Genomic DNA, 1,153,433 nt, shown 5'->3' on the forward strand with positions numbered 1-1,153,433 from the left:
TTCCAGAATTGTGATCATAAATTTCTATTATTTCATCCACTTGGTTGTGGTACCTTGTTACAGCAGCCCTAGCAAACTAATACAGACCGGAATGGACAAGAGGTGGGTAGTTGTGGAAACTCAGAGAAGTAGTTATAGGGGTCGGAGAGGGCTGCCTAAAAGGCAGAGTGGCCTTCAATAAAGGGCCACAGCCAATCTGCTAGGACACTGTGGGAAGGGAGCTGAGGGAATAAGACTTTGACCTCAAACTCTCCCCATCTCTGGCCAGTGGCTCCCACCGGCTAAACAGAACTAGGAGCCAGAGGGCAAGGAGCATATTGAAGAAATCAATCAGTCAGCCTCTTGCCACACAAATGGGAGAGAAGAGTGGAGGCTGCACATCTGAGGTAGAAATGGAAAATATTCAGCACTGGGTATTAGGTAATATTGTGGAACTCTGGCTAAATTTTTTGGAGGGAAAAATGGTACTCTAGTAATGTAAAAAAAATATTTTAATGCACATTAAAATATTTACCAGCAAACTATGATCTGTAAGTATCCTTTAAATTATTTCAGCTGAGGGGGCACCTGGGTGGCTCCGTCAATTAAGTGTCTGCCTTTGGCTCGGGTCACGTGATCTCAGAGTCCTGGGACTGAGCCCTGCTTTCAGCAGGGAGTCTGCTGCTTCTTCTCCCTCTTCCCCTCTCCTCGCTCATGCTCTCTCTCAAATAAATAAATAAAATCTAAAAAAAAAAAATTTCAGCTTATTAAAAAAGGGGGAGAGGCTGACAAAACAAGGCTGGCAAAAATGGCACTGATTGCTAAAGCGGGCCGTCCATTAATATTCACTACTATTCTCTCCAACTGCAAAATTTTCCATGATAAATATTACATTGAAAAATTTAAATTAAGGCTTCCCAAGCAGTGTAGGAAAAATATTGCTTCAGTGGAAAACTATACACTGTGTGGACTCCAGATGACACCCTCTGGATTATCAGATTCTGATTTTATCTAAGCTATGTTGCAACTTTATAAATTGTACATAACTGATAGCAATGGCAAGTAACTCTTGTCTAAAAACATGCAAATTCTGTCCTACCTAGTAGAGTTTCAGTTGGCCTCCTTCCCTCCCTGTGGAAGAAATCACTCTAGTCCCTGTTTGCACATCCATTTCAACACCTTTCATTCCCTACACATGTATGCTGTGTTGATGTCTCCTTCGAACTTGTTCTTACATCAGGTTCTCTGCTTATAAGTTACATAAAAGCTTTAACACGTGTTCACTTTTATGTTTGCTGGAGTCCTAATTTTACCCCTTTTTGAAAGTTACCTCTTATCAGTGACAAATAGTATTTATGTCCTTCTCGTGAAGCTGAAAGTAAAATAAACGATTTGGTATACTCATGAACGATTGTGTGTGAATGAGTAATTAATTGTAAAATGCTTTTAGAGTAAATTGTAAGCTAGTTGTCCAAATATTTGCTAACTTTCCTCCAGTTTTGTTTCTCATACCACTGGTTCCAAAAACCCCGTTGGAATCTTTGTGCCGGAGGCCTAGATGGATTTTCAGTAAACACGAGAGCTCACGGAAGTGAAATATGAGCATGGCAAGTTTGAAGACACTTCAAAACAAAAAGCGAGTATCATCTCCTGAAAATCTGTGTTAAGAAAGTCAAGCAAATGACCCCACTCTAGCGTTCCCAGCTCTCCCATCGGAGACCAGTAGCCTTCCTCTGTGTGCTCACAGCACAGTCCCAGTACCTCTTTCATATCAGTTTTCACATTGGATCCTAAACCCTTATGCCAATAGCTTTCCATCTCACTCCAAGTAAAAATCAAGACTTGGGGTCTCTGTCTCTCATTTATAGTGTTTTCCGTTGGATTCTGATTATTTGCTGTAATGGCTTCCCAGCTCCCCCAGCCTGGAAGTCACAGCCCGCAGCCCTGCAAACCCAGGTCTCCCTGGGCCAGCTCCCTCACCTCTTCCTCACTTCTGGGTGTTCATTCAAACATCCCTGTAGGTGCTGACCCTCTTCATTGCTTTGTTTCCCCACAGCACTTATCCCTCTCTCATGCCATATTTTGTCACTTATTTATCTTGTCTATTGCTTGTCTCCCTCCACGAGAATGAAAAGTCCCCAAAGACAGGGGTTTCTCTGTTTTGTTCACAGGTGTAGCCTCTGCACCTTGAACAAAGTCTGGAAACAGTAGCAACTCAGTAATTATTCTTTTGATAAATGAAATGCTTGTCTCATTGCTCTCACCTAAGGGCAAAGATTGGGCTTTATTTTTTTTTATTTTTTAAAAGATTTTATTTATTCATCACACACACACACACAGACACACACACACACACACACACACAGAGGCAGAGACACAGGCAGAGGGAGAAGCAGGCTCCATGCAGGGACCCCCAACGTGGGACTTTATCCCAGGTCTCCAGGATCACATCCTGGGCCACAGGCGGCCCTAAACCACTGAGCCACTCAGGGATCCCCAAGATTGGGCTTTATTTGTGCAATTCTAGCATTTATGTGGCACGTGGTATATATTCAGTAAGAGTCTCATGGATTCCCCTGGGAGGCCCAGGTCAATTCTAGGGTGGCTGCAGTGGTAGATATCAGGGAAAGCCAATTTAACAACCTTTCTGGTTTCCACGTTATTTCCCTGATTCGCCATCACCTGGGATGGCATAGATGAGGTCAGACATTTCTGGACTGTCCACTGAAAGACTAGACATGGTGGTGCAGGGTAATGGGAGAAGTATATGGTGTTTACAACTTTTTTCTTTTTTTTTTTTTGGCACTTGCTAGACATTCATTTATATGTCACTAATAGGATAAAGTTTGAAGAACAGAGAAGACTGCCTGGATTTGGTGGAAGGGGCAGAGAGTGGTGATTTTTTTTTAAAAGATTTTACTTATTTATTCATGAGAGACACAGAGAGGGGCAGAGTCCTAGGAGCCCGATGTGGGTGGGACTCCCTCCTGGAACCCAGGCTCACACCCTGAGCTGAGCGGCAGGTGCCCCCCTCCCCACTGAGACATGGGGGGGCCCCCCCCGGGGTGGTGAATTCTTAGGGCGGCCTTACGGAACGTGTGTGGGAACAGTGTGAGCTGGCAAGTCAGCTGGGGGCACGGGTGAGGGTAAGGAAGAGGGCTCAGTGCCGAGCCTGCCACAGCACAGCGCCCTGAAGTGGGTAAGGCTCCTTCCAGGTCTAAGATAAGGAACAGGAGGAGGGAAGGGAAGAGGAAGGAAGGAGGAGGGAGGGAGGAAGGAAGGAGGAGGGAGGGAGGGAGGAAAAGAAGAGAAAGGGGAGAAGGGGGGAGGGAGGAAGGACAAGAAGAAAAGGAGAGGAACGAGGAAAGAAAGAAAAAGGGAGGCTTGGGAAGGAAGGAGCAGCAAGGAGAGGAGGAGGGGCGGGGAGGAGAAAGAGGAGCGGTGGAAGGGAAGGGGGAAAGGATGGGAAACAGCCTTCCCCATCAGAGTGAGTGAGTGTGTGCGTGTGCGTGTGCGTGAGGGGCGGCCCAGCTAACCGCCCGGCAGCCTCGGTCACCACCACCTCCACGTCTCCGGGGTGGGGCCTAGGGGGGCGGGGGCCGAGGGGACCGAGGGGGGCGGGGGGCGGGGCGGGGGCCTAGGGGACCGAGGGGGGCGGGGGCCGAGGGGGGCGGGGGGCGGGGCGGGGGCCGAGGGGGGCGGGGTGCGGGGTGCGGGGGCGGGGCAGGGGCCGAGGGGGGCGGGGTGCGGGGGGCGGCGCCCGGGGCTTCCCGGCGGCGGGGCCGAGCGCGGCGCACAGCGCGGGGCGGGCATGGCCGAGACGCGGCCGGGGCCGGCGGCGGGGCTGGCGCTGAGCGCGCTGCCGGACCAGTCCCCGCTGCTGCAGCCCAGCCTGGCGGAGCTGCGGCGCCGGGCCCGGGCGGCGGGCGCCCCGCGGTCGCCGCTGCCGCTCAGCGACGCCTTCCTGCTGCGGTTCCTGCGCGCCCGGGACTTCGACCTGGAGCTGGCCTGGCGGGTAAGCGCTCCCGCGGCGGGCAGGGCGGCGGGGCGCGACCCCGGGACCCCGGGACCCCCGGGACCCCCGGGACCTCCGCTGCCGCGCCCCGGGGGGATGCCCGTGCGGCCCCAGACACCGCGACCGCAGAGAACCCGCAGCAGCCGCGGCGCGGGGCGAACCGGATGGTCCCGTCCCAGCGGGTCTCTCCGCGCGCGGCGGGGAGGGTGAAGCTGCGGGAAGACTCAAGGTCCAGACCCAAATGCCAGCGAAATAGCGCCGTTAGGAACGATCTTAGTTCCCAAGTGCCGGGACGGCAGAGCAGCAAACAGGTGCGATGAGGTGGTTCTTTTGTGTTTCCAGGCACGTCACCGGTGGTTGAGAGAAGGGATGATAGGAAGACAGGAATCACAAAGAGGGATGCAGCCTCGAGCTCCTGGGCATCCTGGGCATCCTCTTCCGTAGGGGTTAGTGACAAGCCTACGCACTGATTGATTGATCCCCAGGGTTGCGCATTAACCAGCCCCACGGAACAGCACGTCCCGGCGGAGCCTGACACGCACTAATGCAATCAGGCCCCGAACCTCAGGGGGCCCTTCCCCGAGCCGCGTACTCGGTGGAAGGACGGAGATGGGGGGCAGGCAGGGTACAATAGTGCAGAACAGTGGCATGACCCAGTAGGAGTGTTGTTGTAGTCGATAACTGATTTTTTTTTTAAGACTCTATTTATTTAATCTTGAGAGCCACACAGAGAGAGGCAGAGACGTAGGCAGAGGGAGAAGCAGGCTCCCTGCGGGGAACCCCGTGAGGGACTCGATCTCAGGACCCGGGATCAGGACCTGAGCCAAACGCAGACACTCAACCACTGAGCCAACCAGGTGTCCCCCTGATAACTGGTTTTTGATGGAAAAAACTAAAGAGCATGGGTGATTTAAAAAAAAAATCAACAGTAAAGAGTGCAAAGTATGTTTCTAAGAGTAACTTTACAAAGGAAAAAGGTTCCCCGTCCCAAACCTTCATTTTGCTACTCATCTACCCAGAAGCAGTTTCACCGTTGTCACCTGTTTATCTTTCTAGACATTGTCTGTGCTCGTACAAACACGTGTATGTGTTTTACAGTTGGCCTTGGTTATTTTTGTTTGCTTTTACCTCATTTATCATAGAGATCAGCCTATTCCCCTCTGTGTGCTACATCTTACTCTTTTGGGGGGCTGTATACTATTCCATTGTATGGATTTATTATATCAAAATTTATTAACCAGCCTCCTGTTATTGGATATAGGAGTTGTCCTCAGCCAATGGCAATGCCCACGCATGCTGTTCTTTCCTTCATTCCAATGATTATTTTTTGAACTCTTCCAATTTGCCGGGCAGTGCACAAAATGCAATAAACAATATCTGTCACCAACTGGATATTGTAGTTAGTATCTCCTTATACATTTGTCTTTGTGCAAAAATGGGAATATATCTTTGTAAGTTCAACCTATATAGTTGCTGGATGAAGTGAGGTTTGCATTTCAGTGTTGACAAATATAACTGTATTTCAAAGGGTTTGCACTAATTTTATGACTTTTGTTACAAAATGGTGCCTCTTTCTCCATATTATCACCTATATTGTAGGATAAAACATTATGATCTGTGTCAACCTGCTTGATGAGAAATTGGTTCTTGTTATAATATGCATTTATTTAATTTTAAATTAGATTAAACATCTTTCATATATTTAAATTTATAAAATTATTTTCCAGTTAACTGTTCTTACCATTTGTTAATTTTCTTCCATTTTGTTCACATAAAATATACATTTTTTAAATTCATAAAATGTCTTTATGTATAAAGAAAATAACCCTTTGCCCTAGTTTGTTGTCTTACCCCCGAAAATAACCCCGTTGCCCTAGCCCCATTGCTTGGGCTATTTTTTTCTATGCCTAATTTAACCATTTTTATGTAATCACATATATCAGTTCTTTGATAAGCTCTTCTCTCCAAAATTTTTTTCTAGTAACTTATGACTTTTTATTTTTTTATTTTTATTATTTTATTATTTTATTTATTTATTTTTATTTTAAAAAATATTTTGTTTATTTATTCATGAGAGAGAGAGAGAGAGAGAGGCAGAGACACAGGCAGAGGGAGAAGCAGGCTCCATGCAGGGAGCCTGACATGGGACTCCATCCCGGATCTCCATGTCACACCCTGGGCTGAAGGTGGCGCTAAACTGCTGGGCTACCAGGACTGCCCTATTATTTATTTTTTAAAAAAGATTTTATTCATTTATTCATGAGAGACAGAGGCAGAGGGAGAAGTAGTCTCCATGCTGGGAGCCCGACGTGGCACTCGATCCCGGGACTCCAGGATCATGCCCTGAGCCAAACCAGGGATCCCAATGACTTCTCTTTTTAATGTTGGAGTTGCTAACCTATTGGGATTCATTTTGATGCTAAGAATGAAATAGGAATCTGATTTTATTTTTGTCAGATGGCTACTCAGTTATCCTGACCCACTGGGATTTATTTTGATGTTAGGAATGAAATAGGAATCTGATTTTATTTTTGTTTCGTCAGATGGCTACTCAAGTATCCTCATACCCAAGTATGAGTAACAAACTAATATTTACTCAGTAATTACTAAATATAAAACACACTCTTAGGTCCTATGAGAAGTGCAGTTTAAATGAGGCATTAAACATATAAATGCATAGAGGTAACTAATAATAAAAGAAGTGTACAATTCACTGATTTCATTTTAGCTGCTTTTCAAAAGTAATGTCTAAATACAAGAAGAAATAAAATTTACCTCCAGCATCTGTTATATGTATTATTGTCTGTATTCTTTATTTTCCTGAATTGTTTTCATCATGTCCTTGAGGAACTGGTTAGCAAAGCTGTCTAAATCCCCTGGATAGGGATCAAGTTTCTGTCTGTGAACTCTTTGCCTTACTTTTCTGCCAACTGGAAAGGAAAAGGAAAGGTTGAGTGTGAAACTATTTTTTTTTGTCAATTTCCTCCATAAAAGAAGCTAATTCAATTCAAACTCCCTTATTTATAATGTAAAAGCCCTATAATTTTAGTATATGAAGAAGGCCTTGATAAGCTCGTCAATTACAATGAAATTTCTCATTCTAGTTTTTGTATTTGAAGTTATAATGAATTATTTTTTTTTTAATTTTTATTTATTTATTTATGATAGTCATACAGAGAGAGAGAGAGAGAGAGGCAGAGACACAGGCAGAGGGAGAAGCAGGCTCCATGCACTGGGAGCCTGATGTGGGATTCGATCCCGGGTCTCCAGGATCGCGCCCTGGGCCAAAGGCGGGCGCCAAACCGCTGCGCCACCCAGGGATCCCGTTATAATGAATTATTGAGGTTTTTATGATTCTAATAGCTTATAGCATACCAGGTATCTTGGTAAATAGTGTTTGTGCAGATTATCTCATTATTTTCTCATTTTAGAAGACATTGTGACGGAGACAGTAATTAGTCCAAAAATCAGTTATTAAGCGGTGGAGTTAGGGATTTGAACTTGGGCTGAACTCTGCAGAGCCTGTGCTCGCAAGTATAGTGCACTTGCCCCTTCTGTTTAAAACAGTCTGTTCCACATATTCTAGTGAATTCCTGTGTTTTATAAGTGACTAGTTCAGTTTCTTCTGTTTTTGCTCCGTGTGGCAAGTTTTTTATCCTTTAAATATTTTTATGGTTTCCCCAAAGTCTTCTTTGAGGCTTTCAAAAATCCATTGACTCTTCCTATAGGTTCTTTTGTAAAATTTATCTTATCACATGTCAGTTTCAGTGACTCTGCTCCTGATAGTTACTGTGTAACTTCTCTGAGCTTTAGTATTCTTATCTGTAAACTGGAGTAACAATATTTACCTCTCAGGATGGTTGTGCGAAGGAATTGAAATAATGCCATCAAACCCTGTAGAAGCAGCACAACTATAGTTGTACTTCATTTGAAAGTGCATGAAAAATGTCAGAGGCAAAGCATAGTTAAAATAAACCATAACTTTTTACTTTTATTTTTTCCTAATTGTAGCAAAACAGGTGCCTTCCAGTAATGAAAGTTCACTTGCCAATTTTTTTTGTTGTTGTTGTGGACTTTTGATGATTTGTTTGAGAATTGCTCAGTAGCAGTTTACATCATTTATGTAACTTATTTATGTCAGCCAAGTTTATGTCAGTGGAAAAGTAATGATCAAAGATCCAGGTTTAGATATTTCAATTTGCAAAAGTTAAATGTCAAAGGCATGAGAGTGATTTGTGCAACTTTATGACAGTTTTTCAAGTATGTGAATTCAGCTGGGTTATTCATGCATTAATTTAATCTTTCATTTACCATTTGTACCTAACTCCTGGGTGCCCAGCACTCTGTAGAGATAAATAAGTTGAGGCCCCTGCCCGTTACCTAAAAGATCCCTTTTGATGAAGCTACAACTTCTGTGATTCCATGGGAGACTAAAATTGTTATTTTTATAAGGGAGCTAATATGCCGCTTCTAGCATTTTGCTTGAATCAGAATTAAAAGGACTATTTTATATCTGAGGAACTATCAAACACTCATTCTGATGTCCTCTAAGACAGGAGGAGGAAGAGAAACTCATAGAGTAGAATGCGTATATCAGAATCTACAATGTACCTTTTGTTCTTTCTGCTTTTGGAAATTGCTATTTAGGTCACCAACTATTTTGTTGTTGGCTAATTTATGGACGCTTTTCTTTCTTACCTCTCAGTTTTCTTTAACTCATGTCATTCTCTTTTTAAAAAGAGTTCAGAAAAGGTTATTAAATGAAGAACCGAGAGGGAGAAAGAGAAAGTTAGAAAGACACCATCACTGGAGAGACAGAGGAGAGGGGGCCAGTGGCACACAGAACTTTTTCCTCCCTTCTGTGCACCATGGTGTCGCTTCTACAGTCCAGCCAGCTTTTCTCTTTCGTCAGTCATTGCCAGCCATTAACATTGCCCAAGGTTGGGATTTTCACCCTCTACTTGGCTTTTAAATTTGTATTTGAGGTTTCTCCTCCAGATCATTAGGATTTTGTGATCAGACCTGTCATGTTTATTCCAATGACTCTCCCTTCCTTTCATCGAAACTCCATTCCCCACTGCTAATAGACCTCTTTAAACTCAAAACAAGCATATTGTTGGGGTGCCTGGGTGGTGCAGTCACTTAAACATCTGATTCTTGGTTTTGGCTCAGATACTGATCTCGGGTTTCTGAGATCCAGCCTTGCACCAGGCTCCATGCTCAACATGGAGTTTGCTTGAGATTCCCTTTCCTTCTCCCTCTGCCCCTCCCGCTTGTACTCTCTTTCTTTCTTTACAACAAAGCAAAACAAAAACCCCAAACATATTGCCACTTTACAAAAATTGAGAATGCTGAAAATTGTGAAGAGGAAAATGAAACCATAATAAACTTTAAATGCATAATTTGATTTTAGTATTCTCCACAATATACAGGCAATATCTGTATTACTTGTAAATGCAGAGTAACCATTACTGGTGGTTCTCTTAAAATAAAAAGAAAACAGGATTCCTTCAGGCCATACTTTGCCAAGACCTACTATCCAGACATACTGTTTCACTTGGAAGCATACCACTATTAACAAAGTTGATTTTTGTTGTTTATCTATTAGTAGACAGTATAGCAGTGGTCTAGAGATGTTCCTTTGTACCTTTGGCTTAGCTCTTTTTTGTGAGAAAGAAAATAAAACAAAATAATTTTAGTTATTTGTAACAAAAACCTGCACTAATATACTCAAATGAGCAATAAATACAAATTATCTTTCCCTATTACAACAATAGCAGTGGTCACTGCCACTCATTATGCCCATATATGCTTTATGGTTAACCCATATATGCTTTATGGTTAACCCTACAAGGCAGATATGGAGGAAACAAGACACAAAGGAGTTAAATATTTATCCAAGATCACACAGGTAATAAATGGTAGGGTCAAGGTTTCTCCGATGAAGCAACCTGGGAATTTAACTTTTCACTACATAGCATGGCACGTATGATCCAGTTGTCACCAGCAGGTCAGTCCCAAGGAGCACAGGCATTTTACTCTGTTCATGGCTGTAACTCAAGTGCCTACCTGGTGTGTAGAACATTGTAGATCCTCTAAAAATATTTGTAGAGCTAATTCATTTAATTGATTTCTAGTATTCCTGTATCTTCCTTATTTCAGAAAGGAGTTATCTATTGTTGAGTAACAAGTCACTCCCAAGCTTAGTGGCTTAAACCACAACTATTTATTGGTCTGTGATTCTCTAATTTGGGCAAGGCTGAGCAGGGATGGCTCATCTCTGCTCCACACTGCATCAGATGGGAAGTTGGCTGAGACCAGACCAAGATGGACTCTGCTGGTCCAGTGCCTCTTTCCACATAGACTTACTACTACTAGTATTCCTATTCTTATGTGGTTTCTGGATCCCCAAAAGCAGACTCAGAAAGTCCCAGCCTTCCTAAACTGGCACAGTGTCACTTCTGCCGAAGCAAAATATAAGGCCAGCCCACATTCTGGGGGGGCAGGAGTCAACTGGGACAAATGGCATGTGTTTAGCAGGAGGGGAGGTATTACTGGTAGCTATCTTTGGAGACTATCAACCATAGGAGATGAATGAAAATTATTCAACTTTAAGTTTGTGATGAAGTCCTATCACCTGAGATCCTTGAAGAAGGGAACTTTAATTTTTAAAACTGAAAAGAAAACCTAAAAAACAAAAAAACCCAACCCAGATTAAAAGCCTGACATAATGGATGGTAAGGGCCATACATAATGCCAAGGCTTTGCTACCATTTTTACAAAGTGCTTTACCATGTATGCTCTCTGTAGACAATTTTTATTTTGTTTTTCAGTTACTGAAAAACTATTATAAGTGGAGAGCAGAATGTCCAGAAATAAGCGCAGATCTATGTCCCAGAAGTATTCTTGGTCTTCTGAAGGCTGGTTACCTTGGAGTCCTGAGAGCCAGAGATCCCACTGGCAGCAAAGTTCTTATTTACAGAATTGGTAAGCCATATACAGCACTATTTTCCTCTTTCTTTCTTTTTTCTTGACCGCCATGTTGAAAAGCTTCCACGAGTCCATATTTAAGAATTTTGCTTTTTAGGTTTTAATTAAGGCTTAATTTAGACTGCAATGTCCCTCAACTATAACAAAACTGGCAATCATGAGAAAATTAGAAACCAAAAAAATCTTACTTCCATTCTTCCACACAGTCAACTGTATAAACTAAGAGAGAAAGAAAACAGATAAATATGAGGAAAAGGTGAAAAAGATCAAGGTAGAGTGTTTAGAAAATGCTTAGTTGGAAATCCACATAAGTACTCTGAACTGTAAGAACACAAGCTCTGCAAGAGCATGGATTTTGTGTGCTGTTATTCATTGTAGCTAACACTGAAACCAGGACCTAGTACATGGTAGGTATTTATTAAATATTTTTGGAGTGAATGGCTAGTTGGATACCACTCAGGGCTGAGGAGCCTGGGGCTCGTTCCCTGGGAAAGGGGGAGGTCCAGGAGGAAAGCAGCATCCCTGGGGTGTTGAAGACACTATATTCCACATACCCCTCTTGTCACAGCGTCCCCTTTGCACTGTGAGATCTTCCTAGTCTTTCCTGTAGACTGGCGACTGGCCCTTCCTTAGACCTGTGTATGATTAAAAATGGGGTGTAACAAAGGACTCACACTGCTGCCAGCATCCTCTCGTGGCCCAGGTGAAAGGACAAAGATAACCAACGTTTTACGAGGAGAATCTTATGAATTATAATCTTACATAAACTTTTATACCCATAAATATTCAAGGGAACTTTAGAATAGTTATAGATTTGCTTTTCCTACTTGATTATAGATAAGATACCTGCCTGATTATAGATAAGATACCTGCCTGTAAACTCAGCTGTTTATGATCTTGCAAGAAGGCACTGCATTTAATTCTTTAGGGTATCAGAAGTAGACCGATTCCGTTTTTTTTTGCTTCAGCTTATGTGTCAAATACAATTGGGCCAGTCATGAAGTCACCGTCCATAAACAGACATCCCAATGTCTGCCTTGTCCTTTTAGGAAGATGAATGAAGGTCCCTGAGTTCTTTAGGGATAGAGGTGCCACAGTGAAGATAGTATCTATGTTTTATGTAGCAAGTAAACATATATTGTATGAAAATATGGTATGTCCAGTTTGAATTTGAATTTCAGATAAACAGGATATAATAAGTGTGCCCCATGCATACTAAAAAGTTATTTGTGGTTTACCTGGAATTCACCTTTAACAGGGTGTCTTATATTTTATCTAGCAATGCTACTCAAAGGCTTGGGGACATAATACTAAAAACCTGTATTAATGGGGGCGGGGGGGGGGGGGACTCTTTCCTGCACGTGTCCTGGCTCTGTACTGCCTGGTGGGAGTTTTTTCAAGTTTGCTCATAAATTACCTGGGGCGAGTTACGAATTAAAAATGACACCTTCCGGGGATCCCTAGGTGGCTCAGTGGTTTGGCGCCTGCTGTTGGCCCAGGGCGTGATCCTGGAGTCCCGGGATCAAGTCCCGCGTCAGGCTCCCAGCATGGAGCCTGCTTCTCCCTCTGCCTGTATCTCTGCCTCTCTCTCTCTGTCTATCATGAATAAATAAATAAAATCTTAAAAAAAAAATAAAAATGACACCTTCCTAGTGAAAAAGCAAATATGTTACTTTGATCATAAATACCTTAAAACTGGGGACACCTGGCTGGCTCATTGGAGGAGTGTGCGACTCTTGATCTCGGGGTTGTGAGTTTGAGCCCCACGTTGGGTATAGAGATAGTTTAAAAATAAAAGCTTTATAAATACATACATGCATACCATAACACTGAGGTCATACTGTTCTATTGCTTAGAGAGAGGGTTTCTTGTAGTACATTAACATTTAAGTACACTGTTTAGCTAAAAGAGGTTTTTTATTAAGTATTTTATTTATTTATCCATGAGAGACAAAAAGAGGCAGAGACATAGGAAGAGGGAGAAGCAGGCTCTGCCTGGGGAGCCCGACGTGGGACTCGATCCCAGGACCCCGGGATCATGACATGAACCAAAGGCAGACGCTTAACCACTGAGCCACCCAGGTACCCCTAAAAGAGATTTTAAAATCAGGAAAACATGAAGATTTAGTGATGGTCAGAATAGAAGAGCATGCAGCAAATTTCCTGTGTGTTATGTAGAATAAGATGTTTTATTCTGGGGTGAAAAGGAAAAACTGAGAAGCAGTTTAGGAATAAAATGAAAGAAGAGGATAAAGATTTATAAATTACCTAATATAATTGAATTAATGGGAGAAACTAAAAAAGGAGATCTGTGGTAGAGGTTTTCAGTAGAACATTAGCATAATCACTTTTCCCTAGTTACCATCTCTGCAGTGAAAGCAGTGAGAAAATGCAGTCCATCAGGGCAATACAAGGTGAAACTCAGTTTTTGCCATTATTAGCCTACAAACCAGAGGATAAAATTGTGTGCCTCTTGGGACTACTATCCTGCAGTAGCAAAAATAAAATGTAACAGCAAGTATTAAGCTTTGACCTACAGGACATCACCCAGTCTGGAACTGCAGCTCTGCTACGTTCTAGCTACAAGGGAAGCTACGTACCTGTAACCCCACCTTCTCATCTGTCAGAAGCACAGTAAAAAAAGTATCTCACGGGGTTGCTGTGAGCATTAAATCTTGTAATATACGGATGCCTGGGTGGGTCAGTGGTTGAGCATCTGCCTTCAGCTCAGGGCGTGATCCCAGGGTCCTAGGATCGAGTCCCACATCCACGCAGGGAGCCTGATTCTCTCTCTGCCTGTGTCTCTGCCTCTCTCCCTGTCTCTCATGAATAAATAAATAAATAGAATCTTAAAAAAAAAAACTCGCAATATATATGAAATATAATTAGGACATTACCTGACATATAAAAACACTCAATAAATGTTAAATAGATGCTGGAAAGGGAATTAAGACATATTTTTTTTTTGCCTTAAAGGAGCTTAGTTAGAGTCCAGAGCAGCGCTATCCAGTAGAATTTTCTGTGATGATGAAATTGTTCTACAATAGTCACTAGTCACATGTGGCTATTGAGCACTTGAAATGTGGCTTTGGCAACTAAGAAATTGAATTTTTAATTTTACTTAATGTGAATTAGTTTACATTTAAGTAGCCATTTGTGGCTAATGGCTACCCTACTGGATGGCACAGGTTTAGACAACTCTGTTGGTGAGCTCAGAAATTTATGCCAGTAACTATTTTCTTAACTGCAGGCTTTTAATCATTCAGCTCACATTTTTCACCATTGTGGCTTTCTGCCAGTGTCTAAAGTAGTATAGTATATTTGAGCTGGGTTATCCATGAAATGATTACTCGAATTCTTAACAGGCAACTGAAACTCTTAAAAGCAAAGCGCGATCCCATTGTGCCTTTTTGGGAATACTTCTGATTGTCTCTTCTTTATTTTAAAAAATTTCCTTGCTAGTAGACACTCCCCATCAACATTTAAATATATTACGTGTCAGCCATCCAAAACAAAGCAAAAAAAAAAAAAAAACTCCTCCTCAATCCCACAAGATCCTCCAGCCTCCAGCCTAGCCATCTCTCTACTCATTCTCAGCCAAACATCTCTAATTATTGATGTTCACCATCCATATTTTCACAGTTTTTCACAGTTCCTCTTAATCCACCTTGGCCTATTTTCACTCCCTCTTCTGTGCTGAAATCATCAGTGACCTTCTTTTCACCAAATCTAATGGACATAGTTAGTTCTGTTTTACTTGATCTCTCAACACAGCAAACCACTTCCCGTTTCTTGAGATATCCTCTTCCCTTGGCTTTTCTGATGTCACATTCTCCTGATGTTTTCCTGACTTTAACTGGCTACTCTTTCTGAGTCTCCTCTGCTGGCACCAGTTGTTTTACTACCTTTTAAATTCTGAATTTCTTTAGAAAATTGGCCTCAGCTTCCTCTTCTTATGCAGCTTTCTCCATAGACCTAGGATGATCCCCGTCACAGGCTGTCATAAAAGTACAAACTCTCAGATTTCTGTCTTCACTCCACTATCTCCTCCTGTCCCCAGGGGTCCAAACAAGCATCTCCATATTCCAACTGTGTCCAATTGGATGGCTCTCACTCACCATTTTTACATGTCCAAAACTACTTATGATCTTTTCCTCCCAAAACATTTCTCTTCCACTGTTTCCAATCTCAGTAAATGGTACCACCATTCTACCCAGTTGTCCAAGCCAGACACTTTGGTATTTTGAAACTTTACCATTAATCATGAATCTTCCCCCCCACCCCTTTTCATTTGTCTCCTTAGGCACTCCACGGAACCTTCAGTATGAAGACTTGGATTTTTTTTCAGCCTTGGAACATTTTTCTCTACTGTTACTCCTCTTTTCCCTCTTCCCTATTCTCTGCATTATTATCTTCCAGAACTCTAATTAGTTGGATGTTGAAACTTCTGGAGCCAGCTGCATGTCTCTAGCTGCATGAGTCTTTTGATGCATACATTTCAACATGTGGGTCTTTTCAGAACTCCTCAGCTTGGTATTCCAAACCATTATCCACCCACTGATTGTCTTTTCTGCCATTTGTCCCATTAACGGAGATTTGCTTTGAATTATCTTTTTGTTGTTTCCAAGGTCTCAACTAATTCTTTCAAATAATAAATAACCTGTTCTTATAATAATAACCTTCATTATCCTTTTGTTCCCTTACTGAAACTGTTTTGCTTCTTTTTAACGTTTCTTGCTCTATTAACCGTTGGTTTTAGTGCTTTTGTCTATTGAGTGTGGGTCCCCTCTTCTTTTTATTTTTAGAAATGTAATACTTAGTCGATGTGTATCTTTCAAGATCACCTGTTTGCCTATCCATTACTGTCATTCTGCTTGCCCTGGCCTGCCCAGGGATGGTGGGGGAGGGGGAGGACAAGAATGTTGGTAATTCTTCATTGTTTCCCCTGGGTGTGGGCAGCTACTGGAGTGCTTCCCTGGCTCTTTTCCAAAGCCCACACTTACTCTTCTGGTCTGTACAGACCTGACAGCTATGTGCTGTTGCCACTGAGGCGTGTTTGACACATCAGCCTGTCAGTCTGCTCTTCATCCATTTCCCTTTAGCAACCTCCGGTTAGTGTAAGGCCCTCTTTATAATGCTTTATCATGCAAAAGCCATTGCTTTTCCCATTTCCAAAACCTCGGAGGTGGGAGCATAGCTAGGGGTATTTTCATCTTCAGCCACAACCCCTCTCCTGCTTATTTTGGGCTATAGTTTCATCTGGCACTCAAATCCAGCCTGCATTCATTCTCTTCTCCCCCATGCTCTTAAAAATCTGTTCTTTGCTAGGGATCTAGCAGGATGGGGGGAAAAACAGGAACATGTTTTTGGACCACCAATTTGATCCTTTATTCATTCCATGATCTTGACATGTTTTTATTTCTACTGATCTTTTAAGTCTCAAAAGAATTAGTTTCCTTTTGTAAATCTTCCTGAGTCTTTACATTATGCTGAGATGTGCTATTTTTAAATTTTTTTTAGCACAATGGGACCCAAAAGTTTTCACAGCTTATGATGTTTTTCGTGTAAGTCTAATCACATCCGAGCTTATTGTACAGGAGGTAGAAACGCAACGGAATGGTATCAAGGCTATCTTTGATCTAGAAGGCTGGCAGTTTTCTCATGCTTTTCAAATTACCCCATCTGTAGCCAAGAAGATTGCTGCTGTTCTTACAGTAAGTGTATATTTTAAATCCTTGGGATACTAACTCCAAATAATAGATTTGAATTTAGTTATATGTTCAACAAAGCAACAGGATAGAACATTTATTAGAAAATTAAATAACTTTTAAATGATACATAGAATTCAATAATGCTAAGAGGAAATAAAGTGTTATTAATTCACAAAAGAATGTTGCAAGAAACTGTAAATATGTTCAAAATTAGTAACCATTTGAACAATAATATGATAGCTTTCTCTTTCTGATGTTAAAATTTTCTTCCTAAATCAAAAGATTGTCTCAAAACAATATTTATAGCAATGGTATAACAAAATGTTACATTCTTGGTAGGTATAAGTTGATACAGTTCTTTCAGAAATTAAAAGGTTTTTAAGATGGCCATCATCTTTGATATAGTAATTATACTTTTGGGGACCTAGCCAAGGAATTTTCTGAAATACGGTAAAGACTTCATATATGATAATAATAGTAGTTTACCCTGTATCAGGTACTTAGCCAAGTATCTCAAGTGCATTACCATTTAATGGCCAAACAAGCCTATGGCTATTATTTTTTCCATTTTACAGGTTAATTAACTATGTCAGAGGGGTGACATAGGAATGCTCAGGCATACACATTTTGTCAGCAGTGAAGCAAGAAGTCCAGTTCAGGTCATCTGAATATGAGTTGTGTTTATAACCACCACTGCCTTCTATAAATATAGTTACTATAGCATCAATTTTCATAAGTGAAAATTAGGAATAGCTTATTTGTCTAGAAACAGGGAAATGGTTAAATTATGGCAAATCCATTTGATAGATTATTGCAACAATATGATATGTACAAAAACTGTATTATGTCAGTGAAGCAAATGGTGCAAATTATTTAGGGAGCATATTGGCAATTATGTTTAAAATAAAATTATTCATAGAAAGAACCTGGAAGGAAAAGCTCCAAATTGATAACACATCTGTAAAAGCCATGCATGGGGAAAAAAAAAGAATTTTGCATGTGAGGATCTTGGCGGGAGAAATCTCTATGTTAACACATTTTGGGTAGGAAAACTATTGAAGTGTTTTTTTTTTAATTCTTAACTTTTTAAATTTTCTAAATAAACCTATCTTACTTTGATATGAAAGATTTACACCTGTGTCAAAAGTTAAAAGTGTGTTTACTATTCCTTCAACTTCACTGAAATTTTGTTTCTCAAAATAAAAATGAGTGTAAAATGGTTAAGTATAAAATATCCAAATGAGTCATTGGTTCCTTGAAAGAACATTTATACATAATTGGGGAAAATACTTTCCATGTCTTACTTACAAAAGATGCAGGTCTTTTTTATAATACTTTGCCTAAGCTATAAGGTGAAACCTTTTTTAGAGATCTTTACTTAATCTAGTGACTATGAACTGTAAAGCAGGCTATTTTGTTCTTGGAGTAAATAATTCTGAAAATAAAATCCCACTTTAGGTACTGCACTAAGTATAGCAGGTGTTCAGAAAAGGAACTGGTCAATAGGAATATATATTGATTTATGCTTTGTTATTAATACTGTCTTTCTTTATTTTCAAAAGGATTCCTTCCCATTAAAAGTTCGTGGTATCCATTTGATAAATGAGCCGATAATTTTCCATGCTGTCTTTTCCATGATTAAACCATTCCTGACTGAAAAAATTAAGGAACGGGTGAGTAAAACCTATTCAAGTCACTATTCTTCTGTACCAAATGTCCCAATACTTTTTTACTTACGGATTGCATTATTACCTCCTCTCCCCACAATTAACCCAATGTTTTGAGTACCTAACAAACCATTTTTATAAATTAAAATTTCTTTTTAATTTTGAAAAATCAAGGTAGGCTGTGGGGAAATAGCCTCTCATTCACTGAAGTGGGAGTGAAAACCGGCTATTCCCTATAGAGGGCAGTGTGGTAATAGTTATCAAAATCGCAGCCTTTGCACATCTGGGATTTTATCCCACCAATGTACCAGCACATAAACAAAATTACATATACAAGAGGATTCATTGCAGCAAAAGATTGGAAACCACCAAGTGTTCATCATTAGGGAACTGATTAAATAAACAGATACATCAACACAATGGAATACAATAAGATTTTCATGATGTAAAGTGAAATTTAAAAATGAAGAGTAGTTTTTTTTGTCTGACATCTTTTGGGAAAAAAAAGGAAAGAAATCAGAATCTCTAGTTATATTTGCATTAAAAGGGTATATAAGAAAGTGACCTAACTATATGTAATAGAGTAGAGGTATGGATGGGGTGAATGAGGTTTGAATAGGGACCAAGGCATCTCATTGTGTATCTTTTATCTTGTTTTTATATCTAGTCATATGAATGTATTCTCTGTGCAAATAAAAATAAATGTATTTAAATTAGACATGCATAAATGAAAACCATAGTCCCAAGGTATGTGACTAATATCATGTTAGTTAAAGCAAAGAAATTTGATGTTTTTTTTTTTTTAAGATTTTATTTATTCATGAGAGACATAGAGGGAGAGAGAGAAAGGCAGAGACACAGGCAGAGGGAGAAGCAGGCCCCACGCAGGGAGCTGGATGTGGGACTCGATCCCAGGTCTCCAGGATCAGGCCCCGGACTGAAGGTGGTGCCAAACTGCTGAGCCACCTGGGCTGCCCCTGATGTTTTTTTTTTTTTTTGGTTTTTGTTTTTACATATCCTGTGGAGCCTTATCTCCGGTGTATATCTGATATCTCTTAGGATTTTTCGAGTAAAATCTGAATTCCCAAGAATGGCAACCCCTCTTCTACATTAATCTGTAAAGGATAATTGGAAGAGGTTATCCAGTAGGAATTTCTATCTGTTTTTAAGAAGAACCACACCTATGAAAATGGCCACTCTTCATTCTAGTGTTTTTGGAAAAATCAGTTTTTTGGAGGCTTTAGTTTTGTCTCTCTCTGCAGTGTAGCTTGATAATAGCTGAACACATTTTATTTAACTCTGAAAGATCTAAAAATAAGTTATTTATATTTTGGGTTATATTCTGGACAAATAAAAACAAAAACAATAAATGGAATCTAAATTAATAGAATATAAGCAGAAAAGAAGGAAAAATAAAAAAATTGAGAAGGCAGGTGAAGCATTTCAGCAAAAGGTAATTGACATGAAAGAGATTTGTCAAAATAAGGGAGCAGGAGAACCAGTCCATTCTCTTCCCTTTCAGCATTTTGGCACTATCCTGTGAATGTTCTTTCTGAGGAGATAGTGGAATTTTTTTTCAATTAGTTGATGATCTTTTAAACATTTCAGAAGAAATCAAGAATTGGGACTGTGAGGTTCTCGAGTACAGGAACCTTGTTTCATTTCATCTTTCAATTGTCATATTCTAGCATATAGTAACTGCTTTTAAATAATCATTGAATATATAGATGAACATTTTGCCCTAGCCGTTGGAAGGAGGGCACTTATTTATTTTTAGCAAGATGTACTTTTAGCTGAAAGTTCTAGGTCTTTATTTTAACCTCTTGGCATTATATGATCAATTTTTAGTTTACAGTATTTGAAAATTTAAGGTTCTCAACCATCATAATTGTCTCTTAATTCTGTACTAGCCAAGAGTATCCATCAACTGTACTACATAAATTACTCACCATATACATAGCTATGTGTGCAGATATATGCTTTTAATTCATACAAATGAATACCAGGTAGTATATTTTTATCATCTGTAGAACAGTCTCAGGATGTTAGATATTTTGCTAAGAATCACCTGTACATTAGGGAATAGAATGTATAAAATAATTTTAGAGTTTTAAAATCTATTTTTGAAAGAGTATAGAATATCTTTGTATTAAAAAATATCTTTTTATAAACCCTGTATAGTTACGCAAATACAAATACAAATAAAAATATGGTGATTACATTCATAAGCAGCAGAATAGAAATATACATATAATTCTGACATAAGCAGAGAAATAAAAGGCATACTATCTATACATGCTCTGCTATCTTGAAAGTCATTAGAATGCTTTATTTTATGGTACTGATTTTACATTAGAAATGTATCTAATACACTGAACATCTGAGGGAGTATCTTCTAAAACATTTTGGCTATTTCAGATTCACATGCATGGGAACAATTACAAACAAAGCTTACTTCAGCATTTCCCAGACATTCTTCCTCTGGAATATGGTGGAGCAGAATTCTCCATGGAGGACATTTGTCAGGAGTGGACAAATTTTATAATGAAGTCTGAAAATTATCTCAGCAGCATTTCACAGATCAGCGAATGAGAAAAAGTTATTTAATGTGAATGACTTCCTAATTATAAATATATGAGTGAGATCCTACCTGGTTATATAAATGAAAGAAAAACAATTGTTTGAACCAATTAATGTTAATGGGTCTGACTGATCTTTTAAAATGTAAAACTCTTCTGATATGAGCAACATGGGTATTTAGGAAACTTCCTGACTTTTTAAACCCATTTTCTTTATCTTTCAAGTAGTTAAATGTAGTACACCTTAAAAGCATAGAAAGGATTCACGATTTTTGTACTTGAAAGTATATCTTTAAGTAGCTGTTTCTGAAGTTTCATTTTCAGCAAGTTATTAGACTACATTGGTTTAGTAATGTATAAGTAATCCAAGAAAATAAGTATTAGTACCAATCAACTGATGATAAAAATCTATTAATGCCCATTTGTTTGGGTGTCTGATTAGATTGTAATTCAGATTAAAATCTGAATACAGTTTTACAGAGTTATTTCTGTGGACCAGCAAGATAGTTCATCTCAGGGAAGTTCTGTTTCAGCATATTTGCACAATAGAAACTTTTGATTGAAGAGTCTGTACACCACAAACTATCATAGATAGCCTCTAGAGGTCTCTATATAATTACTCATGTTGATACAACTGACAATCAAAAATAATTTAAGAAATATTCCAGGCATAGCTGATGGCTTCTTAATACTATTTCTGCATTTTCAAATATATCAAGAATGTAATTTTGACTTCAGTTTTTGGTTATTATCATGACATAGAGAATTAGAAATGGAATAATATTTGGAATAATTAGAAATGGAATAATAGTCCTACAGGGACTCTATTTTTAATTGAACAATAACACAACTACACAAAGGAAAGGGTATGTTTACATTTTAAAAATCACTGTCAGTTACACCTGGAACTTTTCAGATTATGTATGAAATAATTCTACTTTTACTATATATCAGAATATTCTAGTCAAATTGTCTAATTCATATTTACTTTAAAAAAACAGTAGTTAAAATGTGCTGTTTGTATGATAGCTTATGTCAAGAATATATCATTTATTAAGAAAGATACAATGTTAACATAGCTTTCAATTTATGACCATTTTTATAGTGTTTCATAATTTTTTAAATTTTATTTTAAGCTTGAAAATAAAAAAACACAGGGTAAAATTTTGTTAAACATTTGTTCAGCTTAGTTGAGTTTCAACATTAATCACATAATAGTATCTTTGTGATAAGATGTGTGGAAGGTTTTTTTCTTTATAAGAAAATTATTTTAATCAGATGAGCTGATACTTGTGATTCTCTGTACATATGTCTATGAAAAATTGAGAGCAATTGTGAATGTTCTTTAAAGTACATATTTAATTTTGATTCAGCATTGGGAAGCTAACTTTACATTATAGTTTTTATTAAGAAATCAGATCATGCCTGCTTTCTAAAAAATTATAAAATCTTCCTTACAAAATCATATAATTCACAAGATTATATAATTAAAAATAACAGCAGAATAAAATCACTGAAAAAGAATAAACAATAACAACAACAGAAAGCTCTGATTTACTCAGCTTTATTCCTCTGAAGGAGATTTATATCAGAGTTCCATTTCATTTATGTTTGGATAATTAAAACACTTTCTTCTAACTCTGTGAAGCACATGGATCAAGGGTAATATTTAAAAATGTTTTTTAAATGTCATTCACTGGCGAGGACATTAAAAGTAAATAGAATTAAAATATGTCAGTCAACGGAAGTACATTTCAAAAAAAAATGAGACTTTGACTTTTTTTTAATGCAACAATTCACTCTTGAAGAACATTAAAAGAACAATGTGAAATGAGCAGGCAGCTTTATAAGATGGTAAGATTGTCTCTGTTACCTTACTGTGATTGCACCAGAAGGGCCTTTTAGAAGGTTCACTCTAACGTGTTCATTGTGTTACTGAACTGCACAATAACTTTAATACTGTTTAAAAGAAAATAAAGATCTTTCACATAATAGCTGTTTCTTTTTCATTTTTAAATACAAATGTTAGGCATTTGTTTTCAAAAATTGCCTTTCTTTATAGATAAGTTTAAGAAAAACTTACCACATCTGGTTGTACATTACACAAATGCTAATTTTTCCTCTGTAAGTTTTCGTTGCAGGCTGGTCTTGCAGGGCTGCTTAGTTCCACACCATTTTCCTCTAGTGTCTCTCACTGTGCTTAAAGGGACCACAAAACTAATTTCATGAAACAAAGCCATGTAGATTTAATAAGTTAAAACTTCTAAGTGGAAAAAAATGTACTACTTACTCAGATAATCAAATTTTGAAACAATCTGCTGTTAACCTAGATCATGATTTTATTCGTCAAACTATATATTTTTCTTACAGAAATAACACTGAAGAGCTAAAGCATATATTGTGCCTTTGCCGCTCATCCAAATTAAGTCTGTGGCTCATAAAACAGGTCAAACATACAAACCTACCAAAAACTCAACAAACTAGTAGGATGGTATTGTCTGAAACTCCTTACTGTTAAATTTTGCCACACTTACTGCCATGGAGGAACTGTGAACTCCACACAGGCAGAACCAGTAATGAGGGTAATAAAATTAGGATTGGCAGCAATACATCTCCAGTAATTTTCTTGCTGGCAAGGACGCGTACCATCCTCCTCCTTCCCCCATAGCTAGTACTTGCTTAACTGCTTTCTTCTCTACCCAGGTCAATCATGTTAATCTATTAAATGTCTACTTTTGATAATTCTGGACACTGAATCAAATACTACAGTGAATAGAGAAATTAACTAGATGTAACCTAGAAAAGAGAAAATATATATACAATATAGCCAGGTAAAGTGCAGGATAGTGTAAGGGTCATTAGAATGGTTCCAATAAAATGCCTTGGAAGGGAAAAAAAAATTCCTGGGAAGGAAAGATAATTTCCACGTTGGGTAACTGAAGATGTGTTTTTAGACAAGGTACAACTTGAAGCAGAACATTTAAGGTGAATTGACTGCCCTAGCAAACCATGAGAACTGAGGAGAGGAAGGATATTCCAAGAAAAGAAACAGCATGAGCAGAGACAGAGATGAGAAAGAATAGGCCATGTCTAAGAAATAGTAAATAGCCCTATATTTTTGGAGGGAGGGAATGGGGACAGAAGAGTAGGACTTCCCCTAGAAAGATGCACATGAAACAAAACATGTGAGGCTTTACACACCTGCTGAAGGGCACTCAAACGTATGGATTACTTATTTTGTGCCAGACAAAACTTTAGATTCACACAAATTGTGCCTTGTGATCTTTGCCGGAAAAACAGGTAAGTGGCATTTTGTCCATTTTTTTACAGACGAGAACTGAACTTTGAAAGTGTCTGCTCCTGGCTCAGCTTCACAGAGCTAGCGAACGCCAGCATCACTGAACTCAGCCGGCTGGCGCTGAAGTCCACACCCTCCACACCACCACCGTGCTCCTCATAGACCCAGTTCCATAGGCCACCAGACTCTACCAATCCTACTTGGGAATGTCAGGCCCCAACCCATTTCCAAGATTAGTCATCTCTCATCAGACCTGCTATAACAGCCTCCACAATAGAGGAGTATTACCAGTATCTCCTTATTCTTGCCCTTACATACCCCTTCCACTGCTGCCAGAGTTCTCTTCCTACAAGATTTTATTCCCTGAACTTTGAGAGAAGCAGCACTGCTTGTGCGGTAAACTAATTGGCATCCGGAGCCCTTAACAACCAGGCCCAACCTGTTCTTCCAACCTCACATTGCAAGACTCCAAACCCCACCTATACTCTAGCACTCAGCCTTCTCACCAGTTGGAAAACTATCGCCCCCTCCATGCAAAACATCTCAGAAGGTGGCGGGGAGGGAGGTAAAATATGTGTACCGTGTGTAGCGTGTACTTTGAACCTTTGCTCTTATTGTTTTCTCGGCTCCATTTTCTTTCCTGCTTTCTCTGCAAAGTCCTGCTCACTTGTCACATCTGTGAAAAACTTAACCCTCCAGAGAATTCTTTGCTCCCACTTGTGGATCCTCTGTGTGGATGTCTAAAACAATCTTTATGACAATGAATTTATAGCTGTTTACCTGTCAACCTGCTGGAAAGTGCTCTTAAAGGCAGACAGTCTTTTTCACTTTAGTATAATCAGTATCTAACTAGCATCTAGCACAGGATCAATACTCATAGGATGCAGACCTTACCGAGGGATAGTTATCATTGCAAGGCTGGGGATAGCTACCAGGGGAAGAGTCACAAGTGGGATGAAGGTCTGCCTTGTGCTAAGTGGAATATTTACTAGGAAGTTGGGCTATCCTCAGCAGCCTCCTTACAAACCCTCAGACATAACCTCCTCTCCCTACTTTTTTTCTCTCTCTCATCCTAAATGTTAGCAGTATTACAATGATAAGGTCCTACCCTGTTGGGCTTTATTTATCTCAGACCTCAATCCATTTCTCTGTTTTAAGTATTTTAAGTAATTGGCTTTAATTTTTCATTGATTTTTAAACTTCACTTCTTTTAATTTTACTCCCACACACATACGAATTACAGGCTGGCCCCCAAGATGTTGTTCCAGAGACTGGTTAACCATAGTTGAGTAAATAAACTCCTCCTCAGGAGTTCTCATCAGGAGCTCCCTCTCCAGTCCATAAGAGCTCTTTTTGCACGTTACCCAGAGCAGTTTTACCACACACCATGCCCCTCTTTCTCAAAGCACTGTGCACATGGGATGATGTAAAGGTCTGGGATGGGGAATGGTCAGGCACAGCCACACACTGTACTCCATCTTCCTGCCCCACTGCTCAGTCTTATCCACTCATTAATCAGGAGAACCTCTTTTGAAGAACTTCAGTCCATCCTCTGAGGGTATCTGAGTCTCATTACCGGAATTCAGTATGTAGATGACCTTCTCTGATTAATGATGGTTGTCAATACCCAAAATTCACTCCAAGCTCTTGTCCAAAAGGGACATAACATCTCTAAACATAAAACAGCCTTTAAGTTTTAGCACATGATATTCTCCTTGAAGTAAAGGCTTTATTTCAAAAAAAGAAAAATATTAACACCATTATCAATTTCCCTTTCTGTTAACACCAAAAGACAACTCCAAGGACTTACACGAATAGTTGGCTATTGCCAGAACTGACTTCCTAACTTTTCTGCTATTGTCTCTCCCTTATACATCGTGACTAAAGAGATGGCCCTAATCTCCTTAATTGGGTTCCATGCCTGCAAGTCAAAATTTCAAATCCTCTCTGTCCTCTTCTCCACTGTTCATGTCTCTAATTACTCATACCCTTTCCCTTTTTTATATACGAAAGGGGTAGATCCAATTTAGGGGTCCTTCTTACCACCCAAACTGCTCCAAAACAAAGTTTACAAACCTGGGTTCACAATTCACAACTAAAAAGAAATAAAAACCTTACTTCAAATAGAAATCCACTTCAACAGGAAACCTTAAATTGAAGGTTTTTGGAGAGGCCCACAGAAGCAGATGATGACATAGGTGACAGACTGTGCTACCCCCAAAATATGCCACTTTGACATAAGGATTATTTTGAGCTGCAGGGAACTGAGAAGAAGCAGATACAAGAAAAGCTCTCCACCTTCCCCCTATTTACCTAAAAGCAGGACATAAATATCCCCTTTCTTTTCTCTACCAGGAAGGACAAAAGTTAATCACTGATGACAACTATAGACCCTTATCAGTCCCAAGAAATCTATATAATAAACAATAATTTATTAGCCCTTATCTTCCACTAATTCTCCTTATATTTTATTTGCCTTCCCACAATTTATCACCCGTAGAAACTCAAAGTCGTCTTCCTTTGCTAAGATGTTCTATAAGCCCAAGTTCTAACCAACCCTTTAAGTTACCCTTCATTGAAGTTTCTCTGACACAATGTACACTGCATGAATAGTTTTTCTCTTGTTAATCTTTATCTTTTGTCAGAGATCCTAGCAGAGTAGAAGGGGAAAAAAAGGTTTTCCTCCCCTATTATGACATGAAGTAGGCTTTCTCAAGAATAATTGTATGATACCATAAAGTGGTCAGCTTGCAACTAACATACTGGGACAAGATCATCCACAGGTGTTTCTTTCTTTCTTTCTTTCTTTCTTTCTTTTTTTTTTTTAAGATTTTATTTATTCATGAGAAACACACACAGAGAGAGAGAATGGCAGAGACACAGGCAGAGAGAGAGGCAGGCTCCATGCAGGGAGCCGGACGTGGGACTCAATCCCGGGACTCCAGGATCACGTCCTGGGCTGAAGGCAGGCGCTTAACCCCTGAGCCACCCAGGGATCCCCATCCACAGGTGTTATATTCAATTCCCTCCATATTTTCCTTTTGTATCCTTCGTGTTATCTGCCTTCTATTTTTCTATTACTGATTAGTATCAAAACTTCCTTGAAACATGTCTTTTTTGCCCTTCTTACTATTCCTTCTTCCCTATTCCTTATTTTACCTATATTCAGGATCCCCAAAACCTCTGGATAGCTTTTGCTAAACTGAAACTACTCAAACTTTTTTTTAAAATATTTTATTTATTTATTCATGAGAGACACAGAGAGAGAGAGAGGCACAGACACAGGCACAGGCAGAGGGAGAAGCAGACTCCACTCAGGGAAGCCCAACTTGGGAATCGATCCCGGGTCTCCAGGATCACACCCTGGGCTGAAGGCAGTGCCAAACCACTGAGCCACTCGGGCTGCCCGAGGCTACTCAAACTTAACATCTTTATTAAAATTGTTGCCTTTGTTCACCCTTTCCTTCATTTTCCTCAAAATCTTCCCATCCTTAAAACCACCACAGCTTAGCTGTTTTCCCCACACAATGCTAGGGAATTCTTCCTATATTTTATATCCGTTAAATAAATAATCAAATCCAATCTGGACCACTTTTTAGAAAAGTTATATTTATTTCTCTGGCAATTTCACAGACAAGAATTTTCTAGGTTCCAGTTTTTATCTATATAGTTGACCCTTGAATAACATGGGCTTGAACTGAATGTGTCCACTTGTATGCAGATATTTTACAGTATAATACTGAAAATATATTTTCTCTACCATATGATTTTTGTAATAACATTTCCTTTCCTCTAGCTTACTTTGTTATAAATACACAGTCCATAATACATCTAACACACAAAATATGCATCAATCAACTGTTTATGTTATTGTCTAAGCTCCTGGTCAACAGTAGACTATTAGTAACTAAGTTTTGGGGGAGTCTAAATTACATGAGGATTTTCAACTAGGCAGGGCGAGGGTGTTAATGCCTCACAACCCTGTGTTGTTCAAGGGTCAACTATACATCTTTTACTCTGCCAACTCTAAAGACAGTACTCGTAACTATTCATCATTTACCCAAAGAAAAATGCAACCTTACATCTAACAACTCCAGCATGGATGCTGCCACCTGGGGGCACTACAGTCTCACATACGGAAAATTCCCAATCAGGATAGTCTCCTTATAACCATACCCTTTTCTCAGCTTCTATATGTTAGAAAGGATGACATTATGGCAAAAAATTGCCCCATTTTCTTTGGTTATTCCAAAAGACACCTATTTCATTTAAGGAAGCAGACCTATTGCTATCTCCTAGCACTGGAGAGGCTCATATTACCTGGCCAGTCTTGTGAGTCCTTACCAGATATGCAGCCCAACCACTTTCTTAAAGTATTTAAATTCCTCTTTGTCTTCTTTAATGACTATCATTGATCTGGACCATAACTGTGTTTCCTGAAAATGAAGACTGATGCCAAAATGTTAGTATATTCTTCCTTTCTCTCCTAAGCCTGATAACACCCTTGAAAGGGAAGCTTAGAGCTTGGCAGGAGATCTTGAGGACTTGGATGCTGTATCTCACCACATTTGAGCCATAGCTCTCACATCTTCCATGAACTACTACAGGAAATAACCATCACTGCAAATGATGCAATAAAGAATACTGAACTTCTTGATAAACAATTTCAAAACTTAGCACACAGAGCTCCACAACTGACTGGCACTTGATCTAATCTTGTGCCATTTGGAAGTGACTGCCACATATGTATTCCTCCAAATTTCTCTGACCTCTACATCTAAATAAGAACACTCAAGTTGCTAATGAAGAAATGTATTCCATTGCTACCACAGACCTAACCCCACTGTCAAAGGACTTCACCACACTAATTTTCTGGAATTCACTAGCCTGGTCTCAAGTCTTTTTTTTATTCCCTAATACAATCCCTAATACAATCTCTAATAATCTTTTTCTGCTTATTCTTGGATGTATCCTAACTAAATGCTTGTCTCCAGAAACCTTCTCAGTTCCAGACCACTGTCAGACCATAACAGGTGGCTTGGCTGTCTTTCCAAGAATAGTGCCAACAAGCTGACTTTGTGGACTATTTCTCTGAACTTTGATCAAAATTCCACACAAATCACTCTAATTTCTAAGACTGTTTTGGGACAACTACGTTTGAACAGACCTTTCTCTTTTGCCAAAACCTGCTGACAAAGCCAGACACAGACCCTCTGGTTTCTCACTCTTTGTCTCATTATTGATTAGCTAAGATTAGAACTATCTGTCATGTTGATTTGCTAAGATTAGAACTTTTGGTCCTCCTGAAACTTTTTAACAACAGAGAAAAACATTTCCTGTTCAGGTATCTGTGACTTCTGCTTGCAAAATAACCCCTACCATAAACCTCCAAAATGCCACATGTTCACTCCTTTCCACAAAAATCTAAGGCAAAGCCACTACTGAGACACTCTGATATTCAGATCTGGGGTACTCTCCAAATTGCAATAGTCAGAATAAAATAAACCTCTTTTCTTGTCCAGTTTTTGTCTTTGATGGAAGCCACCCATATATTCTCTGATAATTAGATGGTCTGTTTGGAATCAATGGAGAATTTCTGGGGACAGTTGTGAACTACCATTTTACCTCAGCTTTTATTACATGAATGCTTTACCTAGATACAGAGATGTAACCGGGCCTCCTTTAGCTGACTCAGCCTGCATTCAGTTGCTATGTTGAGACAAATTTCACATATGGCACAGTAACACAATATAGACAATAAAACATGAATAAAGTATGCAGACTTCTAGAAAAGCTTCCACATAGAAATGGTAAAAAGGACAAAATTGCGGATCATGCAGCAAAACCACAATGACTTGAATAGTCTCTTTTGTTTGTTGTCCTCTGTCTTCTCTCTCTTGCCCTCTCCTCTACTCCCTCCTCTTTACTTCCCTTCCTTTCCTCTCCTCCCTCATCCCTCATTATGCCCCATTCCTCTGGACTCCTTTGTGATTTCTCTAAATCCATAACCACCCCTCTTCCCTTAGCAAAACAAAATATCTCATCCAGAATCCATCTTCCTTAGAAAGTATGAAAATAGTGTGGGATGGATTAGTGACAACTTTTTACCTTTTTTTTTTTAAGTTTTAATTCTAGCTTATGTATTTTTTTGTTTTTGTTTAAAAAAAAAAAAAAGATTTTTAGGTAAGCTCTACATCCAGTATGGGGCTTGAACTCACAACCCAAAATCAAGAATTGCATGCTCCACCAACTAAGCCAGCCATGCACCCCTAGTCCCATGCTTGTTTTTTTTTTTTTAAATTGCGAGGGTGAGGGGTTAGTTCATTTTAAATCTTTTTAAAAATGTATTAATTATATATTTTCAAATTAAAATTAATTCAGTTTTTCCTTTTTCGGTCACTTTTTTTTAAGATTTATTTATTTATGACAGAGGGAGAGGCAGAGACACAGGCAGAGGGAGAAGCAGGCTCCATGCCAGGAGCCCAACGCGGGACTTGATCCCAGGACTCCAGGATCACACCCTGGGCCAAAGGTAGGTGTCAAACTGCTGAGCCACCCAGGGATCCCCCCTTTTTTTTTAAAAAAAAAGATTTATTTATTTATTTATTTATTTATTTATTTATTTATTTATGATAGAGAGACCTTTTTCAGTCACTTTTATTTATTTTTTCAGTCACTTGTAAACCTTTTATTCCCACACATGTGTTTCCACTGGATTCTGGGCAAGCTATGTTAATTTCCTGTCAAGCAGATGTCATGAGTGGAAGGAATTGCAAAAAAAAAAAAAAAAAAAAAAAAAAAAAAAAAAAAAAAAAAGCCTCTTCCCTACCTTAGTAAACAAACACTTGGTTTCAAACATTGCAGTACACATTCATAGGAGAGGTAGACACTCTGTAGCCAGATTCGGGCTACTCTGATGTTCTCATCTTATTAAGGTCTCAGATAGTTATTTCTCCTTCCCAATAGGGTCATAAGAGAAAACTCTTGAGGTTTGCTCCTATCAGTTTCCTTCTACCCTCCTGTAAACCAAGAACTATCTAGAACAGGGTGTAGCCAAAGAAGGCTATAGTTGTTCTTCTGGTTGGTGGTTCTAAGTCTTTGGGTCCTGTTTTCAGTAAGTAGAGCCCTACCTGGGAAGATACTAGAGAAGTGTCCTTTCTTTTGTGATTAATAAGCCATTGCCTGCCCCCAGAGACGCTTATCCTGTTCAACTGAACTTACTGGTTTCACTAAAAGTAAAAAGTAAACTCACTTGATTCAACTTTGGGATGTATGTCACATTGATAATACTCCTAAATTTATCCAGTTATCCCTTCGTCTTTCTTCTCCTCCGCTTTTTCTAGTGGCCTGTTGAGTTCTTAATGGGGCCTCACTAAATGGATTGCTCTCCTTCTTGAAGAGATAAGTCATCTGAGATCTCCTCACTCTTTGAACTAAAGAATGAGACTAGTGCAACTGTAATGAGACTGCCTTTTGCCACTTCCCAGTCCTACCCAAGGACTAACACTGGAATATTCCTTTCTATACCATCACTACCATTCTGGATGTCAAGGTGTATAAAGAACGGAGCAGAAGAGAGGAAGTGTTAAAGACAGGGTAGTTCAGAAGAGGCTAGGCAAATTCTAGGGTGCAGCCAGACACCCTTCTGTTGATAGATAAGTCATGAGTGATTGCAGGCAGTTGATGACTGGAGAACTATACACATTACAGCATTTAGATGAGCAGCATCCAGGACTCTGCTTTGGTGACAGTCAGTGGTACTTCTAACAACAAGAAGTGGCCCACAAGCATCTGTAGTAAAACACTGGTGATAATTTTCTCTAGAGGCAATTAAGAGTGTAAAAGTGGCCAGTGGCAAGGACCTACCCTGACTCAAGTAAAAACTGGTTTGAGAAACTCAGACAGACATGAATGTTTTTTTGTAAATAATTGATGTAAACTTAGGGTGGAATATCCAGTTACTTAATACATCTATACGTAGAAGTAAACAAAGGGTTGTTCCTTTTGAAAGTGGAAAAAAATACTAGGCCCAGTTACATGGGATAATGCTATTATAAATATTTAAGAAAAACACATTACTAATAATAAACTTTATCAATTCAAATGGTCCTTAAGGAATATAAATAATAGTGCAAGGGAATATAAGGGAAGGGAGAAGAAATGTGTGGGAAATATCAGAAAGGGAGACAGAACATAAAGACTCCTAACTCTGGGAAACGAACTAGGGGTGATGGAAGGGGAGGAGGGCGGGGGGTGGGGGTGTGAATGGGTGACAGGCACTGAGGGGGGCCTGACGGGATGAGCACTGGGTGTTACTCTGTATGTTGGTAAATTGAACACCAATAAAAAATAAATTTATTATTAAAAAAAACAAACAAAAACAAATGGTCCTTAAACAGATCTGAGGGTAAAAGGTCATTTTTGAGATTTTATTTTTCACAGCTAAATACAAATACAGTGTGTTGGGGGGAATAAATACATATAAGTACAGTGGGAAAAACAAGATATCGGTTTTGCTTATGTTTTGTTTATTTTTGTGTTAGCTCTAGTGGTCTGTTTTATTCTTTGACATTCCAATGGTGACTTTTGTTTTGCTGTTTTCCCGATTTTGAAGAAAAATTCAATGTGTTTTACTCTAGGTGCCCACTTTTAATTTTTGCTTTGCATTATACTTGTATTAAACTTACTAAGTCTTTTGTTTTGCTGTTTTTGTTAGGTAACTTACAACTGTTTACAGTGTTAGGAACATACCTACTAATAAAACAGGATCCTCTGATGATATTATGTCTTGCAGTTAAAATTACTACACAAAACAGGAGACATTATTCTTTAGCAAGATAAAGACAATTTAAAATTCTTTCTTATAGATTCCAATTCTTTGTTGAAGACTTCTCATTGGGATCCCTGGGTGGCGCAGTGGTTTGGCACCTGCCTTTGGCCCAGGGCGCGATCCTGGAGACCCAGGATCGAATCCCACATCGGGCTCCCGGTGCATGGAGCCTGCTTCTCCCTCTGCCTGTGTCTCTGCCTCTCTCTCTCTCTCTCTGTGACTATCATAAATAAATAAAAATTTTAAAAAATTTTTAAAAAAAGAAAACTTCTCATTGATTTTGCCCATATTTTTCTCCATTTAACTTAGAATTGTAACTTAAAATTTTATTTAAAATAAAAACCTTGTTTTCTAATTGCAGTATCAGGATCATCTACCCATCTATGACCCTCAGGTCATGGGTCTTCAGTTTTACTTTTCTTTTTATATTACTATCACTTACTTCTGCTTCTTCATATTTTCAGAAATACTTTATAGTACATTGGACATTGCATTTAACTGTAGAGGCTCCAGATAATATCTTCCATTAGCAATGATTCTTCCTTTCTTTTGTCAGATAGAGTGAAAGGCTAGTCAATCCAATCAGGTCTTATACTGGATTGCTAATTTAGTTAAGATTTAGTCCATCTCTGGTTCATCCCTATTCTTCATGATTGTTCCTCCTGGGCTTTTTAATTAAATTTTTTTTTTTTTTTTTGAAAGAGACCATAAGAACAAGGAGAGGAGTAAAGGAAGAAGAGGGAGAGAATCCCAACCAAGCAAGCTCCATGCTTAGCATGAAGCCTGATGTGGGGCTTCATATCAGGACCCTGAGATCAGGACCCAAGCTGAAATCAAGAGTTGATCCTCCACCGATTGAGGCACCCAGGTGCCCTGGTCCTCTTGGGCTTTCGATTGATATTCTGCATATTCTTTTTTTTTTTTTTTCCTGCCTTGAAAGTTCTACCTTTGGCAGATTTTAAACTTATTACCCATCTTTTACAGGTTAAAAAGTCTTGTAAATGCCTTGAAGTATCTATTGTGGGTTTGCTGAAAGCTCTTTCTCTCTAATGGAACTTTGTTTCCAAAACTCTGCAAGACAAGTGAATGTTTCACTCTGCCTTTCCTACTCAGTCTTCCTCAGTTTCTGGTAACATCCCAGAATTTGGCACATATTCCATGGTAAAATTTAACCATGTACTTTATTTATTTATTTATTTATTTATTTTTTGCCAGTCCTACATAACTACAGAAAACTCCAGATTTCTCTTTTCCAGCTAGATCTATTTGTCTTTGTCTATGTGAAAGCTACAGTTTTTATATACTTTACTGAACTTTGTTTTTTCTAACTTTTTCTATGGTCAGTGTATGTTTCACTTCCTTTCTATTTTTTTGTTTTCTTAACATCGTTTCTTTCTTTTTTTTTTATTTTTATTTATTTATATTTTACTAGACAGTCCACAGCAATAAGAAAACTCCAGATCCTTCCGAGGACTACTTGTCTTAGTCATGTTCATAGACGCGTCTGTCAAATTTCATGCCCTTGCTGCTTTACCAATCCTATTTGGTCAGTTTTAAATGGCACTTTTTGACTCTCACCTATTACCTATACACAACAATTTTATTTTAGTTTTCCCTTCCTCTCTCTCTCCTTTCCTCTTACTTTTTTAACTTGCATTCTTTCTATTGGGCAGAATATGTATTTATATTCTACTCTTTGATCCATATCCCTACTCTTATTTTAGTATTAGTACTACAATTCTATTAAATGCTCACCATCAATTATTTTGATGTATTTTCCAAGACACCTTTTGTTTACATGAAATTCATCTTCTAGATGGATTTCCAGGAAGGGTGTGAGAACATTTATGTTTATATAGCTTGCATACAGAAATCTAAAAATTTGTTTGAATTTTTCTTAAAATGATGCTCCATTATTGCCTTGATTTTTATGTTCCTCTTGAAAAGTGTGAGATCATACTAAAATTCTTACCCACATAAGTAAACTGATTATTTTGCCTCATGGCCTTCATAATTTCTTATTTTTCCTTAATGTCCAAGAGTTTTGCTAGGGTAAGTCTCAGAATCGTTCATTCCAGGTCAATTTTACCATTCTTCTCTTCCTTACATAAAGTCTCCTGGATTATGGTAAAAACTTTTGTTCCATTGCTTTATTTTCTTCTTCATGCAGGACTTCAATAATACAGATGTTGAATCTTCTTTGCCTTTCATTTTAAGCATTTTTCTAAGATCTGTTTTACTTTTTCAATCACCATTCCTTTGGTTATTTCTTCTCTTTCTTCACTGATGGTTATTAAAATTCTGTTTGAGTCTTCTCTGCTTTAGACAGATGAAGTTAATTTATTCTTCACTTGTGTTTTTTTTTTTTTTTTTTTTTATTCTTCACTTGTGAGATAGTTTTGTCTTTTCCTTCAAATTTTTCCAGATTAGGTCAACTTTTGAGGCATTCCTTTCTGATTTTGTCCATTTGTGTTCTTAGGTGGTGAACTAGATTTGATGTGTACACATATATACACACATCTAATGCTTGTTTGAGAATATTTTAGTTTGGTCTTACAGTTTTGTTTTGAGGAATAATTTTCATTAGGTGAAATGTTACAATTTACCTTTTTTGTTTCATCTCAGAGTAGTTTTGCATTGTGTTGGTCTGATTTTTTTAAACAAGCATTTTGTAGACAATTTCCTACTTGAAAAGTATCTTATTGTGTCAATATAGTGAAGTATAATTCCTTTAAAAGATAATGTTTTTGTGGTGGCAGTTTTATGTATGTAGCAGTGAGGTAGGGTGGCTGGCACGACTTATTTCTTCTGTTTCTGTAGAATCCTTAATTTTTCCCCTTCTTTTGTTCTCTTCACTGCCATGTCTTTAAGGGACATTACCCTCTCATAAACGTAGCTGATTCTTCCTCAAAAGTAACGCTCTCTGTATCTGACACTTCTGGTCTCTTATTTTCAAGCTCCTTCTTGACATCCATTGTTATAACTTACTAAGACCCAGGCTGTATTCAGTATGTTAGCACTTAATGTTTGACATTTTCTTTCAAGGTTTGATTTTGCCTATGCTTAGTTTAATCATCCACTCCCTTTTTTCTTTTTCAAAGATTCTTTGAAGTCCTGCCTCTCCCACTTTTACATTTAGATGTCTTGTAGCAGTGGAGGAAACTTTTTAAAATTTGGAACTAACCCATTTTCTGATAATTGGACATTTGTGGTATTCTCTGTCTTCTAATATTGCTAAAGGCATGCATCACATGTGATTATACTTGTACTACTTGTACATAATGATTTTTTTTTTTGAAAATGTGTGGAGAGATTCTGGTTCAGGTGGTTGACTTATCCTCTAGACCCAAGCATAATTTATCTCTGTTATCTCTTATTAATGTGGATGTATCTTTGTTTAAAAGCAGCTCCAATTTATTTTCGGGCTTTCTAAAAGTCTATTAATTTTTCAATTTGGGGCACCTGGATGACTCAGTCAGTTGGGTGTCTGACCTTGGCTCAGGTCATGATCTCGGAGTCCTGGGATCGAGCCCCATGTCGGGCTCCATGCTCAGCAGGGAGTCTGTTCCTCCCTCTCCCTCTGCCCCTCTCCCTGTTCATGTGTACTAATAAATAAATAAAATCTCAAAAAAAATTCTTCAATTTATTATCCATTCGCTTATAGGTCATTTTCATTGTGTTTAATATTTCACTGTTATCCCCCCCCCCAAATAAAGCTACAAAGAACACACTTGTATCTATTTCCTTGTTCACACATCCAAGCATTACTCTAGGGTATATACATATGTCTGAAAAATATTCATTTACAGAATATGTGCAGTTTTTAAAAAAATATTTTATTTATTTATTTGAGAAAGAGAGAGAGAGAGAGCATGCATGAGGGTCACGGAGGGTACCAGCAGAGGAAGAGGGAGAAGCAGACTCCCCAGTGAGCAGGGAGCCCACTGCAGGGCTGGATCCCAGGACCCTGAGATCATGAATTGAGCAGAAGGCACATGCTTAATCGACTGAGCCCCCCAGGAGCCCCCAGAATATGTGCATCTTCACCTTTACCAGATATTCTCTAATGTTTTCAACAATGGTTGTAATAATTTATGATTCTACTAGTAGCATTAAAGAATTTTCATTTTCTACACACTTTGTTATTTTCAAGGCTTACATTTATGCCAATCTGATGGATGTAATGTATTATCTTAATTTACGTTTTCCTGATGACTATTTAAGGTTTAATTTGTCTTTTCATATTCTTTCCCTAGTTTTCTTTTGAGATGTTCTTATTAAGTCCTTTGTATACTCTAGAAATAAACTATTAAAATTCTATATTTTGTAAATATATTCCCCTAGTTTGTGCCTTATCTTTAACTTTCTTAAAGTTATACAGAAGTTTCAAAATTATAACATTGTCAAATTTATTACTTTTTTCCATTAACATTTGCATCTTTCTTTTTTTAATTATTTTTTTAAAAGAGATTTTATCTATTTATTTTTATTTCTTAAAAGATTTTATTTATTTATTCACGAGAGACACAGAGAGAGAGGCAGAGACACAGGCAGAGGGAGAAGCAGGCTCCATGCAGGGAGCCCCACGTGGGACTTGATTCCGGGTCTCCAGGATCACGCCCCGGGCTGCAGGCGGCGCTAAACCGCTGCGCCACCGGGGCTGCCCCACTTGCATCTTTCTATACAATGTTTTATAAAATCCTCCTGACCACCAATGTCATGAACACTTACTCCTACTATGTTTTCTTATTGGAGTATATTTTGTTTTACACATTTACATCTTTATTTAAATTGAGTTTAGGGACGACTGGGTAGCTCAGTGGCTGAGCATCTGCCTTCAGCTCAGGGTATGATCTCAGGGTCCTGGGATTGAGTCCTGCATCGCGGTTCCCCATGGGGAACCTGCTTCTCCCTCTGCCTGTGTCTCTGCCTCTCTCTCCGTGTCTCTCATGAATAAATAAAATCTTTTAAGAAATAAAAATAAATAAATAAATAGGTTACTTTTGTGTAAAAGGCCAGATAATTATTTGTCCTCCGAGGATAGACACCTGTTCCAACACCACGAATTCATATTTGCCAAGGCTCTTCCTCTGTTCAATTATACTCAAAACCAGCTGAGTCCTAAAGACCTTTCATAATATCTTTAACCACATCCCGTGGGCTTATCTTTCACCACGCCCTTGTACAGTAGCATTATTGTCTTATCAAACCAGGCTACTTACTGCATTCACTCTTGAAATATACCAAAGCCAGGGATCCCTGGGTGGCGCAGCGGTTTGGCGCCTGCCTTTGGCCCAGGGCGCGATCCTGGAGACCCGGGATTGAATCCCACGTCGGGCTCTTGGTGCATGGAGCCTGCTTCTCCCTCCGCCTGTGTCTCTGCCTCTCTCTCTCTCTCTCTCTCTCTCTCTGTGACTATCATAAATAAATAAAAATTAAAAAAAAAAGAAATATACCAAAGCTAATTCTTACTCTCTCTGTAAGTCATGTTCCCTTCCCGTCTTTTCTCCTTACTGAAAATTGCATACTTCTTCTTATATTTTTTTAAATCTTTTTTTTTTTAAGATTTTATTTATTTATTCATGATAGACCCAGAGAGAGAGAAGCAGAGACACAGGCAGAGGGAGAAGCAGGCTCCATGCACCGGGAGCCTGATGTGGGATTCGATCCCGGGTCTCCAGGATCGCGCCCTGGGCCAAAGGCAGGCGCCAAACCTCTGCGCCACCCAGGGATCCCTCATCAAAGAATTTTATTCTGGATTCACTTTGGCCCTTGCGAGTGGCCACTTCCACCTAGAAAGAAAATGCTTTTTTTTGCCTTTTTACCTACCTTCCCACCAAAATATGCCTAGTGATTCTGAAGCATTTTTTTTTAATTCTATTTTTTTAAAATTACTTTTTTTTTTTTAAATTCCACACTTGTATTTTTAAAAATCTTAAACGAACCCTGAAAATACTTGTATCGCCCAGGAACTAGAGTCATCGTTTCTGCGCCTGCGTAGAAGGCAGACAAGTGTGCGGCCCAAGGGCCCAAGGTAACAGGAAAGGGCACGTGCTCCGGGTGGGCGATGCCAGCAAGGGGCCCCTCCGAGAGCCGCTAGGCAGGTGAGGCCGCAGGTGAGGCCGCAGGTGAGGCCGCAGGTGAGGCCACAGGCGAGGCCGCGCGCCCGCGCCGGGGAGGTGTCCACATCCCCGTCCTCCCCCTTCCCCTCGCTTCCTCCAGCTGCCTGGACCCTGAGGACGAAGAGCGGGGGGTGGAAATTACCTCTGAGGCCACAGTCTCTCCTTCCAGGGAACGCTGGCGCGCCCGACCGGGCTGTCACCATTGCTAAGGACACGCAAGGTCTCCCCTTCGGGAGGGAGCTACGTTGGCGCAAAGTCCCCGGGCGCCTCCTCGAACCTCTCGCCGACCCCGCTGGCGGCCTGGTTGCAAGATTCGCTCAGACCCAGGCCCGGGGCCTTCCCCTTCGAGAGCCCGGGCTCGGTCACGGGTGACGGGAGGTCACGGCCATGGACGAGCTGAACCGGACGAGCCCGTCCACCTCGAGGAAACGCCCGCCCGGGCCCCGCGGCCGCCGCGCGCGCCGGAACTACATTTCCCACAAGGCCCCGCGGCGGAGCGACGCCCCCGCCCGGAGCCCGCCCCCGCGCGGCCCGGAGCCCGCCCCCTGGCCGCCGCCGCCGCCGCCGCCGCAGCCGCCGCCGAGGCCAGCCAGCCGCGCCTTTGAAAGGCGGCGGGAGGCGGCGAGCGCGATGGCGAGCTCGGGGCGCCTGCTCTGTGCGCTGGGCCTGCTCCTGTGGGCGGCGGCCAGCCCCGGCTCGTGCTCTCCTCGCGCCTCCACGGCCAGCAAGCCCATCATCGGTAAGAAGGCCGGGCGGGAGCCGCGGGCCTGCGGGCGGGGGTCGGTGCCCGGCGCGTCCCGCCCTGGACACACCGAGTCGGGGGCTCGGGCCGTGCCCTCGTTCGTAGACGGGTCGGAGCCGCGCCGCGCCGAGCCGAGCCGAGCCGAGCCGAGCCGCGCCGAGCCGCCCTTCCCACCGAGCCAGCACCGCGAGCGCCGGGCGGTTTCCTCGAATCCGTTTGGCTCTTAGGGCTGGGGGAGGAGGGTGCGCTGGGACGAGCCCTGCGGATGGTTTTCTCTGCACCAGGCTGGGGGTTGCTACGGGCTCACCCGGCTCTGGACGTTTGTGGGTCACGATCGCAAGGAGCGAGGGCCTGCGTTAACGTGCGGGGGATGGCCGGAGCCAGCTGCTGCCGTGTACGTCGGATTCTTGTCGTCTTCAGCACGGGAGGGCAGCAGGGGCTGCTATGATCCCAATGTCAGCTCTCCCTGGTGGGGAAGTGAAGCACGCATTTCTTTCATTTCCAACGCATTCGTGTTTTATTTTATATTTTATTTTATTTTATTTATTATTTTATTTTTTATTTTATTTATTTATTTTATTTTATTTTTTATTTTATTTTATTATATTATTTTATTTTATTTTATTTATTTTATTTTTTATTTTTTATTTTATATTTTATTTTATATTTTATTTTGTATTTTATTATTTTATTTTATTTATTTTATTATTTTTATTTTATTTATTTATTTTATTTATTTATTTTATTTTATATTTTATATTTTATTTTATTATTTTATTTATTTTATTTTATTTATTTTATTTTATTTTATTTATTTATTTTATTTTATTTTTTATCTATTTTATTTTATTTACTTTATTTTATTTTTTTATTTTATTTTGTATTTTATTTTATTTTATTTTATTTTTTAGCGCATTCATGTTTTAAAGAGTAAAATCAGTTTGCATCGCCAGAACAGACATTCGATGCGGGGAAGGGGAAGGCTACCCAGCCTAGAATTAAAATTTGCCAAAAGCAGTTTATGTCAGACAGTTAAGATTGGCCATACTTTAGAGGTAGTATGATGCTATTGAAAGTCTTTAACCTTCCTAGAAGAGGAACATCATATTCTGTAACTAAATAGAAAGTAAACGAATATATATATTTTTTCATATATATTGGTAGTGCCCAATTTTCAAGTGCGTTCTGTATCAACATTTGGAACGGAATGCCTTATTTTCACAGCTATTTAAAATGGTGGCTAGATTCCCCAAAGAGAATTAACTCAAAATAAAATTCTGTATAGTGCTTTGAGAATTGTGAGTACCGAGAGGAGGGAAAGAGAGGGGAGAAAAAAAAAAAAAAAAAAAAGGAGGGATTCTTTCCCTTTCCTAGAAGCAGTGGTAGTCCAGGGTCAAATACAGAAAAGGGGAATGTTTTTTCAGTCCCATCAGTTAAGACAAAATAGTTAACTAAGCACCTACTATGTGCAAGGTATTAAATTAAGAAGTGCAGAGGAGTCAAAGACAAGGAAACCATAAAAGTTGTGAGGTGGCCTTAAAGTATGGGTAGAATTTGGGTCACATTTTGAGGGACTTACAGCCTGAGTTTTTGCCTTCTGGATGGGAAAAGTGAGTATGTGGGTGTAGGGGCAGGGAGGGGGAGAAGTTGGTGTAATTTACATTCTAATATACTTTTCTCCTTCCTGGTACTTATGTTCAGAGGTCCCAAACCTTTTTTGTAGCGCCTCACCTTGCCTGCCTTGTACCACTCCATTCTCCATTTCCTGTGGCTCTCCCTAATTCTTTCCTTACCACATTTCATTTTCCTCCGCAAAGACAGTCTTATTCATAGCAAGAAAAAACAGTCGTAACAAATTGTGGCATCTGGCAAGTGTTAACCGATGCTTCACAAATGCCAACTTTTGTGACAAGCTGGAAATAGAGAAGTGATTGATTTAGACAGCTCTTCCTATTAGGTGGCCTATAGAGGCATTGAAGGTGTTCCAAATGCTGAAGCAGTAAATGATAAGGGCACAGGTGTATTCTCCAGATAGACTTTTTTTTTTAAAGATTTTATTTATTTATTCATTCAGATGAGAGAGAGAGAGAGAGAAAGAGATAGAGGCAGAGACACAGAGACACAGGCAGAGAGAGGGAGAAGCAGGCTGCATGCAGGGAGCCCGATGTGGGACTTGCTCCTGGGTCTCCAGGATCACGCCCTGGGCCTAAGGCAGACACTAAACTGCTGAGCCACCCAGGGATTCCCAGATAGACATGTTTTGATGTGTATTAGATGAAGTACTGTGCTGGGGCTGAGATTTCAGTGATAAGAGGTAGGTGGGGCCGAGCGCATAGGGTCTTGTAGGGTTTATAAAAGTTTAGGAACCCATTGAAGTACTTACTTAGAGAGCTACCTCCTGTTGATTTGTTGTCTCTGATCTCATTTCCAATTGTTTTCTCCCCTTGCTCACACAGAGCTCTAGTCATATGGACTCCTTGAGATGTGAAAGGCACATGCCTGACTCAGGGCTTTGCACTTGCTGTTCCCACACCCTGAAACCCTCTTCTTCCAGATGCTTGCACATAGTTTACTCCCTCATCCCTCTGAAGTCCTGGCTCAAATGTCATGTTCTACTTTCTCAGAGAGGACTTGCCTGCCTGTTGTATTTAAGGAGACTTTCTTCCCCCGGATAGATGGGACCAACTCCTCCCCTTCTCCAACACACACCTTCTTACTCTACTTACTTTTTACTTTTTTCCCTTAGCATTTGCCACCGGCCATCAGACTTTCTGTTTTAACTTCTTATCTTGTTAATTATTTGTCCTCTCTTCTCTTCCTCCCACACACTGGGATTAAAGCCCACAAGGGAGGGATTTTTCTTTTGTTCACTCATGTGTCTCCAGCGCCTAGTTCAGTGCCTGGCATATATTATGAGTCAGTAAAATACTGAATGAAGAAATGAGTGAATGAATGAATGGCGATATATTCAGATTTCTTTCCATGTGGAGAACTGGAATTGTGGAGGATTGTTTAAGAAAGGATGCAGAGAGACCTTTTAAGAAGCTATTGTAATAGTCTGCAGAGGAGGCAAGATGTTGATTGCTTAGATTAATGTAGTATTGCTGATGTTGGAGGGATGTGGACAGAAGATATTTCCACTCTTTTGCTTTATTATCAATGAAGCAGTGTGTCTTTGAGTGCGGGACAGGAGAGGCCTCCTTCTAGACTTAAAGATGTGACTGATCCAGCTTGTGTGAAGGAGGCTGGTGCTATTGTAAAACCTGCACTGGGGCTTATTTGGTCTCCTTCGTGAGGTGAGAGAGAGGAGGCTACTTAAAACTCTGATCAGGGATCCCTGGGTGGCGCAGCGGTTTGGCGCCTGCCTTTGGTCCAGGGCGCGATCCTGGAGACCCGGGATCGAATCCCACATCGGGCTCCCGGTGCATGGAGCCTGCTTCTCCCTCTGCCTATGTCTCTGCCTCTCTCTCTCTCTCTCTCTCACTGTGTGCCTATCATAAATAATTAAAAATAATAAAAAAAAAACTCTGATCAGTCTCTGCTGCTCTTTTACCAAAGTCTATGGATGTATTTACAGAAGAAGCTTTGTATTTAATTCTGTGAATTAAACAAGCAAAGTACTGATATTTTTACTGTGATGTGTCTCAGTTTCTAAGTAAGAAAAAAGGGAAATTGTTTGGAACTAAATTTCTTTCTTTCTTTGTAATTTAGGAGTATTAATGCAAAAATGCCGTAATAAGGAACTGAGAAGCCTGGGAAAATACTATATTGCAGCATCCTATGTAAAATATCTGGAGTCTGCAGGTGCAAGAGTTGTACCAATAAGGTATGAGCTGATATTTTTTACACTGTATAAATAAAAACTCCTGTTTTATCTTAAGTTATTTTTTTATCTCAAAAATTAATGTTTTCTTTGCTATGATTGTATCATTTAAATGTGGTAACATTGCTCCTAATTTTTGTCATGCACCTAATGCTTAGAGTCATTAAATTGTTTCAAGTAAGAGGCTGTCTATATTTACAATGCTATTAGAGGTCTGTCAAGCGTGTTAGGTAAAGAATGAAATGATAGTTTCCAATACCCCAGAAAAGGTGGTATTCATCAGACATTTGGAAAATAATGGAGTAAAAGAATTGACAACTTAACCAGCTTTATTCCATAATATTAGGAAACACTATGGAATTAGGGAACACTTATAGAATAAAACACAGTTTTAGAAAATAACTTTTAAAAAACCTTCACACTCTTCTTTAAAAGTTTATAAATAACTAGCACAGTGGTGTTGCTTCAATATAAATAACAAGAATTGCAATCTTAAAGGAGCTACATTACTTTTTGTGATATAATGGCATAGTAAGATTAAACGATTTATGTCATATTTTAGAATCTTCCAGCTCTCCTTGTCTAATCCACTGTAAGTGATTTCACACACAAAACAAACTGCTTGCTTTGGGCAACCTGTTTATGTGATTAATTCCACATTAAAAAGCTATAACAAAGAAAGGTACTGTTGAAATAAAACACTAATAATCAAAATGCAAACATCACAACTGAGAGAATTGTACCACAAAATGGTTTTATGTTTAGCCTCATACGGATCGTCCTCTTGTTTGATCTTTTATGTTTAATTATCTCTACCCCATTTGCTTTTGACATTCGTCTTTCATTTTTTTTCATAGCAAATCTAATTTTTCAAATGAAACCTTATTTGGAACCCAGATAACACCAGAGTTCTAGAACTGAGGAGGTTTCAAGGCTTCAGAACAGTGTTTCAAAGTTTTGATCATGGGAGCTTTTTTCTGCAAGTGTTCTTTTAGGACATTAGTGCCGATAATCTGGATTCAAGGTAGGAGAGACACAAGCAGGTAGACCAGTTCAGAAACTGTCGAGGGAGGCTAAGTGTGAAGTGATGAGGCTTGACCTACTTGTAGGATCGATGGGTAAATATTCTCTAAAAATATCAGCAAGATTGAATGACTAATAGAATGAAAGGACATAGGGAGGAATAGTTGAGAATGAGGAGTTTTGAAACTGGGCAAGTTTTGAAACTCGGAAGTTTTGAAACTGGGGAAGTTTTGAAACTGAGCAAGTTTTGAAACCTGATGACTTAGCAGCAGAATGCTGGAATTTATGACAGTCACTGAAAACATGACTGTCAGGATGGAGGTTAATTTCCAGCTTGGGTTCCCAAAGTTCATCTTAAGGTATATTGCTCAGAATTAGAATCATATTATCCTACAAAAACTATGTAGTGCATGGCAGCTAAATTCCCAGAGTAACCTATAAAGGATGACCTAATATAGAAAGAGAATGAAGTGGCCATACAATAATGTTGAATTTATTTCTGAGTTTTGGATGCTGGGAGCCAACTTCTGTGATTTAGAAGGGAAAAGGAGGAGGATGGGAGACCTAGGCAAAATTCTGGAATAGTTAAAGAAATTTGTCTTTGGTTTCCTGTCTTCTTGGGTGCCTGTTGCCCTGAGGTTATCATAAATCCTCACTGAGGGGCTTGTGGAACCCACGAAGCATCCTCCTGAGAGGTAACCTGTGACAGCCCATGGGTTGCTTTTGGTTTAAAAATGTAAAACAGAAAAAAAAAAAAGAGTAAAACAGTTTTAAACATTTATGAATCAGAAGACTTAAGAAAAGTCTGACTTTCTAGCCTTCTTCTTTTTTTTTTTTTTTTTTTAAGACAGTCGGCAGGGCTGACTTTAAAATGAAGTAAGTGCCCACCATTGGCAACAATGCCTGTTACTCCTTTTCTTGCTGCTGAAACTGTCATCTGCCATCTTTAACAGACTCAAGCTGTTTTCTTTTAGATAAAGAGAGAATAAACTTTTTCATGCCCTATTAAGAAGGTCTTTGGTTTCTAGAAAGTCTGACTGCAAATAACATCTGTATTCAAAGAATGTGACCTGGCCTGTCTTTCCTGTCCAGACTCTGAGACACTGGAGTTCGGGACACTTCTTCCCCACCTCCCCTCAACAATTAAGCCCCTTAAGGGTGATTAGCAGGGTCCAAAGGTTCTGTCATGGACAATAGGGGAGGCATTTATTTAGAATTAATGAAATGATTGAAACCAGGCCACCCGGCTAGCTGGTAGAAGTCCCTGGAATGTAGCTGAGTGATCTAAATCCATTCTGGTGGTGATTGTATGTCCTGGTTTAAATATTCATGGGGAAGATTCTGGGTCCTGACGGTTTGGTTCCCTTTTTATTGACACAGTGTGGGGAGGTTGGGTTGGCCAAATACTGGGAATGTGGACTCAGATTTGAATCTCCGTGTCACGTCCCAAGTCAGGGCTATTTGTCCATTAATCCTCTGTCTAAAATATTGCTAAGCACCACTGCAATATCACCCACTGCCTTATAGCTCTCTCTTGGGAGGAGGATTATTATGAACTTTTTTTTTAAAGAGCATTTGAGAGAGTGAGATAGTGAGCACAGGGAGAGGGAGAATTTCCAGTAGACTCCCTTGCTGAGCATGAAGCTTGACACACGGGCTCAATCTCACAACCCTGAGATCATGACCTGAGCTGAAATAACAGTCAGATGCTTAACCAACCGAGCCTCCCAGGCACTAAGTAGCTTGGACTTGCAAAGCTCATTTGTACTTACAGGAAAACCCAGCACAACGAAGCACAGCCCAAGTTCTGGGCATCATAAGTGTATTTAAAAATGGAAGAGGTGTTGTAATGCCCACCCCCCCCCACCCCCGCCCCTCCAAAACGGTCCCTGGAGTAGGAATGGACTTTGGTTGACGTTGATCATAAGCCTACTTCTTTTATGGCTGATTGAGAGGGTATCATACCTTGTTATTTTCTTAGAGAACCAGAAGACTGCTTAATGTAGGAAAGTTCTCACAGGAATTTCATAACCAGGATACTCTCTTCTCTCGTTCTTGCATTTTCTTGAACTGTTGGAAGAGCAAACCCATTTTACTGTGACTTAACTAAATTTTCACGTATCCCATCACTTTTTTCTGGAGAAGGGTCTAAAATCATCAATAACATAGTGATGTTAGGAGCCCTTAAGTGGTGTTTCATGAAAGGAGCTTCAGCATAATTACCTGGGCAACTTAGCTTCAGAATAATTATCTGGTGTACAGTGATGTGCATGCAGCCTGTCCCTAGATCTGAACTCATGACTTCTGAATACACAGTTGTGTATTCAAAATCTTTGCAGTTGGTGGTGGGGATGGAATATAGCAGAGACTTGACATTTATATGTATTGTTTTTATCTGCCCAAACTGCTTATAGTTAAGGTAGGCAGATTAATAAATCTGTTTACTTAGTCTTTATATAAAACTACTGAACATCCTTACATGTTTTTGATGGTTTTCATCTAGCAGAGAAATTACTGGTGCCCAAATCTCATGGTCTTTAATGTTTTACATATTAACACGAACTTCACAATATTAAATTATATGAGACCACATAAAAACATGTTTACTTGTCTGATTAGCAAAACAAGGATATAATTACAGTATGTGATTTTCATGTAGTTTGAAAAAATTCCTCTAGGAAGGGAGAGAAAAATTATCCGGTATTTAACAATTGTTTTCTATTTGTCTTTTTAAAATTAATGTGGGGACTTCACTTACAGCCTTACATTTTTCCTTTGGTTTTGGAAATGGATCTTTTGTAACTGTTTTTATTGTTTTCAGGCCTGATCTTACAAATGAAGAGTATAAAAAGCTTTTCCAATCTATTAATGGGTAAGTTGGCAATTGGTTTGTTACAGGGTATGAGGTAGATGTAATCTGCTTTTGCAAAAAGGTACTTACAAATATACATGTTACTGTGTAACTATCATATAGTAGTGTAATGTTAGTTTTCCAAGTTCTTTTATAGGAATTGCTTTGTTGAGAAATTGGAAAAGTCCTGCAGAGAGAAGGCAGCTTAAGAAATAAATGTTGCATAGTGGATCCATTAAACATATGACATAATCTTTGGTTTTTTTAATGCTTAAATGCTTACTCTCTTAAATATTTTGAAGCCACTTTGAATGCCATGGCATACTGCTAATTTAGGAGATTTAGAAGTCCTAGTCTGAGGATAATAATCGATTATCTTTCAGAGGATAATTTGAATAGAATTTGGAAAAAAGCTTTCTGTTCTCTGGCTTCACCACAAAAGATATGATTGGTTAGCTTAACAATAAAACTTTTAATCACATGAAAAATGTTCAACATTACTCATAATTAAAGGTTAGATAATTATAGCAATTAAAAACTATTTTTAACTATCAAGTTGGCAAAGAAGACAATTTGTTAATACTCTATGGTGAGGCTGTGAGGTAACAAGTATTCTCATACTCTATGAGTCTGTAAGTTATATAGTTTTTTGTAGGATAGGTTTGCAATATCTACTGAAATTGAAATGAAATAAAAAATGCACATACCTTTTGACCCAGGAAATCTGTCAGAAGGAATTTTATTTTATAAATATATTCTTCTTGTTACGTGAAAACTTAGACCCAACACTCATAGTAGAATTGTCTGAAATATCTCCAGTTTGGAAGCCACCCAGTAGTCAGTCAGTTGGGAATTGGGTAAAAAGAGTTTGACTACATGCATATAAAAGAGTATTATGGACAGATTAAAAAAAATGAGGGTATTAGTAGATTCTGGTTTGGATCACTTGTTATGTGGACAGTGTGATACTGTTATGTAAAAAAAGCAAGGCACATAATGGTTTGTATAGGATACTCTCATTTGCTTTTTTTTTTTTTTTAAGGTAGGGGTGAGGAGATTAAGCATAGCATAATCTATCAGGTGAACACACAGATTTTAAAGCTGGTAGTTTTTAAAGATATTCATTCATTCATTCATTCATTTATTTATGAGAGAGAGAGAGAGAACACACACCAGTCTGGGAAGGAGAGGGGGAGCAAGAGGGAGAAACAGACTCTTCCTCACCAAGCAAGGAGCCCAAATGGGACTAGATCCTACAACCTTGAGCCACAATCAAAGAGTCCAGTGCTCAACCGACTGAGCCACACAGGCGCCCCTAAAGGTGGTTGTTTTTTATTGGGAGTTGAGTAGAAGAAGTCTATTTTATGATAAAGCTTTTATAAAAAGAGCTTCTTTCCCTGCCACCCTGACTTTTAAAAGCTATGTTTATTACTATTTTTTTTTTGAAGCTATGAGTAAAACATTTACAGTACCCATTATGTGCGGTGTACTTTGGCATAGAAGAGATAAGTAAGTCCAGGTCAGAATATATTATAGAACTTCAAAAATATACAAGAAATATATACCAGAAAATGAGCTGTACTCTCCTGCAACTTCAGAATCACCTTTATTGAGCCCGTGTTACACAGTGAACCCCATACTGCTATGTGAAGGAACATAGATGCAAAGGCAGAGACTTGCTTTTAAAGGGGTTTCCCAATCTGAAAGAGACAGACCTAAAATTTTACTTTATGAAAGGACTTTGGCATTAAACACACCAGGTTTGAGCAGAGGCAGCTTTTTAGTAATGGAGTAAATGAAAAGGGACACCTGCTAATGAGCCTTCTTTAAGCCGCTTTTAATTGTAGGGTTTTCTGCATAGTTTCATGGTAGATGTTATACCTTATAGTAAGTTTTCTACTAGACTATGAAAAATTCCTCATCCTTTTCTCTCCAAGCTAATACCAAGAGGTAGAATGTATATGTTGAATGAACAGTAGTCTCAAAGTGAACCTTTGGGGTGCCTGGGTGGCTTAGTAGGTTAAGCATCGGTGGCTTAGTAGGTTAAGCATCTAACTCGGGTTTAGCTCTGGTCGTGATCTCAGGGTCATGAGATCGAGCCGTATGTCAGGCTCTGCACCAAGCGTGGAGCCTGCTTGGGATTCTCTTTCTCTCTCTCCCTCTGCCCTCTCCTCACCCCCTGTCACATGTGTTCTCTCTCTCTTTCTTAAAAAATGTGAACTGTCATATATCTCAAATTCATATTTAAGTATTTTTAGAATTTTAACACATTTAATCCAGTTTTGTAATCTTTTTTTGAATAACTAATTATTTGAAGACTTTTATATATTTTAAATTTTATTTTTAAAAAAATTTTTTTAAAGATTTTATTTATTTATTCATGATAGACACAGAGATTGAGAGAGAGAGAGAGAGAGAGAGAAGCAGAGACACAGACAGAGAGAGAAGCAGGCTCCATGCTTTGAGCCCGACGCGGGACTCAATCCCGGGACTCCAGGATCACGCCCTGGGCAAAAGGCAGGCGCTCAACCGCTGAGCCACCCAGGGATCTCCTATATTTTAAAATTTAATATAAAAAGTTGATACAGGGATGCCTAGGTGGCTCAGCAGTTGAGCGCCTGCCTTTGGTTCAGGGTGTGATCCCAGAGTCCCAGGATCGAATCCCACATGGGGCTTCCTGCATGGAGCTTGCATCTCCTCTGCTTATGTCTCTGCCCCTCTCTCTCTCTCTGTGTCTCTCGTGAATAAATAAATAAAATCTTAAAAAAAGATATAAAAAATAGTAAATATTTTTCTGTATCTCTCCTTTATGGGTAGAATAAAATAAAATCAAACATGACTTCCCCTCTTTTTTCCCAGAATTTTTCTGGATTTTTAATTTTGTTGTTTCAAAAATTTTTAATAGTGTGCGTATTTTAGAAGAAATTTCAGGGTGATAACAAAAATTAAATTCTCATGAATATTTAATTTTAGCCTACATATATTCTTATGACCATTTTGTTCTTCATGATTAAAAATAATTCTCTACGAGCCAAGACTGACTCATGATTGTGGGCCTGTAATTGATTTTGGCATCATTGATTCCATAATTTAAACCTAGCTGTACCTAGAATTTTATCTCGACTTTATTTCTAGCTTTGTACACTCTCCTCCTCTTCCCCACTTACTTATTCTTAATTTATCCACCCTCCATCTCAAAAATAAACTTGTTTATTGAAGAAGTTTTGGAAGAATGTGCACAAAAGTATTGTTAACTGTGGTATTTTACAAATGTGTAGGAATGTAAATACTTTATATATTTTTGTCATAATTTTCTTTCTTTAGTGATATTGCTGCTGATGTGATAAGGAAAACGTTTTATTTTTATTTATTTTATTTATTTATTTATTTATTTTTTTTTTTAGGAAAACGTTTTAAAATAAAATAGAGTGTTTATTTTCTGTGGGACATAGGTTTGAAATGCACCCTATTTGATGTTGTTTCAGGATCCTTTTCCCTGGAGGAAGTGTTGACCTCAAGAAGTCAGGTTATGCTCTCGCTGCCAAAGCATTTTACAACTTTGCCAAACAGGTAAATATCAGTTGCATCTTATTCCAGGTGGGTTTTGTTAATTTTGCATGAGGACAGTTCTTTCTTTCTTTCTTTCTTTCTTTCTTTCTTTCTTTCTTTCTTTCTTTTTAAAAAAAATTTTTTTTTTATTGGAGTTCAATTTGCCAACATTTAGCATTACACCCAGTGTTCATCCCGCCAAGTGCCCCACTTAGTGCCCATCACCCAGTCACCCCAATCCCTCGCTTACTTCCCTTTCCACTACCACTTGTTCATTTCCCAGAGTTAGGTGTCTCTCATGTTTAGGACAGTTCTTTCTTAAGCAATGTGGTAATACTTCCCTCACAATGACCGCAGCTTCATCCCCCTTTAACTTTTGAACTTCCCGCTGTTTAGCAGCCCTTGGTGGCACTCACCTGTTTCCTGTGTTTTCCATTTAATTCTGGGCTTCCGAGGGAACCAGGGCCTGGCAGACTGGCCGTCTGCACTAGTGCTCATTGGTATGAAACAGGTCCTCATGCTAAGTAAGCTGTTTTTTTTGTGCATGTACCAAGCATTGTTCATATGTTACTAGTTCTCATCTCCTCTTGAAACCGCTCTTCGTCCTGACTTCTTCTATCCTATTTGACTTGTCCTCACAGTTACTCTGGACTCCACATTCAGATAGCCGGCAGAGCCTCTTGAATCCTTTTGCAGTGTCTCACATTGAGCCTGCCTCTGCACTTTACCTCAGATCCTTACTGTTTCTCTCCTGAACTATAATCTTGATTGCCCTCGTATCTGCCCCTGCCCTTAAATATTTCCCTGAAGAACTGCTTTTAGCCTATGAGATACTTGTTTAGAAACTTTTAATTCTAGGCTAAATAATCTGTAGCCTTTCATAGTCTTGGGATCAAGACGTAGAGTGTGTGTCCCCGGCCCACTTTCCTAGCTTTTCCTTATGCACATAATTGAAGCTGGTTTGGTATTTCTAGCATGTATTCTCTGTCCTCCTACTTTTAAACTGGTTTAGTCTGTTTCTTTCCATTCCATCCCTAATTCACAACTTGTCCATCTTTCCAGGAAAAGGTCCTCCTTCCCTTCTGCCCAGATTTATTTCCCAACTCCAACAGGAATGGCATCCTGCTTCCCTCTTAACAGAGTATTTTGTTGTAGAATAATTCAAACATTTATTTAGCTCCTGCTCAGTTATATGACAGGGTTCATGATCTTCAGGAGCCTCTATTTCAGAAGACAGAATATCTTGACGCTGGTTATTCATGTCTCAGCAGATTTCATGGTCCTAACACCCTTTGAGGTGTTCCTCATTTCATATTATACAGTACCATGTACTTAGTACATGCTCAGTGGATATTATTTTTTGAAAAAGTGAGCAAAGTGGAAATTTTATAATGTGAATGATTTAAAATGCATTGGAAATATATATTTGAATATTATAAAATAGTCATTTTGCCTTTTGCATAGAAGAATTCGTGTAACTAGCTTGCTCAATTAAAAAAAGACAAAAAGGAGCCACCGAACCCCTAAGACCCAAAAGTCTACTTTTTGAAATGTAATTACCTACTTGAAGATACAAAAAAAAACAAAAAACAAAAAAAGCTCAGCAACCTCAAACTTATTTAGCCACAGCTGTTTCTTTCCTGACTGTTCCTTTCTTTCCAGATCATGGATTCCCTCTGATTTAAATTTGATTAGCTGAAGGTGGTATGATCCAGCTATTACTAGAAATCCAGCGAATAATCCAGCTTTCCTATAAATCCTGAGATAATGAAGGAAGAACTTCAGAGTGTGTTCAAACCGGGCCATCATTCAGAGCAACAAGATTTGTAGAAGATGTATAAATAGACATCTGTCTAGCATTATCTTTAATATTTGCAGTTCCTAATTGTCACTTGTATTGCTTGGTAGTTGCCTGGCAGTTTCTTTCCCAGCACAGCTGAGATTTGGAGAATTTGATTGACTAAAACTGAATTATTATACAGGAGCTTGATCTGAGGAAAGGTTAAGTGCTAGCCTACTTAGTGGATCCTGGAAAATTCTTTAGAAACCCATGCATGATTCAGGTGCCTGCCTTAAAATGACAAATCAATTGTATAATTTTTGTTTTAAAAAGTTTGAATAACCTTTTCTCTTTTACTCTGCAAAGAGTTTTGATGATGGAGACTATTTTCCTGTGTGGGGCACTTGCCTTGGATTCGAAGAGCTTTCATACCTGATTAGTGGACAGTGCTTATTAACTCTTACACATACTGATGGAATTACAATGCCACTGAACTTCACTAAAGGTGAGAATTCTCTTTTCAAACATTTTTTTAAAAAAAGATTTTATTTATTTATGAGAGACACAGAGAAACAGGCAGAGACATAGGCAGAGGGAGAAGCAGGCTCCTTTTCGGGAGCCTGATGCTGACTCAATCCCAGGATCCCGGGATCACAACCTGAGCCAAAGACAGCCACTCAACCACTGAGCCACCCAGGTACCCCTCTTTTCGACCATTTTAAAAATATTACTTGGGCTGGATTAGTGAGGAGCAAATATTCAAGTCAGAAATACTCCTAATGTTTACTAATTTTTAAATTATTTGCACAAGCTGCCGATATGAATGATCACTTTTCTTCTGAGCTGTGATGACAGCTTAGGAGTTTTGAGTTTTGACAGTTCATTGCCTATAGGGATATCAGGACCATGCATGATTAAGACCTCTAATATTGGACCAGAGCTTTAGTCCTAGCTTTGTCCCTTTTGCGTTGGAGAAAAATTTAACCTCTCTTGACTTTAATTTCCTGGTTTTAAAGGCTTTTCCTTTTAGAATTGTTTGTGAAGATTAAATAAGATACTCCTTTTTAGCTAATGTGCTAAGTGCTTTAAATACAATTCATAAATGTTAGCCATGGTTACAGTACAGCATTTTTCTCTTGACTGTGCACTCTGTTCTAACCCTAGCTATGGTGTGCTGCAATTCGATTCTGGTGTAATCACCTCAAGTTAGCACAGGCTCCATAGTTATAGATTATCTCACCAATTAGACTGCCCTTAATTCAGATACCATCCACAGGTCATATCCCCAGGCCACCCACACTTCTGACCAAGTGGCCACAATTTTAAGGATTCCCATGACCCTTCCTGAGATTTTATAATTCACCAGAATGACTCACAGAACTCAGAAAAGTGCTGTGTTTGCACTAACAATTTTATTGTGAAGGATACACATAGGATGAGGTCCCGCAGGGAATGCAGAGCTTCCATGTCCTCTCCCTGTTGAGTCAGAGCACACCATTCTGCTGGCACGTCAATATGTTCACCAACTGGAAAACTCCCATGAGCTTTATTGTCTAGAATTTGTTACTGGGGTTTCATTGCAAAGGCAAGCTAGATTTAATCATCGGCTGGGTGACTCAACTCAATCTTTATTCCCCTTTCCATCCCTGGAAATCAGGCTGGCTCAAAGTCCTAACCTATTCTAATCCTGTGGTTGATTTCTCTGAGGATCAGTGATCTAGGGGCCCACCAGAAGTCACCTCATTAGCATGATGAAAACACTCCTGTTGCTTAGGAAATTCTGAGAGTTTTAGAAGCTCCCTATCAGGAACTCAGGGCAAAGACCAGGAAAATTCTTTGTTATATCCCTCTGTGTAACTAGGTAATGATTCTTGTAGGTTACCTATCTCTGAATCCTCAGAGTTGAGTGCTGTCAGCTCTTTCTGTTCTCATAAGGATTTTGGATGGAAAGCAATAGTTGTTATACATAGAACCTACAGAATGCTTTATATACTTTCCAAAGTTCTTTCTCACATTATCTTTCTTAATTATTGCAAGACCTCTGTGCGAAGTACATGTATTAGGTCAGACTATTTTGGATATATGTGGTGAAACACCAGTGTGTATAAAAAAAGAAATAAAATTCACCCAAGTACCTTACGTCAGGATTTTTATCTGAGGTGTAGGATTCTCATGGAAGCCATCAGCATGCTGAATGAGAGACTTCTTTTAGGGAAAGCTGGTGTTGAGGTAAATTGCTCTTTTTGATCTATTTACTGAGTAGGGATCTCTTGGCCTGTTTAATGTTCTTTCCTACATTGTTGGTATTTTAAAACTTTTTAAATTCCAGATACTTTCGAAAATGTGTTGCATGTTCTGGATCATTTCCTGAGAAAACAAAAGTACATAGTATATTCATGCGGTAAATTGTACCTGTTTTCAAGAAAACACAAGTTAAAATTTTCTGTTTCTTCTATGGCTAGGCTGATAATTATCTGCCAGAAGGATTTTAGTTATTCATGTTAAAATTCTAGAAGTACTTAATATGGAACTTATTTGAATTTATATGTTAGACTCATGAATACATGAATACATGTGTGGAAATGATATGTTTTGCTTATCATTTGGTTATCTTATGTCTTAATTATGGCCCTTTTTGGCCATACATCAGTGAGTTCAGTGGATTTTATTTTTTCTGTGTTTAAATTATTTCTCTTGTGCTTAAATTATTTCAGATGCATCGCAGAGCAGAATGTTCCAGAATTTTCCTCCTGACTTGTTGAAGTCATTATCAGTGGAACCTCTGACTGCAAACTTCCACAAGTGGAGCCTCTCTGTGACGGTATTACATTAATTAACAATGAAATTAATGCAGGTAGATTAACTACAGAAGTAATTATTTTGTTTTATTTTTATACTCTAGAATTTTACAAAGAATGAAAACTTAAAGGAGTTTTTCAATGTATTAACTACAAATACAGATGGCAAGACTGAGTTTATTTCAACAATGGAAGGTATCTATCATGGCACATGGACACTTTATTTCACTTATATTAATTTTGATTTGATGCTTACGAATAAAATCATGTTACTCTGGGGTGTGGGGATAGAAGCTAAGGCATTTTGGGGGATAGGAGGTGTGTTTTTGTCTATGTTCCAAATCAGTTGTGATTTACCTGGGTCATCTGATAGATGGAGTGATGGAGAAGGAAAGTAAAGAATAAGGGGGGATTAGATAAAGAAATACATGGAGAAAATGACTTCTGTTTCTAGCAGTGTTGTAGAATGAGTACTGTGATGGATTCTCCTCCCAACAACAACAAAAAATATGACTCATGTTCAGACAAACGTCTTCCTAAACACAAATTTACCCCACTATCCAAAAGTAGAGCCTTTCTATGAAACTCCTAAGCCACAGTGGCACAAAACAGAGTATCTCTCCACTTTCCAAGAGTTCAAGTTAAGCCACTTTGGTTTTATGAAAGACCTGCACGAGGACCTGTTTCCTCTAACAGAGAAATCTGAAGAGGATTTTCACTTTTGTGAAATAAAGCTGTGACTATACTAGGGTAAGTCTTTCATAACAGGGAAGTGGCATAATGTGGAGTTTTGGAAAGCAGAGGGATACCTGTACATTGATGAAGTGACAGAATACTCAGACCAAAACCTCTGGTAGTTAAGTGGAGTAGTTTTTTTTTTAATAAAGTATAGTTGACAAACCATGTTATAGTAGTTTTTGGTGTACAACATAGTGATTCAACAATTCCATTATTATGCAGTGCTCACCACAATAAGTGTACTCTTCTATCACCGTAGAGTTATTACAGTATTATTGACGTATTCCCTGTGCTGTACTTTTTACCCCTGTAACTTATTTATTTTATAGCTGGGAGTTGTAGCTTTTAATACCCTTCCCTTATTTTGCCCATCTCCTCATGCCCTTTCCCTCTGGCAACCACCAGTTTGTTTTCTGTATTTGTGAGTCTGTTTCTATTTTTTGTTTGTCTTGCTTTTTAGATTCTACATATAAGCAAGATCGTATAGTATTTGTCTTTCTGTCACTTGTTATACTTAGTGTAATACCCTGTTGCTCCACCCTTGTTGTCCCAAATGGCAGGATTTCATTCTTTTTTTATGACAGAGTAATATTCCATTTTATGTATATGCCACATCTTTATATACATTCATCTATTGCTGGACACTTAGGTTGCTTCCATATCTTGGCTCTTGCAAATGATGCAGTAAGCATAGGGGTGCATACATCTTTTTAAATTAGTGTTTCCGTTTTCTTCGTGTAAATACCCAGCAGTGGAATTACTAGATTATATGGTATTATATTACTAAGTGGAGTATTTAAACCAGCATTATTATTACTGAATCAGGAGGATGAAAGATGAACCCCCACAGTCAAAGTACCCCATGCAGCAGGACCCCCAACAAATCCTACCTACATAACTGTGAGAATTGCCATCTTGTACTTTGACCCTTAAGGGAGAGGGGGTGGTGGTAAATAAGCCTTGAGCATTCATAATGACAGGCTGGTCACATGTGGCCTGCATTAAACTGGGAAGTTCAATAAATCTCAAGTCGAAATTTTTGTTTAGAGTTGTCTCAGTCTGGTAGTGTCCCAACATGCATGGAAAAAGTGAATATTAATAATTCTCTCTCTGGAGAAAACTTCATTTTTCCCAGACTTTAAGGGAGTTCCACATTATGAGGCTTTAAGGAAAAATGAGCACTTCCTAGCCAAAAAATCAAGTACCATGAATGAGAGCTTACAGAAACAATAGACATCTTTGAGTCAGGGAGGCCGGTCAGTGCTACCTGAGAGGCCAGGGTGCTGGAGGGGAGTAAACTGGAAGAAGGTGGGTGTAGTTCATGTTACCTGAAGATTGGCCTTATTACTGGCTTGCTCTTGGGGGAGGCCAAAGGTCGGAGGGTTTACAAACAATATCTGGGGAATTCTGGGGAAGGTTGGTCAGCCCAGCCGGAAGTGAGCTGATCATCTTCTCTTTAAGTCTGTTTCCTGCCTCTGTGTTTTGGTCCAGCAGTAGCACTGCCATTTGCCACATCAGCCTAAGTGAGAAACGTAGATGTTGTCCTTGACTTACTGCCCTCCTTCTCTGCATCTAAAAAATTTGTGCCACTTTTCTGCTCCCCAGATGCATGAAAATGTTACCTCCCATCCATCCAGTTTAGCCTTGTTCTATAGTAACTACTTTCCTATCCTGCCAATTCCTCAGTAGCCTCCTAACTGTCCACAGAGCCACTTCCCAGGCAGCCTCTGAAACACCAGTCATGACTTTAGGAACCATCCCACAAAGGGACATAGTTTAGGCTGAGACAAGTTGGCTGGCATAAAAGGACCCCAAAAATGCATGGCATAGTTTGTTCTCCTATGAATACATCATTATAGGAGGGAAACAGACCCTTGGTGGAGGAAACGTGGGTCACTAATCACATGGGACAAATTTTGTCTCTGGGAGAATAAGCACAATTTTACTTTGACATTGTGAGTTATAAAATAATGTTTTACATAGGCTATAAAACATAATTTTATTGTAAATTACATTTTAGATCATTCTTTTTTTTTTTTTTTCATTTATTTTATTTGAGAGAGGGAGAGAGCACATGCAATGTGCTGAAGGAGCTGAAGCAGAAGGACAAGCAGACTCTGCACTGAGCAGGGAACCCGGTGATATGGGGCTTGATCTCACAACCCTGAGATCATGACCAGAGCCTCAATCAAGAGTCAGACGCTTAACCAGCTGAGCCAACCAGGTTCCCCTTAGACCATTCTTAATACTTACTCATTTGTGTTCTTCATGCAGGGTACAAGTATCCAGTATATGGTGTCCAGTGGCATCCAGAGAAAGCACCTTATGAGTGGGGGCAATTAAAAGGCATTTCCCATGCACCTAATGCTGTGAAGGCTGCATTCTACTTAGCTGAGTTCTTTGTTGCTGAAGGTAATATGTGGGTATATAATTTTATTAGTCTAGTATATGTAGTTTTGGAGGAAATTGTCCTGATCTGAACTTTGTATACTCTTTTGCTCTATAGATGTTCTGTAGGTTTAACTTTAACAAAAAATTAAATTATGTGAAAGCCCTGAAATTCAGATATTAGGCATTCAAATAAAACCAGGATAGTTATTTCAGTTAACAGTATTGTATGCTCTGAAGTACGCTAAATTCTCAAACAATAGCATAGATTGCTGAGTTCTTTTCTTTCTTTTGTTCTTTCGTTCTCTCTTTCTCTCTCTCTCTTTCTTTCTTTCTCTTTCTTCTCTTTGTTTCATTCTTTCTTCCTAGATTTCATTTATTTATTAGAGAGAGAGAGAGAGAGAGAAAGCACGAGTGGGGTGGGGAAGGGAGAAGCAGGTTCCCCGCTAAGCAGGGAGCTCAGTGTGGGCTCAATCCCAGGACCTTGAGATCATGACCTGAGACAAAGACGCTCAACTGACTGAACCACCCAGGTACCCCTTTTGTTTTTTTTTGTTTTTTGTTTTTTGTTTTTTTTTTTTAACTTATTTATTCGTGAGTGAGTGCATGCAGGTGAGGGGAGAAGCCAAGAGAGAGAGAGTCCTCGGGCAAGCTCTCCACTGAACATGGAACTCAATGTGGGGCTCTATTCCAGGACCCCAAGACCATGATATGAGCTGATCAAGAGTTGGCCACTCAACTGACTGAGCCACCTAGGTGTCCCTAGATGCTTAAGTTTTAGTTGAGTGATACAAGTATGAGACAGAGCTACAAACACAATTGCAAGGGACAGGGCATCATCAGTCTGGTGAGGCATGAACTTTGGCTGGCTGGGTTTGCCCCCTTTCCCTAAGCTTGCCTTAAGCTTTTGTCAACCCTCCTGCTCATACATTATTAGTAAAGCGCTTCCTCGTGAATTTACTCTGGTTAAGAATTACATTCAGTTGAATGGGTAGTTTCATGACCAAAACCCCAAATTGAAAACAAAATCTTCCCAGGTGCAGTATTAATCCCAAGTAACATTTTTGTGTCATGTGTACGGGGATAAATGAGAACAGCAAATAGGTGGAGTTGGTTGCAGTACTATCACATGGCAGGGCTATTCTCTTTATCTCTATTTCCCAACATTCTTCTTCCTAAAACTGCCACAAAGCCTGTATTTATTTCCACTTGAGGATAAAGTCTGAGCCCTCACTGCTTTACACTCTGACGTCAGCCGACTTGTGCCTCCTCGTCTGTTACATTTCTGTCTTATCTCCCACTTCTCTGCCTCAGCTTTGCCAGTTTCTCCATTTCCTTGACTCTGGGAGCATCTCCATGAACACAGACGATGAGAACAACACAGTGTATGATTCTGTGTGGCTACTAGGCAAGGTTCTTTTTTTTTTTTTTTTTTTTTTTTTTAATTCAAGAGAGAGACACAGAGAGGCAGAGACAGACAGAGGGAGGAGCAGGCTCCATGCAGAAAGCCTGATGTGGGACTTGATCCCAGGACTCCAGGATCACACCTTGGGCCAAAGGCAACTGCTCAGCCACCCAAGCATCCCTAGGCTAGGGTTCTTGAGTGCTAGATCCTTGCCCCTTTCTATTTCCATCCCTGGGTCCTGCATCAAATCTTGCAAATAGTAGGCCCTTTGCGAGTGTTTAGATCAGCGGGAGAGTGAGCCCCACACTGGATCTGGTGCAGGGCTGATGCAGATGCTCTTTCAGCAGAGGCAATAAATAAGTTAGGTGCTGCTTTATCTGGGAGAAATCTTAGAAGACATTTCTCTTTTTTTGATGGTATTTTTTTTGGTGATATTTTCCTGCTTGATACTGCTGATTATAGGAAGAAATGTTAGAGGGTAGCCTTTTGAAAATTTTATCCAATCTTTTTAAAATTTAACTGTCTTTTTCTTGCAGCTCGGAAAAACAGTCATCATTTCGAATCTGTCGTTGAAGAGAATGAAGCACTGATTTATCAGTTCCGTCCAGTTTATACAGGAAATATTTCTTCATTTCAGCAAAGTTATATATTTGATTGACAGAGATGTGTTAACAGAGAATTTTTGAATCATTCCATGATTAAACTGTTGCAATAACTTGCTACTCATGGCAATAATGGAAAGCCACACAGAAAAGATCCCTTTTCTATGATATTACTAGCTCTGATTCTTCATTCAGTGTATTTGACAATTTATATCGCCTTTGATAATCAGTGAGATAAATAATCCCAGTGTATTTCATGGAAAAGCTTTTATCTGAAGATTAGAACAAAACAAAAGGATTGAAAATAAATATTTTTTTTCTTATTGATTGTGGAAATAAACACCTCCCCCTACCCATCAACCCCATCCTTACCAAAGACCCTTTTTATATCCTACCTCTAGTTCACTGTGAGTCTTTCTTTGAGTCTTAGGAGTATTGGGGTTATGTGTGTGTGTGAGAGAAAGTATGTGAGTATGTGTATGTGAGAGAGTGTGTAAGAGTGTGTGTGAGAAAATTTGTATATGTGAAGGTGCATATATGTACATGAGTGTGAGGGTGTGTATGTATATGAGTACGTGTACATGAGGGTGTAAGTGTGTGTGAGAATTTGAATATGTGTGAGGTGTATATGAGAGCATGTAAGTGTGTGAGGATGTGTACATGAGAGAAGGTGTGTATGTGTGAGAGCGTACAAGTGAGAATGTCTACATGAGTGCGTAAAGGTGTGTATGTGAGTGTAAGTGTGAGAATGAGGGTGTTTGAGTATGTGTATATGAGAGTATGAGGGTGTGTGAATGTGTACAGAAGAGTGTGTAAGAGTGTGTGCATACACCTACATATCCTTTTCTGCCTTTTCAGCTTCATAGTTAAACTGCATACCTGAAAGCAAAGCATATCTTGAACTTTTTTTTTAAAACAACAGTTTTTTTTTTAATTTATATTTATTTATGATAGTTACACAGAGAGAGAGAGAGGCAGAGACACAGGCAGAGGGAGAAGCAGGCTCCATGCACCAGGAGCCTGACATGGGATTCGATCCCGGGTCTCCAGGATCGCGCCCTGGGCCAAAGGCAGGCACCAAACCGCTGCACCACCCAGGGATCCCGGTCTTGAACTTTTTATCCTTCACGGTGTCTAACACAGTAAGCCCTCCATAAATTCTTTTGACCATTGGGGAGTAAACTTCTTTCCGTGGAAAATCATTTGAAAGCTGCCGTACATTTATTTGCATACATTTTAATACATTTCTCAATCTGTCTTCCCACTCCCATCCCTCATCATCCCACGCGCCCTCACCAACTCTGACATTTAGGAATTCCTCGAGGACAACAAAGCAGAAGAGCAGATAGTTTGAGCTGTTCTTGACAGACAAATGTTTGTGCATCCGTTCTGCGTCCTTCAGAGCTCCTGCTAGAGAAGCAGAAACCCAGGAAACTGACTGGGCAAAGTGTGTAGGAGATGAGCAATGATTTTATGTACAGAAAGATAACAATAGGGGCACCTGGGGGGCTCAGTGGTTGAGCATCTGCCTTTGGCTCAGGTTGGGATCCTGGGATCCTGGGATCGAGTCCTGCATCAGGCTCCCCCTGCAGGGAGCCTGCTTCTCCCTCTGCCTGTGTCTCTACCTCTCTCTGGGTCTCTTATGAATAAGATCTTTTAGAGGATAATCTGAAGATAATAAAGCCATGAGCTTGGCAAGAAGTCCAAAGAGAACATAGAAATTGTAACACGTCTAGTCAGTTAATCACGGGCCTTTAACAAGAGTGGCAGACTTAGTTTCTATCTACGACCAAAAAGTTCTGCTAAGTCTTGTCCGGTGTGTCATTGCTAACTAACTTCACCACCTTCTTACCGCTAGAAAAAGGTTAGCAATGCTGTTAGACTGCCAGGGCTCTTCCTAACCCATTTGCGTTAAAATCTGAATTTCACCTCTGAAGTTCCCTAATAACCCTCCATCCTGACTTTATCCTTGCTCATGATGCCATAGCATCCATCCTTCTGCCATGAATACCAACTTCTAATTGCTCCCAAAGATTCTCACTGTGCTTCATTGATAATGACCACAAACACAAGAAAATGGAAGTCATCATTTCCTTTTTACTCTAAGTTTTCCATTTTTCCAGCCATGTATTTTTTTGAAGTCTTCTATGCTAGACTCACATTATTCCAAGAATGGAATCATTTTCAAAGCTGACAACAGCCTTACTTTTCATATGGCACCGCCTGCCAGAAGGCTTGGCAAGAGCCCCAAGGGCAAGTGAGAAGAGCAGTCCCATCCAGACAACAAATGTCCCTTTCTTGTCTAGCTTAAGACTGACCGGGGCAGCTTGATGTTGCTACAGGACATCAATGGAGGGAAGAGAAGATGGAGTAGAGGTGCCTGTTGAGGTTACTGAGCCAACATTCAGGAAAACCACAGGAGGAGATAGCTGCCCGGAAGGAGTAGAGTGACTGCCCAACTATCATGTGCAGCCCCTGGAAAGACTAGAGTGACCACCTTGGGTGCCAGTGACTGGAGACATGAAGGCTAAAAGATGGGGGTTGCCACCCCACTACCTTTGCATTCTATAAACCGGAGACGACACTGTAGTTGGAAGTTGGATGTGTAAAGGTCAATACACACAGGCCCACACTTGCAGCTCAAGCCCAGGCATCAGCAGGTAGACCCCAATAGCCCACATCCTTGAACTTGCCCTGTGCCCCTCATGAAAGTCACTTAAAAGCAGTGTGTCAGCACCATCCTGGCCAACCAATCTCATGCAATCCTGTGAAAGAAATCCTGTGCCTTCTGGGTGGCCCTCCTGGACCTGGAGTCTGACCACAGGACCCAGGACAATTCCAAAAGCTGCTTGGGCATCTTGGTAAGGCACAAATGGAGTAGTGTTGGATAGTACGTTGAAGGGCAGAAGCGGGCCCAAGGGCCCATGCAAGTCTGCCTAGGCTCAGAGTGCCCTACCCACATGGCTCTGCCAAGGCTGGCTCCCCACCACTGTGGAGGCACATAGGAAATGTTGGGGGGATGTGCTTTCTGTGACCAGGACCCACACAAAACCAGGTCCAGGTGCAGGGTACCCAACCCAGACAGCACTTTGCCCTGACCAGTCCCAGGCACTAGAAAGGGGCTTGGATGGCTTTGAGGAAGGTACTCCAGAGAGGCAGCCTGGCTGGGCAAGGCCTGGAGCAGGACCTCTGCTTGCCTGTGTCTAGGGGTGATGCTTCCTGACTCACAAGGGGCCCAGTGACAGCTTCTGATAAAGAGAGAAACTGAGGAAGCATTAGAATCTGAAGTATAGATGCCACACTCCACACCATGCTCATGGAAGACACCCCTCACGGTCCCAGGACCCTCATCAAGCCAGTTCATGACTCCAATCATCTATCTCTAGTGTGAGAGCTGATGTGTCAGCTGAAATTTATTTGCTACTGCTTCCGGTTGAAAGCAGTGCTTTTCGAGCTTACGTGCATGGGAATCACCTGGGCACCTTACTAAAATGCAGATTCTGATTCGGCAGGTCTGGGGTTAGGCCTGAGTATCTTCTGACCAGCTCCCAGGTGATGCTGATGCTATCCGTCAGCGGGCCACACTGAGGCTCGAGACTTCTCTGTTGGCAGGACAGGAGCAGAGTCCAAAAGACAAAGTGTGAGCAAGTCGATGTGTGGGTGGGGAGAAGAAAAAGGAAGAAAGGACAAAAGGAGGAAGGATTGAGTAAATGGGGCTTTCTTTCTGTGCGTAAGAGACAGCTAATGAGGATCCTTCCCCAGCCTACAGCTGATGCAGCGTATAAGGGTTTTTGGGGAACTACCAAAGTCATTACCCCCCCCCCCCCATATTTCTCATCCTTTTACCCCCATGAAACATTTTAAATGGAGTGGGAATGTTGGACTCCAAAGCACAGGCTGTCACTCATTTCTACAGCCAGATGTTTTTGAGTGCCCACAGATTTATGTAACTCGTGGCCTGACACAAGATGTTCCACGAATGGATGTTAGTGGTCTCATTTCCACACTGCGGAGTGTGCAAATCCTTGTACCTCGTCAGGCTGAGTTTCTGGAGTTAGGATGGTCCTGTGGTTTCTCAAAGTACAGTGATAACTCCCGCCAAAGTGTTCAAGCCCAGTCAGCACATGGCACCCGGTGCCCCTCCTCTCAGGTCCCCTGCCTTCTCTGCAGTAATGAACAGCCCTCATACATGCTGTGTCTTTCTGCCCTATCAGACTAGCAAGAAAATACAGCACTTTTTTCATATGGGAAGAATTAAGAGAAAACAGTCTTTTGCTCCTTAGACACAGAAGCTTTGTTATTATTTATCTTGTAATTTTACCCCACTTAACAAATTTCTTTCTAAAATGAAATCAGTTTTTATTCCATATAGCATCTTCATTCTCACAGTAGTTTAAAATTAACTGAGGCATTTTGCAGTAATGAATCACAAACACTAGATGTCAGACAAGAACCACCTAGCCTAAGGTTTAACCTCGTGTTTACATTCGACCACTTAGTAGATTTTAGGTTTCCAGAAATCTTAAGAATGTTTCATAGCACACTTATCATATTGATTGAAATACCAATAGTTTCTTGAATCGTTATGTTGTATATGTCAGGAATATCTCAGAAAAACTAACGGTTGTGTCAACATAGATTTATGCCTAATAATAGATATTTTATATTCTGATCTATGAGAAGGCCCCGAAAGACATGATAAGAAGAAAAGGAACAATTTTTATCTTTTAATGGCTAGGTAGTTTCATGTACATAAATTTGTGGTTTACATACAAAATTTCCAAGCCCTATTCCCCTTCGATCTTAACCTAGGAACTTTTAGGCTAGAGGAGCTTTTGTTTTGTCTTGTCTTCCTGATGGCTAAACTACCAGAGCTTCATATAATAGAGATGCTTCTGGGGAGACCTACCCTGAAGGCACCAAATCAATCAAGAAGTGTTCCTTGAACGTCAACCATAAGCAAGATCCATGTAGGAGAAGCATTTTAAACAAACATTGATGTTGGATTTTTTCCCTATAGAGGAAAGTTTCTTAATATAATGTACTCTAAATCTTGTCTTAATTTCCCTTTCAGATTTAAGGAAAAGTCTTGATCATTAATTTTTCTACTGGACTTGTTCCTTTTTGGATAAATTTAGCATATTTTTAGGCTTCCAATTCTCCGACATTTATTATAATTTCTCATAAACCTAATTTAGAGGCAGTCTGTTTCATCATATAGATTGTCTTTAGAAACTTATAATACCACTTTAATAACTTTTGTGCAGTTCCGCATTCAAGTTAATTCATCCTGGAAAATTTTCAGGGAGAAGCTCAAAAGTTTGAGAGAAGTAGAGACTCTCAGAATGGGAGAGTACTTTGATTGTCATGATGGGCAATGGGTAGATTCCATATTTCCATTAATGAGACTTAAACAATATTTTTCAGTCAGTGACACTATCCCTGGACTACATTGATCTGAAGACAAATTAAAAATCACAATTTCTGGGGCACCCAGTTTTTGGGTGGCTCAGATGGTTAAGTGTCCACCTTCAGCTCAGGGTCATGATCCTGGGGTCCTGGGATCAAGCCCTGAGTCAGGCTCCCTGCTCAACGGTGAGTCTGCTTCTTCCTCTGCCCCTCCCCCTCCTTGTGCTCTGTCTCTCCCTCTCAAATAAATAAAATCTTAAAAACACACACACACACACACACAATTTCTTCTTCTCTGGGTCATCTGTTGTATCTTCCAACCAGTTTCCCAGCTGGATGAGAATGGAAAGAGTACTGGTGTCAGAGGCCAAGGGTCCAGTTCCATTTTGGTCACTCTTATAATCTTGGGCAAATCATATACCCCCTTAGTCATGAAAATTTCTGCTCATACTCTAAAGACTTCATATCCTGTAAAAGTGTTCTTCCCGTTTTTAACCCAGAATGATGCTTTCTTTTCTTTTATATTCTTTGATAATCTAAAACAAATCAAATTCATCCATTTTTTATAAAGTTAAATAAGATAATAAAAGTTTTCAACTTGTGAAGTTAGAATGCCAATTTTACTTTGCCAAAAGTTAACAATTTTTTTCTGTTTCTCTTTCAATTTTATAAAATAAATTGAAATAAAGATGAACATTTGTATTTTTTTCTTCTCTAGTTGGAAGGATCTAAATGGCATGGTTCCTCTTCCCTACTCTTCATCTAGAGACAAGGGACCTAATAGATAATATATACAAATCTTTTGGTATAATTAACAATAATGATTGGCCTTGATGTTGAGAGTGAAAGCCACATAAAACAAAGTCTGAACTAAGAATAGAGTTTATTTTATTTTTTTAAGAATAGAATTTAGAACAATAATAATGCAACAATGATAATAGAAAAACATTGAATTAAAAATTCTGTCATTTCCCCTTAGTGTATTATTGTCATGTATTTGCAAATGTAATTTGTGTTCTGCTTATAGTTAACTGGGTCAAAAACATGTTTCTGTGTTGCTGTGTGTGGCCATCCTAGTTGTCTGGGTCCTTGCCCTTTGGGAGGGCAGGATGACCTGACTAGGACCTGGCCTTGGCGGCCAGGATTGGCCAATGTGGGAGGTGTGTCAAGGCTCCAGACAGGACAGGAATCCTGTTTAATGTGGTCCAAAGTGGGGACAGTGAGGTAGAGACAAGCCAATGTACACAGGCAGAATCAAAGAGTGCAAGAGTAACAAGGGTAAGAGTAGTATAGTAGCTCAGAAATGGAGTCGGGGACTGTAGGGAAGACAGCCTGCAGTGTGAGCCAGCGACTACAGCCAAGGAGTCCTGGATAAGTGTCCCAGCTCCGGGGGGGGGATTGTTCTTCACTGGATGGTGTTCTGATTGGGGCATGCCTCATCTGCAAGACAGGGTGCCAAGACTGATTTTCCTGACTGTGAGCTATTCCATATGTAAAAGCTGGCAGTATTTGCCTAAGTTGGGCATGGAGGCCAGTATAAACTACTACTGTTATCACTTTTTTCCCCAATGCCCAGGTTGCAGACTGTGCTAGAGGCCTCCTGTGTAAGAATTACTCTAGGCCACCAGCCACTCTACATCTCATACTCCATGTTTTCTGCCTTCACTCCAGTCTCTCCCCCAAGAGAGGGTTAGATATTTGGGATGTCTTTATTCACTTGCCCATTCCCCTTATGTTTGTGGGTTGTTAGGGTGGTTCACAGAGGGATGTATAACCCCAGGCTCCAGCCCAAGCCTTGGCCTCAGCTGTGTGTATGTCATCTCCCTGTGATCAGTGAACCTGAGCAGAGCATCCCCCTGTGCAGTGAAGACTGCCCTGCCCAGCATCTACTGGGTAAGTTAAATTCAGGGGGAAGTGGTAAGAAGCCTCATTTTGGTCCCGTGTATAGGTTGTGATCTCCAATGAAGCTTTATTTATTTTTTCTTTTTAGATTTTATTTTTTTATTCAGTAGAGAGAGCACACATGCAAGCTGGGGAAGGGGCAGAGGGAGAGAGAGGATCTCAAGCAGGTCCACGCTGAGCTGAGCACGAAGCCTGAAAGGGCTCGATCTCACGATCCTAAGATCACAACCTGAGCAGAAATCAGGTCAGAAACCTAACCAACTGAGCCACCCTGGCACCCCCAATGAAGCTTTTTTTTTTTTAAGGCTTTATTTATTCATTTGACTAAGAAAGAGAGAGAATGCACACAAGCAGGGGGAGAAGCAAGCTCCCCACTGAGCAGGGAGCCTGATGTGGAGCTCAATTACAGGACCCTGGGATCATGACCTGAGTCAAAGGCAGACGCTTAACCAAGTGAGCCACTCAAGCATCCCAGCCCAATGAAGCTCTAAATAGTAATGCAGTGATGACTGCATTTCCTACGTGCCTCGAGAAGGAAAGTTGAAGGATTAGGCTTCTTCCAAACCCTTAGTACCTGCCAGAGTGAATCAGTCAACTATCCCTGCTCCCCTTTTCAATGGGCCAGCACTCATAACCATCCTCAGGCCAAGGTGCACCATGGTGGCCTGATGATGTAGCAGCTGCCTAGGGCTGGACACTACTCTTCCCTGAGGCCACCCAAGCATACCCTTAAATGCACCACCAGCTGCCAGAGGTCCCATCTGCACTCATCCGTGGTCTCCAGGATGCTCACCCAGGTCTCTAGTGCAGGAAAGGGGCACAGGTCTGGGTGGGACTCATCACCTCCAGATTGAGGAACAGCTAACCTCAGGGATGCCAGGGAGTGTTTCAGTTAGCTTTTATTGTATAATGACTCCCCTTCCCCCATTTAGTGACAGAAAATAACCACTTTATTTAACTTATGATTCCACGTGTGGCTGGCAATCATTTGGTCTGGCCAGGTAATAATGGGTTACTACCCAGGTGTCCTGTCCAAGACACAAATTCTTCCAGAGCAAGCCCACGAAGTTCTGGATGCATTTGGAGGAGATTAATTCAATTCTGCATTTGTGACTTTGTCTTTGTCAAGTGCTGGGCCGTGTAGACACTATGGCCTTTTTGAAACATTGAACTATAACTCTTAAAATTTGTTAGCCTCAAGGCTGACAATCCACCTATCAGCTGCTGTTTTTTTTTTTTTTCAGCTGCTGTTTTAAACATAGATTTTATTTTTTATTCAGGTATAGTGAGGCCAACAGATCAGAAGACAATTGACATTGAAAAGATAGTGGTTTCTAAGAGGTAAGAGGTAGGCGGATATCACACCATGCAGGGTCACACAGGGAAGCACTCACGTTGGTCATGGGCAGAGAAAGCAAGGGAACTGTGGGCAAGAGCCTTTATTGCAGCTCTTGTGAGAAGGAACAAAGTGCAAGTTTGGGTAAGAAGGCTAAGCAGGTTTAGCCCTGGCTAGTTTGCATAATTTCATCAGACTCCAGGTGTAGCGGCTACCCCTACTTATGTAATGGGGTGATTAGGATGGAGCGCAGTGTCCTGAAGTGTAACAGACTGATAAAGCAGGTGACTCACCATGGTGAGTAGGGGCTGTTACCTCTAGGAGTGAGCTAGCCCTGATGGGGGCAGGCCTCCCCTGGTCAGGAAAGCCCCAATGCCAAAGCATCAATACAGAAGCTACTAGAAAATGTGGTTACTATACCACCTGTGCCTTCTATGCCTAGGCCAGGTGACCATGTGCCTCATTCAATCTCCAAATGCCCCTAGGAAGTTCTTTCTTGGATTTCTTTTCCTATTTCTCTTCCCTTACAGTTGTGAGGCTCGCATGGCATCTTCACAGAAACAGCAGATGTTATCCTCTGGGGTGCACAGTCCCTAGTCCTTGCCCCTTGGATTCACAGCGAAAGGTGAAGCATCCCTGGGCCACCGAGTCACCCAGCATCTGAGTTCAGCCCTGTTTGCGCTTGGATTTTGGAGCCATTGGAAGTCAGATTTGTCTGTTTACACTCCTCTGGCATAGACCCGAGGCCTAGCAGAGTTTATCAGATTAGGAGACAACAATCTGCATGTGATCAACTATATGACTCGCTTGCCTGCCTTCATTCTACAGGGTAGAAATGGAAGGGCAAGCCCCTTCCACAAGGACTATTGTCTTTAGGCTGACAACTTCCTCATTTCCTCTGATGAAACAGAAACTCTCGCTGCTGGTCAGTGCCTGGTACAGCCAAGGGTCACACACAGGGACCTCCTGGATTCCTCCGACACATCAGGGAATGGATATTGGCCCTACTTTTTAAATCTACGTCTTCCCAAGGTACCATGGCATCTGATGCACAATGTTACCAGTGTTAAGGATGCCCCTCACTGGCTACCGAGATGGCTTCGGGAAGTCATTCAGCCTGGTCTGAGCTCCGGGTCTACTCTCCAGCCTTTGAGATCATGCAAGCCTCTGTCTTTTTCCCTTAGTGGCTCCCAAAAGTTGAGGGTGTGCCAAGACTGTCAATGTATCTACAGGGAGGATGGTGGTTATCAACTAGATGCAGGTTGATTAGCAACTGGCCCCTCAGACAGCAGCTGGGAACATATATAATGTAGTTAAGTCCTTTCCAGGGAGAAACTGGGAAGTGGGTATTTTCCCTTGCTCCCTCTCAGCTGAGCCCAAGGGTAGAGCCATGGGACATCCTCCTGCACCTGTTTAAAAACCTCTTCTCTGGGGACGCCTGGGTGGCTCAGTGGTTGAGGCTTAGCTCAAGTCATGATCCCGGAATCCTGGGTTCGAGTCCTGCATCAGGTTCCCTGCAAGGAGCCTGCTTCTCCCTCTGCCTATGTCTCTGCCTCTTGCTCTGTGTCTCTCATGAATAAATAAAATCTTAAAAGAAATTAAAACCACTTCTCTGTTTCATATAGCCCTTTGGGACTGGTGAACGCAAGCAAGCCTTGTTGGCTATGAGAGGTAGATGACTTAGGGCCCATCCCTCCATTAGTGGCTGTAAATGTTGGAGCACTAGATGTGTGGGCAAACTCCTCCTAGAGAGATACTGTCAACCTGGTTTGAGGGTTGATGTGAGACAAGAGGGAGGTGGGGGACATGCCTACTGGCTCTTTTGGATCTGGGACAAACAGTATTCGGCACCTAGATGGCTGTTAATTAGAAGCAGGACGCTGAGGCAGCAGCTCATATACAGTGTGCAGTTAAATTCCTTCCAGGGAAAGACTGGACAATTTGCATTTTTGCCTGCTTCCTCTACACTGAGCCCTGTGGATGAGCTGAGGCGAGTGAGCGCACATCTGCCGGGTAACAACTGCTTCTTTGTTTGCTGTAGCCCTGAAGGACTCCCAGTGTAGGCCCCACAGGTTTTCAGAGCTTGTGATTTGGGGGCAGATCCTTGGGAGCCCGCCTTAGGAGTTGGGGTCTAGATGTGTTCTCTAAGCCTCTGGATCCTCAGGGAGAAGCTGGGGGAGAGGTTATTCTCTCACAACCCCCCAGCGCTGTGCCCGGGGTAGGGTCTGTGGCAAGAGTGTGTCTAGGCCTTTCCTACTCACTTTGATGCGGAGATTTTCTTAGTTTCCTGATATATAGGAAACTGATGAAACTCAGTTTCCGCTAGTCTCTAGCTCTTGAGAGAACTGCTCTGTGTAGAGTTGTAATATTCAATGTGTCCATGGGAGGAGGGAAATTCAGGAGACTCTTACATTGCCATCTTGTTCCAGACCTAGATTTTTTTTTTTTTAATGTTCCTTCACCTTTTTTCTCTAAGCCTCAGAAGTTCTTCCATATTTTTATTTCTATTTTCTTTTCTTTTTTTTTTTTTTTTTCTGATTTTCTGTGATACGGGTTTTTGAGTCTGTAACACAACTGAAGTTCATTTTGGAGTGTGGTGTGAATTTACCAGCTAATTTTTTGTGCTATATACACAATGCTTTTTCTATAAGTTATCAAATAAGCATCTCTTTCCCATTGTTTACAATGTTGTCTATAAAATGTACCACATCTTTGTAAACACTGTTATCCATTTCATATTATTTTCTTTCCTCAACTTCTACTTATGCCAGTCATATTAATTTAATTATAAGGTCTTTGTAATATATTTTAATGTAAGGCTAATTTTCTTTTATTGGCTTTCTTTTATTTATTTTTATTTTTTATTTTTTTTTTATTGGCTTTCTTTTAAAGAACTTATTTAGATTTATTTATTTTTAAAGATTTTATTTATTTATTTATTTATTTATTTATTTATTTATTTATTCATGAGAGACACAGAGAGGCAGAGACATAGGCAGAGGGAGAAGCAGGCTCCCTGTGGGGAGCCCGACATGGGACTCCACCCCAGAACCCTGGGATCACAACCTGAGCCAAAGGTAGACACTCAACCCAGGTGATGCTCAACTCAGCCACCCAGGTGCCCCTTGATATCTTTTTTTAAAGTTTTAATTTAAATTCCAGTTAGTTAACATACAGCATAATATTAGTTTCAGGTGTGCATGATAACTTTTCCTATTTATATGTTAATATTAAATAGAGGATTATTTTGTTGGGTCCTCAAAACCCTCCCACACCCAACATGAATTTTACTTAATAAACATATAAATTAATTTAAGAAAACTGGCATCTTTATGCTTATCTTTTTCCATATAGCAATTCACAATGTATATTTTATATCCCTTATTTCCATTAAGTAGTTTCATATACATTTTATACATTTCTCCTTAGGATTTTTCTTAGTTATTTTGTTGTCTAAGATTATTTCTCAATGGGATTTATTAATTTACTATCTTAATGAAAAGTTTTAAACACATATCCTTTGAACTCATTAGAATAGAATGTCTTTTACATTTTTTAAGTTTTTTTTTTTTTTGGTGGTGATGTGGGAGCCTGGAGTACAAGCATTCCACTGGTTTTCATGTGCGAATTTTTCACTTATTCTTATCAATTCTGAATCCCGGGTCTCCAGGATCGCGCCCTGGGCCAAAGGCAGGCGCCAAACCGCTGCGCCACCCAGGGATCCCAATTCTGAAAACTTTTTAACTGATTCCCAAGGGCTTTTATATTTCATTCATTTATATAATGTATTTATACATAAATATGCATAATTATATTTTATACATAATATAGTATATTAGGATTACTAATTCCCCTTTTTCTTTTCGTGCCTATATACATTTTCCATATTCTATGTGATGATTCTTTCTCAGCAATAAAGACTTGAATGCACATGTTAAATTAAGGAGGGCTGAATCATTTAGATTTTGAAACGTTGCAATTAAAATAGCATGGGTAAGGTTTAGAGACTTCTACTTTATGTGAATAAAAGCATTCTAAGAAGTGGCATTGTAATCATGGAATATAATTTTCTGGAAGGCATTATACCAAACCAGCCATTTATAGGTAGAGTCAGATGTGTGTGGATTGTTGCTGCTCTGGTACTACAATTAAGCTTTTACCTTTTCTTTGCTTTCAAACAGAAACTACTGACAAAGGATGTGGTGCCTTCAGGGCCTCTTGGAAACCATACAACGGCGCCCTTGTGTTGAACTGTGTGCTAAAGAAAGGAGCGTAGCCGCACTAATGAACCTGTGTCAAGATACTACCAGTTCAGTTCCCATCACTTCTAATTAGGGCTTCCAGAATTCTCTGAACCTTGCCAGGTCTCTGGCAGGGGTCATTTTAATGTTTCCACTCCAAAGTCTGGCTGCTGATTTTATTTTATTTTTTTTCCCTCTGTAGGATTTCCAGAGTCGTTATGACATAAAAGTCATTTACTTTGCCTTTCATAATAGAAGCTTTCTATTTAAAACCCTTTTTATTTTGAAATGATTTCAGTCTTACAGAAAAGTCTCAATTATTATACAAAGAATTCCCATCTGTCCTTCATCGAGATTACCCAATTGCTAACATTTTACACGTTTGCATTAACATTCTCTTTCTCTGCATTTGGGTACATGCAGGTATGTAAAAGTGCACGCACACACACGCACACATTCTTTCTTTGAACCGCGTGGAATTAAATTGCAGGTGTGCTGTCTTTTACCGCTAAATTCTTCAACGTGTATTTCCTAATAACAAGGATGTTCTCTTACATAATACTGTATAATTATCAACATCAACAGAACTGATTAAAATGTTTCCATTTGCCTTGCTATTATTCTCTATAGCAAAAAGGAAATTTGGGAGTGGGGATCCAGAATCCAACCCAGAATCACACAGGGTATTTAGTTGTTATATCTTAGTGTCCTTTAACCTACTCCTTAGTCTTTGTCTTTCGTGACCTTGAATTTGTGAAGCTATAGGTGAGTTATTTTGTGGAAGCTTTTTCCTAATCCTAAATCTTCAACTAATTCCAGAGGTATGACCTTTAACTCGCAATTGAGTCTCTGTTATCTTAATTTGCCTATCTAACCCGGAGACATTTACCTCCTATTTGTGATTAAAGAGCTCAAACGTACAAGGGCAAAAACATCAGGAGGAAATTGGCATTTGCTGAGCACCTGCAAAGTCCCTGTACTGGGCAGTTGATAAACATTTCATTAGCACATCAGTCCTGTAGCATGAATTATTATTATTGCTATTATGCACATTTTGCAAATGAAGTAGCAGATGCTCAGAGATTGTAACCTGCCCAAAGCCACACAGTTGGAGCTGGGACATTCTGCAGCCCAAATCCTCAATTTCATCACACTCCTTCTGAGAGGGCACTGAATCTACCTTGACCTTCATCCACATTTGGCTCTATATAGACCTTGACTTCTACAGGGTCGTCTAGCCTTCCATGGAGGATATTAATGTATTACCTTGTTCCTCCACTGGACTATGAACCAACGAGCTCCTGAGGAGGAGAGACCACAGCTATTTACTTTGTAGTCCTATGTCTAACTCAAAGTCTAGAATGTCAACAGTTCTTGAATAAAGACATCTGAGCATATACATAAAGTCTAAGAGAAATAAGAAATGCATCCTGGGGACTCCATTTAAGTGTCCCATATTCAGGACTCTGACCACTGCCTGAGCCCTGGAGCTGGATTATTCTTCTCTCCTCAGCGAAACACTGGCTTTGCTCAGCACCAGGAAGACGTGCTCTTTTGATTCCCTCCTGATCTCACCAGCTGTGAGATTGGCTGTGAGATTGGCTCCTTAGTCTTAGCTGACTTATCCTCACCTCTCTGACTGTTAAGCATGGGATTGGCCAGTGTCTGATCCTTGGACATCCCTCCTCTTTCTGGATTAACCTACTTGGTATTCTCTAGTCTCATGGTTCTAAACACAGCATGGCTACTTTAAAATTTGTATCCTGGCCTGGATCTTTCTGGAACTTCAGACTCATTGTCTCCCTGCTTATTCTTCATCTGTACTTGGATGCCTAATAAGCATCTCAAACCTAACACATAAAATTGAAGTCCTAGTTTTCCTTCCACCTCAGTAAATGGAAACTCCATCTTTCTTGTTGCTCAGACTGAACACGGTAGATTTATCCTTGATCTTCTTTTTCTCTTATATCCACACACAACTCAGCAGAAAATTCTATCAGATTTCAGGGGCTGGGATCATGATTCAGTGATAATTTCTTAAGTATCTTTTGAATTTTTACTGAAAATCAAATAGATGGCCAGTCCTGTACTGTGTCCACTCAAAATTCATTTGTTGAAATCCTAGCCCCCAAAGTAGTGGCATTTGGAGATGGAGCTTTGGGAGGCAATTAGGGTTAGATGAGGTCATGAGGGTAGGGCCTTCATAATGGAACTGATGCCTTTATAGAAGAAATATCAGAGAGCTTGCTCTTTTTCTTTCTGCCCTGTGAGCATACAGCGAGAAGCAGTGTCTAAAAGCCAGGAAGAGAGCTCTTGCCAGAATCAGACCATGCTGACACTCTGATCTCAGACTTCCGGCTTCCAGAACTGTGAGAAAATAGATTTCTGTTCTGCTGTTTAAAGAGAGTTTTGTTACAGCAGATCAAGCCAGCTAATCACAGACCAATCTGCATAGTGAATGGAAAAAATACCCATGGAAACCACCTTTGAGAAAACTAGATGACAGAAAGCCCCTACAAATCCTCCTCAGAGGATGGACACATTCAAATAGAATTTAAACGTCTTCAGACATAGTCAGAATTCAGAATTCAGACCTATTGTCTCAAACCCTACCAGCAATAGACAGTTGTGTAGCGGGAGTAGTGGAAAATGGAAACTGAGATTCTTAGAAATGCCTAGTGAGTAATCTCATCTCTAAATTCACAGCATGACATGAAGAAAAATAACTAAAAATAGGGGCACCTGGGTAGCTCAGTGGTTCAGCATCTTCCTTTGAGTCAGGTCGTGATCCTAGGTGGGTTGGAGTCCTGTTCTCTCTCGGCCTATGTTTTTGCCTCTCTGTGTCTCTCGTGAATAAATAAATAAAATCTTAAAAAGAAATAACTAAAACTATAAAATGCGTTGAACAGAATAGGAACCTTGGGGCAGGTAGGGGGAAGGGAGGGCAATTCAGAGGAAGTGGATTTCAGAAGGTGCTGAGTACAACCAGGGCTGGAGGCAGAAAATCTTCCTGAACCAGTTCCCCACCCTTTGATTTTTAATTAAAAAAAAAATTCCACCACCTTGTTGGAGAAGTTGGGTCGGTTGTCCCATAGACTGTCCTCCTTTCTGATTTTGTCTTTTTACCACCTCCATTTCCTATAAACCAGATGTTGGCTGTACACGTTCAATCGGAAGCAAGATCAATTTTTTTGGCAGAAATACTGCGTATTCCAGTGATGAGTACTGTGTCCTGCATCACTCCAGGAAGGACATAATATCCCATAATGGTTTTCTCACTTTGCATGGCAGCAGATTAATCAGAAGGTCCGTGGGCAGCCTGGGTGGCTCAGCGGTTTAGCGCCGCTTTCAGCCCAGGGCCGGATCCTGGAGACCCAGGATCGAGTCCCGCGTCAGGCTCCCTGCATGGAGCCTGCTTCTCCCTCTGCCTGTGTCTCTGCCTCTCTCTCTCTCTCTCTCTCTCTGTCTCTCATGAATAAATAAATAAAATCTTTAAAAAATAATAATAATCAGAAGGTCCGTTGGTAACAACTAGTGAAGACGTCTATCAACTAACTCATCTGACTGGTGACCATGGAGTCCAGCCACTTGTAACCAGCGTGGCCCACACTGCTGTGATCCAGTCCACCCCCATGTCACCTGGAGCACTGCAGCACTTTCCTCACCTGTCCCTGCTTCTTGCTCCCCAGTAGCCTCTTCTCCATGAAGGAGCCAAGGAGCCCGAGTGATTCTTTAGAACCCTGGGTCCCCTCACGTTACTTTTCTGTTCAGAACTCTCCAGCTGCTTCCTAACTCACTCAGAGCTAGAGCCAGTCTTTTGCACTGGCCACCTGGGTCTCAGGGATCTGGGCTCCACCTCCTATCCACCTGTCTCGCCCTTCCTGGCTCCCTGCCAGCCACCAGCCCCACTGGCCTCCACCCTGTGTCTCAAACCTGCTTTGCAGCTTCCCCACCTGCCCTTTGCACCTGCAGCTCCTTTGTCTAAAATACCCTTCCCCAGAGGGCTGCCTTACTCCCACCTTTCCTTGTACCTGGTCTTTCCTTATATGACCTTCTCAGTGAGGCCTTCCCTGATGGTGCTACATAAAATTATAACTCTTGTCTTGGTGCTCCCTCTACCTTTCCCTGATTTGTCTCCACAGCATATAAAACTATCTGATGTAATTTTATTTGCTCGCTCATATAAGTATTTTCTGCCTCAGCAGCTAGAACATCATATACCCGAAGGCGGGCCTGTATTTTGTCCTACACCACCGCCGGCGTGTGGCTGGCACCACTTACATGACTGATGAGGAGTTGTGTGCTCAGGACTGCAAAATCCCTAACTGAGCCCAACCTGAGTGGGCAGCCGAGGGGTGGATCCCAGCATTTTTTTTTTTTTTAACAGTGTTTTAAAGGAAATTTCGACTATACTTACCTTTTGCTTTCTGCTCTCACTTTACAACGTAATCCCCTGAGTCGGATTTGACTCCACTGTAGAAGGCGGTGTCCATGTGGCCTCCTTCATAAAGTAAATAACAAAACCTCAGCGACCTTAAGGCCTTTAAAGCCTCTGACCACAATTAGTAAGCAAGTGCTGGTGTCACTGGCCTCAAGCAGCAACTATACGGAGTGTTAATATGTTGTATGTTATACGTCTGTATGTTATATGTTATATGTCTATATGTTAACAATCCAGCCCCCCAAACAGGAAACTTTCTGGCTTCCAACTCAAACTGTAAATCTGACTCTGAAGCACTGCAGAGGAATGAGGGCCTTCAGTTGAAGTTTTCAATTTTATTTTTTTTATGAGGCAGCAGAGGAAGGGGCGAGTGCCTTGCCACAAATTCACTACGATCTCCTGCTGCCTGCTGTCGATGGGGGCACCCCGGTCTCCTTGTCTTTCTGCCTCACCAGGCTCTCCCCAACTTGTCTTCTCCCTCCTTCTCTCAGCCTTGGCCCCAGACTCCAGTCTTCCACGCCTCTCATGACATTTCTCATGTAGATCAGGGATGGCCTTTGTTTTTGTTTTTCCCTGCAACCAGCCTACTTCCACACCCAGCACAATGCATGGCATGGCCGGAAGGGTGAACAAGGGTCTTCCCTGCCCTCTCAGGCCTAGGCCGGGCAGCCGGGGGGGCGCTAGCATGTCCTACCGTGTGGGATCCCACTCCTGTGCTTTCTGGCTTCTTCGATGTCTCACCGCCCTGGCTCCCACCCTGCAGCCCGCCCCACGTGAATGAGCTCCTAAGGAGTGCAGAGGACGAGCATCTGAAAGGTCGGTCCACTTCCCACGATTAAGCGTGCAACAGGATATGCCTTTGCCATGCCTACCTAATTGCGGTTTATTTGTTTAATATTAAAATGCTCTCAGATCTACGTAGGCCATCTGCTTTTCCTCCAGATTCACTGAGCCCTGATGCATTAAGCATCTGTAATGTTATTTCTCTTTATGTCATTAGGATGGGAATGTGTTAATGTAAATACCAATTGGAAAGCTTGAGTCATTTTTCAAACTTTTCAATCATGCTGTTTGCTGCATTATTATTCTGGATTAGTCTACTTTAGGTACAATTTTACAGTATCATCAAAGTCCAACTCTAATATTTAGATCCCAAATGACAGATTTAATGGCCTTCGTTAACACCCCAATGATGTAGGCTTAATTTTATGGTTCACCTGTTTTTGCTGTTTACTTTCTTGAGCTTCAGCCAAGCTGAAGAAAGGGTATGAAAACAGAATCTCATTGTCCATGAAAGAAAATGCCGCTTTCCTTAGTAGAAAGAAAACCTGGATTCTCCTACGTTGGTACCTGAAGGGGAGTCTGCACGTGGGGGTGGAGGCAATGTGAACCCCACAGCTCCCATTTTTCCCCAGGCGATGCCTTAGTCACACTGGCTCCAAGGACATGCTCCTGCCTTTGAATGTTCAAGCTCAAATGAGGAGCTGTGGCTCTTTCCTCAGGATTCTGTGGCACTTTTGGTTTAAGATCAAGACATTTTGTGTATTTACTTTCAACTTGAATTTTACTGAACAGATTATAAAAGGAAAGTCTAAAAAGTCTTCTTCCTTGGTCTATGTCCCCAGGGACATACCAGCCCTCTTTCCTGGAGACGACCAGGGTAACTGATTTCTTTATAACTTCTCAGACATGTTCTATATTTAGACAAATACTGATATAATTCACCCTTTTCCCTTTCCAGACAAGGTAGCACACTGCAGCACTTCTACAAGTGGCCCTTTCCCTTGCTGTTTTGGAAATTCTCCAGCACAGAATTCCCCATTCTTTTCTGATAGAGGCTCCATAATGACCCATTATATGGTTGTACCATAATCTATTTAGCCACTTTGCTACTGATAGGCATTCAGGTTGCTTCTTATCTTTGTTTACTCCCAAAGTGCTTCAATAAAAAACAATGAATAATTTTTTTTTTGTATATATGTGAGATCTGTAGGACAACTTTTTAGAAACCGTTGGGTCAAAGAGCAGGTGCACCTTTACTGTTAGTCCCTAATGTCAAATTTACGCTAATAATATTCCAATTTACACCCTCCCCCACCCCTACATACACACAAGGAATGTATGCACTTAACAAGAGTTTGCAAAAGTCTGGGGAATAGCGTAGGAAATAAATGTAGTGGCCTGAAGTTAGGTAGTGTGGTTTAGGAGGTATGGCTTATTCATCTTTCGCTTGTGATCCATTAGAGGAATGCTTTGATTCCTAGCTCCCAACCTGCTGTACAGAGCAGAAGCTCTCAGTGAGGTGGGAACTGTCTCTTCCTGTCTCACATCCTCCCACCTCACTGAGCCAGAAGGGCACACAGATGCTTTAGGTATTGCAATTCAGGCAATAGAAAACATAGTATTTTCCTCATGTCTCTCGAGCAAGGTCATCAAGAAGACACAACCACCAATTGACTCATAAGCTGGACCCAGGCACTCAGAGACTCCCTCACCCCCTTCCCTGTCCTTGGAATGTGGGTTCCACTTGCATTTCCTGTCCTCAGAGGCTGCTCCAAGGACATGGCCCTGAGATGGTGATGTGGTGTTGAAAACACCTTCATGGTATACACGACTGAGCCCATTTAGGGTCTCTTTATAAACTTAAGATTTGGCAGGCAGGTGCAGGGATCCATTTGTCTTGCTGGCACCTCGATCAAGCCTTGCATGTAAGTTCCCTCACTACTGAAACTGAAAACTGCCACCCACCAACCAGGAGTGGCCTGTGTCCTTCTTCAGTCTCTCCCAGCCCTCTGGTATGGGTGCCGACTTCAGATTTCACCGGAGAAACTCCTGAGAGGTTGCAAACTGGCATCCTCCATCTCCCCAGTACCGACATCTGACTCAACTAGAACTCAACTAGGATGAGCCAAAGACTGAGCCCAAGGAGTTGGCTGGTAGCAGGAAGATTGAGGAGACCAAGGAGTCAAGGATGGTATAAATGGGAGAAGAGAGAGAGATTTCTCTACTGGCAGGAGAGATGGGCCATATGGTGCCCCTTGAGAATGTTATGGGTGGCAGCATTTGCTTTTCTTGACTTTAGGGTTTTTGTAGGATGTGTGGAAAGATTCAGATTAGGACAGGCAATATTCTATGGGAGCTTAAAGTTCAAGGACAATTTGTTTTGCTTCAATCTTCTAATTTCCTCAAATATTGCTAAAATTCTAACACAAATTCTCACTACAGTGAAAAAATATACTAAACAAAACTATTTGTAATAAAAGATTGTTGTGGCCTAGTTCGCTATATGCTCGCCATATTCTATTCCCTTTTCTTTCTGGCCAGAGCTAGATTCTATTTTTCTGCTTTCCTTACTACTTAGTGGGGTCCTGTGACTATGTCCTGGCCCAAGGAACATGGGCAGAAGTGATATGCACTGTTTCTAAGCATGGCCCTTCACACCCTTCCCCTCCAACCCATGAAATTATTTCTACACTCTTTTTTTCTCTCTCTCTTTTTTAAATTTATTTTAGAGACAAAGAGAAAGAGAAAGGGAGTGCAGGGGGGAGGTGCAGAGAGACTCTCAAGTAGAGTCCTCACTGAGCACAGAGCCAAATATGAGACTCAATCTCACAACCGTGAAAATCACTACTTGAGCCAAAACCAAGAGTTGGACATTTAACCAATTTTGCCACTAAGGAGCCTCTTTTTCTCTCCTTTTTTTTTTTTGTGCAGCTGGAAACAAAAGACTCCAAGGCCTTAGGCCATTTCTGGCTTATGTAAAGCCAGACCACAGGATGACCTCAGGGCACTTAATTTTGCTTGATGAGAGCAAGTCAGAAGAGCCTACATTTTGTGCTCACATTAACTAGATATTAGTTCTCTCCTTGGGTTGGTTTCTGCTTGGCAGATTGTTGTCCCATCTAGTTACTATCAGGTCCTCATAAGCTTCTGAGTAAGAAAGCATGAAAGTAGGTGTAGGATTCGACTTCATTACATAGACTTCCCCAATTTTAAATAAAAATGTTGCCCTTAATCAGCAGAAGAGGTCAGATAATTCTTTGTGAAACCTTTTGAAATTAAAAAAAAAAAAAAAAAGGGATCCCTGGATGGCGCAGCGGTTTGGCGCCTGCCTTTGGCCCAGGGCGCCATCCTGGAGACCCGGGATCGAATCCCACGTCGGGCTCCCAGTGCATGGAGCCTGCTTCTCCCTTTGCCTATGTCTCTGCCTCTCTCTCTCTCTCTCTGTGACTATCATAAATAATAATAATAATAAAAAATAGAACTTTACTTTGCGTGCTAGAATGTGCTTCTGAGTGTGTTAAAATCTAGGCCTGTTGGCCTTCAGCCAGTTGAAGCGAGTCCTGGCTGTAGAGCAACTTGTTGGACTTTGACATGGATGATGGGAAGAGGAGGCAGAGGATTGAGAGGGCCAGAATGGGTGAGGGAAGACTAGCATTTGTAGGGCACTTACTAATATGTCAGGACCTGTGTTACCTGCATTAAATGTATTTTCTCACTTAACAACCGATGGGGTAGATATCAGCCTCCTTTTATAGACAAGGAAGCTCAGACTCTGGAGAAACTTCACTGACTCAGTGACATGGAATTAATGCATGGTGGAAGTGGAGATTAAAGAACGTGTGTGTGTGTGTGTGTGTGTGTGTGTGTGTGTGTGTGTAGGGGGGGTCCTAGGCATCAGAAATGCAGAAAGATTGGAGGTGAGAGGAAGGAGAGTCAGAAAAGAAAAGAGGAAAGAGGAGGGGAAGAAGTACCTTCCCACCAGCGACCCACCCTGTTTCCCATCGACAGTATTTGCTCTGTAACAATGCCTGCAGCTGAAGGAAATTGCTTTAGCTGTTTTTATTCTCTAGGACACTTTGTCCCTTAAGGAATTTGCTCAAGCAAAGAGCTTTGAAAAGCCTGCATTCAGTGAAGACGTCCAGTCTCTTTTATTTCTTATCACCGAAATGGCAAAGACAGAATCAGGCACCATTAGTTCTGATGTCTCAGTCTACACAAGTCTTCATTAGAGCCCTTAAACATTACCATTTAAGAAGACATCAGCTTTTGGGGAAAATACTTTTTGAAAGCAAACTTAATGAAGTCATTTCTACATAATCTGGAAGCAGAAATGTCTTTTATGATTGAATTTTTATTTCCAACATATTGACTAATGTCAGGATCATTATGTCACAGTGAACTGAATGGGCACATACTTTGCTCTGAGTTGGCACAGGTGTATTCTCAAAGGATTAAAATGGCAAAGATGGGGAGGAATGGAATTAAATTAAGTTTCTGCTTAAGTAAGAGGAATAGAGCAATATCCATTCTCTTTGCCAACAATTTTAGTTTCCAAAGATACACGCTGTTCCTAGTCTTTGCTGGTATTTATTATCCAAAGAGGTACCTTTGGAAGTAATTTGACTTGTCCCTGGTCAATCAGGGTCTAAGGCCCTCTAGTGGTTTTTTGTTGAATAAAATGTTGACTTTCATTGATTTGCAAGGCTCTTCATCTGGTTACTACTTACCTTCCATTTCCCAACCGTTTCTCACACCTTCCACACTCACTATATTTCAACCATGGGAGTTCCTTAATTGTGTCCACCTCTTTCCCAACTCGTGAACTTGCATTGAAATCAGAAGTGTTACTCTACTGAAGGTAGGATCTCATTTCACATTCATTTACTTTCCATCACATTTTGTTTGCTTTCATGGCCCTTAAGCACAATCTGAATTTATTTTTTTTTAATTTTAATTTTTAACTTATTATTTTTTTTTGAGAGAGAGAGAGAAAGAGAGAGAGAGAGAGAGAGAGAGAGAGAGAGAGAATGAGCAGGGAGGAAGGGAGAAGCAGATTCCCTGCTGAGCATGGAACCAGCCCCCCCACCCCCCACTCCCCATTTGCAGGGTTAAATCCCAGGACCCTGGGATCATGACCTGAGCTGAAGGCATTAGCTGACTGAAGTACCCAGGTACCCCAGTCTGAATTTATTTTTAATTTGTTTATTGGTTTGCTCAGAATTTACCTATCATGTGATTATTGTATTTGTCTTTGCTCACCAAGATGAGATAAGTTCCATGACAGCTGCTAGAGGCCATGTTCCTGGGAATTTTCTTTAGTCTTCAGATTTTATAATTGCAAGTGACTAATGGTTAGTATTTCTTACCTTCTCTGGTAAGAAATATAACTCACCAGGCAAAATATTGGTAATTATTAATTAGCACCATATAATTGAAGAAAATATATGTTTCTCCAAACTGCAACTCTTTTCAAAACACAGAGAATAAAACTGTGAAATCTTTGAATGGAGGAGTTGCATCTTTTTAGCTCAAGATGAACCCTAATGTCCAGCACAGTATCAGGCGCATTATCGACATTTAATAATAACTTGCTGAAATATTGAATAAATAGAACTGCAGGTAAGACCATTCTTTCTGGTGAACTTGGAGGATCTTAGAGGATGAGAGAATGGCGAGAACACTGAAAATGGGTAATCAATGTGAGAATTATCAAAAAGTGGAAGAACATAAATAAATAAAAAAAAATAAAAAAAATGTTTAAAAAAAATTGGGATCCCTGGGTGGCGCAGCGGTTTGGCGCCTGCCTTTGGCCCAGGGCACGATCCTGGAGACCCGGGATCGAATCCCACATCGGGCTCCCGGTGCATGGAGCCTGCTTCTCCCTCTGACTGTGTCTCTGCCTCTCTCTCTCTCTGTGTGTGACTATCATAAATAAATAAAAAAAAAATAAAAAAAAATGTTCAAAAAGTGGAAGAAGGTAAATTTTAAATGTCATGAAGTGATGAATTTAGTGGAAATGCCAAGCCATGACTTATGATATCTCACAAAAACTGACTTGGTCTTTAAGAACTAATTCTCAAAGAACACATCAGGTCAGACATACTATTTGTTTTTCATAAAATTAATATATTAGACTACACTAGAGAGATTCGGGAAATGATGACTGGATTTCAGAGTGGTACTCTACCGACCATAGTGCATCATCCCAGATTCTTTTTTTTCTTTTTTTAATATATTTTTTAAAATTTTTATTTATTTATGATAGTCACACACACACACACACACACACACAGAGAGAGAGAGAGAGAGAGAGAGGCAGAGACACAGGCAGAGGGAGAAGCAGGCTCCATGCAGGGAGCCCAACGTGGGACTCAATCCCGGGTCTCCAGGATTGCGCCCTGGGCCAAAGGCAGGCACCAAACCGCTGCGCCACCCAGGGATCCCTCATCCCAGATTCTAAGGAGGCACCTGAGGCCTGCCCCATGAGAATAATGTGATAATTTGATTATCATCCCTAACTTGTCTTATTCAACAATTTGTAGTCTCTGAAAAAAAAAAAAAAAGAGTTTTGAAAATATGTAGGCCACAGGAATCTGAGAAGAGTTACAAATGTGGTTTAAAAAAATCAGAATTCAAAATGATATTACTAGATTTTAATGATTGACTGAATCTAACAAAATTAAGCTTAAAAAATTCACAGTTAGGAAACTAAAATTGAATCTAATAAACCCATTGCACAGATTCTGGGTGGGGAGTTTTCACTTAATAGTAGTAACTTAAGTGGGGAAACCCTAACCTTATGGCTCTAGGTGATGGAAAATGAAAAGGGCAATATGACTGGGTAAAAAAAAAAAAGCTAACGTGATTCATATTTATAAAGCACTTAGAAAACTCACAATGTAGTAGGTGTAGCTAGGGTTCAACATGTAATTATGGAAACAGGACCAAAGTTCTTAGAGTATTGAGAGACCAGTGCTGCTTGATAGATTCAGAACCTTCTACCTAGCAAGGACTCCATAATTATATGTTGATTGGAACAACATTTAACTTAGGTCTTGAAGACTGAGTAAAATATATCCTGCATTCAAGACAATATGAGCATATATAGAAAACTTCTCCCAAATAATAGCACATGAAAAAGCAGGAGGATGTTTGGAAAAAGCATGAAAGAGACAAAGGTATGGGGTGTGAAAAAGAGAGTAGCAGTAAAGAGGCCAGGCTGACAACATAGGTTGGTCAGATAATGGAAGATCTTAAATAACAAGCTAAGGATTTTGGATCTGATTCTTTATCCTATTTCAAGATTTTAAGCAGGGTGATAAAACAAAGCTCAGAGTTGTCATTCTAGAAATCTCTTGAAAACAGAGATTTTAGGGAAAGGTGGAGGGTCTAAACCCCAGTATAGGAGCCGATTTAAATAAGAAATGATGAAAGGGGGATCCCTGGGTGGCGCAGCGGTTTGGCGCCTGTCTTTGGCCCAGGGCGCGATCCTGGAGACCCGGGATCGAATCCCACATGGGGGTCCCGGTGCATGGAGCCTGCTTCTCCCTCTGCCTGTGTCTCTGCCTCTCTCTCTCTCTCTCTGTGACTATCATAAATTAAAAAAAAAAAAAAAAAGAAAAGATGAAAGGCAGGATTAAGGCAGAAGCAGTGGGAGAGGTTGAGATGACATTTAGGTTATTCTGACACAGATGAGAAATGGAAGAAAAAGAAAATTTGAAACATGCTTGAGTGAGAGAATATATATGCTAGTCTGTTCTTTAAATTCATAGCCATGATTAGATGATGAAATCTATTAGGAATATCTAATATAATTTCTATTTGCCCAACTAGGCATAGAAAATTCAAATGCCCATTTGAAAGAAAAGGCAATAAGTTTCTCAATTTCCATTTTTCTTTAATGTTGCTTTTAAGTACATGAGTGCTCTGAGACTGTATTTCAATCTTATTGATACATTTGTAAGTTTTTATGTTGTTGGGCTTGTATCACTAAGGGTAGAATCTGGACTATACCACTGGAAGCAGCATCCACTCCAGTTGACTTTTTTTTTTTTTAAAGATTTTATTTATTTATTCATGAAAGAGAGAGAGAGAGAGAGAGAGAGAGGCAGAGACACAGGCAGAGGGAGAAGCTGGTTCCATGCAGGGAGCCCGATGCGGGACTAGATTCCAGGTCTCCAGGATCAGGCCCTGAGCGGAAGGCGGCACTAATCCTCTGAGCCACCCAGGCTGCCCTCCAGTTGCCTTTTTAATATACTCTGTTTTAGAATTACAAAAAAAAAAAGGAAAAATTAGAGTTTTCACATACCCAACCATCCCTCTCTCTCTTTCTTCGGGGATGAACCCACTGTGAGGTGCTAGTCAGTTGGTTCAAGACAACTTCTTTCACTGTTCTTGGAGAAGCCTGACTTGGGGACAGGATTCCAATGTACACGTGTCAGGCCAGATGTTAAGTATTCTGTTAACTAATAGAAATAACTGTATTCACTGGTGGTAGATTCTCCAGTGGAGATTACTCTGATGTTAAGGAGATTTTGCTCCCTGGTTGGGGTGTGGTGGAGGGAAGGTATTTCTGGTAACCTATGAGGATGCACACAGAAATCAAGAGTGTGCAGGTTCTGTGGGAGCAAGGAGGTAGGAGGCAGGTGTTTAAGAAGGGAGGTGCATTCAGAGGCTGCCCTGTGAAGATGGATTCAGAATAACTCAAGGCCCACTGGTATCTGAGATACACTTTTAAGCTTTTCTCTTCTGGGATATAGTCCCTTTATTGATCATCAAACCTTAATAAAATGTATTAGGTTTAATAAAATGTAAAGGTTTGTTTCAGCTTGCCTTGGGAAATAAAAAGAGAACTCAAGTTCCTGTATGGGAAGAAGTTGCCAGGAGTAAGCTGCAGGAACAGGAGGCAGTTGTGAGCCTAGAGCAGTTTTTTTTTTTTTTAAAGGGAAGTACATTTTATTTTATTTTTTAAATTTTATTTATTTATGATAGGCACACAGTGAGAGAGAAAGAGAGGCAGAGACACAGGCAGAGGGAGAAGCAGGCTCCATGCACTGGGAGCCCGACGTGGGACTCGATCCCGGGTCTCCAGGATCACGCCCTGGGCCAAAGGCAGGCGCCAAACCGCTGTGCCACCCAGGGATCCCTAGAGCAGTTGTTTGAAGTGAGCCTACACTAGCAACACGTTGATGGATTTGTAGAGCATCTGAACTCTCACGGGGATGCTCAGAAATTCCTGGAGAAAAGACTGGGTTTTGGGGCACCTGAGTGGCTCAGTCAGTTCAGCATCTGCTTTTGATTCAGGTCGTGACCTTGGGCCTGGGATTGAGCCTCTGTGTCTGGCTCCCTGCTCAGCAGGACCCTTCTTCTGCCTGTCTCGCCTCTCACTCTCTCCCTGTCTCTCAAATAAATTAATTAAATCTTAAAAAAAAAAAAAAAGGAAAGATTGAGTTTCCTATGGTCACATGGCCTGTGACTTAATTTCACCTTGATATTAGAATGAAGGGACATTCAAGATGCATCCCTTTCCAATTTTACCAGAATAAATACATAACATAATGGGGAAAATGTTATTAAAAACAGTAGTCAGGGATCCCTGGGTGGCACAGCGGTTTAACACCTGCCTTTGGCCCAGGGCATGATCCTGGAGGCCCGGGATCGAATCCCACGTCGGGCTCCCGGTGCATGGAGCCTGCTTCTCCCTCTGCCTGTGTCTCTGCCTCTCTCTCTCTGTGACTATCATAAATAAATAAAAATTAAAAAAAATTAAAATAATAAAAATAAAAACAGTAGTCATAAAAAAAACAGTAGTCATCTTTTACTTCAATGTACATTTTTATTCATACTTGAAAAGAATAGTCTATTTTACTGCTAACTTATTGTAAATGTACCCAGAATCAAAGGGTCTATAGAGACATAAAAAATGTATGTAGTTTCTATTAAATAACACTTTCTGGTCACTTTAGAATATGAGTATAATATACAGGTATTATATGCACAAAAATGTAAAAAGGAATTGTGAAAACAAGTCTTGTTACCAGTTTATATAAGAAAAAAGACATTCATTTTTCACAGGCTACCAATGTCATCTAGGATTGGTTCCTAACAGGATTCAACTTTTTCAGTTAATTCACCTGGTAGCTCAAAAAGCTGTAGAAAAGAAGTTAATTTACAGTGAAATCACCACACAGTGTTGGGGGCAGTAGAAATTCATATTGGTACAAAATATCATTCAAGATTTTTACATTAAGTTGCAGTGTCAAGATTGAGACACATCTAGGTTGGCAAGCCATCTAAGAATTGTTCAAGACAGAAACTTCTTTTTTTTTTAATGACTTCTGCTGGTAAAAATGTTAAAGGTTAAAAATATGTAGAAATAGGAGGTGCAATGTCCTGTCTTCCTGTTTTCTTAACCAGCAGGTCCTGGCCTTTGAAATAGAAGGAAAAGCTTTAGGTACTTCCAATTTTTTTCCACAAGATGGCAGAGTTGGAATTTCAAATTTGAGAGCAAACTTTCTACCATTGGTCACAGCAACAAAGAGACATTCTTATCAATTAAATACTGCTATCGTGCTTTCAATGGTAGTAGTGTAGTAGTAGTAGTAGTAGTAGTAGTAGTAGTAGTCGTAGTAGTAGTAGCAGCAGCAGCAGTAGTTGTAGTAAAATAATAATAACATCTAGTTAGAAACAATAGTAAAGAAACAGCCATGTGTTGCATAATCTAATTATGCCATAGTTGCATGGGGACAGCATTTAGCATTGCTTTTGCTCTTTTAGTGACTTCCCTTACCTGTCTGGCCTGGTTTTTATTTAAACACTGACCCATCGAATAAGCCCCTAGGGCACCACTCTCAGATCACCCCAGATGTAACAAGAAAATGTCTGTGGATCTCACTCAAGCAAATAGTGACCACAATTGCTGTTGATTGCTAGGAGCTGTAGACTTGCTACCTTTCATAGAAATCCAGAGGTCCTTCAACTTCGCTTCGGTTTGTCTGACATGAGTGCCTGCAGTTCTGGCATTTGTTATTCAGGTCCTGAGCCATAGGAAGCTCATTTTGTCAATGTGTTCTTTCATAAAGTCACAACAAAAAATATGGCACATGCTTGCCTAAACGAACGAGGGCCATCTACGGCCTAATGAGATCTCAAGATCATAGAGTGAATAGATGTCCCTTCCAGAACCTGGACCCAAGGAAAGCAATTTACTGACCACCTGTAAGCTATCTGGATTTCTTCTGTAAACTTCTCAAGGCAAAGATGTGTATTTGATTTATTTTGGTAATTCCCAGCTTCCTACACAAAGTAGGTGCTCACTAAGTATTTTTTTGAAACATAGGGAGAGAGAGAGGAAGGTTGTGAATGGGTTCTCCTTCCTCTTGCAATTGCTGGGACTTTCAATTCAGAAGAAGGAAAGCCCCAGCATCTCCCATGAGGGCCTTTCTGTGCCGAGCCCTAGCGGGCATTGATTCAGGACGGTGAGGTTAATACACCTCTTGACAACTGGATTGTAAGCCACAAGCTGGAAAACTCTCCGTTATGATTTTATGTGCCTAGTGGCTAGTGCCTGCACACCTCACACATAGAAAGTGATCAGCTGGGGTGATGTGAAAGAAAGAAGCAGCAGCCATAGGTTGCCATCAGTGGGTACTGGCACGTGGGGCAGAGTGAAGGAGGTCATCTCATCCTGTCTTACCCACGTAGCTGGTGTACCCGATGCTATTATGGCAACAACCTGCAGAGAAACTTCAAGACCAGTGGTATCTTTTGAGTCCTGTCAGTTCTACACACCAAAGAGCAGATCAGAATTATCCAAGAAAGAAGAAGAAACTACACACCCCAGTTTGATACATGCTGCCACTATCAAAGAGAGATTTCCTATTTTGGAATGCTGATAGGCCAAGGACGCCCCAGGAAGCAAGTTTGTTTTGATGAATGTGGGCAGGAGAACTACTTCCCATGGAAAAAAGGGGTGCCACATTCACGCTTTCTTCAAAGACTTCCTTTTTCTCTGAAATATCCCAGGACGTTGAGATCTTTGCAACTGAAAAAGAAATCAAGGCCTTCTACCAGAAGAAATAATTCGGCAACTGTAAGGTGGAGGAAAATTTATCAAAGGGGAACATTCCAGAAAGTTAATACCAAGGCCCACAATCTATTCTTTTTTTTCCCACCAGAGATGTCTTCTCACTAGCACGTGGCTCCTCCATAGGACATTCAGGGAATGTCTTTGGTATGACAGATATTTGAACCGTTTTAATACCCAAGCATCTTAATTTTAAGCATTTGAATCATGAGTTTTCTAAAGTGAAATTTACATACCTAATTATTAGAAAAGACTGTATTGACCACCAAGGCCAGCATGTAATGTGCAGGTCAGGCAGGGCACAGCAGTGCCAGGTGTCAAGGGCTCCCACTCAAACTGTAGACACTGGAGATTCATATGATTATCTGAAAACTTTTGCAGGAGATGACAGTAAATCGTCATACTTAAATAAAAGTGAATAATATAATTTTAGGACAGATGAAAGGAAAGTATCTTGAGTAAGGCATTCCTGTTCCTAATTCCCAATAAATATTTTTATTGATAAGATAAAATATCATATGGATCATCGTATGAATACAAAGCTGCTCCCTGAAGCAATGCAATGTCAACAGTCCACAGACTCTAAGTGTATTCATTCTCACCTTCAATATCCCCAGACAACTGTGCTATAGATTTTTATATTAGTGTTCTGTGTCTGTTCTTTGAGACACAGTATATTATATGACTTTCAGTACTTCTGCTTATTTTATACATAGCTCCCTTTTTAATTTTCGGCTTACAATTCAGTTATGTGGTCGAAAACTAGGACTTTAAGGTAATTAGACTTGTGTATAAATTAGGAGTAACTAGGATTTAAATAAATGCTTCAAGAACTTTTCTACAGAAAAAAAAAACGCAGGAGTTGTAGAATGTGGATTTTACAATATTTACGGGGATAGAAAGCTTTTTCATTTGTTTTCGGTTCTCTGTTCTGTTGTGGATAGATGAGGTTGCCTGTTGGCAGAGTTCTCGTCACATAAAGGGAGTCTTAGAAAAATTTGAAAGGTAAGCACAACTGAGAAGCCAGTTTTTTTTTTTTTTCTATCTCTTTACCTACAATGGCAGAAATTCCTTAGTGTGTTCAGATGGGAGGTCTCAGTGGGAGTTCTCACCTATACGTCTCTGCCACAGGATAAGAAATAACTTTGTTATTCTGAGGCAGGCATTTTGCTTTAGGAACTGAATTGGAAATTAATACTTTTCACTTTGGATTTTCTCCCTAAGGACTTAAAAAGTATTTTGAAGTGTTAACACCCAAATTCCCTTTGAGTCAGGCAGGACAAAATTGAAATATCTATGTCTTTAAATGAGAACACGACCTAGTCTTGCTACAGTTACCATGAGGGCTAATAGTACTCTGTGCTGCTAGCATTTATCACATGGCATCTTAGATTTGCAGGGAAACTTTAATGAAAACTCTCCATTTTTTTTAAGGGGTAGTAATTATCATGCAGCCCCATATTTATACTTATGAAAATGTGAAACTCAGGCAGAATAAAATCAAGGAGGGCTGATGGCCATGGGCCCTGAAACAAATGAAGAAAGAATAAAACAGGATCTGGGGTTGGCCTTTTCAACCCTCCCTCCAAACTTCCTTCTTGACAAAGATTAATGGGACCAATGTGACCCAAGCTCAGAGACTTTAGAGCAAAGCCTGGGAGCATAAAAAAAAAAAATTTACAAAGGGCCAGGAGATTTCGATTTTTGGATGAACTTTAGATATTTGTGTTCTGTAACTGATAGTCTTCCCCTGTGATATTTTAAAAATCCAAAGATCAATCAATTGATTTAAAAAAAAAAAATCACTACACTAAACAAATGGTTTAAAAATAATGAATAAAATGGAATTAATGAGCTTTGCCTGGCCTATAAAAACAACGTAAGTATGCCACACGAATTGTCCTACATTTCATTCTCTAAAGTTATTGAACTTGGTGCTCCATACATTATATTTTGCCTAAAAATGTCTTGGGCAGGAAACTCTCTTCTTACTTAGAGTGATGGCAAAAGTGAAGAGCCACAGAAGAACCTAAATAAATATTTAGGGTTAAATATTTAACTAACTAATGTAAATTATCTGGCTAATTGTGACAGTTAATAATGGGTTAATAAATGGGTTAAATGTGACAGTTTATAATTATAAAAACACTTGTCTAGTTAGTATAACCAGTGTCTAGTTATACTGTCTGTATAAAGAGAAGGCTCACAGCACAAGGCAAGTTCTGCTGAAGGAATGGGAAAGCTGATTAACAGTCACACTTATAATACTCTATTTGTATCATTATTATCTGAATGCAATAGGAATAATCACCATGACTAGGCTCTCGGTTTCATATTACATAGGGGACCCAAGTAAATTATTTTGTAAAACTGCATTCAATGTCTGCTATTTGAGGTTTGAAATAGATTTAAGAAGCCAGCAGAGGAAGAGAGCAATTCTCTTGTAAGAAAGAGGCTTAAAAGAAATGAAACTATGTGAGGCAGTTAAGAAGCAACTTCAAGCAATTATTTGCAAAATCACTTCCTCATGAACAAAAGTCTTTAGAAGACACTGACACCAGTGGTTTTGCTGGTTGACCAAAAATCATGAGAAGACTTGATAAGGTCAGATGGAATTATGTTTAAACCATAAGTAAAGAAAGGAGAAGGCCGGAAATACTGCGCTGTTCTGTTTTTTTTGGGAAGCAATCAGCAGTGATCTGAGATCTGGGATTTTTTGTTTGTCCTGAGAAGACAAAATGGCAAGATGAAAGCCAATCAGTGGGGGACTTTCTGATGCTCAGATCCAAGCAGAGGGAAGGTGGTGGGGGAGGAGCCAACAGCAGGTGTCTTCCTCAGCTGTCCTGAGCCCTGAAGACAAGGTGAAAAAAATCATCAGACTGCAATCAACAGCCCATGCCTAGTTAGTCAGGACCTGTGACAGCTGGAGTCCACCAACGAGAGTGTAAAGAAGGCTGGACTGAGAGCTTGCATAGCAGACCCAAAGGGACATGGGACAAGCCACTGCAGCTATCAGCCTGTCTCCTCATCTGTAAACTGAGCAAAGGAGTCACTGGGGTCCTTTCTAGTCTACAGCTGGATCCTGCACCAGGCATCTTGTTTCTTGCTCTAGGCATCTTATTTCTTTTAACGTTCAATCCTTAAAATGACCTTATGTTATTTGTTGTTAAGGGATTTGGGTCACATGGCACATTTTAGCAAGTGATTGTTTAGAAAAGGATACACTCGGGTGTTCAAGTTTGCGGGTGGATGCGTGTGTACAATGTGCCTAACTCAACTAATCCCTCAATCATTAGTGATGGCTGCCAATTTGCAGTCACTGGATATTAGGAGAATATAACACTTTTCAGTGAGTGAAGTCACCTCGTAGTATTAATAAATAGTATGAAGGTTTCTCTGTCTCTGTTTTTCTGTCTCTTTCTGCCCCCACCCCCACCCAGCCTAGGAGAGATGTTTGATAAAATGTAATTACAAAATTTTTATGATTTGCCTCAATTGTAGTTTCTCTTAGAGTAAAAGACTATCAAGTAGTTTAAATTACTCATTCCACGGTAGCCAATATGTTCTTGAAAAACAGATGAAGGGAAAACACAGGCCCAACTTTTACTGAGAGAAAATAACAAGAAAAGGATTATATACTTTCCATCTATATATCCTGCCCCACCTTCCTAAGCATCAATGTCCACACAAATTTGTTGAATTGAATAAAAAGAAAATAATGACACTGCTAACCAATTAGAAGAAAAGATGCTGCTAAAATAAAGTAGTTGAAGAGTTATAACCATAGGAGGAAAAATTTTATTTTTGTAGCACAATAGTGAGGACCAAGCAAAACATTAGATTGGCTCTTGAATTTTAAATTTAATTTCCAGGAAAGGAAAGCTAAAATACTCTGAAGAATTGTGGAAAACATAGAAGGATCTTGGGTCATAGATTTATTTATTTTTTCTTTCTAGGAAGAAAGGTAGAAAGATGAGGTAGAAATTCTCATTTCAAGAGTCAATGATTATTTTCTCACAAAATTGATTAAAGACCACAATTCCCAGCTTTCATTGCAGTTAAATTTTAGGGTGGACCAAGTTTTAGCTAATGGGATGTAAGCAGAAGTAGTATGTATAGCTTCTGAGACATGTCCTTAAATGAAAGAAGCACCTTTCTCTGTCCCTTTTTTCTTTTTGGCTGGAATACAAAAGCAATGGCTGGCACTTTGGCAGCCATCGTGAATTGTGTTAGAGCTTGAGAATGGCAGGACACGTAATGAACAAGAAGAAAGAACCTGGGTCCTCATCTCTAGGGAATCCAAGTCCAGCTCTTTGCTGACTATTTCTAGAATTTTGAAATATGGAGAGGTCTAGACCTCCATCTTGTTTAAGCCACTGTTCTTTCTTTCTTTCTTTCTTTCTTTCTTTCTTTCTTTCTTTCTTTCTTCCTTCCTTCCTTTCTTTTTTCTGTTCTTTCTTTCTCTCTCCTGTAGGTAAATCTAATCCTAACTATTACAGACTGACAAGTTTACCTGCCAAAGCAAGTTCTATGAGAATAACTAGAAAGATCATTGGTTTCTTCCAACTGTTTAAAACAAAGCAAAACAAAACAAAAGCCTAACTCTGGAGAGGAAAGAAAAAGCATGCCCTTGACAGAAAATGTTTCCATGTTTTTAGTCAAAGAAAGGAGCACAAGAACTCTAAGTGAAGGACTGACATCTCCACATCCAAATTAGGTAGACTTTCAATTTTGGATTCTTCCTTCTTTCCTTTCCCCCTCCCTTTCTTTTCTCCTTTCCTACCTCTCTTTTCTCTCTCCTACCTCATTTCTTTTTCTTCTTTTTACTTAATTTAACTCTCAAGTTCAAACCAAAGCATATTTTAGATTCTTTGAATATTTCATAGTTTTAAAATGTTTTGCATTTAACATGATGCTTGCCCTTTATATGCTTGCAGGCCCAAGGAAAATGATTAGTTTTTCATTTGACACCAAATTTTTCTAGAAATATTGATATTTAAGAAAGCTTATCCACTTTCTAGAAATGGCTCCCTGCCTCTCCCCTCTGCCCCCCCCCAACTTAGTCCTCAATAAAGAAATTAAGCTTCTTTAGGATGAAAAGAGAGAAGCTGCCTACAAATTTTAAAATTTTTGAGAATTTTGTTTTTTGGAGAATTCTTTATTAATAAATACTTTCCTCTAACAATTAAAATATACCTGCCCCAATTCTGCATTGCACATTATGCAGTCATACGAGCAGTGGTTTCTTTTTTCAGTTCTACTTTTGGACATAACATTCTTAGGTTGTGGGCCTGTTTATCATGAATATTTCAGCAGGTTTAACAGACACTTTCACAAACTTATCCAGCAAAGGTTACAGATGACTCCTAAATGGGAAGGAAACAAGAGAAACAGACAGTCAAGGTTTCTAAGTTTAAAAAGATCAATTATTTGTATTTTTTCCTGCTTAATTCGGTTATCCCCTGAAAGCAGCTCCTACCTTGAGCTAAAATGTCAAGTTAGAACATTTGAATTCTAATCAACTGTAAAAGTTCTCCTAGTTACATACTAAGGTGACTCAGAAAGGAGAAGCCAAAATATTCACTCCCTACTGAGTCCACATTTTGGGATAGTATAAATTTTTAAATTAGGTCTAAAATGAAGATGTTTATTTTTGGCAAGCTTCCTTTCTAATTTACAAAGATTGAAAAGTGCAATTTTGGTTTTTATTTGCTTCTCAATTTAGCAGAGTCACGATGGTTTTCCTCAGCTTTGCAACGCACATTTTAGCTGGTGTTCTAAGGAACACAAATTCTTCTCAATCATGAGTGTCCCATTCATTAAGTGAGACAAATGACAGCCTTGCTCTATTTTGTTAGATCCAGCCTCTTGAAGCTGGCTACCTTCTTTAGTGAGGTCTATAGGAAATAGCAGCACTTATGTTGCTGAAGGAAAGAGAGAAAGAAGTCAATATTTTGCTAGGGCAAGGTGTCAAGTTATCTTCAAGAAAAGTAAGTCAAAAGCCTCCGAGTTTTCAAGTGATAGGAACTTAAGTTTTTGTTTTAGGGACACATACCCTCATGTTATAGGGCAGGTTAAAGGTTTAAGATACTTGAGGATATATTAGCTTAGAGCTTTTCCTAAGAGATGTTTGAGATTTGTCTGATGTAGATGGTTCTATGCCTCAAGATGTATTCTGTCTCCTGGGAATTCTCTAACAGGCCACATGCTCTTTAACTCCTCTTTTGCAGTCATGAAATATAGCTGGAAGCTGAAACGAATAGAAGGTAGGCTGGAAAGCATCCCAGGTGCCTGTGGACACACAATGCCAGCAAAAGGATAAGTCATGGACACGATAGAAGATACAGCCTGGGGTAGGGTTCACCAAGGTTTTATATGACACAATACCAAGATTGCTCAAAGAAGAAGAAGAAGAAAAAAAACATTGGTTTTAACTCTCCCCTTCTGCATTCCAGTCAGCACTAGGGGCTAGTGGGCAGTGGACATCCTGTCTTTAGCTTTGCCAGGTCCACTCTTGAACCTAGAGCTGTACCATCTCTCAGGCTGCTGACTCTGGCAAATGAGTGCATGCTCAGGGACACATTCATGTTCCCTTACTCTGGACACATGTTGCATATGGAGATGCCAAGATTTGGCACGAATGGAGAACATACTGAACAGGTCTGTTGAAAGCCCCACTGCATAATGCACAGTGCTGGATGGATCTCCTACAACAGGAGGCAAAACCTGCAAGAACTGGAGGCACTCCCTCCTAAGGAGCAGTGACCATGACAGCAGTGTGTGCAAAGACCCAGATCAAGGATGACTGCTGAGTATTACTGTAAAGCTCAGCACTTCTTTTCATCCCTTTGTCATAGGGGAGCAGGACCTCTAAGGGGCAGCCAGGAGAGGAGAGGTGAGGTAGGGAGAAGAAAAGTGGGAAGGAGAGGAGATCGATCTAAGCTGTCTCTGATGAAAGGTAAATTCTCTGGAACTCTAGAATGATCATTATGGATTGCTGGGATCCCATATTAAGCAGTTACCTATATTGAAAATCTATAGAAAAATCACTAGTGTAACGATCTCCTCCTCAAATCTGTCACTGGCAGTTACACAAGGTCTAGGACTCTCCAGTGCATCTTAGCAGTATGTACACTTTTACACCAAGATAATACAGCAAGAAAAGTTAGTATGGTGCTACTTTGTGAAATGTTTAACTGCGTTTTGTTTGTGCGCATGTGTGTATGTGGGGGGGTAGCAATGAAATGACAAATTAAAATACTCATGTATTAGTTTTATTCTAGTCTTACTGGCTTTCTGTTTTTGATATTCTATTAGCTTCATCCATAATAATAATATGTATTAACCTTGAAATATAAATGTTATTTTTAAATTAGGAAATGAAATTTTTTAGTATTCATTATTTCTAATTATTTGAACATGGCAATTTTTTTTCAAGCTACTTTTTAGAAAACTTAGAAGAGTTTGGTGTTTTCATAACACTTGGCTGTACAGCAAGAGCTCCAGACAGGGTCCAACTTGTTCTGATATTACGATAATAACTGCCTCTTTCAATTGGTGGAATGCTTCACAGTCGACTGGATACATTTTACATTTTATCTGATTCTCACCTTTCACTTGGGAGGGATTATAGTTCTGCCTTACAGATGAGTAAAATTCCAAGGCCAAGATGTCCAGTACTGTCAAAAGCCACAGTGGTGGGCCTGGGACACAAACCCTACCATTTGCCCTTTAATTCTCTTTCCTTTGGCCATAGCTCTTGCCACTCTGTATACACACAGGACTCTGGACAAGTCCACCAAACCCCCTAGGTTTCAGATCCCTCAACTGCGCAATGGTGGCTTGGATTTGACCATCTCTGAGCTTCCCTATGAACTCCTCTTCTTTTGAATTTGGGTTTTTTCAGTAGAATGAAAAATGATGGGTTTCAGTGTGCATCACCTGACTGAGGGGGCACAATCGAAAGGCTAGGGACTAAAATGAGCCACTAGAATGTCCACGGTGGTTGTCATGAACTGGGAGGAACCAGGGCAGACTTTGTGGTATTAGTTCTGATTCTTCAGAGTCTCATAAAATATATGGACTCCAAAAAAAAATCTCTATACACATAAAAATTTTGCATATGATTTTTGATAATTTACAGATTGACTTCTTAGAGATGCATGGGCCAAGCTAACAACTTTTGGATTATATAGGCACATGTACACAATATTGTGGCCAATGGGTGGCCTCATGTTGGTTGCTGTACAAAGTGAGCAAGACTTATTTTGATATAGGAAATAGTAATGGAAATATATGAAAGGAAAAACTATAATGTTTTTCCCATGGAAAATTATGTTTCCGATATTACTTTCTTGGTTATTGGGATGGGGCAGGAGAAAGAAAAATTGATGTAAAGCAAATATAAATATCTTTTTAAGAAGAATTTATAGAAAATTCCATGCCATTTTAAAGCTCCTTTTGGATATCTTTTTTTTTTTTTTTCAAATTTTTATTTAAATTCTAGTTAGTACTCCTTTTGGATATCTAAGAGCAATATCCCTGACTGCAGAATTGCAGTTGTGATTTCCGTCTCCCCATCCCATATCTGTATGTTTTGATCAGATGCCAATGTCAGAATTGGGATAAAGAATTGAAAATATGAACATCAGAGATACCTATGTACCCTCCAAAAGAGGAAAGGTGTCCTACTAATCATGTTACTTTGCCATGCCCCCTTGATATATACTTTTCGGAATACAGGAAGAACAAGATAATGTGCATGAGTGTGAAAATTTAGACTGACATAATGTTATTCTGCATTTTGGAAAGTTGAAAACAAAAGACTCCGTGTTTTGTCCTGTGGTGTTGAAACAATGACCCATGGTCAGTCTGAAAGTCAGATCTGTGGTCCATTTGTCAGCTGTCACAGCATCTACCTCACTTTGAGTAGTCCCCTGTAACGTCTGTGAATGCAAACTCCATCAGGCATAGGATAACCGCAGTGGTCAGCAACATTGACTGAACACTTTAATACAAAACCCAGTATTTCTCTTAGAATTGACTGTAGAAGGTTTTCATGAAATTTTTTCATTTTGCATGCCTCACATTAAATTTGTTAAAAAATGAAAAATCGATTTTTAAAAATAATTTACAAGTATTCATATAAGAAGAAAATGACTTAAAAAATACCCACCCAATCACCTACAACTCATCTAGCGCACAATGCTAATAATACATAGGCTGTGACCAAAGAACTCCATGATTTGTGGGGAAGTAGGGAGGCGCAGGCCGTCCTCTGGGAGGAAGTGAAACGTGTCAATGTGGAGACATGCTCTCAGTGGTGCTTTGCTTCCTAAGTCAAGTTCAGCAGCCAAGTTTCAGAGTCAGCGCCGTTACTTATTTCGACCTAAAACAGAAAACATGAATTGCTTTAAAAAACTTCAAAATTGAAAACTGAATTTCCTTTCTATTCATCCAGGCTTTTCAAAATGCAAAATAGTTTCTGGGTGCTCCTCATGCAGTCCGTGCCTATGACTGTATCAATAAGAAGGCCGGAAAAAAAAAGCCCCCACTCTTCAGATAGGGCGTGCAATCAGGTAAAAAAATCGTAATATAGGATTGCTTTCCTGGGAGAGAAGTGTCAACCCTATAGCAATTGAGGAATGATGTAAAGCTATGGCTCTGATTGTCTTGAGATAAAGATGATAGGGTAGTATTATGTCTCCAAATTACTAGATACATCCCTAGCCTGGTCTTCCTACAGCATGCTGTTGGCTGATGGCTCAAGAATCATCCTCATCTGGCTTTCATACCACTGATCTATGTTCCTACATACATCCCACCCTGTGATGATCAATTTTATGTGTCAACTTGAGTAGGTAAGGGTACCCAGATATTTGGTCACACAACAACCTAAATATGACTGTGAAGGTGTTTTTTTTAGATGAGATTTACATTTAAATCAATAGACTTTAAGTAAAGCAGATTATCCTCCATCCTGTGGGTGGGTCTTACTCAGTCCCTTAAAGGCCTTAAGAACAAAGACTAGAAGGAATTCTGCATCGGACTGCCTTTGGACTCCAGACTGCAACATCAGCTCTTCTGTAGGTTCTCCAGTCTGCAAACTTCCCCTGTACTTGTTGGACTTACTTGGTCTAGTAATCATATGAGTCAATTTCTTAAAATCTCTCTCTGTCTCGCTCTCTCTCTCCACGCACACACATACACATACACACCCTATTCGTTCTGTTTTTCTGGAATACACACTCCTATCTCTAGTTACTCTTGTCTACTGGTTCTGAGTCTATACCAGGTAGTAAGTCTTTGGGAGGTGGTTGTTCTAGCTTATGTATCTTCCTACACTATCAACTTCAATACACTGCCTGCCACACTTGGCACTTAAAGTATTTGTGAATACTTTTGCTCTCACTGTTTCTCTCATGAAAAAAGTCTTAGCTGATTCAAATCCTATTCATCCTGAGGGTTCAGCTGACCTTTCTTCTCCTCTTCGAAGACTTGTACTTCCACCTCAGTCATCCTGCTTTCTCACCCCGCTGATAGCGGGTCTTACGATGTCTGTTGTAGCCCCTGTGGAGTTAATGTTACTCAACTTCACAATTTAATTTGGTTTTGTTTCACTCAGGTATGTAAGTTTCCTCCCTCCAACTAAATTGTAAGCATCCTGCCAGTAGAGGCTGTGTTTTGCATTTATTTTATAGCCCATCTAGCAATTCTCTTTCATTAACACAGTTCAATGACTTGCTCTATGGCACAGAATAGACTTTTTGGGTCATAATTTGAAAAAGCTGAAAAAACCCTCCAACCTCCCAATTTTACTTTTGGGTAACCACTCTTCTCTGTATAAGTGCTGTTCCCTCCTGCACACTTCAAGAGTTGGAGTCCCTTGGCTCTTTCCCCATCTTCTTATCACATTTTCTCTGCCCCTCTATTTCTCTACATTCTGGAAGATATAGCCCACATGTCTACCTCTTTTGCCCCACTGTAATTTAACAGGGATTGAGGCTGAAAGATAAACAGATGAGATTATAATGGGGGAATTTTTATAGTTTTGTATGGAGTCTTAGTAGGAGGGAGACTCAAGGTCCTAAAATTTATTCATCCATCCAACAGGTGAATCTCTTCTAGAATGAGGATAAGGCAGTAGGGGAAGGTGCTTTTGTTTGTTAGTGGTAGTACTGATGGGAGTTTGGGGGGAACTTCTGGATATACCCACCACATTTAACTTTAGTGGTCAGATTGAACTAATTCTGTTATCTTGTATTTTCTACACTTTCAGTCTAAGTGACTTGACCTTGTGGCAAGATACTTCATATGTGGTCCTGTGTCGGCTTCTTGTATCACATCTGGAGACACATCATGTCTAGTTGTCACTCTTTTAATGGTGTGATAATTGACCAATGAGTCTGTGTAGAACAGTTTGAGTTTTGGAGACCTTAAGATCATATCTTTTTTTCTTCAGATGTTCATAGGTATGTTAGTAGTTACCCGAGGGTACCTACCCTCAAGGCAGAATAAAATCAAGGAATAATATAGTGATGTTATTTCAAAGTGTGTCTTCTGAGAGACCTGTCATTGTATCTTTTTCTATTGCTTTTCTAAGTCTCTCTGTTATCACTTCTGGTGTGTGTGTGTGTGTGTTTGTGATTGTGTGTTCACAGACACACGTGCTCTCATCTCTGTATTCTATTTTCTTTCCAATGTCTTGTTTCTTCCTAGAACCTGTCATAACATGGGATTATAAATATTTCTTGATGTGAATATAAAAAGATATGTTTTCAGTATAAAATTTGATTTATGTTCATTGCATTTAAATTTAAAGTCAGAAGTTATTTTCTTTTGGAAACAGGCAAAATGAAGTTAGTTTACATATGTTGATTAATTTGGGGGAGGAGGGTGCTCCATGTTTCCACATCACCGAGTAAATCTATTTTCATCCTGTTAATATCTATGACAAGGGCTGAGAAGACTGCTAAGAGTTCTGGGAAAAACAGCAATTGACCATTTCCCTGGAGGTTACCATTCAGATGCTAGTTTTCTCATTTTGGAAAAAGCATCCCATGCTTCACAAGGCTGTGTGAGAACCAGGTTCCACAAGGTTCAGGGGGCAGTGAATGAGGTCACATGTCAAATTAGAAGGTCTTAGAGATCCCGATGAGGTACAGGGCAGATCATCGGTCATGGTCACGATGGACCCTCTTTGTGTGTTGCTGGCTGCACTGTTGGTGGCATCATTCCTTCCCAGCAAGAATAGTGGTGCATGAACTGACTGGCCTAGTGACCACTCTGAACCATATAAATACAGCCGTTTCACTGCTATGTGGTCAAATGGCTACATATTAGGTTGTGCTCTTACATAGTTCCTAAAATTAATTAGTCATTCCGTATGATGGATCAAAAAGTTATTTATATCAGTGACAAAAGTGCTCTGAAGAGAGGAAGAGCAACAAGCCCAAAGCATTGCCCCTTTGTGCTAAGTAAAAGTGGGCATGTGAAGGAGCCCAGCTGTTCTCTGGGACAACTAAGAAGGGGCTGAGTGCCTTACAGTTGTTGAGCTGCATTCTCGAGATCCCTGGGGAAAGTTAAAGCCTGGGCAAGTGCCCACCATTTCCAAGGACTGACGGAAGCCCTCAGGCAGAGGGGTTCAGAACAGAGCTCCACACTCAGTAATGGGAAGGGTAAGCAGCCCTCCATTTGAGCAGATTATAGACACCTTGCTCTGTGTACCACAGGGGACAGACAGCTAGAATGAGAAATATGAAAGTGTGAAAGACAATTGAGGACAAATAAAAAACATGATAAAGACAGAGTTATTATTTTATTAGCCTTAAGGTGCTTGGTTGAGAAAGATAGGAGTGATCGAATAAATGCAGCTTGCAGCTTACAGACTCCAGATTCTTCCAGCTTTAGTTTACTAATACATTGCTGGTGGTTACTGGTTTGTTTGTTTGTTTGGGTTTTTAGAGAGAGAGAGACAGAGAGAGAGAGAGAGAGAGACAGAAAGAGCTAGCTCACTAGCAGGGGAAAGGAGCAAAGGGAGTGAAAATATCTTAAGAGGCTCCACACTCAGTGCAGAGCCTCACATGGGGCTCCATGGGGCTCCATTTGGGGTTCAGTCTCAGGGCCCTGAAATCATGACTTGAGCCAAAACCAAGAGTGGGAAGCTTAACCCCAGCTGAGCCACCCAGGTTTCCTTGGTATTGGTTTTTAAAGCAAGGTTTGAAAGCGCATCTTTCTGACCTCCGTACCTCCTACAGGTGTGCACATGTGCTCGTGCGCGCGCGCAGACACACACATCTGTTTGTCCTCCTAGCTGGTTCTTAATCTAGGTGCTGTAAATGCAAAATGGTCTGGCACCAACTTGCAGGGATACTTATACAAAGCGACTTTTCTCAGGGAAGAGCAGATGGGCGGGACCACCTCTGGCTCTATCCAGTAGCCCGTCATCAGAGACCAATTTCCTCTGGGCTTGGACCTTTAGAGGCTGAGACTAGGTGGTGCAGGTACAGGTGGGTGCTGACTGTGGAGCCCCCCTGAAATGGGAATTAGCCTTGTCTGTCTTCTCATCCTGAGTTGCAATAGCTGACAATCAGTAGTTAGCCACATAGCAGGGGACAATTTTTGTGAAGAAAAATTAGTCTCCAGCTAAGGCAATCAGACAAGTCAAGGTGCCAGAGAAAAGTCAAGTTCTCATTTGGAAACCTTAGAAAAAGACTGGCTGAATGTGGGGGAAGAAGCTTTTTCACCGAATGTTTCTTAATGGCAGTCATGAGGCATCTTACTCATGGGAATTTCTAACGTCATCAGATCTCTCTGCTGTAGAATACAGTTCTGAAACTCCACTACTGTCTTTTTTTGACAAAGTACTTTGGTCTAATTATTTCTACCTGAAGAATTACTGCCACATAGACCTTAATTTCCCCACTACTCAGTTGCTAGCCATTTTGATTTTGACAAACTTTAATTTAGTTGTTCACTAGGATGTTCCCTGAAATTCCGTAGCTCTTTCATAGCTGCATGGGTTTTTTTTTTTTTGCCAAGTGATTTTTCTTCCTGACAGATAAATCTGCTTTTATTAGCGCTTTCCCCTGGTGTGACTGCAGCCTCCGCCATAAGCTGCATGGTAAGCGTCCTCTTCAAAGCCACCACTGCCCACATGGCTCACTGCTCCTATAATGAGAGCGACCCTTGCTTTTTTCCCTCACAAAAGGTGATATCAGTGTGGGGGCAGTGATGGAGGAGGCCTTGGCAGAGACCCAGGCTCTACGTCGAGAGTTATAGCTCCCTCAGTGATGGCGGTACCAAGATGCTGGACCCCCAACACAGGCTATCCCTGACCTGTGTGCCACATGGCCCAAAGCCAGACCCAGGCAACAACCACTGAGTGCATCTCTGTAGCATTTTTTAATTCTTTTTTTTTTTTTAGTGGTATTTCACCAGTGCAAGGCTGATGGACCCAGCCCCGCCCCCCTCACAGTGTGTGTGTGTGTGTGTGTGTGTGTGTGTGTGTGTGTGATGTGGGGGACACCGAGGGCCTCCCACTTATTCTACACCTCTCTTTGCCATGCCAGACTAGAGTCAAGCTCAAGAGGGTCTTCTTTCCCCACTGACTCTGCCAAGCCTGGTCCTTTGGCTGGGGTTTCACTGGATAGTAGGAATCTTGGTCACCTACATAGCTTTCTTTCTTTTTTCTTTTTATTCAAGTATAATTAACATCCAGTGGTATATTAGTTTCAAGTGTTTAATATAGTGATTTAACAAATGTATACATTTTTCAGTGCTCATCATAAGTGTACTCCCTTCACCTATTTCATCCATCCCTCCCTCCATCTCCCTGCTGGTAACCATCAGTTTGTTTCTGCATTTGGATCTTTTTTTGGGGGGGGGGGCTCCTTTTTTCTTTGTTCATTTGTTTTGTTCCTTAAATTCCACATATGAATGAGATCATATGGCATTTGTCTTTCTCTGACTTACTTCACTTTATATAATACAGCGTTATACCCTCGAGGCCCATCCATGTTGTTGCAAATAACAGGATCTCATTCTTTTTTATGGCTGGAATCTCCATAGCCTTGGGTATGAAGAGTGATGCTGTTGAGATGGCAAAGCCAAGGCTGCTGAGGATCTGGGGGCATCCCCACCAGGAGCTTTCAAGATTCCTGCTTTACTTAAATATCTACTTCCTCATAGGCTTGCTCAGTTTGTGTGACAATTACGGCAAATGCTAGATTGGATAGTCATGAATTTCAACTTCACCCTCTGTAGAATGGCCAAGCAAATTAGCCTCCATGCAGGGGACACTTATTCTCTTCTTTCCATTAACTCTTTATTATCTTTCCTAAGTCAGCTCAGGCATCATCCCTTCACTGAACTCCCACCCCTGCAAGTGAGAAGTAACCATTCTCCCTTCTGCAAAAAATGGCCTTGGGAACATTGTTTTTTGCATCTCCTTATTTCTGTGTAGGTCTTCTCTCCTAGATCATTGGCTGCTGGAGGTCAAAGCTCAGGTATTTTTCATTTTTCTGTCTCTGGCACCTAACCTGGGATCTAGGACCCACATTATAAGTAATAGAGAAAGGCTTGTAAATAAAGCTAACCTAATTTACTTAATCAGGCCTTCTTGATAGCTTGGTATCATTTTGAAAAGAGACAAAACATGGAGGACTAACTCCATATGTAAAATGCCTTCTCCTATCACATCACCCCCAACACACACATTTCACACACAGTTTGACTGTGGGCACAGCAAAGGTACATTTTATGATTATGAGTAATGACACAATCAAACATGAGAATGGAGGCTTCCTGTGCAAATCGACAGTGTTACCTGTCAATGGAATGTCTGCTTGTAACTACCCCTCTGGAGTCGAAAGCCACCCATCTACATACAAGTACTTGAGAGTATGTTCAGGATTCTCCTGATTCACTTTTTAAAAATTTTTTGATTCCCTTAATACAGTGGCTTCCTCATAAAATCTGGCTTTGTACTCCATGGAGATTAAAGAGACTTACTGAAAGTTAAAAACCAGCATTCCCTCCCTGTCTGACAATTATACAGATGACTGGCTTTTTCTCCAACTTGTTGCTGACTGGTGATATGGCATCACTGAGCTGGGCGCAACAGAATCCAATAAAATGGCCTTATTAAAAGAAATCAAGCAGGATGACTGATGCCAACTGGATAAACTGCAATATTTGCATACCAGTGGGGAGCACACACGCTGACCTCTTAAATTGTTTCATGCACAATGATTTTAATTCAGGTTTGGTTTGATCTTTCAGATTCCTGCTCCCTTCATGGTTGAAAGGCTTTCCATATTCATCTGACAGTAATATGCATAATTTGTCAAAGCAGGAACTTGTCCTATTGCCTTCCACGGCCTGTAGTTTATGCTACATTCAGCTAAAAAAGTGTGAAAGTTCATCAGTGAACAGGTAGTTGAGAAAATCCTTCGAGGAGGCAGTAGAGTTGATCAAAGCCTTTCGGGTAATCTCACGGGTTTGCTTCATGTATTCTTGATTCACAGAGATGGGAGAGACATTAGGAAACATAGATGGCAGTCACTCGCCTCTGGGCCATGCCAGAGAACACTGTGAGGTACACAGATACACATGCCACTCAAGAAAGGAGATCCCATCAACATTAATCAACTGCAATTTTAATAACCTTCCTTAATAGAAAGATCTTTCTTACATCTGACCAGCATTTTTCATATTGCAATTTCCTCTGCTGAGTTATTTTTTCACAGTGGAGATGAAAGAAATCATTCATCACCTTCTTTATTACATAACGAATGCATATTAGACTCTTCTAGCCACAACTAGGCATTGTTTTCCATTCTTTTCTCACTTCCAATGCACTGATCATCTTTATTATTGTCACAATCTCTGCCAAGTTCCACAGATCCACAAATATCAACTTTTGGAGCACATCATTTATGAGCACTCAGTAGCATGAGTAATGAGGTGGTGACTACTTAGTCCCAGAGTGTTATATAAGGTGAATGATTTTCCAAATTGGATTTGCTTTAAGAAGCCGACATTTATTTAAACATCTATCATGTGACAGGTACAGTGCTGATTTGTGTAGCTTGTGAGCTATGTTTCCTTTCGATCATTCTGCCAGAATAAAATTAATTCAACCTGGAGAGGTTGGAGGAGTCCGTGCAGGCTTCTCAGGGCTGGGGGTGAGGGGCTGTGGCAAAAAGGCAGCAGATGAAGCCTTTCATGTATGTTTCCTACACAAGAAATTTACATAATTTCTTTTATAAACAATGGAATTGCAGAACATTGGGCTGAAAGAATAGGAAGGTCATCTGGACAAGTCTACAATATCAGGCATGGTGATAGCTTATCTTTCAGAAAAGATCCCAGCTCTACCCCTTACTCCTAGTGGGACTTTGGGAAATTTGTCTAACCTCTATGTACATCTATTTCCTTTTTTATGAAGTGGGACTGTTAACTAGTACATTGCATTATTTCCATGAGGATTAAGTGAAATAATCCATGCCAAGTGCTTAGCACATGATAGCTATTATTTTGTACTAAACATGGATAGATGTTTGTTTCTTAGAGTTTTCAAGGAATGGAGTCACTGTATCTATTTTCTTGCTTTCTAGTATTTTATCAATCAGGTGACCACGATTCCTTCCTTATGCTCAATTACAATCTGTCCGGGTTAAGATGTTTTTTGTTGTAGTTGTTGACTTGCTTCCATGTTCTCTAGGAACAGTTAGTCAAATATTGGAGTACTAGACACAATCACAGGTAGTTTTACATATACTGTACATACCTTATCCCATTTAATCCACTTCCCTTCTCTGCCTGTGAAACCATAATACAGGTGGGAGAACTAAGTCTCAGAGGCATCAAGGAAGGGCCCTGAGATCACACACAAAGATTCTGAATTCTAACCTAATCCTTCCCCACTTTTCTCTCTGTTATGTGGCCTCCAAGTTACATATCTAGTTTCTCTTCTATAGATTACATTATCCTTTTTTTTTTTCCAATTTGGCAATCAACCTTTGATAAGAAAAATAAAAAAAAAAGTTTTAGAAACATAAACCATGTTATCTATTTCAAATTATTTTTGGAATGAGTAATAATAATGATGATGTTGGGTTACATGTAAAAGGTGTGTTTTAAATATGAGTGGAAAATTAAACCAATGATTAGTAGTAGCAGGTCCAAATTATCTCAGGTTTGGTTAGTCTTGACCAAGTTAGAAGGATTAATATTTTCCATCTCATCACACCTTTACTTACAGGTTAACAGGCTTTAACTCAACATGATCCTGGTAGTAGGATTGTGCATCAAGTCCACCTATGAAGTCAACTGAAAATATAACATAGCCTGATGTGAATAAATGTGTAAATAAAAACACACATAGTACTCGGTGTTTGAAATAGAACACATAAAAATAATATTAACAAAAAAAAGCTGTCTACCACAAATGGAAAAAATGTATACTTAATATAAAAGACTGCTAAAAGTATTATCAATGGTCAAAAAACAGGGAAATTTTAAGAAACACATAAAGAACTTGGGATCCTAAAGACTGAAAAATCAAAGTTGTTATTGACTTTAGTGAAAAATGAAGTAACATCAAATAATGTTAGATTTTAAATAATATGTTTGTCCTTAGGCATACGGATATGCTCTTTCCCCCTATATATCAGAAGATATACCTTTTCATCTTGTTGCTAGAATCCAATTTTTTTCTTAAGAATATTTATGGCATCATTAGAAAGACCTTTAAGAAGTCATATAATCTATGCCCATGCTTTTTGTCCTCAAGCCATCCTTGACAAATAGGCATTTGCTTTTTGCAAAGAAGGTTTCATCTCTTCTCTGGTAGCATGGTACTGGTTTCACAGTCCGTATAGAATCACTATGCTTGGTGACATTCATTCTAATTTCTTTCTGTTTTCATCATAGCTTCTGTCTTTCCTTTATCATAATGCCCATGGCTAATCTTAGTTCATGTCTCTTTTTTTTGGTAGTCTATTAAAACTATTAATTATTTTATGACAAAGTTTGGTTATATTACAGCACTATAACATTAACAGGTACATAGGCATGTAGGGATACTGAACTTTCAGTGAGTCTGTGTTTGTGTACACAAGATGCCAATATTGTATCACATCCTCAGCTCAAGGCAGGAATGTCAGTGACTTGTGATTTAGTGAGGGATGACTTAGCCTAGAAATTCTATTAAAGCCTAGACCTACTCTAGGTCTAGCCACTCTGACCTGCTGTATCCTTTTACCTCGATCGAAGAAGCTAAGGTAAGGCCGGATAAATCAAAGCTTCACCAGATCACTGTGTAGACACAACAAGCAGGTGTCAGGGATCATTTCCAGGCCATCCCCTTGGAGACTCGATGAACCTGAAGCCTATCGTTTTCTTGCCAGGTCACATAAGTTACCTGGACACTATATTAAGGAGAGAAACAGTGAAAGAGGAGCCAATCTGAGCCACTGAAAAGACTCCCAGAAAGAATAAGCAGTGCATAGGGACCATTTAAATGGTTGGATAGGACAAAAATTTTATCAGATTAGATATATTTTTTAAAGATTTTATTCATTTATTCATGAGAGACTCAGAGAGAAAGAGAGGCCGAGACACAGGCAGAGGGAGAAGCAGGCTCCATGCAGGGAGCTCGACGTGGGACTCGATCCCGGGTCTCCAGGATCACACCTCAGGCTGCAGGCGGCGCTAAGCCACTGCGCCACCGGGGCTGCCCTCAGATTAGATATTTAATCAAATGTCCACTCCATCTTGCTGACCAATGGGTGGGAAATTAGAAAAATCAAACTGATTAAAAGTTGAATGGGCAGGGGATCTCTGTGGCTCAGTGGTTTAGCGCCTGCCTTCGGCAGGGCGTGATCCTGGAGTCTCAGGATTGAGTCCCAAATTAGGCTGCCTGCATGGTGCCTGCTTCTCCCTCTGCCTGTGTCTCTGCCTCTCTCTCTCTCTGTGTGTGACTATCATAAAAATAAATAAATAAATAAATAAATAAATAAATAAATAAGTAAATGCATTTGTGAATAAAATGATTCCACTGAAATTATATTCAAAGTAAAATTTTTTTATAAAAATAAAGATGGCATATATTTGTGTGCTTTATTTTTTTCCCCAAAGATTTATTTACTTATTTTTAAAAGAGAGAGAGAGAGAGAGAGAGAGAGAAACTAGGGGAGGTGCAGAGGGAGAGGAAGAGAATCTCAAGTACTCCCTGCTGAGCATAGAGCTGGAGGCAGGACTTGATCCCAGGACCCTGAGATCATGACCTGAGCCAAAACCAAGAGTTGGACGCTTAATCAACTGAGCCACCTGGGTGTCCCTTATATCTGTATGCTTTAAAGCAAAACAAGAAGACAACTTTTTATGTTGATCATTTGAACATTAAAATGTAACATTAATACAGTCATTATTTTTGGGATAAATTCATATACTAGAGTGAATCTGCTCCTTAGCTATCGCTGTCTGTAATACATCAGATCATCAGAATATACATATAACATATATTTTTTCTATATGGTTTTATTATTTTCATGAATTTATTTATAATCTTATTCAAATTTTTTGTGGTTAGTAAAGTTGAAATTGTTGATACCTTAATTGACTCTGTAAATGATAGTATTTTTAACTATGGAAATATTCTCCATATAAGGCATGAGTGATCTCCATGTGAGTTTGCTAAAGAGTGGATATGGGTAGAGTTATTCAGCCCAAATACTTTCCCAGGTAATGTTATTTTACTTCTATGTAGTGCATCTTTGCCCAAAATTTTATAATACAAGAAATTATAAATTGTATCTATTTATGACTTTTAAAAATATGGGTGTTGCAAAATTCTTAGGCCTTCTCACACTTCAGCTTCTTTTCATTCTGGTGCAGAATATAAATTCGTCCAATTAAAAATAGGAGGTCTGTCAAAAGAATCTTTTCTCAAGTTGAGATATTTCAAGAGGAAATTATAAAATTGAAAAATTAAATCTTATATAACATTTGAGCTTTCATGATTTAATTTGCCCGGTTCTCTTCCTTTGGTGAGCATAAATTTCAATGTTCTCCTTTTTATAACCTCTCAATTACTGCCATTTACTAAAAGCTTCAGAGGATGATTTTTGGGGTGCTTCATTTGTTGAATGATTCAATTTAAATCTTTCAACTGACCTTGAATGCAATGCCACTGAAATGTAGAAGATTCATTTATAAAAATGCTTGCAACTATTGTAGGGAAATTAGATTGATCTATAAAGTACTTCTTTAAAGGCTGAAATGTTCTTAATTCTGATGGATGAAGAGAAGCAAAGATAGAAAATGTATTCCGCCTTCCTGAAGTTCTTTTAGTTTGTTTTCAACATCAAACTCATTACCAAAATGTTTTCAGGTAAATGCAAACCAAAATCACAATGGCATACTACGTTATACCCACTAAGAGAGCTAGAACAAAAATGTCAGATAATAGCAAATGTTGGTGAGGATGTAGACAGATTAGAACCTCCCTACAACAGCTGGTCAGAATGTAAAATGGTGCAGCCACTTTGGAAAACAGTTCCTAAAATGGCTAAACAGAGTTACCATATAACCCAGAAATTCCACTCCTAAGTACATACCCAAGATAAATGAAAACATATGTCCTCACAAAAATTTGTACATAGAAATTTATAACAGCATTCATAATATCCAAATAGTGAAAAAATTCTCATTTACTTACCCTACTGTGTGTACATGGAAACATATCTAATATATATATAGTTATATACATATATATGTTACGTTATTATATATGTTTATATATACATATATGTCTGAAAACCAGAGTTCCTATTTTCATTGCTGCATTCACTGCAGCTTCATTGGGAGGCAACTATACCTCTGGGTGCCCTCTACTGACCATGCCTGGCAGCTGTGGGCTGGTGCCCTGTGTCCAGCATCCAGCACTTGCCCACCTCCATCTGGCATTGAGAGGAGGTGGCTATCTCTGCTACTCCTGTCCAAGCACCTACTTTTTAAATCACTGACTGATCTACATGCAGTCCTTAAAGATTTGGGGAGAAGATGGAGGTGGTGTTGGTTTTCTTATACATGCAAGCATGTGTCATAAGGAGAATTCTATTCATTGCGCTTGTTCCCCACACATCTTGAGGAGACTATGGCAGAAGCTTGATCTACTATCAGTTTACCCATCCTAGATTCTCCTAATACAATTATTAATGGTAATATTGCATTCAATTCCAATATTGCATATTTGAAAACCAAAAAAATGTAGGACAGAGCTTAAGTGGGACAGGATGCCAAAAGAACACGTGTAAACAAAGACTGTTTCAACCAAACTAAGACACACGGTCATCCCAGTGGATGGCATGACAAATGAGCTACATTTTTTTCTGTGTATCAGAATTCTAGTGCAAGGTAAATGTTTCATATTTTTAAAATCAAAAATTACATATTGGTAAAACTTAAATTATCAAGCATCCAGAACTCAACAAGTCTCCAAAAAAAGTAACTATTAAGGAAGAATCACTGAAAACTAAGTAATTAAAAAAAAAGGTACGTTCAGAAACTAAAAACATCAAGAATCCTTTATGGTTGGAATGCAATGGGGCTTTTTGGCAACAGAAGCCTATAAGTCTACGAGATGATGATGTTCCTATATAAAAATGAGTTTTTTATCTATATACCAACACTTGCCATTTAACAGAATGGAACAAGAGTTCAAGTAAAGGAGTAAAGTTGGAGCATAAATGGAGGGTAAGTGTACAGATCCTGAAAGCTTTTTTTTTCTTTTTTAATGATGTTAAATGCTTTTAAAAAAGGAAGAGGGCAGCCCGGGTGGCTCAGCGGTTTAGTGCTGCCTTCAGCCCAGGGCCTGATCCTGGAGACCTGGGATCGAGTTCCACATCAGGCTCCCTGCATGGAGCCTGCTTCTCCCTCTGCCTGTGTCTCTGCCTCTCTCTATCTCTCTGCCTCTCATGAATAAATAAATAAAATCTTTAAAAAATAATAATAATCAGAAGGTCCATTGGTAACAACTAGTGAAGGAAGAAAAAAATTTTTTAAAGATTATTTTATTGGAGAGAGCAGAGAGACAGAGAGAACGAGAGACAGCAAGAGCAGGGAGGAGAAGGAGAAGTAGGCTCCATCCCAGGACCCTGGGATCATACCCTGAGCTGAAGGCAGACACTCAACCCAACCGCTGAGCCACCCAGGTGTCCCCAGTACAGTAAAATGTTGCTTTAAACCTAGAGTAGCTTTGTGATTCCTTCATGTCAGGGGGAATCCTCCTCAGGGCTATGGAATGGCTAAAGTAACAGCAAAGATATTTGGTTACAAGTAGCAATTTCTTCTAAGAAGTTGCTTGGTTGTGCTTTGGAAGTTGGCACAGAAATACATTTGAAAGGACTGCAAACAATGGGGTTTCCTGGCTGCAGGTTCTCCCTTGCGATCTTTTAGAGTAACACCTCGGTTTCCGACGAGAACGAGAATGGGGAAGAGAGCAGGGCTCTGCATAACAGGTTCTTCTGGACAGTTGCTGCCAACTCTTAATCGCACTGCTTTTTGTTCTCCATTTTAGGACTTGTCTACAGAGTACACAGAATTCAACATAACTGTTCTTCAGGTCACCCAGCAAGCTGTTCCCCCAACACCCACCCCTTTGCCTCCCCGTGCTTCCTTCTTTCCCACCTCTTCCATCCACTCTGCTGTCAAAGATCCCCATATGGAGTTCTCACTGTAATAACTACAGATTTCGTGGAGGTTTCCTTTCCAATCCTCTTGTTCTAATACCTCTGAAAACTTGTCTGTGACTTTTTTGATTCTTTCTCATGTTTTGTTGAAATTCATCATCTCATTTCCACTGGAAAAATTCCTTAATTCAACATCTTCTTAATCTGTCTCATGAAAATGAATTTTAGAATGCGCAGTTGCCTTACTTTCTTAATCATATAATATGTCTCCTTTATGGAAAACTTAAAAGCTGAAGGTCCTCCTTCCTGTGGATTTGTTTTCAATTCTTTTGTTAAGTCATCATTAAAATTGTTTTTTCTTTTTTTGGGGCACCCGGGTGGCTCAGTCAGTTAGGCATCTGCCTTTAGCCCGGGTCCTCATCTCAGGGTCCTGGGATACAGCCCCACATCCAGCTCCTTGCTCAGCTGGGAGTCTGCTTCTCCCTCTCTGGCTACTCCTCCCCCTGCTCATACTCTCTCTCTAAAATAAAATAAAATAAAATAAAATAAAATAAAATAAAATAAAATAAAATAAAATAAAATAAAATAAAATAAAAATAAAAATAAAATAAAATAAAATAAATAAAAAAAATAAAATAAAATAAATAAATAAAATAAAATAAAATAAAATAAAGTAAAATAAAGTAAAATAAAATAAAATAAAATTAAATTAAATTAAATTAAATAAAAATCTTTTCTAAAAAAAATTCTTCCTTGGGCACCTGAGTGGCTCAGCTGGATAAAACATCTGCCTTTGGCTCAGGTCATGATCCCGAGGTCCTGGGATCGAGCCCATGTAAGGCTCCCTGCTGAGTGGGAAGCCTGCTTCTCCTACTCCTCCCTGCTGACACAGGGAGCCTGTTTGACTCTCTGCCTATGTCTCTGCCTCTCTCTGTGTCTCTCATGAATAAATAAATAAAATCTTTTAAAAAAGCAACATCTTACTGTACAAATCTGCAGTTGTTTTCCACTTATAAAAGATACACAACCAACTGCAACTTTTCTGTTTGGCTACAGGCAACTTTTTGTCATAAACTATAAACTAAGTTTCCAAAAGATAAGTCAGTGCTACTGATTCAGTTCCTTACTCACACATTGCAAACCTGATTGACTTAATACACCTAAAGCGGCAATGACATTTGTATAAATATAAACCCGAGGCAATGCCATTCCCAGTGAGAGCTCAAGCTGTCATCTCTGCCCCAGGCTTAGCTATATTCACCAAATAATTACCAGAATATAGGTGTTTTGTTTCTCATCCAGCTACACTGCACGCCACCTTGTCACTGAATTAAGAAACTCCCATGCCCTGGAACATTGCCTTTAGCTTAGAGCAATGAAAAGACCCAGGAAGATGAGGACCAATTAATATATTTATTCAGAACTTACTTCCTGGTCTATCATTGTTTCTGCTATTCAGGTATGAGATCGTTTTAATAAACATTGATGGTACAAGTTGCCGGGAATAATGTCTTAAGAAAGCATTGCTCACACCCTAAAGAACTCAAATATTGTTGCAACATTTGAGTGTGCTTTACTTGTTCTGTGATACGAATTCATAAGAGAAAAGCCAGGGTAGAGGCTTGCCACCAACTGAGTTCATGTAGATAGGATTTTGCAGCACCCCGCGGATAATGAGGGCTTTTAGGAAAGACCAGTTATTTCAGAGGTAGCTGACAACTAAACTCCGCCTGTGCATAAGGGAAAGAGCTATTTTGCAGCATCCCTGATCTGCTGTCATCTCCCGCATGAAGAACCTGAGTTTTCCGAGCACATGCTGTGCTGTGCCAAATTGTAGGCCATGGTCTGGCTGGGCAAAGTGCCACGATGGGTGTGTGCTGGGCATGCTAAGGATGGACAGTGCCCTCAAACACTTGCTGATGCCCAGAGGGGGTGGCTGTGCTGTGCTGCTGCCTGCCCCAAATAGGTTTATGAACCTGAAGAGCCCTTCAGGCAGACCCATGACATCCAAATGCAAGCTTGATGGCCATTCCTCATTTTCTTCATGGGGCAAGAAGTTTAACATTTCTTCCACCTTTCAGAAAGCCCATGTAACTCAAAAAGGGAAGCACTTGGGATCACTAGATGCTCAAAGATAAGTCAGCTCCAGGCCGGGAGAGCAGAGTCCTCAGTCCTGCAGGTTGGACTGTCTGGGATCAGAATTCTTCAACATTTTTAACTCTTCCTGCTTGGCAATAACCATGCGACCTGAGCTCTTATTTCTCTCTGGTCCCCTCTCAGTCTCAGGTACTGACATGGGGAACTGATATCACTGTCATTGTTACTGTCGGCAGTTTGGTCTGGAAAACATGGGAAGCTGTCACTGGGAGATCCTGGAGAGTTTGGAAGCAACCCCAGATCTGTCCAGGCCAGGACTTCCAGGCCCTGCTTGTCCTAGGGAGGGGGAGGGGAAGCAATAAGAGACCAGTAGTCTGCGGCTGGAGAATGTGTGCCCAGATGTATAGACTTTGCAAATGGTGTGCAGTTTCAAGTGGTCATTCCAAGAGCCTTAATTCCAAAATTTATGTGTCCTGAGAAACTACCTGAGGCTGTTCGGATTCTTGGTTTCCTCATCCTCCTTCACAATTGTCTTCATTCCACTTTACAATGGAAGGTATTTATCTCAGCCATCTGGACTCTTGGCACATTACCCTGGAGGGTATGTATCATCCTCCCACTAAACAAAATGGCTGTTATAATTTCACATGATGATAAAATAATAGCTTCTAATGACAAGGTAGGTGGCTCTAGTTTTTTGTTTTCAAAATAAATTTTGTGATAAATTTTAGTACATTAAGAACATTTTTTGATACTAGGCCACTGTGTTTTCCCATATACCTTAGGCCACTTTGCCTATAACTTCACTCCTCCCTACTTGTCCTTCCTTTTTTCCTGCCTTATTTTCTCTTTTGTGCTTATCACTATTTGCCATGTTATAGTGTATATTTTACTTAAAAAGACCTTACTTGTTGTCTGACTCCCTTACTACAGTTTAAGTTTTATGATGCAAGAATTTTTGTCTGATCTTGTGTGATTTTGTTCACCACTATATCCTTAGAACCTAAAACAGTGCTGGGTACAAGGAAGGCCCTCAAAACTACCTGGGGAAATAAGGAATTAAAATAATTGAATGACTTTGCTGTAACTAAATTCCTTCCATTCTCATATTTTTTCTGTATACAAGGTTTCTATAAATGTAACACTATGACCAAATATTATAAGTATGTGAGGTAGCCTATCTTATCCTAGAAATAACTAATATTCATCCATGAGTACATGGACTAATTGAAAGAAAACATTCCATTTCATTAAGAGGTACTTTTCCACTAAATGTTTCATTTTATGTGTTAGTTTTTCTTTGGATAGGGTTATAAGTGAAATTATTGGCTATCAACATGACTGAGCAAATGTAAACATTTTACACATATTGATGAATACTTTTATGTTTGCTCAATCACATTGGTAGCCAATAACTGTAAGTATAACACCACCCCAAAACAAACTTTAACACTTAAAATCTGAGTCATGGGAAAAAATTACATTTTTATTTTATTTTTATTTTTTATAAAGATTACATTTTTATTTATAGAAATAAATCTAAAAAATCTGCAAGTCCTTTACACTGAATGCAACAAAACACATTGAAAGAAATTAAAGGTGTCTTAAACAAATGGAAGAATAGAAAACACTCATAGATTGTGAAACTCAATGCAATAAAGATATAATTTGATCTGTGGCTTAATATATGGATTCAAAGCAATCCCAATAAGCCTTTCAGCAGTTTGATCAAAATAGTCATCCTATAAAGAAGATGTAATATATATACAATGGAATATTACTCAGCCATCAGAAAAGATGAATACCTACCATTTCCATTGACATGGATGGAATTGGAGGGTATTATGCTGCCTGAATCGGAGAAAGACAATTATACGGTTTCACTCATATGTGGAATCTAAGAAATAGTGGAAGGGAAACTGAGTGGGGAAAAATTAGTGAGGAAGACAAACCATGAGAGACTCTTGACTCTGGGAGACAAAGGGTTGCAGAAGAGGAGGTGGGTAGAGGGATGGGGTTACTGGGTAACAGGCATTAAGGAGGGCATGTGGTGTGATGAGCACTGGGTGTTATACTCTATATTGGCAAATTGAATTTAAATAAAAAAATAATAAAGTCAGAGAAGGATTCTAAAATAAAATATGAATCCTAAAATGTATATGAAAAGGCAAGGACTTAAGATTAGTTGAGACAATCTGAAAGAACAAACCATGAAATTTCCTAATTTAGGACTTAGACTGGTAATGGGACTATATGAACTAAAAACTTATATTCATCAAAAAATAATATTTATTGAAAATAACATTTCAATCTAAAACAATTCTGCATTTCAGAAGTATATGATAGAATAAGAAAATATTTTAAGGATAAACATATGATATTAGGACTATTCTATGAGTCAAATGGAATGGAAATACATGTTCCAAGAGGAACTGGAGCAATTTAAAGTTTCAACTCAATTAAAGCTTATTTAGGTACTTTTTATTTTAGTTTTTTTAATTAATTTTTTTTCTTTTTCTTTTTCTTTTTTTCTTTTAGCAAGAGAGAGAAAGAGAGAGAGAGAGAGAGAGAGAGAGAGAGAGAGGAGCAGAGGGAGGGGCAGAGGGAGAGAGAGAGAGAGAGAGAGAGACTCTCTAGTGTGGAGCCAGATACGGGGCTAGATCTTACCCTCTTGATATCATGACCTGAGCTAATTAAGAGTCAGATGTTTAAAGGACTGACCCCACCCAGGCAGCCCAGGTACTTTTTAAATGGATGATTGTGATATTAAATTGCTACGGTGGGAAGCCTGGGTGCCTCAGCAGTTGAGCGTCTGCCTTTCGCTCAGGGCATGATCTGGAGTCTGGAGACTGAGTCCTGCATTGTGCTCCCTGAGAGGAGCCTGCTTCTCCTTCTGCCTGTGTTTCTGCCTCTCTCTGTGTGTCTCTTGTGAATAAAGAAATACAATCTTAAAAAAAGATTGCTATGCCATTTAGATTCCATAGGATACATTCAAAAGAGTAATGCCTCAGTTTTACTATTAAATATTGTGATTTGTAACATGTCAATCTACCTAAGATGGAATTTCTCAAATTCCTCTCTCTCTATGGTTCCGAGTTAGGGTTGGCTACAAGAGACTTTTGTGTGAGATATGGAGACATAAGAGAAGCAGAAGTTATTGTGCTCAGGAAGTTGATGTGGGGTCCCAGGCCCCATTATGGCTTATACACGGAGTACTGACAGCCAACAGTGAGATCCTGTTGACAACCGAGCCCACAGTGGGATCACTGCACAGTTCAGTGGATGCTCAGCCCTACCCCTCACAGATGGCACCACCACATCAACCTTCACGTCAGAATCAGTGCTGGGAGGACAGCCCGCCCTGAGCTCATATCTGATGCGGCTGAGAAATTACTGAAATGGCTGAGTTTTCTTGGATGTGCCTATCATGAGGAAGAAATGCTAAGTCTGGTTTTGTGAAAATAAGGAAAGTCACATTTTTGTCATATAGTTTGGGGGGGATAGGGTAGAAATATGATTTCAGAATTTTGTAATATTTGAATTGGATCTTGAGATTCTTTTATTCTAATGATAAGTTTTGCATATTTACTGTTCTGTACTAAATAAAATAAGACAATTGATTTGGAGCAAGATCATTGGCTGTATTACATTATATATGACTCTCTGTATTCACTTAAATTTTAATAGGGTAGCCCATTATTTTTCTCCACAGTGTGCAAGTAATTTATATTCTCACTCAATATTTAAATATGAATGTTCTGGTTTTAATCTAGTGAATGACCAATGTCTCTTTCTTTACCTATTTATGAAGAATTTACTTGTTATCCCTGTTGGAAAGAAAAGCACAATTGCGTGTTGGAAAGCATATGGACTTTGGTACTTGAAATATCTAGGTCAGATATTAGTTCCACTCCTTAGAGGTTATGTGAGTTGGGGAAAATCTCAGTGTAATGGAGTAAGAAGAATGACTGCCTCACAATGTGGTTGCCCTAGATGAGACAGTGGCTATGGAGCGCTGGCACTCAGCAAGCATATGGCAAATGGCAGGCTGTTACTGATATTATTTGCACAATTTATCTTATTCTGACGACATGTTCCCATCAACTACTGATTTCTGAAATTCTACAAGCTTTGTGTGTAGCTTAGGATAACAATGATCCATGAGAATTCCAACATTCTTTTGCCCCTATTGTCCAGAACACTCTCTGTCCTTGAGGAGCTTGCACTGGATTTGTGTCGAGTTTGATTTTCTCATATTTGGAAAGAAGAGCTAGTTTGGAGGAGGGCAAACTGGTTAGTCTGCCACACATTAAAGTCTGAGGTTTCATCTTCTTTGAACACTTTTTTTTTTTTATTCTGGGAAAAGTAGGCTCCCCTGCATAAAGACACAGTGCAAGAGAGGAAATAACGCTCAGTGGAGGTAGAATTTGTGGAGTTAAGTGTGGGTGCAGGATGCAGGACTCGCCCAGGACACACGTGACCATCTCCATCACCACTCATTTAGCTTTTGACTGGCATTGCTTTTATTCCCTACTCCTTTCTTCCCCCACAGTAGCACAAACCCTGAGGGGCGATCTCTCTTTTTTCTCTCCGTATTTCAAGTCACTCTGTGGGATTCTTTGTATATAATATATATCCCCTTGGTGCAAAGTGCACAAAGCGACTTTTTCATAATGTGTTCAGCGTTCCTCGTTTAGATGCAGTGATATGCTTATTCTAGGCATTCTGTAAGGATCCTGTGGACCGTCCTTAGTATTTTTTTTTTTTCCGTCTTTAGTATTTTGTCTTTGATTCTTCTGCAGGGGAACTTGGTTGCAGTGTCCCTACAGGGTGCTTTGATAATAATCATCTATTACTGCGGCTTCTCTCCTTGCTCCTCATTGCAAGAGTTGTACCATCTTTGTAGAGGTGCCTGTAACATATCTCCCTCCACCATCCTACCCCCTCAGCACATGCGTGTGCTTTTTAGCTTTGTTTTTCTCATATTTTGAAAGATGGTAGATACTTTTTTTTTCCCTTTTTTACATTGGGCTTCATCTTTCATAACACATTTTCTATTCTCTTTAAAGTGACTCTGCTCTTTCAAAGCCACAAAAACTGCGCTCCATGTTGCTATAGTATATACACTCTTAACCCTTTAGCTAACCTTAGTTGGGTGGAATGGCTGCTCACTGTTCTCAACTAGGGTTTGGCTTTACCAAAGGCCTTTGCAAAGTTTTCTAATTTTCCAATTATTATCATTCAGAATCACTGGTGGCTGAAGGCCTACATGTCAACTGCTGGGCTCATCTGGAGGTACATTTTACTTTAGAGAAAACAAGATAAAAAAGAAAATCTTGGAAGCACCTCCCTTTTCATTTTTATTTGGCTGCCTTTCTAGTATTTCTCGCTTTCCTGGGTTTAGAGCTCTGGAATCAGATGTTCCCATAATCTTGCTGACAGTTGCTTCCCACTTTATGATAATTTTTAAATAATGGAATAATGAATTTGTAAAATCTCTTTGGGGTCAATAAAGCAGCACGGAATGGCTGAGAGGAAAACTGATGCTCAAAAAAGTAAAGGCTAAATACAGTTCTAAGAAAAAAAAAAAAAAACAGTTCTAAGAACTTGTCTAAACAGTTAGAACTTCTTCCCTATATAATTAATTTTTTCTTAGTTATCCAGTTTTCCCAATAAGTTTTTTAAAAATAATTTTCATTTAAATCAAGTCACAAATATCTGTTGATTTTAAAGGCTCTCTATAATTCCTTTTTATTGTCTGCTTCTACAGTTCTGGACATTTTCCCTTGAATATCATTATTTTTTTTGAATGGCCTCTATTATTACTTTTGGTTCTCCTTGTCCTAGAACAATCTTTATCCAAAAAAAAAAAAAAGTTTCTTCTGAGATCTTTTTTTTTTTTTTTTTTAAAGATCTTATTTATTTATTCAGGAGAGACACACACAAAGAGAGAGGCAGAGACATTGGCAGAGGGAGAAGCAGGCTCCATGCAGGGAGCCTGATGTGGGACTCGATCTCAGGATTCTGGGATCACACCCTGAGCCTAAGGCAGAGGCTCAGCTACTGAGTGACCCAGGCATCTCTTCTGAGATCTTTTTCTTGTTTTTTAAAAAAAAAATTCTTTTATTTATTCATGAGACACACACACACACAAACACATACAGAGAGACAGAGAGACAGAGAGAGAGGCAGAGACCCAGGCAGAGGAAGAAGCAGGCTCCGTGCAGGGAGCACGACGTGGGACTCGATCCCGGGTCTCTAGGGTCATGCCCTGGGTCGAAGGCAGTGATAAACCGCTGAGCCACCCAGCCTGCCCCTGAGATTTTTTTTTTTAAATAAATCCTTTTCTCTTTCTTTGAATTACTGTTCAAAGAAAATTGATTATATTCTTCCCAAGATTAAACCCATTTATTGACTCCATATCATCTAGCAGAGCACCACAACTGGTGTGATCTGAACTGGTACAGATGTGACAAGATATCAATTCCCTTATTCCCTGATGTGTGTGTGTGTGTGTGTGTGTGTGTGTGTAGCTTGGAGTAGCTAGCTCTCTGGGCCAGTCATTTTTTTGTTGGGAGAAAAGTGATTTATTTACCACAGGGTGCCCTGTAAATGTAGCTTAATCTGGGGGTGCTGAAATATGAACTAGGTTGGGAATCACTGATGTAAGACAGAATTCACGATCCCTCAAAGCTTACCCCACCATTCACTTGGTGAACTGAACATACCCAATTACTCATCACTTCTTGTGTACTTCATGTTTTCCCTAGGCCTTCTCGAATATTCTATGGTTTTCCCAAGCTTTTTTTTTTTTTTTTTTTTTGACATATTTTCCCTAGTATTTAGAATTTATTTTCTTTCTTTCTTTCCTGGTGATGTAATATTCTCCATTTAAGACCATGTTCACATGCTCTGAGTAGCCATGTTTGGTGCTCTGAGACACAATTAGCCTCTGCTTAATTTTTCTGTGCATGTGATTTACTTTAAGGAGATCATTATCTGCACTTGACTGTTCTGTAATTATTTACATGTTTGGCTCACTTATTAGAACATAAAATCTCTTAGGAAGAGGACCAAGTCTTATTCACCTATGTATCCTTGTGGCCTAACACACAGAAGTCTTTCAAAAACTGTTCCTGAAATGAATGAATCAGTGAAGAATTAGCTATTTAACCTTGATTAAGCTTTAAAATTAAACAATAATGTGCTGAATCTGGACTATAAATACTCTTAGATGTTGATAGGTCAGTGACCTTGGAACAAGAGGAGATATGAGAGAATTGTAGAATCCAATTAAAGATATTTACATGTCTACAGGAATTGGGAACCTACCTAGAATATAGAATGAACACAGAAGGGGCACAGGAGTGGCTTAGTGGTTGAGCATCTGCCTTTGGCTCAGGTCGTGATTCCAGGTCCTGAGATTGAGTTCTGCACTGGGCTCCCCACAGGGAGCCAGCTTCTTCCTCTGCCTGTCTCTGCCTCTTTCTCTGTGTCTCTCATGAATAGATAAATAAAATCTTAACAAACAAACAACAACAACAACAAAAAACAAAAAGAAACTCTTCATAGGAGCAAAGTCCTTTGTATGCTGAAATCTAATGCCATCTGAGTCCTGGTGTTGTAGGCTGCTAAGCTAATCACATTTGAAGGGTATAGAATGAAATCTCCTCTTGTTCTACCAACTATTAAAAAAAGTCCCATAAATCCATTAATGGATTAATGCTTGCCTGCTGAAAATCCCTCAGCAGTGAGCCAACTCAAATTGTTTGAAATGCTTATTTATTGGAGAAGTGCATTTCCAAAACTAGGAATTGACTACATAATTCCATAGCTCTAAAACTTTTTATGAAGTACAGATTAGGATTTTGTAATCATTGGGATAATCTGTATTTACTTGGTATGTATAATCTTTGTGATTCTTACCATAATCAGACAGATTATGTGAGGTCTGGCAGATTCACCCTGTAAAACCAATTCACACTTTGAATTGGGTAATGAAGTTTACACTTTTTTTTTTAAGATTTTATTTATTCATGACAGACACACACACACACACACACACACACACACACACACAGAGGCAGAGACACAGGCAGAGGGAGAAGCAGGCTCCACACAGGGAGCCCTACGCGGGACTCGCGGGACTCGATCCCAGGTCTCCAGCATCACTCCCTGGGCCAAAGGCGGTGCTAAACTGCTGAGCCACCCAGGGATCCCCTGAAGTCTATACTTGTGATTTCAGGTTGAAGGACGTGGGAAAACTTTATTAAATTTGTGTAATAATTAAGAAAATTTGAGAATCAATATATGTATAGGTTTACTTTATCAAATTTATTAGATTTGCTGAAATGGTTTAGAAACTAGTGCTTCCTTTACTTATCAGGGTGAATTATTTGAAGGACTTCAAAAGAATGATAATTACAATGAATTCATGAATGTACCTTACATGCTTAAAGGGCTTTAGTTTCAATTGTAAATGGAACAGATTATTTAAAGGAATTTAGGCTACTGAATTTAAGGAGATCAAATAGTAATTGAAAGTCCAAGAGAATAGTATTTAACCTTACACAAGAATGAAATTCTGATACAGGCTACAATACGGAAAAATCTTGAAAACATGGTAAATGAAATAACTCAGACACAAAGAGACAAATACTATAAGATCCCATTTATATGAAGCAACTAGAACAGGTAAGTATATAGAGACAGAAAGTGAATAGGTAAACACATAGAGACAGAATGAAGGTTACCAGAGGGAGATGAGGAGTTTTATGGGCACAGAGCTCCTCTTGATATGATGAAAAAGTTCTGGGAATGGATATTGGGGATGACTGCACAATACTGTGAATATATTTAACGCCACTTAATTGTACTCTTAAATATGTCCAAGTGGTTAATTTGTATTATGCATATTCTACTAAAGAGAAATAAAAATAATTCCCCAAAAAAGTCGTTATTAAAATTGACCAGATTTATAAATGGAAAAGTGAAAGTTCTATGTAGCATTTAGAGCTTAGGAAAAACCATGGTTTAAAAATGTCACTTTAATAAATTGCACAGTGATTTTAAACCTTGAATCGACAGAGATAGAACTTCTTGTCCAGAAAAATCTTCCCTCGTGGACATCAGAAGGCGCACAGTGACAAAGTCCTAAAGAAACTTTGGCCTTCACCTGTTTTCTTGCACCTTTATTGTCTCAGAAGAAAAAATACAGTCAGTATGACACCTTGGCTTTAACTTTAGGACTAGTAACTAAGAGTCTGTGTTTTCTTTAAATAAGAAAAAAAAAACGGATTGCATTTAGTTTTTCAAATAAACATAGGTGAATAAATAGAAAATGAGGCAAATATAGAACAAAGAAAAGAAAACAAAATTTAAGTCCAAGCCGTGTGTGTTTTTTTCACCCAACATGTAAAAAAAGGCACCCTTTTCATCATTTTCAACACAGCCTTCTTGCTCAACACAGGGTTTTAAACAGAGTCTCTGATACAATTTGTCTTTCAATTCACTAGTCTTTTCAGGCTCAGCAAGCCAGGGAAGTCCAGATTGTCTTTCGACCTTTGAGAGCATCCAATATGAAGCTGGTTCTGAAGTCAAGGCCTTTGTGTTGGTTGGGAGCCTCTTCCAGGAAGTGACTCCCTATGCACTTGCTACTCCTCCTGCCAGGAATGCTCTCCTCCTGGCCATTCAGCTCTCAACTTCCTATTTATCCTTTGGGTCTCAGCTTTGGTGCCGTCTCCTCCATGAGACCTTTCCAGGCACACAGGAAGCACTGGCATTTTGCAGGATACCTGAAATGTTCTACTCTCCCTTTGGTAGTACAACTCCTGCCTGTTTCTCCATCAGGGTCTCCACCTCTCGGAACCCTTCCCTGACCATATGCTCTTGGCTGCTTTTCAGTGCCTCATGCCTCAAAGGCACTTATCACCCTTTTCTCAATTTGTGTGGTCACATTTCCAAACAATGACTCAGGGACCCAGGTTCCTTCAACACTGTAGCTGCACCAATTTAAAGATGTGGCTTCCAAAGCTTCTATGCTTGTCTGCATCTAATAGGTAGAAAGGGGAAAAGCATGTAAACCACATGCAGTCATTTAGAGGCCAGGCCCAGAAGTGGATATATCCCTTCTGTTCACTTTCCATGAGCTAGAATTCAATTTCATGGGACATCTGACTGCAGGAATGCTGGAAAATGCAGTCCAGCTATGTGCCGAGAGAAGAACAAACAAATGGGGCTAGTGAGTAGCTGGTCAGTCTCTGGCACAAGCTTGTACGTAGCTATAACAAAATCTGTGACAGTGACATTCAATGAGTAAGGGTTGGGAAATGCTACAGGCTTTGCAGTTGATTGAACTATATGTGGCAAACAAAGGAGTTCTCTGGATATACTATTAACTCTACTCTAGAGATTTTGTTCTTACAATCAGAGAGGGAGAGAGAGAGAGATCCTGCTTCCTTCTATGAGAAAAAAATGTGGACAAAACTAAAAGGCTGGTTAGGTATAAATTAGAATTAATTTACTTTTCACCTCATCCAACTCAGAAGGAGAAACAAATTCTTTTACTGCTCTCCTACCTTGTTTTCATGCTGGCATCCAAGTTATGGGAATACTCCTAAATACCTCACTTAGTTTCCAGTTCCAAATATTGCTCCCAGAAGGAACGCTAAATTACTTTTTTCTTAGTCAACAAAGTACTTAGTAAAAGCACATAAAGATGAGTGTTCCTTATATACCTTTTATTGTTGGTTACTTGTATGACATTTCTTTAAAGGAATTATAAAATCAGATTTCCATTTAATATTTGGTCCAAGAATGTAGCTCCAGAGAATATTATGTCCCATTTTGTTACTTAAAAGGGATAAACATCTGTTTTATTGTTTGGTCTTACTTTAAAATGCTTCTGTTTTATTGTCTGATCTTACTTAAAATGCAGTGTAACAGTGGGAGTATAAGCCATTTACTAGAGATGGCAAGTTAACATTTTAAGGACTTAGTGATAAGTCATCCCTCCAAAACTAGCCAAGGTAAATACTAACTCGAAATTTGTTACCTGTGTCTGCATTGGAGATCCGCTTAATTTGCATAAGGATATTAGAAATAATTTTTAATTGGTAAAATAAGTGCTGTTCAAGAGGCGGAATTACCTGGCAAAACTCAAGAGATGGGAGAGCCAGAAGAGAAAATTTTCAAGGAGGGAGCAGTCAACAGTGACCAAAGCCATCAATTATAATGATGCTTGATGAGATCTAAGTGAATTTGACAATTAAGAGGTCATTGCTGGCCTCTGAGTGAGCGTTTTCAGTAATAATGTAGGACAGAAGGCCTGACAGCAGCAGCCTGGCAGTGAATAGGAGATGAGAAAGTGAACACTGTGAGTCTGGACTACTTTGTAAGAAAGTCTGAAGGAGGGAAGAAGGACGAGAGATGGGCAAGCTCTCTGTCCAGGCGTATGGTGGGGAGGTCAGAGTAGTGTCTCTGCATTTTTAAAAAATTCTGTGACTTTATTCATAAGCTGAGGAAAAAACTTCAGTGGGAGGGAGAAACTGGGCAAGGAGAGAGGAGAAAAAGAGAGTTACAGATGGGGTGGGGTGGGGGAGAATGAGAGGGTGAAAGAGTAAGAGAGAAAGAAGAAATAATTAATGGAATGAGGTGCTTAAATATGTGGAGGGAATGATGCCCTCTTTATCTGTCAAGAAGAAAATAATCATGGGTAAATACAGACAGTCCTGATGGGAGAGAGACTCCAGGCACTTCTAGGGACCCTAGAAGTCCCTACTTGGCTTTCAATTTCTTTGTGACAAAGTCTTAGCGGTAGAGTTTTCTTGTCGAGTGTGTTGGGCAGTGGCAGACAAGGGTGCTGAGAATCACATCACCTCTCTGGGTTTCACTTCCTCATCCCTGAAGTGAGGGCAGGGAGCTCGAAGATTGCAGTTTTAAGGGAACCCGAGAAGGTACTGACTCAGAATGAGAGGCATGCTCACAGGTGACATCGTGAAGATGCACCTGGGCCAGTGGATGTGGCCATGTTCTTCTCTGCAGCATCAGGACAGCTTGGGAACAGATGTGCAATGTACTCACTGTGGAGCACTGGGGTAAGGACACTGAACTTAGAATTAAAATGCAGACACAGGAAGCCCTGTCAGAATGCTGTCAGTTGCTCTTTCCCCCGGGCTCCTAAATTATCCTACGAATAATCTAGAACAAAAGCATTGCACAGGATCCACATAAAATTCTTACAGCCCATTTTCCTTCTCACTGTGCTCTGAGGGTGCCATGAGGGTGTGGATTTTTTTTTTTTAATTTCTTACTCTGCTCTTTCTTTCTTTTTTCTTTCTTTTTTTTTTTTTTTTTACTCTGCTCTTTCATAATCGCATCTGGCTTTCAAATCCCTCATCTTCCATTCTGTACCATCTGGATGGCAGATCCTGCATTCTTCCCTCTTAAGGGCATGCCACACACAGTAGGCTGCTGGGTAACAGTGAGAATGAAGCTCCAACCTATTTGAAACAGGCATGTAGGGAAATGTGATTATGTCCTTCTGAGTGCGACAGGCATTTGTGTGGAGAGCTTGCTTTAAGGAGTGAGGCCGATGCTTCACACTCTATCGACTGTTAATCTGATGCAGAGAGATTGGGATGTTTTCAACAGCTGCTGATATCTACCATTTGTAAATAAATGTTAAAAAAAAAAAGTGTGATGCATTTGATTGCACCTTGAGATAATCACTTAGCTCGGACATCTTCCATAGAGTTGCAGTGTTAGAGCTCAGAGTGCCTTTGGGATCCCCTAAGAGGTGATTCGAGTTGTTGATATGAACAGAGCTAGATATTGGCAGAGTTAGGACTGCCTTCGTTTAATCTCTAACATCCAGTTTCAATTGGAAACGTGGCGCATTAAAACCTGACCTGGGGTAGTAGGTGTTCTTTATTTGCTGGTATCAACTTTCTGACAAGTAGCTGATGAAAATTTCCAGGCATATAAGTGCACAAACCATATATACCTTATTGTGAATTAATCAGATTTTTTTCCTATTGTGTGGGGAATGGGTAATTTAAATTCTTGTAAGGTGTGAGGAAAGAGATATGAAAGACAACATAAAGACAAAGGGGTGTGTACACACTGGTTTCCTATGATGTTCCAGATACTGCACCAGGTCCTGGGATCCTAGGGTAAGTAAGCTATGATCCCCAGCTACACGTGAGGAATGCAGGTAAATAAAACGTAGCTTGAGCACAGATTCAGAGATGTGCTTAGGGTCCACTGAGGCATGGGGAAGGTGTCCTTGGGAAGAATGATAAAAATATTTGGTTGGGGGTGTCCTGGTGGCACAGTCGATTGAGCATCTGACTCTTGGTTTCTGCTCAGGTAGTGATCTCAGGGTTGTGAGACTGAGCCCTGTGTCAGGCTCCAAGCTGAATGTGGAGTGTGCTTGAGTTTCTTTCTCCCTCTCCCTCTGCTTCTCCTTCCTCTGCACGTGCATGTGCGTGTGTGCACATGTGCTCTCTCTCTCTCTGTGTAGTAGATTAGTGGGTCAATAGAGGGAGGAGGCCTCTCCAAAAGAGTTTGGCGGATTTAGGAAAACAGATGTGGCTGGAGATGAGATCAGAAAAGACAGCTATGAACAGTCCCCAGTTAGACTCAATTATAAGTCTTGGTTTAGTGAAATAGGCAATGTCATGGTGAGTTTAGTGCTGGCTTTGGGGCTGGTTCTAGTAAAAGGGCTTCACTATCTTGCCCCTGTGGAGAGTTCCTACTTGATTTACTGGTTTGGGTATTTGGGTGTTTATGATATTCTTCTTGAGAGGATACTGTCTTTCTTTTTTCAGCTTTACTGAGGGATAATTGACTAATAAAATGGTGATATATTTAAAATTTAATTCATAGTGATTTTATATACATATACATTGGGAAAGGATTCTCACCATTGGGTTAATTTACACATCCATTATGGACAGACATTGTCTTGATAAGCTACCCAAGGACTGGAATTCTGTCTCTGAACCACAGCCTTATAGCTAGGATCCTATTCTATGCCGCCTGACCTTTCTAGGTGTGGTGCTGGCTGGGGTCAGCCAGCTTTTTGGTAGGAGTCAGTTCCCTTGGCCAGATTCTGTGGTTGAATTCATTCTGCGAGTACATCTATCTTCCAAGTCCCCATTCCCTCTGGGATATCTTGTCCAGGAATTGACAAACTCAAGCTCTTGCTCTGATGTGATATAGTAGAGGTTTAATCCATCTCCCTGTATCTTGACCTTCAAAATTACTAAAAATCATCCAATTTTGTTAAAGAGATGCAGGACGACTGCCATTTGCCAAACATAGATATTTATAAATGCATCAGGCATCTCAATTCCAAACATAAGACAGTATCATTTCATCAAATTTGAGAATCTTGGGGTTTTGAAATCCATTTTTAAAAATGAGTTGCTAGGTAAAGAGAATTTAACAATTGAAGGGAGACAGAACATAAAGACTCCTAACTCTGGGAAACGAACTAGGGGTGGTGGAAGGGGAGGAGGGCGGGTGTTGGAGGGGAATGGGTGACGGGCACTGAGGTGGACACTTGACGGGATGAGCACTGGGTGTTTTTCTGTATGTTGGTAAACACCAATAAAAAAAAAAATAAAAAAAAAATAAAAAAATAAAAAATAAAAAAATAAAATAAATTCAGCAATCATTTCTATGGGATGTTATGTGCAAGGCATTTTCTAGGCTCTAGGATTAAATCAGGGAGCAAAATAAAGATCCTGAACTCACAGATCATCTATTCTAGTAGGAAGATTAGCTAGTAATTCTGTGACTATTTGACAAAGTCTTCTCATCAGATTAGGGAAGATGCTTCAGGCTCTAAATCTAAACTGTAGTGAGGTTAGTTAGATGTGGACTCACCGTGAAGTTACCAAAAGAAATTTATTCTCTCTGAGAACCAGTAGATTTTTTTTTTAAGATTTTATTTATTTATTCATGAGACAGAGGCAAAGATAGAGGGAGAAGCATGCTCCGCAGGGACTCGATCTTGGTCCCGGGATCACGACCTGAGCCAGAGGCAGACGCTCAAACTGCTGAGCCACCCAGGCATCCCGAGAACCAGTTGATTCTTGATGGCTTATTGGTCAGATGCTCTGACTACTCTGAGATTTTGGCTATGATTAAATGATCATACTCGAATCTCTGTCTTTGACTCACTAAATTCTCCTGCCCCTCTACTTCAAATATCTATGTATTGCAAGGCTCACAAGACAATGGATAGTTTTCTATTCTGAGGATCATCCATCCATCCTCTGCTGCTTTCTCTCTTTCCCCTGTTGCCCAACCTTTGGGTCACTCTCCTTCTCTAAGCCTTCTGCAAACATTACAGAGCCAAGAAGGGATACTGGGAAGTTAACATTCCAAACTAACCAACTGTCCTCCCATTAGCTTCTTCAGTAAATTCTTAGGAGAAAATAGGGGTTGTGAAAATAAATAAAGGAAACCTTAGTTAAAGTGGCACTGGGCCCTGTGCTCAGCAGGGAGTCTGCTTGAGACTGTCTATCCCTCTCTCTCTGCCCCTCCCTCTCTCCCTTTCTAAAACAAACAAATAAATAAATCTTTTTTTTTTTTTTTAAAGAGGGGTGCCTGGGTGGTACATTTGGTTAAATCTCTGACTCTTGGTTTTGGCTCAGGTCCTCTTCTCAGGGGCATGAGATTGAGGCCTGTGTCGGGCTCCGCACTCAGCCAGGGCGTCTGCTTGAGACTCTCTCTCCTTCTGACATGCCCCCCAACCCCAAAATAAATAAATCAATAAATCTTTAAAATAGAACAGGGAAGCCCTGAAGGAGGAGCTCTCACATATGTACCAGGCTGCATAATCAGCAGAAGAAGGAAGATAAGAATTATCTTGACAGCAGAAGGCATTTTTCACATAGGAAATTTCATGTTCCACTTATAAGAAAAAAAAGATCCCTTCCTGCCCCAGCACTAACCACTGCCTACAGCTAATGAGAAAGCCTGCAACTTTGTACTCTTTCTTGTTCTTCTCCAATGAATTTTTGTTTAAAATAACCCTCCCTAGTTTCTTCCTACAACCTAATAATAGCTGACTTTCCCTTTGTCTCTTTGGACTTACCTGTGGTTCCCCATAGTCTGCTTGTCCCAAATTGCAATTCCTCTGCTATTCCCGAAGAAACTAATTTTGCTGATAACTCTTTTATTTTTAAGATTGGAAGGGTTATTTATTTCCGATTCACATCATTGGTATGGTAATATCACCTCCTACTCTTGAAAGGCCATTTATGGGCAGAGAGGCAAATACACGAACACTAGCCTGCAGGAAGCCTCAAGGACAGTAGAGTATGGAATGCTTTCCCAAGAGTTACACTTCCTTCCAATGAAAAGTTCCCCCAAAGTATACTAACAAGGGTCAAACAGTTGCACCAAGAGTTATTTTGAGCTTTTCAATCTAAATTATTGAACTCACACCTGGGGGAATTCATTTCCTTTTCAAAACCTAACTCTTAGTTTTCAATATACTGTTCTCCAACTATTCAACATATGCAACCCAGACTGGCCTTTGTGAGACCAAACAGATGTCCCAGTTGCAATTTGCAAATTAATATCAGAAGCAGTCATGCTAGCAACAGATCCTCTCAAGAAGCCTGGTAATATTTATATAAGTTAATACTATTTTTTCAGCATCTTTTGCCTTGCCTACACACTTCTCTGAATTAAAAACATTCTTTTTCATGTGACAAGATAGTAACAAGCCTACAAGTTCATTTTCAGCAGTAGATGATTCACAAACAAGATGTCAACAGGTTTTTACGATTACGGATTCCAAATATCCTGGTCTCACAGAAGTGTTCACAGAGATTGATAGATATTAAAAAAAAAAACGAAATAAAAGTGAAACAAGACATATAAATAGGCTTCTTCATTCGAATGAATGATGGCAAGTTCTGATCCCATCAAACAGCATTCTTCCCTTTTTGAGCTTTTTATTTCATTGTCTTTGACCTGCCATCAGAGTCTTTATAAGAGATACAGTCAGCAGAAGAGGCCGAGAGGTAACTAAGGAGATGGGTGGCTGGAAATAAATGTTTCCTCAAGCATTTATTACCCTTCAGAAATGTCCATCAGCTGAAATGTTAGTCCCACAGAACCACTTAGGCAGTGCAGAGGAGAGAGCGGGTAGCTGTTATTAATTTTTAAGGCTGGCAGATAGCTTTCAGTCCAAGAACAAGGCTTAACTTTGCATTCTGAATAATGCAGAGATTTTCATTAGTTAGAATAGGAATTGAAATGATAAATGATACATTGTCTGCCAAAATACTGTGACATTACATTATATATTTGCAGTTACCTTTCAGAATAAGCTTTCTAGAAGTATACTTAGACAAATTGGAAAGCTACCAGTGTTGGCTTTCTTACTGTATGTTTAAATTTTGGAAAAACAAATCAAAAGACACATCTTTTTGACTGCGGGTTGGTAATGTCATATCCAAAGGGCAGTTCATTATTGCACCTAAAAGCTAAGTGTTGGCACAAATTGTACTAGTCTATGAGATCATTGCAATTGGTTTCCAGACATTTCTTTTTGCTCACATTTGCCTTCTGAAGACTCTGGGACAATTTAATTACAATTGCACTTTTGATTTCTACTTCTTTCAATAAAAAATGTAAAATTACACTCGCTTGAGAACTATCAAACTAAAAGGTTTGTGATTGCTTTTCCCTGTCGTCTTTCTTCCAGTAGATCATCATGTCAAGTCCGCCTAGAGCACATTTATTTTGTTTTGAGCACGTAAGATTTTTTTCTGGCTCTAAGTTTTGTTTGAATTGATGGTAACACAACTACTATATCCAGATGCCTCTCGATAACTTAATATATGGCCCCAATAACAAACCCTCGAATTAAACCATTAATAGAATAGGCTTCTAGCAGCTGCTTGAATGCCAGTTTGATGGGTGTGAAAATAGCTGATTCGGAGATTTCTATAGAGAAACTTAAGCTAATTAAAGACGCCAAAGTCAATGGAACTACAATATCTCCCAGTAGCAATACAATCCATATCCACTGACATTATTATTTAAAAGAAGGCTGAAAGAAGGTCAAAATCACTTACCCAATTTAGAAGAGCTGTTTCTTTTGCATGTCATCTTGTATTTTCAAGTTTTGCTTAAAATCACAAGCCTCAAGGGAAAGTCCTTTATATATTTATTCTAATAGATACAACACTATTGATTAATTTGCCTTTTCTCACACAATAAGGTAGGATGGAGCAGGAGCATCATTTGAGAGCCTCCAACCAGTTCAGGGAGGAAGACAAGAAACAGGTGCTTTTGGTACCTACTCAAATGTACATTATAAGGGATTCAGCTGGTATTTATCAGGCTTTGTATCATTTTTGGGGGAAGTATTTATTCTAATAATTTCCTTTAGGTCTCAATTCCAGTTAAAATTGTTCCTGCTCAGCCGATTGTTTTTGAAGGTGCAGCCTGTCTCAGCTGTGAGTTGGAAGCACACTGCTGATTTTCTGTGCATTAACTTTGTCAGATTGGGGAACTACTAATGGAGCTCCCAAAAACATATTTTCTGAAGTTAACTTCACACTGGGAAGTGTTGTCATTACAAGAGCACTTTCGAAATGTCAGAAACTTTCTGGTTCATCTAGTGTTTTAAAAAATACCCCCAAGCCAGTTTAAAAGATGGGATGCAGTATGTTCACACATTTTCACTACCTGAGAGTTTAATCTCGGGGTCTAATATTTCTTCCAGTTGGTTAAATAAATCCTCCTTGTCAACTGGATTCCAGTTCATATACCGTGACTGCATCTATTTGGTGGGAAGCATTCATCAGATCTCTTTGGAGTTGTGTTACAGAAAAAAGTTATCATGGTTAGCTGAGACTCATCTTCGTTTTTTTAAAGGATCAACTTTATAACCCAGACAGTAACTGCAATGATATAACTGAACCTTTGAGATAGGCGGGTGTAATTTTATCTAATAATGATTTATTTTTTAAAAATAAATTAAAAATTTCTTTGGTATCACATGAGCTTATGACAGTTGTGCCAAGAAATGCCTTATTCATTAGCAGGCACTCAATAAATGCCAGCTTTTAGCATATGTTGCTAAATCTCTGCCCACAGAACTTCAGGTCATATATGTCTTTCATTTCTTTGGTGGTATTCTGCTGAAACAAGACTACTTAGCTTTTTAGCATCCCATTCGTTATTTTACAGCATTTCTTTAAAAAAATTTTTTTAATCTCACCTTAAAGGTTATCTTTTTTAGTTTTTGTGGAGCATTTTATGTAATATATATTCATATAATTTTTGCTGTAATGGGTTGTGTGGATATTATTGCTACTAATCAGACTTCAAAATTCTGCAGTAGCATACTTACAATGAAACAATCCCCAATTTTCTATTCAGTATTATGTTTAGATCTCTGAAAAAAAGTTACTAAGACATGGTATGATACCAATCTACAGACTTCCACATCTCTGGGCATTCTCACACACAGCTTAGATTAAGAATTTCAATACTTAGTGCTGCCTTACTTGTGTGCAGTTCAGTTTGCAAATGTTTGATTGTAACTTTGCCATGCTTCATTTAGTCATTTTAAGTTCCAAATATGAAAGCTTTCATAGCCCTGTAATGATTAGCTTTGGAAGCTATATTTCATCTAAAATAAACTAATAGGTAGCTATAATGGTACTTACAGGTGTCCTCTTCTTCCATGAAAATACTGATCACATAACAGGCATACACAAAACCGACCAACTGCAAAGGAGAAAAAAAATACTTTAAGAATCTATGCCAAATGTCCAGAATTGAAGAGCCTATACAATCCAATAAATAAAGATAAAGAATACATAGTAATAATGACTATGAATCTTAATAGGAAAAAAATTCTATTTTTAAATAATGGCTGTGATTTTAAAGAGCTTTTCAATTTCTACTTAGCTGCAATAGCTTTCTAAAACAGTACACAGGAATGGGAAACTTTTTTTAGATATATGACTTAGATTTTGATTTGGGATTTACAGTTTTTACACTTTAAAATCATCACAGATTATTCAGAACACATATTTTTAAGTTCAGACTATTTAGAGAGCAAATTGTAGCAGCACTCATTATTACTATAACTATTTTAATATTTAATAGCCATAAAAGGAATCAAAATATGCTAATTGTAAATTAAATACCAATCATCAACTTAATTATTTGAAATGCTCGGAGAACATAAATTCTACTTAAATACTTAATTGTTTTGTTAAGTATATCATAAGAAAACACATTAATTTTGAGGTCATTAATCATATAATGACACTGAAGAGATACTTTATACTTTGGATACTAGTGATTAAATAAATGCAGGTGCCAGAGTGTAGGCTTTCTACCTTTTCATATGATTTTCTGTGCTTATTACACTCAGAAGGCAATTTTTATTTTATGGAGCTGGAGACACCACAATTCCTGGAGGACAAAATGGTCAATGCATCTAGTCTAGTCTAAAATTACTCAGAGTACTTTGATGAAAAGTAGATACCTAAATAAAAAGTAGATACAGTCTGTCTTCTTATTTTTCTCTCTGTTGTTATCATATATCCTGTCCTACCCCTTATAGAATAACATTTGGCAAGGAAACTTTTCTAATAGTCCCAGTGTCTAAGAATGAAGTTCCCAATGCAGAGAATAATCTATCTGGTGTTTATGACTACCCTGAAGATTAAGAACCTGATCTTGGAGTTCACCTCCAGACTGTTTTGTTAAACTGGGTATGTTCAGGTGCTAGCTCTTCTTCACTTGCTGAGATGGATTTCTTCTCACTCTTTCAGGAAAATGCAGAAGGACTATGAGCTGAGAGGGCTAGAACCACAGATATTTGAACCAAGATAACTGAAGAGCATCTGTTGCTGCTTGACGGTCCCTTCACGTACAAGACTGTTGGAATGTTGCTTCTCTAGTTTGCTCAGCACCTCATAGGAACTGTGATTGAGTTTGCTCACGTCCCTGTAGATGTCCTCAACTTGGAAATGTTTTAGAAGATGGTCACATAACAGCCAGTAAGACTATTATAAAGAATAGGCAGCTCTTTTAGTGGTTCCTGGTTCAGACCTTTAAACACAGTCTGGTGTTGCTGAACTCTTCCTCAGCCTCAGCTGTACTGGCCTCATCTTTCTTCTGAGCCTTCTGCATCACCCACAGGTAGTTCTGGGCACTGTCACGGTTCATGAGTTTCCAACCCACTTGGTGATTTCTTGCCTTCATCTCACTGAATGGGCTTATATAGTTTTCCATGGTCCTCAAAGCCTGATAAGTTCATTTCTCTTCATAGTCTTCCCAAAGGACATCATTATTCCCTACAATGGTCATCGGTTTCTTATGAAGGTCTCACTCACTGCTGTGGATAACCTATAGGATTTCCACCATTCCCTTTGAGCTTTCAGGCATCACTTTGCACTAAGGCTATTCTTCATGTCCTTATATAACTTTTGGCCTTGCACTACATTCCTGGTTTATTACAAAAGGATATAACTCGGGAAGAACCAGATGGAAGAGATCCATAGGGCAAGATGTGGGTGAAAAGTGCAGAGCTTCCATGCCCTCTTGAGTGCACCACTCTCCCCAAATCCCCAAGTGTTCACCAACCTGGAAGGTCTCACAGATATTTTTTTATAAAGATAAGAGAGAGCAAGTTCATCTGAATACTTTTTTCAGATTTTTTTTTTTTTTTTACTTAAGTCCTATTATCTTATATTTCTTTCCTGTAGTTTCAGGGCTTTGGTTTATGCTAAAAAATATTGTGTTAACTGTGTTTTCTGGAAAGATTTATTGTCTATGTACTGAAGAGAACTGGCCAATATATTTCCTTCTTTTCCAAATGAGTCTTTTGACTGATGGAAAATAAGATCAGGGTTTTAATTATAGTTACAGCCCACTATCTTTCCTCTGTCAGTGAAATTTTTGTTACTGATGAAATGGGAGACACCCAGTGTTAAAAGAACAGATAAATGTATAGCAACAGGAAATCTGTCAAATTCAATTATTCACTAATGGGGCTTAATAATATCTTGATAGATGACAAGAAAGGAATTTTGGCTAGGTAATTGAAATATACAGTACCATTAGCTAGAAACAGTAAGATAAAGTCATGCCATACTAGAAATATTAGCTCATTCTCTAGGCCCTCAAATAGAAATTGCCGGCCTTAATCTCAATATTATAACAAATGAATTAATTAACATATATTCTTTTACTTTTGCTTTATTGAAGGGCACACTAATAAAATATTTATTCCAAAAATTTCCTTTGCTATCGTGATTAACGAAACTGCTGCTTAATTAATAATGTTATTCTCATGAGAACCTGTCTAGACATCATGTTAATCACCAATTTGTTGATGGCTGAATGTTTTGTCGTTCTTGGATTCCCAGAATATGAGTTGAAATAGTCCCTGTGGCTTTCTGCTTATCTCCAAGAAATGGAATAATGTGCATTCTTGCCAACAGCAAAGACACACAAAGTAAATAATACCAGGATAGTCCTGATTATGTCTGCTTTTAATAAAGTTTTGAAGGAGTCAGTAAATTTATTTATTTATTTATTTTTTGGAGTCAGTAAATTTAAACACACTGCTAATCCATTAAAGCCATCCATCTCTATAGTTACAACTTTTAAATGATTTTCTCATATGTACTGTAAATTCTGACTGCATAAATCCCATTCCATCTTTTTTGGTATAGTAAATTAATGCAAATGACATAAGACTAGATTCTAACACCACTTCTTGTGTAAGAGGTTGATTAATTTTTGCAAGCAGGATTTGTATATGCGATTGATTTGTTTTGGCCTGCAGGCCTTGTATAAGGATTGGCAGGATTTGGTTTCACCCATGTAGAAATTAGGACAACAGCCACAGGCTGTGTGTCCTGCTAGTTGTGGATCTTGGTAAGAATGATTCAGAGAAATGAGTCACCTCTAAAAGCATGAGCATCTTAAGGGATCACTTTCAGGTGCAACAGATAGGTGAGAAAAGCTCATCTAAGGAGTTCAGAAAAGCTTGTACAGGTCCTGCCTTACAGAGAAAGAGTCAGTGGATTTGAGGGAAGCTAAAAGGATCCTTGATCAAAAATAACTCCCCAACTACTTTCCTAAATTTTCCAGCATTCACACCAACATTTAAACACTAAAGTTTAAGAGATTCCTTAACGAATGACAGAAGTTTCTCTATATAGAACCAGGCTCTAAAATGTTTTTTGTTAGTCGATTTTTCCTCAGATCCAAAATGATTCTATAAAGGTCTTGGCCAAAGCCATCTATGGGAGGCAGGCAGAAGGTGACACAATTTTTTCTGTGTAGAGAGCTTTACCCTTATGAAAAAAGTCATTAAGTTAAACGTTTGCAAGCAGAATGCTTCTCTATATGTAATTTATTTATGTTAAGGTGTTAAGTTGCTTATAAAAGAAAGCATAGCTACCTAATATCAAGAACTGTGCAGGGTTTGGGATTTCACTGTATAAGCTAACAAGTTAGCCTCTCTCTGTTTCATGGATTCTGGGTCAGAGGCAAAGGGCTTTATTACTCATAGCTCAGCAGTCAGCATGAGCTTCATATCTCTGCTGCATTCCTCTTGGGTCACGATGGACCCCTGCAGACATAATGGGTTCTGTTACAGGAGAGGAACATTGAGCTACTTTTACAGCAAGGGAAGCAACCTATTCTGCTGGGGTGGGATGGAGGAGTGGTTACCTCCTTCCTAAAGGTTGTTTGCTGAACAATCCTGAGAAATTGCCCAGGTAAAAGTGATTATAAATTTGGAGGTTATCAGCTTATAGGTGGTATTTAAAGCTATTATGACTGGGTTAGGACACTAAGGAAATGAGTAGAGTTAGAGAGGGGGGGTTAAAGAATGAAGTTCTGGGACATTATGACGTTTAGGGTTTGGAGAGAAGTCAAGAAACCAGAAAGAGACTGAAAAGGCCCGACCAGAAAGGTACAGTGACATAAGAAAGCAAGGGTGTGGTGTCTGAGTGGCTCAGTCAGTTAAGCATCAAACTCTTGATTTCAGCTCAGGTCACTATCTCAGGGTCATGAGATTCAGCCCTGTATCCTGTGTCACACCCAGTGTGGAACCTGCTTAAGAATCCCTCTCCCTTGGCCTCTGCCCATCACCCTCAAAAGAAACCAAGGGCAATCAGCTGTGCCAAAGGTCTCTGGTAGGTCAAGGACAATGAGCACTGAGACTTGACCATTGGATTGGATAGTTTGGAACAGATGGGTGACCTCGATGGGAGTTGTTTTGATGGAGGATGGGGTAAAAATGTGACCAGAGTGGATTCAAGAGAAAACAGCATGTCAACAATTCTTTCAAGGAGTTTTGGAAAAGGAGAATAGAGAAAGGAACAGTAGCTGGAAAAAGATGTGAGGTCAATGAGGTGGTTATTTTTTTTTTTTTTAGTTTTAGGTTTTTTAAAAAAAAATATATATATATACTTAAGGATTTTATTTATTTATTCATGAGAGACACACAGAGAGAGAGGCAGAGACATAGGCAGAGGGAGAAGCAGGCTCCCTATGGGGGAGCCCGATGTGGGACTTGATCCTGGACCCTGGGATCATGCCCTGAGCCAAAGGCAGACGCTCAACCGCTGAACCTCCCAGGCGTCCCTAGTTTTTCGTTTTGTTTTTTAAAGGTGGACAGTAATACAGCATGTTTGTATTTCAAGGGAATTAAGGTTTCCCTTAAATCATGATTCACAAATTGGGGTAATGCAGAACAAAGATTATTTGCCTGTCCAAGCACACATCACTTTTATCTGCTTCTATGCCCTCTATAATCCTGCCTCAACTTGGCTTTCAAGGCTCGTCTCCCACTATTCTTGGCCAGGAGCTGTGCTCCAACTCCCTGAGCACACCCCATTCTTTGCTTGCCCATGACCCCCTAACCTGTTCTCACATCTCTGCTAGCACAGACCCTCTCATCCTTTGAGCTCTGCTGTAAATGTCACTTTCTTTGATCTCTCCAGTGGATACACCTCTAGTCTGAACCTTCTCACTACTTTGTTCTTATATCTCTAATGGCAGTTCTCAGTATTGCTTTGTGCCAGAGCTATGTATTCATTTGTTATCTTCCCAGTAGGTCCTTGAAGGCAGGACCCCTCTGAGAGAGCTGATGCAAAGTCCATATCCTCAGAGTCCTGTCCTGGTTCCTTCCGGAAGGAAGAGCTACACCTTCCACTACTTTGGCACAGTCCCATGTTCTTTTATGAAGGCCCATTTGATCTCTCTATTTGCATGACTAACTCTACTGCCAGGCTCTTTCAAGGTGAGAACTTTTTCTCAATTTAACTTCACATTTCTGAAATTTAGTATTTTGCCTCATACAAAGAAGGTACTTATTAAATGTGTTTGAACAAGTAAATGATGAGATGCACGTATATCGAAGCAAAGTGTGGGAAGAAGCCAAGGTGGCTGGAATGAAGCAGATGAATTTCAGAATTCCAGCACATTAGCAAAGCTGAAATTCCCACATGGGTCACCCTGTCACTTAGCCAAAGTAAAAACAGTGTGCATCAGCACCTGTTACCTTGATTTGGTAAGTTCCATAGATTTTTCTGCTTTGCTGTGATAATGTCTGGGTCATGCAAACAACACGAGAACAAGCCAATGATTGTACCATCTTAGACAAATGGATGGAACATGAACATGTAGAAAGAAAAGGTATATTAAGCTCTTTTCACTTATGAGTTAACTATTGGTTGGGTTTACATGAAACCAAACACTTAAAGTATATTGAAAGTAGCTAATGTGTACCTGAATACATACTGCTGCCTTCACTGGGGAAAGGAGAAATCATATGATGGAACAGGAATTTTTTAGCCACTTGACTGAAGTGATACAGTGGTTTGCATGAAGGATGGTAATGCTTCAACTCTCACAGGAAGCCTGAATGCGGCATGTCCTGGTTTCACGTTAGAGTGATAGACAACAGAATGTCCGGCTACATAACACATGGTTGGTTACTAATCTGAGAATCTTCTGACTTTGTCTTCTGGCGGGGGTGGAGGTTCAACTCTGTGCTATGGGTCACCCTCAATTTTGGACTGGAGAGCAGGTGTTTCCTTCCTTCCTAGGGAGTGATCAAAAAACCTCAAGACTGAAGACCAGGCAGCTGGTGGACAGTCTCATCTCACAGTGCTGTGTGGACACATTTCTTTTTCTATGACTCCCGGGAGTGCTTTTTCGTGGAATTGTCACCCACGCCCATCTGTTTTCTCTTGCGTGCCCAGCAGAACAGAAGTGTAGGATCTTGGGATCCTCAGGGGGAAGAAATCATAGGAGGGACTGGTTTTTTATTTATATGGATCACTCTGGGAAGAGTGTGAATCCTAGTGAGTCCTAACCTATTTGTTCTCAGTCAAGCTGCTCATACTTTTCCTTCAGGAGTCCAGAATTAGAGTTATGTCTGTTTATGGAAGTGTCCTATGCCAGTTGAAGCCTGAAATTATTTGAAGACATTTGGTTCAATCTCCTAAGAGTCCCACTGGTACGCTGGGCTCTAAATGAATCAATGAATATGGAAATAAGTTGTTTTCTCCACGATGACCATAAAAATGCACAACAGCAACAGCATCGCATTTATTCGGGCTTTGGGGATTTATTGCCCTTACGTGTATGGGAAGCACTTGTGTAGACAGTCAAAATGGAAAACAAATGGGTTGCTGGCTTCCACCAAGGAAGATAAGCCTTTTAATGACATGCTTTTGTGAGGCAGACGCTTTGCACAAGCCAGCTCAGCAATATCATAGAGGACACGAATGTTAGTCTGATTTGCAAAGAGCGTTGTTGTCAGATAGTACATTTCTGGTGGCAAGTTGTTGAGGAATAAGAGCATTGTAAAACAAACAAACAAACAAATGTACCTATTCAAGTAGATCTATTTTATCTAGGACTTTTCCAAGTGTCCACTGCCAACTTCAGTAATTCTTCAGTGGTATCACGTGAATAGCTGGGTACGGATATAGTACCCGAGGATTACGAGGTACTTTGCAGAAAAATTTTTCTACTAAGGAAAATTTCATCTGGCTTTTAGCTGATTTACAACTCTAAATGTAAACTCAATCAGAATCTTTAAATATGTAAAAATTATCATAAATGTAGTTTGGTGACAGAGATGTTTTTGCAATAGTATCATAATGTGATGGGTAAGGTCTTGGGGAGCATACATGTCTGTGGCTACATGGACTTGTAAATAAGCCAGGGCACATAGAGCTCTGCCTCTTTCACACCTGACCATGGAGTCTGGTGCAGGAGATGAGTAAAAGCTAGGTGTGGGCAAGAGCCCTCCCTTCCGCCTATGTCCACCCAGAATGGTCTCAGACTTGCTTGTTTGACCTTCTATCCCTTTTCTCATCTTGAGATACTGACTTCACCCTCTGACAACTCAAACCTCTTATTCTTAGGACTCATTTTGAATCTTCTTTCTGGCTTACTAAAGCACAGAGAGTCTTTCTGTAGCTAGATGCATAGCCTCAGACCTGCCCATACTTCATCACTGCTGCAGCAGCTCACTAACCCTCCACTTGGGGTCAAGGGTGGGGGAGTATCCCATATCATGGACCACCTGACCTCCAGTGATTGTCCCTGTGAAATGAATGCTAAGGACGGCCACTTTGCCATGGTGTTCCTGCATACTCCTTGGTTCTGAGCCTTTGCATCTTTTCTCTCCTGACTGCTGGAATGTCACCTTGGTCCTGGGACTAGTGACGCTCTTAGCAGGGATTCAAAGAGTTCCATCTAATACTTGGCGAATCAATGAGGCCACTCTTGCTGGTAGCGGTGCTCTCATGCATCCAGGTCTTAGTATGGGTTTCAGCCTTGCTCCTGGGAGCCAATGCTTACCTTACAGCTGATGGTTATGGTGTCAAGAGTACATCTTCTGGTTGGAGAGATCTCAGTTCAAATTTTGGCTTTGGCATTACTACCTGAGTGACCCTGGGCAAAGTATTTAACCTCTCTGAGCTTCAGTTTCCTCATGTGTAAAATGAGACTAGTGATCAGATTACTTTGTTATCACATGTGAAGATTACTAAGATAATTAATAGCCATTGCTTAGTACAGGGATTAGCTGGACACTCTTTTGGGCTCTATGTGTTCATTAATTCATTAAGTCTTTACATCTTTAGGAGCTAAGTTCTTTATTAACTCCATCCTATAGATGAGAAAATTGAGGCATAGAGATAAATTAACTTGTCCCTAACTCACCTAGGTAGGAATTGACACTCTGGCTCTTTAGCCCATGATATTAACCCCTCTCCTTCCTGCGGTTCTGTATGTAGTTCTTCTATGGCTCAAAAATGCATTTATTTAGCAAAACAGTTACAAACTCTTATATAAGCATAATTCCCAAGAAGAAAGTATTATTTGTCATAGTAATCCTTACATAGACTAAAGCGCTACCCACCTATCTACTTAACACATTACTCATCACACACTGTGTACTTTTTAAATGATGGTTTCAACTTTTAAAAGCATATATCAAAAATAAATAGAAAGAGGAGTTTTTCACTAATGACACTCATTTTCCTATTGCTCAAACTGAGAGTTCCTTCTGTAATATAGTTTTGGAATGCTCTCAGAACTATAGAGCAGTGATATTTTCTTTCAAACACTAGTGCATGTATGGGTCCAGGCAAATTCATTGTTATTTTATTTTTTAAAGGTTTTATTTATTTATTCATGAGAGACAGAGAGAGGCAGAGACAGAAGCAGGCTCCATGCAGGGAGCCTGACGTGGGACTCGATCCAGGGTCTCCAGGATCAGGCCCTGGGTTGAAGACGGCGCTAAACTGCTGAGCCACCCGGGCTGCCCTGTTATGTTATTTTAGTTGATTACTAAATGCTTTGTTGAAATTCAGGTGCATTATATACTTGAATCTAAACACAGCCTATAAATCATGACCAATAAAGGAAGCAAGGTTAATTCGCTCTTACGTATCCTTAGTCTATGTTGACTTCCAAAGGTTCTATCATTTTTATTATTTCTAGTCATTAAATAATGTTTTTAATAATTGACTCCATTTTGAGATGGTGGAGTAATGGTATTCAATTTTCTGCATAATTTGTGGCATTAATATTTTGGAAAAGTGGGACAGTTGCCTGAGTCAAAGAAGAAAAACAAAAAGAAACACCTGGGAACAATCTTGGTTCTCTATCATTGATGAAAACCAGTTGTGTGATTTCTGGAAGATGGGGAGAGCTCTGGGTTACATAAACCACCACCAAGATGTTATAATCTAAATATCACAGAAAGAGCCATAAACTACCAGTGCAGGGCAGTGCAAACTGGTTGTGGGTTCCGTTAGGAGCAGCTGCACTTCCCTAGTGCCAGAGCCTGCTCTCAGCAACCTTCATTGTTCCAAGTTGGCCTTTCAGGGTAGACATCTCAGGTATAATTACCAACCTCCACTAAATTGAAGAATATTCTCACCTAAACAAATTCCAGAAAGCGACTCCAGAAGGAATTTGGGAGTTGGAATGAGGGCCAGATTGAAAGAAAGTAGTTTAAAAACTATTTTTTCAATTTTTTTTTTTTGGTTTAAAATATTTTACTTCAGGAGCCAGTGAAGTTTCTAGATGCTTTAAAGATCTAATTTATACTTTAATTAAACAATCTCTGAGTACCTATTGTACTCACAAAAATCCTTAAAAAATAGATTATACTATTTATGTAGTTGTGAGTGAAGTGAAATGGCACTTCTGCTTCTATCTCAGGTGTTTAAGGATCAGAATAGTTGACATTATGTCTATTGATTTTCTGTTTTAGTTCTGCTTCATCAGTTATCCGGCTGAAACCATCCTGCTGTATGGACAACACAGAAGGAAGGCATTAGGTTTGGTTCAGCGGTAATTAGAGCTGGGTCTCCCTACTCTGCCCTGAAAGGTAGCAACTGTGTGAGAAGAATCTCTGGTGCCATGTAAACTCAGTGGGAAAGAATGGTGTTCAATGAGTTTTAAAAATATGGCATTCAAGGTCCCCCAAGCCTATCTCCTTCAGAGTCAGTACAAAAAGCATATGTTCCCTACCAAGTTTGACAGCTTTCTACTTTTCTACATGGTAGGAGGTGAGCTGAGAGAATGATCTCATTCATTTTAGAGAATTCTAGGGAATATCTGGATGGGTATATATTATACCTCTCTTTTTACAGTAATAATCAGATACTTCAAGACAGATTATATCCCATTACATATCACGATGTATGTTTACATCTCATTAGAACAAGAGACCTATGGGACAATTTGTAGCCACATTTTGAGTATTTACTGGGGTCTAGTTACTTAGTGCTAAGTTCTTGGTAACTAATTTTTTACAATGTATTTGTGAGGTAAATGAGGAACTCAAGGATCTGAATAACTTGTCTCTGGTTACATAGCTAGTTAGTTAGTAAGTAGAATCAGGAATCAAACACAAATCTTTTAGTCTACAAAGGCCTATGCCTTTGACACAGTTCAAACTGAGCCAGATCAACACTCACCAGGAAAGATCTGAGATGATGAAGACACTGGTTATCTTGGAGGTTCCCCACTGACAGAGGCAAGTCACTTCATACTGCAATCCCTACAGCCATAGGCCCCCCTTTGTTCTTTTCAATGACAGACCCTACTAAGCCCCAGCTCAGTAACACTATCGTCTCTCTCTCTCTCTCTCTCTCTCTCTTTTTTGACACCTGCTCTTGGGTCACAAAGCAAAGAAGAACTATAACGCTCAGGCCCTACAAACACATTACATTTAACTTCTTCAGCTTCAACTCCGGCTTTCATCTCCATTCTCAAGTTTACTCTTGGCAACAGCCTTAGCTTTGGCTTCATTTACTTGGCAAATTCTGTCTTCATCTGTAGCTCACAATCTTTAGGGATTCTTCTAGATGGCATCAAACCCCAACAGCCACTAGCCTCCTTTAAACTCATTTTGACAAATAGGTTTATCTGATTCATTCATGGTTCCCATCTCTTCAGATGAAGAGAGCACTTTAACACATTGTTCCATAAGCTTTTCCTACAACGAAAATTTTCGATTCTATGAAAGTCCCACATTTAACTCAGCGCACTCTTAATCCTGCCTATTACTTTGTTGAGCGTGAGACTATTGAAGCAAACCAATTAATCTATCCACAGACACAACTTACTGTATTTTCTTTCTACATTTTTCCATCATACCTTCTTGATGTGTCTGAGGATAAAGGAATATTTCCTCTTTATGATAACCCCCTTCACTAACGTTGTTTTCTTATCTTGATTTTCAAAGATCTTTCTTTTGCTCTTTTGAGTTTGTCTGCAATATCTTCTTTTCACAGACTCTCCCTTGTGCCTTCAAAAATATTTAGTTCTCCCTTATCTTACAAAAATGTCACTTGATTCTGTTATGTCTTACAGTTCCTTCCTTCCACCCACAAAGTTCTGAAATGAATGTTTTTATCAGCTGCCTTCTTTCCTTTGCTTTGCTTTCCTTCCTTAATTCACTGTGATTTGGCTTCTGGCCCTACTTTTCTGCTGAGATTGCTCTTTTAAAGGTTAACAGCCTACATTTTGTCAAATCTAATGGCCTTTTTATCCATCCACATTCACATAGTATTGGCACTATGCTCCAACTTGACTGTGAGTGTTAGGTTCTGCCAGGCTCCCACATCTCCATCCCTGCTGGGGCCACTTAATCCACCACTGTTTTTCAGCCTGGCCACAGCATCAACAAGCAATTCTTGCTGTAGCAATAGAGGACCAAAAGATTTTAGGTCAATGGTGGAACTTAGCGACAAGTCACTCTCTGAGATTAGCAGCATGGCCCTGGTTGATTTTATGTTGATATAACCTTGAGTAAAAAAGAACAAGCAGGGACAGTCTAGGTTTGGCACAAATTTAGGACTAAGAAAAATCTGCTTGGGATCTGAGGAGAAAGGACTAAAACAAACTTTAGGAGAGTATCAAAGTCATCTCTGATCTTCACTGTTGTCTTCAGCCAAGGGTATCCTTTCTCAAGAAAGCGAAGAAGGCCAGGATCCAGGCTTTGGGATGGTGATATCATCTCAGAGCTCTTGGTTTAAGGGATTAAAAACCAGTAAAACCCATTTAGGAAGAGTTATGGAAACTGGAGGCAAGAACAGCTTCCTGAGAAAAGGGGATCTAGAAACTAGGGAGAGAGGCAACTAGAGTTGAAAGACACCTTTTCTCTAGTGTAGGAGAAAAGGGGTAGGGATTGAAGGAATGAACCAGAACTGATGATGGATGGCACAATTAGGAACAGATGAGTAAGTACGCAGTTGACACTCACATTGGCCATCATTTCAACAAGATTCTTACAGGTATCCATCTTAGGACATGGAATTGCTTCCAGACCCTAATAGCTAGCTGCGAAAAGGCTCCTAACATACTACCAAGCTTGGCTGCCACTCAGCTGGGACTTTAGAAGGGTGGAAGGTATGCACTGCTTCTCAAACTCAAATGCACATACATATTTTCTGGGATCTTGTTAAGCTGCAAATTCTGAATCTAGTAGTTTTAAGGTGGAACCTCAGATTCTGCATTTCTGGCAAGCTCCAGTGATACCGGTAGTTCGCAGACTGCTCTTTGAGGAGCAAGGAGTGAAAGAAGCAACTGTTACCATGCATAGCTGGGGTTAGGCTGAACCCGTCTTTCAGAAGAATCAGGTCCAGGTTTGGTCCTTTGGCTTTGGTCCTACTACAATCTAATAAGTACAGTGGATAGAATCAAAAGCAATGTGGATATTTATAATATGCCAACATTTGTTTAAAAAAATGTGGGGAAAGAGAATACATATGCCTATCAGCTTGTATGTTATAATAGATTGCTGGTTGCTTATTCTGTGTTTATTCTTTATTCTTTACCAACAGAACCCCAGTGTTTGTGAGTGGCAAAGTGCCCAGCTTAAAATCTATCCCTTCAGAGGGCTAGTCAATTAGTTGTGGTATGGGACTTTTAAATCTCTTTAAAAGGAGCTGGCTGCTGGGAGGCATGCCCTTTTGTTCTTCCTTCTTTTTGGCTGGAATGTTGATGTGATTGATTTCACTCTAGCCACCATATTGTGATCGTGAACTGCCTTTCAGGATGAAAATTGTGTCCCAAGAATAATGAGGAAGAAAGATAAAAAAGCCTGAGTCTCTGATGACCATGGAGGCACCATTATAGGCCCATTGTGCCTGTCTCCAGATTCCTCTTGGATGAGAGAAAAATAAAACTCTACTTTCTAAATAGCCGTTACTTGGGCTTTCCTTTATATGTAGCTAAATTCAATTGCTATCTGCTACTGTATGCACATAGTATTTCTCAGAAGGTTATCTGAGGACTGATATCAGCTGTTGCCTCCTGGGAGGGAAACTGATAATACCCTGGGTTAGGGGCTGCGAGGGAAATTTAAATTTTATAGTATCCCCTTCTGTCCTTTTTGGAGTTTTCATTCCAAGAACACAGCCACAACAAACATTCACAAATAATAAACCAACAATAAATAACAACAAAACACAAACAAAAAAGCAAACCAGTTAAACATGAGTAATATGAGAACCTTGCATACTTGCGAGTGTTCAAGAAAAACATACTTTGAATTTTCAACGCCTGTTTTCATATCCTTTGAGTGCAATTTTCTTTTCATTAAAGATGAAAGTGGACCCAGCTGTATTATATGAACTTAGTCAGATATTTGTACATGAATGAAAATTAGCATGCAGAGTTGACATTCAACTCAACTTGGATTTTCTTTTTCGTTTTTTGCAGAATTTTACATCAGGATCGCTATGCAAATCATTAAAGCTCCAGCATTTTTTTTTTTTTACCACTGAAATGAGATCTCCAAGATTCTGAATTCATATTTATGATCAATAGCTAGGGAATCAACAGCTGAGGAAGAAATGTATTTTGGAAGTTTGTGTCTCTGTTGGGTCTTCATATAATTGAGTTAATCTATTTAATGAAGTGTTAGATTTTCATTGGTAGTATTTATGGCAAATATCACAGGAGACACAAATCTATGTGTGATCAGAATCCATTTAATCAAGATCATTCAAGAATCTTCTGCTTACACAAACATCTCCATTTGCTTTCTAAGACTTTCAAAAGAAGATTTATTTACTTATTTGAGATAGTGTGTGAGCAAGGGGAGGAGCAGAGTGAGAGGGAGAGAATCTCAAGCAGACTCCCGTTGAGCCCAGAGCCTGACACACAGCTCAGTCCCAGGACGCTGAGATCATGACTGAGCCAAAATCAAGAGTCAGATGCTTAACCAACTGAGCCACCCAGGTGCCCCACTAATGTACATTCTTTTTTTTTTTTCTTTCTAATGTACATTCTTAATATGGAATGGAACCTACTGAGTATTAGGGTTCCTCTCAACTTTATTTTGTAGGTCAGGAAACTGACCCAAAGAGCTGGTTATCCCCACCTGACACATCTCATTACCATTTCTTCAGTATTTTCTGCCTATGTGTCTGACCTATATAAATTAATGACAGGCTCCTGGAGGACAGAGTATCATCTTATTTATTTCTGGAAGTAAACAGAAGATTATGTAAATATATATATGAATGGATATGTGCCCAAATAACATTTTACCAAATCACACCATAGCAGTCTTGACACAAGTTTTAAGTTTTCTTCTTAATCTTTATATTTGAGATTTTCTTTATGTTTTATTTCATTTGAAATGGAGTGACAAACCTGGCTTTATTTCTTTTCTTTGGTAGTATATTTGTATCTATATTTTCAAGTATATGATTTGAGCATTTCACTAGGGGGCTAATCACTATAGCCTAGAAAATGTAAAGATAAATCTTATTCACACTTCATTAGATTAAGAAACATTTTCTCACTTCAGTTAACATGACGATTCTTAAAATCGTCTGCCTTCTTACCCCCATGGTGCTAATGTGAAGTTAATCTAAGACTAGTATGAAAACAGATTTAGAAAGAGATTTTGCAGATGTCATATGAAATGGTAACCTTTCTACATTAGGCTCTGACTAGGAGATAGTGTTATTTTGAGTACCATGCTGCATCTTTTCCTTTGTTTTTGTTTTGTTTTGCCTTTAAATTCTGAAAGATTTTGCTTTTTATGATACCTCGAGATGTCTGCTCAGAAGAGTAATTCAACAATTGTGCAACAAAGATGTATTAAAATATATTTAATCCTTGCTAAAAAGGACAAAAGTAACCCACAGCATCTATTGTAACCTCAACCTCACACATATTCATCAGTCCCACTTCTGTTATTTTTGCTTTTACTAGCAGTTTTAATCCTGTGAATAGAAGGAATTTAAGCCTTATGCCACTTAACTGACAGATTCTCAATTTTCAGCAAGGGTTTCTCTGACGTCCTTTCTTTGCTCATTTCATCCAACTAATAATATTTATTGTGTAAAGATGGAAGGGGGAATGGAGAAAGAAGAGGTAGAAGAGGAGAGGAGGAGAAGAGGAGGAAACACCAGAGTGAAATGCAGAGAAAGAGAAAGGAAAGGAGAGAGGGAGGAATTCACAGTCTTCATTCCTACAAAGGATTTATTAACATTTTAGAAACAGTGAAGTCTCCACGTAGATCACTAAATTAAGGAAAGAATTTTGCCTCTGCTCAAAAAGCTAAATAAGAATCGTATTTCCATAGTTAATAGTGAAATCAAACTAGCTCTATTTGCCTCCCACTTCCCTCCTCATTCCGGCCTCCAGGGGAGTCCTCTTCTTCCACATTGCTCCCTTTGGGATGTCATTCAGATGCCTCATTGACATGAAAGCATAAAATCACAGCCATCTTGTAGTTTTCAAAGGATAAAATATTAAAGGGATAAATCCATCTAACAACTTTAAAGGGATTGTTGTGAAAAGTTGAGAAATAGCACATTAGCCAGTGGGTGGAGAAGGGCTTCTCAGGGATGAGAGGGGTGGCGTGAGTGACAGACATCACACCCAAAGAGGGTGGCACCCATTTCCCTCCTGGGTAAGCAGGCCAGCCCTGCTGGGAGAGGCCCTGAAATCCCATCTCACTTGTTGCCCAGGGGCTGCGGGTGAGTGTGCAAGCTTGCACATGCAGAGAACACAGACATCCAGAGCGTGTTCCAGATACAGTAGAAGAACACTCAGCTAACAAGTTTAAGTGATAATTTTTATGTTTGAATACATGTCATACTGGCTGGCTTCTTCAACACTAGTGCCTGAAGGACACGGGGGAAATTAAACACTTTAATTGTAGGCAGACCAATTACCTTCTGATAAATTAGAAAACAGCTCATGGAACATAAATCAGTTAAAAGGAAAAACTGCCCTGAATAGTAAGTTTTTACCAGTATCCTGCATACAGGAGGTGGGCTTGAATGAGGAAATTACCTACGTGATATATCCTTTCATCATTGTTCAAATGATCTAACAAAAGGAAAATCCGAAACAAAGAACTATTCAGTGCTCATTTGCCAAAGATTGCTTTGGTGGTCAGTATACTCATTTGCTGTCACAGCATACAAATGTTTCAGTAATCCCCCCAGAAGGACAGTGTTTTTAAAAGTTTAGTAAATGTTGGCCTGTTATCTTTTCAAGGGGCCTGTTAAAACATTTTAATACTGCTTCAGATCAACTGATGTAAGAAGTGTGCTGTGGATTCCAACAGCTAGAACTGTCAGCTAAGCTGAAGACCTATTTAACTGAAGAGCATGTTCAAGATAAATTGTGCTTATAGCCATTGCAATACACCACACTTTAATTGAAAGGGTTTGATTAATTTGCTAGAGTAGTGCTCAGAACTCAGAGAAACATTTTACTAACTAGATTATTGATGTATTATAAAAGGTATAACTCAGGAATGGCCAGATGGAAGAGATCCATAGGGCAAGGTGTGTGGAGAGGGGCTGTAGAACTTTCATGCCCTTTCAGAGTGAGCCACTCTCTTCACTTCTCCATCTGGCTTCTGCTCAGGTCATGAACCGGGGTCCTGGGATCAAGTCCCACATCAGACTCCCTGTAGGCAGCCTGTTTCTCTGTCTTGCTTATGTCTCTGCCTCTCTCTGTGTGTCTCATGAATAAACCAAATCTTAAAAAAAGCCATTTATATGGAGAACAGATTGGTAGTTGACAGAAGGGAGGTGGATGAGAAGATGGGAAAAATGGGATTAAGAGGTACCCACTTCCAGTTTTAAAATAAACAAGTCCCAGAGATGAAAAGTAAAGCATAGGGAAGACAGTCAATACTATCATAACAATGTTGTATGGTGACATGGTGACTATACTTATTGTGGTGAACACTGAGTAATGTATAGAATATTGAACCAATATGGGGTACATGTGGAACTAATACAACATTATATATCAATTATAGTTTAATAAAAAAGATATTTATACAAAAGTACATATGAGAACTCCATAATGGTTAGACTTTATTTTTTTTTTAATTTTTATTTATTTATGATAGTCACACAGAGAGAGAGAGAGAGGCAGAGACACAAGCAGAGGGAGAAGCAGGCTCCATGCACCGGGAGCCTGACGTGGGATTCGATCCCGGGTCTCCAGGATCGCGCCCTGGGCCAAAGGCAGGCGCCAAACCGCTGCACCACCCAGGGATCCCTGGTTAGACTTTATTAGTAAGAAATGCTGTCTCTCTCCTAGATAGAACTACAGGATTTATTTACTATTTGCATCTTTAGTTGTCACTACAATATCATGCAGTATTGGTGGTATTTTGAAGGACCTCTTCTGGTATTCAACAGAATTTAAAATTTTTATCATGCAGTCACTTTATCTTATTTTTCTTTGGGCCTAGTCCATTGCTGGCACACAGCATTTGTCTAATAAACTTATGCTAAAACATTAAATGTAGTTTTTGGAATCTCTCAAGTAAGAGCAACAAAGATTAAAAGGGCTCATTCAAACCTTGCTCATTGGGGGAAAAAACAGACAAACATCAGTGGAGCAGAATAGACAGCCCAGATATAGACACACATAAATATGGTTAACTGATGTAAGACAACACAATGGGATAAAGATAGTGTTTTTAACAAATGGTGCTGGAACAACTGGACATCCACATGCAAAAACACTTAAAAACCATTCAAAAAATTAACTCAAAATAGATCATAGACCTAAGTGTAACACATAAAGCTATAAAACTCCCAGAAGAAAAAAAAAACAAACCCAAAACCAAAACAAACAAACAAAAAAACCCCAAAACTCCCAGAAGATAACAGGAAAAAATCTAGGTGACCTTGGATATGGTGATGTCTTTTTAGATACAACACCAAAGGCCCAGTCCATTAGAGAAATAATTGATAAGATGGACTTCATTAAAATTAAAGATTTCTGCTCTGCAAAAGACACTGTAAAGAGAATGAGTAAACAAGCCACTGACTTGTAAAGAAAATATTTCTTCAGATTTCCTCAGATGAGTGGAGAAAATATTTGCAAAAGACATGTCTGATAAAGGATTGTTATCCAAAGCATACAAAAAATAAAAAATAAAAAAACCCAACAACCTCTTAAAACTTAGCAGTAAGAAAATGAATAACTGGGTTGAAAATAGGCCAAAGACCTGAAGAGAAATCTCACAAGAGAAGATATTCAGATGGCAAATAAGCATATGCAAAGATAGTCAACAGCCTACATCATTAGAGAATTTCAAGTTAAAGTAAGAATGAGATACCACTACATACCTACTAGAATGGCAGAAGTCCAGAACTCTGACAACACCCAATACTGGCAAGGATATGGAGCAACAGAAATTCTCAGTCGTTGACAGGGAGAATGCAAAACGATTCACTCTGGAAACAGTTTGGCAATTTTTTTAAAAACCTAAAGGTACTCTATTTGGTTCAGCAGTCATATTCATTGGTATTTACTCAAAGGAGCTGATAACCTATGTCCACATAAGAATCTGTACTTGGAGCAGCCCGCGTGGCTCAGCTGTTTAGCGCCGCCTTCAGCCCAGGGCTTGATCCTGGAGACCCGGGCTCGAGTCCCACGTCAGGCTCCCTGCATGGAGCCTGCGTCTCTGTCTCTGTCTCTCTCTCTCTCTCTCTCTAATAAATAAATTAAAAATCTTAAAAAAAAAAAAGAACCTGTACACAGACGTTTATAGCAGCTTTATCAATAATTGTCAAAAGCTGGAAGCAACCAAGATGTCCTTCCATAGGTGAAAGGATAAATAAACTGTGGTACATCCAGATGATGGAATATTATTCAGTGCTAAAAAATAAAACATTTTGAAATATAAAAGGATCAGTTAGTAGTTGCTAGGGATTAGTGGGGGAAAGAAGGATGAATAGATGGAACGCAGAGGGATTTTAGGATAGTGAAACTTCTGCATGGTACTGTAATGATGGATACATGTCATTAAACGTTTGTTAAAATTCACAGAATGTACGGCACCAACAGTGAACTTTAATGTACACTATGAACTTTGTATGACCATGACACGTCAATGTAGGCTTATTGATACAAATGTACCACTTTGGTGTGAGTTTTTTTAATTAATAAATTATTTTTTACAGCATTTTTAGGTTCACAGCAAACCGAGAAGATAGGATAGAGAGTTCTCATATACTGCCAGTGGGGCCTTTTGATAGGGAGGATCTGCATATGATTGGCAGGGAATGTATGGGAAATATCTGTACCTTCCATTCAATTTTGCTGTGAACCTGAAAAAGCTTTAAAAAGATAAGATCTATTTAAAAAAAAAAGCCTCATAGAAAAAGAGATCAGATTTGTGGTTACCAAGGCAACAGGGGTTGGGCAGGGGAATATTGGAGGAAGGTGGTCAAAAGGTACAAACTTTCATTTATAAGATAAGTACGTCCTGGGATGTAATGGGCAGGATGGTGCTGAGAGTTAATGCTGCTGTATGGTATATTTAAAAGTTGCTAAGAGTGTAGATCCTAAAAATTCTCATCATAAGGAAATAAATAATTTTTTTTTGGATTTATATGAGATGATGGATGTTAATTTTTATTTATTGTGGCAATCATTTCATAATATATATCAATCAAGTGATTATGTCATACACAAAACTATACAGTGCTGTATGTCAATTATACCTCAGTAAAACTGAAAGAAAAAAATAAAAAATCTATTTTTAAAAAGGTCAATATGTGACATAAATTAAAGATACAGATTAAACCAAATACAGCAATGATTTTCAGTGTGAAGCTTCTATTGACCTTGCAATTAACAGTCTAGCTGTAACACCTCTACCCTTAGCCATGGCCCCTTCCTTCTAGTATTCAGTAGATTTGGGGCTCTGTCAGGTGACAAGTAGGACAAGGCAGCTAGAACAGGGGTCTCCCATCAGAAGGCCCTGTGGGGAGGATCTCTGCACCAGCTACATCAGGCTTTGTCTTCATTATAAAATGGAGGAATCTGGGAAATGGGGCGTGTGTGCAAAAAACCATAAGTAAATTTTTAAAATTCCTGATTTGAAGGAAAATAGGTCAGTGTATTTAAATCGAATGTGGTTACTGAAGGACTCTCTTCATCTTTAACTGTGTTCCTTTACCTTCTTTTACCCCAAAACTCTGTTATAAAATAACCAGTCCCTTCGCTCCACGCTAAATTCTGGGCTCAGGTCCTGCAGGAGGATGGGATGATGGATTTTAAATGGATACTCTTTTTGTTGTAGAGCTGACTGTGGGGTTTTTGAGGAAGGATCTCCATCTACTGATGTCTTAGACAATCTGGTTGCAGGAATTGGAAGATCTCAAGGAACCATGTGAATTCAGTTCCTTTGTTTCAATTAGAAAGGTGATAAAAATGTCCAGACTACTTGGAGTCCTATCCCAACTTGGCACTTATTAGATGTGTGATGTTTGGCAAGTGTCTCCTCTCTGCATCTGGATCCTCCCCTACAGATTGAGAGTAATAATATCTAGCCCCTGAATGGAATTTCTGTGTGGATTAAATGGATTTTCACCAGTGAAGTGATTAGGTCGTGTTGGGCATGTGGAAAACATTACATATGTGCACGGTAAGGTAGGGACTGGGTAAGGTGGGGACACGGTAAGGTGGGTTCAGGGCTATGACAAGGCTCCAGAATTGAAGGAACCTCTGGGCATCTATTTGTAGATAAGATTCCTTGTGGGATGGATTTGACCTGAAACCAAAGTGCACTCCTACCAAAGGCCACTGACTCTCCCGAAAACAGTTCTCTCTCTTATGTGAGTGGGACCACTGTCCAGGTTGGGGTGGGGGGAAGGGGCTGTTCACAGGGGCATGCCAAGCACTCAACTCTCTTATCTGGGTCCTCTGTAGATGGTTCCTTTCCTTGATGCCTCCTGTTCAAGGACAACCGCAACAGCAGAGATAAAGTTCTTTTACAGAGAAGTTATTAACTCAGGATCTGGTAACTTGAGGTGCTTCTGTGGTTAATGTATCTGCCAGCAGCCACCAGCAAGACTCTCATGTCAGAGTGGCAAAATTACACGTTGAGGTTTTGCTTTCTCTGGGAGGATATATTAACTGATAAGAAAAGGATTATTTGATTAATCAAGGAGTTATTTCTGTTGGAGTTTTGTAGGGATGAATTCTCTCACAGAAGGAAATGTAAAACTAACAAAGCAACGTATTCTTCTCTTCAAATGCCTAATCTGTGTATTGCCTTACTAAAAAATCCTCCCAACATCCTAAAACATGGGACAAATCAGAAAAAAAATCGGAAGCTTGATATAAAGCCAATTGTTGCACATATCTGATCCTCGGCTGAAATGCAAAGTGTTCTGTTAGACTTCTTTGTATCTCTCTACATGTTGATACTGTCATTTAACAGAAAAAAAGAAGCCTTCAAATTATTCACTGAGAAAATGAAGGATGCCGTGTTGTGAATATAAAAGTATCAGATTTTGGTGGGACTAAATAACTTATTATTATTTTAGTATTAGAAATTTTAACTGGAGAGTGAAGATTCTGGCTCTAGGTCCAAATTCTGTGCGCAACTTCAGGCCTGACCACAGCCAATTGCTGAGTCCTTGTTTGGCAGGTCTCATGGGAAAGCTGCCCTCTCAAGCTAGACTCTGTGCACACTAAGGCATCCTGTCTCTGAAAGGTGTTGAAGTCAAAGACTCAGACTTGAGATCACATGCACATGCACAACACGGGCCATATTCTCTTGTGTGTCTGTATTCCTACCTTAGGTGCCCTCCCCTCTGGAGGCCTTACTAGGCAGGTCCCAGCAAGAGGCTTTTCTAGGCTGCTTCTGTTGAGACAACATTATGGGGGAGAAGGGGTTTGAAGATGTTTTTCTCTCCTCTGATTCAATATTCAGTACCTTTCACTCTTATTCCCTACCACTTCCTTCCCCCTGGCCTCCAGATCTATAAAATGGCAGGAGTCTAATTTGGGGTTCCTTTGGCAGTGAGACGATTCTTCCCATCCCATCTACACCAAATACAACTGACCTTGACGCTGGTCCCATTCTGTGGGGAAAAATGGAACCCTGGGTGGTGCTAGCACCTTCTTTCTGGCTTCTGGCTTAGGCTAATCACAGTAAGTGCAATTGACCATTTAACTGGGTCTCAATCAGTTCAGCTCTCTTAACTGGGAGGACATGTGGCTTCATGGTTTTCACTCCTCCCCTCTCCCCCCCACCCCTCTCTGCTGAGAAATATTTCTTCTGTCCACCAAGCCATTTGACAGCGATATCCCTTTCTTACTCATTTAAAAACCCAATCTTAATGGTGCCACAATGTCCAAACATAGTGGTCAGTTCTGCTCCCTCATGCGTGGGCAGGAAGGGGACCTGTACATGAGTCAACGTGGACATTCTTGTGTTTGCATTTGCAGGTGTGTTGCCAGGAGGAGACCGATGTGTTGTGCATGAAACTTCTATACCATATATGCCACCAGGGTCTCCTTGCCTCTCAGAAGTGGAGGATGCCTGGCTCCAAACTGATGTGAACCCTAAGTCCTCCCGGGACCTCAGCAAATGCCGTTCCCTCCATCTCAGTGCCAGAGTTTTCTGTTGCGTGTTTGCAGACACCAATTTTGCTCTATGTCAAGCTCCTAAGTAGATACATTTCTATTTTTCTAAAGTTGGATATTATTAATTTCCCTTCTAAATTAATTTACCTCCTGGATAAAGCACAGCTGAGGTACCGTAGATGGGGTATAGATCCTGATTCCTCATGATTGTCCACCAGAAAACTAGTGAAAATGGTAATTTTATTAAGGACATGAAGGATTATGGGAGGGATCCCATCCTTCACCCTCCACAATCTCCAGCTGCTCCCCTGCCCTACCCTCCCAAAGCCCCACTCTTGTCCTCCCTGGGACTTTCCCCTGAGAAGGACAGCCCAAGGCCCTGCCTCCAACTGCTGATGCAGAGCAGCAGCCAACCCAGAGCCAGGCTTTCCTTCCATGGAAATTTGGGGAATAACATTTTCTTCATCTCATTATACTTATTTGCTGAGCTATATCTGGCCACTGCTTGAATGAAAGAAAAAAAGTAAATATTAAGCCATTAGGATAAAACAAGTCCTCTGTTGCCTTTAATATTTAGAATCATTCCATAGCAGAGCTATACCAGAAAAATGCTCTCTGAAGAAATGTGCTAAAAAACAAAAGCCAGTCTTTAATTCCAGTTTTCTCAGTATGAATTTTGTTGGGTTAAAGAAGACCAATCAAAAAAGAAACCTCTCGCCTCAACCACTTTTCCAAAGCTAAACGGTTAAGAGTAGATGGCTTCATTTAGTGATCTCCATTCTTTCTAATCTCAAATGAATTCCTTTTAAAAATCCTATTTAAATTCTGATCATTTTTTACCTTGTTATCTTAAAATAAGTCTCTATTCCTCCTTTTATCCCTTTTAAATTTGACGAATTCTGCTTGATTTCAGTTTCCTAGATGTATTCTACTTAATTTATTCCTCGGGTTAAGTATCATTCATTGTTCTCCTAAATTAATCTGCCTATTGGAAAAACACCACCAACACACAGTAATTTTCATTTTCTTTCTTAAAAATATTTTTAAGAAATGTTAAAAAATATCTTCTCTTCAGAGCAGGCATCTCTTTTCCAAATGTTCTTGGCCAAAGCCATTTCAGAGGACATGTAGACTATTTTCCCAGCCTATCATTTCCACAGTTGGGCTTATATTTCCCTTGTTCTCCATCCCCATCAACAGAGCCTGTGGTCAGAAAGTTGCAGAGTCAAGGAGAAAAGATCTAACCTTTTAGATCTTCTTACTTTTTACTTCTTGCTTCAATCTTTTTATTTTTTCATCCACTGTGAGCAGTGGTGGGAACAGTCTGAATATTGATTCAGGAGATGTCTTCATCCCATGGTAGCTCCATCCTTTGACATCTATTGGCAGGTTCTAGATATGCTATCAGCTATAGGATACCTGATAATAGCCCTCTTGTTCAATACTCAAGTATTTAGAAGCTGAACCTTTTGGGCTTTATACAAAGTGTTGGATGCATGCATTTTCCCCTTACTATGTTTTTCAGAATATGAGAGTTGAGTAGTGGTGTTCACAAGTAAATATCCACATATGTGGTAACAGTGCCATTATCACAAAATGATCCCAAAGCTCGGGTAGGATGCAGCACGCTGGAATGATCAAAGTCACAGCACTGTGGTATCATCAATACATTATTTTATGTCTGAAACCAAACCAGGTCTGGGGTTAATTCGAGCAAAAATTCCCTTTTGTCTAAAACATCTTGCTGCTTCAGGTATAAATTATTTCTGCCTGAATTATTGAGATAAATGTCTCTTTGGTCCATTTCCCTTTGCTAGTAGAGTCCTAGCTTCTAATGGAAGCAAGTGCCAGGTCATGAGGAAAAAAAATGAAATGAACCAAGAATGAATGAAAAGGAAACATGAAAAGAAAAAAATACTCTAACACTGGTATGATAAAATGACTTTTGTGCTCATTAAAGCTTAAAGTTCTTATGTTGCACCATACAGGGTTATTTAAAACTGTTATAAAGCTCAAGTATTTGTAATTTGGCTTTTTATTCTATCGAGAGCATCTGTTTCCTTTTCTACCAGCTACACTTCCCTACTTTTTCCTTTAAAGATGTTTTTCAAACTCCAGACACCCTGGTCTCTTAATGCATTCTAGTCAGATCCAGTATATTCTTTTCAGAATGATAGGAGAATAGCGTACAAGGTTTCCTGTCAGTTTAATGATTCAGTTGCTGATTTGCTGATATGTCTTAAAGCCATCTCCTACTTACACAGCTGGATGTACTACATTTCTCTGTGCATGTGTTTGTGAATGTATGTACATACTTTCAGTGTAAATATACTTATACATATACAACCAGGTGATCTATTTCATTCTGGGAAATGGCTCACAGAAAAGCTTTTTATTCTATGTTCTTAGACTGCTAGTGAAGGATAGTTATTAAACATAGGAAATATGTTACTTTAAATGCCCAAATTAAACACCAGGCTATTGGATTTGTCATCATTAACTAATATTTCTTACTACGAGGCAGAGGGCTTTAGTATGAAATTTATTGCGGCAACTCACTATTCCTGGTCTGTAAGGGTTTCCTTCTTAAGGAAGGAAAGGTCACAGGCTACCCGGAGGACAGCTGTCAGGATGTAGGTTTTGTATTAGCTACAGGTTCCCATTTGAGCAAGGCTTTGAGCTAGGACAGGCTCCAATGAGCCTGTTCTCACTTCTCTCCTATCTCCTGCTTTCTTGCTGGACTTTCTGGTATGTGTGTCTTATTTTGGTTAAAGACTTGGTGTGTTTATCAGTAAATAATGATTACAATGACTATCATGTATTGATCATACACTTTGTGCCAGGCACTTATATTGAGGTCTTCATGCATGATCTCACTCAGTTCTTAAAATCATCTTATAAGGAAACTACTGCCATACTCATTTTGTAAATAAGAAACTGAACCATGGGGTTGATGTGACATGATGTAGAAGTGGTGTATAAGAATTTGAACTCAGGGATCCCTGGGTGGCGCAGCGGTTTGGTGCCTGCCTTTGGCCCGGGGCGCGATCCTGGAGACCCAGGATCGAATCCCACGTCGGGCTCCTGGTGCATGGAGCCTGCTTCTCCCTCTGCCTCTCTCTCTCTCTGTGTGTGACTATCATAAATAAATAAAAATTAAAAATAAAAAGAATTTAAACTCAGATATGTTGGCAAATTGAAGACCAATAAAAAATAAATTTATAAAAAAAAGAATTTGAAATCAGATATGTATGACTAAAAACCATGGTTTTAACCATTTAGACTACTCTGCCTCCTTCTCCAAGGGGGGAAGGAGGAGGAGGAGGAGGAAGAGGAGGAGGAGACAGAGGAGGAAGAGGAGGAGGAGAAGCCCTGCAATTACTCTTTCTTTGCTTTACACCTTCTTTCATTTCACATTGAGATGAATCTACCTTCTTAATTCTTCCATTTACTTTTAGAATATGGAGATAAGGCTGCTGATTCAAACCTGTCCATGGATCAATCCTAAAATTATTCACAATATCAAACATTGATTAAATGCCAAACTATGGGGCTCCTGGATGACTCAGTAGTTGTGCATCTGCCTTTGGTTCAGGTTGTGATCCCGGGGTCCTGGGATCAAGTTCTACATCGGGCTTCCTGCAGGGAGCCTGTTTCTCCCTCTACCTATGTCTCTGACTCTCTCTCTGTGTCTCTCATGAATAAATAAATAAATTCTAATTTTTTTTAAATTTAAAAAATCCCAAACTACTACTCAAAATAGCAATATAGGGATCCCTGGGTGGCGCAGCGGTTTGGCGCCTGCCTTTGGCCCAGGGCGCGATCCTGGAGATCCGGGATCGAATCCCACGTCGGGCTCCCGGTGCATGGAGCCTGCTTCTCCCTCTGCCTGTGTCTCTGCCTCTCTCTCTCACTGTGTTCCTATCATAAATAAATAAAAATTAAAAAAAAATAGCAATATAGTTTATTAGGGATGTGTGAGTGAAGGAATGAAGTGTCCAGATTCTCCAGTGCATTCACACACATACACATATACATATTGCATGCACACATGTGGTTACACATACAAGCATGCACATACACAAAACACATGCACACACAGATACACAAGCACAGACACTTAAATTTCGGACTTATCACTCCTGCATTGTGGGATGAAAAAGCAAACCACTTTTAACCACTTTTTAGTTTATGAAAACAGTAAGTCCTATTGCTGTTTTTCCTGATCCCCAAAGCTTCGCTTGTATTATCTACCTTCTCTGTGAAAATTTCTTATTCTTTTATGTTATTTCTTGTATCTTCATGCTTTTCATTTCTTTAAGTCATTGATTTGTATCCTCTCTCTCCTAAAAGCTATATATCACTCAATATTATATTTTCCAATTTCAAAATGATTTTCAGTGACCTTTAAAAGCTCTCAAGTGCATTTTATTTACAATTAAGCATTTTTCATGGTTTTTGGCACTCTTTGGCATAAAGGAAGGGAAATTCAGATATTATAATAAATGCTAAATATTTCCTTTTTTTCCCTCTGAAAATGTCTTAAATTATTTTTCAATTGCACCATGTATGTCAGGTTTTAAATATTTGATCATCTCTTCAATAAGTCGGCTTTCTTTAATGTCTTTAATTTTCAATTTTAAAATATTTTAATTTTTATTTTGTTTTAACTACAAAGAATCGTTATTTCCTATGTGACTTTGTTATGATCTCATTCATTGGTTTCAGTGTGTGTTTGTGTGTGTGTATAAATTATTTATCATCTTCTTTTTATTTTTTATTTTATTTTTTCAAGATTTTATTTATTTATTCATGACAGACACAGAGAGAGTGGTAGGGATATAGGCAGAGGGAGAAGCAGGCTCTCTGCAGGGAGCACAATGTGGGACTTGATCCCAGGACCTCGGGATCATGCCCTGAGTCAAAAGTAGATCCTCAATGGCTGAGCTACCCAGGCGTCCCTAACCCTCTTCTTTTAAAACTGAACTGCTTTACACTGTTACTTTCTCTCTCTCTCTCTTATTTTTAAGATTTATTTATTTATTTATTCATGATAGAAAGAGAGAGAGGCAGAGACACAGGCAGAGGGAGAAGCAGGCTCCATGCCAGGAGCCCGCAGTGGGACTCAATCCCGGGACTCCAGGACCGCCCCTGGGCCAAAGGCAGGTGCTAAACCGCTGAGCCACCCAGGGATCCCCACTTTCTCTCTCTCTCTTTTTTTTAAGACTTTATTTATTTAGAGAGCATGCATGTGTACATGAGAGTGGGGGAGGGGCAGGCGGGGTGGGGGAGGGGAAGAGAGAGAGACTGAATCTCAAGCAGACTCCTCACTGAGTACAGAGCCCGACGCGGGGCCTGATCCCAGAACCCTGAGATCATGACCTGAGCCAAAATCAAAAGCTGGACACTCAGCTGATGGAGCCATATAGGGGCCTCTATACTTTTACTTTAATGAAAAGTTTTTCTTCCCTTTGACTATGTTTTACATGATGCATTGGATTTGTCATATAAATGGGAAGCCAAATCATTTTTTTAATTACCTTAAAATACAGAGGGGCAGCTGTCTGGTTTTATTAATATTGTTTTTATAATTGGATTCCTGCTAGTAAATCCACTTTTTTGGCTATCAGTGTCAATAACCAAATTGAACTGCAGATCAAACAGATTGTAGTGAATATAATATGTAGAAATTTAAATTTTTTTTTTAATTTTTTATTTATTTATGATAGTCACAGAGAGAGAGAGAGAGAGAGGCAGAGACACAGGCGGAGGGAGAAGCAGGCTCCATGCACCGGGAGCCCGATGTGGGATTCGATCCCGGGTCTCCAGGATCGCGCCCCGGGCCAAAGGCAGGCGCCAAACCGCCGCGCCACCCAGGGATCCCAATATGTAGAAATTTAGTTAAGACAAGCACAACTTTACAATGCAAGAAACAATGGGAGCCCAAAATGCATCACGTGAGCATCAAGAGTTCATTTGCTTCACATGTGACACCAGAGAACAAATCTCCATGTTACTCCCTTGTTTCACATGGAGATGAATTGATCTTCTTAAATCTTTCATTTATTTAAAGGTATTTTAGGTTATGAAGACAAGGCTGCTGATTCAAACCTATCCATGGATTAATCCCAAAATTATTCACAATATCAAATATTGATTAAATGCCAAACTACTAATCAAAATAACAGCATAGTTTATTAGTAGCAAACATGCTAATATCCTAGTATAATCACAAATTACAAAATAGCATGAAATTCTACTATTTGGAAAGAATGAACATGGCATTTCTTTTGCAAGGCAGCCACTAAATTGACCCCCTTAAATAATACAATAAGTTCTCACAATATTTTGAAAATGTTGCAAACTGAAAACATGTATGAGTCTGTTCTCATACTGGTCTAATAGACACCCACGAACTCCTTGTGGGGTCATAACTCAGGGAAATGTCCCTTTCTGTCCCTTACTGTTGGTTCATTTAGGCAGATGCAGTTTGAGACAGAGTTTGAAGGGCAAGGAATTTTGTGGCACCTGGGTGGCTCAGGTGGTTAAGTGGCCAACTCTTGATTTTGGTTGAGTCATGATCTCAGGGTTCTGGGATTGAACCCCACGTAGGGCTCTGCATTCAATGAGGAGTCTGCATGAGGACTTTCTCTTTCCCTCTCCCTCTCCTTCTCCCTCTGCCCCTCTCCCTGCTTGTACTCTCTCTCTAAAATAAATAAATCTTAAAAAAAAAAAAAAAAAGGCAAGGGATTTGAGTTACATAGGGAGGCGAGGGGAACTGCAGTCCTAGCAGATTAATCATGAAAATGAAGCTCTGACAGTCAACAAAAAATAGTGAGGAGTGGGGAATGCTTATCATGGTTACTGGCGAGGCAAGGGGGAAAGGAACCGTCTACACTGTCAGGGGTCATGGCAGAGTATAGAGGTCTAGCAAAGAAGCAGCTGAGACATTTGCTTTAGTCCAAGGAAGGAGGAGGAGGTAGGAATCAAGTTGCAAGAAGGCTGAAGCTCAAGGTAAGCAAGCATCCCAGAGAGCTTTCAGGGAGAGAGGAGCTCAGAACATGATCTGAAGCAAGTTTCTTCTCTTTTAAGGCAGCCCAAAGATTGACCCAACCAAACCTACCCTGGCATCCATCAAAGTTGCTCTAGTTCCCCAATATCAGGGATATGCTATTATATGCTCAGGAGACCTCTGTGTGTGGCCAGGTTGTGTCTGACCAAATTTGGGCCTCCCACAAGTGGGGGTGGGGTGTCACAGTGGATAGCATAACAATCTCTGCTATTCCTCAGGGACCTCGAATAACCTGCTTTCTCTGGGCTGTTTGTGTGGATTAAAATATTGAGTGGGAAGTTCTATATGCAATTCAGTGCCATACAAGAAGAAATGGGAATCCTGAGATGAATCACAGTGTTACCTGGAGCTGAATTTTGTATTCTTGGGACAATTTTTGGAAGCCCCCTTCCCCACCCACAAAAAAAATGTTTGGTGAAGTTGGCTTCCTACCAGTCTTGTAGCCAGGTAGTCCAATGTAGGCATGCAATGGACAGCTGGATCTGGTTTTCTATCTCAAGGACTTCCCTGGTAGTCAGATTGCATCATCTAGACATGTTTGCTCCCTCGCCTTAGAATGGCCTACGGGCAGAGGGCAATTGTTGCTGACAATGAAGATAAAATCGGTGATTAATATGTTAAGAGATATTCTGGGGCAGAAGATAGGTGTATTTGAAGAAGCTGGCCTGATTTTCTCTGATGGATGGTAAAAATTGAAGGTGTGGCCCTAAGCATAGTGCATTCTGCAATCTATAACGCTTGTTTGAAAATGTGAATTTGTCCCAATGTGATTGATGTACTAGGGGAAAATGTGAACATAATGAAGATTTTGCTTTTGTCTGTACATGACTTTGTCCATGAGAAATAACAAGTGGATGCAGAAAACTGTACCCGGTGGAACTGAGTTGTGCAGGAATACGCAAAATGCACACATGAATACACCTCAAAATCTACCAGCTACCTTGGTTTCCTACGTGTCTTATAAGCCAAGCTCATCCTCTTGTAGAGTTATAATTTTTCATCAAATTTCAGACAAGTTTTCTTCTACCTCTTCACAGTAATTCGGAAGCTGCAGCCTTTCTGTCATCCACTTCAGCAAATAAACCGCACATCCTTTACAAGGTAAAAAAGCATATGCATTTCTTAATCATTTAATATGTACAAAACTGCTATCATTTTTAATAGCTTCCCATTTTTCATGATGCTAATAAAGATTTTGAGTAGTTCCCTGGCCCCATTTTCTCTGTAAGCCCTTGTGGTTTTTGTTGTGCAACTTTTAAGGGACACATACGTCCGTTGAGAGCAGAACTGATGGGACATTTGGTTTATCCACTAATATGATTGAGATGGATTACGAGGTTTGGAAAAGATATTTGTGATTGCATCCTGGGATTCTGGTAGAAGATTCCTTCTGGGCCATCATTCTTCTTGATGGCATAAATATAGATTTCTCATTGGCCATGGAATAAGGATATTTTCTAGCACTCTTGCAAGGAACTTGATAGAAACCAATGTGCCCGAAGAGCAATGTAGACACAAGATGGAGGTGATGGAGGGTGTTGATTTGAGATGTGGGGCCCTCATTGATAATGAATGCTTTTCTGGGGCTGGGGTACTCCTACCCACTTTGTGCTGCTACAAGGTGAACAATAGGCAGTCTGGCCAGGGCTGCAAGATGGGGATATCCTGCACAGATAGCAGGCAATTGGATAGCTGGGAGCCTTCAGAAATTAAAATGCAGAGGGTTTAGAATTGGCTTTCTGGCTCTGTGATTTGGGAAGGACCTGGATCTGGCAGTGAGAGGAAAGAAGAGGGCCAGTAGATAAATCTGTTCTTGGCTGACTTGTGGAATGTCATGGAGGTTCTGCTGGTTCATGCTAATAGCTAATGGGAGGTTTGGCTCCCATAAGAAAGTGCCATGAGCATTTTGTGAATTGTTAGTGAGGATTTGATGGAAAATACCTCGTTCTCCAAAGTGAGGCAATGAGACTCCACATAAATGATATTCAGACAGAGACAGTTCCATTACAATCTTCCCTGTGGGCTTCATGGCCTTCCCATGCTCCCTCCCAGGAGTTATTGTCTGTAGCAAAAATGAGCCACAGGTCTGGGTACAGACTGACTTAATGTGAAATTGGTATATGCAAACCTTAACTATTTTAACTTTTATTTTTTTCTAGCTTTGTTGAGATATAATCAACACACAATATTGTATAAGTTTAAGGTGTACAATGTGATGATTGCAAAGCTTAACTCTTGCTAGACCTCTGACAGCTACTGAAATGTCTGATTGTTGTATATCCGTTGTGTTGGAACAGTGATTTTCAAACTGTGTTTTATGCAGCTCAGGGCGTTTTGGAGAAAAGAGGGAGGAATGGAAGGGAGAGGAGGGTGTCAGGCATTAAGACCTCCTCCCCCCCATTCAAGGTAAGCAGATTTGTCCTTTATGTTGTGTAATTGAGATTTCTTATTAGTTGAATTGTGTTCCCCCAAAAGATGTGAAAGTCCTAACCCTTAGTGCCTGTAAGTGTGATCTTACTTGGAAATAGGGTCTTTGCAGTTGATTAAAATGAATCCTTAATATAATCCCTAATCAATATGACTGGTGCTTTTATAAAACAAAGAAATGTGGATACAAGACAGATGCACACAGGGAGGTTCCCACCTGAAGATAAAGGTAGAGATGGGTACCTCTATAAGCCAAGGTATGCCAAAGACAGCTAATACCAGAAGCCAGGAGAGAGGCATATAATAATAGATTCTCTCTCACAGCCCTCATCAGTAAACAATCCTGCTAATATCTCAATTTTGAACTTTTAGCCTCTAGAAGTGTGAGATAATAAATTTCGGTTTTGTAAGCTACCCATTTTATGGTATTTTGTTACAGCAGTCCTAGAAAACTAGTACAGGATTCTTGGTGAAATTTCATTTGTAAACAAAAACAAAAAACAAAACAAAAACACAAAGACTTCTTAGGTTAAATTTATTTGAAAATGATTGAGTTAGATGGGCCAGGTGGAGAACTGTGGCCACTTCCAATATGGAGTTGCACCATTCAAAGGACGGGAGAACTCTGAGTGCCAAGACTCTACCAAAGCAAAGTCAAAAGCATACTTCCTGCCATGGGCATCTAGTTGGTGTTTTCATAGTGGGGCTTGTATTATACAGTGTGGAAAAGTCATGAGAAGAAAAATAAAAAGGTACCTAAACAATCAGGTTATGCAACAGCCTAATGTAATCATGATAAGAAGAGGCTGAATGGCTTGAATGTATATTCACAATGGTCATGATAAGTTCAAAATAGGACCTTTTGTCTTTTTTCACGACTATGCCTAGTTACATGCCCTTCAGAATTCCTATTTGGTATAAACTGTGATTCACCTGTGCTAATACAGCCAGCCAGGAGTCAGTGGGAAGGTATTGATTTTGGATAATGATTTTATTTAACACCTGGTACTTATTGCACAGATGTGCATCCTTGCTTCTCTCCTTGACAAGGAGGAGAGACACTTGATGGGCAGATGGGGCCCTACTGTAGATTTCTTTCATTAAATTCTCCATGGGATGCCATCTTTGACTGATCATGAATGCATGTTCCTGGCAGAAGATCAATAGCTCAGGCAGAGAGGTGGAAAGAAGGCCGGGTTTGGTTTAAAAAGTCTAAGTATATTTTAGAGTTCTAGGATTTCTGTGTTTATGGAGTGGTGCGTCTTGTGTTATTTGTACTCTAGTATGTATGCTTGCTGCTGGAAGGGATAATGAAAGCAGTAGAAGCTAGCCATGGCTTTCAATGATGTCAAGTGATTCTGGATAAGCTCTTGCATCCCTGGAATTATGAGGTCATGAGAAACCAGGTAGTATCCAGAAATGGATATCTTTGATGACATTTAAAATTATTAGTGGGCCCAGAACCTCTTGCAGCACTGACCAGAGATTGTCTTTGGATGTTGGGTTTGTGGTGTTGTCACCCAGCCAAAAGGATTACTCAGTTACACACAGTGCTCTGTGTGTGTGAATCTGTTCATTTGTTGAATAATGGTCTATGTCCATATTGAAGTAAAGCACCACTTTGAGGATATCCAGGGGATGAGGTTTCCAGCTCTGTCGTGTATGTCCCAGTTACCCTCTCCAGTAACAAAAATCACTGGCAAGGGCACACATTTATGTTGAGCCCAGACGAGGTCTTGGAATTCTTCTACACATAGCTATCTAGGCATTTGCTACCAACGGATGAGTTGCCATGCAAGATGAAACCTATTTGCTTTGTCTATATTAGGTCTTGAGTAGGCATTTGGCATAATGCTTACTGCCTGTTCTAAAATGAGGCCATACTGGTGGTTCAGGTGTAGAAAAGCTCCAATGTCCCCACAGAGAAAAAAATCATCTGGGTGGAAGTATCTAGGTTCATGTCTTACACGTATGGATTGAGCGCTGTCTACCTGTTGGCTGTGAGCCATATGCAAGAACACAAGTCATCTTAGATAGCCAACCACTCCAAGTCACCTCCTGCAGTCCAAAGATAAGCATTTGGCTTCAGACCACTCTGCATCAGACAGAGAAATCCACTCAAAGTACTACTGAGTTGTAGACTAGTAGACTCTTGACCTTGGATTCACAGATAAGTAAATGTGGGCAAGATCCACTGACTGTCCCCAGTGCTTGCTCAAACATCCCGAGGGCCTGACCAGGAACTTGGTTGGTAGGAAGAAGCAAGAACAAACCCACCACAGCTAATTAGAGATTCCCTCTGCTAGATCTCTTAGCCCTGTGGGGCTGGGCCAGGCTCTCAGAAAGGATATCAGCCAAATTCTTGATTCCCCTCTGAGTATAAATTATCTGCAACAATAAAGTAGAAACAAGGGAGGAAAGGCAAATTGGCACTTATGGAGTCTGGCACTTTGCAGACACTATCTTATTAATCTTCTCAGCAGCCCCATTTAGTTTAATTTCATTGTATGGATAAGGGAAGTAAAGCTCAGAGGGGCTGTGTACCTTTCTGAGGTCACAGGTAGGAAGCAGCACAAGTGAGAGCACCTTCAGGTCGGCCCAGAAGTCTTCTTCCCTCCTTGTGGCACCTGCTCCACCACACACCTCTGGCCAATGCCAGGAAAGAAGCCACATCTCTCATATCACATTATTTTGCTTCTTACAAACTTTAAAAAGCTCATTATTATTGTTTCAGGTGCCTACTCCACAGCCAGCATTTAAACAGATTGATGAAACACTATCGTCCACCTAGCCAAACTTACGGTCGGCTGTTTGTAATACTTCTGACATTTCTGAGGTCATCTCTCTTTCTCCCCTCAACACACAGATGGGTCTGGCTCCGCAATTCAAAATGACAAAGCAAAATGGCAACAAATGTCAAGTGTAACAGTGATTCTTTCAGACAGATCACCAAGAGAGCAAAGCTATTAAAAATTTCATTCTCTTTGCCCTTCCATTTGCCGGGCTGCATCCTCTATGTTACTAAAATCAGCACAATTGGAAGTAATAACTAGCACCACTGCCTGGGAAATAGCGCTGTTTCTGCAAATGTGAATCTAAGTGGAGTAAGATCCAAGATAGCTTGTTTAGGATTGGTAATTGGTAAGAAAGATCTAGTAAATACTGTATTATTACTTATAAAGAAAGAGGGCAGGAATAGGAAAAAAAGGAGATCCTTGTCTTTAAAGGAATTCACATTTTTATGTAAATTTATTTGATTTCCATTACATATAAAGAGTCCTCCCATTAAGTATTATTTTACTGAAAGGACATGGAAAAAGTTAACTGGAGTAGGAAAATCTTGCTATTTAAAAGGAACTAAACTTCCTTTTAACTTGGAAAAAAGAAAAATGATACTTTCTTATACAAATCTGACATGTCATCATTGGCATCATCATTTCACAAATGATGCATACTAAAACATAATTAAATCATGCCAATGATTAATGATTTAATTTATCTCAAAACATAGCATAAGACTGATACTGCTTTTTAAATTTGAATTTAAATATTTGACCCAAATCAACCCTTCATCTTTAAAAATGGAAGAGCTGAACCACTTGTCATATTTCTTATGCTCTGGATAAATCTTACCCTGGTTGTCTAGTCATTGATTTCTAAGAAAATTCATTTGTCAAAACTCTTTTAGTTCATGCTTCCCTGTTCCACAGTATCATTTCCTGGACTGAAATCACACAGGCTTTCTCTCCTTGCCCTTTACATACATCATTTTAGTGTTTTTGATCTTTCTTCTTCTTTGATAGCTTGTGTGATCATGTATGGATTTTTAAAAACTCACGTACTGAGATTTTTCTGTCTTCTGGGTTATGGTCAAGTCTTGGAAATCTGACATCCTGAATCTATGTCTGCTAAAAGGATTGAGACTCTGGTGAGTTGTGTGTTGATAAGAATCAGGAAGCAGATGTATTTTAATTAAATAAAATAACAGAGTACAGAAAACAAGGTGAATGTTATAGTTAGAAAATTAAATCAAATTCGGTAGTCTATTGGGGTGTGTATCAACGAAACCTGTCTTCTTCCTGGGTGACTCATTTTTGTCTTCTTTAAAAAAAAAATACTGTTCAATCCTTGTTTAAATAATGCCCCTTTCCTCTCACTCCCAGGCTGGCCTGCGGGCATACTAAGCCTGATTAGCACACATGTCTGTGTAGCTTACCACATGAATGTCTGCTTAAAACTTTCTTTTCCCTGATTTTATTCTGCATCTTCTGGGGTAACTGTGATAAGCAAAGGTAATAAATACAAATACCACATCATTTACTTAGGAAGTGTTCAATCCTGACCCGATGCTCTTTCATCATTCACTCTGTTTCTGTCCAAGACTCTTCCTATGTAAGACTCAGACTCAGGCCCCAGGAAATGTTTCATGCCAGTGCCCTGCATCTCTTTTGTGGAAATGTCTTGTTTGGGGAAGGTGTGCTGAGGGCCAGGGCAGGGGGTAAAGATACAGGGTAAGAAGTCAGCTCTGTTTGGTACAGGATTGTTTTCATCACTTGAGCATTAGGTCTGTAACAAATGTATATTATGAAGGAGATTTATAGAACACGTAACCAGTGGGGGACAGAGAAAATTGAAAATCTGTAAGCACTGAAGGCAACCCTAACATTGGGCATCTGCCTTTATACTATCAAAAACAAAACAAAAACAAAAACTAAGCACATGACAATATATCCCCTTTTTTATTCCAAATCATATCCAAATATGTTCTAGGTCTGGGCAGCTATTCCTCAATGATATATGATTATGTACAATGTACTTGGTGGGCAAAACAGGCATTATTTCATCTAAATATCCTTTCAGATGTGGGACATGAAGGTTAAGTGGCACTAGAAGGCATAGAGTATCAGAAGAGTGGCGCAGATAGTGTTTTCTTGCTGGGTGATGACAGTGTAATCCATGGACATTCAGGGCCACCATGATTCCTCAATTGCCCAGGCCCAATACTTCTGTCCCCTGACATACAGGCAGTGGCCAATATTTACAGGCAAGCAGAATGGGGACAGTCTTCAACAAGGGACATGCTCCTTTCACTAGTAATTCCTTGTCAGTTTTGTCTTTTGCCTCAACCTTCCGTTTCCCAGACTTCAAGAAGATCCCATTCAATTCCAAGGCATCAGCATTTAGTACTGATACAACTAATACAGAACAAGAAGATGACATGTTCCCATTCAGGCCTAGCTATGAACACCTGATAATATTTAAGTTGGAGGGAGTTAAAATAGGATCTAGCAAGGGCAATGAATTGAGGATCTTCTCAGGAAACAAAAATATCCTCCACTCCACTCTTGGATTAAAGATAAACATTTTCTTTTAGCCTGTTGTCGAATTTTCTTGCAAGTGCTGACCTACAGAGTAAGTCAGTCTCCCAAATGTGCATGGCCGATCTGAAGTTTGCTGAAAGGAATCTGGAATCCCTACTATCCCCAGAAATAAATCATCCTTGGGCATGAGACCAGTTTCTACGGAGTTATTTTATTCTGTGGATGCATTCCCTTTCTACCCCGGTTTCCGTTCAATAACCCTGGAGAGCTCCCCCATTATGCCTTCTATAAATAATGGAATCCTTTCTTTCAAAAGCTCAAGGCAGAGATGCAAATAAGTTGAGCTGAAAAAAAAAATCTTTCAGGCCCCAAATGCCCTGTCATATCAGCCAGGCCAATGATCTGCGTGTTTGGGGCACTTACGATCATATTTCAGCTCCTGTCCTGGCAGTTACTGTTACTACACTATGACTTTGGCATACAAATAGCTTTTTATTGTGAAGTTGCAAAGTGCCTCGAATCACTTCTTAGTTATAGCTTTCAGGACTTTTCCCATAAAGCTTTGGACCCCTGATGACAAGTGAGATCATCCTGGAGCTTTCTCACTTCTTGAATGGCATGGAGAGGAGAGGTCAGGACTTAGTGTCAACAGCTGCGGAAGAGAAGGGGTGGCCTCGTGCAGAGTGCACCCTCTTACAGGGAAGCTCCCTACAGGTGACACAGGTTAGAAAAAAATCCTGAAAAAACACTCTTACTCATTTCTTATTGCTGCCGTAGAAAATTATCAGAAATGTAGGCACTTAAAGCAACACAATTTGTTATCTTATAGTTCTTGAAGCCCCAAATCCCCGCATTCCTTTCTGGGGACACTACAGAAGAATCCCGTTCCTTGCTTTTTCCGGCTTCTGGATGCAGCTTGTGTTCCTTGCCTCAGGCCCTCTTCCAGCTTCAAGGCTTGCAAGGGCAGGCTGAAATCTCATGTCTCCGATCTCTGACTCACTTTGCTGCTCCCCTTTTCCACTTTTAAACAGCCCCGTGATGATATTGGGCTCATTTGCAGAATCAAGGACAATATCCTCATCTCAAGGTCCTTCATCTTATTCCCTTCTGCGGAGTCCCTTGTGGCACGTAAGGTAACATTTTAACAGATTCTGGGAATTAGGATATGCACATCTTTGGGGAGCCATGAAGGCACCTACCAAGAATGCCTGGCTGCAAAAGACACGTGAACTCTTTAGTTGCCTCTTTGGGTTTGAAAGTCACTGGGGGAAATGGGAGAGAGTGACATAAGGAAGAATATGCACAGCAGTCCCAGAGGTGCTACAACGATAAGATGCTGCTCACACCTGTTCAGGTGATTGCTTTCACTAAGTCATATATTCAATACAGGCTTCCCTTTTTTTGTCATTATGTATTTTTTTTTAAATTATTTTATTTTATTTTATTTATGGTAGTCACAGAGAGAGAGAGAGAGAGGGAGAGAGAGAGGCAGAGACACAGGCAGAGAGAGAAGCAGGTTCCATGCACCGGGAGCCGGATGTGGGACTCGTTCCCGGTTCTCCAGGATCGTGCCCTGGGCCAAAGGCAGGTGCCAAACCGCTGCGCCACCCAGGGATCCCTATCATGTATTTTTTACATGGGTTGAGTTGGCAACTTTCTGGGGATTGAAAAGGTGTGTACTACTATTAAAGTGGTTGGAGAAGTCATGCCAGTAGTATTTGCCTTGCTTGGAATTATAAAATTTATTTGTGGAACTTCTTTCATCCTGGAAGGTCAATCAGCTTTGGGACAGCAGAGCTACCATCAATCTGACTCTCTTAGGCAATCTGGCCCTCTGGAGGTCTCCTCATAGGAACATTTTTTTAATACTAAAAAATGGAGAAAACACAGTAAAAAGGACAAGAGCCAGAAGAAAGAGTCTTAACTTTCCCTCTCACTGTGTTTTCTGACCGTCCAGATTTAAATAAAGCACACCCTAGAGAAAAAGTAAAAACTGCGCTTTATGAAGAAGAGTTAATTTGTTAGAAAGCCTGGTGGATCTGTCTATGATGGAACTGAGCAAATTATATTTAACAATCGTATATGCATTATAGATTCTAAGTATGTAACCAGGTCACGAAATAAGTCAACATCCTTTTGAGATTTTTCTTTTTCATTTGAAATTAGCAATTGAAGGATTATGTGGGTTGGGGAAGATATATGCCAGAGACATTTTTCCCCCTAGCAATTACCAGTAAGACTTGGCTTATATTTACAAAAGCCGTTCATTCATTCATTCATTCATTCATTCATGCATTCATAAATACTTATTGAATGCCTACTAAGAGCAATGCTATGGAGGAAAGGATGTATGGGGAAGTGTATATATAAGAATGAAAATAAAATCCAGCCCTATTCTCTGTATATAATCTTAAGAGAAAACACTGTAATTTGTATGTGATTCCTGGGTACAGTGAAGAGATTTTATAAATGTTTTTGATTTTCTACAATTTGAAACTCACTTGTGATTTCATTTATATGATCCTTACAAAGTCCTCCAAAGGAGGTCTCTAAAAAAGATCTATTTCCTTTTATTTATAATTTCAAAAGCCTAAAACGTCACCACTTCAGATATCAATGTCTTTTGTTTTTTCAACAAATTTGCAAGAGACTTTTTAAGAAACTCAAATCCTTATGATACAGTTGTAAGATCATATATATCACTCTGTGTTGGTGTTAAAGCCTATTTTGTTAATATAGGCACAGAACCCTAAAATCTTTAAATATGGTAGTCTGTCAGGCTTAGCATACTTTAGGTTGGTTTAAAAAAAAGGGAAATTGAGAAATAGAGAGTATGCATAAATAAAGGCGCTAAATGTAATGAAAGATAAATAATTCTTCTTACTAAGCCTTTGGAAGAAAGAAAGAAGTAGAGGCAAAAAAGGGATGACATATAGACTGCTTCTCTATTGTATTTCTGCCTGTTAGGGAAATGGGAGAAGATATGTTTTAGGAGGAGGATGAGATTATGTCAGAAACATCTGCACTCTGTGGTGCACTCAGGAGCAAGGAGAAGCCCCCGGTTCACACTGAAATGTCTCCCTTAGTTATCCAGAGCTAAGAATGTTAATGAAAAGTCACTCATTTCTTTCCATTAAAAAGGCCTACGTTATCCTGGTGACCTCAGGAATGCCAGTAGCATTGTCTGGTTCCAGCTGAAGGACTTCAACACATGCTTATATTTTACTGGAATGACCAGAAATTAGTGTCTCAAATGTTGAGGAGTTTATTTCCTTGGATATAATTACTGATTATTTGTGTAATTTGAAATATTTATTCCAATTTAAAGGGATGGTTTTTCCAGCTCTTACACCTAAGAACTATATCTTATAGATGCAAAATCTTCCATATGTTTAGTCTATAGCTCCCACAACAATCAATATTCCCTTCTGCTAGTCCTAAAGAAGAAATCGTCTCTGTTTAAAACTCATGGAGACCGTACTTGAGAACAGAACAACATTTACACATCTAAGACGATGACAATGATGCAATAATTTGAATTCTCCTAGCTATATGATTTAACTTGTTTGCAGCTTCCATTTCTTATTAAGTTTCCTCCAAATCCATAAATCTCTTTCTGAATGTCCCAGCTATCTTTGCTGGTGTTCAAAGAAGCACTCTGAACAGTGCCTTCCCTGCACATTTTGATACCATCACAGACTTCTAAATCCTAGGATTTAACTGCTTCCTCCATCTACATTTTATTTTCCTAACAAGTTTTCAAGAGTCAAGGGGACTTATCCTTACTTTTATTACTCTCATTAGCTCTTAGGATGTACTCTGCACAAAGCAGACATTTAATAAACATGCATTACACAGCCAAAGAAACTTAAATATTAAGTTCAAGGATTCCCTTTGGTGGGGGACATATTGGGTCATGTTCAAGGTAAATTGCTGTTGTAATTCAAATTGTTTTTGGCACGAGAGTCAAACTAAATTAGCTCAATGTCTTTTGTTTCTCATTAACTCCAAAGCACATTGAATTCAGAAAAACAATGTGAATATTGTTTGATAGAACCTCATATTTTGTCATATCTAGCTACTTGGAAAGTTATTCTAAAGCAGTAGACAGATGGAAAAGATATAAATCCTGAGGTACAGAGTTCAAACAGAAATGCTCTTCTCTGGTCACCAAAAATACCACTATGTTCGAGTACTATAATGCAATGCCATACACATTGTCTTCATATTCAGAATAAAAAAATTTCCAATGAATAATTAAAAATCACTTCAAGATAACTCTAAAATCTTACTATGCTTTTCAGACATGGGGAGGGAATTCTTTCAATTGCCTGATATCGACTGTGGGAGTTTTTCCTATGTACCTCTATTACCAAATGCACATGGCTCAGTTCATCAGTTGTGATCATTATTAAGTCATTAATCACTGACTTTAAAATATCATGAAGAAACATTTTAACCTGAAATGGAGATGGCATCACCCTCCCTACTTCATGAAGATGCACAGAATCAGTCAACTTCACACGTCTTAAAAAAATTGTAAGTTTGTGAAGACAAAAAGAAGATCACATTCATTAAAAATAAATGCCAGTTCATTATACACAATGTCATTTACAAGGTCCTAACATTGAAGAGGCTGGCTACTCCTTGCTAATATTTTCTGAGAAAACAAATAATGGAACCTCACAGGAATGTCAAATGGAGGCAGGACTCTGAGTCTAGTCTTTTCTGTGAGTGAATTTAACAGAGATTGCATTTACTTCCGTTAGTGATAAATGTACCTATCACACTTCAACTTTCCAGGCAAACTTGTTTTTGTTTATTAAAAGGTTTAGGTTTCGCTTTCTGATTGATTCTTCAGACAGATTTTTGTGTCTTTAGCTCCCTGAATTGAGTAAATGCTGTTTAAGTTCCCACACTGGCTTCTGAGTCTTATTTTTTATCTCTGGACCCGGCCTCATGCTAGAGTCCTCTTTTCACCAGGGACCTTATAACATAGATGTGGAAGCCACTGGAGCCAAAACATATGAGGTAGACCCAGAGAGAGACCTCTGCCCAAGCTCCATTGGTGAGCTAGATCTGCCCATTTCCCAGCCCCTGTTCCATGCCAGTGACTTTGTTTCTTTTCTGATCTCATTGCTGTCTGAAAATTCCTTATAATTTTAGATGGGGTAGCTGCTGCTTTGTCTTGTGGTTTTACCAAAAAGGAATCTTTTTTATTTTACTTTTTTAATCTTCAAATTATTTTTAAAGATTTATTTATCTATTAAAGAGAGACAGGGAGAGAGTGAGTGGGAGGGAGAGAGAATCTGAAGCAGACTTCTCACTGAGTGCAGAGCCTGATGTGGGGGTCCATTCCATGACTGTGAGGTCATGACCTAAGCTGAAACCAAGAGTTGGAGGCTTAACCTACTGAGCCACCCAGGTGCCCTGAATCTTGTTTATTTTCTAAGAAATTCCTTTTCTAGCTTTATTAAGAAATAATTGACATGTATCATCATATGAGTTTAAGGTGGACAGCATGATGGTGTAATTTTCACATATTGTGTAATGATTACAATACATTTACTTGACATCCATCATCTTACACAGATAAAATAAAGAACAGAAAAATAATTTTTTCCTTGTAATAACTCTTAGGTTTTACTCTCTTAACTTTCATATATCACAGCAGTGTTAGCTATAGTCCTCATATTGTACATTACATCCCTACTACTTACTTCTCACTGGAAGTTGACACCTTTTGACCACCTTCCTCCAATTCCTCCTCCTTCCATCTAAAAAGGAATCTTGAAGATGGTCAGAGGAGGCCAGACTGACTTATGCAATTAAAACTTGTGGATGAAAGGTAAGATTATATATATATATATATATATATATATTAAATTTTATTTTTTTAATTGGAGTTCAATTTGCCAACATATGGTAAGATTATATTTAATAAATTTGCTGAATTTTCTTATAATTTACTGTTATAGGGCATTATGTATTATATTAGAAATCTAAAATGAAAAAGTATTTTATATTAAAAAATTTATTCCAGACATGGGGATTGAGTGGGGATTTTATACCTTATTTCCTAGCACAATGTTTTTAAATACAATTATTTTATACTTGTATGTACAGCTAATTTTATGGTTGAATCAAGCTATGAAAGTGAGCATACATTCAAAAAAATCAGAAAAAAAGGTGGTAACAGAGACCTTAAGAGGCAAAGGAATTAGGTTAACTTTAGAAAGATTTAAGGTAAATTACATTAATTAAGTCCTTGTTATGTGCTGTGATCTGTATGTAGTGTGTTCACATTTATTATTTGATTATTAATCCCTTAGTTAATGTTACTTATATTTATATCAACCCTAGAGTTTTAATATTAAAACTCAGATTTAATTCTGGTACATTTCCTTTACTTTCTTGAATAACAGAGGGAATATTTCTTGAATACAGAGGGAAAATTCAATTATTTTTAGTGGGAGAAATCAGTAATAATTAAGTATAAATCTTACACTACTTGATAAGTAATCTGATAAGTAATCACCAAAAGGTCTTTCAAAGAACATTTGACTATGTTGTACTAGATAACTTACAGCCATGGCAAAAGAAAAACTAAAACAAAATACAAGAAAAATATTGATTTGTGAAGGTATATCTAGAAATCTTTTATGTTCTGTTGTGAATCTTAGATCTTTTCCATGTCTGTATTTTGGAGCCTACTTTGAACACGCTGAAGTTCAAATATATATCCTGGCTCCTCTTTTGATAGCCTTTGTTTTTAGTGATTGTAACACAATGATGATTTCATCAATTTACTCATTTTTTATTTCATTTCAAAGTCAACTGGAAGCAGATGTGGCAATTAAAAAATTTCTCTCATTTTGTGATGGAAGGTGGAAAGCATATCTTTCAGGAGTCTACTTCAGGCACAAATAGCTTTAATGAGCAAAAAGCTAGTAGCTAAAAAAATAGGTAATTATAGTTTTTAAAGTGGTTTTTCATATATATTTATTTATAAAGCACCAAATTAAGCTATAGAAGAAGATTTAAAAAATTAGTCATGTTACCTTGCCTCCATATTGTCATTCTTATTTAATTTGATAAAAATCACAAGACTTACACATTCTATGAATATAATGTGGCTACTTAATAAATGTCAGTGTTCCTATCCATTCTGTGCAATACAACTGGTCTTACTATTTTTTATTTTCATATCCATGTAGAATCTATGCTCTGCTGAGCTCCATTTTGTCTGGCAGAATGACTTCTTTTACTTGGTTTGCTTTTAGTAATTTTTCTTTCTTTATTGAATTTCTTTATCTTTTCTAATAGTGACATGTGTCATTACCTCCCTGGTTCAGCTATTTCCAATTAAACTTTTCAGGGTGTCTTAAATGCTGGGGGTCAAACATTAGAATGCACACAAATCATATGGGCAGCTTGTGGAAAAGGTGAGTTTCTGAATCCCAACTTCAAGAAATTTTTTCAATAAGCTTGGTGAGAAATGGGGGGGTGGGCTTTTTTCATAAAACTTCTGACACTTTTGATGCAGGTTGTTGAGGCTGACACACTAATCCTCTGCAATAAGGCAAGGACTCATGATCCTGAGGACTAATTTTTCTGAGGAAATCTTTCAATTATCTATTGTTATATAACAGACCACCCAACACTTAGTAGCCTGAAACAACCATAGTAATTAATTTTGCTCATGAATCTGCAAACTGGGCAGGATTGGTGGTAATGCCTTAAACTGTCCACATGATGTCAGCAGAGGTGGTTTGGTTGCAGCTGGATATCCACTTCCAACATGGCTCACTCATATGGTTGGCAAGTTGTGGCTGGCTGTTGCCTGGGAGGTCAACCAGAAGGGTGTTAGTTAAGAGCATTGGTTTCTTTCTACATGGATTGTCCGTGATTCTCGTTGGGCTTCCTCACATCATGGTGACTAGGTTCTAAGATGGAGCATTCTATGAGGAAGTAAGCAGAAGCTTTCAGTCTCGTCAGACTTGGCTCCAGAAATGGACACTGAATAATTTCCTCTATTCCATTGGTCAAAGCAATGAAAGAGTGCTCTCAGATTTGAAGAGAGGGTTAAGTGTCAAAGAATTTTTCACTGTTTTAAATCTTTTATAGTAACTTCATAATTTCAGAGTGTGATCCTAAAAGGGAATTTAGAAGCAATTTAGTCTACTGGCTTCCAAGTGAAACATGGACAACTAGGCATTGGAGTACGAAGAGAAAATATTAGAACTTCATTGTATTTTTCATTACTTATTTTGGTATTTATCATATAATAAAATGGACTTTTTTTGCTTTGGGGGTATAGTTCTATGAATTTTAATACCGGTATATATTTGGATAGCTACCACCATAACCAAGATATAGAACAGTTTTAGCACCTCAAAAAACTCTCTTACGCTATTCTTTATAATCACAAACTTACCCTGCCTGTAACTGCTGGTAAACACTGATTAATTTTCCACGATAACAGTTTTGTCCTTTCTATATGTCAAATAAATGAAATAACAGAGTACTCTACCTTTTGAGATGGGCTTCTCACAATGCTTTTGAGATTCATTTATATTGTTGCATTTACCAATACTTTGTTCTTTTTTTATTACTGAGTAGCAATGCATTGTATGAATATACAGGTTGGCTTACCTATTCACCCGTTGGAGGACATTTGGATTGGTTCTAGCTTTCAGCTCTCATAAGTAAAGCTGCTATGAACATTCATGTATAGAACTTTGTTATGTTCTAACTCATACTTTAAAAATATATATTTGTGAAGTGTGTTTTAAAATGTGAATAATGATACAGTAATACATGTTTATAATTTACACATAAGTTGTGTATGAGTTCATATTAACTCAATTATAAGAGTATGTGGTCAAAGAGCTGGGAAAATTTTGCTGATGATCAAAGCTATGTGATGAGTACATGGGCTTTATTATGCTGTGCCTTCTACTTTTATTTGTTTCAAAATTTGCATAATATAAATTTTTAAAAGGTTCATAGATCTTTATCTGATGCACCCCACTAATGTAACAGATGTAGAAGTGAATATTGAGGGTATTACTGGACATAGGAGCAAATTGCAAAGACACACCCAGCTCTTCTGCCTCTTTCCAATGTGTCATGAAGCTGATTTAGGTGAAATGACAAATTACATAAAGATTTTAAGTTAACTATGCATAGTCTCATATTCTAGCATTTGCCAACCACATTTGGAAGTATTGATGAACACTTTTTTTTTTTTTTAAGATTTTATTTATTTACTCATGATAGACCTAAAGAGAGAGAGAGGCAAAGATACAGGCAGGGGGAGAAGCAGGCTCCATGCTGGAAGCCCCATGCGGGGCTCGATCCCAGGACTCCAGATCAGGCCCTGGGCCAAAGGCGGGCGCTAAACCGCTGAGCCATCCAGGGATCCCCTGATGAATACTTTTTTAAAAAATCACATTATAAGAACAAATCAAGGTCAGCAGCGCTATTCTTGTTCGATCTTTGTTCTTTTATTTTCTCCTGGCGCACTAAACAGGTGTATTGCAGAGAAAGCAAATCACTAGGCTTGTGAGAACTGAGTCCTTACTCTCTCTGCCTGGTGTGTAAACGTATCCTATTACTGTAGCCACTTGTGACTAATGTCAGCACACAGTAGAAAAACAAGGTATAAAAACTTTAGTATGGTTACAATTCTGCAACACCAATTCAAAGACATTTAATTTGTCAGAAACCAGCAATGAACCATCCTGCGCTCTCTTAACTGTCATTGGCCCCTTGGCTTGGGTTGGAAAATTTTTTATTTACTATTATTGTTATGCCTTTATCATTATTTCCCTTGTAAAAAGAGAATTAAATTACCCAGACTGCCTTAACTTGGCTAAAACCTGCCAGACATTAAGAGTTCTTTCCATCCCACACTCCTAGACCTTGATGGCCTATGAAAGAAAAATGGGAAAGACTGACACTAGGAATATAAAGTTGTCTTCAAACCAACCTAGAAACCCAGATTTGAAATAAATGACTACAGTTTGTTACAATTTGGCATGTCTCACCTATTTAAGTCCCTCACATCCTCTCTTTTCCTAGCTACAATATAAGGAGAGCATTGCATTTCCAATAAATAATGTATAATTAATTAGCATTTCCAAAAGCATATTACCCTTTGCATATAACTGTCTTCCCTCTACCAAAACAGCAGGTACTAATGAGATCAGGTTTTTGTCTGGGAGCAATCAGTTCCTGTTATTTGGCAATTATGGAGTGCTTAGGGGATGGAACTTAATTTCTCTGGGTTCATCCATTTACAATCAACCTTGTTACAATGGAAAGGATAGAATTCTTCTAGATGGGAAATCTTATTTAACAAAGTCAGAGAAAAAGGATACTTGCCCTAAAGGAATCTTAATATGTACTACCTCAGAGAACTGAATAATTCTGAATTTGAGTGTGTCTGTTCAACATGATGGTGTGGGAAGATCTTGAACTCACTTCCTCCCACAACACAAAAATCCAGAGCTACACATGAAATAATTCCCTCTGAAAAAGGCCTGAAAAACTCCTCCCCAATAAAGAAGAAAAGAATCACATCAAGGGTATAAGAGGTGGAGACATAGTCTTGCCACCTCCTCCCAGTGCTGTGACCTACAATTGGGAAGAATCTCACATCCAGAGATTCTCCCTGAGAAGTGAGGGGTTTGTGCCCCACATCAGGCACCTCAATTCTTGGGAACTGAACCATAGTGATTTGAGCCCCCAAAATGTCTGGCTTTGAAAATCAATGGGTCTTAGGCCTAAGAAAAATGCCACTCTTAAGGTGCTCCCATACAGACTCACTTGCCTGGGACTCTGCACAAAAGCAACAATCTGAAAAGTGCCTAGACCATAGGTGAAGATTCATTTGCTAATCTTAAAGCATCTACAAGAGAGCAGGTGCCTATTAGGACTCTCTTCAGGGACAAGGGTGCTAGTGGGTGCCATTTTTGCATTCTTCCTCTAACCTGCTGGATGGTGTGTGCACCTCTCACCTCCAGTGCAGACCCCACAGCTCCACCAGAGCCAGGCAGCTGAGCATCCCAGCTCTGCAGCCCTGTCACCCACGCCATGCACTTCACATAGAGGATGCTGCTTGACTGTCTTATTCTGGTAGTCAGGAAGAATTGGATTTTTGGGTCCCACAGGTCTAAGATAATTGGAGAGACAGTTCTTGGTATGCTTCAAGACTACCACACATCTAGAAGCTATGGAAGTGCTCTCAGGGAATGTAGGCTAGAGGATGCCATCTTTGTACTCCTCCTTGGCTTTACTAAAGCTCCCCAATATCTCACAGAAAGGAGCTTATACACTCATTTCGTGCCTTGATTTTTGCAATGATTGCCCAGTAGAACAACATCAGATTGTCTTGTCTGGAGGCAAGCAGGGTTTATAATCTCCCAGGACTATATATTTGCACACATTAAAAGCTGCTGCCTGAGAGGCTAGCTTCCAATTAGCCTAAAACTAGGGGCTAGTCCCTTCCTCTGGATCACTCATGGGACTTCGACTCCCTCAACAACTGGGGAGCATCAAGAACAATTAAAAAAAAAGAATTAATCAGACTGCTTAGACAATCACAGAGATTTGAGAAACAGCCAAGAGGGCAGATTAAAGGATAAAGTTTATCTCCTACAAGAAGTCACCCTTTCAAGACTGAAAGAGGTAGCTCTGGGGATCCCTGGGTGGCGCAGCGGTTTGGCGCCTGCCTTTGGCCCAGGGCGTGATCCTGGAGACCCAGGATCGAATCCCACGTCGGGTTCCCCGTGCATGGAGCCTGCTTCTCCCTCTGCCTGTGTCTCTGCCTCTCTCCCTCTCTCTCTCTGTGTGACTATCATAAATAAAGAAAAATTTAAAAAAAAAAAAAAAGAAAAAAAAGAAAGAGGTAGCTCTTTTGCCCAATACATAGAAGCAAACACAGAAAGTCAAGCAACATCACACTCAACAAGGAGAAGCTCGAAGTTTTTCCTTTATGATCAGGAACAAGACAAAGGTGCCTACTCTCACCATTGTTTTTCAACACCGTATTGAAAATCCTAGCTAGAGCAATCAGGCAGGAATAAAAGAAAGAAAAGCCATCTAAATTTAAAAGGAAAATGTAAAACCACCAGTATTTGAGGATGATATGATTTTATATATAAAAAGCCCCAAAGACTTCATCAAAAAAACTGTTAGAATTAATAAACAAATTCATTAAAGTCACAGTGTGCAAAATCAATATATAAAAATCTGTCACATCTTATAAACTAACAATGAACTATCAGAAAGAGAGATTAAAAGGGGCACCTGGGGAGCTCAGTCAGCTGAGTGTCTGACTCTTGATTTCGGCTCAGGTCAGGATCTTAGAGTCATGAGATCGAGCCCTGCATTGGGCTTCACACTGGGTGTGGAGCCTGCTTTGGATGCTCTCCATCCCTCCCCCTCTGCCTGTTCCCCTGCTCGTGCATGCTCTGTTTTTTCTCTCTCTCTCTCTCAAAAACAAAAAGAGAAATTAAGAAAATAATCCCATTTACAACTGCATCAAAAAGAATAAAATCCTTATGCACTTTAACCCAGGAGGTGAAACTACATTGAAAACTATAACACAATGATGAAAGAAATTAAAGAAGACACAAATAAATGGAAGAAATTCCATGCTCATGGATTGGAAGAATTAACATTATTAAAATGTCTACACTTTCTGGGATGTCTGGGTGGCTCAGTGATTGAGTATCTGCCTTCAGCTAAGGGCGTGATCCTGGTCCGGGGTTCAAGTGCTGCATTGGGATCCTTGAGAGGAGCCTGCTTCTCTGTCTGCCTGTGTCTCTGCCTGTCTCTGTGTGTCTCTCATGAATAAATAAATAAAATCTTTTTTTTAAGATTTTTTATTTTATTTATTCATAGAGACACACATAGAGAGAGAGGCAGAGACACAGGCAGAGGAAGAAGCAGGCTCCATGCAGGGAGCCCGACGCGGGACTCGATCCCGCGTCTCCAGGATCACGCCCTGGGCTGCAGGTTGGCGCCAAACCTCTGCGCCACCAGGACTGCCCTAAATAAATAAAATCTTTAAAAAAATAAAATGTCTACACTTTCTAAAGCAATCTACAAATTGAATGCGATGTCTATCAAAATTATAATGACATTTTTCACAGAAATAGAACAAACAATCCTAAAATTTGTGTGCAGCCACAAAAGATTCCAGATAGCTAGAGCAATCTTGAGAAAGAAGAACAAAGCTGACGGCATCATGCTCCCTGACTTTGAATTAGGTTAAAAAGCTATAATAATCAAAACAGTATGGTATTGGCATAAAAGCATATACATAAAGCAATGAACAGAATACGGAGGACATAAATGAAGCCATACATATATGGTCAATTAATTTATGAAGAAGGATCCAATAATATACAAAGGGCAAAAGGATGGTCTCTTCAATAAATGGTGTTGGAAAAACTGGACAACCACATACAAAAGAATAAAAATGGATCACTATCTTACACCACACACAAAAATTAACTCAAAATAGATTAAAGACTTGAAAGTAAGATCAGGAACTATAAAACTGCTAGGAGAAAACACAGGTAGTAGGCTTTTTGACACTGGTCTTGGCAGCATCTTTGGGATCTGACTCCAAAGGTAGTACCAATAAAAGCAAAAATAAATGGGTGGGACTAAGTCAAACTAGAAAGCTTTTGCATAGTGAAGGGAACCATCATAAGATAAAAAGACAACCTAAGAAATGGGAGAATATATATGCAAATCACACATCTACTAAGGGATTAATATCCAAAATATATAAAGAACTCATTCAACCCAATAGCAACAACAAACTCCAGAACAATCAGATTTTAAAAATTGGCAAGGGATCTGAATAGACATTTTTCCAAAGAAGACATACAGATGGCCAATAGGCACAGGACAAGATGCTCAATCACTAATTATCAGGGAAATGCAAATCAAAACGATAATGTGGCATCGCCTCACAGCTGTTAGAATGGCTATTATCAAAAGGACAAGAAATAACAAATGTTGGTGGGAATGTGGAGAAAAGGAAATTCTTGTACACTGTTAGTGGAAATGTAAATTGGTATAGCCACTATGGAAAACAGTATGAAGAGTCTTCAAAGATTAAAAATAGAAGTGCCATATGATTTAGCAATTCCAATGTCTAGCAGGGATTTATCTGAAGAAAATGAAAATGCTAATTCAAATAGGTATATGAATCCTTATGTTTATTGTAGTATTACTTACAATTGCCAAGATACGGAAACAACCATTGATAGATGAATGGATAAAGAAGTTTTGTTATATAAACTATGGAATATTGCTCAGCCATAAAAAAGAACAAAATCTTGCCATTTGTGACAACATGGATGGACGTTGAGGGCAAGTGAAATAAATCAGACAGAGAAAGACAATTACTGTATGATTTCACTTGTATGTGAAATCCCAAAACAAAGCAAATAAAACAAAATGAAACTCATAAATACAGAGAATAGATTGGTGGTTGCTAGAAGGGAGGGGGGTTGGAAGGTAGGCAAAATGTGTGAAGGGGGGTCAAGAGATACAATCTTTGAGTTATAACTCATATGGATGTAATGTATGGCATGGTGACTACAGTCAATAATATTTTATTACAAATTTGAAAGGTGCTAAGAAAGCATATCTTAAAAGTTCCCATCACAAGATAGTTATTTTTTGTAACTCTGTATGGTAACAGATTTTATCTAGACTTATGGTGGTGATCACTTCTGCAGTGTATACAAATGTTGAATCATGTTATACATCTGAGACTATTATAATGTGTATCAGTCATACTTTAACAAAAAATATTTTTAAAAATAATTCAAAGGAGTGAACTATTGGCCTACAGAACTTAAAAATAATGCTTCTGAGTTAAAATGAACAGAGAGGTCAGTAAAGCATGCTGATCATATTTTTGAGTACGGTTTTGTCCGCTATTGTAATAAATACTTAGTGTTATTAAGTAAGTTTAAATGAATAAAAGTTTCTTCACTTTATTTTTTTGGACTACATTTTTAAGTTCACACATATACCCACTTGTTAGAGATAAATAAACTCTTATTGCAAATATCTATTTTATTTATGCCCTTTAGGCTGCAAATAGCTCTAAAGTTCTTTTCAATGATCTATTGTTCTCTTAAGTTAGGAAATGAAACTAAAGTAATACAGATCTTTGAAGTGCAGTATCTATTTAGGCAATTCCTGCATGATGATTGGAGATGAACCACAGGGGGTTAGAATTGGTGGCACAGCAATGAGTGGGGAGGGAGAGACCTGAACTAGGAGCATGCATTTTGATATTGAGTGTAGCATTTATTATAAATCATCCTCAAGGATGTTATTGATATGGTATGTAAGGAATATATTTTTCATTGTTTTCTGAGGCATGGCTGCAGCTGTGTCCTTCATCTCCTATTCCAGACCTTTCTGTGACTGATGGCTCTGCTCGAAATGGACTGGCAGGCAGGGGCCATAAACTGGCGGTATGGCTACTTCACCCTCTGGGGTAGTACCAAGAAGTGACCAAGCTCACACTTTACAGCAATATGATTTCCAAACCTGTCTACATGTGAGGATTAGCTGGCCAGCTCTTCATAAGTAGCTCTCTGGATCTCATTTCACACCCATTTAAAGAAGATCTCCAGAGAGCGGGACTCAGGAATTTTTTAAAACATCTCTGGGTAAACCTGATGGTCAGCCTGTGGAGGGACCATCGTTTCACTCTGTTTAAGTGGTTCAAACAGAGGTATGTATCAAGAGAACATACATGTGTGTGCTTGCACAGACACACACAAGTCATTATGACTAATTAAACCACTGGTTCATTTAATCTTGTGGATTTTATCATGATAGTATCTGGGCACTTTTGGAGGCTGACTGGAGAGATTACAGAGATCATAAAAATATTCCCAGTTTCTCCATAATAGCTCAATTGGATATAAACATTGTATTATGGATTTTCCCCACCCTCTGTTGAATCTATAACAAGAGACACTTATGGTCTTTACCTGAACATATATCTAGTAACACAGAACCATATATGGTAGTTATAAGTAAAGTGACTTGAAGAGTTGATAAAGTTTGTCTATTATTGTTGGGAAAACTCTAATTCCTAATGTATTCTTCAATGTTTCCTTAAATTTGCTAACACTGAGGCCCATGAACTGTTTCATTCATTGGAGGACAGAGTGTAAGGCAGGGGATGGTATCTACCAACTTGGTTCTATGCTTAAATCTTTGTTTTGCCAGCTGGAGACCTTAGAAAGTCATAATCTCCTTTCTTGATCCCCTCCCCACATTTGGGTTCATCTCTACGTTCTCTGTGGGCTCTATATTCTATGATGATAACCATTCTTTCAGCCATTTCTGGTGTTGTTTTAGCCACTATCTTCCTGGTGTTTACCATTTAGGCAGGGTGACATGACTCCTCACGAAATGATAAGTGACATGCAGCATAGGAAGTAAGTGGGATTGTGTAGAGCAGCATTCTTCAAGGTCATAGGGTGGGTTGATGAGGGAAGGCTTGTGGTAGGTAGTTAGAACTGAGGGCTAGCAAGAAGAGGATTTAAATAGGCTAAAAAGAGTGGAGAGAGTATTCCAGGTCAAATGGGAAGCATGAAAGTTGGAATATATATGCACTGAACTCAAGCTTTCCATCCCCCAGAACAGACTGAATCTCCCATGAAGTAAAACCCCTTCTTCATTTCCAAAGGTCATTGCAGTGACCATTATGATAGTCTATTTATAGTTATTTGTAAGTAGTTTTTCCTGTGTTTTTCCCCCTTAGACCACAAGATCATTTTCCATTCACCTTTGTATTGCCTGGATCCAGCAGACATCTTATAGCCAATAGACTGAGTATCTAATATATATCTGTTACATTAAGGAATAGGGGAAACAATAAGAATTTGGAGGTAAGGCTGGTGTAGTGAATGTCATGGCACATCACTCAGGTCTCCCATTAGGACCCATCCCCCAACTGTTGGGAGTATTGATGGTTGTCTATTCAATCAGTTTCTGGAAATTGCTCTTAGCTGAAGTCAGGTCCTAAGTCTGTCTCACTATAGGTCAAGTTCCCTCCCCACAAAGGGTCCATATCCAATGACTGGTCAATGCAGGACAATAAAACCTAAGTCTCTCTCCCTCAAAGTGAACAATTTTGAAAGGCTGTCACGGTGCAGGGGCTCCCTGTGTGATTGGTTGATGTCTTTGTTGAGTCTGCATTGCAGTTCAATTCTCCCATCTGTTCAGCCCTGCTTCCTGCACTTCCTCCTGGTGTTCATCCTACGGGCACACTCCATTAAATTTCTGGTATGCAAATTTCCACCTCAGAGTCTGTCTCTCACAGAATTCAATCTAAGACAGCTGGTGTGGGAGTTTAATTTTGGATACTATATAGGATAAGGTTGGAACAACCCTGTTTTAAGCCCAAATGACACCATTATGAGAATTAGGAGTCACCCTTACTCATCTGTCAGAAAATTGTCCTAAATATACAAACCTACAGTGATTGTAAAGGTGGAAGGCTCTCAAATAATTGAGCGACACAATGAAAGATAGGTTTGTGCCAGATTATGAAAGGCTTTACTAATCAGTCTGTGGATTTTATCTTCTCAATACTACACTCCCATTTTGCTTGCATTCCAGGGCGTTACTAGCTTTTAATCCAAATTTAAGTAATGATTCTCTTCATAGTTGCTATATGTGAATTTACTATCAGCCTCCAATTCTGTAACATCCTTGAAATAAATCCTTGTTTCTCTGTTCAGTATTATATGCAGTTTACCTGTATTTAGCATTACAGTGTCAAGGGTGATATAATCTATGGTTTCTCATGTATTCATATATTTGTTCACTGGGAAACATCTTCAGCAGAAGGGGAAGTCTCCTAAATATGTCCCTGAGATTTCTCAGGTTAAACATTCATTACACAGTTAAGTTGAATACTTGGCAAGTATAATTTAACACCAGCACAGCAACCCCCTCCCAGCCATATCTGTGCAGAAAATGAGAGCTGAGAACCATTTCCCAAATTTTGTTCCAACGTAAGTCTTCCTAAATTCACCTAGATTAGTTAATTTAGGCATATGGGTATTCTACAATGTTTTGCTTATAGTGCTAAACCACAATCAGCTAGCAGGTATGTTACGGACAAGTCAGATTGTTAAAGTCAAATGCTTTAAAGATTCATTAGCATAGAACTTACCTCATATTCATGCTTTCATTGAAAGCATTTCATTGAAACACTCTTGTCATACTAAACAATCTTTCAACTGCTTTCTTTTTCTGTATTTTTATCGACGGAATTTTCCTTTCATGGCCATTTACTCAGAATCCTTCAAATATTTCGTCCCATTCCAGTGATAGGAAATAAATTATGCCCTACCATCAAGAGATAAAATCAGTAATAGAACAACCACTATAGATCAGCTGGTACCTTTTTCTTTTGACAATATGCTTCATTTTGATAACAGAAGGATTTGGCCACCTTGCTCAACCCAATTTAAACTTCACACAGGGTCATCAACTAGTAATGAGAAACTGGATTTTCACAGTTGCATCCTAGAGAGAATTTTTTTTCCAGCCCTAATCTGTAGCTTTGGTCATCAGCCTCTGTATATTGGCTTTTTGATAGCCAGGCTATAGATGCATTGCATCATAAAGTACAGTCCTGGTGGGTTTCCTTTTCTAATGTGCAGTAAATAAGAAGTTCATCATTATCTTAACTTTCCCTTTTGAACAACATGAATGCAAAAACTTGGCATAGTGGATTAGTTATGAATCTCCCACCGACTGTGTTCTCCAAATGAGATGAATATAGAATCTCAAAGAAGGATATTTTTGGTAAGCGCATGCATTATTTATAATCTCAGCTAATATTTAAATTTATGTGCTGAAGATGTGGGTTAGAACATATAGGTGTGTGTCCTTCACTTTAAAATATAATTTAGAAATTCAAGACTGCTTCAGAAATAATGACATGTTTCAAAATGTGATAGGAAGCAATATTATCTCCCCCAATTCTATTTCTTGCTCAAAAAGTCCTCTTTATTCTTACAATGATGGATAACAGCAGCCAGTAATCAAGGGCTCTTTCTCCTTCTGAGATTGCAATCTTTCTGGACAGAAACTTTTTCTAGTGATGAGAAAGACGTTTAAGTGTTTGAGTAGCAAAGCTGAACTTGGGTAGAAGAACAAGACTTCAATCTAGTGAAAGTAAAAGAAAAATAAACAAAAGAGAAAATGAAATCCACCATTGTCCTGTCTCTCTCATGTGAAGCATGAAATTTGCGACAAGATTATCACCTGTTTGGCAGTTAGATATTTGAGAGTTGACTCTGCCGGTAAAAAAATAAAGGAAACATTTACTATCAATAAAGAGGGGAAAGATTCTACTGGGCAATAACTGGTATAATTCTTAGCTCAACTATCATTTTATAGAAGCCAAAAAAGCTCAAACTCTGTAGCTCGTTATTACAAAAGATAATTTGGGCTTTGATTTTGCAGGTGTCTCGGGGTAAAATGCAATCAGCATTAATTAAAGTACTCCTGCTTATAATTATGCCTCTGATAGGTTCAGGAGAACAAAAACTACCATAAAACGAATGTGGCAAAAAATAACTAAAAATAAGGGCTCTGTAGACTCAGATCCCTTCAAATCATTTAGCTAAATAAGCACATTCATGTTTATGTTTGTTTTCAGCATTTCTTCTTCATGGATTGTTACAGCTCCCTAATAGAGGATTCTTCCGTAATCAAGCCTTTCCTCATCTCACCGATCCCATGAAGCTTTTTGGAAATTGGCAACCTTTTCCTACTGCTCTCCTCTTCACCTCTGCCTGTTGCTTTTTAACCTGCAGCCCCTTCATTCCCACATTTTTCATGTGGGTTCATCAGGGTTCTGCCTTTGATCTTGTCTTGTTCTGTGTGTTTCCCTGGGCATACTTTCTACTTCAACAAAGGAGAACTAACATCTAGTCCTAAGCTGTCATCCTCAGCTTTGCTTGGATGTCCCATAGACCTTCAACGTGAACATGTCTAATACCATATTCACATCCTCCCTCCCCAGACCTGCTCTAAGTTCCGTATTCCAACCTCGGCTGGTGTCATTACTGAACCATTCTTCCTCCTCTCTCTTCTTCCACTGAGTTTCCGAATCTTAATTAAATCTCCTCTAAAATAAAATAAAATAAAATAAAATAAAATAAAATAAAATAAAATAAAATAAAATCTGTCTCCAACAAAGCATTTGCTTCCATTCCTAATGCCCTGGCGTAGTTCTGGCTCTCATCATCTCTTGTCTGGACCATTTCAGAAGTTTCCTCTTTTTGATGTTTCTGTTGCCTGATCATTTTCCCCTATTGCACACTCCACATTACTGTCTGAGGTACTTACAAAACCAATGCAACTCTGTTATTCCCCTATTTCAAACCCACATTCATCCTCTTTTGCTTATATGATTAAATACAAATTTATCAGTTAGGAAAAATTTGTTAGTTAGCAAATGCCCAATACTATTTTCCTTGCCTGGAATGACTTTACCTTTTTTCCTTCATCTAGCAGGGCTTTTTTGTTTGTTTTTATTTGTTTGTTTTTTAAGAGGGGGCCAGGGAGCAGCAGAGGTGAGAGAGAATTCTACCTAGAGAGAATTTTAAGCAGGCTCCATACCAAGTGTGCAGCCTGACGTGAGGCTTGATTCCACGACCTTGAGATCACAACCTGAGCTGAAATCAAGAGTCAGACATTTAACCAAGCCACCCAGGGGCCTCATCATCTAGCAGCTTTTAAAAATAAAATTTGTGGGGACGCCTGGGTGGCTCAGTGGTTGAGCATCTGCCTTTGGCTCAGGGAATGATTGTGGGATCGAGTCCTGCATCGGACTTCTTGCATGGAGCCTGCTTTTCCCTCTGCCTATGTCTCTGCTCTCTCTATCTGTGTCTCTCATGAATAAATAAAACTTAAAAAAGAATAAAAATAAAACTTGTTTAATGAGACTATTTGAGGTTTATTTTTAAAATTATTTTTCTTTTTGCAAACCTTTGGGTACAAAGTTTTAAAATCCTATCAGCTTATTCTTAGAGTCAAAAGTATGGGCTTACAATTTCAGAGCTGATAAAAAAATCATTTATAAGTCCAATAGCAATGAAGACAAAGAGATCTTTCCCCTAGTATTTTTCTCTGAAAAAAAAAAAAAAGTCATCTTCATCCAATCCACAGAGGAAATACAAATAGCTCCAATAAATCCTTCTTCTCCCTGATGCCATGGTTGATATGTATTTGGAACACAAGAGACCGTGACCCAGAAAAAAATATTACTACTGTGACTGAAAAATTAATCAATGCTATGATTCAGGATAAATTAAAATGAAGATGAGGTGTTAAATGTTCTGAAGCTGTTATGTAAAATGTTGATGATTAAGGTACATATTTTACTTTTTATTATGGAAATTTCCCAAACACAGCAGTAGCATAAGGAGAATAGTATAAATGAATTTCCATTCACAGATCAACTAACGTCAACAGTTGGTAACTTTGTCAGTCTTGTGTCATCTATCATTCACAATTTTATTTTGTGGAATATTTTAAGGTAAATTGCCATCATTATTACCTTTTATTTGTGAACGCTTCAGTTTGTAACTCTGACATAAAGTGTTATTATAAACAATAACAAATTATTATATTACCTAAAAAATTAGTAATAATTCCTTAAGTACCATTATTATTAATATATTTTTATTTATATCAATTTATTATTAAACATTATTAACAATTCCTTGCTGTCTCATCTAATCTATTTTCATATTTCATATTATACTTGGCTGGTATGTTTTTTTAAGATTTATTTATTTATTCATGAGAGACAGAGGCAGAAGGAGAAGCAGGCTCTTTGCAGGAGCCCAATGTGGGACTTGATCCCAGGTCCTGGGATAACTACCTGACCCAAAGGCAGCCGCCCAACCACTGAGCCACACAGGCATCCCTCTTCTTCTTCTTTTTTTTTTTTAAGTAGGCTCCACACCCAGTGTGGAGTTTCATGTGGAGCTTGAACTCACAACCTGAGATCAGGCCCTGGGCTGACATCAAAAGTCAGCTGCTTAACTGACTGAGATGCCCCCCACATTAGTATGTTTCTTCAGCATTTTAACCTATAACAATTCATCCAATTCCCTTTTTGTTTATATCACTTATTTGTTGAAGTGTTAGGCCATTTATCCCATAGAATTTGTCATGTTCTGAAAAATCTCTACTTATTCTTTAAGAGTGAACTCATATGTTTGCTCTGGGGTGCTGTCACTGACTCCCAAAGACAAATTTTCCAACCCCTGAGTTCCTGTAGCACTAAGTGCATGGAGTTGCCAGGTTGTTGTACATTTGTTTACGTCTTTCTTTCCCAATAGATTAGAAAGCCCTTGAACACAGGAACATTATTTTATTCATCTTTGCATTTCCAGGGCTTAAAGTCAAACATGACACACAAATGGTGCTTCATAACTTTTTGCTATGTGAATGAGGAAATGAATAAAGATAAAAGACAGGTCATACTTGAAGAAAAAACTTGGCATAGGAATACCATCATTAGTAAAGGAAATAAGGTAAAATTTAGTTCATACTATCCATTCTTTGTAGAGTGTATCATTTGTTTCTTCCCCAAACTGCCTTATTCTTACATGAAAATGATAAAAACCAATCTACCATTTGTATGACTATATTATAATCTTAGGAGGGTTTTTTGTTTTGTTTTGTTTTTACTTCTTATTTTGAAATAATTATAGTCCTATTCTTATTTTGAAATAATTATAGTCCTATAGGAAAATGCAAAAATAGTATATTGAGTCCAAGGAACTCTACATCCAGTTCCCTTTACCCCCACTGTGACATCATCTATAACTACTGTAAATATCAACGTAAGAAACATTGTTAATTATTACAGACCATATTCAGTTTTCCCCAGTTTTCTCATGAACTTATCATGTTGGTTGTGTGTGTGTGTGTGTGTGTGTGTGTGTGTGTGTGTGTGTGTAACTATGTAATTTTATAGAATTCTAGTTTTGATGAAAAATTTACTTCCAAGCTGATAATGGTCTAAATCATAAAGTCACACAGAAAAAACAGTATTAGTTCTAGTAATGATTTTGGTGCAATCGGTGCAGTTCAAATTCTGGTATACCTCTTCTGTTTTAAGTATTTAACAATAAAATATAAAAAGAGAGAATAAAAAAGAGATAGTTATGGGTTCCAAAGATGAGTTAAGTACATGCAAAATCAGTAATTGGAAAGAAACAACAAAGATGAATGAAGATGAAACCTTAGGCCTCCTAGTCTCTGGTGTGGGAGCAAGCACTAGTTGTAAATAAGGACTTTTCGCAAACTACCAAGGGCAGGCTCAGTAAGATTTCCCCCTTTTACATGTGAAACTAGGGTATGACTGAGGACTTGCTGCCTGAAAATGTGGCTTACCAGGAAGCTCCCAGATGCTCTGGGAGGTGAGAAAACAAACACTCATCTTCATAATAAAAACTAACTAAGCTGCTTGTTGCTCAGTGTCTTGATCTGTAATATCCTCAGCATCAGAGAGGAAGAGTGCTGAAATTCACTCTAAGATCTGATCTTCAACTGAATGCCTAGGGTCAGGGATGGAGGTAGGGACAAGGAGTTGCTGACTGAAGACCAGACCTGGGGCAATCTAAGAGAAGAAAGAGACAAAAATAAAAACTTCCCACTCAAAATGAATTTACCAATGAAAATTCTAGAATATACGGATATATTCATATGAGAAAGATGGACAACAAAACAATTGGAACATGATTTTATTTCAGATTCATAAAAAACTATGAGCCTAACAAACGCTTTAAACCATGTACATTTAAGAGACTCAAAAGGTAATTAAAAAAACATCCACTGAGGGGCGCCTGAGTGGCTCAGTTAAGCATCTGCCTTCAGCTCAGGTACTGATCCTGGGGCCCTGGGATCCAGCCCCATTCCGGAAGTCCCTGCTCAGCTCCCTCTACCCCTGCCCCTCACTCCACTAGTGCTCTCTTTCTCTAATTCTCTCTCTTTCTAAATAAATAAATAAATAAATAAATAAATCCTTAAAAAATTCCATTGAAAAAGAAGAAAAATTTATAAAAAATAATCATGCAGAGATAAAGGAAGAATAGTTAGATTAGGGGAAAAAACCCAAAGATTAAAAATTGTTTTTAAGGGGCAGCCCGGGTGGTTCAGAGGTTTAGCGCCGCCTTCAGCTCAGGCTGTGGTCCTGGAGACCGGGGATCGAGTCCCACATCCGGCTGCCTGCATGGAGCCTGCTTCTCCCTCTGCCTGTGAATCTACCTCTCTCTCTCTCCCTCTATGTCTCTAATGAATAAATAAATAAAATCTTAAAGAAATTCTTTTTAAAACCCAGCCATTGAAATAATTTTTAATAAATGAGATCGTTTCTACATTGGAAGAAGGGAAAAGAAAAGGAAATAAGGAGAAAGGAAGAGAAAGAGAGACATAAGACACTTATAGGATAGAACAAAGGCTCCAAAAAACATCTGGTTCCGGTTCTAGAAAAGGAGATTATAGAGTGAATAAGAATAAGTCATATTTGAAGAGATAATGGGAATATTTATAGAACTGAAGAAAAATGAGTTGTCATATCAAAATTCTACTCTAAGTATTGATCAAAGTAAATAAAAATAAATCCAGACCTAGAGAAGCTGTAGATAAAGTATCTTAACAGCTATCAGAGGGAAAATGAAAAATTACCTATAAAGTAATTAGACTTATAACAGATCTCTTATTGCCAAATATTGATACCAGAGCCAGTGAAAAATAGCTGAAAACTATTAGGAAAAAACTTTAAGACCAGAATCTTTAAAACTTTATATTTAAATATTTCAAACATATCCAAAATTAGTCGATCTAAAATTGTGTATTCAGGTAAACAAACATATGAGTGAGTACAAAGAAAAATGTTTTTGAACATAGAAGGACTAAGGAAATTCACCATCCAAGACCCTCACCTCATAAACAAAACAACTCCTAAAGGCAGTGCTTCAGCAAAAAGAAAAATGAACTCCGAGAGAAGATGTAAGTTTTAAGGAAAGGTGATAAACACAGAGATTAATAATTTTAATCAACTATTAATATTGTAGAATAAGACGAACCAAGAGGTGCCTGGGACGCCAGGGTGGCTCAGTCGGTTAAGTATCAGATGGACTCTTGTCACCAGCTCAGGATTGTGAGATGGAGCTCCACATCTTGCTCCTATTGGGCATAGCGACTGCTTAAGATTCTTTCCCTCTCCCCTGCACCACAATCGTGCATACACAAGGCTTGCTTGTTCGCTCACTCTCAAAATACAAAAACAAAAACAAAAAACCAAAACTTGTGAGTATACTTGGAACAGGTAAAACAAAAACTCTAGGAATAATAACAAGATGGAGGATACTCATTGTGTGGTTAAAGTTGTGGCATGGTCTTGTCATAAAGGAGGGGAATGCATATAATGGATAAATTCAGACCATATATCCCATACTGGTTAAAAATACATATTTGACATATATGTTAAAATTTGAGGGTAATAAAAGGCGATGTAGACTGGAAAGGAAAAAAAACCTGTTCCTTTTTGTATGTTACATAATTGTACATACTAAAAATGAACATGTGGAAATCAAAATTTGAAAACATAATACATTTATTCCAAAGAAAATTAAATACTTAGGTATAAACCTAATAAGACGTGCACAGGGATCTGTATGCTGCAAATTACAAAATGTTGAGGAAAGAAATCAATGCAGCTCTAAATAAGTGACAAGAAAAATTATATTCAATCAGACATGCCATTGGAGGACTCAACAAAGAAAGATATTTCTCCCCAAACTGATCTATAGATTTCATGTTATTCCTACCAGGATCCTACCAATGATTCTGCAAACATAGACAAACCTATTCTAGAAATTATATAGAAATGTGCAGGCCCCCAAATAGGTAAAATAATCTTGAAAAAGAATAAGGTGGGAGGAATCACTCTACTGTATAGCAAGTTCTTCTATGTAGCTATAATAATCAAGATAGTGTGGTACTGATGAAGAGATTGATATATAGATTAGTGGAACAGGATAGAAAATCCAGAAAAAGAGTCACACAAATATGCCAAACTGATATTTCACAAAGATGCTGAAGCAGTTCAATAGAGGGAGATAGCTTTGGATAAGAGGTGCTGAGGCTACGGGACATGGGCAAAATGGGCTACCTTATACAAAAATTAACTCAACATGGATTATGGACTCTAATGTAAAATACAAAACTATGAAACTTTTTGAAAAAATGTACAGGAAAAAGTCTTTGGAGCCTATGGCTAGGCAAAAACTTAGACTTGACACCAACTATATGATCCATAAAAAGAAAGATTGATAAATTGGACTTCGTGAACATTAAAAGGCTCTGCTCCATGAAAGACCCTGTTAAGAGGACAAAACTATAATGTTCCAGACTGGGAGAAAATATTTGTAAACCATATAGTCAACAAAGAAGCAGCAACCAGAATATATGAAGAATTGTCAAAATCCAACCATAAAAAAGGCAAAAAATCCAATTAAAAATGGGCAAAAGACATGAACACTTTACTGAAGAAGATATATGGAAAGCAAATATGCACCTGCAAAATTATTCAACATCATTAGTTATTATAAAAGGCATGCAAAATAAAAATCACAATGACATCCCATCACGTAAGAATGGCTAAAATAAAAATGATGACAAAAAAATGATGACAACTCTAAATGTTGGTAAGGATATAGAGAAACTAGATCACATATGCATTGTTGGTGGGAGTGTACAATGACACAGCCACTCTGTAGGGTAGTTCCATTTAAAACTATGTATGAAACTACTCTACCACCTCACAATTATACCCTTGAGTATTTATCTCAGAGAAATGAAAACTTACGTTTATACAAAAACCTGTACATAAATGTTTATAACAGCATTATTTGTAATAGTCCCAAACTGCAAACAATTCAGATGTCTTTCATAGGCAAGTGGTTAAAAAAACAGTGGTATGCCCTTATCAAGAATGCCAGTAAAAAAGAATAATTGTTATATGCAAGCACTTGGGTGATGAATCTACAGAGAATTATATACTGTGAAAAAGAGCCGATCCCAAACCTTTACATACTGGATGAGTCCATTTACATAACATTTTCGGAATGACAATATAGAAATGGAGAAAGATTAGTGATTGCTAGAGATCAGGGATGAAGTGGAAGAGAGAGGTAGGAGAAGGGGAAAAGGGTGTGGGTTATAATAGAGTCCTTGTGATGGAATTGTTCTGTATCTTGACTCTAACAAGTTCAATACCCTGGTTAATACCCTGGTTGTGATATATTGTATTATAGTTTTGCAGGATATAGCTACGACTAGGGAAACCAGGTAAAGATACACAGGCTCTCTCTTCATAATTTCTTAAAATTGCATATAAGTCTATTCTTTTTTTTAAAGTTTTCCAAAGTACAGTAAATATTCATTTTTCTTTTTTTAAATTTTTATTTATGTATGATAGTCACACACACACACACACAGAGAGAGAGAGAGAGGCAGAGACATAGGCAGAGGGAGAAGCAGGCTCCATGCCCCGGGAGCCCTACGTGGGATTCAATCCCAGGTCTCCAGGATCGCAACCTGGGCCAAAGGCAGGGGCCAAACCGCTGCGCCACCCAGGGATCCCCTATAAGTCTATTCTTAAATCAAAAGTTTAGTTAAAAAAAGTAAAAACAAAAAAACAAAAAAACAAAAAAACAAAAAAAACACCTAAGGGTAATCTTTAATGGAAGAAAATATTTGTGCAGTTTCCAAGGGAGCAGCAAATACATACCTGCATACATATATTCATATGTGCACACATATGTAAGACCAAAAATATTTGAAACTATCAATTTTACTGAAGTCAGGAGAGGAGAAAAAAGAAAGCAAAAATGAGTATCTACCTACCTACTTACATACATATATATCTATATGCATACACATGTCCTATGGTGAATAAAATCATAAAATAGAAAGATCAAAGTTTGTCCAATAAATAAGAATGTATTGAGCTCACATATTAAAAGACAGATATCTCCATCAGGTTTTACATTTTATAAATGAGAAAACTGAAGCCCACAGAGCCTAAATGACTTGTGGATATTCTCAAAGCAAATTGGATACAGGGACCAGAGTGAAACCCAGGCCCCCTAATTCCATGCTCACATACTATAAATAATAAAAAAAATTTACCCCAGAAATGACCAACTCCACCAAATATATCCCATTAGACTTGCTGGCGTGCCTTGTGATATCCTCAAATCATAAAAGAAGCAGAATGTGCCTGAAAACTGAATTACATTTTTCTCCAGAGTGAAGACTCTTCTGTATTTCAAAGGTCATTTATTTTTCAATTTTGCCATTTTTCAATTTCTCAACATGTGGCTCAGGGAACCTACACTGAATCTAAAACTTGTGAGCATGATTACTCAAGCAAGCAGCTGAGTTCCTGCCTTTTAGCTCTCAAAAACAGATTTGCTTCCCCAGCCCTAAGGGCCAGGTCGGGTGTTTTTGATCCTTGAGCTTAGGGGGGTGACTTCCACCTTGGACCCCGTGAGGAAGACAAAATCATAAATTGTGGGATCTTTAAATGAGAGCGACCAAGGCCTCTGTATCTTAATTCATATTATTCTATTTCCTTTCATTGTCATAAAAATAAATACGGGGAAAAAAGTAATATTATCAATTCTAGAGGCAACTAGACTGGTTTTGAATTAGAAGAACTATGTTTGCATTCATCATTTCTTAGCTGTGTGATCAAGAGTAAATTATTTGCCCACGCAGACTTTGGTTTCTTCATCTATAAAACGTATAGCTATTAAAATGTCCTGATTGTGAGCCACAGTGAGATGAGAAAGCCTCTGGTTTTCAACAGGCATTTAAATTTGAACTAAAAAGAATTTGATTTATTTTGAAAAGACTTAAATGTAGGCGTGGTGGAACTATTTAATTAGTCTAAAATTCTTTTCCTGTGAAAATCTCAAGTCAAGTATTTTCTTCACATACATGTGTTTCTGGGAATGCTTACCCAATAAGTGTGATTAATAACTTCAGACAGTTACAGTAGAGGCCAGAAGACAAAGTGCTGAGGGTAACAGTTGTCGACCTGAACTAAGTATCCAGCCAAACCACTGAATAGAATAAAGCCGAGATAAAGACACTCAGATCAACAAAGCCAGAGTTGACTACTAATGATACTTCCAGAAGGGGGTGATTGAAGCCAGCATAGGGAGTGGTATGTGAGAGGCCACACTGACCAAAGAAATGGGTAAGCATGTGGAAACACCAAAATGAACAGTTGTTATAAAAATATAAGATACTAAGTTGTGGTCATTATAAGTAAGGCGAACCTAAAATACTAGACCAAATGAGAGGAGGATGATAGGAATCAAACTGTAAAGGACTTTATGTCCTTTGTGTGTTCAAAAGGAAGACAAAATTATAAGTTGCTTAGATTTTTACATATCAAGTAGGCAGGTAATACTTTAAGGGTAAACATGGAAAGATCTGGAAATAGATATACTACAGTTATAACTAGCAGAAGAGAAATGAAGAGGATAAAGGATATTGATGAATCTCATGGAAAGCAGGAGAGAAGATAAGAAGCAAGGAAAAAGCATGGTAAGCAGGACACAAAACAAGCAATTAAAAAAATATAATCTACATGTAAGTAATTTCATATCCATTAGTTAGATAAGAACATGAGGGGTAGGATACTTATCAACTTTAGGGTAATGGCTATTTCTGAGGAAGCTGATGCAAAGGTGCTTAAGTGATGATATCAGTAAAGTATTATCTGGACTTCCTGTGGTGACGACTTTGTAATGTATAAATTATTGAATCACTATGTTGTGTACCCGAAACTAATGCAATATTGTTTGTATGTCCATTATTCTCCAATAAAAAACATGTGGAACAAAAATGGCAAAATGTTAATATTTGTTCAATTTGGATACAAGAATATGTTATATTTTTTTATTAATTTGAAATATAGGGTAATAAAAAAATCTATAAATTATATCTGTTCACAAGGGCATGTGTGTTCAAGTTAACCAAAAAAAAATCTACCCTTTGTTATAAAAAAGTTTAATAAACAAAATACTAGTTTATATAGAATAGTGAAAGCACAATATGTGATTTGGGGAAAGTTCCAGTGATGATTTTGGTTAGGGTAATCAGTATACCATTCACTTGTCAACTATCCTCCATTCTGCACCATTCCTTCCATCCTTCAGAGGCCGGGCATTAGCTCCTCAGTGCAACTTCTGCTTGGTCTGATGTAGACAACTGGAAATAAGCAAGATATTGGTCTGGTGATCTCTGAAAGATAGGACAGCTTTCCTGAAATCCTCCATAGTGAATTGACGGTGGGGAAAATCCCTGGAAGGCCTAGCGATGCATGTCTTTTGATCTATGTCATGATTTTCAGGTCAGAATACTGGGAATCCTTTTAGGAACAGACCTGAGATTTTATAGTCAAATTTGATACTAAAATAAAATTCCATCACAGGAGGGAAGTGGTGGAGCTTAGTCTTTGCTCAGCGAAGTTTGGTCTTACTCCATAGTCCTAGAGATTTCAAGCACAAACATGGCCTCGCAGAGGACATCACAAAAACTCCATCACACATGTAGATGCATAATTGTCAAAATTAGTTACTGGTATATACCAAATAATAATAATCTAGTTATGTGTACGATAGGAGCCAATTTCACGTTAAGCAGGAAGTATGCCCCAAGTAGATTTATATTCTTCTGGGTCCACCAGTTTCCAATTTTTACAGTCTTCCTTTTTACCACATCCACTCCCCTAAATCCCCACATGCAGTTCTGTTCCATTCCTGGTCCCCAAATCAATTTAACTTGAGGAGAGGAACCTTTAAGCAGCCCTAATTCCAACCTTGAAGCAATTCTGCTAACCAAGCACTTGTGTATGACTGGATGTCCAGCCTCTTTTGGCAGCTACCTTGGTCTTCTTCCTGAGTCCTCATCTGGTCACCTGCCTCGAACCCTAGGCCAGGGTCCTGTCATCTCTTCCAATGCATTAAAGCTCAGTTCTTGCATTGCAATTAGTGGTTGGGCCACTCCATCTGGTAGATACTTCTTAATGTCTCCTTTCAACGATTTTGAGACTCTTCCTACTTCTGCATTCTCAATTGTTAAGTGTATCAGCTGTCTAGGGATGCTAAAATAGAGGACCACATGGAACAACTTAAACAACAGAAAATTCATTGTCTCATAGCTCTGGAGGCTATGAGTCTGAGATCAAGGATGACCATTTTTTTCCCAAGGCTGATTTTATTTTTTAATAATTGATCACGATTCCCAGATTTTGAAAGAATAACTGGTCTAATTAACGTCTCCAAATTTCTTAAAAGTACTTGTTACTAAATTAACCTAGGACCAATGTCTATTCCATTGACTGTCACCATTTGTTATTTGTAAACTGTCATGTTCCTGAACTTCGGGTGGACGAGAGGACTCATGTATTTAAGTTTCAGAGCCTGGGAAATCCCGTTGCTGTGCTATTACTTAGCTATGAGAGTGATTTCTGATAAAGAAAAATAAAAACCTATGGGAAAAAGAGCACTAAACTTCTCGAAGAGGGATCCTTCTCTGAAGCAAAATGTTCTGCCTTTTCCAGAGAATAAATTAAAGAGCGAGTCCAGTGAAAATATGGAACAGAAGGCAGTAGATATTTTCATCCAAGTCCTGCTACATCACAACGGCACTTTCAGTCTCTAAACAAACGGCACTGGAGAGCACTCCATGCTCTCCTTAAACAACCCCAGGTGACCTTATAAACGCTTCCTTACCTGGAGGACCAGTGCATCAGGGCAAAGTCACACTGAAGTGCTAATGGCCTGCTTTCAGAATGACAGCCTCTCCAGCCCAATGGCTTTAAATTCTCATTGGGTTCAGTGTGTGTGTGTGTGTGTGTGTGTGTGTGTGTACAAGTGTGAAATAAAAAATGGTTTTCTCTCATCATAAAAATGATGCTTCCTTTTTATTAAATTCAATGACACAGTGCTCAGTAACTTGAATATACTTGTCACTCTGCCTAGTACAAGATAGGCTGGGACAGGGGTCCCCTAGCTTGGCTGCTCCCTTGAGATTTAAGTAGTAAGAGAAAATATTCTGCAAGTCCAGATCTCTGGATGCATTTAGACATCATTGGCTTACTTGTGTGGAATTTACGTTGGCTGTCGGCACTCAGGTAAGTGCTGAGCATCATATGCATATTTGCACATATTTGCACAGCATAATCATCTAGTCAGCTGGGCAGCCTTGTTCATTTTGCAGAGCCTAAGGGCAGTATGCGTCATCCACGGTGAACTTTAAAATCACCCATCACATCTAACTTGCTGAGCCTCAAACTGAAGGTGGAGAATTAAAGACATGCTGTTATCCAAGCCAATACACTTTTGAAAGGGTCTTTGATCTGAGTATTTGATGGATTTATAAGGGATCATAAGTGTTGTCAAGGTTAGGTCATTTTGTAAACACACACATGCACACACACACAGGTGTATATTATATATGTCTACATAATTATATATGCATGTAAATTTATACATAAATTTAAGAATGCAATTAATAAAAGATAATTCAACCAGAAGCAGCATTTGCTTGTGCACTTAAGTGCATTCATACAATATTGATTTTCTGTGCCTAAGGATATTTTAGGTGACATATTAACATGGGGTGGAGTGACAAATATACACTGAACATTCTTTTGGAACACTTACAATGTTCCAAGCTACTATCTACATTATCTAATTAAATTTGTGAACATGAAGCATTAGTAAGTTATTAATTTCCTTTTAACTGCATTTTAGAGTTAAAAAAAAAAACCCTAAAACTTGGAGAAGCTAAGGACTTTTAGCTGAAGGTTCAATAGCTAGTAAATTCTGGCACAGAAATCCAAACTTAAGATCATCTAATTCTAAAATGGATAGGTGCCTTTTCCACTACATAACACTGCTTTAGAATCTCGGTTTATAAGACTTTTCCACATAAGGTCCACAAATACCCAAGAGGTGTGTGGTTGGAGCTCAGGGGCCCATGAGCTAGGAGGGAAAACATTACTTCTTCCTTTTCACCAAACTCGAATGGAATTTTAGCATTTATTTCAATTATAAATGTCAGCAACAAACCTTAGAAGTATTGTTGTGTTTGCTTGTACTCTTTTTTTAAAAGATTTTATTTATTTATTCATGAGAGACACAGAGAGGCAGAGACACAGGCAGAGGGAGCCTGATGCAGGACTCTGGGGTCATGACCTGAGCTGGGGGCAGATGCTCAACCACTGAGCCACCCAGGTGCCCCATGTTTGGCTGTACTCTTATGAGGTGGGGAAAGAATGGGAATGTGATTTGAATATCTGACAAGGAAGAGCAAGACCTTCTTGGTGATAGGAACCCAGGTTACACATATGTGTAGCCCCTACATAAGTGGGGCTCACCCAGTTCTGAGAATCAGAGTCAACTTTAGAGTTTGTTAAATATACAAACTCCTGGGGTGCCTAGGTGGCTCAGATGGTTAAGCCTCTGACTCTTGATTCCAACTCATGTCAGGATCTCAGGGTTGTGGAATCCAGCCCTGCCTTGGGCTCCCCATTGGGCAGGGAGCCTGCTTAAGATTCTCTCTCTCCTTTGGCCCCTCCACAACCCCCCCAACTTGTGAGCATGCTCGCTCTCTAAAAAAAAGTTTAAAAAAATGAAATAAATAACATTTCTAAATATGCAAATTCCTGGACCTTGCTCTCCAGGAATTTTGATATAACTGGTCTTGAGGTCAGTTCTGGTCATCTGCACCATGATATACACATAGAAAGTACAAATTCAGTGCCCTGAAGGGGGTGGCTGGGTGCATAATTAAATAATTCGCAAGAAGGAAAAATAGTGAAAGAAGCAGCAGGACCAACAGACAGTGAGACTATAGGTTCCTGCTGAGTGTTCGGGCGGTCACACTGGTTTTCTTCATCTCTCCCCCTGCTCTTCCTGTCTTGGGAAACTGCCCTGTGTTTCCCCCCAGTTGGATTCCTCTTTAATGCTGGGAGACAAATTATATACAGTACCTTAGAGATGCAGGCAACTTATCAGGAAGTCTCCCAGCACTGGCAACCCTCCTCCAAATAAATAAAAATGTAGGGCATGAAAAGGAAAGAAACAAAGGTGAATATTAAAAACCTTCAGTTTCCCTGCTTGCCACCTTTCAATTTCCCTTCCCAACTCCTCACCTCAACAAACACCTTAACAGATTTAAGAACAGTATCGTAGATAGGTTTTGTGGGGGAGGAGGGCTACAGATTTTCTCAAGAGTAGCTTCGGAATTGAGGACTATTTTCTAAGTATCTTTACTGAGCTCTGTTTTTGCATGATGGCATTTTATTTATTAAAGCATTTATTAGTGACAGTTGAATGGATTTTTCTTGTACTTATATACCACATAGGAAGTGAAAAAGGAATTTTCTATGATATTTGTCTCATGCTCTATTTGATATTTATTGGAGCCAGACTTGAATCTACACATGTTAAAAATAATCACCTCATTAGGAGGCCATTTATTGCTAGTCAAGCCACCTTACTTCCTGTGGAGAAATAACATGCTACGTGTGTGAAGGCTACTAATGGTGGCAAAAAAAGACATAAAGGATGATGAGAAGGGAGCAAAGTGGTTGCCAGCACTGCAGCCCACTTGTTTTCTTAGTAGCTACTGGCATTGTTGGAAAGGCTTTTTAACCTAAAAACTAGAAAGCCAGAGATTCAAGTATGTCTAATCTGGGTAGGTGTAAAAGCTGATGACTGTCAATGATTGCTTACACACTCAAAAGGATTTAGTTAATAAGGCATCATGCTATTGCTTCTTAATTAGTGATTTTCCCCCCTCCCTTGGGCTCAAATTCTAGCAATGCCAGGAATAATTTAACCTTGAAATCTCAAGAATGAAATGGATATTCTGGGTAATCATATTGAGGGTGCATTCTTAGATATTCAGCAAAATGTTAAGAGAGTAGGTCCTCCTGGACCTCAGGAACTGAGTCCGGGGTTCTCACCCCAACCTCGCTGGGGGACGTGAGCAGTACTGCTGGGCTGGCTAGGCCTGCCTGCCACATCGTCCTCTAGGGTAAGTATCCCTACCCACACTTCCTTCTGCTGAGCAGCATGTACTTCCTTTGGTCACAGATAATTGACCTGGAGAGGGCAGTGGACTTAAAAAGAGACAGCTGGTTGATAACTGGCCTGTGACCTACAGCCCAGCACCAGAAGATGAGCTAGGCCAATGATATTCATCCTCTCAGAATTTTAAAACACATGCACATTATCAGTTGAAGGAGGAAGCTGAGGCCAAACAGTTATGATTTGAAGGAAGGCCGGGGTGCCCTCTCTGTCACAAGCTGAAGGCATGAAGATGCTGAAACTACAAGTACACCAAGGAAATCAATCCAGAGAGAAGGAGAAGGGGAAGGAATCAACATAAAGAGCAGCCATGCGATGGTGAGGGCAGAGGGGGGTTTATTTCTGTTCAGTTTCCATGATGCTCAGTTGAGTCTAGTTCTTGTTCTTGGACTCCTGGGAGAGCTGTTCTTGCTTCCCCCAGTAAATCATCCTTTACCTGAAAAACACTAAGTGGGCCTCCTTTACTCATGAGAAAACATGTCGGTTAGACAAACTCACTTCAAAATGCCAAGCTCAAAGCTCCACAGAGGAGTGTTAGAAGTTTGAATCTCTGAAATTCTAATATTTGACTCTTGATCTGTAAAATGTCAATTTCATGTGGTTCAACTCAACATTGTGTTTTATGCAGACCATCCTGGGCCTGTGTGGAGAAGGGGGCTGGGCACTTTTACTCTTTCACTGTCCACATATTTTCCTATTGAATCTTAGGTTTTACCAAGACATTTTGCTTCTCTGAACCATGCTTTTCATGTCTCCATAAAATTGTTTATGGTATTCCCTCTGACTGGAATGCTATTTCCTAGCCTTTTTTTTTTTTTTTACCTATAGAACACTTTTCATCTTTTTTTTTTTAAATTCAAGTATAATTACAAGTCAGTGTTATACTAGTTTCAGGCATACAATGTAGTGATACAACAATTCTACACATTACTCAGAGCCCATCAAGATTAGTGTACTCTTTATCCCCTTCACTTCTTTCATCCACTCCTCTCCCACCTTCCCTCTGTGGCAAGTATCAGTTTTTTCTTTTTATTTAAGAGTCTGTTTTTATGTTTGTCTCTTTTTTGTTTGTTTTGTTCCTTAAATTCCACATATGAATGAAATCATATGGTATTTGTTATTCTCTTATTTCACTTAGCTTTATACCCTCTAGCTCTACCCGTGTTGTTACAAATGGCAAGATTTTATTCTTTTTTAGGGCTCAGAAATATTCCAGTGTGTGTGTGTGTGTGTGTGTGTGTGTGTGTGTGTGTGTATTTTATGGAAGTTCGATTTGCCATCATTTAGTATAACACCCAGTGCTCATCCCGTCAAGTGCCCCCCTCAGTGCCTGCCACTCAGTCACCCCATCCCCCCACTCTCCTCCCCTTCCACTACCCCTTGATCGTTTCCCAGAGTTAGGAGTCTCATGTTTTGTCACCCTCTCTAATTTTTCTCACTCATTTTCCCTCCTTTCCCCTACAATACACATTTTAAATGCTAACTCACTTGTGAAAGTTTCCTTGATTTGACTAGATTCAATAGATATCTTTTCATTCTACTCTTCCTTCACACCTGGTACTTTAAATTTGTTAGCAAGTACTATACTACACTACTCGTACCTGTTAAAAGTCTGTCTTAAAGGCCATGTCAAGGGCCATGAGGTCCTTTGGAGCAAGGACTACCTTTTTTTCTTTCTGTCTCTAACACAATCCAATACTTGGTAAATGTGTGATTTTAAATAATCTAAGATGTGGAATTTTGGAATATGATTCCAAACAATTCAAAAATTCAAAAATCAGAAGGCACTCATCATGTGGTAATATCACATGTATTATCCTCCACCATTTACATGTAGAATGAAATAATCTTGGAAAAAGAACGAAATGCCAATATTTTAGGTATTAGATATACTTAGATCTAATATTTCCACTAAAATAATTATTAAACATGCTACTTCAATTATAAGCAAGAAAATTTATAGTCTGACTTTTGGAATAACAACTCAATTTCCTTGTAAGTGTATCCTTCTTCCATTGGGAGTTTGAAAATAATTTAAATTAACCTGTTAATTTATTCTGAAATCTACTGAAAATACTGGTTTGGAATGAACTCTCTGGTTTAAAGTAGAGACATGAAATTTTTTTAAGGAGAGAAGTTAATAGACTTGCATTTTAGAAACATGTGGAGAATAGCCCAAAGGTCGAAACTATATGCAGGAAGACCAGTTAAGGAATCATTCAGGCAGTGGCTATAGAGACAGAGAAGGAAAAAGAATGAGAGATAAATACAAATATTTACAGTAAAGCCACCAAATTTTTACATACCTAGGCCGATAAACTGAATGATATTTGTTTTCAAAGCCTTTTGGTAAGATAATGCTGTTAATTTTTCTGCAATTTGTGTTCTGAATAGAGACAGTGGTTTTCTCATGACTATCATTGTATGAGTGAAAAATAGAACACTGACTTAGAGTGAGCTAATTCACACACATGAAGAATGGCCGTTTATACTCTTGGGAATACTCCATTAAAGGAAGAAGTCACAATTTCCACTGCAATTGCTAGGGAACTGGGGATATATGGAGAATACCAAGAATTATTCCTTTGGATATAGCTTCGTTTATCTATTGATAAGTTAGACATTCATGTTTTGCTCAGAAACAACAACAACAAAATAATTGGAATAAACCAGGGTATCTGTAGAGCTCATTCTAAGGGACTGAGTACACATAATATGCCAGTGTTCACACCAAATAATTTTTTTTCTAGCCCTTGAGGTATAGAGTCAAAGCAAATTCAACAATATTTAAGTAACATGGAGGATTAAGATTCTCAAAACAACCTAAGTTGTTGGTTAGTATGTTTGAAAAACCCTACATAATAACACAATTTAAAATTTTGGTTTAAATTGTGGATTGATTCTCAATTCAGTACCAAGTGATTTGCAAAATTATCCACCTAGTTGCTTAGGACAGAAAATTTGCTGTCTGATTGATTCCTTTCTTCTTTCTTCCCTACATCCAAACAAACATTAAGATCTATTCATCTTATACTCTAAGTGGTCTTTTCATACCCACCCTGCCATGTGGAAGACTGCAAAAATAGTAACCATATTTTGCAGTTCCTCTCATTAAGAAGTGGAATCAATTTCCCTATCCCTTGGATCTAGATGGGTTTCGTGACTCACTTTGACCAACAGAATGCTGCAGAAGTGAGGTTTGAGGAACTCCAAGGTTGGGCCTCAAGAGACCTTTCAGCTTTTGCTATCATGGTCTTGGAACTATGTGACTCCAGGAAAAGATGCCCCATTTAATCTTCTCAATAGCATAATTATGTAATTGCATAATAGTAGGCACTACTATTATCTCCACTATAAAGATGAGGAACCAAGAGCATACGGAGGCTAAGTAATTTGGCTGAGATTGTAGACCTAATTATTGGTAATGTAAGCTAATAATTGTGTAGGATTCAAACCTAGGCACTCTGACCACCACACACTCAGGCAGAGATAATGGCTCTGGTTAACCAGGGACAGTAAAATCTCCTTGCTATAAGTGACAAGAGAAGTAGATACTCATAATTTTGGGTAACATTATCAGACTTGCAATTACTTGTTCAAAAGCATTTCTTTCTTAATAGCTTGTAAGCATAATAAGAGCAGGACCATGTCTGTCTTGTTCTCTTTGTATGGTCAGACAGGTGTCAGACACATGGCAGATGTTTAAGAGGGAATAATATTATTTTCATTTTAGAATACCTGCATTAAAAACGTGAATCTTTAAATTCATAAGTAGCCCTTGAGCTTCCCCTTCAACTGTCAATAGAAATGTCCATGTACTAGACACACACACACACACACACACACACACACACCCTGGAGACAATGAACCCATTGCTCACTGCCTACTTGTACTCATTATTTTTAAAGATTTTATTTATTTATTTATTTATTTATTTATTTATTTATGTATTTATTTATTTGAGAGAGAGAGAGAGAGAGAGAGAGAGAGAGAGAGAGGATATGAACAAGGGGAGGAGTAGAAGGAGAAGTGAACTCCCTGATAACTCAAGGTGGGACTCAATCCAAGGACCCTGAGATCATGACCTGGACCAAAGTCAGACACTTAAGCTACTGGGCCACCCAAGTGACTCTAATGTAATAATGTAATAATGTAAAAATGTAATAATGGTGTTCATTATTACACCAAAGCAGCAAGAGAAACAAGTGGTGTCTTGATGTGCAGTTTTGAGAAGGTATCATAACTTTTTCAAAAAAAGAAGATGACAGTATTTATTCATTGTTTTCCTCTTTGTTCTGGCTGCAAAGTTCATAATTAAGTATCAGCTTTGTCATTATAGATTTGTGACTTTTTAAAATAAGAAGATGGTATTTTTATTTATTTATTTATTGAGGTTTCCCTTTTGTTCTAGTTACAAAGAAAGTTTACAATTAAGCATCCCACTTATTGACTGTAGATTTTCTCAGCCAGTAGATTTTGATCTCTTTCTCTACTTTCCTCTCTTATTTTTGATTCTTTTCTTTGTTATAGCAATAGCTGTTTTGGTCTTTTTATTTTGGGGCTTTTATTATTTGCTGCCTAAATCTTTTAGGGAGTAGACAGGATATGAAAAGATCTGCAAAACGATAAGTGATATATTTTTATTTTCCGTTATTTGACACATACAGCATACAGAACTGGAAATGGGATAGATTTATTACTTAAGTGATACCATACCTTTTGAAGAAAGGATCAGTTTATTTTTTCCAAGCCACAGTAGAAGAATAACGTTATGTAACACACAGATACAGAATCAACTCAAGGAAAGCGTGTTTCCCCCTACCCCCACCCGCGTTCTTTCTTCTTTTATTCTTGTATTTAGTCTATTCAGAAAGAATTGATCCTTATTCCCAACCATTCAAGGTTAAATCTGTTAATCCATAAATTCCGTATTGTTCTGTTTCAGATCAGAGTAGAGAGCAGCTGCGGGTTTGACAGCTCACCCACTGAAGCATATGCTCACAATTGCCCCCCCAGGAGCCGGCCTCCAACAACTGCATCCACTGTGTTCACATGTGCCAAGCTCAGTCTAGCCTCGGACATATTAAGAAGTAACCAAATCATCAGGGTTTCATACTTCACTGGCACTGTGCAGGTTACAGACCTTTTTCAAAGGGTAAAAGCTTATGCTGCTTTCTTTAGTTCAGCAATAAATATTTATAGGATTACCAGCCCATTGTAAGTGGGATAACCAAATGCATTCTAATGCAAAACTGCTGGCTGCTTATCTAGCTGTTTGACAGAATGCAATTACACAACCAATTCTCTTTTTTGGTGCCCTTCTGTTACTGTTCCCTGGATCACCGATGATAGACCCTCGGTAGATGTTTTTGTAATTTTTCCAAGCATTCTCTGTTAACAAGGTTAAATATGTCAGCTATCCCCATAAGTCCTGGGATAAACATTACTCTGCTAATATCCAGATATAAAAATGATTTCTTTACTAACAGAAAAATCTTGCTTAAAATCATTATGGCTACTTATGTCTTTGTTTTCAGTATGAGACAGTGCCTTTGATGATCTATGTACAATAATATTACATGTAATGCCTGCTATTTATATGACACTTTTCTCATACGAGTTCTATATATCTTTTGACACTTGAGCTAATTTATTTTTATGAGCATGCTGGTGTTTGTGGCATCATTACCAGCTAAAATTTATTGAATGCATAATATGTGCCAAACACTGTGCATATTAGCTCCTCACATGTATAATCTCCAAGCCTTGCAATAATTCAATAAAAAAGACACCATTACTATCTTTACTTTATAGACGGAGGAGTAGAAGAACTTCAATGTTTACCCAGAATATCGTAGTACTAGAATTTCAGTCCAAGTAGGTGTCTCTCCACCACAGATGAAAAGCTGATGTGATGAGGATTGAATTGATTCTCATAGGATCCAGAAGCCAAGACTATGTATCTGTAAATGAGTAATTCAATGTGCATTCTTCTATATGAGTATGTGCCTAGTAAAGCAGCACTTGGCCTCTCTGATTTTATTTGATACCACTTGTCCTGGGAAGCAGGTGGCAATCTCCTGGGAGTATCAGGACAGGCCAGGGTCTTACTGCAAAATTCTAATTACATCCTAGCTGACGATCTCCCAAAAACAAAAATGGAGGGTACTTAAAAGTGGGATAAAAAACAATTTCAGTACTATACTGTTAAATGTGATTGTTCTTCATTTATTCATTCAAAAAACATTTATTTATAATAATGAAGTTTTACTTATGATTTTCATGTCTAATGTAAGCAGTTCTGCAAAAGTACTTGACTCCATAGCATCTATCTCTATTCCCTGTGTATACATTTGAAGAGACTAAAGTTTCTCTAGTGATTTTGGGAGCATCTCAATTCAGCTGTTTTGTCTCTGGCAGGGGTGAGGGGGTGGGGCGGCTTGGAGTTGGGGTTGAGAGAGACAGCCTGCCTGCAAGAAGAATACATTGTCTCCTCTCTACACTTATTTAAGGACTGGCTCCTAGTTATCCACCCGTGAGGCTGCCTAACTTGGGAGGTAGAGATTAGAAAGCTCATTTGGTTGCCTAGCAAAAAAAAGCCATGCTTTGCAATTGGATTTATAAGGAATAAAGCTCGTACCCTGATTTTCATTTGTCTCCTAAACCTTTTTCCTGCTTAATTTAATTTTAATGTTGGTTTTTGTATTTTCCTGCTTGATTTTAAATTCAAAAATAGATGTATTGTCTCTTAAAAGTGCTCTAAAAAGATGGTAATATCTCTATTCACTGCACTATTAATTATAGCAGAAAAAAACAAGAAAAGACTAGAATTTTAGATGTTAACTAACCTTGCATTTCTGGGATAACCCACCCTTCTTGGTTATAGTGTATGATACTTTTGTAAAATAAATGCCTTTAGTGAGATAGAATTCACATAGCATACAATTCACCCATTTAAAGTGTACAATTCAGTGAATTTTATTATATTCACATAGCTGTGCAACTGTGAGTATAATCTAATTTCAGGACATTCACATGATTCCTAAAAGAAACTCATACCCATTAATAGTCACCTCACATTCTTCCCCTTCTTCCTCCTCCACCAGCCTCAGGTGACCACTAATCTACTTTATGTCTCTATAGATTTGCCTATTACGGATATTTCTTGTAAATGGAATCATATAATAATGTGGTCTTTTGTGACTGGCTTCTATAACTTAGCATAATATTTTTTAGTTTAATCCATATTGTAGCATCTACCAGTACTTCATATTCTGGATAGATATTATGGTTGCTTCTATTTTTTTGGTTATTATAAATAAGACTGCTATGAACATTTGTGTGGATGAATGTTTTCATTTTTCTTGTGTATATACCTAGGAGGGAAATTGTTGGTTAATATGGAAACTCTATATTTAATCTTATGAGGAACTATTAGACTATTTTCCAAAGCAGCTATACATTTTGCATCCCTAGAGCAGTGTATGAGGGTTCCAATTTTTCTACATCTTCACTAATGTTTGTTATTGCCTATCTTTTTTATTATAACCATATTAGTAGGTGCAAAGTGATTATCTCATTGTGGTTTTCATTTAAAAATAATATTTTTTATATTCGCTAGATTAGTATGCCAGTCTCTGATGAAAGGTTTATGTGTCTACATAAGATCTTAGTTTGTAATTTTCTTGTGATGCTTCTGTGTGGTTTTGGTCTCTTAAGAGTAGACTAATATAAGGAGTTGAGAGGTGTTCCTCCCTGTTCTATTTTCTGAAAAAGTTTGTGAAAGATTGCTATTATATATTTTTGAAATATTTGACAGAATTCACCAATGAAGCTATCTGGGTTTCAAACCTCCTTTTTTGGGAAATATGTTCTTTTTCTCATTTTTTTTTAGAGGGATGAAGGGACAGAGGAGGTGGAGGGGCAGAGAGAGAGGAAGAGAGAGAATCTTAAGCAGGCTCCATGCCCCACAATGGAGGGGAGCGGCTCCATTTTATAACCCTGAGATCATGACCTGAGCTGAAATCAAGAGTTGGATGCTTAATCAAATGAGCCACCCAGACGCCTTTGGGCAATTTTTATTACTAATTCATCTTCTTTATTTCCTTGTGGTTGGCCTATTCAGGTTTTATAAACTCTCCTTGAGTCAGTTTTGGTAATTGTCCATTTTATGTAAGTTATCTAAGTTGTTTCCATGAAGTTGTTCATGGTATTCTCTTACAATCCTTTTACTTTCTATTAGGTCAATAAGGATGTCCCTTTTTTCATCTCTTATTTTGGTCATTGATGCCTTCTTTTATTTTTTTCCTGGTCAATCTGGCTTAAAGTTCATCAGTTTTATAGATCTATGAAAGTGCCAACCTCTGGTTATTTTGATTTGCTTTATTATTTTTCTATTTTTACTTTATTATTTACACTTTGATCTTTGTCATTGCCTTGTTTTTGTTTGTTTGGGCTAGTTTGCTCTTCCTTTTCTATCCTAAGTTGATCATTAAGATTATTTGAAAATATTAATCATTTCTGATGTGCTCAGTTATAGATATAAATTTCTCTCTACTGTTGGCTGTGTTCCATAAATTTTATTGTGTTGTTTTTGTTTCCATTCAGTTCAATTTTCTTATGGTCAGAGAACATACTCTGAATACCTTCAATTCTTTTAAATTTATTGAGACTTGTTTTATGGCCTAGCATATGGTCTACCTTGAAGAATGTTCCATGTGCTGTTAAAAAGAATGTGTATTCTGTTGTTAAGTAAAGTGTTCTATAAATGTCGGTTAGGTCAAGTTGGTTGTTAGTGCTGTGCAGGTGTCCAGATCTTTGCTGATTTTCCATTTACTTAATGATTATTTCTGAGTAGGATATTGAAATATACAATTTGTAAATTTTCTATGTATCCTTTCAATTCTTTGGTTTTTGCATATGTCTTTGGGTTCTGTAGTTAGGTGTGTATATATTTTCTTGATGTATGATTCTTTTATCATTATAAATCCTCTCATCTATAATTATATCTCTTTTCTTAAAGTCTGTTTTTTCTGATATTAGTTATAGTTCTATTACTATTTCCATCTGGATGGACTATCTTTTTCTATTTTATTACTTTCAACTAAGTCTTTTAATCTGAAATGTGTCCTTTGTACACAGCATACAGTTGAATGTTCCTTTTTTTTTTTATTAAGATTTTATTTATTTATTCATGACAGACACAGAGAAAGAGAGGCAGAGACACAAGCAGAGGGAGAAGCAGGCTCCATGCAGGGAACCTGATGTGGGACTCGATCCCGGGTCTCCAGGATCATGTCCTGGGCTGAAGGCGGTGCTAAACTGCTGAGCCACTGGGCTACCGCTGAATGTTACTCTTTTAATAAAAAATCTATCCTGACAATCTGTGCCTTTTCTCTGACACTCACATTTATTAAAATTATCCTCATGCTTGGATTTACATCTGTAATTTTTCCATTTCTTTTCTGTATGTTTCATGTATTTTTGTTTATTTCTTTCCTCCTTAGGACTTTCTTTTGTATTAAACAAATATTTTGTTTATTCTTATTGTATCATCTAAATTTCTCTATTGACTTTTTACTGTATTTTAAAAGTAATTTTGTTTTTATTTATTTATTTTTAGATTTTATCTATTTATTCATGAGAGACATAGAGAGAAAGAGAGAGGCAGAGACACAGGCAGAGGGAGACGCAGGCTCCATGCAGGGAGCCCGATGTGGGACTCGATCCCGGGTCTCCAGGACCACACCCTGGGCCGAAGGCGGTGCTAAACCGCTGTATCTCCGGGATGCCCTGTAATTTTGTTTTTAAAAAAGCATTACAGGGATGCCTGGGTGGCTCTGTGGTTGAGTGTCTGCCTTTGGCTCAGGGTGTGATCTCGGGGTCCGGGATGGAGTCCTGCATCGGGCTCGCTGCATGGAGCCTGCTTCTCCCTCTGCCTGTCTCCGCCTCTCTCTCTCTCTCTCTCTGTCTCTCATGAATAAATAAATAAAATCTAAAAAAAAAAAAAAAACAATACAATGTGCAATCAGTATTTACCATAGTCTAATTAATCTTCAGGATAATATTGGCTTAATTCTGGTAAACTATAGAAACTTTGCTCCAATATAGTCTTCCTTTTCCTATTTTCTGCTATTGTTATGTATTACATGTATATATATTAGAAACCTAACAGTACAGTGCTATTATTGTTTTATAGACTTTTTCATTTTTTAAACATATTGTGAGAAGAAGAGAGGAAATACACTCTGGCCATTTTTTATACTTACCCAATTATATATCATTTCTGGTGCTCTTCATTTCTTCCTTTTAATTCGATTTACATTCTGGTGTCTTCTCTCAGCCTGAAAGTTTTTCTTTAGTATTTCTTTTAAAACAAGTCTATTACCAACAAATTTTGTCAGTCTTTGTTTATCTGGGAATATATTTTCACTTTTATTTTGTTGAAAATAGAATTTTTGGTTGACCATTTTTTATTTTTGGCACTTTAAATTCATCATTTCATTGTCTTCTGGTCTTCACCGCTTCTAATGAGAAGTCAGCTGTTAATTTTTATCATTATTTCTTTGTATGTGATGCGTTGTTTTTCTTTTACTACTTTCCAGACTTTGTCTTTGATTATTAACAGTTTGGCTATGATGCATGTAGGTGTCGATCTCCGTATGTTTAGTTTATCCTACTTCAGGATTCATTCAACTTCTTGGATCTGTATTTATTTTTTCATCAAATTTGAAAAGCTATGTATTATTATTTCTTCAGAAAAAATTTTTCTTGTCACTCTTTCTCTCATCTATCTTTCTAGGATCCCAATTATGTTTATATTATGTTGTCTCCAGATCTCAGAGGTTAATTCTCCTCATCAACTTTTCCCCCTCTGTTCATTAGATCGGATGATTTCTATTTCTCTTTCTTCAAGTTTAATGATTCTTTCTTCTACTGTTGGAATTGAACCTATTTAGTGAATTTTTAATTTCAGCTACTGTAACTTTTGATTATTAATATCCATTTGTTTCTTTTCATAATTTCTATTTCTTTGTTGAGACTTCCTATTGTTGATTTATTGCCATAATATTTTCATTCTATAATTTCAACAGGATTTCCTTTAATTTTGAACATTTTTATAATTAGCGCTTTGAAATATTTGTCTGCTAATGTAATATATGAGCCCACTTACAGACATTCCTATTGACTCTTCTCCCCATGAGGCTTGGGACACACTTTCCTGTTTCTTTGCATGTCTCATTCTTGTTATTGTTGAAAATCGGACATTTTAGATAATACATTATAGCAAATCTAGATTCTACATTTTATCCCCTGTCGGTTGTTAGTTTATTTTGTTTTATTTTAAACTAACTTGTCTGGGTCTAATCTTGTTGGTATGTAACTTGGTATGTGATTGCTAAAGTCTTCTCTGCTTAGTTAAAAAAAAAAAAGCCTATTATATATTTTTTATCCAGGGATCCTAGAGCTCATTACTATGTTTGCAAAGCCTAGTAGTTGATCAATGATTGATAAGAGGTTTGCTTCAACATCTAATACTAGCAAATCTTCTACCCTCTACTGATGCATCTATGTGTGGGTTACAGAGTACACTAAACATTTAGGCAATTTTCAGATCTGCCCTGGATTTTATCTACTTCCATGCCCTTTAGGTCTTTCTTTGATATGTGTGCAATCACTCAGTCAGCCAGTGATGTTTGGAGACCTTTGTGCCTGCTTGACTCTATCCTGCACACATGCAGCCTCCCACTTTTATATAACATAAAACAATCAAGGGGGTGACATCTCATTACTTTGCCATATAATGTAAGGTATCATGAGATGTACATATCATCTAGCCATATTCTGTTGGTTAGAAACAAGTCCCAGGCACTGCCCACACTCGAGGAAAGGCAATCATTTAAGGGCATAAATACTAAAAGGAGAAAGTAATTGAGGGTCACCTTAGGATCCATCGCATAAAGTCATTGGGGACCTCAGAGATTATTCTGTGGTGGGAGGCTGGAAAGGTACAAATTTAGGAAGATTTTCAGAGGATGACTGAATCTCTAAACTGCTTAGAAGAATCATCTTAACTCTTTCAACATATTAGGCTATGGACAATGAGATTTTAGAAATTTTGGATTTGATGGCATAGAGAAGGCTCACTGCACTGGGAGAAAAGAGAAACTACATAATATTAAAGAAGACTATCTTTTAAGTGAGAAGAAGCAGTACAATGACTTATTGAAGGAAAAATGAGATAAGATCAAAGCTCTGGCTTTTTAAGATTATCTTTCTAAAATCTTAGGCTGAGACTGTTTGGATCAACTCTTTTAGAAAAATTAACTTGTCAATTTGTTGGTGAATTTTTTTTTCATATTGAATTAACTGAATTGAATGAATTGAATCAACTGAATGCTTTGGACATTATGTAGACAGGATGGATGTTGATATGAACTGAAACAGGACAAATATGGATGTTGAAAGGGCACTGAAATGCGTTAGCACCAATTGATATATTGAATTAGATTCATTGCCCCTCAATTTATTACTTCCTAAGTTACTTGTCTGGATAATCAGGGTATATTATTGTGTCTACAAAACCTGGATGCTTTAATTAGTGCCTGGCATGAACTTGTCTTGCTTAACTTCTCCTTTAGGAAATTTATTTGCAATAAAAAGCTTTCCCTAGACAAGAAAAAAATTCCATCTGATCACTAGGTTAAAATGTGGATTTAGAGGATAGTGATGAAATCTACATTGAAATTATATGAAATGAAAAGTTTTGGGCAGATAAGTTTTTGTTTTCAAGAATGTCAGTATTCTGAAATGTAAGGAATACTAATTAAAAAGACTTATCATGGATGCCCACAACTTTGCAATGACTATGTTAGAACCACAGATGATAAGTATTTTAAACTATGACCCTAACTTGAAAGATGTGAATTTTTTTTAAGATTATTTATTTATTTATTCATGAGAGACACACAGAGAGAGGCAGAGATATAAGCAGAGGGAAAAGCAGGCTCCCTGCAAGGGGCCCAATGCAGACTCGATCCCGGATCCCAGGATCACGCCCAGAGCTGAAGGCAGATGCTCAACCACTGAGCCACCAAGTGTCCCGAAAGATGTGAATTCTATTTGATCATAAAAGCAAGCATCAAGAACCTGAAACTTGACATCTTCATTACATACTTAAGTAGCATTTTGCAGCGTTCTACTTATTTTATTTTTGAATTTAAAAAGGACATTGCATTTCTGTGTACTTCTTTAAGGATACTAATGACAAAGAAGCTATTTCATCCAGAGTTACAACCAGTCTGCCTTCATAAAGCCTGGGTTGGAGCAGGTTATACAGGAAGAGACTCTTGTTTGCCAAAAATGGACTCAGAACTGCCATTTCTTTTTGACAACTGTCCTCTTCTCAGCTTGAAGTCCATGTCCATTTCTCAAGAATAAACTACAGGCATGAGAAAACATCCCTGCTGGATGACCTTAACTTCTCTCCAGGTCACACCTTATGGGGGTAGAGAGAGCTTTCTAGGTTCCAAACAGAAATCTATACCTTGCCTATAGCTTTACAAGAAGGGCATGGAGCCAGGTTTTGCATTCAACATAAAAAGATTATAGCTAATAAATCTGCAACAGTTGCTAATGCAAATAAGGGATCCTGTCAGCAAAGCACCAGTCAAAATGTCTGTGATGTCCTATGAGATAAGATAGTGAAAGATATGCTGTATGGTCATCTTCCAGTAACAAACCAGAAAAGCTGGATATGAATGAGGAGGAAATACTCTGTCCTACTCAGGAGGCAAAACTAGTGCCAATAGTTGGAAGTTTCAGGGTGATGGATCTTGGATCTACAGACAATAATTTTTAACACTTAGAACAGCCTAATAATGGATGGGGCAGCCTAGAGGGGTAATGAGCTGCATGTTCAAGGAAAGTCTGCATTTCAATTTGTTAGGGAAGCCACAGATCAGCATTGTCCAATAGGAATATAGTGTGAGCTGCATATATGATGTTAAATTGTCTAGTGACCACTTCAAAAAAAAAGGAGTAAGATAAATTAATTTTAATTATATATTCTGTTTAACCTAATATATCCCAAATACTTTTTATTTCGACATATAATCAATATAGAAAAATGATCAATGGGATATCTTTACATTTATTACGTACTAGGTGTTCAAAATTCAGTGTGTGTATTACATTTACAGCACATCTCAGTTTGGACATACCACATTTCATCTGCCTCATGACATTTGCCTGCCACATTGCATAGCACAACTGTAGACCATGAGGAAGACTGGCTTATATGGCTTCAAAGATCCCTTTCAATAAAAAATTCTGAACTTTTAAGTAACTAGGCAGTAAACAGAAGTTAAGACACTGTTCAGGCATTCAAAAATATTATGGAAAAGTGGTATAGGCAGGAGAAATTATTCTGAAATTAAGCAGAAAAGAGAATTTATTGTAATTGAAAAGTCCATGCGTAAGACTTGTGTTGACTTGTAATTGAAAAGTCCATGCGTAAGACTAGTTTGGGTAGGACTCAATTCAGAACTACTATGCCTGTATTCCTCTGTGTCTGTGTTCTTTCTTTTTTTACAGATCTGTTTTTCTCTCGGATAGGCCCTGTCTACACAATGGCTGTTTCCATCTACAAATCCAAGCCCTCCCAATTCAGCAACCTTGGAAGGAAAAATTTATATTTCCTAAAAGGTGAGAATTGTACAGCTGAGGGATGCCTGGGTGGCTCAGGAGTTGAGCATCTGCCTTTGGCTCAGGGCGTGATCCTGGAGTCCTGGGATTGAGTCCCATATCAGGCTTCCTGCATGGAGCCTACTTCTTCCTCTCTCTATGTCTCTGCCTCTCAATCTCTCTCATAAATAAATAAAATGGTTTTTTTTTTAAAGAGCTAAATTTAAAAAATCGAAAGGCATTATTAAAAAAAAAAGAATAGTACAGATGAATCTCAGAAATAAGCTTATAGGACTATTTATGAACCAGTCACTGGGTCCAGGGGAAGGAATATGCTGACTGAAAAATCTTAGGATTCATGTTTTACCCTGGAGCTAGAGGGTAGTGGAGTCTTGCCCTAACCAGAGCCCACCTTTAACATGCAGAGGGAGAATGGATGTGTGTCTAACTACAAGGCAATTGAAGTCCTGTCATCAAAAGTTAGGGATATTGAAGATGACAGGCAATAGATGTCTGCTCTTCCTTACTGTAGTGTGTACTATTATCCTCTTCTCCCTACTCTGTTAACCCACCTGTGAGTTACCCTGAAACGTCAGTGGACAGTTCTCCTGCACACTGACTTCCATGATTCTTGGCTTGAGAGATTTCTCTGGCCCCAAAACATCCTGCTCACATCTTGGGCAGGGCATCCCGGAATGCCAGGGATTTAATATTCTTAAGGAAGCACTCAAGTTGAGAGGATGGGGACATACACACGGAACTAAGGGATGATCCCCAGGATCTTGAACTCTGAGCTCACAGTAATAACTTGTTCAACAACCCACTCTTCACTAGCTTTTCTCATTCCTTTTTTCCTGTGTTTCCTTCGGATCACCTCCTAAGGCAACTATCTGCACTGAGGGCCTTGTTTCACCATCTGGTTCAGGGTAACCAGAACATCTCCCATCTCTGAATTTCAAAGAGGATTTGAAATGTCTGTTTTATCTAATTGGAAGCCAATTCTGAAGGCAATCTCTGTTGGAAGATTAAAAACCAGAGGCTTTAAACAATGTGTGTTTTTGAGCCAGACTACCTGGTTTCAATCTCAGTTCTACTATGTGTTATCTGGGTGACCTTGGGCAAGGTGTATAGCATTTTCTTCCTTACTTTCTTTATTTGAAAAATGGGGATAATAGAATTGCTAAGAAGATTAAATGACTTAATATTTATACAGTGTGTAGAACAAAGCCTATACCTAATAATTATTACATATTTATTCCTTCACTCTTTTCCTCTATACTATTCTTTCTAATCACCAACAATTATGAGTGTTAGGCTGTGTCAACATGTCTTATACCTGTAGTACTGAGATAGAGAATCTACCTACTTTAGTGCTAGGCCAAAAGTAAATTGTCAATTAATATCTGTTGCTGATAATTACAAATGAAACAAACAATGAAGATTCAAGTCACTTGCAAAGTAGTGCTGAAGAGTTTAGAAATAAATATTTTGGTCTGACTCAGTTGTCTTAGTCATTCAAGCTGCTATAATAAAATACCACAGATGGAGTAACTAATAAACAACAAAAATTTGATTTCTTACAATTTTAGAGACTGGAAAGTCCCCAGATCAAGGTACCAGTGTGGTTGGGTGAGGGTCCTCTTCCTGGTTCATTGACAACACCTTCTCACTATGTCCTCACATGTTGGAAGGGGCTAAGGGTCTTTCTGGAGCCCCTTTCATACCACACTAATCCCATTTATGAGGGCTCCACTTATACTGCTTAACCACCTCCCATAAGGCCCCACCTCCTGATACAATTATCTTAGCAGGTTAGGATTTCAGCATAAAAATTTGGGGCGGGGGGCACATATATTCAGACCATAGCATTAGTAAAATTCTAACTGCTTTTCCAAGTATATTCTAAAAATAAGATCTGGGACGCCTGGGTAGCTAAGCAGTTGGGTGCCTGCCTTCGTCTCAGGTCGTGATCCTGGGATCTGGGATGCAGTCCCACATGGGGCTTGCGAGGAGCCTGCTTCTCCCTCTGCCTATGTCTCTGCTTCTCTCTCTCAGTCTGTGTGTCTCATGAATAAATAAATAAATCTTTTAAAAAATAAATAAAAATAAAATCTATTATAATTTGAACATAAACACTAATTTCATAGAAACAAATCCCATGCTGAAATAAAATATAAAATATTGGCTTAATATAAGAGATGAAAAAGTTTCACTTAATGGAAATTATATACATACAGTTATATATTGACAATTAACTTCTTGTCATATAAAAGTCGTTGAATTTTATTAAGTCCTTTTTACAGTGTAGCTCCTATACAAATATAAATCGACTCAATGGCCAGGAAAGAAAATTCAGATTGAATATATCATGTCTCCTCCAGGAAAGAAAGAGTCAAATGAGAACACATGTCTGGATTAGAAGCAGGTGAATTGTGCTTAAGCACGGTCTTTCCATCAGTCTGAAAGTTACAGAGGCTGAAGAAGTATTGACAGGTTGAGAAGGTGTTCTAGGTTAAGAAACTGAAAACTCTTTACAAATTGAATCTTCACTGATTTTCCTCTTTGTTTCTCATGCAGACCCAGAACCCAGCATGATTTAATATTCATAAAGGTCTTCCAAAGCCCCACCTGAAAGCATTACTTGGTAGTTTTGGTTTTGTTCTGATGATTTACTCCACTAACAAGAATAATTGGATATTAATAATAACTGGAATAGAATTTGTTTCCTCTGTCCAGTACATGTAGGACACAAAAATCTCACAATTTAAAGATTTGGACTTACACAAAATTGTGAAATAAATGACAAGATTTGCAAATTGATATTTTAGAACTTTAATATCATTCGAAAGCATACATGAAAAGATGTATTTAGATCTATATTACCTTTTGTTTTATGTATTAATGAAATATCCTCAATAAGCATAATAGTTTTGGGATACATAAGAACAAAGTTTGATGTCTCCTCCCCAATCACTGACCACAGGATCTTGGACAAGATATTTATTTCATGTCACAGTTTCTTCATATATAACTAGAGATAATACAGCCTACCTTTCATTATTCCTGAGAGATTATGCAAGATTATGCAAGGTAACACTTCGAAAGGAGATGCCAGGGCACATTACCCAGTAATGATACCTGTGATTCTTTTTATTATTAACATTGTCTTTAGAATCCTTTTACAGGTGATTCCTGGGTGGCTCAGGGGTTTAGGGCCTGCCTTTGGCCCAGGGTGTGATCCTGGAGACCCGAGATCGAGTCCCACATCAGGCTCCCTGCATGGAGCCTGCTTCTCCCTCTGCCTGTGTCTCTGCCTCTCTCTCTCTCTCTCTCTGTCTCTCATGAATAAATAAAGAAAAAATCTTAAAAAAATCCTTTTATAGCTAAACATTATAACACAGTTTTCTATTTATTTGGATTAGTTTTGCTTATTATTAAAAACTTTGTGTATCTTAAAGATTTTAATTGTTCATGTTTCATTGTCCACAGGACTTCCTGATTATCTTTGCTACTAAGTAGTAATTATGCACTGCAAATATTTGCTCAAATTTTATATAAATCAATTTTAAATGAAAGAGCTATTTACATTGATTAATTTAAATAAAGAGTATCACCTTCTTCATAGCTTTTTTGCTATCAGCTTAGTCAAACGTGAATGGCCAATATCGTGCTAGTTACTTTAAGCCATTATAAAGTGATAATTCTGAACCATTAGAATGGCAAGATTTTTCAGTCTGAGGAGGCATATCTTCTACTTTTAGATGGCTGACTGTGTTTTAAGTTTCATGATAAATCTGTAAATATTCTTTTAATTATTAAACTTAAAAAAATAATCTGTGTTTGATTGCGTTTGTTTTACATGTCAAGCAGAGATAAAAGCTACCAGTAAAACAAGATTCCCAGACTCGTCTCAGTAACCAGCAGCATTATCTAGTGCTCAAATCCAAACCCGAAGCTCCATCCTTATTTCTTCCTTTTCCTCACATGCCATTTGCTCTCATCCTGCAAGGACTCCTGTCTAGGCGTATCTACTTCCATGGCCACAACTCAAGTCCAAGTCACCATCCTTTCTCAGGTGGTCTATTGGAATAGCCATCAAATTGGCTTATTTTCTTTCATCTTGTTCTCCAATCCATTCTTCAAACAGCTCCAGAGTTGCTTTCCTAAACATAGATCATATCACTCTCTTGGTTGAAACATAATAGTATCTTGCCAGCGTCTTATAATCCAACTCAAATTCTGTACCATGGCTTCTCTAACTCTTACCTACTTCTCTCATTTCATCTTCCACTACTACTCACTTGTTCTCTAGGCTCTGGCTGTGCAGATCTTTCTGTTTCCTCTGGAATATTCCTAGCTCTACTCTAATTGACTTCATTTGTATGTCAGCTCAATGCTTCTTCCTAAGAGACATCTTCTCCGGCTACTCTGCTAAGTATTGACTAAACCGATTTGATCATTTATAATCATTAAGTCTTTTTTGGGTAGGTATTTAGAGGAAGTCAAGGAACACGGTTGTTTTTTTTTTCTCCCACAATCTTGCTACCAGAAAGCAAGCAAGTCTGGTATAAACTTTGCCACACACGAGACAGTATTTATTAGCAAATAACACAAAACCAGTCATAAAACCTGTCCTGCAAGTTCAGTGAAGTCCCAGCACTCTATCCCTTTGGGCATTCTGAAAGCTGATATTTTGCTTGCCTGCCAATCTTCCCTAATAGACTGAATGATACCTTGGGAAGGACTGTGTCAAGTTCTACTTTGGTTTATCCCCATCCTTTCCTCCCCAAAGCTCCTAGCATGGTGCTTCGTATAGAAGAGGGGGCTTACTGAATATATTTTTCTGAATGAATGATGTACAGATTGTTTTCATTTAGAAAGAACAAAAAAATGACAAAAGATGTTCTTTAGGGAATTTGTACAAAATTTGGTCTTCTAAAAGGAGAGTGTAAATGTTTTTGAATTAATTCTTATCATTATGAAAGCTACTTTTTCTTTTTACCTAATATTAATTCTACCTAAGGCTAAAGATGAAATGTCTGCCAACAGCTGAATGACATTAAATTACCCTAAGTAAAGCATCAATAAAATTAGCTTTCTTGCTTCTAACATCTCCATAAGCCCAAGTCACAATGTTTACTTTGATTAATTATTAAATATATCTCAGATTTCCTATATAATGATTTTTGTGCTAGATATGATTTCTAATTAAGCTTTACATTTCTCTGATGAAATTGTATTTAAGTCTACCAAATGTTATAACTCACTTTTGCATTTAATAATCAATGTCTAGCAGATTATTTGAAACCAGTGGGGCAGTAATAATTTATGAAAACTGCAAACATGCCTGGGATAATCATGAATGCTCGGGCCTTATGAGACTTAGTTCTGTTGTTTGGAAATGGTATGGAATTTGTGGTTTGAGACATAAAGGTCTGTGATAACTGGTTAACATACAGAATAAAATCCAATCATACACATACTATTAGGGAGAATGCTATGGTATAAGAAAAATATGAACTTTAAATGTGTACATGCTTTAGGTTGTTAAAACCCCAGATGCTGAGTACAAGTGACAGATATTAATACTAGATTTATGTAAGACGAAGCATCTATGAGCTGAAAATTGCGATCTGTAATCTAAAGGTTTCCAAAACATGGATATATACGTAGACAAAATATATGGTAGATTGTGCCAAATTTCACTTAAGTTTTTATCAGTGAACAGGAATTGCATTTCCTTTTTTTTAATTTAGGATTTGCATTTCTGAAAATTCTGTTAAATACTGTACAAGTGTTAGACAAAAATATTAAAAGTGAATATAGGAAAGAGTATTATTCAGCCATAAAAAGGAATACAGTTCTTCTACAAGATGCATGAGGAAACCTTGCAAACATTCAGAGTGAAAGAAGCCAGACACAAAACAGCCACATATTACATGATTTCATTTATATGGAATGACCGGAATAGCCAAGTCCATAAAAATAGAAAGTAGTGTAGTTGATGCTTAGGTTTGGGGGAGAAAGAAAGGATAGATGGTAATAGCTAAAGGGTCAAGGTGTCTTTTCAAGGTGAGGAATACATTCTGAAATTGACTATGCTGATGGCTGCCCTATCTGTGAACTGAAAACTACTAAACTGTATGATTGAAATGGATGTATTGTAGGCATGTGAATTATATTCCAGTAAAGGCTTTAAAACATGTATGCACATTTCAGAGTCAGAGAACATACACTGCAAAGACATGAATAACAAGAAAAACATTACTTACGATTATAGTTCATAAGACAATCACTTTCAAACCCAAGCGACTTTACTGACCAGACATATTCCTGGTTCCTGAACACAAATGTCTCTGCCAAAACATTTTTAGTGTTGTCAACATGGCAATGGCAATTCTTCCCCCCCGACCAGGAACACTGCCCAGTATTCTGATGGTCCGATAAATGGTTCCCTTATGGGCCTCTGAATGAACTGTTGACTCAGTTTTCTGAGGATGGAACTGAATACAGAGATCAAAGATGGTGTATAGGGAGTAACTAAAGTAACTACTAATACTTCTAGGTAACACTTAAAAATGGCTCACATTTTGGCACAGACAGAAACCATCTATTTCATGTAAAAATGGATTTAATGGGAAAGAGTGATTCTATAAAGGGTTTAGGTGGTAGGTTGATTATGATTTATTTCCTCTTAGTAGTGCCTAGAAAGGCCCAGCAAGCAAAGCAATGAGAAAAGGAATGTGATATACTTAGCATTTTGCGTTGAAATTTTACATTTTTTAAAAATTTTTATTTATTTATGATAGTCACACACACACACACACACAGAGAGAGAGAGAGAGAGAGAGAGAGGCAGAGACACAGGCAGAGGGAGAAGCAGGCTCCATGCACCGGGAGCCCGACGTGGGATTCAGTCCCGGGTCTCCAGGATCACGCCCTGGGCCAAAGGCAGGCGCTAAACCGCTAGGCCACCCAGGGATCCCACCCCACCCCCCTTTTTTAAACAACAAGAAGGTAGTTAGACAGTTTCAGGGCACCTAGGTGGCTCAGTCAGTTAATTATCTGACTCTTGGTTTTGGCTCAGGTCATGATCTCAGGGTCCTGGGATTGAGCCCTGTGTCAGCCTTTGGACTCAGTGGGGAGTCTGCTTGAGATTCTCTCCTTCTCCCTCCTCATCTGCACCTCCCCTCATGCTTCCTCTGTCTCAAGTAAACAAATAAATAAATAAAATCTTAAATACAGATATTTTCAAGGGTGAAGGGAACATTTTGAACTATTCACTTCATAAATTTTTTAGCTATTGGATAATTATTAATTGCTCTCTTTTATTTTAAAATACTGGAGTTGTCAGTAAACCCATCAACACAAGAGGAGATTCACAGCCCCACAACTCCGAGGGAATTTACCACTGACCTCGGCAAAGGGCTGTCAGGAAATTAGAGGCTCTCTTTCCAATGTCATAAGGAAGCACAACAAAGTAGTTAAGACCATGGACTCTGGATTCCATCTGCCTGGGTTTGAGGTCGGCTTCGCTCATTACAAGCCGTGTGACCTTGGGAAAATTGCTGAATTTCTCCATACATCTCAGTTTCCACACTGGAGAAATGAATAAAATAATACTTTCTTCTTGGGCCATTTTAAAGATTAAATGAGTTCATATTTGCAAAGCACTCGGAGAAGCTTCAAAAATATTGGGAGCAGGTTAAATAAATGTAAAAGCTAATATACAAAAACAAAACAACAACAACAACAAAAAACCCTTCTTTTTGCTGTATTCACATTTTTGGAGGAATATAATTCATAGTAAGTGGAACTTATTTCAAATCTTATCTTTTGACTTTCATTCTTACACTGTGTGAGCATATGTTAGTGAATTAGCAATAGTATTATCTGCTCCTGTCACGGGGCCGTTTACTCTAAGCAGATGGAACAGATACCCATGCAGCCTTCTGAGGATACAGATTCTGCAGGATACCTTGTGGTCTAATATTACTTTTCGCTCTATAGAGTTTTAATTTATCTTTAAGCTGAATGTGTCTGATATAAAGGGCAGAGAACAGTGATGAACGCTGACGTGTAAACAGAATGGGGATGTTAGAAAAGCCATTCTCAGAGTGCTCTGGGCCCCAGATCTGACCATGGGACAGCCTCCAAAGACGTTAAAGAATGAAACACTGTCACCTATCAGATATGAAGGAGAATATGTTGACAGCAAGGATTCAAGACAATATGTGTGTAAAACTATCTCCGGGGAGATAGGTGAGTTTTCAATATCTCTTCCAGGTCTACAGATTAGAATTCGTCTAGTAGTTTTAAAAAATAAGGTCCTTAAAATATCTATCTAATTGTCTATCTAGATGTTGTTTAATGGTTAACATGAGTATATGGATCTGTTTGCCAGCAAATAACTAATGCCAAAAATTGAAAAAGAGCCTTAAGTTACATATTTATTATTACTGACCTCAGAACAGAGCAGTCCACTAAAATGGAATAACTTGTAATAACATAGATTTAAAAGTGCCTCGTAAAGTGATCACGTAAATATTATGAGATTTAGGAATGTTTAATGATCTAAGAAAAACAAACATAATATCTCTTCCACTCTCCTATACAAATTATGTGACAATTAAACAGTATGTTAAAAATGTGATACAATATTTAAAAACATTTTGGGAGAAAACACATAATTCCACATCTGTCTGCTGCATCTTACTTCTTTTTCTTGACTGCTTATTTAAATCAGAAATCCTTTCCATGTTTTAGTATAAAATTTTGTATTAAATTATCATAGTTATTGCTATCTATCCAGTGATCATATTGATGTACGGTAAATTGTTATACTGTCTTGAACAGGATATGTTTAGACATACCTAGGTTCACTATTATAAATAACAGTGAAAAGAACATCATGCCGGTAGCTCTTTGTTTCCAGTGAATTCTTTTCTTGGGAGAAATTCCACTGAGTGAGCTTACAGGGACAAAAGGTACAGACATTTTAATGGGCCTCACAATAAAGACTGCCTTTACCAATAAGTTAATAAAAATTTACCTCAATACTATGTATTATTGTTTTTAAAGTTGTTAAATTAGTGTAAATTTAATTTGTACATATCAAGCTACTATTGAAAATAATCATATTTTACACCTTTGTTTACAATTTGAATCTTCTCTTATGTAATTACATTTGTTCATATCCTTCATTGCCTGAATGATTAAATTTCGTTGTTTTTATTATTCATTTAAATATCATGTGTTATTTTTTTTAAAAAAGATTTTATTTATTTACTCATGAGAGACACAGAGAGAGGGGCAGAGACACAGGCAGAGGGAGAAGCAAGCTCTATGCAGGAAGCCCGATGTGGGACTCGATCCCAAAGTCTGCGATCACGCCCTGAGCCGAAAGCAGACGCTCAACCGCTGAGGCACCCAGGCGTTCCTAAATATATGTTATTGATAATGATCCTTTGTTCATTATATGTGATACAAATATGACTTTTCATTATTTGTTTCATTTTAGTTTTTAAGATTTCATGTTCAAATGTTTGGTAATTAGGTGAGTAAAACATAACATTGTAGAATGAGATTAATTGGTTATAGAGATTCTTTCAATCAGAAATATTTTATCTATATTCTTTAGTGGAAAAAGGAAACACTGCATTCTGGGTTGTAGTATTTAATTTCATATATATGTTTCTTGTTTAAATCTGTGGTGTTAAATTTCCAGAATGGAAATCTGATTTTGAAAATATGTACAGTATAGTGCTTGGAATTTAACTGGACATAACTTTACATTTTCACCAGAAACTGTTTTGATGTTCTCCTTAATGGAGCAAAGTAACTAGACTAGTGGAGGCCTGCTCAAATACAAAACACACAGATTTGGAAGAACAAATTCACAGGGAGAGTTATGGTCTTGGAGCAGACTGACTTTCCTTTTCTGTGCACCTGGGTATTCTCTCACCAATCCAAACAAATAGCATCTGAATCAGAAATAATTTGGAAGCATGTTGTTTGGATAGGTTTTCTTTACCAAATGGTATGAAACAAAATTAAGACGTAGCCTCAGTAAATTATATTCAATGTTTATACATTATGCACTCTGTGTTTTATAAAACTAAAAATCTAGAAAATTTATATAATTTACTCAACAACTCTGAGTGAGTGGCCACTCTGAGTTAGGTATAGCCGTAGGCATTAGGGATACAGGGTAAATAAGGAGTCAAAGCCACAGCATTTGGGAGCTTGCTACTGGCCTTTAACTTACTACCTCAATCATGGTTTCACTATGATAAATAATTCTGAAATTTTTCATGAAAATAGGAGTTTATTCGGTCAGCCAAGTGCTCTCAAGCAGCATGGATAGGGAAGGGCTTTAGGAAACCAGAATGAGGAAAATAAATACATGTTAAATAAATTTTCACTCCTCAGAATAAAAATTTATGATTGAGTGTCCTATGAAGATCATAGAAATGACATTTTTTCATGCAGGAAATGGGTGTCAGGTGTGGGATTAAAGACCTAGGAGTTCAGTAGATACAGTCTATCAGGATGGCTTTTGAACAAGGACCAGCTTGCATAGGAAAGGGAAGGGTATGGAGCAATTGTAGTAGGAACTCAGTAATAGCAATACAAAGCTAATATTTACTGAGAGCCTCTGTGTTATGCACTGTGCTGAACATTTTGCATACATGCCCTTCGTTCCCCAGATGAAGTTCAAGTTCATCCTGCCTCTTGCATTTTGTCAGTGCACATTCCTGCCATTTTGGGTCAAGTGGATTCTTCCTTTTGTGTTTACCATGTCAGACTTTGAATCTCTTGTTTCTTGGCCATTTGTTCATTCACCAAGTATTCACGTGTCATCACTCAGCTACTCCCTGGTACTACAGAAATGAACAAGTGGAAAAGGGCACAACTCTAGTCTTCAAGGGGCTTTCATTCTGGTAGACAGACCAGAGACTCAGTGATTATAAAACTTCTCTCATGATAGGCCATCTACTACACTTGAAGTGAGTGAGCAGGGCAGGTTTGGGAAATGTTCTTACTGGTGCATGCACACAATTATTTAGTTTAACGCTATGCATAATAGTTAATAACATATAACTATGATAATTGGTATTATATTATATCATTTATTATATATTATGTTAGCTATGTGATATTTATGTTCTATACATCCAACATCATTATATTCAGATGAGGTTAACAATTTAAATTTTCATCAATGGGGGGGGGCATTAAATAAACAATGAACCACTGATGTTCTGATACAGAAATAGCTCCAAAATATATGATAAGTAGAAAAAAGGAAGACATCAGAAGAGTACATGTCATATGCTGTCTTTTGTGGGGGGCAAGGAAGATAATCACATTTTCTTGAATTTCACATAGACACTTTGGAATCACGTGCATAGCATTAAAAAACAAACAAAACAAAAGTGGTTGCCCATTGGGGAGCAGAGATGAGGAAACCAGGCAAAGGGGTGCACAAAGGTAAGAGGGAGTACTTTCACTATATACCTTTTTATGTTTTTGGACTGAGTGAATGTATTATCTATTTAAAAAATTAACATATCCTGAAACTTTGGGGGAAAGGGTATCTACTAGTGGACTGTGGCCAGGTGGCTGGAGACCTGAGAGGGAGGAAGGTGGGTGGAGAGGCATTCCAAGCACAGTGTTGCATGCTGGGACACCTGCCATGCTTGCAAACCTATCATGTTCTGTGAAGATGGCAGGTGGGCTACTTTAGGGGAGTGTTGGGAGATGAGTATGGGAATCCTACAGGGGGCAGGTCCTGAAGTCCTCATGTAACAAGATATTAATTCAGATTTCATCTTGAAGGTAATGGGAATCTTTGGCTGGTGATCAGAAGAAAAGTGAGTGATCAGATTGGCACTTTGTAATCATTCCTGCCCCCAAGGGAAGCAAGTATCCATGTGATGGGTGAGGCAGAACTGGGGCCAGGAAGACTATTTAGGAAGTTACTGGCCATCCTTCCGGTAGAAATGATGAGCATATGAACCAAAGTCTATGCTCACAGAGAGGAGGGACTAACAGCTTGAACCATAGCTAGCACACTTGACTTGTCATCTCCTCCATGGATTTGATTTTGTTTCTTTCCTAATACTGTCCAGTTTTTCTTTGGATTCTACATTAAAGTTTAACTTGGTGGGGTTAAAAATTTGCAGGAGCCCCAAAGCTACAGGCTTTGGTGAGATCTGGGTGATAGGAACCTCTTCTCTGCCTTCCACTTTCTCTCTTCTGCTCATCCTGGGTGCCTGGGAGGGAAGCCCAAGGCAGGCTGCTGCTCTGCAGAGACAGTGGCATTGGCCCAGGGTGGAGGCCAGAGCTCCTGTGCTGGGGCCAGTTGAGCTGGGCACGTGGTCCCACAGGGGATACCAGGCCATTGCCCTCTTTCCGAATTCTGCTATTTTTTGTTGGTTTTTTTTTTGTAGGTTCAAGGGTGCTTTAATGGGGGAGCACCCTGGGAGAGGTCCCGGTCGGAGGGAGGCCCGAGTCAGGGACGGCGCACCCAGGCCCACCGCAGGGGGTAGAAAGAGGTGTTGGTTTGTTTTTGTCAAGCTTGTACATAGTCCCTATAGATAGTTATGACTGGGATTTCATTTTTTTCAGTTCCAAGCTCTACTCTCAGGTGGAACAATTGTACAGGCAAGATTCATCAGCAGAGCAGAGCTGTATCATGGGCATATCATTTAAATACTTCCCTCTCACTTGCCAGAGAGCTGCTGCCTTTGAACCCTGAGACAGCTCTCCATAATCCTGCCCACCTCCATTGGCCTCTCCCTGCATCTTTCTAGATCTCTCTGTGCCCCTAATGCCATCTCAAAGCCCTTTATCTGTTTGCAAAGTTGGTGCCCATGCAGCATAGGCTGCAACCATCACCCCGCTTTTCAGGAATAAGACAGACATTTCAGCACATGTTAGGCAACTGCTACCGCAAGTATTCCCATGTCATCACATTAAAAATTGCAATTCTAATAATTATAAACATATTTTTAAGAAATAAGTGGAAAATACAAAAAGCCCATGTAACCATGCAATAATAAATAATTTGACAATTGTGAAACAATTTCAGAGTATATTCTATTTTAATATAAAAAGATAAAATATTGGAAATCTTGTCTCACAGGTGTATTACCCAAGAAAAGTCAGAGACAAGCAACTAATTCTTTTATTGTTGGAAGGCTGACTAGTACAGTCAGGTCTATATATGCAGGTGGACAGTTTTGAATGTTCCCTAAACAAATATGTCAAGGAATTAATGTATAACTGAGGAGTACTTTGAGGTGGCAACATATATTTTATTTTATTTAGTATTTCTCCTTAGTGTGTGTTTTTATGTGCCAGTTCAGTCTCTTATCAAATAAATACTGTAACCTTGCCATTCATTTGATATGGCAAAATGACTTTCTGATTCCACACTATTCTGCTGCATTCTAAAAAATTTAAACATTATGCTATCATTCCACAAAGTGGTTAGCAATTTACTATGAATAATTTTTTAAAAGGAGGGAGATCTGTCCAGATATGAAAGATTCTAGAAAAATGCTTCGGAATCAAAAAATAATAAAAACCTTTAGAATCTAATATATAATTAAAGAGTACTCATTTACCTTAAAATAGTGTGAAAATTTTTAAGAAAAAAATTGTCTCCATATTTTTTTAAAACAATGACTTAAACATATATATTTACCACAGTTTCATATGCAACCACTGGGAAATTAAAGAATTACCAGGAAATAGGAAAAGATGATAAGCATCTATTGACAATTGGCAATATATGAAAACCATGAATAATCAGATTTCCTGTTACATCTCAGAAAATTCCTAAGTCTCATGGCCCAACTTCTTTCTTTTTTATTTAGTGCAGAATTTGTCTTTCATTGAACTAGAATCCTAAACAATCCTCTCTTTGATTTTTTATTCTAATCTTTATTCCTTCCAGAGAATTATATTTCAAATGCTCTAAAACACTTTTTAAAAACTTGAATACGCAGGTTAAAGAACAATAATTCATACATTATGCAAGTGAGGTAAGACTGCTACATGGGCAGCCCCAACTGAGCCATGGCTCCTTTTCCATAACAACCCCCCTACATTCAACTTGGGCTTGGTCATATGGCTTGCTATAGTCCATGGAACAATAATAAGCATTACTCAAGTAGAAGCTGCATAAACACTTACATGTTGGTCTTCTCTTGGAACCTAGCTGCCTTGCTATAAGAAAGCCTGTCAAGTTTCTGCAAAAAGACAAGCCATATGGAGGAGAATGGTCCAATAGCTAGCACCAGACATATAAGTGAGGTCTTCTTAGAGATTCTAGCACCAGCAGAGCTCCTGGTTAAAAGGTACATATGAGTGACCTTGGACCATATCATGTGTAGCAGAAGGATACTCAGCTGAACCCTGCTCAAATTCCTGATCCACAGAACTCTAAGCAATACATTTATATTGCTCAAAGTAATTCCATTTTGGAGTGGTGTGTTATGCAGCAGTAGATAATCGATATAGTAAGTGCTAGCAAGGGTTTTTCAACCTTCTTTCTAGAAATAATTCCAAGGTACATTCTTAACTGACACACACCTCCTTTTTTTTAAATATTTTATTTATTTATTCATGAGAGACAGAGAGAGAGAGAGACAGACAGACAGAGAGAGAGAGAGAGAGAGGCAGAGACAGAGGCAGAGGGGGAAGCAGGCTGCATGCAGGTAGTCCGACGTGGAACTTGATCCCGGGTCTCCAGGATCATTCCCTGGGCTAAACCACCGAGCCACCCGGGCTGCCCCTGACACACACCTCTTAAATTTCTGTTGTCTATTTATTTACTATTGAGCCTGTATCTTTTTTTTTCTGACTCGACCTCTAACCATTTGGACAGAGGACTGAGAGAGATGGTTGGTTTATATGAAAAGTGTGATTAAAAATGGCTTTATTACATATTGATTCAAATAACATTCCAAGTCCTTGTTGGATCTTAAAGGAACATCATTCTTGATAATGGTATATATCCTAAGTTAATTCCACTTTACGCTCTAATCAAATTGTGGGTGGGACAATCTGGTAGAAAAAAAAATGAACAGATTCCTAGCACATGAACCTTATGTGGTCCATTCAAGCCATTTCTTCTCTATGCTCCTTTATATGGAAGTGTGTCTTGACACCAGATTTTAGGCAACATAATGTGGAAAACTCTTTGGTGGGATTTGTTTTTTAAGGATTTATTATTTGAAATATGAGGCTTAGTAAATTGAACAGGCCATTGGGTGTGTTTGCATCCTTCTATCTCTGGAATTAATGCGCATTAGTAAGAATGCTTTGGAAGTAGAAGTAGTAGCAGAAGTGTAAGTAGAAGAGCCCAAAGTAGAGAATGTACAAGGCTATTTCTGGGGGACAGCGATGCTATTTCATTGAATGGTGTGTATTCTGTATTAAGTTAGAAACTATAATCACTAACTAGTTCTAAAACAAAGTACCTGGATACCAAGAGTAAAAGATGTAGCCTCATTGAGTATAGCTGATATTAGCATACCTGCTACTATTTCCATTATTTAAAGGATGTTCCCCATGTGCTTATTTAAGGCATAATCTACCAGATGGATGTGGACAAAAGGTTTACTTACAAAATGCCCATAAAGGAGAGTCTTGATTAGGCAACAATACAAATATGCTACTTACAGAGAGTAGTATCTGGACAGCACTGTGGATGACCTCTAGGTACTGGAAGTCAACAAAGCAGCCTGTGACGGAGACATATGTGTAGTCATCCATCATGCCGTGGGCTGACGGAGGCAGCACTCTTCGGACACAACCAGGCCCATGCTCCCGCCACCATGACCGGTGTACAGAAATGTTGAATGTCATCAGATCTGTATCCTAGGTGGGCAGAAGACAAGAGAACACAAGAAGACAAGCCTATCATAGCACATCTTTGATTTTCAACCTTAGGAAGAATTTAGGATGAACAAAATTATTGAAATGATTTAAATTTCAAGTGAAAAATAACAAAAGGCAGAACCACAAATGGCTCTTTATACCTTATATCTAAACTATTGGATTATAATAGTTTAATATAGAGATAAAGTCCTTTGAAGAGTAACAATTTAAGATTAGTGCACATCAAAAATCCAGAGACAAGACCATTTATGTATGTTCATTTAAAAAATTACTTTGTTCATTTTGAAACTTGTTGTCTGCATTTTCCTATTCATCATCCTTGGGATCACCATCACGGTCTAACATATAATGAGTGCTTTTTTGCATGTTAGACATAGTTCTAAGTGCTTTTTCATATATTATATCCTTTAATGTTCATGCAAGTACTATTACTAACCCAATTTATAATAGGCTGAATAATAGTCCTCCCAAAAGACATTCAGGTCCTACTTCCTGGAACCTGTAAATCTGACCTTCTTTGGATTCTCTGAGTGGGCCCTAAATGCAATCACATGTATCCATATGAAAAGGAGTCATAGGGAGATGAGACACAAAGAAAAAGAGGAGAAGGCAATGAGACCATGGAGGCCGAGAGTGGAGTGATGTGGCCAAAAGCCCGGGAAAGTTGGCAGCCATTAGAAGGTGGAAGAGACAAGGAAGGATTCTGTTCTAGAGCTCCAGAGGGAGCATGGCCCTGTCAACACCTTGATTTCAGAGCAGTGAAACAGATCTCAGACTCCTGGCCTCCAGATCTGTGAGAATAAGTTTCTATTAAGACCTCAGGTTTGTAGTATCTTGTTATACAGCAGCCATAAGAAACTAACACAGGTAAGGAAATAAAGTCACAGAAAGGTAAAATAAATTGTCCAATTTAATGAATAAATTTTAAAAATTGCTTATTTGGTCCGCCTGGGTGCCTGGGTCCTTTCTCCTCAATTGTTTCCAGAAAATACCACTGACAGCTCCAGCAAAAGAACAAAGAAGGCAATCCTTGATATTTACATATCAAAATAGCTTTCAGGAGTTCTTAGCAGAAACAACAGCCCAGGTGTTTAATCCTCAAAAGATGCGTTTTAGTAATTTGGGGGGAATGTCAGCCTTGTACAACTAAGATCATACTGTTTTTCCCTTAACAATAGATTGAAAAGCATAGATGAAGAGCCAGGCTCACAAATAGCCTCACAAAAAAACTAAAAATTGCAGCTGCAGGGTGGAGCCAGAAGGAGGAAGTGTGATGATGGAGAGAGGGCAAGAGGGCCCAAGGACTAGGACACTGCACCTGCAGGGAAGCCACAGGAGCAGGGTCAGCCTTTCTGGATTTCCCAGTGAGCAAGCTCTGGTGTCACTACTGCCAAGGGGTGGTGGTCTTGGCTCAGAAGCCCAGGGGCTGCCTAATACAACACAAATGATGCTCATCGCTACCTCAGTGAGATGAGGACAGTCCCTATCTCAATGGCACAGGGAAATTCTAAGGACCAGAAATTGATTTTTGGAACTGTGAAAACACAGAGGCACCTGGTATGAAATGGAAAGCCCTTCACTTGATGGGATGAGCACTGGGTGTTATACTATGTATTGGCAAATTGCTTTTAAATAAAATATTAAAGGAAAAAGAGACAGAAAGCCCTTCCATATATATGATGGGGGCTGAAAACAACCAGTGTGAGACCTCTTTGAGTAAGGACAATGGGCAAACTCTCCCCTGTTATTCTCTGCTGTATATGAACACGAACCATGAGGTAAGAAGTGCATCCAGTTCATCTGAGTAGGCAAAGCTACTCTGCAGTTTTAGGTTCTCCTCGACTCAAGGAATTAAAATTGAGACAGGGCAACCCTGCCCATGAAATCCAGCATTTCTCAATAGTGGAAACTATACCTCTTGAGTAGCTTATCTGGTAAGAATGAGGAAGCAGGATGTTCACCAAAGGAGAGACTCCACTGGGAGATTGGTGAAGACCAAACCAGTCTGTGGCAAGGTGGGCCCCAGCACTGAACTTTCCCCTTCCCCTTGTAAGATGCTAAAAATCATGTGTGTGTGGGGGGGTTAACATGCTTATTAGACATATGATGAGTGAAGAAGCATGAGATCATGGCACGTGCAAGTGTGCAGGCGCCAAGAAATTCCCATCTCTACATGCTTGAATGTCAGTCTTTTCCTGTCTCAGCTCCTTAAAAAAATTTTCCTGGCCTTTGTTCTGAAACCCAGTCTGAAGGACACTTTTTCTGCTGTCTCCCTTGGGCTGGGGTATAAGCCCCAATATAAAGCCTTGCCCGGAACTTCCTGCTTGGCCTCTGGTCAATTTCTATTACTTGGAGAGCCCAAGGATCCTGGTTGGTAACAAAACTACTATTGTAAATATACCTCAGATTATCTCACTATTAAAACATTTTACAACTTTTTTTTCCCCTTTTTTGGGTTGTTGGTTTGTTACACGTATCATTCAGTTACCTTCACAGTTACATCACTTTATTGATACTAAAGTATTTTACATCTTTTTTTTGTTTGTTCTTGGTTTGCCACCTGTATCATTTGCAGTGCCCTCTGAAGGGAGAATATTATAGAAAAATAATTGCTTTAGCTAGTGAGTTCCGTTTAACACAAGGCAATTTACCTGCAGGCAAACTGCACACTGACTGCTCCCTTTCCTGACCATCAGATTTAATCTCTTACAGTTAGTCCTGATCACAACCGAAAAACTATTATTTCCTGTTTTAATAGAATTCATTAGGTTCAGGATGAACTGGCACGATCTCAAAAGTCATAGCGATTTCTACTCTTTAAGCCTTCTTACCCAGTGGCCTTTTCTGTTGCTGGACTCTAAATTCCTTCCAATATGACTTGGACTAAAATTTATATTACACAAATAAAACAAAAGTAAATTTATGAACTCATGATATTTATTTGTTACACTAATAAAATCCCTCTGCGTAGTTCTCACTTAATTTGTTGGCACTATAAATATTTATAAACTGTACTGTTTTTTGCAATGACTGTATTAAAATTTGAATGAGAACATCGGTAATATCAAATTATACTTAAAGTTTAAACTTCCAACTTATATTTGGTATAAAATTGTATTGCAATTTTGTGTCTGATTTCCATTCCTTTCAATAGCTAGATTTCAAACATTAAAAACAAACAAAAAAAACACAAAAAAAACAAATAAACCTTAGCACTCGATAATTCAGTTTCCTGTAGGAGGCACATCAGAGGAAATGCAGCACAGAAAACTGTAACAATGTTTTTTTATAAAGAAAAATAAATACAGATCACTTACTTTGTTGCAGCTTTTTGTTACCACATCAAAGCCTGTAGTTTTGAAATATATGGGTTAATGCTAAACCATAGATCAACAGCGTGATCTTCAAAATAATTTCAAGTACCTCCAATGTCACTTCCCTTTCACCTCTTGGAGTTAGAATATTACGTGATGATTTAAGCACATCATGGTTAAGAAAATTGGCAACGGGGATTTTTGTCATTTTCTTTAGAATTTAAAAGATAAAAAGACTGATATTTGTATTTATGCAAGTGTCAGTGATTACCAAGGGACAGTTTGGAGAACAAAGAAGAAGAAAGCAAGGAGGGAGAGGAAAACATGAAACCAAAGCAGAAGGGTTTGGGAGGCATGAGGACAGCCTGAAAGAGCACGTCAAAGCCAACAGAAGAGAGAATCAGGTAAGGTGGGAATGCCATAGACTCAAAGCCTGGTAATAAAAAAGGATCACTGAATTTGATGACTGGTTGGGCAGGGAGAGTTTATAAAATGCAATACCAGGATGGAGCACTCGCGTGGCTTAGTCAATTAAGCATCTGCCTTTGGCTCAGGCCATCATCTCAGGGTCCAGTGGGCTCCTTACTCTGCAGGGAGCCTGCTTCTCCCTCTCCCTCTGCCACTCCCCCTGCTTGTGTTCTCTCTCTCTCTCTCTCTGTCAAATAAATAAATAAATAAATAAATAAATAAATAAATAAATAAAATCTTTTTAAAAATGCAATACCAGCAGAGTATTGTGAGTGAAAAACTGGATTACAAGGAATGGACGAGACTGAAAAGAGAGACTTTGGTGTCCTTCTTCATGAACTTTGAAAGTCAAGGTAGTGAGAACACAGGGTGGTAGCTTCAAGGATGAGCAAGGAGAACATCAGTCAGTGCATGGAGAGCCACACGTTAGCTCTATCTGCTCACACTCACATTATGACTTAAAAGAAAATTATTCCAGAATACCTGCTTTCCCCAGGTATCTATTTAAGCAAGTATTAAATGTTTAAAAGTTCTTTGATCTCTCTACTGTAAATCCAAACTTGTTCCTGTTTTCTTCAAACACTTGAATTAAACAAAAAAGGAATTTCCAGAATTCTTTGAAATATTCTTTTTTTTAAAAAATTTTATTTATTTATTCATGAGCAAGAGAGAGGGAGAGACACAGGCAGAGGGAGAAGCAGGCTCCATGCAAGGAGCCTGATGCGGGACTCGATCCCGGGTCTCCAGGATCACACCCCGGGCTGAAGGCGATGCTACACTGCTGAGCCACCAGGGCTGCCCTCTTTGAAATATTCTTAACTGAGTAGGTGGAGATGCCTGCCTACATCCCATTCACAGTAAGTATACCCACAGTACTCGAGTCAACTCAATATTCACTTCTTTTATAGTATACCACAATATAATTTCTGATTAATCAAGGAGTTAGTGTCTGTCTTATTCTTATTTTTTTTTTTAATTTTTATTTATTTATGATAGTCACAGAGAGAGAGAGAGAGAGGCAGAGACACAGGCAGAGGGAGAAGCAGGCTCCATGCACCGGGAGCCCGACGTGGGACTCGATCCCGGGTCTCCAGGATCGCGCCCTGGGCCAAAGGCAAGCGCCAAACCACTGCGCCACCCAGGGATCCCCCTTTTTTTTTTTTTAAATTTTTATTTATTTATGATAGTCACAGAGAGAGAGAGAGAGTGTCTTATTCTTATATGTACTTTCACTCATCCGCTTTTCTTGGTATGTCTGATTAAACTGTAGCTAATCCTCTCTACTTCTAGAAATGGATTCTCAACTGCTAATAATATTCTTTTTTTTCCCCCTGTTTCCTTAGTTGTGACTCAAAGTCATTGAATCTACTTTTATATGGTTATCCACTTTCTTTGTCTTTTTACTATGTCTTATCATAAGCCAGCCCATCTGGAAGTGGACATTTATTTAACAAAATAGATTTTGCGCAATTTTAAAGAGTTAGCATTGGGCTTATATTTATATGATACAATTCATGTCAGTTGAAACTTCTTTTGAAATATTTGTTCATCTCAGAATATGAATTAGACAAGTTAAAACAACTTTCTCACATTTCTAGTTATTATTTTTTCCATCAAAGCACTAAACATTTCAGAGGGTACTGTAGGTCCATAGAATAAAGGGTAAACACAGTGCTTGGCAGTGAGATATAAGTGTTTGGAGCACATAATACGAAGATTTGGAACCAGTTCAAATATATCAACAATTATATATTGTTTTCCTTAAAGATAGGTTTAAGAGATATTCATTCAAACTTCCATCAAGAAGCATCTGCCATTTGTTGGTGCTTTCTTAAAGAATCCTTAGTACAAGCCATGGATGAGTCATAATCACTTAGGTTTGTGCCACTGGTTCTGAATGTAAAGAGCAGTCTGCACCTATAAATACAGAGAACAAAGTGATGGTTGGCAGAGAGTGGTGATGGGGGGAGGGCAAAATGGATAAAAGAGAGTGGGAGGTACAGGTTTCCAGTTATGAAATGAGTAAGTCACAAGAATAAAAGGCACTGCATAAGGAATATAATCAATGATATTGTAGTAGTGTTGTATGATGACCACTGCTAGTTACACTTGGGAGCACAACATAATGCATAAATTTGTTCAATCACCATGTTGTACACCTGAAACTAATGTAATATTGTGTATCAACTACACTCAAATTAAAAAACTAAAAGAAAAGAGGAGTCTGTAGAATAAGTGGCCACTGATCATTCTGACTTCCTGTTTCCCATCTCTACATCTAGGTATTCCTGGGATTTTTCAATTCTGTACCATTGGTCATAGGCCAAAGGCAGAACTAAAAGTAATCAAGCCTCTTGTTTTCATTCTGGGGCTTCATTCTCTGGATTGAACAGCTACAGGAAGCAAGGAAGTCTCATCTGTCCATTCAACAGGTATTTACAGAGTTTCTAATATGAGCTATGCATAAGGATGTAATATTGAATATAAGGGATCTTATCCCTGCCCTCATGGAACATATATTCTGGTGGATAGGATAAGGTAATTAAGTAAACAAAGAAGTAGGCAAAAATGAGTATACATTGTAAAAACTAATATAAAGGAGATTATGTGCTGGAGAGGCTTGGATGTGGAAAGAAGTTACTGTATGCAAGGTGGCCAGAGAAAGCTTCTCCCACAGTGGATATTTGGGCTAAGATCTGTTAGATGAGAAAGAAGTAGACATGTGAAGATCTGGAGAAAGTGTTGCAGGCTGATAGAACTGCAAGTGCAAAGATCGCATGATGGCAAAATGATTTCAAACTCCAGGTGCTGACTGAAGGATCTGACAGCTAGAGGGAAGCTGACGTGAGGGTAAAAGTGGTATGTAGAATGTATGCGTGTGTGAGTGTGATCTCTGTCCACTGAAATGGCCTAGAAGCAATGTCACTCCAGTAGCAACAAACACTGCTGGTTCACACTCAGTAATAAGAACAGAGGTTATCCCGTGGAGAAATGCTAAATCCAGTGTTGGCACAAGGAGGGAACAAGGAGACTGTGAAATGTATTTTGTGCTAGAAAGTAAGACAATTTTAAAAAATCAGTAAGTCATGTCAAAAGGATGTAGGAACCAATATGAAGGGTCTGTCTGGCTGAAGTTGTAATAATTTGAGCACTAGAAAGAATCATAATTGAGGCCGACCAAACACACTGAATCACTGAAAATCTGTGACTCCACAATGATCAATAAGGAAAGGCAGAAAAACTCATTGTTAGTATTTAAAGCACCTACTAAACAAGACATATGTGCTTTCTGCTCAATTTTGCTGTTAACTGCTCTGAAGAAAGTTTGTTAATTAAAAAAGATAACCACACTTGAAAAATGAGTAATTAAAGAGAAAGAATTAAGCATTTATTTTGCTTTTTTCCAGTAGGAATTCTATACCAAGTTAACCAAGTTTGTAAACTAAAGCTCTATATTACTGAAGAGTGTCAGGCAATAAAGATAGAAGAAACAAAACAATTTTAAATTTTTTTCCCCTAATTTTAACAGAATTGTTTGATGCTTATAAGGATTAGCAATTGGTTATTAAAAAATTAGGTAAACAACAACAACAAAATTAGGTAAACAGTTAATCCATGTAGTGCCAAAGAACATCATATATAAATTTCCTTTGAGTGTCAAAAATACTTAGAGAATAATAATAACAATAAATATATCACATTTTGGAACTTATGAAATGTACATAAAATGATATTCAGGGAAAAATTTATAGCATTAAATATTTATAGTAGAAAAAGAAGAAAGGCTGAAAATAAATGACCTAAGTGTCCAGTTTAAAAGTTTGAAAAGAATAACAAGTTAAAGCTAAAAATGTTGGAAGAAAAGATGAATAGATATATATTTAATTAACAAACATTTGTTATGTGCCTAAGCTATTCTGGGTTCTGGATTAATCCATGAACAAAACAGACAAAAATTCCTGCTCCATTGGAGCTAACATTCTTGTATGGAAGATAGAGGTAAATATAACAAAAAATATAGTACATTTCGTGTTTCAAGATGAGTGGTATTTAAAAAGAATAAAATACGGATACAGAAATATTTAACAGCAGAAATCAATTAAAAAGAAATCAAAGATCCAACAGAGAGGAATAACAAAGCACAAATTATATTCTTTAAAAATCTCTAACAAAATTAACAGTATCCTGGTGAAAATGACCAAGCTTAATATGACTTGTCATTGTCCAGGTGTGGCTTGGTGGCCACTCATATGCAGGATAAGCTCCAGTCTTTTACAGAATAGTGTGGAAACATCAAGAAGTTTAAAATGGGAATGCCTCTCGATTCTGTGATTTTACCCCTCTGCCTTTATCTTAGCTCACATATCTACCTGTACATATGAGTGTTCTTAGCAGCATTGGTTGCAACAGTAAAAAGTTGAGAACAACCTAAATGTCTATCAGAAATTAATAAAGTAGTATTCATGCAATCACATGCTTTGTGAAGTAGAAATAAATTAAGTAAGCTTATGTATATTAAAAATGATGGATCTCCTGAACATAATGTTCACAAAAAGAATCAAGTTGTGGACAAAGTAGTGTATGACCTCAGTTATATACAGTTTAAAAAGTCACACAATAACACTATGTATTTTTTTAGGAATGTATATATACATGTATAGTAATACTTTAAATAAATATATAAATATAACAAATGCAGAATATAGAGTGAAAAAGGGATCAGGGAACAGTAAACGAAGGGTTTAACTGTGTTGAAAAAGTTTTGTCTTTATTTCATTGGTGATAACATGAGTATTTGGTCATTTTGATTATGTCATTACGCTTTATTAAGTATTACATACTGCTTGAATATACAAATTTTAACAATATTCTATTTCTCTCCATTCCAGTTGCCGCTATCCTAGACTGTCCAACCACTGTTTTTTTTGGGACAACTGCAATGACCTCTAAATACACCTCCTGGCATCTCTTGTTCTCCTCAAATTTATTTTTATTTTCTTTATTATAGCCAGAACAGTATTTTTTAGACCCAAATGTGTCACTAGTTGCTTAAAACACCTCAAGGATTTCCCACTGCCCAAAGATAAAAGGTTAACTTCTTGGGACAACTTGAGAGGTCATTTTTTTTTTAATTCCATTTACTTATCCGTAAGAGATACTGCAAGAGAGGCAGAGATATAGGCAGAGGGAGAAGCAGGTTCCCTGTGGGGACCCTAATGCAGGACTCAATCCCAGGACTCCTGGATCATGACCTGAACTGAAGACAGACGCTCAACCACTGAACCACCCAGGTGCCCCATTTGACAAGTCTTTATCTCCCCTGCCTCTAATCATTTCTGCAGATTCCTTGTCCTTCCCTTCACAATCGTGCTCTAGCCTTACTGACCTGCTTCCTATTCCCCTTGAACTGTTCTGTCTAACGTGGTCTCCACACACCCTAATCCCCTTTCATAGAATATCATCTTTCACTCTCCCCCTCCATCTGCTTTCCTGTCCCTGAAATCTGCCCTTCCCCAACCTGGGTACCTGGCCAAGTCCCATTTATTTTTAGGTTTCAGCAGAGAAAAATCATCCCTGGCCCCTGGAAAGTCTGGGCCAATATAACTCTTCTATGTGTTCCCAAGTGCCTAGTTCTTCCACCTAATTTTATATCTTTATTTGGGTAATGAAGACTCATTCTTTTGTTATAGTCAATTTTCTGACTCACCTACAAGATGATAAACCCAATATAATCAACACTGTTTTCCCATGCCAACAGCTCAATATATATATTTTTAATCAAAAGACTGAACAAATCTAATTGCTAGGTGTTTGTGTCACAATTTCAGCTGAGAATTGAGAAAACTTTAAAAAAAACAGAAAGCAACCACATATCCATCAAAGTGCCTCTTACGTTGCTTAGTGGGAGTGTGTATTTGTGCAGCTACTTTGGATAGAGTCTTGTATCCCCAGTGAGCTAGAAAAGTGTATGCCTTATGATCTACTGTTTCCACTCCTGAATATGTAGCCAGGAGAGATGAATGCATATACCTACCAACAACCCATATGAAAATCTAGGCATCTCTTTGTAGCCAAAGTCTGAAAGCGCCCCAAATATCCATCAGCAATAGAATAGATAAAGAAACGTGGTATGTTCATACAATGGAAGCCACACAACAACAAAAACAAATGAACTGCTGATACTCACAAGGACATAATTCAATCTCACCGACATGATGTCAACTGAAGGAGATCAGGCTCTCAATAGAGCATATACTTCATGATTCCATTTCTATGGAGTCCTAAGAACGGCAGGACTCAGCTATGTGATGGAGGTTGGGATGGTGAGCATGCGTAGAATGGCAGGGGAGAGGGATTGTCTCTATAGTCAGCAATTACAAAGTGCTGGAAAACCACAGAGTTTCTTCTAAAGCTTCATAACCTTTTTTTTTTTTCTATACAAGAAAGTTGGAGTTGCAGGATTTTTCAAATTCATACTTCCCTGTTTCATTCATTTTGGAATTGACATAAGTTCTAGAAATGCATTTTTTTAAAAAGATTTATTTATTTATTTGAGAGAGAGAGGGAGAGTGTGAGATTGTGTGTGTGCAAGCAGAGGAAGGGGCAGAGGGATAGAATCACAAGCAGACAATGCAGGGTTTGATCTCACGACCCCGTGATCAAGACCTGGGCTGAAATCAAGAATCCGATGCCCAGCCAAGTGAGCTACCCAGGTGCCCCTCAAATGCATTTCTTAAGAAAGGTAGTGTACAGATGATCAATAATCTTTCTCATGTGTAATTAAAATAATTGAGACACTGTGCAAAAGTAGGAGGAAAAGAACCATGGCTGCTGGGGCACCTGGGTGGCTCAGTCAGTTAAGCATCTGCCTTCAGCTCAGATCATGATCTCAGGGTTCTGGGATCAAGCCCCACATCTGGCTACTTGCTCTCCCTCTCTCTCTACACCCCCCTCCACTTGTGTTCTCTGCAGTCTCTTCCTCAAATAAATAAGTAAAATCTTTTTTTTAAAAAAAGAACCATGGCCAAAGACCTAATTTCCTTCCTTAAATTCGTTTGTGTGTGCTTTTGATGCTATTAGAAGGAATCAAACAAAAACTTGCAGCTTACAAATAATGACTGAAGAAATCATTAATTCCTTTAAAAAAGATGATGTAAATGATGCCACTTTTACTGTAGGGCCACTGTGAATGGGAGAGGGAGAAGTTAACAAAAACCTACAATTTGCAAAAGAACTTTCATTTTTCTTTTACATGTTAAGTTTCCAGGGTACCTAGGTGGCTCAGTGATTGAGCATCTGCATTTGGCTCAGGTCATGATCCCGGAGTCATGGGATTGAGTTCTGCATCAGGCTCCCCAGAGGGAGCCTTCCTCTCCATCTGTCTATGTCTCTGCCTCTCTCTGTGTCTCTCATGAATAAAAAAAAAAGGCAAGTTCCCCTAATCCTATTTGTATTTAATTTTTAGTTATCAATTTATTAGTCACATATTCCTATATATTAGTTTGTCTACTTTCGATGTGGATCAGGCCAATTGGGCAGAACCAGGGATGCCTCTGTAAAAACAGCCCTCCAAAAGCATCAGAAGACTTAAGCACTGAAAACAATTCAAATATTAATTATTTGTGAAGGTATAATGTACATTCACAGATATTGACATTTGTGGTATGTAATTGCTGCACCTGACTACACTAAAATTTGCTAACAGATGATTTTTTTAAAAACAAGTATACCTTGCATTTGTAATCTATGAATTTTAAACACCTGTAGTTTACTTAGTTAATTACCAAGCTCATTCAACACATCTGGCTTCTCTGTCTTTGTGTTAATCAATAATTATTTGATCACAATGTTATGCCTTTTATGCTAATCAGGATTTTGAGACCATAAAATTGTGCTACCTTTGTGCTTCATGCTGGCACTAATGTGTTATATTTATAGTGTAGTGTATTCATAATTCATGCATACATATGCATGTATGCACACATTTTACTTCATTGGTGCAACAGAAAATTTTCTTTTCAATCTGTTTTTTCTTTCTTTCTTTTTTTTTTTGCAAAGTTCACTACATGAAAAGAATAACTACTTGTTTTTAATTGTGGTAGGAAAAATTCCTCATTTAAGAAAAAAATAGATATTTGTTTTAATGTGATAGAATTATTTTTGAAAAATAGAAGGAAAAGTCATGCGGCCCTTGTAGTTGTTCCTTTTTTGAAAGGTATTTGGATAAATAGAACAATATTGGTCTCGCTGACCTATGAATGTGGCTGCTGGTGTGGTTTAAAACCCTCTACAAAAGAAGACTATTTTTCTTAATTGCTTCCTTTGCTGAAATAATTGTGAAGGCTGGAAAGAGGTCTGATTAATTGCAAACTTGGATGTGGTAAAAACCTCTCTGGCAGGTTCTTATCTATCACCATCAATCTCAGATTGCACAGTAACCATCTTGGAAGCCTTGCAAGAGGCAGCCTCTTGGGATGTGGAAGTTTCAGAGACAGTGACTTAAATACAACCCTGGTTGGATATTCACTGTAGCAGGGGGATGTTTATTAACCCATTCTTATTGCTTGGCTCCTCATTAGGAACTTTAAAGTTCCACACAAATCTTTGTGTGTTTATGTGTTTGGCAGCGTTATGCACTGTACCGTGGAGGAGAGCTGAACTGAGAATAAAAGCCCACCTCTGCCCTTTTGTAGCTATTTTCATTTTGAAATATTGTTCCCCTTTATATCTCCCCAGATCCTTTGATATGACCACATGTCATCATACCAAGTTTGGACATGCCTCATGCCAACAACAGTTCTATCTATGCCCTTCGTCTAAACAGGATTAAGTTAGCACCAGCCAGATATTCCCCAAGTTGTATAAAGTCCAGTGGCCACAAAGGAGTTACCTAAATAATGGATATATTGTTTCATTTTCTTACTGTTTAATTCTTTTAGGAATAATGCTATTTAAGATCATTTCCTTTTTTTTTTTTTTCTTAACCCCACAGCTATCATGGAAGTATCTGTTCTGGGGTTTTAAGGAGCTCAGGGTGCTTCTAAAACATTAATTAATTCATATTAGAAAGTGAATTCTTACTAGCAGTGAATAATCCCAATAATTTTAATGACCCTAAATGAAGTAGAGATTATTTTCAGCTCTCCTTAGGTAAAGTTGCAGTTGTAATTTTCCAAAGAATATTTAAGTCCCTTACAATTTGCTCATCATGGGGAGAAATAAATTTTTTTTCTTTATAGATAACTACTTTTTTATTTTGAAGATTTTATTTATTTATTCATGAGAGATAGAGAGAGAGGCAGAGGGAGAAGCAGGCTCCATGCAGGGAGCCCGATGTGGGACTCGATCCCGGGTCTCCAGGATCACGCCCTGGGCTGAAGGTGGTGCTAAACCACTGAGCTACCCGGGCTGCCCAGATAGTTACCTTTGAATCAAACTATCTAACTTGTCCAAAACATACTTAGCCTCTTTTTCTCTAAGCACCTAGATGAAGAGACATACTATTACACAAAGTAGAAAACCTCCTCTCCTTCACAACTCTGCCTACATCCACTAAACAGTTCTCCTACCAGGAGCTGGGATTATTTCCATGGGGGGGAACTTCAGGTAGATCTTCAGGGATGCTGGTAATTGCAGTGACTCCACCTTTTGCAATGACTGAAGGAGTAACTAACAGTATGAGGCCACAAGTGTGTGTCTATGCTTGCTTTATTTCTCTTCTGTCTAAACACAAAAGTCCAACAGTGTAGGTTTTCTCCTGTGAACACAATAATTTCACTATACTTATGGAACATTATAAATTTAAACCTCTTATTAGGTCACAAGATTTTTCTCTGAGAATCATTGCATAAATTTTTCCTTGCTCGGCCCTTTAACAGAAAGACTGTTTACAAGCACTGTTCTCTACCCATCATATGGCAAAAAAAGTTCATACTTTCTTAATTATCACTTCATAATCCCAAATACCTAGTCTATATTAATTATATTGCACAACAAAGCTCTTTAGAACTATTTTAATTCAGAGCCAGTTATGCAGCCCTTATGTGACTCACACAGACTGCTATATTTTTCCTGTAAGAACGGTGTCTTGAATATCTCGTCAACCAGTGCTAAGGCCTGATGGCATCTTCTATGTTATTTGAGGATAAGAATTGTGCATCAGGAGCTCTGTGCACACTGAAAGGCCAAGGTTTGGAGAAGTGAAGGCTGGTTCAATCAGTAATCAGAATATGCCCGCACCATCCCTGAGGCTGGAAAAAAAAAATCATCCACCAAGGGTCCAGTTCTTTTTCTCAGAGTCTGGGAATTAGAGATATGGTTTTTGAGGAAGTCTAGCACTTTTTAAAAGTTAGTTTGGAGACTTTCTAGAAACAGATCAAACAGAAGAAGATTCTTTCCTTTTACTGTCACATCTGTCATTCCTTTAAAAGTCTGTTTCCTCAGTGAAGGGCACTCTTTCCAAGGGCCGTGTTTGGTGGAGGCAGAAGAACCTGGAGCACTGAAAGCAGCAGTTGCACCACCAAGGGCCGTGTTTGGTGGAGGCAGAAGAACCTGGAGCATTGAAAGCAGCAGTTGCACCACCAACCTACTAAGTGAGGCTAGAAAGGCACAGTTGGCCCGGCATTCTCATCATAGTCTCACCAGTAAGAAGAAGAAAGCAAAATCTCAATTTCCAGAGCAGACTATTGGCTGACTACTTTTTTTTTTGTTTTGCTTTAAACCTTTAATCAGAGGAGAATTGAAATAGAAAAGTCACTTGCATTATCTCTCCATCCTTCAGGAGTTTAATTTTCATTTATGTGCTTAACATTCTCTAATTTCAGGTCATGTGCTGGGTCACCTGTAATACTTTAAGCAAGTTAACATAAAATTTCTATTTCAACTTAAAAGTCCAGGTAGTTCCCTTATGTTTTACAATTGAGGCAATCCTCAGGGAAGAATTAGGCTGTCTGGTACATCTGCCTCTGTTGGGGAACATTATACATTTACATTTCCAGCTTCTAGATGTGACTCTGATAAGGGGTCTGTGACCCCATGTGTCCATGTCCATACAGACCTCCCCATGAAAAAAGGCACCAGAATTGATGAACACGTGTGACACAAATGCTGAAAGGACAGAAATCTTCCCAACAATCCTCTTTCCATGATGTCATGTTCTATCAGAGACCAGCACGTGCTATTACGTGGCCCTTGGTAAGGTTCCAAGAAGAAGGGGAAGAGCAGATGCATAACACATACCAGAGGCGTTTTAGGTAAGGATGGACCGACATCACATAACTTAGAGGAAGTACAGTGAAATAAAAGGTTGCTGAAAAGATAACAGCCACCTTTTCTTTTCTTTTTAAAGATTTATTTATTTGTCTGACAGAGAGGAGCAGGGGGGGCAGAGTGAGAGAGAGAATCCTGAAGCAGCTCTCTACTGAGCTTGGAGTCCAATCTGGGGCTCAATCTCATGAACCTGAGGTCACGACCTGAGCCAAAATCAAGAGCCAGATGCTTAACTGACTGAGCCCCCTAGGCATTCCAGCAGCCACCTTTTCTGGTGGGCATCATAATACGGGGAACTTCCTTCCTCTTCTCCACTTTGTCCAGAATCTAAACTGTAGCTTCTCTTTCAGCCATTCGCCAGATGGGACTGCTTTGCAGTGGGAACTCAGGTAACTTGATGGCATGGATCATCTTGGCTTTGGGGAGTAGTGTGTGAAAAAGGACTAGAATAAAAAAGGGAGAAGAAGGATATGCTGCCATTGTCAGAGAAAGATCACCTGGGTGGATGCAGGAGAAACGAGAATTTTATGGGGACCTTCAGTAAACCTGGAATCAACAGGTCAGAGCCATGCATTAGATAAAATTAACGAATGATGGAATTTAAATTGCAAGATAATAAATAATTCCATTGAGAATTTGTGTAGCTATTTAATAATTCATAGTATTCTCTGGTTATTTATTTTACTCATGCCCATGAATACTACTCTCAAATTCAGATAGCTTATAATAGAATACACTACACAATGCATATTTATTTATTAACATTTAGAAATAAAGACATTCCTATCATTCAATATGAATGTATAAATGTGTTAGGGCCCTCAGCTCATCATAAAACACCAGGAATTGTTACTGAAAACATTCTGGGCATTTATGCAATGATTCTCAGTATTGAATAAAGAAAGTTCTATATTGGGGATATGTAAATTACAGCTTCTTAGTTTAATAAATACTTAATTTGGTCATAACTATACAGAACATGAAGGCTTTGGTTTAGTGTTTGTGTTTGAATTGTAATAATTTTTTGCTGGGTCAATTCTTGTGTTTAATAGAAATGTGTGCAGAGGATTAAAGAGAGTATCAACAACCCACAGCATTAGCGCTGGTGATGGTCAAAACTTACCCGCGAGGCAAAACATAAGGTAAATGGATTATTTGTGAACACTTTGCTAAGATTGAGAACAAAGATGCTCAGAGTAAAAAACAAACACAAACAAGACATCAGCTGACTATAGGACAATGATTCATAAGACTAGCTCATCCCAGAACTCTTTAAGTCTTCTCATTGTGGACTAGAGTCTCAAAGGCTCATTCCCAAGAAAATCTAATCAAGCCCCTAATCAACACAGAATTGCTGGGGAACAGAATTGGAGAATATTTTCTTTCTTTTTTTTAGGCTAGTTGCTTCTGATAGTTCCTAGATTTTTAATGAAGTGATGGCAGATGCTCCCTGCCTTTCTTCCTTACCTGTGCTCCAGGCTCCACACCTTTCCGCACACACCTCTTATCTCACAAGTAGGAAAAGCAGAAAGACATGGAGAAGACTGTAGGGAGCTCAAGTTGGGAGAGAGGAAGGAAAGGGAGATTCCATATTACACACAGGTTAGATATAACATTGCAGAAATTCTGGGGACCATCCTATGCCTAACATTTACCTGAAAAGCAATCATAATGCTTGGTCTTTCTGATCTTCATTTGTTTTTCTTTCTGATCTTCTGAGGTGGGACTGGCAGTAGGCATGCCGACTCAGTGACATTTGTCTATTGTTTTTGTCCAGCCTTGGACACAGCCAGTCCACAGCCAGGAGTACACATACTCTTTTCTACTAAAGTGAGTCTGGCTTTGTAATTAGAGTACCCCATGAACTCAGATCCTAGCTGCATCAAAAACAGAAAAACTGCCACTATTGGCATAGCTATGTGTCCCCATCTTGCTCTTTGGCCCTTTCCACACTGTAGTATATTTGGCTTTTTATGGTGGTCTTGCCCACTGATTTTATGTTTCTCAAGAGCTGGCATGGATTCATTTTTACATACATAGTACCTGACACAGGGCTAAACATACAGAGGGTAAGTAATAAATGTTCATTGATGAATTATTGGTTCTTAAATAAAATGAATAAGACGCACACTTTAAAATCAAATGGTCAATTTTTTAATCTACTAAAGAGTTAAACATAAAATATAAACCATAAAATCCTTACAGAAAACAAACACAAATATATATCTTAGGATAAGGAAAGACTATACAAACAAAAATAGCAAAGAAAAGGAATGATGAGGAATAGGTATAAAAAATTTGCCTTTGATGACAGCTAATGAGAAAAATTGGCACTGGATTTGAGAGTTGACTATTTCCACCTGTGTTATGCTAAGCTTTGGAAAATGGTTTTGCCACAATTGAGTCTTTTCAACCACACTATTAAAAGGAAAAATATTCCTGTAAACAACACTATGTTTACACAGATGAATTAGTTTAATGCATTAAGGAAAAAAGGCTACATGAATTTAACGAGATGCATTAAGATGTCTTTTTAAAACTTACCAATAAATAATTGGTTTGACTGTATTTTTCAGAGTTTAGTCAGGTGTGGTCCTAGGATTAAAGTACTAGGGAATTACACTGCTGTAAAATATATACAGTTTTACAGCTCTATAAGGATATAACAAGAAATGATCTCTCTATTAACCACAGCCCTTTTCACTCAGATTGTTTTACAAGTAGTATGTCATACTAACCAAGAAAATGCACAATTATATGTCAAGGATCCTAAGCAATAATTGAGAAGAAGTCATACTCTGAAAAAGTTACAAAATTTATTGTTTTACCTTTAATTTTTGCCACCTGATTGATTCACCATCACAAAGATTTAGAGGAGTAAATTATTGTTTGTCTAGTAAAATTAAAAGGTCTTAAATTCTGTTTACAAAGCCTATTTTCCGTGTCCATACAGAAACACATATTTTTTTAAAAGATTTTATTTTATTCATTTGAGAGAGAATGAGAGAGCACAAAAGGAGAAGAAGAAGCAGACACCCCATTGAGCAGGGAGCCCCATGCAGGGCTGGCTCCCAGGACCCTGAAATCAGGACCTGAACTGAAGGCAGATGCTTAACCAACTAAACCATCCGGGTGCTCCTAGAAACACATGTTTATAAGAAAGTAACAAAACTAAATACTTAATAAGAACTTTAATCTGTGTATAAATATTGAATACCTTAAAAATTAACTTGACTAATTTAGTATTCAAAATTAGCCCTTGATCAAATTAGCTAGATAATGATTATCATTATTTGGTATAAAAAAAGATACAACTTTAATTATAATAAAGCATATAACATACAATAAGACACACAACTTTTTTTAAAGACTTATATTATGATGTCAATTATATTAGGCAGAAAACACTAATTGATGAAGCAAAGAGTAAAGTGTAGGCATGCCAAAAAATCACTTTTCAAATCTGAGAAGTTAATGGGTTACAGGGAATATTCTAAAGCTTAAGAAAATTACTCAGTGAAGTATATTGAAAATATAATAAAAGACTTTGGCTAGAAAATAAATATCCTCTCTATAGATAAATATGGTTATTTAGTAAAGGTCATAGGATTACTGACTTATGGTCTCTTCACATTTCATATTCTGGGTGTGGAACTACTTTTAGCTGAAGTCAAACTTCCATTTGCAGTAAAATTCAGTGCTACCTTGTGATTAAATGTTCCTTTGCTACGGCAATTTTTTTTTTTTTTTTGCTACAGCAATTTTTAAAGTAGAATTGAAGCTATGATAACTTAAATGTGGATAGAGCCTCCTTACTAATTTTGGATATCAGATACAGTATCAGTGGCAGGTTAATTTCTAGGTAAGTTTCGTCCAGCTTCTAGAGATTATTCCTAATAGTTTTTATTCTCTAAGTTTTTTTCTTTTTTTTTTTTTAGAGAATTCCAGTCTCTAGGCCAAAGGGAGCAGCTCCCCATGTATCTATCAGTGTTCTGATGCTAGCTCTTTAGAATGACATTAATCTCTATGCCACAGATTCATGTATTTTTTAATCTGCTTCAAGAACAAAAAGGATATAATGGCCCATTAGGAAACATTAAATCTTGATCATTTTGTTAATGTTCTCACTAATATGTGTTCTATAAAGTTGCTCACTTTTATAACTAAGATTCTAGTGTCATGGGTTAATGAGCCACATAGCTTCTAATGTTGTACATCTGCCATTAATCTATTATCAGAAAAGGACTAATCTATGGCCCTAGCAGATGGATCAGAAGTCCTGTAGGGGTAAATTAACCCTCATGCTTTACTGCTGGGTCTTACAGTTTTACAGAGCATTTTCACATCCTATCATATTTGCTTCTTAAAACCATTCTCTCAAGTCAGGGAGATAGTGAATTATTATTATCATTTGTTTGAAGAGTCTGGCAGGCAAGCATAGCCTCTTGTATATCTTTGACCAAAAGAGGACTGTGTGTGGGGGTCTCTTACTGAGAAGGTCATTGGCTGACTGCACTATCTGAGCTGGGAAGAGAACATAGGAGGTCAGTCCAAACAAGCCTCGGTGACCTAGCCCTGATCATCGAATTAGGAGTCAGGGTTTCAACCAAACAGCAGTTATGCTGCAGAGGAGGGAGGCACACTCAGGTGCTGACATGCTGCTTGCCTATTTACACTAGGCCTTATGTCAAGTTATTTGGTGCACCAAGGCTAACAGCTTCCGTATCATATTCATAGGAGATCAGAAAGGTTTCTGAGACCTGTTCCTTCGTGCTCACTCCTGCATGGCCCCGTACTTCAGGGTTGATGACTCTACCCTCCACTGTGGAGTGCCCTGGCTGTTGGGCTAAGGTTGAATCTGTTATACTGTCTGGTGACTCTTAAGAAAGGCCTTGAAACTCAACTCCCTCTGGTATAGGTGGGAGAAAATTAGTTACAAGGACTAAGAATTTTCTTCAGATCTCAGAGAGTACTATCACTTCTTTTTCTGAACGTTGTCATAACAGAGTAACAAGAAAAACCAGTGATGACAACAACCACTAACACATGTGGCACTTATAATGTGCCAGCCACGGTTCTCAGCACTTTACATATTTTAATTGACTTAATCCTTGCAACAACCTCTGGAGTAGATGCTGTCACACTGCTGAAACTGCGGATGAGCCAATAGGCACTAGGTTATGAAGCCTGGTCTGTTTCCAGTCCTCAACCAACACTGTGTCATTCTCAGATATATTTGAATATACTTGGGCTTATTTTCAGATCACTTAAATAACTTGCTTTAATTGGTAGCCATTAAGGGGCAGACCTGATTTTGGAAGGTGGACTGACATGGCAAAACAGGGACCTGCTAATAACCTGGGTCCTTGATGACATTACTGCATCAGCCACCCTTTGAAACCTGTTCTACTTCTGGGGTTTGGCATGCAAAGGCTAGATGCCCTTCACATCTACAGCGCTTGGGTCAGGATTTCTGTTACTTCCATCATCGATTTTTCCAGGTGATCCAAGAGTCCTACCTTGGCACCAATTACAGATGCAGCGACTTGTGTCTGAGTTTTGGCCTTGTGATTTAGGGTCAGTTATTTTTCTTTCCTCTGAGGGAAAGCATCCTTTCCCTTTTTCATTTATAGAAAGGGAATGATCACCTACTTCATCTGTGTGGTGAGGATCACATGATACACACAAAGCATTTTAAACAGTGCCTGACCCAAGTAGAGTTTGTACTCACTAACATGTAGTGAATATTAGTTTTTTAAATATTATATTATTATTGCTTTGTTATTAATCCTTGACATTTTTCTAATCTGTAAAATGTGAATAGCAATAAATTTATAAGGCTGTTATGAGATACAATGAAAGAACTTGCTTACCGTGTTTAGCAGAATATCTGACATGTGGAAAATGTCCAATAGATTTTCGGTATTTTTCTTTCCAATTAATTTTTTATTTTAATCAAAATAGTGTACATATGGTGTAAAAGATAAAATAATGCAAGTCTTTTGATGAAAAAAAGGGGTCCTTTGTATTTTATGAGTTAAATCTATCAAAACATTTATTTTTCCTAAAAACCCCCCCTATGTACATTAAAAAATAATACTGTCATCTTTTGTGTAAAGATTTACTCCTTCAATAAACCAGTCTGAATATACAAACTTCATATTTTTCATTTTATAAATGAAAACCAATTACAGTCTGTGCAAGCTGTTACATAAGAAATGCTATGCTATTATATAAGCAATTGGTCTCTTTCTAAAATGAAAAATGGAGACATGTCTGGAAAATTATATTGCTTGCTGATCCATAAAGTTGTATAGATCAAATATCCAAGTACAAAAATTAAATATCTAATACTACACCCCTAAGGAAATATTATACTATCTGGATAAACTGAAACCCTGATCTATCAAAATCTAGTGGTTTAATTCCAGTCGCAAGACATATTAATAATAGCAACCTGATTCTAAAAAGATTCCAAATACATTACAATTAACTTTCTAGCCCTCTCAGAAACTGATGAAGCTTTATACAGAGGCAATAAACTAAAACTCCATTTGCATTATTAAATTTTGTAATAGAATGAGGGATTCTATATATCAAAGTCATATTTAGTGACACATATAAATCATAGAACTGTTCACTTCAATCTGTTCTTGATTTGGGAGCTAACAAATCTTAACCTATAAAATTCATTTGGGGGACATTCCTAGTAATTTAATGATATCCAATTTATAATAGACATGCTGTGTAACAAAATACTAACATTAATCTCAGTGATTATTTGTGACATTGTGCCTTCTCAATAAATATTTGTTGAATAGGTAAGAACACAGGAGTTGATAAAATGCCCACTCACAATGTTGTCAACTTTTTCCAATACATATTTTTAAAAAAACTTATGAGCTATCTATATGTTTCATTATTATAGGGGAAAAGAGTTACTTAGTTTTATTAATTTGTCAAATATATCAATCTGTAGTATGTGAAAGTGCTGTAGTACTGTTTTGGATACGTTCAAAGCATTCAAATGCCAGTTTAGTGTCTACTATTTGCAAGACATTGGTATATACTGTGAGAGAGTAAAAAATAAAAATGACACTATGTTGGGCTCTTTTTAAGATAAGGTACTGAAAGCACACTTACAAAAACAATAGTAAAGGAGAGCCTGGGTGGCTCAGTCAGTTAACTAGTGGACTTTAGCTTAAGTCATGATCTCAGGGTCCTGGGATTGAGCCCCAAGTAGGGCTCACTGCTCAGCAGGGGGTCTGTTTGAGGATTCTCTCTCTCTCCCTCTCCTTCTACCCTTCCCTCTGCTCTCGTTCTCTCTCACTTAAATAAATAAAATCTTTTTTAAAAAGTCCAAACTATATTTTAAAGACATAATCCACAAGGATGGGGCAAATATGAGAGGAGGCAAGGCCACACAGTTTTGAAAGGTAGAAGCGAATGGATAAGCGGGAATTGATGGCAGTAGGAAAGATAGGGACAGACTCAAGTTATACTCGTAAAACCATAAAAAGCATCCATTATTTCAGACATGGAGGCAAAACGGGGTGGTTCTGAAGTTAGGCAAGCTGGGGTACTATCTGTTTGAGAACTAGTTAGACCTCCTGTGTCTTCTCCTCCTCACTGCTGTGTACCCCTCTCTCCCCTAGTCTGGAGATGTATTTCCCGTAGAGGAAACACAGAGGCTTGTGAGCAAGCAAGTGCCACACACAGTTGAGGGTGTATGTGCCATGCTGTGACAACAACTGGGGATTAAGAATCAGAGGTATACCAAATGAATGCAAAGACCCCTGGCCTCTGCCCCTAATTGGCTCTCAAGATGCTGGGCTCTGAGATCCCTTCCCTCCAGACACAGATTGGGAGATTCTTCCCTGAAGAATTTATTTATTCCAAAGCAGAAAAGAAAGACACTGATGGCTGGAATTCCCCAACAAATGGTCCCCACAGGCCAATTTACAGTGTGGCTCTGAATTGAGGAGCCCCATGACTTGCTCAGGTGGCCAGTTAGGTTTAAAGCCCTCTTTCAATCATGCACAGAAAGACAAGGATGAGAAATACTTGAGGAAAGACTTTCAAAGGTAAAGAGTCAAGCTTACGAACTGGGGGAAAAAGAAAACAACCCCAAAAAACAAAACAACTTCAAGGAAACAGATCATGCAAGGAGAAAAAAATACTAAAAAAAAAAACCCCAAACTATTGGGAAGACAAAATTACAAGCCAAAATTAGGATGCTGTTAATGCAGAACATTCAAATTTAAAAAGAGCATTTGACACGAGAAACATAGTAGCACCTGTGAAAATTCACTGAAAAGACTGGAAGTTAAAATTTTCAGAAATCTCCCTGGAAGTAGTGTGAAAGGACAAAGAGATGGAAAATAGAGAAAATCAAGAAACTTGGCAGACTAGCCCAGAATACCCAATGTCTGAGTGATACAGACTCCTGTGAGAAGTTCAGGACACAGAACATGGAGGGGAGAAAATGATTAACAAATGATTTTGAGGATATTTACATAAAATATAGGTCATACATTTCCAGAAAGAGAGGATCTGCTAAGTGTTCAGCATGAGATGGCCTTATTTGTGAAGAGCTTTTCCTTTCCCAGAACTCAACCATTCCTAGATCTGGTGATGCCCTAAAGGGCCTTCTAGAATCCCACAAGCTAGACCCTGATTCAACTCTTTCAGGTGCCTTGAAATATGAAAGACTAAATTCTGGAAAGCTGGATGATAATTTAATGAAAAAATAATAAGGCACTGTAAGAAAAATCCCTGGATAGTATCATATGTTTAACAAGCATATTAAAAATCAATAGTGGGAGGAATTTCTCCATAATGTCATATGTACACAACTTCTTAGAACATTCATTATCTATGTAAAACTGTGATGTGTCTTCTGGGCTATTAACTTCTATTAAAAAGGTATTCCATGGCTCTGAACCATGCCAGCTGTGTCAATGAAAAATGGATAATTCCTACAGTCTTTCATTCCATTTGACCAAATCATTGTTCTCAGAAACAAATGAGCCATACAATATGTTCTTTAGAACTTTTAGACCCTTTAACTTTGAATTCAAAATAAAACTTTTCCTAAACAGAGCATTAAAATAAGAGTGGCAAGGATAATCACTGTTTAACTTCTTAGATTCCTTCCATTCACCATCTATTCACTCAACAATTACTTAATTCATCCCTACTTTTGCAAGTTATGCTCTAGCTGTTAAAACTATACAGAAATCAATGAAAATGTTTGGTCAAGATGGTGGTTTGAACAAATATATATACTTTAGTTCCCTTTTCAAAACTCATTAAAATATCAGTAAGGATTTTAAGAAAAATGGATAAGCATACAGGGCTAAGTCAGGCTGTACCTTCTATGTGGGCTACAAGACTCTCCTATGGAATATCTGACTAACTGAAGAGTCAAATCTATCACCTTGGTGTGAAGGGGACAGCAAAGAAGACCACAGAATATGTTGAAAGTTTTGAAGCAATCCCTCTCCCAACTTTTTAAAAATATTTAATTTATATATTCATGAGAGACACAGAGAGAGGCAGAGACCTAGGCAGAGGGAGAGGCAGTGAGCCTGATGCAGAACTCAATCCCAGGACCCCAGGATCACGACCTAAAGCCAAAGGCATCGAGATGCTCAACCACTGAGCCCCTCAGGTAGCCCCCTCTCCCAACTTTTAAAAATAAGGGTACAATTAAGGATCATTGGACATTTGAATAAAGCCCCTAAGATAGGAGATAGAGACCATAGCAAATAGAGGAAAAACCAAAGTAGTTGTAAGAAACAAACACCCTGATGGCAAAGACAGCTCTCTTTCTCGAGAAAAGACTATCATTCGTATCCACAGAAAGCAGAAAGGAAATGTCAAAACTACAAAGTAAAGATTTTGTAAAAAAGGGAGAATTTAGGGGGGAAAATGATATTCTGAATACTTAAAATACCATGCTGTACACAAAAAGCTCATTTAGAAATGCTTGAAAATAAAATCAAAGAAGTTCTTCAGACACTGGAAAGTTTAAAAAGTTCAGGAAATTAAGTATCTGTACTTTAGGGATCCCTGGGTGGCGCAGCGGTTTGGCGCCTGCCTTTGGCCCAGAGCGCGATCCTGGAGATCCGAGATCGAATCCCACATCGGGCTCCCGGTGCATGGAGCCTGCTTCTCCCTCTGCCTATGTCTCTGCCTCTCTCTCTCACTGTGTTCCTATCATAAATAAATAAAAATTAAAAAAAAAAAAGTATCTGTACTTTATCACATGTCGCTCTCTGAATACCATTTTTATAGCCATAATAAAATAAACATTGAATAATAAAAACAATAAAATAAGATAAAACAAGATGTAACCAAATTCACTTTGTTAATTTATAAGAGTAGATGTAAATGCCTATATTTAGTGATTGTCTTGTGAAATGGTCTGTTGCTCTTAAAAATCCAAATTAGAGAATGATATTGTTGAAAGGAAGGTGAGAGTTTGCTTCAGAGCATACCTTGTGCACAAGATGACTAAAATATTGGATATTAGGAAATTAAACAACCAAAATAGTGGATATTAGGACTTACTTAACTGTGGTTTTAGGTAATATATTTTTAATAAATTAAAGTAATGAATGTATGTACTCCTTGCAAGGTAGAAGCAATTAAATTTAGTAGCTCTGTCATGGAACAATACCCCTGTCCCCCAAGCTCCCAAAATAATGAGTTCCTTTGGAATATATTATCCTAATGGTCCTCATTCTCATGATGTTACAGAATGAAAGGAATGAAATATTGGTGCAAATGGAGGCAATCAATGCTGACAATTTGATTCAGTGCAGTATAATTCCCTGTGGCTTTATTTTTAATTCTTTTGTTATTATGTGGCTTCACTGAAGTTTACATTGATATGCTGTGGTGTCTTAATAGCTATTAAATTTGACTCAGAAATAAAAAATGAAACAATCAGTCCAAATTTCCCAGAACAAGATCCCAGACATAGAACTTTAAATATTGTTAAGTGGGTTCTACAATGACAGAATTATTTACAAGACAAATAGAAAACCGAACCATCTAGAATTTTCAAAAGGAGATCTGTGAATAACGATAGAACATGGGTGACAATTTATAAGAGTCATTAAAATAAAGTGCTGGTCCCTGACCTCTAAGCTGCAAAATGTAAACCGTCTAAACTCCAAAACCCATGTTCAGTCATCAGTATTCATCTTTGGTATTACAAATAAGATGATTATTAGTTTGATCAGAAAATGAATTTTCCACAGGTATTTTTTCTTTCCATACACACTATCTGCCTAAGAATCTAACTTTCAAGGTTATAATAACCAAACATTTGCTTCTAAAATGTCCACAATTTCCAATTTAAAATACTTTCTGAATGCATTTGACATGCACCCTTTTTTAAACATTGTAATTGTATGCTCTCCTGTCTTTAATTGAATGATTTCTGAGTGGAATGATGCCAATAATTTTGATTTAGAAGTTGTCTATATGGCAAATATAATACACAGCTGATACCTTCAAATTCTAAAACGAGCATAAAATGAAAAATGCATAGTTTTATTTGATATTCTACATTCACTCAACTCCTAACCATCTTTGGTTACAGGCCTTCAAGTGCCCAGACTTGCGTGTATTATCCAGAGGAACAAGGTATGGCCACTGACCTAGAGATGTTTTATAATCTAGACACGAAGACAAGCCTGTAAAGGATTAGATCTATCCATACAGAGAAAGCTCTATAAGTCACGCAAGCATACGGCTGCTATTAGCCAATTGGGTGCATTAGGAATTTGAAGAAAAAGATGCACCTATGGATGGATGCAACTCTGTGCATCCTGTACACTTGGGGTTAAGTGGAGACCACTGCATACAGCTCTGTAAGCTAGTGCTTTGGAACTGCGACAGGAACATCAATTCCAAATGGACATGCATGGAGAGGCTTCCAGGAAGAGGTGGCATTTGAATTTGCAAAGATGTGCAGCATCTCAGTTAGCAGAGAAGCCCAGGAAGTACAGTGTGTTTCTCACTCTGGCCCATCTCCAAATGATGGAAACAGGGTACCAGAGACTCATTTTGAAGAAAGCTAATTTGGATAGCTGAGATGATTATACCCTTCACATGAGTTTTCCACTTAGGACTCTGCTGCATATGCCTCTGCAAGCATAGCGTCCCTCAGTTACTCAGTGCTGAAAATAGGATTGGATTTTTTTATTTCAATATAGACTGAGCATAGGAGTGATAGTAAATCACTGATCTGATCTGGGGGGAGTCTCACTTGATTCGAATTTAACTGGCCGCCAAGTTTTTCAGCTGTCCATCCATTTGAGGGACCCCCTGTGTTTCCACAACCCATAAAACATGTAATGACTAAATTTGAGATTTTTCTAATTGAGAGTTAGAAAGCATGACTAAAGGATATGTGGCCACAGTAAACTGTTGGATACAGGCTGTGGGTTTCTGGCAAATGGTTAGTTATGTGGAGTAAAGAGGTGAACATCAGACCCTGCACCAAACGAAGATGCCATTGGTCTGATGCCATGTTTTGAAATGCCCAGATGGCCAAATCCTAACATCTATTGCATTAGAGCAGGATTATGAATCAAAATGAGAGAAAAGATATTGGGGCCAAAAAGTGGTTATAGTACAGTGATAAAAAGCTTACAACCTAAGCAACACACAGGGATTAATAAAAGGTAAATCTGGCTGGATTTAATGCTGACCTTCAACAAAATAATTTACTTTTTAGCAACCACAGATGGGTTTATAGGAGAAAAGACTACCTATGTATAATTTTACAGCTAAGATAAAGGATCTAAATGCAAACATAATATTTAGAAATAATTTGTTTCTGGCCAAGAGCACCATGGAGCAGTTAGGGTCCATAAAGTAAACAGATGGAAGACAATTGTGTAAAAATATAGTATTTTTCAGTTTGGAAAATATGGTCTGATGATGATTTACTTTATTTTTCCTGTAACAGACAAAATCTAGCATCTTCAGATTGTGTCTGTTGAAGATTCGATCAACAGCATAGAAAACAAAACAGTTAATTGGTTGTTGTTAAAAAGATGCTACCATAAAATTCTTAAAAAAAAAACTGAGTAAACAAAACATGTACTTGAGATCCCGTATTGGAGTGGTTTTTTGTTGTTGCTGTTTTGTTTTTTAGAGGAAAAGAGAGGGAATCCCAAGGAGGCTCCACACTCAGCATGGAGCCCAACGTGGGGCTCAATCCCAAGACCCTGAGATCATGACCTGATCTCAAATCAAGAGTTGGACGCTTAACCGACTGAGCCACCCAGGTGGCCTTGTACTGGAGCTTTTTAATATAGAATTTTTTTTAAAGATTGTATTGATTTATTCATGAGATACAGAGACATAGGCAGAGGGAGATGCGGGACTCTATCCCAGGACCCCAGGATCATGACCTGAGCCAAACACAGATGCTCAACCACTGAGCCACCCAGGCACCCCTACACCTGTTATTTTTGCATCTCCATTTTCTTTGCCAAAGGTGATGATTAATAGGCGATTCAAGGTTTAAATAATACATGTCTACCAAATTGACCATTCTGATTGAATTAGGGGATGAATGGGAAAAGAGATTATATTTCTGGGAGTCTGCACAGTATTTCATAGTTCATAAAACACTTCCATATTTGAGTGAAATTATCCTGAGGCAGTTCTGGAAAATACCATTTCTTTTTCAGCTATGGCAACTGCAATGCAGAGTTGTAACAACCTGCCCCAAACTTACTGCATTTAAGCTGCAGACCTGGGATTAGCTTGGTCTTCGGGTTCCTTGTCTAGTCCTTTCTTTTACTCTGTGCACCTTCTCTGAATTATTAAGCAGATTCAAACCAAAAAGCTGCTCGAGAGATTTCTTCTCCTCCCCTGCAGAAGCACACCCTGAAGTTGAATGTTTTAGTGTAGCAGAGAAGCAGGCTAAACTACTTAGCATTCTGAATTTCAAAGTTGCCACCAAGTAATTAAATAACCAAATTAAAAAAATATATATCACTCTAAAAACATCAAGATTCTTAGTCATAATTCATAAGCTACCTGTTTTCCTACTCTGCATAGTGGATAGCTTCAAGTAGCATAAAATATTGTGAATTTACCATTTCGTGGTACAGCTCCTCACTAAGTACTCACAATTTCAGGAATGTTAATAACAGCCAAACAAATGTGAAAATTTTCCTTTAATCATACCAAATGATGGGACAGAATGAATAAGCAATGGAAGAAGGAGGTTAAGGCTTTTGAAGATCTTAAGTTCAACTACGAGACCCTCCTTCTCTCTCCCCCACCCCACAAAGGTAGGAAAGTGAATGGAAGAGAAGCAGATATTTAGAAGCATTTGATATTCAGGGTTTCCCAATTAGTTACAGCAGCGATCATTTAATCAGAGTTTCTATAGTATCAAAAGCAGTTTATTTCATTAGCATTAATTCCATTTTGAAGGGCACTGCCAATTAAAGATGTTTATAATTGATCATCATTCATGGTTTAATATAGATTCTCAATATAATTGATTTAGGATGAAAAACATAGAGAAATCTGGCAATGTGCTTTATAATAATGCAGCATATCATACTGATTTTCTTGAACTTGTTTGACATTTTTTGAACAGCTTTTGTGGGGCTATATCAAATTAATTTTCTAATTTCCACAAAGCAGGAAGTGAAATTATAGAAATCATTGATGTGTATCTTGAAAAAGATTTTAGGATAAATGATTGAGAAATGATGTGTCAATATCACGAGGAAGGCCACAAGGAATCTGGCATGTCTAATGACAATATCGTATCAGGATTTATTTCTTTGATGGGGATAGTAGAGGGCAAATGCAAAGAAAGAATTGTTTAGGGCTTGTTCTTAAGTTGGCAAATATTAGGCAATATTCTACTTCTTAAGGTAGAGAGAAATTTGATCAACAGATAAATGACTTAGAAACTGCTTACAACACAGTACTTCCATGGTGCTTATTAATAAATTTATATTAATCACAAGGGGGATTTCCAGGGGACAGCTACCTCTTCCTCTGTTCTCTCTTCAGTGTTTTTTCCATTACTTACATTTCTTAAGCAAAGAAATAGAGGGCATACTACCCTCAACTAGTAGTTGAAGTTAACTTTATGATTAGTAAATATACTGAGTCAAAATTGTCCTGACATGATATAGCCATAGGCTGAAATCTACCAAATTGCTGTTTAATTGGAAAAATATAAGATTCTACACTTGATTGTACACAGTGGGAAATATGTAGCCTAAGAGTCTTAGGGATTAAATTTAATAGAAACTCCACAGGAGTCATTAACATAGCCTCAAAAAAAGCAAACATGATCTGAGGCTGAATTAATAACAGTGAAAGATCTAAGAGCAAGAGGAGGGTTGTGCTCTGCCCTGTGTGGTGGGAACTCTTAATTCTGGGCATCTCTCTTCAAGGGAAAATGAAAGAAGGGACTCAGATGATGGACAAACTCGAACTTACATCAGTTGTGGAATAGTTCAGTAATTACCCTGCTTCAGAATAGACTAAGCACTTGAGTGAAGCATGAAAACTCTTCAAATATTTGAAGGTCCGTTATTTAGAAGCAAAATTTAAGAAAGGTACTTAAACTAATGGACATAATCACACTAAAACAATACCTATTCTCTTGACTCCGTGTGTGAAAAATGGAAACTTTTTTTTCAGTTTTAATTCATCCTTTCCACTTTTTTTTCCATTTCCTAGTCTATATTGATTTAATGTGTAATTTCAGGTCAAACTAATGATTATTTTATTACATTATTTTGGGTGTTTGAGATAAATCATTGAACAAAAGACAAAGATCCTTGCCCCACATATGCTAATGTGGGAACGATGCTAGAGGTTGAGAGGAAGACCAACAACAAAAAATAAAATATGTAGGCACATTACTAACTAAGATGGAAAATGACAAAAAGACAAAAATGAGTTCACTAGGGGTGGAGGAAATTTGCAATTTTAAATAAGGAGTGATGAGAGTATCTCATTGAGAAAGTGACAACTGAGATAGAATTCAAGAAGGGGAGGCAGAGAGCCATGAGAACAACCCATGGAAGTGAACACCAGGCAGAGAAAAAGCATAGGCAAAGGCCCTGAGGCAGGCATCTTTCCAGCAGGATCACAAGGAGGTGAGTGGAGCTGGAAGAGAGTCAGCAGGAGGTAGGGCAGAGGATAGGATGGAGAGGCAATGGGGAGGTTGCGTGGGGGTATGTTTCCATAGATCATGCAGGACCCTGTAGGCTTCTGTAAGGACTTGGCTCTTATTCAAGTGGAATAAGGGGCCATGCAGAGTACTGAGCAGTGGGGCTGCCATGGTCTGACCTATGTTTTAAAAGGATCACTCTAGCTCTGTTTTGAAAATAGACTGTGGAGGGGCCAGCATGAAGAGATTCAGGCGAAGTCTCTTCCATTTATTTCCTAGTAGAGCAAAAAAGGAAGCAATTTAGAAATGTCATTTTGCATTTATTATACACTTTTTTTTAGTTTTACTAGGAAAAAATGTAATAGAGCATATCACAGAAAAATCATTGAATTATATGACTGGGAGAAACCTTGAGAAATAATCTATTCCACCTTGCCTCAATCAGATAGTATTTCTATAAATGACTTCAGACATATATGAATCTGCTTTATGTTAAAGCACTTCTAGTAAAAGAAATTTCACAACTCTATATATCTACACTCCAAAGCTTCACAGATGTCTCTTTCGAAAATTTCTTCCCTATGTCAAATTAGAATTCTTTGCTTTATTTTTTAAAAAACATATTTATTTATTCATGAGAGACACAGAATGAGAGAGAGAGGCAGAGACACAGGCAGAGGGAGAAGCAGGTTCCATACAGGAAGCTCAACATGGGACTTGATCCTGGGACTCCAGGATCACACCCTGAGCCAAAGGTAGATGTTCAACCACTGAGCCACCCAGGTGTCCTGAATTCACTTTATAAACTACAATTTCCTTCCCTCCTTCTCTCCCTCCCTCTCTTCCTCCTTCCTTCCTTCCTTCCCTCCTTCCCTCCCTCCTTCCTTCCTTCCTTCCCTCCTTCTTTCCTTCCATCCCTCCTTCCTTCCTTCCCTTCTCCCTGCCTTTCATTTTTTCTTTCTTCCTAAATGGAACTTAGAACAAAGACTACTAAATGTCAAAAATCCAGATTTCTAATCACATAGGATTCTAATCACACTGGCATACTGTATAACCTTTGTCAGATCACTTTGTCTCAACATATAAATTAACAGATGTAGACCTTCCTTTAGCTCCTAGGAAGAAATGAGCTCTATAAATCCAAGACATAATTAGAATCATTGTTGGTTTTATTCTCTTCTCATCAGAAATGGAGAATTAATCCAATCCCTTACTAGGATTTTAACTCAGCAAGATGGTGTATGTTGCCTATAGATATGAAATCTTCAGGGAGCCTTGAGTCATTAATTCTGAGATGGGGAGGGGGAACACTCTGAATTCACCAAAAGCTTTTAATCCAGATTTAGATCCATTCTTACCCTATTACAATAAGTGACCTTTAAAGAAAAAATTCTGACAGTAATTTAAAAGAAGTTTAACAGAACAGTTCAAAATAGCTAACATAGATTCCCTTGAAAACCATACTTTAGGTCTTAAAGGACAGGACTAGGTATTTGAGTGAAAACTCACTAGAAGACTATTAAAAACTAAAAATCATGTTGTACAGCTGAAACTAATGTAACATTGCATGTCAACTATACTAAAGAAAAATAATTAAAAATAACAGTGTCAAAATAAACAAAAAATTAAAAATAAGATAAAAATTAAAAATCAATAGCTCAAGTTTTCAATTTATTTTATTTTATTTTTAAAGATTTTATTTATTTATTCATGAGAGACACACAGAGAGAGGCAGAGACACAGGCAGAGGAAGAAGCAGGCTCCTTGCAGGGATCCGATATGGGACTCGATCCTGGGACTCTGGGATCAGGCCCTGAGCTGAAGGCAGACCCTCAACTGTTGAGCCACCCAGGCTTCCCAGGTTTTCAATTTAAGCCTTTTATATGTATGTGTTTATATATATTTGTACACACACATATTTATGTACTTACTCATTTACTGGAGAGATCAGAAACTGACAGCAAGGAGACCAGTTAGTTTTTTGCAGGAGTCCAGGGAAAAGATGACTAGGGTTCAGGTCAAGGAAGCAATGGCAGGAGGTTGGAAAGAAAAGGCCCCATTCTAGAGTCTGTAAAAGGGAGTCTTTTCACTGGAGCTATTCTGTTTCTTAATTTGTCTGTCAAGATTCTGAATCTAATCTCTTCTAGTTGATGCAACTTCTTCTTTTTGTTTCCTAGAGCTGGTCAGATATTGCCCAGGTCGTTGTGCTTTTCCATATAAATGATATTTGCTCTTTTCCTAGGGTATATCGATCTCCTGTTTTCCCTTGGCCTATGATTTTTAAATTGGGTTCTTCAGGGCCTTAAGATGTGTTAGAGTTGCTTCGTAGGTCTTGCAGAAAGTGCTTAGAAGGGGGTCAGAAGGAGACCAAGGGCCACGGTTCTCATACCTCTACCCTTCACTTCAACAAAGCCAGCTCTGCTTTTATTTTATGTGTGAGTTTCCCCATAAGATTTTGTTTGAAGAAAGCTGTTTAAACAACTTTAGCACAAGGTAGTGGGTAGGACTTATTGTAATTTTAGTAGTATTCAGTTAGTGTTGACATAAGACTCGTAGGAATAACCCAATCCATTTTATGTCAAGATATAGAGAAAGGTTCGCCCGAGCTTTTGCTGAAACTATGGAGAAGTGCTATAACCAGAGGATTGGAAGTCACATGAAGATGATGTTTCTGGGGCCAAGTGTATATGAAGGTCAAAAGTCACATTGGAGGGATGCCTGGATGGCTCAGCGGTTGAGCGTCTGCCTTTGGCTCAGGGCATGATCCCGGGGTTCCCCACATGTGGATCCCTGCTTCTCCCTCTACCTATGTCTCTGTCTCTCTGTGTCTCTCATGAATAAATTTTTTAAAAGTCAGGTTGGAAAGCTTGTTCTTTCGAATATTTCTAGATAACACACTTGCTTCTGGTAGTGGGGCAAACTCTCATGTTGTAGGGAGCCAATTATGGAATGCTTCAAGGAGCTAAGATGTGTACCTTAAACATCACTTGGTCAAGATACATGATGACATCAATGAAATCATCTCCCCACTAAAACGAAGTGAGCTGAATTATCTATGTCCTTTTCATATAACTTGGAGGACCCAAGGAACCACAGCCATCACTAGTAAGTGGAGTCTTTTAGTACTAACCACATACCAGGAAATGTAATTGACAGGACCTAAGACTAAATGTGAGGAGACAGAGAGAAAAAGAGAGAGAGGATGTCCATGTTTTTCCTGAGCTTCTGGCTCATTCATCTGGCTGGATCACAGTAGTCCTTACATAAAAGAATACACAAGAGAATGAGAAGCATAAAAGGGAAGACAGTAAGATTCACTTTGAAACAAGTAGAGTTGGAAATGCCTGATGAGTATCCAGAATGTAGTGAGATAAATGAGTCCAGAATTCAAGAGAGCATCTGGGAGGGGTGTAGATCTGTGAATCATCAATATGGCATTAGTGGAAATTAAAAAAGGGATGAACTTGCTGAAGGGCAATGTTTGAGTGAGAAGACAAAGCGAGGATGGAATGTTAGGTGGCCCCCGATTAGTAGATGACAGGGAAAGAGAGCTAATAAATAAAACGGAGGAATAAACATTGGATGAATAAGTAACTCAGGGAAGTGCAGCTCTTATTAAACTCACAGGAGGGGAGAGTGTTAAGAATAAGAGAATGATGATCAGCGTTAAGCCGCAAACAAGCAATCCTCTGCTATAATTAATTCTTTGTGCCTTCAACTGATCATAGAATAAAGCTCTACTTCTTGGTGTGGAATGGAAATCCCTCCCAAATCTCATTTCTAGTCTTCTTTCCTACAAAGCCCCAGGTTCTTTGGTGCTTGCAAACACAAAACACAAGTGTTCTAATAGCACTTCTCTTTGCGCTTCATATAATATGCTTTGTGCTTAAATATTATATGCTTTCTGCTTTTGTCCCATTGTTCCTCACACTTGGAAGCATTCTTACATGTTACCTGTGCCACCTGGGCTCCTACTTATCCTTGAAATTTCTGGTGCCTTTGCAAAAATAGCCTCTATCTCTAAGCCCCTTGTAATACAACTTTGCAGATCCTTCTATCAAGAAGTAGAGTTGGGGTGCTTGGGTGGCTCAGTCAGTTGAGCACTCAACTCTTGGTATTGGCTCAGGTCAAGATCTCAGGGTCATGAGATTGAGCCCTGTGTCCGAGTCCACACTCAGCACAGAGTCTGCTTAAGATTCTCTCTCTCCCTCTCCTCCTCTCTCTCTCTCTCTCTCAAAAATAAATGGATAATTTTTTTTTAAGATATGGAGTTTATTTCTCCAGCTCTTGAATCTGGGCCAGCTTCCAGACTTGCTCTGGCCAACAAAATGAGCAATACAAAGCATGTCAGTTCTGAACCTAGGTTTCAAGAGGCCTTGAGAGCTTTCATTCTCTCTCCTGGAACACTGCTATGACTTGAGAGGAAGCCCAGGATGGTCTCCTGGACAATGTCAGATCATGTGGAGAAGAATCGAATCTATTACAAGCTGGCCACCAGCAGTACAGTCCTGCAACATGTAAAGGAACTCAGCTAAGGTGAATGGAGCTGCTTGCCTGACTTAGAGCTGATCACAGTTGCATGGGCATTTCTTTCTTCTTTTTCTTTTTAAAATTTTATTTATTTATTTGAAACAGTGAACATGTGCAACAAGTTGGGGGAGGAGCAGAGAGAAAGGGACAAGCAGACTGCATTCTGAGTGCAGAGCCTGACACAGGGCTTGATCCCATGACCCTGAGATTATGACCTGAGCTAGGATCAAAAGTAAGACACTTAACTGACTGAGCCACCTAGGCGCCCAGGTGCATGTATATTTCTAACTGTGCCACAAGACCTACTAAGTGACCTTAAGACTCATGAGCAATAACAATTTTTTTTTAAAGCCACTGTGTCCTAATATGGTTTGTTATGCAGCAGTAGCTAACTGACAGAGTGGACTAGCTTGTACCTCATCAATTCCATGAACCATGGGCTGATGAAACTTGCCAGTAAAACAATATAAAAAACAAAAGCAGAGCAGCCTCTTTCCTTTCACAGAGGCAAGTGACCTGAGACGAGGCAACAGAGGGAAGACAGAACCCAGAATACACAGGGCCGGATGGTCCTTAATAAGAATTTCAGAATTGAACATTATCAAATATACAAAAACATTTTTTTCTTCTCCCTTAGATTAAAAATGAAAAATCACCATCAGTCACAAAATCTTAAAATCATATTTAAAGTTAAAAAGTTTGGAAATCTTGAGACAACTGGAAATCTGTGTGAAAACCTGCAAAGAGCCCTCTGTTTCCTTTAACTTGGGCCAGCATGCTGTGAGAGCCCCCGCCATCGTGCTGAGCCTCAACTCCCACCTCCTTCTCCCCCCGCAACCCTGCTTGCTATCTAAGCCATACTTCTGCAACAGCCCTTGGAATCAGAGACAATGGAATGAGTACATCTCACCGTCTTTCTTAGGTTATATTCCAGAGCGGAGGCACTTAAGATCCTCCAAGGTTCATTTGCGTCAACCTCTCTACCATAACACCTGCTTCAGTGCTGAAAGCACTTCCATGGAGGAGATAATGTGTAATGCATGATAAAGAAGCACAGGTTGCTACTTAGCTTCAAGTACTTATAAAAACATTGAACCACCCACGTACTTGAAACTGTGGATCTCTAAGATATGCGAATATTTTTAAAGGCCTCTGAAAATTGGACAACTTGATCTTGTATTCTAGATGGCAAGGATTGTGAGTCTGATACCCTCATGCATTATAGCAGGGGGACAAATCGTTACCTTCATAATTTAGTCCGTGGCTTCTAAGTATTCCAAGTTGATCCCAAGTATCAGGGGACATAATGAAAGCTGGTGAAGCACTTAACAACCATGGTGTAGCTCTCCACCTGTGCTGAAGCTGTGACAATGTCAGTTCCTCGCAGACCCTGTGTGCTGAAGCTCATGACTTTGCACTTTCCCAGAGTGTAGCTTATTCAGACAAACTCAAGCTGCTGCCTCATCAGTGGAACATTCTGCTTGTGTGAAATGTGTGCAGCTGTCAGGGAAAACCTAACAGGCTCTGCAAACTGAGAAACTGGCTGGGAGTACCTCTGTCACAACGCCTGGGTTCCTACCTACCCAGCTTCTGGACAACTGTCTACTTGTTAGCGCTACCAGCCAGGCAGACTAAGACAGAGACAGAAACTTCCATGGAGGCGCCAATGTTGAATACCTTGTGCTTTTCAGTGATGAATTTGGAAAACTTCCCAGATTGTACATCTGCCTTGGCATAATATCTTGTACTTCAGAGAATGAGGCTTTCAAGGGAGAGAGTGAGAACAACCACATCTATTCACAGGGGGAGGGTGACATTTCTTCCTTCTTTCAGGGACAAGTGCTTGCCTTGTTACGCTCTGCCCCTGTTGTTGTAGCTGCTGGTGAATGCGTGTAGTCAGGAAGTGCCCACTTGGCACACGGGCCCCACCAGGGTAGGCTCTGCGACTGGTGCACAGCCCAGCCAGCTCATCCAAAGGAAGATACTTAGGGTGGTAGGGTGGGCCAAGAGGGACGCTGCTAAAGTATGCATGCAGCAAGGCCAGAGACCCTTTGGCGCTCTTATCCTTCTCATGAATTTGCAGGATCTGTTTTTTTCTTTTTTGTTTTTGTTTGTTTGTTTTGCTCTGTGCCAGTCAAGTAGCCAGATGCCAATGAGCCTCTTTTGGAAAGGAGGAGACAGAGATTCAATGTTTCATAATATTCCTTAGAAAGTACACAGGCCCAAAGTGGTACTTTGTAAATCTCTTCACTGGGATAGTCATCCTACTCCATGATGAGATCTCATATTTACGTTCAAATTTACATAATTTCAGGGTTAATGAGACAGAGATACAGAAGAGGAGATTTTGATGGGGGCACAGGAATTCTGGGCACCTGGATGGGATTAATAAGAATATCTGAACACTCTTTAAAATATGTTCTGACAGTGTAGGGAGTTCCTACGATGTCCATTTTATAAAGAAAGAGAATCATTTAACAATAACACATAATCCACTGAGTTTCTAAAACAAGGATGACACTGATTGTGGAGTGTACATTAATAGGAATGAAAGATCTCGATTAATTGTTGGGAACTTCTGACGGCTGAAAGGCAAAATGTACAGGCAGTGCGCAAACATAAATCCTTAAAAACAGAAGGAAATGAACAATGTGAGATGGAATCAGACTGATGACTTCAATACTGGGATGTGCAGGAGGAGGGTGGGAAGGGACTTGGTCTGTGGGTGCTGTGTTCTGTAACGGCATGTATCCAGGGTAGACAAAAAATGTGCAAGATTAGAGGCATGTGTTTCAGGCATCTACCTAGAAGGGATGATACACAAGCACGTTTAGTCACTTTACAATAGTAGTGGGTCTTGTGATGAGGAGAATTGTAGAAAACGCTATCTAGATATCTAATAACTTTAAAGTAAATTTCCAAAAGGAAATAGATCATAGTTTCTGTTAAAACGTGTTTCTCCCCTCAATATTATTATAGAAGCAAATATAATAGCAAATAAAAATTGGTGTTAGAATATGCAAACTATAAGAGGGTGCATGTGTTTGCCATTGCTGTCTTACATGTTGAAGGAGGCTTAAAACTTTATTATTAGCCTCAAGGTTAATTTAAGAAAGGACCTTCAATGTTCCATATTTTAACAGAAAATATAAGCCATCCTATAACCATGCTATCGAAGAATAGGTGAAAACACTGGAATGTTTATTCTTGAGATGAAAAGACTTTGTAGGGGGAGATGATACAGAATACTTATTTGTGTATGTGTGTGTGCAGTACAAGTACCTGTATATGGCACCAGTGTGTATCAGAAGGTGAACTTGTCCTTATGTTTCCTCTGTAAGTGCTCCTTTTGTACCCTAGTGTTTTCTTTCACAGCACTTCTAACATTTGTAATTCAATGTTTACTTTGGATACACTCTATCTCTTGTAGACAAAGTATATATTTGTTTTATTCTTTGCTCTATTATCAGAGTCCCTTCTAGGGTTTGCAACAAGGAAAATGCTAAATCAGTATTTTATGAGTGAATGAATGAATGATTCTGGACGATCACTGGACAGGAATAATACTTAGCAAATACCTCCAATGGCAAAACAAACACTAGACCAGGTACTTATATATATTTGTATCATTTAATCTTCCCTAGGACTCCGAAAGATAGATATTGTATCTGAGGTCTGCTTAGGTCTAAGACCAATGCTCCTTGGACCATGATGGACATCCTCTGTAGCCCATAATAGAAACAGATGCCAACTCGATATAAGGTTGGACTTGCTAAGAAATCTGACAATTGTGGAATGCACTCTCTTATGAGGAGCTGAATTATCCGTCAGTGGAATTATGGAGTCTGTTTGACCATCTGTCAGGACCATATAATAGAGAAGATGCAAAAGAAGATAGAATTAGAAACCTATAGTGTTCCTCTCAATGCTAAAACTTTAATTTACTGTGTAGCCATATGCTGAAGTGGCAGGATAATATGGTTCTTCCCCACTCTTGGTGTTCCCCCCTTCTTCTTTTCCTTTTAAAGCAGATGGCTGCCATTGTGTTTGCTGCCCCAGGAGGAGCATATACAGAACAACAGTCAGAGGGTCTGCTGTCTTTTGTCTTTGTTGTTACAGAAGCCTATGCCTTCAGGGGAAACTGGAGGGTTGGGGATACAGATAAAATTTTTAAGAGAAAGATCAAAACAGAAAGCAGGGCTTCCCTCAAAAGATAATGTGGCCTAGTGAATAAGAATTGGATGAGCGAAGTAGAGAGGAGTTAATGAGTGGTAAGCAAGGTGCTCCACAGGAAGAGATGCCCTTTAGCATCCTTCTTGGGTAGAGCCATGTTGTAGCAGAACTATCCCAGAAAGGGTTTGAGGGGCTTGAGAATACAAAGGACCATATCTATTAAAAACTCTGGGGACCTGGCAAAATGTTGTCCAGAAGGAGTACTGAGGCATACAGAGCCAGAGAGAACACCAGGTGACCCCATGATTAAAGGGACACATCCCAACCCGGGACCTTGGCTTTCAGGAGCCTCCCCAAACTCAGACACAAATGTGGGGAAGGTAAGGAACAAGGCAGTGGATTAGGAGTCTTGAGGATTTGTTCTGAAGCCAAATCAAACCAAAGATTAAAAATTTCTTTTTAATCCCCTTACTTGTCATTCCTTTGTTTCTCTGCTGCTTTTATATAGTTGAAAATACACATACTCCTCCAAAGAGAATAGTTTAATGTGTGGATTCTGCATAACCCAAATGTGATTTTTTGATGGAATTCACACCCTAATGGGGGTTGACTTATGTCTTTTGAGAGATGGTCTTTGTCCATTTTGCATTAATTCTCCTAGTCTTAAAAAAGAAAGAAAGAAAAAACTTCCTTAAGTTTGGGGCCTCCTATGACATTACACACTTGTTTCCCCCAGAGGAAGTGCTTTGGTGAAGTAGGAGTAGTGATCGATAACCTCTTTCTATTCCTTTCTCCAATAACATGCTTTTTCTGTCGGTTGCACAGACATTGTCATGTCAGTCAGGGTCCTTTGTAAAACAGACACCAGAAGTTTCAAGAGATTTAATGAGGGGAAATGCCCATGAAGAATAAGGTGTGGAGAGAAATCAGCAGGGAACTTTTCGTGCACAATGCCAGTGGGACACCTTGGAAGAGAGAGAGGAATGGAGAAGCACTGGATGGAAAGGTCTCTGGACTGCATGCAGTGCAGATCTGACAAAGGCTGACAAGGAGCACCCTGGTGGAGTGAATTATTGACAGAGAGCAGAGTTTTATTTTTATACCCCAACATATCATTTCTCAAAAAACCAGTTACTCATGATTGTTATCTACCCTTTATGGGGTTAATACTACCTATGCTCCTGCTGTGTGAGAATTTGACCTTTGGCCTGTCTCTAGCTCTGTTCTACTGGTCACCTGGTAAAGATGATATGTGTCAACTACTTTATGAAGCCATATTTAGTATGGTTGGAAAGTAACCCATGATTGACAAATGACACGTGGACTAAGATTATCTGTTATAAACGCTGGTGAAAAGCCATACATTTTGGTTTTCCTGAGTAAGCACCACATTCCTAATGGAGACTCTAGAAGCTCTACCTATGGGGATGCTACAAAAGATGTGAGTTCTCCTGATATATGAGGTTTTTAAGCTAGTGTGGCTCCTGGACATGTTTGATGTTTCAAGAAATCTCAATGAAGAGGAATACCTGACAATGCTGTGTTGGCAAGCTGTGGTTCCTGCCTAGATCCTTCTAAGTGCTGGTGCCAAGTGTGGTCTATCATGGCCTGGGGCCTCAATGTTTAGTTGAACCTAAGAAGACTCTCCATGGATGTTGCTTACATAAAAAAGTGCTTGAAAAATTGCAGCCATGACAAAAATGACTCAGAGAATATCTTTAAGCACCATTATCTATGTCTTTAGAGTATCCTTGAGGAATCAAACTACTGCTTAGTGGTCCTTCATCATTCCCAATGGAGCAGAAATTCTCCCTTCTTCTCCCCAAACTCCTCTCTACACATTAGCATTTTCTTTTTTTTTTTTTTAAGATTTATTTATTTATTCATGAGAGACACAGAGGGAGAGAAAGAGAGAGAGAGAGAGAGGTAGAGACGTAGGCAGAGGGAGAAGCAGGCTCCATGCAGGGAGCCTGACGTGTGACTCGATTCCGGGTCTCCAGGATCATGCCCCGGGCTGAAGGCAAGTGCTAAACTGCTGCGCCACCCGGGCTGCCCACATTAGCATTTTCTTATGTGGGTTCCTAATCTTTATTTTCTTTTTTTCCCTCCATGTTAATTGCCATTTTTCATAAAAATTGCTAATATTTTTTGGGAGCTGACTACATTCCAGATACTCTTCATAAACACTTTACCAACATCATTTCATTTCATTTAATCCTCACAACAACTTGAGGTGGCTTGATAATCCCTATATAAAGACTAATGTAGGTTTAAGTAATTTTTCAAGATGCAATTATTAAGCCATATAGTTTAAATTATAATTTAAACTTGTCATCTGGGAGGTGATTTAAAGTCATATTCCAATGATAGAGAAGAACCTTTAACTTTCCCTTTGGTAGCTTATCTGAATAAACTTAATTATATAACAAATATGTGAAGATACTGTTCTCATATTATTTTTTTTGAGAGTCTATATCCCCCCCCCAACTTCAACTTCTCTTATCACTTCTAGTGAAAAAGAAAAAAATGTTCATATGATGTGTTTTCTTACTATATTCCAAAAATAGTTTTAATGACAAGCTACAATTGGAAAGGTGGAAGAAATTAAAATTGAAAGTCTATGGTTGTGACAATAAAAGATAAATTAACTGAGTATCAACTCTACACCTAGAACACTCTAGAAGAGATCATAAAACCTGAAGGAAGATCAACTATATGACACTGAGATATTTTCCTTAGGAAAAGAAGGGGAATGTGGAAGTTTTATGTGCTGCTGGAATCTCTTATTCAAATAATCTTTAAGTTCTTCCTAAAACAAAGCCGATTTAATTGAGGTATCATTTAATAACCCTGCAATTACATATGCAGTTTTGAAAGTAGCAGCATTTTATCGCTTTTAAAATGGGCATTCTAAGCAAGTATGGCTCACTGGGAAAGGGTTTGCATTGAGTATCTCTACTGGTTGTTCTTATTAAGTATGATGATTCAGGTATGGTATGCCATGTTTCAAGATCAAGGGGCTAAATAGTCACCAAAAAAAACTTTTCTCCTTTGCTAAAATCATTCTAATTCTAACTTCATATTTGAAAAGTTTGTACTTAGTTGCTACTACTTCAAGAAAGTTTGAGAGGTCTCTACAATATATATGACTTATTAAACTTATCAAAATATTTACTTGTATTTCTAACCTTTCTTTAAAGTTCTAATTATGATAAACTGAGACAAAATTGGTTATAATTGAATGAAATTATCAAAGAAAATATATGGATAATTAGTCGATAATTATTTACCTGAAATAATTTAATATAAATATATGATGAAGCATTTTTTGTAAAGAGACAGGAAGACATAAAAAACTCACCCACCAAAAGTTTTAGTTCAACTCACACATATGTTAGTTACTTTACTGAATTTCAGGGTTTAAGAGATTGAAATATCCTTCCACAAAACATCAGAGTTCTACAGATAATGCTCAATGAAATGATGAAGTCACTTTTGTCCTACCTCTGCTTTGGTATGCTGAATTCCCCCATAATCTTTTTTTTGTGTGTGCCTAAGTGGGAAAGGGAAGAAAAGTCAAAGAAAGGGCAATGGCTAAAATCCTTTCTAAGCCATTCATGCCTCTTGACAATTACAACGTGCCTTTGGATATCTGTATCAGTTTGCTATGCCTGCTATAACAAATGACCACAATTTGAGTGCCTTAAAACAACACAAATTTATCATCTTATAGTTCTGTAGTTCAAGAGACCAGATGGGCTGGGCTGGGAACTTCTGAGGGACTCATATCAGCAGGGCTGTCCTCCTTACTGGAGGCTCTGGGGAAAAAAAAATTCATATCAAAACTTGTTCAGGTTGGTGGCAGAAGTCAGTTCCATGCAGCTGGAGGACTGAGGCCCAGGTTCCCTTTTTGGCTATTGGCTTGAGCGGTTCTCAGCTTCTAGGAGCTACCACACTCCCTGTCTTACGAGCTCCTTCATTTCCCAAATCAGCAATGGTAGGTCAAGTCCCTCTCATGCTTTGAGGCTCTCTGACCTCTCCTTTTACTCCATCTCTCTGATGTCTCCCCCAGCTGAAGACAGTACCCTGCTTTTAAGATTTTTTTTATTGATTTATTTGATAGGGGGAGGGGAGAGCAGAAGATATGGCTAGAGGCAGAGGGAGAAGCAGACTCTTCCCTGAGCCCAATGTGGGGCTGGATCTCAGGACCCTGAGATCATGACTTGAGCCAAAGGCAGACGCTCAACTGACTGAGCCACCTGGATGCCCCAGATCCCTGCTTTTAAAGGCTCATATCATTAGCTAGGGCCCACCAGGATAGTTTGCCTATTTCAAGGTCCTTAAACTTCACTATATCTGAAAAGTTCCTTTTGTCACATAAGGAAGCATATTCACAGGTTCCAGGGATTGGACCATGTCCACTTTGGGGACTGTTCTGCTTCCTATACTGTTGGTCATATCAGTGGGCTTACCCCTAGCAGATGCATCCTCTAACGACCACCTGCAGATTCTTGATGTGTCCCCTAGCCTTTGCTTATTTCTGTATGGAAAGCATACAGTGACTCTTCCCAGAAATAGTCTGTTTTCAAGATCCCCATTCTTAGTGAATCCTCAAGTCAACTCTGCTATCAGCTTTATGCTGCCCCTTCAATTCTGACAGGTGATCTTTTCCCTGCCATCTGTCTGGATGTCGGAATATCTGATTTTCTCCATCTTCTGCCCTCTCCTGCTTGATCAGCATGGTTTCTTTCTAAACTTGTCAATCCCAACCTGGGATCTCCATGTCTTTTTGGAGGATAAGTCTTTCCATGGTTTCTCTAGTTCTGGCCTGAGTTCTCATCCTTCAGTACCATGAGGCATTGCTGTTCTTATTTTTTTTTAATTTTTTATTTTTTTGCTGTTCTTATTTTTAATGTTTATTAAGAGCTATCACTAGGTGTGGAATGTTACTAAAATGTCCTCTCTGTGTTCCAGCATTTATTCACTAGAAATATGATGTGTTTATTAGTATCTATGTGTTATGTGATATATCACAACACAAACTCAAAATTATCTTTCAAAAACCTGTAAGACTACATTAATAGAAAAAAACATTTATATAGCCTGGACCAACTATTTGCTAGACATTTTTGATAAGTTATTGAATTATGATATAATTATACTGATGTTATTGTTAATGCCTGAAATGAATGGGCTATAAAATATTCATCTTGGTAATTTGAGTCATTTTAATAAGCCGATTAATGTTATAGTAAACTAATAAGCTACTTGGTAATTGGTTATTAGGCAACCAGAGCTAACTTGGGTATTGAGTGGGATTGAACAGTTACTATCAAAACTCTTACTGGGCTATTTCAAATATTATGTGACTCCATAAGCTCAAATTACTGATATTTATTTTACATCTATTGCATGCAATGCACTGCAATACAAATGAGACATACATGGATTCTTTGCTCAAGACACTCAGCCTATTAAAGGGAGTGAGCAGGTACCTCAATACCTGGAATTCAAGGTAAAAAGTAACGAACGTCCTACCAAAGGCACAGATGAAACATTGCAGGGGCTGAGAAGAGAGGAAAAAATGACTCTGCTATCAAGAAACATATCAGGTATCTAGTCTACATTAGACTTTAATAATATTGAATGTATTGGGCCTCTTGTTTGATTTGAATCTTGATACATTTAGACTCAGAAAGAGGGTGAAACCAGTAGTCTATCAAATGAAGAAATGCAAATCAAAGCACAGAGAGAGTGGAAGTTCTCACATGACTGTCTTTACCCCTGTCACTTAGGTCTCTGTCAGTTAGGTCATTCTCATCTTGGTTTCTATTGCCCAGTTTCATCTGTCTTCTCCACACCCTCCCTGATTGGCACACATGGACATACAAAATCTTATTTATTCTGCAGCAAAAAATAAACTGTTGGTCACTCTCTTTTTTCCATTCCCATCACCTTCATCCCACATAGAGACCTGTTCCTTGCACCTGGTCTGTTGCAGTAACCTCCCGAATGGTGTCCCTATGTAGAGCATTTGATCCCTCTAGAACTCCTCACTGCCATTTGAACTGCTCATAGTACAACTCTGTGCATGTCACTCACTGCATCAAAATTAATATTTCCTGAATATAGTCTGATCCTTACTCTGGCTGTCAAAGGCCCTGTGATCGGATTAAATTCATGGTTGTCTTGTATTTTACCCTAGTTGACGACACACTCCTCTTGCTATTCATTGCCTTCCTGTTCTGTTCATACGCCTCCCTGTTTTGAGGATGCTTTTCCTCACTGACATTACTTATCATTTCCTACATGGGGGACCTAACATGTCCTTAAAAATTCACCTCTTTAGCTACTATAAGAGCTCTTTAGCTTGTTCTCTTATCTGGAATTGATTTTTGTCCAGTTGTTTGGACCCATCCTAACTTCTGTGATTTTCCTTTATTACATTTCATACTGTCTCACGGTAGAGTTAAAACTGCCCTTTGAGTTCCTTGGGAGAAGAATATGTAGTTTTTCATTTCATAACCTCACAAAGGTTACTTAACAAATGATAGGTAATGATTTAATGAATGGATTGTTGTCACTTGGTCCCTTTCTGTTTTATTTCTCAGCAGAACATTTATTTGCTATTTGCTATTTTCTAGTGGGATGGTTGATTAGGTGAATTTTCAAACCTCAAAAGTAGGTTTTATTCAAATCTTTTTCATCACTGAAACCTATTGCTTAGGATAATGTCCAACATGTCTTACGCACTCACCTAATAAGTGTTGAATAAATAAATGCATGAATAAAACAAAAATTTAAGAAATAGCATTGATGTCTTCATACACAAAGCAGCTTTATTTGGTGACTCATAATCACTTTTATATATCAGAAAGACAATTTCAAAGTATTTGTGGGCTTAGTATCCTTATACTTCCAGGAATCTTGTCATACTTATCACTGACATGTAGGAAGTATAGAGTTCTTTCCCGTTATATAGAACACAGAATTTTAAAGGTTTCTCAGTGATGCTGATGTTTGGGAGATAGAAGAGCTTCAGTAATTATCTGCTAATGTTTCCTACTGCCTGAAAAATTCTAACAGGTTAATTGCTAATATGCTCCTTTATTATTCTCAACAATGACATTCCTTTATGGTAAAGAGATTACTTAAAGCCCTCCTCCATGTTATAGAGTACACTTAGAATCTTTACTGAAATGATAAATTCTAAAAAATGGTAAAAGTTACTTTCCATTGGTAGGTGTCAGTGATGCAGTTCTTAGACTCTAATCTCAGATGGACTTGGGCTTGAATGCTGGTTCAGACAATACTAGCGTGTCCTTGAGCAATTTATTCCATCTCCTGTCTGTACAATGGGGTAACAATGGTACCAATTTTAGGAGGCTGTGGTGGGGATTAAATGAGGTACTACTACATAGACATACTAATGGAAATGTGCATTTCTTCTATGCCCTTGGTGTGCTAAGTGCTCGGTGTGATTTGCCCTCACTTGATCCTCACATTAGCCCTTTAGAGTCAGTACTACTATTATCCTTATTTTTGGATCAATAAATTGAAGCACAAAGAGTTGGCTGAGACACAGTAAATCCTTAATAAATATATAGCTAACATGTTTATTTGCATTGATTGACATACTTTCAGCATATATGTTATCAAACTATTTTAATCAAATGGTTTATTTTTGCTTTATATATTTGTAAAATATATGTGACTTGTAATTATGAATGTTTAATGAGCATTACATTGTACTTGATGCTTTGTTAACACTTTATGTGGCCATTTAATTTAATTCTCACAGTCTGTCTTTGTGATGTGAAATTCCTTTCCATTTTGCAGGTAAAGAAATTGATGTTAAAAAAATAAGTCATATGTCTGAAGTCAAAAAGCTAGAAATCGGTAGAGTCAGTACTTAAATCCAGGCTGTCTGATTCCAGAGCTGGTGTGAGAACCCTGCCATTACTACATAGCCTCCAGCCTAACTCCTCACATTTCTAGAATTTTCATATAAAAACATAAAAGGAGGGATGCCTGGGTGGCTCAGTGATTGAGCATCTGCCTTCGGCTCAGGGCATGATCCCAGGGTCCTGGGATCAAGTCCTGCATCAGGTTCCCCACAGGGAGCCTGCTTCTGTCTCTGCTTCTCTCTGTGTGTCTCTCATGAATAAATAAATAAAATCTTAAAAAAAAAACATAAAAGGAATGGAGTCAATGGAAAGCAGAGTCTTGAGAGTAGTACTATGGGTGCAATAGTTTCCTATATGGCTGGTGTAAAAATCACCATGGATTAGGTGGCTTGAAACACTGGAATTTATTCTTTCACAGTTCCAGGAGCCAGATGTCTGAAATCAAGATGTTGGCAAGTTTGCACTCACTCCCGAGGCCTGGATGACGATCCATTCCTTGTCAGCTGTGGTTTCTGGTGGCTGCTGTGCTGCGGCCTCACTACAACCTTCAGGACCGATATCTTCAGATTTTTTTCTGCTCTGTCTTCACTGCCTTCTCCTATGTGTATGTCTAATTTCCCTCTGTCTGTCCCTTTTAAGGACACATGTGATGGCATTTAGGGCCTGCATGATCCAGGATAATGTCCCATCTCAAAACCCTTAACTTAATCACACTGGCAAAGACTCTACCATATAAGATAACATGAAAAATTCAGGGATTCCACCCGGCATCTACAGGGCCACCCACTAATGCAGGAAATATTTGTCAAATCCATTAATCCATTGGTTGTGACACTAATTATTCTATGTACCAAGAGTGGGAAAAATACCCAACATGGGCAGTCCATGAGGAGACCCTCTAACATAAAACATATACAAGCGCTATATCCTCAGTGTAGATATAATTCAGGAAAAAAAATCTACAACACAGAAAGAGACGGGCATCCTGCTTGCCTCAAGCTTGGCCACGTTTGGGCACTCTAATGGGTAAGCCCTAGAGAAGTGTAAGTGATATGTAATGGAAAGCAATTAGTATCTCTTGTGGCTTTAAAACCAGCACAGCCATGGGGGCTATAATTTACATCAGTAACCTTTCTTTTATAAATTATTCCAGGAAATGGGAACATCCAGAATCCCAGAGGAACTGGCCTTATATCAGGATCAATAGGCTCTGAAGATACAGGAGGGGAGGGTGCCTGGGTGGCTCAGTCAGCTGAGCAGCCGGCTCCTGATTTCAGCTCAGGTCATGACTTCAGGGTCCTGGGATCTCAAACTTGCGTGTTAAGCCTCACATCAGGCTCTGAGCTCAGCGGGTAGTCTGCTTGGGGATTCTTTCTCCTTTCCCTCTGCCCCTCCTCTTTCTCATGTGCCTGTTCTTTCTGTTCCTTTCTAAAATGAATAAATAAATCTTAAAAAAAAATGCATAGGAGGGGACTGTAGTGCATGTGGCAGTCTCCATTCCTGACCCCACCCCTAACTCTCTCACCCAATGACTGGTGTATTCTTGTTGTCTCCTCTGGGCCAGATAGCTCTCAGTACAGGCCTTTCCCAAGAACTACCTTCTCTGGAAGGAAGTAGCGTAGCCCAGGGTTATGCCCCCTTTTCATATCCAGTGCTCCATGCAGGAGTACAAAGGCCAAGGCTCTTTGCCTGGATGGACTACTGGGAGGATTTATCTCCACCTCAGAGCTCACACTGGAATGATGAGAGGCCTCTACTGGAAGTGTATCCCTCTCACTATCCTTCTGCTAATCCTGCTTCCCTCCCTTTCTTACAGGTCTAAAGAGCATACCACAGTGGTCCTGCAACAAGTAATGTCTATCGCAGGGTCTGTTTCCTGCAGAATTCTACTTACTGGAGATTTGAAAAATACAAAAACAAACCAACAAACAGAAATACAAAAGTACCAGGGTTTATCAAGCTGTGCACCTTATTTAAAGGCTGTGTTACTGTGAACTGCCCTAAAATTTGATTACAGATATATAAACTATGTCCTACTCAGCTTTAAAGCTAGAGATATTTCTAGTTTTTAAAAACTTTTGCTAATTTAACCGGACCCACAAAGAATGTGTATTTTTAAGCACCTGTTCTGTTCTAATCTAACAAACGTGTTCTTTGGAGATAATGGATACACATTCCCATCCTTCCACTTACTAACTCTACATCTTTGCATAAGTGACTTAGTCTTTCTGAGCTTCTGTAAAGTGGGGATCAATGTTACCTAGCTACTCCAGAAGGCCGTTGTGAACATTAAATTATATATCCTCCCTGCACAATCCTAGCACTCCGCCTGCCATGGAAGAGGCAATTTATGAATGTTAGTTCCTCTTCCAGTTCAGTATTCTCTCAAGAGAATAATTGCAATAGAATAGCAGGAAACATATGCTTTTTGGGTGGATACTTTACATAAATAAAGCTAGTATACAGAGTAATAGGAAGAACGATGCCACTTGAATCCTCCCCTAATTTAAAAACAAACTCAAAATCACAGAGTTATTACTAGAAGGCATGGTTGGTGTACTCTGCTCTATATATGACGTCAAGGGTGATCTGATGAGCCAAGATGACACGTGCCTCTGCTTCCTTACCAGACTTTCCTTCCTTCCTGGTATGCCTTTGCCTGGTGGTCCTGAGGTGACCTGGCATCTTTTGATGAGCTAGGGAGGAAACAATAGTTGATGGCCCTGGTTTACTTCCTTTCTAGCCCATGTTGGAATTTTTAAATCCCTGATCTTCAAAGTCCACACAGACCTTCCACAGGTGCCTAGCACACCACTGGTGAAGTGGTTTAAACTTGGCTGCTCTTCCAGGAAAGTATGTCTACCTTGATGGCCATTATGAATTTTATATGAATTTCTTGGAGCTTAGGCAGAAGAAAAAATGCATATACTCTGAATAGTAAGAAAAAATATTAAATTTGATTTGTAATAACTAATTCAATTATTTTTGTAAATATCTATCAAGGTGATTCAGAAATATGGGTTTATTGATCATGAAAAAGAGAGCCAAATTTAGTGATATTTGGCAGTGCACAGGGCATTTGAAATTTTATAGAACTGACACAAGGAAAAGATCTTGGTATAATAGAAAAAGAATCATGTCTCATTTTTACAGTGCCATATAGGTCACACAGCTTTTTTGAACATATTAATGTTCATGATAATTGTTTAAGATAGGTAGACTATATGTTCTTAACCTCACTGTACAGATGAACAAATTGAAACTCAGAAACATTAATGTGAAAAAAACATTAACTTCCTCACTCCCACACAAAAGCTGGGTAAAGACTACGCTGCACCTCCGCACTTCCAGGAAGTTGTGTGTGGAAGCCTGCATATTCCACAGTAAGAGTAGGGGAGGAGGGTACAGAGCAGAGAACTGGATGCCAAATCCCCTTCCCCTAGACCCCCATTTTGTAATTGGCCACATTCTCATGAAAGGTACAGCAAGAACCTTTGTTCTACTCCCTGAAGTAACAATGTTAAAGGATGCTAACAATCCCACTGCCTTTTCTGTTCACATTTTCTCTCATTGGGTTGTCTTTCACAGCTGAACTCATTTCCCATTTATAGCTGCCTGCTGGCCATCCCTACCTGGATATCTGACTAGTGCTTAAAGATGATCATGTTCAAATGGAATAGTTATCATCCTCATCAAAATCTACCCTTCTACATGTTAAATAAATTAATAACAAGCCACGAGACTAATAGCAATTCTTTGCTTCTTTGTCATCTATTACCTTTTTTGTGTGTATGTGCTTTAATTTATTAGAGAGAGAAAGAGAGCAAGAGAGCACACGAATGGGGAAGGGCAGAGGGAGAGGGAGAAAGAATCTAAAGCAGACTCCGCATCGGACAGAGTCTGATGTGGGACTTGATCCCAACCGTGAGATCATCACCTGAGTCAAAACCAAGAGTCAGAAACTTAACTGACGGAGCCACCCAGGCACCCCTACCTTTTGTGTTTCTGATGACAGTGACACCATTGTGTTTCCCCCAACCCAAGCACAATGCCTGGAAACATTCATACAACTAATGCAAATTGGGGCAGTGCTAGGCACAAGGAGTCATTAGTAGAGGGAGATTGACACATAAACAAAATTAAGCACAAGGTAGATGTTTAAAAGAAAGCAGTGCAACTATAAACAAGGTAGCAATGATGTCTGCTTCTGGTGAAGTAAGCAATGGCTTCCCAAAGGAGGGACAGCTAAGCTGGTTCACCGGGCAGACTGGTAGGAGAGGGAATTCCAGGTGAAGAGACAGCATGAATGGAGGCACAGGCCTGAATAAGTCTAGCACATTTAGGGAGTTTTGAGTTCTGCTATAGGTCTGGATGAGGCCAGAGAGACACATAAGGTCTGCGTGTGTTTGTTAAGTAGGATGGAAGTTATCCTGTAGACCAGTGATCAGCCTGGCTGCAACTGCACAAAAGAATCACATGGAGGGCTTTTTGTAAACAAGTGTCCCTTGCCCAAATCCTTTAACACCCCCCACATAAGAGATTGATTTAATTCCACCACTGAAGCCTTGGAATTAATTATTTTTATAGTGCCAGAGGTGATTCAAAGGTGATTTCTAGGTTTTAAGCAAGAGAATGACACACTCAGATAACTGGCTCCTCTGTTGCTATGGAGGTTATTTTAGCAGGGCAAGACCCTAGGTAAACATTCTGAGTAAATTAACTTTGGCTCTTCCAATTCTGTGGTCCCTCCTTTTTTATACTTGGCAAGTCATTAAGATTGAGCCTCTGGCTTTCTTGAACCAATTCTCCATTTATTTTCTATTTTCATTATTGTGTCCTGGTTCGGCATTTCATTATTTTTTACTTGCTATATTTCAGTATACTTAGCAGGTGAGCCCCTATAGTTTCTCTTTACTCAAGTTGAATCTATTCTAGACACCCACATTTATCTTCTTAAATTTGTAAATTGGAACACATCATTTCTCTACTCAGAAACCTTCAATGGATTCCCATTACTTATTGAATTCTGTCTTCCTCAGTCTGACAGTAGAAATCTTCACCTTAGCTCAATGGTACTGTTTTCTACTCCTTAAATACACTCATTATGTTTTTGTTTTGCTTATATTGTTTTTTTCCCTAGTAGAAGGTATTTCCCAAATTTCTGTTTATATAAATCTCTCCCATATTTCTTCCAAGTTTGGCTCATATGATTCATCTTCTTTGAAGCCTCTCTTGCTTGACTGGCCAAGCTCATCACAGACTTCATAGTACCCTTTCAACAGAAGTATATAACTTTCTAGTATCTTCTCTATAACTACCATCTAACATCTAAAATGCTCTCAGATCAAACAGTTATTAATGCTAGTGCATAGTTTGCTTCATTGCAAATAAAGATGGTATCCTGATCATCATTATACATTACAATATACATTTTTATAGGTATTTGCCCAGTCCAGGCATAGAATCCATAAAATAAATTAAAAAACTTATAATTTATAAATAAATAATTTTGAATTATTTCAAAATTGAGTAAAGAGAATTATTTCAAAATTACTTGAAATATATCAAGTAAAAAAGTTTAAATGAATAAAACTTGAAATAATGAATTAAGAGTTTTCATTGTCTCTAAGGTAGAAGAATTTTTCTTTTTAACAGTTCTAATGATAAAGTTAAAAATGAACTGGGGAAAACACAAGACCCATCTTAATATTCTCCCATACTAGTTACATGTGGAAAGTTCCCAGATATTGGAATCAGGCAAATATGAAGTTGAGTCCCACCTCATTATTTACTAGTTGTTTGACTTTAAGAACATTGCTAGATCTCTTTGAAATTTAGTGCCTTTTTCTATAAAATTAGACTTGTGGCACTTGGATTACATGAGTATTCAATGTGTAAATAGTATAACATAGGGCATGTGTGATAATCAGTGTATAGTAGATACTCAAGTATGCTCTCCATCTATATATGTTAAATCAACAAATTCTATAATAGACTAGTAAAGAGTCATTTACTTGGTATATAGAGCAGAAATCAGATTTTTGCTAATATGATTTGCCTTGTAGAATTAAACTTTAAAATTGATACATAATGATCCAAGATACATGAATATATAGAGTGATTCTTGGATTAAAAAAGAATTAAAGGTTCATGTTTGTCTAAAGAAATGAGTCATTCAGAAAAGGTACTGATAGTCAAAAAGCATAGAAAAGGGGAAGACCATGAGAAATATCGGGTTAGTGTCTAAGTCCTAGTACATGGTCAAGGATTTGCTTACTCTGACCTGGTCCAGGAGATGTAGGCATCTAAATAGGAGGTGCAGACATGCCTACATGCCACTAAATACCTGAATGATAAAACTAACCATGCCTCTTCAGGCTCCATGTATATTAGATATCCTCCTGATAATTAGCTTTTCCTATAGCTTGCTTTAGACAAATACTTGGTCACCTTGGAAAAATATTTTTTTATTTCATTTTATTGGGTAAATTTTTTTTTTGAGTTTGGAATCATGAGTTCTTTCACTGTGGATCACTGTTTCTAAGTCCAGTATCTCTAAGACACTCACAAGGTCACTATTCTAAGACATTCAAGTCCATGCCACATTGAGGAGACCATCCTATTATCAAGCACCTTTGTGTCACTTCACATCTCAGAGCCTTGGTACACAGTGATAAATGGTGTGGATGAGCCTTGCATCACATATCTACATGTGGTTTCTGTCCAGTAGACTGGACAACATAAGGGTGAATGCCTGGACACTTGTTGATTGCCTATACTCTATCTTTTCCTGCCTCCCTCTTATTGAATTTTGTCTTTTCAGTCTGACAGTAGAAATCTTCACCTTAGCTCAACGGTACTGTTTTCCATAGCCTATTTATGTGGTTTTGGAGAAACTGTGCTCACCATTGCTCTGGGATGGAGCTCATGACCCAGATAGGTCAATCAGAACATTCCATGACTCACTACGGTGATTGGCTTATGTTGGGCATATGAGCTAATTCAGTTTAGTCATACTGAATCTCAGGTCTTCTTGGAATTGTGAGACAAAGGTATGTGACCTTTTTCTCATCCAGAAGGGTATGGCTGTCAGGCCAGGGATTGCAGCAGGCATTTTTTTTTTTTTTTTATGAGGAGGAAAACTGTCCTGAAAAAACGCCCAGAGGAGGACGGAAAAACTAGGAAAGATTTAAAGAAGCTGAGTCAGAACTTCAGCAATATCATAATTCCAAGAATCAAACTGTGCCTAAAGCCTGACCCACGAGTGACATCTCAATTACACAAGCCAACAAATTCTTTCTTCTTGTTTAGATCAGTTGTTGAGTTTTATGTTACTTACAAAATAAAGAGCCCTGACAGAAAAGTGCACTAGCACATCATCATAAATAATTTTTATTTTCTCAATTGTTTAAAATAATAGCCCTGAAAAGAATACATAGAACTATAAAGCAAATAGCTTCCTGGTATTAATATTTTATAGAACAATTCATACTTTCATTCTTTCAAAATGATTCTACCACACTTAACCAACTTTCTGATGTCATTAGGAAAAGATAGTTATGGTGCTTACTTACCTGTATTCTCCAGTCAATAAAATCTGGGCATTAAAATTTCAGTTTGAAGCAGCTAAATCTTAAACTGTTTTCAAGAGCACCTGAAGGATATAACAGAGTGTTCTTGGGCATGAATAGATTTTTTATAAAGTCTTTTTTGTCAGGCAGATTCTCAAAAAGCTCAGCTCATCAAGAGATGTAGGATGTGTTCACATCTGTTCTCATCCTGAGTGACCCTTCTCTCACATAAACTGAAAAGTTTCAAGTGTATGAGAATGAAGGCAGCATACTAACACATTCTAAAAGAGATGAGAATGTAGAAGAAAATGGCATGAATTTATTGAAAGTCTCTAGATACAGTTCACTTTTTACATGACAACATCTATCACGCCACTCTTTCTTCACACAAATGATTGCTAGTGCTCAGTGTTCAAGGACTGGGACAAATACGTACCCTACTAGGGTTTTGCTTATCTGCTTTTTAAAAACGTAATATTCAGAATCATGGCATCATTGAAATTAAGATTCTTGGTTATAAGCAAGAGAAAGATATTCTAGTTTCTTTTTTTTTAAAGATTTATTTATTTACTTATTCATGAGAGAGAGAGAGAGAGAGAGAGAGAGAGAGAGAAGCAGAGACACAGGCAGAGGGAGAAGCAGGCTCCATGCAGGGAGCCCGAGGTGGGACTCGATCCCAGGTCTCCAGGATCACGCCCTGGGCTGAAGGCGGCGGTAAACCACTGAGCCACCCAGGCTGCCCTAATTCTAGCTTCTTGAGTATAACAGATTTATTTAGAAGAATATTAGTTGTGTGTATAAATGAATGTGGGGCTTCACAGAAATGGTGGGAGAACAGAGACTAGTCTTAGAAACAGGGGGAAATTAATGAAGCTACAGAGGGACAAAACCCAGGAAATAGGAACCATAGTTCCCCTATTTTAACCTCTCCAGGACCCCACCACTGAGATTAAAAAACTGCAATCATTCCTTCTGTCAAAGTTTCAATTGTCTTTGTTAAATTTCCAGAAGAGAACTCTTTTGGCCACATACTTGCCCAGGAAAGAGAGGCTCTAGTTTCTTTAGCTTGTCTAGTGGGTAGTGAATCACCTTCCCAACAGGGCCATATATAATGGCAAAGGTCCATTTCCAAAAAAAATCTAGGACTAACTCGTGGCCAACTAAAACAGCACACATTTTCATAATAGTATATATAGATCCAGGAATCCCAAGGCAAATTCCTGCCTCCTCAGATAGACATAGAATGCCAAAGGAGTTAACAGCATGGTAACTTCTTTGTGTTTTGTGTCAGAATTCTAAAGCATTGGGTCTAGTAATATATATCTCAAGGATAAAATGCCAACATTCTTCAAGGCAAAAAAATTAAATAGAAGCAATTCCTTAGAGGAAATGTCTTAGATGTTAGATGTTCTTTCTACTACAGATAGAGGAAAATGCCTGTTGTTCTGCCACTTAAAGAGATTGAGTCTTGAAAATTACACACACATAATATGGAATAGCTCTCCTTAAAGGAAAGGGCTGACTTCTTTAATCCTTGAGCAAGAAATGGGGTAGAATTATTTTGCCAGTCTTCACTCTCTATGTTTCTCTTTAGCAAAGATAATTTATTTTTTAGTGTATAGTGCAGAACCTGACTTTAATTGTGTTGCTTTTGCTAGTTTGAATTATTTAAGGCTAGCAAAACAAACAAACAAACAAACAGATTTGATTCGTAGACTGGACAAAAAGCACTGGGAGTTTGCTTCCATTGGAGCTGAGTAGCACAAAACTAGTGGTAAGACGAGAAGAAAATACATCATTGTTTTTATCAAGTGATTCTCCAGTAGCTGATTTCCTTAACATGCAGGAAAACATACAGAAGGAGAGACAATTACATTTTCCTTGAGTGCAGCTGCTTGTAAATGTAATGCACTAATGCAATACCTAAATACTCAAATGAGTTTCTGATAGTTCTATCCATCACAATACAACTCTCACCATGTCACCAAAGCATAGCCATTCTAATGAGCCAAAGGGAAGAGAAGGTGACTAGATTGTTAAGCCACTTATGTTGTTGGTCCATAACTTTGTAATGTATGCCTTTTGCTCTCCTTTTTCTTTTGCGGTATAGTCATGATTGTACATGCCAGCATGATTATCTACTATGTGCGACTACACTTGATGAGATGCATTTCCTTAAAATGGAAGAAAAAATGAACTTAGAAAATGTATCATTTCAGTCCTCTTGGAAGCAGATCTTAAGACAAAGCTAAGAGTGGAAGAGGTTTGTTAAGGGTTAATGTCTAAAAATAAAAGAGGGAGGAAGCAGAATTGAGCAGGGAAAGCCTTCAGACTGAAATGCAGATCTCATAAAAATTTGAGCCAATTGAACAAGAGAGATCTAAAGCAAGGGTTGGCCCCTGGAGATCTACATTAGGCAGAAATGACCAAAGCTACCACCCCAGTCATGCTCAGTCATTACAGGGAACTGCTTGGGTGAGTAAGACCTTCCTAAAGATGAAGCAAACCTTGCAGAACACTGTCAGCTTACAGTATCACTGCAGATAAACAGGCAGTGCTTTCTTAAAGGGAATTCAGAACGTTAGGCCTTCCTAATTGTCATAGAACGGGAAATGGTTCCTCTGGAATTAGATACTGGTTTAGTCCCAGAATAAGTGTCATATACTGACTTTGTCATTTTTATGACTGCTATCAAGGAGCCCAGTCCAAAATTTGCAAGGAAGAAGAAGTGAAAATGCAAACCATTAATTATTTCAACCATTCTATTGAAGGAAAGTACTGATGATTTACTGTAAACCAATTAAAAATGACCAAAACATTGGTAATTTTTAGGTTTAGGTGTTTAGGTTGCCATAATAGAATATTATAGACTGTGAGCCTTTAACAACAAATGTTTATTTCTCAGGATTCTAGAGGCCGGAAAATACAAAATCAAGATGCCAGAAGATCCTATGTGTGGTGAGGACACTCTTCCTGGTTTGTAGTGGGAGGTCTTCCATGGGCAAGGGGAGAGAGACATCATCTCTCTCCAGTCTCTTCCTGTAAGTGCACCACTCCTAGCATGAGGGCTCCACTCATCATGACCTCATCATCTCCTAAAGACCCCATCTCCAAATACCATCACACTGGGGATTTAGGCTTCAACATATGAATTGTGGGGACAACACAGTCAGCCCACAGCAAAATATTTTGAAAATCAAGAAATTACAGATAAACAGAAAAATTTAAATATGTGTATTAACAATCTCTCCTTTCCTCACCCTTCCTTTCACTGGCTTATTTTTAAGTAAATTGCTTAAGTTTATCAATAGTCAGCATCGCCTGATACGGACTTAGTCATTTCTGTTCCAGATATGTTATTAAAAATTAGTAGACTAACATGTGGACTCTTGGATAAACAATATAGTTATTTAACATATCATCTAGAAAGACAACATGCATGGTGCAATGGAAATAACTCTGGGAGGAAGTGAGAAGACTTCAGTTCAGGCCTTGAATTCTCCTCTGACAGTTAATATCTATATCCCACATTTCAAAAAACCATTTACTTCCTATTGATGATTTCGTTGTGGATTTTATCTTATCAGAATTAGAGGAGATGACGCCAAAAATTTTCAAAAGTCTTTAGAGATACAAAGCAAAGTCCATATTTTCTTGAATTTGTGCTCTAGTGGAGGAGAGAAACACAGAAAATACAACTACAATTTGTGATAGACAGCGCTGTGAAGAAAGATGAAGCACATGATAGAAAGAGAATGCCTGTACGATTGTGTATGTGTATGTGATGGTGAAGGCTTGGATTGTGGTGGTCCAGGTCACCCTCTAATGGAGAAGATGCTGGGGCAGAAATCTAGATTACATGTAAGGGAAAGCCAAACATAACAGCAAGGGTAAAACTCTAGGGCATGAATGAGCTAAGCTTTTTGGAAGAATCCTGTAAAGTGTGGATAGATTTTGTGAAAGAGGCTGGTTACAGAAGTGAGGTGGGTAAGAAAAGGCAGATCTTGCAGGAAGTAAAGTCCAAGCAAAGAATTTGAGGTTCATTCTAAGCCTGAAGGTAAGTCCCCAATGTTTTTAGGCAGGATGACCTGATATGAAGTATCTTTTAGGAAGATGACTCTGGCTGCTGCAGAGAAAGCACCTGAAGAGAAAGGAGAAAGGAAGCCAGAAGCCAGGTGTTAATTAGCCTGGGTGAGCAATGAGGGTGATTTAGACAGTAAAGGTGGTAATTGGTCTGTTTCACAGTACATTTTGAAGGTAGAGTTGTCTGGAATTGCTGGTGGACTGGATGTAGGGTGTGAGGGTAAGAGAGCGATCAAGAATGACTTCTAACCTGAGCCATCGCCTAAATAGGAGCTCAAATCTGTTATTAAGCATTTGGAAAAATCAGGAGTGACTGCCTTCTGTGGGCTCAGCCTAATTTTTGGTTTCATTAACATGAGCAGTGAGCGGAGATTTCAGTTTGGGGAAGAGGGTATGCTGTCCTTCATTTTTCACTCATTACTTTATTCTCTACTCACTACCATCCTAGGAGTTGACTCTTACATGAATTGAAATTTTTATGTTTCTTGATTGATCCTCTTTTGGGGAAGTAGAAGAGGGGCGGAATTTAGACCATAATTGGGCATCTGCATTAGAGGAGGGGCTTTCTAATCTCTGCAATCCCGCTTAGGATAGAAATGATTGGCAATGATGATACCCAATCAAATCCTCATTGTGCAGGTTAAAAAAGTAAATCCTTTTCTGCATTTTGTAATAATAAGAAAGCAAAAGCTGGCACAATTTTTAGATAAGGGTTTTCTCATAAAAGTCTGGCAGCATCATTATGTTCTATTTGACATAATGTAAAGACAGACAGAAATAGTAGCAGGACTTCCTTCAGAACCATAATGTAGACAGGGAGACAATTAGTTTTTTTCTGGCCTGAAGCTTGAAGAACTTAGAAGATCTTCTCTAAGGTAAGAAACAAATAATTATAGATATGAAAATCAGAATGAGATTACTTATATGAGAAAAAACCTGCAAAAAGATAACTATTTAAAACTAATAAAGTCATAGACACCACATAATACACACATTAATAGCATAATATTTTTAGTTATTGCCTGACATTGTTCTGTAATAATTTTCCTTACTTTCGGTTGCATATACTTTGATCGCATTAACACAAAACAAAAATTACATCATTTTTAAATAGAGAGTAAAGATAGTTCTGTTTCACTCTGGCATGACTGATGAAACTTTAAAAAAAAATTATAGTTGGGATGCCATAAAAATGTCTTCTTCCACAGATGTATTCACTGATGGGAGAATTACACCCTACAAAGACAGAATTCTGATTAATTCTATTTTGCATCATTTTTATTTAAAAAAAAATCCTATGTTTTAATGATTGAAACCTTTTTGAAAGGCCAGTTTTGGACTCTCTATACTTCAAATGTTATTCGTCCCCTGTACTCATAGACATTTAGTGTGAGGCATAGACAGCCTTGCATCATGGCATAGGCCTGGTCCTACCCCTTTGTGTTAGGATCCTGGGAAAGAAGGCACAGTAGGCTGTCAGTTTTCTTGGAAGCCCTTCCCACACTGGGAAGGCTACCCTAAGAATTATCCATGAAACTCCTAACTTGTTTAACTAGTTAACTTCATTAAACTAAAACAGAATATATTCTTCACCTAATTTCTCTGTAACCAAATGACCAAAACACCACTCCAATACCATCCTGTCACAAGGAATGTGACAAAATTGGAAAAGAGTGATGGTCTTAAACAGTTGGAGCAAATTACTTTGGCAAATTTTGCTAAAACGTATGTGAACACAGTACCAGGACCCGTTGCAGCACCTTGGAAGGGATCTGTGCAAGGAGGGGCCCGGGAACTTGAGCTTCATTTTGTCTGTGGCAAATACTCTTTTGTTCAAGAGTCACAGTTTGGCATGTTATTTGTTGTAATTTGATGAGAGAGAAAGTCATAACTGGATAAGTGGTAACCTAAAAAGGAGTTTCAGGCTTACAGAAGGGAAATTTGTTCAAGAATCTCTTGAGCACATGTAGGGGCACCTGGGTGGCTCAGTTGGTTCAGCATCTGCCTTCGGCTCAGGTCATGATCTCAGGGTCCTGGGATCAAGTCCCATGTTGGGCTCTCTGCTTAGCGCAGTTTGCTTCTCTCTCTGCCCCTCCCCCATTTGTGTTCTGTCTGTCTCTCCCTCAAATAAATAAATAAAATCATTGAAAAAGAATTTCTTGAGTACATTGAAGAGGAACAAGTGGAAAATATAAAAGATCTTTTTTTCTGGTATGTTTTACTCGAGTGCCTCTCAAACTCACATATGCATGTAAATTCTGAGGCTCTTGTTAGAATGCAGACCTTGACTGAACCAATCTGGGTCAGCATCTCAAATTCTGCATCTCTAACAACTTCCTAGCTGTTTGTAGTGCTGGTCTTGGGATCACATTTGAGTCACAAGATTGTAGCAGTAGTTCAAGTGGTGATTTCAGGTCTCCAAAATTAAAAAGGAGACTTGGGGTTTAGAAGGAGATTTGGGGTGTTCTCAGCATGAGATCACATAAGTAATAAAGGTAATCAGAGACAAGAGAAAAGCCTGAACTTTTGGGCACAATGACATTTACAGCAGCCTTTCTTGACTGGAATTCCTCACCTCAACCACAGAACAAAGAGAATGATTTCAGTGGCTGTTTAACCTATCCAAAGGTGGCGCCTAACTAACCCATTCTAGATGCATAAGGGAGAGGTAAGGTCAGTGGATGTTGTTGGCCATCAGGGATTTATCTCTGGGAACTCTGGCTGAGAAAGACTGAATTAAAATAAAGGAAAAGAAGAAACAATTCATCAAACAATTGACTGAGATTGGCAAGGAAGTCCAAGTAATTTCAGGAGTTTAGGGCTTCATCAAATTTAATATGAAAACTGTATGGAACATGAGGAAGTGCTCAACTATATGAAGAGTTATTAAGAGCTCAAATAAAATAAGGATAGATTATTGATTATCATCCTCTCCTTCCACGAGACAGGTTGTGTTGATTTTGGCAAGAAACAGCTTCAGAGAACAGGAGATAGAAGATTTGATGTGAGTGGGTTCAGGAAAGAATAGAGTGCAATGAAGGTTAAATGGTGAATACAAGCACTGTTCTTTACCGAGTGGTGAAATGGGCTGTAGCTGGACTTCACAGGAAGGGGTTGGGTAGATTTTTTTTATTAAGAGATGGGAGTTATTACAGCCTTTTTTGGTATGCTAATCAAAATATTCTGGTAGAGAACTGAAGTGAGAAGTGACAATCTTAGTAGTAAAGCTTCTATTAGGATCAAGGAGCTAGGATCCACCAGGAGAAGGAGGAATTGACTTTATAGAAAAGCATGGAACATGTAACAGGATGGGAGGCAGAATGTAAGGATCAAGTTTAGGCCCCAGATATATGAAGAGACATAGTGAAAATATCAGCAGAGGACAGATATCTTCACCAAGACCCAACTGTTCCACTCTGCAGTACTTGTTAGGGCCATGTATGCAGCTCCATGCTACTACAAATGTTGTAGTGTTCCAATTCATTCATTTAGCAAAATCTCACAGAGGACTATCTGGGTATCAAATACTGTTGTTTCCTACGGTTGGCTGAATTCTTCTGCAGAACCTTTTTTTTTCTCCTCTTCTTCATTAATGTCTCATCAAACTCATGAGTCTTTTTGTGAGTTTATTGGAAAAAAAATTAGGTAGATAATAAGATGCTTAAGATATGGGAGCCCCCCCCCCAAAAAAAAACATATGGGAGCCCAAGTTCTGGTATCACTGAAGTAAACCCTTCCCTGTGTGAGTGGATAAGCCTAGAATCGTCAGGAGTGTATGTAAATGGGTATTGGGAGGCAGTCCTAAGTGCCATAATCTCCCCCTGTCTCAGCACCTCCAAGACACTCTGGTTAGGAAAGTCCTGGACACCCTTCACTCTTCCTTCAGCTGCTTACTAAATTCTCTTCTTCCTTCCCATACTGTCAACCAAAGTTTACCGATGTCTCTTGCACCTGACCCCTCGTTTTCATTTCTATGCCAACCTCTGCATCTAACCCCCTCAGAATTTACCACCTGAATTTCTGTGATAGTCAGCTAATTGGTCTCTCTGCTGCTTCAAACAACTCCTTACTCTGTCTCCTAAATCACAGGCCAGACTCACCATTCCCCTTCTCATAACTGCCAGTTAAAGAAAGCCTGAACTGAATGGGACATTTGGAGCCTCTGGATCTGACATTTTCAACTTCGTTCCTTCTTCCATCCATCAAATCACCCTCTGCTTGAACCACAAAGGCCTACTTGTCCTTCATGACCTTTCTTATGCCTTCTTCACATCTTTTATTCTGGTTTTTGAGTCTGAAATAGAACACTTACCTTGGCCTTCAAATTATTGCAAGGACTCATAAAAAATTCTACTTTCTTGGCAAAGCCTTCTGAAATATATCAAGTCATAATGCATTAGTCTTTTTCTACATCCCCACGTAAGCTGACTTGTACAGCCACTGCAGCACTTAACTCATGTCCTGTGTGGAAGATACATGCTTTTTTATGTATATTTCTTCTACTCAATGATCAATTCATTACAGAGAGGGACAGTATTTACTCATCATTGAACTGTCTCCCAAACACATTCACACATCTCTCAAAATGCTATGTACACAGTAGGTGTTCAAAGAATTGTGCATGGATATATCAACCAACTAATCTATTACTTCATAAAAAGTGAAATTAAAATAAAACACCAAATCTTGGGCCATTCACCAGGTTGTCAGTGCTACAAGGGCAGAACCTTTTATTAACTTTTTTTCATCCCAGCACAAAGAACAAAACTCAGTGAAAATTTGTTGTATGAATAATTCAAAAGATCCTAAGGATCAATGAAGAGCAGGCCCCTCTGATGGTTAAGGGTAAAGGATGACTCCAGTCAGAGAAGTAGTAAAACAAGAATAACTTCCAAACACAAGGGGCAAACAATAGAACTATGAAGGGATGTTTGAGAAAAATACACGCTCAAAATAACCTGAGAAAGATGCTGTGGACATCAGGCTTGGGCAGGAGGGGGTTACAGGCATGATGAGAATGTTGATAGCAAATCAACATTGAAATGCTTTTGTTCATAATCTCAGACTGTCTGGAGAGACTTGCCGGGCAAGACTATGATTTGTAGTAACCACAGGAAGTAAATGTGGTAGCTCAGTGCACCTGGGCAGGAAGGAGGCTGGGTTAGTGCTCCTCAGCCAGCCTGGGCTCTTCTATAGAATAGAAGAGACCAGAAATGACTGCTTCCTGTGGAGTAAGGGATGGCCATAAGAGCTGAGAGCCATAGTGGGTCTCATATTGGCACGGGCTAAGTGACCCTGAATCCAAGAGCTGATGGATGGGCCTCTCAGGATGCATAATGACCTTGGCTAGAAAGAGGCCTGCTCAGCAGCAGGATACTGGGCTCCCAGGAGCATGGCCTGACTGAGTGAACACACTGGGAGATACACCAACTATGGCTTGAGCAGAAACACAGGAAGACTCTATAGTTAAGACTGGATCCACCTCAACTGGACAGAGATCTGCCCGAGGACAGCCAGGACCAAGAAGCTGATGCAGGGGGACCAGCCCAAGACCTCATGTGAGGCCAGGACCCCTCTCTCCCTCCCAACATTGGGAGGACAGGAAGCTGTCACTCCTGGGAAGCCAGCCACCATGTGGGGAAGGTGCAGGGGAGAATGGGGGGGAGCAGGTCTGTTAGGAGTGAGCCACCCCATGGACTGTTCGCCTGACAGACGTGATCTAGACTGAGACTCACCAGGGCCATTCATCTCCACCTTCCCCATGTTCTTGGCCCAGCCCTGGGAAGCAGAGGCTGGTAAGCAGGAGGAGTAGGTTGGCCACAGAAAAGAAAAAGGTGCCATTTTATGTGTTTTTAGGAATCTAGTGTGTTAATTTGTGACCTGTCAACTTGGAGGTCCAGGGGCTCTGAGAAGGGGGGCTTCAGTCAGAAACCAAGTGGTGGCCTGTGGCTCAGGCAGGAAAGGGCATCGTGGTCCCCAGCGTTCCTGGTGGGCCCAGGAGAGTGGAGCCTGAGCAGAGAGGGCTGGGGACACAGAGGACAGCCAGAGGACCAGACCAGAGCGTGAGCCTGCTGACCCAGGCAGCACAGCTACCGGGCCTGGAGGAGGCTATCGGAGCTTGGAATCTGCATTCTACTAACTGAATAATGGAAGTGTGTTTGTGTCGGGAGTCTCCATTTGGAGCACCAGCTCTCCTAGATTGCCTGTGCTGAGTATCTGGAGATGCCCTAGGAGGGTGTTGAAAATAGTTTGTACACGTCAACCCATGCTATTCTCAAGTGTTCCGTGAGGATGTTCCTTTGGCAGAGGGAGGTGGGTAGAGGCCACAGGACGAGGGAGAAGACAGTGCCCTGATGCCCAGAGGGACCCAGTGGACAGCTCCCCGCCCAAGTTGACTGACCAGCTGCTCTCACTCCGTCAGTCACCTTTCTTCTTCCTTTGGCAAGTGACGTGAACACAGATGATATGGAGGAGAAATTTCAAGAGATGGTTATGCACAGCGTTGGGATGACTATTTACTATTGTCCACAGCATGCCCATATCCAGAACAGGGTTAAGACACTGACTTTCTATCTGTGACAAATTTCTTTTCTTTGTGAATCAAGAATGGCTGATCACATTTTGTTGTCCTGGGCTATCTGATCTACCTTTAATCATTTCACTTGCAGCTTTGGTATCATAGTTGCTTGATGCATTAAAGCTGCCATAATGTCATCTAGTGGGGTCCTTCAGGTAGTCAGCTCTACTAATGTCAGGACCAAGCATAACTGAGGTCTTTAGTTTTCTTAGAAAGGAAAAAAGAAAACAAAACCCAAGTTCTAATTTTAAAATGTACAATTCACATGTGGCTACTTCCTCACTATCTATATAGTTAATTATAGATTATAAAACTAATTATGTGTTCTGTAGTGTTTTCTTCCGAATTGAATCCCAAGATCCTACATTAATCTTCGCTACATATCTGTGAGGTGTGGCCATAAGATCGATTATCTTCCTTTAACAGAAAGAAGAGAAGGGAAGTGGTTTGCCCAAGGTCACTTGTGAAATCAGTGCTGGGACCTGGCATAAAGCCCAGGTCCCATGATTCTTGCTCCTGTGCTCCATCCAGGAAACCCTGCTGTCCCCAAACCATGACACCTCCTCCGGACTAGCTCCAGTTCAGCTAAGCAGACAGACGTCATCCAAAGCATCTGGCTAGCTAGAGAGTGTGCAAGCCAAAGCATGGCTAAACCTATTCTGACCCTTAGACCAGAAAGCAGCACAGACTAACTAGATCACAGAATGACAAGTAGCTTGCTATCTCCATCCAGTCCCACAGAACATGCTGGAGAACCTCAGTCTCCTAAACCCTTTGTCATCACAACACAGCAAAAGCAGAGGTGCAATGCACCAGACAGTCACATTAATCCATTAAAAAATCAAGAATTTAATACACGCAGGGCCCTAAGATATTTCTCATGTCTCAACCATTTAACCCTTCGAAAGGTACACATACTTATCCTGACACATGGCTGGTAAGTGCCAGAGCCAGGATCTGAACTCAAGTCTCATGGAGTCCTCCACTCTTAGAGCAGAGCAGAAGCAGCATGACAGTGGGTCCTTTATGGACGGGGTCAGTGCTGCTCATGGGGATGGGAGAGACAAACTCGAGTAAGTCTCTCAGAAATCGGCTCACCAGGGACCAGAAGATGGAGTGGAATATGTGCCTGTCATATTTCCTCTTGGCTGTGGTGCTAATTTAACTTTGTGACCTTGGCATAGTCAAGCCCAGTGTCAAAGCGATTCCATGGAGATACAAATGATTTCTGCCTGGATGAACACTTGGAGGGTGGAAAATGAAGAATTCCATGTGGAAAAGGGGCTACAGGGATATGCCTTCCAAGTGGGTTGGGCCCCTAACTTTTTAATCACTTTTTTCTTCTCATCACTGCTCTATTCAAAGAGCCTTGAATAACCCCTGCATTTCAGATATACACTCCAGTGTAAATATGCAGAACATTCTGACACTTAAAAATATGTCCGTAGCAAAGTAGGACAGGTTAGAATTACAGTGTAGCCTGCAGGCATAAGGGAGAGAAATGAGTAGGTAATACTTCACTTCCTGAAGTTGCAAGGAATAGTTTACCAGCCAATTGCTGCAGAGGGAGGATAAAATTACTATCCAGATCAACAAATGCATAGACTAGAAAACAAATAAATTATTTCAACACTCTTTCAAAAACCCATGTTTTATCGATGATAAATCACTGAGTGGAAGGGAAGTTATGAATACTATACTTATTTTAAAGACTCTGTATCTTCATGGTGTGATATATTCATTTATTCAAAAGTGCACCATCAAATTATCTGAATGGGTAAACCTCATTTACATATAATATGCCAAGCAGTGATAAATTAGAACTCTGAACATCCATTGCCTCAGTTCCCTGATGATAAACTCAACTAATTTCTTCCCAGGTAAAGCAAACAAATAAACAAAACAACTGTTTCTAAAGTTTACTGAAGAAGCTTGTACTACATACTCATGACTGAATTCAATTTTCCCAAAGGATGGTGTGTTAATGTTTATGATGCTCAGCTCACAACTATCACAGGGCTGGGGATCTGAGAAGCATCCTTTCACACACAGAAGATGGAGAGATTGTCACAAGTTGACCCCCAAGCCAATGCCATGGAAGAGGATCTTTATAGTGTGATTTCATGATTCTGTAAGAAGACACTCTTGAAATGTACACAGAGCACATTCAAATTTAATTCCAAAGCCAAACAGAAGTGCTTGGGATTATTCATGCCTTGGCTGTCCTTCATTAATGCAAATAATTAAAAGAGGACTGTAAACAGAGAGGCACATGGGCTGCTGAGATAAACCAAGAGATCTGTATTAGCTTCAGTCATTCTGATCTCTTTTGTCCTTTTGGTTATTTGGATGTTTACAGAATGTTCTCCATTTATTCCAATGGATGCCTGCTGAGGGATAGGGTAAGAATGCTTTATCCCCCTTCCTAAAATGAGGAACCCCAAACTCTGAGATACAGACTTGGTCAAGGTCACCCTAGAATGCACAGAAAACTGAATCGAAGTTAGTGCTTCTGTTTCTTCAAGCAGGGCTCTTCCTCCTGTAGTACAGACATGGAATATTGTATAGAAGGCACACGCAGTTGGCACCATTCGCTCATTCAGCAAGTACGTACTGAGAGCTCATTGTGTGTGTGGGATAGACATTTTTGGCGCTGCAGATAGAATGATGAAAAGCATAAAGATCCTGCAACATGGAAACCATGAAGGTCTTTTCTTTTTCTTCTTTCAGCCTTCTAATAGGAGCAATGAACAATTAGGGGATGGGCTTTGAACACAAAAGATGAGAAAGAGAGGATTTGCTTATGTGTGAGAGTTCTGGTTTCCTGTTACTGAGAACTGGCTGTGGGCACACAGTGGGATATGCTTCACTTCTTATATAATGCATATGTAAAATGAATCCAAATGAATATAATTAAATGTACGATATTGACCAACCGGTCTGTTAAAGGGAATGTCATTCAGTACATGTAATAGTATATTATTTCAGTTGCTAAAATGGATTCTGACATCTTAAGAGGTTTCATTATTTACCTATGAAATATTTACAAAACTGTTCTGGGCAGCTGATAAATAATAGCAACTTCAGACATGCTTAGATGGCTATTTTGGAAGACAGCATTCCCTATATAAGCAGCCTTTTTAAACAGTATGAAAACTGAAGATGTGATTTCTAGCCTGAAGAAAATAGCCAAAACAATGAAAGTGATAGCTTTTATTTTTATTTTATTTATTTATTTATTTATTTCACATAAAAAGTTTATTTAAAACAAAAACAGGCATATGTTGAAGGGCTTTATTTTGCACTTCTTTCATTATCTGGAGGTGGGATATATTTGGGGATTTATTGGCCATTTACTTTATCCCAAATTGTGCAAGTTCTTTGCTCTGTAAACGGGGGTCTGAGTGTTCTTATTCTTGTTTTTGATTGCCTGTTGTTCTTGCTGAATCATTTTCTTTCTTCTTTCTGATAGCTTTTATATACTGAAATGGCCCATTCTAAGGCTTGGGTTTAGAAAACACAAATACTCTCTTATTTAAAAAGGATTCATTTACACAAATGGATTTTTAACGAAATTCAGTTCTTTTGGTAACTTGTTCATTTACTGGTCTCTTCCCCTGTCTTTTCTTATTTGTAGGTTTCTTTATCTGCCCGGAAGAGTCTTAGCTGGAGGCAATCTCAGAAATACAGAACACTGTTACAGGCTTTTCCTTAAAATAAGGGAAAAAAATGGTAGGGGCCAGGGTTACCAAAGAGCTGTAGGAAAAGTGAGAACTATATATTTAGTTGGGGGATTTAGAGGAATGGTTGGAATTAGACATATTAGAGTAACCACGAAAAATGAGAAACAGTTATTCCAATTCACAAATTCAAAGCCTAAAATAACTTATGCTTTGGGGAAGCATGATCTTTAAATACAAATACAGGTTACAAAGTGTTTTGTAATCTAATTTGTGAGCTCTAATTTATGAGGCTGGTTGCCGCAAGCCACACAAGAACCCCCAACATAGGTTTCTATAATTCTATCCACTTCACTTTGTTTCATTAGTTTGCTAAATGTTTCCTGATGTATAAAATAATAGCTGCTGAAAATCTGCAAGCCACAAAAATATTCTCAAGCTTAAAAATCTATGCCAATTTTCTGGGGTGAGATCTAAACAGGTTGCTGAATCAGATTTTCTAAATTGGAAAATAGGGAGCCTAATGGGGAATCAATGGTAGCAGTGGTTCAGAATGGTAGCAAACTCAGCTCCAGACAGGGGCTGCTGCTTCTCCTGACAGCAAGGCCACTGCTCAGGGCAGACGGCCTGTCACCTCTTCTCTCAGCTGCCACCTGCTCTCTGAGATCCACCTCCTGGAGCCATCCCTCTGGGCTCTCTGGGAAACAGGGCCATGAAAGTTGGCCAGGGCGGATGATTTTTGTTTGATTTTATTTGCAGATTCAAAGGAAATGGGGCATATTTTATTTCCGACACAGTTTTTCCAAGAAAGCAATTATTTCAATGTTCCTAACTTCTCATGCCCAATATTTGCTCATGATTTGCCACAAGTTTACATCTCTCCCTCGTCTCACTTTATATACTCTTTGGGATGGATTTCTTTCTTTCTTTCTTTCTTTCTTTCTTTCTTTCTTTCTTTCTTTTTCTTCTTCTTCTTCTTCTTCTTCTTCTTCTTCTTTCTTTTTTAAAGATTTCATTCATTTATTCATGAGAGACACAGAGAGAGGCAGAGACATAGGCAGAGGGAGAAGCAGGTTCCCTGCAAGGAGCTGATGTGGAACTCCATCGTGGACCCCGGGGATCATGCCTTGAGCCTAAGGTAGATGCTCAACCACTGAGCCACCCAGGCATCCCAATTATGTCCATTATTAACGGGTGCTTTATTTCTGCTATTAAGTTTTTAATTTCCAAGAACTCAGTTTTGCCTTCTGCAATATTTTAAGCATTCTGTTCTTGTTCTGGTGTTGTAAAATCTTTTTTTTTCATTTCTCTTAGAATGTTAATGATTCTAAAGAGTCATTAGAAAGGTTTCTCTTCCCTTTGTTTACTTTTTTGTTTTTTGTTTGTTTGTTTTTGAGGAGGGCACAGTGTATGTTTTTCTAAGTGTTTTATTTCTGCTTTGTTTTGGTCACTTCCTTCATTTCAAAGACTTTCTTTAGGTATCTGTAATCCCATGGATGTCTGATCATGATTAAGACTGAGAGATCAAAACAATGATTAGAACCATTGAGGGCATTAAGGAGCCCTTGTCAATTTGGAGCTTTTCTGAAGGGTGATTTGGTTTGTATGTGTTCCCAACCTGGACATCATAGCAATTCTCATAAAAGAATGCTGATCATATAGGTAACAGATCAAACTCTATCCTACTCCACTGGAAGAGCAGGGCTGGTGCAGCCCTCTAGTTCTAGCCAACCATACATTCCCCAGATTTAGTGCAGTCTCTTCTTTTGTAAGACCTGCTTTGAAGCCGTCCTGCCCCTAAATCCCAGACAAAAGTAATTTCATCCTCCTCAGTGCTTTCAAGATACCTTGCATATTTCTTTACTTTAGAATCTATCAGGTTGTCATAACCTGCTTATGTATCCCCTTAATTCTTATTTCCTTGAAGTAAATAGCTAGGTCTTTTTCAACTTTTTACCCCACACCTGGATTAGTACTTACGACGAACTGAATTGTTTCTTTTCCCAAAATTCATATGTTAAAGCCCTATCACTCAATGTGAGAGTATTTTGAGATGGGGCTTTTGGGAGACAATTAGGATTAGATGAGTCATGAGATTGAGGTCTCATGATGAGGTTAGTGTTCTGACACAAATAGACACTGGAGAGCTTGCTGTCTCTCTGTCACATGAGAGCACAGCACGGAAGCTGTCTGTAAGCCAGAAAGGGGGCTTTCATCAGAACCCAACCATGCTGGCACCCTGATCTTAGACTTCCAAGCCTCCAGAATTGTGACAATATAAATTTCTGTTTTAACATACCCACTACATGGTATTTATTTATGGCATCCTGAGCCAACTAATATGGCACCTAACACATAAAAGAATCCCATAACAATACTGAATAAACCAAAATGGGACTTTTTCCCTGGATACAAATTCATAATGGCAACAGGGAATGTGGTTTAATGTGCCAAAAAGAGTATCACATTCCTCCTTTCCTGGATTCTATTTCTTTTAGCATCTCTTATAAATGCACAGTTCAGAGCATTGTTTCAGTGTCAGACCCAAGTCTTGACCTGACTCTAACACTTACTAGTGTAGGGCCATAAGTAAATTCATAAGTTACCCATGGCTGTTTCCTTCTCTGTAAAAGGGAAAAAAATAAGTTTGTCTATATAAAACAGTTGTTTAGATAATTATTATTTTTATCTATTTATTCATGAAAGACACACACACACAGAGAGAGAGAGAGAGAGAGAGAGAGAGAGAGAGAGAAAGGCAAAGAGACACAGGCAGAGGGAGAAGCAGGCTCCATGTAGGGAGCCCGACGTGAGACTCGATCCCGGGACTCCAGGATCACACCCTGGGCTGAAGGCAGTGCTAAACCGCTGAGCTACCCAGGCTGCCCAGTTGTTTAGATAATTAAACATACAGTGCTTGGAAGAGCTCTGGCAGAAATTATTTCCCCTAAAAAAAAAAAAAAAAAAGTAGTTGTGATAATCACCCACACTGTTACGCTGCCGGGATTCTCACCAGTGAAATCAATGAATTGGCATATCTCAGATTTACTCCAAATAATCTGCCTCTTTAAGACCTCCTCAGAAACTTTTGCTAACTGTCTCAGTGAAAAGAATAGATATTTTTCATTCTTTGTTTTTGTTCTAACATTTTGAGAATGAGAAGCTTTTCTTACCCTTCTAGAAAATGGTATGTTTCCTTCTGAGAACAAATGTTTGGTTTCACCAGTCTGGCAGTGCTTCAGCTAAGCAGTAGGACGGCTAGATAGTTTAAAGAGAGACTCTGAGTACTAAATTAACAGGGTCTAAATTCTAACTTCTCTTAACTGGTCTAAATTCTAAGTTCTTTTAAAAGACTGTTTGGATGATTTCTTTAATATTGAAAGCCAAAAATTCTAGATGGATATAATTCCATATAAAGTATTGAATAACATTATTGAGCTTCCATGAAAATTGCCAACTAAGATTTCTCCAAAACCTTCCACAAGGGAGACAATCATTTGCTAATGTGACTTAATGAGGTGAATATTACAGAGTTATGCAAATTGCTCCAATATGAGACTTGAAAATTGTTATTCCTCTTTGATTCCGTGGGTGTCTCTCTTTAACAATTCAACCATAAAGAGGTGATTTAAAAAAGATGTGACACTTTTTTTTATCATGCAAATATGAATACAAAATGTGTAAAAATTAAATTATAAATTATAGGTTGAAGACAAAAAGATTTATTAGTGTTATTCTAAAAAAAAATCCATTTTCCCAGTAGGGAATAATCTTGCAATGCATTCTCCTTCCCTTTCAAAAAAGATGTTTTGCTTTTTTGCAGGTACTGGTGGGAAATCAGAATTATATTCAAGTGAAGGTTCTTTTAAAAATACACATCTTTTAGGCATTCTGAATCTTTAAAACAGTTTGAAAGGTTTAATTAAGAGCCTGTGAAAGATTAAAACAAAGCATTCCTGTTAGGACCAGATGGCTTCACTGGTAAATTTTACAAATATTCAAAAAAGAATTAATACCAGTCCTTCTGAAAGTCTTCCAAAAAATAGAAGAGGAGGGAATGCTTCCAAACTCATGTTACAAGGCCAGCATTACCCAATACCAAAACCAGATAAAGACAGCAGAAGAAAAGAAAATGATACGTCAAAATCCTTGATGAATGTGGATGTAAAAATTATTCTAAAATCTTAGCAAACCAAATTCAACAATACATTAAAAGGATCATACACTGAGATCAAGTGGGATTTAGTCCAGGGATGCAAGGATGGCTCAACATCTGCAAATCAATGTGATACCTCACATTAACAAAATGAAGGGTCAAAATCATATGGTCATCTCAATAGATGAAAAAAGCATTTGATAAAATTTAACATCCGTTTACAATAAAAAGTCTCAAAAAACTGGGTATAGAGGGAATGTAACTCAATATGATAAAGGCCATATATGCTAAGCTCACAGCTATTATCATATTCAATGATGAACAGCTGGAAGCTTTTCTTTTAAGGTCAGGAACAGGACAGGGATGTATTACTTTCACCACTTTTCTTCAAAATAATATTGGAACTGGAACAGGAAAAACAGAAAACCTGAACAGGCCAAAAACCAGGGAGGAAATTGAAGTAGTCATCAAAAACCTCCCAAGACACAAAAGTCCAGGGCCAGATGGCTTCCCTGGGGAATTCTATCAAACGTCTAAAGAAGAAACCATACCTATTCTACTAAATCTGTTTGGAAAGATAGAAAGAGATGGAGTACTTCCAAATTTGTTCTATGAGGCCAACATCACCTTAATTCCAAAATCAGACAAAGACCCCACCAAAAAGGAGAATTATAGACCAATATCCCTGATGAACATGGATGCAAAAATTCTTAACAAGGTACTGGCCAATAGGATCCAATAGTACATTAAGAAAATTATTCACCATGACCAAGTAGGATTTATTCCTGGGACACAAGGCTGGTTCAACACTTGTAAAACAATCAATGTGATTCATCATATCAGCAAGAGAAAAACCAAGAACCATATGATCCTCTCATTAGATGCAGAGAAAGCATTTGACAAAATACAGCATCCATTCCTGATCAAAACTCTTCAGAGTGTAAGGATAGAGGGAACATTCCTCAACATCTTAAAAGCCAACTACGAAAAGCCCACAGCAAATATCATTCTCATTGGGGAAGCACTGGGAGCCTTTCCCCTAAGATCAGGAACAAGGCAGGGGTGTCCACTCTCACCACTGCTATTCAACATAGTACTGGAAGTCCTCGCCTCAGCAATCAGACAACAAAAAGACATTAAAGGCATTCGAACTGGCAAAGAAGAAGTCAAACTCTCCCTCTTCGCCAATGACATGATACTCTACATAGAAAACCCAAAAGCCTCCACACCAAGATTGCTAGAACTCATACAGCAATTTGGTAGTGTGGCAGGATACAAAATCAATGCCCAGAAATCAGTGGCATTTCTATACACTAACGATGAGACTGAAGAAAGAGAAATTAAGGAGTCAATCCCATTTACAATTGTACCCAAAAGCATAAGATACCTAGGAATAAACCTAACCAAAGAGGTAAAGGATCTATACCCTAAAAACTATAGAACACTTCTGAAAGAAATTGAGGAAGACACAAAGAGATGGAAAAATATTCCATGCTCATGGATTGGCAGAATTAATATTGTGAAAATGTCAATGTTACCCAGGGCAATTTACACGTTTAATGCAATCCCTATCAAAATATCATGGACTTTCTTCAGAGAGTTGGAACAAATTATTTTAAGGTTTGTGTGGAATCAGAAAAGACCCCGAATAGCCAGGGGAATTTTGAAAAAGAAAACCATATCGGGGGGCATCACAATGACAGATTTCAGGTTGTACTACAAAGCTGTGGTCATCAAGACAGTGTGGTACTGGCACAAAAACAGACACATAGATCAATCGAACAGAATAGAGAATCCAGAAGTGGACCCTGAACTTTATGGTCAACTAATATTCGATAAAGGAGGAAAGACTATCCACTGGAAGAAAGACAGTCTCTTCAATAAATGGTGCTGGGAAAATTGGACATCCACATGCAGAAGAATGAAGCTGGACCACTCTCTTGCACCATACACAAAGATAAACTCAAAATGGATGAAAGATCTAAATGTGAGACAAGATTCCATCAAAATCCTAGAGGAGAACACAGGCAACACCGTTTTTGAACTTGGCCACAGTAACTTCTTGCAAGATACATCCACGAAGGCAAAAGAAACAAAAGCAAAAATGAACTATTGGGACTTCATCAAGAGAGGAAGCTTTTGCACAGCAAAGGATACAGTCAACAAAACTAAAAGACAACCTACAGAATGGGAGAAGATATTTGCAAACGACATATCAGATAAAGGGCTAGTTTCTAAAATCTATAAAGAACTTATTAAACTCAACACCAAAGAAACGAACAATCCAATCATGAAATGGGCAAAAGACATGAAGAGAAATCTCACAGAGGAAGACACGGACATGGCCAACATGCACATGAGAAAATGCTCTGCATCACTTGCCATCAGGGAAATACAAATCAAAACCACAATGAGATCCCACCTCACACCAGTGAGAATGGGGAAAATTAGCAAGGCAGGAAACCACAAATGTTGAGAGGATGCGGAGAAAAGGGAACCCTCTTACACTGTTGGTGGGAATGTGAACTGGTGCAGCCACTCTGGAAAACTGTAGGAGGTTCCTCAAAGAATTAGAAATAGACCTGCCCTACGACCCAGCAATTGCACTGCTGGGGATTTACCCCAAAGACGCAGATGCAATGAAATGCCGGGACACCTGCACCCCGATGTTTCTAGCAGCAATGTCCACAATAGCCAAACTGTGGAAGGAGCCTCGGTGTCCATCGAAAGATGAATGGATAAAGAAGATGTGGTTTATGTATACACTGGAATATTCCTCAGCAATTAGAAACGACAAATACCCGCCATTTGCTTCAACGTGGATGGAACTGGAGGGTATTATGCTGAGTGAAATAAGTCAACCGGAGAAGGACAAACATGATATGTTCTCATTCATTTGGGGAATATAAATAATAGTGAAAGTGAATAGAGGGGAAGGGAGAAGAAATGGGTAGGAAATATCAGAAAGGGAGACAGAACATAAAGACTCCTAACTCTGGGAAACGAACTAGGGGTGGTGGAAAGGGAGGAGGGCGGGGGGAGGGGGTGAATGGGTGACAGGCACTGAGGGGGGCACTTGACGGGATGAGCACTGGGTGTTATTCTGTATGTTGGCAAATTGAACATCAATAAAAATAAATTTATTATTAAAAAACAAACAAAATAACATTGGAAGTCCTAGCCAGAGCATTAAAGCAAGAAAAATAAATAAATCATTCAAATTGAAAAGGAAAAAGTGAAACTGTCACTATTTTGAGGACAACATGACTTTATATACAGAAAAAAATTCAATCTGATTTAAAAATGAGTAGAAGAAATGAATAGAGATTTTTTCAAAGGAGATGTCCAACAGATACATGAAAAGATGCTCAACATCACTGAGGGTCATCAAAGAAATCCAAATCAAAACCCCAAAGGGTATTTGAATGGGTATTATCATTGTTAACAGAATGGGTATTATCATATTTATTAGAATGGGTATTATCTAAATGATAAGAAATGACGGTGTTGGTGAGAATATGAAAAAAAAAAAAAGGAAATCTTTGTGTATTGTTGGTGGGAACATGAATTGGTGGAGCCGCTATGGAAAGCAGTTTGGAGACTCTCAAAAAATTAAAAACAGAACTACCATATGATCCAGTAATTCCATTTAAGAGTATTTATCTGAAGAAAATGAAAATACTAATTGAAATAGATGTATGAATCATCATGTTCACTGCAGCATTATTTACAATGGCTAAGATATGGAAACAATCAAAGTGCCCATTGATGTATGAATGCATAAAGCAGAAGTATAATGGAATAATTATTCAACCATAAAAAAGAGTGGAATCTTGCCATTTGTGGAGACATGGATGGACCTTGAGCGCATTATGCTAAGTGAAATAAGTCAGACAGAGAACGAAAAATACTCTATGATTTCACTTATATATGGAATCTAAAAAAATGAAAATCTAAATCCCCCACCCAGAAACAAAGTCAAATCAAAACAAAACAAACAAAAAAGCTAAGCTCATAGATATAGAGAACAGATAAGTGGTCTCCAGAGGAAAAGGGTGATGGGGTGGGTGAAATGGGTGAAGGTGATTAGGAAGTACAAACTTCCAGTTATAAAATAAATAAGTCATGGGCACATAATGTACAGCATGGTAACAATAGTTAATAATACTGTATTGCATATTTGAAAGTTGCTAAGAGACTAAGTCTTAAAAGTTATTATAACAAAAAATGGTAACTATGTGTGGTGATGGATGGTAACTAGACTTACTGCAGTGATCATTTTGCAGTGTTTACAAATATCAAATCATTATGCTATATACCTGAAACTAATATAGTGTTATATGCCAATTAAACCTTAATTAAAAAAAGAGAACCTGAATCAGAGACATTAAAAAGGAACAAAAAACATTCCTCTTAGAAAAGCTTGTTGCAAGTGAAAGAGAATGAAGATTTTTCATGTAAAGAAAAAATTGTTTCAGCCAGTATAAAATCATGATGTATGATTTTTCTGTAACATCCTCAATGGTGCTTATACAATCTTATATTTTCTGTATGTCTAAAAATATGTTAAAAACATGTTGCATTGGGATTGACACTGGCTTCCATGAAATAATGAGAAGAATATGCAAAGCAATGGCAGGCATCTGAGCACAGCCTGTGGTCAATATCCACAGATCATATTTTGGTTCTTAGTTGGTGATAATTGGAGGTGCAGAACTCAACATCAACATGCTATACATTGGTATAAAAGTAGTTATGGAAAACATCTCTTCATTTAATTTGTCTTACCCATGAGGTGAGACCTACTGAAATACACCCCAACCTTGAAGAAATCATAATCAAGTCATGAAGAATAAGAGATAAAAAAAACAGAAACACATTCAATTAATAGTAATAAAGGAAGACTATGTGTTCCAACAAACAAACAAACATATAAGTGAAATTCTCCAATAGATATTTAGGAACATGGTCTTATACTGCATGATTTAACTGACACTAGGATATTCAAGTAACTTCTGGATTATTCACCTGGTAGTAGGGTAGATGATGATAGATGGAGCAAACCATGTCTGAGGCCCCAAGATTAATTAGGGGTATGTTATTCTATCCTAAGTCAGAGGTAGTGAGCGTCTACATTTTGTAATACGTTTTGAACAGGAAAAAAGAGTGGATGAGAGACATGTTGTGAAGGAAAATTGAAGCTGCAGTGACAGATCTGTTTTGAGTCCATGGAAATACGAGAGTTGTGGTATAGTGAAGAATTTACATAGAATTTACATAAATATTTCTATTTCCACAGTTACTAGGATGAACAGATGTAGAAATCAAAATACAATTTTACTGGGCCATCAGAAGGATGGAAGGACACTGTTTTCTGTCAAACTGTAGATCAAGTGACTCCTGTGGGCTGCTCCTTGCTCAGGTAGATTGGGCCATTTGAATGGACCTCAATTTAATAAAAACCCACTACATACTTTGCACAATGTTAAGTACTTGGGGAAAATAAAAAATTAAGATCAAATCTATGTATTATCATGGAGATCTTATAATTGTTTAAAACAGATGGGGCTCTAACTGGGCTCTGACAACATGGAAGTGCTCTCCACCCTTACCCTAGATGAAGTCCAGAACAACATAGTGCCAAGACTGCTTGCAATGTCACTTCTGCTTTCTGCCATGGATTTTCTACACCTTGAGTTAGACTTTCACCATCCTTTCATAAGTAGGTGAAACTGTTTTTTATTTTTTAAATATTTTATTTATTTCTTTGAGAGAGAGAGCAGGTACACAGGCAGGAGGGACAGAGGGGGAGGGAGAGAGAATCTCAAGCAGACTCCATGATGAGCATGGGGCCTGACTTGGGACTCAATCCCATGACCCTGAAATCATGATCTGAGTTGGAATCAAGGGTTGGGCGCGTGACTGACTATGCAGCTAGGCACCCCTGAAACTGTGTTTTAAGCTTAAAGACAATGGATGAAGAGGCATTAAGAATTTCCCTGAATTTTGCCAAGGTTGCTATACTGAAGCTGTGCTCACTGAAGGTATCAACAACCTTTGTCATTAAATCTCATGAATATTTTTCTGTTCTGTAGTAATCAGGTGTATTTTGGTTACAAATGACAGAAAAGCAACTCAGACTGATTGAAACGAAAAAAAAAAAAAAGGATTTTATTGCTCACAACATTTAAAAGTCCAGGCTTCCAAGCTCTTTACCAGTAATTCCAGTGGAATTCTTGGCATGGAGTCCCACTGGCCTGTCTTCCTCACAGGCCATCCCTGTGCTCAGGGAGGTCACACACTGCTTATTTCCATCTGGGAACCATTGGGTGGGGTTCACTCAACCCATACCAAGTAAATCAGGAGAAGGCATAGTTCTGACAGGAAAACCGGAGTACATTATCAGAAGTATAGGGAATCCATGCATTTCCATTTCAGCATTTATTTGATTTGATTTGATAGAAATTTTTGACACTGAAGATTCATTCTTGAAATATGGCATTTTCTTGCCATCTTTGGCATTATTTTTTTTTCTCTCATTTCTGTTACTCCTCCTTAGATTTCTCCATATACCTGACCCAGTTTGTGTTCTATCCCAAATTATCTCAGGCCATTGGTTGCTCGCTCTGATTCCTTGCTGAAGAAAATCCATTGAGACTCACATCATTCTATCATTTACAAAATTCCAGCTACTAATGACATCACTTCATCTCTTGGCACTACTTCCTATCTCAGTGTTTCCCAGTGACTCACCTGTGACCAAATATCCATCACATCCATTACTAAGGGCCGTAGAAGCTCCAGCACTGAAGCTTGATTGGACTGAACTCATAGAGGCTCTAACTTTTCCAGGGGCTGCCTAGAAGGGCTGAGGGAGTTAACACCCTGAAAGACACATTTTGATCAATGAGAAGCAAGACATGGAAGGAACTGGAAGATAAATTGCATGTTGTTTCATAGCCTTACAGACTGGTAGCAAGGCGAGGGGGTGGGTAGTTCCATAGGGTCCCTCTGGGGATGTCTCCCTTGACTAAGCATCACCCTATTTTCATGTGAGGCTAATAAGGTGATGTACCACCACCTGTTTGCTTTCCTGCCTTTTCTACCTCACTACTATTTTTTCTCTTATTCTTACTCCCCGCTATGGCACACTCTCACCCAATAAACAGTAGCATGGTGCTTTACTTTGGGCTTTGCTTCTTAGGAAAAAACCTGGGTTAAGACAAAGAGCCATCTTTCTGTGATCAATGCACATTTATGGTGCTCCTTCAGTTTATTGCTAGGTCACTTCTCTTCTCATAGCACATATTTTTCCAGGGGGACATCACCCACCCCCTGATTTCTATTGCCAACTGCAATCAGACTCCCAGACCTCTATCTTGGAGTCTATCAGACTCCCAGAGCCTCTATCCCAGGCTCCTCTTCTGAGCTCCATCTCCACGAACCCAGCTCTTTCTGGGCATCTTTCCTTGGGGGGCTCACAGGAGTCACAACTTATGGACATGCCAAACTCAACCTGCTCTTCTGTTGACGCTTTCTCTCCTAGTGAATGGCACCACCATGCACCCACTGTCTAAATCAGACACCTGGAGTCCTTGATCCCTTACTCTCCTTTATGCCTCACTATTCACATCCAGTTTCTCACCAGGCTCTCATAATTCTATTTTCTTTTAATGCTTTTTTAAAGTAGGCTCCAACATGGAGCCCAGACTCAGGACTCTGAGATCAAGACCTGAGCTGAGATCAAGAGTTGAACGCTTAACCGACTAAGCCACCCAGGCACCCTGAACAATTCTATCTTCTAAAAGCCTGGAGTAGCCACCACAACCTCATTCTATCTTCCCTGCGTGACCTCTCCAAATTATTTTCCTACTTGCCCACATTCCTCCAGTTCATTTTCTATAAAGCAGTCCCTATACTTATTTTTTCCCCACTTTATTGAGATATAATTGGCACGTAAAATTGTGTGAGTTTAAGGTGTGCAATGTGTTGATTTCATATAATTACATATTGCAAAATGGTTACCAAGAGTTGGCAGAGGATAGGTTGCAAAATGGGGAGATGTCATCAAAGATACAAGCATCCAGTTATGAGTAAGAGCAGTTTTTGAGATCCTTGAAAACATCGATCTCAAAGGCTTTCTGTTATTTCAGGTAAAACTTCCTTAATGAGGTTTACTGTGACCCTGATGCCCTATGCTCTACCTTTTTCTCCAGGGGCATTCTTGTCTCTCAGCAATCTAGGGAACTCAGGCTTTAGCCCTATTGAATTTTTGTTTTCTCTCAGCTCCAGGTTCTATCTCACCTGTAAGTCTTCACTTAAAGACTGCTTAAAACTGTCTTCCGTCTCTTCATCTAGCTAACCTCTACTCATCCTTCAGAGCTCAGCCTACATAGCTCTCCTTCCAGGAAGCCCTTCTCTGTATCCACCCTGTTCCCCAGTCCAGGTCAGTGCCTACTGCCAAAGCTCCCGCTGCACCTGCTTGTTTGCTCTCATAGCACTTACGGTGCTGAATCAGACATATCATTTAATTCTGCTTTCTATTCAGGGTCAGGTCCTCTGTCTACTGTGCTCAGAACTGCTTTCCTCAGAACCTGGCACAGGGACTGGTTTAAAAATACTCGTAATGTATAAGCACCTTTTTACAAGTAGTTTTGCCACCTAGCTTGTTGTTTCGTGTCAAGTCCCAGAACGTTCAGAGTTTTCTCCTCAGAGTTTGGGACAACTGTTGTGTGCAATCTCACCTCTGCAGACCCTTTGCACAGCTTTCCTTGCAGAATCACAAGTGATGGTATTAGAACGCCTTTGAGCACATATGCTCTAAGGCAGAATTTATCACTGACTAGTTCTAAGAAAAAAAAACACCACATAAATGAGAATGCAATTGTTACTATGTGTTTCAAAGTTTGTCTCCTTTCTGGCTTACAGAGTTAAAAAACCTAGTCTTGAAGAACTGATTTCATGGCAAGTGAGTAAATTAAACACACGCCAGCATTGCTTGCCCAGGATCATGTGCAAGGGAGCTGGGTGAGGTTCCATGTCGCCTTTTTATTCATTTATGTCTCTTTGAGCTCAGCCTCTTTTTATTCATTTATGCCTCTTCTTTGCTGTTTTTCCCCAATGGCTATGTGGGAGTTTTTTGTGTGTGTGATTACTCTAAACTATTGTACCCTTAAAAATATTTTTTGATTATCGTAATTTTTGCTCATGTGTATTTTTATTTTATTCTCTGCTACTTTACATGATCACACGCACTATTTCCATTATATTTTTTGGCTTTGTTTACAGTTTATTATCTGTTGAAGAGAAGTTGGTGATGGCAATTTTTAGGGTTATAAAATGTAATATGGGCTCATATCATAAATGGGACTTCTAAAATGGAATAGATTTCCAAAGAAATCAACTTTATGTAAAAGCTATGCCTATTCAAAATAGATAAATACAATGGCTTATTATAAACACTAGGAACATATAAATTAACCTCCCCATTTTGGTTTTATGTTCAGAACAAGCTATTACAGGCTGAATAAGGACATTTTATGTCTAAGCCTACTATCTTCTGCACCAGTTTTTTTTAGTGTCTTAAATGATTTGTTTTGTGGTGAGTGAATGAATGAAAGGCTCCACCAGCACAGATTCAAAATCTGACCCTGTGCACGGCTATGCAGTCTTGTATGTAAAATTGTATATAATAATAGTACAGTATTGTTAGGAGTGGATTAAGTCTCTAAAAAAAGCACCTTCTAAGACTTATTTTATTTAAACCATGAATTGGGTGCAGTATGGGGGTTGTGAGGATAAAGCTGTCTAGTAGATATGTGACCAACAAGGTCTGGTCAGTCAATACGTCTGCATCCACTTTCCTAACAAGAGGAGTGAAATACCTTTGATTTTTTTTTTTTTTTTTTTTTTTGTCCATTGTAACTGGTGTATCTCTATCATCTCAGATGATTGCATCTCAGATGTTTTTGGTATGTATCTCAAAGCAATAAGTTTCAAAATTTAATTATAAAACAGGAGGGCAGCCTGGGTGGCTCCGCAGTTTAGTGTTGCCTTTAGCCCAGAGCCTGATTCTGGAGTCCCAGAATCGAGTCCCACGTCGGGATCCCTGCATGGAGCCTGCTTCTCCCTCTGCCTGTGTCTCTGCCTCTCTCTCTTTCTGTGTGTCTCTCATGAATAAATAAATAAAATCTTTAAAAAAATTATAAAATGGGAAACAGCTATTAAAAACAGGACTATTTTTGGAAAGTAGAATATTAATTTCATGTAAATGAGTCCTCAGATTAACTAGGAAATACTTTGCAAAGTTGTTTTGGGGCCTAAACGGTTGAGAACGAGACGGGAGCCTCAGGTGATTTGCATCACAAAACAGCACTAATGACCACAGCAGTGGTTGAGAATGTCAGGCCCAGAAAATCATTAATTGTCTAAAGCAAAGCGTGTGCTCAGCAGTAATGCTGCCCTTTGCATATAACACCCCAGAAAAATCTACTTTAGAAATGCCAGCCTTTGGGCCATCTTTTCATATAAATTTAGTTAATTCTTTTATCTTCAATCCAATGAAATCCCACTTACAAGTGGGAGTGGATTTTAAAAGTAACCTGTATCTGTTGTAGTGCAGAGAATCACTTTACTTCGTGATTATTTTAAGGATATTTATCCTCATTCATATTTAAATAAAATCTCAGAAAAACAAGTATCTCCCTGCTGTCACCCCCTTCCTAGAGCAGCAGGACTTCATTACATTTATAACAAGAGAATGAATAAACACTGCCAATCCTTCATTAGTTGCTGGTGGGGCTTTTTTTAAAAGCTAAAAAAAAATTGGAGCAAAAATTTGAGGTAAGTAGAAAGTTTTGGGTTAAATTTGTCAAAAGTAAGAACATGCAATAGCTTCAAAAAATCGCAGATTCAGCTTCACCCCAGAATTATCCCTATTTTTGTGCTCTAAACAAACTCTGTGACCTGAAACCACTGAGGAAGAGTCTCACTGTTCTACACTCACCCAACCTCTATCTATTCGTATACCTCTTGGCTTCTCTTACCCACTGCTCCTAATTAGCATTGAAATCAGCCATCAAGAGTATGCTGTGATTTGGCCTAGGGGGATGATAACTTAATCAACCAAAGTTAAAGACCTTTCCTACAAGTTACATTTGTTATGATTCTCTTCTGGGTATTCCTTTAACCCACCTAACGAGAAAATGCAACAAAATTCACATTTTTAAATAAATCATATAGCCACGATGGTATGCCTGTATACAGAACTCGGGGGCTGAATGTGGATAAGTGCATGAACAAATTAATCAGCAATCAATTATGGCTCATCTGTTTTTGTGCTTGGCACTGTGGACAACAAAGAAGGAAGACCTTCCCAATGCACATAATTTCTGAGGATCCACTTAAAAAGCCAAAAACAGGGGAGCCTGGGTGGCTCAGTTGGTTAAGTGTCTGCCTTGGGCTCAGGTCATGATCTCAGGGTCCTGGGATCAAGCCCCACATCTGGTTCTCTGCTCTGCAGGGAGCCTGCTTTTCCCTCTCCCTCTGCCTGCCACTCCCCCTACTTGTGCTCGCTCTCTCTCTCTCTCTCTCTGTCAAATAAATAAATAAAATCTTTTAAAAAATTAAAAAAATAAAAAGCCAAAACATTCGGAAAGAAAATGTCAAAATCAGTACCTATAATTGATAATGCAGCCATTACTTAGTTTTCTGTCATAACCAAGAATAACTGATGTATAGTTGCCCTTTCCATAGACTTCATGATATGAACATGATTCACTGATTCACAATGTAAAAAGCTTCCTAGAAGTCCTAATTCTGAATTTCTAGGAAATTTGGGATATAGGTATATAAAGAGAAAAGATAAACAGACATATTCACTAGGGATTTATTCTTCTGGTGTTCTAAAAAAATGTCATTTTGAAGGATTTTTCTGCTTCCTAGAAAAGGAAAAATGTAATGTGGCGATATTAAGAAAAAAAAAGTAGCTATACTCCTTAACCAGAATATTGTGCCTGATATGCGTTAAGATTCCTCGTTAGAGATAAGGATAGAAAAGTTTGACATTTGTATCCATGAAGGTCCCAAAGGAAAGAGTTGGCACACTTATATCAGCGCATTTTGAGAAGGTCTCTATTTGCGAAGGGAATAATTGCAAAGACAGTGGCAAGGTCTAGGAGAACTACAAAGGACCTGGCACAAGCAGGGCCCCTGAAGCTGTTGCCCTGAGCCCAGAAGAGACTAGGAGAGGAGCCTGCTTCTCCCTCTGCCTGTGTCTCTGCATCTCTCTGTGTGTCCCCTATGAAAAAATAAAATCTTTTTTAAAAATTGGGAAGTGTTTTGTGCCAGTCTCGGCCTATCCATAGTAATTCTGTTGGCTAAAAATGCCTGGGGCACTCACCTGAACCCCATGAGTTTCCCACAAATATCTCCCCATTCCAAAGCAGTGTTGCAACTGGACAGACCCTTGTGGATGTTATTGTGGTTGCAAGATGCCCATCAGCAACAACCATCGGGACACTTTGAAAAAAAAGGGGGCCGAGGGTTTCATAGGCCACTCTTCATTGATGAATTTAAAACACAGGAGAGAGATCGAAAGAACAGGAGGACAAATAATACATTGTCCAAAAGGTCTGTAAATCACCGAGATCTCTAAAACAAAGGCAACTCACAATGAAGAAAATGGCCTGAATCTTTATCTAGTTTGTGGCTGGCAACAGAGTTTGTCTTTGACGTGGGTGCCTTTTTGAAATGGATGCATCAGCAATCAAAGTTTAAGTCCTTGGCACTTGCATTACAAAAAAAGAAAAGAAAACCCAAGTCTTGGGGCTTCATACTACTGAAGCCAACTGCTGCTTTCCTAGCATGGTCAGGCAGTAAGTCTTCCTGCAACTCACGTGATAAGGGAGTCCTTGGACCAATTTCCCACATCACCATCCCACCAGGACTGATTGCCTTCCATACTCTAACCAGTTTTCTTGGTGCCTCACAGGATGTGACTCCTCTGGGAGACCAGCCTGAAGGGAACCAGTCTTGGACAAATTAACACATATCTCTGTAGGTAATGTTCTTGTGCGTTAACTTCCTAGCTGATCATATACTATTTTTATTCTTACCACATCAAAGTTTTATTTATTTTTTTTAAAGATTTTATTTATGTATTCATGAGAGACACACACACACACAGAGACACAGGCAGAGGGAGAAGCAGGCTCCATGCAGGGAGCCCGACACGGGACTTGATCCCGGGTCTCCAGGATCAGGCCCTGGGCTGAAGGCAGCGCTAAACCGCTGAGCCACCAGGGCTGCCCCACATCAAAGTTTTAAAGTAGTATTTTAGCTTTGTAGAATCACACTGGATATACCAGGATTTAAAAATCTTAATGTGCATTTAAATCACAGTATTGACTTTAATTGGATGAACTTGGTTATTTCCTTTTTTTGCTGATGTTAAGTTACCCTAAACAAAGAAGGGGGCTCAATAAGATGATCTCAAAGAATTCTTTTAGCACTAACATTTTTCAGTCATTTCCACTTATCTCTGGAACACAGGAGAGTCCTCTTAAAACTTCTGAAGGTGGCCATTCTGTGCTTACTAATGTATAACTTTCAGATACTGTCAGGAAATGTTTTAATTTATTATTATAGACCATCAGCCTCTTTCTGCATTCACTAACATATCTTTGTGTTTACAATATGCCAGCCTATGAATTAACTGAGGAAAACAGGTGATGGAGACTTCTTAAGTCAGCTTCATGTAGGGATAATATAAACAAGGAGGGAGACATGTGCTTACAGGAAGCTCATCACTATTTGATTTACATTTAACATGACTTTCAATAAAGTAAACTGCCTACTTTCTCTGCAGGAAAAGGGACTGAGGGGGAAAGCCACTAAAGAAAAGAGAGTAAGTAACAGGTTTTTTTTTTTTTAAAGATAATTATTAGGTGTGAATTCAGCAGGATATATTTGCTTCACCAGAAAAAAAAAAAAAAAAAAGAGAAGGCGTGCACATTCACTATTTACTTTGTTTACATAGTGTGCATTATATTGTTTAGCACTGTAACAACAGACCAGAGAAGAGGAACTCAAATTATAAAGAGGAGATTCTCCTTTGAGAACCTGAAGTCTGAACTCACCACCTACATTTATCCAACTTGAAAAAAAATAAAATTGCAAGGTTTTTGAATAACACTGTTGCAGTTTTCCTGAAGGCCAAGTGTCCTGCACACCTCTTTTCAAAAATATTTTAAGATTTTATTTATTTGTTCATGAAAGACACAGAGAGAGGCAGGAGCCTCATGTGGGACTCGATCCTGAAATCCCAAAATCATGCCCTGAGCCAAAGGCAGACGCTCAACCCCTGAGCCACCCAGGCGCCCCTACTTATCAAAAATCTACAAAAAGTGAATGTGCTACAAAGTATTAATGCATTACTGAGAGCATTTTTGTTATTCTGAGTAGGGATTTCCTGTCTCATTTCTTAAATGCAATTTACGTAGAAGCCTATATTAAACAGGCTTGCTAACAATTATCCCCAAACCTTTCTACTTCTTAGGTCTGTATTTACTTACCAGAAATATGGTAGTATAGCATGCTCTTATTTGTGAGTAAAAATCAAAGCAATTATTAAAGTTTTTATTGTTTGCAAAGTTTTTCATCAGCACAACTACGTAACCTTATTTGGAAGCATCTCATATCACAGAGAAGAGTACTCGGCAAACTTTGGTGGCTTAGGAATCATCCAAGCACCTTGTTAAAGTGCAGATTATGTTTCAATAGGTCTTCAATAGGTGGGCCCAAAGTTTGCACTTTTATTTTATTTTTATTTAAATTTTATTTATTTATCAGAGACACAGAGACAGAGGGAGAGGCAGAGACACAGGCAGAGGGAGAAGTAGGCTCCATGCAGGGATCCCCACAGCCAAACCGCGGAGCCACCCGGGCTGCCCCAAAGTTTGCATTTTTAATAGGCTCTCTGGTACTGCTGACTCTGTTGGCACAAGGACCACACACTGAAAAAGTAAAGGTCTAAAAAAAAAAAATGAATGAAATATTTCTTTTCTATTTCTAGGGCAGAGTCCGTGATTTTTGCAACCATAATGCTGAGCGTCAGAAATTACTGAGATTAAAGAATGTGAGCACCAAAATGTGATTGAGAAGGACTGGCCCTAGTTTCCATCTGCAAAGAAACAAACTAGAAACAGACGTCTCACGCTGGTGCTCATTCTGGCTCCAGACCAGATGGAAGAACAGAGGGCATATTTAAAGGACTCTGAAACTTAGACTCTGGGGTGCTCACAGGAGTGCCACTGGATCCTCTTAGGGATACATGGGCTAAACCAGACCCTGTGTTGACCAAGATGAGTGTGTGCAATCATTTATACAAACATCTATGTTAATTAGGAGCAGGGCCAAGGAAAGAAATACTAGAAATATTTACTGAAGTGTTTCATTCAGATTATTCAGGTTAAATTCCACAAATGTTTATAAGATACCTACTTGCCAGGACTCTAAAGCATACCCTGGAGAAGATACCAAGTAAAGTAGTACACAATATTGGGATTCTACTTCTGAGAAACTTGCAAATGATTTGGGAAAACATGATTTTCACACGCAAAACGGTTTCTTGGTCACTAGTAACATGATGCACTATATTCTAAAAGCCAAATAAGGGCAGCCCAGGTGGCTCAGCGGTTGAGCGTCTGCCTTCAGCCCAGGGCCTGATCCTGGAGACCGGGTATCGAGTCCCGCGTTGGGCTCCCTGCATGGAGCCTGCTTCTCCCTCTGCCTGTGTCTCTGCCTCTCTCTGTGTCTCTCATGAATAAATAAATAAAATCTAAAAAAAAAAAAAGCCAAATAAGAGAAAAGGACTAAAGTTATGACTACAAATTTCAAACCAATACTAGGTGAAGCCTAGGAATCCTACTGTACTTCGCTCATACATACATCTGTGTTCCCATATTCCAAGATGATTATTGACTTAGTTTTCTCTCCATGTCCAAAGTCCCTTTCTTGATTCTCAGCTATGACCTCCCCCATTCTGTATTGGTAAAAAAGGTAATTAATCAGAAAAGAACCAGTTTATCACCCCATCACCAAATTAGTGGAAACTTAGACTCCCTGCACCCATGTTCTCCTCCTTTCCTCTTTTTGCATGTTCCTGCTCTTGCCCATGCCCAGGCTCTCTACTTTTATCACCGTTAGTCACTCAAGGATCTTGCTTTTGCAACTTTCCCTCTTTCTTTTGCAAGGTCAACTTCTTTTCTACCAGAACCACTACCACTGACTTGCAAATATGCCTTAATATTGCCTAGACTTAAGAAAAAAAAGTTCCATTGATACTATATCTTCTTCTGGGCACTGCCTTATTTTTTAGCTCATTTTCAGTACAGTTTTTCAAAGAGAGTTTTTCCTTTTTCCTGTTCTCCTCATTTATACCCTGTGAGTGGGATTCCTTCTTCCAAAACCCTATAAGTGACCTTCATTTCTCCTCTTCCCATCAACATGGGTTTTAATTTGCCAAATCTGGTAGCAGGTCTGCTGTCCTTATCTCATTGGAATTCCTGGTAGCATGACATAATAGACCATCTCTCTTCGTCTGGAAGCAACTTCTTCTCTTGATGTCCATATCAACATATTTTTGGTTTCCCCTATGTTTCTCTGGAAGCTTCTTCCTGATGCAACCTCCAGATTTTGAAGAACCCTAGGCTCAAACCCTGATTCTTTTTCTCTATCTGCACTTAGTCTACAGAAAGGATCTCACTGAGATCTATGACTTTAAGTCAACTTAAAGGGCATGGTGTCAGGATTTGAGATGTATTTCTGAAATTCTGAAATGTTAGAAGAGAGTTCAAAGAGTACAATGTAGAGAACAAACTTGCAGACTTCTCCAGGGAAGACCAGAGGCAAGGTAGTCTCAGCTGGTTTAGTAGCCTTTAAGCATTAAGAGTTAACTCGTAAGAGCAAAGAATGAGGCAGAAGTTCCCTTTGGGAGCAGGCCAAAGTTTGTGGACCACACAATCTCCTTCATGTACTTTTGGAACTATGTGAACTATCCATCCCTCTACTTACAGCATGCTGGTAATTGTACAGCGAAGCTGCATCAAAGTTCAGGGAAGGAAAATATGGCACAGGTTTGTGAAAGCAGAGTTGAATCAATAGCAATAGGAATGGATGGGCTGTGGCAGCTGGGTGGCTCAGTGAGTTGAGAGTCTGCCTTCAGCTCAGGTCCCGATCCTGGGGTCCTGGGATGAGTCCTACATCAGGCTCCCCGCAGGCAGCCTGCTTCTCTCTCTGCCTGTGTCTCTGCCTTTCTCTGTGTCTCTCATGAATAAATAAATAAAATCTTAAAAAAAAAAAAAAAGGACTGGACGGGCTTTTGTTCTGAGCACTAAACTAGTGCAAGACTACCAAATTAAATCTTGAGAAAAAGAAACAAGATCAGCAATACTAATAGGTGTTGCCATTTTTGGCATTTCAGTGTAAACCCAAATGTACTCTAGTTCTAAACCCATGTAACAGTTACTCCACTCATTAAATCTACTCCAAGGGCACATAGACCCTCAGATGATAAGGCCATTTTGGCAACTTGGAGGATGGGCAATATGGCTGCAGATTTTGAGTGGATAGAAGTTGATGACACACATCCTATTTTGTCTCTAGCTTTGCTTAACTGTGTCTCTCACTTCCCGTTACTGCTTCCTACCATCAGCCTCTGATTTGCAGTAGATTACTTTCATATTTGGAAAACTTGGTCTATGGCCAAGGAGTAATAGGAAGCATGGAGAAAAGCAAGGTTTGTTCATTTTGTCTTTGTGTGTTTTTTTTTTAATAATAACAGTGAAAAAATACTGGATATGGGTTTTTATTCAAAATCAATCTTCCTTCTACCATCATGGTTTCATAAAAATGTTATTAGGAGGTTACAGACCTTATTGGGATGGGTCAATAATTCTTTTTTTTTTTTTTTTGGTAAGGTTTTTGACTAGGAATCAAACAGTCTAAAAGCACCCATATTTTATCAAAGCCCTATTTCCAAGATTTTAACATATTTCCATAAAGTAGAACGTATTATTTGTATATTCTTGAATTGAGGCTATGAATTGAAGCCCCATACATTAATCTACTGGCTATTCCTATTGGACTGAATAATCTCTTATGCAAGAAGAGGGACCCTGCCCCGAAGTCCCTAACACTGGCAGCATCTGGCCAACTGCTGGGAGGTATCTTTTTGCTGTAGTATTTGCAACACCATTATGCCTCTTGATTCTCCAGAATGAATTAATGATAAATGCCTAGGAATTATAGTACTTCCCCTTTGCAGGACAAAATTGGCCCAGAAGCTCATTTAGGGTCTTCTAAGATTGGCTCCAAAAGACTGAGAATTCCTTGTGATGAAATACTAAATGCAGATAAGAATATTCCCCTTAAGAAGCCCGCTAATTGCTTGGTTTCATTATTGTGTTTCTGCACAGGAAACTCCAAGCTGAGAGAGCTTCTCATTTCTCAGCAGTAATGTGATTAGTGTCTTCCTCCTAAAGTTTTCCTGTGGGGCAGGAAAAGAGCAGAAATCACCTGGTCCGGCAGGATTTGCCAAGATGGGAAGCTCATTTGCATGCACACAGGTGCTGTGTTTCTTCCACAGATTGCTTGGTCCATATAACAAAGGAATATTCCTATGAATTCTGAGCAGCCTCAGGGGTGCTCTTCAAAGACTCCAGGCAATGAAAAGGAAGAAAAGGTCTTTTGGTTAAATACTGAACTTCATTAATTAGAGGAAAACATTTGTTTCATGCCTGGTTATGTCTGGTATTAACTTTTGTTATTTAAAATGTTTTTGTACCATAGTCCTAAGCTTGAAACCATACTTTCCCCAAACATACGAAATTCACCTTTTTTTAGAGAAAACTGATAGCTGTTGCTATATGTACAAAATTTAAAAATCTATATTTTTCTGTAAAGTGAGGAACTTAATTCACTCTAAAGAAGCAAAAAACTCAGTTTTTAAGCAATTGTAAGCAGGAGAGAATGGAGTTCATCATGATGGAATGAGAATTGCTAACTATTGTGTATTTTCAACTATCAATTTATCATCACTAATTACTATCATTACAGAGTATGAACATAAGATTAATGGAGATTTCCGAGTTCTCTAATGAGGTGCTTTGTAGCAAAATTTATACCAGTGACGTGATTTCCTTTTGTTTAGGATATCAGCATAATTACTTCAGCTCTCTAATTATAAGGAAAGTCCTAAATAGAGATAAAAGTTTCATCAATGAAAGTATGCCCACTGCATTTCACAAACTAATGATTAGTCTCAAAGTAGACAACTTCAAGTTCAGATTGAGACCTTTCTGTTGTTGTTGGGACCTGCCATAGACATGAATTTCAAGTTCCACATTGTGTGGAGATTTGCATTTAAATTAAAAAAATTTTTAGAGAGGGAGGAACCAGAGGCAGAGAGAGCAATTTTGTTTACAAGGGGCTGTGGCCCCATCACATCAGGCATTTTATGGACTTCCCTCCAGCATACATCCCTCTTTGTTATCAGCAGTGCCTCGGTCTACTGTGGGCCACTGACACCTTTCCTCGGGGCTATTGTACAGATTAGAGATAATATACGCAAAGACTTGACGTTTGGCTAGTGACTGGTTATTATTATTTTTATCTTATTGCCTGGTGGGTCTTTCCCACTGCAAGAAACATGCGATGTAAGACACAAATCAGGCTGCAGATGTAGACACGAACCCCTCATCTGTGATCACAGGACTACAGACACAGTAGGTGTTGCAGGGATTGGAGGTTCAGGCCCCCTCAATGGGAGGAGTTGGAGTGATCAACAGGCACACGGAAAGCAATAGTCATATGGGAAATCACAAGAAGAGAAATACCTTTATTTTCATGCTTGCAAAATATTCTGAAATTATAATGCCCTTGAGAGCCCATGAGGTATGAACGACTTTTTCCCATTTTATAAGATGCAGAAACTGTTGGGGCTCCTGGGTGGCTGAGTCGGTTGAGCATCTGCCTTTGGCTCAGATCATGATCCCAGGATCTTGGGATTGAGCCCTGAGTTGGGCTCTCTACTCTGTTGGGGGCCTGCTTCTTCCCTACCTCAGCCCACCACCACTCTCCCACCCTGCTTGTGCTCTCTCTCTCTCAAATAAATGAAATATGAAGGAAAAAAAAAAAAGATGCAGAAAGTGAAGTTCAGGGGAGGAGAGGGAGCTTGCTCAGTCAGGCAGCATCAGGAGGTGGAGTGACTATTTGAGTCAGTACTTGCAGGCCCCCTTGCTCTTACCCTACCCTTCAAAGCTTCCATACATCCCAAAGAACCACAGAGCCATGCTGCTCTGCTCCTGCAGCCAAGGACCATTCTGTCTTTGTTCCCAGGGCCCACGCTGCAAAATAAGGTATGGATGGAGCCTTGCCTCATGGTAGTAAAAATCTGTTAAAGGCATATTTTTAAATATATATATATATATATATTTTAAATTTTTCTTTATTTATGATAGTCACACAGAGAGAGAGGGAGAGAGGCAGAGACACAGGCAGAGGGAGAAGCAGGCTCTATGCACCGGGAACCCGACGTGGGATTCGATCCCGGGTCTCCAGGATCGCGCCCTGGGCCAAAGGCAGGCGCCAAACCACTGTGCCACCCAGGGATCCCTAAAGGCATATTTTTATTAATTTTCCTTGAAATCAGGGTGTGAATCCCTCATTTCCCCATCCTTCAGGATCACTGAAACCTAACTCTTAATTAAACATATTTATCAATCAACTGTCTTTTTTTAAAGAAGATTTTATTTATTTATTCATAAGGGATAGCGAGAGAGAGAGGCAGAGACATAGGCAGAGGGAGAAGCAGGCTCCCTGCGGGGAGCCCGATGCGGGACTTGAGCCCAGGACCCCAGGCCAGGATCACAACCCGAGCCAAAGGCAGATGCTCAATCACTAAGCCACCCATTTGCCCTCAATCAACTGTCTTAAAAGCTTACTTATTTTCTCTTCAACACCACAGGAAATTTCAGTTTCCTGCCCAGAATTGAGAGGAGCAAACAATGCAAGGTTTATGTTAACATTTGTAAAAGTTTCCTTGGTATTTTCATATTATACCCTGGTCCAGCATTTCTCAGTTATGTTCCCTGAAGGGTTAACATGTGCCTCGAAGTAAAAAAAAATGTTAGCAGACTGTATTAGAAATATAGAAACGTTATGGGGTGCCTGGGTGGGTCAGTTGCTTAAGTGTCTGCCATTGGCTCAGGTCATGATCTCAGGGTCCCAGGATCAAACCTATGTTAGATTCTTTGCTCAGTGTTTCTCCTGCTCTCTCTCTTCCTCTGTGCAGGCTGTCTCTCAAATAAATAAATAAATAAAATCTTTTGTAAAAAAAGATTTTTAAAAGTTATTATTTATTTATTTGAGAGACACACAGAGCACAAGCAGGGGAGGTAGGGGTAGTAGACAGGGAGGGAGAAGCAGACTCCCTGCTGAACAGGGAACCCAACATGGCACTTGATCCCAGTACCCCAGGATTATAACCCGAACCAATGGCAGACACTTAAGTGAGTCATGCAGGTGCTCAAATTTAAAAAATCTTTTAAATTAAAAAAAAAAATACAGAAATGTTGTATCAAAAAATACAGAAAGATGTATGAAACTACTAAGTCAGTATAAATGGTTGCTCTTACTTAAGTGATATGTATGTGTAAGTAAAAGAATGTCAAGGGTGCCTGGGTGGAGCAGTGGGTTAAGTGTCCAACTCTTGGTTTTGGCTCAGATCATGATCTCAGGGTTGTGAGATCGAGCCCCACATCAGGCTCCTCGCTCAGTGCAGAGTTGGCTTGAGATTCTCCTTTTCTCTCTGCCCCTCCTGCTTATGCGCTCTTTCTCTCTAAAAATAAATAAATAAATCTTAAAAAAAAAAAGAAAGAAAAGAAATGTCATAGCTGAGAAAAGAAAGTAGCTACAGAGAACCCACTCTATAAAGGCAAGCATGGGGGTGTGACAAATCAGCAACATTTCAAGATCTCCAAGTGGCACTGGGCTTATCTTTTTAATTATTTATTTATTTTTTATTTTTTTATTTTTTTTGGGGGGGGCTTATCTTTTTAATGTTCACTCAGCTGTCGACATTGTGTTATAATTCAACATCCGATGGTTTCTGATGCTTAATCTGTGCCAGACATTGAAATAGGCACCATGACTAAGATGTCAATTAGATATTGTACCCACCTTTACGCAGCTTATAACCCCGGCAGATGGACTCTCAAATCAACTATGCATGCATTGCATGCATGCTTAGTACACAGATGTTAAGATAGCAGAAAGGAGAGGGGCCCTAGGAGTTCACAAGAGACAAATCTTTAGTAAAAAGGATTGGGGGGGAGTTGGTGCTGGACCCAGATTGTAGGATAAAGGGTTAGCTAGGCATCAGAAGGAGTAGGAGTGTTCCAGATAGGTGAGAGTATAGAGAAGTCTCTGGAAACTAAAATTACTTTGAAACAGATGGAGTGAAAAATACCTGTAAGGGAAAGTCAAGAGAAGAAAGTGGGAAAATATAGGCAAGATCAGTTTGTGAGGGATTTGGAGTATCTTGTTGATTGTTTTGGCTTTCTTCTAAAAGCTGTGAAAGCTACTAAAGGGTTACAAATACAGGGGTGACATAATTGGATTTTTATTTTTGGGAAATTATTCTAGCATCAGCATGTTGTAGGCATGGGTGACAGGAAAGGGTATCAGTTTTCCATATTTCTGGGTGAAGCTCTGAGTGAAGGGTAGCATCCCCCACTAAGGTACAGAATATCAGAGAAAGAACAGGATGCAGGGAGCGGAATGCAAGGTCAGCCTCTGACACGTGAGACATTGCGGAGCAGCCGTGGAGGAGGAAATGCCCAGGCACTGCTAGAGATACCTGTGCAGAGGTCAGGAAAGATGGTCATGGGTTCTAAAGAAAGCTAAAGAAAAGAGTGTGGTCCAAAGTTTTCAATGCTACAGAAAATTCTAGTAGAGAGGGACTGACAGGTGCCAACTTAAATTGGCAGAGAGAGGTCATTTGCGACCCCTGAGAGAGTAGCTCCATCTAAATGGCATGGACCCCTGCATCTGGGGAGTGATTGGGGGTTTGGAAGTGGAGATTGTAACCACAGATTTGTCCTAGAAACTTGACTGTCGAAAAAGAGATACAGGGTAGGATATAGAGGCAAGTTGCCTTGCTCTTAATATTGCAGAGGAGATTTGAGGCTGGTTACATGATAAAAAGAAACACCCAGTGGTGTATGTGTGGGGGGGTGGGGTGGGGTGGGTGGAGAATAAAAACACATGAAAGAAAGAAGGAATCTCTGGAGGAGACAGAAGGTGTGGGGCAGCAGCACATCTCTTCCTCTGAGTCAGAGAGAAGGCAAACTGAGGAAGTTACAACGGCTCACCCCTATTTCACTCTGAAATAGCAAGTAGTGTCATGGGTAGAGCTGGGGCAGGAGCAGAATCAGGCCAGCAACTGGGACCAAGTGAGGGAGATGGAGCAGTGGGGTGAAGCACGTACGGTGTCCTGGATACCTTTGTCACAGTTTTGGCAACTTGCTGAATATACTTGGAATATCTGGGATTGATTGATTGTCAGATTCTTCCATCTGCCTTTAAGAACCAAAGCCTTATTATTATATGATTATGAAGAGCTACTTTTAATGAAGAGTTTCATCTCTCCATCACTCATTAGGTTAAATCTCATTATAACTGTCTGGTGTATGGTTTACAACTCATTTCACTGCAGAGTATCATTCATAACCAGAAGAAAGGCTCCATCCTATAGTATGTTTTTACAGTCAGACTCTACCTCTTGCTCAAACAATTATCCAGTTTAATTACACTAGAACTACTAGTATGTGCCTTTTTATGACTCCAAAATGAACCCAGCTTTTGGATACAGATACATACATCAATTTCATAAACTCCAATTCATATGTCTGATGGATAGGAGTGAATCTGAAATACTTTGATTAGTTTTTTCTGGTTTAAAGGAGCATATGTCACCCCCAAGTTTCTGGATCCATCATACATAGTCTAACACTTAGAATTTTTTTTACAGAGTGATAATGAATTTATATTGAACTATCTGTTCTCTGTCAATTCCCTCTTAATCAAGGAGAAACATCTACTAATCTACTAAGTATGTTGTTGCATAATAATAATGCCTAACATTATTGAGTACCTACTATGTGCCAGCATTGTTTTAGGTGACTTTGCTATGGCTCTCATTTAATACTCCTAGCAATTTTATGCAGTATGTATTATTATTAATGTAAGATCATGAGGTAAAGGATACTTTTCCATTGTGTTTGCTGCCTAAAACAGTATTTGGTAAAGGGTAGACATGTAAAACATATTTATTCAATAAATAAAACTCCATTTGACAGATGAGAAAACTGAGCCACAGAGAGGCTAAATAACTAGCCTTACTCCCTGAGGTTTTACAGTGCAAGTTAAATGAGCAACTATAAGAAAGATACTTCAAATAAGGTAATGGTGAGGATGAAATATGTTCATATTTGTGAGTTGATAAAACAGTGCCCGGAGCATCCTAAACACTGTTAGGGGAATTTGCCAGCATTACTAGAATTATCTATTTACTTTTGTGTCTTTCTCTCATGATCAGGCAAGGCCTTATTTATTTCTCTACCCCAGGGCCAGTGGGTCACACACATTAGGTAGTTCACAAATATGTTTTGAGAGAGAAAGTGTTTTCAAAGAGGTATTTCTGAGAGCTTAATGAATTTTTTTAACAAAAGTAAAATGAATTTAAGTCATCTATTCAATATTCATTCAACAAATATGTATGAAGGACTACCATATTCCAGGTGTTCTGCTAGGTGTTAGGAATAAAATGCTGGTGAATCCTGGGTGGCTCAGTAGATTAAGCATCATGTCCTGAGATCCAGCTCTGCACTGGGCTCTCTACTCAGTGGGGAGCCTGCTTCTTCCTTCTCCTCTGCCCCTCCCCCGAGATCATTCTCTCTATCGCGCTCTCTCTCTCTTTCAAATAAATAAATAAAGCTCCCCCCCCCTTTTTTTTTAAAGGAATAAAATTTTGAAGAAAAACAGAAAAGACAGTCCCTGCCCTCATGGAAATTGCAATCTAGGGAGGGGGAAAGATACCAATATATGTGTTCTTTTTTTACAGCCTTGAATAGGAAGTAATCCAAACCATGTCTTAAACATGTGGAATCTATAAAAACTTCTTGGCAAACTGGAACATAAACTAAAGTGGTAGCAGTGATTAAATGCATGACCTATGCAGAAACATAAAGGACATAGCATATGTATAGATTGGAGACAAATAATACTGAGAGGAAAGGGTAACTATTTAGTAATATCTGGAATAGAATAAAAGAACTGGCTAGAAGAATTACTTAAAAAAAGTGATTGAGGGTTGCATAATAAGAAACAACATTATACAATCTAAAAATGAAACATTTAGATTGGAAATGGAAAAAACCTGGTAATGATAAAATTGGTTAGATAATGGGATAATTTGTCAAGAAACATCCTATTTTCAAATACAGGTGATGACAAAATGTGTAAAATTTGTTATGCAAACCACGTATAAACCCAGCAGGGAAAACATTAGCACATCAATAATGTATTTTGTTGTGCAGCAACATATACGAGCACTTAATTCTGTATTGAGATAATGACACTTCAGCATCTCACTGACATAAGCTTGGATAAAGGCCCAGTCTTGTCTCCAGGCCCCCTGACTCGTGAGATGTTTCCCCAAGCTGATGCGCGAGATAGCTTTATAGTCTTGATTGTGCCCTTTGAACTTTGTGGGCTTCACTGTCCCCATCTGTGAAGGAGGGTAATGATTTAACTCACAGTGAAGAAAACGATAACTAGCATTTATAGAGATCCTGCAGTGTTCCTGAGTGCAAGATGATTTTACAGATGCATGCTGCTACGACAATAACGGGCCCTATCTTTGTGGGATCCAGAAGCTCATCTTGAGTGCATCATAAGTCAGGAGCAGAGCCAGGAATGGCCTTTCTGACTCCAGCAACCACTTTCTGTCCTCTGGGCCCCGTTACTACCTAAAAAATGGGCCTTTCCTTCAAACCTCCATGAAACCAGCAACCTAAAGACAAAAGATGCACCCTCTCTATTGCTCTATTTTACATCAGAACTCTGATGCCTTTTTCAGGTGAAAAGGGCTTTTTTTAAACTTCAAGAGGGTTGTGAAAAGGGATGTTTCTAGAATTGCTGCAATCACTACCATGTCTCACTCTTGATGAGCAGTTATATCGAGGCTCCATCAAGGCATGTGACAAAGCAGATCCTGCCGTCTTTCTCTCTGGACCCCTTCCCATCCCAGTCCCTGAGTACTCTATGCTGGAAGAAATCCCTCTTTCCCCATCATCCTATCCACAGCACAGAGCGTGTTCCCATCATCCAGCCTTCCTGGTCCCAGCCATGTCTAACAGGAAAGCAGCCTCATTATGTCTTTTTTTTTTTTAATTTTTATTTATTTATGTATGATAGTCACAGAGAGAGAGAGAGAGGCAGAGACACAGGCAGAGGGAGAAGCAGGCTCCATGCACCGGGAGCCCGATGTGGGATTCGATCCTGGGTCTCCAGGATCGCGCCCTGGGCCAAAGGCAGGCGCCAAACCGCTGCGCCACCCAGGGATCCCTGCCTCATTATGTCTTGAAGTAATTCACAACAGCCTAACAATGACTGCTAGAGCAACCCAACCCTCCTAGGACATACACAATATAGGAAGGCTAGCTACCATTGCATAGAGCACTACTGCTCACAGAGCTGCTGAAAGCACATTTAATTCTGTGAGGTGCTGTTATCCATATTTTTCAAATAGGGAAACTAAGTTTGAGAGAGAATAATTAGCACAGAGTCATTCTACTATTAAGTGGCAGAGCCATAGTTTAAATGCAGAACGTCTCACTCATGATTGCACATTCTGTCCGTCATCTCTTACATTACATGTTCTTAGCTGTTCATGGGTACTGTGGTTTTTTTGGTTTTCTGTTTTTTTTTTTTTTTTTTTTTTTTTTTTTAAGAGCGGGAGGATAACCTTCTTTCTTGCCTCTTTTCTAGTTCTGGCCACCAGGACACCCTTTCTTTGAGTCATAACAAGTACATACAGTCAGTGATTTAGCAAACACGGTAAAAAACTTACCAAATATTCTCTCATATTTCACTGACCTTTAAACAGAGTTCATTGTTAAATTTGGCAACATAGGAGCAAAAGTGGATGATTTACTGTCTTACTATGTAAGCCTTATAGAAAGGTGCTTTCAACAAAAGCACATTAATTTTTCATTGTTTCATTTAATGTTTGGTGGGTACTATTTTTGGCACTTTGCATACATTGTTTCATTTAACATGTATGGCCACCCTCAGATGAACAGTGCTATCACTATGTGCATTTTATAGATGGCAAGACTGAGGCACACATAGGTAGGTAACCTGCCTGAGAGCTAGCAGATGGAGCTGGGGTGCAAACACTGAGTGTGTCCCGGAGTCCCTACCTTAGAACTGATGCCCTACTGCCTCCCATGGATCTAGCTCTTTCACCCTGTGAAATGCTGTAGAGTTTGGTGTTGATGAGGGCACTAGCAGCTATGCCCGATAGCCTGAAGACAGCCATGACCTCACATTTCTGATGCTTTCCCAGCATCTGTGCCCAACAGGCCACTTGATGTGCTTACTCACACAGTAGGAACAAACTCTAGAATCTTCATTGATCTGAATTCAACTTCCTTATTCTTGAGAATTATTGAGCACAGCATGAAATATGAGTTTATGTCAAGAACAAATAGATCCACCTTTGCATTCCCATCAGAATGAGGCTTTTTCTCCATGGAAATCGATGAAAGTTGCATGGCTCTGAAGAGCCTGCACTCAGGCTCATATCAACGTGCTAATAGTAGACTCACTATGTGTCCCTCCTACTTATGATGGAAGGGAGGAGGCTTCAGGTGGTGCCTACATCCCATTAGGGAGGGTGGGGTCAGAAGCTAATAAAGACAGAAATATCTCAAGGTCTTAGTGAGCTGGAAAGTTAGATTTCTCAGAAATTAAGCGACACACAACTCATGAGTGGTGGTCCTGCTGTAAATTATTTAAACTTCCAGTGCCTCTGATTCCTTGTCAGAGGGTTTGGGTTATTTTGTGTTAACTTATGTAAAATGTTTGTAACAGTGTTGGACATCCATGCAGTGAGTGTTCAGTAACTGTGATTTCTCTTTGCTGCTGACTCTCCTGAATAGATGATCGGAAGAGTGGAAAAACATGACTATATGTCAAAACAGACCCACAAAAGGAGAAGGAGGGAGGATATGGCAATTTCCAGTTTCTCCTCATTATTCAGTTTTGTCTCATGCTGTCTCTTTTTCGGAGCCCTTCTTAATTCTTCAAACTGTTTCTCCTCCTGCAGGTCACATGCTTTATTTATTTCTCTGTCAGATTAATTCTCACATTCATCACAATCTGATGAGGCAGGAACTACTACTGTCCTCATTTTCAGATGAAGAATCTGAGATGTGATGTTCAGCAATCTGCTTCCATCACAGAGTTGCTACGCAGTGGAGACAAGACTCAAAGGGAGCCAAAATGTAATCATTGGATTTACATAATTCAGGGTAGCACAGTGCTTAATTGGCTTTTGAATCAGAAAAAGCTGAGTAGGAGTCCAGGTTTCAACATTTATTATCCATATGACCTTCGGCAAACTCTAGTTTCTTGACCTGTTAAATGTGAATAATGGTGTTTACCTCTTGGGACAAGTGAGGATTAAGTGAGATAGCACTTACGGAGCATCAGAGGGGACTTAATAACTGACGCTTCTACTAGAATTATCTACCACTACCAGACCTTGATCCCAGCTTTATATCCCCAGCACAGTGTACAGCATGTCCAGGTATGGCTGGATGGATGAGACATGAAGTATTAAGTTGGACTGAGAAAATTAAGCTCTGAAATACCACATCAAAGCAATATTATATATCAGTTATTTTAATATAAATAAAGTTATTTAATGCAAATATATTCCTTACTGGACATTTTGTGCATAAAGTAATGAAGGTAGGAGAAATAATATAAATATAAAAGTTAGACATAGACATAATTTTTATAAATGGCTATATTGATTAACATTTCTAGATGTTTAAACAATGTACAAATGCATGATTTTTTTTCCTAATCATAATATTCCATTTGCACTTACATTATGTTGCTTAGAAACAACTATTCATTATGTTACTGAAAAATCTCACCATCAACCATTGATTCTCCATATAATGTTTTTATTATGACTATTGTTCCTCAAGTAAGTACCCTGTCACTTGGCATATGCTGATTGTTCATATAAATTTAAAGTGGTGAGAAATTTTTTTCTGGCACCACTGATCTCATAAGAGAACAAGAACGTCCTAAATCATCTGCCAGGCCTGTGACAAAAGGGGCACTTTATGACCTGGCTCCTGTCCAGAAGTTTCCTTCATTGCTGGTGGTTTTGAGAAACATTCTATTGCTATTACCCAAACAGAAATATGGAGATTTTTCCTTCCTTAAAGCTAATGGCCTTGGGTAATAGACTTTCTCTTCCTTTCTATCTCTGTGTCTCCAGAGAGACACGGTTTTTGTTTTCCCTCCCTCTGGAGCCTTTAGGCCCCTGTAAGAGCTTGTAGCCAATGACATGTTTCCTCTATTTCATCATTCTGTTTTATGTATTCTTTTTTCTTTTTAAATATTTTATTTATTCACAAGAGAGACACAGAGAGAGGGGCAGAGACACAGGTAGAGGGAGAAGCAGGCTTTGTGTGGGGAGCCCGATGCAGGACTCCATCCCAGGACAGGATCATGCCCTGAGCTAAAGGCAGACGCTCAACCACAGAGTCAGCCAAGCATCCCATGTATGTATTCTATTTAAAGAAAGAAATGCTGACTCTGAGACATTTCCATTCCCCCCCCAAACATATTAATCATTACAATTATGAGACCAATAAGAGGAGACAGGCAAAAAAAGTGTTTATAAATTCCAGTGAACCTAGGTCCATGAATTTTCCCCATTTCTCTTCTCCCAGGATGTGCTCTGTCTGATATCTTTCTGTCCTCTCTTGAGTCTTGTGATTCTTCCTCATAATTTGCTAATCTCAGCATCATTCTTAGAGATTATACCTGCCTCCTAATCTAGACATCTATATTAGATGTATCTGGATTATACACAAATACATGTATACTGCTTTATTGAAGGCTATTATATATTTAATTAAGAAGGAAAATGCCATTGTGGTTATATACACAAAGATCATTTCTAGGGAAGAGTTTCCTGATTTTAGGTTGTTTGATAATAGTTGAATGCGCTCACCAACATTAGCACTAGGTTGATACTCTTTATAATCACAAAGAGAATAATAAGTGTAAAGAAAGAAGAGGATAATGAGAGGGTTTAGTGGATCCAAGACTTTAAAATAGCTCAGCAGTAGGAACAAGGGTTGAGGAGTGAAGAGATGAATGTCATTCTGGATTGGACCTTTGGAGAACTGGAAAAAGCAGACTTCCAGAAGGCAAGTCAGTTTGAGTTCCTTGTCTCAGGTTGGTTCCAGTGGACTATAGTTAATCCTTAGTTAATATCTAATTATGCTTCTTTTCTCCTAGCCTCACTCACCCATAAATTTCTTGGTTTAACAGAAAAAAAAGAAAAAGAAAAAAGTTCTCCCACTGTGAACATATTAATTCAATCCTACATAAAGAATAAAATTACCAAAAAAAAAAAAAAGAATAAAATTACAGCTAAACTAATCAAATCAAAATGGATTGCAGACTTAAATATAAAACTTAAAACTGATTTAAAAAGTAAGGAACATTTCAGAATCTAGGGCTAGGCAGAGTTCCGAGACTTGACTCCAAAAGTATTATTTATCAAAAGAAAAACTGATAAATTGAATCTCATCAAAATTGAAAACGTTTGCTCCGCTACAGAGTCTGTTAAGGGGGAAGGAAAGGTGAACTATAGATAGGGAGAAAATGTCTACAAGCCACACATCTGACAAAGGACTCATATGCAGAATATATAAAGATGTGTTAAAACTTAGCATTAAAAAAAATCAATAAATCCAAGTAGAAAATGGGCAAAAGATATGAAGAGATATTTCACCAATGACAAATAATCACATGATAAGATATTCAACATCATCAGTCATTAAGGAAATAAAAATTAAAATCACAATGAGATATCACTGTGCACTATGCTAAAATAAGTAACAGTGACAATACCAAATGCTGGCGAGGATGTAGAGAAACTAGATCATTCATACACTGGGAGTGGTATAGTCTCTGTAGAAATCAGTTTGGCAGTTTTCCATGAAACTGAGCATGCAACTACCACATGATCCAGCAATTACATACTTGGGCATTTATCTCAGAGAAGTGAAAACTTATATTCACACAAAATCTTTATACACATGTTCACAGCAGCTTCATTCATAATAGCCTCATGAGTTGGAAAAAGCCCAGATATTCTTCAATGGGTAGCTGATTAAACAAACCGTGGTATATCCATATCATGGAAAAAATACTCAGCAAAAAAAAAAAAAAAAAAAAAAAAGGAATGAACTATTGATACATGTAATAACTGATGAGTCTCTAGAGAATTATGCTGAATGAAAAGAGCTAATCTCTAAAAGTTATGTACTGTATTATTCCATTGATATAACATTCATGAAATGACAAAATTATAGAATTAAAGAACAGATTAGTGGTTTCCAGAGGTTAAGGACTAGAGATAAGTATGTGTCTATAGAAAGGTAACATAAGGGATCCATTGGTGATGGAAATATTCTGTATCTTGAGTATATTAACATGAATATTCCGGTTGTGACATATATATAGTTTTACATGATGCTACCATTGTGGCAATTGGGCAAAGGATGTACTGATCCTCTGCATTATTTCTTAAAACCTCATGTGAATCCACAACAGTCTCAAAAATTTTAATTAAAACATGGTTTACACATTTACATTGAAGTGGATGGAACTGGAGGGTATTATGCTGAGTAAAATAAGTCAGTCAGAGAAAGACAACTACCATATATATGGCTTCACTCACATGTGGAGTACAAGGAATAGTGAAAGGGACCATAAGGAAAAGAAGGGAAACTGAGTGGGGGAAAAAATAGAGAGGAAGACAAACCATGAGAGAGACTCCTAACTCTGGGAAACAAAACAAAAGGTTGCTAAAGGGGAGGTCGGTGGGAGGATGGGTAACTGGGTGCATGATGGGATGAGCACTGGGGCTTATACTATATGTTGGCAAATTGAATTTAAATAAAAATTTTTTTTAAAAAAACATGGTATACAAAGGATATTTATTACATAGGGAAATGCTCTTCCAATATTTTAACCTGTGAAAAAAACAATATAAGAAACTATATTTTAAGTAATGAAAAATTTAGAGTGTCTATATTGACCTATATGCTGACCCATGTATATACTGTATATACAGTATACATGCATACACACACCCAAATCTATATATATTGCTGAGCTCAACAAAGGAGAATATTAAAATACTATGAGGGATGGGGGAAGAATAGAAGATAGGTTTTTACTTCAACATATTTTTCAGGTTTTAAAAAATGTTTTATGTTACATTTATAATCAGCAACAACACAACAAAACACTTTAAGCCATGGCCACCCATCCAACTCATACTTCAAAACTCCAGGCCTTTTCCAGTAGGGTGCCAGGAGAAATGGTAAATTATTGAAAACCTGGATCTGATATTAAATAAATTATCCTTTCCTACTCTCCAAACTGATGACTTATAATTAATGGGCTAATTTAACTGCAAATCTTCAAGTCAGTAATATTAATTAAAAAGAAGACATGTAAATGACCTTCTGAAAAGGACTTATTTCTTAATTTGCCCACAAATGTGCACTTGCCATTACTTCTTAATCAATACCAGGAAGCTGGCTGGAATTAATGCGTGGCTTCTTCGTTTTAGCCACTTTTAAGAGCACTCAGGATCACCACATGTAGACTGTTCAAGGCCAACCCTATATTTCCCTTTAATTTACCTGACCTTTCAGGCAGTGAGTGAATTTAAGGCCTTTATAGGCTTGGCCTCAATAACTGGCAACTTTCATTACTTTAATCATGGACCAAAAGCTTTGGGAAATGTCAGCCTTTTCTATGCCATTGTTTAATATGTTAATAAGATCATTAACATCTTCTTTTGCTGAGAAAAGGACCTGATATATAAAGAAAATGGTAGGAGGCTGTAGGTGGAGGGGGATGAATAAAACCTTATTTTTATTTCTAGGAGCAAATAGGAGTTCTTTCCTCAGTATCTTTTTCCTCACATTAGGTATAGCATAAATAGTGGCTAACAGGTTCTAAAATTCACACTTATAAGAAATGCAGTTGCCTCTTTTGGGAAGATCTGGCTCTCCAGTCAGCATATAAGGTGAAAATCAAGTATAATGTATTGCAAATTATTCCTGGGATCCCTTAAATTGTCCAGAAAGGACCTTGCTAATCCACACTTGTGTATAACACAACCCTGTAACTCTTTTCAGAGCTTGCCTTCAATTAATTCACTTTTCTTTCTCAAGAATGTTGTTGACTGTGTTCTTCTGCACATCTTAACAAGCATTTTACTAGCTTGCCAATAATTAGGGAGATCCTTAAAACCACTGGCATATTCTTTCCGCAGGTCTTACTAACACCCATTGGCTGTTTCAGGCTTGAATGCTTCCATTCCCTTGAAAATTTAAGTGACCCACGATGGGAACTGCCAAGTTGAATTCAGCTAAGGTAAACAAATACTTGCATCACATGACTGCATTATAATGAAGAGGAAAGGGTGAGTCTGAATATCTGTCCACCACAGACAGCATCATCTTCACATGAAATCACTTAGCTTTTTTTGTGTGTGTGTGAGGGAAAAAGCAATGCAAATTAAATAAATAAATGGGAAAAAAAAGAAGAGACACCACAATGAATTGCCCATTACAAGGGAGGTAATCATAAAGCTACACCTGCTTTCAGATGCAGCTAGATGGATGGGATAGTAGCTTTGATCTGGCTCAGCATTAAAGTACCCCTCCTGTCCTTGTCATGGCTGGGCTGAGTGCCAAGGCAGCTCCTGGATCTTGATCAGTCAATTAGATGGCTCTGAACCCAACCCTGAATCAATTCCTTGAAAATGTCGATGAACTGGTGTCTGATATTCTAAGTCTGATTCTTTCTCTAGCCACTCGTTTTAGGATTTCCTCATCTGCCCGGTGGGATGGGAGGCATGGGGTAGGACTCATAGGGCTACACGGGTGGAGCTGCTGTAAATCACCAAGTTCCAGGCAGGTGTTACAAGGATAACCAATGAAGGCAGCAAGTGGGGCAGTTGACATTTCAGATCCTAATTACAAGGCTGTGAAAATATATTTTTTCAGATAATTCAAAGCCAAAGCCTTTCTGAAATCTGAAAACACAGATGTTGATTTACAGTCTTTGATGACTGAATTCACTAGACGGCTATGCTGAGTCTCATTATTTTGTGTTAGGCAGCCCTGGTGTCAGCTATTGGGACAGTGTTTTGCTTATTCATAAATCTCCCTTGTCTCTGGCTTTCAGGCTGCTTTGAGAAGGGAGAAGTGTCCTCAGTGGTGGGGGAGGAAAAGAAAGTATGAGTACAGTAATATGTTTGCTCTAGTTTTTTTTTTTTTTTTCTCCTCTATGCTGTGTTTCTTATACCTAACAGGGGCAACTGTCAATAGTGGATATGATCTTAGTCATAAAAGGGATTAAAAAATACATTTTCCAGATATCAGTTGTCTGACCAGGGGTAAATTATCTACTGCCTATAATACTTTCATTTTCTTATCTATGTCAGGGGAAAGGTCACTTTCTTTGAGAGATTGATGTCAGGGTAAAAAGAGCCACCTCATGGACTTGCCTGGTATGTGGTGGACCTTCGAGCCCTAGCTTCTTTGTTTCTTCTTACCTGCTTCAAGCTCTTTGCACTGAGAAACAGCATCTTGCTTGGAGAGTGAGCTCTGTGTTATAGGAATCCTCAGCTACATTCTGATTTACTCTCTAGTGCTATCTTACAGGCGAGAAACTATGGCTCCTAGACATCACATGCAGCAGAAACCGAATTTAAAGGTCTCTCACACACCACTTCTGATCCATTAGCAAATTCTGTGAACTCTGCTTTCCAGTTGCATTTCAAATCTGATTACTCTCCCCTGGCCACTGTTATCATCCTGGCCCAAGCCACCTTTATGTCTGATCTGGACCACCATAACTATCTCTCTGTGGGTCCTCTTGCTTCCACTCTTGTCCTCTGCATAGCAGTCACACTGATTTTTGACTCTGTGATTCTACGATGCTCAACATGCCTCCGGGTTCCCATTACATTTGGACCAAACCCCAGTCCTAATTGTGGCAGGTGAGATTCCCACAGGATCTTGCCACCGCCCAGCTCTCTAGACACATGGCCTGACCTCCTCACCTTGTTCATGGCATGCTGGCGACACAATACAGCATCCTGCTCTTTCTTGTGCACACTGAGCATGCTTCTATCTTGAGGACATGGCATTCCCCCATATGTTTATATGGCTTCTTTCTCCCTTCCACTCCCCTCATTGATAGCACTTAGCACAACAATATATTATATCATGTATTTGTTTTTGTTTGCTTATATATCCTGGCTCTTAAACCAGAATATAAACTATGTGAGAGCAAGTCCCTCTCATCTTCCAGATATATCTTCAACAGCTACAATAATATCTGGCACAGAGCAGATGTTAAATGAATTTGTTGAATGAAAAGTGTCAGATTCCAAAGCTGAGAAAAGAAAATGTTTAAGAAAGTTGGACCTTATCCTAAAGAAAATCTCTAAAAAGATTACTTCTGAAAAATGTGTAGAAAATGAACAGTTTCCAGTGAGCTCTATGCCTTTGGCACATTTATACCAGCATTATTTCTTCCTTTACATACGTGACAGTGTTTTGATGATGGTTGTCGTGTTTTGTAAAGCCCCTTGAGCTACTCGAAGGAAAATACAATATAAATGCAAACTAATAATAAACCACCTCTCGGTTTGGTACTCCTAATAAAGTACATGAGGCTTTTGATGATTTAGTAAAGTAGGGTGTTTCTAAAGGTAAAGAAATAGGTCAAGTCAAAATCATTATAGTATTATAGTAAGATCCAAGCAGCAAGGGGCCTTCACATGTAAACTCATCATAAGTTAGACCTCAGAAATTCACTTCCTGATGGTCTGAACAAAGGTGAAAGCCTCCTACCTTCAAGACATTCTGTTAGGCTACCATCATTATTTTAACTCTAGCACAATCTTTTAGCCAAACAGATACAATTCTTATTTTGTTGTCTACAATATAGTTATTTCTGAATAAGTCAACATTTTTTTTCCCTTCTGGAGCATATCTTTTCTTATATTAAAAATACTATAGACAGGGATCCCTGGGTGGCGCAGCGGTTTGGCGCCTGCCTTTGGCCCAGGGCGTGATCCTGGAGACCCGGGATCGAATCCCACGTCGGGCTCCTGGTGCATGGAGCCTGCTTCTCCCTCTGCCTGTGTCTCTGCCTCTCTCTCTCTCTCTCTGTGTGACTATCATAAATAAATAAAAATTAAAAAAAAAAATAAAAATACTATAGACAAAGAATGAATAATAGAACCATATATGATTTAATCAGTTAGACCTATCCAAGCCAAGATTATATAAGTCATTTAAAACTTTCTTTCCATAATATTTATGAATACATTTTTTACTTTTATGATAAGTTTAAGGAAATTAGATTCCAAGTTAACATGACTTAATTATAGATGCTCATAGTACATAAAGGAAGGAGAATATTTTGGAAAAGTTAAATGTGACTATATTTTGCTGCTCCAGATCTGTGCTTCTAAAACTATCACAGAAAGGAACGCGTGTTTACCTAAAGTGCTTTTCTACTGCCTTTGATAGAAAACAATACATTTGCTGAGCCACTTTAGAGCTGTCAGTCTTCAACATAATGTTTTAAAAGTAATCCATTCATGTGGACTTTCATTTTATTGATTTTTTAATATAAAAAAAAACTTCTGGGGAAAGCCAGAGTTAGAGTCTAAATACGAATCTCTAATAAACGGTTTAATTTTGGCCTGTTATGGTAACATTCTGGCATTTTGTATTTTTCCTTTACTATTTGTCATGGAAAACAGAAATAGGCTTATTATGTGGTCATCTTTTTCACTCCTTTTGGGGAAAAAATGTATTAAAGCAAAACATAAGAGCTGCTGTTAGTTTGTAAAGGAGTTTACAGAACCAGCCAGATAGACGAATAGAGAACATAGAAAGGAGAAAAAAAGATATTTGTTTTAGTTTTCAGATTGACTTTATTGCTAACAATGACACACATAGGAAGTCTTGACTTGTTTCTCATATGGAAAGCTAAGGTCTTAAAAAAAAAAAAAGGTTATTTGACATATACGATTCCAGAATAGACATTCCAATTACAACTCTGATTTGCAAGGTTGAAGCTTGCTAGGAATCCTTGGAGAATTTGACAAATTAATGTCAACACTGAGAATAAATTTTAAAATATATCAAAAGTCCATTTTTTGGGTTAGCTCCGAAAATGACCCATCATAGGTTATACTTTATCAGGTTTAAACTATGAGACACTATTTCATGGTTATTCTTCCTAGAGAAGTCATCCTGCAGGGTACTTGAGAGTTTCAAATTCCTCTGGAAGCTGAGCCTACTTCATTTCACTTTTTTACAAATTCAAATATGAAGAAATTATTGTTACTGACTTAATCTCCAAAGGGAAAAGAAGGGGAAAGAAATTACAGCAATAAAAAGGAGATTTTCCTTTAATCAGCTTCTTATGAAGAACTGTAAAGCAAACTCCTGGTACAGGATGAAGGTGATTAGACCTCCCAGATGGCACAGGACTAAAGAAATATATGGACAACTATTTCTTCTTCAAGAAATAAAGGCCTGTCCACTTGCTTTCTCTTGGACTAGTCAGTTCATGAGAGCACTGAGTCATGCAAAGGTGCTTGATGGTTCCATAGAAGGTGCATCACCCTCTATGACGGCTCATTTGCATACACTCAGTTCATCCCAGCAGGAGGTGTGCATTCAGGGGTCTCCCAGAGCAGAAACGGAGAGATTCTTAGATAAAAGCAGTTCTTTACTAAACTTTATAACCTCATTCCCAACTCCAGTTGTCAGTTAACAGCTTTCAGGATGACATCTTAAATCAGGAAAATGTCACACGTGTACAGTAACTGGCCTCATCTTTTCTGTAAATTGCTGCCTGTGGTTTTCAAAAACATAGTAAATTGCTGGCAATTGACAATGTGTCTCCCCTGCACAGCGAACTTCACTTCTGCACAGTTAACAAATCAGGCTTAAATTATTCATCAGATCACCCAATGTCTAGGCTCTTCTCCCTGTCATTGATTAGGGACCGGTAGCCTGCCTGTCTTTTATACTGTCGAGAAATTCATGCTCCCAGCATATAAGATTAATTGCATACAGGAAATAATAATACTCTCTGTCTCAGTATCTCAGCTAATGGGGAGCACAACTCACTGCACAACCATCATTTCTGCTTCCTATGCTATCCTGAAGCGGGACTGGGTATTTTCTCACACTAATACTTGAAACAGCCTTACTGACCCTGTATACTTCCAGTATACTGAGGAAGCGTTTTCTCTATTAATTCTATCATTACAGGGCAAGAAGAAAATGTGATGAGTTATTTGTACAAACTAAAACATCTGATGGGCCATTTAGAAATGATGCCATCAAACCATTGTTCACTGTTCTGGAAACAGGGTCAAATCAACTCCCCAGACGGCTCAACTGAATTGAATTTTTGTTGCTAAAACAAATGGGGGGATACAGTGTTTGTTTTGAAAGGGCATCTTAACACCATTTTTCTTTCAGCAGCAGACATGGGATCTTTCAGGAACATATTTAGCCTTCCTCGAAATATTTTTTGAATTAGTACTGGCTCTAAGCTGAACAGTGCGGTTGTTCAGTGCAATAGTCTTACATTTAAGGGACACACTTGTCTACTTATGCACAGGGAAATTAACTTCAGATCATCACAAGAGGATCCCCAGCAGGCTGGCATTTTGTCCCAACTGTGCCTGCCCAGACATACATTTCCAGGACATTGGTAGTCATGGTCTAACTTGATAGCTTCCTTCTTTAGAGCATGTACCTACAAGACCACTTCCCAAAGGTAGTGACCTTGGCTCTGATGTCTGTAATTCCACAGAAGTTATCTCACTGATGTCTGCTGGCCAGAAGAAAGTCTGAGAGTGTGGGATGGAGGTGGGTGGATAGACACAAATTCATTTCAGGAGATTTTAAAAATTCGAAGCGTGTTTCTCACTTACGGTTTGTCAGTAACAGCATCTGTGTTTGTGAAGGTCAGCTTAGTACTCGTAATGCTGTTCTTTACTGAGTATGTACAACCTTCATCCCATCTTCCTTAGGAAACCTCCCTTGATCCTGGTGAAGACGATATTCCCTGCTCTGTGTTTCCCTGCTCTATGTTGCCAGCAGTTTTTCCTTCATTATCGTAACACTGGTGACATTTTCTAGTTATGACTCATTTAATGTCTATTTTTCCTATGATACAGAACATTTTATGAGGGCAAGAACCGAATTCAGCCCTAGTGCCTAGAACAGTGCTTCAAATTAAGTAAATACTAAATAAAATTATCTTTAGAATTATATGTGTTTAGTTAGACATTATTTTCAGCTGCGTATACCAAGCTCCCAAACACATTTTATGCTATAAAAGAATTCTGGTCATAGGCAGCTCAGGGTAGTATGGAAACTCCACAGTTATTAGATTGCCAAGGCTCCTTTTTACTTTTTATTCTGTTTTTCTCACTCACGGTTAACATCCTCAGGGTCACCTCATAATTCTAGATGGTTACCACCAGTGTGGCAGCAGAATAAGGGCCCCCAAATATGTCCATGTCCTAATCCTCAGTACCTATGATTATGGTACCTTCTATGGCAAAAGGGCTTTGCAGATGTGATTGAAGGATCTTGATATGCTGAGATTAACCTGTGTTATCCAGGTGGGCTCAATCTAATCACATGAGTTCTTAAAATTCGAGAAGTTTTCCCGGCAGTGAAAAATCAGAGGTGCCAGAATGAGGATTCGAACTGCCATTACTGGCTTTCAGGATGGAGGATGGGATGCTGGCAGCCCTAGAGGCTGGAAAAGAGAAGGAAAGGTTTCTCTCCTAGATCTTCTAGAAAGGAATACAACTCTGCTGATACCTTGATTTTACTTTATTTTTCCTAATTTTAGTGAGATATAATTGACATATAACACTGTATACAATTAAAGTGTACAACACGATGATTTGATAGACATATGTATTGCAAAATGATTGCCACAATAAATTTAGTTTAACATTCATGACCTCACATAGTAATAAATTTTTTTTTCTTGAGATGAGAATGTTTAAGATCTATTCTCTTAGTAACTTCAATTATATAATATACAGTACTGTCAGTTATGGTCATCATTTTGTAAATGGCATCTCAGAACTTATTTATTTACTTAAAAGATTTTATTTATTTATTCATGAGAGACACAGAGAGAGGTAAAGACATAGGCAGAGGTAGAAGCAGGCTTCCCATGGGGAGCCTGATGCGGGACTCAATCCAGGACCCGGGGATCATGACCTGAGCCAAAGGCAGATGCTTAACCACTAAGACACCCGGGTGCTTATTTATTTTATAACTGGAGGTTTGTAGCTATAGAGCACCTTTACTCATTTCCCCAACTCTCCAAGCCCCACCTCTGGCAACCACCAATCTGATCTCTGTAACCATGAGCTTGATTTTCTTAGACCCCACATATGAGTGAGATCAAATGGTATTTGTGTTTCTCTGCCTGAATTATTTCTCTTAGCATCATGGCCTTAAGGTCCATCATGTTGTCACAAATAGCAAGACTTCCTTTTTTTTATGGCCGAATAATATTCCAGTGTGTGTGTGTGTATGTGTGTGTGTACAGACATATCAAATACATACAGATATATATCACATTTTCTTTTTTTTTTTTTAAAGATTTTATTTACTTATTCATGAGAGACATACAGAGAGAGAGAGGCAGGGACACAGGCAGAGGGAGAAGCAGGCTCCATGCAGGGAGCTCGACATAGGACTTGACCCAAGGACTCTAGGATCATGTCCTGGGCCAAAGGCAGGCGCTAGCCACCCAGGCATCCCTATATCACATTTTCTTGATCCGTTCATCTGTCAATGGACACACAGATTGTTTCCATGTCTTAACTGATATAAATAATGCTTCAATGAACATGGGGGTGCAAATAATGCAAGTATGTCTGTGGGACAGTGGTTTCATTTCATTTAGATATATTCCCAGATGTGGAGTTGCTGGATCATATGGTAGTTCAATTTTTAATTTTTTGAGGAACTCCCATACTGGTTTGCATCGTAGCTGTCTGATATCTTGATTTTAGCCCATTGAGACTCATAGGATTTCTGACCCACAGAAGTGTAAGATTTGTATTAAGTGTAAGATGTGTATGCTTTAAGTTACTGAGTTTGGAGCTGTTTCTAAACTGTATTAATTCCTTAGCAGCCTTCCAGAAGTCCTCCATAATTCTTCTACTTCTATCTCAGTGGCCAGAACTTAGGTGAGCATATCTACTCTTACAGGGACAAAGAGATACATGTTTTTTTTTAGCACTTCTGTCTCAAACAAAAGCAGAGTTTTTCCTGACTCTTGATCAGAAGAAGGGGGACTAGATAACAGAAGGTAACCAGAAACTTCAGCCATCATTTGTTTAACAAAAGCATGAATAGAAGATGAATATAGTTGAAAACCTAGAAAACAAGGAAAATGACATAATTTTCATGGAAATTGATTTCCCATTTGGAAGTTAATTTAACAAATGGATATCCTTCCTTTAAATGTTCAGTTATCTAAATTTCATTCACTTTTAATCTCTTCCATCTAATTTTAATCTTAGAAATGCGTGCTTTCAAAATTTCAATACTTTTAGTAAATTAAGAATTACCAGGGCAGCCCGGGTGGCTCAGCGGTTTAGCGCTGCCTTCAGCCCAGGGCATGATCCTGGAGACCTGGGATCGAGTCCCAAATCCAGCTCCCTGCATGGGGCCTGCTTCTCCCTCTGCCTGTGTCTCTGCCTCTCTCTCTCCCTGTGTTTCTCATGAATAAATAAATAAAATCTTTTAAAAAATTAAGAATTACTGATATCCAGGTTCCATAAGTAAGAGACCTTGAGTCAAACCAGCTGCTATAAGAATAATAAAGTAGAATTACTTGTTTAATACCTTTACTTTTCCTTCAGCTTCATCTTTTATATGAATTTGAAATATTTGGTCTGGTTTTTGTAGTAAACTGAAAGTTTCCCCCCAAAAGAGCCAAGCTTTCAGGAAGTCCGGAGTGCTAGCTGCATCAACATTCCTAATTGTAGCACACAAGCACACTAATGATTCCCAGAAACACAACTGGACATTGTATTGCTGCTGTACTTCTGTTATTCCTGGATCAGCAAACAGGCAGAGGGTGATTAGTGCTGAGAGCTTCCAAAGGGTGGAAGCTCATCCCTGATTACTAGACACTTGGATGGTTGTTCCCTTTTCATTCTGACTTCCCATGCCTCTGTTCTGTGGGCTGTGCTGACCACCCATTCTGTCTCATTTTCTGGGCAATCTTTGCTCTGGGCACTTTTTCTCTGTTTTCTTCTGTCAGTCCTCAAGACATAGAGGGCAGAGATTGCTTATGCCTCCTGACTCTGGGCGGGTGCATGCTGCAGGCAGCATCCCAGTCGGCTCTGCAGGTGGGCAGACTTGCAGTAGTATGACTTGGAAGCACCTTCATACTAAAGGGCATGTCATTCCAAGGATTTTTGAATTCTCATTCTAGTAATACTCCCTGCATCAAGAGAAAGCAAAACATACCTCCCCTTCCTACCTCTGATCTATGACAATAACCTCCTGATCAATCTTTTTTTTCACATCTTCTCCTCTATATCTGGTTTGATTTCCTTATCATCTTGTTCATCCTGCATTCTCAAAGCTTATCCTTTCTGAGCCAGGGATCCAGAACTCTTGTGCCATGGCAGCTGATAGAACAAAACTGGGCTTCCAGTGGCTGCTAGGACAAGACAAATTGATGCATAGATACTTCTAGGGCCATTTGTGTTCAAGATCCCAATCAGGGGGATCCCTGGGTGGCGCAGCGGTTTGGTGCCTGCCTTTGGCCCAGGGCGCGATCCTGGAGACCCGGGATCGAATCCCACGTCAGGCTCCCGGTGCATGGAGCCTGCTTCTCTCCCTCTGCCTATGTCTCTGCCTCTCTCTCTCTCTGTGACTGTAATAAATAAATAAAAATTAAAAAAAAAAAAGATCCCAATCAGTCTGAGGCTTCAGGCACATAATTCCCTATACCATCACAGCACAAGAGAAACTTTCTCTGTGCAAAGAGAACTTTTTAGATATTATCATTGTTATCTGTGATTTACCCCCTACAGGTTACATAGGAAAATTTGAAACAAGGCATGTAAATGACTTGTGATTGCCTTCATCTGAGGGTAGTGTTGAGTAATTGTTATCATAGGCTCCTCTCTTTGTACAGGGCCCTTCAGCTTAATGTTCCTTAGTTATGATTTGGCTATGTAGTGCTATTTTATTTTATGAACTACACCATGGTTTATGCTGGTTTTAAAAAGTAAGTAAATGCAGCTAATCAGGCTCTCTTTTTAATCTTGTGAAAGCTGCAAATGTCACCTGAAATTCTTCATCACCAGGATTATACTCTTAATTGACATTTCATAACAAAGAGATTGTGTCTTCACAACAAACTAATTAACATCACAGCAAGAAAATCTAAAATCTTAATGGCATTTACTCATGTTCTATTCATTCTACACATTGTTCTAAAATGTCTTATGTTCAACTGACTGCATAAAAAATTCTGCAGTAGCTACTTTAAATTGTCTTTAAAAACATAGCAAAGCATTTGACTATTAGCTAAAGAGTGTGGTTTCTCTGCAGCACCAGAATTTTCCTGAAGATAATGCTTACATGGAAATTCAGCAGGCGTGGTCAACTCAGAATGGTTTAACTTATGAAACCAATAGCTTAACATTACAGATATTGGGATAATTATAGGTCTGTTAAAAATATCATTTTAGGGGTGCCTGGGTGGCTGAGGTCATGGTCCTGGGGTCCTGGGATAGAGCTCTGTGTTGGGCTTCTTGCTCATGGGGAGTTTGCTTCTCCCTCTCTCTCTGCCCCTCCCCCTACTCATTCTCTCTCTCTCTCTCAAATGAATAAACAAAGTGATTTAAAAATGAATATCATTTAATCAAATTTAGGGAGAATTAGGCATATTTGAAGAGTGTCACATAGGCAGAGGTCACTAGTAGAAGCTGGAAAGACTAAGGCCACAATGAGGTCAGAATGTCTGCAATCTCCAGCATCAGCTATAGGATGGCTACGTAAGAAGTTGACTACTTCCTGTCTCTTCCATCAGAGGAGCAGAGTCACAAGAAGGGAGGAGAGAGGGATATGTGAAGACCTTAAGCATGATTAGCTCTGGTGAGAGCACAACAGATTCGAATCAGACACGAGACTAAATTTTAATGACCAAATCTGTTACAGAATCTATATACAACGTAACAAGGAATGCAAATAAAGTCTGAAACAAAATAGTTGAGAGGCCACTCACTCTAAAGAAATAGAACTATTTTAAAATTATAATCCAATGAGTTGAGACAATAATCTAGGTATACAGGTACCATGTCTAGCTTTCTTCAAAAATTGATCTTAGGCATATTTTCATTGTAAGAAGAATAAACTATAAAATACCCCCCACAACCACCCAAAACCAAAACTTCTGTGTAGTTTTCTAATTATATTTGCCTAGGCCTTTTCAATATAGTCACTCAAATCATATACAATAGAGCTATTGTTGATAAAATAATATATCCATCTGCTTTTTTGAAAACAACAACAAACTATTTGAACCCATACAGAAGGGCATCAGATAATCACACAAATTTCTGATTAAAAATTCCTAACATAACCCGCTCCGCAGCATTTATTTAGCAGTATCTTATAGTTTCTATATGTTATTGGACTACAACATAGGGGCAGATTATATTTTTAGAGGAAATGTCTTCAAAATGTTACCCTTTGATGAAATTTATGAGAAACAAAGTACTAAGTTTAAACTTGGTTATAATTTTCTTTACGTAGAAAAGAAGCTACAGGGGAAAATAGTCATTTTCCTATACAAAGAAGGACACTGAAAATGCTATTTTAAGAAGTTGTGTTCACTTAGATCCATGCCAAAGGAAAAAGTATAGTTTCAGTCTTTCGGAATAAGAAATGCATAACTATATTTATGCTGCTTTGCTATTTTTTAAGAGCATAATTATATTATTTTGGAAGAAAAGAGTTTAGACATAAAAAATGAACGAAACAGAAGGAACCAAATATAAAAATAAACATTTGCAAGTCTTTGGGTCTTATATCAATTTAATGCCTGGAAGCAGATTGTGATGGCTCTTCCTTTATTAATCCTTAATAACCAGGTAGATATCCGCCACCACTTCCATCTTCCCCTATGCCAGGCAATATTAGAGACAAAAAATTCTTTCTGGATAGCAGGATAAGTATGCAACAATATATGAATTCAGATACCAAAATGTTTTGTTATTCTAGTGAGCTGAAAGAGTTTATGCAATTCCCAAAGTGTCTCATTGATACAGATATGACATTTACTTCACGAAATAGCAAATAGGATACCATTCTTGTAGTTCCGAATGTAGGCATAGTTCTGCTGGGTTTCTAGGATGCTACTGTATTATCTGCTGCTACATTATTCTCAAATAAAAATATTTCGTGCCCTAGCTTCACCCCTCTGTAAACATCATATTTCAAGATTCCTTTTGAAAAATGTCCACATAGGAAGAGATAATGAAAGGGAAAAGATAAATGTAAGTTTAATGTACATGATAGATTCAGTAAATTTTATTTATTTAAATAAAAAAAAGAAATATACTATACATCATTGATTTACTTTGAAACTGTCATCTGAAAAAGAATTCTTTGAAATAAAAATGATTAGGCTGTTTATAAAAAGTAAAGGATGGACTGTAAACAGCCAAAGGAAACTGAGGTTTTGTTTCCTAAGCAATTGCTCCTGTACCTGACTCTGAACTGACTCTAAAAGTTTTCTACTTGAAAGTGCCTGTCCAAAGCCACAGTTAGTGGAAGAATCCAACCTTGAAGGAAAATGAATCTTGAGTAAGAAAGAATTTTTCCAGTAAGTACAAAGGAACAATTCAGGCTAGGTAATAAGGATAAGCCTTGAAAAGAAGAATTATCTCATTGATCTTGCCTGGCTGCTCAGGTGAAATATTCAACTGAAGAATCTCACAAGAGAAGAGGACCCTTATATATGAGGGTGACGATTTAAGTAAAAAAAAAAAAAAAAAAAAAACGAACAAAAAGAATGCTATTATTGCCATTGGGGGAAATGACTTAAATTTCCTTAAGAATCAAAATACCTATAAATCAGGTCACAATGGAAAAAAATCCAGATATTAATACATGATATAGAGGAAAAGAATGACGGTAGGTTTCTTTTTGTGTGAAGGCCATGTAAAGCACCTGTACAGAGTAGAAATCACTAAAGGGTAGTCTCTCTCTCTCCTCAACCTCTTGTTTATTAGTTTTTGAAAGGCCCCTGACAAAAGCACATGATTAATAAGATAAATCTTCATAGAGTTTGTTTATATTTATTTTTATGCCTAAACTATGCTCATGTGCTGTCATGTACATTTTGAATTCTATTAAAATAGGACACACTCAAAATTCCCTATGATCACAATGTGTAAATTCCAAGAGAATTTGCTTAGAAGAAAAATTAGCTGAATATAAATATAAAGCATGTGTACGCTTTAGAGTAAGCAGGAACATGGTGTAAGACCCTAGTTTAAATTCCTTTGGAATTAAAAAGAAAGTACAACTTGAGTCCTCAACAAGACTTATTTTTCAGTCTCTTTAAATGTAGCAAATGAGTTGAGTTTTCATATTTACATTCTGAATGTATTCCTAGGGAGGAAAAAATGATTTCAAGTCTTGCAACCTCCAAAGAAGCAGCAATAACTTATTAATTGTGCCCTGGGTGATCTTAAACTGTGGCAGAAAAACAGCCTTAGAGACTTCCAAAGATGCATAAAGTTCTCTTAGGAGGAACAGTAGGGACACCAGGAGAATCTAACTGCAGAAGTATTTCAAAAAAGCCATTTACATGTTGAAGGAGAGGATTTAATTAATAGTGTTACAGCTGTGAAGTTAATATGCAGATCGGAGGTCCTATCACAAGGGACTGTTACATATTTTTTAAACAAGTCACTCAGTCCTACATTTTTTTTCCCTTTACAGCTCTTTGCATAGTAATAAATACATGTCCCGAAGGTTTCAGGATGAGAATCATGATGTCTGCTAATTTCTTCAATAATAATAAAGATGATGATGTTGATGGCAATTATGAGAAGCACACTTTACTGAAACCTCACTCTATGCCAAGATCCTTTCTCAGTCCTTTATATGCATTATCTTAGTTAATTCTTTCAACAATGCAGTAAAATCAGCGCTAGGAAACCGAGGCTCCAGATCACATAAATGCAGACCCACAATCATCCCTGACCCTATCATATGTGTATGCATTCCCTAAAAACAAAACAGTCATTTCCTTCAAGTTCTTGATCTTCTTCAAGATCAAGAAGATCTAAGGAGAATCGGGACCCTTAAGACCAGGGACAAACATATGGTACAGAGCTGACTGGCAAATGAAGTCAAAAAGGAAAGGAGTGTTTGGATGCAGAGATCAAGAATTCCCATAACAGGCCAAATGTATGATGATCATTCATGCCCACTATAATGTGCACTAATAGTTAATAAGAATGGTTATATGGTTTCTGTCATTGCAATAACACCGAATAGAGAGATTTGTTATTTTAGAATGGTTATTTTGGGCAAAAATCCAGGCGAAAGGAGACTTCTATTAATCTATCCAAATGGGGCATGCCAAAAAATGCCTTCATGAACTAGCAGGAAGTAGAGAGCTTTCAAAAGTACATACCAGCATATATGGACAATGAATTTCTTATAAAAGCTGGAGTCCAGCCTCAAGGAGTAGCAAAGTGATTGGCTGTGTCAAGCATCCTTAACTCTGCTCCATTTCTCAGAATAGATTTCCTACAGATTGCAACTGAAGCTAACCTGTGGCTAACCAGGGAAATGTTACCAGCCTTCGAGGCAGTTAATAGAAGGAGAACACCAGAAAATCTTTAGTATGCTCACTTTGGAGTCGTCTATCCTTTTCACGACCTAAAATACTTGGTTGCTTGCCTAATGGTATCTGAATGCATAATAAAATGAGTGACCGGGACTAGAACATCCATTGTTTTTAAACTTGCACCCAAAGAAACGAGAAGGAAAAAACCCTTGATGAACATTTTGATATTAGAAAAGCAGTTACAGAAAGCAGGGAGGGAAAACAGACTGATATAAATGACTACTACTAATATTATTATCTTCTTATCATTTCATAGGGTTGTTTTGAAGCTCACCTGAGTTACCATACATGATGTGCTTAAGACAATGCTTAATACTCAGCAAGTGCTGATTACTACCATTTATTGGCAAACTGGTCCCATTTTGATATTTCCAGGAACTTAGTATGGTTAAATGATTTGCCTAAGGGCCCATAGGTAATAGGTGCTAAAGACAAGATTTGAGTAAAAGACTTAGGATTTGAAATTCAGTTTTCTTTTAGCACACTACAATACCAATTCCATAGGATGAATTTCTTCTGGTCTAATTATTTTTTTTTCCAAAAAATTAGTTTATATGGAAGAAAATAGAAGAGAATTACTGCCCAGTACAGTAATGATTTAAAATGACCATTCAAATTACAAGATAGAAAATGCCATGGTTTGGAAAATGCTATGCTTAACTTATTATTCACAATTATTATATTCATAGAATTTGCATTTCAAAATTACCTTATAATCTGCGTGTTACAGAAGATAACTAGGCACTGATTTAAGTACCTTTTTCTGTCTTAAAAATTAGAGGTAAAATGTGATTAATGGCACAAATATTAAAGGTAGATGCTCATGCATTAGTATAAAGTCAGTATTAGAAATGTCATTTTTGGCTCCTGAACACATTTGCCAATGTGAGAAAATGATGACAAGTTCTAATTATAAAGTTATTATAGTGTAGAATAACGAGTAACCACCTCTGGAGGTTCAGAGAAAATCCTTCAGCGATTTTTGCTGCTTAGCTGAATCAAAAATTCTTACCATATGGACTTCAACGGAGCCCAACAATCCTAACAGTCTGTGTTGGTCAAGGCAAATTTTCTAAGATCTAAAACCACAAATGCTACTAGAAGACCATTATGTTACCTAGGAGTTTTTAGACTATCATGCTATAGAATAAGTTAGCACAAATAGAGTTGATAATGAGAAATCTATAAACAACAGCAACAACAATAACAGGAAAACTACAGCTTTTTCATTCTTTTTGTAATTATACTGTTACCTTCCTTCTCTGTGATTTCTGCAAGTAAAGGCTGTGCTGGTTTATGAGAAAAATGTATGAGAAACAAAGCTAGAAACTTTACTCAAGATGCTCTTACATTCGGATCGCAGTCAAAAGCCAGTTCTGCAGGAGTCACAGTGAAAACTGTATGCTCTGCTGACACTCGTCATAGACAGAAGTGAGGATGGCAACACGTTGCATCAAGACAACTCTTCTCTGATCAGAATTTCAAGATGTACTTAGTTGGTAGTGAATGTATCCTCCACTTCCACATATGAGGTTTTCATGGTTTTTCAGTATTTTCACACTGAAAATATGTCACAAACGTATTTTCCCCCAGGATCATTATTCAAGCAAAGATAGCAACTTGCTCTTCATATTTATTCCGTTAAGATTTTCATTAATCCCCCTTTCCCCTTTACATACAAGAATGTTCAAAACCATTTTTCACTTAGCCTTTGGAGCTGCTGTCACTGTGACATTAGGCCTTTTTAAACTGGACATTAGAATACACTGGAAGCTGAGTTCCACCAGAGCTTAACAAACCAAAGCGTAAGGAAATAGTTGTGGAGTTGATTAATTTAACATGCTCCCAAGATCATTCTTTCCTGATCAGTATCCAAACTTATTTTTGATTAGTATTACATTTGTAATGTTAGATTACTCTCTATATATGAGAGAGAGTTTATGTGTGTGTGTACATACACACACATATAGTCATGATAATTATTTGTGTACTCTTTTTAAAGTGTAGTTTGAAAGCATAATAAACTTACCTTAGAGAGCCCACCTACTTCCAAATAAAAGCAGATAATGAACACATTCCAGGTGACCCAGAGGGCAGTCCATACTGTGTACTAGAAGGGGGGGCAAGGGGGAGAAAGAGAAGAAATAATGTAGAGATGAAAGGCATGTATACTAAATAAATCAATAATAATGTCAATAAGTCTCAGTCTTCCGGGAAGAAGCAGGGTGCGCTCAGAAAAGAGTGCTCCTTATGAGGTCCCCTAAGATCTAGAAATTAAAAATCCAATAGTTTCTACAGCTTTCAGTAGTGCCAATAAAGCTAGATTTATTTTTAAAGTGCTTTGCTGGCTTGCAGATAAAGTTAAATCCAAGTGCTGACTTGATTTCTGTTTTCTGAGTATTAGCTTTTCCAGGGAATACAATTATGCAAATTTTCTATGGGTTATCTACCTTTTAGTTATAATATTAACCTGTCAAGTTTTTAGGAATGTTAGTCAAAACTCAGCACTTCCAGATTCCTGAATGAAGATCATGTTTGAAAAGGGATGTTTGGAGTAAAATTAACAAACTTTCCCACTGAACTATTTTAGTATGAGTAGAGTGTGTGTATGCCTCCAATACAATCATATAAAATATTTTTTAAAAAAACACAAAAACTAATAAATAGGATTAAGAATAAGCAAATAAACAACAGACTTCCATAATGGGAAAATACCTTCCAATCACATCCAACAGACTCAAACACACTAGCCTTACTGATTAATTGGTTTTATTAGTGTGTTAGATATTAGGAAATGCCTAATATTCAGGTTGACCATTACTCACAAAATAGTCTTAGATCAAGACTCACCAGTGGAGAGGGTCTTAGGGTGCAATGCACCCAGTCATTGATGAAACTAAGATATAGAACTGACATATGGAATAGCTTGGATGACTGAGGATAGAATTTACTGTGGGAACACAATACAATGATTTTCTCATTCCCTTTACCACAAAAATCTATAAATTCTAAGTATCTCAAGTAGACACACTAATTAAATCATTGCTTTTTACCAGTGATTTTAATCACATGCTATTGTCAAATTAAAATAATTCTTTTTTAAATTAAAATAATTCTTGAAATAATTTCATTAATTTATTCTATGCTGTGTTATATAATAAAATTACAAATTTTAAACACTGTGTAAAATAGCCATGTTCCAATTGGAAACCTTATCTGAAGCTTTGAACTACTCATAAAATTTAATTTACATTTGTCTTTCTGTTAATTGTGATTTTCAAAAGGCTTTCAAAATAATCAAAATGATCTCATCCAGTGGTGTAGTTCTATAACTGGTTACATTTGATGTCACATCAACATCTTTTTTTTCTTTCTGGAGGGGTTTTGCTTTTCTTTTGTTATTAAGAATAGTGCAATTATAATTATGAGTTAAGGCCCCAAATCACTGGAAATTTAGAGAAGTTGGCATATACATTAAAACATTAACACAGATTAAAATATATAGTGAAGCTTTAGTATTTGTAGATATTACTGATGCTGCCAATATCCTGTTAGTAAAATCTTCTGTTATGAATGGATTTAGACAGTTTTAAAAATGTGCCAAGTGCCTTGGAATACACTTTTATAAACCACAAAATAGTCCCATGGATACTGAAAATTGCTAACCTTCATCCTTAATGTATACTTTTTGCAAACTGACTGAGTCACAATAACCACAACAAATTTTAAAGCTGTTGCTAATTTAAGATGGCATCTGGCATCTGACATTTTTCATTCTAAATTTATCTAATTATGAGTCTATTAGAATGAGAAAGCAGTGCAGACCACTAAGTCATGAGAAAGAAGCCAATGATAAAAGTTTAAAAAAGGACATAAAAGAAAGTAAGACTAACATAAGGAAATAAACAAAAGTAACTGCAAAACCATATGATTCTTAATTATTAGGGCGTCAAACTTCAATGCTTAAGTATTCTTTTAGAAAAGATAATCCACTCGCAGTTACAACAAATGCAAAATAAAACAAATCTATTTAAAAAAATCACAGCACAGATTCAGTGATTGAAGTGTACTCATGCCATTTGTGAACTTTCAAAGATAAAATGGTTATTAGTTGAGTAGGTTTCAAGTGTCAGCTGCTAAATTCCTCACAATAACATGAGTTATTATATTACTCTGCTGTTTTCTATGTTCCTGGTACTGTGTTAAGCACTTTGTATGTTCCTGATACTATACTAAGTACTTGATATAAATTAAGTTATTCAGTCATCACACTAAACTAAAGAAGAGAGTAATCATTTGATCACCTACTTAGTGTCGTAGCTGGGAGAGGAAATCTAACTATCTGACTCTAGAGCTGAGATGCTTATGTATTGAATGACAGGCTTTGTTTTAGAAAATCTTAGGAAAAGGACTATGAAATAATTTGCAAGTTAATAGTTCACCAAATTTTGCAACTTATCAAATGACCAATTCACCAAATTTCCAGTTTTCCAAAAATCAGTTTCATTTACATAATTCTGCAACAGGCAAAGTATCTGAATAACAATTTCTTTTGTACTTTGCAACTAACTTGTTGTGTTGTGTGTAATATGAATGTTATGGGTTTTTTAAAAAAGATTTTATTTATTCATTTGACAGAGAAAGAGAGCACAAGGAAGGGGAGCAGCAGAGGGAGCATCAGAGAGAGAGAGAGAAGCAGGTTCTCTGCTGAGCAGGGAGCCAGACATCTGTCTGGATCCTGAGATCACAACCTGAGTTGAAGGCAGATGCTTAACCAACTGAGCCACTCAGGCGCCCTGAATGTTATGGTTCTCTAAAAGCAATATCATAAGCTTCCTTATTCTAATATATTGGTTTGTTGAGAACAAATATTATTAGTATGACTGAATTTCAGACTATTATGAGATGAAAACTATATACCTCAACCTGCACTGGAGACATAAGTCCATACATAGAGATATAGGGAAATAATTCTCTAGCAATACAAACATATCCATAGGCATTTAGCTAGGCAGGAAGTATTAGGACAACATATGTATCTTTTTTTAATAAAAGATTTATTTATTTGAGAGAGAGAGGACATGAGCAAGTGGGGGGGGGCGCAGAGGGAGAGAATCAAGCAGACTCCCCACTGAGGGTAGAGCCAGACATGGGACACAATTCCACGACCCATGAAATCATGATCTGAGCTGAAATCAAGAGTTGGACATTCAATCCACTGAGCCACCCAGGTGCCCCAATATATGTATTCTTTTTGACATGGGTGATTTTATGTATAATTCAACTGAAACAAGAATTTAAAAAGAGATGACTCCATTTTTTATGAAATACCTTTTGGTAATCATGAAGCAAACCTATATGTTCATATATCCAGATACACATACTTAAAGTATAGAAAATAGCTTATATATATTTTTTTCTCTGTATAATTATCTATTTATTTGTTGTTCTTTGCTTATGTTCAGTACACATATTTTAAATCCTAATTTATGTAGATAAAGTCTATAAGATGAAAAAAATGCCCATGTGTTCTAAGTAGCTTCCTGAATATTTCATGGTTTTACAAAGATATTTCAGTGTTTTTTAATTGAAATGAATTTTGAAAGTCTTACAGTCTATTTCTTCCTCATTGAGCAATTAGTCTATAACATGAATTATTTTTACTTCCTGAGCTTGTTTTCCAATTACCAGAAAGGCCATTTATTCATTTATTCACATGTGCATCAATCAGATACAGTTTTATGCACAGTATGTTAGACTTATAATTTTTAAAAAGTAGGTTTCTTGCTCACTCATTGTTCTAATAGTTTCTGGAGTTTAGTATTAATTTCCAGAAGAACTTTAAGAGAGTAATGTCCTGTCCTTTCATTTTAATGGCTAAAAAAGCAGAGTGAAAGCAAAAAAAGATATATTGAACAGTTCGATCATTTACTAAGCACTTACACTGTGTTAGGTTATGTTAAGCAAGTCACATATATTACATAATATAATTCTTAAAGACAACCTGAGTCAGATTTTTACATATGAAGTTAACTATGGTACAAATAAAGCAAATTAATGTCCCAACTGTTCACACCCAGTAATTGGTGGAGGGGATTTAATATAGGACCAATTAAATGGAAAATGGACACTCTTAACTGTCATGTTGAGTAGTGGCCCAGGAAGGAGATTTATGATGACATAGAAGGGAAATTTTCCTGTAACGATTCCAGTTACACAAGTTCTTATGTTTGTACATGAGCATTTGCATGAAAGTCCCAATAACTAAACTGTGGACCTAGCAAAACAACTTGGCTTTCTTTTTAATTTTAATTTTAATTAATTAATTTATTTTTAAAGATTTTTATTTATTTATTCATGAGAGACACAGAAGAAAATGAGAGAGAGAGAGAGAGAGAGAGAGAGAGAGGCAGAGACACAGGCAGAGGGAGAAGTAGGCTCCATGCAGGGAGCCCGACATGGGACTCGATCCCAGGGCCTCCAGGATCACACCCTGGGCTGAAGGTGACGCCAAACCGCCGAGCCACCTGGGCTGCCCTCTTTTTAATTTTTAAAAGCAGTTTTGAGTTAATTTCCAAAGTCGTTATTTATTTAAAAAATTTAAATTAGCTAATGATTTTGCATTTAAATTGATTTAAAATTGCTTAATTAAATTACTGCCCATGAAATAATAAAGATTTAAACAATTCCAGGGCAGAATCTCATTTTGGAGTGTCTTGTAAGATTTAAAATTTTTGATATAGGAGTAAACAGACAGGAAGAAACAGTTGATTCTAGAACAATATGCTTTCTGCTCCATTTCATCTAGTCAAAGAAACACGAAAGGTGCATTCAAACCCTACAACTGGCCTTGGTATCCACTAATACATATATATCACACCTTGCACTAAGCTAAAATAAATTTCAATCAATATAAAAAGTACCATATGACAAAGTTGTTTGGTGTTCTAAAAGTAAATATAACAATATCAAACTGCACCTTATCAGCAGTAATAGTATCCAGAGTGGAATTACTATGCTTCCGTTTTGGGACTTGACTGCATTTTTCTAATAGTCTTTATCATGAGACCTCCTCAAATACAGTAGCTGGTGTCCACAACTTTCTATTTCTTAGAAAAAAATTAGATGCATTAGTAAGTCAGGTAATGGTAGATGCAGGCAGAACAGCCCATAATAAGTTTATCATGTAAATCCTCAACTAAGCTCAGATTGAGATCAGCAAGGCAGTAAGGCCAGTTTCTCTTATTGAACTATTGCAGGTGTGCTCTTGTAAGAAATCACTCTCTGGTCCATCCTATAAAATAATTTCATCCAATAACCTTTAATTCATTTATTCTTTGTTCACTTAAGTATTGAGCATCTTTAAAGCCCCATACATGCCAGGAGAGACCTCGAAAACAGCAATGGGTAGGAGCAATGAGCCTGCCAGGAGGACATTGGTGAGTGGAGTGAGATAGGCCTGCAAGTGAGGATTGTGGGCGTGCAGAGTGCTAGGGTGGAAAATGTCACCAGGATCCACAGGAGCAGAGGGGAGGAGGCATTTATCCTGGAGCAAAATGCTCAAGCAAGGCTCCTAAAGGGTGACCCTTCAGTGGAAGCATTATTATTATTATTTTTAAAGATTTTATTGATTTATTTGACACAGAGATTGTGTGTGAGCACACAAGCAGGGGGAGCAGCAGAGGAAGATGGAGAAACAGGCTCTCCCCTGAGCAGAGAACCTGACATGGGGCTCCACCCAGGACCCTGGGATCACAACCTGAGCTGAAGGCAGATGCCTAATCATTATTAAGAGTTTTCCAAGAAGGTAAGGAGAACAGGGCATTCCAGGTAGGAGGTACAGTGTGTGCAAACAGAGGAGACAAGACACAGCATGTGGTCTTTGGAAAACACAATAGTTCAGCATGGCTGGTATGAGATAGGGGTGTGCGGTGGGCAGCAGGGACTAGAAGAGTTAAGCAAAGGAGCTTTCATTTTCCACTCTAAGAAGTTAGAAGTTCGCCTATAGACATTGCTGTTCTGCGTGGTCCTTTACCATAACCATTTCCATAAGGGTGATTAATTCTTTAAATTCTGCTGTGATAAACCCTATTTGTCTGCAGAAATGGCAGTAACTTACCATCTGTGTTTCAGTGCTCCAAAATGTCTGTTAGTTTGAAATGGATTGAATTTAAGTGGCATTACTGGTTGTTGTTTCAGCCAACAAAGACAGCTAATAGTAAGAATACTGGTGGGGGAGTCGAGAGAAAACCTCCTGCAATCAGAAAGCTCTTTCCCTGCTCAGTGAAAAGTCAGTATGAATTTCTGATCCAGCACTCCTCTCACGGCCACTGAAAAGTTGGTGCCTTCTGAGGCACATCTTCATTAACATGAATGCCATATTTATTTTCTAGCTTTTCATACCAGAATTAATCCCGGCCACCAGTGGTAGTTTCAAACTGAAGCATTCATGGAAACAACTTAGGGATGAACTGCCCGTGGTGTGAAGACGGTAACGTGGCCTAGCCATTCTCCCAATAACAACATGATCTTCCCATTGAAGGCACTCTTTGTGAACAGAATTCCCATGCTTGTGGATTAATGACTCTTCAACCATTTCTCCCAAATGTACAATTTATGCCCATGTTGGAATAAGACACAATCTGGAATCCCACACAGGTAACAATATTCTGTGATCAGCTGAGATGGAAGGGCAGCATTATTTTCAATATCAAAATTTATACCGACAATGCCACCATATCATCTGGAATTTGGTGGTGAAGAAAAGCATAATAATCATGATAAATTAACTTTGTAAACCTAACAATAACAGAGGTGAGGCAGATACACACCCATTTCTGCCACTTACTATCTGGGTTTCTGGGGTAGGTTACTTCATATTTCCTTGTCTATAAAATTAGGGATGCTAACACATACCCACAGGTATTTGTGAAAATTAAACCCAACAACATCTTTGGCTTTCCCACCAATTCATTGCTTTCTTTCTCTCCCTATCCTGGGATATGGTCTTAAATAAGGTAACAAACAAGATAGAAATTTGATTGGCATACAGCATTAATAGAGAAAATCAACATGAGCAAAAACATGGATTGATTTTCTAATAGATTTTTCTTGAAGATTCTTAAAGATCTAAATCTGCTTCCTTCTATGCGCAAGAGGGAGAAGGGAGAGAGGGAAGCAAAGAAAAGATACCAGAGAAAGAAGTGATGCCAGTTCTATCATGAATGGACTCTGAAAAGATAAGGAACTCCATGGTAAAAATGATGATAAGTATTTACTGAGCATCTACTACATTCCGTGTTCTCAAAGAACTCTGCCTAGTGGGAAAACATAAGTGTGAACAGATGATAAAACATGCTCAAGACACAGAACTGGAGTGATTAACTATTACAGCATGTGGAAGGATGGAAGTGTGCTACAGAGACAGAAACCATTGCTGGAGTTGGAGCTCAGAGACATAGGCAGGACTACAGGGCAAGAGGCTGGACAAGCAGGTAGGAGCAGGGTGCGTGCGTGATGCTGAAGTGCACAAACTCTCCACACTTTGACGGCTTGTGCTCAGCCCCATCAGCCTTCTGATGCCCTTTTTACAGTCCTTTCATCACCTCCAGACACACTCCCTTCACCCGGTGCCTCCCTACTTTGCATAATGAATTCCTGGAGAGCAGGGTGCTGTAGTTTACCTTCTTTTCTATTTATCAAGCTGTAGCCCAGGGTAGTAGGGCTCAATAAATGCTTAATGAGGGAATGGGAACTACTGCTACTGACGTCCTACTATGTGCCTGCATTACCTTCTGCACACAACCCCCTTGGGGTCTCCTCTTCCCTGGTGAACTCCCACAAATTGCAGATCTCTGCTCCCCACTCACTTCTGCAGGGTCAGCTCCATCTCCTCATTATACATTGCATGGCACAGTGTGCTCCTTTGTAAAATGTGTCACAGTTGAAATTTAACATTTACCCAAATGATCATTTGACTATTTGTAAGGTAACTACCCAAGATGGCAGAGAAGAAATGTGTCTGTATTTGATCATCAATGTAGCCCACACTTAACACAATGCCAAACATATGGCAGAAACCCAATAAATGGGGTTTGAATGAATAAGTTAATGAAGAAAAGGAGGAAGTTAAGAAAGAAGGGAGGTGGGGCACCTGTCTGGCTCAGTGAGAAGAATGTGCGATTTGATCTCAGGGTCCTGAGTTTGAGCCCCATGTGGGGTATAGAGATTATTTAAATAAATAAAAGTTTTAAAAAACAACAAAGGGAAGGAGGTGGGGGAGTGGGGAAGGGGAGAATGAAGGAAGGGAGGGAGAGAGGACAGACTGTGAGATCCATGCTTGGACAGGTGGTCAGCCAAGGATACTCTTAGATTTCATCCTGCTAAGAGCTGGCAAAGTTTTAAGCCAGCCATTTAGGCAAAGTGCAAAGGACACACTGGAAGGCAGGAAGATAGAAGCCTCAACCAAGGCAGTAGCTGTGTGACCAGTGTGTAGAGCCAGTATGTAGAGGGTACAAGCAACAGGACTAGGTAATGTCACTAATGTGTACCAACAGCTTTATTCCAAAGAGGCCACTGGTTTCAAGCCATCTGGTGTTTGGGGCTTCCAAGGAACACCAACATGATAAAGTCTACAGTGAGCAAAAGTGCCATGTTTATAGCAACAAACTAGAAGACAGAATTGATATAGTAGTTTGATATTATGCATATGGAAGTGTTTTATGCTACAAGTCCAACTCCATGAGACACCCTTCTAGCAGATTATACAGTGCCTCAGCAGAGACTGGCTTTCAGAAAAGAGGAGCAAAGCAGAAATTGTTTAGCGCCTGCAGCTGGCTGAGTGATACAAACGCCCCTAATGCCCCGGGGCAGCTATTTTGAGTGCAGAGTCAGCTGTGGGCCCATTTACATTCACCTCTGCTATACTGTGAAAGATACGAAAGCCAATTTTGAGATTCAAAATAGAGAATTAATACATTCATACAAAAATGTGTAGCTTTATTCTTTCCACAGTAGTGCTCGGATTCAATCAAAATTGAAAGATGGTGTATGTTTAAGTCTATAGTTTTTTTTTTTTTCTAGTAAAGCAATGTCACTGCACTGCAAGAAAATATTCACTAATCCTACTGAACACTGTATATTTATTTAGGCTTATGAGTAGGTATGTTATTCCTAGTTACAATCACTTATATATGCTTATTTCTCACAACCTTATACATGTAGCCTAAAACATTGCCTTTTTTAAATAGAAAACTAATTAGTGTGAATAATTCCCATTCAATTGTGGAACACAGCACACACTTCATTAAACTGCCCTGTAATGGGGGACGTGCTGACCATCTTTGGTATAGTGGGAGTATAGAATTAATATTTCAAATTTATCTTAACAGAATGGAGACATGTTCCATGGTATAAGTTATGAAATACATTAGGGACAAGTACTAAATAACCTTCAGTACATGCATTTGTAATGCCCTAAATCAATTAAAATTAAATTATATTATTGTCATCAGTTAGTAAATATTTATGGCTGTGTAGGTTTGCTTTTTAGTGACCTCTGTCATGGAAATGACAGTTAATGCACATTTACGTCTCATTCTGACATCCGGACCACAGCCAGACCTCCTACTCTATCCAGCTCTGTTTCAAATTTCCTTGTGGAACTTGAATTCAGTTACATGGTGTGTCGGACTATGTGTCTCACACTTATAGTCATGTTGCTTTGCTCTCATTAAGAACATTCACTGAGTCATTTTTCCTACAGATTATCATCTCTGAACAAAATTCAGTACCTAAAGGCTGGAACAGCAATGCTACATAATGTCCAAGGAAACAATTTAAGATATTTCGTTAATCTTCTTTTAGTAATTTTGTAGCATTTATTGTAAGACACAGGCTAAAAAGAAGACTTACCACAACAATATATCGAGGTCTGTACTGAATGGTTCCAAACAAACCCAATATGACGACTATTATGTGTAGAAAATTTCCAAGAATTGGTGCCCACTGGAAGCCAAGGAAGTCAAAGATTTGCCTCTCCAATGCTGAGAGCTAAAATAAAGCAAAGAGAGTCCATTAGCGTCTAATCCAAGCATCCTCACACCATTTTAGTATTTATTTCATGCCTAGAAGTCTGCATATTTAATTTCAATCACACTTATGGACATCATCATCACTAGAGTTATTACACTCATTTCCTGTACTGTTTTATGCAACTTCTCTCAGAAAATACAATAAGATAATTTTGAGGTTATAAAGTATAAATGGATTTTAAACCTCTGGAGAACCTGACATATACTCCTTAAATCATTTTCTCAGTAGAAAACCCAGGCAGATATTTTAGAGTATCATATTCTATGGTATAAGTGCATCATTTTTAAAGGTTTAATTTATTTATTTGAGAGAGACCAAGCACAAGTGGGGAGGGGGGCAGAGGGAGAAGCAGACCCTCTGCTTAGTGGAGAACCCAACTTGGGGCTCCATCCCAGGACTCTGAGTCAAAGGCAGCCACTTAACTGACTGAGCCACCCAGGCACCCCGAGTTCATCATTTTTTTTAGTAAAATGGTTGGCTTAGTATAACACACTTGGAAAAACAACCACAGCTTGAATGCTAGAACTGGTATGATTTTGGAAAGAAAAAAAAAACAAAAACAAATCTTCTACACATCCCTGCCTTCGTAAGAAACATAAATTACCAAATCTATGTGGTTTCTTTGCTTTCATTAGTATATCATTGATAATAATGACTAACCACTTTTTCAACATGAAGCTTACTGACTTATTTAGCTCTGAGCTCATGGCTCCCATGTAAAACTAAGTTAAATAATTCTTTTGAATCATATTTTATTGAGATCATATGCCTACGTGAAAATTCATCTTAGACTAGGCAAAATCCATTTTGAATGCAGAAGTAAAAGTTACGGGACTATTAAAATTTTAGATAGCCAAATTTTAGATAGCCAAAATTTTAGATAGTTTAATATTTGCATTATATACAATTACATTTTAATCAATTATACAATGTATTAAAATATACATTTAAATAATTTGTGTGTGACTGATGACATAGATGAATTTCATATAGTCCAGTGAGTGCCACTAATGTCATTATCATATAAAAATGATAATCATTGTATTCTATATCTAAAAATGTTATAGTTCCACCTGCTGTATTTGGACACCAGTTTTATGCATTCCAGGCATTTTTCTAGATTTACTTCGATAAAATAATAATTCTAATACAATGATCCAACGATTAGCTAAGTGGATGGCACTAGAAACCACAGGTTTGAAATGAAAATGGTACCCTAGGTATTTTTCTAGTTATGTGGCAGGTGTATGCTTGAATAGCTTTAATTTCCTTGGACATAAAGAAATGTCCTCCATCCAGAAAGCTGAATTTACCTTGGTTAAAATTCACCTTCAGCAAGCTGTGGAGGAGAAGAGAAACGAGCAAATGCCTAAAGACAACCACACCAGAACCACATTCATTTCATGGGCATTTCCTGATCATCAAGCGATCTGTCACCAACCTCTGCTTGCACAAATGAGAGGATGCACAGAAATGGCTACAACACAACATAATCAGAACAAGGTAAGAAGCAGCACCATGTTTTCAATCCCCTGTTTGTCTGTTTGTGACTCTAATTAGTTCCCAGGAACCATCCCCTAAAAATGCGGGATTTTATTTATTGGCCCATCAGCGATGTAAATATGCAGTTTTTTTTTTTTATGTCCAAACAGGATGGATGTCTTCAGATAAAAAAGAAACCCTGAAGAGCAGCTGCAGGCAATTTATTCTGAAAAGCAACCCTATTTTAAAGCTGTCGCGCATCACAAAAACCTTTAAAGGGAACTTTTCAAACAGAGAAAAATCCATTTTCTTTTCTGTCAGAACATGCATGGATAGCATTCTCTTTTATGATATTAAAGAAAACACACATAATGAAAGAGAAGCTGAATTAACACCACTTATTAGAAAATCGGCATTCTTTCTTGGAGACATTATATCTATTAAATTTATTCTCTGATAACTTACTTAAAAATGGATTCATGGTGGCTTGATATAAGAGCCAAATGAAAGGTCACAAGCAATCTAAACAGGGAGGGGGATCATATCAAAGATTAAAAGAGAGGCAGCTGTAACAACTATACAAACCATGAAAAGTAGGTTTCAGTAGTCGACCCTGAACAACACAGGTTTGAACTGCACAGGTTCTTATATGAGAATTTTTTTTTTTCAGGAAGTACAGTAGGGTACTGTAAGTGTATTTTCTCTTACTATTTTCTTAATAACATTTTCTTTTCTCTAGCTTACTTTATTGTAAGAATACAATATATAATATATAAAACATAAAATATGTATTGACTGACTATGTTATTGGAAGGCTTCCAGTCAACAAACGGTAGGCAATTGGAAGTTAAATTTTGGGGGAGTCAGAAGTTATATTTGGATTTTCACCTGTGTGTGTGGGGTGGTGTTCCTAACCCCCATGTTGTTCAAGGGTCAGCTGTGTTGTGTTTTAAAAAGTCAAATAACAACCAAAAGCTCTTCAGAAATAGACAAAACACTATTGCATTTTTAACTTAATTATTTGATCTAATGTCCATGTTAATTTATTTTGTCATTTAGTTTATAGGCAAATATCTTCTCTCTAAATGTCATAATCTCTAGAGACATCACTTAGTGCCTTAGAGCTTGACATTAACAATAATGACCCACAGCCACCAAATGAAGTTAAGTGAGATCCAGGTTGCTTGGTTAACACAGAGAGTATTAATTTATTTTAGAAATATATCTGTCAAAATGGTTCTCATCAATGGAGCAGGCCTGGGAGTGCAGATTGGGTGCATCTCTTCCAAATCCATGGTCAGTGACCTCAAGTAGGGAACTTGACATCAACATTATGGGAATATGTACAACATGGACATTGGGAAATCCTAAAAATCAGGGTTTTGTTTGCTATGAGAATGTATTGTTAAACATTACCTGTGCACCACCAATTACAGTACCTAGAAAACTAGTTCTGATTCAGAAAGGCGATAAAAGGAAGTGATCAAATGTGCAATGTAGCATGAACATAAAGCACCCAGCTCTGATGAGCACAGAAGATGGAGGGCTCAGAGAGGGTGATGACAGGGATGCCATAGCAAAGAAGAGAATGACCGAAATGTCTGAAGAATTTGAGGTTTAAATTAAAGTAGAGAATTCAAGAAAATATAAAGGCAACAAGACATTCCAGAGAAAGCAAAAACCAATCTGTCACCAGTGCAAAACAGGAAGCAGTGATCTAAAGAACAATGGAATCATTTCTAAGTGAAAAGTAAATAAAGTAGGTAAGATTCCGGAAGCTATAAGAATATGATGAAAAAGGATATATTTCTTTTCCTAATAAGATAAAAATAAATGCAATCAGAATCTTAATAAAATGGAAGGAAAGGAAGAACAGAAGGAAAGAAGGAAAGGAGGAAGGGAGGGAGGAAGAGAGAGAGAGAGAGGAAGGGAGAGAGGGAAAAAGACCAAACCAGTGATGTAAGGAAAGCATAGTTCAAAGATACCAAGCAGATTAGAATGGAGAGTTATTTTGAATGTAAATATGAAGAAGCCATTGAAACATTCTCCTTGAGTGGCAGAGGGATGGGACTATTGGAACTATAGGAGAGAAATGGCTCATACTTGGAGCTGCATGAAAAATACTCCATACTCATTATAATGTAAATTGTTGCTTACTGGATTGTAGCTTTCAGAATCAAATTGTAGAAAGTCTGAAAGTCTTAATTATGGTTATGGAATGAACTGTAAGTGCAATCTGACCATATAAAGTGTAATCTGACCATAAATATATATGACCATATATATTTAACAAAAGTTGGGAAAGGCTTAATATTCTGTATGTATGGCAACGGGAATGGAGTGTGCTTCAAAATTCTTTCTGAAGGGTCAGGTATTTCCTTTGACCAGGCTCCTGGGTGGGAATATTCCCTATAAATGTACAAATCATTAACTGCAACCTACACTAACCACACACACCAATAGCTCAAGAAACATTTCTGTTTCCTTATTCTATGCCCACACAAATAGGAGTACCTTTTTTTTTTTTTTTAAAGATTTTTACTTATTTATTTGAGAGACAGAGTGAGCGAGTGAGCAAGAGAGAGCACACATGAGTAGGGGGCAGCAGGATGGGGAGAAGCAGGCTCCCCTGCTAAGTAGGGAGCCTGGCATAGGGCTTGATCCCAGGATCATGGGATCAAGGGATCCCATGGGATCATGACCTGAGCCAAAGGCAGATGCTCAATTGACTGAGCCACCGAGGTGCTCCCAAATATGAGCACCTTTAAAATACAATAGCTTTCTTATTGATCCATCTATTATGTTTAACGATTCACATAGTATTTTGCTTAATTACTCATAATTATTACTAATTGTGAATATTAATTTATACTTAATTAAAGAGCTATAAAAACGCCAGGTGACCAAACATTTCCATGGGCATTTACCTAGGCTGGGTCTACAGGATAAGCTTCTGGCCAAAGAAAACCTGGGTTAGAATGTTCATTCTTAAGCAGTAAGTACCCTTGGAGATTCAACTTCCCAATAAGAAAAGTGAGCTGGCTTTTGCTCTCATTCCCCTTGGACTTTTCCCCAGCTCACTGGAGGCAAGCACAATAAAAAAGATCAAAACAGGGTTTTTCCTGTTAGCAGAATCATAAGGAAACATTTGATCAAACCATAGTTTCACAAAAGACTGTGAAATTAAAGCATATTGTATGACTGATAGTCTCATCTGTATAACTTCTAGCCTAGGGATTCATGCAGTCAGTATTTTATTACCATGAAGGATCAAATCTTTCCTTAAAGTGGGAATTTAAAAGCTCTAATTAATATTCCTATTAGCTAAATTGATATATCTCAGGCCATTTTAAGTAAGTTTTGAGTTACCAGAGTAGGTTTATGTCTAGGAAGTCCATGTAGCCCTCTACACCACCATCATCCTTGCTTCCTTTGCTCTAAAATTTCATAGCTACTCAACTCCCAGAGGACTTTTCATGCTTGGAGGTGATAATGTCCAACTTGTATCCTCATAGACCTGTCCTAGGCCAAATTATGGTCTTATATTTCAAGGTATACTTTGTGACTATTTTTTCATGTCTCTAAAAAAAGGATCAATAGCATTTATGTCATGATTCTGTTTCATAGAGACATGTCACAAAGACTTCTAACAACCTGGAGCTTTACCACTATGCTAAAGCAGTTGCTATTCCAGAGAAGCTTCTATGTGTTTGTAGACAGGTAACCAAGACTTAGGAGGTACACAAACTTCAGTGGATCCAAGAATTCTAGATATGACCTTTATATCCAATAAAGACAGTAATAATGTCAAGGGCTTCACAATTTCTGCATAGTTTTATATTATCTTTGGGAGGGGTAGATGGCAAAGATTATTCCACTGAATCCAGAAACCAATGATTTAATGAAATGAATAATGCCAAATCAAGCTTAATATATCACCTCCTTTTTCTGTTGCTTGATTTTGTAGTACCCTTTCCAGTGGCTGAATGGCCAGTAGTATTTATGTAGCCAGATGTCTTGGAACCATAAATGCTAGGAGTATTCTCCTTAATACCAGGTGTGATTGTCTAAGTTGTTCCTTGAACTAACTTTACTAGGACTTCTCACAAACTGTCTTGCACCAATCAGAACGTTTCTTTGCAGAAAAATTCATTGAAGTAGTATTAAATTTCAAAATTTGTGATGTGGGTATTAGGATCTTGATGTAAATAAATAAAGTTTTAAGTCTATAGAAGCATCTATAAAGCACAATAGAAAGGAAAGGAAAAATATTTCCAGTACATGTACTAGGATTCATATCATATATCCCAGTAACACCTTATTTGAAATGAAAATATTATTATAATATTATTATTTATTTTGGTCTAGATAAAATCACTTTCATGCCAATAATGAGGAAAGTTACTTGAGCTATGTGATATTTAATGATCAATAGTAATACTCAACATTTATGTTGCAGTTTTTCATTTTCTTTTTTTAAAGATTTTATTTATTTATTCATGAGAGACACAGAGAGAGAAAGAGGCAGAGACACAGGCAGAGGGAGAAGCAGGCTCCATGCAGGGAGACCGATGTGGGACTCAATCTTGGGTCTCCAGGATGACACCCTGGGCTGAAGGCGGCGCTAAACCACTGAGCCACCCAGGGATCCCCAGTAGCAGTTTTTCTTTTCAAGTCACTCGGTTAACCTAATTCAAGATACTCTGACATTTTCAAGAAGAATTAACTGAAAGAGAATTTGTAGTAGTTGGTCTTTCTAGAGTCCAGAGTATACCCTGAATGGCCAGCATTACAAAAATCACATGATACCAGATCATATATGAAATGATTAATTAATGTAATGTGGAAAGATTGGAGAGACAAGCATAAAATAGTCTCAAAAATACTTTTAATTAATCCAGTCATTTAGAATGTCATTGGTGACTTCTTTTTGGTTCAGCTTTTTGAACCTAAAACCAATTATTTTTTTCTTTTGTGTTCATTCATTCATTTGTTCAACATGTACCACTTCACAATTTGCTAGGATGCAGGCTCTGAGGGTACAAAGATGAATGGTTGAATTCTTGGACTGGAGAAGCTAGTTCATATTCTAGTGGGGAAGAAAGACATAGATCAAAGAGTTATAATAAAATATATATACCGTGGTACAGCCGTGTTCAAAGAGCTATAGGAACACAGAGAAAAGTGTTTTAACCTCTGCCTTGCAGGACCAGCATGTTTCAGACACCTTTACAAAAGAGGTGGCTATTGAGTATGGTTCCCAAAGAATGGTCAAAATTATTCATACAAACAGGAATGGGGCAATTAGATTAACAATGAAATTCAATTAAAGCACAATTAAAGGACAATAATTAAGGCAATCAATTAAATAATTAAACACTTCGTTAAATTAATTAAAGAACAACTAAATAAAAAGCAGCACAACATATCAAAGTGCCATAAAATGTCAATTTTAGTTCCACTAAATTTAAGTCAACTTTCAGGAATTTATCTTAGTTGGACAAGTCGAGGCAACATTGCATAATATAAGGTACAAAACTCTTGAAACAGACTGGCTGGTTTCAAATCTAAACTTTGTCACTGGGACACCTGGGTGGCTCAGCGGTTTAGCGCCTGTGGTCAGCCCAGGGTGTCATCCTGGAGTCCCAAGATCCAGTCCCATATCGGGCTCCCTGCATGGAGCCTGCTTCTCCCTCTGCCTGTGTCTCTGTCTCTCTCTCTCTGTGTCTCTCGTGAATAAATAAATAAAATCTTTAAAGAAAATGAAAACAAAAACAAAAACTCTGTCACTTATTAGCATGTGATCCTGGGCAATATACTTAAATTCTCTGTGTCATGGCTTCTCATCTGTAAAATGATAATCTATTTCCTCATGTTGTTTTGTAGACTAAGACACTTAAATCTGTGCCTGTAGTACACATATACACACATATATTACACACATATATTTTTTTAAGATTTTATGTATTTATTCTTGAGAGACACACAGAGAGAGAGAAGCAGAGGGAGAAGCAGGCTCCATGCAAGGAGCCCAATGTGGGACCTGATCCCAGGTCTCCAGGATCACGCCCTGGGTGGAAGGCAGGTGCTAAACAGCTGAGCCACCCACGGATCCCCTGCACAGCATTTTCATTTATGCTCCTTGCCAGACCCCTCTGGCATTTGAGTTTGCATTCTGCTCTGGATCCCATCCTATAACTAGCTATTATTTGCATAGCATAGATTAAGTTTCTAAATTTAACATAAGGCACTGAAAAAAAAAAAAAGAGGGTTTGAACTCAGACATCTCTTGGTTTAAACTCTGATTTGGCTACCTAATGGCTGTATTATCTTGGGCAAGTTACTTCCCACCTCTGACCCTCAATGTCCACATCTGTGAAATGAGGATCAAAATGTGTGTGTGTGTGTGTGTGTATGTGTGTGTTTGTGTAATGAGGGAAGACAGAAAACTAAGTGTCCAATATTATGAGATATTAAAAGTATATGTTGAGAAAGTAAACCACTACATATCCATACAAAACAATGTAGATCAGTATGTATTAATTTAAAAATTGATCATAGGGGATCCCTGGGTGGCGCAGCGGTTTAGCGCCTGCCTTTGGCCCAGGGCGCGATCCTGGAGACTCGGGATCGAATCCCACGTCCGGCTCCCGGTGCATGGAGCCTGCTTCCCCCTCTGCCTGTGTCTCTACCTCTCTCTCTCTCTCTCTGTGTGACTATCATAAATAAATAAAAAAATTAAAAAAAAATAAAAATTGATCATAATATATTATGTAGGACAAAATCATGTGTACATATAATGACACTCTACTTGATAACAAGAAACACATCTAGTCATTCAATCAACATATAGTTTGAGACCCTCCCAAGTGTATGAAATGCTTGTATAGCTATCCATGTAAATGTGTGCGTAGACACATACAATATTAAATTCGCCTGTCTAAATTGTAACTGAACAGTAGAATCCTGGTTGTTTAAACATTATTGCTATTCCAGTTTTTCTAAAAATTTTACTCAACAAAATGAATTACTTAAGAAAAAGATTTGTGCTTTCTCCTTCTATCGCTTTCTCCCACTCACTCTCTCCCCTTCTCATTCTGTGTGTGAGTGTTCTTTTACCTTAATCCTATGAAATACATTTTACATCTTCTACAGCATACATACTGAAACAAAACATCAAGAAGCAATGTTTAATCTTAGGCCTGCCATAGTCTGGTCTATTTTCCTGCATTTCATTAGTGGTGCAAGTCTAGACCAACTAAATTGATTTCCACCCTACCAGTTGGTCGAGAATTGTAGTTTGTTAAACACTGGTGTGGCACACGTGCTGTGGAAGGTGCCTCATCAAAGGAGGATGAAGAGCAAGGTGTGCCTGGCTAAAGAGTTTGTGATTTACCTGGTTAAGTGTTCCAAAGTCATTAAAGGTTTTTTATCTCAGGCATAAAAGAGTTTCATGAACAGTATTACGCTTTAGAAAATCCCGCCATCAGAGGTTTGGAAGTGTTTTTATCCTGTTTTGTAACAGGAACAGGGAGGTACTGGGAGTAAGGATAAGACTTGGATTGAAGGTAGGGCATATGGTGGAAGCTATTGCAACTTTCACATGAGAGACGATGGAACCCTGAACTAAGAAGTAAGATGAGGGCAATCAGAACAGAGACTGTGGAAATGTTCAAGAATGAGAATTTAATGGCCACTTATATGTGAGAGGTGATGGACAACCCAGGTCACCTTGGCTTACATCTTTCCTTTGAATAAAGAAAGCTGACTGGGTGGACAGTTACAATCACTGAAAGTGAGGAGGAAAAATTATAGGTTTTGAAGCTGATGTGTTTGAATTCGTTACAGATCTTACACGGCATCAGATTACATATTCCAATTGTGGGCTTTCCCTCTCTCTTCTTTTTTTTTCAAATATATATTACAACCTGGTGTGGATGGTCCACCCGTACATTGTGCATAATACTCAAAGCAAGGGACTTTGAATTCTGCCACTGAACTCAATCCAGGTATGAAGCCCCCCATGCTCTGTCAGTATGTACATAAAAAGTCAATATAGGTTAAGCCAAATATAATTTGAATATACTTAATAGTTAAGTACTGGGGGGAAAAAACCTGCTCTAAGGAAACTAAAGCCTACTAAAAATAACTTCTGGGTTACCTACTACTAGGGGTTATTTTAAATGCTACTCTTCTTATATCAACCCAGTTAGCTTAATTAAATATACACAATTTCAAGCTTTGGGGTTGAATTATAAGAAATGAGGTTCTTATAATCAAGTAAACTTTTAGAATCCTTTGGCAGAAAACATTTTAATAAAGATTCTTACATTTACCAATAGGTTCTTGTCCACAGAGTGGTTTTCATACTTGTTTCCTAGCGCCACAGACACTGATACAGATAGAAGACAAACCCAAGCCATAAAGAAACTAGAGGGAGGATACTCTCCTTTCTTCTTTCACATTAAGTCAGTAATACTCTGAGTAAGAATTCCACAGAAAATTAGGCAGAAGGGAGTAATCTGTTGGTATTTGTTCAAGGATGTCTCTTGATCTCTTCATCATTTAATTCAGCTTCTAAGTATCCTTTCCCTGCCAGAAATTATCCCACAGCCTAACTCCTCCAACTTTGCCATGCAGAAGTCGACCTTAAAAAATGCAGTTCCAGTCAATGAATAGCTCAAGCCAGGAATAAGCAACTATTTTAGCAAAAGCCCAAAGTGTCAATTTGTTACAGAACAGTGATTGAAGATTGAATTTCAATCCTCCAGTGGAGTCATAATGGATCCAAGAACACTAAAGTTGAACCCCTAGGCTGGGTGACCTATACAATCCCACAAACAGCTGGCAGGAACATGCCTGCCGTGGCATTTAAGACTCCCATGGAGGTTTTACTTAAATGGCAACCCAGCATGAGAAGACGGAAGAGAGGGTTATGAGCCAAAAGTTTCTTTAAGGGCCTTTTCACATTTTTATTTGTAGTAGAGACCACCTGCAAGAATGCCTTCTTTAAAGAATTCCTTTAAAGTACACATTTTCAGCAAGGAGTAGATTTTTCACTTGGGAATGAAATGAAATGTTTCTTCTTCAGAAAATAATACAGAGAAAAACGTGAACATGTCAAAGCATTTATGTTATCAAGATGGTATTCTTATTTGAAAATGAGAGTGTACATTTAACATTTAAGTAAGACACAGTTGATGGTATTAACCTACTTTAACACCATCAACCGTTTCTTCTTCCTATGATCCTCTGCCTTTCTCTTGCTATCCTGAATGCACTACATAGCAGCTGCTTGAGTATCCTATTGCTGTCCATATTCTGGGAAGGCTCCTGGTACTGCTGCAAACTGCTGACAGTAGAACATATCTGTGGTAGTAAAACAGTGAAAACTTCAGACAACATTTGAGGTGTTTCTGATGTACACTTGCATTTTATCTTCTTCTTCACCACTATCACTGACCAAGAGTTATGACCTAATTTGGTGAAATGGTCTTCAGTAACTCGATATAGGTGTCTTTCATCTTCAAAGGCTCAGGGGACAAACTGATGTAACCACTTTTTAGCCATGCTCATACTGTGGGACATTAAAAATGTTCTCAAAGCTTGGTCAGCCGGTTAGCACCCTGTGTTTTAGATTGTAAGTGTACAAACAGACTGGATAAAACAGAACCTTTCCTATGATCTGTCTTCTGGGCCCTGTATTAGTGACCGGTTGAATGAGTGTTAATTTTATGAGCTCTGATGCAGCTGTGCTGATCATACAGAGATTCACTTTCAACACCTTCAGCTTTTTTCTCAGCCCCACTCATTCCTTTGCTTCTACTGAGGATCCATATTTGTAAATTTCTTTGTAGGGATTATGCTTTTCCCCACAACTTATGTACAATTAATGTAATTACTGTTCCATACTGAGCCTTAACATGTTAATATTACAGAACATAGTTGTGATGCTTTGACCTATATTTCAAAGAGCATTACATTTTAAGATGAAAGAAGGACTGTTGCTTTTACAAATCTCTTTCCTTCTCTGATAAGGTTAGGAGAAGAAGAGGGAGCTCATATTTGCCCATCACGTACTGTGTGGGAGGTATTATATTTAGTATCGTATAGCCTATAATGTACCTTACAATGACGGTATTTTTGCTTTCATTTTACACAGATTTAAAGGGAAACAAATACACTTGAGAATCAACGTGAGAACCTAGCTCAGTCAGGTTCCAGAAACCAGATGTTTTTATACCATAGCATGGCCTTGCCCTGAAGATTGACATTAAATCCTACAAGGCTTAAATATTTTATCAAAGATATATATACAGGGCAGGCTGGGTGGCTCAGTGGTTTAGCGCCGCCTTCAGCCCAGGGCGTGATCCTGGAGTCCCAGGATCAAGTCCCAGGTCAGGCTCCCTGCATGGAGCCTGCTTCTCCCTCTGCCTGTGTCTCTCATAAATAAATAAAAATAAATAAATAAATAAATAAATAAATAAATAAATAAATAAATAAAATCTTTAAAAAAAGATATTTATACAGCTAATAAAGTTTACAGACATCTTCTCATTCATGACTGCTTCATGGTTTTTTCTGATCTGTGGTAGCAAGGTTGTAAGAATAAATTCAATAATTTCTAGAAAATAATTCAACAAAGCGGGTAAGATTTTCTCCTGCAGGTTGATGGAGTAGGCATACTTTTCTGTGTTATTCTGCTAAGTACATCTACTGAAACCTCAGGCATCGCATTTTAAACAAACATGACTCTGAAAGGTGGAGACAAGAGGGTAGGTAGAGCAGTTAAGCAACATGACGAATGAGAAGATAGATGGTGATTTCCCCTGGTTTTCTTGTTGCTGCCTAGACTCCAGACTTGGAACTATAAAACTGGTAACTCAGAAGTACCAGTGGGTGCAGACAACCAAGTTCTTCAAAATTTGTTCTCTCTAGCCCAAGGACCAGGAAAAGGGCAGTGCTAGCTCAGTAGGAGAGAAAACTTTTAGGCAATAACAAGTCTACTCCACTCAAACACCACACACACTAAAAGTGCAGTCATTCCGTTACTGATGCCAGGAAGGGTGAGTGAGGGCCCTATAATGCTGCCTTAGGGAAAATTTAATAAGACAAGGGTGGTGTCAGAAGTCCAGATAGGAAGTTGAGACTTTCATCCCTGCCAGCCAATAATGAGTCCTCTCCACCCTGGTGATAGTGGTGACCACATGGGGAGCTGAAACTTCCACTCTCACCTGACAGTGAGGAGGCATCTCTCCCTTTGAAAACTAGTGGAGAGTTAGGGCTTTCACGAATGTCCAGAGGTAATGAGGCTGTTCCCATCATGGTGCCAGTGGAGATGAAACTCCCACTCACACCTAGCAGTAAAGAGATATCAGTGGGGTCTGAAAGGAAAATCTGTATTTCCACCTCTACCTGGAGGTTGCACCACACTCTTCTCTTGCAGGAGCAGTGTTGCAAAAAAGACAGTTAAAGCAGAATGTTTGTTTGTTTGTTTGTTTATTTATTTATTTATTTATTATTGGAGTTCATTTGCCAACATATAGCATAACACACAGTGCTCATCCCATCAACTGCCCCCCTCAGTGCCCAGTCACCCCCACCCCCGCCCACCTCCTTTTCCACCACCCCTTGTTCATTTCCCAGAGTTAGGAATCTCTCATGTTCTGTCTCTCTCTCTCTGATATTTCCCACTCATTTTTTCTCCTTTCCCCTTTATTCCCTTTCACTATTTTTTATATTCCCCAAATGAACGAGACCATATAATGTTTGTCCTTCTCCGATTGACTTATTTTACTCAGCATAATACCCTCCAGTTCCATCCACGTTGAAGCAAATGGTGGGTATTTGTAGTTTCTAATGGCTGAGTAATATTCCATTGTATACATAGACCACATCATCTTTATCCATTCATCTTTCGATGGACACTGAGGCTCCTTCCACAGTTTGGTTATTGTGGACATTGCTGCTAGAAACATCGGGGTGCAGGTGTCCCGGCATTTCACTGCATCTGTATCTTTGGGGTAAATCCCCAGCAGTGCAATTGCTGGGTCGTAGGGCAGGTCTATTTTTACCTCTTTGAGGCACCTCCACACAGTTTCCAGAGTGGCTGCACCAGTTCACATTCCCACCAACAGTGCAAGAGGGTTCCCTTTTCTCCACATCCTCTCCAACATTTGTTGTTTATTGCCTTGTTAATTTTCCCCATTTTCACTGGTGTGAGGAGGTATCTCATTGTGGTTTTGATTTGTATTTCCCTGATGGCAAGTGATGCAGAGCATTTTCTCATGTGCTTGTTGGCCATATCTATGTCTTCCTCTGTGAGATTTCTGTTCATGTCTTTTGCCCATTTCATGACTGGATTGTTTGTTTCTTTGCTGTTGAGTTTAGATCTTGGATACTAGTCCTTTATCTGATAGGTCATTTGCAAATATCTTCTCCCATTCTGTAGGTTGTCTTTTAGTTTTGTTGACTGTATCCTTTGCTGTGCAAAAGCTTCTTATCCTGATGAAATCCCAATAATTCATTTTTGCTTTTGTTTCTTTTGCCTTTGTGGATGTATCTTGCAAGAAGTTACTGTGGCCGAGTTCAAAAAGGGTGTTGCCTGTGTTCTCCTCTAGGATTTTGATGGAATCTTGTCTCACATTTAGATCTTTCATCCATTTTGAGTTTATCTTTGTGTATGGTATAAGAGAATGGTCCAGTTTCATTCTTCTGCATGTGGCTGTCCAATTTTCCCAGCACCATTTATTGAAGAGACTGTCTTTCCAATGGGTAGCCTTTCCTCCTTTGTCAAATATTAGTTGACCATAAAGTTGAGGATCCACTTCTGGATTCTCTATTCTGTTCCATTGATCTATGTGTCTGTTTTTGTGCCAGTACCACACTGTCTTGATGACCACAGCTTTGTAGTACAACCTGAAATCTGGCATTGTGATGCCCCCAGGTATGGTTTTCTTTTTCAATTTTCCCCTGGCTATTCGGGGTCTTTTCTGATTCCACACAAATCTTAAGATGATTTGCTCCAAGTCTCTGAAGAAAGTCCATGGTATTTTGATAGGGATTGCATTAAATGTGTAAATTTCCCTGGGTAGCACTGACATTTTCACAATATTAATTCTTCCAAACCATGAGCATGGAATATTTTTCCATCTCTTTGTGTCTTCCTCAATTTCTTTCAGAAGTGTTCTGTAGTTTTTAGGGTATAGATCCTTTACCTCTTTGGTTAGGTTTATTCCTAGGTATCTTATGCTTTTGGGTACAACTGTAAATGGGATTGACTCCTTAATTTCTCTTTCTTCAGTCTCATTGTTAGTGTATAGAAATGCCACTGACTTCTGGGCATTGATTTTGTATCCTGCCACACTGCCGAATTGCTGTATGAGTTTTTTTTTTTTCTTTATGAGTTCTAGCAATCTTGGGGTGGAGTCTTTTGGGTTTCCTATGTACAGTATCATCTCATCAAAGCAGAATGTTAAAATAAAGATCCAGAGTCTCACAACGTTAAGCAAAGTTGTCCAGGTTTTAAATCACTTGTCATATTGAGAACCGGAAAGAACTCAACCTTGATGAAAAATACAGATAATAGATGCCAACACCAAGAACAAAGAGGTGTTAAAATTATCTGACAAAAATTTTAAAGCAGTCATAATAAAAAGCCATGATTCAATAAGCAATAAGCATACTTGAAACAAATGAAATATTAGAAAGCCCAGGCAAAAATAGAAATTCTCAGTAAATAAATAGGAGATATGAAAAATTAAATTAAAATTTCAGGACTCAAAATACAATAATTAAAAAGCTCAGTGAATAGACTCAACAACAGAAAGGAGGGGACAGTGGAAAGAAGCAATAGAATGGAAGCTAGAACAACAAAAACGACTCAATTTGAGAAACACAGAGAAAACAGAGAAAAAAAATGACCAGAGATCAAGGGTTTATGAAACTATAAAAAATATTTAATATTTCTGTCATTGGACTCCCAGATGGAAAGGACTAAGAAGGTGAGACTGAAAAAAACACTTGATGAAGTAATGGCTGAAAACTTCCCAATTCTGGCAAGAGAAATTAACCTAGAGATTGAGCAGGTTGAGTTAGCTTCAACCAGAATAAATCCAAAGAAATCCATGAAAGGTCGCATTATAGTTGAACTTCTGAAAACTAAGGACAGGTAAATTATCTTGAGGGCAGCCAGAGTAAAACACTTAAATTACAGAGCAGGATAATTTTAACACCAGAAACAATGGAAGCCAGAACAAAGTAGCACAATATTTTTCAAATACTGAAAGAAAAAGAGCTGTTAACTGAGAATCTCATACCCAGCAACAGTATCTTTCAGTTATCTGTGGAAATAAAGACATTCTCAGATAAAGAATTGAGAAAATTTGTCATCAGCAGACTTATCCTAAAAAAATGGCTAAAAGAAGTTTTCAAAATAGACAATGACCAAAGAAGGAATCTTGAAACAGAAAGAAGAAAGTACACAATAAGCAAAAAATACCAGTAAATGCAGTAGGCTTTCCTTCTCCTCTTGAACTTTCTTGTTTTATTTTGTTTTTAAAAGATTTAAAGACTCTGGGATCACACCCTGAGCTGACAGCAGATGCTCAACCACTGAGCCACCCAGGCTTTCCTTTTCCTCTTGAACTTTGTAAAGTATAGTTGATGATTGAAGCAAAATTTATAACATGGTTATGGTCCCAAATATATGTGGAAGAAATATTTAAAATAATTATGTTATTAAAGGGGTGGGGTAAAGGGAAAAAATGAAGTCATATTTCTATACTTTACCTGAACTGGTAAAATGTTGACACCAATAGGCTGGGGTAAATTATGTCATCCCAAGAGAATCCACTAAAAAAGCTCCACATAGAGATACACTAAATAACACTATAGATAAATCAAAATTGAATTCTGAAAAATGTCCAAGTAATCCACAGGAAGTCAGAAAAAGAAAACAGAGAAATGAAAAATGTGAGAAACAAAATAAAATGTTAGAATTTCAATCCTAAATATATCACGAATCACATTAATGCTAATGGTCTAAATATATCAATTAAAAGATAGAAACCGACAAAGTGTACTAAAAAATATGACCCATCTATACGTTATCAACAAAAATTCACTTCAAATAAATGAGATAAGTATATAACTGGACTTATTTTTTTTCAATTCGACCTGAGAATCTTTGTCTTTTAAGTCAAACATTTTGTGCAATTATATTTAGTGTGCTTAATGATATGTTTGTTTTGTTTTTATTATTCTAGTTTTGTGTTTATTTTTCTTGCCATTTTTTATTCTGCTTTTTTCTTTTGGAATGATCTTTTTTCCCCCTTTCTGTATTCTCCCCTTATTAGTTTCAAGTGCATGAACTTTATTTAAACAATTACACTAGACTTGTTGGCATATACATACGTAAATTATCAATGCCTACAGTTAATCATTATATTTCTCTTCTTTCCAAACAATGCAATGACCTTAGAACACTATAATTCCCAAAGTAACAATTTTTATGTATGTTTCTATATTGATATTATTATTATTATTTGTTTTATTCAGTCAATGTCTGTATCTGATTTTTCCACATATATACCACCTTCCTATTCATCATTTGTCATGATTTTGAGTCTAGTTCCTTCAAACTTTACCTGTGGGAAATTTTTGTGATTCTTTTTTTAAATTTATGATAGACATCGAGAGAGAGAGAGAGAGAGAGAGAGAGCGAGGCAGAGACACAGGAGGAGGGAGAAGCAGGCTCCATGCCGGGAGCCCGGCGTGGGACTCAATCCTGGGACTCCAGTATGGCACCCTAGGCCAAAGGCAGGTACTAAACCGCTGAGCCACCGAGGGATCCCCTGTGATTTGTTTTTAAAGTAGATAACCTCCAAAAGGGTTTCATTTGCTTTTGGATTTTCATTTGTATTTGCCAGGTGACCTGAGACACTAATTAATAGCCTACTACCACCTGAATTTAAATTCTTTGCTTATAGATTTTCTGGATCACCCAAGTGGTGTGAATTTAGTTTACAAATCCAAGTGGGGACTAATATATTTTTATGAACATTCAGGAGAAACTTTGGGTGGGTGGGAGGACTTGGGTCTAGTTCTCACCTTCACTTTGAAGCTGTAGCTCTTTGGGTTCCAGCTCTATGAAAGTGTTCTTTTATTAAACTTCTAGCTTGGGTGGTCCTTTAAGATTTATCTCTTTTTCATTGTTTTTTGATTCTTGGAAAGTGAAGCTCAGGTTTAGAAAAACTTAGTTCCTTGTTAGTTCAGTGATGCGGTTAAAACATTTTTTAAATCTGACATTTACAGTTGTTTTTAATAACAGTGATGTTCAGGAAAATTATCCTACCATACTGCCAGAAATATGTCTTCCAAAGATGTTTCTGATATCAAGTATTATATTGCCTCTATTACATGTTTCTCTTACAGAATTACAAAGAAAAATGTCTTATTTCAAGGAAACAAAATTCCACTAATATACTTTATTAGGACATTACTGACATAGGTCATCTTTATGTTTTGGACAAAGTAGAAAATTGTACTTATCTAGTTCTCTAGCAAGTAATGTTTATTGCGTAATACTATAATACTATATATTAGAACAAATAAAAGAATTCTTTGTTTGTAATAGTGACTAAAACCTGATTTTTCATTATTAAGCTATGTGTTTTTAGAAACTCATGGATCAGACTGTGTTAAATAGAAAAAATACTGCATGTTCATTCTCATTATGTAAACATTAGAGGGCAAAGCTGTAGAATGAGATACAAGTTTTTAGTAATCCAGAACCTAGGTCAGCTTATGTTTTTTATCAGGTAGCATACATACAAAGAATAGAGCAGTGCTTTGCATATAGTGGCAATATGATAAATATTTGTCAAACAATATTCTCTTCAGAGAAAGGCAAGAGACTTTTTTTGGGGGGATACTTTTTTTTTTCCACTGTGAAAATATTTGGTGGGCAATCTTGCTTTAAATCATGATAGATTTTTTAAAAAAATAAATCATGATAGATTTAGTAAATAAAATGGATATTTACTTGAGTTTAATAATAATTTAATAAGGGCAATGATCTGACAAGTGAAGTGGGGGAGTTTAGTTTTTGACTTGGGACATAAGGGAAATGAGACAATGCGATGATTTTAATGGTGTATTTTTGCATTCATGTCATATTAATGGTAATGTAAGTCTTCAAGTTATACAGGTGACATTCTTCCCTGAATTGTCAAATTCTATACAACTTCTACATGGAAGGGAATTTGGGGCTCTTATTTCTTTGTCTGCACCACAATCACCACCATCTGTTTTTTTCTTATAGCCATCTCTCCATGGCAACACATATTGATTTACCAGCATGATTGCAATTGTATGGCCAATTTTATGTAACCCTGTACTGGCAACAATGAACTCTGCAATTTTCTCTTCCTACCTTTGCATTCAGAGTCACCTTCTATGGCCATGTTGCTGCATTTTAGGGCACACCCCACAGAGGGGAGAGGTGGTGTTTTTTAGTCAAAGATGCCTTTTATCCCAGCAGCTAGCTAAGGGCCAGAACTTCTCCAGCAGTTCTTTTGTGAAAGTTAAGGCCTTACTAGCAACTTCAAGTGTACATACTTATAAACAGCATTAACTAAGATTTTAACGTATCAAACCAGACAAAAGAGAAGCAGGGCAGCTGGCATCAAGTTCAGAAATAGCATGTTTCTTTCCCCTGTATTCTGCATAGTGCCATTCAGGATACAGTTTAATGAGAACTGGATGCTTCTTTAGTCACTGAATATTAACATCCATAGTAATGGAAAATGTGAATGAACCGCTTATCAAGACTGGACTCATTCATTTTTATGGTTTAACTAAGGAGAGTATGCAGGCATCTCATCACAACAGATCACCAATGCAAATCATTAAACTCACTAGAGTCAGCATACTATTTTTATTCTAATAACTGTTAAGTTAATCAAAATAAATCTTTAAATAAATGAGGAAAGGAAGCCATCCTTAGAAAGTAAAACATAGGACATAATAGAACTGATTATGATATGTGAATGTAGCTCAGAATGTTCAACAAAGTCCTTGCTCTTGATTTCTTCAGTGATTATATATCTGTTGCACCACAATATTTAGAACGTGTTGAATCCAACAGTTGCATGTTGAATACATGAATTATGTCCTGGATCAAGGCCTAAGAAACTCAATGGAAAGATCCACATCCTCAGCCACTTTGCATTTTGCATGTCGTAAGTCGATGAAAAACACTTGCCAAAAAATGTGATCCAAAGTTAATTTTTCCACCCAGATTAAGTAAAGGAACAGCAAATGTTTTCAAGTGAGAGGTTACTCCAGCCAAAGACACAGGATCGTATAAAATGTACATGGCCAGCAGTATCTCTGACAAAAAGTTTATTTACCAATATTTCAATAGTAAACATGTTTTACACATTTCCCATCTGACTTCTATATGCAAAAATCTTCTTGCTGAAAGTACTGGCACAGTGACTGGTTGGCTTTTAAAGTGATATACCCCTGTTGTCTATGAAAGTAACTCAAATTACAAACTCATTTCCAAAGGTCTCAAAACACCTGTTCAAACATAATAGATTTTTGTCCTCTCTGACCTTTGTAGGCTAAGTTAAAAGCCTCTAAGTCAGGAGCAAGCCCTATTCCAGCAACACACACTCAGAAACAATATGATACTAATTTCCCTCAGCTTTAAAGAGACTTCCTTATTTTTCTCTTTTGTAATAAATGCTAAAGCACAGATAAGCACTATTTTCTTTTTCTTTCTTTCTTTTTTTTTTTAAATTTATGATAGTCACACAGAGAGAGAGAAAGAGAGAGAGAGGCAGAGACACAGGCAGAGGGAGAAGCAGGCTCCATGCACCGGGAGCCCGACGTGGGATTCGATCCCGGGTCTCCAGGATCGCGCCCTGGGCCAAAGGCAGGCGCTAAACTGCTGCGCCACCCAGGGATCCCAAGCACTATTTTCACATGTCCTTCGTTTCCCCTCTTCATCACGATTTGATTGCACTGATATTTCAAACTAGGCTAGTTTGTGGTTAAGCAACAATAACAACAAACACCAAAAACTCTATGGTCCTAAAATTTTCTCTTCATATTACAGAAGCCCTAATAAAAAAGATACCAAACTCAAGTGAAGTTGAGTAGTCTTAGAGACTCAACTTTTGCCCTTGCCTTCTGCCAAGTCATCCCATGACCCCCTATCCACTCTGGAGGAGCAGCATTTGAAAAATGCTAAAGTTAGATGATGAAATTTTGTTCACACATTCCAGAGTAGCCACAGATAGAAGCTTTCTCTTCTTCAAATCATTATTCACTATGGGATTTTGCATCAACAATTCAATGTAAAAAGTTTCTCTTCTACTTTGTGTCAAGGACTAAGTATGGGGCAGAGTCCATCCAAAGCTCACACTTAAGTTGAGGAAATGGGCAAATAAATCAGCCATTCAAATACTGTCAGACAGTGGAGGGGAGGACAAAGCATCAAGATGTCATCAGGATCCCAGCAGATAACTGGTAGCTCCAAGGTCAGGATTTATAAACAAAATAAGGAATTTACATTGTTCTCCTTGCACCAGCCAAAGACATGTTTGATCTGTTCGTATATATTCTCTCCTCACTCCACTTCGTATACAAAGGCAATTCTGTTCTGTGAATATGTAAAAACTCTTACAATGTATAGCACATTTAATTTTCTAGGAACATCAAAGTCTCTTTATTTGTTTAAAATGCCATGCTAATTTGCCTCAGAGAAGTTTAATAAATATGACTTTTCCTTGAGCACCTTACTCTTTTGAAATCATTTCTACTCTCCATCTCTGGATAAATAGTTTGAACATTTTTAACTGTGTTTCATTGTTTGTGGAGAATGTTTCAAATTTTAACTTGATTTCAACCATTGCCAGTGATGTTCTAGGAACCAATCTCAGCAATACCAGAGATTTTCTTTTTTTTAAATTAGAGAATTCATTATTTTTCCCAAAAGGGTTTCAAACCTAGTAGGGATGAAAAGTCAACTTCCCAAATGACAAAGGAGGATGAGATAAATGACATAAGAGAAGTGCAAACCAAATGCTGTTTTAGTTCAATGGAGAAGATGGAATTACAGATTCTTGAGTGTTGTCCATATTTTTCAAAAGGAAAAGAGGAGATGGTATGAAAATAAAAAAGGTGAGTAGGATTTAAAGGCCACGGTTTGGTGGCAAATAGTGAAGCAAAGGAGAAAAAAAACATTTGCCAACAAAAGTGACATGATTGAAGATTCAAAGAAAAGGACAATGTGGATATGCAAACTATAATTAAGGAGTTTCTAATCATTTGTTGGTCTTCAACACTATTTCTTACCTCACTAGTAATAGCATTTGTTCATTCTTTAATTCACATATTCATTCTTTCAATAGACATATATGGAGGGATCTGTTAGGCTCTAAAGGTACAAAGGTGAGCAAAAGGAGAGTTGTTTGTGCCTCCCAGAACATGAGGATGCCATAACGGATGTGTACAGGCGTGAGTGTATGTATGTGCTCGTTATGTGTAGACATACGCTCAAATATCTGAATAAAAATCAATTTGAAGACATTTAGTTAGAAGTGCAGCTCATTTAAGGGAGGAAAAAGAGAAATAAAGAAAAAGAGAGAAACTGATGGGGTGGGGAGAAGAAGGGGAGAGAGATAAGAAGTATGTCCACTGGCAGAAGAGAAAGGAATCCATAGGCTAGCCTAAGAAAAAGAATCTGTCTTCTGCCTTAGTCACACTATTTCAATAAGGACTCATGTTGTCAATTTCAAAGCAGAAATTTTACTTCTCAGTAAAAATGCAGAAAGTTAACGTGACCTTATCAGCTGCTAGCTGGTTTTAACTGATAACATCACTTTCAAATTTAACCGTTGTAGCAGAAAGATGAAGGAACGTACCTGTTAATGAGGCTAGATTTTATACAGGAAGAAAACAAAGCCATGATTCTAAATTAGAAAATAATAACTGGGGATCCCTGGGTGGCGCAGCGGTTTAGCGCCTGCCTTTGGCCCAGGGCGTGATCCTGGAGACCCTGGATCAAATCCCACGTTGGGCTCCCGGTGCATGGAGCCTGCTTCTCTCTCTGCCTGTGTCTCTGCCTCTCTCTCTCTCTCTCTCTCTCTGTGACTATCATAAATAAATAAAATTTAAAAAAAAAGAAAGAAAAAAATAACTGTGTAGAACAGAGACTGAAAGAAGTCCAGTGGGGAAGACACTATCCAATTGATTTAAGCAAGTGAGAGTTTACACTCCATTTGATAGGGAATGATAGGTTCCAGACAGCCCATCATTCCTTCTGCTGAGTGTCTGGATGAGGAAAGAACAAAATGAATACAAGAGCTCTTCCTTCAAGGCCCTGTGAGTTTCATCAAACTTTAAGGAATACTGTAGAGTTTACAATTAAAATGAAAGCATTAACATAATCTATAAAAATTTATGCATTCTTAGACTTAAATGTTTTCAAAATCTGTCTTTAATTTCCCTAAGGGAGTCTTAGGTAGCGTTGGATTTTACAATTAAGTACGTAGAGGGAAGCAAGAATGATGTCTAATGATAGTAAAATATAACTCATTGTGGTTTCTTATTATATATAATTTACTGAAAACTGTAATATAAAAAAGAATACTTTTAAGAGGAAATTAACTCATCCATAATTAGCCTATTTTCCACTTTCCCGTGTTCCTTTTTGCTATTTATTCATTATTTATATATTAAAAACTGTAAACACACACAAAATGCACTGCTGCATCAAGTTTTTTTTTCATTTAACATAATAATATGAAATTTTCATGTTGTTAGAGTTGTTGCAATTACTACTTCCTGATCTTTATTCCACTGGATTGATATGCCATTCCAGTTGGATTGATACGCCATAATTACCTTTACATATTTATTTCAGAAAGGACTTTCTATTCACTAGCATTCACTGAGCATTTGCAGGTGCCTGGGCTTTTGTGCGGCAGGTGGACATAGGAATGAATGGATGCATAGCTAGTCCTTGGAGCAATGTGAGAACCCCATACAAAGGCAAAGCCAAAGTGCTATGAAGGCAGTAATCCCAGGATTTCCTGAGTCCTGATAGGCAACTCACAGATTTGCAACTGTTTATTTAACATTACCATTCTTTTTTTAAAAAAAAAATTATCTATTTGCTTTAGAGAGAGAGAGAGAAAGGGAGACAGAGACAGAGAGATAGAAAGCACACAGAGGGAGAGGAAGGAGCAGACTCCCCACTGAGCAGGGAGCCCTACTTGGGACTCAATCCCAGGACCCATGAGATCATGACCTGAAGCTGAAGGTAGACACTTAACCAACTGAGCCACTCAGGCACCCAACATTACCATTCTTAGCAAACATTCCAACTACTGTATTTATAGCTCAGCAAATTGTGAAATACGTCTCAAGAACTGAGTATATTCAGTTCACTTATTAAAGTTCAATGCTAACTCTGGTTAGTTTACTTTGTGACATCATAAGAAATGAAGGGATGATCAGAAAAAATATGTTCTTCTGTCATTGTAAAAATTGAATTTCTGTTCACTTATGTCCAGATTAGGGCATGGAAGTGGAAGTTCCCTCAAGGTGAACAACCCAAAGGATCACAAACCAACAGAGTTTGTGTTTATATCTTCAGCTACAATGAAGAGATTTAGAACATAAGACTTCATATACGCAAATGTGCTGCGGACCAGCAGCACCTGGAAGTCACGAGTACTGTAGAGTCCTGGGCCATACCAAGCACAGCAGAATATGAACCCAGAACCTGCATTTTCACACGATCCCCAGAGAACTTGTATGCACATTCAAATTTGAGAAGCAGAGCTTTAAAGGACAACCTTATGCCGACTGTGTGCCATAGGGCCTGCCAATCCAAGTGACAATGGAAATAATCAATCCAGGATTTTCCTTGAAACCTGAAGCTCAGGTAGCCTGGGTGGCTCATCGGTTTAGTGCTGCCTTTGGCTTGGGGTGTGATCCTGGAGACCCGGGATCGAGTCCCACGTCGGGCTCCCGGCATGGAGCCTGCTTCTCCCTCCTCCTATGTCTCTGTCTCTGTCTCTGTCTCTGTCTCTCTCTGTCTCTCTCATGAATAAATAAATAAAATCTTAAAAAAAAAGAAAAGAAGAAACCTGAAGTTCAGTAATAGCTGATCTTTCACAGTGTATTTGCTTGCTAGCTTTTGTAGAAGCAATTTCATGACCTGTGGATCATAACTGAACTTGTGGCCAGGAGCCATTTTAAGAGAGAACTCTGAGATTCTACACGCATTTTATTTTATTTTATTTTATTTTTTAATATTTTATTTATTTATTTATTTGAGAGAGAGAGAGCACAAGTGGGAGCAGGGGTAGGGGGACAGGGACTCCACTGAGCAGGGAGCCTAACATGGGGCTCAATCCCAGGACCCTGGGATCATGACCTGAGCCAAAGGCAGATGCTTAACCAACTGAGCCACCTAGGCATCCCTCTACCAGCATTTTAAAGCAGATTCAAACAACGGAAATGAAATCACTAACATCATGGAATATAGATTACTATTTTTTCTCACCATCAGCCTACTGGCCTCTGAGTTTTTCCCTTTGGATCAGAAATGAATAAGCAGGAAAAAGCTACTGGTAGTCAACTCAAGCTGCCAGAAGCCAAGATCTTATTGTTACTAATTATTCATGATATTCCTCCTTACACAATGTTCTTTTAGTTGCCTTCAGTTTTGACAAACTCATAAGAAAATTGAATCTGGAAGGCTGGAGAGAAGGAGAAATGGTATGGTGTCAGGAGCTGCAAGAGAGAGGTGTACCAGTGGAGATCTCTCTAAGGACAGGATGAAATCATCATGTTTCTAATGTAAGAGAATTTAGGCAGCTTGGATCACGCACAGATCACTAGGGACACTATCAAGTCATTCAAAATTTATGTGGTTGTGGCAATTGCTGGTGTCTTTTTTGGGCACAGTTGTAACTCATTAGTGGCCTTACCATTGTCTGATTTCTTCAAGTGAGTCTCCATCCATCTTTTCGATCTTAAAAACCAGTAATGAAAAGAGTTGTCTTTGATGTAGGCTCACCAGGTCTTCAAAAACCCACTTCCTCCCTGGCATCACACATCATATAATGGAATATTCATTGTTCACACAAAACCATATGCTACATTGTCACAAATCCTATCATTCAATATTTAAAGCTGCATTGGGTCCCCTGACACCCTTTTTCAGAATCCCGGGGTTGGCATGCTAAATATAATGGCAAGATTTACACATCTACTATTGCATTTTCTTTTACTACTCTTTCCAATATTTTTAAGGCTTATGTTTAAAGAAGTGAAATTATAGAAAATATTTCACACAGAGACAATCCAGAGACTTCTGATTTAAAATAGTGTCTGGTTCATCCTTACGATCTTTCCAAATTTATACAATGATAATGATGAAGACACTAAAATAGTGAAAATTCAGAGGTGTGCAACACAAGCAAAGGGCTAATTACAGGGTCTGGAAGAAATAAAAACTGATTTAACAAAAGGTCCAGAAAGCACTCACTTGGGCTTTGCCATTTGGAAACCAAGCAAAGCTGCAATTCTGTGTATAGGTACCTAGATGCCACCTCTCCCCACCATTTTAGTATCTCATTATGTGCTGCTGAGACCAGGAATGCAAGATTCATAGCAACTCTGAAACTAGCATCTGCTCTTTTAGGCAGCTAAGGTACCACATCAGTTTTGCTCTGATAAGTAAGTTTTCCATTCCAAATGTGATGCCCAGAAAATGACTTGTAGTATGAATGGTCTGAGCCAAAGGCAGATGCTTAACCAACTGAGTAGCATGAGTGTTCTGATGAAGGTCTCCTGAATCTTTTGTCTACATTCTGAGATGGATATGGGTACACAAGTAATGCATTAATCTAGTATAGACAGAAGGAGAACACTATAGACAGAAAGACAAGCTCTGGAAGCAGTGCATGCTGCGGAATGAAGCTTTTCTACACAAATTGCCAGACAACCACAGCAACCTGCCTACTTGCAAAAAATTCACTCTGCATGGATGCCTCAACTCCAAGAAACATGTATTCAAATAAAAATTAGTATTTTGTACTGTTCAAATTGTCAAAACATTTAAAGATTGACAATATTCAGTGTTGATGGTAGTGTGAATAAGCATATTTATATATTCTTAGAGTAGCTCACACTGCCGTTGTGGAAAGCAATTGGACCTTACATTATATGTCCTCTGATAGACTAATTCTACTTTTAGGACTTTATCTGACTAAAAGGTTTATTTTGTACAGGTATGAAAAGTGGTTTGTGTGTAGATACATACAACAGTGTTGTATATAATAGTAAGAAACTGGGATGCCTGGGTGGCTCAGTCGCTTAAGCGTCTGATTTTTGATTTCAGCTCAGGTCATGATTTCAGGGTTGTGAGACTGAGCCCCAAGTCAGGGTCCATATTGGGCATGGGGCCTGCTTAAGATTCTCCTTCTCCCTCTCCTCTGCACCTCCCCCTTCCAAAAGAAGAAAGAAAGAAAGAAAGAAAGAAAGAAAGAAAGAAAGAAAGAAAGAAAGAAAGAAAAGAAAAGAAAGAAAGAAAGAAAGAAAGAAAGAAAGAAAGAAAGAAAGAAAACAAACCTAGACAATATTAAGTATTTATCAACTGGGTTTTTTAAAACATAAATCATTGTATATCAAGCCCATGAGTCATTAAAAAGAACAAGATATGTTTATATTCACGGAGATAGAAGATGTGCTTATTGTAAACGACCAAGTTTAAAAAGCAGCTTGTGGAATAGTATGTGTGTTGTAATTTTATTTAAGTAAGAAATATTAAAGGTTGGTATAGATACCTATTTATGTTAGTATCTTTGGATCTTAGAAAGTGTGCTTTATATAAATGCTATAAAGAGCTTTTAAGGGGATCCCTGGGTGGCTCAGCGGTTTGGCGCCTGCCTTTAGCCCAGGGCACGATCCTGGAGTTCCGGGATGGAGTCCCGTGTCAGGCTCCTGGCATGGAGCCTGTTTCTCCCTCTGCCTGTGTCTCTGCCTCTCTCTCTCTCTATGTCTATCGTGAATAAATAAATAAAATCTTTAAAAAAAAAAAGAGCTTTTAATGCATAGAAAGATCAGGGAAAATATATAACAAACTTTAAAGACACTAAACCTAAAGAATTTTAGAGAAAAATAAAGCTAAAAATGGAATTTTAATTATTTGTTCCATAACTCTGTTATCTATATTTTTTGAAAGATTTATTTATTTATTTGAGGGGGTGGGGAGAGCATCGTGAAGCTCCCCACTGAGTGTGAAGTCCACTTCAGAGCTTGATCACAGGATCCTGAGATCATGACTTGAGCTGAAATCAAGAGGCGGTTGCTTAGTCCATTGAGCCACCCAGAAGCCCCTCTGTTACCCATATTTTTAAATAAATATTTATTACTGTTGTGATTACATTTATTTTTTTTTTTAATGAGCCCTTGAAGAAATACATAAGTATAAGGTTTTAACATGGTTTTATCTGAATAGTCAGATTCTGGATTTAAATTTCTTATGTGTTTCTGTATATTCTAAATACTTTTATTTACTTATTTTATTTTATTTGTATTTTCTAAATATTTTAAAGTGAATACATAGTATTACTGCAGTCACAAAAATGTTTATCTTTTAAATTTAGTATGCCAATGTTGTTTCTATCAACACAGTAAAGAAGAAAAAGTAACTTGAAAAAAGTACAAAAATATTAACAGAAATTTCCTTTCGTTAGTGAAATTCCAGATAATTTTTAAAATTTCACTGGACTTTAAAAATTGTCTATCCCTGGGTGGCTCAGTAGTTTGGTACCTTCCTTTGGCCCAGGGTGTGGTCCAGGAGTCCTGGGATCGAGTCCTGCATTGGGCTCCCTGCATGGAGCCTGCTTCTCCCTCTGCCTGTGTCTCTGCCTCTCTCTCTCTCTCTCTCTCTCTCTCTGTGTTTCTCATGAATAAATAAATAAAATCTTTAAAAAAATAAAAAATAAAATAAAAATTGTCTATATATAATACTTTTGCACCAATAAAAAAAGTAAAAATAAATGAAAACCTTCCAAATCCTGGGAGATGCAAGCCAAAACAGTTAAACACTGCCAATCATCTAAAATAGAAGGTACATCAAAATGGGAAAGGAATTAAATTCAGGAAACCAGTTTGAATTTTCCAGTTTCCTATGCACCAAAGATGTTACATATTGGCAAAAACTTAGGTAAAGTACTCAACAAGCTTAAATAAAGCAGATAAGGATTAGCATTCTCTGGGTGCTAAAAGTATGGTGCCCATGAATTTACATTCTAGGCCAATGTGATGGGCAATTAGGGGCATTTTTAAGTATCCATGCTCAAATCTCTTCTGTGATTCCACTAATCCCAGGGGGGTTCTACAATGTGATTGACTATGTCCCTTATGGAGCCCTCAGAGGGGTTCCATCAAAGCTACTGAGCAACATAGCACTGTTATTGAACCACTATTTCTTTAGAAAATGAAGGCATGATCCTATAGAGTGAAATTTTTATAAAGTTGTTTACATGTGTCTTCTGGAATGGGCATACAAAGAAAATGAGTCATCTCTAAATTCTCTACAGACACTAAATGGGGCATCTATGAATAGAGTGACTCAAAGGAAGGCTAGTAGCCTGGAATGGTGGGAAAAACCACCAGGCAACAAACTAGTCCAGAAAACCAAGATGAGTGGAACTGAGTGTCGCCAGCAGTCTCAAGCAACAGGGTGGTTTGCTTACAGAAGGAAGTAAGTCAGTAGTCACACATAAACAGCTTATCCTTTAATGTGTGTCTTTGCTGAAAAGATCACCCCTTCAGGTATAAGTCAACTTCCAGATAGACTGTGAATGTTGAGAAAAAAAAAAACTTGCATGTTTAACAACACACAAACAGTACATAATGCTGAGGTGTATACATGTAGTGAAAATAAACATAAAAGCCAAAGAGAGAGAACATAAGACACATTTAACTGTGCACTAAGGGTTTCTTCTAAAATTTGATAGTGGGTATATGGGTATATACAAGATGACACATAACACACAACATAACACATCTTTAACACAAAAGACATCAAAATATTTTAAAAAGAAACAGAGAAGAGACTATGCAGAAGGAAGAAATTTCCACAACAAAATTTAAAGTAATCCTAAACCTATCATTTATATTCTTAGACAGGTAGAAGATCAGATTTATAAAGCAAGAATAGGATGCTATAAGGAAGAAACGCTTTTAACACAAAAAAGAACTTTTGGAAATTTAAAAATATAGTAGTAATAGAAAACTTGTTAAGGAAGATAAATTTGAAAAATAACTCAGAAAATAGAATCAAATATAGGAAAATAGGAGAAAAAGAATGAGAGATACAATATCTAAATAATAAGAGTTCCCAGAGAAAACAAAGTAATTCAATAAAATTTCTCAGAGCTTAAAAATAAAAATTTCCAGATAAACAATCTTCCTCCTCAACCAAGGGCCCAGCAAAATGTAATGGAAACTACCCTAACAAGCTACATCATCGTGACATTTCAGCACATTGGCTACAAAAAAAGGTTTTGTTCTTCATTTTTTTTTTCTTTTCTTGGGGGTGTGTGTGGATTATAAACCCATACAAAGGATTTAGAATCACAATGGCATTGGCCCTCAGCTTCATTCATATTGTTGCAAATGGCAAGAATTCCTTTCCAAGAGAGGACAGTACTACATTATAGATATATCACTTTCTCTTTATCCATTCATCCACTGACAGACATTTAAGTAGTTTCCATTACCTTGGATATTGTGAATAATGCTGTTATATACATGGGAGTGCAGTATTGTTTTGAGCTCTCGATTTTCATTTTTGTTGTATATATATACACAGAAGTGCAACTGCTGGATCATAAGGTAGTTCTGTAATTTTTTTTTTGAAGAAACTCTGTAGTGTTTTTCCATAATGGCTGTACCAATTTCTGTACTGTACACTTGAAATTTGCTAAGAGGGTAGTTTTAAGTGTTCTCATCACCCCCCCACCCTCCCCACACAAAAGGTAACTATGTGAGGTGATGAATGTGTTAATTAGCTTAATTGTAATTATTTCACAATGTATACAATATAGTAAAATGTCAAATTGTATGCCTTACATATATATAATTTTTATGTCAATTATACTTTAGTAAAGATAAGAAAGGAATACACTAGAGTTCTTGATGCAACACAAGAAGGTAGAGAACAATGGACAATGCCTTCAAAATTTGGAGGGAAACAATTTTGAATTCAGAATTCTATGCCTATTGAAACTCTTCCTCAGGCAGAAGGTTTTGGCTTTCTAATTTTTTAAAAAAGATTTTATTTATTTATAAGATTGAGAGAGAGAGAGAGAGAAAGAGAGAGAGAGAGAGAGAGAGACCATGAGCAGGGGAGAAGGAAGAAGGAGAAGTAAACTCTCCACTGGGCAGAAAGCCTGATGTGGGGCTTAATCCCAGGACCTTAGGATCATGACCTGATCCAAAAGCAGACACTTAGACTGAGCCAGACGCCCTGGATTTTTAATTTTTTAAGTAAGCTCCTCACCCAATGTGGGGCTTGAAATTGTGACTCGGAGATCAAGAGTTGCATACTCTACTGACTGAGCCAGCCTGGTGCCCCCTATTCAAACTCTTAATTGAATGTTAGCATTGAATAAAATATCTTTATAAAGTCTTTATTCTTTTTTAAAAGATTTTAAAATTTATTCATGAGAGACACATAGAGAAAGGCAGAAAACATAGGCAGAAGAAGCAGGCTCCCCATGGGGAGCCCGATGCAGGACTTGATCCCAGGATTCTGGGATCATGATCGGAGCCAAAGGCAGATACTCAACCACTGAGTCACCCAGATACCCCTCTTTATAAAGTCTTTAAAAAATTACTTCTTTCACTCTGTTTCCCAGAAATCTATTGGAGAGAGTGCTCTAACATAATAAAGAGTAAACAAAAAAATGTAACACATATTTAGAGAATAGGATATTCAATGTAGAAGACAAAAAATCCCAAATACCCAAAATTATAGTGGAGGTGGCTCTTCAGATGACAGTTGAAGAGCAGGCCCAGAGAGTACCCATGCTGGAGGGTTACGAGGGAGATATATTTGAGAAGATAAAACTGATAGGATAACCAACACATTTGAACAAATTGACAGATTTACACTATGGATGAGAGTTGGGAATTAATTAGAAGCAAATATGCAGAAAATCAGTAACCAAAAAGGTAAGATTATAAAAATGGAAATCTAATTGTAGTAAACTACATGGCTCAGTTACGAATAGTACTTATACAATCATGTTACTACTGAATATAGATCTATCCCCAAATTATGATTTATTTATACTGGCTAGGTGGTAGGAGAAAATTACAGGGATGGGAGGGGATTGAGAGTGGTAAGGAATAAAAGAAAAATGCTAAAAAGTCAAGGGGCACCTGGGTGGCTCAGTTGGTGTTAAACATCTGCCTTCAGTTCAGGTCATGATTCCAGGGTCCTGGAATTGAGCCCCACATCGCACTCCCTGCTCAGAGGAGAAGGGCTTCTCCCTCTCTCCCCTGCTCATGTTCTCTCTCACTGTCCCTCCTTCTATCTCAAATAAGTAAAATACTTTTTTTAAAAAAAGCTAAAAAGTCAGGAAGAAGTAGCTTAAACATGTTATTTAGTGATCTGGAGGTAAGTACCAAAGAAATAAGTAGAATCAACTCTTAAACTGTTTCCTTTTGAGAACAGGAATTAGGAATGGGGGCAGGCAAGAGATGGAATACTTTTCATGATTGTTAAGTAGTTTATTGTTAAATTATATGAATAAAAATAATAAAATGCCATAATATTGGGCAAAAATGTTCTTGTTCCTCTGGACTAAAAGCTGATACACATAATAACACAAAATGAAGCAACGCACAGGCTATTTGTTGCCTTTTGTTGGGAGTATAATTGACGAAATATACAACATGCATTAGAATGTTTACTTTAGAGAGAAGTGGAAAAAATGCACACAACTTGTTTGATGTCTTCATGTGACTAACCGAAATAAACCCTTTGAATCTTTTTAAGATCTGCACACAGTACATCTCTGATTTTGGTGATTTGTAGGAAGAGTCTATGGCAATCGGCCAATAGCATACCGCAGTAAAGCGGAAATAAGTTCCTACACCTGTTTTCTGCCAGTGTTACAACTGATTTTTCAAATATTCCAGGCAAAGCCTTTTACTTCCCTTCATTGTTTTGGAACTCTATTACTCTGCTGAGTTATCGTTCCAGGAATTCATTCTTCCAGGGGTCACATTTGTAGAGTGATGTTGCTTGTTCTGTCCTCAAGTTCAAAAGGAATTCATGATTGATTCAGAGAGTTCCAGAGACAATGTAAGAATGACACACACATTGCCTAGAAATCACAGGTAGAGCATACCAAGCTTGAAACTAGGAGAAGTTGGAGCCCTACTAATATCATTTATTCATTGGCTAAACATCCACTGAATGCCTCTCATGACCCCCTCACTCTTCTACATGCTTAGAGAATAGAACAAAGTGGGAATAGGGAAACAAACATTTAATATGTACAATAGTACAAAGGAAAGTGAAAGAGGGTTAGGGGATAAAGAGCTAAGGGGGATGTGAGTGTTCATTTCATCACCCGCTTAAATGAACTTGCATCCATTTAATTTCTCAAAATTAGTATCCAAAATTAGTGGAGAGATCCACTAGGGTTCAAGGTAATAGGAAAAACAAGAAAAAGTACTATGTGATATAGAGGAACCTATTGATAGCGCAAGAATACAGCAATCAGCAGTAAATTCAACTTAGACCACTAAGGCTGAAATCGGACTTAGTGCTATGGGATACTGACATGTGTCACTAGTAGAAAAATCTTTATAATTCCAAAGAGAATCAGTTTGGTGGCTGAGATTAACTACTGTGCATTTTATGGTGGTCAACACCCTGAAACCGTTTTCTTTTGGAACTGTGTCTAAGTTGTATTTTTTGATGGAAAAAAAAAGAGAACAACTCTAAAGCTACTTCATAATAGGAGCTACCTTTCTGAATGACATGTTCAGAGAATAAGGCAGACCTCACAATTTTCCAGAGTCCCCTGTTTTCTTTCCCATTCTCCCTCTGCTAGACTGCCTTCTGTCAGGGGAAGCAGCTCCTGGCAGAGACACAGGACTTGGGGAGACTGGGCTGTAACTGCAGTTGCCATCACTACAAGGAACAGGATGAAGATGACACAGCTTTGTCATTGAACTTGGCTTCTCCGAGGTTGTGTCAAAAAGTAAAACTTAGGAAGCCTGGGTGGCTCAGCAGTTAAGCATCTGCCTTTGGCTAAGGGCATGATCCTGGGATCTGGGATCGAGTCCCACATCGGGCTCCCTGTGGGGAGCTGGCCTCTCCCTCTGCCTATGTTTCTGTCTCTCTCTCTGTGTCTGTCATGAATAAATAAATTAAAAAAGTAAAAATTATCCTGCCCAATTTTCTGCAAATGTAGTGTTGAGCAGGGGCATCTTTCAAAATCAACCCAAAGGGGCCCAGAAAGCAGAAATCAACTTTTCAAGTCACCAGCTCTATTTTGTACATAATGAGGTTCTTGTACGTTTTCAAATAATCCCAAGAACTTCGACTGGCTTCTTCTCTAGCCACCATAAACAGACAACTTCAAAAGTAGAAGAATATATATAAAAGACAAACAAAGGCATCTTCTTAAAAACTTCGCCAGCACACCTTGGGTAAAATTGTCCTATTTACTTGACAAACATGGCTTCCGAACAAATTCTTCCAACTAGCTTGTTGTCCCAGAGCTCTACCTATAAAGAGATTCTGGAGTAGACTCTATTTGGTTAAACAGTGAATTCCATAATGAGTTCTTTCTAAGTCAGCTTGTCAGGACATGTTAGCATTTTGTCCTCATTCGAAATGGGCCCTACCCAGAATTTATTCAAAGTAAAGGCACAAGGTAATTCTTCATCTTTTCTTTCTCTTTCCTGCAATGCTACGATGCTTATCACAGAAACACTATTTATGTGTTGTCATGTATGCATGTCCTTGCTCCCTAATGAGACTGGCCTCAGTTCTGATGATTACTGCTGTCTTTAGAATCTTCTCTCTCCTGACAGTGAGGAAGAGCTCAGCAATACTGAGCTAACAAATCACAATTCCCCCTCCAGGAGTGTTGGGAATATTGTTGGAACGTAGGCTGAGGATGGTTTGTACTGTTATAAAATGCATTTAAGTTTGGGTAAAATGAATGGAAATTTATTGCCAGTGTTCCAAATACAATTTAAGAGTATCTAAGCAAGCAACCTCTCCAAACTCTTTCATTTGTTGAAAGAATTTAATTCAAGAGGCAAGAAAGAAATAGCAACTGTTTCAAGAGGGTTTTACAGGTTCTTCCAGAGACAGATTCATGGCCACAAAATCTGTATTTCCAGGCCTTCTTAACTGTGTTCACAGATCTACCACTTGGAACATCTGGGAAACATTCACTGCTGTTTTACTGGTTCCCTTATCCAATTTCTACAGAGAATATACTAAAAGCAAGTGCAATTCAGCAAGTCCAATCGATTAAGTTCTATCTCCCATGGAGAGAAAGGACATATATAAATATCATTGTTAAAATAATGCCTGACATGCACATAATAGGTGTTTAAAAACTGTTCTATATGCTTATACCTTAAATATATATTTTTTCCAGATCTAATGAGATAGCAGGTGAGTCAACTCACCCTTTTCTTCTTCAGCTAGGGGCTAGGCATCATAGGAGTCTGTAGCCTTGCTTTCTGACGGCATTAGAAGGATAAATTTATTTTTTACTGCATTTTACTCTTAAAAATGTTATAAACATTCTTTATCCATGTCCCAAAGAGCTCCGCTTACTATGTTTCTATATTCAAAAAAATACTTAGGGTCATTTCTTTTAAATTTAAAAATTTTAATGCAAGTACAAGGGAAATTAAAGATTATACATATATATGATTCATATATGTGTGTATGTCTATATATGTATGCATGTATTATATGACAGAGATCATATGACATGTATTTGTATATGATTGAGACAGGGCATGTACTATGGCATATGCTGCTAGTAAGATGAACAGTATAAGATGAACAATATATGGATTCAACTCAGTGCTCATCTGTTAGCTCTATCAATTTTGAATGCAAAAAGGAATCACTTAGTGTTGAACCGAATGGTGGTAATGACTCTATAAAGACAGTCCAATTCCAAGTTTTATAAATAATGCTACTCATAAACAAAGCATGCACACAAATCAGTTTGAATTCCAATATCCATCTGCAGTGGGTAGAGTGTTATTTGTTTAGCTCGGTTTCACAAGAAGCTGCTTAGGAACACTTCCTTTGGGACCATTCTGTGGTACTTTCAGAAAATCAGAAAATCCACAAAGGAAAAAAAAAACAATAAATGGAACGTCATCCCATTTTTGCCATGAAGAAAGAAGTTTTTTTCTGACAGGAAGTGGCAGCTGTGTGCAAAGGCAAGGGTATCTGTTAGAACAGTGGTTCTCAAAGTGTAGTCCAGAAGCGGCAGCATCAACAAATATAAATTCTTCTACATTGTTAGAAATGTCTGGGCCCAAACCCAGGAGAGAATCTTGGGGTGGGGCCCAGTATTCTTTGCAAATTGGCCAGGTAATTCTGACACATGCTACAGTATGAAAACCATTGTTAGGTTATCAATGATGAGAAACAGCCAATGATTTTTAAAGTTCAAATATGAGACTTATCCCTTGTTGTACTTTGGGGGGGAGAGGAAGATAGATATAATTAAGATCAAAATTACATAATTTCCAACTACAATGAAGTGTGGATGGGTGAGATTTCATAACTCAGCAATATCCTCCCTGCAAAAGAGAAATTACACTACAGAGTTAGCCTAGAGGGGGAGCTGTTTTATTTATTAGCATCCCTTTGGCTGGTATGTATTTCCTTCAGACAGGTCTAGATGTTCTATGTCACTCACCTGGTTCTCACAAACCTTCAAAGGAAGCAACTCAATTCTTCCCACACATGGCTGCTGTCTAGTTCACAGCCAGCCTTTCTGTGCACACCGATTGGGACACACACATTGGAGCCAGCCTACTGAGGCAAAGATCTTTAATTTCATGATCATAGTGCTTAATAAAGAATGACAGATCTAAGCAAGAAAATCATCAGAGAGTACAGACAGCCTCAGAAAACTCAGTAGCTGGGCAAAGCTCAGCTCATTCTTCCCATTTTTTCATGGAGTTGCCATGGTGATGATGATGCACCCGAAGGCCGGGGCAATCACTACCTCTCAAGGCCCTCTGTGGACTCCACATTCTCCAGTGGGCTCCAGTTCTCAATTTCAGTCTGCTGCCATTCTTTCATGTCTGACAGTTTGAAAAATTGGATGATACTACAGAAAAACTATTATCACAACTTTGTTTTCCATAAATCCATGGTGGAGGACTTCTATTCACTCAAAGTCTAGAGAGAAGACTTTAAAAATCCAGGAATAATTGCCATTCCTGTGAATGTAATCTGAACTACCAATTTATACATACTGACTTTTCCTCTCTATCTAACTAATGATCACACTCTCTAGGAAAAGGGAGAAAAGTTTCAAAAGTTTAAGAAGCTTCTAAAAACCATCTACAAAGGAAAGAAGCAGCAGAGATCAGGGGGGAGAGCTCTCCTGGGGTTTCAAAGTGAAGAGAACTGTCTTCCAAATCTAATTCATGTTCCTTGAAGATGTTTCTGCCAGTCCATCTTGAAATGCTGATTTCTGAGGTAGGATTGGATGATGGCCACATAAGGGTGTTGCAGCCGTGGAAGACTAAGTGATTCCAAGCCACGTTTAAAATAGAATTTTTTTGGTGTCGCCATATAGACTCCCAATCTAATTTCTCCACATTTTTCCATTCAGTTGGGTTCTACTGTAAGATAATCTCCTGGGAGGGTTCAACTGTTAATGGCGTTAGTCACTACTAGTTAAAATTCCATCCTTTAACAATTTTTCCCGTGAGAATCACACTTTAACACAGTACTTCCTTTTTTTTTTAACACAGTACTTCCTTAAGTCATAGTTTCAGTGAAGCCTTTCCTAATCAAATGATAAATTACAACTCCCTTCCTAGATTTCTTCATTTTTCTGTTTTCCTGTTTTCTTTTCCTCTGTGGCACATAGAATCATTCCAAAATTACATATTTTTTTTTCTTTTTTTTTTTTCTTTTTTCTTTGGCTTTATTTTTATTTATTTATTTATTTTTTTATTTTTAATTAATTTTTATTGGTGTTCAATTTACCAACCTACAGAAAAACACCCAGTGCTCATCCCGTCAAGTGTCCACCTCAGTGCCCGTCACCCATTCCCCTCCAACACCCGCCCTCCTCCCCTTCCACCACCCCTAGTTCGTTTCCCCGAGTTAGGAGTCTTTATGTTCTGTCTCCCTTCCTGATATTACATATTTTTTGTGTTTGACTTATTTTCTATTTTTTTCTCACTAGAATGTCTGAGATTTTTGCTTGGCCATCTATGTATCCACAGTATCTAGAGAAGTGAGTAACACAAGGAAGACAGTGAAAGATCTGTTGAATGAATGAATACGTGAATATTCTAGGCGATACTATCTTCCAAATCTAAAATGTTGACTCACCAGTACTGGAATGTAAAGCATCAAACCCAACACTGATACGGGATGGGGAGTAGAATTTTCCACACATACCCTCAAATATCACTAATCTCAATTTGTAAACTCAATGTAGAGTGATGAGGAGCCTCCAGAAGGTTCTGGGGAGAGCGAACCCTAATTAAGTCTTAGGCTACATTAATAAACTTTCTCATGGAGTGGAACTGAAAGGCAGAGCCAAATGATAAAATGAGAAAATGATAAATCATACTGACTTCTAATGAGACTTACCTACAAAAATATTTCCAATATGATACAGACAAAATGCTGACACAAGTAAACATAGGACAAAGCCATGTATCATCGCAAAACACATGCAAAATGCTGAACCTGTCTTCCAGGGACACTAATTCTTAAAGAGATTAGCTTCCCAGCTCTATGAATACATGGATAATTATAGCATCATGTTTATTATGCTGTAGCTAGCAATGCACACATTCATTATAATGCAGTTTTCCTCTCCCTGTTGGGGCTGCAGCACAAATATAGATGTTATATTTTGGACTGGCTCATGCAGGCACGAAGCCTCAGTACAGGGGACTGTGTAGGGTATGCTTGGTGAAACCGGATCACAGCCTTGGCATGGCTAAGTCTGTCTCTCTGCCAGGCACCATGAGGGTCCTTCAGTTAGCAGTCACGGTCAATGTGATGCCATGGTACATGTTAGATGATCATCTCATTTCTCACGGATGTCCCTGAAAAACAATAATTCAATAGAACCCCTTGCCAAACCGAGCTCTGTTCAAGGAAGAAAGCACCAGATTGGGAGCTTTAAGCCAAGGACAGATGCCAAAGTTGGTTAAAAGAACATGTCCATTGGGGCTCACAAGAAGATTCCAAATAACAACCTGTTTTCCCAGACACAGAGGTGAGGTGTATTGAGTCTCTACTTTATGACTGTTATCTGAGGGAACTGGGCAGTCATGATAACACTTGGCAGGCAGTTGGGTACATGGGGGATCATCCAGACTTCCTCTTCCCCAGGAGGGAGCACACTTTTGTGGAGCTGAAAGCTACATTCACAGAGGAAAGTAGGCAGTTGTGCTGCTGCTCTTCAGGGTGGGGTTGGTCATTTCCCTCCAGTCTGTCTGCTCATCTCCAATCAAACCAGACACCATTTTGAATGGAGTTGGTAGAAAAATCCCACCAGCTGTTTTTTTTTTTCTTCAAATCATTTCTATGTCATTGCATCTTAAACTATTTTGGGGGTTGATTTAGTCCTTCATTCCTTTACCCAGAAAAAAATACATAAGCCACCTACTCTGCACCAGATAGTGGGCTGGGGATACAACAGAAAAGAGATCATGATCCCTGTCCTTTAAGTACCCAGTGTTGGGAAAACCCCACAATGAACATGGTGGCATTGTTATTAAAAAACAGAAAGTCCTGATGGGCTGGGAGTACACAGAAGGAGCAATTAATCCTATCTAAGCGTTGAAGGAAATAACTTAGGAAAGACAGGCGGAATTCCTATGTTGTTTTAAAGATATGTTAGTACCAACCTATGAGACATGTTAGGTGTATGTAGCAGAGTGTAGTGTGCCGAACACAGGTAGAAAGGGACAGAGAGAGCCAGAGGTTACCTGGCTACCTACCATGATCTAACCTTTATGACTTATTAAAAGGATGTAAGGTAACCTCAGGACCCTAGCCAGCTGTGGATGTAGCCAGGGGATTTTGCTACTGTGTCCCAGAGAGAGACACACGTGTATAGGCTCCAGAACTTTTGGTCTTTGGCTCCCTAACTCTGATCCTCACAACTTCCTCATCAGTGAGGAAGGCTGATGTAGCAGAGAGACAGAACTTAGGAAAAGGATGCTGACCGGGATGCCCAAAGTACAGCATCTAATTTAACACAGAGATTTAAGAGCCTGCTGGAACATTCTCTGGGGACAGAGAATGGTGGATGCCATTTTTATGCTCTCCCTTTGTTGTGATCCAGAGCACCGGTATCTCCCAGAAGGAAGCTTTTACACATCTGGTGCTCTGATCTGGGGAGCTGCCACCCAGGGGATTTCTCTTGTCTGCTTGACTCTGAAGACCAAGAAGGCTTATGTACATCAGATGTGTGCCCATGGGGTTGTAATAATTGATGACACCTAGAAAGGAAATCAGACCCCTGTATGGTTCCTTGATATTTGCAGCTGTAGCTAGAGGATGCCTTTACATTGTCTGGCTCTGGCGGCCAGTGCTGCTCATGCCTGTGGGTCCCACAGGATCATAACCAACAAAGAGTTTTCACAATAGCTACCATACTTAGGGCACGGTAAGAAGTAGAGACCCAGGAGCTCAGTCTTTCTATGAAGGAGGACTTTTAGTTAAGTATCATGGCTGCAGGCCTCTAATTAAATGCCTATCTAGGAACTGAGTGTAATCCTTTCCAGAGAGCATGGAGGGTGGGCACTGCCTTCATCTTCTCCCTCTGCACACTCCAGAACACCAGTGTCTCCTGGAGGAAGTCTTACATGGCTAGCCTTTACGTCTGTCACCTCAGTTTTTGCAACTATACCCCGGGGACACCACTTGACCACACAGCTCTAGTGGCAGGGAGGTTTGCATTTCTGAGTCCCACAGGACTGTAGCAACTGAAGAGATGGTTCTTGGCAGGTTACCACCAGTAGGGCACTGTGTCGACAGGAGACTGAGGCACACCCTTCAGACTCTCTGTGAAGAGGCCTCATTGCCTGGCCTGAAGCTTCAGGTTTGGTACACATCTAGTAAACTACGGAAGTGCTCTCAAGGAATGTAGACTATGAATGCCATCTTGGTGCTCTTCTACCTGCCAGCTTACCAGTACCTCCCAGGAAGGAGCTTATACACTATCTAGAGCCCTAAGTTTTATGACTGCCACCCAGGAAACACCATCAGATGACCTGGCCAGCAGGGCTTACACTTGTGATCCCACAGAACAGATATATTTGTACTTTTAAAAGCTGCTGCCTGAGAGTCTGGCTTCCAAACAGTCTGAATCTAGGTGCTGACTGTGATCCTTTAGGGACAAGTCTTGGCACACCCTCAACTACTGGGAGCTATTAAAATACAATAGGCTGCTTGGGTAAGCACAAAAGTTTGAAAGACCAGAACAGGGCCAGCGTTGAATGACAAGGTTGTCTCCTACACAAGACCACTCCTACAAGCTGGGAGAGACAGCTGTTTCATCTACTATATAGAACCAACGCAGAGGAAACAAGAGTATGAGCAAAATGAGGAAACAGATGAATATGTTCAAATGAAAGAACAAGATGAAATCTCAGGGAAAACCTCAATGTAATGGACGTAAGTCATTTACCTGATGAAGAGTTCAGAGTAATGTTGATAAAGATGCTTACCAAACTGGAGTGAAGAACGGATGCACACAGTGAGAACCTCAATAAAGAGATGGAAAGTACCAAAGAGAAATCACAGAGCTGAAGAATACCATAACTAAACTGAAAAATACACCAGCAGGGTTCAACAGCATACTGGATGAAGCAGAAGAAAATATTGAAGACAAAGCAGTGGAACTCATGCAATCAGAGCAGAAAATAGGAAAAAAAAAGTGAACATGACTCAAGGGACTTTTTGGACAACATCAAGCAGACTAACATTCACATTGTAGGAGTCCCAGAAGGAGAAGAGAGAAAGGGGCAAAAATCTTGTTTGAGAAATAGTAGATGAAAACTTTCCCAACCTGGGGAAAGAAATAAGACATATAAGGTCCAGGAAGTTCCAAAGAAGATGAGCCCAAAGAGACTCACAGTAAGACTTACTGTAATTAAAATGTTAAAAGTTAAAGACAGGAGAGAATATTGAAAGAAGCAATTGTTACATACAAGGGAACCCCAAAGGATGATCGGCAGAGCCAGTCCCTGTCCGCATGGCTACTAGCTTTTATGAGGCCTTCACTGTGATAGAAAAATAAACGTTCAAAATGCTTTAAGAATAAAATAGAGTGGATGGTTTCCTGATAAATAACAAAATTTTAAAAAGGAAATATAATAACGTGTAAAAATTACAAAGTTGTCTACATACTATTTAAAGGCAATGCCTTAAAACTAAGTTCATCTAGAACGGTCAACTGGGGTAGAGATATATTAAACAAAACAAAATAATTTTCCTTTTCCCTTTGTTTTCATTTGTCTTTTGACTATCTTGTATTTGATTTTTCAGGGCATTTGGAATCCTAACAACACACTCAAAAAAAAGCAGCAGCATCTCTGGGATCTAGCATTCTGAGCAATGTGTTTATCAAGATGTGGCAGATACATTTCCCAAATTGAGAAAAAAAAAATCCAAATATAAAGTGATTTAAATTTAATAAAAAATCCTCTATATTTAAGGAATGTGAATATAAAGGTCTAAGCTCTTAATACATATTTTCTGTTTATATGACATGACTCATTTTTATTTCTGCACATCGTGACTTCTTTCAATTTTATTTTTAAATGTTTTAAGTTCTAATCTTTAAGAATGGAAGATAGACTTGAAATATGAGTATAACCTACCTGAAGAAACAGAAAGTGTGATATGGAGATTTTTCTCCTTTTATATCATTCTCAATCAATAGCAGTTACCTAACAAAATGTGACAACTAATGTTTTAAGAGTTACAGTTGCTATGTAATATGTTCAAGTTTCAGGTTAATCAGGAGTGTCTACCATTGTCCCTTACTTTTGAAAATATATATTTTTTTTACTTTTGAAAATATTAAAGCCCACTGTGTGTTGATCTCAGCTCCAACATCCTATAAAACAGTCCAAGGATTTGAATGCAAGAAGTACCACTGTCCCTTACTTTTGAAAATATTAAAGTCCACTGTGTGTTGATCTCAATTTCAACGTCCTATGAAAAAGTCCAAGGATTTGAATGCAAGAGCAGTACCACTGTCCCTTACTTTTGAAAATATTAAAGTCCACTGTGTGTTTTTTTTTTTTTAAAGGTTTTTATTTTTTTTATTTTTATTTATTCATGATAGTCACACACAGAGAGAGAGAGAGGCAGAGACACAGGCAGAGGGAGAAGCAGGCTCCATGCACCGGGAGCCCGATGTGGGATTCGATCCCGGGTCTCCAGGATCGCGCCCTGGGCCAAAGGCAGGCGCTAAACCGCTGCACCACCCAGGGATCCCAAAGTCCACTGTGTGTTGATCTCAACTCCAACATCCTATAAAAAGGTCCAAGGATTTGAATGCAAGAGCAGAAGTGTCAACTTTAGAAAATCAAGATTACTTGTTACATTTGATAGATTTTCAAAATATGTCCTACCTATTTGTACTGTGTAGATTCTATTTCTTTAAATACTTGATGCATTTTTTATTTGATATACAAAGCTTTTTCCTGCCTCCAGTTTTGCTACTATTGGGGAGTGGCAAAGGAGTTAAAAGATGGATGTATTTCTTTCAGTGATTCATCACATCCTGTCTGATGCACCAAGATCTACTAAATTTATCATGAAATTTTGTGTTTGCCCTCCCAGTAATTGAAATGAAAGTGTTATGGATTTATGCAAATAGACAAACTTCCTATGTTGAAATAATGAGAGAGAGAGAAAGATGCAGTCACATATATTACCATACTATATTGCATTTTGCTCTTTAAAGTAAGTCCATAAGACAAGAATGCAAAGAAAAAAAATCTCAAAAAACAAAAAACAAAAAACAAAAAAAGAAAAATGAGGAAGCAGTAAACCTCAAGGTGATGCTCAGAGTAGGTCTGGCTGCTTCATTTACTTAGCTTTCACCAAAGGTCCAGTCCTTTGATTGTGGAGTCATTTGGCTGAAACTGAGATGGGAGATTCTGGGCTTCACCACAGCCCAGGTGGGGAGGTTGATTGGATGGGATTGTCACATATGCAGTCATGAGCTCCTCTACATCTGGTATGGCGATTCCATAAAGGGATTCCAGTCTAAGGATCAGAAAGACCAAGGTTTACCTCTTAGAGACACTGGTGTGATCATACATGGAAATGCCAGATGCTACAATATGAGTGGAGGGCAATGAAATTAATGCTTGCCACAGAGGCAAGATCCCCAATATTGGTTCATCTGGGGGAGTACATGTCAAGAAGTGTGTGGCTGGGGGATGCAGGAGGGTGGCTTCAGAGACTTTCATTGTTGTCATTCTTGAAATACAGATTACTATGGGCCTAGCTTTAACCAAGATAGAAAGAACTGAGGAGCTTTTATCAAGGAACAGTGCTCTGCCCATTACTAACTAAAAAGCCCTGGGAAGGGCTGAAGACTCTGGCCTTCTCACTTTTCACATGAAGTCCATTTTAGACCTAATGTTCTATGGTTCTATATTTACACAAGATCATGGCATTTTTGTTTTCCTCATCAAGTAAAGTTTGGAGATCAATAATGCTAAATAACACTAAATACTCCTTTGTGAATATCTTAGAAGCTGATCTGGTTTCTGGGAAGCTAGTGTCAAGTACTACAAAGAAATCAAACAATCCATTACTTAAAATGTTGCCCTGTATGTGAACAGATATATAATAATCAGAGGGAATCCAGTTCAACCTCTCTTCCAATGCAGAATTCTACTTTAAAATGCTCCTAATTAATCAATAGTCAGCTTCTTGCTATGATGGGAAATTTGGTGTAGGGGCTCATTCCACTTCTGGAATGCTCTAAGTTAGAAAGTACTTATGTATTTGAGCTCAACTCTGGTTCTCTGTAGAATCCAAAAATTTCCCCCCCCCCCATTCTGTCCTCTGTAGTCATCCTTCTATATTTATATTTGTCTTGCACACTGAATATTGTTATTATATATGCCCCTCCTTTCCCATCTTGTGCTCATTCACTCAAATTCTCATTCTTTCAATCTTTCTCTCATTCCATAGGTTCCAGGGCTTTCTTCCTGCAGGTTGCCCTCTCTGATCCACTCTTAGGATCAATCCCTCTCATACAATGTACCAGACACAATCTTCAGATGGGGTATGGCCCCATAAACCTGGGTATGATGTACATATTGGGCACAAAAGGAAGGTGTTTTAAAAGTCACACTGTAACTTGTGCCCTATTAAAACTGCCAGTTATTTAATGTGAATTGTTGTTTGATTCCCACTCAAAAGTTCAATATGAGACATATTCATTTCACTAACTATACACAACTGTCATGCTTTCACCCTGTGTCAGAACAGAGTTACATTCCCTGCAAATCTTTGAATTCATAGATAGGAAAATATAATTGTGGTTCTATCAATAATTAACTCAGATTTTTGAAATTTAGATAAGAAGACCACTAGCAACAATCTTTTAAATATCTAAGAAAGTTTTTAACATAGATCTTAATTGCTTTATAAGCTTTATATAGTTGATTTAACGTTCATGACATCATCTGATAAAATCTTAATATATTTGGAGAAAATTATTAATGTCTAAATGATCTCATCTTATTTTCTCTATTTTTATTTTAACTATGAATTATTTCAAATACATATAATGTACTTATCACTATATTCATACCAGGATTCCTTTTCTTTTCCTGAGGCATAAATAAAGCATTGCGGCTAATGTCCTGTTCACAACCACTTCCTTGTTTGTCCTTTCTAGGGGTAATCACTGTTTGAAGTTGGTGTCCATCATCTCTATGTATATTTTTATATTTTTACTATCTATTCAAGTATATATGTAAGCCATATATAATATATTTTGTTTCAAACACTTATATGAGTGGTATCGTGTTGTATGTATCTTTTTTGCAACTTTCCTTCTTTTTCCAGTATTATGTTTCCAGTTTTATTCATGTTGATATATGTATATCTAGCTCATTCATTTTGACATATATATGATAAGTTTCTAAATAATTAGCTAGTTTAGTTAGCAAACCTTTTATGGAAAGGTCAACTGATTGCATTCGATTTCTCCCCATTACAGCCAGTATGCTTTTTAGTATATGTGTGAGAGTTTTCATAGGGTCTATCCATCAAAGTTGGAATTGTGAACTCAGACCATGTATATGTATTCAACTCTCCAGGTTATTTACAAATTGCTCTTTAAATGGTTATATTCATGTTCAGAAGAAAAGCTGTTGTTCTATATAAAGATAAGACAAAATTTTTCTTTTGTTGAACAAAAAGTAAAATGTGAAGGGGTTTAGGACAAATATCCTGGAAATGTACAATTTTGGCATGATTATTCTGATTTAAAAGCAATCAAAACCCAGCAGGTTCAGGGCATACTCATTTGCCTAAATTTACATTGGAAAGAGGGGCCTGTACCAGAAGGGAAGGGAACTATTTACAGACTTCTTTTTATCTAAGAAACTTATCTATATATGGGGCAGCCTTTGTCTTCTAACCATTTTCTCCCACCTTCCTGTTAAAAGCCTTCCTCCCATTTGTGCCCCCAGAATCCCATCCCTCTCCTTAGCATAGGACATCATTAAACCTCATTTTGCCTGACCTTATTTGGGATCTCTTAGGTTTATATGGATTCTTCTTATGTAAGTAATTAACCTTTGACTTTCTTCTGTTAATTTGTCTCCTGTCAACTTAATTCTTGAACCAGCCAGAAGAATTCTGAGGGGTAAGGGGAAATTTTCCTCCTCAACCCCTACAATGTTCAATAAACTTATGAGCTAGTGTAAGGAGAAAACAATAAAAAAATAATTTTAAAAGATAGATTCAAACCCAATGGCACTATTTGGTAAAATGGATGCACTGAGGAACATTTTAAGAAAAGGTTTTGTGAAATTCTCCACTATACTTAGTACAGGGAGAAATGCTCCTCTCATTGTTGTCCATTGTATTATATAATGGCTCCTTTGTAGCTGCAATGGGAAAGATGTCTTTGTGGGGACTGTAAGAAAACTGTACTTCTTGACATCTGGTTTAATTTTATTTTCTCTACTCTACAACTTTTATAAATGTTGATATTTTCCTCTTTATTTTGACCAAAGCTTCCAGCGGGAAGCTTCGACCACACAAGCAAATGTGTGACCACCACTGACCACAATGCAAAACAGAGTGATAGAATAAACTTGTGCATGGCACAGTTGTTGTTTTTTTTTTTCCTACTCATACCCTCTCTCCAACAAAATTTTCCATGAATTTATTTCATTTAGTGATAATATGAGTGTTTTTTATAAGCTTCCTCAAATCCCTTTTGGAGTGGGATGAGTTATATAAGAATAAATCAATAAAAAATAAAGAAAGAAAAAGTGAGAAAAATAAATCTCTACAGTGAAGTTTTAGAATATAAGTGAGGTCCCCAGACGATGACCGAGAGAGAAAGAATTCTTGAGATGTCTTTCATGCAAAATGGTGGTTTTACTAAAGCATCGGACAGGACCCATGGCATGGGCAGGAAGTGCGGCTGCCCTGGGCTTGTAAGGGTGGCTGATTGTATACCTGGGAGTTGGGGGAGGTATGAAAAAGGGAGATTTCAAAAAAACTTTCATATGCTAAGGAAGACCTACAGGATACTGGAGGCCTTGCCATTGTCAAGTTAAAGATTGTTTTTCCCTTGTGCAAGGCATTAAGACAATTGGAAACTTCCTGAGGAAGGTCACACATATCCCACGCTGGGCAGGGGGCAGGGTTGTTTGTGGGATATCAGCTGTGTTTTGTCCTCCACTAGCCCTGTTCCCCATCAACTACAATCAAAATCTAAAGCTCTGATCTTGCTTTCTAAACAACCTTCTGGACATTTCCAGTTAAATGACCTACAATTGACTCAAACTCTAAAATAAAACTCATCATCTTCCTCACAAAATAGGCTCCTCTTTCTGATATCCCAGCAAAAATGTGTTATTGATTATTTTACATAATAAAAGTAATTATGCATATTATTAATAGTGGTAAGATAGTGGAGAAGGGGGATTCCACTCACATAATTTGTTAGTTCCCTCCACAACCTCGCCTATATATAAAGTATTATTATGTAATACAGAAATTTGGAGTTCTCTTTATCTCATTTCAAGCATGAATGTGGATTGTTTAGCATGTGTTCTAAGTGTTAGGGTGATGTGTATCCTATGTTCAGCATCAGGAATACAAAGTGAGATGGACACAATTCTCTAAGAAGGCAACCTCAGCATCATCTCTGACTCTATTACACCTTCACCAGATATATTTAGTCACCATGTAAATGATTCTTTTGTATTATTTTATGGTATCCTTCTAATATTCTTGTACGACCCCTACTGTTTGCGGTTCTTTTATCTCATTCTTAGACCACTGTGTTTTCTTCCTCATTAATTTCTCCAATCCTAGGCCCTCAATCCTGCCATCTTTCTCGCTGAACACTGCTGTCAGATTAATATTCTCTAAATCTTGGCCATCTCTTTCCTGTTCAGATAGCTCTACTTCCACATCTTATCCCTAGGCCTGTCTGGCAACTTTCCATAAGCACCAGTTCAACTTCTAACTCTTCTGTTCCCACAGTAGCTCTCCCATGCCCCATTGCTCCCATTCTACGGCAGGACCACCTCTACTGCTTCCGAGACAATGGAGAAGTTTCAGGTTCCTGTTATTCTTAATTCCTGATTCTTAAGTCAGTATAGATATTATGTGTTTTGACAAACTTTACGTTTGCAGTCCTGACAAATAGAGGAAACAACAGTGCTATATTCCTATTTGAGAAAGAAACAGAGAAGATTGGTAATTATGGTGTAGTTACACCCATGGCAGGAGTATGCTTACCATGGAAAGCTGTCTTCCATGTGTAATTTATAGAGAAAATACTAAGAACGGACCTAACTTAAACTTAGACACTGAGGGGGGCACTTGACGGGATGAGCACTGGGTGTTATGCTATATGTTGACAAATCGAACTCCAATAAAAAAATATACAAAAAAAAAAACTATAGGCATTTACTTTTTTTTTTTTTTTAAGATTTTATTTATTTATTCAGGAGAGACACAGAGAGAGGCAGAGACACAGGAAGAGGGAGAAGCAGGCTCCATGCAGGGAGCCTGATGTGGGACTCTTTCCCAGTACTCTAGGATCATGCAATGAGCCGAAGGTAGGTGCTCAACCACTGAGCCACCCAGGAGTCCAATATAGGAATTTACTTAACAAGTCCTGAAACCATTTACTTGGGTCATGTCTGATAGTAAAATAATGTTATTAAATTTTTAATGGATAAAATATGGGTGAGAAAAATAAATTAAATATAATTTTCAATTATTTATATAGTGAAAAGACACCAGGAACTCTTCCAATTAAAGTTTTGATTTAAACACCTCTAATCAGCACCAAATGCTATTCCGTTCCAAAGAAGAGGAATATACTGGTATGGAAAAAAGGAGAGAGAGCGAGAAAGGTGATTCCACTCAATGGAATGCTTGTTAGGAACAAGGGGTCCTTCTGATGTGATCCTTTCCTCTATGTATGCAATTTCCTCCTCCTCCTCCTCCTCCACCTGTTACTCAGTATTTGTTTTTTCTTTTGAAATGTCAATTTTGAAAAGGTTACAATTCACTCTTAAGTATGCATCCCTTAGTAAGCATTTGAAAAAATATATATAATCAGCTCTCCTTAGGGGGTTCTGCCGCAGAACTCTCGGTACAGAGCTCCCCATTAAAGCTAATCCGAGTGTAGTTGATAGCTCACAGCAGGAATTATAAAGCTGTTAGCAATTGAAGAAATTTATATGGAATCATTTACCCTTCGAGGGTCTCTCCACACCACCCCCCACCACAGTAGCCTCTGTAAAAGATGAGATGACAGAGCAATAGTTGGTTCTGTGTAGGCTCTTTCCTATGGACTCTCTAGTAAAATCAATCCTTAAGTGCAATTAATACATCTTTAATACGACCATATACATCACCAAACTAATGCAGCTGTTAACCTAGAGTTTCTCAAGAATTTGTTGAAGGCTTGAATTCATTTTATAAAATCTCAAGATATACTCAGTAGGGCAGCAAACAAGTCACCAACATGGGATGGACAGGGTGCTCTTAAGAATAAAGAGTGAGGGGCACCTGGGTGGCACAATCAGTTAAACACCTGACTTTTGGTTTTTGTACAGGTCATAATCTCATGGGTCGTGGGATAGAGCCCCATGTCAGGCTCCAGTCTCAATGGGGAGTCTGCTTGGGATTCTTTCCATCTTCTTCTCCTTCTTCCCCCTCTGTCTTTCACCCTCCTCTCTTAAATAAATGAATAAAACTTCAAAAAAAGGACTAGACAGTGAAAATAGTACAACTGTTTAGTTTAAAGCCTTTGCAAAGAAAGCACAACAAATTTGAAAATTCTGGATAGCTACCTTAGAAGGATGGGGTATGCCTGGAGATTTCAAATAATTAAAGAATGCCATGAGGGTTAATTGATGTCAGTAGTGCAAGGCTAAGGAAACCACTCACTATGGATTGGATTGAAGGTGAATAATTTGTTCCATCCAGGGCTATTTTCTGAATGACCTATGCTGATTCCCATCAGCAGATAGAATTAGTTATCACTGCCAATGTGTCCCTTCAGGGCCTGCTCATTTTTCAATTCACTGCCATTTGGTTGAGTTATTCCCTAAATGAATCAATCACTAATTCATAATTAGATCTAATGACAGCATAAATCTCTGTAGTGGAAAACTTTGGAGATGACAACGTGAATCTTTAGACAATTCAGAGATACGATATGTTTGTTATTCTTAAAACTAATTTAAGTCTTGGCTTAAAATCCTGGTCAAGATACATTAGCTAAAAAATTTTTTTGTTTTTGGGTTTAGTGTGATGAAGTTAACAGTTCTTTTGTTCATCTTCCCTTGTTTTTCACATCCCTACACAGCAACTATTCTAGAGTACCAGATTTAGCAATGTCACTGACATAAAAGGTCTTGTCATCAGCTCAATGTTATAGAGAAAATTATATGAAAGTAACTATTGTTACTTTAAGGCCAGATCATCATCCCTGAGGACCAAAAAGTCACACAGGAGAAATCCCTTGTGGCTTTGCTAAAACTCTATAAAACAATGGACTATAAAATAATAAGTCTGGATAAACTAGCTGGATTTTCTAATTCATCTTTTTCTCTCTGAAGCTTGGGCAAGTCTGGTTCCAGTGTAGTGCTGTTGGTATCACAGTCAGAACTCATTGTTTTCTCTTATGCTTGCTCCACTACATGCTCATAAGTACAGCTGAACATACATTTAAATGTGAAACATACTCTCCTTAATGTACTACCCCCCTACCCTCTCCCAATATTCAGAGACCTGATACCATGGAGGTCAAGATAAAACCCAGAGATCCTCCACTGTGATATCTCATGGGAATGCTGTGCATGCCTACAGTGTGGACCTTCCTCTTTTCCTTTTCCTGCACCAGGGAAATACTTTCCAGTTCTAAATGTTTTGATTTCTGGTATGCAGCAGTGAATATCAGTTGACTATTTAATTACTCCCTCTCACAAGTTTGCCTAGCTGTTCACTTATCAAACTTAACATTTTGCATCTGTTCAGGTAAGTCAAATATTGAGGAACATGGTCAATACTGGGGCACTTGGTCACTGCCCTTGTTCCAAGGGCCAAAATTCCCCAGCACTCTCTCACCAAAACAGTATTTAAATGAATACATGTTTCACATAGGAGTATGATGGGATCTAACCTCAGAGCAAATCCTAGACTGCTGCCTTTTTTGGACTCTACTTTTTATTTACTCTCAGCTCCACAAGAGGACTAGGGTCGTTATGCAACTTGGATGTCCTTGCCACCACTGTTTCCTAACAACTGTCTCATCCAGAGAACTCACGCCTAATCTCAGCCAAAACACGGAGAACTTTCAGTTTCATATACATAATGTTTTAAAAGCAATTATAACATTTAATAATTCAGACTTCCCTGGACCAAGGATAAAAATGGTTTAGGGAAAACCTTAACTAAATCTTATCCAGGAATAAAGGTTTTGATGACATCAGCCAGAGATGTTTTCCAGTTTCTAGAATCATTCATTTTAGAACTGGCAAGTCCTAAGTACTCTGGATTAATGAACCTTCTAAGATAAACTAGAACTGATATTATAGAGAATTGGATGCTTCAATCTAGGTCCAGATCCAAGATGCTCTTTTTGTTCATGATTCAGCTACACTGCCAACAATTAAAGCTACCCAAGATGATTTCCAAGTGGGATCAATGGGCTGACTCTGCATTTAATTCAATGTGGATGTGTCCTTGGCCTCAGCAGTCTTCTGCAGACCACTTAAATGAGATCTCTGTGTGTGCCCCTCAGAGACGCACATGGGATTTACTGTCAATTGACCTTGATCACACTTTTAGCCATGGAAAGGATTCCTCTACCACTCCAGAACTTTCCTAATTTCATAGTTGAGCACTTGCTCGATTATTAACACATTCTCAGGCAAGAAGAATAAAAGAAAACTCTATAGAGCCAGTCACATAATCAGACAGATTAATTGTTCTTCCAATAGCAACATTTAAAAACAGCTGGCATGTGGCCTCTCTACCCACGGGTTATCCAAGAATCAGAGAATCAGGCAGGAAGAGAGACCTTGAGAGAACATTGATGCAATCCCTTGGTCCTTCTGGAAGCTTGCAACTAAATCATCTCAGACAGAGGTACATTTGCCCGAATTTTAATGAGCTCAGGGGACAGAGCTCTCATGATTTCCTATTCAGAATAGGAAAAAGTCTTTTCTCACAGCTAAACGATCTCTCCCTTTAGAGCTGAAGTCTATTCATTATGTCTGGCTGTGGTTTGAGATGGAGAAGGGCTTCTCCTAGATCACACATTCTCTACAGGACAGGAAGCCACTTCCTACCTTGCGGGTCATATTCTCACAAAACTTATAAAATATTAAATTTTGGGGAGTGACATTCACTTGTTTCTCAAAGTTATCTCTATTTCTCCTTAGCTCTTAACTCTAGAGTTAAATATTATTTTCTAGTAAAGTCTAACCAGATATGAGTAAAATAAAAAAGTCTCTATGCTGTCCACTCTGGTAGACACCAATCATATGTGTACTTGAAATATGGCTAACGTGATTGAGAAACTGAATTTTAAATTTTACTTGATTGTACTAAATTTAAGTTTAGATCTAAAGACTGGTATTTGCTACTTTTTTTTTTTGTATTTGAATGTTTGGAAGACCTTCAATATGTTTAGGACATTTTGGGTTTGCACATTTACTTTTTCAAATGTAAATTTTATGACATGAATAATGTTCAAGTAATGCTAATGGAAAGTTAGCATCCATTTTGAGGTGTCTTTTAGTGTATAATACACAGAGGATTTTGAAGACTTAATATAAAAAGAACATTTAAGTATCTCATTAATATTTTCATGTTGATTACATATTGAAACTATAATATTTTGGATATACTGGGTTCTATAGACCAAACGCTTCTGTATCTTCCCCAGAAAAATTCTTATGTTGAAACCCTAATTCCCAGTGTGGATGGTATTTGGAGGTAGGGCCTTTAAGGGATAATTAGGTCATGAAGGTGGAGCCCTCAGCAGGATCCAATTATGCTGCCACCCTGTTCTTGGACTTCCCAGCCTCCAAAAATGTGAGCAATGTTCCTTGTTGAAGCCACCCAGTCTACAGTATCTTGTGATGGCAGCCTGAACTAAGACACTGGGTTAAATAAAATATGTTATCAAAAGTAACTTTATCTTTAAAAAGAACTATTCTTAATATAACTAATCACAATCCTGAAAATAATCCCTTAATGGGCATTCTGTACCTTACTATATCACCTCTCATAAGCATCATAAATCTGACACAGGACTAAAAGGTCGAGAGAGGAAAGGAAGTTGGAAGAGCAGGATTTTAAATGTTGTACCATAAGGTCATGATTCAAAGCAGCCCAGGGAAAAGAATTTAAGGTCTTCTACATGGTCTTAGCCCTCCAGCTAGTTACAAAATCAAATGTCTAATGTATACAAGCATGTCAACTTCAAGGCTTTTTTTGTTTTGTTTTGTATTGTTTGTTTCACAGCTTGATATGATTATGCATATGATAGATGTGAAACGGGAGTCTGCAAAAACAGGGAAAATGCTGCAAAAGGAATTTTACACATCCTCAGGATGGTGTGGGAAGGCCTCAGACAGTCCCATCTACACAGGGTTATGCTCGGTTATATATGGTATGATGTATGTGCACAAGTTTGTGGCTTGAGACTTGTATTCCAAGGCAAATTCACAGAGATAAAGAGTCTTGGCAATTTGAAAATTTAGCAAGCTATTTTGATTGCAACTTGGTATAAAAATATTAGCATTATAACTCGGAAATAATTTTTGAAAATGTTGCCTCATAGATTAGAACTAAGGAAGGGCCCATTGCCAGACCCAACTCTGTCCAGGAGGAAAGATAATCATGCAGAGATGCCCACAGAAAGTTGATCTGGGGGGGCGGAGGGGGTCAATGTTCACTTCTATCACCTTAACTTAAAAGCTGGCTTTTATTTTCCTTTGGACTCCCCTTCAGGTGTCTTTTAATCATACTAAAAGAACATTCTATGTGGGTACCCCCTGTGATTATAAGCATTAATATTTTATATGTTCTCATGGATTCTGATCTTCTAAGAAAGTAACATCTAATGACCAGCAGCTTTTCTTTGATATGAGATATATTTGTGACAGCAACATTTTAAGGGTCTGGAAAGTGCATCTGGCCTGTTCTGACAGAGGAGCCCCCAAGAGGATGAACATAGAACACATGAGATACCTGTTTCCAGATCTTTTAATGAATCATCATGAGAATTTTAGCAACTTAACTATCTCCTCTAACTTTTCCTCAACATTTTGAAATACAGCTTCCTGTTACTTCATTTTTTAAAAATATGCAAACACCGACAGGAATGTAACCACACTGCTATCAGAAGCTCCCTGAGGGCATGGATTGTGTCTCCAACCTCTGGGTGCTCTAAGTCCTGCTATGTACATGACCTGGTACAAAAGTCTACATGAAATATTGAATGGATTTTTTTTAGCCCTTATGTGTATGAAAAGTATGTCCACTTCGCATGTTGTTAAAGTTATTAAATATTAGAATTTGAATGCTAAAATGACTCTGAGAGATTGTCTAGTAAATTCTTTCATGGTAGAACTCACAAAGCTGGGACCCAGGCATTAATGTCACTTCTAAATCCTATAGCTAGTTAGCAGAAAACTGTAGCTAGAATCCAGGTCATGGAAAGATTTACTTCTTTAGGCTGTCTTAGCAATAGCTGAGATTACTTAGGTGGACTTTTATGAACAACTCAAATTCACAGACAAAATATTTCAGAGTCCACTTTTTGGTCTCTCCTTTTAACTTGAAAGAGTCATGGTAGAAAAAGTAATTTTTAATGTTTTTAGAAAAACAATTTTTAATCTTTTGATACCTAATGTTCTTGTAGCCAAAAGTTAAAATCAAATGTTTATAATATGATGAAATCATATTTCCTTAATATCCAGCATTGCTTAGCATTTACTCAGTGCCAGGAACTGTATCAAGCTCTTCACATGCATTATCTCATTTAATCTTCCAACATCCCAAGGAGGTAGGCTATAGTACTATATTAATACTTTGCAATGAGGGAACTGATACACAGAGTGGTTACCTAATAGCCCAAAGTCCAACATTAATCTATTTCAATAATAGAATCAATTGGGCATTTGTAGGTGCCGAATTACACTTGATCCTTCAACATCTGCTCTCACAATCAACTCATTTGGCTGAAAATGACCAGTCAGGCGTGCTCATGCTGTGATTCCCATGCTGACATAGATGAATATGAATATAGATATAGTTATAAACACACACATAGACATAGATATATTCTCCTGAATATTTTCATTTCTAATGAAATTCTGAAAAGCAAACATTAAAGACAGACCCAGAGCACATAGGTGGCTCAGTGGGTTAAGCATCTGCCTATGACTCAGGTCAAGATATCAGGATCCTGGGATCCAGCCCCACATTGCACTCTCTGCTCAGTGGGAAGTTTGCTTCTTTATCTCTCTCTGTCCTCCCCCCCTGCTCATGAGAGTGCTCTCTTTCTCAAATAAATAAATAAATAAATAAATAAATAAATAAATAAAGTCATTAATAAAAAAATTAATGACAGATCTCTTGTTTTAATGTATTGTTGGATTTGGTTTTCTAATATTTTGTTGGCGATTTTTACATCTATGTTCACCAGAGATACTGGACTGTAGTTTTCTTTTTTTGTAGTGTCTTTGTCTGATTTTGTTTTCAGGGTAATTCAGGCTTGTAGAATGAACTTGGAAGCTTTCTTTCATCTTTAATCACCACAATCAAGTGGGATTTATTCCAGGGATGCAAAGGTGGTTCAATATTCACAAATCAATCAATATAACATATCACATTAACAAGAGAAAGGATAAAAACCGTATGATCATCTCAATAGATGCAGAAAAAGCACTTGGCAAAGTACAACACAAATTCATAATAAAAACTCTCAACAAAATAGGTTTCAAGGGAACATACTGCAACCTTATAGGAACCATATATGAAAAACTCACAGCCAACATCACACTTAAAGGTGAAAAACTGAGAGCCTTCCTCTAAGATCATGAACAAGACAAGGATGTCCATTCACATCACGGTTATTCAACATAGTACTGGAGGTCCTAACCACACAGACAAGAAAAAGAATTAAAGACATCCAAACTGGTAAGGAAGAAGTACAACTTACTATTTTTAGATGACATGATAAATACATAGAAAACCGTAAAGATTCCACCAAAACCTACTAGAACTCATAAATGAATTCAGTAAAGTCACAGGATACAAAATTAATAGACAAATCTTTCTGGACACTAATAATGAAGTATCAGGAAGAGAAATTAATAAAACAGTCCCACTTATAGTTGCATCAAAAAGAATTAAAAAACCTGAGAAACAAACTTAACTAAGAAGGTGAAAGACCTATAATCCAAAAACTATAAAACACTGATGAAAGAAATTGAAGACAATACAAACAAATGGAAAGATATTCCATGCTGATGGACTGGAAGAATCAATATTCTTAAAAATGTCCATACTAACCAAAGCAATTACAGATTTAATGCAATCCAGTCAAAATACCAACAATGTTTTTTATAGAACTAGAAAAAATATTCCTAAAATTTGTACAGAACCACAGGAGATCCCAAATAGCCAAAGCAATCTTGATAAAGAAGAACAGGGACCCCTGGGTGGCTCGACGGTTTAGTGCCTACCTTCAGACCAGAGCATGACCCTGGAATTCCAGGATCGAGTCCCACATCAGGTTCCCTGTAAGGAGACTGCTTCTCCCTCTGTCTGTGTCTCTGACTCTCTCTCTCTGTGTCTCTCATGAATAAATAAATAAAATCTTTTTTTTTTTTAAACAAAGGACAAAGCTGGAGATGTCACAATCCCAGATTTTAAGAGATACTACAAAGCTGTAGTTATCAAAACAATTATCATCCTGGCACAAACCTAGACATTTAGATCAATGCAACAGAAGAGAGAACCCAGAAATAAACCCAAATCTGTGTGGTCAATTAGCTTATAGCAAAGGAGGCAAGAATATACAATGGGGAAAAAGACAGTCTCTTCAACAAATGGTGCTGGGAAAACTGGACATCTACATGCAAAAAAATGAAACTGGACTACTTTCTTATACCATACACAAAAATAAAATCAAAAAGGATAAAAGACTTAAATTTGAGACCTGAAAACATAAGAATCATGGAAGAAAATATAGGCAGTGATTTCTTAGACATTAGCCATAGAAGCATTTTTCTACATGTTTCCTTAGGCAAAGAAAACAAAATCAAGATTAAATTATTGGGACTATACCAAAATAAAAAGCTTTTGCAGAGCAAAGGAAACCATCCACAAAATGACAATACAAACTACTGAATGAGAGAAGATATTTGTAAATGATGTATCACATAAGGCGCTAATATCTAAAATATATAAAGAACTTATACAGATCAAAATAAAGAAAAAACAAATAATCTGATTAAAAATGGGCAGAGGACCTGAATAGATAGATGTTTTTCCAAAAATAATATACAATTTGCCAAGAGATACACAATAAGAAGCTCAACATCATTCATCATTAGGGAAATGCAAATCAAAATGACAATGAGATATCACTTCACACAAGTCAGAATGGCCAGAGACAAAAAGAAAAGATATAACAAGTGTTGGTAAGGAAAAAGGAACCCTCATACACAGTTTGTGAGAAAGCAAACTGGTGCTGCCACTGTGGAAATCAGTATGGAGGAGTCTCAAAAAAACGGGAAATAGGAATGTCTGGGTGGCTCAGTGGTTGAGCGTCTGTCTTTGGCTCATGGTCCTGGGATCAAGTCCCACATTGGGGTTCCTGCATGGAGCCTGCTTCTCTTCTCCCTCTACCTATATCTCTGCCTCTCTCTGTCTCTCATGAATAAAAAAAATAAAATCTTAAAAAAAAACCCAAAAACCTGAAAAGTAGAATTACCATATGATTCAGTAATTCTACTGCTAGGTGTCTACCTAAAGAAAATGAAAACACTAACTTGAAAAGATATATATGCACCTCTATGTTTATTGCAGAATTGTTTATAATAACGAAGATATGGAAGCAACCAAAGTATCCATCCATAGATGAATGGATGAAGATGCTGTGACATGTATATATAATGAAATATTACTCAGCCATAGAAAAGAATGAAGTCCTGCCATTTGCGATAACATGGGTGGATTCTGAGGGTATAATGCTAAATGAAATTAGACACAGAAAGACAGATACAATATGATTTTACTCATATGTGGAAGTTAAGTAGCAAAATCAAAGAACAACAACAACAACAACAAAAGAGACAAAAAACAGGATTCTTAAATACAAAGAACAAACTGGTAGTTGCCAGAGGAGGGGTAGGTGGGAGGATGGGTGAAATAGATAGAAAAGATTAAAAGTACTACACTTATAATGGGCACTGAAAAATATATAGAATTGTTGAATCATTATATTATACACTTGAAACTAATATAGTACTGTATGGCAATTATACTTCAGAAGTCAACAGACCCATTGTAAACAAACTATTGACCACAGTATTTCAGTAGAACTCAAAATCCATGGTTCTAAGAGAACAAAGTATATGCATCACAAGATGCTAGTGCTGGAAGGAAACATGAAAAACATCTGGTTATGGATGAGGATATTTATTTGCTTTTACTTTCTTAGCCATGCACACTGTGTGGTAGAAATTACTAGTGCTCGGCCACATCCTATTCTTCATGGGAGATTAAACTTCCTTGCTGTTTTGTAGTTAGGTGCTGGTTCTGGACAATGGTCAATGAGTAGAAAATGTGTCACTTCCATCCAAAACTTCTAATTACTGATGAACAGCCATATAGTATTCTTGTTCTCTCCAATGTTAATAAAATGCTGTGAATTCCAGATTATGTGGATACAGGATGGTGAAGACTTCATTCACCTGTATCACTACAAAACTGCATGGAGAGCAATTGTCTTGGAGAATTACCTAAACTTGTGGCAGACTTTACTTAATAAGAAATAAATCTTCAGAATTTAGGAATATTTATGGCTATAGTGACAAATTTAAACTACTCAATTAACCCATTGCAGTTTTGAGAATAAGCTTAGCAGAAAAACCAGTCTTTGTGAAAAACCATTACTTTATTTTAAGCTTAAACAAGAACAATATGCCACAATCTAAAAGTTATAACCAACCTGTGTAATCAGAGGAAAGAAATGACTACAATAAATCACTCATTTGTTCAATAAATATTTATGTATCAATTTGGTTCTTAAAAATACTATTATATAATTAGTTTTGGCATTAAAATAGAACTTAATGATGGATTAAATGGGATGGTAATGAAGAGGATAGAATAGGTTGAAAATCAGTAAAGGATTTATTGCCAGATTTCTGGAAGGAGCTGAAGTGGTGCCAACTACTAAAATATAGAAGACTGAAGGAAGAGTCATTTTGAGTGTTAGGTGAAGATCAAGTTCTCAGTTGGGTACACAATAAGTTTAAAAACAGATTTCCAGAATGGAAGTGTCAACATGGCAGTTGGGTACATATACAGGGTTGATTCCCAAAGGAAAGATTTGAACTACTGAAACAGTAAAATGAATAAGTGTCTAGGAATTAACTGAACCAGGAGCCCATAAGATATGTACAAAGTATATTTTTAAGACTTTGTTAGAGAATGTCAATCATATATACATAAAAAGGAGAAATATACTTTGTTAATGGATGGATGGTTTCATACTTTAAAGATCTTCATCGGGCAGCTCTGGTGGCTCAGTGGTTTAGCGCTGCCTTCACTCCAGGGTATGATCCTGGAGACCTGGGACTGAGTCCCACGTTAGGCTCCCTGCATGGAGCTTGCTCCTCCCCTCTGCCTGTGTCTCTGCCTCTCTCTCCCTCTCTCTCTCTCTCTCTCTCTGTCTCTCATGAATAAATAAATAAAATCTTTAAAAAAAATCTTCATCTTTCTCGTTTATCTGTAAATTTGAGCATTAGCCCATTAAATTTGCAGAGAAAGTTTTTTGAAGATATCGGACAATTAATTTCAAAGTAATGTGAATCCTAGGTTACTTTGACAAAGAAGAGCAAAAACAAGGATCTTCCTTTATCATACATGAGGACATATTTCAAAGTCCTAGTAAAGAAACAGAGGTGTGGTACTGGTTTAGTAAGATAACTATATCTGCATATATGCAAAAAATATTGCATCTGTATTAACTTGATATATGGTCATGCTGGACCATTAATCAATGAGGAAATGATAGGTTGTTTAGTGGAAGGTACTGAGGGAAAACTTGCTTATCAATTAAAGAAAAAAAATAACAGTTGAATCCTAACTTGCCAGGGGCAGGAGGCAGGTTAAGATGGATAAAAAAGGTAGTCATGATTAGAAATGGATTGTGAGAGGTGGAACTATAAGGTTAGTACAAGAATAAATAGATGAATGTTTTGAGACTCCTAAATATACCAACCATATATACAAAAATACCTGATGGACTTGATTACATCTACACTTTGACCTTTTCTTAAAAAAATATTTTTTTAAAATTTATTTGAGAGAGAAGGAGAGAGAGAGAGAGAGAGAGAGAGAGAGAGAGAGAGAGAGAAAACCAGTAAGGAAGAGAGGAAGAGGCGCAGAGGGAGAAGCAGACTCCCCAAAGAGCAGGGAGCCTGACCTGGGGATCAATCCCAGGATTCTGAGATCATGACCTGAGCCAAAGGCAGAGAGGCTTTAGGGACAGGCACCCTAAATTTTGACTTTTTGTTCAGCATAAGCTCCCTTCAGAAAAGTTAACAGATCATATACTGGAAAATAATTACAATATCTAAAATAAATAAGAGGTGATATCTTCAAAATGTAAGAAAACTGAAAATCAACAAGATAGGAAACTCAACAGAAAAGCAAGGAAAGAATATAAACAGACAATTTATAGTGAAATCCAAATAGTTAACACATATATGAAGAACTGTCCAGGCTCACTAACAATTTAATAAAACAAGATAAATAAATAAATAAATAAATAAAACTAGCAAATTAAAACAAGATATGTCTTCACTTCTATCAGAGTGACAAAAATGAGAAAACACAATATCAAGTGCTGGTGAAGATGTGTGGAAACATAAATCCATGCAGAGTTATGGTGAAAGCATAAATTAACAAAATCTTTCTGGAAAACAATCTGGCAGGACTTAGTGAAATTAATTTTTTGTGTTCCTTATAATAGAACCACCCCTGATGGATATGAACACACACACATACATTTCCCTCATGACAAAAGAGAAAATGCGTAAAAATACCACAGTGTTGTATATGGCATGAAAGAGACAAAGGCAGTTTAGCAGAGGGGAAGTAAAATGTGGAAGGTTCATGCTATGGAACTTAAGAAAATGTACATGTAACAACATAAACAGATTTTAAAATAGTAATGTATATAAAACAAATGTTAAAATCAGAATGACTCTTTTGGCACAATTTTGTTTTCTTTAAATTTAGCATGATTTTCCCTTCTTGAAAATATGCACAGACAAAAACAATATTGCAATGACATATCTCTACTTGAGGGTACTATTCAAGGATACTACATATAAAAAAGGAACTGAGCTGCTGTTATTAGTAAATCTATAATCTGGCATATAATCTAAATCCTACTTAACCCAATAGAGAAGACCTGACCCTATATATCTTCACTACACAAACACAATTTCTGATGACATGTAGAGAAACTTACATGTATTGTTAACTATATACCAATAGGGAAATTTGGTTTAGGAAATCAGTACTTAAAAGTTTATAATGCAAGTGCAAGTAGACATGTACTGTTGTATCCTGCCATAACTATTCTCACGCCTTACCTCTAGAAAATCGGAATAGAGTCTGTTACTAAGTATGAGCTGAAGTGACACAATGCAACATTACAGATGTGTTGTCTGAATCCTGCACTACATTTCATTGCAGTAAATGGCCTTAGTGTATTTTTTCCTAGCAAGGTGTGAGGCATCTGTCATTATAATGCATTACCACTATTTACATACATGAGGCTAAACAGGACCTCTGTCTTCTAGTAATGCAAATTCTTTAACAAGAGGTATTTTTCCCCAATAACTGTGTTCCAAAGGAAGTGTACATGATGCCGAACTCTCCAATTCAGTTTTTTTGACATTATATATATATTTTTTTCCAGAAATGGGTCTTATGATACCAGTAGGAGAGCAAATAGCATGATAAACTCATTTACTTTCTGAGTTGCCCATACACCCTGTTGCGATATTTTTCTTTATGGTTACTTTTATTTGTGTCTAAATACTTCTTAGGAAGATAGTCATTTAAATGTCACTTGCTGGTAATGTACTATCTGTTCAGAGGAAATGAAAACATGATAAATAAAAGTTTTCCTAAACAGAAAAGAAAGCAAAGATGAAGCAGAAAATGAGAATTTACACATGTGGTTTCATACACAGACTCTCCATGTGAAAGGCATGGTTTGATTTGTGGTAGCAGCTTGGATACCAGCAGTCCAACACAGTTTGTTCATTACAAATGATTTCCCAGTATCAGTAACTGTGATGTGGACACTGCCCTTTAGGACTTGGGTTTGTGGGAGTCCTGTGAAGTGCCTATTCCCCCAGTGCAGTTTCTAGATGAAAGAATGAACAAATATAAAAGTGGAATTTGAGATCAAGGGAGGTGTTTCAGAGGACTAAAAACCAAAATAAGTATCTACCTCAAACAGAACTGACTATAGAGTCTAAAAGGCAGTCAGAGGGATCTAAAATACCAAATCCTATAAAACCAGGGAAATTGTGGTCACATATTGGAGGAGATTTATTCTTTGGTCTCATCGTAGGAAGCAGAAATGAGAAGATGTTTCCAGGTCTTCAATAATTATTGAAAAAAGAAGACTGGGTAAAAGAAATGGGTTAGGGGGATGACAGAAGTATTAGGTAAGCATGAGGGATTAACTAGCTGACCAGGGCAATAGACTCCTTACAAACTCACAATCTCCCATTGATAGCCATAAATTTATTAGCCTGATATTCACAATCACTCAATTACTAAATCAATCAGCCATTGATAATTTCAGTAACATTCCTGGAAAAGAACTCTCCATGGTCCTGGAAATGCCGTGTTAAATAAAGATTATCTCAGTTCTCTAGAATTTCATGGTATAAAATCAAAAGTAATTCACTCACTCATTTGTGCTAAGAGAAACTATATTTTTGAACATCTACTACATGCCAGGTATCATGCAAGATGCTGGAACTATAAGTCTGAGTAAAATAGACCCAACAGATACTTTCACAGAGATTACTATTTAGATTGAGAAAGAGATATTTAAATAATTACAAGAAAAATTCCATGGTCATGAATAAAGATAAAGTGAATGAGTGAGACATGACTCCCTTAAAATGTGGACCAGAATGCTAAGAAAGGCTTCCTTAGGGAAATAGTTCTTGAGCTGCGATCAGATAGAGGAGTGGGAGTTTGTTTGGTGAAGGTGGAGAAGATACTATTCGAAGCAAAGGAGGGGAAATTGGTAAAGATTCTGTGAAGGAAGGAGATGGCATGGTATTTTTGAGTAAATGATGGAAGGCCAGTGTGATTTTGGTAGAGAGAGCAAGGAGATAAATGTACATTAAAGTGGAAGAGAGAGACCCCTTGTAAGGCTTTGTGTGAAATCTAAGGATCTTTGTCCCCTGAAAATAACAAGCACCTTTTGAGAGGTTTTAAGTAGAGAATAGTCATCATAGTATTTTTTGTCCAGAAACGGTATATATATATATATATTTTTTTGTTGTTGCAGCCTAAAGCACATTTGGGGAACAGCCAGAGGAATGCAAGGAAATTAATAAGATTTCTCCAGTGATGTGGATGGAAACTGAAAATGGCCTGGAGTGGGCAGGTTACAATGGCTTTGGAGAGACTTAGAGAGTCATTGGTCACTGAGTCAATGACTCAATATAGTGAGATAAATACCTCAAAAAGTGAAGGAGGAGCACCTGGATGGCTCAGTGGTTGAACATCTGCCTTTGGCTCAGGTCATGATCCCAGGGTCCTGGAATTGAGTTCTCCATCAGGCTCCATTGTGGAGCCTGCATCTCCCTCTGCCTCTCTCTCTGGGTCTCTCATAAATAAATAAAATATTTTTTTTAAAAGTGGGTTGAAGGAATAAGGACCCAGAAGGGAGTCAAAGAAATCAAACTGCAGGAGAAGATCCAGAAATAAATGCCCCCTAAGTGAAGTTTTGAAGAAGGAATTATTGGTTGAATGAGACCAAAGAGAGGATGTGGTGGTCTACCACCTGCGGAAGGCATGGGGGCAAATGCAGAGCCACACCAGTGTGGAAAGCACAGCCAAGAGTTTGTGCCAGAAGCTTGTGAGTGTAAATAGCCTGGTAATTTGATGTAGGTTCTGTTAGAAAGGGGCGAGTAAAAGACAGAAACTGGCCAGAAACTTTGGGGCACTGCCACTTACCTGGGAATAAGAGAGTGGGCACCAGAAAACCACACTAAGAAGGAGCAGCTAGTTTTGTACAAGAAGAGCACAGGGGAAGGGCTGACACAGAGAAGGAAGGTGCATCAAGAGTCAAACTCCAAGAAGTGGTCAAGTAAGAAGACAACTGGATTTTAGCAAATGGGGCTTGTCTATAATATAGCCCCCAAATATTACCCAGAATAATCATGCACTATGATAAAAGCTCAACTTTTAGGCTCTTCTCTTCTCTTCCTCACTGTTCTTTTACTTCTTCTTCTTCTCCTCTTCCTCCTCCTCTTCCTTCTTCTTCTTCCTCATGTCCTCTCTCCCTTTCTTCATCTTCCTCCTCCTCGTCTTCCTCCTTCTTGCCAACAAACCTTGTTTTTTTAAGGGACTCAGTCATAACTGGTCGAACACAATCATCCTAAGTCCACTGCCTTCCCCCTGATTAGCCTGGAGATGGGCTTGAGACTCAGTCCCAACATGAGTTATCAGGGCAAACTGGCAAAGAGCCAATGTACTCAGGATGACAGAGTGAAACAGGAGAAGGCTGGGTCCCCGATGACACAGCAGATCCCGGGACCCACTACCTGCAGGCTCCTTGTAGACTAAACCCTGAAAGTCCTTTCAGGTTAAGCTAGTTTAGCTCTATTTGTTATTGTTCCATCTGAAAAACATTACTAACAGATATATTACCAAACTATTCATTCTTCCCTATATAAACTCCATTGTGTGTTCACTTTTCCCTTTATTCATTCTGCTTGTTCTTGCCAGGAGTTGCCAATTTTCATGTGTCCCAAATCAACCCAACTTCCAAGCATTAGTTTCATCATGTGTTTTCCTCTCTTCTTCCCAGGACTAAGGAATTATTCCTACTTCTCATCCCTCAGCCATCTATTTCCCTTTCTCTAAATCTCTTTGACTATTTAGAACATAGGTATTTATGCACATGTCCTATATCCCTTGCTGGATCTTAATCTGCTCAAGGGCAAGATCCATGTCCAAATTATTTTAATTTCCCAGTGCTTAATACAATATTTTGTTTCTAGTAGGCCTTTAATAAATTGAGCTACTTAATAAAATGTCTGAAAGTTTTATATCCATGAAGCTAATAATAAAGGCATATGGAAAATGTAATATGTAGGAGAGTTATGATAAGAAAAAAAGCTCCTAGTAGGACAATCAAAGTCAGAGGAAAGAGTTAATAGCAATTTCATATACGTTTCATGGCAAATGACATATTACTGGAATTGTGAACCCAGATCCCAGGGCAATTTAGTGACCAGAGTACACTTCTGGCACTTGGATGCTTATGGTGTTTCGAGATAAGAATGCAACCACTGCTGCATTTCATTAGTGGCACATAGATCAGGTATCCCAAACCCACGGCTGTTTCTGTTAAGCCAAGGATGTGCAACATTGGCAGTAAATGAAGGTTTAGCCTAGGAGCACAGACATAAGTGAAAGTGACAGATAAAGGATGTGAAGAATGAGGCTCACAAATCTCACTGGGTGGGACCCGTCGCCTGGGCAGATGCAAGCTAGGTGGCCAACACTATTCTGAGACAGTAGAGCAGGTCTGTGAGTACAAACTAGGAAGTGAGGTGAAGGATACAAAGAAAGGTGTCTAGAAATGCTCTTCTCAGCCTTAGACAAAGCTTTCCTTGGCAAAAACCCACTGCACTCCCTTCCCCTTTGATCAGTGTCTTAGTGTCACAGATACAGTTCACGCCGATCTTGCATACATTTCTGCAGAGTGTTCTTCCCTCATCCTGGATATTCTGTTCTCCTAACAAGGCTGCAAGCTACACCCTTACAGAGAAAGCCACCTCCTCACTAAAGATGGTACCTAACTGTGCATCCAGGAGCCCAGAGAGCAGAAGTAGAAGACTTCTAAAAAGATCTTTTCTTAAAAGTCTATTGAATTGTGAAGGGGAAAGAGGGGGCATTGGAGCAACTGATAATGGCAATCTTTTCTCTTTTTCCAGGTGTTTTTTATATCGACATGGCACTTTGTGGAAAGTCAACCCATCATACATTTATAATTGGTGTATATTTCAGTATGTACATAATACTTCAACAAAATTTCAACTTAAAAAAAACTTATTAAAAAAGTCATGCTGAGAAATCTCTATTCTAAAAGAAAACCCATAGGATTATGAGGGTCTGGCTGAGAGGTGAGGACAGTGAGGGACTAAATGACAACCATTGTAGAATATTAACTATGTCATCCCAGAAGACTGTCTTGGAGCTGGCAAAGCATTTAGAATCACATTATTTTTGGGGTGGGGAGTGTTCCTCCTAACAAACCCATGAAATAGGCACCTCTAACTGGTCTCAAGGGGCTTGGCACGGCTCCAACTGTGATTACAAGAGCCACAGCCTAAACTGACAGTGGATAGGGTATTTGGAAAGTACAGCAAAGGGTTATCAGTGGTTGGGTCTCAGCTTGAGTGAGCTAGAAAGTAAAGAGGATCCAAAAAGTGGTGTCTAAGGTAGAGGATGGAGGCACAGAAAGGGTCTAAAGCAAAGTGCTGAAAAGAGGGCATGTCCTATAACTAACCAAAACCTGTTCTTCGGTTGTGAAAGGTTGGGGGGAACAATTCAAGTTTACCATCTGGAAGGACTGCCTGTTTCTTCCTTATCCTTCCTCTGCATTTGTGGGGAGATCTCACTGCTCTCTGACCCAAATTTCCAGGTTTTAACAGACCTGTTTCCTTCCCAGCCCAGCACGCAGCTTTCAATGACTACCTAAGTAGTAGACATAATAGGAATTATTTCCTAGAAATAATAATGTCTCACCTTCGCTGTGGAAGCTCCATCACTAAGTTATGACATGTCTATTTTAGCTGAGCCTGAGAAACAGCACACCAACTACAACACAGCACCTTCAGGCAGCAAAGGATGAACTCGGAGAACCTCTCCAAAGGTCGCCTGATTCCACCTCAGCTCTCTCTCTTTTCGTAAAAAAATATTTTATTTATTTATTTGACAGAGAGAGAGGGAGAGCAAAAACAGGTGGAATGGCAGGCAGAGGAAGAGGAAGAAGCAGGCTCCCCAGTGAGCAAAAAGTCCCATGTGGGGCTTGATCTCAGGACCCTGGGATCATGACCCAAGCCAAAGGCAGACACTTAACCAACTGAGCCACCCAGGAGCCCCAGCCCCATCTCTTTATATGTCCTCTCTGCAAGCCTTTACTCTATCCCTGGCCTGTGTAGTGGGCAGCCTGGCACAAGGATGGTTACTTTTACAGATCCCACATGGAACAGCTTTTAGTCTGCTAAATAATTTCTGCCAACTGTGGGATGTGGAAGCAGGTTTCTAACAGAAAGGAAGATAGGGTCATATTAATGATGTCTCCTCTATCCATCCTGGGACACTATTTTTTTTAAAGAGTGAGACAGATGACAGCTTTGTGGCCTCAACCAGTGGTGTATAATTTCTAAATGTGGAGGAAGATGATAGTGTGCAGCAGAAAGCCTTGTAAAGGACTGGGAGTGGACATCAACCTGAGATATGTCATGGACAACTGTAGTACGAGACACTAATCTGACAGGCACGTCAATCATTTCTACCTGATTCAAACTGCGCTGCCTGGGAAGAATACCAACAAACAACTGTGGACTAGAGAGAAAAACTAAAACATTACTCTGTTATTCAAATACTAAGTATGTATTGAATCTCTACTGTGCGTAGAGCTAGACCAATGCTGAGGTACTAATTATACTGGTTTTAGATAAATCCCACCGAGCAACTCATAATGCACAAGGAGCATTAGATGCTTTTTTCACCTTCCAGACTTAAATCGGAAAATCTTCATCCATCTGGTCATATCCACAATATCCAAGATGGCTTCAATTTTGCAAAGTGAAACTGACAAACACATAATAGAAGTATGTTTTCTCTAACCACTCATCCATTTTGGAAAACAGTGGGAAACTATTCACACAGTGCAAAATTATCTTTATTCAGAAGATCACGTAAGCAGCATGTTCACAATCAAAAACATTTTACATTAGCAATAAACACCAGTCATTTATGCAGGAGCTTCCCAGCATTGGTAGGTATTTTTGTTGCTTCATTTTGCTTCTACCAGAGAAGTGAAGTCGATGTTTTTAACCCATTAGTCATCCTACATCAGGTATAGACTAAGGAAGTGCAAAGCATTAGAAAGAGATGGGGGAGGAGGGGAGGAACTTCCAATCCTCCCTGTAAGGAAGCTGATTCAGACATGGTCACCCCAGACATCCTCTTCTGTTTTCTAACCTTGGAAAGCAGAAGAAAATGTATGTGATCTAGTCACACATGCACACGTTTCCCTACCTAATTAGCCATGGATTCTAAAGAAATAAAACTTTTGTTGTTGTTTTAGGGAAGCGTCCAGAATTACATCACACACTTTGCTCCCCTGAACAGATAGTGGGGAAGTCGCAATCTCCAGTGTAAATTAGAACATGCCAGTAAAATGGTGTGCCCCAAGAATAATGGTTCCCCAAACGTACTCCTACTGATCCTAAAATTATTGGATATATTATCTTGTATGACAAAATGGGCTTTGCAGATGTGATTAAACAAAAAGAGGTTAAAGTGAGAAGATTATCCTAGATTATCATAGGTGTGCCCAATCTAGTCACACGAGTCCTTAAAAATGGAGGATCTTTTCTGGTCATAGCCACAGGAAGATATGACTTTGTGATAAGGACCAGAGAGATGCAATATCACTGGCTTTAAAGATGGAGAGCACAAGCCAATGGATGGGGGTGGCCTCTGAAGTGGGAAAGGGCAATGGAACAGATTCTGCTCAAGAGTTTCCATAAAGGACCCCCATCCTGCCAGCACTTTGACTGTTAACCCAGTGAGAACTCTATGGGACTTCTAACCTATTGAACTCTAAGAAAGTAAATGTGGTTGTTTTAAGCTACTATTTTGTGGTAATTTGTCACAGCAGCAATAGGAAACTAATACTATGGACTGGCAGACACAGGTTTCTTGGTGCCAACATCTCAAACGAATGCACAAAACCATTTTTGACTGTGATGTCAATGATACTATTGGACATGGATCTGGCTATATTTGATAAAAAGCATAACACCCTCAGACAATAGTGCTTGACTTCAACAATCATTTCCAGGTTCCTATAATACAATAGGGGACAATAAGTGCTTTTTAATATTATGCCTTAGTTAATAGACATACAAAGCTATGCTCCTATTTTTATGATGAAAGCATTGTTGAAGTCTTTACCCTTTATCTCACTCAATAAACCTTGTGGAATGTCCCAAATGGGAATTGCTCTCAAAGTGTAAACCCAGGAGAAATTTTGCTCTTCATGATGAACTGCTGCATATACTCCTCTGTGTCTATTTCAATTCTATGACTTTTCCTGTAAATTCTTTATGAGTAGGAGCCAGATCTGTCTTGTTCTTAGTGGCCTTTCAATACCTAGTGCTTCACACAAGTGATTCACCCCAAAATTATTTGTGAAGTGAATCAATCAATGACTAAATCTGGACTAATACATGGTTCAGAGCTAGATGTTGTGTGCTGCTATAGTAATTGCCTTTATTGCTTTACTGACATTATTACTGGCACAATTATTTTTCTTGGTTCTTCTTTGACCATTTTTATTTCTTTTTTCTAGCTTTATTACATTGATCTTGTTTGCTCTCAAAGGACTTAGCCTGTGGGGAAAGAGAACACTTGCATAATAATTACAATAGAATGGAACATCACTAAATAGATATTCAAGTATTATGGGAGCCAAAAGGGAAACGTGGCTACATGTAACTGGCATTTTGTTTGAGGAAGAAGGGCATTCCAAAGAGAAGGAACACCATTTATCTAGATCATTGTTTGGGGGATACTGAGTCATCTAGTGTTACTAGAATGTAAACTTGTGGGAGAAGAATCTGGAAAAGACAGTAGGAATAACACTGTAAAGGGCAATGACAGGTAAGCTAAGGCAGCAGGAGCTACGGAAGAAGTTTGAGAAGACTGACCTGTTCATTGCTGTGTTTCAGGCAAACAAAACAAAACTCTGATGGCAATATGATGGATGCTTTGGAGAAATGAGAAACTGAAAGCAGAGAAATCAATTTGGATGTTCCTGCAATAATCCAGGTAACAAATAACAAGGACCAAGACATACATAGCTGCGGATGGATTTGAAGGATTGTAAAGAAGTGGGAAGGACATGACATGACCAATAATTGAGAAAATGGCCATGAGATGAGTACAAAGGTCATGCTCTCTGTGCTGTTTCTCACAGTCCAATTTCCTAGTTTAGACCTGTTGAATTTGGAAAGCCAGAAGAACGTCCATGCCCAGCAAACTGATACATATGTGCATGTGGTGGCTAGAGAAATAATTGATGTACACAGATTTCAAATCATCTGAGGGTAGATGATGGCTGGGAAGTGTCAGAGGTAATTTGAGGAGGACACAGGTACAGAACAGACCAATAATTTTACACTTAAAGCATAGATGGAGAAAGAAAAGTCAGAAGGGGAAACTGAGAAGAAGTAGAATGAGAAGGAGACATTAAAGAGTATAGTGTTAAGAGGGGGGATGTCAAGAAGGAATGGATGATCAACTGGAATAAACTAGAAAAATTACAGGAGGGGTAAAGATGGGGAGGGGTCACTGAATTTTGCAAAAGGAAATTCATTAGAGACTCTGAAAAGGCAGTGAGATGTCAATCATCAGGTATTGACTGAACCCGGAACCAAGACTGTAGGTAGGGCTGGATGGTAAAGAGTAGTGAAGAAATAGAGCCTGTTCTTTATGACATTTAACAATGACAGGAAAACTACAGATGGGACAGAGAATGAAGCAACAAGGAGAAAAAAAAGACAAGGTTCTTTTTCCTTGTATATTTAAATGTGTATAGGAAGGTTTATTGGGCATAATCATGCAGTGGAGAGAGAAGAATATAAATGAGAGAGAGAGAGTCTCCTCACTGTCTTGGTAGATCATCTGGAAGCAGTGCGAAGGATGCATTAGTGCTAGGCCACATCCTTTTGATGGCCATCTGCTATGACCACATGGGCTGTTACGGATGGACTGCAGACAGAGCTCTGGGCAGCTCTATAGCACATCTCAAAAACCGGGACCACTTTTAAACTCTCTTTAACTTAAGGATAATATCCAACAAGATTATATTGGTACTTAAAACACATTCACTGAGGAAAAATGCTGTATTCTAGACATGACTCATCACTTAGCATAGTTATATTGTTAGTAAATACCAAGGACATTCACTGAAGTTTATGATTTTTTTCTTGTATCTATATAGTAGCAGTGATTTGAATACTTAAACACAGTAAATGTAAGTCCAGTGCCTTATGTTTGCTACAGAAATGGAGTTTAGCTTTTGTGGGCAACCACAATACAAATACTCAGAGTAGCATAGGAAGAATATCTGCAAGGGTCTAGGCCCATACTTTACAGAATACAGAAGAGTAATAATGCACATTTTGCAAAATGGCTAAGCATAAAGGGTGGGGAGAGTAGAATAGAACTTGACTCCAGACAGGGAGCTTCAAGAGCAACAAAACTTTGGAACCAACAACAAACATGAGAAATGAAGAGACTGGAAAAGACAAGAGTAAATAAAAAGCTCTGTAATTCTGAGGGAATTGAGAAAGCAAAGGAAAGATAGCAAAAGACATATGTCAGCCTTGAAGAGAAAGCCCCAAAGAACAAAATCAGTGTGGCATCCTAGGCTACTCTGTCTCTAGAAGAGCAATTTTAAAAAGAGAAAAAAAAAGACAGATTGATGATTTGGTAGAGTTATGGGGGGCGGGACCTCCAAAGGCACTCACCCTATTCTTTCATACATTCAAAATATTTTCACACTGTATTCATAAAAAAATACCAGGGGATTTAGAGAGAATACAATTACTGTAAATGCTCCTTGCATTCCCCAAATTCTCAGCTCATCTAGTTGGAAAAAGTAAAGAAATAACATAAATGGAATAACTAGAAAAAAGGAACTTGTGTAAAAATATGTGTACGTGCGTATACTAGCATAACGAAAGAATAATCGATTTAGTCTCAAATTCTTTGAAACACTAAAATGTTCTGCTTTTGTGCTGCAATCACGTTTGGCACAGCAAAACTCCAGTTCCTCCCTCATGGCAGCCTGTGAACCATGGCTCACTGCTCCCAGAAGGAACACTGATCTGACCACGTTCCCTTCCTGGTGCCTCTCTGGTTCTTTTTGATGACTCTGTCCCCCTCCCAGCAATATCCTACTGCCTCCCTGTCAAAACCCATATCCCACTACACTGACATTAAACACAGTCTATTCTTCAAAGTCCAGCTACAATGTCATTTCCTTGACCAAATCCTCCTCAGATACTGCTCCCCTCAATTTCGTCCTTTCTACTGGTATGTGATGCCACAGAGGTAACATCTAATTTTTTCGTCATTTCTTATTTTTTAGGATAAATGCTGACATTTTTCTCCAGGGATTTAAACCCTTGTAGCATTTGTCCCTGGTTAAGAAAGACACAATAAATATCATTATCTAAAGCTTTCAACTGCTGACATAAATCTCCAAGAGAGCTGGCAAGATTTGAAGAGCAGAAGATCAGAGACAGAATATTTGGGTTCAAATACAGACCCTGACACCAACTCACTGTTTACACTAAAATAGGACATTAACTTCTTGGGCCTCAGATCACTCATATGCAAAATGCCAGGGTTGAAGATTATAGAGTTCTCTGTCTCTCTGCAACCCCAAGGCCCCATAACCTTGCTCAGTCAGTGACAGGCAGTCCACACACTCAGACCCATCCAAACACACTCATATCAAGTGTTCACTGAAATTGGTGTTAACCTGAAAATGTTAGGTCTGATCTTCCTCTTGAAATAAATCATCAATTCTCCCCTCCTGTTATCAGTTCTTAGAAGATGCTTCAACCATGACAAGACATAATAAAAGGGAAGATTAATTGGTGAACTAAAAAATCCTTGCAGTGACAAGGACACAAAAAGAAAAGAAAGAGGGGGAAAAGAAAAAAAAAAACCTAGCTGCAGCATTTTTTTTTTTTTTGCAATCCTTGTTTATTTTAGGTTTCAAGGTTTTATTTGTAGGATGACCAGCTTATATCCTTAAAAGTATGCTGTCTAAATTATTAATAAAGGGAAATAGTCCCAATCTTGTTATTAACTAACCTTGATTACAGTACCTATTTATAATGACTTTCAATCCCTTAGGAGGTATGATGCTGTATCCTTTGCTGCTTTATTTCTTTTCCACAATGGTACATTAAATGTCATATTTTTCCTAAATTATCATAAATAAAATTTATTTTTTTCTGGAGACTTTAATTAATTGAAACATGTCTTGAATAGATTGGAGACCATGAGTATTGCAAGGTTGGATATGGGAAACATTCAATGGCATTCTGTCCTCGGCAGGCAGCAAAAAGATCAGAAAATAGTTTCCATCTTCAGAAGTGTGATACTTAATGACTTTTACCGGGGTTTGTCATGGGACAGAGAATACCTTTACATACTTAAAGCAGTCCTCCCTGTGTGTGGGGGGGTCACTGTTACCTGCACCTTAGTTATGTTTAGCACAATCTGACAAGTACTGCAGAACTATGTATCGAAAAGGATCTCTTCATTGGTGTAGAGAATCTTAATTGATAAAAGTGGGAGAACATAGAATAAAAAGGATTACTGTTGGAAATCAACTTCCTCCAGAAGTGGTATTTGAATCACTCTTGAAACTGTTATTAGATATAAATAAATGGTGTTAAGGGGAAAGGATGCTCAGAAAAAAATACTTTATGGTGAGAGAAGTCTTATCATAATAATTATCACACCTGCCCTTTGTTCCATGTTAGTCATCACCATTGCATTGTAAGATTCATCAACTCTGAGACTCTTGTCTGCTTATAGCTACAATCCCAAGTCCTAGTATACAGCAACATGAGTTGAATGAAGGAAAATACAGATATCACTTAGTAGAATTCATTATTGGTCCAATTATTTATTCATCATTCATCATGATCCAATTCTTTATTCATCGTGTGTGTGTATGTGTGTATAATTTATAGTTCCTCCCTAAAACAGTAGAGTGTGAACTTCATCTCTCTTTTATGCACTGAATGTTTACATCCAACCAAAACTCATATGTTAACATCCTAATCCCCAATGTGATGATATCTAGAGGTGGGGCATTAGGGAGATCAAATTAGATTTAGATTAGGTAATGAGGGTAGAACCATCATGGGTGAGATGAGTGACCTTGTAAGAAGTGAGATATCTCTCTCTCCAGGCTCAGGCATGGAGGAAAAGTTATGTGAGCACAGAGTAAGAAGACAGCTACGTACACACCAGAAAGAAGGCTCTGACCAGGAACTGAATCTGCTTATGCCTTGATCTTGGACTTCCCAGCCTCCAGAACCAAGAAATGAATGTCTATTGTTAAAGTCACCCAGTCTATGGTATTTTGTTATGGCAGTCCAAGCTGACCATGACACACTCATCGACTTTGGGCTTGGCTGTGTGATTTGCTTTGGCCAAGCAGAGATTTGCTGTGATGCAAACAGAGACTCGAAAAGCACCTCCCTTGTCCCTTGTGCTTCTGCCAACACCACAGGGAACATACAGCAGGAGCATATGATGGTAGAGCACGAGAGCTGGGGAGGCATTTGGACTAACGAACAAAGTTGAAGCAGTAGGACACTCCATGTGTTAGAGAGTGGAGCTGTAGGTAGGAACCTGGGGAGAGGAAAGCAGTGGAGGCATCATCTTCCTAAATAAATAAAAAAAATTTACATTTCAGTAGAGGGTCTGGGAAGAAGAGTAATTCCGTTGTAGAATGTTTATAATGGAGTTGAGGAAGATAAAGCAGAAGCCAGAGACTATGAAAATAAAGCATTCTTGAGACGAGTTCTGCACTGCCCAATGACAAGGGCTGCAATCTGTTATCTTTATGTCACTTTTTCTTTTTTTTTTGAAAAAGCAGCCACAGATCTTGTGTTATAATGTGATCTATGCCAGTCCTGGCTAAAATATTATCCTCAATCCAACCCAAACATTTGGTGATTACCAATCTTCCTTACTTATGATGGTAGGCTACACTTATAACCCATGTACACCTGTTACACTTGCATACTGGCAATGTTCTAAAAGCCCAAGGAAAGAAATTAAGCAACAAAAGAGGATTTGAATTCATGAATGCCAAGTAAAGTAACTTAGTGACTTTCTTCTTAACTACTCAGCCACTTCAGTGGTAGGTGCCAACAGGCTTACTGATGTTAATCCTAAGATTTTTGTATTTTATAGTTAATATGCTCAAGCTGACAATACCAGAAACTCAACCTGCAGAAATTAATAAACTAAATTCCCTAAGACTGGGAATTCACAGAGCCATAAATGTCCAAGGGCATTGGAATCAAAACCCCAACAACATAGCATAGGATTCCTGGACTTCAAGATCAAGTTCAAATTTGGCTGCCAGTGTATGTTATCAGGGATGTTTTGGGCCTCTACCAGATACTTAGTCTTGGCCTCCTGATACTCCCAATCGGAATTGGCTTCCTTAAAACAGAATGAAAAGTCTCTGATATGTCTCCAATAAAAATAAGTCTGGAACCAAGCAGCGACTTATAGACAGGAAGTGAATTGTAGAATTAGCAGAGGATTTTCTACTCCCATAGCAAGATTTTATTCTAAATTAAACTGCCTGTAAGGCAGTAGACACTTTTACAACTATAGCCGGCAGCTTGATAAGAAAATTCAGGGCATATCTCGAAGTCATTGCCCATATATCTTGCATTTCAGAGAACACTTCAATTATCATCATTTGTTTTTATTGCTGAAACAGAATTTATATCCTGTTTTCCACTATTATTTAGTTTCAAGTCTACAACTGAGACACATATTCTATGTTTAGTAGTTCATTTTTCTATAATTTGTTATTCTCTTTCCTTTAAATCCTGTATTTTTATAACTGAAAACTATTAAATTGTATATTTTGGTAGTTTTTTCCCTTTTTGAAATAGCAGCCAGAAAGCATTTCAAGTACTTTAAATTTGGTCATGGTAAGAAATAAAGAATTTATTTTAGCCTTAAACTTTTTTTTCCAGATGATCAACTCTTTAGTTAGCAGCTGTATCATTAGGGAAATGTCTTTTTTTTAAGACCTTGAACTCCAATGCCTTCTTAATTGTGAAACTCATTAAATGTTCAGAAATGGCATTATTCTCTAAAGCTCATACCCATTAAGCACAGCACACCCATTGTAGTTATTAAGATACTAGGGAACCACTGCATCAGTAAGGAGGCAAGAAAATAGGAGGCCAAAGACCATAATTAAAACATTCCCACTAAGAAACTAATTGCATAAGCAATACAGAGCAAATGAAACTTCTGCTCCCCAAAAGACAAACTACAGTCAGTCCAATCTACTCTAATCATATCACACAACCCATTTTAGCTCTGCTTCTTTGAAAGAAGGTCTGTAGTGGCCTTTCAGAATTCTCCCCATATTCCCCAATATCACTGAAATCCACCCTTCATGTTATCTCCATTGTGAGGTCTGCTGAATAAATGCATGTGTGAATCAAGATAAATGAATGGATGAGTATACGCTTTGAACAAGCAATACTAGTGTGACCTCCTCTTAAACTTATTTCGGCAGTTTTATGTGTCAAACAGGATCAGGTGGCAAGACAGTGGTCTGTGGAATTCCTTTCCCTACAGTTCTGTTCCTCTGTCCATCTCTGATCACCCAGCAAGGACAACCTGGACAAACCTTGCTATCCAGTGCTTTCAACACTTCAGATGGGACTGAAGTAAAGACTAGAAACTCACTGGAGTTATTGAAACATGTGTCTTTCCCCATAAAGTAAAGCTCTGATGAGAATACTGGCTGTGTCAGCTGTTTATGCCCAGTGGAAGGCAATGTAAGAGGATATCATTAGTAGTCTAGTTTAAAATAGCTCATTTCTTCTTGTGTGTATTTACAGTTTTTTGCCTTTCCTTTCATGTTTACACATTATAAGCAGTAAGCACATCATTAAAAGCTGTTAAATTAATAAGGCATGATGATTTTAACAAAAGCATATGCCACAGATTATACTTACACATAAAAGGTGTCCACACTCAGTGTCCAGTTACTAGACTCAAAACTCCCTGCTTAGACCAATTTAATGAAACAAACTTTGACTTTATTGTGCTGTGAACCCTGGGCTGGTGCCAGCACAGGGGGACTCCTTGCCAAAGAACTTTCCAGGGGGAAAGAGCAGGCTTAGAAGTCAGTCCTTGGGCTAATCTATTAGCTGTGTGACCTTGGGCAAGTTACTTTGCCCTTATGAATCTCCATTCTTTTATCCATAAGGTAGGATTTTCAGCTTGCTGATCTATTGAGATGTTAAATTAGGTAATGTGGATAAATGGCTTAGCACAGTACAAGTCAATACATGATAAAGATATCTATACTTTGAGTGCCTCAGTTAACTCTCTGTAGTTCAGTTTTCTTTCTTGTTTTTTTTTTCACTTATTTAACAAAAATCTAAGACACTTCTTATCCTATAAAAGTATATTTTTGATATGTTTTTGCATATTATTTGCTTAATTACTCCCCAAGAAGAGATAACAGTTCTACTTTTGTGTCTCCCTTAATACTTGCACCATTGATCAAATGAATTTGCTGAAAAAAATTAGCACTAAAACATGAGCCTGTGTAATTCTCATAGGGCTGATTTTTAACATTTCATTATATTCTGCACACATTTATTTATTTTTAATTCTCAGCTATAGATTTATTTTCCTTTTGGGATTGTGAACTTTTTGGACTATATAACCATGCTCTTATTCTATTTACTTCAATCTCTGATTAAACCTATTCTTACTTTTTAAAAAAAGACTTTAATTATTTGACAGAGAGAGAGAGAGAGAGAGAGAAAGCACGAGAAGAGGAGAGGGACAGAGGGAGAGACAGAAGCAGTCTCCCTGCTGAGCAGGAACCTGACATAGAGCTTCATCCTAGGACCTGGGGACCATGACCTGTGCCAAAGGCAAGCAAGATGCTTAACCAACTGAGCCACCCAGGTGCCCTGAGGCCCATTCTTGCTTTTTTATCAAAAATATTTAATAAGAATTTACATAACCTACATGTAATTGGGCATGAAACAGAGCAAAACTGCAGTGTAGCAAGCAAATAATTTTAACTACAGCTGCCATAGCAAAATATGATAATGGATAGCGGGAGATAAGAGGTAGCCAGAAAATAAAGAGTTTCTGATAATGGAGAGACAGATTTCTAAGGAGCCCTTCAACCAGACGTTGCTCTTGCCCTCCAAAATTGCTACTAATTAAATTACTGATAACATTTTCTGTTATTCACATGCAGCTGCAAAAAAGCATAATTGCAAAATTGGTAGAAATTTGTACTTCCAACATTTTTACAGAACTTTGAAATAACAAATCGAACATCTGAACTAGCTACAATAGAATAACAGTTGGAAGGTATGTGCTCAGAGTAAAATTTGAGGGATTGCAAATAGAGTTGGGTAACATCTTGAAATTAGTATGTTAGCTCAGATACAAAGAAAACAATCCAGTATGGTGGGTCATGGGCCATACATACAGATGCATATACATATGCATATATTTATATCTATCTATCTATATCTATATCTATATCATCTATATCTAGTAAGATAAGAAGAAAACCAGGACCAAAGAAGACTTACTCCATTCCTGAAATACTGGTTTTTAGATCGGAGGTAAGGCTTGAGCACCTATTATTTACAAAGTTTCACAGGTAATCCAGATAAAACATCAAGACTAAATAGGTGTCAAATCCCATCATTATATTCACTAGACAAATACTAACTACACTCTTCACTACTGGAGAGAAGAAACTGAATATCATTTTTTGTTGAACACCATTATGGACCATTAGATCTACTAAAATACCTGGCATGGCCCTCTTTTCATTCTTTCCTTCTTAGCTGAACTTCTTGGCAAAGCTTTCTACAATTCTCCATGTCTCTCTTCACTTACCCTTCTTTTTTTTTTTTTTTTTTTTAATTAACTTTTATTGGTGTTTAATTTACCAACATACAGAAAAACACCCAGTGCTCATCCCGTCAAGTGTCCACCTCAGTGCCCGTCACCCATTCCCCTCCAACACCCGCCCTCCTCCCCTTCCACCACCCCTAGTTCGTTTCCCCGAGTTAGGAGTCTTTATGTTCTGTCTCCCTTCCTGATATTTCCCAACATTTCTTTTCCCTTCCTTTATATTCCCTTTCACTATTATTCATATTCCCCAAATGAATGAGAACATACACTGTTTGTCCTTCTCCGATTGACTTATTTCACTTACCCTTCTTGATTCAAACTACTGTAATCCATTGTTGATAGTCACAGCTCCAATTAAAATGTTCTCACTAGGGTGACTGGTGATGTCCTTAATGAAAAAATCTAAAGAGTGCTTGTAGTCCCAATTTTCTTGGCTTCTCCCCTCAGAAGTAACTGACATTATTGACTACATCCTCTTTAAGAGTCACATTCTTTTATCTCTTCTTTTAGTCTCCTCCATGAGCTTCTCTTTTTCTTCCTGCAGCTTAACATTTGGTATTCTCCAGCATTCTATTCTCAGTATCCCTCTCTTCCCACTCTAGATTCCTTTTCCAACTAATCAAGAATATGGTGATAATGCTCATATTAGTCTAATTAACTTCGTTATCTCCTACAGTCACTCAAATAGGACTCAAATTCCGAGATGGAATTATGTCCACCAGCCCTGCCCTCCCACACATGACACTTGCTCTTTCTCCTCTATTTATATGATTTTCAATGGTTTTAAAACTTTATACAGGCCACAGTAAACTGTTAGTATATGTGTCATTAAATCCCTAGGGGCCATTATTTGTGTTTGTCTCTATCAAGAAAAAGGAGAAAAGTCTAGAGTAAGTCTTTCAAAAGACAATTCAGGTATAGTAGTTAGTTTGAGAGAGAAAAGAGAGCCACTACACTCAGTTACGTCTAAAACATTTAACGTATAAATAGGTAGGAATACTAAAGTAATCTAGGCATAATAACAAAGGAGACCACAAGGACAGAGGCTAGAACAACAGTTGACCACTGGCCTGTAGGATTGATCTGTGGTGTGCCTGCAATTTAAGCTGTCTGGTATGATATAGAGGAAATCATACATTGTCAATGGACATGGTAAAGGGTCCATCTCTTAGGAGCAAGTATGGTGAGATTACTAATAAATCTTTCTACACAATTTGAGAATCATGATCTGGTGACTTGCTTTGGACATTTACTATTTCTTCTTCCTTGTGACACAATAAGTAGAGGGTATGTAAATGCTCTTAAATAGTAAACAATTACCCACTAAAGATGCTTGTTGGTTCTTAGTAAGAAGTTTGGAGAATGAGAAAGAGTATATAGTGTGTTGAGAGTCCACAGTTCCAAGGGAATACTATTAGCTACTATTTATTGTTTATTTTATGCTGGCCCTACACATATATTATGTCTTAATTCTTACACATTCATTGAGAGATTATTCCACATTTACATTAAAAAGTAATATAAGTGAACTTCAGAGAGGTTAAAAATAACGTGTCCAAGTTCAGGCAACTAAATATGATTCACCAAGACATGATTCCAGCACAGGTCTGTTTGACTCCAAAGCCCTTGCTTTTTCCACTACGACTTCATAGGCTGCTTTAGACCTGAAGCTAGACCTCTGGTGTCATGGGTTACTCTTGGCAGTACACCCTGATAGAGGTCAGGCTCCAGGCAATATAAAGGAAGAGATGATGTTAGAATTTCATTTAGCAAAGTAGGAAATTCTCTCTCAGATAACACAAGTTATTTTAAATTCAGTGTATAATATACTTGGTTTATTGATTGCCTTATTGATATTTCTTACAAGCAAAGAACATAATTAAAACAAAATGCAAACTCATAGCTCTTTTGAATATGCTAAAGGTTTTGTATTCATTTTTCAAACTTGTTATTTCTTAGTTCCCATCTACAGTGGATTTTGGTTTTTAAAAGTTCTCTATTATTCAGATATTAAAAGCTAGGCACAGGGGAGCATACAGAGGCCTAGAGGCCTTCAGAAACTTTCAAGTTTTCATATACTTTCAGACACCTTCCCATAAAATGTGTTATAGATCATTGATGAGGCTAATATGTTTCTATAATTTAAAGGTATACATAATTTTTAAAATTTCAGGATACTGTTTTAATGTTATTAATGTATGATTCAATACCTAAACAAATATATGTTTAACTTTTAAGATTTCAAATAAATAAATTGATGATCAAGTCATATATTTAATAATAACAATCATAACAGGCATTATGGAACTTTTAGCATATCCGCCATTTTGCTAGGATACTTCAACATGAAATGTCATTTACTCTACGTAGCTAAGTTAGGTGGCAGCTTCAGTTATGGGGGATATCAAGGATACACAGCTGCTAAGTGGTAGAGCCACAGTATGAATTGAGGTCTAACTCTAGGCCCTCGGTTCTTAGCACCACTAGCTAACTACCTCGCAAATGAGTGCAGTCCTACATGTAGATATTCCTCAACAACTCAAGTTTTAAAAAGATTTTGTATTGTTCATAGTAGTTGATTATTCTTTTCCTTCTATTAGCAGCAGCCCCATCAGGTATCCTTAATTGCCTCTATTGATCCCATTATCCCAGGGTAATAAGGAGCCTACACATTCATGTTTACCATTAGCCTTGCATGAAATAAAAGGAAAACAGGATTCCCAGCAAAGAATGTATGAGGCACTATCTCACTGATTTACTCATTTGTAATAAGTATTTACCAAGATGATGTGCTATCCACTCAGGTAGGCAACAGTATAGACGAAAAAGAAAGAACTGTCAAAGAACTCACTGTCTATTAGGGTGGGGCAATGGGACAATTACATAAAATGGTAAGTGTCATGACAAAGAGGCATATGGGAGCTATGAAGTCCCAGGGAGGCTGACACTTAGTTCATCCTTGAAGAATAGGTCAGAGTTAGGAAGAGAAAAGAAGGAAAGCCTTTAAAGCACATAGAACAGTATGCATAATGGCATCAAGTAAGGTAGAGTCTGAAATGCTTCCAGAACACAGAGATGTTCTCTGTGGATGAGCAAGGAAAAGCATGTAAGGAGGTAGTTAGTGTCTTTGGGCGATAAGGGAGCTGGACTAAAACTTGTTTGAGTTATTGCTAAATTTATTGCTGCATTGGATTCCATTCAGCCAAAGTGATCTAACTTTATAAAATTCAGTTTAAAGATGCAATGCTTAAGCTTATAAAAATACAAATTGGATTTTAAAACAAAACACTGCCAACAATGAAATGGACCAATAAATCTCCCCAGTGATACAGCTGTGTTCCCAGGAATCTAACAAGTTACAAAGTGAAGTTCTGACATTTATTGATCACATCAAGACTCCTCAAAGATGGACATATATTTGTCATTTTTCTGGTACATTCCCCCAAACTCTATTCCCACCTGTAATTTGTAGCAGGCAATGGAACTGGCCTAAATGCAGCTGTTACAAAGAATGACAATGGGCACATTTCAAGAGAATGTGATAGGTTTACAGGATGCCTGTTCATAATGGAATTGAATGACACCGCTATTAATAGTTTAAGAATAATCCTCTTCTACCAAGTCATTATTTGTTGAATTGTCACATGTATTTTGCAGTCATATCACATGTATTTTGCACTCACTGAAACCTTAAGGCAGTAAAGTCACCAACTGAGCCAACATGGAAACTTAATTGTCTCTCTATAGCATAACATCACTATTTGAATTAAAACATGATCTGTGTCTTTACCTCCAAAAAAATACTACTTCCTATTTAAAAATGAGAAGTGAATTTTCTTTTAAAAAGCAAGCCCCTCAATTTGTCCATGTCCAAAGCCCACTTAACTCTTTGCCTCCATATCCTTTTCCCATTGAGTAAACCCCATAATTCTGAGGTTCTTATGATTACAAAGGAAGTACAGATTCTTTCAGTTCCTTAGCACTCCCTACGCCATTTTGGAAACCAAACCAGAGCGACTGCTCTGCCTTTGCAAGCTCATTAATGCACCATGGCCAATGACTGCCTGAGCTGTGTGGTGAGTGCAGGGAGGCTAATTAAGGCCTCTTAAGATATTTTCAGTGTTAAGGCCTTTATTTTGATTATGTGAACTCTCTGATCTGGCATTGTCTGGAGCTCAGGAATTCTGGTTGAGAGTCTACCTGAAAGTAAGAGACAGTAAAGATGTGAAGAGTTTTCGTGCTTGTGGCTTCAGGCTGGGTCTGCATGACATGACTGATTCCATTACCCTGCTTGCCTCATTCCATGTCACCAACAGATATCCAAATAGAACTCTCCAAACTATCCTCTCCCCTATTTTAAATGACCCTCCTCCCCATTCCTTTCATTCTTCCCCTTTGCAGCCTTTCCTCAGAAAAAGGATGTGGAATGAAGTTGTTGTCAGTCACTACTGTGGAGCTTTAAGAAAATCACAAGCAGTAATAAGAATAACAGGAGAACTGCCTTGGGAAGATTAATAATGTCTTTCTCACTTTTTCACTCCATGGCGTGTGTCAGAAGTTTCCTCTCTGTGTGTTTGTGAAACTGTAATAAAGAATATTGCTTCCTCACATTGCCTTAGGTCAAAGATATCACGTCAAAATCAAGCGCAAGTGAGCAAGACATCCTACTCAGCTTGTGGTTAGCTGTACCAGAGATGAAACTTGCTTTCAAGCTTAATTTGAGCAATATTTCCAATTACCATGAGGAGATGTTCCAAATATCTAGTAAGTTAATTATTGGAGTACCAAATATTAGGTGAAAGAATTACACAAAGAATATTTAAAAGAAGAAGGAGGGAGGGGGTGGGGAGAAGGAAGAGGAGGAGAAGAAAAAAAAAAAAAGAAATGCTATGACCCTAAGTGAAGCAGACAGTGAACTAATTCCTTATATGCCTCTCCATCTTTGAGATAAATACCGACTTATGGGAACCCTCTTCTTCTTGACTTCTATGTCTACCTCTCCCTCCGGAAACCCTCTTATCTCACTCACATCATCATTCCATCCATTTGGTCTGATTCTCCTGTTATCTTTCAGTTTCCTTGCTGGCTCATTTAATTTGCCTCTCCAACGCTGGTGTTTCCCCCAAGACTCTCCTCAGCAATTTCGATTTCTGATTGCTTGTCTTGTGTGATTCGATCGTCTCTCATAGCTTTATTTCCCAAATTTTCTTTCATCTCCAATCATGATCTTACTCCCAAGATGACATTCTCATTTCCAAGTATTTCTTCATTAACATGGACTTACTGTCATTACTCAGCCATGCCCTGTACCCACAGTTCCTAAATCAGCTAATGCATTATCAATCCCCTTCTGACACTTCCCTTCAGGCTAAGGCACTTCCCTTCAGGATTCCTATCTGATCTGTCATTAAATCTCCCAAGTCAACCTCCAGAACCATTCTCAAACTCATTTTCTCTTTTCTTTTACCAGGGTCATCACCCTATTTAGATTTTATTCTCTTTTCCCTGAATGAATGCTATAGCCTCTTAATGGGTCTCCCCAAATCACCACTCTCATCGCTTCACCCTATCCTCAAAACTGCCGCTCTGTATGACCCAGGGTTATGATCAGTCCAGACTTCCTAGGCATGGACTAAAAAGATCTTCAAAAAACTGACCCCTGTACATACAACTTAACCTTATAACCTACCTTCCAGTTCAGCAGACAATGAACATAGTACACAATGAACATCTACTGAATGAATACATGAATGATTTTTTTAAAAATAGGATTTAGCATATTTGCACTATAAAAATGTTATTTTCCCCTTCCTGCAGTGGAAACAAAAATCATCTAACACATCTGACCTGAAATTATACATAGAGACCCCACATAGCTTTCCAAAGCCTCTTAGGAATGGATATTAAGAAAATACACCTATGTTGACCCATGGATTCTCATAACCACCATTACCAATGCACTCTCTAGGATTTTCTTCCACATTATGATGCCATGAGAACAGAACAAGCAAATATGAGTTGCCCCAGCTGTGCGTAAGCTATGAAAAAGGACTCGACTCTGGTACAATAATGGTCATGTCTCCTTCTGGCTCAGGGGCTTTTGCCTAGCCAGGACTATTCAGTTCCTGTTGGGTCAACATAAATAAGTAGATAATTAATACATAATGTTGTAAGTTCAGTGATAGGATTGTACATAGGATTTCTTTGTTATGGTTGGATGAAGACCTGCTTTCACTAAGTCCATAGCCCAGTGAATACCTGTCCACACCTGAATGGAGTCTCTGCCAGCATCACTGCTGATGCTGCCCAAGCAAAAGCTATACCTGGAGGTGATGACTTGAGGTCCAATATTGGCCCCCACCCGTGCTATACTTACAGCTGCAACCCTGAAGGAACTATCCTAACCTCTGATGGGGGCTACTATAAAGGACAATTTTGTTCAGAGTAGCAGCGTTTCTCTTATAGGGAAATTTGACTCAGATGCAGCCAGGATACAAGACCATTGGACCTAACAGGCTTCACGTTTTATCATTTCAACTTAAGTACTTTTGCTGCTGATGGATGGAACAGAGAGAACTTACTATTCACCTCAAATCTCTATTAGGCTGGATCTGTACTCTACTCTCCCGTCTTGCCCTTGACCCTGTACCATGAATTCCCCTCCTTTTAGCAGAAAGGGCAAGAGGAATCATGAGCTTCCCCAGGGTGGCAGCAGTCTGCTTGGCAACCAATCAATGTTGGGTACAAAAGGTGCCTCACACGGGGTACCTCATTGTAGAATAACAGGTTCGTTGAAGAAGGTGAGCAAAACATAGGATTAATGAATAAGAATCTTGCTTTGGATGGTGACTTGGATAAAGAGTTTTAAATTAAAAAAAAAAAGAGAGAGAGAGAAGTGAGGCTGAAGACAGGTTTTCCCACTCTGGATCCCTTACCTATGTCTGAGAGGAAAAGAAATAGCTTACAAAGTGAGAAGGAAGGAAATAGAGTCTTACTTATCCTGGAGGACAAACTAGAGTACATTTTTCCATTCTCCTGACTCCATCCCTGCTTCTCTCTCTCTCTCCCTGTCTCTCTCTCTCTCCCCACGCCATAGAAAGCACTTAGTTTTCAGTGGAAATTTGAGATTTGAAATCAGATCCAGGTCAGAGTAAATACTATGCCACCTCCTCATTAAAACTCCTAACAAAGAGCTATCTATGATGGAGATCTGCATGGGCAAAGACCCCACATAGCAGAACAGAGGATCAGCTCAACTGTGAGGGATGATGAATGGCTCAGGAAAACTTTCACTGAGAAGATTTTTAAGCTGAATAATCATGAGAAATGAGTAGACATTCTCTGAGTGGAGGAGTGGTGGGTGGGAGCTAGAGTAGGAAGAAGGCTGGGCATGAGGTACCCTGGAAAGAGCGAGACTCATGGAGACATGGAAAAGCTAAGAGTCTGACAAGACCATGTTGTGGGAGATGAGATGTGACAGGATATCAGTCCAGTGAGGAAAATAGGAGTCCATCAGAGAGTGCCATGAAGAAAGGCAGATTTTTACCTCAGTGCACGGGAAGCCAGGAAAAGGCCTTACAAAGGAGAGCAGTACTTGTAGATTTGACGGTCTGCTGAAGATATGTCGATAAGTTTCTATATCATCCTTTCACTTCATGCATCTATTAACAGTTTGTTGTAACTATATCTACAAAGTGAAGGACAGATTTGGGGGAGCAGCTGAATTGCAACAGAGAGACCAATTAGTCATGCATACCATGAGAATGCATGCTCTGGACTTAGGTAATAGGTATAGTGATGGAGAAGAGGGGAAAACTGTGTTGGGAACTCAGAATCTAGGTGCTATGAACTGAATTTTTGTGTCCCCCAAAATTCATGTGTTGAAACCCTAAATCCCTAATGTGATGGTATTTAGAGGTGGGGCCTTTGGAAGGTAGTGAGATGGGATTAGATCATGAGAGAGGGGCCCTCCTGATGGTATAATGGCTTTATAAAAAGAAGAAGAGATTTGAGGTCTTTCCACATGCATGTACCAAGGAAAAACCATAATGAGAAGACACCAGTCTGCGGGAAGAGGGCCTTCACCAAAGAACCTGCCAGCACTTTGATCTCAGACTTCCCTGCCTCCGAAACTGTGAGAAATACATGCCTGTGGGTTTTGTTTTTTAAAGATTTTATTTATTTATTTGAGGGTGAGAGTCAGAAAGATCACAGAGGGAGAGGGAGAAGCTGGCTTGCCAGTGAGCAGAGAGCCCAATGCAAGGCTTGATCCTAGGACCCTGAGATCATCAGCTGAGCTGAAGGCAGACGCTTAACAGACTGAGTCACCCAGGTGTCCCCATGCCTGTGGTTTAAGCCACTCAATCTATAGTATTTTGTTATAGCAACCTGGGCTGTCTAAGACACTAAGATAGAAATGTGCAAAAGGGAGTGCAAAAGAAAAGGACAGCTGCAAGAGAGGAAGAGGAGTTCAATGTAGGATTGGAAATTGTTATTCTGAAAGTGACACTGAGGAGATAGAAGAATCCTGAAGGCCTCTGGGTCCATAACACCTTAAGCGAAGAGAAACAACACAAATATTCTCAGGGGAGAAAAGTCAGCTACATTGTGGGTTACCAAGGATTTTATGGGCTAGTGGGCTGGTGTGGGCACCTGACCACCATTCACAGCACAGACTCATTCTGTAATACATTCTGAGGTTCAGATAAATGAGGTATTCAATGGAGTGGAATCTAACCTATTCTCAAGTGAGGAATTCTCTACATCTACATGATATGGGATTTTATTGCATTCAACATTTAATTGTATCTCAGAGCATAAGGATACTTTCTTTGGTTAGAGGACCTATTGTCTTGTATTCTGACAAATCATAAGGAAACAATACAGTCGGTTTTCAGTCTGGGTTATTTCTGTAGATTTCTAAATGACCTATAAATTTTCATTTGTTTTTATTCCATCAGTTATTAATCAACTGATATTACCAAATACTACGATGGAACTGCTCTGTGCTAATTGTGCTAACTGTTCATTTAAAGATGAACAAAACTTAGTCATGGCTCTCAAGTAGCTCAAAGTTATAGTGTAGGTGGAAGAAATAAATAGATACTTAATATATGATGGGTTAAGTTCAATGACAGAGTCATGCACAGGAATTTTTATGTCCATATGGGATGGATACATCACCCAACCTCAAGCTGCCTTAGAGAGTGTCTTCGTAGATGAGTAAGAGTTGGCTAGACTGTGGGAGGAAAAAAAAGGAGAGGGCGTGAATGTCAGGAGCAGTGTGCTATATACAAGGAATTAAGGCAATTAAGTGTTGCTGGAGCAGCAAGTATGAGAGGAAGAATGGCAGTAAAGAATACTTTGAACAATTATTAATATCATTGTGAATATCTAAATCAAGGGACAATTTAGCATTATCTGTCACAAAATCAATCAAAAATATGAAATGGCAAAGATATCATGATTATAAATATGAAAAGCCTGAGAGGTATTGGGTTTTCAAATGTCTCTGGCCAGCCATTCAGATTTTATAGTCATGGTCAGTCCAGGAAGGTAGGGCTGTTCAAGTTTTCCTGGGATTAGTGACTTCTCTTTTGGCATCCTTTCTCCTGCCTCTTTGCAGATCCCTGGGGAACAATTCCATTCTGATCACTTCTCAATTTTGTTTTTTTTGTTTGTTTGTTTTTGTCTCCATAAATTCTTCACTCTATAGACATTGACAAAAAACACCCCTGCTCTGATTTCTGCCTTCCCTCCTCCTCGGAGCCTATTGCTCGCCACTCCTCAGTGCTCTCCATAAATCTATGACTTTGGGGTCTAGCTTCAAAGAAAGCTTCTTCAAAAGTTATTCAAGAAATGTCTTTTTCTGGGTACACTTCAGAACTGTCCTTTAAATAGAAACACAGGGCTTTTCTCAACAAGCCCTGAGGCATTCCTCCTCTTGGAACATTTTGAAAGTGTCTTGAGCAGACTTTTTCTCTCTTTGGAGGACTTTGGGAAATCCCAATTCTCTGTCCTTTATTGTTTATATCTAAACAGGAATGATAATTTAATTACTTCTTCCCCAACTTTATCCTGAAAACTCTATAACATGGCAAACTATCAGTGATTTTATTCCCCTTTAAGTTCCTGTCAAGAGAGATGTTACATAAAAACCAAATGTTGCTTTAAAAAATTCGTTGGTTCAAAATAAAAAAATTAAATTCTAGAATATTCTGACATGCAGCCAGGATCATTCTCATTGTCTCTTTTCATTCCCATTCCTTTACCTTGCTCCCTTGTCTCTTTGTCATTTGGAATTCCACTGCAAGGATGGGAGACACAAAAATGCTGACCAAATTTGGATGGAATGAAGTTTGCTAAAGTCACATTACTAAGTTTGATTTGCTTCTGGAAGTTAATTCTGAGCCTTTAAGTTTATCTCTTATCTCTTCTTCCAAGAGCAAAAACTGTCAGGATCAGAGAAATGATTTACTTTGTTTCCTCCTTCACCTTTGAATAAGATTCTTGTTGAAAGCATCCAGTGTTTCTAGAACCATCTTAGTCTCTATGGGTACATCCCTCCCCTCAGGAACCAAAATTGATCTATTGTTCTCAAGGTTAAGGACAATTTGGGGTGAGTCCAAACCTGACATGATGCTTCTGGCAGTCCAATGGTGACTCAGGCAGTCTTATCCAGGACAATACGAACTTTATGGAGAGAGTGGAGGCTCTGGAGCTAGGATGTGGGTTCAAATTCTACCTCCCCACTTAGAAGCTATGTGTGTCTGGACAACTTGATTTCTCTCTGCATCGCTTTCTTCAGCTGAAGAATCTGGAAAATGACACCTATCTCAGTTGTTCTAAGGATTAAATGAGGCAATATATGTAGAACCTGGGATGGAGCAGATATTTAATGTTATAGTTCTAAGAATAGTGATGATAATACCAGAATTAATCCATAAAGATTTAAGTCACTTCCCGCTAAAACATTCACATCCTGGAATTATGAGACTCCTCATATTCAGTGAACAATCAGTCTAAGTAACACATCAATTCCAATACTACATGTTATGGTCTCTTATGACCCCAGAGGCTAGCCCCTGCAGATTACATTGGATGCATAGTAAGGAAACAGACCCAGCAAATTAAAAGATCAGGTGGTAGAGACTTTGTCTGAGGCCAGATTTCCTGGTCCTGGGGTCCGTGTAGAAAACTCCACACTGTGTGCTCTGCATGTCAGGGTGTTTAGTTCTGTAACAAGCTCCTCACTGACTACCATGGTGCCCAGAACACTGCTACATCCAGACTGCCTTGCAGGTCATATGAATATTAATTGACTGATGTTATTCTTAATCCTGGCTGCACTTTAGAATTCTTTGGGGAGCTTTACAACAATACTAATAAGCAGACTCTATCCTTACCCCTCCACCCCTAATATCTTCACTTATTTGGCATAATATATGGCCCAGGAAATAAGTATTTTTTAAAACCTTTCCAGTTGATTTTAAAGAACTACCAGGTTGAGAAGCACCGTTGAAAAGTGCTCCTCTACTTATATTCATAATAAAGATCATTAATAATAGTGATGATCTTTAATAAATCTGATCTGATAATAAAACTGATATGCACTAAATGTTTACTTCATGATACTTTCTATGCTAAGTGCATGGTTATACAACATGGTGGTAGATTCATGATAGGAAGCTGGGTCTGGATGACTTCAACACTTGTATTTTTAACTTCAACACTTGATTTTTTCCATATATTATGTCTGGTATTAACCTTATATTTGATGGGCCATCTATATAGTATAGCTGAATATTAGCATACTGCATGAATTTATTTTCTTCCAAAGTAATGTACAGTCTATATTAGCAGTGGCCACTGGAGCCTGTGACCATGGCTTTTTATAAAGGCTTCAAAAGGTGGTAATTAAAAGCATGCATAGATTCTGGACCTGGATAGCATTGGTCCAAATACTGGCCCAACCACTAGCCAGCTGAATATCTGGCTCTGCTAGTTACATTTGCTTAATCTCTCTGTTTCTCAGTTTTCTCCTCAGTAAAATGGAAATAATAATAATAATAATAATAATAATAATAATAATACCTTACAAAGTCCATTGTAGAGGATTAAATTATACATGTATAGTGCTTACAATACAGTCTGGCATACAGTAAAAGCTATATAAGGTTTTTGGTTTTGTTTTTATCATTACATACCTAATTGAGGCAATGACCAACGGTGAGAATTTCAGGAATTTCAGGAAGCCCGGCAAAGGTGACACTTTGGAATGCTTAGCTCTTTGCCACATTTTTAGGATCATGTTACATTTGAGGCAATTCAGTTCTGAATCTTTAGCATACACAGTGAATTATGTATGTTAGTGATTCTCAGTGGGGGTGATATTACCTTCTAAAGAGAATTTTGGAATGTGTAGAAGCATTTATTTTTAACTTTTTAAAGGTTCATTTATTTATTTTAGAGAGACAGTACAGGGGGAGGAGGGGCAGAGGGAGAGGGAGAAAGAAACTTTAGCAGACTGCTTAGATCGCAGAGTCCAACACGGGGCTCAGTCTCACAACCCTGAGATCATGCCTTGAGCTGAAACCAAGAGTCAGTCACTCAACTGTGCCATCCAAGCGACCCATGTGTGGGAGCATTTTCATTTGTCATGAGGAAAGGTGGACCCTACTCAGATGAGTGGGTAAAAACCAGGGTTGTTCATGTTCCCTTCAAGGGAGAACTGCTCCACCCTCAAAGGCAATAACATCCCCTTGACGAACACTTAGGAGGCAGCACAGAGTCCAGAGAAATATGCATACACAAGATTTTAATCACAAAGTCAGAAAGACAAGGGCAACTGTAAGATGCCTTTAGCTTTGAGAAGGAAACATAAAGTAGAATATTTGGAAAATGAGACTGGCAGCTCATAGAAAATCAGTTTTGCTAGGCAGAAGAGGGGTGCTTCAGGGGAAGAGTATAATAAAGACTGAAACACAATGGTTAGGCTGGAAATTCAGGGCCCCAAGCTATAGGTAGGATACATTCTTTATCAAGCTATGCTATAATTACTGGGTCAGAATATGTAAGCTTATGAGCAAGGACCAGACACGAAAAAGTAAAAACAAATGTTGCTCTAATCAGCAAGAATTAGAATAATAGGGCTATGTATGGTTTTTCTTTCTTTTAAGAGTAAAAACATTGTGAAAAATCTATAAAATGAAAAATTAATAAGCTTATAATGACTTTCTAAGTGTAGTGGTAAGGATGATGCTAGTGTTATAAACAGACACTTTTAGGCAGGTGAGGAACCCCCAAATGAAGATAACAGTCTCCTTTTTTTTAAGTTTTAGGTACAAATTTTATATTTTTGACTTGTCCTTTTAATTAAATTGAATGCACTTTTCCTATATCTTTGCATATATGAGAACTTTTAGAGATTATGATTCTTTAGAGAATTAGGTGAACCCTCTTGATTTTTTATAATTTACATAGTAATGACAGTTAATTTAGGCTTGGTGGATAGATCTGTGAGAACTTATTCTCAATTTCAAATTTGACTTTTCTTTAGTGAATACATTATTTAAGAGCGAGTCCATCTTGACTGGGTGGGAATCCTGTGCAACTTAAACATGTTTATATCTATTTTCTGCTGTCATTTCTAAATTATTGTTTATAGGCTATAAACTGGCTGTTTATCATGAGAAGATATACCATACTTCGGGGCCAATATAAAACAGGATAATATAATATAAAATATATATAAAATAGGATTTTGTCCTATTTAATTTGGTACTATACACTGCTGAAGAAAATATAAAAGTACACAAAAAAACCCCAACATTTCTACAATTTTGATGTCTTTCATTTGCATTGTTTTCTTTGGTGGTTATATTTTCCTGTATGTGCTACTCTGTAAAATGTTATCAGGTTTTGGTATGTTCGTTCCTCTAATGGAATTACTTTTAGAATGAAACCTAGAACTCTCTTTGTAAACATCTGCAGCTCTTATTTGAAGTGGCATTTTCTTCCACTGGAAGCAACTTATTATTCTAATATTTACATTCTAATATTTACTACACTTTCGTGGACTGTCCCTCTTCTGTCTAACTTTTTATGTAGGCATTTTTTGCTTTCCCCAAAGCACACAGTATATGGATTCATTTTATAAGCTTTTTTTTTTTTTTGCCAATATTTTCCTGTGGAACAATTTTTGTTTCAGGTCTCAAAAGCACCTTAGATATAAGATAGAATGATCATAAAAACCTGGTTGTTTCCCATCCCTTCCCTTATTACACTACCCACAAAGTACAATAAAACAGAACATTCCTCCATTTACCTTTTCTGCTTATCATTTTCAGATTATGTCAGTCCATTAAAAAGTATGATGTTGAAGTGTGTTTTTTAAGAACTTTCCATTTTTGATGACCCTATTAAAAATAATCTTATTTATATATTTTCATTTGAGCTTATAGGAGTTGGTTTGTTTCCTAGATACAAAGTAGGTTCTGAAAACTACTTATTTTTTTTCTAATATTTTACCAGTGGGCCTGTTTCTCTGCCCTCATTCTCAGGATGTCATTCTTCTTTTTCTCTACTTCTGGCCTACACCCGCATGACTTCTTGCCTTATTGATTATATTTCAATGGGGGTCACCACTATTGTCTTTGTTTTACTGCTGCACTCCTCTTTCCTATTTTCTTTCTCCATGGGACTTTCTACGTCCTAAGATATACATCTCCTAGAAGCCCCCTTCACACAATAAGCAAGCACCCTTATCTCTTAGAAAAACTATTTCTCTCAACCAAGGAGGCTCAATATATGCAAGTGTAAAAGAGAAAGCTGTAAGAAACCATCTTGTTGGGGGAATTGTTTCCTGGGCTCTGTGGCCAGGATGACAGAGCAGCAGTGCCCTTTGAGAGCCATGAAATCAATGAAAATCACAGCCTATGTGGCTCTTTCCCTCACATGCCTCTGCAGTGGCCTGCACAGAGATAGCTCACAGCTCTTCATTCATCCCAGCACCAGGAGAACATTCCTCCTGGAAAAATAATGTGCTGTTGTCTCTGTCCTTGGCAAAGAACTCCAAAAGATGTGTGTGTGTGTGTGTGTGTGTGTGTGTGTGTGTGTGTGTGTGTGAATCAATATGTAAATCTAAGCCCATCCTTGTCCTCATTCCAGTCCTGGCAAGGGGCCTGTACTCTCATGCTGCTCAGTTCCATGTATATTTCCCCACATGATTGATACTCTGTACAGATTTAACCAGCTACTTCCTCCCCCCATGAACATTTCCTGCACAGACTTTCCCCTCTGCCTGGGAGATCTGTAATAATTTCCTGATTGCTCTTGTACCTTTCCTATGTTTTCTCCAATCAAAGCTGCCTCTACATTTGTAGTCAAATCACATTTCTTTCCATCCTAAAGTCACAGTGTACTCTCCCCTCTTGTTTCCTCTTGTCTTGATGTAGCAATTCATTTTAAAATTCCCATGACCACTTTAAAGTGTCAGAGAAAAGCAGGATCTTATTTATGAAATAAGAGACAGAGACAAATAGAAGTCAATAAATAAATAAATAAATAAATAACCCCAAAAAGGTGTAGGTGGAGGAGGGCACAAAGGTTTTTGCATTACTATAGAAACAAACAGATACTAACTGTACAACACTCACAGGCTTCTAACAATCCTTTAATAGCAAACAAAACATGGTTGCATTCTAAGCTTCCACAATAATAGTTTCAAAAATGTGTACACTCCACTTATTTAAATTTCATCTGAATAAGATGAATAACTTACTACCCTGCCATTTGGCTCTCTGTTTCATATATGTATTCTTCAGTGAGAACAGTTCTATAAAATAAGTGCCATGCTTATAAAATCCTAAGTCTTTTACTTGATTGTGGAAAAGAGCAGTGAGATGCTTCAAACTGGTCTTAGAATAATCCTAAGGTGAATTATAAGCCATACACTAGAATGAGGATAATAATTAACATCTAGTGAGTATTTACTATGTGCTAGGGATTATCTCAAGTAATCGACTTCTTTTGTCTCATTTTATTCTCATTACAACCTCATGAAACATGTTTTGTATCAGAGAGGGGACTTGAGGTTCATGAGTTCGAGACACTTGCTCAATTTCACAAAGATAGTAAGCCACATTTGATCATATGGTGCTCCACTGCTCTTGTTCTTAACCACTACTCTCTATCACGCTTTATATTAATTAGTTAAAATGTTTGGTTCCTGGGATGCCTGGGTGGCTCAGTGATTGAGCATCTGCCTTCAGCTCAGGGTGTGATCCCGGGGTCCTGGGATTGAGTCCCACATCGGGTTCCCTGCAGGGAGCCTGCTTCTCCCTCAGCCTGTGTCTGCCTCTCTCTCTGTGTCTCTCATCAACAAATAAGTAAAATCTTAAAAAAATAAAATGATCCTATCCTTTAGCGAAATCTTCAGTATTAAACCAATGAGAGATCACATCACCCTGGGGAGTCCATCACAAACAATGAAATGTAAGGTGTGCCTCTGGAGCTGGGCTGTGCCAGGATCCTGGATGTACCATTCATTTCAAAGGGACTATTCTCCCCATCGAAGAATGAGATCTTCATGAACTTCCTAGATTTCACAAAGGGGCAAAATGAAATGGATTTGGTGAGAAAAGAGCAGGTTTTCTGATGTGGTTGTCAAACCTGGGTGTTGTCTAAGATCATCTGGGGGGGGGGCGGGGTTGTTATGCATGCAGACATTCAAGGCTCCAGCTGGCATTTGGTTTCAGTGAACTTGGAGGCCCCAGGAGTCCAAATTTAACAGAGTGGAGAGAAGAAAAGAGCTGATACGGACAAGCTTTCTTTGGGCATGATGAAAAATTTTAAATTAGGTTACGGTAATGGTGGCAAAAATCTCTAAATATATTAAAATACATTGAATTGCATTCTTTAAATGGATGAACTATGGGGCACATTAAGTTGGATCTCAATAAGGCCATTGAAAAAAAAGTCATGAGCAAAAATGACCACAGGCTCACACAGGGCTCACAAAGAACAGGGCTGGGATGGATCCTTTCTCTGAGCTAGAAGTGTCATGGTTTTTTCATTCACTTTGAATAATTAAAGTACTGTATGACAAAGAGATCCCCAGAGGGACACATGGTCTCTGTTCTCTTTTTGGTCTTTTCTATTATTTTCTCCTTCTTTCCATTTCATATTTTTCTTTCTAGAGAGGAGTTCTATAAACAAGGATGTTTTAGTATCTTCTCTACTGGCTTTTTAGCTATTCCTCTTTTTATTATTTTTATAGTAGTTGCTCTAGGAATATTAATATGCATTTTTAATTTACCAGGATCAACCCTGAATTAATATTACATGTTTTCACATACAACATAAGACGTTTTAATTGATTTTTTAAAAATTTAATAGAGCAAATAATTTTTCATATTTATTGCTTTTTAAAAAATTCTGTTCAAGGTTCTTTATTTGTTACTCTAGATCTGAATTTCCATCTGGCACCATCTCCCTTCAGACTGAAAACCTCTCTTTAGCATTTTTGATAGGGTGAATCTGTCACCAACGTTTCTCTCATCTTCTGTTTACCTGACACTATTTTTATTTAACCATAATTTTAAAAATATATCTTTACTGGGCAGCCTGGGTGGCTCAGCGGTTTAGAGCCCTCTTCAGCCCAGGGCCTGACCCTGGAGACCCGGGATCGAGTCCCATGTCAGGCTCCCTACATGGAGCCTGCTTCTTCCTCTGCTTACGTCTCTGCCTCTCTCTCTCTCTCTCTCTCTCTCTCTCTGTGTGTCTCTCATGAATAAATAAATAAAATCTTTAAAAAAATTAAAGACTGTTCTATATATATTTACTGTATGCAAAGTTCTACATTGAGAGTATTTAGTTTTGCTTTTTAGTACTTCAGAGGTTATGTTCTATTTTCTTTTTGTCTCTATTGTTTCTTATATTGTCATATTTATTATTATTCCTTTGTAGGTATTGGCCTTTTCCTTCTGGCTGTAAGATCATGAGGTCTTTCCCATTTTCCATCTCAGCTCCCTGCTTCTGCTTACTCAGTGCAATTCCCAAAGAGGGAATTACTAGACAAAGAGGATTACCTTTGTGTTGGTGGCAGCATGAGATCCAAATACAGATATGCCCAGCATGTGCCAGTTTCTGCTAGTCAGAGCAAAGACAGTCCTTCCTTAGCTGATGGCCTCCTCCAAGCTCTCTGATCAGTGCCTAGAAACTGGCCTCACCTCCATCTACTTCTCCCTCTGGTGTTTTAAAATTTATTCATACCCACAACTCTTCAAGGTATTTAAGAAAAACTGTGATTGTTTCTGTTCATATGTTGCCTGGTAATTTCTGATTTTTATCACATGAATGGAAATCTTGCACATCCTCCTGTATCCAAACTAGAAGAGGAACTCCTCTCTGTTTCTAAGGGGATTAAGACTTGACTGAAAACACATGACAGTACTGGTTGGAAATGTCACTGATAGGTGAATGATAAAGACAATCTCCCAAGGGCTCAGAGTAGGAACTAGGGTTACTAGGTACAATATAGCACATCCATTTAAACTCGAATTTCTGATATGCAAGGAATACGTTTTTTAGTTCAAGTGGATTCCAATTATTTCATGGGGTACAGTTATTTAGAAAAATATTCCTCATTTATCTGAGATTAAAATTTAACTGGACATCCTGTATTTTTCCTAAATTTTCCCTGGTGGGGGGGGGGGTCACTAATAGGGACAGAAGTCTCTAGAAGCAAATAAAAATTAGGTCAGGCTATTAAGGCAGAACTGAGATGTTCAAAAATTACCACATAATGTGTATGCAGATAAGTCATGGGAGAAATGATCAGAGAAATATGTCAAGTTCAAAACCCCAGAGGATTCTGAATGCCAATCTAAAAAGAATGGACTCTATTTTGCTGGCAAAGATGAATAAGAAAGACTCTCTGTAAGTCTCTCATTTTTGACCTCTTTAAAGGTAACAGTAGCAATAAGAATCAATTTTATGGTATAGGTCTTCCATAGCAAAGCCCTTTTCAGATTTTATAGGGCTTTTTGCTTCAAAAAGATCCCATTTTCCTTTTTATGTTTTTCCTTAGGTTTTACAGTCTTCCCTTTGTTCGGGTATAAGAAATGATGATGGCTCTACCTCCAGGAATGTGAAACAAATAAGACTTTCTCTTTCTGCCAAATGAATGAAAATCTAGATCGTGTAGAAATTGACAAATGCCAAACAATAGACTTTTTAACCATGTTTATTTGAAGCAACTCGCTGTACTTCAGTGCACAATTACAAATCATCTTTCAAGCTCTTCAGAATCTCAGACCTGCCAAGAGCTAATTAACTGCTCTGACAGTGGGAAGATGTGGCAACATAAGGCACAGTTTCTGAATGACTGTGAGGTATTTAATCTGAATAAAAGGAGAATTAAAAAGCAGCAGAGGAAAAAAAAAAAAAAGCAGCAGCGAGCAGGAGTGCTAACCGACAGAGAATGCCCGGATTAAAGATTCTTATTTGATTTCAGAATCATCCACTGGAAATTTATACTGGGATGCATGTGTTAAAGTGTCTGCCGGCCTCAGGGAGCAGGGAGCAGGCACAGAAGCAGTGATGGTGAGCCTGTGTCGGGCGGATCTCCCAGAAGAGGCAGGCATGTCCCCCAGGGGGACCTTGCCTGCCCTGCTGACCCCTGGTCAGAACCTGAGCCAGGGCCTCCGTGCTGAGCATCCGAGCGCCCCCCAACACGTAAGGGAGTCAAGGGACTGCCATGCCCTAACCGATCCTAGGAATACCTCCCAACCTCATCAATCCCCTGGTCACTAATTTGCAACTCTTTTCAGCCACTGCGCTCTAACACTCCCCCCAACCCTACGGTCTGGTCTGAGAAAGGGGTAGCCCAGATGGGATTTTTATTCCTAGATCTCTAGATCTGCAGGGGCACTTCAGATCAGGCAGCGGAAGCCTTCTCGCTGCTTCTCTGGGCCTCCTCCCTATTGTACCCCCACTTACACTCACCTTATTTAGGTGGAGGAAAAGAGCTTTTTTTTTTTTTTTTTAAGGTGCCAAGACCTTCCATGCCAAGACCTTGTTTCATTCGACTCTGACAAGAATATCATCCAGAGTAAGGCTAACTCCTACTTTCGAGGTAAAGAAACGGAGTCTCAGAATGCCTTAGTCCATCTGGGCACCTGGGTGGCTCAGCGGTTGAGCGTCTGTCTCAGGCTCAGGGTGTGATCCTGGGGTCCAGGATCTGGGGTCCAAGTCCCACATCGGGCTCCCCGCAGGGACCCTACTTCTCCTTCTGCCTATGTCTCTGCTTCTCTGTGTGTCTCTCATGAATAAATAAAATAAAATCTCGCCTATGTCTCTGCTTCTCTGTGTGTCTCTCATGAATAAATAAAATAAAATCTCATCCATAATTCAAGGTCAGGTAGGTGGCCTCCAACAGCATTGGCTTCCCACCTTCTCACGTAGTCTCAACCACATAGACTTTCCTGTCTTGTAGACTCTTCAACTCCAGTTTTCTTTATCACTGATCCCTGATTCGGTTCTGATTTCATGGGGAATTAAAGGCCCTTGTAACTTCCTTCTCACTCAGAGGTTGAGTCCTATCTGTAACGGAGGCCCAGTTGTCCTTATCAGGTCATGTGTGAATCACCTCCCTGAACACCCAAGATTTCTAGGTGTTTCCCCTGTTTCCAGCTCTCACCCTGAGTGAGTTAAAGTACAAAGTGCTATTTAGGTTAATAACCCTGTGAGTTCTTCTGCTATGTGGGGATTTGATCATCTTTCACAACCGGTTTTCCAACTCATACATACCTCCTCCCACAGAAGGCTGAGTGTATGCATGTAAGACTTTTTACCAATAACTGTAATACTTTTATGGCACAAATAAACATGGTTAAAAAGTCTATTGTTTGGCATTTGTCAATTTCTACACGATCTAGATTTTCATTCATTTGGCAGAAAGAGAAAGTCTTATTTGTTTCACATTCCTGGAGGTAGAGCCATCATCATTTCTTATACCCGAGCAAAGGGAAGACTGTAAAACCTAAGGATTTTCCTCTTTTAAATACTAGCCTGCAATGTTTCATAGAACTTAATTTTAACAGAACTTACAAAAAATTGCAAGCATATTTAATTAAAAGCATAAGAAAAATACAATATCTACATACTTATTACCGAGAATGAACAGATGTTAACATACTGCAATTCACTCCAGGTAATTTTTTAGAAGAAATATAATGTTGTAGATACTGCTAAAATGTTATTTCTATTCCTTACCCCTTCTTCCCTAGAAGCCTTTCTCTCCTGAAGTTGGTGTGGATCATTTCCACGCATGTTTTTGAACTTCTGTAATATGAATAAATTCCCCCACAAGCAATATGTTTGTGAGTTTTAAAGATTTATATAATTGGAATCCAGCTGTACATATCTTTTACAACTTGTTTTCCTCCCACTTTTTATGGGTGTCTGTCCTAGAGAAACTGGATGAGCTACCTCAAGGAGCTGTGTCTAAGAATTTTCACTGAATCATTGTATGCTAGTAAAACAAAAAATGGAAACAACCTAATTGTTACTGTCTTATGCAATGTTTACATAAATGTGATTTGTGTAATGGAATGCAAAAAATGTTATCCAGCAGTTAAAATGGATCAACGAGATCTACACATATTTACAAAACTCAAGTTCCTTTTTTTTTTTTTTAAATGCATTTAGGCCAAGGAAAGCGATGAATATAAAGTGAGTTTTTACCATAGCAGGTTTCTGTTTGCTTCTTTTTATGATTGATCCCTTGATAATATTGGGGATGCCTGAGTGGCTCAGTGGTTGAGCATCTGCCTTCAGTTCAGGATGTGATCCCTGGGGTCCTGGCACTGAGTCCCGCATCAGACTCCTAGCAGGAAGCCTGCTTCTCCCTCTGCCTATGTCTCTGCTTCTCTCTCTGTGTCTCTCATGAGTAATAAATACAATCTTTTAAAAAAATAAAACATTGAATGAGTGCATACATTGAATGATTCTTAGTGTGTCAAAAAATCAACAAGTGTTTCCGGTATTTTCTTCATCTAAGCCTCTGGTCTATCTTATGAGGATAGCAGAAAGATGCAGGATTTTAACAATAAATTAGGTCATCATGTTAGCAAACTCTCATTCAGTCTCTGTAATGAGACTCCACTGAAAACTTAGGATAAAGGAAAATATCTTTCATTCTTAAAAAATTATTCCCATCTGCTATATTTGTGTATGGCAATCAGATCAGTGATGCTTTTCAGAGACTTGGTCTTTCCTGCTATCTGATTTTATCAAGTTAGTTCTGAAAAAGACTTTAGATACCTCCCTCATTTGTATGCAGGCCAGAATTTCCAAATTGGCATCTCTAACTACCACAGCGTTTGAACCACCATATATAGATGACAGTAAATTACTTTCAGTATTACCTCCAGACTATTAAAGCTATAGTGGTATGAGAATAATGCATGTGTGCATATTGCTACCGTCAGTAGGCACCCAATCAATAAAACAATATTGCTTAGTATTTCAGCAGAGCAGAGGTCTGATAAGGTAATGGTAACCTGAAATATGTTAATATATTTAGTAAAACCTCTATTAGCGGGGATGAGGCTGCCGTGAACTGGGAGAGCTGCAAAGCATGCTGGGACCTGTGCAGCTCAGAGCTAGAATTCTGCTAAAGGAACTTAGTTGTGGTGGAGGCTGGAAGGGAAGTAATCTGTGAGTTGGACAGTAAGTACTGAGCCACCCACCTGAGTAGGTAAGGCCAAGCAGCAATTCTCTGACCTGCTGGAATAGGTTAGGTCATCCTACTACTGTAGGCTTTTATTGTACACTGCAATCTTCCTTAGTGAACTTACCACGACCCTATGTATGCACTCTTCCGTAAGGTTATGTGATTAAGGTTTCTTTCCTCTGCCACATACTTAGATGGATGGAAAGAATTGTGCCTCATTTGTTTGTTGTATGTCCCCAGTATCAAACAAAACTCCACGAACACATTTATTTAACAATAGAGTCATAAAAATAGTTAAAGGGATATGAGGGGAAGGGTCCCAGTGGAGAGGTTTTATTGGGTACCAGTCCTGAGAAGGCAGGTCTTCTCTGTGTACCCACCCCTCACCTGTGACCAATCCACCAGGAGCAGTAAATCAGTAATTCTAGAGGAGCATAAAGCAGGATTTCAGAGCACCAGTTTGGATTCAGGCCATTTGATTCATATTCAACTCCATTATTCACCTGCTGTGTGACTTTTAAGGATGAGATAATCCAGGTGTTGCTTACATAAGTGCTGCTGAAAACATGATTTCCATTATGATCATTATTATTCAAGATTAGAATCCATCCCTAAGAAATGAAGGTTAATGAAAAATAAAAGCATGATCCAAGCTCCAGCCTTTGGTACTGGTTTAGGGTAGGATTCTAGTCTCAGGGATGTGAAGTCTCAGGTGGAGTCACCAGCATATTTTAGAAAACAGGGGATGCCTGAGTAGCTCACCAGTTTGGCACCTGCCTTCAGCCCAGACTGTGATCCTGAAGACACAGGATGGAGTCCCACATCGGTCTCCCTGTATTGAGCCTGCTTCTCCCTCTGCCTTTGTCTCTGCCTCTCTCTGTGTCTCTCATGAATAAATAAATAAAATCTTAAAAAAAGAAAAAGAAAAAAAAAAAAAAAAAAGAGGGCAGCCCAGGTAGCTCAGTGGTTTAGCGCCACCTTCAGTCCAGGGCTTCATCCTGGAGACCCAGGATGGAGTCCCACATCGGGCTCTCTGCATGGAGCCTGCTTCTTCCTCTGCCTGTGTCTCTGCCTCTCTCTCTCTCTCTCTCTCTCTCTCTCTCTCTGTCTCATGAATAAATAAATGAAATCTTAAAAAAAAAAAAAGAAAAAAAGAAAACAGCCTAAATTTATGATCCAGGTCAACACAGAAGTTGGGAAAAGGATGAAGTTCTAGGCTTTTAGGGTTTGAGGAAAAATAACACAACACTGGGTTGGATGAGATTACGTTTGATTTTTGGGAGGAATGCAGAAATCCAACAAATCCCAACTAGGTGTTGGTATTTGGGTTGCTTTACCAGAATTAGTTGATCCAATCTTGAGAAGCTGGCAAAGACAGAGGAAAACAAGTGAGGAGTTGACAATTCATTCTGGTGGTAGAAATTACTATAGGAAGCCATATCCAGAGGCACAGATGGGACATTAAGCAGAACTAAGAAGTTTTAAGGACAATAAGAAAAGGGGAGTAGTGACCATATATTTATTATAAATTTGTTGAAATTGAAGCACACCAAAATAGAAAACAATGTGGATAAATAGTGGATTTAGATTATTTTTGACTGTGGGCACTTTTCACCATAGGGTAAAAAATTGTGCAAACACAGCGAAGTAACTTAAAAAGAATCACTGAAAACTGTCATCCTGTCTAGGAATTGCCAATATAAGCCACAACTGCACCATTTCAGAATTCTGTTCCTGGCCAACCTCAAGGAGCAATGTGTATTCTTCCCCAATGAGATCATATATGGCCTCAAGACACTTCTTAATACAATGCAGCAGCCTCTTTTAACCAATTTCATTTAGCACAAAGAGAGGACCTACTTGCTTTCCCTGATTTAGATTAATTCTTTAGTATTTAAATGAGAAAACTGAGATCTAATGAGACCAAACCACTGTTCTCTTAAAATCTTAGAATCAGGGGCTCCTGGGTGGCTTAGTCAGTTATGTGTCTGCCTTTGGTTCAGGTCATAGTCCCAGGGTCCTGGGATCAAGGCCTGAGTTGGGCTCCATGGAGTCTGCTTCTCCCTCTTCCTCTACCCCTCCACCTGCTTGTGTCTGCTCTCACTCTCTCAGATAAATAAATTAAATCTTTAAAGAAACAAAAAACAAAAACCTCAGACCCAGCTATTGTACTTCTGGTCAATGTATTCCCCTACTCTTTTTATGAATCTCATTTCTATTCAATTAGCACTGTTATACAAAATACATCCAGACAAAATATCAAATACTAAATATATTAATTTTTCAAATGATCTTTCTTGACATCACATGACTAGCTGTTCATAGAATTAAGACACCAGCCATGTTTTTAAAAAAAGGGGGGGAAATGTCGAATAAGCTCAAAAATAAAAACTTTTTCAGTGGAAGAAACATAATATTTGAGCATCACAGTGACTCTCCTTGATGTAAAGAAAGTCACAGAAAGACAAAGAAGACATAAACACAACCTACTTCAGTAGCTTTTAAGAGAGATCTGGACCATCCAGATCAGCTTCCCTCAGCCTTGTAAATTCTCAACAGTAAAAATAATAATGAAATGGCTCATGCTTTATTGGTTTATATGCTTCCATATTAACTTCAGGTAAATTTATGACAAAGACAATTATACTTTTTTGTCAAGTACTTACAAGTACTTATTACACCCACTGTTCAAAAAGAAGCACTAATTTACAAGGTGTTTCAAGATCATTAAACTGGTTACAGGAATTTAGAGTGTTTGTAACTTTGTTCTCATAAGGTTGCTGACGATGCCTATGATTTCTTTACTACAAAATCCTTGGTTAGGAATTCTCTAATATTTTATTTCCTGGGGACTTATATGATCTTTTGGTTTTGATACAATTTCTAAGATATACATGAAATTAATGTGAATAAAGCACTGCCCAGAATTTCTGTCTTACGGAGGTTTGGGAGGTGAATAAGGGAAGAGCCAGCTTTCCAGACAGAAGTAACAAGAGCAAGTGCAGAGGCCCTGAGGCAGGAATGTGTTAGGCACTATTTAGGAATCAAAATGTATCTCCTGTGGCTGCTGCACAGTAGAGTTGGATAGCAAAAAGATAACAGAAGGGAGAGGTCAGAGCTAGGTCACAGAGGGTCTTAAAGGCTATGGTTAAAAGTTGGATTTGAATTCAAGCCCCATGGGGAGTCATTGAGGGAGTAGGCAGACGAATGCATGATTTTATCTATTTATTTTTAATAACATGACTGGATAGAGCAATTCAACTCATTTAAAATTTTTAAAAAGATTTTATTTATTTTAGAGAGAGAAAGAAAGCATGAGTAAGGGGGAAAGGCAGAGGCAGAGGGAGAAGCAGAATACCTGCTAAGCAGGGAGCCTGATGTGGGGCTAGATCCCAGGACCGTGAGATCATGACCTAAGCTGAAGGTAGATGCTTAACAGACTGAGCCACCCAGATGACCCAAATGCATGATTTCATTAACCTTTTAAAATGATGGTATCTTTTTTCTTTGAGTTAGTTTATTTAAGCAAGTAACCTAACTAGATTTGGGATAGGGACTATTTGTTTCTTTGACATCTCTACACTGTCCAGTTCTAACAAGCTCAGAATAAAAGTCTACTAAATAAATAAGATCAGATGGCTTATTGATAGAAACATGAATAGAGGAATGACTTTCAATGTGGATAGAGTTCAAAACACATACTGAAACAATTCTGGCCACATCTAAGTCTAAATGAACAGGAAAAAGACGTTTCTTTCGTTCTTTCTTGGAAAAAGACTTTAAAATAGTATGCATTTATGATTTATTGTTGGAGATATAATTAGTTCCTGATTTTTTTCCTTCTTCAAAAGTTTGTTTATTCTGGAGTTGTTGTGTTAGCATTCTTGTTTTATTTAAGTATTTTCTTGCTGATTAGTATGCATTTATGTAGCCAGGATAATTAGGTTGAATTACATCAATTTGGAGAGGTTAAATTCTAGTAATTATACATTTGCAACTTACAATTAGAGTATAAATCTGATGATGGTATATTACTTGCAATGCATATGATAATGGCAATTTAAGGAAGAGGTTGTAAAGTTAGAATTCTGGATACTATTGACTTAAGTGAACCATTTAGTCTATAAAAATGTATGGGTTGAATATTCTAAAAAAAAGAAAGCTGTAAATTGATACTTTGCCATTTCATAGTTGAAAATACTATATTGTACCAATCTTTAAAATGTTTTCCAAATAGGCAGAAAGCCACTTAGGAAACTGCATAGAAAACACAAATTCCTGCATGCTAAGCCCAGTATGCTGAAATATCCATTCCATGTTCATGTATGAATTACAGTGCCAGGTGTTTTTGCAAACAAATTGTAAGTAGCACTGTTAAATAGCTTAGTGATAGATCATTCACAGTATATCTCTGTATCAAGGTATAAATAACTACATTATATATTTAGGCATGTGAAATATCATTGATATCAAGAAAGATTCCCACCTCTGACACTTTTTAGTGTCAGCAAGGAATAATTGGAAAATTTATTTGATAATAACAATTTTGCTTTCCAAAAATGGTTATACCTGAAGATAGATCCTCTTGACCCATCATGGGGGGACTTTTCTTATATTAGAAGATTTAGAATATCATAAGGATATATCTGTGAACATCTTCAAATGGAATATTTTAGCTAGCACTTAAGACATACTCTTCAGCATTACACTTCTAACAGGCATTAAAATGTTGCCAAACAAAAACAAGACAAAGGCCCACATATTGATCATTTTTTTAAATTTTATTTTATGAATCAAAATTAATTGTCCTCTTTTTAACTTGCTTCTATGTTAATCCAAACACACACATACATGTATATTTATACCTAGAGAGATGGTAGATGAACAATTATTTGATAAAATATGCTATTATCAAGAGTAATTCTTCTGACTTCATGATCTAAGAAAAATTGAGGGATGCACCAGTTTTCTGAGTTTTAATCTGAGGATACCTTCTAAACTTTGCACTTTTCATTCATTTATTTTTCAATAAACTTAATTTCGAAATAACTGAAAATGTACAGGAGGGTTGCAAAGATGGTATAGACAGTTCCTTTATATCCTCACGCAGTTTCTCATTGTTAATATCTTACTTTTTGTCCTGGATTTGGAGATATACATCTACAAATTCACACAGGCACAGGAAAGGCTGGCCCTGTGTGCTATCAGGTTTGGTGGTCAGGACCTGGGGGGTGGTCCTGAGTGCAAGCTGGTGGGTTTGGAAGAGTGTGGTACTATGGGGACTTGCTCTGCTCCCCAGGTCCCATAGCCCCCGGAAGCCAATAGACTCTCTCTGAGACTTTTGGTCCATCGGCTACTTACCTGAGGGTGGGGGGGAAGGAAAGCACTTAGGGACAAAGATTCAGCTTTAGGGGCAAAGAAAATGAGCAAATTGCCATGAGTTAATTTGGTTTTCCATGTTATGACACAGTTTTTAAATACACAAAATTTAGTCCAAGGGCTAGTTTTAATAACAAATCTGCATTCAACAGACCCTTGGTGCATTTTAGGACATGTCTGCTAACTTTTATGACAGAACTTTAAAAGAACTTTAAAACCGAGTTACAATATTATAATGTTGAACATAATAGGGATTTTGTATTTCTGCAAAGTAGCTATGTGTTGCAAGATGAATTACACTGTTTTTCAACATTTTCCAAGATAACATCAATGTTGGTTGCTAATAAGCCTTGTACTGTGCCTAAAATAGATTGAAAATTTGCTGGATTCAATTAAACTCAGTTTTAATGGACCAGGCTTCCTTTCATCACATATTTTGTTGTTTCTACCTATGTAGAAATATTTATTAGCTCTGAGTAGAAATAACAAACTGAAAGAAATGCCAGGCCTGTTTAAGGAGCTTGAAATGTAAAAGGAGACAGAAAGGAAGAGCAAGCAAGATTTCATAAAAGACCAAATACATGAAATGCTGCATGAGTTGAGCCTACAAAATGCAGTGGAAATTTTAAGAATACACGAGTCTGCAAGAAGCAGCTTTTAGATTGCGGGGTGACTAGAATGTTTTGAGTACCCTGTAATATGAGAAAAGGTCATTCTATGAAAAGAAAATGTTATGAACCAAGGTTTGTAAAGCTGGCATATGGAGTACCTACAGCCTGGGAAGAAGCTAGCTGTCAAATGGATGGACAATGTTTTAGAATCATCAGAAAGACCTTCCATCTGACAAATGCATGTTGTTGTACAAAGGCATAGACTTGGAAAACCATCTGTCTCAGCTGCTTTTCCAAATCAAGATGACCAGCAGGACATGCTTTCTTCTTGTCCTTCATAGTGACAGCTGATTCAGGATCTGGAGCTAAATTATCAACAGTCATTATTCACATTCAAGTTTGGTCGATAACTTCCAAATCCAACCACACATCACTCTCCAGTCTCCTTTCCATGGACAGATATGTTTTGACATGTTTGTATTTTTAAAATGCCTCACCCCTTTTTTATTAACATTAATCCATTTAACATGTTCATTTATACACACATCCTTTCTATAATTTTTCTTACTCTGTAGGTTTGGCAGGTAAGTTTTTGGTGAGATAGCATGAGGAGTAAACAACCTAGTCAAACGGCTGAATTTCAGAAGCAGCAGCCTCAACTAAGCAACTGAATAACACAAAGAGTTTAATTGTGACATAGTCAGACTTGCAGATACTCAGGAAGATGATGATATGCTTTGAGTTGTCTATTGTAGTGCTGTTATTTTTGTTTCATGTAAAATTAGAGGATTTGAAGATCAGATAAAACTAGACTAATACATTAACCATTCCCCTCTGTAGAGGGAATCTACATGATCTACCTGTAGACACGATCTAAACAAAAGAGACAGAAAATCTGTAGGTGATCAATAGTGAGCTTATTACAGTGTAGTGGCTTAGCTAATTTGGCTACATGCCTATTTTATCCACTTGGAAAATGCTTGAATAAATCCTTCCTCCCACCAAAAATTAATTGAGTATAAGCAGGTGCTAATGGCCATGGTAAGAAAAAGTAATTTATGATATATGACAGACTCAAATTGTTTCTGATTACATCCACATATGCCTAATTAAGTATAGTAAGAACTATTTGTGTAAATTTGAATCAATGGTAAACTGTGCTTAAATGATGACTTACTCAATATTTTTTATCAATCATTATCAACCTAGAAAAAAGAACTCACAGCTAGAAAAATGGGAAAATGGATTTTTAAATGAAATTAGGAAGTATTTTGAAAAGAAGAAAAATAAGAGTTAGAAACCACAAGTGGAAATCATTGTGTGTTCAATTACATTAATGCCACACAATCATATATCTCAATAAAGCTGAAATTAAAAAAGAATCACAAGAACCACCAAAAAAGTCCACATGATCATAGTTGCAGAGGATTTAGAAGTCAGCATGTCTACACCCACCAGATGAAAGAATCTGCTATATCACCCATCACTGCAAGTCGATTATATCATCTCTGAACAATACTAGTGTCAGAGAACTTGTTACTTTGCAAGGTAGCTCTATCTGTTCATATGTGAATATTCTACTTGGAGTCTTCCTAAGCCAAAACATTTATAAGTAGTACCAGAACTCCATGTCATCCGAGTAACACAAAATTAAATATATATATATATATATATATATATATATATATATATATATATTCCATTAAAGACCTTCCAAATATTTGAAAATGACTTTTTATCTCTAACTTTGTCCTATCTCCATAAACAATCCCAGTCCTGACAAAACAGGAAAGAATATCCAATGGGAAAAAAGACAGTGTCTTCAACAAATTGTGTTGGGAAAACTGGACAGCCACTTGTAGAAAAATGAAGCGGAGCCATTTTCTTACACCATACACAAAAATTAACTCAAAATGGATGAAAGATCTAACTGTGAGACCGGAATTCATCAAAATCCTAGAGGAGAACACAGGCAGCAACCTCTTCGACCTCGGCCACAGCAACTTCTTGCTAGACACATCTCCAAAGGCAAGGGAAACAAAAGCAAAAATGAACTATTGGGACTTCACAAGATAAAAAGCTTTTGCACAGCAAAGGAAACAGTCAACAAAACCAAAAGACAGCCTACAGAATGGGAGAAGATATTTGCAAATGTCTTATCAGATAAAGGGCTAGTATCCAAGATCTATAAAGAACTTATTAAACTCAATACCCAGAAAACAGAAAATCCAGTCAAGAAATGGGCAGTAGACATGAATAGACATTTCTCCAAAGAAGACATAAAAATGGCCAATAGACACATGAAAAAATGTTCATCACTTGCCATTAGGGAAATACAAATCAAAACCACAATGGGATACTACCTCATAGCAGTCAGAATGGCTAAACTTAACAAGTCAGGAAGCAACAAATGTTGGGGAGGATGCAGCGAAAGGGGAACCCTCTCACACTGCTGGTGGGAATGCAAGCTGGTACAGCCACCCTGGAAAACAGTACGAAGTTTCCTCAAAAAGTTAAAAATAGAGCTACTCTATGACCCAGCAATTGCACTACTAGGTATTTACCCAAAGGATACAAACATAGTGATTAGAAGGGCACTTGCACCCCAATATTTATAGCAATGTCCATCATAGCCAAATATGGAAAGAGGCCAGATATCCATGGACAGATGAGTAGATAAGAAGATGTGGTACATAAATAAATAGAATATCACTCAGCCATCAAAAAATGAAATCTTACCATTTGCAATGACATGGATGGAACAAGAGGGTATTATGCTAAGCGAGATAGTCAATCAAAGAAAGACAAATAGCATATGATCTCACTCATATGTGGTATTTAAGAAACAAAACAGAGGACCATAGGGGAAGGGAGGGAAAAATAAAATAAGATGGAATTAGAGAGGAAGACAAACCATAAGAGGCTCTTAACTATAGGAAGCAAACTGAGGGTTGCTGGAGGGGATGGGGGATAGGGTAACTAGGTGATGGGCATTAAGAAGGGCATGGGATGTCATGAGCATTGGGTGTTATATGCAACTGATGAATCACTGAACTCTACTTCTGAAACTATAATACACTATATGTTAATTAATTGAATTTAAATTTAAAAAACAAGCAAAAAATAGTCCCAATTCAAACACTTCCCATGTGCATGGTTTCCTCAACTTTCATGATTTTAGTTGCTGTCTTTATTCATTTAATATACATTTATTGAGCACCCACCACATGCCAGGTATTGAGGATATGCTGATGGATGAACAACATAGTACTTGCACTCATGGAGCTTAAAGTCTACTAAGAAATGTAAATGCTTTAATGCAGATAATTAGAAATGTAATGTGTGTTACAAAGCAGAAGGTCACAGTTACTATTCAATTCTTAAAAAGTAGTTCTTTGTGGGGTGCCTTGGTGGCTCCGTAGGTTGAGCATCTGCCTTCAGCTCAGGTCACAATCCTGGGGCTCAGGGGGATTGAGCCCTGCACAGGGCTCCCTGCTGGGTGGGGAATCTGCTTCTCCCTCTCTCTCTGCCCCTCCCCCCAGCTCATCCTCTCTCGCTCTCACTTGCACTCTTTCTCTCAAAAAATAAATATATAAAATCTTAAAAGGAAAGCCTAAATCTGTATGTAAAACTCCAAGAATTGTTTTAATGAAGGCAACATACATTAGGATGATTTATCACCTTGATCCAATTTACGATTCTTTTAATTTGGCTAAGATTGAAATAACTCAGAAATCACATATCAGAATAGAAAGCAGTCATATTAAGGCTGAGGTAAATCAACATTTTGGCATATAGTTCACAGCAACTGCTGACTTCTATAATTATACCATGCTTCTCCAGGTAAAAGTATAAACTATCTTAAGGAAAACTTCTAAAGGAAGCCACCTGGTTCAATTAGTTAGTGCTCTGTTCAGATGACCAATGTGCATATCAAGAGCAGGGTCCTCACGTAGGTAGAAAGGGGTTTGATCCCCTTCCATTTCTTAAGATTCTTCATATGTTAAAAATAATGAAGAACAGCAAAAAGGAAGTCCGTAAATTAAACTATTTTCTGCTAACGAGCTAGCAATTTTATATCAATATAAAGATTACTGAATGTGTAATCATATTCCCTACAGACATCACCCATAATTTCCTCCAAATGCCATCCTGCCTGGACATATATATCCCCTTATGAGTAGTTTGTGCTGTATTTTCCTGAGTATGGTGAATGAGTTGCATTACTGTAATGAGCAGATCATGTTGTGCTCTTCAGATGTTGTCAACTGTTAATCAAGGTATCCTACAAAATAAATAGGTAAGCAAAAAGTAGTTTGCTGATTAACAGGTAGTGTTCTACTAAAGCAACTGCATAATCTTCATGCACTTCAATTTTGTTTTTTTTGGGGGGGTTTTTTTGGCCTTGGATATTTTGTCTAGCAAGTCAAGATGTCAATTCTGAAGCTTTGTAGGTTGTTTCTGGCTTTAACGTCCTATGAATCTTAATACTGCTTAATTAAGCTTAGATTAATTTCCTATTACCATCTCCATAATGTATAGAAAAGAAATACTTCGGTAATTAAAAGACTAACTAAAAGATTAAAGAAATAACAAAATTTTAAAAGTTTCAAGAAACTTGACTACAAATGATGTTAAGTAATCTGTTTCCACTTTTGAAACAATCAGTTCTTATAATTCTATAAAATGTTTTTATGGCAGATTTTAGCATAGATCTTTTCAATCAAATATCTATGAAACAGCATGAGTCTAGAAACAGATTACTCACATGGTGTTTATTACCCCTTTGCATGTTCTGGATGAGTTGTACAGCTAGCTAAGTTAACTGTTGCTCAGAATATTCTGAGAGTAATAATCAATGCAGAAAAATAGCAGATGTCACAGATGTTGGGATTTTATCCTGCATCACTATGACATTTATTTGAACTCTTGTTTTGCAAACTCAATAACTTCTACTTAACTTTTTGCCTACCCTTAAGTGTTTTTACCTTTCTTTGTAAATTATCAGATATGAGTAGTAACCTAACTGGCCAAAGGTCAGTTGAAATATCTAATACCTACCACTTTGGAGAAAAAGGGAATTGCTAATGTTATTCTGGATCTTGAAATGCAGATGAGAATGTGAGTGTGTTTATAAATAATGCGCTCAGGATGAGATTGGTGAGGAAAATACACAGTACCCAATGTATTTTTCAAATACTGTTTAGAAATATTTATTTCCTTTAGGTAGTAGCAATGTATGTGTTATTTTTTTTTGAAGATTTTATTTATTTATTCATGAGAGACACACACACACACACAGAGAGAGAGAGAGAGAGAGAGATAGATAGAGAGGAGGCAGAGACATAGGCAGAGGGAGAAGCAGGCTCCATGCAAGGAGCCCGATGTGGGACTCGATCCCTGATCTCCAGGATCACACCCCGGGCTGCAGGTGGCGCTAAACTGCTGCGCCACCGGGGGCTGCCCTGTATGTGTTATTTAGAAAATGTATTGCAAATTCTGGTTTGCTTGTCTTCCAAAAAGTCTCATAAAAAAACATGTACTTCTGAGGACTGGAGCCTAATTTCTACATAAACTGTCTATCTATCTAGATAATCTATAAATCTATAATCATGTATTATGCATGCTTTGGATAACCATCTAAATAGTTACAAATTGATTTGGGGAATTCTCTGAGGTTCAACACATTGCTCTCTTTGATATCCATGTTAGAATAGCCATTGGATTTTTTTTTTAACCCAAACAGACTTTTCAGCATCTGGAACTGTTTTCAAGGAAGAAGAGCGGGTGAGTAGATCCAATGGTGAGCACTTGATTTTAGTTAATTGTACTTTATGATAGGTACATGCTGCTTTAAAATTACTGTAATAGAGCCATGGATGACAGTTGCCTCATTTCCAGACAAATGTAATCTAAATTAATTTAAATAAACTAAATTAATTATCTCTACCTTATTCTTATACAAGGTTGTAGTGACAATGAAATAATACGATTCTTCCAAGTAGCTTAAGTTATTTAAGAATTGGATCAAAATTTCTTCTGCAGGGAGGATTCAAGGTTCTAATTTCTGATCCTGAGCTATGTTGTAGATATATGAAAAGAGAACATGGTAGAGATTAGTAGCCAAGACTCTAGAGCCACACTGCCTGGGTTCCACCTCTTGGCTCTACAGTTCACTTGCTGTGTGACCTAGACAAGCTAACTCAACCTTTCTGAGCCTCAGTTCTTCTTTGGTAAGGTGTGGTAATAACATCATCCCCTTGTTGGGTTGTTTTAAAGGTGAAATGAGTCATTTTTTAAAATGTTTAATGCAAGCCATTTAAAGTGCTTAATGGGCATAGTAAGACCCCTCCCCCCCCCACACACACATCCATGGGTGTATTATTATTATTATCACTGTGTTGATTAAGTGTCATTTGCTTTGGGGAAGCAGACCTAAGGCAACTATTGGCCTGTTGTATAATATTTTTTTAAAAATTTTTTTTTAATTTTTATTTATTTATGATAGTCACAGAGAGAGAGAGAGAGGCAGAGATACAGGCAGAGGGAGAAGCAGGCTCCATGCACCGGGAGCCTGACGTGGGATTCGATTCTGGGTCTCCAGGATCGCGCCCTGGGCCAAAGGCAGGCGCCAAACCGCTGCGCCACCCAGGGATCCCCGGCCTGTTGTATAATATTGAAGATGTTTAAGATATAACTGGGGCAGGATCCTGGCATTTGTTCTTGTAATTCTTCTGGGTCTGAGAAAGCAATACTTTCTGTACTTGTCCTACTCTCCCACCTTACCTGTGCTCTGACACCAAGTATCATCCCTGGTTCACATTACTGAATACTTCTAAGACAATGTAGACGTGAAGACCATACTAAAAATAAGTAGCCACTTATTTGCTTTGGATGTTGAAGATTAGGATTCAGGTTAATTCAAACATCATTCCCCTCAAACATCATTCAGATGATTTTTCTTTCTTGTGTTCTTACACAAGTCCTTAAATAAGGTTCTAGCTAACAGTGAAGGCAAGCTAGAACTTTCATTAGTTCCCTCACCATAAGAGCAGCAAAAACAATCTTTGTTCAGACTAAAGATTGCAATGCTATCATTAGTAACGCTAAAACTTATTATCTAATAATAAATTAGATACTAAAACTAAAACTTGGTTATCTGATTTCTGAAGACAGTGATTTAGTAGAATTTTTAAAGTGCAAATTGATACATTAAAGTAAGTTTTTAGCCTCAGTTTTTGATTTGGAAGATTACAACTTTCTGCATGAAGTAACAAGAGATGGCAAGGTGGAGGGCGAGAAATGACTGAAATAAAGATGGAATAGCACATCAGTCGCCAAATACACAACATAAATACTGCCCCACTCCAAGGTACAGGGAAAAATAAACAGGAATGAAAACTCACTACTAACTTCAATACAAAGAGTATTGAAATTAAAAATATATCAGGGCACCTGGGTGGCTCAGTGGTTGAGCATCTGCCTTTGGCTCGTATTGTGATCCCGGGGTCCTGGGATCAAGTCCTACATCGGGCTTCAAGTCCTTCCCTGCAGGAAGCCTGCTTCTCCCTCTGCCTGTGTCTCTGCCTCTCTCCCTGTGTCTCTCATGAAAAATTAACTTTAATTTTTAAAACATGAAATTAAAAATATATCATTTTGCTTCTCCCTGAGGCTCTGGTTTGAGATACTGTGGATACAAATTTATCTTCTCACTAAGATTCACTTCAGTCAAAGCCATTTATATCCACTACTGACAGATCACAAACCCACTAAGGAAGGACCACATGTGGTGGCTTTCCTTGTGGTGTGTCATGTAATGTTTTAATATGGCTTATTAAATTTCAATAAAGACAAGTTTTTCTGACAATTCAATAAGGCATAAACTCATCAAGAAGTAAAGGGACGTTTGGGAAATGTTCTCTTTCTAAACTATTAACTACTTCTCAGTGTCTTAGTACTTAAAACTCACTCATTCTGAAGACTTAGTTCTATCTCTTTCAATCATGTACACATGACCCAAAGGCTGGAAAAGAAAGGGGAAAAAAGAACTTAAGGGCATTTCAAAGTTTATTGTTAGCTTTACGATAGAACTCAAAGAAAACAGCAACTGTGGCTATATTTGACATAAATGGACAAATCTTACCTAAAAGCCCTGCATATAGTCATGTATGTGAAATAGATCATTCTGACAGTCCTGAGTGCTTCTTGGGTTCTAAATATTTTATGCCTTCCCCATTTGTTAATGCTTCCAGTCAAATATAGATATAGAGAGAAATACAGCAGGTATTTCTAGCAGTCAGACGCATTTAATAGACTATAGATAGAGTATGCCTGGCTTCTAAACTTAGACTTGTTTCATTCACTTAGAATCTCAAGAAAGTATTTGTAAACTCAATGTTGTGTAATCCTGGAAAAGTATGCAGAATGGTAGATTCTGTAACTTTTTAAGCATGTTTTCTAAAGACCAGTTGTTTTTCACATAAATGAAACTGTCTAACCCTAGATAAGAAAAGCATTGGAGATTTCTGTTGTGCTTTAAATAAATATTCATAGTTCCTTCCAAAGATCACATTGTGGACATTTTCTCATGGTAAACATTTGAGTGAGCAAATATAAACCCTACCAAAGAAAAAAGACCACATAGCTTGAAAATCCTAAGACAACATTTGCTTCTTCAACAGACATTGATAAGACAATGTATGCTCAAACTAGGGACTATGTTCTCCTTGGAAACAGAACCAAAGAAAGCAAGCAAGCTGGAAAGATGCGTTAAATGGAGTTTGAAGGTTTTCCGTGTGCTTAAAAAAATCCATACTGTATCATATCCCTTATAACATTAAAAATTGATCTAGACTCTAGTTCAGTGGCTCTTCACAAAAAACTCTGAGTTATAACAATCGCCTTCTACCTCTTCTTTCATTGACTCATAGAGCTGCCTCCCTTAGCTCTGCTGTCCTTTTTCTTTGGTTTTTCTGTTTGTTTTAAAAATACCCTTAAGAGGGATCCCTGGGTGGCGCAGTGGTTTGGCACCTGCCTTTGGCCCAGGGCGCGATCCTGGAGACCCGGGATCGAATCCCACATCAGGCTCCCGGTGCATGGAGCCTGCTTCTCCCTCCGCCTGTGTCTCTGCCTCTCTCTCTCTCTCTCTCTGTGACTATCATAAATAAATAAAAAAAAACAAAAAAAAATTAAAAATACCCTTAAGAATATTCATGATATTAAAAGAATGAAGTATAGGATGATATGTATTGTACAATCTCAATTGTATAAAAGGATAGACATCATCAGACATTCTCTCAACTCTAAGTGGCTTTTTCTTTATTATTTTCTGCATTTTTCTTTTTAAATTATATATTTTTTAAATTTAGATAATTTCTACCCCTAACATGGGGCTCAAATTCACAACCCTAAGATCAAGAGCCACATGCTCTACCTACTGAGCCAGCCAGGTCTCCTCTGCATTTTTTTTTTTTCCATTTTCTAACACTTCTAAAATATACTGGTATTGTTTTTATAATTCTGAAAGTAAACATTATTATAGGCTTTTAATCCATTATCCACATATCTGAAATATGAAAATGAAGTTTCTCATGATTTTAGCACTCCTTCATTTGGCAGCACGACCTGAACTGACCTAGCAAGAAACTATTTACAGCCTTTATCCATCTTCTGAGAATCCTGACATATTACTCTGAAGAAATACTAATGTGTTTGATTACGGAGTTCTGTCTCAGACTTCACTGGGTTTTTACAAAATGTATAGTTCATGTGTCATATTTCCAAAACCTAAAAAGTTCTGAATTCTGAAACACATTTCACCCTAAGCATTTCAGATGAGGAATTGTGGATCTTTCATAAAGTAAAAAAATTAGTAAGATTTTTCATGAAGCCTAAACACTATATATTGATGGTCATGATCCAATGCCATTGAGAACTCAGATGTGACTACTAGATATTTTGTTCTATAATGAAATAGGTCATAGTAAAGAAGATAACTGACAAACATTAATTTTTAAAACTGTTATAGTAAATTCTATTTGCAGTAAGATCCACTAGCTCCTTCCCTTTGGAAGTCTCCATAATTTTGAAAATGCTATAATTGGATATTTTCTTATCTGATGCTTCCTTATGTGAGATTAACCTAAGGAGGCTGGACAAACACTATCATTCCTAAGTCCTAATATTCAGAGAGGTAAAGTCATTGATTCTGCTAATATCCAGCAATACTCAAGTTAGACAAGTGCTTCTGATTCCTGTGATAATGTGTTTTGTTGTTTTCTTCCAGCATACCATTCTGCCTTAAAACTTTGGAACAGACTTTTTTTAAACGTTTGGTTTTTTTAAAAGAAATTTTCCCATTTTTCTACATAGACAGTATGAGGTAGAGCAAACACTATGAGTGCTGAGGTCAAACCAACAATATCTCCCCACCTAGGAGACCCTGACCTTGAATAACTTATTGAACCTCTCTGATCCAGCTTCTCATCTCCAAAATGGAAATTATCCTAGGTAAACTTTAAAAAATTCTAGCACATAGGCTACAGTGGATACATGATCCCCACTAGCTTTGATTTTCCAAAACAGTATTGGGTAACTCAGGCAAAGACAGTTTAATGAAATTTTATTTTAGATGACAATTTGGTTTTGTTTGTTTTTACACTTCAAATTTTTAGAGCTGGTTAGTCTTGTATAATTTTATATTATTAAATTGAGCTTCAAAGACTGTCACCAGTTTTGAGAAAAATAATCTCATTTTAGTGTATGCAGGAATGGATGCTGGATTGCAGCACAACTCAGTCACTTATTTATAAGTTGAGTTTTAAGAACTGTTCTGTTTTCTTCAGTCATCTTTCTCAATGGTCAAATTGTCATCCTGTGTTACAGAAATGAGTTCTTTTTTAGCATTAAGTTTGACTCAGATATCGAGAAACTTACATATTTACATATTACATTATATATAATATATATTTTATATATAAATAAGTAGGTGCTCCATATATACATATGTATATGGAGAAAGAGAAAGAGAGAGGCAGAGATAGAGAGACAGAGACACACAGGGTGAGTTTACTACATAATTTCCTAAAATGCTTTGAGTGTATGAACAAGTGAGGAAAGCATTTACATATGTATTTTTATTTTATCAATAAAGCCTTATGAATTCATAGGACTTATGAATTTATTTGGGCTAAGTAAGAAGCAGGAACTCCTGGAGATAAAGACCCAGGAGGAGTTGATCACCGCTGCCAAGAAACACAGTACTAAGAAAAAGTGTGCAGCCCCTAGGGCACTGATGTGCAATAAGAGGTAGGAGCAGCAGCTGGTGCAGATCGAGGGCAACCATCGAATTTCAGCGAGAGGCCCTGGAGAATGCCAGTACCGACACCGAGGTGTTCTAGAATGTGGGCTATTCCTCCAAGGCCACGAAGGTTGCCCAGGACAACATGGACACTGATCAAGATGAAGAGTTAATGCAGGCCATGGCTGACCAACAGGCATGAAGCAGAGGAGATTTCAACAGGTATTTCAAACCCTGTAGGATTTGGAGAAGAGTTTGACCAGGATGAGCTCCTGGCAGAATGAGAACTACCACAGGAGGAACTGGACAGGAATTTGCTGCAAATAAGTGGACCCGAACCAGTCCCTCTTCCAAATGTTCCCTCTCTAACCTTACCATCAAACCCACCTGCCTATACCCTGTCCGGCCTGCCCGGCACATGCACACACCTACCCGTTGCACAGGCTCCAGAGTCTGGCCGGCCCCGGCCCACACGGGACCAGTTCAATGGCTCCAGCCCAGTTCTCTGTTTCCTTCATGTTGTCCTCTTCCTCTTCCTTCTTCTTGAATCTTCCTCCAAAGCAGCAGGGCCACATCACTGCTCACTCTCTGTGTAGTGGTCTGCACCCAGCCAGACTGGGATGGGGAGGGGAGAGGGGAGGGAAGAGGATGGGGAGGATGGGAGGTGCCTGATGTTTATAATGTGGAATTCCTGTCAAATAAACTGTATTTGCAAATCCAACATAGAGCTTCTGGACTTTGCTAATTTCACTGCTGAACCACAAAGGAAAGGGTTACCATTTGTAGTTGAAATGATCTGAAAGTGTAGCCTCTGTCCTTTTTAAGTCAGTTAACTTGTCGCACATCTCTTTGTAAGACTCGTATGGCACTGGCAGAAAAGTCGTTTTTTTGAAACCCATAAGCTTTTCCTTGTACTAAGCTCTAATCTGATTTTGCTTTCCTTGAGAGCTGTATTTCTGTTCATCGCCTGTGTCCTGGCCCCTCTGTTTACCACTCTGCACAATCCTCACTCCTACTCCCCTGGTTTTTAGTAGTTTGTGACACTGATTTGGAATAGATGTGTTCTCTTGAGAGCATGTGAGACCGCAGAGTTAAATTTGAGCTATATATTTTTCTAACATAGCTCTAAGATCCTTGTTGCTATTTGTGATAACTGATACTCATTGGAAACATGTGCATTCATTTATATTCAGATGAAATTATGTTTTGCACTATTAAATATCTCAATTAATTCTCATAAAAAAGAGATAATTTGGAGATTAGGTCAAACAATAATTTGAAATATTTCTAAAATAAAAACTTCTAAGAAGGTTAATGATATTGTGTACATCCCAATATAAAATAGATATTTCCTTGACTAACCCTTGGAAAGTGACTTAAACTAGTTTGCTAAAAATAATGTTATTTGATATCATCTTATAATATGAGAGACATAGCAAAACTTAACTATAGAAAAAAGTTTTATTAAAAAAATTCATCCTAAAAAAAAAAATTCATCCTGGATGTAAATGTGACATGTCACACAGTAAAGACAGTTGTATTATCTTATATATAATAACTATCATCTATAATAAGCAATTTATTAATTATAATCTTATCCACTTATTAATAGATTCAAAAAAGCAATTCACAACTTTCTCTTTTCTATACCCAATAATGGTTTCTATATGAAATAGAATTTATAAAACTTCATGTCTTAATTAGATTCTGAAATTCAAAATTTAGAGAAAACTATGTTGGCTTTTCCCCTTATATTAACTAATCAAGATTATTTCCTTTCATTAGGAAGGAAAATGTTCCATCCCACCAACAAACAGTATTAATTCAGAGTACTCAAATAAAGACTTTCTACTTCAAACAATATTCTACCCATTTATTTATTTTTATTTTTAAAAATATTTTATTTATTTATTCATGAGAGACACACAGAGAGAGGCAGAGACATAGGCAGAGGGAAAAGCAGGCTCTCAGCAGGGAGCCCGATGCAGAACTTGATCCCAGGACCCCAGGGATCACATCTTGAGCCGAAGGCAGCTGCTCAACCACTGAACCACCCAGGTGCCCCTTCATCCACTGATCTATATCATTTGCCAAAGAAAAAGATATCTTTGATTATCCTGTATCCATTTGACTTGGAAGTCTCATCATACAGATACAATCAGGATTCCTTCCCTATATTTTGGACATTTAAAAAGGGAAACCAAATTGACTACCAGGATCAATGGATCACTGGGATGTCTGAATTTCTGCTTCTGATGAATGAAGCAAGAAGTCATGAGAGCTAGACATTGTTCATTACTTTTAGAAACAATTTTTAGACCTTTATTTACCATGTGCATCGGTTGGCAATGTCCATGTCAGAGAATGAAAAAAAAAGTACAAGATTCTTTCATATTGTGTCCAATGATCCTTTTCTCATGCACTATTTGGGCTGACTAGTGACAAAAGTGCTAGCAATGGGAAACAACAGACATCTAGACATATCTGTTTGATGTCAACTCTATTAATAATCACCACTTCCTCAAATAACAAAGAATTTACAAGTGGTTACTCAAAGGAAATAGATGAATTTGATTTTATTTCACTAAATAGAATCCTAATGGTTTAAGATTACTAACATACTTCCTAATTGACCTCACTTTCCAATGACATTAAGTAAAATAATTCCATTTCACATTTACCAATCACTGGTAGTAGAAACTAAAGATTCTAATCAACTGCGTCTCAAAAGATGAGAGGTACTACATGGCCTGGTTTGCTTGAGACAGTCCTGATTAATGTCTATTTTCTCTGGGTAATATTAATCATGCCATTTTCTGTTGTCATCCTGGTTTGAATTATAAATTACATAGTCTTCTTAACTATACTTGATACTCACAAAATACTTCAAAAATCTCACGAGGAATGGCACCTTAATAACACAAAGCATTAGATTTCTTGCTTCTTGTCAATTTGTATTAATGCCAAAAGATATATTTTTTAGATACGTAAATCATATGCATAAAAAGTAAGCCTTTCACGCTAATGTTTATTAACAATAGCCAAAAGAAAGAAACAATGCAAATGTTCATCAACAGATTAATGGATAAACAAAATGCAGTATATACATACAATATAATATTATTCAGCCTTAAAAAGGAAGAAAATTCTGACACATGGGACAACATGGATGGACCTTAAAGACATTAGGCTAAGTGAATAAACTAGATTACCTAGAAAAATCAAATTCAAAAATATAGAAAGGGGTGTTACAGGGGTTAGGGAGAGAGAGGAATAGAGAGTTACTATTTACAGGGTTAGAGTTTCAATTTGGGATGATGAAAAAGTTCTGGTTGACAGTGGTTGAACAATAACATGAATGTATTTAACGCTACTGAAGTGTACATTTAAAAATGCCTAAAACTACCGTTTCATATTAGGTACATTTTACCACAATGGGAAAAAAAGGCATGTATTAAAAGTAGGTGAAGGGAATTAAAAGGTACAAACTTCCAGTTATAAAATAAATAATTCATGGGAACCTAGTGTACAGCATGGGGAATACAGTCAGTAACATAATAATTTTGTGTGGTGACAGATGGTAACTAGATTTATCATGGGGTTCACTTTGTAATGTATAAAAACATTGAATCACTATCATATACACTTGAAACCAACAAAATATTATATATAGGTCAATTGTACTTCATTTTTTAAAAAAAATAAGGAAAATAATACAAGTCTTGTTAATTAATTTTTATATGTTTTAATAATTTATTATAGCTGTTTTTATTGAAAACCAATAAAAGCTAGCTACGTGTCAAGATCTTGATGCCACACAAGGAATTTTGATAATATTAGCTGTATCTCAAGTGCCATAATCATATGCCTAAGATCCCTTCTTTATGTTATTATTAAGAGACTCTACAACCATTTTACATAAACTTTGTCAGTTGACTCAGCAACTATCAAAAGCATTTTGTTAGCTTCACCTAAACTTCTTTGGCTTAAGGTCGAATCTTAAAATCAGCAATCATAATGAATACATCAGAGTTGATTATTTTAATTCAGATCAGAACAGAAAACCTTTTCAGGATATTTAGTTGTTACTGCCTGTAAGTTACCAATTGTTATTGTAACACCTCATCACCTTCTTGCCACTCTGAATTGCTGTCACAACATTTCCTTTACTCATCTCTTTAAAACTACCATTGTAATCTATGGTTTTCAGTTTCCTGCTTATCAAGCACAACTATCCATATGCCTGAAACACTCTGGAGTGTATACTTTTCCTCTCTTGTAGTCTCTCACCATTAGACTCAAAAGAAACAGCTAAGTCACCAGACCCCACACTTCAATATAAAGGGCTGTTTCTGCTCCCATTTTGAGTGTAGATTTTTACTGGAGTAAGGGGAAACCATATGGAAGACTAGAGAGGCCAGAAGCTAAGAGAGCCAGTAGAAAACGGGACTGCAACTATTCTTAATCTGCCTCCTCTCTTTCATTCCTGCATTCCTTGGTGCCTCCGCAAATGTATTGCCTCTTCTCAGCTCTGTGTAATTGTATAATACAATGAGTAAAGCAAAAATAGGAGAATGTACTCAGGAGCTAGATGCTCCAGATTCAAATTTTAGCCCTAGCATTTGCTATGTAAACTTGGACAACTTCTTTAACCTCTCTAGGGCTCAAGTTTTGTTTTTTCTTTTTTTGGGTTTTTTTTTTTTTTTTTGCTTTATTTATTTTATTTTATTTTTAAATTGATATTTTTTTAAATTTTTTATTTATTTATGATAGTCACAGAGAGAAAGAGAGAGGCAGAGACACAGGCGGAGGGAGAAGCAGGCTCCATGCACCGGGAGCCTGATGTGGGATTCGATCCCGGGTCTCCAGGATCGTGCCCTGGGCCAAAGGCAGGCGCCAAACCGCTGCGCCACCCAGGGATCCCTTTTTTTTGCTTTTTTTAAATAAAAAATGTGGATATAATAACATCATTTACTTCTGAGGGTATTATGTAAAATGTTTAAAGTATTGTTAGAAATACTTGGCATATTGCTAGAAATCAAATATTATTAACTCTCCTCATGAACATGATTCCTTTATCACTTGATAATTGCATACCCAGTCTTGATGAAAAATAACAATTCAAGCTCCAAATATTTCAAATAACTCAATCATTAAGTATAAGCCTTAAGTAACCACTCTTTCTTATTCCCCTTTTTTATATTTATATGGTCATTGAGAGGGATATATTATCTTATCCCTTCGAATCTATTACTACAGTATAAGGGTGTTAGTAGTCAGAATGTGTAGGTTATAATCCTGGTTCCATTACTTATTGAGTTGCATGAATGTGAACAAGCTACCTGATTTTTTGATGCAGAATTTCCTAATGAGTAATATAGGAATACTTTTATTATTTACTTGTAGGTTTGTTATGTGTATTAAAACAATTATCCCAATGCCTATCAAATAGTACCTGATGAAAAAATATCTCTGTAAACTGCAAGCACGAATAAGTAAGAAAATCTTCCTAGGAGGAAACAGAATAATAGGGGAGAGACAAAATAATTTTAAAAAACATAAGAAGTACCCTCAAAAATATAAGGGAGGATAATAAGAATGAGGTAATAAACAGTTTAAAGGAAGAACTAACTGGAGATAACAGGTGTGAAAATATAATAGTCAAAATAAAGAGCTACTTTGATAAGTTGAATGGCAAAGGAAACATAGATGAAAATGGTCAAGTGATGGAATTACAGTAGAAAGCATGAGGCGGTTGAAGAGAAAGAAAAGAAGGGCTATGGAGGAGAAAATGCATGTCTACACTATAAAAAATAGTTTGAAAATAAGAAAAAGTAGTGGAGGAGCAACAATATATTTAAACATGTTAATTAGTAATCAGCAATTTTTCCAAAATTAAAGAAAGATATAAAAACCTTAAAGTGGGTTACAGAATGACAGTTTAGATAAGAAAATAATCCAAACAAGTCATATTGTAATAAATTTAAACAATACCAAGGACAAAGAGAAAATTCTAAAGGGTTCCAGGGAAAACACTACCAACAAAAAGAAAAAAATAATTCAAATTGACATTGTACCACAAAATAGCAATAATGTATATAAGAAATATACAAATTATATTTCAAAGCATTGAAGAAAGCTTAAGCCTAAAATTTATAGGATTAAAATTAGTCATTCTCAAGTATACCACATCTGAGAATTTCTTCCGCAACAAAATACTCTGTAATGCCTTCTTAAAAAGGTAAACCAACAAGAAGAGAAATAAATTCAAAAAGGTACTAAGAGGGGTGCCTGGATGGCTCAGTCAGTTAAGTATCTATCTTGGGCTCAGGTTGTGATATTGGGGTCCTGGGATCAAGCACCACATCAGGCTCTCTGCTCAATAGGGAGCCTACTTTTCCCTCTCCCTCTGCCTGCTGCTCCCCCTGCTTGTTCTCTCTCTCTCTCTCTCTCTCTAAAAAAAAAAAAAAAAAAAAAAAAAAGTACTAAGAAATATGGAAAATAAGGATGAATGAATAAATAAAGTTTACTGTGGTCTAAATAAAAATTTGCTCCATCTACCCAGGAAGAAAATTATATCCATAAATATACAAAACTAAGTTATTTACTCTATATTATCCAATACAGTAGCTACTGGCCACATTTGGATATTTAAATTAAATTAAATTAAAAATTAAGTTCCTCAGGCAGTCATAGTAGCCACACTTTGAGTGCTCAATAGACATGTGGCTGGTGACTACTGTATTGGGTAGCACAGTTATAGAATGTGTCCAACATCATAGAAAGTTCTGTTCTACAGTGCTGTTGTAGATGATATGCCACATGGTAATTAAGGGTGACAGTCAGGAAAAGAGGGTCAGTAGAGGAAAGAGAGTGTCTTGGGAGATATATCTCTTCCAGAGGAAGACATACATAATGACATATGCAAGATACTGATATAATAAAAGAACTATAAATACATTATATTAGGTCTAATTAACAGAAAGGAAAAAAACAAATACATAATTTCTACTATTAAGATATTTTACCACTTCAAAGAAAGAAAAGTAACTTTGTATGTAATTGAAAACTTTGGTATAATAGAAATAAGTTATAACTAAAATTACAATAAATATAAATGGATAAAGTATTTAATAGTGACTCTTGATAGAATGCTTAAAAAATTGATTCAACAATATTAAATTACCTATAAGAGCTACTCATTAGTGACAAAAAGATGCAGAAGGAGAAGAATTAAAAATAAAGTGAGGAGAGAAGGAAAACGATAAAATAAGAAAATAATATGAACTAGTTGACAATTGCAATGGTAATTAAAGTAACTGATAAATGGAATATTGGAGACAAAAAATAAATCAAAAGCAACAATGAAGGATGCTATATACTACCAGAAAAAAATCATAGGTGAAAAAGTCCTAATATCATAAATATGTATGCATTTGTCTATATTGACATTAAAACTGCATCAAGTATCACATCTCTAGGAAAAATAAATTAATGAACAACTGTGATGGAGATTCTGAAGACCATTCTTTTTCTTTTTTTAAAGATTTTATTTATTTATTCATGAGAGACACAGAGAGAGGAAGAGACATAGGCAGAGGGAGAAGCAGGCTTGGGGGGGTGGGGCAGGGAGGAAGGGAGAAGCCTGATGTGGAACTCAATCCCAGGACCCCTGGATCACGACCTGAACCAAAGGTAGACGCTCAACCACTGAGTCACCCAGACACCCCTCTGAAGACAATTCTTACAGAAACTGATAGGTAAAGATAAAAGAATAACACAATGTCAGAATTTTTTAATAAGATGACTCATAAGCTAAAGTTAACAGATACCTATATACTTCTATACCAAACAGAATAAACATTTTATGTATGAAACACACACAAAAGTCAATGATGAAATAACTCTCAAAGGAAACCTCAGTAAATTTCAAAGAATTGATATATTTTTATATTCACTAATCGTAGGAATTAGAAATCAGTAAAAAAATAACTAAAACCATATATATCTGTAACTAAGACTTACTACTAAGTAAATGAGTTAAAATGGTAATAGTATGGGAAATTAGGAACAGTTTAAAGCTAAATGACAGGGACGCCTGGGAGGCTCAGTGGTTGAGCATCTGCCTTGGCTCAGGGCGTGATCCTGCTGTCCTGGGATCAAATCCTGAATGGGGCTCCCTGCGGAAAGCCTGCTTATTCCTCTGCCTGTATCTCTGCCTCTCTCTTTCTCTCTGTGTCTCTCATGAATAAATAAATAAAAATATTTAAAAAATAAAGCTAAATGACAAAAAAGCTACACATCTACAAACATGGGACACAGCTAACAAAGGGCACAGAAAAATTGCAGCCTGAAATGGATTTAACGGAAAAAAGGGAAATGAAAACACATTAAATAAGAAACAAGAAGAGAAAAAGATAATAAAGCCAAAGAAGTAAAGAGAAGATGAAATTAAAAGTCAGCAATCAGTGACATAACCAAGAAACACTAACAATTCAAAGAGATGAACAAACGAAACTGAATTTTTGAAAATACTAAGTTAGACAAGCTTCTGTTAATACTTTTTTAAAAATGTAGATGGGAAGTGAAAAGATCTAAGTAAACAAATTAAGAAAAGAAATACTTCCAGATATAAGAACTTAAAATAATATGACCTCCAGAAAAATAAAATAAAATAAAATAATATGACCTTCATCAATATACCAATAACTATAAAAATCTTTCTAAAAAGATACATTTTGGGCAGTGCTGGTGGCTCAGTGGTTTAGTGCTGCCTTCAGCCCAGGGCGTGATCCTGGAGACCTGGGATCGAGTACCACGTCGGGCTCCTTGCGTGGAGCCTGCTTCTCCCTCTGCCTGTGTCTCTGCCTCTCTCTCTCTCTCTCTCTCTCTCTGTGTCTCTCATGAATAAATAAATAAAATATTTTAAATAAATAGATTAATAAAATAAAAAGATACATTTCTAGGAAAAGGCAAAATGCCAAAACTGGTAATATTGATCTCATGAATATGTCAATGACTACTGAAAAACTGAAATATAAATTAAACATTTTCCTTTCCACCAAAAAAGATCAAAGCTCAGACAATTTTACAAAAAATTCTGCTAAACTTTCAAGGAACAAATAATACAAACTGGATAATGAAAAAAAAGAAATTTGTATGGACACTTCTCAAGTGTGAAAGAAAAGCCAAATTGAGTAAATTAGCTCTTCTACCTCAATTTAACAAAAATAATACACTGTTTGAGTAGGATTTAATTTAGAGATACAAGCATGTTTTACTATCAGAACATCTATCAATTCATCAAACTAATGAATTAATGGGAAAAAATTAGGATTTTCTTAAATAAAAGGTGTTTGATGAAATTTGTATCAAAATAAAAATTCTGAGAAAAGCAAAATTGAAGGGAAATTCCTTAACTTGATAAAGGCAGTGTACCAAAAACCAAACATAATGGACTAACTTTGGCACATTTTTACCCAATTTTATTGACATAATATTGATATAAAGTACTATAGAAGTTTACAGCATACAGCATATTGATTTATATATATCATGAAATGATTACCACATATTTACATATATCATGAAATGATTACCAATTAGTTACCATCCATCTCATACAAAAAAGAAAAAGAATTTGTTTTCTTATGATGGAAACTCTTAAGATTTACTCTCCTAACAATTTTTATAAATATACAGCAGTGGTGCATATTTTTTAAAAGAGGAAATGAAGCAAAGATGTTCCTTATTAATTTTATTTTACCTTATTTTATTTTATATTATTTGTTTCTACATAGTACTGACAGTCCTAAAAAAATGAAATAAGATAAAATGACATAGGTACAAGGATTGGGAAATAAAGAGATAAAATAGTCATTATTGACCAATATATGTCCATCTACAAGGAAAGTGCAATGGAATTAACAGACAAATTCTTAAAAATAATAAGACAGTTCTGGAAAGTTGTTGGATATGAGATCAACTTTAAAAAATTCCTCTATACAAGGAATAATCAAGTAGAAAATAGAATAGAAAGTAAGGTATTATTCAAACTAGCAAAAAGACAAAATATCTAGGAATTACTGCAATTGTAGTATAATGAATGCATAAGACATACAGTGAAAATTTTTTATTTTAAAACTTTACTTAGGGAGATAGGGTAACTGGGTGATGGGCACTAAAGAGGGCACATGATGAGATGAGCACTGGGTGTTGTACTCTATGTTGGCAAATTGAATTTAAATAAAATTTAAAAAAAAACCTTTAACTTATGAACACTACTAACAGATATAAAAAGACCCAAACAAATGGAGAGTTATACTCTGTTCACTGATAGACAACACTGTAAATATATTAACTCTTATTAAACATATTTATACTGAAGACTTGAGGTAAGTTACTCATCTAATCAGATAGGAACACACATCCCAAGAAGAAGCAAAATATCACAACTATAGTAAGTCAAAATAGTAGGGAGCTTAATTCTTTCTTATCAGTTGGATTGTGTGCTACTTCTTAAAAAAAAAAAAAAGAAAAAGAATAAAAAGCATAGCCCTTTGCTTGAACCAATGAGACCTAAACTATAGATTACCTGTATTTTAAAATTGTAGATGTAATAACAAAAGGTAAAAACAAAGTAGAAACAGGATAGAAAACAGATAAACCAAGCTTAGCGTGTTGACTATCACCAGATGAAGCCTTCTAAATAGAGAATGATACCTGGCAGCACGAGAGGACACAGATCAGCACTGAGGCTGATTCTGAGAGCAAAACTTGCAAAAGTCATGGAACTTCTGAAATAAGTCAGGATATTCGAAACTGAAGTTCTGGGCAAACATTTATTGCCTCACACTTAATACAGTCTTGCAATAGCCACAAAACTGATCTGCCTGCCTGTGGCACCCCACAGCAGATTAATCTTTCTGGAACACTGTATGTCAAGAGAGTAAAAAATGTCTGAGAGTGAAGATATGTCATTGCCATCTTTATTGCACAGTCCTTAGCACTCTCTTGATGAAAAAAAGGAGAAGCAGTGTAGCCATGAGAAATTTACTGAAGAGCAAGAGAGCAAGCATGAACATGTATGCAGGCGGCAGGGTGCAGACAGGAGAAAAATGAAAATGAGCCAGTGTGGATGAAGGAGACCTCAGGGCAATGAAAGGAGAAAAGGACTCAACGAAGAGCAGAGTTAGACCACGGCTTAGGACAACAGGAGGGGACCTTACTTTCTAAGACTGCGCAAAAGTGACACACTTGTCATTATATTGGCTAAACTGATTCTTACCACATCCACTGAAAAATGCTGCCTGTCAGCTGCAAATTTTCTCCGAATCTTGATCAGCTTTTCATCCCCAGTGGAGGTTGAACAAGAATCGCTTGATTGACATTAATTTCTGAACGAGACCTAAGAAGTCATAAAATTCCTATCTCAAGGGCACCTTTGGTTTGGGTTGGATTCTGTTCTGGTATATACTTATCTCCTGGGTCCTTTCAGTGTTCCGTATGGAGGGTAACTAAAAAGACTGACAAATCAATAGTAGAGATAATTATGTTTTCCTAATTCAAGAACTGCCCTGACCTTGGAATTGCATAAGGGAGTAAACAAAATGCACGTTTTAGGAAAGGCAGAGCATCCAATCCTGGTTACAAAAAGAAAGGTGGAATTCAATGAAAAAGTGGGTCCTGAATGTCTATCAATTAAAATTAGCATCCAAATGTAAGCAAGAAAGCCTCCCCACCCCCATATTAATCATATCTGCTTCCCCACACAGTAAGCAAAACAACAACTATAAACCAGTATGGGAACAATAGTTAGATCAAAGCAGTAAAATAAAATGCTTCCCCAACACAAGCAGCACACTCATAACTTAGCTGCAAACAAACAAAAATGCTTCTCTGTTGACTGCACCTCATGTTTGGTGGCAATGGTTGTTCAATGCAAATGAACAGAGGAAACTGTGAAAAGAGAACATCTTTGGTAACATCTGCCCGCAAATGTTCAGAACACTCAGCATTTGAGTCCATGTGGCTAAGTACAAATGTTAATGAGCCTGCATTAGATTGGATGGAGTACGAAGACTGCCAAGTCTGACACCTGGAGTAACTCGAGGGGTGACAATCTGTGTGCTGGATACATTTTTTAAAAAAATTCAGGATGAATGCTGAAGTGCAGAGACACTTGACGGAAATCTATTCGTTAGCCAAAATGATGCTGGCGTTTTTAATTTGCTTTCTTGCTTCCAGGCTCAAATACCTGCTAAGTTTGAACTTTTTAAGAAATGAAAGCATGGCCTAGCCGGGATCAAAATTACGCTAACAGAGAGGCTGGAGCTGCATAGTAATTGTCCCAACAGTCTCCTAAAATGTGATGCCTCCCTTTCAATTTGTGATTTGCAAGTTGTACTTAACAAGAGCCATCTTCGAGGTTGTGGTAAGTGTCCATATGTCATAATCCAGAGGACACGGATGCTAACCCTGGTATATCGCCTCCCAACCCCCCACCCTGCACAAATGTGGACCATAGCCAGAATCATCATTTATTTATCACATCAGATACATCACTCCCCCTGCTTCAAATCTTTCAAGAGTTATGTAGTGACCCTTGAATAAAGCCTAACGTCCTTAATTAACTTGGCCTGGAAGGGCCTGCATGACTGGCCTGCCTACCTCTTTACTCCACTTGTGCCACACTCCTGATTGCTTCTATGCTTCAGCTATACTGTCATTTAGTCCCCAACACCATGGTAGTTGCTCCTGACACTGGCCTCAAGGGCATCTTTGAGAAGCGGAACTTGAGAAGAGAGACAATATCGTAGATAGTCCAGGGTGATTCTGGGTGACAGACAGGTCTGTGAGCTAAGAGACTCATTGGGACACTCATAAGCCACAAAAAGGGGAGGTGGAGCTCACAGCAACCTTAATTGTATATGTAAATGTCACTCTTTTTGTGAACACAGATTGCATTTGATCTTAGCACACTGATCAAATGCTAAAGGAGGAAAGAATAAAAATTATTTTTATTCTTTTCTTCCAGATAAGGATGGGACTATGACCTGTGGAAAGAAATACAAGAAAAACATGAAACTTGCTGAAGGAAGCACAGAGAAAGGGGCTCGAAGGAAGGGTAGGGAGCAGCAGGTCCTATGGATCCCAAGATGCCCTGCTCATGGGATCCATAGGACATTTTCAAATGAGGGAGCATTATGAACTTATAAAAATAATTAATATGTTCATTACAGAAAATGTGGAAAATTGGAAACATAGGAAGATATAAATAGTATCACCCAAGATCTGTGCACAAAAGACCAAAAAATGTTAAACCTCTGCTCTATTTTCTTCCAGTCTTTTTTGACATATGTAGTTTTCACAATTACGTTTAGGTTTTTACATAGTGGACAATTTACCCCTTTTGTAGCACTTTCCCAAGCTATCTTAAATCTTTCCTAATCTTAAATTTAAACGACTATATTGATCCCAAAAGGAATATGGGCCATCATATTTTTATCTAAGCTTCCTACGTGGAAGACCCTTCCGGTTTTGCACATAGGTAAATATTCACTGTGGCAATTATTTTTGCCATTACACATTTCTAAGTTCACAGTTTCTAAGTATAAACTGAGGACTTCCAAAATGTTGTCTTCACTGCTCTCGGTGGCTCCCATAACTTCAGAGTTTCATAGACTCTTCCTTGCACAGGAAGACAGTTCTTACCCTGTAGCATCTATAAGTCATTTTAAGTCACTGCTGGAAGTTTCAGGAAAACACTGCCCAGTCATCAATCAACACTTCAGGATGCCCACATTCACACGTAAAATGGAGACTGTGTATAAATAAAACATCTCAATATTCTGTTATTTGTGTATATCTTTAAGCCTGGGAGAGTTTATTTTGCAAGGCGAATTTAATTTTTCTTTCTTTAACTAAGAGTGTTAAAGTTTTGTTTCAACTCAGGAGGCATTTTATGATGATTCTTTAAGGGCAATTTAAATAAATTGGTTGTACTTATTTTCTTGTTTCAGTGGTTATTCTGAGTGATATGATAGGTCATTATTGGTCTCGTGGTTTTTCATATGCTTTTAGCCCCTCTATGCCAAAAGAAAGGTATTCTACTGCTCATACTAACAATCTTGCAAATTTCACATCCCATAATAGCAATTTGTAATCATATGTCTCTCCTTCTAACTCATTTACCTCTGTTTTAACCTCATGAAATGAAAATTTAAATGATTAGGAAAACAATATATTGAAGAATCTAAAACAATCTTTCATTTACTTTGGCACATGATACTTAGATTGAAATGTAATTACTAATTCATTTTAATACACAGCCCCCTCTTGGTTATCTCACACATCAAAATTACATTTTTTTCACTTTACAGGGAACTCAGTTTCTTAATTCTGCTTGTGCAAAGCCTGCTACATTTGAGAAACATGAAAAATGCAAACTGCCAGGGCAAATGGCATCCGTTCAATAGCCTGTGCCATCACCATTCATTCTACAAAGTAGATTTATGACTCTATATTATTTCTACAGAAACCTAGTTGACATTTATATCATTGTTATTTTAGGAAACTGATCAACATGTAATAACTTCTAATTAAGTGAATAAAACGATGATATCTGAAAAAGGAGAATGTCTCCAATTTCTATGTGTTAGTATAATTGGATTATAGTGTACTCAACAACTAATAATAAAAAAAGATGAGAATTGGAATCTATCAATAGTTAAGTAGAACTTCTACATTCATTAAGCTGGTGTTCACAGCTGTTTTATAACCACTTAAACTGACAAGAAAGAATGTAATGGCTTTATTCTGCCTCATTCAAAATATCCATATTAAATTCTACTTAAATAAATAAAAGATGTCAGCACAGTTTTAGACTCTTCTCAGAAAATACCTTTAGTGTACAATTCTTAGCTCTGAATTCAACTCCACTCAAGAACAAGAAAAACTTCACCTGGCTGCCTTAATTAGAATACAGCTACCAAGACTCAAGGTAAAACATGAGTGAAGTGAAACTTTCAAAGAGCTCTTTTTGAGACTTTAAAATATTCCTTTATCAGTGAGGATGGAGAGATATGGACTTTTCCACATATCCTCTGGTGGACGGTGAGATACCTAACGTCTGAAGGGCAATTTGATAATCTGTTACGTTATAGTTTTTATATGTTCCAATACACTGACCCATCAATTCCCCTTTGGGGATTTATCTTGAAGGAAAACAAAAAAAATTGAAGGGGAGTGAAAAGATTTACATCTAAGCATATTTATTTCAGCATATCTTTATGAGATTAAAACACTGGGGATAAAGGGATGCCTGGGTGGCTCAGTGGTTGAGCATCTGCCTTGGGCTCAGGTAATGATCCTGGGGTCTTGGGATGAAGTTCCACATCGGGCTCCCCGCAGGGAGCCTGCTTCTCCCTCTGCCTCTTTCTCTGTGTCTCTCAATGAATAAATAAATAAAATCTTTAAATTTTTTTTAAAAAATAAAAAAATAAAACTCGGGATAAAATAGAGGAGGATTATATATGTTAAAGAATTACAGTCTGTTCATATAAAGGCATACTATGTACAATATTTAATGACTAGGGAAAGTACCATCATTACATATTAATTAATTATTTTACTTTATTTATTTATAAAGAGAAAGTGAGTGTGAGTAGGGAGGGGTAGAGAGAGGAGAAGGAGAGAAAGAGAATTTCAAGCAGGCTCCACGTCCAGTGCAGAGCCCCGGTGGGGGCTCCATCTCATGACTCTGAGATCATGACCTGAGCCGAAATCAAGTCAGACCCTTAGCTGATTGAGTCACTCAGGCATTACATTTTGAATGAAAAAGGACTACAAAACAGTGTTTGTAGTATGATACGAAGTTTTAAAACTTATACTTGCTTAAATGTACATCTTAGAATAAAATCCTAAAATGATGTACATCAAAATATCATTTTTTATCATCAGAGAGGTGATTTTAAATATTTTAAATATTTTCTACATTTCAAATGAAGATATCTTACTTTGTAATCTTTAATAACAATACATATTAATTTCTAATCAGTGTAAAGGGGTGAAAAGAGGTGAACTTTATCTTCAGGCCACTTATATATACTTATATACCTGGAGAAAACTAATTAAAAATTACCATAGTTGATTTTAGCAACAACTCCTTTTCTGCAAAGTTTGTAAGGAATTAAAATTATTTCTTTTACTTTATACATCGACTTAAGTTGGTTATTTCTATTTTATAGAGGATCCATTTGCCCAGCAAGCCAATCCCCATGCCCCTCACATTGTAAGTCTGTCAGCATGTGGATTTGGTAAAGGTACACATAAAGGAAGCTGTGTTAGGAGAGATTTTATTGTGTCTACAACCTTCAGTTGTCAGAATCTGATGTTGCTGTGAATCACGAACTGGTTATTAGGCCCCCAGGAGGAATTGCCTTTAACAATCAAAAAGCCGAGCCCTGAGGTCCAATAAAGTCTTCATACTTCCAGTAGCCAAAGGTAGGCCACAAAAAAATCCCAGCAAACCCTAGGGTAGAATTTCAGAGCCTAAAGTGTCTTACCTCAGCAGCTGGAAGTATTAGCCACGACTAGAAATTTGTCAATTTATCAAAAATCTCCACTTCGTTTTCATTCTCTTTTTCTCTCTTCTCCTTTTCTTCCCTGTCCCCAGCCTTCATCTTTCCATCCATTGCTCAGAGCTCAGTGTGTTCTAGCACTCTCCTGGCTAATGCCTGCTATTGGGAAAGGGAGCATATGTTACGACATGAAAGAATGACTGATGTATTAACGGATATGTTAACGGATGTTCTGTAAAAAATTGGGGAAGAGAGAGGTGTTCAAGGTTAGTTTGTTTATTTTTTAACCACAGGATTTCTAGGCTCCTTAACACACACGGGTATAGCTGATTTTCAAGAGAGGTCAACAGACTGAATGCTTTCTAAGTTTAATCATCACGAAACCCTTTTCATCACAAAGCATATCCAGGACTCATGCTTTTCAAAAGACATTTTAAAAAATCTTTGCCTAAATCCAGTGGTATTTTCTTGTAGGTAGAGTTTGAAGCCTTTATAGAAAGAAATGAATTGATTATGTTGCAATTTCTTTCATTACCTACATCAGGGGTAGGAGCAGAGAGTTGAGGGAAAAGATGTGTCCCTTCCTTAGAATTTTCCTTAAATTATACATCACGGGGTCTCTACCTTAACACAGCCCTGGTTCTCGTAAAGCAGAACACCCCTGCTACCCAGCAGGACCTACTCAGGGCTGAAAAGTGGGTGGCCACATTTTTAGTCAACTCCATTGTCACTGCACCCAGGAATTGTACCCCTGATTACTCCCAATGGGAGTAAAGCCCTCATCTTTTGAACTCTCATCCCTTATTTTGCCCATCTCTTTCTTTTCATTTTTTTTGTTTTTCATTTTTCGTTTTTCATTTTCATCATTTCTTTTCATTGTTTTTTCTCTCCCTCTCCTCTCTCACATTGTGAAATTTGAGAGGAGAGCCCTTGACTGACCCATCTTGGTAGTATCCCTGGCATCCTGCAAAATGTCTTTCACATCAACAGAACAAATGTCCCTGGACAAAGGATGATTTCTCTGTATTTCTTAAGAAGAGTAGAGATCTTCTTCTATAATGTCAATACAAATCTCTATAAAAGCACTTATCCCAGGCTGTGATTGTGTATTTTATGTTTATTTCCTTCATTAGATCTTGTCCTATTCACCTTGGTGGGCTCAACATGAAGCTCACACAGACTATAAGTCCCATGAGGACAGAGAGTGTACCTGTCTTGCTTGTACCTGTATCACCACTTGGCGAGTGCTCAATAAAAATGCTGGACAAATGGACTGTAGGCTGGATGGACATCAAATGCACGAAAGGCTAACAAGATCTTAAAGGTCTGATTTCATGTCCTCCCTTGACTTTCATATTCATTAAAGACTTAGTTTCAGAAACCACAGAAGGGAGAAACTATAGATATTGCAGCCAAGGAAATTTCCAGCTCCTTTCAGTCCACTTAATTCAATTAATTAAACTGAATGTCAATGAAATTTAAAGTAATAACCCCCAATTTGCGACTTGGTTAAAGAAAAATCCCCATCACCTTATAAAAAAAGTCTAATAGATATCTCAATTCCCATTTCTGATAGAGCTTTTAAAAATGGATTCATTGGACACAGGGCTTAAGAAATCACTATAAGATGCAAATAAAGTTACCAAATCTGTGGAGACAGTATTTGCTATACATTTGCCTATTTTTTTTTTCTAGTAGTTCAAGCGATGAATATGCCAGATGGTATTTTTATTTTACTTATATCCATAAACACTCTGTCTTTTGCATTTTAAGCCTTTATCTTTTCAAGCAGCAAAACTGAGAAGAAGGTACACAGATCTCTCACATACCTCTTGTTCCCACACATGCATAGCCTTCCCCGTTATCAATACACTCTACCGGAGTAGTACATTTGTTACAACTGGTGAACTTACTGTTTTTTTCTCTTTCTTAATCAAATTCTATGAGTTGATCATTTTGATTCCTCACTTCCTACCAAGAGACTGTCAATAACCTGAAGTAATTTTAGAAGAAGTTGATGCTTCTGCTCAGAGATGGCTCATAAACTTGCGACTTCAAATTTAGCAGGAAATGCCCTTTAATAACACTAAATTTTCAGTTGTATTGAACTGAAATCATTAGAATTTTAGTTGAATAAGGAAATATCAGGGGCACCTGGCTTGGCTCAGATGGTAGAACTCTTGATCCTAGGGGCTGTGAGTTCAAGCCCTACATTGGGCCTAAAATTTATTTTAAAAAGAAGGAAGAAAAGAAAGAAGGAAGGGAGGAAGGGAGGGAGGGAGGAAGGGACTAAAGGAAGAAATGCCAAGAATAGTTAAACTACTTTTAAAGGGCTACAACATTTATTGAACTTTCACAAATATAAAAAACACTTTGTCAAAGTAATTAATTAATTAATTAAGGATGATTCTGTTTGGGATTGAGAGGGCAACAAACTTCTCTAAGTGGTTAGTGAGCTGTCACATGCTCAGAATAGACAGATTCATTTCCCTGGATCTGAATGGTCCAAGTTGCTGGAATAGATACCAATGCTCAGGTGTAATGGACGATTCTGAGTGCTGATCAAATATTAAGAATTGCTTTGGGATCAAGAGGAATGAGGTAGTATAAAATTCATGGCCATCTTCTAACTGATAAATCAGATTCCCAGGGACAAGACAACCTCTAGTTCTTAGACTCATTATTGCATGCTCCGGTTGAGAGATAAGCAAATGTTTGGAGCAAATATTAAATCTATATTCAAAATTCAATTCACATGGTACAAACTGAAGGGCTTAAAATGGGGTGCATCCCCTGTTAGATAACGCATTATACTTCAGATAGATTATTTCCCCTGACAGGGCCCTCAAGAAGGATCAAAGACAGCACAGAAGAAGATAATGTACAATATTATGACAGACATCAAATATCATGCTAATTCTGTCACAGATTAATTTGATGCATAAGCCCTTAAGTCACATCAATATCACAGAGGGTTTTTCTGGGTCACAAATCTAGACCATTCTATAGTCCTCTCTTCTGACATAGAAGTAGTTCATTAAAATGATTGTCTATTTGTAAAGAAATAATTTCCCTATCTCTCGGAGTTCCTCCTCCAAGTGATAAAAGAGCTCTTAGGCTAAGTTTTCCCTTGACTGGAAAGGCAGTACTCAGCTAGGAAATTAAATAAAGCCACTTCTGCAGGGATTTCTCATTGCTCATGATTTTAGACTTGTGAAGAACCATCATAATGATCCCATTTTTCTTCAGTATTTTACAACATCAGAGATCTTCTTTTTGTGCATTTCTATGGATTATTTTGAGTGTTTTGGCTATCTTTTAAGGAAAAGCAAATTGAGGAGACTATAAAAGTGAATGATCAAATTAGAAGCTTTTTGAGGTTAAACTTATGTAGTCAACTATTTGGTTCTCAATTCCTATTACTTATTTTATTTCTTTTGCTAAAAATGCTTTTCTCTCATATACTTAAATATCTAAAAGGTTATGACATGGAATAACTATATGTCAGTTACGGTTTAATTGGGTGGATACAGTTCTTAGCGCAAGTTAATTAACTTTTTATATGCCTTTCTTTTGGTTGTTCTTAGAGCATCTTGAGCAGATAATTAAGCATTCTCTAAGGCACTTTTACTGGCCTTGTTACCATCGATTGCTAACAAGACTTAGCAGAAAATAAATCACCCTTTTTTTTTAAGGTTACCTGAAAACATTTAAAAAATCCTTTGTTATTTTAGAATACAAGAAAATCAATTACTACAGCAATAATGCTTTTCAGTTACAAGCCTTGGGTAAGACCAAACACAGATATTTGTTTCATTTTGTGATAGTTTAATCTAGTTGTTAAAAGATACCTGAAATTATTATTGTTTCCCACATTCACCTCTCTGAATTCACAATTACAAATACAATATTGGTTTATTGTGGGTCATCTGTCTTAGTCAATTTAACATAAATCAGCTCAACCAGAGCTCGGGGCAAATAAAAGAAAAAGACTGACAAAGAAAATGCTATTAATATGTTTATTTTGAATGCAAGCTATAGTTAAAAGTGGACATACAAGTGAAGAACCCATCAGGTACATGTTAGTTTTTTGTGTTCATTGTTAAGTGCATTTTAAAGAATTAGTTTTCATGTTTTCCGAATATCCACTTTCAATGAATACAACCTGATTAATGGTTAGAATTAAAGTAACCCAATCAGGAATCACAGGAATCACTCTTTGATTCAAACTGTCTTTGGATGTGACTCAAGAAAACTCATCTAATGAAAGGAAGAATGATTTCCAAGTAACATCAAGATTAAATGCAACCTTATAAACATATTTGTAAAATGTTAAGAATGTATTATCTCCCTATCTTTCTATTACAAATTTTTATCCTAAAATCATATTGCTATGCCATTCCTCAAGAAGCCAGATTCATTTCACTGATACTCATTTTATGCCACAAGCCTGTGGTGTTTGCTTCCCTCTTCAGGGTCTACAGAAACATGATGAACTATTTAGTATAGCCACAGGGACTTCCATTCCTTCTATGATTCTTTCCTGGCTGCTCCTTCCCAAGTAGAAGTCCTCCACTATTCAGATACCTAAATCTTCATACATTCTTACTGGATGTACCACAGAGGAAGGAACTTACTCAGAACTCTATTGTAAGTGCTTTCACCGTTAGGGGTTGATTTTCATAATAACTCATCGATAGCCCTATCATATTTCTAACTTAAGACAGTTTCTTTAATCTATCCTTCAGAAAAATACCTACTCTAAAATGCAAAGTTTCTGTTGCGGTTTCTTTTAAGGATATGCTAAGAATAGATGCAGACTGCTTGGGTGGCTCATTCAGTTAAACTTCTGACTCTTGGTTTTGGCTCAGGTCATGATCTCAGGGTCCTGAGATCAAGCCCCTTATCAGACTCTGTGCTCTTCGAAGGAGCCTGCTTGTTCCTCTCCCTCCCTCCTTTGCCCTGAAGCTGTTCCAGCCAGCAACTATTAAAGAAAGGATCTGAGACCACATGATAGCCTCAGAGGCTTTTTCCCATCAGTCAAGGTGTCTTTCAGCTACTTTTTCACTGGATCATAGGAGATATCTGGAGAGATCTAGGATATTTCCAGTTTTTGAGTATCTTGGAATATTTTGTTTCAATGTCAAAAAAAGAATCCAACGCACTAGATTTCCAAAAATTATATGTTTGAACTTACATTTATATTAATAATTTTGACATAAAAATAAGCTCATTGCAGATAATATTAAGGATATACTTACAGCTTTCCTAGATTTATAAATACCTGGGCTTTATGGTCATCTTGACCATCCTGTATCTATAATAGCAATACTGCGAGTAGCTCCTGTCAAGCACAAGGGTGCAAATCACCTCTACATGCATTACCTTATTATACAAAGGTTTCAGGCTCGGGAGCATCTTTATCATTCACAGGTGCTTTCTCAGGTTCCTGTATGATTTTTATTACCCATACTCCCACCTTATCTCCACCATGGTCAAGCTAATTGACATGGGCAGATTATAATTTTTTCTTACCAAAGTTACCAGCTTCTGAAATAACATCTTAACATGGATACATTTAATAAAGAACAGAGCAAAACAACAAACAAACAAACTGGAAAGCAAACCACAGAAAACTAAAGTCAAAAACTTCTTCAGTATTTCTTCTATGGAACATCTCTATGAAATATTCACTCGAGGCTATTTTACTAAAGCTCTTAATTAGCCATAAACAAAGAATCAAGGAGAAGATAGAGCAAGTCTGGGGAAAGTACCACAGTAAACAGACTCTTTAAGAGGAAACAGCCAATCAGAAGTCTGTATTGCAAAGGAAATGTGTTTTTACTTTTTATTTTTTAAGATTTTATTTATTTATTCATGAGAGACACAGAGAGAGGCAAGCAGAGACAGAGGCAGAGGGAGAAGCAGGCTCCATGCAGGGAGCTCAATGTGGGACTCAATCCTGGGACCGCTGGATCATGCCCTAAGCTGAAGGCAGCCACTCAACTGCTGAGCCACCCAGGCGTCCTGGAAATGTGTTTTTAAAAGGGAATATTGCAATATGAAAAAGGCCACTATACAGTTAAAGGTGTTTGCCACCATGGCAATGGCTACTAGCCACTACTGATTTTTCATACACATCCCTTCTCCTTAAGATTATATTGTCTGACCATCAAAGAAGTAGATTCTCACTGTAAATTCATATTCTGAAATAATGAGCTTTTAAAAAATTACAGCTCAGGGATCCCTGGGTGGCGCAGCGGTTTGGCACCTGCCTTTGGCCCAGGGCCTGATCCTGGAGACCCGGGATCGAATCCCACGTCGGGCTTCCGGTGCATGGAGCCTGCTTCTCCCTCTGCCTGTGTCTCTGCCTCTCTTTCTCTCTCTCTCTCTGTGTGTGACTATCAGAAATAAATAAAAAAAAATTAAAAAAAAAATTACAGCTCAGCTCAATGATTGGGGAGTTCTTCTTTAGGAAGGTTCACTTGAAGAAGTTAACATGGACTTCTTATTAACAAATATCCATGATCAAATTTTCCATAAATACCTTTTATCCTCATGAAATTGGAAACTGGGTAATGAAGTCACTGTGGATTCACTGTTCTCATCATTATCCTCTCAAAATGGACAAGACTTTCATTTTAGACCTCAGAGACTTGAATAGATATTGGCCTGACATTCTCAACCTAATGATTAAATGGTCTTGATGATTTCTCATAATAATGTAAGTAAATTTGGGGAGAATGTGAAAGACTTCTGACTAGTAGAACCAATCAATTAAAGTAGATGAGATGATAATTGCTTTTTTCTATTCTGACAGATATCCTAAGTTTTCATCAAAGTAAAACATTCATATAGTATAACAGCAGATTTTCAAATAATATATGTAGGTAAAACAGACATATATTTTGAGGCTTTGACTCTAGAACAAAACTATCTACTCAAGAAAGCATGTATTTGACACTAACGGTCACACTGCCAAGACCTACATTTTGAAGAAAGCCAGCCGACCTTCTAAGACAACTGGTGCATTAATTCTTCATTCTTTTTCTCTTCTTTTTTTAAAAAGATTTTATTTATTTATTCAAGAGAGACACAGAAAGAGAGGCAGAGACACAGGCAGAGGGAGAAGCAGGCTCCCTGTGAGGAGCCTGATGCGGAATTGGATTCCAGGACTCAAGGATCAGGACCTGAGCCAAAGGCAGATGCTCAACCACTGAGCCGCCCAGGCGCCCCTCATCACCCTTCTTCAAATGACTTTTCAAGCCAAATTAGACTCTCATAATATCTAAAGGTTTATTTTCATGATAAAACTTATTAGGAAAAACAACAAAAAGTAGAAAAAAATATGTATCTTATCCATGGACTCCAAACCAAACCAAGAGCAGACTTATTAGCATCACTCTTTTTTTCTTTTTTAAATATTTTATTTATTTATTCATGAGAGACACAGAGAAAGTGAGAGAAAGAGAGAGAGAGAGGCAGAGACACAGGCAGAGGGAGAAGCAGGCTCCATGCAAGGAGCCCGATGTGGGACTCGATCCTGGGTCTCCAGGATCCCGCCCTGGGCTGAAGGCGGCGCTAAACTGCTGAGCCACCGGGGCTGCCCAGCATCAGTCTTTTTAAACTGTGTATAGCATGACCATTATTTAACCACAAAGTCTATACAACTAAATTCATTCATATATATATATATATATATTTTAGATTTTACTTATTTGAAAGAGAAAGAGGAGAGAGTGGCAGAGCACAAGCGTGGAGACTAAGAAGCAGGCTACTCACCAAGCAGGGAGCCTGATGCAGGGCTCTATCCCAGGACCCTGGGATCATGACCTGACCCAACGACAGCTGGTTAATAGACTGAGCCACCCAGGCGCCCTCATTCATTCATATTTTCAGAAAAGCCTGTCTAGAGCAGTGTTACCCAGTGGACATATTGTGTAAGCTACATGTGAAAGTAAAATTTTTCTTTTAGACACACTAAAAAATTTTAAGAAGTAGATGGAATTCACTGAAATCATCTATTTTATTTAATCCAATATATCCAAAATATCATTACAACAAAAAACAAATAAAAATTTAAAAACAGATATTTCCTTATCTTTTTGTTCTAAGTCTTTGAAATCTCATCTGAATTTGAGACTTAGAGCTCATCTTAATTCAGACCAACCACATTTAAAGCGTGTAATAGCCACATGTGACTCATACTTATCACACTGAACAGTGCAGTGTAGAGTAATTCTTCCCTTCCTGGGAGAAGGAGTTAAAGAATAGGTAGGGAACCCTCTGCTTTAGCCCTCAAAATTTACATGGAATAAGCAGAGGGTGTGGTTTCTATTCAAAAGCAGAGAAAATAAGAAACAACAGCTACTATTCCCACAAAGCCAGTGTTCACCCAGATACAAAGAAAGATACGGAATGCATCATGTCATTGCATGTTCTGACAAGATGAGGGAGTGTCAGTATTTACTGAAAAAGGAAACTTTCGTATAAAAATGGAAATTTCAGTATAAAAATCATACGTTAGAAAAAGTCATGGGGAGCTAAATTTTCCAGCTGTGAAAAGTATGTGATTTGGATGGAAACAGGAATACCTCTTGAAAAAGGCAGTGCTAATTTCAAGTTGATATAGAATTGGGGGAATTGCGAAAAAGTACTAAAAAATCACTGCCAAAAAATAATCTTAACATTATTTTTAAATAGACCTGGTTAAGTAAGGGTGTTAAGTGATGAAAACAGCTCTGTGATGGTAAAGCTATGAAGAATAAGAATACCAATAATAGAGAGGCATACAAGTTCATGTTAATTTGAGAAAGATGGATAGCGTTAAATTTCGACACTATCTATATAAAAGTGCACGCATGTGCATGTGTGTGTGTATATATATATATATACTCACATATATATACACACATATATATATATACACACATATATATATACACACATATATGTATTACACCTACGTCTGTATTTATAATATGAATGTTATTTGAATATATCAGTGATCTTAAATTTCTAAAAGGACACATATGCTGCTGGAAATGAAGAATTCAAGACAGAACAGATGGGGAATAAAGCTTACATTAACTAGAAAATTCCATGAGTAAAGTACCATGCCTGTTTTTCCAGAGTTAACTAGCTGATCACTAAAACATTCAGGCTGTCCTTCCACACTTTCTCTAAGGAAGAGGAAGTCCAATTAGTAATATTTTTCTGGATTCCTTTGCATTTAGTTAGGCCATGTGACTTTTTCTGGCTAATGGATGTGAATATACATGATTGGTGTCACTTCCAGGCTGCTGTGGTTAAGTATGTTACACACTCAATAAGCTTGGAGATGGCAGGGTCACACGTTAGAAGGAGCAGGGTCTTGCAACATTCCTTGGGTGCCAGCTACGCCACGGAGCCACCCAATCAGTAATACTTGCAATGGGCTTTGCACAAGTGACAAATTTTTTATTTGATGAAGTCACTGAGATTAGTGATTGTTTCTTATAACAAGTTTGCCTACTCCAAATAGTAAATTAACTTACTTTTTTAACTATTTTATTTTCTTTGTCTAACATAATACATAAAAACATAACTAGTAAGAAATCAATATTTCCTTTTTAGATTTACACATAGTTTTGGTAGAAATGTCTATGTCAGAGATAGAAAGTAAATTTAACACCTGTACTAACTCCAGTCAATTGTTAAGCGCTGTGTTGCCTCAATCCCTGTGTTGAAAAATGTCTGAGATACATTTAGTTTCAATGAGAAAGAGCATGTGATTGATTAGTGGTGTTATACATGAATGCCAGATGGGAGTGTTGGGACACATACTAGGTGTTTGTTATTTGTGATTTTCTAAGTCACCTCAGTAGGATCCTCAAAATCAAGTTGAAAAAGGCAAGCCTTTACCAAAGTACCCAGCAAACCTGGAAAGCTGAAATTTTCTTCTTAAATTCTTCTCCCAGATACGAGGGACCTCATTCACTTGACCCTGCATTCAGAATATTTATTGCATTCCAATTTTGCCACAGTATGTGGCAGTCATTACAAAGGGAAAGACTCATAATCTTAAAAATCAATTAAAGTATTGTTCATTCAAACCACATCATTTTGCTGGGAAAGATAGCACAGATGAGAAACAATTCTTATTATAACAGAGCATTTAAAAAATCTTGCTTCTCTAGATATTTAATGATGTATTTCATTCAACAATCAACGTAAACAAAATATGTAACTTTACTGTATGACATTTTACCCCCAAACAAAACAACTCAACATATCTTAGTTTTCTCAATTTCTTCATTATGTTTGTTATCTGAGTGTTATCTGTTAAGACTGGGATAAAGAACTCATACTCTTGGCCTACCCAAATAGCAATACCTCTGAAACCTTGGCTGTAACAACAGATCTAATTTCAGGCCTTGCTCTGCACCACTCCGTGTAGTAGTGATGAGTTCAAAGTTCTACAGGTTTCAGATTTCACCTAGCTTCCCCACATCCTAACTAGAAGACTCCATAGCTACACTTTATTCAATTAATCTATATCTCAATTTTTCCCATATATAAAAATAGGATCCCTGTCCTGGGGCTCTTATAAGGATTACAATATATAAGTATAAAGCATACTGTAAGCATTCAACACACATTTGCTCCCAAACGGTGAGGAACTGAAACCTGCTTTGCTGTGGAGAGCAGATTCACATTCTCAGGCAGGTGCAGAGAAATGGACTCTCACTGAGAGCCAAATTCTCCTGTAGCCTTTCCAGCAGATCTAGAAAAATAAACTCCACTCCAGGCAAATGATGTGTGGTGTTCTCCAAATAGGCTACTTCCCCAAAGAGCAAAGCCATGGGGGTTAGAGTCTCTCCTGCACCACCTAGGAGATACACAGTTAGACTTAAATTAAGGAATGCTAAATTACTGAGGGCGTGGGGAAACAGGTATTCTCAGGAACTGTCAATAGGAGTAAAACTTGGTATAAACTTTCTAAGAGACATTTTGCTCCCTAACTACCCAACTAGAGCGGAGCTGAGGGGATCCTGCAGTTGTTGACCTCACAGCGATGCTGCACCTCTCTCCTACTGCAACACCTGCCTGGCCAGGCTGAAACAGAGTTTGGTACCAAAAGGCCTAAGAAAGTTGACACTCTCTGCTTAGGACCAGGCAGCTGGAGGCCTGGAACTGAGGACAAAGGAAAAAATCCATCTCCTGGTGGAGATTGTCCTTCTGGAAACCTAGCTGCTCTGGTTTGCAATCCCTAACCCTGTGTGGGATGCTCTCTCAGCCATGGAGGATGAGATGGATGCCTGAACGGGTTGGAAGGATCATTGGTCATGTTTAAGAGTTGACATAGTCATCTGATGAAGTGATAAAGTCTGCCTTTTGATGTTTAGGTTATTTCTGAGTAGTATAGCTGTTTAATTTCTGAACTCGTTTGAATAAAAAGCAGATATTACACAAAACCACATCTCAGTAAAATTTCAAGGATCATACTGTAATAAAATCCACTGAAATATTTTTAAAAACTAATTTATGGGGCAGCTTGGGTGGCTCAGTGGTTTAGCACTGCCTTCGGCCTGGGGCGTGATCCTGGAGACCTGGGATCAAGTCCCACCTCAGGCTTCCTGCATGGAGCTTGCTTCTCCCTCTGCCTGTGTCTCTGCCTCTCTCTCTCTCTCTCTCTCTCTCTGTGTCTCTCATGAATAAATAAATAAAAATCTTTTAAAAAGTGCTAATTTACAGTTATGGATTTAAAGAGATCTGAAAGGTGATCTAATTCCTATTTTAGCCTGTTTTTATAAACTATGCAGATAATATTTTTCTTCCTAAAATTTGGTTTATTGTTAATGTAAACAGTGGGGGTAATCTTCATTAATGTAAATCTTCAGGTTTACTAATCCAAAAGATACTCATCTGAATGGTGATTTGGGGAGTTTCTGACAGTTTCATGAAGCCTACACTTGTAAAATTCTCCACATTTGTTTTTTAAAGGCTAAATAAACTCCAAATTTTATACCACTTCTCTTTTTAATACTACTTCTGTATCTCCTTTATTATTGATATGCTTAAGGCCAATAGCTTCAAAAGGAAACAAGAAATTTTTACAAAATATTATTTTTCAAGCCTAGGCTTTATTACTCTAAAACTTAAACATTAAGATGTGTAACATGGAAATACCAATTACATTTTTTAAATGAATGTCTTGCTTTAGAATAAAAATCACCTATACAATAACTGCCATGTTAAGTTGGGTATAATCATATCTGCTGAAGCATGAGTTCAGGTGGACACAGCATTAGCCCATCTCTTGATGGAGGGCATATATCTAGGAGTGGCCCTCAGCAGGTCCAGAAAGCATGAATAAATATGAATAAGGTAACACAAACTTCATGTCACCTACTTTACCTACCAAGATTTCTTCCTTCACTTACATGTCTGGCTTCATGTGATATTCCCTACCATCAAAAGATGGAGGAGGAAAAAACTCTGGCCTGGCTCATATCTGATATGTTGGTGCTAGCTCAAAGCTGACTGTTGATACATTAGAGCTCCACTCAAGTTTTGCCCTAAAAATGTAGTAAGGAAAGGAAATGCTTTCAGGTGACATATTTGTAGGTTTCAGAACTAGCCATCTACTTTACATGTAACTAGAAGTGTCTTTCATTATAAACATGCATTTACTCCTTGCGAAGGTGGCAAATATCCTGGCTGCTTGGTGATGAGCCTCAAAGGAGCAAGACTAAAACCAGGGATGGACATCTGAGGAGGTAATCTATAGTTGGATCCATGGGAATGAGCACAACACACTTCAAACTTTGCACCACATATTAATGCCCTTTGGAAATTGTCTACCAATGTGGAAGCTCTAAACAACCAGGAAGATTCATCATATAAATGTTAGCCAGAATTTCTTCTTGATTATCTCAGGGTTATACTCTGAGCAGAATGGCTCTGATGACAGAGTTAAAGGGCATGAATAAATAGAATAGCACAGACTCCCCCTCTAGAAGACTGATCTAGATTGCCACTGCTGAATGCCCAAGGCTAATAGCAGCAAAAACTTACACTTGAGCCCTCTCCATGACACCATTACCTGGAAATACCATCTGGCCTTTATCAGCAAATCAGTTACATAAGATGTCTTCCACCTTGGAGAATGATGACTTGTCCTTCCCCAAAATAACGACTCTTCCATATTTCTTCCCCTGGCTGTAGAGCCTTTGGAAGCATGATTTTCCAAATATGTACCCGACCTGTCAATGTGGTATTGCATATAGCACTGCCTCACGTAAAGGTACCTATTTTAAGAAAAAAGAAGTGGACCAGTCATACACATTGGATTCATGTACACAGTCACCCAGAAGCAGTCATGACTGGTAAGATGGCCTGACGAAGTCTCAAAGTACAAGGTTACAACCAATACCTCGTAGGTTGAAGTGCTGACCTCCAGGACACAGGACATTCACTGAATCGATTGCCAGTGTACACTCCTATGTCCCCACGAGCTAGACTACTTGGGTCCTGAAGCCATGGGATAAAGTAGAATTGGCTTTTTTTTTTTTTTTTTTTACTCTGACTCCCAGTGACCCACTGTAGAATATATGCTTCCTGTCCCTGCATCTTAGACTCTGCAGGGTTAGAGATCCTAAATCCCAGGAGGGAAATGCCTCTGCTAAGGAACATAGTAAGGTACCCAATTCACACTGTGTTCCTCATCCCAGTGGATCCACAAGCAAATAAAGGAACTGCTGTTCGGTGCAGGTAAAGATTCATGAAAAGTCAAGGTTGTGACTTTGCAGTGGGGCCAGGGAAGTAAGTCTGATACCCAAAGGATTCCACAGGACATCTCTTGGTACTTCTGTGACCAGTTTTGAGAGTAAATTAGGATATGTAGAGACCATTACCCGAAAATACCAAAGAAAAGTAGCAGCAAAAGAAAAAAGGGAGATTTAGACAGCTCTGAAATTAAGATTTAGGTCACCCCACCAGGCAAGTCACCTGCACCAGCCCAAGAATTGTGCAAAAGTGAGGGGAATCTAGAATGTGTGGTGGAGAAAGGAGGCAATAAATACCAATTACGGCTTCACGACCAGCTACAGAAACAAACTCTAGCTAATTCACTAGCCCACTTGCATTAAGCTAAATTGTCAGAGTACAGCTGCTACTATCTTAAAGCACATCCTGGGACCTGATTGAATTGATTCTTTCTCTCTGGAAAGAAGTGAGGGCCATTTACTTTTTCTCAATTTTTTTATGGAAGCCACGTACATGGAGGGCACCAAAGTAGCTGAATAGTGCCAGGGGTAGATTTTATTGGACCTTCCTATTAGGCACCTTTTCACATCTTCCCTACCTCATCTGCCCCTTGTTTGTTTGTTTGTTTTTTTTTTTTTTTAAGATTTTATTTATTTATTCATGAGAGGGAGAGGCAGGCTCCATGCAGGGATCCTGACATGGGACTCCATCCCAGGTCTACAGGATCACGCCCTGGGCTGAAGGTGGCGCTAAATCGCTGAGCCACCTGGGCTGCCCTGCCCCTTGTTTCTATTGGCATGACCTCTGATCATCCTCATGCAGGCACCCCCACAAGGTGCCTCATCTTCCGTCCCTGTATGTCTCTCACCACCCATGCTCACACATGCATACCCTTGGAGTGCAAAGGAGATAATGCTCATAGAATAAAACCTAAAGCACAGAAATGGAAGATGACTGATACATTCTTCCCACTTCCTCTGCTGGATGGCCACAAAATCCTGTCAATATGCCCTGAGGAACAAAGTTCCTGGATTAGACTGTCAGTTTCACTTGTTGGCAGCCAGCTTGATAACTCATGTCACAAACAGAGCTGGAACTGAGGCAAGATGGGTGAAGCACTTGCTTTGGATGAAAAATTTAAGAGGGCCTCAAAATCTCACTACTGAACATACAGAATACTTTAAAAAAAACCTCAAAATTAATTTTAAAAATCAATAATGAGCAAAATATAAGAATTTTAAATAAAGACAGATCCCCTACGAGCCCCTACTACTTTCCCTTCCTCCCTCTTCTTCAGTCATTCTTTCTGGATTGCAGTCCCTAATAAAATACCAGCCATCAGCGCTCTTTGTCAAGCTCTTTCTGGAAAGAAGCTGACAATTCTTACAAAAGGGATATGACCAAAGTGAGGTATACTAGAGGACCACTGAGGGATAATGAGTAAAATACCCTTTGAGGAGACAGGAAAGGGAAAGACAAAGCAATGGAAGTCGATGGTGACATGTGAGAAAGCACCGAAGAACCCCTCACACATAAAACTAGAGAGAAACAATCCTTGACTTTTTTTGAAGAGAGAGGCTCGATATTACTTGTGAATCCTTGATAGGCAGGAACTGCATCTTTATGGAGGAGGGTAAGGAGCCAGCCAGCTCTGTGGGCTCCAGAATACTCCTAGAAAAGCTAACGCCCCATCCTAAGGTCAAGGCCTGAGATGTGGCAGCAATGGGGTGGAGGAAAGGAGCCTCACCTCCTCCTGGGTATGAATTCTTAATGACATTATTAGACTGAGCCATTTGTGGCAGCAAAAGAAAGAAGGGAGTTTCCATAATTTATAGACTATAATCAAAATGTCCTTGAGGAATATACATAAACACCCACAAATGCCTCATTGCAAAATGGGCTTGAAATCATCTGTGATGTAGCCTACAATAAAAATTGAAAGGTTTTGGAAGAGTAGATTCTAGGTAGAGTTAATATTAGAATATTGTATTAGTTTTGTGTGTATCATTAATCACTACATTACAAAATAAAAACATACCTGGCCAAGATGTTCAGCAATTACATGACTCTATACAAAGTTGATCATGACAATGTTGTTATTAATGGTGAAGAAATGTCATGCAGTTAGTTTATTAAGATCCAGACTTTTCTGATATCTCTGTCTCTGTCTCGCTCTCTGTCTCTGTCTCTCTCTCTCTCTCACACACACACACACACACACAAAACCTATCATCTCAAATTACACAAGCTAAAGAGGCAGAAATATGTAATATTTCTAAATAATTCCTAATTCACAGATGAGTAAACTGGAATTTAGACAGGTGAGATATTTGCCTAAGATTCAACCCCTGTGAGATTCCAAACACTTGATCGTAATGACACTACGTTATAAATACTATGCACCGAATCATTGGCTTGAAAGTGTTCTGGGTAAATGCCCTTCCCAGTGTCCAAATTTCTACTCTGATAGTACTTACAAGTCATTAATGCTAAAATACTACCTGTATATAGCTTGTTTCCTGAAGTTCCATGATAATTCATGTTATCTTTAACTGAAAGCAGGTAACATTTCATACAGAGTAGTCAAATACCGACTGCTGGCTAAGATCCTCAGCCAAAGGGAACAATCAGCGATTTCATCAAATACAGTTCTTTTCAGGCATGTCCGCATCCTCTGAAGGTTTTGTAAGACCAGGTGAAGCGGTATTTACTGTGCTTAATTTAATCCAGTTTGCTGAAAGTAACTGGAAGAGTAGAATCATTGTTCACATTTCCTTGACTGTTCTTATCAAATCTTCAGAGTTCCTGCCATGAGCAATGGAATCGTTGCTATAGCCGTACCACACATTTTGTTAAGAAGTGATTACACCTTGGAGTAAAGCATCATAAGAATGGTATCATTGAATATTTTTGTCCCCATTTTCTCCCACCTTCCCCATAACTCAGTTTAAATGGCAAATGATGGAAATATTTTAGAGCTTATTTAACTCTCAGTATAACCAGGAAAGATAGTCATAGGCATTTTTATTTTTTTTAATATTTTAGATATTTCTATGAATAATTTTAAAAATAATAAAATGATCATTCAAATCAACTTTATTAAAACATATAGTAATTTAAACATAAAAAACCGGGGATCCCTGGGTGGTGCAGCGGTTTGGCGCCTGCCTTTGGCCCAGGGCGCGATCCTGGAGACCTGGGATCGAATCCCACGTCCGGCTCCCTGCATGGAGCCTGCTTCTCCCTCTGCCTGTGTCTCTGCCTCTCTCTCTCTCTTTCTCTCTCTCTCTCTGTATGACTATCATGAATAAATAAATAAATAAAATTAAAAAAAATAAAATAAACATAAAAAACCTTTTCCATTCCATTTTTCCTAGGTTTGAAGTATATATATATATACAGATTAAGTTTCATTAAAGGAAAGGATAGGATGTGTAATCAAGACAATTGATTGAGGAACTATTGCAATTAATATGATGATTCAGTAAGGTGCCATGTAAAAGATGGATGCATAATAACCAATAGCATTTCTTGCTAGAGTTATATCAGAAAAAGGTTTGAATTCCCATAGTAATAAAAAATAAAATATTAAAAATTACTGTAAAAGAAATCTGATGAACATTTTAAAAACTACAAAATTTCAACAAGACACTAACGAATATAGACCTGTGCTTGTAGATAAAAGGGTAGAATATTACAAAATCAACCAACTCCTCCAGTTTGCTTAACATTTTAATACAATCTCAACCAAAAGTAAATAAGCTCTTTAAAAATTTGACCAAATAAATCTAAGAAAACAAATACAAAAAGCTAAGAAAATGTTTGAAGTGTCAATTACCACCAAATAAGTATGTATGTATGTGTTTATTTATTTTAAAAGATTTTATTTATTTATTTGACAGAGAGAGAAAGAGAGAGAGAGTGAGGTAGGGAGTGGGATAGGGGGAAAGGGAAAAGCAGACTCCCCGCTGAGAAGGGAGCCAGATGCCAGGACCCTGGGATTATGACCTGAGCTGAAGGCAGATGCTTAACTGACTGACTGAGCCACCCAGGTGCCCCACCAAATAAGTATTTCTTATTCCACTAATATAGAAAAACTAGAGTGTGAGACTCAAGCAAAAACTAAAGAACAGAGTGATAGGCAAAATATTTGATAGTGATGTGACAGTTACTCCGCACATTCTGACTGGATCCTGCTAGATACTCAATGCTCACATATCCTGGCTGAACATCAGTCTGGGAGAGGGCAACACAAAGAAGAAAATGGAATCTTAAAGAGATCCTAGACTGCATAAGAACATAATGCAACATCTTATAAAATTTTCAATATAATGTCAGATAAATTATTTTTAAATTAGTAAAGAAAAACCATTAATTATTCATAAAAAATAGACCTCAAGTTGGGCATTTCTCTTCTTAGCATTTTCAAAAACCAAAACCAAAAAGCCAACAAATAAGAATTTCTGCAGATAAAAATAGAATTACCAGTGAAAGTTATTATTTTGAAATTCAAGAGTAAAATATTGATGAATATAATCCTGAGGAATGGGAAAACTTCCTAAATATATGAGCAATAAAATTGTCATTGTGGGTTTTGACCACATAACCTGTGAGGCTCTAATAAACAAAAAATGTTATAAAAATACATGAAGAAATAAATGTGATAAATAAAAATTTAACATAAATCTTGCCCAAAAACTAATCCAATGGAAAAATTAGCAGAAAGCAGTAATGTGTAAATCACAGAAGAAAGTAGATAAACGCATGAAAAATGTCAACCTCTAGAGTAATCAAACACATAATAAATTTAAGATTCTTTTTATGGCACAGTAAGACCACCCTTCAGAACTGTTCTTCTCTTTTCTCTCAATTAGTCCTTGTTTCTAGCTGGCCAAAATAAACACTGTATTTTCCAATTTCTCTGGCAGTTAAGTTTGGCCAGGATGACTCAGTGCTGATTAATGGAATATGTACAGAAGTTTTATAAGCAAACTCTGTATTGTATCCCTGAAGGGAAGGAAAGCTCTGGCTCCCCTTTCTTCTTTTACTTTTCTCCATCATGCTTTTTAGAACATGGTGGTTGTAGTGATGTACTATCTTAGACCAAGTAGATGGCAGCAAAATGCTGTGGTGGAGAAACATAATTACAACAGCAAGAGTCTTTGGAAAACATTATCATGAAGAACCCAACTAGAAGATATGGACCTCTTCTGCTTACCTCTAGATCTTTGAGTAAGAGTAAAAACAAACTTCTACTCCTTTACACCACATTTTTTTGAAGTCTCCGATAAATGCAATTGAACCTTAACTAATGTTCAATGTTTTTTCATCTTTCGCAGTGTCACTGTTTTTAAGTGTTTACATTTAATATTAGTGACAGTAAATGAGATGTATATACTCATACTTTGAAGGTAGGAGTACTCAAAGTTTAATTGGGTGAGTTGTGCACTGTACAACTCCAGAAGTTATTAACTAAATGCACAAATATACTTATTGGATCTAGATACACATATACACTTGCACAGTCTTTAAAAAGACATTTTGAAAGTGTTTATCAAGAGTCTTAGGAGACTGTGGTTTCACTGGGGAAATCTATTGTGATGAACAGTGTAATGAATACCTAGAGCTATGTTCAAAGTTTCATTATATTAAAAAAATGGGAAACAATCAAAATATATAAACAAGATAATAAACTATGGTACATATGATACATATATGGCATCATAAATAGTATGATAGATATGGTACACAAATTATGTACCATAAGACCTGGTACATAAACTATGATACATAAAAATTTATGGTAGATAAATATATGATAGACTATAATACAGCCACTACACATCATATTTTTGAAAATTGTCTGTTGTCAGATAATAAATTCAATGTGATATTAAGTTAATAAAAAAAACCTATCTCTATGATCCCATGTTTTTATGGAAGTAAGAAAAAGGCACACACACACACACACACACACACACACACACATATATACATAAAAAAGGGAGGACTATATAAAAATATTAATTATCTCTGAGTGGTGATATTACCTGTGCCTTTTATTTCTTCTCTGTTAATATCTGCTATCATTTCCTTTTTCCTATAATAACCATGTATTATCCTGAAAATCAGTAAAAAGCAATATTTAAAAATGTTTGCAATTGAATCCTGAATAGAATAACTACTATAGGGCAGCTCCGGTAGCTCAGCGGTTTAGCGCTGCCTTGAGCCCAGGGAGGGATCCTGGAGACCTGGGATCGAGTCCCGTGTCGGGCTCCCTGCATGGAGCCTGCTTCTCCCTCTGCCTATGTCTCTACCTCTCTCTGTCTCTCATGAATAAATAAATAAAAATCTTTAAAAAAACTACTCTGAATGTCTCATCTTCACATATCTACTTTATTACAAACATTCAAACATGGGTCAATGGTATGGTCTGAATATTTATGTGTCCCAAAATTCATATGTTGAAATCCCAACCCCCAAAATGATAGTGTTAGAAGGTGAGGCCTATGGGAGGTGCTTAAGTTTTGAGGGTGGAGTCCTCCCCTCCCAATACTAATACTAATCCCCCAATTATTATTGGGGATTAGTATTAGTATTGGGATTAGTGCTCTTGAAAAAGAGACCCCACAGAGCTCCCTAACCTTTTCCAGCAACCGAAGATACATAGAAAAGGTGCCGTCTATGAAATAGGAAATGGGCTCTCACCAGACACCAAATCTGCCAGCACCTTGATCTTGGAATTCCAGTCTCCAGAACTGTAAGAAAGAAATTTCTGTTTTTTATAAGCTTTTTTTGTGATATTTTTGCTCTAATAGCCTGACTGTACTAACATAGCTAATGATTACAGCTTCAGCAAAGTGGTTCACTAAATTATGATAAAGGAAACTGTTTTTATCTCACTGACAACCAAAAATAATTGGAACACCACTTGAAACATATTCTAAATGAATATTTTTCATTGACCTTTTCCCGGAAAAATACACATGAAACAATAAAATGGCCTATTTTATTTGCATGATCACATATAAATTTAGGAAAAATACAATTCCCCTTTTCAGATGTCGAGTTAGAAAAAAGAATACATAGTTGGAAGCAGAAAATTCTTAAACATTAATTATGCTTAAAGATCCTTATCTAGATCAGTAGAAATTCTTAAAAAATGTTTTTAAATCAAAATAACAATGGTATAAAAGATATCTCAATGTGTACAAATATGATATTTTTAAATATAATACTTTAACATTCTAATTACAAGTTCCATCACAGGGTCAGTGTTTGAGCAAAGTTTAGAGCCCAGAAACTAGAGAATAACAGTCTTAGAATATAAATTGATATTATTTTAAAGTGAGAGTGACTAAAGCATCCTACTTTTCCTTTTGTTGTAAGGAAATATTTAGCTTTTATCATGAACAACTTACAATTTTATTTTCCTTTGTTTGGAAAACAAATCTTGGGCATCATATAAATTTTATGTGTTTCTTAAATTTATGCCAGGTCCATCTTAAGGGTTCCTATATATGGTTTTTACATTGCAGCAGACACTAATTCTAGTAAGGTACAGCCGTGTCTACATTTTAAGATGTTGAAAATATATTCAATGAAATTATTTACATGCCTTAAATATTTAATAGTTGTCCATATCAGGTCAATAAGCATTTGTAGAATACCTTGTATGTATTGAGCCAACTGTTAGGCATTGATGATAGAGACTAAGTATAAGGCATGACTTCCCTAAGAAAGACTCTGGAACAGTGTTTCATTAAACATTAGTGGTGACTAATATAAATCATCCTTGGTTATACTGCAGTGAGCAATATTGATCAAAGAACTTATTAGAGAAAGGAGACTCGTAAATTTCAAACAATTGGATACTGGTTCAAAATAATTTACAGCCAAGTGATAACTATGTATGGTATAAATTATTAATACTTTGTTAGTTAAGGGAGAAATTAGTGAGTTTATAGAGAAAGACTCATCAAGAACACATGGATTTAGACTTAAAACATGAGCAATATTAAGGCAAAGAGAAAAGGGAGGAGGTTATAGTTGGAAAAAACACAAAGGAAATGGCATAGAGATGGGGTGGCCAGGATTCATGGAAGGTAAAGTTGGTAGGTAGGATACATGGAAGATAAAATAGGGTGCTCCATAATTTAGAAGAACAGATGAAAGATTGAAAGAGTTATAATAAGGTTGAAATATTTTATTAGCATGTTTTTGACAAATTTATATATATTTGTCTAAATATATATGTATATATATATATATATATATATATATATACACTCTGATCCATATAATTGCTTCAACCAGTAGGGAATATTCAAATGTAGGCTGGAAGCAGCCACAAGATAATTATAATTAACCTGGGAGTGGGAAAAATCAGTAGACAGTTGTGCCAGAGAAATGAAACTGAGGCCACTGCAGACACATATACTACATACACTAAAAAAATAAGCCAAAACTAAGGTTAGAGAGTAATCTTAGGAAAGAAAAAAAGGCTTTAAAGTTCTTACACTTCTGTGACCAAATAAAAATTATTAATTGTGGCAGGCAGACTCTCAACAGGCTCCCAAAGTCTCAGCCCCTTATAGCCACACCTTTGTGTAATCCCCCTTGACTAGGTCTAGACTAGTGACTTGCTTCTGACCAACAGGATAAGGCCAACAGGATAAGGCAAAAGGGATGGGAAATCATTTCTGTGATTTCCATACATAAAATTTTGACTTCTGTCTTCTTAGCAGACTCTTTCCCATTTGCCTTGATGAAGCAAGTGCCATGTTTAGGAAGTTCACACGACTAGAATTTGCAGGTGGCTGCCATGCAATAGCCAACTAGGAACTGAGTCCCCTAGCCCCAATGCCTTTGAGGAACTGCAATTGTGCCAACAACCTCACAAATGTGGAAACAGATCCTCTGTAAGCCTTCAGATGAGACCTTAGCCCGTGGTAGCATATTATGAAAGATTCCTGACCCTGCTCTGAGATAATAAATGTTTGTGGCTTAAGCCATTGAGTTCTAGAGTAATATAGGTTATGGAAACAGTAAATCATGAATAGATGTCTGTATTTTTTCCTTACTTTTCCCTCTTTTTATCCATTAAAAACAAACATGGCTTGCATGTCTTCTCCTTTCCCAACTTGAGAAAAGTCAAACCACTGTTGAAATTATTCTTTTGAAGTTGTGTTCAGAAACAAGAAGAAAGAGTGAGAGAATAAGGAATTAGAAAAAAAAATGGAGAACTGAAAAGGGCAAGAGGGTACTTTTGAGGGAGGGAAGGGGTTAAGAGGAGAGACGTGAAGTATCATGTGAAAGGAACTCAGATGAGGAAAAAAAGGAAAACACGAAAGAAATACTAGTTGTCATTCTCTTTTGGTGGCGGGCTATGTAATTTTCATCATAAGCACTTCTCTAACACTGGACCACATGGCTTGTGACACCAACAGGGTAAAAAGAATCCATCCTCTACTTTTCACTGTGGTATTTGCTACTAGTAAGGTTAAGGCTTATCCATGTTGCTGTTTGGTTCTTTCATGACCCTAATCTTTAAGGTGTTTCGCAGAGCTTCTATCTTCCCAAAGGCATGTATGTGGACTTACTCTGAAGCTGGTTTTTCAACCCATGTCATCCTCCATTCCTTAACATGTTTCCATATTTAAAAGGGGAGGGAATGAAGCTATGCAGGAAAGTCTCCAGAAAAATAGGAGACAGGACTCGATATAAAAGACTGGTAATGCAATTAGCTCTTATGGTACTAACATTTCATAAGGAGTACAGATAATAATCTTCAAGTAAAAAAAATATTATTATCACTACAGGTCACCAGAGTTCTCCCCAAGGCAGGTAATAATAAAATAATAAGCACTTTTGAGTACTAATTATATGTCAGGTTTCTAAGTGGTTTACATATATGAACTCATGTGATTTCCACATTAATATATGAAAAAAGTTTCTGTTACCTCCATTTTACAGATCAGAAAAGAGGCAAAGAGATGCTATAAACATCAGCTTACAAAACTACTAACGGGTTAAAACTTAGGCAGTTTGAGTCTTTGCCCTTAATAAACACTCATAAATACTGACTGATCAATGATAACTCTGGAGACAGTACCATAGGCAGAGTCTTACACTAGTAAGTTTAAAGAGAAACTTGCATAATGTGTGTTTGGAAGTTTCAGGAAATGAAATTATCATATTAGAGACAAAAGCTTGGAACCTGAAATGCCTGGGTGGCTCAGTGGTTGAGCGTCTGCCTTTGGCTTAGGTCATGATCCTAGAGTTCTGGGATCGAGTCCTACATCGGGCTCCCCATGGGGAGCCTGCTTCTCCCTCTGCCTTTGTCTCTGCCTCTGTGTGTCTCTCATGAATAAATAAATAAAATCTTTTAAAAAAAAAGCTTGGAACCTGAATTCAGCCAGCTGCACCCTAAGCTACATTTTAAACTACCTTTTTTAAAAATATTGTTTTTATTTATTCTTGAAAGACACAGAGAGAGAGAGAGAGAGGCAGATACACAGGCAGAGGGAGAAGCAGGCTCCACGCAGGGAGCCCAACATGGGACTTGATCCCGGGTCTCCAGGATCAGGCTCTGGCCTAAAGGCGGTGCTAAACCGCTGAGCTACCCGGGCTGCCCTAAACTACATTTTAATAGAAATAAAAAATGTAACCTCACGGGGTGATGCTGTGGGTTAAGAGTAGGGAGGCTTAGTGCTGAACAGGAGTTCTTACAAATGTGCAGATTTGTATTGTCAAACTCACAGGATATCACTCACCAAATGAATGATAGAATCACTCAATACTAGTCAGAGAGGTTAGTGGAGAGTCAAATGTAAATCTTTCTTTACATATATTTTTTTTCCTTAAAGTCTTTTCACAAAGCTCACAAACACATTTTTTTTTTTTTTTGCTAGTAGGACCATTTCAGTTCTAAATTAGCCCCAATTTTTATATTTTGCCTTTATAGAAAGGGCTCAGGATTATTTTTCCTCTTTTGTTCAGGGGGAATGTAATTCAGACAGGCTAAACCATATTTCAGAAAAGAACACAGGCATAATTCTGTCAGACTATTCATTCCTTCAGAATTTTCAGGCGTTACATTTTATTCTTGGGTATTTCTACTTTTAGATATTTTTACTTTGTCCTCTCTTTGCACAAAACCGTATTTCTCTGAGATGAATACTTTAGAGTATCAATATATAATTTGTCCATTCTTCACTTTTTGTCTCGACTCTTGTAAAAAAGTACTCATGGAGCTTCTACTATATATAAGGTGCTGTGAGACACAGGCATATTAAGGACAAAGATCATGATTATTTCAAAATAAAATCAAAACTAAGATTTGAGGGATGCCTGGGTGGCTCAGTGGTTGAGCATCTGCCTTAGGCTCAGGGCATGATCCTGGGGGGTCGGAGGAGGGGGTCCTGGGATTGAGTCCTGCATCAGGTTCCCCACAGGGAGCCTGCTTCTCCCTCTGCCTATGTCTATCTCTCTCGCTCTCTCTGTGTCTCTCATGAATAAATAAAATCTTAAAAAAAAAAAAAAACCCAAGATTTGAGAATCTGTAAGATTGATCCAGATAACTCCCATATTTTGGAAAGTGTGTATAATCATTTTGCCCATCTTTACAATTACATTAAATAATTGATTCTTTGTTTCACATTCAGTTTTGTAAGCCCAATTTACTGAACTAGAAGGTGTACACTTGTTAGGGAATAGAAATTACTCGTAAGCTCTTCCACTTGTAGCCGGCAGCTGGGGCTGGCACTTGTCTGTGCCATCAGCACTTTGCACAATGCCTGGCACATCATAGGCACTGAATTTTACTGAACAGAATAGAGTTGGATAAAAATTGATCTTTGGCTGTTAGACTTTATTGTTTGTAATTTATTTATATAAATGTCTGTGAGATTTAACATTGAAACTGATTCCGTATCAATGATGCCCACATAAAAGTTAGCAATGTGCACTACTTGCAAAATTAACTTGTGTGCTCTTTTTCTTTTGCAGCTGCCTCCTATTTTAGTTTGTTTTTTTATCTCACCTATACTTGATTCCCCAATGACCAGCTTTTGAAAAACAAGAATGTTCTCGTTTGTACGTGAATAATTTATTCACATTTTGTTCCACCCACCAATTTTACTGACATTGAAATGTGGCATAATCTCGGGCATATTGTTATTAATATTAAAGCCATGTAAAACTAGGGCAGAAGCCTGTTTTGCATTAATAAAAGTCCTTATCAATGCAAAATATTTTCACATTACCAAAATTAGCAATGCAAAAATGCAAATATGGTCCTCCAAGGATTGAAGAATGGGAGTTCACTGGAATGCAGGTATTTCTGGAACTCCTGTAAAACTTTTGTTGAATATACTGACCCAGCAGATTTGTAAACTTTGAAGTGATCTTTCTATTTCTGGTTTAGCAACTATGAAAATTAATTAAATCACACTTGAAAATACAGAAAATATCTATAATTTTTTTCTTCATTTACCTCCCTAAATAATCGAAAAAGAAACAGCCAGCTTAAAGCTATATTTATAAAGATAACATCAGAGTGTTATTAAAGAAAGAGTAACCAAAATAACTTTTAATATGAATATTTGCAATTGCATTTCCCAAAAAAGCTTTAGATAAATAATGAAATGTGGATTCTGGTACAACATTCAAGGTACATATGTGCAATAATTTATTTTACTATAAATAACACATAAATAGCAATGCAATTGGTGATTACATTAATCAATCTACACTTTTGAAAATCTTTATTTTAGATTTGTGCAAGTAACTACAGCTTAGAGTCCCTTTCTACTTGAGAACAAACTATTGCATAATTAGAAATATTTCTATGATTTTTTTTCCTCAGGTACTTGCCCTTATAGAAGGAGAAACTGACAAAAAAGACAAGTATTTATAATCAAGAAAATAGAAAGCCAAATTTATCACAGCTGTTGGTTAGAGTTAGGCTCATGATCTGATCTTGTCTGAATATTTTACTTGTCTGAATGTGCATTCAGTTTAGGCCACATGGCTAATGCTATTCTCCTTTGTCTTTGTGTCCACTTCCCTATCATTTCCCTCATTTACTCAAGACTCTACTACTGGGGATCCCTGGGTGGCTCAGCGGTTTGGCGCCTGCCTTTGGCTTGGGGCATGATCCTGGAGTCCCGGGATTGAGTCCCACATCGGGCTCCTGGCATGGAGCCTGCTTCTCCCTCTGCCTGTGTCTCTACCTCTCTCTCTCTCTCTGTCTATCATGAATAAATAAATAAATAAATAAATAAATAAATAAATAAATAAATAATTTTTTTTAAAAAGACTCTACTACTGGTCCTTAGACTTTGTTTCCAACCAAGTCTTGCCACTATCTAGATGATTTCAGGGACTCTGGAATGACTCACTAGATGAGGTGGTTCTATGAACTATGATCTCCTTTTCTATCCCTGGGCTTTCCTGCTGCAATGGCTTCTAGAGCACCCACCACTAGGTGACTGTGCCACTAGGAACTCATGCTCTTCTTATCCATGCTTTCTCCACATCTCTATAATCTTCTGATCATTCTCCACAGAAGGGCGAATTTGTAGAAAAAATAGCACCCACCACAGAGGAAGTCTCCCCACTACCCCACCTTAAATATGAACTCACTGTCCCCGTCACTCCTAAATGAACAGAAGTAATCTTGTTCCTATCTGAGGGGTATCTGAGACTAACCTGATACTTCTGCTTGGGGTCCCATCCCCTCCTATGTGTTTAGGAATCTTATCCTATATATTATTCCTCTCTTTCCTATACCGTCCATTGGCTCTGCTATATTAGAACCTTTTTCTCCAAAAACAGACACATAGATCAATGGAACAGAATAGAGAACCCAGAAGTGGACCCTGAAATGTACGGCCATCTAATATTCGATAAAGGAGGAAAGACTATCCATTGGAAGAAAGACAGTCTCTTCAATAAATGGTGCTGGGAAAATTGGACATCCACATGCAGAAGAATGAAACTGGACCACTCTCTTTCACCATACACAAAGATAAACTCAAAATGGATGAGAGATCTAAATGTGAGACAAGATTCCATCAAAATCCTAGAGGAGAACACAGGCAACACCCTTTTTGAACTTGGCCACAGTAACTTCTTGCAAGATACATCCACGAAGGCAAAAGAAACAAAAGCAAAAATGAACTATTGGGACTTCATCAAGATAAGAAGCTTTTGCACAGCAAAGGATACAGTCAACAAAACTAAAAGACAACCTACAGAATGGGAGAAGATATTTGCAAATGACATATCAGATAAAGGGCTAGTTTCCAAAATCTATAAAGAACTTATTAAACTCAACACCAAAGAAACAAACAATCCAATCATGAAATGGGCAAAAGACATGAAGAGAAATCTCACAGAGGAAGACATGGACATGGCCAACATGCACATGAGAAAATGCTCTGCATCACTTGCCATCAGGGAAATACAAATCAAAACCACAATGAGATACCACCTCACACCAGTGAGAATGGGGAAAATTAACAAGGCAGGAAACAACAAATGTTGGAGAGGATGCGGAGAAAAGGGAACCCTCTTACACTGTTGGTGGGAATGTGAACTGGTGCAGCCACTCTGGAAAACTGTGTGGAGGTTCCTCAAAGAGTTAAAAATAGACCTGCCCTACGACCCAGCAATTGCACTGTTGGGGATTTACCCCAAAGATTCAGATGCAATGAAACGTCGGGACACCTGCACCCCGATGTTTCTATCAGCAATGGCCACAAACTGTGGAAGGAGCCTCGGTGTCCATCGAAAGATGATGGATAAAGAAGATGTGGTTTATGTATACAATGGAATATTACTCAGCAATTAGAAACGACAAATACCCACCATTTGCTTCAACGTGGATGGAACTGGAGGGTATTGTGCTGAGTGAAATAAGTCAATCGGAGAAGGACAAACAGTGTATGTTCTCATTCATTTGGGGAATATGAATAATAGTGAAAGGGAATATAAAGGAAGGGAAAAGAAATGTTGGGAAATATCAGGAAGGGAGACAGAACATAAAGACTCCTAACTCTGGGAAACGAACTAGGGGTGGTGGAAGGGGAGGAGGGCGGGTGTTGGAGGGGAATGGGTGATGGGCACTGAGGTGGACACTTGACAGGATGAGCACTGGGTGTTTTTCTGTATGTTGGTAAATTAAACACCAATAAAAGTTAATTTAAAAAAAAAAAAAAAGAACCTTTTTCTCACCTTCTGACAATGCTAAAAAAAACTCTAATATCTATGAGACAGTTTTTATTTCCTCTGTACTTGAAACACCTTAAATGATACTCCTACGCTTACTTTCTCCAGTTCTTCACATCTTTTGCCTTCTGCAAGTCACTGAAATTGGATTTTCTACATCATTCATTTAGACCATCAACAGATATTGATTGAGAGCTGTCAACGGACAAAGCACTGCACTAGGTGCTGAAAGACAGCAATTCATGAGACATACACCTTCCCAACCAACCAGAAGCTTACCGGAAGCCCTGTTCAGAGATCCCACACCCACTTACATTTTCTTCAAGACTTACCATATTTTCTATTCTCCCTTTTTATACAATCATCCCTTGTCTAAATAAATTTTTAAAATGAATATATATTTTATAAGTTCATCTTCTGAAAAAAATAATTTAAGATATCTCCAGGCAATAAGGAGAAAAAATAAAATTGAGTAGCTTTACCCATACAAACTATGGCTCTGATTTCTAATATCGCACTGTAAAACCAACTGCTCTTCTTATCCATGTTTTCTCCACATCTCTACAGTTAATACTTCCGGTCACTCTCCACAGAAGAGCATCTACTCCTTCCCAACTGCCCAGCCCAACCTTCAAGAAGATACTTAGAAGTCACGGAGAAGTCAAAATAAACATAATAATAAATAAAACACCATAGTAATAGTTCATTCTGCTAATCATGACCATACTTCAGTTTATTTCTCCAAGGCACCATGACCAAATCACTACTTATGATAAATTTAAGAATTCAAAATGGTCTTCCTTTTGAATTTTGTGACATATTTGTTTTAATTGTCACCATTCCTGTCTGGAAATCTTTACATTACTATCACATACTTACAGGTCTGTCATTTCCTTGATATCAGAGATTTAACAGTTCATAGGAAATATGCCTGTGCATTGGAAGGGCAGTAACTGTGCGGAACCCTGAAAGCTCTAGTTTCAACGGCTCCTCACTTATGTGGTAGTCTAGCTTTGCTCTTGTGTTTATTGAGTTCCTATGGATATGTGGGAAATTACATATATATATATATAATGTCATTTCAATTTGCATCCATCTGTACAAATAGAGAGTAATATAGTCCTTACCATCCAGCTCTGCAACCATTATTCTGTTTCCCCAAACTTTCTAGGTTATGTTTCCCAGACACAAGATCCTTTTGCTTCTATCACTGCCTTCCTATTTGCCTTTCTTCCTGCCTCTGCACAGTACCAATGAGACAGCCGACCTGAAGGATGCTGGCAAACACCCCATAACTGGCTAGAGATCAATGATATGACTATAAACCAGGATCTGTAGATAACTGTAGGTAACTAAGAGTTAGCTTTATATAAAATTTATCATCTATTTGCCAAGGACTGAGGGCATAGGTAGTGTGATCTAGTGCATTGAGAACTAATTGGGAGTCGAGAGACCTCGATTCCATTCTGAGTTCCATTACAGCAGTGCTCAGTGACTCAGAGCAATTTTCCACATCACTCTATTTCAATTGTCCTCCCTGTAAATTGGATATACTACTTATCACCTACAACCCTCCACAGAATTTGAAGATCTAAATGAGTTATTGCCATAGAGTAGTTTGTGCTCCTGAGGAAAAAGAACTACATACCTCATGATAGAAATGCTTTAGTTTAAACAAAGTAACTCTGATACTATCATATCCTTGCTCTGCAAATAATAAAGTGAGAATTTTAGAAGCTCTGTGTTTTTTTTTTTAAGGAAATGGGTAATTAAAGGCACAGATGGGATGATAAAGTTTATTTTCTATTCTAATTATGTCAAGATGGTGGTAAGGATCAGTATTCTGAGAGCAACAAGGCCAATGGCATCCCTGTGAAACTCTAAAATCTCGAAGATGGTAAAAGATGCCACTCATAATAGAAATGCTATTCACAAGCTGAGCGTTTTAAGACGATTTCTCTAGAACACTCCAAAGAATATCTTGAATAGCTTCAAACAGGAAACGATCCAAATGTCCATCAACTGGTAAGCAGAGAAACAAAATGATATATCCATACAATGGAATACACTTTTCAATAAAAAATACTAATTCATTTATTGACTGAGTAAACCAAAAGATTCACTGGGGAAACTGGTGATGTTACACTGGCCCAGAATCATTTTCATTGTTCTAGGCAAGCAGAGGACTAACTGAAAACTCTTAAACCAGAAGGAGAATATTGGTCTGAATGATGACAGTAGAGGATTCCTACATACCATCACCCACTGCCTCATCTCAACATTAGATAAGAAAATACAAAATCCAACAGAACCTCATCACAGCCTTATGTGCACCACATGCAGAATTCACTAAAGGAAGTCCAAAATTGCATACTAAATGTGGCAGAAGAGTAAGGAACTCTTTCCATTTTCTTGTTCGTTGTGTTCGCATTCTTAGCACGGTGTTAAATAACAACAGCAACAATAACAATAGGTGAATGACTGATGGTACATCTTTGGACTTCATGTCCTTATCCCAGATCCAGCTCAGATTCCTAGTAGTTTTTTCATTTTGTTGAGACTTCTTGCCAAAGGATTTGACACATTCCTGTACTTATCTCATGTATTTCTCCTTAATTCCATGTAATATATACCACTTACCCTTTAAAAATAGATGTTGAAATGCTCAATCCAATAAATTCAAGAGTTAATTTTCATCAAGACACTTAGGAAAAAACAATAGAAATTCATTTAATAATTCTTATATTAGCAGATTCTGTTAATTTTACCTTCAGGTTATATTCCTTAACTATTTTGTAGTAGCCCTCAAGTCCTCATTTCACTTCTGACAATGGCAAAAACATCTCGTCAGTGGCCTTTCTCCTATATTGACTCTTTCCATGGATTCTTTACCGACAGGCCAGAGTAGTCCTTTAAAATGAGTATCTGATTATGTCACTCCTCTGGTCAATGACTCTCAAGGACTTGTGTCATTTAGAATCAAATACAACCTTGACTGACCTTATGCAATTGAGTCCCTGCCAACCTCATTTCTCTTTGCATAAAACTCTTCTACCACTGGAATTCTTTCTCTTTTTTCAACTCATTACACCCACTGAAGCCTCAGCACCTTTGCATTATCTATCCTCTCTGGAACATTTAATGAATACCTCATTAAATGCATAAACTACGAGTTAATAGAAGAATTTTAACCAAGAAAAGCAAATCTGGCAAATTCTGGAGTCAGAAAGACCCAAGTTTGAATCTGTATTCTACCGTTGATTGCAATAAAATCTTTGATGTCTAGAACTTTGCTTCTTTATATGAAAAATTGGGACCATAAAACCTACTTCAGGGCACCAGGGTGGCTCAGATGGTTAAACATTTGCTTTTGGCTCAGGTCATGATCTCCAGTCCTGAGACTGAGCTCCACCTTGGGCTCTCAGCTCAGAGGGGAGTCTGTTTCTCCCTCTGCCTCTCCCATGCTCCTGCTCATTTTTTTCTCTCTCTGTATCTCTCTGTCTCAAGTGAATAAATAAAATATTAAACAATAGAATTGTAAAAAAATAAAATAAAATCTACCTCATAGGGACAACAGATTCCAGACACTTCATAAAGGACTCAATACAAAGTACGTTCTCAATAAATTGTTGCTAATATAAATCAAAACATAATTTATACCCTTAGGACAATAAAACAAAAATGAGATTTCTATTTTTAAATAATAATTTATATCCAGGACACAAAAATTATATTGGAGTTTTAATTTGAAGAGTCTGCTCCAGCACAGTCCAACAGAAATACAACATAAGCCACATAGTAATTTTAAATGTCCTCGTAGGACATTTAAAAAGTAAAAAAAAAAATATGTAAAATTAATTTTAATGATATATTTCATTTAACTCAATATATTATTATTTCAAAATGTAATCAATATAAAATTGTTAATGAGATCGTTTCCATTCTTTTTTATACTAAGTCTTTGAAATCTGTTATGTGTCTTACCTCAGTTTGGATACTATATTTTCACTCTTTAGAGAGCTCTACTGAAACAATAAAGTTATTACTGATGGAAAAATACTTTATCTGGTTGTTTATAAATTGAAATTTAAGATAATTAAGATCAACTAAAATAAAAAATTCAGTCCCTCAGTCTCACTAGTCAAATTTCAAGTATTCAACAGCCACACAAGGCTAGCGGCTGCTATTTGGGGCAGTACAGATTTACTCCATAGAGTTTTTCTCTTTTTCAGTATAAGTGTATTTTCTCTTCTTTCACACTGCATATTGTTAGGCGCCTACTAAATATACATTTAGTTCCAACCATTCTCTCCCATTAGAAAGAAAGGAGACAACAGATAAAGTAGCTTGATCTATAGCAATATTTCAGATTGTGTTTAGGTATATGTGTTAGCTGATCAAAATGCTTGTATTCTAAATACAGAGAAGAATGAAATTAGGGGTCACTGTGATTTTATTCAGATACATCACCTCCTGCCTCAGGCTTCTTCAGGCTCCTCATGCCAAATGAAGCCCACGGTGAGAGCCACAGTGAAGGTGGGACTGAGCAAATCTGAGTGGGCTTTCTGGGAACCAGCGATCTATCCCCAGAATAATGTAATCTTCTCCAAAGGGGACATCTCTATACATTTTGACTTCTCTTACAATCTGAGGTTTCAAATGTGATTTCTTGGTGTATATGCATCATTCAGATAAGTGTTAATGCTTGTATGACCTTCTGTAGCTGCTAAGTTTTATAACATCTTTTTTTTATAAGCCTCTATGATACTAGCAAAGTTTGAAATTCTTGAATTTCTAATCATTCTTCTAAAAATGGAAAGACAATCACCAAAAATAGTAACATCTAATTTACAAAGATGCTTTTCTTATCCAAAAACTATTTATAAGACCACATGACGTCATAAAGGAAGAATTTCCAATGAAGCAAAGAATTTTCTCAAATACCAATGATGGAATATCAAATGATATTACTAACAAAAACACATTGGTTCCTTCAAGAAAACTGTATGTATTACCCTGGTGCCACTTCCTAGCTAATAATGCTTAATTTACATTTTCTATGAACTATGAACACAGATTCTACTGAAACAGAATACAGGGTCCTGTGCTATAATTACCTTTCTTAACCTCTTTTTTAACCTTGTATGCCAATAAACCAACACTTCTGCACATTGTCAACGTGAAGATTTGTGCTGCTGTTTAGCTCAGGAGACTGACTGACGGCAGAATATGAAATCAAGTCTTCTTATCTCCAAGTCATACATTTTCTTCTCAGTATTTCTGAAGACAGTAGTTAGAATATTTTTATTTAAATCTAATCTGCCTCTGAAAGATGACAACACCTACAAAATATGATGGAAATGGAAAGATAATTACCAAAAATAGTCACTTCTCTGTTCATTTCACCAAAGAGATGCAATACTTTGACAGCTAATCAACATGATTGGGTGTGTGTGTGTGTGTGTGTGTGTGTGTGTTTACTGCTGTTTTATCTACCCGGTTCCTGGATGACCTATTAATTTTAATGGCTTGCTGGACTCCCATTTAATGGTTCAATGAGTATAATACATTTGTGTTTTTCTTTGCATAATGAAGTGGCCAATAAAGCAAGATAACTTTTGAAGTTTATGTAGCTAGAGTTTCCCCAAACAATTCAAATGTTTTAACTTATCTTTGTAATTAAAGTAAAACTTAGTTAAATTCTATACTTAAACTTGCAGACTAGCTCTAAAAGTGAACACTCCATTACAAAAATGTCCATCCAATTATACATATTTTTAAAAAGTTATATTTAGCAAAAAGCTCTTTAAATTTGCAATAAACTTATTTCTCCAAGTTCCATGTTTATTTAGTTTTGAATTGCTCTGTAATCATGTGATTGCCAATAAACTTATCTACTGTGCAGAGTGGAAATATTTGGTAATAACAAAATTTCAAAAGTATGGACCTGTCCTACAAATTTCCTCATAGGCTTATTTTATTAGACTGTCGAAATATTTGGCAGCTCTCGTATTTTATCAATCTTAATTTTTTTTCTACTAAATATATTTGTAGGACTTTCAGTAGAACTTCATCAAGTTGTCTACTGGCTTTTTTGTTGTGGTTGTTGTTACTAGGAAAAGGTCAGAGATTAATTAACCAGAATTATCTCAATTGGGACAGAATGAGCATAAAACAATTTCACTCTACAAAACATGAGAAAATGTTTGTCTTGTTTTTGATACTATATATTCTTCCCAAGTGAATCTAATATTTTTCACACACACACACACACACACACACACACACACACACACACACATTTTCATATTGCTTTAAGTAAAGTTTTAAAAATCTAACCTAGTATTTCATATTTCCTATTGTAATCTGCAAAGTATATCTCAAAGATTAGCACTTGCTCTAATTTTTCCTGTTGCTTTATTTCCACTAAAATCTATTTTGAAGTCATACATATATGCATTTCACTTCTTATCCACAGGATTTCCTCATGTTCTTGTCTTGTTTTATTCCATTTCAAGGTATATTGTCTCTTCTTCTTTCATTGTGTCCAAATTACTTTTCTGCATAGTAAGTTTGCCTGCCCTTCTCTTCATTCTCTCATCCCTTACTTACCACCAGGTATGTTAATATCTACTCTTTTTATTTAATGTAATCTCATGGTTTTGACCTTTTAATAGCCATTATTATTATTAATCTTTATTTCCATCAACCAAATTAGTGCCATTTCATTTAAGACTGTTCTAAACGACTGTGTTAAATAAAGTTATCCCTTGGACCAGTATGGTTGTGACAGAGATATGGACTCTACAGAGCCACCCAGGGAAGTTCCCAGGGTGCCAAGCAAAAATGGTATAAGTATCTGCACAGATAGGCAACTGTTGCTTCCAGTATGGACCAGAAGTTGATCCACAGAGGCTAGAAAGGCAAATCAGGCTCTTTTTAGACTGAACTAAATTTCATTATTCTCAAACAAACAACAACAGTAACAAAAAACTAGGCAAAATAACATTAAGATAAATCATTACTATTAATACTGCACAATAAATGATACTAAAATGGCGCAGACACTTAATTGCATTACCCTCAACTACTAGACTGTATCAGAAAGCTACATAATGAAAAGTTACTCTGCCATGCATTAGCTCTCCTCGGTACCCACCTGTACCTATTTCTATATCCACATATGCTACACAAATATACTCAGTTTCCATTTTATGCAAATACATTTAATAAAAGATATTGGGAAGAAGAATGAGATAATTATTCAGTGACATCAAACCCTTTCTGTACCCTAAAAAGAAGGCAGCTGAGAGAATTCCCAAGCATCCATGCCTGAAGTCTGCTCTGGAATGGGTGGAGGGGGATACTATTGCCAGACCCTCTCATTTCCACGTTGGCCTTAATATGGAAGTGCTGGGGGAGGTCATTTTAGCCTTTATTTCTCTCTCTTTCTCTTGTCCACAGGAAAGGAAGCAATGTGGTTTGAGAGCCCGGAATCTTTGGGCAATGTTTCTCTATCAGGTGGAATTAGGTGTTAGAGTACAGGATTCTTGTATGTGGTGATACTTTGGATCTCAGTCTTCTGTGGATGAAACTGTGTGCCAGTGGAGGGCAGAGGAGCTGTTTCCACTTTCCATGTAGCAATGCTCCCACCAGCCTGCCATTCCCCATCCCACCCCTGTCCACCCTTCCCCCTGCCTGAAATACTTTTAGGCAGGGTGCCTGTCCTTCCCAGTTTCTCTGCCTTCAGCTGAGCAGATGAGGTCAATATGAGTTGGTACCTGAAGGGCCTGCTCTAGTTTTCTGTCCAGTTTTACCAGAGAGGTCTATATTTTGGGTATACAAATCTGGCCCATTAAGAAAGCTGATAATGCAGTTTCTTGCTTGACCACAGTTTTGGGTCAGCTAGAGATTTTATTACAAGCAGAAGGACTAGTGTCTGGAAAAGGATGGCACACCTTATGCCCATCAGCACTCAGCAGCTGTCTCTGACAGCCCAGAGACCTACCAGCAGTCAGATCTGGCTCAAATCCCAATTTGGAGACAAGGTAATTGTGAAAGTTGTATAATCGCACTAAGGTCTGGTCTCTTGATTTTAAAATTAAGATAATGCAACCTTTACCTTATTAAGATAAAATGCAATCGTTATCTTATTAAGATAAAAATAACCTTGATGGTTATTTTTAAAATTAATTTAGGTAATGATTGTAAAGTGTCTAAAGTAGAACTAGTGCCCAAGCTTTGATAAAAGTAGCTAATTAGGTGTGAACAGCATTTAGTTCACTTACACTTTAAGATTTTGCCCAACTACCTAAGTTTGTTTGTAACCACATATTATTTTGTTGGGCCTGAATAAGCAATGACCAAGTATTACAAACAAGTTTTTTCCTAGATTTTTTTTCCCAAAATTATAAAACAAATTCATGCCCCACATATAATGTTCAACTATTAAATTGAAAGTGGCTATATTTATAAATGAACAAAGACAAGGCGATTTAACAGGCTTTATATGTTAGAGATAATCAACATAAATTATTAATCTGAAAAAGAGAACACTTTGGGGGTCCTAAAATATACATTTATAAAAACCGAGGCATTTCATCCAGTATTGAATACCTTCACAATAACATTTGTAATCTAAATGTTGATTCACAGGAAGCTGTTACTGCGCAAAATTAGTAAATTAAAGTCCATATAACTATTGACAAACATTTGGAGAAAGTATTAAACATTTTTAAAAGTCAGTATTCTATGGCAATAGGTAATAATTTACTCCAATATCCCCACAATATCATTAAATAGCAAAGCATATGAGTTAAATTTACCCAGGCTAGGGGTGCCTGGGTGGGTCAGTTGGTTAATCGCCTGCCTTCAGCTTGGCTCATGATCTCAGAGTCCTGGGATGGAGCCCCACGGTTGGGCTCCCTGCTCAGAGGGGAGCTTGCTTCTCCTTCTCCTCCTGCTGCTCCCCCTGCTTGTGCTCTCTCTGTTTCTGCCAAATAAATAAATAAAATCTTAAAAAAAAAAATAAAACTAAAACAGACTGAAAACACGGAGGCCTATGGAAGCACTTTTGGAAAATATTTATTAATAATATAAATTTTTATATATTTATATGTATAAATAGATATTATATTAATACATAAATATTATTTATATAAATATTTATGCAAATAATATTTATATAAATAATATATAAAAGAGAAATCTTTGCGTCTGCAACAAGATGCCATTAGCAGAGGTACTGTTTCTCCTTTTTCAAGATAAGACAGAAAAGCACATCGAACAGTATGCTTAAAATTATATTTACTACCAATCCCACTAGAAATGCATAGGATATTAGAGGTGAGAATTATTGCAGATTTAATCTAGTTCAGTGCCTTCATTATATAAGTAAAGATGGTGGTTAAGTGACTTTCCCAAAGTGCTATCGCAGCACCAAGACATGTGCCAAACTGGGGGAGTATTATCACAACAGATAAGTTTTTGTCCCCTCCTAAGTGGAATGAGATCATCCTTAAGAGGAACAAAGGTGAGGAGGGGCAAATATGACCCATTTTTTCATGTGCACCCTCCATAAAATAAAGGTTTCTTTCTGGATGTGAAAACCAATTGTTGAAGGTAAGATGAATCATTTTACAGTGTAGCTTTAATAAGGAGCAAACCAAGCTGACAGCGAAGTTCTCAATCAGAGGTCCTAAATGGTAACCTGTGGGGTGAACTTACCATGAGCATATTTTTATTTGATTAGCTCCATGTTTGGAACATTTACCTTAGCAAAAAATTAAAGGAATGAAGCATACTAGCTTTATTGAAAAAAATCACATGGGCCTTTATACCATGCGTCCTAGGGTCCCATGTTCATCTAGAAGTAATTAGGGGTTGATGGCTGCCTATTCAAGGGGACAAGAACTCTTCTGTTTACTACAGAATCTACTATCTCCATTGTTTTCCACTCAGTTCAATTATTTTACCTGCCTGGCCTGGCCTGGGTTGGTATTTGTGACCATCTGTAAAGATGACCAGATCAATTAATAGAATACTTCACTAGAAGCAGTATGATCTTTTGTGTGCATCCCAGATCTTGAGAGGTGTAATCTGTGATCAGGGACATGGGATGTGAGGTTAATTGGCTCCGTTCTCTCTCGTGTATGGATTTGGAGGTTCCAAGTGCACTATTTCACTTGATATCCTCACTACAACATGCAAAGTGAATGACACTGAGTTTTATTATTATTATTTTTTTTTTGACACTGAGTTTTAAAAGTCACATTTTACAGATGAGAGAACTGAGACTCAGCAAGTTTCAGTAATTTCATGAGGCAACTCAGTAAATGGCAGAACTGGTGTTCAAACTGTGGTCTTCGTTTTTTTTTTGTTTTGCTTTTTTTTTTTTTTTTTCCACAAGATACACAGAGAAAGGCAAAGTCATAGGCAGAGGGAGAAGCAGGCTCCCAATGGGGAGCCTGATGTGGGACTTGATCCCAGAACCCTGAGATCAGGACCTGAGCCAAAGGCAGATGCTCAACCACTGAGCCACGCAGGTGCCCCCAAACTCTGGTCTTCTAAGACCAACAGGCTTTCAATATATTGTCCTACTTTATCATATTAGCCATTGGAATGGTACTGTATATCTTAATATACAAAAGAAGCTTTGCTTTTAACTTGTTCCTCAATAGAAAGCATTCATTCATTATTTTTATTATTCATATTTATTACTTATTTTTAAAATTAGACATAAATCAAATTAACGTAAAATAACACATTGAGATATGAGGTGGGCATTACTATAACTGCTTTAAAGATGAGTAAATTGAAATTTGAAGTCATAAACAAGGTATCTGATTTTATGCTACTTGAAATGTGACTGTCAAATATCCTTTCAAAAAGCGGGGTCTTTTTCTCCCTGCCATAACCCTGGGGTTTGGCCAAGTGACTACCTTTGGTCCACAGAATAGTAGCGAATGAGATGTCAGCCAGCGATGGGAAAATGTGTAGGCAAGCGAGAGAAATAAAGGGCCAGGGCACACCATCTACAGCATTTGGAACCCAGAGGCCTCCATGTGAATGAACCTAAGCTAACATAGGAGAGATCTTGTCGATGAGAATTATGGCTCACCGGCCAGTAGCCTGGTGACCACTACTCCTAGGATGAGGCCATGAATGGATAAATAAACCACAGTAGATGTACAAATCCATTTTATCCATGTTGATACACACAGAAACCTGTATGAATATCAAATGCATTATGCTAAGTGAAAGAAGCCAGACCAAAAAGGCTGAATATTGAAGATTCCATTTATATGAGTGGAATGACATTTACATGTCATTCTGAAAAAGGCAAAGGTATAAAGACAGAGAACATATCAGTAGTTTCCAGAGGTTAAGAGTAGGAAAGGGTTTGACAAAGGAATAGCACAGGGTATCTGGAGGGATAATGGAACTATTCTGTATAATGATTGTCGTTGTAGTTTTATGACACTATGCATTTGTCAAAATTCATAGAACTATAACAAAAACAAGTGAATTTTATGCATGCAAACTAAAAATTTCAAAAGTTCTCTTTCTCCATGTTAACTGAAATCGTGCAGAATTGATAGAGTTGAACTTAAGAAGAACCTGGGTTATTTGGATTCTGGCTCTGTTCTTTATTATCTGAGTGACGTAAGTAAACACCATAATGTCTCTGAGCCTCAGTTTATAATATGTAAAATGGAAATAATACTACCTTATACTTCCATGTCTTCATATGTGAAATGAAGCAAATAATACCCTCCAGAGTTATGGTTGAGATTTAAATGAGATAATGTCTGTAGAAAGCTTGGTGCAAAGTGCTCAATAGAAGGAAATAATGGAATAGATGATCATGATAATGATGATGAAAATGATGATGATGATGAAGAAGAAGAAGAAGAAGAAGAAGAAGAAGAAGAAGAAGAAGAAGAAGAAGAAGAAGAACCATCATCTACATTGGGGGGCACTATTTGGGAAACATTTATGCCTCTAGGAAACTGATAAGGTTCTTGGAATTCTGATTCTAAATTTATGTTGTGTAATATATACCTCCTAAAAGATCCTTGCCTCCCATGAGTAATGAGGCTTTGAAAAAATGAAGGCTTCCAAAATGAAGGAATTCAGTAGATAGATAGATAGATAGATAGATAGATAGATAGATATGCCTATATCTTCCTATAAACAAAACACTGTCAAAGATGTTCTATGTAGTAATTGCATTTATAATATCTAAAAGATCTCTTACAACAAACTACCATGGTATGTTACAGATCTTTGATTTACCCTCAATTTAGGAGGTCCCATTCTAACCCCACTTGTTACCTCTGACTCAGTCATCCTTTGGAATCTGCCGGCTCTAAACCCTAAAGTCTCATGATATTCTGGAGTCTCTGTATCTATGACTATGACTTTTTAGTGAAAGTTGTTTCTATTATTTTGGTTTCCTTGTCAAATCCTTAGAATCAAGAAAATTATCTAAAGTCTCTGAATCTTTGGATGACTAATGTTCAAAATAGATTAAGCTAGAATAAGGTGCTAGCTCACATCTGAATGCAATGCAGTCCCAAGAGATAGACAGCAATCATTCACTCTTGGGGGCAAGAAGGGGTCACAGGCTCCCTAGTCTTCCTTAACAAACAACTTCTTAGCTTAGGATTGTTAGAGTTTAACCAGAAGGAAGAAGAGAGAAAGGCCAATCTGCACATACACATGGGTAAAAATTCTATCTTCAGGTCTAGGGGAGAACTCATGAATATGTATATTTTGATGTTAATATTAAACCAGCTAACATATACTGGAAAGAGCAATAAGCTAGAAGTCAGAAGAATTTGGCTCTAGTCCCAGCTACAGATCAAACTCTCTCCATCCCATCTATCCTAGACTAGGATAAATCTGTTTAATCCAACTATTTATATAACTGGCCATTTTACCTTCTTTGGGGCCAGCATGGAGAAATGACATACCATCACATTGCTAACCAAAACCTCATTTCCTTGTTTTATCTAATTTATAAAGTTTTTGTCCCCCTTAATTTAAAGAAAGCACCATCCTAATGAAACAGCACTTTTTAACCCAAAGGATTAGATGCTTGACTCCTGGGGGTGGTGAAGGAAACAGTAAAGGGGCATCCTCGTATCAAGTGGTTTCATGCATGCTTGAAGCTTTAGGCAAAGAGCAAAATTTTAGCTTGAATTTGATTGGCAAAATAAAAATGTCTTAGTGAATGGGGAAGAAAACTGATTCTCAGTATTCTTAAAGGTCCTCATATAAAGAAGTAGGTAAAATTTTTGACTACAGGAAAAATTATCAATGCCAAGGGGAATAAAAAGCAAACTAATTAAAGTTCCAAACATTCAGAAGTAATAAAGGGTCTTAGAGAAGTATGGAAATAGTACTTTATTCGCCTTTATGAGTCTAGAAAATATAATATGGAATAAAACATAGTTAATTTATGTTTTTAATTGCAAAACCAAGTAATTGATATTTTTAAAAACAGGGATACTCAAAAAGTAGATCACAATGGGATTTTTTCAATAGGCTCCATAAGAAGTAAATTATAAAGTCCCCATCTGTGCCTCACGGGGGGAAAAAATCCATTACCATTTGCTCTTTATTGGCATTATAGTTCTTCAAAATGGCTTACAACTGAGCTTATATTTCACACATGAACGTTTGATTGAGCTCACCTATTGTGATCTACTTTAAGTGCCCACATTTTTAGTAGCAGCTGTAGATTGCGAAAACCTAGGCTTTTATAATGTTTTAAAATAATTGAGAGAGGTTTTCCTTTGTTTTGCTCTCACTTTATCTCACTTGAATGTTAAACAGAAATTACTCAAGTTTGGAAACTCAGGGATGAAAATGGAAGCTTTCTTATCTCACAGATTCTAGACTGCCTTTCCTACCTATTTCTTGTGACAAGGCTTTCCCGAGACCAACTGCTCAGCCCTACTCACTGTCCCATCTCTTAAAGCCCCCTGACAGAGGCATATGCTCAGCAATGGGGGCTCTAGGGCCTTGGGTGCTGATGGCCTGTGCTGACAAGTGGAGCATCCACCCACTGGATTGTCTGATAAGCCAGAGATGCTGATATTCCTGGAATGCTCTAGCCCATCCTCCTATTGTTATCTTACAGGAGAAAGAGAGAGAAAGCTCATTATATGAAAGCAGCCAGGAGGAACAGAAACAACCTGACTTATGGCAAAAGAGATAGTCTAGAGGCAAATGGTAGTCCTGGTTATCCTACTGAGGCATGAGAGTGAGTGCATGTACCCTTTGAAAGTGCAAAGTACATATCCACTGGGAAATCTTCTCATGACATCCCAGCTCATATCAAAGGCTATGTTGTCTATTTCTCATTCTTCAGGCAGAAGCCTATGTAAGCCATTTCAAACAAAAACATTTAATATGTTTTTAAATCACATTAACAAACTAGTTACCAAACTCCTTTACCAATCCATTTTACTCTTTAATAATCTTAGCTGCCAAGAAATTTTATTGTAAATAAGTCGACTCCCTTAGTGAGATAGAATGGCAGGAAGATCTATGCAGATTCAAGTCCCAGTGCTACACTGATGAGCCTGCCGAGTCTCATTACCCTCATCTATACAGTGAAAATGCCAGCTTGAGAAAATAACCTATGTAGGAGTTCCTAGTGGAGAATCTGTGCCAAAGGAAATACACTCATATCCATCCATGTTAGAGTCTACCACTCAATATTTTCTAATAGATAAAGGCAGTAATAGAGAATAGCAAATTAACACCCTTTGTGGGCTTGAAAATAAGCACCATTTTCAGCCTTTTTTTCCCTGATCCCTTAAATACATATGTATGTACAGAGTCTTTTAAAAATTAGAACTACAATGTGCTTAATAATCAAAATTTTTAAAAGAAATTGCTGTTATACTGAAAATGGTTCTGAAAAACAAGGCACTTAAAAGAAAAAGAAGTCTGTAATAAGTTTTAAATGCCTAAATAAGGGAATTTGGGGGATTTATTTTGAAGGAAAAATAAAGAGAAAAGTGTGTTTATATGTATGAAAGTATGTATTTGTATATGGGGGGTATGAGAGAGAGAAAAAGAGAAGAATTTTTTTAAAATAAGAGCGGACATGTTCTAAGCAATCAACATTTCTTAATAGTAGAAATGAAAATTCAGTCCTAATTAAATGCTAATTAGATAGTAAAATGTGTTTTTATTCTATTGTTAATTTTCCATTACATTAACCTCCTCATCAAAACTTATGCTTATACACTAAAGTTTCTAATGACAGGACTTCATGAAAAAAGTTTAGAACACTTCATCTATATAAAATGTAGTTTTCCCTACTGGGTTATTTCACACTCTATAGAGAAAAAAATATATACATAAAGTAATTAAGCATAAAAGTAGCTATTGTGACTTAAGTATCTTCCACAGACCTCATTCTAGATAAGACAGTAAAATTAGATATAAATTCACCAACATCTCAAGAAAAGAGATTATCCTAGAGGTTATCCTAGAACCACATCCAAAATGTATTTTTATAGAAAGAATGGGATCTGAACCTATTTCACATTTGAAAGCGCAATAATATGATCCTCCTTCTCCTTCCAGATACAACTTCTGACTTCCCTGTCAGCTCCTGAAGAGCAGAAAATCTTACTCGCCTTCTAACCCCACCATTTCGCAGGAGCTTAGCACGTGGTTAGCACTCAGCACATGTGTAGAGAACCAAGCAGGTCACACAAGTTGATTCACTGTTTTCCAGTACAACTTATACATTTTCCTCTTGCCAGTTATGCTCCCAAGATTTTTTCAACCAGAAAAGGCCTTCATCCTTTTTCCTTTTCTTCTGCCCATTTCAATTCAATCTGTTTTGAAGGAAGAACTCAAGTCACCTCCCACAGAAAGGTAGAGCTGCTTGAACCACTTCTGACTATCCACTGGGTACACTCACTCTTCCTCCACGAAGGAACTGTCACACCCAGGTCTGGATGCATAGCACCGCACAACAGTGCAGGGGAGGTCAGGACCCTTTTAACAAGTCTGTAGGCTGGACATATGAGTCCAGGAGAAAGACTTAGAGGCAGTTATCACAGCTTTAAATGTGAAAACATGAGTCTGGGTGGCTTAGTGGTTGAGCGTTTGCTTTGGGTCAGGCCCTGATCCTGGGGTCCTGAGATCAAGTCCTATATCAGGGTCCCCGTAGGGAGCCTGTTTCTTCCTCTGCCTGTGTCTCTGCCTCTCTCTGTGTATCTCTCATGAATAAGTAAATAAAATCTTAAAAAAAAAAAAAAAAGAAAACATGAGTCTGCATCTAGATCATCCGCAGGGAAAGTGTCATGGGAGCATAACAGATGGGCAGAGATGCAGGGGGTCACAGACAATGGCAGGGCCCTGGAGAGAGGAGTGTGTCATGTGGGAGTCTCTATTTAGAAAAACTGATTTTCAAAGGGAAGGGATTTCAGTACCCAGGGGGTGCTAAGGGCACTAGAGATGGCAACAAGGTGTGATAAGCCAGGAACAGAGCAGATGCAATCTGGGGCTAGAGTCTTCGGGAGTCACCATGAAGAGGATACATTCAGAGTGAAGGTAATAAAAGAGGCTCAAGAATTTAGAACATCAGGGAATGCCTTTCTGCAGAGTTGATCACTTTCCGAACTCCATGTTAGACGTTAATTGTTCATTAATTGTTTGTTGTTAATACCTCCTAGGACAGGATGTACAGAGTGTCCATGAATATAGAACACTTAGATCCCAGAGTAAAGTGAGAGAAGTTTCAGGCTCTTGCAGCGATTTTCTCTCTGACAGGGAGGTCCTCATGGCCCAACACACTGTTCCTTCATAGCTCTCAAGAGTGGCAGTTCTACCTTTTGTATTTTATCTGAGTGATTTTCATCAGTGGCTTTATGTACGCACGTTCAGGGCAGGGGTCATGTCTGCTCTCTCCTTTGCTGCACTCCCAGCACCTAATGTAGTACTGAAACCCAAGTAAGAATTTCGTGCATGGACCTAAGCAAATAGGTCAGAGCTGGAACAGACAAAAATGACGCAGAACAGCAGTAACCACACACATGGACTGAAGCCTTATCAAAAACAAATCCTGAGAAAGTACTGTTGCTAAGAATATTTTTTTTCTAATTAGGGTTTTAAGAGTGCACATGAGTTACCCATTTTAACATTGTCAAAGGCTCTTTCTGGAATTGCTTGGCCTTTATTCCAAGTAACTTCTCCAGGCAGTAGGATATGTTCTGAACATACTTGGCTTTATGAAATTCCAGTCTCTCTAATCAGTAAATTAGGTAGGTAGGATTGACACTTGACAATCCTAAATATAGCACTATTGGACTCTTACGAATCAAAAACCAACTGAAGCTCAGTGCCTGAATAAATGATTTGTGGGCTCACATTGACTAAGTAGCCTGGACAGCCAGCTCTGACTCTCCAATCTGAGCTCTCGCCATGGCACAGCGCCTGGAATCATTGTCATGGTGGGGGGTTCACATTTGCTCATTTCCAGGGCATGCCAGCTATGGGTTTCAAACGTGTTTTGAAAGGAAAAATCTGCAGTGCTTATTGCTGTTAACACACAGCCTTTGTGCTGTACAACACAGTGTTCACAGACCTGACATAACTGATCTTCACATCGCATGAGGAACATTGACCTGATCATATTGCTCCCATTTTATAGGTGACAGATTTTAGTCTCTGAGCTGAGATGACTGGCTTAACATCAGGCAGCTGGTTAATTCAAAATGTACAAGGTTGACTTTGATTCCAATGTTGAGAATCATCAATTTATTTCAAATAATGCATCTCAACTAAAGGAGCATGGATTATTTAATTTGGTGTGGGCAGAACAGAGCATTTACACATAAAAAAATACTGAAAATACTCAAAGGTTTAACAAACCCGCAAATAAAAGAAACAGATATTGTGTAAATGCTGTTGCAAGAAGGGGTATCTCTCTTTTTCTGCATGTGTGTTTTAGCTGTGATTATTTTTTCCTGAAGTTCGACATTCAGATGGTCCATTTCACTCAAATAAATGGAGTAAGGAGATGCTGTAGCATTGCCATACACTCTGTTACACACTGTGTGTCACATGTAATACGCTGTAACTGCCGAATGAAGTTAGGTTAAAACTTCTAATTTTAACAACACATTTACTTGAGGTTCCACTGCCTGGGACTTTGCCAGATGCCTTTCAACCCTGCAACCCACTCCCCACCCTTGCCTGTAGGATTGTGTTACTTGCCAGGATTTCCTTTGCTAGCTGACACTGTGAAGCTATATGTTAAAGCCACTGCATCGATGTGCAATTTGCCACTAAGAAGCCCTCATTTCATGGTTCAAACTCAGAGCTGAAGACCAGCAGCAACCTGCCTTGGGGGAAAAACACTCATTTTGCTAAAGCTGCCAAACAATCCTTCTTGGCCTGGATTCCTGAATTCTCAGGCACCTTAGGGATTGCATCGCTCCTGGGGAATCCAAGGCATGATTTTAATCTCATCTGCCAATTTAGGCTTACCAGAGTTAGACTGCGATGGTCGATACTAATGAATTAAGACTCAGACTCTGTAGAGATCTATGGTCTCATAATGAAAATATTCTATGGAATTTTTGTGAATAGCACTAGCCAAAGTGGTCTTCTTCCAAAGATGGCCCTGGCCACTGATACCATTCTCATTGTGAGTATGTATTGTATTGTAAGCTGGGTGGCTTTCTGAGGTCAAGAAGTATAATTTCTACAGAGTGCCCTGAGAGTCAAGTCTACAACTTACTGAAGTGACAGTGAACACCTTTGTGATAAGAAAGCACCTTTGTGGATGGACTGCTGCGATTAATGACAACTCATTTCCTCAGTGCAGTAAAATGTAACCTACATCTTCATTTAAGTGAGTTTTTTATTTGCTTTGCTTGCCTTGCAACTTTACATCAAATGATCCATTATTTGCACTGTAAAGGTTCTTCCTGGGAACTAAACTGTAAGTCTGAAATAACTTATCCAAAAGTCGTGGTTTAGAAGGGTTCTAAATTTCCAAACTGCCAGAATGCAGTAAGACATGGGAGCAAAATAGATTAGTGTAATCTCTCCCCTCTCAACGAGAATAAAGGGTGCAAAAAATACTGCTAAGTAGGTGAGATTTCTGACAGTTACTCCAAGAACTCTAGTAACACTTATGAAATCATGCTGATTTTTAAAATAAAGATAGGAGAATTTCAATATAGAAATCTTAAAAGTAAATCTGGCCAAAAGAGTTTTCTAATCCATATTTTATCTATGGTAGAACATTCAACATAAAACTTGTCTTTTTCAAAATTCATCTAAAATTCTACAGCCTTTTCAAGTAACATCTATTTATCTGGACCAAAAAGGGATAATATTTGAGATAAAACACAGCACCTCACACAATTCTGGCATTTAATTATCACAAAGAGCTCCATACTGGCTTTCTTTCTATTAATAGTTTTGACTAATCTAGGGTTATTTTCTTAAGCTAATTTTTCAGAAGCAGAATTTTTGAGTCAAAGGATATATATGAATTCTACAACTTTTAAAAAATATTTTACTGAATTGCTTTCCAGAATTTGCTTGCCTTAACAGCAGATAGAGAATGTTTCTTTTCCTAAACAAAATTAAATTTTTTTAAATTTATTTAAGATAGTCACACAGAGAAAAGAGAGAGAGAGAGAGAGAGAGAGGCAGAGACATAGGCAGAGGGAGAAGCAGGCTCTATGCAGGGAGCCTGATGTGGGACTCGATCCTGGGTCTCCAGGATCGCGCCCTGCGCCAAAGGCAGGCGCCAAACCGCTGCGCCACCCAGGGATTCCCCCCTAAACAAAATTAATAATAGAAACTGTATTTCTTTTAAATCCCTTCAAAAACTGGAAAAGGAAATTGCTAAAAGGTGTACTTTAAGGTCAAAAGGTGAAGGATAATAAAAGGCAGAGATAGCACAAGAGGTCATAGTTACCATTTTATTCTTCTGCATCAGAATTTTGGCTATTTTGACTTTCTTTTAATTGTGAAGGAAAAGGAGGGAAGTCATCCAAGTAAAGATTAAAATGCAATGAAATGCTCTACCCCATTTTAGCCAGTCTTCAGGATTACTCAATGGTCTCACTGGGAAGTCCACCAGGACTTTCAGGTCACATGTCACTAACAAAAATATTTATAAGAACTTATTCAGAAACCCAAAAGTCACTTGAAATTTACACGAACGACACCATTTCCAGCAATAGATGAATTAAACCTGCCTACTGAAAGATTTGTGAGAAAAAATATCATATGCACAAATATGGTGGGGGGGGAGGAGAGAATATAATATATATCATTAAATTCTTCCTTTGCTTGCTTTCAGCGTGTTTAGAAGCAGCACTGTGTTTTCAGATGCTTAGGACAGCAGAAGTGATTTCTTACGTATAATAGGTACCAACAGTCCACTAGGGGTAAATAAATAGTAACATCACATAGTATAGGACCATGAATTTTCTATATTTTAACCATATTAGTAAAAATTATTTTCATCATCTGAAAAGCCTTATTTGTACTCAAGTCAAACTACAACTAAATCGTAGAAAGGCAAGAGGCTTTGGAGACACACATCACGAGCAACAGCACAGCTGGGAATGCATCATTAACACTTTCTGAGACTTAGGGCCTTTCTTTTCATTTATTCCAATTTCCACCAGAATTTCTCAACTGGGTCATGTCAAAACTAAATCCTGTCAATGCTCAGTCTATTGTCCTTCTCAGAAGCCTCAAGCCAGTAAGATCTACTTTAGTTGCTAATACTAGATCATCTCTTCTTTCTTACAACCAGTGATTAGATTCTGTAGATCTGTCCTTTCAGGGTTTCAATAGACTAAAGTGAAATGAAATTTAAGTCTTAGAACATACTCAATGTTATTAGGAATGACTTTTAAAATGATTACACACACACACATACACACATACACATGCTCTTAACTCCATATTTATCTTTCTACTCAGACTAAAAATACAAATTGATATATTCTTCAATTTTTATTGGCCTTCAACAAGCACATGAGAAAATGCTCCACATCACTTGCCATCAGGGAATACAAGTCAAAACCATAATGAGATCCCACCTCACACCAGTGAGAATGGAGAAAATTAACAAGACAGGAAACAACAAATGTTGGAGAGGGTGTGGAGAAAGGGGAACCCTCTTGCACTGTTGATGGGAATGTGAACTGGTGCAGCCACTCTGGAAAACTATGTGGAGGTGCCTCAAAGAGGTAAAAATAGAGCTACCCTATGACCCAGCAATTGCACAGTTGGGGATTTACCCCCAAAATACAGATGCAGTGAAACACCGGGACACCTGCACCCCAATGTTTATAGCAACAATGTCCACAATAGCCAAACTGTAGAAGGAGCCTCGGTGTCCATCGAAACATGAATGGATAAAGAAGATGTGGTTTATGTATACAATGGAATATTACTCAGCCATTAGAAAGGACAAATATCCACCATTTGCTTTGATGTGGATGGAACTGGAGGGTATTATGCTGAGTGAAGTAAGTCAATCAGAGAAGGACAAACATTATATGGTTTCATTCATTCGGGGAATATAAAAAAAATAGTGACAGGAATTAAAGGGGAGAGGAGAGAAAATAAGTGGGAAATATCAGAGAGGGTGACAAAACATGAGAGACTCCTAACTCTGGGAAATGAACAAGGGGTGGTGGAAAGGGAGATGGGCGGGGGATGGGGTGACTGGGTGACGGGTACTTGATGGGGTGAGCACTGGGTGTTATGCTATATGTTGACAAATCGAATCCAATAAAAAATATACAAAAAAATTTTACTGGCCTTTTTCATTAATTTGAACACCACATAAAGCCACATGTTTTCCATTTTTTAATTTAAGGCATCATTATCATAATAAAATGCAGCCAGTTTAGTGGACAGTTCTTCAAATAGTGTTAAATACAGAGAATGAGCTAACTTCTGCAACAATTCAGATACAGAATATTTCCCTTACCCCCACAAAATTCCCTTTACCTCCTTTGTAATAAAATCTCTTTCCCCTAGCAATTGCTATTCTCATAGTTTTGCTTTTTTTCCAGAATATTTTTATAAATAGGATGATATAATATGTAGCCTTTTGAGTCCAGTTTCTTTGACTTAGCATATGAGATTCACCCATTTTGTGCATATCAGTAGGTCATTCCTTTATATTGCTTAACAGTATTTCATTTTGTGGACATACCACAATTTCTTCACCCATTCCAAAACTGAAGGGTACTTTATAATGTATAGGCCTCATGTTTTTTTCATTAAGAGATTTAAAGTTATATGGTCAAATCTTCCATTTTTAGATCTTTGACTCCCACTCAAAACTATACTTCCTTCTAGAGCCTCTGGCCTTCAAATTATATTTATCTTGGATTTTTTTTTTAATTTTCTGATATATTTCAGATTTCATTCTCTTACTGTGAACCTGGAGGTAGCATCACTTCCTTCAGAGGTTCCCTCACTTCCACACTTAAAACCGATTTTTCTTCAAATAATGCACACTCATAACAGCGTGTCTGAGTTCCTAGTCACAGAGCCTGTTTGAACCTATTACTGCATCCTTAAAAATCAGGCATTGGTAAATGGAAATATGTTTGATTCTACCTTTATATCTAGACAATCACCTGAGACATATTTCTTTCACAGAGAGAAGAAGGGACAAGAATTTCTTCAGTCCTCCCTTACTATTGTGCCATAGTGAAAGTAAATGCTAGCTATTGTTTTAAAAATAAACGCTTCTTGTAAATTGGGTTTAATAAAATATTATCTATAGCTCCTCATCGACAGAATATTACCCAAGGTGATCTATCTCTGCCTTTATGTGTGTTCTGCTCTTTTGTTAATACTTCATAAAGTTGTGATTTTTATTAGATTGTAATTGGTTGCTATTTTTGTAAAACAAGCAGGAAACATAAAAAAAAACATTAAAAAAAAACATTAAAAACATTAAAAAAAAAGAATCAAAAACAACACTATTTCAGGATGAAGCCAGAATATAAACAAGATTATAAAACTCAAATTATATCAAAAATGTAAGAAATTATATCTCTAGTTAAATAACATCCATTGCTCCAGCTACCTAACTTTAACATAAAACGTGCCATGTTGAATAGCCACGACCACAAAAAAAGGTCTAAAGGTTCTCATTCAGCTGACAAATTTCTTCTTCAAGTAGAAAATCATGTATTTGTTAGGAACATAAATGGGAAATATATTAGTACAAAGTTCAGAGAAAATGATGAACTAATCGTTTTTTTTAAAAAAAAGAATATCACTAAGAGAAATTAAGACATCTATTTATGGCATTTTGTGGTTTTTTTGGAGAAATTATAGTAAAAATTAATGTCTTTTGTATGTGACTAAATATCATTCAGTATGTATCTGTGTGTAACCTAAAATACACTTTTTGTCCTCTTTTGAAGCAAACACTCATACACAGAGGCAAAAGACTTACAGGCATATCTACCATATTCATAAATTCCTTGCTATAATCTCCAGCTAATCAATATTGCTCTTCTCAATCCCAGAAAATCCAATCAGGGTGAAAGGCATTTTTTTGTTGATTGATTAAACCAGGACTAAGTCATATTCTGACATGTTTCTATCATCAAATATTAGAATATAGGGAAAAAAGGAACACAGAAAAGCATGACGTTTTGATAAGCCCTTGTCAGAGAAAGGAAAGACTAGGCTACAAGAAATGAAGGAGAGGTAAATGGCTGAAAATAATTTACCACAGTTACCAGGAATAAATTTTAGAAACTTCTTTATCATTCTCACTAGTGCACAGAAAGCAGAATAGGCTGAAACTAAAAACAACAGCATGCAACAAAATGGAGATATATGAAATAAGGAGCGAATTCAAGTGTATTAAAATTACTACAAAATGTAAAATCAGAATTAAAATCCACACTGGAGAGCAGAAATTTACACTTCAGAAAATGCACTAAAAAAACTGAAGCACATGGAAAGTTCTCCCAGAATTCAGAAGAAAAGCTAAAGATATTAACACAAGAAAACCATCAGAAGTATGGAGAGCAAAAAATAGTTTCTCTAACCTATGGATTGTAGTTGTCCGTGAGGAAGAAGCAATAACTGAAGTAGAAGTCACAATAAAAGAAAATGGAATTAAGCTTTGATTCAAGAAATTTCTTTAAAGTTCTTATTATGCATATAACACAAATTTCATCCCAGGCAACAAAAACAGTTAGAGGGGTGCCTGGGTGGCTCAGCAGTTTAGAGCCTACCTTCGGCTCAGGGCATGATCACAGTCCTGGGATCGAGTCCCACATTGGGCTCCCTACGTGGAGCCTGCTTCTCCCTCTGTCTGTGTCTCTGTCTCTATTTCTGGGTCTCTCATGAATAAATAAATAAAATAAAATCATAAAAAACCCCAGGAAGTTACATATATGTACTTTGATAGGACAAAGAAAGTAGGAAGAAGAAGAAGAAGGAAGAAGAAGAAGAAGAAGAAGAAGAAGAAGAAGAAGAAGAAGAAGAAGAAGAAGAAGAAGAAGAAGAAGAAGAAGAAGAAGAAGAAGAAGAAGAAGAAGAAGAAGAAGAAGAAGAGAAGTAGAAGAAGAAGGAGAAGAAGAAGAAAAAGGAGAAGAAGAAAAAGGAGAAAGAAAAGGAGAAAGACAAAAGGAAGAGGAGAAGGATGGGAGAGCGGGAGAGAGGCAAAGAGATATAGAATTAAGGATAAACAGGCTATCTTCAAAATAACAACAACAATGAAATATGTTGGCGGGATTTGGCTTTCCTGGGACATTGCATTCAAAAGGACAGGAGTATACTGTTGACAGAACTTTGTGAATAAGATGGCTTAGTAAGATGACAATCCCATTGTTACTGGTGTATTAAAGCAACAGAAGGGTAAAAACCAAGTTATGCTAGGGCTCAGGACATATCACATTTATGTACTCATGTTTATAAATGTTCTTTAAGATTTACTACAGTTAGTCTTGAACTGAAACACATTTACAACTCAGGGCTCATATAAGACTGGACTGGTGAATCTGTCTTTACTGAGCTTAAATCTCAAAATAAAAAATTCTATAGTGTTTTGTGCAGGGGGCAACTGGGGGCACAGCATTCTTGCAGCTTTTCTTCTGGACCTGTTCCACTCCCAGTCACAGGAATTGAGTTTCTTAAACTTCATTCATCCCCACAATTCAAATAAAATGTTTTGCAATTTTAATGATTATTTCATACAATAGATGGTGCTCATTATTACATTGTTGATAATATTCCTTAAATAACAATACTGAACATTGGAGCTAGAATTACTAATCAAAACATTCTTTTCTTCCTTTCATAAGAGACAAGTTGGCAGTAATCAACACTGTCACAGTTCTGGAAGAACTTTTTTTTTTTTTTTTTTTGCATATCTAAAACCTATTGAAAAGCATATGTCATTTTTTTCTTTTATGATGCAGACTAATAATTCATCCAGAAACAAATATCCTCTAATTTATCTTCCATATAGAACATGAATTAATTCTGCTTAAAATCAATATGTGATGTATAGTCATAACTATGAACAATAACATTCAAAAAGAAATGAGACAGTGAGGAAATGATTAAAACAGAAAATTCAAATAGTAGTTATCCATAAATAATGGAGCTATCTACAATCTTTTTCTTCCTGAATTTTCTTTTTCCAATTTTTTAATGCATGTGCTTTCATTGAATATTTTTGAAAAACACATAAAGCAAATTTGCAAATGCTCAAGCTCACACTACTACTCAAATCAATGAGATATCACTTCAAACTCAAAAGATAAGTGAAAACTTATGGTCTGAAAGCATTGAGAGATAGCACAGCAGTATGCAACCCCGGTACCCTGCAGGGAGGAATGCAAATTGCAACATCAGGATTTGGTAAAGCTGAAGATTTGTGCTTAGGTTTATCAATTCCACTTCTATAAGCTTTGAAAAACTCTTGTAGCATATGTATATATACATACGTATATACAGGCTCATTGTGTGTGTGTGTGTGTGTATATATATATATAAATACAAGATCAATATACATATATATATAGGATCTATCTATCTATCTATCTATCTATCTATCTATCTATCATCTATCGGCTCATTGTGCCCGAGTTTGTAGGAATAAAAACTGTAAAGAACAAAAATGTCCATTCTTTTATATAACTCACTGTAAAGAAATTAAAATAAGTGAATTAGAGCTGCATGTATCAATACAGGTAAATCCCAAAAATATTAGGTTCAGCAGAAAAAGCAATAATAATGTGATATCGCACATATTTAAATTTTATGTACTAATATTTAAATAAAGTTTAAATATGCAAAACAATACCATATTGTTTATAGGTCCATAAATATAAAGTATAAAAAGATTATTGAGAAAAATGAACACCAAGTGTTGCAATGTGAAGGACTGGAGAGAATGGGATTGGCAAGAAATACACAGGTGTTTAGGTTTTTTTCTCTATATTTTTCTGCATGTTTGAAATATATTAAAATAATAATAATGCCCTATAAAAGATCAAATCTTTTTCATTTAAACAACCCTGTCATTTATAAAAAGAAGCAAAGTGGTTTGAAAAACAAGGTATCTAGATTCCAAGTTTTAGATGCTGTCTCTTTTGATTCTTCATCCTCTGATATCTTTAAAGAGTTGCAAATCAGTCCGTGTTGGAACTGATCTTTTAACAAATCACCTTTAAGCTCTACGGATTCATCTTGAAGGGCAGCTTGGACAATGCTTCAGCAAATAAAAATGCTTAACACATGTATATTTTAATTGATTGAAGCAAGAAAAGCTTAAGTGAACTATGGAATTGAAATATCCCATCAGTGGGATCCCTGGGTGGCTCAGCGGTTTAGCTCCTGCCTTTGGCCCAGGGTGCAATCCTGGAGTCCTGGGATCGAGTCCTGTGTCGGGCTCCCTGCATGGAGCCTGCTTCTCCCTCCTCCTGTGTCTCTGCCTCTCTCTCTCTCTCTCTCTCTATGTCTATCATAAATAAATAAATAAATCTTAAAAAAAAGAGAAATATCCCATCGGTAATAAAATTGATTAGAATGGGAAGAATAGAAGAGCAAAATGACCTGTAAAGATTTTAAAATTCCATGGAGGAGAGAAACCATTTTATGATAATGTTTTAGTCTATCACCTAATCTGCTACCCTAAAAATAAATAAAATCCAAACTCTGGGTTCCATTCAATGTCTAAAATTACAAGGAGCTAGATGTAGGCCAACCATTTTAGTTAAAAAAGAGCACTGGCTTTGCTAAATTCTTCATGATCACGTTCTATAGTTTTATGAACTTTCCAAGTTACAGAAGTCCAGTGATTTTGTGGGGGGACTTACAAAAGTTTTACAATCACTTTTACGGCACTGCTATAAGTCTCAATTTGCTAATTGACTTTTTGTATGTTAATAGGCTCGAATCTATTAATATACACGTTAAGTAATGCCCTAATTTGTTTTAGTGCTTTCATTTAATGGAATTACAACAGGGCACGTACAAAAAACTATTCATTCACTCATTAACATGCCTAATAAACATTCACTTTTCCTTATACTCCAATGGGCTTTAAAGAAAAGGCTATGTGAAAAATTTTAAACTCACATAAACCTCTAGACAGAGAAGGAAAATCAAATGAGAAATATCCTCTGGGTAACTATTTCCCATTATTATGTTACACTGTATCATTCTCCATAGGTTCTTTTTTTCACTATTTCTAATCTGTATTGAAAAATAGGAAGACATTAAGAACTGATTAAATACCTTTCTCATTTCAGACTAGCAATTTGTTTCTCCTGCTGGAAAAAGAAACTATCTCTTTAAAATAGAACTAGTTAGTGAGAGAGTAGATTCACCAATAGAATTTATGATAAATGTTCGCTTGCTCAGGGGTTAGCTTGTGGGACAGACACAAAATTACTTTCCCCTAATCCCTAGCATTTTTGTTTGATCATTCCAGGTAGAAATGATATCTCTTTCCTCTGATAATTTAAGACACTTTAGGGGTACTGGCGTGGCTCAGTGGCTGAGTGTCTGCCTTTGGCTCAGGGCATGATCCCAGGGCCTGGGATCAAGTCCCACATCAGACTCCCCACAGTGTGCATGCTTCCCCCTCTGCCTATGTCTCTGCCTCGGTCTATGATTCTCATGAATAAATAAATAAAATCGCAAAAAGAATTAAGACACTTGAAACATACAACTTTGTATTATAATGTTTTGAATAGTACATTTTATCCACCCCAATAATAATCATTAACATTTGAGTAGCGTTTTAGAATATACTGTCACATGGCTGATGACATGTTCATTCAATGGGGCAGTACTATGGCCTTCACCCAATTCTTCAAGGAGAAGAACAGCTACAAGAACAACATCAAGGTCCAGAAAGACTGAACGTTCATGACTCCAGAGAGTTAGGCAGCCACCCACAGTTCCCAGCGTTAAGGGCTCAAGCAAGATGAAATCTGAACTGTGGATGACAAAGTTAGAAGATATTCCAAAAAAAGGATCTCCAGTGATAAGCGCTTGGCCATCATCACGCTGATTCACTGCCAAGAGAATCAAAAGTCCCAGAAGATGCCCTAAGTGTGCAGAGAGGGGGTCACGAGGCAAGAATGGGAACAGTATCAATTCCAGGGTCCTGGGACCATGACCGGAGCCGCAGGAAGACACAACCAACTGAGCCACCCAGGCACCTCTACTTAAGAGTAGTTATAGGGGATCCCTGGGTGGCTCAGCAGTTTAGTGCCTGCCTCTGGCCCAGGGCATGATCCTGGAGTCCTGGGATCGAGTCCCACATCAGGCTTCCTGCATGGAGCCTACTTCTTCCTCTACCTGTGTCTTTGCCCCTCTCTCTCTCTCTCTCTCTGTGTGTGTGTCTCTAATGAATATATAAATAAAATTTTTTTTTTTTAAAAAGAGTAGTTCTAATAGCACACCTACTTGGGAACTGTTGGTGCTGATTTGTTCACTCACTCACTCAGTATTTACTAAAATTCTTTGCTGTATCAGATGCTACCCTAGGTGCTAAAGAGAATCTCAACCATCAAGAACTACATACAGTTGATCCTTGAACAACACATGTTTGAGCCACATGGGTCTACTTACATGTGCATTTTTAACAGTACAATACAGTAAATGTATTTCTCTTATGATTTTCATAATATTTTATTTTCTCTAGCTTACTTTATTGTACACAATACATAGAACACAAAATGTGTGTTAGTCAACTGTTAATGGTAAGGCTTCCTGTAAACAGTAGTCTATTAGTAACGTTTCAGGGAGTCGAAAGTTATATGTGGATTTTAGACTGTGGGAAGAGGGGCTGGTGACCCTAGCCTTTGTGCTGCTCAACTGTATATAGTCTTGTGGGGGAAAACAGACCAAAAGAATGAGTTACAGTGCATTTTGAAGGCGACCAGAGCAGAGAGTACAGGATATGTATTCAGTCCATTTGGGAAGGCCTAGAAATGCCTCTTAGAGGGAGAGACATGCACAAAATTGCTCATCACTGACGCTGTGAATGGCAGAGGAAATTTTATTTTTAAACACTTAACTCTTCACTGCTCACTTCACTTTACATCAATTAAAAATAAATAAGTACATACTTATATTAAGAATATGAATCATTAAGCACATACTTGTATTAAGAATATGAGTCATTAAGTACAACATTTAACAAAATCATCGACCTGCAAGGATTTTCACTAATTCACTTGTCTCAACTTCTTAAAAATTTTGAGTTATGAACAGTTTTCCTGTTTAAAGCTATGGCAAGAAAGAAAATGGGCCACTCTCGGCTAGATAAATAACTTTTTAACTTCACTCATTCATTTAATCTTTGCACAAATATTTAAGGAGTTCCTACGACTGCCAAGCACATCTTTCACGATGCTTACGATGCTAGTGGAGGGAAGGAAAGACCAGTAGTAAAAAAGCAAACAACCAAATAAATCATGCTGTACTTCAAATATGAACATTAAAGGCAAAGAAGAGCAAATGATCCACAAACTTTAGATCAAGTCACATAAAAAATTCATTTACTAAAGTGCCAGGGCAATCAAACCAAACACTTAAAAATCCTTTCTAATAAATAGCATTAGTTATAATTTTCTTTACAACTTACTAAATAACTGGAAGTCACAGATTTCACTTTCTAGAATGGCATTTCGTTTATTAGGGATAACAAACAATTACATTACACTGCTCACAGGGAACTTCTTATCATGGTAATGTGCTCTGGCTGCAAAAACCAGCTCTAGCCCTTGTTCTGCAATTTTCTAACGGGATGAATTTCAACAGGTTATCTAATAAGAACCTCATTCTTTTTTTTATGATATGGAAGTATAAATTATAATAAAGTTAGGATAAACTTGGGTTGTTTTGAGGCTTCATAGGAGTTCATTTATATTAAATGAGTTAATTAATGTCAAGCTCTTAGAACAGTGGCTAGCCCATTCTAAATATGTTAGCTACCTGCATTATAATCCATTAAGAGAAAAATAAAGACTCTTGCTGTTTAGAACCACCACGAGGTTTATGAACTATGTATTTCTGCCTTCCTAATGCTCTCAATAGCTATCATGAAACAGCTATTCATTATTGCAAATGATAAAAAAGCTGGTTTTCTCTCAAGCAACCCCACCTGATTGAAATGTTATTTGACTTTAGATAATTAGGGGGTTAAGCACAAGCTGCTTGGGAACCTCCATCAGTAAGTGGTCCATCCATGTGGACATCCCACTGTAGACATGCAGATGTCTCCATGATGAACCACAGCTACGCAGTGCGATAGCTACACTGCGACTCCATAATCCACACAGACACCTCTCTGCCTCCCCTGGAAGCTCTCCCCCTTCCCATACCGGGTCACTGCATGGTGTGGAACCTGGAAAGGATTCCAGGACAAGTGCAGTGAGACCGCATTACGCTCAGGTGAATTTTCTGTTATGGCTGGCCGATAGCAGCATGGGTCACAGAGAGAGGTCGTGGCTGATGTTTCTGGGCATTAAGGAGCTTGACACCAGGACTGTTCGTCCTTTACTATTTATGTTGTGACGGCTCTGGACTCACAGAGGAATGACATCAACAAGTTCTACCATTTACACAGGGAAACAGAATGAAGGTACACCTGGGTTCCCCATTGCTTCATGTGACACATCTTTTAGAGAAAAGATTTAAGTGTATGCTCCCCTCCAAAACTCACACGTGTTCCCCACATCAGGAGTATCAGTGAGAGTTTACAAGTGAAGATGCTGGCTGTCCCTCTTCTGGTTTCTGAGAGAAGACTTGATCTGGCTCTTGTTTCATCTTTATTACTTCCCTCAGTTATAGAGTTGTGGGACAGCCATTTGGTGGATGACAGCAATTGGTCCTCTCAGCTGGATGGAACATGGGGAGTTTGGTCTCTGTCCTCCTCCCTTGGATCAAAGAGAGGCAGCGATCCTGGGTAAGTGTCTCTCCTCTGCAGATTGAATCTCTTTTCTGATGCAGTGGTTCATGGTCTAGCCTGGAATCATGAAATGTTAGTATATTCCCTTAACTTACCAACAGATATAAGCTACAAGCTCCAGTAGCTCTTTGTCTGTTAAAAAACAAAAAGTGAGGTGCCTGGGTGGCTCAGGTGGTTAAGCTCTGCCTTAGGCTCAGGTCATGATCTCAGGGTCCTAGGATTGAGCCCCACACAGGGCTTCCTCCCGAGTAAGGAGTCTGCCCCAAAAGTGGAATCTTCCTTAGTGCAAGATGTATTTGCACTTTAGTTTTTGCCTGTTTGTTTGCTTTCTTACCTATATAAATCAGTGAAATCTGTAATGTAAATAAGACAATAATATGTATGTTACTGTTTTATATTTATTAATGAGGATATAAATGGAATGAACTATTTACTCAACCAATCGACCTTATAACTTAAAGCGTGATTCTTCAGCATGACAAATGCTGAAGACACCTTTTCCTTAATTCCCTGTTAAGGACGATTTGTAGGTGCAGATCCTGAGGTGCATTTGTGTGAAGAGGTGCTGGCTTCAGCAGTGCTCATCTCCCACAAATTACATATTCCACTACTCATATCTAAGAGAAAATGTTTAATTTTTTGAACTAATGCATAAAAAATGCAAATGTGAGCTCATTTATATCTACACTTAACATATAATGGAATAAAACTTCCTCTTTTGGCTTACGTAGCATTTTGTACCTTATCAACCACCATTAAAATGCATTAAATGGCTCTAATAATGATGCGCAATTGACCTGCCCAGTACTTCAGCATTCCTAATCATGTCTAATTTCTGTCTGAAAATGAAGAACAGCCTAATTATCAAACTACTAACTTCAGGTCCTTTGAGTATTTAAAAAAAAAGTCAAAGAACATTAATTAGCTTCAACTCTCAATCTTAAAAACTTATGCACTTCTTGGTGAAACCGTCAGTTACATAATCCCAGCCTTTCCTCCATATGTGAACCTGACATATTAATAACACCTTGGCTTGATAAGCTGATATACTGTATGCTCGTTTTCTACCCATACCTTCCACAGTGTGAATCAGTAATGTATTCCAATAGGTTTACTCTTAAAGTATCAACCAAAATAAGAAATCTAGTGTTCAATTAGTCCTTTGAGATAAATGTGCTACCTACAAAGAACCAATAGCCTGATGATGTCTGTTTCAAAGAAAATGACTAGATGATACATATCATCTAAGAACAATTATAAATATATTGTAGAACAAAAATATTACAACTTATTTGCGTTTTAAGAGAGAAGGCTATACCTCAATTTCTGAGGAAATCAAATCCCTCTGTTTTTGTAAACTCTGCTCACTGAGACCAGAGTTTTGGGGTCAAGGAGAACAGGACAGATGGGTTGAGAGGGGAGGATGGAGAGAGCAGAGCAGGCCCTGGACCATGTTTAGGAGTTTTGGCTCTATTTATAGGCTTGCACTGTTCTATGTGCTTTCTTAGAGCAATAACAAATGTTTTGCCAAACATAAGTATTTGATTATCGAATAATTAAGGAATATAACATTAATTGGGAAAAGAAATATCTTTATTCCAGGACTTTGAAGAGCCTTTAATATGCAAATGAGCATTTGTCAACAATAAGAGTTTTGAATATACTCTACAGAATTATTTCCTTTTTTACTATGAAATGTTTTATAGAAAAAAAAGAAATGTTTTATAGAACTTGGTATCAAAAAATGCACTTTAGGTACATTTAGGCAAATGAGAGACATTTAGAGATCTTAATCTTAGGACTGTTATGGGTTTATATGCATTTAAGACAGGTGACTCTGTGAGAAAAAGAATGCAAGGTGATCATGGAGGCTGTCAAGACAAAATGAACAAGGTCAGAACAAAGCCAGTAGTAGTTATAAAAAGAGATGTAGAAATACTAGCATATATCCAAGAGAAAAATTTTAGCAGGAGTTGGCAATTAGTTTGATAAGGGGGTGGATCAAAAGTGACTCCCAAATTTGAAGTTAAGTGACTAGGTGAAAGTCCATGCCAACAATCAAGATGAGAATAACAGAAATTACATCATAAGTCAATACACAAACACATGGAAACTATAGTTTGCAAAGTTCTTTCCCATTATTTTACCCAACCACTCACAACAATGCTAAGACAAAAGTGGTACATATGATTTTTCTTATTTTAATGATAAGAAAAATAGGTTCAGAATTGTAAATTACTCAACTAAAATAAGCTAACACCACATGTATAATAAGGTGAGGATTCCCCTCCATCCTTCAAATTAACTCTCAGTAAAGTGGAGTTTTTCCTGTATTCAAGTTCTTAGAAAATCTCTCATGGTTCAGGGCACTTGATAACTAACTGTCTTTTGAGGAAACTGCATTAGCCTGAAATGTTCTCAACCAGTTCTCAGTTCTATTTGAGATATTTCTGGAGCTCAGCTGAATGAACTGATTGAAGTGGGGGGCAAGAAATACAACCTGGATGTGGGATTAATTCCCAGGGTTATGTCCACATACCTGCCAATGTTGGAAGTCACTGTACTCAAAAGTTTTAAAATATTGCTTTGAAAAGGAGTAGATTGCTCCTAGAGGATCATGACATACCTATAACATAGATGGAAAGAAACCTTACCTAATATATTTATGGTTTAAGATAAATTTTATAATGACAACATCATAAAAGAAACAAAACTGTTGAATTTTAAAGACTTGAATGAATGTAGAAAACAAGAGTCCTAAAAGATTACATTAGGTAATCCCAAAGTGGCTCTAAATTTTGAAGATGCTTGCAAAGAATTTGAATGACATTGTTTCAGGATATGTGAGAAAAAGCATTCAACTAATATACCATATAATTTCATATGTGACTAAGGTATATACAAGCAATTAAACTTTTAATTCGTGTATTATAAATAAGCCATAGATTCCCATCTACATCTCTAAGAGTTATATGCTTAGACTGGCCAAAAAATATTAGTTCTTCTTACTCACAAAATGGGGAGAATCATCTTCTTATGCTGTGTTGTCTTCTATTCAGGCTTATTTGACATTTGAGTGCTGTCCCATTCTTTACTACCACCACTGTGGTAGTGGACTCGAGAGACACCTGATCAAATCCTATCAAAACTGAAATTGGGAAGCCAATATTGACCTTAAAGCACGGGAGGCAGTAAAGCAATGTGAAATCAGGAATGACATATTCAGTACTGACTCTCTAAACCTTGTCATGAAGATTTCAAAGCTTGCTTCTGAAATTGAGAGGAATAAGGCTTCCAGAAAATGAAAAGCTATATGCTCCAAAAATGCTGTTGTGACTTGGGTGTTAATGGAGAGATAGTAAGGTGGTGTGAAAAGAGGCCCAGGCTTGAAGACAGCCATGTGGTCTTCTGTAAGTGACTCACCTCTGCTGGGAGACAATTCTCCATGCATCTCTCACATTTGTGCACAGCTTAGCAGTGAGACACTGACTGCCCTTCACTCTGGACTGTGTTTTCAAAGATGTTTGGAGAGCAAACTGCCTTGGAAGATAAAGACAGTGTCTCCTTTCAGAGAAAAGGGCAGGTATATTTACTCCCTGGTATAATAAAGATAAATCCTCATGCAAAGGGAAGGGAAGACATGCCTTCTACCCTCCTGAGAGCCCTGAAGCTCAGGGCTCTTCTCCAATGCAACCCACTACATGTGCTTTTGTGGCCTTCTCTCTGCTCCCCTGTGAGTCCTGGGGCTAAGGGACTGGGGGCACAAGTAATGACAGATTGGCTGCTGTCATCCCTGTGTGACATAAACTGTCTTTCACCTCTAACCAGAAGTCTTGGGTCTTCTACCAGCATCCATGAAACTGCGACAAGCTAACTTGCTAATTTGCAAATACTCTGAAATCTCGGATCCTTCACATTTCATGAAATTCTCTACATGCCCTCCTTTACTTGTCTCAAAAGAAACCAGCCTGGGCTAGATGATCTTTAAGTTTTCTTTGCAGCTCAATGAGTACACATAATTTATATTAGGAATATAAATATCCTTGGCAAAAATGGTTCTTATGTTTTTATTGTTTAATAATTCTTAAAACTGCTTTTCCAAAAGAATTCCGTATGTCTAATGCTTTGAGTTATACCTGTTTCCTCTTTCCTAAAAAACAAAACAGTGACTTGAATGCTTCTTTCCATTTACTTTTCAAAACAAAATTTGCTCCACTCAGTTAAAACCTCAGCTCTTAAACATCTCTGACTGAGCTGTAATCAAACTCCTCTCAAATCCCTCATGCACACTCACTTCTTTAAGAAGCCAATCAATTATGGCTTTAGTTTTGAAGGTTCTCCCAGAACCTGAAAATATCTATTAACATCATACCTTTGAAATCTTAAATCATTTGATCTATTTTATATTCAAATTTTGTCTTCGTGGCTATTTCAATTCCAGGGATATTAGCCACGAGAAGCTGTCACTTTACATATTTGGTAAGAAAAAGTATTCACTCATGTTTGACATAATTTCTCTATAAAAGTAGGAAATCTATTCAGTCATTAAAACATATTTATTGAATTCCTACTATGTGCCAGGAACTATAAAAGATATTATGATATAAAAATTAATAAAACATAATTACTGCCTTCATAAAGTGTCCAATAAAATAGAGGAGTCTGTTATCTAGTAATATATCTTATAGCCTTAATTTCCTTATAAAACAGACAATATATGATTCATACTTTAAAAATTTTTTTTGAATAATCACTGAATGAATGAATACATGAATACTGAATGAATAAATACAAGTATGCTAACTGTGGGGAATCCAGGCTATGCGTCAAATATATATTTTGGTAGTCAGGGGATTTCTGAAACCATTTCAGATCACAGTACTAATGAAGAATCATTTCTTGCAAGAAACTGGAATTTAAGTTCTAATTGCATTAAAATCCCTGGGCTAACACTTCTTACTAAGAATGCACATAGAAACTCTTAAACTACACTTAAACTAACCCTGTCTCATGGTTGTCTATTTTTTTTTTTCCTTGTGTAAAACAGACAAAGGTTCACCTAAGGATCTATACAAAGGCACAATTAACCCTTGTCATGGATCTTTTATCCTGATGCCACAGGCCTACCTGATCCTGGGCTGTAACCTGAGGCTTTGAGGTTTTCATCTTAAAGTCACAAATTACACGATATTCAAGGGTTGGGCTGTTGATTTGCTTTAATTGCTGATCAAGTAATAAGAAAGCAGATGGGCTCTTGTTCTTCCAACTGGTACAGACTTCCAAGCCATCAGTCTATGTGTTTGGACAGAAAATGGGAAATCTGGGTCCCTGAAGCTTGAATAATTATGATGCAGTGGGTACCTGTGAGGGGTTAAATCCTTGAGATCTTTATCATTAATGCATTCACTCCACAACCATTAATGTAGTGCCTATACTAGGGGAGCCACTGGCTAGGTATAAAAGCAGTGTCGTGCCATAAAGGGTAATGGTGTCTTGGTGGTCCTGAGGAATCCACAGTGCAGGAGGGAGAATGCATGCTCACCAGGAAGTAGAATGGAATATTGGAAATACAATGTCCTTGTGGTGGTTGAGAGTTTGGATTATGTTCAGACTATGTGAGATAAAGTCATGTCAAGAGAGAAAAGCAACTGCTTTCTCTTTGATTCTTAAAGATCTGGATCAAATGTCAGTTATCTTTAAAGCTGTGAGGGGTAAGGCCATTTAAGAAGATTTTGTGCAGCTTAATTCTTTTCCCTCAAAGAATCTTCCAGAGTGTCTGACTGGCTCATCATCCATTTCTTAGCCTCCTTGTCTGTACATCTTTGTTATTTAATTCATTTACTCCATGACTTCTGGGAGACAGAGAAGATGCTGTCTCTCTCTACAAAGCACTTAAAGTTTATTTTTTTTTAATTTTTTTTATTTATTTATGATAGTCACAGAGAGAAAGAGAGAGGCAGAGACACAGGCGGAGGAAGAAGCAGGCTCCATGCACCGGGAGCCTGATGTGGGATTCGATCCCGGGTCTCCAGGATCGCGCCCTGGGCCAAAGGCAGGCGCCAAACCGCTGCGCCACCCAAGGATCCCAGCACTTAAAGTTTAATAAATAGGTTCGAATCAGCATAAGTGAATAAAATGCTATATGTGTTATGAGAGAAATGGGTGTAGGATGCAGAAGGGAACTGCCATTTCTATCAGGGGTTTTTGGAATGGCTTTAGAGATTTTGATCAGACCACTTAGAGGAGTGGGTGCTCACTGCGTAGGCAAGGAGATGAGAAACACATGCCAAAGCTCAGCAGCAAGGAGGCTCACAAAAGAAGCATCTCAGCACTCCACCTCACCCCTACCTGACCTTCACTAAACACTCCTGTTCTAATAAGAAGTCTGATTTGTTTCAGTAGCATAATTCTCTCTTCTATGTCCCCTCTACAATTCTTAGCTGACTCTTTGGTCTCAGTACATCTCCCTGGTCTTTGAGCAACCCACCAGCTTCATCCTTGTTTTTCATCCATAACTTTTACTGATCCAGCCCTGGAGGAAAATCTGTCTCCATTTTGGCACATGCCTTCTGCAACCTTGTTTCTTCCATGGTTGTCCAGGATATCCACAAAGCACCTCAAAATAAAAATGTCACTTTTTTAAAAAAAGATTTTATTTACTTATTCATGAGAGCCACACAGAGAGAGGCAGAGACATAGGCAGACGGAGAAGCAGGCTTCCTGCGGGGAGCCTGATGTAGGACTCGATCCCAGGACCCCAGGATCACGATCTGAGCCAAAGACAGACACTCAACCACTGAGCCGCCCACGTGCCCCCAAAATGTCACTTCTTGTTAAAGCTACTTCCTCTTAGAATCATAAATCCTGAAGACTTGTAAGGAACTTTTCAGTACATTAGTCCAACAGAAATTAACATTTTAATGGGCATTTGGTAAACCACAAAATGGATTGTTCTGTGCAATTTCATATTTATCATATTACTTGGCTGATCTAGCATCTCTTCAATTTAGGAACTATATATTTTATAAATCAGATGCCTGAGGAGGGAGAAATCATAACTTGTTCAAAGTCACACAGCTAGTAAGTGACTGAGCCAAGACTATACCTCCAGTCTCTAACTGTAAGACATTTCTCAAAAAGGAAAAAAAGTCTTTATCTCTTTATCTAAATCTGTCTCTATCTCTATGTATCCTGCCTTTGCTTGATCACCGTCAGTGATAAAAATCTCATTATTCTCTAAGGCAACATATTTTGATATTTTTATGATGATTAAAATATACATGACATATTCCATATTCATTGTTAAAAAGAAATGAGCTATCAAGCCATGAAAAGACATGAAGGAACCTTAAGTGCATATGACTAAGTGAAAGAATGCAAACTGATAAGGCTACATACTGTAGGATTCCAAATATATGTCTAAGTAAAGGCAAAACTATGGAGACAACAAATTTTCAGTGGTTGCTGTGGTAGGGAGGAAGAAATAAATAGGCAGAGCACAGAGGATTTTGGAGGTATAAATACTCTATATGTCACTATAGTAATGAATATATGTCATTGTACACTTGTCCAAACCTATAGAATGTACTACGCCAAGAGTGAACCCTAAGGTAAACTACTGACCTTGGGTGATTACGATGTGTCAATGCAGATTTATCTTAAGCAAAAAATGTACCATGATAATATAATACTGCGTGGAGGGAGAGGTTTATGGAAAATCTCTACACCTTCCTCTCAATTTTGTTGTAAAACTAAAACTGCTCGAAACACTAAAAATATAAAATATTTTTTAAAATAAAATACATCAAATTTACCATTGGACCATTTTTAAGCATACAGATTAATGGCATTAAGTATTTCCCACTGCTGCGCAAATATCACTGTCCATCTCCAGAACTTTTTCATCTTACCAAACTGAAACTCTGGACCCATTAAATGATTAACTTCGCATTGTCTTCTCTCCTCCCAGCCTGCGGTTACCCATTCTCCTTTCTTCTCTATCAATTTGACTACTCTAGGTACCTCATAAAGTCAAGTCATATACTATTCGTCCTTTTGTGTCTGGCTTACTTCATTTAACATGGTGTTTTCAAGGCTCATCCTTTTTATAGCACGTGTCAGGACTTCATTCTTTAACGGACTATTTCACAGTATTCCATTGTACAGATATGCCACATTTCGTTTATCCATTCATCTGTTTATGGACATTTGGGTTCTTCCTACCTTTTGGCTATTGTGAAGAATGCTGCTATGAACATATGAACCTCAAAATCTCACTCTCCATTCTTTTGCTATATTCCCAGAAGTGAAACTGCTATATGCCAATTCTAAGTTTATGGGTTGTGGTTTTTTTTTTTTTTTTTTGAGGAACTGTCATATTTTTTTTTTCCATAGTAGCTATGCCATTTTACATCGCCACAAGAGCTCCAAACTCCAGAAATAGTCCCAACGTATTCTGGACCACACTAAATTAAATGTAAATATTAATTTGTCAAGAAAAGTGAAGCCCTCGCCAGAACACAACTTCAACTCTCAAAGTTGTAAGGAGGTTGGGACCATGTCTGTCTTTAGACCCTGGAAGAAATGGGACATAGGCGTGAGACAGGGATTCACTGGGAAGGGGTCCTAATACACCTAGGTTAGGTCTTTGATATTGGGGCAGGTTGAATAGTTAGTTATCTTCTGGATAGAAGTGGCCTGAGAGACCACATTCTTTTTAGGCTCCAGTGAACTTCAGAGACTTCAATAGCCTGGTAACTAACCCTGACCTGTTTCTGCTTCCTAGATCGATCCCAACTGTATTTTTGTGTTTGATCCTGGTGGGACCAAGAGCTATGCCAATCACATATTTTGTTTCAGTGTTTGTGCAGATACCAAGTTTCAACCTCTGCTCCTCCTTTCTTAAAGCTTTCTATTTTCCTCTACTTTACCTAGATTTTATGTTTAGAACCACCTTTATCCAACAAATGTATCCAGACACCTACCAGTTGAACAAATTGCAGTTCGTCTTCTCTAACAGTTGAGTGCAGTTCTAATCTTTATCTGTCCCAAACCTAGTTTTTAACTTTCCTGGATCCAGCCCCTGCTCCAATTTCAGCTATCTCATCTCCCTGCCTCTCTGAAGCAGAGAAGCTTGCTCCAACACTCCCTACTGGGATAAAGTATTTTTAAAAATCCCACTACTGGGTGGCTGAGTCGGTTAAGTGTTTTGGCTCAGGTCATGATCTCGGGGTCCTGGGATTGAGGCTCTGCTCTCAGTGGGGAATCTGTGTGAGGATTCTCTCTTCCTCTATGCCCCTCCCCCCACTCTTACCCTCTTTCCTTCTGTGTGTTTGTGTGTGTGTGTCTCTCTCTCACATAGAGAAATTAATCTTTCTAAAACTCCCATTGCTATACTTCCATATGAAGACACATGGCCCTCCAGGTCTCTGGGGAGACTACCTACCACCTGGTACAAACAGTTTCAGTTGCACAATTAAGTATGACAGAAGGAATACAATGATTTATTTTGAGAAATAAAAATGAGAAATACTGAGAAATAGCTTAAGGCTCAGGAAACACTTAGACTCACTCTTTGTCCATATGGAGTTACTTATCAAATGATTTTTACTAGAATTAGATACTCTAGGTCAGGTGTGTTTGAATAATGACCCATTCAAGTTCAAGGATTATGTAGCCACTTCTGCTAAACTAAAATTGAAAATCTGAAAATAGATGGAACTTCTCTGAAATCTAGTATAACAGGGACACTTCTTGTCTCTGTTGAATGGAACAGATAAGCTTTGGCTCATATCTGTTGGTCAGTTCTCCTTCCTGGGTGAGCAATGAGTAGATCAAATTATTTTTCTTGTATTAAAGTACAATCATCATGCTTATTAATCACTTCCAGACTAATATCCTCCAATTGCTTCACCAGCTTCTCATATGACATGGTTTTCAGTCTCCTCAGATGAGGAAATTCACCTTTATTAGGGTCTGTCTTAAAGGTCGCAGCTCAAAAGCAAGCTGGATGCTCCAGGTGAGGACTGCTCAGTGAAGAGTTCTGTTAATCTCAGCACTGCATGCCTGTAGAGCAAGCTAAGATTGTGTTGGCTATTTCTAGGAGTCAGATATATAAGTGGCTCCCATAAAAACTGTGAGCAACCATGAGAAACTGAAACCACTGGCTCTTTGTACATTAATGTTGTTAAATATACATTGCCCCCTCTGATGCCAGATAGACAGATGATATAAATTATCTTGTCTGTTTCTTTCTATCACATAAGCCAATAGAAATATCTTCAATTTTAGTAATGTCACTAAATTTATTTACAATGCCTAAAAGACTGTGTCAACTACAAATCTCATAAGCAGGCTTTCTGGGGCTCATAATCCTACAAAAGAGAAAACAACATTTAAGTCAGATGACTTGTTTTTTAGTGAACCCATGAGGTGTCCTAGTGATTACTACATTCTTTCAAAATACTCACCTTATGCCCCCATTTATTAGCCCTTGCTAGATAGAGATTAATTGCATAATAATTTATAGTTGCTTGAGTTTATCTTCTCCTCAATTTTAGAAATAAGGATCAAGGCTGCTTATCTCTGACAATCTGATATGGTCACAGACAAAACCATTGTGGAAAAAAATATATGTATACTGACAGTGAATCGAAGATCATATCTTCAAATTCTTTTTAAGACCTAACAATTCTTCTATTTGAAGTTTGACTTATTTAAACAACTAGCTACTTTCTCACTGTCTGATCTCCTATATGAATGATGGGAGAATTTCTTCCTTCTGATTTAAAGTTCATTCTCTTACTTAGACAAAATGGAAGCAAAAAGAATAGGTAGTTCTTGCTTTCTCATTGTCATTTTGTAACTTATGCTTATCTATCCCAGAAATGAGCCTATCATATCCTTCTCGTTATCCTTGATCCAATTATCTTTGCAAAAGTATTTCTTAAAAATTTTTAACATTTTTCAAAACATCATCCCATTTTAGGCAATAGACTGACATTATTTTTAAAAGTTTATTCTTTTTTTCAAAATCCTTACTTAGTTATGCACCTTTTCTTTGCTCTTTTTATGTGCATCTCCTTTCAACAGTTGATTTATTATGTATCTACTTATATTGCCACAGGTTTACTTTTTCATCCGCATTAGGATCATTTGTAATTGCATAATCCAGATTTGCCTTTTGAAAGTCTACTATCCATTCTTAGATAATCTCTCTTTTTAGAATCTTTAAACATGGAAATGAATCTGTCTTCTGAACTTTTCAGATATTTTCTTTAGAAAAGGAAAGATTCACATCTGGAGATGCCCAACATTTTCTTTTCTCTCCACTGTGACTGCTAACTTAATAGCATCATGTGCTCCTGAGGTTCCCACAGATCTAAAGCACCAATATATTTTCCTCTTTGGATAAAATTAATTCAACAAAAGCTCCTACTTTCCTTCATAGAAATGTCATTTTGAGTTATAGAGGACATAGACAATCCAAGCACTCTGTTTTTAGTGAACTGAACTTATAGTAGATGTCTTCACATTAAAACCTTCAATTACTACTCTATCCTCCAGAACCAATTTATAATGTGTAACAGAAAGCATCACTTGTAACAATATTTATCCAAAGCAGATTTTTGCCCTGGTTCTTAAAGAATGTATGCCACCATCACTTCTCTAAATGTCCCCAGTTCCTCTATTGTATACTACCATTCATTACCAGAATTTTTAGTTTAATCATAATAAATGAACGATAAACTGGGATGTTTTAGCATTCATTTGCTCATAGAATAAAACTCCTGAGAGGTTACTGTGCCCATTTCAAATCACAATCTGAATCATTGCATGATGGTCATTGAACTATTGTACCTTGTGGTATCTCTGAATTATGGAGAGCTCAGGCTGAGTCTTATGGTCTGCAGTGGCCTTGGTGATTCCTGAGTCAACTGCTAATTTAGCATAACATGACTCAGAACTATCTTTCTGGTGGTGTGTGGAGCCCAGCTCCTATAACATCAAAGCAGAAACCTCTGGTAGACACAGCAATAGCCAAGTCTTGACACTTCTTTACCTTTTGAAGCAAAACTGGAGGACTAATCATCCCCTTCACACATGATTCACTCACTTATACTGTATGCAGATAATTTTAAATCCTTTGAAATGTACATGTGATTATCTCTGAGATCATTCTCATGCAAGAAAATAAAACTCATTACTAAGTAAGTAATTTTAAAAAAACACTGAAATTTCCTATTTTATTGCCTAATAGGGTATACGACACAATTCCAAATTTCTTAGTTTTAACAATGACTCACTGCCTATTTAACATGCTGTAAAACTAACTTTCACCAACACAGGCAACAGAGTTGCAGGATAAAAAAATATAGCAATTAGAAACTATAAAGTACCTATTAGATTATGCAGTTCACCCCTTCCCATTGCCAGTTCATAACGAAAAGCAAAATATAGAGTAGAGAAAACACAATACACCATTCTCTACCAAAAGCCTATGTATAAATATTAAACATTGTAGGTGAAAACAAAAACAAAAACAAAAACAAAACACAAAGCAGAAGGCAATCTAATGTTCTCATTTTAAAATGTCATTTAATTGGTTCTTCCTCCTAGTGTATAGAACTTTGAAATGCCACAAACATGACTATTGTGACACCAGTAATTGAAAATATACAGGAACATGGTGCATGTTTGTGTATTTATGTACAATACATATATGTGATGAGTGTAAGTACATAATGTGCTTATTTATGCACAGTATATTTATCATTCACATCAACTGTTCTAAATGGGAGTCACAGAGATTGTACTATTTACTGTTTACTGTACTATTTACTGATATTTACTGTTTCTTATCTCAAACTCACCTCAAAAGCTGCTTTATTTATTTGGTTTTCAGAGAAGTCCATCATTATCCAGCTCAAGGATTATGATACCCCAGAAGCCATTACAACACCCTCTACCCACCAGCTTGGCTGTCAAATCTATTTCTGAATCTCAACAATCAATCCATATGTTCATGTCAAAATGAAAGTCCTTTTCAAGTTTCTTTCTTTCTTATCTTAAACTTGTTGATAGAGTCCCTAATATTAGTAGCATTAATTTTAAAAATAATAAGCAACACTTGGGTGCTCATATATTGACCAAAATGAAAAATCAAAATGTGGTTTCTATACCACAGAAATTTTGTATTCATTTCAAAAGCCTAGTTCCTATAAACAGCACACTGAATATGACTTCTAAACTTTTGCTAAACAAGGGAATATTCAATGTGGTAACAGAATAATAATAGAAGTTTTGTGAAAAGATTTTAAAAGGGGGGACCACAGAAAATCACCAATCCACAAAGGTATACAGTAAGAGAGGGAAAAAGTAACAACAAAACTATGAAACAATCAGAAAGCATTAAGAAAATGGCATTATTAAGTCCTTACATATCAATAATTACTCTAAGTGTAAATGGAATGAATTACCCAATCAAAAGTAACAGAGTGGCTGACAAGCAAACAGCAACAACAAAAAAATAAAAAAATAAGACTCAACTGCATGTTGCCTAAGAGACTAACTTTAGCTTTAAGGACACATCTAGGCTCAAATTGACAGAATGGAAAAAGATATTCCATGCAAGTGGAAATCAAAAGAAAGTAGAAGTAGCTATGCCTGTATCAGACAAAATAAACTAAGCCAAACACGGTAACACAAAACGAAGATCTATGGTAACACAAAACGAAGGTCATTCTATAATGATAACAGGGTCAAGTCATCAAGAAGATATAACAATTGTAAATATATACACGCCCAGTTTTGGAGCACCTAAATATGTTATTTAAATACCAACAGAAACAGGAGAGTGACGCCTGGGTGGCTTAGTAGGTTGAGCGTCCTACTCTTGGCTTCAGTTCAGGTTGTGATATCATGGAATGAATTTAGACCCTTATCTTACAACAGTTTAAAAAATTAACACAAAATAGATTAAAAACTTAAACGTGACACCTGAAACTATAAAACTCCTAGAAATACACATAAGAGGGAAAAGAGCCCCTTGACATTGGTCTTGACAATGTTTTCTTAGAGATGACACCAAAAGCACAAGCAACTAAAGCACAAATCAACAAGCGGGATTACAACAAACTAAAAAGCTTTTTCACAGCAAAAGAAACAATCAACGAAATGAAAAACCAAACCACAGGATGAAAGAAAATATTTTGAAATGATATATTTGCAAACCATATATCTGATAGAAGGCAAATATCCAAAATATATAAAGAACTCACACAACTCAATAAGAAAAAAAGTAATCCGATTAAAAATGGGCTAAGAAACTGAATAAACATTTTTTTCCAAAGAAGACATCCAAATGACAACAGGTACATGAAAAGATGTTCAATTTCACTAACCACCAGGGAAATGCAAGCCAAAACCACAATCACTGGGGAAATTCAAACCCAAACCATTATGAGATAGCACTTCACATCTGTTAGAATGACTATGCTCAAGAACATAAAAGATATGTACTGGTGAGGATGTGGTGAAAAAGCATTGTTGGTGGGAATGTAAATTGGTGCAGCCACTATAAAAAATGGTATGGTGATGCCTCTAAAAATTTATAAATTAAAACCACCATATTATCCAATTATCCAGCTTCTAAGGAAATGAAAATAGGATATTGAAAAGATATCTGCTCCCATGTTTGTTGCTATATTATTCATATAGCCAAGATACAGAAATAATCTAAATGTCCATCAACAGATGAATAAATAAAGATAATGTCACACAAATACAGACACACACACAGATATTATTCAATATGAGAAAAAAAAAAGTCCTGTTATTTGCAACATCATGGACGGATCTCGAGGGCATTATGCTAAATAAGATAAATCAGACAAAGAAACAAATATATGATATCATCTATATGTAGGATCAAAAAAAAAAAAAAACCCCAAACAACAAATCACTGAAATCTCAAAATGGAGAGTAGAGTGGTGGTTACAGGGGCTGGGTGGGGGATGGGGGATCTGGGGGGATGTTGGTCAAAGGTACTATTTGTAGGAAGATGAGTAAGTCTTGGGGGTCTAATGCACAGTAATGTGATTATAGTTAACTATACTGCATTATAGACTTGAAAGTTCCTAAAAGACTAGATCTTAAATGTTATCTCCACAAAAAAGAAATGGAAGTTATGTGACCTAATGTTGGTGTTAGGTGATGCTATGGTGGTAATGATACTGCAAGACACACATTGTACACCTTAAACTTACACAAAATTATATGTCAATTATATCAAAAGAAAGAAAGAAAGAAACTAACTAATGGCAAGTAGGAAGCCAAGGTCTAGAAAATAGCCTGGGGTGACAGCAGGAGTTGGTTACTGGGATGATGAGGCTCAAGGACCCTGTGTTGATATAGGTACAACAGCAGTCTTGATAAAGGATTCTGACTTAGAATGCTCTCTTTCCTTCCTTCTCCAAGACCAGAAGAGAATGAGTACTGGTTCAATTTGGGATCAGAACAAGGATCCTTAACTTGGTGTCCACTAAAGGACTTGGAGAGAATTCTGGGAGCCAACTTAAATGCAAAAATAATATATTTTTATTTTCACTACCATCTAATTGAAATTTATCATTATCTTCAGTTGCTGAATGTAGGCAACAAACTATAGCAGTATTAGCAGTATCTGTGACTCTGTTACCGATAAAAATAACAGTACTTGAATTTTATTACACATTTTACTTATTGCAGATATTTCAAACATTGGTCATGCTGCTCACCACTTTGGGATTATGGAAGTTCTCTGATAAAGCTTGTTGTTTAATGCAGTAATAAAGAAGCACATCTATTCCTGCCACATTTTAAAAACACTTTGACAGCAGTATTTCAATATCTTTGATTTCCTTTGTCATCCATTGTGTTTTATTTTGTACATTTAAAAATACTATTCTGAGAAGCAATTCATTGGCTTCAAAAGACTGCCAAAGTAGTCGTTGGGCAAAAAAGATAACATGGTGTGGGAGGGAACAGAGAGTTAGAGTGACTTTTAACCTCTGAGCCTTGGGGAGGAGGTTTTGGTCAAGGAGAAAAGTGAGAGGATGCTCTTGGAGGTGCTAGAATCCAGGGGTAGGGCTTAAGACCACCCATTACTGTTGCAGTCTATCTCTGAGTGGTCCTCAGGCCTGCCTGGAAAATGGAGCTGGGAGGACCCCAGTCCAGAAGAAAAAGTAAGGAGGTTTTATGATTGCAGTTTTACATATGTAAATGAGAGAATCATGTTGCATTAGGAAAGTAATTTTTCACCTAAGTAGGATAATTTATATAAAAATAATAACTATTCAAATAAGTTTGGTCTCATGTCAAGCAGTGTTCAATGCAACTTAACAAATATTAGCTTCATTAATCCTTACAACAATCCTATACAATAGGCACTACTATTATCCCCATTTTGCAGATGAAGAAGGGAGGCAAAGTGAAGTTAAGTCTGTTGCCCAGAACAGTCCAGGTGTTATGCCACAAAACTAGGATTCGAATGCAATCAATCAGCTGGACAATGGACTATGTACCCTTATGCAGGCTGCAAAGTGATTTTCTAAAGGATTAATAATAACAACCAATGTTATTTGTCCTCTGTAATAATAATGATAATAAAGGAAATATGATATATGCCTGTCAGAAATAACACTCTATGCATGTATTTTCCACTCTGAGTTCCTCTCCTCAGATGTGCTTTCTCTAAGTACATTCTCAGTTTCTCCTCCAAATGGCTATTACTGGAATATTGGCAGTTAAGTTAAAGTATGCCTTGCTCCATTTTTCTGACATCTACCATGACTCTCATTGGATTCTAAGAAAGCAAATCTTCACCTCTCAAGGGCAGCTCTTGCTGTGACTGATGGCTTCACCCAACTTTTGACATCATTAATATATTCTTTTCAGAGAACATTACAAAGAGTTCAGGCAGCTGTGCCATGCTGGCTGTGGCTGCGGCTGCGGTGATAACCCTTCTTCCATTCAGCCCACCAGTGAAAGAGCAGCCCTGTAGTGTGGTTTCACCAGATGAGAAACATCAAGAGCTCTAAGTGTGCCTTTGTGCAGGCTTCTCCACTGGGGCGGGGGGCGGGGGGGCAACCTGATGCCCTGCAATTTGTGACTGGGTGATATTCAAATGCATTTAATGGATTCAGCAAGCAAGAACCCAAACATTTTTGTTACAAAGGAAAAGCTTAATTTAAAAGGTTTCTACTGCATTGGTTTTTGTGGATACAGTCTGTATGCAAAAGAAACACAAATATGTCCCAGATTTTATTTGATTATAAACATATAGGCATTTATACAAGACTGAACAGTTCTAAGTGCCAATAAACAATATACTTTCCAAATTTCTAAAGAGATAAACACTTTTTTTCTTGAGAGTTAAGAGGTGTGATTAAGTTTTTGAAATTTGGGTCAAAGCTATATGGAGAGGTAGACAGACATCTCTTTTGCTTCATATACCTCTTTTACATAAATACTGGAAACAGTTATTTTTCTCTACTGGAAAGAAATAGAGATGTGAATGTTTCCCAATAAAGATATTGGGGGATCCCTGGGTGGCACAGCGGTTTGGCGCCTGCCTTTGGCCCAGGGCGCGATCCTGGAGACCCGGGATCGAATCCCACGTCGGGCTCCCTGCATGGAGCCTGCTTCTCCCTCTGCCTGTGTCTCTGCCTCTCTCTCTCTCTCTGTGTGTGTGACTATCATGAATAAATAAATAAAATCTTAAAAAAAAAAGATATTGGGATGGAAATATCCAATTCCCAATAAAGACATTAGGATGGAAATTTGGATTGAGAGTTGGAAGACCTGAACTCTGGTCTTGACTTTGTCCCTAAGTATTTTTTCCTGAACAATTTATAGTTCAATAGCTTCCAAAAGGCACTTGTGGAGTGATTTGCAATAAAAATATGCGTGCGCACACACACACATACAAAAAAAAAAAAAAACAACAGAACTGAACAGGAAATCAGAAACAACAGAATGAAAAGGGAGAAAATTTCTATAATCTGGTTCTTCTAACTCTGAGGCTCCTGGACACAAAGTGAAAAAAGGGAGACATGATGAACCTCGCAGGTATTATTACTGACAAAAGAAGTAATTTCTGCTTTTGCTTTGCTTCCTGGTTCTAAATTTTAGAAAGAAATTTTTCTTTTGGATCATTATACAAAAAAGCATCAATTTAGACTCTTCTTTGGAAAATGCAAAAACTCTGGAGAGAGGTTAAATGTATTTTATTGAATTGTACTTGAGGGAAGGTAATTTCTTTGGAGAGTTAATCCACATAGTTTAAGTCAATTGCTTTTGATACTCTACCTTGACTGAACGAGTCACCAAGTAGTAGCTCTGTGACCTTTCCTGCTTCTTTGTAAAATAGGGATTTTTGATTAGATGAACTCTAAGGTTCCTTCTAACTCAGTAATTTTTAGGATTCAGTAATTTTTAGGATTATTTTCATTTAAACTTTCTGTTATTGTCAACATGCTTTAAAACCATGATGCCCAAAATGGAAGGATTCTCATTCTCTTCTTTTTGTCACAAAAGTAACGTTATAAATATATCTGGAACCAGATTATGTGCTTTAAATAAGAGATAGAGTATACTATAGCACATGAAAAACAATGCCTATTAAGTTTATAAGTGAATACAAATATTTCAAAGTGCCCACTGTCACTTTTTTACCTTGTCTTTAGAGGTCTCAGATTGATTAATGGCTAACAAGTGAGGTCTGTGTATGTCCCATGAATTCTAAAATAAGCAAAACAGAAATCTTGCTGTAGTTGATAGCAGTTCAAAGAGTAATCTAATAGCACTAAAGTACATGTGGCAATTTTTAGATAAATAAAAATGTCATTATTTCAATGGGTAGTGAAGGGGAGCAGAGTATGCCACCACTAAAATATACTTCTGTGACACAGTGATTATTTTGAGCTGGTTATTTTTTAAAAACAGACAGGAAAAGCACTAAAAATGGAATACAGGTTAACCTTTTGTAAGAGACATTTATGTTTATAAGGAAATCTCCATTTGTAAGGATGTCTCCCTCTCTAGACCAGGAAGAGAAGAATGACTCTAAATCTCTAGAAACTCATCAATGGAGTAGGCAAGGACTTAAGTCTGTTAACAACCAACCCTTGTTCACAACACCTTTTCTGATAACCTCCGGACTGACCCCCCTCCCACCCCCGCCCTTGTCTTGTTTTGTCTTTAGCTGGAGAAGTTATTGGGCTATTTTGGAGTGTTACTTAGTTTTCTTAGGTACCTCCCCTGAACATAGGAGGTATAATGGTTTTAAACTTCTGTTTGCTTTATTACAGGGGTGCTTCAGGCAAGAGCCAAGAAGGGTAGAGGAGAAATTATTTTTCCTCCCCTACAGCTTAAGGGGAATAAGGTTAGTGTTCTCACTTCCAATTTTGCTCCTCTCTGGTTCAATCTCCACAAGCAGTCAAACTCAGCTTCCTATAAAGTAAATTGGAAATCGTCCTCTCCTGCAGAAACACCTGAATAGCCTCCTCTTGGGCAAAAGGGAAAAAAAATCCATAGTCATTGTGGCCTCTGAGGCCCTGCTGGATGGGTTCCTGGCCACCTCCTACAACTCCCTAGTCAGACTCACTAGGCTTCACTCACTCTGGGGTTTCAGTTCTCACACACAACAAGCACTTCCTGACCCTGGATCCTCTCTACTCCCTGTAATGCTCTTCCCAATGGTCTAATCACAGGCAGCTCCTTCTCATGCTTTTGTGCCTTCTTAATTGTCACCTGCTTAGAGAAGCCTTCCCTGACCACTCTTTGTCAAGAGCGGATTCCAACATTCTCAATATCTGCTCATTTGTTCCCTTCATACAATCCATCCCAAATCACAATTACTTTGTTCACTTGTTTTCTTCTATCCTTGTAGACAGGAAGCTTCATGATGGCAGAGTTGTGAGGCCCTGTTTATTGTCACATTTTAAGCACTAAGCAAATTCTTGCTTAGAGCATAACAAAAGAATGGCGACATTGTAAAATAGTAACACCATAATCAAATTCATTTCATGATCATTTTGCCCCACACCTTTTCCTATTTCAAATCCTTAACATGAATACACAGTTTCTACACAAACTAGAAAAACGACAAACTTTTCAATCATAAAATGTGATGAGTGCTACAAGGCCATAATGTTATTTTCACAAGCTACAGAAGTTAACAAGGTTTCATGGCTCCTTCAAACTAATGTCTTATCAGAGCAGCTCAGAATTAGCAGACACATCATTGGCAGAGAATCAAATAACATATATCAAAAGATACTCAGCATATGCTTTGTCAGAAAAGCCACTGGACAAAGAACTGGTGTTAAAAGTTCTTTCATATTCCCCTATTAAATCAATTCCCAGATCTTCCTGTAAAGAATAAATTTTAACAATCAGTCATTGTACAACTGTGACTCACCAGACTTTTCGTGCTCTGCCTCTGCTAGACAGTTGTTTTTCAAAGTACAGATTATGAAATCAAACTGCAGCTGTGGGGAGACCTGGGTGGCTCAGTTAGTTGAGCATCTGACTTCAGCTCAGGTCATGATCTCGGGGTCTTTGGATAGACCCCTGTGTTGGGTTTCCCATTCGGTGGGGAGTCTACTTGTCCCTCCCCCTGCCCCTGCCCCTGCCCATGCTCTCTCTCTCAAATAAATAAATATTATTTTTTTTTTTTTTTTACGTTTTAAAAACCCTGCAGTTGTGAAATCAATTCAGGGGATAATGGCTAGAAGTCTAAGAATTAAATGCAATAGAAAACGTCAATGTACACTGCACAGAAGTAGAATGTCATTTAAAGAAACTTGTTTTGTATTTGAACGTATATGAATGTGTGTGTGGTGTGCATGTTTATTCCAAGTTACAATGTAAATCACTGGTTCCAGTTAAAAACAAGTTAAAGACCACTATACTGATAAGTATGAGAAATGAAACAAGAGCTAGTGACTACTTGTAAAACATATGTATCCAGATTTCTTATACTCCTAGAAGGTACTAATGGGGCTTGGGGCACTCTACCCCAACAAATGGCATCTTCGCATGTTAAGCTGAAGGAGTTTGCAAAACCAGAAAAAGCAGGTCACTTTGACCTTCCCCCAACCTTTCTCCCCTGAATAAGGTCCTAACACTCTTATGTAGACATGCCCTCTTTCTATTCCAGAAAAGGAACATCCTTATCCTAAAAAGAAGCCCTGCTGAATTTCCACCAGTTTACTACATGAACCTCATTTTTACATGACCGTCCACTCTTCATTGAACATAGAATAAAAACACTCAGGTCTATTTCTTTAGGTCCTCTTTTCCTTATGAAGGCTCCCATGTCACGTAAAACTTATATTAAACCAATCTATATGTATTTCTCCTGTTATCTTCCTTTGGCAGTTTAATTTTCAGACCCAGACAGGGACTCTGAGAGAGTCAAGGAAATTTTTTTCCTTACTCACAGACTTTGATCCTTATTACATTTGTCCTTATTACATGTCATTCTGCTTTGCATTTTAGATAATTGTTTTCTTATCTGCATCCAATTATACTATAAGCTTTTTGAGGGTAGGAAGATGTCTCATAGACCACCGACTTAAAGTCACCCATCATGTTGGATTAATATGTTCACGAGTTATCTGACACTGTTTCCATTAAGAGTGTCCACTAAGGGTCATGTCTTTTCAATCTGGGGGTAGTCGGTGATTGCACTGCCCAATGAAAATGGCAGAAATGATGACACAATGCACATTTCTAAGCTTAAACCTCACAAGGCTGGCAGCTTCTACTTCCTGTCTCTTGGATCCTGAGCTTCCATGTGAGAATTTAGACTCCATCCTAGAGAAACCTTGGTGAGGCCCTGTATCTGCCGAGAGAGGGAAAGAGGGCCTCATGAGCCTATCCTTCTAGCTGTCTTCACCAAAGTAACAGGCACATGTATGGAGCCTTCTTAGGTCTTCTAGATTAAGCACTGGAATAATTTTTTTATACTAAATTTATTTTTTATTGGTGTTCAATTTACCAACATACAGAATAACACCCAGAAGCACTGGAATAATTGTAGCCCATAGGGCAGCTGCTTAATTTTGTAAATACAACTTTATTAGAACATGACCACAGTCATTTATTTACATATTGTCTGTAGCTACTTGCACATTACAACCACAGGGCTGACGAGCTGACAGAGACAATATGTCCCAGTGTTTACTATCTGCCCCTTTACATGGAGTCTGCCGACCTTGGTTCTAGCCCTTTCCAAAGGACTACAAACAATGCTAGCTGGAGCAGAATAACCTCTCAGCCAAGCCTTGCCTGTATTTCTAATCAATAAAAATCACAAGGTCTAATAAAATGGTTATTGTTTTAAGCCTCTTGGTTTAGGGCATGCAACAGTAGGAAACTGGAACATAATTCATTACCTGGTAGTGTGGTTTTATACAAACCCTGTGACCTGTGTAAATGGTTTTGGAATCAGGCAGCGAACACAAGCTGGAAGGGCCTCACGGAGACGGTCAGTGGAAAGAAGGCCTTTAAAGAAACTGCTAGTAAAAGCTTCAAGGGCCTTGAAAAGACAGTTGGTGATGCCTTGAGGGACAAAGAAAATATGTCACTGGAAGCTGGAGAATATGGGATACTTTCTCTGTGTACAGGGTGAAAAGCTGGCATTCGTGTTGCATGTGATAATAAAGAAACTGGAGGGGATCCCTGGGTGGCGCAGCGGTTTGGCGCCTGCCTTTGGCCCAGGGGCGATCCTGGAGACCCGGGATCGAATCCCACGTCGGGCTCCTGGTGCATGGAGCCTGCTTCTCCCTCTGCCTGTGTCTCTGCTTCTCTCTCTCTCACTGTGTGCCTATCATAAATAAATTTAAAAAAATTTAAAAAATAAAAATAAAAAAAATAAAGAAACTGGAAAAGGAACCTAATGAATTTGTGGACCTGGCAGAGAAGACTAACAGGCAGAATGAGGGAAGCGCCAACCGGCTTCTAACAGCCAAAGGTGAAACAGGAGGAGAGCGATGAGCTAAAGGAGGAGCCACTGAGTCTGTGAGCACAATGAGAAGAAATATAAAGGAGCCAGAGCAGGCTGGGTGTGATCAAGGAAACCAGTTCTCAGCCCAGTCTCCGCCAGCCATAAACTCGCAAAGTCAGAAATGGCCTCAAGACAAAGACTAGGGCAGCCCGGGTGGCTCAGCGGTTTAGAGCTGCCTTCAGCCCAGGGCCTGATCCTGGAGACCCTGGATCAAGTCCCACGTCAGGCTTCCTGGATGGAGCCTGCTACTCCCTCTGCCTGTGTCTCTGCCTCTCTCTGTGTGTGTGTGTGTGTGTGTGTGTGTGTCTCATGAATAAATAAATAAAATCTTAAAAAAAAAGGCAAAGACTATACCTGGACTACTATCTGACCGTGGGGTAAATAATCTAGAGGGCTTCTCGGAACTTGAAGGGCTGTACATCTCACACTCTCTGTCAGAAAGGAGGGCCTCTGTGAATCTTAATGTATGCTTGGGAAACCCTTTCAACTAGACAAAACGGCTTCTTACCCTAACTGAGGAACCAGTGACTTGCATCTGGCTGGATTTCTAAATCAGTATAGAACAGTTAACTGCTACGTGCCTCCCACCTTCTCCTTTTGAAGAGGAGAACCTAGGGTTATTCTATCTCCATCTGACCATTATATATTGGAAGGAGGGCCGATATATGCTCCCAAGAGTTCACATGTCTTCACACTAAGAGAAACCTACTAAGAGACCTTCATCCACACATGGCTTTGATTTAGTTATCAGCTTTTTAAATTCAAGGCAATGCTGAAATGAGGTGAAATTTTTTCACGTGGGAGGAATATATGTACTCTGTGGCCAGAAGGTATACAATAGTCCTTCTATAGACAGTAACCCCTATTCCCCTTAAACTTGGGAGTGCTCTGAGACTATACTGATCAAAAGAATAGGGTAGAAGCTTTACTGACCCGAATTTTAGACCTGGCCCTTAAAAGACTTAAAGTTTCTCTTGGGTTACTTACTGTTCGAATCTTACTCTTGGAGTCTTAAACTGCTATATAAAACCTTCCCTGAGAGCATGTGGAAAGGTCCTGAATCCACAGTCTCCCAGCTGTGAATAAAAGCCATCTTCGACCCTCTGGCAGAGCCACTAGTTGGATACCACCACTGATGCCACATGGAGAAGAACTGCCCAGCCAAATCCTGCCCAAATTTTGACCCACAAAATCTTGAGGTATAATAAAATGGTTGTAGTTTTAAGGAACTAAGTTTTGGGGTGCATTGTTATACAGCAATAGATAGCGAATACATTTCATATTGGTACTAAAAATTAACACATTTTTAATATACCTAATCTCCTAAATCATTAAGTTGCGAAAAGTATGATATCTGTTATGGATCGAATTAAAGGCTCCCAGAAAAATCGATCCAAGTCCAAACTTCCAGAACGTGTGAATCTGACCTTATTTAGAAACAAGGTCTTTCCAGATGCAATCAGATTTTGGTTAAATCACACTAGACTAGGGTGTGCCTTAATCCAACGATTGGCGTCCTTATAAGAAGACAAAGGCAGTGATTGGAATGCATCTGTAAGCTACCAGAAGCAAAGACTGAACCCTCCCCTAGAGCCTTCAGAGTGAATTAGCCCTGCCAACATCTTGGTTTGGGACTTCTAGCCTCCAGAACTGTGAGAGAATAAATTTCTGTTATTTTAAGACACTTGGTAGGTAGTACTTTGTTATTGCATCACTGGGTGAATAACATAGTCTCCCACGGGAGGTGGTATAAGAGTAGAACTTATCTATTACAAACACTGCTGACAACATACAACACATCTTTTCGAATATTACCAATACTGGGTAATAATCTTCACATGGCCCTGCACTTCTAAATTCCAAATGTTTAGGATGATTCTGCCTATCGTGCCAATGCTCTTTTTTTTAATGCAGATTCTTAAAGTCACAGGACTGGAGTATTTCAGTATTCCTCCTAGCCCCTCAAATCCACTTAATGGCTTATAGACTTTACACCTGAAGAAAGGCCAGAGCCATAAAAAAGGATAAAAAAATCCAATGAGGCAATGCCATTACTTGCCAGCAGTTTGGTGATGGATAACTGTAATTATTCCCTAAAATGGGATTTAGAAGTTTTCTATGGCTTTTAGTTACTCTTTCTTAATACTTTCAGATAATGATACTTGGGCCCAAAGCCATAGGTAAAGCAGTTAATGATATACATTTGCGTCTCTATCAATGTTTCACAATACCTATCACCCTAAAAACAGAAGGGAAGTTTTCATTGCTTATTTTTACTTTATGATAACATGGATAAATGTTAAGAAAAATGATACATCAATTTGATGCTTCGTAAATCCTCTTCCAAAGTGGTTGTTTACATCTGGCTTCAGGAAAAGATCAGATAAATGTGACTATCACAAGATTTCAGTAAGGGCATCGCAGTATTTCTTATTTGACATTAAACCTCGCTTAAGTGGCTCCTGAAACACCTCTGCAGAATGTAGAATTATTGCCTCTTTATTATTAAAAATGCATGTCATATTTCCAGATTGCATTCATTTGGCCAATGGGACATGCACTATAATAAGCTAGTACCAGATTCACCTGAGCTATAAAAATAAATAATAACTGCATGATAATCTTTTGATGTACAGCCAAGAATCATTTAATTTCTGGAGTCATAAAAAGGTGAAATGAACCACAAGTTCAAAAATGCCAATGAGTACTTGAAGGAAATATCCTTTAGAGACAAGTAGCTCTAGCTTTTCTATGCAATAAAAAAATTCTTTCTTACGGGAAAAGTTGATGGTAAAATGATGCATTTCTGTGCTAGTGTAATGGGAAACCTGAAAATATTTTTCAGTATTAGTTTATGCATTTTCAAACACCATCTTGTAAATTGTGCTAGAAATTTTTTTTATAAAGAAACTAATAAATAAAAACAGAAACATGATGTCATACCAAGTAGAAGCAATAGTAGACCGGGGTTCACATGGCAGCTCATTCATAGCTTAGCAGGGTTGTATGCCACATAACCCTCTGCTCTTTAGATGTAGAATGAAATATTATTACCGATATCATCGAATAACTATGATGAAAATTTTTTAAGGTGTATGGAAATTTTCCTAGTAAACTTCAAATCATTATGCAGATGTTATGTTATTCATCAGTCTAACTGGGGAAGTAACTCCAAACTACAAATGTTCATGTACATTCTCTCTAGCTTGAGGCTTTGAAATTTAGGTTTCAATCTGGTTTATGCTTAATTCTTCGTGATGCTGAGTTTTTGTTTGTACTCACAATATAAACTCAGGATATACCAAACCAGTTACTTATTAGCAATGGATTTTTAGAATAGGAACAATACACTCTCCTGGAATCCTAAAGCATAAGCTTTTAAAACATTCTTATTGACCTTTAACAAAGTCTGTTAAGCAGAAACAAGGGGTTAAGAATGTAATGGACTGAAAGACATTTTCTTATTTCTGAAGCATTTATGATTTCACATGTTCCCTTTTCAAAGTCTTTTTAACAGCCCTGACAGAAAGCTCCATTGAAGTTTCAGCTGGAATGCAGACAGGTTGAAGGCATAGAAGTAAAAAGGCCTGCTATTAGAACCAAAATGGAAATAACTCCTTAATTGTTCCCTTCAAATTCATACCATGATCAGTCAGAGCATGTTTCTGCCCAGGTCATCCAGCTGGGGAGATCCCCCTGACTTCAAAGAACGCTTGGAGAAGAAAACAGCAGAATCATACCTGAAATAAAGTCACACATGAAAAAAAAAAAAAGGATTTGTTTGATCATTCTAAAAGTACTCCTGTAAAGCACTGCCTAATTGGTCTTTCACAAACAAAGACAAAGATACACAATAACCTATCAGTCCTGGAACTCTAAATTAGGTGCTGTAGGTTGAGTTGGGAGACGTTTGCTCCTATGGCTCATTAATTTACTTTCCAGTTCATTCAGGATAAAAGCCAAACTCGTTTCTACAGCTGATAAGAAAGATTTACTCAAGCTTTCCCAAGTCTCAAAGAAGAACAAAGACTTCTTATGCTTAGTATTGGCTTCTCTGGATTGTATCCTTCAGAAAAACAAGTGGAATGTCTGAATGTGATGTTCCTTCTAGTCACTCAGCCATTTCATAGACATTTATTGTCTATTTTATCCCAGAGGCTGTGTTGACAGTCCCAGGCACAGGAGGGATGGTTCCTGCCTTCAAGGAGTTCACCAACTAGTAGGGGACACTGCCATGAACCACAAATTATTATATAATGGGGTGAAAGCCAGCCTCAGTGGGAATCAGAGGTGTCTGCTTAGGAATCCAAGAAGAGGTAATAGGTAAGTTGAGGCTTCATAGACATGTAGGAGTTAGCTAGGGAAAAGAGAGAGGGGGATCCAGTCAGAGGCGAGCACAGGTAGGAAGGAGCGAGCATACAGGTAGTTTATAGAGCTGTGCGTAAGGCTTCAGGAGGAGGAGAAAAAGTGGCGTAAGAGGAGGCTAGGGAAGTGAACAAGGAGGTCTGTGTCCAACCAGAGCCTGGACTGTGACCTCAGTGACACAGAGAACCAGTGAAACACATCTGAGCAGGTAGGAGAGTGCTCACAGTAGTGTGTGTGCTGGCAGGTGTGTGTGTGTGTGTGTGTGTGTGTGTGTGTGTGTGTGTGTGTGTGTGATTGTAGACACACGTGTGTTTTAGTGGCCCTAGCAAGAGTAAGAGAAAGAATAGCTAGGGGCAGAACTGTTAGAAAGTTATCACACTTATATGAGAGTTTACTTAACATTACTTAGTAGGGAAAGAATGAAAAAGGAATTATTTCAGGCATTAGAACACAAAATCTGGTTGCTAATTCGGTACAGTTGCAAAGGAAAAGGGAGCCACTTCCCATGATTTCCAGGTTTCCATCTTGGGCAACTGGGTCTTAAGTGGAATGTATCACTGAAAGAGCTGTTCTAGGGGAGGAACAGGTATGAGTTATATTTCCTGGGTTCTTAGTATAGAAAGTGAAAACTAAATATGTCTAATAATATAATATACATCAGGGTCAAATTCTGCCATTTGTAAACTCTTAATATGCCAGAAATCCAAGCTTCTCTTGTCCCCCTGCACTAGCCTCCATCAAGTAAAGCCTCCCACTAGTACCTTCTGTTACTGTGCCAGCATCTCCTTGTCTTGAGACTTACCTTCCCTCATACTCTCAGCTACAGCCAAGCTCTTGCCTAAAGATCTTCAGCGGCTATTCTAGAGCTTTAGGAGAGAAGTCAAACTCCCTCCTGTAGCTTCCACACTCCTCCTCAACGGTTTTCTCCTTACCTCTCCATCCTCATTTTTCATCACCCCCTATTACCCCTCCATGAGCCCTATCCCTAGGAACTACTCTACTCTTTTATCTCTGCCCTGGGCCTTTCATCCTCTCCCTTCTGTCTGGAACACTGTGCCTCTCCAAGCTTCCCTATGGCTCCCTCCTCTTCCTCAGCCTTCTAGTCTCCGATTAGGCATCAGCTCTGCAGCTGTTCCTGGCTCCCAAGACATACAGGCGCTGCTTCTGCGTGCCCTCATTGTACCTACCTCAAGTTGAGTAGTAAATCAACACATCACTCACTGTGCCAAAGCACAAGCTTCTTGAAGGCAGGGACGCTGTCTTGTTCATCAATGTGCCTCTTAACTAGTTTACTTATTGCTGTGTAAAAAATTATCCCATATGTATAAGGGTAAAAGAACAAACATTTATTTATCTCCCAGTCTCTGCAAGTCAGAGATTCTAGAACAGCTTTTCTTTTATTTTTAAAGATTTTATTTATTTATTCATGAGAAACAGAGAGAGAGAGAGAGAGAGAGAGAGAGAGAGGCAGAGACACAGGCAGAGGAAGAAGCAGGCTCCATGCAGGGAGCCCGATGTGGGACTCAATCCTGGGACTCCAGGATCACGCCCTGGGCTAAAGGCAGGCGCCAAACCGCTGAGCCACCCAGGGAGCCCCCAGAGCAGCTTTTCTAGGTGGTGGTGGTGGGACACAGGTCTTCATGAGGCTGTAACCAAGGTGCAATTTTGCCTGGGTTTGAGAATCTACCTGGCAGGTCACTCAAGTGACTGTTGCAGAGGCTAAGATCTCATCACATGGGCCACTCCATAGAGCTGCGGATGGCATGGTTTCCCAGACAGGGTGACCCAAGAAATAAAAAAGTCCAAGACAGAAGCTACAGTTTTTACTATCTAATCTCAGAAGTGACATGCCATGATGTCTATTATATTCTGTTAGTCACACAGCCCAATTCTGTTGTAATGTAGGAGGGGACCTACTCAAGGGCATGAGTAGCAGGAGGCAGGAATCCCTAGGGGAGCTCACGGTCTCCAGTGCATAGCTGTGCAATTAGCCCTAGAAGTCCTAATTGATATCTGAGAATTAATTACTAAATCAGCAAATGAACAAAAAGTAAACACACTTATGCAAGTTTGGGTTAATTACTCTGGAGAATTTAAAGATGTAAAAGACAGATTTACTATCTTTCAGATATGTTTCTTTGCTAAAATAAAGTATGCCGTAATCTCTGGATTGTTAGGGTCTTCTTTTGCATATGCTATCTGGAGCAATGAAGACCGGTTAAATGGCATATGGTGATTTATTCCCAGATGGGTGAGCAGACAGGAAAGCCCTGTGAGATTATATCTACACCATCTCTTTACATCTTGAAAAGAAAAAAAAATCAACATTGCTACCCATAGATTCTCATGCTTTACTTGTAACAAGACTTGTCTCATTATGGGTATTTTGATACATTTAAGCTGATTAAAAAGCAAAGGAAAACAATGTCTGAAATAGCAGGTCCATTAAGCAAGAAAATGAGAACCATAAACAATGCAAAGGATATTAAACTATTTTACCTTTCATTGGACTTGTGAATTCTATACAAGGTAATGCCGAGCTTAGTGAGATGTAATTCAAAAACTGAATTATTACAATAATAGGCTTGTCTACTGACACTATATTCTATTCTGCATTAAATGTCATTTAGCCATTCTAATAAGTTTTTAGCCCAGAGCCACAATTGATAAGCATTTCTCTATCTGCCTACAAGTAAACCAAGCTGGATGAATAGTAATAGATGGATCAATGTTCAATGTAACATTGTAATATGATGGTAATGTATTAAGAACTGAGCCAATAAGAAAAAAAATCATTATTAAGGTAATTGCTTTAAAATAACAAAATATTCAAAAAAGAAAGTTATGCAAGGAAAACTACACAACATTGCTAAAACAAAAGAAGACATAAATAAAAGGAAAGATATCCCATGTCCGTGAATTGGGAAGATTTAATATTGTTAAATATTATTATTTCCCAAAGTGACCTACAGATTGATTCAATGTAATTTTTATCAAAATCCCAATGACTTTTTTTTTTTTTTTTTACAGAAACAGAAAAATCCATACTAAAATTCATTTGGAATCTAAAGAGACCTCAAATAGCCAAACAATCTTTAAAAAGAACAGTTAAAAGATTCATTCATACTTCCTGATTTTAAAACTTACTACAAACCTACAGTAATCAAAATAGTGTGGTACTGGCATAAAGACAGACATACAGACTAACAGAATAAAATACAGTCCAGAAACAACCCTCAAATTTATGGTCAAATGATTTTCAATAAAGTGCCACATGCATATAATGCAGCAAAAGACAGCCTTTTCACCAATGGTGCTGGGTAAACTGGATATCCACATACAAAAGAATGAATCTGAACCCTCACATAAACACCACATACAGAAATTAACCCAAATAGATAAAAGACAGGGGCTCCTGGCTGGCTCAGTCAGTAGAGAATGTGACTCTTAATCTCAAGGTTGTAAATTAGAGCCCACGGTGGGTATAGAGGTTATTTAAAAATATAAAATATTTTTTAAAAAATGGATCAGAGACCTAAATGTTAGAACTAACAAGTACAAAACTATTAGAAGAAAACATGAGGAAAAGGCTTTATGATATTGGATTTAGCAATGATTTCTTAGATTTGGCATCAAAGGCCTAGGCAACTGAAAACAAATAGATAGATTTGGTTTCATAAAAATTTTAAACTTTTGTGCCTCAAAGGACATGTTCAACAGAGTGAAAAGGCAACTATATATATATATATATATTATATATAATATATATATAATATTTGCAAGCCAATATCTGATAAGGGATTGCTACCTAGAATATATAGAGAACTCTTAAAACTCAACGACAACAAAAGAAACAACCCAATACAAAAATGAGGAAAGAATTTGAATAGACATTTCTCCAAAGAAGGTATACAAAGACCAGTGAGCACATGGAAAGATGCTCAACATCACTCATCACCAAGGAAAGGCAAATCAAAAAATCACAATATCACCTCACATCTATTAGGATGGCTGCTATAAAAGAAAGAAGAAAAAGAGGGAAAGGAAGGGAAGAGTAGAAGAAAAAAGTGTCGGCCAAAATGTGGAGAAACTGGAACCATTGTGGACTGTTGGTAGGAATTTAAAATGGTGTGGCCACTTGGAAAACAAGCTGACAATTCCCCAAAAAACTAAAAATAAGTTTGACATTTGACCCAGCAATTCCACTTTTACATATATACCCAAACAACTGAAAGCTAGGTCTCAAAGAAGTATTTGTACATTATTCACAACAGGTAAAATATAGAAGCAACCCAAGTGTCAATTGACAGATGAATGAATAACTGAATGAATGAATAAGGAATCAATACATTCCTTAGAAAGGAAGAAAGTGGTAACATGCAGTACTACATGGATAAACCTTGAGGATATTATTCTTTATTTTTAAAGATTTGATTTATTTATTTGAGAGACACAGAGAGACTATAAGTAGGGGAGGCACAGAGGGAGAGGGAGAAGCAGACTTCCCACTGAGTGTGGAGCCCAACATGGAACTCCATCCAGGACCCTCAGATCATGACTTGAGCTGAAGGTGGATGTTTAACCAACTGAGCCACCCAGGCACCCAGAGGACATTATTCTAAATGAAATAAGCCAGTCACAAAAAGACAAATACTGTATCATTCCACTTATAAGAGATACCTAGAGTAGTCAAAATCACAGAGAAAAAAATGAAATGGTGGTTGCCAAAGGAATGGGGAGCGTGGAGAGTTATTGTTTAATAAACAAAGTTCTGGAGATGGATGGTGGTTATGGTTGCACAATAGTATAAATGTATTTAATACCACTGAACTACACATTGAAAAATGATTATGATGGTAAATTCTGTTATGTGCATTTTGCCACATTAAAACGAACTGAAAAAATATCTAGAAAGAAAGATAAAAAGCAACAAGTGGGATCTGTATAGTGATGAAATGTCTGTATCTTGACTCTGTCAATGTCAGTAACCTGATTGTGATATTGTACTATAGTCTTGCAGGATGTTACCATTGAAAGAAACTGGGTAAACTATAGATGGGACTCTATGTATTATTTCTTACAATTGTATATGAATCTACTTTAATCTCAAAATAAAAATTTTAGCTAATATACAAAGAGAATCCTTAAAATTAGTAGTTAATGCTACTGGGTGTTAATATATACATATCTTATTTAATTTTCACTCTTTCATTTAACAAGTATTTATTCAGCACCTATAATGTGCTGAACCTTATGGATCTTATGTTATTATTTAAACAAATTATAGTTATCATAAGTTGAAGACTAAAATTCCCATGATCACCCTACAAGTAAGGGCACAGATCATACAGTGGTGCTATATTTAATAAACTATATTTTGTATTCAGAAAATAGATTGCATAATAGAGGATAAATTATTAAAAGGCTGCATTATATAGAATGAGTAATGTGTCAGCAATTTTTATAAGATTAAAAGTACATACATTTAGTTTTTTTGAACTATTTCCATCTGAATTCATTTTCATGGAAAAGTTAAAATATCCATTATATTCTGTATACTTTAATAACCAGGGGGCTAGGGCAGAGAAAAACACTGCAAGATGACACTTCTTTTTATATAGTATCTTTTTTTTCTAGGCCAGTAAAGGACATAAAGGTCCAAGATGCCCAAGCTTGCAACCAAGAGAGAGAATAAGCAATTTGCTACTTTGGACTATCAGCAAAATGGAAAGCTACATTTCATTTTCCCGGGTGGGATGCTGTGACTTATCAAACTGTTAATCTTCAAAGATCCCATTCTTTACTAGAGAGCAGTCAAAATGGTTTAAATGTGCCTTGTTCTGTTGACTGGTTGGGAATTTAGTGCTTTCTTTCTGTTTTTTTTTTTTTTTCTGGCATTTTTTTTTTTCAATTTAACATAAAGCCACTTAAAGGAGACTGGCATTTAAAGTTTTAGTTCTCTCTTGTAATGAATATTTCCTGAAAAAAAATGCATTAGAATGCAACACTGTGTGTCAACTTATACTAAAAAAAAAAATGCATTATATAACAATTGATAAAATAGCCCAGCTGCAAGATATGTGTATTTAATTCAACACATTGTTATCAAATCAATCTCAGTTTTTTTTTTTTCTTTTTTTTTTTTTCTTTTTTTTTTTTTTTTAATTTTTATTTATTTATGATAGTCATCAGAGAGAGAGAGAGAGGCAGAGACATAGGCAGAGGGAGAAGCAGGCTCCATGCACCGGGAGCCCGACGTGGGATTCGATCCCAGGTCTCCAGGATCGCGCCCCGGGCCAAAGGCAGGCGCCAAACCGCTGCGCCACCCAGGGATCCCTCAATCTCAGTTTTTAATTACTGGTTGAAAGGTCAGTTTGAATTTGGGAGAGAAGGAGAGTATGCAATCAGATTTTCAATGTAATTTTATTACACACAACTATATATTTTTTTAGATTATAAAAGTTTAGAATGTAATAATTTCCATTTAGGGACCCAGCTAAATATGTTTAATAAAGTCTGCAGCCTTTATTTTTAGAGCAATTTTAGTTTTATAGAAATATAAGCAGAAATTATAGAGTTCTCATCTATACTTTCACCTTCCTCCACTCAGTTTTCCCTATTACTAAAATCTTTCATTAGTGTGGTATGCTTGTTACAATGGATGAATCTGTATTGACCCTTTACTGATAACTAAAGTCCATAGTTTATATTAGGGATCACTCTTGATGTACAATCCATGAGTTTTGACACATGTATGATGACATTATAATATCATACACACTTGTTTCATTTCCCTAAAAATCCTGTGCTCCATCTATCCATCCTTCCCTCCCAACTCCCACAGTCTGGCAACCACTGATACTTTTTACTATGTCCATAGTTTTGTCTTATCCAAAATGTCACATAAAAAAAAAGTCACATAATTGGAATCCCATAGTTTGTAGCCTTTTTTCATTCAATATATATTTAAGTTTTCTCCATGTCTTTTAGTGGTTTCATAGTTCATTTGTTTTATTGTTAAATAATATTCCATCATACAGATTCGACATAGTCTGTCTATCAGTTTGCCTACAGAAGGATACCTTGGTTACTTCCAAGTTTTGGAAACTGAGAATAAGGCTGCTATAAACATTTGTGTGTATGTAGGTTTTTGTACACATTTTTTAACTCATTTGGTTAAATACCAAGAATCATGATTGCTGAGTCATATGATAAGAATATGTTTAATTTTGTAAGAAACCTCCAAACTTTCTTCCAAAGTGACTGAGCCATGCTGCATTCACATCAGTAATGAATGAGAGTTTGTGTTCCACATCCTTGCAGTATTTCATGTTGACATCATTTTGGATTTAACCATTCTAACAGACATAATTAGTTTTCCTTTCCTTTGTTTTTCAGTTGAAGTATAATTGGCATACAAAGTTATATTAGTATTAGGCATACAACATACTGAATCAACAACTTTATACATTACTCAATGATCATCATAAGTATAATCACCACCTGCTGTCATATACCATTATTACAATATTATTGACTATATTCCCTGTGCTGTACTTTTCATCTCTGTGACTTACTCATTTTAAAATTGAAAGTTTGTACCTCTTAATCCTCTATTTTGCCCACCCCTTCACTCTTCTCCCCTTTACCAACCACCAGTTTGTTCTCTGTATTCAAGATGTTTGTTTTGTTTTTTTATATTCCACATATAAGTGAAATCATATGGTATTTGTCTTTCTTTGTCCGACTTAACCCAGTATAATACCCTCCCAGTCCATACATGTTGTTGTAAAAGGCAAGATCTCATTTGTTTTTATGACTGACTAATATTACATTGTAGGTATATATCACCTTGCCTTTATCCATTCATCTATTGATGGATACTTGGGTTGCTTCTGTATCTTGGTTATTGTAAATAATGGTGTAATAAACATAGGAAAGCATATACCCTTTTGAATTCATGTTTTTATTTTCTTTCAGTAAATACCCAGCAGTGGAATTACTGAAACTTAAGTATTCCTATTTTAAATTTTCTGAGGAGCATCCATACTGTTTTCTATGCTGGCTGCACTAATTACATTCCCACAGGTGAGCACAAGGGCTCCTTCCCTTCCCTCCACATCCTCATCAACGTTTGTAATTTCTGGCCTTTTAATACAAGGTATTCTGACTAGTGTGAGGAGATATCTCATTGTGGTTTTGACTTGCATTTCCCTCATGATTAGTGATATTGAGTATATTTTCATTTGTCTGTTGGCCATATGTAGGTCTTCTTTGGAGACATGTCTTTTCAAGTCCTCTTCCCATTTTTTCATTGCATTGTTTGTGGGATTTTGTTTTGTTTTGTTTTGCTTTGTTGGTATTGAGTTATATACATTCTTTATACATTTTGGAGATATATATATATATATATATATATATATATATATATATATATTAGGATTTTATTTATTTATTCATGGGAGACATGCAGAGGGAGAGAGAGAGAGAGAGAGAGGCAGAGACACAGGCAAAGGGAGAAGTAGGCTCCCCGCAGGGAGCCTGACATGGGACTCGATCCCAGATCCCCAGATCATGCCCTGGGCCAAAGGCAGACGCTCAACCACTGAGCCACCCAGGCATCCCTATATTTTGGATATTGACCTATTATCAAATATATAATTTGCGAATATTTTCTCCCATTCACTAGGTTGTTTTTTTGTTTTGTTTGCAGTTTCCTTTCTGTGCAAACGCTTTTTATTTTGATATAGTCCCAACTGTTTAACTTTGCTTTTGTTTTCCTTGCCTGATCAGACTGCCTGCATAATATATTGCAATGCCCAAGAGATTACTGCCTAGGTTTCCTTTTAGGATTTTTATGGTTTCATTTTTTAAAAAGATTTTATTTACTTATTTGAGAGAGAGGGAGAGAGAGCACAAGTGGTGGGAGGAGCAGAGGGAGAGGGAGAGGCTGACTCCCTTCTGAGCAAGGAGCCTGATATGGGGCTCAATATCAGGACCCTGAGTTGGTGACCTGAGCTGAAGGCAGCCACTTAAACAACTGAGCCACCCAGGTGCCCCAGTTTTATGGTTTCAGGTCTCACATTTAGGTCTTTGATCCATTTTGAACTTATTTTTGTGTATGGTGTAAAAAAGTGGTCCAGCTTCATTCTTTTGTATGTAGCTGTCCAGTTTTCCCAGCACCATTTATTGGTGTCCTTTCCCCCATTGTATATTCTTGCCTCCTTTGTCATAGATTAATTGACCATATAGGTGTGGATTTATTTCTGGGTTGTCTATCTTATTCCATTAATTTATACATTTGTTTTTGTGCCAGTACCATATACTGTTTGCATTACTATAACTTTATAGTATATCTTAAGATCTGGGATTGCGATATCTCTAGCTTTGTTCTTTCTCAAGATTGCTTTGTCTATTCAGGGTCTTATGCAGTGCCATACAACTTTTAGGATTATTTATTCTAGTTCTGTGAAAAATGCTCATTGGTATTTTGATAGGGATATTGCATTAAACCTATAGATTGCTTCTGGTAGTATGGACATTTTAACTATTTTATTTTATTTTTTTTCATTTTAACAATTTTAATTCTTCCAAACCATGAACATAGGAGATCTTTCCATTTGTTTATGTTGCTTTCAATTTCTTTCATCAATGTCTTACACAGTTTTCAGAATGTAGGTCTTTTGCCTCTTTGGCTAAATTTACGTAGGCATGCAGTTTTAATGAGAAATTTCTTGATGACACGTGATGCTAAACAGTTTTTTATATGCTCATTTGCTATCTATATAACATCTTTGGTGAAGTGTCTGTTCAGATCTTTTGCTCTTTTTTAAATTGGATCATTTGTTTTCTTATTGTTGAGTCTTAAGAGTTCTTTGTATATTTCAGATAACAATCCTTTATAATATATACATATATTATATTTTCTCCCCATCTATGATATGATCCACTTAAGATTTGAGAAAGAAAGAGAGACATGATAACATGGTGGGAGGTGGAGAGGGAGAAGGAGAGAATTTCAAGCAGACTCCCCAACACAAAGCTCAATCCCATGACTCTGAGATCATGACCTGAGCTGAAATCAAAAGTCGGGCGCTCAACTGACTAAGCCACCTAGGTGCCCCTGACCCATTTTTAATATCTAATTTTATTATTCCTCTTTTATGACCTTAAAATAGATTCATCATGTAGTATTTATCCAGTAAGCGTTTGCAGAGGCCCATTTAAAGTGCTTCCCCTATAACATGGGTTTGCAGAAAAAAAAAAAAAAAAACTTGTTTTGAAATAATCAAATATTCTACAGTAATCATTGAGAATAAATACTAATATATTTCCATATCCACTCTCCAAAAATGAAATCTGAGTTTCCCTGTAACAGAGGAGAGATTGATGGAAATATATCAATCTTCTCTTAAGACTGCCACTCCTTTCACAAATACTTGCATTTCAGTTAAGAAAATTCATCTTTTTATGATTGGTCATCACCTGCCAGTGCAAAAAAATTATACTATAACATTGCCACATTAGACCAAGATGGCCACATCTTTGACCTCTGCCCTTCCCCAAGTTAACATGCTTCTTTCAGGTATATTTCTATTTTATTTTCAGATACATTTTATATTTTACATATTGTATGCAGGGTGACCCTCTCATTCTGAGGCCCCAAGATAAACAACTTTTAAAAAATAGTTCCCTTGCTACATAAACTCCAGTGAAGTATTATGGACAAGTGGGTGACTCCACCAGCACTAAAGATCATCTATCCTTAGCATTTGCAACAAATTCTAAAGAATCCCTAAGGCTACCCTGGAAATTGAGGTTAAGACATTTAATAGATGGGTCCTGGGCTGACAGCACTCTGAATATGTGTAACAGAAATCTATAAAATAATAATATGCATGACATTATGTTCACATTACACTTTGTATTTGTAGTAGAACTCTGGAAATGGATTATCCAAGAGCTTTCTATGAATTCCATTTTCAACAATACTTTCCTTTCTAGTTTCTTTTTAAACAACTGTAATATGCAGTTAAACAGTGATTGCTACTTCAATAACATGTACCAAACCAGATTAGCTATCCTTGTCAGAAAAAGGAAATGCATCCTATATGATGACTATGTCTTTAAAAAATCTATTAAGTCTTCTTTTATGATCTATTGACACCAAACACCCAGTCACTCCATCCCCAGTAAAGTTCTCCAAGCTGAGTGCAGCTAGTGAAGGCAGGCAAGCGGGACAAATCATCTTACCTGCAAATTTCATGAGTTAGAGCTCTCAAGATTTAATCTCCTCTAACAAAGAATTTTCCTTCACAGGAGAATTTTGGGTTCCTGATTACAGAGCCTTGTTACATCAGTGTTTGCTAGCATGAAATACAGGGTAAATTGCATATTAAAAATATCTGCTGCAAAGGACTTGGTGTTCTGATTATTGGCAAATATATTATTTGGCAAGACATAGTCATTATAGGGATACCTCAAATGGACAGAACTCTCTCTTCAACTAAAGACTGCCTATCAAAGAAAATGCCAAATCCTAATGCAACACAAATGAGGAGTTGGGGCTAATCATTAGATCTACTTCTGCTGAGGAGGAAGAAGTATGTCATATAGGCTAGCATTGCGATTGGAGCCAGATAATGATTACAGAAATGAGAATCCCCTTCATAAGGAAAGATCGGCTTCTATCAATACAGTTAATGCTGCCTAAAGTCAAGGGCAGGAGTCTGGTTTCTTCACATATCTTGGGCCTGTCATTATAGCAAGAGGGAAGTCTTTTCACTTGCTCACTGCAATGGGAACTGTTAAGCTTACTGAAGGCTTGGATAATGGCACACCCAAGTGACATTGACCGCCACTACAGCCAGACTACAACTCTGGAACATGTCAGCTGAATGACAGTTTAATACAGCAGGAGAATTTTCTGGGGGTGCTATTAAATATTGAAAGAGCTAAAATTTGCCTGGTAATTTAAGAAACTAAATTTTTTAATCCAGTTACGCTTTCTACACTTTATTTAAAATTGTATTAAATGCATACTATTTTAAATCTTCCCTTAATTTATAAACTTATTCTAAGAGCCTGCATAGGAACTTGAGTGAGATAATTTCTCAGATGGATTCACTGGCTAAAGGATGCTTATGAGCAGTCTAATGTACAGAGACAAGTAACATAAACAATTCTGATAACAGCGCATCACACATTTTATTGCAGTTCTCTAACTGAAAACATTGTTGTGTCCCTCTTGTGCCACAGGTAGGCTTTATTTTATTGACAGCAATGTCTCCAGTGCTTTATACATAGTAGCCCCCCCAGAATATTTTGTGAATGAATAAATAAATGCCAGAGCACAGAAATTCAGCACCATAAGCAGCTTGATAGTTGTCTGAATGTGGGCTTTAGTGCACTGTGAACAGCTGTGCTAATGTCTATATTGTTTTACAAAAGGTGCTGGAATTCTTATAGTTTCTGAAAGGACAGACTTTTATGCTTTTTGGAACCTATGACTGAAATATGTAGAAATTCCCCAAAATAGAAAAACCTTTTTATGCATTCAGCCCTTTGTGTTTATTATTCCCCTCAGTAATATCTGCTCTTTCCCCTTGAGCTCCTTATAATTAATACTAGCTTTTTAAAAATTGCTGACATTTATGCCTTGAGCATTTGCTCTTCCAAAGAAATACTCTAATTTACATCATGCGGAAGTTTATATGCCAGTTGTGTATCAATACCTATGCTATCATTTTTCCAGCTTTTGGAATAAAGGGAAGAAAAATCAGAATGCCAAATAAAATTCTGCAAAAACATTTTTTCCCCAAAACACAACTTTCATTGTTTAAATGACTTATAGCAACTGGAAAACTTCATTCAATCTGAAGAACTGATTTCCTGAAGAAAAAGTCTCAATTTTCTATTTAATCAATAATAGGGACGACTTGAAAGAGTTTACACAAATTTGGTTTTTGCAACGATTTCAAGGATTTAAGCCACACACCCATAATTAGCTTGTAATAGGCACAGAAAAAAAGTGCTTGTTTCTTTGCTGGAAATAGTAGTTGGTAATGGGATGGCAGGGGGGAGAAGGGTACAGGTAGCTCATTTAAACTCAATATGTTCCCATGTCAGCTCACTGCTTACCTGACATTTATTTTCATACATTCCCTCCTTACTCTATCAACTATTATCTCGTGAAAATTGGAGACAGAAACACATATGACAATTCATTAGGAAGAAGACTTGAATACTCAGCTTCAAATTTTCAGATCCCTTCCAGTAGTTTCTTGGGGATGGCAGTCTTTGTGGTTATAAACCCGGAACATCTCCCACAGCTCAGCAGGCTTTTAAAGTACACATGCAAAGGCATTACTGGAGAAGTTGTGGGGAGGGTGGGATCCTTGTACATTTATCTCCTCTTTCTTACCCAGAGTTGATCCTATCTAGGTTGGTGTTAAAGAAGATTCAAATGGGAGAGAGGTCATTCAATCTGTAGACACCCAGAATCTATAGTGATTATCAACTTTTTTTTCAAGATTTTATTTATTTTTTTTAGGGGGGTAGGGGCAGGAGAGGAAGAGAGAATCTCAAGCAGATTCCATGCTGAGCATGGAGCACAACCCACGGCTGGATCTCATGACTCTGAGATCATGATCTGAGCCTATATCAAGAGTCCAACACCCAACCAATTGAGCCACCCAGGTGCCCCTCAACACTTCCTTGTTTATATAGCTCCAATGTTTTTTCCTCTAAACTCACCTATTTCTACGTATCTGACATCTAAAGAGATTAAGAATTTGCAAAAGATGTAATTGTTATTGTACTATAATTAATTACACTTTAAAGTAAAATTGCTGAGACTCTTAACTACATGAAACAAACTGAAAGTTGCTGGAGTGGGGGTGGTTGTGGGTATGGGGTAACTGGGTGATGGGCATTAAGGAGAGCACAGGATATGATGAGCACTGGGTATTATATGCAACGGATAAATCACTGAGCTCTACTTCTGAAACTAATAATACGCTATTTGTTAATTGAATTTAAATAAAATAAAACTTAAAATGAAATAAAATTCCTTTATTACTCATCTAAATATGGTCATTGAATCTAAATATTATAGCGAACCCAACATTATCTATTTCAAAAGACATGAAACATCTTATCTTTAAGAATCAGGAATTTTATATAGTTTTTTTCTCTACTTGAACTCATAGTGACATTTCACATGTCGCTAAAAATTTGATTCTCATGCATATTGTTTTCTGAAAACATTTGTTCAATCTATCCTACTTCTTTGCAAAAAGATGTCTATAATTAAGATTTTAATTTTCTGTCACTATTTATTATCCTTTCTCCCAATACTAACATCAACTGTTTTGAATGTTCCTTTCTTTGGTCCTCCAGTGGTTTTTACCCCCTCGAACCACACACTACAATAAAATAAGGGATGAGTAAGAGTTAAGCCTTTATTCTGCAGAATGGGAAAATGAAATTTGAGAATGGGAAATGTGGGCATATTACAGGTAGAATGACTTTATAAAAGACTGTATGGAAGGTGAGAATTTGGAAACTGGTTCTCCTAAAAGTCTCCATAAGAAAGTATACCTCAAGTAGTCTTCATGTGCCCTAGGTGGCATACACACTCCCACATAAAAACTACTAAGATAAATGTTCACTGCCACCGGGGATCTCAAGTGGACTTAAGCCAGTCTGGAAAATGCCTTAGATAAAGGATGACCCAGACAAGTATAACTTCTGAGGTGCAGTCCCCACATTTATTCTTCTTTGCCCCATCAGCCTATAATTCACCAAGATGGCCTCGCAGAGTTGTGGGCTCCTCTCCTGTTTCTTGCCTCCTCATGTGAATGCAGTCTCAGGCATTGAAATAATGATGATGTTGGGAGTCCAATAGAAATGAGCTGGAAGCATAGATTTGCCACCTATTATGAGAATGAACTTCAAATACTCACACCTCCAGGCTCCTGTCTTCTTGCCCTAAAAATAAAGCTAATAACACTACCTCACCTGAGGATTCAATGAGGCAATGCTTCTTTGAAGTACCTGGCACAGAACACACAGCTCATTTGTTCCCCTTTCTACACTCTTCTACAAGATATCCAGAATCCCTCTCCACTAATCTCCCACCAAAACATAGATTTTAGTCAGTTCTGCCATAAAGTTAAGATGTAAAATGTCAGGAAACAACTTAAATGTTGCATTTTCCACATGTTTATAGTTTTTGTTTGGTTGCTTTGTTGATTGGTTGGTTAGTTGGTTGGTTTGGTTTGAACAGGTTTTTAGAATAAGTTATCAAAACTTGCATCTAAGTAATGATTCTTCAAAGGCTGAGATTTCAGGTATAACTTAGTCATGAAATGAATCCGAGGAACAAACGAGCCTCCCTTTTGCTCAGAAATTCTTCTGTGTTGGTTTTTTCTGGCTATGGGTGTTGAGTGGTCTTGATTATGACTCTAGATTGGCTGTTGAAATCCTCCAAGCCTGGAGAGAAACAGTCCCAACTTTAGAGTGATCCTGGAGTTACCACCACCATTGCCCCACCCATACATAGCTTCATGGCAAGGTCTGTAGCAAGGGGTTCACTCCCTGAGTGATGCTGGGGCTCATGCATACAGCTTACTTCCATTTCAGATGACAGCAGACTCTGGGTCTGTGCAGATCTGATTATACAACCCCTAAAGATGGGCAAACAGAACCAGCTCCTCTGCTTATTCAGTGGTTCATCAGATACTCCAAGTAAAGGCAATACCCACTTTTACTTTATTTGACACTGAGAATTTTATAGACTAAACAGCCTACAAGCCAGTTTTTTTAAGGAGGAAGTCTCTGGGGGCACATAGGTGGCTCAGTTGGTTAAGCATCTGACACTTGATTTCTGCTCAGGTCATAATCTCAGGATCATGAGCCTGAGCCCTGAGTTGGGCTCCCAAGTCAGTGAGGATTCTGCTTGAGATTCTCTCTCTCTCTCTCTCTCTCTCTCTGTCCCCCTCCGTCCCTTCCCACTCACCTCTCTCTAAAATAAATAATAAATATTCTAAACAGTAAATAAAAGGAGGAAGATTCATGTACCTACCATAATATAGTAATATTTATATAACAGGAATATTTTCTAAATACTTCCCAAACATACTGAAACCGCATATAAAATTGTTCTTTTGGGGGCACCTGGGTGGTTCAGTGTCTGCCTTCGGCTCAGGTCATGATCCTGGGATGGAAGCCCACATCTGGCTCCCTGCTCACAGGAGTCGGCTTCTCCCTCTGCCCCTCCCCCACTCATGCTTGTGCACACGCTCTCTCTCTCTCTCTCTCTCAAAAATTAAAAAAAGTTATTTTCTACAATTTAAGAATTCATATCTACAATTTGCTTTGTAATGTTTTAAACATAGAGGTCTTCCATGTCCTTTAGCTCTTTTCCTAATCAAATGGTTTTAAAAGATCACGCCCAGTTTCAGTACTTAAAAACATAGCCAAAAGGTTGCTTTCACCAACCTCACATACTCTCTTAAGTCTTTAATTACATTCTTTTAAAGTTTTTTTTCATTCTTTTTAAGTTTAAATCTCACATAACGTTTCCCTTCCCTTTTAGTCTATATTCACCTCTCACATTAAGGTATTTTATAAGACTCAGTATAAAGAAGGCAATCTGAAAAACCTCAATACAACAAACAAGTTACACTACTAGATCACCAGCCTGACATTGTATCAATAATAATTTTCTGTTTCATAAAAATTACCTTTAGAATTTTTTCTTCATGGGGTCCCTGGGTAGCTCAGTTGGCTAAGTGTCTGACTCTTGGTTTCAGCTTAGGTCATGATCTATGGGTCCTGATATCAAGCCCTGCATGGGGCTCCACACTAAGCACAGAGACTGCTTGAAATTCTCTCTCAATCTCTGCTCCTACCATCCACCTCTAAAATAAATAAATAAATCTTTCTTAAAAAATAGTTTTTCTTTATCAGAGTTTATGAAATTAACTTATAATTGAGGTATAAAGCAAGATATAGAATTCCAAGCAAAAGTGGGAAACAAAAATTTCAGGAATATTCCATTCTGTCTAATTTAAAATACATAGCTTAAGCTTGGCTTGCTATTTTTGGAGATCTTCTGATGTGTCAAAAATTTCATATTAACAATAAAAATTTCATATAAACAACAAAACTAAGAGTCTTTCTTGCCTCCTGCTAATATGAGAACATATTCTATTTCCAACAATACAAAAAATCTAAATGATCAATACTTACCACAATCAACCAAAAATCATACAAATACACAACTAGAAAGGTCTTAAGCCTGATGGTTGGTTCTCTGGAGGTAGCAAACTCAAAGATTTGGGAGGTTACAGGTAGTGATTTAGTAGACAGGCAACTCCTTGCTTTTCAAGCCCTTCTAAATGTGAATTGTACACACATTTTCAAAATAGGAAATATTCAGACAGTTTTCTATCACAATAAAAACATAAGATGTATCTTATGCTTATATATAATTTAGCAATTCAAATGATTTTTTCAGCAATTTATATCATTTTTTAAATGCTACACTTGCAAATTCCTGAATCATGATTAAACAAATTTATTTCAATAAATTTGTATGTATGTGCAAATACTATTATTATTTTTTTAATTCTAAAATCTAAAGTAAAATAAACATCACTTTTACAAAACAAAGCACCTTTTGGTATATAACTTGAGCGCAGCTTCATAATGGATGGATAATTTGTGTTATAAAATTATTCAATTTTTTATTTGGATAAACTAGGATGTTTTTTACCCAATCTGAATCTCACTAATTTTCAAGATAACTTGGCGCTAATAACAATGCCCTTTCACACTTGATGGGATGAGCACTGGGTGTTATACTATATGTTGGTAAATCAAACTCCAATAAAAAATATCCAAAATAATGCCCTTTCAAATTTCAATATATGCTGGTATTGATGTTTCACTTTTCTAAGAATGAGGCAAGAGAATATGTACGTTATTATGACGAGCTACTTTGTTTAGTACCTCTTCCCATTTTGTCAGTGGGCTACACAAGTGAACTTTCAGCTCTGAAATACAATATTTTTCAGCAGATCTGAATGTTCTGCTACCACATCGCTTTATGTACTTGCTTATTTCCCCACTTCTGCTAAGGTACCTTCCTTTTTACAGAAATTGGCTTATCACCTGGACTCAAATTCTTTGCATTACATGACTCTTGTTTCTCATTCGTTGCCCATAGTCAGTTGATTGCCAAGTTCTATTGATTTCATTTCTACCATGTCCCATGAATATGACCTTTGATACAGAATACAATTATTCTAATTGATCATTCTCATACTTCTTCCAAAGATATGGCAATATACCCATAAATGTCCTCCTATATCCAGACTTGCTTTTGGCAGAATAATCTTCCTCAGTTACAGCTCTTCATCATGGGCTTCTCTGATAAACCTTCAAACTCTTCACATCACCATACAAATTGACTTCCAATTCGTTACCTTGATTTAGGACTCACGAGTCCCTGACTCAGCTGTCTCAACATCCACACTGGCACGAGTTTGAATGAAGTATTTATCATTGCCCACAAACACCAAGTCCTCAAGCTACCATATCATCCTCAGACACGAAGTGTGAGGAAAGCTGTCTCTCTGAGCAATCTCTCAAGTAAACATGCCTTTGAGGTACAGCTGCCTAGATCACTCCAGGCCATATCCATTAAAAAAAAAGAGAAAAATTAAAAATGTATGATTTCCTTTAAATAATTTTCAGTATAACTGGCTTCTCCCACAGCTATCTGAGGACACTGCTTTTGGCTCTGGCTTCCACCTACCTATCCAGCCAAGCTTGCCCTGTCTGTTCATCCTAGACCACAGCTCTTAACTCAGTGCTATGCTCTCCTGACCAGCTACCAGTGTACTGTCCTACGCTGAGGGAATGTCATCTCTAACCCTTAGCACTTCAGTCAGTTCTGACCAGCTCTAGCTGCCTTACCCTACCTCACCCACACTCCTACCTTAATCACACTCCCGATTTAAGTCCGTTCCATTTAAATTCAGTTCACAGAGTCTTGTCGCACAACCTAACACTATTCACCTTAACCCAGAATATCTCAGCTAGAAGTGCTATCTGTTTTTGCCTACAAAACCATTTTATACAATTCACATGACATTTCTCACATTCTGCATAGAGTTGTTTTTTCTTATATTTCCTACATGTTTAATACCACAACAACCTAAAGCTAAGCCTTCTGCTTTTTGCATTTTCCACAAAACCCAAAATAGTGCTTACACACAAGGAAGTGTAATCCATACTTGTGGAGTTAAAGTGAATTCATGCCATAAATGAAAAATAGGCTTAACCTTCCACTGCATATTTGATTATGTGTCTCTTTCTTCCTACAAGATTATACAGTTTTTGTATCCCTAGAATATAAAACTTAGTGTTTGGCACAGAGTGGTACTCAAAAAAAATACATGTGAAAGGAAGTAAAGAAGAAAAATAAATAAGAAAGGAAAGAAAAAGAAATGGACAAAGAAGAAAGAGAGGGAGGGAGGAAAAAAGAAAAGAATGGAGAGAGAACATAATATCCATACATAAAATTTGACTTGTTAGTCTCCACTGAATTTCAGAACAATAAAACCATTTGTGCAGCATTTTTAATAGAAAAGGGTGCATTAAACCATAAGGAAAAAAAGCTATTTGTTTCTTTTAAAATGAGTAGGTAAGATGGCATTTAAAATGGAATCACCTGCGGGGTGGTCAGCGTGTCACCAGAAGCCAGCTGCTTAGCTACCCTGGGCCTCTGGAGTGGCAGCAGATTGACAAGGACAGGGCCCTTGGCTCCACAGGCTCAGAAATGTGAGCACACTACAGCAGTGAATCATTTCTCAGGAGGGTATTCAAATTACCATGCTCGCAAGAACCAAAGTGGTGCATTAGAATGCAACTTGACTCTTCTAAAGTACAGGGAGAAATAAAACTGTAGCAGAACTGATGGGGTCATGACCCACATATGCTCTCCTTGTTCATACTTCTCTGTGAGTACTGGGATCAGAACCAGGCAAGTTCTATGACTTGAAAGGGTAATAGCACCAGGGCTAGGACAGTTCGAGGTGTCTGCTCAGTGGTCGGGCATTCATCCTGAACGTGAAATTCTATTACCTGGGTCTTGGGCCAAAACTATCACCTCACTAAAACTATCAGTTATTGAATGATCAGTGTCAAAATTTGACACTCTGACTCTTCCTTTGCTATGTTCTATTGCCAAGCCATATCTGCCTCTGCCTTCCCCCCAAACTCCCCACTGCTTTCTCATGATTGACACATCCTTTCTTTATCTAATGAATATATTCAGTCAGATGTTTCTCTGGCTGGGAAAAACTCTCATTAAGGTTTTCACAGCTCAGCTCTTACTTCTTGTATTCTGCTTTAATAGTTTATCCTTCTGAGCTGTTTTATTGTTCTTAATTCTAAATTCACAGGAGATACCTAATCATTACCCACCCGCCACGTACAGGGGTAAAAGGCAAACAAGTCCTTTCAAGAACTCCTTCAAGAACTTTCAAGGTGGTCAGAAAGTACAAAGTTTCAGTTATACCATAAATCAGGCCTGGAGATGTAATGCACAGCATGATGACTATACTTAATAATACTGTGTCATATATTTGAAAGTCGCTGAGAGTAGATATTACAAGTTCTCATCACGGGAGAAAAAGTGTGTAACTGTGTATGGCAATGGATAGTAACTAGACTTATGATGGTGATCATTTCACAGTCTATATGAATATTAAATTATGTCAGGCACCTGAAAATAACATCATATGTCCATTATATCTCAATCAAAAAAACCTCCTTGGTGAAAAATTATAAAATTGAATTCTTTCTATATTAAAATTCAGTAATACAAATAGTACGCAAAAAGCTATCAAGCAAGAGTAAGAAACATAACAAAGAAGTAGTACAAGCAGAGCCAAATTAATGACAAATATAAAGTACATCTTTCAACACTGAAACAGTTTAAAACTTATGAATGGAAAGGAAGTTCAATCACAGTATTTGATTCAGACCAAAATTCCAAGAGCAAAACAAATAGTTCAAAAAGGCTGAATAGACTGAAGTGCTAGGCTTGAAGAGTCACCATCCCCTCATTCTTTTTTTTTTTTAAAGATTACTTATTTATTTATTCATGAGAGACACAGAGAGAGAGAGAGGCAGAGACACAAGGAGAGGGAGAAGCAGGCTCCATGCAGGGAGCCCAACGTGGGACTCCATCCCGGGTCTCCAGGATCAGGCCCTGGGGCTGAAGGCGGCGCTAAACTGCTGAGCCACCCGGCCTCCCCCTTCCCCTCATTCTTATGTGAGTTTTAGTTGTATCCAAAATTATTCCCCAGAACTGGAGGCACAGGCTGGATCATTAGACACTAGCAGAGCACAGAGAGCTCAGGGCTCCCAGCTCTCCGTTTGTCAAAGAGACACATGGGAATGAATCAAAGTTCTCAAATCTATTAATATATCTAAGGACCACAAGTTCTTAGAACCCAACAGGAGAAGGCAAGTAGGGAACTGCTCTTTTCACGCTTTTCATCCATTACTACACTATTTCATTCTTTTTCATCCATTAGTACACCATTAGTGCCTGAGGACCAAGGAGGAGGACCAAGGAGGAGAACCTGGGGACACCATCATGCTTAGACCTGGGGAGACTTACAGGGCACTGGAGGCATTTTGGAAGAACACACAGAGGAAGAGGGATGGTTTGCATGGTCTCTAGAAAGGAAATCAAAAGTTATTTGCCTTTTAAAAAATAGTGGCTTAACTGTATATTAACTAACAAAATTCAAAAAAAATTTTTAAAAGGCAAAATAAAATAAAATTTACATTTAAATTTAAATTAAATAAAAGATAGTGACCTCTAGGAGTACATCTGTAAATGAGAAACAACAAAGTCAGTAGGCGCTTTGTGAAATTTACTACTACATGCCTATCCAAATTAATAACCATACTCTGCATTAAGGTGAGTTTTTAAGGCTGTTGTAGTCTTTTCAATATCCTCTTGTCAACATTACCATCTGTGTGCATTATGAAATTTCTTAGCTCAAATTCTATTTTCTCCTAAAACTCAATTTCTGCTGAATGATCTATAACCATTAAAGCTTTAAAGTCATATTTAATAGAAATACCTGTTCTCAAAACAGTTATCAACAATCAAAACAGCAATAAAATGGATGTGCAAGTCTGAAGGTTGAAAGATAAGAAAATACTTCTTTATGTTTTGTATAATCAAGGGTAAAGCATGTTGCAGTAAATATGATAACGCTGAGAATAATCACTGTTCATGGAGAAGCTATTCTGTGCCAGGCAATGTACTATTTCCCTCTTTTTTGCTCTTTTCACCATATCTGAGACTTTCCAAAGTAAAGTTTGGTCCACCCCAAAATAAATTTTCCTGTAACTTTGGGGTAGCCTCTGCTGACCTATGAACTTTACCCTGAACATCACTATGTCAGGGATCAGATCACAGCAAGATGCTGCCACTCTAGTCAAGCTGAACAGAGGCAAATACTCTCCTACAGCAACCAATGGTGCTTAAACTCCTGATATGTGAAACAATAAAATCATAGAATATTAATCCTGGAGTGTTTAAATAATCAACCCAGGAACAGAGTAAGACTAGTCTCTCATACCTGTTGGCTTTCAATTCTTTGTTCTTTCTTCATTCTTTTTGCACCCTTACATTTCATCAAATATGTGTTAAGTGTCTATGTGTGCTAGGTAAATCAACTTTGAAGACTCACTTATACATTAGAAAACAGCTACATAGGGGCACGTAGGTGGCTCAGTGGTTGGGAGTCTGCTTTAGGTTCAGGGCATGGTCCCAGGACCAAGTCCCCCAGCGGGCTCCCCACAAGGAGCCTGCTTCTTCCTCTGGCTATGTATCTGCCTCTCTCTATGTCTCTCATGAATAAATAAATAAAATCTTAAAAAAAAAAAAAAAAGGAAAGAAGAAAACAGCTTCGTAGGCCTGGTATAAGAACAAAGTGATCAGGACAGGACCTCTATCCAGCTACTCTACCTTCCTCTATCTCCTGATTGGGACTGATAGGGCACTGATAATGTCTTGCATGGGTTCCTTCCTGCTGGACAACACCCTTAAGCAGATGGATTTGAAAAGATACGTATCTCCCCCAGGAATGTACTTTCACACCATCTCCTGGGGTATATTTCTACAGATGACTCTTCTTGTCCTATATCATCTTAAATACAAAACAGACACTTGCCCAGGCTCCCATGACTGGTCATGGACAAGATAAAGTCTGTTCCATTTTCTATTTCTCTGCTCCTCTCAATGTCTTACTTAAAACAACAGCTCTAATCACACTTTATTATTTTTTTAAGATTTATTTATTTATTCGAGAAAAAGAGAGCAGGAGGAGGGCAGAAGGGAGGGGAGAGAGAATCCTAAGCAGACTCCTCACTGAATGCAGAGCCCAACACAGGGCTTGATCCCACAACCTTAAGATCAGGACCTGAGCTGAATCCAGGAGTCTGACTGACTGAGCCACCCAGGTGCCCCATTTTTAAAAAATGAAATTAGAAACAGAAAATTATTAAATACTCCCTTGGAAATTAAACCTATACAATTGTAACAACTTTTCAATCTACACTGGTTGTTTTTATTCTATGCACCTAGAATCCTATAACATTAAGATGATCAGGCCTTGAGTTTTAGGTACTGTATTTCTTTTATTAATCAGACAATATTTTCAATATCTATTTTGAAAGATTCTTCGATCCTAGCAACTTGGAATTTGAAGTTATTTTATTTTTTATCCTGAAATTTTTAAAAAATAGGTTGATTTCTACCTAAGATGTATTATATCCAATTTGAGAAGAAGCAACAGGGTGCCTGTCAAAACTATTCTTTGGTAAGTCAACTATATTTTCTCATAGCTTCCAAATTATGTATGTATACCCCTTCACCACATTAAGCTACAATTTCCAAAAGGGTCCTCATCTTAAAGCAATCTTTTCTGCAAAATTAGCATTATCTGGCCTGGATAAAGCTCACTTGGGCACCCTAAAGAACAGTTACATGTTAGTAAACACCTTTTTTGGGGAAAATTTTATTAAAAATGCATGAGGTAGGAAATGAGTGGGCTAAAAATTAGATCCTCAGTCATTGGCTATATTTCAAGAGTCCTGTGATGACTTCAGCAAATTAGAACAGGGAGCTTAGCTCACACACTGGAGCATTCCCAGGGTTATTAGGCTCATCCAGGGATCATTCAACAGTTTCACACATTTCATTTTAATTGTTATAGAATTAGTGAGCAAAGAGCACAGCTCTTTTCAAAAGAAACAGTAAATCAACCACTGAAGAACACATTTTCCCAATCGTCCCTACTCTATTTGAATTCTAGTCCTTGTTTTTAAAACTCTCAACGAGTCCAGAATCATGAGCAGGGAACAAAATCTTTTCATTGCACATTCACTCCACCCATTAGAGTCCAGGTACGCAACTCAAATGATTTGCTATGTGAACTTGTCAAGATGCCACTGTGTTCTTAAAAGGCACAAATGAGAGGACTTAACAGCCCAAACCTTTGTATATCACTATTGTTAAGAGAAATCTCAGGGATGATGAGCAACATAAAACATGAATCTTTTGACAGAGATGGCCTAAATAGCAGTTTTGTATGATTACATTAAGCCCTACCATCATTGTTTTTCCCTTATACATATGTTTACTAAGAAGAATATACTTTTGTTACTAAGAATGAAACAAGCCCTGCAACATGTTCTTTGGTGATCTCCTGTTAGTTTTTCTCACCTCTGAAATACTGTAGAGGATAAGAGTTCACAACATTATGCAGCAAGTATTCATGGAGTACCTTCTATATGCCTGACATTATGACAAAAGCCAGAAACCACTATCAAACCTCAATGGACATATTCACATGCCTTACAGTCACTAACCTGGGCCAGTCTGTAACTATAACAAATCATAAATTTCATTAAAATGATATTTTAAAATTAATGTTTACATTTTCCTTGTTATTGATACAACGTCTTAAAAGGAGCCAAAGAGAAACAGCTTTTGTGTAATAAACCTTAATTATTTTTCTGTATAGCATCAAGAAATAATGCCTCCTCTTTGAAATACTGACCTGTAAATTTCTCTTTGATAAAAAGGACTGCAAAAGAAGTTGGGAACCCAGCTGAGGTAAGAAGAAAGGGTGCCTTTTATTCATGTGGTTTAGGGAAGTAGAAGAGTCTAATGAGCAAGAATAGAGAAGTGCTTTCTTCCTAATGAATAGGTAACCCACATGAATGCCCTTGGTTTACCCATTTGGCGAACCTGAAATAGAAAACACTGCCAAGTCATGCCTCAGTGAATAGCTTCATTTGAGAATTCTGAACATGTCAAGGGGGCAGTGCTAGATGGGCATGTTTTTATTCATCTTGGAAGCCTTGTAGGGTAATTAGGGAAGTAGGAACACTCAGATTGAGTAAGGAGTAGCATTCGGGCTATTTTGGGGACAGATCGTGGTGGCAGCTGCTGAAAACCAAGAATTTTCCAAAGGAACAAAGGATAGGATAACACTCAGTAGGACTCTTGTTAGATGAAATCCAAAGTTTAAGGCCCTATTGACATCTCTGGTTTCATTTCAACTTTGGTTTAGCACAAGGTAACCCTCCTATTTACTTCCATTTTATGCTTTTTTTTACATGCCTTTGTTCTTTTAAAAGACTGACTAAAATGGAAGGACTGATTTTGGAGTTTTGTTTTTGTCATATGAAGGCCAACAGCAACCACAGCTGCGTGTGTGTGTGTGTGTGTGTGTGTGTGTGTGTTGATGAGACAGAGAAATACAAAGGGAAGGGCAGAAAGAAAGGCAGTCAGAAACAGAAAAATCTGAGTATGTTCCCACTTACCACCCACCCCCCAAGTTAAATAGCTTTAGTTCATCTCATGTGTAGCTTGACACATGGTGAGGTCCAATGAGGTGACCAAATCCTGATTCTGCTCTTTCCCCAAAACTTATTAAGAGGCTATAAGTTGTAAGAAGCCCTAGATCTCCTGGGAAATGTAATCAGACAGCTGTCTGGTGAAGGCGATGTGTACTCTTCATGAGGGCAGCATCTGTATCACTTGCAGCATGGCTCTGCTTGGTGGCATGTGCACAAATGCTAGGAACAGGACAGTGATGAGACTACCACAGTGCCGAAGAGTGCAACAAGGCACACTTCAGAGAATGCCAGAAGAGTCCTTTCTAGCCAACGGTTGGCCTCTCTGCTCACCCTACCAAGTGTTGAAAGCTAGAATCGCAGACCTGTACAGAGAACCTCTGAGAGTTACAACTCTGGCAGGCCACGCTGTCACCCTGGCACTTAAGCCATTTATCTTTTTGTCAAACCAGTCTAGCTATATACTTCAGCATGTTGGGGCTATAATTAGAGGTCCCCGGACCAGTGATAGTAACTAGGAGGAACCTACCAAATGCCGGCCATCTCAAGAAAAATCCCTGCTCCCTGTTTGTGAACCCTGTATATGTCTCTATGGTAGTCCTTATCTCCCTGAATGTAACAACTCGTTTATTGGCTTCTCTTCCCTATTGTGTGTGAGTTCACTGAAGATAGGGACCGTGTGATATTCCTCTTTCTATAACCTCAATACACAACATGACATGTGGCACACACAGCCATGCATGATGCACAAAACATTTTGTGGAATGAATGAATGATTGAAGATTAAAATCAGATTTACTTCCTCTTGAACACTTCAGTGTCCAAAGAATAAATGAAACCTTAGAGGACTAAAGGAAAAAGATCAGTGCAGAGTCTGAAAAGAAATGTGTAGTGATAAGGCTGTTGAGTCAGAGACACATGAGCTCAAATTTTCTACCACCACTAGCAATGTGATCTGGTACTGTTTACATAACTTCTCTATGTCTCATTTTACTAATCTATAAAATACCTATCTTACAGAATTACTTGAGGTCTTAGATAATATTAACAAAACACCTTGTACAATATCTGGCCCATGGAAGGCACATAATGTGTAAAGGCTATTATTTACAAGACGCTTGAGGACAATGTAGGAGAAATATATCAAGGGAAACATGTTTTGTGTCTGAGTCTCCATGGTCCACTGGCACAAGGTTATTCCTTTGGGACCATTACTGACCTGACCAAATGGCCAGGCTCTAGAGCCAAAGGACAGTAACCCACTAAATCACTTTTATATGGGGAAGATTAAAGCCAAGTTCTGTGTAGAAAAAACTGCAATGGGCCTCACTACAAGAATTAAAGGGCAGTGTCTATGAATATTTGCAGCCTCCTTGTCCTGTGCTCTTTCAAATGTATTTTGCAAAGACTAAGGTCATTCCAAATTTCACATAACTCAGGATTCAAGAGTCAAGCATCATATAGATATCTGGTATGATTCAAAATCACCATCACATATGCACTGATTTGGCTATTCACTGAGTTATCACTCCCACACTACTGGTGGGCCATAGTACTTGGTGTGAACAATACAAGAAAGAATAAGCCACATCTATCTTCACTAAGCCCCTGTACTAGAAAAAAAACACAGGTTTACAATTTATAACTCTGTAGTCATAAAAATGATGAATTGATGGTGGCCACACTGTTTCTCATTCAGGTCTCAGCAGAAATATCACTTCCTCCTGGAAGCCATCCTCATTCCCTACAACCTGCCAAACCAGTCCTGGATCCTTCTTATTCCCACAAAGCTTTGATGTTTTTCCTTCAATTGTGAACCACATTCTGCTTCTTCAGGTTCAATCTTTGCCACCTGACTGGAGATTCCATGAGATAAAGTTCCATGTGCCTGCAATACAACATCTGCTCAAAAAATGTTGAGTAAAGATGAGGTGACAGTAAGGACAGGCAAGTCAATGGATGCAGAGGAGTGTCAAGTGAGACCCAGACATCAGCTATATAAAATGCTCTAAGCAATTCAAATCAGACCAGAAGGAAAAAGAAAACTACAAGTATCTATGGCCCTGTTGGTAAGGAGACACTACGCCAGTTTTCAAAGGATGGCAGGTAAAAGAAGACTGCATTTATTTGAGAAATAAATAAAAGTGGAGGAAGAGGGCAGCCCTGGTGACTCAGCGGTTTAGCGCCGCCTTTGGCCCAGGGCCTGGTCCTGGAGACCCAGGATTGAGTCCCACGGCAGGCTCCCTGCGTGGAGCCTGCTCCTCCCTCTGCCTGTGTCTCTGCCTCTCTCTCCCTGTGTGTCTCTCATGAATAAAAAATAAAATCTTAAAAAAAATGGAGGAAGAGGGTGCAAGTGGAGACAAATTTTAAGAACACATATTTTAACAACTAGAAGGAATCAAATGAAGGAGGCGGCAGAAAAAGGAAGAGGCTGAAAAAGTATAAGAAGGAAACCATTAAGAAGTAAACATGCAAGCCACCCATGGGAAGAAATATTTGGGTTTTCTATGTAGAGTATCATGTCATCGGCGAAGAGGGAGAGTTTGACTTCTTCTTTGCCAATTTGAATGCCTTTAATGTCTTTTTGTTGTCTGATTGCTGAGGCGAGGACTTCCAGAACTATGTTGAACAGCAGTGGTGAGAGTGGACATCCCTGTCTTGTTCCTGATCTTAGGGGAAAGGCTCCCAGTGCTTCCCCATTGAGAATGATATTTGCTGTGGGCTTTTCGTAGATGGCTTTTAAGATGTCGAGGAAAGTTCCCTCTATCCCAACACTCTGAAGGGTTTTGATCAGGAATGGATGCTGTATTTTGTCAAATGCTTTCTCTGCATCTAATGAGAGTATCATATGGTTCTTGGTTTTTCTCTTGCTGATATGATGAATCACATTGATGGTTTTACGAGTGTTGGACCAGCCTTGTGTCCCAGGGATAAATCCTACTTGGTCATGGTGAATAATTTTCTTAATGTGTTGTTGGATCCTATTGGCTAGTATCTTGTTGAGAATTTTTGCATCCATGTTCATCAGGGATATTGGTCTGTAATTCTCCTTTTTGGTGGGGTCTTTGTCTGGTTTCGGAATTAAGGTGATGCTGGCCTCATAGAACGAATTTGGAAGTACTCCATCTCTTTCTATCTTTTCAAACAGCTTTAGTAGAATAGGTATGATTTCTTCTTTAAACGTTTGATAGAATTCCCCTGGGAAGCCATCTGGCCCTGGACTCTTGTGTCTTGGGAGGTTTTTGATGACTGCTTCAATTTCCTCCCTGGTTATTGGCCTGTTCAGGTTTTCTATTTCTTCCTGCTCCAGTTTTGGTAGTTTGTGGCTTTCCAGGAATGCGTCCATTTCTTCTAGATTTCCTAATTTATTGGCATACAGCTGTTCATAATATGTTTTTAAAATTGTTTGTATTTCCTTGGTGTTGGTAGTGATGTCCCCTTTCTCATTCATGATTTTATTAATTTGAGTCTTCTCTCTCTTCTTTTTAATAAGGTTGGCTAATGGTTTATCTATCTTATTAATTCTTTCAAAGAACCAACTCCTGGTTCTGTTGATCTGTTCCACAGTTCTTTTGGTCTCGATATCATTGAGTTCTGCTCGAATTTTAATTAACTCTCTTCTTCTGCTGGGGGTGGGGTCTATTTGTTGCTTTTTCTCTAGTTCCTTTATGTGTAAGGTGAGCTTTTGAATTTGAGATCTTTCCAGTTTTTGAATGTATGCTTGTATTGCGATGTATTTCCCCCTCAGGACTGCTTTTGCTGCATCCCAAAGATTTTGAACGGTTGTATCTTCATTTTCATTAGTTTCCATGAATCTTTTTAATTCTTCCTTAATTTCCTGGTTGACCTTTTCATCTTTTAGCAGGATGGTCCTTAACCTCCACGTGTTTGTGGTCCTTCCAAACTTCTTGTTGTGATTGAGTTCTAATTTCAAGGCATTATGGTCGGAGAATATACAGGGGACTATCCCGAACCCAAAAGCCTCCACCCCCAGATTGCTAGAACTCATACAGCAATTTGGTAGCGTGGCAGGATACAAAATCAATGCCCAGAAATCAATGGCATTTCTATACACTAACAATGAGACTGAAGAAAGAGAAATTAAGGAGTCAATCCCATTTACAATTGCACCCAAAAGCATAAGATACCTAGGAATAAACCTAACCAAAGAGGTAAAAGATCTATACCCTAAAAACTATAGAACACTTCTGAAAGAAATTGAGGAAGACACAAAGAGATGGAAAAATATTCCATGCTCATGGATTGGCAGAATTAATATTGTAAAAATGTCAATGTTACCCAGGGCAATTTATACGTTTAATGCAATCCCTATCAAAATACCATGGACTTTCTTCAGAGAGTTAGAACAAATTATTTTAAGATTTGTGTGGAATCAGAAAAGACCCCGAATAGCCAGGGGAATTTTAAAAAAGAAAACCTTAGCTGGGGGCATCACAATGCCAGATTTCAGGTTGTATTACAAAGCTGTGGTCATCAAGACAGTGTGGTACTGGCACAAAAACAGACACATAGATCAATGGAACAGAATAGAGAACCCAGAAGTGGACCCTGAAATGTACGGTCATCTAATATTCGATAAAGGAGGAAAGACTATCCATTGGAAGAAAGACAGTCTCTTCAATAAATGGTGCTGGGAAAATTGGACATCCACATGCAGAAGAATGAAACTGGACCACTCTCTTTCACCATACACAAAGATAAACTCAAAATGGATGAGAGATCTAAATGTGAGACAAGATTCCATCAAAATCCTATTGGAGAACACAGGCAACACCCTTTTTGAACTTGGCCACAGTAACTTCTTGCAAGATACATCCACGAAGGCAAAAGAAACAAAAGCAAAAATGAACTATTGGGACTTCATCAAGATAAGAAGCTTTTGCACAGCAAAGGATACAGTCAACAAAACTAAAAGACAACCTACAGAATGGGAGAAGATATTTGCAAATGACATATCAGATAAAGGGCTAGTTTCCAAAATCTATAAAGAACTTATTAAACTCAACACCAAAGAAACAAACAATCCAATCATGAAATGGGCAAAAGACATGAAGAGAAATCTCACAGAGGAAGACATGGACATGGCCAACATGCACATGAGAAAATGCTCTGCATCACTTGCCATCAGGGAAATACAAATCAAAACCACAATGAGATACCACCTCACACCAGTGAGAATGGGGAAAATTAACAAGGCAGGAAACAACAAATGTTGGAGAGGATGCGGAGAAAAGGGAACCCTCTTACACTGTTGGTGGGAATGTGAACTGGTGCAGCCACTCTGGAAAACTGTGTGGAGGTTCCTCAAAGAGTTAAAAATAGACCTGCCCTACGACCCAGCAATTGCACTGTTGGGGATTTACCCCAAAGATTCAGATGCAATGAAACGTCGGGACACCTGCACCCCGATGTTTCTATCAGCAATGGCCACAATAGCCAAACTGTGGAAGGAGCCTCGGTGTCCATCGAAAGATGAATGGATAAAGAAGATGTGGTTTATGTATACAATGGAATATTACTCAGCAATTAGAAACGACAAATACCCACCATTTGCTTCAACGTGGATGGAACTGGAGGGTATTATGCTGAGTGAAATAAGTCAATCGGAGAAGGACAAACAGTGTATGTTCTCATTCATTTGGGGAATATGAATAATAGTGAAAGGGAATATAAAGGAAGGGAGAAGAAATGTTGGGAAATATCAGGAAGGGAGACAGAACATAAAGACTCCTAACTCGGGGAAACGAACTAGGGGTGGTGGAAGGGGAGGAGGGCGGGCGTTGGAGGGGAATGGGTGACGGGCACTGAGGTGGACACTTGACGGGATGAGCACTGGGTGTTTTTCTGTATGTTGGTAAATTAAACACCAATAAAAGTTAATTAAAAAAAAAAAAAGAAATATTTGCAACACATGTAAATACTAATATATTTATAACCAGAATCCATAAAAACCCTATTGTCAATTAATTTTAAAAAATGAAAATTGGTAAAGGGCTTGAACAGGCACCATATAAGAGGGAATTCAAGTGGCCAAAAGGTATATGAAAAAGGTGCTTAACCATGTTGACATTGGGGAAAGGCAGTTTAAAAGAATGAGACACCACTACGACCCTACCAGAAAGAGGGAGGAGAAGGACTATGAATGTAGATGTATCTAGAAGTCTGAAAATGAGCATGTAAGGTTGCTCAGGTCTGTCTTTTACTGAATATGAGAGAAGCTGTTAGAGATATAAGTACTTAAAGTGATCTATTAAGATTTGGAATAATCATTCTAAGGAATGTAAATGCATAATCTTTGGAATAAGAATATAATCCCTATAAAAGTTTTATGGGTCTAGCTAAATTGTAGATTCTGTGTATCAGCAACAACCTATACAACAGTGTTAATTTTCTTCACATTATTCAAAAACCCCAGTCCAGGAGGATGACCACATTGACACAGGGTTAATAATTGCAGGGTAGCTAGATTGATAAAGGGCATTGAAATGACTAACAGAAAAGCTGAACTGAAGATTCATAGGTAAGGTAGAAGAGAGGAACATCCCAAGATGAGTAAGAAAATTGGAAGGGAAGAATTGACAAGGGATGTGACATGGATATCTCAGTGAGGTTGAGAAGCAGGGATGGTGGGAGTTGGGATACAGACAACAGAGTATAAGACTGTAGAGGTCGGGCAGTTCCCAGCAACACTCAAGATGTGGTTGAAAGCCAGGATGACCACCACCAGGAGTGGAATTACTCCCTGGAGAAGAGTATCTTGGCTTTCTTCATAAAATAAGAATTTGAACCTCCCAGGGATTCCAGAGAGAAGTGTGGTGAGGTTGCAGGCAGCCAGCCCTGATGGCCCTAACACTTGTTCCCCTGTAGGGATTTCTCAATGACTCCTGCTGCCACAGGCCTTGACAGTTTCTCCCCTTCACAATATTGGGCCAAATGAGGATGTTTAATTTAATTATATCTGGCTCTGTTGGGACCAGTTCTGAAATATTAAGACTTTACTAAAGACTCAATGAGACAAAGGGAAATTGATAGAGTAACATGAAAACCAGATATTCTTTTTTTCTTTTGTTGTTTCATTCTGTTTTGTTTTTGAATATGATTTAGGCATACAGCTTGAGGCCCCTACATGAAGATCTTCCTGTCTAGTTCCCTGCTCTGAGAAAGTCAGTTAGGCTCTCTAAACCTTGGTTCCCTCACCTTAAAATATGATGAATGAATTGAGCCTTTCACATCTACTTCACAGGACTTGCAAGAATCAATTTCATGAGTTCAAAAGCATAGAAGCTTTTATTATTATAATACCTGTGCTGTGTTACTACTAATTTATATTACATCTCATTAAAATATTTTCGTAACATATAATCTTCACTTTAAATTGTGATCTTGACTCTAACCTCCTGGAAGACATGGTAGGTAAGCTCTATTTTTACCTCGCTTATATCAAGCAATAAAAACTCATTTTTCCTGAAATGTACACACTACACACATAATTCCCAAACTCCAAGCCTCAGGCCATCCATCCTCTCCAACTCCCAGGGGGAAAGTGACAGGGAGGCTCAAGCTGAAATGTTCCTACTGAAGAAATAAGTCCTTCACAATTGTGGCTGTAGCTATGGTCACCATCATCATTGTCACCATTGTTAGAGCCTAGAGTTATAGCTAATGCACTTAAAAGATAAACCATAAATCTTGACCTAGTCAGATAGAGAAGGAGTGCTCAGCCTAACTCCCTTGAACCTGAAGTGGGACAAGGGGAACAGGACCGCAGTGGGCAGCATTTTTAGAAGCTATAATTCTTAATGATTCCCCAAGCACATCAATGAGTATGGCTGAGTCAACAGAAATGAAGAATAGTAGCCTAATTTCATATTCTTTAGGACTCAACAGCCTAACTAATATGGAACATCAAAGATTTCATCCCTCTCAATATCTAGTTCATCTCTTTAAACTAGCATTTCAGTGTGAGCCTGTGATTTCAAGTTTTCTCTTTCAACCTGTATGGTTTTGTATAATCTGTCACTGGCCATTAAAAGCAGTCAAGGCCAAGAATCATAAATCACTACTCTTCTATTTTACTGACATGTTTCATTGCAAAATATGTTAAAGGAGTGTACTTTGGACGCACACCACTTCTTTGCTAACAAACGTCTATTAAAAAATAAGGAAACACAATTCCTTGAAAGTTAGCAATTGGAAAAGTCTATTTGCCATAATGTATATATAATGGGTCCACTCCAGTACACTGAATATTATCAGAAAATAATGGTAACTTTATCATTAGCATATATAGATTCCTAATAGGTATTGCTTGAAGCACTACAAGATCCAGATAATTATTTATGTAAAGAAAAATTTCCCCTATTCCTGAAGCCATGGTATGTATTTTTAGTTCTGTCTTAACTTACTTACCCAAAAGAGCCAGTGAAAGAGAGAGTCAATCACAACATGTAAGGCCAGCGCCAGGTGGCTCAGTGGTTTAGTGCTACCTTCAGCCCAGGGCCTGATCCTGGAGACCCGGGATCGAGTCCCACGTCAGGCTCCCTGCATGGAGCTTGCTTCTCCCTCTGCCTGTGTCTCTGCACTCCCGTCTCTCTCTGTGTGTGTCTCTCATGAATAAATAAATAAAATCTTAAAAAAAAAAACATGTAAGACCAGGCCTACTGAACACATGCACATGTCATATCTAAAGTAGATAATTTAACTACTTGTGCACTCACTACACAAAACCTTTTCAGGTTCTCATACTCCATCGCTCTAGGATCATCACATTGCCACGGTCCCATCTAGAGTGTGCACAGAGCAGGCAATCAGTAAATACATGTGACATGAATAAAAATATGTGTAGAGTTTCTTTATTCTTAATTTTGCTTCTGGAGCCTTCTACCCCTGTCCTCCTTCCATTTACTTAAAACTTGTTTTTGTAATCTATTATTTCCTAGCTCACTACTCTGAAATCAGTCATCCACTCTACCTCCCAAACTCCCTCTGGACTTAGCCCTTCCCTGATTTACCACTCTGGAATTTAGACCTAGGCTCCCTTTATGTAGTTTTCAGATTAATTTGTATTCCCAAGAAGGTCAACCCAACTCCTTGGCCCTACAGATAACACCCAGTACCTATTACCAAGCACTCAGAGGGATCCCATAATATGAAGGAGACAGGAAGAGGAAAGATGCATAGAATAGATGGAGCCAGATTTCCTTTCTACAATTCTACTCTGTTCAGATGAGCTAAAATGATCCTGAGTATACAGGACAGCGGACAATAAAGTGAAAAGCCGATTGTGGGGTTGGTTCTCACACATGAGATTAAATGGGTCTACGCTGGAAACTGGCTCTGAGAGGAGCATGCTACATGTGTAAAAAGAAGGGCAAATAAGGACATCTATAATTACCAGATTTTCCACCAATGGCACTCTACAAGAAATATTAATTCAAATGAAAAACAAAATAATTATCCTCTTAGTGCTAAAAAGATACTTAACAACTTACATTATCCACTCCTAAAAGATATAACTTGTATTTTCTTATGTAATCAAAATATCTATTTCAAACTGATATTTAACATGATATTCAAATGGGAAATATTATATTGATGTGTACAGTAAAACTTTTGAGAATAAAAATAATTATAAAAATGTTACAATTTTTTTCCTTTGCTTTTTATTTTTCAAGTACATGAACTGTTCAAATTATTTTTTGTAAACTTTCAGGTGCCTGGGTGGCTCAGTTGATTGTCTGCCTTTGGCTCTGGTCGTGATCCTGGGGCCCTTTGTCAAGCCCATTTCAGGCTCCCTGCTCCATGGGGAGCCTGCTTCTCCCTCTCCGTCTGCCTCTCCCCATGCTTATGTGCACTCGCTCTCAAATAAATAGATAAAATCTTAAAAAAAAAAAAAAAAAAAGAATGACTTGGTATAAAGCAGTAAAAATTATTTAAAAAACAAATTCTTATTTGTAAACTTTCTAAGCTTAATTTAGAAACTATAAAAAACTATAAAAAAATAAAAATAAATAAATAATTAAAAAAGAAACTATAAGATGATGACAAAGAAAATTTTTCTAATACAGTAAAAATAAAATATCCTGTAGTCTTTATGCAACTTTTTGCAAAATGTGTATGTATTCCCTTCTTGTGTTTTTAGACATTTTTTTAACCTCCTAATAAGACTGCACAAAATTTGTGTCTTGTATTCTCATTTATTGTGTATGAAGCATTTTTGTTTGTGGCTACCTTATTTGAGTATCCCCTTTACCACTGGGTAACTGTCTTATTTTCATTTTTTAAGAAATGTCAAAATAAATAGCTTTTGGCATTCATTCATTGAGTTTTAATAGTTCTACTTATTTTTTTAACTCAGTATAAAAATATCTTCACTGTACTGTTGCAAATATTAATCTTTTGCTTGACTTTTTAATTTTCACCACATAATTTTTACTCTTCATGTAATCATAGATCTTTTCTTTTGTGATTTCTCAATCTTAAAAAACAGAGAATTATCTTCTTGCAGAAACTGACAGCTTAAGGTAAGGTTTTATGTGGATCTTTCTCTAAATTTCTAGTTAGTCCCACAATACCACTTATTAAGTAATCTTCCTCCATCTTCATTTTTTGGTAATGCTTCTTTCAGTACTTACTAAGTTCCAAAATATAAAGAAATATTTTTAGGAAACCTGTCCTGTTTTACATCTCTATTTTTGTGCCTAAACCAGAAAATCTGTTGAATTTGTTTTTTAATATGTTTATGCTAGCTTAAATAACATTTCACTTTTTTTTTTCATTTTTGTTTTACTATTGCTTTCTTCAGGATAATTTCTTTGTGGGGGCACTTGGGTGGCTCAATCAGTTAAGTGCCTGCCTTTGGTTCAGGTCATGATCCCAGGGCCGTGGAATCGGGCCCTTCATTGGGCTTCCTGCTCAGTGGAGAGCTTTTTCCCTCTGCTTATGCTTGCTCTCTCTCTCTCTCTCTCTCTGTCAAATAAATAAACAGAATCTTAAAAAAAAATAATTTCTTTGAATTTACAGAATTTCCTCTTTGAGATTATGATTTAATTTCCTTAAACATATGAAGTAGATCACAGAGAATTCATACTTTTTATATATTTAATATTTGCAAAATAGAGCAATGACCACCCTCCTCGTGTACTAAAATCTTTATTCTTTATAAGGTTTGATAGTCTTCTATTTGCACACCTTCATCATTTCTGTGAAGTTTACTAATACTATAATATATACTTTATTTTCTTATAGTATACTCTCTTTTCCACAGTAATTTATATTTTGTAAAGATTCCTATATTAAAGGAACTTCAAAATCTGGCTGAGGAGAAAAGAAACCACCCATTTAATGATCATATAAATGATTGAATGGACCAAAAAAGCTGAGAGCACTTTCTGACCCCATCTCACCCTCTTCGCCCCACCAGAAGTGTTCCTTGCTAGCTGACTTCCCTAAATCTTTTAAATTACTTATATGAAAAGGGTATTTTGACATTTTCCCCATCTGATGTCAAGCACTAAAATTAGGATAAGTTCTAGAAATTATAATAAAAAGACTGATTTTAACTAAATAGGATTTTAAAAAAAAACTTTTATGTATTCCAACTGTAATACTTTCATTTCATGATTTCATTTATTTTTAATCCTATAACTATGTATTTTGAAGCTGGTAGTAATACGTTAAAGTTGACGACGATTTTTATTTTTTATAATTAGAAATTAAACTTTTTACTGAAGTCTATCTTTGCTTTTCCATTTGAGTGGATAATCTCATTACAATCCATACCTAACTTTATTTAATTATGCTCCCCAGATAGAGATAAGTGATATATCAGTAGGATTATAATTTCATTTGTTGCTTCTCCTTTAATTTTGTTTATACATCTGTTCCAAAAGGGTTCTTCTTGTCTATTTTGAATTAAAATAATATAATTATGTTTCAGGTTATTATAACTTTTTTTTTCATTTTTATTGCATAGCCACTTTCTCAGGAGGGCTTCCCCCCATCCCTGCCAACTCATATACACACAGACACTACGGCTACCACCACACATAAAAACTAAGGTCCAAATGGATGATACAAATGTTGCTTCCAGTCAACAGAATCAACCTGTAACAGCCACTACAGGAGGTGAACATCGTTTAGCCACTCAGATTCTACCAATGAAAGGCAAGTCACTTTTTCTGACTATGGTTTTAAACACAGATAGCACTACCATTCCTAAATCTCTACTTTACAATTTCCTGATCAACACTCATGTTCAAAATACCACGTTTTTAGCTTAGAATGTACCCCCAAATTGATAACAAAGTAGTCTCTTTTTAAATGAAGAAAAATGTGGCAAAAGCAATAAAATAAAGCCTTTCTCCATCCACATATTGTTCAATTAGTGTCCTATTTCTAAGAATAACTAAGAAAACCTTCTTTTAATAGATCTTATATGAACATTTTCATCAAAGTCTGGTACATAAAGGACACAACACAACTTTCAGTATCTCTTGTTTTGTTTTGTCTTAATTACCAGTAACCCCTAAATTCACAAAATGTGTCTTTAAAATTATCTTGAATATACATCATATCTATATGTAAACAAATGTCATGATAAAATAAAATTCACTGAAGCTAAGCCTTTAAAGGAGAAGGTAGAAAAACTCTTCTGCACTTGTAACCTCAAGTTCTCCATCTAAAGAGGCTTGACTTCAGCAAGATGATGGGACACTCAGTCACCCTGGGAGACAGACCTGTGTAAACAGTGGAAGAGCACTTCAAAGCCTGTGGTCAGGGGCTGTCCTTCTGCATGTGGCTCCATTTACTGGCCCATGACAGGGCTTCCTCTCAGCTCCCGCCACACTGAAGCAATGCTCCATAGAATCTCCACAGAACCCACAGAGGCAATAGAAGTGGCTACAGAGGGGAGAGGTTCTCTTCCCAAAGAGTGTTCAGCACTAATTCCAAAAACCAAACCAAACCAAAGCAAATCAAAACAAAAATTAATGCATAAAGGTAAAAAATAATAGAATCGTAAGATACTTTTGCACAAATTCCCAAACATTTTACTAACAAGAGAGAAATGACCAAATCAAACACTTATTTGACTTTGTTAGCAACTTAATGTTAGTATACCAACACTGCTTAGCTATGTGAGATGGGCATGGGTTCCTGAACTCAGAGAAGCTATGTCTTAGAAACACAGGGAAAACATTCTTTTCTCATCCCTAAACTCCTCATTCATTTACCCATTTGACAAGTATTTACTGAGTACCTTCTCGGTCGCCAGGACTCTGTGAGTGATAGGGATCTACTGGTGAGAACAGACAGTTCCCTGCGCATATGGATTGCTCATGGTCTCGCAGGTACATGCAGCACACTGAACAAATACATAGCTAAAGTTAGGAAAAATGCCATGAAGGACAAAAATAAGGTTAGAAAGCAAGACAAGGCTTCTCCAGAAAAAGTGACATTATGCTAACCCCTAAAAACAAGGAGGAGGGGAACCTACACAGTTTACTTAGGAGTAATAGCATGTGGGAAGGCTCTGGGGTAGAAAGAGCATGGGATTTTTCAGGGAAAAAAAAAGGCCCAAGTGGCCTCAGCAAGGCAGCCAGAGGGAGGTCAGGCCGGCAGGAGGTCAGACTATAGGGGAAGACAGGGATCACACAATCCTGGTGATAGTCTGGGGTTTATCATCTTAATTGAAGTAGGAAGTTGTTGGCAGAGTCTGATCTTAGCCACTCTGCAAGGCACCATGGCTGCTACATGGAGAGTAAGAGGAGGTAGGGCCATCTACTTAGCAGATGCTAGCAGTAGTCTAGCAAGGGGTGGTGGCTTATCAGAGGTGAATGGTCCTGGCAATGGAGTACAGCAAAATTTACATTCAAGAGCTGTTTGGAGATGGCCTAAAAGATCTGGTGATGGATCAGGTAGGAGAGCTGAGGAGGAGCGTGAGATTCTTGGGTTTCTATTGTGAACAACTGAATGAGAACAGGTGCCAGAGATGGAAAAACTGGCCGAAGACATTGCCATGGGCGACAGGGAGGGGCTCAAGGGCTACACTCTGGAATTCTTACATGAGGGAGGCCAGTGAGGAAGTACAACTAACTGGCTGCAGGGATGAGGAGCAGTGAAGGGAGTCTGGGCCAGGAAAAAGACCTTAGGATGTAGAGGGCAGGTGAAGAAAGGACACTGGTGACAAGAGATGAAGTAAGAGAGAAGGCTGCCTCCAGGACTGATCCTTGCCACATCCTGCGTGTTATCACATTCAGACATCGGATGCAAAGATCTTGCAAGGAGAGAAAATGAAAAATAGCACTACAGATATTCATCAAATGAGGAGCTCAAGGAAAACAGTCGAGTGCAGCAAGATGAAGAACAAAAGGTGAATATTAGACTTAGCAATAAGAAAGCCATGCTCAAGAGCCATTTCCATAGAACATTGCAAGTGGAAACTGTATTATATAGGTTGAAGAGTAAACTGGAAGAAAGCGAAGATCAGTGTCAAAACATGGAGAAATTTTTATAGGAATATCCTAAAAATATTCTTATAATGTAGAACTTAGGACATTGTGGGGTGTTTTTAATGGAAGATAAAGGGCATATTTATACATTAGGAGGAATAAAAAAGTAGAAAGGTAGAGAACTGGAGAGAAAACACACCCACCTAAGAAACCATAAGTTGTGGGACCAAGAGTAGACAAGCCACCCTCTGAAAGGTGGGCTCAGAGGTAAAAAGGGGGAAGGTATTGCAATTGATAGTGGGGAGATGGGGGAACTCGGTGGCTTCCATTTTCTCACTTGGTAAATGTATGGAACATGTGAAGGTGAAGGGTGGGGCAGAAGGATGAGACAGAAAAGTTGAGAAGGTTTGAAGAAGGCGGACAATGGGTGGGAGTCGCTGCAGTCTGGGAATTCACAGAAAGACTGAACACTGTGGTGAAATGGGGGGGGGAGAGAATTTATACCAGCACCAATATACTCAGTTTCCTGCAGCCCCCTCTACTTCCTCTCTACAGTAACAGCATTTATCACCCACCCAAGCACTGGACATGACTGCCTGGGGTCATCCTGACTCTCCCTCTGCATGAACTTCTCATCAACCCTATGCATTTAAACTCCAAACCTCCCAGGCGCATAGCCCCTCAATACTGTCAACTAGAAAAGTGCAGTAACTTTCAGCTTTCCATCCTCCAGGCTCTCTTCTCTCTTGACATCTTTCCTCAACCCCATTGCTTTATTCACTACAGTCACTGGGACTGTTCACTGCAACACTGGCTTATTTCTAGATCCTTCTGTTACCCTTTTCTCCTGGAATTCCCTTTCTCCTTCTGGGCAAAGCTAATTTACTCCCTCATTGCCAGTCCTAGCGCTTCTGTGTCCAACTCCTCACTAGACTATGTGTTCCTCAAATAAAGATCAAATGTTCACCTCTGTGTCACCGAAGTCCAGCGACAGACCCAGCTACAAAATTGGCAGCACCCAGTGCAAAATAAAAATGCGGGGCCCTGGTTAACAAATTATTAAGAATCTCAAAGTGGCAATTATACAGCATTAAAGGAAGTGTATTACCCGGACAGCCACACAGGTCACAGAGCCATGAAGCCAGCCCTATAAGCCAAAGACTGGAAAGAGCATGTTCAAGAAATCGCTGTTGCATAAATATAGAACTTAATGAGAGCTAAATGCATTTAGGTATAATCTCTCACAGAGTAAGGTGGTGTTAAGATAAATAAAACCCTAGATTTGACCTATGATAAAAACTGGCTGTCTAATCTGGGATAATTTTTTTTATCTTCACTTTCATAATCCCAAAATGAGAAGACTGCATTACACAACTTCTCACCCATACTTTTAAAATTCTAGAATCATAAATGTGCTTAGGTATCAATTCATTTGACAAGCTCTCCTGCTAGCAAAGAAAAAGAGGAAGGGAGGGGGGAGGAAGGAGAGAAAAGAAGAGGAAGATACTAGTGAACTTCAGAATACCCAAGTGGTTCTCTTTATTTATAAACTCAGTACCTATTAGATTTGAGAGTCCCATTCGAACAACAACATTGAGAATTTTAAATGAATACTAAGTTATGAACTAGTAAGTAAATAGGAAGGTTCAAAAAATGAGGATCAATCAGAAGTAAACCCACACTTACATGGTCAATTAATGTATGACAAAGGGGATAAGAATATCCAATAGAGATAAGACAGTCTCTTCAACAAATGATGCTGGGATAACTGGACCAGCTGCATGCAAAAGAATGAAACTGGACCACTATCTTACACCATACACAAAAATAAGTTCAAAATATATTAAACTTAAATGTGAGAATTGAAACCATAAAACTCCTATAAGAAACTATACATAGTAATCACTTTGACATCAGCCTTGTCTAGATATGTCTCCTCAGACATGGGAAGCAAAAGCAAAAATAAACTATTAGGACTACAGCAAAATAAAAAGCTTTTCCACAGTGAAGAAAACCATCAACAAAATAAAAGGCAATGTACTCAATGGGAGAAGATATTTTAAGTGACATATCTGGTGAGGAGTTAATTCCAAAATATGTAAAGAACCTATACAGCTCAATACCAAAAAAATAAATAATGTGATTAAAAATGGGCAGAGAATCTGAATAGACATTTTATAAAGAAGACATACAGACGGCCAACAGATAATGAAAACATACCCAACATCACTAATGATCAAGGAAATATAAAATCAGAACAATAAAAAAATAATAAATTTATAAAAACGACACATCACTTTACAAACTGTCAGAATAACTATAGTCAAAAAGACAAGACATAACAAGCATTAGTGAGGATATGGAGAAAAAGGAACCCTCTTGCACTGATGGTGGGAATGCAAACTGGTACAGACCCTGCGGAAAACACTATGAAGGTTCCTCAAAAAATTAAAAATAGAACTACTATATAATCCAGTAATTCCATTATTATTTGCCCAAAGAAAACAAAAACCTAATTCTTAAAGACATATGCACCCCTCTGTTTACTGCAGCATTACTTACAATAGCCAAGATATGGAAGCAACCTAAGTGGCCGTTGCTGGGTGAATGGATAAAGAAGATGTGATACAGATACACGACTGAGTATCATACACCATAAAAAAGGACCAAGATCTCGACATTTGCTACAACATGGATGGACCTAGAGGGTATCACGCTAGAGGAAACAAGTCAGACAAAGGTAGATGAATACCATATGATTTCACTTATATGTGGAATGTAAAAAACAAAAGGACTAAACAAACAGCAGAAACAACTCCATAAATACAGAAAACTAACTGATGGTTGCCAAAGGGTGAGAAGATGGGCCAAATGAGTGAAGGAGAAAAAGAGGTACAGGTTGCTGGTTATGGAATGATTAAGCCACGAGGATAAAAGGTACAGTCTAGGGAATCTAGTCAAGAGCACTGTAATAGCGTAGTACCATGACAGACAGTAGCTATACTTGTGGTGTAGCATAACATGTAGAGTTGTCAAATCACTGTAATACACCTGAAACAAAGTAACACTAAATGTCAACTATATTTCAATTAAAAACAAACAACAAAATCAGGCTCAAGTTGACAAAAGAGAAGATAGAAGCATGACTTAATTCAGGCAATATTCTGGTTTTCTGAATGCTTATGATGAGCTTCACAGGGTGGCAGGCCTTGCAAATTCAAAGACAGACAATTCTGTCTCAAGCAATTTGCAATCTGTATTTCTGCACATCTGAACAGATAAGAGTTTCTCTTCCCAGACCTTGTATTCAAAGATGAGTGTTTCAGGGCCCTCTATATCCACATAACAATAAGGAAAAGAACAATATGATGCTGTAGTTAAAGCATGGAAGCCTGTACAGTGATTGGGTGAAGGGCTCAGACTCTGGAAATCAAATGGCCAATTCTTTGTCTTAAACAACCTACATATTTACCGGAAGCCTTAGTTTTTGAGGTGGTAAATATATGTACCTTCCTCTTGGAACTAGTTTAAAAACTGAGTGAGAAAAAGACTGCAAACACACATTGCAGCAAACAAATGTTAGTTTATATTTTTCCTGTATCCATTAGGCACACATAAATTAATAATCATAGAGAAACTACTTGAAAAAATCACTCCACATACTCCTGAGATTTATACTTCATACGTGATGTATGATCTAGATTGGCCAGCTACGTTTTCTTGTGCTCAATAATTAAACCAATTTCTGTTCTCTTGGCCTAAACATACCAGCTCTCTGGGTTAATTTCATAATGTTCTAATCTATTTTACATAGAGCTAGATTTAATTAAACGAAAATTAGGAAAAAAGTTTTCTTAAGCTATTCTCAATATATTTTGAGCAAAATATGACCCTCAAAAGTATCTTTAATTTTCCTAATAAATCTTACTCATCAATATCAGTTTACTCCCCCATAAGATATAGAGTAGCTATTCGTGAAATTTTCACTAAAGTGGTAATAGCATAAAAAATATTAAAAACTTAAAACTATTTCTTATCTTCCAATTTGGTTTATTCCCACCCTCTCAAAAAAACAAAAACAAAACAAACACTTTTAAAAATAAAACCCACTGGCTCTAATAAAATAATAACCTCTCCAACTCCAGTATTTGATTCAGGAAAAAAATATATCTGTAACAGTACTGAGGGCTGATAGGCAACATCAGACACTTTTAGCAGAAAATGCTCTTAGGACATACATGGTTTTTAGAATTTATTTTTCATACTGAAGAAAGTCTATAAAGATTAATATTTCTAAATATTTAGGGAGACAAAATAATAAAAAAACATTTTTATATGTGTTTATACATCTGTATGTATAGACACAGATGTATATGTGTTTATAAATTTTTTATATTCTAAACACTTTCAAATTTTCAATAAAAGAGTTAAGAAATTAAACATTTCTCACTGTCTGTAAGGGACACTCATTAATGCTGAAAAAATATTTTTTCCTAACAATCATATTTAAACTTATTATACACTTTGGTTGGGGCTATTCTCATGGAAATATAAGACGGGCAGGTTGAAAATGCTTGATGATTATTAGCTTGTTTTTTTTTTAAAGGACTTTATTTATTTATGAGAGGCACAGAGAGAGAGAGGTAGAGACATAGGCAGAGGGAGAAGCAGGCTCCCCACGAGGAGCCTGATGTGGGACTCGATCCCGGATCCCATCCCGGATCCCGGGATCACACCCTGAGCCAAAGGCAGACGCTCAACGGCTGAGCCACCCAGGCGTCCCTAGCTTGTTTTTTAAACTTAAAAATATCTTTGCGAAACTATTTTAATAAACACCAAAGGATTTTGTAATTATTTTGTTCCACTATTTCACAGTGATAAATAGTATTTAATTTTCTTACATCAAATACTGTTTGAGATAAGAAACTGATTAGGGGGTGGGGAGATTAACCATTTTATTGTAATGGAATCTGGTGGGAGAAGTCTTGTGACTAAAAAAAAAAAAAAAGAGAGAGAGAGAAGTCTTGTGACTGAATAGGAGAAAATCCATTACAGTCGCTTTACTTCAAAAGAAATCTCAATGTGATTGAAGTACAAATTCAAGACTTTTAAAAACGTATATGAAAGGGATTTATTTTTCAATGTATGATGCTATTGTAACAACTCACAAATATTTAGATACATTCTAGTTCCCCTAACTGATGAACATCTGTGGACAGATGGCCTTTCTATAGCAACTGGACACCAAAGGAACATATTTACTTTCTCTCCTCTGGATGCAGACTTGCAAATTTACAAGTCTAATACAGTTTCTCTAACATTAAACTGAAAATTCAAGTTTTCAATCACTTGAAAAAAACTCTTGTTCTTTCTTGATTTCTTGAAGACGTTAATTGCAATGACAGCATAGAATATCTCTAATCTTTTATTCCAGTAAATATGCTATACTCATCCCTGAGTATGAGATGATGAACTCAAAGAATTCCAAACACAGCCACATGGAATTTCTCTTAAATGCTTATTCAGGATAGCACTTTCAAAGTTCCCATCATGTTCAATTCCCTAACAAATTAGTGATGGTTCATGATGAAACGGGTTGTAGATAGTTCACACTGATACATTTAATTTAGTTAGTCAAATGCTTTTCCAGCAGTTGTGTTCACATGGCTGCCTCCTGTAAGTTATTCAGACTCTTCCTATTTCTCCTTTTCCACCTTTAATTATATCCCAGCAGGAAATAACAGCAAGTTTCTCAGCATCCATTTCTTCAATTTCTCCATGAAGGAGTCTTCATATATCTTTGTATTTCCATAAAAAGTACTCTTTTCCCCAAACATAAAAACATTCTTAGCCCCAAATGGAATTTCACAAATCACAGCAAATATTAAGACAAGGCAATTTTGCTTTAGTCAAAGCTAGGGTGCTCTCTGAAATGACTTGATATAATTTTTCAGATCAAACAAAAACATGTACTACCTTAATACTTCAGTGTCCAAACTGGTCTTGGCTAAAACAGAACATTTATATTGGGTGTGAGGTTGCTAGGAATGTAACTCCATGGAAGCACAATTTGCCTGTCTTGTTCATTGCTGTATCCTCAGTACATAGAGGTTTGATGGTCCTAAGTAACTATTCAATAAACATTGTTGAATACATAAATAAATAAAATTAGTTGAAAAAATCTTGATAAAAAGCACTAAAAACACTGAAAATTTTTACTTTATGTCTAGTAGACTTACCAACCAAAGAGGGTAGCTAGAAAGACAGAATTGTGCTCTGAAAAATCTTTCACAGAATTATGGGAATATGGGAATATGGGAAAGTGCAGCTCCCTTACCCTCCACTCCAGTATGGAAGCTTCTCCAGAGCCTACAGTTTCTGGGTCTGTGGGCAGTAAGGGAGGCCTTGGGCTATTCTAAGGTCTGTGAAAATGGTTGGTAGAAGATTTCATCCCTGTTCTCAGGCAGAGACCAGTATTAAGAAGCAAGAGTTGACCCACAGAGACCTATAGACCCCTAGGGGAAGAGTAACATCAGCCCCCCACAAGAGGACCACATCGTGCTGGCCTTGTGATGAGCAAGAAGAAGCTGAACCAGTGGGCTGAGAGCCCCTAATCCCTAGAGCAGTAAGATTTCAAGGAGACTGAGGATATGGGGAACTGAAAAGCTTCTTCCAGGAAGAAGAGAATGGCCAACGTGCTTCAACATTTCCTTTCCTTCATTTCCATAAAACCAAGACTTGGGATATCTGAACAATGAGCAAAGAAAATGAACACGCACAGACATACACACAACCAGACCATTTGTCCAGTGGCCAAAACATATATACCCAGGGCAACAGAGTTCCTGGAAAAGATAGAAAATTTTCATAAAAAACTAAAAGTACTAAAAAAATTCAGGAGCACCACAAAGATGTTCTTCAGCTAATAAAGATCATTTTCTTTTCTTTTTTTTTTTAAAGATCATTTTCTAATTAGACATCCAATAGATTAAAATTAGGAGAGTATGGTTGTTTGAGACCCAAATTGGAACCCAAGATCAACTGAAAAAAATAAAGTTAAAAAAATTGCTAATACATACATACACATGCTATTTAAATACATATACATATCACATACACACACAGACACAGACACACACACACACACAAGAATAGGTACAGAAGATTTAACCTAAAGAAATAAAGAGTTTCAGAAGGAAAAAAGAAATAGTTGGAAGGGTCACAATAATGAAACAAATAATGGAAATATAAAATTCTTAATCTAAAAATAAAAACAAGAGAAAGAACATCAGGCAAATTCTGGTGAAAATTTCTTAAACTTCAAAAATCAGGAATATCTTACAATGTTCCAGGCAGAAAGAATAAGCCACCTACAAAGGAGATAATATGGGTGTCATCTGACTATTTTCAGTGGAATACCATTTACTATCTACTGAAATGAGAGAATGAAACTCAAACTTACACCACTTATGTGTCAGAGTGAAAGGAAGATATTGGAGAAGAGCAAAATTCAGGTAGTTCTTTACAGGCGAATCCGTGTTCTTTACAGGTGAAAAATACTTAAATCAATTTAAATGGATAACAAATGAAAGAGAATAAAGATGTAAAGATGGGGTAACAGGAAAGTAGCCCCTGACATCTGGTAGCTGAGAGCCAGGTCTTCGCATTCTCACATTAACATAAACAATCTCACAGCACATGAGCGTGAGACAAAGCCTCTCTGTCCTTGATGTCATGTCAAAAACAAGACCACTCTGTAATCATGTCCAAACTCAGACCAAAATATGAACACTGTCCAAACCAGAAAATAGTGGGATCTTCTTTTCCCAGCTAATACCAACAACATCTGGTACTCTACCAATTACCACTACTCTACCAATTACAGGTACTCTAGCAGTTACAGCTTCACTCACATCTATCCTCCTTAAAGATAAGAGTTATTAAGATGCCCAATCAGAGAACTACATCGGCTCCTTGCAGTATCCAACCTATTTCCTTACACCATCCCTCAAATCCCTAAACATAAACCCAAATTCTATGAATCCTTTCAACCATCCTCTAAGCTATTAGCTGCCTCACTGTCACAAACAATAAATTCAACTTGCTCAACTACAGGTGTATTCCTGGTGGTCTTCAGCTGAAGGACACTGATACTGAGAATACAGAGAAAAGGAAACAAAGGTGAGCAAGGAACTTTTTTTCCCCTTTATAAAAACGGGGGGAAGCAAAGATAAGCTGACTGGGAATTTAAGAAAAAAAAAAAACAACTAAAAAAGAACCTCAAAATTGAAGACACACACTGCAAGGGAAAGACTAACTTAGGGTAGAATTAAGAGTGCCAGGGGCACCTGGGTGACTCAGTGGTTGAGCATCTGCCTTGAGCTCAGGACGTGATTCCAGGGTCCGAGGATCAAGTCCCACATGGGGCTTCCTGCAAGGAGCCTGCTTCTCTCTCTGCCTGTGTCTCTGCCTCTCTCTGTGTGTTTCTCATGAACGAATGAATGAATGAATGAATGAATATCTTTTACAAAAAAAAAGAGTGTCAAACTACTTCACAGTAAACCCTAGAATTGTTGAGGGTAGGAAGACTGGTGGACATAAAGGTAGAAAAAACTGGAGAAATAAAAGCAATGCAAACGATCTCATGAGGAGAGCAGGTAGGGGAAAAGGATAACTTTGTAACAAACAATTTCAGGGATGCCTGGGTGGCTCAGTGGTTGAGCATCTGCCTTTGGCTCAGGGCGTGATCCCGGGATCTGGGATCAAGTCCCACATCGGGCTCCTTTCAAGGAGCCTGCTTCTCCCTCTCCCTGTGTCTCTGTCTCTTTCTCTCTCTCTCTCTGTGTCTTTCATGAATAAAGGCGGACACTTGACGGGATGAGCACTGGGTGTTTTTCTGTATGTTGGTAAATTGAACACCAATAAAAATTAATTTAAAAAAATAAAATAAAGATAGACCACTGGGAATGCCCCACAAAATAAATAAATAAATAAATAAATAAATAAATAAATAAATAAAATCTTTTAAAAAATAATTTCATTTATTCAACAACTATTAATTGATTGCCTTACTCTATACAAGTTATTTTTCCAATGACTCCAGACACAACAATAAATGAAACCTTACAGTTTTTACTTAAGATTTTATTTACTTATTCGTGATAGACACAGAGAGAGAGTTAGAGACATAGGCAGAGGGAGAAGCAGACTGCCTGCAGTGACCCTGAAGTGGGACTTGATCCCAGGACCCTGGGACCATGACCTGAGCCAAAGGCAGATGCTCAACCACTGAGACACCCAGGCACCCCAAAGCCATACAGTTTTTGTCCCTATGGAGCTTTTATTATATATTGGGGAAAGACAGTAAATATATACACAATGTGTTTTCACATGGTAAAGATGTCTGAAGAAAAATAAAACTGGATAAGGAAACAGAACATGATGAGAAATGCTATTGTAAATACTCGTTGAATCAACAATCCAGCAGAGACTCGAAGAGTCAGGGAATACCACATATACTTTGGGCAGTTTAGCAAGGCAAAAGCAAAAATGAGAGTAAATTTTCCTGAATTGAGACTATTCTTGCTGTATTTTACGATAAAAAAATAGATTGTATTTATTTGACAGGGAGAGAGAGAGAGAGAGAGAGAGAACATGAGCAGGGGAGGAGGGGCAGAGGGGCAGAATGAAGCAGACTCTCTCCTAGGCAGGGGTCTGACGTGGGGCTCGATCCTAGGACCCTGAGATCATGACCTGTACTGAAGGCGGATGCCTAACTGACTGAGCCACCTAAGCACCCTCTTACTGTGTTTTATAACAAAAAGATTCCCAGTGAGGCTGGAGCACACTGACAATGGGGAAAGGCAGTAAGAGGAGAGAGAAGCCAAAAACCAAGTCATGCAGGATTTTGGATTTTGAACAAATAGAGCATTTGCTTACAGAACAAGAAATCATACACTTGGCAGCTACATTGGCTCAGTTGCCCAGAATCTCTGCCAGGCTATTTTCTAACCCTTCCCTCTACCATCCTTAGAACACGAACTCTTCAATGTCTTCATTCTCCATTACCTCACAGTGGTAATAAAGTTGCTGCAGTTCCTGCAATCATGTCCTCACACTATAAACCAAGCAAGAATTAAGGTAGATTTGTAAAAGCTTTCTCTCCTGAAGACCTGTGGGGGTTTTCTTCTATTTTTAATCAGAAAAGGGTTCTTAGGTCTCCTTGATTAGACTATGCCACATGCCCGGATTTAGAGTTAGCTCCAACAAAATGAAATGCGATGTCAATTATGCCAATTACCTTAGGGGTAACACTAACCATCCCAAGGAATGAGAGAAGCCACCCTTTTCCAGATCAAGGTGTAAGTTGGAGTTCCACTACCAACATAAAAAGCGAGAAGGAGGAACGGCCATGGAATAAGCAACCAAAATGTTTTCCAACAAAATCCACAATATCTACAAATTCAAAAGGAACTTCATGTGTTATATCACATTTTTTAAATGTTAAGGAAGTATTTGAAAAAAAAAAAACAACAAATCAGCATTTAATCCTAGTGAAACTACTATGTAAAATTGGAAGAGAGGATTTTACAAAAACCAAAATAATATATTATCCTCAACTTCAACTCAATATTATCTTTATTGCATTTGAAATCAGAGATCTGAAAGCAATGGCCACTATTCCATTTTTATTTCATAGTCTTAGAGGTTCTAGTGAATGTAATAAATCATGAATATTAAATAATCCATACAAATGTTTAGAAAAAATAAAATATAAAACTGCCTCTTTTCGGATAGGAGCAGAAAATATAGGATATCCTACTATAAAGCAGAGTTAATATATAATTTTGGTAAGGTGCTAGAATACAAGATAAAGGTACCAAAATCAATAGGTTTTCTCTATTCACAATATGCACTTGGAAATGTAAATCAGAGTATATTTTACCTTCAACTGAAAAACACCATGAATGTTAAGAAATACATCTAGGAAGAAAGACAGAAATTCTATGAAAAAAAATGAAAATTTTATTGATGGGAGCCAATGGAAAGATTTAATATCACTTGCACACACTCAAACACATATACACCAAGTCTTCTAATACATAAATTTAATCTAGTTTTTATTAAAATCCAGCAGCCAGGATATTTTTTACTAGATAAAGTGATCTTAAATTTTATATGAAAGTATTTAATAATGTCTTTTTAAAGGCTGTGAAATAGAAGCATAAGAATAATCCCCAAAGATATGTGTTAATATTCTTACTTTTATAGATCACAATATTGAAGCTCAGAAGTTATTATGCTGTCCAGGGTTACACTGCTAGTCAGCGAACCAGAACTCAAACTCAAGTCAGCCTAACTCCAAAGCACATATTATTGTCCTGGAGTCACACTGAGTCCATAATTATTAGAATGATTGCCTGATACACCTATCAGCTTCAATAATGAATGTTTTTGGATATTAAGCATTTTATTAAATAATATTGTTGGCTATAAAAAGAAGAGTCAGAGATTAATTTTACCCTTTTATAAAAATTTACTCATTTAATTTACTAATTATTTACTACAAAATCAACTTTATTATTTATTATATAATTACATATTATTATAATAAATAAATAAAAGTTTATTTACTCATCTGAGCCAGGCAGCTACTATACTCCCCATGTCATAAATGAGGACATATTCCTCTATATACATTACTTGATTTGGTCTGCAAGGGCCTACCAGTGTGATTTTGAGATGAACAAAAAATAAATTCAAGGAAAGAAACCATTCTATTGAAGTCTTTGCATCCTTTCCCTTCAAGCCAACCCTGGTCTTGCTAGACCTCCTAAAGCCTGAGGAGGAACAGAGGCCACATGGATTTCCAGGAGAAAAAAGTAATCCAAGGCCATTTAAAGTTTCATTTCCAACAGACTGACACAAATATTGGAACATGACCCAAAAGGGGACTTAATTTCTATAGGAAAATTTCAGATATCTGTTAATGAACCCCTACTGAGCAGAGTGTTTAATGTTCATAATTTTTATTATAATATATTTTGTGCAATTCAATTAGAAATGTTGAATGAGGAAAGATAACTTTTTGTCAAAGTCCTTCAAATAAATTCACTTTAACAAATATTTTCTAAAGGGTGGCTCAGTGGTTGAGCATCTGCCTTTGACTCAGGGCATGATCCATGGGTCCTGGGATTGAGTCCCACATCAGGCTCCTGCAGGGAGCCTGCTTCTCCCTCTGCCTATGTCTCTGCCTCTCTCTGTGTCTCTCATGAATAAATAAATTTAAATAATAATAAAATCTGATTAAAATATTGTTCTCAGGGAATTTATAATCTCATGTGTAGAACAAGAATATACACCTCGAGAAATAACATGATGGTACAAAGACACTATGGAAGCACAAATCATGTGGAAAGATTTATTCTACTAAGAGGATTCAAGGAAGAACTATATAAACTATATATATATATTTTGTAATATATTAAAAACATTTTAATTCCAGTGTAGTTAATATGCACTGTTATATCTGTTTCAGGTACATGATATAGAGATTCAACAATTCCATACATCACACAGTGCTCACCATGACAAGTCCACTCCTTAATCTCCATCACCTATTAAACCCATCCACCCACCCATTTCCCCTCTAGTAATCATCTCTTTGTTCTCAATAGTTAAAAGACTGTTTCTTGGCTACCCCCCCTTTCCTGCCTTTGCTCATTTGTTTTTGTTTCTTAAATTCCACATATGAGTGAAATCACATGGTGTTCGTCTTTCTCTGACTTATTTTATTAGCATTACTCTAGCTCTATCCATGTAATTGCAAATGGCAAGATTTCATTCTTTTTGATGACTGAATAATATTCCATTGTATTACCACATCTTCTTTATCCATTCATCTATGGATGGATGCTTGGGCTGCTTCCATAATCTGGTTATTGTAAATAATGCTGCTATCAACATAGGAGCATGGGACTGGTAGTCTCTGATAGGCTATTGCCAGGTGAGGATGGGAAGAAGAGAAAGGAGTCATTAGGTGAGAAAACACAGAGACTAGACAGTACAGGTTATGCCAAGGCTGAGAAAGCTAACATGGTCTGGAGCACAAATTGCTAGGATGAGATGTGTGTGCTTCACAGGGGAGGTGGGCAGGGAGATAGCGTGGGGAGGATGGACATGCAATGTTATATTTGTTTCAGGTATACAATATAGCAATTCAACACTTCCATACATCACATAGTGCTCACCATGATAAGTGCACTCCTTAATCTCCATCCCCTATTTAAGCCATCCCCCCAGCCATTCCCATTCTAGTAACCATCTATTTGTTCTTAATAGTTAAGAGCCGTTTTAAAGATTTTATTTTGGGTGGCTCAGTGGTTGAGTGTCTGTCTTTGGCTTAGAGCTTGATTCCGGGGTCCTGGGATTGAGTCCCACATCAGGCTCCCTGCAAGGAGCCTGCCTCTCCTCTGCCTCTCTTTCTGTGTGTCTCTCATGAATAAACAAACAAAATCTTTGAAATAAAGATTTTATTTTATTTATTTATTTGACAGAGAGAGCAGGAGCAGGGTGAGAAGCAAAGGGAGAGGGAGAAGCAGATTTCCCACCAAGCAGGGAGCCCGATCATGACCTGAGCCGGAGGCAGCTGCCTAAGCAACTGAGCCACTCAGGTGCTTCCTACCAAAAAAATTTTAATAGATTGTAAGAAAATAATCCAGGAATTTCTCTGTCCCATGTGAAATACATGGACACTGCCCTTTCATTCTTTCCTATGTTTCCGAAAAGAGACTTGCAAGGAATTTAGAAATGTCCCATAATAGTTTTCTAAAAACAAACAATAGGAGAAAACAGATGTCCAGGTATCTACATTCTAAGTGCAAAGGCCACTGACTTGTTTTCCATCAGCTCCCCCATGAAAGTTCCCTTGCATCTCCATCTTGTGCTGAAATGAACTGGCTTCTCTCCAGGTAAGAACACAAGTCAGGCTTCTGACCTGCCCATCACTGAGTGTCAACAGTGCCTCCTCATGTGGGGATTGTTTCTGTAAATCACAAACCAAGACTAGCTCGGCCACTGGTATTTGCTAGGGAATCATGAACTGATTGGCACTGGGGAACTTGCCAATACTAATATTTGAAAGTGATAGTTTTTTTAAAACATTTTTATATATTTATTAGAGACAGAGACAGAGAGAGAGAGAGAGAGGCAGTGGGAGAAGCAGGTTCCACGCAGGGAGCCTGACACAGGACTTGATCCCGGGTCTCCAGGATCACACCCTGGGCCGAAGGCGGCGCTAAACTGCTAAGCCACTGGGGCTGCCCTGAAAGTGATAGTTTTAATAGGAATCCATTCATTTAAATTATACAAGTCCTATTATATTAAATTGGAATATAAATAGAAGACTCCTAGACAGCATTATCTCTGGTCCACAGAGGATCCCGTCATTGAAATATGGCACAGTATTGTGTCTGCTACCTTTGAGAGTGTGGAAATAAGAACTATACACTTTAAAAATATTTCTGCATCTTCCTTTATATAAGTAGGGGAAAAAAAGCACAAAGATACTGACCACTGTGTTTTACTGCTTCTTTGTATTTAGCCTGCTAAGATAAATTTTATATTCTTTTACTTACAAAATAAGGCTTATATGCTGTCGTGTCAGAAACTAAATCCTGAACAATTTTATTACAAAGGGAATACTGTGCTGAATTTAGGAAGCTCAGAGTCAAATTAATGGCCCAATGATAAGATTCTGTTGCATTCAGACATCTGGTATGATCACTTCCTTCCTATAAACCATCTCTGCTCTATTTTACAATTCAATTTGATTTAACAAACATTTACTGAGTATCTACAATATACCAAGCACTAGGCTTAGACATGCAGGATGCAGATATAAATAAGCATCTTATCTTGCACTTTAAAAAGATATATAAGCTACCCCAAGTCCAGTAAATGGAAAAACGTACATTATAAATAAATATGCCCACATGCATAATATATGTTCAATTTTCTGGGAGAAAAGTTGTATCTAATTTAGCCTTTCTTTTTCCTTTCCCCCCCAAAATACAAGTACAGAAAATCAAGTTGATAAATCATGTAAAGCTCTGCATAAAGAAAAACTGCAATTGCTTCCAGGCTTCCCAGTCTGGATATTTGTGTAGGGTTGTGTGTTACCCGCATCTATGGACTCCAGAGAGGGACTGGACAGGGATGGAATCTAAAAGCCCTCTGGAGTTTCACCCAAAATTCAGGAAATGGCATCAAGAATGGGCAGTGGGATTAATAACTGGTGTACTAGCACAGAATGCTCTGAGAGCCACACTGAAGGCACCTCAAAATCCTAATGCAGAGCCCAGTGAGGGACAGGAGGGGACAGACCATAGCACAGGACAGAGCTATGATGACTGTGCTCCACATAACATGCCCTGCTCCAGCCTCGGCCGGTTTTAGGGTCAGCCCCTTCAACTGTAATTCTTATTCCAGGGACACCTTAAAAGAACGTGAGAGCTCCTGATAAGGAGAAATACAAAAGCCAGAATTTACAAAAAGGAGCTGACAGTGTCTTTGCAGGTGAGAACAATATACATTTGTGTATTCTCTCGACTTTTCTCTATCATAAAATATATAACTTAGCAGAAGCAATATTTTGCCAAGATTTTATAGCTGGCAACTTCAGATCAATGGCTCTGATTTTACTTTCGCAGTTATCATTCCATAGACTTGCCTCCCAGAGCAGCGAGATGCCCATCTGGACCCCAGGTAGCAGGAGCTGCTGAGGCCAGGGCACACACAGCGCTGGGTCTCCTCCTCCACGTGCCTCCACATGGGGAGCAGGGGCCACCTCCTCGCCAGCTTTCTGGTCCTTCAGTTAAGTGACATCTTTCAGAGCGTTTTGTTTTGCCTTCGGAGGGCCTGTCCAGTTGTGTTAGGAAGGGTCAAGTGGCCTGAGTCAGGGGCTGGCAGGCGCCGGCTCCTGGGAGGCAGACCGGCCATACGTGGTTGTTTTTGTGTGTCCTTCGATTACTCTCATGCTGCATTTACTGTTTACATTTGTTTTATTGTACATAGGTTTGTAAACATTATTGCCTAAGATATTTATATATAACTTGGGCTTTGTAGCTTTTATTTATTCAGAATTCATATGGCATGTTCATGACTGATGGTGTCCTACTCTGGGCAGCTGTATAGGATCATCATGTGGTTAAAAGAGGAAAAAAAGAAAATACTTCCCCTCAAAAAAATCTTTTAATGTGGAAACAATAAATTTCACAGAAAAAAAAAAAAAAATTCTCAATTTTACAGTGACCTTTTTCCTCCAGTGAGTATCTCTATTTGGGGGGCTTTTGCACTGGTGAAGCCTGGGCTATATCAGGGGAAAGATTAAGGAAGAGGTTTTATAACGAGTATTGAAGGATCCTAGAAGAGTGCCTTTTTATCTTCCAGAAATAGTCATAAACTTGAAATTACAGAGTCATACTAGTGCATTCCTGGACCAACACTCTAAAATACAGCTCTGCCGCTTTTCACTAAAAACAGTCTGAAAACTAAAAGGTCAGTGTTCCTCACTAGCTTGCCCACAGATGTGTGTCTACACCACTCAACTGGAACGTCATTGATGCCATCTATACTACACTTACCCAGGAATTCTGATTCTTATATTTAGGTAATTACGTGTGAGATTTTCCAGTTTAAGAGTTTAGTTTTGTATCTCATTTATACCACGTTTTACCCCTTTCTTCTTATTGAAATTCTGCCCACCGTGCTTCATTATTGCTGGATCTTGGATGAGCCCTGCAATCTGAAACTAAGTACCATGAAAGTCTACTATTTTAACCAAAACAAGGACAGCAAGCACTGCAGGAAGCGGAAAAAGACGAATGGCCACCAATGAAAGCCACCACTGTGTTCCCCTAAATGCTAGTCAGAGGGGTTACAATGACCAAAAAATAGACGACATCCCAGAGTTTTCCAAGCCAGCCAGGACAGGTGCCCCGTGGGCCCACCATGCCCCCCAGCAGACAGACCCCCTTCTCAAACCCTTTCAGGGCTGCCTCTCCTAGGAGGAAGGAGCACATTCAGATGGTAGCAGGTGGTGTTCTAGGCTGTGCGATCTCAAGGTATAAGAAAGGAAAAGTTGAAGAAGAGTTCGCAGTTCCCAGTAAGGCAGGCACGGAGGCATTTCAGCTTTTCCAACAGACAAGAACAGTATTCTCAAACTTTAATTTTCACATTTCACCTTCATAATCCCTGCCACTGTTGTACTATTGGCTCGATTTCCCTTTAAATCAATCCATCGTAAAAAAAAAAAAAAAAAAAAATATGGAAATGTATCCTGAGAGGAATCAAAGAGTTTCATGGGCCTGTTGTATTTATTTTTAAAGTATGTAAAATACAAAAAAATAAAAAAATAAAAATAAATAAATAAAGTATGTAAAATACAAAATGTTTAAAATAAAGTGCTTTTCCAGATCACCTAAAATATAGACTACTAGGAGCTGTGGCTTCAAATTAAGAACTTTCCAATCTATAACCACACTTGCAAGGTTTTGTTTTTTTTTTAGGATTTTATTTATTTGGGGATCCCTGGATGGCTCAGTGGTTAAGCATCTGCCTTTGGCCCACGGTGTAGTCCTGGAGTCCCAGGATCAAGTCCCATATCAGGCTTCCTGCATGGAGCCTGCTTCTCTCTCTGCCTATGTCTCTGCCTCTCTCTCTCTCTCTTTGTCTCTTGAATAAATAAATAAAATCTTTTAAAAAATGTATTTATTTATTTGAGAGAGGACAAGAGTGAGAGCAAGAGAGAGAGAGAAGCAGGCTCCCCACCGAGCAGGGAGCCTGATGCAGAGCTTGATCCCAGAAGCCTGAAATCATGACCTGAGCCAAAGGTAGGCTTAACCAACTGAGCCATCCAGTAACCCCCCACACTTGCAAGTTTTAAGCATAAATATTTTCAGTTCATTTGGAAACTCAGTAAGCAAAAGCATTCCAGGATGATTATTTTTAGGAAAGTATGTAATGAGTGAAGCTTCTGTTTGGTGTGGTTTCAGCAGCTCTGGTTTATGCTCCATCACGGGCTCTCTTCCCATTCTTGAAATCTGCAGAGCAACAAAGACAACAACCCAGGCCTCTTCCTCACACACAGGTCTGTGCCCATGACTACTCTGTCAAACTATCTGCCTAGTAAACAAAGTATCTGAGACTCTAGCAGGCCTTTGTGTGCATGCTTCCTATAGCCAGAAATCCTCAGAACAGGATCCTTAGATCAGAAGACGAGGAAAGTCGGACCTTGAAAGGAAAATAGTCTAATTACCTGTTTTTCAGGAGTTCGTGGGAAATTTATTAACAATCAATTGGCCATTACAGAAAATGGACATAATGGTTAACGAGATGGAAGAAATGGTTTCTGCACAAACACGGCTTTTAATGAACGGACAAAATGCAGAACTCACTTAACAGTGCTGACGGTTTAATGTCTGCAGCTATCAAAATGAGGCCCTGGAAAGCTAATTAGCAGGTAACTCTGCAACACATAAAAACAATTTTTCTTAAGCGAGAAACATCAACAACATTCAGACCTTTAGTGTATTGAAAGGGTATCTACAACTGAATACTTAAACATCTTTCTGATTGAAGAAACATTTGCACACAGTGAAATGCAAAGATATAATTTATAGAATTCAGTGAGTTTTGACAAATGTATACACCGTTTTAGCCAACAATCCCGGTGGAGATCCAGAAACTTTCACCATTCCAGAAAGTTTCTCACTTGCCACCTTCCACTCAACTTCTCTTCCTCCCCTCACCAACCTCCCAACCACGAGGAACTGCTATTCTGATTTCTATCACAATAAAAGTTCTTGAACTTCAAATAACCATATTATAAAATAAGAACCTCCATGTCTCCTTCTAGAAGTTTATGTCTGGCTTCTTCCTCTCAATATATTTCTGAAACTCAAATTATTGTGTGTCTCCTAGTTTATTCTCTCTCTTTGGTGGGTAATACCACTATTTATTTGTTCATTCTTCCATCGAAGTACATTTGGGTTGTTTCCAGTTTGGGAATAATATGAATAAAATAACTACATAAACTAAGCAAGTTTGTGTTTTGACATATATTTTCATTTTTTCTTGCGTAAATGCCAAGATGCAGAATTCTGGAGTGGAGTAAGTATATGTTTTGCTTCCAAGAAACTTCTACTTTTTCAAAGCATTTGTAGCATTTGACATCCCAGTGTGTGAGGGTTTCATTTGCTCCATATTCTCACCAGCATATACTTTAGAATAGCTAATGCTATTCTAAAGGATACGACATAGGATTTTGTTGTCATTTTAACTCCCATTTTCCTGAAGAACAATAACGAAGAGTATTTTCCATATGCTTGTTTGTCATTTGCATATGTTCTTGTGTGGGTAGCTCTTCAAGCCATTTGCCCATTTTTAAATTGGGCTCTTTTAATTATTGGCTGCATTAGTTCTTAAAGTATTTTAAATACAAGTTCCTTGTCAGGAATATATAATGCAAACATTTTCTGCAGTGAGTGTCTTACCTTTTCATTTGCAAAATTTGTCTTTTAACGAGCAGAATTTTTTTCATTTGATGAACTGCCATTTATCAATTTTTTTAAGGTGAATGCTTTTGTATACTGTCTTGGCCTGTTCCAAGGTCACAATGCTCTTCTCCCATGTTTTCTTCTAGAAAATTCACAAGTTCAGCTTTTATGTTTATGTCTATGATCCATTTCAAATTAATTTTTGTGAATGGAAATAAAATAGAGGTCAAAAATCATATTTTCCCATAGGTATATTCAGTGTATAGACTATTGTATACTTTGTATGTTTCTTTGAACTGTGTCTATTTTTATGCCCAGCCACATTGCTTTGATTATTATAGGTTTATATAGCAAATCTTAAAGTCAGGTAGGATGAGTCCTCCAACTTTGTCCATCTTTTTTTTTAAGATTTATTTATTTATTCATGAGAGACACACACAGAGAGAGGCAGAGACATAGGCAGAGGGAGAAGTAGGCTCCGGGCAGAAAGCTCGATGCGGGACTTGATCCTGAATCCTGGGATAACACCCTGAGCCAAAAGCACTCAGCCACTGAACCACCAAGGAGTCCCAACTTTGTTCTTTACCATGATTGCTTTGTATACGTGGGTCCTTTATATTCCATATATATTTTAGAATAAGCTTATCAGGGGATCCCTGGGTGGCTCAGCGGTTTAGCGTCTGCCTTTGGCCTAGGGCGCAATCCTGGAGTCCCTGGATCGAGTCCCACGTCGGGCTCCTGGCATGGGCCTGCTTCTCCCTCCTCCTGTGTCTCTGCCTCTCTCTGTCTCTATGTCTATCATAAATGGATAAATATTAAAAAAAAAGAAGATTGTCTAAAAAAAAAAGAATAAGCTTATCAATTTGTTTAAAAATTAAGATTTTTTATTGGAATTGCATTGAATCTATATTTTACAGTTTTTGAGTATATTATTTTATGACAGTCCTGTTGACTGTCTTAAAGTGTGGTTTAACTCTTTTACAGCCTTACTGATTCACTTTTTTGTCTGATTTTTCTACTAAGAGTTGTTAAAATTGCTGATTGTGAATTTATCTATTTTTCCCTCTAGTGCTGTTAGTTTTGCTTAATATATCTTGAAACTATGTTAATAATTGAATGCACATTAAGATTTTTTTGAATCAACCCTTTTATCATTATAAAAACTTTTCCCCTTTATAACTGGCAATAGTTTTTTTCTGATTTCCATTTTGTCATAAAGCACACTAGCTTTCTTATGTTTGTTGTTGGCACAGTATATCTATAGCTTTGAATTTTTTTAATTTCTTATTTTTTAATTGTATGTGATATAATTAACATATGGCATTATATAAGATAAACAGCATAATGACATGATACATTGCGAAATGATTATCACAATAAATTTAGCTGACATCCATCATCTCATGTAGATAAACACACATACACAACTGTTTCTTTTTCTTGTAATGAGAACTTTTACAATTTTCTCTCTTAGAAGATTTTAAATATACCATTGAGCAGTTTAATGTATCTAGACACCCATTTAAAAACTTATCTTATTTATAATATAGTTGGCACACAATGTTACAATAGTTTCTGGTGTGCAACATAGTGATTCAACATCTCTGCAAGTTATGCTGTGCTCACAAGTCTAGCTACCATCTGTCACCATACAACACCATGAGCATATTGTTGACTATATTCTTTATGCTGTGCTTTTTATTCCTATGACTTATTCATTCCAAAGGGTAAGACTGTACCTCCTCCTACTCCTCTTCACCCATTTGGCCCATCCTCTCTCCCTCCCTCTTCCTTCTGGCAAATATCAGTTTGTTCTCTATAGGTCTGATTCTGCTTTTTGATGGTTTGTTTTTTCATTTGTTTTATTTTTTAGATTTCACATACGAGTGAAATCATATGGTATTTGTCTTATCTTTCTCAGTCTGACTTACTTCACTTAGCATACACCCTCTAGGCCCATCCATGTTGTCACAAATAGTAAGATCTCATCTTTTTTAATGGCTGCATAATATTCCTTCTCTGTGTATATGTGTATTCACATCCTCTTTATCCATGCATCTATTTCCAATCTTTGATATTTTTTTTATTTTTTAGGTAAGCTCTATATCTACATGGGACTGTAACTCACCACTCAAGGACTGCATGCTTTACAGACTGAGCCAGTCAGGCACTCCTCCCACCTTTGATTTTTAATTGCATATATCAAGGTTTTGATCTATTATCCTGTCTGATAATATATAGCTTTTAATTGGAGTGTTCAATAAATTTGTTTGACTCAATTATTGATGTGTTGAAATTTTCTATACCATTATAACACATCTGCTAATTTGTTAGTTATGATTTTTATATAATTGTTCCTCTTCTCTTTAGGCTTTCTTTAGGGTCATTTTATTTTATTTTCTCTGCTGGTTCAAAGCTACACCTCTCTGAACTATCTTTCATATTTTTTGTAGGTATTATAGATGCATTCTTTACTTATCACAGTCCACTTAAAATTAATATTCTACTTCATATAAAATATAAGAATCATACTACAATATAATTCCATGTATTCATATCATTTCTTTTTCATATATTTTACATCTATATGTGATATAATACTGATAATGCAATGCCATTATTTTTATTTCTGTCTTTGAAGGAAATAAATTAAAAATGTGTATCTGAATATTTATAATTTCTGATGCTATTCTTTGCTATTTGTGGATCTGATTTTCTCTCTGTTAGCATTTCTCTCGAGCTGCAAGAGCTTCCTTTAGCATTTCTTGTAGTGCAGTTCCAATGGCAACAGATTGCTTTAGATTTTGTTTATCTGAAAATTGTCTTTATTTTATCATGATTTTTAAAGGACATTTTTAACTTGGTATAGTATACTAAATTATCATATGACCTTTTCTTCTTCCAAAACTTTAAAGATGACATCCATTGTCCTTCTGGTCTCCATTGTTACTGGTGAACTATTAGCCATAATTCATATAGTATACATATATTCCCTATGTATAATGTGTCTTTTTGGTATTTTCTGGCATCTTTGAAGACTTTATTTTAGATAATCAACAGTTTGATTATAATGTGGTTCTCTCTATATTTATTTTTCTTGGGGTTACTGATTTCTTGAATCTGTAAGTTGATTTTTCTTCATGACCCTGGGAAATTTCTGTCATTTCTTCTTCAAATATTCTTTTTCCATCCTCTTCTATCAATTTTACATTGCTCCATATGTCATTGAGGTTCCGTCCTTTTTTTTTTTTTACAATACTTTATCCCTTTCCTTAAGGTTTTACATTTTTTATTGGTTTTTCTTTAAGTTCATTAGCTCATTCTCTTAGTGAGCAATCTGCTGATAACCTGTTACAGCCATTTTTCATTTCTGATATATTACTTTTAAGTTTCAGAATTTCTGTTTGGTTCTTTTTTTACTTTCAATTTCTCTGCTGAGTTCTATTCATGCATCATTGATGTGATTTTCTTTAAATTCCTGAACATACTTATAACAGAAGTTTTTAAAGTCTTTGTTCATTCCAATACTTTGATCAACTAGAATTCCATTTCTATTGTCTATGGTTCCTCTAAATTCTGGATCACTTTTTTATATATTGGGCTGTTCTTTGAACATCTAATATATATATATATATATATATATATTTTTTTTTTTTCAATTCTGGCCATGATGGAGTCAAGTCATGCGGAATGTGAATTACCTTGTCCTCTTCTTTTAAAAGGACATTGGTATTTGTTACACTAATGACAGGATCTCTGTCTCCTGCCAGGCATGGTTTTATGCTTTATATAGTAGGTCTATTTTGTTTTCTTCCCCATTTGTTTTATTTTATTTACAGTGTAATTATTATTACTCCTGAAATGGCTTTTGGTAGTACCAATTACCTGAGGGGTGGTCAGGGAGGCTTCTTCACTCTGCTCCACCAGAAATCCAGTGGCTCCCATGACTGCAGGACACCATCTCTGTGTTCCTCTCGTGGTCCTGCAACAGCCTCTCTGTGCTGGGCTTTGCGGAGCCTTACTCAGAGATATGTGGCCCAGTCCATAACCAGTGTGTCTTGAGACAAAACCACACCGACTCCTTCATTCCACTGTCATTCTCTATATTCTGCTCCATGAATTTCAGTTCCTGACCCCCAGTACTTGTCTCCTCGTATCAGTAAGATCACTGCTCTGGGTAAACTCCTGTTTCACCCTCAGAAAGCACCCTAGAGTGTCTTTTCTCTAAAGGTCACAGTCCTGCTCTGAGTGTTGTCTAACAACCAAAAACCACTGCTTCCTCTCTTTTGCCCACCGTTACAGTTGTTTATGTCAAAAGAGAAATTCAATGTCAGTCACTTCATCTGCCAGAAGCAAGAATCTACAAGTAATTAAAGCAGGAGTTTAAAAATAAAGTCAACTTTATTCAAGGACATATATCCTAAGCCAGTGTTAACTTACCTTAATTCTTTCCATAGAACAAAAAAGATATAAATCCCCTTGTTTTGGATATCTAATTGGGGAAATAGCCTTATATAAATAAATTTCATTTCAACTTTAAAGATGACCATATGCTGGATGGCTTCAGAGAAGATGATAAATTTTTAACACCGCACAAGCTATGTCACATAAAGGATAATGACTCATCTTCCTTTCCTGTGAAAGGGATCAGTCATCACCCACAACCCACAGCCCACAGAGGGAGAGTGTGCAACACTAGACCGCTCAGACAGGTCAGAAGTCTGAGTGACTGACAAAGCCATCATCAATAACACTCATCCACTCACACTTTCATACATCACCACAAACCTGCTTGGGTCTAAATTTAATTTTGGAGAAAACCAGATGCTCAAAACTATAAATCTCTTTCTGTTCAATTATAAACTAATAATTACAAAGGTTCAGAAAATACCCTAGGAAAGAGATATCTTATGTACAAAATATTCTATCCAATACTGTTTTGACAGGTTCATTAAAAACTTAGCTGAAATACACTTATTCTTTTTTTAAGCTTTTATTTATTTGAGAAAGACAATGAGTGGTAGGGAGGGGCAGAGAGACAGAGAGAGAGAAGGAGATTCTTTGTTGAGCAGGAAGCCTGATGCAGGGCTTGATCCCAGGACTCTGGAATCATGACCTGAGCCAAAGGCATACCTAACTGACTGAGCCACCCAGGTGCCCCTACACTTATTCTTTAAAAACAAACTTACATTAGATAGTATTTATCCTTGACTTCAAAAGTAGTTACTTTGGGGGTATTTTTTGAAAAGTGCATTCCATACACCATTATTAACAGTGAAATTCAGTGATCAATAAAATTTAACTACTATTAATAATTAAGTTATACAAATCAAAAGAAAAAAAATATACAAATCAAAAGAATAGTATATTTGTTGTAAAAGTAGAGAGTACTAGGAAAAATAACATTCATAAAACAGTGAGAAAATATGCATTTATTTGCCATTGAAAATAAATTGTAGAAATACCAGTTGAATTCTAAGAAGAATTAAGAGGTGCCTGGGAGACTCAGTTGGTTAACTGTCTGACCTCGGCTTAGGTCATAATCTCAGGGCCCTGGGATTAAGCCCCACATGGGGCTCTGAGCTCAGCAGGGAGTCAGCTTACCTTTTCCCTCCCTCTCTCTCCTTATCCTCATTCATGCCTGCTCTCTCTCTCTCTCTCTCTCTCTCTCTCTCAAATAAATAAAATCTTTTAAAAAATAGAGCCAAAATAATTATTTTATTGTGATGATTGACTTAAACAACTCAAACCTATTCCTATTGAAGAAAGCATTGGAAATTGCCATTTCCATTAATTTAAGCATGACTGCTAGTAATTATAAATTCCTAGACTTTTAATTTTAACCTTCCTTAGCACTCTATGGAATAGTGCCTGAAATAAATAAATGAACTAATAAATTGGGAAACGTGCCTACCTAATATACACACAGAAACATAATTTTAATAGACAAAGCTGAATTTGTGGATAAATACAAAATTATATGAAGCATATGCTTACTTCATAGCACATCATCTCTAATTTTTATAAATGATCATTAGGATAGAGCTTGAGGTCATCTGAAGCACAATAATAGCTTTATTTCTAGTTTTCTCTCGTTAAGCCCAGTGATGTTGCTTAGCAATGTAGAGCTTCGTCACCACTCTAAAATACTTCTCCTTGATTACTAACTTAAGAAATAAAAATCAGAACTGATATAATAAACCTACACTAGTAACCTTCGGTGCTCTTCTATCTGAATTTCCCTCCTACATCCCCAGCCAATCGGGTCCTATTTAAATCCAGGAAAAAGATAAGCTGAGTTTCTACATAACTAAGTTATAGCCTTGAATAGTTATTTTTTTTCAGCATCTAAGAAGTTGTGAAAAATTCCAACAAAACAAATGGTAACCTTCAAATTCAGAAGTGAATACTGTTCAATATATTTTTTCCCTTTGACATTAAAATAATTACAAGACTCACATTATTGTACTAGTCACAGAAATTATTTTATGCTAATGGAATTGTATTAGGAAAATTATATACTACAAAAAAGGTATACTGTGATTCACTGAATTATACTAAATAATACTTTGCATATAAATATAAATTACAAAAGATTCTTCTTCTACCTCAATATAAATAATATTTGACCATGTTTCATAGCACTTAGATTTACTCTATTAGTTCTTCATAAAACCTGGACTTTAAACTGGAAAGGACAAAATTATTTGGTATAAAATAGAAGACATTGATGTAAATATGTGACAGCTGCAAGGGTAGGCTTACAACTTGGGGGAAATGGCAGAGAAAACTCAGAGAAAGTCTCAAATCCAACTGAATTTTATCAATGCTGAATCCCAGAGTTATACGATCACAGCAGACTTCAAGGAATCAAAGACCCTAGACCAGCACTCAACTTCACAAATGACGAGTGAAGGGTAGTGACAAAGAGTTTCTCTTTGAAAACTCTAGCCAGGTTCCTCTGAGTCTGCTTCTTGATTAGGTCCATCAACTGTGACCTAAAAAGACTTAAACAAGCACTAAGGTAGTTTCTAACAGCTCTAGGTCACATCCCTAGGATGACCCCAGTCCTCCTCAAAGTGCCTGCCTGAGAAAATTCAGGGTTGCCAAAAAAGTGTACTGTTTGTTCCAGCCAACACCTGAAGATATGCATCTCCCAGTCTCTGTGGGAGGAGTGGCGCTGGACTTCCATACGTGCCAGTTGGCAAACCCAGAAGCATTTCACAAGGACCAAACCTCCAGTTCCTGCCTTTTGTAATCTTTCACTTCCCTGACTCTACAAAGGCTCTGCTTACCCCCCTCCTTATTCCCTCATTCTCCCTTTAAAATGCCCCATTGCCTCTGTATAATTTGGGCTTGAGCATTCACATCGGAACTCAATACTAGTAATAATAGTTATTACCAAATAAAATCTGTTCTCACCACATTATCTAGTGTTAGGCTTTGTTTATCTTTGACAGTGTAAGTAACTACAGGCACACTTGTAATCTGAAGAGCCCTGATGTTTCACAGCTTCCAAAAAATTCCTTTTTTCAAATGGGATACAATTTGGTCTCAGAGTAACAGATGAGTATTTGTGTGTGTGTGTGTGTGTGTGTGTGCATTGCCTCAAGGAAAACAGTTTAGGATTTCTTGATTTGTATTTTTTAATCTTTTTTTTTTTTTTAAGATTTTATTCATTTATTTGTGAGAGACACAGAGAGAGAGAGGCAGAGACACAGGCAGAGGGAGAAGCAGGCTCCACACAGGGAGCCCAACGTGGGACTCGATCCCGGGTCTCCAGGACCCCAGGATCAAGACCTGAGCCAAAGAGAGACACTCAACCACTGTGTCACCCCGGTGCCCCAAGTTTTCTTAGGTTTTATATTTCAGTCTTCATGTAAATAAAGAGCTCATGTGACTACCGCTCTTCAGCCACCTGTATCATATCAATTCCTGGTTTATTTATAATAGGTAGTCATAGAAGAATACCCTGTTAAAAACATTCTCAGATATGAACTTCTTAGATAACCTGTTACCAAATCTCCACAGGATGTCTAGTGGCACTTGGCAGTAAGGTCCTTGAGAAGGGAAGGAGGGAGCTAGGACCACTGTTATCTCCCTCCTTCCCACATAAGGCACCACTGAATCCGTAACTATGATCTCAGGACCACAGGCAGACATTTGTGTAGTCATGCTACACATTTGGGCAAATATCTTAAAAGGAACAGCCTGATAAGATTTACATCTCTTCTTGGCAAATTGCAAATATATATGAACAAACAGATGATGTACTAAAAGTCGGTTAAATATGACCAATATTAATATTGTTGGCATTAATAGAGTGGCATGCAAGAGCTTGTCATAGACACACATCTTGATTCCAGGGAGAAAATACAATACTGACAATCCCCTTATGATTCTTGTGAAGCAAAGTGGCAAATGTACTGCATAATAGAACTTGGGCATCGTTTCATGAATTAATTGATGGTTCAACTATGATAATCAAAGATATTTATTACTGAGACCACTAATCATTTTAAACTAAAAAACTAGTTATGTGGTACAGAGCCACTTTTAGGCTTTACTCTGTTTAAGGTGTCTTTGTTTTGGTCTGGAGAAAAAACAGATAAAAGTAGAGAAGTATGTATTAGGTGACACAAAGTGAAAAAGGAGTTTAATTTTTTATGGGATAACCAGAATTGGAATAATTAAAATTCAAGAGGTTCTCAGCTGGTTGGAACGATTGGCTGAAACCAATACAATAATATGAACAGACAAAATAGGAAAGTACTACTTTTGGGGACACCCGGGTGGCTTGGTCAGTTAAGCGTCTGCCTTCGGCTCAGGCTGTAATCTCAGGGTCCTGAGAATGAGCCCTGTATTGGGCTCCCTGCTCAGCGGGGAGCCTGCTTCTCTCTCTGCCCCTCCCTCCTCACCCTCTCTCTCAAATAAATAAAATCTTTAAAAAAATACAATGTTTGGATTTTAACCAAATAATTAAGTACAGAACAGGGGTTGGTAAACTGTCCCATGAGCCAAATCTATCCCTTCACCTGTTTTTGTAAATAGGATTTAATTGAGACAAAACCATCCATTCATTTACGTATTGTCTACCGCTGCTTTCAAGCTACAATGACTAGCTGAGTCGTTGTTACAGAGACTGAATGGCCTACCAAGACCGAAGGATTTTTTTCTGAATGTGATCTGTCCAGCAAGGTATTTGGATACTTAATAAAGTGATGACTTGTGTGTCTGTAACCTTCCTATCCAAGAACTCAGATGGAGACTCGGTGCTCCTCAAGGGGATGCTGTTTAATATTTTAGGCAAGAATTTCCCATTGGGCAGGACTCCCTGTTGACTGAAGGGCATTAGCTCTCTACCCTTTGATAATCCCTAAATCCCCGTAGCACTCACACACCCCAATGCTCCCAACACTGGGATAACCAAAATGTCCTCACACAAATCCAAATGTCCCAGGTGAGCAGAAGGGTGAACCACTGTCCTGGATTAAGACCAAGCTGAGATGATATGCTGTTGAAATTCCAAAGAAAAAATACTGAATGATCTGAATCTAGGATCCACTTCCACTTGAAAAGTCTATCGACTCATTCCCTCCTTCATTCACTTGTACAACAAATATTCACCAAGCATCTCCTACACGCAAGACGCTATGATCCTACTACTTCATCTGAGTCTGGCTGGCAAGCAGACTTTTTCCCATTGTTTAACCACCAATAACTGCCTCTATCATTAGCCACATCTTTTTATGAATCGCTTGGCTGAACTATGCAAGTAGAGTTCCACCCAACAATCCTGCCTTGAACCACAGAGGGGAGGCAAATTGCTTCTGGCTCACCACAGATCCTTGTGGACTTTCGCTAAGTGTTATGGAGAATAAAGCTGAAGAACCACAGGATTTCAGCACCCTTGCATGCTCGATGAAGAAACATGACAGCAGAAACCAATTCTTTATTCTCAGAAGAAAGGGATTGTAGTAAATGACCTCTAAAGCATAATTAAAAAAAAAAAAAAAAAGGTAAAAGATTCTAAATCCTTTCCATGGCCAGTCACACCAATGGAACCCTTGCTATCCTAAAAGAATGAAACATAACACCTGATACTCTTCACTACAAGGAAACTGTAGCATTAAGAAACCATTATGTTATTGGCTTTACAAAGTATGATTGAAATTCTTAGCTCATATTACCCTGTAAACCTCCTAATACTGCCAGTCCAGACCTGGGGTTTAATTATACAGTTCGACTCTTAGGCACACCCTGATACTTCATCGCAGACAACAAAACGAAGCTATTTTCAATTCTCTCCCTGAGTCAGTCCTCGTAGAGCTTTCTTTCTAAAATTCCCAATTTCTGGGCCTGCCACAAAGCTCAGGTATAAAGACAATACGAAAAACAGACAAGTCACAGTGTTTATTGCAATAAAAAAAAAAAAAAAACCTCATTCGCAGCCCTATCTCACTGTCATGAACCATTTTGTTGAATGTTTAGGTCACTGTAAATCTTATTTATGCTGTACTCCAATCCAGATAGAAGTAGATCCACTCTGATTTATAGTTTCAATCTTTGACTCTCTGTATTGTTTTTAAGTAAAATTAAAGCAGCTTTGTAAGTATTTTGAAGTTTTTTTTAGAGACAGAATACTCTAAATGTGTTTCACCTTCAATTCTAGAAAAATCCAAGGAATATGTATCTTTTTATGACCTCTAAAAATATCAGTTATGTCTTTAATACTAATTTTTAATCTTTTCATGAATTTTCAGAAGAATAATAAATTATTTCACAAGACATTCCAAATTTGGATGTAGCTACACTTCAACATTGCAACATCAATGTTGTAACATGTTTTCGAAGTAAACATTTGATATTTGAGTTACCAAACAGTAGAAAAAGCATGAAGATCTCCAGATGAGCTAAAATAAAATGAATTCATTAAATTTTTCTTCAGTATTTGTACTGCAACATAAAATATTACTTTTATTTTACTTTCCCTAAACCTACATGGAAAGTTTTAGAGGACGGATGGACTTATTTTACCTCATGCGTCATTTTTATAACTTCTCATGAAATGGTGAATCTGATGAGGATAATTATATATTTTGTACATGCTAGAGTTTTCTATCCAAAGGCAGTGTCAGCAACATTAATGAGCATCATCAAGTTCCATGCATGTCAAAGTTGTTGACCTGAACTAACTTACAATTGAGTAAAACTGACAATAAAAATAAAATAAAATAAAAATAAAAATAATAAAATTGACAATAAAAGGCTGTGATAGGAAAAACAGACCTCAGGGCGGACACACACAGCTTGATAAATGCTAAAATCTTCAATTGATAATAAAATTCACATATTTGGGCATTAAACACAAATGTCCCAAAGCTTATTCTCACAGCCCTATAAATTTTGCTATGCTTCATGCATTAACTAGAATAGAGTATCACCTGCAGAAAGGAGCATGGTCAAAGATAATTAGGATTGTATGCCCAGATCTGCCGTAGAATGAAAAAAAAAATGGACTGCTCTAGAGATATATCATATAACTTATCTCAAAAGCAATTTTCTAGGGAATTGGAATATGAAAAACTATAGGATTGAGAGAAAACCCCATAAACTGAGCAATTTTCAGCTTACAACAAAAGCTTTGTTGTAAAGAACTCTTTGAAAGTTGGTTGTCTGGGTTCAAAATAGTTTCTTGAAGCCCATGAAAGCCTGACAGTGCTATTGATATATAGTATTGACATATTAGTAAAGTTTCAAGCTATACTTATTCACCATGCACAAAAGTTTTACTGAGCATGAGTCTGGTAGATTGCAGGATTACAGAGAATACATCTATCTACCTATTAGGTCCAACCCTGTGACAAGAGCGGGGGGCCTTTGACCCTTGGGGCAGCAATTGACAGTGACAGATGTTGTATGAGGGAGAGCGCTTTTCAGACAGCAGCAGAGTGGGTTCACCCTGAAGGAAAAAAAGTATAGAGCTGTTGGAAATATTAAGATAGTTCACACTTGGTATTTAAAAGAGGGCATCGCTTGGGGCCCCTGGGTGGCTCAGATGGTTAAGCGTCTACTTTCAGCTTGGGTCATGATCCCAGGGTCCTGAGATCAAGCCCTGGGGGCCCAGGCTCCCTGCTTAGCAGAGAGTCTGCTTCTCCCTTTCCCTCTGCTCATGCTCTCTCTCTCCCTAATAAATAAAATCTTAAAAATTAATTAATTAATTAATTCTTTAATTAATTGAGGGCATCACTCAAGTCAGTCTCCTGGATTAGACCTTCCCAGGTTTCTGATATCATGTACACTGCCTGGTCACCCTATGACACCAAACAAAACTAACCTTTGTAGCACAGTAGAAGGAGGCTGGGTTGAGATATTCATAATGCGGCGCTAAATTCCCAGCTCTGCTTTATCTCCCAGGGATGTGACCTTGGGCAAGATGCTTAACCTCTCTCCGTTTCATTTTCCCTATCTGTAAAATAGAGTAACACTGGTTATGTGCAGGGTAGTTATACAAAATATAAAGAAACACAGAAAATACCTAGCGTGATAGGCACTCTATTAATTTGAACTCTTATTACATCCCCCACTTATGAAAATATTCTCAAGGTTACATCAATCTGATAATGTTAGGTCTTTAGAGAAATGTGCAGAACTGCCATTCCCCCAGTCCTTCTCGCTGATAGAACCCCGGCTCTGTTCATGCAGCGAGGTGTCCTGCCTAGAGGATGCATCATGCTAGACTTAGGCCTTGAGAGTTCTGCAGGGATTGACTGAAGGAGCACAAGTGACCCAAATCTCATCAAGTAAACATGAGTAGCAATCTGGCAAAGATCTCTTTCTAGATGAAAAGACAGCTACAAGAGAAGAACGGCTCTTTTCCATCTGTCCTTTTCTTGTCTGAGACAAATATTTTTGTGGGAAAACATATGAGACTTGGAACCCACTGAAGGCATGTTGGAACCAGGATAGAAGAAAGGGAATTCCAGAAACACCGCTAGAGCCCTAACACTGCTGAACCAGTAAGCCAACCCCAGCAACTATTTCCCTTTGATTTCTTGTTATGTGAGAGTTATTATGAAACACTCAGTGTCTAAATGTCTGCTTCTCTAACACTCTGTAATACAGGAACTGTTTGCTTTTTTAAAAAAATTCTCAATTAGCAGAAGACAGAAAAACTGTTTAAAATAAAAAATTCTGAGGATAATGGTCAGATACTTGAATGCTGTGATAAATTCAAATTGCTATGAATATTTCCAAATGCTTACTTAGCTCCTTACAGATCAGAAATGAAGTTTGTGTGCTGATAGCAGTCTATGGATCACACTTTGCATAGTACTGGTTTAAGTAACTTTTACCTATGTGTTTTGCCTTGTGTAACCAAAAGCATCCTGACGTTAAGGAAACAATAACTCATTTAACCAGAATCCAACAGATATCCATTGACTCTGATTTATAGCATTGTACAAGCACCATGAGGAATACAAAAACAAGTAGAACAGGAACCTTCCATCCTTACAATGGGGGAAGTATACATGCAAATAATAAAAAATAAGCTAAAAAGTGATAGCAATTTAGAACACCGACACAGACTAATAATTTAGAGAAGATAACCATTTTCAAGTAGAAAACATACTCATGTTAAGATATACTCATACCTCCCGAGAGAAATTTCACAAATAATTAGGGGAAATATAAGAAGTCACCTATATTTGACCTAAAAACTGAAATTTCATAGAAATTCCACCAGAGCACACTTATGTAATGTATTAAAAAGTAAACAAATGAGTTCCATGTAAGGAAAAATGCTGTGCAAGAAAATCAAGTTGATTCACTTGCTCTATTGCTACAATTCTAAATAATCTATATGAGCCAAAATTTCAATTGTGGAACACAAAAAGAGAGTTCTATTTATTATCTGCCATAACTCAGAAAACCGCATACTTTTGAAAATAACACAACACAGTAAAAATGTCTGCTTTAAATATAATTTAAAATAAATAAATAAATAAATAAATAAATAAATAAATAAATAAATATAATTATTGCACAATGGCAGGGATGGATGCAGCCTCCTTCATTTCTTCAATGGAATATGTATTACAATTCTCAAAGTTACCTAAAGAAGGGATGAGCATTGGGTGTTATACTATATGTTGGCAAACTGAATTTAAATAAAATATTTTTTAAAAAGGGGGTTCCCTAAAAGTCACACTATGCAGATTAATTCTTTCACGCTATGGTCCCCTTTGAACATGTCTGAAGTTTTGATAATAGGTATTAAAAATTATCATTTTTATTTCATATGTGTGTACATTTCTAAATGAATTTGCCATCTTTTAATAAGAAGGTATGCATGTGAAGAGAAAATTCTTGATTTTTTTAAATATGGTAACTTCCTAGCTAGAATTTTATTATGGATTTTTTTTTCATGTCTCCCTTCCTGATATTTCCCAACATTTCTTTTCCCTTCCTTTATATTCCCTTTCACTATTATTCATTTTAATAAATAAAAAGAAATCATCTCGATTTTAATAAATCAACCACTAACGCTTTCTAAACTAGTGGCTTTAAGAGTCTTTTCAGTAGCAGAATCACTTTCGCAAATTACAGCCTTAGTTAGAGTTCAGCATTCTGTAAGACATAGAATCTTAACTGCCCTGAGAACTCCTGGGCAGCTCAGTGGTTGAGCATCTGCCTTTGGGTCAGGGTGTGATTCTGGAGTGCCAGGATTGAGTCCCACATCGGGCTCCCTGCATGGAGTCTGCTTCTCCCTCTGCCTGTGTCTCTGCCTCTCTCTCTCTCTCTCTCTATCTGTTCTCTCATGAATAAATAAATAAAATCTTAAAAAACAAACAAACAAAAAAGAATCGTAATTGCCCTGCTGAAAATGTTAACCTTGCTGTCCTACAGAATTAGATCAGGAGTGGAGTCTAGAGCCCCCTAACTGAGATTCCCTCATTGCTCCCTTCTGGGGAGACAAGAGGCACTAGGATTCCTTAGGACATTTTAGCAAATGTGCAAAGGAACATATTGCTGCAACAACATTTTTTGAAATGTTCACCCCTATTATTCCTCTATTGGAGAAGATATGGTAGATTGTTTTTGTACTAGAAAACTCCACTGCTTATTGATATTTCTCATTCTTTTAGATATTTTGAATGTTCCATGTGGCCTGACCTTCTACTTGGTTCACAATAATATGTGTACATTATTTACTCATGACCATATCAATCAGGTAATCTCATCCAAATTGTTTGACACTGAGCCATACTCCACACCTTGTTCCAGTATGACTTACTCCTGGAAGCCTCCTTGAGCGCCTTGCTTGCTCTTAACCTGAGTTGGAGAGTTGGATGCCTACTCACAGCCCCAGAGTTCAGTCTGTAGCATAGCACATTACATTGACATTATCTATTTACTTGTCTCCAGTCTCTCCTCAGGACAAATAGGATTTTTTTTTAAAGTTTCACTAATTGAAGTTATCTCTACACCCAACACAGGGATCAAACTCACAACCCCAAGATCAAGAGTAGCATGCTCTTCAGGGGTAACCGGGTGGCTTAGTGGTTGAGGATCTGCCTTTAGCTCAGGTCGTGATGCTGGGGTCCTGAGATCGAGTACTACATAGGGTTCCCCAATGGAGAGCCTGCTTCTCTCTCTACCCATGTCTCTGGTCTCTGCCTCTCTCTGCGTGTCTCTCCTGAATAAATAAAATCCTAAAAAAAAAAAAAAGAAAAGAGTGCATGCACTTCTGACTCAACCAGCCAGGCACCTCTGATTTTTAATTCCTCTCATAGACAGTCACACATTAAGTATGGAAAAGAGTAAATAAAAATTATTTCAAACATTCTATTAGGTAATGTTATTATTAATCACAACATTATTGCAAATGTTAGCCAAAAGCCCTGAGACATATAACAATTCCTCATGTTTTAATCCTCTGTGCTTCAGATATTTGTTATACCTAAACTATGTTTTATTATTATACACCCACTCCATGAGGGGGAAGCTATGTATGCCCTATTCAGCCAGTGTCTGGCACTGCGCAGAGCACATGGAGAGCCTTCAGTAGTTATACCTGAATAAAGTCATGAATAAATCAATACATGCTTGGGAGAATGAACGAATGTAATGGCTTCTGAAATTTGATTCAGATCTATCTAATCACATTTGCTGTTGTGATTTCATTGATGAGGCTCTAAAAAGCCTCACAAATAATCTTGTTGGTAGAAATGAGTTAATTTTAAGTGCTGCAAGTATCTCAAATGGAAATAATAAGGTCCAAAAGTAAATTGGCACTCAGAAAAATTATGTAACACTATAAAATATATTATTAACCTTTCAAACTCCCTTTTTCTTCAAAAAGTTAAGAGAAGGTGGAAAACAAATGTAAGATAGGAAAGGCAGAAGGAAGGACAAAGAGAAAGAACAGATGAAGAAAAATGAGAGAAAAGAGAGAGGGAAAGAAAGAATGAGCTCTTTTTTGAAGTAAAGGAAAATTCAATTTAAATCAGTTTTGTGGGGCATGGAATATCCTGAAGAATATGTCCCCCGGGTGCTGTGAGTTTTCACTGTGGTCATATATAATAATGCAGGAATTACGCTACATATCTGAGTCCACAGACTTTCAGATACTTAAAATCTCAAGCCAAACTAACCGAGAAGGCAGTATGCAATATTAAGTTTGGAATTGTAAAAAAAAAAAAAAAAAAAAGTTTGGAATTGTTTCAAATTTCCTTGTGCCTCCAAATCTAAAGCCACCTAATTATAGTTTTGATGCCACATACTGGAAACGTGTATTGAAAAGAATGCAACCAAAGTTTCATCGATGTAGAGCTTCCATAGATTCTAATTTAGAGTATAAAATTTGAGTGTTAATAAAAAAGAAGGGAACTGACTCAATGACATCATTAAAATATAAAATATGCTTTATATCATATTTAGGTGAAACCACAATTAAAATTTACAACTTTAAAAATAAACAAATGTCAAAAATGTTTGCTTTGGCAAGTGGAATATACCTATTAAATGCCTATAAACATTACTGAAAGCTTCTTGTTTTATTTTTCTGCCTCAATAATGGCTCTATGATGGTAATTTTTATATGTCAACTTGACAGAGCTAAGGGATGCCCAAATAGTTGATAAAACATTATTTCTCTACAGGCTAATATCCTTGATGAATATAGATGCAAAAATTCTCAATAAAATACAAGCCAACAAATTCAGCAGCACATTAAAAGGATCATTCACCATGATCAAATAGGATTTATCCCTGAAATGCAAGGATGTTTCAAAACACGCAAATCAATCAGTGTGATATATCAGATTAATAGAATGAAGGAAAAGAATCCAGGGATCACTTCAATAGATGCAGAAAAAGCATTTGACAAAATTCAACATTCATTTATGATAAAAACTCTTTTAACAAATTAGTCAAAGAAATATATCTTAACATAATAAAGCCCATACATGACAAGCCCACAACTAACATCATACTCAAGGGTAAAAAGTTGAAAGCTTGCTATTTCAATACAGGAACAAGAAAATGCTACCCATTCTCACCACTCCCATTCAACATAGTACTGGAAGTCCCAGCTAGAACAACCAGGCAAGAAAAAGAAGTAAGTAAGATATCAGAATTGAAAAGGGAGAAGTAAAATTATCTCTATTTGCAATTGATATGGTTTTATATCGAGAAAATCCCAAAGTTGCAAGCAAAAAAACTGTTAGATCCAATCAGTGAATTCAGTAAAGTTGTAGGATACAAAATTAACATGCAAAAATCAGTAGCATTTTTTATACACTAACAATAAATTGTCTTAAAAAGAAATAAAGAAATCAATCCCATGTACAGGAGCATCAAAAACAATAAATACTTAAGAATAAACTGAACAAAAGAGGTAAAAGATTTGTATTCTGAAAAAAAAACTGATGAAAGAAATTGAAAAAGACACAATTAAATGGAAAAGTGCTCATGGGTTGAAAGAATTGATATTGTTAGAATGTTAATACTACCAAAAGTGATCTATAGTTTCAATGTAATCTCTATCAAGATTCCAATAGCATTTTTTATAGAAATAGAAAAAAAAATCCTAAAATTTGTATAGTACCACAAAAGACCCTGAATACTGAAAGAGATACTAAGACAGAAAAACAAAGCTGGAGGCATCACACTTCCTGATTTCATGCTATATGATAAAGTTACAGTCATCAAAACAGTATGGAACTGGCATGAAAACAATCAATGGAACAGAATCAAGAGCACAGAAATAAACCCAAGCATATATAGTCAACTGAATTTGACAAGGGAGCCAAAAATAGTCAATGGAGAAAAGAGAGTCCCTTGAATAATTTGATAGTCACATATAAAGAAAATGAAACGACCCTAACTTATACCATTCACAAAAATTAACTGGAATTGAACTAAAGACCCATATATAAGACCTGAAACCATGAAACTCCTAGAAGACAACACAAAAATAAAGTTCCTTGATAGGAGTCTTGGTAATGATTTTGGAAATCACAATTACTACCTAAAGCACCCGCAACAAAATAAAAAATAAATAAATGGGAGTCATCAGACTAAAAAGCTTCTATACACACACACACACACACACACACACACACACACAAATCATTAGCAAAGCGAAAAGACAATCAATGGAATGTGAAAAAATATTTGCAAATCATATATCTGATAAGGGATTAATATCTAAAATACATAAAATTGTATATATACAACTCAATAGCAAAAAACAAAACAAAAACAAAAACCAAATAATCCAACGAAAAATGGACAAAGGACTTGAATACACATTTCAATTTTTTTCTCTTTTGGTTTTTTTCTCTTTTTATTGTATCTCTATGATATGATGGATGTTAGCCGAACCTATTGTGATAAATTTCTCAACAAAACTGGGGAAGAAATCCACATTATTTCTAGGTGTGCCTGTGAGGATGTTTTTGGGGAAAGATTAGCATTTGAATCGGTAGCTTTTGAATCAATAAAGTAAATCACCCTCAGGAATGCTGGTGAGCATCAGGTAGTTTGTTGAGGGCCAAATGAAACAAAAGGGCAAAAGGGAGAATTTGTTCTTTTTGCTTTGGGACAACCATCTTCTCCTACTTTGGGATATCAGCCCTTGTGGTTCTGAAGACTTCAGACTCAGACTGAATCATATCACCAGATTTCCTGGTTTTCCAGCTTGCAAATGGCAGATGGTGGGACCTTTCCGCCTCCATTACCACATAAACCAATTCCTATAATAAATTTCTCTCTATATATATTTAAATGTATATATTTATATATATTATATATATATAATACCTATCTAAATATCACATTGAGAGAACTAATATAGGCTGTGTCTATCTTTTTAGATACAAGTAACCCCAATCTACCCTATTCTTCAAATCTTCATAGAATAGGAGACGCCTGGGTGGCTCAGCAGTTGAGCGGCTGCCTTTGGCTCAGGGTGTGATCCCGAAGTGCCAAGATCAAGTGCCAGGATCGAGTCCCACATCAGGATCCCTGCAGGGAGCCTGCTTCTCCCTCTGCCTGTGTCTCTGCCTCTCTCTCTGTGTCTCTCATGAATAAATTTTAAAAATTCTTTTTAAAAATCTTCAAACAAAATAATAAAAAAAATCTTCATAGAATAGAAATAATTTTCAAAATCTTCTTCCATAGCTTCACAAGACTTGTTGTTTGGACAAATGTGTTTATAGAATTTGATCATACCTGCCACTTTGTAGAAGAGATTAATTATAGAGTAGTCACTGCTGTGGCTTATATATGCACATATATACACACACATTTGGCGATAGATAGATAGATAGATAGATAGATAGATAGATACACACATACATACATACGTATAGCAAATGGAGTAGTAGAAAGAAACATGCATCTACTCTCAAAGTCCAGGTAGTAATTTTATTATTTTTTATTTTTTTAAAAAGATTTTATTTAGTTATTTATTTATTTATTTATTAATGAGAGACACACAGAGAGAGAGAGAGAGAGAGAGGCAGAGACACAGGCAGAGGGAGAAGCAGGCTCCAGGCAAGAAGCCCGATGTGGGACTCGATCCCGGGACTCCAGGATCACGCCCTGGGCCAAAGGCAGACGCCAATCTGCTGAGCCACCCAGGGATCCCCCAGGTAGTAATTTTAAACAATGATTCAAGAAGTAGACAGTTAAGAATTGATTACTTACACATCTAAATTAACATCAAACTCGTTTTCTGTAATGGTACCTTTTACGCATCTGTTTTTATATGCCATGTGCTACCATAAGGTACGAGTTTCTGATATCACTTTTCTTTTTTGTCAAGGAAGTGATCGTGTTGGAAAATGTCACATGGCTCCTTTTTCAGCCATATGGGTGGAAAAGGCCAGATCATAAAACATTGTTCCAGGTGGCCTCTGAAAGTCTCCATAAGAGTGTCACATCCACAAAATACAACTGAGGAAAGAATTCATGGTGTGACACCAGCAGGCGGTGGTCACAGGCACAGTGGCACAGGCACTGTTATGCTGTAATTTTATCATCACAATGGATAGCTGAACAGAACAAGCTGCAGCTGGGATCTGCAGAGTGAGGGTGGTCTGTAATGACAATTGTGTATAAACTTCTGTGTCTGCATCTTTCATGGTGGTCAGAGACAGATGCAGGAAGCACAAGCAAAGGATGTAAGTAAATATTGTGCTAAGTTAACATCAATTGCATCTTATTACATTGATTGGACCCAGGGCCAACAACATAGGGTAGGATCAGTTATCAGACTTAGGAACCACCAAGAAAGCTCAGGAACCCAGTGGGTGAGGAGCAACACTGGGCACCTTTGGAAAGGTCATCTTTGATAAGACATCTTACTATGTCATTGTCTTTCATTCTTTCTACTTCTAAGAAAAAACGATGTTTCAGTAAATGATTTAAAGTCTTACTGGCCACCAACTGAAGAGCTAAAGATAACATATGTACTATTCTGACTCTGTCAACATTGGCTCAGTAATTAAGGTAGGCCAGAATATGCACAGTGAGACAATGATTCCAGAGATGAAGGAAACGGGGGTGGTGGAAAGGAAGGAAAGGAAAATATCCATTTCAACATTCTAAGACAGCATCTTGTTATACCAATAATCTACCATTAAGCTCAACAATCTGAATTCCCTCATTTTTCCTTCTGAATTGTTTCCAAATTAGCATTCCCTTTAAATCTGACTGTACATTTCTCAAAATATTCCACTATGAAAAACATGAAGCTATCACATTCTTTTGTTTAAATATATCTGATAAATGCCAACAAAAGTGGATGGCTACATATCATGTTTATATTTATGCATTCCAATATTCGATGTTCCTTCATCTTTTGTCTGTGGTTTATTACTGTTAAGATTGTTATCTCCAGGACTTTCTTGCAAATTGTTCTCATTGCACATGACGGGAGTATATACATGAATATGTAGTTTAGTCCCACCAAAAGCACCATTGCCCCTATACATGAATGTAATAGAGGAAAAGAAGTCTGATTACCAGAAACTCCTAGAAATGTTCATGATTTCATTCCTTAGACTTAAATAGATTAAGCTGATAAAATTTGCCATGATTGATTGCACTATCTTTTAACTCACATTTAGTTCAATCTGGATAACCTATTTCTAATGTCATCTGTCCCTGCCACTATCTTGGGTTAAGTTATATAACATTAAGTGTTGCTCTTACAGTGCTAATCCTACCACCACCTAGCTGTGATTGCCCCAATGAGCAAGGCCAACCTCCAGCCTCCAGAGCACCTTGGAGAAAATCATGGCTACAGAGTAGCTAACCACCCATTAGTCTAATTCTGATGTGTCTGGGATAAGGGATATTGCTTCTTCTTCTGCTTTGAGTCATGGAAACTACACAGACATTGCAGGTGTTGCCTAACCCAAATCTAAATTTCAGATTACCTCCTAATTAAATATAATGCAAAATACATAGTGACCAAAGAAGTATATTTCTTTTTATAAAAAGAGCTTTGACTATCATTTCCCTAAGGGCATTTTAAACTTTTCCTTGATAGAATGGCCATTAATCAACATTTCAAAATCAAATCAAATTTTATAATGACTAAAAGTATAATAAATATAAAGTTCAGATGTCTGAAAATACGTTTAAAACTAATATCTCATCAGTTCTGATATGGTCCTCTAAAATATGAGAATAGTATTATTTCCTCAATATAATAAAACAAAAATAAAGCATCTTAATTAGAGTCCACATATTTTTTTTCAATTACCAAATGGGTTTGTCATCAGAAAATACATGAAGAAAATCAATATCCTATACTTTGTATTGTCTTAAAAGAAAATCAAGCTATTACTTATATCTTAAAACAAACTCCCCCAAACCTCTGTCCTCCAATAAAAATATAGTCAGTGGCGAAGGAGTTAAAAGTATGTATACAGATACTTTAGGACTAGTCAAACAAACATATTAATAATAGATGACCAATGTTCCTCTGCATGATGTAGTCTGTGAAATGTTACAAAACGTTAAGTCTCCTACTTGTGAAATGCTTCAACAGAACCATGTGTATGAAGGACAGATCCCTGAGGACGACTCCATCTATATTTCCAACCACAGCTCTCTGTTCAGATGAAAAGACTGTTAGGGATCTTTGCAAGCTTAATTGTTCAGAGGCTTCATCTAATGACTTCTCTAATTGGCCCTGCATTTAAGACTCTCAGTCAAGGGTGTGGCTGTAACATTCAGATCTTTGACAGTCATACACTCCAACGCCAAGTCTCCCATCAGAGAGAGAGAGAGAAAAAAATGTGTCTTAAACTCTCAGAGAGAGGAAAGATATTTGTGAGTAGATGTCCCAGTGGTATAAGAAAGTTATATCTGGACAAGGAAAGCATTTCTGAAGTGGTTTATATGTCGAAGAAAATAGAGCATGCAAAAATTGTGAAATATCTGGTCTGCAGAACACTTGCATTTCATTCTTTTGTTTTAGGATAAATTGGGGTGCCTCCTGAGGGACTCCAAATATAGTTATCAATCATGAGGAAACTACCTCCTACTAACAGAAGCAGAAGGGAAATAAAAGCTGTTTCAAAGAGTTACAGTGCCTCTTATTATTATTTAAAGCACCTGGATCACATTTTTAAAATTACATATTATGTAAAGAAATCGCTTGCTTAAGTAATGAGTCTTTCCAGCAGGTTTGGCCTGAGCCCAGAAAAACAACTCCTTTAATCCAATCATAAGGTAACACACATAGAATTTTGTTTCATAGAATTTTTACCCACATTTCTGCATTTCTGATGGCTTAAGCTATATCTTAACACACAATTTCATATACTCAATTTCTCCATGTTTCAGTTTTCTCATCTGGAAATGGGAATATATTAATTAACTGCCCATAGAGGTATTAAAAGAATGAGACAAGGAAACTGAGGTGCAATAGGAATTTGTTCCCTATTTGCAACAATGATTACTTTTTTAAAAAGCTCTTTTAGTAAATAAAAAAAAAAAAGATAAATAATATATTTTAGTACAAGTAAATCACCTTTCAACAGCCTCCTTCAGGAATGACTATTTAGGACTTCAATGCAGGGAGAACAGGAAGCCCATCCTAAGGCTGGAAGAACCAGATGTGATGCAAGAAGGTATTTTGATCTATTTGCCATTGATTAGTTGGCATCCGTGTGGAAGGAGCTAATTAGAACCAATAACACAGCCAGGTGGCCAAGCTGGGCATTGGAGTAAGTCCTCCATCACGCATGGGAATTGACTAATACACATAGGCAGAAATGGTTTTCTCTCGTAGTGAGGGTTTCTAGATTGTAGTCGGTCACCTAGAAATGAAATTTAGGAACCGTGATCAATTCTGGATCATTGAGTCACATATCAGTTATGTATAGGGAGGTCTGGAAGCTATTATATAAAAGGAGTTAGTTAACATTGGAACTTTTGAGAATAAAAACTCCTCCATTATGTTTAAAGAATTTTACCAATGTATTCAAGGCAATAAATAAAACATTTAGGTTAGGAAATATACTTTCTATTCATGCATTAATTAGTTACATTAAGGGCTTATAAATCAGTCCCTCCTTGTACAAGAAAATTGGCTTTCTTCTGAGGAAAGCCCCTGCCCAGTAGTATGCTGGTAAATGTTTAATGTCTGGCTCTGAGGGGTGACAGAATGGCCTGATTTGTGATTGTATATTTTCTTGATGTAAATACTTACACCATATAATAGATTTTTAGCTACCAGTATGATCTCACTAGATGCAGAGTTGGAAAGAGAAGTTCAATAGCATACTGCCATATGGAACGCCTACCATACAGACACAATGGATAGCACACGTAACAGTACAATGCGGTAAAATAATCAGAAAGGGCTAAGTTTTTAATTTAATTTAAAATTTATACAATTAATTTTAAACAAAGGCTAGGTTTAACAACGAGCTCGCAGAATTTGTAGAAATGTAATGGTGAACTCTCCCCAGCTGGTACTAGCCAGCTCCAGTACCTCTGCCTCCATCCACTATTCCTCATCCAGATAAAAAGCACGTGCATAGGAGAGAAGCTAGGAATCCAAGCACAAGAAATTCAATTTAAACATAAGGATGACTTTCCTAACAGAAAAAAATTCCAGTCGCAGAGATATTTAAGAATCAAGAAGAGAGTCTTCAGTATTGAAGAATTATGCATAGTCCTGCCATGGTGCTGAAGACAGTTCTAGATCGTTTCTCAAGGACTCCTCAAATCTAAGATATATTACCTTTCATAAACTAGTGCTTGCAAGAGTTCCCTCATCAGGAATTTATATTTTAAATACAAATTGAAAAAGAGTTGCATTAATGAGAATTTTATATTTCCTGTTATCTTAATTATGATCAGTTACAGCTAGTTATCAGTACAGGAAACATAACCTGAGTATAGAGCATTCTTCTTCGTACCTTAATTAACCGATTTAACCAATCAACCTCTATCGCCTAGGGCTTCCCACATGCAAGCACTTATTATATTACCTATTAATCAATAGTGAAGTACAGCCATGGCTCTAATTACTGGAATAGAAACCATCAGAAATATATTTACGACTTATCATCATATCCATTGACGTCACATCTCTTACGAGAATCTGATAGCAAAAAACCCTATTCCAATACCTCTTGTTAATAAAGGAACCGGGTGTTCATAGGAAAGCATTCATAATGCAAGTATGTGTGAGGGGAGTGTAGCGAAGAAACTCAAACACTTAATTCTACTTTATAATCCTGAAATACAATCAATCAGGAAAACCATTCTAAAGAATTGTCCTCAATGCAGAAAAGAAAAAAGGAACAAGATCATTAACACCGCCACGATCTTGCCCTGGTTCCCTTAACAAGGGACCATCTAATTCTGATCATCAGAGCCCTCGTCAGTACTCCTGACCCGTGTTACCCACTGGGCCTTCACCCTTATATCTTTGTGAATGGATAGATGTTTTTCCTCCAAATCAAGGAACTGGGGATTCTCTCACCAGCACCGAACACAACAGTAATCGTTCAAAAGTTTCACTTTCCTATGGCATCAAGTAAAGATGCAATACTTCCACAAGAACTGTTAATGCCCATGTTAAAATATATGTTCTCCAATTCCCTACCTAGAGCGTAAGACAAAAAATGTTCTTTTAAAGGGATTTAGGGCCTGTGTCCCATTTTATTTTAGTATCTTTGCAAACTGTACCAAATTAAAAATGTAAATTAGTTTGTGCAATGTGTCATTTGTTTGTACTACCATTTAACTGGCATTTTGAATAATAATCATTGATAGAGTGTTATCTTTTGGTCTAATGTTATATTCTGTTGTAAATGTATGAAGATTCACACACATTAATACCAATTAGTGTTAATGGGGATTAAAAGCATGAATTTTTGATGCACCCAACGAAGAAGATCCACTTGAACATTATCAAATATTTGCCAAATAATCTCCCTAAAACTGACGTTCAGAACACCTTCAAAATTATGTTTGGAAAGTCTCACCTTTTAACGTTGAAATTACCTACAAATGTAACATAAAAAGTATTACAAGAAAATCAAAATAAGCAATTAAAAAATAATCATTTGCAGTTTTCTTTTTCACCATCTCATTGTTGTCAAAACTACAAGAAACCCTAATTTGCCCATGAGTCAGCTTTCCTTTCAAAACAATTAACATATTGGGCACCTGGTGGCTCAGTGATTGAGCAGCTGCCTTTGGCTCAGGGCGTGATCTTGGGGTCCTGGGATCGAGTCCCACATTGTGCTCCCTTCAGGGAGCCTGCTTCTCCCTCTGCCTATGTCTCTGCCTCTCTCTCTCTGTGTCTCTCATGAATAAATAAATAAAATCTTTTTTAAAATTAATATATTTATTCTCCTATTCCATATCATCTCCACAATGACATTAGGCAGCTAATTCTAAAAATGCCAAAATAAAGGCTCCCAATTTTGCAGCCCCATGCCAGGGCTCCCCTTGTGGTAAGCAGAACAAGTGCCAGATTTCAGCTCAACACAGAGCACACGTCTGTGCAGTGCACAAAACCTCTACCTTACATTAAGGTCCTGCTCTTCCCAATACACCCTGCTTCATAGCCCCCTGGACTCTTCGATCTTGCTGGTTATCTGTCTGTTCCATTTTTTCCTTCCCAGCACTCTTATTGTTCCATTTGGACACTGGGGCCTTGGGAGAAAGGAAGGTACATTCTTCTATTGTTTGTCATCTTGTTTTTAAAAGCCCTCAAATTTTGTGTTTTCTGTTCTGTTTTCTGTTTTCATCTTTAATAAGTAATTGTTATTAAGTACTTGAAATCCTGTTATTTTAAGCAAAACATACTCCATCCGATAAAAACAAGTGCTTAAGAAAACAGTCAAAATATACATATATAGATCTGTTCTATATTTTGCTCGCTCGTGCAAACTCTTGCCAAGAAAGTATGCAAAGTTTATATTAATGTGCATTTTGTCTCTAATACCCAAATCGTAAGTAATATTAAGCCAAAATTTCTTATGTTGAAAGCATTTGAAATTCTTCCTTATATAATCTGGATAATTGTTCAAATTCTTCCTATATGCCCAAAATATACATTGAAAAATCTGTGACAGAATGGTGAAAAATATGAACAAAGTAGTTCATGTTTTTAAAGTAGAAAGCACTAATGAAGTTCTGGGGATAGAAAGTAATTTATTTCTCAAAATCTTATGATAAGGATTATCCTCTTCAGAGAAAACAAAACAAAAAAAGAAATCTAGGCAAAACAAAAATCCACACAGAAGTGACCAGAATGAAAATGATTTATTAAAATTGGGGAAAATTTCTAAAAAATCAATATGACTTGACATTTTGTGAAGAATAAAATAACACAAGTATATCAAATACTCCCATTTGGTGCACTTTGCTCATTTCCATTTTCTCGGAGGTTTTACAACTTTGAGTCCTGTGTCTGGTTCTATTCTCATCTATCCTTATTTTCTCTTTCTCTCTCTCCTCTTCCCCCTTTTCCTCCCCGCTCTCCTTCCCTCACTCCCTCTAGCTCCCCTCACCCTCTCCCTCTCCTGATCTTATCTAGGGCTTTAAATACCAATATCGCTCATGATTCTCAATTCTGAACATTTGGTTCAGTCTTACTCTCTGAATTCCAAGCTCATAAACCTTACAGTTACTTGGCCTTAGGTATCAGAATCTCAAAGTGTCTTAAAACCGAACCTTTATGGCTCTAGACAAAAACTCCTGCTCCACCTCCACCCCCATAACACCCAATTCTCTTACTTTCAGTAAAAAACGCCAATTATATATATTCTGTTATACAAGATGTGTAGATCAGTGAGTCCTAGGCTTCCTATCTCCTAAAGCATGTCTCAAGTCCATCCTCTCTCCATCTGTTCTGTTCTGACATGTGCCTGACTCGCATTATCTCTAGCTCAGAATAACAGAAGAGCATCCTGTCTCCCATTTCCTCTGGTTTCCCTCTAATCCGTACTCAGAAGTGAGAGTATTTTGAAATGTAAGTCAGATGATGGCATGACTCTATTTTAAATGCTCCAATGGATCCACTTTGCTCCGTAGACAAAGTCAGGTATCACAACATGTGGCCAATGCCATCTGACAGCACTCACTCTCATACTGCACTCTAGCCACAGTGGACTCCTGCATATCTAGAGACATGTCACGCTCTTTCAAAACTGGAGACCTTGCTCATTTGGTTTCCTCTGCTGAGAATGGTTCCCCTCTCTTTGCATGACTGACTCCTGGTCATTCTTTCAGACTTAGCTCCCAAATACTGGGAAGTCGTCCTGACCACCCCATCGAAATGATACAATTTTCTTCTCCTTAATGACATTTTAACGACATCTGTGATTAGATCATCTTTGTGTACATATCTGTTGACAGCCCCTCAGCCCTCAGATATAATTCATACTGCTACACTCAGTGCTGAGGGACTCTGTGAATATTTGTTGAACGTTGTTGATTATTTCAAGTACAGGAAGCATACAACAGTGTAAACAGAGTGCAGACTCAAATCTGAACCCTGGTTTCAGCTGTATGGCTCTGGGCATGTTACTCAAATTCTCTTTGTCTTAATTTCTGAATCTCTAAAATGATTGGTTGTGAGAATGATATGATTTCATAGACATAAAGTGGCTAAAACAATGCCTGGCACATTAAAAAAATTCAATATAGTTTAGCTATTCATTTATGCATTAATTTATTCTCCAAATATTTACTGAGTGCTTACCCTTTGTAGGGTATAGTGGAAGATACTGTGAGTAAATCAAAGTCTTTGTCCTTTGTGCTCTTAAAATCCAGTAAAAGAATTAGCACACATACAAGGAGACAAAAACAAAGAAACGTGTGATTAATGTCCTAAGGGGGGAAAAAAAAGGGATCAGTATTAGTTTGCTAGGGTTGTTGTGATACAATACCAGCAACTGAGTGACTTAAACCACAGAAATGATATGGTTTCATAGTTCTGGAGGCTAGATTATAGAGACTAGACTAATATCAAGGTTTTGGCAGGGTTGTTTCTTCTGAGGGTCAGGGGAGAGAATCTGTTCCATGCCTCTGTTCTAGCTTCTGGTGGTTTGCTGGCAAACTTTGGCTTGTAGAACCATCACCCAACCTCTGCCTTCCTCGTCATATGGCATTCTTCCTGTGTGCACACCTGTGTCCAAATGTCTCCTCTACATAAGGACACCAGCCATATGGATTAGGTGGGCATCCTACTCCAATATGACCTCATCTAACTACATCTGCAATGACCCCTTTTCCAAATAAGATCAAATTCTAAATTACCAGAGGTGAAGACTTCAAAATGAGAATTTTTTTTGGGGGGGGGGGCACAATTTAACCTATAATAAGACCGTAAGAATAGAATATTTCCCAGGCAAATTCAATACTCAGAATGTATACTTCAATAACGAGAGCTATAAATGGATCTGGATTTTTTTTTTTTTAAATCGCTAATGCAGAATATTGTAAGGATTTTAACAGCAACCACGTTATACCTCAAGTCTCATTTATTAGCCGTAATTTTATTTCCCTAACCTTTTCTAAGTTTCATAAGATGAACCAGAGTTTTTCAATATAGAAAAAGAATGGAAACTAAATGATTAAGAGTTATATTTCACAGGAGAAAAGAAAGAGCTAATAAAATGGAAAACATGTTAGAACAAAAGTATCAGTACATCCATATAGTAAATAAACATATCTATGCATCCACTGCTAAATACGAAGGCCAGATGAGTGCTACATTTCACAAAACTAAGTTTAAAGCACGTGAGCACAACTACACCACCATCATTTGGACACCTCTCAATACCTTATACCTCAGCATTACTGTGTCACTGGTGATGACAAGATAGCTTGAATGTGGCATGGTGGGAAGTTAACTTGGTTCCTCACTGTGAGGAAAAAAACAACACTAGTTTTAAGTTGAGAATATGTTCTCTAAAATAAAAACATACAGCCTATGAATGTGTTCAAAGCTGTGTGTTTTCTATGAATCCTCTACAAGTGTCTGTTACGATAGATATGTAAAGTAAAAGTTTTGAATTTTGTTCCTGACTGATGACTGATTAGGCCTAAAAGGCATATGGATGTCACCTTTCCATAAAGTGATGCAAGGAGCAATAAATCTCCTCTGGTAATACAACATCCAGAGACAAAAATTCTGTTGACTGTGTCTTTAAGTCACCTCTGTGATGTCAAGAAAGTGTCTTAAGCTCCGTGGGAACAGTCTCTGCCAACCTAATAAGTTCAACACTTCACTAGGGCGACTCTAAGGAGATGGCTCTGAAGCGGCTCATGGAGTCAATTTTAGACTTTAAGAAATGCAGTTAAGACTTCTTTAAATGTGTTAATTAAAAATAATTTACTAAGAGCATATAATCAGGTGTTCCTTTTTATTTTTAGATTACACATACATGATAACAGAATACACATTATTCTAAAACAAGCAAAATGAAAAGTATCCTTACAAAAAATATTTTGAAAACTTCTTAGGTGACTTGATGAGTCTGTTCCACAGTGGTGAATTGCTTTTTCAGAAAGGATTTACTTTGCACAGTCTTCTATGGATGTACGTTCAGGCTTTTCAATTTATCTTTAAATTCATGTAGCAGAATTAAGAACATGGATGTAAAATCTGGGGCAAACACACAAATTCGCTCAGGGGTAGAAGCATGGAGAAAAAGGAATGATGGGAGATGGCCAAGAGAAAGAAGGAAACAGGAAGACTGAGATTTTGCAAAGCAAAGCTCACCTAAATATACGAGCCAGTAAATGAGTTCCCTCCAATTCTTATTCCCAACCTGATGTTTCACTCTGGAGTGGGGTTTGGAGGAAATGTGAATGAGATAATAAAAACCTTCCCTTGTTTCTTTAACTTTTAGAAGGAGCTAATGTGCCATCTTTTAATGACCTGCACAGTTACTCCTAGTCATTAGCATGTAGATTCTTTTCAGCAAATGTGTTTTCCACATGCCATTCCCCTCTCAACACCCACTCGTATTTACTGCTTCATAACCTCCAACTTCCAACAGTTGGTGGGAGCACAAAAAAAAAAAAAAAAAAAAAAAGAAAGAAAGAAAAAAAAACAACATGAAAGGGAAAAAAAAATGACAGCTGGCTTCAGTGGAAAGAACACTAGATCTTTTTACCCGGTTTTTACTGGTTTTACCCTGTAATATGTTGGAATAGGCTTATACTGGCTCAGAGAGTCAGTTACATTTTTATGATTTTGTGAGCCAGTTGTTAAACAGAGCCACTATTAACAATTAAATCATATAAACTTCAATTTAAGTAAATAATAGTAAAAGAGAGGTACTAGATATTCAAAAATGCATCCCTTCCTGTTTTACTGTGTTTTACTTTCACCATGCTTTTGAGGTTATTTATGCCTATTCTATCTGTACGCTAGAAAAATATGTAATGGTATACTTCAAACTGGCCAAGGTGGGAATATTTACACCAAAGAAATTGGCAAATGCTAAAAATCAGGGTGTAACTCTGTTCCGTTGATTATCTAGGCTTAGGAAGGCCATGGAGAGTGTTTTCTAATAATACATATTGAACCTACAATGTGTCCTATCATTATCCTGTCAATAGCACACACAAAAAATTGAGGAAATTTTCCAGCATGAGAAAATGATTACCTTATTCAGCAAAGAATCTGCTGAAGGAGGAGGTCATTGAGAGGACGGGACTGCCAGGTGACCCTTAAGCTGGACCAAGACTTATTCAAGCCTCTTTACTCCTTCCCCTGTCCTTGGAATATATGAACGTGGGAGTCACTTCAAGGATAGAGCCTTAAGAAAACAATGTGCTGTTCAGACCATCAGGATGATATACATGAGTGAACCCAGTTAAGGAGTCTGTTTAAACTTTTAAGATTCTAGTAGGCAGGGGCAGCGATCTACTCATCTTGCAGCAACTTGGTATGTAAACTATCTTGCTTATGAAATCTGCCACCTACCAATCTGGAGTGGCCTGCCTCTTTCTTCAGGCCCTCCTTGCTTCCCATGTATGGGAGGCCCAGTTTTGAATTTCACCCCAGAGGCTTCTGAGATTGTGAACCAATGTCACATCACTGATGGAGTGAAATTCCAATACTGGCTTCCTTGTTTCACTCTCCTAGTACTTGTCAAAATAAATAAAAACATCATTCAGCATTCATGTCAGAGGTATAGAAGCAAGCGTTTACCAAATTCAACAGAAAGCTTCTGCCAGCATTATACCGGCGATATAAAATTCACAGTAAAGGACATCTATTATTAATTATTATTTGTCAAGTGAGTGCTACACGTTCTTTAAATACATTAGACATAATGTATTATATAGTATCATAATGTAATAATATATGTAATATAATACATACTTGTTTTGTTTGAGATCTGATCATTAAAGGTTTACCATCACCCCTGTCTCTACCAGGGGAACACCACTGATTTGGAAAAGTTGTTTAATTAACTCTGTGAGTATCACCTTCCTCATCTCCCACCCAGTGACATGGGTGCCTTCCTCAGAGGATAATTCTAGGAGTAAAATAAAATAGTTTATGCTAAAATCCTGCATGGATTACAAATGTTAATTACTATCAAACATTCAGCAAATACATTTCAGCTCCTAATATGAGCCCTCTTAAGAATTCTCAGGGTTTCCAAAGATGAATAATGTTTAATCCTTATCCTCAGGTTGCTTACAGTCTAGAGATGAGAGATATAGGTAAATAAAATAATTTAAGATGATGAGATGTGATCCAACAGAGGAAAAAAGCAAAGTGCTATGCAATTCAAGGAAAAGAAGTGATTGATTTTTACCTGGAGCACCAGGGAGGACTTCATAGAGAAGACAGAATAATGAGATAAGTTTTGAAGAGTAATTTGCATTTGTATCAATTGAGGTGGTGTATGTGGACAGTGGAGGCATTCCAGGCTGAGAGATGAAACACCAAACACACTATCATCACAAATATTACAATACCAACTTAGGAAATCGCAACTGTTATTGATAAATCCACCACATCAAAAACCCTTATGTGTAATTTCCGTGTACAACAGAAAGAATTATGCCATTATACATTATCCAATCCAGCGTGCCTAATGACATACTTGCATATTCAGGAGTTGACTAAATATTCAGTGTTTTCACTTTATAAGCCACGTTCATTTCTAATAACCAAAATGTAAATTATCCTCTGACCTTCCTTAGCGAAAGAAAACATTCACATCCAGGTGAACTTTAAAATTATTTTTCAAGAAATTCTGTATAATGTGTCCTATTTTACGGGACAGAAGGGACTCATAGACATAAAGAAAACTTGCCACTGATTGCAACTCTATAAACACAGAAATTATGAACATAGTATGTAAACAATGAAGGGCACGTCTGAAGTGAGGTTTTCATGGGAGAGTGGAACACTGATGCAGGAGAAGAGGGACACCTTTTTAATACATTCATGGGAACCAGGACTAACTATTCAAGAAGGAGCATTATTTCATCTCCCAGTTAATGAGCCTGCAAGAGTTGACATTACCCGGTAAAGTTCACCGGAAAGCTTTTCCCCTTGCTAGTCAAAATGCGCCAGGTAATGTCTGTGACTTTGAAAAACAAACAACACTTGGAAGATCGCTTGCCAGGGCATCCACAGAATTTAAGTGGAAAAAGAGATGCCTATGACCCTCTCACACACAAAAGGCTAACACGATGGGTCTGCAGCCTTGACCTCAAGTGACTACAAGAGAACACAGGGCCCAGCTAGGTCCCAATGGGACGTACCTTAGAAAAGCGTCCCCCCCCCCCCCCCGCCCCACACACACACACAGGAGAGCCTCTCCCTCCTGGACTCTGGATCTCTCACCTCCCAGTACGGGCACCGCCTCGGCAAGCCACCGTGCCAACGAGCCTTTCACTCCTTCTCTCCCTGATGACAAATGTCAGTCTGTCGCTGTGAACATGCAACATTTCAGCAAAATCTAAAGGGAAACTGGAAGCGCTGGGGCTGGAATACCCTGTTCAAAACTACGCTGCCAGCCCAGCCCTCCTTCCTGGAGACCCAAGGACCCTCCAGCACCAGCCTGCAAACCCCCGCAGGTGCGCATCACCCCAGTCACCCCAGCTTAACCAAGAGTTAGAGCCGTCTGCGTCTCCGCAGAAGCTGAGCACCCGCACGCGCCTTCTAATTAAACAACGTTACTGGAAATCATCCCGCGAAGAAAGAGCCCACAAGCCCCGGGGAAACTTGAGCAGGCAAAGCGGGGGGTGCTCGGCCGGCGGCGCGACCCGCTCCCGAGCCCGAGCCCGGGCAGCCGCCCCCGGACCCCCGCGCGACGCCCGCTGGCTGCGCCCTGACCCCCGGAGCGCGGGGCCCACGCGGGGACCGCGCCCTCCCGCGGGGCGAGGGCGGGGGCCGGGGGGGTCCGGGGGGTCCGGAGGGGGCCGGGAGGTGCGGTCCGAGGGTCGGCGGAGGGTCCGCGCGGGGCACTCACCAGCTGCAGCGCGCAGAGGCAGATGAGCGAGCAGCGCCCGGTGCAGCAGCCCATGGTGCCGGCGGCGTCCGAGCGGCGCGCGGGGAGAGGGGAGCGTCCTCCGGCGCCGCCGCTGCCGACTCCGGAGCAGCCCCCGCCCGCAGCCCGCCCGCAGCCCGCCCGCCCCGGCTCGCCGCTCGCCCTCCGGGGTCTGGGCCGGCGCTCGCCGCCTTTGTTAGTTTCCCGGGCGGGCAGAGGTCAGCCCCGCGCGCTCGCCCCGCGCGTCTGGCAGGGTCCGAGCCTCCCGCGGTGCGCGCTGCCTCTCCGGGAGGGAGCCGGCGGGCGGGGCGGGGCGGAAGGGAGGCTCCAGATGGCGAGTGGGTGGCGGTCGGCTCCGGGGAGGGGAGGGGAGGGTGGGGGGTGGGCGTCGGCAGAGTGAGCGGGCAGGCGGGCGGGGCGGGGCGGGGGCGCGCTGGGCGGCGGTGAATGAGAGGGAGTGCCCGGAGGGGGCTCGGCCTGCCTCGTGGGGAGTCTGGAGGGAGGGGCGGAGGGCGAGAGAGGATGGGGATGGGGATGGGGATGGGGATGGGGATGGGGATGGGGACGGGGATGGGGATGGGGATGGATGAGCGTGGATCAGGGCGCTGCTGCGGCGGCGGCTGGACACCCGCGGCGGCCGGTGTAACTGGGGAGCCCGGGCCGGGCTTTCTCCCTGGGGCCCGGGCTCGGGGCAGTGAGTCCAGGACAGCGCTGCGCTTCGCTGAGCGGCCCCAGAGGTGGAGACGGAGGGAGCCGACAGGGCGCGGGGTCCGGGCAAGCGGGTCCCGGGGGCGGGCGAGCGGGCGCTGCGCCGGCAGGTCCCCTCCACGGCGCGGGGAGCGCAGCCGCGCGGGGCCGGGGCCGGGGCCGGGGTCGCTCCCGCGGGAGCCCGGAGCCAAAGTTGGACCGAGTTGGTCCTGCTGGAGGCGGCGGCGGCGGCGGCGGGCAGCGCGGGCTGGGAGCGCAGGGGGAGCGGGCGCCGCGCGGAGACCCGGCTCAGGGCTCCCCACCCAGGCGCTTCGAAACTGTCGCCAGGCGGGAGAGAGCGGCGGGGCAGGGACCGCGCGCGGCTCTTTCTAGGAACGGAGATTTCCGGGAGGAGGATGGGACTTCCCCGCAGGGGAAATTAAGTGGGTTGAGAAGGGCTTGGAAACAGGACCTCGTCCCGGAGAGTTAGAATCCCGGACTAACCCCCCACGAAGCCCGGCGGCCTCCCTTGCTCCGGCTCACCCAGCGGAGCGGAGCGCAGGGGGGCTGCGGGGGATCAGATTTCACCAGGGCCCAACGTCAGATTTCACGGGCACATTTGCTGTACCTGGTGGAACTAGGCAAGTGGCTCGAGCACGCCGGAGGAGCGGAGAGCAAGCCTCGGGCCATTTGTCACAGAAGAGGCTTTCTCCAGAACTTGGCACAGAAACCCCGTTTCTAACCTACTGCTGCCCTCCTGGGTCCTTGGTGGGAGGTTAGCAGGAAAAGGACGCGGTCTTTGCATTTTTAAATCATGCACTCTACACTTGGAAACTCTGCTCAGGTCATTCCTGCAGGCACTGAAGGGAGTTGGGGGCTTTTGTTGTTGTTGTTGTTGTTGTTGTTGTTTTGCAATTAACTGCCTTTTTTTCTGAACTGTTCCTCCAGGACCTATGTTTATGACTGAAAACAGCTACAGCTCCCAGAAAAATCTTTCCATGGTAACTTTGAAATTGTAAATTTGTATTTGTAAATTCCATTTACAATTTCAAAGTTGTAGCAGGGACACATAATAACCTCAGGATTTGGGTCAATAAAAAGGCCAAAAGCATTCATTGTTTAGTTTCCACTTCTGTCCATTATCACAGAGAAGGGAAAAATGAATGGAATCAGAAGCCTTTGTTGTTGACCCAGTCTTTTAAGACATCAAGCCATCAAGGATCAGCATTTCTTTTATACGCAATAAATGTAACCACCATGAGATTTATGATGAATGGAAATAGGGGACAATGGACCCTGGCATGTAAATAATTTAGCATATTTTAGAGGATGGTGCGGAAGATTTCAGGCATCAACCCCTCCAAAAGCTGTAGGAGGCAGCTGAAGAAGGTAAGGACATGATCAACTCTATCTACAACTTCCAAAAATGATCACACCCTCTTCATCTCTGGAGATTGTGGTGGATGATGATAATAAACATGATGACTCTTCCTTCTCTCCACATTTCATATGTTTACCTAAATATACATTTTTTTAAATCATCATTTTATTTACTTACTGAGGAAGCATGAAATTTGCAGCTAACTGGATCCTTGCCAGGCACCAGACACCAGTCTAAGTGCTTTATGAGTATTCGCTTACTTAATCCTCGCAAGAGCCTAGGAGATTGGTGGACCATCTTGAGCATCTCCAGCAAAAAGATGTGGAAATGGGAACAGGGAGTCTCATGGCTACTGACCAGATGAACAGCAAGGCAAAGCCAGGTAATCTGACTCAAGAGCTCCTTGATTTATGCACTCACCGTTGCCTCTGAAACTTAGGACCCAAGTAACACCTGCACTGGAGCCAACTGCTCTCTAGGAAATAGGAATAGTAATTTGTATTGATCTTACCCTCCGGAGTCAATGCCACCCATGCAGGTACCAAGACAGTCTTCCTGTACTTTTCCCTCTCCAACTGCCCCCTCTACTGATGGACCCAGCCTTTCTTCCTTGAATCCTTTAAGACAGTTAAAATGCATTTGGCTTTCAAAGACAGGAAGAGGGAAGGAGCAAAGATAAGACAATGCTAGTAGCAAGTCTAGAAACTGTGTGAAGTCTCTGTAGTTTCTTACTCGCATTTTCTAAATTAACTGCCTCATGAACTAAAAATCTTCCTCCCTTCCTTCATTTCATTCCTTCCTCAATCCCACCCTCCAATATGTCATACTTGCTTCATTTCCACATTGCTTATTATGTCAAGGGCCATGCTGGTTGTCAGGTTTGCAAAGGTAAGTGATATACTCCTTCACTTCCCCTTAAGGGCTTGGTATGGGAAGGGAAATCAGATGAGCAAATGGAGTAGAGCCCACTCTGAGAAAAGTTAGCACTGAGTGCTGTCACTGTGTTTTCTTTCTGTGAGGGTAAGGGAGGGTTTAAAAGAATTGCCTGTCTCTTGGGTGGGGGAGGAGAAGACAGTAGCAAAAGACTGAACAATGGAAAGGGTGAGGCTTAGAGAGGATGGTGGATAAGCTGATTGAGGAGGGAATGATAATCTAAGTAGAACAGCTGATCCAGTGTGTGGTTGGTTATGCCACTTCCTAGCTATAGAATCTCAGAGAAGTCAGTCAGTTTCCATTAGTCTACCTTGCCTATGTAAGTGGGTATGATGGTATGTATGACTCGCCTACAGGACTGAGCCTTATGTTGTTCTTTATTTTCCATCCACATGTGTCTTGTACCTTCGCCTCATGCAGGTCTCAGGCTCATGTCACATCTCAGAGAGGCCTCACTGACCACACTGTCTGAAATAACACTTCAGTCACTCAATTGCATTTTTATCCAAAACAGTGATTGGTTTACTTTATAATTTCCTGCCTCTTCCACTAAAAAATAATGTTAATTTATAATAATGCATATATTTAGCATCATACTTCCCACATCGTGTATATGTGTATATTTATACACACATAAATATAGTATATATAGTAAGTACTAAACATATGTGTATATACATACATATAGGATATTCTAGTCTATTTTTTTCTTTCATTTTTTTCTCAGTTTCTTTCTTTTTTTAAAAAAAGATTTTATTTATTTATTCATGAGAGACACAGAGAGAGACAGAGAGAGGCAGAGGGAGAAGCAGGCTCCATGCAGGGAGCCTGATGTGGGACTCAACCCCAGGACTCTAGGATCACACCCTGGGCTGAAGGCAGCGCTAAACCACTGAGCCACTCGGGCTGCCCTTTTTTTCTCAGTTTCTTAGTAAAATCCCCCCTTTTTAATTTTTTTTAATTTTTAATTTTTTTTTAATTCTTAATTTTTTTTTAAATTTACTTAAGTAATCTCTACACCCAATGTGGGGTTTGAATTCACGAGATCAAGAGTTCCATGCTCTTCTGACTGAGCCAGCCAGGGAGATGCCCCTAATAAAATTCCTTTTGGGAGACTCTACCCTCATCTTCCTTAAAGTCCAGAGAGAATCAAATCATCTATACCAAGAGTAAGAGGATTGAGTGGGAGGGAGCACATCTAGAGACCAGACCTGGAAGTGCAGGTTTCTAAATTTCATAGGACTTTCTTTTCCTTTTTTTTTTTTTTTACAATATTCTTAAGAGTTTATTATAAACTAGTTTCACAGGCTACAAGGAAGTAAAAGGACTATGTACAGCCTGACGGGAAACAGGCAGGGAGCTGAGGAGGGCCAACATGAGTCTAGGGACTTGGTGGGCGCATTCCCGGGCAAGGGGGCCCTGAAAGGGAAACCAGACAATCCTGTGAGACTCCAAGAACAACGGCATAACAAACAAACACGTCTGTGGCAATCGGGCCCACGCCTCTGTGGAGCTACTTCCATAACTCTGTGGTCAAGGGTCAAAGAAGGCCTCGCATGCCCGGGGGGAGGGGGCCGCATCCCCGGCGGGGGCATGCCCATTGGAGCTCCTCGACCAGGAGGGATCCCCATCGGTGGGCCCATGGGAGGCCTCATGCCAGGTGGTGGGCCCATCATGCCTGGAGGCGGTGCCCCCCGGCCCATGGGTGGGGGAGGACCCCCACGGCCGGGCAGGTACTGGGTCAGGGCCCCTGCAATGCTGGCAGTGGCAGCAGCTGCAGCAGCAGCCACAGTGCCTCTTCCCTGCGGGGTCATCACCTGCTGGGATGGCCCACCAACCCCTCGGACTGGCCCTGCAAGTCCTGCAGGAGCCTGGGGCATTGGAACACCAGCTGGAATTCCTCTGCCAGCAGCCTGCCAATCCCTGGGCCCCCGGCAGCTCCAGCAAGTGGCACTCGGGCAATGCCAGTATCTTTGGGAGGAGGTCCCTCTACCGTCATTGAGACCAGGTTCTCCCCTCGAAGCAGCACCAGACCAAGGACTCGCTTCTCTTCTCTTTCTGCTTGTTTTGAGTTCTTTGGCTTGATTTTCCTGAACTCATCACAGTCACAGAGAATCAAATTCATATGCTTGTCAAAAGCCTTGAAGGTGCCAATGAAGATCCGGCCGTCTTGTAGGATGCACCTCATCCTATAGTCGATGTGCTGCAGCATCTTGCTGCTCTTGCCCACAGTCATGGTGGCGGTTCTGATGGCTCCGATTCCCGCCGGATTGCCCTCTGCAGAGGCCTAGATGCCCGCCACTGCAGGAAGTGCGGCCGCGGATAAAATGGGGTCCTCATAGGACTTTCAAACACAGTCGTCCCTTGAACAACACAAGGGTTGGGCACTGACCCCTTACACAGTCAAAGATCCAAGTACAACTTTTTAAAAGATATATTTATTTATTTGAGAGAGAAAGCAGAATTGGGCAATAGGGGGAAGGAGCAGAGGGAGAGAATCTTCAAGCAGACTCCACATTGAGCTCGGAGCCTGTCGGGGCTTGATCCCAGGACACATGAGATCATGACCTGTGCCAAAAGCAAGAATCAGATGCTTAACCAACTGAGCCACCAAGGCACCCCAGTTTTTGACTAATAGCTCACTGTTGATCAGAAGCCTCTAACAGCAATAACACTGTTATCAGAAGTGATAACATAAATAGTTGGTTAACAAATACATTGTATGTGATATTATATACTATATACTTACAATGAACTAAGCTAGAGAAAAGAAAATGTCATTAAGAAAATCATGAGGAGAAAGTACACTGACAGTGCTATACTGTAAAGAATCTGCGTGTAAGCAATTCCCTATAGTTGAAACCTGTGTTGTTCAAGGGTCAACTGTATTAGGACTGGAGACCTGAGCTTGAAGGAATAAATGTGCTTCCTTAATTATTTCACTTTTCTTCCTTCCTTTTCTTTCTTTCTTCTTTCTTTCTTTCTTTCTTTCTTTCTTTCTTTCTTCTTTTTTTTTTTTTGTCTTCTAGTTCAGCATTTTGTTTGAATGGCCGCTCAGTTGGAGCAAAAATCAAGTTTACAATGAAACAAAATTGGAGACATGCGTGTGGAGAGTTTGAAGCATGGCTGTGAAGGCTTCAGTACATCTGTGTGCTGCCCAACGCCTGTGGAGTTAGAAGTGATTCGTGTTATGCATAGCAGTGAATGTGCCAGAATGTTGGGGGCAAGGGGAGAGGTGGCAGTTATCATTTCAATATTCCTTTTCTCCCTGAGGAGAGTGACACTTCCTGCTATTGTAAGCACTTTACATCACAGCATTTAAAAGTGATCCCCCAAGGCCTGTTTTATTGGGAGGTGAAGTGAGAAAGAAGTGGGAGATGGATATATGGTATGGGAGTTTTGAAAGGCCACTGCAAAGCCTGAAGGATGCACGAAATATGAAAGAGAAAGAATAAGGAAATTCTTTTGTATATTTTGCTTCAAGAAATGTTGGTAATAACCAGTTTTAAAATGTGAATGGGATAACCAAGCAACATCTTTTTAATTTGTTTGGGTGAAAAAATAAGCCTCAATTAATATTTATCTATCATAACTCTTCAGCGGTCGAACAACACTGATTGTGTTGTTGCTATTATCATAATTAGTATTGCAGTGATAGGCATTTAGAGTTTTTCTAATGTCATGCACTGAGCAGCCCCAACTGACACCGACAAATTCAAGCTTTTCTCACCATTTAATCTACTGCTGAGTATTGGCAACTATTGTTGACTTCTATGCAACAAACATTGCTGTGTGCCTCTTATGTCAGAGTCCTCAAATTGGAGACAAACACTTCCTTCCTACTATTAACATTTGCTCCCCTGCCCTCTGTTTTTCTCAAGGTTCTAGAAGATCAGATCAGAATTTTCTGCACAGTGACTTAGCTAGACCCCCAACAATTGACAGTAACAAAGGAAGAGGAAAGGTAGCATAACTCTAAGTAAAAAGAAAACATTAATACTGAGTCTTAGTGAGTCCTGACACCACCACCATGTTTCTGTATATATGTGTATTGATACATCTATCAGTCTGCCTATATATCTTGGATTGCATTAAGTGTTCTAAATTAAAGAGAACACTTTTATTTTTTTTCTCCCAGTTTTAAGCCCAGGATGTCAACAACAACAAGAAGAAAAACACATTTTTCTCCATTGCAATACTGTACATGGAGAGAATACGTCTCTAAGATAATGAACCCTTAGAGTCTCCTCAACTCTGTCTGTTTTAAGGATCAGTCTCATATTATTGTATAATGCTTATGTATGATGATAACACTGAGGAAAATATATGAGATCTCTCTGATTTACTTTGGCACCTTTTTGTAAGCTAAGACTATTCCAAAATAAATCATTAAAAATAAGAAACAATCACATAAAATGTGTTACACATGTAAAGCAGGCATATAGAGTACTGAACAAGTTGTCCGTCAGAAATATAAAACCTAACATAAAGTACATTGGCTCATGCTAATGTAGAGCGAATTCTTTTTTAGAAACATATGAATGACGGTTTGTTTATTTGTCCATGGTAATTTTATAGGCATATAAAATCCCTCAAAATTACACCAGTGCACATAAATATATATTTGTGTTATTTTTAAATCAGTGATACAAGCCTACAATTCACGTTGAACCAGCTTTTGCTTCTTCCCATGCATTTTTAAGAAATCTAGACATTTTTAAACAATAAAGATAGTACAATCATATAGTTTGCCTTTATTTTCTGGATGGCAAAATAAGAAAATATAATTGGTAGAGAGCAAAAATGAATAGTCATTAGTAAGATCGCTGTGATATTCTGAGGCAGTCCTGAAAATTAGGAATGGCATTCAAGGCCAATTAGCATAGATTCCGTCTGCATTCACTAGGTCCCAAATGTGCCCTCAGTAAGGCCATGGTCTCATGTAAAGAGATGCAAATCACCACGGAAGAAAAAACCTAAAATTAAAAAAAAAAAAATTACCAGAGGAGGGCACATTTTATTATACAGTGTCCTTTTCTTTCAGATTTGCCTAGAATGATTTCCACAGTTTGTGTATACTGAGCAGTGGTAAGGAACTGACAGATTTTGAGTACAGGTGGAAATATAGTTCAATTTTTAATGTGAGTCATATATAAAAATAAATTGATTAAAATTAAAAGTAGAAGTCCAATTCGTGGTTATAAACAACCTTGAGTACCTGCAAACAGGTCCTCAGCTTTGTGGCCATATCATTGGTGCTGGGACAGAGTGGGAAATGCACAAAAGTAATTTCCCCAAGCAGTACATCTAGTTTAGAAAAAGCCTTGTTAAGACGGCCTCCAATAGGGGTTTAGAAGAGGCGCTCTGGCTGTCTCATTCCCATCCCCTTGCTCCTACCATTTCAGTGCACATGGCTCCAATTTCCTCCTGGCAGTGCCAATACGTCACATTCAGAGCAGACTGCAGTTCTGGAAACATCACCTCCCAAGAGCAACTCTGGAATGCCAAACGTTAGGAGTTGGTATGTAAATACCTTAGCTGCCTGGGCCCTTGGAGAAGATGACTCCGAGGTGCACATTCTATACCATTTCCAGAGTTTCCCAGCTTCAGCAGCCCATGGGAATAATCCATTTCATAGTCTGCCTTTTATGGGCCCTTCCCCTTGGTTTCACATCCACACTCCTCTGCTGTGGTTTCCAGGAATTATCTCCCAAACAACCTGCTTGCACTTGCATTTGAATTCTCAACCAACAGTCTGCTTCCATAAAAGCCCAAATTAAGACTGTGACACTCTCCTAATCTTCCACTGTTGGCACCAGCATCTTGAACAAATAATCAGTAGGATTCACTCCCATTTTTTATAGATGAAAACAATTTGAAGGATTCTTCAAATCCTGATTTTATGAAGATAAAAAAGACTGGCAGATAATGATTTCATGCACAATATAGGATCAGAACTGCATATAACCCATGATCATTAAACCAAGCATCACAACATACCACATATAGAGATTTTACACAGTGGGAGTGCTGACATGAATTTATTTCCTCGCTAAGTATTAGGAACGCTCTTAGTAAGAGGTGACTATAAAAACTCTCTGTTTTGGTTGCATCCGTGTTTCTCTTCCAACACTGATGGATTATGCCAGGCCTACTTCTAGATATTCTGTATCGTGATGATCTCCAATGAGTAATCTTGCCCTTGTGCCAAAAATTCTGTCTCTGCTTGTGTGAAGTTCAAATTCCATTTTCAATACAAAGTTATTATCATTTGTCTTCAGAAAAAGTTGCTTCTGAGAAGAGTTTTCTCCTGCTTGCCTCTCTCATCAGTCCCTTATATCTCCAACGAGGGCTTCTTTCTCCATTTGGCAGAGTTCAATTCCGTCTATGAGTTCTAATTTGGAAGAGGACGGGGAGCCTTTATGTCTCTACTCCTTTTGGCAGGAAGGATAACTTCCAGATGGTGTCTTACTTTGAAATAGAAGCAGAAACATACACCTGTGATACTTGCTATCATATCAACTCAGAGGCTTTACCGCTTTACTATTTAATTTCCAGTCATGTGATGACATACTGATTAATGAGCTGGGTTTTCTTAAGTTTCATGGATAACAGACACATCCAAGGTTGAAAGATGGAGAGAGAGGCCCCTCTCAGCTGCAGTTGAATTTGAACCTTTGGGGACACATGTCCATGCACATTAGAACTAAAAAGGCTTCCAGAAGAACAGTGTTGTCATTTCTTCTGCCATAAATGCCTACTATAAGTGACTGTGCTTGACTCATGGTCTCTGCAGCATGAAGCGCCCCTTAAGCTGGGCATGTTCACATGTTAATGTTTTGACCAGACTTATAATTCTAAGGTGCTATTATATCTTTTAATTCACTTGGTTCTAAAAATAACCAGAGGTGCCTACAGCAAGTACCTAACACAGCTGGTCAGTGATGGCTCTCTCTTTTACTCCCTCATAGTCCTCACTTACTATCAGCAACGCACATATAAGCTCTACAAGGTAAGGCAGGACATACTAGTTGCTATAATAAACAAATCCTAAATCTTAGTGGCTTTGCACAATACAACCTTCTCTCACACACACAAATATTCCTTGTTGATGGGGAAAACTTTCCATGCATCATCCAGTGATTCAGGCCCTTCCATCTTGGGGAGCCACCCTCCTCTCATTCAGCAGACAGGGGGAAAGGCTGAGAAATGGGGATGTGCATGTGGCAGGTTTGTAAGGGCCAGACCTGGAAAAAAATACACCATTTCTGGGCTCATCCTCGGGTCAATACTCAGCCACAGCCAAGTGCAAAGGAGGGTAGGAAAGGTAATCTAATTCTAGGACCAACAGGAAAAGAAGCAGGATTTAGAGAACACATAGTATTCTCTGCCAAATATGCTTCTAAACTCCTCCCTTTGTCCTGTAATCTCCTCTGTGTAGAATATTCCTTTCCCTTCTTGCAGTTTCCTTCTCTAGACAACATTCACCCATCATGGTAGCGGACCTCAGATGTTGCCTCTGCTGAGAAGTCTTCCCTGATACACTCATTTCCACCCTCGATGTACATAAGGTGCCTATTTTCTTGTTCCCTTTCTACTCTTAATTATCTTCTGTTATTGATTTACATTAGCTGTATTAACAGTTTCTATCTTTGGATAGTGCATGTTGGTGATGAAAAATATTTGCTGAGCTACCAAAGGAATGAAGCCCATAATTTCTCTTGCTATGACATACTCTCTGGTGGCACCAAATGGCAATCCTCTAATAGGTAGTAGGATTGATTTCATGAAAGTTACCTGTTGAATTGCTACATCTAGTCCCTCAGTACTAACTGTCCTCACCATTTACCGGCCCCCCCCTCAAGTGATCATTCCTCCTCCCTTTCCCCTTGGGGCAGAATATACCTTCCAAACTCACTGCCTTGGGCTTCATCGTGTGGCTTGTTTTGACCAATGGAATGTGGGCAAAAGCAAGGATAGGTCAGTCCAAAACTGGGCTTTAAAGACCATCATACATTTTGGGGATCCCTGGGTGGCTCAGTGGTTTGGCGCCTGCCTTTGGCCCAGGGCGCGATCCTGGAGTCCCAGGATCGAGTCCTGTGTTGGGCTCACGGCATGGAGCCTGCTTCTCCCTCTGCCTGTGTTTCTGCCTCTTTCTCTCTCTCTCTCTCTCTCTCTCATGAAAAACTAAATAAATCTCTAAAAAATAATAATAATAAAGACCATCATATGTTTTCATTCACCTTTCTTTTGCTTTCTGCCATGAAAAGAGCAGCCCCAGATGGCTGCTGTTCCTCAGCCTGGGTTCTAGAATGAGAGACATGTGGAGCAAAGCTGAACCCAGGCCCAACCCAGCCCAGCTGAGTCACAACTAACCTTCACACCTTTCAGCAAGAAAAAAAAAAAGTTTGTAGGCTACCTACCCCTTTACCAGTGTTTGTTACAGTGTTACTGAAACAGGAGATAACTAATAAATTCTCCCAACCGAATTATTTTCTAACTAGTCAGGGTGGGACCTAGAAATCTGCAGTTTTAAAAAGTCTCCAAGGTTATTTGGATGCTCTTCTAGCCACATGTAGAAACTTGTGCATTCTAGTCTCCTACTCAAGAGGAGAAAAACTCAATGTTTAAGTCCATGGAACAGGTCATCCTTAAAGACTTTACTGTCGGCCATTTCCCCAATCCTATGCCAGGGAACACGAGTTCAGATAGAATCCTAGAAGTTCTCAAGTGGCAGCTGAACATGAACATGAGATGCCTAAGCAGGTAAGTCTTCTAAACCAGCCTGTCACTCCCTCAAAACTGGCTGGCCCTATTCCTGATATGACTTCTTTAGAAGATTTTTGCCTGCTGCTATCATAAAAACATGCCTCAGTGGGGGATTTAGGAGGCAGAAGGAACCAGAAGTGTGTATGACTGTACCCTTCCAACCTCATTGTGGGCCATAATGCTGTATAAGCCTGTGTAGGATGGTGTGTTTTTCCTTAAGCCTGAATTCACTGTTCCATCACAATATTAAAATGGGCCAGATTACTAAATCTTATATCATCAGTTGATTCTAATCATTAGGTAATATAATTTAGAGGCAAAAGAATTATGTTCTGCATATAGTCTAGCAATAAGAAATATAGTTAACTGTGTCTAACATAATTACTATTTCATGTCTACAAGGTTTTTTTCCCCCTCTATTAGCCTGACATGTAGGGTGCTATTATTGGTCATTTTTAAAAAGATGTTTAAATGATTTTTTTATGCTTCTTTTTTCCCCTATTAACTCATCACATTTCAGTTCTCCAGTTCTATGTTCTCTGTCCATGAATTGAGGATTTGCATTAGGCACATAGCTTTTTTTTTTTTATATTTTATTTATTTATTCATGAAAGACACAGAGAGGGAGAGAGAGAGGCAGAGACACAGGAAGAGGGAGAAGCAGGCTCCATGCAGGGAGCCTGATGTGGGACTTGATCCCGGGACTTCAGAATCACACCCTGGGCCAAAGGCAGGTGCTAAACCCCTGAGCTACCCAAGGACCCCTGGCACATAGCTGTTCTTATGTGCTGTGATTTAATAAGTGCCAGGAATTTTACTTTTGTTATTTCCTTGACAGAGTAGGGAAGGTGTAGGGGGAAGAAACATACTTAACTCTCTAAATACTATGTCTTATTTTCTTATATTGTGGTAGAAAAATAAAAGGAGACAGTCATAAGAACACTGAGAAATTTGTCACATCCACGAATCACATGAGGTAGGGAGATTAAAATACTTTTTAAAAATAGTTGACAGTAACTATCATGCCAAATGCAGAGCTACAATCCCGGAGGGCAGCCCTATTATGCCAAAGTCCTCCAGAACTCCTTTGGATTGTCACAAGCAGCAACCCTGGCTTATTCTTTGTTTGCCTATTCCTTATAGTTCCTAATTTTATAAATGTTCATTGAATGAGTAGATGGGCAAATGGACAGTGGTAGGGAGGGGAGATTTCTGCTGAGCAAAAATGGAAAGCATTGAGGATGCTAATCCAAAAAACTATGTATGTGATTAAGCAAATATTTGCTGCCAGGAACTTCTGCCCTTTGTCCCTGTGCAAGGAAGGTGTCATGCTCATACCCATTGCCTGGGCTACTTGAGATGCCCAAGCAGGTAAGTCTTCTAGACTAGCCTGTTACTCCCTCAAACACTGGCTGGCCCTATTCCTAATATGAGTGCCTTAGAAGATTGTTGCCTGCTGTTATCTTTTGCATGGACAGCACTGAATATTTTATATTATCACTGGTGTTTTTAGCAAATCCTATTTTCAATATATCCTCTAAAAGACAGACATAAAGATGATTTAATTTTAAATTCACACATGTTTATATCTTATGCTAGGAAATAACATTCTTCATTGAAATTAAAGCAGTTTATGCAAAATGATGAAGTTACTAAGTATTTGTAAGCAGACTGAGAGGAAGTTTTACCAAATGCTTTGCAAAGGGATATGGAGGGGAAAAAAGCACAGTCTTCTTATCATAACTAACATAGGAACTTGCTATGAATCTCTGTAAATATAACTTATTCTGCAGGGGATAGGAGTGCGTCCTCCGAACTTAATCTGAAGAGGACAGGAAGTTTTTTTCTCATGTGATTACTTGGTCAAAGGCAGAGGAATTCAGGCAAAGTTTTTTCATACCATTACTGAGTCTATATGATGAAGTTGCATAAAGGTAAATGCAGCAAACATTCTCAAGTGCATCACCATCATTTTAAGCATAGACATCATTAGACAATTTAAAAAAAAAGGAAAAATACACGGCTTAGTCCTCATAATACAAAGCACATGACAATACTAATTTTGGTATTGAATGAGAACGGAAACTCTGATTCTAAGCCAGATTTTAACTATAAGTTTGGCTACAATCTTAATGTTGCTTATCTTGTAATGCCTGGAGCAAAAGCCTAGCTAATGATGCCCAGCAGTTCTGCCCAGAAGACAATCTATTTCTAAGACATTTGGCAAAAGAGGGCCTGGATTTTTCTTCCCAGTCAAAAGTTGTCACAAAGTTCTCAGGTCAGGGATACAAGCTTCACCAAGGCGAACCAGGTTGAATTTTGCTTTCCCAACAGGAAATTAGAAACTACATTAGACTTACTTTGGGAATCCAGGGACCCTAATAGGCTAAATCTAGGCCACTTATCCAAACCTATCACTTCTTCCTAATACTAGTCATCGAAAGCTACCACAAGTTAAAAATCCGGTTTCCTCTCCTTCCATGCCTCTTTCTGAGATGGAAACACTATGACCTGAGAGAAGGAACATGAGCTTTACAAAGAGACACATCTGAATTTGCCTCCTTTCTTCTACTGCCTGGCTGTGAGAGGGGCCCCTTGGATGATAGCTATGGTGACCTACAAATCCCATTGCTTGCCCTTGGTCTCTGTTTCTTCAGAATCTTCGACATTGGACACTTTTAACCATGCACTCTTTCACTGGTTTCTTCTAGAATGTGAGAGCATTCTTTTCTAGTGTGATCCAATACAGTGTTCTAAAAATAATGTCATGACAACAGTGCTAGGTCAAATAGTTACTGAGACTGTGCAGTGAAGCAATCACTGTAATAAGTATTGGGGAATACAAACTTGCCCTTTAAAAGTTTATGGTCTGGGGCAGCCCGGGTGGCTCAGCGGTTTAGAGCTGCCTTCAGCCCAGGGCGTGATCCTGGAGACCCGGGATAGTGTCCCACATCGGGCTCCCTGCATGGAGCCTGCTTCTTCCTCTGCCTGTGTCTCTGCCTCTCTCTCTGTATATCTCATGAATAAATAAATAAAATCTTTTTAAAAAAAAGAGTTTATGGTCTGGAAAGAGAAGTAAGATTATAAAGAAGTGATTGCAAACCTTGTAACATGTAAGTGGTAATAGTAGTAACAGTAGTAGTAATAGTAGTAGTAATAGTAGTAGCAGTAGCAATAAAAGACTAGTAGGAAGAGACAATTAATGACTGGATTATTAGACTTCTGGAATGCCTGTAAGAGTAGAGTAAGGCTTAGTCTACAGTCAGTTTTTTTTTTTTTTTAGATTTTATTTATTTATTCATGACAGACAGAGAGAGAGGCAGAGACACAGGCAGAGGGATAAATAGGCTCCATGCAGGGAGCCTGATGTGGGACTCCATCCCTGGTCTCCAGGATCACGCCACGGGTCAAAGGTGGCGCTAAACCGCTGGACCACTGGGGCTGCCCTACAAGTCAGTTCTTAAATATGCTTTATATGTACCATTATCAGTAAAAACACCTGAGAATACACCAGTGAATACACATGCAAGACATACACAATCTTTATTATTCACACAATTTATATTTGTGAATTCACCTACTAGCTAAAATTTATTTGTAAACCGCAAATCAACACCCAGCACTTCTGCAGTCATTTGTGGACATGTGCAGAGCAGGGGAAAAATGTAAATGCCTGAAGGGTAGTTTTCCCACTGAAAGCAAGCAACATGGTGCTGTGCCTTCTCCTGTCAGTTCTTATTCTGTAAACAAGTGTCCTTTTCATAGTTTATTTTAATGCCCTATTTGTTGCTCTTTTATGCTCCTTACTGGGGCTTTTGCTGTTTGAAATGGCCCCCTAGCATACAGCTGAAGTGTAATCTAGTATCTCTAAGCACAAGAAGGTTGTGATATATCCTATGGAGAAAATACATGAGTTAGACAAGCTCTATTCAGGTGTAAGTTACAGTGTCATTGACTGAATTGAAGGTTAATCATTCAACGCTTTGTATTACATAAAGTACCTTAAAGTACATATAAAAACTTGTTGATCAGTACGATTGTTTCAGCTGGGTAGAGAAGGCCAAATTTTAATGACTTGATGTAGATAACTCAATTATTTTTTCATGTTAAGTTGACTATTAAGCCAAAATAAACATACCTTTGAATAAAATTTTTCCATTGTTCTCTAATTTCAGTAAGACCCTGAAATTTCACCAGTTTTGCCTTCCATAATACTTGCTTTACCAAGTGACCATCCCAAGCCATTTTCCTATTGGCAGTTTTATTAGCTATTTATCCTCTATTGTGTATTTTCTATTAGTGATTGCATTATGAAGCCCCATCACTGTCTGAAGTCTATATAGGAAACAAGACTCTATTATCTTCAACAAATAGAAGTCAGAGAGACCAAGGAGGAGACTTTTAGGAAGGAGGGACATGGTAGCAGCACAAAGTGAAACAGTAAGGCCAGTATTTCAGTTGGAGGAAGACTAGAGAGCATCCTTAGCAAGAGCAACTTTATTGAGTGCTAGACACAGAAAGTGGCCTAGGCCATTCCAAAGATGAGGGAATGCTGGCTGATAGAAAGGTCCAGATCATTATCATGGGAGGGAGGCAGAAACATGTTTATCAGAAATGGAAATAGTGAGACATCAAGTGGTCAAAGAACTCTGCCTCTGTGAATAAGACCAGAATTGGGACCAAAAAAATCCATGAACCAGCACTAAAGTTCTTCCTAGAAGAGTGACCCAGAGACTAAAGCTCGTAGAGAAATGGGTAGAAAGGGGGTATTCCATCCCGGTGCCATGGACTTCAGTATATTTTTATTTAAGAATAGAACAGTAATTATTTGAAAAGACTGGGTAGATTGCTCTAGGTTGAGAAATTGGCAGTAATTTGGTGCAAACGAACAGCTCCCACTTCCAGGAAATCTTTTTTTTTTTTAACCTATTGATTTCTTTTATTAAGTTTTGAATTTTTTTTTAAGATTTTACTTATTTACGAGAGACAGGCTCCATGCAGAGAGCCCCACGCGGGACTCGATTCCAGGTCTCCAAGATCATGCCCCGGGCTGAAGGCGGCGCTAAACCACTGAGCCACCTGGGCTGCCCAAGTTTTGGATTTTAATTCCAGTGTAGTTAAAATACAGTGTTCTATTAGTTTCAGGTGTACAAAATAGTGATTTAACACCTTCATACATCACTCAATGCTCATCACAGCAAGTGCACTCCTTAATCCCCATCACCTATTTAACCCATCCTCCCACCCTTTTTCCCTCTAGGAATCATTAGTTTTGTTTTGTTTTTTAAGATTTTATTTATTTATTCATGAGAGACACACACAGAGAGAGAGAGAGAGGCAGAGACACAGGCAGAGGGAGACACAGGCCCCATGCAGGGAGCCCGACGTGGAACTCAATGAGGTGTCTTCAGGATCACGCCCTGGGCTGACGGCAGCACTAAACCGCAGAGCCACCCTGGCTTCCCTAGTTTGTTCTTAATAGTTAACAATCTGTTTCTTGATTTGTCTCTCTTGCTCTTTTTTTCCTTTATTTATTTTGTTTCTTAAATTCCACATATGAGCGAAATCATATGGTATTTTTTGTTTCTCTAACTTATTTCAGTTAGCATTATACTATCTAGATTCTTCCATGCTGTTGCAAATAGCAAGACTTCATTCCTTTTTATAGCTGAATAGTATTCCATTATATATATGTATAATATATGTATAATTATAGTATATATAATTATATATAATATATGTATAATTAAATAATGTATAAAATGTATAATATATGTATAATAATATATGTATAATTAAGTAATATATATATTACTGGGTAAATACCCAGTAATGCAATTCGTGGATCATAAGGTAGTTCTATTTTTAACTCTTTAAGGAATCTCCATACTGTTTTCACAGTGGCTGCACCAGTTTGCATTCCTACCCTGCAACAGTGCAAAAAAGTTCCTGTTCTCCACATTTTCATCAACACTTGTTGTTTCTTCTGTTTTTGATTTTAGTCATTCTTATTGGTGTGAGGTGATACTGTGATTTTGATTTGTGTTTCCCTAGTAATGAGTGATGTTGAGTATTTTCTCATATATCTGTTGGCCATCTCGGTTCTTCTTTGGAAAAAATGTCTATTTGTGTCTTCTGCCCATTTTTAATTGGGTTATTTGGTTTTGGGTGTTAAGTTGTATCAGTTTTTTCTATATTTTGGATACCAACCCTTTATCAGTGATGTCATTTGTAAATATCTTCTCCCATTCCGTAGGTTGCCTTTTAGTTTTGTTGATTGTTTCCTTCTCTGTGAAGAAGCTTTTTTTTTTTTTTTTTTTTTTTTTTGTGAAGAAGCTTTTTATTTTGATGTAGTCCTAATCCTTTATTTTTGGGTTTATTTCCCTTACCTCAGGAAATGTATCTAGAAAAATGGTGTGATAGCCAATGTCAGAGACATTATTGCCTGTGCTCTCTTCTAGGATTTTTATGGTTTCAGGTCTCACATTTAGGTCTTTAATGCGTTTTGGGTTTATTTTTGTGTATGGTATAAGAAAGTGGTCCTGTTTCATCCTTTTGCATGCAGCTATCCACCTTTCCCAACACCATTTGGTAGACTTTTTCCCACTGTATATTCTTTCCTCCTGTGCTGAAAATTAATTGACCATATAATTGTGGGCTTATTCTCTTCCATTGACCTATGCGTCTGTTTTGTGCCAGTATCAGACAGCTTTGATTACTATAGCTTTGCAATGTAACTTGAAGCCTGAATTGTGATACCCCTAGTTTTGTTTTTCTTTCTTAAGATTACTTTGGCTATTTCGGATGTTCTGTGATTCCATACACATTTTAGGATTGTTTGTTCTGGTTCTGTGAAAAAATGCCATTGGTATTTTGATAGGGATTGTATCAGATTTATAGATAGCTTTGGGTAGTATGGACATTTTAACAACATTTGTTCTTTTCACCAATGAACATAGAATGTCTTTTCAATTCTTTGTGTTGCTTTCAATTTCTTTCATCACTGTTTTATAGTTTTCAGAGTACAGGTCTTTTACCTCTTTGGCTAAGTTTATTCCTAGTATTTTTTTTTTGTGCGGCTGTAAATATAAATGTAATTTCTTTGTATCAATATTACTGTATAGAAATGCTACAGATTTCTATACACTGATTTTATATCCTGTGACTTTACTAAATGAATGTCCACTGCTCTATTAAATCTTATCTAACGGTTCTTCACCTCCCCAAGCTTCACCAAACTCCTGCTTCTGGCCTCAAAGTTCCCAGAGTACTTCAATCAAACTGAAGTTGAGCTGGGGATGGTGGGCAGGGAGTGGGGCAGATTTGGATAGAATTAGATAGAATTATTGTATGCTAAGATCCCTAAAGATGTGTTTAACATCCATGTCTAATGGAGGAAGAATTAGCAAAGTCTGACTGTAAATAAACATGTAAACATATATGTGTGGCAAATGAAAGGTGGCAATGTGTTGTGGTAAAACCTCCAGACTCCTATTGCCTGGGCTCAAATCCTGCTCTATGAGGGATTAGCTCCACGGAGTTGAGAAGCAGATTACTTCTATTTCCTTTTATGTAAAGTGAGAATCGTAATAAAGGTATTTAAGACAGAAGTGTTATGAGGATTATATGAATAAATTAACATGCAGCCAATGCAACTGCCCCAGACTCATGGTGAATGTGCAGTAAGAGGGAGGTATTATTTTGATTAGTACAGTTTTTAAATTTTTGATTGTAATTGAAGATTGATGTTGAATTTGTTACACAATTACTTTCATTTTCCTTTTTTTGTTGTTCATTACTTTATACTTTTGCTTTCCTCTTTTGGAATAATTCAAGCAATAAAAAGTAAAGAAAATTGTCAGGAAACATTTTAATTACTCCCTAAATTTAATACAGCTCATGCTTCTTATCAAATTATGATTTGATTTTTTTACACTTAACCCCCCACACACATGATAATAATTTAAATATAATTTTAATTAGTTATCTAAGAGCTTATCTCATTGATTGTATTCTACCAATAACTCCTGGAAAAGAGATTTCTAGAAAGTATTTTTAAGTACGTAAGGAAAAACAGGAATATGTTTAGACAGTATACTTAAGTTAACATGAAACTTTCTCTTACCAGTTCTTCCTCTTCCAAATCTGTAAATTATTTTAAATAGGGATTCTTTACTTGCACTTCTTATTAGAGTCATATGGGAATGTAAATACTGGTAGCTTTTCAGATAAAACTGCAAAGTGAAATGTATTCTGTGCTTTGGTGGACCTTTACTCCACTCTTAAAATAAAACAGCAAGTGGAAGATTTTAAGACATGAGGTCTATTTATTAGCAGGCTGCTTAGGACAGCATTTGTACTGTCCTTTCCTGGAAATCTTACTAACTCAACACTAGCCAATCCATCATAGCTACACAAAGGGGACGATGAAAAGCATGCCTGTCTCCTGCACTTAAAATTGAAATTAGCCTGATTGGATTGCACAAAGAGTCGTCTTGCAGTCAGCCCTGGTTGACTTCAAAGGATTCATATACATGGAAGAAAAAAAAAATCCAAAGCCAAAAGGAGTTGAGAATCTGGCACAAATAATGTCATTTTTTACTTAAAGTCTAAAACAAAGAGCAAACAAAACAAAAAACACCAATGACTACAGCAAAAACCCTGCTGTCACCAGTTAATTTTAAAACTGCATTGACGTGATTAGTCTAATACTTATCGTTTAATAGTTACAGGTGGCTCTAAATGTTACAACTCAAGTTTAAGTCAAATTTATGTAATTTATGTGACTTATAAAATACATCTTTCTTTGTAAGTGAAGAAAATAATATTCCTGAAATTCTGCTATGCTTGTTTTGTTTTTAAAGATTTTATTTATTTATTCATAAGAGACACAGAGAGAGGGAGAGGCAGAGACACAGGCAGAGGGAAAAGCAGGCTCCATGCAGGGAGCCCAATATGGGACTCGATCATGGGACTCGATCCTGGGACTCCAGGATCACGCCCCAGGCCAAAGGCAGGCGCTAAACCACTGAGCCACCCAGGGACCCCCTCTGCTATGCTTGTTGACCATTTACAGTGCTGCAGCAAATATAAATGTGCATAGTGCTAGAAGAAGGAAGATTCTAGAAGCAGTCTGAATGGGGAAATTGGTGAACTGAGGAGGACAGTCTTATTTAAAGGGCAGCCATTATTCAGCATCATCCAATTGTTGCCTTGCAGGAAGCTAGCTCAGCATTGCCCCCTCTTGAAAACTGCCAAGACTGAAAACTGGATTTTTATGGGATTACTCCCAATTTTTCCACGGTTGTAATTAATTAAAAACGTAAACACTGTACAAGCTAAGAAATGACTCATATTTATCATATTTCATAAATCAAGATACAAGGGTGTTCAGAGCAAAAGATGAAAAGGTCCAGTTGTTCAAAAATTAATAACTACAATAAATCTCTGCTTCTTCTAAGTTAGAAGAGTGATAATGTTGTCCAGAGGTCAGAGGCAGGTGCCTCAAGGCTTCCAATGTCCAAAGTCCAGCTTCTTAGGCAGAGTCTAGTAAACTTACACTTCCAGGAATGGGCCACTGCTGCTGTCCTTGGAGTTGCCACCATGAGGACTCACATCAGCGGCTCCAGCTGCAGCAAATATTGTTATTACTTCCTGAATTATTCCCATTGCTGCCCCTGTAGCCTCCTCCATGGGGGACTCCACAGCACTGCTGCTGCTGCAAGCAATGTTGTTAGTACTTCCAGAACTGTTACCACAGCAGCATTATTATGCCTGCAGCCGCCACTGGAGAGAGCGTCAGACACTGGGAGCAGAAAGAGTCACTTCTCAGCCTCTAGCTGTGTGGTTTTCAGTCTGGTTTCCCCTAGGCAGGTGAGACAGAAATGCTATGCCAACTTCCATAGGAGTATGGATGCAAAATTCTCTTGAAAATGTGAGAAAACTAAGTTAACCAGCATATGTGTGTGTGTGTGTGTGTGTGTATGTGTGTATCTATATATGTATCAGTAATACAGAATAATGGCATTGCTTTCATCTAGTAATGCAGGAATACTTTAACAACAGAAAGTCTTTTAATGTCATTGACCACATTAACAGATTGAGGAGGAAACCATAGGATCATCTCAGAAGATACAAGAAAAAAATATATAAGAAATCCAATACCCATGTATAATTAAAAGCTTCATACCAAAGTAGGAATAGGACACAACTTTTGAAACCTGGTATGTTTATCTATGACAAAACCATCAGGACACCTGGGTGGCTCAGTGGTTGAGTATCTGCTTTCAGCTCAGGGCGTGATCCTGGGGTCCTGGGATTGAGCCCCACATCGGGCTCCCCAGAGGGGGCCTGCTTCCCCTCTGCCTATGTCTCTGCCTCTCTCTCTCTGTCTCACATGAATAAATAAATAAAATCTTAAAAAATATTATAACAAAACTGTCAATGCCATCATGTTTAATGTTGAAACACAATCAATATTTTCTATAAAAAGTAGGAAAAGGAAAGAGCTGTCTGATGACACTGCCTGTGTTTATCATCATTCTGGAGATCCTGGCCAATGCAGTAAGGCAAGACAAATATTACAAAAAAAGAAAAAGACAGAAATTATTGTTGTTTGGAAATGTTAAAATTACCCATAGAAAATCTGTAGTTAACACTATTCAAATCAACCAAGTTTTTATACACAAAATCAAAATTTAAAAAAATCAATGAAGTTGTTATAAAACAACAGCAACCAATTAGAAAATATTATTTTAAAAACATAACATATATAACAGTCTCTGCTATGACTCAGGATAGTGTAATATACCTGAGTCCTAATCCAAACCCACAATGCCACTTCTCACGATAGGACCATTTTTTTAAACAAAGCTGTTAGGTAGATAATGGTTGGAAATGTGACCATTGTGTGGATTTGGGGAAATGCTGCTTCATCAGTATAAAACTACCTTCCATAGACAACCATAACCCACCTTAAAGAGATTGCAAACACTGAAGTTGGAGTTCTCCCTTCCCTAAAATTGATCACTATAAATGCTTGTTAATAAAGTAAATGAATACTATTTTAATTATCAAGTCAAATATCTGAAAAGAAGGGAGAGAAGACCATTTTCTAATAGAATCTCAAATGTTCCTCCAGATTCACCTTGCATTTTGCAATTTCAATCACTGTTTAATACCAGCTCATTTAAGTCACTATTGGTACCATAACCCATTTAGAAATACAGAACGTCTTTATGAGCACATGAGTAATTAACCAAATAATAGGCTATACATCAGCCCATTATTCCAGGGCATAAGCTTATCCTTGGAAGGAAATTTAATCATTAGAAGGCTTTGGATCACTTTTTCCCTCCTATTTTAGGAATATCAAACTAATTCCTCAACGAAATCTAATGTACTAAGATAATCTGATTCAATAAAAGGAATAGCACTCCTATGTCATTTCTAATAAAGAAAATTAATTTTCCTGGCTTACTTGAAATGTCAGAATTCATACCCACGACCTCTATGAACTACAATAAATAAACTAATAACAAATAGTTAAAAGGGAAAACTTAAAGAGTAGTGTTACCAAAGGAGTCAAATAATTATTTGCTTTTAATAAATAAAAAATTTTGTATATTTTCCTAAGAATAAATTTGCGAGGAAAACAGAATGTATTAACACAGGAGAAACACCCAAATGGAATAAATGAATTTCTTTCCCTCTTTTGAATAAAATAAATATTAAATAAATAAATGATACCCCAAGTTAGACACATGGAAAAAAAGAATGTGATTAAACAGCTTCTCATTTGGGTGCACTGTTTACGTATTCAGTCCTGATGATAATGCACTCAAACACAATCGATCACTGATTTTAATTTCCTTTATTGTGTTACAGACAGATGAAAAGGAAAGAATTAAATGAAGGAGTTGTTTAGCCAGGCTGCGCACCATCTCCCTATCCAGATGGCACACACATCCTGTGTTCTTTGCAACATGAGTTTGGCTGAGCAGCAATGTGCACTCCATCCCAGTCCATACAGTTCACAAAGCACTTTCCTAGGAGATAGCATGAGAAAAGACTTCTTTCCTTACTCTGTATATATGCAAGGGGACCATAAAGCTATAAGGGTAATTTTCATGAATTACGTAAAAAAAAAAAAACAGTGTCATATTCTGTATGTATTACATGTTCTAAACATTACAAAATCAGTAATAGATACCTTAGACACTATTAGAGACACAGTGATCAAGGGTGTATTTGCTATTTCTTTTCACTATAATAGGGTTGGCAACTCCTGTTTTTTTTTTTTCTTTTCTCTCTTTTTAACTGTACGAACATTAGTCAGAATGAATTTACAATATAAAGTGAAAAAAATTGTGTAGAGATGAGAATAACAATATTTTTATCAAGTTGAGTATTTTCTACAGGAATAGAATAAAACTTAAAGAAATGATTTGTAATTAAAAATCTGAAATTTCTTTTAAGATTTTATTTATTTATTTGAGAGGTAGAGAGAATGCATGAGAATGGGGAAGGTCCGAGGGGGGAAAATCTGAATTTTTTTAAGCTTTATGTCCAAATGAGAATACAGCATTTTTAAAGCCCTCTATTCTACACTCAGAACTCAATTTTACTAACCACGCACCATCCGTTCTGAAACCTTTAGCTTGAGAAATTATTTCACGGAATTTCCTCAAAATGCTTGACTTTTCCTGGAAATTCATACATACAGCCTCTTAAATTGGACATCTGTCAATACAATCGATTAAAAAAGTAAAGCATCTGGTGACAAAAACAAGGATCTAAAAAAGGATCCCTTTTTCCAGACAACCTTCTCTGCTACTCAATTCCTCCTTTCTTGGGCACCCCAAGCTCTCTACCTCTCATACAGCTCTAAATTTCCAAATATTTGTTTCTCTGTCTCTTTTCCAGTTGACTATGTGCTCTTTCAGGAATAGATCTCCATCCTTGTGTCCCCCCACGGCCAAGGACAGTGCCTGGTTTCTGAATTCGGTAAAGTGAAAGGGATAGTCGAAAAATTTTCATGTTAAAAGAAAAGCTACTTATGTATCTGCTGTCATTGAATCTATGGATATTTCTCAATAGCTCAGAGCACACTTAAAACATTTCATGCTGTTCTCTGTTCTTTTATGGGATGATTGTCCAGGTATGGTCCGACATAGGAGACACAGGAAAAATTTGGAAAAACTAAGTTTTTTTTTAATACTTACAGGTTGCAGGCACAGCATGCAGGACCATGTGGGGAAGATGCAGGGTGGTGAGGAGGAAGAAAGCAGGAGCATAGGAAACTAGGGTTAGACCCTTTATTGGGAGTTCCAAGGGGAAAGCCAGGGAGCGCAGGGTAAACAGTTTAGGATTGGCTATTTGAATAATTTCAGTAGGTTCCTAGCTTTTGGGATGTCCCTTTGCCTAGGCCTTGGTCCTGATGTGATCAAGGCAGAGTCATATTGTCTCCTGGGGTGCACCAACCGCAGAGAGGATGTGGGTCTCTGGATTGGTCAGTTTGCCTATAAAACGCATGCATTGGCCTGCACCCTTTAGCTTCAAGAGATGTAGTCTCTCCTCAGCCAGAAAGGTTTTTAAGATGCCAGGACACAGTAATATACAGAAGCACCTAAAAATATAAACAATACATATCCTCATGGAAAGGCTCATGCAAGCCTGGTAGCAGGAAAAGTCATGGTCTGCCGTTACTTTCAGGATCTGCACTACTGCCCACCTCTCTTTTCCTTTCCCAGTATGAAACCTCCTGTTCTCTCACTTTTCTCCATCTCCATTTAATGAGAATAGCAGGGGCAGAGTGGTGCACAGTCGTGGAAGTAGTGGAGGTGATTTATCAGCTGTGTGGAGATTTGGCACAGGTGCATTATACAGTGGAGAGATGGGGCATTTGAGAAGTGAGGCTCTCTCTTCATCTTCTTGCATTCACAGGTCCTTATTTTGTTCCAGGGCCACCAGCAAAAGTGCTAACATATGGAGCCCTGTGAACTGGGCTGACTTCATCCTAAAATCACAGTGGGGTCTCGGGTGCCAGACCACCAACAGCAAAGACAATGGAGCCAGTAGAGGTGCTTTTTCCATTTTGTCTTCTTTGTGAGCTTTTCACCCATCCATCATCCATCCACCATGTTCTTTTCTAACCCTGCACCCCCCATCCTAGGACTTTCTTCTCTAACACAGGTCACTCAGTGCAGGAAACTACTCCTCCACACAACCATCTGCTTTGTCAACTGCTTCCAAAGCACTTGCAGACCTGGATGACTGTTCCATGGGCAGGCATTTCCAACCCACCCCATACTCATTTTCTGCTGTGCTGCCGCTACCACTGTTTGACCTTGCACTCCCTGAGACCTCTGTCGACAGACCATATGTGGTCCCAGGCACACAGATATTCTCTTTAGTGTAATATGTTGGGTAGGAGAACCCAGTCCTAATTTTCTTCTTTTGGGATATTGTGGGACATCAGTTATTATTCCTGGATTGTTACAATTCATATCATAGAATTATATCATAGAATGATGGTCTTCCCAGAAGTATTGTGATCTTTGTTTTTGATCGAAAAAAGTTACTCTATATCAAACTGGGAAGGAGTGTAAAAACAAAAGCCCATAAATGAATTCTGATTATTTCCTCTCTTCTTCTGGAATTTTTTTTAAGACTTTATTTATTCACGAGAGAGACAGAGAGAGAGGCAGAGACAGAGGCAGAGGGAGAAGCAGGCTCCATGCAGGGAGCCTGATGTGGGACTCCATCCAGGGACCGCAGGATCACTCCCTGAGCTGAAGGCAGATGCTCAACTGCTGAGCCACCCAGGTGTCCCTCTGTAATGTTTTTATAAAAGCCTCCAGCCTGAAAAAGCTCTCCCTGAAGCTGTTTGTCTGAGCCAGTACCTGTGATGTCAGACTTTGGTGTGTGCCATTCAAACTTGTCTCCAGTTTAAACTCTAGGGGATTGAGAATATAATCTAAAGAGGCTGATTAATCCTAAAATGGTAATGTTTAGGAAGCTAAACCACCATAAAAAATTAAAAATCCACTTCAGCATATATAGTTAGATTCCCACCACTTATCCATCAAGGACAAATAATAGGAAAACAGCTGCGTCCAAGGTCACAGGTACCTTCTCCATCCTCACCATGGACCTTGGATAACCAGGTTTAGAACAGGACTGAAACCTATTCAATCAATAATAATAATCATAAAAAGTGTGTCCCTATAACTCCATGGAACTACTTTCCATAAATTTGCACTTAATGGAATTGAACTGCAGGTGGTTGCAAGGCATTCAGGGTGCTCTCATTGTCATATGAGGACGCAGTGCAAGAAGCCCCCTTAAACATCAAACCTCAAGGTTGAGGAGAGGAGAAACACTGCCTTTGTGTTTCCTCCCATCCTGAAACAGTGTGCTAAGTGGCCAGACTGATGGAAGGCAAGAAACAAAGATACAAAGCAGCAGGCACTGCCCCTGGAAGAATAAGGGAGTATGCAATACAACACACATAAAATATCCGAAGGAAAAAGACAAAAAGCTCTTTTCTCTTGCCGTAAATAAATAGAATTAAAAAAACAGCAGAATAAAAGTGTATACACAATGGAAGACAGCCTGTAATGTGCGACTTATGACCCACGTACTTTTATCAGTGATACACTATTTGATTCTGGATGCCACAGTTGGAACCTAATTAAAAATAAGACAGTGTATGAAATGAAAGGTGAGAACAAACATTAAGTAGAATGATCAAACTACTCTCATGGAAGTGGAAGGGCATCGATGATTGCTTTAAATCACCATCTCGGACCTGATAAAGATTATGCCTTTAAGCTTCCATTTCCTTTTCTACCTCACAAATTGATTCGAAAAACAATGAACCGCTGTTTGTGAAGCACTTATATCCTTAAATAATGATTGTAATAAGAAGGAAGATGATGGTCAAAGGAGGAAGCATTCTTTTCAGAGCTGAACAGGTTTTAACCAGTGACTTCATCTTTGAAACTCCAGCAGCCGAGGTCCGGATGACATTCTACTACCCAGACCTCATCTCTTAGGGAGCAGCAAAGAATTACCCACAGCAATTCTCAGAGCCTGAGTGCTTGATCTCCCCATCAGATCGAAGCTGCCACTCTCAGCTCTCTTTTGGGAGATAAAATCAACAGTCATTTGTGCATCCTCACACCAAAAATTGAAAATTAGTTAACTATGTCACTCCACCTGGAAGAGAAAACTTCAAGGCATTCAATTTGCCATGGTGTAGGATATTGAAAAGATAACACTTCTGTGTCCCTGGTTATCAAAAAGAAAAAAAAAACAGATGAATTGCAACTAATACTGAGTGTCAAGTCTCAAAAGTGCCAGGTTGTTTATATTTTCTGCAATGCTCTTAACACTAAATTAGAACAGATACTAAATAGCATTGGAACTGACAGACTGTAGAAAGCGATACCAACAGAACTGCTCAGAAATAGAAGGAAGTCTTAGCTTTAAATGTCCAAGTCCAAATTGATCTGTAGATAGAGAAAGATTCCCTCCTGGAAAAAAAAATTGCAGCCAAATGCTCATCAATAGAGACAAAAGATGAGCTTGGCAAACTCATTATAGTGCCAGTGAAGCTGTTTGATAAACCACAGGACAGAGACAAAGCTCTCTGTTAAAAGAGCAGTCTGAGGCTCTCCACTCAACCTGCCAACTACAGCTAACATGAACATCTCTTAACAAGAAATGCGCAGGGGGTGGAAAAATGAGGGAGCGATTCACTGAATGAGACAGAAAGCTCCAGATCAGTCAAAGGCATTGCCTGAAATGCCTGGACTTGGTTAGAAGCCAAAGCCCAATGATGCAGCAAAAACATCTGCAATCAACTGCTCAGAAGAGATCAACATTCAGCACACCCCAAACTTAGCTAACTATTCATCTAAAATTCTACACATCTGGGGCAGGGCAAGACTGAACAACGAGCTGGGCCAAATGTCATTCATGGGAGAAATAATGAGCACTGAGTATCAGAACAACCGTCTCTTCCTGCCTGACTCAAAACGTCCTTGCAGATTAAGCTTTGTGCAGATGATCTGGGACTTTGCATGGGGTCTAGATGCATAGGCCTCCACACTTGGCTTGCAACGAGTCCCCGTCTGCTGGTCTTGACAAATGTTACTCTAAGCTACTGAGAGAATTTGAGCCAGGAATAATATGTGCTCAAAGATTCAAAATGCTTTGAAAAGAGATAGACTTGTGACAACCGTGGAGCCCCTCAGGTAGTAGTACCTCTCTTCTAGAGAACCTCCTGCGGAGGACTGACAGCCTCCAGCTGCTACACTTCTGAGGGCTCAGTACACATGCTGAGATCCTGCTTCCCCCTGCTGCTCCCAACATTGCCAGAGCAGGGCAGGGCTACTGGAGCAGGCCACCGATGCCTGACGTGGGAGTCCTCAGACAGGTGACCTTTGCTAGGGGCCCTCCACCCTGCCTTGGCACCTGCTTCTTTGAGGACCCGAGCTAGCATATGCCTGCATCTACAAACTCTACGTGGCCATCAGTCTTTCATCCTGCAAACTACAGATACTATCTGTGGAAGAGACCAGATGATTTATCAGGATGTTTGTTTAGAGGTAGAGAAAAGTATAGCCTGGCTCTTCTAACTGTAAAATGTGTACATAAGATTTAAATCATTTTCTTTTTACAGGAGGGTTACTCGCATGATACACGGGGTGGGGGAAATGCAGAAGACATTTGTGTTTCACAAGGCATCTGGCAGTGTCTCACATGTTATGACGCCTGGTCTACAAATGTTGTTAGCACCGTGTGGTGGCTAACCCTGACTACGCCCAACCAAGGACACTTCAGAGGGAAGGTTGTGAAGGATGCATGGGAGAGGCGACTCAGGGAAGATGGGAAAGACAGGGCAGACCCAGCAGGCACAAGCTGCCATCCACAGGGATGTTTTTAGCCCATTTACTACACACCAGGCAGTGTACAAAACACATTGCATACTATATGTACATAAACGCATAAAACCAAAATGTAATCGTTCTGATAAGCCTCTGAAAGAGATCATTTCCTCAGGTTAAGGTTGAGGAAGCCAAAGCATGGGCAGTTTAACTTGACATTCTTTGTCAAGGGCCAGGATCTAAAACCCGGTCTATCACCCTCAAGCCCTGCGCTAACCACAACCCCCTGCCTCCTGCCTTTGGGGAAGGATTTCAAGTTCAGTGTGGCCAGACCCTGACATGCAATGTGAGGAGTGGTGGTAAATGAGGGTCTCCTCTATAGGATGTTTGCTGCACAATATGCAAGACCTGCAAGCCCTTTTTGCATGCAGCCGGTGTCCTCTGCAGGGCAGTACACGGGAATGCAGAAGAACATGCTGTGACTCTCTGGATGCTCTCCGAACACTAATAACGCAGCCACCCCACTGATGGGGTGTACCTGGGCAGAGCAGGTACAGGAATGGGGCTCAACACGGGGAGGGTGTGAGTTAGGTCAGGTGATGAGATTACTCCTCCTGTAACACCACCTGTAGCGGATGTGTCACATGCTCACCTCACAAAAGCTTAGTTCAGGTGGAACCGGTGGGCACTTCCAGTGAAGCTCAGCCTGCTTTTGTGTTGCCAGCTCAACAAATCGCACCCCTTGAATTTTTTGCCCTGCTCTCATAAGATCTTTATCCAGCTCAGTGGGATCTCATTTCATTATTCTATGTTCATGTGAAGCCTAGAAGTGCAGAAAACTTAGCAGCTCCATCAGGGGAAGGGAGACGCTGGACAGTTGCAGGGGCATTCTCTCTGCTTCTTAACAGTCACGGCAAAGTTGAGCTACTGTTGATTATAATAGCATTCTACATAACGTGCCCTTATATAGCTTTTCATCTTTTCTTGCCTCAATTTCCCTCCTTCCTCACTCCTCTGTGATCCCCTCTCAAAAAGAACCCAGCTGGGCTCTAATCCTTGTCATAGGCTCTTCTATCAGGGTACTAAAACTACAACGGGCACAGGAAGTGATTCTAGAACATGCTTAGGATGGGATCTGGAATGGGGTCGATCACAGACCGTCACCCCATTTCTGATTAGATGGGGGCCATAATCCCTGAGTGACTACATCAAAATTACTAAATTATACATGAGGTGACTGGGGTGGGGGACACAGTAGCCCTAGCACCTGAGCAGTGTGAAGCAATGGTAAATATGAAGACTATGGATTTTTTTTCAAAGATTTTATTTATTTATTCATGAGAGACACAGACAGAGAGAGAGAGAGAGAGAGAGAGGCAGAGACACAGGCAGAGGGAGAGGCAGGCTCCATGTAGGGAGCCTGACGTGGGACTCGATCCCGGGACCCTGGGGTCATGCCCTGGGCCAAAGGCACCCGCCAAACCGCTGAGCCACCCAGGCGTCCCAAAGACTATGGATTTGCCTGAGTTTTGCTAACTGCCCTAGAAGGCTTGAACAGAAGAGAGAATCTAGGCTTAGGTTAGTCAGCCATCGACCTGGGACTGTGACAGCCAGGACTCATGGAAACACGGAAATACCTCCTGCAGCCATAGGGCAAAATGTACTAAAAATGCATCACAGAATTAATTTTTAAGGCTGAGAGCTCAATGTCTAATCTCAAGAGGTAGCCTCATGGGGCCCTCATAGGAAATACTGGCACCCTGAAGCCTGGGATGGGGACTTTCAGACATTTGCATCAAACAAAGAAACAAGTAGACCTGCCTCACTCCCCATCACGTCCAGAAACACACATGCAAGATGTGTGCTCTACAGATCTTAGGCCCCATTGGGTTGGAGATCCAGGGGAAAAAACAACAACAAACATTCCACCGAGGGACAGTTTCCCTTGAAACTGGAGCTCTGATTCATAATTTTTGACTCCTTATTTCAGCAGAAAAGGGAATTCTATTTTTTTTTTTTTAGTGATATTGGTTCTGTTTATTATCAGGAGCTAAATAGGGAGTATGGCTGTAATTTGGGGATGCAGGCGGGTCCTTTGGACCTTCCATGCCTGATGGTTACTGAACAGACAATTATAACAACCACTGGCAAAAAAAAAAAAAGAGCAAAGCAATCAAGAATGTGGATCACTCTGTGATGAAGGTCTCTCTACCAGGTGAGCACCTGAGTTCTGTAGCTGTGTTGGCTGAGGGTGAGGATAATCTAGAAGGCGTGGTTGCAGAGAGAGATGACAAATTCTGACTGTGGACATGATACCAGTTGCAGCAGGGAGGCCAGTAGCTTATTCTACTAAACCTGTCTGCAAAAAGCTCTCTCTTAGAAATTGTAGCCAGTCTCCATCTCGAAATTGTGTTGGCGGAGTGGACCTAGCAAGGGACATGCTCCAATGTGAACAGTGCAATAGGCCAGACTGTATGTAGCAGATGCCACCGGCACATTTCATTTTCAGCCACACCTATAGTGGCTAGAGGCATGAGGACTGCCTCGCCTTGCTGTACCACAAACGAGCATGGCCTGAGTCAATGCTCCAGGGCTTTCTGAGATTCAGAACTCGCTTGGTTTATTTGTAGGCACAGCCTTAAGCTAAAACCCTTGGAAGCAACCTTCAACCCATGGGAGATGAGTGCCAGTGAATGAGGGCTTCAGCCTCCTGACTTTCATGAGAACATTTCTGGAAAGTATTCTGTTCATTTCACAGAGATTCTGAACGAATTACCCGGTTGCCTCTGGCAGTGGAAACAATAATGCATACCCATATCCTTATCCTCCTTCTGTCTTTCTGTACCCCTCCCTTCCTTACTTGTGCTTCCTAAGATCGTCTCTCAGACAAACTACCTTCTTGAAACCCCTCCTCAAGCTCCACTTTAGAAGGAAACCAAACTAAAGCACACAAAATGTCTCCAAAATCAGTTTTCTACTGGTAACAAATGTACTCATGCCTGCTAGAAGGGTAGCCGGATTGAATATTGGATAAGGAATATTTATTATTTAGAGCCCAAGAGCAGTATGAGGTCTGGGGTATGTGCCAGATTTCAGATTTCTACTGCTTTGCAGAATCTTCACCATAAAACTTGGTGGAGATGCTGAAAACCCACAGTCACAGCCAGACGAGTTATTGCTACTGGAATTTTTAAGACACTCAGATAACATATTTTTAGAAGAAGTCTGCCCAGAGCAAAATTGGAAGCATTGGGAGGAAATATACCCTATAGGCCTATAATTTTTTTACCTTTCAGATTCCCTTACCTATCCTGTTCAAGCTATCATTAATATTGCTTTGGGGCACTCCAAGCTGTCCCCAGTGAGCAGTCTGCTACTGGCTCTAACCACTTTCTAAGAAACATGAAGTTCAAGCAGTGTCTAAAAGCTTAGATCAATGAGTCATGAAGAAGCTAAATGGGATGACTAGCCTTCACAGAACTCCCAGACCCTAGTGCCACGCGAGGAATGCTGACAGATGCTCTCTCAGGCACAGCAGTTAAAATAACACTTAGCACTCAGCGGTTTCCAGTTCCAGATTATTTACTGAAATCTTGGATATTCCACGGCCATGCCTTTGAAATATGGGATATGGCTCTTATTTTTCTAAAGAGAGGAAAAGAGATTAAAAGTGACTTATTTATCATAAGAGCGGTCAAAAATCTTTTCAATTTGATTTTAGTAGGTCCTGAGTTCAGGGGGCATTTTTCCTGTGGGTGTGCAGAATTCAAACTGGGCTGCCATGTCATCCAAGAAGTTAATTTTTTTCTGAATGCTGTTTATTGCAGTTTTCTAGAAGTACAGGCCATCAATGAATTCTTTGAATGGAGGCACCACCTTCAAGCTGTTTGAGTGAGGAATGTTTTTGTTGCACTCAACAGGCCACAGAGGTCATGGAGACCTCGGAAATCATTGTTGAAGACAGTAAAAGAATATTTACTATTCCTTACTTATTTTGAATAGACAAAAGAAGAGAGGTGCTGACTAGACTGACAAGAGGAAGAAGCAGAACTGACATCTTATCGTGTGCCCACAAGTAATCCAAAATCAAGGTATTCCTTTTATTGTGCTACTAAGTTGAGTAACTTCTCACTGAGAGTGCTTATCGCAGAAGGTGCGTATAAGGACTTCATTTTTTATATATTACAAAATTTCCTTTGAAATGTGGTTAAAATGAATCCACTAAGTAAATGATTTTAAATTATCTTTCCACATAGATATAATTCCTGAAATCCTAGTCATAGTTATATCCCCGAAAGACTAACAATTTTCTCAACATATATAAATTTAAACATGTTTCTGGAAACTAAACTAAAAAGTATAGAAGAAGAGAATTGCACGAATATAAAGTAAATTACACTACTAGAAAGTAAATTTAAAGGAAAGCATACCTAAGTGCCATTTTCTTGGAATTCCCTGGGATGCTTATTAAAAATAAAAGTTTCTGGACCTCAGCAAGGACCACTGAATCTGAACACACTGAGCTAAAGTCCAGGTACCTATACTCTTAAGTGAAGTCCACTCCTCCCTCTCCCCCTCTATGGCACGCGACTGACCAACTGAGCCCTAGGAGGTCTGGAGAGACAAAACCCGTATATTGTAACCTTCCTCCCCATGTTGGGACCTCAGCAAGTTAGGTGAGGTCTGGTTTATAAAAGCTTATTCAAGTTGGGATGTAATTTTCTCACATATCAAAAATTCTGCCGGGAGGTGCCTACCAGCTGGGCTCCAACAGTGCTGTGATGTCAGGGCCAGCGTCTGCAGGTCCTCTCGGGTTCTTCCTCAGGACTGTCCCCCTATGCCAGGAGATACTGCTCAGCTGACATTTAAAGCGCCTGCTGCCCCCCCTCAGGGGGCGCAGCCTAGGGACAGGTGCAGTCATCCAGGGCTGCCAGCTGTATTAGCCGGTTTCTCTCTGTGTCCTCCTCGATCTCTCTGTCCACCTTGATCCTATCACCTGCAGCTGTTCAGCTGCACACTCATGGCTGATTAATTGCTCTGTTGTTTTCAGTAACACCTTGATGCAGAGATTTCTCTAAGGTCCGCTAGCCTCTCCAGGGAAATATTCTTTTGCTGCCAGTATTTGAATTCTGGTCTCACCCTGGAGGAGCCTTTTCCCCCCCTCTCTCTATTTCTCTGGTTGTCTCTGGTGAAGTCGCTCACCTTCAGTTAGCTTGCTCTTCTAGTGCTGCTACCAGCGTCCTCTTACGAGCTTTCCATAAAACATCTCTTTTTTTAATTTTATTTTTTAATAAATTAATTTTTTATTGGTGTTCAATTAACCAACATACAGAATAACACCCAGTGCTCATCCTGTCAAGTGCCCCCCTCAGTGCCCTGTCACCCACTCACCCCCACCCCCCGCCCTCCTCCCCTTCCACCACCCCTAGTTCGTTTCCCAGAGTTAGGAGTCTTTATGTTCTGTCTCCCTTCCTGATATTTCCCACACATTTCTTCTCCCTTCCCTCATATTCCCTTTCACTATTATTTATATTCCCCAAATGAATGAGAACATACACTGTTTGTCCTTCTCCGATTGACTTACTTCACTCAGCATAATACCCTCTAGTTCCATCCACGTTGAAGCAAATGGTGGGTATTTGTCATTTCTAATGGCTGAGGAATATTCCATTGTATACATAAACCACATCTTCTTTATCCATTCATCTTTCGATGGACACCGAGGCTCCTTCCACAGTTTGGCTATTCTGGACATTGCTGCTAGAAACTTCGGGGTGCAGGTGTCCCGGCGTTTCATTGCATCTGTATCTTTGGGGTAAATCCCCAACAGTGCAATTGCTGGGTCGTAGGGCAGGTCTATTTTTAACTCTTTGAGGAACCTCCACACAGTTTCCAGAGTGGCTGCACCAGTTCACATTCCCACCAACAGTGCAGGAGGGTTCCCTTTTCTCCACATCCTCTCCAACATTTGTTGGTTTCCTGCCTGGTTAATTTTCCCCATTCTCACTGGTGTGAGGTGGTATCTCATTGTGGTTTTGAGTTGTATTTCCCTGATGACCAGTGATGTGGAGCATTTTCTCATGTGCGTGTTGGCCATGTCCATGTCTTCCTCTGTGAGATTTCTCTTCATGCCTTTTGCCCATTTCATGACTGGATTGTTTGTTTCTTTGGTGTTGAGTTTAATAAGTTCTTTATAGATCTTGGAAACTAGCCCTTTATCTGATACGTCATTTGCAAATATCTTCTCCCATTCTGTAGGTTGTCTTGTAGTTTTGTTGACTGTATCCTTGGCTGTGCAAAAGCTTCTTATCTTGATGAAGTCCCAATAGTTCATTTTTGCTTTTGTTTCTTTTGCCTTTGTGGATGTATCTTGCAAGAAGTTGCTGTGGCCAAGTTCAATAAGGGTGTTGCCTGTGTTCTCCTCTAGGATTTTGATGGACTCTTGTCTCACATTTAGATCTTTCATCCATTTTGAGTTTATCTTTGTGTATGGTGCAAGAGAGTGGTCTAGTTTCATTCTTCTGCATGTGGATGTCCAATTTTCCCAGCACCATTTATTGAAGAGACTGTCTTTCTTTCAATGGATAGTCTTTCCTCCTTTATCGAATATTAGTTGACCATAAAGTTCAGGGTCCACTTCTGGGTTCTCTATTCTGTTCCATTGATCTATGTGTCTGTTTTTGTGCCAGTACCACACTGTCTTGATGACCACAGCTTTGTAGTACAACCTGAAATCTGGCATTGTGATGCCCCCAGCTATGGTTTTCTTTTTTAAAATTCCCCTGGCTATTCGGGGTCTTTTCTGATTCCACACAAATCTTAAAATAATTTGTTCTAACTCTCTGAAGAAAGTCCATGGTATTTTGATCCATAAAACATCTCTTATTGTTTTTGAAAGCAACCTTAGGCTTGAACACCCCACACTCAGCTTCAATAAAGTCTGTTTCTTTCAGGAAAGATGTGGAGCTCTGACCTTGTCTCTGAGCAGTCTTGGAGCCACTGCCCTTGAGCTGGGACACTCCTGATTTATGAGCAGGAGGCTGGGGAGAGGCAGCAGACTTAGGTCATCTCAGCTGGCCTCTCCATGTATGAGTGATTGAGGGGGAAGGTGATTAGGACCTGCCAGAACTAGAGCAGAGACTTTGCCCTGTCAGTGGGGACCAGAGGGAGGAAAGCCCCAAGCTCCTAAGGTGACTTGGAATTTAGCTTGGGCAACGTGGAGCTGGGAAGACAGTAAGAAATCCTGGCAGCCTGTTCCTCCCAGAAGATACCATAGCCCTTGACTGGGAGCTGTGAGGACAGGGAGCCCTGCTTTCTTAACCACATTCACCTGAGGAGTGGAGCATCCCTCTTGCAGGAGTTGGGTGGGGAGGAAGGAGTAGGTCATTGTCAGAATCTGTGACACAGACTCTTCTAACCCAGATTTAGGGTTTTTTCTGAAAAGATGCTTCTTCATTTTTTATATACCCTTAACACAGTTTCCAGAGACATTATGTCTGTGTGTGTATGTGTGTGTTTTTAAACTAATATTCATAAGTTATAGTTGTATTGCAGGGGATGCATCTGTGGAGCTACTCACGCTGCCATTTTAGAAGTCATCTCTATTCTTGACTCTTTAGATATGTTAACACATTACAGAATTTGCATCTCTATCTGTGGTATTAGTTGCAAGTATCTTCTCATTTGTCTTCTTGAAACAGTTGTGGTGTATTATTTTGGCATGAGAGTTTAAAATAAAATTGTCTGCATCTTATTTAATCATTGTCCCCTTATTGGGTTTTGAATCTTAGTTGGAAAGGCATTCTCCACTCCCACATTATACAATAACTCACACACTTTCCCCTTATACTTGTATGATTTAATTTACACATTTAGATTTCCAAGAATTTTTAGTTTGTTGAAGTGGGTTGTGTGAGGTACAATTTCTAAATTACCTTGTTCTAAATGCCTATTTAGGTGTTCCATACTATGATTAAAAATTCCATCTTTTCCTCAGTACCTGCGATTGCACATATTATCCACATGTTTTAGTTGTTTGTAGATTCCATTCTGTTTTATTGGTGTATCAATCTATTTATGAGCTATAATCTTTTAATTATACAGGTTTTATGTTTTTAAATGGTTGGTCTCCTACAACTCAATTATCCTAATTTTCCAGGGTGTTCTGGAAGGTTCTTGTTTACTTTTAAGTTTTATTAATTTTAGAATTAGTTTGTATAGCTCCAGACCAAGAAAATAAAATTAAACTTGTAATGTGTTATCATGTGAAATTTATACATTAACGTGGGAAATACTGACATCTTTTGATTGAATTATTATAGTAATAGCAACACCAAATTTCCAAAAATATTTTTAATAATATGCAGGCAAAATCTAAATAAGGAAAAATCTAAAATACCACTGAAAAGCAGAAAAAAATTGGGTTCAATCACATGGGAAGACCTTCTATAATTTTGAATATAGTAAGTGGTGATTTTCTCTTCTAACATACTTCATGTGTTGCTTTTGATCCATATATTGATTTTTGTATTTTAACCTTATAACCTGCTAAATTACTGATTCTCCTGTTGTTTGTATTAAGTTTTTCACTGATTGCCTTAGATTTCCAAGGTATACTACTATGAAATCTACAGATAAAAATTACTTTGTCCCTTTCTTTTAATTGCTATGCCTCAAATGTTTTTAGCTTTCTGAAGGATTGGCTAATTCTTTCAAAAAAAATAATTAGCAGTAGTGCATGTTTTAGTAGCTCTTGCCTTATTCATAACTTTATCAAGAATATGAAGGATGTATCTGTCTTAATTGAGATGCCAATGTTGAGGGGTGCTTGGGTAGCTCAGACCACTCTTGATTTTGGCTCAGGTCATGATCATGGGGTCATGAGACTGAGCCCTGGATCAAGCTCTAGGCTTAGCATGGAATCTGCTGGAGATTCTCTCTCTTCCTTTCCCACTACCCCTCCCCCCATTTGCAAGCTCTCTAAATAAATAAATAAATAAATAAATAAATAAATAAATAAAATCTTATTTTGAAAAAAGATGCTGATGTTGATTTGTCTTCATTTTCCTGGAATAAATCCGACTTAGGCCTGATGCACATTTATTATCCAACAGGTCACTGTTGGATTCTATTTGCTAATTTTTTTTTATAAGTTTCATCAATATCTGAGTGATTAACCTGTAATTTGGTTGGTTAGTTGGTTGTACAACTATTGTTGCAATCACAGTCAGATTTGGGTATCACTGTGCATTCCCTTCCAGAAACTAATTTGGAAGTTTTCCTTATTTCATAAACTCCTAAACAAGTTTAAATAACAATCACAGTATTTGTTTTTGGAGGTCTGATAGAAGTCTCTGTGAAAACATGAGTGAGGTCCTTACTGAGGGTGCAACACTTTGATATAGTTCTCCACTTCTTCCAAGGACACTGAAATGCAAACTTTCCCTTTTTCCTGGGGTTGGTTTTGGCAGTGTTGTTTTCCCAGAAATTTAGCACTATCATCTAAGTTTTCATATTGATTTATGATGAATTGTATATTGTATAAAGTCTTCTCTTAAGAATTTATTTAATGCGCCTATACTTTCAAAGGTATTTTCCTTGCCATTTTTTATTTTGTGTGTTCGTGTTTCTTTCCTATTTTCTTGATTACCTTAGCTACTGATTTGTTTACTAGGTTGATTAGTTCAAAACACCAGCTTGTGTATTATGTAAGCTATATTTTCTTATTTTCCAATTGATTAATTTCTGCTTTTATCTTTATTACTTTATTCTTTCTGCTTTCTTTGTGCTTATTGATCTTTTTCTTGCTTTATGAAGTGGATTCCCTCTTCACACTTTTTTTAAAAAGATTTATTTATTTATTTGAGAAAGAGAGAGAGTGTGTGTGTGTGTCCATGAGTGGGAAGGAGGGGCAGAGGGAGAAGGACCCTGCTGAGCGAGGAGCCCAACTTGGGGCTTGGTCCCACAACCCTGAGATCATGACTTGAGCCAAAACCAAGATTCAGTAGCTTAACCCACTGAGCCACTCAGGAGCCACACCCCTTCACCTTTTTAGTATCTGTATTAAGAGCCATTAATTTGTCTCTGAACATTGTTTTAATCAATTCTACAAATCCTCTTTTGTACAGTTTTAATCATTTCTAAAAGAAACTCTTCCATTTTAATTTGTTTTTCCCTTTGACTCAACAGATGTTTATAAGGAAATTTTAAAATTCTCGTTATAAAGACTTTCCACCCTCTTTAAAAAATGACTTCTAGTTTAATGTATCATGATCAGAGAATATTGTTTGCACTACTTTTTCTTTTAAAGCAACATATTCAGATTTGGCCTATTTTTATATATTAGATTACATATCCTTACTTATTAAGTTTTTAAAAATATTTTATTTATTTATTAATGACAGACACAGAGAGAAAGAGAGGCAGAGACACAGGCAGAGGGAGAAGCAGGCCCCGGCAAGAAACCTGATGCGGGACTCGGTCCCGGGACCCCAGAACCACAGGACCACACCCCGGGCTGAACGCAGATGCCCAACCTCTGAGCCACCCAGGTGTCCCACTTACTAAGTTTTGTTCCAATTACTTACTTGTCTCAGCTTGCCAATATTTTGCTCAAATCTCTTATTATTGGTAGGATTCTGATTTTTTGCTCTGTTATTTATTATAATTATTATTTATCACTATGTAATTTTTCATTATCATTCATGTTTTATATATTCATTGCAAAATTATGCATTTCCCCAAAACCATACTTTTGCAACATTTCAGGTAATTCAAAGTTACAGAGAAGAACACAATTGTCCCTCATGTATCCACCACCTAGCCTGCATAATTCTCCACTGAAGGTAAGTATTGTTCTATCTATATACTTCCACCAGCCCTCTACCTGTTTCCTCTACATTATTTTGAAGGAAGTCATAAAATAAAATTGGAAAATTCTCTTCTTTTTCCATGCTTTCAAATAGCTTAAGTAGTATCAGGATTATCTAATCTTTAAGATTTCTCAGAATTATCCCTCAAAACCATCTGAGTCCAATGTTTTTCTGTGGTTGTTGGCTACATCTTCTACTTCTTCTTTGATAATTATTCTGAGCTCGAATTTAGTGAATTGTACTTTTTCCAGAAGATCATGTGTTTCATGTAGCTTTTCAAATATACGCAAACAGTATTATAAATCATGTTTCTTGTGATTTAAAATATTCTCAATTTTATGGTTAATTCCCTTTTTATCTTTCAATATTATAAACTTTGCTCTTCTGCTCCTTCAAAGCCACTTCTAAGAAAATGATAAGTTTCCACCTAGGAGAAGCATTTGTGATGCATTCAAATATATAAATGACTATCAAAATAATAAAACAAACAGTCCAGTAAAAAAAAATGAATAAAAATTTTGTACGGGTCACAATATCAGGTGAATATCAAATAGGCAATGAAAAGAGTCTTAATATCATTAGTCATCAAGAACTGGAAGTCTAAATCACAATGAGATACTACATAATAGATGCTAGAATGACCAAAAAAAACAAAACAAAATGCCAATATCAAGCACTAGCGAGAATGTGAAGGAAGTGAAACCCAAACATTATTCAATGCATATGCAAAATGCCACAGTTATTTTCTAAGGTAAAAAATATCACTTACATATGATAAGTGATGTCACTCCTAGGTGAGATTCACACAAAATCTGTGTATGAAAGTTTATAGTTGCTTATTTATAATCATCCCTAACTGGAAACACCCCTTATGTCCTTCAGCTGGTGGATGGATTATTTCAAATGTGGCACATTAGTAAAATGAAATATGATGAAATAATATAATGAATTATAGTCTAATGAAATTAATATAATGAACTACTTTTCAGTGATTCAAAACAAATGAATAATTGATAATATACCACACGGATGAATCTCAAATATGCTCTGATAAGTAAAAGAAGCCAGACTTAAAAAGCTATGTATGTATGGTCTGGAACAGGTACAATTACAAAGGAAGAGACTATGTCATTGGTGACCAGCCTGAGGGGTTGGTGAGAAGGGGTGACAACATGAGCGAGTCAAGGGGATGATAGAATGTTTCTGTATCCTGATTGTCATAGTACTTGCAGAACACTATGCACTTGTCAGACTCATAAAACCATGCACCAGTAAGAGTGTGTTGATTGTATATAAATAAAAAAAATTAAAATAAAGTTTAGAGGAAGCAGGAAGGTATAGAGTAAAGGTAAAAATAAATTCAAGGAAAATAAAATAAATATGTTGTATATCTCCTGTTTTTCTTTTGCTATAAAATTGTTCTTATTCCTTCACACCCCTCTGTGTGCCCGCAGGCTGACCTTTTTAGGTAACATCAACACGTTCCCTTTCCATCAGTCTTCGGTTGGGCATAGCCACATGGGGCTCCCATCATGAGATCAAAGGAGGGAGGAAGGCAATGTGAGGGTACTGATTCTCCTGGCTCCTTCCCTGTGGGACTGCCTCAGGCTGGCTGTGATCTTCCACCAATCACGAAAACTCCTCTGGTCATCCTAGCAACATGAATCTCTCTTTGCACTTTCCAGCATTTACTTCTTTCTCTGATCCTTTTTGATATAGCCATGGTAACAATTCCCACTGACACTAGCCCTAGGGAATTAACTTACAGAGGTAAGACATTTCCTTACCTCTGTCAATAATTTTGTAAGTACTCTTCTGTTAAAATCTTTCAAATTATCCAATTTAAAACTTCCAGCCATTTCATGCGAGATCCTAACTAATAATACAGTGATTGAAGACTCATGAGAATGTTCTGGGGATAGTGAGGAGGCTAGCTTGACTGGAATAAGAAGCTATAACTTGAGTAAGTGAGAAATAAGGTAGAGTGAGGCCATAATCAGCAAGGTCACAATGTCTAAAACCAGGTCACTCTTAAGTATGTCGAGAAAAAAGAAACCATTGGAAACTCTGAATAGCAAAATAATATTATCAAAGTAATACTTGATAAAACTTGGCTGTATGCAAGATGGAAAGGAACGGAAAACATGGAGTTTAGACGAACAATGAAAAGAATGATATATGACATGTAAGGTGAGGGAAGCCACACAATCATTATGTAGTGGAAATGACAAGCACAGAAAATTATCTCTTAGAAAATAAGTGGATACAGGACAAGAAAGAAAAAGAGTAGCCAAAGACAACTTTGCATTTTGAAGCCTGGGTGACTGGAAGAATAATGATCTTATCAAAAGATGACATTTGTTGGGAGTACAGACCGATTTGTAATGGAAGATGATGCTTGAAAAGTAAGGAACTCACATCCTCACACCACCATTTCAGGAATTTGCTCTGGTTGGTAGATTCGATTTCAGCTTTGAAATGGTTTTTTCTCCCTATGTTAAAGGAAAATCTAAAGTCGTCAATCCTCACTGAGAACCAGCAGATGGCTCAATGTGCACTATTCATAGAGACTGGTTCCAGGAACTGTTGGGAAGAGAAGCTCCAATCCCAGGAACAAGATAAAAATAATAATTTCTGTGATTCAACTCAACATTAATGGGTCAGACAGATTGATGGTTGCACTCAGGTGAAAGTTACTTGTACTGGATTGGGAAAATGGAAAAGCTTTCCAAAACGGAAGAAAGACTGAGAATGAGAGCTTATCTAGGGGAAGCTGTACCACACGTGAGGGTAAAGGTGAGGGGAATCACGATACTAGACACTTTATTTACTTAGTCATTTACCAGGCAGACCAAGGCTAATTACCAAACTAAAATTAGTTAGCCTGGGAAGGAGTCACTTCTGCTCAAGTTCTTGCTCTGGTCAGTAGTGATTTGATGCAGCGTGTGGGCACCCAGCCACGGTGATCAGTCTACTGAGTCTGACATTTGAGGAACACAGCTGAATGGTACACTTGGGTTCCTTAAGTAGTTACTGATACTCTTACTGCAAAATGTGAAATCTGGCTTGAGACCTAGGGTAGGGAAGAAGATGCAGATGGAGGACATCTCTGAACTGAGGTAAGTGAAAAGAAGCTACAGAGGGAATATACCCCAGATTCAGAGTGTGAGAGCACTATTTTTTTTCTTTTTCTTTTTCTTTTTCTTTTTCCTTTTTTTTTTTTTTTGTCTCATACAGAGTCTAACACAGTACTGGATTTACAAAAGATGCTCATGAAATTCATGTTGGGTAGAATTACTACTCACCCAAACTAAAGGTAGTCTTACATACAAAGTAGTATATCACTGCCTGAAACAATCAAAAAGCCTGTAAGATTCAGTGACCCAACAAAGATATTTAAGTTCTGAAAAATCCAATTTGCTTCCAGAATCATGAAGTGGAATTCTCAAACTATATAAGGGCAAATAAATGTCTTTTAGATAGGGGGTGGCTAATATGACAAGACAATATATATAGCTCAACAAATACTGAAGACATAAGAATGGAGAGGCAGACTGAAGTGATTATATTTCTCAAAGAAATCCCAGTGGGGATGAAGATTTAAGAAGGCATATCAGAGGGCAGCCCAGGTGGCTCAGTGGTTTAGCACCACCTTCGGCCCAGGTGATCCTGGGTACCCGGAATCGAGTCCCACATCAGGCTCCCTGCATGGAGCCTACTTCTCCCTCTGTCTGTGTCTCTGCCTCTCTGTCTCTGTGTCTCTCATGAATAAATAAATAAAATCTTAAAAAAAAAAGAAGGCATATCAGAGAATGAGGTTCAGCAAATCAGTGATTTCTCTTACTTGAAATTGAAACTAGCGCAGATCTGTTCACAAATACCTACCTGATGAATTTCTTTCATCTCAAAAGATTAAGAATAGAGATTAAAGAGACATTTCAATAACTGATTTAAATTATATCACTTCCAAATGAGTAAAGACACTGTAACAAAAAGTACCTATAAAGATCATCTTCTGAAATACATTGCTGTTTCCTTCCTTAGATAAGCTTCTCTAACAGTGTTTCCCAGTGGTCAGAAATTCAAGATTCAATTTTAACAGTAAAATCTTGAGTTTGTTTGTTTGTTTATTTATTTATTTATTTGAGAGAGAGAGAAAGGGAGTGAGAAGGAGAAGCAGACTCCCTGCTCAAGGGATCCCAACACAGAGCTCTGTCCCAGGACCCTGAGATCACAACCCAAGCAGAAGGCAGACAGTTAACTGACTGAGCCACTCAGGAGCTCCGAATTTATATGTTTATCATTGAATCAGAAGGCTCCAAAGAACTGCAAAAAGAGACTCTAAAATGAACCTAACAAAAAAAAAAAAAAAATCTACTGGCATTTCCAGAATCACTCGTTAGTTTAGTAGAAAGTATCCATATAAGTAATGCTAGATTTTTTAGTTGTAAAAGATATCTTTGTCCTCAATTTTTTTCATCATAATTAAAATACCAGTAATAACACCTATTGCGAGGAATACTTATAAATCCATTTATGATATATTATAGGTAATTAATAAATATGTTTTAATGAGTATTCTTTTATTCATTTTTTCTGGGACTTACCCCCAGTGAATTGCCTATGTACAATTTTTTCAATTCTCTTGGTCAGAGACAATGAAAAAAACCTAAATTCTGTGCCCAGAGTATATATTGCATACCTTGAGGGCAGAATCAGTCTTATTTGTTCTTAATTCTACTGATATAAAAACTGAGGCCTAGCTGTGAGGTCATAGAACAAACTAGTTTCCATACTACTGGGAGAGTAAACTTACCCAATACTCAAATATACAACCTCACTTTTCATAAAATATACATCAAGAAATAGTTTTTGTTTACATCATTAACAATAGTAAACAACTTAGCTATATTAAGGTATTTATAAGAATCACTATAAAATACAATGGAGCAACACCTCCCAATACCAATATATGATAGCAGACAGTAAGGGAAAGTTTAAGTGGACAGGTAGAGAGGTATTTATCCAATTCTTGATGTTTCATTAAATTATTTAAATCACAAAAGCTCTAACAAGTGCTTCCCAGCAGAGATCAAACACATAAAGAAACCCAATTGAGGGGGTGTTTCATCGAAGAAACAATATGCATTGTCTTATTTAAAAGCTTATTAATAAAAATCTGAATTGGTTCTTTTCTTCAAGCTTAGAGAAGAGTAAAGTTCCCATGGGAAATTTTCTCAGCTTTCTTCAAGGCTAAAGAACTTGGTTTTATATAGATTAATAACCTCAGAATTTTATCCTCAAAGAAACGTTTAATAGCCTGATGGATTATGGTATAGTGCAAGTGATTTCTATGAAATGTTATCTTTCACTTGTTTTCAGCACAGCAAAAAGGGACCTCATATAATTGTAGTCTCCCTTCCTCAATGTAGTTTCCATTACTCTGAGTTTATCAAGAAGAATAATGATGCTTTGATTAAAAAAAGAACATCAGTGCCGCTATAGTCAGACCTCACCAAGGGCAGGCCTGCACATGATTCTTTGCTCTTTTCCCCGCAACCATGACAGAGAACAATGGTGAAATACATCAGATTGTGGCAATTGTGCAAGAACTGCTGCGTGTCTTCAGTTCCTCATGAAACATTCACAAAACGTTTCTAATCACCGCCTTGTACATAGTTATTAATCTTCATGGCTTCCTCTCTATAAATATGTAGAAATATGCTAAAGGAGGCAAAGTCCATCAGCTTCCAACCCACCAGCCCCGAATCAACAACCCATTAGTGTGATTCTAAGATCTAAACAGAAAGGGCAACATGAGAAATGTAATATATTCTATATTTCTTCTACTTTTCCAGCCTCCCTATCACTCCTCTGGTTCAGTTTCCTTTCCTTTTCTTTTTTTTTTTTAAGATTTTATTTATTTATTCATGAGAGACACAGAGGGAGAGAGAGAGAGGCAGAGACACAGGTAGAGGGAGAAGCAGACTCCCTGCAGGGAGCTCGCCGTGGGACTTGATCCCAGGTCTCCAAGATCACACCCCGGGCCCAAGGTGGTGCTAAACCGCTTGGCACCGGGGTTGCCCTCTGGTTCAGTTTCTTACCCCACCTAACCTGCTGTATTGTAATGGTCTTGCAGTCCATTTGCTTGTTTCCTATGTCTTGCCTCTGAATTCATTCTTCACATGTTCCAGACAGTACTTCAGGTCAGCACTCTCCTCTCTCACTGCCCAGAGTTTCCAAGCCTTTTAAGTTGTCGACTCTCTTTAATCCATTCCCACCTTGCCTTTCCGACTACAGGGAATATCCTCTGTCCCCCATTCTGCCTTCAATCTCTTTAGATTTCAAGCCCTCCTTTACCTCCGTTCATCATATTATTCTGGGTTTCATGTTGTTTTCTATCCAAGTTACTTACGTTGAATGTAATTCGATGAGTATGCTTCATTGATAAAACTCGAGTTTCCAGTGGGTTCAGGATAATTCATCTTGCAGAAATGTCCATGTGAATCTGTTTTAAAACACTGGGATTTCTTATCTTTCTCTTTTTAATCTTCAGTGACACTTCTTTCACATTATTCCAGTGAGACAATTCCTGGTAGCTTTAAAGGCTAACATCTTATATTTTTTTCATCACTTTAAACACATAAAAGGCAATATGACTATTCAAAACGTACTGTCAGAGTATTTTTGAACACTGGAAACATTTCTGGGCAAAGTGATGTACATTGTTCATGAATTGATAGTTGTCTTACTTTTAACATTATAACTAATGTAAAGGTTTGTGAATATCCTCTATATGTGGGATTCTACATATGACTGCAAGAAATCATGTAAGTGCAGAATTAGTTATATGGACCTCCTGTTTAGGATCTATGTTTGGAAATGGTCCATATGTGAAAGATTGGTCCTGTCCTTTATGGAGAAAACAATGAAGTGATATAAATCCCATTGATATTATTGGCTCTGACTTTAGATAAAGTAAGTGTATGAAACTAAACCTGAGCAGAATTTTTTTCCACTCTCTTTATCATTTTTTACTCATATAAGAAAAATTTTGAAAGCCATATACATTCAACAATATAGAACCTGTTGCTCAAAGCCACTCTGTCCCAGAGCATTTACTATGCTAGAAGGTATTTGTACATAGTCCTTTATTCAAAACCTTAGGACCAGATGTGCTTCTGAATGCAGAATTTTGCATATTTTAGGGAAGTAAAACAGTGCACGCATCTTCCATTAAAAAAAAATACTCCCAGGGGAACCCTGAGCAGTATCTTATAATCACACACATTAATGTGTCAGCAGTGAAAATCATGACTATTCACTTAGGAATAATGAAGTTTATAAATGGTCTCTTATCAAGGTAGACAAGGGTTTTGCAGTCAAATGAATAATAGAGACCATTTTGATTTTTTCAGTTTTTTTGGATTTCAGAATTGTAGATCAAGGCTTTTGGACCTGTAGTGTTTAATGCAAAAAAGAACATAGTTTCTGTTCACAAGGAATCCAGTAAGTGTTAATATTCAGCTAGTTCATACTGATAGGCCCATACTGGTATTAAAATACTGAAATACTTTTTTCCAGTGATTAAGACATTACCCCAAGCCACTCAAGGACTCTCCCTTCCAACCCATCCATCTTTTGGATCCCTGGTGCTTTCTCTGCACCTACTGTGGCCCAACTGAAGGAGTATTTGGCTCCACATCCAAACTCTGTGTGGGTTGGTGGGTGCCTGAACCATACCAACTCTACAAAATTTTGAATATTGCTCCTAAAATCACAGGATAGTGAATTTATTTCAGTAGAGCCAGATGATTTTGACAGAATGAGGAGAGATTGAGAGAACTGAGGAGTCTCACTTCCCTCTATTCTTAACTTTCATAGATCAGAGGTTTAGTTGAGCAAAAAGCCAATGAAATCATCTGTAATCCTAAATTTCTGCTGCTCCAACAAGGATGGTCAGTCCGCAAGAGGGCAGTAGGGAAAGGGTATCCCTGGGAAAGAGAGTCTTCTATGACGTCTCATCAGTGGCTTCCCTAATTACATACATTGTATTTACCTCTAATTTAGGAAATTCCATACATGCTCACAGATAGTTTTTTTTTTTTTGACAACAGATGTTAATTTTTCAGCATGGCATGAAAACATGCCATGTTCAAGAGAACATGATTTGATGAAAGACCTGTTGTTAAGAACCTCTCTTTTACTTTTTAGAAATAATGACCCCGAGCAAATTTCAACCTCCCTGAACCTTATTTCTATTTTTTATCTGTAAAACGAGTATAATAGTTCTTATCTGATGCCAGGATGCTTGTGAAAATTAAATGAGATTATATATATTGCTAAACAAATACAAGATATTACCTTTTTAAAAAAATCAGTTTGGAAGTGACTCGTTTAGATTCCTGTTGTTGTTTTCACTGAATTTGATCAGCTCTGATGACCATGCTTCTAAATGAGCTCCACTGATCTGTCCTCATCCTGCCCAGTTGGCCAGAGGTCAAGGCGTTGAGCGGATACTTATTAAAACTTCCATTACAAAATGCTCCTTCCTCTAACTTCGTGTGAGAAGCAGTACAACAGAGTAGTTAAGAACATGGGAATAGGACTGGAATATGACTGCTCTTGGTTTAAATCCCAGTTCCGACACTTACTAGCTTAAGCAAGTTACTGAATCTCTTTGTTCTTCAATTTCTTCACTGGTTAAATAAGGATAACACTTGTTCCTATCTCATAATATTGCTATAACTATTAAATGATTTGATAAATGCAAAGCACCTAGTACAGTGCCTAGCAGCTGTACTAAGTGCAGCTTTAAGTGCTGACCATGACTGGAAAGACACCTCTCTCCAGAAGGAGCCCTCACTGTGGGTTCTGTGGAGGAGTTATTCATTGCGTGAGCCGTGATGAGCCACCCTGTGGCTTTAAGAGGCTGCTCTCTTATCAGTTTCTCCAGAGACTTGCAATCAAAGCAACTCAACCTGTTATCAGATCTTTCTTGTTGTCATTGCAATTGGTGCTGCCTTCCTTCTCCTTCCCTTTCTTCAACTCTTCTTCCTTCTTCTAAAAGTCATCTGTCATGCTTATCTGTTAGTACTGTTGGGGCCAAAGGCAGGCAGTCCCAAGATGGGCCACTCTGGCATAAAGATTATTCCGAGCTGAAGGCAATCGAGACCCTACCAGTTTAAGAGAAACTTTTGCCCCTTCCTTCACTACATAGAAGAATGTAAATTGAGGACCTTCCCAGAATGAGAATTATTAGCAGAGATAAATTTTATCTGAGTGACTTATCTATATGGCAGAGCAAACATCTAATTATCCAACAGCTGCTCTTCTTACTGGTCTGTGAATTGCATTCCTTTCCTGTGAAGTCCCAGGCCCCTAATTCCTTTATTTCAGGTTGACACATCTACCTCATTTTGCCTGTCTTTGCAATTTCCATGCCTTTGCGGATTCCCCATATATACTCTAACAAATCTGATTTTCTTCTGTTAATCTGTCTCCTGTTAATTTGATTCTTAGTCTAGCTAGAAGGATCCTTGAAGGGGGCAAGAATTCTTGATCCCTGACGGTGTAAAATGTGTGTAACCTGCTATTATTATTATTATTATTATTATTATTATTCTTCTACCTCTAAACTTCTCATGCCTAAATTCTCCCACTGCATCTTTATATACTGACACAGTTCATCTCTCTCACACACACAAAGTTCTCCATTCTGTTGTCATCACTTCTTCAGATTTTGACTTCTCCTCATTGGATATTTCTATTCTTATTTTCTCACACATCTAACACTGTGACCATTATACAACCTATTACAATCCTTATCAGAACCCTGAAAGTACACTCCACCAAATCAGTATGTCGCCCTTCCCGTGGCTTCTCCATCAGCCACAAGTTTAGCAGTGTTTATTAGCCTATGTCACAGCTTGCTGACAACAGTCTTCAATTTCTCTATTTTCTAATGCCTATTACTAATATACCATTTCAAAGAAATATTGCCAAGGTCACAGTATTTAAATGGCAAGTGAGAACCATCTAAGTTCATGGAGTAAAGGTTCTGGTATTGTAATTTTTTATATGTTAAAAAGGATTAAATTTGCAGAACATTCCCTACAGAGGTTTTCCCACATCTACATTTTAAGCCAAAATCTTAGATAACCAACTGCATTTTAGGATGACATGCAAAGTCAGTAGCAAAATTTATTATCCTTGCTAACTTGACTTTGTATTAGGAACTTGGGTCTTCTTTTTTTTTTTTTTTTTTTTTTTTGAGAATATTAAATCGTTTATTGATTACACATGATAATGGACGATACACAAGCTTTAATCCCATCTATAATTTTATCTGATACCATAATTCAATTTAGATATATTGCATAGGATGTGCCAACAATCATAATAACCAAATAAACTCCAGGACTTTGCTTGGGTGACCCTTTTAACGGTGAACTCCAGGTCACAACACATTAACTGTCAGTTCAACCACACCAAGGTTTGTGGAGACAATGGCTTCTGTGCCCAAGCAGGTTGCAAATAAATTTCGAGTGGAACCTGGCATCACCCTGAAGGAATTCTAACTTCACACTGTTGGGGTAGTTTACCAAGATGGCTTCAGAGTAGACTAACTTTACACAGCACATTTAAAAAAAGACACATTTATTCAGCATCATGATCAGACTATTACATTTAGCAATCAACAGCATGGGTGCAAAAAAAAAAAATCTACATTAAAACCCTTTGTTGGAATGCTTTACACTTTCCACAGAACAGAAACTAAAATAACCTGTTATACAATTAGTCACAAATACAGTCCTCGAGTTTTTTGCCCATACACATGAGTATTGTCTAAAACATGTCTTCTTTGTAGCAGCTAGGCCCTGCCACCACTGTGCTTGGCTGAGTTCACAAATCTGTTGTAACCTGTAGCTTCCCTGTCACTTCTCTGGCTCTCCTCTCCTGCTAAGCTTTGTTTCCTGGCAGTAATTAAAACCTTCTGCCACTGCCATAGCTCCTGCTGCTGCTGGAACCACCATAGCCACCTTGGTTTCGTGGTTTGGCAAAGTATTGGCCTCCACCACCATAGGGGCCAGAGCTTCTGCCTCCAAAATTTCCTCCTTTCATGGGTCCAAAATTTGAGGATTGATTGTTGTAATTGCCAAAATCGTTATAGCTTCTGCCACCTCCAAAGTTGCTTCCATCATTACCAAATCCGTTATAGCCATCCCCACTGCCACCGTATCCACCACCACCTCGACTGCCACCGAAGCCACCTCGACCACTGAAGTTCCCTCCACGACCAAAGTTGTCATTCCCACCAAAACCACCTCCACGACCACCACCAAAGTTTCCAGAACCGCTTCGGCCTCTTTGGCTGGACCAAGCACTAGCCATCTCTTGCTTCGATAGGGCTTTCCTTACTTCATGGTCGTGGCCATTCACAGTGTGGCAGTTTTGAATGACAGTCTTGTCTACAGAGTCGTGGTCGTCAAAGGTCACAAAAGCAAAACCTCTCTTTTTGCCACTGCCTCGGTCAGTCATGATCTCAATCACTTCAATGTTCCCACACTGTTCAAAATAATCTCTTAGATGATGTTCTTCAGTGTCTTCTTTAATGCCACCGACAAAAATCTTTTTCACAGTTAAGTGGGCACCGGGTCTTTGAGAATCCTCTCGGGAGCAGCCCTCTTTGGTTCCAGAACTCTTCCGTCCACCTTGTGTGGCCCAGCGTTCATAGCCGCGTCCACCTGCTCCACGGTGGCCTACGTGACGAACCCAAAGCCTCTGGGGCGCTTGGTGTTGGGGTCTCTCATTACCACACAGCCCGTAAGCGTCCCCCATTGCTCAAAATGGCTCCTCAGACTCTCATCGGTCGTTTCGAAGCTCAAACCTCCGATGAAGAGCTTCCGCAGCTGCTCGGGCTCTTTGGGAGACTCTGACTTAGACATGACGGCGGTGGGAGGGGAGACTTTAACGATGCTTACTCGGCGGCGTCCAGAGGCAGAAAGCGGAACTTGGGTCTTCTTAACATCACTTCTTTAACTACTTGAACTTTGAGAAAAGAATAACTGTGAGGCATACAAGGAAGAGTAATTCAATTCTTTTTCTTCTTTTCTGATTTCTTTAGTGGGTTTTCAAGTAACAAGGGTTGCTTTTGATCAGGTTCCCCAGCAAAGAGAAATCAAGATAAAAGCATATGTGCTAAAAATTGACTGATTTAGCAGTCATAGGGCAATGTGATGAAGGAAGCAGAAAGTGGAGTAAGTCAGCCAAGAGTCTAGAAATGACCCAGCCTCTAGAAACTGGAAGACGCAAGAAATTGAAGAAATTGATTTTCTCCTAGAGCCTCCAGAAGAAATTAGCTTTGACAGATAGCACTTTAGCCCAGTAAAACGAATTTTATTCTTTTGATCTTCACAAATATAAAAAGACAAATATGTGTTATTTTAAGCCATTGAGTTTGTAGTAATTTGTTTGAGCAACAATAATAAACTAATACATATTTTGGTACCAGAAGTGGGGTGCTGCTATAACAAATACCTAAATCATCATAAACGGAATTTTGATAGAAATATGAAAATTAGGGACATCTGGGTGGCTCAGTGGTTGAGCACCTGCCTTTGGATCAGGGTGTGGTTCTGGGGTCCTGAGATTTAGTCCCGCATCAGGCTCTCTGCAAGGAGCCTGCTTTTCCCTTTCCCTTTCTGTGTCTCTCATGAATAAATAAATAAAATCTTTAAAAAAAAGGAATACGAAAATTAAAGGTTGCTAGTGAGAACTCAGAGGATATGAGGAACATGTTACTAGAAACTGGAAGAAAGGAGATCCTTGTTATATAGTAGCAGAAATCTTAGCTTAACTATGGCATGCAGTTATGTGCAAAGCAGAATATGTAAGTGATGAACATGGATATTTATCTGAGCAAAGTTTCAAAGATACAGCCTGGTTTCTTCATGTTGATTATAGTCAAGTTGATTATAGTCATTCTTCATGTTGATTATGGGGAGGAAAGAGGTAAACTGAGGGAAGAACTACTAAGCAAAAAGGAATCTGGTTTGGGAAATTCTCAGCCTAACCAGATTGCAAAAGATGCTAAAATTAGAGATTCGCTGTCAGGAAAGAATGCTGTGGAGAGAAAGGCAAGGATGTGTCTACACAACCTTTTGCCAGTTCCTGGGAAGAATCAAAAGGTCAAAATATTCAGTCACACAAAAAAACTTTTAAGAGTTTTAAGAGATAATGCATATGGGGCAGCCCAGGTGGCTCGGAGGTTTAGCGCCACAAAGGGCTTCCTGCATGTAGCCTGCTTCTCCCTCTGCCTGTGTCTCTGCCTCTTTCTCTCTGTGTCTCTCATGAATAAATAAATAAAATCTTTGAAAAGAGAGAGAGATAGAGAGAGAGAATGCATATGAATCATGAATCCTCTCAGCCAAATCAGTAGAAGCTAGGAATAGAGATTAAATTTTCAGAAAAGACCTTTGAATGAGTCTTTGTCTAATGGAGTGAATACCTGTGACATATGTGGGAAACTCACAAGGCTTTTGCAACTGTGTATCAGCAGAAACATTGCCAGCTTGGACTAAAAGGGGACAGAGAGGATGAATTTAAAGAAAGCTGTTGGATTCCATAGATAGGAAGGCTGGTGTAATTACTCGGCTTCAAAGATGTCCCTCTTCATTCAAAAGGAGGAATGACTCAGAGGGTACATATGGAGGTCCAGTCGGCAGAGCCTCAGTCCTAGAGGGTGGAGCCATAGGCCACCTAGATGGAGCCAAGAGTTGCAGAGGATTATTCTCAGCCCTGGAAACTGATGGAGATTTTCATCCCAAAATTGAGTCTCAAAATTGCTTGAGAAAAGTGACTTCTTTATTCCTTCCATTTTCTTCCTTTGGGGATGGGAACTGGATAATTTATTTCTTAGATGTTTGGTATAATTTATCAGGGAATCCATCTGGACCTAATGTTTTCTGTTTTGGAAGAACTCCAATTATTTTTTTCAATTTCTCCACTAGATATAGGCCTTCCAGATCGTTTCTTTTTGTGTGAGTTTTGGCAGACTGTGTCTTTCAAAAAAAAAAAAACAAAAAAACTGGTCCATTTTATCTAGTATTTGCCATGTGACCTCACTTCTCTTCTGGATCTAAAAAGAGTTCCTCAGCATTTTCCTTGTTTTTAGAATGGAGTGGCAACATCTAAGCTCCTTGAACAATGGACTGAAAATAGAAACCTTACAAACTACTTTTTAAAGCAGTATAGTTGAGGTGTGAAAGAATGTAAAATCACTTGATGCTATTACCAGTGCTTGAGATGTGAAGATGCACCAAATAAGCCAAGAAAGGGGAGACATTGTAAACAGAGAAGAGGGGAAACCACATGGAGAACCAGACAGGAGGTTCCAAACACAATCTGGAGCATGGATGAAAAAAGTATTCTTGAATCGAGAAGCCTAACATTCCTCACGGGAGATTGATGATTCCATTACTCATCTGTAGAGATGCTGAAAGATAGGAAGACCTGGTGTCAATATCCTTTCAGGTGGACAGTTAAATTAGAAAAATAAGATACTGAGAAGTGCTAATAAAGTGTGATGTTCAGAACACAAATGAGACAAATGATACCTTAGTCCAAAACCACATAAACTTTCAATATTCCTCTTCATGATACTTTTCTTATCTACACATCTGAAAATTTTCTACTCCCTCTTTTCCCCCCAAACTACATGACAATTCCTCTACTGTTCTCAGTACCAATATCTCCATTATATTGCATTATAATGACACTTTTTCTTTCATTTTTATTTCATTTTCTAGATAAATATTGATTGACAGGTATTTATTGAGTACCCACATTGTGCTAGGTAGGCCTCATATATCTTCTTATGATTGAGATTGGGAATTTTCTCTAATTTTTTTGGATTCAACCAAAAGGCATGAACCAGGATTTTTTTTAAAGATTTTATTTATTTATTCATGAAAGACACAGAGACAGAGAGAGAGGCAGAGACATAGGCAGAGGGAGAAGCAGGCTCCATGCAGGGAGCCTGACGTGGGACTTGAACCTGGGCTGAAGACAGTGCTAAACCACTGAGCCACCCGGGCTGCCCATGAACCAGGATTTTATACTTATGTCAACAACAGGCAAATGCTTAGTGAATTAAAAATAAATGAAGTTACTTTGGTGTTGACATGTTCATGCTTGCACACATTAATTGGCAAAGATAACAGCTAAATGGACTATGTTCTTCTCATGAATTATATCATTTAATCTCCATGCAAACTCATGATATAGATACAGTTATGTCTATTTTACTGTTGAAAGAATTTAGCTCAAAACAGGTTAAGTAGTTTACTCAAATTTGGGATGCCTGGGTCCCACATTGGGGTTCCTGCATGGAGCCTGCTTCTCCCTCTGCCTATGTCTTTGCCTCTCTCTGTGTGTCTCTCATGAATAAATAAAATCTTTAAAAAAAATTTTACTCAAAGCTACACAGCTAATAAGGACCCTGCTCCATGACTAGCCAATTCCAGTAGCTTATTTTTTAACCAGCATCTTCTTGAATCCATAGAGCATACTGTCTATTCACATAAACTCTTGACTTTTCACCATCAGAACTTCTCAAAAATGCCAAGGTCAAACATTAAGAAAAATAATTTAGGGATGTGTGGGTGCCTCAGTGGTTAAGCCTCTGCCTTCAGCCCAGGGTGTGATCCTGGAGTCCCGGGATCGAGTCCCACATCAGGCTCCCTGCATGAAGCCTGCTTCTCCCTCTGCCCGTGTCTCTGCCTCTCTCGGTGTCTCTCATGAATAAATAAATAAAATCTTAAAAAAAAAGAAAAATAATTTAGAGGACAAGCAAAAGGGAAGACCTTCACCTGAGAATACTTAAGCTGTGTGATCATAGTAATGCAGCATTATGAGAAACAAAATTCCCAAGAAGACAGTCTCTGTTGGTGAAGTCCCCTCTTGCTCACAAGACAACAACATGCATAGGAGCCTTGGCTCAGCCTGTCCTTGTCTGCTCAGACATAGTGCATTTGCTGACATCAGCATGGAATGCCTGCCTGTCTGCGTAACTCATCAGTCATACAGCTTGACCACAGTTTGTCTGACTCCTTGTCACGGCTCATATTTTGCTTTCCATTTTGGCCCTGGTGCTTAGCCTGCTCACAAGTGCCCTGAAGGGCTTTGCCAGGACCATTTGATGACAATCACCCAGGCTGCTGCAGCATGCGCACTCTGAAGTTGAAAGCACTTGATTGAAAATCACTTACTCCATCCCTAAGAAGTAATATTTTCAGTTTATTTCACAAAGACAACACTTTCTCAAATTCAGAGTGGTTGTCTGTTTCCATAGCACAGGTAATTTATTCCAGTTACTTAAGACTGGACTCTAAATCCATGTGCCATTGGTAATTTAGGATGGATATAAGGAGGAATTTCCTGAGAGCCTTATGGGTTATTAAACACTGAAATGTGCTACTGAAGAAAATTGAAGGACCCTCTTCCTACAAAGGTGTTTAAAAACGGAATCAATGAACATTATCCAAAGTGGGTGAGGGTGAACCCATATGAAGGCAAGGATATGGGAGAGATGACTTCTCAAGGTCCTTTACAGGGCTGACATTCTAGGATTCATTTGCTTTAAAATCAATGATCTGTGTTGAGAAAAATTATATCTTATCAGTATGTGAAGAAAGCAAATATAAAATATTCTAGAGGCAATGATAAGCATTTATGATGTACTAAACCAATCCTGCTGCCTTAGAATATATTTACCAAGTTTCATTGATTGCAAATGTGGCAGTGATACTATACTCTTGAGGGGAAGATATACCAGTTTTTAACGTAGCATTTAAAACTCATGCAGTTGTGATGTGATGAGCACCGGGTGTTATACACAACTGATGAATTACCGAATTCTACATCTGAAACTAATGATGTACTGTATGTTGGCTAATTTAATTTAAATAAATAAATAAAACTCATGCAGTGAGAATAGAGATAGTCTTCCAAAATACTCGACCTTCATTTGCTGCATATATTCAGTAAACGAGAGGGGTTAGAAATCTTCCAAAATGTCCCTCCATTCATATTATACATGAACCTGAAGATGTAAACGAGGTTGTACCATGCTATTTTTAAATGGGATCTAGCCTCTTATTCTTCCATTCTCATAGATTGTTTAGGCAGTATCCCATTTAGCATGGCTGTACTCCAAAATCTGGTGCTTTGGGAAATGAGAATGCATTTTTGTTGGATTTTTGTTGTTGAACAACATTGATATACTTGCCTGCGGAACCTCCAAAAAGTTATTTAGCCTAAAGAATGAATATAATGCTGCTTTAACCTTAACAATAAATGAATAAATGAATTGGAAGTAGGTTGTTTTTATGTGTGTGTTGCATTTTTTCATCTTAAATAGTGGAATTGGAAGAGGAAGAAGGACATTTATGTAGAAATACTGCAAAGAATGTATTGGCATTTGCATTGGCTTTAGTACTTGGTATGGCAATGAGTAACTTTGTTATTTCATTTTAACATTTCTTACTTTTTTCATGTGGGTAGGTATAACATTATTGATAATTTTCACTTAACTTTGATAATATCATATTTCCATTCATTTACTGGACAAATAATTTCTGAGCACCAAATGTGTTCCGGGTACTGTTCTGGATGCTGACATATAATAGTGATCAAAAAGATGAGGCCCTTGTCTTTGTAGATCTTACAAGGCACTAGAAGACACATTCTGACAAGAGAATTGTAATAGAAAACTGCTTCAAACGTGTACACATGTTTTAGGCAGGAAGGGCCTGCAAAGTATAAACTCAGAGGGAATGTGAGAGAGTAAAGGGGAAAGGTGCATGGGATGAAATGAGGCTAAAGTACAGGCTAAAAACAATGAGGACACAACTGAAGAGAAGCAGAATATTTTGTTTAACATATAGATAAAAGAGAAAAGAAACAACAGAGAGGAAAGAGGGAGAGACAGTTGGATAGACTTTCTTCTGTTACCTGGGATAAAATGGGAAGTAGCAAAGGAAGAAATGTGTTGCATATGAAAATGAAGGAGTGATGATGGGGGATGACAAAAGCATGAGATAATATGAAACTGTTATTAAATAAAAATGCAAATAAATAAATAAATAAATAAATAAATAAATAAAAATGCTTGTATGCTGGAGGTGCAAATTTCTGAGGTTGATGCTTCTAGGACCTTAAGGTACAAGCCTTTTTTCCAAAGGCTTTCGTATATCCGACTCATAGTATGACTTTAGATTATGAAAAGAAACATTGAAGGAAGAATAAGAACAGGGCTGTAAATAACATTCCTTCCATCAAACAGGTGGGTTCTATTTCCTCGTCTTTGGATCTGAGCTTATCTGTAACTGTTTAACCAACAGTGCAGTGAGAGAAATGCTATGCCAGTTTGGGGTCAGTCTCTTAAGAAGACCTGCATTCACGCCTTTTGCCTTAGGTTCCTAAGTCACAGCTTTAAGAAATCTGACTACTCTGCTAGAGACACCATGTGGAGAGGCTCTGAGACTACACAAAGAGGAAGAAGGGCTCAAGTGAGCCCAATATTCCCAGCATCCCCTTCAAGGTGCAAGGCAAGTGAGTGAGGCTGACTTTGCCCTTCAGATAAGCCTCTTCATTAGTTAAATACCACTGATTGATCCCAACTGATGCCCCCAAAGAGCAAAAGAATCCCCCAGCTGAGCCTTGCCCAAATTGCTGACTCAGAAAATTGGGAGTATCAGCAAATAGTTGTAGTTTCAAGCCACTAAGTTTGGGTACTTTGTTCCAGAGAAATAGATAACTGGAACAGTATTTGTTGCCAGGAGTAAGGTACTGCCATACAGAAATCTAAAACCAGTGGCTTTGGGATCTGGCAAAAAGAAGCCAGAATGACCTCAAGGAGACTAGCAGTGAAAGCTGGAAGAGCTTTGGGGAGGTTGTTCATGAATACTTGAAAGACAATGAGGAGAACATTATTAGAACTGACAAAAAGGACACTTTGTTTATGTAGTGCCAGGAGGTTTGGCAACACCTATGACCTACAGAAATGTAGAAGATAAAAAATGTACCTATTGAACTCATTGATCTAGCTAAGTGGATTTCCAGGCAGAATGCTGAAACGTTGACTATTCCAGCTATGATAAAGTAGTCTGCTATAAAACATAAAAAAAGAAGTGGATATTATTCAGTTTCTGAAAAGAATTTAGAGAAGATATAGAGTTCCCAGGAAAGTTCTTCTAGCCAGCAAAATACTCTCAAAGTAGGAAATGACCTTAGGACAAAATTCAAACCAAACTCAGTAAGACTTGTTCTCTGGGAAAGGTTGAAGTCCGGATGAGGCTGTAAGACCCTTTGTTTAATACTTCAGAAAGATATAAAGGTATGCCTCACAGACTGTTTTCCTTGGGCAATTGTATTTTTAAGATTTTTTTTAAAGATTATTTATTCATAGAGACACAGAGAGAGAGGCAGAGACACAGGCAGAGGGAGAGGCAGAGGGAGAACAGGCTCCATGCATAGAGCCTGACGTGGGACTCGATCCAGGGTCTCCAGGATCATGCCCTAGGCTGCAGGTGGCACTAAACCACTGCGCCACCAGGGCTGCCCTATTTTTAAGAATTTTAAGTGTTGATGTTTCCAAGATTCTCACCAGTTGCCTAAGAGAGGAAAGTGGCCATCTTGGGAAGTAGCAGAAGTATGTTTTTTGTCTAATGGAGTAAAACATAGTCTGATATATTAGACCCTACATGATGTTAAGAGATTTGTATCTGAAAGATTGAATTAAAACAGATAGTACAAGATGAAAAAAAAAGAAAATTCTGGTATTTGATCTGTTTATGGAAAGGAAGCAGCCGGAGAAGACTATACAGCTGTGCCTAAGATTTTTTATGGGAAAGGAAGGATGACTCAAATTCACGAAGGGTGGATCCAAATAGCACTGAGAAAATTTCCCTGGAATCTAGAACTGGCAACATGCACCTGGGTAGAGTCAGAGCTGCTATGAATCAGTTATGTGCCTCTATTTCCCCCATTTTGAAGGCAGGTGTCTACTGTGGTTGCCCTGTCTCACATTGTATACTGAGTGTGTAGATTTACTTGTGTAGATCTCACAAGTCTTCAGAGCAAGAGGAATCATACTCAAGGAACCATTTTTGAGGAACTTCATCCAAACCTGGTCATGATCTTAGATAACTAAAGTATGGACTTTGAGATGATGCCATAATGGAATGAAACTTTGGGCATCTTGCTAGAGGAGAATGAATTCTGCATTGAGAAGAAATGTAAATAATTTGTGGCTGTAGGAAAGATGGTAGCAGAGAAACCAGGTCTGTGAATTACATAAAATTTCCCTTTTGAGAGGTTGGATCTATTTTCCTTCCATTGAATCTACACCGAACTAGATTCCTTGGAGCATTATGTCATAATGGGATGGAATGATACTACACCAGTTGCAGGCCTAGACTTTAAAGGGACTGCAAGTTTCTGTTTTGATACCTTAAATCTCTGAGCTGTCATAATAAATCTGATTTACAGCCGGAGATACCACATGAAGAAAATCTAAGACTACATGGGGAAGGTGAAGAGCCCAGCTGAGGTCCACTCTCCAGACATGCCTCTGCAATTGTCAGGCAAGCCAGTGGACTTTCTAGAATAGTCCAGCTGAATTCTACTGAGAATTTATAGTTATATATAGTTATATAAAGAAGTTATATATATATATATATATATATATATATATATATATATATATATATAGTTATATAGTTATATGGTTATATAGTTATATAGTTGTATAGAGAAGAACCACCCAGCTAATTTGGCCTGCCCAAATTCTGATGTAAAAAACCATGAGATAAAATGAAATGCTTTCTGTTTCAAGCTCCTATAATCTGAAGCGATTTAGTTTTGCAGCAGGAGATAGCTGGCGCAGTTCCTTAAGAAACTGACTTCGGAGGAACTGAGGAATCTCAGTGGAAAGTGTGCATTTGTATCAGTGGAAGCATTAACTAAAGTGAAGATAGAAGCTTTGAGGACTGAAAATAAGGATAGACCTTAAATGAGAGAGACAATGATCCCAAGGCAATGAGGAATACTTATGGGCTTATAATCCACATAAGCAAATAGCTGATGACTGATAGATCTCTGGCAGGCCAAATGAGTAATACTGGTATATATAATTATATATATTATATAATATATATATTATATATAATATATCCTGGTATATATAATGTATGATTGTGTCTATCTCTGTAAGAACTTTGAAGTGGCCATGGTCCTAGATGAATTTGAGGAATGAATTAGGTGAGTCTTTAAGAGTTCATATTCTAGGGAGTAACTGGTCATTTTCCTGAGATTCAGACTTATCTCAGAGGTTTTCTAACACCTGATGAAAGTTCTTACTTAATTCATCATATCCATTCATTTAACAAGGCTTATTGTATCATTTGGCTATGTACCTTCGGTAAGAGTTCTGTTAGGGACAGAAGGAAGGAGATGCTGTCCTTGGATTCAAGGGACTTAGCACAGGTGGAAAGGATCAGACAAGGAACTGAAATAACTCTAAGGCAGGAAAGAAAATAATGATTTCTAGCATTTGGAGAGGGTCGACTGACTATATGATTTTGGAACCTAGTCAAGGAGCTTCCTAAGTTTAAGAGGTAAGGAATTAGTTCCTGAATAAACTCAGGTACCAGACAAAGGACAAAAGAATAAAGCAAGAAGCCAGTTACTGGAAAACATTTTAACTAAGATCCCCATGCAATTTGAAGCAAAACTGATTGTATCCTGAATCCTAGTTTCTCCACTGAGCTTTCAGAACCTGAAACATCCTAGAGTCTACTTCTCAGAGAAATTGCAAGTAAATGACAAATCATTAAGAAAATTAGAGGCCGGTTTGAGGTTAGAACCAGTAGCAGTAGATGAGATGTCAGTAACTCCAGGAAAATGTTGTTGCCTGAAGTTCCCACATAATTCCTGTTTGAGGAGTGGGATACTGACCAAGTTGGACACAATTTGTCCATGACTTTCTGATGGATGCTGCTCACTGAATCCCAGAGCCAGTACTCTTCTTATTTTCACTCCTGCTCTCTTGTTTTCACCCAATTCTCCTTTTTCTACAAATTGATTGTATCCATAGGACTCCTCCCTTTGCCTTCCCACTTTTACCAGCTCCAACCAGATATAGTTGTTTAGGTTGTTCAATAATTTACACACTTTTTTTTTAAGTTTTACTTTCTTAAGTCATAGTCCCTCCATACACACTTTCCCAGACTCTCTAACCACTGTGGTTGATTAGATAAACTGATTTATCAGTTTTCTCCAAGGAGACATAAGAAAATATCCACTAGTTAGATAGGTAAGATAATTTGTTTCCTTCAAGAAGAGGTTTCATAAGCTGCCTCTTTTCCCTTCCTTCTACCTTGAAAATAGATGTGATGTCTAAAGATTCAGAAGACATCTTGCAACAATGGAGCAACCAGCATGAAAATGGTTGACAGAGAAAAGGAAAGAAAGATTTGGGTCATTGATCGTTGAGTTTCCAAATTGCCTGTGAGACCTTTTATTAAAGACATAATAAACATTCTTACCCCACTGTTGGACAGGCTTTCATACTTACAGAAGAATGAAATGCTAACTAATGTAGGTATTTTTTATTTCATTAAATACATGATGCAATTGATTGTAAGTTATATCATTAATTATATCATTATTTAATATGCTACTGAGCAAGAAAATAAGCTGCAAGTCGCACAAAATAAAATGTTTATCATTTATAATTTTTATTTTATGCTTCTAAAAAAACTCTTTCCTATTTAAAAAGACATGGATTTTTATCATTGATTCCATCTGTGAATACATTAAAGAAAATAAGTGAAGCAAATTTCTTAAAGTACACTAAAACTTCACATTCAATGTACCGTTCTACTGAATAATTTTGTTACTCAGTCTTCTATTTCCATGGGTTTTTTTTTTCCTATATAGTATCATTCTTTGTCATCAACAGTGTGGATGATGCAGTATTTGTTAAATGACTTCATAAAACAGTGAATTCCAGTGTTTGGGCTCTTGAGCCTGCTTTGCATATGTATAGAGCAAACCAATTTTTTGCACTTCCACTTTAAGAATACCCCTAAACTCATGTGATTATCAATTTCTAGCACCCTCTTCCCACAATATTGAGTTCTTAGGAGTTATGAAAATGTAGAACTATTGTCCCTGAAATTCTCTTCCATGTCACTGTCATTCATTCTGAAAGTTTTTACTTGCTGGTGCTTCTGATACTCGTAGATTTTGTGCAAATAATGAGTACTACATCAGAACTACTTTCTACCAGCAACTAACTGGAAGACCCACTCCAATGAATGTAAAATTCATCTTTTCTTACATCAGATTTCTCAAAGGCAAAGATTGGATGAAGTGATTCATTATAGTACAAAAAGATTGGCAGCATCCCTAGCTTTTATGTTTAAGTGGGACCTTCACTGGGACCTTCACTGTGCCCTCCTCTGGGGCCTGGGATCTCCAGATCTGCAGAGCCTAGAATTGTACCAAAAATTCACCAAGTCAGTCACTGAAATTGATGGTAATTGAGGCAGTCCTATAAGTCTGCTTTGGTTTTTGAACCAATGTCTTTTACATGTGGATAATGTACCATGTGTGCCAGATTCTGATTTAAGATGTATATAATACCCTGACAAACAGCATAGCACAGGACGTCATTTCCAAGCTAGCAACTTTAAGAGAACATTACACTACATTAAACAAAAGCTCTATGGTGCAGTATATGTAGAACCAGAGGATATCATAATCACGCACCCACTGCTACATCTCCTTTGCTGTGGCAATGTTATATGAAGTGGTGTTTGTAAGCAGATATTCTATGAATCATTGAATAATGGTCCTGACTAGGGTACTGCAGACAAGAAAGGCAAAACCAGGCCTAAATAGGTATCACTCTGATCACAATGAAAAACTGTCTGTTAAAATGTAGAAAATGACAGGTATAATGAACCTGCTATCAAACTGCTGATTTTATTTCTTTATGGATTATACTTCAACCTGGTACTGGTATCTCGAAGAAAAGTTGTATGCTTGAAATGGAAAATAAGCATGGAAATTATAATGATTTAGCTAAAGAGTTGGAGGATAAGAAAGTGAGTATGTGTTAAGAAAAACTCTAGTGATAAAGGTCAGGAGAGGGTACAGTGAGATAGCTCTCCCATCCATTCACACTGGTAGAGAAAATTATTAAAAATATTCTGCAAAATTAGGGCACCTGGTTGGCTCAGTAGGTTAAGCATCTAACTCTTGATTTCAGCTCTGGTCATGATCTCAGGGTGACCCATGAAATCAAGCCCCTGGTCGAGCTCTGTGCTCAGTGTAGAGTCTGCTTGGCCCCTGGTCAAGCTCTGCGCTCAGTATAGAGTCTGCTTGAGATTCTCCCTCCCCTACTTCCACTCATGTGCACACATTCTCTCTCTCTCTCTCTCTCTCTCTCTCTCTCTCAATACATAGAATATTTTAAAAATATTCTATTTAAAATATTTTAAAATATTTTAAAAAGTGTTTTCAGCAAAATGAATTTGTGGAATTAGCCAAGTATTAATACCATTTAACTCTGTAATTCCAAATCTAAAGATAAATTTAGATTAAAATTTAAGAATAAACAGTAGGACGCATGGTGCAAAAAATTTTAATTGACTAAAAGATAGAAATAAATTAAATAGGGACGCCTGGGTGGCTCAGCGGTTGAGCGTCTGCCTTTGGCTCAGGGTGTGATCCCAGATCCTGGGATCGAGTCCCACATCGGACTACCTGCATGGAGCCTGCTTCTCCCTCTGCCTGTGTCTCTGTCTCTCTCTCTGTGTCTCTCACAAATGAAAAAAAAAAAGTAAATCAAATAAATGGTGTTAGATTCATAGACTGGACTATTACACTGGTACTGAGTTATGTTTCAGTAATGGCAGTGGCTAGAACTGCCCAAGTAAGAGGAACACTATATCTTGCCACATTTATATTCTCCATCTTCTGCTGAAATGGCTACACCATTCTGAAGCTCATTGTTTAGGTACTGAGATGGCTGATAACACAGGTTGCCTGCCATGTACCAGATGAATCATCCTATCCATTTCAATGTTTAGTGCCTCTTCTACAGTGGATGCTCTCAGGTGTGTACTAACCTGTGACACAAACATTTCCACACTTTGTGCTCACTTTCATAGGTCCAGTCAATCTTCAGTGAATGAGATCTCCTATAAGCCCTTGGAGGCTTATTCCATAATCTGTCTCTTATTGCGCATCTGCTTTCTCACTCAGATGACCTTGAAAGTTCAGCCTCTTTATCAGGATGTCTGCCAGACATAGCTGTACATTGTCACTGTGTATCTGAACCCCAATGGTAAGTAAGACCTATTTTTGATTTCTTGTGAAAATTAGGGAATGCAACTGGTTATCAAATTAAGTGTCCTTTAGCTATGCAGAATAAGGTAACTAGGAGATTCTATTGCCTAACTGTTTTTACTAATTTTCAGATTCTGCATTCTGATTCAGTTAAGAGATGTTTTGTTTTGCCTGTTACCAGAGAAATCAACCTTTTTTTTTTTTTAATTTTTATTTATTTATGATAGTCACACAGAGAGAGAGAGAGAGAGAGAGAGGCAGAGACACAGGCAGAGGGAGAAGCAGGCTCCATGCACCGGGAGCCCAATGTGGGATTTGATCCCGGGTCTCCAGGATCGCGCCCTGGGCCAAAGGCAGGCGCCAAACCGCTGCGCCACCCAGGGATCCCAGAAATCAACCTTTGAATCATGTGAAGTCCTTGGCCTGGATCAGAAGCTGCATATATATTATTCCTTTCCTCCTGTCTGCCCTGCTCAAACCATACTTATAAAGTATTATCATCAACTAATGCTTTTGTGTAATTAGTTATTCTATTATTTTAGGTGATGACGTTATTTTAGTCATCTTTCCAATCTGTGTTAGCTGTGTGGTTTCTAGGTATGCTAAAAAATTTGCATCCTGGCTTGCAGGATATACTGAAAATTTTAACTTTTTATATTAGTAATAAAAATAATAATGAACAATGTCAGAGCATAAAAACTGTTTCACCATCACAAACAAATTTAGTCAATCCAGTTTTGGAAGGACCAATCATAAAACATACCACTGTCTCTTCCCTTCCTCATTCAGGCTGTCACTCAATCCTACTGCTTCATTTCCTTAAATTATAATACATGGATTAAATTTATTGTAGACAATTTAGAAAATAATAAGTAAAAGGAAGAAAACACCATTTATCCCTACAGAAATAAGCATCATTAACATTTTTGTATATTACATCTTGGTTTTATTTTTTAGATAAATATATTTCTGTGAATATGCTTACATATTAGAAGCATACATAAACAATATAGTACACTTATATTTTCTCTTGGTTTCATTTCATAGTCATTGAGTGACATCACTAAAATTACTTCGAAAACATAACTGTCAAAGAAGAAAAGTCTGTCCTATGGATCTAGCATCATTTATCTAACTTAACTTTATTTTTAAACTTTTTACTAATTAATTATTTTTGCACCACATGTCCTATTACTTCTACTTAAATTCTCTTCCAAATGTGTAGTTTAGAATTCATACTGAGAAATGGAATCACAAGGCCAAATTAATATGTGGTTCAGTCTACAAATTAATTTTGCAGAACAATGTTAACAATTTCCTCTCCCACCATTAATGAATGAGACAGCCTGTCTCACCATGCCCTCTCATGACTTTATCACTGTAGTTCTTTTTGCACATGTTCACTCTCTTGCTCTCCAATTCTACAGCCAAATCTTTATAATTTCTTTGCTTATTTTCCATCTCAAGCATTACCACTTTCCTTTGGGCTTTGACCCGGCATAAAGCTATGGATTAAAAAGAGCCACTACAGAACTGGACATATTGGTAAAAGCAAACCCGAAAATTCTGAGTCTCAGGAATGAGTTTATATGCATGAATCATTGTTTGACCACCTTCTTCCTTTGCTCTGTAAAAGCTCCCCACACTTAGGCCAAAGACCCACATCCATCTTTCTCAAACATCTGTGTTTCATTTATAAACTCAGAATTATGGAACTGAAGTGACTTATCTCTACTTTTTACTGATCTTAGCTTCATTAAATACATCTACACAAAGTAACCTTTCCCTATTAATTTCTTTTCTACTTGCACAACTCCCTTGATATTAAACTCTTCTCTGTCATGCCCACAGTTTGCAATATTCTTCTTTCATGACAAAAAGAAACCTGTCTTAGAATCTCTTCCATTTATTCATTCTTTGGTTTATCCAAGAGGTATTCATCAGGGTAAACCTAGAAAGAGGATGGAATCCTGCCTTTCTGATGTGCTCCTACTGCTTGTAATTCCCGAGGGATCTCAGGAGTCAACAGTATATTACTGGTGATAGTCTTATTACTCCAGTTTACTTTTTTTTTTGTTACTCATCATCTATCAGTGTGAATGGCCCATAAGAAAAATTTATATCCCCTTCTTATGCCATATTAAAAAACCACAATATCACATCTTTATATATTTCATATTGAGTATAAATATTTGACATATAACAAACCCTTTTTCCATTTGTTTTCAATTTGATATTAACCATTAATTGTGTTACTTTGCCTCTTACCTTACTCATTATTTAATTTATAACAGATGTTTCCAGTAGCAGTGTCCACATGGTCACACAGCACAATAAACTGTGTTGTTACAGCAATGCCTCCTACTATCCAAAATTGCTTTTGTATCCTCTTCTCATCAGCCAATATTTACTACTTAAATGTCAGTTACATATTGTAAGTGTTTGAGTTCAGGATAAGAAGGATGCTCAAAAAAAAAAAAAAAAAAAAAAGAAGGATGCTCAAAAATACACAACATGATGAAAGAAGATGTGGGATCCATTAGGGTCACTCTTCCTTGAGTTGAAGATCTGATAGTTGCTTATTTGATCATAGAGGCTTGTTTCAGAGCAGAGCAGGCATTCTCAGATACTCAAGGGGTCTCAGCAATTTCAGCTGTTTTTGGAGGTCAAGGTTAGCTTTCTAGATCAAGAGACTAGAGTACAGAAATTTAAGATGAGTCTCTGGACCCACAAGTGGGCGTGGAACCTGGAAGATACCTAATCTTTTAAATTAACATCAATGGGTGGGCAAGTGTACTGAATTCAAGGGCTACCAGCATGATTGCCCAGTGGTCAACACTGTGTGGCTTGTGGAGACAAAAAGAGAGCCCTACATTCTGCAAAAGATCACATCTCAACTAGGCTTTAGGTCTTTTACTAAAGCTAGGCTTAATTATGTTCAACTGTTTTTGAACTGGGGAAAGGTAAAGCAGGGAAAAATGAGGAGCATCCTATTGGCTGAGAAGCTAGGCCAGACCTGGACTTGCAGATGAGATCATAGATGAAGGCAGGTTTAAGGAGCCAGAGAAGCAAAGAAGATCCTGTAGAAGTGTGCCTTCTAGTTTTGCTTTGGCTTCTATCCCAGCTTTCCCTCTCCTTTCTTTACACTAGGGGTTTTGATGTCTGATGTAACTATAGCAACCTCTGCCTGAATTTTTTGTTTATTTATACATTCATATTTCTTTGAAACCATTAAAAGGATTTTCTGCTTCTTGTCTGATAGCACTACTGCTAAGTTCCTGAAGAGGCTGGTCCTATAGCATCTCTCAACATGCTGAGGACTTGATTTGGTAAGATGCTATGCCAGGATGCTATAGGGATATCATTTTATAAGACAAGGTCCAACAAGGAGCTAAAATAGATGAAACACGGCACCTATAACTCTAGTACAAAGCAGTATGTAAAATATGTTGTGAAAAATAAAACATTTTAATTTCTCTAGGAAAAGGTTGATTGTTCTTTGGTCACAGTAACCAGTAACTCCCATATCTGGCATTAAACAATCCCAACTGATCACTGAAGACTATGAATCAGTAATCATACATCTAGATGCCAGGCATTCTGTGACAGCCTCTTATTCTGAAAGTATCAGCAACAGCCACATTCCAATAATCGATTCTCCACAGCTAAAGATCAATGCATCCCTAACAGGTCTTGCTTCTGTACATCACTAATCCTGAACTTCATGCTTCTCCAAACCTATATGAGATCAGTAATTACTTCATTCAGAGAGATTACATCCTGTAAGCACAATATTTCTTTGCTTAATAAGCATCAAATTCACCTTATTGTTTTAGATTTTGAGTGATGACTCCTTTCTTTGACTCATTGGTCTATTTGGTCAGGTGTGCCTCCTTTGGAGTCACAAGGTATCAGGAAATACGCAGCCAATGAGGATAAGAATAAGAAATCTAGATTGACTTACAAATCCAGATTGACTCATCATAAGTCTTTAATAATGCTGTTACCAAGTCTGATACTCTGATCTTGGGAAATAATTATGCCAGTTGCCAGGATATAGACGATATCATGGACAGAAGCTTTCTTTGTAAAAGCAAACTATTAAACAATTTTGGTAGTTATAAACAGTAAGGCATGATATCTCTCACTATGAAGTGTCAACATCAAAATGGAAAAAAAAAATAAAATGTTTGCCTGTGAGTTCAATGATAATCTTTCACCTTCCTTCTTTCATTAAATAGAATTAAGGTGGCCAGGTCTCTTATCTCTGCTGCATTTTTTCTCCCATTTTAGCCAGAGAGAAAAGAGCCAAAAGCTTTGAATAAAGATAATTTCTTTAAAAAGATTTTATTTATTTATTCATGAGAAACAGAGAGAGAGAGAGGCAGAGAGACAGGCAGAGTGAGAAGCCCACTCCATATAAGGAGCCCAATGTGGGACTCGATCCTGGGTCTCCAGGATCATGCCCTGGGCTGAAGGTGGTGCTAAACCGCTGAGCCACCCAAGGTGCCCCAGGACTTATGTTTTTAAATCTAGGAATCTAGCAGAAGAAAAATTTTAGAGTCAAAAAAGAAAAGATAAAAGATCTGAATTATTATAATTGTAATGTTAGCTACTGGGAAGTATAATCTGGGAGTTTCTTCAGTATAAAAACAAGCTATTACTTTACAGAAATTTAGAAAGAGAAAAAAGTATGTAACTCTGGCTTGATAGACCTATTTGCTCACTGGACATGGCAGGCCTAATGCAGAGTAAGATACCTCATGTCTCACCAATTCTATTTGGTTGAAAAAGTCCACCAGCTTCTAGACTAGGTTTTGCGTGGAAGTGTATGGCAAACTGAGAAGTCAGTTGAGGAGAATTATCATATAAGCTTTCACATTTGGGTAACTGATAATGAACAATGAGGATAACTAAGGATCTATAATCCTGCAGGACAGAGGAGATTTGGAGGGGAGATTATATTGTAAAGCAGATGGAAAATATCCCAGAGGGAGGGAGGAAGCTGAGCAGAACAGACTAACAACTAACTTTTCAGAGACAGATGTCTGGTTAAAAAACTATTCTTTCTAAAATCATAAGCATAACTATTAAGAAGTCTACCTTCCTTTTAGGACAGCTGAGAGCTAAAGTAAGAGATGAAGCTGGGATTCTTTTTACTCTGAAATACCAAACAAGGTCATGCTGCTTTGTTTGGAGACTGTTTTTTGTTTGTTAGGTGATCCCACAGAGAAGAAACGGTCTTTATTCTGAAATTATATAATGAGAACCTTGGCCCTAGCCAACTTCCCCTTACCATACAGAAGTGTAAAAGAAATCCCCCAAACCTCATGAATGCTTACTATTTGATTAAATTAATCTAAGAGGGAGGCACCTTCCCTGAATAGAAGTATCAGCCAACTTCTTTCTTTTGTCCAATGGCCACCTATTCTGACTTGTCTTATGACCCATGATTGTGCAAGCAAAGACTATGGATTTTAGGTTACACAATTTGATACAAAAAGGGTTGGAAAGTGCTAAAGATCTATTGAAAACCAAATGAAGGAACAAAATTGTTCAACCTAGGGCATGACTTATTTAAATACCTGTTCCTAATATAGTCTATATATACTTAAATTTAAAAAGCTTAAAAAATCAGCAAAAATAAAAATATGAAAGAAATTAAAGAGAGTAATGAAAATAAATGAGTTAAAAGATAACATTTTTAAATTCAAAAGAATTAAAAACTTGCTAAAACAAAGACAAAAATAAAATGTAAGAAAAAAGAAAATTTCAAGTGAGTAATTGAAAATATACTTTAAAATATTCAATAAAACTGTTGAAATTTTAGGAGACAACAATATAATCAGATAAAAATAATACAAATGGACATTTTTTAAAAGACTAGCTTATAGAAGAACAGCAAACAGACAAAAAGAGAAAGTTAAATGATTCAATGATAATATTCTAAGACTTAATACCATGGCACAGTGGCACATGTTCTCATAAGGGAAAGCCAGTAAGCACAATACAAAATACTCAATCTTTGCAAAGATTCTATGCAAAAGGCCTTTTTTTCCTTATTTTTTAAACAAAGGTTCTCCTTATTTATAAAGTAAAAGTAATCCAATATACGGATACAGTTTTATTAAATTAAAATATTTATCACATTGATAATAGTAAAATATCAGAAACATTTAACTCTAAACAAAGGTTTAAGTTAAATACAATATAGGCCCAAGGGCCTAATCCTCCTGTAAGGGGGTCTATCTTCTACTGCCTACTCAAGGGTTTCTCTCCTGCAATTTTATTTCTGTATTTTGAGTTGCTTAATTATTCCCATCAATATACAAATATACTTTAATTTTTCCCATATCTTAAAATAGATATGTATTTATCAGTGAATTACTTATACTCAGGATATAAAAACAATATCTATAAATCAGTGGATTTGTAGATATCAATACTTACAAATCAGTGAGGAAAAGACAGTTAATCAAAGAGAAAAATGAGCACAAGGCTTGAAATGACACTGGTATTCAGTGAGATGTAAACTAAAAATAAAATTTTAAAAAGGCAACTACATGTTGGCAAACTTATTCAGCAACAGGAACTCTTACATAGTGCTTTAAGAAAAAACAATTTGTAGAACTGATTGGCTATAATAACATATAGGTGCCCTATGACCCAGAAATTCTATTTCTAGATAAATTCATCATGTGTTCACCAAAAGTCATGCATTAAAAATACATGACTATAATTTAGAAAATTATGACTAGTACTAGCAGCATTATTCATAACAGTCCAACATGCAAAAATATCCAAGTTCCCTTCAACATATTAATAAATAAATACATAAATTATGGTATATTCAAACAGTAGAAAATTAAGCACCAATGAATGAAAAAGAAAAACCTACAACAAAGTGAAAAATTCTCACGAATACAGTGCACAGCAAAGAAAGTCAGACATGACAGAGTAGCCAACACTAGTGTCAGACATTATATCGATATGGATCTTTGGAGGGTAGTTAATAACGGCACGGAACACTGGGATTATAGGAAGGTGGTAACATTGTGTTTCTTTGATCTACAGGTGCTGACTTACTGAAAATTCATCAAGTATATTTAAGATCCATGTAGTTTTTCTAAGTATATGCTTAAATTAAAGGGAAAAACAAAAAACAAAACCTTGACTCCCAGTGCCCTCGATTACCACACATTACATGACCTTTTGTAATTAATCTTCTCAACTTAGTGTTCTGTACTTGCTGCATTTACTACTGTATCCACTTTCTCATGCTGTTTTCCCTGTCTCTTGTACCTACTTCTCAACAGGAAGACTCTTTTTAAGGCCACTGATGATCCTAAACCAATGGTTAGTTTTTAGTCTTCAACTTAATCAACCTCCTGGTAGCACCTGCCACACTGATTGCTCCATTGTTTTTGAGCAATGTGTATCTCCTGGCTTTGTGACACTACATTCTCCCCACTGCTACTCCTTTGTAGTATGTCTTGCTCAATATTATGAATAAAACCAGCACATTGGCATAACTAGAATTCAAAGAAGACCACAAACTTCAAATTACCTTTAAGTACAAAAGTAAATGTCAATTTTCAGCAGAACCATCTCTCAAGCTTTGCAGACAGAAAGGAGGAGGGCACTGGGAGGAAGGCTTGGAATGGCTGCTGAGGAAGAGAAAATAGGGGAGAAGAAAGGCCTATCATAGATCGAAGATTCCCTCAGAAAGAAAAAGTCCACTGTGAGTGTGAAATAACTGAAAAATCATTTTCTTTTCTTTTTTAAGATTTTATTTACTTATTTGAGAGACAGCATGCACATACAGAGGGAAAGGGAAAAGAAGGCTCCTTGCTGGGGGGGAGCCTGACAGGGGCTCAATACCAGGACCCCAAGAGCATGACCTGAGCTGAAGGCAGATGCTTAACCGACTAAGCCACCCAAGCGGCCCCTGAGAAATATTTTTGATAAACCTGAACACTGACAGCAGAGAAAGGACATAGTAGTATGTGGGGCTCAAAGTGAAGGTTAAGAAGCACTGTTTCTGAGGGATGAGGGTACCAAAAAAGGAGTGGCCTCCTTTGTGGAATGAAAGGCAAAGGAAAAAAAAAAGAAGCAAAGGGGGAATAATGGGATCCTACTGGAAAAAAGAGAATAAAAAAAAAATCAAGGGCACATAACTTTTTTCTCACACTAACTAAATACACCAAGTCAACCAAGAATCTCCTATTCTTGAAACAGAAAACTTGCAACCCATTCCACTGGTATCCTGTCTGCAAAGGGCACAGATTGAAACTGTCATTACTACCATTGCTACGACAGGAGGAAAACAGAGAGAATAAAACATTTCACCCAATGAAAATTCTCTCTCAGGAAACCAACCACAAAGCAGAAGAAAACTCTAACACAATATTGTAAACTGAATTAAATATCCTCAGATAAGCATTTGTGAACCTATAGCCAGGGTAAGAAATGTATATATTAAGGAAGGAATTAAATAAAATATGATTGTATTTAGAGAATAAGAAGAGGAGGAAAAGAAAGAAGAAGGAGGGACAGGGGAGAAGGAGAGGAAAAGAAAATTATAATAGCACTGATGACTAAATTATATGAGGCACCCTAGGGAAAATAGTAAGGGATTTTGGAGAAAGGCAGGAAAATAATCAAAGGTGTAAGAATGAGTTAAAGTAAGAAGTAAAAGAGTGAGAAGGAAAGTGGTTAAAATGCAAAACAAATAAATACTAAAAAAATAATATAATATGATGGAGTCCCTGACAATGAAAACCAATAAAACAGAACACATATTTAATTCCTTAATATAAAAATTCCAGGAAATAAAATAAAAACTCTTTCTAAATATGGAAAACACCCAATAGGTATCTGAGGGCTTTCTTGAAATGACTATGGAGAAATAAAGTTGGAAGTATTAAGTCACAGCAAAGTGACACTTGGTTCAACTGTTACCACTTCCTGGGATGACTGCTGTCAGACACCTCAGCTGGAATCACAACTGCTCTATTTCCTCATTTGCCTTCCCCTACACTAGGGCTACAGTCCATCCTTGGCATTATTCAAAATTCTCTGGCAGCCTCCAGTCATATACATATATAGAATCAAGACCTCTTGTCTCTCTCTAGGCCTAGACATCAAAGGGTCCTAGCCCAGGTACTCCCCTCACTTTGCATTTGCCTGAGTAATCAGCCTTGGAATTATGTGCACCACTCTCTGTGGTTAAGGTATGTTTTGACATATGATACCTTTAAAGGCAAGAGAGCTGGCCAGATTGGACCTTAACAATGGTCAACTCTAAGATATATAAATCTGTAAGACTTTAATGATTTAAAAAAATCTTTAGGACCTACAGGCAAATCCTTTTGACTTACAAGCAAAATGATCAATAATTTAAAAGGACAAGAGAATTAGACTAACATCAGATTTCTTAAAAACAACATAAGATGCAAAAAAAAAAAAAAAAGAAAAAAAAGAAAGGAAATAAAGAGCATTTTTCCATGAAAAGAAAGTGAATCAAAGATTTTATACTCAGAAAACCTGTCATTTAACTATCAAGGCTTTACAAAAATGGTTTTACATGTGCAAGAACCCAGGTGGCACTTTAATCTCAAGCTCTTGAAGAATCTTCTAGAAAATTAACCAACCAAGAGATAATGGAGAATCTTCAGCAAAGGAAATGTGATAAATGCTTATTCTACTGAAATATAGAACTAAAATTGAGTCTAAGGTATGGAGGAAGGTGAAAGAATGGCAAGTAAGTATTATGTGTTCTCACAAAGTAAAAATAATGCAACTAAAATAATGGAAGAAAGAAGAGCAAAAGAGGAACACAGAATAAGCTCACTGATTTAGTCAACAGGCAAAATCAAAAGATGCTAAAAATCAACAAACCAGGGGCACCTGGGTGGCTCAGTGGTTGAGCATCTATCTGCCTTTGGCTCAGGTTGTGATACTGGGGTCCTGGGATCCAGTCCCCACATCAGGCTCTCCACAGGGAGTCTGCTTCTCCCTCTGCCTATGTCTCTGCCTCTCTCTGTGTCTCTCATGAATAAATAAATAAAATCTTAAAAAAAAATCAACAAGCCAAATAATAAAAGTTTATAAAAGAAATCAGGGTACTAATAGCATTAGAAAGGTTTAAGTGCAAGGGAATTACTAGAAAAAAAATTAACTATTCTAAACGGCAAATGAAATATAAAAATGGAAAACAAAGTAAACACAACCAATGCAGAAAGAAATATGATATGATACATAGGACAACTGTATAATTATATACATGATTGGGTAAATGTATAAAAATTATAAAATGACTTATCAGTCATATTTAAAAGCGGGTTTAACTCCACTATTAAAAGAAAGCTTTTCATTTTACTAACAAAGTAATGCCAAGCTGCATTCTGTACATAAGTAATATGCCTACATGACAGTAGTCAATAAATTGCTTTTACATTTTTCCTTATCTTTTATGAACACAAAATATTCCATGTGTTTATGTAACTCATATTATATAAATGTATCAAACCCCAAATACTAATACAAATACATGGGCTAAATAATTAAGAAAGGATTTTACTGTACCAAACAGATCCACAGCAAAACCTTCTTAAACTAGAAGTCACTGTATAATTCCCAAGAGACATTTAATGAGCACATAAATACATATAAAAAGAGAACCAAACAATTAAGATCTATTTACATGAAGAATATGCACATCACATTCACATAATACAGATCATCCTTAGTAATGCTAAAGCAGTTGAATCTTTTCCTGTCTGTACCAGTGGGTACATTCTGAATCATAATCAGCTGGAGGACAAGCAAAAACTATATTGAACCTTCTCTGCCCTGCATTTGTTGTTTTTTATTTTTAAAGATTTTATTTGTTTATTAATGAGAGACCCAGAGAGAGAGACAAGAGACACAGGCAGAGGGAGAAGCAGGCTCCATGCAGGGAGCCCCACATGGGACTCTATCCTGGGTCCCCAAGATCATGCCCTGAGCTGAAGGCGGCGCTAAACCACTGAGCCACTCGTGGTTTTTTTGGTTTGTTTGTTTGTTTTTGTTTTTGTTTTTGTTTTTTTAAATTTTATTCATTTATTAATGAGAGACATCTGCCCTGCGTTTGTAAAACTAAAAAATGTCAATAAGCTGACTTGATATTAATGTCAATAAGCTGACTTGATATTTTCTGAAGTTTCTCAAAACAAATGCTGTTATTCAAGTGTGAAATACAAAGGAAAAATATATGCTCTTTTGTCTGTTATCTGCTTTTCCCTCTGGATGACTGTGTCAGGGAACAATGGAGTTCTCTCTCCTCAGGGCTCAATGGCCCAGGCTGTTCAGATTTGAGAGAACATAAGCATCCGTGGTGTAGAAAGCCCAGGTGGAGTGGCTTCTTTGGGTCAAGAGGACGAGAACAGAAGTGTCTACCTGGCTACTGTGTGGTCGGTGGAAAATGTGGAAACAGTTCTAAGAAATGCTTAACTTTCTAAAAAACTCTGGTCCTATTCTAACCTCGCTGCTGGGAGAGAAGGCAGAGGGCTTCTGCCAAAAACTGGAGGTGAATGCTGAGGTGTTCTCTATTCCACTAGCAGCATTAGAAAGAGGGAGGGAATGTCTGCTCTGTTCTTTGCCCTATACCTGCCAAGTTCCATCTGGGAGGAGTCATCATTTTCTGCCCACAATGAGATACCCTACCTCTGTAGGTCTGAAAAGATGCTCTGGAGAAAACAGAACATTGATGGGGAATTTAAAGGGCAGAGGAAACAATAAAAGACATCAAAGGTCAATTGATCCAAACATTCAGGCAGCCAGAGCTTAGCCTGCCCATCAGCGTTCAGAGAGCAGGAAAGTACACTGGGTCAGGGCGAGCTTGAAGTGATTGACAGGGGAAACAGTTCTTCCTGGAGCTCAGGATATTTGCCTCAACCACAAGAACTTTGCTTAGGAAAATCTTCCCAGTCCTCTGCATCGTGTCTTGACTTTTTAATCATTTTTCAGGCAAAAACGGTCACATGGAGATGGTTGATTACATTGGTTCTTAGAAGACAGAACAATTTCTTGAAAGAAATCTGCCCTTTCAAGGGGTCCAAACATCTAAATGATCCACAGGCACTATCTTACACTGGCTAAAATAAAAAGATGGTTGCTACTATCTAGGCACATAAGAGGTAAGTGAATGGAACATATACACACAAATACAGAAAATACTTTTTCATTTTCCTTGGAGGTTCTTGTTTTTATTTATTTTTATTTTTTTTAATTTTTATTTATTTATTATAGTCACACAGAGAGAGAGAGAGAGAGAGAGAGAGAGAGAGAGAGAGAGGCAGAGACACAGGCAGAGGGAGAAGCAGGCTCCATGCACCGGGAGCCCGACGTGGGATTCGATCCCGGGTCTCCAGGATCGCGCCCTGGGTCAAAGGCAGGCGCCAAACCGCTGCGCCACCCAGGGATCCCTTCCTTGGAGGTTCTATTCATGGAATGCAGTTTATATTTTCTTAGAGAACAGTTCCACTTTTATAGCCCATGAAGCCCTCACGCAGTGTTTTCTGATCTCTTTTTTATACCCTTCACTGCTCTGCTTTAATCACCGATGGAAGGGGAAATAACTTACTAATTCTACACAAAATTATATTGTGTCTATTCCTGTGTGCACTTATGTGTGAGACTGCTTGTGTATACGGCGCCATATAGCCTTAGTTAACAAACAAACGTAAGTATCTCTAGCCTTAAAGATGGGAAAATTATGGTAATATCCATTGGGAAATAACTTTAAAGTGGATGCTATTAATTTCCCATCTTTATGATTGCATTTATTTGACTTTCAAGATTTTGACTTTGTGGCAAACTGTAGCTTTTGTCAAAGTACGTGTAATTCTACAGGGGAGAGAAAAGAAAAAGAGAAAAAATAGGGAAGGTTAGGAAAATGTACATAACAGTGGTGCATTTGGGTAAAGATAATGTAGATTGCTAACTATGCATTTGGTTTTTAGATTTACTTTCAAAATGCCTGTTAGACTTCCACTTGTAATGCTGGCATTAAAAACTGTGAAAGTATATTTTTACTTCTTTACTTTTTAGGACAAAACTTTTATTTATTTTTATTGTTGAAAACATATGCATGAGTAACCTAACAATACATAATAGAAATTCAGAATATAATTTAAAAAATCGAAAAATCCAAGATACCTATAGTATCTGACCTAGAGCATAACAGATAGAAAACGACTATTCTTAGCCTGACCCCTAGTGTTAACAGCAAATAAGCGTGCAGTCTGACAGTATTAATCCAAGATAAAACTATTTAAAAAGAAATGCAAAACAATAATTTTTTTCAACATAAAATCACTGACCTGTAGTGAATAAATCCAGAGTATGGGAACATCAATCCAGAAGGAGCTCAGATGCGAACACCTTCATTTGACAGAAGAGAAAACTGAGTCTGTTTTGGGGATGACAGAATTAGTCTGAATTAGTTTCTGGAGCTGCGTTTCAGTCTTTGCATCCATTCCACTGACCATAAATCTATTTTAGAAATGTGGGAAGACAGTCTCTGGCTTTTAATCCCTGTCTTCACCATTCCCCAGGCACTGCTGTGGCTAAAACATGCCTTTGCTCCTTGCCTGCTCTGAAGTTGGCAGGCAAGTTCAATTTACTCAAAAGCCATAGCAGAAATGGCCAGAGAAAGTATTCTTTATTAATCCAGTCTTTTAGAATTCTCTGTTGTTTCTCTAATCAACTGAGACAACCTTAGTAATTATCCACCCATTTACAAGACATTTCTAGATATAGCTCCTTATAATTCAATCAAATGTGTCCCTCTATTCCCTGGTAGGGGAAAAACTCTTCTTATAGCAGAAGCCTTCTGAAGCTTTGAATGGGGTGTCTCCCCCAATGAAGTTATCAGGCAGGGATTAACTTTTATTCATCCAGGTAATAGTCTCGGCAGATAAAGAAAAGGAGAATTGTGAGTTGTATGCTTATTTTTCTGAAGATCTGGAACATCCAGCTCTTCTGATCTCCTTTGCTCTTATATGCTGTACTTCTTTTAATAACCCAAATCTGCATTATTTTTTATTTATGAATTTTCTGCTTCTTGAATTCAGTTTATAAAAGCCTTCCCAATAATAATTACTTAGTTTTATTTATTCATTTTTTAATAGGCTCTTTGTCTTTTTCTTTTAAGATTTTATTTATTTATTCATGAGAGACACAAGGAGAGAGAAATGCAGAGACACAGGCAGAGGGAGAAGCAGGCTCCATGCAGGGAGCCTGAAGTGGGACTCAATCCCGGGTCTCCAAGATCACGCCCTGGGCTGAAGATGGCGCTAAACCGTTAAACCACCCAGGATGCCCAATTACTTAGTTTTAGATCTTGGATAATACAACTTTGCTTCCTATTACCAAACTAATAAGCACTTTTACTTCTTAAGCCTGAAAACTGCCCCACCGTGTTCAATGCGTTTGATAAAATCTACCAAATTGATTTTTCAACAGAAATCTGAGTAGCTACTGTTCAATTCTTACCTTGAGAATATTTGGGGGTGGGAGGAGAGGGTAGATATTTATAAGCTGATTAAAGAAGGGCATGCTTGAGGTCGCCTAGCTAGTTGTTATTGGTTTTAAATAACACAATTCTCATTGTCTTACTAGTCATTCTCTTGTCTCTTAATGTACTGATGGAAACACCTGAATAAAAAGTGATGTTGTCAAAATAAACTTGCAATCACACTTTGAAAAATTTCTGATAGAGCAACTGCAATGGTTCCTGCCATGCATATTTTAATTTTTGTGTGTTTAGAAGTTTGCCAGGATTAAAGAAGCAACAAACATGATAAAGATAATGATTTTTGAGAGAATACTAATTCTCATATGAATTATTGGGACTCAGAGCCCCCGTCCTTGAATCAGTTTAATTGCTATCCCTTTGCCCTCCAATCCCCCACCTCACTTCAGAGTTCCTTGATTTGTGTCTGTTTTACAAAAATGGGGCCCAGCAACCTAACCATTCGACGAGCTTCTCCAATAGTATTCTGATCAATCTCCTCCATTTTTTAATATGGGTTTCTGTTGCTTGCATCCAAAAACCCGAATTAACCCAGGATAGCAACATTACAAGTAACAAGCAAAAGCTGGAATTGGTTCCAGGCAAAATAAGGCAGGTGGCAGTGACAATTCCTATCCATAAACCCAGAGAGGAATGTAACACTCCATGGAATGAAATGGCTAGATTAGTTAATTAAATCACCACCTGTGCTTATCCAAAATCAAATTCCTATTTATAGCAAGACTTTGGGAGATTGCATTGTTCTGCTGTAGAGAATAAGAGATGTTCCAGACCCCAGGGTGACAAAACTCCAAGCCATACTGCTATATGAAGCAAGTATGGTTATCATGAGAGGCAGTAGGACAGGCACAGTGAATACATTTTGATTCACAACATCACCATGGTCAATTGAGCATAGTTTCCTGGAAGAAAATAAAAAAATAAAAATAAAAATTCAGGTCTAGGGAACAAAAGTCTGTCATGAGCCATTATAATAAATGGGTTCAATCTTCCCTCATTCCCCAATCCCGAAATAGTTCACAAAGAGCTTCTTTAAATAAAGGAAGGCAAGGTGGACTTGAAAATAAACCCTGAAATATATCCATTATGTATGCCCTGTGAGATTTTTCCTAACCATAATCAAAGGTTTCTGAAGCTACTTGCCAGAGTAATTCTTTAGTGTAATGAAAATACCAAATCTGTCAAGGGCTATGAGGTACTATCTCTGAGCTAATTACTGGGAACCCAAAACACTGCTTCTCACTCCCAGTCTTATTTGGGGTTTATGAACTACAAGAGAACAGTGAACTTCTCACATTAGCCTCCTGGAAAACCTAAAAAAACTTCAATCACATTTCATGGTTATTTTTTTTAACAGTTCCTGAGTATATAGCTTGAATAGACATCTTTAGAAGTACGCAGCATCCCTACATTGATGCCATTGACTAAAATCAATGATTATATAGGGCCAAGTGGAATTTCACGGAGATCTCTCTTCCTATTGAGCAGCACATCATAAATCTCAGTACTCTACCTTGTTAGGGAAAATAGCACGGACTGGGGAAACCATTACAAACTTAAAAGATTTAAGGGTAGTAATAGTAATTAAACATCCTTGTTTAATTATATAAGCTTAACTGACGCAAAAATGTAGCAGGCAATTAGGGGGTTTGATTATTTGAAAAAAATGATCATTTTGGCTTGATTTTTGAGAGATAATTTATCTGGACATTAATTCAAGGTTACATTTTCTTTTAGGACACCAGAGACATTCTTTTAGCTGTCATTTTTGCTTTAGAGAAGTCACTTGCCAGTAGAAAGGCGACTACTGTGATTTTTTTCTTTGATTTTCTACAGTTTCACTATGATGATTCTTGGTATGTGTTTCTTTTTATTTAACTTGCTTGGGTTCGTTGGGATTTTGAATGTGAAGACTGAGATCTTTCAGCAGTTCTCTAACATGGTAAGCTATTATCTTCTGAGATACTGCTTTTCTACCATTCTTTCTTTATTCTCCTTCAGGAACTCATCACATTTAGATTTCGTTCTCTTCTGTTAGCTTCTTTTGTATTTTATACTTTTTTGTCTCCTTTCTTTTATTCTGGATAACATATTCTGATATCTCTTGATTTTTTTCTTCAGTTGTATCTAAACATGTTCATATTTTAATTTAATTTTAATTCATTAATAGAATTTATTTCTACAAGTCTTAGATACACAGAAAAATTGAGAAGCTAGTACGGTGTCCCCATATACTCCACACTCAGTTTCTGCTATTATTAGCATTTTACATTATTATGATACATGTGTTAGAATTAAACAACCAATGTTGATACATTGTTACTAAAGACCATAGTTTATTTAGATTTCCTTAGATATTCCCTCATGTCCTTTTTCTGATCCAGGATCCCATCCAGGACACCACATTAAATTTAGTTGTCCTCTCTCTTTAGGTTCCACTTAGCTATGAGAGTTTGACTTTCCTTATTTTTAATGACCATGGCAGATTTGCTGAGTACTGTCCAGATATTTTGTAGAATACCCTTCTATTGGAATTTGTCTGAGGTTTTTCTCATGATTAAGCTGGGATGATAGTACTGGGAGGAAGATCCTAGAGGTAAAGAATTGTTGTCATCACATCATAATAAGCATACATACTACCAGTATGATCTGACACTGGCTTTACTCACCTGGCTGAAGTGTTTGCCAGGTTTCTCCACTGTAAAGTTTAAGCCCCAATACTGTACATTTTGGAAGAAAGTCACCATACACAATACATACTTACACAGTGAGAGTTATGCTTCCCTTCCTTAAGTAGGAAGTATTTATCTAAATTATTTGGAATTCTTCTGCAATGAGATATTTATCTCTCCTGCATTTATTAATTTATTCAATTTTTTATTTATATAATGTACAAATGAGTGATATTTCTTTAATTTTATTTTGAATAATCCAATACTATTCATTCATTTTGTTGCTCAAACTGTTTCAGCTTTGGCCTGAAAAGTTGTCCTCGTGCTCCTTTGATTCTCCTATCAATATGTTTTATTTTTTTTATTTTTTTTATTTTTAGCTATTTCTGATTTTCTGGCACTACATAAGCTCCAGGCTCATTTTGTTTATTTTTTTGTGCTAGCCCTAGAATCAGCCATTTCTTCATTCAAGGAGCCCTGGCTCCTTTTTTTAGAAAATGACATTAGAAACCAAAATGTGGATGCTACATATGCATGTTGCAACAGGGATGTCATTTGTTTTAGGCTCTTTCACCTAAAAAGCACAAAATACACATGATGATACAACCTGTATTTAAGCATATCTATAAATATTTCTATGTACAATCATCTGTACTTATATTAAGCTAAACATAAATTTATATGATGTTTCCAACTCTAATTGATTGCCACATGAATATTTTTAGGCCTTTCTTTTCACTTAATTGTAATCTCCCGTTCCAACAGTAAGAAATCTGACTCCCGCTGTGTGTCATACATTTGCTGAATTGTTCCATTCCAGTATACATGTATAGCAGTGTCAGAATTAGTAACATATAATCCCATGGAAAACAACTTAATTGATTAGACTTAAATGCTTCTGTGTAGTTCCTTATAACTTTAGTCTTACAGATGCCACTCATTTCCAAAAATACTCAACTTATCACTTTTTCCCTAACCCTTTCAGTGAGATTCTTCCAATTGTTTGTAATAGACTTAAATTTCCTTGTCACAGTCTGCATTTCTTCTTGGAATACCCCAATTTCCTAAATGATAATCAAAATTTTGCATCCATTAAGGTTATTTTGTGCTATACAGTTCTCTGAGTTTTGACAAATGCATAACATATTGTATTCACTATTAAATTATCATAAAGAATCACTTAATTCCCCTAAAAGCCCACTATGCTTGACCTATGTCTTTGACAGTTTTATCATTTCCAAAATGTTACATAGCTAATTTCTTTCCAGTTTGGGGAGATTACCAAGAAAGTTGCAATAAACATTTACATGGAGGTTTTTGTGTGGGCTTAGCCTCTCAAATCAATTGGGCGAATACCAAGGATATGTTTGCTGGATCATATGGTAAGACTGTGTTAACTTTGTAAAAGACTGTCAAACTGCCTTGCAAAGTAAACATTTTATATTCCCACTAACAATGACTGAGCATTCCTATTGTTCCTCATCTTATTATCTTTGAAAAGGCTTTCGTTATTTCACATTTCACAGTTGTACCCACCCAAAATTGATTTCTATATATGCAGTGTATATGGATCCATGGTTTTTTTCCACATGAATTTCTAGACAGAATATTTGATGTTTTTGCAATTATAAATGATAAGTGAATTTAAACAATTTGATAACATGTGGAAATACAAATATTTTTTGTATATTGATATTTTATTCAGCAACATTAACAACCTTATAAATTAATTCTAATAACTTAATCTGCAGATATATAAATTATCTTTCTTTTTTTTTAAAGATTTTATTTACTTATTCATGAGAGACACAGAGAGAGAGGCAGCAACACAGGCAGAGGGAAACAGGCTCCATGCAGAGAGCCCAACATGGGCCTCAAACCGCTGAGCCACCCAGGCTGCCCAAATTATCTTTCTTTTTTATTGAAGTATAGCTAATACACTGTTACATTAGTTTCAAGTGTATAACATAGTGATGCCACAACTTTAAATATTATGCTATGCTCACTACATGTGTAGCTCCCATCTGTAAGTATGTAACTCTATTACAATACCATTGAATATAGTCCCTATGCTGCACCTTTTGTCCATAACTGTAAGCCTATATCTCCCACTCTCCTTTACCCATTTTGCACATCTCTTCACCCTCCTCCCTTCTGACAGCTATTAGATTATTCACTGTATTTACAGGTCCTTTTCTGCTTTTTTTGATTGTTTAATTGGTTGGTTTTTTTTTTTTTTAGATTCCACATATTAAATGAAATCATGTGGTATTTGTCTTTCTCTTGTTTCACTTAGCATTATAGCCTCTGAGTCCATCCATGTTGTTTCAAATGGCAAGGTTTCATTATTTTTATGGCTGAATAACAATCCATTTTATGTGTATAGACACTTTCTTTATCCATTCTTCTATCAATGGAGTTATATTTTGTTTTAATATCTTGGCGATTATAATGCTGCAATAAACATAGGCATGCATATAGCTTCTTGAATTAGTGTTTTCATTTCCTTTGGGTAAATATCCGGCAGTGGAATTACTGATCATATAGTATTTCTATTTTTAATTTTTTGAGAAACTCCAAGTATGGCATTTCCCATAATAGCTGCACCAATTTACATTCCCTATCAACAGTGCATGAGGGTTCCCTTTCCTCCACATCCTGGCCAACACTTGTTATTTTTCTTGTCTTTTTTATATTAGCCATTCTGATTGGTGTGAAGTGATATTTCATGGTAGTTTTGATTTGCATTTCCCTCATAGTGATGTTAAGCATCTTTCCGTATGTCTGTTGGCCAGCCGGGTGTCTTCTTTGGAAAATCTCTATTCAGGTCCTCTGCCTATTTTAGTGGATTATTTGGGGTTGTCAGTGTCAGGTTGTATAAGTCCTTTATATATTTTGGCCACTAACCCCTTATCAAATTTGTAATATCTTCTTCTATTCATTCAGTAGGTTGTCTTTCCATTTTGTTGATGGTTTCCTTTACTGTGCAAAAACTTTTATTTTGGTGTAGTCCCAATAGTTTATTTTTGTTTTTCTTTCCTGAGGAAATATATCCATAAATATGTTGCTAACGCTGATGTCAAGATTACTGCATATGTTTTCTTCTGGGAGTTCTATGGTTTCAGGGCTCACATTTACATCTTTTGTCTATTTTGAGGGTTTCACTTTGTTTTTTAGAGAGAGAGAGAATGTGAGTGGGGTGGGGGGGGGGGTCGTAGTGGCAGGGGGGCAGAGGAAGAGAAAGAGAATCTTAAGCAGGCTCCACACCCAGTGTGGAGTCCAACATGGGGCTTAATCTTAGGACTTGGAGATCATGACCTGAGCTGAAATCAAGAGTTGGACTCTTAACCAACTGAACCATGCAGACACCCCTAGAACTTATTTTTGTGTATGGTGTGAGACAGTGGCTCAGTTTCATTCTTTTGCATGTATCTGTCCACTTTTTCCAGCACCATTTATTAAAGAGACTATCTTTGTCCCATTTTATATTCTTGCCTCCTTTGTCATGGATTAATTTAGCATACAGATGTGGATTTATTTCTGGGCTCTCTATCCATGTCCTTTGATTTACATGTATATTTTTGTGCCAGTATCATATTGTTTTGATCATGATAGCTTTGTAGTATATCTTGAAATTTGAAATTGTAATACTTCTACCATTGTTTTTCTCAAGACTGTTTTGGCTATTCGGAGTCCTTTGTGGTTTCAAATAAATTTTAGGATTATGTGTTCTAGTTCTGTGAAAAATGCTATTGGTATTTCGATAGGGATTGCACTGAATCTATAGATTGCTTTGGGTAATATAGCCATTTTAATAATATTAATTCTTTCAATCTATGAGCATGGAATATCTATTTTTTGTGTCATCTTCAGTTTCTTCCATCAGTGTTTTATAGTTTTCAGAAAACAGGTCTTTCACCTCCTTGTCAAGTTTATTTCTCAGTATTTTATTCTTTTTGGTGCAATTGTGTAAATTTTCTTAATGTATAATTATATCCATCTTTATTTTTTATATCCACCTTTAAACACCATGAGTGATATTTCTACTTCTCCAGTTTTTATGTATTTTATATACTTTTCTTGCACTAATGCATTGATTATAATTTGTACTCTGTGGAATATAAATGGTAATATCCTTATCTCATTCCTAATCTTAGTAGAGTGTTCAATATTTCATTAATAAGTATGTTCTTGGCTGGCATCTAAAATAATTATAAATATCATTATTTACAATAATCATATCAACTAATTACCAAATTATTCTGATTAGATACTTGTTCTTATCAGATTAAGGTGGTCTCCTTCTATTCCTACATGAATACTGGCTTTTTTCATTATTACAAGTAAAAGATGAATTTTATGAAAAGTGGTTTTCTTTCTTTCTTTTTTTTAAGATTTTATTTATTTATCCAAGAAAAACACACACAGAGAGAGGCAGAGACACAGGTAGAGGGAGAAGCAGGCTCCATGCAGGGAGCCCGATGCGGGACTCGATCCTGGGACTACTACTACTACTACTACTACTCTGTTCTTATTAACTTTTTAAAAAGTTTTATTTTATTTGCTCTTTTATAGAAACATCCTATTTTCATAACAACATTTGTGAGGGGTTTTTTTGGGGGGGGGTACTTTCTAATTTGTGATTATTTTCTACACCACCTGTTTCTGCTCTGAATTTTATTTTCTTTCTTCTTCTTTCTTTGGTTTAACCTGCTGTTTTTATAAACCTCTTGAGAAGAATACTTAGTTCATATACTTAAGGCTTTTTGTCCTTTTTATAGTTATTCAGCTAAATTCTCAATCTTCTGTTTCATTTCCCAATGCATGCCAATCACAGTTATTTCTATGTTAATAGAAATTATACTTATTTCAGTAACTATTATCTGAATCTCTTGATAGTTTCAGTTTTTATTATTTCTCTTTAGTTTTTGGTCATGTTTTCTAATATGCCATGCTATTTATGTACCTATTTATTTTTACTTAATTGCTGGATATTGAATATGAAAAGTTGGAAAGGTCACTGGCACCTGTAATGGCATTATCTTTCTCTAGAGAAAATTTGCACCGACTTCTGACAGGAGACTAAAGACAAAACAAATCTCATATAATCTCAATCCAATCAGGAAGCAAGATGATCACCTAGTTTAAATCTTTAAGGGGGTTTATCTGTTTTCAGTTTAGCTTTTCTTTTAGGATGATTTTCAGAGCCCTGGGCACTTACCAGGGGCCCTACAGACCTTGAACTCCAATTTTTGCCCCAGGAGCCTGTGAATTGATTGAAGATTTCTTCACTTTTTTAGGCACTTAGGGGGCATCTAGATGGCTCAGTGGTTGAGGATCTGCCTTTGGCTCAGGTCATAATCCCGGGGTCCTGGGATCGAGTCCTGCACTGGGCTCCCCACAGGGAGCCTGTTTCTCTCTCTGCCTATGTCTCTTCCTCTCTCTGTGTGTCTCTCATGAATAAAATCTTAAAAAAAAAAAAAGGCATACAGGATCTAAGATAAAGTTGCTCCCTCCAGAGTAGCCAGAATCATCTCTTGGGTATTTTTGTTTTCCCTGATATTGGTCCCTTAGTTCTCCATAAACTTGATAGCTCTTTGATATCACCCAAGATTATTAAAAAAAATCCCGTATATCTTCTCTAGTTCTTCTTAAGTGTGCTGCTATCTGAATGTCTGATATATTCTGCCTTAACTCAAAACAAAACTTCTATGTTGGAATGAAATATATAAAGGATTTTGAGAAAGGGGAGAGATGGATGGTTTGTAAAATATGAAAGATATGAGGCAATGAAACTATAAAGAGAAACATTCAAGGAAATTAAAGTTATATGGAGAGTCCTTTCTTTTTTTTTAAAAGATTTATTTATTTATTTATTCATGATAGACACAGAGAGAGAGAGAGAGAGAGAGAGAGGGGCAGAGACACAGGAGGAGGGAGAAGCAGGCTCCATGCAAGGAGCCCGATGCAGGACTCGATCCCGGGACTCCAGGATCATGCCCTGGACATTTCTCATCCTTAATTTCCTGTGAAATTTTTAAGCAAATACAATAAGGTTAAGCTTTCCCTTAAAATTATATTTTTGTCCCAATGCTATTGGATCAATTATATTTCTATACACAAACTGGCTGCAATTCAAAAAGAAAACATAGCCTGTGTTTAATAATTAAATAATTTTAATGCAGGTCATGTGAAGAAAAGCCCCATAAGCTGATTGCCCAATCACTTGGAGAGACAGGACCAATTCATCTGCAGAATGAAATAGCAAATATTGCTGTAAGGAACATGTAAGAAAAATTTGAATAGTAACACTAGACTCTCATTTCTCCAAAATCTGAAATGGTTTAGCTACTAATATTTTTCCTTCGTGTAGGATTCATCAGACGCCTCCAAAAAGTTGTGATTCAGTTATTTAGTTTCAATTTTCAGTGTGATGACCTTGTGTTACTTGTGTCCTTTAAGTACAGATTAAGAGTCAGAGCCTTTCTCCTGCCTTCTTTTCTTTAATTACTGTGATGCCACTGAAAATATGTTCACCTCTTGGGCCAAGAAACAGTATTTGAGTGACAGTGATTTCCACGGAGCAAGCAGTGTTCTGTTGAGCTGTCAAAAAAAAAAGTTTGATATGTCACATTACACCTTCCTTTGAAACAAAGTAAAATACTTTGGATGATTATTCTCTAATGGAACACTAATTTCATCAGTCTTTGAAATATTAACAAGGGTATCTCTAATGGGTAAAAAATGCTGTATCAGAATGCAAAGCAAATGCTGGCAGTTGATACATAAGTTGTTTACATTTAATTTTTCTTTTTTTCCCCTATTAAACTTACAGAGAATAGGAAATACAAAGGCAGAAGAAGTAAAACACACAAAGGAGCTTTTCTATCGTTCTGCATTGATCAGCTATAAAATGAAGTTTTTAAGCAACTGATTTAGAATAGCAAGACAGTCTCTGAAAGCTGCTTCTCTAGAAACTGAAATCTTTTACAGAAAATTAACACCACAGAAAAATTATGTTTTAATGCTGAAGGTTTATAGTATAATAACTTGATGTATCAGATATCTTACATTTTTATGTTGATGTCTTGGCTTAAAATCACTTAGGAGGTCCAGGGGATGTGTGGTAATGTTGGAAATTCATGTTTTTCATCATATATAAAGTTGGATTGGACATGTATACTGCTCTATCTTGAAAGTTGTGTATTTGAGTATAAAATTCAACCTATTTAGGTATCTTTTGTCTTTCATTACAGAAAAAGGCAAGTAACAGATTAAGAATGAATATACATATTATTCCAACCTAATGCTTCACTTTTCTTTTATCCTTTTCCAAATTATACTGTTTGCCCTCTATAGTTGAATTCTGCCAGCTTAAAAAAAGGAAAAACCAGTATAAAATAATATTTTAAGCAATATAGCCTATCAAAAAAAAAAGAAGAAGATGGAATTTCTGCAACAAGGAAACCACAACAAATGGTGAATTTTAACAATGCAATCACCTTGATGTCTCAGGTGTGTAATAACATACCAGTCAAGGGCTTTATGTGTGTCACTTAAAAAATATAGATTAGTGTCCAATGTCACCCTGAGAAAAATCCTTCATAAAGGAAGCTCAAAACCTACTGACTAAAGAGATGCAGTCTCCAATGCAGAGTGCTGGTTCTCTCATGTGTTCCTTATTGAAGGAGAGACCTCAGAAGGCTATCTTTATATATAGTACCTATGGTAACCCCAACTTTACACTCCTTATTCAGTCTTTAGGTCCCCCCAAACATTGCCTCAACTACATGTTAATATCATTCATTCAACAGTACTAGGTACTTTTTGAAATATGCTTGAAATATGGATAAATTCTGTATGTTCTTATCAAAACACTACATTAAAAGTTTCAGTTTGTGAATTAGATAATCTGTATTTTCTGACTTCAAACTAATCACTTTAAAAGTGATTAAAGCCATTATAATTTTTTAAAGATTTTATTTATTTATTCATGAGAGACACACAGAGAGGCAGAGACATAGGCAGAGAGAGAAGCATGTTTCCCGCGGGGAGCCTGATACAGGACTTGATCCCAGGATCCCAGGATCATGACCTGAGCCAAAGGCAGATGCTCAGTGTCTGAGCCAGCCAGGCATCCCGCCATTATAATTTAGAAGCCAACAGAAGGCACTTCAAAACTAAGTAAAAGTTTAAGAATTAAGATATCTGAATTACAATTCTGACTTGTTCATTAACTCTCAGCAAGATGTTGTCCAAAGTACTTAATTCTTTTCAGTCTCAATTTTCTCATATGTAAAATGAAGAAGCTTAAACTCAAATATTTTTTAGGTCCCTTATACTCTCAATAGTGTATTTGAGAGAGATACCATTGCAGAATTTGAAGAAGTCCCATATTCTGGAGAATGAAGGCAGTATTGTATGCAGAGTATCTGGAATAGACCCTGGAACTAAGATCACACCTAGTTATGCCTTCATCATCAGAAGGAAAACTCCAGCCTCCTCATTTGCTGTAATGCCTTCTCTAAAATCTGTTTCATCACTGAGAGTGCAACCAAAGCACACATGCTCCAAGAGCATTTCCTCATCTTCCAGAAGGCATCGTGAGCATGCTGGGTCTAAACAATGTGAGGCCTCTAGAGCTTATACACCCTTATCAGAGGTAACAGAGAGCCCCAGAAAGCTACTCTCTTACTTCTCTGTCACTCTGGGCCTTTCCACCACTGGCTGCTTTGAATCGACAGGGGCTGACTTTGTTCAGCCTGATTCGCCTTGTCTTCAGCCACTACAGGAAGCCCCAGACCATCAGCCAACTTCCAGTCTCTTATTGTCAAGGCTTTGCCCTTTCCTTTTTTCTGAACCCTTTTTCCACCTATAACTTCTGAATCCCTTTCACCATGCACCTCACCTTTCATCATCAGCAAATCTCCCTGCATGTGTAGCCTCTTCTCTAAATCCTTCTTGCCATGTTCTTGATACTGTAAGACCTGGCTCTTGTCTGAGGACCTTACTTCCTCTTAACTCTGTCTTACATTGTACATTGTGCTGGAGGTGGGGCAGGTGCATGTGCAGATGGCTGACTTGATCCTCCTTGCTATTTTCAAATTACTTTCCCTTCCTTCTAAGAAGTCCTCAAGCCTTCAGTCTCATATATCAGATAATTCTCTTTATAATTTTTTTCCTTCTTATTTCAATTCATTTCTTTTGATTTTAGTTCCTAGTTCCTTATATGAAACAGAGACTCTCCACTGCTTTAATTCTGTGGAGGCAATTTCAGCATATGTGTGGCTAATTTTTCCCATATTCCAGGCTCACAGTCACTGGATCACCTCTCTACAATGGTCTCATCCACCAACTCTCTTCAGATACTCACTCTCTTAGCCACACTCAAGATCTTGCCATTACCAATAACTGTAGAACAAAATGGCACCCTTTCTTCACATCCTAATCTGTGCCACTAACTATATAGGGAAATCAGCTGCCCTGGTCATACACAGACACTTGCTCAACAAGTGCCTGGGCCAAGTGCCCTAAGACACTGAGAATTCAAGACTGGTTCAAACTGAGTTAGGGACAGATAGGTCTGGGTAGGGAAAGATATGTAGGGGCCACGGAATCAAGCTCACAAAAATCCCAAAAATGCTAAGGTGCAAGGAAACCAGAGATAAGGGAACAAACCAGATGACTCTGCCTTAGGTGTGGGCATGGAAGGTGTCTTTTTTATGACAGTCATCTGTGACCAACAAAGAATAACCAGACCCCAAAGAGGAAGTAAGCCATTACAGATGTTATCACTAGTCCTTACTCAATGGTGGTATCAATAGATATGTTAAAAGGAGTTAGGTTCCCTGGTTGGCTTTCAATAAAAAATCAACCCTACACGCCCTCAGTGGCAACCCTTTCAGGAATCCTCTCACTTATGAGAGCTTTCTCTGTATTCCTACTTAATAAACTTCTATTGCTTTACTCACTCTCCTTCGTCCGCAAGATTCATTCTTTGACTCTGTGAGACCAGAACCAAGCTCTCCATATCAAAACTATGCTCCCTTTGGAACTTAAAACATGGAACCCCTGGGCATCTTTTTCTCTTCATAGAGGGAAACAAAGATGTGTATTAAGACTATTTGTACCATTTATATCTGTGCTGTCTTTTTTAAAAATATTTTATTTATTCATGAGAGACACACAGAGAGAGGCAGAGACAAAAGCAGAGGGAGAAGCAGGCTCCATGCAGGGAACCTGACATGGGACTCATCCCAGGTCTCCAGGATCAGGCCATGGGCCAAAGACGGTACTAAACCACTGAGCCACGCAGGCTGCTGCTATCTGTGCTGTCTTAATGTGAACTATAAAATCCGCAAGCTTTCTAATACACAGACATGTACCCTGCAGCACTGAAAAAAAGAAAGAAAGAAAAGAAAAGAAAAAGAAGAGTTATGGAAGGAGTAGAGGATTTCTATGGAACTAGAAAATATTTTTTTAAGCAAACAAAATAATAGCTCCTAGTAAAATCCACTCAAGAAAATAGGGATTTGGATTTACCTTTTTTTTTTAAGATTATTTATTTATTCATGAGAGACACAGAAAGAGAGAGAGAGAGAGAGAGGCAGAGGCAGAGACACAGGCAGAGGAAGAAACAGGCTCCATGCAGGGAGCCTGACGTGGGACTCATTCCCCAGTCTCCAAGATCAGGCCCTGGGCTGAAGGCAGCACTAAACCGCTGAGCCACCCGGGCTGCCCTGGATTTACCTTTTGAAAGCAACTAAAATGAGACTGACCAGGTTAGTTTGTTCAAATTAGGGCTTTGATTATCTAGGTTATTTAAATTTAAATTTTGAATGCAAGTTATTGTCAAAATGCAAGGGATTTAGTTTACCCCAGCAAAAGAGCTCTATTTGCTAATTATAGGCTTAATGTTAAATTAGGTCCTGTTTCTTTGCCACAGCAAAGTAATCAGACAAGAATCCCATGCCTCTATTAAACATTTACATTAGAACTCACTCATTATACCGGATTTGTTTGGGTCGCACTGGCAGATGTCCTGAAAATGCAGTCATAGAAGATGGGCACCCACGTAGAACAATCCTGATATCAGAGCAAGGTATGGGAGTGCATATGTAGAACAAAAAAAATGTACCGGGTGCTTCTCAGTATAATTATGATTATAATTAGATAATTTAGTACAATGGATCATCTAAACACCTGTGATGAAGGTGTCTGTTCTCCATCTGCCTCAGGAAAATATTGCAAGGATTCACAAAGGAAGCCCAAAAATCTTTAAGCTTTTTCAAAATTCAGCCTTGTGGAAATAATAAGTTACTGTAAACAGAACTCTAATGTTGAAAAATAAAATCCACATAGTTTTCTTTTGTCCCAAATGACCACACATTTCCTAAAGCTGTTTTTACCTCCACAAAGACATGATGTTTAGAATGCTATGACATTTAGCTGCGATAAGCTTTTGTGGTTCATAGTTGAATAGATGACATCCAGTCAATCCTGCCACTTGATAAGGAGTGCTGCTGGCTCTGTTTCCTCCATTTAATTTTATGATGCCATGCTTGAAGGACTAATGGTGGGTTGGGCAAACCAAAGAAGGGAGAATCCAGACCATCTAGGTAACAGCAAAGGACAAAGAAATAAGCTCCTAGTCCAGATTCACTCTGTGTCTCCTGCTCCTCTGCCTGAGACCCAAGATTCTTTTTTTTTTTTTTTACATTTTTAAAATTTAAATTCAATTTGCCAACATACAGTATAACACCCAGTGCACTCATCACATCAAGTGTCCTCCTAATTGCCTGTCATCTACTTACCCCAACTCCCCTCCCGCCTCTCCTTTTGGACCCTTTGTTTGTTTCCCAGAGTTAGGAGTCTCTCATGGTTTGTCTCTCTCTCTAATTTTTCCCACTCGGTTCCCCCCCTTTCCCTATAATCCCTTTCACTGTTTCTTATATTCCATGTATGAGTGACCTATAAAAGAAAGAGGAAGCCCAAAGTTACAATCCACAAAAACAGGGACTGTATAGGTACTACGATGACACTAAATTCACATCTTTCAAGAGTTACTCTGAATGTGAATGGGATAAATGATCCCATCAAAAGGCTCAGGGTATAGGACTGGATGAAAAAGCAAGACCCATCTATTTATTTGCTGTCTACAAGAGACTCATTTTAGACCTAAGGACACCTCCAACCTGAAAATGAAGGGGGTGGAGAACCATTTACCACTCAAATCGTCCTCAAAAGAAAGCTGGGTAGCAATCCTCATATCAGATAAATTAGAGTTTATACCAAAGACTGTAGTAAGAGATGAAGAGGGACACTATATCATACTTAAAGGGTCTATCCAACAAGAAGACCTAACAATCATGAATGTTTATGCCCCTAATGTGAGAGCCACCAAGAATTCAATTAATAACCAAAGTAAAGAGATACTTAAATAATAATACAAAATGGTAGGAGACTTCAACACGGCACTCTCAGCAAATGACAGATTTCTAAACGGAACATCACCAAAGAAACAAGGGCCATGAATGATACACTGGACCAAATAGACTTCACAGACATATACAGAACATTCCATCTGAATGCAACTGAATGCACATTCTTCTCAAGTGCATATGGAACTTTCTCCAGAATAGACCACATACTGGGTCACAAATCAGGTCTCAACCGATATCAAAAGATTGAGATTGTCCCCTGCAATTTTTCAGACCATGATGCTTTGAAACTAGAATTCCATCACAAGAAGAAATTTGGAAGAAACTCAAACACACGGAGGTTAAAGAACATGCTACTAAAAGATAAATGGGTCAATCAGGAAATTAGAGAGGAATTAAAAAGATTCATGGAAACTAATGAAAATGAAAATATAACCATTCAAAATCTTTGGAACCCAAGATTCTTCTATAAAACCTCCTTTCTCTGGTTTGGGACATACTTCCAGGCTCTCTGAACATCCTGTGCTCTGAGTACACTTGTTCTCACCCATTTTCCTGATGTTGTACCTTTGGCATCATACCTGGATCCTCCCTCTCTATCTAGGTCCCTTTGATAAATAAATTGGTTGGATGGTCTGCCTGATTGTCACTGGAAATTCTTCCCCATGAACCTGACACCTGTTGAAAGATGTCATTAAAAAGGTGTGACTGCCAATTGCCCCATATGATTCTGCTTGCCTCTCCTGCTCCCAGAGGTACTTCAAGGACATGGCCTTGAGAAGGTGATGTGTGGTGTTGAAAACACCTGCATGATATATGTAGCTGAGCTCAGTTAGAGTGTCTTCATACACTTTTAAGGTTTGAATGGCAGGTGTGGGGATTTGTCTTGCTGCGGCCCCAGATAAGCCTCATTTGTTAAGTTCCCTCTGCTTATCAATATCACCACCTGGGCAGCTCCAGTGGCTCAGCGGTTTAGCGCCTTCAGCCCAGGGCCTGAACCTGGAGACCTGGGATCGAGTCCCATATTGGGCTCCCGGCATGGAGCCTGCTTCTCTTTCCCACAGAGCCTGTGTCTCTGCCCCTCTCTCTCCCTCTCTGTGTCTCTTAAATCTTAAAAAAAAAAACAAACAGAAAACCACCACCTACCAATCTGGAGCAGGCTACCTTTTCATTTGGTCTCTCCCTGCCCTCTGAGTACAGGGGCCAGTTTCCGATTACACCAAGGAGGCTCCAAAGAGGGTTGTGAACCATCAACACCCCTGGGTTCCACAGACTGTGGCCATACAAGACTGACCCCCTTTACATGTGCACACTTCTCATTGAACCTGATTAAATTCCTGTAATACATAGTGCCCAGGATCCCCACATTTTCAGGAAAGGGGTTCAGATAATGCCTATATGTAGAAATGTTTTAATGTGGGACTTTTAGCAATAAGTTAGTTATTGATAATTTGGACTAACATTGTGCAGCAATACTTTGAACATAAAGTTCATCCTCTTCTCTAATCCCCATTAGGGTTTTTCCAAAAACCTTTAGATTTCATTCTTAGCCTTTTCATCTGCAAGTGCTCAGAAATGACCTCAAGGGACATCCTAACCATTGATTTTTGTTATCCTAATTTATTATCCTATGAATGACCTCCTCTGTTTGCTTGATTCTGTTTGCCATCTTTGCAATCAGAGAATTCTTTGACCTTTAAAGAAATATTCTAGATAGTATCTTTCTACTTCCACTAATTCTCAAGACAGTATGGAATTACCAATCATTTCAAGCTCTTTTTAGTGGGAATGATTGTTTTTTGTTTGGCGTCCAAGTCCCAGAGTCATCCCAGTCAACCGCTCTCATGGCAGCTGTGGTCCAGGTTAATTCCTGCTTGATGCATTTCCCGATTACAGTGTCTATGGCTGCACACTAAGCTGCTCTGCCTGTGGCAGCATGGCTTTGCAGGTGGCCACTGTGACCACTCATTCATTCCATCTGCTGCTCATCTGCATTCCCTCTAGGCTATGGGCTCTCTCCTAAATGTTTGATCATAAAGTGATATTTGATGCAGGTACTAACCAAACCCCTAACATTTCATGCAGTCTCAAAGACTGGCTCTTGAGGAATCATAAAGGCTGAGAACATTCCTGGAAAAAGTGAATGTAGCAATGATCTAACGATAAAGAAACCACACGTTTATGCCAATGATAAAGGAAAGACGCAGAAGGGGTGTGGCTTAATTTCCACTATGCCTAAATATATCGGCACACCTAATTTTCATTTATTCCCCATGCTATTACTAATATATGTAATGATTCTTAGAAAGAAGTAGCCAACAGGGATATTCCATAAGGATCAATAGCATATTTTCCTAAGTCCTGGAATTCTATTTTATTCTACAAAGACAATATTTCTGATCAAGTTCTAAACCAACGTCATGACTGTAGATTAACCCATGCTTTAGGAAGTATGGAAAAGAAAAGTGAGAGAAGGAAGTTTCTCTTTATTGAGTTGAACTGTGACCCCTAATAAAAATAATATTGACATCCCTAACCTTTTGTCCTGCAGAATGCAACCTTATTTAGAAATAGGATCATTGCAGATGCAATTAGGTAAGTTAAAATGAGATCATACTTGAGCAGGATAGGTCCTAATCCAGTATGACTGAAGTTCTTATAAAAAGATGGCCATGGGAAGACAGACACACAGGGAAGATGCTTTGTGACAATGAAGGCAAAGATTGGAATGCTATACCTGCAACTCAAGGAAAGCCAAAGTTGCCAGCAAACCACTAGGAGCTAAAAGAGGCGAAGAAAGGTTCGCCTATAGGTTTCAGAGGAAGTATGATCCTGCTGACAAAGATGTTAGCCCTCTAGCCTCCAGAACTGTGAGACAAACAATTTCTGTTGTTTTAAACCAACTGCTTTGGGGTATTTGTCCCTTGGTCCTACTCCCAAAGCCAAGCCAGAGCAAGTGCTGTTGCAATCTGTGGTCATTGATGCAGCCATTGGGAACTGATCTCAGGGAGGCAGCACTGCACAGCAGCGTACCCCAAAATTGCATCAAATAGCCATGAGAGAGCCTGCCAAACACTGAAGCTCCCATCCAAGCATGGCATTTAGGATTTGCTAGGAATCCAAGGCTGGGGGAGAACAAAATGAGCAGTATGTTAGAGTTAGATCGGGGCTCTGCCAATTTGGCTTCTGATCTTGAGTATGTTCCCTAAGTATTCTGGTCTTCTGTGTCTTAATGTTTGTAATGTGGTTAGTAATATTTGCCTTACAATATAGTTGCAGGATTTGGGGGAGAAGTATACAAGTTATTCAGTGATTGCTATAATAGTAACCACCAAGAGCTCAAAGTATTTGTAATCCCCAACACCAAATGCATCAATTAACATCAATCAATAGCTTTGTTGAAATTATTTTCTCAACCTGCCTGGTACTTTCTGTAAAATACATCCTAGCCCCCATAACTACTGATAATTCATTTTACAGTATTATCTACAAGTTGCCTGGGCCTCTACAGGTGGGATCTGGTTTTGTGACCAGGGGATCCTCCCTAGATTGGACTCTGCTCTATGCTAATACCACATACAAGGATCATGATTAACCTAAGAAACCTGAGAGCCAACCCAGACTTAATTCTACAAAAGAACAATGACTGTAACAACTGCCATTAGGTGCAGACTGTGGGTCTTTTTTTTTTTTTTTTTTTTTTTTTTTTGCAACTGGAATAATATTTATTTTTTTTACTTGGCAAAAAGTCAAGTGCTACATTTTTAAAAACAAAATTTCAAACAATCAAACATATTACCCCACCACAGAAGAGGGTCTGGCAACAGTACAAAACATCCTACTTAAGATCTTTTTTTAAAATATACAAGTTGGTTTAAAATGATAGAAGTTCTGTGAGAACTAAGAAATCTACAGACTGTAGTTTAATAATAGAAAAAAATTAAGATAATTAAAAGATCTAAGTATCCAGCATTTTACTTAGTTCCCTGTTTATAGCACCTATTTATCTAGGTTAGAAGATGAGAATTCTAGAACCTGTGGTGTGCACCTGATGTATCACCAAGATAGGGTAGACTTGCTGTCTCCCTTCCCCACCAGCCCCCATTACCAAGGAGAAGGCACTCTTTTTTTCAATCTCCCCATTGAGACCCAGAGCAGAGGGGGATAAGGGGGGAAAGGGGGTCAGGCATTATAGTGAATTTTAAGTCCATCACCCTTTTCTGTTCTCACAGTAAGCCTGTGGAATATCACTATCCTTCTTTTTGGATGATTAATTAGAAGCCTATTAGGTTGCTCAAGTACACTCCCATAGCACGTGATAGAGCCGGGACCCTAATTCAGTTCATTTTCTAATGCCAGATCAGGCTTTTAACTACATTAGCCTTTCTAAATTTTTTTTTTTTTTTTTTTTTTTTTTAGCCAGCATTTCCCTTTTCATCAAAACACCATTCAGGCTCTTTTTATCAAAATGTTTCACAATCTCATCTTTCATCATATTTTCCAGATCCCTAATAAACAAAACAAAGAAATCCAGCTGGTGCAAAGTAAGCTAGAAACTCCAGGGCCTGCAGAACAAAATGAAAGCACCCACTTCAGTAGAAGCTGCTTCCCAGAAACTACTCGAGAAATATAAACAGGCTATATACCATCATGTGATACTTAATGTAATGGAAACAGCAGCACTGTCCTGTCAGGTCTCTGGTCACCTACGTGCTTTTGCCACTTCTGTGTTGACTCAGCTGAGACAAGCTCATGGTGCCATTCTAGTGGCAGCTAGTGGCCATTCAGCTTCCACAGAGAAAATGAAAGTGGATCACTCATTCTCCAACTGGGAGAGACTGGAAAAAGCAGAATGCAGAGAAAAGAGAGTTTTCAGAGCATTAAAAAACAATGCTAGACTGTTGTCTCAATCACATCACTACACGCACATGTACTGAGAATTCCACACATAATTTGGGGTAATACTGCCACTGCCCTGAGGGAGCTCTCCATCCAGGATACCAACTCAACATATGCATTATTGCAGATTTCTGGTTGTTTGTGCTAATGTATCCAGTGTAGCAAGGGCCACAGATTGATTTTACTCACAATGACCAATTTGGACATTTCTGACTTCTTGTATAATTTTTCCTCATTGTATTGCTTTCAAGGACCCTACTTCAACCTGTTTTCATTTTCACTGCTTTTATTCAACTGCAATATTGCTAACATTTGATGATGAAATGATCTTTTTCTTAAAGCTGGAATTTACCGATTATCCTTTGAGAACTGTCAGCTAACTGACAGCAGCTTTACCCAAAGCATTCAGCTCTCTTATTCTCCATGAGGCCCAAGAGGATCTCCAGTTTCTTTGGTGATTACATGAAGAGATCCTTCTTGAACAACCGATGATTACAGCTGCTTTGGTGATTACTCTAGAGCTGTGTTGACATTCATAGTCCTTAGCTTAGCAAAACTGCTGAACCACCTCCATCCTGTCAGTATTTGGCAGAGAGTAGGTCAAATGACATGAACTCTAACAACTCATATGTAGATTCACTTCATATATATCACATCACCCTTATCCATTCATCCATAAATAGACATTTAGTTGGTTTCCAAGTCTTGGCTATGATAAATAATGCTGCAATGAACATGGAGATGTAGGTTTCTCCTTGAGATAGTGTTTTCATTTTCTTTGGATGAATATGCCCAGGAGTGGAATTACTCGATCACATGGTAGTTCTATCTTTAATTTTTGAGGAGCCTCCATACTGTTTTCCATAGTGACTGCACTAATTTACATTCCCACTAACCGTGCACAAGGGTTTGCTTTTCTTCACACCCATGCCAACACTTGTAATCTCGTCTTTTCAATGACAACCATTCTAACAGGGGTGAGGTGATAGCTTATTATGGTTTTGATGTGCTTTTCCCTTATTATTAGTGCTGTTGAGCACCTTTTCATGTACTTATTGGCCATTTGTATGTTTTCTTTGGAAAAAATGTCTACTCAGTCCTCTGCCCATTTTTTAAAATCAGATTATTTGTGTTTTTGCTTTTGAGTTGTGTAAGTTCCTCATATATTTTGGATATTGACCTCTTATCAGATAAAAGGTTCTTAAATATTTTCTCCCACTCTATAGATTGCCTTTCATTTTGTAATTGCAGATCTTTATGTGTTTGGATTCATTTCCTCTAGTGGCAGATTCTTTTTTTTTTTTTTTTTTTTAGTGGCAGATTCTTAAGCATGTCTTTTCTCTACCCCACAAAGCCAAACCAGGTGCTGACAGCCTCCCTTTAGCTTTCTGTAGGGCACTGCTGTGTGTTCAAGTTTTTCTTTGGTTCTGTTTTTGCTTTTTTTTTTTTTTTTGTAGGTCTGCAGATTCAAGCCTGCTTTTTGCACATGTTCACTAATCATCTGTAAAAGTTCACTCTTACTGTCACTGGGAGCATATAGAGGGAGTCTGTCATATGGTAGAGGTTTGTGTGAGTAAGGCACACAAAGGGCTGGGGATGCCCACGGGCCAGCTGGGAGGATGCACAGGTGAGGCATCCCCAGAAGTTCATGGGCAAGAATTCCAATGGAAGCCAATGACATAATTAGTGGGAAACAAGTCCCTGTGATAATTCTATTCTGTACTCTGGTAAGAATGGGCCTGTTCAGCAACACCCTGCACACCTTGGGAAGGGGAACACTCACTTACATGCTCTCACTTTCCCCTGCAAGATAAATGCTGATTGGAGAATGGCTCTCTTTGCATGGAGCTATGCTGCTCTGGGGAGAGGCAATGGAAGGAAGGCCAAACTGTTTCTCTTACCTCTTTGAAGCATCCAATCTGATATTTTTCCTCCAATGCTGCACTGGAACTACTCTGCCAGTCTCCTGGACTTCCATAAAGGCTATTTTGTCTCTGGGTGATTGACTAAATCTGTGTTCTTCAGGGATTCTTGGCCCATGGCTGAGAGGGGCTAGAGCCATTCAGGGGCCACAACTGGGATCAAGGTCTGTGTGCCTATTACCCCCGGCACAGATGGATGAGACGCTTCCTCAGTTCCATGGCTATAGTGCTAGTGATAGAACTAAAGCCAAATGGGGTTATGGCCAAGTCCTCACGGGTACAGCACTGTTTCTGGGCCTATAGTTGGGACCATAGTTTGTGAGTTAGCTACCTAGTTGTAGGCTGCCTTATGGCTTTCCTCAGTCTTGGACTGCACCAGGATTTCACAATTCCCTGCTTAGATCCCAAAGCTCCTACTAATCACTTTTGTCCATGGATGAGTCCCAAATTATTGCTGTTGAAGGGAAAATATGAGCGATGGACATCTTATTTGGCTATCTTGCTGATAGTCTCTTAATACAGATCTTAGAATGCTAAACACCAAGGCATTTGCGTGCATTTTCTTTTTATTCTTGATAAGCATTACAGACTGGAGGTATTTAGGACCTAGAAAATTATTTTAGCCCATCTTCCAAATGATGTGCTAACAAGTATGATTTGCAACCAGGAATTACATAAACATTGATTCTAAGAATTTTATTACCTTCATTGAATCTTAGTACTAATTATATACCTATTAAAGAGAGGAGAAGAAAAAAATGCTCTTCCTTTATAGGATCTTCTTGAGTAATACAATAAAAGTAGTAGAGAAAAAGTAACAGAGTAACTAGTAATAGAGTAAAAGTAATAGAGAACTACTGCCTGACACCACATGTAGTCATACTTATGGACTGACAGAGCTGTTAGAGCAGGTGCTGAAGGGGACTCACATTCAGGGTTGCCTTAGATGGACTGGAGGCCAAAGAATGGCCAAGGGCAACAAGAGACATAAGGTAGCATCCTTTCAATTAAACATGCAACAGAAGCTCAAATTTTCCCATCTCAGCATGATCATCAACTCTGACAGAGGTTAGAAACATAAGGAGGGGTTTGTGAGGACTGTGTGTGTGTATATGTGTGTGTGTGAAAGACACTAATTCAACAATACTAGCTGACTTTGACTCTTTATTCCTTTGACCTCCACTTTCTACGTCACTTGTAAAATTGACCTCAGTGAAATATGAATAAAAGGGTGATAAGAGTTTAAAAAAAGGGAACCATTTACTCATTAACAATTAGTTGAATAAATAGCATCCAACCTGTCAACGTGCCCTTGAAGTGAGCATCCTTTATGGATTTGACAGTTTACAAACTGATTATCTGCTCTCCGAAAGACCCCACGCTTTCCAAAATCTGCATTTACTCATGTTACTTCTGCCACAGCTCAAATTCACTTTCCTTGACTGACTGTAACCAAAGCTTTCCTAAATTTAAGTCTTTAGATGAAATGTCACTCTTTTCTCTGATGCCTGCCTTACTTTCCTTATTGGGAAGGAATTATGTCATTCTTTGCATTCTGAAAATATTCTTACCGTACTTCTTTCATGGCATTTAACACTTTCTATCATGAATTATATTTATTTATCTACGTGGCTTACTTCATTTATAAGCAGTAAAACTGAAAAAGACTGAATCTGTGTCTGGGTCATCTCTTTTTGTTTACCCTTGAAGCCACCCAATGCTTTCTCAATATATATGTTCAATAAATAAATGAGGACTTATGAAAGAATACCTCTAAACTGGGAGCTCTATTTGCCCTATTTTTGCACTCTTTTATCATCTGAATAAGGCCCAGCTCTCCCAACAGTCATGTAATTCACTACTAAGATGATTCTATCCTGTATCACGCTTACTCCTTTAGATTCCCCAATTCTGTTTGGATATTTAATACTTAGTCACTTTTTTCTTCACAAATATTCTTTAGGTCCAAATTGTATAAATAAGTCCTAGAATGACCTCAAACAATCTCTACAAAATATCCTTGGTCTAATGTGCAGGTTTATCTCCAGTATCTGAAGCTTGCACCTTCTACAAACACAAAGTACTGCTTATCCCTCCTCTTGAGTATCTTGACCTCCCCCTTACCTTGCATTTTCCTCCACCTTTGTCAGTCATATCAACTCCTATTTTTCTGAGAAATCTTTCTTGGCTGCTTCAGATATGATAGAGCTTTTACCCTGAGCTCTGACAGCATTTTACACCATTTTTTTTACCCCTAAAATAGTTGAATAATGTAACAGAATAAAGACTATAACTCAATGTTTAATAGAACAAAGTGTTGTCATTATTTATACAAAACTGTTAAATTTATGCAAAGCAGGATCTATTCAAAAGGTAGGTGAGGAAATCAGATTTTTCCAGATAGTGTGAAGCACTGATAGCCACCTGGTCTTTTCTAAACAATCTAAACTTTTACACAGGAAGCAGGCTTTCTCAGCATGTTGGTATAATGTGTGAAAAAAAGTTTAGTAATTGAAGGGAAAAGGGCATCACCAAATTAACTACTAAAAGGTTAGAAAAGGATAAAGGAGGCACTGTGTTTCCAAATGTCAGAGAAGTGTCTATCTCAGAAAAAGAAAAGTCAGACAATGGGTGATCTCTTGCAAAAGGTGTAGGAAATAAGGATCAGGGACTTCACTATAGAAGGGAGAGAGAGGGAAATGGCATTTTCTAAAAGTTTGAAAAATAAAGAAATTATATGTGTCAGACTCCAGTAGCAATTTCAGGGAATGGCTGGGTAAGGTAGGGAGGCAGAAATAATCAGGACCAGAGAGAAAAGTCAGTTCTGTGTTAAATCTAGAGTTGTGAAGTTAAGGAAGAGACTCGGCACAAATGGTCAGTTCCATTCAGGATGTGGCCAGGTCAGGACCTGGGAGGGTAGGTAGGAGCTGGCCATATTGTCAGTGGTCAGGGTTTCTTCAAATGTGGTAAGCAGATCACTGGGGGACTTCAGCTCATTTTAAATCATATAAGAGAGACACTTTTAAAACTTATTTATTTTATGCTTCGTATATTTATAACTAGTACCTAACACAACATTTTATTGCTATTATTGCTTGGAGGATGGCTAAAGGAAGCTGGGCTGTGTTCTCCAATCCAACAGAGACAGCGTAAATCACATAATCCCTGGTAGCCAATCCCTGGCCTCTGGATAAATTTAGGAAGACAGTATATGAAGGAATGAAATTTAAGAAACGATGTCTCAAACTAACAATTCTCCCAGAAGTACTCTAGCTTTACTGAAACTCTAAACATTCTTCTTTGATGACCAATTTTTTTCCCCCTGTGATGCTTAACTTTGAGAGGAATCTAGTATATCTTGGTATGTAACAGGGTGCACCGGAAAAGTGTTAGTGAGTTGAAAGTGTTATCTATTCAGGCAAATATAGAGCTAATTTCCCTACCCATATATGAAAGGCAAAAATATCATAAGTTAAGATATTCTGAACACATTTTGTGGCACTAACTTAGAAGCAAAAGAGTTTCTTTAATAAAAAATATTGTATAATTTTATATTTCTTTTATTTTCTCTTTACCACACAAAAGAGAGTTGTTTGCATTTGTTAGTATATTTTTATTGTTCCACAGGAATGGTATGATGGAATATTATTAAAAATTCAATTTGGGAGAGTCTTAGTATTCATTCTAGCACCTAAGCAATGTCTTCGGAAATAACATAAAAATAGCATTATTTTATAATGTTTATAATTTTATCCTAGTGATTTTCAGCAATTTACTACATCTTTCCTCTTTCTGCTACTATAATCTACTTATTACTTCCTTAGAAATAAAATTTAAAAAGGATCAGGGGATATTTCCTGGTAAATGATTTGTAATTATTTTAGGTTTGTTTTTGGGAGGGGGAGATGAAGGAAAGGGATAACAGAAAACATTCCTGACATCATAATTGGTTACAACGAAGAGGAAATAGTAGGATCAAAAGGAGTAGCATTTATTACATACAGAATTCACTGAAATTCTTTACTGAAGCAAAGAATCAAAATAGAACTGAGTCTTATGAAATATAGAACACTGAAAGCAAGACTGTATTTGTGTGTGTGTGAGTATGTGTGTGTGTAAAAAGAGAGAGGGAAATATAACTGGTCACTATAAAAGTGTGAATTATCTTTTGTAAGTACAAAGCATTATTTCAAATATTGTGTTTTGTCAATAAATCATTGTCCTCACATAAGACAATGGAATACTAAACATTTGTTCGTATAATAAATTATTGAATTAATAAACAACAAATGAACCCAGTCCTTTAAAAATGCAAGTGTGATTAAACATAAAGCAACCATCAAAATATCCCAATCTCAAATCCAAATGTGCCTAAAATTAAAAACAGTAATTTCTTTCACTCTTACATGCTAACTTCACAATTTGCTTAACAAGTGAGCTGGAACATAGTTGAAACTGAACAGGATACTAAAAGTTCTGGTCAAGAAATCTGATCTGCGGGGATCCCTGGGTGGCTCAGCGGTTTGGCGCTTGCCTTTGGTCCAGGGCGCGATCCTGGAGTCCCGAGATCGAGTCCTGCGTTGGGTTCCTTGCATGGAGCTTGCTTCTCCCTCTGCCTGTGTCTCTGCCTCTCTCTCTCTCTCTCTCTCTCTCTCTCTCTGTCTATCATGAATAAATAAATAAAATCTTAAAAAAAAAAAAAAGAAATCTGATCTGTGTGGGTGGGAGGAGGGGCCCTCCCGTCCCATCAAGAGATGCTCTGGACACACCAGCTAGGTGTCCTACAATTCAACCCAAATCTGACACTATTGGCCTGGAGACAGTATCAGGCCCCAGAGGCTCAAGGATTCATACGCACAACAGAGCCCCCATCCCCTCTTTAGAAACCAGTTACAAGTCCAGGTTGTCATCTGTGTTTCTGACCAATATTGGGAGGTTTCAACAACCACCTTCCTGGATTTGATTAACTTACTAGATGGGCTCACAGAACTCAGAGAAACATTTTATTTCCTGGATTGCCAGTTTATTATAAAACGATATAACTCAAGAAGAGCCAGTGGAAAAGATGCATAGGGCTTGGTATGGAGGAAGCATATGGAGCTTCTGTGCCCTCTCTAAGCACCCACTCTCCCCAAATCTGAATGAGTTTACCAATGTGGAAACTCTGGGCCCTCTCTTTTTGGGTTTTTGTGTAGGTTTCATTAATAGGCAGGATTAATTAAATCATTGGCCACTGGTGATTGAACTCAATCTCCAGACCATCTTCCCCACCCCAGAGATATGATGGGGGAAGTTTCAACTTTTTAATCACAGGATTGGCTCCAGTGGGCCAGACAGAGAATGGACTTAATTCTGCACACAACACAGGCAAGTGGGAACTTATAGCCAAGGAGAGGTTGGAGTCGGTGGATGGAAATTTACTAAGGGGAACATCAGGGGATTGGGGCTATACTGATTTCACAGGATTGTTGCAGAAGGCAAGCCAGGAAATCAGATATCACCTGGGGGATGGTGGAGGATGAGGAACCAGAGTAGAAATCAAGGGAGATCAGATAGGAAGGATGGGGGATTGTAGCTAAACTAACTTAGCAAGATTCCTACAAAATCTGTAATTTTGATTTTTTAGACATTTAGACTATTTCCATCTTTAGTAGTTGGAGATTTCATTTGCAGCCAGGATTTATTTCATGATTTGGAAACTCTATTTCTTCTTCCAAATAAGTTTTTCTTTGTAACTCTTCTTTCCTATTAAGACCTAACAAATAGGTAAATAATGAATGTGATAAATTATCACAAGCCAATAAGAAGACTAATTTTTATTCACACTTAATCAGCGGCTCTTACCAAATTCTCAGTCTATATATACTGTTTATAAGGTGTTATTCTAGGCACTTTACACTTACCTGTAATTTTCAAACAATTGTCATGGTTAAATTATCCTAACTTAAAATGAAGAAACCAGGGCTCAGTAGACTAAAACTTCTCAGTTTCTCATAGATAGTCTCTGAACTGGGAATTCAACCCTGTTCTGTCTGTAGCTAAATTACAAAAGCTTTTACCTGCCATTTGGCCAGGTGTTAACTTTTATATGTCCTAGTCACTTACAAGCAAAGAATTTTGTGGCTAAATGACAAGCCAGCTTCTTGATTTTATCAAGGGCCATGGTAATATCCCAAACCCACAAAGAATAGGTCTCTCTAATAAAGCCAAGAAAAAAGGCTGCAGCAGGCCTCCTAACACAAGCCTGAATTGAATTTACCCACTTGAGTGTAGCTGGAGAAGCTGCGGCATGGCTGGCCTGTTCTCTGAGAGGGTCTCAGCTAGGGAGAAAGATGTTTCTCTGGAAAGGATGAAAATTTCCTCTATCTGGGAACGATTAACTTTATAAGTTGAAGTAGAATATGAGAAAAGCACGGCAATGGTTTCCCCATATAACCTTTCCAGGTTACATTTAAAAAGAAACATTTTAATTTGGATAATTTTTGCCATACGAAATGAAGAAATCATTTTAGGATTCCGGAAGGGCTCAATATTGCTGAATAGTTAACCTATTCCTTTGCTTAAAATTTCATGAGTAGACAATTTTATAACCAGGGAAATTACAAATACTGTTCTATGTTGGCATTCCTTAAATGGATATGGGCATGCATGCCTGTGAGTAGCAAAGGAAAATGATTCAATGTCTTTACTCTTCTAGAAAGCAAAATACCTTGCTTATTAAGTTACTTCCTGATATAATTTCACAACTGCAGGGAATCCAATTAAATCCTCAGACCCCTCGGGGATCATTTAGAGCAATGTAATAATGCAATATCTTAGAGAATTAGTGTTATTTTTCAAATGCTTTTTCTATGAATAAAATGGATATTCAGTTTAGTTTAAGAAGAGTATTTGCTTTTTGAGCCCATGTAAGGATAGACATTCTGGGAGCTATAGTTATCTGCCTGGATATACCTTTTCACTTTTGGGGATAGACGAGAATAATGGTTCCTGCCTCTAGGAATGCCGCTGATGACATCTTGATGACTTTCCTGGGCTTTTTTGGGGAGGCCAACCTGGATGTTCTGTACATTCTGAGTATTGAAGATATTAGTAGACAAAGGGATGGTTCATTTACACTATCCCTTAAAAAAGGAGTTAAGTGAAATCACTAACTTGGTGATGGAAATAAGGATATCATCCAGGCTGTGAAATAAGGCAGGAGCCCTGGAGACAAGGTAAAATTAAGAAGATACTTGGAATGAAAATAGGTGAAAATGAGAACAAAGAAATAACCATAGAAAGAGGAATTTAAATGTGAAGAAAATTTATTTGAATATAATGAAGAAGAAAAAAGATTGAGAATGGAATAAAAGGAAGTTATAAAATCCAATGGACAAGAAACAAAAATACATATGAAAATAGTATTTCTAAATAGGGATGGAAAAGTAATTTCTTAAAAAGAGAGAAAATGCCAACTTTGAGATATAGTTCCCTGCTTTAGAATGGAGAATATAAAATATGACATACTCTCTAATTCCAGAATTAAGTGACACTCAACATGAGCTCATGTGTCATTAAGGACATCTGTTTGCTATCCATGCTGGTTTTCTTCCATTTCTTCATTTCCCACTGTCCTGCCACTTAATTTTCCCCAAAAACAAACTGACAGGTGCGCGCGCACGTACACACACACACACACTGACTAGTATTTCCTGATTCTTAAAGGTAAACCACTCTTTGGAGTTTCTAGTTTTTGAGGATAATCAATAGTTGAGAAAGACAATAAGGCATTTTCCTATTTTTAGAGTGGAAGTAGGGAAAGCCATAAAAGAATGGATAAGTTAGCCATCTGCACAAATAATTTAAAAGCTTGGTCTTGATAGCACAAGCCTTTTTGAAGTCTTACAATATATTTTCATATTTCAGATTCTTTATAGTGTTTTCTACAGTTAAGAATGGGTAACAAGGAGACAGAAATGTTCTGAATCCTTTGCTCTCTCTCTTTTTTTTTTTTTATCCTTTGCTCTTTTTAATTCTAATTATGAATGTAAGTAATTAGGTAACCTGATTCCTACATCATCATTTTAAGTTTTTTGTTCACTGGGAGTTTTCCTACTTGTTTGATCCTCTTAGGAGTGCCAAGAAGATCCTGTTGCTGAATCAAAAGCTAAAAACTTCTGCAGCCTGGCTTTGCTTGTGCTACCAGCTGGTCCAGCTGATGTCTTCTCTGGTTTGTCACTCTATGGTAGCAGCAATAACCTCCCTACTCATGTCTTTAAGATGTCTATGCCAGTGGGTCCACACAAGCCTTGTAGTTTAAAACACTTTCACTTCCATCATCATTACTTTTGATCTTCACATCATTCTCTCTTTTTAAAGATTTTATTTATTTATTTGAGAGAGAGAGAGCATACTCTGCGCACAGCACGGGCACAAGCACAAGCAGAGGGAGGGGGAGAGGAGGAGGGAGAAGCACTGAGCAGTAGGCTAATGAGGGTCTCAATCTCAGGGCCCTGAGATCACGACCTGAGCTGAAGGCAGACACTCAACCAGCTGAGCTACCCAGGCACCCCATGTTCTTGACGTCATTCTTACGATGGAGGCACAACAGTACCAATCCTTAATTTGATCATCCTCCTCTTTGGAAACAATTGATAAAAGAAAGTGCATGGGGGACAAAATGGGTACACAAATAAAAACAGATATTTACTGAACACTCTGGAATACATATTTCATGTCGTATTTCTAATTATCATAATAGCCTTGTTAATTGATTGTTATTATCTCTACTTAAAAACTTGCAACTAGAAGGAAAGAAGATGTTAGATTCAATTGGGAAATGTATATAATGACAAAAAAGATTTGTTTCAAATATATTTTCTTTTTTTTTTTAATTTTTATTTATTTATGATAGTCACAGAGAGATAGAGAGGCAGAGACACAGGCAGAGGGAGAAGCAGGCTCCATGCACCGGGAGCCCGACATGGGATTCGATCCTGGGTTCTGTTATAGTATGGTTGTTACCTGGTTTATTTGGGCCAACTGCTGTATCTTCATATCATCAATTTATGACCTTTTCTTTGTATTTAAACAAAGCAATTAATTGCCCTACCAAGAAAAGTTTAATAGCTGAAATTCTATGAAGTTATTTTGGAGAAACTAAATATATTAAGTTTGATAATCATGACCTAACATATTTTGAATTTTTATGCAATGCTTTGAGAAGCTATGTGGAATATCCATAATTTTAATATTTTTGTTAAATATGTTAAATCTGAGTTAAATATTTTTTTGCCAGCTATCTGATCTTTTTAAAACATTTTACACAGTTTTACTGAGATAAAATTGGCCAATAAAATTATAAGATATGAATTCAATGTGATGACTTTATATATATATATATATATATATATATATATATATATATATATATATGTATATATTGGGAAAGGATTCCCCTATGAATTAACACATTCATCACTTTTCATATTTACTTTTATTGTATGTGAGAATGTTTAAATTCTACTTTCTTAATAGCATTTCTATTCTCTTATCAGTTATATCATATACTGTTATCAATTATAATCACCATGTTATACTTTCAATCCTCAGATCTTACTCATAACTGAAAGTTTGTACTCTTTTAAAAACTGCATGTGGGCTCTCTTCCTCTTCGGAGGCGGAGAGCCCGTTTGCGCAAACGTCCAATAAACTCTCTTGCTAATTGCATCTGCCTGTCTGGGGTCTGAGTCTCTGGGGCGTCTGCCGGGACACGTTGGCACCCGTGAGCCAGGGTCCAACATTTGGGGGCTCGTCCGGGATCCGAGACGCCCCAGGCTCAATCCTAAGACCAGTAGGAGGTAAGACCGAGCTCGCTAAATGTCATATCTGTCTCGTCCGTTTGTCTGACTGGCCGGGTCTGTGCCGGGTCTGTATTGTGCCTGCAGGACGCTGTACTCTGTATTCTGTATTTGGACCAGCGGGGGAGGCAGACGTGCCCGAGACCCCTGGTCCCCCTCCGGAGTCGGACTCCGAGTGGTCTGGAAGAGGAACGGAGCCCCGGCACTCCCTCCTCTTCAGGGGACGGTTGTTGTTCGGCGACCGCTCCCATCTGAATCCGCCGCGCCAGTCCTGTCATTCGTGTGCGTCTGTTCGTTCTGTGTCTTTCTGGTCCCGCTCCGGAGTCGGACTCCCGAGTGGTCTGGAAGAGGGACGGAGCCCGGCACTCCCTCCTCTTTGGGGAGGGTCGCTGTTGGCGACCGCTCCCGTCTGAATCCGCCGAGCCGGTCCTGTCATCTGTGTGCATCTGTCTGTTCTGTGTCTTTCTTCCTGTCCTCTTCCTCCCCGCTCACCTCTTTTCTACACCCGCGGGGCAAACTGTAACCACCCCTTTAAGCCTCGCTCTAGATCACTGGAAAGAAGTCGCCGGCGAGCACACAACCTTTCGGTCGAAGTCAGAAGACGAAGATGGGTCACCTTCTGCTCCTCAGAGTGGCCGACTCTCAACGTCGGGTGGCCCAGGAATGGAACTTTTAATATTGACATTATCTTGCAGGTGAAGGCCCCGGTCTTTCATCCAGGACCCCATGGGCACCCTGATCAGCTCCTGCAGACTCTCCTCACCACGGAGGAGAGACCGCGCGGCTACAGAAAAACGTCCCCGGGGCGGATGGGAGGCCGACCCAGCTGCCTAATGAAATTGAGGACGTTTTCCCCTTGGTTCGCTCCGACACTGCTGCTGGGAGGGAGCGGCTCCGTCTCTATCGCCAGGTACTCCTAGCGGGTCTCAGAGGGGCAGGGCGACGCCCCACCAATTTGGCAAAGGTACGTGCTATAGTGCAGGTTTTCTGGAAAGATTAATGGAAGGCTACCGTATGTATACTTAGAGAGAGAGAGAGGAGAGAGAGAGAGAGAGAGACAAAAGAGATAAAGGAAACGCAATAAAGAACTGACTGGGATACTGGCCACCGTAGTACAGAGCTCAGGGCAGAGTAAGTCAGGACAGAGTAAGGACCTGGGAGACAAGAAGACCACGGGTTGAACGAGACCAGCGTGCCTACTGCAAGGAAAAAGGACATTGGGTTAAAGATTGTCCAAAGAAGGGCCAAACGCAGGGACCTAAGAAGCCCATTCCCGTACTGTCCCTAGAGGATGAAGATTAGGGGTGTCAGGGCCAGGAGCCCCCCCCCTGAGCCTCAGATAACCCTTAAAGTGGGGGGGTCAACCAGTGACCTTCCTGGTTGCTACGGGAGCTCAAGATTCAGTTTTAACTGAGGCAGAAGGACCCTTGAGCTCTATCTAGAAGATGCATTCTTTTGCCTAGAGTTAAGCTCTCAAAGCCAGCCTATTTTTGCCTTTAAATGGAAAGATCCTGAGATGGGATTCTCAGGACAACTCACTTGGACAAGGCTACCACAGGGATTCAAAAACTCCCCCACCTTGTTCAACGAAGCCTTTCATCAGGACTTGGCAGAATTCGGAGTTGGCCATCCGGACCTCGTTCTCCTGCAGTACGTGGATGATTTGCTCATAGTGGCTAAGACAGAACAGGATTGTGTAAAAGGTACGGGGGCCCTGCTCGAGAGACTGGGAGGACTGGGGTATAGGGCCTCCGCCAAAAAGGCCCAAATAGGCCAGAGACGAGTGACCTATCTGGGATATCTCCTGGAAGGAGGCCAGAGGTGGCTCACAGAGAGCCGCAAAAAGGCTGTAGCCCTGATCCCAGCACCCACTGATGCCAGAGGGCTACGAGAGTTCCTCGGCAGTGCTGGGTTCTGCCTGCCTCTGGGTACCCGGGTTTGCAGAGCTGGCGGCTCCCCTATATCCTCTTACGAAATCCAACACCCCCTACCACTGGGGAAAGGAGCAACAATTGGCTTTTGACAAAATAAAAAGGGCCTTATTGACTGCCCCTGCCCTGAGCCTCCCAGATGTAACCAAGCCATTTGCGCTATATGCTGATGAACACCAAGGAATAGCCAAAGGGGTCCTAACTCAGAAACTGGGACCCTGGAAAAGGCCCGTGGCATACTTTTCAAAAGAAAATTAGACAGAGTGGCTGCAGGATGGCCCCCATGTCTCCGAATAATAGCGGCTGTGGCAGTCCTGGTAAAAGACTCAGATAAGTTGGCCTTCAGCCAACCCCTCACTGTGGTGGCCCCCCCATGCCATAGAGACAGTCATCCGCCAGCCCCCTGATCGATGGCTCTCAAACGCCGGGTCACCCATTATCAGGCCATGTTACTGAATTCCGAGGGATACGGTTTGGAACGGCTACATCCCTAAACCCGGCCACCTTGCTTCCAGAAGCCGAGTCCCCCTCCCTGGTAATGCATGATTGCCACCAGATCCTAGCCGAGGTCCATGGCACCAGAGGGGACTTGACGGACCAGCCTTTGCCAGATGCTGAAGCAACCTGGTACACCGAGGGGAGTAGCTTTCTACGAAATGGTGAACGTAAAGCCGGGGCGGCCGTGGTAGATAATTCACTGTCCGGGGCATCAGCGAGGCAACGACCCAGTAGCAGAGGGGAACAGGATGGCCGATGAAACAGCACGGGCCGCTGCACTAGGCCCACAGGAGGATGGGCAGAAGCCTTCCCCACCAAATGAGAAACTGCCCAGGTGGTTGTCAAGAAAATCCTAGAAGAAATTTTCCCCTGGTTTGGACTGCCCAAGGTAATAGGGTTAGGGTCGGACAACGGCCCCGCCTTCGTCTCCCAGGTAAGTCAGTTGGTGGCCAGATTACTGGGGATAAATTAAAAATTACATTGTGCATACAGACCCCAGAGCTCAGGGCAGGTAGAAAGAATAAATAGAACAATTAAAGAGACCCTAACCAGATTGACATTGGAGACTGGCACTAGAGACTGGGTCCAACTCCTCCCTATGGTCCTGTTCCGAGTCCGGAACACTCCCGCGCGCCATGGGCTAACTCCTTACGAGCTTCTCTATGGAGGTCCCCCACCAGTAACGGACTTGCTAGATTCTGCTATTGACCCTCTTGCTAACACTCCCGGTTTACAGGACAGGCTAAAGGCGCTCCAGATTATCCAGCGCCAGATCTGGAAACCCCTTGTGGCTGTCTACCGCCCCGGAGACACAACCGGCCCACACCTGCTCCAGATCGGTGACTCCGTCTACATCAGGAAACATCAGTCCAGGACGCTTGAGCCCCGCTGGAAGGGCCCATTTACTGTACTACTGACCACCCCAGCCGCCTTAAAGGTAGACGGCATTGCTGCTTGGGTCCACGCCTCACACGTCAAGCGCGCCCCATCAACGAGCACCGCTGACGCCAGCCAGGACGGACCGGGCGAGCCACTCCAATGGAAGCTCCACCGCACCCAAAACCCGCTCAAGATAAGACTTTCAAAAATTGTTCAATGACAGTTGTTATATTCGCTACCTCTCCTAGCGCTCTTTACCTCCGCCAAAGGTGACCCTCATGCCCTCAAAAGGTTAACCTGGCAGGTACTAACGTCTGGGGGTGACGAGGTCTGGTCTATAACTAAGACCGCCCCCGTGGGAACCTGGTGGCCTAACCTATATCCTGACCTATGCAAGCTAACCATAGGGGCACCTAGCCCATGGGACCTAGAGGGATACTTGGACACCTCTAGAGCCTCTAACCGAGAAAGCCCTCCAGGGCGACTGGGATTGGACCCATGGGGAGGATGTGGCACGCCTGACAGAAGGGCCATGCTAAGCACTCTTCCCTTTTATGTCTGTCCCGGGTACCACAGAGATCGCAGGCTAAATCCCACCTGTGGAGGAGGGGAATACTTCTATTGTAAAAATTGGGGGTGCGAGACTAGGGAGACACAGGATGAGAGGCCCTCCTCCTCCTGGGATTACATCACTGTCAAGGCTAACTATACTCACCCGGGGTTACCAGGAACTCTGCAACACTACCGCCCCGATTTTAGGGACTGACTCTTACCTGGAGCCCCAGCCGGGAACTTGGTGGGCATGCAACAAAGTCCTCACCCCCTGTGTGTCAGCTAAGGTTCTAAATAGCTCAAACGACTTCTGTGTCATGGTGCAGATCATACCCAGGGTGTTCTATCACCCTGCTGAAACTCTAGAAAATCAGTATGATGAACATCCCACCCGTTTTTGGCGCGAACCTGTCTCCCTAACCCTAGCCGTTATGTTGGGACTAGGGGTCGCTACTGGGGTGGGTACTGGCGCAGCTGCTCTGATCCAGGGCTCACGATGTTATATAGAACTCCAGGCAGCTGTAGATGAGGATCTACGGGCACTAGAGCAGTCCATTTCTAAGTTGGAACAGGTCCCTCACCTCACTTTCAGAAGTAGTACTCCAAAACAGGAGAGGCTTGGATTTACTATTCCTGAAAGAGGGAGGACTGTGTGCAGCCCTAGGAGAGAAATGCTGTTTCTATGCAGGCCATTCTGGAGTCATCAGAGACTCCATGGCCAAACTCAGGGAAAGGCTAAATAAAAGACAAAGGGACCGGGAGGCCCAGCAGGGCTGGTTTGAAAGCTGGTTTAATCAGTCTCCCTGGTTAACCACCCTAATCTCTACCATTATGGGCCCTCTAGTTATCCTGCTCCTGCTGCTAACTTTCGGCCCCTGAGTCCTCAACTGGCCGCTCCAGTTCATCCGAGAAAGATTGTTTATTACCCAAGCTCTGGTATTAACTCAGCAATGTCGGGCCCTCCAAACTGAAGAAATAAATGTTCCCTAAGATTTTAAGGTTAAAATCAGCCCAAACAAGAGGAGGGAATGAAGAAACCTCCCCCCTTGTAAGTAGGGCCAGCCCTAATCCAGAGGCAGCCCACCCAGGCGCCTTCCTGAAATTTTAGCAACTAAAAGCATCTGTTTACAATAAGAAAACCATTTCCCCCCACACCCTGATTGGAATGTCCCTGAATAGGTTCATGTTGACCCTCTGTGAAATCAATAACCTGAATGCTATGCGACTTCCGAGGTTCTTTTGTCTTTAAGCGTTTTTTTTTCCTTTTGCCTTTAAAAGATACCTGTAATTGCTAATCGGGGCTCTCTTCCTCTTCGGAGGCCGAGAGCTCGTTTGCGCAAACGTCCAATAAACCCTCTTGCTAATTGCAAAAAATAAATAAATAAATAAATAAATAAATAAATAAATAAATAAATAAATAAAAAATAAAAACTGCATGTGTTATCAAGGAGATTCACTCAGTGGGTTAAAGCTCCTTCTGTGGCTAGACTCAAGTTTACAGAGAGAATTTACAATGTAATTTTATTAATAGTACTAGTGCAAATGTGAGATATTTGAGTTGTTTTGGAAACCTGTGAGTATATTAACTTCAAAAAATTATTTTATCTACTGGAGCACTGCATCATGAAACAAAAACCATAGGTGTATTATATTTATTGAACCATTAAATGACAGTCCAGTATGCAAAACAATTGATCATAATGGAGTAGAAAACAAACAACCTTGAGGACATAAACACCAAGTTCTACCTCTGTTTGTCAGGGTGATGGAGAAACAGCTTTTTTTTTTTTTTTTTTTTTTTTTTTTTGCAATTGCCTACCCTTTTTCATCCATTATAATTTATGTGCGGTTGAATTCTTTAAAGGATGCTGATTAGAATTAAATGAAAATTTTATAACCACCTTCTTCAACAATACCACTAATAAATTCTAGAACTTGAAGTATGAAAATTGATTTCCTATTCAGCACCATGGTCTCCTGAACTGTAATACCAGAGGATATGAGTTGCACATATCTTTACCCTGACAGCAAGTGCAGAAGCACTGGTGTATCAGCATGGAAACAGACCTTTTGTTTCATAGAGGTTGTGCTTAGGGAATGTGTAGGATAAATACTATTAACAACTAAAGGATATCCCCGTAATATGCTGTCAGTGTTTTTTGAGGACCAAGATGTCTGAAATAGAGTTCAGTATTCCACAGATGAAATAGAAAGAAAATCATTTACCTCATTGTGAGTTTGGGATCTCATTCCTTCTTCCCTTCTTCTCTCCCTCTCTCCTTCCCCCACTTCCTCCCTTACCAGTATCTCTCTCTCTTTCCCCACCTCTATGTGTGTATATGTGTTTTTTTTGGCTAGGAAAATATTTCCTTCCTAGTGCTATTTTACTAATTTAATAATAGTTATGGAATTTATGATTTCCAATTCTTGTATACATCATGGATATTTGTAAAGAAAGTTTAGGAGAGAAAAAATAACTTTTCCTCTATATTTCTAGGTTCTTGGCTGAGAGCCCCCCATAATAGGACAAATTAATAGAAAAAAAAACAACTTTAATTATGCTTGTTTGTTTATATAGGAGTCCCACAAAGATATGGAGCTCAAAAGGTATCCAAAAAATTGAGACTATTGAAGATACATACCATCCTGAGCTAAGGAAAGGAATAGGAGTTTGGGGTTTCTGAAGTTGGGGTAGTGGGTTTCTCTGCTATGCAGGTGACTTTCTCAAGTAAAAGATTTTCCCTGGTAGTAGCTCTTTTCCTGGTTCAGCCTCCCCTTTCTAGTGTTACAGAATGGTAACTTCTGTGTTTTCAGAGCTTCTCCTATGTTTGCTGCCTCTCAAAATAAACACCTCAAAATTTTTTTATGCTCCTAAATCATATTTTGGGTGGCATACCCTGCTACTCTTCCAAAGTCTGTACAAAAATTAATGATTACAGAAGGTTATAAAGGACCAGTGACTGTGCTCTCACTAACTAAAGTATGCCACAGTAATAAGACAAAGTGTTAAATACAACTGTCTTTGTGTATTAAGGAAATCACACATGTGAAAATACTCATGTACCCACAGACAGAACCAGATACACACATGTGACAATGAATTTGATAAATCAGTGATCTATTATTTCCACAACAGGCTTATCTAAGTTTTAAGTGTTTAGAAACTTGGGAAAGGAAAGGAAGAAAGGAAAGGAGGGAAGTAGGGAGGGTTTTATAGATTAATAGGTGGATATTACCTAAATAGATATTACATATTTATATAACCAATCTATAGAGAGATATTACCTATAATATATGTGTTCTATAGACAACAGTAAAAAATTTGAATATGTGTGCATGGGTATAGAACTCATATATATTTTATACACATATCTATATACATAGATACATAATATCTATGTTTTACATATATATCTCTTGCATAGACAGTAAGAAAGAATTTTAAATCTTGAGATAAAGACATTGTGTGTATAATATGCATAGATTTCCAATGTCACCCATAATGTATACAAGAAATACAAAACTTTAAGTCTTTTTATCAGGAGATCTAAATCCCTGTTTTTCTGATGCAGAAAACTCAGTCCAATCAGCTACAGATTGATTTTCTCAAATTCAGTAATTTCACAGGTAAGTCAATTTTAAATTCAACCAATTTAAAGTTCCGCACATCCACCCTGCCTCCTGACTTGGGTCCTATCGCACAGCTCCTGACAATCCTCTGTTCTCTGCAGGCATCCAGCAGGGGTCCTCAAACTTGAGTCTGTACCAGAATCTCCTGGAGGGCTTGTTAGAATGCAGACTTCCACCCTGGTTCCCAGAGTTTCTGATCCAATAGGTCTAAGGTGGAACCAGCCTATGATGATTCTGCTGATCCTGTTGATCTAGGGACCACACTTTGAGAACCACTGCATGAAGATATACATATGCGGATCTTTTCTCTGTTGAATCTATTTCTGAAGACAGTTCACTAGGTCAGTGCCATACCTAAATCTCTGTAGAATCAGGAGAGACATTCCTAAGCTCTTCTTTGACATTCTGTGGACCCAGAGGATTGAGGAAACTGCCATATGTTCCTTCTGCCTGGCCTTGTCTGGCCATCATTTCTGTTTGCTACTTCACTCTTCTAATGAGACTTCAGACTTCTATTTTTAGACAACCCTTCTATATCTAAGCTGTATCTAAGGGCTCTTTTTTCCCCATCCCCCATTAGAGCTTTATCCAGAGAAAGGGGAAAGAAACACTAACCCTTGCTCTTCAGAACCCAATTTATCTTTCCCTGAGGCTTCATCTTCTCTGCAGAAACATCCGTTCATAGTATCACTATGCATTCTGCTCAAGTGTATGTTCTCATTTCTTTATGCCCTCACCATTTTGGGGTTTCAGAAATGTTTCCCCCAAGAAAAGCTTTTAAAGTTGAGTTTAAATATTATCTATTTTATAGGTTGGAAACCAAATTTTCATATTTTATTTTATATTTTCTGCTCTTCTTAGATAGTCTCAATTTAAGATTTAACTGTGGCAAGTCCATAAAGAGAGAACTATTCAAAATAGCAGTAAAAAAATCAGTTAAATTTCAAAATATTACCCAGCATAAATATATTTGGTTAGTTTTCTCGAGGAATGCAATACTTGCTGTCTTTGTGCTATTGGTGAAAATGTTACTGATGCCCATTGTGAAAGAAAAAAGGGGCCTCCATGGCCCATTGTTAGAATTGATCATTTCAAGAGTTATACTCAGGAGATTTGATACAAGGCTATTAAAGGTGTCATAACGCTCCCTCCAGGTGAAATAATTGAAATGCTCATGAACCTGGCCTACCTGAACAAAAGGCTCATGTGCAGATTCTCTTAGTTTTGCTTCTGGAATCCTCTGACTATGAGCCCTGAATGAGGAACCTGGGGAAGCCAGTGCTGGAGGGAGTTGTATCTGAACAAAATTATCCTGAATCTAATTTGGCTGCACTCTATGTGTTAAGAATACAAGCATTGCTAGTCAAACAAAGAATGTTATGTCAATTAGCTCATATGTTTACACAAATAATATGTACTAAACAGATTTACAGATTTATTAAAAATGAGAAGTACAGACTTAATAGAAACAAGCTGAACTTCCTAGGCCTCCATTTTGTCTAATATAAGAAAATGACAGACTAAAATTGCTAAGTGGACAGTGTAAAGGGAGTTAAGGAATGCTTATATTGAAAGAGTGTATACATATATACACATATATATTTATGAAATCACACTTGTCTTTTATTCCTCTTTATTGTATTACTAGCTACTACTACTAAAGTGCCTACTATGTGTTAAAACTTCAGTAATATGTCTTTAACAGAATATGCCTGTGAAGCCAAGATTATTATCCAGGTTGTGCAGTGAGGAAGCTGAAACTAAGAAGTCTTAAGAATGGTTTTAGTCCAAAAAATGTCTGCATGGGTTTAAGCTAGATTTGTCTAACTCCAGATATTCCGTATTTTTTTCTTAATTCAGATTATTTGATTTGGTTTTGGTTTTTATTTTTTATTATTATTATTATTTTTAATATTTTATTATTCATTCATGAAAGACACAGAGAGACAGAGACATAGACAGAAGGAGAAGCAGGCTTCCTGTGAGGAGCCTGATATGGGACTCGATCCCAGGACCCCAGGATCAGGACCTGAGCCAAACGCAGAGTTTCAACCACTGAGCCACTCAGGTGCCCCTGTTTTTGGTTTTTAAATTAAAATATAGTATTCATTCAACTGTTCTAATTGCTAGTGGGATACTATTGGCTGATCTGAAGGAGTTACTCACCAAGCAAGAGAAGCCCATTGCTAAATGAGCCTTATGTGTTAGAAGAAGAGAAAGAGGTAAGTGTTCTTGCCAAGGAAGGAAAGAGGAAAAGAGGGGGTGCTAACAGTGTGGTGATGAATATGTTGATTAGTTTGATTATGGTGATCACTTCACAATGTACACATATACCAAAATATCAAGTTGTATGTCTTAAATATATATGCTTACTATTTTCAGTTATACCTTAATACAACTGAGAAAGGGAAAACAAAGAGATGTAGTCAGAGAGGGGGCAGGGGTTAGATTGTATAGGGCTAAGGTTTGTGTTTTATTCTACAATAGATAAGGAAGCCCCTGAAACTATTGACCAGATGTATTTATTCTGTTCTCTTTCAGTCTGACTGATTTATTTTTCACGTCTGCTTAATCTAAAATCTAAATTTTACTTCAGAGTTTAAAACTTTAAGTATATGGTTTCAGCAAAACTTTTTTTTTTACCAGATATTAAAATCCTGATGTTACCATGTATTCAAGTTCATGAACCTTAGAGAATGATATTTGTAGTTCTACATGACTAATTTGACAATGGAAAAATAGTTTGCATAAGGACTTTATTAATGCAACACTCCTATTTTAGTTTCACATTATTTTAATATTAATAATGATATGCCTTAAATTGTCCATATTCCAATGTCAGTAAAATTGATAGGTGGAACAAGATGTGAATACAATTATTTACATACAAACAAGGCATTCATGTTTTTACAAAAGCTCATTTTTGGGGAATCACAAGTGTCCATGTGATAAAAGGGATTGAATAGGGGAAAAATGACAGTAAGCTTGATTTTTAAAGTACCAAATGTTGCTTACTGGAGTGAGAACATAACTAATGTGGAGTCTGTTTTCAATACGAGATTTCATAGACATATAAATAAATTGCCCACCAGTCAAATTTAACAACCAAATGATTTGTAAGGGGAAAAAAAGGCAATTATTTCTACTTTGTTCCATTAAACAAAAATATACTTCACATTTACTCTGTGTCCAGCACTGTGCTAGATAAAGAGAATACAAAGGTAAGATTCACTTTCTAATTACAAAACAATTAACAGCTACAGGAACTCCTAGACTCACTGTAAGTCATTTTTTAAAATATAGTCACACATAAATAATTTTTCATTAATTTTGCTTTACAAATTACAAACTGAAAATAAAATTATTTATTAAAGTTTTTGTGAAGGTGGTCCAATCTGATTTATACATTCCTCCTAAAAAAAATCACACCAGTCCTAAATTATCTAGATTATTTTTTCATAGACATCCAAATTTCTGTTTAGATTTGTGCTTCACAAATAATCATGATCTTTCTGCTTAATGTGACTATAGTAAGATCACCTTGCACATAGTAGGATATGCATAAATATTGTTAAACAAATGAAATAAACACAATATTGATATTCTAAAATATTCCTCCTGAGCTCTTGGTAGAGTGATACAAAATGATTTCATTATGTAAATGGAAGGCAAATTAAAATTATCTCAGATAAAAAGTAATTACTGAGAGCCCTGGCTGGTATGAATGAATGGTCTGATTGAATCTGACCACTTTACTCTTTGTGAAACATAATTTAGCAGATCTGCACATGAATAGAAGAGAAAAATTAGATCAATTTATTAAAAATGTAAAATTCTAGAAGGGTTTACAACTGAAGTGATTTCACTAGTCAAAAAACATGTCTTCTGCAGTTTGTGAAATGTTTAATATATTGCAGAAGAGTATCATTTGATTCAGGATTTGATTGGCACTGAGCCATTTTGTCATTCACTGGGTGAATGACAAAATTAAATTCAGTCCTGAATATTGGATTATAAACATTAGAAGGAACCCTCCATCACCAACTCTCTATTTACCCAAATTATGATCTCATTGCCTATGCAAATGTGGTTTAGTTGCAGCCTTGATTAATTCAGGTTCCATACTTTAATCACTATGTAATATGATAACATTACCTACTGATATAAAACCCTTCTATAGCCCTCCAGTCACTCGTGATAAAGTCCACATTCTTAATATCTATAAGGTTCTTGTTATGTACCTTTCTACCATCCAACCTCAACTCTGGTTCTTCTGTGTCTGTCTCCAGAACAGCAATGCTGCTCCCACCACAAGCCCAGCTACCTCTTAACCCTGAGCTTCAGTGTTTTGTAGTACATTCATACTGAAAGTTCTTTTCCTTGCTTTCCAACTGGATAACTCATTCTTGTTCTTTGAGTGTCATTTAAATTTTTTTTAAAAGATTTTATTTATTTATTCACGAGAGACACACACAGAGAGAGAGGCAGAGACATAGGCAGAGAGAGGAGAAGTCGGCTCCATGCAGGGAGCCGGATGCGGGACTTGATCCAGGACTCCAGGATCACTCCCTGAGCCGAAGGCAGAGGCTCAACCACTGAGCCACCCAGGCATCCCTGAGTGTCATTTTGTACTTTACTTCCTTGAAGAGAAAGTGAGCATGTTCAAAGACTGGAGAAAGATACAGTGTTTACCTTGTTGAATCCATAGCATTAAGCAAATCCCTAGCCTTTAGATTTTATTCATCCTCTTAGTAATTCATTCATTATTCAACAAATATTTATTAATGGACTCTTACATGTCAGGCATTATTCTAGCCATGAGGAATACAATAGACTTTGTAAGACAAAGTCCTTTCCTCATGAGGCTTACACTTTTGTATATAACATGGAACACTGAGACATAAAGACAGAAGATCACTTCAGAAAATCATAAATATTAGGAGGAAAGTCAATCATGGGTCAGGAATAAGGCCTCTTAGAAAAATTTTTATTTGATCTGGATCCTAAAACGTGAAGAAGAAAGGCCACGTTAAACTCGAGAAAGAATATTCTAGTCAGAGGAAATGCAAGTACAAAGCCCTAAGATGGAGTTGAGCTTGGCATATCCATGGGACAGTGAAAAGACCATTGCCTGGAAAATAGTGCAAATTAAGCATCTTGGGTAATAAGAGCTGAATTTAGGTAGCAGCCAAGTCCTCTGTGGTATATTGCAGTCATGGTTTGTAGTTTGGGTTTGATTTTGTTTTAAATTATTTTATTTATTTATCTGAGAGAAAGAGTAAGCAAAATTGGGGGGGGGGCAAAGAGGGAGGGACAAGCTGACTCCCTTCTTAGTAGGGAGCCTAATGTGGGGCTCAGTCTCAGGACCTCAAGATCATGACCTGAGCCGAAGTCAGACACTCAACCAGCTGAACCATCCAGGTGCCCCTGGGTTTGATTTTACACCATAAAGGATACCATTGGTGGCTATGGAGGAGAGGATCATGGTCTTATAGGCATTAGAGAAGGTACACTTCTACTAATGAAATGTAGGAGGAACAAGAATGGAAGCAGAAATGATGGTCTATCTATAGGTCTAACTATACGTCAGTGACAAATGTCAAGCTTCAGGATATAATTTGGCAAATGGAGTCCTGAAGGCATGTGATAATCTAAAGGTAGAAGGTGAAAGAAAGAGAACTCAGTTAAGTATTTCCTGAAATTAATTCTCTTATTTTAAGAATACTACAAAGAGAACAGTTTTAGGTCATATCATGATTTTTCAACCTCAGCACTATTGACATTTTGATCTGGATAATTCTTTTTTGTGGGCACTGGCCAGTGCTTTGTAGAATGTTTGGCAGTGTCTCTGGCTTAACCATATCATATTTGGTGTTCACTATATCATATCAAACTTCATGCTCCACTGAAACTAAACTGACATCATGAGTCACGTGGCCCAATTCCAGAGCAGAGAACATAGACCAGTAAGTGTAAGCAATTATGAAATAACTCAAGTATTCTTTGTATTTTTCACATGTAGTGAATAGTATATACATAGGCCATGGCAATAGTTAGCTTTTTTTTTTCTTTTCTTTTTCATTTAAATCCCTTATACTTCATGGCTTATATCTACCTCAAAATTTCTTTCCTAGTCCATTTCTTCCCATGTCTTTTCTTCTGTGACCCTCTTCTCATTTCAATCTGCAACGTAAAATTCAGAAGGATGAATATGGTAGGTAAAAGGGAACTATCTGAGCTAAGAAGGCTGGACTACTCATTGATGGACAAATGACAAAAATGTGTGGGATGATAATACATTGTCACATTTTGTGTAGTCCCAGTGGTATATGATTTTGCCACACTGCTTTCTTCTTTCCTGAAGCTATTCTCATGTTTTATATTTACTTCTTGTTGGTCAAATCAAGGATCAAATGACTATGACTCCAATACTTTATCTTGTCTTGTTCCACTTTCCAACCTAGACTTTACTGCCTTCACCAGCGTCAGGGAAATTAGCATATGTCCATTCATGTCAGGTAACATTTTCAAATCCTCCATGAATTATGGGCAATACAGTGGTAAAAGAGGTTAAATTGCTAATATAAAAATGTCTAGATTATATTAATATCTAATATAACTAAACTCATTTAAATGAACTACTTCTTCAGCTACTCTAAAAACCTATCTTATTGCCTTGCACATATGCTCATTTCTACCTTCTTGCCATTATACTTACATGCCCTTCCCTAGCTAAACCCTCCATCTTATTCTTTCTGACAAAATTTTGCTTATATTTAAGCCTCATTTAAAGTGTTTCCAATGAAACCTTCCTACTCTTTTAACTCACAATAACTCCTCTATTCTAACAAATGAAGCATTCATGATTTATACTATACAAGATGTCACTTGACTAAAATTATTTTTTACTAATTACTAACTGTTTCTACTTTATAAGCCTCATTTCCTTAATAAGGTTGTGAGATCTTTAATCAATGGAGCTTGCTAGAGTAAAACTAAGGAAGATTTATCATAATCACCACAAATGATAAAGTGGAATGTCATTTTGATGTCTTTCTCAGGGAAGATATATTTATTCTTATTCTATGCCTTAGTGCCTAGCACTTGAATGGGTACATACAAGGTATCCCATAAGTAGTTATTGACTTGATATGGCAAATACATAAATAAAAAAATTTCATTACATATATTTTTATAAAATAAAAGGGAGAATGATACCCCTCACTAAAGACTGCATTTGCCTCTAATATATTAAATGTGTTTGTAGTTCTTAGAAGAGATTATATAACTTTTAAAAAATATAGTCTAATTGGTGCTAAAGTTTATCTCCCCCTAGTCTAGAAAATAAAGTTGTAAGTTGCTCAATGTAGAATTTAAGCAGTGGTTTTGAAACTTTAGCATGAATCAGAATTTCCTGGAGAGCTTTTAAGATGCATTGCTTAGCCTATCCTCTGAGTTTCTGTAGGAATTTGATTCAGTAGGCCTAGGGTGGGACTCAGTAATCTGCATTTCTAACAAGTTTTCTGGTGATGCAGATGCTACTGTTCCTAGAAACATGTTTTAAGAGCCAGCATATAAAGTATTCTTTTTCCTAAGGAAAAAAATCAGCTACTTCAGTCATAGCACCACCATATTCCAAGAACCATGATGGAGGAAAGCAAAAATAATATTCATGATTATTTTACTTAAGACAAGATAGTCAAACAAGGGAAGGCTGATTTTCTCGGAAACAGGAGGACAGTTGTTCTTACTTGCAAGTAAGATTGTTAATGTGACCTGGAGGCCTCTGCTTCAAACAGCCTCCACAGGTATCCCTGTTTCAAACCTCAAGGTCTCACATTTTCCCAATGATAATCTTCACTTTTACATAAAAATTTTGACAAAACTAAATCCAACTTATGTTATAGTTCTGCATCCTTCACAACAAAAGTCTGTTCGTTTTTCAGAAAAAAATTCCTCATGGCTTCATTCATAAGAGATTATTTAAAGGATTCTCTTCAGCTCTCTGATCATAATTAGACCCAAGAATATACAGACTTGAGTTTGTATTTTTTTTAAGAAGTCCAGTGCAGTCAGAAAAATCCAGCCCATGCAGCCATGGGTCAGAGTTGGCTCATACCAACTAGCAGAGGATGATGTATGCATCTCTTTTCAACTCCATTTTCAGTGACACCACATTTATAGTTTCATATTGTCCATGGTGAGAAAGAATATTTTCACCAAAGAAATTGGCCATGACTACAGACAAGATTTTTTTTAAAACAGTTGTTAAACATTAATCCCATATTACTTTTTCCTAGTCAACATTACTGTAATAAGATTCAGTACAGAAACCTCATGGTCCCCAATATACTTGCTTGAGAAGGCACTTCTTTAAATCAACCACATGTGATTATTCATATTTTTGCAGCATCTCATGACCCAAGTAGCATCTCTTTTTCCATTAGGAAGGAACACGGGATTGTATTCAAGCTCTGAGACATGATGAAGCCATTTCTCAAATCCCATTTTTGAAGGACCATTTTCCTGGGGCCACCCTTGATAAAAAACTTCTATATCAGTCAGTGTTTATTCAGAAGACAAAAATTACAGCAGTTATTTCATCAGAGAATTTAATATAAAGAATCCTTATGTTAGCTTGGTACACACACTATAAACTAGATAACAATACAAAAAACACATTATGATATCATGGCAATACATGTCCTATTAGGTATATTATATGCTTATACCTATATGTAGGAAGTATATGTTATCACAGGGAGAGGTAAGTTGGGGGAAAGTTGAAATTATTAAAATTCAGAAGCTTGGAAAATGAGCTCTGCCAAACTACAGTTCAGATCTGAAAAGGGAATTGATTCTCTTTGGCTAGTTCTAGCTCTTGGTAGAGAGGACCTATGTTCTGGACGTGAAACTAATGAATGAGAGGTTCATACTGTGCTGGTGCTGGTGTCTACGTCAGCATGCCCAAGAGAATATACAAAGTCTAAATCAGGAAAAAACAGTTAATACAACAAAAGCATTGCAAAAACATACAGAAATATGTCTGGGAATTGATTCCAGGGTATTAGACAAAAGAAAATACGATATAGCAGTGGATCAGACCAAAATGATTAATGTGAAAGCACTTGTTAGGAAAAAGTTAGTATCAATGAGTACATTTGAAAGTACATGATTAAATGACTAATACCTGGACTCAGACATGGTCTACTTTTAAAAATGTTGAAATGCAAAGACTTTGCTAGCATAATAGAGAGGAAGAAATGCAAAAGAATGGGCAATAGGAATATTAGAAACAATAAGGCTATGTCCCCGGTACTTGAAAAACTAAGCACTGTAATCAAAGAATAGGCTTTGTGTATGAGTAGAGTTAAATCTTTTTCTTTGCAGATTCAGTTCTCAGTGGATGATTCTAAAAGCATCATCAACTCAGTGTGGATACTAATGTAGAATTGGACCCAAAGCTAGGACTTCCATTACCTAAATGAGTATTTTCCTATAAAAGTATTATGTTAAGCAGCCAAGTTCCAGGGCTTTATTTATTTTTGTCAAAATTTATATTTTCTTTTTTTTAAAAAAGATTTTATTTATTTATTCATGAGAGACACACACACACACAGAGGCAGAGACACAGGCAGAGGGAGAAGCAGGCTCCATGCAGGGAGCCCGACGTGGGACTCAATCTCAGGTCTCCAGGATCATGCCCTGGGCTGAAGGTGGCAGCTAAACTGCTGAGCCACCAGGGCTGCCCAAAATTTATATTTTCTGATATTATGCTCTAAACAACAGAAAGTAGCTAGAGGTATAGACATCGTATGAGGTATGACATGGTATGAGTCTAGTATTAAACAAGAGAGTATTATACCAGGGTGATAAAAGCCAATTGTCATGAAAATCTTACACATTATCTGCTAATTTTCCAAAAAGTAGTGTGCCTCTTTTGTACTCTGAGAGAAATTTTTGGATGATGACTGATAATGCCATCTATTAGTATTAGCTAGTTTTATTAATATTTGTGAAGATGAATAGACCACAATGAAATTACAACCAAAAACACATGACCTGATGCTACATTTATTAATAAGTCTTGTTTATGGTTTTTGGAGTATTTCTTTGATACAAAATATATTGAAATGAAATTTTAGTCATATTTAATGTCTTATAAATAGCCAATACGATGAAGCTTTGGACTGAAAAATAGTATCTGAATAAAACTTTCATATTTTCCACATAAAACTATTTGCCTTACATATCTTAATAATACAGGAGCTTTATTTATCTGTCTGGTTATTGAAAATGGGCTCTAAACTTTAGGATCTATTTAACTCTTTTGAAATACTTAACGATTTCTGATAATGTAGTTACCCTAAACTGAAATCCAAAGATGTATCTTTGGAGTAATCCATTTGAAATATTAATAAAGCATTTACAATTAAGCATTGTTAGAAGTCAAGAAAGGAAAAGCAAGACCCCATACATTAAAAAAAAAGAAAAAGTTCTTGAGTAGAAACTGAGTGAACACACTGAAAATAACGATGAGGGAATCATTTTTCAGATCAAATCAAGCCACTTATAAAATAATTTCAAAAGGTAGATTTTGATGCTAGATAGATCTAGGTCCAAATTCTGGCTCTTAAATTTGCCTGTGTTGGTACCTACATGTTTACTTAAATCCCTGAATTTCTTTCTTTTTCTCTGTAAAATGGAAGTAATACCCTGACTTTCAGTGTACCACATGCCATGTTCTTTACCTAGAATTTCCCTCTGTCCCTCATAAGCACTTCGCTTGGCATCCTGTAGCTCACAGTTTTAATATCACTTCTTCAGCAGTCTTCCCTTATCATTTGATTTATCCTTTATGGTTTTGACCACAATGGAAATTGACTAATGGTGATTATTGTCTAATGCCTCTCCCCTTCATTAGTCTGTTTATGAGAGCAGAAGTCATTTCTGTTTTGTTAATGGCATCCCCGCAGTAGATGCTCAATATATACTGTAGGTGGATAAATGGATATCATATAAAACATCTGACACAAGTAGATAAGCAATAAATGATATTAATAGTATATTCATCATTTATATTTTATGTAATTGCTGTAATTTACTGTGTAGTCCTTAATAAAAATCTGCTATGGCATTATTTTGTGCAGCGACCTTTTTTGGTGCTATAGAGATTAGACACTGTAGCATAAAAATCAAAGGGCAAATTTTATCACTTCATCAGATGACTATGTTGGCTCTTATTTACCTGCAGAGTTTTATAGATGTAAGACTTTTTAGAGTAGGGAGTTACCCTTTTGTTCCTACTAGAAAAAATTCTGATACTCTCTTTAATTTTTACTCAGAGTTAAATACTTTTTTAAATGATTCACATTTGACTGTAGGCACAAGCATTAAAACAAGCTAAAACATTTAGCTTGGCTAGGCAGCCTCACTGTTTATAGGCTAGCAAACTTACCACAGAATTAGAGGGCATGATCCAAAGCAGCCAGGTGCCAAACTTCATCTTTCTTTTTCTAAACTGGGCCTTTTCTCCCAGCTCCCTGGTCCCAGATAGGCCATTATTAATTTGTTTGTGCCTATGGAACCTCACCTGGTGTCCACCTGGCAAGGTTAATATTTGCAAGAGGAGAGGTAACTATTCTTACAAGATTAATTCCCTCAGAATCCTTGCCTGTTATTCCACAGAGGACTCATACAAAGGAAGTTCCACTGCAAGATTCAGTTTCCTCCCTGACAAAGCCAGGATCACACCCCTAATAAGGACTGAGGAATAAATGGAAGAGCCTTTTAACGAGTATTGGGATCCTGACTTAAATAGCATTACTGAAGAGAAAGGAAGCACAAGTAATATTCCAAATGTTAATTGTTTTCTTTACAAAAGTTATAGAAACTGATTGTAGAAAATTTAGGAAATAAAGATAAGCATGATGGCACTACCTACTGATAATCATTGTCAGTAGTGGGTTTTGGTACAGATCTGTCCAGGCCCTTTTGAGGTGTGTGGTGTGTGGGTAAATTTATGATCTACACATATAGATAAGTCTTTCATCTTTTCTACTTCATGTGTATAAAATAAATAGAAGATATGACTATAGCATAATACTTTATGATTATCCTTTATGTTAAATATTATTCTGCAATATAATTTTATTGATTATGTAATATTTTGTGGAAATAAAATTACCCTATTGTTGGAATATTTAAATATTAGCCTTATTGTTAGACATTGTATAGTTTTATTTACTTCTTTATATATATGAAGCTCTAGTATTCTTTCACATATATGTGCATACATGACTGATGATTTTATCAGGATATATTTCTAAAAGTACAACTACTTGGTAAAGTATATGCACATTTTCAAGGATGTTGACACCTTTGCCAAACCATCATCTAAAACTTTTGTATCAATTTAAACTTATTCATATATTTGTGTATGAAGGGATTTATTTCCTGGTGCCCTCCCAAACACCAGTTACTTAATTAACATAAATGTGTTGTGCTGCATTGGTGCCAGAAAAGATTCCGATGCACATGGCTTTGTTCTTCGGAAAAGTAGCCTATTTGGGTAACATTGCCCCATCTGCTCTTAGGCTGAGTTAATTTTCTGGAGCAACTGGAAGAGTTCTCAAAGGACTCTCCTTTGATGTTTTTTTTTCCTTTCTCTGAATTTGCCTGGATATGGATATGCAGAATTTCTTTACTAAATAGCTTAATACATATTATACTTACATTGCTTTATACATATTTAATTTAACGTTTACAACTACCTTATAAAATAGCTACTGTTATCCCCAGCTTCTAAATGGGAAAACTGAGGCACAGCAAAGTTAAATAAATTATAACTTGTTCTGCAACTAGTAAGTAATGAATCTGATATTTGAGCAAAGCTGTTCAAATCCAGAACAGCCACTCTTCACCCCGATGTAACATGGCTACAGAAAAGAGTGTCTATGAAGGGGAATTTATGTTTCTGATGTGTGTATTTACTGTTTAAATAGAAAATACATGAATTTATTTGACTAGTGAGAGACATATGCCACGCCCTCACTATGCCAACCAAAAAAAAACCCCCAAACAATAGAATTGCCAATTAGACTGAGATTAAGGAATGTTCAGCAAGAACTTAATAAATGAGGTGAACTTGAAATCAATCTTTTTTTTTAAAAAATTATTTATTTATTTATTTATTTATTTATTTATTTATTTATTTATGACACAGAGAGAGGGGCAGAGACATAGGCAGAGGGAGAAGCAGGCTCCCTGTGAGGGGCCTAACGTGGGACTTGATCCCGGGACCTCAGGATTACCACCTGAGCCAAAGGCAGATGCTCAACCACTGAGCCACCCAGGCACCTTGAACTCAATCTTGAACAATGAGTGTGCTTACCAGGCAGATATGATGTGATGCAGAGATTGTAAAGGCCTGCCAAGTGAAGGAGCAGTTGGGCAGAAGCATGAAGGTGTGGAGCAGCATGATGAACCCACCAAAAAGCATGTGCCAAGCTATTGACTTTGTGTAGAGTGGTTCCTTAGCAGTTTGCAATACTTTTCTTCAGGTTGAAAAACATACTTTTGCTTTCTATTCCTAGATTTTAAAGTCTGGGGCGGCGGTTTCCTCCAGTATGTGTTACTTTATCAAATATCCCAGGGAGAGAGACACTATTCTAGTGTCTGTTAGAGTGTCTGTCAAATGAATGAATGAATGAATGGTTGCATTCGGGTGTAGGGACTGCCAGGTTAGATAAGAGAAGAGAAAAATGGGGATTTAAAAAGTCTTTTCTTGATTTGGTTTGGAAATAGCTAAAAGGGCATTTTGAACTCTTTTTAAATGTTCTTGTGGTTCTTCATTATAAAAATTCCTAAATGTGCTGACATTTTTGTTCAATCATTTAGAATGCTCATTAGAGACAGGATCATGAATTAATAGATTATACTAATAAATGTATTACAAAGTCCTCTCCTGCAGTTAAATGCAGCTTGTATATAATTCAAAATAAAAATGTTAACAACATTTTTTTTTGTCTGTGGCAACTATATTCTTTTACATGGCTTAACCTCAGGCTGAACTGTTTTGTATTGAATTTATTGAGACATAAAACTTAACAGTAACCACTATTGAATTTGAACTTGTGAATTCTGAAATGTGGATAGTGGGGAAACACTCCTAATTTCATGTATATAAGCCTATTGACAGATCCAAATATAACAAAATGAAGCAAATGACATCCTGTGTTTGCTTGAACTCCAGCTTGTGTCTGAAAAGCACAATTGCTATAGTAAATGATTTTATCACTCTCAAAAGTAACATTTCAAAAATACTCTAATTACCTGAAAAAAAGTGAATTACTTTCTACTGTCTTATTAGCAATCAATGGTAATAAAGACTGTGAAAATGCCTTAGAGAATGCTCAATTATCTTTTCGAGATCCTCTGAGAGCAATTGATAGAGGCTTATAAAAAAAGAAAGTTAATTAACTTGTGCTAAGGACTATACCCATCCAATGAAATACAAATAAAATATTGTTAACATAAGTTGTTTGATATGAGAGATAAATTATGCAAGATGAAGAAATAAGGATTGAAAAATAATTTTTATTTTTAAAGTTTTATTCCAATATAGTTAAAATATGGTGTTATATTAGTTTCAAGGGTACAATGTAGTGATTCAACACTTCCATACATCATTCAGTGCTCATCATGACAAGGGCACTCATTAATCCCCTCACCTATTTCACTCATCCCCCCCACCCATCTTCCTTCTGGTAACCATCCGTTTCCTTCTCTGTAGTTAAGAGTATGTTTCTTGATTTGTTTCTCTCTCTTTCTTTTGCTCATTTGTTTTGTTTCTTAAATTCCACATATGAGTGAAATCATACAGTATTTGTCTACCTCTGACTGATTTTTCTTAGCATTGTATTGTCTAGCTCCATCCATGTCATTGCAAATGGCAAGATTTCATTATTTTTATGGTATATGATATATATACCATATCTTTATACATTCATCTATCGATGGATACTTGGGCTGCTTCCATAGTTTAACTATTGTAAAAAATGCTACTATAAATATAGGGGTTCATATATTACTTTGGTTTTTTTCAAATTATTTTTAAAGATTCATTTGTTTATTTAAGGGGGAACAGGGACAAAGGGGGAGGGAAAGAGAATCTCCAGTGGACTCCCCACTCAGCAGGGAGCCTGACAGGCTCCATCGCACAACCCTGAGATCATAACCTGAGCCAAAATCGAGAGCTGGACCCCTAACAAGCTGAACCACCCAGGCACCCCAGGAGTGCATATATCCCTTTGAATTAGTGTTTTAGTATTTTTATATGTGTGTTTGGTATTTTTAGGTAAACACTCAATAATGTGATTACTGGATTGTGGGGTAGTTCTATTTTTAATTTTTAGAGTAACCTCTATAGTGTTTTTTCCAGAATGGCTGCACCAGTTTACATTACTACCAGTAGTGCAAGAAGGGTCCTTTTTCTCCACATCCTTGTTAACACTTGTTGTTTCCTACGTTTTTGATCTTAGCCATTCTGACAGGTGTAAGGTGCTATCTCATTGTGGTTTTGATTTTCATTTTCCTGATGATGAGTGACATTGAACCTCTTTTCATATGTCCATTGGCCATCCGGAAGTCTTCTTTGGAAAAATATCTGTACATGTGTTCTACCCATTTTAACTGGATTATTTGTTTTGGGGGTGTTGAGTTGTATAAGTTCTTTATATATTTTGAATAATATCCTTTATCAGATATGTCATTTGCAAATATCTTCTCCCTTTCTGTAGGTTGCCTTTTAGTTTTGTTGATTGTTTCTTTCTCTGTACAGAAGATTCTTTTTCTTTTCTTTTCTTTTTTTTAAATATAGTCCCAATAGTTTATTTTTACTTTTGTTTCCCTGTTCTCAGGAGACCTACTTCGGAAAATGTTGCTATAGCTGATGTCAGAAGCATTACTGCCTGTCCTCTCTCCAGAGATTTTTTTTTTCTTAGAGAGAGAGAGAGGGAGAGAGAGAGCATATGCAAGGGCAGAGGGGAGAGAAAGAGAATCTTAAACAGACTCCAAACCCAGCACAGAGCCTGATGTAGGACTCAGACTCAGGACTTAGATCATGACTGAAGCCAAAATCGAGTTGAACACTTAGCCAGCTGAGCCATCTAGGCTCTCCTCTCTAAGGATTTTTATGGTTTCAGGTCTCACATTTAGATCTTTAATCCATTTTGAGTTTATTTTGTGTGTGCTGTAAGAAAGTGGTAAGACCACTTTGTGTGTGTGTATATATGTATACACACACACACACGCACACACAGCTGTATATAGTAAATATATAGTATGTTGTATATAGCTGACCAGGGTTCCCAAAACCATTTGTTGAAGAGATTGTTTTTCCTATTGGATATTCTTCCCTGTTTCATCAAAGATTAATTGACCATGTAATTGTGGATTTATATCTCGGTTTTCTGTTTTGTTGATCTGTGTCTGTTTTTGTGCCAGTACCATACTGTTTTGATTACTGCAGTTTTGTAACATGAAGTCTGGAATTGTGACATCTCCAACTTTACTTTTCTTTTCCAAAATTGCTTTGCCATTCAAGGTCTTTCATGGTTCCATATAAATTTTAAGATTATTTGTTCTACTTCTGTGAAAAATGCTGTTGGTATTTTGATATGGATTGCATGAAATCTGTAGATTGCTTTGGGTAGTATGGCCTTTTTTTAAAATTTTTATTTATTTATGATAGTCACACAGAGAGAGAGAGAGAGAGAGGCAGAGACACAGGCCGAGGGAGAAGCAGGCTCCATGCACTGGGAGCCCGATGTGGGATTCGATCCCAGGTCTCCAGGATCACACCCTGGGCCAAAGGCAGGCGCTAAACCACTGAGCCACCCAGGGATCCCCAGTATGGCCTTTTTTAAAAACAATATTTATTCATCTAATTCATGAGCATAGACTGTCTTTCTATTTCTTTCTGCCGTCTTTAATTTCTTTCATCAATGTTTTATAGTTTTAGAGTAGAGGTCTTTTACCTCTGGTTAAGTTTATTCCCTAGATAGCTTACTATTTTTGGTACAATTATAAATGGTATTGTTTTCCTAATTCTGCTTTCTGCTGCTTCATTATTAGTGTATAGCAATGCAACAGATTTCTGCATGTTGATTTTATATCATGCAACTTTACTGAATTCCTTGATCAGGTCATGTAGTTTTTTGGTGGAGTCTTTTGGGTTTTCTCATATAGTATCATGTCACCTTCAAATAGTGAAAGTTTTACTTCTTTACCAATTTGGATGCCTTTTTATCTTTTTGTTGTCTGATTGCTGTGGCTAAGACTTCCAGTACTATATTAAATAACAGTGGTGAGAATGGATATCCTTGTCTTGTTCCTGACTTCCTGACTCTCGGAGATGAGCTCTATTTTTCTCCACTGAGTATTATGTCTGCTGTGGGTTTTTCATAAATGGCCTGTATTATGTTGAGGTATATTCCCTCTAAACTTATTTTGTTGAGGGCTTTTACATGAATGGATGTTGTACTTTGTCAAATGTTTTACTGCATCTATTGAAATGATCATATGGTTTTTATTCTTTCTCTTATTGATGTGATGTGTCATGTACATTGATTTGTGAATGTTGAACTACCCTTGCATCCCAGGAATAAATCCCACTTGATCCTGGTAAGTGATTTTTTAAAGTATTATTGTATTTGGTTTCCTAGTATTTTGTTGAAGATTTTTGCATCTATGTTCACCAGATTTTGGACTATAGCTCTCTTTTTTTTGTGGTGTTTTTATCTGGTTTTGGTATCAGGGTGATACTGGCCTCATACGATGAATTTGAAAGTTTTCTTTCTTCTATTTTTTGGAATAGCTTAAGGAGAATAGGTGTTAACTTGTTAACTTTAAATGATTGATAGAATTCACCTGTGAAGTTTTCTGGTCCTGGACTTTTGTTTGTTGGGAGTTTTATGTTTACTGATTCAATATCCTTGCTGGAATTGATCTGTTCAAACTTTCTATTTCTTTTTGGTTCAGTTTTGGTAGGTTATATGTTTCTAGGAATTTATCCATTTCTTATAGGCTGTCCAATTTGTTGGTATATAGTTTTTCATAGTATTCTCTTACAATTGTTTGTATTTCTGTGGTGCTGGTTCTTATTTCTCCTTTCATTTGTGATTTTGTTTATTTGAGTCTTTTCTCTTTCATTCTTTTTTTTTTTTTATGAGTCTGTCTAGAGGTTTATCAATTTTGTTGATCTTTTGAAAGAATCATCTTCTGGTTTCATTGATCTGTTCTATTATTTTTTAGGTTCTATCTTTATTTCTGCTTTAATCTCTTATTTCCTTCCTTTGCTGCTTTGGGGTTTGTTTGTTAGGACCTCTGTAACTCTACATGGTGTCAAAGCACCACCATGTAATATATATGTGACAATTTTTTTTAGAAATGATCCCTTCACTTTCAAAAATAGTTTGTCTAGGGGCACCTGGGTGGCTCAGTTAAGCATCTGCCTTCAGCTGAGGTCATGATCCTAGGGTCCTGGGATCAAGCTCTGAATCAGGTTCCCTGCTCAGTGGGGAGCCTGCCTCTCCGTCTCCTGCTGCAGCTCCTCCTACTTATGCTAGTTCTCTCTATCAAATATAAATCTTAAAAAAAAATGCTTTTACTGAATCTCAAAGGTTTTGCACCATTGTGCTTTCATTTTCATTTATTTCCATGTACCAAAACATAACTGTCCCTCTAGACAAATTACTGAATTTTCCACTCAGTCAGTCTTTCCTTCTTAGTAGAGGAATAACTCAGCCTAGTCCTCTTCAATAATCTTGAGGTCCTTAAACAGGAAATTTGGGGGTGTTTTAAAAAATTATTCATTGTTACAGAATTATTTTAATGAACTACTATGTAAGAAGAAAGGGTCTCTGTGACAGTGATGTGAATCAAGGGCATATATGCTTCAATTACCTGAGAAAGACATGGTATATTAGCATTATTTTCTATGCCTTGGAATATTATACATTATGCTTTGTCATTTGTCTCTGATCTTTTCTTGGAAATAGCCTAAGTGAAGGGTATTGCACTTTAAAAATTACCGCTTGTCCTAGACCACATGATTTGAATATGGATTTTATAGCACCTAAGAGTAGATTATGTCTCATCATGAGCATGCAACAGTGAATCCAAGAAATAACGATTATTTGTGTCTCTTAATACTGCTATCTAGAAGACTCTAATGCATGTTAGACTTGCTCAGCACTTATCTCCACATTATTTTTATATTCATCAAGGCTCAGTACTAACCACTACTCTATATCCAGCCTTGCCTGATGATTTGGTACATATTGAACTGGGAAATTAAATCTCCCTCACTTAGAGACATGAAAGAGACCACTCATAACTCTTGTAGTAGAATGGTACAACTCCAAGTGAAATAACACTTAACTTATAATTTCATGGAACCTTTCTATATTTGTAAGAGTTTAACATCTAGCTAGAAGGCAAAAAGACTCAGGAGATGGCTTTTCTGATTGTAATAAGGAAAATGAGCCAGAAAAGCTATAATATCACAGTAAACTATGTTGGAGTAACCAGTATCAAATTTTGCCTCCTGGCATAAACAAATAGAAAAACAATTGGACACAATCTAAGAAACAGGTGATTTTACACATTGGACAACAACTACTGCAGGATTGTGATCTCTGAGAAAATTAAAATAACAAAGAAGCTTATAAGTCATCCTGAGGTTTTTCAGGGCAGTATTTTCAGAATCAGAGTATAAGAGCAGAGCATGTAGAGTTTGCTGAATTGAGGAGATAGAAGTTGCATTTTAATGAGGCTGTAGCTGCCAAAAATTTAAAGACAAGAGTATCGAAGAAAAGAAATATGTGCAGAAAAAGAACACTAGTAATCTGCAGAGAGTGCCACTTGAATTTGTTGATGAACATTAATTTGTTCATGTATAGGATAAATACCCTGAAGTCGGGCAAAGATATACTCTTGGTTATAAGATAAACAATTCCCAAAGATCTTCCAGCACTGTAAGATGTTCATTACAACCTGCCATAGTGGAGATGCCTCACTGAATAATCAGAGTATTCAGTAGAGGAATCTGGAGAATCACGTCTCAGTAATAAGGCTGAACTATAGTAAATTTAGCGTGGACCCACCTTAAACAGTTTGAAAAATAAGCCTTTAAAGGATGAAGCTGCTCCATGAACAACTTACCTGTCAAGACAAACTTCAACTTTTTTTAAAGGAAGACAAAACACTCCAGACAAAAATGCAACAGCAAAAAAGATGACTGGCACCCAATTAAAATTTACTAGAATATGAAAAACCAGGATAATCTTAGCCACAACCAGAAGAAAAATTAGACTATAGAAAGAACTACATATAACAAATATGGTGGAATCCGTAGAGAAGGACTCTAATGCAGCAATTTACAAACATAGTTAAGAATTTAAAGAAAAATAATTTGAAGAAAATGTAGGGGTGCCTGTGTGGTTCAGTTGGTTGAGGTTCCTACTCTTGATTTTGGCTTGGGTTATGCTCTCATGGGTCATGGGATCAAGCCCCATATTGGGCTCTGCTCAGCAGGGAGTTGACTTAAAGATTCTCTCCCTCTGTCCCTCTCCCTAGGGGTTCATGCTCTGTTCATGTCTCTCTCTCACACATGTACACTCTAAAGTAAATAAATAAATTTAAAAAAGGAATTTAAAGAAAATGTAAACTTAAGAGAGAATTCATAAAAATGAATTAATATTATTTCTAGACAAGAAAAATACAATGTAGGAGCTGAAAAAAATCCCTTTTTAGGTTTAACATATTATCAGATATTTATAAACTCTTTATTCAGTAAACTTGAAAACATAGCAGAAATTAGATGATAGATAGGTAAGCATAGAAAAACAACTATAAAAATTAAATAATGCCTAAACAACTTGTGGGAAAATATAAAGCAGTCTAAATATGTTTAACTTGAGTCCCCACAATGGAGAAAAGTAAAAAAATATTTGAAAAAATAATATCACTATACCTGTTATAAGAGCCAGGAATTTTATTTTGTTCATTCTTTGGTATTTTATACATAAAGAATCATGTCATCAGGGAGCAAAGACAGCTTTATTCCTTCTTTCCCAATCCGAATATTTTTTTTTCCTATCTTATTGAGTTGTTTGGAATTCTAGTAAAATGTTGACTAGAAGTGATGAGAGAACATCTTTGTTTTGCCTATGAGCACAAGGGAAAATGTTCAATTCCTTCCCATTAAGTGTGATGTTAGCTGTAGCTTTTTGAGATACTGTTTATCAAACTGAGGCAGTTCCCCTCTAATGCTAGTTTTCTGAGACCTTTTATCATGAAAAGGTGTTCAACTTTGTCATATCTTTTTTTTTCTTTGTTGTATGATACAGTCATATCATTGTTCATCTTGAGGCTGTTGATAGGGAGATTCCATTGATTACTTTTCAAATGTTAAATCAATCTCACATGACTGGAGTAAACCTCAATTGGTTGTAATATGTAGTTTTCTTCATACATTATTGGATACAATTTGCTGATGTTTTGTTGAAGATTTTTGCATCTACATTCATGAGAGATACTGGTCTGCAGTTTCCCTTTCTCATAGTGTCTTTATTAACATTAGAGTGGTGCTAGATAGAATGAATTAGGATGTATTCACTTTGTATTTTTTGCTTAAGATTGCGGAGAATTGGTATCAATTCTTCCTTAAATATTTAGTAGAATTCACTCCTAAAACAATATGAGTTGGTGCTTTCTTTTTTTGAAGATTTTAAATTAATGCTCAATTTCTTTCATAGATATAAATCTGTTCAGATGATCCATTTCTTCTTGTGTAAGTGTTGGTAATTTGTGTTTTCCAAGCAGTTGGTCTATTTCATCTAATTTATTAAATTTGAGGACATAGAGTTCTTTATAGTATTTCTTTATTATTCTTCTAATGTCCATGGGATTCACAGTCATAAATCCTTTTATACTTTTGGTATTGGTTATTTGTGTATTCTTTTTTTATTTTTTTCTTGGTAATCCAAACAGAAACTTAATAATTTTATTGTGTCTGTTTCCAGAGAACCAGCTTTGAGGTTTACTAATTTTTCTCTGTTATTTTCTTATTTTCATTTTCATTGATTTCTCCTCTAATTTTTAAAATGTTCTTGCTTTAGACATAATTTTCTCTCTCCAGTCTCCTAAGGCAGAAATATAAATTATTGACTACTTTTCTAATTAATTCATTCAGTGCTATACATTTCCCTCAAAGCACTGCTTTCAATGCATCAGACAAATTTTGACAAGTTGTATTTTGATTTAGCTCAATGTTTTTAAATTTCTCTTGAGAGGGACACCTGAGTTGCTCAGTGGTTGAGCGTCTGCCTTTGGCTCAGGGCGTGATCCCGTGTCCAGGGATCAAGTCGCGCATCGGGCTCCCTGTAAGGAGCCTGCTTCTCCCTCTGTCTATGTCTCTGCCTCTCTCTCTGTGTTTCCCATGAATAATTAAATAAAATAAAAAATATATATATATTTTAAAAATTTTACCTTGGGACTTCTTTGGCTCACATGTCTTAGGTATGTTGCTTAATTTTTTTAATATTTGGGGTTATTCTGGCTATCTTTCTGCTATAGATTTCTGGTTTAATTCCATTGTGGGGATCCCTGGGTGGCGCAGCGGTTTGGCGCCTGCCTTTGGCCCAGGGCGCGATCCTGGAGACCCGGGATCGAATCCCACATCAGGCTCCCGGTGCATGGAGCCTGCTTCTCCCTCCGCCTGTATCTCTGCCTCTCTCTCTCTCTCTGTGACTATCATAAATAAATAAAAAATTTAAAAAAAAATTAAAAAAAAAATTCCATTGTGGTCTGAAACACATTTTGTATGACTGTTTTTTAATACATGTAAAGTATTTTTTATGGTCTAGAATGAGGTCTGTCTTGATAAATTGTTCTATGTAAGCTTGAGAAAAATATTTATTTTGCTGTTTTTTTAGGCAGTAGTGTATAAATGTCAGTTAGATACAGTTGATTGATAGTGTTGTTCAAGTCAATTATATCCTTAAGTCTTTCCTGTCTGTCTTATCTATCAATACTGAAAATGTGGTACAGAAATCTTCAACTGGAATTGTGGAATTGTCTATCCACCTGCAGTTCTATCAATTTTTTGCCTCATGTATTTTGACAGTCTGCTGTTGGGTACATATACATTTAAGATTATTACACCTTCCTGGAGAATTGACATCTTAACATTATGTAATACCACTCTTTGTCTCTGAAAATTCTTTTATTTTTGAGGTCTTATTTGTCTGCAACAATGTAACTACTCAATCTTCTTTTAGATTCATGTTATCCCAATATATATTTTCCATCCCTTTGCTTTGAAACTAATTGAATATTTATACTTAAAGTGAGGTCCTTATAGACAACACATACTTAGGTTTATTTTTTATTTTCTACTTTGACAATCCGTCTTTTTTTTTGACAATCTTTTAATTGGTTTGGTGAAGTATTCATTTTTAAAGGATTTCTTAGGGGCCTGGGGTAGATAAGTTCAGTAAGCATCCAACTATTGATTTCAGCTTGGGTCATGATCTCAGGGTTGTGAGATTGAGTCCCGTGTTGGCTCCACTCTGGGAGGGGAGCCTGCCTAAGATTTTCTCTCCCTCTTCCTCTGCCCCCCTACCTCTCTCTAAAATAGCTGACTAAATAAACAAATAATTTTTTAAAAAGATTTTATTTATATATTTATGAGAGACAGAGAGAGAGAGAGAGAGAGAGAGAGAGAGAGGCAGAGACACAGGCAGAAGAAGAAGCAGGCTCCATGCACTGGGAGCCCAATGTGGGATTCGATCCCGGGTCTCCAGGATCGCGCCCTGGGCCAAAGGCAGGCGCTAAACCACTGAGCCACCTGAGCTGCCTAACAAATATTTTTTTTTAATAAAAAATAAAGAGTATCTTAAACAGCTAACTTAATATTTACAGTGTTTATAACCTTTTCTGTTTACTGTATTTGTTTTTTTGCTTCCCCTTTGTTCTTTTCTGCCTTCTCTGATTTTAATTGAGCATTTTACATGATTGATTTTATCTTCTCTTTTATATATCAGTTTTATTTCTGTTAAAATTTTTGGTGGTTTCTCTAGAATTTGCAATATATATTTACATTAATCTAAATGTCCCACAAATAACACCAGGCCACTTTACATGTAGTTCAGGTAATTTATGACAGAGTATTCTCCATTCCTCCATCCTGTCATTTATTACTGTCATTTAGTGCTGTCATTTGTGTCACTTAGCCAGTTGCTATACACATCCAATATTCTATTCCTAGTATCACTTTAAACAAACATCTTTTAGATGCATCAAGGATTAGAAAAATAAAAGGTTTCATTTCACCTTCACTTATTCCTTCTCTGATAGTCTTCTTTTGTTATACGGTTGTCTGAGTTTTTGACCTACATCATTTTTCTTCCTAAAGATCTTTTGTTCACTTCTTGCAAAACAGGTCTATTGGTAATAAATTTCCTCAGTTTTTGTCTGAGAAGGTCTTTCTCTCTCCTTCAGTGTTAAAGGACAGTTTCATTGGACATAGAATTCCAGGTGGTGGGTTGTTTCTCTTTCAACACTTTAAATATTTCTTAAATATTCATTACTTGTCTTATTACTTGCATGAATTCTGATGAGAAATCTGTATTTCTTATTTATTTACTGAGATATATCGGTCTTCAAAATGAGGTTTTATGATAATCAGGCTAGAAGTCAGGCTATGTTTAATGTTTACTATAGTCTGTGGTGCCAGAGGCTTCATTTCCTCTGATTTTTGTCTCCCTTGTTGACTTTGAGCCTTGCTATGAACTCCTTTTAGGTAGAATTTGCATTCTGCAGCTCTTTCAGCTGTAATTCCCAGTTACTGTACTGAAGCTCTGTTGGTGTGGTGGTAAACTAAGGGAGAAAAGGTTCTATAATCTTATGGTTGAATGTCAGCCTTTTAGTGGGTTCGTGTCCGGGATGTGACCTTCACAAATGTTTCTTAGCTTTTTGTCCTCTTTTAGGTGAGCCTGCAAAGCTAGAGGGAACCAGGAACTGGAGTCAGAGAACTGCCTTTCTCTCAGGTGGCGTTATGATCTGGTAGGGGATTTCCCCTTGAAGAATTGGTCTTAATTTTTGAGAATGTTCTACTCATATTTTATAATGATTACTCTCCCCCTCCCCCTTGACCCAAGCCAAGAGGAAGTTTCTCTTCACAACTTCACTATGAGAAGTTGGGTTTCCTGAGACTAAAATCTACAAAAATGTGGAGGTGCCCCTCAGAATAGGGGCACCAGAATTTTCTCATTTAAGCTTTCTCATTGAACCACCATTAGTTCACCAAAGTTACCATTTAAATTCATCTGCCAGTTTATGGTTTCAGCAGTGTTTGCTGCAGGGAGGCAGATCTCGGTTGTGACTATATAGTCACCTTTCTTAGATTTGGTGGTGGTGAATTGCCCAGCAACTCCAGTCTTTCGGTGGCTCCCTGAAGAGTCATAGACTTTCAGTTATGCTTTTTCTGGTCTAAAGATAAGAGTGATAACATCCAAGATCTTTACGTGTAAGAGCAGAAACCAGTGGTCTGTTTTACCTTAACTTTTAACAGTCCTTTCATACTTGGGATCTAGGTGTGCATTAACTCTCTCCTGTGATCTCATAAAAAGTCACCGTAATATTACTTTCAAATGACACTTCTCTGAGCATATTCTTTCATCCCTTCCATATGCATAAGCACATAAGTTATTTGAAATTCCCTGAGCTCTTAGATCACTGTGTCAGTCAGAATCACCTGAAGACAACTATTATATTTTCCCTCTCTTCTGTGTCTCACGCCAATTACGTTTACTACAAAGTGAGTATTAGGAATCCTTCTTCTGCCAAGGGTGACTGTAGCCATTGAAGGCCAGTGTCTATGAAACGATCAATGTGTTTTCTCTAAGTGTTGCTACCTGACATTTCCAAGGTTTCCTATCCTTGGAATGCCATAGGAGTATTGAGGTTTGGGAAAGTGAAAGACCAGTATGGCAGTGCTATAAAAATTAAACTGTTGTGTAGTCCAAGTTAAACTGGAGAGGGTGGTACAATCTTGAGAACATGTTAAGTAATCTCATTAGGAAGCTTTGGAAAGGTTTTAAGTTTGAAAACGGTAATATCCTTTAATGTGCATCTGATCAAAAGTCACCCAGCTGACAAAGGACATACTTGGATATATATCCAAGTTCTACTGTTTTCCAAAATGTATTCTCTTTCCATAAGGAAGGCTCATTTATGTGCAGTATACTATTCATAGACCTAGTAATAACATAGGTGGTGCATTTTAGAAGCCTATTAGGACAATTACCATGCAGCACCAACTTCTCTATTAATATTATTTTGACTCCTTTCAGTCCACTTCAGTTCATAGAATGACCAAACTTAGCAGTATTTGGGCATAAAACAAAAAATCCAAACTAAAACAAGCACCAGTGAAAGGCTAACAAATATACTTCCTGCAAAATTCTTTGCATGCAGCATTTACCCTTTGGAGAAAAATATTCCATACACAGACTGTATCTCCCTCATGTTATACCTGCCAAGTCAGACTTGGCAGTCTCCATATGCCTTCAGTATGATTCAGAAACATTTACGCTTGTTCTTTCCCACATAGATTCAAGTGTTGAATGCTCTGAATGTTTTCAGACAGATGTTATCAGACATTTTCTTGACACAGTTTCCTTAGTATATTTGCATAGAACCACCATTGCCACTGAAAATGAGGTGCAATCAATGAGAAAACAATTTGTGTTGTTAGTGAGATCTGGCAATATACCTACGTGTATTGAGAATATTTTTCCTTTACTATACTGAAAATACTTCAGTTTCAACAACAACATTTTTACGTTATATGTATATACATATATATATACATATATGTATATATATACACATATATATTTGTGTGTGTGTGTGTGTGTATATATATACAGTTGACACTTAAGCAACATGGGTTTGATCTGTGCAGATCCACTTATAAATTAATTTTTTCGATAAATACAGTAGAGTACTGTAAATGTATTTTTCTTATGATTTTCTTAACACTTTCTTTTCTCTAGCTTACTTTATTATAAGAATACAGTACCTGGGGTGTATTACCGCCTGGGTGGCTCAGCAGTTGAGTGCCTGCCTTCGGCCTGGGGCATGATCTTGGAGTCCCAGGATGGAGTCCCACATCGGACTCCCTGCATGGAGCCTGCTTCTCTCTCTGCCTATCTCTGTGTGTCTCTCATGAAAAAATAAAATCTTAAAAAAAATAAGAATGCAGTACCTAATACATATAATATACAAAGTATGTGTGTCAATAAACTGTTTTTTATTTTATTTTATTTTAATAGAGGTTTGTTTACTAGATCCACTTTACTCTTTTTTTTTTTTTTAAGATTTATTTATTTATTTATGATAGACAGAGAGAGAGAGAGGCAGAGACACAGGAGGAGGGAGAAGCAGGCTCCATGCCGGGAGCCCGACGTAGGACTCGATCCCGTGACTCCAGGACCGCGCCCTGGGCCAAAGGCAGGTGCCAAATCGCTGAGCCACCCAGGGATCCCCTAATAAACTTTATGTTTTTGGTAAGGTTTCATATCAACAGTAGGCTGTTACTAGTTAAGTTGTGAGGAAGTCAAAAGTTATACCTGGCTTTTTCCCTGCATTGTGCAAGGGTCAACTGTATATGTATTTCAGTTTATCAGATTAAATATATGCATTTTCCCTTTTGCTGCCCTCCCCTATTTTTCTTTAAATAAGATATTATCTCTTTCCTTTCTTTATTCCTAACTAGGGAACTGGGTTTAAACTTCTAATTCTGGTTAGCATTTAAAGAATCACAAGAAGCTACAACTCTCATTATAGCAACAAAAAAATGTGGATGCGTCATAAAAAATCATTGTTTTTAAAAAGATTTTTTAAAAGATTTCAGTTTTTTTTTTTAATTTGAAGATGCAAAGAATTTTAAAAAAACTAAACTTGAGAGAAATGAAGACTCCCTAGAAAAAGAGAAACTGCTTACTTTTATGCCTGGGTCAGAGTGGACAAAAGATAAGACCTTCTATAGACAAGGGGCAATCTATAGGTAAGAAGAAACCACCCAAACTTCTAATGGAGCATGTGGGATAGCAAGATGGATTCTATTTCAGAAGTCCCCAGAAGCAAAATCCTTCTTCAGCCATCCATAATTATTTCCCCAAGGGTCTCCAAATATATGAAAACATGCTACATGCTGAGACCAAAACAAAAAATCGGGCAGCAGTCTCCTGAAGTATATAATGCTGGACAGGGTATAGTTGGAGAACTTACCAGCAGCCCCAAAAGATGCACATAAAGCATAAACAGATCTTGAGAGTTCACATTCCATAGACTCCAAATCCTTATGAAATGTGGAGTCTTGATCTTACCCTCAAAACACTTGAAGCCCTGGGTAAACCTAAATGAACAAAAGCCTCAGCCCATATCAGATCCACTTCAACAAGAGCTTAGATCAGACCTTGTAGAGGAAGAGGTATCCTCTTCTGAGATTAAGTATCATTGATTTCCTGCCTAATTATTTTTAATGCAGAAGATTTAACAAGCAATAAGATATTACATGACGTAAAAACAAAACATATTCAGAAAATTATGGTTAAAAATAAAATAAAAAATTATTATAAAGAACAGAATCCACAATGAGATACCACCTCACACCAGTGAGAATGGGGGAAATTAACAAGACAGGAAACAACAAATGTTGGAGAGGATGTGGAGAAAGGGGAACCCTCTTGCACTGTTGGTGGGAATGTGAACTGGTGCAGCCCCTCTGGAAAACTGTGTGGAGGTTCCTCAAAGAGGTAAAAATAGATCTGCCCTATGACCCAGCAATTGCACTGCTGGGGATTTACCCCAAAGATACAGATGCAGTGAAACGCTGGGACACCCGCACCCTGATGTTTATAGCAGCAATGTCCACAGTAGCCAAACTGTGGAAGGAGCCTCAGTGTCCATTGCAAGATGAATGGATAAAGAAGCTGTGGTCTATGTATACAATGGAATATTCCTCAGCCATTAGAAATGACAAATACCCACCAATTACTTCAACGTGGATGGAACTGGAGGGTATTATGCTGGTGAAATAAGTCAATCAGAGAAATGCAAATCCAAACCACAATGAAGTAGTCACCTCACATCTGTTAGAATGACAATCACCATCATCAGAAACTAGAAATAACAAGCGTTGGTGAGGATATAGAAAAAAGAAAGCCTTTGTGTGGTGTTGGTGGGAATGTAAATTGGTGCAACCACAATGGAAAACAATGTGGAGGTTTCTCAAAAAATTAAAAATGGAACTTCCATATATAATCCAACAGTTCCACTTCTGGGTATTTATCAGACAAAAAGAAAAACTCTAATTGGAAAAGTCGTATGTGCCCCAAGTTCACTACAATATTTTTACAAAAGCCAAGATATGAAAATAACCTAAGTGTCCATTGATGGATGAATGAATAAAGAAGTTTATATATATATATATATTTTTTTTTTTTTCAGCCATAGGACCTTGAGGAGATTGTTCTAAGTGAAATAAATCAAACAAATACAAATACCATATAATCTCCCTTCCATGTGGAATCTAAAAAAATACTTATATATATAATATAAATATAAATGAGCACTTACATACAGAGAACAGATTGGTGATTGCCAGAGTGAGGCAATAGGGTTGGGAGAAATGGGTTAACTTTTTTTTAGTTTTGTTTTGCTTAAATAAATTGAACTAAAAAAAATCTGTAAAGGAGAGAAAAAGGAAACTTGGAATTGATAGGTAAGTTTATGATTTTGATTATGTGATAGTATATTGAGTGTATACAATGTCCAAATGCATCAAGTTGTATACATTAAATATATTCAATGTTTTGTATGTCAAGAAAAAAAAACCCAAACAAGGCAATTTTATTCCTCATACCAACAATGAAAAATGGAATTTTACTTAAAATTTTTTATTTAAAAAATGAATTTTACTTTAAAAATGAAATTTACTTAAAAATATTTTTTAAATAAGTACCAAAATAAAATGAAGTACTTACATATAATGATAAAATATGTCAGAATCTCTGCGCTCAAAACTATGAAACATTGATGAAAACATTTAAAAATCTAAACAAATGAAAAGATAGTCCATGTTTATGGATCGGAAGACAGTATTATTAACATATAAGTTTTCTCACTCATTGCTGGAGGCTATACAAATTAGTAAAGCCACTTTGGAAGATGCTTGGGCAATTTTTGAAAAAAATTCAAGATACAATTCAATCCAGCAAACCTACTCTTAGGTATTTACCCAAGTGAATTGAAATTTTCAGTTCACACAAAAGCCTGTATCCAGTATTTATATAACATTTTTATTTGTAGTCAGTAAAAAAATGGAAACAACCCTATGTCTTTCAACAAATGAATGAATAAACAAAATGCAGTATACCTATTGAGTGGGACACTTTAACAATAAAAAAGGTAAACTGTTGATTCATGCAACAGAATTGATTAATCTCAAATGCTTTTTGCTAAATGAAAGAAGTCATACCTAAAAGGCTACATGTTATATGGTTCAATTTACATGATATTCTGGAAAAAGCAGCACTATGGGTATACGAAACAAGGTTGTAGAGAGGAAATAGTTGACTGAAAGGCTATATTGCCCTTCATATAGGAGAAATGAGTATATCAGAAAATATTCAAATATTAGGTCATCTGTCCAAGAAAATGCTGGAGGATAAAGCAGAAACTAAAGAGAAAATGGTTGCCTAAGGGGTTGAGTGGGAAAGAAGAGAATGAAATGGATTAGTAGAAATGAAAAGGGAGTTATGCTTTTCAGAACTTTTTTTTGGTAAAGCTTAATCATTAGAAACATAACGTTTCACATACCTCCAAATATGAATATGTACATAAATTAATAGATTAATTAAATCAAATAGGATATGAAGGAATCCAAAATGAAGTACAAATAATAACAATTTAATTCAGATATATTACAAACAAATATCATAATCACATTGAAGAGTATGGAAAAGAAAAGAACTAACCTACTTTGGAAAACAGTATTTTAGTGGAGTTCTGTGAGGCTAAAACAAAACAAAACAAAAAACCCCCAAAAAACCACAAACAGTAACAAGGACAACAAACAACCTATGCAGAAATACTGTAGTTGAGTTAGTATATCTCTTTCTTGCAAGTGTGTTAGCTCTGTAAGCACTTTATGTGTTTACTAGCATGAAACAAATAAGTGAATATATATGTAGCAGATAACAAGAGCCAGATTTCTTACTAACAAAGTAGTTAGAAATAAGGTAAAGAAAAGGAATCTAGAAGGAACTTTGTGGTATTTAAATCAGAGGTATCAATATTAACTCATGGTTATACACACACAATTGTGAGATAATATTAATACCTTTGATTCAAATATACACACACATATACACATATGTATGCATATGTCCATAAGTGTATATATGTACATATACATGCATATATACACGTGTGTGCACATGCACAAAAAGATTACCATACGTGCATATATTTCCTTGCTTTGTTCACTGAGAGGTCTATGAGCAATTCCTGTTGAATGAGTATATTATTGTCTAGATCTTGGTTTCTAATACAACTGTCCAATAAAAGGGACCTGGGCTACTTGGAGAACTGGTTGATTCCAGGACTGGAGCAGGGAAAATATAAGATAGGCCTAGAACATTTTATGATGCCAAAAAATAAGGAAGTACTTGAAGCACAGGGACAAGCCAAAAGTACAGAGTCTATCTAAAGGACCAAGCATTGGCCAAAGCTGGAAAAACTGACCAATAAGATAAGTAATGATAGTAATGGATTCTGACCCATAGAATCAAATATCCATGAGTTCATAGATGATGGATGGATGGGTGGATGAATAGCAGAGATGGGACAGTTCTTCTTTACTAAAGAGTTCCAATTAATCTGGAAGAAATGAGCAAAATATTAAAACACAAAATACAAAAATGAGGGAGATACTACAGTAATCATTTTTATAGGCAAGCTTCACAAATGGATGCTGAAATTCATGGGTGAAAATTTATAGAGAAATAGGATATTAGCATTGCCTTAAAATATTTCTCCAATATATTTATTAGTTATGAAGGGAAAAATAGTCATTTTATAGTGGGGAAACCTAGCATACATCTCTTTATTCAAGTGACTAAGGTTAATACATATAGTAATAAGTCATGCCACATCATGTACCAAGAAGGGCAAACATTATTTCTGTGGTTTTCTTGACAAAATATAAAGCCCTCAGTCTAATTATGAGAAAATATCAGACAAATCTAAATTGAGAAAAATTCTATAAAATAAGTGACCAGTCACACAAAAAGTGTCAAGGTCATGAAAGACAAGGAAAGAATGAGGACTGTAACAGATTGGAAGAGACTAACAGAACAGTTTAATGCATTCTAGGATCTTGGATTAGATCCAGGAACAGAAAAAAAAAACATTAGAGGAAAAATGGAATAAATGTGAATAATGCCTATAACCTAATTAATAGCATCATACTAATGTTAATTTCTTAGTTCTGATAATTCGATTATGGTTATGTAAGTGGAAAGTATTAGATTAAACTGGGTTAAAAGGGCTTTTAACCCATTTGTGACTTTGATATAAGTCTAATTTTATTTGAATGTATAAACGATCCTTTGGCCCTAACACAGATAGTTATATAATAAATTAAATAAAGAGATAATAAAATGAAATAAAGCAATTTCCACAATAGAATTTATAGTCCAAGCACTTTAAAAAATATAGATACTGCTTTGGTACATCCAAACAATGGAATATTATTTGATTTTAAAAAGAAGTGAGCTATCAAACCATGAAAAAACACGAAGGAACCTTAAATGTGTATTACTGATAGAAAGAGACCAATCTATAAAGCTACATATTGTAAAATTCCAATTATATGGCATTCTGGAAAGGCAAACCTGTGCAGACAGTAAAAAATTTCTGGTTGTTAGGGGCTAGGAAATTATACATTTGTCCAAATCTGTAGACTGTATAACACCAAAAGTGAAGCTTAATGTAAAATATGGACTTAGGATAATAATGATGTGTCAATGTAGATTTATCAGTTGTCACAAATGTATCACTCTGGTGGAGAATATTGATAATGGGAGAGGCAATGCATATATGGAAAGTCTCTACTTTCTGCTCAGTTTTGCTGTGAGGCTAAGACTGCTCTAAAAATAATATTTGTTATTTAAAAAATAGATATGTGTATATGCATTTCTTTACATAGTACACACATATATTTATGTTTATATTTATATTACTGTATGCATATAAAAACAAATTAACAGTTGGTTTCCTGGTTGAGAGAAGAGTACATAATCAAAGGGATGGTTTATTTTCTACTTTATATATTTCATTTTTTTCTTTTGTGTTTAAATTTCCATAACAAGGGTGGGTTCCTTTTGAACAAAACAAAGCATTCAAATTTAAAAAAGAAAGGATATTGGAAAAATAGGTGCATGAAAACCAAGTTTAGAAATTAAACTTACTTTATCCATCGTCCATTAAATACATGCCCAATATCCTGAACCAAGCCCTAGTCAACCTGCTATATTTCAATTTATAACTGTGTTTGACTGGAAACATTAACAAATATAGGGAAGGTATAAAATATTTAAAGCCCATGGAGCACTTAAGACCGTCAGAATGATCTATTTTGCACATACAGCCTTATGTTATAGCTTTTAGGTTAGAATTGCCCATTTACGTTAGCTATAGCTTACAGTCCTGCTTTCTTGTGTACATTTAGTTATAAAGTAACAAACTTTGATACATATTAATGTTCCTTTCATTTTCCATCATTCAGGTCACATGCAAATTATTTGGAGTGGCAGATTATGTTCTCTGCAGGAGTAATTTTCAAGTACTAAAAACACCTAGAAAATACATTTATAGTTTAAGGGAGAAAATTACCTTCGCATTACTCCCCACCTCTAAGCGCATTTAATTCTTGATGATGTTGTGTCTTGCTGTGTTGTCAGAATGAACTAAACTTGTGTTTATCCAAATGTCTAATGAGCTATATTAAGGTTATTCATTTTCTGCATGGACCACAAGTAAAGTTATCATCACTGTCTATGCAGTCCTTCCATGCTGGGACTGCCACATGTCCATAATGCACTCACATGACTTTGGCTAAGTGCATCTAAAAAAGGAAATGAGTGAGTATCACAGTCTCTTAAAACAGGATCTCTAGAACATAAAAATAATATAATTTTCATTTCAATATTCATTGCATTTGGATTTCTGGTGAGTTTTATGTCTATGTGTTATTTTCATGTAGCAGTTATATCCTGCTTTGGGTATCTAATTTACAGTACTTCAGTTATACTTATGTCTCACCCTTCTTCCTTCTCTAGTACAATTTGGTAGCTCTTAGAGAATGTCATGATCTTTCAAATAAAAAACTGAAGCTATGAAATGATATATTAGAATAATGTAGTAACCTGGACTCTAAAAATTTCATTTAATTTGTAAAGTCACTTTGTTAATGAATCAAAGTAACCAAAGCAATAAAGTATCTGTCCTCAATTTGCAGAATGTTCTTTTCTTTGTTTGTTTTTGTCATTGTGATTAATTTGAGCCAATGATGGTATTAATGGGTAATGAAAGTCCTAGATTGGTTTTGCTACTTATAAAAGACTAATATATGGATTAGCAGGGGCATAGGAAATATGATGTGATAAATTGCCTGGATAACCTCATTAAGTCAACAGAAAGAGCCATTTTAGTTGGGCTCAAACTTATTTTGCATCCCAAGGCACCATACTCATTACCATTACTACTACATACATTAAAAATGTGTACTGGCTTAAATTTAAATGTAAAATTACTTTTTTGTTTAAGAACATCATAAGGTTTTGAGAATCCTCTTGAAGTACCTACATTCCACCAGACGTACTTCAGTTAAGGATGAGAATATATGAATACTCTGACTTTCATTTTTGGGTTTGACTTCCTTTGTCCTAAAATAAGGACTCGCAAATGTATTTGGTAAAGGGCCAGAAAGATTTTAGGCTTTGTAGCACTATGCTTTCTGTCTCCACCACTCATCTCTGCCATTTGTAGCACAAAAACAGCCATAGACAATACATAACAAAAGGTTTTGTTTGCTCCCAATAAAGTTTTATTGACAAAAACAGGAAGTGGGGGGGGGATTTAGCCCACAGATCACCACTTTGTATATTAATACATTCCTGATAAAGTACAGCTAAATCAAAATCTATGACAATCAGAGCAAAAGTTACATTTTCATGGAAAATCATACAAATTGAAGAAATCTATTTGCTGAAAAAAAATATATATATATAGTCTTTGAAGTCACATAAAATTGAAACAGACTGATGATACTGCTAAAACAATTAGGGTATTCTGAAGTTTGGCATTAGAAATGCTCACATTAGAAACTATCTGGTCTGATATATGTATATTACATATTAATAATTAGGGGCTCAGGGAGATGGTGTGACCTACCTAGAGCTACTAGGTGCCAAACTAAAATCCAAGTATTATGTCCTCTGCTATGGTTCCCTTCATATATCATCATATTACCATTTAAATATTAAACTAATAGCTTCATGATATTATATCTATACTTTCTGCCCTATATCTAGGAGAAGGTAAATTATATTGGAAGGTGTGCACAAATGAATTAACAAAGCCCTCTTTGACTTAAGTAATGCTAGCACTTTTCCTTTCACACATCTTTTCTCTAAGGATATGAAAAATGCAATTCTTTGAAGATTAAATATAATTATTAAAGGGAATTGTCATTGAAGGTTAAGTATAATGATTAAAGAGAACAAATGACAATCCCAATGCAAGCAAAGAATCTTGCCATTCAGGTAATGGTTGTGTCCAAAGGCAAAGATATACAGAAGGAAATGTAATCCTGTTGATAAAGTAGAACCAAGTTCATAGAAAAAAAAAAAAAAAAGGAAGAAGATCATAGTAATGAGTGGTTATACAATAAGGAAAGGCCGGCTAAGATGGTACTGATGTTAGCAGCAGCATTAGCTACATTCAGTTTCATCTTGAAACACAAGAGTCTAATTTGTGCAGCTGCTGGAGAGGAGAGTGAAGGCTAAGACTTGTCAGTTTATATGAAGACCTACAGCCTTTCCAACGTTTTGAGTGTGCACTGTTGGCCCTACTCACATAGGGCACCCTGGACTGTGGAAGAGAAGTTCTATCCATTCTCTTAGTTTTCTGTCAGTGACCTACATGAACTCTAAAGCAGAAATCGGTGTCCCAAATACAGCAAATACTAAGTGTTCCTTGATTTTTATGTAAAATTTCCTGGGGACCCAGATCTGAGACAAAATGCTTAGTTCATTTCTTGGTAACTATTACTATTATGGCAAATTGTATGGCCACAACAATCTTCCCATCTTACCAGCTCTTCCTTTGATGTGCCATTAGCATTTCTCCCACCAAGAGATAGGTCCTAAGTTCCCTTCCCTAAAATCTGAGTGGGCCTCTGACTATGGCAGAAATACCAGTGACTCCCAGGCTGGGTCATAAAAAGGATACAACTCCTTCCTCCTTACACCCAATACTTATATTTCATAAACTCACAGCTCTGTCCCACGAGGTTGGTGGAGCCATTTTTCTCCGTTTTCTGTCTTCCTACACTGGTATCTACATAGCACTCTCCACACAGGTGGAGAGGAGAGTCAATGTAGTACTTACCTCATGTTTTCTTCTTTATGAATCAAAGTCCTGTGCTGCCTGCTGTCCAATGGGGAAACTAGTTGCTTCATATATTTAGCAGAGTTTGATAGTTGTTTATGGGAGGAAAGTAAGTCTGATCCTAATTACTCTGTCACCCAAAATGGAAGCTTGCTTTTCCCTTATATATAAAAAGTATTTTTATGTTGTATCCTTGTTAAAAAGTAGAGCTTGTTACATTAATGTTGGTGAACTTAAGTTAGCAGTGTAGTTAAGTTTGCATTTTTTAGAAACTCACCAATTCCTACCTCTAATTAATATACCATTGCCTATATCTGTCAGGATTTTGTGGATATCAGGCTAAATAGAAAAATAAATCCCTTCTGGGACTTAGCTCCTTCTCACTGTTGAATGTAAAAGAAAGGAAATTGGATTCTGACTCTGGCCTTGGAAAGGTAGTTGGTTTCCTAGGGTCTTACTCTCATCTATCATCATTGGTTTCTTCTGCAAGAACCCAGGGCTTCTGTCTGGGCCAGAAGCCTCTACTGATCCTGATCCTTCAGACTAGGCATGATTTTAGGCCAGGTGGGGTTTTTACCTTCCAGGCATTATTTATTGATTCTACAAATATTTAGTGAGTACCTTGTCATGTACCAGGGATTTGGCAGTGAAAAGCAGCTTACATTCTTCTGAAGGCAGCCAAACATTAAATAAATATATATTTGATTAAATATGTAATCTGTAAGGCAATCATAAGTACTATGGAGGAAGGGTGGGTGGCTCAGTGGTTACGTGTCTGCATTTGGCTCAGGTCATGATCCTGGTGTCCTGTAATCAAGTCCCACATCAGGCTCCCTGTATGGAGCCTGCTTCTCCCTCTGCTGATGTCTCTGCCTCTCTCTCTCTCTCTGTCTCTCATGAATAAATAAATAAAATCTTTTGAAACAAAGTACTAAGGAGGAAATAACTCTAAGAGAATAGATTCTAAGGTTGAACATTCCAAAACACAGGAGGCAGAAGTTGCCAAGCAGAGAAAGGTCAGTGTTCTTTTCTGATGCACAGCACAATCTCCTCCATTTTCTTTTGGTCCAAGCAGTCACAGGCCCAACCAGATGCAAGAGGAAAGAAGAATAGATTCTACCTCTTGATGGGGAGTGGCCAGGACACATGCAGAAGATCATGGGATGAAGCCATCATTGGAAAATGCATTTGACAACAGTTTACATGCCTAAATGTGCCACATGGTAACAGAGATATATTTGTGAATTATCTGCCCTAAAACTATATAGCACAGTGAGAATTAAACTTTGCAAAAATATCTGAGGCTGAAAAAAAGCAGAAGATGGCAGAGGAGTAGGGGTCCTCACTCATCTGGCCCCACCAACTTACCTAGATAATTTCAAAACATTCTGATCACCTATGAATTCGACCTGATGTGTAAAGACAGAACAGCTGGGATGCTACAGAGAGAAGGGTTTTCACTTCTAAAGAGGTAGGAAGGTGGAAAAAAATAAGTTGGAGAGCCCCCTGCGCCCCCCCCAGGAGAGGGGCTAAGCCCACAGTGAGAGCCCCTGGGACAGGAAAGCCCAGCCCCAGAGAAGCAGGAACTTTAAAAAATCCACACCAGATTCTTCCCAGAGGGAAAATGCTCAGCTGGGAACTCGGCAGAACCGCAGGAGGGGCAGCGGAGCCTCCAGCCTCCCGGGGTCACTAACCGGGGAAGGGGCGCCCCGGGGAGAGCGCGCTGCACACCGCAGGCGGAGCTCAGCAAAGGGCTGGAGCGCGCCCGGCGGGGCCTCGGGGAGAAGCGGGTCGGGTGGGGGCTCCGGGCGGAGGGGGCTGCGCCCTGCTGCCTTCGGAAGCTGTGGCCCCGGGAGCATGATTCCAGCAGCGCAGGCCCCGGATCCCAGGGCGCCGATCAGACACAGCCAGGATCCTGCACTCATTTTGTTCTACAATGGCAGAAGTTAATACCTTCTAAAACATGACAGCATGCACCCAGAACCAAGTGGTATACTGTGCTGGTTCATTCTGTGAGATTATGTTCTCTCTTCATTCCCATTCTGCCCCCCTCTTTTATCCTGTTTATGTTTTGGTGGTCAATGGTGGGGCTCTCTACAAGTATTTCTGGTTTATATAAACTTGGGACTGAGGATCTTCTAACATACAGAACTTAATACACTCAGAAACAAGAGGATCACCCTGTAGGACGCCTCAGGTAGACTACATTCTCCCTCCACTACAACTTCTTCACCACCCCCATCTCCCAGCCCACCCCCTTTTTTTGTTCTCTCTCTTTTTTTGCCCCCTCTTTACCTTTGCTTTTTTCTCTTCTTGTTTTCTTTTTTCTTTTTTTTTCTTGGCCTTTTAGTTTTTAATACTTTGTTTAAATTTTTTTTTTTCACTGTAGTGGTCCTCTTGTTTTATTTCATTCTGATCTTTGTTTTCATTTTCTGGTCTCTGACCTTGTCAGAATCATGTAGGGTGAAATTTACTTAGTTCCTGGTTGATATTTTTGACTCAGTCGGCTCATACAGCCACTCTGCACTGAGCAAAATGACTAAAAGGAAAAACTCTCCACAAAAGAAAGAATCAAAAACAGTACTCTCTGCCACAGTGTTACAGAATATGGATCACAGTTCGATGTCGGCAAGCAATTTCAGAAGCACAATCATGAAGCTACTGGTGGCTCCGGAAAAAGCACAAAAGATTCAAGAGACTTCATGACTGCAGAATTTAGATCTAATCAGGCCAAAATAAAAAATCAATTACATGAGATGCAATCCAAACTGGAGGTCCTAAGGACAAGGGTTAATGAGATGGAAGAAAAAGTGAGCAACATAAAGGAAGAACATAGAAGTTGATGGCAAGGAAGGAATCTAAGCTAAAAATAAAAAATAATTAAAAAACCATGAAGAAAGGTTAAGGGAACTAAATGATAGCCTTAGAAGGAAGAATCTACGTATAATTGGGGTTCCAGAAGGCGCCGAAGGGACAGAGTGCCAGAAAACATATTTGAACAAATCATAGCTGAGAACTTCCCTAACTTGGGGAGGGAAAGAGGCATTCAGATCCAGGAGATAGAGAGATCCCCCCCAAAAAAGCAATAAAAACCATTCAAGACATTGACATTTAATAGTGAAACTTGCAAATTCCAAACATAAAGAGAAAATCCTTAAAGCAGCAAGAGACAATAGATCCCTAACTTATATGGGGAGAAATATTAGATTAACAGTAGACCTCTCCACAGAGACCTGGCAGGCCAGAAAGGGCTGGCAGGATATATTCAGGGTCCTAAATGAAAAGGACATAGAGCCAAGAATACTATATCCAGCAAGGCTCTCATTCAGAATAGGAGAGATAAGAGCTTCCAAGATAGGCAGAAACGGAAAGAATATGTGACCACCAGACCAATTCTGCAAGAAATACTAACGGGACCCTGTAAAAGAAAGAGGAAGCCCAAAGAAATAATCCACAAAAACGGGGACTGAATAGATATTACAATGACACTAAATTCATATCTTTCAATAGTTACTCTGAATGTGAATGGGCTAAATGATCCCATCAAAAGACGCAGAGTATAGGACTGGATGAAAAAGCAAGACCAATCTATTTGCTGTTTACAAGAGACTCATTTTAGACCTAAGGACACCTATAGCCTGATAATGAAAGGTTGGAGAACCATTTACCATTCAAATGGTCTTCAAAAGAAAGCTGGAGTAGCAAACCTCATATCAGATAAAGTTTATCCCAAGGACTGTAGTAAGAGATGAAGAGGAACACTATATCATATTTAAAGGGTCTATCCAACAAGAAGACCTAACAATCATGAATATTTATGCCTCTAATGTGGGAGCTGCCAAGTATATCAATAATCAAAGACGTACCTAGATAATAATACGCTAATAGTAGGAGACTTCAACATGGCACCTTCTGCAAATGACAGATTTTTAAGGACAACATTACCAAAGAAAGAAGGGCTCTAAATGATACACTGGACCAGATGGATTTCACAGATATTTACAGAACTTTCCATCCGAATGCAACTGAATACACATTCTTCTCTAGTGCACATGGACTTTATCCAGAATAGACCACATAGGGGTCACAGATCAGTCTCAACTGATATTAAAAGATTGGGATTGCCCCCTGCATATTTTCAGGCCGCAATGCTTTGAAACTAGAACTTAATCACAAGAAGAAATTTTGAAGAAACTCAAACACATGGAGGTTAAAGAGTGTCCTACTAAAAGATGAAAGGGTCAATCAGGAAATTAGTGAGGAATTAAAAAGATTCATGGAAACTAATGAAAATGAATATACAACCGTTCAAAATCTTTGAGATACAGCAAAAGCAGTCCTGAGAGGGAAATACATTGCAATACAAGCATCTCTCAAAAAATTGGAAAAAAAACTCAAATACACAAGCTAACCTTGCACATAAAGGAAGAGAGTTCTTTCTTGGAGAAAGAACAGCAAATAAAACCTACAACAAGCAGAAGAGGAGAGATAATAAAGATTCAGGCAGAAGTCAATGAAATAGAGACCAGAACTATAGAACAGATCAACAAAACCAGGAGTTGGTTCTTTGAAAGAATTAATAAGATAGATAAACCATTAGTCTTATTAAAAACAAGAGAAAAGGTTCAAATTAATAAAATCATGAGTGAAAGAGGAGAGATCACAGCCAATACCAAGGAAATACAAACGATTTTAAAAACGTATTATGAGTAGCTATATGCCAAAAAATTAGGGAATCCAGAAGAAATGGATTCATTTCTGAAAAACTAAAAATTATCAAAACTGGAACAGGAAGAAATAGAAAACCTGAACAGGCTAATAACCAGGGAGGAAATTGGAGCGGTCATCAGAAACCTCCCAAGACACAAAAGTCCAGGGCCAGATGCCTTCCCAGGGTAATTCCATCAAATGTTTAAAGAAGAAATAATACCTATTCTACTAAAGCTGTTCTGAAGGATACAGGGACAGAATACTTCCAGACTCACATTATGAGGCCAGCATCACTTTAATTCCAAAACCAGAAAAGATCTCACCAAAAAGGAGAATTAGAGACCAATATCCCTGATGAACACAGATGCAAAAATTCTCAACAAGATACTAGCCAATAGGATCCAACAGTACATTAAGAAAATTACTCACAATGACCAAGTGAGATTTATCCCAGGGATGCAAGTTTGGGTCAACACTCATAAAATAATCAACGTGATAGATCACATCAACAAGAGAAAAAACAAGAACCATATGATCATCTCAATGGATGCAGAGAAAACATTTGACAAAATACAGCATCCATTCCTGATCAAAACTCTTGAGAGTGTAGGGATAGAGGGAACATTCTTCAGCATCTTAAAAGCCATCTATGAAAAGCCCACAGCAAATATCATTCTCAATGGGGAGACACTGGGAACCTTTCCCCTAAGATCAGGAACATAACAGGGATGGTCCACTCTCACCAGGGCTATTCAACACAGTACTGGAAGTCCTAGCCTCAGCAATCAGGCAACAAAAAGAAAAGGCCTTCAAACTGGCAAGAAGTCAAACTCTCCCTCTTCACAAATGACATGATACTGTACATAGAAAACCCAAAAGACTGCACCCCAAGATTGCTAGAACTCATACAGCAATTCGGCAGTGTGGCAGGATACAAAATCAATGCCCAGAAATCAGTGGCATTTCTATACACTAACAATGAGACCGAAGAAAGAGAAATTAAAGAGTCAATCCCACTTACAATTGCACCCAAAAGCATAAGATACCTAGGAATAAACCTAACCAAAGAGATAAAGTATCTGTACCTTAAAAACTACAGAACACTCTGAAAGAAATTGAGGAAGACAAAGAGATGGAAAAATATTCCATGCTCATGGATTGGCAGAATTAATATTGTGAAAATGTCAATGTTACCCAGGGCAATGTACACATTCAATGCAATCCCTATCAAAATACCATAGACTTTCTTCACAGATTTGGAACAAATAATCCTAAGATTTATATGGAATCAGAAAAGACCCCAAATAGCCAGGGGAATATTGAAAAAGAAAACCAGAGCTGGGGGCATCACAATGCCGGATTTCAAATTATACTACAAAGCTGTGATCATCAAGACAGTGTGGTACTGGCACAAAAAAAGACACATAGATCAATGAAACAGAATAGAGAACCCAGAAATGGGCCCTCAACTCTATGGGCAACTAATATTAGACAAAGCAGGAAAGAGTATTCACTGGAAAAGGACAGTCTCTTTAATAAATGGTGCTGGGAAAATTGGACAGCCACATGCAGAATGAAACTAGACCATTCTCTTACACCATACACAAAGATAAACTCAAAATGGATGAAAGATTAAGTGTGAGACAAGAATCCATCAAAATCCTAGAGGAGAACACAGGCAACACCCTTTTTGAACTTGGCTACGTAACTTTTTGCAAGATACATCCACGAAGGCAAAAGAAACAAAAGCAAACATGAACTATTGGAACTTAAGATAAAAAGTTTCTACACAGCAAAAGAAACAGTCAACAAAACTTAAAGACAACCTATAGAAGGGGGAAGATATTTGCAAACGACATATCAGATAAAGGGCTAGTATCCAAGATCTATAAAGAAGTTATTAAACTCAACAGCAAAGAAACAATCCAATCATGAAATGAGCAGAAGGCATGAATAGAAATTTCACAGAGGAAGACATAGACATGGCCAACAAACACATGAGAAAATGCTCCGCCTCACTGGCCATCAGGGAAATACAAATGAAAACCACAATGAGATCCCACCTCACACCAATGAGAATGGGGAAAATTGACAAGGCAGGAAACAACAAATGTTGGAGAGGATGCGGAGAAAAGGGAACCCTCTTGCACTGTTGGTGGGAATGTGAACTGGTGCAGCCACTCTGGAAAACTGTGTGGAGGTTCCTCAAAGAGTTAAAAATAGACCTGCCCTACGACCCAGCAATTGCACTGCTGGGATTTACCCCAAAGATACAGATGCAGTGAGACGCCAGGACACCTGCATCCCGATGTTTCTAGCAGCAATGTCCACAATAGCCAAACTGTGGAAGGAGCCTCGGTGTCCATTGCAAGATGAATGGATAAAGAAGATGTGGTTTATGTATACAATGGAATATTACTCAGCCATTAGAAATGATGAACACCCACCAATTACTTCAACATGGATGGAACTGGAGGGTATTATGCTGAGTGTAGTAAGTCAACTGGAGGACAGTCATTATATGGTTTCACTCATATGGGGTATATAAAAAAAATAGTGAAAGGGATTATAGGGGAAAGGAGGGAAAATCAGTGGGAAAAATCATAGAGGGTGACAAAACTTGAGACTCCTAACTCTGGGAAATGAATAAGGGGCAGTGGAAGGGGAGGTCGGTAGGGGAATGGGATGACTGGGTGACAGACACTGAGGGGGACACTTGACAGGATGAGCACTGAGTGTTATAGTATATGTTGGCAAATCGAAACCAATTAAAAAATATACATTAAATAAATAAATAAATAAATAAATAAATAAATTTAAAAGCAGCTTAATTCCTTTTCTTTTAAATTAATTTTTATTGGTGTTCAATTTAGCAACATACAGAATAACACCCAGTGCTCATCCCATCAAGTGCCCCCCTCAGTGCCCGTCACCCATTCACCCCCACCCCCCGCCCTCCTCCCCTTCCACCACCTCTAGTTTGTTTCCCAGAGTTAGGAGTCTTCGTGTTCTGTCTCCCTTTCTGATATTTCCCACACATTTCTTCTCCCTTCCCTTATATTCCCTTTCACTATTATTTATATTCCCCAAATGAATGAGAACATACACTGTTTGTCCTTCTCCGATTGACTTATTTCATTCAGCATAATACCCTCCAGTTCCATCCACGTCGAAGCAAATGGTGGGTATTTGTCGTTTCTAATTGCTGAGGAATATTCCATTGTATACATAAACCACAGCTTCTTTATCCATTCATCTTTCGATGGACACCGAGGCTCCTTCCACAGTTTGGCTATTGTGGACATTGCTGCTAGAAACATCGGGGTGCAGGTGTCCCGGCGTTTCATTGCATCTGAATCTTTGGGGTAAATCCCCAGCAGTGCAATTGCTGGGTCGTAGGTGAGGTCTATTTTTAACTCTTTGAGGAACCTCCACACAGTTTTCCAGAGTGGCTGCACCAGTTCACATTCCCACCAACAGTGCAAGAGGGTTCCCTTTTCTCCGCATCCTCTCCAACATTTGTGGTTTCCTGCCTTGTTAATTTTCCCCATTCTCACTGGTGTGAGGTGGGATCTCATTGTGGTTTTGATTTTATTTCCCTGATGACCAGTGATGTGGAGCATTTTCTCATGTGTATGTTGGCCATGTCCATGTCTTCCTCTGTGAGATTTCTCTTCATGTCTTTTGCCCATTTCATGATTGGATTGTTTGTTTCTTTGCTGTTGAGTTTAATAACTTCTTTATAGATCTTGGAAACTAGCCCTTTATCTGATTGGTCATTTGCAAATATCTTCTCCCATTCTGTAGGTTGTCTTTTAGTTTTGTTGACTGTATCCCTTTGCTGTGCAAAAGCTTCTTATCTTGATGAAGTCCCAATAGTTCATTTTTGCTTTTGTTTCTTTTAAAGGCAGCTTAATTCCAAAAAAAATATCTGAGGCTATCATTTATATTTGAGAATGCATGAGAACATTTTAACACACTGATTTCATTTTTTAAAGAGAATTTGGCTTTTAAAAAATCTTTTTAAATTACATTGTATCCATTTAGAAAACGTTTAAACAGATAAAGCACAGCAGATTCAGAGTTAAATGAGAAGTTATTATTTTGCAGCTTTTATTTTTTATAATATTTGAGTTCAAGTCAATAGCATTCATATTCCAAGCTTATAATATTTTATTAAATTGCCACTATCCTATCTATTGTTACTCCTATAACGTATTTATTTTATAATTGTATGTTACAATATATAATTACAGTAATTTAAACTCTCTATAAAGATGTAATTTAACAAATTATCCTGGCTATTTAAATACATGCTAATCAGCAAGAGATTACTTAAGTAAAACTAGAAAATTAATGCAAAGAATAGAAAACAAACAAACTTCTGGGGAAGGATAATTTCAGGGACTAATTGCATCTCCAACAATAAATCTTAAGTGCCCACTAATGTAAACACCTATTCATTTCCATTGAGTTTTTAGAGGTGACCCAAATTGGTACAATATGCATTTTTAATCCTATTCATATTAAAATTTCTTTTCTTACATTAAATTATTCAGTAATCCATTTATTCTTCATTCTTTCATACATTCGAGTATTGTTTACTCTTGGTCATAATTCTGTTTTGAGTAGTGTATTAGGGTTCTCCAAAGAAGCAAAAACAATAGGGGATTTATAGTATATGTTACATATGATACTATTGTGTAATATAATATGTAATTATAGAATATAGTAATATATAATATGATATTGTATGATAATGTACAGTAATGTCATAGAAGATATATATAATTTTATTATTATAATATGTAATATATTATATAATATATAATAATATAATGGATAAAGATAAAGCATTATTATATATTTATAAATTTTATAGTTTACAAGATAAATATATGTGATGTTATATATTGTAAGTATATGAAGTATATATAATTGTATATAATTATATATCGTATATGTATACAATATATAGGTTAATTATGAGGAATTGTCTCCTGCAATTATGGAGAATGAGAAATCCGTACTCAGGAGAGCTGCTGATGTGATCTCCAGTCCTAGTTTAAGGGCAGGAACAAAGCAATGTCTCAGCTCAAACACAGAAAGAATTCTTCCTTACTCATTCTTTTATGTCTATTCAGGCCACCCACACGGATTGGATGAGGTCCACCCACATTGGGGAGCAATCTGTTTTACCCAATCCACAGAATCAAATGTAAGTCTCATCCATAAACACCTCCACAGTCACACCCAGAAATGCCTATTAGCCAAATATCTGGGCCTACTGTGGCCCAGTGAAGTTGACACCAGAAATTAACCACCAGAAGCAGTCATGAGTGGAAGAGTCAGAGATGAACAGAAACCTCTTCCTGACTTTGGGATGCTTATTGGCTAGATTGCAAAGAAGTTATTTACCAAAATAACAATAATCCAGCTAAAAGGAATACAATCATTTTAAAAGATAAGGTAGGTCATGTCACTTTACTACTTAAAACCTAATTATGCTTCCCAATTAAAATCTAAATTCCTAACCTTGGCTGAAACAACCTTCCATGGTACTCTGACTGCACCACCTTTCCTGTGTCTGCTGCACCAGAACAAAACTATTTATTCCCAAAAATGCCAAACTCCATTTTGTTGGGGCCTTTGCCCTTGCTTTCTTCCCACTGCCTAGAAGGTTGTTCTTACTTCTCTATCACCAGGCCCCCACCACAGGTCAGAGATTGAAGCAGCAGTCCTCTATACTAACACACACACACATATTCACGAATATATAACACAAATATATCATATTTTCTCATAGAAGTATAACTGAGGCAGTTATAACCAAGAATTTCACAACAGATAAATCTGAGTCATGACAAAAAATGTTATGAAAGCATGGAAATGTCCACCTTAAATGCCGATAAGTATTTTAATATATGCTGAAATACTAGAGTTGCAAGTTCTTGTTGAACCAAAGTATAAATTAAGTAGCTGGTTTAAAAATATAATTTTTCTCTGTAATAAATTTGATCCAAATTCAACCAGAAAGGTAAAATCAGCCTTTAAACATTTACCAAAAAATTTTTATTGCTTTAAATTAACAAGAGTTTGGCAAAAATGATTTAGAATATCCAGACCTCTGAAAAACCTGTGGATGGTAGCTTGCACATAGGTGTTCGTTTTCAGTGTCTTGCTTGGCATCAATAAAAAATAGTGAAGATTCTCAAATGTTGTGCTTCTCCCACTGAGATATGTTTTTCAGAACAAAACTAACCAAATGTTTTCCTTTTCATACTTGCTTACATAATTGTTTTATTCAAAATTACAAGTACAACTACTTAGTATGTGGCTAGAGTATTGACTAATACCTAGTTATAGGACTTTAGAAAAATTCTTTTATTTGTACATTATTATACAAAGACATTTTTCTTACTGTTTGAGATAGCTTCTAACAATGAAATTTATGAATAGACATAGAAATAAAAGTAAAGATCATTTTAAAAAGATCATATCTAACTGGAAGAGGTGAGAGAGCTGGCTCAGATATAGGGGGAAAGAGGCCTTGTTCTTGTTTAAACAAAGTGGTTGATTTAGATGGCAGGGAGGTTCTCTCTCATGTGTCAAACCTGACTGGTTGGAAGAGGCCACTGCACGGGGATAAGATGTCTTGAGGCCATCCATGGGCTCACCTGGGCAGAATGCCCAGATTTCTGGGTGAGGTCTGCCAAAGTTACAGTACTGGGAAGTAACAGGAGGTGTGCATGCATGGGCCATTTCTGGACAAGATTATGGTTGTCAGTAATTCTTTTAAGTGTCCTCACCATTTTTGCAGAATTTCTCAAAATGCAACAACAAACTCTTTGCAAATAATAAAAAATCATCTGAACTGTTAGGCTTATTCATTGACATCATTCGTTTGAATTATTTTGTTAAATGTATTTACCTTAATTCTCTTTTATGACATCTTGGATATTTTGGGCATGGTTTCTTACCTCATTTGGCTGAGTATCTGGTAGATGAGAAAAGCCTTAATCATGTAATTATACAAATAACCCTGTAATTTCTGTTGTGATGAGTTCTATCAGAGAAGAGCATTGTACTAAGTGAAACATACCTGGACTGTGCCGGCAAGTGGGAGAAGGCTGCTAGGCCTCATCCCTGGGATTGGGGGACATACTACTTAGGCTCTGACATACTTGCTTTCTCATGTATGGTTTTACAGAATATTTATTCATTAACAGATTTCAAGCTACCATTACCTTATCAGACCTCTACTCTGTTGAAATACTGTGCAGTACTGTTTTATTGACTGCATACCTAGTGACAGCAGCAATATGCACACATGCATTATTCTTACACCACTATAACTTTAATAATCTGAAAGTAATAATGAAAATAATGTATTGTTGCCTACCTATGGCAGTTTAGATGCTATAGCAGTTGGAGCTGCCAATTTGGAAACAAACACAGTGAGTTATTTAAAACCTTTGCAGAACTAAGTTAATATATCAATCAAGCTGCTGAGAGGGGTTAAGTTTCTTAAAGGCATCAGTGATCTGACTACTGTTCACAACTATAGCATATGGGCACTGTTCTTGAAAGTTGAAAAGTTCTCCTATTTTTGCTGGATGAGGTTGTACTTACATGTTCCTTTATCACAGTATTGAAATCCTGCATCCTTTAGCTGACTTTAGTATAGGATTTAACACATGAGCTAAAGGATTTGAATATATATAACGAAATATTGTTCTATAGAGAAAATAGTGATAGCACCAGTTTTTTTGGAATGTAGTTATTGAATATTTTATATTATCAAGGAAGTAATCCTTTTAAAAGTGGAAGTTTTTAAGAAATTATTTTACATACATTGCTCTTTTTTAAATTTTTCTGAAAAAAGCCTAAATTCTATATATCTTACACAATTACTTTAGCTGCTAAATAGCATTCCATTTTTTTAAAGATTTATTTATTCATCTTAGAGAGCAAAATGGAATGTAAGAAGAAGCAGAGGGTGGGTGAGGGACCTGAGCCAAAATCAAGAGTTGAATGCTATTCAACTATGCCACCCAGGCACCCAGATAGCATTCCATTTAACTGTTAAAATTCTTATGCAGATACTGTATACAACTAGTTTATCTAGAGTAGAGTAGACACCAAGAACAAACCAGAAAAAAACAGTTGCAAAAGAATGGGCATGGTAGGATGAAATTGACATAAATTTTTATATAACAGTACACTTTTATACGATTTTTATTGAAGAGAGGCACAAAAGTGCATGCAAATGACCTATTCTAGCTTTGAGATGGTAGTTACTTTTGGGGACAGAAGGTTCAGAGGGACAGAGGTAAAGCTTAGCAAGATTTTTACCATTTCTCCTTTAAAACTCATCAAAAATAAACAAAAAATTGACAACATCTGTTTAGTTTCAGTGATGGTTACATACGTGTTTAGTTTCAGTGATGGTTACATACGTGTTTGTTTCCCATACTTCTCTTGAAGTGTTTCATAATTTAGAAAATAATCTTAAATTCTAATGAACAGTTTTTCTTTAGACAAGAAAATCCAAATGTATCCAAAGTACTTTGGAGTCACAGATGAAAGGATGAGTTACATGTACATATCCAATTGCCTCACTTGAAAGAAGTGCGCTATAAACAATAGTGATAAAAAAGAGCCATAAAAAATGACACATATAGTAGAGTTCACATAATTAAGAAACTAAACGCTGTTGTATTGTGTTGAAGAGTTTCCCACCCCCCAATATTTATATCCATGTAGAACCTCGGAATGTGACCTCATTTGAAAATAGGATCTCTGCAGATGTAAGCAGTTAGGTTAATATGTGGTCATACTAGATTAAGATGGATCCTCAAAGAACAGAGGACACACAAAGACATACGCACACACTCCCACAGAGGAAAGGTGAACATGTGGAGATAGAGGCAGGAATTGGAGGGATGATGCACAAGTCAAGGAAAGCTGTGGACTGCTAGTGATCACTAGAAGGTAAGAAGAGGGAAAGATCCTCCTCTAGTGCCTCTGGAGGGATTGTGGCCCTGCCACCCCTTGATATTGAGCAGCTAGCCTCCAGAACAGTGGAGGATACGTTTTCCTTGTTTTAAGCCACCTATTTTGTGGTACTTTGTTAAGCAGCGGCAGGCAACCAATGCAAATATTTTCTCTTTCAGTTCTCTGGTGGTTGGAGCTGGGACTGGAGCAACACACAGGAACCCCCATGATTAAGAAATAGCCACACAGACCATGTCAACAACAACCTATCTCTTTTCTGGGATTAGCTGGACTAGGTTATAGGCAGCACTCAACGTAGGTGAGGAGGAAGTTGTAGGTGTCTTAAACTCCAGAGAAAATCATAAATGAGCCAGAGATAAGATACGAAGAAAATCAGAGCAGATCTGGCAAGAGACACATGGCAGTTCTAAAAGACGTGTCATGGAGTGCGACACTGCTGCAGTTCAGTTGGAGTCAGCTGAGACCAGCCAGGGTGGTGTCCAAAATCGGTAAGCAGTGGTGTGGGTACTTAATAGGTAATGGATCGGGAATATATTTCCCAGGTATTCAAAGATAATTGTTTGCAGGTGGGCTGGTATTGTCATTTGTTTTAGTTACACAGGCTTAGTGGAAGCCTGGCTGTTCAGACCCTGATGTCCTAAACCATTAATCCTCATTCACATGTTGCTGCTGCCTAGAAACACTGTATTAGCTTTTCTACGGCAAGACCACAGAGTGATAGCTTCCCTTGTTGGTATTTGCAATGTAAGTCTCTCTTAAGGTTGAAAAAAAATCCCCAAATAAATCTTCAGGCAATTCATTTTTGAAATTGAATAAGAACCATTTGGGCAGCATACTCCCATCTGCTGATATACTTGCTAACTGCTGCCCTCTGATTCTTCTGTTGTTCAAATTAAGTACCTTGCAGCCATTCAGATACTGAATTGTGTTGCCACATCTTCCCGTAGCCACAACAGCTAATTAGTTCCTGGCAGGTCTGAATATCTGAGAAGACTGCAGGGAGGACTTCTAATGACGTACTGAATTATAGGAAATTGCTTAAATGTCTTCTGCTCAGCATTTACAATTTTTACACCATTTAGATTTTGAGTTTTCTGATAGAAAATGGAAAACTTTATGTTCTACATTCCTGATGGTGGCATCATCATCATTCTTTTAGCTGAAGAAAAGGAACACAAAAATTGGATCTTACTGAAGCACACAGCTTTATAAAATCTGAAGAGGACTTCTTTTTTTTTAAATAGAATTTTACAAAGTTAAGTTGCTTGACCAAGCTTTATTTATTTATTTTTTTAAGATTTTATTTATGAGAGAGAGAGAGAGGCTGAGACACAGGCAGAGGGAGAAGCAGGCTCCATGCAGGGAGCCTGATGTGGGTCTCAATCCTGAGACTCCAGGTTCACACTCTGGGCCGAAGGCAGGCACCAAACCGCCTAGCCACCCAGGGATCCCTGAAGAGGACTTCTTAAATGAAGGTCTATGGCACATTTATTCTTATTGTTACTGGTATCTTCAAAGAGGTCAAGTTTGAAGAATGTACTGGAAAAGCTTTTTTATTTGCCCAGTAAAATAAAGTTTATTATTTTTATATTTATACTGGCATTCAAGAATCTCAACAGCTTTTGAACTTTACAGGTAGATTTCTCTGATCATTTCCCTCCCAACTTTTCTATATGTACATTATATGACATTTAAATGGGACATCTTGGGTTTTTTTTTTCCAAATTATTTTCATCCTTTACAGCTCAGCTCAATTTTTGTTGTCTGAGCCCTTTCAGGACTTGCCTCTATTATTGTGTTTTTTTTCCCCCAACTCCTTTGAAATCCTGTGATATGTAGCATCTGTACTTGTCACTTGTCACCTCTTATTTTCAAACAAGTTTAGTGTTATATCTTTAGTCAGCTTTATCAGCTTATTAAGAATAGAAATCTTGTCTTCTATTTGGAATATGCTGTTATATTTTTCATAGATAAGCAAGAAAACAATCCTATTGTTCTAAAAGCCATCTTTCTTTCCAGAGTCAGACAACCTTTTCTAAAAGACAGGGTCTTTAAAACCTACTTTTCGCCAAGTCCTTTGATAATATTTCCTTGGATTCTGCATCTATCCATAGTTTATTCAACTTAGTTGTCCTAAAAAAAAAAAAAAAACATAGTTGTCCTGAGGAAAAAATATGACAAATTGGGATCTAAAATAAGATCATATTTTATTTCTCCATGTTATTTAAGTCATTTCTAGGCACATCGGATGGTCGACATACTAGCTCTAGAGGACAGCCACCTTCTAGAGAAATGAGGTCAAGGCACAGTGACCAGGACGAGAGTTAGTGTCCAGAGGGACAGTAAGCCTGATATAGTGGACAAAGTATAAAACTGGGAGAATCTTCTGGAATTGGCTTGGTCAAGGAGGTCTCCTACAATAGGAAGGAGGGGAGTGGGAAACAAGAATCTCAGCCACATAAGCTACTAGTTAAGGCACCATGCTGGCTGGAATTCAAATCATGGCCCCAGAGCAGTAGCTGGTGAACAATCTAAAAGAATGCTGTCCAAGAGGAGACTAACACCACAGCCCAGTTCTATGATGTGGGACAACCCAAAAGCATCAAGGCAACAATACACCAGGGAGCCCAGGCAAGCATAAAATTATGAAGGCTGGTTGACAACCAAGTTGATAGGATGAAGTGAATATGGGAAAGCAAGGGATAAAAATGGAGCACATTGTTTCAGGTTTGTAATGATGGCTAGACAGGGGGGAAATAATACCAGAGATGACAATACATCTGCTGCTTCCTGCTTTGCTCTCCTGTTGCTTCCATGTCAAACCACTGCATTTCCTATACCTTCAGGTCGCTGCATGTGTCAGTACTGCTGTAAATCCTTGTTAGCCTTCCCACTGACAGCAAACACTGGAAAGTGGGCCCAGAAATCTGCATGTTTGATTGAGCTGGAGAAGCATTACACCAATACTTCTATTCTAACCCATTTTTTTTTTTTTACCTAGACTTTAGAAGTTATGAAGTATTATGAGGAAGAGAACAGCCCCCTGGAAATTTCATGACACTGCAGGCCCTATTGCTGCCTTTCTTTCTAAGGCATACAATTCACATTGTATTCATATGTGTGGTGCCCTTAATGTTGTACATGTTTGCTCTGTGTAAACTCAGGTCAATTTAAACAGAAAATGTTATGCTACAGAGTCGTGTATCTTATTAAGGAGTTGCATAAAGGCATGGTAGAGACTAATGGCTCTGTGGTTTGATTCCCTGCAGACAAATCATGTTCTGCCTTGTGTCTTACTGGGGAGCTTGGACAAATTACTGAAACTCTCTGTGCTGTAATTTACTCAACTGCAATAGTACATACTTACAAGGCTGAAATGAGATTTAAATAAAACAAAATAAGTAAAGTGCTCAGGAGTGTTCCTGGCAGGTGATAAGCACTCCATAAACATTTGTTATCATTATCAGTATAGTTTATAGTCATAAAATTGCGAGTTAGGTTTGTACTAGTACCGGCCTAAAGCATGTTGCTGCTCTGTTCCAGGATCAAATGAAAAGGCTTAAAATTTTAGAACCAGTACAATGATACTTACTTCATGTGACTATTGGGCCACTGAGAGATAGATATATGAAAACATAGGGAAGTATCAAGAGAGTAACTTTTTCTTTCAGATGGGATTTAAAACAGAGAAGTCTGCACATTTGAAGACTTATGTGGTGGAAAAAGTGAATGACTCCTGTATTTTTATTGTTTAAACATTGCTATGAGTGTGCACATTTGTATAGTAGGCATATGTGTCTCTAGTAGCTCTAAAAATAATACATGAAATACATCCTTCATCCATTTTTTTTTCTTTTTGGTAATTTATATGTTACTTTCCTCTCTTTGTCCCTGTCTCCTTTCACCTCTTTCATAAATAATATATAGCTTTCTCTGTCATTCTAAAGGGGTCATGGGGACTTTAAACTAAATTGATACAGCTATAAAGGAGGAAAGGAGAGACAAGGGAATATAATGTAACTTTAGGATGGAAAGATATGTGGTCTGACTGCAAATGCAGAGGAAGCTTTGATTGGAGACAACATAGAAGAGGTCTGAGAACAATCAGAGGAAACTATTACAGATCTCCTGGGCAAGATAAAAACTCAGTGGGGGAAATGTTCCTGCATAGGAGTGGGGAAGTAACAGCTAGTTAAAATGTTAAGATTATCAGTCATGTGGGGAAACACACAGGAGCGGAGTCAGGTAAGAGCAGAGACTCCTTGTCACCACTGGAATGAGGACACGGATGGGTGGAGAGTTACATACTCCCCCATACATCCAGGCATACATGCATTCACACACACACACACACACACACACACACACACACACAAGCACACACATATCTTCAGGGCTCTGTCAAGGAGCATCAACAGCATATGGATACTCCCCTGACAGTGAGAAATGCGAACTTGGTGATTGAGATGAATGGAGAGCTGTGAGCTTTATGTGGGCCACGCAGAGGGAACACAGCACAGGCAGCACAGGCCATGATATTCACAATTCCCATAAATTAGGCCCTGATGGATTTTCCCTGGGCTCTCCATTTTGTTCCACTCCATCATATCTTGCTTTCCTGTTCATGGCTTCTGAAGGTGAGGAACTGTAGGCCAGGTCCTCCCACTAGCACTTGGACTGATTTCTTTTGCTCTCTAAGGGCCTTGTTTCTCACATACTGACTGTGAGCCAAGAAAACAATTTCCACATGATGGTACTGTCAAACAATGAAAGGGAAAACTGCAAGCTGTAAAATAAAATATGTGTGTTTACTTGCGGTCTTAGGGATTGCAATCTGGGGAACACAGACTTGACCAAAATAAGAAAATGGGCTCTGAAGAAGTTAGAGTTTTTAAAGAGGAAAGGGGATCTACATAAATTGTTTTGAAGAAAGGGTGACTGATATGCTGGTTTATCCACATTTACATTAGTCTACGTATGATTGGTTGCTAGGGCTAGTGTTAGAAAGTTCATTTATGTCTATATATATATATGTATATATATATATATATATATATATATATATATATATATGCCTGATTCTTAGCTGAACTCAGCAAAAATCTCTGAGAATTTGAGACAGTTGTGCACAAGCCCCATCTCTTCAATGCCCTGCTGTTCCATGTTAAATAACTCTCTTAGCAGGGCTTATTCCATTTTATTCTCTCTGTTGTCAATACTTTAAGCCTTTCATTTTCACACTCTCAACACTCTTGTATTTTGGGTTTTAGAAGTAGCATTATGTGTAAACAATGATGTAGGCATCATATGCAACCCTGCAGAAGACCATCTTGGAGGTGTTTCTTACAGAGAAGCCAAAAAAAAAAAAATGGGGAGGGGGGAATTAAAGATGAATGAATGCGGTGGAGGAAACATGGAGAATAGCTGTGACACTGATATAGAGGAGGAAAATTATAAAACAAACATGAAGGTAATCCAAAAATTGGGGAATAAGAGAGTGCCATCTGGGAATAGAGGAAAGAGAATACCTCTCTAGTAAATCAGAAATTCAGCAACTACCAAAAAAAAGTTCTTAGTTTTGTTTGCCTAACATGAATCCAATCTAGGAGGATGAATTTATGAATACTAATTCATAAGCTAAAAAGAAAAACATGATTTCTTTTTTATTTTAATAGAAAGGTCTAAAGAAAACTATAAAATACCAGCATTATGCACTGCACCACACTAAAGGATATGAACAGTGACAAGAAAAAGTGGTAAGAAGAGTCTATGTTTCACTGTAGTTTATGTGTAATGTAATATGATTAAAGATTAAGAATAATCTGGGCTTTGTGGACATAAGGTCTTATTTTATCTAGATTCTCCTGTGACCTACAAGAGAATTTGGCACACAGGAAAAAATATATTGGGGAAGAAATATGTGTACTTCCGTGTGTTTTGTGGGGGAAAGGGAGGAAGCTATGCAAAAATGAAATTACATTGGAAATAATAAGTGAAGACAGTTAATACCAGGGTAACAATTACACTAATTGGGGGGAAAGAAAGCCACAGAATAGACTTTTCTCCAAGGAAAATAAAAAATGGCCAAAAAACACAAAAAGGACTATTAATATCATAAGTCTTCATGGAAATATAAGCCACAGTGAGACACTACTTCACACCCATCTGGACAGCTAGAATCAAATATTCAAATAATAACAAATGTTGGTAAGACTGGAGAAATGTGAGCGCTCACCCATTAATGGTGGAAACAGAAAGTGGTACAGCCATTTAAGAAAACAGTTTGGCCATTTCTCAAAAGATTAAACATAAAGTTACCATTTGGTCAAACGATTCCACTACTAAGTATATACCCAAGAGCAATTAAAAATGTCTACAGAAAACGTTGCAGAGAAATATTTCAAGCAGCATTACTCATTTTAGTCAAAATATGGACATAACCCAAATGTGCATCAATAGACAGCTGGATAAAAAATATAGTATACCCATACAATGGAATCATATTTGGCCATAAAAAAGAATGAAGACTTGATAAACACTATGACACAGATGAACCTTAAAAACCTGTTAAGTGAAAAAAATCCAATTCAAACACCACATATTATATGATTTCACAAAAAATAGGAAAATATTTTAGATGGAATTAGAGAGACCATGTGCTTAAAACAGAGAGGAAATGGGGGACTAGGAAGGTGATAGCTAAAGGATATGGGACTTTCCTTGGGGTGATGAAAGTGTTCTAAAATTGACTTATAGTGTTTGTGCATATCTGTGAATATATTAAAAACCATTGACTTGAACACTTTAAGTAAATTGTATGTTATGTGAATAATATTTCAATCAAACTGTAAATAAATAAAATAAATATAAAGACATCAAGATACTTGGGGAAAATAAGCCAATAAAATTTTCATATTTCTTTTTAACAGATAATATAATTAAAGGAGTAGATATCTGAATGACAGTATTTTTTCATAAACTATCAGAACAGGCACACTGAAGGGAAAATTTAATACTTAGAAATGTCCAGGCCAAGATTATTGCACTAGATAATTTTTCCAAACATTTAAAAAAGAATACCAATTTTTCTTAGGAAAAAAAAGGGGGGAGAGAACATCTTCTAATTTATTTACAAGGCCAGTATTAACCTGATATCAAATTAAACAAAGATATAAAAAAAACCCAAAACCAGAGATCAATATCTTTCATGAAATAAGATGCAAAAATTTTCATCCAAATATCAGTAAGCTGGTTCTGACAATGTATAGAAAGAATTATACACCATGACCAAATGGGACTTATTCCAGGTATGCCAGGCTAGTTGAACATTTGAAAACCATCATACGAATAGGATAAAAAAATCATGTAATCATATCAGTTGACACAGATTCATTTCACAAAATCTAATACCCATTCATGATGATAAACAAACTCTCAACAAAGTAGAAATGGATTGGAATTTCCACATCTTAATAAAAAGCATCTACCAAAAACCTATAGCTAAATTCATAATGGTGAAAATGTGAATATTTCCTCCTAAGATTGAGAATATGTCTTAGCTCATGTTACCATAACAAAATACCATAGACTGGATAGCTAAAAAAACAGAAACTTATTTTTTCATAGTTTGGAGCTTAGATGTCTGAGATCAGAGTGCCAGCATGGTTGGGTGCTGGTGAGAACTTCCTTCATGGCTTGCAGATGGCCACATTCTCATGTGTCCTTTCTTGTCAGAGAGAGAGAGAAACAGATAGACAAACATAGCTCTTTCTCTTCTTTAAGGCCACAGTCCTTTCAGATCAGAGCCCCGTCCTTATGATGTCTTTTAACCTTAATTACTCCTTAAGACCCTATCCCCAGATACAATCCCATTGGGGGCAAGGACTTCAACATATGGATTGGAGGAAGCAAACAATTCAGCCCATAGTGGAACAAGGCAAGGATCTCCACTCTCATCATTCTTATCCCATATGGTACTGGAAGTTCAAGTATCACAAATAAGGCCAGAAAAAGAAACAAAAGACATAAATATTCGAAAGGAAGAAATAAAACTCCCTCTCTTTTCAGATTTCAGATTCAGACATGACTTTATTTATGGAACATCTCAAGGGTTGAAGAAATAAAACAGTCATAGAATTAGCAAGTAATTTTGACAGGTGACAGGCTACAATAACAATACACCAAATTAAATAAATGTTGTACACATTCAAAACAAACATGTTTAAATTAAATTAAAAACACATCACCACTTACAGTTGCTCTCCCCAAAATGAAAGGTTTGGGTATAAATTTAACAGAATGTGTACAGGATCTGTATGTGGAAGGTTATGAAAGGCAGATGAAATAGATGGAGATGCATATTGTATTCTTGTATTGGAAGACTTAACAGAATGAGGATGTCAGTCCTCCTCAAACTGGTGCATAGATTTAGTGCTATTCCTATCAAGTGCATTCTTTGCAGACATAGACAAGCTTATTCTAAAATGTATATGGAAAGTTACAGGCCTTAGAATAGGTAAAATAGTCTTGACTAAGAGAAATAAAATAGAAAGAACCACTCTATCTGATATTAAGTTTTAGTAGACATTACAGTAATCTAGACAGTATGTATTGATGGAAGTATAGATGTATCGTCCAATAGGGAAATTGCTCAATAAAAATGCTGAGATACAGCTTAATAGAGAACCCAAAAACAGACCCACACTATTGATTTGTCAGAAAGGTGCAAAAGCTAAAGCAGTTGGAGTATCTGGTGGGGGAGAAAAGGAAACCCAACTAAAAGTCACATCTTACACAAAAATAACTTGGAATAGATAATGGACTTAGCTGTAAAACATAAAACTATACAACTTTTAGGAGAAGGTACAGAGAAAATCTTAATAATCTAGATTGAGATGAGGAGTTCTTAGATATGACACAAAAAGTATAATCCTAAATGGAAGAATTAATAGCTTGGACCTCATCAAAATTAAAAACTTTTGCTTTGCAAAATACCCTATGAGAAGGATGAAAAGACAAGCACAGACTCAGAGAAAATATTTGATAGCCACCTAAAGGACCGATATCCAGAATACATGAGAACCTCTCAAACTTGACAGTAAAAAAATCCCATGCAATCTAGTTATGAAATGGGCAAGTGACATGAATAGAAATTTCACTGAAGAAGACATGCACCTATATTGAGACTAAGCACATTAAAATTGCTCAATACAATTTTAGCCATCAGAAAAAAAGCACATTAAAACTACAATGAAGTATCTCTACACCTATCAGAATGGTTAAAATAAATAATGACACCAAAAGCTAACAAGGATGCAGAGAAACTGGATCAGTCATACATTGCTGGTAGGAATGTCAAACAGGATAGCCACCTGGAAAATACTTGGCTTTCTTATACATTTAACATGCAGTCATATGACATAGAAAATGCACTTGGGCATTTATTTCACAGGAAATGAGAACATAAAACATGTCCACACAAAAACCTGCACACTAATGTTCATAACAGCTAATTGATAATAGACCAGAACAGGAAAGAGCCCTGATGTCCTTCAGAGAGTGAACAGTTAAACAGTCACACATGGAAACCAAGTAATTCTACTCTGCAGTGAAAAGGGGCTGTCCTCCTTGCATGTAAGTCATGGGAGAATTCTCTGGCCAGGAGGGTCTCTTTCTCTTTAACTGTGCTGGGCTTCCACCCTTTTCAACTCCACTCGTCTTTCTGAATCCCACCAGAATGCTGTAATCTCTTACCTGGATTCCAGCGATCTGATAAAGCTGTTTTTTTTACCCATGAGTGGTTGTTAAATTTCAATTCCACGTTGATGGGGTGAAGGAGGTGGTGGCGGGGACCATGAATAAAGATTGGCACCTCATATTATTGCCATCTTGCTGACATCACTTCTCAGTAATCTTTTAAATAAATTATAAAAAATAAGGAAAATTAGGATATTAAAACCAGGTCTTTTATATTCAGCAAACTATTTTTTTCTGTTTTGCTGTCCCTCATTCCTTTCTTTAGATACAGGATCCCACATGACATTTCTTTTTGGCCTAAAGATATTCTTTAAAGCATTTTTTAAGGCAGATATGTGGGCTATCAGTTATCTTAGCTTTTGTTGATCTGAAAATGTCTTTATTTCACCACCAGCTCTGAAGGATATTTTCATTGGATATAAAGTTCCAGGAGGGGGTGAACAAAGTCTTGACCATTTCTGAATTGGATCCTTTGTCTATGGAGTGTATACAACCTAGGTACCTCCTTTTGCTTGTTTTGTCATCACAAAGTTTGGTAACAAAGACCCTAGAGAGAGGTATTAGTAATGGTAATAGTGTGGACTCCAGAATTAACTCCAAACCATAATATTTTAAAGTTTATTTTTTAGGAGGCATTGGGAGCTGCATGGAATCTGTAGATAAGATTTAATATCAACAGGTTAGGTCTTATAGTTTATTTTTACTGTAGGAGAAATAAAGATTAGATGTGTATTTTAGGCTCAATTTTTTTAGGACTTTTTATACTAGTCATTATTCGGCGGAAGTGGGGAAAGGAGTATCTCAGAGGACAGACAAAACAATACGTTATATCATAAAATTTATCCTGGGGGGCACCTGAGTGGCTCAGTTGGTTAAGTGCCTGCCTTCGGCTTAAGTCATGATCCCAGGTCCTGGGATCGAGCCCTACGTTGAGCTCCCTGGTCAGTGGGGAACCTGCTTATCCCTCTCCTCCCTGCTCCTGCTCTCTGTTGCTATCTTCATCTCTCTCTCTCTCTCTCTCTCTCTCTCTTTCTCTCTCAAATAAATAAATAAAATCTTAAAAAAATTATCCTGGAAGCAGCATTTAGGATAGTTAGGAAAGAGAACAGAGAAGAGTCAAGGATATTAGTTATGCTTTAGCTTTTAGCATAAACTCAAGGTGAAGAAAACAGAACCAAAGGTAGCATAGTGATCATGGGAAAGCCAGAGAGGGAATGGATTTGAAATCATTCTGAAGGATGATCTGACAAGACAGAGTAACAGATCAGTTTTGAAGAATATGGGGATGTTTCTAACTTAAATGACTGGGTACTCACAGTGCACTAACTGATTTATGGAATAGGAGTAGAAGGGGCAGGGTTGAGTTCTATGCTGTGTAGCTAAAGCATGTGACTACTTTTGGGATACTGCTGAGGAGAGATGTCAGAAATAGAGATCAAATTAGATTTGAGAACTTTTTGTTGTATAATTAAGCTGTATGAATGGAGTATGTTACACAAGTAGGGAGAAGAATAGAAACAAGAAAGATCTGAGGATGAAGTCTTAGGGACAACAATACTTAAGAGACAAAGATGAAGAAAATGAGCAAACGAGCCCCTGTGTGGCCCAATTGGTTAAAGCATCTGCCTTTGGCTCAGGTCATGATCTCAGGGTCCTGGGATAGAGTCTCACGTGGGGAGTCTGCTTCTCCCTCTCCATCTCTCCTACCTCCCCACTCATGCTCTCTCTCTCTCTCAAATAAATAAAAATCTAAAAAAAAGGAAGGAAGGAAGGAAGGAAGGAAGGAAGGAAGGAAGGAAGGAAGGAAAAGAAGAAAGAAGAAAGAAAGAAAGAAAGAAAGAAAGAAAGAAAGAAAGAAAGAAAAGAAAGAAGAAAGAAAGAAAGGAAGGAAGAAGAAAGAAAGAAAGAAAGAAAGAAAGAAAGAAAGAAAAAGAAAGAGAAAGAGAAAGAAAGAAGAAAGAAAATAAGCAAGCAAAGGAGGTTAAAAAAAAACAGGCAGAAGACAAGTAGGTGAGAGTAAATGCTACAGTGGAGGTTATGGGAGAAGTTTCAAGAAATGGACATAGTCAACAGCTTCCAGAAGAAAGCAGGCTCCCCAAGTTGGCACCATGCTCAGTGACGCAGTCAGATAAGGAAGGCAATTCATTGTAATCTTAGCTCAGGGCCACAGTGTTTCTTAAACTACATTTTGAAGCTTTTATAGATACTTTAATCTAAAAAAAATGGTGCTCAAACAATATATAACATATTTGGAACAGGGTAGCAAGGAAACTTGAAATATTGGTCAAGTTAAATTTAGAAGCAAACTTTACCTCTTGCACTACCAACTAGAATGGGGCATTTTGATCACTTCGGTTTCATTTTTGACGTGGAATCCTGGACCTAAACCAATGAGAAGAAGCAATATACTTTAGTACAGCTTGATAAATACCCAGACAGAAATCTTCCTATACAACATGAACGGAAAAGTGAAAAAGACATTGTTAATCTCCCCATGGTAATTCTACTGCTGTTCCTATTACTGCTTCACATTGTCTTAAATTCAGGAAATGGTGACTGGCAACAAATTCATTCCCACATCCTTTCTCTGAGGAAAGCCTATAAATTGGAAGAGGGAAAAATGTGGGAGATCTTTTAAACCAGCTTTGATAACAATTCTAAAAATTCTTTTGCTGCTATTTATATATCTGATGGTGAAATATCATGGTCTTCTAGATGAGGGAAAGCACTCTAGCAAAAGCCAATCATCTCATACAGACCCAGACTGAATCTTAAGGAGCATTTGTATCTTTTATTTTCTTTCTTTCAATTGAACCATTAACCAGGATATCCCATGCCCTGGCCCTGTCAGATAAGAAAATTCTCTGTGATTAATTATAATGAGCTTAACCATTTAAAATATCTTAGAAGGTAATAATTATCCTCATTACACTGAGGACTCACCTACATTTCAGACAAGCACTTGGCAGTGGTTGATATAATTGGGGCAGGGCTATAGCATTTGATGAGCTTGAGATTGGAGAGTTGGATTTCTGATACACACTTTTAGTTTCCAAGGTGACAAAGAATGTGCTAAGGAATTGAAAGGACCTGTGCTCCTTTTTTTAAACATCACAAATTCAGAACTGTGGTGGCCAGTCCAGGATATGAAGGGGCAGCAGTCAGCCACTTAGGAAAGGCAAGATGGGAAGAAGCTTCATGAAGTGTCACATTGAGGCAACACACCTGATGTACAGTCTTTCTGTTAATTTCTTTAAGAAACATTTTCATAAGGGAGATTCATCTTTTTAAAAAAGGTAGATACTGGGGCACCTGGGTGGCTCAGGGGTTGAACATCTGCCTTTGGCTCAGGTTGTGACCCCAGTCATGAGATCAAGCCCTGCATCGGGCTTCCCACAGAGAGCTTGCTTCTCCCTTTCCTATGTCTCTGTCTCTCTCTGTGTGTCTCTCATGAATAAATAAATAAAATCTTTTTAAAAAATAAAAAATAAAAAGGTAGATACTTTTAGAGGCTACAACATTTCCTGTTGCAATTAAAAATAATGCTGCAAATATGAAGAATCACAGTAAAATTTCCACATGGCTTTAATGGCTACAGTATTACTTTAATGTTTGACTGCTAGCCTCATTACAGTTGACTTTTCTCAAGAAGATTGGATATCTGCATTTTCAAATGTGACAAAGAAATTCATTTATAACTCACTAATTTACAAAGAGCTAGGGAGATATGGCATGTTCTAAATGTATGCTAAATGTATGTTAAATATTAATGTATATACCATTCTCAAGCCTATTATTACCATATGTTTAGTAAGCCAATCACACTCTCTTGATATGTGTAGCACATCACTCTATAAAAGTTGCACTTAACTCATATAGAGTTCATATAGAGTTCTTGATCACCAGATACAGACTACCCATGAGAATAAACTAGAGAGTAAACCCGGAGAAGGACAATTAAAAAAACAAACAAACAAACAATAATGTACATCTCTTGAGGGGGTCTTGGTAACATTAATAAATGTGATAAATTCACTTTTGTAACTTAGAAGATTTCTAGGAAGACAGCTGGATCGCTGCAGGATTTATTGGTCCATTTCATTGTGTGCAATGTTTTTTGAAAATTTTTGTGAATAAACATTGCATCTTTAAATTGGGACTTTATAAAATGTGAAGCATTTTATCTGACAGTCATACAATGATGTCATTATTTGGCAATAACCTATCCATTTGTGAGTCTAACATCTCCAGAATCCAAAGATATCATCTCTAAGTAATCCCAAATCCTTATCATGTACTGTTTCCTTCCTTTAATTAATACACAGAGACCATCCATAGTTCAGGACATTCACTTGTTTAGATGCTTTGAGGTATTCCTTCATTGTTCTGTTCAATTCTACTCCATCCTTCAAAGATAAGCTCAAATGACACTCAGGAAAGAAGTCTTTCTAAATGCCCTAAATCATTGTTTTTCTCTAGCACTTGCGTCCAATCTCTGATTGTTTGTATGCTTACATTATAATGATTGTTTCTCATTTTATATAATTGTCTACTCTCTAACACATTCTCATCAGACAGCATGTTATTTGACAGTAGAGATTCCGTCTTGCCCATCTTTGTATTCCTAGTGCTTACCTGAGTGTGGCCCAGTAAGTCAATGGTTTGTTACGAATGAATGTGTGTTAATTAAGAATTCTATTTACTGGGAGTTCTGTTTTTTGTTTTTTTCAGAATTTCATGGAGAGATTTTGGGAGAAGTTCTTAGAATATAGAGCTATCTTAACATGGAAGAAATTGAATAGATAAAAAATATAAGAGCAGCTAGAAGGACTGTTACTAGTAGCAAGGCAAAAACAGTAGGTACCAGGATCAATATAGAATCTTTGTCAACTTGAGCTTTTATAGAAGTAGATGTAAGGCAGCATTTATCAGAGAGATAGTAGGGCCAATTGGCTAAGAACATTGGCCCTGGAGTCCAATTGAATCCTTTGCTTAAACTGTGGCTTTGTCACTTACCAGCAAAACTAAGTTTTAACGTCTCAGATTCTTCTTCTATAAATCAACCTTCTAAAGTTTGAGGAACGTCTTAGTCCTTTTGGGCTACTATAACAAAATACCACAGATTGAGTGGCATATACACAACAGGAATTTATTTTTCACAGTTCCAGAGACTGGAAGTCTTCCAACAGGCTGCCAGCATGGTTGAGCGAGGGCCCTCTTCTAGTCACAGACTTCTCATTCTATCCTATGTGGGAAGAAGGTTAGGGAGCTCCACAGGATCACTTTTATAAGAGCTTTAACCCCATACATGAGGATTCTGCCCTCATGACCAATCACTTTCCGAAAGGCCCCACTTTCTAACACTGTCACGTTGGGTGTTAGAATTCCAACATATAAATTTGGGGGTAAAAGACACAAACACAGAGACCATAGCAAGGGATGATTAATAAGATAAATATCACATGAAGTACTTGTCAAAATCTCTGGTACATGCTAAGTGCTAAATTGTAACTATTACTCTTTTTTATGTATGACTTTACATTCCATCCTATTTCTGCTCTTTTGGGCTTTCAAACATGCATATCTATGGCTAAAATTAATATGGGTGTCCATGTGTAAACCACTCATTTAAAAATATATTTTAAAATATTTTGAATATTGAAAGCCTATAGCTTTTACTTTTGCAAAGTAACATGTCAACACCATCTCTTATATATTACATCAGGAGAGATAAGAGCAGGAGCAACGAGCTAGACCAAAACTCTCATGGTCTATAATGGTTTTTGTAACTGTAGGCCTACTTTGGCCTGTTTTTACTGTCTGGAAAATTGAGACAAAAAACTGAAAGCTCACTACGGATTGTCAGGAGTAGCTAGTAAGGGAAATGAAAAAGCATTTAGTTTCCTTTAAAGTATTGCAAGGTGGCATCATATTTTAATTATGTTCTTTTCACAAAATAAATAGAAAAAAGAAGTCAACAAACTTAAGGCATAAATCACTTAATTTAAAATCGTCCATGAAGTGTGGTCTGAGACAAACTGCAAATTGAAGCTTTAGCATTGTCCCTTTGTGAATATTGTCTAGTGCCTTGAGTGCATAATTAATGCAGTGACCTCCATGAAGATGTGGTAGCAAGAGCAGATACAGGGTCAAGTAGCAACTACATTGTTTTCTAACTCAGGGATGCTAGATATCTACACCATCAGATTGTCATGTCTTCAGTAAATTGGGAATAATCAACCTTCTTCCAATTACCTCAGAGTTGTTTTAAGAATTAAAAAATACATATAATTATACACATCTGTCTTCTTTGTAGAGAAAGCAGTGATGGAAACAGAGCGAGATAAAGGGTTAGGATCAGCTAATAGAAACCTCCCTGAGGAGCTACAGTGAGAGACTGCAGTGGAAGATGATACAGATAAGCAGCAATCAGCAGTTTAGTTACATGATGCTGGGCTTAATTACCAGGTAATAGGTAATAGACATTCATAAGCATTTATGAGGAGATTCAAGAAGCTAATGGAAGGCTCAATCTTTCCATCAAGTCACAATGGTAGGGGTGGCAAGTTGCTGTGGAAGGGCTTGAAAGAGGATAGGCCTGGGTAGGAATCCTGCTTTGTTGATTTCCTGGGATCTGTCTGTCCGTGCTGGGTTTCAACATCATTTTAAGTCAACCGGGGATCATAATATTCATCTTATGGGAGACTGTGAGAATCAAATGGGATATTGCAAATACAGTGCTTACCCTACAGTAAACACTCTGTAAATAACAGCTTATTGTTATCCCTTGGGAATGGGTATTCTCAGTGCCCTGTCCTCACTGATTGCACTTATTACTAGGAAACTACACAGATCACCAAGGTTCCTTAGCAGAGTTTATCATTTCCTGTTATCATCAGTCAACATTCGCTGTCTATTTTCCTACGTGGAAAGGAGATATGTTAAATGTCCAAGGAATAGTAGTTCAGGTTAAGTTCTTCAAGTTGGTAGAAAAACTTATTATAAATCTATTGACTTAATCCCTGAACATGCTTACTTCATCATTGCTGTATCTTTCATTACTTCTCAGTTACTATCTACTATGAGTAAAGTGTATTGGAAATAATGGAAGGAAGGAAACCTCACCTCCCTTTTCCTCACATACAAGCTACTTTAAATATGGAAGCTTTGCTTTGATGTTTTTAGCAGGGTATATTGTGGGCTTACTTTAATTGGAATGTGTTTATGACGGTATTACAAATGCCATTCAAAATCACCCTCTGGGGCGCCTGGGTGGCTCAGCTGTTGAGTGTCTGCCTTCGGCTCAGGGAGTGATCCTGGAATCCTGGGATCGAGTCCCACATCAGGCTCCCTGCATGGAGCCTGCTTCTCCCTCTGCCTCTCTCTCTGTGTGTCTCTCAAGAATAAATAAATAAAATCTTTAAAAAAAAAATCACCCTCTAACTTGGATTATAAAATTTTATTCAATTTATATAACCTGTGAAAAATGCACTCATACTTTCAAATTGAGATGCATATGAGGATAATCATGTATGTAAAAAAATCTAGATAGAACTTAAGTAATTTTCAGGGTATACTATTTTGCATACCTAAAATCCTTGCATAAAAATGTAATTTTGAGGGTGCTGTGTGGGTCATTTGGTTGAGCAGCTGACTTTGAACTTCAGCCCAGGTCATGATCTTAGGATTCTGGGATTGAGCCCACTCAGCACGGAGTCTGCTTCAAGATTATCTCTCCCTTTCTGCCCTCCTCTCCTATAAAAATAAATAAATAAATCTTTTTTAAAAATGTAATTTTGATTTAATTCAAATTCAGTTAATAAAAAAATTAATGCAGAATGCTTTGTTTATATAAAGGTATATGCTTGGGGAAAAAAACAGACTTTTCATGTAGTAAACACTTGGCTTTTTGACTCTGAAGCATCTATACTCCTATCTTGTGTTAAAGCATTCCCCTTGGCATATTCTTTTTGAGAGAAGACAAAAAAGACAAGAAAGCAGTGTAGTGGTAGTGTTAGTTGAGATGGCCAGCCTTCCCTGAGTCAAGGCATGAACATGTGGCTGAAGACAAACTGATTGGATTCAATCTCCTGTGATTTTGAAAAATGAATAAAATAATGCCAATGTGAGGAGAAATAAAAAACCATGGGAACCAATTTATCTAACTGTCAGCACCCTGGTTAGATAATTCCATTTACTCCATTATATCACTAAGGACAAAAATCTCTCTATTTTATCTCTATACTCATAGGGTATAGATTCATCTTGTTCAGCTGCCTCCTTCCATGGTCTCAACATGGCTGCTTAGGTCCAGTTTCACAACACAATATGATTCTGTTGACTGGCAATTTGATCAAGGCTCAGCTCGACAGCTCACTTCTGCAGCAGTGGTACCAGCTAAGCTTGGTCATGGCTAAATAAATACATACCAGCTATAATTATATTGCTGTAGACTTGCAAATATTCTGATTTGTTATTTCACAAATCTGTGAAAATATTCCAAATACAATATTCTACGAATTTGCTTTTGTCCCTTTTGAAGTTGTACTTTAGTACTAGAGAATACTTTCAGTGACTTTTTTGGTAGCAATTTTGGAGGGAAGAGAAAAACATCTTCTTTCTATCACTTAGAAATCTCTGGCTATCTTATTTTATGTTTCTCTTTATACAGAATCCCCCACCCTCCCAGCTATAACAGCTGTAGCTAAAATTGTTCTTTTGATGCTACACTGGGATTTTGCTTTTTCACTCTCTTGTGCCTACTTATGTCTAAGCTAAGAAGGTCTTCATTAAATGTTTGTTGAATTAATTATTAAAAATAGATTAAATGACAAAAGGCACTTGCTATGATATAAGCACTAGAGAGTGTTTATTATAAACAACACTGACATGGGCATGATTCCTGCAAAGGAAAAGAAATGTGGACCTCAGATTTAGAAAAATGAGGGACAGCAGAATGAGCTGCATATTAAAAATACCACTGTCTTGGGACTCATAACACTTGGCTCTGAGAGTTATGAGATCACTCAGGCACATACTTGACAGTGAACAATCAACATTTTCTGTTGTATTTTTTTGTATGTTATATAATTCATTTAGGCAACACTATCCTTGGTAAGACTATAAAATAGAAACTCTTGGTGCAATCTAGTAAGATATATTTTAGATTTCTAGACTAGCAATAGAAGGACCTAAATTTATCTTTCAATCTAACTTGTTGATTTTATTTTTATTTATTTACTTTTTATTTATTTTTTTAAATTAATTTTTATTGGTGTTCAATTTACCAACATACAGAATAACACCCAGTGCTCATCCCGTCAAGTGTCCGCCTCAGTGCCCGTCACCCATTCCCCTCCACCCCCCACCCTCCTCTCCTTCCACCACCCCTAGTTCGTTTCCCAGAGTTAGGAGTCATTATGTTCTGTCTCCCTTCCTGATATTTCCCAACATTTCTTTTCCCTTCCTTTATATTCCCTTTCACTATTTTTTATATTCCCCAAATGAATGAGAACATACACTGTTTGTCCTTCTCCGATTGACTTATTTCACTCAGCATAATACCCTCGAGTTCCAACCACGTTGAAGCAAATGGTGGGTATTTGTCGTTTCTAATTGCTGAGTAATATTCCATTGTATACGTAGACCACATCTTCTTTATCCATTCATCTTTCGATGGACACCAAGGCTCCTTCCACAGTTTGGCTATTGTGGACATTGCTGCTAGAAACATCGGGGTGCAGGTGTCCCGGCATTTCATTGCATCTGAGTCTTTGGGGTAAATCCCCAACAGTGCAATTGCTGGGTTGTAGGTGAGGTCTATTTTTAACTCTTTGAGGAAACTCCACACAGTTTTCCAGAGTGGCTGCACCAGTTCACATTCCCACCAACAGTGTAAGAGGGTTCCCTTTTCTCCGCATCCTCTCCAACATTTGTGGTTTCCTGCCTGGTTAATTTTCCCCATTCTGCTGGTGTGAGGTGGGATCTCATTGTGGTTTTGATTTGTATTTCCCTGATGGCCAGTGATGCAGAGCATTTTCTCATGTGCATGTTGGCCATGCCCATGTCTTCTTCTGTGAGATTTCTCTTCATGTCTTTTGCCCATTTCATGATTGGATTGTTTGTTTCTTTGGTGTTGAGTTTAATAAGTTCTTTATAGATCTTGGAAACTAGCCCTTTATCTGATATGTCATTTGCAAATATCTTCTCCCATTCTGTAGGTTGTCTTTTAGTTTTGTTGACTGTATCTTTTGCTGTGCAAAAGCTTCTTATCTTGATGAAGTCCCAATAGTTCATTTTTGCTTTTGTTTCTTTTGCCTTTGTGGATGTATCTTGCAAGAAGTTATTGTGGCCAAGTTCAAAAAGGGTGTTGCCTGTGTTCTCCTCTAGGATTTTGATGGACTCTTGTCTCACATTTAGATCTTTCATCCATTTTGAGTTTATCTTTGTGTATGGTGAAAGAGAGTGGTCCAGTTTCATTCTTCTGCATATGGATGTCCAATTTTCCCAGCACCATTTATTGAAGAGACTGTCTTTCTTCCAATGGACAGTCTATCCTCCTTTATCGAATATTAGTTGACCATAAAGTTGAGGGTCCACTTCTGGATTCTCTATTCTGTTCGATTGATCTATGTGTCTGTTTTTGTGCCAGTACCACACTGTCTTGATGACCACAGCTTTGTAGTACAACCTGAAATCTGGCATTCTGATGCCCCCAGCTCTGGTTTTCTTTTTTAAAATTCCCCTGGCTATTCGGGGTCTTTTCTGATTCCACACAAATCTTAAAATAATTTGTTCTAACTCTCTGAAGAAAGTCCATGGTATTTTGATATGGATTGCATTAAAAGTGTAAATTGCCCTGGGTAACATTGACATTTTTACAATATTCATTCTGCCAATCCATGAGCATGGAATATTTTTCCATCTCTTTGTGTCTTCCTCAATTTCTTTCAGAAGTGTTCTATAGTTTTTGGGGTATAGAACCTTTACCTCTTTGGTTAGGTTTATTCCTAGGTTTCTTATGCTTTTGGGTGCAATTGTAAATGGGATTGACTCCTTAATTTCTCTTTCTTCAGTCTCATTGTTAGTGTATAGAAATGCCATTGATTTCTGGGCATTGATTTTGCATCCTGCCACGCTACCAAATTGCTGTATGAGTTCTAGCAATCTTGGGGTGGAGGCTTTTGGGTTTTCTATGTAGAGTATCATGTCATCTGCAAAGAGGGAGAGTTTGACTTCTTCTTTGCCAATTTGAGCGCCTTTAATGTCTTTTTGTTGTCTGATTGCTGAGGGGAGGACTTCCAGTACTATGTTGAATAGCAGTGGTGAGAGTGGACATCCCTGTCTTGTTCCTGATCTTAGGGGAAAGGCTCCCAGTGCTTCCCCATTGAGAATGATATTTGCTGTGGGCTTTTCGTAGATGGCTTTTAAGATGTCGAGGAAAGTTCCCTCTATCCCAACACTTTGAAGTGTTTTGATCAGGAATGGATGCTGTATTTTGTCAAGTGCTTTCTCTGCATCTAATGAGAGTATCATATGGTTCTTGGTTTTTCTCTTGCTGATATGATGAATCACATTGATGGTTTTACAAGTGTTGAACCAGCCTTGTGTCCCGGGGATAAATCCTACTTGGTCATGGTGAATAATTTTCTTAATGTACTGTTGGATCCTATTGGCTAGTATCTTGTTGAGAATTTTTGCATCCATGTTCATCAGGGATATTGGTCTGTAATTCTCCTTTTTGGTGGGGTCTTTGTCTGGTTTCGGAATTAAGGTGATGCTGGCCTCGTAGAACGAATTTGGAAGTACTCCATCTCTTTCTATCTTTCCAAACAGCTTTAGTAGAATAGGTATGATTTCTTCTTTAAACGTTTGATAGAATTCCCCTGGGAAGCCATCTGGCCCTGGACTTTTGTGTCTTGGGAGGTTTTTGATGACTGCTTCAATTTCCTCCCTGGTTATTGGCCTGTTCAGGTTTTCTATTTCTTCCTGCTCCAGTGTTGGTAGTTTGTGGCTTTCCAGGAATGCGTCCATTTCTTCTAGATTGCCTAATTTATTGGCGTAGAGCTGTTCATAATATGTTTTTAAGATCGTTTGTATTTCCTTGGTGTTGGTAGTGATCTCTCCTTTCTCATTCATGATTTTATTAATTTGAGTCTTCTCTCTCTTCTTTCTAATAAGGTTGGCTAATGGTTTATCTATCTTATTAATTCTTTCAAAGAACCAACTCCTGGTTCTGTTGATCTGTTCCACAGTTCTTTTGGTCTCAATTTCATTTAGTTATGCTCGAATTTTAATTAACTGTCTTTTTCTGCTGGGGGTGGGGTCCATTTGTTGCTTTTTCTCTAGTTCCTTTATGTGTAAGGTGAGCTTTTGAATTTGAGTTCTTTCCAGTTTTTGAATGGATGCTTGTATTGCGATGTATTTCCTCCTCAGGACTGCTTTTGCTGCATCCCAAAGATTTTGAACGGTTGTATCTTCATTCTCATTAGTTTCCATAAATCTTTTTAATTCTTCCTTAATTTCCTGGTTGACCTTTTCATCCTTTAGCAGGATGGTCCTTAACCTCCACGTGTTTGTGGTCCTCCAAACTTCTTGTTGTGATTAAGTTCTAATTTCAAGGCATTATGGTCTGAGAATATACAGGGGATTATCCCGATCTTTCGGTATTGGTTCAGACCCGATTTGTGACCCAGTATGTGGTCTATTCTGGAGAAAGTTCCATGTGCACTTGAGAAGAATGTGTATTCAGTTGAGTTTGGATGTAAAGTTCTATAGATACCTGTGAAATCCATCTGGTCCAGTGTATCATTTAAAGCTCTCGTTTCTTTGGAGATGTTGTGCTTAGAAGACCTATCCAGGGTAGAAAGAGCTAGAATTGAAGTCACCAAGTATAAGTGTATTATTATCTAAGTATTTCTCCAGTTTGGTTATTAATTGGTTTAAATATTTGGCAGCTCCCACCTTCGAGGCATATATATTGACGATTGTTAAGTCCTCTTGTTGGATAGATCCTTTGAGTATGAGATAGTGTCCCTCTTCATCTCTCACTATAGTCTTCGGGGTAAATTTTAATTTATCTGATATAAGGATGGCAACCCCTGCTTTCTTTTGAGGACCATTTGAATGGTAAATGGTTCTCCAACCTTTTATTTTCAGGTTGTAGGTGTCCTTCTGTCTAAAATGAATCTCTTGTAGACAGCAAATAGGTGGGTCCTGCTTTTTTATCCAGTCTGAAACCCTGCGCCTTTTGATGGGGTTATTAAGCCCGTTCACGTTCAGAGTTACTATTGACAGATATGAGTTTAGTGTCATCATATCTATTCAGTCCTTGTTTTTGTGGATTGTTCCACTGAACTTCTTCTTAAAGGGGAATTTTAAGAGTCCCCCTTAAAATTTCTTGCAGAGCTGGTTTGGAGGTCACATATCCTTTCAGTTCCTGCCTGTCTTGGAAGCTCTTTATCTCTCCTTCCATTTTGAAAGAGAGCCTTGCTGGATAAAGTATTCTTGGTTGCATGTTCTTCTCATTTAGGACCCTGAATATATCCTGCCAGCCCTTTCTGGCCTGCCAGGTCTCTGTGGAGAGGTCTGTGTTACCCTAATATTCCTCCCCATAAAAGTCAGGGACTTTTTTTCTCTTGCTGCTTTAAGGATCTTCTCCTTATCTTTGGAATATGCAAGCTTCACTATTAAATGTCGAGGTGTTGAACGGTTTTTGTTGATTTTAGGGGGGGATCTCTCTATTTCCTGGATCTGAATGCCTGTTTTCCTTCCCAGATTCAGAAAGTTTTCAGCTAGGATTTGTTCAAATACATATTCTGGCCCTCTGTCCCTTTTGGCGCCCTCGGGAACCCCAATTAAACATAGGTTTTTCTTCCTCAGGCTGTCATTTATCTCCCTTAATCTATCCTCATGGTCTTTTAATTGCCTGTCTCTTTTTTCCTCAGTTTCCCTCTTTGGTATCAACTTGTCTTCTATGTCACTCATTCATTCTTCCACCTCGTTAAGCCTCGTCGTTAGGACTTCTAGCTTGGATTGCATCTCATTTAATTGATTTTTAATTTCTGCCTGATTGGATCTAAATTCTGCAGTCATAAAGTCTCTTGAGTCCTTTTTGGTTCTTTCTAGAGCCACCAGTAGCTGTATAATAGTGCTTCTGAATTGGCTTTTTGACATTGAATTGTAATCCAGATTTTGTAACTCTGTGGGAGAGAGGGCTGTTTCTGATTCTTTTTTTTTTGAGGTGAGGTTTTCCTTCTAGTCCTTTTGCTCAGTGCAGAGTGGCCAAAAACAAGTTGTATTGGGAAAAGGAGAAAAAGAGAGAGAAGGAAAGAAAAGAGAAAAAAAAAAGAGAAAGAAGAAAAAAAGGGGGGGGGGAGAAGAAAAAGAAAAGAAAAAGAAAGAGAGGAGAGGAAAAAGGGGGGGTGGGGTGGGGGAAGCAATCAGAAATCAAGGAGAAAGAGAAAAAAACACAAACCGAAACAAAAGAAAAAAACAAAAACAAAAAAACACGGGGCAGTATCCTCTGATTCTGTATACTTTGAGTCCCTTGACTTCCCCTGGAACTGGTCTGTCTAGCTGGTCTTCTGGGGGAGGGGCCTGCTGTGCTGATTCTCAGGTGTTAGCACCTGGGGGGGCTGCTCTGCCCCTGCCTGGTGCAGGGCTCAGTGGGGGTTGTTCACCCCGCGAGGCCCCAGGAGGAACAACCGCAGTGACGGGTCCAGCTCTGCAGCCCTGGAGTCAGCTCCCGCAGTAGCCCCGGGGCTCTCCGTGTGCACGGCCTGGAGGCTCCGGGGCGGGGCCGCTGATCTGCTCAGCTCGGGGCAGGAGCGTCCTTGCTGTCCTGGGCCCTCCCGGCCTCTGCCTGTCCTGGGGGAGGCCGGATCCTGGGCTGTGTCCCGGCGCCCTGTGCTCCGGGGCCTGCGCTGTTGGATCCGCGCTCCCGCCCCGCAGCCCCCTCCGCGGAGCCGCCGCCCGAGCCCCTCCGAGCTGCTCCGGGTCCCGGGTCCCGCCGTGTGCGCTGCAGCCCTTAGGGAGCTCGGCGCACTCTCCCGGGGCGCAGGTGCCTGGTAGTGTTCCCGGGAGCCCGAGGGCATCCCCTCCCTCCTGGGTCCTGCTCCACCTTCCTGCGGGCCCCTTTCCGCGGGGAAGGTCGGTGCAGCTCCTGCTCCTCTGGGACGGGGCTCTCCTGTCCTGGGGACACTCGCCCCGGCCTCAGCCCGGCTCCTCTCGGGGCCCTCCCCCTTGGAGGCCTTTTGTGTCTTTATTTCTTTTTCCCCGTCTTCCTACCTTGATAGAAGCGCGAACTCTTCTCACTGTAGCGTTCCAGCTGGTCTCTCTTTAAATCTCAGGCCGAATTCGTAGATTTTCAGGATGATTGGAAGGTTTTCTAGGTAATTTGGTGGGGACAGGTGATTTGGAGACCCTACTCTTCCGCCGTCTTGCCCCTCCTCTATTTATTTACTTTTGAAAAAGAATTTTTTTATTTATTCATGAGAGACACACAGAGAGGGAGAAGCAGGCTCTATGCAGGGAGCCTCATGTGGGACTCGATCCCCGGTCTACAGGATCATGCCCCGGGCTGCAGGCAGTGCTAAACTGCTGCGCCACCGGGGCTGCCCTAACTTGTTGATTTTAAATGAAAAGATTAAAGAATGGAGAATTTTAACTAACCTATACTATTTTAATGGCATCTACTAATCACTTATTCTGTGTTATCTTAAATCATTTACGCATGTTATTTAATGTTGTCCGCAGTTCTTTCACATGAGTCCCAATTTATGTATCAGGTAACTGAAATTCAGCAAGGTTACATAACTTGTCCACGGTCAATGCTGTGCTTCTCATCAGCGATAGGGCCCAGCTCTGTTGACCTCCAGCCTAGTACTCACCCCACAGCACTGACATCCAGTACCTGGATCTCTGAAACAGCCTACCTGGGAATCTGGAGCCCAGAAATTGGGCAGAAAGGTTTAGGTGGCCTCTGTATAGGTTGTAACATATAATTATATGCTTTTATTAAGATTATCATGTCTTAAAATTTAACAGCTTTTAATAATATGCTTAATGTTAACAAATGTAAACATAAATGGAAGGGGAGAAAATCATGAAACTGTACCTGATGAAATAAGCTATTTTAAGCTAGACCAGTAATTGCATTCTAGTCAGGATGAAACATAGCTGACATTCCTAATATAGCATAACCAGGTGGGTGGAGGCAAGAATATCAGGACTGATAACTCTAATGATACCCTTTTCTGTTTCTACCTAATAATGTTAAGAGCACAGAGTATAAAGGTATGGCCAGGGTGAGGTTAAGAGACTGACAGGGCTCCTACAGAAAGATCCAGATTGCATATAAGAAAGAGTGCCATTCACTGTCATCTTACCCATTGATTCTGGTCAACACAACAAAATCTCTACAATAAGGGCACCTGGGTGGCTCAGTGGTTGATCATTGGCCTTTGGCTCACATTGTCATCCTGGGGTCCAGGGAACAAGTCCTGCACCAGGCTCCTTGCAGGGAGCCTGCTTCTCCTTCTACCTGTGTCTCTGCCTCTCTCTCTCTCTCTCTCTCTCTCTGTCTCTCATGGATAAATAAATAAATAATCTTAAAAAAAATGTCTGCAATGAGTTCAGTAGGAAGCACCTCCAGAGTTCTATGTTCAAACCTAGAATTATTCATTAATTCATTTGTGCATGCATTTATTCAATTTGTTATCATAATTGACCTCATATGATTCGTAAGTTGCAGTTGTGGAAAAGACATACGGCAAGTGTTCTGAAAGACTACCAGAGATGCTCTATTAAAGAAACAGTCAAAATATGTTGGGTAACATAATTAGAATAGATTAGACTAACTTTAGTTCCTCCTCTTTCTAGAGATAGAAGCTTCATTTTTCTACTTTGTTTTATATAATTAGTTTCCAGAAATGTTTTATTTTTGTTCAATGGTCTTTAATTTACCAGCCTCTTTTTCAGGAGAGCATTTCCTAGTATCTTAATAACTACAATGGAATGGTTATGCTCTGCTTAATGGACATGATCTTTAAAAAATAATGTCATTTCTGAATACTTAATGAAATTCACAATTAAGAAGGCACTGAAGTTCAAGATCTTATAAAAAAAGAGACATTTTCCTAAATATAACATAGCCATCTAAGTTAGTTCAAAGTAGTCTTTTTCTTTAATTTAAGGTTCAAAGACATGAATGTATTCCTATTTCTTCCTGACCTTGTAATGATTCAAAAACGTGAAAAGTTAGTTGACTGCCATCACAGAAAACTACTATATATGTATGTGTGTATACACCCATATTCATGAGTGTATATATATCAATCTCTATAAAATACCAAATATAATATAACACATATGATACAGATAGAATAAACTGTATCTGTATCTAGGTACAGTAAATTATATCTGTATCTAGAATAAATTGTTTCTATAGTATAGGAACAATTGTATCTATAGCATATGGAACCACTATATATATGTACATATACATATATATATATATATAGTGGTTTGTGTGATAGTTGCTTAACAGCCATTTCACATATTGATTATATCAATCATAAGATATTATATCTATATCTACTATACTATATATCTATATGTAGATAGATAATACAATATTTATGTCTACAATTACTATGATACATAGTATATACTATAGTAGGTATAGATATATATTAATGTACACAATGGGGATCCCTGGGTGGCGCAGCGGTTTGGCGCCTGCCTTTGGCCCAGGGCGCGATCCTGGAGACCCGGGATTGAATCCCACATCAGGCTCCCGTTGCATGGAGCCTGCTTCTCCCTCTGCCTGTGTCTCTGCCTCTCTCTCTCTCTGTGTGTGTGTGTGTTACTATCATAAATAAATAAAAATTTAAAAAAAAATGTACACAATGATTTTTAATTATTAATAAGATATAATTTGAGAAAAAAGTCACAATTTTTAAAGAATTTTTAAAGAATGAATTCTGTTTTCAGTGTAGACTAGATTGGTAATAGTGAAAAGGCTTATTATATTTATTTTCTGTTTGAGAAATAAAGACAACTGAAACTATCCTTTTAAAATTATGCTCAATAGAACACATGATACTTGGGCAGTTACCATGAGATTACTGTGAATTTTCTTCTCAGGCAGCTCACAGAAATTGCAAAAGTCTGTCTCTAGTCCTTCAAGAAGCCTGACTACAATAGACTCTCACTATGGGAAAAAAATCCTTTCTGCTAATTCTAAATTCAGTTCCTACCTCCAAGATCCTGCATAGATCCAGACTTGTTTCCAGTGGAGAGTCCTGTCCCGAGAATTGTCTTCCTATTATAAGAGATCTATTCTAATTTGTAGAGGATCCTAAATATCTAGTCCAGGTCAAATATAATTCTATCAAAATATCCAAGAGATAAATTCAAATTTGAGCGAAATCTAGCCTCTTCCACAATGGACTCAGGACTTTATTGCTTTGGACTTCTGTTCTCTCCATATTTTCAGCCAGCTTGGGCTTGTTATCTGCAAAAGTCTTAGCATTAACCTTGGTAGCACTTTGACACATACTGCTTGAAGCATTTGGTTGTGTGGTTAACATTATAACTGGCTAATACCTTTTATTGTGTTGTTGCTTGGTTACTTTTTGGTTTTTTGCATGGTGCCAGAAACTTACTGTGCTATTAAAATATATGTATTGATGATTATTGTAACTGCCATCACTATAAATGCAGAGTACCTAAATATATAAAGCAAAAACTAAAGGCTAAAAAGAGAAATAAACTGTAATACAATAATATTTGAGGGGAGCCCCAGTGGCTCAGTGGTTCAGCACCACCTTCAGCCCGGGGCGTGATCCTGGAAACCCGGGATCAAGTCCCATGTCAGGCTCCCTGCATGGAGTCTGCTTCTCCCTCTGCCTGCGTTTCTGCCTCTCTCTCCTTCTGTGTCTTTCATGAATAAATAAATAAAATCTTAAAAAAAAAATAGTTGAGACTTTAATACCACACTTTCAACAATAAACAGATCATCCAGACAGAGAATCAATAAAGAAACAATGGATTTAAGCAACACTGTAGACAAAATGGACCTATCAGGCATCTACAGAACATTTTATCCATCAAAAGCAGAATATACATTCTTCTCAAGAACATTTGGAACATTTTCTAGGATAAACCAAATGTTAGACTATGAAACAAGTCAATTTCTTTAATTCAATTAAATTAAATCATACTAAGAATCTTCTCTGACCACAGTGGTAAGAAAGTAGAAATCAATAACAAGGGGAAAACTGGAAAATTCACAAACACCTGAAAAGTAAACAACACTCTTCTGAACAATCAGTGGATCAAAGAAGAAATTAAAGGAGAAATAAAAAGTTTCTTGAGACAAATGAAAATGAAAACACAACTTTCCAGAACTAATGCATTGCAGCAAAAGCAGTTCTAAGAGGGGAAGTTCATAGCAAAAGCATCTACATTAAGAATCAATAAAGAGGGCAGCCCCAGTGGTGCAGTGGTTTAACGCGGCCTGCAGCCCAGGGCGTGATCAAGTCCCACATCAGGCTCCCTGCATGGAGCCTACTTCTCCCTCTGCCTGCTTCTCCCTCTGCCTGTGTCTCTGCCTCCTCTGTCTCTGTCTCTGTCTCTGTCTCTGTCTCTCTCATGAATAAATAAATAAAATCTTAAAAAAAAAAAGAATCAATAAAGACCCCAAATAAACAGCTTAATGTTATGCCTTTAGGAACTAGAAAAAAGATCAAACTGAGCCTAAAGTTAGCAGAATAAAGGAAATAATAAAGATTAGAGCAGAAATAAATAGAGAACAGGAAAACAATAGAAAAGATTAACCAAATGAAGACTTAGTTCTTTGAAAAAACAAAATTGACAAACTCTTAGCTAGGCTAACCAAGGAGAAAAGAGAAAGGACCCCTATCAAAAAAAGTATAAATGTAAAAAAAGACATTACAACTGATAACAGAAATTCAAAGGATCATAAAAGACAACTGTAAACAACTATTGGCAGATAGCCAACAAGTTAAGCAACCTAGAAAAATGGGAAAATTCTTAGAAACAAACAATTTACCAAGACTCATGAAGAAAAAATAGGAAATCTGGACAGATCAATCATTGGTAAGGAGATTAAATCAGTAATTTAAAAAAAAGCCCTTCAATGAAGAAAAGGCCAGGACCAGATGACTTCACCGGTGAGTTTTACCAAACATTTAAAGAATTAATACCAATTCTTTTCAAACTCTTTGAAAAAATCAGAGGAGAGCACTTATTTCACGAGACCAGCATTATCCTGATACCAAAATCAGAAAACACTATTAGAAAAGTACAGGCCAATATCCCTGATGAACGTAGATGCAAAAGTTCTTAGTAAAACACTAGCAAACTAAATTCAGCAACATATTAAAATATCATTCACCATGATCAAGTAAGATTTATATCTATGATGCAAGGAAGTTTCAACATATGCAAATCAATGTGATTTACATTAAGACAATGAAAACAAGAAGCATATGATCATTTCAATAGATACAGAAAAAGAACTTGACAAAATTTAACATAAGTTTATAATAAAAACTCAACAAGTTGGGCAAAGAAGGAATATATCTCAACACAAGAAAGGCCATATACGATAAGCCCACCGCTAACATCATACTTAATGGTGAAAGATTAGAAACTTTTGCTCTCAGATTAGAAACAAGAACAAGGAAAGGCTGCCTACTCTCACCACTCCTCCAATATGGTACTAGAAGTGCTAGCTAGAGCATTCAGGCAAAAAAAGAAATAAAAGGCATCAAAATGGGAAAGAAAGAGGTACAATTATCTCTAATCAATGAATTAAGTAAAGCTGCATTTTTTGCAATACAAAATTAACATTCAAAAATGAATACCAGGGCATTTGAGTGGCTCAGTCGGTTGTCTGCCTTGGGCTCAGGTCATGATCCTGGAGTCCTGGGATTGAGCCCCGCATCAGACTCTGCACTCAGTGGGGAGCCTGCTTCTCTCTCTTCCCACTCTCTTTCTCTCAAATAAAGATTTTAAAAAAATGAATACCATTTCTATACAATGACAGCAAACTTCCCATTTAGAATGGCATCAAAACAATTAAATAGTAAATTTAAGGAAGTAAAAGATCTGTGTGCTGAAAACTACAAAATACTGATTAAAGAAATCATAGAGACAAATAAATGGAAAGGTACCCTCTGTTCATGGGTTGGAAAAATGACTTGTTAATATGTCAATACCATTAAAAACCATTTAATCGTGCAATCCCTATCAAAATTCCAATGGCATTTTTTTACAGAAATAGAAAAATAATCCTAAAATTTATATGAAACCCCAAAAGGCCCTGAATACCCAAATAAATTCTGAGGAAAAAAAGAATAAAGCAGCAGGTATCCCACTTCCTGATTTCAAACTATACTATAAAGCTATTATCATCAAAATACTATGGTACTGGCATAAAAACAACAATGGAACAGAATCAAGAGCCCAGAAATAAACCCAAGCATATATAGTCACATAAATTTGACAAGGAAGCCAAGAATAGCCAACAGAGGAAAGTCAGTCTCTTCAATAAATGGTTCTGAGATAATTGGATATTCACATGTAAAAGAATGAAACTGGACCCCTATCATATACCACTCACGCAAATTAACTCAGAATCGACTAAAGACTTATATGTAAAATCTAATACCATAAAATTCCTAGAAGAAGGCATAGGAAAAAAGCTCCTTGACATGATCGTAATGATTTTTTGGATATGACACAAAAAGGACAAGCAATAAAATCAAAATAAACAGGTGGGACTATGTCAAACTAGGAAGTATCTGAAGAGCAATAGAGACCATCCACCAAGTGAAAAGACAACCCACAGAACGGGAAAAAATATTTGCAAACCATATATGATAAGGGGTTAATATCCAGGTTAATATAAGAACTTTTAAGACTCTTTCTTTTAACTGCAGAATACCAAATAACCCAGCTACAAAATGGCCAAAGGACCTGAATAGACATTTCTCTAAAGACATTATTCAAAAGGCTAATAGGCCAAATGAAAGGTCAGTTTTAATATTAGGGAAATGCAAATTGAAATTACAATGAAATATCACCTCTCCTATTAGAATGGTCATCAAAAAGACAAGAGATAACAAATGCTGGCATGTGGAGAAAAGGCAACCATTGTGCACTTTTAGTGGCGTGTAAATTGGCACAGCCACTAGGAAAAATAGCATGGAAGAGCCTTGAAATATTAAAACTAGAACTACCAAATGACCCAGCAATTCTACTTCTGGAAATATATTCAAAGGTAACAAAAACACCAAATAGAAAATACATCTTTGCCCCCATAACCCCCATGTCCATCGCAGCATTATTTATAATGGTCAAAGCATGGAAACAACCTAAGTGTCCATTGATGGATGAATGGATAAATATGAGGTAGGTACGTGTGCATATACATATACATGTGTGATATATATAATGAAATATTACTCAACCATAAAAAAAAAACAAGGAAATCCTATATGTGACAACATGGATGGACTCTGAAGGCATTATGCTAAGTGAAATAGGTCAGACAGAAAGACAGATACTGTATATTCTCACCTATATGTGGAATCTAAAAATAAGAACTCATAGAAAAAGAGACTAGACATATGGTTACCAGAGGTGGAGGGTGGGGGCAAGAGGATTTGGAGAAAGGTGGTCAAAAGGTACAAACTTCCAGCTATAAGATCAGCAGTATTAGAGATGTAATGTACAACATGATGAATATAGCTAACAGTGCTGTTTGATACATAGGAAGGTTGTTGAGAGTAAATCCTAAGAGTTCTCATCACAAGAGGAATTTCTGTGTTAATAATTTCACAATATATGTAAATCAAACCATCATACTACATGCCTAGAACTTAAATAGTAATGTATGTTAATTCTCAAACTGGAAAAAAAAAGTTGAATACACTTAATATATACTAGAATGGCTAAATTTTTTAATCCTAAATATACCAAGTCTGGTGAGGGTTCAGAGTAAACAGAGCTCTCTTGTATTGCTGTTGGGATCACAAAATAGTTCACTCATTTTGGGAAACAGTTTACATTTTCTTGTGAAGTATGGTATGTGAAATACATACCATAAGAAATAACATTCCCATTCCTAAAAATCCTTTGCTTTTATCTAGGATGCAAAAGTGATTTTGTTCTGGGGCACCTGGGTGGCTCAGTCAGTTGAGCATCTGACTTTGGTTTCGGCTCAGGTCATAATCTCAAGGTCCTTGGGTCAGAGCCCCCATCAGGCTCCAAGTTCAGTTGGGAGTCTTGCTTGAGGATTCACTCTCTCTCCTTCTCCTCCTTCCCCTTATCCCCTTCTTCCTCCTCCTTTCTTCTTCCTCCTCCTCCTCCTCCTCTTCTTCTTCCTCCTCCTCCTCCTTCTCCTCTTCTTCTTCTTTTCTTCTCTTCTTTCTCCTTCTTCTCCTTCTTCTTCTTCTTCTTCTTCTTCTTCTTCTTCTTCTTCTTCTTCTTCTTCTTCTTTTCTCCTCCTTCTCTCTCTCTCTCTCTCTCTCTCTCCCTCTCTCCCTCTCTCTCTCTCTCATTCTCTGTCTCTCTTACTCATAAATGGATGAATCTTAAAAAAAAAAAAGGTAGTTTGTTCCTTTAGTTCTTCTCTTTGGGGATGCTTTGTTTGTTTTGTTATCTTTTATTTGTTTTTCAATCCCTTCCCCAATTACTAACTTTTATTCATATCTTTTTGTGTTCTTAGTTCTCATGATTTCAAAGCTGCTGATTGCAGAGTTATCATTATAGCTCTTTTTCAGAGTCACTATATTCTACTCTCTGTGTTACATCTGCTTATTATGCAAAAATGCGTGTTAATAGTACTGTGTGTACTATCTGCCATCAACTAGACCAAAAGCGTGTAATCCTTACAGATAGTCTTTTTCTTTCTTTTTTTTTTTTTTAAGATTTTATTTATTTATTTATTCATGAGAGACACACACACACACAGAGAGAGAGAGGCAAAGACACAGGCAGAGGGAGAAGCAGTCTTCATGCAGGGAGCCTGATGTAGGACTCAATCCCGGGACTCCAGGATCACGCCCTGGGCCTAAGGCAGGCACAAAACCACTGAACCATGCAGGGACCCCCCACATAGTCTTTTTATGTCGTGGTCCTTAATTCTTTTTTGACTGCCAGAGATATATTTTATGATTGCTATTTTAAAAGGTGAAATATCAAGATTTCTCTGGCAAACAGAAAGAAGCTACTGGTTTCCACTCCTACAGTCATCTGCTTAAGGAAACATCTTTAATATTTCCCCATGGTATAAATATGATAAATGGTGAATTGTGCCTGAGATGCATAATTTTTCACAGTGGATGCATTTTACATGCTAAAAGAATTTAATTAGACATGACATTTAAGTTAAAGAGAGTTAATGATGTTTCAATTTGTGGAGTCCGTTGTTCAGTTGCCATGAATGTCTACCTGCAGCCTGCTGTGTCAGGGGTCACATAGTCAGTGCACAGGGTAATGTATCTTCCCTCACTTAATTTTTCTCTTCTTCTTTTGTTTTTTTTATATCTTTCTCACCACTGCCTTCTGACACCTTGATAAGTCTTCATCACAGACTGACTAAAGAAGGAAAACAAAACCCAAAACAATCCACAGAGAAAAACCTCCATGATGTGATGCTTTTCCATTTGTTCTTTGATCACTGACAAAAATCACAACTGAAAAGGCTTCGGCTCTTTACTACATTTTTATCATCCAATACTCTGAAGACTCATTTTTGAGCTTAACAATCTCTGGTACCTGAATGATGCTGATCTTTTAGAGTCTCCAGTAAGTCCCTACTTACAAAATCCAAGTGCCTCTTCCCAGATCTCACACTCAGGTAACTTTCTACAGTATTTGACCTTACTGACCACTCCTTCCTTCCTTCTCCACATGCTACTTCTTGGCTTCTTTGTAATCTCCTCATTCTTGTTCTACTAATTATCAGCCTTCTCTATGACCTCTCATTCTTCACCTATCTTTTAGGTGTAACTTTCTCAAGGTTACATCTTGGTCTTCTCTCACATATTCTCATTTCAACTTTCACCACCCTTCAGATGATTCCATCTCCTTATTTCCAGCCTGGCTCTTCTCTTAGACACCACAGCTATATTAGCAACCCCTTGCTGGTTATCCTTAAATTCAATATGTTCAAAATGAAATTAGACAAAACAGTTTTCTCATTAGGAACATTGCCTTCAGACTCAGACAAATCTGGCTTAAAATTTTGCCCTGACTATATTCTGTGTGCCTATGGAGAAGACACTTAAGTGGTAAATACAGCTATAATTTGGGGGAAGACCACTCTACTCTACAGTTACTGTGAGGATTAAATATCTAACTTACTGTTTGGAGTATGGTGGCACTCAATATCTAGGAGATATTCTGTTACTATCCTTTCTTTAATGTCTCTCTCTCTTACTAGAACTCTGAATCCATTAGTAGAATCATTGTAATCCTATAGCAATTTCTTCTTGCACTGTCTTCATATCCCATCAGTGATCAAGTCATGTTGATTGTATTTTTTTCACTTTGTCTTTTATATGTCTTTATCTGCATTGGTTCTTATTATCCACAACTCACACTATTGCAAAACGTACCAATTGTCTCTTCTGCTTTCAGTCTCTCATTGTTCCAAATCATCCTTCATTCTGTGATTTACATTATTTTCCTAAGGAACAGCAATAATGCCTTTATATTTTCCTTGAGATTGCTTCAGTGGCTCCTAATTGCCTGAAGTATAATGACCAAACATCTTAAATTAGCATTCACAGTCCTTCTCAGTCTGATTAGAGTTATCTTTTTTGTTTCATTTCCTACTAGTAGTCATTATAAACTCTCTCTTCTAGCTAGACTGGATAAGTAACTGACCTCCAAAAAAGCTAAATAAAGCATGCTCAGTGCACTTCTTTACTTTGCAAGGACTCTCTCTTTCCTTAATAAATTCCAGTTAGACAAACTGCTTCCTCTTCAGAATTCATGTAACATGTTGTTGTATCTCTGTTAAGTGCTTTATTTTCTCCTTTCTCTCTTATATTGTTGTTAGGCATATGATATCTTTCTTCACTACAAGTTAAGTCCAATGGAAGCAAAAATGGCAATTCAATAAAGCTAGTAAAAAAGAAACAGAAATAGAAAATTAGGGCTGAGAAAAAGAACCACACCAACATAATGACCCAATATAATTGCTGTGATTATTGCCAAACATTGTTCTGAACTTCTTCTTCTTCTTCCTTTTTTTTAAAAATTTTATTTATTTATTTGACAGAGAAAGAACAAGCAGGGGGAGAGGGAGAAACAGGCTCCCCACTGAGCAGGGAGCCTGATGCAGGGCTCAATCTCAGGACACAGGGATTATGACCTGAGCAGAAGGCAGACACTTCACTGACTGAGCCACCCAGTAGCCCCTGAACTTCTTTTTTTAATTGAAATATAGTTAACATACAATGCTATATTAATTTTAGATGTACTACATATTGATTCAACAATTCTGTATATTACCCACTACTCACCACGAAGTATAGTAAGCCATATAACATTATTATAATATTATTGACAATATTCCTTGTGCTGTACTTTTCATCTTCATGACTTACTTATTTTAAAACTGGAATTTTGTACCTCTTAATCCCCTTTATCTATTTTACCCATCTGCTCTCTGGTAACCACCAGTATGTTCTGTTTTTAAGAATCTGTTTATGTGTATGTTTTATTTTTTAGATTTCACATAAAAGGGAAATCATGTTTTTTGTCTTTCTCTATCTGCAGCAAAAGCAGTTCTAAGAAGGAAGTTTATAGCAATACAGGATTACCTCAAGAATCAAGAATTCTGGGACGTCTGGGTTGCTCAGTGGTTGGGCATCTGCCTTAGGCTCAGGGCATGATCCTGGGTTCTGGGGATCGAGTCCCACCTCAGGCTCCCTGTGAAGAGCCTGCTTCTCCCTCTGCCTATGTCTCTGCCTCTCTCTCTGTGTCTCTCATGAATAAATAAATAAAATCTTAAAAAAAAAAGAATCAAGAATTCTAAAATATATATGGAACCACAAAAAAAAAAAACCAAAAAAAACAAAAAAAAACAAAAAGCCAAAGCAATCTTGAGAAAGAAGAACAAAGCTGGAGTTATCCTAATTCTAGATTTCAAGATATATTACAATGCTGTAGTAATCAAAACAGTATGGGGCTGGCACAAAAATAACCACGTAGATCAATGGAACAGAATAGAGAGTCCAGAAATGAATGCACTTTTATATGCTCAATTAATCTATGGTAAATGAGACAAACACATACAATGGGGAAAAACAATGTCTTCAACAAATGGGAAAACAGGACATCTACATGCAAAAGAATGAAACCAGATGACTTCCTTACACCATACATAAAAATAACCTCAAAATTGATTAAAGACCTAAATGTAAAACATAAAAATCCTAGAAGTAAACGTAAACCGTAATCTCTTTGACATGAGCCTTTGCAACATTTTTCTAGATATGTCTCCTCAGGCAAGGGAAACAAAATAAAATAAGATAGACGTTTGGGGCTATACCAAAATAAAAAGCTCTAAATTTCTAGCTGAACAAAATTCTTTTTTTTTCTAGCTGAACAAAATTCAATCATTCATTTCACAAATAATATTTTGAATGTCTTCCTTAAGTCTTGCAACATGCTAGATCCTTGGGTACAAACGCACAGTTCATAGGGAACTTAAAACAGCAAGTTAGATAACTCAAATTTTGGAAGAGAGAGAAGCACCATTCTTCATAAGAAGTAAAATTTCTGTCAGTGCTTATGTTTGAGAGAGATTTATTCTTTGGGACCTTATGAAGGACTCATTGAAAAAAAATAAAACAATGACTGGGAGTACAATAATATGGAAACAAAGATCCATATGACTGCTAAAAAAGCAATTTGTATGATATACATAATATTCAGAAGCATTAGTATCTTAATTTGTCACTGTTTTCGTTAAATGTATAGCCAAACTATTGACAACAGCATCTTTGACACATTAGTCAAATCGGGTCTATGCATTTAGCTTAGGTTTAGCACTAAGTAATCGTTAAAATTTTTTTTTAATTTTTTATTTATTTATGATAGTCACAGAGAGAGAGAGAGAGAGAGAGGCAGAGACACAGGCGGAGGGAGAAGCAGGCTCCATGCACCGGGAGCCCGACGCGGGATTCGATCCCGGGTCTCCAGGATCGCGCCCTGGGCCAAAGGCAGGCGCCAAACCGCTGCGCCACCCAGGGATCCCCTAAGTAATCCTTAAATGACAGCCTGTATTATAGGCATTTCCCAATGTATTCTGTGTATTAATGACTATAACTACTAATTAACTATTCAAATATACAAACTCAATGAAATAAGTCTGCACCCACATCTTGAAACAAATATGTCTTACTTTTCCTTAAATCTGTAATTGGTTGTGTATGTATCTTTAATTCAGAACATGTGCATTTTTCTCTGACTTGCAGAGAATCAGAACAAAGTAAGCTGGTGTGTTCTAACAGGTTTCTCCCCTGAATGTCTGCCAAGATTTTTTTCCTACTTAGGGATTATCTTCAATACCTTCTTCCCTCTCTCTTTCTAGTGTTCTACACTTCTTGACCTAATGTGTAATAGATAATGGGTTGTAACTATTCTATTATTGAAGCAAAGTGAGAAAGTAATAATAACATCTACTAACAGTGGTTAGCTCTTAAACAACTTATTTTCATTCTTATGGTAAGATGTGCTTAGTTGTGAATAAGCTCCTTGTATGATCTGCTGAATAATCATAATTTTGCACTGTGTGAATGATTTTCCATTGTTTGCCAAAGCATATGATTAAAAGAAATATTGCTACATAAGTCTATTTGCTTCATTTTACAAAATTTTAACAATCTTGGGTACTGTAGATAAAAATCCAGATGCATGAAGATTTTTTATTTGAGTCTTGAATGTGAACAAAACATAACATGCTTTTTCTAGATTATAAGTTACTCACTGGGATTTATTTAAAACCCACACAGGCACTGCCTCAGGAACTGTTTAGTTCTGTGCACACAGCAAGAATTCAATAAATGTTAAATACATAAATAATAGAAGTATTTTCTACCCTTCTTTTCCCTGGTCACGTTTATATTCTTGCCAAGTCACATGGAATCTGAAATCAGATAGAAATAATTGACACTGATTATTAGGTAATACCACTATAGACTTATATGCCATCTTTGGAGCTAATGCCCATACTAAGACATTCTTTATTATTCTAAAGAATACAATGTACTAGATCTTTTTCTGAAAGCTGTAAGAATGGTAGCACCCTTCTCGGTAATATTAAAATTATAATCCACTAGGTGGGAACAGTTAGCTTAACAACGGATTTCTTTTTTGTTGGTTTTTAGTAGAAGAGGGATTACTCACTAATTAAATGAAGGGCCCAATATTAATAATATTTTTTTTCCATTAACTATCTCTTGTTTAATGATATGTCCATAGTTAAAGCAAATTAGTCTGCAGATTAAAAGCTTGATGAAATTTTCAGAAGCCATGACACCTGTATTAGACTGCCCATTACAAGTGTCAGAAAGGGTATAATTTGCAGGACAACCCTTGAAAGAGACAGGAGGTGGGGTGGTGGTAAGAGTGAAGAGATTCTTCCAATTCATGTACTGTTGCCAGAAAAATGCCGAGATTCACTTCCATTGCACAAAAAATACGTAAAAGACATCTTGACATATATAAGACAGGCTCTGTTGAGAAAAATAACTCAGCTACAACTTTTTAAATCAGGCTTATTAGAGGAAAGTGATATGTCATTACTTCCAGGGAATAACTCCACAAATGTCCTCTTCCCTAAGAAGCCTTTCTTCAAAGAAGTCATATGATATTAAAGAGCATGCACGTGAGCCAGAAGCCCTAAGTTCTTATTATGACTTTACCAATTATGGTGTCATTTTAGGCAAGTAACTTCATTTCATTTTTTGGTAAAATGGGAATCCTCTTAGCCTTCCAATTGAACTCTTAATAGCTTTTCATCTGCCCTTGGATTCCCTACCTATATCTCATAAAAGATAACCATCCTTTGTCTCATTCTTTCTAGGTCAAGTTTTCAGAATTATGTTTGCTCATTTTAACTTCTTTCCTGTTGCCAACTTGCTTTGGGCACCATTTTCTGTCTTGCCCACCTCTCACACCCAGCCCTGCAGTTTCCTTTTGCTCCAAATGTCAAAAACTCTGACAACTCTTAAAGTGGCTGTGACACCTGAAATACCAGCTAGTGACATTCCCTTGGTGCCTCACTTGGGAAAGAACCAGTTAGACATACCTATTAATTGGAGAGACCAAGTTATATGTATTTGGAGGACCCAATGAGAGTGTTTTGGGTATGGTTGTTGAAGTCTATAGAATTATACAAAAGTGAGCTTCTGTCCCAGATTCAGGGATGCACATTAATGTGGCTCCTTCACTATCTTCTCATTCAAGCCTTTAATAGCTTATCTATACATATGATACATATATACCATATATACTATCATATGTAGATATTATACATTATACATATCATAATGTATATGTCTTGTAAAAATATAATTAATATACATTATATTTTAATATATAATTTTTGTATGGTGTATCATTTTCGATCCTTTCACTTTTAACTTACCTAGCCTAAGTTTCTTGTACCGTCAGGTTGTGGTTTTTTAATACATCTCTCAATCTAAGTCTTTTTATAGGCCTATATAAGTCACTCTTATTTAACATAATGATTGATATGTTTGAGCTTAAGTATGCCATTTCATAATATGTTCTGTTATGTTCCTTTGGTTCTTATTCTTCTGTTTCCTTTTTCATATCTCCCTATGGATTATTTGAAGATTTTTTAGTATTCCATCTTGGTTTATTTATATCTTGAGTGTCTCTTTGGAAAACTTTTATATTGGTTGCAATAGATATTATGATTTACGTATGTGACTTATCACATTCTACTAATATCAGTATTTTACTAATTTTGGTGGAATATGGAAACCTAGCTTCCACGTAGGTTCGTTTACCGTGTTCACATTTAAATATCATTGTCTTTGAAGAATAGCTGAAAACTTACCTAATCTGGGGAAGAAAACAGATATCTAGATACAGGAGACACAGAAATCCCCCAAAAAAGTCAACCGAAGGAGGTCCACACCAAGACACATAGTAATCAAAATGTCGAAAAGTAGTGATAAAGGAAAAATATGAAAAGCAACAACAGAAAAGAAGACAGTTACCTACAAGGGAAACTTCATAAGGCTATCAGTGGATTTTTCAACAGAGAACTTGCAAACCAGAGGGGAGTGGCATGATATATTCAAAGTGCTACAAGGGAAAAATCTACAGCCAAGAATATTTTATCCAGTAAGGCTATCATTCAGAATAGGAGAGGTAAGGAGTGCTCAGACAAACAAAAACTAAAGGAGTCCATGACACATAGAGTAGTCCTACAGAGAATTTTAAAGGGGACTCTTGAGTGGAATGCAAAGACCATAAGAGAGCATATGAGAAGTAGGAAATACAAAAACAGTAAAAATAGGTATTCCTGTAAAAAAATCAAGGGATTCACAAAATAAAGGATGCTAGGTAAAATACCATATATGTAAATGTAGGGAGAAAGGAGTAAATGATGGATTTGAACTTAAGTGACCATCAAATTTTTTTAAAGATTTTATTTATTTATTAGAGACAGAGAGAAAGAGAGAGAGAGAGAGAGAGAGAGAGAGAGGTAGAGACACAGGCAGAGGGAGAAGCAGGCTCCACACAGGGAGCCCGATGTGGGACTCGATCCTGGGTCTCCAGGATCACACCCTGGGCTGAAGGCGGTGCCAAACTGCTAAGCCACTGGGGCTGCCCCTATCAATTTAATATAAATTGGTATATGCAGAAGATGTTATATACAAATGTGATGATCACCACAAGTCAAAAACCAGTAATAGATATGCAAATAACAAAGAGAGGAATCCAAGTACATCACTAAAGAAAACCAGCAAACCATGAAAGAAAGAAAGACAAGAAAGGGTCAGAAAAAAGCTACAAAAACAAACACAAAACAAGTAATGAGGTGGCAAAAAATAATATCTATAAATAATTACTTTGGATGTAAATGGGCTAATGCTTCAGTTAAAAGATATGGAGTGACAGAGTGATAAAAAAAACAAACAGGCCTATCTATATGCTGCCTATGGGAGACTCATTTTAGACTTAAGATACATGAGGATTGAAAGTGAGGAAATGGAATAACATTTCTGGTACAAATGGATGTCAAAGGAAACCTATAAGCAGCACTTATATCAGACAAAATGGACTTTAAAACAGAGACTATGAGAGTGTCTGAGTGGCTCAATCGGCTATGTTTCAGACTCTTGATTTTGGCTCAGGTCATGATCTCAGGGTCTTGGGATTGAGCCCTAAATTGGGCTTCATGCTTAGTGGGGAGTCTGCTTGAGGATTCTCTCCCTCTCCGTCTGCTCTTTCCTCTGCTCACACATGCACTCTCTGTCTCTCTCTAAAATAAGGTAAAAATAAATAGTTAAAACAGAGACTGTAAAGAGATGAAGAGGACACTATATAACAATAATAAAGGGGAAAATCCAATAAGAAGATAAAAAAATTATAAATATTTATGGATCCAACATGGAGCACCCAAATACATAAAACAAACATAAAGGAACTAATTGATAATAATACAGTAGTAGGGGACATTAATACATCACTTACACCAGTGGGCAGATCATCCAAACAGCAAATCAACAAAGAAAGAGTAACTTTAAATAACCCACTCAACCAGATGGACTTAACAGATATACTCAGAACATTCCATCCTATAGCGGTAGAATACACATTGTTTTCAAGCACACATGGAACGTTCTCCAGAATAGATCACATATAAGGCCACAGAAATAGGCCTCAACAAAGTCAAGAATTTTGAATTCATACCATGCATCGTTTCTGACCATAATACTATGAAACTAGAAATCAACCACACGAAAAAAAGTCTGGAGAGAACAAAAATACATGGAAGTTAAATAACATGATACTAAACAAGGAATGTATCAACCAAGAAATCATGTAAGAAATCAAAAAGTACATGGAAGTAAATACAATGGTACAAAACATGGTCCAAAAGCATTCAGGTACAGCAAAAGCTGTTCTAAGAGGGAAACTTATAGCAATATAGGCCTTTTTTAGGAAGCAAGAAAAGAAAGGGACTAGGAAAAGAATAACAAACAAAGCTAAAACCAGCAGAAAGAAGGAAATGATTAAAATTGGAACAGAAATAAATGATACAGAACCTTAAAAAATGATAGAACAGATCAATGAAATCAAGAGATTTTTTTTTCAAAAGATCAACAAAATTGATGTGCTTCTAGCCAGAGTCATAAAAAAAGGACGCAAACAGAATCAGTTGAAAGAGGGGAAATATACCAACCACCACCACAGAAATACAGTTTTAAGAAAATATTATGAAAAACTGAATGTCAAAAATTAGACAACCTAGAAGAAATGGATAAATTCCTAGAAACAGAGCTTACCAAACTGAGGGAAGGAAAAATAGAAACTTGGAAGGAACAGACAGATTACCAGCAAGAAGATCAAATCAGTAATCAAAAAACTCCCAACAAAAAAAGTACAGGAACCAATGACTTCACAGGTGAATCCTACCAAACCTTTAAAGAAGAGTTAACATCTATTCTTCTCAAAGTATTCCAAAAAATAGAAGGAAGTCTTCCAAATTCATTGTATGAGGCCAGTATCACCCTTATAGCAAAACCAGATAAAGACATCACAAAAAAAAGAGAACTACAGACAAACATCTGATAAACACAGATTTAAAAATCTTCAACAAAACACTAGCAAACTGAATTCAACAATACACTAAAAAAATTATTCACCACAACCATGTGGGATTTATTCCTGGGATCCAAGATTAATTCAGTATTTGCAAATGAATCAACATGATATAACCCATCAATAAGAGAAAGGATAAAAATCATATGCTCATTTGAGTAGATATAGAAAAAGCATTTGACAAGTACAACATCCATTTATGAATAAAGCCCTCAACAAAGTAGGTTTCAAGGGAACATACTTCAACATAATAAAAGTCATATATGAAAAACCCACAGTAAATATTATTCTCAGTGGGGAAAACTGAGAGCTTTCCCAGTGAAGTCAGGAACAAGACAAGGATATCCATTCCCACCACTTTCATTCAATATTGTACTGAAACTCCTAGCCACAGCAGCCAGACAACAAAAAGATAAAACAGCATCCAAATTGGTAAGGAAGAACTAAAACGTTCAATATTTGAAGATGACATGATACTATTTAGAGAAAACCCAAAACACTCTACCAAAAAAACCTACTAGAACTGATAAATGAATTCAGTAAAGTAGCAGGATACAAAATCAATGTGTCTGTTCTGTTCATACACTAAAAATAAAGGATCAGAAGGTGAAATTAAGAAAAACAATCCCATTTACCATTACACCCAAACTAATAACATATAGAAAAACACCTGACAAAAGAGATGAAAGACCAGTGCACTGAAAAGAAATTGAAGAAAGAAAGAAAGAAATTGAAAGTTGACAGAAAGAAATAGACATTCTATGCTCATGGATTGATTAGAAGAACAAATATTATTTTTAAAGACCATAATATCCAAAGCAATCTAAGAGTTCATGTAATTCCTATCAAAATACCAACAGCATTTTCACAGAGGTAGAACAAATAATCCTAAAATTTATATGGAATCATGAGAACCTCAGATAGCAAAGCAGTTTTGGAAAAGCAAAGCAAAGTAGAGGTATCACAGTTCCAGATTTCAAGTTACATTATAAAACTGTAGTAATCAAAACAGTGTGGTACTGGCACAAGATACACACAGATTAATGGAACAGACTAGAAGAACCACAAATAAATCCATAATTATGGAAAGAATATCCAATAGGAGAAAGACAATCTCTTCAACAAATAGTGCTGAGAACCCTCATCAGCTACATATAAAAGAATGAATCTGGACCACTCTCTTACACCATACACAAAAATAAACTTGAAATGGATTAAAGACCTAAATGTGAGATGTGAAACCATAAAATCCTAAAAGAGAACACAGGCAGTAATGTTGTTGACATTGGCCATGACAACATTTTTCTAGATATGTCTCCTGAGGCAAGGGAAATGAAAGTAAAAATAAACTATTAAGACTACGTTAAAATAAAATGCTTCTGAATAGTGAAAGAGATAATCAACAAAATTAAAAAGGAGACTAGTGAATAGGAAAAGACCTTTAACAATGACATATCTGATAAAGGGTTAGTGTTCAAAATTTATAGGGAACTTATACAACTCAACCTCCCCAAAACATGTGATCCCATTAAAAATGGCCAGACAACATGAACAGGTTTTTCTTCAGAGAAGACAACCAGATGGCCAACAGACATATGAAAAGATGCTCAACATCACTCATCATCAGGGAAATGCAAATCAAAACTACAAGGAGATATCATCTCACATCTGTCAGAATGGCTAAAATAAAAAACCTAAGAAACAAGTGTTGGTGAGGATGTGGGAATAAAGGAACCATCTTGCATTATTGGTGAGAATGAAAACTGGTGCACTATTCTGGAAAACAGTATGGAGATTTCTCAAAAAGTTAAAAAAAAGAATGGTCTAGTAATTGCACTACTGAGTATGTACCCAAAAAATACAAAAACAGTAATTTGGAGGGATACATGCACCCCAATGTTTACAACTGCATTATTTACAATAGCCAAACTATGGAAGCAGCCCAAGTGTCCATCAATGGGTGGATAAAGAAGATGTGATATATATATGCAATGCAGTATTATTAAGCCACAAAGAAAAATGGAATTTTGCCATTTGCAACAACATGAATGGAGCTGTAAAGTATAACGCTAAGTAAAATAAGTCAGACAAAGACCCTATGATCTCACTCATATGTGGAGGTTAAGAAACAAAACAAATGAGCAAAGGAAAAAAAGAGGGGAAACCTAGGATCAGACTCTTAACTATAGAGAACAAACTGATGGTTACCAGAAGGGAGAAGAATGGGGGGCTGAGTGAAATAGGTGATGAGGGTCAGAGAGTGCACTTGTCATGATGAGCACTGGGTGATATATAGAATTGTTAAATCGCTCCATTGTACACCTGAAACTAATATAACACTGTATGTTAACTATACAGAAATTAGAATTTTAAAAAAGACTATTTATTGTTTATACTTTTTAATGTTCTCAATCTCACGTATTAATCTGAAATTCCACTATTATCCTTGTTAAGATGTTGTGTCTGGAAACTATAGGAAAAAAGGCACTTTTCATCCATACTATAGACTTAGATTCCAAACTGCAAGAGTATGCTATAGTTGTTTCTACAAGAAAAATCTGCTTTACTTTGAAGTGAACAGCTAGTCTTAATTATTGTTCTAAGTATATTATTATATTACTTCAATCATAATTTTTATATTTGAGCTGCTGCTTCGATTTCAAAAGCAGCTCTCATGTGTGGAGTCTATTTGTGTAACAACATGTTTAAGATAAGGATACATTCTTGGTTGTATCCCTATCCTAACTTTGTTTTTCTCACAAGAAAAATTTTATTTACCATCATTTTTGCTTGCACTTTCTCTGAACACAGAGTACATTACTGACAATTTTTCAGACATAAGTAAATGTTTAAAAAGTCATGGCAGCAAGGTGTGTAAAATATCATTATGAAAATGACTTTATCACACCATTGCTTCCAGTTGACATCATGAAAGCCATTATAGAAAAATACGAAATGTTGAAGGAAACTGATTTGGATAGCATATCTCCTTTCCAAGGCAATTAATGGGGGGAAATAACTTTTCTTGTCAAAGCATTGGTACACCTGGACAAAAGCACTGCTATTTAGTCTTCTATAAATACTTATAATGCATTATGATAAATAAATGCATCATATATCCCTAAGTGAAAAAAACTAAGTAATTTATTGCAACCAATTGTAATGTAGATTTATTTCATACTTCTACAAAATTATATTCTATCACATTAGCTAACATAGCATCGAACTTACCAGAGGGAGAAAACAAGAATATTTACATTTAAAGTGGATTACTTTTAGTGCACTTGTGGCTAGAAGACATGGTATACGTTCATTTGAATCTCTATTTCATGTTTTTAAGATACTGTCTTTCTTTATTAGAACATAGCTAAAGTTGCACATATTTTGCTTCAAAGATTTCTCAAGCAATTTATTTGCACGGTGAGGAAGGGTAGAGCCAGGTTTATTTAATTAGGCAAATAACTTACATTCCATTTTGTCTCATAGACAGACATGTATTCATGGATTAAATTGTTTTGCATAGTATGTGCATTAAAATATGAGCTCTTGGAAAACAAATGTCTGTGTATCTTATATGCCTAGTCACTAGGTAGAGACTTAATACATTTTTAATTAATTAAAAGGCTCAGTATTGAATGATTGGTAAATTTTAATTCATTGTGAAAATAACTTAAGGGTGATTTTCATTTGTACGCAAGTATTTTTATTGAGTAAATGAAGGAAAAATCAAATAGGATGTCTGGTAGCATTAATGATTATTATTTGTACTTCTCTTACTCTAACATATTAATTACTTGTATTGTTTGCTGCTCTCTACCAATTATTTATTGACAGTGCTACCAACCCCTATTCTCTGAGATCCTCTATCTTCAGTGTGAAATAGTAGACATTTCTGAACCCTGTATCCCCAGAAAGCAGAAATGGTTAAGAAATTTCTCTAACCCTTTATGTTCCTGGGAACAACCAAAAAGAACCACCTGTTTTTATTCAGAGATAAAACCCACCTCCACCCCAAATTGAGACTCCTATAAGAGTCACTGCTGATCTTTCTTCCTGATGGCTTAGTTGCTTTCATGAAATTTCAAGTTTTCTCCTTCTTTGAGACATTTTGCATCAATGACTATTTTTCCTGCTGCATAGCCTGAATGAAATCATCCCTTAATTACCCAGTGTGGTCATCTTTCACATGAGAGATATCTTGGAATTGAAATACATGGTTAGAGCAAAATAAACAAGATAAGTGAAATAAAAACATTAAATACTTTATTAACAGAATTTTATTTTAAATTGTACACACACATACAATGCAGGTATTCAACAGCAGATAGATCCTAGAGACAATAGTGAAATTCAACATGTTACTAAGTTAAAATAGTCTCAATAACAGATTATTTCATTTTGTGTTTTAAAGAGTTCATTATTAAAATAAGGAAAAATATGAGTTTATAGTCATTTCAATAATAATCAACAATTTAAGTGTAGATAAATAGCAGCCCAACTGACCTTTAAACTACTTTGGGTAGTATATTCACTTCCTAGTGCTGCTATAACAAATTATCACAAAATTAGTAGCTAAAACACACAGATTTACTATCTAACAGATCTGGACATCAATAGTCCAATAGGGGTCTCATTACACTAAAACCAATAAGTCAGTAGGGATGTGTTTCTTCTGGAGGCTCTCAGGATAACCTTTTCTCTTGCATTTTCCATCTTCTAGAGGAATCCACATTCCTTGGCTTATAGTCTCCTTCCACCATTTTCAAAGCCAGCAGTAATGGGTCGAGTCTTAATTGCATTACATCACTTTGACCTTCTCTTTCATTTTCCTCTTCTACTTCAGAGGAGTCTTGTGATTATACTAGACCCAACTGTAAAATCAAAGATAATATTCCCACGTTAAAGTCAGCTGATTACCAACCTTAATTCCTCTTTGTCATATAACGCAGCATATTCATAGATTGTGGAGATTAACATTTGAACATCTTCAGGCAGCCATAATTCTGCGTACCACAGATCATATGTTTTACTAGAAGTAGAAATACCTTGAGTTCTTCTGACACAAACAGTCCTAGGAAAATTGTACTATAGATGAGGTTTCTCTGCTCTTGTCTGAGAGCATTTTCTTTCCTTTATCCAGACTCGCTTTTGCCCCAGTTAGGCCTTTCACACATCTACTCTCTTTTTGCTCCATTATCCTTCTGAACAAACCTGCTCTCAGGAAAGGATCTCTGCATTTAGTCCTAGTACAGGTGTATGCAGCCAGTGGTCTAATTTGTTACAGATCTTACTCCTCAGATTTTTATAATTTAACAGATGGTAACATGTCTAATTTTAGAGATAAATGTGTGGATGTGGGAAGCATTGTGCTTGTGGAGGTACTTCAAAGAGTTCTGAGACTGTGTTATGTACAAAGCCATCCATGTAAATAACATTGCTACCATTGTGCTCTCATCAAGTTCTATCAGAAAAGAGATTTCAATTTTGGACCTCAATAGGACCATAAGTAAATGACTGCCCTAGCTGTTTACCTTAATCTGGTCCCAAAATCTCCACATGGCATAGAAAAGGAAATTTTAAAAAAATCATTTAAACATGCATTAGCCATGAAGTTATTGCTTCTCATTTTCTCATATAGGTTTTTTTTTGCACCTTAAGTCAACTCATATTTATTATTTCACAGTTTGTTTTGTTTTATTTTAATTCCAGTGTAGTCAATATACAGTATATAATTAATTTCAGATATACAATATAGTGATCCAATAATTCCATATATCACTTAGTGCTCATCGAGATCAGTGTACTCTTAATCACCTTCACCTATTTCACCCACCCCCCACCCACCTACCTGTGGGTCATCTAGAAAGATAAAAATTATTAATGCCAGGAATAAAAGAAAGGACACCACTACAGATCCTAAATATCAAAAAGATAAGAAAAAAATATTATGAACCAAATTTTATTCCATTGAGTTCAACAACTTAAATGAAATAAATTTAGAAAGATAAAAATATCAAAGCTCAATGATTAGGAAATAGAAAAACATGAATAGTCAAGTATCTATTAAATAATGAATTCATAAATATAAATATCCTCACAAATGTTTATAAGCCAGAGAGGTTTCTTTTTCTAAGATTTTATTTATTGTACAGAAAGGGAGAGCACAGGAAGAAGGGCAGAAGGAAAGGGAAAGAACCTTAAGTACACTTTGCTTTGAGTGCTGAGCTGGATGTGGACTCTATGTAGGGCTCAATCTCTCGACCTCAAGATCATGACCTGAGCCAAAAGCCAAGAGTTGGATGCTCAGCCTACTGAGCCACCCAGGTGTCCAAACTAGAGAGGTTTCTTGGTGAATATTCCCAAAAAGGAAGTAATACCTATTACATTAAAACCTTTCAAAGAAATAGAAAAATTCTTTCCTGCTTATTTTAGGATGACAGCATTACCCTGATATCAAAGCATTGAGACATGACAAGAAAACTTACTGTATTTTTCAAGAACATGGATGCAAAACTCCATAACAAAATGTTAGTGAATCATGTCTATTTATTATTATATGTGATAATATTTCATGAATTTTTCAACAAATGGTGCTGGTACAAATGTATATACATCTACAAAATAATAAAGTTTGATCTTTATCTCAAAACATACTCAAAAATTTTAACTTAAAATGAGTTAAATGCCTAAATATAATAGATAAAATTATTGAACTCTGAGGAGAAAGCACAGGATTAAATCTGCATGACCTCAGATTTGGCAACACAGTCTTAGATACAAAATCAAAGAAAGAACAACAAAAGAAAAACACATAAATTAGACTTCATCAAAATTTAAAACCTTTGTGTTCCAAAGGATACTATCAAGAAAGTGAAAAGCCAATCAACAATAGAGGAGAAAATACCTCAGATCACATATCTGATGAGAGATTTTTATCCTAAATATATAAAGAACTCTTACAAATGAAAATTAAAATTACAATGAGATATTACAACACAATCATTAGAATTTCTCTTTAAAAAAATACTTACAAATTTTGTTGAGAACATGGAGAAATTAGAACTGTCATAAACTATTGGTCAGAATGTAGAGTGGTGCAGCCACTTTGAAAAACAATCTGGTGGTCTTTCAAATTGCAAAAATAGACTTAAATATGATCCAACAATTCCACTCTTAGGAATATACTCAGGAGCAGTAAAAATACATGCCCACATAAAACTTGCCCATAAATAGCAACATATAGCAGCATCATTCATGATAGCCAAAAGGTAGAACAATCCAAATGTCCATCAACTGATTAACAGATAAACAAAATGTAGTATAGTTGTACAATGGAGCATTATTTGCTTATATGAAATGAACCCTGGAAACATCATACCTGGTAAAAGAAGCCAGTCACAATATGCATTTTATGATTTACTTATATGGACTATTCTGATTAGGGAAACCTATAGAGACAAAAGGTAGATTAGTGGTTGCTTAGGTATGGGTAGGATGGGAGGATGGCGGGGGTAAGAGCTAAAGGGCACAAGGTTCTTTTCTAGGTGTTAAAAATGTGAAATTGTGATGGTTGTACGACTCTGAGAATACACTAAAAATCATTGAATGCTTTAAATGGATGCATTTTAAGACGTGAATTATATCTCAGTAAAGCTGGTAACTGCATACTTTCCAGTTTGAGGGTACAGTTCATAATCTGCTTGCATGGTAGAGCTGTCTATGATGCTGCCTGGAGCCCAAAAGAGCCAGTGGGCAATTTCTACACATTCTCTCTCCGACTCACTCCAACAATAAGATGAAGTCTCCAGCATCTCCCTGGAAGGAATTTGTCCACACATTTGGCATTCCCATCACCTAAGCGCAGATGCGCAACTGGCACCTAAATCATCTAGCTCTGAGTGCATGTGTCCCACAGGACCATAAAAACAAAGAGGCAATTTTATTTGGGTGCAAAAGCAGTCCCAGCAATTATATCCTTTGGCTCAGCACAAAGTACGCAAAAATACTAAGCTCTACATTTATCCCTGATAGGGCTAGACTATATATTTAATGTCCTGACATTCCCAGCTGTTACCTAAAGATTGGGCTTCCAATTAGCCTGTACTGAGAAGCTGAAGGGGCAGGAAATTAATAATCCTTCAGAAGCCCAAACAGAAGTACATGCTGAAACAAGAATAAACCTCTCAAATATTATGTTGTATGAAAAATCCAGACAGAATTTATACCATATGATTCCATTTTTAGGGAACTCAAGGACAGGAAAAACAAATTAAGATAGAAATTAGAGGAATTGTTGTCCATGGAGAATAGGGATTTATGAGAAGACAACATAGAGGTGAAATTGAATAGGAGAAATAATTTGGAAGGCATATCATGGTCCCAAGGAGTTAAGATGCCTCATCACGTGAATATGTGAAACAAGTATTTATTTAAATATTGGTAGGAGATAGGACAACTGCTACTACTTGAACCAAAATTGTTTTTTGTTTTTTGTTTTTCTTTAGGTAGGATCCATGCCCAAGGTGGGGCTTGAGCTCATGACCCTGAGATCAAGAGTTGGATGCTCTGCTGACTGAGCCATCCAGGTGCCTCCCAAAATTGTTTTTTCACAGTGCCTCAATATCTCATCATTCTATCATTCACAGTAGTTCTTATTGATTTAACTAAATTCATAAACCATGGTAAAGTGGTTCAGAGGAAAAGGAACAGCTAACTCCCTAATACAGAATAGTTAAATAACTCACCTCTATCCATTGTTATTCAGCAGAGATCTGCATGGGAAAATATTTGTTCATGCAGAGAAAGGGAATAGAAATGGCCATACCATCCACTGCCCAAAGTGGGACATATTGGAGTCACCAAAATACCATAGAGGAAAATGCTATAGTTTCTACAGGTAATAAAGGGTCTGATTCCTTATTTTTATGCTTGACTGCTAACTGCTTTTAAACCTCACCCCTCCCTTTTTGTTTTGTGCACCATATCTGGGAAAGTTGATAAGAAAGCTCAAGTGTTCCCTCCTTAAGCACATATGGGATAATCACACAACGTTAAGTCCCTGCTTACTCATATGCAAGAAACTTCACACCAGCCCCACCCACTAACCAAAATAAAAACTCCTGATCTCTCAAGTCATTTTTGGACCAGCTTGGGAAGCCTGTCTTGCTCTCCCCCTTATGTAAATAATAAACTTTTCCATACCCTTTTCTGAGAGAGACAGACACAGACACAGAAGAGAGAAAGAAACATCATTATTTTTTTTTAAATATTTTATTTATTTATTTATTCATGAGAGACACACACAGAGAGAGAGAGAGAGAGAGAGAGAGAGAGGCAGAGACACAGGCAGAGGAAGAAGCAGGCTCCATGCAGGGAGCCCGACGTGGGACTTGATCCCGGATCTCCAGGATTACGCCCTGGGCTAAAGGCTGTGCTAAACCACTGAGCCACCCAGGCTGCCCAGAAACATCATTATTTTTGACATCCAAACCAAATTTTGGGGAGTGACACATCCTAATTCTGCAGAGTGCCAGAACATTATGTAGTCTCAAGTACATCGAGACTCTAAATGTTGAAGAGGGGAAATAATTAAGTACCAGTAACAGGTCTTCCTGTTTGACACTTTGTGTAACTTTAGCTGTATTTACATAGGCAGAACGAAACAAAATCAACTTAGAGATCTTGAATTGGATACCAATAGCACTAAACTAAAGACTGAAACTATATCAAAAACTATATCCTATTAGACTGGAAGATTAAGTAGAAATCTGACTGGCTTATTTTATGGTAATGAAGTACCATAGTAACTTCAAAGACTTTTTCATGTGTAGCTTTGATAATCAAGAGTGCTAATAGAGTCTTAAAGATCTGTTTTAATCTTTTAAGTTCACGGTGGTTTTTTTTTGTTTTGTTTTGTTTTGTTTTGTTTTTGTAGAGTTTGTGTAACATACCCGGAATAAGACAAGACATTCTATATTAGCAATATTGAAAATTCACTAATCTTTAAGCCTGTTAAAGATTATGCAAAATAGAAATATTTGGAAAAAAAATAATTAGATTTATCAGAATGCATCTATCCAAATAAAATGCTAGTCAGTTTACCACTGAATGATTTAGGGCAATTAAGAATTGATGTTATATTTTTTTTAAAAAATTGATGTTATATTAAGGATATAATGTATTTGTTCAAAACTGACAAACATGCTATTTTCCTGACTTATAAACATTCTCAGTGGCATCTCCAAGGTTTTCTATTATAATTTATGCTGCCTCTGGTCTAATTATGAATTACTGATAGATTCATTTAGTGATCAGTTTGACAAAATGAACATTCATTCATGAAGAGAAATTGTCAGTGTTAATTAACTCTGTACTGATGATCGGAAAACAGGAATGCAAGAGAAATATTGTTTGCTTTCAATTGACCATTAACTTCATCCCACTGATTAATAATTTTTAATGGAAGTCCTTAATTAATCACATTTCCATACTTTAGTTATCTAGAACTTTTCAAGTTTTTCTTTTCTTTGAAAAGGTTTTAATCAGAACAAGTGTGATATTTAAACTCTTTTATACTCAAACTCTTTATTTTTAAGAGCACTCTGTCCAATTCATTTGAAGTGTAGTTACTCTAACAACTGAGTGCATCTTGACATTTGAGAATGAATATAGACCTCAAGAGAAAGCGCAATTTGCTCAGGCTTCACAGCTGCTCTTGCTTATTGATGTATATGATCATATTAAAGATGTATTAATTGCACTTCAGGACTAACTCTGACTGAAGAGTCTATGGAAAAGAGTCCACACATAATTATTTATTGCTCTGTTTCCTTACACTTTGTAAAGGCCCCTTTTGGGAGGTTGGATAGGAGATCAACCAATAAAGGGTAAATAAACCCAAATGCATTTTTTAAAGTCACTAAAAATTGTATTATTCCTGCCAGAAGCCATCAGCTCTACTCAGATTAGCTTTAATGGGGAGTTGTGTACCAAGAATCCTGACACAGAACCTCCTCATTAGAGCTGATTACATTTTTCAAATGCTTATTCAGAGAATCATCCTTAATGGTGAATTGTAACCTTTCAAAAATTGAAATTACAAAATAATTGAATAGGAGGAGATAGAAGAGGATGCAGGGAAGAGGCAGTTTCCTAACTAGAGGAAAGGGCATCTCCTCTAAAAGAACTTCTGCTTCTGGTAAACCTACAAAGGCATTCCATGGGCAAACATCTCTCTCTCTTGTTTTGTGTACCAATTTCGTGGTCTACTTGCGGTTGCAAAAAGCTCTGGAATTAATCTGAGTTATTTACATCAGAAGTTTTTAAAATTTTATAGGTTTCCTATAGCCATTTGGCATATAAATCATTGCAAAAGGCTTTTGTCTTATTTATTGGCCCATATCTTTTCTATTAATAATTTAATCTTATTTATCATTCAACTTAACTTGAATGAATAGCCAGTTTCATGATCCTTTAGGTAAATTGATCTTTTGTAAAGTCAGTTACCAACATTTTCTCTATAGCAATATACGTGGAAGATGACCTTTATATGCAGTACACTTCTACTATCGGATATACACAGGGTACTCAACCCCTGGCATGTCAACTGTAATTCTACACCATTTCCTTTGCAACTTGAAGAAGAGTACATGGAAACATAAGTGATAATGATGTTATCATAGATGTAGTCTTGAGTTTGGTTTACTAAAGTTTCAAGCTTTTTTTTTTTTCTTTCTTTTTTTAAATCCTTATTTATCCATGATAGTCACAGAGAGAGAGAGAGAGACAGAGACACAGGCAGAGGGAGAAGCAGGCTCCATGCACCGGGAGCCCGACGTGGGATTCGATCCCGGGTCTCCAGGATCGCGCCCTGGGCCAAAGGCAGGCGCCAAACCGCTGCGCCACCCAGGGATCCCAGTTTCAAGCTTTCAAGGTTAAAGCCTTAATGGTAGAAATAAAGTAAATCTTAACAGCTGATGAGTATGTCACAATTAATACAGCAGGATATGAGATTAAAAGTTATAGAAGCATTAATGAATAGCATTTGTGCTACATGGGAATGGAAAACCTTAACTTCAGAGGGCATTGTTGGTGGCCCAGAAAAGTTACTACATAACGATTTTTGGTTGAAGGAATTCTCTACCATTTTAAGAGTCAAATTGTAGCTGTCAATCATCGGGACACCTGGGTGGTTCAGTCGGTTAAGCATCCCACTCTTGAACCTGAGTGGGGCTCCTCTACAGGCATGGAGCCTGCTTAAGATTCTCTCTCTTTCTCTACCCTTGCACTCACCCTGCCACTTGTGAGAACCCTCTCTCATAAATAAATAAATAAATAAATAAATAAATAAATAAATAAATATACTGCCAATCATCTATGCCTCCTTTTCACATAGAAATCTGGACTGCTGTCCTGAAAGAGTAAGATTTCCTTATAATCTACTGACTTGATTGCGGAGTTTCCTCTATTTGCCAGAGGTATACACGTAGACTTGCCAAGTCACACTGGAGAGTCAGACACGTTACTTCGCTTTCATGATGTTGACCCTTAAAAAGATAAAGAACATTTATTTTGTGGAATCTCCCCTCAATTGGAGTTTTACTGATTTTTTTCTGATTACTTCCTGCTTATTCTTCTTTAACAAGAGTATCAATAAATAACATAAGTATTTTTCTCTTTGTAGCTATCAGGTGGCACACATGTTTTTTATATGTACTGTTACTGATCATGTTACCTCTATTACTTTGTTGAAGTGGTGTCTGCCAGAATCCACTGTGAGGTTACTTCCTTTATCTGTATTTAATAAGCCTTTTTTAGAGAGAGTTTTACGTGTCAATTTGGCTAGGCTGTAATACGCAGTTATTTAATCAAATACTAACTTAGGTATTGCTGTGAAGGTATTTTTGTAGATGTAGTTAACATCTATAATCAGTTGACTTCAATTAAAGGAGATTGTCCTAGATAGTGAAGGTAGGACTCATTCAATCAGTAGAAAGGCCATAACAGCAAAAACTGAGGAAGAGTATCTGCCTCAAAACTGCAGACTCCTGAGTTTCCAGCCTGTTGGCCTGCACTAATAATTTGGACTTGCCAGCCCCTGAAATTGCATGAGCCAATTCTTTGAAATAAATCTTTTAATATAACAGTAAAAATTACTGCTTAACTATTAAGTGAAAAACATATTTTATCCTTTTATATCTAATCCTTTTGGTTCTATTTCTCTAAAAAATCTGGACTGCTAGGGATTTTGGTGTTTGGGGCTGGTTTAGGAGGAACAGAATCTTAAGGATGAAATTTCTGAATTGATTCTGTGGAGGTACTTTGAAGTTATGAAATGTCCTATTCCTCATCAAAATGTCAATTTGTCCATTTCTTCATTTACATCAGTATGGACTCATGATTTCCTAATTTATTCAGAGGTTTACAATCTATGTTTTGTAGTAACTTTTAAAAATATAATTCACATAGTATATAATATACATTTCTAAAGTATAGAATTCAATGGTTTTTACTATAGTCAGAGGGTTGAACAACAATCACCACAATTAATTTCTGAATACTTTTTTCACCCCAAAATGAAGACCTATACACTTTCTCTTTTATCCTCCAAACTCGTCATCTCATCCAGGCTTGGCAGCTACTGATCTATTTTCTGTCTCTATAGATTTGCCTGTTCTAGACATTTCATATAAATGGGAAAATATAAAAATGAATGAATGAATAAATGAATGAATGAGTGGAAAAATAAATGTAGTCTTTTGTGGCTGGCTTATTTCACCTAACATAGTATTTTCAAAGTTCTTCATGTGTAGAATATATCAGTATATCATTTTCTTTATGGTCAAATAATATTCCATTGTGTAAAATACCACATTTTGTTTATCCATTCATCACTGATGGAAATTTAGATCATTTTCATTTTTTGGCTTTTCAAAAGTTGAAAAAGTTACTAAACAAATGGATAGCTTTAGCCCTCAACAATCAAACCTTAGGAAGTGGAGAGAACCTTATTTACAGAGTTATAATAATCAAAATGTCAAGTTTTCAACAAAAATTTACAAAGGCATACAAGAAACAGGAAAGTGTGTGGTCAATTCTCAAGAAAGAAAAAAGAAATTGACATAAACTATCCTTGAAGAAGTCCAGGCATTGGATTTGTAGGAAAGACTTCAAATCAACTGTAGTAGAAGGTGATTAGAATAACTGAATTATGTGGTCAGGGTAAAAACACTTGAAACTTTATTTTCATTAGACTGACAATTCCACCAACTCTGCTCTGTTATTTTTAGTACAACTCTTTTTTCTATTTAGTATACCCTATATTGAGCTATCTAGGCAAAATCTTCATTCTCCCTTGGAGAAAAGGAGGGATATCAAGAAGAACAGAAGAGTTCTCTTAAAGTTGATGTTCTGCATTGGTCTGAAAGGCAATGCCACCTGTTTTCTGATTGGATTATTGAAGGTATGGATCTGTGGAGAACCATGAGAATCTACCAGGTCAATGCAGCTGGAAGTGCTGGCCTATGGCCTGTGTGTGCTGGTTCACCATGAGATAAGGAACTAGAGAGTGACTATTTAGAAACTCTTACAGCAATTTCAAAGACTATGTCTGTGGAATATAATAAAATATTAGATAATATTTTAAATGCTGTTTATTTCATTTATCTTTTTAAAAGATTTCATTTATTTATTCATGAGGCAGAGAGAGTAAGAGAGAGAGAGAGAGAGACATAGGCAGAGGGAGAAACAGGCTCCATGCAGGGAGCCTGATGTGGGACTTGATCCCAGGACTCTGGGATCACACCCTGAGCTGAAGGCAGATGCCTAACTGCTGAGCCACCCATGCTTCCCTATTTCATTTATCTTTATTTTACTTTACAGAAATGCTGATCCACAAAAAATTGGAGAAGAATTTTTAAAAATCACAGATGGTTTGAAATCATTGTTCTGAGCAACTTCATCAGATCTCCTTGGTCAGGTTTATTTATTTGGGAATATAATGATTTGCTAAAATACAAATGACATCTATGTGTCAATGTGAAAACAAAATCGACAAACCATTAGCAAAAGTAGTAAAGAAAAAGAGAGAAGACTTAAATTTTAAAGTCAGGAATAAGAAAGGGAATATTCCTTGCATTCTGGTGGCTCCTTATTTTTCAAAGAACTACTTTTGGTTTTGTTAATTCTATTAATTTTCTATTCTTATTAGGTTTGTTTGTGCTCTAATCTTTACTATTTCCTTCTATCTGCATCCTCTTGGATTTAGTTTCTTAAGGTGGAAGTTTAAGTTATTATTTGACATTTTTCTTCTATTTTAATATAGGCTTTAATGGCTACTGATTCTTAATAACATCTCAATTGTTTTTCTCTCTTTGTACATTTTCTAATTGTCTAAAAGTAACATGGACAGTTCCAAAAAAATTGTCTAAAAGTAATATGGACGGTTCCAAAGAAAGTGTTTACAGTTCCAAAGAAATTGTCTAAATGTAACATGGACAGTTCCAAAAAAAGCTACCTGTGAAACAGAGGTATAGGTAGAACAGCTACACCCACTACATATCTACATGCTCACTGGATTTCAATTTCTTTTGGGTGCACACTTTATTTATAAGTAGCATTATGTATAAAATAGTGAAGGGGATCCCCTTCATGGAGTCATTCTCGATACTCAAATAATCACTCAGTAATTTTTCTGGTGAATCAAGAATTGATAGAACTGATTGGTAAGCACTGAGTGGAAGCCACAAAAATGTTGAAGTATGTGTCATGTCTCTACCTTTTTTTTCCTTAACATTTAAGTTTTCTAATGTAAAGATTAAAGTTAATGGGAACTATTATTTATAATTTAAAAATGACCTAAATGAAAACACTACTTTGAAAAGATAGGTGTGTGTCTGTGATCATTGGAGCAGCATTTGTAATAGCCAAGATATGGAAGCAACCTAAGTGTCCATGAGTGCATGAATGGATAAAGAATATATGTGTATAGACACAATGGAATAGTATTCAGCCATAAAAATGAATGGAATCTGGCCATTTATGACAGAGGTTTTTATGCTAAGTGAAATAAGTCAAATTGAGAAAGACAAATACCACATGATTTTACTTCTATGTGGAATCTAAAAGACAAAACAAACAAACAAACATAGATACAAAGAACAACTGGTTGTTTGCCCTAGAAAAATAGGAGAAGGGGATTAGAAGATATAAACTTCCAGGTATAGAATAAATAAGACACAGGGATGCAATGTACGGCATAGGGTATACAGTTAATAATATGTAACAACTGTATATGGTGACAAATGGTAGCTAGATTTATCATGATGGTTACTTCATAATGTAAGTGTTGAAGTGCCTAATATAATACTAATATAACATTGCTATGTATGTCAATTACACTTCAATTAAAAGAGAAAAACCCTGACCTTAAGTAATTTTGCAGTAATTTCTGAAGGCTCATTTAAAATTAAAATTTGGGAAAAAATTTAAATTGAATTTTGTTTTTATTACCTTCAAAAACTAGGTCTGACAAGCTCTTATAATGACAGGCCATTAGCCCAAGTAGAGAAGTATAGCATAACCTCACTGCTTTCTCTCCTGGTTTTGGAACAGTACGTCAGTGGTATAACATCCAGTAACATTTATTAAAAACTATATACAAGATACCTGCTTGGCACTGACTTAAAATTGCTGGATATATACAATCCCTTCTCTCAAACAGCTATCTCCATATTGCAAGTGATATAGAACATAGTAAATGAAAACTTATTCACTTTGGCTATATTTTTTGGATATAGGAATAGTAAAATAGTAAGAGCCAATTCTAGACATAGTCCTAAGAAGGACTGGAAAAACATGTATCCAGGAAAGGCTTCTGTCACGGCAAAGCTCTCTTCAGAATAATATATGAGCCTCTCTTGATGCATTTCTCACTTCTTTTTGTCATCTGTATTATATTCAGTTGGCAAAGGGGATGGTTAACATCAGCCAAGCAACTTACTCAGCTTCTCTTTAAATTGATGTTAGAAAAATAAATAAATAAATAAATAAATTGATGTTAGCCACAATGGCCCTAGACCTCAGTTCAATAGTCTTTATTACCTAAGATGCAAACCAAAATCCTCTCAGCCTAACTTCTGATACCACCCATACGCTCATACCAAAATGAATGTGATCTCTTTATTCCACTCAGCATCACCAAGCACCTCTATTTTCCTTGTGCTACATTCAGAGCGAAAGAACCAAAAGACAAGCATAAAATTACTGACAGATATGGCACTGCATTATTTAGTGTTGGATTTTTATGGTAAATAGAACAGTGATTCAGAAGAGGGAAAGGCTTTTACCATTGACTTTTCTTTAGAATGAATACTGGGTAAGGGCACATTTCCAATGATGGAAAAATAATAATACATACTAGTAGTTAGGAAGAAGTACCTTTGTAATTTATCTGTCATTTAAGCAGAGATCCCTCTAGAATTTCTATATGAGTGAGGCTTAGAAAGAAGAATATGTTTGGGAGGAGATGCTGAGTGACTACTTAAATAAATGTACTGCTTTTACTTAGACTGTACCCGCAAAGTTTTCTAAAGATAATTTACTTATGGAGGAGGGGCAGATGGTGGAAGAGTAGGGTCCCCAAGTCACCTGTCCCCACCAAATTACCTAGATAACCTTCAGATCATCCTGCAAATCTACGAATTCAGCCTGAGATTTAAAGAGAGACCAGCTGGAACACTACAGTGAGAAGACTTCGCGCCTCTATCAAGGTAGGAAGACGGGGAAAAAGAAATAAAGAAACAAAAGGCCTCCAAGGGGGAGGGGCCCCGCGAGGAGCCGGGCTGAGGCCGGGGCGAGTGTCCCCAGGACAGGAGAGCCCCGTCCCAGAGAAGCAGGAGCTGCACCAACCTTCCCGGTGGAAAGGGGCCCGCAGGGAGTTAGAGCAGGACCCAGGAGGGCGGAGATGCCCTCGGGCTCCGGGGACACTAACAGGCACCTGCGCCCTGGGAGAGTGCGCTGAGCTCCCTAAGGGCTGCAGCGCGCACGGCGGGACCCGGAGCAGCTCGGAGGGGCTCGGGCGGTGGCTCCGCGGAGGGGGCTGCAGGGCGGGAGCGGGAATCCAACAGCGCAGGCCCCGGAGCACAGGGCGCCGGGACACAGCCCAGGATCCGGCCTCCCCCGGGACAGGCAGAGGCCGGGAGGGCCCAGGACAGCAAGGACGCACCTGCCCTGAGCTGAGCAGATCAGCGGCCCCGCCCCGGAGCCTCCAGGCCCTGCACACGGAGAGCCCCGGAGTTACTGCGGGAGCTGACTCCAGGGCTGCAGAGCTGGCCCCGCCACTGTGGCGGTTCCTCCTGGGGCCTCGCGGGGTGAACAGCCCCCACTGAGCCCTGCACCAGGGAGGGGCAGAGCAGCTCCCCCAAGTGCTAACACCTGAAAATCAGCACAACAGGCCCCTCCCCCAGAAGACCAGCTAGACAGACCAGTTCCAGGGGAAGTCAAGGGACTTAAAGTATACAGAATCAGAGGATACTGCCCCGTGTTTTTTTTTTTTTCTTTTGCTTTTTGATTTCTGTTTGCTTCCCCCACCTTTTTTTTCCCTTTATTTCTTTTTCTTTCTCTTTTTATTCTCTTTTTTTCTTCCTTTTTTCTTTTTCTTTTTGCTTTCCTTCTTTCTCCCCTCTCTTTTTCTCCTTTTCCCAATACAACTTGTTTTTGGCCACTCTGCACTGAGCAAAATGACTAGAAGGAAAACCTCACCTCAAAGAAAGAATCAGAAACAGTCCTCTCTCCCACAGAGTTACAAAATCTGGATTACAATTCAATGTCAGAAAGCCAATTCAGAAGCACTATTATACAGCTACTGGTGGCTCTAGAAAAAAGCATAAAGGACTCAAGAGACTTCATGACTGCAGAATTTAGATCTAATCAGGCAGAAATTAAAAATCAATTGAATGAGATGCAATCCAAACTAGAAGTCCTAACGACGACGGTTAACGAGGTGGACAAACAAGTGAGTGACATAGAAGACAAGTTGATAGCAAAGAGGGAAACTGAGGAAAAAAGAGACAATTAAAAGACCATGAAGATAGATTAAGGGAAATAACAGCCTGAGGAAGAAAAACCTACGTTTAATTGGGGTTCCCGAGGACGCAGAAAGAGACAGAGGGCCAGAATATGTATTTGAACAAATCCTAGCTGAAAACTTTCCTAACCTGGGAAGGGAAGCAGGCATTCAGATCCAGGAAATAAACAGATCCCCCCCTAAAATCAATAAAAACCGTTCAACACCTCGACATTTAATAGTTAAGCTTGCAAATTCCAAAGATAAAGAGAAGATCCTTAAAGCAGCAAGAGACAAGAAATCCCTGACTTTTATGGGGAGGAGTATTAGGGTAACAGCAGACCTCTCCACAGAGACCTGGCAGGCCAGAAAGGGCTGGCAGGATATATTCAGGGTCCTAAATGAGAAGAACATGCAACCAAGAATACTTTATCCAGCAAGGCTCTCATTCAAATTGGAAGGAGAGATAAAGAGCTTCCAAGACAGGCAGGAACTGAAAGGATATGTGATCTCCAAACCAGCTCTGCAAGAAATTTTAAGGGGGACTCTTAAAATTCCCCTTTAAGAAGAAGTTCAGTGGAACAATCCACAAAAACAAGGACTGAATAGATATCATGATGACACTAAACTCATACCTTTCAATAGTAACTCTGAACGTGAACGGGCTTAATGACCCCATCAAAAGGCGCAGGGTTTCAGACTGGATAAAAAAGCAGGACCCATCTATTTGCTGTCTACAAGAGACTCATTTTAGACAGAAGGACACCTGCAACCTGAAAATAAAAGGTTGGAGAACCATTTACCATTCAAATGGTCCTCAAAAGAAAGAAGGGGTAGCCATCCTTATATCAGATAAACTAAAATTTACCCCGAAGACTGTAGTGAGAGACGAGGAGGGACACTATATCATACTTAAAGGATCTATCCAACAAGAGGACTTAACAATCCTCAATATATATGCCCGGAAGGTGGGAACTGCCAAATATTTAAATCAATTAATAACCAAAGTGAAGAAATACTTAGATAATAATACATTTATACTTGGTGACTTCAATCTAGCTCTTTCTACCCTCGATAGGTCTTCTAAGCACAACATCTCCAAAGAAACGAGAGCTTTAAATGATACACTGGACCAGATGGATTTCACAGATATCCACAGAACTTTACATCCAAACTCAACTGAATACACATTCTTCTCAAGTGCACATGGAACTTTCTCCAGAATAGACCACATACTGGGTCACAAATCGGGTCTGAACCGATACCAAAAGATTGGGATCGTCCCCTGCATATTCTCAGACCATAATGCCTTGATATTAGAACTAAATCACAACAAGAAGTTTGGAAGGACCTCAAACATGTGGAGGTTCAGTACCATCCTGCTAAAAGATGAAAGGGTCAAACAGGAAATTAAGGAAGAATTAAAAAGATTCATGGAAACTAATGAGAATGAAGATACAACCATTCAAAATCTTTGGGATGCAGCAAAACAGTCCTAAGGGGGAAATACATCGCAATACAAGCATCCATTCAAAAACTGGAAAGAACTCAAATACAAAAGCTAACCTTACACATAAAGGAGCTAGAGAAAAAACAGCAGATGGACCCTACGCCCAGCAGAAGAAGAGAGTTAATTAAAATTCTAGCAGAACTCAATGATATCGAGACCCGAAGAACTGTGGAACAGATCAACAGAACCAGGAGTTGGTTCTTTGAAAGAATTAATAAGATAGATAAACAATTAGCCAGCCTTATTAAAAAGAAGAGAGAGAAGACTCAAATTAATAAACTCATGAATGAGAAAGGAGGGATCACTACCAACCCCAAGGAAATACAAACGATTTTAAAAACATATTATGAACAGCTCTATGCCAATAAATTAGGCAATCTAGAAGAAATGGACACATTCCTGGAAAGCCACAAACTACCAAAACTGGAACAGGAAGAAATAGAAAACCTGAACAGGCCAATAACCAGGGAGGAAATTGAAGCAGTCATCATAACCTCACAAGACACAAAAGTCCAGGGCCAGATGGCTTCCCAGGGGAATTCTATCAAACGTTTAAAGAAGAAACCATTCCTCTCCTACTAAAGCTTTTTGTAAAGATAAAAAAGATGGAGTACTTCCAAATTCGTTCTATGAGGCCATCATCACCTTAATTCCAAAACCAGACAAAGACCCCACCGAAAAGGAGAATTACAGACCAATATCCCTGATGAACATGGATGCAAAAATTCTCAACAAGATACTAGCCAATAGGATCCAACAATACATTAAGAAAATTATTCACCATGACCAAGTAGGATTTATCCCCGGGACACAAGGTTGGTTCAACACTCGTAAAACCATCAATGTGATTCATCATATGAGCAAGAGAAAAACCAAGACCCATATGATCCTCTCATTGGATGCAGAGAAAGCATTTGACAAAATACAGCATCCATTCCTGATCAAAACTCTTCAGAGTGTAGGGATAGAGGGAACTTTCCTCGACATCTTAAAAGCCATCTACGAAAAGCCCACAGCAATGATCATCCTCAATGGGGAAGCACTCGGAGCCTTTCCCTAAGATCAGGAACAAGACAGGGATGTCCACTCTCACCACTGCTATTCAACATAGTACTGGAAGTCCTCGCCTCGGCAATCAGACAACAAAAAGACATTAAAGCCATTCAAATTGGCAAAGAAGAAGTCAAACTCTCTCTCTTTGCCAATGACATGATACTCTACATAAGAAAACCCAAAAGCCTCCACCCTAAGATTGCTGGAACTCATACAGCAATTTGGTAGCGTGGCAGGATACAAAATCAATACCCAGAAATCAATACACTAACAATGAGACTGAAGAAAGAGAAATTAAGAGTCAATTCCATTTACAATTGCACCCAAAAGCATAAGATACCTAGGAATAAACCTAACCAAAGAGGTAAAGGATCTATACCCTAAAAACTAAAGAACACTTCTGAAAGAAATTGAGGAAGACACAAAGAGATGGGAAAATATTCCATGCTCATGGATTGGCAGAATTAATGTTGTGAAAATGTCAATGTTACCCAGGGCAATTTACACGTCTAATGCAATCCCTATCAAAATACCGTGGACTTTCTTCAGAGAGTTAGAACAAATTATTTTAAGATTTGTGTGGAATCAGAAAAGACCCCGAATAGCCAGGGGAATTTTAAAAAAGAAAACCATATCTGGGGGCATCACAATGACAGATTTCAGGTTGTACTACAAAGCTGTGGTCATCAAGACAGTGTGGTACTGGCACAAAAACAGACACATAGATCAATGGAACAGAATAGAGAACCCAGAAGTGGACCCTGAACTTTATGGTCAACTAATATTCGATAAAGGAGAAAAGACTATCCATTGGAAGAAAGACAGTCTCTTCAATAAATGGTGCTGGGAAAATTGGACATCCACATGCAGAAGAATGAAACTAGACCACTCTCTTTCACCATACACAAAGATAAACTCAAAATGGATGAAAGATCTAAATGTGCGACAAGATTCCAATAAAATCCTAGAGGAGAACACAGACAACACCCTTTTTGAACTCGGCCACAGTAACTTCTTGCAAGATACATCCACGAAGGCAAAAGAAACAAAAGCAAAAATGAACTATTGGGACTTCATCAATATAAGAAGCTTTTGCACAGCAAAGGATACAGTCAACAAAACTAAAAGACAACCTACAGAATGGGAGAAGATATTTGCAAATGACATATCAGGTAAAGGGCTAGTTTCCAAGATCTATAAAGAACTTATTAAACTCAACACCAAAGAAACAAACAACCCAATCATGAAATGGGCACAAGACATGAACAGAAATCTCACAGAGGAAGACATGGACATGGCCAACATGCACATGAGAAAATGCTCTGCATCACTTGCCATCAGGGAAATACAAATCAAAACCACAATGAGATCCCACCTCACACCAGTGAGAATGGGGAAAATTAACCAGGCAGGAAACCACAAATGTTGGAGAGGATGTGGAGAAAAGGGAACCCTCTTGCACTGTTGGTGGGAATGTGAACTGGTGCAGCCACTCTGGAAACTGTGTGGAGGTTCCTCAAAGAGTTAAAAATAGACCTGCCCTACGACCCAGCAATTGCACTGTTGGGGATTTACCCCAAAGATACAGATGCAATGAAACGCCGGGACACCTGCACCCCGATGTTTCTAGCAGCAATGTCCACAATAGCCAAACTGTGGAAGGAGCCTCGGTGTCCATCGAAAGATGAATGGATAAAGAAGATGTGGTTTATGTATACAATGGAATATTCCTCAGCCATTAGAAACGACAAATACCCACCATTTGCTTCGACGTGGATGGAACTGGAGGGTATTATGCTGAGTGCAGTAAGTCAATCGGAGAAAGACAAACAGTTTATGTTCTCATTCATTTGGGGAATATAAATAATAGTGAAAGGGAATATAAGGGAAGGGCGAAGAAATGTGTGGGAAATATCAGAAAGGGAGACAGAACATGAAGACTCCTAACTCTGGGAAAGGAACTAGGGGTGGTGGAAGGGGAGGATGGCAGGGGGTGGGGGTGAATGTTTGACGGGCACTGAGGGGGGCACTTGATGGGATGAGCACTGGGTGTTATTCTGTGTGTTGAATAAATTGAATTTATTTTATTTTTTAAAATAATATAAATTTATTTTAAAAAAGATAATTTACTTATACTTTATAAAATATTTTTTATGAATATGTATATTTATATGTAATATAAATATTGAAACGTATGAAATAATGTAAATTATATTTCTATACCTACATATTTATTATTGCTTTCTGTGTGTGAGGCAACTGGTTTTATCGATGGAGAATATTGGGAGTATAAAGGGTTCCTCCATGCCATTCTTTGCTATCACTATTATGAGTAAGAAAATACAAATAGGGCCTTAGGATTTTGTGCAGAACTTGTGATGTGCCACAAATGAAAGAATGAATGCAATTAGAAACAAATTCTTCTCCTTCTCAGAATGATTCTTAGTTTAACTTTTTTTGTTCTCCACAACTTGTACCTAATTGAATCTCATTATGTTTAGTAATGCCCTAATTGCTTTGTACCTTTTTATATTTATATTTTGGTATAACAAGCTTCAGTCAGAAATTCCTTTGAACTGTATATGCAGTTCCACAGAGGCTGTTACAACTTCTTCAGGAATCTCAGAAAATAAGTTCTAATGGAAACAATGCAAGAGCTTCCTCAAATACAAATGGAGTAAGTGACTTTTAACATTGACCTACGTTTTTTAAGCCACATTAATCAGACTGCTTTATTACAGATGCTCTGGTCAACAGTGGACTTTTCAGAACTTTATGCAGCATTGTGTACGTTCTTCACTTCTTGACACAACCTCAGAGAGGCTGAGTTCAAGAACAGATCTGTGTCATCTCTGTGCCACACCTCATAGTAATGGCAGCTGTGATTACAGCCCAGTCTCCCCAGAGCCAGTCTCTGCCAGGAGCAGTAATTCAGAAAGCAGGTGTCTTAGCACTATAGGAAGAGGGGAATGAAATCAGCCTTGAGGAGCTTCAGAAAACAATAGTTCTGACCTGTAAACACATACTTTGCAATAATTGTCCTTGCTGCGGGATAAGTTTTACATTTTTCTCTTTCCCTTGTTATTTTATTTTCTCCAAAATAGATTGAGAATGGATGTTCAGCAAAGATGCAGTTTCAGAACGAATGTTATTGCCATAAAATTCACATTAATTTCAGTCATAAAAGTGATTCCGGTTGTATTTCTGCCTTATGGTGTGATAAGTAGGCTTCTCTACTACAAACTAATTTCCAATAATTTATAGCACTGAATGTGATTTCAATCCTGGGCATTCATTTAAAGTTAATGATGATTTCTCTATCCTGTGCCATTACTATTCTACTATATGAACTCTTTGTTAGCTAGTGAAATTATAAGTTTTCCAGTTTTTAGAATTTATTCCAAGAATAAAACGGAAAAGGAGAAGAGGAAAAAGAAGGAAGAAGGGAAGGGAGAGGAGGAGAAGGAAGAGAAGGACGACTTATTCAAATGCATTTAAGGCATCAATGAAACATAAGATACCATCTCTTCCTCCCATATTACACTTTGTCTGATATATTACACACGATAACCTACATTACAATGGGGATTTGGAGGACTCCTGAGTGGCTCAGTGATTGAGTGTCTGCCTTAGGCTCAGGGTGTGGTGCCAGAGTCCCAGGATGGAGTCCCATATCAGGCTCCCTGCACGGAGCCTGCTTCTCCCTCTGCCTGTGTCTCTGCCTCTTTTGTGTGTCTCTCATGAATGAATTAATAGAATCTAAAATAATAAAATAAAATAAAATAAAATAAAATAAAATAAAATAAAATAAAATAAAATAAAATAAAATAGGGATTTTTATCTGCCTCCCCTAGCAGTGCCAAAGACAAAGGAGGCATTTAATAGATGTTCCAGTTCTCCTGGTTTTATTTTTTTTTTTATTTTTTTTTATTTTTATTTTTATTTTTTTTTTCTCCTGGTTTTAAAATCTGCAATACTCTACACACTAATCCCATTGTCTTTGGCATCAATCTTGTGTATTATTCTCATAGTGGTTTTCAACTGTCCTCACTCAATTTATGAATATTGAATCAGGTTTACCTTGTGAGGAGCAATAATATACTCCAGGAGTTTATTGTATTTAATTGATTTCCTAAAATTTTTATCAAAAAAGTACATTTATGTATCGTTAGGTATCAACCACTTTAACAACACTAATGACAAATAGTCCTTTGCCGACATCGACTCCTGATGTCGACTTCTTACTCTCCAGAGGAAACAATTATGAAATTTCTGGTAATTAACCATTTTTACCTACAAACAGGCAGCTTCATATTGTTTCACATTATACTTTTTTTTTCACATTATACTTTTACTATGCGTATGCCCAAACCACATAAAATATCTGCTTTTTGTTTAAACATGGAACTCTTGAATTGACATTATTTTCATAAAAATCTATATGTATAACGTTAGGGAATTCATATTCTTCTTCTGAATAATATCCTATGTATTTATCCATTTCATTCTTGATAGGCATTTCAGTTGCATTCATATTTTTCTTCACAAACAGCACCTATTCATGTCGTTAAGTGTGTCTGTTTTACAATTTTTGGGATTATAGATTTAGGACTGGATCACAAAGTATATGTGTCTTCACCCTTACTAGCTGTTGACCAATTGTTTTACAAAGTAGCTATATTGATGTACCTCCCATTAGCAATGTATAAATGCCCCTTTGCTTCAAATCCTTTGACAATGCTTGTCAGAAGTTTTTCCAACATTCTTCATGTCCATCTTGGTGCTCCCCCACACTCCATCTCCCCCCAGAGATTCCTGAGAGCATCACTTCCTGAGGTTCTGCAATGCAAATTAGGTTACATGTATTTCTCCACTTCCTGCTTTGATCTGTTTTCTTGGATATGTTATATCTATTTCTGGTTCTCCTTCTGCTTTCCAGCTTACAAAATTTGGTGGCTATCACCTTCATTTATATTTCCTTTGTTTTGTTAGATTCATGCCTTTATTGATCCCAAAAATATTTTTATTTCAGTGGAGTTTCAACCAGGAATTCAGATAAATCAGTGCTTTCAATCACTATTTTTCCTTAAAGTTTAAAACTTTCATAGAGTTTTATTTGCAAAAACATTGATATGTTGCAAGTACTCAACTCTGCATTACAGTTCAAAGCAGCTATAATGACATATAAATGAATGGATGTAGCTATGCTCAAAGAAACTATTATTGGCAAAAATAGCCAGGGAATTGGATTTTGCCTAGGAGCCACACTTTTGAGCCCCTAATATAAACCCAATGCCTGACTGTCCAACATTGTAAACAGCATATGAAAAATATATTCCTTCCTGTGTATTACTTCCAGGATATGTCTTGGCCAAACCCCTGTCATTAGTACATTCATTGTGAAACTTTATAACTCAAATAAAAATTCAAGAGTTTTTTTCAGTCTACTTGCAATCCCAGGCTTTTCTGGCCATCACTACCTGAGCAGGTGGGCTACAAAAGTCTGACACAGAACACTGGCTGCCTCCAAAAACCAAAGTCAGTTTTACTGTTGAACTCACATCTGAACTCAAGAGCAGCAGCTGAAGCAGTGCTGGGCTGGGCTGGGCTCTCTATCAACTGCTTTTGTGCTTGGTTTGTTTCTGAGCAGCGAACCCATGTGGCCACCAATTGTGTTTTTCATCTGCTTAATTCCATGTCAGTCACCCCCAAACACCAGAATTCTCTGAGTTGTGAATAGAAGTATTTGTCATTTTCCTTTCATTTGAGTGTAAATTTTAAGCACATTGGGAAAGAGTAAGAAAGGAAAATACCACTTCAGATGTTTAGAGCTTGCTGTACGCTTGCCTTCCATCCCCAGGATTCTCACAGAGGAGTATCATGGGGGCTGGCACAGCTGTAAATATTGAACGATGGGATTTGTGCCAGTGCAGCATATGGTTTTATGTGAACAATGAATATTCTATTATCTGGTGTGTGATGCCAGGGAGAAAGTGGGTTTGTAGAGGCCCCCAGGCAGTTGAGCCTCTGTCACAGACTCCCCTTTTGTCATCACTGGTATAGAAGATCGAATGATGGATTGAAGGACTCCCTAGAAGAAGGCAGACAAGGAGGAGGTCGTTTGTGAGTTACAGCTGTGCCCCAAAATGGCACTGGCAGTAGCTACAATCAAATACATTTTGAATGACTTGCTGATGTCCCTTGTGATCTGCGCTTTATCTGAGCTGCCAGGATGCCTAGATTTTCAAACATTAGTAGCCTGGTATTTTCATTCTTATCCCTAGAGAGGCCTCCATTTTTAAGACCTTCATTTCTACCTTCTGATTAGTTATTAAAAGATTAAGCTATTCCCATCTTTCTAGCATATGATATATAATATATTAATATGTTTTATTTGTGTATATGTAAATATTTACATTCACACACATTTCCCCTTGTTTCCCAAGAGCAAAATTCTAATTAAACTAAGAATATTTGTTCAAAAAAGATTATAATTCACATTTAATAAAAATAAAGTAGTTTCAACTTGTGGTGGCTTCAGTGGTCTGTTAAGACCTTCTTTCCTTGCCTGCTTATTTACTCCTGATCAAGCATGTAGACTATACCTGGCCAAGTGGAACTCAGAGACTAGTGTATGACCATACCACTCTATATTCCTTGACCTCAGTGACTAGGAATGTTCTAATGTTTGATTTTGTTCTAAAATATTTGAAGAATTCCCATGAGTGATTCTTGAAATGGTCCCTGAGCACAAGTTCCACAATGATTTAAAATGGAATAAAATTGCGACTCCAATTACCAGCGAACAAAATTCTGATATGGCCTCAACTCTACTGGGCTTCAGGCTACAGAGTAAGTCATGAGTTGCTTCATTAATTGGCAGGCAGCATATCATGACATGGAAATGAAGGATTGCTTTTGAAATTTATATATATATATATATATATATACACACACACACAAATCACCTGGCATCCTGTTAAAATGCAGATTCTCATTCAGTAGGTCTGAGATAGAGCCCAAACTTCTGCAATTCTAACAAGTTCCCAAGTGACACTTATGTTGCTGGGCTACAACCCACAATTAGAAGAGCAAAGTTATTTGGAACCAGTGATCCAGGGGAATAATGCTTTCTCCTTCCTTGGCAATTACTGAGAGATCTCCCCTGGAACCCATTAAGCTGAGAATCATTTCTGGGTTTTAAAGATAAACTTTTTAGCAGAAAAGCAGGATATATATGTCAGCCTAGACATTTAATGTGGCTGCTATCTAGCTTTTGGTATTTATCTGTGTATTCAGTATATGTGTCTATGTAAAGCAGGTCTTGCAAACATGAGTATTTGCACCACTGTCCCACAAAGGTCATTATCGTTTTTAGTTAAAGCCTGGATGAGGGGGTGAGGTGATGGGCACGAAAATGTGATAGTTTATGTTAAACTATCAAGTCTAATATATTCTATGACTTTGTGTTCTAATCTCATAATTCTGTAATGTACCTTTTGTTTTATTTTCTCTTTATTTAAACCCCAAATAATTGTTTAAAAATATTGAGTATCTTTTGCCTTCACATACATTTTTGAAGTTAAATTTATTATAACTATAAGCCAAGTTTTGTGGAGTATATATTTGAATCTAAACTAACAAAATACAATATGAAAGACATTAAGTTTATCACTTTCATATTGAATCATTTGTTCTCATAAATATATATGAATTACTTGCTATATGGGCCAGGCTTCATAGTAGGAACTACAAGGATGTAGATGGGAATACAAGGAATAGTAAAATAGTTAAAATTCCTTTCCTCACCAATCATAGGCAATTTAACTGTTTAGTAAAAAAGGTACATTGTGATAAGAATCATGTGAGGGAAGTACAGAGCTATAGCAACACATACTTGGAGGAACTAGCATAGCTGTTTCTACCTCTGTAAAATTCCTAATCTGTTCATAAACTAAATCCACTAGGTCTTTTGACATATAACTATATTTATTCTAAAGTCCCTGTGGGTTCATTACATCTCATGTATTTCTGAGTCTGGTTCTTTTGATTGCTCTATCTTCTATCTTTGTTTTTCTTATATGTCTTGTAATTTTTATTGAAATATAGACATCATGAGTAAAAAACTAGAGCATTAGGTAAATAATGCTTACACTTGAAACTGGGCATTCCTCTTCTGTGCCATTAGTGTGAGCAGTTAAGACAATCTAGTCCGAAATGAAGCAGTGTTTCAGTTCTCTTGTTGCTCCTGATATCTCCAGAGCACCACAAGCTTGAAATTCTTCCAGTGATGGCTTAGTGTAGGGCCTGAAGTCCTTGCAGGTGTTTCTTATTATTCCCACTCTTACCTCAGTTTTCAGCCAGCCTTCAGGAACTATGCTACATTGGGGCCTCCCATATGCTTTTGCTCCTTCTCTGGAAGTACTGTTGTGCATTATTTGGAGCCAGGATCATAGTAGGGGTAACGTGGGTAGGTCTTTGGTCTTGTGACTCCATCTCATGCTCAGGCAGGCACTGTGAATGTGGGAGTCTGGAGTGTGGCTTTCTAAGCATCCCTTAACCTCTTCACCAAAGTAGCTAACTTTCTGATGGAAGAGCATTTCCTTCCCCTCCTTCAGTGGCATCAGACCTCTACTTTGTAGCTGTGCAGGAGGAACCTGGACACAAGAAAATTTCTTATCTGTCTCCCCAAAGAGGAAGAATTTTCCTTCTATTCCTTCCAGCCTAGTCTTTGGTTTCCTCCCAACCTGCTTCTTATTAGACAAGTGTACAGGAAGTAGGTAATTCCAGAGATAAGCAGTCACAACTTGAATGCCTCATCCTCCAGTCTTTTGCCTAGCCCTCAATTTTTCACATAAGCCCTCAGCGGAGACCTATGGAAAAGATTTTTTTAAGTCATTACAAATTTCCCTTATGTCTATAACTTTAGTTATTAAAAACTTTTATGCTAGCCCATTCTCAGTCTTTAAGAATTCATTAACATTTTAGCTGATTTCTTATTATCTATTTCTTTTTTTTGGAACTACCTCCTTTTCCTGTTGCCAAAGGTGAAATAGTTTGTTTTCTATCTCTCCTTGAATTGATTGTCTCTATTTGGAATTCATTTCACTAGACAACATTGCTACCTCAGCTCTCTGATGGACTCAGGAAAATTTATGATTTTGTAAATTACAGTTTTTTTCCTGGTTGTTAGAGTGGAAGTGATGTTCTATTGTGGTTTTGCACACTCTAGACAGAAGATGCACAAAATACTTTAGCTTTAAAGAAAGAATCAATAAGGTGTACCATAAATATTATTTTTGATTTGAGACCAGAGGATAATGTAACAATGGGACAAAGGACAGAAGAGTATTCAAAGAAGAGGCACACTATGTGTGAATATCCAGGAATAAGAGAGACAGTACTGCAGAGAGTTCAATGTGGTCTGTAAGTTGTATTAAGGATTTTAAGCTTTACACTAAAACATATAAGTAGACATTTAAAATTTTTAAGTAGGGAAGTGATGTAGTGAGAATATATTAAAGATATTTCTTGTCTCACATTTAGATCTCTCATCCATTTTGAGTTTATCTTTGTGTATGGTGAAAGAGAGTGGTCCAGTTTCATTCTTCTGCATGTGGATGTCCAATTTTCCCAGCACCATTTATTGAAGAGACTGTCTTTCTTCCAATGGATAGTCTTTCCTCCTTTATCGAATATTAGATGACCGTACATTTCAGGGTCCACTTCTGGGTTCTCTATTCTGTTCCATTGATCTATGTGTCTGTTTTTGTGCCAGTACCACACTGTCTTGATGACCACAGCTTTGTAGTACAACCTGAAATCTGGCCTACGACCCAGCAATTGCACTGTTGGGGATTTACCCCAAAGATTCAGAAGCAATGAAACGTCGGGACACCTGCACCCTGATGTTTCTATCAGCAATGGCCACAATAGCCAAACTGTGGAAGGAGCCTCGGTGTCCATCGAAAGATGAATGGATAAAGAAGATGTGGTTTATGTATACAATGGAATATTACTCAGCAATTAGAAACGACAAATACCCACCATTTGCTTCAACGTGGATGGAACTAGAGGGTATTATGCTGAGTGAAGTAAGTCAATCGGAGAAGGACAAACAGTGTATGTTCTCATTCATTTGGGGAATATGAATAATAGTGAAAGGGAATATAAAGGAAGGGAAAAGAAATGTTGGGAAATATCAGGAAGGGAGACAGAACATAAAGACTCCTATCCTAACTCTGGGAAATGAACTGGGGGTGGTGGAAGGGGAGGAGGGCGGGTGTTGGAGGGGAATGGGTGACGGGCACTGAGGTGGACACTTGACGGGATGAGCACTGGGTGTTTTTCTGTATGTTGGTAAATTGAACACCAATAAAAGTTAATTTAAAAAAAAAAGATATTTCTTATCTTGCTTTCTGGAGAATGTGAGGAAAGTGGGAGTAGAGTGTGAGGAAACCAGTTTTAAGGCTTTGCAACAGTCCACCTGTGAAATGCTAATGATTCTTTTAAGACAGTGGCTGTAGAGATGGAAGGAAGTGGGTGGATTCAAGATAAAACTTCAGATAGAACTGATAGAATTTGGTAAATAAACTAGAACTTACTTTAAATATGAAGAAGCCCAATAAATAAGAATTTCTATGGATTTTTTTAGTAGGGATTGAATAAATAATCATTTTGTAAGAAGGATTGATGACTAGAAAATAAGAATGAAAATTAAATGTAGAATTATTTCTTACACATTCACATTTTTTCTTTAAAAAAGGGAAAGTAAATTCATGAGAATTATTTTTACAGAATTGCCATGTAGAAAATATTGGCAAAGCTCAATTTAAGCAGTATATTTTAAAAATATTTTTGAAAGATGTATTTTTGAAGATTTGATTTACTTAAATATATAAGAACAACCTTTTTTTTTAATCATGACTTGTGTTCATTAGAGTAAAAATAATCCATTTCCTACAATCTCTTGGCTTCTTAGCAAGAAGTAAGATCCTAGAACCTGGATCAAATGGAACAAAATTCCATTTCTATACAGACCAAAAGGTAACTAACATGTTCTCCTGCCTTATCATTTTACTGCTCAAGACTTCACAAAGGAAGCAGGTTGTTTAAATTGAGCTTTAATGTATAATCTGGAAATTATACTTAGTATTTTCATATTTTAGCATATTTTATATTTTGCTGAAATTAAAATATTTGGTAACGTTTATTAAGAATACTATTGTTTTGGGGCTCCCGGGTGGCTCAAAAAGTTGAGCATCTGATTCATGATTTTAGTTTATGAAAATCCCACCTCATGGGTGGTGGGATTGAGCTTCCAGTGGGCTCTGCACTTAATGGGGAGTTGGCTTGAGATTCTCTCCCTCTTCCCCTCTCCTGCGTATATGTGCACGTGTACACATGTTCTCTCTCTCTTAGTTAAATAAATAAATCTTTTTTAAAAAAGAATACTATTGAGCACCTAGGTGGCTCAGTTGGTTAAGTGTCTGCCTTCAGCTCAAGTCATGATCCCAAGGTCCCGGAATCGAGCCCTATGTGGGGCTTTCTGCACAGTGGAGATCCTGGTTCTCCCTCTCCCTATGCCTGCCCCTCCACCTGCTTGTTCACTCTCTCTCTCTCTCAAAATTCAAATAAATAAATAAAATCTTTTAAAAACAAATATTATTGTTTTAAGACATTAGCAATTATTTATGTTTTACAATTTTATTAAAGCAAGATCTCCCTGGGTACTTGACATTGTGGGTATTTATTTATTTATTTATTTATTTATTTATTTATTTATTTCATCGTGGGTATTTATTAAAATAGTTTGACTATAAGCACTGCATTGGCAGATAATCAACCCTTTTTCTTAGACTTTAGATTCCTTTTTCGGGTTCTAGAAGCTCTATCTCCTAAAGTCTCTCTGTCTGTCTCTCTCACCTATCTTATATAATCTGTATTTATAACCAAAATGCTAGAATTTATTTTTATCCAAATATTTGAGACATTATATATACATATGAAATACATCTATTTGGACATCTATTTTGCGCTCCCTTTCTGTTAATTTTAGAGATGCACACTTCATAAGAAAAAAGGGCAAGTCTCCTTTTGGTCATCTTGTACTTCTAATTCCTTGAATAACACTGAACATTAAGTAGGTACTCAGAAATTATTTACTGAATAAATGAGTGAAATAATAAATGAATGCAGTAAATATTTTAAAATCTTACAATAATATTTGGGGTCCATATTGATTGTCCCCTGGCTAATGTCTTCATCCCCTAGTTCTTTGTTGATAGGTACTTCTCTTTCTCCTGTTTTGCTGCTTCCTATCAGAACTTGATCTTTTAAAGGAGATCTTATATTTTCCTCTCAGCGTCTCTCTTTTCATTTGCAAAATGTAGAGGAAAATGGATAAATTTTAATTTTGACTTTTTCCTTGGTCCATGAACACACTTGATTTATGTTTCTAATGTATTTTGTCTCTTTGATTTGTATTAATTACTGAAAGACTTAACTCTTCACCACTATGAGATTTCTAAGCCCTGTTAAGACAATAATGATGTTTCTCAGTTTTTAAAATCTCTGACAGTGACTAGATTAGTAGTCCCTAGAACATTATTGAAAATGGAGTTTTCTCTAATTACAGTAAGATAATGAATCTCTACAATATTTAAATTTACTTTAAAATATTTTAATAGGAAGTAAAAGTTATTTTCATTACACTCAGTTTCTCAGAAAGGAATATTTATCAAAACTTTGGAGACAATAAAAGAGCATTATATATTTAATGTGAATAAAAAGACTTGGTGCATTGGATCCTCTTTTATAAATTTAGATGTGTACATCCTAAGATATTTTAGAGAATCTTAGAGTAGGATCTGCTTTGTAGGGAAGATGGGGAAGAAAAGGAAAAAGTGCATGAGAAACAGGTTAAAAAAATTTAATAGGCACAAAGAAAATAATGCACATTTCTTTCATTTTTTAAGTATAGTCAAAAGAACTATGTTTGAGAGCCATTTTAAACAAAAAAATCACCCACAAAAATGTGAAAAATATCTCATTAAATAGACTGCAAAAGGACACTTGTTTACTGTATATGCATGGTGGGTGACTCAATTTGTTTGCCACTCTGCACATGTCTATATCTGACAAAATCAAATCAAATATTGATTTTGGAGTTATAAATAAAGTTTAACAAGCAACAAATATACAAATACTGAATCTAAAAATAATGAAGATTAACTACGTGGTCTCTGATGATCTAAAAGTTTGTTGTTGTTGTTGTTGTTGTTGTTTTAAGATCTAGAAGATCTTTAGAGCTATTGCTCACTTCCCAGGATGGTCCTGATGACAACCTACTGCCCTGTGCCTCTCTCTGCAGCACAGTGTTGGTAAGAATGAGTGATTTATCTGTATCCTCACTTTTAACTCACAGTAGAGTTCTGGGTGAACTCTTTCCCCAGTAGAGTGGAGATAACGAATAATCAATTGCTATAAAAGGTATATAAATGAACCAAGTTATGAAAAGCAGTCTATTTAATCTCCTTCAGATGTTAGTAACTGATGTTCTTCATAACTCTCTGGGAAACAGGAGTGCAAGGGGTTGGCATGGGGAAGAACCAACAAATGTGGAAGACTCCAGGCTTGCTTTCTAACCTCACTTTGGTTTAGTTCATATGTGTTTAATTTACATCACATTTCTATAAGATCTACTGTATACCAAAGTTTTACGGTTACATTTCTTAAACAACTAAATGTACTAAATCTGAGCTACATTTCAGTTAGTAGGTCATAAAGAGTATCTTTATATATATCTCAATGTCTGGGGATGCCAAGCAACAGGGGATTAAGAAACTGAATTAGATCTCTGGAAATATATTTGAAGTAAGGCGAGAAAGTTTGTGAGAAGGTAAATTTATTGGTGACAGCCCTGGAAGTTAGAAAATATTTACTTTGAGGGACGCCTGGGTGCCTCAGCAGTTCCCGGAGTGTGATCCGGGAGTTCCAGGATCAAGTCTGGCTGGGCTCCCAGCATGTAGCCTGTTTCTCCTCCGTCTGCCTGTTTCTCTGCCTCTCTCTCTCTCTCTCTCTCTCTCTCATGAATAAATAAATAAAATCTTTACCAAAAAAAAAAAAGCGGGGGGGGGGGGAATATTTACTTTGAAATATTCAATGTAATTGAATAGTTTTGAACATATAATAATATATGCCTTAGTAATTAGTACTAAAAGGAAAAATAAGGATGTATTAAACATTTTTAAAAATCAATAAAAGGGGGATACTTGAGTGACTCAGTCAGTTGAGCAGATGACTCTTATTTCGGCTTAGGTCGTGATCTCAGGTCCTAGAATGGAGCCCCACCTCGTGCTTCAAGCTCAGCAGGAAGTCAGCTTGTTCCTCTCCTTTCCCCACTGCCCTTATCCCCCATGTGTGTTCTCTCTCTTTCTCTCAAATAAATAAATAATAAAAATCCTTTAAAAAATGAATAAAAGGATTTGTTTCAAAATTTGTTATTGGAATATGGTAGACTGTTACTTGTAAAATTTTGATCCAGTCCATATGTTTCAGAGAGGACTAAAAGATATTTTCCTTGAAGAGTTGTTTTTAATCTTTGTGAAATGTGTTTATAACTTGATTCATGGGAAACAGGTTTCAATCATCACAAGAAACAAGGAACACAACCAGCCACTACCTTGCAGGTAGTTTTAGGAAAATATTTTGGGTTCTAAAATCAGAAAGATAAAAAATGTTATTCCCTCAAGTTTGGCAAATTACCTTGCTATTAGAGATATATCTCACCAAGGACATTTTTATTATTTTGCTTATTGAGTTCAATGAAACTCTCTCTGGAAATACTTAATTATCACTTTGATTTAATTAGGTAGAAAAAAATAATTTTTAGGTCAAATTTCCCTAGAGCTGCATATTCTGAAAATCCTTAATATGTGCGAATAAGTATGTTGGCAATATAAACATAGCTGAGGACTTTACACCTTGTTTGTTATGCTTTGATTAAGATACAATATATTTAATTAAGATGCAATTTTATCATATACACATTATAGATGTGGTAGTGCAATACACATATAGTTGTTTGGAAAACACGGAGCAAGAACCTTGTTAGTATCAGGTGATGTTAACTTGGGCAACATTTACGAATCAGTTGTGATGTTTCCTGTTTTCTACTTCCTATCTCAAATTTGTTTACAGGAATGTTTATATTAGTTATCTTAGTTGGGATGCTTGAGTGTCTCAGTGGTTGAGCATCTGCCTTGCACTCAGGGCATGATCCCAGGGCCCTGGGGCCAAGTCCTGCATCAGACTCCCCACAGGGAGTCTGCTTCTCCCTCTGCCTATGTCTCTGCCTCTCTCTCACTGTCTCTCATATATAAACAAAAAATCTTAAAAAAAAATTATCTTAGTCACAGTTAAAAATAATAACACAAGAATGTATCAGCAAAAATGACTGAGAAAACTTCTAAACCCTTCCCTCCATAAAAACCATGAAAAACATAGTTGAAATGGACAAACAGCTTAAAAGAAAACACAAACTACCAAAACAGACTCAAAAAGAATTAGTAAATATAAATACACTTGTAACAAGTAATTTAAAAGAGAAAAACCTAGGACCAGATGGAATTTCTAGCATTATGTTTTATTTTTAGCACTTTTTTCTTTCTTCTTATCTTTTTAATTCATATATAAGTAACAGTGTTATATTAGCTTCAGGTGTGCAATATAATGATTAAACAATTATATACATTTCTAAGTACTTATCAAGATAAATATACTACATTTAATCCCTCTTATCTGTTTTCCCAATCTCTCATCCACCTCTCCTCTGGCAACCACTAGTTGACTTTCTGTATTTAAGAGTCTGTATTTTTGGCTTGTCTCTTTTTCTCTTTGTTCATTTGTTTTGTTTCTTAAATTCCACATACAACTGAAAACATATGGTACTTGTCTTCCTCTGTTGATATATTTCACTTAGCATTACAGCCTCTAGGACCATCCAAGTTGCTATGAATGGCACGAGATATCCTTTTTTATAGCTGAGTAATATTCCACAGTATATATGCCACACCTTTATCCATTCATCTATGGAAGGACACTTGGGTTGCTTCCATATTTTGGCTATTGTAAACACTGCTGCAATAACCAGGGGTGAATATGTCTTTTCGATTCAGTGTTTTCATTTTCTTTACATACATACCCAGTAGTAGAATTAATTTTTCATATGATAATTCTATTTTTAATTTTTTGAAGAACCTCCATACTATTTTCCACAGTAGCTGCACCAATTTGCATTCCCACCAGCAGTGCGTGAAGGTTCTTCTTTCTTCACATCCTCATCAACACTTGTTATTTCTTGTGTTTTCAATTTTAGCCATTCTTACAGGTGTAAAACGATGTCTTGTTATTGCTGTTGTTGTTGTTTTTAATAATAAATTATTTTTTATTGGTGTTCAATTTGCCAACATACAGAATAACACCCAGTGCTCATCCTGTCAAGTGCTCCCCTCAGTGCCCATCACCCATTCACCCCCACCCCCTGCCCTCCTCCCCTTCCACCACCCCTAGTTCATTTCCCAGAGTTAGGAGTCTTTATGTTCTGTCTCCCTTCCTGATATTTCCCAACATTTCTTTTCCCTTCCTTTATATTCCCTTTCACTATTATTTATATTCCCCAAATGAATGAGAACATACACTGTTTGTCCTTCTCCGATTGACTTACTTCACTCAGCATAATACCCTCCAGTTCCATCCACGTTGAAGCAAATGGTGGGTATTTGTCATTTCTAATGGCTGAGGAATATTCCATTATATACATAGACCACATCTTCTTTATCCATTCATCTTTCGATGGACACCGAGGCTCCTTCCACAGTTTGGCTATTGTGGACATTGCTGCTAGAAACATCGGGGTGCAGGTGTCCCGGCGTTTCATTGCATCTGTATCTTTGGGGTAAATCCCCAACAGTGCAATTGCTGGGTCATAGGGCAGGTCTATTTTTAACTCTTTGAGGAATCTCCACACAGTTTTCCAGAGTGGCTGCACCAGTTCACATTCCCACCAACAGTGTAAGAGGGTTCCCTTTTCTCTGCATCCTCTCCAACATTTGTTGTGTCCTGCCTGGTAAATTCTCACTGGTGTGAGGTGGGATCTCATTGTGGTTTTGATTTGTATTTCCCTGATGGCAAGTGATGCGGAGCATTTTCTCATGTGCATGTTGGCCATGTCCATGTCTTCCTCTGTGAGATTTCTCTTCTTGTCTTTTGCCCATTTCATGATTGGATTGTTTGTTTCTTTGGTGTTGAGTTTAATAAGTTCTTTATTCTTCTTGTTGTTTTAACTTGCATTTTCCTGATGATTAGTGATGTTGAGCATCTTTTCATGTGTCTCTTGCCTATGCGCATGTCTTCTTTGAAAAAATGTCTATTCATGTCCTCTGTCCATTTTTAAAATGGATTATTTGAAGTTTTATGGTATTGAGTGGTATAAATTCCTTATATATTTTGAATATTAATATTTTATTTTCTCCCATTAAGCACATTGAATTTTTGTTTTGTTGATGGTTTCTTTCATTTTACAAAAGCTTTTTATTTTGCTGTAATCACAATAGTTTAATTTTGCTTTTGTTTCCCTTGCCTAAGGAGACATATCTAGAAAAAAAAAATTTTAAGTAGGTTCTGTACCCAGCGTGGAGGCTAACATGGGCCTAAATTCACAACCCTAGAGATGAAGACCTAAACTGAGATGGAAAGCTGGATGCTCAGGGCACCTGGGTGGCTCAGTGGTTGAGCATCTGCCTTTGACTCAGGTCATGATCCTGGGGTCCTGGGATCAAGTCCCACATCAGCCTCCTCACAGGGAACCTGCTTCTCCCTCTGCCTATGTTTGTGCCTCTCTCATGAATAGACGGGTAAAATATTTTTTAAAAAAATGAAGAAAGTTGGACACTTACTGACTGAGCCACCCAAGTGCGCCTCTAAAATGTTTCAATGGTCTATGTTAAAGAAATTAGTGCCTGTGCTTTCTTCTAGGATTTTTATGGTTTCAGGTCTCATATTTAGATACTTAATCCGTTTAGTGTTTATTTTTGTGTATGGTGTAAGAAAGTGGTCCAGTTTCATTCTTTCACATGTTCAGATTTCCCAGCACCATATTTGTTGAAGAGACTTTTTCGGTTGTATATTCTTGCCTCCTTTGTGGAAGATTAGTAAACCATACAAGTGTGGGTTTATTCCTAAACTCCCTACTCTGTTACCATTGATCTATGTGTCTGTTTTTGTGTTAGTACCATAATGTTTTAATTACTACAGCTTTATAGTATAGCTTGAAATCTTGGATTGTGATACTTCCAGTTTTGTTCATTTTTTAAGACTGGTGTGGCTATTTGAGGTCTTTTGTGGTTCCATACAAATTTTAGGTTTATTTTGGCTGGGTCTGTAAAAAATGTTTTTGATATTTTCACAGGGATTGTTTTAAATCTATAGACTGCCTTGGGTAGTATGGGCATTTTAACTATACTGGTATTGTTCCAATCCACAAGCGTGGAATATCTATTGTACATGTTATCTTCAGTATTTTTAATCGATGTTTTATAGTTTTGATACTACAGATCTTTCACCTCCTTGGTGAAATTTATTCCTAAGTGTTTTATTCTTTTTGGTGCAATTGTAAATGCAATTGTTGTTCTTGTTTAATTTCTCTTTCTGCTACTTAATTATTAGTGTATAGAAATGCAAAAGATTTCTGTATACTAATTTTGTATCCTATGACTTTACTGAATTCATGTATCAGTTCTAGTACTTTTTTGGTGGAATCTTTAGGGTTTTCTTTATACAGTACCTGCAAATAGTGAGTTTTATGTCTTCCTTACCAATGAGGATGCCTTTTTTTCCCTTGTCTTATTGCTGTGGCTAGGACTTCCAGTATTATACTAAATAAAAATGATAAGAGTGGACAACCTTGTTTTGTTCATGTTAGAGGAAAAGCTCTCAGTTTTTAACCTTTGAGTTAAGATGGTTGTGGGTTTTTCATATATGGCCTATATTATGTTATGATATGTTTCCTCTACACCTACTTCGTTGGGTTTTTATCATGAATAGATGTTGCACTTTGCCATATGCTTTTTCTGTATCTATTGAGTTGATCATATGGTTTTTATCCTTTCTCTTGTCAAAATTATACATCTTATTAATTGATTTGTGAATATCCACTTGCATCCCTTGATCATGGTGAATTATTTTTTTAATGTTTTGTTGGATTCAATTTGCTAATATTTTGTTGAGAATCTTTACACCTATGTTTTTTAATTATTTATTTATTTATTATTTATGATGGTCACACAGAGAGAGAGAGAGAGAGAGAGAGGCAGAGACATAGGCAGAGGGAGAAGCAGGCTCCATGCACCAGGAGACTGATGTGGGATTCGATCCCAGGTCTCCAGGATCGCGCCCTGAGCCAAAGGCAGGCGCCAAATCGCTGCGCCACCCAGGGATACCCAACACCTATGTTTAATAGAAATATTGGCCTATAGTTTTCTTTTCCTTGGTTTTGGTATCGGTGTAATGCAGACCTCACAGAACAATTTTGGAATCTTTTCTTCCTCTTCTATTTTTTGGTATAGTTTAAGAAGAATAGGTTTTAATTCTTCTTTAAAGATTTAGTAGAATTCACCTATGAATTCCTCTGGTCCTGGACTTTTGTTTATTTGGGAGTTTTTTGATTATTGGTTTAATATCATTACTAGCAATGGTCTGTTTAAATTTTCTATAACTTTCTGATTTAGGTTTGGAATGTGATGTATTTCTAGGAATTTGTTCATTTGTTCTAGGTTGCCCAATTTATTGGCATATCATTTTTGGTATTATTATCTCATAGTCCTATGTATTTCTGTGTTATTGCTTGTTATTTCTCCTCCTTAATTTCTTTCTTTTTTTTCTTAGAGATTGTATGTAGTTTTTATTCATTTGAAAGAGAGAGAGCGTGTGCCCAAGTGGAGGGAGGGCAGATGGAAAGGCAGAGGGAGAATCTTAAGCAAATATGGGGCTCGACCTCATAACCCTGAAATCATGACCTGAGCTGAAATTAAGAGTCGGACACAACCACATGAATCACCTAAGTGCCTCTTTCCTCCTTCATTTCTGATTTTACTTATCTGAGTCCTTTCTCTCTCTCTTTCTCTCCCTCTCTTACTTCTCTCTCTCTGTCTTTTGATCAGTCTAGCTAAAGTTTTATCAGTTTTGTTGATCTTAAAAAAAAACCTCCCATTATTATTGACCTCTTTTATTGTTTTTTTTTTTTTTTTTTTTTTTTTTTTTTTTTTTTTTTTTTTGTTTTTTAGTCTCTATTTCATTTATTTCTGCTCTTATCTTTGCTGTTTTTTTTTTTTCCTTTTACTGGTTTTGGGCTTTGTTCTTCCTTTTCTAGCTCCTTTAAATGTAAGGCTATGTTGTATTTGAGGTTTTTTGATTTTTGCCTTTTGAGATAGGTGTGTATTGCTGTAATCTTCCCTTGTAGAACAGCTTTTGCTGCATCCCAAAGACTTTGGATCATTTTGTTCCATTTTCATTTTTCTCCATTTATTTTTTATTCCCCCTTGATTTTGGGGGGCAAACCATTCATTGGTTAGCAGCATGTTATTTAGCCTCCATATATCTGTGTTCTTTGAGATTTTTTTTCTTTTGATTGATTTCTAGTTTCATACAATCGTGGTTGGAAAAGACACATGATAATAGTTTCATTCTTTTTGAATTTGTTAAGAATTATTTTGTGGCCTAGCATGTGACTGTACTGGAGAATGTTCCATGTGTACTCAAAAAGAATGTGTATTCCACTGCTTTGGGATAGAATGTTCTAAGTATAGGTCCATCTACTCCAATGTGTCATTCAAAGTTACTGTTTCCTTGTTAATTTTCGTTGTCTAGATACTCTGTACATTGATATAAGCAAGGTGTTAAATTCCTCTACTATTACTATAATATTGTCAATTTCCTCCTTTATATCTGTCAATAGTTGCTCTATATATTTGGGTATTCCTTTACTGGGTGCGTAAATATTTACAATTGTTATATTTTATTATTGGATTGTCCCCTTTATCACTATGTAATGTCTTTTTGGGGGGTTATAGTCTTTGTTTTAAAGTCTACATTACCTAGCATAAATATTTCTATCGTAGCCTCTTTTTGCTTCCATTTGAGTGGTAAATGTTTTTCTATCCCTTCATTTTCAGTCTGCATTTGTCTTCAGGTCTGAAGGGAATCTTTTGTAGGAAGCGTATAAATGGGTCTTGCTTTTTATCCATTCACTCTCCCTGTGTTTCTTGATTGAAGCCTTTACTCCATTTACTTTCAAAGTAATTATTGGTAGGTATGTACTTACTGCCATTTTATTAATTGTTTTATAGTTGTTTGTGTGGTTCTTCTATGTTTTTTATTCTCTTTCTTTGTAGTTTGATTACTTCTTTACTGATATGATTGGATTTCTTTTTATTTTTTGTCTATCTATTACAGGTTTTTGATTTGTGATTACCATCAAGCTCAGATATAACATATTATATATAGTGGTTTGTATTAAGTTGATGGTCTCTTAAGTTTGAACCCATTCTAAAAGTACTAAATATTTACTCTGCCCATATATTTTATGTATATGATGTCACATTTAACATCTTTCTATTTTGTGACTTGACTGATATATATAGATATAATTGATTTTACTGCTTTTGTGCTTTAACCTCAATATTGGTTTTATAAGTGACTAATCTACTACTTTTATTGTGTTTGTATTCACAAGTGAAATTTTTTCCTTTCATAATTTTCTTACTCCTGGTTATGGCCTTTTTCCCCCTCAAAGAATCTCCTTTAACATTTCTTGTATGGTTGGTTTAATAGTGATAAATTTTTTTTTAATTTTTGTTTGGAAAACTATCTGTCCTTGTATTCTGGATGATAGCCTTGCTGTATAGAGTATTCTTGATTGCAGGTTTTTTTCCTTTGACCATTTTGAAGTTAAGCCTCAAGTTTTCAGAGCTAAATGTTACAGGGACGACTTATCTTCCCATTGCAGATCCCTTGTGTCTGGGGTGACTGGTGTGGGTTAGTTATACTCTCCTCAATTCTCCATGCTTATGTTGTCCCTACCACTTATGATTATTCCCAATGGAAGTTTGGTTCCTGATGCATATCTCTAACCCTCCTACCCTTTTCAATGTGGCCTCCTCTTTACGGTTAACAGTGGAAAGCCTATTCTGCCAGTCTTCAGGTTTTCTGTATTAATTGCACTGAAGTGGCTGTTATCTAGCTGTGTCCATGGGATGGGGTGATCTTAGGATCCTCCAACTCTGCTATCTTTCCAGAAGTCTCCTAGCAAACATTTAAGATTAATTAATGTTAATCTTTTTCAAACACTTCCAAAAAATAAAAAAGAACATCTTTTCATTCTTTCTGAGGCCAGCCTTATACAAATTGTAAATCAAATCTAAATAGCACAATAAAAGGAAATTATAGACTAATATGCCCTACAAAGATGGATGTAAAATTCCTCAGCATATATTTATAAACGAAGTCTATCAGTATGTTAAAAAAAATTTTACACAATAATCAAGAGAAATTATCCCAGAAATGCAAGGGTTTTTTTTTTTCAGCATTAATCAATGTGAATAGGATAAGGAGAAGAAAGCATGATTGTCTAGATACATGCAAAGGAAACATTTGACAAAATCCAACATCCTTTTATGATTAAAAAAAATACTCAACAAATCAGGAATAGAAGGGAACTATTCAACCTAATAAATGACATTTATGAAAAACCAATAATGAAAGACTGAAAGCTTTCCTCCTAAGGTCAGAAACAACACACAGTGTTGACTTTCATCATATCTATCCAACACTGAACTAGAAATTGTAACCAGGGCAATTAGATAAGAAAAATAGTTAAAAGGCATCAAAATTGGGAAAGAAGAAGTAAAATTATTTCTATTTATAGATGGCTTGATATTATATACAGAAAACCTAAAACACTCACAAAAACACTCTTGATGCTAATAGCATGCTAATGAGCATGTTGAGCAAAATTGCAGGATATAAATTAATATATGAAAATTAGTCCCATTGTTATATGCCAGCAACAATCTGAAAAAAAAAAATGAAGAAACTAATTCCATCTACAATAGCATCAAAAAGAAGAAAATACTTAAGAAAAAATTTAACCAAGGAATTGTAAGACTTGCACACTGAAAACTACAAAACATTACTGAAAGAAATTTTAAGTCAAATAAATGGAAAGATCTCATAGTCATGATCAGAAGATTTAATGTTAAATGACAATACTCCTCAAACTAATCTGCAATTCAGTGCAATCCCTATAAATATCGAAGAGCCACTTTTGGGGAAGAAATTGAAAATCCCAGTCCTCAAATTCATATTGAATCCAAATAGCAAAAACAGTCTTGAGAAAGAACGAAGTTTTAGGACTTGTACTTTCTTATTTCAAAAATACCACAGTGACCAAACAGCATGGTACTGGCATAAGTACCAACAGAATACAATGGAGAATTGTGAAATAAACCCATACATCTACAGTCAAATGATGCTGGGGTTAATGGATAGCCACATGCAAAAAAATGAATTTGGCACCCTACCTCACTATACAGAAAAGTTTATTAAAAATTGAGCAGTGACCAATTGTAAGAACTAAAAACATTATTTTACAAATAATAAAGTTTACAATTGATACGATATTTGCTAACTTCCAAAAATGCTCTATCATGTGTTTTGTGTGCAGTGCATGCTTCTATTCCTCTTTTGGAATCTGGAATTCATTCCAGGAATTTTCATGTGAGTAAAACAATAGCGTCTTGAATTTGTTTAATGCCAATAAAGTGATTAGAGGATGAAAATGGTTATATAAGTACTAAGTGTTATTATTGATCATTAAAAATTACTTGACACAACACAAGTGATTCTCTTCATTACTGGCATGAAAAGCAGTTTTCTCTAGGCAAAGGGTAAGAACTTATAATATTGACATTTTAAAAAATGTAATACCAGGAGACATGACATGCTGCAAACACTTATCTTTCATTTAAGTCCTATTGCTAGAATTTAATATTTTCTAGAGTCAGTTCTATATTTATTAATGTCAGATGCTAATATTGATACATTATACATTTTGCAGAAAAGTGCTGTCCATGAGATTTTCAGGAAACAATGTCTCCTGTTAGTAAGAATGACTTAGGTGCAGGTAGGTTTGCTGAAGAAGTACTGGTCAGCTCAGTACAGGATTGATGGCAATTGCAGCTGGAAAAGACAATGTTAACTCAGACGTAGATTTTTGAGGTTCGAGAGGAATGAGGGGATGAATTTTGCAAGGGCTGGTGTGTGCCTACTGAGGGAAAGATGTTTTCTGAGTTTTCCCCTCCAGATTATGGTCATATGATGATTGTGGTCATATGATGGTTCACCAATACCATCCACGAGGGATCTCTGTGTTGAGCAGACAGCAAATAACATATTTCACTTATTGACTAGCACCTAAGTGTTTTACAAGCATTCAAGTGCTAGGAACTACCTGAATAGCAACAATTAACGTTACATATACTCGAAGAAGAAACCAAGCCTCAAAGGTTGTTGCTTGGCCAAACTTACACAGATAATAATTTTTCTTAAGTGCCATATTACTCTTCTAAGGGATAGGGAAATTTTTATTGTCCCAACTAGGCTAAAGGTTAAGACTGGGAAGAGGAGAGGATAAAATGGGAAAAGCTCCATCGTGCTCCCTGTGTTATTTCCGCCTTTGGTGATAAAGCTTATTTTGGAATTCATTCCCATTATGCAAAGAACCTTTTGCTGCCTGATTTCAGGGTGGTATGATAGAAATAAATAGGATTAAGAATGAAATTTGTATTCTTCGCTCTATCGTTAATTGGTGGATTGTGTTCTCGTATATCCAGTAGAAATAACCATCATTTGAGATTAACAGATGTGGAAAAATTTACATGTTAAATGATTTCTTACCATAGAATTGCTATTATTTCAGATGTTAGAGCACTTCTTGAATACTTTGGCTTGCTCTTTGACACATTGAGAAGTTGGTGAAGTAGTTGTTACTGGTTTCCTATGATTTCATTGTCACTCTGCCAGTTGAATGCTGAGTCAGTGCACAGCATGCCATAAAGAACATTTCTAAGGGTGTTTGTAGTACATAGATGCCATTCAGGTGCACTCTTTCAGCAATTCAGCCTCTATGAATTCATCCATTCACAATGAAGTATGTAATATCATGGGAAAAGTACTTTAATATATTATTCCCAATCCCTATTTCCCTAGAGAGAAAGTTTACAACACTTTATGCTACTTTTCTCCAGGTTCCAAAATTGTTTCCAGAATCATGTAATTCATGCATCTATTATGAGTAATTAACTAAATTCCAAGAGCAGCTTATGTTCATTAAATTCCGTTAATGTATTTGGACTTAAATGGTAAAGAGAATTTACGGGAAATTCTGTCAAATATTTTAAGATAATTTCTTACCCAGTGATGCTCTTTTGAAGAATAATTTATACAATTATATTTGGTATTTTAAAAAATTGCCCTATCCATATATTCATAGTCTCTCCACAGTCATAAGCACTACATATGTACTAATAAAAGGTCAGTTAGGCTACTGGATCTGTTAATAAAAGAATAGGAAAAATAAGTCAGATTTTAAATTATTTTGCCCATTATCTACTTTATTTGATTTCATACAATATTGGGTTCCTATTTCTGCGACATAACTTTTGTTATTAAAGCAAAGCAAAAAAAGATAAAATCATAGAAAGTGTGAAAAAACTTAATACTATCACTTAATTGTATGAGAAGAATTCTAAACAACCCAGAATATCTCTATACTTAAAGAAATCCATGTAGAACCTTGAAATAGAATGTTCTCCAGAGTTGGACCCACCTCAACATCTCTAAGTCACTAGCACTACTGGTAACAAATCTCTGTGAAATCTGTGATATAAGGGCCATACATCTATTAATTTTCAGATGTTAATCAATATTTAGAGAAGCACAACTTGAAGTACAAGGTTATAAGTTGTTACATACCATGACTACGCATAGAAGCTAAGAATTAAAGGCTTCAAACATGAAAAGTCTTTTGGGGAATGGTTGGGTATTAGGAAATTTTAGAGCACAAAAAAAAAAACAGCAAGCAGCAGTGGTGGTGGTAGATCTGTGGGCTATAAGGATTTACCAGGTATAAAGATGTGCTATATTAAAAACTCAGGAGTATTCCTTGAAATTCTCTGGGAAATTATCAGTTTAACTAATATGGATTCCAATGAGAGCTTTTATTTATTTTTTTTAATATTTTTTTCTTTATTTATTTATGATAGTCACACAGAGAGAGAGAGAGAGGCAGAGACACAGGCAGAGGGAGGAGCAGGCTCCATGCACCGGGAGCCTGATGTGGGATTCGATCCCGGGTCTCCAGGATCGCACCCTAGGCCAAAGGCAGGCACCAAACCACTGCGCCACCCAGGGATCCCCCCAATGAGAGCTTTTAAATTCCATTTTAAAGAAAGAATATATGCTTCATAGTATAATTATTATAAAATAATTTTGTACATGATTTCCTAACCTATTAAGTAGAAGTTATTGAGAAGATAGCATGAATTTACACAATATGCTTAAATTCAGTTTGATTCATGATTGTCAGTAGAGCTGTAAGTGAGCCTGTATGAATCCTCATGTTACAATTATTTTATTCTTTCTGCCTCTAGTCAACAGGAAAGATAGGAATAAAAGGCTGTTCACTTTATTTATAATAAAGTTGAATTTCCAAAGGTAGAGTACACAAGTCTTAAAAGTCTTAAAAAAGGATACTCTTATCCAGTTTTGTTTTGGACAAAGATCATTGTATAGATTCAGCGTAGGTAAATGTCCAGGAACATGCTCTGTTAGCTGGAGTTTTTCTCAGTAACTATCTAAGTAAAACTGAATTTAAAAGATGTTTATTGTGCACAACTGTGCAAAGTATATTAGGCATTTTAGGCAATACAGAAACCAATAAAGAGACTACTGTAGGAGCTTCTCTGTGTGTGCATGTGTCGCTGTGTGTGTGTGTGTGTGTGTGTGTGTGTGTGTTGCTTGGGCATTACATAGCAAAGTAGTTCCATCTCTGGAAGTATTGAAAATGGATAGGGAGGGACTTCCAAAAAAGGTGTCAGAACAGAAGGATCCTAGGCTCACCTCATCCCATGGATACACCAAGATAACACCTACAGCAGAGTAAATAATGTAGCAGATGACCCAAAGGTTGGCAGAACAAACTCTCCAAAGCTAAATGTACAGGAGGCCACATCAAAGTGGGTACGAAAGACAGAGACATGGATTTGGAGCCAAAATGATCTCTGAGACCATCCATGGGAGGGGGGATGCCACGAATGTGGAGAGGAGAGAGGAGCAGACCCCACACCAGCCACCTCACCACACTAGGAAGACAAACCTCCATAATATTCAGTTTTGAAAACTAGAGTCTTAACTTCTTGCATTCTTACACTTAGTGAGGCTTAACACCTGGAACTGTTTTTTTTTTTTAGATTAATTAAATTATAGCTTAACCCCTGGAACTTTATTTCTTTAAAAAAAAGACTTTATTTTTTCGTGAGACACACACACACACACACACACACAGAGAGAGAGAGAGAGAGAGAGAGAGAGAGAGAGGCAGAGACATAGGCAGAGAGAGAAGCAGGTTCCCCCATGGGGAGCCTGATGCAGGACTCCATCCCAGGACCCTGGGATCATGACCTGAGCCAAAGGCAAACACTCAACCACCGAGCCATTCAGGTTCCCTAAACCCCAGGAACTTTAAAAATCAGACCCTCGGTTCTGGGAGAGTCAGAGGGTGATAGGAAACCGAGTCCCTGCCCTTAAAGAGATAGCACAACAAACAGCCCCACAGAAGCAGCAGTTTAAAAAATTGCCTGTGGTACACAGGAGGGAGATTTGTTTACTAATCTCAGAGCTTGTGCTGGAGGGCCAGGGACCTTTGGGAGACTTTTCCAAGAATAAAAGAGCTGTCAAATGGCATTTCCCTCTCCTATGCCCCTGTCTAGATACATGGACATCTGTGAGAACTAGCATGGCATGAACACTCTCAACCTAGCTTGCTAACAGTACACTCTACTACCAAATTCTTCCATGGACACCTTCTCTCTATCCTAGTCTTGGCAGGAGTCCATCCAAAGTGGCATCATATGCATGGCAGTAGGAAAGCAGCCATAACAAGGATCAGCACCATTACGAAGTGGATCCTGCCTGAGGGAGAGTGGAAGAAAACCACTGTTCATCTGTGGTCCCAACAGTGAGCTGGGGATAGATATCTGGTTTGGCTGCAGGCCCAGCCCACAGCAAAAGTTTCTCAAGGGACAAAATAGGGAGGGCATCCCTGTAGTTTGGTGCCATTGCAGTTCTGGCAAATGCCTGGTCTGACCCAACTCAAGGCCAAGGCAGGCCCAGACTGACTCCCTAACACAGGGACCAAACCCTGCCCCCAACAGGCAAGGAAAACCATTGCAAATGACTGGACTGTAGGCAAACATGACTCTGTCACAATAGCAGGGCACATACCACACACATAAGAGACACTGCTGAAGCACTGGGATCTAATGAACAGGGGACATTGCACTGCAGGACACTACAGGACCTCTTATTCATAAAGAAACTACTCTCAAGAGTAAGAGAACAGAGCCATAAAGATGGCCATAAAGATATTCACAAGACTTGAGAAAAAGTGGAGGACTTCAGTGAGACCCTCAACAATGAAACAGAAAACATACGAAAGAACCAGTCAGAGATGAAGAACTCAATAACTGAAATTAAAAATACACTAGAGGGAATAAATCATAGACTATAGGAAGCAGAAGAATGGATCAATGACCTGGAAGACAGACTAATGGAAAGCAACCAAGCTGAATAGCAAAAGGGAAAAAGAATAATAAGAATGAGAAAACATTAAGGGAACTCAGTGATACCAACAAGTGTAATAATATTCACATTATAAGGATCACAGAAGGAGCAGAGAAAGAGGGCAAAAGGTATATTTAAATAAATAGTAGCTGAAAAATTCCTGAATCTGGTAAAGGAAACAGATATAAAGATATCTGAGCTTTCAGATATAGGCATAGAGGCATAGAGAGCTCCCAACACAATCAACCCAAGGAGGTCCACGCCAAGACATATTGTACTTAAAAGGGCAAAAGGTAGTGATAAAGAGAGAATTCTTAAAGCAGCAAGAGAAAAAGAAACAGTTCCACAAAAGGGAAACTTCATAAGACTATGAGCTGATTTTTCAAGAGAAACTTTCCAGACCAGAAGAGAGTGGCATGATAAACTCAAAGTGGTGAAAGGAAAAAACATTCAATCAAGAATACTCTATCTAGGGCAGCCCGGGTGGCTCGGTGGTTTAGTGCTGCCTCCAGCTCAGGGCCTGATCTTGGGGACCTGGGATCAAGTCCCACGTTGGGCTCCCTGCATGGAGCCTGCTTCTCCGTCTGCCTGTGTCTTTGCCTCTCTCTCTCTCTATCTCTATCTCTATCTCTGTCTCTCATGAATAAATAAATAAAATCTTAAAAAAAAGACTACTCTGTCTAGCAAAACTATCATTCAGAAGAGAAAGAGAGTTTCCCAGACAAAAAACATGTTTAAAGAAATTCATCACTTAATCAGCCAATGTGGGGGTGAGAGTAAAAATTTAGTGCTTTTAGAGTGGGTTCAAACTTAAGTGACCATCCACTTAATATAGACTGCTATATACATACATGTTATATATAACCCTAAGGGTTACCACAAATCAAATACTGATAATAGATACACAAAAAAATAAAGAGAAAGGGACATGTGGGTGGCTCAGTCAGTTAAGCATCTTCCTTTGGTTCAGGTCATGATCCCAGGGTCTTGGGATGGAGCCCTATGTTGGGGCTCCCTGCTGAGCCAGGAGTCTGATCCCAACCTGTGCTCTCTCTCTATATATATCAAATAATTAAATAAAAATTTTTTTTAAAAAGTAAAGAGAAAGGAATCCAAGTATATCACTAAAGAGGGCCAGCAAACCAGGAGAGAGGGAGCAAGAAAAGAAAGGAAAGAGAAGAACTATACAAACTACTATAAAGCAAGTAAAACAATGGCAATAGCTACATATCAATAAATACTTTGAATGCAAATGGACTAAATACTCCAATCAAAGGACACAGGTGACAGAATGGATAAAAAAGCAAGACCATCTACATGCTACCTACAAAAGACATATCAGAGGACACATGCATACTGAAAGTGAAGGGATGTAAAAACATTTATCATGAAAATGGAAATGAAGAGAAAGCCAACGTAGCAATACTTATATTGGACAAAATAGACTTTAAACCAAAGACTACAGCAAGAGATAAAGAAGGACACTAGATAATCATAAAGGTAACAATCCAACAAGAAGGTAAAACAATTATAAATATTTATGCACCCAACCTGGGAACACCCAAATACATGAAGCAGCTAATAACAAACATAAAGATAGTAATTGATTGTAATACAATGATATTAGGGAATTTTTACACCGTATTTAAATCAATGGATAGATAATCCAAACCCAAAATCAACAAAAGAGGCTTTGAAAGACACATTGGACCAAATGGATATGACAGATATATTCAGAACATCCCATTCTAAAACAGCAGAATACATTTTCTTTTCAAGTGACTGTGGAACATTCACTAGAATAGATGACATGGTAGGCCACAAAACAAATCTCAACAAATTCAAGAAGATTGAAGTCATACCATGCATCTTTCCCAACCACAACACTTTGAAACTAGAAATCAAGTTTTAAAAAAATCTGGAAAGGATTTAGTGGTTAAATAGCAGGCTACTAAACAATTAATGGGTCAATCAAAAAATTAAAAAAGAAATTTTTAAAAATCACATAGAAACAAATGAAAATGAAACAAAGCAGTCCAAAATCTTTTGAATTTTTAACAGCAAAAGCTATTCCAAGGGGGATATTATAGCAATACAGGCCACCTCAATAAGCAAGAATAATCTCAAACAAATAACCTAAACTTACACATAAAGGAGCTGGAAACAGAAAAGCACACAAAACCCAAAACCAGTAGGTAGAAGGAAATAATGAAAATTGGAGCATAAATAAATAAGATAGAAACAACAAACAATAGAGCAGATCAATGAAACAAGGAGCTGTTGTTTTTTTTTTTTAAGTATCAACAAAATTGATAATCCTCTAGCCAGACTCATCAGAAAAAAAAAGGAAAAGAAAGAAAGAAAGAAGGGGGAGGGGATTCAAATAAATACAATCATAAATGAAAGAGGAGAAATAACAACCAACACCACAGAAATACAAAGGATTATAAAAGAATAATATGAAAGGCTATGCAAACAAGTTGTACAACATAGAAGAAATGGTTCAATTCATAGAAACCTGTAACTTCCCAAAACTGAATCCAGAAGGAAAAGAAAAATTTGAACAGACTGATTATCAGCAATGAAATTGAATCAAAAATTTTTTAAAAAAACTACCAACAAGCAAAAGTCCAGGACCAGATAGCTTCACAGGTGAGTACTATCAAAACTTTTAAAAATTAATACTATTCTTCTCAAATGCTTCCCAAAAATTAAAAGAGGTAAGAAAGCTTCCAAATTCATTCTTTCTTTTAGCCCAGCATTACCCTGATACCAAAACCAGATACACACACTACAAGGATAGAGAACTACAGGCCAAAAGCTCTGATGAATATAGACGCAAAAATCCTCCACAAAATATTAACAAACCAAATACAATACATTAAAAAAGTAATTCACTACAACCAAGTTGGGTTTATCCCTGGGATGCAAGGGTGGTCCAATATTCACAAATCATTTTCCACAAAACTAGAACAAACAATCCTAAAATTTGTATGGAAACACCAAGACTTCAAATAGCCAAAACCATCTTGAAAAAGAAAAACAAAACTGGAGGTTTTACAATCCCAGATTTCAAGATATACTACAAAGCTATAGTAACAAAACAGTATGATACTGGCACAAAACATAAATAGATCAATGGCACAGTACACAGAAACCAGAAATAAACCCACACTTACATAGTCAATTAATCTTTGACAAAGGGAGCAAAAATACACAAAGGGAAAAAAGTCTCTTCAACAAATGATGCTAGGAAAACTAGACAGCTATGTGCAAAGGAATGAAAATGGACCAGTTTCTTACACATATGAAAGTAAACTCAAAATGGATTAAGCACCTAAATACAAGATCTAAAACCATGAAAATCCTGGAAGAGAGCACAGGCAGTAATATTTCTGGCCATACCAACATTTTTTATATATGTCTTCTGAGGCAAGGGAAACAAAAGAAGAATAAACTATTAGGACTACATCAAAGTAGAAAGCTTCTCCATAGCAAAGGAAACAATCAATGAAACTAAAAGCCTACTAAAGAGAGAAAATATTTGCAAGTGATGTATCTGATAAAGGGTTAGCATTCAAAACTAATACAACTCAACACCCACAAAGCAATCCAATTTAAAAATGGGCAGAAGACATGAATAGGCCTTTCTTCAAAGAAGACATCCAGATCGCAACAGACATATGAAAAGATGATTCACATCACTAATCATCAGGGAAATGTAAATCAAAATGAGATATTACCTTACAATGAGATGTCATCTCGCACCTGGCAGAATGGCTAAAGAAAGAACACAAGAAAGACGTGTTGACGAGTATGTTTTCTACATACTTATTTTCTACAAGGAACCCTCTTGCATTGTTGGTGAGAAAACATATTGGTGCAATCCCTGTGGGAAACAGTATGGAGTTTCATCAAAAAATTTAAAATAGAATTACCATATGATCCAGTAATTCACCTACTGGATAATTACCCAAAGAATACAAAAATAATACTTCAAAAAAGTATATGAATCCCTGTGTTTATTGGAGCATTATTTTTTTAGATTTTATTTATTTATTCACGACACACACACACACACACACACACACACACACACACAGGCAGAGACATACGCTGAGGGAGAAGCAGGCTCCCTGCAGGAAGCCTGAAGTGGGACTCAATCCCAGGACTCTGGGATACGCTCTGAGCCAAAGCAGACGCTCAACCACTGAGCCACCAAGCGCCCCAAATTGAAGCATTATTAAAATAGCCAAATATAGAAGCAACCCGAGCAACCATTAATAGTTGAATGGAGAAAGAAGTGGCATATGTATGCAATGGAATATTACTCAGCCATAAAACGAATAACATCTTACCATTTGCAACAACACAGTGGATCTAGAGGGTATAAGGCTAAGTGAAATAAGTCACTCAGAGAAAGGCAAATACCATATGATTTCACTCATATGTGGAATTTAAGAAACAAAACAAAGAAGAGACAAACAAAAAACTGGGTCTTAAATATAGAGAACAAACTGATGGTTACCAGAGGGGAGGTGAGTGAAGGGATGGGTGAAACAGGTGAAGGAGATTAAGAGCACATTTATGATGAATAATGTGTTGAATTGGTGAATCACTATATTGTACACCTGAAACTAATATGATGGTGTAAAACAAAAACCTTTTGTATGGTGCTTGGAACATAGTAAGCCCTTAATAAATTGAATCTCTTGTTATTAAAACAAAAAAAAATAGAAAATGGATAGAGATAAATTTAATGATTGATGTGATGGCAAATATATTGGCATCTAATTAGGATAGTGATTTTTGCTTTCATCCCGAATGAAAAAAATGTCTGACACTGTAAAAAGAGGTTAAAAAAACTTCCCTTTTTCTATGCATGATCCATGACAGAACTTTCAGCACCTCATGCCTTTTGTATAATACACTTAGTAATATGCTTAGGTATTTTTGAATATGTCTATGCTTACATTCCAATCTACAATGCTAATGACGTTTTTCATGCTTTTTCTAGAGTTTGATTCTAAATGTCATAAGCCAATAAATGACATTTTGTAATGACACATAAATATACTTGATGTAGAAGTAATAAGCTAAAATCACATTCCTTTTTTATAGTCTCACTATTACAATCTATGTGTTCATGTACTTTACATTCTTACACCCAAAATTATGATAATTTTAATATTTTTTTTATGTGAGCCATGTCTTTCAGGTAACAGTGGGTTTGGTTTCCTTACTTTATTCTTTCCTTACTTTTTTGCTTTCTGGTAATACCTAATTTTCTTTCATCTTTTTATCTTTGAAAATAAGGTATATGTTTTCTTTGTCATATTCTTTTTTTAAGATTTTATTTATTTATTCATGAGAGACACAGAGAGAGGGAGAGAGAGAGAGAGAGAGGCAGAGACACAGGCAGAGGGAGAAGCAGGCTCCATGTGGGGAGCCTGATGTGGAACTCGATCCCGGGACCCCAGGACCATGCCCTGGGCCGAAGGCAGGCACTAAACTGTTGAGCCATCCAGGGATCCCCTTCTTTGTCATATTCTTAATTACTTGTGGTTATAATGCATTCTCGCTATTACATAGAAATTATTCTACTATTATTCAAGGTCTTGCTTCCTGTTCATACTAGTCAACTTGTCGCTTCATATTCAGCTTTTTGATTTCCTGGAGCGTCTAACTGTGGACTCTGTAACTTCATTGTATCCTCAATTGTATACATCAAATGATAGCAATTTTTTCCTGTAAAGAGGACAGATTACAAATAAATAAATAATTTTAATTTTTGCAAGCCATTCAGTCTCTGTTGCGACTACTCACTTCTGCCACTGTAGCACAAAAGCAGCCTTAGACAATATATATAAATAAATGAATGTGATTGTGTTTCAATAACACTTTATATACAGAAACAGATGATGGGTCAGGTATGGCCAATGGTCTACATCATTCTCTTGTTTGTATGGAGTCTAATATCATCCCTCTAAGATCCCTCCATTCTTATGTTCTAATTTGGTCTGGTTGCATCCTATAGGTTTAATTACTTTTAACTAGTGACTTTTACTGCTCTCCAGAGTCATAGTCACTATTTTTAGAACTCCTATTTTCATCTCTCTTGTTGCTATATCACAAGGTAATTAATCAACCAAAATGTATTTGTGATTTTTCTGATGCCTTACTTGTCTCAAATATCTTTGTTCTGTGCTTATCATTTGATTAGTAGTTTAGCTAAGTACCAAATTCTAGATTCAATACAATTTTTCCTCAGAGCTTTGGCAGCATTGTTCCATTTTATGCTGATATTCATGTTGCTGAAGAGTCATCTAATGTTGGTCTAAATTCAGGTCTTTGTGAGTAATCTTTATCCTCTCAGAAAATTTCATAATATTTATTACTGAACAAGTTTTAGAATAATACAATAATTTGTCCACATGTGGGTCATTTTTATTCAGACGACTCTCCATTCAGTAAGACTTTTACATTCAAATACTAGTGCCCCTTTCTTTCCTAGAAAATATCTTATTTTAATAATTTGATAATTTTCTACTTTTATCTTTTTGAAAATTCTATTAGCAGAGAATGGATTTTTTTTTGTTTTATGTTTTTCATCAGTTATCTTAAAATTTTAATTCTTGTCCATTTGTGCTCAGGAAAATTCCCACAGTACTAACTCCCAAATATTTAAATAGTTTATTCCATCCTATTTCTAGTGCCCAAGAGTCCTTTATATTCTCTAACTCTCCATTCTTCTTACCCCTTATTATTCTTATGAGCCTGAAAGCCTTCTAGCACTCTCTGAAGATATAGACACCCTATTAATAGTGACGTTCAATGGCTTCTTTGCTTTTACCAGATCTGTTTTTCTCTCTGTATACTTGGTCTTATTCTGCTGTGCTCCCGGCTTTTCTCTGTTGACAAGTGAGTCTTCATTATTTGCTATCATTATGTAATGTGGCAACTAAGAAACAGACTGGGAACTCAGTTCATAGGGGCAGACTGTGTCACTTGGCACACTTGGCTTGGAGCTGAGTGTCCAAGAATCTGGTCATTAGTATGAGGAGTACTCAAATATTTGAACATGGAGAGTTTTTGAGGATGCCATAATCCAGACTATCCACTATAGTTCTCATCATACAGTTCATTCAACTTCTTCAGTGAACTGTGTGTGTGTGTGTATGTGTGTGTGTGTGTGTGTGTGTGTGTGTGTGTTTGAAAGAGAGAGAGATAGAGACCAAGAGATAAATAGGGAAAGCAGATAAAAGTGGTCTGGCTTCTGGATTCTGCATGCAGAGTGAGTGAGTGGAGACTTTTTATTCACAGACTGATAATTTCTCCCATTTTCAGCCAGGCTTTTCACTACCAGTCTCTCTACTGCTTGCTGTTTTGCATCCGGGAGTCTTCAGTTTCCTCTAGTCAGCTATCTGATAGCCCAGCTCTCTGTTTTCCAGTTATGTGGTGAAATTTTCTCATCTGGAAATGAATACCCCTATCGTTCTCTTCATTGCTTTCAAGTATATCCTTTGAATTCCTTCACCAAGTTTTAGAAAATGCCATGGAAAAATAGGGTACAAATACTCTCAATTTGACCCCGAAACCCTGATTAGCACTTTTAGGATTGAGGAGGGTCTTCATAGTTCATTGTCTTGTAATCAACATATAAATGACTAAATGCCTGTTTCCCATATCTTCTAATTTGTGAGATATTTTTGAAATCATCAGCCAATATAATGGTTAAAATAATAGTATCTTATTAATCACCTATAAATCATGAAATTTGTTTTATCCTCCAAGTGTATCCAAATGATTTTAAGATCGTTTCAAAATATGAAACTCTATTAAACTTATTCTGAACTGGTTCTGTAATCTAATCAAGCATGAAAATAATGCAGAGTTCAAGGTACAGAATCAACATATTTCTAATGCTAAACTCTAATCTTTACTTCTCTCCTGTGGATCCAAATAAAATTGCATGTCAAGGATTCAAGAGATAAAACACCTAAAGTTACTAATTAGTAGTTCTTAATTTATATGATATAATCTGGGTATGTTTTTTTCTCTTAAGCAAGTAGCAATACAATTACAATAGCCTTGGCGTTTCTGTGTTGGCTTCCAAATTGCACTAAGTTGGATTTCAGGAAAAGTGATTTTTCTATCTACACATTGCATAAATATACTCATGATTCTGGGAAATGGATTTAGTTGTAAATAGCATAAATGTTTTATTTTTCTTCTAGCATTTATAAGCACAAAATTTATAGCTAAGCTTCAACTTTTTTTTTTCAAACTTTGGCTTTTTTTCTGAGTTTCAACTATTTACCTTAGTTTCTAACATAAGAAACTGCAAGACCCAGGAAATGTGCCTATTTCAAAGTTAGAAGAACATTAGTATTTCAGACCCTTTTATTTGAGAGTTTAGAAATTCTTTTCAGTGGCGGTTTTAAGATTTACACATATATAGATATATGTATATAAATGTATATACATCAATGTATAGTATATGCATACATATATATGTATATATACTTACCTAGTCATGATACAGACTTAAATTGTTTTAAATTTACAACATTTTAAAGTGGTATCTTTAGACAAGTTTTGAAATGTAGACATACCTTTGCTGGAAAATTACATGACTAAATATCCCAAAGGGTAAGTTGTTTGTTTGCTTTCTTTTGGTTAGTGGTAGTTTGCTTCTTAAAGTATTGCATCCAAATCTACTTTTAATAGGTTTGATAGCATGTATCATTTTAGGTTTTCTTCAACTAGGCTGCTTTTTGATATGAGTTGCTCTTTTCATTTCCTATTGTTTTATTTCTTATTGTGCATAAATTACTTTAGGTGACCTTTCATTTGTGCTTTTATTTCAAGTAACCTCAAATGTATTTTTGAAGTATTCATGGAATAGATTGATGGATGATAGATAGATAGATGATAGATAATAGTCTTCTTCAGTAAAAAATACAGGTCCCAAAATAGGTGTCATTATTTAGTCTCTTTCATTATGTACTTTTTGTCTAGTATCATAAAATGGAATGTTCCCGTACATTTTCTGACAGAATAGGAAATTGTGTTTTTATCTGTTTGAAAATTTTACCTTGAACATTTTGTCCTACATGACAGCTTTAAAATAATGTTGCTTTTCAGACTGTATTGCCTGCAGCTGCTCTTCAGTAATCTTTTTTTTTTTTTTTTTCCTGAGCACAGCACTCATTTTTGTACCTTCATTGCACACGTGGATCGAGAAGCAACTGGCTGCTTTTTCAGAGCCTGTGCTTGGGAACTAATTAGAGTCACAAGCAGAGACAAACAGAAAATTAAAAGACTGAGCTTTTATTTACATTATTACCCTGATCATTTTGTTTTTGGTCATTTATGTACATCTTCCAATATCTGGATACAGGAGATGGTGACAAGTCACTTTATAATTAGGAGATACCCGTAAAATGCATGTGGTTCTGGTGTGGTTGTCTTCGGGCATTTGCTCTTTTCTCTTCTCCTCCACAACTTGCTGAAGGTGAATCTTAACCAAGATAAATTCAGCTTACTGGATTAAGGACATTCCTTTTTGTCAGAGGAGATTAAAGGTATTCAGTCCAAACACCTGCCATGCATACCTAGCAATATACTTCTGGTGCCATTTTCACTCCTAATTTGTTGCTTCTAGTGCTATCTGCATAGCTAATCATTGGTTCATTTTTTTGAAATTATTATATCATCAGTGTAAATCTAGGAGGGAAAGGACTGAATATGTCAGATAGTATCCTAATACGACAAGGAGGATTATAAAAGTTATACATATAGAATGTAAAACTCACACATAATAATGATCTTGATGAAATTCAGTTGTATCATCATAAGTTATATGAATGCATATTTGTTTTAAAGATTTTATTTATTTATTCATGAGAGACAGAGAGAGGCAGAGAAGCAGGCAGAGGGAGAAGCAGGCTCCATGCAGGGAGCCTGATGTGGGACTCGATCCCAGGACTCCAGGATTATGCCCTGGGCCGAAGGCAGGCGCCAAATCGCTGAGCCACCCAGGGATCCCCGATTGCATATTTTGGTATATTTCATAATTGCTTAACAACATCACATAGATAATGAAAAGGAACTAATACTGACATACCTTACCACTCCTACGGTTCTGTAATTTTAATTTGATTATTTCTAAAGAGCTTTATTTAAGAGAAATTTTCTTACAAGGGTTAAGCCTCAACAAAATGTGCATCAAAGGGATTGCTTTCCTCTAATTTGCTCTAGGGCTTGAGGACATAGTAAGTAAAAAGCAAGCTTTGTTTTTAATAAGCAGTTAGTTTTCATCAAAATTGCCATTCTTTTGAGAAAAGAAAAGAAAGTATTTGCACATAGGGAGACAATAATGTAAAATAATTTCCTCCACATAGCATTATCTCTGTTATTGTAAGCCTGCAGTTACTGTTCAGAAAGTATAATAAGCCAATTGTTTTATCAAGTGTAGTAGTAAATTTAAATCATAAGTCTTTCCAGATTTCGCTAATATGCACAAAACCTAAGCATATATATCACCATGTAGTTTCAACATCTATATTATACTTGAAATAATAATTTTCAACAAGATCTTTGGTACATTCTGAGAAAAGTTGCATAAAATAGTGTATAAAATTAGTAATAAACATCTCTTATTATGATGCCATAATATGAAATTTAATATGCAGATCTCAATAGCTCTTCCATTTATTATGATTGTGGAATTTAGTGTGTTAAGCAACCATTTATTATGCCCACAAATTTGCTTGTAAGACATTCAGTCAGGACCTGTGGGGATAGTTTGTGTCTGCTCAATGATGTCTGGGGCCTCAGCTAGAAATCTCAAAAGCTGGAAAATAGGGCAGCTGATGGCTCACTCACGCACATATCTGACAGTTAATGCAGGCTTCTAGCTGACACCTTAGCTGGTGCTGTCTATCAGAATTCCTATAAGAAGCTTTATTGAGTGGCCTGGACTTGTTCACAGCATCATGGATTGGTGCAAGGGAGAACATGTAAAGATTAGGGGAACCAGATGAAAGTTATTCAACTTACTATGACCTAGCCTCAGAGTTCTCAAAGCACTGACTCTGTCCCAGTCTCCTTGTCAAGGCAACCATAGCCTGCCTAATTTCAAGGGTAGGGTTGGGGAGGAAGGTTGACTGAGGTGAGTAGCAAGATTCTGGGAGAGCTTGGAGGATAGCTTTGCTTTCCCTTTTTTTTCCACTAGGTTTCTATCATTGGTAATTTTCTGTATATAGTAGTTGCTGTAAAAATTAGTTTACAACCAGTCAATATAGTTCTTAATACATAGTGATTGGAAGTATCTTATTTTTATCATATATTTCATTGGAACACTACCAAATTGTTAAAAGAAGGTGAATGAAGTTATTTCTCATTTGCTTTGACATATTAAAATAGAATTATTAATCCCGAGCTCAAATTAAGAAAGGATTGTCTGCAAGGAGGATACCAATGGCTTTCCCATATTGAATATTGTGCAATGAGAACAAAACAATAGGACACCAAACATAAATTGATACACTTTGTTTTACAACATATCAGAAATCAAAGTTTGCCTGGGAATTTAAAATGGAGTCTGACAAGAATCAAAGGATGGAATTTTGGCCTTGCAGTAAGGAAAAGAGCATAGCGTTGATCAGAATGTAAATAATAAATGCAAAAACCTTGAAAGCTCACTTAAAATGATTCCTGTTTGAAGATTGAAAACAATAAAGTAATTCAAATTAGAATTGATCTAGTAAATTATAAATACATATACTGAATTTATTTCTGACCCATCCAAATAAATGCCATCGTGCATATTATAGGACATTTCTGCAAATCATTAAGTTAATTTCGGGGTGGGAGAAACTCCATATTCTTTCAAACATGAATGATAAATACTATACTCTAAACCTGTATGAAGACTATATACTATGAGCCACAATCTAATCCAGTATTTATTATACTTAACTTCACTTTCTCTAAAGATGTTAAGATTATTTGTGCAGGAAAAAAAGAAACATGGTGCAAAATAGAGAGTGCTATTTTCCTCGCCTCCACTACCCTTGAAATTAGGCAGGCTGTGGTTGCTGGACCAGGAGAATCTAACTATTTAAACATACAATACTCAGAATTACTGAGTGTTTTACTCTGCAGGTCATGGTTTTATAGACTAATTTTTTTCTTCCCAAAACATTCTAGTGTTCAGTGCTGATTTAATTAAATTAAAACCCTTATCTTTCTAAAAAATAAAGCTACAAATAATTCTCCAAAAGCAACAATTTTTGTCTCTAAAACTCAAGATAGACCTTATTTCATGTCAAGTCACATTGATGAAGATAACTGGGAACAAAGAATAGTCTCTGTGTGCAAAATGCCGGCCAGGGGACACGTGGGACTTGGATACCAGCTGTTTTGTTTCCTGGATCAAGCAAGTTCTGTGTTATTCTTAATTCTGCAAAAGCTATCCTTTGCAATCTTCTGCACTGTCTCCTGAAGATGTGTCCCTTGGTGTTGGGGTTGCCAACATGATGATGCCTTTCAGAATATCAAACTATTATTGAATTTTGACTCTCCTAGTTTATTAGTAGGAACATAGAGTACTTTACGTATCAGTGACTTTTTATTTTATGATGCCAGTATGCTCTCAGTCACTAAATCCCAGAAGGCCAATTGCTTCTATTGGATAGAGAATGCACATGATAGTATTGTTTTCAAGTCCTATTGCTTTTACCCCCTAAACACCAGCCCCTCACAATTTTTACACAACAACCGCTTTGATTTTTGCTCCTATCATTTCTTTCATCAGCTATGATTTGCTATTTGCCCTCAGCTCTTACCTCCCCTCCCCTGTAATCCATCCTTTGCATTATTTCCTAAACTATATTGTACCTTGCCTAAAATTTATTACTAGCCCCATATTGTGGTCAGAGAAGATAGTTGGTAAGATTTGTCAGCAGAATGAAGTAAAAAATATAGTCCACAGTCCTCTTTCCTGGCCCACCTCCGTGACCAAACTGTTCTCACACCGTTCATTCTTCCCACCCAACTCCCTCTTTCTCTTCCCTCCCTAGGCAAAACGAATCTGGGCAGGGAGAATTTACAGACTTTATTCTGCCCCATGGCATGAAGTAGGAGGAAGTCAATAACTGATGGTTTTCATTTATTCATTTAGGGACCTACTATACTGCGCTAGTGCTGCGGAAATAAAAAAGAATACAAAATACAGAGACTCTATTCTCTATACAGTAATTACCCAAATTAGGGAGGCAGGAGCTGGGTTGTGGGCTCTCTTAGAGGAGGTGGTAGTGACAGACGAGATGGAGTTTGAAAGCTTAACAAGGACGACAAGATAATTGCTGATAATTTGTGTCCTCTCTCTTTTTTCTTTTTTAAACCTGTCAAGAGATTGATCAATTGTATGGATCTTTTTAAAGTACCAGCTTTTGGTTTCATTGATTTTTCTCTATTGTTTCCTTATTTCCATTCATTGATTCATGCTATATTCTTAAAATTCTTACTTCTTTTCTTCTGCTTGCTTTAACTTTTGTTTACTTTTTCTATGGCCATCTAGGGCAGAGAAAATTAGATTACTAGTTTTGGATCTTTCTTTTTCCCATGTATGCATTCAGTGCAATAAATTTCCTTCTAAGCACCACTGCTTTTGCTGTATCCCACAAATTTCCATGTTTTATTTTTAATTAGTTCAAAATATCTTCTAACTTTTCTTGAGACTGTTTGACCTGTGTGCTATTTAGAAGTGCGTTGGGTGAAAATAATGCAAAAGGGAAGCCATTAGACTGAGGTGGCTCTAATGACTTAGTAGCCTACCTGAGTAAACCAAAACTTAAGCCAGAGTCCATTCACTTGAATCTGAGAAAATGAAACTTAAGAACAACCAAACAGCCAACTGGGCTTTCCCAAATAAGGCAACTGCTTAAGCTGTAGCCAATCAAATGATTTCCTTGTTTTGTCCCTTTGTCTTTTCTAAAAAAACCTTTTCCCTAGTTCTTGTTAGTGAATCACTACTAACTGCTTCCATTTGTCACTGCCTGATTCAAATCAGTGTATGCTCAACTAAACTGTTGAAAATTTTAATGTGCCTCTTTAGCTTTTAACAGTTCTTGACAAAATGCTTTCCCAGCCATATTCAGAGGAATCATGTAAATTATGTAATAGGGATGAAAATAGAAAAATTGTATCACTGACCCTGACTGGATTTGTAGGTAAAAATGTAAAGATGAAGCATTTCTTGGAAAAGAAAGCTCTTCTGAGAAATGATGTCAAGTCAAAAAGGAGGGTAAAGTTCTATTGTCGCAAAAATATTTGCTAAAATGTAACATATTTGTACTAAATCTGTGTGGTTGATAGTGTGGTATATCAGGCACAAATCTGGTTGTCAAAACCTGGAGATGAAGCCCATCTTCCTCATTTACTATATGTAAATTGGCATCTCACTTAGATTCTTTAGCATCTTCTTGGCATCTTACTTTGATTCTTGGAGTTGAAATCCCTCATAAAATAAGAAATACAATATTTACCTAGAGGGGTTGCTGTGAGACAAAAAAAAAAAAACATAAATGTAAAATAATGTTTACAAAGTAAGCAGTTAGTAAATGTCAGCCATTTCCCCTATCATTGCTTTTAGAAGGTTTTTGATCAAACTTTTTGATTAATGTGAGACAAATATATACAACTAAATATATGCTGAGTGCTTTAAGAATCCAACACATTGAAAACTGCATAGAATCGCTAAGGTAAAAGTTCCATATCTCTGAAGAGAAACAAATAATAGGAAAGTTAATCTATAATTTTAGTAATCATCAAGATGTTACTATAAAGTCAGCCTAATTCCTTTGGAAGGTCTACAATAGCCAATATGTTTCTTTGTATCTTAAATGTGCCAGATAAAACATATTTTCTGTTTTATTTACATATATTTACATGTTGCAGCTATTACTTGGAAGGAAAATGATCCATGCCATTTAATTTCCAAGGAAGCAGCAATAACTTAAGTGTGCCCTTGTTGATCTTAAAGTGTAGCATGAAAAACAACCTTGGAGATGTCTGAAGATGCCCAAAGTACTCCTAAAGGGACCAATAGAGACACCAAGAGAACTGTCTGTGAATGTATTCCACAAAAGCTATTCACATGTTAAGGGACAGGATTTAATTAATAGTGTTACAGCTGTGAGGTTAATGTGCAGATCTGAGATTCTATCATAAAGTACCATTATATGTACTTAACATGCCACTTAGTCACACAATCTCCCTTTATAGTAATGCATAGTAATGAATATACATCCAAAAGTACTGGGTGAGTGTTGTGATGGCTGATAATAATAACAGTAATGATGAACATCATAATAACTACCATTTATTAAATGATCAAAATATGCTGCGTTCTTTTTTTACTAAGCACATTCTATGCATCATCTCCTTTGATTCTCTCAGCAACCCAATTAAATTGATGCTATCATTGTCTCTATCTTGAAGAAAAGGAAACTAAGACTTTAGTAGTATATAGAGTAATTTTCTAGGGGAGGGGTACTCTTGGTTAAATACCCATTGTCACTCTTCATCATGCCCATAAACTTATTCCTTGGCAAAGAACATCAGGTTTTGTTTCAAGCATGAAAACACCTGAGTATGTTGGGTCCTTCTCCAGCTCCAGGGAATAAAAACTGAGCAGTCTCACTTCAGCATGTTTCCTCCAACTCTCTTGGGATGATCTCTCTTTGGGAAATCTCCCAAAGAACTATTAAGATTATCTACTTTTGTTACATGGTTTGTGAGGCAATTTTCTCACTTTTTAAGACAAACAAAAACCAGTATTCTATCTTCTAGGATTTGAGTGTTATGAGGATGTAAAACCTAGATGTGCTATCAGCATATTGACACTATACTACAAGATGAGTGAATGTGAAGACAAAGCCCTCAAGCCATCTCCCACTCAATGCCCCAATACCAATCCCTCTTACTTTGCTCTAATTTTTCCCATAGAAATCATTTTTAGCATACTATATAATTTCCTGTAACTACATTCAAATTTTTATATGTTATGCATTATTATATTCCTTTTTTATATATGTTAGCATATTATTATATTCAATGTTTATAGCTTCACTTCCTGGCAACAGTGCAAGTTCCACAAGAGCAGGGGTTTTGTGTCTGTTTCACTAATACATCCTGAGTACCTAGAACAGTGCCTACCACAGGGCAAGCTCTGCTGAGGACAGAGAGTGGAAACAATAGAAAGAACCTGGATCACTGAGCTGCTGGACTGACCAATTATCTAACTGCTAGACTTCTGTTTAATGAATAATACATTCCCTTGAAATCAGGATTGTTTGAGTTTGGGCCCTGCTTTACTCAGAATCAATATCAAGTTTTCTTTTTTTAAAAAAAAGATTTATTCATTTATTCATTCAGAGAGAGAGAGAGGCAGAGACGCAGGCAGAGGGAGAAGCAGGCTCCATGCAGGGAGCCCGACATGGGACTGGATCCCAGGTCTCCAGGATCACACCCTGGGCTGCAGGCAGTGCCAAACCACTGCGCCACCGGGGCTGCCCCACATATCAAGTTTTCTGCTAGAAAAGATAGTATGTGAGATTCAAATGTATGTCTGGCTGACACTTGAGACAATTTTTTTACCAGCATACTATACTGCATTATACACATATTACTAGGAGATGCCATGAGATCACCTTGAAGTGGGAGAGGGAGGTAAAGTCATCATTCTACAAACCATCGACCTACTATGTTCTAGGCATTGGAATGGACACTAGGAATGCAAGGGTGCTTTGACCTTGCTCTTCATCCTAAGACTAGACAGGGGGCTATCCAATGGACTGGAGGGAAACATGAAGTAATCTACTGTCAATCAGGATGCTTTTAACAGAAAACAAAGGAAAAGTCCAATTGATTTCATCTGTTCATTGTGGAATTCATCATTTCCTTTAATGAGGAGTCTGGAGGTTGGTGATTTCAGAATTAGTCAATTCAAATATGCAGTAAATATTATTAAGGGCACAGATTCTTTCTGTATTTCTGCTCTGTCACTCTTAACTGGCTGTTTTTCTCATTATCTCAAAGTGGCTTAGTAGCTCCAGCCATCACATCTTTCCCTACATTGATGTCAAAGCAGGAAAAAATAATGAATTTTCTTTTCTTTCTATTTTTCCAGCTTCACTGAGGTAAGATTGACAAATGAAATTGTAAAATATTTAAATTGTACAAAATGATAATTTGATATAAGCATACATATACATTGTGAAAGGATTCTATTGCCTTGCTTTGCTTTTTTTATGACAAATGTTTATCTTAGCAAATTTCAATTTTATAAGATGTAGTATCAACTATAGTCACCATGTTATACTTTAGATTCTCAGACCTTATTCATCTTGCTTTCCTTTTTTTTTTAAGAGAAAGAGTTTGTAAATTGGGGAAGGGGAAGAGGGAAAAGGACAAAGAGTAAGGGTCAGAGGGAGAGGGAATCTCAAGCAGACTCCCTGCTGAGCACAGAGCCGGTTGTGGGGCTCGATCCTGTGATACGGAAACCATGACAGGAGCAGACACCAGGAGTCAGTTACTCGACCAGCTGAGCCACCCAGGCACCCTAGATCACATTCATCTTATAACTGAAATTTTGTACTTTTTTAGCTCAGCCTTTCTCTATTTCCCCCACCCCTAGCCTGGCAACCACTCTTATACTGTTTTATATGATTTCAACTTGTTTCATTCTCCTGCCCTCCCTTCCTTCCTCCCTTTCTCCCTTCCTTCCTTCTTTCTTTCTTTCCTTTGTTCATTCCTTCCTTCCTCCCTTTCTTCCTTCTTTCCTTCCTTTCTTCTTTTTTTTATCTCTCTCTCTCTCTCTCTTTTCTTAAGATTCCACTTAGAAGTGATACTATACAGTATTTGTCTCTGGTTTATTTCATTTAGCATAATGCCTTCAGTTTCATCTCTATTGTCAGAAATGACAGAATTTCCATATTTTTAAGAATGAATAAAACTCCATTGTGTGTATATAAATACTACATTTTACTTATCCATTCATCTATCAACTGACAACTAGGTTGCTTCTAGGGACTTGCTCCATGTGTAGCTGTGCATTCAGTGTCTCCATGAGGAGATGGGAGCTGAGGAGTCTCCTATGTTGCCATCTTGGTCAATTACCCTTCATTCTTTAAGAGCTAAGGAAACATCCCTAAAATACTCCCAGGCAAATTAATTGTGTTTCATTGGCTAAATTTGGATCATATGCACATTTTTAAGTCAGACAAGGGGACTATAATAACCATGATTAACTTGAAAAAAATAAAAGACAGACTCATGACCTAAATCTGCAGAGGTTTACCAGAGGTTTACCAGTATGCATTTTATGTAGAACAAGGTCACACAGCAGAGAGCTGATATCTGAAAAACCAGATTACTCTTAGTAAGAAAGGAAAGGAGGGGTGGCCATTGAGTGGACATCGTGTTTGTGACTTTGGTTTAGTTTTCATGTTATGTGATCCCTTGTGGGTATTTGACAAAGTCGTTTAGATCCCTTCCTGGAGTTCTATGAAACAATTTTCTGTCAATCATTCCCTAATTATTGTATAAGTTAAACACAATGAACATAAAACAAAATATTCACATGTTGTTTTGGGTATTATGGCTACGTAAAAAAAAAAATCCCAAAGCTTATTTGCTTAAAATAACAATACTTATTTCCCTTTCAATCTGCATCTTGAGCAAGGCTTAATAGGAATAATCTGTCTTTGTTCCACTGGGTACAGGCTAAGGAGGCTTGGGGCACTGGGACTAGGATCACTTATGACTTACATATATGGCATGTGGGCTAAGAAAGACCAGCAGCTGGGGCTCCTTGGGCATCTCTTCCATTCTTGATATTGTCTTGCCATGTGATCTCTCAAACTGTGGGTTCAGAGATGGGCTCAAGATATGTCTGCTGAGAGAGAGAAACAGATAACCAGAAAGAAGCTTTATTGGCTTTTAAACTTGGCCTCAGGAGTTATATAATGTAGCTTTCATTGCAGTCTTAGCATCTCCACACAAAGGAGGAGGGAAAATTCAGCTTTTTGAGGAGAGTCAATATCACATGCAAAAAACAACATGTGGAATGAGACATACTAAAGCAAGATATTTCTATATATTTTAGATTATTATTGTTGATATTACTGTATTTTATTTGAGTAATAAAATAGAAACAGAGTTTAGTAGAAGACATACATAGATAAAATCTATGATATATTAAAATACTTAGAAAACTAAATTAATTAAAATAGTACTGATGACATAAAATATAACAAATCAATGAAATGACTGCTAAGTAAATATTGTTCATACAATTGTTTACAAAATGAAACTCCAAAGGAGTTAAACAACAACAACAAAAACCTTACATAACCTAGAGGGAAAATGTCAAAAATACACAATGAACAGATATTAAAAAACAACCTATTTAATATATAAGAAGATATTCAACCATATACATAAGCAAAGAAATGCCCAGCCCCATATGCAAACTTAGAAAGCAAATCAATTATGTTGGTATCAATTATGTCCATATCAGGTAAAATAGACTTAGGGCAAAAGAATTATCATCTATAACATGGAAATTGAATACTGATAAAAGAATCAGGAACACAAAACATTCAGGAATCTATATTCACCTGGTAACAGAGCTTTAAAATCCTGCAGCAAAGATTGACAGAAGAGACAATTCCACAAAAATTGTTAAAAATTGTAACATATCTCTTTCAGCATTTGATAGAATTAGACACAAACACACACACACACACACACACACACACACACACAAATCAGTAAAAAACAAAGATGACCTGATCCCACTATTATGACCTATTTGATATTTATACAGTAATATATGCAACAATTGAAGATTACATATTTTTTGCAAGTGTGCATAGCATACTTGCCAAGGTAAACTATATGCTGGCCCATAAAATATTTTCTTTTTTTTTAAATTAATTCCAATATAGTTAGTTTCAGGCATACACTACATTGTATTCTTGATAATATATAAGGATAAGTGTGCTAAAAACATTTTCAACAAATATCAAAGAACTGAAATTTTTTTAAAATTCCCTTTTTTCACTACCAAAGTATCAAAGGTAAGAAATTATTATAATAGTAAATTTAGAAGCAACATAGCTGGTGAAAAATACTGACATAGCTAAGAAAATTATTTATCTACTTAATTATTACAAAATGTTTAAAAACATTTTGCGTTTATAAGACTATAAATGTTTGCATCATATAAAATGAAAAAAAGTATATAAATTTCACCTATTGTATGATCACCATAACTGAAAAACTTAAAGTATCAATGGACACTTCCACATGTAAATCGGTTCTGGAATTTTCCTTTTGATTAAAATAAAAGCAAAACTGGAAAAAATGTATAAAGTAACTATTTTCAGGCATGAAAGATCATGCAGCTCAGGAATATGAATCTTGAAAGAAGAAAGATACACAATGTGATACCTAAGATAGATCACCCTGGTTTTCCAGCTAGAGACACTTTCCCTCTGTGGACCAGTGTTCTTACTGAATGGAGGAAGATCAGATATTTGGGTTGTTGAAATGTTGGGAATTTATGTGGCAGTACCTGAGGAAAGAGAGAGGAGGTATAAGAATGGTAGGAAAGGCAGAACCAGATGGTAGGGGAGCAGTTACCATGGTGACACATGGGATCTTTTGAGGGAAAAATGACCAGTGATAAACTTCCTGTGAAGGAGATGGTCAAAGCTCACTGAATCTAATGCTCAAGTCAAGTTCTTACTTGTAATGTGCTCTTCTGTCACTTATTTTTTTCTTCACAAGTCTTCACTAAGTGTCAGTATGCACAGCAGTCCTGTGTTTGTGGTGTCTGACTGAACAGAAGTGGGTGAAAGAGGGAGAATATCTCAAGAAACTGGAATTGATATTGAAGAATTTAGTTGCAGTAGAGAAACAAGTTATATGTTGCCAATTCTATAGGATATACCTTCTCTAGTCTAATTTGACGATCTATCTCAAATCTTTATTACACAGAAGTTAAGTAAATTCAAATTACAAGATGCAAGATGTGTTGAAACACAACACAAAACTTAATGGACATAATCATTTTGTTCATAAAATCTGAAATTATTTTATAATCTGCATATGACAGAAGACAGTTGGGCAATTATTAAATAATAACATATTATTAAAGCTCATATTAGTTTCCAGATATTGAACTGAGGGTGGGAAATTCATTGTGTGGTTCACTAACACATTCACTGATGAATGTGTGACCTGTGTTGACAGGTTCTAACTGTACGGTGATTATAATGTAGAACTAACAGAAACCACCTCTCAGAGGTTCTAGAGGAAATCCTCTGGGGGTTTCTTGCTGCTTCACTGAATCAAATGCCCTTTACTAAAAAAAGGCCTCACTGTAGTCTTTGTTAGACAGATTCTATAAGAATCTGTGCTGGTTGGGACTCTTGGGTGGCTCAGTGATTGAGCATCTACCTTCGGCTCAGTTTGTGATCCTGGGGTCCTGGGATTGAGTGTCTCATTGAGCTCCCTGCAGGGAGCCTGCTTCTTCCTCTGCCTTGTCTCTGCTTCTCTCTGTCTCTCATGTATAAATAAATAGAATCTTAAAAAAAAAATCTGTGCTGGTCAAGGCAGATTTGCTAAGATGTAAACTACAAGGGCAAGTAAAGACACTTGATGGTACTTAAAGCTTTGAGAGTGACTTAAAACAACAGCATGCATTTAACAACTATATTTGGAAATGAGAAGTTTAAAAATAGTATGGCTTTTTCTTTAGTTATACCATTTAATGATAAATTATGTTGTATACAAGAAAATATTTAAATCACTTAAATAAAAATTCAACACAAGCTGCTCTTATATTTACATGGCGTCAATTACTGCTTCTACAGGAATCATGAAAATCCTGTGCTCTACTGACGTTTGTGCCAGATAGACTGCTGCATGAGAGTGCATCTGGGCTTCTCTCTGCTATCTGATTAAGAATTAGAAATAGGAATCACCACAGTAAAATACTCAATTGTTTATAAGTAAATGTTCTACCTAAAATATGCAAAGATGCCATTCCTATATAATACTCATATTTTTCATTATTTATTCAGTGACACCAATTTGCTATGCATATTGTGTTGACATTCTTATTCCTTTTCCTGCTTCAATAACAAGAATGGGTAAAACAATGTATCACTTATCCATTTGGAGCCATGGTCATGCTGATAAGAATTCACTTAAAGATGTTCATGAAGATGGGCATCTGGGTGGCTCAGTTAGTTAGGCATCTGCCTTCGGCTCAAGTCCTGGTCTCGGAGGTTCTGGGATCGAGCCCCACACTGAGCTCCCTGTTCAGTGAGGAGTCTGCTTCTCCCTCTCCCACTGCCTCTTCTCCCATCTGCTTGTGCTTATACTCTTCTCTCAAATAAGTAAAATCTTTCTAAAAAAGTGTGCATGAGGATACCTTGGAAGGTAAGTCCCACTTGAGCATGAAAAACTAAAACATGGGGCTGCTGTTTTGAAGTTTTATGATATTTACATATTTCCAAAGTCATTATTATTATTTTAAGGAAAATCAGCATTTTCTTTATCATATTATCTCAATTGCTATATTAACAATAATGTGTGTTGTAATAATTTGTGTGCTTTTTTTCAAACTAATGATAATAAGCTACAATAAATAGCATGATAAACTTACTTTAGAGAGACTACCTAATTCCAGATCAAAATAGGTAATAAAACCATTCCAGGAGCCTTAAACGGAAGTTCACACTGTACATAAGACAAAAAATAAAATGAGAAAGAAGAAAAATTTGGAGATGAAAGGCATTTATACAAAATAGGCCAATAGTCAAAAGGTCAATAAGCTTGAATCTTCTGGGAAGAAAAAGGGTGTGTTCAGAAAATGTGCTCTTTATAAGGTCGACTAAAATCTTTCAACTTCAAAGTTCAATGGTTTCTACTTTGAGTACATGCCCATAAAATTGCATTAATTTTTAAAGTGATTTGCTGGCCTGAAACTATGACTTTATCCTGAATGCTCACTTGATTACTGTTTTCTGAGGATTCTCCTGTTATAATATCAATATACAAATTTTTATGAGGCCACCCATCATATCAAAATACATTACACTAATAAATTGTTAGAACTGGAGAGAGTCAATGACAGCACTTTCATAGTCCAGTAAGAAAGCAAGTTCTAAAAACAGATGTTTTGACTTAAGTAAGTAAGGAAAGCTGGTTTTGTGGTTTTTTTTTTTTGAGGGGGGGGAGGCATTTTATAAAAGTGGAAAATATGCTTTCTGTGGATCATATGGTGAAAAATATTGACTAGGGATGCCTGGTTGTCTCAGTGGTTGAGTGTCTGCCTTCAGCTCAGGGCATGATCCTGGAGACCCCCGATCAAGTCCCACATTGGGTTCCTTGCAGGGAGCCCGCTTCTCCCTCTTCCTATGTTTCTGCCTCTCTCTCTCTGTGTGTGTCTCTCATGAATAAATAAATAAAATCTTAAAAAAAAAAAAAAGGAAAGAAAAATTCTAAGTAAAAGAGACCATGGAATTTTAATGAATAGGATTAGGATGAATAAATTAACACAAATTTCCATAATGAAGAAAAGGCTTCCAATCAAACCCAGCAACCTGTAAATCTGTTGACATCACAGATTAATTACTTTTTATTAATGACTTTTTGTGTTAGAAAATACATTATTTACTAGAAAACATTGGTTATCTTTAACTTAACTGATAGATAGAAATCTTCGGGCTCACTAGCCACTTGTAGATTCAGATAAAGAAACTATGCCCCCAAGAACTTAATTATAGCTTGGATGACTGAAAATTATAATTTCTGGAAAAATGTCACTGCATTAAATACAATAGTCCTCTCATTTATTTTACTTTATCAGAAAAGTCCATTAATTCTTGCTTTCCTTAATTTTCACTATGTAGGCACATGGATTATATAATTGTTTCCTAATCATTATGATAATAAATGGATTTTAAGTGATGTAAAATTATTAAGAATATTTGTTTAAAAACTTTTTTAATTAAAAAATTTTAAAGAATATTGAAAAAAAAATAAAAAAAAAAGAATATTATATTTTTATTATATTTAGTTCTATAAGTTATTTTATACTCTACTCATTATTAGAATTGTGCATTGTAGGCAGAGCCTATTCATATTATAGTCATTATTCTTGAAGGCTCATCATAGTCACAAAATTGCATTTATATTCCCTGTGCTTTTTGTCACTTATGTTTTTTTTTTTAATGTGTAGTTCCCAGTTTTAAGTTAGCCATACCTCTCATTTTGCTTTCAAAGTAAAGGGTTTCTTGATACAACTTACTTTTAAAACTCCAGAAACTGTAAAAAACGACTCAGGTTCCTGACTCTGGAAGTTTGAAAAAATTGGGTCACGTAAATACAAAATCAAGAATAGGTTGGGAAGACTTTGCAGTTCACTTCCAAATGTACACGAAAAGATGGACAAGCTGTAAGTCAAGATTTTTATTGGGTTCATCAGAAAGCTGAGGTTTCAGGCCCATTTGGAGAGACAGGCACAGAGAGAGAACGGAGATCTGCCTACTTGGAGCTGAGGCTGCTGGCACCATGAACTCCCAGGAACACTTAAGTGGTAGAGTCACAGTTTTAGGGGCTCACATGCTTCCAAAGACTTTTCCTCCAAGAAACCCACAGGCTTCTCATGTGAAGTTTTGAGGAAGTCCCTTTGGGGACTTTCTCAGGGGGTGGGGAGTGGGGAAGAAAAGCCGCTGTGAAATATACCCAGAGTTTTTTCCATGAGGAAGTCCACCTTAGAGGAAGGGACTTTGCCAGAGCCTTATTCCAGCTTGGGGAAGAGGATTCCTCCCTACCCTCTCCCCCTCAGACGTCCAGTCTCAGTGTAGAAGGGAAAAACAGTCAGCCATGGTCAGGGCTTCAAGGAAAGAGACTGGGAACCAGAGAAGGGAGAAGGCAATAGTGGGGTAAGAGCTACAAAATAGCAGAAATACTGTGAGGTCACAGTCCTGAGACAGTCGCACTGAACCACTTAGGTTCAATTGGAATATAATAAACACTTCCCCTCCCTGAGCACCTTACCCCCATACCAATAGCTTTCTAGTATAATAACAGAGGATTACAGCTAAAAGAGCCGCAAGACTCTGAGAGGCAGATTACAAAGATGGGCCAAAGTCAAGAGAGGAAACAAAGACATGAAGGAATTCAAAGCCTCTGGTAACTACAACAAATGTTAAATACAGCTTAATCCTAGCCAGATTGATAGAAATTCTCCAATGAATGGTCTATTTACCTCAACTCTTATTATCTGATAATGATATGTCTAGTTTATAAAAAAGTCACAAGGCATGCAATAGACAAGAAAAACTACTCTCTGAAGAGACACAGCAATCATCATAAATAGACTCAGATATAACATAGATGTGGGGACCATCAAACAGAAAATTTAAAATAACCATGGTCTGGAGTGCCTGTGTGGCTCAGTCAGTTATGCATCAGGCTCTTGATTTTGGCTCAGGTCATGATCTTGGGGACCTGGGATTCAGCCCGGCATCAGGCCCTGAGCTCAGTGGAGAGTAGGCCTGAGTTTCTCTCTCCTCTGTCTCCCTCTCCCCCTCCCTCTCTTCACCCTGCTCACTTTCTTTCTCTCAAATAAATAAATAAATCTTTTAAAAAATAAAATAACCACAGTTAATATGTTAAGGGCTCTAAGAGTAAAAGTAGCATACAAGAATAGATGGGTAAAGTAGATAGAAAGATGGAAACTCAAAGAAAAAATGAAAAGGAATGGCTAGAGAAAGAAATTCTGTAGCAGAAATGAAGAATGCTTTCAATGAGTTCATTAAGAAACTTGAAATAGCTGAGAAAAGGGCCAAGGAGTATGGAGATAGGTCAATAAAAACCTCATATACTAAAATGCAAAGAGAAGAGTAAATAAATTAAAAAAAAGGAACATCCAAGAACTATGAGACAACATCCCAAGGTATACATACATACATGTAATTGAGAGATCAGAAGTGGAGGAGAAAATGGAGCAGAAGAAATATTTAAAGTAGTAATGGCCGAGAACTTTCCAAAATTAAAGATACACACCAAACTACAAACCCAGGAAACTCAGATGATACCAACAGGATACATTTTAAAAGCAGAAACAAAGGGACACCTGGGAAGGTCAGTGGTTGAGTATCTGCCTTTGACTCAGCTCATGATCCTAGGGTTCTGGGTTTGAGTCCCGAATCTGGCTCTCTGCTCAGTGGGGAGCCTGCTTCTCCCTCTGCCTATGCCTCTGCCTCTCTCTGTGTCTCTCATGAGTAAATAAATAATCTTTAAAAAAAAAAAAGCAGAAACAAACAAAAACCCCACACAAATATTTAGTTATATTACCATTTAAACTGCAGAAAATTAAAGTTGATCTTGAAAGAAGCCAGGGAAAGAAAAAAAAAAAAGAACACAGTGTTACCTATAGAAAACAAGGACTTCTCATCAGAAAACATGCAAGCAAAAGAGAGTAGAGTGAAATATATAAAGTGTTGAAGGAGAAAGCACCAAACTTGATCTTTTTTCTTTTTTTTTTTCCTTTTTTCCACCTTGAATTCTATATGCAGCAAAATTACTTCGGAAAATAAAAGACAAATACTTTTTCAGATAAGGAAAACTGAAGGAAGTCATTGATAATAGACCCATCCTCCAAGAAATGTTAAAAATTCTCCAGGTGGGAGGAGAATGATATAGGTCTGAAACTCGGATTTACATAAAGAAAGGAAATAAAGAGAAAGAATAAATGAAAGTTAAAAAAAAAAACCTCTTATTTTTCTTACTCTTAATCAGAAATGTCTAAAGCAATGATAGTAACAATGTAATTGGTATATGGAAAAGTAAAATAAATATCAGCAATTCCACAAGAGATACAAGGCAGAAATTCAGAATATTCTGTTATAGAGTAACTGTACTGCAGGTTAAGGTATAGTGATATTTAAAGATGGGCTTAGATTAATTGAAAATGTATATTTTAGGGGCGCCGTGGTGGCTCAGTTGGTTAAGTGAAGGACTTGATTTCAGCTCAGGTCAGGATCTCAGGATTTGGAGATTGAGCACCATATCTGGCTCCCTGCTCAGTGGGCAGTCTGCTTTGCCCTTTCCTTCAGTCCCTCCTTCTGCTCGTGCTCTCTCTCAAATAAATAAAATAAATTCTTTGTTAAAAATCAAAAAGTAAAACCATGAGAAGCAAGAATGAAGAGAAACAAAAAACATACAATGAATAGAAAGCAGTTACAAACAGGATAGTATTAGTACAACTGCATCAATAATTACTTTAAATGTGACTGGTTTAGATATAGCAATTTAAGATTCAATTCTTTCTAAATTTCAGGGTTTGGTTATTTTTTTCCATTGAGCATGATATCTTAAATTGGAAATATTTTAGAGATCCAAGCAATAGTTCTAAACATAGGAAATGCAAATTCCAGTTCCTCCAATCCAGTATATTTAATAAACTTTCTAAATATGTTTATGCCTCATCAGTTCCTTTTTATTTTCAGTTGACTAAACTTAATCAACTATGCTTTGTATATTTTATTTTTATTAAAAGCTACAATTTATTTAATCAACTTATTACTTACAATTAATTTAGTTTTAAATTAATAAAATAGATCTAATTTATTTAATTTTTAATAATGATTACTTTTGGTTTTCCCTGTGAGCGATTTCTTCCTACCTGTGCAACTCTCAAAGGAAATCTTGAAATATGATATTTGTGAAAGTCTAGAAACTGTATTCAAGAATAATTACCCTAGGAAATGATTTAGAAGCATTTATAGAAATAATCCTAGAAATTGAGCAAAATTTATACCTTCTTTTGAACCACAAGAATCATGCCTTCCTTAATATTCTAATTGGTGTCAAGTAGGCATTTTATAATTTATAAACACTTTTTGGTCGCCAGAATTTTTTTATGTAAGTCTGATAATAAATCTATTTTTTATCCTGCTCTTCTGTTTTTATTGTCAAACATAGAAGGGAGTGACAGAAGGGAGATGGTGAGGATAACACGCAAGCAAAGTCAAAGGATGCAACTACACTAAAAAAAAAAACAAAAACAAAAACAAAAACAAAAAAAAAAAACAGGAGAAATCAGCTTAAATGTAGATAGTTATATTTCTTATTCCAAAGACCTTACCATTCTAAGTGAATATAACTTCTGAAAAATAAAGTTCTAATATTCTCTGTTATGGTGATCTATTTTTTTCCTCTGCAACATATAAAGACAAGCTGTATGCAAGTTGAAATCTGTATTGTATCTTAGCATGATGTTTAATGCAAATAAAAAGATTTTGGGGAATGTTTCCTCAGGAGACAACCAGAAAATGTAATTTATTGCTACGATACACAGTCTAATGACAAACAGAATGAGTCTAAACTTTTAAGTAATCACTACAGCCTAGTGATTTTGTATATTTTATTTGCATGAGTTGCTGTTAATGAGTGGTATGTCTCTCTTTAGTGGTTGCAGGTGGGTTGTTTTTTTGTTTTTTGTTCTTTTTTTAAATAGTTGGGTTAATTTTCTATACAAGTAGCAGCATTTATTGGTCTATGTTAGAGTCGCTTTATTGAGCAGGTCTGTGTAAATATAATTAACTACACTAAAATATATTGTCTCTGCCACTTTTATTTTACACTAAATTCTCTCTCCAAATTAACATATGAGAATGAACAACTTTTTAAATAAAAGTAAATGTTTTGGGGCACCTAAGTGGCATTGCCAGTTGAGTAGCCGACTCTTGGTTCTGCTCAGGTTGAAATCTCAGGGTTATGAGATCAAGTGCCCACATGGGGCTCTGTGCTCTGCAGGGAGTCTTCTTGATATTCTCTCCCTCTGCCCTTCCCACTTGTGCTCTCTTTCTCTAAAATAAATAAATCTTTTTTTTTTTTTTCAAAAAAGTAAATGTAATTGTTCTATAGTGTCAGTTCAGGACTATAAGCATGAAATGATTATGTTTTCTCCAATAACTCCCTCCCTAATGTTTCTGTGCCAAATCCCCCTTTCCAGTTCCTCAGGTGTAGATTCTGCACCACTTTAGCTGCTAAAACTTCATTGTTAAGATATACTCTCATGCCTCCTCCCTTGGACCAAAAAAAAAAAAAAAAACATATGTGGCTTGTGGCTTGAGGGTTTCCTCCCCTGCCCACACTTCCTTCCCCAGACACTGCCACCTGGGCAGGGGACACAATATAGCAGTGGTGCTCATCTTACTCAGCCAGACTAAAGCTGGAAGAGGGTTCAGAGGGGATCCCGCTCTCACTCAGCTTCCCTGATGTTCCTGGGGCTCTGATCCTGTGATGCTCTCCAAATGTATCCACTTCACTCACCTACATCAATAAAAGCAACTTTTCTTTCTCAATAAATCTTTAATTGTTTCAATATATGAGAGCTAGGCTATAGTTTGCCAAAAATACACCATTGAGAGTAGACTGTGGCTGCTAAACGTTAATGAAAGCAATATTGTGCTCCAGAGAAAACAGCTTTAATAGCAATCTAGTACAATGTGCTGCTCTGCTTTTTAAAAGGAAATTCAAGTAGTATGGATGGAAGTCTTGATGGGGCAAATTGAACATAAGGTCATTCTACAATAACAACGTGTAGAACAAATAGACCACCAGTAAATGCCATTAAGATTGTGGATTCTCTTGCTGTGATGTTAATTCGTGGGTTTAATGGATACAATCTCATGGTTGAGAAACTTCAATTAAGAGGAAAATCCAAATGAAGAATTTTGGGTGATATTTGAAGTGGTTCCAAAGATTATAGAAGAGAGCCTGATAAGCATGTTTATTTGCATGTCTCTTACTGTTTTCCTTAACAGAATGGCAATTGATGCCTTCAAGTAGTTTTGTACAATAACAAAGAATACTATCACAGATTAAATAACCGATGAACATTTTGCAGAAGAGCCTTACAGGAACAGAGCTTATGATATGATTATGCAGCACTACCTTCTGGGAAATTATAAAGAAAATAAAGTCATTGAATTAGCTATACAAATTTGCCTCTGCAACTCACTTGACAAAAATCACATTTATCTTTAGGCAGGTCTAAAAACTTTCTCTTCACTCAGAGAAAGTGTATTATTAATGCATGAGAAATTATGAGTGGCCTTGAATAAGAGAAGCAGTAGAGTAGCTGTGCATGTGATGTGTGATTTACTGTGTGGCAGTTACAGGATGCCCACAAGAGTTCTAGATCCTTCTCTCTAAAAGAACAAAGCTGAGAATGCTGGTCATGCAGAATGATGAGGAAACCAAACCAATTATATAGGGAAAGATGGGGAAACTGATTGGCTGGAGCCTAAACAGCTTGGACCAGGAGATAACCTTGAGGAGACAAGTTATTGATGGGATAATAAAATGGAAAGATAGAAACCTGGGACATTATATCTTTGTGAAGCTACTATATCATCTCTAGGCTCTCTCATATTGGATTTCTTTTAAATGGGAAAATGTCTCTTAAGCCATTGTTTCGGGAGTTTTTCTATAGTATACAACCCAATCCAACAAAACAATACACACAAATTTTAAGTTAGAGATCAAAAGCATGGCAACAGGAACATAAGAATATACTAGATGGTCAGCTTCTATTCTCATGAAATTCTCTATATAATGGGAAATGTAGACAAATTAATAACAACAGCAACAACAATAATAAAATGTGGAAGTGTTAGTTTTTGCTAGTCTGGGAAACTCTTTTGCTTATCTTCTTCAAATCCGAATGAAAAGAAGAGTATCTTAAGGTGACAATTTTTTTTTCCTTTAGTCTCTCTGATTATGTCATGCCACTCCCATCTGCTTGCAAACTTTCTGCTAAGAAATCTGCTGATAGCCACATGGGATTTCCTTGTATGTAACTATTTGTTTTTCTCTCTCATTTTCTGCTTTTAAGATTCTCTCTTTAATTTTTGACATTTTATGTGTCTTGGTGTGGTTCTCTTATTTGGTTTCATCTTATTTGAAACTCTCTGGGCTTCCTGGGCCTGGGTGTTTCTTTCCTTCCCTAAATTAGGGAAGTTTACAGCCATTATTTTTTCAAAAAATTGCTCTTCCCTCTCTTTTCTCTTCTTCTTCTGGGACCCCTGTAATGCCAATGTTGTTATCTTTGATGTTTTTCTAGAGGTCCCTTATCTTCATTTTTAAAGATTCTTTCTTTTCACTCTTCTGTCTGGATGATTTCCAGTGTCCTGTCTCCCAGGTGGCTGATCCATTCTGCTGTGTCATCTAGTCTTTTGTTGAGCTCCTCTAGTGTGTTTTTTAGAACAGTTATTGTATTCTTCAGCTCTGTGGCTTCTGTTTGGCACTTTCTTGTGTTTTCTATCTCCTCATTGAGGATCTCACTGTGTTTATCCATTCTACCACATTTGGTGAGCTTCTTTATGACCATTACTTTGAATTCTTTATCAGGTAGATTACTTGTCTCCATATAATTAAGGTATTTTTCTGAGGTTTTGTCCTGTTTTTTTTTTCAACATATTTCTCTCTTTCTTCATTTTGCTTGATTCTGTATTGTTTCTATGTATGAGACAAAAGTTACCTCTCTGTCTTGAAGTAGTGACCTTGTGTAGGTGATTCACTCAAACTTGCCCTGGCTCTTGGTTGCCTCATGAACTTTTGTGATTGTCTAAACTACAGGATTTATTTTTTTTATATGTCAGGTTGTTGAAGGTGTGCCAAGACCTGTCAGTGATCCCAGTGGAGGAATCTTGTCTGTTTAGCACCTAATTTCAGGGTGATTGGAAGCCAGAACCTCAAGCAGCAGCTTTCAAGTATGCAAATATGGGGACACATGGGTGGCTCAGTGGTTGAGTGTCTGCCTTCAGCTCAAGTCATGATCCCAGGGTCCTGGGACCCAGTCCCACATTAGGCTCCCCACAGGGATCCTTCTTCTCCCTCTGCCTATGTTTCTGACTCTCTCTATGTCTCTCATAAATAAATAAAGAAAAAATATTTTTAAAAAGTATGCATATATGTGTAGTGTCATGGGCCTCCAGTTGCAAACCCTGCTGACCTCCAGACTAGGAGACCTGGAGGTGTCCCCTAGGTGATGTTTGCAAAAGTCAAGGCTCCCGACAAGTACATAAGGTCCTTTATGGGAAGTCTTATTGAGCTATAGTGAGGTCAGGGACGGTACTCCCTGCTTATACTTAAGTGCCTCCTTAGCTTCTACATGTGTGGGAAACCTGAAGCATGTCCCTTAGGCTGAAGCTTGAGGCTAAGTAAATTTATGTCTGTGCAGTGCCCTGACAATGGTGGCCAGCCAAGTAATATCTTTCCAGTTTTTAAAGCCCTGTGGAACTCTGGAACACCAGCTCTCTTGTCCACCAGGGACAGGTGATGAAAGGGTACTCCTTGTGTGTATTTCTTTTACCTGCTGGCTTTAGCAAGACTAGTGGAGCCTATAGTGGGTAGGCTACTCACCATCTTCAGGAAGGCAGAGGAATTTTCCCCCATCTGTTCCACCAAAGGGGTGGGAGGATGCCATATCCAAGCTCACCCACCTGTGCTAGTGGAGTATGTGGAGTGTGCAACAATGGCATTGTACCTTAATGGCCACCCTCACCTCTAGCCAATACTCCCAGATCAGAAATTGAATCTTCCCTCATACATAGTTTAGACATTTTCCAAACTGCTGTTTTTTCCCTGGGTCTAGGGGCAAGTGTGATTGCACACAAGCCCTCCAAGACAGACTCTCGGTTTCCTATAGCACTTTGGGACCTCTGATGTCAGCCTCATTGGTTTTCCAAGCCAGATGTTCTGGGGGCACACCTCTTCAGTGCAGTTTCCAGGAGCCAGGGTACCCAATGTAGGATATCATTCCCTCACTCCTCTGGCAGAAACACCTGTCTGGTGAGATTCCACCCTATTGTATATTGCTACACTAGACTTTGTCTCTGCCTCTCCTACCCAACTTGGTGTGGTGCTTTTATTCTTTGTTGTGGAGAACAGTCAATCTAGCTTTCAGATATTTTTCAGGAAGAAATACTCCATATGCCACTGTAGATTTGGTATGTTCTTAGGAGGAAATGAGTTCAGGATCTTCCTACACTGCCATCCTCCTGCTTATGGTTTTAATTTTACATTTGAAGAGAATGGAAACAATCAGATGGCAAATTTTGCCTCAGTATAAAAGTTAGAATTATATGTCCCTGAAGTCAATGGCTGTCAATCAAAGCCTAGACACTAGGTGATGTGATGAATAATTTAACACTGATTTATTAACTGTGCAGAAGTGAAGTTAATCGTGCAGGGAGACACAATGTCAGTTGCCAGCAATTTACTATGTTTTTGAAAACCATAGGCAGCAATTTACAGGAAAGATTAGGCCAGTTACTGTACACACATGACATTTTCCTGATTTAAGATGTCATTCTGAAAGCTGTAAACTGACAACTGGAGTTGGGAATGAGCTTATAAAGTTTATGAAGAACTGCTTTTACCTGAGAATGTCTATATTTCTACTCTGGGAGACACCTGAATTCACACCTCCTGCTGGGATTAAACATGTGTATGCAAATGAGCCCTGTCAGCGAGAGGGATGCACCTTCTCTCACAACGATTAAGCACTTTTTCATGACTCAGTGCTCTTATGCACCAGCTAGTCCAGGAGAAAGCATAGTGATGGGCCTTTATTTCTTAGACCTGATGGTATTTCAAAGAAACACTATGAAAACATTTTATTTAGTCTTAAGCCATCCCAATAGATATAACTTTAATCCTATGCCAGAATTATTGTTTTTTAGTTGCTTTTCAAAAGACTATGGTATGAGCAAAGTAGAAAATCACCTTTGAATGGCACAGTAATAATTGCTGTGGGCAAGCTTCACTGACTATGGATAAAATTAGTGAACAAAACTTTAAGGAGAAATAAGTTACCTGCACAGCCTCAAAGTATCTACCTCTAACCATTCTCTAATTACTGTGTTGGTTTTAAACTATGTCCACAAATTCTTTGATATTCCCCTTCCCTTCGGAGGTAAAACTTAATTTTCCTTTCAGTGTGGACTGGACATAAGATTTGCTCCCAAAGAATAGAGCACAGAAAGGGGGAAATGGCAACATTACTATGAAGAAATCTGTCAGACAGCAGCTTAACCAAATCATCTAGTTTAGTATCAATAAGAATAAGCCATATAGGTATCATGTACCCCTGAAATGATGTGATGAGCAAGACACTTTGCCACTGTGACATCCTTCTTCAAAATTCATAATCCTAATGTAATTATGAAGACACATCAGAAAGACCCCAAATGAAGGATGTTCTACAAAATACCCAGTATTCTTCGAAAGTTTCTATGCCAAGTTAATAAAAATCAAATAAAGGCTAAAATATTGTCCCAGACTGGAGTTACAATTAAGTTTAATCAATGAAACTTGATATCCTAGGTTGGATCCTGGAACAATAAAAAATACTTAAAGCAAGTATCAGTGGGAAAATTAGTGAAATACAAAGAAAGGTCCTTAGGTTAGTTAATAGAATTTTACTGTTAATTTTTTAGTTTTAGTTTTGACAACTGTCTCAGGGTTATGAAAGTTGTTTACATTAGTAGAAGCTAGGTGAGAGCAGGTGAGAATCCTCTGTACTACTGTTGAAAGTTTAAGGTTGTCTAAAAATATTTCAGTATAAAAATTTTAGAAAAAAATTATAAAGAAGAAAATAGTCAGGGGCGTCTGGGTGGCTCAGTTGGTTAAGCGTCTGCCTTTGGCTCAGGTCATGATCTCAGGGTCCTGGGATTGAGCCCTTTGTCGGGCTCCCTGTTCAGTGGGGAGTCTGCTTCTCTCTCTTCCTCTGCTCATCCTCTCTCTCCCTCTTTCCCTCTCTCTCCCTCTCCCTCTCTCTCTCTCTCAAATAAATAAATAAAGCCTTTAAAAAAAAATAAGAAGAAAATGGTCAATGTATATTGTGGGTTACATCATGTCCCTCAAAAAATATATTGAAGTCCTAACCCCCAATACCTCCAAATGTGACTTCATGTGGAAATAGGATCCTTGCAGACATAATTAGTTAAGATGTTGTTATACTGAAGTCGGGGTGGGTTCTTAATCTAACATGACTGATGTCCTTTTGAGAAGACATGCTGACACACAGGGAAGAGCATCCTGCAAAGACAGGGGAAGAGCCTAGGAGTGTTGGGAGTACCAGCCAAGAAAGATCAGGATTGCTGGCCTCCACCAGAAGATAGGGAGAAGCAGGAAAGTTTCTCCCCCATGGGCTTCAGGGGATCCTAATTCTGTAGACCCCTTGAGTTTAGACTTTCTAGCCCCCAGAGCTGTAAGACTGTTCTCCCTTTTAAGTCACCCAGGTTGGAGTACTTTGTTACATTAGGAAACTGATACAGCTGAGAACTAGAGTAAACTTCTTTCCAGGCTTCTTATTAGTAGGAGCTCTTTTAATCTTTTTTATTGGTGTTAGAGCTAGAACCAAAGTTCTTTTTTCTGAAATCTTAAAAAGAAAGTTACATAAAGCTACATTTCCAGGAAAAATTGTAAACCCCAGATGTCCTGAAGGTTGATGACTACTCAGCATTTCTGAGACAGAGATACCATAATTCAAATGCACTTGAAGGTACAGTCTATGTTTGATAATTTCTCTGTGCTTTAGAAGAAAATAAACTTGATTTATAACTTTTTTGGTGTTAATATTAATTTATTAAATGCTGCAGTGTTTTGCAGGCAGTTTAAACCTTGTTCTTAATTGCCATTCTTACACAGAAATTGCCTATACCAATTGTCATCATTTAAAATAAAAGCTGATGAGGAACTGGGTGACCAGCAGTAGAAGGGCACTTGATGGGATAAGCACTGGGTGTTATACTATATGCTGGAAAATTGAATTAAAATAAAATATTTTTTAAAATAAAAATTAAATGGGATCCCTGGATGGCTCAGCGGTTTAGTGCCTGCCTTCAGCCCAGGGCATGGTCCTGGAGTCCTGGCATTGAGTCCCATATCGGGCTCCCTGCATGGAGCCTGCTTCTCCCTCTGCCTGTGTCTCTGCCCGCCCCATCTCTCATGAATAAATAAAAAAAATCTTCTAAAGAATTAAATTACATTAAAATTAAAAATAAAAATAAAAGTTGAAATTTTGTTTTTCATGTGAAAACAAGGAAACACATCCTTTTTATTTAGCGATAAAATATATCTGAAGAGTGATACATATAGCTTCTTCTGTCTTGTAGTTTCCTGTCAACTCTGATGATTTGTTTCAATAATTCTTTTCCTCTTTTTTTCCTCAAAAAGGAAAAGAATGAAGACTGTTTAATAAATTACTTTTTTTATCTTTGATCTCAATTTTCAAGGGTAAAATGTAAAGCGGTAGATTTGATGATAGAAGTCAAACACTGAAGTGCCTCGTGAATAAAAATTGATGTTAGACCATTACCCTGATTCTACTCAGAATTTTTCTCACTATTGCAAGAAGACACAACTGTTTCTTTAAAACAAATCATCAACACTGACATTGCACTGTACAAGATAGATTATGCGCCCAGATAAGTGGACAGATGAAACAAAAATACAGCATGAAAATAAATGGGCTGAGGGCTTTTGGCCTAATTTCAAAACACTATTTTGAAGACTGACAAATTCAGCTCTAAAATCTCTCAGCTATCATTTTTATTTTGCCATGTAGGGCTTTCCATGACAGATCTCAGGTTACACATTACTGGCATACTCACGTTATATTAAGTAAAAGCCCACCATGGTTTTGGAATGGCAATTGGCAGTTTTGTTCAATTTCCTCAAGTAAATTTAATAATATAATACCTAGCATCTATCGTCATAGTTAGTAAGTCTTAGGCTCCCATTACCTTTTTTAAAAAAAAGATTTTATTTATTTATTTGAGAGAGAGAGAGACAGAGCATGAGCATGAGCATGAGCATGAGCATGAGCATGAGCATGAGCATGAACATAGGGAGGAGGCAGAGGGAAAAGTAGTCTCCCTGCTGAGCAGGAAGACTGATGTGGGACTCGATCCCAGGACCCTGAGATCATAGCCTGAGCTAAAGTCAGATGCCTAACAATCTGAGCCACCCAGGTGCCCTTCCATTATCTTTTAGACCATTTTAGTCCCCCCAAAATAATAAATATATAAACATATTCAAAATTTTTACAAGTAGAAAAGTATTCTAAAATTCTTTTTAAAAATTTGACATTTGAGACTAATGAGTTAACTCATCTAGTTTTATTTTTTTTTCCTTAAAGATATGGAGTAAGCATAATGTAAAAAGAAGGCCTTTCAGAGGAAAATGTTAGGTTCTTTAGCACCTCTTCCATGCTTAATGTCTTAACCTTCCAAATCCTGCTCAAGCCTCACTTCTCCTACAGCTCTGTGTTGACATGGAAGATGCTATGTTCTAGCACAGGTTGGCTCACTGTCTCTGACCAGCTGCCAAGCCTCTACAGGCAGATTCAATGTCCTATTTGTATTTATAATCTTGGGACATAGCACGTAGTTGACACAGAGAAGACATCAGATAAAGTCACAGTCACATCTTAAATTATATGTCAAATGTCTAACATGGTTATATAATCGTGTATACGGAAGCACAGAACACTGAAAAGACAAGCACAGTGTCACTCAGCTGGAAAGGCAGCTTATAGTTTGTGCCCAGGAACCTGAGTCTTCTTTATTAGAATATCTTTCAGGTGATGCTCCTTTCACTGACACCGTACCCTTTTTCCTAAAAACAAGTCATCATATAAACTTTTTTAGGGTATAGATTTTTAGCAGCTTTTTCATCTTATATATATGTAAGTTTGTACACATGCATGTGTGTATAGTATAATATGGTGTTAGCATATTTTTTCCTAACTAGGAATTCCTATTAGAAACAGATTCTTAGGAAACACTAGCGTCCCCCAAAATACATTGTGAAATGCTGAGCCAAGATTTTAAGTGAAAATACCAAGCTTCCTTTTGAGTATATCAACACAAATTTTATTTTTTTAAGATTTTATTTTATTTATTCATGAAAGACAAACAGAGAGAGGCAAAGATATAGGCAGAGAAAAAAAACAGGCTCCCTGCAGGGATCCCAATGTGAGACTCGATCCCAGGACCCCAGGATCATGACCTGAGCCGAAGGCAGATGCTCAACCATTGAGCCACCCAGGTGCCCCTCAACACAAACTTTAAAGTACTTTACTCTTCACTTCCATAGGTTTGAAAATATATTGTTAGATTGCAATAGAGTTTGAAGAGCAAAGTCTCCACTAATACAATTTTGGCAGAAAATCTTTAATTAGAAGATAGGATAGAAATGACCCTGAAGGATTAAGAAAGAGAATAAATTCACACCTTATTGGAATGGAAATTTTACTCAAACTTAATTAAAACACATCTCTGTCAGGCTTTTCCTACCTGAGGAGAAGTGTTCCATCTCTAGCTCATTCTGCAGGGTAGGCCAAGGACCCGAGGTACAATGACTGTCAGCTACAAGGACAGAGCAAGAAAGCTCCCGCAGGACTCTCAGATGCTATGCACAGAGCTGCAGCGTAGGCTAGGGGAGCCTGTGCCTCCTGACCGCAGACCCTCACTCTGAGGCCCACAGCTTGCTGACTGAGCAAGTGACCTAACTTCACCGGCTTCAGTTTCTGCTTCTGTATAAATTAGTTCCAACCTCACAGGGTTGCTGTGAGCATTATTGGAAGGAGAAGATTTATTACACCGTGAATCTTTATTGCTTTTATTATTTTAGATATTAAAAAATGAAATTATTTCTAAAGATACACATTCCTGTTCTTCTGATGCTCCATGTAATTACTTTTTGGGTTGTTTTGTTGTTGTTGTTGTTGTTGTTCTATGTTTCTATTACCAACTGAAGATTCAAATAACTTAGCATCTAAAACCACACAAGCATTCACACACATACACAGTGACACGCAAACACACAGGTGCAACCATGTACCCATCTTATGATTCTCTCCTTCTCTGCCAAGTAGTACTAGTAAATATTTTTCTGCCTTCCAAAGATGAAATATTCAGGGGTATAAATATGCGGTAATAAGCACCAACTTTTAAAGTATAAATCTCTCAGAAATTTTGAAAAATCCTGTCCTCTCAGAAATTTTGAAAAATCCTGTCCTTATCACTTCAACGAAAAGTCTCAGCTTGAATACAAAATCCTCTCTTTAGGACTAAACTTAAGTATATGTAAATATTCAATATAAATTGAGCATATGTAAATCTAAGACTAATTTGAGTATATTTAAATCATAGCTGCCCATGTGACATTTGGGTTAGTGTCCTTCAGTAACTTCATTGACACCGATTGAATGCTTTGTTTCCTCCAGGACCTTTCCCATACACTAGATTGCATTTATAAAGATGTGTCTGACAAGTGCTAGAGAAACAAATTATTTGTACATTTTTCAGTGCATTGATTTTCTAAATAAGAGGTATAGTTATACCATGATATAAATTCTGCTGCAAAAGATTACAAGAAAGAACTAAGTATGTAAATTTTAAATTCACAGAGGATGATGATGATGATAATGGTTGGTAAATTGCACAACTGTTAGCAAATCTTAATCCTGCATTAGAGAAATATAAAACTATACTCTTACACTTTTTAAAGAAAATTTGATTATTTGTAATGAGCTATATTATTTATATTTTATTTAAAAATGCAGGATTTTCTATTTCATGTACACACAACAGGAATCAATTTTTTTTAAAGTTAAATAAATTTCAGTACTTTATTGGGAAAGTATTATTTAAATTTTCTTATTCTAACTACACTGATGTCAGCCTATAACCAAAGGAGCTAGGGGTCCAGACCTGGTGGCCAACTCTTCTCAGCCCACTCATTCATCGTGCTCCCCGCCTGCAGGGAGGAGGCAACACACTATCTGCTACCATCAGCCCCTTTCAGAGTCCACTGCTCCGCCCCACCTTGTCCACCCAGACATACCCTGCTCTGCCCCACATGGGGATGCTCTGCTCCGGGATGGACTGGCAGGACTGCCTCAGCCTCCCTGGTAAGCAGACAGTGGAAATCTCTGCGGTCCTGTTTTCTGGTCATGTGATCCCAGGGGTGTGCATGAGCCCCTGAGGTGTCTGAACAGAAGGGCGTGGGAAGGAGAGCTGGACCCCCGCAGTCCTGTTCTGGTGGTCTAGCAGGTAGCTGCCTTCCCCACCTCACCCCAAATCTTGGGCTCCTGAGTTGGCAGATTAAGCATTTTACAAATTGTATTTTAAATATATGTTTTAAATTCATAAAAAAAATAAAGTTCCTTATTCTGGTGAAGAATATTTTAATGAAAACAATTAAAAGCAGACAAAAGCAGACGTAAAACAAATATATTTCCTCTTTCATGAGTAGAGGTTTTGAAGAATACTTCTGAAACTGCTCAAAGTTTTCTAGTAATTGTCACCACTTTGCTACATGTGACAAGCAAGCTTTAGACAGATGCCTGGCATCTCATGCAATAGAATATGCATGCAAATGGGCTTCCTATCTCAGCCAATCCTGCTGGACTAGGTGGTTTCTACCCATATCCTACCCCACAGGAAAGTCCCAGGAAGAAGACACTGTTAAGATCGCAATGGAATGAACAGTGGACATGAAAATCAGAGTTTCCTACATAGAAAGGAAATAAAGACATCAACAAGTGAGTGACAGGCCTCACAGAAAGTGTTCTTCAGAGTTACATTTAGTGGTCCATCAAAAGGAATCCTCTGTGTCCATTCTTCTTGTTCTTTAGATTCTTGTTACTTGAGCCTAGATGGACTTCCAGGTCTTCTGTTTCTACAAAGGGTGGAAATCCTATAATTCCTGAGAGTCCATGGTGAATGCATTCTAAAAGATCAAGGTGTATGACAGTGCATATAATAGGACAGAAAGAGATGTTCCAAAGATTGAAACTCAAGAATTGGGGGAGTCACTCTGGGGCCTGGGATCAAGGTCTTAATGTCGCAGCCATGATGGTAAGAAACAAAAATAGGAGGTGAGGAACAAGAACGCAGAGTGGAAGGGTCAGGTTTTCACAGGTGAAATATGCCAACCACATTTATACTGACCCCTCAGCCTTTCTGGCATTATAATTGCCATCCTGGAACAGTACAGAAATGCACTTATGGTAGGTTCTACTCATAATACCATAATATTTTTAAATCATAAGACACCACATAGAATAGTAATAATAAATTCTGCCTTTTCGAATTATGTAAAATCTCAAAACTATGTTTTGCTCCAGATAAGTGTACCATCGTAGTGCTTGGCTATGGTGTTTGTCAAGGAGTCTAGACAAAGTTTGGATGATTGCCCTATGCTAAAAGCAGCTAAACCTTAGACAAGGTCACCTTGTTTCATTGAGCAACGATGGGTGAGAAAGGAGACTGGTTTAAAAAACAAAAGAAAACCACAAAACAAACAAACAACAACAAAATCCCAGAAAACCTCATCTGAAATATTTTCTCACATTTACAATTTTAAAAAACACTTTTGTCCTTCATTCTTCCTATGAATCCATGGTTCTATATTTAGGTCTTCCACACCTCCATACCAGGGGCAGAGGTAAGGGGAGGATAAGTGGAAATGAGAGACACAGAGTCAGATGGAGATGACATAGGTTATGAAATGTATCATACAAGTGTCAGTTATATCCTGGGTGCAAAGGGGATATCCTCTAAGTTGCCTAAGAGGATCTTCTGATTTACAGGTAAGTGTACCTGGCTAACCCTCATAGTGGCACATTTAATAGATAGAGCAGAGGACTAGGCTCTGATGGCCAAAAGCAGCAACACTTATTAATATTTCTGATACTGTTTTCTCAAGCCAGTCCCCCAGAAAACAATTATTACAGAAGGTGACCCAGGATGCCTGAATGGGGCTCAGTCTGTTGAGTGACTGACTCTTAGTTTCAGCTCAGGTCATGATCTCACGGTCATGAGATTGAGCCCCACAATGGGGTCCATGCTCAGCACGGAGTAGGCTTGAGATTCTCTCTCTCCCTCTCCCCTTCCTTCTCCTTCCCCATCTGCCCCTCCCCCTGCTCATACTCATGCATGCTCTCTCTCAATCTCTCTCAAATAAATAAACAATCTTTGAAAAAAAGAAAAAAGAAAAAAGGTAGCCCAATTCTAATTGTTTCACAGCAGGCTGCTTGTCAAATCCTACTAATTCTTTTTTTTTATAATAAATTTATTTTATATTGGTGTTCAATTTACCAACATACAGAATAACACCCAGTGCTCATCTTGTCAAGTGCCCCCTTCAGTGCCCCGTCACCCAGTCACCCCCACCCCTCTGCCCTCCTCCCCTTTCACCACCCCTAGTTCGTTTCCCAGAGTTAGGAGTCTTTATGTTCTGTCTCCCTTTCTGATATTTCCCACACATTTCTTCTCCCTTCCCTTCTATTCCCTTTCACTATTATTTATATTCCCCAAATGAATGAGAACATACACTGTTTGTCCTTCTCTGATTGACTTACTTCACTCAGCATAATACCCTCCAGTTCCAACCTCATTGAAGCAAATGGTGGGTATTTGTCATTTCTAATGGCTGAGGAATATTCCATTGTATACATAGACCACATCTTCTTTATCCATTCATCTTTCAATGGACACCGAGGCTCCTTCCACAGTTTGGCTATTGTGGACATAGCTGCTAGAAACATCGGGGTGCAGGTGTCCCAGCATTTCATTGCATCTGTATCTTTGGGATAAATCCCCAACAGTGCAATTGCTGGGTCGTAGGGCAGGTCTATTTTTAACTCTTAGAGGAACCTCCACGCAGTTTTCCAGAGTGGCTGCACCAGTTCACATTCCCACCAACAGTGCAAGAGGGTTCCCTTTTCTCCGCATCCTCTCCAACATTTGTGGTTTCCTGCCTTGTTAATTTTCCCCATTCTCACTGGTGTGAGGTGGAATCTCATTGTGGTTTTGAGTTGTATTTCCCTGATGGCAAGTGATGTGGAGCATTTTCTCATGTGCGTGTTGGCCATGTCTATGTCTTCCTCTGTGAGATTTCTCTTCATGTCTTTTGCCCAATTCATGATTGGATTGTTTGTTTCTTTGGGATTGAGTTTAATAAGTTCTTTATAGATCTTGGAAACTAGCCCTTTATCTGATACATCATTTGCAAATATCTTCTCCCATTCTGTAGGTTGTCTTGTAGTTTTGTTGACTGTATCCTTTGCTGTGCAAAAGCTTCTTATCTTGATGAAGTCCCAATAGTTCATTTTTGCTTTTGTTTCTTTTGCCTTCGTGGATGTATCTTGCAAGAAGTTACTGTGGCCGAGTTCAAAAAAGGTGTTGCCTGTGTTCTCCTCTAGGATATTGATGGAATCTTGTCTCACATTTAGATCTCTCATCCATTTTGAGTTTATCTTTGTGTATGGTGTAAGAGAGTGGTCTAGTTTCATTCTTCTGCATGTGGATGTCCAATTTTCCCAGCACCATTTATTGAAGAGACTGTCTTTCTTCCAATGGATAGTCTTTTCTCCTTTATCGAATATAGTTGACCATAAAGTTCAGGGTCCACTTCTGGGTTCTCTATTCTGTTCCATTGATCTATGTGTCTGTTTTTGTGCCAGTACCACACTGTCTTGATGACCACAGCTTTGTAGTCCAACCTGAAATCTGTCATTGTGATGCCCCCAGCTATGGTTTTCTTTTTTAAAATTCCCCTGGCTATTCGGGGTCTTTTCTGATTCCACACAAATCTTCAAATAATTTGTTCTAACTCTCTGAAGAAAGTCCATGGTATTTTGATAGGGATTGCATTAAACGTGTAAATTGCCCTGGGTAACATTGACATTTTCACAATATTAATTCTGCCAATCCATGAGCATGGAATATTTTTCCATCTCTTGGTGTCTTCCTCAATTTCTTTCAGAAGTGTTCTATAGTTTTTACGGTATAGATCCTTTACCTCTTTGGTTAGGTTTATTCCTAGGTATCTTATGCTTTTGGGTGCAATTGTAAATGGGATTGACTCTTTAATTTCTCTTTCTTCGGTCTCATTGTTAGTGTATAGAAATGCCACTGATTTCTGGGCATTGATTTTATATCCTGCCATGCTACCAAATTGCTGTATGAGCAATCTTGGGGTGGAGGCTTTTGGGTTTTCTATGTAGAGTATCATGTCATTGGTGAAGAGAGAGAGTTTGACTTCTTTTTTGCCAATTTGAATGCCTTTAATGTCTTTTTGTTGTCTAATTGCTGAGGCTAGGACTTCCAGTACTATGTTGAATAGCAGTGGTGAGAGTGGACATCCCTGTCTTGTTCCTGATCTTAGGGGAAAGGCTCCCAGTGCTTCCCCATTGAGAATGATATTTGCTGTGGGCTTTTCATAGATGGCTTTTAAGATGTTGAGGAATGTTCCCTCTATCCCTACACTCTGAAGAGTTTTGATCAGGAATGGATGCTGTATTTTGTCAAATGCTTTCTCTGCATCTAATGAGAGGATCATATGGTTCTTGGTTTTTCTCTTGCTGATATAATGAATCACATTGATTGTTTTACGAGTGTTGAACCAGCCTTGTGTCCCAGGGATCAATCCTACTTGGTCATGGTGAATAATTTTCTTAATGTGTTGTTGGATCCTATTGGCTAGTATCTTGTTGAGAATTTTTGCATCTGTGTTCATCAGGGATATTGGTCTATAATTCTCCTTTTTGGTGGGGTATTTGTCTGGTTTTGGAATTAAGGTGATGCTGGCCTCATAGAACAAATTTGGACGTACTCCATCTTTTCTATCTTTCCAAACAGCTTTAGTAGAATAGGTATGGTTTCTTCTTTAAACGTTTGATAGAATTCCCCTGGGAAGCCATCTGGCCCTGGACTCTTATGTCTTGCTAGGTTTTTGATGACTGCTTCAATTTCCTCCCTGGTTATTGGCCTGTTCAGGTTTTCTATTTCTTCCTATTCCAGTTTTGGTAGTTTGTGGCTTTCCAGGAATGTTTCCATTTCTTCTAGATTGCCTAATTTATTGGCATATAGCTGTTCATAATATGTTTTTAAAATCGTTTGTATTTCCTTGGGTTTGGTAGTGATCTCTCCTTTCTCATTCATGATTTTATTAATTTGAGTCTTCTCTGTCTTCTTTTTAATAAGGCTGGCTAATGGTTTATCTATCTTATTAATTCTTTCAAAGAACCAACTCCTGGTTCTGTTGATCTGTTCCACAGTTCTTCTGGTCTCGATTTCGTTGAGTTCTTTTCGAATCTTAATTAACTCTCTTCTTCTGCTGCGTGTAGGATCTATTTGCTGTTTTTTCTCTAGCTCCTTTATGTGTAAGGTGAGCTTTTGTATTTGAGTTCTTTCCAGTTTTTGAATGGATGCTTGTATTGCGATGTATTTCCCCCTCAGGACTGCTTTTGCTGTATCCCAAAGATTTTGAACTGTTGTATTGTCATTCTCATTAGTTTACATAAATCTTTTTAATTCTTCCTTAATTTCCTGGTTGACCCTTTCATCTTTTAGCAGGATAGTCCTTAATCTCCACATGTTTGAGGTCCTTCCAAACTTCTTCTTGTGATTTAGTTCTAATTTCAAGGCATTATGGTCTGAGAATATGCAGGGGACGATCCCAATCTTTTGGTATCGGTTCAAACCCAATTTGTGACCCAGTATGTGGTCTATTCTGGAGAAAGTTCCATGTGCACTTGAGAAGAATGTGTATTCAGTTGAGTTTGGATGTAAAGTTCTGTAGATATCTGTGAAATCCATCTGGTCCAGTGTATCATTTAAAGCTCTCGTTTCTTTGGAGATGTTGTGCTTAGAGGACCTATCGAGGGTAGAAAGAGCTAGATTGAAGTCACCAAGTATAAGTGTATTATTATCTAAGTATTTCTTCACTTTGGTTATTAATTGATTTAAATATTTGGCAGCTCCCACATTCCGGGCATATATATTGAGGATTGTTAAGTCCTCTTGTTGGATAGATCCTTTAAGTATGATATAGTGTCCCTCCTCGTCTCTCACTACAGTCTTCGGGGTAAACTTTAGTTTATCTGATATAAGGATGGCAACCCCTGCTTTCTTTTGAGGACCATTTGAATGGTAAATGGTTCTCCAACCTTTTATTTTCAGGTTGCGGGTGTCCTTCTGTCTAAAATGAGTCTCTTGTAGACAGCAAATAGATGGGTCCTGCTTTTTTATCCAGTCTGAAACCCTGCACCTTTTGATGGGGTCATTAAGCCTGTTCACATTCAGAGTTACTATTGAAAGGTATGAGTTTCGTGTCATCATGATATCTATTCAGTCCTTGTTTTTGTGGATTGTTCCACTGAACTTCTTATTAAAGGGGAATTTTAAGAGTCCCCCTTAAAATTTCTTGCAGAGCTGGTTTGGAGGTTACATATCCTTTCAGTTCCTGCCTGTCTTGGAAGCTCTTTATCTCTCCTTCCAATTTGAATGAGAGCTTTGCTGGATAAAGTATTCTTGGTTGCATGTTCTTCTCATTTAGGACCCTGAATATATCCTGCCAGCCCTTTCTGGCCTACCAGGTCTCTGTGGAGAGGTCTGCTGTTACCCTAATACTCCTCCCCATAAAAGTCAGGGATTTCTTGTCTCTTGTGGCTTTAAGGATCTTCTCTTTATCTTTGGAATTTGCAAGCTTAACTATTTATTGTCAAGGTGTTGAACGGTTTTTATTGATTTTAGGGGGGGGTGTCTCTCTATTTCCTGGATCTGAATGCCTGTTTCCCTTCCCAGATTAGGAAATTTTCAGCTAGGATTTGTTCAAATACATATTCTGGCCCTCTGGCCCTTTCGGCATCCTCGGGAACCCCAATTATACGTAGGTTTTTCTTCCTCAGGCTGTCATTTATTTCCCTTAATCTATCTTCATGGTCTTTTAATTGTCTCTCTTTTTTCTTCAGTTTCCCTCTTTGCTATATCTTGTCTTCTATGTCACTCACTCATTCTTCCACCTCATTAACCCTCGCCGTTAGGACTTCTAGTTTGGATTGCATCTCATTCAATTGATTTTTAATTTCTGCCTGATTAGATCTAAATTCTGCAGTCATGAAGTCTCTTGAGTCCTTTATGCTTTTTTCTAGAGCCACCAGTAGCTGTATAATAGTGCTTCTGAATTGGCTTTCTGACATTGAATTGTAATCCAGATTTTGTAACTCTGTGGGAGAGAGGACTGTTTCTGATTCTTTCTTTTGAGGTAAGGTTTTCCTTCTTGTCATTTTGCTCAGTGCAGAGTGGCCAAAAACAAGTTGTATTGGGAAAAGGAGAAAAAGAGAGGAGAGAAAGAAGGAAAGAAAAGAGAAAAAGAAAAAAGATATAAGGAAGAAATAAAGAAAAAAGAGAAGAAAAAGAGAAAGAAAAAGAAAGGAGTAAAAAAGGGTGGGGGAAGCAAACAGAAATCAAAAAGCAAAAAACAAAAACAAAAACAAAAACAAAACACGGGCAGTATCCTCTAATTCTGTGTACTTTAAGTCTCTTGACTTCCCCTGGAACTTGTCCGTAGCTTGTCTTCTGGGGGAGGGGCCTGTTGTGCTGATTCTCAGGTGTTAGCACTTGGGGGAGCTGCTATGCCCCCTGCCTGGTGCAGGGCTCAGTGGGGTTGTTCACCCCGTGAGGCCCCAGGAGGAGCAGCCACAGTGGCGGGGCCAGCTCTGCAGCCCTGGAGTCAGCTCCCGCAGTAGCTCCAGGGCTCTCCATCTGCAGGGCCTGGAGGCTCCAGGCGGGGCCGCTGATCTGCTCAGCTCGGGGCAGGAGCGTCCTTGCTGTCCTGGGCCCTCGCGGCCTCTGCCTGTCCCGGGGGAGGCCGGATCCTGGGCTGTGTCCCGGCGCCCTGTGCCCCGGGGCCTGCGCTGTTGGATTCGCTCCCGCCCCGCAGCCCCCTTCGTGGAGCCGCCGCCCGAGCCCCTCCGAGCTGCTCCGGGTCCCGCCATGCACGCTGCAGCCCTTAGGGAGTCGGAGCACTCTCCCGGGGCGCAGGTGCCTGTTAGTGTCCCAGGGAGCCCGAGGGCATCCCCGCCCTCCTGGGTCCTGCTCCAACTCCCTGCGAGCCCCTTTCCACCCAGGAAGGTTGGTGCAGCTCCTGCTTCTCTGGGGCGGGGCTCTCCTGTCCTGGGGACACTCGCCCTGGCCTCAGCCCGGCTCCTCGCGGGGCCCCTCTCCCTTGGAGGCCTTTTGTTTCTTTATTTCTTTTTCCCCATCTTCCTACCCTGATAGAAGCGCGAACTCTTCTCACTGTAGCATTCCAGCTGTTCTCTCTTTAAATCTCAGGCCGAATTCGTAGATTTTCAGGATGATTTGAAGGTTATCTCGGTAATTTGGTGGGGACAGGTGATTTGGGGACCCTGCTCTTCCACCATCTTTCCCCTCTCTCAAATCCTACTAATTATACCTCACTCCACAATGAAATGCTATCTGGCCAGTTTACCTAAAATAAAACCATTTTTCCCAACAGAGACAATCACTGATGATTCAGATTCCCATAAATTTATATGAAAGATCTTGGGTGTCGACTTATCCTCACATTCCTCTCAAAGGCAACTTCTTTCTTCCTCATTTTTCCTTCTCCTCGGAAATATTTTGATGCTTAAGTGGTTCTTTTTCCTTTTCTTTTCTTTTCTTTTTTTTTTTTTTTTTACATTTTATTTATGTATTTGAGAGATGGAAAGAGAGCATGAGCATGGAGATGGGCAAAGGGAGAAGAGAATCTGAAGCAGACTCCCTGATAAGCACAGAGCCGATGCAGGACTAGGCTCAGGCATCTGTGCAGGCCCGATCCTTCAATCCTGAGGTCATGACCTGAGCCAAAATCAAGAGTTGGGCATGCTTTACCAGCTGAGCTACCCAGGGGTCCCAGGCTTAGGTGATTCTAACAGTCTTGTCCCTGTAACATGGAACAGTCTCATACCACAACTAGACTTGCTTAGAATTTGCCCTGGAGACGTTATCTACTTTGTTTGCATCAGTGTGCTGTCAGCTGGAATGTCTGCACTGTTGTTTCACCTTGGAGGTAGGAAAATCTCTCAGTCAGACTTCCACACTTCGTATTTAAGATGGTATGAAAAGCAAGGGACTGGATGAGAACACCTGTGACCTGAGGATAGAGAAAAAAGAGAAAGAGAACATGGCTGGCCCTGGGAATTCTAGCATGCAAAAGGCTGGTCAGAGAGAGGGAAGCCACCAAAGGATGAGAAAAAGAATGAGAGACAGTGAAGCATGAGAAAAGCCAGGAGATTGATGTTATGGAAGAGAAGGAATATTCTAAAGACAAGAGATGTGATGAACCAGGTCAAACGCTACTGAGAATTGTGATAAGTTAAGGAGGGAGAAGTGACCACTGGTTTTGATAGAACTGAAATCTCTGCTGTCTTCCACAGGAACCCTGTCACAGTCAGGTGAGGAGTGGCAGTCCCTAACACTATATGGAAGGAGGGATGAAAGAGAAGGGTTTGGAGGCCAAGTTCCAAGTTTTGTTACCAAGGTAAGTAGAAAAATGAAGTAGTAACTGAGGAAAGGTAAACATTCAAGGGAACACTGGATTTTTGGTTTTGTTTATTGAAATATAGAAAGTATGTCAATGGGAATGATCCAGTCAGGAGAAAAAGTGATTTTTGCAAAAGAGAGGAGGTAATTGCAGAGATGGTCTTGAGTGAATTAGAGATGATGAAATCTAAAGAACAAGTTTAGGGATTTGACTCAGACACAGAGAAACTCAAAAGAGAGAAGGAAGAAACTATGGATGCAGAGAAACTAGGGAATTTGGCTGTGGCAAGATGCTGTGGGTTTCTTCTGGTTGCTTTTGTATTCTTTTGTAGGCTGATTTGTGTCAACAAAGGAATCCAGTGGGTCCCTTCTGATATCCCGGCGGCAGGTCCAAGATATGTTTTCTGTCCATCAAACTTGGTCTAGAGCATCCAGAAGCATCCCTGCGACTCTCTGTTTATAATTTACTTCCTTTGAATGTCATATCACAGTCCTCCAAATTTTTCTAACTCCCAACAATATGGTAGAAAAAGACCTAGACTTTGCTGGAGGAACTGAAGAGAACAGCTTTATTTTCTAGGTGAAAGAAATCCCCAACTAAGATGATGCAATCATGCCAACGGTTTTAGATAATAGTTGAAATACTTAATGAATCTTTTTGACTAATGTTCACAAAGATACACAGTACTGCTGCATTTCTACTGGGTAAATACTGACTCACAAAACAGAAAAGTTATTAAAGTAATTATCAGGCCAGCTGAACTTTACTTAAAAGAAGCTGCCTCATTCACATGGGTGGGTCTTTGTAGCTAATAGATTAGCCATGAAATACCTAGTCACAATAACTAAGCATTGTGGCAATGCTCTCGGAAGCCCTCAAAGCCCTTTGTATCACGTTTGCTGTTTGTAGGCTTGTCATAGATAAGCCAGTGAGAGGACAGCTGGCATTCAGGAAACCTGCATCAGTGTCCATTCAAGGCGAATCTTGGCACTAAGTTCCCAAGCACCAGGACATGTTTCTAGGATAGAATACAAGAAGAAATTATGTCTAAATAGGAAAATCACAGAGCTGACTTCATGGAAATACTTAGGAGGACTAATAATTTTAAAAACTTCCCCAATGCGACAAATCTCACAAATATTTTCCAGAGCCTTCTCTTTAACAATCTATTTTCTGCTTAATCTTATGACACATTGTTCTAAGGTTGATGTGAAAGTAGTCCCGTCTATGCTTTTAAACTTATGTGTGGAAACAGCTGGCAGCCACAGAGCAAGTCCTTACAGTTAGTGGCTGGAAGAGGTCCAGTGTTTATGTGTGAGGAAGTGTGGGGGGCACTCAGCCACAATAAGCATGCAACCATGCTTCACCGAGCAAAATGGAAACTTTTTAAGATAAGAATAATTCAAGTTCACTATTAAAATTTCAGAAATTCAGAAAATTATAAAGAGCAGTCATGCAAAATTCAATCCCTCAGAGATAAGGATATTTAGTCAATCAATATAGAAACTAGTTATTATTATTTAGATGAATCAAAATATATTCACTGTATGATTTGTAACTTTAAGAATATCTAAAGGAATTCCATCTTGTCCTTCAGCTTCTTTCTGTCTTATTCTCTTTAAAGAGAATATTTTGTCAAATGGTAAGTGCAGATCAACTAGAATTGAGCCTTTTCTAAACATGTGTGTATCCCTCCTGTATACCCTACCTGATATCTGGAGCTGAGTTACAAGTCCTATTGGTTTTTAAAGTAGTTCATAGGGAAACCACTTCAAAACACAAATATTTGTTAGTAAACACAAAAGGAGACATACATTTCCTATAACATTATATAATACATTCAAAATTCTCCCATTGCTCATTATCTAGCATTTAAAAAGTATTAAACACAAGCAGGTTATCTTCAAAAGTTTTTTTCAGATCATAATTTTAAGAACATTCTTCTATGTTCTAGAGATGACGAGTAGACATTGATAACAATTACAGAGGGTACGACCACAGGATATTATATGAGAAGGAATCATTCGAGATAATCTGATCCAGCACCCACTTGATTATTCCTCAACTACTATTTTGAGAAAAGTTAAAGCTAGAAAGAGGAAAGAACTTGACCAAGCTCATCTCATTAGAGTCAATCCTGAGACCAGAATGTGAGTTCTGGTACTTACAATCTCCATAGAACTCCAACACTGCTTAAAGAACTCTTTTTTTTTTTTTTTAGAATTTTATTTATTTATTTATTAGAGACACAGAGAGAGGCAGAGACACAGGCAGAGAGAGAGGCAGGCTTCCTGTGGGGAGCCTGATGTGGGACTTGATCCCAGGACCTCAGGATCACTTCCTAAACCAAAGGCAGATGTTCAACCACTGAGCCATCCAGGCATCACTGCTTAAAGAACTCTTGATCTGGTAGAAATAGAAGAGTGTACTGATTAGCTGGAAAGTCACTACATACAACCTTACCCATAGAGGTAAGGTTAATTCTCTGTGGCTGGTCTCCCAGAAAGCTGTGTCATATCCTAATCCTCATTGAAATCAAGCTTTGTAGAATAGTGACACGGCATGTTACACCACAGGACCCAGTCATATTAGCTGCAGCAGCAAGACTTAGACCTAGTTCCTAATTGGCCAGGGTCAGGTTGATGCTGCCCCAGTCACAGAGCTTAAGAGCCACATTGCTTGAGGGCTGGGGCTCCCTCGTACAGTCTGTTGTTGGGCCTATTAGCTTCCTGTGGGCTATCTGGAAAACAGTAGACAAAACCTGCTCCACCACAGTGACATACAAGAACAACTTATTTTGACATTGTGCTGAATATCCTCCATTTGTCCTTCCAGATCCATTATCCATACTGGTCCATCCATTCATGTCCACCCCAAATTTAAAGGACACAAAAGAACTCACTTGTTCTCAGCCTTCATTGACCAATGGGGAGTCAGCAGGTAATAGAGAGGGAAAAGAGTGAAGACAGGATTATTCTCCGTGTTCCCCTAAGATCACTACTCATCCCAGTCTGACCGTTATGAAAGGACCCTCTCCTTCCACATGTCAGTAATCTCTCACTCTTTCAGGCACAGCAATGGCAACATTTTCACTATGATTCCATATTCTGCACTAACCTGTGTGGTTCCTTACACTCTCCCCCATCTTTGTTATTATCTCCTTTGTCAATGAAACTACTTCAAGATATTCTAATTTCAGTGCGCCATCTATTTCCTCTTGTGACCTTGACTGATACAAATGTCCAAGCTTTATCATTACCTTAATTAGGGAATACTGATCATATCAGTCTTCAGGTAGGACTTAAAAATGATTTGTGTTTCTTCGTTTGGTAAATGGGTCATTCAACAGCCAAATACTTCCAGATGACATTCCCAGGCAGGCATCTATCTATCTCTCTGACACTATCCCAGTTACTAAACGTTCAAGTTTATGGCTCTTAGAACCTTTGAAAGATTAGGTGAATCAGACATTTACCTAATTGTCAGGGCATGAGAAAGAATTACTAAAGGCAAAATAATGGTTACATATCGATTTTAAATCTTGATCGTGCCTTTTTTCTGAATGATTCCATAATGTTTACTTAAAATAGTTTTCTGGAAATCAATATAAATTTTTAAGGTCTTTGTTCTGCACTGTTTAGAACACCTAACACAGTGTTAGGCAGCAGGCAGATGATTTATTTCCATAAGTATACATGTAGACATCTGCATACAACTGTATAGTTGTATCTGCATCTGGCCATTCATAGCTTTATTATCTTTACAAATCTGGTTTTTAAAGAATTTCACACTAAATAGATTAAAATAACATCCAGAGAGGGATCGTGTGGCTAATGCTACTGATATAAAGGATTCACATTACTTTGATAATGATACACCCTCCTAAGTCAAATTATCACAGAATCTTGATGGTTCTCAATGCTAATTGGACAAAGGGAAGCTTATCAATATAAAAAAAGAGCTTGAAACTCCTAACTCGGGGAAACGGACTAGGGGTGGTGGAAGGGGAGGAGGGCGGGTGTTGGAGGGGAATGGGTGACGGGCACTGAGGTGGACACTTGACGGGATGAGCACTGGGTGTTTTTCTGTATGTTGGTAAATTAAACACCAATAAAAATTAATTAAAAAAAAAAAAAAAAAAGAGCTTGAATAACTACTACAAATATCACTTCATGCCCTAATCAATTAGGAATTACAAGATCAAGGACATCTTGACAGAAAAGCAGCTACTTTTTGAAAATGGTTTTTGCTTCATAGTTAGCAAGAACTCAGCCTAAATCCCTGTATTTACTCCAAATTATTACTTCATTTCTTGTACATTTTTAGGGAGCGGGAAATCAAGCTAAATCTATTAAATTATATGTAAATGATACTGTATTCACCTACGTTTAATAAATATAACAAAATCATGCTAATTTTTTGAGTACAAAGTGGTAGTAGTAAAATTAAACTTTTTTTCTGAATGGGATCTTATTTACATATAAAAAAGCATTACTATGCTTAAAGTAATAAAGAGGTGACAGCATTGTCTACACACATACATGAATGTGCACAAACACACAGATACTTTTAGATCCCAATTTTTCAAATACCTTCCCAAATTGAAGATAAATTATGTACTGATCTTAAGTATTTGCTAAATGTGAAAGTTATAGTAAGAGCTTGATTCTTTGGAAACTCAAAGATGTTCTCTTAAGTAGATCTACTCTGGGGTTTATGTGAACTGCATTACTGCTATAGCCTCTGCTTTATTTTGGACAATAGAGACCTGCTGGAATTTCCATTCTGTACTTCCATTTAGGAACCTTTAGACTAATTTTGTGGTGCAAATGATCTTTAGCTCAGACTTTACATGTAATGGTTTTGAACCAAAACACTTCAATTCTCACATTTCCCATCTAATCCAAAATCCATTTGTATATAGACAAAAAATAACATTATTTCCCTAAGAATATACTTCCCCAAGATATTATTGTTTTCCAAAGTTTTTCTTTGATTTATAATTAACTCTTGAAAACTATTACTTTGAAATGAATGTGAAGGATCTTTTGGGACATATCATCTTATCCCTTAGACATATTTCAGATGATCAAAACTACCCACAATATGAATAAAATAATGGAGCCATAGCTTAATAGTAGGTTATATTTTAAAACACATGTTAATATAACATCTTAACAATCTCAGTCTCTGGATTCCTAGTAAATAGTCTCTAGGAGAGGCATTTTTAGTTGTCATCTACTCCTCAGCATATATTTATTGATTATCTATAAAATGACTGGCACTGTGCTTGACCCAGTGCTACAAAGAGGAACAAAATACTTTCCTCTACCCTTGAAGTACTCTAAGTCCAAACGAGAGAGAGCACTAGCATAAGCATTTCCAAGAGCCTTGGGAGCAACTTTGTGGAGCTAGATCTGCCTGGGGAGATAAGATAGAGCAGGTTCATAGATGGCTCAGCAATTGAGCTGTCCTGGAAGACAGAGTTAATCTGGAGATTAAAGAAGTTACTAATTTAAATGATTCTTCGTAGGGAGCTCCATCAGCGAGAGCTCTTTATAGATGCAATGGGTAAAATTTAAAGAGTTATTTTCTCATCCTGTAGGGAAAGCAAATGTAGAAACTGCTGGCTGACAGGACTTTTTTGGTCATATGTCTCCTAGACAGTTTAATTTCTGCAGCCTGGCTTAATTTGGAGGTACAAATAAAATAGAGCTCAGAAAATGACTTTCAGAGACTTAAACCAATTCTCTTCATAATATATGAGACACCTATTTACATTTAAAACTGCAAAAACAGTGCACAGGATAAGGCTTTGTATCTGTATTATGGTATTTTGGCCTCTGTTTTTCCCATTCCTTTCCAAAATTGCCAACTGAGGCATTTAAATACTAAAGAGACAGCAATTCTAGAAGATAATATGCTTAGGTATTAAGAAGTCCTTGCTGAGTACATATATAGAGCTTGCTCTAGACCAGGAATTGAAAAGTGGAAGTCCCTATCTGGGCAGACCACTCCCCATGCCATCCCCAACCCCCAAACCCTCATATTACAGAATGCAGAAGGAGAATTTATATATTTCTAGTGTCTATAGTTTGAAGTTATAATGTGTATACAGCACTGTATCATTTTCAACACACGTAGATTTTATTAATTTAGTATCTTTGGAAATTTACCACATTTTCTAAATTCTCATTATTTATGAACCTGAAGTTCATTTCATAACCTTACTATCATTAATTTCTATTCAAAGGATGACAAACTATAAATACAGCAACTGGTAAAATGAAAACATTGCATGTGCCCACATTAAGTAGCAAAAGATCACAAAATCAAACTCAAGAGAAATAATGACATTCAAAAACTTTTTTAAAAGGACAATAATAGATCAAACCTACTCAGTTTCAGTAATGACATTAAAAACTGAAAGAGGACCATGATCAACCACAGCAACGATTGTTGACATGAGTGCGTGAGAATGCAGTGTGTTTCCTGGCAACATCTGCATGGGTTCCAGTCCAGGTCCTGACAGGCAATCCATGCCAAATGCTTTATCACTCACTTGCTGTGAAACTCATTCTTAAAAAAATTTTTTTAAGATAATGAGCATTACACTCTATATTTTGTCAAATCCAGCGTTCAAAGCAGAAATCAGAAAATCTTTGAAATATGTAATAAGAATTGCATCCACACCTCAGTGGTGTTTTTTCTTGGAATGCATGATAATGTGTCTTACCTTAGAGTTCAGTATCTTCAAAATCATTAAAATGCCATCTCCTATAATTTTGTAAGGAGAACTTCTAAAATAATCTAAGAAGGCAAGACCATCCTCACTCGTTTTCTGAAATCCCAAAAACCTACTATCAGAAAAAAATGATTTTAAATAAGATTTTTGTGTTGACTTTCTCAACATATGTTTTTTCAATATGTATTTAAGCAATTAGTATGTGTCAGTCACGGTGCCAGGTTTTGTGGGAATCAGTTATGGACAAGGTAGAGGCCCCATCCCTATACACAAAGGAAAAGAACAGTTAACCCCTCCGATTATATGTTCTAGTGCAATGAGAGCAGACATACGGGAGACCATGGGGACTATAGCAGGAACCGTCCTCATGAACTAAGGGGAAGGGAGATCAGGGGGGCTTCCTGAAGGAAGTGATATATAGGCTGAGATCTGAAGGATGAGTAGAAGTCAGCAAAGTGAGGACTTAGAAAATAGCTTATGTGAAGACTTAAAGGTAAGAAAGATCGTGGGGCTATGAGGGAAGAAAAAAAATCAATACAGCCAGAGCCTAGATGGATTTCATAAAGACAGGAAAGGTAGCTGGATATATATATAGGAGTAAAATCCAGACTACGTAACACTAAGGAACATTTAAGAATAAAAGAAAGCCTTTGAGATATGTGTTTTACAAGGGTCACTCTCTAAAGAATGGGCTAGAGAACTGCAGGAGAAATGGGGGAATGGCTTGGACGTCCTGTGATGGTGGAGATGAAATGAAATCAGATGAGACCAAGGTGCCCCAAGGCCTAAGGAGAGATAGGATGTACAGAGTCAGAAGTAAGGAGTCAGGAATGATTCTGATTTCTTTTTTTTTTTAAAGATTTATTCATTTATGATAGACATAGAGAGAGAGAGAGAGGCAGAGACACAGGAGGAGGAGAAGCAGGCTCCATGCCGGGAGCCCGACACGGGACTCGATTCCGGGACTCCAGGATCACTCCCTGGGCCAAAGACAGGCGCTAAACCACTGAGCCACCCGGGGATCCCCTGATTCTGATTTCTAACATAGGCAACTGACTACATGATGATGTCATTCACAAAATATGAAATGTCAAAGAACAAGCAATTTGGAGTAATGAGCGTGAGATTCCATTACCTCACTTTTGGACATATGGACATACTATGTTTAATACCTGCAGAGCATCTGAATAGTGATGTTCACTTGGCTCTGGTTCCAGAACTCAGGAGAGAAGACTGGGATAGAGATCTAGGAGTCCTCAGTAATTCCAATCAGGAGAGTGAATGAGGCCTCCCAGGCAGAATGTGGATTGTGAGGAATGGAGAGGACCTGGGAAGTACACCCCAGTGATTACCAAATTTGCATGATGGGCAAAGAAAGACAGTTTTGTATCATATGCCAATTTCTCTAAGAAGTAAATGTTGAGACAAAGCTGGGTGCTGATACTTTCTTTGGGATGCTATGCCTGGACAAGCGCAATGTGGATAAAAACACAACTAAATCTAGGAAAGAAGGAAAGCAAATAAAAGGTGATGTATTGCCAACTAGCCACAGCCTCACAGGGTAACATATCCACGTGCCTGTTCATGCAGTACTTCTGAAAGGCCATATGAAGCCCATGAAAGGGAGATTTTCTTTCGGGGTAAGAAAGGGCAAACAATTTATCTGCTAGGTTTTTCCCATTTCTCTTGTCTTTTTTGATCAGAGCTTGCCTCCACATTTCCAGGTTTCATTACCTTGTCCTCTTAAGCAGCGACTAAGAAAGCCTGGTGCTGGAGTGCTGCAGCTCCCCCATGGTAGGCACTATATAGGCTGTTCAGAAGTCAGATCCTTGTCCCTGCTGGAGGCAGAGATCAGAACATGATAAAGGTGACAAGGAAAGGCAGTGGAAGCCAGGCTCTTACAAATGCTGTAATGATGTGAGCCACTACTGGGCTTATCTAGCCTGAGATCAGGGTAAGCTACTGTGACTAAGAGAGGGGGGTCTGAACAAATCTGGACACTAATATATGAACTATGAAGTGTACATCCTTTAAGCAAGCCTGATAGAAATGGCCCAGGGTGGTCAAAAGGTTAGATAACACGAAAGAAGGCAAGGAAAAAAGTGTGTCATAAAGGGGTCATCTATGCCAAATATATCTGACAAGTAAGACAAGCCAGGATAACAACTGTAGTAGATTTTAATGGCTTGTCCCTTCTTCCCGAAGAGACACTCGAACTTCCCCATGGAGAGCCATGCATCTTCTACTTTTGGCTTGTGTACCTTGGTTGAAGTAAAGCCCCCTAAGAGCCCCAGAGTTAGAATGTGACCCAGGGACATACCACCAGATATTCATCTCTGTGCTCACAGAGATGACAGGCCAACCAGCCAGTCCTTTTACAACTTCTGCAGGAACAATTGGGAAAAAAATCTATAAACTCAGATTTTTCGATTATATGATCCAAATTATACTTTTTCCTAACCCAATGTTATCTGGATTTTTATCACTTATAACTGAGAGTTTTCTGATAACTACCAGAATGAAAAGGTGTCCGCTGGATTTAGTGTCAGGTGAGTAGGGGCCTTGGAGAGAGCAGTAGTAGCGATGGAATCTCGGAAGAAGTGATTGTTTCTTTATCCTCTTTGCAACTCCTCAAATGATATTTCATCTACTGGGAAGCTAAGAAGGACAACTTTAAAATGTTTAAGGCATCTGCAGGAGGAAGGAGAAATGACAGCCACAAATATATCTTGCTTGGCATCTCTGCTCCTAGTTATGCTTGCAGAGCTTCCTTTCTGTCAGCATCTGCGATTCCACCACTCTGGGACTGGTAACATCTCGGCTGCTGCTGGGGTCCTGCTCTATCCCCTGTGGCTCCATACACCCTGGCCCTACCCCGGTGATACTTTTCTTTGTAAATAAAAGCCTCCTCGAAATATCCTAATATGAGCATGCCATCTCCTTCCTCTTGAAATCCTGAAACAGATCCAAATGTCAGACTTTTATATCCTACTGTTTATAAAGGAAGCTAAAGCATAACATTCTCATTAAAGAGTACAGCCAGTTTATTGTTGGTGTTGTTGTAGTGTGTGTTTGTATTTAAGGAGGTATTTGAGACAGCCAAATCGTTCAAAATGATATTCTTAGACAACCAGAAGAACATACCTCTCTTTCTCTGTCTATCTGAATATCATCCACCCATCCCAAGTTAGTAGACAATTATGTTTATTATTTTTAGGACCTTTTGTAAAGTTAAGTGAGCACCTCCTCAAGTCAGTGGAAAGGACAACGATAAAGCAGTGATTTTTGGTTACCAAACAATTACTGCATATTGATTTTAAATATCAATTGCCTTTAACCTGAATACTTTTTATTTTACTTCCCAGAATAGTTCCTGAGAAATTAATATGTATCTGGAAGGCCAACATTCTGCATCATGTACCATCTAGCACACTGCTAGCTACAGAACAGATGATTAATAACTATGGGCAGATTGATTTGTTTGCTTAATTAATTGTTTATATAGGTGTCTACAGCCAGTGCTATGCTTGTGTATGCAGGTAGACCATGCTTACTTTTATTAACTCTGAAAAATGTGACCTTTTTTGCTTTGTCTCATTAGGTAGATTAAAATAACACCCAAACAGGGACTCTATGTTTAATACTCCTGCCAGGAAAGGCCCTTAAATTTGTCATCCTTCTCCAACCACCACAATCAACTCACACATTTAAATAACTGAAGACCGAGAAATGATTTTCAGATACGTAATCCCAAACAAATCAATTAGAAGATAATATGCTTCATCCTATCAAAATACCATGGACTTTCTTCAGAGAGTTGGAACAAATCATCTTAAGATTTGTTTGGAATCAGAAAAGACCCTGAATAGCCGGGGACATCACAATGCCAGATTTCAAGTTGGACTACAAAGCTGTGGCCATCAAGTCAGTGTGGTACTGGCACAAAAACAGACACAGAGATCAATGGAACAGAATAGAGAATCCAGAGGTGGACCCTCAACTCTATGGGCAACTAATATTCGACAAAGCAGGAAAGACTATCCACTGGCAAAAAGTCTCTTCAATAAGGATTGATGGGAAAATTGGACAGCCATATGCAGAAGAATGAAACTAGACCACTCTCTTACACCATACACAAAGATAAACTCAAAATGGATGAGAGATCTAAATGTGAGACAAGAGTCCATCAAAATCCTAGAGGAGAACACAGGCAACACCCTTTTTGAAGTTGGCCACAGCAACTTCTTGCAAGATACATCCATGAAGGCAAGGGAAACAAAAGCAAAAATGAATTATTGGGACTTCATCAAGATAAAAGGCTTCTGCACAGCAAAAGAAACAATCAACGAAACTAAAAGACAACCTACAGAATGGGAGAAGATATTTGCAAATGACGTATCAGGTAAAGGGCTAGTATCCAAGATCTATAAAGAACTTATTAAACTCAACAGCAAAGAAACAAACAATCCAATCATGAAATGGGCAAAAGACATGGACAGAAATTTCACAGAGGAAGACAGAGACATGGTCAACAAGCACATGAGAAAATGCTTCACTTCACCTGCCATCAGGGAAATACAACTCAAAACCACAATGAGATCCCACCTCACACCAGTGAGAATGGGGAAAATTAACAAGGCAGGAAACAACACATGTTGGAGAGGATGTGGAGAAAGGGGAACCCTCTTACACTGTTGGTGGGAATGTGACCTGGTGCAGCCACTCTGGAAAACTGTGTGGAGTTTCCTCAAAGTGTTAAAAATAGACCTGCCCTACGACCCAGCAATTGCACTGTTGGGGATTTACCCCAAAGATTCAGATGCAATGAAACGTCGGGACACCTGCACCCCGATGTTTCTAGCAGCAATGGCCACAATAGCCAAACAGTGGAAGGAGCCTCGGTGTCCATCGAAAGATGAATGGATAAAGAAGATGTGGTCTATGTATACAATGGAATATTCCTCAGCCATTAGAAATGGCAAATACCCACCATTTGCTTCAATGTGGATGGAACTAGAGGGTATTATGCTGAGTGAAATAAGTCAATCAGAGAAGGACAAACATTATATGGTCTCATTCATTTGAGGAATTTAAAAAATAGCAAAAGGGAATAAAGAGGAAAGGAGAGAAAATGAGTGAAGGTGACAGTGAAGGTGACAGAACATGAGAGACTCCTAACTCTGGGAAATGAACAAGGGGTAGTGGAAAGGGAGGTGGGCAGGAGATTGGGATGACTGGGTGACGGGCACTGAGGGGGGCACTTGGCAGGATGAGCACTGGGTGTTATGCTATATGCTGGCAAATTGAACTCCAATAAAAAATATATATAAAAAGAAGATAATATGCTTCAAAATAAAATGTTTTATTAGGCTTATAATAGCTTTTTTCTGAACATAAAACTGATTAAGAAAGTTAATTTAAATATTTCTAATATTTTTATTTAAAGTCATTGTAATGTCCATTCTTTTTTTAAAAAAAGATTTTATTTATTTTTTCATGAGAGACACACAGAGAGAGGTAGAGACACAGGTAGAAGGAGAAGCAGGCTCCATGCAGGGAGCCTGACTCGGGACTTGATCCCAGGGTCTCCAGGATCACACCCTGGGCTGAAGGCAGATGCTCAACCACTAAGCCACCCAGGCTGCCCTCTAATATCCATTCTTAACAGATTTCCTTTGTTTCCAAGCTGATTTGGGGGGAATCTATTCCATTTTTTAAAAATCTCATTTATGATCTGAGCCCATATTATATTTAATAACCCTAAAAATTGCCACAAGCAATTTTGATTCAACATGATAAACCTGACAGCTTTCATAGTTGTTACAGAGCAACAAATGGAGTGGAAGTGGTGTATATGCTCACATAAAGTAACAAAAAATCCCACATCCAAGTACACATACAAATGAATTATTAAAAATAATGCTGAAGAGTAGAGCACACTGGGGTGTCTCTGCCAACTGCTTCTGATCTCCCTGCCCCAGCAAGTCAAAAATATACTTATGGAAATGGCCTCAAATTCTTAGCTATATTGTCTAACCTTACTCTCTGGATTAGCAATCATATTCTTCTTATGTTCTCAGTCATTTCATATTTTGTTGGAAGAACAGAGTGACATCCAGCCTAATATTTTGCATAATTACCCTCATGTAAGACATTCAGATGATACTAAACAGACTCATTTAGAAGGGCAAATGAAGCTCTGTGCAGAGTGCAGATGCTAGTTATCCTAATTATGGAAACACAGTTCACTGGACCTGGAACCTTTTGTCAGGTGAAAATTCTTTACTGGGTTATGACAGGACCACAAAATCTACAATGAATGGCCAAATATATCAGAGCCACAAGGACCCATCATTGTAAAAAAAGCAAGTTTATGAACCCAGAAGAAAACGAAGACTTTTCTACTGGGGAATTAAACACCAAAGTAGGCAGAGACCAATCATATTGGAAAACAGTTAAAACCCTCCAGTATATTCATGATCATCGTCTAGAGTATACTGATTGGTTTATGACAGCCGGTGAGGATATATATGTCATAGTAGATGACCTGAGAGGGCTGCTTTTAACTTAGGATCCTAAAGAACCATTTACATGGGAGAAGATCTAAGTATTATGTGAAGCAGGGCTACCAAGAATAGAAGCAAGGTAAAGATGCCCTGAGATTTGTTCATGTGGTTAAAAATGCACATCTGTACCCATTTCCACCTCTAAAGTCTTAGTGCTTGGGAGATGCATGAAAATCCTAAATGCAGAAGAAAGAAGTTCCAGAAATCCCACTGAAATGAAGCTTTCTATCCCTTTTTGCCCAAAAAAACCGGCACGTAACCTAAGGTTCTCTACACAGACCCCTTTGGTGCTGGCTATAACTATGTCCCTCCTATAGAGGATTCCAGTTGCTGATTTGATTTTGCAGTTTCTTCTCACTATGGGAAAGTACAGCTATGCATGTGTTAAACACTTAGTTTATCATTTTCATCCATATGATTATTTATATAGCTATCAATCTTATTTGTGCCTTTCATGACTTGTGTAAAGCAATTTTGAAATCCTTCCTTTTTAGTACCTGATGTGGCTATTAGTTATACTAAAAAAATATTCTGAATGCAGGATTTTGATTAAAAAATTAATTGAAAAAATTAGAAAATTGAAAAAATTAGAAAATATTGAGTGCTTAAATAAACTTTAAGAAGTCAGAAATTAGGAGTGCCTGAGTGGTTTAGTCAGTTAAGCAACCGACTCTTGATTTTGGCTCAGGTCATGATCTCAGGATAGTAGAATGGAGCCCTGCACCCAGCATGGAGGCTGCTTAAAATTCTCTCTCTCCTTCACTCTCTGCCTCTTTCCCCCACCCCTTTTATGAGCACATGGGCACACACACACACACACACTCTCTCTCTCTCTCAGAAAAAGGTCAGAAATTAAAAGACAAAAAAATTTATGAACAATATACTGAAGTTCACTGATTTTTACTATTCTTGAATGTTAACTTTTGCCAGTGGATAATAACCAAGTAGATAATCATTCAAAATGGCCTTCCAAAGAAAACAAAACAAAACAAAACAAAATGGCTTTCCAACTTGATGCTATATATAGTATAGCATATATACTATATGTTGGCAAATTGAATTTAAATAAAATACTTAAATATTTAAAAATGGCCTTCCAAAATACATTCACAAATGTTTCTCTGTTTAAAGTTTCTGAAAAATAATTAAGCTTTGAATTCTTACTGGCTTTATCAATAGTATCCAAATACATTGTAACAGAATGATTTAGACTTCTTATTAGATTATCTTTAAAGTTCTAGATAACAAATTCTTATATGACTTGTCGTTAATTTTAAATGACTTAGTGATTTATATTTATTTGCAAAACTTGTGAAAATCATGACCACTTTGGATGGCATATTTCAGAAAGGATGTTCATTTTAGTGACAGATCAGAGTACTATCCCCAAATACTCACCAATATTCACCTATTAAGTTTATTTTTGTGATGATAGCATCTACCAAAATTTGAAGGAATTCAGATCCATTTTGTGAACAACTCTTTACATTAGTACGGACACCAATTTCTTTCTTATACTATAGGTGCGTAAACATCTAGGAAACAAAGTTTACACAGGAAATTAATGTAATCAATAGCCTTGAGCAACTTGCTTGGGCTTTCTGTACCCCTATTAGCTCTTCTATAAATCAGAGATGATAATGCTGCATACTTCACAGGATATGTATTAGGATTAAAATAATTAATATATGTAAGGCTATTAGAACATTACCCAGACCAGAGTTGGTGGTTAATAAATATAAACTTTATTATTCTGTTGCATTGGAGTATTACTATTTTATTCAAATAAATGAAAAGCCTACTTTGATCAAATCAAATACAAAAGACAATATTTTTTACATTTCTTATAATAATTTGGGAAACATTCTCTATGTCACAAAGGTGGTGGGTAGCAGGATGAGGGTTCATATGCAAAACCTTGTGTATTCTTTTCACCATACGAGGCTTGGGATTAGTCATTTTGCATTATTTCCAACCTTATAGATGACATGTGGCTTATTCATTGGTCAATGATAGTTAAATTAACCTAATAACTTGTCATGGAGGTTCTCAAATAGTGATTTTTTTGAACTCTTACTTAGGAGTGTGCTCAAATGAAGATCTCAAGATTCCAATTCCAGAAAAATCTGGGATTTTTCTGCTAGCATGGGGCCCAGAAGTGTGTGTTCTTACCACGTACCCTACCCAGGTCAGTGGTTCTCAAAGTGTGATTCCGACTCAGCAGCAGCACGTAGGAACTTGTTGTAAATGGAAATCTTTGTGCTCCGTGCCAGACCTACCAGTGGGAAAACCATAGAGGTTGCTTCAGCAACCAGGATTTTAGCAATCTCTTCAGGTGGGGCTTACTCACCTTACCATCTGAAAACCACTGTCCTAAGCAGGTCTGGTACAAATGATCCTTGGACCCCAGTGAGGATTACTGACCAATAAATTAGGTATGTTTCAAAGATTTAAATAAGTCATGTTCTAAATCAGTGTAGTCCAAGATAACACTATATTGAATGTAAGCAACTTCAAAGCTAATTCCATTTAAAGGTCAAGAGAACATTCATTTTAGCAAAAATATTTAGCTTCTCAATTTTTCCTCACACTATCATCAATAGGTTGATACTAATGCCAGAGTGATTAGCAAGCACTAGAGCCCTCAGGAAAATCTATATTTCTCAATATTTAGTAATTCCATATTTGGGACAAGAAGGTTTATTTTTAAGTACTGAGTACGTATTAGTAGGTTAAAATAATATAAAAATTAGTTTCTTTTTTAAAAAAGATTTTATTTATTTATTCATGAAAGAGACAGAGAGAGAGGCAGAGATATAGGTGGAGGGAGAAGCAGGCTCCCAGTAGGAAGGCGGATGCGAGTCCCAATCCCAGAACCCCGGGATCACGCCCTGAGCCAAAGGCAGATGCTCCATCACTGAGCCACCCAGGGGCCCCTATAAATGAGTTTCATCTAAAAATGTCCAGAGTTATTAGTAAAAATAAAAACTTAAAATTGAGGTAGCTATAAGGACAAATAAACATTGGAAAGCTTAATTCTCCCTGTTAAAAATAAGGAGAGCGATTTCTCTCCCCTCCCTTTTATTAGAGCATTTATCTTAGAAAACTGGTAATTAAAAGTTCTTTCTCCATGTCTTTGAAATATGTATAAATCTTTTTAGAAGCTGAATGAGCATCTTGCAAGCACTGTGACCCAGGAGTATCTTTCTCTGGGACCTGAGAACCATCTCTTTGAAATGTAATCATCAAGGGAGGTTGTACCTCTCTCTCACAGTCTCTGTAAGGGAGTAGGAGCCTAATTTTGGATGCGCTCTCGGCTCCCAGTTTAAAACTACTTCCTGCAGTAAAGATAGGAGAAGTGTATTTTCCTTTGTTTAAAACCAGTTAACAGACATGTATAGTCATTGGGATTATCAGGTGAATTTAGGATGAAATACATCTAATAAACGGTGCCGTCAACTTCTCTGACTTAAAGACTCCTTATGGTTTATTTTGAGAATGTCTATGCTGTGGATTATATGTACTTGACTTTACAAAAGAGTGAGATTTCTTCCTTTCTCTGCAATCCCTTAGAATATTGCCTTTGATCATCACATTCTGGTTTAATGCTTATTCAATAATAACTGTTTTCTGTCTCTTCTACTTTTACAGAGAGGATTGGATTGGGAAAAGATTTTGCTCTTAATTATATTTCCCCAAGATAACAAAATCCTGTTTTAGAATATGTAGAATTTTTTCTGCTAATTCATATTACCAATTAAAACTTTCATCACTTTCAAGAATCAACCCCGAATAGCCAGGGGAATATTAAAAAAGAAAACCATCCATAGCTGGGGGCATCACAATGTCAGAGTTCAGGTTTTACTACAAAGCTGTTGTCAAGTCAGTGTGGTACTGGCACAAAAAGAGACACATAGATCAATGGAACAGAATAGAGAATCCAGAAGTGGACCCTGAACTTTATGGTCAACTAATATTCGACAAAGCAGGAAAGACTATTCACTGGAAAAGGACAGTCTCTTTAATAAATGGTGCTGGGAAAATTCGTCAGCCACATGCAGAAGAATGAAACTAGACCACTCTCTTACACCATACACAAAGATAAACTCAAAATGGATGAAAGATCTTAATGTGAGTCAAGAATCCATCAAAATCCTAGAGAGAACACAGGCAACACCCTTTTTGAACTTGGCCACAGTAACTTCTTGCAAGATACATCCACGAAGGCAAGAGAAACTTTCAAGAATCAGTTGACTTTGTGTACGATCTGATAAAGCAAAAACATATCTGAGACCAGTGGAGCATATAAAACCAGATTTCCTGGTGATAATGTTTTTTTCATCATCTTTTAAAAACAGAAAATCTTTCTCATAAGGATAAATGATTTTAGTGTGGTCTCAAGACAAAAAAGGCTTTTGTTGTCTTATGTTCTCAATAACAATAAAAAAAGGGGGGGGGCATCTGGGTGGCTTAGTGGTTGAGCATCTGCCTTTGGCTCAGGTCATGATCCCGGGGTCCTCTGATGGAGTCCTGCATCGGGCTCCCCACAGGGAGCCCACTTTTCCCTCTGCCTATGTCTCTCTCTCTCTCTCTCTGTGTCTCTCAGGAATAAATAAATAAAATCTTTAAAAAAATAGACTTGTATGTTCTAGTGAAAAGTTCATGGATTACAAAGTAGGTTTTCATCCCAGAGTTTGAATATTTATGATCAAATACCCTAAATTCCAGACAAGCTGTAATAATGTTAAAAATAAGTAACCAATATTTAATATTTTTAAATGTGGTAGTTAGATCAGCATTAACTTTGCTAAGTGGTTATTTCATGATCATTTGACTACTACTTTTCCATTCCTTTGAGCCTACCAAACTTTATTCATATAAGCATCGGCACTGTTATAGAGTACCTAACTTGATTCATTAGATTTTTTCATGGCTACCTTTCCTTCTTCATTTAAGTTCTGGTTTATTAGACTATTTCTTTCTTTGACAATTTAAATTTCTTTGTTTACAGACCTTTTTTTCTTTGTAATTAACAGCCATTTTCTGCTGGGATGCACAAAGTTAATCTGGGTGCTGTTGCTAGTGAGATTAGAGTTTGCACTGATAACTTTTTAAGGATAAACTGTAGGTTTCCCAGGAGATAGAAGGGAGAGAGGAGAGATGTCTTAAGAGCAATGTCTGCTAACCCCTAGGTTGCCAGCCTTACTTTGAAAACTAACATCGTAAAACAATTTGAATATACAATCATTAAAAAATAAAGTTAAAAATAAAGGCTATTTAGATTGTTTTCTCCTTCCTCATTTCTTCATTTCTTTAGAGTAGGCTTTTAGAAATAGACTTATTAAAGAATTGGTGTTGCGGTTGGGGGGGAACCAGCTACAGTTTAGCTTTCCCCAAATGTAGCCTCGATTGATTTAAAAAAAAATTGAGTTATGGGGCACCTGGGTGGCTCAGTTGGTTAAACATCAGCCTTTGGCTCAGCATGATCACAGGGTCCTGGGATCAAGCCCTGCATGGGGCTCCCTGTTCAGCAGGGAGTCTGCTTCTCTCTCTCCCTCTGCCTCTCCCTCCTTGCTCTTGCATCTCCCTCTCTCTTGCTATCTGAAATAAATAAAAATCTTTAAAAAATGAAAATAAAAAATAAAAAATTGAGTTACATTTACATATCAAAATTGAAACAAATTAAAGCACAGATTTGTATATGAAATTTAACAACTTCTTCTTATGGAATCCCAATCTAAAACTAGTTTTAGAGCTCTCTTGTTCTAAATTTCAATTCCCTTATCTCTACCTCTACTTCAGTTTATATTAGTTAAGTTTAAAGAACATTTTAGGATCCTGAAAATTAATAATTTCTATCAACTGAATATATTATTAGAGAGAAATTAGTCTTAGTGCTAAGCAGTGTGTTATATGACAGAGAATATTTATGCATTGGAATTTTTAAAATATGTATATTCATAGTGTCATAAATATTTTTAAAAAGAGTCTGGCAACTTGCTTATTTTAAGTGAAAAAGCATTGGTTTTAAATGCTTTTTGGCCACTTTTAAGTACGAGTTTAAATGACTGCATAAAATAATTATCATGCTAAAATAAATGCTACAAGGGAGAAAAAGGTTTTAAGGGTATATTAAGCCAATTACAAAATTTAAAAAAAAACACACAAGAAAAAAGACACGAGTAAAATGTCTGCACTCTAAAATAAGTATATAAAAATGTGACTTGTATTCCGGGTTCTCTGTGAACCGGAATCTCTGTGAACAAGTGACAGGCTTTGGTAGACAATAAAGGCAAGTGTTTCATTTAGTCACTTGCACTAAAATCAATTTTTAAAGACTACGGATTTTAAGTTCTATGTTTCAACAAAAACAGAATGTAAAACAAAAAGCAAACAAACTTTGAAACATGGAATAATCTCATTCACATCTTTGTGGTGATATCTTTTGTGTGGTTAAAATCTAGCTAAAAGCTTAGTGCCTTAAAAGTCATTATAATTCTACCCCATGTAATCCTGTAATGAAAACTGTTAAAAGCATCTGCCAAAGCAGGGCACCTGGGTGGCTCAATCAGTTAAGCATCTGCCTTCAGCTCAGGTCATGATCTCAGGGTACTGGGATGGAGCCCCACATCCTGGAATTGAGCCCCACATCCTGGGATGGAGGCCCAGTCTGGGGGTCTCTGCTCAGAGGGGATCCTGTTTCTCCCTCTGCTTGACACTCCTCCTACTTGTGTGCTTTCTCTCTCTCTCTCTGTCAAATAAATAAGTAAAATCTTCTAAAAAGAGAGAGAAAATCTGCAAAAGCAAGCTCGTACACGTTTCTGAAATTCATGGGAAAGGAAACTGGATGTCCTAGACTCGACAAAATGAGAAGACAAAAACATTCACAAATGTGCTTAAACATTAGACATATTTTTAAGCCTATCACTGTGCCAGGTTTGGGGAAAAGCAATTATGGGCAAGGAGGCCCTACTCCTGTGCAGAAAGGAAGACAACTAAACAGCCCCTCTGACTGAGTGCAGTGAGTACAGGTGCAGTGGCAGCCATAGCAGGAACCCTTTGCTTGAACTGGGGAAAGGAGTGGAAATCTAGGAGGACTCCTTAGAGGAAGTGATAGCTAGGCTGGAACCTGACGGATGAGTAGAAATTAGCAAGGTGAAGAGAGACAAGAGTGTTTCAGGCAGAGGATATAGCTTATGTGAAGACTCAGAAGTGAAAAAGATCATGGGCCTCTGCAGAAATAAAAGTTGCATACGGTTGGAACCCAGACTGTTGAGAGGCAAGAAATGAACCTGAACATGCAGGTAGAAGGTAGGGCATAAAATGCAGACTTCATAACATCAAAGAATATTTACAAAAAGACAACAAAGAGCCTTTGAGATTTGTGTATTACAGGGATCGCTCTCTAAAGAATGGGCCGGAAGACTGCGGGAGAGGCCGGATGATGGCTTGGAGAAGCTACAGCAGTGGAGATGCAATAACGTTGATGTTCTCATCAACAAGATAGAATTGCCAAGGCCTGATGAGAGACGTTGTGAACAGAGAGACGTAAGAGACAAGAGAGGGGTCAAGGGTTCCACGTGTCTAATTTAGGCAAACATGGTGGTGCCATGTACCAAGAAAGGAAATGTCAAAAGCAAAAAGAAGAAATGTCAAGGGAAGAGCAGTTTGGATTTGGCACGTAAATATGTTGGAGGCATGTTAGTTCGCAGTTTCCATGAACCTTTTCAGGAGGGCCCTCTGGTAAGAGCTGGATCTGTGGAGGTGGAACTCAGAAGTGGAGCCTGGGATAGAGATGGAGGTCTGGGTGTCATCAGATTGCAGATTATAGTGATCATTTTATATATATATAACGTATGTGTATGTGTGTGTGTGTGTATGTGATGTTATATGGGATATACATAATATGTATAAATATTATAGAAACCTCAGGAGTGGATGGTGTCTCTCCAGAAGAACTTGTGTTGTGAAAAGATAAGTGGTCTAGGAGGAAACCTGAGGAGGACAGCCCTATGTCATAGCCCAGGTTCCCTAAGAAGCAAAGCAAAGCAAGGGATGCAGGAACACCTTACTGGAGGGGTGTGGGGACACTGTGGCAGGGCTGTAAGAGCAAGACAAAAATAGGAATGGGGTAGGAGAGGCAGGAAAGCAAACACATGGGTGCATTACTCAGGGGTGCACAGCCCCACGAGAAAACACAGCCTGGTGTCGGGTCATGCAGTCTCAAGAGAGAGAGCCTGTGTAAACATTGCCTTTGAAATATTCTGTTAGGCAAATATCTAGCTCCTCCTCATTTCCTGCCTCTCGTGAATCACTCCCTCCCTCCCTGTGCGGTAACTTCTGAGTGTTTCTTAGTTGTACTAACCAGCCTTTCTAGGAAACATGAGCCTTTAGGGGGTCTGTTTTCCTCAAATCTCAGGACTGGAACTTCTAGTTCTTCCTCCAAATGGGCACAATGAGGCTTTGCCAAAGCCTAGTCTGCAGGGGGTTTGAGACAGATGGCAGTCAGGCCTAGTGGCCTTGTTGGCAGGGGCTGGAGTTCTGCAAATGTTGAAATGATGTGAGTCTCACTGGGGCCTCTCTAGCTAGGAATCCAGGCAAATCACCGAAAGGCTGAAAACCTTTCCAAAGTTACAGAATGAAGCTGCTTGTTTTTGTTTTTTTGGGTTGTTTTTTTTTTTTAAGATTTCATTTATTCATGAGAGACAGAGAGAGGCAGAGATATAGGCGGAGGGAGAAGCAGACTCCCTGCAAGGAGCCCGATGTGGGAGTCCATCCCAGGACTGCAGGATCATGATTTGAGCCAAAGGCAGACACTCAACCACTGAGTCACCCAGGCATCCCCAGAATGAAGTTTTGAAAGGGCAAAGTGCAAGTGGGTCTGGTACATCCTGTGAGGAAGGCTGGGAAGTTGGAGTAGAAAAAAGAATGACATCAGAGGGCAAGAGAAGAGGGTGTCGAAGGTTTCCAGTCGTACACAATAAACATAGCCATGGATGTGCATTTATTCCCTCTGCTTCTGGGAATGTGCTTTAGTTTTCCTGTGGAAACCCTGCCTCTCCTACTCGTGGTTCATTTGACTTGGGTTGAGTGAACCCCACTTAATGGTTCCCAGATGCAAACAAGCAGTGCCTCCCTGAGTACAGGATGGCCTGTGAGCCCACCAGGCCAATGGGACTCCAGGTGAGGACTTTCACTGGAAACCTACGACTTTCAAGTTTTATGAACCAATGAATTTCCTTTCTTGGTTAGGTCAGTTAGAATTGTTTTTCTGTCATTATGCCATATCTGCCATTCCTGACTGCTACGGAGACAGAGACACGTCCACTGGATTTCGTTCTAGAAACCACTGGTCTTGGTGAGGATGACTTCAGTGCCCTTAGCACTGGAGAATTCGGGATGGTTCTGACCACCTCTTCATCCTCTTTCTTCAAGCCTTAAAATGTTGCTTCACTACTTTCCAGATGACCAAGAAGGACAATGCCTGGAGCATCTATAGGAGGAAGCAAAATTGACAAATGCAGCCTGTTTGGCATCTATGAACCTATTGCTCTGGACCTTCCCTTGGGGGCAGGAATGCTGCCTCGCACTGGGTTCCAAAGTGCTGCCAGAACATAGCAAATCCATCAGTTCTAAAAGAATGGCAGGTAGTCTATGATAACGAACAAGTTTGATTTCAATGTGTATTCCCCCAAGTACCTAATCCCATACCAGGAACATAGTAGACTTCTATGAAATATGGTTTCTCTTGAGATGCCCACCCTACAAGGAGTGCAGAGCCTACAGGATCACTCAATCTGGAGTTTTCACAGAAGATGGTGTCCCTCTTAGGGCTGAAAAGGTTATGTTTTGGCCAAATTTCTGAAGTCTGATCGCTCTAAATACTAGAGGTAGAAATTTTTAGATCCATTTCATGGTTCTTTCCTGCATCTCTGTTCTTTTGCTGAGAATGGTAACAAATCAATTTCTCAAACCTCAGTTTTCTGTCTTGATAATTGATAATTTTCATATCTACTCTTTTCTCATTCCAGTTATATTCCCAGATTCAGGTACCTATTACCTCGGGCCTAGAATAAAGGAACAGTGTCCTAATTGGTCTTTATGCCTCCAGCCACTGTCTGCTCCTCTACACCATTATAACTTATATTCATAATTTCATCCAAAGTCTGAGCCTTAGTTGAAACTGAGGTGTGGAATGGCCCTTATAACCGCAGTGTATCTATCTATACTTGTGTTATACCATGCGATGGCCAATCTTTTATTGAAATTAGTTGTAGGCATTTGTATCTCTCTGTTTATCTGTCATGCTTCCATAAAGCACAGTAAATTTTTTGAAGTGGGAGAATGATTCTGTGGGCTTTAATTCACTTGTAAACCCACAAGGTAATTAAATAGAAAGAAATTTCCTTAAATACTGGCATGTGGGTAGGCAGATACTGAGTTTCACTTTGGCTCTCAGAAGTGGGGTCTGAGACCTGATATAGCTTTGTTTATCATTTTATTACATGGCCCTGGTCATGAGGGTACCCAGTGTCAGCCCTGGTCCTGTAGTTTTAATAAATCGAGTAATCACAGGTTTAGATCATGAAAAATTGGTGTGAGCACAAGTAACATTGATGGTTGACTAAAACTTTAAATGAAACATCCTTTGCCACATCTTCTACTGCTTTGTATTTCTGCAAGATCTTACCTGAGACTTTACATTCTTCTTCAAACTCACATAATATCTGCAGTAAATAAAAAGATGTATACGCTTAAAATCAAAATTCATTTGAACTGTCTTCTGATTTCCCATCTGCCTCTGTAAAAATATTTCCTTAAGAGAAAAAGGAACACATTTGCAAGCTTAATTTCCTCAGGGAAAAGTGGAATCTTCAGAACAATTTTAGTGTTTTTATTTTTCTTTAATTTATAACTCATGATTTAATTTTTATTCACATTTCATATTCATATTTACATGACAAAGAGAGACTGTGTCACTTTTAAACACCTTTTTATCATGCGTAATGGCCATGAGTAGCTGAGGGAAGAGAGGTAAGGGATGAACACAGGTAAGGATTTTCAAATCTCATATTGGATCAACTTCCCTAATCCTCCAAAATTTATCCCTATTTAGCAGTGGCAGACAACTATCTTCCTTGTGGAAGTTTGGGAATAAATATTTCATCACTGTGTTCAGATGTTCATGGCAGCTCAATAATGTCACCTCATCCATCACCCCTCCTTTTGAATGGGATCACCTCTGCAATGGAAGTTTGAGCTTTCAGTGATAACAGCAAATCACCTAAGTTTTCTCTTAACAGAAGTCAGCATTAGCTTATTTGTTATATGATCCAAAGGTTCTCCTCCTACTTTTGATCCAGCAACTTAGTCTGAGGCATTGCCAGTGGATGCCAAATCCAGGTTATTGCCAACAAGCCATAAAGCCTTCTTAGAAGGGTAAGGAAAACCTGCCTTCCAAAAATGATAGAATAAATACAAAGCTTCAAAGCTTTCTCCTTTCTCAGTTTTAATTCACAAATATTCTGTAGAATATTTTGCAAAATATTTCTGAGGATGTTTTGAAGAGGTTGGTTATGGGAGATAATGAGAAGAGGCCTGGTACATGTCAAGTCCTTATTCCTTGTTTTTAATTATGCTGGTGGAAGAGTGAATGTAGAATACTGCACTACCATTCCAGGGCCATTCCTATAGGTCAGGCCTCTGCCAACCACCTTATATGTGTTGCGTTTGTATGTGGTTCCACATAGCACATTGAAAAAGGTAGGACTATTATACTTTTTTTTTAATAGAAGGAAACTGAGGCAAAGTTTCACAACTTAAGAGAGGTCAAATACAAAGGATCAAAATGTAGAGTCTCATCAAATTTCTCAACAGTCACAGGAAAATATAGAGGACAGTGGAGGGACACTTTCAAACTGTGGCAGGAAAAGTATCTCTCGTTTAGATTATACACCAGGCCGAACTATGAATCAAGCCAGAGCAAAATAAGGACATATTCAAGCAAGAAAGTTTTCAAATAAAAGAAAACAAAACATCATTTCTTAAGAAATTAGGACTAACAAAAGACTAAAGTAGAAAGAAAAAAGAAAAAGAAGAACTCATGGGTAACAGGGAATAGATGACAAATGATAGAGAAGAGCTTTCTTCCATGGCCCCTTGAATCTAGACTGGCCTATAACTTTCTTAGGACAATGAGACAGTAGCAAAAGTGACACAGGAAGAAGCTTAACATTTTTATCTTAGAGCTTCCTCAACACTGCACTGGAGGCCTCTACCATCTCCACTATGTAGAAAAGCCTGTGTAGAAAAGCTGACCTGCCAGATGATGAAAACCACATGGCCCCACTGTGCCCCTATTTCTCACGCCTGGCCAATTAACACAAAGGTCCTTGGCTGAATTTCATTCAGACTCACAAGTGAATACAGCAGAGATGGGCAAAAAAACTCTCTTGGCTATGTTCTGTCCACAATGCTGATCCACAAGACCATAAGGCAAATAAATTTGGGCAGTTTTCACGCTATGCAACATAATAATGATGATAAAATTGGAAGCTGGAAGTGGGGTGCTGCCAAAAGAAAAAGTTAGAAGATGCAAAAAAAAAAAAAAAAAAAAAGCAGAAGAAGATGCAGCACCGGCTTTGAGACAAGGCAGGAGGCAGAAACAGCTGTTTGCAAATTTGGAAAGACAGTGACCCACATTCTATACAGGAGTACAACAACTGGCAAAACTAACACCTGTCACACCTTGGGAAAGACAAAGTACCTGATGAACTTTCGGATTTGCTGAGGAGATCATGGGACAGAATCTTAAAAGTGTCATTTCTTTTGTGATAAAGTATAGGAAGAGGGTGATGAGTTAAAGAGAGAATTATTTAGTTTGGGGGATTTCTTTAAAGGAATTATTTGGTTTTTTAAAAAAAATTATTTTTTTTGAATTATTTAGTTTTAAAGCAGAATTTTGAGGGAATTTATGATACTCTGGACCAGTTGAGTTAGAAAATAACTCCCATTCTGCCTTACCGGACAGTAAATATTCTTAAGGTTAAAGATCAAATCAAGACTGTGGCTATAAGAAAAATTGTTAAGATCTATAAAAGATTTGTGCCTACCTTTCAACTAGATAAAAAAGCTTCTAAGAAAACTGAAAGACATGGTGTCAGGGTTTCATCCAAGCAAAAGAGTGCTAGCTTTAACTTACAGGGACTGAGAATGTTCAAATTGTAGAAATGTCTCTCGGCTCCCAAAATTCCACCAGCAGAAGATAGATTGAAATAGCTGCTCACCTGCAAAATGCGTTACTTTTTTGTGAAAAGAAAAAGATGTTTCAGAGAAGGAACCAAAAGTCCAAAGAAGAACAATGATCAGAAAACCATTCCTAGGCTACAGTCAAGGAAGTGCTCAAGGAAGTGCACTGGGAGCATAATCATGCTCTAGTCAAGGAGCATCCTCTGTTTCTGGCATGTTTGTCCTGCAGCATTTCAGAATTCTTTTGAACTGGTCATTGTGTGTTTCTAATTGGGAGTGCCTGTCATGGTATGTTATATTTACTTGACCTAAGGTGGAATGATACGGTGTGCTCTGTCTATACGGAGTGGATATAGGAAATGTGTGTGATGGAGGCATATGTCTTATCTTCTTTGGTCTCCGAATATAGAGAACTCATATTATTATTTTTTAAAAAGACTTTATTTATTTATTCATGAGAGACAGATAGAAATAGAGAGAGAGGGAGAGAGAGAGGCAGAGACACAGGCAGAAGGAGAAGCAGGCTCCATGCAGGGAGCCTGATGTGGGACTGGATCCCAGGACTTCAGGATCACGCTCTGGGCCAGGGGCAGGCGCTAAACTGCTGAGCCACCCAGGGATCCCGAGAACTCATATTAGAAGAGATGCTGAGACCCTAAACATCAAATCTGATGCCCTAATCAGATGAAGACTTTTAAGGGGTCTGAAATGAAGAACATATGTTTCATATGAGAACAATGTAAGTTACTGTAGCCAGAAGGCACAGGTAAATTGCAAAAATATCCGTGATGCTTTGTAGCTCCTCCCCCCAAAGGTAAAATCTACTTCCACCTCCATGAGTCTAGACTGGCCTTATGACTTGCTTTGGCTGATTCATTAGAAGTAAACATAAAAGAAACAGAAAACTGAAAAGTGCGGGGGCATTAGGAATTCCTCTCTTGCTGCTTTTGGGACCATATGAAGAAGTCCAGCTGACTGGCTGGGTACTCAGAAACACATGGCCCAATCACCACCTTTGCCCCAGATAAATAATCCCATGAATGCCTGGATTCTGAGCCACCTAGCTGACAGACAGCTACTGAAGATACATATATGAGAGAGCCCAGATAATTCACCAACAGAAGAACCACTCAGCTGATCCCAAACCAGTTTGCTGCCTCACAGATTATAAACTAAATAAATCATTGTTTGGGGGTAGCTTGTTGCACAGAAATGGCTGATACACTCACTATGCAACTATTGGCCGATGAAACATTCCTTCTAGACTTCAGAAAGTGACATATTACCCACTCATTTCTGTTCCTTATCCTTACTGGCCACACACAAATTCCAACCAGTCCCAGTTTGGATGGGCATATTTTTAAATGTCAGAATATAAAGCATCAATATGCTGCAACATGTCTGCAAAGCAGTGATCATTCAATGTCTTGAAAAAAGAGCAGTTATGCCCTGAAAGATAAGAGGCCAAGCCTCCCCCAGAAGGATATTTATCATGATTCCATTCCTCCAGCATGTTTTATTTGAACATCATTTATAACTCTTTGCAGTCGCTTTGACACTGGTGCCGAAGTGTGCTAGGGTCACAACATTAAATTAGTACCACAGTCAAGCGGTAACATGACACAGACACACATTCCACTCCATCTCCTGGTCCCTAGTGAGCCAGCTTCTGAGAGACTTGGGTTGTCTCTCCCATTCCCATGAGCAGCACCTACCCCATCCCGCTTTCATGTTGTGTCTGCTCTAAGAGTGGAAGATGCCATGAGACTTGAGTTCAAATCCTGGTTCTGACATTTACCAGCCATGTGTTAGGATAATTACATATACCTCGAGAAGCTTTGTAAAGATTAAATGGGATGAGACGTGAAAAATAACTTAAGGGCCCTGCAGTATTAAACTCTCAATTTTTTAATAGATTGATGTGACAGTCTGGTACATTGCATCTCTGCTTTTGCTGTCACTGTGACAATGAAGGGCCTATGAGCCTGAGGTGATCCAGCATGGTCTGAGGTGCTGGATGGAGATGGCAGACTGCTCCTTTGTCATCCCATAATCCGTTTAGTCTCTGCTACTTTCTGGTGTAAGGGTTGGAATAGATTCGGCCCTGCAGTGGGCTGCACTCCCTCTAGCTAGCCAGACACCTCTGGGAAGGTCTTAGCCGAACTGCAGTCAGTCCCGAGGCAGTGTCATGGTTTAGGGGCAACAAGGTTTCCTGGATGGAGCACAGGAGCAGGAACCATGGGACCTGGGCTTTATGCCAGGTCCCAGCACTCATTTGGCAAGTGACCTTGGGCAAAGCACTTTCCTTCTCTTCTATTAACAGAGTTTTAATAGATTTTATGACCACACCTCACAAAGATGTAGTGAAGATTAATGTAGAATATCTGGAGCAATTTCAGAGGGAAACACCACAGAGTATAATTAGTTTTATAATCTATAATTAAGTCTATAAATAGTGAGAAGGTACCCACACCTGAATTATACATTGAAAAATAAAAGTTTGTATTTTTAAAAATCTTTCTAAAGAAAATGAAGACCAATTTCTTGGTCATATTCAGAGAGATGATGGACTGGAAAAATACAAAGATCACGGCCTTAATGCAGCCTTCCCTTTGAACTCTCCAGTGAGATAACAAAGCTGATAAAGGAGCATAACATGCCTATCAGATCTTCTGGACTAAAGGTTTAACTCAGTAATTCATGAACGAGATGTCTGGAGGGCATCTATGGACGAAAGACTTGGAATCTTAACCCAGTTCTGGCTATGGGGAAGGCTAGATTGTAGAGCCTTTGAAAAACCCTAAAGAATGCTTTTCCTTAAATCTCCCCTCCCATCCTTCAGGGGCACATTCCTCGATCAGGGCAAGAATGGGAGGGATGCTGTGGGAACAAGGGCTTCTCAGCAGCCAGGATCCTGCCCATTCAATCACTGTCATCTGGGGAAATTTTTATGTCATTACCTCTGGGCATCAAGAGGCTTTCCTTCTGTTGCCCTTTCCCCTCCCGTTCCTCCAACCCAACACCCCTGCAAACAGTGCAGTAGAGCATCGTGTCGAGTACACGTAATTGAATCTCACTGCCTTGTTAGGGATTTCAAAATACTCAGCACAGGCAATCTAGGAGAGCTGGTGCTCCAAATGGAGACTCCCGACACAAACACACTTCCATTATTCAGTTAGTAGAAAGCAGATTCCAAGCCCCGATAGCCTCCTCCAGGCCCGGTAGCTGTGCTGCCTGGGTCAGCAGGCTCACGCTCTGGTCTGGCCCTCCGGCTGTCCTCTGTGTCCCCAGCCCTCTCTGCTCAGGCTCCAGTCTCCTGGGCCCACCAGGAACACTGGGGACCATGACGCCCTTTCCTGCCTGAGCCGTAGGCCACCACTATTTAAAACTATTTAAAAACCACTTGGTTTCTTGCCGAAGCCACCCTTCTCTGAGTCCCTGGACCTCCAAGTTGAGGGTTGCTAGGTAACACACTGGATTCCTAAAAACACATAAAATTGCACCTTTTTCTTTTCTCTGGCCAACCTACTCCTCCTGTTTACCAACCTCTGCTTCCCAGGGCTGGGCCAAGAACATGGGGAAGGTGGAGATGAATGGCCCTGGTGAGTCTCAGTCTAGATCATGTCTGTCAGGCGAACAGTCCATGGGGTGGCTCACGCCTAACAGACCTGCTCCCCCCCATTCTCCCCTGCACCTTCCCCACATGGTGGCTGGCTTCCCAGGAGTGACAGCTTCCTGTCCTCCCAACGTTGGGAGGGAGAGAGGGGTCCTGGCCTCACATGAGGTCTTGGGCTGGTCCCCCTGCATCAGCTTCTTGGTCCTGGCTGTCCTCGGGCAGATCTCTGTCCAGTCGAGGTGGATCCAGTCTTAACTATAGAGTCTGCCTGTGTTTCTGCTCAGGCCTTAGCTGGTGTATCTCCCAGTGTGTTCACTCAGTCAGGCCATGCTCCTGGGGAGCCAAGCATCCTGCTGCTGAGCAGGTCTTTTTCTAGCCAAGGTCATTAGGTATCCTGAGAGGCCCATCCATCAGCCCTTGGATTCGGGGTCACTTCGCCTGTGGCAAAATGAGACCCATTGAGGCTCCTCAGTTCCGAGTCTCTGCCTTTGTACTACCCCTCTGTCACAGTTCTCCTGTGTCAGGTAACCTAAGAGAAAATGCTAGTCTACAAAGAAATGGAGCTGGGGAAGCACACAGTTTGAGTTCAATGGCTTTTGTCTTTTTTAAGATTTTATTTATTTATTCATGAGAGACAGAGAGAGAGAGAGAGGCAGAGACATAGGAAGAGGGAGAAGCAGGCTCCCTACAGGAACCCCAATGCAGGGCTCCATCCCAGGATCCTGGGATCACGACCTGAGCCAAAGACAGATGCTCAACCACTGGGCCACCCAGGCCACCAAGTTCAATGTCTTTTGTCTATATAGCTCACAAGCACGTCTGAGTCCTGTTAAATTATTGTGTGATTCTAGGAAAGACATGATTTTTAGTATGTCCCTGCTTGTGTTTGAAATGTTCTTCCCCTACATCTTACTGTCTTTCTTCTTCAAAATCCCTTTTGTCTGAGAGGCCTCCCCGACCACACACCCATACTGGCTATTCCCTCTCCCCTTACATTGCTTTATTTTGCTCTATTGCGCTTATCTATCACAAATAATATCATTTGATGTCTTGTTGACTTTCGCCTCCTCCGTTAGAACTTAAGCTCCCGAGGGCATGGTCTCTGTCTTGTTCACTGGAAGATCCCCAGTGCCTAAGATTAAAGACTATCCTTAATGATTTTTGAAGGTGTCCATGTTAATGTTATTAAAATAAAAATCCACATCAAAGTGTGCAACAGAATACATTTTATTTTGAAACTTAGATATTAATTCATTTCATGAGCTGTAAGAGAAGAATTTGAGGACAGAGCTGTCTTCTTACTTAATACCTGGTATGATTTCTTATAATTATACTACTGCAGCTGTCTTCCTCAATGCTATGCTAAATAAAAATGTATTTGTTTGAGATTCCATATATTTGTGTAATAGTCTGCAGTAAAACATCCAGATAAAAAATTAGATTTATTACAAAGTCAGCACCTGATCATCTTAAATATTGATATACACAGTACAATTTATTTAAAAACAAACACAGGAAAAGAAAGGAGAGAATGAGGGACTTTCAGTTTATTTATTTTATTTTTTAATTATAGATATATAGCTCTATATATCCATATAATTTATACTTATTTTGAAGTGAATCTATAAACACTTTTCCTTTAATGCACTTAAAAATGTAGTCAATGTTTTGTGGAATTCTTGCATAAAAGAAAAAAAATTATAATGAATGCTATAATTTTTACTTTTGTACTCTACCTGCCTATAAATTTTAAACTGTATTCCTCAATAGCAATATGAAAAAAAGACAAAGTAAAGAGGTGACACTTTTTTTACCGTAATCTCTAACTAATCTTTTGTAGGTCATAACAAAATTGCAATCAATTTTAATGTAACTACAGCCTTTTCTAAATTTATATTTTTTCTATTTTAGGGAAATGAGTTTTGTTTATGAATTTGTGCAAAGTGTGTAATCATGCTGGCTTTTACATTCAGACAACTAAGGAATGGGGGAAGAGATACATATTGCAAAGCTCTATCAAAGGGCCTAAGTGACTTCACATTATGTATTTTCTCTGGTGCATTATATTCGGCTGGTTGAATGACTGTCATTTTGCATCCATTCCTCTGAGGCAATGACATGGTGAGGACAGTATTGTGATGGATGGAACCGTCAGAACCCGCTGAGTATTTAGATATTGCTCTAGTGTATTACATTTACAAAGGGCTATATTATAGGAAAGTGTGATTGCTCTTCTATGACCATTCTGAGCCTTAAGGACAGGGGCTGGTAGTTAAAGAACAATGATGCATTTTCCCTTTCCTCATCCTACCATCTCTTTTGGGTTGCTTAGCTACAATTGAAGGAAACCCCAAAGCTTTTGTTCAAAGGCTTTTATCTAAGGATGAGCTCTCCTTCAGCTAGCTTCATATAATCCAATATAGCAAAGGCAAGGCACTTGGCAATCAGGTGCATCATGGCAGATTCTACAGATAAGAAATAAACCACATTGCTTAGTAGAAACTTAGAGGACAAAGACTTGAAATAAATACACTACCTTATTTTCTTGCTCAGTGTACTATTTCCAAAACAGCCCCCCTCCCTCACCCTCTACCCTTAAGTTAGAGTGTTCCTATGAAAACTTTTGTAAAGTGACCAGTATCCTCCACTTTCTGAAACTTTGAAAGTTCACATTAGGCTGCTTCGCTTTTATGAAAGTCTTGCATTAGTGCCTGTTTTCTCTAACCGAAAGAAATAAGAGGATTTTTGCTTTTATTTTTTACTGTTGATTTTTTACTGTTTTGAGAACAGTAGTTACCACCCTAATGCAGGTCTTTAGAAAAAGACGGATACCTGTAAAGACATTTTCATGAATTAACTGACTTCATCTGCATTCTCTTCCTTAAGGGCAAATTTGAGAAACCAGCACTTTCTCTTCAGAAGGCTGCTCTTGACTATTGGCATGGGATTTAAAGGGGCCAATCTCCTTAAGTGGTTTATAATCTCACAGGTTTATAATCTCAAGATCTTCCTCCTACTATGTTTCAGAGAGTCACACAGCATGATCATTAATGCTATCTCTACGTAATTCCCTCCTCAAAACTGTCTTACCAAAGTAGTGGCATTCTACCTTTGAGGTCTATATTCCTAGAAACATTTTAATTTTCTGAACAGTTTAAAAGACAAAACCAAATGACAGTAATCTTGCCATTTACTCCTTCAGTATCCTGGCCACCTGAGAAGCTAAAAACCACTTGGGATCCCTGTTCTAGAGATACTGCAGTTGCCAGTGTTATACCAGTTTGTCTGGCTAGAGGCAAGGCCTTTTCATAATAGTGCTCCAATTTCTTGTGAGGAGAGGGACTCCAGGTGTCTACTGCTCATTGCAGAAACACAAGCCAAAGAGACCAGAACCACCCTTTCCTTGCATGTGCTTCCATTTGACCATATGACCCATATCTCTTGGAACTTGCATCTCGACCAGATTAGGTGGTGAGGCAGAAGGTTGGAGATATTTCATCCCTCTCGTAGGGAGGGTGAGATTCTTGCCCAAGTGTTAAAGCTGTTTAGAGACAGTTATTGTGCAGCCTGTTCCCTGTTGTATGCATGCATGTGTCCCTTTGTTTCTCTCTCTGCTGCTTCTTGATTCCAAATCTGCTACATTAGCCTTCTATCAGTTCTGTGATTTCACATCTGGGATCACACACACACACACACACACACACACACACACACACGTATCATAATCTCCTTTTTTACAAACAATTACCATTTACTCAGATCAGAACTAATTTCTGTTTTGTGACACATACACACACAACACACACACAAAATCCTAACTGTTTACTGATACCATGATTCTAAATCTTATAGAAAAGGAAATAACCAAAATCCTAGGAGTGTGTATTGGACCCAGTCCTCAAAAGTTGAATATTCACAATTAAGTTTGTGAATAATGAAAGGTGTTATAGAGTAAGCAAGTTCATGTAGCATCTTAGGATACAATCATGTTTTCATTAACAGTTCCATCTTTATATGAAATGTGTTAGTGTGCTACCTTCATTTTTAAAGATTTGAAATGTTGGATGTATGTGGGAAATGAGAGGGCACAACCAAATTTGCCTAAGACCAAAAATTGTTAGGCTTTCTCTCATCCTATTTTCCCTGATGAATTGAGATTTTGAGTATTAGTTTTTCTTTTTTCTTTCTTTCTTTCTTTCTTTCTTTCTTTCTTTCTTTCTTTCTTGAGAGCGTATCTCTCAACTTTGTACATTTAAGAAATCTATTTACGCCCAAGAACATTCTGTTATTTCCTTCAGGTGCTCTTCACAGTGGCTTAATATTAAACTGTAAAACTGAAATTTTAGTGCTAAGATTATATTGATTTGATGGCACAGATAAGTAAGCACTTGTGTTATTAGAAGATTGTTCACACTGTGTTAGAATCTTTTCTGAAAGCATTGTTTTCAGTGAAATTATAACACTAAAAATTGATGTGGGTTTAGAAATTTTACTTACCTCTGTTTTTTATTTAAAAATTAGAGAAAATAAATATTCAATCATAATAAAGTATTATTAAGTACAGTGTACAATATGCTTCCGTATTCACATGAAAACTTTATGTTCCAAACAAACAACATCAATTCACCTGACCTAATCAATAAATGAGAGTCTATTAGTTTATATAACTGAGATGTACAGATGTAAATCCATCATTAACCACAGATTGAGCTTTAGAACTATGATGCCACAGGGGCTTTGCCTCTGCCTTCCTAATTTTCTTGGTTCTTCATTTTTCTGTGTTGGTGTTGTTAAAATTGGCTGCTATACTCCTAGGCCTCACATCTGTACCCTACATCATTTGAATGGTAGTAATGTGCCCATATCTCACAGTTCTAAGCAAAGGTTTGGATAGTCACTCCAATTTAATTGAATTAAATCACATATCCATCCCTGAATCAATCACTGTAACCAGGGTAATGAGAGAGCTGTACTTCCCTTCTAATTCTGCATCATTTACTTCACCCCTGTAGCAAAGGTGGGCAGACATTTCTTCTCCAGAAGCATATGAATCCCCAAAAGAAAACTGAGAGCTGTTGAAAAGGGTCAGGAAGAAAAGGAAATTTTATAGGCAGCCAACCATTGTTCAGTCATCTTCCATTGTGGTGCTTTTATAAGGGAATACGAATAACATCTAGATGTTTCATGTAAAGTGTTATCTTCACCATTTTGCATCAGGGCTTCTGATGTGAACCAAGAAAAGTGTGCTTTATATGGAATAGACAGGCAGAGGTGAAATATGGCAAGGGTCTAACTATTTTTAATATATCCAAGGCATTTTTAGTTCATTTTAGTCAATATCAAGGCTATCATACTCAGAACTGTTAATCGTGGGACGCCTGGGTGGCTCAGCGATTGAGTGTCTGCCTTCAGCCCAGGGCATGATCCCAGGATCCAGTATTGAGTCCCACATCAGGCTCCCTGCAGGGAGCCTGCTTCTCCCTCTGCCTATGTCTCTGCCTCTCTTTCTGTGTCTCTCATGAATAAATAAATAAATCTTAAAAAAAAAAAAAAAGAACCATTAATCACTCCACTAAAACCTTTTTCTTCCCTTTTGTCATTTCTGCTAAACAACATTTTTGGATATGTCCTTCATGGAATATGAATACTTTGTGCGGTGTGAAATGCAAAACAATTGGACTTAGTGTTTCAACTGATAAAGGTAACTGACCAAAAAAGTTACCTAGGGTAGGGATTGAATTTTTAGCAAATTCTCTCCTCTCTCTGCTTCTCACTTCTTCTCAGTAGTGTTATAACACTTGAAGACTGTCTTCTAAATTTACTTCACTTTATGGAACTTGATTAATAGGTAAACACCAATTTTTCTCTACTCATAGACATAAAAAAATAAGTACAACAAGTTGTAGTCTCAAAATTGGACACTATCTGGGGAGATTAGCTGGCATTGAATTTGCTTGTTAGCCACTTTCCCTTACAGTCTCAGAATTTTGACCTCATATGTGCCCCACAGCAATTGGAACAACAGATACTGATCCACTGATCCATGCTGACTGAGCTTGTACAACATCAATGTATTCCTAAGAAACACAATTTATTTAAGCAAAAAATAGAAAGATTATAGATCACTAGGGCCAAACACTTGCATTCTCTGAACAATACACTCTCCCCCCTATAAGTAAGCTATCTGAGACAGCCAAATTATTATTTGAACATTGCCTCAAATGTGTGGAACTAGAACAAGGAGATTAGTTTTATAATTTAGATGTTTAGTAGAATCAGACTATTAAAGTCAGATACCTGCATCTCCTCAACATGGCCTTGGGCCCTGCCACCTTCCTTCTAAAACAAGGCTCTGGCGGGCATTGCTTGTGTGTGCCAGTGACTCTCTGCTTTGTTGCTGATCAATATCCTTTTTCTGAATGCCTCATTCTTTCTTTAGACAACTATATTCAATCAAGCCTTTCCACTTAAAGAACTCGTCTATATGAAAGGTATCAATATCTTGGCCTTTTATGTATCAAACCCAATCAAACTAGCAGAATCTTATATCCTCTTTTATGTACCATATAACTAATATTTTCTTTTTAATTCATTCAGGGAGTTGTAACTAATTGAGTATCCACTCTTGGCTCAGTGCTAGGCATTTGACCTATATGATTGTATTTAAACATAAATGAAGCAAGTGGAATGATTCTCATTTTAGAGTAAAGGACACTTAAGCTCAAAAAAGTCAATGCAACTTGCTCAAGGTCAACATCTAATTAGTTGTTAGAGATAGAATTCAACTATCCTATTGTGATTACGTGTTGTGATTCTAACATCAGTGCCCTTCCAACACGTATTAGCTGGGAGGACATATTAAGATGGGTTTTGTGTTCTCCCATCATTTCTAAAACTATTAATGTGTCAAAGTCTTGATAGCTGGAGAAAATTAAAATTCTTAATTTATTGTATCTTTTTTATGGAAAAGTGTTAATTTATTATAGTATGTATTTCTTCTGTGCCTATAGTGGGCAAGTCTCTGTGTTGCATAGTATAGAATAAAAAAAAAAAACAAGATACATTATCTTAAAATAGGATGAAAAAAGGGTCCAAATAGCTATGATGCTTAACTGCATATTAAATAATGATTATGGTATAATTGTGCAGAACTGTGATCCCTGAGATGAGTGGAAAAAATGATATAAGCACTAGAGATTTCCCCCAAATTTATTTCCTAGAAAAAGTTCCCAGGCTGCAGAACCAAGCAGTGGAACCCGGCAGAGGCCAGCATTCTCCATGAGTTAAGAGACCGAGATATCATATCAGAAATAAGGTAAATGGAAGTTTCGGGGCTCAGTATTAGAAAAGAGGAAGCTAAGAGACAGAGAGAGAGAGGGAGAGAGAGAAACAGAGACAGAGACAGAGAAACAGAGAGAGATCCCAGAGATCTGTAGAGAGAATTCCCATAGAAGCTTTGGTTCACATCTGAGCCTGAGCAAAGAACCAATACAAAGCAGTAATGTGGACAATTCTTAGAGCTCACACAAAGCTGGAAACCATTGTTTTCTTACTACCTAGAGTGAAGTATTTCTGAAAGTATCCTCAGAAAAGAATTACATTAATAGTGTGGCTAAATTAGCCCTCAACTAAAGAGTACTCTGAGTCCACCTTAACAAAGCCTAAAAGCATGCTTTCAAAGGACCAAACCGTTCTGAGAGGAAAAACAAAACAAAACAAACAACAACAACAACAACAACAACAAAAAAAAAAACACAAAGGACCAAACCGACCACAAATAACAGCCTGGAAAAACAACAAATTTAACACTCTTTATGGGAACACAACAAAATCTATCATGCAAAAATATGGCAAGTTCACAATGTACAGAATTCAATTAAAAATTTCCTAACATACAAAGAAGCAGGGAAATATGATCCAGTAAAAATAACCAATACAAAAAGACCTGGAAGTGACCAAGATGATGGAATTAAATGAGGACGTGAAAACAGCTATTAAAAATATGGTCCACATGTTTTCAAAAAAGAGTTAAACATGAACAGTATGAGAAAAGAAATCTTTTTAAAACTTCTATTAAAAGCCCAAAATTGAATCTCTACAGATGAAAAATATAATATTTGAAATGTGGAGAGTAATATCATATTAGACACAGCTGAAGAAATGATCAGCGAACATAAAGATACAGCAATAGGAGTTATCCAAAATGAACAGAAAAATACTAAAAAAAATTTGCCTGTGTTACAATATCAAATAATCTAATATATGTGTAATTGGATTGACTGTTCAAGAAGGAGGGAAAAAGTTGAGGGTAGGGGTATGTTCAGAGAAATATTTGAAGCGAAAATAGCTGAAAACGTAACAGTTTTCATGAAGACTGTAAACCTATTGACCCAAGAAATGCAAAATAATCAAACCAAAACAAACAAACAAAAAAAGTAGAATAAAAATAAAGAAAACCAAACCGAGTTATAATCAAATTGCTGGATCAGTAATAAAAACAAAACACCAAAATTTTAGACCAGCTGTAAGAAAAACATGATATGTATAAAGACACATCAGGATGACTACAGGCTTCTTTTTTCTTTTATTTTCTACAGTGTCATTGTCAGAAACTCTGCAAGCCAGAAGATAACATAGCACATCTTTATAAAACATTGAAACACACACACACACACACACACACACACGCACACACACACAAACACACAAAGATTAAAAGACACAAAGACACCGAGAATAAAAATATCTTTCAAAATGATGAAAGCCAGTAAGACTTTTAAGATATAGAAAAGCTTAGAAAATTCATCACCTTGGACTTTTAACACCAGAGATGTTAAAGAATCTATGGCAGGAAGAAAGAAAATGGCACTAGCTGTCTATAGAAAGTCATGAGACACATTAAAAATAGAAATTATTTGGATAAATATGAAAGACATATCGTACCTGATCTTTCTTACCTTTAGAACTTCTTTTTGAGAAAGAAAACCGTTTAAGCAAAAATAATGACTTTTTTTTTCTGATTTATAAGTGAAATGTCGAAGCAAGGTAATTAACAAATAAGGTAATAGAAGTAGATTGTGGAGTAGTATAATAAAGTAGTATGGTATTGTTTGAAGACACTAAATTGAAAGAAAAATTAATATTAGAACAATCACAATAAAAGAAAGAGGCCTTGCTAATAGGCTATGGAGGTAAAAAAAAAAAATCATAAAAATATTCAATTAGGGGCAGCTGGGTGGCTCAGTTGGTTAACCATCTACCTTCAGCTCAGGTCATGGTCCCAGGGTTCTGGGATCGAGTCCTGATCAGGCTCCCTACTCACTGGGGAGTCTGCTTCTCCCTCTCCTACCTGCTCATGCTCTCTCTCGCTAGCTCTGTTACTATCTCTGTCTTTCTCTCAAATAAATAAATAATTTTTTAAAGATTTATTTATTTATTTATTCATGAGAGACAGAGAGAGAGGCAGAGACACAGGCAGAGGGAGAAGCAGGATCCATGCAGGAGCCCAATGTGGGACTCGATCCCGGGGCTCCAGGATCACACCCTGGGCTGAAGGCAGTGCTAAACCGCTGAGCCACCCGGGCTGCCCTAAAAAAATAATTAAATCACAAGATGGCAGGAATCATGGGAAAAAGAACAACAAAAAGAAAAAAATAGTGAGGTGATAAATTTAAAATCAAGCATAATAATAATTACACTAACAGAAATGGTTTAGTGGCTAGATTGCCATTCATTAATATGATACAAAGCTGATTTCAGAGCAAGGAATATTGTTAGGTAAAAATACCCCAGTATATTTCCTAATAAAAAAGGGATAATGTCTATAAAGCACACAGCATTCCTAAATATGTGTGCCACCAATAATAGTGTTTCAGAACACATGAAATAAAAACTCAAATTAAAGTAGACCTATCCACACTTACACCTGGAAGTTTCAATATGACTATCTCTGTACTTAAACATAGATCAATGGAACAGAATAGAGAACGCAGAAGTGGACCCTGAACTTTATGGTCAACTAATATTCAATAAAGGAGGAAAGACTATCCATTGGAAGAAAGTCTCTTCAATAAATGGTGCTGGGAAAATTGGACATCCACATGCAGAAGAATGAAACTAGACCACTCTCTTGCACCGTACACAAAGATAAACTCAAAATGGATGAAAGATCTAAATGTGAGACAAGATTCCATCAATATCCTAGAGGAGAACACAGGCAACACCCTTTTTGAACTCAGCCACAGTAACTTCTTGCAAGATACATCCACGAAGGCAAAAGAAACAAAAGCAAAAATGAACTATTGGGACTTCATCAAGATAAGAAGCTTTTGCACAGCAAAGGATACAGTCAACGAAACTACAAGACAACCTACAGAATGGGAGAAGATATTTGCAAATGACATAACAGATAAAGGGCTAGTTTCCAAGATCTATAAAGAACTTATTAAACTCAACACCAAAGAAACAAACAACCCAATCATGAAATGGGCACAAGACATGAAGAGAAATCTCACAGAGGAAGACATAGACATGGCCAACATGCACATGAGAAAATGCTCTGCATCACTTGCCATCAGGGAAATACAAATCAAAACCACAATGAGGTCCCACCTCACACCAGTGAGAATGGGGAACATTAACCAGGCAGGAAACCACAAATGTTGGAGAGGATGCGGAGAAAAGGGAACCCTCTTACACTGTTGGTGGGAATGTGAACTGGTGCAGCCACTCTGGAAAACTGTGTGGAGGTTCCTCTAAGAGTTAAAAATAGACCTGCCCTATGACCCAGCAATTGCACTGTTGGGGATTTACCCCAAAGATACAGATGCAATGAAACACCGGGACAACTGCACCCCATGTTTCTAGCAGCAATGTCCACAATAGCCGAACTGTGGAAGGAGCCTTGGTGTCCATCGAAAGATGAATGGGTAAAGAAGCTGTGGTTTATGTATACAATGGAATATTCCTCAGCCATTAGAAACGACAAATACCCACCATTTGCTTCAATGTGGATGGAACTGGAGGGTATTATGCGAAGTAAGTCAATCGGAGAAGGACAAACAGTGTATGTTCTCATTTATTTGGGGAATATAAATAATAGTGAAAGGGAATATAAGGGAAGGGAGAAGAATTGTGTGGGAAATATCAGAAAGGGAGACAGAACATAAAGACTCCTAACTCTGGGAAATGAACTAGGGGTGGTGGAAGGGGAGGATGGCGGGGGGTGGGGGTGAATGGGTGACGGGCACTGAGAGGGGCACTTGACGGGATGAGCACTGGGTGTTATTCTGTAAGTTGGCAAATTGAACACCAATAAAAAATAAATTTATTATAAAAAATTAAAAAATAAATAAAATAAATGACTATCTCTGTACTTAATAGAACAAGTATGTCAAGAGGAAACCAGTAAGGATAAAAAAGAGCTGGACAAAATGATCAACAAACCCAACTGAGGCTAATTAACATTATAAAACACCCACAAACATTCTCTTCAAGTTCATGTGGATATTCACTTACAGACTGTTTTGCACACTCGAAGTTGTCTCAGTAAGTTTAGGAAGAGAGAAATCATAAAAAGTAGGTTTTCTGAACAAAACAGAAATAAACTAGGAATTAGTAACAGAAGAATATCAGAAAAATCTCAAATATTTGCAAATTAAACAATAATCTTATGAATAATCCATGGGTCAAAAAAGAAATCAGCAGGCAAATTAGGAAACATTTCTAAATGGATGAAAATAAAAACACAGCATATCAAAATTTGTGAAAATCAGGTAAAACAATGCTTGAAGGAAATTGACAGCGTTAAAGAGAGAAATGGAGAAATCTCCTTTTCTGGATCTCCTTTTCTGGCCACTATCCCTCTCCTACAACGTGGATGAAGTTAGGTCTGCACCATAGTCCCTTTGGTGTCTGGTGATTCTGTTCAGAAAACTGTGAGCCTCAAATACAGGCTGATGTGAAAGAGCCTTGTGACATCTTAAGAGAAGTGCTCAGATAAGCACATTATGTGCCTAATGCATTTCCTGTGTCTCACAGGTCCCCCAGTGCTATGACACTAATGGTGGCTTTCATCCCCTCTTTCACTGTACACCGTAGGTTGTGCTGACAGGTGGTAACGCCGAGCACATTTTGTTTTCTCTTTAGGGCCTTGTTATTTTGATTTTTGTTTTTAAGTTAGAAAGCAGACAATTTGACATTTTTTCTTTCGCCTTCTATAATAGCTTTATTTGCTTTAAAGTACCCACAAACAAAAAAAAAATAAAAATAAAGTACCCACAAACAAAAGATACTCTTTCCTGTTGCTCTGTGGAAAACATAGTCTAAAGAAAATTCCCAAACAGTAGAGGAATTTCTCAGAAATCCACATGGGGACAGAAATAGGGACCTAACATTTACTAATGGCCTATGTCTTGCCAGCCTCAGCACCTTCACACGGGAAATTTACTGACTGGGCTTTTTGTTCCCCATCTTCTGCTTACCAGTCTTCTGGACTGGATTCCTCAAAGCTGCTTTAGAGATGTTCCCATATGTGACCCTAAGCCCATGCAGCTTGCCTGGTGTCACTGAAGAAGTCTTTGATTCACCAAACTCACAGCATTTGTCAGCCTTCTCCTGTCCAGTCACATTGTTGACCATGGTCCCTCCTAGGTTGACCTAGTCAATCCGAATGACAAATTTGAAAATAAAACAGCTCCATGTTGTGCCTCTAAGTTGAGATATTAGTTTCAGCAGCGCCAGCGGTGATTAGGTGAACCTGAATCTATACTTCAAGTAGAAAAAATGGGAGAAAGCTGTATTTGTTAATGTTTTAGCTCTCATGGGAACAAGACTTTGAGCGAGGATTTGCCGCAAGAAGTTGATTGGAAAATGCTTTCAGAATCTATGCCTCTGAGGGACAGAAGGGAGAAGAATTGATCAAAGGGAGAATATATTAGTTTTTTTTTTATCACTGCCATAACAAATTACCATGAACTGTGTAGCTTAAAATAACAAAAATGTATTATCTTAGAGTTCCACAGAAGTCTGACACAGGCCTCACTGAGCTAAGATAGAAAGGTCTTCCAGGATGAGTTCTCCTTTGGAGGCTCTAGGGGACAACCCATTTTCTTGCCTTTTTCCAGCTTCTAGAGACCACTCACATTCCTTGGTTCCTGTCTCCTTCCTCCATCTTCAAATCCAAAAATAACAGAATCTTTCTCACAGTGCATCGCTCTGGTGTCCCGTTTCCCTCTCCCACTTCCAAGGACCCTGTGATTATTTTAGTCTCACTCAGATAATCCAGGGTAATCTCTTTATCTTGAAGTCAACTGATCAGCAACCTTAATTCCATGTGCAACCTTAATTCCTCTTTTCTCTTGAACCTAACCTACTCACAGGGTCAGGAGATTAGGATGTGGATATCTTGGGGGGTGGGAGAGAACCCTTTTCTGCCTACTGGTGTAGAAGTTGAAATAAATTCAGTTATCCTACAGAGGAGATGCCCCTTCAGAGTTTTGCTGAACTGGAACAATGGTGGTAGATCTTTTGGGAAGGGGATATAATCTTGGGTGAGGCGACTCTTTTTGTAAGACAACCCCGGAGAGAGCTAAGAGCTGCCGAGAGCCGTCCGTTCTTGTGCCACCAACAGTGAGGTAAGGAACACTTCTGCCTTGAATGTGTCAGCCTGAAAATAAAGAGCCACAATGAGAGGCGAATGAGCATTTATTGGGGTTTAAAGAATTGCAATTTGGAGAGCACAGATTCAGGTAAACATCTAAATAGTGTTCCCACTTGTGGGGTGAAAGCAAAGGGTTTTTATGAGGAAGAGGAGGAGGCAATCACATGAGTTGAAGAAAAGATAAAATAAGGGTTTCTGTGGATGCTAACAAGTTTCCTATGGGTGTTAACATGCTCCTCTGGGTTATACATTGAGCAACTGTTGATTTTATCTTCAGAAAGTCTACCATCTTGTGATCAGAATGTCTGTTCAGCTGACTTCTCAAACAGTTCCTTAAAATAATTGCCATTTTGCCCAGTCCAAATGTGAGTGAGGCAGTCTCTCTACAGTGGCCACCTCCAACTCCCTTTTAAAATGGCTCAAGCTATGTCAATCCTACACAAGTGCTAATAGGAGGGATTTGGATCCATACCACAGCTTTCATGAAACTCTGGGTAAATGTGTTTTTTCCAACATTATGTGGCTGTAGTTTAATAAAACTCATGATACTCACAACTGACTTCAGAGACTAGGTTAAGTTATTATTTTTCCACACCTCAGCTAAATTTCCAAAACAACTTTGGCCAACTCTACCCCAGGGTTTGTATGAGTTAAGGTATACTAATAGACTTAGAACATGATCACTTGGTGCATTTTTCTGAATACTAAGATATAATGAAGAAATTACAAAATTGTTCTTCAGAGTTTTCAGATGTTGTGATTGGGGCTTTACATAATTTGTTTATTTGAGAGTATATCATTAGTAATGGAATCCATTCTTAATTAGGTATGAGGAAGGGGTATGTAGAAATCCTTCATCTCTCTAAGCCTCAGTTTTCTCAGCTCCAAAATAAGTATATTTTTGCTTTTAATATAGAATTATATAACATAAACATTCCCTATCTAGTACTTGTATTTGGGGGAAATAAGGTTGCTCAGTAAATTGCAGCTGATATGATAGTACACCCTGTGGTATAATTCCAGTTGTTTACTTGACTGTTCCACCAAACAATTATAACTTACAAGATGAGACCCTGTGTTATTCATCATTTTATACTTAGTCCCTGGCATGTAGCAGCCACTTAATGTTTGTTGGTTGGGCAACTGATCAATTGGGTGGCTAACTTAAATGAATATCATTTCCTAATTTCTATTTTTAAAAAATGTTTTAATTTATTTATTCATGAGTGACACACAGAGAGAGAGGCAAAGACATAAGCAGGCTCCACACAGGGAGCCCGATGCGGGACTCAATCCCAGGACTCCAGGATCACTCCTTGAGCCAAAGGCAGATGCTCAACCCCTGAGCCACCCAGGCGTCCCTCATTTCCTAATTCCTAATTCCTTACCTTGGGCTTCTCTTAAAAATCTTCTGTACATCTTCTATAACATCTTTCTAAACTCACCTGATCAATACAGGCTCTCTATTCCACCTGGATTCCACTCCTCATTTTCTACAATATAAAATTGTCTAATTTAATCTGACTCCACACCTTATTTTGTATGTCTTCTCTCCCCCTTCTCTCCTCATCTAAACCCAACCCAGGTATTAAGGTCCAGACTGAGTCCCACCTTCCCATGAAGACTTTCCACATTACTGTTCTTCCCAGAAGTTTGTCAAATTTGAATTCTCATTTCCCTACACATCTGCAACATTTATTTTACACTTTAATATACTAACTTGTGTTGTTGTTTGTGCTTTATCTTGCTAATCGTAATTAGATCAGATGTCTCTAAGCACTTTTAAAGCAGGAAGTGCAGTTCACATCCTCTTTCATCTATTCTAAGATGCATTTTTGCACATTTTAGCACCTCTGAAATCAGAATGCATTTTACAGTCAATGGCAATTCGAATCATCATAGGTTTGAATTGCAGCATGTTCTTGTAGAGTATTTGAGTTTGCTTCTGTCAGAAACTACTGATCTGAAACCACTTCAGATTAAATTTGTGTTGTATATTTAGACCACAAAGATGAGTGAGTACCAGCTTTACATTTTTCAGGTGAGATTTTTTTTCCCTTCCCTCATGCAATGGCAAGATCAAAACATGAAACTTCCCTTGTGCTTTTCTGCTTGTCAGGTTTATTTCTTGTTTACACCTTTAAGAAAAAAAAAGATTTAGTTATTTAGAGGCGCTTCAGTGGCTCGTCAGTTAAGCCTCTAGCTCTTGATTTCAGCTCAGGTCATGATCTCAGGGTCATGGGAGCAAGTCCTGCATTGGGCTCCACGCTCAGCAGGGAGTCTGCTTCTCTCCCCCGCCTTCTCTCTCCCTCTGCCTTTCCCCCACCTCTCTCTCTCTCTCTCTCTCTCGCTTTCTCTTTCTAAAGTTGAATACAAGTAGTTTCTTTTCTTTTTTTAGGATTTATTAATTTGTTTGAGAGAGAGAGAGAGAGAGAGAGAGCATGCATTGGAGAAGGGCAGAGAGAATCTTCAAGTCAACTCCCCACTGAGTGCAGAGCCTAACATGGGACTCGAGCTTATGACCCCCAAATCATGACCTGAACTGAAATCAAGAGTCAGGCACTTAACTGACTGAGCCACCCAGGTGCCCTTATTTTTTAACTCTTAAATCCAGTGTATAGCCCTTGTCTCAACTTAAGGTAGAGTCTCCAATTACTCGTCTCCCACCCTGGGCACTTGTTCCATAGTTGAAAATAAAGTAATGATCCATATTACAAGTGGTGGCATCTTAGAGTCAATTAAATACCATACCCCTTTGTATTCCCCCAAGTGCTTGACATAGTGTAATTAGATTAATATGTGCCTGGTAAATTGAATTAAAGTCACTCTAAATATTCTTTTCAAAAAATAAATAAATAAATAAATAAATAAATAAATAAATAAATAAATATTCTTTTCCTTCTTATTCCACAACCTACCTCTTTGTCAAAGCCATTGCCTTTTCCTTCTTTAATAACCTGGATATTAGGGATGCCTAGGTGGTCAGTTAAGCGTCTGCCTTGGGCTCAGGTCTTGATCTCGGCGTCCTGGGGTCGAGCCCCACAGTGGATTCCCTGCTCCACAGAGAGCGTGCTTCTCCCTCTCCCTCCGCCCCCCGCCCCTGCTTGTGCGTGCTCTCTCTCTCTCTCAAATAAATAAATAAATGATCTTTAAAAAAAAATAACCTGGTTATTAGGTAAAGGGCTGGAGCTAGTAGAGAATAACCAGATTACCTTTGCGGCCTTTGAAATCAGGCTGCTGGGTTTGTATCTTAGCCTTTTTGGCCTTCTGGCTCTAGTCCCTCAGACATATAACTTAACCTCTTTAAACCTTAATTTGTTCATTGGTAGAATGAAAGCAATGGTAGCATTGCTGAGGGAAGATGTGCAGATTAATTCAGAAAATCATGTAAAATGTTCAGCCCACTCCAATAATTAATGTAATGTTGGTTGACTCAGTGTTAGCATATTTTTAGTCAAGTAATACATAAAAGTCCTTCACATATACCAACAAAAGTGGTATTTATTGAGGTCTTACCATGTCTCAGTCAATCATCTGTGCCTTCATTCCTTCATCTGAGAGTGAGGACAGTAGTAGTACTGATCTTCTAAGGCTATTCTGAGGATTAAGTGAGACAGTACATTGAAAATGCTTAGCACATGGGATGCCTGGGTGACTCAGTGATTGAGCCTCTGCCTTCAGCCTAGGTCGTGATCCCGGAATCCTGGGATCCAGTTCCTGCTTCTCCTTCTGCCTAGGTCTCTGTCTCTGTGTGTGTGTGTGTGTCTCTTATGAATAAACAAATTAAAAAAAAAAAGAAGAAGAGAAAATGCTTAGCACACTGCAAGGCACATGAGTTGTTGTTGGCCCCTCAATGCATGATCTTGTTCCATCTCCCCACAGCCCTTTAAAATTGGTGCTGTTGTTGCCTCCAATTATCGACAACCAGTATTGGAATAGGTAGCTCATGAACACATAGCTAGTGTTGTCTGAGCTGGGATTCAAGCCCAAGTCTTTCTGAGCTTGGAGGCTGAGAGCTCCATCATTCCACGCGCCAATAGAAAGTGTGAAATGTGCCTTGCCATTTTAAGCTTTTTCTGCTCAACACACATTTGAGGTGTGTGTACTCTCTATCAAACGCGATCATAAAAAGGAGGCACTGAAAGTCACGTGGAGTCATTTTCCGAGCTAGGAAATGGACGAGATTAGAAATACGGTTGTAGTTTAAACTGAGAACATATGGATATGATTTAAATGTGAATTTAGCAAGTGAAAGAAAATGAGCAAGCAATAAAGAGGAAATTTTAAGTAGAAACTTCTGTTTTTCCTAAGCTCTTATAACAAATGACTTACAAGAAATCTCTTCCCTTTATCATCTCTACAGCCATGTCAATAGCGTGCAATAGTTGTATTTCTCCACTTATAGTGCAGTTTTAGATTTTCAGGGTCATGATAAAAGTCTATCAGAGCTTTTCAGGAAATGGGTGCTTTTCTTGCATGATTAAATGGTCCTTTTATCTGTCTCATACCTTCTAACCAGACCAGAGAAGAATAATTGCCTAGAAATTTCTTGTCCATCATGTATCCTTGAGAATAATAATAATGGAGCATATTGGTAATTATCCTGTTAGAATTTATAAGGCAGTAGGAAGCATTAGTAGATAATTACCGAGTTTTCCAATCTCCTGAACTTCAGCATCAGTACAAAATCTTTAAAAATGCCCATATTTTATAATAATTAATCTTGAGTATTTCTATAGATACCTTTCTATAGATAAATTGACATTTATATTTGAAGAATTACTGGCTTCAGATTGGCATATTATTTCCCAAATAACTATTTAGGAACCTGTGAATGTAAGAATGCTAGCTCAGATAATTTGGGAATCTTATGTATTAAAGTTATTATTAAACATTAAATATAAAAATAAATAAACATCAAATAAAGTTCTTTTAGTGTATGAAGGCACTATCAATACTTCCTGAAACTATAGGTGTGAAATTCATTCACTCAGTTGTCAATTCACTTAACATGTTTTGATTGAGCACTTAGGATATGCTAGCCAGTAGGACATGGTAATGGAAAAGACAAAAAGACAAGGTCCCTACTCTAATCATGTCCACATTCAGCCCTTCAGCAAAACAATCAGTAAGAAAATACTAGACAACAATAAATGTTCTGCAGAGGGTTGAAACAGGGAGGGGGCTAGGGAGCATTATCATTTATTACATTCTTTACTGATCAGCTGTTACTAACTATAGAGAGAACTAAAACAAGTAAACTATAAATTTTGCTCTCTAAAAACTTATAATCACACAGTCTATTGTACATATACAAGAATAGTATGTGGGTGTGAATGTTCCAAGAAATGTGTGGATAAAGTTTAGGGAAAAAGAATGTCAGAGGACGTGCTTCCAAAAATGAGGACAAGGAGAAGAGGCTTTATAGGAATATAATAATATATTATATGAATATTGAAGGATAGGTAGGATTCCAATGATGAATAGGAAGAGAATGAGAAGAGGCATTTGATAAAAATGCATGTGAGCCTGGCAACAGAGTAGAAGTGTTAAAGAGAAGAGCAAATCCGTAATAAAGTCACAATATGATACCATTTCACATCCACTAGGGTGGCTATAACAAGAAGATAATAACAAGTACCAATGAAAAAATAAAGAAATTAGAACCCTAACTCATTGTTGGTGGTATTATGAAACAGTGCAGCCACTTTGGTTTTTTTTAATTTTTTTTAAGATTTTATTTATTTATTCATGAAAGACACAGAGAGAGAGAGAGAGACTGAGACACAGGCAGAGGGAGAAACAGGCTCCATGCAGGGAGCCTGATGTGGGACTCGATCCCGGGTCTCCAGGATCACACCCTGGGCTGAAGGCAGGCGCTAAACCTCTGAGCCACCCAGGGATTCCCAGTGCAGCCACTTTGAAAAAACAGTTTGGCAGTTCCTCAAAAAGTGAAATATGTAATTACCATATGAACAAGCAACCCCAGTCCTTGTCATATACTCAAGGGAAACAAAATTATACGTCCACACAAAAACTTACACACAAATGTTCATAGAACTTATTTATAGTAGCCAAAAAGTGGAAACAACCTAAATGTCCATCAACTGATGCATGGATAAGCAAAGGGAAGTATATTCCTATAATGTAGTGTTATTTGAATAAAAATAAATGAAGTGTTGATACATGTTACAATATGGATGAACCTTGAAAGCACTATGCTGGGGCATCTGGGTGGCTCAATGGTTGAGCATCTGCCTTTGGCTCAGGTCTTGATACCAGGATCCTAGGATCAAGTCCTGCATCAGGCTCCCTGTAGGGAGCCTGCTTCTCCCTCTGCCTGTGTCTCTGCCTCTCTGTCTGTGTCTCTCATGAATAAATAAATAAAATCTTTTAAAGAAAGCACTATGCTAGGTAAAAGAAACCATTCACAAAAGACCACTAATTACATGATTCAATTGATATGACATGTCCAGGAGAGGTAAATCCATAAGACAGAAGGCAGATTCATGGTTTCCAGGACCTTAAAGAAGAGATAAGAGTGATGGATAATGGGTTTGGGGGGATTTCTTTTTGGAGAAAAAGAAATGGAAATTCTTTTTGGAGTGGTGTAAATATTCTGAACTCAGATTTGGGTGATATTTGTACAACTCTGTGAATATACTACAACTCTGTGAATAGTGCACTTTAAATAGGTAAATTTTATGGTTATTAATAAAAATATTAATAAAAAGGAACGTTATATAAATGGAATCTACACTATATAACCATTCAGGAATGACTTTTTCACTCTGCATAGTTTTCTGGGGATTCATCTAAGTTTTGTGGGTACCAGGAGTTCATTCTTTTCTGTTGCTGAATAATATTCCATATAAACTAGGTTGTTTAACCATTCACCAGCCAAAGAACGCTTGGGTTGTTTCCAGTTTGGGATATTCCAAGTAAAGCTCTCATAAGCATTTATGTACAAGCTTTTTTGTATTCATAAATTTTTCCTTCTCTGGAATAAATGCTCAAGAGTAGAACTGCTGAGTCCGATGGTGGTTAAGTTCCATGTTTTTTTGTTTGTTTGTTTTTTAAGATTTTGTTTATTCATTCATTAGAGACATGGAGAAAGGCAGAGACATAGGCAGAGGGAGAAACAAGGTCCACACAGGAAGCCCGATATGGGACTCGATCCCAGGACTTCGGGATCATCCCAGAGCTTAGGGAGAGGATCAACCACTGAGCCACCCAGGTGCCCCTCATGTTTGGCTCTTTAAGAAACAGTCAAAAGCTTTATGAGAGTAACCATACTATTTTACCTTGCTGCTGACACTACTAAGTAATCCAGTTTATCTGCATCCTCAACAGCATGTGTCATTGTCCGTCTCTCATTTTGATGGTTCTGATAGATGTATAGTGACATCACATTGTCATTTTAATTTATACTTCTTTAATAATCAATTAACATTGGACATCTTTTCATGCATATCTGTCACTTTTATACCCTGTTTTGTGAAATGTCTCTTAAATTGTTCTGCTCCTTTTCTAACTGGATTGTTTTGTTTTTACATTAGAATTTTAGAGTTCTCTGTATATTCTAGACATTCACCTTTGTGAGATATATGGCTTGCAAATGTTTTCTCTGAGTATGTAGATTGTCTTTTCACCCTCTTAAAGGGTCTGTGGCAGATCAAAATTTTTGCTTTTGATAAATTCCACCTTACCAATTTTTTATTTCATGAATTATGCTTTTCATGTCAAGCCTAAGAACCTTTTACCTAGATCCTAAAAATTTTCTCTAAAGCTTTTGGATAAAAGTATTATAGTTTTAAATAATGCATTTCTATATTGATATCCATGATTTATTTAATTTTTCCATCGATCTGAATATAATTTGAAGTTTATTGTTTCTGTTGTTTTTGTTTTTGCCTATGGATATTCAATTGTTCTAGAACAATTTGTTGCAAGACTATCTTGTCTCCATGTAATTGCTTTTGCATCTTAGTTGCAGATCAATTGGGCATATTTGTACGTGTCTATTTCTGGATTCTTTACTTTGTTCTATTGATCTGTGTGTTTATGTGATCTACTTAGTTCCACTGATCTGTAGGTCTATCCTTCTGCCAACACCACACTCATGGTTATTGAACCTATATAACTGCTGAAAGTAGATAGAATGATTTTTACTATATTCTTTCTTAAGATTTGTTTCAGTTGTTTTAGGACCTATATATTTACATATAAATTTTAGAATGATTTTGCCTATATCTAAAAAATATTTCTTGCCAAGATTGTGGTAGGAATTACAATGCACATCTGTATCAATTTGGGGAGAATTGACATCTTTACTGTATTGATCTCTCAATCCATGAATATATTATTAGGTCTTCTCTGATTTCATCATCTGTGTTTTGTTGAGTAAAGTCATGTACCTGAGTTGTTAGATTTAACCTAAATCTTCGGTAGCGGGGCTAGATGGCAGAAGAGTAGGGTCCCCAAGTCACCTTTTCCCACCAACTTACCTAGATAACTTTCAAATCATCCTCAAAACCTATTAATTCCGCCCGAGATTTAAAGAGAGAACAGCTGGAATGCTACAGTGAGAAGAGTTCGCACTTCTATTAAGGCAGGAAGACGGTAAAAAATAAAAATAAAAAAGCATCCAAGGGGGAGGGGCCCCGCGAGGAGCCGGGCTAAGGCCGGGGCGAGTGTCCCCAGGACAGGAGAGCCCCGTCCCGGAGAAGCAGGAGCTGCACCAATCTTCCCGGGTGGAAAGGGGCCCGCAGGGAGTTGGAGCAGGACCCCAGGGGGGCGGGGATGCCCTCGGGCTCCCGGGGACACTAACAGACACCTGCGCCCCAGGGAGAGCCCCACACCCCGCGGCGGAGCTCCCTAAAGGGCTGCAGCGCGTGCACGGCGGGGCCTTGGGAGCAGCTCTGGGGCGCCTCGGGCAGCGGCTTCGTGTAGGGGGCTACGTGGCCCCGGACGCGATCCCAGCAGCGCAGGCCCCAGAGCACAGGGCGCCGGGACACAGCCCAGTATTCCGCGCTCCCCTGGGGACAGGCAGAGGCCTGGAGTGCATAGGACAGCAAGGACAGTCCTGCCACTGGGCGGCCCGAGCTGAGCAGATCCAGGTCACTGACCCTAGAGCATCCAGGCCCCTGCAGACTGGGAGCTGCAGTAGTTACTGTGGGAGCTGACTCTAGGGCTGGAGAGCTGGCCGCTGCCACTGTTCTTCCTGGTGTCACCCTGTGCCTGGGACTGAGCAGGGGCCTCACAGGATAAACAGCTCCCACTGAGCCATGCACCTGGCAGGGGGCTGGGCAGCTCCCTCAGGTGCACACACCTGAGAATCAGCGCAGCAGGCCCCTCCCCCAGAAGACCAGCTAGATGGACAGGGGAAAAGCAAGTTATTGATCAAGCAACGCTGGAAAGTTCCAGGGGAGGTCGAGGGATCTACAGTATATAGAATCAGAGGATACTCCCCCTTGTTCTTTGTTTTCTGTCTCCCCCCCTTTTTTTCTTTCTTTTTTCTTTTCTTTTTTCCCCTTTTTTATCCTCTCTATTTCTCCTTTTTCAGCACAACTTGTTTTTGGCCACTCTGCACTGAGCAAAATGACTAGAAGGAAAAACTCACCACAAAAGAAAGAATCAGAAACAGTCCTCTCTCCCACAGTTACAAAATCTGGATTACAATTCAATGTCAGAAAGCCAATTCAGAAGCACAATTATAAAGCTACTAGTGGCTCTAGAAAAAAGCATAAAGGATTCAAGAGACTTCATGACTGCAGAATTCAGATCTAATCAGGCCAAAATTAAAAAATCAATTAAATAAGGTGCAATCCAAACTGGAGGTTCTAACAACGAGGGTTAACAAGGTAGAAGAATGAGTGAGTGACATAGAAGACAAGTTGATGGCAAGGAAGGAAAATGAGGAAAAAAGAGAAAAACAATTAAAAGATCATGAGGATAGGATAAGGGAAATAAATGACAGCCTCAGAGGAAAAATCTACATTTAATTGGGGTTCCCGAGGGCGTTGAAAGGGACAGAGGTCCAGAATATGTATTTGAACAAATCATAGCTGAGAACTCCCCTAACTTGGGAAGGGAAACAGGCATTCAGATCCAGGAGATAGAGAGATCCCCCCCTAAAATCAATAAAAACCGTTCAACACCTCGACATTTAATAGTGAAACTTGAAAATTCCAAAGATAAAGAGAAGATCCTTAAAGCAGCAAAGGACAAGAAATATATAACCTTTAGGGGAGACGTATCAGAATAACAGCAGACCTCTCCACGGAGACCTGGCAGGCCAGAAAGGGCTGGCAAGATATATTCAGGGTCCTAAATGAGAAGAACATGCAGCCAAGAATACTCTATCCAGCAAGGTTCTCATTCAGAATAGAAGGAGAGATAAAGAGCTTCCAAGATAGGCAGAAACTGAAAGAATATGTGACCACCAGACCAATTCTGCAAGAAACATTAAGGGGGACCCTGTAAAAGAAAGAGGAAGTCCAAGGAAACAATCCACAAAAACAGGGACTGAATAGGTATCATGATGACACTAAATTCATATCTTTCAATAGTAACTCTGAATGTGAATGGGCTTAATGACCCCATCAAAAGGCGCAGGGTTTCAGATAAAAAAGCAAGACTCATCTGTTTGCTGTTTACAAGAGACTCATTTAAGACCCAAGGACACCTACAGCCTGAAAATAAAAGGTTGGAGAACCATTTACCATTCCAATGGTCCTCAGAAGAAAGCAGGGGTAGCCATCCTAGTTTATCCCGAAGACTGTAATAAGAGATGAAGAGGGACACTATATCATACTTGAAGGATCTATCCAACAGGAAGACCTAACAATCATGAATATTTATGCCCTGAATGTGGGAGCTGCCAAGTATATCAATCAATTAATAACCAAAGTTAAGACATACTTAGATAATAATACACTTATACTTGGTGACTTGAATGTAGCGCTTTCTACAATCAACAGGTCTTCTAAGCATACCATCGCCAAAGAAACAAGAGCTTTAAATGATACACTGGACTAGATGGATTTCACAGATATCTACAGAACTTTACATCCAAGCGCAACTGAATACACATTCTTCTCAAGTGCACATGGAACTTTCTCCAGAATAGACCACATATGGGGTCACAAATCAGGTCTGAACTGATACCAAAAGATTGGGATGGTTCCCTGCATATTTTCAGACCATAATGCTTTGAAACTAGAACTCAATCACAAGAAGAAGTTTGGAAGGATTTCAAACACATGGAGGTTTAGGACCAACCTGCTAAAAGATGAAAGGGTCAACCAGGAAATTAGGGAAGAATTAAAAAGATTCATGGAAACTAATGAGAATGAAGATAAAACCATTCAAAATCTTTAGGATACAGCAAAAGCAGTCCTGAGGGGGAAAACATCGCAATACAAGCATCCGTCCAAAAACTGGAAAGAACCCAAATACAAAAGCTAACCTTGCACCTAATGGAGCTAGATAAAAAAAGAGCAAATAGATCCTACACCCAGCAGAAGAAGAGAATTAATAAAGATTCGAGCAGAACTCAATGAAATAGAGACAAGAAGAACTGTGGAACAGATTAACAAAACCAGGAGTTGGTCCTTTGAAAGAATTAATGAGATACATTAAATCATTAGCAAGCCTTATTTAAAAAAAGAGAGAGAAAAGACTCAAATTAATAAAATCATGAATGAGAAAGGAGAGATCACCACCACACCAAGGAAATACAAACGATTTTTAAAAATTATTATGAGCAGCTATATGCCAATAAATTATGCAATCTAGAAGAAATGACACATTTCTGGAAAACCACAAACTACCAAAACTGAAACAGGAAGAAATAGAAAACCTGAACAGGCCGATAACCAGGGAGGAAATTGAAGCAGTCATCAAAAACCTCCCAAGACACAAAAGTCCAGGGCCAGATGGCTTCCCAGGGGAATTCTATCAAATGTTTAAAGAAGAAACCATACCTATTCTACTAAAGCTGTTCCGAAAGATAGAAAGACATGGAGTACTTCCAAATTCATTCTATGAGGCCAGCATCACCTTAATTCCAAAACCAGAAAAAGACTCCACCAAAAAGGAGAATTATAGACCAATATCCCTGATGAACACAGATGCAAAAATTCTCAGCAAGATACTAGCCAATAGGATCCAACAGCACATTAAGAAGATTATTCACCATGACCAAGTGGAATTTATCCCCGGGATGCAAGGCTGGTTCAACACTCGTAAAGCAATCAATGTGATTGATCATATCAGCAAGAGAAAAAAAAAAAAGAAACATGATCCTCTCAATAGATGCAGAGAAAGCATTTGACAAAATACAGCATTCATTCCTGATCAAAACTCTTCAGAGTGTAGGGATAGAGGGAACATTCCTCAACATCTTAAAAGCCATCTATGAAAGCCCACAGCAAATATCATTCTCAATGGGGAAGCCTTTCCCCTAAGATCAGGAACACGACAGGGATGTCCACTCTCACCACTGCTATTCAACATAGTACTAGAATCCTAGCCTCAGTAATCAGGCAACAAAAATAAATAAAAGGCATTCAAATTCCCAAAGAAGAAGTCAAACTCTCCCTTTTTGCAGATGACATGATACTGTACATAGAAAACCCAAAAGACTCCACCCCAAGATTGCTAGAACTCATACAGCAATTCAGCAATGTGGTAGGATACAAAATCAATGCCCAGAAATCAGTGGCATTTCTATACACTAACAGTTAGACTGAAGAAAGAGAAATTAAGGAGTCAATCCCATTTACAATTACACCCAAAAGCATAAGAAACCTAGGAATAAACTTAACCAAAGAAGTAAAGGATCTATACCCTAAAAACTACAGAACACTTCTGAAAGAAATTGAGGAAGACACAAAAGAGATGGAAAAATATTCCATGCTCATGGATTGGCAGAATTAATATTGTGAAAATGTCAATGTTACTCAGAGCAATTTACACGTTCGATGCAATCCCTATCAAAATACCACGGACTTTCTTCAGAGAGTTGGAACAAATTATCTTAAGATTTGTGTGGAATCAGAAAAGACCCCAAATAGCCAGGGGAATATTAAAAAAGAAAACCAGAGCTGGGGGCATCACAATGCCAGATTTCAGGCTGTACTACAAAGCTGTGATCATCAAGACACTGTGGTACCAGGACAAAAACAGACACATAGATCAATGGAACAGAATAGAGAATCCAGAAGTGGACCCTCAATTTTATGGTCAACTAATTTTCGACAAAGCAGGAAAGACTATCCACTGGAAAAAAAGAGTCTCTTCAATAAATGGTGCTTGTAAAATTGAACAGCCACATGCAGAAGAATGAAACTAGACCATTCTCTTACACCATACACAAAGATAAACTCAAAATGGATGAAAGATCTAAATGTGAGACAAGAACCCATCAAAATCCTAGAGGAGAACACAGGCAACACCCTTTTAGAACTTGGCCACAGCAACTTCTTGGAAGATACATCCACGAAGGCAAAAGAAACAAAAGCAAAAATGAACTATTGGGACTTCATCAAGATAAGAAGCTTTTGCACAGCAAAAGAAACAGTCAACAAAAGTAAAAGACAACCTACAGAATGGGAGAAAATATTTGCAAATGACCTCAGATAAAGGGCTAGTATCCAAGATCTATAAAATACTTGTTAAACTCAACAGCAAAGAAGCAAACAATCCAATCATGAAATGGGCAAAAGACATGGACAGAAATTTCACAGAGGAAGACAGAGACATGGTCAACAAGCACATGAGAAAATGCTTCACTTCACTTGCCATCAGGGAAATACAAATCAAAACCCCAATGAGATCCCACCTCACATCAGTGAGAATGAGAAAATTAACAAGACAGGAAACAACAAATGTTGGAGAGGATGTGGAAAAAGGGGAACCCTCTTGCACTGTTGGTGGGAATGTGAACTGGTGCAGCCACTCTGGAAAACTGTGTGGAGGTTCCTCAAAGAGTTAAAAATAGATCTGCCCTATGACCCAGCAATTGCATTGCTGGGGATTTAGCCCAAAGATACTCATGCAGTGAAACGCCGGGACACCTGTACTTCAATGTTTCTAGCAGCAATGTCCACAACAGCCAAACTGTGGAAGGAGCCTCAGTGCCCATCGAAAGATGATGGATAAAGAAGATGTGGTCTATGTATACAATGGAATATTCCTCAGCCATTAGAAACGACAAATACCCACCATTTGTTTCGACGTGGATGGAACTAGAGGATATTATGCTGAGTGAAATAAGTCAATCGGAAAAGGACAAACATTTTATGGTCTCCTTCATTTGGAGAATATAAAAATTAGTGAAAGGGAATAAAGGGAAAAAAGAGAAAATGAGTGAAAATATCAGAGAGGGTGACAAAACATGAGACACCTAACTCTAGGAAATGAACAAGGGGTAGTGGAAGGGGAAGTGGGCGGAGGGTTGGAGTGACTGGGTGATGGGCACTGAGGGGGGCACTTGGTGGGATGAGCACTGGATGTTATGCTATATGTTGGCAAATTGAATTGCAATAAAAAAATGGAAGTACAATAAATAAATAAATAAATAAATAAATAAATAAATAAATAAATAAATAATCTAAAGACAAAAAAACCCTAAATCCTCCACTTTTGAGAGTGGTTATAAATGAAATCTATATTTAATTTAAATATGTATATGTTTATTGCTAGTTTAGAAATACAATGGATTTTTGTATATTTATTTTGTTTCTTTGATCTTACTGAATTTGCCTACAATTTCCAGTTTCTATGTAGATGCCTTGAAATTTTTTTTACATACACTTTCATACCATCTGCAAATATGGACAGTTTTATTTCTTCATCTCTGATCTTTCTTCATCTCTACTGACTAGATCTTCTAGGACTATGTTAAATAAGAGTGGTTAAGAGTAGCCATCATGTGTTGAATCTCAACCTTAGAAAGAAAGCGTTGCAGGGCACCTACGTGGCTCAGTCAGTTAAGCATCTACCTTCAGCTCAGGTCAGATCCCAGGACCTTGGGATCAAGCCCCATGTTGGGCTCCCTGCTGAGCAGGGAGCCTGCTTCTCCCTCTCCCTCCGTGGCTCCCCCTGTTTGTGCTCTCTCCTGTCAAATAAATATATAAAATCTTAAAAAAGAAAGAAAGAAAGAATGCAAGCAAGCATTGAATTTTTCACTATTATATATTCTGTTAGCTGTATTTTGTAGTTGTTCTTTATCAAGGTAAGAAATTTCTCCTTTATTCCTATTTTCCTGAAAGTTTTTTTTTTCTATTATGAATAGGTGTTGAAATTTTTCAGATTTTTTCTGCATTGATCAATAGATCATGTGATTTTTATTCTTTAGTCTAAATCTGATGGATTGTGCTAAATGATTTTGAATATTGGACAAGGCTGACATCTTTGGAATGATCTCTACTTATTCACAGTGTATAATTTTTATATCTATTGCTTGAATTCATTTTGCTAATATTTTCTTAAGGATTTTTGCATCTATACTCAGTGATATTAGTCTGCAGTTTTCCTTTTCTGTACTGTCTCAGTCTGGTTTAAGTGTCAAGGTATCATTAGCTTCATAATGAAGTGTCCAGTGTTCCTTCTCTTCTATTTAGTGGGAGAGGTTGTAGGATAATGCACTAAATTCCTTATGCAATATTGGAATTCTCTAGTGAAGTCATCTAGGCCTGGAGACATCTTTTTTAGGGACTTTTTAAATTAAAATTCAATTTCTTTAATAATTATTGAGCTAACAATAGCCAAACTGTGGAAGGAGCCTTGGTGTCCATTGAAAGATGAATGGATAAAGAAGATGTGGTCTATGTATACAATGGAATATTCCTCAGCCATTAGAAATGACAAATACCCACCATTTGCTTCAACGTGGATGGAACTGGAGGGTATTATGCTGAGTGAAGTAAGTCAATCGGAGAAGGACAAACAGTGTATGTTCTCATTCATTTGGGGAATATAGATAATAGTGAAAGGGAATATAAGGGAAGGGAGAAGAAATGTGTGGGAAATATCAGAAAGGGAGACAGAACATAAAGACTCCTAACTCTGGGAAATGAACTAGGGGTGGTGGAAGGGGAGGAGGGCGGGGGGTAGGGGTGAATGGGTGACGAGCACTGAGGGGGGCACTTGACGGGATGAGCACTGGGTGTTATTCTGTATGTTGGTAAATTGAACACCAATAAAAAATAAATTTATTATAAAAAAATTATTATTGAGCTATATCAGGTTCATATTGGGTGAATTTTGACAGCTTGTGTTCTTCAATGAATTGATCTGCTTTGTCTATGTTATCAAATTTATGTGTGTAGAGTTGTTTGTGGTATTCTCTTATTAGCCTTTTGATGTCCACAAGATCTATAGTGATATCTTATGTTTCATTTCTGATATTGGTAAATTGGATCTTCCCTTTTTTTCTTCACCAATCCTGCTAGAGTTTTTTCAATTTTATTGGTGTTTTCAAAGAATCAGCTCTTTTTTTTTATTTATATATTCTCCTTAATTTGTGTTGTTTATTGCATGCACATTTAGTATTACTATGCTTTCTTGCTGGATTGACCTTCTTATTAAAGAATGACCCTCTTGTCTGATCATTTTCTCTGCTCTGAGGTCTACTTTATATGATAGTAATATAGCTACTCCTCAGTATATTTTATTAATGTTCCCATAATGTATCATTTTCCTTCCTTTTACTTTCAAATTGCCTATATTCCTACAGTATTATGAAATTTTTATACTGGGCATGTAATTGTGTCACTTAACAAAAAGATTATTTTTAGGTTAATAAGAAAATGGAGCAGAAAATACAGAGGGTTACTATATAGCCCCTACTCTCTGCCCCACCTACACATACACCCTCCCCACTATCAGTATCCTGCACCCGAGTTGTACATCTGTTGCAATCAAAGAACCTAAATTCACACATGATCTCTCAAAGTCCATAGTTTACGTTAGGGTTTATTCTTGGTATTGTACATTCTATTGCTATGACAAATGTTCCCTCCATTATATTACCATACTAAATTTTCATTGCTCTAAACATTGTGCTTTACCTATTCTTCCCTCTCTCACCCTAACCTTGGCAATCACTGATCTTTTTACTCTCTTTATAGTTTTGCCTTTTCCAGAATATCATATATTTGAAATCATACAGTATTCTGTTCCATTGATCTATTTGTCTATTCTTTCACCAATATCTCACTGTCTTCCAATTACTGTAACTTTACAGTAAGTCTTGAAGTTGGATAGTGTCAGTCTGCCAAATATGCTCTTCTACTTTAATAGTATGTTGACTATTATGAGTCTTTTGCCTCTCCATATAAACTTTAGAATTAGTTTGTCAATATCCACAAAATAAGTTCCTGGGAATTTGATTAGGATTGCATTGAATCTATAAAGTTGGGAAGAATTGATGTTTTGACAGTATTGTCTTCCTATCCATGGACATAAAATATCTCTCCATTTATTTTGTTCTTTGTGATTTCTTTCATCAGAGCTGGGTCATGTTTAATCCATTTTTCCAATCTTTATCTTTTAATTGGTATATTTCAATCATTTTACATTTAGTGAAATTACTAGTGTCAGATATAAAGCCTGCCATTTAAATGTTTTTCCTTCTGTTCCCTTTGTTTATCATTTCCCTATTTTCTTTTACTTGCCTTCCTGTGGTTTTAACTGTCCCTTTCTGTGGGTCTATTTTGTTTTTCAGAATTCTACTCTGATTTATATGCAGTGTTTTTTTTTTTTTTAAATTTTATTTATTTATTTATGATAGTCACAGAGAGAGAGAGAGAGAGGCAGAGACATAGGCAGAGGGAGAAGCAGGCTCCATGCACCGGGAGCCCGACGTGGGATTCGATCCTGGGTCTCCAGGATCGCGCCCTGGGCCAAAGGCAGGCGCCAAACCGCTGCGCCACCCAGGGATCCCTATATGCAGTGTTTTTAAGTGTATCTCATTTTACAGAATTTTTAGTAGTTGCTCTAGGTATTAAATTATATATACAAAACATATCAGTCTACTGGTGTCAAATATCGACTTATGTATAAATGAAGTATAGAAACTTTACTTCTCTTTAAACTATTTACCCTTCCCCACTTAAAATTGTTTTAAATGTTTCCTCTACAGACATTAAGAACCACATCAAACAAAACTATAATTTTTGTTTGACCATCAAACATAATTTAAGAAACTCAAGAGAAGGGATCCCTGGGTGGCGCAGCGGTTTGGCGCCTGCCTTTGGCCCAGGGCGCGATCCTGGAGACCCGGGATCGAATCCCACGTCAGGCTCCCGGTGCATGGAGCCTGCTTCTCTCCCTCTGCCTATGTCTCTGCCTCTCTCTCTCTCTGTGACTATAATAAATAAATAAAAATTAAAAAAAAAAAAAACTCAAGAGAAGAACAAAGTCTAGTAAGTTTAACCATATTTTCCTATCATATTTTTTCCTCCTTGATGTTGGGATATTTTTTCTCTTATTATGTATAGAGTATTTCCTTGAGCCATTCTTTTAGAGTGGCTCCTCTAAAAGTCTCCTCATGAAGAATTATTCTATTTTTCCTTCATTTAAGAATGTCTTGATTTCCCCTTCATTCCTGAATGATATTTCCACTTGATGTAGGATTCTATGTTGACAGCTCTTTTTTTTTTTTTTTGACACTTAAAAATGTTTTATTACTTCCTTCTAACCTTTGTAGCTTCTGATAAAAAAAAAATCAACTGTAATTTGAATTGTTGCTTCTCTGGCTGATTTCAATGTTTGTTTTTGTCTTTATTTTTCCCAAGTTTATGTTTCTTTGTTTTTTCCATTGTTTATCTTGTTTGATATTTACCCAACTTCTTGAATCTGTAGGCTCATTCTTTTGCTAAATTTTGGAAGGTATAGATCACTATTTTTTCAAATACTTAGAACCTTTATTCTTAGGAATGGATTAGAAAGAAAAGATTACTATCTGTTCGTGACACCATCATGCTCAAATGCAACTCAAAGACTGGATTTCCAAGTTGTGGAGACACTTCTCTTCAGAAATGATTTTCCTCCCAAAGTAGACCTAGATCCACTATTAGAGAAATTTATGAGAAAATGGGAGAAAGGAAGGGATTTTAATATTCTTTCTGTCTGAGAAACATATAACTTGAACTTTGCTCAAGGGAGCAAACTGGACTGACAGACACATTTCCTTTTCTTTTAGAACTTTTTGAGTCCCTTGGTGCTTGAATGATTTCCTGTATCTTCAAAGTCAGAAATGTCGCATCTCTATGTATATATTTTTTATATTCCACATTTCCTTCTTATTCTCCTCTTCTGCTTCCCTCTTCTACTTTTAAAGATCCTTGTGGGATCCCTGGGTGGCGCAGCGGTTTGGCGCTTGTCTTTGGCCCGGGGCGCGATCCTGGAGACCCGGGATCGAATCCCGCGTCGGGCTCCCGGTGCATGGAGCCTTCTTCTCCCTCTGCCTGTGTCTCTGCCCCTCTCTCTCTCTCTCTCTCTGTGACTATCATAAGTGAATAAAAATTGGAAAAAAAAAAAACATTTAAAGCCATCAATCTCCCAATTACACTGAAAATTTGTTCTACAGAAACACTGATATGAGTGAAAACTGATATTAGGATGTTCATTACAGTTTATAAAAAAAAAAAAAATAAAGATCCTTGTGATTACATTAGGCCCATGTGGATAATCCAGTATAAGTTTACTATTGTTAGGCCATCTGATTAGCAAACTTAATTCTACTTATAGCTTTAATTCCCCTTTGCCATGTAACGTAACATATTCACAGGTTCTGGGGATTAGGCTGTGGGCATATTTAGGGGGACTGTTATTCTGTCTACCACAAACCCCTTCCATATACTATAGCAAAAGCTAAATCAAAATGAATCATAGATTTAAATGTAAGAGCTAAAAGTATGCAGCTTTTAGAGGAAAACATATGCAGGGAAACTGCTTCTCCCTCTGCCTATATCTCTGCCTCTCTCTGTGTCTCTCATGAATAAATAAATAAATTTTTTTTAAAAAGAGAAGAAAACATAGGAGTAAATCTTTGTGATTTTTTTTTGTTAAACCATAGTTTCTTGATATGACAGGAAGCATATAAGTGGCAAAAGGAAAAATAGATAAGTTTCACTACAGTAAAGTTAAAAACTTATGTGGCACAAACTACAAATAAAAAAATTAGAAGATATCCCACAGAATGGGAGAAAATATTTTCAAATCATATATCTGATAAGTGACTTGTTTCAGAATATATGAAGAACTCTTGTTATTCAATAATTTAAAAAACAATAAAAATGGGTAAAGGATTTCAACCAACATTTTTTTTTCAAATAAGATATACAAATAGCCAAAGAGCACATGAGAAGATGGTCAACATAGCTATAAGGAAATTTCATATAGAAACCACAATGAGATACCACTTCATATACTCTAAAACGGCTAAAATAAAGACAGACAATAACAAGTGTTAACAAGATGTGGAGAAATTGGGATCTTTATACATTGCCAATGAGAGTGTAAAATAGTGCTCCCACTTTGGAAACTGGTTTGGCAATTCCTCAAAATGATAAACACAGAGACACTCTATGGCTTAGCGATTCTACTCTTAGGTGTATATTCAAGAATAATGAAAAAAATATATCCATACAAAAACTGTACATGAATGTTCAGAGCAACAATATTTATAATAACCAAAAAATGAAAAACAACCCAAATATCCACCAATGGATAAATGGATAAACAAATGTGCTATGTCCATACGATGAAATATTATTCAATGATTAAAAAGCAATAAAGTACTAATACATATTACAACATGAATTAACTTAAAATAATTATGCTAAGTGGAAGAAGCCATTTACAAAAGACCACATATTATATGATTCCATTTATATGAAATGTCCAGAATAGAAAAATTTATAGAGATAAAGTAGATTAGTGGTTACTTAGGACAAGTGAGTAGGGGGGGATAAGGAGTGACAGCTAATGGATATGGAGTTTCTTTTGAGAGCCATAGAAATATTCTAAAATTAGGTTGTGATGATGGTTGTACAATTCTGTATATACACTAAAGACTACTGAATTATATACTTTAAATGGATAAATTTTATTGTATGTGAATTATGTCACAATAAAGCTGTTTTTTAAAAAGACGCATAGGACAAAGACATTAAAATCAAAAAGAAAATAATACAAAAGCAGTTTTGGTAGATGTTACAAAAAGGAAGGTAGACATTCTTTAACATAGCTTTTAATAATTCCAATAACATACATTTGGGAAGAAACTCCTAATATTGAATGTGCAGGAAACATCTGGTGAGAATAACCCAAAGAATAGAAAATACAAGCATGAAATGTTACTTTTGTTTTTTAGTCATTCCAAACAAATTCCTAATTATTATTTCTATTCTAATTACTAAGTGGCAATACATAAATATGTTAACCCTCTTTTAGAAAGTTGCTTTGCTGTATACTGTGTTGCTTAAGAATTCCTACTTAAGTCTGTCTGAGGGAAACTGTGTCATTGTAGGCAAATCACACAACTTCACCTCACCTCATTTTCTTATTTATGAAATGGGTATAATAATAGCATCTACTCCATAGAGTTATTTTAAGGATTAAATGAATTAACCTATGTAAAATATTTAAGAGTATGTGACACGTAGTCAGGTTTTAGTAAGTAGCTAGAGTTATCTCATCAGAAATTATCTTATTTTACTATGGTAACTGTGAGTTTCCTGCCAAAACATTATTCTCAGTCATTTGACAAAACATTAGTCTGTCATATATGATCAAACTACTTTTAATGTTCAGTTGTCATACTAAACACTGTCCCATTCAACCAATATTTAAGAGCCTGTTTTTGAGGAAGTGGCATTTTGCAAATGAATAAGAAATTACAGGAGTAAAGAAACCGCATCCTCAATTTTTGGAAATGAATGTCAGTATAACCAATGTACAGTGAGGAGCAAACGTTGCTTCATTTTTAATCTGATGTGATTAATACTGAGAAATCATTTCAGCAAGTGGAAAATAAAAGAAAAGTAGAAAGGGCGCCTCATCTTGACACAGAGTTTGCTTTGGACTCTTAAGAAGCAGATTATGCAAAACTCACACCCGCATTCAGCAGAGAGCATGGGGGGGAAGGTGTAGAGTGGCTTCCGCAGCAGAAAAGCACTTGAACTGCGTCTTGATGGACTCATCTGAACACCAAGTAAATACAACATGTGAGTTGAAAGGAATATTAAATGCCAAGCAGTTCAATCTCCATAGCTGGTATTTAGAACAACTGATATAAAGGGCAAATGATCAGAACAATGTATTATGCACCACCTTTCCAGCTGTCCCAATTTGATAGTATTGTTATCACAGAGTGCTCAAGTTTTACGGCATTTCAAAGTTCTATAGATAAGCCAGGTAAAATCGGAACTTTAAAATAGCCTCTACCTAGCTATATTTTAATATAGAATTTTAACATTTTTATATAGAATTTTAAAAGAGAATTGTGCATAGTACTGGTGCTTCCCTGAACTATTGCTTTTCTTTATGAGCTGGCAGGAGGTAGGAGTGATATTATCACATCAGTACTTTACAGGTTTAACGGCTATAGTTTTCATCCTGTAGCCCAGCTGTACCTGTTGCAGCATTTTCAATGAGCCAGTTGGTGGTCTGCCTCCATTAAAAACATTAATATTAGCCACAAAGCTAGGAAATTTCCACACTATTTAATTCTTACTTTATTTAAGCACTAAGTCATATATATTTTGCATGAAGTAATCTTAGAAACAGCAAAGTACATATACACTCTGTGAACTTTAAATTATGTACAAGCAGAAGAAATGAGTGAGTCCTGTGTGAAGGACGTGTTGCTGCATTTCAAGGTCTAAAGTCAGCCTCTACAGCTTTAAGAACAAGGGGAATGGCACAGTTTGGTCACAGGTGAGGCTGCCGAAAAATTAAACTTCTAGGTGCCCTAGTACCTGGATTCCCCCCAGCCCTAGAACGATCTATAGAAAGCCAACTATGCATATTAGTGGTTGACCTGACAACTATCAGGACCGTGGCAATCGAGAGTAAGACTGGGGCCAAGTTCTCTGTTCCAAGAGCAGAAAAATGACACAGCAGCCTCTGCCTTCCCTTCCTTTTATTGTGTTCAGCCTAAAACTCCTAATGACAAGAGATAATTTGCAGGAGCAAGACAAGGACATTTAGGAAATTGAGCAGAAGGAGGCTGATACTGGGATCCATTCCCAAAGAACCAAAGCAAATATTCATCTGTGGACAGTCAGAAACAGGATCATGAGAATTCCTCATGCACCTCAGTATATTTAGCTCTCTGAGCACTACTGCCCAAATATTCTGCTTTTAGCTGGTCTGAAATGGGGCTCAGGAATCTGTATGCCTGAAGACACCCCCTGGGGATGCTGATGCAAGTTTGAAAGCCATGTAGGTGAATGGGATAGTCAATAGTCTCAATAACTAAGAAAATAGAAAAAGCAATTACCTCTACTACCCATTGTACTACCATCTATGAAGATTTACCAACATTGTAAAATAAGTAAGAAAGTGAGAGAAAGAATAAAAATCCCAGACGAAATTGTGAAATTCTGATAGAACCCTGGAGGAACAGAAGCACTAAAGAATAAACAATAGGGGCACCTGGGCAGCTTAGTCAGTTAAGCATCTACCTTCGGCTCAGGTCATGATCCTGAGGTCCTGGGATCGAGCCCCCACATCCGGCTCTTTGCTCAGTGGGGAACCTGCTTCTCCCTCTCCCTCTGCCTTCTACTCTGCCTACTTGTGCTCTCTCTCTCTCTCTCTCTCTCTCTCTCTGTTTCTCTGTCAAATAAATAAGTACAATCTTAAAAAAAAATAAACAATAGAAAAGGAGGCACTGTTTTATTCTCAAAAGAAAGCATCAAGAGGGTGGGGAGGATGTCCATAGCAGTAACTAAAAATAAGACATATGTAGCACTTACTCTGCCTGAAGTGTCCCTCTAAGCACTCCTCATGTATTATCTTATCTAATCCCCATAATCTCTTAAGTTACATACAGTTAATATCCGCAGTTACAGATAAGGAAATTATGGAAAACATGGTGACTTGAATTTCCCAAGGTTGTACAGCTGGCAAAGGATGAAGCCAGGATTCTGACCTAGAAATTCTGGCATCATAGCTCTCTTAACCAAAACACATACTCCCTTTAATTTATTGTCATAGGTATCTTCTTGTACATGTTACTTGAATAAAGGGAAAGAATATAGTATTCACAGAGTATCTAATGAGTTCCTGGCACTGTGCATGAAATGTTATCACAGAGAAGTAAATATACACCCTGACATTATGGAACACAGCAGTGGATGACTATAATTCCCTTGAAAGGTATAGTTAAAAGTTGGATTTGAGCTAGCAATTTCTGTTAACAGGCTTTATGCCTATGAGGATATCTGTGAACCTAAGGAGAGAGGCACAATGGAAGGCAGATAGGGGAAGATGGAAGACAGTGCTGTGAACTGAACGATATGTCCCTCCAAAATTCCTGTGTTGGGGACCGAACCCTGCATGTGATGGCTTTAGGAGGTGGAGCCTTTGGGAGGTAACTAGGCCATGAGAGTGGATCCCCCATGATGGGATTAGCATCCTTGCAAGAAGAAACACTAGAGCCTTTCTCTTCCTGGGAAGAGAGAACACAGTGGGAAAACATTCATCTGCAAACCAGGAAGAGAGTCCTCACTATGAACAGAAACCTCTAACACCTTTATCTCGGCGTTCCCAGCTTCCTGGCCTATGAGATATAGATGCCTGTTGTTTAAGGCACCCTGTCTATAGTAATTTGTTGAAGAGGCCTGAGCAGACTAATACAGATAGAGAAACAGAAATGACACCCATTGGGTGTGTATTACGTGTCACCTAGCCACATGGAGTGATGTTTTTTCCAAAACAGACTACAAAGTTTTTGCACCAGGCAACAGAACCTATTTTGAGTAGCACTGGTAAAGACAAATATCTCAGAATTTTAGAATCATGTCGCCAAAAGTGAGATGGAGTGGCACCCAAGAGTTACTGGTTATAGAGAGGGAACAGGGATGTGATGGCGTTAATTCCCTGATACTTCCACTCAGGCAGCACGGCTCTCAGGGGCTCCTGAAAAGGTTCTCAGACACAGAAAGACAGAGCACACCCAAATGACAGGATAACAAGGTTTAAGGAATATGGGCATCTGTTACACAGCTTGTTGCTGGGTGAGGGAACTCTCTGTGCCCACATGCAAGATAAGAGAGTTAATGACTCTGGAAACGGCATGTAGTCAATGACAGATGGACAGTTGGAGGATAAATACTCAGCTTCTCAAAGCATCAATATGAGGCATGTTTTACACCACCTCCCTTGGGTGGGTGTGTTGCACATCCTCCTCTTAATCTGTCATGACAAGGATTGAGTTAAAGCCACGTGGTCTAAATGGTTGGTGAGCAAGAACTATCCAAGGGCATGACATGAACATTCTGCTTGCTGCTTTAATTGTACACATGATTTTAAAGGTTTAAGTTTGCTGGACAAGCACGATAAGGGAATTTTTCTTTCCTACAGTTTTACTATTCAACCGTAAACCCTGGATAAACTAACTACTGTTCAGGAAACAGAAAGCCATTATAACAAAAGGTGTTGCATTTGTGCTTTAAATATTTAGCATATTTTCTTTAATAGTTTCACATAAAATATACTAAGATACTACTTACACTTTCTTTTTATAATTACATATCTTGTTAGCTCTAGAGTTATAAGAAAGAAAAAAGTTCTAAATGGAGAGTAGTTTAGCACTTGGACATCACCCAACATATTTGTTTTCCTTCCTTCCTTCCTTCCTTCCTTCCTTCCTTCCTTCCTTCCTTCCTTCTTCCCTTCCTCCTTTCTTTCTTTCTTTTCTTTCTTTCTTTCTTTCTTTCTTTCTTTCTTTCTTTCTTTCTTTCTTTCTTTCTTTTTTCTTCTTTCTTTCTTTCTTTCTTTCTTTCTTTCTTTCTTTCTTCTTTCTTTTTCTTTCTTTCTTTCTTTCTTTTTTTCTTTCTTTCTTTCTTTCTTTCTTTCTTTCTTTCTTTCTTTTCTCTCTTCCTCTCTTCCTCTCTTTCTTTCATCTCTCAGAAGGTTATGCTTCTGTCCTTGTTGCTGCTGCTCAAGATATCCTGCTTATATGAACAAAGTATGTCCCTCGTGTTTATGGAATATTAAAAAGCCCCCAATGGCCTAGCTATACAAACCCTGAAGCTTTTTGGTGACATATATAATTAACATGAGTTTGAATTAGGCATTTGGTCTCCTTTGCAAGACGTTTAGCTATGTTAAAACAGTGAGAATAGTATCTGGGTGCTAGCACAAAGAGTCTTTTAACTTTTTTTCCTGTGATTCTTTTCAGTGTCTTTTCAAGTAATAGCGTTCTTCCTGGCCTAGGTTCCTTGGAAGACAAAATCTGAGGCAAAACTTCAGGTGCTAACATGTTTGGAGTGTCGTTCAGCCAGGGAATCAAGAATGAAGGGGAAATTTGCAGGCCTGCCAGAAGGAGGAAGGGTGAACAAGAGAGTGTATTACTAGAGGACATGGCCTGGTGACAGCTTGAATTCATTCCTGCCCAGGGTCCTGAGAGAGGCTGTGTAGGAGAGCACTGTGTTTTCAGACTCTACCTGAGAGGATGGCAGTAGAGGAGCATGCCCACTGCTTCCATCTCTCATTGGTTGAGCTCTCCTGGGGGCAGTAACCTCTCTCACCTCCTGTCCGATCAGATCCTTCAGAGTCTCCAGCCCCAGTAGCATCAGGGTCCCTGCTGAGAGCACTGTCCTGGCCCTTGAGGGCTTAAGTGCCGTCAGGATTAGAGCCAGCCGCCCCGGAGCTCACCCTGGTCTGCAGTGGTGATGGCCACTGGGGCGACAACGTGGCCATGTCCCTGACAGCAGCACTAGCCACTGCCAGCAGGGCCTCTCTGGCCAGAAAGCAAGGTCAGTGACTGAGTCCGAGGTGGGCTGGAGCATGGTGTTCTGTGTACACCTGTCTCTTGTGTTATCTTCAAGACACATTTAACAATCATAGTCAAGCTCACCTGTTAGGCAGTGTATTGGCCTCACTTGGCGTGCTCCACTGTAAATGTTCAAGCCCGTCCATGGTTTGAGACAATGAAAAAATGCAGCAATTTATAATTTCATAAGAAAATCAGTAGCCAACCCCTGGGAATTCATCTGAAGTAATTTTATGAATTTGTTTTCAACATTATTTATTTTAAAAGGGTGGAAGGCTAAATAATTGATCATAAAGGATTAGTTAAGTAAATGATGATGCATGTCCTTGAAGGATTATTACCTCATTTTTGAAAGGATAATTATTTTAAAGTATTGCACAATATGGGAAATGTTAATGACATAATGTTAAATTAGAAAAACAGAGTGCAACACTTTCAAATTGTGATTCAAAATGGTGATGGTCAGTAGGCACCTGAGTGGCTCAGTGCTGGAGCATTTGCCTTTGGCTCAGGTCGTGATCCTGGAGTCCCAGGATCGAGTCCCACATCGAGCTGGGCTCCCTGCATGGAGCCTGCTTCTCCCTCTGCCTGTGTCTCTGCCTCTCTCTCTGTGTCTCTCATGAATAAACAAACAAAGTCTTTTTTTAAAAAAAAAATCATGTTGGTCAGGAGAGGCTAGGTCATACAATGATAAAAAGAAAAAAAAACAGCACTTAAAAATCTTAGTGGTTTAATAGAATAAAAGTTTGTTTACTATGCACAGAGTCTGCTGTATGTTCTGGAGGTTCTCCTGGCTGCTGTCTCATGTATTGCCCATCACTCCTGCCTCTTTGCTGGAGTGGATGAATGGCATCCCTCCCTGAGCCATCATGCTATCCAGTCACCAGAGTTTCTTCCTGTCCCTATAAACATGCTATCCATGCTATCCACAAGCAGAAATCGTATGTTTGACCATCCCAAGGTCATACATCAGACAAACCAGACCAAGCAAAAAAAAACAAACAAGCAAAACAAAGGAGGTCCTGCCCTGGAAATGACTCACAGTAATACTGGGGGAAGCACCTCTGGTAAGGGAGTCTGCCCTCAGGGGGCACGGACACTAACGGGAAGCTTGGCTCAGCCCACCCTCATCTGCTCAGACACAGCGTGCCTCCTGAGATGGGCCTGAAATGTGTGTCTGTGCGCAGAAGCCCCGACACCGCAGCTACTTGTCTGGCCCCATGTCATAGCTCATTTTCTGCCGTCAGTCTCAGTACCCGTGCTAATATTCCTCGTGAGAGTTCAAGAGGGTTATGGCTAAGATCATTTGATGACAATTGTCCAGCTTACTGCAGCACACATTGTGGAGTTGAGCACTTGATTGAAAAATCTCTTGCCCCAGGCCAGAAAGGTAATAATCTCAGTTTATTTTACAGACAGCACTTCTTCAAGATCCTATGCGGATGCCTGTTTCCCTAGGAAAGGTAATTCATTCCAGTGATATAGGATTGAAACTCAAAACCTATGCACCATTGGTAATTTAATATGGATATAAGAAAAAAATTTCTGAGCATCATATGGGTTATTAAACACTAAAATGTGCTTCTGAAGAAAATTGCAGGATGTCTTTGTGTGAAGTTTGTTGGTTCTCTGTGGAGCTGGGAGTACTGAATAGTTGCTTCTCAGGCTTGAATTTTTATGATAGGGTCCATAAAATCAATACACTGAGTTGAAGAAAATTATATCTTACCAGTGTGTGGAGAAAATAAATCTAAAAACTTCTAGATTACCATTTATTGTACACTAAGCAAGTGTTGCTACCCTAGCAAAGTGATTTACCCAGTTCCTTTGATTGCAAAGATTAGAGAGACGTCAACACACTTGGAAAAAAGTTTGAGTGCATAGAGCATTTAGTGTATCATTGAAAATGACAAAGAAGGGAGAAGTCTTTCCTCCAAAGAAAATGTATCAAATTCCAAGTGTAATTGTTTAATAGCAAAACTATAGTTAAAAATCATTCAAAGGGATAAGGCTAAATTCATACTATAAAAGAATATGAATACAGAAGTAGGCTGGCAAATATGCCATAGTTTTTAAACGACAAAAAATGTTCTAAGCTTTTTATATTCACAGTTAAACTATTCATGCAGTTGTTCATTTATACATGGGTTGTATTCTAAAAGTTTCTGTATAACCTGGCCTTTGAAAAATGTGGTTTTCCTAAAGCACAATTTGTACAAACAGACTAATAGCTATAGATTACTAGAGGCTAAAGATTGTTTGCTTCAATATTGTTTACTGAGTTTTCATCCATTCTGCAAGTTTGGGCTTAGCCTTTCTGATGTGTGCAAAGGCAATGACAACTTTGTAGAGTTGCCATCTGTCAAACAGTGACTTCAAGACTCCATTTCAGAGATGTTAAATGTGAAAAGATATGTCTTAGAGTCAATGGAATATATTATGTAGCTGATATTCAGAGACAACATATATACCAACTTGTATTATCCAATTTAATCCAAATATAAAAATATGTATTATCATCCCCCTTTTACAGATAAGGAAACTATGACTCACAAAGTTTAGGAACCTGTCTAAGATTGCACAGATAAAACATGGTAAATCTGATGTTCAAGCCTTGGCTTGTTGGACTCCAAAGTCTGTGCTCTTAACAATGGGCTCTATGGGCTGCACACAGGGGTTTAGGGTCTGCTTGGTAAAACGTACTATGATTTCAATTATAGTAGGAGGGTCCATTGGATGAAAACATTAATGACAAGCTAGGAGGTGTCTGGAGTGATTCTAAGTGCTGAACTGAGGCTTAATAGAGGAAGAGAGGTTGCCTGGGGGAAGAAGCCAAGTTGGGCTTCTTTGGTACAAGCACGAAGGGATGGAGACATGAAGCCATATGACTACATGAATTATTAGTAAACCCACAAATAACAGCAAATATCCAGGACTTCTAGAAATTTGAGGCAACAGAACTAGTTATATGCTTCTCTTGGACTTGCAGTCATTTTCAGATCTCATTCACTCATCATTCACATTTCTGTCTTGATCTAGAGGTTTTCTTGGGTACATATGGCCTACTGAGCTAGAAAGAGTATCTAGGAATATGGCAAGTGTGGGGAAAAGAGATGTATTCTTCATTAGCACAGAAATATTATTCTAATTTTGGGTATATTATAGATAGATAATGGATAGGCAGATAGTTAATGGATAAATATAGAAACACATGCGTATGCACACACACTACACAGACAAACACGATCAACCACAAATACCTTGCAAATATCTTCCAACATTTTTTAAAGTTTTCTGGTCTTTTGCTTTTAGACTTCCCTTGAAATATACTTAATACGATTTCACTTTTTTTTTTTAAGGTTTATTTATTTATTCATGAGAGACACACAGAGAGAGGCAGAGACATAGGCAGAGGGAGAAGCAGGCTCCCTGCAGAGAGCCCGATGTGGGACTTGATCCCAGGACCCCGGGATCACACCCTGAGCCAAAGGCAGATGCTCAACCACTGAGCCACCCATGTTCCCCAATACAATTTCACTTGTGTAAAAGTTTATGGAATAGGAGGATTACGCCATGAGATATGACCCAGGCCCTGCACTTTTTGGATTCTTGGCTGGCTTTCACATTTCAGTGATATTAATGATACCCCTGAGAGACTTAAAATATAGATACCAAGTTTTTTTTTAAGGTTTTATTTATTTATTCATGAGAGACACAGAGAGAGAGAGGCAGAGACGCAGAAGGAGGGAGAAGCAGGCTCCAAGCAGGGAGCCCGATGTGGGACTCGATCCCGGGACTCCAGGATCACTCGCTAGGCTGAAGGCAGGCGCTAAACCGCTGAGCCACCCAGGGATCCCCAGATACCAAGTTTTTAAGCATGTTTCACATTCATCAAAGAGAAGATATGTCTGGGAATTATTTCAAAATAATCCAGGTGGTGAGGAAAGTAGGTAGTGTTGTAAATGAAACAAGATTGGCCGTGAACTGATAATTGTTGGAGTCGGTTGACAAATGCATGGAGCTTCACTTGACTGTTCTCTCTGCTTTTGTGTTCATTTGAAATTTTTAGCAATAAAAAACCCTTTTAATGAAAAGAAGCACATTTCATAAAATTGAAAAAAATGGTTGTCACATTTTCTACTCAGAGATATTCACAGACCTTGTTCTTGTTCAAATGCTTCATGGCTTTAGGTAGTTCTAGGACATAACTGAGAGGTAAAGTTCTTTCTTATTACAGAAAGCACTCCATTTTCCTCTGATGCCAGTGTGATCTTATGTTATCCACCTTGACCTATGAATTGTAAGAAGTAACACACTCATCATCAGGGCTTGGTCTAACCCCCACATCTCAGTGTTTTATATAAGAATAGCAATAACAGATTATGTCTTCTGTGGAAATCAAACGAATTTTACACATTGATTGTAATATGGGAATGTACCTGCGAAGTGCTCAAGGTATACTCCTCCTGAGATGTTCACCTGGAACAGCCCTTCCTCTACTGAGTCCCCTCAGCAGAGACCCCTTAGAAAGCACTCCCACTGCTCTCCTCTTCTGTCCCCAAAATGATCCCCTGCTTGGCACTTCAGATCAAGCTGACTGACTCTGACATATATGAGCTAGCAGTGTTTTGGGGGGCTGGTTCACTTTCCAAACTCAGTCACAAATTCCTCTTGAATTTATAGATACATTTACAATTTACTTTTACTTTCCTATTGTTGGCCATGTTGACAGGAGAAAAGGACTTCTTATATTTACCTAAGAAAAAGATTTTCTTTTGAATCTTTTAGAAAATTTCCATTGATGATGTAGCTCTGCCCATTCTAAAAACATGATGAAGCAGCATCTTGTTTTAATAGAATTCTCATTCATTAAGGTTTTTTTAAATCCTTTAAAACATTTTAAATTTAATTTAATTTCAATTTAGTTAACCTATAGTGTATTATTAGTTTCAGGAGTAGAATTTAGTGATTCGTCTATTGCATACAACACCCAGTGCTCATTACTTCAAGTGCTCTCATCCACTTACCCTATCTCTCCATCCACCTCCCCTCCAGCGACCCTTAGTTTGTTTCCTATCCTTAAGAGTCTCTTACGGTTTGCCTCCTTCTCTGTTTCATCTTACTTTATTTTCCTTCCCTTCCTCTATGTTCATCTGTTTGTGTCTTAAATTCCACATACAAGTGAAATCATATGGTATTTGTCTTTCTCTGACTTATTTCGCTTAACATTATAGCCCCTAGTTCCATCCACGTCATTGCAAATGTTAAGTTGGATACTTTTTGATGACCGAGTAATATTCCATGTATATGTATACCACATCTTCTTTATCCATTTATCTGTTGATGGCTATCTGGGCTCTTTCCATAGTTTGGCTACTGTGGACATTGCTAGTATAAACATTGGGGTGTATGTCCCCTTTGAATGACTATTTTTGTATCTTTTGAGTAATTGCTTAGCAGTGCAATTGCTGGTTGTGGAGTAGTTCTATTTTTAACTTTTTTAGGAACTTCAATACTGTTTTCCATAGTGGTTGCACCAGTTTACATTCCTACCGACAGTGTAAAAGGGTTCCTCCTTCTCCTCATCTTAGCCATCATCTATTGTTTCCTGAGTTCTTAATTTTAGCCATTCTGACCACTGTGATGTGGTATCTCATTGTGGTTTTGATTTGTATTTCCCTGGTGCTGAGTGATATTGAAATGCTCATTAAGTTTTATCCCATTTCAAGAAGAATGTGGAATTTACCTATTAGAAGAGTTTTTTTATTTTATTCTATTTCATTTCATTTTATTTAGAGAAAGGGCAGTAGAGGGAGAGGAAGAGAGAGCATCTCAAGCAAGCTTCTTGCTCAGTGCGGATCCAAACATGGGGCTCAATCTCATGACCTTGAGATCATGATTTGAGCCAAAATCAAGAGTCAGATACTTAGCCAACTGGGCACCCAGGGTCTTCCTAATAGAAGAATTTAAAAGCTAAATATCCTTGCTTCCGTGCCGTTGACATCAAGATAACTTTTTTAAAATTCTCACAGTCTGAGTTTGTGTCCATGGTTCATGTGGTAGCTCACACTGGTTTTGAGAGTGACAGTCTACATGCTCTGCTCCCCGGAAGCTGTGTGTTAGGGCACTTTTCCCACATTCCTGCAACAACCATAGTGTGTTTTTGTGAGATGGCAAAAAAAGACCCTGCAGGACCTTGTGCCCACCTGTCAGGGCTCCCAGCTTTGTAATTCAGTGTTTCTGTTGTAACATTTCCCATCAAATGTCAGCAGTTTACAAGTGAGTGAGAATAATTTTGCTCCTATAATATAATTGGAGATTTCTTATAATGAACAGGTCACTTTCTTTTTCAAAATTGTGTAATATTCCCAGTGATTTAAGTTTAGTGAAAAAAATCCATGTACTCATGATTCCCATTGCATTCTTTTATATGTTATCTCACAAAAAAGTAGGATTTATGAGTAAAAGCCACATGAAGTCCCCAATGTCAGTTCCCTGACACTTCGAATGTCTGGATTCTTATATTGATAAACATTAAATTGAACATCTCATCATTTTCTCCCTGATTTAACCTAACTTATCTCCCTCTAGTCCATAGAAACTAGCCTCTTCTCATTTTCCAAAGGTCTCTATGCTGTGAAAGCAAGATCATTTATCTTGATCTTTATCTGCCTTCTCCGCTTTCCGGTCATCCTTAACATGGTTGATACCAGCTGCTTCTGCAGAACTCCTCTAACTGTAGCTTTCAGGTTCTCTACAAACCTCTCAGTTAGTTTGGTCAAACTTTCAATAGAGAAATATTTCCAATTCAACACTGATACAAGCACTGTGTCCTTGGCCACTGGTATGTGACCCAGACAGTGCTCTGGGTCATCTAAAGCAGTGTTCTACACTATTTGGTATACTATAGTTTTATAGAAAAAGAACAAGTCTTGGGGCCAGGCAGGACAGAATTCGAATACCACTGTTAATTTTCTCTTGCTGTATAACCAATTACCACAACTTAATGGCTTCAAACAACACACATTTGTTATCTCACAGTTCCGATGGATCAGAAGTCAAGATATGGCTTGAGCTGGGTCCTCTGCAAGCAATAACCTACAGGAAACAAATAGGTCTTTTTTTTAATTCAGAATTTTAATTATGTACATAAATAGCAACATGAGAACCAAGAGTTCTAATGTTGGACATTATCTCTAGGTGAAAGGATTTCTGATTAGTCCACTGGTAGTGTGGTATCACCCAAGATAACAAAGAAGCCTGGTATAGTTTTTCCTGAAGAAGAAAGCCAATTTACTACATTCAGTACTGACTTCTCTGCCATTTTTTTCTGTAGAAAATGCATGGAGTTTCCAATGTTTACCTATAACTGATTAAAATGGGCAGAGCATGGAGCATTCTACTTATTTCCAGGTGAATTCTTCACATTTCCTGGCTTTTGAAAGTTCTCCTTCCACAAATCTATGACTATGTATCCTTGTAAACCCCAGTCATATAATTTCTCCCCACTGACCTGGACAAATACAATGGCTTGTTGTGGATAATAAAGGGAGGCAGCTAGTCCCATGAACCCAGGTGGATACACCAGCTTCTTTATTTTTGACCCTCTAGCCAAAAGAAGTCCAACAATGCCAGCAAAACCAATAACACCAAGTCTTGGAAAAAATCCAGGAGGTGCATTTTGGAGATATTCATAGCTGTCTAACCCCCATTGAACCAAGCTCTGCATCTTGGGCTTTGTTTGTGAGTACATTTCCTGACACCAACTTGTATATGGCTTGCAATAATGTCAGAGATGTGAAATGCTTTCTTCAAGCTGGGTCCTTGGCTCCTCCACATATTTAGATTGACCCTCAGGAACCGAGTAGAGTGAAAGCTCATTAACCTTCACAGTTTTGTGAGGTGAGTCCCTTTTAGGTGACGCATAGACATTAAAGGTGAGCAGACTCAGGCTGGCTAGCCCCACAGACCTCCAAATTACCTTGAACATGTTGCTGGCAGAGGTGGCTCCGGCCAAACAAATTGGCCTTGAAGGATGATTGTGGACTTTCCTAAGATTAACCAAACAGTAACTCAAATCCCACTTACTGTTTTAGGATGGGATTTCATTGTTGAGCAAATTAATACAACCCCTGGCACCTGTAGAGTATTAAACTGGCAAGTGCTTTTTTTTCCCCCTTGGTATCTGATAGTAATGACCACCAGAAGCAGTTTTCTCTTAGTTGGCAAGGCCACTAATATACCTTCACTATCCTGCCTCTGGGGTATATTGACTCTCCAGCCTTATATTTAGTTGATGTAAATTAACCCAGTTATAATTTAGTCCACAGGGAAGCTGTAGAAAGCCTTTCCTTTCCATAAGACATCACACTGGTGCATTACATTGATGACATTATGGTGATGGACCTGGTGAGAAGGAAGTAGCAACTACTCTAGATATATTTGTAAGACATTTGCCTGCCTGAAAGAGAATAATAAATCCTACAAAATACCAAAGGTCTTCTTTCTACCTGATGAAATTGTAGGGCTCCAGCGGTGTGGAGTCAAGATACTCTTTTTTTTTTTTTTTTTTCAAGATACTCTTCTAAGGTGAAGGATAAGTTGTTGTATCTGGTCCGACCTGCATTCAGAAAGAGGGGCACAATACCTAGTGGGCCTCTTTGGATTTTGGAGGGAATATATTCCTGTTCAGATGGGATATTCCTGATTTAGGTGTGATGATCCAGCCCATTTACTGAGTAAATGAGCTGGAAAACTGCTGGTTTCGAGTCAGATCTGAGAAAAAAAGAAGGTTCCGCAATGGTCCAGGTTGACATACTTGATGCTATTGGTGATTAAGAGAGACATGACACCCCAAGACTCCAAAGCCAGGATGGAGGGACTATTTGGGAACAAGAGCAATAAAAAATGCCTCCCCTCATCATATTTGTGGAAGAAAGGATAACAAGTGTGAATAGTGTGATAAAAAATGTGTTCTTGACCGCCATATATTTTTTTATTTTAAAATTATGACCTTGGGACGCCGGGTGGCTCAGCGGTTGAGCGTCTGCCTTTGGCTCAGGGCATAATCCTGGGACTCCAGGATCGAGTCCCCTATTGGGCTCCCTGAACGAAGCCTGCTTTTCCCTCCACCTATGTCTCTGTCTCTCCCTCTGTGTGTCTTTCATGAATAAATAAAATCTTTAAAAAATAATAAAAATAAATAAAATTATGACCTTTCTATTAGCATAAAAAAGGCATAGATCATCCCCAAAGCAAAAACCTATAATGGGTTTATTCCCCCCTCTGTGTCAGCAGGCTCAGAAAGGAGGGAATGTCTGCCACATTCTCAGTCCCCACTCCAGGCTTTTCAACTCCACCTATGAGCTCTGAGAAGAGCATCATTTTCCGTAGAGGAGGAGGTATCCTACCTGTCTAGGTCTGGAAAGATTCCTTAAACTCAAAAAAAAAAAAAAAAAAAAAAAAAGGTAATTTAAAAGGCAGTGTAAACAATAAAACCTTATTAAAGGCCAGTTGATCCGAACTGCCTGGTAGCCAGAGCCCCCCACACCACCGTCAGTAATAGGGGAGCACAGTTGGAAGTGCTGGGTCAGTCCCTGATTCAGAAATCATGACCTGAGCTGAAACCAAGAGCTTGATGCTCAACCAACTGAGCCACCCAGGTGCCCCTAGTCATATGATTCTAAGATTTCTCTAAAACTACTCAAATTATTACATATATTGTGTGATATTGTCAGGAAAACCTTTGGCATAAGTAGTGAAAGTATTTTTTTAGTACTTTGATTTTTAACCTTTTGAGAAAGACCTTTCAGTGTGAGCAAATTGTGAATGTGTGCTAATGCAATAGAAAATGAGAATTCAGAAGACTTCATTAAAAAACTCATATCTAAGTACTCACCGCACATACAATATGGCTTATTTTTTTTAATATTTAATTAATTTATTCATGAGAGACACAGAGAGAGACAGAGAGGCAGAGACAAGCAGAGGGAGAAGCAGGCTCCATGCAGGGAGCCCGATGCGGGACTCAATCCCGGGTCTCCAGGATCACGCCCTGGGCGGAAGGCAGGTGTCAAACCGCTGAGCCACTCAGAGATCCCCTGGCTTATTTTGTTTTACTTGAATATGGCTTATTTGTAAATCTTTATATTAGGTAAAGCAATGGCAGTGGAAGTTTGAGCTCAACTGGAAAAATAACAGCTATTCTTTGCCTGCCCCCTACTGTTCACAGCAAGTAAGTGTGAAGTTTGAAATACCAAAGGAAAAACTTGGAGTGTTTTAATACATGGTATTTTGTTTCATTCAAAACAAGAAAAAAAAATAATCTGTTCCTGGGTAAAATAATTCACCCTCACTAAACTATATGCTTAGAAAAGAAACTAGAAACCTAGAAAAAACTCCAAATATTTTCAAAGTCAGCCTCTGAAGGGAAATTTGGAAAACTATTTTCAGGGCCACGGAGCACCAGTTGGATTGGGCTGTGGGTCCCACTTACTTCTCCCTCACTCCACCGGTCTTGAATCTATTCTGCCAATGCAGGAAAATAATCTTGGGGCTTTCACACCCTTCCACCACTACTTTACTACCCCAAACAGCATCACCATCATCACCAAGATAGAGTAACATCCACCACAACCACCTCCCTTTCCAAGAAAGGAATATTCCCTCCTCCCAGAGGCTATGAACACAAACAGATACTACGCAAGTAAAGTGAAAAACAAGAATGGACACAGAATTCTAGCTTTCATAGCCCAATCCTGCTTCCTCCTTTTCTGTTTTCCTTATGGCAAACTGAAATAATTGTTTAATAATAACCACAATAGACTTGGCTTTCCTTTTTGACACAGAGCTTCTTATGATTCAACCAATTAAGTTTTCTTCACCATTTTCTCTATGGATAATCACTGCATGTAGTTGGAAGCCCTCTGAAGGTTTGCATGCAATGTCAAACCATGTGACCTCATCAACCAGTTGGGTACATTTTTCTTTATAGCTTCAAAAACAGAAGAGAACAGATTGCACTACTTTTGCCTGCTTGTTTGCTTATAACTCTTTATTATTTTCTTGCATATGACCTGTAGTATACACCCCTTCATACTTCATACCATCCTCCATTTAATTCCCAAATCTGCATTCTTAAAATACTCTTTATTCAAATTTTCATCCTCTTTACTGAATAGTAAAGAACTCAGCCAGTTCATAGATGTTTTCCCAAAGGTATTTGTCAAGTTTTACATCTTCAAATAACTCAACTTTGTTTCCAAATTAATAAGAGCATTTGTCCTAATTAATTTCTCTAATTCTAAATCAGGAAATTATCCCTTAGGTGTTTTAAGATACTTTAGACAAGACATGACCTTTCAGGTTGGTTGTGTAGCAGATGTCAACGTATCTAGTGTCCCAATTACACTCATTTCTTTCATTGGGAATACTGCTAAATGGCTCACAGAAGGTCATGCTTAAAGACTGGGTAATTATTCATCTCTACTCTCAAGTGCCTCATCTCCTAGACTGAATATTTAAAATAGACAAACTCTTTTTAGAGATAATGAAAACTACTTTCAATAAAAGTCTTCAAATATTTTGCAGGATATGTGTACATTTAAGTTTGTTTGCTCTGGCTCAAGGTCTGCTGGGATCAAAAGCAGTGCACATGTGCTAAGAGTAATCATTTTGAAGAGTGGACCTACTTATGTATGCAACCCTGAACCACGGTGGACTCTGACATCACTGTGTCTCAGAAAACTGTTGCCCTGCCTGTCTGGCCCAGCTGGATTTCCTAATCCTAGCCTGCTTTCCAAGTCCATGATCCAGTCCCCCATCAGTTTTGTGAGCTCTCTAATAGTATACTGATAAAAATCTTTTTTTTTTTTCCTAAGAGATGATTTCTGCTGGGGCATCTGGGTGGCTCAATTGGTTTAGCATCTGACTCTTGGTTCCAGCTCAGGTCATGATCTCAGGGTTGTGGAATCGAGCCCCATATCAGGCCTTGCACTCAGTGCAGAATCTGCTTGGGATTCTTTCACTCCCTCTCCTTCGCCTTATCCTCTGCTCAGGCTCTCTCTCTCTCTTTCTCTCTCTCTCTCTCAAATTTTTTTTAAAGGGGTTATTTCTGTTAATTGCATCCAAAAAAAAACCCTACATGATACAGACTTTATTTCTAAAGTGTGAGTTGTAGACAACAGGCTTTCAAGGAAATAAGTCCTGCTTTGTTTGTATGGAAAAAGTCCAGATCTAGGAAACAGAAGCCTTTCTTCAGCAATAACAATGGAAAATTGTAATCGTCATTCAATCTCTAGATGTTAATTATTCCATAAACAAAGAGTTCCTTGAATAAAGATAAGACTGGTACTCTTCTTGAGTACACTTCAAGAAGAATTCTGCAGTAAATCTATTAAGGGTTACATATTTTGAACAGATGTTCTTAAAAATTATCAGAATTCCTAGATTGACTCCTTGATCGATGGTTTCATGGTAGAAAGGGGCAAATGGAAATCTTCAGAATTCCTTATTCCTAATAACTGTACATTCCCAGGATAATCCTAAGTATAAGACACCATTAACAACATAAAAAATATAAGGGTGGTGATTTCTCTCATATCCTGCATTTAATTCTCTGGTATAGTAACACCAAAGATGAATGGGTTTTTGAAAATGACTTTGAATTATCAAAAGTTTAATCAGGTGATGATAGAAATGAAAGATGATATTTCAGATCCTATCTCACTGAAGCAAATCCACACAGACCCTAGCACTTGGTATACAGTTTTTTATCTTGCAAATGTTCTCTTTTCTTTTTCACTAAATATAGAAATTTCAAAACAATTTGCTCTCACCTGACAAAGGCACCAGTAAGCCATCATAGACAGCTTCCAAGATACAATTAATTCTACAGGATCTTTGGATCCTTGCACTGTTACATAAAACAACACTGGTCTGCTACATTGGTAACATTAAGCTGAGGGGACTTGGGGTATGTATAGTAGCAGGAATCCTAGATGCCTTATGTATGCTAGAGAGTGTGGAATAAATCCCCCATGATACAAAAGATGGCCATCTCATTGCCATTTTAATATGGGGCAGTACTTGTCAACTTGGGGTGATTCTTCTGTTTGGCAATGTCTACAGACCTTTTGGTTGTCACAACTAAGAGAGACAATGCTACTGTCATCTCATATATAGAGGCCAGAAATGCTGCTAAGCATCAGCATCTTATAAAGTACTAGATAGCCCCTACAGCAAAGAATTACCTGACCCAAATGCCAGTGGTACCAGGATTAAAAAGCTCTGAGCTAGAAGGCAGGCTACCCTATTCCCTCAAAGTGAAGGAAAGTGTACATGCGATTTCTTTTTAGGATAATACAAAATATTTTTCAATGAGATCATGGAGATGATTATAAAATTCCAAGCTTACTAAAAAACCATTGAATTGACACTCAAAATGAATTTTATGGCATATAAATTATATTTTAAAAAAATTGTTTATTTAAAAGAAAAAAGAAAAGGAAACGGTCTTTCAGGCTCCTTTACATTAAGGAAAACGTGATCCTTTTGGATTTTAGAGACAGTAAAACATATGTTGGTGTGTCGCTCTGAGACCTCAAAAATCTAAGTGGGCCCAGAGCAAGAAAAGAAATGTAACTGGTTCAACTTGCATGAAAACTGACACCCCATTTTAATCCTAATCCTCTATCCTAACTTAGCAGACACAAAGTCACCAAAATTCTCCGTAGGAAATCACAGTTATATGGAGCCTGTGACAAGCCCCAATAATATTTGTCCTCTAAGATTGTGTTGCAAAGCGCTGCCAGTTTCAGCAAATAATTATTGTTTTGAGAGTAGCTTATGGCTTGACAATTTGCTTTGGTGGATATCAAATGGCCATCCACTGGATCGTAAATAATGCATAACCAAGATGTTCACCATGAACTGCACATTAATTGATCTATTTTGACCTAAAGTTGGACATGCCCCGCAGCACTCCATCAGGTAATGGGGTGGCATATAGAACCGTGTCGAGGCAGATGCAGAAGACAGCAATCAATTGTAACAGAAACAGCTAGACATCTGTCAGAACGCTTCCCCCCTTTACATGGTAGGCATTTGCCGATGGGAAGTAGCAGTCTAGCTCACCCCTGCAAGGGCAGAGTATATAACTAATTGCCCCAAGGTATAACTCACAGGTAGAATATGAATGAGAATGATGTGTGCCTCTTCTGAGCCAAGAAATTTTAAAAAGCAGATCGGCTTCTTCAATTTCCCTAAGACTGGTCAGAAGCAGAAAATTCCATAGCTTTGTGGGGTGATGGATTGTATCATTAGAAGGAGCCTGGACCCCTAAATTGCCAAATGTAGGAAAGCCACTCACCAACCAAGAACAGACACACTAGACTGTTAAGTGATTGATAAATACACTTTGTGGTGTTAAACCCCTGAAATTTGAGTTTGTGTTTTTGGCAGAAATAGATCAGTTGTACATCCACATCAAGCACGTTTTCAAATACTTATTCTAATCACCCTTCCTTCTCTAACACCCTCTTCTGATATCACCCTCAGGAACTCTCCACAGTGGAATTTAATGGCATAGAAATGGTATTTATAGGTATTGTGTTCTAGCAGCCCAAGGGAAGACAATTTCTCTCCTCCTTCCCCAACTTCCAAAATATGATATATCCCAGGTAGATCACTTCACAGTTTTAATTGATTTTTTTTTAATTTTCAAATTAAATTTTAATTTTATGTTCATAATCCCTGGTAATTGTCACGGAATCACTTCAGACCTGCCTGGACTTTGGATCATCTCCTTTTTGTTGTATGAGGAATAGTCTCACTCTGTTTGGTGGAAGTAGTTTTATTATGAAGTATAAATACATAAATATGATGAGTGTGGATGCTGTGTGGGCAAATGTAAAGTCCAAAGTTGGCGCTGGTCAATTTTGGGCTGTCTTGCACTCAAGCATCCAGTTCTGCTGGCATCCCTAACTCCTCTGGGGAGTTTTTCACTGTAGGAGTTTGAGGAAAGAAGTAGCCACTTACCATCATGGAAGTTAGAGTTGCTGATTCCTCATCTCTCTGGGTTTGTGGCACATTTTATTCTGTGGGTAAAACTGAGGTGACTGAAGGAAGAGGGGATAGCTGGGAATCTGATCCATTAAGTTGGCACCTGCTATATGAATGACGCTACAGGACATACTGCTAAGTCTTCCAGAGCTCCTTGAGTTCCTGTTCTTTATCCAGGATTTCTCATTCAAACTGAGTTCCTGATGTCTACTAATAAATTCTTTTTTTTTTTTACTTAAGATATGTAGAACTTGTTTTTCCTATTTTCAACAAAGAATCCTAACAATATTATTGCTTCAATGACAATGTAGACTAAAGATCAATCACATTTAAAGTAAAGTGGTCTTTTATTGGTTAAATATCCAATAGTGCAATTATGGGATCATAGGGTAGTTCTATTTTTAACTTTCTGATCAGTCTACATATTGTTTTCCAGAGTGACTCTACCAGTTTGCATTCCCACCAATGGTGCCCAAGTGTTCCTTTTTTCTATACCCTCACCAGCTCCTATTGTTTCTTGTATTGATCATAGCCATTCTGACAAGTGTGGTGATATATGCATCTCTATGTGTATAGCAGCAATTATCAACAATAGCCAAATTATGGAACAAGTCCTCATATCCATCTGTAGACAGATAAAGAAGAGATGATACACACACACACACACACACACACACATACTATGGAGTATTAATCACTCAACCATCAAAAAGAATGAAATTTTGACTTTTGAAATGACATGGACTAGAGAGTATTATGCTAAACAAAATAAGTCAGTCTAAGAATAATAAATATTATGATTTCACTTATATGGTAGAATTTAAGAAACAAATTGTACCAGTAAAGGGACAAAAAGAAAGAGAGATACAAACTAAGAAACAGACTCATAACTATAGAGAACAAAGTGATGGTTACCAGAGGGGAGATGGGTGGGGGAATAGGTTAAATAGGTGATGGAGATTGAGGAGTGCACTTGTTATTAGCATAGGATGTTGTATGAAAGTGTTGAATCACTATACTGTACACCTGAAATTGATACTAAACTGTATGTTAAATAACTGGAATTAAAATTAAAACTTTAAAAAATATTTAAAAAATATAAAAAAATAAAGTAAAGTGGTCTAAATAATGTTCTCTCTCTTTTTTTTTTAAAGATTTACCCACACTTTTACCACTTTCTTAGTCTTCATTCTTTCTTGCATCACAGTTTCCTCTGGGTCACTTTCATGTACTGTAGGTCTGCTAGACCAATCTATTTTCTGGATACTATTAAGATTGTTTCTTCTTGATTTTTTTGGTATCATTTTCTTACAGTGTGGCTTGGTGTATATTTGTTTTTATTTATCCTACTTAGGGTTTAGGAGGCTGTTGATTGTTAATTCATGGATTGATTTTTTAAAAACTGTCACCGAGGGACATCTGGGTGACTCAGTCAGTTAAATGTCTGACTCTTGATATTCAGCACAGGTCATGAACTCAGGGTCCTGAGAGAAAGCCCTGCTTGAGGTTCTCTCTCTTCCTCTCCCTCTGCTCCCCCCACTCCTACAACGTGTACTTTCTCTAAAATGATAGATGATAGTTAAATAGATGATGATAGATAGATAGATAGATAGATAGATAGATGATAGATAGATGATAGATAGATAGATAGATAGATAGATAGATACTGCCACCTATTATCTTTTCTCTCCTCTTTTTCAGGGACCATATTTAAACATTCTCACTCTATCCTGTATGCCTTTTACCTAATTTTTAAAATATTTTTTTAATCTCTATATACTTCATTTTGGATAATTTCTTGTGATCTGCCTTCTAGTTCATTAATTCTCTCTTCTGCTCTGCCAAATCTACTGTTAATCTGTCCAAAAACTTCTTGATTCCTTCTTCAAATCTGCTATGTCACTGTTGATACTTCCCTATCACTTGTAGATTTTTGTTAAGCTTTACTTTTCTATAAGCATAGAAAGCGTTACTGTTTTATAGTCTGTATCTAATAATTCTTGTATTTGAAATGGGGGGCTTATTGCTTCATTTATGGAGATTATTATTCAAAGTGTCTTGATTCTTTGTACAGCTGGGTACCTTTAACTATGTCATAACACAGCATTTTTAAATTTTATTTTTAAAAGTAATTTGAGGCCTGGGATAAGATATCTTCCTCCCTGAAGTTTTCTTTTTTTTTTTTTTTTCTTGCTAGGAACCAAGTGGTTTACACTTCAGGAGCAGCTTAAGTTGAAAGACTGATATTCGCATAATGAAAACAAGAACTATATGTCAGGGTGAGGTTGTTTTATTTCTGGTTCACTCAGTGGGTGTAACCCTTCAAAGACCCAGTTAATATGTATGTGCCTAGAATGGGGAGGAAGGAAGGTAGGTTATCTGACTCCCCACCATAACTACCCTATAATTGACTTCCCTTCCACCTTGCTGAGAAAACCACAGGTCTGTAATTTTTTCTATATTGGCAAAAGAACATAGCTTTGAGTAGTGGGCCTGTCTCTGGATTTTATTTTCCCCAGGAATTCCTCATTTAAATAGATGTTTTTCATATTTCTTCTACTTTTTTCAGGATTATCCTAGGTGGGTTAGTCCCAAGTACCAACACATCTTTCTCTACTTTTGACTCTATTATTGTATACTGTGTATAGGTGATTATTCCATAATCTTATCTATATTTTCCTTCCACGTTTCATTTCAAAGTTCTTTGTGAGGGAAACAAAACCGCATTTTTATTTCATTGTGTTTTAAAAATCAAGTCAAATAAAATAAATAATGGACTAAACACTTCATCATTAAGAATATAATACTTTCAATCTGGGTGAATGTTCAAGCCAATCACATACACCTACAAACACTCTAGTGTCAAATATCTGCTTTACATATGTGTATATGGTCAATGGGGGAAAATGAAAATACATACACTGTAACATTAATACTAGTTATCTCTGTATTGTGCATTAAGAGTGAAATTAATTTTTCTTGGATTTTTCTAAGCAATAAATCTAATCAGGGAAAAAGTAAATACTGTTTTGTTTTGTTTTGTTTTGTTTTTTTTTCCGCTGATGAGGAAGACCAAGGAGACCTGGGTAAATACTGTTTTTGATATGAAATGTCATTGTTGCAACTAGTGAAGCATCCCCAATAATATAAAGAAAATAATTCTCTCCTGCTTATAAGGCTGACAGGAAGATGGAAAGATAAATGGACAGGCAGCAAGAGACAGAAAGATAGGAGCCATTGGCAACTTCAAATGTGCACTCATGTAAGAAATTTGGAGGAAAGATGACTTTCCAATCTAATCTGAGGCTCCAGGCAATCCATAATACATTGCTTTGTTGGGTTGAAAGACTTTGCCTGTTCATTTAATCCATAGTGTGGAATTACCTTCTTTGTAATTATGGCAGGAAAAAAAATTGTTCTTCGTCTTCCTTGAGGAATCAGTCATTATTCTCTACTTGGTTTTAAAAGAGTTTTATTGCTAGTAATGAAATCATGAGTTTGTCTATAAAATAAACACTATGGAAGTATTTCTTATAATTGTTCTGTGATTTTCTTTTGTAGATGGATTTCAGGTTTACATGTTTTTTTACTGAAATAGAGTTGACATACAATGTTATATTAGTTTCAGGTGTAGAATATAACAGAAACAGACCCATAAGTACAGAAAACTGGTGGTTACCCAAGGGGAGGAGATGGGGAAATGGGCAAAATGGGTGAAGGGGAGTAAGAGATACAGTCTTCCAGTTATGGAATGAGCATGTCACAGGGATAAAGGTATAGCACAAGGCATATAGTCAGTGGTATTATAATAGCATTGTATGGTGACAGGTAGTAGCTATATTTGTGATGAACATGAGTTCAAAAAGAATTCAAATTTCTTATAAAATAACTTAGGATCTTCTTGTTTTATTTTTTATGTTAAGTAACTGAAATTTATTTAAAGTACAAGTGAGAATTTTATTTTTTATTTATTTTTATTTTTTATTTTATTTAAGTTCAACTTGCCAATATATAGTATATACCCAGTGTTCATCTCATCATGTGCGCCCTTAATGCCTGTCACCTAGATACCCCATGCCCCTACCCTCCTTCCCTTCTGCAACCCTTTGTTTGTTTCCCAGAGTTAGGAGTCTCTCATGGTTTGTCTTCCTAATTTTTCTCCACTCAGTTTCCTCCCCTTCTCTTATGATCCCTTGCACTATTTCTTATATTCCATATATGAGTGAAACCATATGATAATTGTCTTTCTCTGACTGACTTATTTCACTCATCATAACCCTTCAGTTCCATCCACATCAATGTAAATGGTAGGATTCATGGATGGAACCCTCCAGTTCCATCCACATCAATGTAAATGGTAGGTATTCATCCTTTTTGATGGCTGAGTAATATTCCTCTGTGTGTGTGTGTGTGTGTGTGTGTGCGCGCGCACGCGCGTGCGTGTGTACTACATCTTCTTTATCCATTTATCTGTCAAAGGACATCATGGCTCCTTCCACAGTTTGGCTATTGTGGACATTGCTGCTATGAACATTGGGATGCAGGTGTCCCATCATTTCATTACATCTGTTTCTTTGAGGTAAATATCCAGTAGTGCAATTGCTGGATCATAGGGTAGCTCTATTAATAACTTCCTGAAGAACCTCCACACTGTTTTCCAGAGCAGCTATACCAGCTTGTATTCCCACCAACAGTGCAAGAGGGTTCCCCTTTCTCCACATCCTCTCCAACATCTCTTTTTTCCTGTCCTCTTAATATCAGCCATTCTCACTGGTGTGAGGTGGCATCTCTTTGTGGTTTTGATTTGTATTTTCCTGATGGCAAGTGATGTGTAGGTCTTCTTTGGAGAAATATCTGTTCATGTCTTCTGCCCATTTCTTTACTGGATTGTTTTTTGTTTGTTTGTTTGTTTGTTTGTTTGGGGGGGGTGTTGAGGATCTTGTTTTAAAAGACATGACTTCTGGGAAAATGGATAGGACTTTCCCAGCCAACCAGAAAAGATGGGGCAATGAACACAAAGTCCATTTCTTTTGTGTGAAGGAACTTCAAACTCCATGAGGTTCTTTGTACCAATAGTGCCAATTGGTGCCTGGTAGATGGTGGGATTAATGTGAAGCAGAGTAAAAGGAATGTGTGCCCACAATACCTTATCTTAAAGAGGTCAGGAGAGAACTAGGTATATCCTTCAATTTCTTCACCCTTCTAAAAATAAAAAACATGTTTTTATATCTGTATTTTAATCAGCTTTATGGAAATATAACTTAAATTAAATAAAATGTACTCACTATAAGTACAAAGAGTTTAGAAAATGCATTTATGTTTATATACCAGCAGAAACAAGACATGAACATTTCTAGCATCCCAAAAGTTCCTTATGACCTTTTGCAGTTAATAGTTTCCATCCCACTGATCTGTCTTCTATTATTATAGATTAGATTTCAAATTAGAATGGGGCACCTGGGTGGCTCAATTGGTTAAGTAACTGACTCTTAGTTTAGGCTCAGGTCATGATTTCAGGGTGGTGAGACAGAGCTCCAAGTTGAGATGTACACTTAGCAGGGAGTCTGCTTGAGATTCTCCCTCTCTTTTTCCCTCGGTCCCTCCCCCCACTCTTTCCCTCTCCCCTGGCCTCTCCACCCACCCTCACACCCTCTCTCTCTCTCAAATAAATAATAAAAGCTTTTTTAAAAAAATAAAATATATATTCTGAATGAGAAATAAGTAAATCATATAAAGTCAGCTCTGTGAAGGATGGTGGAAATATGTTACCACACATTTCTGAAACCAATTCTGATATCTTAAATAACCCTCATAAACATGCCTATTTGAATACTGTGTATCAGTGCTGCTACTCAAGGTGCCAGCCCACACAGTGTGTGTTAGCACTCCATTTCAAGATACATACAGGATTTATGATCAGGGGCTTAGAAACTTTCACAGCTGTTTGAGATTATGTCATAGAACTGCATGATCATTTTTCTTAGAACTTTAATTTTACCATATTTTATAAAAGTATCAGTTGACAATAGGGTGGAAACTTGGAAACAGAACAAAAGCTGGTACTTCTTCCAGACAATCAGAGAAGCTCTGCATGTGCTTCCACCTCCAACAGTTTAGTTTCCCTCCTTATGTTCTTTGTGCTGTGACTTTTAGGCATTTAAAAGGTATGCCCTGAATCTAGTACAGGAAATGTATGAGTATTTGTCAAGATGTTTCTAAATACATATATATAGAGAGAAATCCTAGGTGACTCATCTAGACTTAAACCAAAACAAGTGTCCAAGCAGGATAAAACGTCTCTCACTTAAAAAGAAAAAAAAAAAAGGCTGAGGAAATTGCTGCTGTCCATTAGTTGATTTAAGCTAATGGTATAAGTAGCCATTAGTTCAACTAACGGTAATGGACCTTCTGATGAGTGATTTAGTGAGAATGTCCCAGATGCTTCCATTCTGCAAAAGGCTCAGAAGAAATTCCAAATAAAAGTATTTTTTTTCTAAATTAATGGTGACCAGATCTTTGAAGAAAGAGGAATATATTAGGATATTCTTTAGCACGGATAACTAATCAATTATTCTTAAAATCTCTAATATGCTGTGTCCTATAAAATGATTTACTAACAATCATAGAGGCAGACACATATATGCCAGGCACTGTTCAAAGTGTTTGACATATATTATTTCATTTAACCTTCATATCAACTCTGAAGTAACCACTATTATCACCATTTTACATGAGAAGAAACTAAGAATAAAAAGGTTGAGTGACTTACACAGCATTGCACAAGTGATTAGTAGCCAAGCTGAGTTATAAAGCCAGGTAAGGTGGCATTAAAACCTCCATGTTTGCTGTTTTTGCTGTTAAGAAACTGAACTTTCACCACAGAAGCCATTAAATGAGGGAGCTGCAAAAAAAAAAAAAAAAAAAAGTAATACAGTGCACTATCGGGCATTTTCATGCAAACTTGTTATATAATTTAATAAGTTAAGGCATCGAGCATTAATGTCTTTTTCTTTCTTGGGATGTTTTCCCAGTGGCTTTTGCTAATCATGCTGGGATTATATAATGCTGCAACAATCAACTGAAAAATTGAAGAAAAAAATAAACCGCCACCCAATTAGTTTTTTAATTGGGTTAAACAATTATTTATTTTTCCTACTTAAATAATCATCTATTTTGAGTGCTATTAAGTCGTGATCTTCTTTGATAATGGCATAAAGTCCGATCCAGAAAAATATTGGTAATACAAGACTGCTGATATTATGCTTTACTTCTGATAGAACGTGGTGCCAGCTCAATGATTGAAATGTTTCTCTTATTTTACATCTGTCTGAATCCAAGCAACACACATCCTCTATACATACATTACAAGGCATCTGGTTTATGTCTCACCAAATTAATATAAAATAACTCTGAAGTTTGGTCATATTACAGAATTTTGTAATTCTGTGACTTGAATTTTGAGTCTGGAGGACTTTGAGAGGGAAGAGAACATCTAGAGAATTCAGTTTTTTCATAATATTTCCACTAAAATAGGACTAATTATTTCTGCAAATGACCTTAGATGTTTAGTTTCTTGACATTGTATATATGTGTGTATTCATTTAACATCAGTTCAAAAACTAGACTCAAAAATATCATTCAGGGGTGCCTGGATGGCTCAGTCAGTTAAACATCCAACTCTTTGATTTCAGCTCAGGTCATGATCTCAGGGTTGTGAGATGGAGCCCATATCTGGCTCCATGCTCAACAAAGAGTCTCCTTGAGAATCTCTCTCTCTCCCTCTCCCTCTACCCCTCCCCTCAATCATGCTTGCACACACTTTCTCAAAATAAATAAATAAATATTTTTTAAAACCATCATCCAGATATATCAGCACCAAAGAAAGTAGGTCTCACAGTTTTCCATAGTGACAAATGCCCCTCAAGAAAATTCCCATTTAGATTTCTCTTAAAGTTAAAGCAATCAGTTGATAGAAGACAAATATGAGACTATATCACACGTCTGAGGTTGATGCACATGTGGGCTAATGTATAAATTCTTTTATATCTATAATGAATATAGTACAAATGCAAATTTTGAATTAGAAAGAAAGCAAAACTGTGGGTTAAAAAAGATAATATAAAAGTGCACTTAGTTCACTTGAAGAGTATCATTAGACGTGTACCATATACTGTAATAAAAGTATATTATTTTCATAAAAGTGTATTATTGTTTTCTATATAAGGATTTTCTATTTGAAAAATGGCAAGGCATAATGTTCAAATTTCAAATTATACCTGAAGGCATGACACATGTCCAGTGGCAAGGGCAACAGAAGAATTTCTGTACATCAAATTAGTGACAGATTAGTTCCATGAACATTTTAATCATCTGACAGGATTGCTTCTACTTACATACACCAAAAGAATTGAAAGCAGGTGTTCAGATTTGTACAGCAATGTTCATAACAGCACTACTTACAATAGCCAAGAGGTAAAAGCAATCCAACTGTCTATCAGTAGATGAATAAATAAACAAATGTGGTAGGCCTACGTAATGGAATATTATTCAGTTATAAAAAAAGAATGAAATACTGATTTATATAACAACATGAATGTATCTTGAAAACAAATGCTAAATGAAAGAAACCAGTCACAAAAGGTCACCTATTGCATAACTGCATTTATATGAAATGTCCAGAATAAGAAAATCTATGGAGATATGAGTTCCATCATTGCCAGAGGCTGGGAGAAAAAGTATATGGAGAATGACTATTAATGGATACGAGGTTTCTACTGGGACTGATGAAAATATTCTTGTACTAGGTAGTGGTGATCATTGCATAAATCCTTAATACACCATATATTACATATACTAAATATAATACTAAATATTACATAAACTAATACATGAATTTTACACTTTATACAGGTAGATTTTATGGCATGTGAAAGGTCAATAAAGCAATTATTTAAAATGTAGCACACATAAATTTCCCACCTGATTCTTTATAATCCTTAACTCTTGGATAACCTGTATCCCTCTTCACACCCATATCTTGGAATCCCGCCTGTAAAGGAGCAGATAAGTTCAAACTACAGTATTCTCAAAGAGGACATGCTAACAATTCTAACGTGAAAGCACCAACGCTATAACTATCCTGATGCCTCAGGTGTAGAGGAGTATCCCAGTCAAGGGCTATCCACTGTTGTTCTAAACAGGTGGTCTACCACTCCAGGTCACCCAAGAAAGAGCTCCTCAAAAGAAAGTTCAAAAACTATAGACTGAAGAGACAGCTGTAAAATGCAGGAATCCTGACTGTCTAATGTATTTTGTACCTCTGGGGATATTGAAAGAGAGGCCTGGCTTTACCCTGAGCAATTTAAAAGATCTTCTTAAGGTACAGTCTCCATAGAGACCTCAACTTCACACTCTGCTCTCAGCTTCTGTGCCCTGGAAGACTATCCTCTCTTACACATGCTAATGTTGTCCATGGAATGAATGGCTTTTCATATTTTGTGAAAAATGCTTGAGACATACCAAACTCTTTATTCCTGTTCTCATGACACAAGTTTTAGAATTTTTAATTTGAATAATAGTCAGGAAATTTTCTGACAGGAAAATATTGGTTTAGTTTGTTTTTTTAAATAAAACTAGGAACATCTGAGCGTCAGCACAATGTAGCTGGTACTTAAGAGATTATAGGGTAGGAAACAGTTTTGGAGTTATAATCTTCATTTTTTTAGGGGGAGGTAGGGAGGGGAGGGAGAGGAAGACAGAGAGTCTCAAGCAGGCTCCACACCTAGCATGAAGCCCAACACGGGGCTCACTCTCACAACCCTGAGATCACGACCTGAGCTGAAATCAAGAGTCAGATGCTTAACTGACTGAGCCACCCAGACGCCCATACAGTCCTCATTACCATTAGAAAAACTCAACTGAGGTTCTCAATCCTTCTCAGCCTCAGTTTTCTCTCTTATGATGAGAGCTGGACTTGCAATTTTCTTAGATTCTTCATCCATTAAAAATTTTATGTTCCCACGAATTTAAAAAAGAACTCAAATTCTGGACAATTCTGGCAGAGGGGCATCTATCCCAGTCTTACATGGACCAGAGCACTGGGCCAACACCTTGCCTATGTAAGACTTCTATTCCTATCATCAAGGGCTGGAAGGGTCTGGTTGTATGGAAATATATCAGGCTTCCCCAGAAGTTTCTCTTCCATCCACAGGGGTCAAGAGTGATGACATGCCCCTCTGTTCCATCAACAGACATTGTAAATGGAACAGGGATCTCCTCCTTTAGACCTCATATCCCTCATCAGGGATAAAGAGAGAGCTCCTGAAATGCACTCTTCTATCACCAACAACACTCTGCTCAGTTATCCATAACTAAACTCATTATGCCTTTTTCACTCCTTGTGTCAGCACTAAAAGCCCAGACTCCCCGTCATTCCTAATCCATCCTTCAGTCTCCAGTTCCTGTCAGACCACATGCCCCTTGCCTTTCCCTTCTCTCACCTCTCTCCACCTCTAATTCCAGAAATCCTCACACCATGCCCTTCAAAACTCTCATCTGTTATCAGAAAATCATGCATATCTCACTCTCCTTCCTAAATGTTCCCTTCATCTTCTTTATAGAACAAAAGCCTGATTCTCATGAAGATACTACTTTATGTGGTAGATACCTTTCTCCTTCCTCTTTTCCACTCTTAGACCATTCTCCTTCCCTTTTCTCCAAAACCTTCCAGCTGTGAAGATCCTAACACTCGTAACTCCTCATTTTTGCTATCACCTATAGACCCCCTCCTGCGTGTCTCAATGACTCTAGCTTCTGAGTCACTATCATTCTCCTTTATAGTTGAGATTCTCTCCTGACTTAATTCTTGAAAATATTCATTTATAACACCCCGATCTCTCAGTTCCTTGATCATCCATCTACGATGACTGTACCCACCCACTGTACCTCATCCCTCCTATAGTGGTATCCTAGGTCTGTCTGTACCAGTAACTAAAGAAAAGAAGAGCAGACTCTGCTCAGGTCTAAGTCGCAGCCCCAGACCCCAGATAAAATAGAACAGATCTGGGGCACCTGGGTGACTCAGTTGGTTAAGCATCTGCCTTCGGCTCAGGTCATGATCTCAGGGTCCTGGTAACAAGCCCTGCATCAGGCTCAATACTCAGTGTGGAGTCTGCTTCTCTCTCTCCCTCTGCCCCTTCCTGCCATTCATGCTCTGTCTCACTCTCACTCTCTTGTATAAATAAATAAAATATTTTTTAAAAAATATTTTTAAAAAGAGAACAGAACAGCTCTGGTCATCTATAAAAACCTTATAGTGACACCTGAGAATAAATGTCTAGGAACTTGGAGACACTGATCTAGTCAAACTTACTTCCTCTACTTGAAAAATAGAAGATGGAGGGTCTTTTTGTTCTATATGGAGGGGAGTGCATGAAAATGAACATAAACGCCTATTCATATTATTCATGCCACTGTTCTTTGAAATTAATAGAAGACATGGACTCTCTAGTCTCTACTCACATTTTTCCACAAGGTCATTTAAAGAAATAAACAAATGGAAATAAGTAAATAAATAAATAAATAAGATGGAAGGCGCAGGAGATCCCAAAGTAAGCTAAAAAACAGGTCGCAGCTTCCCCACTAAAGTCAACTCCAGAATTGTGATTTAAACTGGCTTTTGTAAAAGTCTACATGACATTGACTTAGTGTGTTACCCTAAGGGAAAGTTATGATTTGTTTTAGCCTAGTTTAATTTCAATTCTGAATACAAGTCATTATCAAAGTGCAAGGGATTTAGTTTACCCTAGCAAAAGAGCACTATTCACTAATTACAGACTTAATGTTAAATTAGATCCTCTTTCTCTGCAACAGCAAAGTAATCAGATGAGAATCCTATGCCTCTATTAAACATCTACATTAGAACTGCCTAATTACTCTAGGATTTGTTTGGGTAGCACTATAGGATGTTCTGAAAGGCTGTGGAGAATGCAGTTTCTATTTCACAGGAGATGGGTACCCACTCAGGGATATCAGAGCAGGGTATATAAGTCCACAGCTAAATCAAGAAATGTCTCAAATGCTTCTCAATGTAATTCAGCACAGTGGATCATCTAAGCACCTGTAATGAAGGCATTTGCTTTCCATCTGCCTCAGGAAAATATTGCAAGGATTCACAAAGGATGTTCAGTGATCTTGATATTTCCACAATTAAGTGTTACAGAAACAGAAGGTTATTGAAGCTATTATCATCTGAGTTTTAATCTCATTTTAAAAAGTCATAAATCCACTTAGATCTCCACTGTGCCAGCTGACAGTACATTTTCTAAGACTTCTTTATAAAACATAAGGCATGAAATTTGAGACACCAAGAGATTTTTGCTTGCTTGAAACCCTGGTTGGTTTATAGTTGAGTGGGTGGCACCCTGCCAGCCATTTCTGCTTAACAAAGGAGTGAACATAGCCGGGCTCTGTCTTCTGTATTCCATCCCATGCTGGCATAATTGAAGGGGTAATTGTGGGCCAGACAAGCGACAGATGGCATGTTTGCACCAATAAGATGTGCCAGTGCGGGAAGCTCCTTCCTCACAGCCATACCAGAAAATAGGCCATGGCTCCATACACATATGAGATTCTTCCAGGAGTGCAGGCTAGGGCACACTTGCTTGGATGGACTGACTTGACATTAACTCTGAGTTTGGCAAATGTCAGGGACGCCCCACATTTGGCTTACCATAGTTCTGAGTAATCACTGGATATTTCCCTTCTCTAGGAGATATCTCAGAACATTAAAGCTGTTTCCCACTAGATCCAAGAACTTCCCTTTTTTGAAGTCAGATTATTCCTGAAAAAGGAAAAAACTAAGTTGATTTCTGAAAAGTTGAAACCCTCCCTTACAGGTAGTTTTGGGGAAAAATCTGAAAATGTAATCCTGTGTTCCTTCCAACTCACCTTACTGTTGTGCTGGCTTTCTAGTGTCATTCCTACCATGCTCTACATTTCTGTCTTTCTTTCCTTCATACCTCACCTATATACTCTGATTTTATAATAAGAAAGAAAAAATTCCTTAAAGACAGTAACTGGTCTTACCATCATATCTCCAGTATCTAGCACAATGCCAATAACATAATAGGTGCCTAACAAATGCTTACTGAATATATTTAAAAAAGATCTTATGTGATATTGAGAAAATAAGAAAGAATTAGGACTATCTATGCAGCATAATGTATTTCCCCAAAAGAGAAGCCACATTAAGATGAAAACATCCATTGTTAGATTGTTACAATAATAGTCTTCAATGAATCATACTTCTTCCATGTCTATACTGTTTGTTGTTGATGCTCTTCCCATCAAAAGGTAAAGCCTCTTTCTCCACCACTTCCTCCTTCAATCTCACTTTGTAACGTTTTTCTTGACCACTTGAGCCTAAGATACATTCTGTCCATTACAAAGTGGAGTCCTTAAAAGATTTTGCAAATTCTGATCTTGCTTTCTTGGAGGACTGAAGTGAGTATATTGTGAAGAATCTGGGTCTAGCCTACTCAAGGATGAGAGATCATGTGGAAGAGAAGCAAGGTGCCCTAGTCAACAGCCAACACCAACTGTCAGACATGTGAGTGAGGCCCCAGGGAAGGCATTCAGCAAAGGAACCACCCATGTTGTACACCAGCAAAATCATGAGAAATAATCAATCACTGTTGCCTTGTTGGGTGGCAGTTGCCCAACAACAGATCACTAAAACACTCCATGCTGTCCAGGCTGTTAGTACCTCTCCTCCCACCACCAATGCTTGAAACCTATGATTCCCTATCACAAGACCACAGCTACTTTCTCAGGTTCGGGGGATTTCTTGGGAAATTCCAACCAGTCACTGCTCAGAATCACTTGCACTTATCCATTTTACTAGGCATCTGTATCTTTGCCTCATACCTAGATCCTCTTTTTTCTAGGTCCCTCCATCAAATAAGTTGGTTGGGTGGTCTATTTAATTTTCACTTGAAATTCTCCCCCATGAACCTACCACTTGATTCTTCCACCCTGGATTTATGCAGTACAGCTCACAGAAGACTGCTCTTCTTCACATGTATCCATGTCTCACTGAGTCTGACCAGATTCCCAGGACACACAATGGTCAGGACTCTGATTCTTCAAGAGAGCAATTTTTCAGACCAGTGCTTCAACTTGGGATATTTTAAAGAAAAGAAAATGTGCAAAATGATAATTCACATAACGGAAAAATAATTGCAGCATGATCTTGAACACCAAGCTATATCTTCCCTCTGAGTTCCATTAGGGCTTTTATTACTATGTGTAGTAAGTTATTAGACTTTATATCTGCAAAGGCTCAACAATGACTTCCAGAAAGCTCTTAACCAATTGATTTCATTGTTATTTATTATCCCAGGAATAGCCTTTTCTGTTTATTTGGTTCTGTGCACTCTTTGCAAGGAGTATGTCCTTTGACCTGGGTCTAGAGTCTTCTTCTCTAGGGACAATCTTTTCTCATGAATGTTTTATGGATTTTGGAAATCATAGTCATTTTCAAGTTCTTTTTTAGTGGGAAATTTCATTATCTGGTTGGGGTCCCAGATAAAAATGACAGCAAAGCCCTTCCAGAATTCCAAAGTTTCAGAGGTAGCGTGACCACTGAAATGCCGCTGGTGGCTGCTGCCACAATCACTGCACCTGCAGAACCAGCCGCTGGGCCAGTGGCAGTCTGCCATGGCAAGTAGCAGTGGATATGACTCTTCTGCTCTTCCCTACTCACCAGCTTTCTCTCCAGGCCATGGGCTTCCTCCTGAATATTCACCTGCAAACCAAGATCAGGAGTTAGGTTCTGAACTGAGCACTAACTGTTCATTTAGTCGTACCTATTGACTGCCACTCTTCAGAAGTGATAGAGGCTGAAAGCTTTCTGAGAAAAAAAAGATGAGTCACTCTGTGGTAGTTATCTTCCTATAGAGACATCATACCTCTGTGTCAACATCAAAGGAAAAGGCATGGCTCAGTGTCCACCAAACCTAAGTGCATCTGGTAGCGTGCATATTCCCTTTTTAATTTAAACTTTAAGATTTTCTATCATAATGTTAATGTGAAATAATTCTTAGGAAGAAGACTAGCAGAGATATGCCACAGGGATGGTTCAAGTATAACTTTATATTTCCTTGGGCTCTGGAATTTTGATATTCTGTGCTTAGAGTATTTCCGCTTATTTTATTTTATTTTATTTTACTTTTAAAGATTTGTTTATTTATTTTAGAGAGAGAGAGAAAAAGAGAGAGAGAAGAGAGAGAAAGTGAGCAGGAGGAGGGATGGGGGAGAGAGAGAATCTCAAGCAGACTCCTTGCTGAGTGCAGAGCCTGATGCAGAGCCCAATCCTAGTACCCTGAGATCATGATCTCAGCCAAAATCAAAAGTCCAACACTCAGCCGATTAAGCCACCCAGGCACCCCTATTTCCTATCATTTTAAATGAGGGCCACATAGAAAAGGAATACATGGGAGCAAATGAACAGAGGAGTTTCTCTCCTGCTCACCAAGCCAAGACTAAGCCAGAAGAAGATGCTGTGCTCTAGAACCTATCTGATGCCCACATTTTTTTTTTACATTTTTTTTTTAATGCTCACATTTGTAAGGACGGAACACTAGGAACAATGTACCAGAGAAAGTGCAGCAAAAAGTCTCACGTGAGCAGATAGACACAGAGCATCTATCCCCAGAGCAAGGCCTCCTGTCTTCACAGATTTTGACATTTTCGGGGGAACCAAGGGTGTGGTAGAAAATAAACTGCATGACTTTTAGGTCCCACAGAGTTCTAATCCAGACTTTGCTACTGTCTGACTTCAGTGTCTTCGTATTTAGAACGTTGCCCTGCAATGTGCTGTGAGAATGAGGATGACAATGTAAGTAAAGGATGGAATATGGTAGCTATTACTCATCTGTACATAATATTATGGATTCATCAGTTTGCATTAAATATAATCCACAAAACTAAGATATATCCTTAAGTGATTTCTCTATAGCGTTTTTAGTTCTTTCGGGCTGCTGGAAAATTTTTCTACTACCTGCATACCAGCTTAGTTTTATCAAAAAAGAAGTAATGAAAGCATATTACACCACTAGCTCACTCCAGAGCCCGCTTCCATGAGGAAGCACTCTTTGCCTCCCAGCCGGAGTTCCTTGTCCAATATTCCACTTTGTTCACAGTATTACTGACACAAGGACCCCAGGTCATCATGCCTCAGGTCCACATTTGGGCCTAGGGATGCATTACAGACCAGACTGCTCTGTGTTAGAACCATACCCAAGGATCACTAGGACCTCAGATTGCTGAAGATCATTCCAGAACCTTCTTAAATTTCTGGAGCTGAAATAACGGTGATGGCATAGCAAGCACCACTGCATACTAAGTGCTGACTGTGTGTCAAGCATTGTAGTAAAAGTCTTATGTTCATAGCCAACTCTTATCCTCATAATACCATATGCAGTATTATTACCCTCATTTTACAGACAGATAATTTAAAGCTGAGATGAGTTAAACTACCCAAGGTCATACGACCAGATAGTGGCAGAGCCAGGATTCAAATCCAAGCCTTTTACCCACATTGTGTTTTTCAAACTTTTTTTTCAGCAACAAATGCCTTTTATCCAAGGATTGCTCAGATACTTGGCAAACCCAGCTGATGTGGTTTAACTAGTGTCTGACTGCTAAGAAATCCCTGCAGAGCCCTGAGATCTATGGAACAAAGTGAAAATCGTTCACTAGCCAAGCTGCCTCTTCCAAACAGTGTGCAGGAAAATACTTTGAGGAGAACTGAGGTCACAGAGTTCTTAGGAAAAATCTAAAGGAACGGAAATGGAAGTGTTGCAGTGTTGGGAGGCCTGGTAGCTGGGATGATTTCCCCACTGTTAACATGCTCCTCTTGCCTTCCACTGAGCCATTTCTACTGATAGCAGAAGGCCTCCTCACTCAGCTGCCAGAGAGAAAAAAAGGGTGGGTCATCCACTCTCCAGCTGGGAAAAGAGATGGTCAGAAGCCAGAAATTTTCAGAAACAGAAATTTTGGCACGGGCTGCCTACCCACACAGACCGCCACAGGGTCCCTGTGACAGTTTGACCCACCAGAACCCCCACCCAGGAATGAGGCTGTGAATGCAGTCCATCAACTGGAATACTGCAGGTCTGCAGGTGCCACACTAGCTTTATTACTGCCTCCTCTCAGGCCAACCTGCTGGGACACTGCCACTTTCTTACTTGCCATTTTGGTCGTCTATGTGTCTCAATCCACTTCAACTAATGTTTCCATTTTCATTGCTTTTCTCAACATCAGCATTACTGCCTTTTCATGTGGGAAATGGTCATTTTCTCAGAAGCTAGAATTTTCAGATCACCTTTGAGAACTGTGAGCTTACTGAAAGAGGCTCTGATTCTCAGTGACGGCCCAGAGGAGTCAGCTCTGTTTATATGATGAGTACATTAAAAGGCCTTTCTCCATGGTCTGTTAATTAGATATGTTTTGCTGATTACTTTCTAGAACTGTGTGGACACTCACAGCTCTCAGTTTAGGGAAGCTGCTGACCCTCCACCCAGTACCCTGGATGACAGTCTTTGGCCAATAGTGACAAAATGATGCAACATCTAATAGTCCATGCACACATTTTAAATTTTTTTATAATTCCTTTATTGAGGTGATCTAAACAAATCAGAAGTAAAAGATGTATAACTTATAGAAAGAAATTTAAAATGAGTTCACAATAATGCCCCACGTGATACAAACATTGTAACCCCCCTCTCTAGAATCACTTGCCCGAATCTGCTAAAACTAGCAACGGCCGATATTTCAGATTTACCCAAACTAGAAGATGTAGAAAGAAAATGTGTGTGAACACTAGGTGCACAAATTTTAAAATTCTACTCTTCATCAGTAGAGTACTGGCTCATTACTAGAGTTTTTTTTTTTTTTTTTTAACTTTTAAGCAACTACCTCCTGGGAAATATCAGGGCTTGTTTAAAAAATCTTTTCCATGTACTCTAGCTGGGAATCCTTCCAAGATGTTCTGCTCTGCTTACCTATAATCCACATCTGCTCTGTAAACAACCATGACTACTCACTTGAAAAATAAGCACCAACTTGGATTCTAAAGAAACTGAATGATTTCTTCATCAGGAAACATAAAATGAAAAAATATTTAAAAAAAAAAGAAGGAAGGAAAGGAAAGGAAAATATCAAACCTATTAAAATACTAATAAACTTTTAAAATATTATTTTACTTATGCAAAGGAAAAAAGCCTGCTTTAGAGTAAGAGAACTATTTCAGCAAGATGAATATATCTATATTTTTTAAAGAATTTAATAGAACTCTGAAATAATAATTCAAAGAAAATTATTCCTATCAAGAATTTGCTATGCATTTCACTTATAATTGTTGCCACAATTTAATAGATGGGTCTCCTAACACAATGAAATATTGTTTAAAATATAAAATTGGAGGTAAAGTACAATTGCATCTACATGAATTCTAGAAAGAACAAATCTAATGTATAGCTGGCAAGCAGGTCAGTGGTTGCCTGAACTGGGGGATAGAGGTAGAGAATAATTGAGGGGGAGCCCAAGTGAAGTTTTGGGGGGTGATAAAAAAGTTCCATGTCTTGATGATGGTGGTAGTTTCATGGGTACATACATTTGTCAAAACCCACTGAATCATTCACTTAAAAGAGGTGACTTTTATTGAATGTAAAATATGCTTCTATAAAGATGACATAAAACAAAGCAAAACAAAGATAAGCACATTTCAAATATATATTTAATATATAATAAATATATCTTAATTTTATTTTATATTCTTAAAAATATATATATTTTTTTAAAACAAGGTATATTGCTAACTTAATTTTGAGAATTATACATAAAAATCTTTATATGTCCCCAAATTTTTCAGATTTATTGTTTTCATGTCTTTATCTTTCTCTTCCATGCTCCATTACTGACCTCTACTGTGCATTAAGTGGATTTTACAAGAAAATTTATTATAAATCCTTATCTTAATAGATATCCTTTCTACCAGTTACTGTTTCTCTGCAAATACACAGGTGTATCAAAACTATCACATCTGAGTAATACATTTCTGTTAGAATGGTTCCTAGAGGGATCTGCAGGGTTAAGATCATCCTATGCTTACTGGAGGGTCTTAGTGGACTTAAATCTAATTTGCCTTGGGATAGAGTCTATTGAAATCATTCTCTCACCTTTTCCCAATGAGCTTTAAATTGTTTTATTAAATTTTAAAAGTATATATCCTGTCCTCAATAATACTGGATCTGTATTAGTTTCCTATTGCTATTGTAACAAATTTGACCACAACTTCAGTGGCTCGAAACAAGACATATTTGTAGTCTTACAGTTCTGGAAGTCAGAGGTCAAAAATGAGTTTTATGTGGCTAAGATCCATATGCTGGCAGGGCCATATTCCTCTGTGGAAGCTCTAAGGGAGAATCTATTTTTTGCTTTCTCCAGCTTCTAGAGGCCACCTGGCATATGGCTTCTGTTCAAAGTGCACCACTCCAACCTCTGCTTCCATTGCCACATCTCCTACCACCCTGACACTCCCACCTGGCTCTTCTCAGGACCCATGCGGTTATATTGGGCCCACCTAGATAATCCAGGGTAATCATTCCCAACTCAAGATCCCTACATTAATCCCATCTGCAAAGTCCCTTTAAGAAGGTAACATACTCACTGGTTTGGGAGACCATTCCACCTACCACAGTGTCCAAAAACAATTGGCACTAAATCTCTCTTTTTAAAAAAACAAAATGGACTTAATAGCAAAAAAGCAAATAATCCAATTTAAAAATGAGAAAAGAATTCAAATAGACATTTCTCCAAAGAAGATATACAAATGACCAACAAGCATGTGAAAAATGTCATTAGTCATAAGAGAAATGCGAATCAAAACCAAGATAAGACATCATTTCATACCTACAAGGATGGCTGTTTTAAAAATGGAAAATAGTAAATGTTGAAAAGAATATGGTAAAATTGGTACTCTTATACTTTGTTGATGGGAATATACAGTGGAAACAGTTTGAAGATAAATATAACAAGTTAAATATAAAATTACACTGTGACCCAGCAATTCTACTCCCAGATATATATCTAAAATAACTGAAAACAGGTGTTCAGACAAAAACTTGTATGATGTTCATAACAACACACTCACAAGAGCCAAAAGGGGGAAGCAACGCAAACATCCATCAGTGTATGAATGGATAGGCGAATATTGTATATACACACAATAGAATATTACTGAGTCATAAAAAGGAAAGGAGTACTGATCCATGGTACGATATGAATAACCTTTAAGACATTATGCTAAGTGAAAGAAGTCATTCCCAACATATTGCATATAATTCCATGTATTTGAAATATCCACAGTAAATGAATACAAGAAGACAGAGCAGTTTAGTGGTTTGCCAAGGAGGTGGGAAGGGGAGTGACTACTTAATACATAAGGGATTTTCATTTGGGGTGATAAAAATTCTGGAATTTGATAGTGGTGATGGTTGCACACCAATATAAATGAATTTTATGCCACTGAACTGTACATTTAAAAATTCCTAAAATGGGGGGGAGTGCCTGGGTGGCTCAGTTGAGTGTCCAACTCTTGGTTTTGGCTTAGATCATCTCAGGGTTGTGGGATGGAGCCCTGCCTCCTCTCCCCCCATTTGCACATGCACACATGCACTTTCTCTCTGTCTCTCTCTCTGTCTCTTTCTCTCAAATAAATAAAATCCTTTTTTATGTAGGGGCAGGCCTTAAGCGTGTGACCTGCCACACAGGGACCACAGGCCGGTGACCTAAGGATTAGAGTTCCAGGCACGTGCTCTATCATCTCAGACTGCAGAGACGGGTGCCACTTGGTTTTTAGTTGGGACTTAGTCTCTTAAATCTGATAATCAGATCCACATGATAGATTCTGATGATGAAAATAACATTATAAATACAAATGTCTGAGAACCTGGGTGGTTCAGTGATTGAGAGTCTGCCTTTGGCTCGGGTTGTGATCCCTGGGGTCCTGGGATCCAGTCCTGCATTGGGATCCCTGTAGGGAGCTTGCTTCTACCTCTGCCTATTTGCCTGCCTCTCTGTGTGTCTCTCATGAATAAATAAATAAAATCATGATGTCCTCCTCCATCAAATGGGTGAGATCTGACATTTTAGTACCAGTCCCTGCCAACAGAGGTGTACTGTGCTGGCCACCTGTTACAGTAAACTCTCTATGCCCCATGTGGAGCCCAGAGTGGGGCATGGACTCATGACCCTGAGATCAGGACCTGAGCTGAGATCAAGAGTCCTGATGCTTGACAGACTGACCCACCCAGATGCCCTAGTAATTAGTGCTTTTTAAAATTCCACTTATGGTTTTTGGAAATCAGATTAATTTGTGAGTAAGACCAAGCAGGATAAAATCCTCTTTTGCTCCTGCTCTATCAGCTATTGAATCATGGAAAGTCTGGACACTTCTGGTGCTGGAGACACTTCCACATGCTGCTTTGCAATTTGCAAGACACTTACCAGGCTATTTCAATGTGATGTTTCTGGTAACCTTAGTGTAGACATCTTCATATACCTCATTTTATAGACAAGGAAATAGAGGTTCAGAACTCATCTGCTAGGGATCTCATGGGTAACATATTAGAATCAAATTTCCAAGAGAAATCTGCCCCCCACACACACCCATCCTGAGATTATTTCTCCTGATGTATGGAGAACTTAGAATGATTTGTTTATTTGAAAAAATCTGATGTTTGGGGTGGGGGGAGAATCATAAAAAATTTAGTAGTGTACCAAAGTTTAATAGATAAAAATAATCTTTAAATATACGTGAGATACAAGAGATGTCATGCCCAAGTACAACCATGCCCTAAATATCTTATATATTACATGTACTGTAATGCAAACTTACTGTAAAGTTCAGATTAACTTTTTATTTTTAAATTATCAAGACTTTCAAAAGCCTTTGAGGACTTACTGATACTTCTAACAAAAACATTAAAAAGGGAAGATTTTTAAAATAAAAAAAAACGCTAAAATGGTACATTACACATTTTGTGTATTTTGCCACAATATATAAAAATGACATAGCAACATTTCTTAATTCATGTCCTTCAAAGTTTCCCTTTATAAACACTTTTATACCTATACCTCATTGTTCTTGCACACTTAAAAATTTTCACACCATGAGCTAGTCTCTTCTCCACACATAATCAGAGTTTACTCAGCAACCTGTAGGTGGGATATTCAGGTGTGAAATGGGCGGTTTTCAGCTTCTAGATTTTCACATGAGAAAGGTGTCAAGTCTGATTCCTGTAGTAGCACTCAGGTTATTTTCTACAGTGAGTCATCACATGCTTCAATGACATTCTAAGGAAATATCCCAAATTATGAGCAATGTCGATAGCTGACTAGTCAGTAATGTTTAAGGATTGAGAGAGACTATGTATCTGGAGATCATTTTTAAAGAGTTTTCCGTTTCTTAGACGCAAGCTGCCATTTGGAGCTGACCTTGGTGGGGAATTGCCAGTCCAGCAAGATGCACACATGATGTTTGCACTGGACTTCCTTCAGGATGCAGTGAAAAGCTGCTCCTTGAAAACCTAGCCTTTTGTCTGTGAGCAAAGTTTATAGATGATAGAACTACAATTACGCTTTTATAAAGAGTGGATACAAACAGGTTCTGTGTGAGTGGTACAGCTGAAAATAATGTTATGTTTTATATTAATTTGCTTTTCGTGCTTGCGTAAATCCAGTTGGCACAATAGGCCTCCCGAGTATTTTACTAACAGTGTGATTATTTCTATTTCACTAAGGAGAAAGTAGCCCAGGGGAAGCAGTGGAGGTCCAAATGTCTGGCTCCTAGCAGCAGGGCAAGAGTACACTGGTTTTTGTTTTTGTTTTTGTTTTTGTTTTTTTAATTTATGATAGTCACAGACAGAGAGAGAGAGAGAGAGAGAGACAGAGACACAGGCAGAGGGAGAAGCAGGCTCCATGCACCGGGAGCCCGACATGGGATTCGATCCTGGGCCTCCAGGATCGCGCCCTGGGCCAAAGGCAGGCGCCAAACCACTGTGCCACACAGGGATCCCCGAGTACACTGTTTTTAACATATATTCTGTGAGCATCAGCCAGGTTTGCTTTGGTAAGTTAAAGTTTCTAGAATAAATTAGAAAACATTGAATGGTATGGCCTCCTTTTGAAGCTTGGCTATTTATATGAACATCTTAAAGGCTCTGAGAATTCCTGTGGTTGAGAAACTTATTAGGTTTTGTTTAGCCTGGCTTAACTTCGATTCTAGAATTTATTATTATAAGTAACACTGTTTGTAACCTGTAGGAAATTATATTCTAAAGGATTCATTAGAATTTCATGTACACATTGGTATTTATTTTGATCTTACCCTTAATAATTAGGTCATAGGAAACAATATGGCCTAATGATAGTGTAGAACCTGGGAGCTCATCTTCACTCAGCCCCAAATAATGTGCTATCATTTGCCAAGTTATGATCGCAAGTGAGTGAATCACATTACTATTGAGTATGAGAATTATATTACCATCATTAAATTCTACACTAATTATACATCTAGGAGAGAGAACAGGTGTCCAAAAAGCAAGAAAGAACAAATGCCCATTCTTCACAGGCCCCTTGTGAGTTATATGATAAAGATTAGAAGCATTGCTGCCAGAAAGCATGTGCTAGGAGTCATGTCCACAGACCAGAAGCTCTGTGCAAAACAGGTTGGGGCAGGTGGCCACGGGGACTCCTACTCTAAGACCTGACCTGCAGGGACACCAGGGAAGTGGGTGGCTGAGGCCAATAAGGGAGAAAACAAGGTGTCCCCTTCTGCAGCAATGGCTTGAGTTTTCCCATCTCTGTGAGGTCAAGAGCTTACCCTGGATAGAGCAGCGTCTCCAGCACCGTGAGACGCTGACAGCAAAGGGAGAAGACTGGAGGGCTCTGTGTGTGTGTGTGTGTGTGTGTGTGTGTGTGTGTGTGACATGAAGCACACTGAAGCACTATTGGATGTTTATTCCTACTCCTCTTCATTTGTTTAACAGAAATCTAAAAGTAGTTGGCCACTTTAAAAAACAAACCAAAAAAAAAAAAAAACCCTGTTAGACTGCTTTTACTAGGAATCTCCAACAAAAACTCTTTGTTTCACAACTGTGTGCATAAAATGTAGTGTGCAGCTTTCTGACCTAACACTCACAGTAGCAGTTGGCTTCCTCCAGGGTCATGCATGGAGAAATAAGTATCATAAGTAAATAAAAACATGTAGAGTAAACAGGATCAGAATGGCCTGCTTAAACTGCATGGCAAAGTGGTATGAACTACTAAACAGCCAAACCAACAAAAAGAAAGCATTTTTTAAGACTTGTGAGATCATACACTGAGAGTCATTTGATTGTATTTAAAATACTCACAGCTCCCAAAATGTGCTTTAAGACATCCCCAGGTAGGACAATGTCAATGTGCTCACAGGAATATTGCAGGATATTTTCAATGTCCAAGGAAAACATGCTGCTACTGGGCACCTGCCAGTCACCCTGCAAACTACTAGCTCCAGTTAGTTCACACGTTCAGTATCAGATTGTGCCACATTTCTTCAGACACTGTTGTATCTTTGCAAAGCTATGCCTTTTGTAGTTACTATGATAAAAACCAAGTGCCCCAAACAAAAGCAGCGTGGAGCAAAAAAGTGAAGGTGGAGAAGTCCAATCTGATTCCTGGCTAGTTGCAGATGCTTCCGCCTCCTCCAGTCACTATTGAGAACAGGAATCATTTCTTACTCATCTTTGTACAATACCCAGTAGGAACACAATGCCTTGCCTACAGCAGGTGCTCCTTAACTATAGGTTATAGTCAACTATAGGTGACATGGCATTGCCAGATAATGCAACAGAAACGAGCACATCACTATGGTACAAAATACTTACATTGTGTATACAGCCCTGGTGAATGTGTTTCTGCATATAAAAGCCTGTGCGAAGGAGTCTGTGCGGAAATCATTTTGCCCGGAATGGGATGAAGCAAGGAAATCCCGTGTCTTTTCTCACCCATCTGCAATACCATAAAGGCCACAGGGTTCCTCAAACCGTTAGAACGACGTGTGCCAAGTGAAAGAGGGAAGGCATCACCAAATAAGCTCCTCAAAGCTAAGAACAGGATTAAAAAGGCACCAAGTGTCCAAATGTTCCAAATGTCCTGTGTCCCAGGAAAAAAGAGAGATGCGTGCAGCCCTTTGGGGAAATGAGTAAGGAATGAGAGTCATGAAGACCCTACCGTGGAAGAGGAGGAGGGGAAAGGAATGAGACGTTGTTAGAAAGTACGAAGTAAAGCTGTCTATGTGTGGCTTCACTGCCATCTCAGGGAAGGGCTGAGGGGGAAGACCAGCAGGCAGAAGTAGCTGGCCAAGGGGGAAGCAGCACCTGAGCTGAGGCTGGCCTGGTTAAGGAGAAGGAACTCAACCCAGCCCCGTCAGGATGGGAGGGAGGAAGAACGGGGCCACGCTGTTGCCCTGATCAGTAGTTCCTCAGGATGTGCTACACAGAACACTGTAGGGGAGGTAGCTAGTACTGAATGAGGATGTCTTTTGCATTGTAATAGATACATAAAGATTTCCATGCATTTATATAAATATATATGTATGTATATATATGTATATGTTTATCATCAGACCCACAATTTCACAGTATTATTGCCAACAAGGAGGAGGAACTAGTAAGCTTTGTCATTACCCATCTGACACAAGTGGCATGGCCCTCAGATGTGCCCCAGAGCTAATAGGTGGATTTATCTGAACTCATGAAAACAGTAGATAAATGTTGGAAACTGGACAAACACTGTTTATATGATTCCCCAAGAAATTGGCCCTGGCTTTTCTGAAGCTTTGCAAGGCCTTGTTAATGCAAATCTTTTTAACATGCAAAGTCTAACTATGGAAGAAAGAAGCTTATTTGCTGGTGCATCTGGGCAGGAGAGCAGTTCCTTGGAAAACTGTAGAGGAAGCAAGAGAAAATACTTCATGCCCAGACAAACACAGGCTAGAGCTCCCCAGATGTAAAAGGAAAGGAATGATCATGAGTGTGTTTAATAGTAATATCAGGCTTCCTTACATTTTGAATACCTAACGTGGCACAGGTCTAATTAGGAAAACAATTTTCTTTAACCATAAATTGTCTCGTTTAATGCCTGATCTTTCCTTTTGCCACAGGGAAGGGAAAAGTTTGCATTTATTAGAGTAAGTTTATCATTCTGAAGGAATAATATAATATTTAATATAATAATTAAATTCGAGATGAGAAATATTTTTATTATTTCCTTCCCTGAAGCATGATCTTCAGGAAAAAAAAAACTTTAAGAGAATAATATTTCATGTTATTATTTTCCCACACTGATTCTCAGCAATTTCCAAAGTATTTCCTGTGTTTAGTGCTGTAATCCACTTATACCCTCCTCAGGGAAAAAAGATGATCAAGGAGTATTTCTTGGTAAATGCTCTGGATTTATTCCAATTTGTTTTGTAATAAAAAAAAAAAACATTCTGGAACATATTAGTTGGTAGAAATGAAGCAGGGATGGTGGAACAAGCTTCTTTAACAAAAGCATATTCCATGTGTAGAACATGTTGAAAATGCTACCGAGACAGAAAATCAAAATAGAACTGAGTATTGAGAATTATTGACAATACTCTGTGTGTGTGCGCATGTGCGTGTGTGTAAAGAAAGAGAAGTATCCATACTCAATTTTAAAAAATATGCATTCACTTTTAGAACTTGAAAGCAGTATTGATTTCTCGTATTCTCATTTATCACTAAATCATTTTCCCCAAGGAGAAGGAAATAATGCAATCAAGAATTTGTTGATATGATGAATTACTAGAGAATTAATAAACCACAAACAAACTCATGTCTTTCTGGGTACAATGTGATTTATTAAACATAGAGAAATAATAGTATCCTCAACTCCAAATCCAAATATATGTGAAAGTTAAGAGCACCAGCTACCTACAATATTTAAACGAATTTCAGAATTCACTCAAGAAGATTCAGATGCAATGAAACGTCGGGACACCTGCACCCCGATGTTTCTATCAGCAATGGCCACAATAGCCAAACTGTGGAAGGAGCCTCGGTGTCCATCGAAAGATGAATGGATAAAGAAGATGTGGTTTATGTATACAATGGAATATTACTCAGCAATTAGAAACGACAAATACCCACCATTTGCTTCAACGTGGATGGAACTGGAGGGTATTACGCTGAGTGAAATAAGTCAATCGGAGAAGGACAAACAGTGTATGTTCTCATTCATTTGGGGAATATGAATAATAGTGAAAGGGAATATAAAGGAAGGGAAAAGAAATGTTGGGAAATATCAGGAAGGGAGACAGAACATAAAGACTCCTAACTCGGGGAAACGAACTAGGGGTGGTGGAAGGGGAGGAGGGCGGGTGTTGGAGGGGAATGGGTGACGGGCACTGAGGTGGACACTTGACGGGATGAGCACTGGGTGTTTTTCTGTATGTTGGTAAATTAAACACCAATAAAAGTTAATTAAAAAAAAATAAAATTTTATTATTTACCTTAAAAAAAAAAAAAAAAGAAGTGGCTTAGTGTATAAATGAAAGTTATAAAACATGGTAGGACCCATCATCACCAGTGGGCATATAGAGAAGAAATCCAAATGCAAGGTTGAAAATGATTTGTTCTAAAATGAACAAATGGTAGGAGTTGAGAAGACAGAGATCACTGTCCAGAGAGCAATCAAGAAGGCCTTATAGAGGAAGTGGCATTTGGTTTGGATCCTGAGAAGTATGACGTGGACATGCAGAGATAGGGAAGAGTGAGAGAAAGAAGTTCTAGACTGAGGAAGCAGAATAAGCAGAGAAACAGAGAGAAAAGCATGGGATGTTTAGCCCTCAGGAAAATGAAATCAGTTTGGAAAAATCCAGTGTGTATGAAAGAAATTACTTGTAATAACTAGAATTAAGTAGGAACCATATTCGAGACACTAAGACACAAATTAGGTCAAGCCCTTTCTCCTACTGATTGATACTCACACGGTTAAACTCAAGCGTTGGGGGCACCTGCGGGGCTCAGCTGGTTAGGCATCCAACTCTTGATTTTGGCTCAAGTCATGATCTCAGGGTTTCAAGATCAAGCCTGGAGTCCAGCTCCACACTCACGGGGAGTCTCCTTGAGATTCTCTCTTACCCTCTCCCTCTGCCCCTCCCCAACCCAGGCACACTTGCTCTCTCTCTCTCTCTCTCTCTCTCTCAAATAAATAAATAAATCCATAAAAAAAATGAACTCAGGGGTTATTTCTTCAGGGGAATCACATTACTCAGTTGGTTGGGGTTCCCTCTGTGTCCTCTCCTCATTCCTACATTTTTCTGTCAAAGCACTTATCACACTTGACAGGAATTGCTTATTGGTCTATCTCTTTTATCCGCACACTCTAGAAAGGTAGGGATGGAGTTTATCTTGCTCATAGGCATATTCCCAGCACTTAGTATATGGAGTCTTTATAATATGTAATAATCATTTGTGAAGGGGAAGGAGAGAGGGAGAAAGGAAAGAAGAGGGAAAAAATGACAGCCAGGGCCTTGTCCTGGAAAGCCTGAATACCAGATGAAAAAGTTAAAACTTCAGTAGATACAGGTATGTCATTGACAGTTCCTGAGCCGGAGCCTGGGAGATAGGGTGGCTGAAATGATCAAGCCGCAGGCAGAGGGTGATTCACCAGGCTCTAATGCGGAGGTTGAGTGGGGTGGTCCAGCTGGGCGAACCAGCACACACCAAAGCTTAGTCAAGTATGTATGGGTGTTTGATAGAATCTTAGGTGATGGAGAAGTTTCAGGTCTTTAGTCACCACAGATGATGTGAGTTTTAAGATCTTCTATCTTTGGGCAGCCCAGGTGGCTCAGCAGTTTAGCACCGTCTGCAGCCCAGGGCGTGATCCTGGAGACCCAGGATCGAGTCCCATGACGGTCTCCCTGCATGGAGCCTGCTTCTCCCTCTGCCTGTGTCTCTGCCTCTCTCTCTCTCTCTCTCTCTCTCTCTCTGTGTCTCTCATGAATAAATAAATAAAATCTTAAAATAAATTTTAAAAAAAGAGCTTCTATCTTCTTCAGCCAGTGGACTCTGTCTTGACTCCAGAGACATAAAAACACCACCAGCAACTGCTTGGCACTATAGAAAGAGAAGCAACTTCTTCTGGAATAGCTGATTGTTTATTCAGGATAAACATTTTTTTTTTAAACTAACCCACATGTAATGTCATACAGAATTTTTTTTAAAAGATTTTATTTATTTATTCATGAGAGAGAAAGAGAAACAGGCAGAGACACAGGCAGAGGGGGAAGCAGGTTCCCTGTGGGGAGCTTGATGCGGAACTCGATCCCAGGACCCCAGGATCATGACCTGAGCCAAAGACAGATGCTCAACCACTGAGCCACCCAGATGCCACTGTCATACAGAATTAAATGGGGGTATTTGACTTGGTTTAGCTTTTAATTTCTGAGGCAATGCACAAAGAGCCAGATTTGAGGTAATGCCTGGGTATAGGCACAGCTCCACCATTTATTCACTGATAACTATAGGTAAGTCCTGAGTGTTCCTGATCCTGTTATCTCATTAATAAAGTGAGGGACTTAGCATAGGAAATCACTAACACGCCTTTAGAGCTACTGTCTTGAAAATGTATTACTTTAAAGCACTACAAGATGAAATATTCACGAAAGCATCACAAAGTGCTGAAAAGATATATGGTTCTTTTATGACCATCTTAAAAATAAATCATTATGGGGATCCCTGGGTGGCGCAGCGGTTTGGCGCCTGCCTTTGGCCCAGGGCGCGATCCTGGAGACCCAGGATCGAATCCCACGTCAGGCTCCCGGTGCATGGAGCCTGCTTCTCCCTCTGCCTGTGTCTCTGCCTCTCTCTCTCTTTCTGTGTGACTATCATAAATAAATAAAAATTTAAAAAAAAAAGATTTAAGAAAAAAAAATAAAAAAAAATAAATCATTATGATATGCTCAAAAAGGAAGACATTTATACAATTTGGTTGAATTAATTCTCCATTTTGAAGGTGAAACTGAATAGTAATGGAATTATCCAATAATATTTACTTTAAGAATTTAAAAGGAAGGGGGAAGCCAGCTAAAATTTAATAAATAGGGGCAGCCCGGGTGACTCCGCGGTTTAGTGCCACCTTCTGCTCTGGGCATGATCCTGGAGACCCGGGATCGAGTCCCACATCGGGCTCCCTGCATGAAGCCTGCTTCTTCCTCTGCCTGAGTCTCTGCCTCTGTGTGTGTGTGTGTGTGTGTGTGTGTGTGTGTGTGTCTCATGAATAAATAAATAAAATCTTTAAAAAAATTAATAAATAGTAGCCATCATTATTAATTATTGAGTTGGATTTGTAGAAGTTGAAGACATGAAGGTAGAGTGACAGAAAGTAAAATTTCAATGTATATAATATAGATAGTAGCTGATTACTACTGACATTTCCAATCCTCTCAGAAATCTAACTAGTTGCTATATAATCACAGACTGTACAATTAGCCCAACTTAAATCCTTTTTCCTCTAAAAGTATTATTTTAAATATTCACTAAGACTCGAGTTTCATTACTCTAAGCATATGACTAATTTTTTCTCTCCAAATCAGAAGATACTAGAAAAAGCATGTTTCTTGAACAGTTATAATCTTTTTATTCTTACTTAGAAATGGCTGTAGTATATAAATATATATATATATATATTATTTACTAATTAACTTAATATTAGTTTAAGGTCTTAAAGCTAAATAAAGGTCTAGAAATTATAAAACTTACTGATGCATTAAGCCCTTATAATTTCACAGTGTTCATAAGATTAAAGGATATTCATAATTAAAATTTAATTGGACTAAGCATAATTTTATATTTTTTAACGTTAAATAATTTGTGGTTACAATAATAACTTACTGGGCCCATAGAGCTAATGCAGATTTTTTTTTTCAAATTTTAATCATGAGAAATTATACCTAAATCTTGCCTTACCTAAAATATTAAGCTAACATTTTTATGAGGTAATAAGATCAGAGAAAAATGTGTAGCATTTCTATAAGCTAAAATTAAATTACTCTTATGTGGCAAAGAGTATTCTTTTAAAAAACGAACCTCAATAATGTGTGATCCATTAATCTCCAAAGTTTTCTGAGAGAAGTTAAAATTGGAGAGGGAGGAAAAGAAGACATGAGAGAGAGTTGGCTTCAAATATGAAATCATCATTGTAAAAAGCTACTTTCTATCCTCACAGTGAAGAAAAGTGTGCAAGGAAGACGGTCTCTCTCTCTCTCTCATTTGCACATAGCCATATACATGTAGTTGCACTCACACACATGCACACACTCAGACAAAACGCTTAGGTGCAGACACAATAAAGTAAAAAAGAATCTCCTCTTTTAAATAAGTAATATCCCCTTTAGAGCAATAAGACAGATGATTCCTGCTGAAGGTTTCTTCCCCTTTATGTTCTAATGTATAGCTCAAGTAGACAATCATGATTATGTCAAGAAGTTTCTCAAAGTGGTCATTGCAACTCCAGTTCAAACATGGTATAATTATGCCAGTTAGAGAGATATGCACTTAAAGACTTAAGGGACGTATCTGTCCCAGAGAGCCAAACACACTAGAAGATCCCATGAGAACTGCAATAGACAGTAGGAATGGTTCTTGAACAACTTCTTGTCTCTAGAGTATGCCTACAGACCAGTCATCACTAATTAGAAGCCCAAAGAAATTTCCAAACAATGGGCAGAAAATACAAAATAAAACATTTCTCAAGGATACAAAGATAAATATGAAGAAAGTTATAATAGGTTTTTTAAAAGGTGACCAAGCCAAAGTTTGTCCAAAGAACATCAAGCTGATGAGAACTGAACTCATCAATCCTTAGAGTCATCTGGAAGATGGATTTCTGGAACATGTGCCCATCCCTTCCTCTGGACTTCCTCCCTGGATTCACAGAAGTTGAGGAGAGCAACATGGTGATACATGGAATGGAAGTGTTCGTATGAAGGCAGTTTTTACCATGGATGATTATGTTCATATTTAATCAGATAATGAAAGGATTCTTAAAACCATTTCTCATTTCTCAGAGACAAAATAAACTTATTTGAAAATCAGCTCAGCAATAGCAAATAAGAAATCAGGGGTTCAGACACAACCTGGGTCTTACTGATTCTCACAGTTGAAGAGATTCCTGAGTAGAAGCCTCAAGGGATCCCAGGGGCACACCCACTCATGGAGCACCCACTCATGGTCTTGGGCCTAAACAGCCAGGGGTTCTTTTGTAAATCTCAGTGGAACTTCCAAGATTGTTAGCTATTGACTCCCCCCAAATACCTTGAAAAGAACCTATTACTCAATGACAAGTTTATTAAGCTTACTGCAATGAGGGGAAGTGCCACCTCGACAGGCATCTTAGAAGGAAATGAGAAGGGATAAATCAGAGGAGGGAATTTACAGCATTTGCCGGGCTTGGCTGAGTGATTTTCTGCAAAGCAAGAAACTAGTTGGCATTGGACAGAAGTAATGCCGTAACATTTTTGAATGGGTGGGTATAGCAAGGAGAGAGTCTTAAAGTGCCTATAGTTAATGATGAATAAGCTGTTACTATTAATAAATAAGCAATTTGAGTTGGTTCACAATCTTATCTTTGAGCAGCAATTATTTCCTGGAGTAAGCAGCTGAGGTATTTTTGCCTGGTCTCAAGATTGTCTAGTATGCTTCCTTCTAGAATTATTTAGCACTGGGACAAAAAGCATCAGTTTGGGTTTTGGTTTTTTTTCAGTTTGGGTTTTTATGATATACAACATCATAGAGGTTATGAGTGTGAACTCTGGACTTGTACTGCCTGTTTTTGAATCCCAGCTCCTTAGCTAAAGAGCTGTGTGATCGAAGCCACCGAATTAACTTTCCATGATTTCTGTTTTCTCATCAGCATAATCATAGCTTATATTTATTGACCTATTTCTACTCTGTTCCCAGATGCTATTTTAAGTATTTTATTTAATTCTTTACAACAGCCTAGGGGGAGAGAGCACAGTTGAGCACTTTTGCCAGATGAAGAAACAAAAGGGGAAAAGTTTAATAACTCTCCCATCATGTCTCAATAACATGGGGGAGCCTCCATGTGGCCTGTGGTAGGCTTCAGAGAGCTCCCAGTTCATTGCTATCATGGACTGCATGCCACAGGCTCACTGGGAGGATTGATGGGATACTCACTGGCTCCTGACACGTGATCAGTAACTGCTAAATGTGAGTGGCTACCATTAAACTATTACAATGAAAATTCAGCAGAAATGCAGAGTCAGGAAGAAAACAGGATATAGAAATTATGCCATCTCTGATTTTTGAGATTTCTGAAGATGCAAAATGTAAAAGTCATAGCTGTTTTGTAAAAAGAGAAGAAAAACTTCCCCTGTGACATAAAAACATGTAGCAGATATCATAGTCCTTCTCGCTGCAGCAAATGATCAGAGGTTACCAGACTTGCAGAGTCTGCACCACTCTGCTACTCCCACCTGAGAGATAGCAAAGTGTTGGTCTTCCGAGTTGCAATGGAGGCTGTATCTGTGTCTTCTCTCCATCCTTCACATTTAGTTCTAAAGTACTTGCAAAAAAAAAAAAAAAAAAAACCTACTTACCCTGTGCAGTCTGAAAACCCCACTGGCTAGAGGAATGAGCGACTGCCTTATCCTCCGCCTCAAGACATAAAAGTCTCAGACAGCAAAGGAGTCAATAACAGTAGACGGTGTGTGTGTCTCCCTGATGGAGCAACACTATGGTAATAACAAACACGGTCAGTGTAAGTACCCTCTAAATGTTCTCTATCTGTTAATGCTCACTCAGCCCTATAGGATAGGTGCTGTTGGGGAGCCTGGGTGACTCAGATGGCTCAGGTCATGATCCTGGAGTCCCCAGACGCAGCCCAGAGTAGGGCTCCCTGCTCAGAGGTGAGTCTGCTTCTCTGTCCCCCTCTGCCCTGCCCCCCAGCCCTACTCGTGCATGCTCTCTCTCTCTCTCTCAAACAAATAATAAAATATTTTTTGAAAAAGACAGGTACTATTATTGTACCCATTGTCAAGATGAGTAAACTGAGGTATGTAGCAAAGTGAAGTACTTGCCCTGAGTCCAACAGCTAAGCCAGTCACAGGCCCAGCGTTGGGCGGCAGGCAGCTCGGATCCAGATGTGCGCTCACAACTCTGCAGTGCCCCTGTGGGAACCGGGAGCCCTTCAGGTACCTCCCAGCTGTTCCTGCCCTGTGCTCTACTTCTAAAGAGGCTGAGCTCCTGCCAGCCTTGTTCCACATTAGCCGGAAGAGCAAGGGAGACAGGTCCTGCTGGCTGCAGACTAGGTAAGCCATGGTGTCCTGAAGAGAAGTCTGTGGCCCGAAGCCACAAAGACCTGAACCACATGTCAGCAGAACAGCCAAGGGAGAGGCCTCCTTTCAAGTGAGCTCGGTGATGCTCTTTAAATGGCATGGATCTGGGTGGCTCAGCGGTTTAGCGCTGCCTTCAGCCCAGGGTGTGATCCTGGAGACCCAGGATCGAGTCCCACATCGGGCTCCCTGGATGGAGCCTGCTTCTCCCTCTGCCTGTGTCTCTGCCTCTCTCTCTCTCTCTGTGTGACTATCATAAATTTAAAACAACAACAACAACAACAACAAACAAACAAACAAAAAACCCGACCTCATTAGCTCCCTGAAGAAAACAAGAGCTCCTGCCCCTAAAGGGTGAAGGCCCAGGGCAGTGGAGCGATGAGAACAAGGACTGTGACCGGCAAGAATGAAAGTCCAGGAGCCTGAAGAGGCCCGCCGAGGTCTGGGCAGGACGGCCGTGGGGAAATCGGGCGTAAAAATGAGAATACACGTCTGCTGCTGTCTGTTAGGAGGAGACGTGTGGACGGCCGTACCTTGGGGTGACCTGAGCCCCACGGCCTGAGAGCCGGGTATCCCAAGCTGCAGGGCCGGAGGGAAGCCGGCTCTGGGCGCGGGAGGGCAGAGGGTAGGAGGGAGCCCAGCGAGGGCTGGGGGAGGAGAAAGGGAGCCCCGGGGCCAAAGCCGGCAGGTGGGAAAGCAGCCCTGAAGGGAGGGCAACAGTGCCTGGGGCTTCCGGGGAGCGGAATTGCCAAGCGCAGGGGAAGGCAACCCTCCTCCACCTCCAGGGCGGAGGCCTCAGAACGCGCTGCCGCGCACATCACTGGCCCTTTTCTGCCCGGTCACAGGCCCGCGCCCGGGAGTCACAGCCAGCGGGGGACCTGGAGGGGCGGAGGGGGCCAGGTTGGGCTCCAGGTGCCGGGCCTGCTGTGAGCAACGCTCGGGGCGCGCTGGCTGCAGCCGGGCCAGAAGGGAGCGCACCCCAACACCCCCTGACTTTCCCTCCCGGGCCCTCCCACTCCCACTCCTTCAGCCTGCTTCCTGAGATCACCGCCCAGACAGCTCCCATGAGCTCCCACACTCGACTCTTGTCTTGCATTGCTAGAGTGGGGGGAACCCCAAAACTAAGACAGGCTCCATGGCTTTTGTGTGAGTGGAATGTGAAGACTTCCGCAGCAGGAAACGCTGCCCTGAGTTCTGCCAGACAGAAAGCCAACTAGAAAGTGCCTACCTGGCTGCTGGGGAGCTCAGGGCCGAGAGGGGTGCTACCCCAGGGGCGCTGGGACTTGCAGTCAAAGATGCCTGTCTTCCTGGGGCCTTAGCCCCCCTTTCTTTCATTGTCTTTATCTCTCCATCAGAGTATCTGGCTGCCTCTCCCCTTTGTGTCCTGCCAGCAATGACACTACCTGCACAAACAGTCCAGTTAAAAAATGGGCAGAAGGATGTGAACAGACGCTTCCCAAAGAAGACATGCACCTGGCCAGTAAGCATGTAAGTGGCTCTCAACATCATTAGTCATGGGGAAGTGGGAATTAACACCACAAGGAGAAACCCTACACGCTCCCTGGAGTGGCTAACATTCAAAAGAGTAATAGAAGTTGGTAGGAGTATAAATGGTATAACTCCTTGGAAAAGAACTGGCAGCTTTATATAAAGTAAACAAATGGGCGCCTGGGTGGCTCAGTGGTTGAGTGTCTGCCTTCTGCTCAAGTGGTGATCCTGGGGTCCTGGGATCGAGTTCCACATCCAGCTCCCTTCAGGGAGCCTGCTTCTCCCTCTGCCTATGTCTCTGCCTCTCTCCCCCTGTCTCTCATGAATAAATAAATAACATCTTAAAAAAAAAAAAAAAAAGCTAAATACTCACAGCTCAGCAATTCCACTCAAGAATCCCTCCCCCAAACAAATGGAAAGCATATGACCACCAGAAGATTTGCATAAGAATGTTCATAGCAGTTTTATTCAGAATAGGCAAAATGTTGAAGCCATCCAGGTGCCCATAAGTGAGAGAATAGGTAAAGTAATGCTAGTATATTTCTATAAAGTAATAAACATGGATGAATGTGAAAATATTAGGCTGAGCAAGAGGAGCCTTATCAAAAGAGAATAGAATAAATTCTACACAAATTTTTAGGACACACAAAATTAATCTGTAGAGTTGAAAAATAAAAAAGAATGATTGCCATGTTGGGGGTAAGAATAATGATTGGAAAGGGGTAAGAGAGAACTCTCTGGTATGTAAGAGAAGTTCTATATCTTGAGGAGTTTTGACTTGCGTAACTTTATGCATCTGTCAAAACCCACAGAATGATACATTTAAGATAGGTATATTTCTTTCTATGTAAATTTTACCTCATAGGGGAAAAAATTGAGCTCTAATTAATGATACATGTAATGAAATATTTAGTGGGAAATGTGCTAAAGTCCACAACTTACTCTGAAGTACATTAAAAGAAATGGGTTGATGTGTGCATAGACTTACTTTAGTGTGGGAGAATGTGACTTGTAAGATCTAGGACTTGGTATATGGTGCTCACTGTCCTCTTCTTTTTGGGGGCTTTGAAATTCTTAGTAAGTAATGTTCAGAAAATCAGGAATGACAACCAAAAAAGAATAGCTGCCCTTTTTTTGAGAAATTATTTTGTGCCATGCTTTCTTTTATCCCTATAATACCTTATTTTTTAACTCTCTCAAAATCCTGAGGGTAGATATTATTATCCCCATTATCCTTAAGAGGGAAAACTAACACCCAGAGAGGTTAAATTAAATTCTCCAAGATCAAGTGGCATAAGATAAAATGATGCAAATACTTTGGAAACATCCTGATAGTTTTATATAAAAAAAAATATCATGGTGCAGAAATTCCTCTCAGAAATCCTTCCTGGGAGAAATGGAAACATATGTCCATGAAAAGACCTGTACAAGAATGCTTGTGGCAGCTTTATTTATAACTTAGAAATCAAATCTAGGTCTTTCTCAGTTTATGATCTTAAATTTCATGATATCCTGTTTTTGTTTTTTTTTTTTTAATGGGAGGATATTCTCTTATCCTCGAACAGGTCTTGGTTAGGTGGGCAACCAGGTATGTCTTTACAAAAGGATGTGTGTCTCTCTGCTTTTCTTGGTTTTCAATATCTCTCCTGATCATGACCCCCAGACAGTGCTAGGACACAAGGCTAAGGGAGTCAGAGCCAAGAAGATGAGATGAGTCCGAGAGCCAGGAAAGGGTAAGAAAGTCAGGCTGGCAGCACAGCTCCCACACTTCTGAGAAAGCCAGGGAACCGCTGGCTGATTGACAGAGTCAGAAGGGCCACACAGTAGCCCGCAGAGATTTACAGTGCCCTGAGACCAGAAGAAAACCACTCCAAGAGGACATTAAGTCTAAGGCCAATGCAAAGTCTAAGGCAAGGGTTTGGGCCACAAAAAAAGATCTGGATTTATAACCATAGGACCTAGTTGTTGTTGCTGTCATTTAATGGATTTCATTTTTTTAGAGCAGTTTTAGGATCACCACAAAATTGAGAAAGTGCAGAGATTTCCCATATAACCTTTGCCCCCAAACAGGTACAGCCTTGCCCACTATCAACATCTCCCACCAGATTGGTACATTTGTCACAACTGATGAATTTACATGGATTGACACACCATTATCACTCAAAGTCTGTAGTGTACATTAGGGTTTACTCTTGCTGTTGTATTTCCTTTGGATTTTGACAAATGTATAATGGCATGTGCCCACCATTATTGTATCAAACAGAGTAGGTCCAGAGTAGGCCCTAAAAATCCTTATGTTCTATCTCTTCCTCCCTCACTCACCCCTAACTCCTGGCAACCACTGATCTTTTTAATGCCATAGTTTTGCCTTTTCCAGTGTCATATAGTTGAAACCAACAGTATGTAGCTCTTTCACACTGACTTCTTTTAATTACTAACATGCATTGGGGGCACCTGGATGGCTCAGCGGTTGAACATCTGCCTTTGGCTCAGGTCGTGATCCCGGGGTCCTGGGAGTGAGTCCCACTACAGGCTCCATGCAGGGAGCCTGCTTCTCCCTCTGCCTATGTCTCTGCCTCTCTCTGTGTGTCTCTAATGAATAAATAAATAAAATCTTTAAAAAAGATTATTAACATGCATTTAAGATTCCATCATGTCTTTCCATGGCTCGATAGCTCATTTCATTTTAGTGCTAATTAATATTCTATTGTCTGGGCATACCACAGTTTATTTAGCCATTCACCTACTAAAGGACATCTTGATTGCTTCCAAGTTTGGGCAGTTATGAATAAAGGTTCTATAAATATCCATGTGCAGGTTTCTTTGTGGACATAATTTTTCAACTCATTTGGGTAGATAAGAACAAGATGATTGGATCATATGGTAAGAATATATTTAGTTTTGCAAGAAACTGCCAAACTGTTTTCCAAAGTAGATGTACCATTTCTATTCCCACCAGCAATAAATGAAACTTCTTGTTGTTCCACATCCTCACCACCATTTGATGTTGCCAGTGTTCCAGAATTTGGTCATTTTAATAGATGTGTAGTAGTATCTCATTGTGGTTTTAATTGGCATATGTCTAAAGACGTATGATCTTCAACATCTTTTCATGTGCTTGTGATTTGTATAGTTTGGGGAGGAAAAATTCCTCTATTCTTCAAGGACCTCCTAGCTGGACTAAGAATCAAAATGACATGAGGCAGATTAACAGGAAAAATCAAATTTAATAGTGTACATAGAGGGGTACATACAGGAAATCCTCAGACACGGAAATTCCAAAGACAGGCAGGCAACACAATGCTTATACAAGCTAAGGAGAGGAGTAGGATCTGAGGATATAAAGGGGAGAAAGACCCTTAGCAGGAAGGTGAAAGGAGACATTTGGAAAACAAAAGTTGCTCTATTAAATACGTTTCTTAAGTAAAGGGGAATCTCTGTTCATAGCTCTCTTCCTGGTACAAACAGGCAGGTGAGGAGGAGGCAAAGAGGTTTTTTTTTTTTTTAATCTGCTGGGTTTAGATTTCTTTTAATGCAAAATGATATTCAAACCAAAGTGACCTATCTTGAGGAGGCCTGCCCTCAGCCCCTACCGTATCTTCTATGGTGAGATGTCTGTCTATTCAAGGACAGACAAGGTAAGGTCCTTGGTCCATTTTTTAATTGGTTTTTTTGTTTTGTTATTGTTGAATTTTAAGAGTTCTATGTACATTTCAGATAACAATCTTTACCAGGTACATATTTGCAAATATTTTCTCCCTCATACTCCATGGCTTGTCTTTTTATTCTTTTGACAGTGTCTTTTGCAGAGCAGAAGTTTTTAATTTTAATGAAGTTTGGCTTATCAATTATTTCTTTCATAGATCATGCCTTTGATGTTGTATTTTTTTTTAAAGATCTTATTTATATTTGAGAGAGAGAGAGAGAGAGCAAGAGAAAGCAGGAGCAGTGGGGGAGAGGGAGAAGCAGGCTCCCGGCTGATCAGGGACCCCCAAGTGGGGCTCAATATCAGGATACTGAGATCATGATCTGGGCCAAAGGCATACACTTAACCGACTGAGCCATCCAGGTCCCCCTGATGTTGTGTTTTAAAAGTCATCATTACATCCAAGATTTTCTCCATAAGGCTGAGGGTACCAGAATATGCCACCCCAAAATATGCTTCTTTGGCATATGGATAATTTTGAGCAAAAGTCATTGAGCACCAGCAGATACAAGAAAAGCTCTAAAAACAGGTCACAGTTTCCTTTTTGAAGGAAATTTGCATTTAAAAAGGAAGTTCCCATTTTTAGCTATTTCTCTCTACAGATGGAAAGGACTCTTAGCAACTCTTATCGATAGAGAGGTAGTAACTTCAATCTGCATAGCAAACATGACTAAATAATGCTATTTACCATTCTTTCCCTAGTCACTTTCCCATAGCTTGCCTCCCCAGCCCAGAAGACAAAAATCCCTATTCTTTGGTTTTAGCCTAAAATGACCCAAGTTCTGACCCCTTCAAGTTACCCATTTCTGGATGTTGTCGTGCGCAAGCATGATGCACACACTAATAAACTCCTGTTTGTTTTTCTCTTGTTCATTTGTCTCTGGCCAGTCTCATTTCAAGGGATCCTGCTAAAGAACCTAAGATAGGTAAAGAAAAAAAAATTTCATCCCCTGCAGGACCTAGTTTTGAGGACCAGTTTTCCAATGTCCCAGTGACCAAAGATGAGTTACCTAACCTCACCAAAACTCTCCATTTAAAACATGAAATAATAGTTTATACACAGTTTTTAGGGAGACTCTGTGAGGTAATGAATATGAGGAATCTCACTAAAATGTTAAGAAAATTATTATTTAAGAGTAGTACAGCACCAAGAATATTGTTATGGAACTATGTAAAAAACAGTAACCAAAGCCGAGGAGATCTAACACTGTAACCATTTCCACTTGTAGGGCAGCAAAATACACCTCACCAAAATTTACCTCTTTGACATATTATTTTGAGCTGGTAATTTTATGAAACTGCAGGCACAGGTAAAGCTCTGAAAAATCTAGTACAATTATCATTTTGTAAGAGACATTTACGTTTACAAGAGAAATTTCCATTTGTAAGGAGATCTCCCTCTCTGTACCAGGAAGAGAAAAATGACTCTAAATCTCTAGAAACTCTTATCAATGGAGAAGGTAAGGACTTAAATGTCATAACAACTTTACCCTTGTTTGTGCTTTTCCTGGTAATCTCCCATAACTAGCTTTCTCTTCCATTTTCTTGAGTCTTTATCTAATGATTATTTAAGGTGGCAGCTTTAAGAGCTACTCAGTTTTTTTTAGTATCTCCCATATACACGGGAGGTATACGTGTTGGTAAAATTTGTTTTTCTCCTGTTAGTCTTTTTATTACAGTGGTATTGTTAGTGAGCCGCCTTGCTCAAATATAGATTCCAATAATCAAAACCAGAAATAGATAAGACCGCTTAACTCATGCTCTGACTAAAACCCATTGTGCTTATTTCTAATTGCATTTTCTTGAGGAATTGATGAAGGTGTTTTGCAATGAACTCGAACATCCCAACCAGCAGACCAAAAAAAGCCCTTATAGCAATGGAGTGCCTAGAAGACCACATTTCACAAGTCCCCTTCCCTGCCCATGATCATGGGCTGAACACATGCTGACCCACATCCACGATCTTGTGTCTGCTCTATTTCACACCCCCCCCCTGAACCTATCCTTATAAAGCTGTAGGAATCCAACTTGCCAGCAGAGAGATTGGCTGTTAAGTCTTGAGCCTGCCACCTCCCCTGGCTGCCAGCAGCCAAAGTAAGTTTCTCTCTTTCTCTTTTCCAAACTCTTGTCTCTTAAGTTATTGGAGTTACTGGCTTATCTTGCAAGGAGTTCATCTAAGTTTGTGCGGCAACAATGTTGGCAAACCCAGCCAGGTGCTTTTGATTTGTCCAGCACCCTCAGGATTCCCAAGATGGAGCAGGTGGCTGTGGCAGTGTGCCAGGGCTTACCAATTCATTTTATCCATTTTCTGAGTTAGAGGTTGGGATAGATCTTTCGATAACAGTATCTCAGCCAAGAACCTAGAAGAGAGGAGGGAAAAGTCTTTTTCCTCTTTGACACACTTCACCTATTTTCTGGGTGGTATAAGAAAATTCTAGCAGAAGCTAATTTAGGACTTGTGAACAGATACCCATGTCCTTGTTGCTGTGAAGACTTGGGGAAATAAGGTAATGTCTCTGCCTCAGTTTCCTTGTCTGTAATGGGAATAAGATAATTTTGAAAGCAGAAAGAGGGCTTCCTGGAAAAAGACAGATCTAGCTTTCTGGACATAAGAAAAGTCATTTTAAATCCCTGGCTATCTTGTGAAAGAATGTAACAACAGCTACTATAGGGCCAGCAGGTGGCCTAATCATATGAGGGACAGTGAATCCGTGGTTGAACTCCCAGTGCTGATTCAGAAGTGAAGAGGGAACCCTCTTACACTGTTGGTGGGAATGTGAACTGGTGCAGCCACTCTGGAAAACTGTGTGGAGGTTCCTCAAAGAGTTAAAAATAGACCTGCCCTACGACCCAGCAATTGCACTGTTGGGGATTTACCCCAAAGATTCAGATGCAATGAAACGCCGGGACACCTGCACCCCGATGTTTCTATCAGCAATGGCCACAATAGCCAAACTGTGGAAGGAGCCTCGGTGTCCATCGAAAGATGAATGGATAAAGAAGATGTGGTCTATGTATACAATGGAATATTACTCAGCCATTAGAAATGACAAATACCCCCATTTGCTTCAACGTGGATGGAACTGGAGGGTATTATGCTGAGTGAAATAAGGCAATCGGAGAAGGACAAACAGTGTACGTTCTCATTCATTTGGGGAATATAAATAATAGTGAAAGGGAATATAAAGGAAGGGAGAAGAAATGTTGGGAAATATCAGGAAGGGAGACAGAACATAAAGACTCCTAACTCGGGGAAACGAACTAGGGGTGGTGGAAGGGGGGAGGAGGGCGGGTGTTGGAGGGGAATGGGTGACGGGCACTGAGGTGGACACTTGACGGGATGAGCACTGGGTGTTTTTCTGTATGTTGGTAAATTGAACACCAATAAAAATTAATTAAAAAAAAAAAAAAAAAGACTGACCTGAGGCACATTCTTGAGCTATCTTTGCAGGATTTAAGCCCCTTTGAATACTCAGACCAACAGGAGCCAGAGAACGGATGATGCTGACCCTTGCCGCCCTCATGACCTTGACCTGGACTCAGTTCCCTTTAGATGACTTTTGCCTTAATTTCATGCTATATTCCCCATTGTGCAAGCCCCTTCATGAATATGCATGAACCCTTAGTTTAAAACTTCCCCAATTTTGTTGTTCACGGGGACACTGCTTTGGGAAAGATCCCTGGTGTTCTCCTTTACTTGTTGCAAGTAAAACTATTCCTTTTCTTACTCTTCAGCTTGATTTTTTTCTTTTGGCTTGACATCCACCACAAGACAAACCCAGCTTCCAGTAACAGTTCTAGGGCTTGGAATTGTTGGAGCTGAAACAATTTAGTGACAAGTTTGATGTCCTTGATGCAAGGAAAAACATTTCATGCGCTGGGGGATTACAGAGCTTCCTAAGCAGTGGAGCACCAATCAGGAGGATTTGGGGGCAAGAGCTAGTTTTATAGAATGGAGAAGTGACAACATGGAGACACACACACGACTGACTAGGAGGTCAGGGGTTTCCTTATACAGCTAGCAAGGTCTGTTTTCCAGGGTGAAGTGAGCTAGCTAAAGCTGAGTTGGAGGATTATGATGGTGTGTGATAGGTGTCTGTAACAGGTGTTTCTCATAAGGGCAGGCTGACTTAAGTTTAGATTTGTGATATAGGCTGGACCACTGAGGAGGCCTTCATTTTGTAGATCACAGTATATGAATTACCTTTATCAGCATTAAATGAGTTAACTCAGAGAAGAGGTCCTGGCACATTACAAGGGGTCACTGGAAATTAGTAGATAACTAGTGGTGGTTCTTTCTTTCATTCATTCTTTCTTTCTTTCTTCTTTCTTTCTTTCTTTCTTTCTTTCTTTCTTTCTTTCTTTCTTTCTTCTTTTTTTAAGATTTTATTTATTTATTCATGAGAGACATAGAGAGAAAGGCAGAGATATAGGCAGAGGGAGAAGCAGGCTCCATGCAAGGAGCCCAATGCAAGACTCAATCCCAAAACTCCGGGGTCACGCCCTGAGCTGAAGGCTAACTCTCAACCACTGAGCCACCCAGACGTCCCTAGTGATGGTTCTTGTTATTAGTCAGTTGCAGATATTTTCTGAACTGTAAAGTCTTAGGAGCTTCTAGTTAGCCACTGCTGACACTCTTTCTGTCAGCCTCTCTGATTCTATGGGTCTTTGCCTCAACTAGTTGTAATATGTAATATGAAATTATTACAACTAACTATAGAAATATTTAAAATGTTCTTTCTTGATATAAGCTATATACTTGGACAAAATACATTAGCATCTAAAATTTGAGGTGTGTTAAAACTGCTTTTTGTTTTAAAAATGTGGTTTACATTCAAATTTCTGAAGTGTTTTATGCTTCATATGGCTAAGTTGTAGGTTGGCAGAGATGACAGCATAAGAATAAACATGCTGTAATTTGAAAAGATGCTTTGAATAAAATTTTATTTGAATTTACAGTTTAAAGTACATGTCCATTTTTGAACCCTTTATACTTTTCCTCTCAACAATATAACTATAAAATAAAAAATTGAAAAGGTAAAAAAAAAAACTCAAGTACGTATGAGTGTGTGTCTTTTAATTTGTGCTTTATTTATTGCATGGATAATTTATTGCACAAGTCATAGTTTCTTAACCCTCGCCTCTTCTATGGGTTATAATCCTTTTTATATGTCTCAGTCAACTCACCTTTACCACCCTCTCCTCATCCTTCCTTCCCCACCATTATCAAACTCAAACTAAACTCAAGTGGCTTTTTATTGTGAATTGCCCATTCTGGATCAGTAGCCTTCAACAGGCCCAAAACTTCATACCGCCTCTGAAATTTCTGCTTTTTTTTGTTCCAATGCTCATTATATTGCTGCGAAAACAATCTCATTTTAAGATTAAGTGGATTTACAAAGATATTCAAAACCCCGAAGTTTGACTAGTTCTCACAACCACCATCAGTTTGGCCTTCCTAGGGACACCTGGGTGGCTCAGTGGTTGAGCATCTGCCTTTGGCTCAGGGTGCGATCTGGGGGTCCTGGATGTGATCCCGGGGTCCTAGGATCACGTGCCACATCAGGCCCCCCACATGGGGCCTGCTTCTCCCTCTGCCTCTGTCTCTGCCTCTCTCAGCAATAAATAAAATCTTTTTAAAAAATTGACATTTCTAGGCATTAAAGAAACGCAATGTCACCAATTACGTAGCACCTAAGAAGTCTTTAATTATAGAAAATACATCATGGGTGATACAGAACTGATGAAAGTGCAGGCTTGGAATCCTGACCTGCCACAATCAGCTGTATGACACTGAACAAGACAGTTAAGCTTGCTGAGCCTCAGTTTCCTTAACTATAAAATGGTAATAATACTATGTACCTCCTGTGATGATTAAATGAGATATTTCCCTTAAAATGCCTACTACAGGGCAGCCCCGGTGGCTCAGCAGTTTAGCGCCGCCTTCAGTCCAGGGCCTGATCCTGAAGACCCGGGATCGAGTCCCACGTCGGGCTCCCTGCATGGAGCCTGCTTCTCCCTCTGCCTGTGTCTCTGCCCCTCTCTCTCACTCTGTGTCTCTCATGAATAAATAAATAAAATATATTTTTTTAAATGCCTACTACAGAAGGCTGGCCTTATAAAACACTAACATTTTTAAGTCAAAGGGTTTTAAATTTGAATTTTCACTTTTATACACATCTGAACTTTGGGCAATGCCAAAGCTTTTCTAAAACTCTTTAACTCACTAGACGTACATAATTTTGCTCTAAACTATTTCATGGTGACTCATGGCCACGGACTCACTTGTTTGTGTGTATGACTCATTTGATCTGGGAGCTGGGGTATCCCTGAACTGGCACAGGGATTTTGAGCCCTATTATCATGCATGATTAGGAAGAGATCAAAGTAGCCTTTATTTTTCTTTCTGAGGCCTAACACAAACTGACAGACCATCAGCAGCAATTTCTGCATCCTGTGTCAGTTCCAAGGAGTGCACCACACCTGACCTTTCCATGACCTCTGCCATTCCTCCGGGCACTAAAGGAAAACTAAATCCCCGCTCAACATTTCTCTCCTCTTTGCTTGACTACCCAAGATCTGCCAAATAATAAGTGTCAAACTTCCAGGTTCCTTTCAAAACACTGTGCTGTATCTGTTTGCTTGAAAAAAAGAGGGGAAGAAAGGAAGCTGCACATGGTTCCTGCCTCTCAAAAAGCCACAGGAAGGACTGCCACACGGCCCAGCATGGAATCTGCAACTCCTAGGAAGGGGATGAGCTGAAGATGATTTTGGATTTGGTTGGGACAAACGGACCCCTAAAATGTATGTAATTATTCTAATCTTAAGTGGCTACTGAATGATGAGGTGGAGGAGAAATTTTTGATTCAGTTTTGGATAAACCTTTCGGCAATCGTGTGAGCTTGGACAAATTTTATACAAAGGCCAGTAGTGGGGATAGAACCTGTTTTCATCTAATAATGTTTGTAAAAGTCCTTTGGGGACTTAACAAAGAAGTTTTGTGTTGTTGTTGTTGTTGTTGTTGTTTTTCAAAATTCAGAATACAAAGGACAACTAGATAAAGTGAATCTTGAATGTCTCCTAATCTACTTTAAAATTCACATCTTTGGTGTTAAATTCAATGTTAAATCTAGCATTTCCGGTTTAATAATACTGAATTCAGTACGGAATTAAGCATGATTGATGTTTTTGTGTGCAGAAGCTGTGCACCCTACCTGAAAATTTGTAAAAGCCAGTTATTCTTTTTCACTATTATAAGAATAATTAGAGTAGAGCTGCCAGACTTAGTGAATGAAAACACAGCACTCACGTATTCAGAAACTCAAATTTGACCAGCCATCTGTATTTATCTGGTACCACTAAATTACAGAAAAATACCCCCCAGAAAGAAAGAAATTAAAAATTAAATGTTGACAATCACATAAAACTAGGCTGGGCAGGGGCTGATATCAAATTTACTGATAGCAAAAAATTAGTATATGAGGCAGGAACAGATACTGGACCCTGATTCTGTAGAACAAAGATATCCAGATAAAACCAGAGAAATCAGTTTTAATGTAGACGACAAATAAAAGTTTAATGTCTATAATTAACATATAGAAGGAAATATCAAAGACCTATTAGAAAAATTGGAAAAAGTTATGAAATAAAATTCACAGAAAAACCAAGTCCAAATGGCTAAGAAACATGAAATAAATGTGAAAATGTATAAAAGTAACTGAGATATTTTGATACTCATCAGGATAACACTCTCAAATGCTCAACTAGAAAAGTGATAGCATTTTATTCCATTTAAAATGCCTTTTACTGGACCACTATCTCATACCCTACACAAAAATTAACTCAAAAATAGGCTAAAGGCTTGAAAATAAGAATTGAAACCATAAAACTCAAAACATTGGTGGTAGACTACTAGTTATCCGTCTTGGCATTTTTTTTTAAATTTTTTCCAAAAGCAAAGGCAACAACAGAAACAAAATAAACAAATGGGCCTACATCAAACTAAAAAGCTTCTGCACAGCAATGAAACCATCAATAAAATGAAAAGGCAATATATGGAATAGGAGAAAATATTTGTAAATTATTTACTCAATAAGGGATTAATATCCAAAATATATATGCATAGAAAACAAACAATTCAATTAAAAATGGGCCTCAGAGGTGTGGTGCCTGAATGACTCAGTCAGCTAAGTGTCTGATTCTTGATTTCAATTCAGGTCATGATCTCAGGGTTGTGAGATGGAGCCCCACATCGGCCTCCAAGCTGAGCGTGAGGCCTGGTTAAGATTCTATCTCTCCCTTTCCCTTTGCCCCTCCCCACCCCAATTCTGTGTCCCTTTCTCTCTCTCTTTTTCTCCCTCTCTTAAAAAAAAAAATGAGCATAAGATCTGCATAGACATTTTTCCAAAGAAGTCGTACAGATGGCCAAAAGGTAAATGAAAAGATGCTCATCATCACTAATCATCAGGCAACTGCAAATCAAAACCATGAGATCTTACCTTACACCTGTTAGAATGGCTATTATCAAAAAGACTGAGACAACAACCAAGTGTTGACAAGGATATGGAAAAAGTATATGGTTGTAGGTTACATACGGTTAGTAGGAATTGGTGCAGGCACTATGGAAAATAGTTGGAGGTTACTCAAAAAGTTAAAAATAGAACTACATTATGATCCAGTACTTCTACTTCTGAGTATTTATCCAAAGAAAATGAAAACACTAATTTGAAAAGATACAGGCACCCCCATGTTTATTGCAGCATTATTTATAGTAGTCAAGATATGGAAACAATCACATGTCCATTGATGGATGAATGCATAAAAATTGTGATATATATATCACTATATATATAGTGATACCAATATATATTAATATATATATTCTGATATTCTGATATATATATTCTGATATATATACTATATATATATAAAGTATATATATATATTCAGCCATAAAAAAGAATAGAACCTTGCCATTTGTGACCACATGGATGAATCTTGAGGGCATTATGCTGAGTGAAATAAGTCGGAGAAAGACAAAAAAATATTATATAATCTCACTTACATGTGGAATTTAAAAAACAAACAAAAACAAGCTCATAGATACAGAGAACAGATTGGTAGTTGCCAGAGAGGTGGGAGGTGGTAGTGAGGGGTGGACAAAGTGGGCGAAGGAGCTCAAAAGGTATAAGCTTCCAGTTATAAAATAAGATGAAAACAGACAGGGAGACAAACCATGAGACTTTTAACTCTAGGACACAAACTGAGGGTTGCAGAGGGGAAGTGGGTGTTGGGGTTGGGTAACTGGGTGATGGGTATTAAGGAGGGCACTGGATATAATGAGCACTGGTAAATTGCTGATAAATCACTAAATTCTATCTCTGAAACTAATAATCCAGTATATGTTAACTAAATTGAATTTAAATAAAACATTTTTTAAATAAAATAAATTTCATGGGGATGTAATGTACAGAACGATGTCTGTAGTTAATAATGCTCTATTGCATAGCTGAAATATGCTAAGAGAGTAAATCTTAAAAGTCTTCATCACCCAAAAATAATTTTTGTAACTGTATGGTGACTGATGTTACCTAGACTTTAAGGTAATATTTAAGAAATATTTAAGGCCAGTGCCCCACATGGACAGATAACATTTCAGATAACATTAGATATTTTTAAGTTGTCTTGTGAGTCGCAGTGTCATTTCATTTCATTCATATTTTCTTTTCAGTATCAATTACTATTAGGACTTCAGTTAACATTTTAGTTAGCATAAAAGTTATTTGAAAATAATTCAGCTCATATGATGAATTGTCCTTATTTCTCTTGTTAAAGCAAACACTTACTACAATATCTATGTTAATTTTTTGTTTTACAGCCCAGTCAAGAAGCTGAAAGTTGTAAATCCACTCTGCTCCATGGAAATGTGGCCACTCAATCATCAGAATAAGAAATTTTCAGCCAAGAATTCTCCCAAGAAACAGTTCCTATTGAATTATAGTGCTGTGGTGGAGTACATTTCCAGATTTCCTATATTAATTGAATCCCTTTCACAACTGCTTGGTCTACAGGAACATTAATTCAATATCTTATAGGTATTTATTGTTCTAGGCCCCATGGTGGGCCCCAGGGATATAGCAGCAAAAGGCAGATGCAATATCTGCCAGATGCAAGTTTTATTATTTTTTTTAATTTTATTTATTTATTTATGATAGACATAGAGAGAGAGAGAGGCAGAGACAAAGGCAGAGGGAGAAGCAGGCTCCATGCAGGGAGCACATGGGACTCGATCCTGGGTCTCTAGGATCACACCCTGGACTGAAGGCGGTGCTAAACCACTGAGCCACCCGGGCTGCCCAGCATGCAAGTTTTGTGAACAGAGGCAACAAAGTGGGACACCTGGGTGGCTCAGTGGTTTAGTGCCTGCCTTTAGCCCAGGGTGTGATTCTGAAGTCTGAGGATTGAGTCCCGCATTGGGCTCCCTGCGTGGAGCCTGCTTCTCCCTCTGCCTCTGCCTCTGCCTCTGCCTCTGCCTATGTCTCTACCTCTCTCTCTCTCTCTCTGTCTCTCTCTGTCTCTCATGAATAAATAAATAAATAAATAAATAATCTTAAAAAAAAAAAAAGGCAACAAAAACTGACCAGGGCAGTGAGAGATGCCACCCTGAAGGAGCATTGGTTGACATCTGAAGGTTGGCCATGCAAAAAGAACAGCCCTGGGTCCCAAGACAAGAGAAAGCCAAAGAAATGGAAAGAACCACAAGTATAACTGGAGGGTTTGGTAACAAGAAGAGAGGCAGTAAGAGATGAGGTCTGAGACAGGCAGGTTTTTAAGAATGTAAAAGCCACGTTGTCTTCTAGACATTATTTAAAAGCCAGTTACTAGGGCACCTGGGTGTCTCAGCTTAGTGGTTGAGCATCTGCCTTTGGCTCAGGTGGTGATCCTGGGGTCCTGGGATCGAGTCCTACATTGGGCTCTCCACAGGGAGCCTTCTCCCTCTGCTGATGTCTCTGCCTCTCTCTGTGTGTCTTTAAAAGTAAGTAAATAAAAGCCAGTTCCTATTGAATGATTTGGTGTTTCCATTTGATAATTCTTCTAAGTAGCACTCTAGGGCTAATTACTATTGACCTTGAGTTTGACATAGTGGCAGATGGCCAACCTAACTCACATAGGTTAGGACTCTGGGAAAAGAACTGGGAGAATTTTTAAGATAGGATTGAAGCCCACTTTCAGAATGGCTCGTCCTTCTAGAGTTAAGATCCAAGAAGAACTTTTAAATCTGGAGGTGGATGAAGAAGACAATGAAAGCAGAAAGCAGAAGATATAAAAACAAATTATATTTTTGTAAAAGATTTATTTATTTTAGAGAGAAAGAGAGAAGAAAGAGAGCATGCACATGAGCAGCAGGGAAGGGCAGAGAGAGAAAATATCCAGCAGACTCCCTGCTGAATGTGGAGCCCGATGCAGGACTCAATCCAGGATCCTAAGGTTGCACCTGAGCTTAAATTAAGAGTCGGGACTCTTAACTGACTGAACCACCCAGGTGCTCTCAAATTACATTTTAAAAGTTACAGCAGCTGCCACTATTTCAGAAGTTGACATTTATCCCTTCATTTGCTATCTACAAAATATACATACCAAAATTCAGCTCCATTTTAAATTTTAGCACAAGGTAATATTTAACACATGACTGGTACAATTAATTTAGGCTGATGGATTGCAAGTTTAAAATGTCCTTTTTTCACACCTGTTTTGCTTCAGCTATCATAATAATAGTGTTTTTTTAAAAGGACCAACTTGTGGAACTGAATCATTTCTTAACACTATAAAAATAGAATCTAGTACTTGGAGACAAGATTAGGCCTCAAGCTTGACTTAGATTTTAAAATTCCCACTTTTAAAATCTAGGAGATTAATTTACATTTTGTATTCTATTGTATAAGTTTTTGGAGAACTTTCAGATGTTTAAATAGATTTTAAATGAATTCTAATGATGTGCATTTTGCCTTGAGATACTTACGTCATTCATAGTCATTCATTTCCATTTTTAAAATAGCCTCTTATTCTCATTTTGCCTTTTCTTCAACAGTCAGAAATAATTTTATTCCTAGAAAAATTCTACCCTAAAAATATTATGCCATATATATATATATATATATATATATATATATATATATATATTCTGTTCCTTAATTATCTGGGACTCCTATGATTGTAAATTGAGAGAAACCCAGCTCAAATTAATTTTAACAGAAAAGGGGGATTTTATTGCTCACACTCCTATACCACATGACCTTAGGTATCACAAGAATTAAAGGCTATAATCAATTTAGCCTTTAATCTAGGCCTATAATCTGTCTCTTTTCCGATTCTGTCTCCAAGTTCTCTGAAACTGCAGGTGTCTTCATAAGACAGGGACATGGCAGTGACCCACCAACAACACACATTTTAATAGTTTTGCAACCCAGGAGAAAAATACTCTCCCCAGATCAGTGGTGAAAAGCTCCCTAGGTCAGAATTCTGATTGGCCCGTCCTTTGCCATGTGATAATCTCTGGCCCACTTACTGTACACAAAGAGGCTGCTGTTCCATGACTGGTGGCAATCAAGAGAACTACAAGGATTGAAGGAAAGCTTTGGAGGGGAAAAGGGAGTTATATTATAAGCAGGAATAAATGTTAACTGAAGTTATGGTCAAGAAAATGTAAACAGAAACCTATTTGAGAATAAAATGTATTATTTTAAATCAAATGCATTTTCTTCTATCAAAAGCCCCTTTCTGTCACCACAGTACATTGACATCGCTCTTCTATGTATGTCCTTTCCACTGAGTGGCAAACTCTCCAAAGAAGTAATTATATGATATTTAGGTTTGTAATGCTGGTATCTAACTGTGTACCTAGCACATAGCAGATGATTAAGAAATATTTTTGAAATAAGCAGATAAATATACATTAAAGTCACTTGTACATAGCAAGAAAACATGGGCTATTCACAACCATTGGCCTATTCACAATTGCAATCTTGGACAACCCCAGGACACACACACACACCACTACTCCCTTACTAATCTTTAAGATTTTTTTATTATAGAATAATAAGTAGTATGAATTATCCAAAAATGAGTGTTATGATTACCCAACAGTGACTCTGGGAAACGTTTGATGTGTCTTCCATTTCAGTGACCATTTAAATATTCACACTGAAAAAGGCTTTGTGAGTATTTGAATGCAGGCTAATATTTACCTAGGAATCCAAGCTCTTACAACACCATGGTGTTTTCTTAGATGAAAGCCTGTGAATGTGGTGGCAATTGTGGGAAATGGCCAACCAGAGGTTAGCCTCATTGCACTCCAGAGAACTCCTGGTAGTGAAAGGCCTTCTAAATGCAGTGACTCTGGGAGAGCCTCCCCTCGAAGGACTCACCTTCAGAGGATATCACAAATTGCAGATGGGAGAACTACCTTAAATGTGCAGGTATTTATAAGTGGAATGTAACAACATTGGAGGAGATCCCTTGTGAGGGTGCCATTTGGCTGTGTTGAAGCTCATGCGTTCAAACATCTATATAAATCCCAGGTGTGCGACAGCTGCTTTGCACTTTTCCAACGTGCCCAGGGCCATCCCCCAGTGTCAGGGCAATTGCTGGATGACTAATGAGTTGCCTGAGTGCTGACTCCTTTCCCATTTTTCCTCTCTGAAGAGAAGGCATGGATCTCGCCCAGTTTTGTCCTAGAGGACTATTGGTGATTTGAAAAGGTGGACTACATTATTCAGGGACATTATAGTCCTTGTGAAACTATACAGTACAATTCCCCCAGTCTCAAGTCACCAAACCAGGAACAGTCTGTCTCCCATCGCTCTTACTGTGCGACAATAAAGATCTTACTGTTTAAGCCACCAAAAAAAAAAAAAAAAAAAAAAGATTCGGATCCAATTCTGAGCATCTATTCATTATTCATCCTTTCTTCCTGGATCCGTAGCTAAATCACTTTTCTCAGACTCTCTTATATTTGAGTGTGGTTGTGTAAGTTCTGAAGTGGAGGTATGAGGTTCCTCGGTAGTGAGATAACTGGAGGAGGTGCATGTAACAACTTGGCCTCGATCGCATTTCCTTTTGACTTTTCTTTGACAATAAAAATATCTAAAATATTTCTAAATCATTCTTGGCCACCATACTTGCATTAACTTAAAATGTGATAGTGAGTAAATGGATGGGCCCTTAGCAGTAGTCAAATTAGGTCACCTTATACTTATTACCATAAAAATTAAATAAATATCTTTTTCCCACTGGAACTGAGATTATTAAATTGTCTTGAAGTTTAAGTTTTATTCTACTGGTAAAGAAGATTTCTAAGCCAGGTATTGGGCAATTGTGCAGTAATACTGGTATCGAGCAAGCATATTTACAAATATCTATAGAAGTACACTAGGCTGGGAAGTAATTTAGAAAATGAGGATACTACTCTATCTTTTGATTGCCATTGATCATAATCTTTGTTTATTTTGCTTCAAATTTTTATTTTGAAAAATTTCTGACCATAAAAGTTGTAAAACAGTAAACACTAATATACCCTTCATCTAAATTCATCCTCTTTCAACATGTTACTGCTTTCATTGTCTCTTCCTATGTAACTCAAAAATATTCTCCTGTAAAGTCTGTTTTCTTCTAGAGGATTGTGTTTTTCTTTTCATAATTAAATTAAAAATCTCTGTCACATAGATTTTTGTGTATGAAGTGGTAGGGTTCAAGATTCATTTTTTTTTTTTTTTTAGTATAGACGGCAGAGCTCTGTTGCTTAATGCTATTTTCTAGGGCATAAACTCTTTTTTCTATCTGCTGTTAGGGTGATGTTAGGGTGGACTCAATAAAGCCCTGTCTCCTTTGCCACCCAGCTCCCTGTCACATTCCACTGGTAGGAAGCCATGGAAGGAGACGGGAAGTTTGAGACGGGCCAGGAACATGCTCCTTTCCTTTATCTGTTAGTGTCACCCCAGCAGTGATCCTAATTACAACAATGGCCTTGTTTTCTGTACTAGTTGTTCTGGTTTGTAGTTATTTCTGTACCCCCAGAAGCAGCCTCATTGTGCCTCTTCAGGGAAATCAGCACCACTGGCTGGAACCCCATCCTCTGAGACCTAGGTTTCCACTCTGTTGGGCCTTTCCTCCAAGCTTCTGGGTGCTAATAATCTCAAGCCCTTCCTCTTGGCCTGCTCGGCCCTAGCAATGGTGGCTGTCTCCTGCACACAATCTCTGTTACCTAGCTGTGTCCTTTCTGCCACTACAGTTCCCCAACACTTGTGTACCGCATCCCCCATATTCAGTTATATCTGCTAAGATAAATAGTGTGATTTCTAGTTGGTTTCCTTGCCTGACGCAATATCCAATGACCGAACATCATTTACTCCAACACCATTCTTTCTTCCAAAGTATTGTAACACCATTTTGTGCAAATCAAATTGCCATACAAGGGTGGGTCTTTTTTTAACCCTTTGGGTCTGTTGGTTTATTTGTCCATCCTTATGCCAATATCTTGCTGTTTTTGCTATTTGGCTTCATAATAAATCTTAACGTCTGGTAGTGTTAATCTTCTCATCTTGTTCACTTTCTTCAAGATTAAGTTTTGAGGGTGCCTTAGCTGGCAGTTCGTTTAGGATGTCCCTTGGCTATAGAGAACATTTGCCTTTCCCAAAACAGCCTCCATCCAGTGACTGTGACATGCAAATACAGAGAGATAAGGCCATTTCAGACACTGCAGGATGTGCTGATGGGCAACACTTACTGCTGAACTCCCTACCAGGATAGCTGAGGTTTGGCTAAACTCTATGCTAGTCTGACATCTCCCTCTGCCCATTCTTTCATAAATGTTGATCCCTAATAAACGCTTCACTCCCCAAGGTCCATCTCTTCATCTGCTTCAGGAGTCCCCAAATTGCATCAAGATCTTATCTCTGACACCTTCTACTCTCCTGGTTTTGGTGCTAAGAACTGAAACTGAGATCCAAGGGTCTGTTTGCTTACTGGGCTAACAGGAAGTGAGTCATAAGCACTGTGCTAAAAAAAAAAAAATTCCATGAACTCAGAATATAAAACATGGCTTTGTTACTAGTAACTTCAGTGCAGGAAGGAAAGAAGGATGAATTCAAGAGCTAGAATTTGGGGGCCACGACACAGACCGTAATGCTCTAGTTATTTCATAAAATTGTTTCAAGTCTGTTCTCTTCTCTTGATCAATGTTTCCAGAGATGGGCCTACTTTAGTTAGTTTTTACAGAACCAACTTTAAGTTTTGTTTATGGGCATCATATCTTCATTTTCCATTGTACCAGTTTCTGGTCTGATTTTTCTCTTTTACTCTACTCTTTATGTTTATTCTGTTGTTCATTGTTTTAACTTCTAAAGATGGATACTTGGGTCATTAATTTCTTTTTTTAAGATTTTTATTTATTTATCCATGAGAGACACAGAGAGAGGCAGAGACATAGGCAGAGGAGAGACAGGCTCCTTGTGGGGAGCCCAATGTGGGGCTTTATCCCAGGACCCCGGGATCATGACCTGGGCCAAAGGCAAATGCTCAACAACTGAGACACCCAGGTGCCCCTGGATCATTAATTTTGATGATTAACTCTTCTCTAGTAGAAGTAGCTAAAGCTATGAATTTCCCTCAAAGCATCATTTTTATATAATATTTCATTCCCTACTCTGTAAGTGGTGTCTCCATAGTGACTTCTTTGACAGAGTACACTATAGAGATGGGGGAAAGTATAACTTCATAGTGGAGAAACCTGACAAACACTACCTCGGTCAGGTGAGCAAGGTCAATCTCAATGGTGATAAGTCATGTTGATGGTAATTACACTAAAACAATGTGATGAAGGTGATACTTTGCCTGTGCAATCTTCCTCCCAAATACCATAACCCCAGGTTAATCATAAGAAAACATCAGACAAGTTCCAAGAGTGGGGCATTCTGCAAAATGTCTGATCAGCACTCTTCAAAATTGTCAAAAGTCCGTAAAATCGAAGAAAGTCTAGGAAACTGTTAAGCCCAGAGGAGTGTAGGGAGACATGACTAACAAATGTAATGTGGTATTTGGACATTAGAGAAAACCCTAGAAAATCTGAATAAAGTATAAGTTTAGGTAATAATAATGTATTCTTCAGTTTATTAATAGAGGCAATTGTACCATACTAATATAAGAAGTTAATAATAAAAGAAAATGGGTATGGGGTATATGAGAATCCTCTGTATTATCTTCCCATTATATTATTCCCGTTATATTATGGGAAGGGGTGCCACTGGTGTAAGTCCTAGAATCCAAAGGTCTGAAAACGAGGAGCTCTGATGTCCAGGGCAAAAGAAAATGGATGTGTCAGCTCAAGGAGATGGAGAAGATTTATCCTTTCTGCACTTTTGCTCTATTCAGGCCCTAACAGGATTGGATGATGCCCACTCACATTGGTGGGAGTGGATCTCTTTATTCAGTCTACTGATTCAAATCATAATTCTTCTGGAAACATCCTCTCTCAGACATACCCAGAAACAATATTTTATTAGCTATGCAGATATCCTTGAGCCCAGCTAAGTTGATACATAAAATTAACCATTACACTGTTCTCAGAAAACCACTAACAATACATTTATATTATCAAGTGGCTTCTAGGTATTCTAAATGTTTCCTTATGGTTCCTTTGTAACTCATGTGTTATTCAATGGTGCTATTTTTCCAAAGATTTGAGGATTTTTAATGTATCTTTTTTGTTATTTACTTCTGCCTTATTTGCACCATGGTCAAAGATCATAGTCAATACGGTATGTCTCTATTGAAATATTTGAGGCTCCTTTTATGTTTAGTATATGCTCAACTTTTACAAATGTTTTATGTTTGCTGGGGAAATACATGTATTCTATGCTTGTTAGAAGCAGAACTCTTAAAGGTCCACCAAATCAAACCTATGGTTCTCATTTTGATCTTCTATTTACTTGCTCATTTTTGTGTGCTTAGCTTTCAATCATTAGGAGAGGTGAGTTGAAGCCTCCCCTTCTGACACTGAATTCTACATTGTCTTTCTGCTGTTATGGGGCAGTTTTGACTTCACATATCCCAAAGGTCTTGCTAGGTGTTTAATGACTTGAGCCTTTGCTCTGTGTGCCACCATGGTCTTCATCTCCTTGTCTTAAAATCTCTGTGAAAATGAGTACACCAACATTTTTTTAGTTAGTACCTTTCTGATACATTTTCAATGTACTTTGACTTTCAACCTTCGTATCCAGTATGTTTAGGTGTATCTTTTGCAAATAGCACATATTTGTCAATATTTACCTTTCAACTGGCATGTTTAGTTTGTTTGCTTTTTCTGTAATAATTGATATAGATTTCTCTTTCTGCCATATTTATATATTATTTCACTATTTTTTTTTTTGCTTCTTTTTTCTGGTTAATTTTTTGACTTCATTTTAATCACCTCCAAAGACAAGAATTTTTTCATGTTCTCACATACTACTAGACCTACTAGACCTCCACTGTTCATTAGGCTAATTCTGTGCAAACCTGTGCCATGTGGTCATAGCAATCGATCAGACTATCTCTTGCAACATCCGCTAGATTTTTTTTCCAATACTTTACAGCAAACTCTTCTCTGTGAGGAGTTTTGCGTGACAAAGTGTCCAAAGCCTTGCATTCCTGTGAGGATTTTTTTTTCATGCCTTCATATTTAAGTGACAGTTTGCCTGGTTGCAAAATTCTGTGTTCTGAGTTTTTTCTTCAGTACCTTTAAAACATGATTCCACTCTCTGTAGTCATTTGATTTTTGTTCTTTCCTATTCTCTCTAGTTATGCAGTTTTTAGGATTTCCTCTTTGTTCTTGGTATGATTAAATTTCACTGCAAGGTGTGGGTGTTTTTCCTTATCTGTCCTGTTCTGTACTCTGTGTGGCTTTTCAACCTAAGGCCTATTTTTTAAAATTAATTCTGCAAAATGTATTAATTATTTATAAACACACAAGTAAAATAAATTTCTAGAATTTAATAAATACATCTTAATTATTTTTATATTTAAATTTTTGTAGTATTTAAAATGTATTTATTTATATACCCTTCCCCAACACATTTTTTTTTTTAGTTTATCAGGCTATCTTCACCCCTCTGTTTTAAGAGTTCTACCTCAATAGGAATTGTAACACAGGGATCCCTGGGTGGCGCAGTGGTTTAGTGCCTGCCTTTGGCCCAGGGCGCGATCCTGGAGACCCAGGATCGAATCCCATGTCGGGCTCCCGGTGCATGGAGCCTGCTTCTCCCTCTGCCTGTGTCTCTGCCTCTCTCTCTCTCTGTATGACTATCATAAAAAAAAAAGAAAAAAAAAAAAAGGAATTGTAACACAGTGTGTTTTTCTTTTGAAATGCTCCTCACTTGTCTTGTGATTTTGTTTGTTGAGCTCCACTTTGCCCTGAAGGTACAAGCCAGTACATCAGGTGGGACCCCAGACAGCAGGAGCCCGGGGATCTCAGGGGAGAGAGAATAGATGGACTGTGGGAGTGGGGAGCCCCAACCACTATCCCACATCAACCAACCAGTCCTCCGCTCAGCTGAGGGCTCTTTCACCCTTGCTCATCAGGCCCAGCCCACCCTCTCTGAGCAGCA

The 1,153,433-nt window shown here is 38.1% G+C and overlaps 3 protein-coding genes, 1 long non-coding RNA gene and 3 pseudogenes across 7 annotated transcripts; 4 read left to right on the top strand and 3 right to left on the bottom strand.

Annotated features, from left to right (window-relative positions):
• The first annotated feature begins 3,770 nt into the window (after nucleotides 1–3,770).
• Nucleotides 3,771–22,932, top strand: TTPA (alpha tocopherol transfer protein). The gene is made up of 5 exons (XM_041768898.1): nucleotides 3,771–3,994; nucleotides 10,828–10,981; nucleotides 16,504–16,697; nucleotides 18,257–18,367; nucleotides 20,780–22,932. The coding sequence occupies exons 1-5, from the start codon at nucleotides 3,791–3,793 to the stop codon at nucleotides 20,951–20,953; spliced, it is 837 nt and encodes a 278-aa protein (XP_041624832.1). The 5' UTR covers nucleotides 3,771–3,790; the 3' UTR covers nucleotides 20,954–22,932.
• Nucleotides 22,933–39,734: 16,802 nt separating this feature from the next.
• On the top strand, nucleotides 39,735–61,212 carry GGH (gamma-glutamyl hydrolase). Its single transcript, XM_041768897.1, has 9 exons — nucleotides 39,735–39,929; nucleotides 43,644–43,758; nucleotides 47,600–47,650; nucleotides 51,115–51,199; nucleotides 53,325–53,463; nucleotides 55,673–55,779; nucleotides 55,861–55,951; nucleotides 58,769–58,906; nucleotides 60,824–61,212. The coding sequence occupies exons 1-9, from the start codon at nucleotides 39,821–39,823 to the stop codon at nucleotides 60,943–60,945; spliced, it is 957 nt and encodes a 318-aa protein (XP_041624831.1). The 5' UTR covers nucleotides 39,735–39,820; the 3' UTR covers nucleotides 60,946–61,212.
• A 27,615-nt stretch (nucleotides 61,213–88,827) lies between these two features.
• Nucleotides 88,828–694,351, bottom strand: NKAIN3 (sodium/potassium transporting ATPase interacting 3). Of its 4 annotated transcripts, XR_005989989.1 has the most exons (8): nucleotides 694,082–694,351; nucleotides 374,777–374,914; nucleotides 364,893–364,973; nucleotides 240,297–240,494; nucleotides 136,586–136,646; nucleotides 109,350–109,419; nucleotides 100,262–100,474; nucleotides 88,828–93,936 (listed from the first exon to the last, which is right to left on the bottom strand). XR_005989989.1 is itself a non-coding variant. In XM_041769524.1 (7 exons), the coding sequence occupies exons 1-7, from the start codon at nucleotides 694,133–694,135 to the stop codon at nucleotides 100,465–100,467; spliced, it is 612 nt and encodes a 203-aa protein (XP_041625458.1). In that variant the 5' UTR covers nucleotides 694,136–694,351; the 3' UTR covers nucleotides 88,828–100,464. The 4 variants fall into 4 exon arrangements, 3 of the variants coding, with proteins under 3 accessions (XP_041625458.1, XP_041625459.1, XP_041625460.1); XM_041769524.1 differs by having other exon boundaries at nucleotides 88,828–100,474; XM_041769525.1 differs by lacking the exon at nucleotides 109,350–109,419 and having other exon boundaries at nucleotides 88,828–100,474.
• LOC121499050 lies at nucleotides 243,998–249,471 on the top strand. The gene is made up of 3 exons (XR_005989990.1): nucleotides 243,998–244,233; nucleotides 246,580–246,729; nucleotides 249,187–249,471. It is a non-coding gene; the product is annotated as an uncharacterized LOC121499050 (long non-coding RNA).
• LOC121498973 lies at nucleotides 494,986–495,707 on the top strand (annotated as a pseudogene).
• A 4,157-nt stretch (nucleotides 694,352–698,508) lies between the features above and the next one.
• On the bottom strand, nucleotides 698,509–699,400 carry LOC121498908 (annotated as a pseudogene).
• Nucleotides 699,401–1,086,336: 386,936 nt separating this feature from the next.
• On the bottom strand, nucleotides 1,086,337–1,087,046 carry LOC121499143 (annotated as a pseudogene).
• Between the last annotated feature and the right edge of the window lie 66,387 nt (nucleotides 1,087,047–1,153,433).

The sequence above is a fragment of the Vulpes lagopus genome, chromosome 9 (assembly GCF_018345385.1).
Source record: "Vulpes lagopus strain Blue_001 chromosome 9, ASM1834538v1, whole genome shotgun sequence".
In the NCBI taxonomy this organism is placed as follows: Eukaryota; Metazoa; Chordata; class Mammalia; order Carnivora; family Canidae; genus Vulpes; species Vulpes lagopus.

What these genes read in the sequence shown, in the direction of transcription:
- TTPA (XM_041768898.1), top strand. Translation starts at nt 3,791, where the DNA reads ATGGCCGAGACGCGGCCGGGGCCGGCGGCGGGGCTGGCGCTGAGCGCG. An exon ending in AGTTCTTATTTACAGAATTG is followed by an intron (nt 10,982 to 16,503) that starts GTAAGCCATATA and finishes AATTTTTTTTAG; the next exon opens with CACAATGGGACCCAAAAGTT. An exon ending in CTGAAAAAATTAAGGAACGG is followed by an intron (nt 18,368 to 20,779) that starts GTGAGTAAAACC and finishes TGGCTATTTCAG; the next exon opens with ATTCACATGCATGGGAACAA.
- GGH (XM_041768897.1), top strand. Translation starts at nt 39,821, where the DNA reads ATGGCGAGCTCGGGGCGCCTGCTCTGTGCGCTGGGCCTGCTCCTGTGG. An exon ending in TTTACAACTTTGCCAAACAG is followed by an intron (nt 51,200 to 53,324) that starts GTAAATATCAGT and finishes TACTCTGCAAAG; the next exon opens with AGTTTTGATGATGGAGACTA. An exon ending in GTTTATTTCAACAATGGAAG is followed by an intron (nt 55,952 to 58,768) that starts GTATCTATCATG and finishes TTCTTCATGCAG; the next exon opens with GGTACAAGTATCCAGTATAT.
- NKAIN3 (XM_041769524.1), bottom strand. Translation starts at nt 694,135, where the DNA reads ATGGGCTGCTGCACCGGGCGCTGCTCGCTCATCTGCCTCTGCGCGCTG. An exon ending in GCCTCTGCGCGCTGCAGCTG is followed by an intron (nt 374,915 to 694,081) that starts GTGAGTGCCCCG and finishes GCTTTATTTTAG; the next exon opens with CTCTCAGCATTGGAGAGGCA. An exon ending in CATGGAAGAAGAGGACACCT is followed by an intron (nt 109,420 to 136,585) that starts GTAAGTACCATT and finishes TTATATTTTCAG; the next exon opens with TTGACTTCATAGGTGGACTT.